The sequence below is a fragment of the Marmota monax genome, unplaced genomic scaffold (assembly GCF_021218885.2).
Source record: "Marmota monax isolate L192 unplaced genomic scaffold, Marmota_monax_Labrador192_F-V1.1 WCK01_AAM20220418_F8-fsc00043, whole genome shotgun sequence".
Lineage (NCBI taxonomy): Eukaryota > Metazoa > Chordata > Mammalia > Rodentia > Sciuridae > Marmota > Marmota monax.
Genome location: NW_026691982.1, coordinates 12,427,792 through 13,451,293, shown reverse-complemented (window position 1 = coordinate 13,451,293; position 1,023,502 = coordinate 12,427,792). Strand labels below are relative to the sequence as shown.

The window sequence follows — 1,023,502 nt, the reverse complement described above, 5'->3', positions numbered from 1 at the left end:
TTTTCTTTTAGTGCCTTCTGTAATGTTACATAATTTTTTCTTTAGCCATTATTGCCAGAATTCCTATCTTCATCCCAGTGCCGGTGAAGACAATGTAAATTGTTAAGAAAATTGTTTTCTTTTAGTGCCTTCTGGAATGTTACATAATTTTTTCTTTAGCCGTTATTGCCAGAATTCCTATCTTCATCCCAGTGCTGGTGAAGTGAAAGATAAAACCAATCTACAGCTTCTACAATAGCCATCACTGAACTGCTTGCAGAACTTGCCTGGACACATTGTGAGCTTACCTGTATGCATTGTGAACTATCTGTTGGTGCAGTGACTTGTGGTAGTGTTGGGGTATTTTTGCTGATGATGTCACCGGTGGTACAATTTTTCAAAGGAGCCCTCAATTGGCTTAATGTCATGGCATTTTGCATCCTCCTCTACTAGTGATGGTCTAAAATTTGGGGGCCAACAGAGGTGAGGCAAAGAACCTCACCCCCCCACAGGTGCAAAGGCCTATCCACAAGTATGGCTGTATGCTGGACCGGTAGTCAGTGACGGGTATGATCCAATTGCAGTGGTACCAACCTAAGACAGGAGGCTGACGCCTAGAGGTCAGTTCATCCGATGACGGGTAAGGACCATATGTTGAATTGGACTGCCTAACAGGCACGGTCCCTAAGCCACATGCTTGTTGTTTAAACAGAGAGGGGGAGATGTTGAGAGCCACAGCCAAAGGGGCCCCAGCAAACTTCCAGCTGCCAGCAAACTTCCAGCTGCTGGCTGATGATTGGCTCACAGCGGCCCCAGCAACATCTAGCTGATTGGCTCCTCGGCCCCAGCAACATCTAGCTGATTGGCTCCTCTGCGGTGATGCTCATTGGGCTGTTTCCCTGCCCTTTCAGACCACGGAGCTGCTCATTGGGGGACTTTTTTGGCTCCGCCCACGTGACCCAGCCAATCGGCCTCAAGAGCAGGAGGATTGTGGGAGGTGGAGAGAAGCTTGTGTGGGAGAGAGAGGCTTGGGGAAAGCCGGTGGTGGCAGTTGAGGCTCTGAGGGTTTTTCCTGAGAGACTATTTTGTTTGTCGTGTGTGGTTCTAAAAATAAAGTTAGTTTCTTTTGACAAGTGGCTCCTGATTGTGCCCAGCCAGACTGCGGCAGTGTTGGGAGGCAAAGCCTTTGGGAGATGATTTGGACTTGACAGCAGCTCATGACCAGAGCTCCCTGGCCCCTTCCACAATGTAAAGATAGTGAAAAGATGGCTCTCTATGAACCAGAAGCTGAACCTCACCAGATAGAGTCTGCCAGCATCTGGATTTTGGACTTCTTGGCCAACTGTGAGAAATAAACTTCTAATGTTTACAGGGGACCCAGTTTAAGGTCATTTATTATGGCAGCTATTCATTTATTATGAATCAACTAAGAAAGTTGAGATCGCTGGATAAGTATATGATATTGTAATATATCATCATCTAGGCAGGCTGGACTTCATTCAAGTCTTAATAATTGAGAGTATTAATAGTGATGATAATCAAGCCAAATACAATAGTATATGTAATTTATATAACATATTTTGACTTTATATAAAATGAAATTATCAACTTTTCATATATAAAAGTATAGTGTATGAATTCAATTAATAAATTCTGTTTATAATAACAAACTAAAATGGCTAAACAGATTTTTTAATGTTCCCTAGCCACCAAACTGAACTATCATCTCTTAGCTTCACTTTCTTTATAAGCTCATGGTCCTTACACTTGACTTTATTTATAGCTCCTGGTAAGATCTCCAACCTAGTTATTAAGCACATACTATGTACCAGTTCTTTTTTTAATCACTGGAACACAACATTGAAAACATCTCTCAAGGGGTTCCATCTGATTTGATAGCTCACATTTGGGTGGTTTGGGGTTCCCTCCACCTCTAGGGTCCTTTGGAAATGTCTGGAGATGTTTATAGTTTTCACAAATGGATGGGGAGCTGGCACATATGTGCTCCTGGCATGCAGTGGACACATGCCAGAGAGGTCATTAAACATCTTGCAGGGCACAGGATAGGCCTAAAGCAAAGAATGATCTGGTCTCAAAGATTAACAGAGCTGAGGCAAGAAATCCTGCTCTTGGTAGATGATGAACACATAGATAGCTACAAGAAGGGAATAAATGTGGTGTTGGCTTTTTTTTTTTTTTTTTTTTTTTTTTTTTGAGTATCACGGATTAACAGAGTATCAAGGTAGGGCTGTTTTTGATGACATATTCTTTATAGCTACATTAAAACATGTTTTAATCATGGAAAATTTTAAGAAAGTAAAAATAAAGTATAATAAACCCTATATACCAGCTTTAACCATTATCAAATATTAATTTTATTTCATATGCTGATGTCCCCTCCCTTCCACCTTGATAGAGTATTCTAAAACCAACCTTCATTCACATCACATACTTTTATTTGTAACCATTTCAGTGTGTACTTTTAAGAGAAAAGGGTTTCATTTTAGAAATGTAACTATTTATTTTTAATCACAGCTTTAAAAAAATCCTTAAAACACAGATATATTCTTTACATAGAAAACAAAAACAAGAATAAGAAGGGCCCTATCATATTTGTTGGATGTTATTAACAGATGTTTGACCTGCCTGCCCCAGCAACATCCTCTAGTTTTGAGGTGAAGAGGCTGAAATCTTTCTTCTCTTGTGTACCCTGTCAATTTGCACATTCTGTCAGAAGACTCCATGCTGAGTGATGCTACCTGGGCAAAGATCTAACATGAAATATTGGTCCAATTATTTTTTTAACATTGGCACAATCCACAGACCTGATTAAAATTCATTTGCATATCCAAACTGTCTGGTCAGGACAAGATCAACAACAAACTGTTCCCTATGGCAAGTTCTTTCTTCATGCATCAGAGCAGGATGTAATTTCTCAACCTGCTTGGCCATCTTCCCTAAGAACAAAATGGTTCTGACCTAGAATTTCACTTGCTTCTGCATTTGGGAGCAGGAGAGGCGAATGGCATTTGTATTTTTTGGATTAAGCCAACTGTAGAAAATTCCAAATAGATTTCATGAAAATGAGTCAAGAAGAAGGCAAAGACATTAAAATTAACATCTTGCCTCCTGACTCTTTTCTTATGAGGTGCATCTGAGCAACGAGTATAGCAGAGAGCTCTGAGGATCTCCTAAAGACGAATCACCATGGTTTTGGAGGGAAGGAGCCTGGGTTCGCTATCTCATTCTTCCTTGATCAGGCACCCTCCACTTTCTCTTTTATTATTATAATTATTTTGAGTACCAGGGATTGAACCTAGGGGTGCTTAATCACTGAGCCCCACTCAGTTTTTTTTTTGTATTTTACTTAGAGGGTCTTACTGAGTTGCTAAGTGCCTGCTAAGCTGTTGAGGGTGACTAGATATAGATAGATATCCTCCTACCTCAGCCTCCTGAACTGCTGGAATTACAGGCATGTGCCACCACACCCAGCCCACTTTCTTATCTATTTCCTTACTCTAAAATATGTAAAGTAATAGTAGCTGGGGATGAGTTATTGGAAAGAATTAGTATAAAATGTTTATTATGGTGCCTGCTAAAGTAAATGCTTAATAAGTGGTAACCATTATTATCTGCTGAAAGATGTTTGAGTTCCTCCATTCTAGGAAAATGGGTGAGAAAAGTAGGTGTCTTAGCCTGTGCTGTCCAATATATGTCCATGTGATCACAAGGCACTCAAAATGTGGTCAGTCTGCACTGAGATGTGCTGTAAGTATCAAATTCCCACCCAATTTCCAAGTCTCAGTTTGACAAAAAAAGAATATAAAGTATCTCATTAATAATTTTATATTAATTAGATGTTAAAATAATAATCTTTTGGGTACATTGGCTTAAAATAAGTTCATTAAAATCATTATTAACTATTAATACTAATGTTTAATACATATTATAAATTGTTAATATTAATTTACTTCTTTTTTTTAAATGCAGCTATTAGAAAATTTAAAATGAAGGCTCTGGATGTGGCTCAGTGGTAGACCTCTTGTGTAGCATGCTCAATCCAACATAGACCAAAAAAAAAAGGGAAGAAAGAAAAGGGAACAATGAGGTTGGCATAATCTTTCTCCTGGGCAGCCATGGTTTAGGCAGTACTATCCTGAACTTGTGTGAAAGGGATCCTTGCATATCACACACTCACACACAAACAAATTCATTAAAGAATACATGGGCTCCTCTGACTCAGGATCAGTTCTCAGCTGAGGCACTGCAGAACTACATGCCTAAACATGTGCAAACATGTGCTCTCGGAGTAAGCATTGTTCAAGACTCAGGGAATCCATATTTTATATCCCAATACCATGAAGGTTTATGGGTTGTACCACTAACTGTGGAGATGGACATTGCTCCTAAGTCTGGGGAGAAATTGAGTGGGGAAAACACTATAATGAAAGGCAAATCAATTAATTTATCAAAGCTTTCCCTGTGGCAATTGGTTTTGTGTAACAAGACATCATTCCCCAATAGCTCTGCCCCTCCATGTTCTTGCTTCTCTTTTGTGGTTTTGAACGTGCTTATGAATTTGCAGCAATGCACATGGGTCAGAGGACTGTGGTGGCATTGGAAGCCCTGCCAGGATCCCCCCTTCCATCCTGGCACTCCCTTTTTCTGTTTCAGGGGGTACTGTTCCAAGACAGTTCCCAGACACCTGCACTTGGAGGTATCACCTGGGTGATGCCATTGCTCACTGAAGCTGTAGAACTCCCACAGATGTGGCCAAGGCTAGACTTGGTCTGAGACGACATGAATTTTCATCTCCTTCCCTTCTTCCCTGGTTCCTCACAGGTATTTTTCCCAAGAGCCTGTCTTCCATAAATCATGTGCTCTCAGATCCAGTGAGTGGGGAACTGACCTAACAGCAACATTTTGCAATATTAATTGATATATATGTATTTATATCTTATATATCATATTATTTATACATAAATATATAATAATTATTATTTATATGCCATTGTTTATTTGTATCTGCTTAGGGGTTGGGGAATTGGTTCTAGGACTCCCCTCCCACCCCATACCAAAATCCAAGGGTACTCAAGCCCCGTTTATGAAATAGTATTTGCTTAGAACATATGTGCATTGTCCAATTGACACTAAATCATCTCTAAATGACTTATAATACCAATACAATGTACATGCTACATAAATAGTTGTTATATTATTTAGGAATAATGACAACAAAGAGAGTCTGTAAAAGTTCACTACAGACACAACTTTGGATTTTAGATATTTTTTATTGAAGTTTTGAATATTTTGAAGCAGAGGCCAATTATATATAATTTGTGTAATTTATACATATTAACCACTAGATGGACATTGGACACTAGACTCGTGGTGATGTAATATGAATTGTAATGCATTCTGCTGTCATAGATAACAAATTAGAATAAAAAAATAAAATTAAACAAAATTTTAAAAAATTAAAAAAATAAAAACAGATGTCAAATCCAAAAAAAAATTATGGCATATATTTACATCTTTTATAATAAACATTTAATATCCAATTAAATTAAAATGACTTAAAAATGACTTCCAGTTGTAAATAATTTTTATTTAAAATTTTGATATTAAGTTTAACTTTACATAGTAATAGGTAATTTATGACAACAGTAAACTTTTATAAACATTAATATATTTTTCATTTGCTTTATATTTAATAATATTTTAAAATTTTGCACAATTTGAATACATTTTATTTTTAGTCTCTTGGATTATTGTGGAACACAAATTATGTAAATATCTCTATAATAAAAACCTTAGTGCCTTTTAGGCTTGTAGTAATATAAAATTCATAGCTCCATACATATTTTTCTATTCCTCTGTTACAAAGCTCTATTTGACAACATTACAGGAAAGAAAAAACTTTATTTAACCCTTCATTAACCTGATTTATAACTTTTAAATATTTCAATGTTTTGAATTTTAAATGTCCCCCAAAGACCAGGTACTACAGGCTTCTTAGTCTGTTGAGAGGTAATGGAACCTTTAGAAGATGGAGCCTAGTGAGGGGAAGTTAGATCACTGGGATCATGCTCTGGAAGGGAATATTGGAATTTTGGCACCTGCCTTTCTCTCTGTTTCCTGGCTGCTATGACATGAGCCTCACTACAAACCATGGTGATTATGAACTGAAACCTCTAAAAATGTGAGCCTCAAACCCTTTCCCTCTTTAAGTTTATCTTTCTCAGGTATTTTGTCGCAGTGATGGAAAGATGAATAACCTAAATACTTAGACATAAAGTGGTGGTTCTCTGGTTTCTTGACTTCAGATAGGTAATTATCTAAGGGCTAGTACCAGTTTGGTGGCCTATGTAGAATTTTGGTGGCCTACTGCTTTCTGAGTGTTGTAACCTAAACTGTTTCCTAAAGTTCATTAAAGGAAATAGCTCTTTTTAAAATGGTGTAGTATCTCCTTGAATTACTGGTGCTCCTATCCCACACATACCTCCCAAATTCACTCTTAGAGCCATCTGTCTGAGCAGTGCAGTCAGCCTCCTGATGCATGTTCTGATGTGTATTTTGGCATTATGTTAGAAACACCTAGGTAGAGTCCAAAGTGTGCAGAGCCAGTCTCAGTTCCTATGTCATTTTTTTTTTATAAATTCCACTGGAAGCTGTGTCATGGTTTCCTCTGCCTAAGGATCTCCTTCCTGTTGATGACAAACAATAATGTCCTTTTACCCAAATCCCATTGGTTGCAGCATCTGGAAAACAGTTCATGCTACCTGTACAGATACCTTAAAGTATCTCTCTTTTGCTTTGGTTTAGATTCATTAATGTGGGTTGTTCTGACTATTTAAGCTGGTACACACTGGTGTCACAGTTTTATCTTCTAAATTTTCTTGAGGGAAGTCTCAGATTTCTAGTCCCTTGACCCATGGAAACCTCATCACCCTTTATGATACACATACATAATCTCTTTATGATACACATAGTCTTTTACAAAAGTTGTGTATCTCCTTAAAATGGTACCCATCACATATATTTTTAAAAGGGTAAAGCCAATAATTTGTGGAAATACTTCATTTCGTAGCAAATCATGGTTTCAGCAGAAACAATGACAATCCTTGTGAAGAACATCCTGGGTCTATTTCTCAGTGGCTGTTCCTTCAGGTTGGTTGTTGGATGGTATGGGTCAAGATTTTCCTTACATTGGAGACAGAAACCAAGGGAGTCCAAGTGTTCATTACTTTAAAAAACTATTTATTTTAAAAAATCATTGTAAAATACACAGAGCATAACATTTACCATTTTCATTGTTCTTAAGTGCACACTTTGGAGGTATTATGTTTATCCACATTGTTGTTAACAATCATCCTTATCATCAAGCCACAAAACTCTTTTCATATTCCCAGACTGAAATTCTGCCCATTAAACAACTCCTCATTCTCCCTCCCTCTGTGCGGGGACAGACAGATGAGGATGGTAGGAACACGAGGTTAAGAGAATAATGCTATAAAATGAGCCCACTGTGATGACCGTCGCCTGCTTTCTCTTCCAAGAAGCAATTTACCTGCCTGGCCTAAGTGGACAGGACATGTCACATTCCTCAGCAAACTATGTTATTTGTAGAAGAAATGCAGGCCCCAAATAATACCAATGGGAAGAATCCAAGAGACTTTGGTGATCAGATCCTGAAGCTTAGGGAGATAAGAGAGTTCCTCCTAACCATAAAATCTGTAAGAATGTATGGTTAAGCATCCAATTAGAACTGGTCAGCATGAGCCAACATGACCCACAGTAACTATGACAGGGGGGACTTGAAAGTGTGATGTCAGTTTGCTGTCAGTCAAAAGCCAAGAGGTGGACCTGCACAGGACTCTCTGGAAACTTCTCTGGGATCCCCAATAAAACTGGAGTGCAGGAGAGGCATGTTGTTCTTCTGCTCTCTCGCTTTAGAGTGTGCCCTTTCCCTATCCCTTCAATAAACTCATTCCTGTTACTCTGAGCAACAAGTCTGAAATCTTTCTGACTTGATCACAAGAATTGAGGTTTGAATGGGGGAGGGTTTTCACCCTGCCTCAGTTTTGTGGAAGGCCCCAGCTCTATAATACCTTCATCCCTGGCAACTATAGTTCTACTTTCTCTATCTATGCAATTGACCACTCCAGGTTCCTCATGGGAGTGAAATCATATAATATTACTTTGTAAGTAATAATCTTCAGTGCTTACCAATGGGCTTCCTCACAAGTCATTATAATAAAAATTATTCATGGGCTAGAGTTGTGGCTCAGTGGTGAGCGCTCGCCTGGCATGTGCAAGACTCTGGGTTTGATCCTCAGCACCACATAAAAATAAACAAAATAAAGGTATTGTGTCCAACTTCAACTAAAATTAAAATATTAAAAAAATTATTCATTACCATGGCTATGCACCCAGGTAAATGTATTTTTCTATATCCCTGGGTGCTTTGTAGCAACATGCATATTTACATAGACCTGATAATGGTGGTGATTATATAGGCTGGTGTGCTGTTTTGTGTATAATTCTTCATAATCATTTTATCTGGGGGTGGAGTAGTCACGATTTACTTAAAACCTGCTTCTTTTTTGAGTGTTTTAGACTTGACCTAACCTGACAGCAATATTCAATGTAAACTGGATAGCGTCAGTTTTAATAGAATCCTGTGATGTGATAAAATTTGGCATTTATTTTCCGATTCAATTTCAGGTCCATTTTTCAGAAGGCAGTTCAGTCACCCACATGGATTCATAGAGAAGACCTAATTATTTCCCATCACCCATCAACTGCATTGCCCAGAGAGCCCTGGTGGCTGCAGCGTTTCACTGTGACAGGTAGCAGGTGCTGCCTGTTAGGAGTCTTCTAGAAGGGGGCTCCTCAGTGATGAAAATGAAAATAGTGATAAACCCTACTGGTAGCAGGAAGAGAGATGATGGGAAAGGACACATAAAACATATCCTCATCGATTATAATAGCAAATTAATAGTCAAATTACAAGATTAATAAATGAAAAGTATACAGTTATTTTTAGAAAATATCAATGACCAGAAACACAAAAACTAAATAGTAAAACATGATTACCTCTGTGACCAGTACCAGATATTTCCTCTATTCAATTAGATTTTTAAAACTATGTATGTGTTTATCTTTCATTTTTAAAAAAGCTCACATAATTTAAAATTAATAAGAATCCTATGATTTTTAAGTGTTGCTGAACTTATAATAGCTATTTTGTCATTATATATTTTCTTTGTGTATATTAAAAAGGAACATTATTACATAAAGGCCAGAAATTTTTGATGAAAAAAAGTGATATTCATATTTGAAATGTATTCAGAGATAAAATAACAGTAGTTTAGAAACAACAGAGAGAGGTATAAATAAAAACAAATGATTTTCCAGATGTAATGGTGCACATCCGTTATCCCAGCTACTCAGGAGGCTGAGGTAGGCTGATCACAAGTTCAAGGCTGGCCTGGGCAACATAGTGAGACCAAAGTGTCAATAAATAAATAAATAAATAAATGATTCTAGGATAACTTTCAAATCCAAATTTAAAATATCTAGGAAAGAATAAATCAAATGAAAAAATTTTCCCATTCTACTTGATTAATGTATACTTTATGTGTTTTTATATATGTTCTATTTTATGTATATTTTTACATATATTTTCCACTTTTATGTTATCTTATAATACATATATTATTGTACACAATGAATATAGTTATATACAACTCTATAGAACATAATAAATATTTTAATATTTAATATATTTTCATAAGACCCGATTAAAATTCACATGAAAAGTATGAGTTTTATTCTTGTAAGTGCACAGTCTTTCTAAAGTAGCTACACATCTTAGTAACTAACAACCTGAAATAATTCTGTTTAAGAAAATCCTTCCACAAAGCCCCATACTACAAAGAAGATCAATTGGGAGGATCTGTACACATTACCAAGAATTCACATAGGGCTTCCTTAAATGGTGGTCTTCACTAATATAAAATTCAAGTTGAGGTTTAAAAACCAAATAAATGCATAGCTTTTTAGGAACACATTCATCATTTCAAGAATGCAGGCTTGTAAAAAGCAAGTGTTAAGAAGGGTGTGATTACTTGAAAATGTGTGATGAATGTTCTGCCTCATTAAAATGCAAAATGCTGTTTCAAAGAGAGGCAGCAGAGTAAAGCCATTCCAATGTGTAAATGGATGAGAGGGCAGATTCACAAAGATGCAAATGTTGAGTAGCTTCCATTACCTACATGTGCTGCCCATGGAATATACACTTGGGTGGAATAGAATGGGGATGGACTTGCCCAAACTCTGCACTTCTTTGAGACCTATGATTTTAATTTGTAACTTCATCTTCAGATTTCCCAGAACTTTTGAAAATATAATTCTGTGCCAGTGACAGGCAGGCACTTGAAACAAGGCTAGACCATCCATTGGCAGATGGTTTCCATTGGGCAACTAATCTGTCCATTGTATTATGGCTTACAGCAAACCTCAACTGCAGTTGGCAGACAAACCGACTTATGTGGGAAAATTTTGTGTGCTAGGGAAAGGAATTGAATAGATCAAAGAGATTTATTCCTTCCCAGATGCCTCTGAGTCTATATTATCATATAATATGGGTCAATCATAGCTTGCAGGGTTTCTGAAATAAAAGGGAAAGTAAATTCACATGTCTGATTCCTACGCTTTTCTCTTTTCATTTCATGATTTTCACCAATTATAGGTTCAAATGCTTTTCTGTTAGAAAGCCAATACTTGGTAGAAAATGTCCAATCTTAGATTTATTTGCAGTTAAAGTTTAAGGTACTCTAATGAATAAGTAAGGCAGAATAAAGAAGATTCTGTTGAAGGAAAAAAAACTGAGACCACTTTATCAAAGTTTACATGAGACAGTAAAAATATTTTTAAAATCTAGAACCAGACAGCACTCCTGTAAGCACAAAATGCTGGAGATGGGAGCAGAACCTTATGGTTCAGCACTGTCTTTTATTCAGCAGTGGAGTCAGGCATCAGATAGGCTCGCTTTCTGGGTAGAAAAAGGCCCCTGGTTACAGAAGAGGTTTGGGGTTTTATAGGTTACACTGAGAGATGGCTTGTCAGTGGGCATTCAGGAAAGAGGTTGTGAAAATTTGAGATTGTTTTTACTGGGCAAGGATGGGGGGGTGGTCCAGTTATTAGCTCCCAGTGCTTATGTTGTCCTCTGGGGGCCTCATATTGTCACTGGGGCAGGATTAATGTGTAGCTTTACTGTCATTGGGAGGGAATTTACTGGGAAAGGATCAGTGTTCATTCTCTTCCCATAGGCCGCCGTTTTAGGATTGAAATATGTTTCTTTCGCAGGGATTGTCTTGCCAGTGGCAAAAAAATTAACTGGGGAAGGATCAAGGTTTTGTCTTCTTCCTCTCTCCTTCCTTCAAGGTCACATTGTCTTGGGGGTTGTCATTTTCCATATCCTTCAACTCCAAACTGAAGATGATCCACAATGCCCCTACTTCCAGCGGGGAGCTACTTTTACATGGAGAAAAACAGGAAATGAGATACAGAGATTATCTAATTGGTGCAATTAGTTTGGTGGTGGTCCTATTTGGGCCTAATTTCTAACTTTCAGTTTGGGATTGGCTGAAGCCTAGTTGCTTCCTTACAATGTTATATTCTTGGGTTGGGTTACAACCTGCTTGCATGTCAAGCAAGATTGTAGTTCACTATATATGAAGACCACATTGTGCCAGATTTATAATTCAAGCACGAAGGGCAATGTAGGCCAAATTATTTCAATTCAGGGGTTCTTATGTTGGAAGAAAGAGAATTAAAAAGAAAGGCATCAAACATGAGCAGTCTAGCTAAGCTGATGGTATGTTATTATTCACAGTGGTGTTGACCTTCATAGTGGAGTTGTAAATGTTACAACTGCTATGTTAAATTGTGCAAATAGAAAAAAACAACACCACACACTTTCTAGACCATGAACATTAGTGTGTGTGGAACTCAAAGATAATGAGGAGAGAGAAGATTATGCTTAAGGCAATTTCCATTGGTCAGAGTCCTGTGGATCTGGCTAGAAGAGAAAGAAGAAGCATGTGCAATCGCATCTCATTAGCCAGGTTGGGGTACAGAGGCACAATGCCTACTCTTCGTCCTTCTGGCTGAATGAGGGTGGAAAATGTTCAACATACCTGTGGGTGACAATGGGGTGAAGAACCCATTCTAATTAGGGAGAATTTCTTAGGTAACATGTGACTGCTCATCATTCTGGGGTTTTGCTTTGAAGATGTATTTTTATTTGCTTTTAATGTGTTTTTATGGGGCTGGGGATGTGGCTCAAGCGGTAGCACGCTCGCCTGACATGCGTGCGGCTCTGGGTTCGATCCTCAGCACCACATACAAATAAAATAAAGATGTTGTGTCCGCCAAAAACTAAAAAAAAAAATAAATAGATATTTTAAAATTCTCATTCTCTCTCTCTCTTTAAAAAAATTTTTTAATGTGTTTTTATATTTTGAACTTGTCAACAGGTTTTGTCACACGATTTAACGTCACCTGAAATCTAAGAAGGTAAGTGCAGTTGAGCCTGCCTCCCGCCTCTGACCACCCATCTGTCACCACCCTCACCTTTGTCACTATCAATAATTTCTGGCCTGCACCTTCAAAGTATTCTTATTTGTACACAAGCAACTGCAAATATATATTTTTTACTTCCCTCTCCCTTTTGGTTTACACAAACAGTATCACAATCTACACTCTCTTCAGAACCTTGCTTTTTCAATTAACAACAATGTTCCTGAATGTTTCCTCTTGTCCTCAAACCATTTAGTAAACAGTTCACCTTTTCATCCACTGATTTTAGATGCAATTCTTTGTTGCAAATTCTTGTATTTGGGTATATTTCTGGGCTGTTTGTTTGATCACATGTCTTTGCTTCTGTTCATAATTATAACTTTATGTTTTGATATTTTCTTTTCTTTTCCAAAGTTTCCCTAGCTGTTTTTGTTTGTTTGCTTTTCAACATGAAGGGTAAGACTAGTTTGTTTAATTTAAACATGAAACAACAACAATAATAGCAAACAAAACAATAAAAATACCTCTTGGAGTTTAATTTATAAATTAACTTAGAAAGAATTGCCATCTTGTTGATGTTGAAGATTTCCATCCAAATACATGAATGTTTTTCCATTTGTGTTTAAGTCTTATGCTGATACTTGACATATTTTTATATAGCTTCTGTGATTTCTTGTTCATTAATTCCAATGGATTTTTTGTTGCTGCCATTGCAAGCAGACTACGTATCAGGATAGGTTCCCGTAGAAAACAAATGACTCAAATTGGATAACTTGAGATGAAAGTGATGTTTATAAAAATGTGAACAAGGTACAGGGAAATTTAGGGCACAGTTCTTTGGGGTTAGTAACAGCAGTCTTGGGTCCTTTGTTCCCACACCTAGGTATGAATGGTTGAGGAGAAGGAGAATTCGCTGTGATGTAGAGACAGAACCCCTATAGGAGGTATAGCCCTGGTCCAGTGACATTAGTCCACTGTGATCCCACCAGAAAGAACAGGGGTGGAGGAAGAAATGAACACGCATCTTCCTCTTCTTCCTCTCTTAGGTCTTCATCTGGAGTCACCCAGTGGCCAAGGTCAACCAGAGGCAGGAGGATAAGAGAGTCCATTGATAAAATCAATATAATTAAACCTATCTGAGTATAGAGCATTCTTGAGTTAGGTGAGAATGACTCTAGAAGGCAAATTGGATATCCAACATAGTGTCCTTTCTTCCCCTGAACCTTCTGCTGGTTGTTATTTTTGTATTTAAAGGATTTTGATTTTTTATTTTGAAACAGGACTTCACAAAGTTGCTTAGACCTTGCTAATTTGCTGAGATTGGCTTTGAACCCTCGATCCTTCTGCCTCAGTCTCCAGAGCTACTGGGACTACAGGTGTGTACCACTGTCCCCAGCTAGGATACTGATTTTTCCGTATGATTTTTCTTTTTGCATCTTTTGAGGTACAATTTGCATTTAATATAAAACTGAGATTTTAAGAGAACAATTCAATGAGTTGGGTAAATGTAAGCCCCTCCAGTTCCTTTGTGCTCTCTTATGGTCAATTTTTCTACCCTAACCTGGACATAAGACAATTACTGATCAGATTTTTTTTTTACTATCATTTTGTCTTTTCTGGAACTTCATATAAATGGAATGATGTGTTGTCATTTGGATCTGACTTCTTGCACTTTGCATGTTATTTTCATGTCTCATCCATGTTGTTGCATATATCAGCAGTTTATTCTGACATTTTGCTAGTAGTTTTCCATTGTCCAGATATACAACTTGTTTAATGTCTACTCACTAGTTAATGAGTATGTGGTTTGTTTCCAGTTTGGGGCCACTAAGAATAATGTTGCTATGAATGCCCACAATGCCTTTGTGTGGATAAATGTACTTATTCTTGGTTATACAGTTAGAAGGGGAGTTGCTGAGTTAAATGTTAGTTTGTGTTTTCAAAATGAGTATACCAGTATAGTGTAACCAACCACCGTGAGTGTTCCAGTGACTCTGTCTCCATGTTGGTGCTTGGTATTGTTAGCATTTAAAATTTCAGCACTCTAGCAAGTATAGTGTTATCTCTTTGTTTCTTAATTTGCATTTCTGTTAACCAGTGATGTTGAGTATCTTTACTTATTGGCTATTTACATGTATTATTTTGTGAAGTGTCTATTTAAATCTTTTGTCCATCCCCATCACCCCTGGGATTGAACCCCAGGGATGCTTACCCACTGAACTATGTCCCTAGTCCTATTTTATTTCATTTTATTTTGAGACAGGGTCTCATTAAGTTGCTTAGGGCCTCACTAAGTTGCTGAGGCTGGCTTTGAACTCACAATCCTCCTGCCACAACCTCCCAAGTCTCTGGGTTTATAGGTATGTACCACCACACCTAATCTTTTGTTTGATTGTTTGATTGAGTTATTTGTCTTCTTGTTGGAAAGTATAGTAGTTCTTTATACTTGTAGGATACGAAACCTTATTTGGATGCATATTTTGCAAATTTTTCTCTCATTTTATTTTCTGAAGTGGGTTGCCAAAGTCAAATAAAAATGTATAGACAAATCTTCACACAAGAGATTTCATTTAGGAATAAACAAACAATAATATTGCAATTCAGGATATGAGCACATTTTGGGGGCCTCTCTAGTATGTCTGAAAAACAAAAAGAGAGCCTGGTGCAGAGGTGCACACCTATAATTCCAGCAGTAGGGCTTGGGAGGCTGAGACAGGACAATCACAAATTCAAAGCCAGCCTGAGCCACCTAGTGAGTCCCTAAGCAACTTACTGAGATCCTGTCTCAAAATATGAGAGTTAAAAAAAAAAAAAAAAAAAAAGGCCGAGGACGAGGCTCAGTAGTAAAGCCCCCAGCCCCTCTTTTTTTTCTTAAAGTTTTAAGATTTTAACTTTTAAATTTAGGTTTGTGATCTATTTTGAGTTAATTTTTGGCACATAGTAAAAGATAAGAGTTTGAAGGTTTTTTTTTCCCCACATGGTAACTATTCCAGTGCCATTTATTGAAAAACTGATTTTCGCTCGGTGAAGTATCTTGGCACTTGGTTAAAGATCACTTGACTAAGTACATGTGGGTTTACTTCTGGGCTGTACTTTGTCCCACAAATGGGTAAGTCTTTCTTTATACACATGCCACACTCGCTTGATGATTTCCTCTTACAGCAGTCTTGATATCAGGTAGTTTAAATCATCTAAATTTTCTCCTCTTTTAAAATACTGCTTAGCTATCTTAATCATTTGCATTTCTGTATCAATTTTAGAATCTACTTGTCAATTTCTACAAGAACATGGTTTCTGTGATTTTGATTAAAATTTCATTCAATCTAGTGATTCAGGAAAACATGTTATGCCAACAGTATTAAGTCTTCCGGTTCATGAACACAGCATCTCTCTCCATTTATTTGGGTCTTCTTTACAGTCTTTGAACATTGTTTTGTATTTCTCAAATCTTCTGCACATTTTCTTAATTTTTTTTGATATTTATTTCTTAGTTGTAGGTGGACACAATATCTTTATTTTATTTTTATGTGGTGCTGTCGATTGAACCCAGTGGCTCACATATGCTAGGCGAACGCTCTACCTCCAAATCATAACCCCAGCCCATCACTTTGCTAAATTTATCATAAAATATTTTCTATACTATTATAAATGTAATTATTTTTTAAATGTCATTTCAATTTTTTGATGTTAATATATAGAAATAAAAATGATTATTGTATATTGATCCATTGATCTTGTTAAAAATCACCTACAAGTTCTAGTAAACTTTATATACTATATTCCCTTAGGAGATAGAAAGATAGGTAGATATAGAGATATATATTTATATTTTTGTATATGACATGTTGCCTGCAAATGAAGACAGTTTTACTTTTTTTTAATAAACTCTTTGCTTTTTTTCTTGCCTTAATGAACTGTCTAGGACAATAAGTATAATGTTGAATGAAAGTTGGAAGAATGGATACCTTTGTCTTGTTCCTGTTCTAAGATAGAAATCACGTAGTTTTTTTAACAATTCAATATGATGTTAGCTCTAAGCTTTTTACAGATGTCCTTTTTCATATTGGGGAAATTTCATTCTAGTCTGAGTTTGCCAAGAATTTTTATCAAGAATGGTATTGAACTCTGTCAAATAGTTTTTTTTTTTTTTTTTTGCATCTGCTGAAGTGATCATGGTTTTTCTCCTTTATTTATTTTTTTTTAATAAGAGGAACCACACTAATTCATTCTCACATATTGACCTTACAGTGCATTTCTTGGACAAACCTCATTGGGTCATGATATATTAATCTTTTGATACAGTGCTAGAGTCAGTTACCTAATATTTTCTTAAAGATTTTCACATTTATGACCATGAAGGCTGTTGGCTAGAGTTTTCTCCTTCTGCCTTTGTCAGGTATGAAATCATGTAAGCATCATAACATGAATAGAGCAGTCTTCCCTCCTCTTTTTCCTGACCTAGTTTGTGAGAGATTGGCATTATTCGTGAGAGAATTCATCATGAAGCTGTCTGGCACTACAGTTTTCTTTGTGGGAGGGTCTTGAATAGAAGATTAACCTTAAGAAACAATGATATTTATCAAAAAAGCTTCCTTATTAAAAAAAGCACCCGGTGAGGTTTTATCAGTGATAGTCTACTCCTCTTAAATATTAGGGAACCCCCTGTTATTTAGGCCATTCAAAATTTTCCCACATTTTTATTGGTGTGTTGTAGTTGCACATAATGGTGGGATTTGTTGTTACATGTTCGTACCTGCACACAATATAGTAACATAATTTGGTCAATATCATTTCCCAGTGTTTCCCCTTTTCCTCTATCCTCCCTCCCCGGTCCCTTTCCTTTACTCTACTAGTCTCCCTTCACTTTTTATTAGATTCCCCCACAGACTCACATCTTTCTTTTCCTTTTCCTGTCTAGTTTTCACATATGAGCGAAAATATGTGACCCTTGACCTTCTGAGTTTGGCTTATTTTATTTAACATAATGATATCTAGTTCCATCCATTTTCCTGCAAATGACATAATTTCATTTTTCTTCACAGCTGAAGAAATGTGTATATGTGCCACATTTTCTTTATCCACTTAACTATTGATGAGCATCTAAGTTGGTTCCATAGTTTTGGCTATTGTGAATCATGCTGCTGTAAACATGGATATGCATGTATTGCTATAATACGACTTAAATCTTTTAGGATAAATACCAAGGAGCAGTAAAGCTGGCTCATATGGTGGTTCCACTCTTAGTCTTTTGAGTTACCTCCATGGTGATTTCCATAGTATTTGTACTAATTTACAATCCCATCAACAGGGTAAAAGTGTTCCTTTTTCTCTACAATCTCTCTAGCATTTATTATAATTTGTATTCTTGACGGCTGCCATTCTGACTCATGTGAGATGAAATCTCAGTGTACTTTTGATTTGCATATCCCTAATTGCTAATGATGTTTAATATTTTTTCATGTATTTGTTGGCCATTTGTATTTCTTCTTTTGAGCACTGTTTACTTCATTTGTCCAACTATTGTTTTTTTGATGTTAATTTTTTTGAGTTCTTCATATATTCTAGATATTAATCCTCTGCCAGAATAATAGTTAGCAAAGATTTTCTTTTCACATTTCTAATTGTTTCCTTTACTATGCAGAATCTTTTTAATTCGATGCCATTATATTTGTTAACTTTTGACATTATTTCCTGAGCTTTAGGATCCTATTAAGAAAGTCATTGACTGCGCCTATATGCTAGAGTGTTGACCTTACATTTTTTTCTAAGGGTTGCATAGTTTCTGATCTAATTCCTAGGTCTTTGATTCATTTTGAGTTGATTTTTGTGCAGGATCTAGTTTCATTCTTCGAAATATGGATAACCAGTTGTCCCAGCACCATTTGTTAAGACAGCTGTCTTTTCTTCAATGTATGTTTTTGTCACCTTTATCAAGGATCAGATGACTGTATCTCTGTGGGTTTGTCTCTGTGTCTTCTATTCTGTACCAGTGGTCTATATTTCTGTTTTTATGCCAGTACCATGCAGTTTTTGTTACTATAGCTCTGTAATATAATTTGAAGTCAAGTACTGTGATGCCTCCAGCATTGCTTTTTTGGTTTAGAATTGCTTTGGTTATTCTGGGTGTTTTGTTCTTCCAAATAAATTTTAGGACTGTTTTTCTAGTTCTGTGAAGAATGTCATTGGTGTTTTGATGGGGATTGCATTTAATAGTTATATTGCTTTTGGTAGTAGTAGAGTCATTGAAATTTATTGAAAGATTATGTTTCCATATGTTTTATTGAAATTTTATGAAGGTTGTCATATATATAATCTTTCATATGCTTTGGAATTCAAAATTATTGATTATAGGATTAGCAAATATTGGCAATATTAAAAGATTAACCATCAGGACTATAATAGTTATCACTGTTAGGAAACATATTAGTAAAATTAATTGCCTTATAAAGAAAAAAAAATCTTAATCTTGTTTTAGGGCAGTTCAAGTTTTCTGTTTTTCTTTAGTCTGTTTTCTTGACTGTCAAGAAATCTATTTCATCTAAGTCATTGAATTTGGGAAGCTTAATGTGGTTCAAACTAATTCCTTAATATATTGTAGATACTGTAGTGATAGTCCTCTTTCATTTTCAATTGGTAATTCATGCATTTAATTAACCAGTTAGAGGTTTAGCATTTTTCTTGATATTTTCAAAGAGCAAACTTTTGGTTTCATTGATTTTTCTTTCTAGTATGCCCATTTCCTATTTCATTGATTTTCAGTGTTGTCTTTCTTACTTCTTGCAATAATTCAGATATGGTGGGAATTGGTTAGGCCGTGGGGATTCTGCCTCCACGAATGGATTAATGCTGTCTCAGGGGATTCCTAGCTTTCATGGTACATTGAGAGCAAGTTGTTTGGAAACAGGGACATTCTACATGTTCGGTCCCTTCTGCATGTGACCCTTCTCTTTCCACTCCTCCACCATGTTGTGGTATAAACCAAGGGGGCCTTTTGCTAGAATTTAGGCTCCATGCTGTTTGGACACCCCAGCCACCAGAACTGGGTGCTTAATAAAGTTCTTTTTTCATAAACTACCCAGAATCAGGTATTTTGAAACACAAAATGGACTAGGACACTTGTCCTTTGAGTTTGTATGACTATGAAATCTCCCTGTTTATCCCTAGTATTACTTCTTCCTTAAAATCCATGTCTATGATAATATAGCTACTCTGGCTTTCTCATGCCTGCTGTTCACCTGGCACATCTTTCATTCTTTTACTTTCAACTCGTTTGCATCTTTGGGTTGAGAGCACTTAGGTGGGTCTTGTTTTTGTGTTCTCTCTTCCAGTATGTATCTTTTGATTGGGTTGTTTAGTCTTTTTACATTTAGTAATTGATATGATTGCTTTTAAGTAAGCCATTTTACTCTTTATTTATTATTTGTCACATTTCTTTTTAAAAATCATTCTATTTCTTTCCTCCTTTCTTTAATGTGTTAAACAAAATTTTTTAGGGGCTGGGGTTGTGGCTTAGAGGTAGAACACTTGCCTGGTATGCGTGAGGCACTGGGTTCAATCCTCAGCACCACATAAAAATAAAATAAAGATATTGTATCCACCTATAACTAAAATATAAATATTTAAAAAACAAATAAGTTTTAGTATACTACTTAATTAATTTATTGGCTCCTTAACTGATTTCTTTTCATTAGCTTTTTAGTGGTTGTTTTAGGATTACGTTTGCATCTTTAACCTACTAGGCTCTATTTAAGTTAGAACTACTTCTGGTAAAATGTAGGAACCTTGCAACAATACAGTTCTATTTATTCCTAACTTCTTCTGCTCTTGTTGTCATGCATATTACTTCTATACATTTTATAAACCCAACAATACTGTGTTCTAGTTTAGGCTTTAAGCAGTCATATGTCTCTAAATGAAATTAAGAGAACAAAAAGTATATTAGGTGTGTGTATACGTGTGTGTGTGCACGCGTGCATGTGTATGAAATCTTGTGTACTTAGCACATTTTTCATTCTCTTTGTTTCTTCCTGTATATCTGAATTACCTCCTAGTGTCATCTGCCTTTAACCTGAATGACCTCCTTTAGAATTTTTATTGAGGGAGCCTCTTAGTATCAAATTTTCAGTTTTCTTTTATCTGAAAAATATCTTTAGTCTAACTTTATTTTTGAAGTATATTCTTCTAGAAAAATAGAACTCTTGCATGACATATTTTACTTTGAGTTCTTTGGACATAAACTCCAGCATTTGCTGGCATCCACTGGCTCAGATGGGAGGTCAGTCCTTATTTCATTTTTTTATTCTGTGTATGTATCATTTTTATTTTTCTGCTTTAGACATTTTCTCTTTATATTTGACTATTCATAGTTTGACTATGATGTGTCCAAGTGTGTTCTTTAGGTTTGTTTAATTTGGGTTTTGTTGACTTTTTTGAATCAATTTTTAATTGCTTTTTTTTCTGGATCTTTTGTTCTGCCAAATAAATTTTGGACTGTTTTTCTAGTTCTGTGAAGAATGTCATTGGGGTTTTTGATGGGGATTGCATTAAATCTATATTGCTTTTGGTAGTAGTAGGGTCATTCAAAATTATTATTATCTTTCTTCATTCATTCTCCCCCCTACCCCAATCCCCATCTCACCTCTTTCCGTAATTCCACTTGAATGTATGTAGGAGTGTTTGGTATTGTTGCATAGGTCTCTTGACATTTTTCATAGTTTTGATCTTTTAATATCTATTTTTCAATTAAATAATTTCTATTGGTTAATCTTTAAGTTCACTGATTAATGCTTCTGTTGTTTATATTTTGCTACTGAGCCTCATAGTGACCTTTCATTTCAGTTACTGTAAATGATTCTCAAAGTTGTACTTGCCTTTCATTATTTTTCACTGCTTACACGTGATTGCTTTTAAATAATTTTGTTTAGCCTTTGTCATTGCCTGAGGAAGCAATTGTTACCTTCATGCCCGCATCACAAAAAATCTCTCCTTGGTATATTAATTTAATATACTGTTATTTTCTCAAGTCCCTTTATTGCTTCTAATAGCCTAATAACTGACCCTCTAGGCATATATCATCTTCAAATACTGATAGTGTTACCATCTACTATGGCTTGAATGTGTACCCCAAAGTTCATGTGTTTGAAATTTGACCCCCAATGTGTGGTGGGGCCAAATGAGAGGTGTTTAGATCTTTTAGTCATTGCCATTATGAATGTACTAATGCTATATCACCATGGGAGTAGGTTTGCTATTACAGAAGAGGGCTCCTTTTAAAAGTATAAAATTAGACTCCTCTTGTTCTGACTCATCTATTTCTTATTCTTCAACATGCCACCAACTCAGGAAGGCCCTTAGCAGATGCTAGTTCCTCAGTTGTGAGGTTTCCAGTTTTCAGAACTATGAGAAATAAATTTCTATTACTTATAAACTATTCACTCTATGATATTTTTGTTATAGTAGCACGTAACAGTCTAACACATCATCTTTACAATTTTTATATCTCTGATTTCTTTCTTTGGTCTAAACACATTGAGTAAGATTCTCAGTAAACAACAGTGGGTATAGGCATCCTTGCATTATCCTGATGTTGGTGGGGTTGTGTCTAGTGTTTCTCGAGGAAACCTAATGCTATTATTTAAGCTAATATGGAAATATATTATATCATGTTAAGAAAATTTATATTTATTTTGTTTTGTTATTTTTAAATAATAAAATGCTGATTATTTTGAAATCATTTTCAGTCTATTAAGATAATATATGATTAACTAACATATTATATAAAAATATTTCCATTATTGAACCAACTTTACAATTCTGAAATAAATCCCAATTGTGTTATATTACTCTTTTAATATGATTTGAACTTCCTATTAGATTCTTATTTAAAATATTTCAAGTCAACTTTTATAAATGAAATTTGTATGTAATTTTTCTTTTTGCTGCAATATTTTCAGATTCCAGCTTTGTATTATCTGGCTAGTTTATTTATTTCCCCCGTTTTTTTCTCTTATCTTATATACTTGCTTCTTCCTCCTTTTTCTTCTTCATTGTAAGGTTTGTTAGTGGTTTCTTCATTTCATTGGTTTATTTAGAATAATCAACATCTAAATTTATTTGGTTTCAATTTTACCATTTTTCTGCTTTAACCCTCATTCATTTCTCTTTATTTTTAAAAAATATTTGAGTATTTTCATTCTTTCTCTTGTTAAAACTTATGTTAGTATTAAAAGTTATAAATTTTATTCTAGGTTCTGCTTTAGTTTAATCCCATAGAGTCTTAAGATGTGGTATTCTCATTCATGTTGTTTTCCCAAAATTCTGCAGTTGTGGCTTCTATTTTTTCTTTGAGCTATTTAAGAGAATTTAAAACATTTCTAGGGCAGGGAGTATAGTTGGGTGGTAGAGCCCTTACCTAGTATATGTGAGGCCCTGGGTTCTATCCTCAGCACTGAAAAAGTAATTCTAGTTGAAAGCTCATTTTTTTTTTTTAGTTTCTGCTTTTGCTGTTTATTAACATTTTCTTGATTTGTGATAGAAAACATCTTTTTTTTTCTCTTTTGGAATTTATTGAGGTTTTCTTTGTGATCTAAGAAGTGCTCATTTGTATTAATATTTCATGAACATTTGAAGAAAAAATATCTTATGATTTTAAGTCACAGAATTTATCTGCTATATAATTTTTTCCCTACATGACAAATCTTGAACTTAAAGAAGTGAACTAAAGTCTACTGCCCCTAGTATATTTCTTCCATTCTTCTTATGATGCCAGTAATTTCTGCTCAATACTATTGTTGCTTCAGTATTTGTAGCTATTGCATCTAAACTGTGAATTGCATCCTTTAATATTACAGATTTTCTTTTTTTGTTTTGTGTTACACTTTTCACCTGAAATTCATCATATTGGCTATTAAATTCATGATTTATTTTTGTTTGCAATTTGCCTGGGATGCCTATGTCAATTCTTTTATCTTTTATCTTTCCTGAATCACATTTTTTAGGTAGCTCTGTTGTATATAGAATGAAATTGAGATTTGCCTTTTCATCTAATCTAAATCTCTGAAAAATAAGTTAATCCATTTACACTTATTGATCTGTCAAAACATTTTACTTCTTAAGTTGTTTGTAAATTTTGATTTACTTACTGTTTTTTATAATTTTGAAAATACTTTCACGAAGTCATTTGTTTTATTTTGTACTTTCTGTAATGTTCTTATAAAATAAACTTCAAAATATTCATGTTTCTGTTCTAGAAAATAACTTTATAATTATCATTTTGGGTAATACCCTATTTTCTCTATTTCTTTAAAAGGTATATATTAAATCTCTCTTTTTCATTCATAATATTACCCAGCAATCAATTTTCTTTTTTTAAAAAAAATTGTTCTTTTTAGTCTAGCAACCAATGTTCTAGTCACCAAGATTGTCTTTGTTGGTCTTTACCTACATACTGTTCATTGTCTGCAGGAAATAAGATCCATTTATATGATCTTAGTGTGTGACTTTTCCAAAGATGTGGCAATTTCTTCCCCAAGTTTTATGAATTCATGGTAATATTTGTCCACATTTTTTATTTGCTCGATGCAGTATTTTAATAGTACTTAAATGTACGTTTTTCATTTGTTGGCAGGTTTTGATGCTCTTTCATATGGGTTAAATTGTTTCTTTTCACTGGGTCAGGCTTTCCCGTTTTCCTCTTTTCAGCCTCACTCATCCAATACATTGGATTTCCCTAGACTTGGCACTTGAAGAACCAGGCATTCTCAGGAGGTTCCTATGGAGGCATGTAGGGGAAGGACAGAGGAAATGGTCCACAGTTCACAGTCCAGCCTTTCTCTGTTGCCACAGAGACAGGCTCCCTGTCCCACAAATGTGGCTTATCTGAGGGCTTCTATGAGACTCTCGCCTATCCTGCTTCTTTAAATCAAACTGGTTCCAGGAAAGACTTCTGCAGCCAGTCTTTGCAAACTCTGTTGCCAAGAAGGGAGTTAACTTTGTATTTCAAGAAGTGCTTTTTGCCGGAGCTCCCTGAGCTCTGTGGTTGCAGGGCCCATTCACCCCTCTGACTCCTTTCTTTGTCCTTCCCTGGGTTGCTTTTGTCCAGTGCCAGCTGTTTTTGGCAGCCCTAATATATATACTTTGGAATCCAGCAAGAAGATCTGCCATTAATTTTGCTGAAATGGTTGTTTAAATTTTTTTAATTATTTTAATCTTTAGTTTCTTTTATACAATTTTCAGGAGAAAGAAACTATTCTAATTTATACAAGAATGCTCATCTCAGCCAGAGTTTGTAAAGGGGCTTGCAAAGGAAACTTGTCAGCTATTCATAGTCCTCATTACTTGCTCTCTTAGTACCTACCCTTTGTTCTTGCCATTTCCAACAAACTCAGTGAATTTCCTCCAAATTATAATTTCCTCTGAGCATATTTGTCGTGTGTGTGTGTGTGTGTGTGTGTGTGAGAGAGAGAGAGAGAGAGAGAGAGAGAGAGAAATCAGTGTAGCACAGAAAGGGGAAGCATTCTTATTAGTACCTATATTCATAAAGTGATTTTAAAAAAAAACACCACAATGATTTCTGCCTTTTCTTATCATCCCTAATGATATTCTGGAGCTTTCATGCCCCCAGTGTTCTTAGATTTTACTCATACTCCACACTTGTGTGTTGGTCAGTCTTTGTGTGTGGTGGTATTATTTTAAATAACTCATATGTATTTATTTCCAGAAATTACTGTTTCTTCCTCCTCCTCCTCCTTCTTCTTCTACTTTTTTTTTGGGGGGGGGTAAAATGTTTTAGCGTTCCTCACTGTGTAGCTGCCTTCATTTGCAATTCACCCACAAAACACTTCCCCACTCCCACAATCTGTTAACATCATCTAATCTTATAGAAGCTTTACCTTGTCACCTCTAAGATGACAATTTGAAGCAGATGGCCTTAATTATCAACAATGGAGAGCTGAGCCCATCAATTAGTGCCAGCAATTCTGGCCTAGGACATTGCCAGTAAATTAAAATGTACAACTGGAAGATCTTTTATAGCGTAATTCTATGGTTCTTGTTGTATAAAAGGCATAAGATCACATTGAATAGGAGAAACGTAGATTTTTAACTATGAATATTTTCTCATTTGAGAAGATATGAATAACAATATGGCAAAGCCTGCTAAAATGCACTGATCATTCATTTAAAGATGATTGTTAAGCAAGAATAAAACAGAGCAAATGCCTGATCCACACATAACAAGGAGGAATCTCCAAAACATTATGCCCAGTGTTAGAAACCACCCACAAAGGACAACACATTGCAAATTCCACTTTTCTACTATCCAACAACAACCAACAATAATGTTTGGAGATAGAAGTCAAAATAGCCACTGCCTATGGTTGGGAGTGAAAGAGACTGGGAATGGATATGAGAGAAACTTCTAGAGTGAGAAAAATGTTCTGCGTAAACATGATAATTACATGGGTGTGTATATTTTTTGAAACTTATCAAAATATACCTCATTTAAAAAAAGATTACTACATTTCTTTTAGGCTTTATCAGGAAATTTCAAGTGTATTAGAAAATATTTCAGTAAGAGTAAACTTTTCCTCCAAGAAAAATTTTTGCTGAAGGTATCTTATCACTCCCAACATGTGGCGAGGTCATGGAAAATATGTATTTGAAGGTGGACAAACTGGCTTAAGCCAGCTCTGTGAACTCGGCAACCTCATTTAATTTCCTGAGACAACGGTTTTCTTATATGTAAGCCGGAGATAACAAGCAAGACTCTGCTGGGTGGCTGTGCAGACTGGAGCTGTTATACATGTTGCCAGCCTACCAGCTCATAGTCAGTGATGGATGATTGGTAGCTGATGCGCAGCAGGGAATTACATACACTGCACTTCTCTGAACCGTCCTAGAGTAGGGCCTTGGAATTCTGGTATACATCAGAATGAGCTTCTCACATGAATGCTGAAGTTCTGTCCTCTCATGAAGTTGTCTTCTTGGAACATGGCGACCCCTTTGTGTAGGGTTAGGCAGAAGGCGGAGATGGAGTTTTCTCTCTTCTGCACTATTTCAAAAGCCACTTCAGTGTTGTACTCATAACCTCCTCAACCCCTCTCCACAGGGCTGCCAGACTCTTCCTTCAAAAGACAAAGACTCCTCTATCTCCTACTGCTACCACAGTCCTATGTAAAGAGCACTGGCAGCCACAGGCTGATTCTGCAGGGGGTCTTCCTAGTGGTCTGTGCTTCTACTCCTCTCCTGGTTCACTTTGCTTCCACCTCTATTAGCCATACTATTAAATTCCGTAAACTGAAACTTGGACATCTACAGAATGGTCTCTTGCTGTTCCTAAGCAAACAAACCTTAACCCATCCTAATTTGAATGAGGCATCAAAGATCTAGTACCTTTGGGTAGAGGTTCTGTTATTGATTGATAGAGAAAGATCATTTGAGAATATGAAGGTGGGGGGGGAAGATTTTTAAGACAGCAAATGAACTTCATCTGCCTAGAAAAGAGCAGAAGATCAATTCAAAGAGGACAGGAATAGAAGAATTGGAACATAAGACTGAAACAACTTTTAAAATGCTTTCCTTCTTCATGTGACTTTGAATTTTGTTCTTCTTCATGCGTACAAGCTCATGATGCACCAATGCTACTTTTACACATGTCTTTCTCTTCAGGTAGCAGAAGATCCTGTACTATAGATGACTGAAATGTTGCCTTTCATTCCTTTTGTACCCTCCGAGAAAACCTTCCTTTAGTTTATGTTATCCAAGAAAGAACAAGTTTATGACAATATAATTCATATATTGAGTTAGATCCCAAGTGGAAGTTTTTTCTTCTCTCTCTTTCTTTCTCTCTCTCTCTCTCTCTCTCTCTCTCTGTCTCTCTCTCCTAGATTTATTTTTTTAAAACCTTATTTATTTTTATGTGGTGCTGAGGATTGAACCCAGTACCTCTCACATCCTGGGCAAATGCTCTACCACTGAACTACAACCCCCAGCCTTTCTTTAGACTCTTTTGAAATGAGATCTTACAGTGTGATGTTCTGGAGCTTTTTCTATATTGCAATACCCAAAACTTATTAAAGTATTTTCAATATAGTTTAAATTCTTTAGAGAAATTTTATGGACTTTTTCTTTTTTAGCTCTATGGCCCCATTAAAATCTTAAGAACAGTATGGGATCTCTTAAAAAAAACATAGCTATATGCATCCGTTAAAAGTTTGCTTACAACTCTAGGCGGGTCATAAAACTCCCAGGGCTCCTTCATTGATGCCTGAGATCACGTGGTAAAAATCTGTGTTCTATAGTTACCTGAATTCTGCCAAGAAACATAAAATTGCACACATTCAACTTTTCCAGCACTACAATGTTCCCCTTTATCTGCAGGGAGTAGGTTCCAAGACCTCCTTTAGTTTCAGTGCATGCCTGAAACTAAACCCTGTATACACTGTGTTTTTCATACACGTACACACCTATGATAAAAGTTGATTTATAAATTAGGTCCAGTAATTAATAATAAAATGGAGCAATTATAGTAACATACTATAAAGTTATTAAAATATTATTAAAATATTGTTTATTACTGGAATTTCCCATTAAATTCTTCAGAAAATATTTAACCACAGGCAATTGAAGCCTAGAAAGCAAAACTATGAATAAGGGAGACTATCTAAATTTTAAAAATTAGCATTTAAACAAAAATGTTTTATCAAAGAACTTAAAAGACACTGTAAACTTATTTCTCAAACATGTGAAGAACTTGGAATAGTGGATGGCTTATGGCAACAATCAATATGTATTCTCTATTACATTATCACTCAAACCATGGGTGATGACCACCATTACCATTACTCAGTAGTCCCAAGCTCAGCCAAACCAGGGAGTACGGGTATTGGAGGGTTTTCTTGGCGGAAGGTTTACAACCCCCAAACAGGGAGATTTAGGAAATTGCAGTAAATTCAATATATTGAGAATTCAGGGCGAGGTCCTATGTTCTTTGTGTATTTACTGCAAATTCTGACCTGTGTGGCAAGGACTGAGACAAGCTGTGAGGGTGGGGGTGATACTTGCATAGGGGGTCACCGGGCTTCTCTGAAGGTGGATACCTTATTGAGGATGAGTATCTCCAAAAGGCAGAAAGACAAGTCCACCTAATACTTTTTGTGGCTGAGAAACAGATGGAGGGGTTCTCTGTTTCAAGGAGCAGTTTAGGGGCACACAGCCAGTGAGCAAATTCCTCAACTGGGCAGTGAGGAAGGCCTGCCCAGTGTCATTGCCTCTCAGGTCCCACTGACGTCTGGCAACTCTGCTTGGGCTCTTCTTATTTTAATCCATTTCTTCCCATTCCTTGGGACACCAGTCTGGCTCCAAGGCTGTCCACATCAAGAAATGTGTCTGTTGCTGGTTGCAGTGGTGCATGCCTGTAATCACAGAGACTTGGGAAGCTGAAGCAGGAGGATCTCAAGTTCAAAACTAGCCTCAGCAATTTAGCAAGGCCCTAAGCAACTTAGCCAGACCCCATCTCAAAATAAAGAATAAAAAGGACATGTGGGGGGCGCTAGGGTTGTGGCTCAGTGGTAGAGTGCTTACTGAGCATGTTTGAGGCACTGGGTTCAATTCTCAGCACCACGTTAAGTAAGTAAGTAAATAAATAAATAAAGATATTGTGTCCATCTACGACTTAAAAGGGGGGGGGGGGCTGGGGATGTGGCTCAGTGATTAAATGCTCCTGGGTTCAATTCCTAGTACCAAGATAAAAGAAAGAAACAAAGAGACAAAGGTGGCGGGGGGGGGGGGGAGGAGGGGAGAAAGAAAGAAGGTAGGAAGGAAGAAAGGGAGGGAGGGAGGAAGGAGGAAAAGGCAGGCAGGCAGGTGTGTTTGCAAATGGCATACAGCAGACCTAACACTTTTACAGTTTTGCCTCAGCTTCTCTGCTCCCCAGGGTGATGGTCCCCTCCTGAGAGGTGGCTCCTCGCTTTTTGGCTGGGGTGAGGCGGGAGCCCAGTGAGAGCCATGGCCATTCTGCTCAGCTCCCGTAGCTTCTGAGATTCAGGGAAATCCAGAGCTACAGGTCTGGGCAAGGAAATGGCAGTAATGGTAGAGGCGGTGGCAGCCCAGACCAGGGGAATATCCACGCTTGTTTCAGATCATGAGGTCAAATCTGAGGGTGATCCAAAATCAAATCAAATCTTAACCCATGAATCCAAGTCACAGCATTTACAGGCGTTGAAATTTGCTCCACCAAATTCCTCTTCTCTCACTCTCTATGATGGTACTGCTTTCTGACCACAGCTCCTGGATCCATCAAGGTACAATTCCCTCCTACATACATGTTGGATGAGAGGACATCACACTGGAAATCAGGCTCTGACCTTCAGCCACACCATTTCTAAGACACAGAGCAGTCTCGGTGTGTCCATTTTCTGAGTACTTTTTTTTTTGGTGGTGGGTCTCTATTGTAGGTGTTTTAACAATCACCATGCTAGAAAACAAAAGCATGCCTCAGATACCTGCTCATCCTCTTATTTATGAACACCCTCTGAATTCATGGAGAAAATAATGGCCGTAGAGTAACTTTTACCATGTACATTGATGAGTACTGAGAGCCAAGTCCTCCATTCTGAAGTGCATAATTCATTTAGTAATTACTGTTTGAGCATGTATCTAGTGCTCTAGGAGCAAGAGATAGAACAGAATAAAGTAAAAAGTCTACCTGTATTGTGCTCACATTCTAGTGGGAGTGGAGAAACAATGGACAAACAAGTAACATACAATATGTCAACATGGACTGAGTATGCCCCAAAGGGCTCATATGTTGAAGTTTAATTTTCATTGTGAGGTATTAAGGGAAGAGAAATTGAATTGACTGTTGTTTAAAGGTGAGATCTTTGGGAAGTATTTAGGATCACATGGCAAGGGACAGGGAGTTTGCCTATGCATCTATCTCTGTGTGAATGTGTCTTTGGATTTTGCCAGAAAGGAGACCATCACCAGGATTGGTACTATAGCTCAGGGCTAGCAGACACCATGCATGAGGCCCTGGGTTTCATCCCCAGTACCAGAGGGGCAAAAAAATAAAGAAGAAAAAGAAGGCTATCAGTCAATGCCAGCCCTTGTATTTTCTGAACTGTTGCTGCAGTCTGGCTGGGCACAAAATCACGAGCCACCAAACAGCTTGTAGATTCAAACAGCAACTCTTTATTCCCGAACTCACACCAGCCGTCTACAATCACGTTCTGGGGAAATCCACGTTCTCTGCCCAAATCCACCCCCACTGGGCTTCTGTCTCCCAAAAAATACTGTCTGAATCCCGTGAGAACTCAAGGGGAACTCAGGCAGCAGGATACGCCCTATTCCCAGCAGGAATAATCTTAAACCTGGAACGCCCTAAACCCGATTATCCTAAACCGGGAACACCCTAATCCGCCCTGGTCCTTGAGCAAGGTCACCTACATGCAATGTCACTGCAAAATGTCCTATTTCCACGAGTCCTTCCACTAAGCAACATGGGGTACGCTGGCAAGGAAATTGTCATACCTACTTGGCTAATGGCTCCCAGCAAACTGTGAGCTAAATGAATCTTTTTCTTTATAGAGTTACACAGTCTCTGGTATTTTGTAACAGTAACACAAAACAGACTAGTATAGGTAGTAAGTAGAATGGAAAATATAAAAATATTGCATATTTTGCATATGTATATGTGTGTGTATCTGTGCATCTCTGTGTGAGCTATTTTATATCAGTTAATCAGAGCCTTCTCTCAAAAGGTGATAGTAGAGAAGGACACTGGAGGAAGTGAAAGATGATCCAGGCAGCTTTGTGAGAAGAAATAAAAAAATACACAGGCCATGATGCTGAAGACAGACAGTTCAATGGATTAAAAGCATCAAGATTGCTAGTTAAATGGTATAGTTCAAGAACTGGAGATGTAGCTAGTGGCCAAGCATGTGCAAGGACCTGAATTTGATCCACAGTACCAAAAAATAAAAAACGTATAAATTACTATATTTTATATATAATCACTATATATTTGTACTGAATGTGCACATGTCCCCCGAATTCATATATTGAAATCCTCACCCCAATGGAAAAGTATTAGAAGACTGGACCTTTGGAAGGTGATTAGGTCATGAGGGTTGGGCCATTATGACTGAGATGAGTGCCCTTATAAGGAATCAAAAAGAATAGAGTTCTTCTTTTCCACCAAGTGAGGATACAGCAAGACGGCACCACTTATGAACCAGAAAGCAATCTTCTGGTGCCTTGATCTTGAGGTCCCCAGGCTCCAAAACTGTGAGAAATAAACTTCTGTTGTTTATAAGCCCCCCAGTTTAAGGCATTTTTCTACAGCACCCTAAAAAGACTATGATTCTATTAATTTTATATTTCTATTGTTTTATATTTCTTCAGGCTGTGAACACTTTGTTTTAGTCATGTTTTTTTTTTTTTTTTTTTTTTTTGCAGCTGTGACCAAAGACCTGACAAGAACAATGAGAGGAAGAAACATTTATTTTGGGGTTCACAGTTTCAGAAGTTTCAGTCCACAGATGGCCAACTCCATCCCTCTGGGCCACTAAGAAAAGCATGACAATATGGCAGAAAACCGTGTTAGAGTAAAGCATCTGGGAACATGGATGGTCCCAGGAAGCAGAGAGGGGCTTCTCACACCACAAACTAAATATATACACCAAAGGCACACCCCCAATGACCCACCTCTTCCAGCCACTCACTACCAGCCTATAGTCACCTCTCAGTTGACCTCTATCAGGGGATAATGCAATGATTAGATTAAGACTCTCATACCACAATTATTTCACCTCTAAACCTTCTTTTGTTGTCTCACCACACATGAGCTTTTGGGGAACACGTCACATCTAAACTATAACAACTTTTTAACTGAATAAATATATATCCTCCTGTGCTCATGAAATATGAAGACAGTTACCTGTCAATATGTGAGAGCAGATTTCTAATGTGTCATTTATCAGTTTCCAAAAGAGAGCTGGCAACGCATCTACTTGCAATAGCAGGAAAAGCCCCTTCAGCTCTCAGCCTTCTGAGCAGAGATCTCAAGGTAATTGTAAAAGCATTTTAGCAAAAGCAAAAGCTTTTAAAACTTTTCTCTTGGCAGGGCAGCCATGAACTAGAATTGCAAACTTCTGAGAGCTTATTCATTTTCCAAAGTTGAAGCCCATCAGCTGCTGACACTAGACTCTGTGGGCATAGGTAAACCTGGGATTTTTCTCACTGGCCCTGTCACTGATGCTATTTATATCCACCAGAACCTTTTACATGGAAATGCTTGTATCCTTTCTGGAACAGTTAGCTGTCATGAATTGCATCCTCACATTAGACATTCTGGTCAGGACGTTAGTATTTCTGGAAGAAACAAAGCTATTTCAATTTCAGCAAATCACACACACACACACACACACACACAACACACACACACACACACACACTTACACATAATCAGTTGATGAGGAGAACAGACCTCTTCCAGAATTGGAGATTCACAATATTTACAATTAAAGTGTGTTTCAAAAGAAAAAAGGATCTCTTCTAGAGTGCATGTTACTAAATTATAAATCCAATTGTGTATTTGATTGACATCTAACAGCAAAATAGTTCAGGGCATATTCTAACTGCATAATGTTGTGTCCACAATCCAAAGATGCAAACATCCAAAGATGCAAACATCAAAGAAGACAAAACACATCTTAAAATTTAAAAGTTGGAATTTAAGGAGGTTTCCATAAAGGATCAGATAAAAAGGATTGTTTAGTTTTAAAAAGTGAGGCTAAAAAGGAAAGGTATCAAATTCTACAAAATCTATAAAACTCTATAAATTAGAAGTGACAGCAAGACCTTGACCCATGCCATGTTTGTTGGTTGACATTTCTCTCATGTTTCCAAACTCATTGATCAGGTTTTTCCCTTAATTTCCACTGTAAAATAGTTTTTTCCCAGTCTTCCTCCACCATTATATTGTGAATTTCTCCAGTACAGATAGATGTAGTTTTCTATTTCCTGTGCTTGGAAAAAGAGTGTACCACATGGTTTGTGCTGAAGTACTGCTTATTGAGCAAATGAAAAAAATTAAGGAGTAAAGAACGGTGAGCTAAGAGCAAGGAATAGAGGTGCTCCCTGTGACATGTTAATATCCTAGTAGAGCAAGCAAAAGAGGGCTGGTTATGCCACTATCACAAAATAGATATGACTCAAGAAGATACGCAGGCTAAAAATAGCCTGGGTTATGGCTCAGTGGCAGAACACTTGCCTAATATGTGAGGCACTGGGTTCGATTCTCAGCACTGAATATAAATAAATACAATAAAAAGGTCCATTGACAACGAAAAAAAATTTTAAATAGAAAGGATTTAAGTAAACTAATGAATACCCATTGCATAATAGATCATTCGAAGGAAACTAGGAATATAAAATATATATTATGTCATTAAGCTATGTGCATCCAGAGAGATGAACAAAGGTGATTATGCCAGGTATATAGAGAGCACTCCATACGAGTTTTTTGGTCTTGCTTCATGGACAAGGGCAAATAGTCTTGGGTCCATCGAGGGATGTTTCTGGCAGTGGAAGACGCTTCTTTGGAAAGATTGCTATTTTCCAATGGAGAAGAAGCTGTTCTCTCAGTGGCCCTGTCTTTTCCACATGTTTGGTGAGATGTGACTTGCCTTTGTGATACTAAGAGTTGGGACAGAGAGAATCTTGCATGAAGCACCACCCAGAGCAAGATGAACAGTTCTTAGACACCATTTTCTCCCACATCAGTCTTCTCCTCAGCCTGATTTAATTCCTCCCCAATATTCCTTGGACCTGCCTGATCCCCTTCTCCAGCTTGACCTTAGCCTTGACTCTGGGGTCTTAGTTCCTGGATTACCAACAGTTTTATTTGGTCATTAAATCATCTTTAATCGGAACTGCTCTGCCTTAAATTAAAAACATTACCTAATTCAGCCATAGAACAGGTAATTTCAGGCTGCAATTCTCCTGCGGCTTGCAGAAAGATTGCTAGGGTTCAGTGCCTGGGTGCTACTTAGAACGTGATCTTATTGGAGCGAACACCGAGCCCGGGGCGGCCGAGTTCCTGCTCCCGGAACCGTCCTGGAACCGCCCTGGCCCAGGGCTGCGGAGCCTGCGGAGGCTGCTTCTTGGACCCTGCTCCTATCAGAGCATACACCAAGCACTAAGCGGCCGAATTCCGGCTCCTGGAACTGAGCCCGCGGGTACTGCTTCTTGGAGCCTACTCTTATAGGAGCTTACACCGAGCACGGAGAGGCCGAGTTCCGGCTCCTGGAACTTCCCTGGCCCGGGGCTAGGAGCCCGAGGAAACTGCTTCTCGGTCCTGGTCCTGCTGAGGGCCGGTCAGGACTCACCCGTTGCTTTGGTTGCCCGGCAAGGGGAACGAAATGCTGCCATTCTCATAGGATACCAACATGGCAGAGATCTGATGTCATCAGAAAGCGGCGGAGGAGAGAACTTCATCAATACCAGCGGCGACATAAACAGTTGGTCTCCTGGTAGGGGGGGGTGAGGCACAGACACCCGAGTCTCCTCAATTTGTCATCGAGCCAGAGGGGAGGAGCCGGGCCGCCGCCAGGGCCCGGAGCAGGCCCAGCGGCTCGCCAGCATGGTGACCGCGTGACCCCAATTGGAGAGGGGGCGGAGCGGAGCCACCACCCGCACCCGCAAGGTGGGCAGACCCGCGACCCAGTGGTACATGGGCGTGGTAGGAGGGGCAGGGCAGAGCCGCCGTTCGCACTTGCAAGGTAAACAGACCTGTGACAGCCTGGCGGGTCAGGCCCAGTGGCCTGCCAGTGTGGTACACACGTCACCCCAACTGGAGTAGGGGCAGAGCAGATCCTTCTCCCACGCCTGGATCAGGCCCTGCCGGTGTGGTGGTCACGTGACCCCAATTGGAGTGGGGGTGGAGCGGAACCGCCACCCGTGCCCGCAGGGTGAGCAGACCTGTGACCAACCTGCAGATCAGGCCCAGGGGTCCGCAGGCGTGGTAGGAGGGGCAGGGCAGATCCGCCGCCTGCGCCTCCAAGGTAGGCAGACCTGCAACAGACCGGCGGATCAGGCCCAGGAGCCTGCCAGCGTGGTACACACACCACCCTAATTGGAGTAGGGGCAGAGCAGAGTCGCCGCCCGTGCCAGGAACAGGCCCAGCGTCCTGCAGGCAGGGTAGTCACGACACCCCAATTGGAGTAGGGGCAGAGCAGAGCCTCCACCCGTGCCCGAAAGGTGGGCAGATCTGCGACCGACCAGCGGGACAGGCCCAGTGGCCTGCCGGTACGACAGACATGTCACCCCATTTGGAGTAGGGGCAGAGTAGAGCCGCCGCCCATGCCTGCAGGGTAGGCAAACCTGCAACCGACCGGCGGATCAGGCCCGGTGGCCTGCCGGCGTGGTACACTCGTCACCCCAATTGGAGTAGGGGCAGAACAGAGCCGCCACCAGTGCCCAGAACAGGCCCAGTGACCTGCCGGTGTGGTAGCCACGACACCCCAATTGGAATAAGGAGAGAGCAGAGCCGCCGCCCGCGCCTGCAGGAAAGATACGCAAGCAGTATGAAAAGACAAGGAAAGAAAGGACCACAAGCAATGCAGGTCAACGCAACTTTAGAAGAGGTAACAGCTGCAGCAGATGGAATGTCAGATAAAGAATTCAGGATATACATGCTTCAGATGATCTGGAGTATCAAGGAAGACATTAAACAGCAAAATCAGACAATGAAAGATCACTTCGACAATGAATTACACAAACAAATCCAGGAAGCAAAGGATCAACTATACAGGGAGATAGAGGTTATAAAAAACAAACAAACAGAAATCCTAGAAATGCAGGAAGCAATAAACCAACTTAAAAACTCAATGGAGAATACTACCAGCAGAGTAGAACACTTAGAAGATAGAACATCAGACAATGAAGACAAAGTATTTCAACTGGAAAAGAACATAGACAGCTCAGCAAGACTGTTAAGAAACCATGAGCAGAACATCCAAGAAATATGGGATAACATTAAGAGACCAAACTTAAGAGTCATTGGGATACAGGAAGGTACAGAGCTCCAAACCAAAGGAATGAGCAGTCTATTCAATGAAATAATACAAGAAAACTTCCCAGACTTGAAGAATGAGACAGAATCCCAAATTCTAGAAGCCTACAGGATGCTGAATGTGCAAAATCATAAGAGATCCACACCTAGACACATTATAATGAAGATGCCCAACATACAGAATAAGGAGAGAATTTTAAAAGCTACAAGAGAAAGGAAGCAGATTACATTTAGGGGTAAGCCAATCAGGATAACAGCTGATCTTTCAACACAGACTCTGAAAGCTAGAAGATCCTGGAATAACACATCTCAAACACTGAAAGAAAATGGGTTCCAACCAAGAATTGTGTATCCAGCCAAATTAAGCTTCAGGATGGAAGATGAAATGAAAACCTTCCACGATAAACAAAAGTTTAAAGAATTCGCAGCTAGAAAACCATCTCTTCAAAACATCCTCGCCAAAGCATTACAGGAAGAGGAAATGGAAAATAACAATGAAAACCAACAGTGGGAGGTAGGACAGTAAAGGGGGGGAAAATAATCAAAGAGGAAAACAAACCATGTTTAGTAACAGAAATAAACAAATATGGCTGGAAGAACAACCCATATCTCAATAATAACCCTAAATGTTAATGGCTTAAACTCACCAATTAAGAGACACAGGCTAGTAGAATGGATCACAAAACAAGACCCAACAATATGCTGCCTACAGGAGACGCATTTGATAGGAAAAGACATACATAGGCTGAAGGTGAAAGGTTGGGAAAAATCATATCACTCATATGGACTTCGGAAACAAGCAGGAGTGTCCATACTCATATCAAATAAAATAGATTTCAAGCCAAAGTTAATCAAAAGGGATAAAGAGGGACACTACATACTGCTTAAGGGAACCATACACCAACAAGACATAACAATCATAAATATTTATGCCCCAAACAATGGTGCAGCTATGTTCATCAAACAAACTCTTCTCAAGTTCAAGAGTCTAATAGACCACCATACCATAATCATGGGAGACTTCAACACACCTCTCTCGCCACTGGACAGATCTTCCAAACAAAAGTTGAATAAGGAAACTATAGAACTCAATAACACTATTAATAACCTAGACCTAATTGACATATATAGAGTATACCACCCAACATCAAGCAGTTACACTTTTTTCTCAGCAGCACATGGATCCTTCTCAAAAATAGATCATATATTATGTCACAGGGCAACTCTTAGACAATATAAAGGAGTAGAGATAATACCATGCATCCTATCTGATCATAATGGAATGAAACTGAAAATCAACGATAAAAGAAGGAAGGAAAAAGCATACATCACTTGGAGAATGAACAATAGGTTACTGAATGATCAATGGGTTATAGAAGACATCAAGGAGGAAATTAAAAAATTCTTAGAGATAAATGAAAACACAGACACAACATATTGGAATCTATGGGACACATTGAAAGCAGTTCTAAGAGGAAAATTCATTGCTTGGAGTTCATTCCTTAAAAAAAGAAAAAACCAACAAATAAATGATCTCATACTTCATCTCAAAATCCTTGAAAAAGAAGAGCAAAACAACAGCAAAATAAGTAGAAGGCAAGAAATAATTAAAATCAGAGCTGAAATTAATGAAATCGAAACAAAAGAAACAATTGAAAAAATTGACAAAACTAAAAGTTGGTTCTTTGAAAAAATAAACAAAATCGACAGACCCTTAGCGATGCTAGCGAAGAGAAGAAGAGAGAGAACTCAAATTACTAGCATACGGGATGAAAAAGGCAATATCACAACAGACACTTCAGAAATACAGAAGATAATCAAAAACTATTTTGAATCCTTATACTCCAATAAATTAGAAGATAGTGAAGGCATAGATAAATTTCTTAAGTCATATGATCTGCCCAGATTGAGTCAGGAGGATATAGAAAACCTAAACAGACCAATATCAATTGAGGAAATAGAAGAAATCATAAAAAGACTACCAACTAAGAAAAGCCCAGGACCGGATGGGTATACAGCAGAATTTTACAAAACCTTTAAAGAAGAATTAATACCAATACTTTTCAAGCTACTTCAGGAAATAGAAAAGGAGGGAGAACTTCCAAATTCATTCTATGAGGCCAACATCACTCTGATACCTAAACCAGACAAAGACACTTCAAAGAAAGAAAACTTCAGACCAATATCTCTAATGAACCTAGATGCAAAAATCCTCAATAAAATCCTGGCGAATCGGATACAAAAACATATCAAAAAAATTGTACACCATGATCAAGTAGGATTCATCCCTGGGATGCAAGGCTGGTTCAATATACGGAAATCAATAAATGTTATTCACCACATCAATAGACTTAAAAATAAGAACCATATGATCATCTCGATAGATGCGGAAAAAGCATTTGACAAAGTACAGCATCCCTTTATGTTCAAAACTCTAGAAAAACTAGGGATAACAGGAACATACCTCAATATCGTAAAAGCAATCTACGCTAAGCCTCAGGCTAGCATCATTGTGAATGGAGAAAAACTGAAGGCATTCCCTCTAAAGTCTGGAACAAGACAGGGATGCCCTCTCTCTCCACTTCTGTTCAACATAGTTCTCGAAACACTGGCCAGAGCAATTAGACAGACGAAAGAAATTAAAGGCATAAAAATAGGAAAAGAAGAACTTAAATTATCACTATTTGCAGATGATATGATTCTATACCTAGCAGACCCAAAAGGCTCTACAAAGAAACTATTAGAGCTAATAAATGAATTCAGCAAAGTGGCAGGATTTAAAATCAACATGCATAAATCAAAGGCATTCCTGTATATCAGCGACAAATCCTCTGAAATGGAAATGAGGACAACCACTCCATTCAAAATATCTTCAAAAAAAAAATAAAATACTTGGGAATCAACCTAACAAAAGAGGTGAAAGACTTATACAATGAAAACTACAGAACCCTAAAGAGAGAAATAGAAGAAGATCTTAGAAGATGGAAAAATATACCCTGTTCATGGATAGGCAGAACTAACATCATCAAAATGGCGATATTACCAAAAGTTCTCTATAGGTTTAATGCAATGCCAATCAAAATCCCAACGGCATTTCTTGTAGAAATAGAGAAAGCAATCATGAAATTCATATGGAAAAACAAAAGACCCAGAATAGTAAAAACAATGCTAAGCAGGAAGTGTGAATCAGGCGGTATAGCGATACCAGACTTCAAACTATACTACAGAGCAATAGTAACAAAAACAGCATGGTACTGGTACCAAAACAGGCGGGGGGACCAATGGTACAGAATACAGGACACAGAAACCAATCCACAAAACTACAACTATCTTATATTTGATAAAGGGGCTAAAAGCATGCAATGGAGGAAGGATAGCATCTTCAACAAATGGTGCTGGGAAAACTGGAAATCCATATGCAACAAAATGAAACTGAATCCCTTTCTCTCGCCATGCACAAAAGTGAATTCAAAATGGATCAAGGAGCTTGATATCAAATCAGAGACACGCCGTCTGATAGAAGAAAAAGTTGGCTACGATCTACATACTGTGGGGTCAGGCTCCAAATTCCTCAATAGGACACCCATAGCACAAAAGTTAATAACTAGAATCAACAAATGGGACTTACTCAAACTAAAAAGTTTTTTCTCAGCTAAAGAAACAATAAGAGAGGTAAATAGGGAGCCTACATCCTGGGAACAAATCTTTACTCCTCACACTTCAGATAGAGCCCTAATATCCAGAGTATACAAAGAACTCAAAAAATTAGACAATAAGAGAACAAACAACCCAATCAACAAATGGGCCAAGGACCTGAACAGACACTTCACAGAGGAGGACATACAGTCAATCAACAAGTACATGAAAAAATGCTCAACATCTCTAGCTGTCAGAGAAATGCAAATCAAAACCACCCTAAGATACCATCTCACTCCAGTAAGATTGGCAGCCATTATGAAGTCAAACAACAACAAGTGCTGGCGAGGATGTGGGGAAAAGGGTACACTTGTACATTGCTGGTGGGACTGCAGATTGGTGCAGCCAATTTGGAAAGCAGTATGGAGATTTCTTGGAAAGCTGGGAATGGAGCCACCATTTGACCCAGCTATTCCCCTTCTTGGTCTATTCCCTAAAGACCTAAAAAGAGCATGCTACAGGGACACTGCTACATCGATGTTTATAGCAGCACAGTTCACAATAGCAAGACTGTGGAACCAACCTAGATGCCCTTCAATAGACGAATGGATAAAAAAAATGTGGCATTTATACACAATGGAGTATTATTCTGCATTAAAAAATGACAAAATCATAGAATTTACAGGGAAATGGATGGCATTAGAGCAGATTATGGTAAGTGAAGCTAGCCAATCCCTAAAAAACAAATGCCCAATGTCTTCTTTGATATAAGGAGAGTAACTAAGATCAGAGTAGGGACGAAGAGCAGGAGAAGAAGATTAACATTTAACAGGGATGAGAGGTGGGAGGGAAAGGGAGAGAGAAGGGAAATTGCATGGTAATGGAAGGAGACCCTCAGGGTTATACAGTGGAGGGGGTAGAGAGAGAGGAGGGGAGGGGAGGGGAGAGGTGGGGAGGGGGGAGGGTGGAGGATGGGAAAGGCAGCGGAGCACAACAGACACTAGTATGGCAATATATAAATCAATGGATGTGTAACTGATGTGATTCTGCAATCTGTGTATGGGGTGAAGGTGGGAGTTCATAACCCACTTGAATCAAAGTGTGGAATATGATATGTCAAGAAATTTGTAATGTTTTGAACAACCAACAATAAAAAATTAAAAAAACAACAACAAAAAAAAAAAACAAACCACAGCAATAGAAAAGATAAAAAAAAAAAAAAACCATTACCTAAAATGAAACCATCAGTTCTTCCCACCTGTATTAGTCAGGGTTCTTTAGAGGAACAGAATCAACAGGAAGTATGAAGGGGATTTGTTAGACTGGCTGTCTCATCCAGAAGCTGGATAGTCCACAACGGCCATCTGCAGGCAGGAGACCTGGAAGAACCTGTAGCTGTGCAGTCCAAGAGACTGAAGCCCCAGAACAAGAGGGATCAACGGTGCTACCCCAGTCCAGGACCAAAGGCTTCTGGAAACTCCCTGGAGAATCACTGGCAGAAAACGTTTTGGAAGAGTGAAGAAGAGAGAGTCTGATTTCCTCAGGTGATCGCAGCATCAATCAAGAACCTGTTCAAGAAGAATTGAGCTTGCGTCTGCTGCTGCTTCCCTTGTTCTTCCAAGTTTTATTCCATCCCAGCCACCATCCTATTGGACAGCGCTGCCCAAGCTTGGAGAGGGTCTCCACTTCAATTCGGAGCTATCCCACATGCCAATCATTCCTAGACACACCCTCATTGACACACCCAGAACCCTCTTAATCATTGGCATCTCTTAATTCAATCAAGTCGATAATTCAAATTAACCATTACACTACCCTTCAGTGGGTGCCTGTTTTCCAGTCTGTGGTCTCCTTCCCAAGCCTTGTCCAAGTCCCTCACCATCTTCAACAGCATCATGTGTAACATCTAGGAAGTCTCATGGGGAAATTTACCATTCCTCAGTGACCTCTCAACCCAGGAACTAAGACCCCAGAGTCGAGGGTAAGGTCAAGCAGGAGAAGGGGATCAGGCAGCTCCAAGAAACATTGGGGAGGATTTAAATCAGGCTGAGAAGAAGACTGATGTGGGAGAAAATGGTGTCTAAGTACACTTTGTTTTGCTTTGGGTGGTTCTTCATGCAAGATTCTGTCTGTTTCAACTCTTAGTATCACAAAGCAGGTCACATCTGACCTCTTAACCTCTCAATCTGGTTTAATTCCTTAAACTCAGATTCCAATTTACTGATAAATTAAGTGAAGACTGTTTCAATACAGTTGGATCTTTGCTTTCTAATCTGCCACAGTATTCCTCAAATGGTGTATTTTTAAGCCATATTTAGGCAATAATTTAATTTATAGAAATTAGGTGTGCACATATGTGTCATCTTCCCATTACATTTCAATGTCCTTATGGACAATTTCTTTTTCTTTTCTTAAATGCCCAGGTGTCTAGCATCTTGCCTCATATATAGTTACTTACTCATAGTTGCTGAATGGATGAATGAAAAAGGGTCAATGAGGAAAAACAATTTGCTTTGCTTTCTTCAACAGCAATAAGGCAGTGTGTACAGGAGGCTACAATTAATGCTTTGGGGGGAAATCTGACTAACACATCTAAAGAGTTTACAAAGCAGTAAATTTGCTAAGAAACCTCAATTTGATCTCATTCTTTGACTCTCCACATCTATCAGTCAGATGGGGGTCAGGAGGCTTTGCAATGTAGCAGCATATCATGAGTAGATTTTGTGTAAGGATTATCAGGTTTGACATTGACAGTTAATAACACTGTCAGGTCTTGTCAGTTTTGTTTATGTGCCTATGTCTCTCGGGTACACAATGAAAATGATAGAAAGTGACTTTAATTAGGGCCCTAAAGTGAAGTATATGTTTGATGCTTAGAATTTGGTGCAGCAGACATGAGTGAACCTTTATTCTCACCCCCTCAATTTTCTTACATCTAATTCAAGGCCTGGTTATGCATGAGGGCAATTCATGGGAATAATATTGCATTTGGAAATTTGGAGAGCTATTGGATCTGTACGAAGTAGAAAGGATATCCTCCCACACTATTAACCTAATTTTCTTTATGTGTTAACTTGGGACCCAAGAAGGGCATACAATGCATTACCATGTATTTCAAATAGGGAAGGAATGTTTATTCTAATTAGTTAATCATAGATGAGCATGGAAACTGAGAAAAGAGTTAACTAGAGTGGTTATTAGTTAAAACTATGGACAGCAATATTTAATCAAGTAGTGTATTCATAACAAGATTCTTGAATCTCCGCTGTATATTTGGCCCTCCATATCTGCAAGTTCTGCATCCACAAATCCAACCATCTGAGCATTGAAAATATTCAGAAAAAAATTTTCATCTGTACTGAATACATATAGAATTTGTGTCTTGTCATTAGTCCCTAAATAATACAGCATAATGACAATTTATGTAGCATTTAAATTGTATTAGATATTACAAGTGATCTAAAGATGATTTAAAGTATGCAGAAGGATGTATACAAGCTCTATGCAAATACTGTGCCATTTTACATAAGGAATTGGAGCATCCACAGATATTGGTATCCAAAGGAGGTCCTGGAAAAAATCCCCTGCAGACTTTGAGGTGACTTATAATTTGCTGCATGGTAGTAAGAGGCATCATTAGTGTTCAGCAGAATTAATTATTTGCTTGAGAAGTAGTTGACATCTTGGATGTGACACAATGATGGGTTAGTCACCTTTCCTGGAGTCCCAAGCATTCCTCAGCTATGGCTATGTGGCCCCCACCCTTGTCTCTTCTTCTGCTTTAGTCTCTTTCTCTTTGTGTGAAGGCTGATGTCAAATTCAGAAGCTTTATCTGAATGTGTTCACAGAAAAGTTCATGGCCAAAGTCAGACACATTTAGCAGTACTCTAAAGTCAGTCCTGAATGGAGTTGGGGAAGCCTAGTGCCAGAAAAAATGCTTGTAAAATTCCAGTGCCAATCATAATCCCAAAAGGTGGATTCAATCATAAATGCCATCATCCTGAGTGGGGAAATCCTGAAAGATGAAATCCCTAAAGTCTAAAATTCTGAAAGATCAAGCCTGAAGGATTAAAATCCCAAATGTTGAAATCCTGAAAGCCAAAACCAACAATTTCCATGGAGGAAAAAAAGAGGACATGGTATCATGTCTTTTGAGATTATGACAGACACCACATAATTTATTGGAGTAAATTTTTATTTTGTACATTGTCATAAAGATAAAGCCTTAGCAAGAGAAGTCAGTTCACATATATTTTCCAAATGATATTAGGGACTCAAATTACTATTTTTCACATCTATGTACATAGATGTCAATTTATTGGTATAAAGCTGCTGAAAAAGTGAGACATATAACAAGTTATGAAAACATTTTATAGATATAATGTTTTAATATGTGGTTCAGTTCTTTTGTTTTACAACCCTTTTACAACCTGAAATTCTTCTTTATAATGTTCATCATACATTATAATATATTGTATAACTGTCTGAGCCTGACCCTCTTCTCTTTCGTCTGGATTGCAATCTCCATGAAGGACAGATGAATCAACTCTGCCCTTTGCTTCTTTTTATTTCTAATAATAATACCTGATCCTCTAGTTGGCTCTCCAGTAAATTTTATAAATGAATTTAAATAATTTTTTGAAAATATGCAACGTACTACATACACGTTAACATGTCAGCACTATTTTTCATGATTCACTGTGCTATGTACTTCATCTCTGCATCACTTCCAGGACTGAAAGTATAAATGGTTTAAAGATATTATAAAGTGTCTGTCATGTTTTCTGTTTCTTAAATAAGACTTTCAAAAATCACTTTCAGAGCTAGTTCTTAAAGTGTCTTGATGTATAAAGATGTAAATATATGAATTTACATATATGAATGCCTACTCATCTTTTTCATTCTCATTTCCCCTATGTCTTATTTTCCTCGTCTACCTGTTTTTAATTCTCTTTTTGGTTATTAGATTGTTGGTATTTATATATTATATCTAAAATTCTATTTGGACCAAAGTATGGTTTAATTATAACAATAGCATATTTACAAGGCTATAGTAACAACTAGCATTAGCATTTCCAAAAATTTTAAGTAAAAGTGAATTACAAAATGTGTAGCAGAAAATAACATGCTTTAAATAACATCTCCCCATAGAATTTAGAATATAGGGTTCTTTAGAGAACTGAGCCATATTTGTGGTATCCGGTCTAGAAAACAAGGTTGCAAATTAAATTCTTCCTCAATCTAAGGGGAACCTTAAAGATGTTTACTTTTAGATTTGGACAGATTTATTTCAGCCCAATCTTCATTCTTGGCAATTTCGTCTTCCAACTTGTTCTTTGCCTGTCTTTTCATTGCCCTACAATTTCATTTTTCCTCTTCCTCCAGTGTATCTGATGCTTAACTATTTTTAGGCATTTTATGGATCGCCTTTAGAACCTTGGAATATTGATTGATGAATCCTATTGGGTTCTTATTCAGAAACACCTATTTCTAGGAATTGGAACCTGACAATACCATATATATTCTGCTTCTTTCCAACTTCTTGCCTGGGGAAGACGGAAAGGGAATGCAGTCACTATGTGGGAGTGAGGGGATACAGCCTCCAGGGAGTACTCTGCTGAATGACAAGGCTAGGGCCCTCTGGAGAGTGGTTTGCTGGGGAGATGGGAGGGCAGTTCCTCCTCAGCTCTAACTCCCAATGCCCAGAGGGGCAACCTGGGCTCAGCTCCCTGTGGATGTGTCTCTCCCCATCCAGAGCAATTGGGGCAATGGGCAAGAAAAGGCTCTGTGAACCATTTTTATCACTCGATGCTGTGACCTTGAAGTAACCCAGGAGACATTGGGCTGGTACCCAGGAGCCATACTTTCTTCTTGCTTTTGTATAAGAGAAGAATAATATGTCCTTAGGACTTTTCTATTATGAAAGAGTCAGCAAACAACAGGAATCTTTTTCATTTGCTTCAACGTGGTTTGTTGCTGCCAAAAGTAGTACAGACCCTGAAGGAGGCTGGAGCTGTTAGAAACAGCAGGGCATTGGGGAGAGGCATTTGAATCTTAGCTCCATTGTGTAATGGGCTGTATGTTGTTGGCAAGGAATCAACCTCCCAGATTCCTTTTTGGACCTGTAAATGGCTCTAGCAGTAGCTCTAACAATGAGCTAATGAATGCAGAGGGCCAGCCTGGCACCTCAGTGGACATTAGCCCCCCTTTGTACCCTATTTGCCTTTGCAGGGGAAGAATTATGGGTGAGTGATAAGAATTGGAAAAACAAAATTAGTCTCCATGATCCAGCAACCAGCACTTTCAGAGGATACTGTTACAGGTTTATCCCCTGTGAAGCTCATGTTGAAATTTATCCCCATTATGAGATATTAAGACGTGGGACCAGGTGGAACCTTTAAGAGCTAATCAGGGCTCTGCGCTCAAGAATGGATCAACCCATTCATGGGTTATCTCAAGAGAGTCTGCTATAAAAGCTCATTTGGGCAGGTCTCCCATGCTCTCTGCCTTTCATCATGTGATCAGGACCCTGCCAGCAAGAAGTTATTACTAGATATTGTCCATAGACTTTGGACCAGAATCAGAGTCAAAATAAACCACTTTTGTTTATAAATTAACCATGTGTGATATTGTGTTGTAACAGAAAATGGATAAATATACCAGCTAATGCATTTGGAGCCAAGCTAGCATCCCCCCATGCACTGACCATCAGGTGAGAACCTCTAAGCCTTCTTATGCATGAAATCAATGTTACAAATTGTGAGAGCCTCTAAGTCTTCTTGTGCATGAGATCAATGTTACAAATTTCCCTGTCTACTCCAAAAAGTACTTGTTATGGTTTAGTTATTAGTTGTCCCCAAAAAACTCATGTATGAGACAATACAAGGTTTACAGGTGAAATAATTGAGTTATGAGAACCTTAACCCAATTAGTGCATTAATCCCCTGATAGGGAATAACAAAGTGGTGACTGCAGGAAGGCAGGATGTGGTCAGAGGAGGTGGGTCATTGGGGGCATACTTTGGTGGTATATATTTTGTGAGCTCAGCCTCGTCTTTCTGCTTCGTGGTATGATATCCTGAGTCAGTTTTCTCTGCCACACTCTTCCACCATGATGTTCTGCCTCACCTTGAGCCTCAAGGAATGAAGCCAGCATTCTAAGGACTGAGACCTTGGAAATTTTGAGCCCCCAAATCAACTTTTCCTCCTTGAAATTGTTCTTGCCAGATCATTCATTTATAGCAGTGAAAAAACTGACTTTTAAATGTATCCCAGTTCCTTTTTTAGTAAGGAAATGGAAACCCAGAAGAGAAGGAACATCCATGTACTTAAGGTCACCTATCTGGCAACTATAGATTTGGACCTAAAACTCAACCAATCTGGGTGTAGTCTCATCAAGAATGCAATGTGCCTTCTGGGTATCAGGTGCCAGACTTTCTAAATTGTTCTATTTTTCTTTAAAGCAATGATCCCTACTTAAAATATTTACTTATTTGTTGGCACTCTCTCCTCCTTTGTAAGGTAAGCTCCCCTGGGGCAGAAACCTAGGCTGTTTGGTTGTCCATTTTTTTCCCCAAGCACCTACAGTTCCTGGCATCCATAAGGATTTGTGGAATTAATGGAGTTCTACAGTTCATAAGTCTGTCTGGAGGTAATGAAGAGTAATGAGGATGGATCAGCTTTTCCAGGTAACAAACTTGTATCTTGACAGGGACTTTTCTTTAGGGAAAGATCATAGCAAGTTGTTTATAGAGTGGTTGAAGAATCTTTGCACTTCTTCAAACCACCTTTCTCAAGTCACCCCCTGTGAACCCTAAGTGGTAGACCTGAAATCCATGATGTAATTTAGTGGTGATTCTCATGGAGGACAGAGCAACCTTCCTGGAAGGCTGCTTGGCATGACTTGGGAAAAGAGCTCAGCAATAGTAGCTTTTAGTGATTCTCAATCACTTTCCCTTCCACCATGCGAACTTCCTTAAGCCTGTCATTTTTCTTCCATTATTTCCTTTTATTATCTGAAAATCAGTTTTCAGTAACAACTTGACAGTTAATGCATCAGATAGTCTGGAGTATTTGAGAATGGTGGAGGGCTGCACCACATTAAAAGGGAGATTAATTCCTTATGATGAAATTTATTGGAATGCAATTAGTGAGCTCTGTATATATATATGCATTTTAACAACTTCCTGTTGAGAAACTTAATCAGAATTGAAGCCCTTCCCCCTCTTTTTAGTCCCCCAATTTAAGTCTAACGCCATAATTAGGACCAACCGGTTTAATCAAAACTTCCTTGAAATTTCCTTTGCTCATTTCAGACATTAGGAAATGATGAGAGAGAGAGAGAGAGAGAGAGAAAGAGAGAGAGAGAGAGAAAGTATGTGTAGTCTTCTCTGCCTGGGAGCGGAAGGAAGAATTGAATCCTATATTTACTTATTTGTGTTACCACTAGTACGTTCCCTGTTCTGTTCTTAGTATTTTCTTCCAACCCATATCTTCTCCAATTCTTTCCCGCCTTTCCCTAAATCCTGAAGGATTCAAAAGTGATGAGAAGCGACCCCGCCTTCTAATGAATATTCAACAGTAAGGAGCTGGGAGGAAGTTAAGAAAAACCCTGCAAGAAATTCAACGTGAGTCGGCCTGCCACCGGCTCCAGTCCGCCGCCCCCACCGTCCAGCGCGTCCTTTAAAAAACAACAAATAGTCCAGCCCCGGGTCCTGGAAGCCGAGCTCGCGGCTGAGAAGGATTCCCGCGGAACCGTTTGCCTCCAGTGAAACGTGGCATCTGCACAGCCCTCCAAAGCCAATCTGAACTCCGGCCAACCAGGCGACAGTCAGACGGATTAAACGATTCGGGACCGAGCGGCCAGAAGGTCCCTGCCTTTGTCGTGCAAATGAGGAGGGATCGGGGGGCTCTGGGGTGGCGCGCACCCCGGGGGAAGTTTCTGAGCCTCTGGTGTTCGGTAACTTTTTCCCCATTTTGAACTCGGCGCGGGATTGTTAGATCCTTCCTAGGACCCCGCTGCTGACGTGGGAGGAATGCTGAGAAAGGTAAGTGGTATTTCTTTGCGTGTTGTCGCCCTTCCCGCACTTTTGGAAGAGGGACAAACCAAACAGCATGTGGCCCAAATTCTGTGTTGTAGAACACTTTTTTTCTGAAACGAGGATGGAGGGAATTGAAGCTCAGAGGATTTGGACAAGCTACCAGGGCAGAGCAGTCGGTGTAGTGGAGGTTTGAAAAGTTGCCGCGGCCCCAGCAGGTGCAAGGGGGCGAGAGTGCGGAGCAGCGCCAGGCTGGCGGAACACAAAGCCAGCTCTGCGGCGCGGTTGCGTTGCCATGGCAGCGGGGGCGGGGCCGAGCCGCGGCGTGCCCGGGTTGCCGGGCGACGGCGGGGGCGCGGGCGCCGGCTCGGGCTCTGGGGACCCGGACGACTCTGTAGGCTTCTCTGCCCAGGTTAAGCCAACCGGTCTGAGGTTTCCTTAGCCGCTTCTCCCCCTCCTTGTAGACTCTGTTGGCAGCCACTTGTCCAGTGGCTAGGCAGTCAGGCTTATAGGCTAACACCTTCTTAATGACATAATACTCTGCTTTTGAAAATATTTGAACTGTGGTCTCACGGAGGCATGAAAAAGATGGCAATCCTTTCTAAACTAAAAAAGAAAGTTATTCTGTTTACTTTTCTAGCAAACATTCCTTAATTATTAATTATTTAAAAATAATAAAGAACCTAGGTTGTATCCATGAAAACGAATTGACCTTTAGTGTCTTTCAAATATCTTAACAAAATCTTTGCAAGAGAAAAGCACATCCAGCAGCTATCAAGTCCTGCATTTAAAAAAAAAATCAGTTTTACTGTTGCATCTTACAATGTTTTAGATGCTACTTTCACAAAACATAGAAGAGAATCAATTTCATTTCATTTCACTGGGAGCTTCCTTACATGTAAAAGTGCCAGATAATGTTGACTTACTAGTTCAAAGATTGTTTTAGCCATACACTATTAAAAAAAAGGTAAGAATTTGAATTATCTTTTCCAGAGCAATGATTGACAGCTACAGTACTACTTTTTTTTTACTTTTTCTTTTTATCTTCCTATAATTAAAGGTATCTTTTGTTATTTTAATTAGTTTTTCCAGAGTTTAATAGTGTTTGCCAAAGATTCTGATAGGTTTTTTGTTTGTTAGTTTGTTTTTGGTACCAGGGATTGAACCCAGGGGTGCTTAAGCATTGAGCTACATCCCTAGCCTTTTTTATTTTTTATTTTGAGACAGGGTCTGACTAAGTTGCTTAGCCTCAGCTAAATTGCTGAGGCTGGCTTTGAATTTGGAATCCTCCTGCCTCAGCCTCTGGAATTATAGGCATGCTCATAAGGTCCAGCTGTTATCAGTTCTTACACTCTTAACACTGATATGTTAGGTTCCATAGCAGTTTGTTTGTTTAATTTTCTGGAGGTGGTACCTAGGGCTTTCAGTATGCTAGGAAAGCACTCTACTACTCAGTACCTCTGCAGCCCTATTTATCTTAATTTGAGAAGGGTCTCCCTAAATTGCCCAGGCTGGCCTTAAAATTGGGATCCTCCTGCCTCAGCCCCCAGGCAGCTAGAATTACTGGTTGATTTCTTTTCTCGGCTTCTATTTTTGTCTATGTCTTACTTATGTGTTCATAAATTCATTTCTTAAACATAATAGATGGTGCCAGACTCAAGAGAAGAGGGGTAAGTGGTGAGAGAGACATAGAAAGTTTAATTAGAAACAGTTTAGAGTGAAGGAAAGGCCAGGAAGCAGTTATAATCCACTATGATACATTCTTGTATGGAGATGTCATCAGCATGGCCCCTGGTAGAAAACCGAAGCTATGCTGATTAGATTATAAAATGTTTTTCAGTGCATTATCATAGTTGAACTCCACAACAACCATACAAAAATTCATATTACCATTCGTTTTTAATGTATGAGAAAGCAGAAACTCAGATAGTGAATGACTTAATCAGAGTGTCCCAGAAAGAGGGGTACATTTGATGGTTAGTTTTATACCATTGCAAACAAGTTGCAATGGTTTTTGAGCTTTGGGAGACTGGGTCTGTCTCTCCCCAGACTGGGGGTGCTGCTGGGTGCAAGGTGCCTTCCCTCCCTCTCACTTTCCCAAGATTCCTCTTCTGTATGGGAAGAGGATGAGGGAAACTCTTTTGAAAGACAAGTAAAGAAAGAAATAGGGCAGAAGAAAGGAAGAGATGGAGAAGGGCTCCATAAAGCAAAAGAAAGCAGAAGGAAAGAGTGAAGAAAAGTTGTCAAAAAAGGAACAATGTTTGGGCTGGGGATGTGGCTCAAGCGGTAGCGCGCTCGCCTGGCACGTGCAGCACCATATAAAAATAAATAAAGATGTTGTGTCCACCGAAAACTAAAAAATAAATATTAAAAAAATTCTCTCTCTTTAAAAAAAATAAAAATAAAGGAACGATGTTCAAAAATGGGAGTGAGGGGAGAGTGAAAGGCAGCAGAAACATTTTAGCCTATTAGTTGCAGCAGCTATGGCAAAGTATCACCGACCAGGGGGCTTAAATAATTGGCGTTGATTGTCTCACGGTTCTGGAAACTGGAAGTCCAAGATCAAAATGTTGGCAAGGTTGTTTCTTCCAGAGATCTCCCTCCTTGGCTTAAAGATGGTGCCTGTCCCTGTCCTCACATGATTGTCCTTCTATTTTGTCTGTATGCTAATCTCTTTATGAGGACATCAGTCATATTGGATTAGAGCCCACCCCAATGACCTCATTTCATCTTAATTACCTCTTCAAAGGTCTTGTGTTCAAATCAGTCACATTCTGAGATACCTGGGGTTAGTGTATGAATTTAAGAATAAGGAAGGTGATACCTGCCTGTCACTCTGAAGACAAAACCTGCTGACTCATTTTTCTTTTCATCTTTCAATTTTTTTTGCTTTAGTTGCAGATGGACATGATACCTTTATTTTATTTATTCATTTTTATGTGGTGCTGAGGATCGAACCCAATGCCTCATACATACTAGGCAAGCACTCTACCACAGAGTCACAACCACAGCCCTCATTATTATTCTCACTAATTCTATAGTTGAGCAAATTGTGGCCATTTTTTTTTTTACATTAGTAAATTCTACTGGATATCTCCTTTTATCCAGAAGTGAATTCTTGTAATTTGCTTGCTTCATACTTCATTTCCACTCTCACCTCTGCAAGTTAGTTTCAAACCTTGGGAAGTTTTTGACAAGGGCAGATAGAGCTGAATGATGACCCCTGTTTCCAGCTAGGTATGACATGTCTTTCTGCCACTTTTGAGCTGTGGAGTGATGTGAGTCTATTTACTGCCTGTGCAGCATGATAAGCTTGATAAGAACGAAACAGCCATAATGTAATCATACAGACAGCAAAGCACAGAATTTATGAGCATCTTAGGCATGAAGATAAGCTAGGGCAATTCTACTTAGATGGCAGTTTCCGTGCATATTTCTAATGAGATATGTTGGCATAGTGTTTCAGACTGCTTGTGAAAGGTAGCCAGAAAAATCTGAAGGTTTTCTCTGAGGCAATGAATAATGAATACTGTTGTAATTGGAATGTGTTGCAAAGACTCAAATCATTAAAATATGTGGTCATACAATAACAGGATCTAGAGAGAGGCCTGCGAGTCTTGTGGCCAGTGCCTTGCCCTTAGGTGAACAACACAGAGGCTGCTTTGTAAAAATAGGAGTCAAGACTAGACTTTGAGTTGGACAAAGAAGTTTCCAGAGTCTTCCACCATATGTTTCCCTATTCATCAGACACCAGAATCTCAAAATATTTGTGTTTGTCTCCTTAACTTCCTTCATTTCTTCAAACTCTGCCTTCAGAAAAGATGATATGTAGTTGTCTATTCTTGTTCTTTTAATATCTTGTCATTTGCAAAAAAAGAGTTTTAGTAAGTCAATCCTTGGTTCTTTTTCAAAAGTTGAATTGAAGCTCTGTGCATTGTTTTAGGAATCATAGTCCCTCAATTCAAGTGTCCTTCTTCGCCTCTTGAATTCTGGAGTTGTGATTTCTGTCCTCATTGCACTTCCCCAAGGCCTTCCCCCTTGATGACCATCCAATTTACCTCTAAGTGTGAGGCCCCAGACCATTCTGGAATATCCCTGTTGAAGAATGCTGTTCCTATGTACTAGGTGGGACTTTTTCAAGGAACACCAAAAGCTTTTGAAATGTGCTCTTTGGATACAATCCAGGAGCTTTCCTTGATGTGTGATTTCAGAAACTTGTGTGGAAAAGCTATTGTGATACCAGCCAAAAAAGAATGCCTGTTTCTCAGAGCAGTGCATACTTAATTAGTACAGGGATCAGGGCCAGTATGAAGAGGTTGAAAAGTCAGTTTGGAAAGTTGGTGTGAGTCCCTGAAGAGCAGAACCATATATTTCTCCTTCTTCTTTGAATCAAACATTTGCTTAACTAGTCAGCTGTGCAAATCCCTGGGCACGGCTTCAGGAGGTGGGTCAATCCATTTAGTCACTGCTTCTGTAGACACTACTAATTAAATGTTCACCTGATATGAAAGAACAGAAGAGCCACACTCAAATGTACAGTGAGTGAGGAAAAAGGGCTAGTCCTGGCTGTTGATGACTTCCTTGGATTTTGGCACAGCGACATAACCCCTCATTGCTGATGCCACTGAAGAAGGTAATGGCATCGAAGTGGCTTGGAATTTCCCAAGCACTCCACAAGCATGTGTCAATCACTTAAAATGCACTCGTGAGACAAGAGGTCATGGACTTTTCCTACAGTAGTTTATAACCTGGTTCATGTAAATAGACATGAGAGCAAGAAAGTAAAATGACAGGACGTGTCACATGCATGCTCCTAGACAGGCCCAAGCCACCTGGGAGCAATGGCTTATGGTGGGCTCTGCAGAAGAGATCCCCATCTTCCTTGTCTCTGGGGCTTTTTTGCAGATACCTACCTCTTATATATATATATATATATATATATATATATATATATATATATATATATATATATATATATATATATATATATTTGTTGTTGTTGTTGTTTGTTTGTTTGTTTTTCAGCACTGGGGGTTAAACCCAGGCCCTACTCAGATGCTGAGCCACACCCTAATGCCATTTCCTGCTTTTCAATTCAGAGTCGCACTCTTATCCAATGGGGGTGGGTAGAAAAACCCTACTTCTGAGTGTGTTTAAACCAGGGTGAACCTAGTTGTAGGATTCTAAGTCTCTGTCTTCCTGGGGAAATTTACAAGGGTCTGACGGAAATAAAAGAAGGGGTTGAACTGAAGGAGCAGAGAACAGAGCCATCTTTACTCTTTCTTTATTATTGGTAATACAGTAGTAAATCATTGAATAGCCCCACACATACCTACACATACTCAACTGCTCAAAGAGAATGTTCATTTTGGGGAGGGAGGGGAGGATAATAGAAAAGACAATAGAATGACTTTCCTATGTTATACATGAATACACAACCAGCATCATGTACAACCACAAGAATGGCATATTATACTCCATGTATGCATAATATGTCAAAATACATCCTACTGTCATGTATAACTAAAAAGAACAAATAAAAAAAAGAGCATTCAGTTTAAGGGCAGAAAACATAGGCAGCTTAAGCATAAAGACTATGTTGACCTGGGCACGGTGATGCATGCCTGTAATCCCAGCAGTTTGGGAGACTGAGGCAGGAGGATCACAAGCTCAAAGCCAGTCTCAGCAACTTAGTGAGGCCCTAAGCAACTAAGGGAGACCCTGTTTCACAATAAAAAAGAAAAAGTGTTGCAGATGTGGCTCAATAGTTAAGCACCCCTGGGTTTAATCCCTGGTGCCTAAAAAAATAAATTAAAAAAATAGGGGCTGGGATTGTGGTTCAGCGGTAGAGCGCTCGCCTAGTAAGGGCGGGACCCGGGTTTGATCCTCAACACCACATAAAAATAAAGGCATTGTGTTGTGTCCATCTACAACTAAAAGATAAATATTTAAATAAATAAATAAAAAATAGACTGTGTTGAGGGCAAGAGCAGGGCAGAAAGGGGAAAGATACTGGTCTAGCGCCCCACATGGTGATGGAAGAAAAGGCAACAGTCAGTGGTCCATATCCTGAGACTAATGGAAGAAAACACACACAGCCAGCCCTGGAGTACAGAAGTGCTCACTGGGCTTAGCCTGAGCTCCCCACTCTTCACTCTTGAAGCTCAGTTCCCTGCTTTGGGATGATCAGCAGTGATTTGGAGCTGGAGGGGTCACAGATGGGAGCATAGGGATCTGTCATTCCATCATTCCTGGATTTTCAAGTTGGAATGATAAATTCTGTTCTTGGATGTTAGGTCTGCAGGGTACTTTTTTTTTTTTACTTTAGTATGTTAGAGTTTCATGTTTCTATTAGGTATATGGGGCTGACAGGGACCTATTCATCATATATCCTATTTCTGAGAAAAATATATGCAAAATTCCAAAAAAAGTGAAATATGTTTTTGCACAAAATCTTTGAACCATGTAAATTAAGACAATTGAGAATTTTATCTGGATGCTGAGGCATGGAGCAGAGAGGGCCAGAGGAGCATCCAGAGAGCTGAGCCCGAGTCTGGCCTCTCACACGGATTTCCAAATGTTTAGCAAGCCAAATCCCTAGAGATGGTGGTTGCTATAATCTTCAAGGAAAGATCTGATTTGTTTCTGAGGTCTCGCAGTTTTCTGGAATTCGGCTCTTTCTAAAAACCAGCCTAAAATGGAAAATGTCTTCTCTCAGAATCCCAAACACTTTTCAAATGTCAATCTCTTTGTCTTTTATGAATGCCCTTGTCCAGGGAGTGAAAGATGCTATAAGCCTCAAGGGCAATGTTATCTCCAGTCTTGAAGCTCAAGGTTGGGAAAGCCTCTCTGGGAAAATTTTCAAAGACGGGAATTTCTCAGCTTTAGTTAATTTGTGCTTTTGGTCCATGCCTTTGTAAAATACAATTTTGTTCTGATGCTCCTGGCTTCAATGTCTGTGATCGAGAGATCTCAGCTTTGAGGTATTTTCAGTGCCATACAGCAGTCATACGTCACTGAAAGTCACAGTTACTAAAGCTGTTGTCATCATTATTATATTTCCTCTCAAATAGATTCACTCAGGATGCCCTTTTCCCCCAAAATGCCTGTAGTTTCTTTTGATTGGAAACACAGAGGTACTTCCTGTGTACAAAGGGAAACACGGTCATCCATCATTTTACATTGCATATGAAATCCTGAAAAGTTTTGCATTTTGGTATTTTGGATTTGTATTGTAAAGAAACAGGAGGAGGGGGTCAAGCTAAATTGAATTTATACTGAATCAATTAGTAAAAGGAAATATTTATTTATTTATTTATTTATTTATTTTGGCACTGCGGTTGGAATCCAGGGCCTTGCCCACAAGTCTCCACCACTGAGCCACACCCCCTGCCTGGAAACACTCATTTATAATGAAAGTTGACCTCTAAGTTTGTAGAATGAATATTTAGGAGATCTTATTTATCAGGTTTCTTTTAAGTGATTGTGTCTCTATTTAGATAGTAGGTATGGTGTTTTTAGAAAACATTGTCACATCCAAATTCTAGACTCTATCACCTGGTAAAAAGAGCCACACTACTACACACACTTTAGTGGGATGAAAGCAGCTGAAGTAATGTGAAAGTCAACAGTTCCTTTGATTCAGGAATGTGTTCTTTGGAGAAAAGTTTAAGCACTTGAAAATTAAATACTATATTCCTTATTGTTAGCTCTGGGAATCTGCCCAAACAAATCATTCTTCCAACAGTGTTTATGTTCAGTCAACATGGGCCAACAGCCATTGAATTAGACAATTCTTTTCCCCTCTAAAAGACATGATTTGGCCATTAAGGATTTGGTAATGCAATTATACAGTGACCATCAGGAGGTTAAAGCCCTAGATCTCAGAAGTTTGGTGTATCATTCACCATTTATTTATTTATTTATTTATTTATTTGGTACCAAAGATTGAATCCAGGGGTGCTAAACCACTGAGGCACATCTCCAGCAATTTTTATTTTTTATTTTGAGACAGGGTCTCACTAAGTTGCTTAGGGCTTCCCTAAGTTGCTGAGGCTGGCTTTGAACTCACGATCCTCCTGCCTCAGCCTTCTGAGCCACTGGGATTCCAGGTATGTGCCACCATGCCTGGCTCATTCACCATTTTTAAGTGTGTAGTTCAGTGCACATATTTGTGCAACCATTCATGCTGTAGTATGTCACAATTTCATTTCCTTTTTTAAGGTCAAATAATATTCCATTGTATGTATATACCACATGTGTTTTACCATGTTCATTTTCAATTGGGCCATTGGGTTTTATCTTCCCTCTTCTTGATGAACATTTGGGTTGCTTCTACCTTTTTCATTCCTTTTAATGGCAGCATAGAATTAAACCATTTCCCTGACAGTGAGCTTTCCGTTTTTTTCATGCTTCAGTGAGTAATTGGAATTTAATAGTACTTTGCATATATGCCTGCTTTTTCACTGCTGTCACCAAAAGACCTGACAAGAACAACTTTAGAGGAGGAAAAGTTTGTTTGAGGGCTCACGGTTTCAGAGGTAATAAACAGCCAGCTCCATTCCTCTGGGCTGGAAGTGAGACAGAACATCATGGCAGAAGATCGTGGCAGAGAAAGCAGCTCACATGGTGATCAGAAAGCAGAGAGAGAGAAATTCCACTTGCCAGATACAAATATATATCCCAGAGCCACGCTCCCAGCTCCCATCTCCTCCAGCCACACCCTGGCCCCCTTCAGTTACCACTCAGTTAATCCCATCAGAGGATCAAATCACTGGGTTAAGGCTCTCATAACCCAATAATTTCACCTCTAAGCCTTCTCGCCTTGTCTCACACATGAACTTTTGGGGGACACCTAATATCTAAACCATAACAACAAGGATCTGAGTTGGCTAGATTTCTTGAGATGGATTTGCTGAAAAACAATGTTTGGGGCCTATTGAATTTGGCAATGCCGCTGCTGTGTCCTCTATAGAGATTGCACGGAAGTACCCCTCCAGTCAAGAGAATCGTTTTCCTACCCCTCACCAGCACAGGGGGTTAACAAGTCAACCTGGGTGTTTCAGGAGGACTACTGTATTTCTTTTACTGCTCCAGTCTCTATGCTCCTTTTCTTTGTTCATTTTCAATTGGGCTCTTGGGTTTTATCTTCCCTCTTCTTTATATTGGCTGCTGTTGAAAATTTTGCTTTTGTTTGGCATCCTTAAACAGCCTGTGGGAGTCTTTTTGGAGCTCCAAAGTGAAACAGGAGCTTTGTCTGAGAATAGTAAAACCTGCTTTTCAACACCAGTGATCCAACTCTGGCTCTGTGACAGGACATTTTTTTTAAGGGGACTGTCTGGTGCTGGAGGAGGCTTGACGGAAGTGGTGATAGTTAGAAGTAGGAAAATCTTTGAGAATGCTATACAAATTTCTGTTCTCACAGTGTGTTTTAATGTTATTTAAGGTTCGGTCAAGTTTTCTCTTATAAGTTCAATGTGTAAACCTAAGGTGATGAGTGACTTGGTATTAACTGAATAAACAATGGGAAAAATAACATGCTGCTAAATTTCATTTTGCTGAGCCCATACAGCTCTGAACTAGTCCTTCCACCCACCAAGGAACTCCTCAGTTCCTGAACTGGCTGGATTTTCCAAGATACATCCCCATTTTCCTCCATGTCACTGCCATGGTCTAAATGTCTGTGTCCCTCCAAAATTCGTACCTTGAGACCTAACCCCCAGGATGGTACCATGAGGTGGGGTCTCTGGGAAGTGATCAGATAAGAGAGCAGAACCCTCAATGATATTAGTGCCCTTATAAAAGAGGCCCCGAGAGCTGCCTTGTGTCCACCATGTGAGGACAGTGAGAGGGCACCATCTGTGAACCAGGAAGAGGGTGCTCACCAGGGAGTGGCCTGCCACCTTGATCTTGGGCTTCTGGCCCCTCCTATGTGTCCACCCCCTGCACTCCTTCCACCACCCTGTCTGAGCTCTTCTGATTACTGCAACATCTCCTACAGATCCTTGGCCTCCAGACTTGTCCCCACTCAATACTTCTCTGATCCATCGCCAAGAGTAGTTTATAAAATGAAAATTGGATCACTGCATCTCCGGTTAAAACACTTGGATGGCCCCCCATTGCCCTTAGGATTAAACTCAGACTTTTTATCATGGCTGCCAGGGCCAGCAGGTCCTGGCCTGCCTGCTTACCCCTCAGTTTTCCTCACTCACCACCCTCTCCTTCCTACACTCTACTCTTCCCACAGTGATCTTTCTTTTTTAGAATATATTTTTAGTTGTAGATGGACACAATACCCTTTTTTTAATTTAGTTTTTTTTTTTTTAATGTGGTGCTGGGGATTGAACCCAGTGCCTCACACGTGTAGGCAAGTGCTCTACCACTGAGCCACAACCCCAGCCCTCGCCCCTCCTCCAGTGGTTTTTCAGTTCCTTACATTTAGGGTGTTACTCTTGTTTCAGGAACACTCTGATACTCTTCTTTCTAGAATGTTTGTGCCTGTTGTTTCCTTCCCACCCTGTCTCTTGGACAACTCCTCTTACTCTTTCTCCATCAAGTCGCGTCTGACATTCCCCAGCTGGGAGTTAGTGGATTCCCCCAGGATGCTACATGTCCCTTACTGTTTTAACCCCCAAGTATTTCAACGGCCCGTTATACAAACTATACTCCCCCCAAGGCTCAGGAAGCAGAACCATGTCCAACCTTGTTTCCCATGATCACCCCACTGCCCAATATGTTTATTGCTCATAAATATCTGTTGATGAATAACTGTTGAAAGATGGGTAGAGAATGAGACATTGCTACATGTGAGTGGGTTATGAGAATGTTACATTTTGAGAGTCCCAGAATGAGACCCCATGTCTTTCCTGCAAATTCTGGGACCTGTATGAAAAAGGATGAAGCTAAAATGACTGCAGTTTCATTAGCCTTATGTCCCACTAACCTTGTATAAAAGACACTGAAGATAAGGCTTGCTTAAGGTGAAGACCAGGAAGGGGGAAACAATGGTTACCTGCTAATCATCTTGGCAAAATCCCAGATAGGACAGGAGCTTATTGAGGACAGCCAGGATATAACGAGCTTGGGGCAGAGATCCTGGCCAGGATTGATGAGGAAGGGATGGAAACAAGGATGATCATTAAAAGATGCTAACAATTATTGAGCGTTTACTATACACCAACTACTCTGCTAAAGGTCATCACTCAAATGACCTTCAAGGACATTCCATCTAAGAACCTCTTCTGTCCTTTCTATTTAATACATTCACCTCTCTATCCTTCTCTTTGAGATGTAAATGTGGTTTGTGACTGATTCAGGGAAATTTTGTGTTTGTAAAATGCAGTCTTTGATTTGGGAACTGGGGTCTTATTAAAATGTAGTTCAGCAAAAATAATACAGGCTATATGTCTTGGTCCATTTTCTGTTGCTATTAAAAGTACTTACTTATTTATAACAAATACAGGTTTACTTATTTATATCAAATAAAGGTTTAACTAGCTCATGGTATAAAGGTGCCATTGCAGAGCATGGCATTGGTATCCTCTGGGGAAGGGTCTCCTGCTACATCATAACATGGCATCACAGGTGAGCCTGAACAAGTGTGGCCAAGAGAGCTTGCTTTTATGACAAGGCACTTCTACAATGACCCACTAATCCATTAATCCATGAATGGGTTAATCTATCCATGAAGGCAGAGGCCTTAAGACCCAATTACTTCATAGAGGCCCCACCTCCCAAAACCCTCACAATAGCAGTCAAGTTTCACATGAGTTTAGGAGGGTACAAACCGTTTTCCAACCATAGAACCATATTGGTAAGCAAGTAAACCTTGAACTTAAGACATTCTCAGATGATTTATCCTTTGGAAATTTATAGTAAATGTGGTCGTAAGATGCTTCTCCTCCACTGGACTTCACACTGCAAAATGAGAGAGACACAGCCTCCTACAACAAGCTGTCTTTGAGGTATTAATTCATCCTTCCCCTCCATCTGTTGATGAAACTAGTTTTCCTAGCAAGGCCGATAAGAAAAAAGAGGAAGGCCTAGAATTATCAGTATAATGTGTGTTGCTTGTATGACCAAAGGCAACATTGAGAAAAAATATTCAAGAGGCAAATAAACTTTTCAGTCCATAGCACCAAGAGAATGGAATATTTACCCTATGGTGATCTCTGTTTGTAGAAAATTGATTAGGGATAGGGAGGAAGAGCATGAGAAGAAGACTACCACTAAATAGGGAAGAGAGGTGGGAGGGAAAAAGAGGGAGAAGGGGAGTTACACAGAAGATGGAAGGAGAACCTCATTGTTATATAGAATACATATATGATGTTGTAATGAGAAAAAGAAAAAAAAAGTGTGTCACATTAGATTGGATAGAGAGAAAGGTTGGGAGAGGAGGGGAGGAGTAGGGGGGATAGGAAGGGCATCGGAATAGAATAGACAATATGATTGATGTATGTACATTCCATGTGTGTATTATATGTCAAAATGCATTCTGCTGTCATGTATGACTAAAAAAAAATAAAAATTAAAAAAAAAAGAAAATTGATTAGGGAGACTTTGGGGTGAGGTGGTTGATGGGGTAAGGGGTTGTTTTTGTTTTCTTTTTAAGAAAGAAGAGAAATAGGGAATGAGACTCATTATTCAGTGTTCAGTAGAGTGAAATACATACAGAAAGCTCCCCAAACAGGAAGAAAAAACAGGATGATAACTGTGAAGCCGAAAGGGCCTGTGAGATCAGGAACCACGGAACAAGAATGAGGCACTAAAAGTTACTGGGGGGCGCTCCCCGGCAAGGTTCGCCATCCTCGAAAGGGTGAGGGCCAGGAAGTCAAGGACAGGAAAGGCAAGAACAATGCTAACAAGGGAAACTGGAGGTAGGAGGGCCTAGGCCATCTAAATTGCAGCCACTGACCACAGGTTGGCCAAGCTGAGTTTAGGGGGATCATGTCTATTGAGAATTGGCGGGGCAATTGCTTCAGCCCAACCTGTGGTGGTGGGGTCTGTTGCCATATCAGCTTCTGATTGGCCATTTTGGGTCTCCTCAGCCAGGTGGAAAGTCCCTGCCCGTGGCCACCATGAAAGGGGAGGGTGAAGGGAAACCTGCCGACCTAACAGTAACCCAAAGATGCTAACAGTTACCGAGTGTTTACCAACTACTCTGCTAAATATTTTGTGTGGATTGCTTTATTTAACCCTTCTAGCAGCCTGTCAAATCAGGAGAATCATTAGGCCCATTTGCATTGAGTCAATTGAAGCCCAGGACAGGCCTGGCCACTCCTTAAGTGTGAGGTTTCGGCAGCAGGTAGAGAGCTAGGGTTTGCCTGCATTAATCTCAGGTGATCTGTTGCTTCCATCAGTGTCCATGCCCATCCCCAGCCCTTTTTATTTTTTATTTTGAGACAGACTCTCGATAACTTGCTGAGGCTGACCTTGAACTTTCGATCCTCTCGCCTCTGCCTCCAGAGGTGCTGGGATTACAGGAGTGCACCACTGCAACTGGCTTTCTGGTTTCTTTAATCTTTTGTTGTTATTGTTTTAAATAAGTATCAAAGGAAGAGGGGAGGGGAGGGGAGGGGATGGGGGATAGTAGAGGATAGGAAAGGCAGCAGAATACAACAGACACTAGTATGGCAATATGTAAATCAATGGATGTGTAACTGATGTGATTCTGCAATTTGTATACGGGGTAAAAATGGGAGTTCATAACCCACTTGAATCAAAGTGTGAAATATGATATATCAAGAACTATGTAATGTTTTGAACAACCAACAATAAAAAAATTAAAAAAAAAAATAAATAAGTATCAAAGAGTTACAATGAAATGTCCTTCTCCATTATGAAGTGACCCCCATGCTTGGGAGTCAGGGCCAATTCTTGCCAACCAGGGGTACCCTTGTCATTCTAACAATTTGGGGTTAAAGGAAATTCATTCCTGGGATTCTAAATTTCCGAAATTTTGGGAAAAAATGTTAAATGGAAGCTCTACTGTGAAAGCATCAGGGGCCTAGACTGGTCCACAAAAGCACCTTTAACCAAACCTAAGGCAAGAGGATAGCTCTGAAAGGCCCTGAGGGAGCTCATGTTGGTGGGAAAAACGTACCTTGAGGTAATCCCGGAGGTGGTAAAAAGCCTTTGTATAGAGGTGAAATTAGGTGCATCCTGCTGTGGCTCTAGAGAACAGAGTGAGGGTAGAAGCTGAGGGTGATGGAAACTTCCTTAATAAAGGCAGAACTCTCCAGTAGCATAAAGACGGAGAAGTGGCAGAGGAACTTAAAGGGTAGGCTTGGCCAGCAGTTGAAGGTGACTCACAGCTCTGACTTCTGTCATGACCTGAATTGGGGATGGGTCCCATTCTTCTATGATTGGGACATTTTCTATTTTTTAGTAAGTAATACTAGTGAGAAAAGAGTAAATACAGAGCAGGGCTTTTTTTGTTTGTTTGTTTGTTTGGTTTTTTACTGGCTTTGCAAAATTGGAGTCTCTGAGTATAAAGGAATAAATAACACTAATGACTGAAAACAGAAGAGTAAAATTTTAATAGTGCACAATAGATTTTTTACCCTCACTGCTTTTTGGATGTATCAAGAAAATAACTTGTAACCAAATCCTATGTTTTGGTCAAAAGGTAGATAAAAAGCTAAAATTCTATCAGAATATTGTTACAAAGTATCTACTTTAATCATTATTTCAAGTAGGTTAGTTTAGTTCAAGGTTCTTGACTAGGGGTGATTTTGCCTCCCCAGGGACATTTAGCAATTGCTGGATTTGATTTTGGGATTGTCATGATTGTATGTGTGCAGGTGCTGTGGCATCTAGCAGCCAGGGGTGATGCTAAACATCCCACAAGGCACAGGTCAGGACAGTTCCCAAATAAAGAATTATGTTGTCTAAAATGTCAGTCATAACAGGGTTGAGAAACCTGGTAAGCTTCAGATAGGGAAGCTACATGGTCATCTGTCTTTTGTTTTTGGCAAACTGATAAACATAATTTTAAAATTAGTTATCAGGCAGAGCTGATCTTCTGATTTATGTCCCTTAAAAAAACAAAGACAAAAACAAAAAACCCAGCACAACAACAAAGAAAAGTTTTTGATCTTTGAACATATGTGAATCACACGTTATTTTAGATTAGTTTTGCAGTACAGCTCAGTCAGATCCAAGTAAGATTCAGCTTTCTTGTAATGAATTCCATTTAACTGGATTTGACATTAACACTACCACCACCAGGCATTGGGTTTTAAACTTATTATTATTTCTAACCTATATTTAGACCATTGATTATACTGATTACTCGGAATGAATCATGCCCAGATAGGAAGCCAATGAGAGTAGTCAACTTTGGCAGGTGGCCCCGAAAGGCCAGTTTTCAGCTCAGAGCAGATGCAATGTTGAGGCCAACCGAGGTTTTCCTCTTTGATATAAAAATATGGTGTCCCATATTTCATCTTTTTCTGATTAGCATTTTTGTATTCATAATCAACCCTATTTGTGATCTAGACAGTTTAGATTCATCTTACCAAAAATGGCTGAACAAAAATTACAAAGGGGATAAAAGGCAGAGAAATGTAGAAGGTAGTGTTAATTAGTATATTAATTTGCAACTGAGATGAAAGGATATGTCTTTGGAAAGTGTTGAGGTGGGCTGGGGATATAGCTCAGTTGGTAGAATAGTTGCTTTGCATGCATAAGACCCTGGGTTCAATCCCCAGCACCACCAGAAAAGGAAAAAGAAAGAAATTCAAGTAAATCACCTTTCCCCAAAACAAAGAACTAAATTGTAAGGAGAACTGGGGAAAGATGAGGTGGGCTTGAAGTGAATGAGAAGAGGTGGCCTCACATTCTGAGTGCTGGTTGGAGCCCTTATGGCATGTACTTTGTCCATATCTGAACTTCCTTTTTAAAGGACTTGAAGTGTGTGGAGAGCTACAATGATAACTCATCTGGAGGATGAGTTATCATTGGTACCTGTGAGGCATGTAGGAATCAGGTTGTTCATTCTGGAAAAAACCCTATTCATAGTCTTCATGGAAATGAAGTGTTGACAGATGTGCTATGTATTAGTTTCCTCTTGATGCTATAACAAATTACCACAGGATCAATGGCCTACAACAGCACAAAATTTTTATCTTATGGCTCTATGTGTCAGAAGTCCAAAACAGGTTTCTCTGGCCTAAATTCAAGGAACCATTGCCTTCCTTCTAGAGGTTCTGGGGACTCTCCGTTTCCTTGCTATTTTTGCCTTCTAGGGATAGCCTCCATTGGCTCACGGCCCGGCCTCCATCTTGAGTGCCTGCAGTCACCTCACTCTGACCTCTGCTTCCTCCATCACAGCTCCTTCTGTGACTGCTGCCTCCCTCTTGGCCTGATAAGGACCTTGCCATTACCTGAAGCCCACCTAGGTCCTCTCCTAAGTAGGTGCTGTCATTCCTGTTTTGTTTGTAGAAGAGCACAGCTCAGAGCCTCGTTGTTTCCCGTGTCCCATTCCTCTTAAGAATAACACATGTTTCTGGGTTTTCAGTCATTCTTGTTAGGATCAGCAATGATCTTGGGGCCAGCGGGGGTGGGGGGTGGGGCGCAAACCTGTGCTCTTAAAACTGATTGTCGTCCCCACCCCCCTCATTAAACAATCATCAGTGTAAATTAAAAATTTTGTGAGCAGAAATGGTGTTCAGTTTTGTTTTACCTTTGCTTTTCTTTGTCTATTTGAGGTACCATGAGCATACATAATGGCCCATATTTAAAGTGTATGATTTGATAAATTTTGACATACGTGTACACCAGTGAAATGATCATCAAATCAAAATAATGATCACCACTAAAAGTAGAACACTCATGCCCTTTCACAACCCATTCCGTTCCCTGGGCAAACACTGATCTGTTTCCTGTCACTGTGGACTAGCATAAGAGAATTATACTGCATGCAGCATGAACTCTTTTGTGTGTGTGTGTGTGTGTGTGTGTGTGTGTGACTTCCTTTCTTAACATAATTACTTTGAGATTCCTCTATGTTATTCTGTGTATCATTACTTCCTGTCTTTGTATTGCTTGTTGGTATTTTGTTGTTTATTCAATCCCCTGTAAATGGGCATCTGTGTTGCTTCTAGTTTGGGGCTATTATGAGTAAATAGCTTAAGCATTCCTGTATAGTCTTTGTGTGGATACACACTCTCTCTCTTCCTGGGGTAATTACCTATTTACAGAATGTCTGGGTCATGTGGCGGGTGTGTTCAACTTGTTCAGAGTCTGCCAAACTGTTTTTCAATGGCTTGTACAATTTCAGTTTCCCATCAGCAGTGAATGAGTGTCCCGGTGACTATCAACCACATGAGGTACCATCAATTTTTGAAATTTTAGCCACTCTAAAGTGGTATGTTGGAATAGTTTTTATATGGTTTAAATATGAGGTGCCTCCCAAAAGCTCATGTGTGAGACAATGCAAGCATTTTCAGAGGTGAAATGATTAGATCATGAGCAGTATGACCTAATCAGTGGATTAATCCACTCGTGTGGATTAACTGAGCAGTAACCATAAGCAGGTAGTATTTGGCTGGAGAAAATAGGTCACTGGGGGTGTGTGAGCCTTTGGGGTTTATATTTTGTCCATGATGAGGGGAGTTCTCTCTCTCTGCTTCCTGCTTACCATGTCCTAAGCTGTTTTTCTCCTCCACACCCTTCTGCTATGATGTTCTGCCTCACTTTGAACCCAGAGCTGAAACCGTGAACCAAAATAAGCTTTCTCTCCTCTACATTGTTCTTGTCAGGTCTTTTGGTCACAGCAACCAAAAACAGCTGACTAAAATAAGCTTAATTTGCATTTCCTTCATGACTAATGATGTTGATCATTTTTTGTGTTCCTATTTTATGATATGTATATCTTCTTTCATAAAATGTCTATCTAAATCTTTTTTCCATTTTTTATCAGGTTGTTTTCACATTATTGCAATTGAGAGTTTTTTCAAAGCATATTCTGGAGAAAAATCCTTTATCAGATATGTGATTTATAAATGTTTTCTCTCAGCCTGTGGCTTATCTTTTCATTTTCTTAACCGTGTCTTTCAAAGATCAGAAGTTTTAAATTTCGATTAAATCCAATGCATCAATTATTTTCTTTTATAGATTGTGATTTTTGTGGTTGTATTTATGAAATCTCTGTCTAACCCAAGGTAGTGAGTTTTTCCTAGGTGTTCATCCAGAAGTTTTATATATGTAGGCTTAACTTTGGAATAGATGATTTAATTTGAGTTAGTTTTTATATACGGTGTGAGATATGGATTATGGCTATTTTTTTTTGCATATGAACATCCATCTGTTCCAATACCATTTGTTGAAAACAACTACACTTTTCACTCAATTTCCACTTTTGTTGAAAATCAGTTGCCTATATATTTATGAGTTTATTTCTAGACTTAACTCTGTTCAGTGATCACTTTTCCATCTTTTCACAGATGCCCGACTGTCTTGGTAACTGTAGCTTTGTGTGTCTGAAAATCAGGTACTCCATTTTTATTTTAAGTTTGTTTGGCTATTTTAGCTACTTTGCATTTTCTTGTATTTTGGAAACAGATTCTAATTTTCTACGAGATAGAGAGAGAGAGAAGGTCTATAGGATTTTGATTGTGTAAAATATATATATGGATCAATAATTTGGGGAGATTTGACATACAGTATTGATAATATTGAATCTTATCATTTATCAAACACAGTACAGTGTATCTCTCATTTTATTTTGTCTCAGCAGCACTGGGTAGGTTTCAGTGTACAGACTTGTCCTTCTAGGAGTCCCAACTCTGTCTCAAGTCAGGGAGATTTCTGGGCTCAGACAGACTGAATTCTTCCCCTTGGACTGCAGCAAGGAAACTCCTTCCTGGCAATTACTGGGGCAAGAAAAGGGCTCACCTTATTTGTCCCTGATTCTAGGATCACTGTCAAGTGTTGTCTGCTGTCTAATGTTTGAAAACTATTGCTTCATATTTAAGATTATTTTTTTGGTGTGAAAGAGTAAATCTGGTTCCTATTTCTCCTTTTTCTTTTTTTTTTTTTCAGAATCAGGAAGCCCCACTCTGCTTTTAATACTAGACTTTCCTCTACTTAGATGTTTATACAAAGCAAATTCAAAGCAGCTCCTCCATTGTTAACATTCCTAGCCCAAATCCCTGACTTGTAACAATGATAAGTGGTCAATTTGCCTAGCTTGAAAGATAATGCAGTGTAGTAGAATATATTCAACAGTGAGTCAGTCTATGAGCATAAAGAAAGATGCTTACCCTAATTAGTAAACATCAAAATGCAAACTAAAATCACAAAAAGATGGCTTTTCACACCCATTAGGGCAGATCATTTAAGTTGGATAACACTAACATGAAGGAGATGTAGAACAATTGAGCCATCATTCGCTGCTGGTGAAAGTTGAAACTTGGTCTGACCACAACGGAGAGCTTGGTATTATCAATCAATCCAGATTATTTAGAAAAGAGGATCTGGGCTTAGTGGGAGATGTTTGGATTATGGGGACAGAGCCCTCATGAATGGATTAAAGTCATTATCTTGGGAGTGAGTTGGTTACCACGAAGAAGTCCACTCCTGGTGCTCACTTACCCTTCTGCTTTTCTGTCATCAGATAACCCGGTCCAAAGGTGCTTGGCAGATGTCATTGCCACGCCTTTGTGTTTCTCAGACCACAGAACTGTGAGCCAAATGAACTTGTCTTGTTTATAAATTATTAGTCTGTGGTATTCTGTTATAGCAACAGAAACTGGATTAAGATGATGTTCTTGTTGAGGCTGATGACCGTGACTGTCTTGTCTATCCTAAGGGGATGTTTAAAAGGAGAATCCAGCAAAGATAAATTAGGGAGAGGGATACATCCAGGTGGATAGGTGGGAAGACAAAGGAGCAAGGAGTTTAGGATGTGGCCAGCATGTTGTGGGAATGATGCCCATGGATAATGGGAAAGGAAGAAAGGAGGGGACTGTTGGGCTGGAGATGGGTGTATTGGCATTTGGATGGTCATGGAGCAGTGGTGGAAACTGAATGAGAAGACTCGGGGGAAAAGCTGCCGATGCTTACTCTAGGGAATGGAAGCCTAGAGTGTGACCTGGGAAGAATGGTGGGATAAAGGAGATCATGAGAGATGAGGAGATGAGGACACTGAGTGACCAGAGTCAGTATTCATGTCATCAATGAACCCACCCATGGTAACAGTGGGACCACAGGTGGACAGGTATCCTGTGAACAAGGTGTCGAGAGGGAGTGACTATGGCGGGCGGGGAGGGTGATTTCAGCAAAGTGCAGTGCAGGTGCATGTTGGAGGCCTGAGCCTCAAACAGTTAACAGCTTTTTTCTTCTGCCACACAAGGTCATTGTCTACAACATGCCATTTATTTATCTGTCCATCCACTTAAGAGTTCACCCCCACATATGCCTGTGATTAAAGAGGTTAAAAAATATATGGTGGTGAAATATTAAATGGCAAGTCCATGCCAAATTCAGTACTAGGCTTGCAGACACGGGTGTAGATGAAGAATCCTCTTCTCAGGGCATTCAGAGTTGTGAACATGACTTCAGTGTTACCAAATGAATTCCAAAAGGAGCTAAATGTCACAGTATTCTGTAGAGAGCAGAGAGAGGAACATACTTTTGAGGAGGGAGCAGGGAATTTGTAAGAAAGCATTCTGGACTTGGGAAAACACAAGATGGGCCTAAGTGGCTTGAGGACTGGCCAGATGGGCATATTGGCATTTTGGGATTCCCTCAGTCCCTTCCTGTTAGGCTGGTAAGACTACAAGAATAAGAAGCAGCAAAAATGCTTTACCAATTTGCTATTTGTCCAGAGTCTCCGTGAAGGAAGTTTGCCCAGAGCCTTGTCTAGCTCCTAAAGGGAGAGAAGAGTATATAGCATATCTGGACCAGACCCTCTCAGGGGTGCGCTTGCCGTGCTCTCTTAAGGTAACAAATCTCCAACTGGATGCTGCCGTAGAATGTCAATCAGCATTATATACAGTATTGCTATCAAATGAGTCATCCCTATTTAGAATGGGGCCCTGTACTAGTCAGTTTTATATTACTATTATGAAATATCTGACAAGCTAATAAGAAAGGGAAGATCATTTAGTTCATATTTTGGCGGTTCAAGTCTACACAGTCACGTGAAGGCTCACGGGCCAGGGCCATCCCTGGGCTGCTTCACCTCATGGTACAAATAGCAATGGCAGAGCAGAGAGCATGCCGGACTTACTCCTTTTATGGCCCTTTCAAGAGACCTTTGTGGGTCCCAGGAGAACTATCTTCCAAGAGCAGGCCCCCACCTACCCTAGGACCTACCACCAGGCTCTAAAGGTTCCACGGCTTCCCAGGAGAGCCACCATGGGAATAGAGTCTTCAATCACAATGGACCCTTGAGGGATACTCAAACCTTATTCAAGCCATAGAAAGCCTCTGGGAACCTTTGGCTCTGGTGTACCCAGAAGTGGTACAACAAAATATTTTTCTTTTTCTGAATGTGGGAGTGAATGAAGAAAATTGCTCCCATTTCTTCTTCTGTTGATTCTCCCAATGAACTCAGGCCAAGGGTGTGTGGGTAGGTTTAGTTCCTTGAAGCCTTTAAAACTGAGACATCGGCACAGCTACTTGAAATCCCATTTGTCTGGTTTTGAGGTTCTGTTTGTAGTATTTCCCCTACACTGGTATATGAACACAGGTGTGTGTGTGTGTGTGTGTGTGTGTGCCCGCACATGTGCATGTGTGTGTGCATTTATGTATCCTGTATATTCAAAGATGTACACATATAAATAGAAAGGAGGCTACCTATATCAAATAACTCAAGTGAAGTGTTGAATTAAACCATCTTGATATTTCAGTAGCAGAAACTCCCAAGTGAACGTAGCTTCTCTGACACCAGAAACAACTTCATTACTAAGCCTTAAGATAACCAAGTTTATAACCCACTTGAATCAAATTGTGAAATATGATATATCAAGAACTATGTAATGTTTTGAACAGCCAACAATAAAAAATTAAAAAAAAAAAAAAAGATAACCAAGTTTACAAGAGACAATGGTAAATCAGACTTTTAAAAAGATTGACAGTTCAAATACACAAGAAAAGACAGTACTGTGTATATCTTCATTAGGAATCTGAATTAAGTAGGCTTTTGTGCTACATATCAAGTGATGTAAAATTGTTCTTGGGAAGCATGAAGGGGCTTTGATGATAACAACTAGCATTAGAGAAAATCTAGGACTAAAAAAATCACAGAATGAAGATTAGAATCTTCCTTGTATTTTACATGCTTTGTTGGTAGTTAACTAATAGAGCTTTAATTGCATATAATGCATTCCAAGCAATTATTGAGGCAGAATATTAATTATGAGTAATGTGACTACAAAGTCAGCCCATTTTTTGCTAATGCAAAATATTTGAAAAATATTTATTTTTACATTATACATCAGCCATGGTTCATTAGAGAACATCCCTCATATGAGAATCTGAAATCTGAAATGCTCCAAAATCCAAAACTTTGTCAGTTTCCTAAATACCAACCACCTACAAACCTCCAAGTTAGACTAAGTACCCTTCCCCACTATCAGATATGCAGCAGAAATCGTAAAGCTCAGCTCTTGATGTTGGCTTTTCTATTATTATTATTATTACAATCTGTTGTATGTGAAAGTAAATCAAATGGATGAATTGATATACATGTGAAAATGCATCTACCTTCCCTTTTATATCACTACCTTTTTATTACATATAAGTTATCTCTGCCAACTTGCTTGAATTTTAAAAGCTCAAAGAGTTTCTCAAAGTGAATAATTCTTTGGGAATCCTTAATTTGAAAGAATTTTGCTTTCTCTGACTTGCTAGGAGTTAACGAATGCTGGAATTACATTGGTAGCCAGTACATAATGCTCACGTTTCAAAATGATTTTAATTCTTACAATGTTTACTAACTATGGATGGATGGATGGATGGATGGATGGATTGGTGAAACCAAGTTCCTAAAAGATATGCATATGTGTAGAGGCAAGAATCAGGAATCTTTGATGGATTGGGGAATTGCCTAGTGACTAAGATCATGGAAGTAGCTCATGAATAGTGCTCAGTTGGTGCCTGGCAGGGTAGCTCTAAGCCAGAGCTCATATTTAAGTATAGGGTTAGAGTGTATGCAAATAGAAAATGAAATTAATAATTTCAATGATACTTTGGAGAATCTAGATTGTGACAAAAGGTACAGTCATACAGCTTTCCTGTCCGGTGAAGCAATGAATTTATGTGCTTTCACCACTCTTGGTGTGGGGACAGGGTTGTGGGAGAGGAACAGGAAAGATTTTAGTCCTTGCAGTGGCCCTTAAGATGATCAGTGTGATGAAGAACAGCTGACAAATGTTTTACAAAGGGGTAAAACACAAAACACAGAGGGCCATTTCCAAAGGAACACACATTCTTTTAGATTTGCCAGCAAGTCTTGAAAGTCGAATCTAGGGCCCAGAAATAAGCAGTCTAAGCATTTTTGCCAATGGAGGAGTGGATTCCTTTTCCTGCACACAGCAGCATAACTGACATTTTTTCCCTCCTTAATAAAGACTTTCAACCCCTTGACCTTTAGAGCTGACCTTCTAAAAGACAGTACACTGGTTCTTGCATAATTATCACCTGTTTGGCTACACAATTACCCCATTTGGACTCAAACTTCTAGATAGAAGACATTACCCTGAGAAGCACAGGATCTGAGTGGTTGAGCTAGAAGTGGCTATAGGCCTGCAACATTCCTTCGGTTTTCAGTGTGAACTGCAGAGAAAAGACAGTATTTTGTGAGTAAACATCCATAATTATATTATTGTGTGAGAGATTAATAATTGATATATTTAAGTCTGAGAGGATGTAGAAGGTAAGTTATCAGTATTCATTAGGAGTTATTACCTTGTATTAAAAAGTTGTCTAAGTCAGGTATGGTGGGATGCACCAATTGTCCCAGCTATGTGGGAGATCTGAAGCAGGAGATGGCTTGAGCCCAGCAATTTAAGACCACCTTGGGCAGCATTAGTGAGAGATCATCTTTAAAAAGAAGGAGAAGAGAAAGAGAAGCAGAAGCAGAAGGAGAAGGAGAAGGAGAAGGAGAAGGAGTTGTTGAAGTTTTTTTATTCCTGGTGTATATAAATGTTTTTACTTTTGAACTTGTATGGGGACAACTAATTCATTAGCAACTAGATAAATATATAGGGCCATCATAGTATCTTGAGCACTTTGGAACATTTGACTTCCTTAGATTTCAGATGTGACAGGAAAAAATATCTATAAACAATATTAATGAGCAACGGTTTCAGGCAATCACCTGACAAACATGTCCCCAGCATGCTCTTCTCTCGTGTACTGTGACATAGGGAGGGACACGAAAAAGGCCAAGATGGAGATCAGCAAACTGAAAGGGGCTTAGGGAAGGCAGCACAGAGTGAAGCCAGGTGGGGTGGCCCTTGTAATAATGACAGCCGTGATTTATAGAGCACTAATTGGGAGGAACTAAGATCATCACTGTATATCTACTAGCGCATTGAATCATCACAGTAATCTATGGAATATGTACAGTTACAATCCCATTTTACAGTAATTGAGTCCCAGTGTGGCTGACACTTCCGCTACGTGGCTTGCAAGTGGGGAATTCAGGAGAGCAACCCAGACACAGGACCCTAACTCCTAACGCTTATATTCCTCCTGGCCAGCTCAGATGAGGGTAGCTATTCTAGGATTTTATTCTAAGAGCCATGTAAATGGTGCTGTGAAGGAAAGGATGCTCTTGCTTTGTGATCATCACAAGGACTCCTCATGAAAAGATGTTGTCAAGGCCCAGCATTTGCCTGAGCTTCTTCACTGCTGTCATTACTGGCTGCCTTCCCCACTTACAGATCACAGTTGGCTAGCCGGCCTGCCTGCTTTCTTTCTCCCTTTCTCTCTCTCTCTCTCTCTCTCTCTCTCTCTCTCTCTCTCTCTCTCTCTCTCTCTCTCTCTTTCTTTCTTTCCTTCTTACCAGGGAGTGAGCCCAGGGGGGCTTTACCACTGAGCCACATCCCCAGCCCTTTTATATATTTTATTTAGAGACAGGATCTCCCTGAATTACTTAGGGCCTCGCCCAATTGCTGAGAATGGCTTTGAACTTGCAACCCTCCTGCTTCAGCCTCCCGAGCTGCTGGGGTTACTGGCATGCACCACTACACCCAGTGCAAAGTTAGCCTTTCTTCTGAGATGGAGTTTGGAGGCTGGTTCTTGTGCAAAGTCCTCCCCTTCCCCCCGCCCTGGGCTGAGGGATCTTCTTGCCTAGCCCTCAGCTGCCCCTCTTGTGTTGTAGTCTTTCCTGTTAATGCCTTACCCTATCCAAGTGTCAAGCCTTTTAAGAACTGAGACCTGGTCACCTAGTGGTCCTGAGCACTGAAGGTGCTGTGTAGAGGCTGTTAAACACACTTTTGTTTTCTTACCAGTCCTAAGGGTCACATGGCGTTGTTCCCTTGTGCCTGTCTCTGCCCAGATCTCCCCTTTTTATAAGGATACAAGTCATATGATTAGGGCCCCCATGACCTCATATTACCTGATTACCCTATTTTCAAACAAAGTCACATTCTAAATTATGGAGGTTTAGGATTTTTAGTGTCTGAATTTGGGGGGACACAACTTAACCTATATCAGGTTGGCTGCTGGACAGACTATAAATAGGCCTCATAGATGTTGCCTGGGAGACCCTCCCCAGTAGTGCTAAACCAGAATTTTCATTTTTTGCCAGATACCTAGGTGACTCCAATGTACATGAAGTATGAGAAGCATTTGTCTCCACAGCTTTCTAGGAAGGATTGTGGTAGCATGAATCAAGATTCCCAGAGTGATCATAATTTTTGAGTTTCACAGGATACAAGCATATCCTAAGAAATCATTTAATATATGAATACAAACAATGCATACAACAATGTTTATTCCAGCTTATTCTACTTGGTTATAAAACACTGCTATGCATAGGCATTACTTTCTACTACTTTTAGTTGAAAATTGTTTTAATTCAGGTGAAATAGATATTCTTGTGTGAAATGATCTCTGAGTCCTAAACTGGCTTATAAACAAATTTCTGGAATAATACTTATTGGTAAATTTAGTAATTATAGCAAATGAATCCTTAGACTAAAGGATTAATCAAGGAAAAATTATAATCATGTTTATTGCAATAATGGTGCAATGATTATATAAGAAATGATGTGTCCATTTTGGAGAGGATATTAAATTATTTAGGGGTTAAATGGCATGATGACTCTGACTGCTGTTTATATTTGGAAATGTTCACCATCCACAGTTCAAAAATGCAATCACAAAGTATTTAAGAATTAATTCTCTCAGGTGTTCTCATGATTGACATATCTCCTTGTCAGTTATTTTGGTCACAGACTATTTTAGCAGTCTGTTTAATTGTTTCTTAGTTTATAATAAAATTGTGTTTATCTTCCCTGAGTGTTATTATTGCTATATAATGACCTTCTTTAACAGAAAGACAAGGTGGCTTAAAAGGCACAAGCCAGAGGAGATCCTTGCTGTGAGGGTCAAGGTCATAATTCATACATATTAATTTGGCTTCATGTCATTTACCTTTCAGGTTAAAGTTTCCATGGGATTGCTGCACCTCTGGCACAGGTTTCATTTTTGGCACTTTGATTTTTATAGTGAAAGCCATGTTCTCTTTGCAAAACAAGGCCTGTCATTTCTAGATGGGACCTCTATAAGTCTTGGCAAGACAGGCCTCCGAAGTAAATAAAAGGAAAATTGGCTAGAGAGGCAGGAACAATGCAAGTTTAGGGTTAGTCTCTTCAAGATCCTGTCTCAAAATAAAAAATGAAAATAACTGGGGATGTACCTGAATGGTAAAGCGTCCCTGGGTCCAATCCCCAGTACAAAAAAAAAAAAAAAAAAAAGACTTTCTTTTCAAAATATTCAGAGGATATAAGTTAAAGCTCTATCAATTTACACTTCATGAGAAGTACTAGTTGGACTATACATCTTAAGAAAATCCTTACTTCAAAGTATGCATCAATATAAACAAAATTTCAGATATAACCCTGCCTTTGAGTTTCATTCTCTTCCTAAAATCTCTATTAGCAGGTGATTTATCAAAAGCACAGATAGAGACAGATGTGGTGGTGCATGCCTGTAATCCCAGCAATTTGGGAGACTGAGGCAGGAGGATCGAAAGTTCAAGGCCAGCCTCAGCAACTTAGCAAGGCCCTAAGCAACTTAGTGAGACCCTGCCTCAAAATAAAAAAATAAATAAAAAGGGCTGGAGATGTGGAGATGTGGTTAAGCACCCCTGGGTTTAATCCCCAGTAACAGGGTGGAGTTGGGGGACCACCCAGATAGGACATACCGTATCAGGTGTTGAGAACCGATCCTAAACTCCTAAGCAATTCATCTAACAACTCCCTCTTGGCTTTATTTCTTACCACTCCCTTCCTGTCTATTTCTCCCCTGGTCATAGTGAATTACTGAGTAGCTACCTCCCAAAAGAGCATCCTCAGAAGTAGCCACAAAAAACACTTCCTACACCTGCACAGGTCCTCCCTCCAGCCCACCTCAGGCTGACCCAGCCACCCTTGGCTGGTAAATGGCTATTGATCCCAACAACCCTCCCAGATTTCAGATTTTCCTGGAGGGCTTTCCCAGTACCCCTCCCTGCACTGTCAACCACATTTTACAAACTTCCCTGGTCTCCATCCTGATAAAACCTAAATAATTAAAATGAACTTGATTATTTTTAGAGATAATTTAAAATCCAATGCTGTTTTCTTTATTGAATTTTTTACCCTTCATTCTCCACCTCTGAAGACACACTCACTGTCCTGTTCTTTCATTGCCAGTACCTCTCAGCTCCACAGGGATTTGGAGGGTGCCTGGTATGTTGTTGCAGAATAAGGTATGGTGTGAGCAATAGTAACAAGAATCTTGGCTCCAAACCCACACAAGTAAAATGACAAGAACTCCATTCCAAGTCTTTGTCCCTGGCAGGATTCAGGGTGCTTTGTGCACTTTCTCAGATGTTCCTACAGTCCATCTGTCCTTGGCCTCGCATTTCTGATTTCTTCTTCTCTGTGCGTGAGTGGTTCCTCCTGATTAGGTGGGTTGCATCCAAGGTGACTATGGAGCTAGTTTCTGCCACACTGGCAGCTCTCCATTATTCTGGGACCTTGCCCTGGTCATCCTGAGAGGCAGTTGCTGCTCTCCCTGCTTCCCAGCAGTGAAAGTTTTTATCATGATCCAAAAATTAAGCCTTCCCATTTCTGTCTTCACCTTAGTTATTGCACCAGTTTTATTTAACTGGCTTCCATCTCGTCTTGAGTTCTTGTTTGAAGAATTGGGCTGAATTCAGCAGCTGCCTGGAACAATAATACAAACTGCACCCAGGATGTTGGACTTAAATTTGCCCTTCTGTGCCTACGGCCAAGCAAGGTCTTTGGGTTGATCTTGAGCACCACTGATTCTCTTCCTAAATAGACTCAATTTCCCAGAGCCCCGTGAATAACCTATGGCTGAAGGTACCCTCCATCTTCTGCATTCCTCCTTGCTTCTACCTTCATGAGCTCTTGTGTCTCTGTATTCTGTCTTTCAGGAGTTTTTATTGTGTTCTTGCTGTAGTTTGAATGTCCCCTGGAACTCATGTGCTGGAAACTGGATCCCCAAGTCATGTTAATTGTATTTGGAGGCAGGACCTTTGGAAGCTGATTAGGTTGTATGGGCTTTTCCCTCATAAATGGATTGATCTATTTGTGGATTCATGGATTAATGAGTTATTGACAGAGTGAGTGCATCTGTGATAAAAGCCAGTGTGGTGTTTCTCATGAGCCCTCTCACCAGCTGATGCCTTATGCCATCTCAAGTCTCTGTATTGCCTCTCCACCAGCAAAAAGGCCCTTGCCAGATTCAGATTTGACCTTGGACTTCCCAGCCTCCAGAACTGTGAGTTAAACATATCTCTATTCTTTATCAATTACCCAATCTGTGGTATTCAGTTATAGCAGCAGAACATGACTAAGACTCTTCTTTGGAGAGAAGCCCCTAGGGGACCCCAGGATTTACATTATGTCCTGGGTTCAGCAGTGGGCAGGCAGACTTGCTCCTACCCAAGTCTGAATCTCCAGCATGGTAACACAGCCATGATCAATTCCAGAGGTGCAGAGAAGTCAGGTCTGGCTAATGAATGTTTCACTTTCTTAAGCCCATGACTCACATTCAATAAATATGTGCTAAGTTGGTGAATGAATGAATGAATGGTGGATGCCCATGTGGAGAGTATAATGAATACACTCTAGCAAAGAAGTGGCAGGCAGATTCAGTAAAGGTGTGCTTCTGAAGGTGAGAGATGGCAGTGAGTGTGCCAAGAGGGGAGTGAGGCGGTAGGAACTAGGAAAGAAATACCTTTCCCAGGTGGAGGCCATATGTGCACTGGGAAGAGAGTTGAATAAATATATTTAAAGGAATGAGAATTCCTGAGAAATTGTCCAATTTTATCCACAGAGAACAAATCCCCAAAATAACAACATAGATTTACATATGTGAACAATGTGCCAGTTCTTGTTCTAAACCCTATATATATATGTCTTAATCTGTTTTCTGTTGCTATAGCAAAATGCCTGAGATCAGGTAATTTATAAAGTGTAGAAGCTTATTTGGCTCACAGTTCTGGAGACTGAGAAGTCCAACAGCATAGTGGTGTCCTCATCTCAGTATCTGGTCAGGACTTTCTAGCTGCATCATAAAAGGCAGAAGGTATCACTGACAAGACAGAGCAAGAATGCTAGCTGATGTCTCTCTTCCTCTCTGTATAAAGCCACTAAGCCATTGTGGGGTCCCCCCATCATCTCATTCTAATCACCTCCCAAAGTTCCCACCTCCAGATACCATCAACATGAATTTGGGGTTAAGTTTCCAATAAATGAACGTCTGGGGGACACATTCACCGCATAGCCACACATTAACTCATTTAATTTTCACAATTTTCTGTTGTTATTTCCTCCAGAAAAATTGAATCACTTGCCCCGGATCACACAGCCCAGTGGTGGGCTGGAATTTGAACCTGTGTAGTCTATTCTTAACCAGAGTTCAGGTATTTGAAACCCTAGGCTCACAGTTAGGAAATACACTGCCTGAATTCTGGGGCTGATGTACAATTCAAATACGGCAGGTAGAGGTTTTTCCTGTGCTATTAAAAATCTGCTACTAAGGCTATGTGAGATGTGTGTGCATGTGTGTGCATACACGTGCATGCTTGCCTAAGAATACACACAGAAGTTTGTATATATATATTTGTTTTTGAGAGACAGAGAGACAGAGAGAGAGAGAGAGAGAATTTTTAATATTTATTTTTTAGTTTTTGGCGGACACACCATCTTTGTTTGTATGTGGTGCTGAGGATTGAACCCGGGCCGCACGCATGCCAGGCGAGCGCGCTACCGCTTGAGCCACATACCCAGCCCCATTGTATATATTTTTGTATGTGTGTTTTTTTCTTGACATATTTTTTCAGGCCAGAGTTCTGTTTGATATTCTGATTTAACTTGAAATAATTTAATTTAAATTTAACTTTCACACCTGTGTGCACTAATAGTGCATCTTTTTCTTACTTTCCAGGATTTGTCTTCTCGAGTGGCCCGTGACCCAAACCTGGTAAGAACAATTTCACTTCCTTCCTCCTCTTCCCTCTTCCTTTTCCCTTGGGTGAATCCTGCCTACGCTATAAGTCTGATAGCTCTTCGCTTTTCTCAACGTCAAAATACCCCTCTGTCAGGCCTCCTTTGGCAACACCTTCCCTTTGGAAGCTAGGCCTTTTCTCACAGTAATTTAAGCCCAAACATGAATTTTATTGCTCTATAGTATGACCACTAAGTGTTCTGTTATTTTGGCCAACTCATTTGTAGGCAAACTTAGGAGTGATTTTATTTTGGAAATAATTATAAATTATAAATTAGTCACTTCACAGTGTCAGACCTCAGAGCCTTATATTTAAAGATATTTTATAGTAGACTAGGGTTGTGGCTCAATGGTAGAGTGCTTGCCTAGCACACATGAGGCACTGGGTTCAATTCTCAGCACCACATAAAAAATAAAGATATTGTGCTCATCAACAACTGAAAAAAAATTTAAAACATTTTTTTAAAAGATATTTTATATTGATAAAACCCAGGAGTGCTTGGGGGAGGGGATTTTGTTTTTTACTGGATGAATATAAGCTTAGGGTTTAATATATTTTAGTATATATATATACATACAGGTACATAAATATGACATGCTGTCAGCCCTCTGTATCTGCTGGGTCTGTATCCAGAGATTCAACCAACTGAGGATCAAAAAAAATTTTTTTAAATGTGTTCTAAATGTGTACAGCAACGCCCCGCCTTGGCCTTTTTCCTTAAACAATACAGTATAGCACTTATTTCCATAGAATTCACATTGTGTTTGGTATTATAAGTGTATCAGAAGATGTGTCTAGGTTTTATGCAAATTATACCATTTTATATAAGGGACTTGAGCATCAGAGGATTTTGGTGCCCCATGGGGTCCTGGAACCGATCCCCCAGAGATACTGAGGGCTGATTGTGTTTGTTCCCAATTATGGATTAAATTGTATTACCAACCACTTTCACAGTTGTAGGTTAAAGTGTCTTTTCTGATGGTCAGAGAGAAGTATTGTAAAAGATCATATTTTCCATCTCAGTATTGTTTATATCCATGATTTACCTGTTGGGTAAGGAGGGTCATTTAGGTAATGAATGAAATATTCTTTTCTTTAAATTCCTTTCTCTACAACTAAAGTTTATAAAGAGCTTTAACTGAGCTAGACAATACAAAATTTAGGAAATTCAACTTGAGATTTTATTTAGGCTTCAGAAACCCGAAGAGGCCGCTCCATTAATAGTCATGTCATGTCAGTCACAGCATAATGGTAGGGCAATTTGCTTGCTTGTTTGAAATTCAAGCAGAAGGTTATTCATAAATTTGGTGAACCATTGGCCTTACCTGACATTGACATGCATTTGCCATTTTCTATTGACCTGAAATAAGGATGCTATTTTTCTTATATTTTGCTTAATTGGTGCATTTTTAAAAATCAACCCTTTGTATTTATGAAAAAAAAACTTAATATTATGGCATTTGGATACCAAAGTTTTGAATATTATGTAAATGGATTGTTTCTATATATCTTCATGATCATTTGGCATACACGCAGATGAAAAGAAAGTTGACCTAGTCTGTTTAAAAACATTTTGATAATTGAGGCTGTAGGAGAATCCTGAGACATACCTGAGTGGATTTCAATATTATTAAAATTTGGGTTCTATTTGGGGATTTCTAAAGAAGAATGTGCCCCTAAGTTACATGATTTTTATTTCTAAGTGAGAAACTGTGTATTTTATAAAATATTGTATAATCATTGCAAATTTTGATAGCTGTAGAGCTAGTTACAATTTGTATATGCTTTTGGTGGTTTTGTTTGTAAGCTCATAATTAAAATATCAATTATCTAATCATATATTTATGTATATTATAATAAATTTTTAATGTCACATGCCCTATGGTTATCAACTTTTCTTAAAGAACGTGTTACCACTGGATTCCTCTTTCCCCCCTCTTGTGAATACTTTATACTTAGTGTATTATTATTGAAGTGCTTCTCCAAGAACAGATTTTTAAAATAAGACTATGGTGGATAATCTTGTAAAACTGTTCCAAAAATAATGTTGTTTGGACCTAATTGCTGTAATCCAGGTTTTTAGAGATTTCTTACAGCAATGGGAATCCAAAGGAATCAGCCACGTGTAGGTAAAGCTTCTAGTATTAACTAGGTCACATTACTAACCGACCACAGGTATCCATTTCATGGTTGCCCAATGGAAGCAATGAGGTCTGATGGAGTTAGGGTCCCCAACCCTTTCTCCCTGCAGTCCTTCTTTGTTTTTGTCCAGAAGGAGTTCTTTGTCCCTGACAGAATCTAGAAATTTAAGCCCTCACTGTGTGATATGCAGACTTCAGTTTCATTTCTTAGAAAGTCTACCTTGGAGGGTGGAGAACATGACCTCTTGCAGACAAATTTTCTCTGTTGATGTGAAACCTACCAAACACAGGTGTAGTAACTTGAGGGATTGGGACCTCCTTGAGATCTGTACTTTGGGGTTTTTAAAAAAATTATTCTAATTTGTTGTATATGACAGCAGAATGCATTACAATTCACATTACACATATAGAGCACAATTTTTCATATCTCTGGTGTATACAAAGTATATTCACATCATTTGTGTCTTCATACATGTACTTAGGGTAATGATGTCCATCTCATTCCACTGTCTTTCCAACCCAATGCCCCCTCCCTCCCTCCCACCCCTTTACCCTATCTAGAGTTCGTCTAATCTTTCCATGCTCCTCTCTCCCAACACCACTATGAATCAATCTCCTTACATCAGAGAAAACATTTGGCATTTTTTGGGGGGGGTATTGGCTAACTTTACTTAGCATTATATTCTCCATTTACCTGCAAATGCCATGATTTAATTCTCTTTTATTGCTGAGTAATATTCCATTGTGTATATATACCACATTTTCTTTATCCATTCATCTACTAAAGGGCATCTAGTTTGGTTTCACAGTTTAGCTGTTGTGAATTGTGCTGCAATAAACATTGATGTGGCCATGTCCCTGTAGTAAGTTCTTTTTAAGTCCTTTGGGTATAGACCGAGGAGTGGGATAGCTGGGTCAAATGGTGGTTCCATTCCAAGATTTCCAAGGAATCTCCATACTGCTTTCCATATTGGCCGCACCATTTTGCAGTCACACCAGCAACGTATGAGTGTGCCTTTTTCCCCACATCCTGGCCAACACTTATTGTTGTTTGTATTCTTAATAGCTGCCATTCTGACTGGAGTGAGATGAAATCTTAGAGTAGTTTTGATTTGCATTTCTCTAATTGTTAGAGATATTGAACATTTTTTCATATATTTGTTGATTGATTGTATATCACCTTCTGAGAAGTATCTGTTCAGTTCCTTGGCCCATTTATTGATTGGGTTATTTGGTTTTTTGGTGTTTAGTTTTTTGAGTTCTTTATATACCCTAGGGCTCTATCTGATGGGTGAGGAGTAAAAATTTGCTCCCAAGCTGTAGGCTCTCTATTCACCTAATAGATTGTTTCTTTCTTTCTTTTTTATTTATATATGACAGGAGAATGCATTACAATTCTTATTACACATATAGAACACAATTTTTCATATCTCTGGTTGTATACATAGTATATTCACACCAATTTGTGTCTTTATACTGTACTTTGGATAATAATGATCATCACATTCCACCATCATTAATAACCCCATGCCCCCTCCCTTCCCCTCCCACCCCTGTCCTGTTCTAGAGTTTGTCTATTCCTCCAATGCTCCCTCTCCCTATCCCACTATAAATCAGCCTCCTTATATCAAAGAAAACATTCGGCATTTGTTTTTTTGGGATTGGCTAACTTCACTTAGCATTATCCTCTCTAACTCCATTCGTTTACCTCAAATGCCATGATTTACCTGCAAATGCCACGTTGCTGAATAATATACAGATTGTTTCTTTTGCTAAGAAAAAATTTTTAGTTTGAGTCCATCCCATTTATTGATTCTTGATTTTAATTCTTGTGCCACAGGAGTCTTATTAAGGAAGTTGGGGCCTAATCTCACATGATGGAGATTAGGGCCTATATTTTCTTCTATCATTATTATTATTATTTTTTTAGTTTTTGCAAAATTTTATTTATTTATTTATTTTTTATTGTTGGTTGTTCAAAACATTACATAGTTCTTGATATATCATCTTTCACACTTTGCTTCAAGTGGGTTATGAACTCCCATTTTTAGCCCATATACAGATTGCAGAATCACATCAATTACACATCCATTGATTTACATATTGCCATACTAGTGTCTGTTGTGTTCTGCTACCTTTCCTATCCTCTACTATCCCCCCTCCCCTCCCCTCCCCTCCCCTCTTCTCTCTCTACCCCCTCTACTGACCTTCATTTCTCCCCCTTGTATTATTTTTCCCTTTCCCCTCATTTCCTCTTGTATGTTCTTTTGTATAACCCTGAGGGTCTCCTTCCATTTCCATGCAATTTCCCTTTTCTCTCCCTTTCCCTCCCACCTCTCATCTCTGTTTAATGTTAATCTTCTTCTCATGCTCTTCGTCCCTACTCTGTTCTTAGTTACTCTCCTTATATCAAAGAAGACATTTGGCATTTGTTTTTTAGGGATTGGCTAGCTTCACTTAGCATAATCTGCTCTAGTGCCATCCATTTCCCTGCAAATTCTATGATTTTGTCATTTTTTAATGCAGAGTAATACTCCATTGTGTATAAATGCCACATTTTTTTAATCCATTCGTCTATTGAAGGGCATCTGGGTTGGTTCCACAGTCTTGCTATTGTGAATTGAGCTGCTATGAACATCGATGTAGCAGTGTCCCTATAGCATGCTCTTTTTAGGTCTTTAGGGAATAGACCAAGAAGGGGAATAGCTGGGTCAAATGGTGGCTCCATTCCCAGCTTTCCAAGAAATCTCCATACTGCTTTCCAAATTGGCTGCACCAATTTGCAGTCCCACCAGCAATGTACAAGTGTACCCTTTTCCCCACATCCTCGACAGCACTTGTTGTTGTTTGACTTCCTAATGGCTGCCAATCTTACTGGAGTGAGATGGTATCTTAGGGTGGTTTTGATTTGCATTTCTCTGACTGCTAGAGATGGTGAGCATTTTATCATGTACTTGTTGATTGATTGTATGTCCTCCTCTGAGAAGTGTCTGTTCAGGTCCTTGGCCCATTTGTTGATTGGGTTGTTTGTTATCTTATTGTCTAATTTTTGGAGTTCTTTGTATACTCTGGATATTAGGGCTCTATCTGAAGTGTGAGGAGTAAAGATTTGTTCCCAGGATGTAGGCTCTCTATTTACCTCTCTTATTGTTTCTTTAGCTGAGAAAAAACTTTTTAGTTTGAGTAAGTCCCATTTGTTGATTCTAGTTATTAACTTTTGTGCTATGGGTGTCCTATTGAGGAATTTGGAGCCTGACCCCACAGTATGTAGATCGTAGCCAACTTTTTCTTCTATCAGACGGCGTGTCTCTGATTTGATATCAAGCTCCTTGATCCATTTTGAATTAACTTTTGTGCATGGCGAGAGGGATTCAGTTTCATTTTGTTGCATATGGATTTCCAGTTTTCCCAGCACCATTTGTTGAAGATGCTATCCTTCCTCCATTGCATGCTTTTAGCCCCTTTATCAAATATAAGGTAGTTGTAGTTTTGTGGATTGGTTTCTGTGTCCTCTATTCTGTACCATTGGTCCCCCCGCCTGTTTTGGTACCAGTACCATGCTGTTTTTGTTACTATTGCTCTGTAGTATAGTTTGAAGTCTGGTATCGCTATACCGCCTGATTCACACTTCCTGCTTAGCATTGTTTTTGCTATTCTGGGTCTTTTGTTTTTCCATATGAATTTCATGATTGCTTTCTCTATTTCTACAAGAAATGCCGTTGGGATTTTGATTGGCATTGCATTAAACCTATAGAGAACTTTTGGTAATATCGCCATTTTGATGATGTTAGTTCTGCCTATCCATGAACAGGGTATATTTTTCCATCTTCTAAGATCTTCTTCTATTTCTCTCTTTAGGGTTCTGTAGTTTTCATTGTATAAGTCTTTCACCTCTTTTGTTAGGTTGATTCCCAAGTATTTTATTTTTTTTTGAAGATATTTTGAATGGAGTGGTTGTCCTCATTTCCATTTCAGAGGATTTGTTGCTGATATACAGGAATGCCTTTGATTTATGCGTGTTGATTTTATATCCTGCCACTTTGCTGAATTCATTTATTAGCTCTAATAGTTTCTTTGTAGAGCCTTTTGGGTCTGCTAGGTATAGAATCATATCATCTGCAAATAGTGATAATTTAAGTTCTTCTTTTCCTATTTTTATGCCTTTAATTTCTTTCGTCTGTCTAATTGCTCTGGCCAGCGTTTCGAGAACTATGTTGAACAGAAGTGGTGAAAGAGGGCATCCCTGTCTTGTTCCAGATTTTAGAGGGAATGCCTTCAATTTTTCTCCATTCAGAATGATGCTAGCCTGAGGCTTAGCATAGATTGCTTTTACAATATTGAGGTATGTTCCTGTTATCCCTAGTTTTTCTAGAGTTTTGAACATAAAGGGATGCTGTACTTTGTCAAATGCTTTTTCCGCATCTATCGAGATGATCATATGGTTCTTATTTTTAAGTCTATTGATGTGGTGAATAACATTTATTGATTTCCGTATATTGAACCAGCCTTGCATCCCAGGGATGAATCCTACTTGATCATGGTGTACAATTTTTTTGATATGTTTTTGTATCCGATTTGCCAGAATTTTATTGAGGATTTTTGCATCTAGGTTCATTAGAGATATTGGTCTGAAGTTTTCTTTCTTTGAAGTGTCTTTGTCTGGTTTAGGTATCAGTTTGATGTTGGCCTCGTAGAATGAATTTGAAAGTTCTCCCTCTTTTTCTATTTCCTGAAGTAGCTTGAAAAGTATTGGTATTAGTTCCTCTTTAAAGGTTTTGTAAAATTCTGCTGTATACCCATCCGGTCCTGGGCTTTTCTTAGTTGGTAGTCTTTTGATGGTTTCTTTATTTCCTCAATTGATATTGGTCTGTTTAGGTTGTCTATATCCTCCTGACTCAATCTGGGCAGATCATATGACTTAAGAAATTTATCTATGCCTTCACTATCTTCTAATTTATTGGAGTATAAGGATTCAAAATAATTTTTGATTATCTTCTGTATTTCTGAAGTGTCTGTTGTGATATTGCCTTTTTCATCCCGTATGCTAGTAATTTGAGTTCTCTCTCTTCTTCTCTTCGCTAGCATCGCTAAGGGTCTGTCGATTTTATTTATTTTTTCAAAGAACCAACTTTTAGTTTTGTCAATTTTTTCAATTGTTTCTTTTGTTTCGATTTCATTAATTTCAGCTCTGATTTTAATTATTTCTTGCCTTCTACTTCTTTTGCTGTTGTTTTGCTCTTCTTTTTCAAGGATTTTGAGATGAAGTATGAGATCATTTATTTGTTGGTTTTTTCTTTTTTTAAGGAATGAACTCCAAGCAATGAATTTTCCTCTTAGAACTGCTTTCAATGTGTCCCATAGATTCCGATATGTTGTGTCTGTGTTTTCATTTATCTCTAAGAATTTTTTAATTTCCTCCTTGATGTCTTCTATAACCCATTGATCATTCAGTAACCTATTGTTCATACTCCAAGTGATGTATGCTTTTTCCTTCCTTCTTTTATCGTTGATTTTCAGTTTCATTCCATTATGATCAGATAGGATGCATGGTATTATCTCTACTCCTTTGTATTGTCTAAGAGTTGCCCTGTGACATAATATATGATCTATTTTTGAGAAGGATCCATGTGCTACTGAGAAAAAAGTGTAACTGCTTGATGTTGGGTGGTATATTCTATATATGTCAATTAAGTCTAGGTTATTAATTGTGTTATTGAGTTCTATAGTTTCCTTATTCAACTTTTGTTTGGAAGATCTGTCCAGTGGTGATAGAGGTGTGTTGAAGTCTCCCATGATTATTGTATGGTGGTCTATTAGACTCTTGAACTTGAGAAGAGTTTGTTTGATGAACATAGCTGCACCATTGTTTGGGGCATATATATTTATGATTGTTATGTCTTGTTGGTGTATGGTTCCCTTAAGCAGTATGTAGTGTCCCTCTTTATCCCTTTTGATTAACTTTGGCTTGAAATCTATTTTATTTGATATGAGTATGGACACTCCTGCTTGTTTCCGAAGTCCATATGAGTGATATGATTTTTCCCAACCTTTCACCTTCAGCCTATGTATGTCTTTTCCTATCAATTGCATCTCCTGTAGGCAGCATATTGTTGGGTCTTGTTTTGTGATCCATTCTACTAGCCTGTGTCTCTTAATTGGTGAGTTTAAGCCATTAACATTTAGGGTTATTATTGAGATATGGGTTGTTGTTCCAGCCATATTTGTTTATTTATGTTACTAAACATGGTTTGTTTTCCTCTTTGATTATTCCCCCCCCTTTACTGTCCTACCTCCCACTGTTGGTTTTCATTGTTATTTTCCATTTCCTCTTCCTGTAATGTTTTGCCGAGGATGTTTGGAAGAGATGGTTTTCTAGCTGCATATTCTTTTAACTTTTGTTTGTCGTGGAAGGTTTTAATTTCATCTTCCATCCTGAAGCTTAATTTCGCTGGATACACAATTCTTGGTTGGAACACATTTTCTTTCAGTGTTTGAAATATGTTATTCCAGGATCTTCTAGCTTTCAGAGTCTGTGTTGAAAGATCAGCTGTTATCCTGATTGGCTTACCCCTAAATGTAATCTGCTTCCTTTCTCTTGTAGCTTTTAAAATTCTCTCCTTATTCTGTATGTTGGGCATCTTCATTATAATGTGTCTAGGTGTGGATCTCTTATAATTTTGCACATTCGGCGTCCTGTAGGCTTCTAGAATTTGGGATTCTGTCTCATTCTTCAAGTCTGGGAAGTTTTCTCGTATTATTTCATTGAATAAATTGCTCATTCCTTTGGTATGGAGTTCTATACCTTCCTGTATCCCAATGACTCTATTTTCTTCTATTAAACGCAGGGTCTCTGGTTTTATTCCTAAGTCCTTGATCCATTTTGAGTTGAGTTTTGTGCATGGTGAGAGATAGAGGCTTAATTTCATTTTGTTGCATATGGATTTCCAGTTTTCCCAGCACCATTTGTTGAAGAGGCTATCTTTTCTCCAAGGTATGTTTTGGGAACCTTTGTCTAATATAAGATAACTGTAATTATGTGGGTTAGTCTCTGTGTCCTCTATTCTGTACCATTGGTCTATAGGTCTGTTTTGGTGCCAATACCATGCTGATTTTGTTACTCTTGCTCTGTAGTGTAGTTTAAGGTCTTGTATAGTAATGCCACCTGCTTCACTCTTCTTGCTAAGGATTGATTTAGCTATTCTAGGTCTCTTATTTTTCCAGATCAGTTTCATGACTGCTTTTTCTATTTATATGAGGAATATAATTGGAATTTTGATTGGAATTGTATTAAATCTGTATAATGCTTTTGGTAGTATGGTCATTTTGACAATATTAATTCTGCCTATCCAAGAACAAGGGACATTTTTCCATCTTCTAAAGTCTTCTTTAATTTCTTTCTTTAGCATTCTGTAGTTTTGTTGTAGAGGTCTTTCACCTCTTTTGTTAGGTTGATTCCCAAGTATTTTTTTCTTTTTTGAGGCTATTGTAAATAGGGTGGTATTCCTTGTTTCCCTTTCAGAGGATTTATCACTAAAATACTGAATTGCCTTTGATTTATGGGTATTGATTTTGTATCCTGCTACTTTGCTGAATTCATTTACTAGTTCTAGAAGTTTTCTGGTGGAATTTTTGGGTCTTTTAGCTATAGAATCATATCGTTGGAAAATAGTGCTAATTTGAATTTTTCTTTTCCTATCGGTATCCCTTTAATTTCTTTCATCTGTCTAATTGCTCTGGCCAATGTTAAAAGAACTATGTTAAATAGAAGTGGTGAAAGAGGGCATCCCTGTCTTGTTCCAGTTTTTAGAGGAATGCTTTGAATTTTTCTCCATTTAGAATGATGTTGGTTTGGGACTTAGCATAGATAGCTTTTACAATTTTGAAATATGTTCCTGATATCCTTAGTTTTTCTAGTGTTTTGAACATGAAGGAGTGCTGTATTTTGTTGAATGCTTTTTTCTGCATCTATTGAGATGATCATATGATTCTTATTAAGTCTATTGATATGATGAATTCCATTTATTGATTTCCGTATGCTGAACTAACCTTGCACCCTGGGATGAACACTACTTGATCATGGTGAACTATCTTTTTGATATGTTTTTGTATTCAATTTGCCAGAATTTTATTGAGAATTTTTGCATCTATGTTCTTTAGAGATATTGCTGAAGTTTTCTTTCTTTGATGTGTCTTTGCCTGGTTTTGGGATCAGGGTGATATTGGCCTCATAAAATGAGTTTGGAAGTGCTCCCTCTTTTTTTTTATTTCCTGAAATAAATTGAAGAGTATTGGTATTAGTTATGTTTTAAAGGTCTTGTAGAACTCAGCTGTGAATCCATCTGGTCCCAGGCTTGGTTGGTAAGCTTCTGATGGCGTCTTCTATTTCATTGCTTGAAATCGATTTATTTAAATTGTGTATATCATCCTGATTCAATTTGGGCAAATCATATGACTCTAGAAATTTGTCAATACCTTTGATATTTTCTATTTATTCGAGTACAAGTTTTCAAAATAATTTCTAATTATCTTCTGTATTTCTATAGTGTCTGTTGTGATATTTCCTTTTTCATTATGTACATTAGTAATTTGAGTTTTCTCTCTCCTTCTTTTCATTAGCATGGCTAAGGGCCTGTCAGTTTTATTTATGTTTTCAAAGAACCAACTTTTTGTTTTGTCCATTTTTTCAATTTTTTCTTTTGTTTCAATTTCATTGATTTCAGCTCTGATTTTAATTATTCCCTGTCTTCTACTGCTTTGGGGGTTGATTTATTCTTTTTTTTTCCTAGAGTTTTGAGATGAATATTGAGTCATTTATTTGTTGACGTTTTCTTCTTTTAAGGAATGAATTCCATGGAATGAACTTTCCTCTTAGTACTGCCTTCATAGTGTCCCAGAAATTTCAATACATTGTATCTGTGTTCTCATTCACCTCTAAGAATTTTTTAATCTCCTCCTTGATGTCTTCTGCAACCTATTGTTCATTCAGTAGCATATTATTTAGTCTCCAGTTGTTGGAGTAGCTTTTATTTTTCATTTTATCTTTGATTTCTAATTTCATTCTATTATGATCTGATAGAATGCAGGGCAGTATCTCTATTTTTTAATATTTTCTAAGAGTTGCTTTGTGGCAAAATATATGGTCTGTTTTAGAGAAGGATCCATGTGCTGCTGAGAAGAAAGTGTATTTGTTCATTGAAGGATGAAATATTCTATATATGTCAGGTAAGTCTAAGTTATTGATTGTATTATTAAGTTCTATAATTTCTTTGTTTAGCTTTTGTTTGGATGATCCATTTAGTAGTGAAAGAGGTGTGTTAAAGTCAACCAGAAATATTATGTTGTGGTCTATTTGACTCTTGAACTTGAGAAGAATTTGATGAACGTAGACACTTCATTATTTGGGGCATATCAATTTATTATTGTTATGTCTTTTGATGAATGGTTCCTTTAAGCAGTATGAAATATCCTTCTAAATCCCTTTTGATTAACTTTGACTTGAAGTCTACACTATTTGATATGAGGATGGAAACCCCTGCTTGCTTCTGCAGTTCACGCATGGTATGATTTTCCCCAACCTTTCACCTTCAGTCTGTGTATATCTTTTCCTATGAGATGAGTCTCTTGGAGGCAGTATATTATTGGGTCTTTTTAAAAATCCAATCTGCCAGTCTATATCTTTTGATTGGTGAGTTTAGGCCATTAACATTCAGGGTTATTATTGAGAGATGATTTGTATTCCCAGCCATATTTGTTATTGAACTTGACTTGGATTCTCCTCTGATTAGATTTTCCTTTAGTATAATCTCTCCCTCTGCTGATTTTCATCATTGTTTTTAATTTCCTCCTCTTGGAAATGCTGAGGATGTTCTGTAGTAGCTTTCTAGTAGTAAATTCTTTTAACTTTTGTTTATCATGGAAGGTTTTTATTTCATCATGAAATCTAAAGCTTAGTTTTGCTGGATATAAGATTCTTGGTTGGCACCCATTTTCTTTCAGTGCTTGATATGTTTTTCCAGGATATTCTGCCTTTCAGGATCTGGGTTGAAAAATCTGCACATAATCTAATTGGTTTCCCCCTATATGTAATGTGATTTTTTTCTGTCATGGCTTTTAATATTCTCTCCTTATTCTGTATGTTAGGCCTTTTCATTATAATGTGCCTTCATGTGGATCTGTTGTGATTTGGTACATTTGGTGTCCTATAAGCCTCCTGAATTTGGTTTTCCAATTCATTCTTCACATTTGGAAAATTTCTCTGATATAATTTCATTGAATAGATTGCTCATTCCTTTGGTATGGACCTCTATGCCTTCCTCTATCCCAATAACTCTTACATTTGGTCTTTTTATGCTATCCCATATCTCTTAAACGTTCTGCTCATGGTTTCTTACCATTTTCACTGTGTGGCTTACATTCTTTTCAAGATTATACATTTTGTCTTCGTTGTCTGAGGTCCTGTCTTCCAAGTGGTCTAATCTGTTGGTGATTCTTTCAATTGAACTTTTTATTTGGTTTGTTGTTTCTTTCATTTCAAGGATTTGTTTTTTTTAAGAACCTCTATCTCCTTATTGAAGTAATCTTCTACTTCCTATATTTGTTTACGTAGCTCTTTGTCAAAATGATCTTTTGCTGCCTATATTTGCTCTCTTATATCATCCTTTAATTTGCAGAACATTTAAATTATGTAATCCTGAAATCCTTCTCTATTATTTCTTCTGCTGTGCTGGTCATGAATTCTAATAATGTGGTATCTTGATTTGTTTGGGGCACTTTCTTCCCTTGTCTTTTTATATTGCTTGTGTGTCTTCCCTTCTAGCACTGTGGATCTGAGGAGTTACTGTTTTTACCCTGTATACTTATAGTGCTCCTGTAGGGATTCAATACCTGTCCTTTGAGGTAAAGGTCAATGTTAACAGATCCCAATATAAACAATATATACCCTATTAAGACATTTAAGACATTTTCAGTTTGGTCACAATGTACAGAAACGGCGAATTCAACTATTATCTATAATATACTCAGTAGGTTTGTAAAAGGGTTTATAGTTTCTGATGGTGGACAAAGAAGTGGATGATACACTGAGGAGGTAGGAGGTGAGGATATAGAGTTGTTATATCTTAGGAAGTATAAAAGGGAAATCTAAAGAGGAAGATTAGTAGCAGGAGAAGGGAGAGGAAGTAATTTTGGGTAGACAAGTAAGTGGGAAGACAGTAGAGTACATAAAACAAACACATATGTATATTAAGAAAAATAAAAGTGTTAAAATAGTAGAAATTGGTGGGGAAAAAAAAGAATATACAACACAACTGTGATATACTATTCAGATGTCCTAGTCCTCAAAATCCTAATTCATGCAAAGTTCTTGGTTTCACATATGTTGGGGATGTGAGCGCAGGAGAATAAAGAGGAAGAGGGAAAAAAATTTTTTTTGAAGGAAGAAACAGGTATTGTTTTGGTTGGAGATCAGTATCTTTCCTGCTTCCCTTCTCATCCAATAGGTGGGGTTGTCTGTTGTTAGCTGGTAACTCTGCCCTCAGGATGGTGAAAGTAACCAGGGTGTCACTGTGCTGGGGTAGAGGCTGCTGGAGAGATGGGGGAGTTAGAAACTGGGTACCTGGCCAGCCTGAGTTCCAAACTGGGACTTGCCCTCACTGAAGATGGTGATGAAGGTGACCCAAGATGGAGACACCTGCTTTCAGCAGTGGGGTGTCTGGTCGGGTGTTGGGGAGCCAGGCAATGGTGTTAGATGATGATCAGAGTCTGTGTGAAGTTCTCGGGTGCAGGCAAGCTACTGCAGAGTCCCAAGGTGGGACTTGGGAGAGCCCCATGTTGGTAGCTGGGGGTCTATACAGGAGTGGTGGCCGGAGTTCCTGGGAAGCTGCTGGGTGTCCTGCGTGGGAGCAACATCAATGATTTCTACTTGGTTGGGTGGCTGAAAGTTCTGCACAGGTGCTGATGCCGATGGTCCTGCTCAGGTACCCAGTAGTCCTGAGTGGGCAGGTAGTTGGAAGACCCACTCTGACGCTGAGGCCTAGATTCCTGGGCAGGCAGGTGACTGTGACCTGCGCGGGAGCAAGAATAACGCTCGCAGAGAAGCAGTGATTCTCACTACTTGAGTCCTAGGTCACGGAGCGACACAGAATGCTGCCTCCCTCTGGCCTGCCATGTTGGATCTCCTGTGCTTTGAGGTTTTCATGTTTTGGTATTTCCTTGTTTTCAACTGTTCCACTTCAAGCTTTTGAACATCTGATTCTCTGGTTTTAGTACTTGGACTTTTAACTAATTTGTAATTGACATTGCTCCTAAAAATGCAAAAATATGCTAGTGCTGTATTTTGTTACTGAATTCTCAGATTCATTCACTCCCATATACTGAGAAAGTATATGAATTTCTGAAAATTATTTTTGCTTTTTAACCTTAATTAAATACTTTATTAACACTTAAACAAATTTTATCAATAAAAACAGATTTACAGTCATAGAAGATGGAAACCATTGACCTAAATTTTCAAATAACTGCTTATGTTTATTCTTGGCATGAAGATAAGATCATTATGATAAATAAAATTTGCCAGTAAGTGGTAACTGACTTGAAAATCTCAAAACTTAAGTTTATTGAGAACCACTTCAAATTTCAGTTCTAAAAATAAATGGAAAATAAAAATAAATTGAAATTTTGACGTGTAACACTCAGGGCCCACAAACTCTGTTTCCCTTGGGGACCACAAGAGGGAGCTGTTGAACCTTAAATATATTTGAATTTCAACACTGTCTTGGGGTAAACTGTTCAAATAGTCTGGCCTATAAAATTTAACTAGCATTGTAATGAGGATTGGTCTAGTTTTCATTCCTAGTAAAGCAAAAGTTATGCATATAATTAAAACGCTAAAGTTAAATACAACGAATACTTTTGAATGCGTATTATTTATAAGGTGTTTTACTCCTAACGGGGATACAGAGATAATTTGAGTGACTCATAATCATGTGTGCATGTCTATACCTTTGCATTACAAAGGAGAATGTAATATATAAGAACCATAAAAGGGAAACAAAATATGTGAAGTTTCCAAAGAGGTGGCACTGGAAATTGCAGGAGGGAACAAGAGGCATTTAAGAAGGCTGGAGGAGTTTTGGTAGTCCCACAAATGAAAAGGAGGAAATATATTAAGTGGCAGCACAGGGTAACTTAAAAAAAAAAAAAAATGGAGAACTCTGAATCATCTGGTTTGCTTGAAGCAGAGGTTGCCTAAAGGAATTACAAGACTTTCAGGCAGAAAGGTAGATCCGGCTGTGTTGTGATTGTGCATAAATGCCTGGAGGATTTCCTGTTCCCTAATTGTGTTAAATGTCAAAATCTAGCCGAAGGAATTCTTAACCTGCAATGCAGAAGTGTTAGTGGGAAGTAGATCCTCTCCTACCTATGATTTCCTTCATGACCTCTGATAAGTAGGGCCCCAAGCCCAAAAAACATCCTGCTATAGTTTGGCTCCAGAATGTCCCCCAAAGGCTTAGATGTTAAATTCTTGGTCCTCAACGGGAGATCTGAGATAACGGCATGTGCTTTCAAAGGGGATAGTTTCTTCCCACCCACTCCCGCCCCCCACTTCCCAACTACCACAAGGTGACCAGCATGAGAAAGCTACTATCACAAGGTGATGCATCCCCACAGGCCCAAAAGCAACAGGGCCAACTGGCATGGACTAAACTATTTAAACCTGTGAGCCAAAATAAGCTTTTCTTCTTTTTTAAGTTGATTATCTCAGGAGTTTTGTTACAGTAAGGAAGACTGACAAACACACATCCTAATACTGCTTAAAGGTCAGGGGGCTCAACTGAGATAAAATGCTATAGTATGCTCTGTTTATTGAGGGCTATTCACCAAATATCTACAGAAGTCACAGTATTTACAGGTTCTTAGAAAAATTTAATGTTTCCTATAATTCCTGGACTTCATAAAAGCTTTTGCAAAATTTTCAAAGATATTTGAAAGCCATCTTCTTTTTATTTTCTTAAGATAGAAATAACTTCAGGCATGGGGTATACAGTGATAGAATGCTTGGCTAACATGTGCAAGGCCCTGAGTTGGATCTCTAGCACTGAAAAAATAATAATTAAAATAAAAAAGAAGTGACTAATACTTGGAATACTGAGGATAGCTTTAATTTTTTTTTTTAATAATTTTGTTCCATGGGCACAGTTTCAGCTTTGCAAGATGAAAAACTCTGGAGATTGATTGCACAACAATGTGAATATAATTAACATGACTGAACTGTTCATTTGAAAATGGTTAAGAAGATCAATTTTATGTTATGGGTTTTTCACCACAATTTTTAAAATTAAAGATTATTTTTTAAAGTGAAAACAAAACAGAAACTATCTCTAGGAAATGGAGTGAATTTAACTCATGTTTTCAGCAGTTCATGCAAACAGCTCAGCCTTGCAGGTCATTCCGTTTTCATTGAAGAAACAAGTTTTCCTGGAATTAAATTTACACAAAATTTACAACATAAGATCTGGATGACATGCTGGACAATAACTTCAACTGTTGTTTTTAAAAAACACGGAGATTATTCCCATACTTGGATTCTCTTCAAAGCCACAGACATTATGGCAAAACTCAGTAAATTCATTTCTCTGGAGAATAAGGATAACACAATACTGACATTTTGATTTTTTTATTGTCTCATTTAAAGAGAAAATTGGGGTTTCATGGTGCAGTAAACAAAATAATGGTCCCCATAAAGGTGTCCTTATTCCCTGGAACCTATTAACATGTTACTTAATATAGACTGAGTATCAGACAAACAAAGTGTCTATTTTTCTCTCTGTAGTCCAGTTTGGTTCTGGAGCTTTCTACTTGGAGATAGCATCAGAACCCACAAGTGAAGAGATCTATCCGGTCCTTAGGATTACCTCACCTTTAGATGCCAGTCACGAGCCTCAGGTTGTTTTATTTATGATTCTATTCCACTGGCTATAAATCAGGGTCCTTACAACCCCTTCTTGAGATGAATTTGTTTGAGTGGTTAAGAGAACTCATACAGGAGAAGAGATGCCTAGGGGAGGGAAGTGGGGAGGACGTGGGGTGGCCTTCTCTGGGTGCCCCACCATATGTTCAACTACTCAGAAGGTCTCTGAACACTGTCCTTTTGGATTTTTCTGGGGACTCCATTGCATAGTCACAATTGCTAATGGACCAAGTGGGAAAACCTAGTAAGGCCTGTCTAGATTTTTCTTGGCCTGACTGGGCACATTCCTTCCTCCAGGTCTGACGCAGAACCCCTCTGAGAGTGAGGAAGGTCCTATGACCTATTGTAAGACAAGGTAAACCAGATAATTTCTTTATGGACCTGGTAAAGACAGAGGACGACTGAAGTTTCTATGACCAACCTGGAAGAGAGACATTCTAGTTTCTGTGAACTACTTGGGAAGGGATTTATGAACCTGGATCTGTGAGGGAAAAAAGCAAAAAACAAAAAATTCATCATCGTATCACATATGGCAGAGAATTAAAGTTGCATACATTCCTTTCTGTAGTAATAAAGACTACGGAGGCTTCTGGCTGAAAATAAGGCATCATTAAGTGGGGCATGGTGGTGCACACCTGTAATCCTAGCAGCTTGGGAGGCAGAGGCTGGAGGATCAAAAGTTCAAAGCCAGCCTCAGCAATTTAGCGAGGCCCTAAGCAACTCAGTCAGACCCTGTCTCTAAGTAAAATATATAAAAGAGCTGGAGATGTGGCCCAGGGGTAAAGCACCCCTGGGTTCAATTCCTGGTACAAGAAAAATAATAATAATAATAAGGCATTAAAGGGCTAAGGGGTCTGGCTCAGTTGTAGTATGTGTGCTTAGTAGGCACACGACCCTGGGCTCCATCCCCCAAAGAATTATAAACTAAAGCAATAGAGTCCCAGGAACATGGGGAAATCCATGAGCAGAATACATTCAAAATAACTTCATACATGGGGGTTATTAAATTTGTCCTGAAATGTAACCAAATTTTTATATATACCTAAATGTACTCACTGCATCCGGGTGGCCCTGCCCTTGTGGCTCCCATAGTTCACGTCCTGGTTTTCATTCCAGCGATTCAGTTTGGTTGACTAACAAGGTCTCAGACTTAATTTTTGTTTTCTAGGTCACTCAGACTGGGAATACTGGGGCATTTGATATAGTCCTGGCCAGGGAATGTTTGACTCATTTGTTTGACTCGGTTCGGGTGGACTGGAAAGGTTTGCGTAATATTATACTTTTATTGGAGAGAAAGGGGGAAAAATCAGTTTTTTTCTAGACACATAACACATCCATTTAGCTTTTTAAAATATGTTTTTAAGTTTGTCAGCACCCAGTCCTTCAATATTAGGAAAGAACTGGAAGTCCCTGGGACCGGCAGGGTTTGGCTGACGTCATTTGAGAGCAAGACCACTCGCCTGACCTTCATACTCTGCACGAAAACCTCAAATTGAATAAAACTACTCAGAATATAGAATTTCAAAAAAATCTAATGAAAGTGAAAGCCAAAAGCAACTGAGCTGAAAGAATAAAAATTAAAAATAAAAGAGTAGTCAGGATGAGGAGGAAGTGAAGCTGTGTTTGGGGTGTTGCTTAGCATGATGACAAAGAAAGCCACCTCTGTCCTGGCTGCCTGTTCACACATCACAAGGCAGGCAAGTGCTAGCAGTCGGCCTGTGTGACAACCTTCGAAGGCAGTGTCAGGGGAAGAGAGTAAAAGGGAAGTCTGGAGACCCTGGTAACTGCCTGGCTATAATATCGGCCCCTTTGCTTTTCTCACTTATTAGGAAAAGTCTTCACTAAACAGAAAGGAAGAAGGCAATGGGAAGATTGCTATAGCAAGTCCTTATTTATGGAGGAGAGGACCATTTGTCTCCATTGAGTTCACTCCACACTGCTCCTTTCCACATTGTGGGTACACTTTCAACCCTTGATGAGGAGCCATAGGCGGTGGCTTCCCCCACCCACAGAAAAATTCCTCTGAGGAATCACGAGCCCATCGACATTTAGCAGCTGTTTAAAAGATGATTTAGGCTCCCAGAATAATGCTGGAAACTCTTGGAATTATGGTCTTGGGCAACAAGGAAACTTAAAGTTGGGAAAAATCAACAACAAAATCTAAGTTTCAAACCTAAGCAAACGTTCGTTCCAAAGCCCCTACTAATCTGTTCCTTAGCAGTTACTGCCGAGTGGAGGAACAGAATGGGAAAAGAAGGCTGTGTGCAGTTCCTTCTTCTTTGGATCAAATATGCATTGTCCCTCAATCTCCTTGAGAGAGTTTGTTTTATTTATAATTTTAATCCACTGGCTACAAATCAGCAAAGAGAGCAAGATCTCAGGATGCTCAAGTCCCTTATATAAAATAATGCAGTATTTGCACAGAAACTACACACATTCTCCCAAATACTTTATCTTTAGGTTACTCATAATATCTATTACAATATAAATATTATGTAAATAGTTGTTATTCTGTATTGTATAGGGAATGATGACAAAGCAAACCTCTATACATACTTAGTACCAACACAATTTTTTAAAGCATTTTTCATCAATATTTGGTGGGATCCGAAGATGTGGAACTGGTGGGTATGGAGAAACAATTGTAATGGAGGAGACCAAGTTCTCCATTGAATTGGTTGAGTCCAATCATTTAATACTAACTGCTCACTTTAGAGTTTAAAGAACTCATTGTTGGGGCTGGGGATGTGGCTCAAGTGGTAGCGCGCTCGCTTGGCATGCGTGCAGCCCAGGTTAGATCCTTAGCACCACATACAAACAAAGATGTTGTGTCCGCCGAAAACTAAATAAATATTAAAATTCTCTCTCTCTTAAAAAAAAAAAAAAGAAACCTTATTGTTGGTTAATATTAAATGGGAACTTCCAGGGCTGGGAGTGTGGCTCAGTGTGGAGCACTCACCTAGCACATGCAAGGCCCTGAGTTCAATCCACCACATAAAAATAAATAAAGGTATTGTGTCCAGCTACAACTAAAAAATAAATATAAAAAATGGGAACTTCCATCTGTTTCCTAACATGGAAGTACTTGATACAGTTACATGAGTTAAATACCTTAAAAAATTAAATTGATATTTTATGCTTTCTCAACAGGTTTTGATAAAGTGATTTAGAGAGGTATTATACTTCTCCATAAATTCAAGCAATATCTCCCAAATGATACATTTTTTCTATCACTGCATAATAAACCAGACAACATGTAATGATTGAAAGCAACTGTATTATTATTCCTCATGGTTTTGTGTATTTGTTGCATCCTCCTGGGAAGTTCTGGTCTTGTGATGTCCTCTGGGGCCATAGTCATCTGCAAGCTCACTGGGCTGAACCAACCGTGATGGTCCACTTGTATACTTGTCACTTGGTGCAGCTCAGCCAGGAGTTGACCACAGGACCTACACATGACCCTCATGTGGCATGGGACCTTCACAGCATGGCAGCTGGAGCTGTTTTATGATTTGGATATGAGGTGTCCCCCCAAAGTGCCTGTGTTAATGCAGGAATGTTTGGAGATGAAATGAATGGATTATGGGAGCTGTAACTTAATCCATCTTAGTTTGAATGGGCTGGCTGGGAGACAACTGTAGGCAGGTGGGGCATGGGTGGTCACTGGGGGCATGCCCTGGAAGGGTGCATCTTCCCTGCTCCCCTTCCCCCCATCCCTCACTGCTACTTGCTGCCATGAGGAGAGCAGCTTTCCTCTGCTGGGTCCATCTTCATGATCTGCTGCCTTATCTTGGGCCCAAGCAATGGAGTCAGCCATCTATGGACTGAGATCTCTGAAACCACATTGCTCTTCTCAGGTGTTTTGGTCACAGCAACAAAAAGCTGATGTAAACAGTCTGAGAGGCTGAGTGCTAGGAGTAAGTGTTAACAGAGACCCTTCTTTCATTTCCTCAATGTGTATCTCAGTGCACAATATATGGCAGATAATACCACATTGCAATTTCAAATTGTTAAAAGAACAGAGGGCAGAAGCAAAAGCTGCCTGTCAGTCCTCTAAAGGATAAACCTAGAATTGGCACAGTGTCACGTCTGCCATAAACCATTCCTTAAGCAACCACAGGGCCACACTATGGTCAGGATGTGGGAAAATGAATTCCACTTCTCAGTGAGGAGAGTTACAAAGAAATCATGGTCGTCTTTTGTCCATCAGATTTCTTTTTGATAAATAAAGCTCTGGACTACATGTAAGGCTGTTTGGGGGAAAGACACTTCTTATATCTTTCATTTCCTCAATGTATATCTCAATGCATACCAGTTATATGGCAGATAATACCACAATGCAATTTCAAATTGTTAAGAGAACCAACTTCTATCTTTTCTTTATTGGGAATCATTTGCTTCCTAAATTGTACTCTAAAATCACCAGGTTTAGTTTTGGCCACAGAAATTTGGGCCAGAATGCTAAGAACCTTAAAGGCCCTGAGAACAGGCTTATCTTTTGAGTTCCTGGGCACAAAGCCTGACTTAGAAACTAAGTAACAAACTTGGGAAGAAACCATACCAGAGAAATATCACTGGTGGGAGACATATCCCTGAGTCGTATTTAGTGTGTAGAAGGCAGAGTTCTCAGGATTCTTTACGTTCTTAAAAGCTGAGGATACTGGGGAGCTTTTGATTATAATACACTAGATCAACTGATATTTATAATATTAAAAATTAAAACACAGATGTTTTAAGAGTTTTTAATTCCTTTTTAAAACACCACATTATGGGGCTGGGATTGTAGCTCAGTGGTAGAACGCTTGCCTAGCACGTGTGAGGCACTGGGTTCGATTCTCAGTACCATATATGAATAAATAAAATAAAGGTCCATCAACAACTAAAAAAATTAAAAAAAAACACCACATTATGCTGGGTATGGTGGCACATGCCTATAATCCCAGCTATTCAGGAGGCTGAGGCAGTAGGATTGCAGGTTTGATTTCAGCAACATACTAAGAACTTCAGCAACTTAGAATCTGAGCAACTTAGTGAGACCCTGTGTCAAGATTTTAAGAAAGAAAAAAAAAAAGATTAAAAGCTCAGTGCATAGAGTCCCTCTGGGTTCAATCCCCAATACCCAAAGAAAAAGAAAAAGAAAAACCCATAATAATCTCATTATATAAATTACATATTTTTATAAAAATAGCTATATTTTCCAAAGCCAAAAAAAAAATTGAGTAAGAAGAATGTAACTCTTTTGGAGTTTGCAAACCTCTCTGGTATCAGGCTTAATGGAAGACAGCTGTACTCTCCTATCTGCTCTTGCCTTTAATCTGAATCTGCGGAATATGTGGTCTTGTTTGAAGTACATGAAGAAAACCTGGTCTCTCATAGATATTAAGTGGGAAGAGGAGGATCACTTAAACAGCTTTTCAGATAATGGTGGGTTTGTTTGAGTTTCTTGACAAGTGGAGTTTCTTAAAGGTTAGTTGCAATGTGGAATCTGGACATTGTTTTCAGTGTCATTCTTTTTAGGGAGGTTTTAGGCTCTCCCCTGCCTATGACTCACAGGTAAGAAACCCAAACTAAGAACTCACTGAGCTGTGGGGACATTTGTAGCCCATCTCTGCCTGCTCCTTTCTGTCCAAAACTTTGCAGTTCATTTGTGCTTTTTTGGTATTGGAGATTAAACCAAGGGTCTTATGCATGCTAGGCAGGCACTCTACCCCTGAGCTACACCAGCCCTTTTTAGTTTATTTTGAAACAGGTTCTCATTAAATTGCCCAGACTGACCTCAAACTTGTGATCCTCCTTCCTCAGCCTCCCGAGTAGCTGGGATGACAGGTGTGTGCCACTGTACCCAGCATCTTTGCTATTCTTTAAGATCATAATCTAATCACATTTCTTCTGCAAAGGTTTCTCTCAGCTTCCTAACAAAAATCTTTCCTTTCTAAATTCCAGCATTATTGTCTGTACTGCTGTAGATGGCATCTAGTAGATGCTGTCCATTTAAAATTAATTGCCACGTATTTTAGCTCTTTTATCACTGTGGCCAAAATATATGACCAGAATAAAGTAGAGGAGGAAAAGTGTATTGGGGCTCAGTTTCAGAGGTCTCAGTCCATTGGTTTGGATCCAATATGAGGCAGCATATCAAGGCAGAAAGATAGGAGGGGGAAGGCAGCTCAGGACATGGCAATCTGGATGCAGAGAGAGCTCCATTCACCAGGGACAAAATACAAACCCTAAAGGCCTGCCCCAGTGACCTTCTCCTCCAGTCACACACCACGCCTATCTATAGTTACTGCCTGGGGAATCCATATCAGTGGATTAATGTATTGATTAGGTTAAGGCTTTCATAACCCAATCATTTCACTTCTAAACTTTCTGGCATTATCTCACACAGGAGCTTTTGGGGGGACACTTCATATCTAAACCATAACACCAAGTAAATGCTTGATAATTGTTGATTAAGCAAATTGAAAACAGGTTTTTTGACTAGTTCTTCAGTTTATTTTTCTCACAAGAAATAAATTAATGATGATGATGATGATAATGATGATGTTTATTAATCTTGGGTTCATAGATTAACTTGTTGGGACCCATGAACCCCCAGACATTGTAAATGTCCACATATATATGGGTTTTTTTTCCAGAAAAATTACTTTTCCCATTTCCCTGCAAGAAGATTAGTAATAACTAAGAGATTCTCAACAAATATTCTGTGATTGTTTTGGGGGGATTTTATTTTATTTTTATTTTTTTTTCCTTATCTTCAACCTTTAATAGGCTAATGAACACAAATTGAAACAAATGTGAATCATGCTTGGTTCTGAGAGAGTGAAGGGATTTCCCCCATATTTTAAACATATTCACATAATCAGTTCTATAAAACTAAATATAAAACCAGTTTTCAGATGTCATTCACCATTTTTGTGAAATACTGAACATTACTAATTAAGTCCAACCACAACTTTAAAAAGGGGAAACAGTGATAGAATTTACTGAAGTGGGAATATAACCAAAATATTAATTTAACTACAAGTAAGTTTTACTTAAATCAGGATTGTCCAACAAAAATAATTTTGTCAGTCATTCATGATCTGATTTCTGGTGTATCACATCAATTAAATTATGGTGCACATAAAAAAGCCAAGAGACATTTCTGTTTGGTAATAAATAAGGCAGTAGCTATTACTCATTAGTAGCTTTTTTGAGGTAAGCTATTAGGTCTGCCCTTTCTCCCTTCTTCTTAATGCCAGCGAAGATCATTTTTGTTCCAGGGATGTACTTTTTGGGATTCTCCAAATACTCCATCAGTGTATCCTCTCCCCAGGTGATGCCTTTGTTCTTGTTGGCATCTGTATAAGAGAATCCAGCAGCCTGACCTGTCTTCCGCCCAAACAGTCCATGGAGATTTGGCCCAGTCTTGTGCTTGCCTCCCTTTTCCACCGTGTGGCATTGGGCACACTTCTGAACAAAAATCTTCTTGCCTTTCTCAACATCACCCATTTTTAATTCGTTCTTTCGTGGCTAGCGCAAAGAAGCAAAGAAGGATCCCGATCAGAAGCCGGACGTCCCACTCTCTAGCCCAAGGACACGCCGGTCTGCGCCTATGTACCGGTGTCAGTGCAACCGCACTGGCTCCATCTCCCCGCGGCCTGACGTGAGGCCGAGCCGGCTCATACGCGGTCTTGGGGGGATTTTAAACCCACCATCTGCTATAATATTTCAGCAAAGGCCACAGGACTCTCCAGTCCTTTAGACTGTCATTTATAAAAGCAGATCCTTCCTTAGTTGTGCCAGTGGGTATTAGTCCCCTCAGTTCTGTATATGTGCTGGAATTCCAACTGTATGGTCATATTGAAAATTGCCAGGTGGTCTGTCTTTGGAAGACAACGTTGAACCTATTTTGTTCCCTGCAAACATCTGAATAGTACCAGGAAAGTAGGATGGATGACTGCAGATGGTACCCAATTTAAGATGGTACGACTTAGGATTTTTTGACTTTACAATGGTGCAAAAATGATGCTCATGCAGTAGGAACCATACTACTACATTCGAATGTGGATCTTTTCCCAGGCTGGCAGTATACAGTAGAGTTCTCTCTTGTGATACTGGGCAGCAATGCCCACTGCAGCTCCCAGTCAGCCTCGCGGTCACTAGGGGAAACCACTGTACTCTATGGCATGCTGTGCTGCTGAGCTATGGTACTCGGTAGGTCCGTTGAATTTCCACTGCAATATTTTCAATTTACAATGGGTTCATAGAACATAAACCCACTGTGAGTCCAAAAGTATCTGAACAACATTTAAACAAGATGCCTATCTGAGTGCTGAGAAGCAAGACAGCATCTAACTCAGGGGTCAACAAACTGTAAATTGCAGATTTACGTTTTAGGTTTTCCAGGCTATATGGTCTCTGTTGCAGCTACTCAACTCTACCATTGTTGCATGAATGCAGCCACAAATGACCAATAAAGGGGAAGGTATGACTGTGTCCTAGTACAGCTCTATTTGCAAAAACAGGCAATGGCTGCATTGCCCATGGCCAGAGTTTGCTAACCTCTGATCTATTTTATGACTAACTAGAACTTAGAAATTCCCAGTTATAATCAGGAAGCGTAATACTGAAATGTTTGATAGGATCTTGGGGCCTCTGCATTCCACCCATGGAATGTAATGCAGTTCTAATCTTATCTAGAAAGGGAGCCTATAAATCCAGAAGAACTAGATCATCCCAGGTAGCAGCTCAGACAAGGCAGCCCAGTGGTGTGGGCAGGGAGAAGGGTGATTTTTTTGTGGTCAATGTTCCAGCTTCATGTGCTGGAAAAGGTTATCATCTACACCACCACAAACAAGAGGAGGCCAGCCTCCTGCTGAGAAATCTGGCTTGCTCTCTGATCTGCCTCTTTGTAATTAGGGGTCCTTTCTTTCTCTGTCTCCTGTAGACAATGAATAGAAGTTTGGCAGTGTATGGTGTTCTTGAAACAACCTCTTAATTTTTCTCCTTAAATTCTGCCTTTACACGGGGTTAGTCAGCAGCTGGTAGTCACCCCTCCATGACCACTACTCATTTGCCAAGCTGATGTCAACAGCTCCCTGCACCCCACAGCAGGCTTTCCTGGCAGGAGGAAGCCTGGTGGGAGAGGACATGGTAGGTAGAAACACAATGGTGTCATTCCTAAGAGAACACAAATAATGGAAGCTGATTCACAACTTTGTACAAGTTTAATCATCCAAAGACAGAGGGGTTTAGACAGTCCGACTTGCAAATTGGAATTTAAAACTTGGCAAGCGCCTTGACTTATTCTTCCTTATCTGGTTTTATCAAAGGGCAGTTTTTTTTTTTTTCTCATTCTCAATAGGAGGTGTTGGGCCTCCTCCAGCAATCCAGTTCTTAATCTTTGTCTTGGTCCTTCTTCCCTGTTTCTTGCAGTTCTTTTCAAGAGGGATCAATAAATCCTGCTTTTCTTCTCTTTGCCTTGAGTAAGTGGTCATTTGTTCTCCCAATCATGCATATGATTGAGACTAGGGTCCCCTGTCTTACACACCTGCACACCGGAGCTTAGTTTTATGGCAACTATTAGTGCTGTCCTCATTGATGTCCCCTTTTCTGCAGGAAAGCACTCTTCTGATCACTCAAGCACTGTCCCCATCAAGAAAGGTTGAGCCCTGGCCTTTCTGTCTTGGGTTACTAGCTCCTGTGTCAAAGTATGGAGAGGGTCATTTTGACTGAAGGAACCAGGCTGCATGCCACTGCCCTAAAGCAATGAAGATCAGACTATGTGTGGACAATTCCAAGCACCTTTTGGTTATATTAGCATTTTAAGATAAATATTTTCAACAGCAATTCCCTAAAGGTCTGCTAAAACCCATACAGCAGAAATAGAAAGGGTTGAGATTTTGAGTAGCCAAACCAAATGGCTACTGTCTGCAACTGCAGCTAAACTGGAGAGAGTGTATGTTAGAGATCTAGGCCTGGAGAGGAGCAAGGAAGAAGGAAACAGCCTTCGAGGAACGCTCACAACATGTCATGCTCTGAACTGGTGCTAATTTGGTTTAGATACAATTTCCAGGTTCATTGATGGATGCTTGGTCCCCAGTCTAGTGCTATTGAGATAGGAAAGCTCTGGAAGGTGGAGCCTAATGGAAGGCAGTTAGGTTGTTGAGGGGGCACCACTGTCATAAGAAAGTAATGCTGTTCTCCTGGAACTCCGACTAGTTCCCATAAGAGTGACTGGGTTGTTATTCAAATAGCAAGCCTTGCCTCTGGGTGTCTCTGGCTTCATGTCTTACTGTGTTATCTCTCTAGCACACCGTGATGCCATCACCATGAGCCCCTCACCAAAGGCTGAATGACCTTTAGCCTCTGAAACTATAAATAAAATAAACATCTTTTCTTTATAAAATACGCAGCTTCAGGTATGTTGTTATCACAACAGAAATGGACTAATACAGCAAGACACTATATGTATCACAAACCTTATTTTTCAAGTCAGAAGAGTGAGACTTTAAGAAGTTAATTCCCAAGGTCTCCCAGTCTGTAAGTAGCTGAGCCAAAATTTGGAACAAAATCTGAGCCTGTCTGTCAACATTCTTTTTAACACCAAGTAGTAACTAGAGTTTTGGAGACAGAAACTAATAGTATTGTCAGGTGTAACCCCATGTTTATGCTCTAAGGAATAATGAGATTGGAAAGGAAGATAACATTATGATCCTGCTGACACTGGAAGACAACACTCAATAGAGCTATCTGGTCCTGCAAGAGACAGAGGTTTAAAACACAAAGCCAGGCAAGCCCCAATTTTGTAAAGTTCAGCTTTAATGGGGAAAAACTATCTGAAGAAAATCCAATTAGGGTTTCTCTGTTATGGATATGAATCGGACCAACTGGAAGGGAGAAGGGGAGGTTTCAGGGTATTTCAATTTCAAATCCCTTAGTAGGTGAAATCTCTTCTTTCGGGCTTTTGCCGTTGTTAGAATTCCTTATTTATTTATTTATTTTTTTTTTCATTGTTGGTTGTTCAAAACATTACATAGTTCTTGATATATCATCTTTCACACTTTGCTTCAAGTGGGTTATGAACTCCCATTTTTAGCCCATATACAGATTGCAGAATCACATCAATTACACATCCATTGTAGAGGATAGGAAAGGTAGCAGAACATGACAGTCACTAGTATGGCAATATGTAAATCAATGGATGTTAGAATTCCTTTATGAATCTCTTCCCTGTGTTTGAGGCTGGGTTATGGTTGGCCAATCACAAGCAGCTTTTGCTCAGATGGGACCACAGCATGAGCTAACACGCCACAGCTGTGGTCTACCAGGAAACCCCAGAGGCAGGCCGTGGACTGCTGGGGAGCAAACAGACAACCGGGCACTGGGGAAGGTGTGGAGATGCTGTGGTTAAAGCCACGTGTAGAATAGAGCAACAAAAGCCATTTTACTTTAGAATCACAAATACAGCAAAATTGAAATACCAACCTGTGCTCTTATCTATGGTCACTTCATAGCCTAGCACTGAGATGGCTCCTATCTATCCACTTAGCTTGATTCAACCCAAAAATCATACTGGAAAATCACTCAGAACCATAGCTGAAAATTCAAAAATCTTCTCATAATAAAAGTGGCATGTCCTCTTTATAGAATCTCCTAGCAAATTAATATTATGCAAGTTACTTAATTTTTTTAAATAAAGGGGTTTCAACCCAGATTTTTAAAAAAGATTGTATTTTAAATACCTATGAACACAATACCTTTATTTTTACTTGTTTTTATTTTTATGTGGTGCTAAGGATTTAACCCAGTGCCTCGCACATGCTAGGCGAGCGCTCTACCGCTGAGCCACAACCTCAGCCTCAACCTGAATTTTTATGTTAAATTTTTTGTTCTTTTTCTCTCATTTTCCAAATTGACCAGGGTCAGAGTTGTATAATCTATGATACCTTTGGTCCAGTTAAATGTCTCAGAATCAGAATCTCACCTGTAAATATATAGCCCTGGTATAAAATGTGTCATTATATAAAACTGTTTAGTTTATATAATATTATATAGTATAAAACTTTTTTGTTTAAAAAAGCCAACAATAACTTTGTCAAACAGCTTAAAGATGTTAGAACACAGATAAACGTAGAGTTGGGTTAGGAATCATAGTGGTGTTAAAGAAACACTTTGTTTGGCAGGTTGTGGTGGCACATTTCTATAATATAGCTACTTGGGAGGCTGAGGCAGGAGGGTCACAAGTTTGAGGTCTGGGCAACTTAGTGAGACCATGTCTCAAAATTAACAATAAAAGGACGGGAGACATAGCTCAGTAGTAGAAAACCCCTAGGTTCAATCCCCATTACCAAAATTAAAAACAAAACATTTTGTTTTTAGGCTTTTTATTCTCTCTACCCCCATAGCTCATATTTTCATGCCTTCAAATTTGGTAGGCAAATTTCTATCAAAATAGTGTTATAGTTTGAACCTGGAATGTCCCCCAAAAGCTCATGTGTTGAGGCTTGGTCCCCAGATGGTGACACTATTGGTGAGGTGTGAAACTTTAGAAGGTGGGGCCTATTTAAAGGAAGTATGGCACTGGGGGTGTGTCCTTGGAGAGTATATCTTATTTCCAGTCCCCTCCTCTGTTCCTGACCCTCATGAGGTGAGCAGCTTTACTTCACCTTGTACTCTCCATACCTTGATGTACTGTCTCTCCTCAGGCTCATAGCAAATGATCTAGTGAATATGGACTGAAACTTCTGAAACTGTGAGTCCAAATCAACCTTTTTTCTTATAAATTTATTTTCTCAAGTGTTTTGCCACAGCAACAGAAAACTGACTAAACAGGACTGTCATGGACAGCTATTCTTAGACTCAGAAAATGGCAGAGAGGACTTGGTAACCAATGGCAGGTTCACAAAGGTGAGTTGGAACCAATTACAAATCAGATAGGTCTGTCTTAGTATGTTGGCACACAGTCTGTACCTTCCCACATCCTGTTTGAAAATGTTGCTTGCCAGAGTCTGTTCAGAACATGTTGTAGGGATGCTGTGCTCTTGGACTGTGTGTGGAACACAGGGATATCTGTTTGTTGCATTTGAGGTACGTGGACCCACTCTAGGAACAGGGTAGTTTTTCCTTCAGACACATTTGCTAAAAATTCATGGTGTCCTCTTTACTACAGGAGTGTTGTCCATAGTAGATCAGTGTCGACCTTGAGAGAGAGCACAGCTTTCAGAGTAGTTCTGTGACTTCTGATGTTACTCCCAAATTTTAGGGATGTGGCATTTGTCCTGAAGATCATGAATAAGCTCCACTGGTTACAATAGGAATTTTAAGCTGTAATCAAATGGAAAACAAGAGGAAAAGTAATGAAAAATTAAAAAGTATCAGACAGGAATGGTGGCACATACCTGTAATGCCAGCAACTCAGGTGAGTTACCTCAAAATATAAAAAGGGCTGGGGATATGGCTTGGTGGTTAAACGCCCTTGGGTTCAATCCCAAGTACCAAGAAAAAAAGAAAAAACAATAGTAAGGGCCATGAAGAACTTCTGGCTTTTGAGGAAAGATCTATAAACCACTTTCTTTTTTCTCTTTCTTCCTGTCTTTCTTGGTACCGGGGATTAAACCCAAGGGTTTAACCACTGAGCAACATCCCCAGACATTTTCTTGTGTGTTTTATTTAGAGACAGGGCCTCACTGAGTCATTTAGGGCCTCAGTAAGTTGCTGAGGCAAACTACCTGAGGTAGCTAACTTTATAAAAAGAAAGGTTGATTTAGGTCACAGTTCTGGAGGTTCAGTGTAAACAGCACACAGCATTCTCTGTGATGAGGGTCATCAGTTAGCTGTATTGACTTATGACACAGTTAGCAATGGCAGGAGTGTGTGGGGGCAGGGGTGGGGAACAAGCAAGTGATTCGGCAATCCTCCTGCCTCAGCCTCTGAAGCTACCTGGATTACAGGTGTGCGCCACTGCGTACGGCCTACAAGATCCCTTCCCTAAATACTGCAGGTTCACAACCCTTTGGTTTTGAAAGCAACCTGGGTTGCCAGCTGAAGGCATTAATCCTGATTCTCAAAAGTCACTCAGATCAGAGACATAAAAGCATGTTCACAAACGTGCCCTAACTTACCATCCCACAGAGTTGGCTCTCGGGTAGTCATCTGGTATCTTAATCTCCAGGGGGCAAACCTTACCAAGTTAACCCTAAGGATAGAACACCTCAAAATACAGCGTGCATAGGTATAATCCAGGGTGCTTCATCAAAATGGAAATTCCTGAGTGTGGATCTGAGAAATCCTGCCCCAGGTGACCAACAGGGAGTCTAGGGATCTGCATTTTTATCAAGACCTCACCACCAACCAGCACCAACAATTGATTCTGACCCTCAAGGTCTGAGAACCACACCTAAAGAAACACACCTGGAACTTACATTAAAAACTGGTTCTTCATGCTGGGGTATAGCCCAGTGGTAGAGTATGTGCTTGGTGTGTGATGGAGTATGTGCTCGGTGTGTGATGGAGTATGTGCTCGGTGTGTGACAGAGTATGTGCTTGGTGTGTGATGGAGTATGTGCTCGGTGTGTGATAGAGTATGTGCTTGGTGTGTGATGGAGTATGTGCTTGGTGTGTGATGGAGTATGTGCTTGGCGTGTGATAGAGTATGTGCTTGGTGTGTGATGGAGTATGTGCTTGGCGTGTGATAGAATATGTGCTCGTCATGTGAAAGGTTCTGGATTCAACTCCAGCACCCCCAATAAAAAATTCTTCAGAGTTTCCTGTTTGTTCGGATTATAAATTCAAAGCCTTAACAATGGTTTAACAGTTGATAGAATGATGCAAATGTTGTATACATTCTCAACTGGTCCAAATGGATAATGAAGCTATTGGTGAAGGATGTCTCCATCAATAATGACAATAGCAGATCAGTTCAATAAAACTCATTAAACTCAGGCATTTGGTTATGGTGTTGGCATGATCCTTCTTCTGTCAGCTCACATGACAGAGAAATGTCAATGGCCTATCTGCATTTCTGACGTGCTTCCTCTTCCTTACTCAGTTATATAATACTCCTCTATCTTAGCTGCCTCTCCAGGGACAGTTGCTTCGGTGATGACAAATGTCCAGAGAGTTATGCGGCCAGGGGTGAGGTGGGGCATGAGAAGACAGATACCTACATGTTGGATGCTGCTATCATTTGAATCTGGATTATCTCCAAAGGCTCATGTATTAAAGACATAGTCCCATTGGAATGTGGCAGAACCTTTAAGAGGTGACCCACTGGAAGGTTTTAGGTCAATGGGGGGTACCCTTAAAGGAGGTTGTAGGAAGCCAGTTCCTTCCTCTCTCTCATTTTTTGTTTCCCGCCATAAGGTGGATGGGTTGCCCTGTCACATGATGTCACCATGATTTCCTGCCCCAGGCCCAAAACAATAGGGTAATGGATCACAGACTGAAATCTTCCAAACTGTGAACCAAAATAACCTTTTACTCTTTATAAGTCGACCATCTCAGCTGTTTGTTTCAATAACAGAAGGCTGAGTAACATGGGTGCTGTCTTTTGTGTGTGTGTGAGCAAACGCCACATAGAGTTTTCTCAGCAACTGTGGTTTCTGCAGCTTGGGAAGTTGACAACCACATAACTACTCAGGGAAAAAAAGAACACCTCATCTCCTGGATTCTGGGTCTAGATTGTTTGATGGACCCACACACTGATACATGAAGGCACATTTGCATGCATTCCTGTCTCCCACAGAGTCTTGAGTTCAGTGCTAACTTCCAGGTTGGAATCCACAATCGTCAACTTGGAGGAAAACAACAAGCTTTCTGAAATACACAGTCCTTGTTGAAATTGTCCCCAAATTTTATGTTTCTCGTAGCTTTAATCGGGGAATTTCTTTTGTGTATAGCCTTTTGCCACAGGGGAAAGGCAGAATATTGGGCAAGCACAATACAGAATGAAAGGTCACATTTTTTGCAGCACATTTTTGTAATTCTGTGCTGATTCATCAGACATCAAGATTTTCTGATAAATACCCTTCCTGACAAAATTGGAAAGAACAGTAAGTGGAACAAATGAAATCACCCTCAATACCAGGGCTGCAGGGAGAATGGTGAATGGTACATTTTAACTACATCTCAACCTTGGGAAATGGGTATTCATACTGTTCTTTCCATTTTGGTGGAAATGTGCTGATGGATTTTCATTCTGCATCCACAGGGTGCATTAATGGAAAGCAGGCAAGATAACGATTGTTAATTCCGTGTTTACCCCTGGTAAGAAAATTAAGGCTCCGAGGGTGGAGGGCTTGCCTGGCCCATGATCTGAGTGGACCCCTGCGCTGGGGCCATGAGGGCTAACCTGCTCATTTTGCCTCATTGCCAGGTTCTCTTTTTAAACCCCAAATATCTCTTTCTTCCTTTATTCTTTTAATTTTTCCTTGAACTCTTTCTCTAAAAATAAAATCCAAGCCTATTGAATTGGTAAGATTTTCCCTTTAAGAAGTGATTCTGATCTCCCCCTCCATGTCATGTCTATCAGTCATTGTCAAACCTCTGGACAACGTTGTATAAGTTTTTTGGCATGCCCCTTGGAAATTCCTATCTGGGAAATTGTCTTCTTTGAATAACTGACCTACTTCCTTCTATCAGATATGGGGATTTATGTATTTCTTGTGTTCTGGAAAGTTCAGAGCTAAATTTAATATCCAACCATGGCCTTTCTATTATCCTAAGAAGATTCTTCCCTTTCCATGAGGTTTTTAAATTTTGTGTTTCAGCTTTATTCTTTATGCACCTTTTATTACGAGCCAAAGCTTTTTGGAAACAAGCATTTTGAGTAAACGTTTTTGGATGTGAATTTAATTGGTTATGAAGTAAAAAATCAAATGCCCTAACCCAAACTATAAGAGTATTAAATTTAAATGGGTGGATCATATAATACAAGTGATTTTTTTCATTACAGATGCTGTAGAGTAAATGTTGTTGTGTAAGAAACTTGTTGTGGAGAAGTCCCGAAGTTTGATGGAGGAATGCTAAAGCTTGATGTTAAGTGCTAAAGTCTCTGGAAGCAATTAATATAAAATATTATGGGAAAAATCATCTTTGTACTTCACAGGAAAAAAGAAGTTGGAGCCACTGGGTGCCTGTGATTTGTTTGTAATTTCACTCTGTCAGCCCTCTCAGCAAACCCGGTTGCTGGACGAAAGCATTGATTTTGGTTCTAGGCACAAGGCAGCCCTCCTCACCTTAACAAGATGAGGGAGTTCTAAAGACCATCAGCTTCAAGTCAGAGTAGTCTACCTCAATCAAGCCCCATTTCCCTAATCTGGAAAGTAAAATCCTAATACCCACTTGAATGAATGTGGACAATTAAGCAAAGTGCTTTATCACAAGGAATTAGCACAGTGCCTGACACAGTTGTAAAAAATATCAAGTGTTCTGTCTTATAAAAAATCCTATGCAGAGTCAGGCGCGGTGGCACATACCTGTAATCGCAGCAGCTTGGGAGACTGAGGCAGGAAGATTATGAGTTCAAAGCCAGCCTCAGCAAAAGTGAGGCGCTAAGCAACTTAGTGAGACCCTATCTCTCTCTAAATAAAATACAAAATAGGTCTGGGGATGTGGCTTAGTGGTCCAGTGCCCCTGAGTTCAATCCCCCATACTTGCCCCAGACCAGATTCTATGCAGAGCCCCATAGTAGGGGTTTTTTTTTAAAGAAACTTTTTTTTAATCTATCACACAAAAATGTGTACAAATCACTAATGTGCAGCTTCTTGGATTTTCTCAAGGTGAACACACAAGTACTAGCATTTGGACGAAGAAATAGCTTAAAATCTCCTCCTACTCACTTCTCCATCCTAGGAGAGTACCACTATTCTGACATTTAATACTATGCATATAATATGCCTATTTGGGGGTTTTTGTATAAATGGAGCAATATAGTATGAACCCTTCTGGGCCTGTCTTCTTACATTCAACATTGTTTTTCCAATATTCATTCATAATGTATGTATGTGTAGCAATAGTTTGTTCATTCCTATGGCTGTATGGGTATACATTGTACAAACACCACAGTTTATTTATAAATTCCAGCATAGATGGGAATTGGGTTTCCAGTTTGAAGGTGTTAGGAATCAAGTTTTTCTGAAATTTTTGTACATGTCCTTTTTTCTTTTTCTTTCTTATTTTGATATATACAAATAGATATGTAGCAGAATAGATAGATAGGAGAGAGAGAAAAAAAAACATGAGAGAAGATTGTCTCACACCATTATGGATGGTGAGAAGTCCCAGAAAAGCTGGTGTAAGTACTGGTCCCAGTTCAAATGTCCAAGAACTAGGAGGACCAATGTCTGAGGATGAGATAAATGTCCCAGCTCAAGAATTTGTCTTTCTTCCTCACTTTCTTCTTCTTCTTCCTCCACCAGGGACACTCTACCTGTGCCCTTTTTGTTCTATCCAAGACCCACCTGGATGAGTGCAGTTCTTCTATACCCAGTCTACTGATGCCAATGCTGATCTATTCTAAAACACCCTCATGGACACACCAACAAATAATGTTTTATCTGCTACCTGGACATTTCTTAGCCCAGTCAGGTTGACATATAAATTCACTGTCACACATTTCATGGCTGTGAAGTGCTATCTCATTATGCTTTTAATTTGTATTTCCTAGATGACTAATGCATTTGTTGAATTTTTAACATTACATAATATTGTTTAGATAGACACCTGTATATACAAAACAACACAGACCTAAATATATAAAGTGAAAGCTACCAGAAATATAAATAGAACTTGATGAATCACAGATGTAATGAATGATTCCAAATATTCTTATTTAAGAATTAAGCAGATTAGTGAACCTTAAATACTCAAGATAAATAAGATCTTAATACATCCTTAATTGCATGTGATCATACATGTGTATTTTCATCCTATAAATAGGATGCTTTTTTCCTTTATGCTTTTTTCCTTTTAAATGTATAAAATTTAAGTAGGTACTTGATGATAAAGGACATTTCAAATAGTTCACGAAAGTGGATTTTAAAGTCATTTTAAAGAAACTGAAAGCCAAAATAATAATAATAATAATAATAATAATAATAAGGCGCACTCTCATAAAATGTCCCTAAAGAGGAAGATGAGGTTAAAATTATGAAATTACAAGTTATTTAGTAAGCAATAAAACTAGCAGGACTTGTAGCAAAACTATGACATCCAGGAAAAGTTGTGTTTTGAGAAAATAGCTTTAAGTACTGTCTTTATAATAGAAGAATTTTTTAAAAAGACAAGTTGAATTTATCTCAAGAAAATGGAAGTAAGAAAAAAATAAAACAAAGGAACCTAAGAAAAGGAAATTAATTAGGATAGTAGCTGAACCAGCACAGTGGCACACACCAGTAATTCCAGTTACTCGGGCAGGAAGACCTCAAGTTTGAGGGCAGCCTCTGGGCAACTGAGTGAGACTCTGTCTCAAAATTTAAAATAACAATTTTAAAAGTATGGAAGATGTAGCTCATTGGTAGAGCACTTGAGAAGCCTTGGGTTCAATTCCCAACATCGAAAAAAAAAATAGAAAGTGATAATATTGAAGTAGACAGAGGAGCTATTAAATCCTCGGTTACTCACTTTAAGATTAAGGTCAATAAATGTCTTAATTCTTATCTTGGACATGATGGGAACCTTAAATACAAGCTCATTAATTCTCTGGTTATTTAGCTTTCTTTGCTATTCTAAAATATTAACAGCAGCAGTAATAAGAATAATACCTAAGACAGTATGAATGGTCATAGTAAGTTTTAAAAATTAATGTTATAGTGAAATTTGAGCAGTATTGTGCAGCATTTATGGAGTCTATCTATATAGGAAGGCTATTACCTCTACATATTTACAGTTGCCCCTCAGTATACCTATAGGATTGGTTCTAGGACCCACAAAGATACCAAAACCTGGGGCTGGGGCTGTAGTTCAGTGGTAGAGTGCTTGCCTCATATGCGTGAGGCACTGGGTTCGATCCTCAGCACCACATAAAAATAAATCAAGATATTGTGTTCTCCCCCCCCCAAAAAAATAAAAAAAAACCATTCTGTCAACTAAAACTTTTTTTAAAAAAGATACCAAAACCTGTGGATGCTTAAGTCCCTTAAAATGGCACAGTATTTGCACAAACTCACATATATCCTCCTGCAGACTTTACGTCATCTCTAAGTGACTTACAATGCCTGATTCAATAAGTTATGTAAATAGCTGTTATACTATACTGTTTAGGGAATAATGATGAAGAAGAAGCCTGTACATGTTTCAGAATACACATAATCTTTAAAATATTTTTGTTCCCTGTTTGGTTGGATCTGAGTTTGCAGAACCCCTGGCTACAGAGGGCCACCTGTACTGTACCTAAGCTATTATGCTAACTTCAGAATGCTAAAAACATGAGATGCAGGTACTGTTAAAGAGAGAGTGGAGGATAAGTTTTTCAATAAGGCCTTTATATCACATGTATAAATATCCTGAAGAAAATACCTCAAGCCCTTTTCCATACTGCCAACAGACAGAAGCTGCATGAGCCTTCACAAGCTAGAAGAGGCAAATTTGATGATTTTCATTTGCAGACATGTTCTGGCTCTCTCTGAACCACCTGTAGAAATTATAGAATTGCTATTAACTGTGGTTTTTTGAGGAACTATTATAATGTTAAGCATAGAGGATATTAGAAAACAAAAAGTTGGTCTTCAGTTTCTATAACAGAAGACTAAAAATCTTCAATGCACTCTAGTTCTTTGAAATCTGATAATGCTGATGGGTCACTTTCCCAGAGCCAAATTTACCTGCTTGACTAGTCTTCCCAAGAAACCAAACATCCCTGTTAAAAGATGAGATGTCAAAACAAAACAAATCAAAACAGAAGACAGGCAGAAGAGTGGGGATGCCTTATGATGAGTAGGATTCAAGCCTGGCTCAGTCCCAGGAGCTGTCACTCAGGGGCCACTGTCCCTGAACCAGGCAAACAACCAGGAAAGGAGGAAAAAGCCCCACTGGTGGCCGGCCAGAGCAGCCCCTGGAACACAGTGTAGCATCTGCCAGGTCTCAGCCTTGGGCAGGAATCCAGAAGAGGTGATGTCATATTCCTGTGCTGGGTCTTAGCCAGAAGTTTAAATACAAGGCTGTTCAGGCACTTTCTGAATGTTACATAAAACTTGCCTTTTCATCTCCAAATTCAGGATTCATGCATCGTGTTTGTGATCAAGGTCTTGCTTTATGGGTTGTGCCTGACCTGGAAGGACTCCCTGGGCCTGGAACTCCAGGCTGCCATGCTAAGCAACTGCAACAATTTGTACCACACTCAGATGCTAAAATAAAGAGGTGTGGGCCTACTAAATTGATGCTGTTTCTCTATCCTGGGAGACAAAATGTACTTCCCACAAATGTGCTACTGGTTAACTTTTCTACTAAAGCATGTTTGTTGTGTTACTTGAGGGTTTTTCCAGTATGTTCTTAGAAGTGAGTGTATTGTGAGTTAAGCTGGGTTCTAGACCCCCATCCATTATGGACCATGTGTCCTCACGTGCCTCTGGACTTCCCATCTCTGGACTTCCCCAAATGTGTACAAAAGGGGCTGAGTCCATGAGTTCCAAATGAACACTGTTTCTCAGAGCCCTGTTTTCCTTTCCTTTCTTTCTACATGGCACATACCTTATTGCAGGGTCCATTTAACCTTCCAAAAAGGTGTGGACCACAGAAAATGACTTCGAATCATAGTGGATGAGTCGCATCTGCAGCCATCAGGACTGCCTGTTTTGGCTTAGCATTTTAGGTGAAAGACCTCATGCCTGGGTTAGAACTGAATCTTCTCTGGCTCCCTATATATACTGCTTAAGGGCTTCCCTGCCTGTCTTTATTACAAACACGCTGGCTTGACTTACTTCCCTGTGGAGTCTCTGACCATCTTCACCAGGTGTCACTGCCAGGGTCTTGCCTCCATGTCCCTCACCTTCTGTTTAGGGGTTTTGGGGTGATGCCCAATAGCATCCTAGGTGAAGGAACTTGGGTATCCAAACCTGAGTTTGGGGGAGGAGGTTATGCTCAGGTGGATGGATGGTGGAAGGAAGTTATATGTAAGTGCTTCCTCTTGTCTCCCCACTGGTCCTGTACAGTGGAGCCAGGGGAGAGAATGGTCCTTGCTGGGGGTCAGAGGGTTGGGGCTCAGAAAATCCCAAAGAAGAGATCACATGAGCAAACCATAAGAGGCGGGTGGTTTTTGAGAGGCAGGTAAGGAGTAGATAAAGGGATTGAAGGCAACACCATCAAAACCCTGGGGTGGAAGAACTTTCTAGGACCATAAGGGCAAAGGGAGGGGTGCCAAGAGATAGGTAAGGCAGAGGTGGCTGGCCTGGGAGCTCTCAGGAACTCTCCAGTGTTTTTTCTCCTCCTCTGTCCTGGTCCACCCCTTCAGCTCTGACCCATCTGTCTCTTCTCCCAGGTTCAGACAGCCTGTGTGCTGGTCACCCACCCGACTTGTGCCCTTCAATGGCCATCTCACCCTCCCTGTGAAGCAAACCTTCTCTTAAGGAGTTGGCCGAGTTTGACTTTTCTACTCACTCATCCATCTTTTGGTCTTCAGGGTCCCTTTGGGCTCTGTTTTTAATGCAATTCAAATAGAAGAAAATGGAAGAATGGGGTGGGATTCTGAAGGATCTCAGGGTCTTAGGGGGACAGTTTGATTTTAAAATCTTAACTTCTTGGTTATTGTTAAGAAATTATCTATGCTGGATGTGGTGGTGTATGCCTGTGATCCCAGTTGCTTGGGAGGCTGAGGCAGGAGGATTGCAAGTTCAAAGCCAGCCTCAGCAACATATAGAGGTCCTAGGTGACTTAGTGAGACCCTGTCTCAATATGAAAATTGCTGGGGATGTGGCTCGGTGATTAAGCACCCCTGGGTTTAATCCCCCCACCCCTGCAAAAAGAGAAATGATCAGATATTTAAATTTTGAACGATCAGCCCTTTTATTGAGTAACCTTACTATTGATTCAAAGGAATATGCATACATATACATGTACAGGTATGTATACAGAATTTTATATTATATATTTTATGATATAAAATGCATGTATATAAACATGCATAAACATATGTCTATATATTTCTTTCTTTTTAATCCATCATATGAGATATAAACGTTCCAGACAGGTTGTTAGAACCTCCAGCAGAACATCTCTCCCTGCCTCCTAATTTCCAAATGAAAACCAGTCTTCATGAACAGTGGTCCAATGACAATGAGAGATGGAAAATGTAAAAGGATGTTACTTTAAGGAACTCTCTGGACCCAGAACTGTCTCTATAAAAGACATTTTATAAGAAGAGCATAAATATTCAGTGCTTTGGCCTTGGTGCCCATGACTGCATTCCTACAGCCAGGACAGGCCAGCAGCCCAAGGGCCTGCTCCGTCCAGCATTCCCCTCTTTCCTCCATGGGCTCCTTGTCTCACCCGCAGCCCTGCCCACCTCATTATTTATAAGACATGTTCTCCTGTTTCCTATGGAAAATTGTTGAGCTTCCTGTAGGCTTATTTTGGGACTGAGATCCTTGACTTTTGATTTCTTCCCCCTCTAGCTTGCATAACAGCTCTGATTCTTAATTCTCTTGAATTCTCTCTCCTTTCCTGCTGTTCTTTGGGCTAAAAAAAAAAAAAAGTCTCTTTTGCCATCTTGTTTTTAGATTTAGGAGACCAATCAGTACCTACAACTTGAAGTTATTCAACTCTGTGATGTTTTTATTTTAGATATAAAACATCAAGTGTCTGAGCAGCAAACATGCTTTCTTGCATTTTATAATCATGAAATTCAAAAAAGGTCTTATTTTCAAAGTAACTGTACTGCCTCAAAGCCATGATCAATAAAGGATGACAGAATTTGGAAAACCATTGCATTTATATGCTAACACCTAGTGAACTACAGCCCCTAGAAGCTTCCTCTCAATCACTCCTCAGTGCCTGGGTGATTTGTTTAGGGTTTCTGCATATTAATATTCAGGTAGAATTGATCAATGGAAAATAAGTCCCAACATCACCTGCAAGAGAAGTGAAGTTGGTCAAGCTGTTCTTACCCTGGATCCCAGTTTTTTTGTTTTTTTTTTTTTTTTGCCTGGAAATGGCAAGTCAACTTGGTACCTGAGCACCTGTTTTGACTTACCTTGCTACAGTTACTAAGTAGAGGCCGGGGGCAAGTTCAGAAAGCACTGCACTTTACAGCCACTAGGTGTCCCAGGAGCATGCACCTGCAGGGCTCTCGGAAGCCAGAGGCTGCTTCCTGTCCTCCCCTGGAGTAGTTTAGACCTGCTGATGGAAGGAAGATGATGTTTTGGTTATTTGTTTGTATTATTTGGGGGATGGTAACTTACCCATCCAGACTCAGACAAGAATTTTTTTTCAGACAAGAATTTTCAGAGACACCAAAGCAATGCCTTAACTTTTCTTGATGGTTGTTTGAAACCTGACTGGAAACTTCATATTTTCAGAAACAGATTTTTGTGTGGGCCATGAACAGAAATTTACAAGGGATTTTTCAAATATCAATGACTCAAAAAGGAAAAGTTATTATGGATTGTATATATGCTTAGAACATAAACATCTTAAAAATGAACGACACAGCTTCTCGTGGTCTGACAGAGGCACCCGCATAGCTTTGCCCATGCTGGGAATTTCTGAATAATAGGAACCCTGTGCTTAGAGGCTGCCTTGATGTGTGCAAAGGGGAGGCATAGAGGAGGATGTGAAGAAACCCACAAAAAGGGGTTAGCTTTCTATTACTATAATGAAATACCTGAGACAATCAACTTTTTTTTTTCTTTTTTAATTTTTTATTGTTGGCTGTTCAAAACATTACATAGTTCTTGATATATCATATTTCACAATTTGATTCAAGTGGGTTATGAGCTCCCATTTTTACCCCATATACAGATTGCAGAATCACATCAGTTACACATCCATTGATTTACATAATGCCATGCTAGTGTCTGTTGTATTCTGCTGCCTTTCCTATCCTCTACTATCCCCCCTCCCCTCCCCTCCCCTCCCCTCCCCTCTTCTTTCTCTGCTCCCTCTACTGACATTCATTTGTCCCCCTTATATTATTTTTCCCCTTCCCCTCACTTCCTCTTGTATGTACTTTTGTATAACTCTGAGGGTCTCCTTCCATTTCCATGCATTTTCCCTTCTCTCTCCCTTTCCCTCCCACCTCTCATCCCTGTTTAATGTTAATCTTCTTCTCATGCTCTTCGACCCTACTCTGTTCTTAGTTACTCTCCTTATATCAAAGAAGACACTTGGCATTTGTTTTTTAGGGATTGGCTAGCTTCACTTAGCATAATCTGCTCTAATGCCATCCATTTCCCTGTAAATTCTATGATTTTGTCATTTTTTAATGCAGAGTAATACTCCATTGTGTATAAATGCCACATTTTTTTTATCCATTCATCCATTGAAGGGCATCTAGGTTGGTTCCACAGTCTAGCTATTGTGAATTGTGCTGCTATGAACATCGATGTAGCAGTGTCCCTGTAGCATGCTCTTTTTAGGTCTTTAGGGAATAGACCGAGAAGGGGAATAGCTGGGTCAAATGGTGGCTCCATTCCCAGCTTTCCAAGAAATCTCCATACTGCTTTCCAAATTGGCTGCACCAATTTGCAGTCCCACCAGCAATGTACAAGTGTACCCTTTTCCCCACATCCTCGACAGCACTTGTTGTTGTTTGACTTCATAATGGCTGCCAATCTAACTGGAGTGAGATGGTATCTTAGGGTGGTTTTGATTTGCATTTCTCTGACTGCTAGAGATGGTGAGCATTTTTTCATGTACTTGTTGATTGATTGTATGTCCTCCTCTGAGAAGTGTCTGTTCAGGTCCTTGGCCCATTTGTTGATTGGGTTGTTTGTTCTCTTATTGTCTAATTTTTTGAGTTCTTTGTATACTCTGGATATTAGGGCTCTATCTGAAGTGTGAGGAGTAAAGATTTGTTCCCAGGATGTAGGCTCTCTATTTACCTCTCTTATTGTATCTTTTGCTGAGAAAAAACTTTTTAGTTTGAGTAAGTCCCATTTGTTGATTCTAGTTATTAACTTTTGTGCTATGGGTGTCCTATTGAGGAATTTGGAGCCCAACCCCACAGTGTGTAGATCGTAGCCAACTTTTTCTTCTATCAGACGGCGTGTCTCTGATTTGATATCAAGCTCCTTGATCCATTTTGAATTCACTTTTGTGCATGGCGAGAGAAAGGGATTCAGTTTCATTTTGTTGCATATGGATTTCCAGTTTTCCCAGCACCATTTGTTGAAGATGCTATCCTTCCTCCATTGCATGCTTTTAGCCCCTTTATCAAATATAAGGTAGTTGTAGTTTTGTGGATTGGTTTCTGTGTCCTGTATTCTGTACCATTGGTCCCCCCGCCTGTTTTGGTACCAGTACCATGCTGTTTTTGTTACTATTGCTCTGTAGTATAGTTTGAAGTCTGGTATCGCTATACCGCCTGATTCACACTTCCTGCTTAGCATTGTTTTTGCTATTCTGTGTCTTTTGTTTTTCCATATGAATTTCATGATTGCTTTCTCTATTTCTACAAGAAATGCCGTTGGGATTTTGATTGGCATTGCATTAAACCTATAGAGAACTTTTGGTAATATCGCCATTTTGATGATGTTAGTTCTGCCTATCCATGAACAGGGTATATTTTTCCATCTTCTAAGATCTTCTTCTATTTCTCTCTTTAGGGTTCTGTAGTTTTCATTGTATAAGTCTTTCACCTCTTTTGTTAGGTTGATTCCCAAGTATTTTATTTTTTTTTGAAGATATTGTGAATGGAGTGGTTGTCCTCATTTCCATTTCAGAGGATTTGTCGCTGATATACAGGAATGCCTTTGATTTATGCGTGTTGATTTTATATCCTGCCACTTTGCTGAATTCATTTATTAGCTCTAATAGTTTCTTTGTAGAGCCTTTTGGGTCTGCTAGGTATAGAATCATGTCATCTGCAAATAGTGATAATTTAAGTTCTTCTTTTCCTATTTCGATGCCTTTAATTTCTTTCGTCTGTCTAATTGCTCTGGCCAGTGTTTCGAGAACTATGTTGAACAGAAGTGATGAGAGAGGGCATCCCTGTCTTGTTCCAGATTTTAGAGGGAATGCCTTCAATTTTTCTCCATTCAGAATGATGCTAGCCTGAGGCTTAGCATAGATTGCTTTTACAATATTGAGGTATGTTCCTGTTATCCCTAGTTTTTCTAGAGTTTTGAACATAAAGGGATGCTGTACTTTGTCAAATGCTTTTTCCGCATCTATCGAGATGATCATATGGTTCTTATTTTTAAGTCTATTGATGTGGTGAATAACATTTATTGATTTCCGTATATTGAACCAGCCTTGCATCCCAGGGATGAATCCTACTTGATCATGGTGCACAATTTTTTTGATAAGTTTTTGTATCCGAGTGGCCAGAATTTTATTGAGGATTTTTGCATCTAGGTTCATTAGAGATATTGGTCTGTAGTTTTCTTTCTTTGAAGTGTCTTTGTCTGGTTTAGGTATCAGGGTGATGTTGGCCTCGTAGAATGAATTTGGAAGTTCTCCCTCTTTTTCTATTTCCCGAAGTAGCTTGAAAAGTATTGGTATTAGTTCCTCTTTAAAGGTTTTGTAAAACTCTGCTGTATACCCATCTGGTCCTGGGCTTTTCTTAGTTGGTAGTCTTTTGATGGTTTCTTCTATTTCCTCAATTGATATTGGTCTGTTTAGGTTGTCTATATCCTCCTGACTCAATCTGGGCAGATCATATGACTTAAGAAATTTATCTATGCCTTCACTATCTTCTAATTTATTGGAGTATAAGGATTCAAAATAATTTTTGATTATCTTCTGTATTTCTGAAGTGTCTGTTGTGATATTGCCTCTTTCATCCCGTATGTTAGTAATTTGAGTTCTCTCTCTTCTTCTCTTCGCTAGCATGGCTAAGGGTCTGTCGATTTTGTTTATTTTTTCAAGGAACCAACTTTTAGTTTTGTCAATTTTTTCAATTGTTTCTTTTGTTTCGATTTCATTAATTTCAGCTCTGATTTTAATTATTTCTTGCCTTCTACTTCTTTTGCTGTTGTTTTGCTCTTCTTTTTCTAGGATTTTGAGATGAAGTATGAGATCATTTATTTGTTGGTTTTTTCTTTTTTTAAGGAATGAACTCCAAGCAATGAATTTTCCTCTTAGAACTGCTTTCAATGTGTCCCATAGATTCCGATATGTTGTGTCTGTGTTTTCATTAATCTCTAAGAATTTTTTAATTTCTTCCTTGATGTCTTCTATAACCCATTGATCATTCAGTAACCTATTGTTCATTCTCCAAGTGATGTATTCTTTTCCCTTCCTTCTTTTATCGTTGATTTTCAGTTCCATTCCATTATGATCAGATAGGATGCATGGTATTATCTCTACTCCTTTATATTGTCTAAGAGTTTCCCTGTGACATAATATATGATCTATTTTTGAGAAGGATCCATGTGCTGCTGAGAAAAAAGTGTAACTGCTTGATGTTGGGTGGTATATTCTATATATGTCAATTAAGTCTAGGTTATTAATTGTGTTATTGAGTTCTATAGTTTCCTTATTCAACTTTTGTTTGGAAGATCTGTCCAGTGGTGAGAGAGGTGTGTTGAAGTCTCCCATGATTATTGTATGGTGGTCTATTAGACTCTTGAACTTGAGAAGAGTTTGTTTGATGAACATAGCTGCACCATTGTTTGGGGCATAAATATTTATGATTGTTATGTCTTGTTGGTGTATGGTTCCCTTAAGCAGTATATAGTGTCCCTCTTTATCCCTTTTGATTAACTTTGGCTTGAAATCTATTTTATTTGATATGAGTATGGATACTCCTGCTTGTTTCCGAAGTCCATATGAGTGATATGATTTTTCCCAACCTTTCACCTTCAGCCTATGTATGTCTTTTCCTATCAAATGCGTCTCCTGTAGGCAGCATATTGTTGGGTCTTGTTTTGTGATCCATTCTACTAGCCTGTGTCTCTTGATTGGTGAGTTTAAGCCATTAACATTTAGGGTTATTATTGAGATATGGGTTGTTCTTCCAACCATATTTGTTTATTTATGTTACTAAACATGGTTTGTTTTCCTCTTTGATTATTTTCCCCCCTTTAGTGTCCTACCTCCCACTGTTGGTTTTCATTGTTATTTTCCATTTCCTCTTCCTGTAATGTTTTGCCAAGGATGTTTTGAAGAGATGGTTTTCTAGCTGCAAATTCTTTTAACTTTTGTTTATCGTGGAAGGTTTTAATTTCATCTTCCATCCTGAAGCTTAATTTCGCTGGAAACACAATTCTTGGTTGGAACCCATTTTCTTTCAGTGTTTGAAATATGTTATTCCAGGATCTTCCAGCTTTCAGAGTCTGTGTTGAAAGATCAGCTGTTATCCTGATTGGCTTACCCCTAAATGTGATCTGCTTCCTTTCTCTTGTAGCTTTTGAAATTCTCTCCTTATTCTGTATGTTGGGCATCTTCATTATAATGTGTCTAGGTGTGGATCTCTTATGATTTTGCACATTCGGCGTCCTGTAGGCTTCTAGGATTTGGGGTTCTGTCTCATTCTTCAAGTCTGGGAAGTTTTCTCGTATTATTTCATTGAATAGATTGCTCATTCCTTTGGTTTGAAACTCTGTCCCTTCCAGTATCCCAATGACTCTTAAATTTGGTCTCTTGATGTTATCCCATATTTCTTGGATGTTCTGCTCATGGTTTCTTAACAGTCTTGCTGAGCTGTCTATGTTCTTTTCAAGTTGAAATACTTTATCTTCATTGTCTGATGTTCTGTCTTCTAAGTGTTCTACTCTGCTGGTAGTATTCTCAATTGAGTTTTTAAGTTGGCTTATTGCTTCCTGCATTTCTAGGATTTCTGTTTGTTTGTTTTTTATAACCTCTATTTCCCTGTATAGTTGATCTTTTGCTTCTTGGATTTGTTTATGTAATTCATTGTTGAAGTGATCTTTCATTGTCTGATTTTGCTGTCTGATGTCTTCCTTGAGACTCCAGATCATCTGAAGCATGTATATCCTGAATTCTTTATCTGACATTCCATCTGCTGCAGCTATTACCTCTTCTAACGTTGAGTTGACCTGCAATGCTTGTGGTCCTTTCTTTCCTTGTCTCTTCATACTGTTCGCGTTCCTTTCTACTTGGTGAAACTGTTGTGCTATTGAATTTTCCCCTATATATTTATATTGGTCTTGTATAGTTGCAAAGTCTCCCTCGAAGGCGCGGGCGGCGGCTCTGTCCCTCTGCGGGCCGCTAGGCTTGTTCTGTCGGTGGTCACAGTTCTGTCTACTTTGCAGGCGCAGGCAGCGGCACTGCCCCTCTGCAGGCCTCTGGGGCTGTACTGCCAGTGGGTCGCAGGTCCGCCTACCTTGCAGGCGTGGGGGGGGGGTGGCTCTACCCTTCCTCAGGCCACTGGGCCTGTTCTGTCTCTCGGTTGCAGGTCTGGCCTGTTCTGATGGTGGTCACAGTTCCGTCTACCTTGCAGGCGCGGGGGAGAGGGGGCGGCTCTGCCTCTCAGCAGGCCGCTGCTCCTCTTCTGCCAGTGGGTCGCAGGCCCGCCTACCTTGCAGGAGTGATTGGAAGCTCTGCCACTCCGCGGGCCACTGGGCCTTTTCTGTCCGTGGTCACAGTTCCACCTACCTGGCAGGCGCGGGGGGTGGGGGGTGGCTCTGCCCCTCAGCAGGCCGCTGGGCCTGCTCTGTGCGTGGTCACAGTTCCCTCTACTTTGCCGGCGCAGGGGGAGGGGGCGGCTCAGCCTCTCAACAGGCCGCTGCTCCTCTTCTGCCGGTGGGTCGCAGGCCCGCCTACCTTGCAGGAGTGATTGGAAGCTCTGTCCCGCCCCGGGCCACTTGGCCTATTCTGTCAGTGGTCACCGTTCCACCTACCTGGGAGGCGCGGGGGGTGGGGGGCGGCTCTGCCCCTCAGCAGGCTGCTGGGCCTGCTCTGTGCGTGGTCACAGTTCCCTCTACCTTGCCGGTGCAGGGGGAGGGGGCGGCTCAGCCTCTCAGCAGGCCGCTGCTCCTCTTCTGCCGGTGGGTCGCAGGCCCGCCTACCTTGCAGGAGTGATTGGAAGCTCTGTCCCACCGCGGGCCACTGGGCCTTTTCTGTCCGTGGTCACCTGGCAGGCGCGGGTGGTGGGGGGTGGCTCTGCCCCTCAGCAGGCCGCTGGGCCTGCTCTGTGCGTGGTCACAGTTCCCTCTACCTTGCCGGTACAGGGGGAGTGGGCGGCTCTGCCTCTCAGCAGGTCGCTGCTCCTCTTCTGCCGGTGGGTCGCAGGCCCGCCTACCTTGCAGGAGTGATCGACAATCAACTTTTAAAGAGTGAAGGTCTATTTTGGCTCATGGTTTCAGAAGTTTTAGTCCATGATCTATTAACCCCATTACTCCTGGACCTGTGACAAGGTAGTGGACCAAGTCTTTATTGCATGGGCCTTGGGAGGGCATTCTAGATTCAAACTATATAGCAAAGGATCACTTCAAGGACACCCTGAAGTGCCAGAAAGCTCCAGCACTCCCATCAAACCCCCCAGCAATCATATGGTCTAACCCCACTGGTCCAGATCACTAGCCAGGAAAAGAGGAAAAATCATTGAGGCTTGATTTAAACAGAACTTCAAATCCATTTTGCAATCATCGTGGATAGATAAATGTCAAATGTAATAAAACTAGCATGATTCAAATGAGTTTGTAAGTAGGTGGTTTTCCATAAATAATTGCTAAGCTACTATCAGAAGTGGGACATCAGAAACATCAGCTGGTAGGAAAGCCAAGTCGTCCAGTCACTTAGCATTCAGTACTTAAGGAAATATCAGCTCACCCAGAGATAACTTTCCAATTTAGTGTTAAGGAAACTTGTATGATAGCACAAGGATCACAATGCGAACAGAACATGAAATAATGGTGCTAATTTCTTTCCTTGTTTTTGTTTATTTTTTTTGGTGGTGCTGGAGATTGAACCCAGGGCCTTGTGCATGTAAGGGAAGCACTCTATCAACTGAGCTATATCTCCAAAATCCCACTAATTTCTTATAATAAGATGTCTTCTAGCATCTAAAAAAAAATAAGTAGATTTAGCTAACTACATTTCAGAAAGTAGTTATGATGACTATGATTTTACATTAACAATTCATTTTTTATGAACAACAACAATTTTTAAATCTATATGTCAAGAGAAGAAATGTTGGCCTATTTTATTTTACATCATCTTTGAGAGTTAGATCAAGAAACCTAGAGTCTCCAGCAGCCTGGAGGTTGTATTTTATGTATGTAAGATACAGGTATATATCTATATCTATCTATCTATCTAATGAAGCACCTGTTTGCGCTGTACTATACATTTTTATAATATTCAATTTATATATTTTTGTTATTGTTATGAAATTATTTCCCCAGATCCTTTCTCCTGCTGCAGTATTACATACATTGTTACATATTCCTCCATTCATTGTCAACACAACATCATGTAGTTATCACAGACTCAGTAAGAGGGCCAAGGTTCCAATCCTGGAAGTCTTTTTCTATTCATGTTATCATAGGCAAGCTGTGTACCTCAGTAGATGGAGACCAGTTATAGTACTTATCTTCCAGAGCTGTTATGGGGAAAAATGAGTTAAAGCATTCAATGGTCTTAGGACAGTGCCTGGCACACCTTCGGCAATCATTCATTCATCTAAAAATGATGTACTGCATACCAAGAGTTAATAAGTGGGATAGCATCAAATTAAAAAGTTTCTGTGCTGCAAAGAAAACAATTAAGAATGTGAAGAGAGAACCTACAGAAAGAGAGAAAATATTTGCTACCTATTCTTCTGGCAGAGGATTAATATCTAGAATATATAAAGAACTCAAAAAATTTAACACCAAAAAATCAAGTAACCCAATTAATAAATGGAAAAATGAAGTAAACAGACGCTTCTCAGAAGAACAAATACAAATAGCCAACGAACATTTAAAAATGTTCAACATTATTAGCAACTGGGGAAATGCAAATAAAAAGTACCCTGAGATTTCATCTCACACCAGTCAGAATGTCAGTCATCTAGAATGCAAATAGTAAAAAATACTGGAGAGGATGTGGAGAAAAATGAACAACTTTATGTTGTTGGTGGGATTTGTAAATTAATAAAACCACTGTGGAAATTAGTATAGAAGCTCCTCAAAAGACTAGGCATGGAATCACCATATGACCCAGCTATACCAACTCTTGGTATTTATCCTGAAGAATTAAAGTCATCCTACTACAGCAATACATACATACCCATGTTTATAGCAGCACAGTTCACGGTAGCCAAACTATGGAACCAGCCTAGGTATTCATCAATGGATGAATGGATAAAAAAAATGTGGTAAAAATACACAATGGAGTTTTATGCAGTCATGAAGAAAAATGAATTTATGTCATTTGCAGGAAAATGGATGGAACTAGAGACTGTTGTGTTAAGTGAAATAAACCACAGCTAGAAGGCCAAGTGTTGTATGTTTTCTCTCATATGTGGAAGCTAGAGCGGAAAAAGGAAAAGAAAGGGGAATCAAAGGAAATCAAATGGAGATCAGTAGTGGAAAGCAATCAGCAGGTGAGAGGAAGGGAGAAAGGGGAAAGTGCTGGCGAGTGATGTTGGCCAAATTATATTGTTATATTGTGTGCATGTAAGAATATGTAATAACAAGTCCCATCATTATGTACCACTATAATGCAACAGTAAAAAAATGTGGAAAGAGAGGAAAAAGATGTATTGTGTGGCTGCTCCCCTTGAAGGCACAGGGAGAACTATGAGAGAAAGTCAAAAAGAGATCACGAAATGCCCCTCCTCTGTTGTCTTGTGATCTCAGCACTTGATGTGACAGCATCCCAGTTCCATGTTATTGAACCTTCACTCTGGGGACACTGTGGCAGAGGGCTGTAGAATGAACAAAGGCAAGTTGCCGGCAACACTACATTAATGCCTCATACACCCCACCCAGCCTGAGCTCCTTTCCCACCTGCCCCGCTCTGACTTTCACACCTGGTGACACACTGGAAGTTTGTTCTTATTTCTCTTTGCATAATTATGATGCTGTGTAAATTGTTACTGCTGTCAGTGAAGCCATACCCAGAAAGCTTACCTAGGATGACACCTTTTTTTGAGGGTGGGGGAAGACCCGGGATTGAACTCAGGGGTACTTGACCACTGAGCCACATCCCCAGCCCTATTTTGTATTTTATTTAGAGACAGGGTCTCACTGAGTTGCTCAGCACCTTGCTTTTGATGAGGCTGGCTTTGAATTCGCAATCCTCCTGCCTCAGCCTCCTGAGCCACTGAGATTACAGGCAAGGGCCCAACCCCCCAGCCAAATCATAAGGAGAAGGGAGAGTCCAACATAGAAAACTGAACAACTCACCATAGCATTGTTTAGGTAACAGATTAGAATAACAATGGCAATAGCAAACTCACCAGGCTCCAAGCACTGTGTAAATCCATTTATTACAGATGGTCCCCAATTTGATGGGATTCCACTTAGAAATTTTCATTTTATGAGGGCGCAAAAGCAATACATATTCAATTTTGCATGTGGATCCTTCCCAGGGTAGTGATAAGCAGTCCCATCCTCTCTCATGATGCTGGGCAGTGGCTGGACCAGAGCTCCCAGGCAGCTCTGCCATTGAGGGAAAAAGAATGACACTCTCACTGTGCTGTGTTGTCAGAGCTTTTTGTTTTTTGTTTTGGATTCAAGTATTGCATACATTACTTGAGATAGTCAATGCTTGAGTATAGAATAGGTCTGTGTTAGCTGATTGTAATGGAAGTGATCTGAGCACGTTCAAAGGAGGCTCTGCTAAGCTAGGATGCTCATTAGGTCAGGAATATTACATGCATTTTCCACTTGTAATATTTTCAATTTACAATGTATTTAATCAGGATATGACCCTGTGCTAAGCCAAGGAGCATGTGTACGACAACTCCTTAATCCTCACCACAGGTTTTTAAGTTGGTAAATCTGTATCTGAGTGTCACAATTGAGGAAATGGAGGCCAAATAGAAGGGATTTAACCCTCTACCTGTGTGACCATTGCACCCTGGGTGAAAGCAAGAGCCACCTGTTATTTAAAGTCATAATTGATGACACAATTAGATCCTAGCAGAGGAGATAACCAACTTAAAAACTTTCTTTATTTGAAACTCATGGCTTGGAAAATGCCTGCATAATTATAAATTTCCAAATTTTTAAGTTTGGTAAGAGATGGCAAGCAAAGAACAATTCAAGAGAATTGTCTCATTGCTCTTTTTGATGATGTATGTTGGGGGGCAGCATGTTCATTGTTCAGCATTTAATGTAACAAAATTTATTTTCAAACAAACTCTTCAGAATGTCTTCAGCCTCACTCACCTTGTAAAAGGTCCCTGTTTAGCATCTGGACGGCCATCTTAAGTGACAGTCGCCATTTTAAGGAAAAGGTTTCTTTTTCCCACCCAAGGGCCTTTCTGAGAAAGGCTCACCACTCCCTCATACCAACCCACCCCTTAACCCCTTACTCTCCCTGCATTAGGACCCACCTGGCTCTGATTCCTGAGCCTGTCCCATAAAAGTCCCAGAACCCAAGCCTGTTTTGTCTCTCTCTCTCTCCTATAGAGAGATGGCCTTTATTTGTCAGCTCCCGTGTGTATCTCTGCATGGTCACCTTCTTTCATTTCTCACTTACCCGTCTCTCATTCCTCAGTTTCCCTTCACCTTGTTTTTTAAAAAGCATCCTTCTTGGACTGCCCTGTATTCGTTTGCCTCAGGGATACACTGTGGTGGACCTGTGAGCTCCCAGGGCCAGGGCTACGGGCCATGTATTGTTGTAACCACCACCCAGCACCGACCGTGGACCTGGGGGTGTCAGGAAAAGCTTGTCTTAGATCTGTACAGAAAATCATTCTCATTACCCACAGAGTGGCTACTCCTTTTGTTGTCCACTTGATTGCTGGACTCATTTACCACACTTGAATCTAAATGGATTTGGGCTGTTTTCAAAAGTCTGATTCATCTTCAAAAGATAATGATTTGGCACTGCTAAGTTACTTAATCTAGCACTTTAGTTTCTGAGGAGGAATCCCCAAAGGAAGAAGGCCGGGAACATTTTTGAGAGTATTTTATGCTAAGGATGGGTACTTTCATTTTCATCATCTCATTTAATTCTCTCATTAGTTCTATAAGTTAATTATTATTTCCATTTTTTAACTGAAGAAACTGAGATTCAGAAAGGACAAGTAGCTAGCTCAAAGTCCCGCAGGCAGCTAGTATATTTCAGAACTAATATTTAACTTGGGTACTTTTGACTCAAGAGCCTACCTTCAGAGGCTGTGGGGAAGCTCAGTGGGAAAGCCTGTGCTTAGCAAGCATGAGGCCTGGGTTCAAGGCCAAGCAACAGAAAAATTAAAAAATAAAAACCTACTTTCTATTGTTGTTGTTTTTTTGAAGAGAAGGTCAGGAGATGTTATGAGCAGTGGAAATATCACTGGGAGGAGATAGAATGCGTCAAAACAAGCATTCTGGAGGTGAATACACTCATTTGCACATATGAATCCTAACAGGTTTGTTTACCTCTCAGATTGCTTCACTGTGACCTTTGGCACATTAGAGTTTCTTAATGCAGATGCTATTCTGTGAAGACCTATAGGTTTTCAGAGCCCCACGCCCACTTCTCATGGTCTCAAGGCTCCTGACTGAGCACGAACCCAAATCCTACAGGCCTGGATAAGTCTGGGTCTTTTTTTCCCTCCAGGTACTGGGTATTGAACCCTGGGGTGCTCCACCACTGAGCTACAACAGCCCTTTTTATCTTTTTATTTTGAGACAGGGTCTGATTAAGCTGCCCAGGGAGGCCTCAAATTTTGATCCTTCTGTCCCATCTTCTGAAATTTCTGGGATCACAGATGCAGGCCACCATGCCTGGAAAGAGAGAAAAGTTTGAGAGACCAGGGAGTAGGGATTTGTCAGGCTGTCCCCTTCTGCTCCCTTGCTTGCCTGGTTCTTCCTCATGGTGCTAACCCATGGCCCCAGCTCTATTCCCCTAGGCAGGGACTTGGTTTTATTCACATCTGTGTTCTCATTGTCATGTGTAAGGGACCGGCGAACGACGGAGGAAGAGACCACCAAGAGACCGACTCATGCAACAGCAAAAGGGGGTTTATTGAGGATCCAGCGCGCTGGGGCTCCGGGCTCACTCAAGAAGGGAGAGCGGCCAAGAGCCCCGAGCAGGGGTTAAGCAGTGCTTAAGTACACTTTTTGGGGAGGGCGGGGGCTTTGCATACATCAGAGCAAATCATCATGAGGCGCGGGAAAATCAAACAATAACTCTCAAACATGATTAGTACATTCATTGGCGGGAACAGGTCGGGCGGGGGTGATAGGTCAGTCCTAAAGCGGGGTGTACATTCAAACTGATTGGTTTAGGCCCTGAGGTGCCTACGTGCTGAGCTGCACAGGGTCCAGGTTGTTAAACAACTAAGTGGTCAGGGGGGGATTTCGACACATATCTAATGGGCAGTTCCGGGAATTGTCTTAACTGCCACAGGAATTTCAGGCCTTGAGTGTAGCTTAGAAACTTTACAATACCTGGTCCTTTACATTTTAACTTCAGTTTCTTTTATCCTTTCAATACCACCGTCTGGCACATTCAGAGGAGAAATGAGTGAGTGGTCATAATTCTTTTCTCAATTGACATAATTCTTTTCTCAATTGACAAATAAAAATTGTGTATACTTATAATGTACAGTGTGTTGTTTTAAAATATATATTATTGTGGAGTTGCCAAATTGAATGCCTTCTTTCCTACTTATTGGATAATCATAACTCTTAATCTATGCCCAGATATAAACCCTGAGGGTAACCAGCCTCCTCTCCTCTGGGACCCCACATCGATCCAGGTTCCATCTCCCCTCTCCTGAGCACCTCAGCTGCCTTCCCTCCCAAACAATTCTGCCTCACCCTCTGGAATCCTTGACACAGGAAAAACAGATTTTCCTCATCACCACTGAGTATTCCTCCACCTCCTTGCCTGAACTGAACTCTGGCTGTCACCCAAGGACACAGCTTCCCTGAAGCCACTACAGGGAAGGCAACTCCTTCTCCCATATCCTCTGCAGCTTGGGGGTCAGGAAGAGGGGTCAGCTTTCCTCGTGCTTTTGTTTCACTCTTTATAAAATACTAAAACAAAACAAAAACCTGCTTTCTACTGTGCATAGCATCTGATTATGAAGCAACCTTCTCCCCTTGGTTGCCATCCTGAATCTGCGTCCTCATTACCTACTTCATGTTCAAAGATCTGGGCACCCAGCTCTGGGAAGCTCACAGGGTGACGTCTTCAACAACCTCAGGTCTCAGTGGTCTGCCTGACTCCTCTCCCATCTGTGTGAGCTCCATACTTTCTGTTGACTACACCTGGAGCCTTCTGTGCCTAAGAACTGCTATGCCCCAAAGTTATCCCCTCAGTCACCCTACTCTGATCATGACCTCAGGCCCTTCCAGCATGTTCTCTGGTTAATGTCCACTGTACCTATTGCTCAGCCTCTTCAGGCTGTTCTACTTCCAGATGCTTTCCTAAAATTAGCTCTCCCATCATAGATAATTGAAAGAGTTGCAAAGCTCACAGAGCCTCAGCATAATAATATACAACAAAAAACTATTGGAAATGGCTAGAGTCTTGTGGTTCTATCAAGCCCATACCTTATGATTTAGTGACTGAATTATATTCAAATTGATGACAATTAAAGGGAAAAAATAGTAACCTCACAGTGGAGAAACCCAGCTGCAATAAATTGAATGTTTACATCTCCCCCAAATTCACAAGTTGAAATCCTGACCACAAAAGTGAGGATATTAGGAAGAGAGGCTTTAGGGAGGTGACTCGGTCAGGAGGGTAGGGCCCTCATCAGCAGGATTTGTGTCCTTTTAAGAGGGACCCCAGGGCAGGGGCTGTAGCTCAGTGGCAAAACGCTTGCCTCGCATGGGTGAGGCACTGGGTTCTATCCTCAGCACCATATAAACATAAATAAAGATATTGTTTGTTCATCTACAAAAAAAAAAAAATTAATAAATAAATAAACGGAATCTCAACAACTCCCCTGCCAGACAACTCACTGAGAAGAGAAGTGAGAAGATAATCATCTGTGAACAAGGAAGTGAGCCCTCAGCAGACATCAGATCTGCTGGCACCTTGATCTTGGACTTCAAAGTCTCCAGAACTGTGAGCAATAATTAATTTAAAAGCTTCTTGACAGCAAAAGAGATAATCAAGAACATGAACAGAGAGCCTACAGAAAGAGAGAAAATCTTTGCCACCTGCACCTCAGATAGAGCATTAATTTCCAGGATATACAAATAACTCAAAAAATTTAACAACAACAACAACAACAAAATAACCCAATCAATAAGTGGGCAAAGGAACTAAACAGACACTTTTCAAAAGAAGAAATACAAGTAGTCAACAAATATATGAAAAAGTATTCAATATCTCTAGTAATTGAATAAATGCAAATTAAAACTACACTGAGATTTCATGACAATTATCAAGTACAAGGAACAATAAATGTTGGCAAGAATGTGGGGAAAAGGGTACACTCATAAATTGCTGGTGGGACTGCAATTTGGTGCAACAACTCTGGAAAGCAGTATAGAGATTCCCAAAAAACTAGGAATGGAACCACCATTTGACCCAGTTATCCCAGTCTTCGGTACATATCCATAGGATTTTATTTATTTATTTATTTATTTTTTAAAGAGAGAGAGAGAAGGAGAGAGAGAATTTTTTAAAATATTTATTTTGTAGTCTTCAGCGGACACAACATCTTTGTTTGTATGTGGTGCTGAGGATCGAACCCAGGCTGCACGCATGCCAGGCGAGCGCGCTACCGCTTGAGCCACATCCCCAGCCCATCCATAGGATTTTAAATCAGCATACTACAGTGACGCAGTCACTAACAGCCCAATTCACAATGACTAAGCTATTCAACCAACCTAGATGCCCATCAAAAGATGAGTGGATAAAGAAATTGTAGCATATATACACAATGGAGTAATACTCAACCGTAAAGAAGAATGATTTTATGACATTTGCTGCTGGATGGATGAAACTGAAGACTATCATGCTAAGCGAAATAGCACACTCCCCAAAAGTCAAAGGTCAATATGTGGAAGCGAATCCAAAACAAGGGGAGGATTTTAAAAAAAAAAGAATAGAAGATCAGAGGATTAGACAAAGGGAATGAAGGGAAAGGAAGGGTGATGCAAATAGGGAAAGTCAATGGACTGAATCTGACCTAACTTTCCTATGTCCATATATGTATATACCACAGTGAATCTCTCCATCATGTATGTCCACAAGACACAATTTAAAAAAAAGAAAAACTATAAGTAAGTAGCAGAGAGAGCAGTAGAGGGAAGGGAAGAGGAGGTGGGAAGAAGGGAGGGGAAGGGGAAATACTAGGGATTGAATTAGAACAAATTATATTCCATGCTTTTATAATGTGTCACTGTATATATAATGTATTGTCATGTACAACTTAAAATAACCAATAAAAAATAAAAATAAAAAAGAACTGTGAGCAATAAATTTACATTGGTGTTAAGTCACCCAGTCTGTGATCCTTTGTTGTAACAGCGGGAAATTACTGACACATGGGCAGACACCACCTTCATCTTTGATGAAAGTTAACATCACTGTCGTAGGCCATCACAGATCCCCTGACAAAGTCAAGAAGAACATTTTTAACCTCTGGGTTATTTTTTCAAAAAATCCCAATCCCAACCTAATTATGAGAAAAACATCACACAAACCCAAATTGAATGAAATTCTGTGAAGAACTTAAGGAGTACTTCCCAAAATTGTCATGAAAAACATGGAAAGTCCACTGGCTACATCTGAGATTCAGTTAATAGTAATGTGTTCATCTCAGGTTCATAGATGTGACACATGCATCCATAGTAATGAAAGATATTAATGACAGGGGAAATTGGGTAGGGGATAAGTAGGAGCTCTCTCTATATATAAAATATGTATTTTTTATTCTAAAATGAAAGTTTATTTACAAAAATGGAGATGTAAAGACCCCCTTCTGCTGATCCCAAATAACTCTTTTTGTCATCATTTATGTCAGGGAAGAGCAATTTATAAGGTATCTTCATACAAAGCCCAGCTGCATATTCTTCACCCTTAATACCATACTGAACCACAGAGTAAAACCTGCAGAAGGAACTGAAACTATACTCTGGTTGCAGATTCAGAAAGGCCAGAATTACCAGGAGAATCCTTTCATCCATCCATCTACTCATTCAATTATATTGACTATCTACTTCATACCAGGCACTGTGTGAAATGCTGTAGAGAAAACAAACAAACAAAAAGTCCTTCCATCTGAAGGTCACAGCCTAGTAAAGAAGATTAACAAGTACCCAGAACATACTTGGCAATAGGATAGTGTTCTGATGCTGTATTATAGAGCATAAAGAAGCAAAACTGAAATGGGAATATCTTGTGTTAGTCAACTTTTTGTTTCTATAACAAAATACCTGAGATAATCAACTTATAGGAAAGAAGGTTTATTTGGCTTATAGTTCTAGAGGTTTCAGTCATGAATGACTCTATGAATTTTAGGCCCATGGCAAGGCAGCACATCATAGTGGGGGTGGGAGGGCCATTTGATGATGGAGCAAAGCTGCTCACATCATGGCCAAAATCAGAGACAGAAGGAGAGAGAAAGGAAGAGATCAGGATTCCAAATCTCTTTTCAAGGGCATTTCAGGTCACTGGGGGAATGACCTACAATCTCCCAGTAGGCCCCACCTATTGGAGTTTTCACCACCTCCCTCATGCCAACCTAGGCCTTTGGGAGGCATTCCAGATCCAAAACTAGAGCAATCTAAAGAATAGCCTACTTCAGGCTCTCATAAGTCCTACCACAGTAGGACTCACACCTCCCATGTGTATTATATGATTTCTAACATTTTATAATTTTATTAGGATGCTGTACTGGTCAGGGGGGTGTCTGATAATGGTACATAAATTATATTAATGGTAACTGTGCAGGGAAGGAAATTTTTGAGGCAGTAATTCAGCAACCAAGAACTATCTGTTCAGTCTATGGTGACCTCTAAAATCCCTCAGCATGCTGAGCTTCAGAGCAAGGGTGCTCTGTATATGGGGGTAGATATGGGGTATCGGGTGAGAGGCAGAGTGTGCCCTGAGGGGGATGAGTCTCCTTAAGTAACAGGTTCTAGAAAGGAATTATGGAGCTTTGGGAATACAGTCCCCTGTAACTCTGAATCTCAGCCTTACCTTTGAGCAAGTCTTACCTCAATGAAGCACTTAGAACTCAAATGACTCCTCAAAACAGCATGGAATGTAAAGCATTAGCAAGGCTCATGGCATTGGATAACAAAAACATGCACTCCTCACAGGACTTGGGGAGAGACTGTTTTGCTAGTGTTTGGCCACATATCTGCCATGAACCAATGGAACTTCACTGGTTAGCCTAGGTCTGAGCCTTGGGACTACAGACTTATTGTGATGGTTAAAATTATTTACTTATTTACTTAGGTCGTACCAGGGATTGAACCCAGGGCCTTATGCAAGTGAGGCAAACACTTTAGCCATTGAGCTATATCCCCAGCCCTGTGATGGTTAGATTTTATGTGACAACTTGACTGAACTATGAGGTACCTGGATATTTAGTCAGACATTATTCTGTGAGTTTCTTTAAAAGAAAAAAAATTTGAGTTGGAGTCTTGCTCTGTTGCCCAGGTTGATCTTGAATGTCTGCACTCCAGTGATCCTTTCTCCTCAGACTCCTGAGTGCTGGGGTTATAGTTATCATGCATCACAGTACTTAGCTTATTCTGTGTGTTTTTGTGAGGATGTTTTGGATGACATTAACATTTTGAACCAGTAAACAAGTAAAGCAGGTTGTCCTCTCTAATGTGAATGGGCTCCATCCCATCCATCAAAGGCCTGAAGAGAACAAAAAGATCAACACCCAACCTCACCCCAGATCTCCATATGAGAGAAAATATTCCTGTCTGATGACCTTTGTTATGGTTTGGATATGAGGGCTCCCCACAAAGCTCTGTGTTAAAGCATGGATATTCAGAGGTGAAATGACTGGACCTAGTCCGTCCATCCTAGTTTGAGTGGTATGAGTGGGTGGTAAGTGTAGGCAGGTGGGCGTGGCTGGAGGAGGTGGGTCACTGTCATGCCCTGGAAGGGTTCTCTTCCCTGCAGCCCCAGCCTACCCGCCCCCAGCCTACCCGCCCCCAGCCTGCAGCCTGCTTCCTGATTGCCATGGGCAGAGCAGTGCTTCTCTGCCATGCCCTCCCACCATGATGTTCTGCCTCACACTGGGCCCAGAGCAGTGGACATGGTCCACCATAGACTGAACCTCTGAAACTTTGAACCAATATAAACTTTTCCTCCTCTAAGTTTTTGTTGTCAGGTATTTTGGTCACAAAATAAAGAAAAGCTGACTAACACATCTTTTAAGCTGGGACCTTGAGTTTTTTCTTGTCTTCAAACTTAAACTGAAATATCAGCTTGTCTTGAATCTTAACCTGCCCAGAACAGCACTATCTTTCTCCTGATTTTCAGACCTTCAGACTGAGACTGGAACTCCCCTGGTCTCCAGCTTGCCAACTCACCTGCAGATCTTGGGAATGTGTCAGCCCCCATAATCATGCGAGCCAATTCCTTACACCTGCCTACCAATCTACAACCTACTGGTTCTGTTTCTCTGGCAAAAACTGACTAGTATTTTTATGGTTCAGAGATGATTATTAGTACAACAAGGAAATGAGAAATACTCAGAAAACTAATGATTAAGTCCAGTCATAAATGGCTTGAACATGGGGTTATCGTTCCTCTATAGAAGGGAGGTCAGCATCTCAGTATATTCCCAAGCCTGGAATTCCTACTGGAAAGATTGGAATGCAGGGCAGCCAGGTTAAAGGGCAGGCAGCCACATGCTGGGTGGACTGATGCAGAAGCTAGCTGGAGCTCAGCCTGCTGTGGTGCACTCCAGTGAATGGAACCTATGAGGAAGAAGAGGACGCCTCCATTATTGGAGCAAGGCATTGGAGAGAGCCTCTATCTGTGTCATTGAATTTAATCCTCAAAGAAACCTGTGAGGTGGATCTGATGTCCAGTATGTCTGGATGAGGAGGCCAAGGTTTCGAAATGAAGTGCTTTGCCCCATATACGCAATCGCTTCTCTAAGGTGGATCTAATAAAACTGGCACTCAGAGTTGGGAAGCCTGATCTGACTCAGCCCTCTGAGATCTGCAGCTTGATTGTGTGGTGTCTTACTGTGTGAATAGGCTACCCTGCGCTGTGTCAGGTCAGATTTAATACTCTTTTTTTGGATTGTTGATGCTAAAATTTTTTTTTTGTTCTCTGTGTGATAGCAAGGAGGTGATTCTTGGCATTGTTACTCACTTTGCTCTCTGTTTGTATGCCTGAAAACTCTGTTTGTATGTTAACAAAAACCTTTAACATTGCAAGATTTTAAGGAATTTTGGAGTAAGAGGATTCTCTCCATGGGCACTTTTGGACAGCTGACCCTGGGTGTTCTAATAGCCTTAGGACTTAATGAAATGAGGACTGGAAGCTAGTCATCACAGGTTATTGCTGATTTTGTTGTAATTGAGACTGTAACAAGTACTTTCTATATCAAGAATTCAATTCATATGCCCTCTTCTCATTGCTTATAGAAAATAAAAGAAGTGCATATGGCCAATTGAGGATACTAAGAAGAGTTTATTGAAGAAAGTATAAAATTGAGAACAAAAGTGTGTGAGAAAAAAAAAGTTATTCTCTATCACAGAGAAAATGCCTTCTTAGAATCACAGGAAAAGGCTGTAACTCACCCAAACTAAACCAATACATCTAGAATGACTAAAAACCCCAAAGCATTGCCCAAAATGTTGTCTCTCATTTATGAAATACCCATTTGCAAAACTATATTGAAACTGTCTTTACAATTTTCATGCCTGGATAAACTCGATAGAGCCTTTGCAGAAAGGTAAATGAAAAACCAAGTGTATATATGAACGGGGCACTTTGATGACTAATGTTCAAGTTGGATCCTAGGTGCGCTGATCTCCACAGTATGTGCTTATCTGGGGGCTGGACATCAGTTGCCCGATTCTACTAGGGCTTCTGTTGCAACTTCTGCCTATCTCTGATAAGGTTTGAACATGATTTTTACCTTCTGAATCTCAAGTTGAAACTTGATCCTCATAATGAGAATTAGGAGTCTGGACCTTTAAGAGGTGCTTAGGGCTTGGAATATATCACTGGATAAGTGGGACCTATTCTATGTTGATGTTAGTAGGCCAAGGAGTGGACTGTAGTGGATATTTGTTAAGTTCTGCTTCTACTTTTTGCCCTTCTATTTTTTTAAGTGTATTTATTAATGATTTTAAAAATCACATGATGAACCTATTGCATATATACTTATATTTTATTATGGCATTATAGTTAAGTTTATACATAAGTGCATTAATCCATTCATGCAATTAGTGTATTAATGGGTACATAGGTTACTCAAGTGGGTCTGCTTTAAAAACCAGTTTGGGTAGGCCTCACGTGTTCCCTGCCATGCAATGCCTTGTGTTACCTTGGGACTCTGCCAAAAAGAAGGTCATTGCCAAATGCAGCCCTTAAATCTTGGACAAAACTGTGAGACAAAATAAACCTCTTCTATTTATAATTTACCCAGTCTTCGATATTGTGTTATAGCAATAAAAAATGGGCTAAGTCAATTCCTTCACTCTTTCCATTAGAGAGGAATTTCATGATGTGGTTGTTAGATTTGTTGCCTTCCCAACTTCCTCTCCTACTTGTGCATCCCAGCCCCCTGAATTCTACTTCCTTTTTCCACGATTCAGTTGAACTTGTGTTCTGGAACATCACCAGTGATTTCTGGCCAAACTGGAGACACTTTTCTTTCCCAATCCTAGTGCTCTGCTCCTGTCATGCTCTGGGAAGCTCTGGTCCCTTGGCGTCACTTTTCTCCCAGTTCTTTTAATTTTTGGTGACTCTTCCTCAATGTCTGTTTTGGGCCCCTTTGGTTTTACTATTCCATCAAGTGTCATCCAGGGTTGAATTCTTGACCCTCTCAAGGAATGCGAAACCTAGCGTATGAATGATCCTCAACCCATTTGTCCCAACCACAGCAACTCCTGAGCTCCGGATTTCCTTTCCCTTTAGCATTTCAAACTGGATTGTCTAACATTGAACCCATGAGTTCTTGTCTCCCTGAATCTGTAGATTTAAGGACCATTGATATTTTTATCATGTCAGGTTTTTCTAAGACCATGGTGAAACTTTTTTTTTTTTTTTTTTTGCCATTTTTCTAGATGAGGTTATGCTGTTAGGTTTAAGTATAGAAACATGGAAGTGTAAAGGCTTCCCTCCTCACATTCGTCCATTTCTCATTAGTAAAATGAAATGCCTGACACAGGCCAACTTCATAGAGAGGCTTATTTAGCTTTCGGTTTTGGAGGTTCCAGGGCATAGCCCTGGCCTTGGCTCTCTTCTCCTGAGGACTCCTCTTGGTTGTATCCTGTTATGGCAGATGGCAATGGTGGGAGGATGTGAGGGAACAAGTGGTCCCATCTCAACATGGGAAGCCGGAGAGCTGGTGGGGCCAGGTGCAGGCTTTTATAACAACTCGTCAGGAGAACTACCAAGGAGTCCATGAGAACTACTTTTCTCTTTTGGGGGGGCAGACACCCTGCCTCCCACAGCCTAGAACCTCCTACTAGGCCCTACCTGTTCAAGGTTTCATCAGCTCCCACTGTACCACAAAGGGGGCCAAGCTCCCAACCACCAACCTCAGGGAAAACACACCATATCCAAACCATAGCACCCCATATCCAAAGTTTCACTTTCTGTTCGGGTTCCTGTGATTACTTGTAATCAGAAAATAATAAATGGTAACTTCTGGAAATAAGCAACTCATAAGTTTAAAGTTTTGTGCCATTCTAAGTAATGTGTCGAAATCACACAGTCCTTCTCCATTCTGCCCAGGACATGAAACATCCCTTTTGCCAGTGCATCCACTCTGTATTTGCTACCTACCTGTTAGTCACTTAGTCGCCATCTCAGATATCACATCCACTGTTGCAGTATCACGATGCTTGTGTGTCCAAATAACACTTATGTAGTAGCCTAATGTTTCATCACAGTGCCTGTGTCTTCCACGCCATCACACACATCAAGTAGTCATTTGTATCATCTGACATCATCGTGAGAAGGGTGAGTAGAGTGTAATGAGGTATTTTGAGAGCAAGACCACATTCACATGAATTTTATTATAGTAAAGTGTTTTAAATCATTCGTAATAATTATTGTCAATCTCTTCTTATACCAAGTTTATAAATTAAACTTCATCATAGCTATGTATGTAAAGGAGAAAGAAAAAGCAAGTTTAGTACTATTTGTGGTTTCAGGCATCTACTGAGGTCTTGGAATATATCACTGGATAAGAGGGACCTATTCCATGTTGATGTTGGAAGGCCAAGGAGTGGACTGTAGTGGATATTTGTCAAGTTCTGCTTCTACTTTATGCCCTTCTATTTTTTTTAAGTGTATGTATTAATGAATTTAAAAATTACATGATGAACCTGTTGCATATATATTTATATTTTATTATGGCATTATAGTTAAGTTTATAAATGCACCTAACATGATTTTTAAAATTCATTCCTCATTTCCTCCCTTTCCCCATTCCTCCTCTCTCCCTCACGATCTCTTTCTGCTCTACTGATCTTCCCTATATCTTTATGATATCTGACCTCTTCTTATCTCTCCCCTCCTTCTTTTCTTTATTTTACTCTAGTTTCCACATATAACAGAAAACATTTGACCTTTGGTTTTCTAACACTGGTTTATTTCACTTAGCATGGAGTTCTCCATTTTCATTCATTTACCAGAAAATGCCATAATTTCATTCTTTCTTATGACTGAGTAAAACTCCATTGTGTATGTGTATCACAATTTCTGAATCCATTCATCTATTGCAAGGCATCTGGGCTGACTCCATAATTTGGCTATCATGAATTGTGCTACTATAAACATTGAGGTGAATGTACTGCTATAGTATGCTGATTTTAGTTCTTTTGGATAAATACCCAATAGTGGGATGGCTGGGTCATAAGGTGGTTCCATTCCTAGGTTTTTTTTTTTTTCTTACTACTTTCCAGACTGGTCATACTAGTCTGCAGTCCCACCAGCCATGTTTGAGTACATCTTTTTTCCCATATCCTCGTCAGCATTTGTTATTGTCTGTGTTCTTATTAATTGCCATTCTAGCTGAATGTACTTAACATTCTGTGAATTTGTATCAATGTGAATGAATTGCACACAAAAGTGGTTTAGATTGTGAATTTTATGTGCATTTTATCTCTGTGTCTCCTAAAAAGTGTGGAGGATTAAATACAGTGTGAGGTAAGTAGTTTTGATTTGCATTTACCTGATTGCTAGAAATGTTGAACACTTTTTTATATATTTGTTGGCTATTTATGTCTTTTTTTAAGTTTCCAAACTTATGAATTCCACTACCCCAAAATAGAAACCCAGCTTCTTTATCAAGTAGGGCTCAGGCAGATGACTTAGCACTCTTTCAGTCAGATTCACCTGTATGAATTTTTGATACATGTTAGAAACTTGTGTCAAAAATTAACTAATTTATCCTTATGGCTTTGCGTGGTAGCTGAGGAAGGTATCTCTTGGTGAGGTAGGGTGGGGTGGGGTCTCTTCTTACACATGTGACTTTGGTATGATGGCAGGAGCAGCTACTGCTGCATCTGTATAAATGGTAGCATTTAGGAATTGGTGATATCAATAAAATAAAAGTGCCATAAAAGTACAGACCTTGTGCTTATTTTACACTCTTTTGTCCCTGTGTTGGCTGGATCTCTGCTTAGCATATGTAGCAAGGGCCCAGTTAATTCTTGTTGACTGAAACAATGAATGAATTCATAAATGAATAAGCCTGAACAATTCAGAATCTTGTAATAGTAAAACTAAAAATAAAGCAAATGTTAATAAATGGGGGAAATCTTTCCATAGTTGCCAAGGGTTTAAATAAACTGAAGAGCTAAGTAGAACTGCTAAATGCTCTCCTGTTTCTAATGGCCACACAGTAGCCTGGTACCACCAGCTGTGCTTGCTGATTAGATTAGCCATGATGCTGACATCATTTCTACTTTATAGAACTGGACAAGTTAAAGAGAACATTGCTTGTCCAGCTTTGTAAGTTATGCATTTAGTTCAAAGAAACATGAAGAGTGTCAGCTGGAGTTAAAATGAATGAAAGTTTTTCACTCCAACTTCAAATCAAGTGCCAAGGAGGGCCTGGGTAGGAGGTGCTCTTCCCTCTGCACTAGGCATAAGGACAGTAATGTTTCATGGGCCACTTTTGGGTGAATTTGCCCTCAAATTCATTTGCTGCTTAGCTATCTATTCTTTATTGATATTTCTCTCCCTGTAGAAGAGAAATTTCTAAAGAAGAAAGAATTTCTGTAGAAGACTTGGGACTAAAAATAATTTAGACTAGGAAAAGAATACCTAAAACTAGGAAATAACGTGGAAGAATATGTTGTAAGACCTTCTGTGCTTATCAGTAGCTTAAAAATGTGCTGCCTAAAAAAAAAACGAAAAAAAAGGTGCCTAAAAAAAAAAGAAAAAAATGCTGCCTAATTGAAACTAACCATTTTCCTCTCACATGGAAACATGTTTTCCCACTCGTAAAACAAAAGGTTGACTTGAAATTCATATAGACAATTAGCACCATTGGTGTACATGGTGTACATTCTTATGGGATAATTCTTAAATATCTTTGAGTAAAACAAGCAAAACAGAGCATTTTTACATGCTTTCTTCATTGAAAAACTGACAAATGCAGTATATAAATAAATTATAGTGTATAGATAATTGAGGTTGAAAATTGGGATTCAAAGTATGCTAGAAATTGGATTTTTTTTTTTTTTTTTTTTAACTTTATGGCTCAGAACTAGGAAACCAGTTTGGAGATGTTCAATCAAACTGTTTCCATTCTGTCCTAAGTAGAAACATCCTATGGAACTTTTTTCTTAAGTAACTAACAAAGAGTAGACAGGGAATATGACCAACTAGAAATAATCTCTTTACCTTTCCTCATTGAAGCTGAGTGAAATATAATGTCCATGCTGCTTATAAACTTCACAAACCCAACTTATTGTAGGAAAAGAGTGATCTGTTTTGTGTACCGGAATATAGTTTATGCCTGCTATTCCATCAGTGAGTGTCAGACAGCCAAATGAAGATTCACTAAATCAGTGGCAAAGGATATCTTCAACTGGACATGGAACAAAGGAATGAAGAAAGAAAATAGGTGCTTCAAGGAGTGATAAAATTTATAGGTTTTTTTGTTTTGGTTCTTTATTCTTGTTCTGATAATATTTATGCAAAAGTTAAACAAATCTCATTGTCAACTGAGAAAAATGAACAAAAACAAACCAGCAGAATTGGGGACATGGAAACAGGACATTTAAGATTTTGTGGCTCTGGCTACCCATGGTTTGGGGTGCTACAGCAGTAAATGTAAATTGCAGGAACTAAGGCAATGGGTAACCCTTGGGGGGATGGAGGGGGAGAAGGAAAAAGAAAAGAGTTCTGTTTACATGCAGACAAAACAATTGGAGATGTAAAAATGTGACACTTAATCAAAAGGAAGTTGCTCCTCCTTCCCCCAGAAAAGAAGGCAGAAGCCAAGCAGCAGGCAGGCCCAGGGAGCAAGGTTCAAGTGAGGTCCTTCTGAACCACAGACAAGGCTCTCATAGTCCTTGTGGATTCACTGGCCTGTGGACTGGCAAATACCATTATGGCAAAATGACCCCCTTTAACCTTGGTATGTTCCATGAGGACCTTTCAATTAGAAATGGTTAACTCCTTCCCTTTGATTCATATGTTATTGAGAGGACCCTGGGTTCCTCCTCAAGCCACAGCTTTCACTAACTACTACTGGGTTTTTTTTTTTTTTTTTCACAATGCTATCTCTTGTGGATTAAGAGAAAGGAGACTCATGTCAAGAGAGAGCACCGTGTCATCATAGTTGAACTTAATACTAGCAAATAGATTTTTCCACTGTGTAGGCAGTGCCCAATCTCTGAATGGTTTCCATTCCAAAAGTTCTTTGTGGACTTGGAAAGAATTTTCCCACAGGAAACAGAAATAGGAATTAGATTCTCATTCCCAGTCCATAAGAGCTGATTTAATCCACTGTAGACCTGAATTACAGGGACCATATTCTCTGAACCCAAAAATTGGGATCCAGATTTGACAAGTACATGTATTCTTCTGGAAGGAAAGAACAAAATATAAAAGTTGGATATGTGCTGGGAGATCGACAATGTACTATAATGCAGTACATTAAACACTACAGTATAAACCCCCACACTGTAGAAAGTCATATTTCTAAGGGAAAAGGCAAACCTAGCTTCAGTGTTGGTGTTCAGGATTACATCTATCCTACTGCTCTGACCTCCTAATTTGAGTCTCAGGAGATGACCTCATCAGCCCTCATGAGGACTGGTCTGCTTCAGGCCCTACATTCCTGTCTCCTTGACTGGTCCCACATACCCTTGTCTGCAGGCCCCAAACCATGCAGGCTTTGACGACATCCCAGGCTTGATCTGAGGACCTCTATCCATCACCAACCATCGTCCTTTCTCCACACTAACTTTGTACACTATTTGCAGACACTGTGAGTTTGTTTTTTTCTTTTAATTGGCACATAAAAATCATACATATTTATTGGACACCATGTGATGTTTTGATACATGTACACATTGCATAATATGCAAATCAGTGTAAGTTTATCTCCTCTTATCATTTTGATGTTTGAATGAAAATATTCAACCTTTTTCTTTCTAGCTTTTTTGAACTTGGAGTGAATTTTCCCACAGGAAATATAAATAAGAATTAGATTGTTTCCAGTCTATAAGAGATTTTTATCTTTTATCTATAGTCATCCTAATGTGCAATAGAGAATCAGAACTCAGTATATATTCAAAAGGAATGAACGAAATCATCATATTTAAGAGACATCTATGCTCCCAGTTTTACTGTACTCTATTCACTGTTGGCAAGAAATGGAAACAACCTAAGTACCCATCAGCAAATGAATGGATTTAAAATATTGGTATATAGACACCATGAAATACTATTTGGCTAGAAAAGGATGAAATCCTATCATTTGCAACCACATGGATGGAACTGGAGATCATTATGTTAAGTGAATAAGCCAGGCACAGAGATATGAATGCCACATGATCCATCTTACATGTGGAATCTAAAAAGTTGATCTCACAGAAGTTGAGAGTAGAACAGTGGTTACCAGAGGTTGGGGAGAGTAGGAGGCAGGGAGGGCTGCGGTCAGGTTGCTAATGGGGACTAGTTAGAGTTACCTAGGAAAAATCAGTCCTGGTGTGCCATTGCACTGGGAGTTTTGATGGAGTTCCTTGCTCCCTGCACTTAGTGCCTACTCTCCTGTGGTCCCTGAAGCTTAGTCTCTGTTGGGCACCTCTGTCAGCACTCTGTACAGCAGTCGGCCTGCCCACCTGCTCCGTTACCTGCTCTCAACCCTCAGCTGTCCCAGTCTCTGCAAACACCAAAGACCTTCAGGCTGGCAGCTCAAGGCCACCCTGCTCCTGAACCAAATAGAATCAAAAGAGACAAGACTTGGGAGCCAGACATGCCTTGATTTGAGTTCTGACTCAGCCATTTAATAGCTGTGGGACTTTACCAAATTTATCAAAATTTTTGAACCCATGTTTTCTGATGTTTGAAATGGGGATGATAAAAAGAGCTATACTGTTTTCAATATGCCAACTACTGAGCTATGTAGGTATTGGCTCAATTAAGCTTCACAATGAACAGTCTGAAATCAGTGCTAGTATTACTCCATTTTACACTTAGGAAACAGATACATGGGCCCTTTGGGAATTTGTTTAAAGACATAGTTAAGTATGGGGGGAAACCAAGCTTCTAATGCAGTGTATTAGATTTCTTTTTCTTTTACCTTTTTTTTTTTTTTGTATTGGGGATTGAACCCAGGGGGCGCTTAACCACTGAGCCAGATCACCATCCCTTTTTAAAAAATATTTTATTTTGAGACAGGGTCTTGCTAAGTTGCTCAGGGCCTTGCTAAGTTGCTGAGTCTAGCTTTGAACTTGCGATCCTCCTGCCTCAGCCTCCCAAACTGCTAGGATTACAGGCACGCACCCTGGTGCCTGGCTTGTTAGTCAGATTTCTGTCACTGTGACAATAGATTGAGATGTTCTACTTATAAGAAGGAAAGATGTATTTTGGCTTATGGTTTCAGTCCCTGGTCAGTAGGGCCCTGTGATGTGGGCCTGTAGAGGCACAGTGCATCATCCCAGCATGAGGCAGAGGAGGCCTGTTCATATATTCCTTTCTGGAAGCACAGAGGGAGAGGGGCAGGAAGGGGCCAGGCTCAACACCCCTTTAAGGGACCCCTCCCCCCCACACACACAATCTAACTTCCTTCTCCTAAGTCCCCAGCTCCTAAAAGTTCCACCACCTCCCAATAGTGCCACCAACTGATGACCAATCCTTCAACACGTGGGCCTTTGAGGGACATTTAAGATTCAAACTATCCTGCTCAGTGTGACTTCAAATCTGTGCACTTAACCTATAGAAATAACATGTGAGAGAAATAACACCTCACCCGGCAGGCAGGAGGTCTCAGGAAGTCAACGGATGTTATTACTGTCAGCCCAGCGTGTGCGCACTCTCTAACTCAGTACACGTATGCAGGAAATCGTTGTCACTCTACTCTCTAGTGTATTCTTAGATCCATGATCTTGAGATCGATTCTCTGTCAGAATAAACGCAGCTTTCCCACCTCCACCCCAAGTCTGCCATCACATTTGTGTGATGGGGTTTTAGCCCTGGTTTTCTTATTCCTTTTTTCATTTACCCTTTCATGCAATTATTAAATATCCTCCACATTCTTACTATTCTGAATACTAAGGACACAATTTTGGAATATGGACATGGCCTCTGCCCTCTCAGTGGTTACCATCTAGTGGGAAACCAGACAACCAAACCATCCCTTGGCAAATGAGAATTACAACTGGCAAGGCTTCCAAAGGAAGGTGTAAGGTGCTGTAATCCCATCGCTGGATTTAATCTAACCAGAGAATCATGGAGGGCTTTCTGGAGGAAGTGTTATTGACTTGAGAACTGAAGGATGAGTTGGAGGCAGTGGAAGATGGGAAGCATTCCAGGCAGAGAGAACAATGCTCGAAGTCCCTGTGGTGGGAAGGAACATGACGTGCAGAAGGCCAGTGTGGCCACAGCAGAAACTGTAGGGTGTGAAAGGAGACTGGGGAGATAGACAGGGTCCAGACTCCCCAAGGCCTCATGAGCCACAGTGGGGCTTTATCAGTATGCCAAGAACTTGGGAAAGTGTTGATGGAATTTAAACAGAGGTGTGGTTGAAGAGGGTGACATGGTCCAAGTCACTCTTTGAAAAGACCACTCTGGCTTCACAATACATAACACACTGGAGAGAGGCCAGAGATGGAGAGAAAGCAAGATTGCTGATCTGGACTTTTCTGTCTGAAAGACTCTGGCTGAACTCTCCTTGTGGATCCGCTTGCTGATTGCTTTCAGAGAGTCTTATCAAGAAGCTGTAGCTGATGATCCTGATTTGAGAGTAGGTAAATGTGTGGGGGGCTAACAATTCTAATGCTGGGGGATCCCTGAGGGTTTGAGGAGGGACCTCAAACCAGTTCTTTCATCAGCCCTAGTTCTTTTTTTGAATTGTATATATTTAATGTACAGCATGATGTTTTGATATACTTACCTTGATATACATACACACAGTAAAGTGATTACTACAGTTAAGCAAGTGAACAGTCCTACTGTCAGATCATGCTGGGCAGGCAGCAACCAAAGTTGGCAGATTTAAAAGGGCCGCTGAACAGGCCCGCACTGCTTTGTTCTAAGTTGCCACTAAGTCGCCACCAAGTCGCTGCCACCGACCTAACACCTACCATCTCAGATACAGTTAGCCCTCCATATCCACAGTTTCTACATACTCCCATTCAACCAACCACAGATTGAAAATACTCAGGAGGAAAGAAAATACATCTGTACTGAACATGTAGAGACTTTTTGTCTTGTCATTATTCTCTCAACAAGACAATATAACAATTATTTACATCACACCTGTATCATATTAGGCATTATAACTCATCTAGAGATAACTTAAAGTGCATAAGAGTATGTGCCTAGGTGCTGGGCAGATACTAAGCCATTTTATATAATAGACTTGAGCATCCCCAGATTTTGGTATCCGCAGTGTGGGATGGAAGTGTTCTGGAACCAATCCCACTGGGATACCAATAGGCAACTTCAATTACTTTTCTTTCTCTCATCTATTTATTTCTCTCTCTCTCTGCTTTTCTTTCTTTCTTGTTGTTATAGTAAGAGTACCTAAACTCTACTCTCTTGGCACATTTCCAGTATACTACACTCTATTAACTGCTGTCCAGGAGATCCCTAGACTTGGTCATCCTTCATAACTGCAACTTCACACCTTTGATCTACAGCTCCCCATTTCCTCCTGACCCTGGAGGCCCTACTCCTGACTCTTCCGGGAGGATGGTGCTTCTTGGGAATATTCACATTCTGTTTACAATAAATCACAAAGCCAATCTTGTGTCCCCAGGCAGCATCTGAGGAAGTGCTGAGACTTTCATGTTAAGATCTAACAGCTTTTCTTGCTTAGTCAGTGATTGGTGGTTTTCTGGACACCAATAGCTCAAACAAACAGAAATGAGGAATTTTGTACTAAAAATTCAGTACCACAGAACTGAAGGTGAACTGAGGAACTGAATTGAGAATTCTGAAAAAACTCACTCTTTGGGTTCTTTATCTACAATAGGCAAACCTAAATCCCAAACCCTTTCAGCTTCAGAGTTCATCTTCTCCATCTATCTTTTTGAACTGACTATATGTCAAAACAGAAGCGCCGAGAATAAGACTCTTAAAAGATACCACAAGAAGTTTTATTGCTAAAAACAAACAACTCAGGGACATCACAGCAAATTAGAAAGTCCCCCGCTATGGGATGAATGGACTGTGAAGAGATTAAATAGGCACCAACGACTTACTAGAATTTAAAACAAAGATTCTGACATGCTGCTTGAACCTAATCATTTGCCACTATCACACGCCTCATTGCTTTAAAATGCATAAAATACTCAAATGGCACATTCTCACCATGTAGATACAGAACAGGGTAGGAAGGGAAATCAGGATCACTGTGCACACATTTGCAATTGGGAATTTGAACCCAGCCGGGCTGGACTCTGGGATCCATTAGCTTTGACATGCTATATGTCATTTTGGAAGGTAATTTCCCCTTAAATTTGCAATTAGGTCTGGGATTTGGCCTGTGACCTTGATGTCACACAGTATCAATTATATTGATGACATACCATGTACCTTACCCTGGAAATCACATAGCAGAGCAAGAGTCTTCTTCTTTCAAATTCTATAGAGTTCCAAAAGCCCAAAGCACTTCTCAATTTTGTACTTTATTATGTGCCTTGGTAGGTGGTTGTTTGATTGTTTCACTAAAATCTTATCTCCCTCCAAAGAGTAAACCAATCTTCTTGAAGGTTGGAAAACCAGCTGCAACATCCCTTTTCTTTCCTCCTTCTCTCTTAGAAACATATTTATCTCCTAGTAAGTTCTCAATCTTTCCTTTTGTCATTCCCAGGGTTCTGTCAACCTTGAGATGTAAAGGAAGAGAAGTTCTGTCTGAACATAAATATGTTTTGTTTTATTCACTCATCCCAACATTTCTTTGCTGCCTGATGTATCTTAGGTGCTGTGCTAAGTATTATGGATGTAAAGAGATGTCAAAGCTTTAACCATTACTCACAGAGAATTCCATTTTGTCTTTGCAATTGGACGGGTGAACACAACAATTAGATTCATTTCAGATAAATCTAGCCAAGCCACTTAATAAAAACCACATTTGTTTTGACATAAAGTGAAGAGGGTTAATTATGCAAAATTTACTAGTAGTCTATGTAAGACCTTTGTCTTATTTTATGTTAATATATTCTTTATTTCCCCCAAATTTCATCCTCATGCCCATAAACCCTTCTCACACCCCTAACCACTCCTCTAGTACATTTGGTACATGTCTGTGGATATGTGTGCAACTGTGAAAAATATAGTTGTGACATGTATGTAAATATTTTAAATGCACATTGATAGTATGGTACTGTAGCTCTCATTCTATTTCTTACTGTTTAAAAAGTCACACACCAGGTTTTGAAGACCACTGTATGTTGCCACCTGTACCTCCTGTACCACCTGTACCTGTCGGCTTCAGTGTTCTGTCAAATGCAGCTACCATTTTTCTCACTGGTTCCCCTGGGTTAAGCCCCAGGTTGCCTTCCATTTTCCATGACCACAAATGATGCTATGACAAGTGTCTTGCACTTTGTCCCTGGTGCTAGTCCCTTCCGACAGTGACTAATGGGTCCTAGGTGGAGTGCTTGCCTATTTCACTGATGGCTGCCACACTGTCTCAAATGATGATGACAAGGCATCATTTACACTCAAGGGGGGGAACCTTATCTTTTCTTTATAGGTTTCAAGTTAAAATCTAGAATAAAATCAATGGTCATGTCCACTGCCACATACTGAGCATCTGCCATCTACCAAGCTCTAAGCTAGTTAGTTACTTCACATGCAGGATCTAAAATACTTATACCTATGTCAGGCACAGCTAAACATCTTTTCAACAGGTGAGAATTCAGAGATTCAGAAAGGGTGAACTATTTACTTGGAAGCACATATTGGAACTTACACTGGCATTAGTAGTGGTACTGAACTCCGTGTAATTTGAAAAGCATGCATTAGCAAATGTACTAAGTTTGCTTTAGTAAAATAGCAGAGGTGACTGTGATGTCAGGTGGGGAAGGGGTGACAGTGGTGAAGAACTCAGTCTCGTTTTATCTAAGACCTTTGGAGAGTTTTGTCCACCACTGTGGGATGCTCAGAGGAACATGGAAATTCTAGTGTTCAACTAGGGCTGAAATAAAACGAGATCATTGCATTATTTCCATATAAGTACAACAACAATAAAAACTTCCAAGTAGTCTTAATGTAGAAAAATTTATTTCTCTGGAGAGCTCTGTATTTTGTAATTTTATTATAATAGTGTTCTTCTGTCATTTTTTCCTCTGGATTTTGGACTATAAATCTAAATATTTAATGTTTGGAATCACCTAAGACTTCAAAGGTGGACTAGAAATCATAGTTTCTACTTTTTTCCTTAATATTTATTTTTTGTGTACTTGGACACAATATCTTTATTTTATTTACTTATTTTTATGTGGTGCTGAGGCTTGAACCCAGGGCCTTGCACGTGCTAGGCAGGCACTCTACCCCTGAGCCACAACCCCAGCCCATAGATTCTACTTTTGAGGATAAAAATCCATTTGCTTGATAAAGTATATATATATATATATATATATATATATATATATATGCGTGCCAAATTGGATGAGGCTTTCTCTCTAGACTGGAGATGCTAACGAGCTAATGAGAACAGCAACAATAAACAATTTGAGGACAGAGAACCCCTAGAATAACAATTCAATAGATGCCCAGGGCAAGGGTAGTTCCTCTTGAAGGCTGGTATATGATGCCAGCTCTTGATACGTAACAAAGGATACAGGAATCAATAGCCTGCCCTGCCTAGGAATCCGGGCTGAACTCTACCTCCTCAGGTATTGTGAGAAAACTGGGCCCCTGCAAGTCAAAGGAGGGCTAGCCTGAATTGAACCGCTGGGATGCCATCAGACTGGAAGTGACTGGGAACATGAAGGGAGCTGAGATTATGACCAACCTGAGATGAAGAATGTAACTGTTGGAGCTGCAGATAATTGGAAGTTTCTTACCATTCCCTACATTTCTGAGCCTGTCTTCCTCCATCATTTGCTTAAAGAACAGCATTACAGGTGCCAGGGGAACTCATTTTGTAACATTAATCAGAGTGGTTTAAAACTTTGCTTTCTTCTGATCTGTTCTGCAAAGGTTGCTTGGAAACCAAAGGGAGTCACTTTTCAGACAGAAAGACTGCACTACCACTTTCAGCCAAACCGAGATTACAGTGATTCCCTTTGCTACTTTAGAATTATAGCGTTTTAACTGTTCACTTCCTGGCTGCAGTCTCCCTAGTTGCTCGGCGAACAGCCCCCATCTGGAAGAGCAGGGGCTTATCGGACATTCTCCTTTAAGCAGGGCAGGAATCCAATTAAGCATTTCATGGATTCCTGCAGTGTCGGCTCATTTGTGCCAATTGCTCAAGCCACCACACCATGTCAGGCACCTCTATTGCCTGCTCTGAAAGGGGAAGCTTTTTCTCGATTATAGTTCAACAAGCATTTTCCCTCCTGCTCCTCAGAAAAAGAAAAGGGAGAGAAAAGAGAGCTCCATGACTGGAATTGTAATGAGCTCCCAAACCTTGTCCTTATTATCTTCTGTAACTTAGCAACCTGCTGGATGAGAAAAGAAAGGAGCTGAACAATTTAAATTCAGTGGTAAGATGTGGGTGGAAAGAAGGGAATAGTGCACATGGCACTTGAGGTACAACCCAAAGAAGCGTTTAGTGGGTGGGAGAAGGGTCTTGTTTGTGAGTGCAGAAGCAAGGGAGAGAGGAGAAGCAGTGCCCACGAGGGACAGAGTCATAGTTTACAGTCTGCTTTCACATTCACAGGATGGCCAGGGCAGGGACTCAGAACCAGGCACTGGTTGCTTCCACGCATGTGCAATCTGGGCCGCCTCCCTGTGGATTTTGGTGCCCCGCATTTGTTCTGTGCTTTCTGGATCTAACTGGGCTTCTGAGTGCTCTGAGCTCTGCGAGGTTTTTCTTTCAAGGGGTTAGGTAAACCTTGCTTTCTTGTATTGCTTAAAGAAGAAATAATGCTACATAGTTCTTTAACTGGAGATGAATTTGTGACAACTGCTCAGCCCCCATCTGGGGAGGTCTCTAGTGGAATACCACAGGGCTCCCGGAGCACACATGTCCAATTTCAGGGAGCACATGATGGCAAATTAACAGTTGTCAGAACCAGGTTTTAAAGGGTGTTGAGTAGTGACCTGGAATCCATGAGGTGACACGTTGAAGCATTTCTTTGCCTCACAAAATTTTAAGTACAGGTCAGAGGAAACCTAGCTTGACAATTTATGAGACATTTGAGGATGGAAATAGTGCACATGGCACTCCAGGTACAACCCAAAGAAGAGTTTAGTGGGTGGGAGAAGGGTAAACAGAGCTGGAATGAGAGAGTGAAAAATGCATAACCACTTCATGTGGATTCTCCGAAACATGGGATTGAAAGAAAAGGAGAGTGCTTTTGTTGATGGTATCAATCATCTGGAGAATAGGCTCAGTTCTGTGCCTGCTTTATTTTTCCTTTTAATTTTTCCCCCCTCCAGGAGCGTAAGCATGCTAGTCAAGCACTCTACCACGAAGCCACATTCCCAGGTCCAGTGTGTGGGTGGGTATTTAATAAACAACCTTGATCAACCTGAAATATCAAAAGAACAGTCTGAAGTTCTGTCATGGGATTTCAGTTGCAGAAAGATGACTGAGGACCCTAACGGGTCCTTCCCACTGCAATCATGAACCTCTTGTAGATGTTGAGTTTGCCCTCACCTGACTTATTTACCTCCAGGTGGGCTGGCTCCCTTTGCAGAGAAGACTTTCCTCCAGCACCTGGCAGAATTGTGCTGCGCACTCACCTGTGAGCAGCTTAGTCAATGTTGGAACCACAGCTACCTTCCTGAGGGAATGTGAGCCTCCTGGCTCCAGTCCAGGCCAGACACAGAGCTCCTGTTCAACCTAGCTTATTTCCTGGCTCTTCAGCGTTACCAAGCCCCAGGGCACTATCAGTATTGCAAAGCTTCTTATCTGAGTGGGAGCCTTATAGTAAACAAACACTGTGAGCTCTTTAGAACTTCGAAGGGTCAGGGAAGGTTTCCTAGGAAAGAGGGAATTTAAAGAAGGCTCAGATTTAAGCCAGAGAAAAGAGGGCAAAGGAGACTCTGGCCCAGAGAGATATCAGTGCCAACGTGCAGAGCAGATCGATTGGTTTTAAGGAGTAGAAAGAGAAAAGAGTCAGCGGTCCCAAGCCATAAGTGCCACAAGATTATGTAAGTGTGCATGGTATATAGTCATACTTAAAAAAGATATGTTGTTATCTGATATTCAAATGTAACTGGGCATACTGTATTTTATCAAGCACCCCAAACAAGGGGAAGTCACTAAACTGGGTCTTCCGAATCACGAATCACGTTTGGGGAACATTTATCACTGCCCTGTGACAGCTAAAGTAGACAGGAAAGGCGCCAGAGTGAGTTCTGTTCACTGAAAATGACGGCCATCCAATGAGGACCTCACTTGACCATAAAGATTTCAGTCTGCATAGTAGTCAAGCTCTGAAAGAAGGGAAGGATTTGTAGAAGCAGGGAAATGTGACCCCTTTCTTCCCTAGCATATACAGAAAAACAAATTTATTTCATCAAAGTTTTACATGACACAGGGGCTCAGGATGTGGCTCAAGTGGTAGCGCGTTCACTGGGTTCAATCCTCAGCACCACATAAAAATAAAATAAAGATATTGTGTCCACCTAAAAGCGAAAAATAAACATTTAAAACAAAAGTTTTACGCAACACAGGAAACTTGCAGAGATGGAGACCCATAGACTCAGTGAAAACTGGCTATTTTCATATGTGGGTTCAAGGAAGAATGAATATCCCTGTGGAAATGTGGTCGGACAAAAGAGTGGGAGCAAATGGTAATCGACTGAAGGGAAGCCCAGCAACGCCTGACCCTCCAGGCTCTTCTTGACCTCTCTGTGAAGTTCCTTCCTCCCAGATGTAAGGCTGGATCCTTCTGGAACGAGGTCCTGTGACCTTCGATCAGACAAGATGGGTCAGAGAATGTCTTTATGGCCTGCTCTTTGACACAGAAAGGTAGGGAAAGGTGAAAGTAGTATGTCTGGATTTATGGCTGGCTTTTGGGAAGAGGGGTTCTAGTTTCTATTTCCCACTTTGGGGAGAAAAAGGAGCAGGAGAAAGAAGGGCAAAGAGAGACTTTGTTTCTGAGGGCTTCCAGTGTCCTTTAGTTCAAAGCACTCAGTTTATAACAGTGCCATGCTTTGGGGGATCACTTTCTGGGACCCAACAGATTCAAGAGACTCGTTCAATGTCTCATTGGGACATGTGGTCAGCCAGAAGGCAGTACGGAGATGGAGACAGAGCACTGTGCAACGAGCAATGATGAGTCCAAGGGTTAGGACCAGTGGCTAGGAACAATCCCAGAAAGAGTGGTTGAGAGGGAGGGTGGATGTTAGGAAAGAAGGTGGAGTTTTTGATGTTGCTTTGTTTTGGTTTTGTGGTTCTAGGAATGGAACCCACCGCCTCTTGGCCTCTCATGTGCTTGGCACGCATGAAGGTGTAATTTTGAATTCTCTTGAAGACTGTTTCATGGTAGATACCCAGTGGGAAGGTCCAACAGGAGGATATGAGGAGCTAAATTTCAAAACAGAGTGGGTTGAAGCAGCTGGTTCTGTATCCCTGGGTTGAGGTGGCAGCTGAAGCAAGCCTGTTAGGTGAGCCTTCCAAGGGTTAAGTGAGATTAAATAGAAGATCAGCCTGTGGCAGGATAAATAGATTCTAGGCTCTAATCTGGGTGCTGATTCCCCCATGGCCCAAAGCAATTGCTTTTTCACTAAAGGCAAAAAGGTAAACAAGAATTACTTGTAGCTGCTGTCTTGGGTTCCCTCCTCCACAGTCACAGTGGGGTGATAAGGCCTTGATCTCCTGCATATCCAGAAAGGCTTTCCCTCTGTCCTCCCTGAAAGTCACAAGGAAAACCTGGCAAGGAAGCCAGCTCCCAGTGCAGTAGGTGACGGCCCAGGACTGGAGTGAAGAAAGGGGAAGCAGGTGGAGCCTGCAGACAGGAGGCCTGGAGTCCGCCCAGCCCTGGCCTAAGCCCCTGACCACAGCACAGCTCCCTGCCTTCCCCCGCCCTCACTCGCTCTGCAAAGCCTCTGTTCAGCAACTGTTGACCAGCCCATTGCCCTCCCTCCCTGTGAGGGAGAGTATGGAACACACCATGATCAAGCACTTTGTTTTCTTTTTATCAAGGACACTAGGAAAAATAGATTATGACCCGTAGCCATAATCTATAAGCACCCAGTGCCATAAAAATGGCTTAATTTATTCCAAATAAGATCCTGAAGGTTTCTAGATCCTATGCAGGTAAAAATCTGTGCATTTTAGAAAGTGGATACTGATTTCATTAAAAAGAATGATTTTGTTTCAAAGTGTATGAATGGTGGACTAAACCTAGATGTTCTAGGAGTAAAGAGAACAGTTGAAATGTGCCTGTCATGTCAGCGTTTATCTCCCCACACACTTTTCTAGGTCACAGGAGGTATGGGGAGGCCTCTGGCACCCTAAGCTCTTTGATCTACAACTTGGCAAGTTTCCCACAGAGCCTGGATTCTAGGCAGCCACTAGGGTCCTTCTCCTCTGCCAGGAACTGCTGCTGCTGCCACTGAGTTGGAAGACACCTGACAAAGACCCTCAGGGGCTGGCTGCTGGTCCTGGCCCACAGTGATGCCAGCTGCTGACTGGTTGTAGCCCCTGAGCTCAGCCACCTGTGTGGGTCCAGCCACTAAGAGCTCAAGCATCCTTCCCTCCTGCTGTCTTTGTCCAACAACATTTAGTAATCATTTTTATGTCTCTGCAGCTGTGTTTGATCATCTAATTTGTAATTAGCCAAAAGCCTAGCTGAGACTAAAGCACTAGAGTTTGGTATTTATAGCCTTGTGATCTTTATTCATGAAATAATTGCAGATGGTCGTATAGAGGCTCAGGCTAAGAGGGCATGGTCCTACAAGACAGGGAACTGTTCTGTGTTAAATGAAGCCTATGTGGCACTGGATCCCCAAAACCATTTTGAAATAGGGATGATCCCCATTTTAAAGATGAGCAAACTGAGGCTTGGAGTGTTGTGGAATTTACACAGAATGTTAAGTGTCAGAATTGAGATTAGAACCCAACCCAGCTGACTTCAAGTTCTGAACTTTGTATTCCAGGCTCTAATGTGGAGCTCCAGTTTTTATTTTTCTTTGTCTTAAAATGAATATGTGTCTGAAAATGAGCATGTAACTGGACATTAAAACATTAAATAACAAGAGTTTATTGATGGATAGGATAATCAGCCCAGAAGACTAACAAAACTTCAGTAATGTCCCAGCAGGTAGCAACTATACTTACTTTTAAAATAATATAATAAACGTACATATCTGTATTTCATTTTTCAAATTGATATATAATAATTGAACTTATTTCTAGGATACATTGAGATATACACATCTATATCTATCTATCTATCTATCTATCTATATATATTTGAATATATGTATACATGTATACACACATACACCAGGTGTACTTAACCATTGAGCCACATCCCCAGCCCTTTTTATTTTTTATTTAGAGACAGGGTCCCAGTGAGTGGCTTAGGCTCTCTCCAAGTTCTTGAGGCTGTCTTTGAACTTGTGATCCTCCTGCCTCAGCCTTCTGAGCCCCTGGGATTACACATGCACCACCATGCCTGGCCCACAGTGTGATGTTTTGATGGACGAATATTAAACCTACCTTTTTAACCACCATTTTTTTCCTTCCCAAAGTGAAATGAAAATCAAAGCTCTTTCCATTCTGGTAGAGAGAGGGGCTCTATTAAAAGGCATTTCCTTTGTCCAGAGATACCTGGTTTAATGCTGGAAACTAGGGGATCAAGTTCAGGGAGGCTGTTTTTTGTAATGACCCCTGTTTTTAAGATGGCTGTCTCTCCCTTCAGATCTCCCTTCAGATCAGGAACAGGACCATGCTCTACTGACTCAAAGATGTAATTCTTTTAAATGTGGATTCAAGGCCATGAATGCTTTCCTGAATTCTCATGACCTTTTCTTCTCCCAGCCAATGCCTTGCTGACATCTGGCCAGGAAATCCTTCTCTGACCTTACCTGCTCTTCTTTTAGACCTGAGGAGAGGGGAAGGATATAGTAGGGGTGGGTAAGGGAAGTGAAAGAACAAACCAGAGCTTGTGGGTTCAGGCTTTTTCAGCCCAGGACTCTGGTAGTCCACACTACTGTGTAGGAACAACCTTTAATTACTAACTGGGAAGAGTCCCAAGGTGGGCACTTCCATTTGTACGACTTTGAGACAGTTAATAAGGCAGATCTCTTTAAGCAACATTGTATTCATTCTTTTTTTTGGGGGGGGTACCAGAGATTGAACTCAGGGGCACTCAACCACTGAGCCACATTCCCAGCCCTATTTTGTATTTTATTTAGAGACAGGGTCTCACCGAGTTGCTTAGCACCTTGCTTTTGCTGAGGCTGGCTTTGAACTTGCGATACTCCTTCCTCAGCCTCCACAGCCACTGGAATTACAGGCATTCACCATCACACCCGGCTGTATTCATTCTTAATTTTTAAAATGCACTAGATTTTCTTGTTTGGGACCTACTCAAGGGTCTTCTGGCAGCTGTCCATCCAGTCTGCTAGGAATCTTGCTTGTGTCTGAGGAAAGAAATATAGAGACCATTAGTATCAAAGGGCCTTACCCTGAAAGAATCATTCAAAAGAAACTTCTAGATTCTCAAATGAGGTTTCTATATCAAGGACCTGCAAGGGCCAGACTTCTTCAAAGTCACAAAAGAGATGGCATTTATCCTTTTGAGTGCCAATCCCAGCCTACACTGTGTTTCCAAAGCCTGAAGTTCTCCATTCACCTTGGGATGATAGCGTGCCTTGGACCAATTTAGGCATTTACCTTTGTGTAGCTTACACATCTGTATCTTTCACTCACACATTTCCTAGATTTAATGGATCTAGGTAGCTCATCGGGGTTTTGGGAATCTAAAGTGTGGCTCTTATAAACAGCATATAATTGGATCATACTTTTTTTAGTCCATATTGTTAATCTCTGTCTTTTTATTAAAGGGTTTAGTCTGTTTCCATTTAACGAAATCACTGACTAGATAGGATTTGCATCTGCCATTTTTCTGTTTTTTATGTCTTATTATTCCTCTATTACTGCCTTCTGTGATAAATATATATTTTTATATCACATTTTAATTTCCTTGTTGTTTATTTTACTGTTTTTTTAAGTTATTTTATTAGTATTTTCCCTAATTGATTACTATTTACATCTTTGCACATTCTAGTTTGGGCTAATTGAAACTTAATTTTAGTAGTGTATAAAAATTTTGCTCCATTTCAGCTCCATTTATCTCCCCCTTTTCCATTATTGTCACACAACTTATGTCTTTGTACATAATAAGCCTACAATATATTATTGTTGTTTTATGCAATTGTCTTTTAAATTATATAGCAGAATATAGTTGTAAACCAAAATTTATTCTTTTATATTTTCTTCTGTAATTACTTTTACTGGTCCCTTTTTTCTGTTTGTAGAATCAGGTTATTGTCCTTTTATTTCACCTTGAATGATGCCTTTTTAGTATTTCTTATAAATTATGTCTGCTAGTGATAAATTCTCTCAATTTTTGTTTATCTGGGAATATATTACTTTTTTCTTTGATTTTGAATGATAACTTTTCTGGCTGTAAAATTTTAGTTTTGTTTTTTTTAACCACTTCAAACATTTCATTCCAGTACCTCTGGTTTCCATGGCTTCTGATGAGAAGTCAGCTATTAATATTGTCAGAGATCTTGTATAATGTGATGAGTTGCCTTTTGCTTACTGTTTTTAAGATTTTTCTCTTGAACAGTTTATGATATGACTAAATATGGGTGTCTGCGTTTATCCTACTTTGAGCTTATTGAGCATGGATGTATTGATTAGTGTTTCTTAAGTAAAATTTCAAAAGTTTTTATCCATTATTTATTCAAATGTTTTTTCTGACTCTCTGTCTTAGAGCTATCCTCTGAGATTGCCATTATGTGTATGTTGGTAAACACATCTCTGAGGCTCTGTTTATTAAATAATTTCATTCTTTTTTTATTTTTATTTACCAGAATGAAAAATCTCAGTTGATCAATCTGTAAATTATCTGATATTTAGTTAGTTAGTTTGGTACTGGGGACTGAACCCAGGGGTGTTTAATAACTGAGCCACATTACAGCCCTTTTATTTTATTTAGATGCAGGGTCTTGATAAGTTGCTTAGAGCCTCACTAAATTGCTGCAGCTGGTTTTAAACTCCTGCCTCAGCCGATGGGATTACAGGCGCACCATCATGCCCGATTATCTGATTCTTTCCTGTCAGTTGAAGGCAGCTATTGAGCCCTTCAAGTAAATTTTTCATTTCAGCACACTTTTCAGCTCAAGAATTTCTATTTGGTTCTTTTTTATAAGTTCTATCCCTTTACCTCTGATTGATGAGACATCATTTGCATATGTAATTTTAAGTAGACATGGTTTAATTTTGACATGATTTTCTTCAGGCATTTGAACATTCTTGTAGTAGCTGATTTAAAGTCCTTTTTAGTAAATCTAACATCTGGGCTTCCTCCAAGACAGTTTCTATTGACTGCTGTATTTCTTATGCATAGATCATATTTTCCTGTTTCTTTGTGTGTCTCACAATTATTCCTTGAAAATTGGACATTTTAAATATTAAATATCCAGAGTCCCACTTCTCTAGAATTTGTTGCTGTTGCTGCTGTTTGCTTTCTTAGTGACTTTCCTGAATTCATTCTACAAAGTCTGCACTCTTATTCATTTACAGCTTCTGAAGTCTGCTCAGTTAGCTTAGTGGTTGCCTCATGATTAGAGAGATATTTCCTTAAATGCACTGAACTGATAAGCCTTTACTGAAGAGCACTCAGTGCATTGCATTAAAGCACATCTTCAGTACTCCCTGGACAGTTCACATCTCTGTCTTAGCCTTAACTTCCTGCTTGCACAGAGCCTCAAAGTCATCCAAAGATGAGAGACTAAGATCTTCTAAGATGTTGCTTGGGCATATACACATCTTTGCATGTGTGCACAGCCTGCTAGATTCTCAGTATGTCACAGCTTTACAAAGCCCCCTGTGGACATCTCTTTCACCAGTATTTCCTTTTATTTTTTTATTTTTTGGTCAACCACCCATTAGCCTCAACTGACATCACCATGTCAGGAAATTACTATGTTAAACAGTTGTCACTGATTGTGTTTGACAAATACTCTAAGGATATGGCTCTACCACACAGAATGTTCTCTGAGTAAGGTCAATAAAGGCAAACCCTAAGAATGGAGCTTTTCAGGGAGCAGCCAGACAAAATATTTGGTGGGGCTCCAGGCTTATTCTGTCCCCTCTCGTGGCTGCTTAGTTTCTTCCTGGTTTTCCTCTTTCCACAAGGATATGGCTGTTAGATATCAAGGGAAAAGGAGGATGGGAACAGGGAAAATTGAAATGCCAGGAAACTCTTCTGAGATTTAGTTATATTCTTTAAATAAATCCTCCTTGAATTGTTGCAAGCCCTTGGTTAATTTACTGAGTTCTGGAAAAGTTGTTTTGGCCATTCTTGACAGTTTTTTCATTACTCTTATGGAGAAGTGAGGTTCAGGAGATACCTAATCTGCTACTCTGGAAGTGCATCTCCAAATTGATCTTTTAAAGAGAAACTTTCCTTTAATCCAAATAGGAAACCATACACACACACACACACACACACACACACACACACACATCCTGACTGCTCTCTGAGGGAGGTAATTTTAAGAAGGGGATGCCAGGTGCCTCTGGGATGAGATAAAAGTGTTAAATATTTAGTTCACTTATTTTTCATACCCCCAATAGGCTTTTATTACTTCCTTCCTCTAGCATATAATTATGGAATGACTGAAATTGGTTGGTGTTACCTGAATAAGAAGAGTTAATGGTTTTCATTTTAGAAGTAGATGAGTCACTGAAAGAATTTTTAAAACAGTAATGATAATGAAGTAACATGGGAAACAATTAAGAATAGAAGAGTTTATGAGCAGAACAATCGAAACCTAAGACGATTCCATAGCAATCAACCCATATGGGGGTCTGTTAGAGATGGGCTGTATATAGCACTGTGTAGAAATCTACACCAGGGAATAATTTCTGCTGACCTCTGATTCTTGAAAACATATTGTTCTATTGATATACTGTTTACCACTTTTCAAACTGCTGTAGCTTGGCAGCTAAATATTTCCATGTTTCATCTTGTAGTTTATAAAGAAGGTAGTCATTGTTAGTAACATATTTGAATATTTTTTATGTGGATATTTATATTCTGTAGACAATACTGTGTGTACTCTTTGAAAAAGCTGGTAAGAGTTAAAAGGTTGTTTGAGTAAGCCTGGAATACTAACATTAAGTTGAATTTTTAAATGTTTGGTATCTGCTTATTAACAATACAGATGATCATTTCCTTTTAAACAGATCCTGAGAAATTATAGCAGGGTGGGATAATAAATCTTATTTTCCAGAGCATCCTGGTAAAACAACAAGAGTGATCACATTTTGTTAGCAAGGTCACATTTTACTTGAATTATTATCCAAAGCAGTAAACAATCAATCCATTTTCCCACCTGACCCTAATAAATAGGCCCTATATTTCACAGGGTTAAAAGGTCAGCCTCACTGAGAAACATCAATGGGAGTCTGCTGTGTCTCTTTGTGGCTGAGTCTGGTTTCAAGCATGTTTTATAAAGGGTGAAAACAATTGTCTCTGGGTTCACTCAAGCTATTCATCCTTCCTGAACTGAATAAAAGTCAGGAAATGCTGAAATTCACTTTCTGGTCACCAATATCGTAGTGTTCTACGCCATTAGGGATATACACTATGTTCAGCCATTTGCCAATAATAATAAACCTTATGATTAGTGGCACAGGTTTTCTTTAGGTAAAAATTAGTTCCTGAAAATTAAGATGGGCCTTAGGTAGAAACAGTCGATTTATTGGCTTGAACACAGAAGCAAAGTTACAGTTCAAGAATAGCTAGAAAGATCTGGTCCAGATGCCCAATGAAATCAGATCCACTTGCTGCTTCTCTACTAAATAGAGTAATTGTGGGGAGAGGTGATGTCAGGTAGGGAAATAGAAGCTTTGGCTTGGTGGCTTTGGGAAAACTGCTAGACAGGTTGAATTTAAGTATATTTTCTATTGGCTTATTTTAATGTTAACAATTTAAGAAAGGCCCACCCACTTTATGAATCAAGAGGCAAGATTCTAATATTAAAATACAGGGCAGGATAGCCAGGAAAGGACCTGACTGTGGTCATAATTGCTTACAGCACTGTTTCTCTAAGCCAAGTCATGGAATTTTAGGAACATTTGGAATGCTTGTTGAAAGTGGAGTTGTCTGTGCCTTTCCCTGCCCTGATAAACTGATCTAGGATTTGGAATTGGTTCAACTTCTAATAATTTGACTTTTAATAATGTTATGTATTTAAGAACAACCAACTAAGAATTTCATGGAGTTCCTATTTTCTACACACAAGCAACTTCTTATCCCAGTTAGTACAAGAGTTAAAAAACAAAACTAGCTTTTAACACAAACTAAATACTAAATACCCCCTCATTTCTTATAATCTGAGGTAGGTATCCATCACATGCATGTGACTAGCTGGTTGTCTTAATACTATTTAGTAAAAAGACTATTCTCCTTCCTCCTGTGGGATTATCTTGTCACCTTTATAAAAAATTGATTTACCATAAATCCCTGGGATGTATTTATATTCTAAGATTGTTGTATACATAATATACAATCAATAAATGAACAATCATGGGATATTCTAATTTTATCATGTCCTTGGTCCTTGAAAACCAGGATTCCTGGCATAGAGGAAAGGAATTATACATGTAGTATATATATTTAAGAAATTACTACAAAACTATGACTAAAAACTGCATAGTCCTGAGTTTGAATCAGAAATATTAATATAGATTTTTTAAAGTATTTATTAGGCCTGTTCACTACTATGGTCTAGAAATAATGGTCAATCCAATAACAATGATCACCTTTGGTCATCATGATATGATCTTGAAATGTCTTTTCCCTCTAAAAGATAATCAGAGTTACTGGATAAACAGCTGGTTCTAGGGCTGAGATATGAAATATGAGAGACAAACCTGGAATATCTTGCCATGCCAGAGAGCATGAAAGTTATCAACGACTACTAGGGCAACATCAAAAGGATACAGGAGCTAGGGTAAAGAAGCTCTTGTTCAACAAAGATAGGATAATTTGAGTTTCACAGTGATATTAAATGCTTGCTTTTTTGCTGTTTTGGGGATCAAACTCAAAGCGCATTCATGCTAGACAAGTGCTCTACCACTGAGCTGCACAATCCTTACAGTGAATATTGATCTATACTTGTCAATTATATTCATATCCATGAATCTTTTAAGAAGCATGATATTTCCAAAAATACTTGAATATTTTAACAAGATAAGTGGTCACCTTCAGAGGATGATGAGGAACCAATTCATCATCTTGAAAATTATGAATACTTGAAGAAAAACAGCCTTTATCCTGCTGTATATCTACATACTGTGCAGTTGGTAAAATAAATGAAAGTAAGCAGCTCTTTATAAATTAATAGCTTAACAAAAAACAAATAAATTAAAATGCCATCATTTTGCCAATCCCAAAGAAGATGCAGTATCCAGTATTGTCCAGCATGAGAGTCACTAACCACAAGTAGCTATTTAAAGCTTAATTAGGTAAATTAAATTAAAAGTTTGTTTCCTCAGTCACAGTGGCCATATTTCAGGTGTTCACCAGCCACATATGCTAGCAGCTGTGGAATACTTCCTTTGTCACAGAAAGTTCTACTAGAGAGACTGTTTGGGCCAAGCACCAATAATGCGTGTTGTCACAGAGTGGAAAATGGACAAGTGTTCTTAGAAGAGACCAGAACACCATGATGATCTTGCCTGAGGGATCCAGCATGAGTCAGATCAAGACTTTGGATCCAGCTGTCAACCTATAGGAAGTACAGAGGACAGGGGGATGCGCTGAACAGCAATCAGAAAACCAGATTTGGGGAAATTCTACATATCAAATGATCTAACTTTTTAAAAAGTTAATAATGAGAAGAAAAAGAAAGATATAAGGAGGAATTTGCAGATTCCAAGAGACTTAGAAATTTTAAAGTAAAAGGGTGAAACGACCATGTCTGTGAATGGACCCTGGATGAAAAAAACTTCCCAAAAATGCAAAGAAATGATTACACTGTAAAAGTCAGGGAGGAGTTACCAGTGGGGGAAGAGCTGTGATTGATTCAGGGCCCCTGGGAGGACTTCAGGTGAGTCCAGAGAACTCTATTTTGTTAACCTGAGTGCTGGCTACAAAGTGTTCACCTTCAAATAACTTACTAAGCCCTAGTTTTTTTTTTGTTTTTTTTTTTAAACAACTGATATTTTATTTTTTTTTATATTTATTTATTTTTTTAGTTCTCGGTGGACACAACATCTTTGTTTGTATGTGGTGCTGAGGATCGAACCTGGGCCGCACGCATGACAGGCGAGCGCGCTACCGCTTGAGCCACATCCCCAGCCCCTAAGCCCTAGTTTTTGTTTTTCATGGCTTTCTCTATCAGTGTCTTATAATAAAAAAGTAAGTTTTTTTTTTTCTTCAAAGGAACCCAGGTCTATTGCATTGGGGCATTATGTCTCTGACAAGCTAATTTCTATGATTTATGATCTTTAAATTTCCTTACCAAATCTTTCTTTTAAGTGGCATCTGTATTCCCCACTGTATTCACATTGAAGAAGACTACACTCTGCCTGCTCAGAATAGCTCTTTAAAGAAGAGAAAATAGCTTTTCATTCTCTCCTGCTGTCAGCATTTATGCATTTAGTTTTCTGATGAATTAACTTTTTGATAGCTCACATGTCTTTAAATGTGTTTGTGGAGACCTTGTTCTCAACTCACCCTCCTTCTCTCTTCCCTTGGTAACTTCCTATAGAGCACGCCACCTTCCACCTTTGTCTTTGACAGAATGTTCCTGGCAGACACATGAAGATAATTTAGTTGCGTCCATCCCCTTTAATAGTCGCTTACGAGAACAGAGGCCTATAGAAGAAAGGAGCTCTTTTACAGACGTCGCAGAACTCATGTGAGCAACATTAGGGCTAGAACTTTGGTTTTCTAACCCTCCAGTTCTGTTCCTCTTCAAAAGCTATATAGAGACCAGGGAGAACTGTGGCTTTCCCTGAGCCTCTCAGTCTCATGCTGCCCATAATTGTCACTGTCACCTTCCTTGTAAGATTCATCCAATTGCATATCTCATCTAGCATCCCACCCTCCTTCCAGAGAAGTCTTGCCTTTCAGTAAATGTTTGGATGATAATTTCAATGGTGAATTTATGCATTCTCTTGAGATAAAATTTCACTGGATTTTAGAGCATTGAGAAGGAGAAAACAATAATTTCACTTGACCGACTCTTTGGGGGCATTATTAATGAGGATTATGACCATCCTAGAGTACATGGTAATAGGTAATAAGAACCTGCCAGGTGCTGTCAAAGGGAAATTCACTAACACTTGGGGTGCATATGATGTTATACAGCAGGATAAGACTTTTGGTGCCTTGGCCCCTTTGGCTCCTCCACATCCCATTGGGTCTGAGACAGCTCGTGCCCACACACTATGCAGATGCTGCTCCAGCTGACCAGCTCCCCAAAGTGACAGACATCCCATCTCACTGTTTTTTCCCTCTGAAGAATTCACCTGATGTCATTTTTAATTTTTTTTAAAGACACCTTTTTTTCTAACTGTCAAATTACATGAAATTTTTGTTACATAAAGTCTCAAAAAATATTTCCCTAAACAAGGAAAATATCCACCCATTATTAATGTCTTCCAGCACTGATTATTGATATGTGCTATTGCTTTCCTCCACTCTTTCCACTTCTCCACTTTTCTCTCCTCCCCTTTCCTTATCTATTCCTTTCTCTTTCTCCATCTACTTTTTCCATACATATGTAATTTTCAAAAATACTGTTAAGGCATCTCACCTGCGGTTTCATTGTGGAGATATGTGAAGAGCATTTTCTAGGTTGGGATAAGTAGTTCATTCTCAATTTGTTGGTCCTATGTCTGCTGCTATACTGAATTTGTTTAAGATTTTGTTTTAAAAATATATTATTTATTTATTCATTTATTCATTTTAGTTGTAGATGGACACAATACCTTTATTTATTTATTTATTTTTATGTGGTGCTGAGGATCGAACCCAGGGCTTCGCACGTGCTAGGTGAGCCCTCTACCACTGAGCCCCAGCCCCAGTTCCTTGTTTAAGTTTTAATACTAACTAATGGTACACTTATTATTTGTCTTTGCATTTAGAATTTTTCTTGTAATCCTATTGAATACTTCTGTGTATTCAGTTAAACTATTTTTATTGTGATAAAGATGTGCAACATATAACCCAGTTTTCAAGTGTGAAATTCAATACAGTTAACCATATGCAACTTGCTATAAAACAGATCTCTAGAACTTTCTCATCTTGCAAAACTGAAACCCTGCACCTATTGAACAACACCACATTTTCCCGTCCCCTCAGCCCTTGATAAACATCATTCTACTCTCCGTCTCCATGAATTTGTTACTTCATATAAGTGGAATAATACAGCATTTGGGGGGTTTTGAAACTGGTTTATATCACTTAGCATAATATTCTCAAGGTTCTTCCATGTCAAACTGTAATACAGGATTTTTCTGTTTTTTAAGTTATCCCACGGTATGAGTATACCACATTTGGTTTGTCCCTTCATCCATGGATAAATGCAGATTGCTTCTGCCCCTTGGTTATTATGAATAATGGGGCAATGAACATGGGGAATATATCTCTTTGAGATCCTGCTTTTCATTCTTTTGGACTTATACCAAGAAGTGGACATGCTCAATCAATGGGAATTCTATTTTTAATTTTTTGAGAGATCTTTGTATTGTTTTCCATAATGTCTGTACCTCCAACAGTGCATAATGGTTCCGATTTCTCTACATTTTTACCAGCACTCGTTTTCTGAGTAGCTCTCCTAATGGAATGAGGTGATATTTCATTGTGGTTTTGATTTGCATTTTCCTTATGACTAACAATGTTTGACATCTTTTTATATTCTTGTTGGCATTTGTATAACTTTTTAAAAAATATTATTTATTTTAGATGTAGATGGACACAATACCTTTATTATTTATTTTTATGTGGTGCTGAGGATCGAACCCAGAAACATTTTTTTTTGCAGAAACATTTATTCAAGTCCTTTATTCATTTTTCAAATTGTTATGATGTTGTTGAGTTGTAAGAGTTCTTTACATAGTCTTGATTTAATCCTTCATCAGATACAAGGTTTCCAAATATTTTCTCCCATCCCATAGGTGGTCTTCTCAAGTCGTTGATTGTTTTCTTTTCTGTGAAAATGTTTTTAAGTTTGATGTAGTCCTGTTTGTCGTTTTTTATTTTTATTTTCTGTGATTTTGGCATCATATCTAAGAAATCATTGCTCAAACCAATGTTATGAAGCTTTAGCTCAAGTTTTCTTCTAGGCATTGAATAGTTTCAGGTTTTACATTTATGTCTTGATCCATTTTGAATTGATTTTTGTATATGGGGTGAGATGGGGATCTAATTTCATTCTTTTGTGGGTGGATCACTTTTCCCAACACCATTTGTTGAAGAGACAGTTTTTAGTAATTACTTCATTTTCTTTTTAATGAGGTAAAATGGAAAAATACCAAATGATACATGTTAAATAATCTCAGGTTTCATTACAAGGCATAATGAGGGCAGGAGAATCTCTTGAACTTCACTTTTAAAATAATTCTGAATATGTCAAAATGAGAAATCACCAAATACAAAGTAGTTAAGTCCCCACATGCTTCACACATTAAATCCTATTACTATTGGTTTATGTATTTTCTTTATGTCTAGTCTTCATACAGTTATTATTTGAAAATACCAATAGTGCTATTATTTGTTCTATCACATATAGCACAAAACAGCCAAGCAGATCACCAAAATATTATTTAAGTGTATATGTTATATGCATATAACTATATATATATACCTATGTATATATATGTCCATATATGTAATTATACACACAAATATACACTACATGTATCTATGGGCAGTCAGTCCCTAGTTTAAGATAGTTTGACCTGTGATTTTTTTTTTAATTTTATGATGGTGCAAAAACCGTACACATTCAGTAGAAGCTGTACTTTTAACTTTGAATTTGGATCATTTCCCAGGCTAGGAATATGCAAGCAGATCCTCTCTTGCAATTTGGGCAAGTGAGTGATCGTAGCTCCCCATCAGGCAAGGAAACTACCCACACTCTACAGTGTGCTGTTTCTAGACTGTCAGGCTAAGTATGTTAAGTGGATTAAGTATATATATATATATATATATATATATATATATATATATATATATATATTAGTTATAGTTGGGCACAATACTTGTATTTTATTTGCTTATTTTTATGTGGTACTAAGGATTGAACCCAGTGCCTCACAGGTGCCCAGATTAAGTGCATTTTCAACTGATGATATTTTCACTTTTCGATGAGTTTGTCAAGATGTAAATTCATCCTAAACCGAGAGCATTTGTCTACATGTGTGTATATTACCAACAAAATTGGTAAAAGGTGATATTTTCTGGGCTCAGAGAAGGAAGGAGGAGAGGAAAAGAGGAGGAATGGGATAAGGTTTCATATGGAGAATCCACACTCAGGCTTATCCTCTTTATGCAGAAGCTTCTCATTTTTCCCTCCAAATTACAGTAATGTACAGAACTGCTATTTCATCCTTGGAGGTATGCCTTCCCACCCAGGCTGCTGCAGGTCAAAATGTCACTCCCTCAGGTTATTATCTGAGCATGAGTGACTTCAAGTAGGGCTGACTGGCAGTTTTTAGTAATTACTTCCTTTGTTTTCTTTTTCAGCCTTTCTCATTTCAATGCCCTTAAATTATCCTGCTATATATATTAAAAAACGCACTGGAAGTGGGTCTCCCTCTCAGCTTAATTCTGTATCAGCATGTCCACTGCCCATCATTGATGTTTTAATTCTGCCACAGCAACTCAACCACTTCTGTACCTAACATATCACTTGAATAAAGTGTTTTTATTCTAGAGCCTGACTACACTTGCTGGAATCAAAACTGATTCATCTTAACTAATTGGATAGAATGTAAAGGTACGCTTTTCCAAAAGGGACACTCATACATCTTTCACCAATCTGTTACTGTACTTAACATTTACAAGAAATTTTAACACAATAAAATAAACATGTGCGCGCGTGCACGCACTCACACACACACACTCACACCAGTCTCTGAGAACAAGTTTAATTACTGTGTTTGCAGCACAAACAAGCACAGTATTAATAATAGTGACAGTGTGACAATCAACAGCCCTGCTGCTTCCCCACCACATCTACATACAGATTTAAGCCAGGAAGTCTGGGAATGGGGAGGTCCTCTCCTGGGTCCCATCACACAAGCCAAGTGGGCCTCAGGGGCAACTTGTTTGATGAAGAATGTCATGCAAATTGAATCACTTTGGGGAAATGGAATTAAAATTGAAATTAGCTGCTGACATCCAAACTCAATATTACCTGGTAGGTCAACAACACTTCTGATTTCGACTGTATCTCAGCCACAGAGAGCTTTGCTGATAAAATCTGAGGTATCCCCGCCTCTACCCCCAGAAAGTTGTGTTTTGTGTGAATTTTCACCAAGATTTTAATGGCCTTTCCACAAGGTAGGAAGTGTAGTCACAATCCACACGTCCCCAGTCTAAATCTGAGGATGGAGCTGTACTGTAAAAATGAGTCCTGTTTGTGTTTTATTTATACTCTCATTTTTAAAAGTTTATTTATATGTGGTACTAGGAATTGAACCCAGAGCCTCATGCATGCTAGGCAAGTACTCTACTACTGAACTACAACCCTGTTCCTAAAGTTTATATTTTTTTAGTGAAGTGTTTTATTTTATTTTATTTTAATTTTTATTGTTGGTTGTTCAAAACATTACATAGTTCTTGACATATCATATTTCACACATTTGATTCAAGTGGGTAATGAACTCCCATTTTTACCCCGTATACAGATTGCAGAATCACATCGGTTACACATCCACTGTTTTACATATTGCCATACTAGTGTCTGTTGTATTCTGCTGCCTTTCCTATCCTCTACTATCCCCCTCCCCTCCCCTCTCCTCCCATCTTCTCTCTCTACCCCATCTACTGTAATTCATTTCTCTCCCTTGTTTTTTTTTCCCCTTTCCCCTCACTTCCTCTTGTATGAAATTTTGTATAACCCTGAGGGTCTCCTTCCATTTCCATGCAATTACCCTTCTCTCTCCCTTTCCCTCCCACCTCTCGTCCCTGTTTAATGTTAATCTTCTTTTCATGCTCTTCATCCCTACTCTGTTCTTAGTTGCTCTCCTTATATCAAAGAAGACATTTAGCATTTGTTTTTTAGGGATTGGCTAGCTTCACTTACCATAATCTGCTCTAATGCCATCCATTTCCCTGCAAATTCCATGATTTTGTCATTTTATAATGCAGAGTAATACTCCATTGTGTATAAATGCCACATTTTTTTGATCCATTCATCTATTGAAGGGCATCTAGGTTGGTTCCACAGTCTAACTATTGTGAATTGTGCTGCTATGAATATCGATGTAGCAGTGTCCCTGTAGTATGCTCTTTTTAGGTCTTTAGGGAATAGACCAAGAAGGGGAATAGCTGGGTCAAATGGTGATTCCACTCCCAGCTTTCCAAGAAATCTCCATACTGCTTTCCAAATTGGCTGCACCAATTTGCAGTCCCACCAGCAATGTACAAGTGTACCCTTTTCCCCACATCCTCACCAGCACTTGTTGTTGTTTGACTTCATAATGTCTACCAATCTTATTGGAGTGAGATGGTATCTTAGGGTGGTTTTGATTTGCATTTCTCTGACTGCTAGAGATGGTGAGCATTTTTTCATGTACTTGTTGATTGATTGTATGTCCTCCTCTGAGAAGTGTCTTTTCAGGTCCTTGGCCCATTTGTTGATTGGGTTATTTGTTATCTTATTGTTTAATTTTTTGAGTTCTTTGTATACTCTGGATATTAGGGCTCTATCTGAAGTGTGAGGAGTAAAAATTTGTTCCCAGGATGTAGGCTCCCTATTTACCTCTCTTATTGTTTCTCTTGCTGAGAAAAAACTTTTTAGTTTGAGTAAGTCCCATTTGTTGATTCTAGTTATTAACTCTTGTGCTATGGGTGTCCTATTAAGGAATTTGGAGCCCAACCCCACAATATGTAGATTGGAGCCAACTTTTTCTTCTATCAGACGCAGTGTCTCTGATTTGGTATCAAGCTCCTTGATCCATTTTGAGTTAACGTTTGTGCATGGCGAGAGAAAGGGATTCAGTTTCATTTTGTTGCATATGGATTTCCAGTTTTCCCAGCACCATTTGTTGAAGATGCTATCCTTCCTCCATTGCATGCTTTTAGCCCCTTTATCAAATATAAGATAGTTGTAATTTTGTGGATTGTTCTCTGTGTCCTCTATTCTGTACCATTGGTCCACCCGCCTGTTTTGGTACCAGTGCCATGCTGTTTTTGTTACTATTGCCCTGTAGTATAGTTTGAAGTCTGGTATCTCTATACAGCCTGATTCACACTTCCTGCTTAGAATTGTTTTTGCTATTCTGGGTCTTTTATTTTTCCATATGAATTTCATGATTGCTTTCTCTATTTCTACAAGAAATGCCATTGGTATTTTGATTGGCATTGCATTAAACCTATAGAGAACTTTTGGTAATATCGCCATTTTGATGATGTTAGTTCTGCCTATCCATGAACAGGGTATATTTTTCCATCTTCTAAGATCTTCTTCTATTTCTCTCTTTAGGGTTCTGTAGTTTTCATTGTATAAGTCTTTCACCTCTTTTGTTAGGATGATTCCCAAGTATTTTATTTTTATTTTTTGAAGATATTGTGAATGGAGTGGTTGTCCTCATTTCCATTTCAGAAGATTTGTCGCTGATATACAGGAATGCCTTTGATTTATGCGTGTTGATTTTATATCCTGCCACTTTGCTGAATTCATTTATTAGCTCTAGTAGTTTCTTTCTAGACCCTTTTGGGTCTGCTAGGTATAGAATCATGTCATCTGAAAATAGTGATAATTTAAGTTCTTCTTTTCCTATTTTTATGCCTTTAATTTCTTTCGTCTGTCTAATTGCTCTGGCCAGCGTTTCGAGAACTATGTTGAACAGAAGTGGTGAGAGAGGGCATCCCTGTCTTGTTCCAGATTTTAGAGGGAATGCCTTCAATTTTTCTCCATTCAGAATGATGCTAGCCTGAGGCTTAGCATAGATAGCTTTTACAATATTGAGGTATGTTCCTGTTATCCCTAGTTTTTCTAGAGTTTTGAACATAAAGGGATGCTGTACTTTGTCGAATGCTTTTTCCGCATCTATCGAGATGATCATATGGTTCTTATCTTTAAGTCTATTGATGTGGTGAATAACATTTATTGATTTCCGTATATTGAACCAGCCTTGCATCCCAGGATGAATCCTACTTGATCATGATGCACGATCTTTTTGATATGTTTCCGTATCCGATTTGCCAGAATTTTATTGAAGATTTTTGCATCTAGGTTCATTAGAGATATTGGTCTGTAGTTTTCTTTCTTTGAAGTGTCTTTGTCTGGTTTAGGAATCAGGGTGATGTTGGCCTCGTAGAATGAATTTGGAAGTTCTCCCTCTTTTTCTATTTCCTGAAATAGCTTGAAAAGTATTGGTATTAGTTCTTCTTTAAAGGTTTTGTAAAACTCTGCTGTATACCCATCCGGTCCTGGGCTTTTCTTAGTTGGTAGTCTTTTGATGGCTTCTTCTATTTCCTCAATTGATATTGGTCTGTTTAGGTTGTGTATATCCTCCTGACTCAATCTGGGCAGATCATATGACTTACGAAATTTATCGATGCTTTCACTATCTTCTAATTTATTGGAGTATAAGGATTCAAAATAATTTCTAATTAACTTCTGTATTTCTGAAGTGTCTGTTGTGATATTGCCTTTTTCATCCCGTATGCTAGTAATTTGAGTTCTCTCTCTTCTTCTCTTCGTTAGCATGGCTAAGGGTCTGTCGATCTTATTTAATTTTTCAAAGAACAAACTTTTAGTTTTGTCAATTTTTTCAATTGTTTCTCTTGTTTCGATTTCATTGATTTCAGCTCTGATTTTAATTATTTCTTGCCTTCTACTACTTTTGCTGTTGTTTTGCTCTTCTTTTTCTAGGATTTTGAGATGAAGTGTGAGATCATTTATTTGTTGCTTTTTTCTTTTTTTAAGGAATGAACTCCAAGCAATGAATTTTCCTCTTAGAACTGCTTTCATTGTGTCCCATAGATTCCGATATGTTGTGTCTGTGTTTTCATTTATCTCTAAGAATTTTTTAATTTCCTCCTTGATGTCTTCTATAACCCATTGATTGTTCAGTAACCTATTGTTCATTCTCCAAGTGATGCATGATTTTTCCTTCCTTCTTTTATCGTTGATTTCCAGTTTCATTCCATTATGATCAGATAGGATGGATGGTATTATCTCTACTCCTTTATAATTTCTAAGAGTTGCCCTGTGACATAATATATGATCTATTTTTGAGAAGGATCCATGTGCTGCTGAGAAAAACGTGTAACTGCTTGATGTTGGGTGGTATACTCTATATATGTCAATTAAGTCTAGGTTATTAATTGTATTATTGAGTTCTATAGTTTCTTTATTCAACTTTTGTTTGGAAGATCTGTCCAGTGGTGAGAGAGGTGTGTTGAAGTCTCCCATAATTATTGTATGATGGTCTATTAGACTCTTGAACTTGAGAAGAGTTTGTTTGATGAACATAGCTGCACCATTGTTTGGGGCATATATATTTATGATTGTTATGTCTTGTTGGTGTATGGTTCCCTGGAGCAGTATGTAGTGTCCCTCTTTATCCCTTTTGATTGACTTTGGCTTGAAATCTATTTTCTTTGATATGAGTATGGACACTCCTGCTTGTTTCTGAGGTCCATATGAGTGATATGATTTTTCCCAACCTTTCACCTTCAGTCTATGTATGTCTTTTCCTATCAAATGCGTCTCCTGTAGGCAGCATATTGTTGGATCTTTTTTTTTTGATCCATTCTACTAGCCTGTGTCTCTTAATTGTTGAGTTTAAGCCATTAACATTTAGGGTTATTATTGAGATATGGGTTGTTGTTCCAGCCATATTTGTTTATTTATGTTACTAAACATGGTTTGTTTTTCCTCTTTGATTATTTTTTCCCTTTACTGTACTACCTCCTGCTGTTGGTTTTCATTGTTATTTTCCATTTCCTCTTCCTGTAATGTTTTGCCGAGAATGTTTTGAAGAGATGGTTTTCTAGCTGCAAATTCTTTTAACTTTTGTTTATTGTGGAAGGTTTTAATTTCATCTTCCATCCTGAAGCTTAATTTCGCTGGATACACAATTCTTGGTTGGATCCCATTTTCTTTCAGCGTTTGAAATATGTTGTTCCAGGATCTTCCAGCTTTCAGAGTCTGTGTTGAAAGATCAGCTGTTATCCTGATTGGTTTACCCCTAAATGTAATCTGCTTCCTTTCTCTTGTAGCTTTTAAAATTCTCTCCTTATTCTGTATGTTGGGCATCTTCATTATAATGTGTCTAGGTGTGGATCTCTTATGATTTTGCACATTCGGCATCCTGTAGGCTTCCAGGATTTGGGATTCTGTCTCATTCTACAAGTCTGGGAAGTTTTCTTGTATTATTTCATTGAACAAATTGCTCATTCCTTTGGTTTGGACGTCTATACCTTCCTGTATCCCAATAACTCTTAAGTTTGGTCTCTTTATGTCATCCCATATTTCTTGGATGTTCTGCTCATGGTTTCTTAACAGTCTTGCTGAGCTGTCTATGTTCTTTTCAAGTTGAAATACTTTGTCTTCATTGTCTGATGTTCTATCTTCTAAGTGTTCTACTCTGCTGTTAGTACTCTCATTTGAGTTTTTTATTTGGCTTATTGCTTCCTGCATTTCTAGGATTTCTGTTTTTTATAACCTCTATCTCCCTGTATAGTTGATCTTTTGCTTCTTGGATTTGCTTATGTAATTCATTGTCGAAGTGATCTTTCATTGTCTGATTTTGCTGTCTAATGTCTTCCTTGAGACTCCAGATCATCTGAAGCATGTACATCCTGAATTCTTTATCTGACATTCCATCTGCTGCAGATATTACCTCTTCTAAAGTTGAGTTGACCTGCATTGCTTGTGGTCCTTTCTTTCCTTGTCTTTTCATACTGCTTGCGTTTCTTTCTGCTTTGTGAAACTGTTGTGTTATTGAATTTCCCCCCTATATATTTATATTGCTCTTGTATAGTTGCAAAGTCTCCCTTTTGTGGAGAAAGACAATGTTAACAGATCTCAATATCAATAGTACATCATCTAAGCACGCGTTTCCTTATTACTACATTTATAGCTAGACTCTATGTCTACAAATGTTGGTTTCGATTATCGTTTACAAATATAGTTATTAGTTTCATGAAAGGCATACCATTTCTGGTAGCTTGAAGAAAACTGAATTTCAGGTGTAGGATGTTATGTTTATGGGGAAAGGAGTGAGGGTATGGGGTTAATCTAAGTTAGTAACTTTGGAGAGCTCTAACCAATAGATGGGTAATTTATGGAAGAATGTATAGATTCAAATTCCTATCTGTATTCATAAGATTACCCTACTTATGAATAGTAAAATTTAGGGGGTTGCAAGTGGGATAGAGGGAGTAAGAGGGAGGAAAACAAATAACAAGGAAAGGAAGAGAAAAAAGAGAGTGGGAAAAAGAAAATATGAGAAAAAAGAAAAGAAATAAAAAGGGGGAAGGGAGGTGGGGCATATGCAATTCCTCTATAGTATATTATTCTGGTGATTCAGTTGTTAAAGACCTTTTTCGTGCACAATTTTTGGTTTCACATATGGTTAGGTTGCGAAGACCTGTGGGGGAAGGGTAGGGGAGACTGGATGAATGGGTGAAAGGAGAGAAAGAAGAGAGAAAAAGAAAGAAAAAAAATGTCTCTCAGAACTCTGTTTTCATTTCTTCCAGTTGGTGGCGTTGTCTATTCCTAGCTTGAGTCTCTGGGTTCAGGATGGTGGTGGTAGTCAGTGTGAGAGGACTTGAGCTTCCACCTGTGGCCTCTCTACTCTTATTCTCTGAGATGTAAACCAGGTGCCTGATCCGGTGCAGAACCACACTAGTAGCCACGCCAGCCAACCGGTTGGTGGGTTTTAAGGGTTGGTGGGATTTTCCAAGATGAGTTCCATCAGTTTTTCTCATAAGGTGTTTGATGAGGTAGGGGTGTTGGGGAAACCTTATGTTTGTCAAGAGCTTGGTCAGGTGACTGCACGGGCGGGCAGCAGGGCCCCTCCTCCAGTTGGAGTGGTCTGTCTACCGCACCAGCAGGAGGCTGGGCTCCTCCCGCTGGGGAGGTCTGTCTACCACACAGGCGGGCCGCTGGGCCCCTTCTCCGGGTCTCGTGGTCTGCCTACCGCACAGGCGCAGGCGGTGGCTGGGCCCCTTCTCCAATTGGGGTGATCTATCGCGCTGGAGGGCCACTGGGCCTGTTCTTCAGGTCATGCGGTCTGCCTTCCGTGCAGGCGCAGGCGGCGGCTGGGCCCCCCTTAGTGAAGTATTTTAAAGCAAACCTCTTACCACTTCATTCTAAATACATAGAGTACATCTCCAAGAGGTTAGACTTTTTGAAAACACTTATAATTCCAATGATATTTTATTCTAAACAAAATTAATAATGGAAAATGTGTGTCTTTGTTTTTTTAACCATGTTTCATTTATACTATCATTAAAAGGAGAGAAAAACAGACAGGGGCCAAACTGGGAGGGTAGGGAGGAAAGGGAGTGGATGGAAAGGGTAGTGGGGAGAAGGAGAGAGAGAGGACTCTAGATTTGGGAAAGTCCTGAATCCATCCCTTGACCCTGAGCATATTAATGCATGACAGTGGTCTCTCTGAGCCTTGGTTTCCTGCCTTTAAATGGGTGACAGTTCCAACTGCTTAAGGTTGTTTGGGAGATTAAGAAACTAGACAACAAATCACCAGTACCTGCTGTGCATTAAGGGCTCAATAATGGTCATTAGAATTATATTTTTAGTTAATTAATTCATGCTAATTAGGTATACATGACAGCAGAATGCATTTTGACTCATTGTACATAATTGCAGCACAACTTTACATTTCTCTGGTTGTACAGGATGTAGCATCACACCATATGTGCAGTCATACAGGTACCTACGATAATGAGATCCATCTCATTCCACCATCTTTCTTGCCCTCAGGCACCCTTCCTACTCTCCTGTCCTTTGCCCAATCAAAGTTCCTCCATTTTTCCATCTCCCCTCCCCATTATGGATCAGTATCCACTTATCAGAGAGAACATTCAGCCTTTGTTTTACTTCACTTAGCATGATATTCTCCAACTGCATCCATTTACCTGAAAATGCCATAATTTTATTCTCTTTTAATGCTGAGTAATATTCCATTGTGTATATATACCAGTTTCTTTTCCATTCGTCTATTGAAAGTTGCTTCCACAGTTTAGCTGTTGTGAATTGAGCTGCTATGAACATTGATGCAGCTGCATTACTATAGTATGCTGATTTTAAGTCCCTTGAGTATAGACCAAAGAGTGGGATAGCTGTGTCAAATGGTGGTTCTATTCCAAGTTTTCTAAGGAATCTCCATACTGCTTTCCAGAGTGGTTGCACCAATTTGCAGTCCAACCAGCAATGTATGAGTGTGACTTTTCTCCCCACATCCTTGCCAACATTTATTGTTGTCTGTAATCTTGATAGCTGCCATTCTATCTGGTGTGAGGTGAAATCTTAAGAGTAGTTTTGATTTGCATTTCTCTAATTACTGGAGATTTTTTGTTTTGTTTTGTTTTTTTTGTATATTTGTTGATCGAGTGTATATCTTCTGAGAAGTGTCTATTCATTTCCTTAGGCTGTTTATTGATTGGGTTGTTTGTTTTTTGGTGTTAAGTTTTTGAGTTCTTTGAATATTGTGGAGATTAGTGCTCTATCTGATGTGTGTGTGGCAAAAATTTGCTCCCAAAATGTAAGCTCTTTGTTTACCTCATTGATTGTTTCTTTTGCTGAGAAGAAACTTTTTAATTTGAGTCCATTCCACTTATTAATTCTTGACTTAATTTCTTGCACTTTAGGAGTCTTGTTAAGGAAGTCGGAGCCTACTTTTTCCTCTATTAGGTGCAGGGTCTCTGAAATAATTCCTAGATCCTTGATGTACTGTATGTTTTTGGCACCTTTTCTATACTATGAGATAATTGTATTTATGTGGGCTTGTCTCTATGTCTTATATTCTGTACCATTGGTCTACAAGTCTATTTTGGTGCCAATACCATGCTGTTTTTGTTACCATAGCTTGCAGTATAATTTAAGGTCTGGTATTGTGATGCCTCCTGCCTCACTCTTCTTGCTAAGGATTGCTTTGGCTATTCTGGGTCTCTTATTTTTCCAAATGAATTTCATGACTGCTTTTCCTATAAGGAAAATGATGTTGGGATTTTAATTGGAATCGCATTGAATCTGTAAAGTGCTTTGGGTACTATGACCATTTTGGCAATATTAATTTTGCATATCCAAAAGCATGGGAGATCTTTCCATCTTCTAAGGTCTTCTTCAATTTCTTTCTTTAGAGTTCTGCAGTTTTCATTGTAGAGGCCTTTCAACTTAACAAAAGACCTCTTTTGTAAAGTTGATTCCCAAGTTTTTTTTTTTGAGGCTATTGTTAATGGGGTAGTTTCCTAATTTCTCTTTCAGAGGATTCATCACTGATGTACAGAAATGCATTTGATTTATGGATGTTGATTTTATATCCTGCTACTTTGCTGAATTTGTTAATTCTCTAAGTTTTCCAGTGGAGTTTTTTGGATCTTCTAAGTATAGAATCATGTGTCAGCAAATAAATGATAGTTAATAATGGTCATCAGTATTATTAACCATAATATATCCTTTATAATTTTATGGAAAAAAATTAAACGTAACTGTAATCACCATTCTCAATCTATCTTCTCTGTGAGCCATATTTATAAAAACAAAAGGCTTTTGGTGTTTTATTTGCTATGCATGGTGAGAAGAAAGCAGGACCTTGTCCTTTCCCTTGCTTCCCTCCAGCCCCATACACAGGGCTATTGACCCTGGACAGCTGTGCAATGGGCACTGGGGAACTGAGCTGGGGGCAGAAGCTGGGGGCTGCATCACCAGGCACTGTCCCCGGCAGCCTGCGCTTCACTCCCTTCTTTCCTCATAGGATCAAAAGTAGCTGGGTAAGTTGAGTGGGGGATCTGGTCCTAGCCCTAGCTCATGGGCTCAGGTGCTATATTAATAAACTAATACTGTGCTTAGGAAGCCTTCTTAACTGGTATAAACAGTGATTAAGAGCTTAGATTCTAGAGCCAAATCTAAGCTCAAGTCCCAACCACAAATTATGGCTCTTTGAGAAGTTGCTTGACTTCTTCATTCCTCAGTCTCACATCTTTAAGATAATGATAATAATGGTACCTATCTCAACGATTGTTGTAAGAATCAAATGAGTCACTTATCTAAAAAGAATCTGGCAACAGAGACTATGTTTGCCATTATTACTTTATGCACACTAAATACCATAGGTGAAGGGGAGTTGGAATTTTGTGCTTTTAATGATTTTACAAATGAAACTACTTATACAGAACTGCTGGAGAGCAATAAACAAGTTTGAGAATATCCACAGGCTATATATAAGTGCTGAGAAAATTCCAGTAAGAAGTCTTTGCAGGGTGAGGTCTGGTTTCGTTCAATAGTGAAAAGATAGGACAAGATCTTTTTAAGGAAAGAATATTTGGAGTTTGACCACAAGGATCAGCTAGTTTCACTTCATGTGAATTTAAAGGGATCCTTGTTCCATCTGTCTGTAAAATGAAGTAGTGATTTAGCCTACCACATTTTAAAATAGTGTTTGATATGAAAACTCTCAAAGCAGGCATAAATCCATCAGTCCTCAAGCATTTTCCTTTAAATATACATGTGTCTTCTGTATACACACATATACAAGTATCTTTATCTTTGTGGGCAGATATTAGGTATAATTTACATCATCATTTCAGAGAAAGAAGTGGGATCACCTTCTTTCTTTATTATTCATGCATGTGACAATGCCAAGGAATGTTGCATATAAATTAAGTGTTAGGCAAAGTTCCTGTCTGTGATGAGCTAAGAATTGAACTGGTAAAGTAAAATTAATTGAGCATACATCTAAATAATAAACAAAGCTGTGTTCGTGATAGTTTTTCAGACATGTAAATATTATATGCTAATTAATTAATATTTTAACCTGCCAGTTGGCTTGCTCTGGATAGAGCCTTTCTTTCCTACCCTGGCTGCAACCTAACTCTCTAGTTTCATTCTCACCTACTCCTTATCATCCCCCACTCCAGGTCACAACCAAAGGCTATGCCATACCCTTTTTTTCCCATGTGCTTCTTTATACCTTTTTATCTCTTTCCTGGAAGGAGGTTATCTCCATTGTCTCTGCCTGATGAATGCACATCCATTATTTTAAGCACATCTTAATTGTCATCTTCTCAGACTTGCTTGCTCCAGGCAGAAGGGGTTGTTTGGTCTTCTGAACTCCCACAAACCTTTCTCATACCTCCGTTATAGTTCATACTGGGCTCTTTCAATTTTTTCTGCATGTCAATTTCTGCTCAAGGTCAGGAGCTATCCTGGAATCTTTAATACCAAACACAATGCAAGGGAGCAATTGTATGTTGAATGTGTGCAAAAAGAAAAGGGTAATGAAATATGAAATAAGTGCTAAAATAAGCCTATAGAGAATATGTTTTAGAAAGATAGAAATGAAAAGAGCATGAAAGTACTCCATTAGGGCTGAACTGTGTCTGTATGTTGAAGCCATTAGCCTCAGTACCTCAACTCTGGCTGTATTTAGAGATAGGGCCTTTTAAGAGGGTAATTAAGTTAAAATGAGGCCACATGAGCGGGTCTTGATCCAATCTGGCTGGTGTCCTTATGTGAAGAGAATAGGGCACAACGGGAAGAACATGTCAAGATACAGGAAGAAGACAGCCATCTGTAAGCCATGGAGAGACACCCCAGGAGAAGCCAACCCAGATGACACTTTGACCTTGGACTTCTAGCCTCTAGTATTGTGAGAAATACATGTCAGAGAAATAAATGAAAAAATAGTTAAGGCACCCAGGCTATGGTACTTCATATCAGTTAGAAACCTTCTCCATCTTTTATCTCCCATCTGTTATAACTAAGAGTTCTTTTTCTCCACATTCAACTTTTCCTTGCACATGAAAATGGGATCTCTTCCACCATGGAAGTTGGTGGGAATCATGACAGATTTTCCCTCTCACTTCAGTCAAGGGACTGTGAGGTACAGACTAAGCCGATTGGTGCATTGTTGAGCAGCAGGTCAGCCAGTGGCACACTCAGAACAACACTGGCATTGTGTTTCCCTGGGTCTAAGTACCAACAATCCAGTAATTGTTTCCCATGTGGAATCCCTGGTGCTGGGGCCGATAGAGTTGGCTCTCAGTCCAGAGCAAACTTAACAAACAAGTTCAAGGTGAGGGCCATGTCCACTTTACCAAGACCCGGCATTGCAGCTAAAACCAAGAACCTGCTAAAAGAAATGGGAATAATAGGTCATCTTGTACAGAAAGAGACAACAAAAGAAAAAATCTTGTTCCTAAATTCATTAGTAATTCCAGATAAAGCAGATCAGGTGAGTTTCAACAAACTCGGGGTCAGGAATTCAAAAGATAACCGTGTTCCAATGTCTGTGGGCCCTTCTGAACACTCAGGGAATCAACTGATAGGATTTTAGTTGAATTTCCTCTTGAAAAACTATATTTCTGGGAACTTTTTAGATTAAGCACAAACAAGAAAGAATGATATGAGATTTTTTTTTTTAAAAAAAGGGGTGGCTAGTGTTGTGGTTCAGTAGAGCGCTTGCCTCAACATAGGAGGCACTGGGTTCGATCCTCAGCACCACATATAAATAAAATAAAGGTATTGTGTCCATCAACAACCAAAAATACTTTTTTAAAAAGGAAGAAAATTATGCTTGCCAATAGCAGAGGGAATAATAAACTTTTACAATTGTATCAAGTGAAGAAGATACTAGAAATTAAAGTAGATATGTTAGAAAGGAGAGTGTAATGCAAGATGATTACAAAATGCCTGGGTACTCAAGTGCCCCTTTGAAGTCTTCCTTTAACAAAAGAAAAGAAATTTTAAGGCTCTGGTGCTCTCTTCAATCAGTTACCTGGGTGATAGTGGTAAAAATGTACACAGGTACAATGAATTACACAAGAGAGAAGAGGTTTTATAATGAAAACCTCCACCATGTAGTCCCCAAGTGTCCAAAAAATGGTTGTCAAGCATTAAAAAAAAAAAAAAAAATTCAAGTCCCTAGGAAGGAATAAAATAAAATATGGTAGTTTTTTATTTAAGTAAGCTGGTTCTCTCAGAAAATATTTAAAATAAGTGAAGTCAATTCTGAGTTTATGGAAATTCACTAAGAAAAAAATCACCTCCTTTCTTAGCAGTGCTGACTCCAGCATCTCCACGTTTGTGTGTCTGAATTCCACCTGGGAAATAGGAAAGCACAATGATGGTATCTACATAAGCTTTGCTTCCCTTTATTTTCAGATATTGATTGAAACTATATATGTACACGATTTAAAAAAAAATCAGAAGAGAAGGATTGCCCACATTCCTGGGGTTGCCTCTTAGAATTATTTCTGTTCAGAGCTTTTTGGTGGTAACTCTCCTAAAGCTCTGAATAAGCTGTGTGCATTGTTCAATCCATGAATTAACTTTAGGTAATATCTTTTAAGATTTTGATATGAAAGATGCTCATTTCCCTATCCTGAGTCCCTCTCCCAATTTTAACGATATGGTGATGTTTAGCTGTTTGTGCTGATAAATTACCACAGACCAGGTAGTTATAAACAATGGAAATTTATTTCTCACAGTTCTGGGTCTGGACTTCCTCGCTCAAGGCACTAGCAGGTTTGCTATCTGATGAGGGGCTGGTCACCACTTCTAAGATGGAGCTTGATTGTGCCATCTGGAGGGGGAAAACTCTGTGTCCCTACAGGGCAGAGAGGACAGAAGGGACCAACTCACTCCCTGAAGTCCATGTTCAAGGTCACTAATCCCATCCTTGAGGGTTCTGTGCTCATGACTTAATTACCTCCCTAACCTTCCACCTCTGAATACTATCACATTGGCAATTAAATTTCAACACCTGGATTGGGGGGGGGGCACATTTAGAATATAGCAAATCACCTATTTGTTACCTCTGCAATTTTATTCCTAGACTGAAACCTCTATTTCTCACCCTTTCATCGTTGGGCTTGACTTCCCCAACTCGGGCACTGCCTGGGCATATTTCAGAATAAAGGCCTTGTTAATCATTCCAGGTGCTTGGTTGACATTTGAGGGGCTGCTTCCCTTAAGTGGGGAACCTACCTGGGACCTCTGCATTTGTGTGAGGAGGACCTGCTAAGACAGGGATTTGCTTTGGGGGAACATTCTCCCAAGGCAGTCTCCTTGGTTTCTCTTTAGAAGAACCCTCTAAGTCTGGGGATTGGGAGTAAATGTTGGCTGCTTTTATGGCCTGCAGGGCTAGGGGAGACTGCTGATGTGGTTTCTGAGGTGGACTTCAATTTGTTCCTGGTGTTCAGCACCTTTTCTTGTTCTCATCATTAAAGCTCATTGGCCCCAAGCCCAGAGCTTCCCTGAGATTTTGCCAGAAAGATTGACTCCCACTTCCTCCCTCAGCTGCCTTCTCTGAGTGTTCTGGGCTGCAGTGACTCTGCTCAGTTTCGGTTTCACATAGCAATACATTTGGATTTGCTTTGTCTTTGGGGAAAGATTAAAATCTCTCTTCCATTGATGGTAGCCCCTACTCCACTTCTCTTCACTATTGCCATTAATTCTCTTGTTTTCATTTACTGTCATTTTATTGGGGTCTTGAAGGGAGGTAAGAGCAATAGAGATGGAGATAGAGATAGAGGTAGATATAGTACAGTTGTAGTTCTTATCTTTATTCTGAGTCAGCCATGTTGAATCAGAACCAGAATCCATAAAAACTCTTTAAAAATGAGCATATACTATACATACGTTTTTAGAGCTTTTTCCCCCCACTTAGCTGTATATTTTGAAGTATTTTCTTCATCACTATTATTTTTTAAATTCCTGCATAGTATTCCAGTATGTGGATAGACTGTAATCCACTTAACAAGCCATCCCTATTTACAGGCATTGAAGTTTATAAATTTTATTCTAGTAAATAAATTTGCAATGAATATCTTTATCAGTATAATCTGTGTGCCTCACTGACTAATGCCTTGAGATACCTTTTTTAGAAGTGAAATTACTTTAGTCAAAAGGTTGCACATTGGGCTGGGGCTGTAGCTTAGTGGAGAGCACTTCCCTAGCTTGTGTGAGGCATGGGGTTTGATCCTTAGCACCACATAAATATAAATAAAATAAAGGCATTCTATCCATCTACAACTACAAAATTTTTTTAAAAGGTTGCACATTGCTTAAACATTTTCTGATACACAAAAACATAAAAATTGCACATATTAATGGGTACCATGTAATGTTTCAATACAAGTTTACCTTGTGTAATGTTTAAATCAGGATAAACACATCCCCTCAAAGGGGTTGCACTTTTTAAGGATTTTTTCTTTTTCTTTTTCTTTTTTTTGTTTTTTTTTTTTGGTACTGGGAATTGAACTCAGGGGCACTCAACCACTGAGCCACATCCCCAGCCCTATTTTGTATTTTATTTAGAGAGAGGGTCTCACTGAGTTGCTTGGTGCCTTGCTGTTGCTGAGACTGGCTTTGAAGTCATGATCCTCCTATCTCAGCCTTCCTAGGCACAGGGATTATAGGCATGCACCACCGCGCCTGTCTCATTTTTTCAGGATTTTGGTGATACACATTGCCAACTGCTTTACAGACAGTCCTTGTCATTTTTCACTCCTATATTAGAACTAATTTTCTTCCAGTCCCGGACATTATACTTCTAAACTTGCAAATTTGACAGAGAAAAACGCCATACTATTTCAATTTTTGGCTGACTTTATTGTTAATTATATAATTCCTGCTATAAGGGAAACAAAGGCACTTTGTGTCTTTACCTTCACTGACTCCCCACAGAGGAAGTGAGAGCTATAAACATTGCAGCACACAGAATGAATGCAACCACGTTGTCTGCTAAGCTGCCTCTTCCAGAACCTTGTTAGCTCTGCCAGCCAAAAGATTGCCAGTCAAGGAGTGGGGAACGGGTCTGAGGAAGATGGCTGTATATCAGACCTCATTCCCCTTTGTGCAGCAGATTCTACGGGGGATAAGTAGAAAATGAAACAAAGCTGGGGAGGGGACTGTGTTTTAGGACCAGGATTAATGCAACCAGATCCAAATTTTCTTAAGATTGAAAAATATCCACAGTCAATTCCAAAACTTTTGACCTTTCCAGCTGCTATAGAAATGAATTTCTTCACTTAAATCTGCATCAGTCCCCTGGTTTGTCCAGTCAATAACCAACCTTGGATAAGGGAACAAAGAATCCAGACTAAGTCTTTTGGACCCCTGCTAAAAATTAAAATGTGTTTGCTTTATCTGTGAAAATAGCATATTATCAATTTCATTTTTATTAATATTAATAATGAGAGGCTAGGGAAATATTTCTAATTCTAACAAAATAAACAGTTATAATTTCCAGTATTTCTATTCCAATTGCTAGGGGAGACTGCTGATGTGGTTTCTGAGGTGGCATCTTAATTCAGACACTCTTTTCTAACATGGATCTTGTTTCCTGGAATCCATCCTCCCCTGGGGACTATTATTGCTCTATATATTTTATTCAGTCAAATTGACTGGTTTTTCTTGATTTCCTTATGTGAAGCCATTCTTGCATTTCCACTTAGGTCATGGTAGCTTTTAAAAACTGCATTATTTGGGCTATTTTGTCTCCAAATTCATAATCCCAAACGACTCATTATTTCCCTGGTTATTCTGTCCTTGCTTGATACTGGTTTTGAAGTATACTAGATTTGTCTGATCAGTTGAGGCTCACTCTTACTTTTTCCAATCTCCAGACAGTTCATATTATAGATGCTTCTTGACTTACAGTGGGGTTACATCCCAATAAATCCATTGTAAATTGAAAATATTGTGGGTTGAACATTCATTCAATGCACTGAACCTACCAACCATCCCAGCTTAGCAGCTCAGTCTACTGCACGAGGTAGATTGTTCCCCTAGTGATGGTGGGGCTGACTGGGAGCTGCAGTCACTGCTACTGCCCAGCATTGGAATGGAGAGAAGATCAGACTGCATATCACTAGCCTGGGGAAAGATCCAAGTTCAAAGAACCATTGACTATAGATGCATGCCACTTTTGCACCATCATAAAGTTAAAAAAAAAAATCATAAGTTGAGCCATCTGTACTTAAGGATTACTTCCCTAGGAGAGTTGGTAAATGGTCAATCTTGACCTTATCTTCTATTCCTTAGCAGCAATATTTTCACTATTGACTACACTTTCTCTATTTAGCCCTCTTTCTCTCTCTCTCTGTCATCCTTCAATCTTATTTGAGGTGGAAGTGTCCATCCCTTTCAGCACTCCTGGCTAATACCTTCTTGCCAACCTGTGACCTTGTCACAGGATACTGATAAGGACAGATTTTTCTATCCTCTGGCATTGTAGCCAAACTGTATGGTTTGGCCTAAGCATTTTCTACCTCCAATAAAAATCTCCCCTATGAACTCATCAGGTCAGTTCAATACTCCGCTCTTGTTGCCCTACAGCACTTCATAGCACCTTGCAGAACCTACTACACTGAATTATAATGAATTGTACATGAATTTTATCTCCACTGGCAAGCTTCTTATATACTGTTTTCTCCATCCTTACGATTTCCATGTCTAGGAAGGATGAAATTCCATTCTCACATCCATTTCTTGTGCCAGGCACCAAAAAGAGATAGTCAATGTTTGTCAAATAAATGAACTAAATGTTCTGATTAACTGAACATAAATAGCTCATTACAAATATCCCTAATAAGCAGTTTGTTATAGTACCAGTGTCTAATCAGGAGGCACCAATGTCTCACTCCTGCTCTGTCTTCCCTCTTGATCTTTAGTTCTCTGTTCCCTGCCTTTATGATCTGGGGATTCAATCTCCTTCCGTAAGTTCTTCAACATCTAGTTGTGGTATTTGGTCTACGTTACTGTTGCTCCAGATTCTCACTCTGGCATTAATTTTTTTTTTTTTTGCTATTTCTACTGTTCAGTTGCTAAGGCCTCGGTTCTGTTTCAGACATCTGTGAGTGCTATATCAATCCTTTTTGTGTTGTTTTAACAAAATACCTTAAGCTGAGTGATTAGTAAATAAGTTTATTCAGTTCACAATTCTGGAGGGCCAAGAGTATGGCACTGGCATCTGCTCAGCTCTGGAGAGGATGCTCTGGATACATCGCAACATGGCTGATGGCATCATGGTGGGGGCAAGTAAAAGAGGGGAGGTCAAAAGGAAAGACAGGAACCCAGAAAGATGTGTGGGAGTGCTAGGCTCCCTGTAACAAGCTATTCTCTTGGAAACTAACTGGGGTCCCATGAGAACTACATTAATCCCTTCCAAGGGTAGTGTCCCCAGTAACATAATCACCTTCCTACAGGGTTCACCTCTTAAAAGTCCCACTACTTCAATACCACAACACTGGGAACCAAGATTCCAGCATTTGGACCTTTGAGGGGAAACCACATCCAAGTCATAGTAAGAGGTTTCTAGAATTCTAATGTATCGTTACTTGTGCTGACAAACTTTACTTAACATAGGAGGCTACTTACTGTGACGAGTCACAGACAGACAATCTAGTCAGGCTTCCTGGAAGCTGAGTTCCCAGGAATAGCATCCCCCAGGATGTAGTACAAATGCTGGCACTGAGGAATTTCCTGGCTTTCTTCCCTAAAATGTTCCTGAAACACCACTTAAAAGGCTATCTGGACAATCTCCACTTGAAGATTTAGTTTTGTAAACCACTTTGCATAGCTTATATCTGCATGTGCCAAAGTAGAACATTACATTTATATCAGTTATTTAAAATCTTACACAAAAGTTATTTTGGCTCAATTCATCCTTGGTGACATGAATTGATTGTTTCATAGAACTACTTCAGCAAAGAAGCTATGTTATCTTTTTAAATAAAACAAGAAAACAAAATCAGTTATATAAACACCAGCTCAAGTATGAAAAATGTTTTATAAGTTTTCAAAGTGTTCTCTGTGGGTGCAGGTTTAATCTTTCATACAGACTACTTGAGTGTTGAAAATGTTTTCTACAAGTCTGAATGTTGAAGAATAATTTAACTTCTCATTAGTGGAAAAGTACACCGTGTTCATATGTGGTGTTGACTGACAAATACAGACTCTGGTTAGATTTTATAATTCAGATTTGCTGTAAGGGAAAACAGTAGCTCTCCAGAAATAGCTTTTGGAGACACTACTAGACAGTTCCTTGAGTCTATAAAAGAATGATTGTCGTTCCTCTTTCTGGTGGCCTGTCAAATCTGATGGTTGGTTTGTCAAATCTGATTATCAGTTTTCCACATTGCTTCCTGACAGTGAGAACTAACTGGAAACCAATATGTGAGGCTGTTGTGTTGGTTGTTGGAGACCGCCTCAGTTCCTCACACATGGGCCTCTCCACAGAACTGTTCTAGTACCCCCTCAACATGGCAGCCTGCCTTTCCTCCTGAGCTAGGGATCTAAGAGAGAACAAGGAGAGCCAAAGTATCTGTTATGACCTAGTCTCAGAAGTCACACCCTATTATTCTTGCAATGTCCTTTGGATGCCACAGGTCAGCAATTTTTTACTGTGGGAGAGCATCCATCTGTCTTATTCCATTCTGTGTGCTGAAACACAGTACCACAGACTAGGTGGTTTATAAACCACAGAAATTGACTTTTCACAGTTTTGGAGGCTGGGAAGTGCAGGATTAAGGTACTAGCAGATTGGGTGTATGGTGAGGTTTATTTTCTTCATAGGTGGAACCTTCTTGCTGTATCCTCACATAGTAAAAAAGGGCAAACAAGCCCTCTGGGGCCTCTTTCATAAAGGCACTAATCTCATTCATGAGGACTTTACCTCCAAGACCTATTTACCTTCCATAATCTCCACCTCCTAATACAATCACCTTGGAGGTGAGAATTTCAACATATGCATTTGTGGGGGCGGGGATGGGGGCACTCAAATAACTGGCAACAGGTATAAGCAGTGGCAAGTGAGGATCATGGGACCATCTTGGGGACTGACTGCTGCATTATCATTTCCTGACCTTGTACTTTGTGCCCCGTACATGTATTCAACACCCTAGCTTCATTATCTCAGGCAGCCCTCACAATGACTCATCTGGTAGATAACTTTTACTTTCATTTAATTAAAGAAATATCTCAGAGTGATCAACTTGTCCAATATCTTACAAATTTCAATAGGTAGAGATAAGATTCCAATTTAGGTCCAACTGTCTCTGAAGCATACAGTTTTCAGCACTGCTGTAGACTGAATGGTGTCACTAAATACGTATGTTGAAGCCCTAACACACAATGTGGTGGGTTTTGGAGATAGGACCTTTGAAAGGTAATTAGGTTTAGATGAGATCATGAGGATGGAGTCTTCACCATGGGAATAGTGCCATTATAAGAGGATAAGAAGAGATACTAGAGTGCTTTTTCTCTCTCTCTTTTTGTGACTCTCTGCCCCCACCCATCCATTCATGCATCCATTTATCCATCCATGCATGCATTCCATTCATCCATCCATCCATCTCCATCTCTTTATCTCCATATCTACCCCTATTTCTCTCTACCATATGAGGACCCAGCAAGAAAGTGGTCATCTACAAGCCAGAAGAGAAGCTTCAGTCATATTAGCCAACACCTTAATTTGGTACTTCACTGCCTCCAGACAAATGAGAAATAAATGCTATTATTTAAGCCATCTACTCTGCTGTCATCATTATAGCAGCCCAAGCTGACTAGAACAACTGCTATGCTCAATTTTAATTCTTAACATTTACAAAGCTAATATAAAACCTTTGTTGCAAAGTAACAAGTATGCCTACATTATAGATAGAATAACTGAAAGCTAACCAAGATTTAATCATAGAAAATGTTCAAACTGGTGTTAATTTTGAATGCTCTGTCAACTCACAGGTGAAACCCTTAGCTAATTGCACTAAAAAATTAAATATTATTGTTTGGGCCTTGTCTAATTTTTCTTTCTTCTTATAGCTCTGTGACCTTACTCTCTTTGTCTTCGTTAACCCATACCACACTGGGTCACATTAGGATTATTATGCCAACCACAGATACTTTTCAATCTTGGTCTGAAATCTTTCATAGTTTGCATGTATTAATTAATTGATTTTTAAATTTATTTTGAACTCTAAGTAAATAAATAAATGTGCTGGGGATTAAACCCAGGGCCTCACACATGCGAGGCAAGTGTTCTACCAATGAGCCACATCCCCAGCTCTCTCATAGTTTAGATAATACATCACCAAACATATTATTTATGTCTTTAGTCTTTAGTGATTTCCGTTTTTGATTGATTACTACATAGATTTGGGCAAATGGTGGAATTTTAGGAAGTACCTTCATCTTCCACTTCTTTAGAATTGCCTGCAATATGTCATTCTTCTCTGAGCTTCATTGCCTCAGGAGGACTCTGTGAAATAGTTTTTAAAAAGAGAAAAGAATAAGAAAAACACTCAAGCCATTCCTTTATTGTAGATGGCCATCCTCTCAGTGACTGCAACTGCAGAATTGGCCGTTTCTCTGGCTTGCTTATGCTTGGGCTGTATAGAGACAGCTTTGAGCTGGACTGTCATTATGTAAAAAAAAATTATTCATATTCTTCAGAAGTACTAGTAGTGTATATTGTATTCTGCTTCAGTGTAATAACTGTGTTCCTAAAAACACTTCACACTATCAGATTCATACTGTAAAAATATTTCATTTTGCAAAATAATGGACTCATAGGAAGACTTTGAATAATGTTAGTTTTGCTGAGGTTTCCATAGTAATCTATTTTTCTAGCTGCCAGCTTCTCTTATTATAACTACCAAAATTATAAATTGGTTGATTAACTCTAAAAAGAAAGTCAAAATACCTGATATGAAAAAATCCTAAGCAGCACATAAAACAGTCCCAAGCACAGGCCACTACCCGCTGCCCACCCAGAGAGCACCAGCCAACCTAGAGGCCAGGCCTTGCAATAAGTGGCTCAGTGTTTCTCCACTTCAGGATTTTCTCTGCCTTGGAGTTCCTAGTCCCCAACATTGTCTCTTCTTACCAACAGCAGTCTGACAAATACTCCCCAGTTAACTAATAACTTGTTTCTCATTTTCAGCAGGAAAGTGCCATGAGTCCCAAACTACGTATATACTTAGTCATTTCAAAAATTGTACAAAAAAAAAATTGGGCAACTTTGGGCATATGTGGATTAGTCATACCTGATGCTTTCAGGATTAAAGGAATTTATTAGCTCAATTCTATGAAATTTAAGATCATCATGAAGTACAAATCAGATGTGTTCCCTTTGTCCCGTTGCTGTTATTATCCTATAACCTATATCAGAAGTTTCCAGAGGATGGAGCTTGCTTAAAATACAGATTGCTGGGGTCCCTGGGTTTCTAATTCAGTAGGTCTGGAGTGGGGCCTGAGAATTTGCATTTTCAACAATCCCTGGTGATGCTGGGGCTGCAGGTCCAGGACCACACTTTGAGAACCACTGTGTGATACTTATTGAAGAGAGGAACCACATTCTAGATTTACCCATCTCCGACCCTTGGCATATTGCCTAGCACATAATCACCTTCCATTAACTAATAACAACTTGTATTTGGTAAGGATTACCTCATCTAATTCTTACAACTCTTACCAGGTAGACCCTAATCTATGGTCTCATTTTACAGAGGGAAAATGAGACCCTAGAGGGGTTAATCAACTAGCCCAAAGTCACACAGGCAGTATATAACAGGGCCAGAGAAATGTATTGGATCAATATCCAATTGGAATAAATAAGATTTCTAAGCAACATTCCATTTTTGGTGATTATTTTCAATTTATTATAAAATCCTTGCCATGGATCAAGCTGAGAATATTTTAAAAGAGGAAAACATATACAAATTCAACAGAGACGTTTTCACATCAATATTTAGAGAAGGAAAAAGATTGACCAAACTCGTCTTTTGCAAATATTCTTTTCTCAGTAGCTGCTAGACTTTTTTCTAGGGACCTGGGTGTCCAGGAAATCGCCTTCAGGCAGCACTTATCAGGGTTTCTAAAGAACCCTTTTGCTCCAACTGAGGTGGACCTCAGCAGTAGCCTCTGCATGATGTCAGCAGCTGTCACTAAAAAAGTACCCTCAAAACCAACTGCTGGTTCACTCGGAAAAGCACAGCCCCTTTCTTTTCCCAGTCTGTTTCTTGTAATTTAGCAAAGAATCTGGACTTGTCCTTGTGGGGAGCCTTATCTGCTCTCTTCACTGTAAACACTTGTACTGAGAGCTGAAGAGTCTGCCTAAAGTCACCTGGGAAAAGCTGTGGAAAGGGGGCATCATTCAGCCCAAGACAACTGGAATCCTCTGGCAGGGCGGATAGGGCTAATTGTCTTCAGCCCTCCACATGTAAACCAGGAGGCTGCTTGGAGAGAATGTCCTGATAGTAAATACCACGGTGTTTATTCCTGCTAGCTTTTCCATTAGGGATCAAATTTTGAAGTTCTCTTCAAAAAGCTTGTAGGTCTTAGTTATCCCCCAAGGAGAAACAATCACCAAATGGCCTGTAGTTCAGTTGATTTGTTTATTTCAGCTGTCTTTGATGGGAAAATTGATCTGATGCAACCCTGCTGTGATCAGTGGCTAAAGAAGAAGCACTCCTGGATCCCTGTCTCTCTCCACGCCTCCCCTCCCCTCCCCCAAACTTGGGGGGGGGGGGCGCGGATTTTGTTTCCTCCTCTGAAAAATCAGGATTTTATGCTACTGCTTAATTTCCTAGTTAATGATTATTGAGAAATTGAAGTGTGGCTAGGAGGAAACATTGCAGAATGGAAAGATTCATTGCCTCTGTAAACGAGGCACTCTGGGCAGGTCGCCTAGGTTACTTGCTTTGGTCCTGTTGTTTTGCTTTGAGAAAGATTTATGGCTTAAGTTGTCTTTGCCTTGCTTTGTCCCTAACATGCATGGCAGCAGTAGGAGCCACGAGTAAAGTAAGTTTCTAAACATTTTCTATATGAAAAACGTGGGCTTTGTGATCAGATTTCTGGAAACCCTAGCTCGGCCAGTCACAAGCTTGTGACCCTAGGCAAATTACTATAGTGCCTTGTGCCTCATTTTTCTCACCTGTAAAGTGGAGATAATAGTAGTACCCGATTCCTGCAGTTCCATGAAGATTAAAGTTAATACTTATGAAGTTCTTAGATTTTGGCACAAAGTGAACAGTCTTCTATATCCATAGATCTATAGCCACAGACTTCAACAAACTGAGGATAGGAATTTTTTTTTTTCTGAAAAAGTATGTCTGTACTGAACACACAGAGACATTTTTTCCTTAAGCAATGCAGTGGAACAACTATCTACATATCATTTACTTTATGCCAGATATAAGTCATCTAGAGATGATTTAAAGTGTATGGGAGAAGAATTCAACATCATTTTATATAAGGGACTTGAACATCCCTGGATTTTGGTTCTGCACAGATACTGGATACTAAGGATGACTGTATTCCATGAATACTTGTTGTTATTTTTAAATATTTATTTTTTAGTTGTAGTTGGACAACTATAAATAAAATACCTTTATTTTATTTATTTTTATGTGGTGCTGAGGATCGAACCCAGGGCCTCACACGTGCCAGGCGAGCACTCTACCGCTGAGCCACAACCCCAGCCCACTTGCTGTTGTTAGATGTTAAAGTCAAAACCGAAGTATCTACTAAAGAAGTCTTTGTGTGTATGCAAAAATATTTGTGCAAATATTTAGGAGTGAGAGGGGCTGCTCAGTGTTTTGCATTATTGCCTACAAGATTCTTACAGTTTAGTAGAAGAAGCCAAACAGGTGTGGAGAGAAAAGTTCAAGAGTGGTCCTTAGGTCCTCAGGCACTGCATGTCAGGAGAGGGTGGATGGTGCTGACTGGGGAAAGCTTCCTGGGCTAATGGGTCTGGGGCAGAAAAATATAAGATAACAAATGACAAAGAGGAAGTAGGAGTTGTCCCTTGCTTGTGAGACTTTTTATTATTATTATTACAAAAGCAGTGCAAGCCCATTGGGGAATATACAGGAATGTTTAAAACAGAAAATAAGTCATTTGGAGGTCCTCCACCCAGAGATAACTATTGTGAATTCCCTAACACATTTCCTGTTTCAGCTTTTTAAGATAACCTGGGCAAACCCTGGCCATGGGAAAGGAAGACTCAAGTGCTCTGAGAGTAACTTGTGCCACTGGGAATGGTCCTGGGTAGGCAGAACAGGCCTGTGGTTCTGGGACCCGTTGGTCCATACAGTGGGCACACAAGAAGCAAACAGGACTTCTCAGATTTATAACCAGCTTCCTTTAACCCTCTGCCTGGCCCAGATTGTACGGGGCTGAGTATACAACGCACTAAAGAACATGTCAATTCAACACAAAAGGCAGTTTTCAGAGATTATAAGCAACAAAAGGCTGATTTGAAGTTTTTGAAGATTTGTTTATAGTTTCAAAATGTTAGTTTTGTTTGGCTATTGTATTTATACTTATATTTATTTATATTTTATGTCTGCTCTGGGGCTAGAATTTGAGTATATCCTCCAAAGTTTTACTGTTAGAAAGTTGGTCATCTGTGTGATGGTGTTGAGGTGGTAGAACCTTTAAGAGGTGGGGCCTGGTGGGTACTGATTAGGTCACTGGAGGCACTACCCTTGAAAGGCATGTGACTACGGTTAGTTCCCTAAAGAGGATTATTATAAAGAGACTGAGCCTGACCCCTGAATCTCTTTGCCTTCCTGTCTTGCCACGTGACTTTTCCTTCTACCACGTACTTCCACCATGATGACATATTTGAAACTATAAAGGAAGCTGCCAAATTGTGACACAGTCAGGAGGGCCCTCGCTAGAGGCCAAACAAATAGTGTTGCCAGAAGCTTGGTCCTTGTCCCCAATGCCAGTCCAATAATGAAGACATGTTTTTGAGAAAGAGGAGAAGGACGGTTTATTGCGTTGCTAGTAAAGGAGAAACACAGTGGACTCCTGTCCCAAATGCTGTGATTCTGCCATCCAAAGGAACAGGGGGCTTTCTTTTTTTTTTTTTGGAGAAGTGATTCAGAGAAAATGAGGTCAGGGAGATCAGGAAGGAGAAGTTTAGGGAAAAGAAGATCAGGGATACAAAGGTTGGGAAAAAGAAAACATGTAAGTTTCAAAGCCACAAGGGATAAAGTCAAAGCATCAAGTGAACCCCTGTTACGATAGGGCCATACAATCCTGGACTTCCAAGTTTCTAAAACTGTGAGCTAAAAATACATCTTTTCTTTATAAATTATCAAGCCTGGGTTATTTCATTTTATTTTATTTTTTTAGAATGGCAGTTTTATTTAATTATTTATTTTCCCCCCTGCTCTTCAAGATCTTTTTTTTTTCCATTTTGCACTGAGGCTGTTATTTTATTTCTTTTTATATTTATTTTATTTTTATTTGTTCTTGTTAGTTGTACATGACAGCAGAATGCATTTTAATTCATCATACACAAAAGGAGCCCAACATTTCAGTTCTCTGGTTGTAGACGATGTAGCATCACACCATATGTGCAGTCATACATGTACCTATGGTAATGAGATCCATCTCATTCTACCATCTTTCCTGCCCTCAGGCACCTCCCTACTCTCCCTCCTCTTTGCCCAATCAAAGTTACTCCATTTTTCCCATGTTTCCCCTGTCCCTGTTATGATCAGTATCCACTTATCAAAGAGAACATTCAGCTTTGTTTGGGGGGGGGGGATTGGCTAACTTCGCTTAGCATGGTATTCTCCAACTCCATCCATTTACCTGCAAATGCCATAATTTTATTCTCTTTTAATGCTGAGTAATATTCCATCGTGTATATATACCAGTTTCTTTTCCATTCATCTATTGAAGGGCATCTAGGTTGCTTCCACAGTTTAGCTATTGTGAGTTGAGCTGCTACAAATATTGGTGTAGCTGCATTACTATAATATGCTGATTTTAAGTCCTTTGGGTATAGACCAAGGAGTGGAATAGTTGTGTCAAATGGTGGTTCCATTACAAGTTTTCTAAGGAATCTCCATACTGCTTTCCAGATTGGTTGCACCAATTTGCAGTCCCACCAGCAATGTACGAGTGTGCCTTTTCCCCCCACATCCTCGCCTACATTTATTGTTGTCTGTAGTCTTGATAGCTGCCATTCTAACTGGTGTGAGGTGAAATCTTAAGAGTAGTTTTGATTTGCATTTTTCTAATTACTAGAGTTGTTGAATTTTTTTTTATATTTGTTGATTGAGTGTATATCTTCTTCTGAGAAGTATCTGTTCAGTTCCTTAACCCGTTTATCGATTGGGTTGTTCGTTTTTTTTTTTTTTTTTTTTTTTGGTGCTAAGTTTTTTGAGTTCTTTGTGTATCCTGGAGATTAGTGCTATATCTGATGTGTGGCAAAAATTTCCTCCCAAAATGTAACCTCTCTGTCCACCTCATTGTTTCTTTTGCTGAGAAGCTTTTTAATTTGAGTCCATCCCATTTATTAATTCTTGATTTAATTTCTTTTTTTTTTTAATTTTAATATTTATTTTTTAGTTTTTGGCGGACACAGCATCTTTCTTTGTATGTGGTGCTGAGGATCGAACCTGGGCCGCACGCATGCCAGGCGAGCGCGCTACCGCTTGAGCCACATCCCCAGCCCTTGATTTAATTTCTTGCACTTTAGGAGTCTTGTTAAGGAAGTCAGGGCCTAATCTGACATGATGAAAATTTGGGCCTACTTTTTCCTTTATTAGGCACAGGGTCTCTGGGCTAATTCCTAGGTCCTTGATCCACTTTGAGTTGAGTTTTGTGTATGGTGAGAGATAGGGGTTTATTTTCATTTTGCTACATATGGATTTCCAGTTTTGACAGCACCATTTGTTGAAGAAGCTATCCTTTCTCTAATGTATGTTTTTGGTGCCTTTATCTAGTAAGAGATAACTGTATTGATGTGGGTCTGTCTCTGTGTCTTCTATTCTGTACCATTGATCCTAAATGAGAACACTGATATAACATATCAAAAATCTCTGGGACACTGTGAAGGCAGTGCTAAGAGGAAAGTTCATTGCACTGATGGTCTTGTTTATTTACCCTGGAGTTTCCCTGGATAGGAACAGAAGAAAGAGGGGAAAAAAAGGCATTATTATCTTTATTATGAACTCAGCAGCTCTTGGCTAATCTGTACCACAAAGCTTTTTTTCTCTCTCGAGATTATAATAAGATCGGAATTTGCAAAGCCAAACAGAAATGGTTTGGAATCCTGGTACATCCATTATCTAACTTGAGGTCTTGGGGAAATCCCCTCACCTCGGAGATCAGTTTGATGATCTGTAAAATGAAGTTAATGTTGCTTACCTCATTAAATCATTGAGGATTTAATTAGATAACACCAGAATGGAGGGAGAGATTGCATGGACTAAGGATGGGCGGGGAGGTGGGGGACCATCAAGCCCTGTCTACTGAGATTCTTCTTGGCTGTTCTGTGCAGCGTTCCTTCCTCCCAGGGATTAGAACATAACTGCTTCTGGATGAGGGTCTTATTTTGGCAGGGGGGTAAGGGGTGCTAGGAATTGAATCAGGGGCACTATACTACTGAACTACATCCATATTCTGATTTTTTGCTGTTGTTGTTTGTTTATTTTGGTACCAAGGCTTGAACTTGGGCACTTACAAGCCCTCACTAAGTTGCTGAGGCTGGCTTTGGACTTGTGATCCTCATGTCTCAGCCTCCCAAATTGCTAGGATTACAGATATGAACCACCACACCCAGCTTTATTTATTTATTTATTTTTTGAGACAGGTTCTCTCTAAGTTGTGTAGGGCCACTCTAAGTTGTTAAAGCTAGCTTCAAACTAGTGATCCTCCTGCCTCAACCTCCCAAATTGCTGGGATGTCAGGTGTTCACCATTGTACCTGGCTGGAATGAGGGTCTTACCATTCATTACTAGACAAGATGTGTTAGAGAATTTCTTTACGGCCATCTCCAAGACACAAAGGCAGGAAAGGTTAAAGTGATATTCTTAGGCTTTATGGCTTGCTTTAAGGAAACATACTAGCTTCTAATTCCTGCCTTGGAAAGAAAGGGGGAAAAGTAAAGAAAGGCAGAAGAAGTCAGGAAGCAACTGCTTCTAAGGCCCTTCAGTGTCCTTCGGTTCAAAGTACTCAGCACACCACAGTGCCTACAGTGGGGTATCACTGTCCCAGCATTTATATGAAATGAGTCCCAGCATCTACAAAGAAGTTTCTAGGGGATATTGGAAAACCTCAGGGATGGTGTCTACCCCAGCCTGGCAACAGTAGGGCCACCCTATCTCGGTCTGAGGCGCATAGGAGAAGGTATTGCCAGAGGGCTACTTTTCAGGTACTGTGTGACATTTAGCCAAGGGACACAGCCAGCCTGCAGAGGTGCCAGAAGGGGCCTAGGGGATGGGAGAATTAACAACAGGATGCCATTCCCTTCCCTCCCTCTCTCCCTCCAGTCTCTGCTAGTGCCACTGGGCAAGGGCCCTGGATGTAGCCCTTATAGAGTGGCTTCTGAAGACAGAGTGGGTAGAAAAGGGTGAGTTATAGGAGAACCAAGGAGACAGAAGATAGCCAGCACAGGGAGGGCTCAAGAAATAAGAGCTACTGTGATGAGTCACTTCAAATTCCGTTTAGTGCCTTCCCAGCCTCAAACTTGAACACTGCTTAGAAACAGGAATCTTTGTTTGCCCATGAAGCGTTAGTAACTCCTCATATGGATAGTATGTGCCAATCACTGGTTGCTGAAGAGTCATCAGGTTCTGAAAAGGGCATAAAATATTGACTAGTGAGAAAGCTGAACGTGTGAATCTAATGTAAAGTTAAAGCACAGTGCATTCAAAGACGATAGTGTTATCAATTTAAATTGCACACCACAGATGGAGATAAAACAGGGAAGGCGTTCTGTCTGTGACAGCTTGATTCATGTCTAGCTTTCCCTCTCCAATTGATTTGCAGCCAAGTGCTCCTCACTGTCCTATTGGCAGAACAACTGTGCCATGGACTAATGGCATTTACAAAAAAAAAAAAAAAAAAGACTGTAAATGGCTTTGTAATCTGAGGGCTCACCCATGGACCACAAAACTGTCTCTGGTGTCTGAAATTTCCTTTGAAGTAGGTAGGGAAGGTTTTACTTGTGGGGGAAGCTCTGGATGGATAGAAGCTCTAACATACCAGTCATAAATCTGAGAGTCCTGGGGCTTTATCTGAAGGAATAAAGCACCTTTCACAGCAGCACTGGTGGAGTGTTCCGGAACCAGTACTCTTTCCCTTAGAATTGGACTCCACAATAGCCAATTGGATGTTTTCCCTGTATTCCTGCCAAGCCTTGGAGAGAAAATGACATCATGGCTGTGATCCCCAAAAATGCTCTCCCCAGGTCTGTCCCTGAGAACATGCCTAACCTGCTCTGTAAAGGTTTCAAAACATTCCAAAGCATTGCTTTTTTTTCAGACTCCAATGCATACTTGATTTTTCTGGCTGCTGGTTACCTGTTAAGGCTGAAGGTGGTTAAATAATGGGGCAGAACAATCACAACACTCCACTGGGCCAAATCCTGCTGCTCAGGCCTTGAGTAGCATACTGACTTGTCCTTCAATGTCCCAACCTAAGGTTTCCAAAACTGTGCTCCACAAGGGGCTCAAGAATATGCATTTTAAAGCTCCCATTGATGTGGGTATACAGTCTTTACAATATTGCTTTAGAAACAGGTTTCCTGGGATCAACCAAAAAAATATATATTTAAGGATTTTTTAAGCATAACAACTTCCTGCCCTGAAAGAAACTGCTTACTTCTCATAAAACATATGAACTCCAGGTGAGCCATTCACATTTATTTCTGAAATAATAAGGTTGTGTTTACATTTCTTGTAAAATGACATTTTACTACCCATTGCTCTTTAAAACCTTGGCAAGAAGCAAGTGAGGCAAAACGTTTTCACTTTGCCTACAATTCAAAATCAAGTAATTGGCTTAAACTAAAGTATTAATAGAACAACCAATCTGATATGATTGTTACAAATTCAGTGACAAACTGAGCACCCTGGAAAAACTGACCCTTGTCTTTGGTTGTCACCCAGCAGCATTGGACCATCAATCAAATGAGCTCCTCTGATGTAGGGACTTTAATAAAAGCATGTACTTTAAAGAGGTGACTCTATAATGTGGGCCTTAAATCCAAAGTATGGCTCATGTTGGCTAAAAAGAGTAATTGTCTAGACTTTTATGCCAAGAGGCAGATCTGCTTTCCACAGCCCACGCTAAAATGTGTGGGTCAGAGGAGCACTCAGTGATCAAAGAATTAGTGGGAAATCTGTTCTGTGTGGGTGGGAAGGAATGGGAATCTCATCTCTGGCTTTAATCCTCATATTCCCATGGTCAGTCCTCTTAGCCTTTGTATTTTAGGATAAGAAAATGGCTAAAACCACAGATAGGGCTGGTTGGAGAAATGTTAAGGATGCAATAGAAATTCTAATCCTAACATATTCTGTGTCCTTTGACCTTCTGGCATTGGAGGGACTGTGAAGGGGAGAAACTACAGACCTGGTGTTTGCTGGAGGCCTAACCCTGAAATTGGAAGTACTCACTTGTTCTTAAGTTTAACAGCCCTTCCTGAGGCTCGCCTAAAATAGGATGAGGTGGGAGGGGCCCCTCAGTTTATGGAATCAAGGGGAAAAACTTCTAGTTTCTGGCCAGGATTTCTGACTGTTTCATCCTTATCTACTTAGCATGCCAAAAGGCTATGTGATGGACACAGATTTATCTTTCAGACTGGGCAGTGGAGTACGCCTATAATCCCAGCAACTTGGGAGGTTGAGGCAGGAGGATTGCCAGGTTGAGACCAACCTCAGCAAATTAGCGAGGCACTGTGCAATTTAGTGAGACCCTATCTCAAAACAAAAAATAAAAAGGGTTGGAGATGTGACCCACCCCCCAAAAAAAAGGAAAGAAAGAAAAAAAATTTTGCCTTTCAAACTTTCTTGAGGCAGAAGTACTCAGCCCCAGTCTTCCCCCAGGAATTAAGCTCCACCCCACACAAGCCACACCTGCCCCAGTGTTAAAGAAATGCTTATTCCAGGACATTAGTTAAAAGGAGGACTCAAAGGCCTGGGGTGTGGCAGAGCACTTGTCTAGCTTACACAAGGTCCTGGGTCCCAGTCTCAGCACCACAAAAAGAAGAAAAAGTAAGGCAGACTTTATGCAGGACCATTGTCGCAGGTTAAGAACACTGCCACAGGGTCTTGCCATGGTGGCAGTGGGCTCAACTCCAAGTACTGTGGGGGCAAGTGAGACTTCCTAGGTAAGGTAGGTGATGGGAGGTGTCACTGGATGGGAACATCGGGGTCCAGGGGGCATTCTAGCTAAACAGACTGAAGGGAAAGTGAGGAATGAGAGATGGGTAAGAGAGAAATGAAAGACGGAGACCAGGCAGACACACACACACACACACACACACACACACACACACACACGAGGGATTATTTGTCAGAGCTGACAAATAAAGGCCATCTCTCTATAAGAGAGAGAGGCAAAACAGGCTTGGGTTCTGGGACTTTTTATGGGGCAGGCTCAGGAATCAGAGCCGGGTGGGTCTTAATGTGGAAGGTTAAGGGTTGGGTTGGTATGAGGGAGTGGTGAGCCTTTCTCAGAAAGGCCCTTCCTTGGGCGGGAAAGAGAAACTTTTTCCTTAAAATGGCAGTTGTCACTTAAGATGGCCGTCCAGATGCTAAGCAAGAACCTTATACTGACCTTGCTGAAGACAGGCCAGAGTGATCAGACATCCCCTGGGACATGTGCAGGATGAAGCCCCTAATCATATATGGAGGGTGATCAGATATTGAGGAAGGGGCATGGGTTGGCAGGGTTCCTTTGCAAAAATGATATTTTATAAGGAAGCACACAGATGAACTGAGGAGGAGTTTCAGAAGCCAGACTGAAGTTTGGCTAAGCTAAGAATCTTTGTCACAGTGCCTTTGTGGAGAGGGGTGACAGCATCATAGCTCTGGGGGTAAGGGTGGGAGATTAGAAAATCTTATAAAGCTAGGGCAATTGTGCACCCCAATAATCCCAGCAACTGGGAAGGTGAAGCAGGAGGATTGCAAGTTCAAGGCCAGCCTGGGCAACTTAGTGAGATCCTGTTGCAAAGTAAAAAGAGCAAAGAGGGCTGAGGATATAGCTCAGTGGTAGAGCACTTGCCTAGCATGCACAAAGACCTGCTGAATTCCATCCCCAGCACCACAAACAAGTAAACCTCATGACCTTGGACCCAAAGGTCTGGACCCTGAAGGACCTTGGAGTCCTTGCCTGTGGCTGCTCATGCTGCTTCCTGATACGGAAATTCACCTTTCTTCCTCCACAGCTTCAGCATTTTAGGGAAGTGCCAAGGATAGGTGAGGTGGCCGAGAGGCTTCCCTGCCCCACCCCTTCCCTCAGGATGTTTTCTCTTTGCCCAGAATTGGCAGTGAACCCACAGGCTGACCTCATTCCCTGCTTTAGAGCCAGTTGTTGATGTAGGCATATTTGTACTGCCCCGTGTGAGCCCACCACCATGTGTAAAGGAATCATGCCGAAGAAATCACAAAGCCCTGGATCCAGGAATCCACCCTGGAGACCACTGGCCAATGTAACAGCTGCTAGCTTTGTACAAACAGGCTAATGAGGCAGTGACTAAGTGAGCAGGGCCTTGACCTCCTGTCACCCTGAAGGAGAATTCCTTCTGGTTTCTGGTATGAGCTAGTGTGGGCGCCTACCTATAAATTGGATATAAAGGAGACTGGTTAGCCAATATAAATCCATCTAGAGTCCTGGGATCCAGCTGGTAGAAGACAAAACATGACACAGAAGAGAAAAAAATGAGAAGAGGTCAAAGATGGAGGCAAAAGGAGCATCGAGAAGAAGGCTAGAAGTATGTGGGAGGGATAATAAGTTTTCTGATTTATTAATGACATTTTATTCATTACTTGGTGTCATGAAAATAAGGTGTTTATCAGACACCATCAGGAGTTTAAAGTTGACCAGCTTTATAAAATGAATCATTCTGTGACCCTATTCCCTAAGTGGAGAACTGAATGGCTCTCTGTGCTGACAGCATGCTGAAGGTTTAATAGTTTTTCAGGATAAAACACAGACCACATGTAAAGAAGTAATTATTTATCCTGTGACTGAGAAGACAAATCAACAGAACCTATAAACATGCTATTTATTTCCTAAATAAATGCCATTCAAATTTTGAATGCTATAGAATCTTTACTTTTTTCTGTATCGGCTTTCCATATGTTATCTAAGAAGTTAGGAGTCTCAGCAGGTGAGATTGCTAAGAAGAAAACTCTGGAGAGCTCTGAAGGAATGAGATGAGGTTTTTCACCATGAGGCTATCTAGCTTCATCCTGATTCACTCATTTGTCTCCATATAAATCTCCTAATTTTCAGAAATAAAACCCATCCTAAAGGAGAAGAATTTTTCAATGGGGAAATTAAAAAGATTTTCATACAAGCTTGAAAGTAATCTAGAAAAGAAATAGTAAAGATACTTTAAACAAAAGCTATGCTATTAAAGTCCACTTATTAGGTGGTTGCTTTGAAGAGGCCAACATTTATTTGGGGTTTTATATTTTTGTGCATTTGTTTACAATGAAAAAAAGAAAAAAGAATTCTCATCACATTATGGACACATCTGATCCATACCAAATAATCCCCTTCCTCAAGATGCCTCCTAGACTAACATAGAAGGCAATTCCCACCCTGCTCCCCTACTTGTTTTGGGACCAGCCCCAAGGAGGGCACTTCTCAGGAACTGACTCATGTAACCATCTCCTCAAAGTATCTCTGCTTACCTGACCAGAACCCTGGATGGTCTCACTTTGTTCATTTCAGTATACCCAGGGCCTGGAAATATCTCAGAATCATGACATGTCAGATAAAAAGATTTTGTGCTACTTCCAGATATCAGGAGGTAAAGTTGGAATACTGGAATTTTGGTATTTATAATATGTTCCAATGGCTTATGAGAACAACAGCAGGTTCTCATAGTATGTATGTGAAGTGAGAAATACAAGAGAAAATCCAGCATGAGCCCAGCTTTTGTACCATTGCACAAATTACTAGATTGTTGCTTTTACACCTATCTGAGGAAATGGAAGTTTGGCTGGGTCTCAGGAAACTCTAATGCTTTTGGGGTGGGTAACTGAGGAGAGAGAAGATGAGAGAGTGACAAGGCAGGAAGTTGATGGCAACATGAAACAAAGGAGGGTAGATTAGAGAGAGAGGTAGCTGTGGCAGACACAGTCTGTCATCCATTCTTTTCATTTCCCTCATAATAGCTCAGACTTCATTCAGGGTGGCAGTGTGCCCACCTTAAAACTTCCAGTTTCCCTGTGCCTAGGGATGACCACATGACACAGTTCAGCCAATCCACTATGATAGAGTCACTGGGTGGGGCTTCTGGGAAAGCTTAAAGAGGAAGTAGATGACATGGACCATTTTGATTTTGCCCTTTATCCTTCTCCCTTCTTCCTGGACACAGAGCTGGTACAGGGTGGGTGGGGAGGAACCATCTTGCTATCTTTCACCACAGGATGAAAGTGTAACAAAACAGAAATATAGAAAGAGCTTGGAAGTCAATTATATTATGGAGCAGCCATGTCAGTCTTAGATGGTGTGATGGCTTGAATATGGTGTTTTTCCCTCTGAAACCCATGTTGAAATTTGGTCCCCAATGTAACAGCATTGAGAGGTGGTAGGAATTTTAAGAGGTGATTGAGTCATTAAGAGGGATTAATGCCTCTCTTACAGGACTGGATTAGTTACCATGAGAGTGGGTTGTAAAACATAGACCATATTTAATATTTTTTATCTCTTCAGCACGCATCCATTCATGCTTCCACTTTTGCAACATGTTATGACATGGCAAAAGGCCCTCACCAGATGCCTGGTTTTTGACAACTAGCCTCCAGAATCATGAAATTTTTTCCCTTTATAATCACACAGCTTCAGGTATTCTGTTTTAGTAACTTAAAAGGGACTGGGACAAATGGCTTACCCTGCAATTTCCTGTTTTAGGGGAAGAGTACACCTCTATTTAGTTGAGCCATCCCACTCAGTCTTCAGTTCCTCAAGGTTAGCAGAATGCAATTCCAACTTAAGCTGCACTATAATAGAATGGACTCTGGGCAGAGACCTGAGTCCTATTCCTGGTTCTGATCCTTATTTATTAGTATGTGATCTTAGGCAAATCGCTCAGGACCCTTAACCTCATTTTTTCATATGTGAAATTGGGATCAAGTACTTATCTTGACCATCTCACACACTATGTTGAAGATTAAAAAAAATTGAGAGCATTAAAAGTTTTATATGTAATATAAAATCTTATGAGTACCCTTATTAAGAAAACACAGAACAGAAGGTATTAATTCAGCAAGGCCAAGTTTCAGAGGAAATATTAAGTAACAGCAGTATTTGGAATTCAATGTTAAGAAGAGGAAAATGCAAGGGATTCCCACAAGGAAATATGCTTAGAAGCTAGGGCCAGAATTCCATTTAGTTTTATTTCCTACATTCTAAATATGTACCTGTCACAAACTAGTTGTGAATCCTTTTTTATTTTGTTTGAAAGCAGAGGCAGATGCTTGCTACTATCAAAAGTAGGATGAGATGCAGCACTTACCTGATGGAAATGAAGTGCCCTGGCAGGAGATCTAGGGAGGCAGAGACAGAAGGGGCTATATAGGACTGGATCTGAGGCAGGAAGGAAACCTGCAGGCTCTTGAGAAGGATAGTGTGGAAATGAAAATGGTGTTCTAGAAATATAATCTGGCAAGGAAGCAACTGGAAGTAGACAACGGAGAGAAAGATCAGAAGGAGAATACCATAGTGGACATTTGCACCTGGATTCATAGTTTCCAAACTATAAGGTGAAAGGCAAATCATCTTTTGTTGGGAGAAACTGCAGCTTGGTTTTGATAAGACCTAGAGAAAGTCACAATCATGCTCTTTGTTCTTCTGGACCTGTTCTTGGGCCTCCATTTGAGGAACAGAGTTTTCTTCTTCATCCTGAGAGCCAGGATCCATACTAGACTCCAGTTTTATAGAATAGATTCATGTACCCAGTCCCTGGGTTGATAATCAGTCAAGCACTGCAGTCTCTGTTGGCCAGAAACCTCACCTCTGGTCCCAGCCCAGTGGCAGGTGTCCTGCTGGCATGGCTCATGTCCTGGAGGCACCTGACCTTCTGTTTAAATCTAAGAATTTCCAGGAGTCTCCGCTGTTGGGGTCTGCCTGCCCCTTGGGAACTGGAGCCCCAGCTGCTGTGTTCATCATCTGTCTAAGGACGTGATATTTAGAAATACCAAGTAGCCTGGAGGGGGATCCACAGAGAAGAATGGGTTCTGGTCCCAATTTTCATGTGTACGGTTGTCATAGGAAAGCTGGCAGGTGATGGTTTCCCTGCCATCAGGAGCAGGTTCCTACAGTGTGTAAATGGTGGAAAAAGGAAATGGGATCCAGAAAGTCCTCCTGCTACATCAAGGTATAGAGAAGGGCAAAGAAAGCTAATGGACCAGAGGGCACTTGGTGTTGGGACAAGGAGGATGTCATATACATGAATGTTACTGTTGCGGCTGAGATAGAGCCAACATTAGCAATGTATCCCTGCCATTTCCAGTGACAGATGTAACCAAGAGATGAACCCAGTGGGATGAGAAAGTGAGGCCTACGAGAATCAAATGATAGAATGGAGAGCAAACCACTCCTATGAAACTCTCCTTCTGTTCATCTCCTGCCTAGAGTGAAGGGAGAGGGAAGTTTGAAAGCCTGTGTGTTTGCTGCAACGAAATTAAATTAACCTCCCTTTGCAGTGGTGCTCGCCTGAAATCCCAGTGACTCAAGGCTGATGTAAAAGGATCACAAATTCAAGACCACCTTTGGCAACTTAATAAGATCCTGTCTCAAAATAAAAAATAAAAAAGGGCTGGGGATGTAGCTCGGTGGTATAGTGTCCCTGGGTTCAATCCCCAGGATTCCCGCTGCACCCCCGCAAAAAAAAAAAAAAAAGAACTAAGTTAAACTGATAGAGACTGTTTAAATCCATAATAACTATGTTTGTTAACTCTTTTCCTACCTCTAAGAAGAAATAGCATTCTTGGGATATTTGAGATCAGTTACAGAAAACAAAGTCAGCTGGGCACAGTGGTGCACACCTATCATCCCCAGTGACTTGGAAGGCTGAGGCTGGAGGATAACAATTTTAAAGCCATCCTCAGCAACTTGGCAATGCTCTAAGCAACTTAGCGAGATCCTGTCTCAAAAATTAAAAAATAAAAATTACTGGGATGTTGCTCAGTGGTTAAGTACCACTGGGTTCAATCCCTAATACCAAGAAAATAAAGTTACATACAACTATCCTTCCATATCTACAGGTTCCATGTCCATGGATTCAACCAATTGTTAGTTGAAAATATTTGAAAAACATTGCCTCTATACTGATATACTGAATGTACACAGACTTTTCCCTTGTCATTAATTATTCCCTAAAACATACAGTATGACAACTATTTACATAGCATTTTCATTGCATTGAGTATTACAAGAAATGAGTTAGAGTATGCAGGAGGATATGTATCAGTTCTAGGCAGATAGCATGTCATTTTATATAAGGAACTTGCACATCCACAGTTTTTCCTGTCCATGGAGGTCCTGGAACCCATCCACCTCAGATACTGAGAGACAACTGCATCTGTATCTGTATCTGTCTTCCACATTGTGTTTAGATGCCTGCACCCCTGGCTTAAGAAGGATTAATGTCATTGAGCATAGGGAAGACAGAGGAGTTGGAACTAGATACTCCTACTAATCTGGGGCAGGTGCTAGAGACACGTGAAGGTAGGGGGAAGAAAAGCTGGTTATGCAGGTAAAACACAATGAGCAGAGCAAGCAACAGGTGGTAGGTAGGCCTAAAGGTGTAGAAGGTTGGTTCTGTAACAGGTAGGTGGGTGGAGCACAGTCCAGCTCCTTAGCTCCAGAGATGTCAGCAGATGGCTGGGGCGGGGAGGCCGGCCCCACCCAGAGAGCTCAGACACCAGGCAGACAGTAGTGCCGGGGCCACATGAAGGAAAATGGCAAGAGAGTGCAGAGTTAGGATTCAAAGGGGTAGGGAAACAGGACAAATGATCAAGTCAGGGACATAGGTATGGGAACTACCCTCCAGGATGTGACCTGCTGGAGAAGGGATAGCCCAACATGGAGCCATCAGACAGATAGCATAATGAGTGGGTGCTTCACCAGAGTTTCTTCACACTTCTGGCCTAACAGAGGGCTGGCCTTAGCACCTGACACAAGTCTGTTTTCACACACCTTCTAGGCTCACGTGGTATATGTGGCCTGACTGGGTAGGAAGAGTTTTCAGATTGTCAGTTAAAGGACTGCAGTAGAATGGTGCCCTACCAGGCAAAAACAGCCAAGAGGACATCAAAAATTGTGTCATTCATTGTGAGTTGAAGCCCAGTGAACTTCCCTCCCCAGCTTGAGGACCTCACTGTTATGGAAGGGGTGAGTGCAATGGTACCCCCTTATCCATAGCTGGCTGCATAGCAGTAGAACTGATGCCCAGAACAGCCCGTCTCTAGTTGGCAGTTTAGGCCAGGACTGGATCAGTAAAGCACCCTCCCCCTACCCTGGGAAATGCTTTTCAAGAGAAAGGAAAATTAGTCATTTTTAGGAGGAGAGGGACAAAGGATCATCCATACTGAATTTGAACACGCCATCTTGATAGACCAGAGGTCCTGACTCAATTAATGACCACCAACCTCTAAGAGCAGATAATGAAACACCATCCACCAGCCACCCACCATGTATATGCATTTCAGAGGTGCCCGGAATTCTCTGTGTAGGGTCTTTGTTAGACTGAGGGAAGGCATGTTCAGTCAGACAGAGGGTCTGAAATTTTTAGCCTCCTGTTCTCATTAGTAATATAACAAGAGGGGCCAGGGAAGTTGCTCAAATGATCCCCCAAAGGTGATGAGAAATAAGATTTAATATTACATTTTGAGCTGGAAAGCCTTTGCAATCTGCAGGAAACTGAGCTCAGTGAGTTGGAGTCAGAAAACCTGGATGTAGTCAACTGTAGGAGGCCATGGATCATGGGGTCAGTTCTAGGACTTGGTTGCTCAAAGACCTGGGGAAGGTCATCAAATTGCTCTGGTCTCAATTTTCCCACCCTCAAAAGGGGGCTACTATCACATTTACTAAGTCCTTGTAAGGTTCCTTGAGATGACACAGATGAAAGTGTCATCTCAGGGAACCTTACAAGGACTTAGTGAATGTGACAGAAAGTATTAACAGTCTTGGTAAAATGTAGCATTCTGTAGGAAGTACAAATTCTATCATCTGGGTTGCCTGCTAGCTTCTGCCTGTGGGGACAAAACTTGGTCATGGGCTGCAAGTGTGACTCAGTTGTAGAGCGTTCTCCTACCATGTGCAAGGCCCTGGGTTCAATCTCTAGTACTGCAAAAAACAAATGGAAAAACAAACAACAACAACAACAAAAATTGGTCTTTTTGAGCCTGGTAACCGTTCCCTCAGCTCCCAGTTTGATCCTTGTAAAGAAAGAAAAGACAATTTTGTTTTTCCAAGTTGTAAACCACTGTTCTAGTCATTAGTAGTGCCAGTGTTTCTCCCTGAGCCTATAAAAGAGGAAGCTTCCATTCAGTGGCACCATAGCCTCTGGATGACTTGACTTATTGATACGGACTGAATGCCGGCCCCCCTCAAGACTTCATATGTTGAAGCCCTAATTCCCAGAACCTCAGGATGTGATTTTATTTGAAAAGAGAATCATTGTGTATATAATTAGTTAAGATGAAATCATTAGAGTAGGCCCTGATCCAATATGATTGGTGTTCCATTAAAAAGGGGGAAATTGGGACACAGAGACAAACGCTCATAGATGGAAGACATGTAGAAAGACATGGAGAAGATGGTCTTCCATGAACCAAAGAAAAGTGTGGAACAGGTCTCCCACACAGTCCTCAGGAACCAACCCTGCCTTCATCCTGGACTTCCAGCCTCCAGAAATTAGAGGAAATGTTTTTGTTGTTTCAAACCCAGTGTGTGATACTTTGTTAAGTCATCCCAAATAAATACACTCATTAAAATAAAAAAGTTTCCTGATTTGCAATAATTAGTTATGGGGCAACACAGCAATTTTAAACATACAAGCCTGTATGTCCTATAAAATCATAATTGTTCAAGATTGAAATAATCTATTAGGACTTCAATTCCTTTTTACAGAAAACCAACATGAAAAGTTTGAAAATTGGATAACATGCTCTACTTTCACACTAATGGCATTTTAGATAGAGTTCATTTTTTTTTTCCAGTTATGAGCTTTCTACTAATCCTTGAACTTACTCCTGGATAAAGGGAACTATAATGAAATCTGATGGTATGTGCCGAGAGCAAATACGCACAAGCTTAGGATCCTTTCGAGTGATTGGTTCGCCTGGCCTGTGTCAGATATGTTAGTCTCACAAAAGTTTGCAAATCTTCCATGACATGAAAGAATATATAAGGGATAGGATACTTCTTGTTAGATCAATCTTTTGATCTCAGGAAACAAAGCGCTCACTTTTCTGAGTCAAACTAAGAAGTTCTTGGTTTCTTTTAAACAGCACTCAGCTTCTAAAATGGCTCAAGAGAGCATTAAACTTAGTTGGGCTGGTGTGTGGGAGACAAACTTTTCTAAGCAGATTATTAACAGGATATTATTCTTCTGAGTTTCTGGAGAGTTTTTCATTGCCAGGCCACAAAATTTCTTATTTTAAAACAAATAATAATGGATGGAAATAACTAAGAAACTCTCAGAAAAAGTCTTAGATAAATTCTGATTCTGGACTTCCCAAAGCTGTTGATAGACTTGGCTTTGGGGACCACATGTCCACCAATGCTGAGGACTCTCTGGACTCATTGGTCCTGGACAAATGGACCCTTGCACAAGGCTGGCCACATAGTAGCCTCACAGGAATGCTAAATGGGTTTGAGTGTAACAAATTTGTGTAGTAAATGGAAATTTGATTGAATACGTTCAATATTTTTATTAGTAAGGTGGTCATCTGGCTCAGAAACAGGTGTGAACGTCTGGTAATTCCAATGTGAACTTGGCAAAATTATTTCACCACCTTGGGCTTGTTTGCTCTTCCATAAGTTGATTTCCAAGTCTCTTCCAACTTTGAATAGGTTGATGGAAATACTTTCCTAATGTCAAAGTCAGGTGACAGGTCACTGAACTAGAAATGAGAAGATGTGGGCCTCAGCCCTGGAGTTTGCCAGAGGTTAGTTCAAGGGTTGAGTTCAAGTTTTTAGTGTTTCTGAGCCTCCATTCCCTCTTCTGTAAAACTGGGAAAATTAAACTTGCAATGTTAGCTTTCTGTCATGTGACCAAACACCTGAGATAAACAAATTATAAGAACAAAAAGTTTGTTTGAGCTCATAATTCTGGAGAGTCCCAACCATAATTGGGTGGCCACGGCTCTGGGCGAGACAGCACATCACAGTGTGAATGCATGGTGGAGGAAACTACCTACCTGGGAAGCAGAGAGGAAGATACCAGCATCTCAATATGCCCTTCAAGAGCGTCCTGATGGCCTAAGCCTCCCACTAGGCCCCACCTCTTAAAGGTGCCACTACTCTTCAATATCACCACCTTGGGGACCAAGCCTTCAACACATGGTCCTTAGGGGTACATGCAAGATCCAAACTATAATACTTGCCTTGGGGATTCTGTGGGAAATGTATTACATAACAGAAAAGATATCTTTTATCATAGAGTTGCATAATGCAGCCGGCATGGTGGTGCCCACCTGTAATCCCAGTGGCTCAGCAGGCTGAGGCAGGAGGATCACAAGTTGGAAAGCCAGCCTCAATAATTTAGCAAGGCCCTAAGCAACTTAGTGAGACCCTGTCTAAAACTAAAATATAAAAAAGGACTGAAGATATGGTCAGTGTTAAGTGCCCCTGGACTCAATCCCTGTATAAATACATAAATAAATAAATAGATGGTTGCAGGGTGGGGGTTGTGGCTCAGTGGTAGAACACTCAGCACATTTGAGGCTCTGGGTTCGATCCTCAGCACCACATAAAAATAAGTAAGTAAAATAAAGGTATTGTGTCCAACTACATCTAAGAAATAAATATTTAAAAAATAAAATAGTTGCAGAATACAGCATTTATACATAATATACATAATTTGTAATCACCATGGGGGGTGGGATTTTGGGAAGAAGGCCTTTGTTTTGTGCTTTTTTAAATGAAACGATCAGTCAGATGTGGCCATAAAAGGAGACAAAGGAGAATCTTAGGAAAACTGTTTTTCTAGAAACAGAGTTTTTAGAGATGTGTGGCATGGCAGGCAACACAGGACCTCACAGAAATGACACCCTGGTGGTCAGATGGCAGAAGTCAGGAGCAAAGGGAAGGTTCAGGCCATGTCCTTACTGAGGTTTCCAAGAAAAGGCAGGCAGGGCAAGGTGAATGGTTTAGATCAGTCTGTTTGAATAGTTTCAGCAGGTTCCAAACTACAAGGGTGGCCCCTGGTTACCAGACACCTGGTGCTGGGACGACAAAGACAGAGGAATATTGTCACCTGGGGTACTGGGCCAGATAGAAGAGATCTGGCTCTATGTTGTTTGGATATCACATCAAAGACATGTGCCTGGAGCTGGTCCCTTTGATATCTTTGAGAATTTACTAGTCCAGAGAAGGAGAGTCTCTCCCCAGCCAGAAAGATGTGGGTTTTTTTTTTACATTTTTTAGTTTTTTTATGTGTTCTTTTCAGATATACGTGACAGTAGAGTGCATTTTGACATATTGTATATATATACAGAGTAGAATTTGTTCTGATTAGGATCCCATCCTTGCAGTTGTACATGATATGGAATTTCACTGGTGGAGTATTCATATATGAACATAGAAAAGTTACGTCTGATTCACTCTACTGTCTTTCCTATTTCCATTCTCCCTCCCTTCATTCCCTTTTGTCTAATCTAGTGAACTTCTATTCCCTACCCCCAGTTATTGTGTGTTAACATCCACATATCAGAGAAAACATTCAGCCTTTGGTTTTTTGGAATTGGCTTATTTCATTTACATGATAGTCTCCAGTTTCATCCATTTACTGGCAAATGCCACAATTTCATTCTTTTTTCTGATTCAGTAATATTCCATTGTTTTTTATATACCAGATATTCTTTATCCTTTCATCTACTGAAGGGCACCTAGGATGGTTCCATAGCTTAGTTATTGTGAATTGAGCTGCATCACTTAGAATGCTGATTTTAATTCCTTTGGATATATACTCAGGAGTGGGATAAATGGGTCAAATGGTGGTTACATTCCAAGTTTTCTGAGGAATCTCCAAACTGCTTTCCATAGTGGCTGCACCAATTTGCAGTCCCACCAGCAATGTATGAGTGTACTTTTTTTCCCACATTCTCACCAACATTTAATTTTACTTCTGTTCTTGATAATTGACATTTTGACTGGAATGAGATGGAATATCAGTGCAGTTTCAAATTGCATTTCTCTAATTGCTAGAGATGTTGAACATTTTTTCATATATTTGTTGCCCATTCATGTTTCTTCTTCTGTGAAGTGCCTGTTTCAGTTCCTTTGCCCATTTATTGATTGGGTTATTTGTTTTGTTGGTGTTAAGTTTTTTTGTATATCCTGGAGACTGCTCTATCTAAGGTGAGGTGCAAAGATTTTCTCCCATTCTATAGGCTCTCTCTTCATGTTCTTGATTTGTTTCTTTGCTGTGAAGAAGCTTTTCAGTTTGATACCATCCTATTTATTGATTCTTGATTTTACTTCTTGTGCTTTAAGAGTCTTGTTGAGGAAATCAGTTCCTAAGCCAATGTGATGGAGAGTTGGGCCTACATCAGAAAGATGTTTGTTAATATGCTTCATTATATACAGAAAAAATTATAATGATTTACATTACAAATGTCTTTAAATTCAGCTTAAGTATTATCAAGAAGTGGTATCAAGAAATAACCTTAAGTATTATCAAGAAGATAACACGTCTGTGCTCACTAGAGGTCAGGTCAATAGATCAGGAGAGTCAGAGAGTAGGTAACTAACTAAACAGCTCTATTTTGTAACCCCTGACACTCAGGTCTTTGTCTATTAGTTGTTCCTGGATGTTCTTGAAATTTTACTCATTTTCATTTGAATCTCATCAATTTCAAGTTGCCTCCAGATATTCACAAAAGTACTACTGCATACACACTACCTAATTGTTTCTCAGGAGACTGGAACCAATCTGCACTTTCTTCACTGAGGCTTTAGTGTGTCCATTTTTCTACCAATGGACTGACACTGACTATTGACATGTCAAGTTTCTGCTACTTTACTATAGTGAAGAACAAACAGGTTGGTGGGTTAATGTACATATTTTTAATAATCAGCAAAGGTGAATATATATATCCTATGGTTGCTTGATAATTTTTTGGTAGTTTTTATATCTTTTATTTATTGGGGAATTATTGAATTTTAGCATCTTATTTAATATCATACTTGCATTATTTCCTATGATTGCTATAAAATATTCACAAACTAGGTGACTTAAAAAGCAACATGCCTTTATTCTTCCACAGTTTTGGAGACTAAAACTCTGAAATCAAAGTGTCAGAAGATCCAGGCTCTCTGCAGGCTCTGGGGAGCATCCTTTCTTGTCTCTTCCAGCCTCTCCTCATTGCCAGGAGTCCTTGTCCCTTGGCTTATGTGACTCTCATATGGTCTTCTCCCAGTGTCAATGTCCAAAACTTTCTCTTCTTATAATGACACCAATCAGATGTGGGTCCACCCTGATCTCATTGTAACTTTGTCTACATCTTGCAAAGACTCTATTTCTAAATAAGTTCCCATTCACAGAAGTTAGGACTTCATCTAAACTCTGGGGCTACTATGCTGCCCACAACAGTAGTTATTTTTAAAAAATGAGGAGTTTCTTCTAAAGAAAAGGAACAAATCACTGCAGGTGACTGACATAATCTCAGAGGAAAATCCAGGTTGGATTATCATCACGTGTCACATAAAGGCACTGCAGAAAGCTTTACTCTCCAAATTTTAAGCCACTTGAAATTTTATTTATTTATTTATTATTTTTAATTTTTTTTGTACTGAGGATTAAAACCAGGGCTATTTAACCACTGAGACATGCTCCCAGCCCTTTATTTATTTATTTATTTTAAATTTTGAAATAGGGTCTCACTAAGTTGCTTAGGGCCTTGCTAAATTGCTGAGGCTGGCTTTGAACTTGCAATCCTCTTGTCTCAGCCTCCTAAACCGCTGGGGTTATAGGCATGAGCCACCATGCCCAGCTAGAATTTTAAAACATAAATTAGTTAAGATTTCAGAATACTAGTTAGTGACCACAGAAGCTACAGAAATAACTTCTGTAGTCTGAAAGGATAGGAAGTGTGTTCTCCATTGAACCAATGCTCCAAGATTCCCCCTGGTTCTGACACTGAGTAACTATGTGACGTGGAAAGCTTGCCTCATGCACATACTTGTTGTTCCAAAATTTGTGACACACAGCGTACAGCCACCCCTAGGTCCTTCTAGTTCTAATCACTAATGACCACTCAAAGCCATAATAAGTAAAATCCATTTGCTCTGGTTTTCACATGTATTTTCATAGGGGTAAGCAGTTCTTCAACTCTGTGTTTAGTAAATACGAGCCTGGTAGTGGAAGTTAAAGTTAATTTGTTTCAGCCATTGCTATCCTTGAATTCCCCTTGAGCTTAGAGAAGGAAGGTCAGGAGCTCTGATAGATGCTGGAGGCTCAGCCATCAATTCACAGTCTGTTTTCCCTACAGGAAGAGGATATTTTCAAAATATAAAAGGCTCATTGATGTAAGGATGGAGAAAGTGATTCAGCTATAGAATTTTTGTCTTTGAAGCCCTTTATAAACACGAGTTTGAGGGATCTGGGTTGAGATGCTGGCAAATCTCAACCCAAATCACAGGGTCAGATGGAGAAGCACAGCTCTTTGGATCGAGAGCCCATCTCTCCCTACAGAGGCCAAACATTCTTGTTCAAAAGTTTGGTGTTATGGAACTTCCGTTCCTATGTCTGTCCTGAAACAACTGTCGATAGTTCATTGAATGCACAGACTCCAGTGAAGCTAGGTATCATTTGTACAACTCTGCAATTCATTGAAGTGAAAAAGCCAAGAATGGTAGAATAATGAAGTGTACCCCTGAATTGGGGATGATTTTCTAACCTCCTTTGTAACAAACACTGGGATTCATAAACAAATGTCTGCCACGTTTTATTTTATTTCATATTTTGGTAATGGAAATTGAATCCAGGGATGCTTAACCATTAAGCCATATTCCCAGCCATTTTTATTTTTCATTTTGAGACAAGGTCTCACTAAGTTGCTTAGGGCTTTGCTAAATCGTTGAGGCTGGCTTTGAACGTGTGATTCTGCTTCCTCCGCCTCCCAAGTTGCTGGGATTATAGGTATGCTCCTACAGCTGGCGGGATTCATTTCTTTAATGAACATCTACCACATTTAAAACATCAAAATTACCTGTGTCATATAATCTTGAAGGAGAGTAATTTTAAAAATTATTAGGTGCTCTGAGGAATTCCAATGAAGGTCACTTTTGGGGCCACTATAATTGCTTTTATATCTTCTGCTTTTCCTCCTGTCTTGCACGTTCTAGCAACACTCAACTTCTTGAACATGTTGTTAAACTTCCCAAGTCCACCCTCTCTTCTGTACCTCACAGACTCCTACTTATTCCTCAAACTCTTCCCTGACTTCTCCAACTGGGCTAATCCTTCTCTCTCCTACATTCCAAAAAATACCTCTTATGTTCCTCTATATATTATAGAGTTTAGCAATACAACACAGTTACTTAGGACAGTCAATTGGAATGTGAATATAGTCATCTTTAGGTATCTGCAGGGAGCTGGTTCCAGGACCGCATAGTATTTGCATAGAACCCATGTACATCATCCCTTATACTTTAAATCATCTCTAGATATCATATAATACCTAGCACAATGCAAATGCTTTTTTAGACAGTTCTTATACCAAGGGGAAAAAAAAGGTCTGTACATGTTAAATAAATACAGACACACTCATCACCGGCCTAACTACATAGTAGCATAATGAGATGTGAGGTGAATGATACTCAAACAACTAGTGCTGAAGGGAGGCCAAGGATTCTTGATGGCAGAGGCCACAATAGTGTAAGACTAGACAGTGTCCCCAGTGAAGGTGCATTCATGAGGATTCAGTGCAGTACTCTGCACTCAGTGGTAAACTAGAGTTTTGTCTTGAGGAACTTTCTGGAATTTTCTTTTCTGAATATTTTCAATCCTAGGCTGGTTGAATCGAAGAATGCAAAACCCAAGTGCACAGAGGGCTGACTTTCCCTCCTGAGGGAAGGGTCTAAGTCGTGTTTCTCCCTGCAGCCCTTGTGCCTGATAATGCAGGAGATAGTTCACAAATAGTTTGTTCAGAAAATAACATGACACCATACAAGGTATGGCTTTTTATATCAATAGCTATGAAGCCTCCAATGGTTCAGAAAAGGAGATCCAGAGATAGCATTAAGTGAACATATTTTTTCCTAATTCATGCATCACTGCAAGGATAATAATGTACTGTTTCAGAGCAGACTAACCATCATTTTAGGCAAGGCTGGTATTTTCTTTTTCTTCAAAAATGCCATTTAAATTGGGCCAGTAAATGGAATGTCAGGTCTTCACATAACTATTTACCCTCAGTAGGGCATGTCAGATGAACCATGTAGAAATAAAACCTAAAGAACAGTGTTTCCAAGAATGAGTTAAACAGGACTGAGAGAGGCTGCTGTGCACATTCTAGATTGGGTGATTACGAATTGTAGACCAGGCAGGGCTCTACTCCCACCCCCTGCTTTATCACTTTTTACAATAAACAATCCAGTAGGCTTTTGCCAATTGAAACTTACAGTCCCACGGCAAGAACAGTCTTGTTAATCACTTGTAGGGAGAATTTTCTCAGTTTATATTTTTAAAAAAAAAATAATTTTAGACTTACAAAAATATTGTAAAATAGGACAGGGAATTCCCGTATATACTTCTCCCAGCTGCCCCTAATATTAACATCTGACATAACCACAGTAAAATGATCAAAAACAGAATATCAACATTAATATGATTCTATTTACTAATTTACCAGCCTTATTTAAAATGCACCAATTACCTAAGGTTCTTTTTCTGGTTCAAGATATAATTCAGAATCCTATTTTGCATTTAGTTGTCAAACTAAATTGCTTGCTCCAAAATGTAGTTTTGTTTTTCTCAATCTTGATGCTTTCAAATAGCGCCAGCTAGTTACTCCCTCAGTTTCTGTTTATCTGGTGCTTTCCCACGTTATATTGAAGTTATGAGGAATAACACAGAAGAGAGTGCACCCTTCTCTGTTTATAACATTTTTTATGCTAGCTTTTTGTGTATTAGAACTTGCCCTTTAAGATGTAATTGCTTTCTTTCTCCTCCACTTCCTCCTCTTTCTTCTCTTCTTATTTCATATTGTCTATATTTCTCAGAACTTTGGCAGATCACTTCTGTGGTTTGAATGCGGTTTGAGTGTGCCCCCAAAGGCTCACGTGTTAGAAACTTGGTCCCCATTGTGGTGATGTTGAAAGGAGATGGAACTTTGAGAGATGTAATCTGATGGAAGATGGCAAGGTCATTGATTAGGCCATTGACGTTTGGCCATTGGGACATTTGCTGCCCTTGGAAGGGATTAATGTAGCTCTCTTGGGATCCCTGTTAGTTCCCATGAGAATGAGTTACAAAAAGAGCAAGCCAGAGCCAGGTGTGGTGGCACATGCCTATAATCCCAGTGGCTCATGAGGCTGAGGCAGGAGGATGGCAAGTTCAAAGCCAGCTTCAGCAACTTAGTGAGGCTCTAAGCAACTCAGCAAGAACCTGTTTCAAAATTAAAAATGCCTGGGGATGTTGCTCAGTGGTTAAGCACTCCTGGTTCCATTCCTGGTACCCCCCCCCCCCCAAAAAAAAAGCAACCTGGGAGTGTGGGAGTGTGGTAGAATACTTGCTTAGTATACACAAAGCCCTGGGTTAGATCCTCAACACTACAAAAATAAAAAGGAGGGCTGGAGTTGTGGCTCAGTGGTAGAGCACTTGCCTAGCATGTGTGAGGCCCTGGGTTCAATTCTCAGCATCACATATAAATAAATGAATAAAATAAAGGTCCATCAATATCTAAAAAAAATAAAATAAAAAATAAAGGGAAAAAAAGAAGAGTGTTTATTCCAAAAGAGCAAGCCTGTTCCCGGATTCTCTCTGGCTTCCTGCCTCTCCACATGATCTCCCCCTCTCAAATGTGATCCTGCCATTGTGATGCCATCTGCCATTAAGTCCTCACCAGAGCCTTTCGGCCTCCAAGACTTTGAGCTAAATAAATCTAATTTCTTTATTAAAAAGTTTCTAGCTTCCAGTACATTGGTATAGAATCAGAAAAAAGACTAGGACAATCACTCCAAAGATGCAATATTTGGAGTCCTCATTCATAAACCAAAATTCCCTCGGGAGAAGCTTCATCTCCTTTCCTCTGGGAAATCTGAGAAGACCGAGGGCATCATCAAGGGACTTTTTCCTTCTGGGCTGAAGTAGCAGCCTTTGCCTAGTTCAAGTGGTTTCCCAGGTTTGGAGCAAACAGTTTAGTTTGACAACTAAATAGGATTCTGAGTTATATCTTGAACCAGAAAAAGGACCTTAGTGAGGTAATTGGTGAATTCTAAATAAGGCTGGTCGATTAGTAAATAGAATCATGTTAATGTTGATTACATCCTAAAGGGAGCCTGAAAGGCTCCCAAGGGCCCCCAATGGCTTGAGTCTAAGTCATGTATTTGGGAGGTGAGCCCAGGAAACACCTGTTGGGGCAGGTAAGAGAGGTGAGAGGGAAGGACTGAGGCATTCCATCTGCAGCCCAGCTGTCTTTGGGGGAAGGCTGTATCAGCCCATTCATTTTCTGGCATCCTGATCCATTTCAAACCTGACAATCCCTCCAAGTAGAGAGTCAGTTGTGCCTCCTGTTCAAAATCTAGAACATCATTGTCGTTGAAGGCAACTACAAGTGCACAGAGATATGAAAAGAGCACCAACATCATCCTTTCTGCGTTTCCCTTCTCCTTTCTTATTTTTCTCTGCCTATTATCTCCAACATTTAAAAATAAAAAAGTCATCCTAAGAGGTAGGTGGAGTGGACTGGGATGTTGGACACCAAAATAATGGTTTTGTTAGTGAAAATCCTCTCACTGGTGGAAAGGCCTATCATTAATTGCTCTTTTATAATTTGAATCAATTGATGATTAGCCTGAATGATTCAAGGCAAAGAAGAAAAACATGTTTCCTTAGTTTAAAAACTTATTCTTGGCTGGGAGTATAGTTCAGTGTCATAGCACTTTCCTAGCATGCACAAGGCCCTGGGTTCTATCTCCAGGGCCACAAAAAAAAAAAAAGGAAGGAAGGAAGGAAAGAAAGAAAAGAAGGAGGAAGAAGGAAGAAGAAAGAGAAAGAGGAATTGATGTTTTAGAAGTTGTGGTCTTTCTTACCAGGATTTACACTACTGATGTGATTATAAAAGGAGATGTTTACCTGTGCTTGGAGAATCATACCTTCCACACTGAACTCAAATCACCCTACTATAAATAAAGGGAAGCATAGAACACCCAACACTGGGGGTGGGGATAACCTTTTTGGGAAATGTTCTGGCCACTTGATACCACATCTCGCAGTGTCATAGTCCACAGGGTCTGAGATTGGTTCTCCAAAACTAGAGACAGAAATGTGCAGCTTTAACACTTAACTCTCTGGACAGGTAATCTTAAGCAAGTTATTTATCCAATTTTCCTCACCTGTAAAATGGGAATAATAATACCTGCTTCACAGGTTAAAACTGATAGGATAAGGTCACATCAGTGCAAAGTGCAGCCCAGGGTCATTCAGAGGAGGCTCTTAGCACATGGAGTGGGAGGGAGTAACTTCCCACTGTATTTCAGACCCTGTGCTACTGGTGAGCTGTGTCTACTCCATCCCAGCTGGTCCTATAAACCAGTGAGGTCACAGTTATCTTCCCCACTTTGGAGAAATAACCAGAGAGGTGAAGCCCCAGTCTCCAGGATACAACCATAAGTGGTCAAGTCCAGATGGAACCTAGACTGAACCCAGATCTCTGAGGCTGTGATGCCCTTTCTCACCTAATTCATGTGAGAAACGTCAGCACGTATGTGAGAGAGCAGGTACTCACCTTCCCCAGTGCCATCTTCCCATATCAAGAGGGATAATTTAAGAGCGTAAGTAAGCTCCATGTCCTCTGCCAAAAATACAACAAAAGAAAGAGAGCTAACAGAACTTAGCACCTTCTGCACTCCAGGCACTATGCCAGGTGCTGTACAAAAAGTAAATTCTGTAAGAAGAGTTGGAGTCTAGCAAAATCCAACTTTCCTTTCTGGACTCTGCATATCATGTGCACATGTTGGTCAAGGCACGACTTTGCTCAAGCACATTTGAAATTCTCAAGAATGTTCTCTGGTCCCTGAAGGTTCCTCATTCAGTTCTGTCTGATTGTAGCATTCCAGGCAGCTGCAGTGGATGCCAAGTGGCAGATTCTACCTTCTCAGGCCATGGCTTAGCTGGTGTTCCCTTGACTAGAGCAAGGAAACACAGACACTAGAGCTGTGGACTTTGGGGGCAGCAGTGTGTAGGGCAGCATGGATGATATGCTGACCTGGGCATCTGCCTAGCTGTTAACCTCCTTGCTTTGTCTACTAGCTTCTGCCCAGAGCTGTCCTCCTTGTATATAAGGTGCTGACCCCTTTCAAAGAAATCCTTCATTCCTTCCCCAATTTAGGTGAACCTTTGGCCACATGAGGGGTGAGGCAAATGAGGTCTTTGGGTAGGGATGAAGTGGTTGAAAGGGGAGAGGAAAGGAGCATTGGAAATATAGTTGGGATTGAAGGTTAGAGCAGTTAACGAGAGTGTCCTACAATTTCTGAAGCAAAAAAGTCAAAGGGAACATGTTCCAACCACTAACTCCTCAATTCCCTGGCAATACTGACATCACTTCATAGGTCAGGAAGAGAGAGTGGGAAGGCACAGATAGTTTATTTGATTAAAATGTGTAAATCTTACTGCCTTAAGGGAAATAGATTATTTATCATGGCCACAAAACACCAACTAACTGGGTAACAGGTGGTGATCTATCATCCTTTTTTAATGTTAAAGATATTAATTAGGGTTGTTTTTAATAGCCATGTTGTGGCATGAGGACTGGACTACCTGCAGCCAGTGTAGCAGAGAGCAGGAGCGTCTGACGGAAAGAGGAGTGTAAGGCCATGTTTTAGGTCAGCTTTTTTCATTGATGTGACCAAAGACCTAACAAGAACAATTAGAGGGGAAAATTTTAGGGCTCACAGTTTCAGAGATCTCAGTCCATAGATGGCCAACTCCAAAACTCTGGGCCCAAGGTAAGGCATAACATCACAGTGGAAGGGTGTGACAGAGGAAAGCATCTCAGGACATGACAACAAGAAAACCGAGAGAGAGAGAGAGAGAGAGAGAGAGAGAGAGAGAGAGAGAGAGAGAGAGAGAGAGAGAGAGAGAGAGAAAATACTGCTAACCAGGGACAAAATATAAATTCCAAAGGCACAGCCCAGTGACTTACCTTCTCCCCTATCTGCATACAATGCTACCAAATTAATCCATAACAGTGGATTAATTCACTGATTAAAGCTCTCATAACCCAATGGGGTCACCTCTGAAAATTCTTGCATTGTCTCACACATGAGATTGTGGAGGCCTTATTATGTCACTGTGTTGGTGGCACATGGGGGAGATGGCATTTTAGTTGGCACCATCCACATTCTGTTTAGGTAGAGAAAGTCTGTCAATAGACTTTGGGCATCTTGATTCCATCAGTAGAGTCAGCCTTGATTTGAAGATGATTGGTAGGAACTAAGCCATGAAGTCTGATTGCCCCATCCCCTTGGGCAAGATTATTCCTATGGGAATGGAGCATCAGATTTATTTTATTTTACTGGTGATAGGGATCAAATGCAGGCATGGGGCAAGTGCTCCACCAAGCATTGTATGATTCGTTTGTTTCCATGTAAGCAGGTCTATAGAACATAAGTTGATTTTAATTTAAAGACAGGAATTGATAACTAAAATTACTGAGGTGATACATAACTAAGCAGTTCATTGTCTTATCTACATGCCTTACTTAGTAAGATAACAAATGATAGATAAACTGGTATGATAATTAACACAGAGGAATGCAGGCTATGAATAAACTCTATAATGTTATTTTAGATTATATCATTATGGGAAGTTTTCAAAAATTTTAAAAATTGCCTCAGTTTTCTTACTTGTCACAAGTATTTTAAAAATGTTGTGATTATGTCACACATTTATCTAGTATTTGCCTTTGTAGCTAAAGATTTTCCATTGTGGTTGGCTTTTCTGTACAATCTCAAACACCATTTACACACTGTAAAACACCCTATCTCCAAGATGGGCTGAGACTGTCTTAATCAAAATGTTCCTAATTTTGAACATTTGCAGGACTTCCTGTCTTTTAAAAGACCTTATGCAGATGCAAAACATTGTATTCCTAGGAAAACTATGTGTTCTACATGGAAGTAAAGGGAAGGAAACATTTTGGTGATTCTTGAGCTGCATCAATGGACTCTTTTCCCAGTAGGCCTCCAGATGAGTTTACTGTTTTCCATTGTCTCTAACTTTAAGCATGCATCAGGTAGAAGGTCATGCCTCATTAAGATATATATTTTTTAATACCACTTTCAGAAAAACTGTGTTTAATTGGTACGGGGGTGGGGGAGATGCTGAAATATGTAAACTTTCTATCAGTTTAAGCTGAGCATGATGCAGTAAAGGTGGGAAGAGATAGGATGCTGACTCCATTGAATAACTTGGTCTTGACAGTGTGGTATGGTCTGCTTTGCTAACAGGGAGTTTCTGTAAAGCAATTTAACTGCTAGATAGAGAAAGAGTGGTGACCTAACATGAAAGTCACATTGATTTGCAGTGATTTTCCTCTGCATGCTAATGCTGGCACAACTGATAAAGCAGATTGTGAGTGCACAGCACAGCCAGAAGCCACAGCCCTGCTGGTGAAGTTCCTTCACCAGCTTTCTTCCTCTGTGCTCATCTGTCTTTTACAGGAGTGATGCCCGCTCAGTTCTCTCAGTCTGTGTGCATTTTATCTTATCTTCACAACTTAGCAAGGTCAGCGCTTAAGCCACTAAACCCCTTCCATGAAGTGACCCACACCATTTTTTTAAAATTATGGTAAAATACACATAATAACAATATGTGTATGGGCATGGTGGTGCACATGCCTACAATACCATCTACCAGGGAGGCTGAGGTAGGAAGATGGCAAATCCCAGGACAGCCTGGGAACTTACACAGAACCTGTCTCAAAATTTAAAAAATAAATAAATAAGGGGCTGGGATTATGGCTCGATGGTAGAGTGCTCACCTCGCATGTGCGGGCCCCTGGGTTCCATCCTCAGCACCACATAAAAGTAAATAAATAAAATAAAGGTATTGTGTCCAGCTACAAATAAAAACTAAATATTAAAAAAATGGCTGGGGATGTAGCTCAATGGTAGAGCATCCCTGGGTTCAATCCTCAACACTACAAATAAATAATATTTACCATCTTGATCATTTTGAAGTGTATAAATACATTCACATTGTTCTGCAACCCTCTATCTCCAGAACTTTTTCATCTTCCCAAACACTGAACCCATTACATTCTCCATTATCTTCCCATTTACCACCATAAGCCCCTGGAAACCACCATTCTACATCTGTCTCTACAACTTTGACTACTCTAGAGACCTCACATCAATGGAATCATAAAGTATTTGTCTTTTTGTGACTGACTTATTTCATTTAGCATAATGTCCTCAAGGGTCATCTGTGTCACAGCTTATATTAGAATTTCCTTCTTTTGAAAGACTGAGTAATATTCCATTATGTGTATACACCACATTTTCTTTATCTGTTCATCCATCTATGGACACTTGGACTGCTTCCATCATCTGTCTTTTGTGAACAATGCTGTCCTGAACAGGGATGTACAAACATCTGTTCAAGATCCTGCTTTCAATTATTTTTGGTATATACCCTAAGTTGCTAAATCATATGGTTGTCCACTTTTTAAAAGGATAAAGTCCCATATTTGCTTTTATATTTTATTACTAAGAATCAAACATGGCTTGTTAATGTGTCGGTCTTTTGATTATGACAAATACTATATGACTGTTAGTATTGCATTAGGCTACTGGTAATAAAGTTGTAAGGCTTTGGGGATCTGCCTCAGTTATGCTTCTCCCATGAACTCTGTTATCTTTTATGCACAGTTTCACAGAACATTTTATTTTTCAGAAATGAATGAATCACATCAGTCCATAAATGCCCAAAGAGTTCAAAGCAAATATGCAGGGCATTTTAGTCTGTTTTATGTGCTATAACAAAATGCCTGAGGCTAGGAGAGGAGAGGTTTGTTTAGCTCATAGTTTTGGAGGCTGAGATTTGGCAATCCCATCTGCTCCGCTCTGGTGAGGTCCCCCTGGATATATCACAACATGGCAGATGGCATCATAGTGGGAGCGATTTGTGAGAGGAATGAATTACATGGTAAGATAGGAAGCCAGAGAGATTCAGAAACCAGGTTTGCTCTTTTATAACAATTCACTCTTATAAGAAATAGCCAGGGTCCCCATAAGAACAACATTACTCCCTTCTGAAGGCAACACCCCTAATGACCCAGCCCATTTCTCAAATGATCCGCCATCTCAACACCACTATAATGAAGGTATTGGACATGGACCAGCACATGGACCTTTGGGGGACAAACCACACCCACATCTCAGTATGGGGTACTGTACAGTAGGTGCTGTACTACCTAATACTGGGGAAACATTAGAAAAATTATCCAGCCTCAGTTTTCTGCCTAGAAATGCTGTCTCTCATTGGTTCCTGAAGGAGTCCCTGATCTGAAGTACCAACACAAACATTTGATGCGCACATGATCAGTGTGGTACATTATGATTTCTAACAGGATTGAGCAGAGGATAAAATCTGAGGGAGAACTTGTTTAGAGAGTTGAAAATCTCTGCAAGCCACTGACTCAATCTTTTCCTTGTGCCTACATATACGAGATGGTTTGGGGACATCAGGCTTAATGGACCAAACAAATTAGATAAGCAAAAATTGTCAACAAGAGCATTCTGGTGTTGGCACTATGTGCATGTACACAGATCTGGAAAGCTTGAGGAAGGCACGGAGGGGAGGGCTGGGGGAAGTGAGGCACAGAGTTGCTATTAATTTTATGAGGGCTGCTTGTTTATTATTCATGGTTTCCATGAGTGTCTGTACCGGGAAAAGCTCTACTCAGTGTGCCACATGACTTGAAGAGGACTTTGTGATTCATGGATGGTGACTAGCCTTGGTGGAATGTAAACTCCATCTACAAACAAAGAAGCAGAATGAGGACTGAATGCTATATTGGACCACAGAGTAAAATGATTCATGACCAAGGAGGAAAGAGGCTCAGAGACCCATAGGGGCATCCATGATTTAGGTTACCCCTTATAATCCTGAGGTCCTAGTAAAGATGATACCCACATAGTCCTCAGGGAAGTTAAGCCTGAACGATTGCCAAAACTGAGTCCTTGGGCTTTCTGTTTCATGGAAATATTAAAACAGAAGAAAAATAGAGTCCTTTTTTTTTTCAATTATATGATAATATATCTTGTTAGAGTTATTGTATAAATGATATTTCCAGTAGCTTAAAGTCAGAATTTTCACGAGGAAGGGAAATAATGTGCATTTGTCCAAAAAGCAGGCATAAGCAGATAGTAGATGAAACCAAATATCTTGGCACTAGAGAAGGAAGGGATTGGGGAAAGAAGGGAGCAGGAGGAATCAAAGGCACAGAGGGAAGGGGTGTCTTGTCTGCATATGTCACTTATCATCCCACTGTGTAATTTCACATCGCTAACCACTGTAGTGTTTTTCCAACTGTGGAACTTAGCCATTACAGTGTCCTGCAATCAATTTAGTGAATTTCCACAGAACTAAATGAAACAACCCAAGACAGAATAGAGAGCAACATTGCATGTAGTGAAGATCAGCCTTGTTGGTAATTTCTCTTCATATACATGCATATACTACTGGATTCTTCATATTGTGAAGTGTGAAGTTTGAGATGCACCCTGATATTTGCTTGTCTTCTGCCCCTGGACCTTACTTTGCAGTCAGTCAATGAGAATTTTGTGTTCAAATCTGGTTAAGGATGGCTCTAGAGAGATGATTCCTGTTGACTCTGATATTTGTTTACTTTTTGCCACCATTTCTTCAGGAATTATGGATTATCCCAGGACACTCCACACTCCTGTTATAACTGGTAGTTGCAGAGTACTAGGGAGAACCCTGAATTTGGAGCTGAAAACTTAGATTTGATCTGACTTCAGCCATTTACCAGTTTTATTTGACCACAGACATAGTTGCTTAAGAATCTTTCCAATCTAAGCCAGCCCTTTCCAGTTCAAATTCATTCAACAAATGTTGATTAAGTGCCTACCCTATACTGGGTGTGACACTAGACATCAGGATTCAAGAAGCTTACTCGTTGGTGCTGAAAATAAACACATCAACATAAAAGGACTATGGGAACGAAATATAAGGGGATATTTACTTCCACTTGTGGGAAGATTAACATGTAGTTGAGCCTTGAAGACGGAATAGCCTTGAATTGCCTAGTGAAGAAGTATAAGACTGGCTTTCCAGGCAGAAAGACCACTACAAGTGGCATCATGGGTGTGGGAAACCTCCTGACATATTAGGGATAGAAATTCTGAGTGGCAGTCATTTGTGTGAAGGCCCTGTGGCAGGGTGTGGGTCAGAGTAAGCTGGAAGTTAGAAGGGGCCATCTAGTGAAGGGCTTCATGTGACATGCCAAGAAACTTCAACTTGATTGTGCAGGCAGTGAGGGGTAGCATGGCAGGTGTGTGTTTTAGAAAGAACTCCCAGGAAGCAAGAGGGGCTTGGAAGAGGAAAACTGAGGCAGTGTGTCCCATGTCCAGGGACTGACATCCATCAGAGGCAGGGAGGGGCCACTGTAACCAGGCAGCAGTGGATACTTGGACAAGGGAGTGTGTGAGATTCTGTTCTGCAGAGGGTTGGGACAGCCTGAAGGAGGATGGAGCTGGAAAATATGAGATTTTTAGGTACATGGGAGGATGGTCATGTCAGAAAATGGCGGCAAGCCCAGGTTGTAAAGGGGAGAACCAGGCACTTCCCTGGTGAAGCCTCTGAACTCTAACATGGCTTTTGCTTCTTCCTGGCTCTCTTAGCACAACTCTGGCTTCACTGAACTACCCCAAATTTCTTGCCTCCATACACATACACATACTCAATACCTATATACACCCCTGACTCCCATGTGTCCCTCAGTGTCCCTCAGTTCCCCATAGAATTTTCTTCCTGCCAGTCATCTAGAGAGCAGATTAAAGGTGTAATGTTAGTTCATCTTTAGCATTGTTGGTACTCAAATTCTACTAGGCAACTCTGACAGTATGCCTGTACTTTTTGGGAAGACCTGGTTGGGCAGGATCTCCTTTTTGAAGCCTTTCTAGTCTTGCCATCCACCCCTGTATTAGTCAGGTTTTCCAGAAAACAGAACCAATAGGACACACAGCAGTCCCCTTTCATTTTCCACAGTGTGAGTTACCCACGGTCAACTACAGTCAGAAAATGTTATTGGAAACGCCAGAAATGAGCAATCCATAGCCTTTAAATTGTGCACTGTTCTGAATAGAGTGATGAAATTTCTTTGTCCTGCTCCATTCTGAGATGTGAATCATCTCTTAGTCCAGGCTATCCCTGTTGTACATGTTGCCCACCCTTGACTAAGTAGCTAACTCAGTTATCAGCCTGTTGTGGTATCACAGTGGGGGGGTTTAAGTAACTCTTCTTTTACTTAATGATGGTCCTAAAGCACAAAAGTAGTTGATGCAAAAGAGGCATCAAAGCATAAAACACAAAAGGACAAATTAATCCTGGTACTATGTGGAAATGCTACAGAGCATATAGGAAAAAGCATAGTATATGGAGAGTTGGGTACTTACTGTCTGTAGTTTCAGGCATCCACTGGGGGTCTTCAAACATGTTCCTCACAGACAGGGAGAACTAATATTACAGGGAGAACTAATAATAATAATTATATATATATATATATATATATATATATATATATATATGTATGTATATATATATATATCTCAGATATATGTGTGTATATGTATACACACACATTTTATACATGTATAAATATGGAAAGATGGGTGGGGAGAGAGAATTGTGAGTGCTAGCAATTCCAAGGTTTGTAGGTTGGGCCCAGCAAGCTGGATACTCAGACAAACTTTGATATTGCAGTCTTCAGGTCAAAATTCTTGTTCTTTGCAAATTCAGCCTTTTCTCTTAAGGTCTCCACTGATTGGATAAGGCTCACCCACATCATTAACGGTTGTCTAGTTTAGTCGAGGTCTATGGATTTAAATGTTAGTTACATCTAAAAAGAGCTCCCTAGCAACATCTAGAATGGTGTTTGACTCAACAGCTGGGCATCATGGCCTGCCCAAGTTGACACAAAAGATTAGCCATTAGAAGATTCCCCAATGAAGAGTTGACACATCCCTGTCTGAGACATTTTGCATATTTTAATCCATGGCTGTAGTAATCCTGTAAAGAGAGAAATTTCTTGTCATTTCACAGATGAGAATATTGAGATTCACTCAGGTTAACAGACAGTTAACCACACAGTTCTAAAAGCAGCATCCAGGTCATGACCTTGAGGCCCTGGGTTCTTTCTTCAGCAGTGGTAGGATACCTGTGCATGAATGTGGCCTGAGTGCTTCGGTAGAGATGTCCATTCTTGGTGTCCTGGGGCATTGGAAGCCAGGCAGAACATGTTTATTGTTTGGTTTTGCAGTGTTGGGGATGAAACCCAGGATTTCTGTGTACCAAGCAAGTGCTGTACCACTAAGACACACCTTCAGCCCTAGAACTTGATTTTAATTCCAAATCTGCCAACCATGGGCAGCTGAGGACCTGAGGCCACTTGTTTAATCTCTTGCTGAATCATTTTCCCCTTGTAAAATGAAAATAATAATAAACCTCCCCTATGGGGTAGTTTCCATGATAAAATGAAATATTCAACATAATGCCTGACATGTAGTAATTATGCCCTAGACAACGACAGGACTAATAACAAGAATACATAATCACCAATTTACTTGGAAGAAAATAAAATAACCACTTATATACCTAAAAATGTGGTTTTTTGCCAGGATTTCTGAATAAATATTTCAAGTTGTGCAGAGAGATATATGTACAATCCCAAATTACTTCAGAATTTTAAAAGATGACTTCATGTGTTTGTTTATTGTTTACCTTACTTTTGTCTAATAACTCTTTACCTATTTCCACATATATTTTTACTTATTCTTTTTTTAAAAAAAATTTATTAGAATCAACACCCATAAATCAAAGGCATTTCAGTATATCAATGACAAACCCTCAGAAATGGAAATGAGGAAAACTACCCCATTTTCAATAGCCTCAAAACAAAAACTAAAACAAAACAAAAAAAAAAACCTTGGGAATCAACTTAATGAAAGAGGTGAAAGATCTATATAATGAAAATTACAGAACCCTAAAGAAAGAAATCAAAGAAGACCTTAGAAGATGGAAAGATCTACCATGCTTTTAGATAGGCAGAATTAATATTATCAAAATGACCATACTACCAAAAGCATTGTATAGATTTAATGCAATTCTGATCAAAATTCCAGTGACATTCCTCATAGAAATACAAAAAGCAATCATGAAATTCATCTGGAAAAATAAGAGACCCAGAATAGCTAAAGCAATCCTTAGCAGGAAGAATGAAGCATGTGGCATCACTATACCTGACCTTAAACTATACTACAGAGCAATAGTAACAAAAACAGCATGGTATTGGCATCAAAACAGAATGGTAGACGAATGGTACAGAACAGAGGACACAGAGACTAACCCACAAAACTACAATTATCTTATATTAGACAAAGGTGCCAAGAACATGCATTGGAGAAAAGATAGCCTCTTCAACAAACGGTGCTGAGAAAACTGGAAATCCATATGCAACAAAATGAAATTAAACCCCTATCTCTCACCATGCACAAAATTCAACTCAAAATAGATCAAGGACAGAGACACTGCATCTAATAGAAGAAAAAATAGGCCCTAATCTCCATCATGTGGGATTAGGCCCCAACTTCCTTAATAAGACTCCTGTGGCACAAGAATTAAAATCAAGAATCAATAAATGGGATGGACTCAAACTAATAAGTTTCTTCTCAGCAAAAGAAACAGTCTATGAGGTGAATAGAGAACCTACCTCTTGGGAGTAAATCTTTACCCCTCACACATCAGATAGAGCACTAATCTCTAGGGTATATAAAGAACTCAAAAAGCTAAACACCAAGAAAACAAATAACCCAATCAATAAATGGGCCAAGGACCTGAACAGACACTTCTCAAAAGATGATATACAATCAATCAACAAATATATGAAAAAAATGTTCATCATCACTAGCAATTTGAGAAATGCAAATTAAAATCACTCTAAGATTTCATCTCACTCCAGTCAGAATGGCAGCTATTATGCATACAAACAACAACAAGTGTTGGTGAGGATGTGGGAAAAAATGTACACTCATACACTGCTGGTGGGACTGCAAATTGGTGCCGCCAATATGGAAAGGAGATTTCTTGGAAAATTGGGAATGGAACCACCATTTGACCCAGCTATCCCTCTCCTCAGTCTATACCCAAAGGACTAAAAAACAGCATACTACAGCGACACAGCCACATCAATGTTTATAGCAGCACAATTCACAATAGCTAAACTGAGGAACCAACCTAGATGTCCTTCAATAGATGAATGGATAAAAAAATGTGGCATATATACATAATGGAGTATTACTGAGCAATAAAAGAGAATAAAATCATGGCACATTTGCAGGTAAATGGAGTTAGAGAAGATAATGCTAAGTGAAGTTAGCCAATCCCCCAAAAAAACAAATGCAGAATGTTTTCACTGATATAAGGAGGCTGATTCATAGTAGGATAGGGAGAGGGACCATGGGAGGAATAGATGAATTCTAGATAGGGCAGAGGGGTTGGAGGGGGAGAGAGGGGGCATGGGGTTATTAATGATGGTGGAATGTGATGATCATTATTATCCAAAGTACAGGTATGAAGACACAAATTGGTGTGAATATACTTTGTATACAACCAGAAATATGAAAAATTGTGCTCTATATGTGTAATAAGAATTGTAATGCATTCTGCTGTCATTTTAAAAAAAATCTGTATTAGTTGTTGATGAATCTATCTATCTATCTATCTATTTATTTATATGTGATGCTAAGAATCGGACCCAATGCCTTACATTTGCTAGGCAAGCGCTCTACCACTGAGCCACAATCCCAGCCCCTGCCTACTTATTCTTGAGTTCCATTCTTTTGTGTTTTTTATAGTATAATGAACATCTTATGTCCTTCCACCACTTTTTTTTTTTCATACTTAGCCTTTGAATCTGTGTTTTCTGCTCAAATTCCTGGAAGGCAATGCCCAGGACTGAGGCTTTTTTTTTTTTTTTTTTTTTTTTGGTAAAAGGATAGGTTTTGTAGCTCAGCTTAGTTCAAATACCAGATTTGGGCAAGGCACAGTCTTCTCAGAGAGGCCTCAGCTTTCTCATCTGTAAAATGGGAACCATAGCAATTTCCACCACACAAGGTTATCGTGAAGACTGAATGAGTACAAACATGTAAAATGCTTGGAACAAAACCTGACACATATTATTCAATAAACTGATTTGATGTTGTGTATATTTTTACCAATACTAAGCTTCATGGATGTTTGATTAACATAACTGCATATGGTCTAAGATGAGGGAAGTAATGGGAGGGAGGAGAATGTGTTGCTGGTGATATGGGATTCAGTTCTCAAGGAACGGATGGTTTTGTAAAGGTAACAAGGCCATTTAGGAGCAGCAGAACACTCAAAGTGTGGAGCACACTGAGTCTGTTCAGGTTGCTATCACGGAAGTGCCACAGCTTCTGTGGTTTCAACAACAACATTGTTTCTCACAGCTCTGGAGACTGAGGAGTCCAACATCAAGGTGCCAGCAGATTGGTGTCTGGTGAGGGCCTGCTTTCTGGTTCTTAAATGGTGCCTTCTCACTGTGTCCTCACATGGCAGAAGGGTCAAGGCAGCTTTCTGGGGTCTCATTTATAAGGGTACTAATTCCACCTGAGGGAACCCACATGTGACCTAGTTCACTTCCTAAAGGCCCCACCTCTTTTAGGATTTCAACATAAGAATTTTGGGAGGACACAAACACTGAGCCCTTAACTTACAGTTTTAGTTCATTTTGTCAGCTATAACAAAATATCTTCCCCTGTGTAATTTATAAATGATAGGAATTTATTCTCTTATGGTTCTGGAGGTTGGAAAGTTCGAGATCAAGGCTCCAGTAGATCTGGTGCCTGGTGAGGGCCCATTTCCTCATAGGTGTGGCCTTCTGTGTGTCCTCACATGATGGAAGGGACAAGAGGCTCCCTCAAGCCTTTTACTAATCCATTCTTGAGGTGAACACAAACATTTAAACCTTGGCACACAAGGTATAAGCCAGGCACAGACAGAGGGCTGTGGAACTTAGGTCCTCACCCAGTTAAGGATGTGATACTCTATTCCCTGCTCCACTGAGCCCTCACCTCCCTAACACATGCTTCTGTCACACAGTATGAAAATAGCCTCCTCCTTCTCTCTCTCCCCCGGAAGTCAGCAAAGACAGGTAGCAGAAGGAATGTTCCACAGTAAATTATGATGAAGAGTGTACAGATTTTCTCTAAATAAAATAAACAACAACACAAACACCCACTGTGTTGTTCAATTACACATCTATTTATCTTTTAACTTGTGTAGGAAGAGCACAAACTTTATGGGAATCAGTGCAGGACAGAATGTGAAGGAAGAAATAATTTTGTTGCAGTTATGGTGACACTCACCTGTAATCCCAGCAACCTGGGAGGCTGAGACAGGGGGATGGCAAGTTCAAAGCCAACCCCTGAAACTTAGCAAGACCCTATCTCCAAAAAAAAGAAAAAAAGGGCTGTGACTATAGCTCAGTGGTATACTGTTATACTGTGCCTGGATTTTTTCAATTCTCTGTATCAGTTAGTCAATAAGCAAACAAAAATTTGAAGGTAAATAAAAGAAGATATAATTTTGAAATACTTATAGAGACTGATGGCCACTAAAAATGACTGAGAGATGGTTTCACAGGCCTGATTAAAAGAGTATTGATGTTGGAATTCATCCTTTGAACCCCAGCACAGTCACTTCTAACTGTGTAACCAGGCTAGCAAAATGGAGATTAATATCAACAAGTATTATTATCAAACAAGTATTATTTTATGAAGACATTTACATATAATTTCATTGAATGCTCCCAACATCTCTGGGTGGTGGGTGCCATTATTATTCCTATTTTTCTAATGAAAAAAAAGTGAAGGCTGAGACAATACCAAGTGTTGGGAGGGTAGAATGCCTGGAACATTCTTTTTATCACTTGTGAGACTGCAAACTAGTCCAACCTACTGAAGCCAAAGATATGCAATGCAAATCCTATGACCCACCAATGCCACCCCTGGAGTATACTCCAAAAAAAGGATGATTTCTTTCTTTTCTACTAAAAGCATGCTCAAAAATGTTCATGGTAGCTTAATAACCCCAAGTAGAAAAGACCTAATTATTCATAAACAATAGATAGGACACAATATATTCAAACAGTAGAATATTCCATAGTATGGAAAAGAATGAAAGTGTTATACACAATTACCTGGATGAATCTAGACATAACGTAAACTAAAGGAAATCAGAAATAAAAGATGCAACTAAAAAAATTATATATAAAAAAGAATACATCCTACATAAGCCCATTTATATGAAGTTAAAAAATAAAACAACCCAAAGTAGTTTATAGTGCCAGAGGGGAGAGTAATGTTTACCCTTGGTGTGGCAGGCTTTGCTAACCAGGAGGCACCTGAGGGAGTTTTCTGAGGAGCTAGGAATGTTCTATATTTTGATCTAAATCGTGGTTACATTTGTATTGTATCAGTTTTCTTGCTGTGGAACAAACTTAGTGCATTAAAACAACACAGATTTATTACTACTCTGAGTTTCCATGGGTCAAGAGCCTGGGGAAAACTCCACTGGGTCTCTGTTTCAGGGTCTCACAAGGGGGCAATAAAGTAATGATCAGGAAATTTGACTGAGGAAGAATTCACTCCCAAGCTCATTCTTGGTATTGGCAGAATTTGTTTCTTTGGGATTGCGTACGTGAGAGCCCCAGCTTCCTGATAGCTGTAGTGGGAGACTGCCCTCAGGTCCTAGGGCTGCCCACAGTTCCTTGCCAGGTGGGCTTCTCCAATGTGGCCACTTACTTTATCAAGCTAGCAGTGAGTCTCTAACTCCAGCCACTAAGATAGCGTCTTATACAGCATAATATAATTACCTCAGTGACATCCTGTTACCTTTGCCATTTTCAGTGATTAGATACAAATCACAGATTCTGTCTGCATTTGGGAAGAAGGGGTCACATGAAGGCACAAACACTAGGTGATGATCTTTGGTGATTATCTTAAAGATTGTCTAACACATAGACATACACATACATGTGCGCACACCCACCCAACCAACACACACACACACACACACACACACACACTAACCCAGCTGAACATGTAAGCTTTATGAGCCTCACAAAATTTAAGTAAAAACTTAATAAACTAATTAGCTCAGACTCACAGCTACTGGGTAGCAGAGGTAGGATTAAAATTTAGCTGTCTGACACCAAAATCTATCCTCTCACTCTGAAGACTGAATGAAGGAACTTAAGTAAAGCCCAAATTCTGGCATAGAGAATGGCAGTTACCACAATGATGACAAGCCAGTTCAGTTTTATTACTTGTACACATTACCAGTTTCATTTTGAAACATGTTGAGGGAACAGTTTGTATATCTCAAACAATGTAATAATCTAGAAGGTGCCAAAACCCCAGAGTTTCTTCCTAAGGACTCTACTACAAATGACCTTGCTTACATGTATGCCTTTGCCCCTGTTTTCTTAAATCCCCAAGAATAAAATTCCGTAAAGTTTTCCTAGCACATCCAATTGTTCATCTTCCCTTGCTGCCCAGGTCTAAAGGTCTGCTGCACAGAGTCCGGAGTGAATATTCTGATCTGTACTGGAATTCTCTATTTTAAAATTACTGATAATTGTCCCTTTCACTTGTTCCTTGTTATTCAAAGTCTACTTAGAAAGCAAAGGTGAGTCACCTTGTTCTCTCCCATCTGTTCTTCTGCATGTTTGAAATTGGGGTGTGGGGGGAGAACTTGGTTTTTAACTTGGGTAACTTGAGTTTTAAAATGGAAGCGTTTGGTTGGGGTGAAATTCAAAACAGGTCACATGATTCATCTCAAATGATAGTCGTGGGCCCTGGTGGTTATTAGGGGTTCAGAATTTTGGAGTTGAAAGGAATTATTGTCTTAACACAAAATATAAACATCAGCCAAAAAGAACTGGCAGCATGCCAAGATTGTTAGATCCTTGATTTGGGGAACTAAGTTTTTTTTTTTTTTAATCTTACTTGTAATGTTTTTAATGTAACATGCTTTTAAGCATATCATAGTAACTAATAGTTTATTATTATTTTATTGATGTAGTACTTAATATGAACTTAGCATTATGTGAGATGTAATAACAAATAAATAAACAAAGTAAATAAAGTTTTAAAAAAATAGCTAGGGGCGGGGCACAGTAGCACATGCCTGAAATCCCAGGGCTCCAGAGGCTGAGACAGGGGGATTGGGAGTTCAAAGCCAGCTTCAGCAATGGTGAGGTGCTAAGCAACTCAGTGAGACCGTGTCTCTAAATAAAATACAAAAAAGGGCTGTGGATGTGGCTTAGTGGTCAGTGCCTGTGAGTTCAATCCCTGGTATCCCCCCACCCCCCACCAAAAAAAAACCCCAGCTAAATAAAGAAGCACATGATCTTTTTAGTGCTAAAGAAAGGACATGTTTCAGGTCTTATGCCATCAGTGGATATGAAGTATTTATTGCTACCAAGGAAAGTCAGGGAAGGGGTCAAAGAAATGAACTTGAGTCTTTTCAAAAGACCATGGAAATCAAAGAAAACCTGCGCCTGGGTATGTCTCAACTCTGTGCAGTTGCTTTTAGTACATATTCTCTGCATATCAGGCAAGTCTGTTCACATAGATTGTTTCATTTAATCCCTGCCACAATGAGGGTAGGTATTTTATTTCTACATTGCAGATGAAGATATGAAGGTCCCAAGCAGCTTGATTAAGGCCTCATAGTTAGTGAAAGGTAAAAGGAGGATTCTGTCTGAAATCTGTCTATCTCTAAAGCCAGAGCTCTGTCCCCAAGGGAAGAGATTCTGCTCTTGAAGAATTAAGTGCACATATACTATGCCATAATGAAGAGGTACAAATGATAAAATAAAATGTTACATGAGGATATTGATTATGAAAATTTAATAAAGAATTCAGGATTTTGGAAATTACTTGATTAAAGCAAAGATAACTAGTTCTTATAGAGAATTGCTTTGGAAAAGTCCTCATCTTTCACCAGACCATGTCCACTTAAAAAGGGATTGGCGGAGGGACTGTGTTAACTTTCTGTCACTATGACAAATAGAAGTAATCAGAAGTAATCAACTTTTAAGGAGGAAAGGTTTATTTTGACTTATGCTTTCAGAGGTTTCAGTCCATGGTGACTTGGCCCTGTCCCTTTTGGCCTGTGGCAGCACAGTACATTATTACAGGAGCACATAGCAAAGGAGGCCTGTTTACCTCATGACAGCTGAGAAACAAAGAAAGGAAGAAATGGGCCAGAGTCCCACCCCATGACCTAACTTTTTCCTACAAGGCCCCATCTTTTAAATGTTTCATTCCTCCCCAAAGTGCTGTGGACCAAGCACTTCAACATGAGCCGTAGGGGGACATTTCATATCCAAACAACAGCAGGAGCTTACAGAGCCCTCAGAACCATGCTGGGATCAGTCAGTTGCAGAGAAAAAAAATCACCACCATTTTACCCTAAATCCCCATAGTTTTGTGCAAATTCTGGTTAGAAGCTGGGACAATTTTTTTTTTCTTTTGGTACCAGGGATTGAACCCAGGGACATTTGACCACTGAGCCACAACCCCAACTTTTTCTTTGTTTTAGTATTTAGAGACAGGGTCTCGCTTAATTGCTTAGGGCCTCACTAAATTGCTGAGACTGGCTTTGAACTTTCAATCCTCCTGCCTCAGCCTCCTAAACCACTGGGATTTCAGGTGTGCGCCCACCATGCCCAGCTGTCAATTTGTTTTTAATTGTAGTAAAATATATATAACATAAGATTTATCATCTTAACCATTTTTAAGTGTATAGTTTGGTGGCATTAGGTACATTCACATCTGTGTGTAACCATCAACACTATCCATCTCCAAAACATTTCATTATGTAAATCTAGATTTTTTTTTTTAATTTTCTTTTAGTTGTAGATGGACATATCTCTTTATTTATTTATTTATTTTTATATGGTGCTGAGGATTGAACCTAGTACCTCACATGTGCGAGGCAAGTGCTCTACCACTGAGCCACAACCCAGCCCTCCCAATTTACTTTTGATTTCTTTGGATTTGAGTAGTCCAGGTAGCTCGTCTAAGTAGATTCATATATTGCCTTTTTGCTTATGGTTTATTTCACTCAGTGTAGTGTCTTCAAGTTTATCCAGGTTGCAAGTTGGAATTTTCTTTATTTTTAAAGCTGAGTAACATTCCTTTGCATGCATATACCACATTTTCTTTAGTTTTGCATCCACCTATGAATATGAGTTGCTTCTACCTTGTGACAATTGTGCACAATTCTGCTATAAACACGTTGTATGAGTATCTGTTTGAATCTATGCTTTCGTTTCACTATAGCCCCAGCAGTGGAAATGTTAGAGCATATAGTGATTCTAATTTTAATTTTTTGAAGGATCAGCATACTATTTTCCATAACAACTGTGAGGACAATGTTATACCGGTCATCATCTTCTCTTTCTTGTGGCTGACCTTCCCATCTGTGTTCCCTCTCAACCCTGGTGTGAAAGCATCCCTTTCTCTGAGCAGATGGGTTGTCTCTGCAGATAGTTCCCTGGAGCTGAATCCCGGCCTGTCCCTTCTGTGCTCTCCAGAACCACTGGCCTTGACATCCTTTCCTGGGCAAAAAGCAAAGACAATGTTTTCTTTTCCCTGCCCAAATTATTTGGTCCCTTCTCACCCTCCCCTAAGTAGACATTTATATGTTGAGATAATTTGATAAATGCCAAACATTATTTTATCGTTCTAGGAAGCTTTGGATTAGGTCTTTGCTCTAAAGCAACCATGGAATTAAAGATGGCCAGCCACCTTCTCCATTCTAATCAAAGACAGCCACTATTTATTTAGCATTTGACCATGTGCTAAGCACTGAGCTAGGACTTTACATACATCATCATCACACTTAATCTTCACCACAATATATCACAGATGAGGAACTGGTCATAGTGAGGTTAAGGAATTTTCCTGAAATCACAGGGCTAGAGAACAGAAGAGACACATGGTCTTGGGGTTACTTTATGCTGCAGGGGCAGTTGTGGGTCAACTAACCTCCTTCGTTCCATTCCTACCTTCCAAACAAACACAATGCTGGAGACTGATAGATGAAGATAAAACATAAGCAATATTATTGATAAAGTCAACTGGAGTATGTGTGAATAATTCTTGCTGATCTTTCAGTGTCCCCCTTCTAGATCTAGACATGAAGGTACTCCCTCTAGATGACAGCCAGGTCGGTGGTGTCCAACACTGACCCCAGATTACTCTTTGCAGTGGTCTAGGTGGAAAGGTTAAAAAGACATTTAACCTTCTTTGCGATTAATAAGTTAATAAATTAGGTTGGTTCTATCAATGTAGATAAAAAATGGATTTCTCCCAACAGTCAGTAGAAAGTGCGGCAGAAACTAGAATTCTTATCTTGTAGAAGATACTCAAAGAAAAAACCTGAAATGTGCAGAAACCTGAAAGTTTCCTTCTAAGAAACTCTTGCTGAATTAGGGGGAGGGAGAATCTAGCAATTCTTCTCCAGAACTTTGAGGGGAACTCAGTACTGCTTTCTTCATAATGTTTAAAAGCGGGTGCAGGAAATCAAGTCCTGGCTCCATCACTTATTAGCTGTGTGACTTTAGATATTCATCCAGCCTCTCTGAACTTCGTTTTCCCTATCTATCAAATGAGAATGATAGCCATTTTTTAATGTTTTAAGATAATGAATGTAAAGCCCATAGGCTATTAAGAATTCACTGAATATTAAGGGGAAGATAGATTATAATTTCTATTACATGACAGGAAAAAAACTCTTGGTGAAAGTTTCTATCCCTGGGTACTCTCCTGTAGAAAGCAACAGTGCTGTTATGAACAATCTTAGACGAAAATTTTAAATTGGCTACTGTTAGAATTTGAGCTGCTAGTTAAACTTGGGTACTAGCAGATCAGCAGAGAGGAAAAAAGACAAGAGACCCTGGGAGGTTCCCATTTGTGGGGAACAATGGAGTGCAGATGTCAGCTTTGTTTGCAGGGCTGAGTGATGGCCAGACACGTAGGCAGGGAGAATCGCCTCTATCAGATACAGGTTTTTATTGTTGTTTTTTTTAGTTAGAAGTCATTTAGATACTTATAATCCTTGTAGAATAATGGAAATGGAAAACAAAAAACTCTAGATATCTGGCCCGGATCTCTCAGATTAAAAAAGTGAGAATTAGAGTTATATGGTATTAGCCCATGTGGTGCACATAGCTAGATAGCGAGTGTGGAGGTTAGTACCCAGTCTCTCTGTATCAAATCAATTATTTTTCTCTTGAATCATCCTGACTTCCTCTAACAAGTTTAAAATCTGAACCCAGAAATACGTTTTATCCCAGGAGCTCATGGAGCTCCACTGAAATCCTGAAAAATGTTTGTTTATTTATTTGTTTTAAAGGACAACTAACAATTATCAGGCACCCATATATATTAAGATGATATTAAGAGTTTTAATTCCCCAACCAATGAAGAAAGGGAGCTACCACTGTCAGCTCCACACTGAAGAGGAAGCTGAAACTTAGCTTACTGAGGGTCACTCTGGGTGTCAGGATGCTTTTAGTTCAAGTCTGATTCTACAGAAATCTACTCATTTAAATGCCAAACCTATTTCCCCAAGGATGTGGTTTCAAATATAATGGTTTCTTTGCTAAAAAAAAAAAGCATTGTGTGTAAATATTAATAGTGGTTTCCAAGCAGGCAGAAACAATCTTTGGAAACACAGATGTTTTTAAAGAAAAATCAAAACCTACTGCTCAGATTTAAGTTAATTCTAATGAGATACTAAAAAAAACTTTCAAGTTAGTCCTTGATACTCTTTTTTAAACAATATTAAGATGGATTTCATTTATGAGGGCTTCATGCAGATCTTGTTAGTTACATAAAATAGAAATAAAATGGAATATTTAATTATATCATCTTTCATGCTATGTCTATAAAATTTTCCACAGCTTATTTTTAGAATATTTTTTGTGCTTTTAACATACATGCTCATTGTCAAAAATTTAGGGAACTAAAAGAATAAAATAAAATCTGCCCATATTTTTACCACCTAGTAATACTACTTTAATATCTTGGCGTGTTTTAATTGGTAGCCTATTTTTTAGAGAAGTTTTAGGTTTACAGAAAACTTAGTGGAAATTGTACTGTTCTGATATACTCTCCCTCATACTCCCTCCCTCCACACAGTTTCTTGTATTGTCAACAGTATTAGTTCTGCACATTTGTTACAACCCATGAGTCAATACTGATAGGCTATGAACAACTATAGATCATGGCTTATAAGAGGTTCATTCTATGTTTTGACAAGTGCATAATGACATATACCCACCATTATATTATCACACAGGTTAGTGTTTTCAATATTTAAAACATCAATTGATTTTCATGGGGCAATATATTAATTGTCCTTTTGTCTAAAAATTGTGGATATTCAATTGTAAAAGTAATACATGTTTATAATAATCGTGCTTGCACATTATAACCGATCAATGTAATCATCTTAAAAACTACACTTTTTAAAAAGAATGCACTTATTTTATGAATTCCATTAGTTGTGTAACAGGAAATAATCATGGGACATTTGGGGCACAGAAGGGTTTGCATCCCCTCTGTGGTTTTCATGTGAATCAATGATTAGGACAAATCAGAAAGGTGAAGATAGTCCTTTGAGTTCACTGAAACACCCCTCACAAGACTTGCCCCAGGCCCTGGGGAAACCAGTAGGTTGAAGCATCCTCACCTTGGGGTTCCCTTCACTCTGAAATCAAGTGCAGCCTTCGCTCCACGTGAACTACAGGCAGAAGTGGGGCTAGGAGTGGGGACCGTTGCCCAGGCGACGAGGCGGCTTCTCCCTCTTCAGGTGGACCCAGGAGTTCGCTATGGGTGGGAGTAGGAGAGGAACCCGGCTGGGGGTGGGGTGGGGCAGTCTGCGAGCTGCAGTGGGGGGTAGATGGGAGGCTGGAAGAGAGTTGCGCTGGGTAGGGGGCGTTGGCGTGAGGAAGAGGAATGGGGCGTGGTAGGGGGGGTAATTTTTTGGATGGGGTGAAGTGAGAGTGGGGAGGACTCCGGGGTTGAGCTGGATCTAAGGATGGAGTAGAGTGGAGGAACTGTGCAGAGGGCAAGGCCTCGGGGTGGTTGCAAGCGAAAAGCCGCGCCACTGGGCAAGGCCTGGGGGGTAGAGCTGGGCCCGAGGTGGGGGGGGCGGTGTGAGCCGATCAGGGGCGTGGCCTGAGGTGAATCGGCGGGGCGTGCCAGGGCCGGGGGCGTGGCCGGAGGGAGCTGGGCCGGGGGGCGTGGTTTTAGGGAGCCGGAGGTTGCCGGCGGGTGGAGGCTCTGCTCCGCGCTTTTTCCCGCGGCTGTCCCAGAGCCGCCAGCCCCGAGGCCGCGCCGGAGAGAACCCGGCGAGCTCGGGGCTCTGCTGGCCTGGAGCAGTCCCTGGGGCGCAGGGACGTCTTGGATACGTTGGCTTTGAAGGCTCCGTCAAGTGGAGATAGCGCGAGGTGAGGCTGCACCGGGGGCGCTCGGGTCTGCCCGGCGGCCGTGGGGCGCGGGCTGTTAGCTGGGCACGCGGGGAGTAATTGACGGCCTCAGGGACTTGAGGTTATTCTGCTCTCAACTCCTCCTCCCGATTCGTGGGCCCTGCCTCTGTTACTCACCTTTTGGGCGGCTGTTTGTGCTCCCTGCCGGGCAGTAGTTACTTGGCGCCCTCCGGCTTTTCCAGCAGCATTGCCTCGGGTCAGAGCGTGCGTGTGGTGTTCTTGCAAGAGGCGGTTTCCTGCTGGACCCGTCCAGGGATTACCCTGAAACTCTACCCCGCGCTCCCTGCTCACTGGCCCGGGTCTGAGGGGGTTGCGTCGGGAGAACGGACAAAGGTTGAGTAAACCCTTGGTTGCTTAGTGACTCCTTTAACGCTCTGCTCACTTCAGCGGCACGACCTGTGCTTCCAGAGGACCGGTAGGGGATGCGGTTGGAGAACTTGGCTTAGAAAGCAAGTTTTTCCCCCAGTTCCCTACTGGGGCTTATTCCAGGAGAAAGACTTTGGGACTTGATGTCTGTCCTTACTTGACTGAAAGGGAGTGAGCTGGCAGAGTTGGATTGGCACCATTTCTGTTCAGGAGGTGGAAGAATTATTAGTCCCAGGAAGGTAGAAGCCGGCGCTGCTGCCAGCATCAGGGGGAACTCAGGTGACCTGTGTTGGCGGGCCACCCATCTGACTGAGCAGTTACAGGATCAGAGCAAATTTCCCTCCCTCCAATTGAAAAAAAAATCAAAGCAAGTCTGGGTTATTTGCTTCCCAGCGTTGGATAATTATATTGACAAATAGAATAATTGTTTGATATTTATTTAGCATTTGTAACCATGGTTTCCCAAGTCTGCACCTCAACTCATTTTCTGTTGCCTAGTGTTTTCTTCCCTATTAACTCCTCCAGATCGCCCAGTTCATTGTTAGTTCTTACTAACAGGCAGGGAAATTTCATCCTATTTTAATTTTTTTGTTTTTTGTTTCCACTCTATTTTCTTTCCCACCTTTCTTAACAAACGCCCAGTTTCTCTTTTAGTCTCCCCTCCCCCCACTTTTAAACTTCCTCACAGCATTGTTCTCTGGTTAATTATGCACCCCTCCATGTGCTGCAGAACCTTGTTCTCTGCCCCTTCCCCATCCTCAGGCTCTTTATGTGGCTGTTTCTTCTTATCCAATATTTTAATTTGCATCTACCTTCTAAGGCCCCCTAATTTGCCATTCTTCACCTCTCTCCCAGTCCTAAGGTTCATTATATCATCCTTTATTTTTGCTCCTTTGCTTGTTTGGGTGTCCCATCCTGTCCCCCCTACCTCCTCCTTCTACAGGCACTTTCTTCCCATTTACCTGCTTTTTCCTGGCAAGTGCTTTCTCCAGCACTCTCCCTGCTGCCCTTGTAAGCACATCTGGTCTCTGGTCCTTCTGTTGTGCTTTTTCACAGTCCCTTAGCATCCCTAGGTTCCTTTTCCTCCTTTCCATTTAGCACTCCATTACCTTGCATACATCTGTATTTCAGAATGTCTGGGAGGAGACATTCTGAGGAGGAGGGGGCAGCTGCATTTCCTCAGGAGTGATCTGGATCTCAGGATCTTCCCATTTGCCACTGTTTCTTTTCTTTCTTTCTTTTTTTTTAACTGAAGTAGAATAGCACATATAGTTCTTGAATGATGTTAATACTGACATTAATATGATTATTAGGTAGCGTTTATTAAACACTTGCTGTGTGCTAAATACTGTTCTGAGGGTTTACATGTAATTAATACTCATTTAAAATCCTCTTTACATCCCTGTAAGGTAGAATCTACATTGTCCCTATTTTACCAATGAGAAAAGGGAACTCAGAGAAGTAACAGGCTAGGTTTCTCATGGCTATGCAGTGGTGGAAACCCTCCTCTTCTCACTAGGCACAGAGCTTCCATGCCATAGGACTGGCCTCTCAAACTCAGGCATGCTTGGAGTTTAGTTTTAGAAATGAGGTCATTATTTGACATATTTTATTTAGTCTGCAATGTACACTTGTTGAGGACACAAACTCTTATAGGACCATGCTGGAGAAAATTTGGAATGCCTGGTGTTCTCTAGAATGCCTGAGGATAGTACCTGGGCTGTCAGTTCACCTGTGCCTTCTGCCTGCTTTCCCTCAGCCAGGAAGAAAAAAAATGTCATAAAAAAGACCATTGCCAATCATCTCCTGTGTGGTGAAAGTTCACTTTCACTTTAGCTGGATGGACTTTGGGGTCCCTGAGAACTGTGATTTTATAAGACTTGTTTATTTCTGTTTCATTGTGCAATCTTGAAGCCTTGATCAAACATTTCCTTGTTAGTTTTCACCCTCCTAAGAGTTGGAGGCAAGTATTTCTACATTTACAGATACCGAGATAGACTGTTGTTGAAGTTATACACTTTGGTAGCTGGAAAGAACTTTACATTCCACAGATGAAGAATCTGTGGCCCAGAGAAATAAAATGATGTATCCAAGGGGAAGCAGCAGAGAAGTAGGGCTGCCCATGGGGCTCTATAGCTTGGTGGGTTGATCTCTCTGCTGTTGAAAGTGACAAACTGTCTTTCCCTTCCTTTTCCTTCACACTTTTTTCCATGTGAAAGCTAAATATTTTTAAATGTTTGCTTTTGAGACATGTAATGGCATAATTAGGATCATAATATCACAGAAATATAAATTTAGATGTTTTAGAAAGAACTATTATTTCTAAAATGTGAGGAAAGAACACTAAAGGTACTTGGCTTTCTAGAGGCACACTTTATAAGTACATGGAATATGAAAATCAGTAACTGTGAGGTTTGTGTTTTCCCCTTTGCTGAGAGAAATGCATTAGTACAAAGCAGGTACACAGTTTTCTTCTCTGTATTGCAAATCAAACAGCAATGAGAGAGAAAGCAAGTCAAGGGCAAGAGTAGCTGCTGTTCTTGTGTTGCCACCTCCCTGCCCCACACTCTTCTCTGTGTTCCTACCTGTGCCCTCTGTGTAATTTCCCCGCACCCTCAGGGAGATACAAGAGTCCTGTTACTTATGATGCCCAACTCCTTCCAAAACAACTTTTCTGGACAGAATTAAACCCTGCTGCTCTAAGGTGTGCATTGTGTGTAATGGCTGCACTATTCTCTTAGACTTCTAGAGTGTAGCAGGTGGCCATGGACCCCTTGGGAGAAGAGAGGAAACTTTTTTTTTTTAAAGAGAGAGAGAGAATTTTTTAATATTTATTTTTTAGTTTTCAGCGGACACAGCATCTTTATTTGTATGTGGTGCTGAGGATCGAACCCAGCGCCACGCGCATGCCGGGCGAGCGCGCTACCGCTTGAGCCACATCTCCAGCCTGGAAACTTTTTTTTTAAAGATTTTTCTTTTTTTCTAAAGATGGACACAATATCTTTATTTATTTTTATGTGGTGCTGAGGATCGGACCCAGTGCCTCACATGTGCGAGGCAAGCGCTCTACTGCTGAGCTATAATCCCAGCCCCTGTAGGAAACTTTTGAGCACATTGTTGTCCGTGTTTTGTGTCCAGATGAGGATTGTGTGGTGCCCAAAGCTCCATCATCAGAGCTGAAGCTGAGACTTGAACTGAGGATTGCCTGGCTTAGGAGATCCATGTGCATCCTTCTATAGCCTGTGACTCCCTGAGACAGAAAAGCTGTTACAAAGCTTTTTACACCTTTTACCAGGTAGATGGTTCCTACTTGCTGAGCTGAAGAAGAAAAAGCACCGAATTGGGCAGCAAGGCCTATGAGCTTGAAGGCTCAGAAGAGTTCTGGGTCCAGTTTTGGCTCTTTCCTGGGTGTAAACGGTGCTGTCTGCCTCTCTGAACCCGGGAAATTGTGGCAAGAAGAGAATGGTGCTGCTTTTTCCATGTGGTTCTGGCAATGTGTTGTGGTTGGGATGGCAACATAGGTAGTCTTATAGTCTTCATATTCCAATGTCCAAGATGACAGACTGTCTCTTGTCTAACCAGGACTACAAAGGATCTGATTTCCTGGTCAGAAACACTCCCACCCTTTTCCTTGAAACAGGCCCTTCACTGTCTTTGTGAAATATCTAAGAGAGCTTAGATGTTCTAATTTCATGGACCATGTACCTGTCTCAAAATTTCTCCCACTTGATCCTTAACTTCTTCTCAGGATTTAGCCACAGGGTTAAGGAATTCCACTTGTCTAATCCAGGAGAGGGGAAGGGCCAGCCTGTTCCCTCAACCCAAATTAACACTTTGGCAGAGTATGTTTTTTAAAATTGGCAAACTGTCCCTAGAAAAAAATAGAACATAGGCCTCAAATGGCCAAACTGGAACATTTTTGGTAGGAAAGCAACCTGAGGGGTCTCTAGGACCTTCCTCAGGCCAATTAGTTACCCTGTCCTCTTAACACTGCCCCCCTTAGTCACATCTGCCCCCAGCACCCCTACTGTAGACTTCAGCAAACTGGGAAAGGGGAATCTTTGCTGGAGCATGTGCAAGGGGAAGGGCGAATAAGCTTTTACTGTCTGACAGCCAGATGGAAGCCCTGCGATGAGATGTGTTCCTGGTATTGCAGGTCAGACCTTTGGTCAGTCTCTGTTTTTTTTTTTTTTTTTTTAAGAAAAAATACTGTGTAATAGGTACAGTGAGCAGTCTATTGTACTTGAGTGTTAAAATTATAACAGTGTCCTTAAACAAGACACCATGTATGATATAGATGGAGATAACAGGTCTTAAGTCTTGAACAACTTATGCTTGTTCTTCTGAACATATTCTACGGGTATGTTTGGACTCTGTGGTTCTAATGCTTCAGAAATGGGCTCCATTTCCATCCTTCTCAGGGAAGGCAAGGGAGAGACTGCTTTCCTGTGATGTTTAAGCTTCTTTCTAATTCATCACTAATTGACTAATTGGGGAATTATGTGGATTTATGGCTATTGTGATCACAGGTGTGATAATACTTTCAGTGCTGGTTTGGAGGAACAAATGTATACCTAACACTTACTAGATACTGAAGATGGAAAATTAATCAGAATTAATTTCATAGAGGTTCCCCTTCTTATCTGGTGGGAGAGGTGAATATGCAAAAACCTAGCAGTGGGTGAGGTGTTTTGTTTATATGGAGGGTGTTGGGGAGCACAGGAGAGCTCTGAGATCCAGAAAAGCTTCCTGGAGGACAGAGCAGGCAGGGAAGCCACTGACAAAGGCGGGCATTCCAGCCTCCCCGGGACAGTATAAACAGAGGTGGGGAGGTGGACTTTAGCTTGGTATCACCAGAGGCCTTCAAACAGCTTCTTGTGGCTACAGCCCCCAGCTTGTCAATGTGTCTGATCCTGTGCACCTAAGGCATGGCCCTTGCATCAAAAATGCTTGGGAACTTGTTAGAAAAGTAAATTCTAAGGCTGTACTGAATTAGAAACTCTGGGGGTGTCTCCCAGCTCTCTGTAGTTTAATGAGCCTCCCAGGTGATTTTCATGCATACTGATGTCTGAGCACTACTGTTCTAGAGCAGGTGCTTTCAGGAGGTAACCTGGAAATAGCAACTCTTTTTTTTTTTTCTAATTATTTTACAGTGCTGTGGATGGAAGCCAGGATTTTGAGTATTCTGGGCAAGTGTTCTACCACTGAGCCACATTCCCAGCTCCTGAACTGCTACTTTTTAATTGCTACGTGAATACCTTTGCAGAGAACTGCAAAGGCTGTGCCTGTGACTGTGCTCCTTCCTGATTGTGTGATGGATAGTTTCCCTCAAGTCAACAGTCATCCACATTTGTGTACTTCTTTCCCCAGTGTATGTCCTAACAGTTTATTTTGTCCACCCTGCTTAATTCCACTGTATAATCTCTTTCTGGAACACCTGAAGCTACCATGATTTGGTTTAGTAGTTGTATGGCAATCTGCTTGTCTCTGTTGCTGTATCAGCTGTGTGACCTTGTGAAGGTCTTAACCTTTCTGTGCCTTAGTTATCATATCTGAAAAACATAGACAGTATCTATCTTATTCCCTTCTCCCTGCTATAATAGAATGTCTTAGCCTGGGTAATTATCAAGAAGAGAAACTTAGTTCTGCAGGCTTAGAAGCCCAAGCTTAAGCCATAAATATTTGATGTCTGGTGAGGGTCTTCTTGCTGCATCCTCAAATAGCAGGAGGGGTGAAAAGGGCAAAAAGGGACCAACACTGTGTCCTCTCATGGCAGAAAAGATGGAAGGACCAGATAGCTTTCTGAAGCCTCTTTTGTAAGAGCATTAATTCCATTCATCAGGGTGGAGCCGTCATGACCTAATCACTTACAATATGTGAATTTTGGAGGGACACATACATTCAGCCATTGTAATACCGGATCTCTCGGCTGAGGGTTTCAGAAGCTTAGCTGCAAGTTGGCATTACCTAGTCAGGGGTAGCTGGAGGAATCTTTAAAAAATTGAGGTCTATTCCACGCCAACCCCCAAAACAAACAAACAAACAAACAAAATACCCTGTGATTGGTTTTGGGCATGACCTAGACTTTGGGATGTTTGACAGCTTCCAGGTGGAATCAAGTTTGGGAACCACTGTCATAGGCTGTTGTGAGGACTGAATGGGTCTATATAAAGTTCTTAGAAGAACATCCCTGGCACATAGGAAGTGCTGAGGACAGGCCTGCTGACAGAAGTTGTGGTGGTTTTGTGATTAGAAGCAATGGAGGTGCCATTTCCTTTGAGAATAAACCATGTTGATGCACGTCAGTTTGCAGATCTATAGTGGTGTCTTGCCTTGTTCTGAGAGTTGGAAAGTAAAATGGTTCCAATGCTGTGGGGATCTCTACATCCAATCCTCTGAGCATTCTCTAGGAGCAAGGATTCAGAAGATGGTGCTATGAGTGGAGAACAAGGGCCTAAGATCGTGAAGTACCAGTGCTTTACAAAGTGCATAGAAATGTTCAAGTCAATCAGGTGCCCTAGGATTTGGTACCTTTTCTAAACCATCATTTGTAACCAAGTTCTCAAATTATTTCCAGATTTGGCCTCTCTTTGGCAACTGATCTGTCTTCTAGGATCTAAATGTCATTGTGTTATAAATTATGTATTTCTAAACATTATTTGAAGGAATGTATAATCTTATTGCATATATTATCCTGTCATACATATTCATTCCACCTTCATTCATTGTTTTATTCATTCAGCAAATGTTGATGAGCACCTGCTTTGCGCCAAACACTAAGCTAGCAATTTTATTCCTTTTCTGTGACGAATTTCTCTCTGTCAGCATGGATAAAGTATTTCTGTTTTTTTTTTCCCCCCTGCTGGGGATCAAACCTAGGGCCTCATGAATGCTAAGCAAGCACTGTATCACTGAGCTGCAGCCCCAGCCCTTTCTTTTGGTTTCTATTTATAAGGGCAGCCTTCTCTATACCTGTTTTTTGTGGTGACAAAATTACTTAACTTTTATTTTTTATTTATTTATTTATTTTTTAAAAATTTTTTATTGTTGGTTGTTCAAAACATTACATAGTTCTTGATATATCATATTTCACACTTTGATTCAAGTGGGTTATGAACTCCCATTTTTACCCCATATACAGATTGCAGAATCACATCAGTTACACATCCATTGATTTACATATTGCCATACTAGTGTCTGTTGTGTTCTGCTGCCTTTCCTATCCTCTACTATCCCCGCTCCCCTCCCCTCCCATCTTCTCTCTCTACCCCATCTACTGTGATTCATTTCTCCCCCTTGTTTTTTTTTCCCCTTTCCCCTCACTTCCTCTTGTATGTACTTTTGTATAACCCTGAGGGTCTCCTTCCATTTCCATGCAATTTCCCTTCTCTTTCCTTTTCCCTCCCACCTCTCACCCCTGTTTAATGTTAATCTTCTTCTCATGCTCTTCCTCCCAACTCTGTTCTTAGTTACTCTCCTTATATCAAAGAAAACATTTGGCATTTGTTTTTTAGGGATTGGCTAGCTTCACTTAGCATAATCTGTTCTAATGCCATCCATTTCCCTGCAAATTCTATGATTTTGTCATTTTTTAATGCAGAGTAATACTCCATTGTGTATAACTGCCACATTTTTTTTATCCATTTGTCTATTGAAGGACATCTAGGTTGGTTCCACAGTCTTGCTATTGTGAATTGTGCTGCTATGAACATCGATGTAGCAGTGTCCCTGTAGCATAACTTTTAATAATAGAACATCTGAAGGACATTTTTTCATGTTAAGTTCATGGGATTTCTTTGAACCTGCTGAGATTAATTAAATCAAACCCCATGCTACAATTATCCTAAGATATCCTGACAAGTTATTAATATGGAGTTTACGCAAGGCTATAAGATTTGAGTAAGTGACCCAAAGCAGAGGAAGCCTTTGACTCGGTTTGAGTGCTGCTGCTTTCTAATTTATTTTGGTGCATAATCAATGTCCTGGTACTGTGGTCACATTAATTACATAATTGAGAAATATGTGAATTCATATCGAGTTTATGATTTGTTCTCTATCTGTGGAAAATTTAGATTATGTCTTTGGTTTTGTTTTGTGGTGGTGCAAGCCTATAATTAGCAGATGTTTACTGTTAGACTGGCCCTAGTACATTTAAATGTATATTGCAAATGGAAAGAATTGATTCACTGTATGTGTTCTGCTGCCCAATTACTAAGCAAAAATCCACTGCTAGAGAAACTTTTGTATAGGCAGCACACAGGCCGCTCAGTATTATGGTAAAGACTAACTTCCATTGTGTGGTCTTAGCCATTATCACTTGCTTTACCCAGGGACTGAATAGGGTTTAGAAATACAGGCCTTCAAAGGAATGGCCCTTGCTTAAATGTTCCAGGGATCCTTCTGAAATAACATCCCTCTAACCCTCATTTGAAACAAAAAACAAAGGGATATATTAATATCTGCCGGTTTAGTTTTATCCAAAAGGAATATATATTTCAATGAGAAAAATTAAGTTTTTAATTAAAAAAAAAAAGAAATTGGAGGTTAACAAGTAATGTAAAATGTGCACAAAATAAATAAGGTATTTTAAAAAGTAGGGTCATTTTAAGATCTGCCAGTCCCACATTCTATGTTTTTTCTACCTTTGACTTTTCTAAAATAAATCTGAAATCCCTAGAGCAGACTGCTCAGCTCATCTTACTGAAGAGGCTTCTTGTTTTACCAAGTTGAGTTCAATCTGGCCTTAGAGCATCTGTCCACATGTCCTCCGGCTGCTCTGCCAGAACTGTGGGTTCCTACTGCTTCCTAGAAAAAGAAGGGACTCTTCCCTCTGTGAAATCCGGCTCCCCATTCTCTGCCCAGGCCTGTTGGGGGTGTGTTGGCATGTGATGGAGCCAGAATGATGTGCTCTGCTGATCTGGGGTGGGGTGGAATGAGATGTATAGGTTGACTGTCAGAGTCCTGGCCCCACTGTCTGAATTAAACAGGGGAATCCTGAAAGAGGAAAATGGAAGCTTCTTTTGAACATTTTATTTTTTCACAGCATGGCAAGGTGTAAGAAGGAAGACTGTTTCTAAACTTGTAAAATCAGTCTGATAATTGGGTTATACTGGTACAGCCATGCATCGCTTAATGACCAGGATTCTGAGAACTCTATCGCTAAGTGATTTTTTTTGCATTAATGTGAATATCAGAGTGTAGCCTAGATGGCTACAGTGTCACTAGGTGATGTGATATTATGAAGCCACCATCCAATAATGCAGTTGTTGACTGAAATGTGACTGTGTGGCACAGGAGGCATTGGCAGCAGCTCACAGGTTTTGCATTTATGGTGTTTTTTTGTTGCATCATTTTCTCTCCTATTTGATTGAATCTTGTGTTCTTTATTTATCTCAGCCCTAGGAGCAATAGGCCATACCATATATACAGTATGTGCCATATAGCCCATGTGTGTAGTAGGCTACACCACTTACATTTGTGTAAGGACTCTCTGATGTTCCTACAGTGAGAAAACTGCCTGTTGATGTGCTTCTTAGAACACATCTCCGTCATTTAGTGACACATGACAGTATTTCCCTCTGTTGACCTCACTGACCATCATTGATAATAAACTGTTTTGCTGAATGTTAAGCCATCTGAAGGCAGAGACCTTCTCCACGCTCAGCTCTTGAAATTCTGAGGAACACAGCAGAATGTTTTTGTTTCCTGTCACCGCCCCCCAGCCCTAGTCAGCCCTAGTCACCTTGGCTCCTGATGCTATGTTGCGGGGCAGGGGAAGGTGCTGCCATTGAGTACATTCTCCCAAGGTTCATTCTCAACAGTAACTGGGGCTGTGCTAACCTCTGCCCTCCCCTTACTTCACCTTCTCTCATTGAACCTCTGCTGAATGAGAGAAGGTGGAAGGAAACTGCTTCTAGACTTTTCCTTCCAGGATAGAAGCTTCTGTTTTCAGAGAAGTTCGGTTTAGAATAAGGTACTTGTAGCTCAGTCAGTCCCTGCTCTCTTCTCCTATCTAACTGCTTTGCTGGTGGAACAGCTGTGTTCTTAGGGCTCCCCTCAAAATTGGGGAAAATACTCAGGGCAAAGAGCATTCTGGGCACTTCCTTCTGAGGTGATCTCTGATGAGGAAGCAAGAACTTCCTGCTTTTTCTAATCCTTATTTGTAATCTGACCTTTTCATACAAATAGCTTACTCTTAATGAGGTTTGACCCAGGAGCTTTTAGACAGTACATAAAAACATGACTAATTTAGCATTACAAGGTCATATCTTCAATTTACCACATTGTAGGCTTCAAATGCTCAGAGGTAGACAGGTCAAACTTTATTTTAGTCAGCTTTCTGTCACTATAACAAAATACCTGAGATAAACAATTTATAAGGGAGAAAAGACGTGTGTGTGTGTGTGTGTGTGTGTGTGTGTTTCCTGTTAGATTCAGATGTTTCAGTCCATGTTTGACTAGCTCCTGGCTTTGAGGCCTTTGCTGAGGTAGTATATCATAGTGGAGAGCATGTGGTAGAGCAAAGCTTCTCACTTCATAGCAGCTAGAAGCAAAAAGAGAAAGGGCTAGGATTTTAGTGTCTCCTTTGGAGAACATGCCCCTAATGACCTACTTTGTTCCTCTAGGTCCAACTTCCTATGGGTTCCACCACCTTCCAGTAGTACCACAGACTGGTATTACATGTGAACCTTTTGGGGACACTTACCCAGACCAGAGCACCTCACCAGCATCACTGCCTATGAATGTTTGATTCAGAGCATAGTTTCTTATATTTCCATAGTAGCACATCTGAATGAAGTTGATCATTTTGACTTCTTGGGAGGTTCTTTTTAAGCCTGCTGAGATTAATTAAATCAAGCCCCATGCAGCAGTTATTCTGAAGCAAAGCAGCTTATTAAATTTCAGTGCATGCTGGACCACTGATTTGAGTCATTCAAGTAGATGATTACATTTTTTGTTGATATCCTGCAATAGGAGTTTAATATCCGTTTTTAATTTTTATGGGTGGACACTAATAGTGTCTTTCAGTTTTTCTTCTGTTCTGGGGCTAGGAATCTCAGGGAAGGAGAAGCTGCCTATGTAAGTAGGACAGAACAGCTTTCTAGGCTTTCCTAGAAAGTGGTCCCTGTAGAAGTCACACCTTCCACTCCACACAGTGCGTCTCTCTTGTCCTCAGGTTGGGGCTTTTGAAGAACACTCTGTGTCGGTGGGAACTCTTCTTCTGAGATGAGGATAGTGGGTATTTGTGTAGATCAGTATGGGATAAAAAGGTCATTGTCAATGGAAACTGGTTCAGCAGAAGGGTTTCTGGGTCCCCGTCACCCTGAACTGGGACAGACCATTCTCTCTGGGTGATTTCTCAGGTTAACCTAAAAGTCCTGGGACACACTTCAGTCATTATTGAAAAAGATTAAATAAATAAACAAACCAAAAGCAAGTCTCAAATGAATGCTGTTGGTATTACCACACTTTCTGAACAGAAGAGTGTCCTTGCATGTGACTTCTTTGGCGAGGGGATAGAACTCAGGACCTTGCACATACTACATAAGTGTTCTACCAGTAAGTTTTACCCCAGCATCCCATGTAATTATTTTAAAGAGAACTGGATCATCCAGTAGCCAGTTATCACACATACGTGAGTATCCTCTTCCTTGTGTAAACTCATCACTGCAGGATTCAGAAAGGATTAGCGTGGGACACATTTCTCTGGGAATTTGAGTTGTAAAAATGCTTCCCATTGAGAGGATACTGCCGCTGTTGCCTCGAAAGAGTGAGAAGCTCTGAAGTTGCTCCTAAATGCTGATTGGATTTGGACAGTCTTACATTCCCGTGGAAATGACCCTTGCCATCAGAATGTAAAGGCACTTGGAAAGCACTACCCATCATCTGTGTCATGTTTTCAGCACTGCTGTTTTTGCAAGAGGCAAAGCAAGATGGTGAAGTAGTGACCCTCATTCCAGAACCTGCAGGGCAGATCTGACACACTTGCTGCTTCCATGTAGAAGGTGGAGTGAGAATCTGTGCTGAGAATTATAAATATGAAGTGTCCCCAGAAGAGCTTTTGATATGTGATATCCAGTGTAGCAATGTCCAGAGGTGAAATGATTAGATTATGAGCACTGTAACCTTATCGGTGGATTAATCCACTTGATGGATTAATAATTCGAAATGGACTACTGGATGATTAGCTGTTGAGAGGTGGGCTGACTGCCTTTAGTAGGACACTGGGGGAAGTGATGTTGGCCTATTGGAAGTGACATTGGTCCCTTCTCTTTCTGTCTGCCAGCTGCCACGAGCTGAGCAGCTTTCCTCAACCACACCTTGTGCCTCACCTCATGCCCAAGCAACAGAGCTAGACTGAACCTTTTCCTTCTGTAAGTTGTTCTCATTAGGTGTTTTTGTTCACACTGACGAAAAGCTGACTAACACAACTGTGTAATCTATGCTGGAATTCAGACTGACTTCCACATTCATCCTTTGTTTTCTTATTAAACCTGTATATTTCACTGTTTATCCAGTGGTGGGTAGTCAAGAAAAAGGTCTCTGTAACATAAATTTGAATCTCTAGATTAAAACCACACTTTGATTCTGGTGATGGGTTGTGTGAAAGCCAAAATTGGTGCATTGATTGTTTCCACTAGACAGAACATTGTAGTAAAAGTCAGCATCTGACACAGAAGAGACAGGAATTGGCAGAAGAAAAAAGTAGGGATTCGAAAATTTGCCCAATATATAATTATACTAGTGAAGAGCTCACATTCTTATTTGTAAAAATTTAGTTCCTCTCAAAATTTTCAGATACTGATCTAGTCTTGAATATCTGGAATAAACCCAAATGGAATGAACCCCACTTGGTCATGTATATAATTATTTTTATATATCATTATGTTCTATTAAGCATTTTTGTGCCAATATTCATGAATGGTATTGATCTTTAGTTTCTTTTTTGTATTATTATTATTTAAAAATTTTTTTTAGTTTTTGATAGACCTTTATTTGTTTATATGCAGTGCTGAGAATCGAACTCAGTGCCTCACACATGCCAGTCAAGTGCACTACCACTGAGCTCTAGCCCCAGCTCCTCTTTTTTGTATTTTAATGCTTATTTTGGTATCAGGATAATATCAGCTTTATAAAAACAAATTAGGAAGTGTTCACTCTTCTTCCATTTCCTAGAAGAGAGTATGGAACTGGGGTTAATTTTTCTTTAAACATTTCATAGAATTCTCCAGTGAACTATTAGGTCCTGGATATTTCTTTCTTGCTAGTTCTGAAATTCCAAATTCTATTTCCTTAATAGTTAAAAGCTATTGAAATGATCTATTTCACATTGTGTGAGTTGTGGTAGTTTCTGTTTTTTGAGAAAGTGGCCCATTTTGTTAAAGATGTCAATTTCATGTCTGTAGAACAGTATTATTATCATTTTGATGTCTGCAAGGTCTATAGTCATAGCCCATTTCATTCTTGATACTGTTATATCTTTTTTCTTTATTCATCTTACTAGAAGTTTGTCAGTTTTATTCGTCTTTTCAAGGAATAGTTCTTTGTTTATTGATTTCCTCCTTTGCTTTCTGTTTTCATTTTATTTTACATCTATTCTTTAATTATTTCTTCCATCTGCTTACCTTCAGTTTGTTTTGCTCTCGGTTCAGTAAATAGGAGCTTAGATTATTGGTTTGAGACATTTCTTTTTTTATCTATGCATTTTAGCTATACATTTCCCTCACTGTTTTACCTATGTCCCCCATATTTTGATACCAGAATGCTTCATTTTCTTTCAACTAAATATATCTTTGAAAACTTCCCTGAAGACTTCCTCTTTGACTTGTGGATTATTTGGAAGTGCATTGTTTAGTTTCTAAGTGGTGCTTTTCCTGTTATTTCTGTGTTATTGATTTCTAGTTTGATTTCATTATGATTGGAGAATACATCCTATGATTTCATTTCTTTTAATTTTTTGAGGTTTGTTTGATGGCTGAGGGTATTGTCTGTCTTTATTTGTTCTGTGGGCACTGGAATGTATATTTTCCTATTGTAGAGTGAAGTGTTCTATAACTGTCTTACCTTGTTGGTTTTTGGTATTAATCCTGTAATGTGTTATATATAGTAACATTGGTAGTAGTGTTTGTTTTTTGCTTTTTGTCAGGAGAGAGGTGTAAAGATCAGCAGAGAATTTGATATCATATTGCCTAGCAGAAATAAGGAGGCTAGACGTCTACATTGCCAATTTAGGGCTAATTTGATAATTAGCCAAGGAGGGAAAACAGTTTATTTTCTCTTGAAAATTTAGGTACCAAAGAGGACCATTTTTTCATATCTTGTAGAATTAGCAAGACTGAAGAGCTGGGGGTAGTGGTGAATGCCTGTAATCCCATTTACTCAGAAGGCTGAGGCAGGAGGATTGCAAGTTCCAGGCTAGTCTCTGTAATTTAGTGAAAATGTGTCTCAAAATACAAATTTTAAGAAGGGCTGGGGTTGTAGCTCAGTGATAAGTGCCTTGGGTTCAGTCCCCAGCACTGAGGGAAAAAAAAAAAAAAGACTTAAGAAAATGAAGAAAGGGGCGGGAATGTAGCTCAAGCGGTAGCGAGGTCGCCTGGCATGCGTGCGGCTCGGGTTCGATCCTCAGCACCACATACAAAGATGTTGTGTCCGCTGAAAACTAAAAAAAAAAAAAAAAAAAAAAAAAAAAAGGAAGTGAAGAAAGACTTATCTCTAAATCAGATCAGACAGCTAAAAAATTACAACTAGCCTTGTTGGAAAATGGTACATTTCAAAGTTTCTCTATATTGTTTCTTGTTGAGTATATTTATAAGTTAACTGCCTTAATGTTAAGTATTTATTCCATCATTTGTCAAATTAGGCCCAGAACAGAGAAATGGATTCTTGATATACAGGCTAGATTATTCATCTATTCCAAACAATTGGTTAAGTATTTGCTCTATTCTAAACATGGTGCCAGTCCCTGAGGATTTAAAAGTAGAACAGGGACATAGATCTTTGTATCTCTTTCTTCTCCTGCAGAAGAAATACTTAGAAATCCCAATGATGGCTAGAAAACATGAGCAAATGTAATTTTTAAGATTATCTCTGTTTCAGATACTGAGCTTGAATTAGAAAAGTAATATTAAAAACACTTGATGGAATAACTACTCCATATTTTAATTTATGGTTCCCTAGTCAAAGAAATAGAGGCCTCCATGTACACTGGAAAAATGTACTTACCTCTGTCTTTGAAATGACACAAAATTATAAGGTCTGTCTACCTAAGTCGCGTTGAACTTAAGTACAACAGATCCGGTATCAAGACTGTGGTTACTCCATGTCGTTTTGTAAATGCTCTGTTGGTTTAACCTGTTTTACCAGGTACAACTTCAGAAGGGCAGCCAAGAGCTTGGTCTGTAACTATAATATGCAAAAAATTATAAAATACAGCTAGATACATAAATCATGGTATTTGTGTTCTTTTTTCCCATGACATTATACTTTCCTTTTAATATCTGCTTTTCAGATCATAAAACAATGTTATTTTTCCCAGAAAACCAGGTCTTTAGATAAATGGGGCCAGCCAAGTCCAAGGACAGGTTAGATACACTGGGTCTGGCATGAGTCCTAGAAATGACTCGCAGTTGATCTTCTTCCTCTTACCTAGGGGCTGTTTCATTAAATTTACTTTGTTTTCTGTGAAAGTGAAGCCTGGTTGTTCTCTAAAGAAGCTCCATATATCTAAATGAAATAGTCGATTGGTAAGCTATTGTTAATAGCTAACAAGTCCATCTTATTAATGAACTTTCTCCTTTCTTCCTAATTAGATGAAAGGAAGTTGATAATTTTACTATCTAGCTTCTTTATTACTTCTTAGTAAAAGTACAGTACATGTGAACATTGCTTTACTTCTCGGATTCACTATTAGTTTTAATTGTTTTCTTAAGAAATTCTTAATAAATACATGGAAGAAAGTAATAAGATACTTCCATAAGAATTCAGGCATTTCTCAGTTGTCTGGCTGATATGGTTTGCCGTAGGTAAATCATATGACTTCTTTGAACCTTGTTTTTTTGTCTCTGTGAAATGAATCTGGCTTATAATGTGACACTGGTGTTTTGTATGGTTGTTTTCATATTTCCTGCTAGTCTGAGCTCCTGTAGATTGACAGCCCTAACTTCTTGTCTATTTCCAGCTGGTGCAGCCTAGTTGTTGCAAATACTTATTCCTCTTGGGGCTATGCAGGTAACAGAGGAATCATCCAGTTTGGGTAGAGACTTTTGCTCCATAGATTCCACCCAAGGGTCTATGGGCAATGTTGCCTATTATCAAACATTCCAGTTTTCCAAGAGAATCTAGATTTTTTGAAGTTTTTCTTGAAATCTCTATTCTTAGATATTAGAGATATATAGGCCAAAGAAGGTGTGGATACTATATTGTCTGTCTGGACTAATATAACAAAATGTCATAGAGATTGAGTTACCTGGACTATACAAATGTATTTCTCACAGCTCTGGTGACTGAGAAGGCCAAGATTGAGGCACTGGCTTCAGTGTTTGGTGAATTCCCACTTCCAGGTTCATAGATTGCCATCCTCACTTGGTGGAGGGGCAAGGGGTCTCTTTTGGGCCTTTTTTGTAAGGGCACTAATCCCTTTCATAAGGGTTCAGCTTCTAAAACCTTTTCACCTTCTAAAGGCCCCACATCCTGATAATATCACCTTGGGGGAGAGTATTTCAACATGAATTTGAGGGTGGAACGAGAAGGGCAAACTTAGATAATAGCAGGTACTATCAAATTTAACCTAAAAACCAAAGCTTGCTGCCTTCTGAGCATGCTCTTGAAAAATGTGTATTGACTTAATAGTAATTTATGAGCACGTTATGATGTGGCTGCCAGAAACAGACATCCTTTAGATAGTTCTGAGGAACATGCACCTCTCAGTTCTGACTGTCAAGAGATTTTTTTGTTTTGACCACACTTTTATGACATCACTTAACCACTTTAACTATACAGTTCATACATTCACATTTTTGTGCAGCCAATCCCAATCTACAAAACTGTTTTTAGCTTGCAGAACTGACTCTGTACCCATTAAACAACTTCATACTTGCCCCTTGTCCCAACTACCAATGTCACCAACACATTTTTATCATTTTTTACATTGTAGCTATCTTAGTGTATGTGAATTAGTATCTCATTTGATTTTGATTTGCATTTCCCTGATGCATCTTTTAATTTGCTTTGCTTCTTTGAGTATATGACTATTCAAGTCCTTTACTTTTTTTTTTTTTTGTACCAGGTATCAAACCCAGGAATTTTTAACCACTTAGCCAGATTAAATCTCCAGCCAATTTTATTTTTTATTTAGAGACAGGTTCTCCATAAATTGCTAGGGCCTTGCTAAGTTGCCAAGGCTGACTTTGAACTTCCAATCCTCCTGCCTCAGCCTCCCGGGTTGCTAGGATTATAAGAGTGTGCCACTGCACCTAGCCTTTTGTCCATTTTTAAGTTGGGTTGTTTGCCATTTTGTTATTGGGTTATATATTCAGAATATATTCTTTATATATTCTGAATATATTCTGGATATTAGTCTTATATCAGATATATGATTTTTATGTAACTCTTCCATTCTATAGGTTTTTTTTTTTAACTTAGAGACAGTGTTCTTTGCATCAAAGTTTTAAATTTCTGTGAAATACAATTAAACTATTTTTTGTTTTGTCATTGTGCTGTGTGTTATCTAAGAAAACATTGCCTAATCCAAGGTCATGAAGTTTAGTTTGTACATTTTGTCCAAATCTTAAAGTTTTAGCTTTTACATTTAGATGTTGTCCTATTTTGAGTTAAATTTGTATGTGGTGTGAGGGAAGGATCAGTCTATATTCATGGAATATAGAATTCTATTTTTGGACCCTCAGTTCTATTTTCATCCATTGGTGTGTCTGCCCTTATGCCAGTACCACACTGTCTTCATTACTAGTTTTATAGTAAGCATTGACATTGTAAAATGTAACTCTTTTAAATTTATTCTTCTTTTTCAAGATTGTTTTGACTCTTCTGGGTCCCTTGGATTTTCATATGAATTATAGAATCTGTTTGCCAATGTATGCAAAGTAGTCAACTGGTATTTTGATAGGATTACATTAAGTCTGTAGATTGATTGGAAGCACATTGCCATTTTCACAATAGGAAGTCTCTTCATTCATGAACTTATTAATATTTTATTTATTTCAATGATTTATAATGTTCAGAGTACAAGTTCTATACTTCATTTATTCTATTGCTACATTTTTTATTTTTGAAAATTGGTTATTTTTTGAATTTCCTTTTGGGATTGTTCATTACAAGTTTATAGAAATTTTTATAAAAATTACACATTTATCTTACTGCCTTCTTAAACTCATTTATTAGTTTATAGTTTTTTAGTGTTACCCTTAGTATATTTTCTACTTAAGATCATGTCATGTACAAATAGAGATTATCTTATTTATTCTTTTCCAATCTAGATGGATTTATTTCACTTGCAGAATTTTCCTGGATAAAATCTTCAGAATTAGGGCTGGGGATGTGGCTCAAGTGGTAGCGCGCTCGCCTGGCATGCGTGCGGCCCGGGTTCGATCCTCAGCACCACATACAAACAAAGATGTTGTGTCCGCCAAATACTAAAAAATAAATATTAAAATTCTCTCTTTCTCTCCCTCTCTCTCACTCTCTCTTTAAAAAAAAAAAAAAATCTTCAGAATTATGTTGAATGAAAGTGGTGTCAACAGGCATCCCTGTCTTTTTTGATGTTGTTGTTCTTGGGGGGAAGTATTCAGTATCCAGTCTTTCACTGTTAATTATGTTAACTGCGGGGTTTTGTAGATGGTTTTATCGGCTTGAGGAAGATCCTTTCTATCCTCACTTACTGAGTGTTTTCATCTTGAAGGGAAGTTTAACTTTTCAAGAAAACATTTTATGTTTATTGAAATAATCATGTTTTTTTTTTTCTTCTTTATTGATAATGGTGTATTCCATTAAAAGCGTTTTGGAGGTTAAACCAACCTTGCATTTCTGTGTAAATCTCACTTGGATCATGGTGTTTAACCATTTTATGTGTTACTGGATTTGACTTGTTAGTATTGTCTTTAAGACTTTTATGTCTATGTTCATAGGAGTCAGTGGTCTATACTATTCTATTCTTGTGTTATCCTTTTCTGGTTTTGTTATGAGGGCATGCTGGTTTTATGGAATGAGTTTGGTAGAGTTTCTTCCTGTTTTCTGGAAGATTTTGTGAAGAATTAATATTCTTTCTCTTTGTTTGTAATTCCTGAAAGGACCAAAAAAAAAAAAGGCCGCATAGCTAGCCTTTCTCTTCAGCCACCTTGAACATTTCATCATTGCCAGCCATCTAGCTGGCTCGCACTTCCTCTGTGGAGCTCTCTGTCCTGCGTGCAGAGCTGTTTCTGAACTCTGTAGTTAAGGCAGAATTCTCCTTAGCTCCCTTAACCTGTGTCCTAGGTGGTTACACTGTGGTATTTTCTGTATGCTCCCTTGTTTTCCTCCACAGATGGTGAACTTCTTGAGGGTAGTGACTGTGTTCTGCACTTCAGTTGAGTGTTCTGAAGTGTCCAGCACAGTGCGTCAAAAAAGATGGGGGAATCTTTTATCCAACTACGTATATTTGAAGGCTCTTTTCAAGATTTCCTAGTATGTGTGAGTTTCTTTAAATCAGGTAAATTTTGGTAAGTTTCTTCATATAAACATATGTCTGTATGTGCGTTTGTGTAGATATGTGTATAAATATACATACATAATGTCTATGTACATACTCACATGACTGTATATTATTTCAGGCATAAATCCAAGTTTAGTTATGAGAGGATTGGGCAGGAGGTATTATTCTTGGGTTCCAGTCCTGGTCCTCAAATGGAGATGAAGTCTTGCTTTCAGTTTATTTTCTCATCTATAACATAGAAATTGCTTTGAGGACTAGAATAGATTATTTAGATTATTTAGTCCAATATTTTATACTAGTAAGCTATAAATAATGATTAACAGTTGATGGTGTGAGTTTCTATTCAAGGAATCTGACTGATATTTATTTATTTAGTATTAACTGTGTTCTAATATGAATTTGAAATAATAGATGACTTCTTCAATGAAATCAGATTTTGTTGAATGGCTAATTGAGCTGATAACTTTCCTCATTAAATTTCTTGGCAAAGGAGTACTTTTTTCCTTTTCAATTCTTTGGAATATTTTTGGAGGTTTTCGTTATAGGCTGTCATTTTTCCTTAGCCATGAAGTGTCGTGAGCTCTTGAAGAAGTGCTTAAAAGCGTGTGCTCTAGTGTCAGTCACTCTGGACTCAAGTCTGAAGGCTCACTGCTGTGTGCTGTCTGCCCCACCTCCTTATCTGTCACAGGGAGAGTCGAGTCCCTGCTTCCAAGGGGTCTTCTGAGGATCCAGAGAAACACAGTAACAGGCACTTAGCACAGCACCTGGTATTTAGCAAGTACTGTATGTTAGTCAGTTGTGTTCTTCGTACTCATTATTTTAGCACTTTATACATATTTGGAGCACACACAGTGTTTGAATGAAAAGCTTTGTTGAAAATATTAAGCTACTTACAGAAAACTTTTTTTCTCTTTTCCTATAATAAGAATTTTCCTGCATTGGGAAGAAGGCCTGGCTAGGTTAGATGAAACTCATATCCAGAGTCTGATCATCAGGAAAGATGCTTTCCCACCAGCCTCAGTTTATAGATGGATGAACAAGCCTGCCCTAAGACTTTGTGTCTTTGTATTCATCCTACTTTAATTTTTAAAGTTTATCATTTCTAGTAATTTTGTTCTGCCAATATTAAAAATATTTAGCTGTTCAGATTGTATCAGTGTTAGAGAAACTCAGCAGGTTGCTCTGCTTCATTAATCGGGCCAGTTAAAGCTGGCCCATTAAACCCAATGAAACCAAGGGCAGCTCCTGCATGGACACTGTGGCATTGGTGCCTGCCGTGGAGAGTGGCACTCAGGGGCACCATTATTTTTATTGTTCCATTGGGGTTCAGAGTAAAGATATCTACTCCAATATACATTCCTTATTCATGTAATGCACCAAAAAAAGAGAAACATCGCCACATACTTGAGTACCCTCACAGTAGTAAATTCCTCTGGCATGCTTGGGGTATTTTGTCAAGGGGCTGCATTTTTCAATATAAAATCATATCAATTGAATATACATTTTTCAAATTCAAGTCAAGTATCATAAACACAAAACATGTTCAGAGTAGATATAACTCTTCCCTACTTTGCTCTGGAAAACTGTCATCCTCCCCAACCAAGATCCTATGGCAGAATTAGAAACATTTGACAAGGGCATCATTACACCTTGAACTTTGTACACACAAAAAAACCTGGGATTGTGGCTCAGTGGTAGAGCGCTTGCCTCACATGTGGGAGGCACTGGGTTCAATTCTCACCACCACATATAAATAAATGAGTAAAATAAAGGTCTATCAACAACTAAAAAAAAAAAAAATTAAAAACAAACTAACTTTGTTTAAACTTTGTCCAAATGTTTGAACTTAGATTCTAAGTAGAAAGTTCTCAAACAAGTACAAGTCAAAACTTTCATTACTTTGTATTGTTCTTCTTTTTCTTATTTGGGGGGTATTGGGGATTGAACTCAGGGGCACTTGACCACTGAGTCACATCCCCAGCCCTATTTTGTATTTTATTTAGAGGCAGGGTCTCACTGAGTTGCTTAGTGCCTTACCATTGCTGATACTGGCTTTGAACTCACGATCTTCCTGCCTCAGCCTGCCGAGCTGCTGGGATTACAGGCATGCACCACTAGGCTGGCCATAATGTTCTTAATAGTGACTAATAGTGACCTTTCCTGTTGCAAGAGACAGTGAGGTGAGCTGGATTCCTGTCTGTACTGGGGTTCAAAGTTTGGAGGCATTCATTCTAATCCTGATTTTGCTTTGTATGATTTAAAAAAATAATCATGGCAGATTCCTCAGACATGGTGCCACCATGTTTTTTTCACATATTGTTTCTCTTCTGTACACTACACGTTGATTGGATCAGATATTATTACTTCCTCTGAAACTGAAGCTCGGAGAGGTTAGGTAACATGTTTAAAGTCATCCAGCAAAGTCAGCTTCCTTCAAAGGATTGTTGCAAGAAGTAACTCAGAATAATAATAAATATAGTAACTATATTTTTCTCTAATCACGATGTATGTTTACTACTGTGTTTGATTTTGGATAAATAGATGTTTACTGAGAATGACGTATTTTGAAAAGTTAGTATTATAATCCTTTGGATACTGAAATTCCACATAGAAAGTTCTCTGAAATTTCTCTATATAGAAATTTCTGGTTTTACCTTAATGGAGCTCAAACTCCATTAAGTAGATATGGGAAATGGGGGAAAAGCATACAGAGCCAACCAAACCACAAAGATTATCTTTCTATTCTTTTGGTTGTTGTTGCCAGTTTTGGATTTTCTAGAGTATATATTTAACTTGTTGATTTTTTTCCCTCTCTGGTGTGTAATTGTTGTTATATATTAACTTAATGCCAGGCAACAGCACGAACTTACAAATCACACTGGTGGGTTTTCGTATTCTGTGTAGGACAAAGTTCAAAGCTCTGATAATTTCATGGTCTGAGCGCTCCTGCCAAGTGACTGGATCTGAAATAAAATTATACCTACAATGGTGTGACCACTGTAGTGGCATTTTGAAGACTTGAAAAGGTAGGATGGGTTCAGGTGGTTTTTAAATAAAATGAGTCTTTGGTTATCTTAATGGAAATCAGAGTTTAAGGGAAAATTCATTGTTTGGTTATTGTTCTGAGTTTAAGGTCAAGTGGTAGAGTCTACAGCAAGTGACCATGGCCTTGCAGAATCTGAGTAAATGTTTCCCTCATTCCTTGGGAAATAGCTAATGCCATTCAGAACTGAGGCTGGGAATCAGTCTTTTGGAAAGTGCCACATGTAACATTTTGTTTTGTTTCTCCAGGGGACCTGCTTTGTAATTATATTTATTGCCAGTTAGGCTTTTCTCCCCTTTGTGTAGTTTAATATAAGCTTTTTCTAATGATGAAGATTGAAGTACACTCTGTGATATGTGTTTGTGGTACTCAGAAATGCTGGTTTGTATTATAGACCAGGCAGCAACTGCTGTATTCTTGCCCAGCGCATGTGACAGGCACTCAGTAAAGTTTATTGCTTGCTTTAAGAAGGATTTTCTTCACTAGGCATTTTATTTATTAGCAAAGTACTGCTGTGAGCATAGGTGCCTATAATTTAAATTTTCCTGATTCAAGGATGTAATTTATTCTAAAGCTATCTGGAGATCCATTCAGTAAAAAGTAAGCCTTTGCAGAGAACTTAACAGATTGAAATTTGAAAGGTCCAAATTAAGGTATGACTTTTATATTACCTCTGGAAATAATTGCTCCCTTAACTTAAAATCCATTAATAGCCTTCTATAATTTTTTGACATCATGATTATTGGTAAGTCTTTTAATATGGTCTCATTTCAGAAACCTGAACAAATCATTGGTTTTAACATAAGAGGCATGGTGTTTTAAATTTCTTACGATGTGTTTTATTGAAAATTTCTAATTATCTGGATTTAACAGAGTAGACAAATAAATGTTTTCTCTCTTGATCCCTGTATTAGAGTTCTCCAGAGAAAAAGAAAAATAGGTTGTGTGTGCGTGTGTGCATGTACGTGTGTAACAGGTTGAATATCCTTTTCTGGGATTTTTAAAAATTTTGGAATATGTGCATATTCTAATGAGATATCTTAGGATGCGACCCAAGTCTGAACATGAAATACAGATAGGTGCATATATAACTTATATTCATAACATGAAGTTAATTTTATGCAATATTTTAAATAATTCTGTGCATGAAGCTGTTTGATGTGGAATTTTCACTTGTGGTACATGTTAGTTTTTCTTTACAATAACCAAGTACCTGAGGCAGGCCACTTTTTTTTTTTTTTTTTTTATTATTATTATTATTTATTTTTTTTTTTTTTTTAGTTTTCGGCCAACACAACATCTTTGTTTGTACGTGGTGCTGAGGATCGAACCCGGGCCGCACGCATGCCAGGCGAGCGCGCTACCGCTTGAGCCACCTCCCCAGCCCCGGCAGGCCACTTATGAAGAAAAAGAACTCACAGTTTTTCTGACTGAAGTCCAGTTTTCATGGTGTGAGGGCCTCTTTCCATTGACTTGTCACCTCGTGGTGGTTGCAATGTTGGGAGCAAAGAATCAGTCTCAGAACAGGAAGATGGAGTGGCTGGGTGGGGCTAGACTCAAGCTTGTATAATAGTCCTGTCAACAGAACTAACTAAAATCTGGTGAGAAATACCTTATTCCTTCCGGAGGGCATGTCCCCAGTGATTTAAGGACCTCCTGTGAGCCCCACCTAAAAGCTCCACATCCACTTCCCAGCACACCTATCCTGGGGACCACACTTCCAACAAGTGAACCTTTGGTGAAGTGCAGACCATGGCATGAGATCATGTCTATGCTCAAAATGATTCAGATTTTGGAACATTGTGGATTTCAGAGTCCCAGATTCTGGGTACTTGAGAGAAGGAAAGAGAGAGGGAGGAGATATTGCTTGATTTATAGAATTGACTCATGTGATGTTAGGGACTGACAAATTCAGAATCAGCAGGGCAGAGGAGCAGGCTGGAAATTCTGACAGGAGTTGATATTTTAGTCTGGAAACTAAATATTTTTGAGGCTGAATTTCTTTTTTTTTACTGAGGACCTCTGCCTTTTAAAGGATTCCACTAATTGGAAGAGGCACTCATATTATGCAGGGCCATCTGCTTTACTCAGTCTCTAGATTTAACTGCCAGTCACATCCAAAAAACACCTTTACAGTGATATCCATACTCATGTTTGACTAGAGAACTGGGTACCCTGGCCTGGCCAAGCTTACAGGTAAATATAGTCACCAAATAAGGAAATGTGGATGTTTCTGCAAACATGATTTCATAGAGAAGTCATCTTTTCTTCATCTACTCACATGATCTAAAGTAAATTGCAAAGTTAAGGCAGAAAAGTAGGAAGTTTGGGAGAAGCTATAGGAAAATCTAATGCTTCACCAGCAATTTGGAATTCCTGCTATGGCCAAGGTCAGAAGTTTATCTCAGGGATACACAAAGTCCTGTGTCATATTTGCTGGGGGTTGATAATAGTCTTCAAAGAGAAAAGGTTCAGGGAAGGGGAACAATTGTAATGGCCTAGCAAACTGATGACAGGGTACCCTAAATCCCAGAGCAGAATAAAAATAGGTGGCCAACAATGCTCTCTTGACTCAAGAGTCCCACTGAAATGGTTTCACAGTGTCCTCATGGGATAAGTCTGTGCTAGGTCCAATAACTGAAGTGGCATTAGTTACTTTTCAATATTTCTCAGCCTTCGGTTTCAGGAAGCCGAAGTGAAACATAGCAGTGTTGCAGGCTTATCAGGATTTTTGTTGTTGTTATTCAGATACAGGTTTTAGAGAGAAGGGCTCCACAGGGCAACTGTTTGGAACACAGCTATTGAAGTCATCAATCCAAATGAAAATAAAAAAGGAGGGAAGGGAATAAAGACCAAGAGGTAGATTGGAAATAGTAGTGCATTTAGATTTTGTATATCCTCAAGGAATGCTAATTGGCTCACTTATCAAGAAAATGGTTTCATTTTTATAAAGTCACACTTAATATGCTGTTTAGTTAAAAAGAGCCTTCATGTGGGTTAAATGTGTAGGTGTAGGTTTATGCAAACTGAGCAGAACCAACAAAGAGACTCTTATTAACCCGTTTCTTTGTGGAGGCTGTTTTTGCAGCTAACACCAGGTTGCATGTTGTGATACTTGGGCAAGAAAACACTTTTTTTACAGCGATGTTCCCTGCTGACTTCTTCTTTGTAGACCTTGTACTGTCACTGCTGTGCACTACTAGTCTTTCATAAACCATGAACTCCTCTGCCAACTGAAGAAAGGAGAAAGTCAAAGGCACAACTAGGTCTGTTTTTCTCCTGCAGTTGTTCTGGCCCAAAGTCATGCCTGAGTCATTGGAGCTTTTCAGTGAAGGAGGTATAGTTCCTGGTTGTCAGGTGGCTGATTTCTTTTCTTTCTTTTGAGTAGTCCTACCTATCTCCATTTCTCAGTTAGCCTTTAACACACAACCATTGCCCTATATGTCTCCACTTTTCTCTTTCTAGCAGTTGGGTGGGGCACAGAATACAGCTACCTCTTTTTCACCAGGCATTTATTTCTGAAGCCCTTGCCTTTGAGGCATTCCTTATCAGGAATGAAAGCAAATTCTGAGCTACATAGTGATTTCATTTCTACATCATTGGGTATTTCTTGATTCTCTGCATCCCTTGACATTGTTAATATCTCTATCCTTCTTACAATTCTGTATGGGGACTGGGACACCTGTTACCCTAGTCTTCTGTCCATCCTTCTGCCTCTGCACAGCTCATTTTTTTCCTCCCTCCACTAAGTGTAGATGCCCCGCAGGATACTCCCTCCAACATTCTCTTCTCACCTCCAGCCATTGCCAAAGCCACACCTTTCTGCGATCTTGTCTCCACTGATCCCTGAGTGTCTCTTTTGAGTCAAGACCTGAAATTCTGTGAGGATGGAATAGTGTGAACAGAGGCAAGGGAGCAGAAGTCACTTTCAGAGACCAGCAGGCCTGCCGGATTGACTGAGGCCTGCAGCATCTGGGCTGAAGTTATGTGCCATGAAATGATTCTTACACCAAGCATGGTGCCTTGCGTATTGTAAGCCCTCTCAGGAGTTTGAGAATCATTCAAAGTAAGGATGATGTGAATGATGAGGGCCCTGAAGGCAGGCTGAGATGATTGGCCTTTTATCTAGGAAGGGCTAAGGGCCATTGAAAGTCACTGATGAGGATGCTGACTATGACTGGGGGCCCCTCAGGAAGCCTCCCCTGGCTTTTGGGCACTGGATGGACTGGAGAGTAGAAAAGAAGAAAAATGAGAAGCTCTTGAGAAGTAACAAAGCCTCTGGGATAGGAGAGAGAGAAGGGGAATAGACAGGATGGACCAACCGGTCAAACAGGGACAAACAGGTCCAAGACCTCAAGGGGGACTTGAGTGGGAGGTAAGTGAGGATAGGGGAAAAAGATGAAGAATGCCAGTACAGACAGTTTCTGATATACAGGGTTTGACCTAACATTTTTAACTTCATTGTGGTGTACATGTGATACCTATTCAGTGATAACCTGAATTTTTTTTGTGGGGGAATACAAGGAGTTGAACTCAGAAGCACTTGACCTCTGAGCCACATCCACAGCCCTATTTTGTATTTTATTTAGAGATAGGGTCTCACTGAGTTGCTTAACACTTGCTTTTGCTGAGGTTGCCTTTGAACTTGAGATCCTCCTGCCTCAGCCTCCTGAGCTGCTGGGATTACAGGTGTGTGCCATGGCATCCGCCTGATAACCTTGAATTTTTTTTTTTTTTAAGAGAGAGAGAGAATATTTTTAATATTTATTTTTTTAGTTTTTGGCAGATACAACATCTTTGTTTTTTGTATGTGGTTCTGAGGATCGAACCCGGGCCGCACGTATGCTAGGCGAGCGCGCTACCGCTTGAGCCACATCCCTAGCCCAGATAACCTTGAATTTTGAATATGGGTCTTTTCCCAGGCCAGCACTATTGAGATCTGATCCTCTTGATGCGGGGTTGCAACAGCAACCACTCTTCCCAGTTAGCCCCATGGTCAGGAGGGGAAATGACACTGTGCAGTGTACTATACGGCTGAGCGAACATGTTTGCTAAGTTAGGTGGATTCAGTGCATTCTTTTTTACTTGATATTTGCAACTTATGGTGGATTTACTAGGATATAATCCTGTTGCAAGTCGTGGAGCTCTGTATTCCGGAGATTGTGTGGGGTGGGGAGCTACTACTGGTGGTTTTATTGGGAGGCTGGTGAGAACAGGACATCAGCTTGGTTGGGTTGGAGTGCAAGGGATGAATTCTGATAGGGATGCTCCTGGCTGTTAAGAGCTGGAAGAATAGGTGACATTGGTTACTCAGGCACATCAAGTTACCTGGAGAAGCAAATTGAGTTTGGAACCTTGGGAATGGGCAAAGAAATTGAGGAGATCAGAAGGGACTGAAAAAGAACAACCAGGTAGGGAGGAACAAGAAGACTCCTGGGATTGGCATGCTCAGAAACCTAGAGACAATCAGTAGTTATAGCATCAAAGGCTTCAGGCAAATTGAATTGGATTCTTTCTGAAGAGTCCTTTTGATCTGGCACTTAGCAGTGCATTAGCAGAATTAGCAAGCACAGTTTTAAGAACATAGGGAGGCAGAAGCATGATTAGTATGACAAGGTGAGTTCTACACATGTCAGACCTTGTGCTAGGTGATGGAGCCAAAGTGATGAATGGAATAGATGTGGAGTCTGCAAGTGGTGCACAGCAAGAGAGGTAATCAGGGGACTCTTTATACATAGTATAAGTAGAGAAATTCAGAAACACAAAGAGAAGCAAAAATTTGAGAAGAGTTTGCAGAGGAGACTGTTCAGGTTCATAGCTATTCAGGTTCCAGGTCCATCTTTCCATCTTTGCATCCATGGTTTAGTAGCAGAGTCCTTGCGGGTGCCTCACTGATCTCTGCTGCCTTACAGTTTATGAACTACAACAGTATCACCCAAGGACATTGAGGGGCTTTATTGCAGTGCTACATAGAGTTGCTAAAATGTAAACTGTGTAAGATAAGTGTTAATATATAAAATTATTTATGTTTGCAATAAAAAATGTCCCAAACTTTGCATCCTTTAAAACATGTGATTGGAGAAGTTGTTCATGCAGTTAAATTATATTGAGATTTCTCTTTTACTTGGAATCTATTGGAGTAGGACAGAAATTGGACAGGAGAATTCCCAGGCTCTTTGCAGGATGAGTTGGAGAAACATGGAGAACCACTGAGAGAACAGGCAGCACTGTGACATACAAGAAACAAAGCAGGTAGGGAGGTAGGATGGGTACTATATTTGGTTCATGTGAACATTAACCCACTCATAATTCTTGAACAATTAATGGATATGGATTAATGATTCTAAGTAGTTCTATCCCCCAGGAAAAATAAAAATAGTTATTTTACATCCTATTAACCTGTAACAGTTTTAGAACGTGGGATCCATTATGCTACTGCTGGTAATTGCATAGTGAGCATGTTGTTGATTTTCACTCAGCACTTCCCAGCCTAACTGGATCTGCTCAACTCAAGGGGAAAGGCAAGGATTTCTTCTTTTAAAACTCATCATTTTCTATTTCTGATTTATTTGTGCACTATTTAATATTCTGTTTGAAGGTGTGTAGAATCTGGGCCTCATCTGTAGGAATTTAATCAACAATTTCATTGGTATCTGTCTAGTGAGCTCCACCATGGTCTTTTTATCTGAAGGACAGTTGCAAAATGCTTGTTTATTGGAATAGTAGGAAAACAATGCATGTTGTATGGTTCAGTTATGACTAAATTCATGGGAAGTGAACAATATGCTTTTTATTTTATTTTATTTTATTTTGGGGGGGGGTGAGTACCAAGGATTGAACTCAGGGACACTCAACTGCTGAGCCACATCCCAGCCCTATTTTGTATTTTATTTAGAGACAGGGTCTCACTGAGTTGCTTAGCAACTCGCTTTTGCTGAGGCTGACTTTGAATGAGATCCTCCCCTGCCTCAGCCTCCCGAGCTGCTGGGATTACAGGTGTGCACTACTGCCCCCGGCTATAATGTGCTTTTTAAAAACAGCTTTCTTAAATATGATTTAAATACCATGAAGTTTATCCATTTATGAATCAACCTCACCTTATTTAATTCCAGAATATTTTTATCACACCAAAAAGAAACCTGATACCTGTTGGCAGTCATTCCTCCCTTTTTACCTCCCCCAGCCTCTGGCAACCACTAATCTACTTTCTGTCGGTCTCTATGTATTTCTCTATTCTGGACATTTCATATACATGGAATCTAATATGTGACCTTTTTTTTTCTTTTATTGATTTTATTTTTTTTATAGATACAAGACAACAGTGGAATGCATTACAATTCTTATTACATATATAGAGCACAATTTTTCATATCTCTGAATATAAACCGTGTCCACGCCAATTTGTGCCTTTATATATGTACTTTGTTTTTTTTTTTTTGCATTACAATTCTTAATACACATATATACCACAATTTTTCATATCTCTAATATGTGACCTTTTTATAATTATTGTCTTTTATTTGGAATAAATCAAGGCTCATTGATGGTATAGCATATATCAGTACTTCCTTTTTATGACTGAAGATTATTCAGTTATGTGGATATAACATGTTTATCCATGCACCCATTGATTGGTATTTGGTTTGATTTTACTTTTTGACTATTAAGAATGATATTGTTATAAACATTCATTCATGGGCAAGTTTTTGTGCATACATATGTTTTCACTTCTCTTGGGCACATCCCTATGAGTGGAATTACTGGGTCTTATAGTAACTGTTTAATATTTTGAGGAACTACCAAATTACATCCCCACCACCAGTGTGAGAGGTTTCTGGTTTCTCCACATCCCTGCCAACACTTGTAGTTATTTGGAACAATACTGCATTATATCAAACTCTTAATTATTCAGGAGATGGTTATCTGTAAGGTGAGTTTTCTAGTAGGGTTTTTGTTTCTCTTGTCTCCCAAGATTCTGATTTGTTGGTTTCACTTTAATATCTAGTTTCACTTCCTTGGAGAGAGGAGGCTGGGGAGAACTTAAATTGGTTAATGTAGCTACATATTAACACCTGTTAACAAGTTGGCTAGGAAGGCTTAAGAGGGAATTTATTAGCTTATGTGATGTTTTGGATTAATGGCGAGTGGATCTGTAGAACTGGAGATAGTCTTGGCTTTCATGATAATTAATATATTTTGTGTTTTTGTTTATTAAAAAAACTAAAGTTTATGTAAATATGTTCCATATTATCTGGATGACCACCATATATGGACAGCTATAAATTTTTAGTGACTTTTCTGTTGAGTTTAATATCTTGATGCTAAGAAATTCAACTAATGTGACAATAACTAACTTAATGCAAAGTTTTCAGAATATCTTAGGGTGTCTGGTATAATTTTTCGAAGAGCTTCATATCTGACTCAAAAAAATTTTTTTTCTGACTCTGGTTTGGTGAGGAATATCATTCAGTGTTCACAATGAGTGACCTTTTCCCACAAAGCGATTATCATTGTAAGAAAGTGGGCAGGTTCCCAGGGGCTAGAGACTTAGCATGTAGTGGCCTGTCGCAAGTCAATATTGCTTTCTGTATCACACTCAATCTTTTAAATTTCACATGAATTTATAGTGTTTCATAAACTTTATTCATATGAATATTAATATTTTAATGTTAAACTCTTAAATTGTATTAAAAATAGCCACACTTTCCTCTGGCACACTGAAAACTGTTCTAATTCATGTGGAATAGATTTTTACTATCCTTTTCATATCATCCATTCATCCAATAATTGTTTATTGATCCCTGCACTGGGGATATAAAAAATACAAGGATGTTGTCCATTCTTTTTAAGATTGTACAAAGTACATGAGGAAACAGTATGAAGTTATGATATAAGAAATCAAGCGCCGATGAAATATGAAATGAAAGACTCAAGGATGCTTTGGAAGAGATGTGAGAGCAGGATGGTTTATTATTGGTGAGTCAGTTATTGAAGATGACAGTTTCACAGCTAGAAGGACCTGAGTTTATGTTCCATTTCTTAACACTCATTGTATGACTTCAGCCAAGGTACCCATTTACCCTTTCTGAGCGTCCCTAAGGGATCATGCTTGGTAAGTTCATATTGGTAACTTCAAGAACTAGATGAATGGGCTGGGGATGTGGCTCAAGTGGTAGTGCGCTTGCCTGGCATGCGCAGGGTGCTGGGTTCGATCCTCAGCACCACATAAAAATAAAATAAAGATGTTGTGTCCACCGAAAACTAAAAAATAAATATTAAAAAATTCTCTCTCTCTCTCTCTCTCTCTCTCTCTCTCTCTTTAAAACAAAATGAAAGAAGTAGATGAGTTTTGAAAGGCAGTGTAGTGTGGTAGAGAAGAAATCAAATTGTTATCCCATGGCCGTCCAACTCAAACCCGCTTTGTATTGCCTTGGGCCACTCTACAAATGTCTATGACTCAGTGACCTTGTATGTACAAGAAAGATTATTGATGTTGCAGTTGGAGAGACAGAATAATTAGTCCCTTCCAGGTCTTTTTACATGTGTACCATTTGATATGGAATCTGGAGAATGAATAGAGCAAAAAGAACATAATATAAGCTGTAGAAATAAAAAATATAGGTCCATGTAGAAAACCAAAAGAGAAAAGATAAAACACACTTAGTGGGTGGAAAAATAGAGACAAAGAGAAAAGAGACTTTTGAAATGGGTTATGTTTTTAGAGCGTCATGGAAAGATTGCACTTCATTTAAAAGTAATTTTGGTAGAAGGAAGACCAATAGAAGAGAGAAAGGGGACTGGGGGGAAGGAAGAGGGGAGGTATTAGGTAATAGAATTAACCCAATTTTGTAATTCTGTTGTATGCATGTGTCAATATGTAACTGTGAATCCCACTATTATGTATGACTATAATGCACCAGTTTAAAAAATCACCAGTTTTAGTTGAGTATAGATAACACCTCTGATGGGTGTCCTAACAGTTCCTGTTTGATTATGTATTACTTCCTACCTCTAGTCCCCTTTTCGTAGGCCTCAGCCCACATATATTCCCAAGGTAGTCCGTAGATATTTCTAAACCCTATTGTCAGGGAGGCTGGGTTTGAGACTTGCTCTTCAATTTGTTGTCTTGTGAATAAAGTCTTTCAAGAAATTCTTCATTTTAGTGATCAGTATATTGCATGGTGGACAAAATGGGCCTATTTCGACAAAATGATTAACAAACAAGCCTTAGGAATAATATGCAGTTCTTGGAACAATGTTTAATTTCTTGGAAAATGCCCTAGTTTGATCACACCACATTAATGTGGTTCATCTCTTGGTTGTGAAGTTATGGGCAATTTTTGCTTTCTTATAGGTTTTATGTAATATATGTTTGATTATATTGGTTAAAATATCTCTAGAAAGATCTGCATGGAGCTGGTTGCATTGGACAACTCTAGACTGCTGGCTGGGGTCAGGGTCTGAGTGAGACTGGGTCCTGTGTACCCTTTTGCAGTTTTGCATTTTGAATCAAGTGAAAGTATTAGCTTTATTAAAAAAAAAAAAAAGTTTAGGGCTGGGGTTATGGCTCAGTAGTAGATCGCTCACCTGCATATGTGAGGCCCTGGGTTCGATCCTCAGCACTACATAAAAATAAAATAAAGATATTGTATTCATCTACAACTAAAAAATAAAATATTAAAAAAATCAGTTTAAATTAAAAATTGGCAGCATAAAGAGAACAATTTTGGTTCTTTTGTCTATTTGTTCATGTACACAAGTGGTCTGGTACAGTATCTCAGGCTTAACATTCAATGCATATTTTACTTTTCTGAAAAAAAAAATAGCAGATGAGTAGTATATTTCAAGAGAAAATGATTAGCATGATTTTTAAATTAGACTAGAAGTGAATTGACTAGAAAGAAATAACCTATTTGAGGAAAAATAAAGGATGAGAAAGTTTGAAATGAGCAACCAGCTTCTAACTCTAAGGTGAGGAGCGATTTCAAGTATATTGGGAAAGCAGAACTTAGTTCTTTGGAAACTAGCTTTATGGCAAAACTTTTGTTCCAGTTTTTTTCCCTCTAGTCTGTAGAAAAGACTTATTTTAGGAATGTTTTTGTTCTTTAAGTCCTTCACAGGTGCTATAGTATCTGTAATATTTGTCTGATAAAGTAGTTAACAGCATAAAATAATAGTGACATAAGATTTTTGCCATCATATAGACTTCATGGGAAAAGTGAATGAGTTAATACTGATTAAGTATAGAATAAGCATATCAGAGTGGAACTATCAAAATGTGAAAACATGACTCTTCTTTAAGTGTACCATGAACACATGTCAAAGATCTACTTAGCTCTTTAATGAGGGAATCTGCAAAATGTTGCAGCTGGCTTAAAAATTATTGAGGAGATTTATATATGCTGTTGGGAAAGACACACTGAAAGATTTGCTAAGTTAGAAACAAAACTAGTTAATGTTCTATAGGGCAGTAAAACCATTACTTCTTCAGTGATTTTTTTCTGAAAGGTGGAAATTAGTTGCGTCATTGCTGGACAAGAAGAAAAAAATAATCTACAAATTAACCTGTAACTTAACTAATCAGTATAAATAACAAGTTACAACAACATCCAACTTCTTAGAGAATGAAATAATCTTTGGGTAGATCTATTAGATCAGCTCTGGCATGGTTTTGAAAGGTCTTCTGGACATCTTTGCCTTATTTCCACATTCTGGCTAATTTTAAAAGTATACTTTAGGATATTAGAGAGGGACCATTAATACCAACAGAATTGTTGGACGACCTTGGTCTTTCCATTGTGGGCCTCAGGTCTTCTAAGTGGGCATGGAGTTTCCTGAGACAGATTTTTCTACTGGGCCAAAGTTTCCCCCCAAACTTGTGCAGCCAGCCCTCCATAATGGTGAGAATCATATCCTTAAATTCAACCAACTGTGCTGCAAATTTGGGAAAAAATTTGTCAGTACTGAGCACAAATAGATATTCTTTATTGTCATTTATTCCTTAAAAAATGTGGCATAACCGCTATTTACATGGCATTTACATTGCATTAAGTGTTATTGTGAATAATCCAGAGATGGCTTAAAGTATACAGGAGGAACATTTACAGTATACCTTATAAAGAACTTGAGTATCCATGTATTTTGGTATCCATGGGCAGGTGGGTAGGGAGGGGATCCTAGAACTAATCTCCTGCAGATACCCAAGTGATAGAGTGCCTTCCTAGCTTGTGAAAGGCCCTGGGTTTGAACCCTAGTGCTGGGGAAAAACAACCCCCCCCCCAAAAAAAAAAGCCCACAAACAAGAAGAGCAGCTGTTATTCTTATATCTCCTCACTTTCCCACTCTCCCTCTCTTGTTGCCTCATTTTTTTTTTCCTAAATTCACTGGACTAAATAGCAATCCTTCCCATTTTCCCCTCACTCTCATACAAACACAAACTCATAGGAAGTCACTTTATAATAAAGCAGAAAGCCCATTTCAGATACAAATTGCTTCTCTGAATGTCTCAGAAATGAGAAAAAAGAAGTCCAGAGATTTCTGAAACACCTTTCCATTAAATCTTTCAGACCTAGTTAACACAATTCACGTATGTGGCAAAGGCCTTGTTGAGTTTGGTTTGGGGGTTACTCTAGAGGTATTCTTCTTTTTCATTCTGCTGGCAGTTCATATCACTTTCCTTAGTGAGTATCAATTTGAATTTAAAGCTGGGTGTATGGTCAAGCAAGGAGGTAAGTTTTGTTTTATAGTCTCTCTTTCTTGTCCTTGTTCTGCAAAACCTGGATATTGTGTGAGCCTGTCTCATGTGTTGTCATTAGGATACAGAAAGTTCAACAAGTGAGGTGAGTACCAGCAAGAGCAGATTGTCAAATAATGATTAGATGGTGCCTCCTACTAAAGAAGTGGAGAAGAATCTTTTCTGCTTCTGATATAAGGATTTAAAAATATGTTATATGTCTGAGAATGATAAAATCTTAACTCAGAGGAACTTGTATTCAAAATACAGAGGAAACCTCAGAGGTTTTGAATCCAGTCCCCATCCCATCTGCAATCCATGACCCCATTCTCTGAGCCCTTCTTGTGGTAGGGGTGGGGGTGGAGAGCCTGAACTTGCTAGACAGTATGTTGTTTGTGAACAACTTTGATTCTTAGTGGATCCTCTGCTACAGGATGAAAAAGTCTCATCTTGCATATTGATCTACCAGAGAGTGTCCATCTGAGTAAATGTCTAATTTTTCTTCCAAAGGAAAATTATTGTCATCTTCCTTGGAAGCTGTGTTTTTAAAGTTGGCCTGCCTCAGAATCCTTCTACTGTATGCAAAAGGATATAGGTGGCAAAAGCATTGTGCAAACCAGTATGCACTTTGTGGTCCTTGGAACTGAATAATGCACATTAGTATATTTAGTGTGTGAATTTGGAGAGGGATGGGAAAGACTTGCCTCTTTTTTTTTTTTTTTCAGTATTTTTTTAGTTGTCAATGAACCTTTATTTGATTTATTTATATGCGGTGCTGAGAATCAAACCCAGTAACTCACACATGCTAGGCAAGTGCTCTGCCACTGAGCTATAATCCTAGCCCCAAGACTTGCCTCTTTTGATCTGAGTTCTACTTTTGTTGTTTGCCTGGACTAAGAATTCATTGGAATTTTCAATAGGTACATGATAATCTCAGATCACATTGGCCATCCAGGTCACCATATTTTGGGGTTCTTTTTCACATGAATTGCTTTCATGTCAAGCATTCCCAGGATGGCCATGTATGGGTAATTTTAACCTAATCTTTTAACCTTAGCTATGAATACTTAATTATAACAACAGACAACACTTTTAATAATAATATTTGTCTTTATCAGTGTGAAAGAACAGGAGGGTGGTTAAGGGCTTAGACCTGGAATCAGCATATGAGTTGAAATCCCATTTCCTTTGCTTATTACTATGTGGCCTTAAAATGACATGATGATGGGGCTGGGGATGTGGCTCAAGCGGTAGCACGCTTGCCTGGCATGCGTGCGTCCCGGGTTCGATCCTTAGCACCATATACAAACAAAGATGTTGTGTCTGCCGAAAACTGAAAAATAAATATTGAAATTAAAAAAAAAAAAAATGACATGATGATGCCTGTAAAGTTCTTTCCATGGCTCCTGGCAAATGGTAAATAATCAACAAAGAGAGCTGTGCTGTTATTTTCTTTGCCAGACTTATACTAGAGCTCTTCAATAGGCATTTTCTTATTTAACCCAACTACAGCTTGATGAATACTATTGTTATTCCTCCTTTGTTTAAATGTGGGAATGGAAGCACAGAGTACTTATGCAACTTGTTCAGCAATATGGAGTTACTGAGTGGTGTGGCAGGAATTTGAATACAAGTCTCTCTGATGCTGAATGATCTGACCCATCTTTAACATTTGTTTATCTTTTAAAAGACAAATTTTACTAAGTATATAATTCATGCAAAGAATGTAACGTGTAAGGGCAGAGATTAATAAACACTTTGTATGCACTACAGAAGCTGAAATATAAAATGCCATTGTTTTTGAATGTCCCAACTTGTCCTCAACCCTCTCTATACCAAGAGGTAAACAGTCATTCTGATTTTGAGAATTGTTACTCCCTAAATCTTCTTTATTGGTTTTCCACATATAAATATACTCCTATATAATGTTTTTCTTTATGCAACTATTTATTAGAACAAACATAAGGCCATAAAGCATGAGCTATAAATACCAACAACTTCATTTTATTTTTTTCCCTTGTGGTCTTCTTAAATTACCTATGTGTTTAGTTCTCCTATTCTGGATGAAAACTCAAGCAGGCCCTATGATTCTTGTGGTCACTTTTGGATCATAAAAATTTTAGTCACTTCAAGTTAAAAAAAAAAAAAAACCAGAAAACACTCATTTCTGAAATTAAAATGTTCAGTTTTGTGTAACAATCAAAGCGATAATCTTGTTTTAAAATCATGTCTTTAATATTAACGGGCATGTCTTATCTTCTTTTTCTTTTTTTCCTCTCTCAGAAGTATTATTGGTATTCCAAGCCTTCTGTTCTTCCACATAAAATTTAAATTTAATGAAAGTCACATATACACACTAATGCACACGCAGGATTTAGAGTTTGATTGGAGATACCATTGTCTCTCAGTATCTATGGGGAATTGGTTTCAGGATCCCTCCATAATGGATGCCAGAATCTATGGATGCTCAAGTGCCTCTCTTTTTTAAAAAATTTGTTGTTGACATGATAGTCAAGTCTCTTATATAAAATGATATCATATTTACATAGAAACTACACAGTACTCCTGTAGACTGACTTTCATGCCTCCCTCCTGCCCTCCCTCCCTTCATTCCTCCCACCCACCCTCCCTCCCTCCTGCTGGGGGATCAAACCCAGGGCCTTATGCATGAGAGGCAAGCACTATACCATTGAGCTAAAATTCCAAGCCCTCCCATATACTTTAAACCATCTCTACATTATATACCTGATACAACATGCCTGCTATATAAATAGTTGTATTGTTTAAGGAATGATGATGGGGAAGAAAGTCCGTATATATTTAGTACAGATTAATTTTGTTCTGATTGTTTTTGATCTGTGGTTGGTTGCATTTGTGGAAGCGGTACCATAGATATGGAGTGCCAGCTGTATTTTTGAGTCTTGATGGTATTAGTTTTTCATCTGTCTTAGTACAGTTAATATGCTTATTAACCCAAGGAGTAAATTTCTGAGAATTTCCCTAGACAAGCTGGGACTCTTTGTGCTTTGTACAAAGTTCTAGGTGGCCTGAAATTGCCACTCACTCATTAGCTGCTTGGTATTTAAATTAATAATCAGTATTTTTTAAGAACAGTTTTAGGTTACAGAAAAAATTGGTCAGAAAGTACAGTCCCCAGTGCTCCCTTTCCCTTGCACACACAGATATCCCTATTGTGAACATCTTTTGAGTCAGTGTTAATAACATTGTTTACTAAAGTCCATAGTTAACATGAGGGTTCACTCTTGGTGTTGTTCATTCTGTGGATTTTGACACATATCTCCCATTACATTATCATATAGTATTTTCACCCCCCCATCCTCAGTACTCTGCCTATTCATCCCTCCCTGCTTCCAACCTCTGACACCACTGATTTTCTGTTCTCTCCATAGTTTTGTGATTTTCAGAATGTCACCTAATTGGAATTATAGGATATGGGTTTTTCAGATTTTTCCCCCCATTTAGCAGAATGCATTTAAGTTTCCTCCTTGTCTTTCTATGGCTTGATGGCTCATTTATCTTAGCACTGAATAATATTCCAGTGTCTGGATGTACTATGGTTTATCCGTTTACCCTCTGGAGGACATCTAAGTGTGGACATCTGGTGGCTTCTACTAAGAGCAGGAAAATGAGGATAGGTAGCATTTTCAAGTTAGTTGTAAATGGCCCACAGAAAGGAGAAGAAGCCTGAGAAAGGAAAAGAGGGGAATAAAGGTGGGCATGAGGTGATAAAAGAGACATTAGATCAGAAGAAACGCACAGAGGCAAGAACAGGAGGATAGGGATTGGGTTTCAAAACCCCAGACAAAATCAAGACTTCAGAAAGTCCCAGCTGGAGGTGCATGTTCGCCTGTGGGCTGTAAGTCAGACTGAGAGGAGGTGGGAAGGCATTCCACAGGGTTCAGTAATGGAATTCAGGACATCTGCCACACAATTGCTGTGAATGGTATTTCTGCTTTTTACCAATGTTGCATGTGGAGCTAGAAAGGAAGGGCTGAGATGTGGACAGGCATGGATGTATCCCCTTGGCTAGTGGATAGTCACATCAGCTGGGAGCAAAACGACAACATCAGACTGATGAATTAACTCAGCAAACACACCTGTGACGCCCCCCCACCCCACCCCGGGAGTTCTGCTTGTCACTAGCACAGTGCTAAGGGAGATGCTGTTTTCCAAATCTGAACCACAGTGGCGTGCTTGGATGACTCACTTGCCTTGAGAGCCTGGTGTACATAGGAGAAACCTGTCTGCCTTCTGGATCAACACTCAGGCTCTATCCAGGAAACTTTTTCTTTTTCAATGAGAGTTCTTTCTGTGGTTCTAATCATTTCAAGTCCAAGGAACGAGGTTTTCTCTCCTGTGTAACTTAAGGTTGTGCCATGGAGGAAAGTTGATGTCAAATGGCAAATTGAAAGCTTCCTTTTAAACTCCCTAAAAAGAATGATAGAAAAAACATCAATATGTAAATCAATGGATGTGTAACTGATGTAATTCTGCAATCTATATGGGGTAAAAATGGGAGTTCATAACCCACTTGAATCAAAGTGTGAAATATGATATATCAAGAAATTTGTAATGTTTTGAACAACCAACAATAAAAAATTAAAAAAATATATTAAATAACCATACTTCTTATTTAAAATGAAATAAAGTGTTAAAAAATGGTATCAAGGTAATAAAATACAATGTTCCAGGACATAGCCCCTTACAGAAACATCAATTTAAACAACTGTGCCCACTTGAAAACATCTTTACAAGAGCTAATAATTCTCAGTGAAAGATTATAGTAACTTTGTGTAGCACAAAATTGAGGAAAGGTATACTAGAAAGCCAAGAAGGACAGTTTCACATTTTTTCTGTGCTATACTTCCCCCAAGTTTGCCCAGTAACAGTGTGAAGAGAATACGGTCTGTGTCAGGGAATTAAAAAAAAAAAAATAAAGAGAGAGAATAAGACCTTTTTTAGAGCTCCCTGGTGATAAAGATAGCAGAGTTGTACAGTATGCTCAGAGTTTTTGAGGTGTTCTGAAAATATTGAGGCAAAACAAGTTTGGCTTTTCTTCTTCCAGGCTCACCACATAGATCACTTTCAGGACCCCCAAATCTTGGGATTTCTCCCCACCAGGAGGCAAGCCATCTGTTTTATAGAGGCGCTCTCATTCTGTTCAAGTCTGATACTATTTGCCTGGAGGTAGCACCACATCCCACAGGTTGAGGGTCAGTTCTACCATACTTTCCCATTTCAAACCCAATTTTAGTCCAGGCCTCCAGAAGGTCTGGAGCTACAGATTGGGATTTCTATGTCCTTTTCAGCTTTATAATTTTGCTACAGCATCTCATAAGAATTCAGGGAAACACTTCTATTTACCAGTTTATTATGAAGAATAGTTTAGAGGATATAAATAAAGAGGCAGATAAAGAGACATATATGGAGAGGATTAGATGGGTCCTGAGCTCAGGAGTCTCCAGCTCATCCCTGTGGCATTGGGTGTGCCACACTCCTATATTATGGGTGAGTTCTCATTCACCTTCCTGAAAGCCTCCACCAGTTCAGCTGTCCAGCAGCTCTCTGAAACCTGTCCTTTGGAGTTTTAATGGAGACTTCATCACATAATCATGATTAAAGCATGGGTAATGATGGAGAAATGTGACTGAACAAAAAGGATATGATTTAATGTTAATAGACTTGAGTGGGGAACCCAACCAGGCTTGTCGAGATTCTTCTTGGCCTCTCTGTGCAATATTCTTCTGAATATGAGACAGGAGACCTTCTGAGAAGGAATTCTTACCATCTACTGTCAGACAAGGCAAGGTAGAGAATTTCTTTGTGACCAGCTTCAGGATGGAAAGGTGGGGTTAGGGAATAATGTATGACCTGCTATATCAGTCAGGGTTCTCTAGAGGAACAGAACCAGTGGTATGGTTTGTATGTGAGGTGTCCCCCAAAACTCATATGTGGCACAATGCAAGAAATTTTAGAGATGAAATAATTTGGTTATGAGATCTTGACCTAATCAATGCATTAACCCACTGAAATTAATTAACTGACTAGTAACTGGCAGGTAGTAGTGGCTGGAGGAGGTACCTTACTGGAGGCTTGCCTTTAGGGTATATAATTTGTTGCTGGTGAGCAGAGTTCTCTCTCTCTCTGCTTCCTGTTTCCTAAGTCCTGAGCTACTTTTCTCCACTGCATGCTTCCGCCATGATGTTCTGCCTCCTCTTGGGCCCAGAGCAGTGGAGTTTGCTGTTTATAGACTGAGACTTCTGAAATTTTGAGTCCAAATAAACGTTTCTTCCTCCACAATCATTCTTTTGGTCACAGCAGTGAAAAAGCTGATTCAAACAACCATAGAATATATGATAATTATAAAAGGGGATTTGTTACATTAGCTTACATGATCATAAGCTGGACAGTCTCACAATGTTCTTCTGCACACTTGAAGAGCCAGAGAAACCACTCAGTCCAAGAAACTGAAACCTCAAAACAAGAGGGACTAATGATACATCACCAGTCCAAACCTGAAGGCCTAGAAGCCCTATGGAATTGCTTCTGGGAATCCATGTTGAATGGTTGAAGAAACTGGGGTCTCATGTTCATGGGTGATGTTGGCAACAAAAGACACATCTGCTCAGGAAAAACTGAGCTTGCATGGCTGGCTGACTGGCTTCCTCATCCTGCTTTTGTTCCATCCAGGTCCCCAACCTATTGGACAGTGCTGCTCACCCACATTTAGCACATTCAGGGTGGGCCTTCGCCCTCAGTTCCATGACTCAATTATCTCTGGAAACAATATCACAGACACACATAGGTGTGCTTTACTAATTTCCTAGGCATCTGTCAATCCAGTCAAGTTGACAATCAAGATTAACCATCACACCTGACTTGGGGAAGAGACATTCTAATTTTGGGGGAGAAAAAGAAGCAGGTAGAGGGAGGGCAGGAGAAGGTCAGAGAGGGCAGTTTTGCTTTCTAATGCTGCTTCTGGGACCTAAAGTGCCCAGTGTTATAACCATTTGGCACTTTTATCGTTCTGAAACTGTTTTAGGGACCAAGGACAGAAGACTGAATGCTTTAGCCTTACTAATCTATAGTCATTTAGAAAATGACAAGGACTATTATGGGAGTTATGAGCCAAGAACCAAAAAAAATTTTTTTGTTATGTAATAGCATCACAGCTATGGATTTGGGAAATATCAGATTGTGACTCTTCTGCAGAAATCTGTTACTTGTATACTTAAAAACATGTTTTCCCTTGAATTATGTGATCTGTTGTCTAAATCCTCATAATGTTTATCAGACTACTAATATGGTCATTATGATTAAGATTTAGTTTTTAATTTTTAACAGTTTAATGAGATGTAGTTTATATACCATGAAATTTACTCACTTTAATTATACAATTCAGTGATTTTCAGTACTTTTCAGAGGTGTGCAATCATCCCTATAATTTAATTTGAGAATGTTTCCATCATTCCCCCCCTAAAAAGACTGGTGTCCATTTATATTTTTTGCCTGATTCCTCCTTCAACCCCAAACAGCCTCTAGTCTGCTTTGTGTCTCTTGGGACATGCTCTTTTTGTACATCTCAGTGTGTCTGGAATCATATGGTATGGGAGTCTTCATTCTTTCTCTTATTAGCCCAAAACTTTTGAAGTTCATCCATGTCATGGCTGTATTTAATTTTATACAATAATAATAAGTTGTGTTTAAGAGAATTATTTTTTTTTTAATTTAGAAAGGTGTTAATCACCTCATTCCATAGAAGAGTTTCTTCTACCCTTGAACCCCCAAACCCACATTTGTTCACAGAGCTGTGCAACCACACTGAATAGGTAGCCCAGAAACAGTAGCTATTCTCTTTTGTCATGGGGGGTATTGGGAATTGAACCCAGGGGCCTTTGACCACTGAGCCATATCTCCAGGCTCCCCTGTTCTTTTTGAGATAGAATCCAGCTACTTTGCTTAGAGCCTTGCTAGGTTGCTGAGGCTGGCTTTGAACTTATGATCCTCCTGCCTCAGCCTTCAGAGTTGCTGGGATTATACTGCCTGGCCAGGAATAGTAACCATTCTACCCATCAACATAAAGGGCAATTTGGGTCCTGCTTGAATGACACACTCTTGAACCTTACCTGTGGTCAAGTGTAGGGCTTGAGTTTTCTGGTCCATGAGCAGGTCAGACACCCAGCACTGGCCTCAGTTCTTATTTTTTATTTTCACTTATACTTTCAGATACAATATTAGAGAGCTCATGTGACTTTTTTTTTTATCTGTAAATTGGGGAAGAAAATTAGAATAAAGGTTTAAAAACTGAAGGGAGTAGGAGGAAGGAATCTTGCAAAAATAATAGATAATAGATCCAGCATTCTGAAGACAGAAGAAAGAACTATCTCATTAGGCAAGGTTCTTCTTTTGTCCTTCCTCTCTTTTTACATTTCTTATTTGAGGTAAGAAATTTCCATTAAGCAAAGGTAGCCAAGCACTCCTTGGAGATTAGAATAATGTGATGTGCACCATTTGTTTTGTGTAATAAAAATGTTACAAAGCCCAAGCATTTCACTCACCTGCCCCATTGAGGGGTAAAAGTAGTTGAGAAGAAATAGTAAAATGTATCCTAGGAAGTGATTCAGCGCTCCCAGGTTTATGGTGGGGTTTTTTGTTGTCAAGATTTCTGAAGTTTGAAATTAAGTTTGCCTCTTTTTCCACATCTCCTCCCCAAATCATAAAGGAACATTATGCAGAGGACGTGACATAAATTAGCAGCAGGGTAATTATACTGATAAATACAGCATTTCAGCTTCTACACATCTCTTTTCCAGAATCCAAAGGGACCTTGAAAAGCTAGTACATTTTATAAAGTCTGTTTTGGTGACTGGCTAGTTGGTCAAGTGTCTGATCAAGGAAAAGGGCAGAAGTCCTGTGACCTTTCACATTTTTTTTTTTTTAAGTTTGCTCTTGAGGGTTTGACATGATTTGTAGTTCTCACTGCGCAGTGTCTAGGTGTCCAGTTGCATGTGTGTATTCTGGAGAACGTGACTTCAGTAATAGGGCCTTGCAGTCATTTCATGGCTGATTCTTGAAGGCAGAAAGTATGATAGGGTATTTTGGGGGGCTTAACTTCTTTGGGCCTTCCAGTTCTCAAACGTGTTCTTTTTTTTTTTCTTATTGGTATATGGAGAAAACACTGGATGTCATTTTTTTTTTTTAATATTATAAAGTTCAGATAATTTGGAAGAATTTTTGTAGCCTCCCACAGAATGATGAGTTTACTTTGTAGACATTCAAACTTACTGTTTACATAGAGGCCCTGGAAGTTACATCAAATATTTATCAAGCTGCTATTAGGTGCCAAACCCTGTGCTATATATATGTATGCTGTGACTAAGGATGACTAAGACAGGTCCTGTCTTTATGGAGTTTGTTTGGACCAGTCATGAAAAAGAGTAACTCGCCCCCACCCTCACTGCCCCAATTTCATTTAATCAAGTAACCCTATTTCATTTAATCATGGCCCCAAAGCACAATTGATGCTGACAATTTGGATATGCCAAAAAGAAGCCAAAGAGAAGATGTGTTTTCTTTTATATTTTTTAGTTGTAGATAAACACACAGTATCTTTATTTTTATGTAGTGCTGAGGATTGGACCCAGTGCCTCACACATTCGAGGAAGGCATTTTACAACACTGAGCTTCAGTGCCAGCCCAGAAGATGTGTTTTCTTTAAGTGAAAAGGTGAAAGTCTTCTGCTTAATAAGGAAAAAAGAAAAATCATATTCTGAGGTTAAAAAGAAATCATATGCTCTATGGTAAGAGTGAATCTTCTATCTGTGAAATTGGGAAGATGGAAGAAATTCATGTTGTGTTTGGTGCCTAATTGACTGCAGACTACTGAAAATAGAAAATGAAACCTCAGAATAAGTAGTGGGGAAAGCTGTCTGTCTGTCTGACACACTCCTTATCACTGTCTATCCATCTCATCTATCTTTCTCAATCTCTATCTATTCATCCATCTCCCCCTTGTCCCTCCCCTCACTCTCTGTCTACCTGTCTATCCATATATGAAATCTATTGTTATCAGGAGTCATGCAGAGGAAAAGTCTGATCAGCATTGCCGGGTAGGGAGCTGTGAAAGAACTTTCAGCAGAAAAGTGACACACCTTGTTCTTGTCAAAATTGGCACAACAATTTGATTCTGAAATTGCTTTGTTGGCAGGCTGTACGAAGGCAATTAATTCCATGTGAGGCTCAAAGTTGCTGAATGTGTTCAGAATCAAGCACCTGGTGGCCTCCCAGATTAGTGAGGGAACTGGGAAGGGTAACTTGATTCCAGTGGTTACTGTAATTGGAGCATCTATTGTCCAACAGGCTGATTGACCTGTGCTCCGTATTTCTTTGGAATGGTGGTTCCCATTCCAGATCACGTGGTTGTGGAATCAAATACAGAATATGGAATGTTCCCCAGGAATTTTGAAGTTAAAGAGTATATAATTTCATTGTCTTCCCTTATTGCTGGAGTTCTAGGGAGTGAATGTAGGTGGAGCCCAAGTCTCAGCCATCATCCCTTCTCCTCTGGATGTTCATATTGACTTCTCCCCAGCTGGTTGGCTAGTCATGCAGGTGTGGAATTCCTGTGTGTGTGTGTGTGTGTGTGTGTGTGTGTGTGGGGGTGGTGTGGTGTGTGTGAGAGAGAGAGAGAGGGCTTTTTGACTGATCTTTAGCTGCCATAGGTGTAGCCCAACTTTAAGTCTTTGACAGAGCTTCTTTTTTTTTTTTTTTAAAAGAGAGAGAGAATTTTAATCTTTTTTTTTGTTTTCGGCAGACACAACATCTGTGTTTGTATGTGGTGCTGAGGCTCGAACCCGGGCCGCACGCATGCCAGGCGAGCTTGAGCCACATCCCCAGCCACCAGAGCTTCTTTATCACAAGAAATACCTCACATTTCCATTTATTAACTAGTTTTTTTAAAGTAAATTTTAAATATTTATTTTTTAGTTGTAGTTGGGCACAATATTTTTATTTTATTTATTTATTTTTATGTGGTGCTGAGGGTGGAACCCAGGGCCTCGCACATGCTAGGTGAGTGCTCTACTGTTGAGCCACAACCCCAGCCCCTTAACTAGTTTTACTCAGCTGTCTGGAAAAAGTTGTTTGTAAGTATAAAGAGAAAGGAGAAAATTAAGAAAAACTTCAGCTTCTTCAGAAATTATTGTGCTTGGTTTAATTTAAAGTCATTAGTCACTCCATTATTGAGAACTGGATGCCCACACTTTTCTTTTTTTAACCTGAAGTTTTCCAAAATTATGTGGACAATGCAAGGGTCCTGGAAAATAGAGATGGCTAACTATGATTTTGTTGTCATTATCTCCTGGAAAAAGATCCCTGGTGGTGATGGCTTCCCAGGCCTTGACACTCTGGTAAGCTCTTGGCATAGGAGTGGAGACTGTTATGACAGGTACTTAGGAACAAGCTGTGTTAGGAATTTAATTTGAAAGTGAAATCTTATCTTAAGCCTCTGCTAGGCTTTCAGTTGTCTTAGCTGAACTGAGGTGTAAGACTTTAACTTCATTTCATTTTTAATTTTCAAGTGTCGGTGTTTTTGGTGAAAGTAGATTGCTACACTTATGGTAGTATGGGGTGGGGGAATTAGAAATGAAAATTTCTTGCCAAAGGTTATTTGATAAAGTTAAAAGAGGCTTTCTGGTGTATTTGCACCATGTTCTTGGAGTGCCCAGAGCACCTGAATAACAGGTATAAAGACAGGAATCCTGCAGGCTTCCCAGGAAATCCACCCTGTGTGGTTATTAACATTTGAATTCCCTCTCCTAAGTAGTTTGTGTCTATCTGCTGAGGTGTTTTTGGGGCCACTACACTGGCCTACCCCTTCTGGTTCTGATTATTGTCGAAAGTGACAGGATTACTTTGGATCTGTGTGTGATTGCCAGGCTTTTGGTCTACTCCAGACCCAGAATATATCTTAAGCTACCTCCTGGACATCTTCACTTACATATTGCAAAGACAGTCTGTTTACCCAACTACCTACCTTCCTGCCTATGTGTCTGTCTATCCATCCATCATTGCATCCATCTAGCTATCTAGATATGTTCGGGATATTTTTTTCTCTTAAAATTTGCCTAGTTTCATTGGGATAATTGACAAATAAAAATCATATATTCTCAAAACTGGGGATGTAGTTCAGTGGCAAAGTGCTTTCCTGATATGCACAAGGTCCTGGTTTCTATGCCCTGCAATATATAAACATATGTGCAAAACAATTGTATATATTAAAAGTGAACACCTTATCTTTTGATATAAATACAGATTGACTGATCACTAATTTATGTCAATCAGACATTGACATAAATTAGTCACCTCATAGATAACCAATTTTCGGAATATTTAAGATCTTCTCAGCAGATTTCAGGAGTACGGTACAGATTTATTAGCTGTAGTCACCATGCTACATTAGATCTTTAGAACTTATTCAACTTAAAATAGAAACTGTACTCTTTGGCCAAGATCTCCATTTCTCTCACCACCCATCCCAGCCCCTCGCAACCATCATGCTACTTACTGCATATGTGTGAGGTCATGTAATATTTGTCTTTCTGTGCCTGGCTAATATCACCTAGCCTAATATCCCCCATCACCATCCACGTTGTCACAGATGGCAAGATTTCCAGCAGCTTCTTCTTCTTCTTCTTCTTTTTTTTTTAAAAAAACAGCTGAATAACATTTCATTGTACACATATACAATATTTTCTATATTCATTTGTCTGTTGATGGACACTTCGGTTTCGTCCATATCTTGGCTCTTGTGAATAATGCAGTGAACATGAGGGTGCAGATGTCTCTTCAACATACTGATTTCATTTCTTTTAAAATATGCCTGATAGTGGGATTGGTGGATCCTCTGGTAGTACTGTTTTTATTTTATTTTTTTTGAGGAACCTGCATACTCTTTTGCATAATAACTGTACAAGTGTACAACACTTCCCAGCATTGTACAAGGGTTTCTTTTCTCCATATCCTCACCTGCATTTGTTATCTCTTGCCTTTTTGATCGTAGCCATTCTAAGGAGTGTGAGGTGATAACTCACTGTGGTTTTGATTTGCATTTCCTTGATGTACAGCATTGAAGACCTATCCACATACTTGCTGGCTATTTGCACATCATCTTTACAAGACTGTTGAATCAGATTCTTTGCTCATTTCATAATGGGTTCATTTGCTTTTATTATGGATGAATTGTTTGAATTCCTTATATATTTGGGGCATTAGTCCCCTGTAAAGGATATATAATTTGCAAATATTTTCTCCAATTCCAAAGGTTGCCTTTTTTTTTTTTTTTTTTTGCTGTACAGGACCTTAGTTGATATATAGTCCCATTGGTTCATTTTTCCTTTTGTTATCTATGCTTTTTATTGCATATCCAAATCCTCATTGCCACAACCAGTGTCAAAGACCTTTCTCCCTATATTTTCTTCTAGGAATTTAATGGTTCTAGTTCTTATGCTCAGGTCTTTAATCCATTTTTAGTTGATTTTTGTGTATTTTGTAAGATAAGGAACCAGTTTTCTTTTGTGTGTAGATGTGCAGTTATCCCAAAACCATTTATTAAAAGAATATCCTCTCCCCATTCTTTGCACCTTACCAAAGATTAGTTGACCATGTATGTTAAGGTTAGTTTCTTGACTCCCTTTTCCTATTTCTTTCTTCAATTTTTATGCCCGTATCATGCTGTTTTGATTACTATAGTTTTATAATATGGTTTGAAATCAACATAACAATATACTATAATGTCTCCAACTTTATGCATTTTTCTTGAGATTGCTTTTTTTTTTTTGTCAGTTGGGGGTCTTTTATGGTTCTGTGTGAAGTTTAGGGTTTTTTTTCCTATTTCTATGATAAATGTTATTGGAATTTTGCTAAAGATTGCATTGAATCTGTGCTTTGGGTAATATGAACATTTTGACCATAGTAATAATTATTTTTACTTTTTTATTGATACATTATAGTGTACATAATGATATAATTTATGCTGCATAGTCTTACATACACACAATCTAACAATACAGATTGACTGATATCATTCTCTAGTTCTTTCCCTCTCCTTTCCCACCTTCCTGCCTTTGGTCCCTTTCCTCTACTGATCTCCCTTTGATTTCCATGAGATCTGTTCCCCTTTCTTGTCCGTTTTCTCCTCTAGCTTCCGTATATGAGAGAAAAATATGTCTGTTGACCTTCTGAATTTGACTTATTTCACTTAACATAAGTTCCATCCATTTTCCTGAAAATGACATAATATCATTTTTTCTTTATGGCTACATAAAACTCCATTGTGTATATATACCACATTTATTTATTTATATATATATATATATATATATATATATATATATATATATATATATATATATATATACATTGAACATTTGATGGACACCTAGGCTGGTTCTGTAGTTTGGCTGTTGTGAATTTTATGGCTATAAACATGGGTATGCAGTTATCACTGTAGTATGATGACTTTAATGCTTCAGGATAAATATCAAGGAGGGGTATAGCTGAGTCATATGCTAGTTCGATGCCCAGCCTTTTGAGGAACCTCTGTACTGATATCTGTAAGTGGTTCTACCAACAGTGTAAAAGTGTTCCTTTGTCTCTGCATCCTATCCAGTATTTATTATTGCTTATATTTTTGATGACTGCTATTCTGACTAGTGTGAGATGAAATCTCAATGTAGTTTTGATTTTCATTTCCCTAATTGCTAATGATGTTGAACACTTTTTCATGTATTTGTTGGCCATTTGTATTTTAAGAAGTATTTTTTAATTCATTATTTATTAGTTGGGTCATTTGTTGTTTTGGTGTTAAGTATTTTGAGTTCTTTATGTATATGTTCTAGATGTCAATCCTCTGTTAGAAGGGTAGATAGCAAAGGTTTTCTCTCATTCTGTAGATACTGTCGTCACGTTCCTAATTGTTTTCTTTTTTTTTTTTTTTTTTATTGTTGGTTGTTCAAAACATTACATAGTTCTTGATATATCATCTTTCACACTTTGCTTCAAGTGAGTTATGAACTCCCATTTTTAGCCCATATACAGATTGCAGAATCACATCAATTACACATCCATTGATTTACATATTGCCATACTAGTGTCTGTTGTGTTCTGCTGCCTTTCCTATCCTCTACTATCCCCCCTCCTCCCTCCCCTCCCCTCCCCACCCTTCTTCTCTCTCTACCCCCCCTATTGACCTTCATTTCTCCCCCTTGTATTATTTTTCCCTTTCCCCTCATTCCCTCTTGTATGTTCTTTTGTATAACCCTGAGGGTCTCCTTCCATTTCCATGCAATTTCCCTTTTCTCTCCCTTTCCCTCCCACCTCTCATCTCTGTTTAATGTTGATCTTCTTCTCATGCTCTTCGTCCCTACTCTGTTCTTAGTTACTCTCCTTATATCAAAGGAGACATTTGGCATTTGCTTTTTAGGGATTGGCTAGCTTCACTTAGCATAATCTGCTCTAGTGCCATCCATTTCCCTGCAAATTCTATGATTTTGTCATTTTTTAATGCAGAGTAATACTCCATTGTGTATAAATGCCACATTTTTTTAATCCATTCGTCTATTGAAGGGCATCTGGGTTGGTTCCAAAGTCTTGCTATTGTGAATTGAGCTGCTATGAACATCGATGTAGCAGTGTCCCTGTAGCATGCTCTTTTTAGGTCTTTAGGGAATAGACCAAGAAGGGGAATAGCTGGGTCAAATGGTGGCTCCATTCCCAGCTTTCCAAGAAATCTCCATACTGCTTTCCAAATTGGCTGCACCAATTTGCAGTCCCACCAGCAATGTACAAGTGTACCCTTTTCCCCACATCCTCGCCAGCACTTGTTGTTGTTTGACTTCATGCTGGCTGCCAATCTTACTGGAGTGAGATGGTATCTTAGGGTGGTTTTGATTTGCATTTCTCTGACTGCTAGAGATGGTGAGCATTTTTTCATGTACTTGTTGATTGATTGTATGTCCTCCTCTGAGAAGTGTCTGTTCAGGTCCTTGGCCCATTTGTTGATTGGGTTGTTTGTTCTCTTATTGTCTAATTTTTGGAGTTCTTTGTATACTCTGGATATTAGGGCTCTGTCTGAAGTGTGAGGAGTAAAGATTTGTTCCCAGGATGTAGGCTCTCTATTTACCTCTCTTATTGTTTCTTTAGCTGAGAAAAAACTTTTTAGTTTGAGTAAGTCCCATTTGTTGATTCTAGTTATTAACTTTTGTGCTATGGGTGTCCTATTGAGGAATTTGGAGCCCGACCCCACAGTATGTAGATCGTAGCCAACTTTTTCTTCTATCAGACGGCGTGTCTCTGATTTGATATCAAGCTCCTTGATCCATTTTGAATTCACTTTTGTGCATGGCGAGAGAAAGGGATTCAGTTTCATTTTGTTGCATATGGATTTCCAGTTTTCCCAGCACCATTTGTTGAAGATGCTATCCTTCCTCCATTGCATGCTTTTAGCCCCTTTATCAAATATAAGATAGTTGTAGTTTTGTGGATTGGTTTCTGTGTCCTCTATTCTGTACCATTGGTCCACCCACCTGTTTTGGTACCAGTACCATGCTGTTTTTGTTACTATTGCTCTGTAGTATAGTTTGAAGTCTGGTATCGCTATACCGCCTGATTCACACTTCCTGCTTAGCATTGTTTTTGCTATTCTAGGTCTTTTATTTTTCCATATGAATTTCATGATTGCTTTCTCTATTTCTACAAGAAATGCCTTTGGGATTTTGATTGGCATTGCATTAAACCTATAGAGAACTTTTGGTAATATCGCCATTTTGATGATGTTAGTTCTGCCTATCCATGAACAGGGTATATTTTTCCATCTTCTAAGATCTTCTTCTATTTCTCTCTTTAGGGTTCTGTAGTTTTCATTGTATAAGTCTTTCACCTCTTTTGTTAGGTTGATTCCCAAGTATTTTATTTTTTTTGAAGATATTGTGAATGGAGTGGTTGTCCTCATTTCCATTTCAGAGGATTTGTCGCTGATATACAGGAATGCCTTTGATTTATGCGTGTTGATTTTATATCCTGCCACTTTGCTGAATTCATTTATTAGCTCTAATAGTTTCTTTGTAGAGCCTTTTGGGTCTGCTAGGTATAGAATCATATCATCTGCAAATAGTGATAATTTAAGTTCTTCTTTTCCTATTTTTATGCCTTTAATTTCTTTCGTCTGTCTAATTGCTGTGGCCAGTGTTTCGAGAACTATGTTGAACAGAAGTGGTGAGAGAGGGCATCCCTGTCTTGTTCCAGATTTTAGAGGGAATGCCTTCAGTTTTTCTCCATTCAGAATGATGCTAGCCTGAGGCTTAGCATAGATTGCTTTTACAATATTGAGGTATGTTCCTGTTATCCCTAGTTTTTCTAGAGTTTTGAACATAAAGGGATGCTGTACTTTGTCGAATGCTTTTTCCGCATCTATTGAGATGATCATATGGTTCTTATTTTTAAGTCTATTGATGTGGTGAATAACATTTATTGATTTCCGTATATTGAACCAGCCTTGCATCCCAGGGATGAATCCTACTTGATCATGGTGCACAATTTTTTTGATATGTTTTTGTATCCGATTCGCCAGAATTTTATTGAGGATTTTTGCATCTAGGTTCATTAGAGATATTGGTCTGAAGTTTTCTTTCTTTGAAGTGTCTTTGTCTGGTTTAGGTATCAGGGTGATGTTGGCCTCGTAGAATGAATTTGGAAGTTCTCCCTCTTTTTCTATTTCCTGAAGTAGCTTGAAAAGTATTGGTATTAGTTCCTCTTTAAAGGTTTTGTAAAATTCTGCTGTATACCCATCCGGTCCTGGGCTTTTCTTAGTTGGTAGTCTTTTGATGGTTTCTTCTATTTCCTCAATTGATATTGGTCTGTTTAGGTTGTCTATATCCTCCTGACTCAATCTGGGCAGATCATATGACTTCAGAAATTTATCGATGCCTTCACTATCTTCTAATTTATTGGAGTATAAGGATTCAAAATAATTTTTGATTATCTTCTGTATTTCTGAAGTGTCTGTTGTGATATTGCCTTTTTCATCCCGTATGCTAGTAATTTGAGTTCTCTCTCTTCTTCTCTTCGCTAGCATCGCTAAGGGTCTGTCGATTTTGTTTATTTTTTCAAAGAACCAACTTTTAGTTTTGTCAATTTTTTCAATTGTTTCTTTTGTTTCGATTTCATTAATTTCAGCTCTGATTTTCATTATTTCTTGCCTTCTACTTCTTTTGCTGTTGTTTTGCTCTTCTTTTTCAAGGATTTTGAGATGAAGTATGAGATCATTTATTTGTTGGTTTTTTCTTTTTTTAAGGAATGAACTCCAAGCAATGAATTTTCCTCTTAGAACTGCTTTCAATGTGTCCCACAGATTCCGATATGTTGTGTCTGTGTTTTCATTAATCTCTAAGAATTTTTTAATTTCCTCCTTGATGTCTTCTATAACCCATTGATCATTCAGTAACCTATTGTTCATTCTCCAAGTGATGTATGCTTTTTCCTTCCTTCTTTTATCGTTGATTTTCAGTTTCATTCCATTATGGTCAGATAGGATGCATGGTATTATCTCTACTCCTTTATATTGTCTAAGCGTTGCCCTGTGACATAATATATGATCTATTTTTGAGAAGGATCCATGTGCTGCTGAGAAAAAAGTGTAACTGCTTGATGTTGGGTGGTATATTCTATATATGTCAATTAAGTCTAGGTTATTAATTGTGTTATTGAGTTCTATAGTTTCCTTATTCAACTTTTGTTTGGAAGATCTGTCCAGTGGCGAGAGAGGTGTGTTGAAGTCTCCCATGATTATTGTATGGTGGTCTATTAGACTCTTGAACTTGAGAAGAGTTTGTTTGATGAACATAGCTGCGCCATTGTTTGGGGCATATATATTTATGATTGTTATGTCTTGTTGGTGTATGGTTCCCTTAAGCAGTATGTAGTGTCCCTCTTTATCCCTTTTGATTAACTTTGGCTTGAAATCTATTTTATTTGATATGAGTATGGACACTCCTGCTTTTTTCCGAAGTCCATATGAGTGATATGATTTTTCCCAACCTTTCACCTTCAGCCTATGTATGTCTTTTCCTATCAAATGCGTCTCCTGTAGGCAGCATATTGTTGGGTCTTGTTTTGTGATCCATTCTACTAGCCTGTGTCTCTTAATTGGTGAGTTTAAGCCATTAACATTTAGGGTTATTATTGAGATATGGGTTGTTGTTCCAGCCATATTTGTTTATTTCTGTTACTAAACATGGTTTGTTTTCCTCTTTGATTATTCCCCCCCCTTTACTGTCCTACCTCCCACTGTTGGTTTTCATTGTTATTTTCCATTTCCTCTTCCTGTAATGTTTTGCTGAGGATGTTTTGAAGAGATGGTTTTCTAGCTGCATATTCTTTTAACTTTTGTTTGTCGTGGAAGGTTTTAATTTCATCTTCCATCCTGAAGCTTAATTTTGCTGGATACACAATTCTTGGTTGGAACCCATTTTCTTTCAGTGTTTGAAATATGTTATTCCAGGATCTTCTAGGTTTCAGAGTCTGTGTTGAAAGATCAGCTGTTATCCTGATTGGCTTGCCCCTAAATGTAATCTGCTTCCTTTCTCTTGTAGCTTTTAAAATTCTCTCCTTATTCTGTATGTTGGGCATCTTCATTATAATGTGTCTAGGTGTGGATCTCTTATAATTTTGCACATTCGGCGTCCTGTAGGCTTCTAGAATTTGGCATTCTGTCTCATTCTTCAAGTCTGGGAAGTTTTCTCGTATTATTTCATTAAATAAATTGCTCATTCCTTTGGTATGGAGTTCTATACCTTCCTGTATCCCAATGACTCTTAAGTTTGGTCTCTTAATGTTATCCCATATTTCTTGGATGTTCTGCTCATGGTTTCTTAACAGTCTTGCTGAGCTGTCTATGTTCTTTTCAAGTTGAAATACTTTGTCTTCATTGTCTGATGTTCTATCTTCTAAGTGTTCTACTCTGCTGGTAGTACTCTCAATTGAGTTTTTAAGTTGGTTTATTGCTTCCTGCATTTCTAGGATTTCTGTTTGTTTTTTATAACCTCTATCTCCCTGTATAGTTGATCCTTTGCTTCCTGGATTTGTTTGTGTAATTCCTTGTCGAAGTGATCTTTCATTGTCTGATTTTGCTGTCTAATTTCTTCCTTGATACTCCAGATCATCTGAAGCATATATATCCTGAATTCTTTATCTGACATTCCATCTGCTGCAGCTGTTACCTCTTCTAAAGTTGAGCTGACCTGCATTGCTTGTAGTCCTTTCTTTCCTTGTCTTTTCATACTGCTTGCGTTTCTTTCTTCTTGGTGAAACTGTTGTGTTTTTGAAATTTTTCCCCCCCCTATATATTTATGTTGCTCTTGTATAGTTGAAAATTCTCCCTTGCAGGTGCGGGCAGGGGCTCTGCTCTGCCCCTCCTCCAATTGGTGTGAGGTGTCTACCACGCCCGCGGACCCCTGGGCCTGATCCGCTGTTCTGTCGCAGGTCTGCCTACCTTGCAGGTGGGGGCGAAGGCTCTGCCCTGCCCCTCCTACCACGCCCGGGGACCGCTAGACCTGATCTGCAGGTTGGTCGCAGGTCTGCCCACCTTGTGGGCAAGGGTGTCAGTTCCGCTCCGCCCCCACTCCAATTGGGGTCACTTGACCACCACACAGGCGAGCCGCTGGGCCTGATCTGGGCGCGGGCTAAGGCTCTGCTCTGCCCCTACTCCAGTTGGGGTGGAGTGTGTACCACGCTGGCAGGCCGCTGGGCCTGATCCACAGGTCTGTCGCAGGTCTGCTTACCTTGCCAGCGCGGGCGGTGGCTCTGCCCTGCCCCTCTTACCACGCCTGCAGACCGCTGGGCCTGATCTGCAGGTTGGTCGCAGGTCTTCCTACCTTGCGGGAGTGGGTGGCGGCCCCTCTCCTCGCCTCTGGCTCGACGACAAAGCGAGAGAGACTCGGGTATCTGTGACTCACCCTCCCTACCAGGGGACCAACTGTTTCCGTCGCCGCTGGCACCGATGAAGTTTTCTCCTCGGCCGCTCTCCGATGACATCAGATCTCTGCCATGCTGGCATCCCCTGTTCTATGGCTGAATCCCATTTTCTTCTCTTCCAATAGGCGGAGCTGTGCCCTCTGAGCTGAGCTTCTGCCCTCTATGTGCTGACAGAAATCCCTGTACGGTGGCTCCTGGGAGTCTCTCAATCCTGTTAGTCCAGAGCCCTTTCACTTATCCGGCCCCTCCCCCTGTTCCTCCTCCCAGCCAGCCAGCCAGGTCCTGTTCACCAGAGGCGGTTCCCCAAGGATCTGATTACACTTGCAGCCCCACCGCGTGTCCTATATCCCGAACGATGAACACCCTCTCTGTCATTCAATTAAGCCCCAGTGCTGTGGTGGGGTGATCTGGGAACCAACAGTTAAATTTTTCAGGACCCCTTTGGTGGGCACGCCCCCAGAAACTGGCGGCTAAGATCTTGGGTGTCGCCGCTGGTGTTAAGGGGAGGTGGGGATCTGGAGTCCCCTCTGCTTCCCTACAGACACGCCCCCGGTGGTTTCCTGGCTGCTTGTATCTGGAGGGGGTGGGAGTCACACACCTGCTAATGTGGATTCCGCTGGGAAGGAATTCTGTCGGCGCTGGGAAGGAATTCTGTCGGCGGAACTCTGGTGATGTCACCACTCTGCTATGGCAGGCCCCAGGCTCCTTGCCAGAGTGTCCGAAGGGAGGGGTGGGACTGGTCTGTCTCTGGTTGGTTTCAGCTCCCGGTTTGCTATTTCATGAAGGCTTGGCGAGAGACCTCTTCCTAGAGTCCCTGCACCGCTCCTGCTGCGCTGCGCTGCGCCTCGGAGGCTATCCGCCCTGACGCGGGCCGCGTGCAGGCAGCCGACAGTCGCCGAGTCGCACGGGCAGCGGCTGGCGGGTCTGGACCTCTGCGCTGCGTGGCGGAGATTCACTCGTCTAGCGCAGGCTGTCACCTCCAAAAATCCTTCCAATTCCCGGCCGGTCTCTCTTTAGTGGAATTTTGCTAGGAGTTTCTCAGCAGGTCATATCTAAGCGTATCCATGCGTCTCTCTGACCCCTTTGTTGAGGAGGTACTGAAAGCGCTGCCTCCCCTCTCGCCGCCATGTTGGATCCTCTTACCTAATTGTTTTCTTTGCTGTGCAGAAGCTTTTTTCTTTTTCTTTCTTTCTTTTTTCTTTTTTTTTTTTTTAATGCTATTGCACATGAGATTCTTTTTCATTCCTTTTTGGATTGAAATTTTTTCATTTTTAGTGTCTAGGAAAGCTACTGATTTCCATACATTGATTTTATGTTCTCCAATTTAGCTGGCTATTTATGAATACTAACAGTCTTTTGGTAGAGTTTCTAGAGTTTTCTATCTATAAGATTACTGTGTTAGCCAGCTTTCCATTGCTGCAACAAAATACCAGAGAAAATCAACTTAAGAAAGAAATATTTATTTTGGCTCTTGGTTTCAGATGTTTCAGTCCATGGTTACTTGACTGTGGTGAGGAAGAACATCATGTTGGGGAGTGTGTGGTGGAACAAAGGACTAACCTCATAGGGCCTGGGGAGGAAAGAAAAGAAGGTGCTGGAGACAAAGTATCCCCTTCAAGTTCACGCCCCCATGACTGAATTTCCTCCAGCTAGGCCCCATCTCTCAATAGCCTATTAAGTTATGAATCTATAAATTATTAATTGAAGTCAGAGCCCTTGTGATTTAATCACTTCCCAAAGGCCCTCACCTCTGAACACTGCTGTATTGGGGACCGAGTCCCCAACACAAGCGCTTTTGGGGGGACATTTAAAGACCCAAACCATAACAATCCTGTTCTGCAAACAGTGTACAATTTACTGTCTTTTCTTTTTCTGATCTCTTTAATTTCTTTTGCTTGCCTAATTGCTTTGATAGGACTTCCAGTGCTATGTTGAGTAGATGAGGTGAGAATGGGCATCCTATCCTGTTCCTGATCTTAGAGGAAAAGCTTTGAGCTTTTCACCATTGACTATGATGTCAGCTGTGTACATGTCATACATAGCCTTTATTATGTTCAGAACATTCCTGTGTGTCATATTTATTGAGAGGTTTTTTTTGTTTTGTTTTTTGTTGTTGGTTTTTTTTTTTTTTAAATCATGAAAGGATGTTAAATTTCAGGAAGAGCTTTTTCTGCATCTATTGTAATCATATGATTTTTATCCTTCATTTTGTTGAGGACTTTTGCATTTGTACTCATCAAAGGTATTGGCTTGCAGTGTTCTTAAGTAAGGACATTTAAAACTGGTCTCCTCGTCTTCCCTCCCCACCTGCTTTCCTACAGGCCTCTAGTTCTGTAAACTGCATCACAGTTTGACCTAGCTTGATATCTGGAGTCATTACTGTATTCCATCCCCTACCCCTGTCCTAGGGGTCAAACCTGGGGCCTTGCACATGCTAGGCTTTCCTTCATCCCATACACCTGTTTTCAGGCCATTTTTAGTAAGTCCGTGCCACCACTGTCTGGCAGTGGCAGCACTGAGGCTTTTCTATGCTTTTCTCAGTCTTGCTGCCTTCTTATCTGCATGGGCCACTTGTGGTCGAAACCTTTGCTGAAAGTTCCTATGGTCCTTAGAGTGAACCCCAAATCTGTAACACAGCTTTTGAAGGCCCAGTCTTTTTCTGCCTGTCCTCCTCCAGCTGGTGCTTCTGTCTCAGGTTCTTAGTACACTCACCATCCATCATCTCTCTGACATTTAGTGTTGAAGTCTTTTCTGGAGACCAGTTCGGGCATCATAACACTGCTCCGACTTATTTAATTATGTCCATCCCAGTTGTCTGAAACTCTCTGATGACTTATCTGCTTTTCGGTGTTCTTTCCTGAGTGTGTCTACCCTAATTCCACCCAGACAGGAATGTTGCTTGCTTGATTGATTGAACAATGTCTCATATGAGGCTCATTCTTACTAAAAGATGGAGAAAACAAAAACCACAGGAAGCTCATTTCAATGGAGAATGACAGTATTCCTTTCTAATTTATATTTGCTCAAATGATGACAGGCTTGCTTGTCTTTGCAGGTGTTTTTATCCACAAGTGGCCCTACTGCTTATGCAACCACCCCAAGAGCACTGAGGCAGTGATTACTACTAAACCGCCAGACTCTGTTACATCAGGACCCTGGGTCCTGGAGGGACTATTGGCTGCCATGTCATTGTAGTTCTGAAATTATAACTGGAAAAGAAGTGAGCCAGCAGACTTTGACAGACTTGGCTAGGGTGAAACCAGGGTTGTTTTTAAATGAAAATTGAATATAGTTAAATGGGTTACATTGCAGCACACGCCAGAGCAGCTCCTTTGCCAGGTATTGAAAAATGAAAGACGGGCTTTGTTTCATGTGTGGGCAAGCTGAAATTACAAAGCTTAAACTTGTGGTAAGTATTCTTGTGATGTCACTCCTGTCCCTAAGCACTAAAGTGACTGCCAACATGAGAAACATCAACAAACAGCAGCCATACTAGTAAAATTAGAGATATCATGAGTCTAAGGCACATGGTGGGTAGTTTAGAGGAGCCAAATCTCTAACAGGTCTGACCTTCCTAGTGAAGTAGCACATGACAGCAGAGGAAACTACAGCAAATTTACTTCTGTATGCTGGCTGGCTTGGGTTTTCCCCTGTCTCTGCAACATTAAGGACAGATCCCTGGACTGAGAAGCTAGAGGAAGGTGGCTAAGAGGCAGAAGTAAACACATATTATGGATTGGGGTGCTGAGGGCAGATGTACAGAGAGGAAGGCCAAAAGATGCTAAAGACCTATTTCAAAAATATTGTGAATGGTCTTTTTTTACTTGAAAGAAAACACAACTCTGCTTCCCCCCTTTTTCCCCCATTCTGTTACTATATGAACTTCTATACCAAAGATATCAGATTCTTCTTTTCATAGGACTACTATTCGTGTACTTGGGTATATTGCTAATGAATATTATTAATATAGTGATCCTATTATCATTAGTAACATAGTTTATTTACATTATGAATTAAGTGGGGGAGAGGTAAAATGAACATTTTATAAGAAAATGTGTCTTCAAGTGTGAGCAAATGATTATAAATAGATATGTTGAATATTAATTGTTCAAAAATTTGAGGCATCTAATATATCACACTTAACAGTCAGGCTGGGGGTATAGCTCAATGGTAGAGCACTGGCCTAGCTTGCTTCAGGCCTTGGGCTTGATCCCCAGCCAAGTTTAAAATATAAAAAAGCAAAAAAGGTCAGAGACATTCTTTGGGAAAAGCAGCCACATTCTTCCACTCATGCCTAGAAGCTCATCATGTCACCTGGCTATGACTTTGAACAGGCAGGATGAATATAGGGAGGAGGAGCTGCTTCCCTCTGTGGATCACAAAGCAGGTCCACATTAAAGCAGTGATCTGTCCATGTGGGTGCATTTTCTGTACCCCTATAGGTCATCTGGAATCTGATACTTCTGCCTGAGTATGTATGTGTGTGTGTGTGTGTGTGTATGTGTATATATATATATATATATATATATAATAAGCTTAAATCTATTGACTTTCCAACAGTCCAAGATTGAGGGGCCAGTGAGGGCCTTCATGCTATGACATATTATGGTAGAAGCATCACATGGTGAGAGAGATTGAGAGGAGACAGCGCATGTGTGCAAGAGGAGGCTGAACTTTACACTTGCAATAACGATGTCATCCATTCATGTGGGTAGATCTCTCGGGATCTAATTTCCTCTCCAGTGCCTCACCTCTGAACACTTCTTAATGCCGTGCCAGCTTCAACATGAGTGTTGGATGAGACATTGCAATGACAGCAGTTGCAGATGTTATTGATCCTTTTGCAGTGAGGCCTTTGCAGGGACAGCACCAAGAACTATGCCCACACTCTCAGCAGGTACCCTAACCCCATAAACTCAGTGATGATGGCACAGCTCACACGTCCCCATGGAAATTTCTGGCCACAAATCTTTGTGGGGACTCCTAGGGAGTCACTGAGGAAACCCCTTGACTTGCTGGTGAATTCCTTTATGCAGGACAACTCTGCGAGAGAGAAATGGGAGCTGGCAGTGAAGGCCTGAGAACTGTGTGACATTTTTCTCCCTGTAAATTTCCCTTACTGGAGCTTCATTGTGTTTCCCCTGCTCGGGTTTTCCTTATAGTTGAGGCCCATTCACTCTTCCATTCAGGAGAGGGAGTGAGAATGTGTCTTCCTGATGAGCTGCTAGAACTTTCCTTATGTTCAGGCAAAATATCACCAAGGATGAACTGATGATAAGAGCCTCCATTCCTAACAAAGTGACCACAGATCCCCCTGTCACACGTCTCACACGCGGAGGTCTGAGCCACCCAGTAACAGAAGGGGTCATCATCGGGTTTGTTCACTGGTGACATCATCGCTTGTTGCTATCAGCTGGCTCTTAAATGAGGATGTTGTGCCAAGAGACATGAAGAGCTTACAGGGAGACAGTATCCAACTGTCAGTTCAATTAGAGGAAGACAGTTTAAACTGGACAGCAGAAAGCATTTGAGCAATTGCTTTAATGTGTAAAACTAATTTTGAGAATTTGAGATGCCTGATAGAACAGAGCCGGGGAAAGGCCTTTTCTGGACCTCTCTACTTAATGCTGGCAGAATGGGCTGCTGTGACATTACCTAAATTAAGACCTCATTGGCTCCTGGATGGAAACTGAGTTGAAAGTTGATCTCGGCTTGGAAAAACATTTAATGCAAAAGAACGAAAACAAAAAACAAGACTAAAATAGTTGTAGGGACAGTATAGCATGGATCTGTGCTCTTATGAACAGTTATCAGTACATCTCATTAAATGCTTGGTGTGAATGCTGCACTGCCCCTCTGAGGGGTTTCTATGTTGATTGCACTGTCAGGGCGTCTGAGCCTGTAAACCTACTGACACATGGCCCCAGATTCTGACTAGTTTGCCTCTAGCAAGCAGGGACATTGTTTTTGCTCCAGTGACCTTCAAAGTGCCTGTAAGATTAGGGCCGGCCATCTGGAAAACTTTGATTGCTTTGAATGGTAAAGGTGGGGGAGGCACAGTCTCCATGGTGACATCAGCCTTGGCACTGGTTGTAGGCATTAGGTAGTCCTAGCTGTGAACTTTGGTGGCTGCTATAATCTTATTTGCCATGAGGCAGGTGGAGGACAGGGCATGAGCTGCAGTAAGTCAAGACAAAGCTATCTTCAGAGCTGCATTTGGCAGCCTTCCAAGGTTCTTTGAACCCCTAAGTTGATGTGAGAGTGACAGAAGAGGGGATGAAGAGGCTGCAACTTAACTGAGCCTTGGGGATAATGCTCCGGTAGACAGCAGAGGAGGACACCACCTGAAGCTCAGGTGCAGACCTAGCTAGCCTTGTATCTCATGCTACATTTGTCTGACCCCTAGTTTCAGAGACAGAAGGAAGATTTTCTTTGGTGTAAAGCCTGCCTTTGCAAATCTTCATCTTCCCCTGCCTCACCCCGCTCCCCAACAGGCTCCAGTGTCACCCTCTAGGATTGACAAAGCAAACATCCATCCCACTGGGGAAACACCATTCTTACCCACAGGAATGTGGTTTAGCCCAGTAGCCCAGATACGTCAAGCCAAGACATTCATGTGATTGTATGAAATTGTCACCTTTCCTATATGAGCAATAATTCAGTCTTATCCACAGTTACCTCCATTTGTGTTTTTAGATATTTTTTTCAATTTACAAACATTTAACTTATATGATTGTTCTGTCTCCTTTGAAATAGCCTCCCTATCTTTGCATAGAAGAGACACCGAAGGTACCTGATCCAAGAGTGAGGGTCTTGCCTTAACTGGGGTGTATATGTTGAATGTGGGAATGGGAGAAAGTCACTGTGTCACTAGAATTAGAACATTAAATGCATTCTCCTATAAGTGTTAAATTAAATGATAGCATTTTATATAAGTCAAATTTAATTGAATGGGCTGATCTAAAATTATAATATTTAGACTCTTTCTATAGGGAAATAAGATTCTCATATAAGTAACCCTCTGGAATACTACTTGTTCTTAAAAAATGTGGAGTTTCAGGATTTACAGCTTCCAGATAGACTCCTGATTTCAGCAAGGTTTCAGAAAGATGCTGGAATGAAGGAAAGACCTTCTAGAAATGGAGAGTTACCAGGCTTGTCCTGTACAGGAGCAAGATTTATCACTGTGGGACTTTTTTTCTACTCTTCACCAAACTGTAATTAACTAAAAATGAAATTTTATATAATTGCAACGATGTAACCCATATGTCGGTGTCAAGTATTTTGAGTTTTAGTACTTACCCAAGTACATTTTACTACCTGATTTTTTCCCACAGTTATTATGATTCAATGATAGAAGTTTAGTAATTAAAATACTTTGATTACACAAAATATATATTTAGGTTAGGTTAATTAATACGACATTATTTGGGGTGAAATGGAGAATCTTATTCTGAACCTAAGTATGAATGTGTTTGATCTTAATTTCCTGGATAAAGAGGTTCATAAAGTACTACTTATTTCACCTGCTTAGTTTATATGCCATTTTACTTTTGTTTTACCATTTTATAAAGTTAAAATACTTTCTTCAGGCAGAGTAAAAAAAATAGAAAGGTGTGATTTATGTTAAATATTTCTAAGATTTATATTATACATATATTTATATTGATTTGAGTTTTGGGTTTTTGGTACTAGGGATTATACCCAGGGGCACTCTATCACTGAGATACTTTCCAGTGGCCCCGCCCCCTTTTTCTTTTTTGAACAAGGGTCTCACTAAGTTGCTGAGGCTGGCCTCGAACTTGTGATCTTCCTGCTTCAGCCTCCTGAGTGGCTAGGATTATAGATATGTGCCACTGTGTCCAGCTTCAATTCCAATCTTTGAACATTTTTATTTAGATCTTATTGATCAACATTAGGACAGAATAAAGTATATCTTATCAATATCTACATTTGAACATTAATTTTAAAAATATTATTTTAAGTATGATAAGAAACATTTATTTATAAAATTCCTAATTCCCAGTTAATACGTTTTGTGTAATCTGAACATTCAGATGACTAAATTTTGGTAGATAAAATGATTACCAATTAAAATGAGATATCTGTAATGGTAGTTAAAAAGTGGCTAATTAAATATGATTATAAACATGTCAGTATTTATCACCCTATGATATTAAAATTCCTTTTTAACTAAATATTTTAAAAGTCATTTACAAAATTAGATACTATTGCCATAAGAAAATAGATAGCCCTTAAATTGAACTTTTAACCACAGGAACTATAACAGTGACCATTAAAAATTTTTAATAGTAGTACTGTCAAACAACAAATAGAACATTTTGTTTTATGACTAGAAATGATAAATTTCAGTAGTTTCAAAGATACTCCTCAGAGACTAATTAGTGATACGCCCCTGGTTTTCAGTGCTTTTTCTTTATTATATATCCTCTTCCTAGTGGCATCAGTGGTCACTATTCATGCCAAACATCCATGAGGACCAGGCAAGTGTCCATAACAAAGAATTATTTGGCCCCAAGTGGCCTCAGTTTGATAAACTGGAGTTCTACAGAACAGTCATTTCTCCTCTCTGTTCACTGGTCACTCAGCTCACTGAATGCAAGAATACAGAGCAAAATCAGAAGTGGTTTCAGCTTTCAAATAACTTTTCAGCTCTTCAAAGAGGTTAGTGGAGAGATCAGACAAGGAGAGCAGAGGGCCAGAACAGCGTGGGGAGTGCTAGAACTGAGCTATGCATGAGGCCCTGGGGCCCACAGAAGGAGCATCTGAAGGGACAGGAAGGAAAGAGTTACTGTAGGGCAAAGTTAGTTTGAAGTAACAAGCTTCCTAAGGCAAAGCAGATGTCAGGATAGGAATAAGGCATTTTAAACAAAGAAGATCTAATAAAGGAATATTTTTATACAGCTGGGAAACAAGATAATGAAGCAATTCAGAGACAAGCAATAGCAGAGAGGTGCTACCAACCTCTTAGACTGGAGTGATAAAGAAAAGAGGTGGACTCTGTTGAGCCAGAAACCGGTGTCACCTTTGGGACCTCACACATGGGAGGAAGGAACTACCTAGCTGAGAGAGAAGCCAAAGCAGAGACATAGCAACTACTGAAAATGCTCACTAGAGAGACCCAGAGAGAGGGAAGGAGGAGGAGGAGGAATAATAACAACAACAACAACAACACTAGTTTTCCCTTCCATTCACACATCATCTTCTACCATTGCTTCCCACTGACCAAACTGGGAATTGTGGTTTCCTATAATCCAGAGGGACAACAAGGGCCAGAGAAAGAATCTGAAAACAGGGAAGGAAATAGGAAGGAAATAGGCAGAGGCCCAACAGTATGGAAGAGGATCTCTACGAATAATCCAGTATTACTACAGTGAAAGGTGATGAGTGCTAAGCTGAGGAGATCCTACATTTTCTCAAAGGTCCAAAGGCAGACATTGGGCTCAGTGATAGAGCTTCATTTGCAGATTGGGAAGGACACTGTCAGCAGAGTGAAGGATGGGTTGTAGGTGAGCCAGACCATTCACAAGGCCAGAGAGGGGCCAGGAAGCCCAGGCAGTTGTCCAGGTGGAAAGTTCCTCGGGCTGATGGTAAGGCAGTGGCAACCCCCCACTGTGCAAAGATTGATGAGATGAGCATTAAAACCTGTGGGAGACCAACCTTGCATGACTGAGTTAACTCCCCTGCTGGGCGATGTGGCGTCAGGCACCCTTGCTGCTAGACTGCCTCGCTCTTCTAGGGTTCCAGTGACTTGTGTCTTCCTGCCCAGGCTTGTCTTCCTATAGCCCCATGGCTGGAGCTATGCTTACCTGTTCCTTTGTAATATTACCCCTTGCCCTATTTAGGATAGAATGTTCCATGGAAGTGCCTTGTGTGTGTCCCCTTCTCTTACTGTGCCCTTGGGTGTAGCCTACCCAGATGTCAAGTCAACCTGCTGACAGTGGACATCATGAAGATAGACTCAGCCCCCCTGAATCGTGACCTCTTGCCTCATTTGAATAGCTTCTCTTCAATAAAAGGGGTCAGCATGTTCTCTCTCTCTTCCTGCAGACCCTTAAGGTCAGAGGAGCCATCACAGCGACCCCAAAGAAAAAGGTATTTGTGTCTCTTGTGTGGTTATTTTGCACAGCCCGGTTAGCCCACTTTACTTGAAGTGACCCCTGAGCCCTTTAGTCACGAACAGAAACCCAGCAAGAACCTCTTAGACTTGGTGATCAAAGAGATTTGCAGGAGAAGAAAGCCTTATAGGATGACCCCAGTTTATGGCCAGTAGGTGGCAGTGTTGGGACTGGAATCTTGTCCTGCTGATTACCACCCTATGGCACTTTCGCTAATAACAGTGTAGTAGTTCCCCAAATTCACAGGGGATATGGTCACCAAGACTCTGGTAGATGAATGAAACCCCAGCTAGTTGGATCGGGAGGCTGAGGCAGGAAGATCATGAGTGCCGCAGTCTGGCTGGGCACAAAATAATCGAGCCACCACACCTTGTAGATTCAAACAGCAATTCTTTATTCCCGAACTCTCACCGGCACTCTACACACACGTTCTGGGAAAATCCACTACCTCCACCGGGCCCTGCGTACCAAAATACCCTCTGAATCCCGCGAGAACTCAACGGGAATTCAAGGAGGGGGCGCCTGAGGCAGCAGGATACGCCCTATTCCCAGCAGGATCCACCTTAAACCCGGATCCACCCTAAACCTGGATCTGCCCTAATCCCTGAGCAAGGTCACCTTTCATGGAATGTCACTGCAAATGACCTGGGTCCAAGGCAAGCCCATTTTCACAATGGAGAGTCCTCCCTCTAAGCAACATTGGGTAGGCTGACAAGGAAATTGCCATGTGTCATTCCTACTTGGCTATGGCTCTCAGCACATGAGTTCAAAGCCAGCCTCAGCATCTTAGCAAGGCCTCAAGTAACCCTGTCTGTAAATAAAATACGTATTTAAAAAAGGGCTGGGGATATGGCTCTGTGGTTAGATACCCCTGGGTTCAATCCCAGGTACCACACACAAAAAAGTATTTTTTCTATATAGACATGCCTACGATAAATTTTCATTTTTTTTTTACATAATTAAAGTGCTTTGCATCTCCTCTTTGGCATGTTTGAATTGCTAGCATCGCTACTCTTGTGCTTTGAGGCCTTATTAAGTAAAATAAGAGTTAATTGTACATAGCACTACAACAGTTGACCAGATAACTAACATGGCTACTAAGTGATTAATGGGTAGGTACTGTATACAGCATGGATACACTGGACAAGGAGATGACTCATGGCCTGGCCAGGATAGAGCAGGACTGTACGAGAATTCATCCCGATACACACACACAAAAATGTGATGTAAAACCTATGTATTGTTTACTTTGAAATATTCCATTTAATATTTTTGGATTGCTTTTTGTCTGAATGTAGTTGAAAATACAGAAAGTGAAACTGGGAGGATGAGTACTTGTAAATTACTCAGTCCCTTAAGTCCCAATCTCTAAATAGGGGTTAGATATTCCCTAAGGCAATATTCTCTAGTACTGTGATTCAGGGATCCATACCTTCACTCCTTTAGCCAGTAAGAATTCAATGTGTTTTCTTCTGGTGTCACTTTTTTCTGTAATTTAGGTCAACAATTACAGAAATCTTCTTACTTGCTCACGTAACCTGGTTACATTCCTGGATTTCAAATGTAAGTTATAATTTAAATTTGCTGGTCATAGTTGTTTTTAGAGATTTCTCATTATGACTGGGAAGAAACTTCTATTCTGAAGTTCATGCAACCCAGAATCCAGCTTGTAGTCAATTGGATTTCACAATATTCCCATCTAACATTCTTTCTTGTAGTTCTGTTCATAAACATCTCTGGAAGAGCTCCCACGATTTATAAGACTTGGTATAAAACCACTAATTGAATTGCAACCCTTGTTAGCTAATAGAGGTCAAAGTATTAGTTCTAAATAATGCAACTTGGTATGTTACTCAGAAATTCCAGGAAAAGTCTTTTCCCACAGTTTTCAGTTTCATTCTAAGCAGTATACAACAATCCCATTGTTCCGCTCATGAGCAAAATAGTAAGTAATTAGTCTTCTAAAAAGCATGTTCCCCCAATTTAGAAGCTCAGGTTTTCTGCATATTTTTTTAACAGATTCTGAATTCTAAAGCTTAAGTAAGTTTTAAGTAAATACTTATTAGTGTTATAAAATGTAAGCATCTTCACTATAAAAAAATGTAATGGTATGTAATGATGATTTGTTACCTTGGCACAGGCAGGATAACATGCAATTTCACATCAAGATTAAAAAAAAAAAATTCCTGGGCATGGTGGCGCACACCTGTAATCCCAGCCTCCTCAGGAGGCTGAGGCAGAAGGATTGCAAATTGGAGGCCAGCCTCAGAAATTTAGTGAGACTGTGTCTCAAAATAAAAAATAAACAGGCATGGGGATATAGCTCAGTGGTAGCATATCCATGTTCAGTTTCCTGTACTGCCAAGACAAAAAACAAACAAATAAACAAAAAGCTAAGTTCAAGGGATCCAGTTCTTGTGCTCTGAGTATACAGTCTTAATCTAAAGGCAGCCATGTTAAACTATTGTTATAGTGTTTGGGTGATACAATTTAGACCCTATGGAATACAGAGTAAGGAATCTTATTTCAGGGAAGGAATTCCAAAGAAAGTTACACCTACAGTTGGTCTCAAAGAATGATTAGGTTTTAGACTTTTCTAAACCCATTTTCCTCTTAATATCCACTATTTCATTATAGGGAGCTGTGCTTCTGACTATGTTATTCTACTTATATATCAAGTGCTTTTCTGCAGGCCTTGAACCCTTAGGGTCAGCTCAAGGCAGCTGTCCTTCTTGGTTCCAGAAGTTCTCCTATACCTTCTACTTGTGGTATCTGTAGTTGTCCAGTTGAATTATGTGGCAGGAATCATGCCTTGTCCTGTTGTAACAGGGGTTGTTCACTTGATGCTTTGACTATATTCCTTGTGGCTTTGAAAGCTACATGCTTTTTCTTTTTCGCAATCTTCTTTTCCTTAAACTTCTTCTCCCTGATCTTCTTTTCCCTAAACTTCTCCTTTCTGATCTTTGTCCTTAATCTCATTTTCTCTGAATCACCTCTATAAAACCCCCTGTTACTGAGGATGAGCAGAACCACAGCCTTTGGGACAGGAGTCCTCTGTGTTTCTCCTTTGCTAGCAAAGCAATAAACCTTTTTTTTTTTTCTTTTTATCAAGACCATGTCTTCCTTATTGGATTGGCATCAAGGATGAGGACCAAGCTTTTGGCTACACTGTGTGTCTAGTGCAAGTCATAATTAGACCTTTCCAACTTCAAGCGTAGCCAATCAGCGCCTGTGAACTGGATTTGAATATTCAATTAAACTATTTGGTACATTTCAGCATTTTGAAATGTTGAAACAACCACAGTCCCCTATCCCTCCCAGAATAGGTGAGGATAGAGGTGAATAGTTGGACAGAGTTGGTGAGGATAGACAGGTGATACTGAATGTAGGACTTATTTTGGAACTTGTCACAAATTTCACATCCAGTCTCAGTGTGGAGATGATTCTAGACTTTGCCTGTTTGACTCATTCAAATGCAGTCCACAGCCCTTCAGATCCCCCTCATGTCTCCATTAGAACATTAAAACTGCAGAGGGCATTTAGTAGCCCATCAGTCTTTAGATTAGTGTATTGGCTGATGCTGGCTGTCAGTGTAGCCTCCCTGGTCTCAGATGGAATCAACCCTTTAACCCTTTAACCATGGCTCTCCCTGGGAATCCTCCTCACTGAATAGTAGGCAGGGGCCAGTAAAAAACTCACCAAGAAGGTAGGACATAGAGGACACGTACTTTTCTGGAGGTCAAATTCTGCACTTGTGAAGAGTAAGCTACTTGGAGATCTAATCTCAAGGTCTTTCTACAACTTCCTCTTACTTCTTCCCTCCTGCCTTGGGGGTAATGTCCTTGACAGGCCTGTAAAGATTGTTGGAACTTGATTTGTCAGGGTCATGACATGATGGAACTGAAGACAGATGCTTGGGGTGCAAATCCCTGCTGTGCCTCTGTCTCTGCTCATTAGTTTAGTGCAGTGGAGAACAGCATAGGCACTGGAGAGGCAGCTGCAGGACCCCCATTCAAATGGCCTGACCTTCCCAAGAGTCCATTTGATTGTCTGTAAAGTAGAAATCATGGCTCAGGATGGTGGCACATAATCCCAGTTACTTAAGAGTCTGAGGCAGGAGGATTGCAATTTCAAGGCCAGCCTGAGAAACCTTGTGAGACCCTGTTTCAAAATAAAATAAAAGGACTAGTGATGTAGATTAGTGATAGAGTATTTGTCTAGCATGTGTAAAGCCCTGGGTTCAATCCTCAGTAGCGCAAAAAATATAAAGTGGAAATCATCATGTCGAACTCTTTGAGATTTGCCTGAGTACTCAGTGGCATCAAGTTTTTCAAGACCTTAGCATAGGATACAGACATGTAATGAGTACTAACTAAATGGTAGTCTCTTGTAGTTATTATCTGTCATTCATTCACTAATGATTTATTCAGAATGTGCAGGCTGTGATGTTTTTAAGCTATCCTATGGAAACTCGACAGATCTCGCCTGATGAGGGGGGAAGATTAAGGGTAGCATAGATTTCACTTTGGTGGGGCAAGGAGGGCATGGACACGTGGGGGGAGTGTGGAGACAAGTGCATGTGTGGGGAAGTGCATGGGCCAGGTATGTACAGTTGTCTGGGCATGTGAGATTAGGGAAGAGGGTACAGTATTTGTTTAATTTGAATTCTTAGGTCTGAATTTTTAATACTCCAGGCTCCGCCCCACATCTCTTCATTTTATGGCCAGTTAGAATCTGTTGAAAAGTCTCTTTGCTAACTGTGTTTTCTTTACAAAGCCTTTCCTCATGCTTCCTTGGTTTGGTCCCTCCTACCCATGTGTCCATGTAGCTTTGTGAAGCTCTCACTTTCCTGGTGCTTTACAGCCCTCTTTAGACAGGAAGTAGCCAAGAGCATCCTGGTCACCATCATACTCTGAGCAGCAGTATTCCATGAACTCTGCTTGTGTATTGACTGCATTGCATTTAACACAGGCTAGCTGGCATTTCAGTGTGACACATTTTGAAATAGTTTTGTCTTTGTTTTTGTTTTTAGTATTTGATAACAAAAGACTCAGTTCAAATAAAGAGAAGACACAATTTTGATTATTGCCTTGACATGTTCATTCCAGCAGTTTTAAAAAAAAACCTTTTACTTAAATAGGTTTCAGCAATACAGGAGTTCTTCCAACCCATAACTATCTTTTTCTTTTTTAGGACTATATGTTTGCATTCTTGCCTTGATTTATTATGAAATGAATTGAAAAAAAAAAAGAAAAATACAACTTTAATTTAGAAGCAGTTCTTGTTTGATCGTGGGACTTGCCTTTCTTTTTTTTCTATTAGCAATTGTTAAGCATAGTAATTAGACCCTGATTATAAAGGCTCCTCTGTGGGCAAGATGGCTAACTGCTTTCTTTTCTGCTGCAGGCAGTGGCCACCTCTGCAGAGACCCATGAACACAGTAGTTATGAAAGCCAGGCTGGTGGCCCTGGAGATGAAGGTCTGGAGCTGGGACCTATGGACACAGATGTCTATGTGGGTCTGAAGCATACTGCATTGTGGCCACGGGTGCCCTGCCCCAAGAACATGACAACAGCTCAGAATGGCCATGGGCAAGGTGTTGCAGCCACCTGTTCAGCCTCAGATCCAAAGGACCCCAGAATGGTGACTGTCCCGGCATGTCAGAATGGAAGCTGTAGGAGCAGCCCCAGCAGTGACACTGAAGCCCCCGAAGCCAGAGTCAGCCCTTCCAAACTCGTGCGTCTTTTCGCTGTGAGCCGGAAAAGAATGAGTGCCAATCCTGAGAGGCCCCGTTCCATGGTCCTGATGGGGAATTCTTCAACATGGAATGCACTGGCCTCCTTCCGGAAAATGGGATCTTTTAAAAAACTGAAGTCGTCTGTCTTTCAAGGAATTCAGAACCGGGAGGGCTTAGGTGCCTCAAAGGAAGATGCATCAGAACATGACCTGGGAAAAGCAATCCCTAATGGTGTGGGAATTGATGCTAGCAGATGTTCCTTGTTGGGACAGTCATGTGACCCCCACAGGGCAGGGGAAGGAGGTACATCCGATGGCTCTGACCCCGAGGACACAGACGATGCCTTCCAGAGGAGTACCCACCGCTCCCGCAGCATCCGCAGGGCCTATGGTCTGGGACGCATCAATCTACTGGATTCTGAGAAACATCACACCCCTCAGAACCATGTTAGGCCTCTGTCCCCCATCATTCAGGAGCCCACCCTGTGTGAAATCCTAGTGAAGGACTCTGAAAACAACAGCATCATCTACAGGAGGAGCAAGAGCACAGACAACTTAAACTTTCTGAAGAAAAGTTCCTTCAAACGAAAGTCCACCTCCAATCTTGCAGACCTCCGTGCGGCTAATGAAAAGCAAACACCCCAACGGACCCTGAGCAGTTCATCTGCAGACTCCGAAAAACTTGGTGGGTCAGAGAGAAGGATGAAACGCTGGAAGAGCCCCATAAGGGCCAAGGACTTTGACAGAGTCTTAAAACTTATGAGCAATGTGACTGATGCTGCCTGGAAGAGAGAGGGTTCCAAGAATGGGGCCCCCTCCCCCAGTGAGGCAAACCTCAGACTCCGGCTGCACAGCAGACTGCATGATGACTACTCACGCCGCGTGTCCAGCAGCACCGAGCAGGACAGAAGGCGAGGCGTGTCGCCAGGGCACAGTGCTGCTGCGTCCTGCCCCACAGCTCCTGGCTTCAGCTCTACCCCTTCTCAGGAGCCCCGCCTGGATGTTGACACAGCAGTGTTCCCTCTTGAAGCCCAAAGCTCCCGGGCATCAGAAAGTGATGGTCCCTCTGCCAGCAGCCCCTCAAGTCCAGTTGACTTGAAAGTGTTGAGCAAAACCTCCAGTGAGCCAAATGCAGGCAGCCAGTTTACATTTGACCCCAGGCAGCCTCCCATCCCTCTCAGGCCCACCTCGCCCAAGCCCCAGAGCCCTCAGAGCCCAGGGACAGGAGGCACCAAGTGTCCCAACAGTCTCAGTGCATTGTCACTGAGTTCAGTGGAAAGTGAAGAAAGGACAGAAGATTCCACTCAGAGAGAGCCAAGGCCTGTGTCCTTCCAGGACTCGGTGCAAACCACATGTGGTGACGAAGGTGGCAATGGAAGTGGTAGTGGCAGCCACCCTCAGCTGAGCCTTTGTGGGACAGCCAGTCCCAAGGAAAATAAGGAAGAGGTAAGGGTCCAGGTAGAGGTCCCTCCTGTAGGTGGCCTTGCTGAGTGCTTGTCCACTATCAGTCTTCATCTCAGCCGGAGATTTCCATGCTATTCAGGGGTGTTGCTCTTAGTCCTTAACTGTCATAGTGACTGGTGGCCCTATGCTGATCATGTCATAGTTATTAGTGGGGATGGGAGTTGTCAATTTGCTCTTTACCAAGTTCAGAAGTAATTTCTATCTCTTTTTTGAAATGAATTGCTAATGTATCAAATTCCTTGAGGCAATATTTACCATCCATTCATTTTACTGAGTCTGCAGGGGTAGGGACGTTCTATGTGGCTATTAGGTGTTCTCTGTTTTTTGCATTTTTGAAACAATTTTTATTACCCAAATAGTTCTTTTTCACATTTTAAACTGTTTCCATATCCTTTCCAACAGAGTTCTTATAAATATATTATTTGTGTTAGGAGACCATTACATGTTCTAAGTCTGTTTTATTTTCTAGGAATGAATTAGAAACATGTAGTTCAGTACCTGTCAACCCACAGATGATGTTTGTTCAAAGTGATTTTTATGATGGTTATTGTTCTTATTTTTAGACTAGAACTTAAAGTATCTCATGAATTGAATCAGCTAATAAACAACTGTCAGGCATTTCACATTCTGTCACACATCCAGACAGTTTTACTTTACTTTGTAATTTTCACTTTATAAGTACATTCTGTAACATTACCTTGCATAACTGAAAGATGGGGAAATGCATCCGTGTGTGTATATATTGCAAATAATTCTTCACATACATCATCAGAGTATTTCACAGTATGAATTGGCTTGCCATGGTGTGGGGGAACCCTAGAAACTGTTCTTTCCCTCTGATTTCTGGAGAAGACCTCTGTTTTGTCTGACTGTTAGAAGATGAACACCTAGATTTGCAAATACACAAGCAGCCAGTGGGACTGTCTAGTTTTGACCTTTGTTATCCAGAGATACCTAGATGATAGAAACTTCTGGAAAAACCCACAAAGTAGAATTTTTGTAGAGTACTTTTAGGAGATCCAAATCACCTTAAAGGATCCTTAGTGCTGGGGATCCCTGGGTAGCTAGAAAAGTGAGGCTGCCTCATAGTATGATTCTAGGTTACGATGGAGACCTGAAGGCCAGTCTGCATTTCAGAGCTCTCTCATATTGATGGCCATTTGCTCGTTTGCATATTTTGAAAAAATCCTGTGGAACAGTTGTAAGACAGAACTAGTTGCCAACCTTGGGAAGGACTTCCAGTTCAGCTGGCTGTGATTTTTTTAATTGACCAAAACTTTTATTCATTTCTGAGTGTGTTAGTCAGCTTTGAATGACTATAACAAAATACTTGACTTAGGCTACTGTGATGTCAAGAGAAGGTTATTTTGGCTCATGGTTCTGGAGGTTTAAGTCTAAGACTGGACAACCCTGATGTTTTGGGCTTCCGGCAAGGATGCCACATCCTGGCAGGAGTAGGTGTCAGGGACATCTGAAGCCAGAAAGCAGGGAAAAGATGAGTGGGTCCCACAATTCCATTCTAGGGCATGTGCCCAGTGCTCTAAGGACCTCCTACTAGCCTAGCCCACCCCTTAAAGGTCCATTATATTTCCCAATACCTTGGGACCGAGCTTTTATATTGAACCTTTGGGGGGCATTCATTATCCAACTATAGCCTTGGGTAAGGTGAAGTATAATATTTCTTCCACTAGATACCCTGTTCTGCCCCACTGATGATTTGGAGCCCTGCCTCCCTAAGAAAGAACTTGTTTGTCTAGAGAGTTCTTTGTGTTAAAGATGGGATTTTATTTCATTTCCACAATTAGTTAAAAAAATAGTTTGAATATTTTATTCCTGCTGGGTGTGTTGGCACACATCTCTAATCCCAGAAACTTGGGAACTTGAGGCAGGAGGATCACAAGTTTGAGGCCAGCTCGGACAACTTAATCAGGAAACCTTGTCTCAAAGTAAAAAGTTTTTTAAAGGGGCTTGGTTCAGTGGTAGATTGCCCCAGGATTCAATCCCCAGTACTGAGATAAAAAGAAAAGACAAAGAAAGAAAGAAAAGATTTCATCCTTGAGCATATATTAAATAAAGATAAGCAAAAATTAGCATTACTTGCTGGGTGATTTTGGCCATTCTGTATAGTTACACATGTATATTTGCTGATATTAGTTAAGTGTAATTTGATTTCTACTCACAAGGGATCACCAAAGACAGAAAGTAAAAGAAACACTGGTATTAAAATTCAGTTTATTAGAAAGCTCAGATGTTGATGATTCTATAGATTTGCCTCAAGATGTTCATTGTATTTTTAGATTGCATTCATGTCCTCAAAATTCTTATGTAGCATATTAAGCTTCTTCTTTTACGCCTGTACGCCCCTCTTCCCCCACAGTGCCCCAATAAGGGGAATTGTAATAATCTAGGGGTGCTCTACCACTGAGCTACATCCCCCAACCCTTTTTATTTTTTTATTTTGAGACAGGATCTCCCTAAGGTGCCAAGGCTGGCCTTGAATTTGTAATCCTCCTGCATTGTTAGGATTACAGGTGTGTATCACCACACCCGGCCCTCTTCAATTTTTAACAAAAATGTCAAAAAGAGAAAAACATAGGGAATGGAAACTCAGTAGTAGATACTTGCCTGTAATGCTTGAGGCCCTCAGTTTAATCCCAAGCACTACAAAGAGACAGAAAATATATTGATGGTTTACCCAATTTGTATCTTATATATTGGGGATCATCAATATTACTTACAGAGAAGTACTTGTAAACTATGACCTGAAGCCTTTAATTTTGACACTGAGAAACAGAAAACAAAGTGGAACAAATAAAACACTGCCAACTCCAAGGAGTCTAACTTTCAGGTTTTAAAAGCAGTTTTTTAAAAATTTCATAGCATTACAGAAAATTAAATTTTAGTCTTTACTATATTTTGATTCATGTGGTGTTACTTGGTATTTTGTTCATTGCAAATATGATTCTAGTTATAAGTTTAAAGCAAATTTAAGCAGTGTTTATTGTTCAATGTTCAAAGGTTGAAATCTGCATGTATTATGCTGTTATTGATAATGAAAATTATAGTGAACTCTCAATAAGGAAGAGTAATATTTAGAATTATTTATTTGTAGCATGCCACACTAAAAATGACAAAATCATCTTTTGGAAAATTATAAGCAGTTTAACCAGGTGGTTTATTCCTGTCAAAAAGAACTGGGGAAATGTCATGCTACTTTCATTTATAAGACACGTTCTACTCCTGCCACCTAGTGGTCAGCTTTGCTGTAATAACAGTTGACTAGGTCTCTAAAATTGTTCCTTAGTTTAAAAGTGCAGTTTGAGGGCTGGGAATGTAGCTTACTGGTGGAGCTAGCTTGCCTAGCATGTGCAGGTTCCTGGATTCCATCCCTCGCACCACAGAGAGAGAGAGAGAGATCCTGGCAAGTAAATGACCATTGGCATTTATAGTGCTGCCTGTTCATTTTAAAGGTGCAGGCACAGGTAAGCTATAATCTTCTGGTAAATTCTTCTAGTTTGAGATTTCAGTTTTGTCATTCAAATAATACTTAATCTTGGCCAACTGGGAAAACTTGAATATTTTCTTTGGCTTCATTTTTCCCAAGAGTAGAATGTGGAATTATCTGTATCTGCCTCAGAGGGTTATAAGAACCAATGAAATCCTGCCTGTTAAACAATTTAGCTTAGCATTTTAACACTGGCTGCCACTGTGTGGTTATCAATATCTCTTTAGATGATTTGTTCACTCTTCATTGACCTGGCCTTTTGTTTGTTTGTTTGTTTGGGGGGTCTAATGCAGGGGTACTTAACCATGGCGTCTCATCTCCAGCCCTTTTATTTTTTATTTTGAGACAGGGTCTCAGTAAGTTGCTTGAACTTGAAATCCTTCTGTCTCAACCTCTGGAGTCACTGATTATTGGTGTGAGCCACTGTACCTGGCACGTTGACCTGGCTTGTTAAGACAGAGTGAAGTTAGGCTTTTTTTTCCATATCTCTTTTTTGATATAATACTGTGTTATAGTCTTACAGGGGATTGAGAAGTAGTTTGGAGTCACTTTGTTTTACTTTTGTTTGTTTGTTTATTTTATTTATTTGTACTGGGGATTGAACCCAGGGTCAGTTAACCACTGAGTCACATCCCCTACCTTTTAAAAAAATTTTAATCTTTTCTTTTAAATAGGATCTCACTAAGCCCTTAGGGCCTTGCTAATTTGCTGAAGCTGGTTTTGAACTTGTGATCCTCCTGTCTCATCCTCCCAAGTCATTGGGATTAGGGTGTGTACCACCATACCTGGCTGATTTTTTTTTTTAATGCCCAAGAGTTAAGTTCCAGCATACCCTAACGTTGATAGGTTCATTCAGTAATGCACCAAACCAAATTTGTTGAACATTTTCAGGTTCAAATGACCAATTAGCTATAGCTGTATTAAAGCAGTGTGGGTGATGTCAACATGATTAAGCCCAAATGTATGTATACCACAGGACAACTATGTAGAATGAAATAAATCCCACCAGAGAGGTAAGCAAAATGCTGCGAATTTCAAAAAAGTTTCAACTCTCATCCAATTGTATCAAATCAGTACCATTCAATAAAGACTGTGAATGATCAAATTTGATTTGAAGAAATGGGATTTCTATCAGCAGTTATGAAGAAGACAGGGGGCAGTTTGTTAAGGAACAGAAACTTGGGCAAGTGTGTAGACATTTCTGTTATTGTAGATAACAGGATATAACATAATTTGGTTTTATATAGTAGAATAATCCAGTTAAAGCCCGGTCACAAACACTTAAATTCCAGAGCAAAGTATCTATACAGTTCTTGGTAAACACTGAGAAGTCAAGGAACATTTTATGAACAGAGATGAGCCAGGCTCAGACCCGTTTTTAAGAAATCAATCCACCTTGAGTAGAAAAGGTGGTGGTGGTGAGGGGGGGGCATTAGATTAAAAAAAAAGCTGTCAGGAGCCCAGAGGTGAAAAGAGCTTGAAATTGTTAGAGTTGACATGGGATAAGTAAAAAAGGAACAGGAGTGAATGAAACTTTGGAAGGCAAAGAACACATAATAAATAGTGAGATACTTTGTCAGTTAACACCTGCTGTGTGCCACATACAAGAAAAAGAGCGGTTTAAAAAAAAAAAAAAGCTACAAAGCTGTCCTTATTCTCCTGGGTTCATAGTCTAACTGGCAGACTGCAGTGTATGCAAATTAGCATGATAATAGTGATAAGTGCTCCTCCTGGGAAAGTACAAAATGCCACAGGGGCACCAAAGGTTAGTAACTCTGGGACAAAAGTGGCACAATTAGGTAGAGACAGTCAAGGGGGGATCTTGAAGAAAGGGTAGGATGGGAGCACAGGGGTAGCAGTTGAGGAGTGGATGGGCCTTCCAGGCTGATGGGAAGACATGGAAGAAGAGACAGTCCCTGGACCTCAGCCCTGCTGCTTCCTATGTCTCTACATTTCTTGGCCATAAACTTGGGACTAGCAAAAGTTCCTACTGCACAGGTTGTTTTGAAGGTTAAATGAGATGGTGCATGTATTTAGCACCCCTAAATATGCTCTCATGGGAATTCAGCAGAGTGACTAATGTGTTGTGCTCAGTGTAACTCTTGCATGGGGTGGATGGGTGGGGAAGCAGGAGATAAGAGTGGTCAATAGGTCTGGCTATGATTAAGAAGGATCCTGCTTGGACCAGTGGACTTGAACTTCACCCTGCAAGCTGTGGAGAGCATTTGAGCAGGGGCCACAGAGGGACTTGTGGGACTGAGACTGACCAGGCAGCTGTGTAGGGAGGGGTGGATGGGGTCGGCCAGGATCACAACAGTGATCCTAACTAGTCTAGTCCAGAGGCCTTGAGACCTGTACTAAGGCTGTGGAAATGGAGAGGAGGGAATGGGTTCCAAAAGTACTTAGCAGTTTACATTTTACATTTAAGTGTATGAATGTTTGTGGGGAGAGAGAGGGCAAAGATGACTGTGACCCAGAGGTAAATTGTGTTGGGATGCCAGTAGTCAAGCAAGCCATCATCACTATGGTCTGGAAAGAGAAAGGAAGGGATTTTTGTGGTACTACTGCAAGCTACAGTATCATCAAAATAAATTCTTCCTTCTGTGTATAGTAATAGAATGATCCAGCAGGTGAACAGGGGCTGGATTTGTATTCAGGCCTGCTTCCATTTTGAATGAGCATTGTGGAGTTTAAGGATGGTGATGGACACTTCAGATACAATGATAGCTCCAAGGTCAAGGTGCTCATCCCATAGATTGATCAGAGGTGTAGATCCATGATACAGTGTCAGCGAGGCATTGCAGTTCAGGTTGTTCAGATTGCTAGTTGGGAGATTAAACAGTTGAGAAGTTATCAATAGCGATTTTACAGAGCTATTCCTAGAACCAGAAAGACAATGCTGCATTATAGAAGCAGAAAGTCTGCTCCAGAGTTTAGTAGTTTTATGGAGGTAGAATTTGAATAACATTAAATGAATCTGTTGTAAGTTTGTTGATTTTAGGAAATGTATAACCTTAGTCAGTTAAAGGATATTTACATCTCCATGAAAAGTTTTAGCCCTTTTGTAGTTAATCCTTATTCTCACCCCAAACCAGGCAACTACTGATCTGCTTTATGTCTGTGTACTTTTTACTAAGTGAACAATTCAGTGACATTTGCTAATTTATGGAGTTGTGTAGCCAGTAGCATTATCTAATTTTAGAAATTTCCATCACCCCAGAAAGAAACCTCATGCCCATTTGCAGTCCCCTTTTATTCCCAGACAACCCCCATCTAATTGTTATCTTAATTCTGGACACTTCCAAAAACATAATCATGTAATATGTGATGTTTTAGCACTATCTTCTTTCACTGACCATATTCTCAAGATTTACCTGTGCTACAGTATACATCAGTTCTTCATTGCTTTTTTTGGCCAAATAATATTCCATTATATGGACAGAACACATTTGTTTATGTATTCATCAGTCAGTACAGACTGGGGTTGTTTCCACCTTTGGGTTAGTATGTATAAACCTGCTATGAACATTGATACACAAGTTCTTATGTGGAAATATGATTTTTCTTTCTCTTGGGTGAATACCTTGGAGCAGAATTGCTGGATCATTTGCTAATTCCAATTTTGACCATTTAAGGAACCACAAAAGTTGTTTTCCTAAATAATGGACCATTTTTGATTCCCACCAGCAAGATATGAAGACTGTAGTTTTCCCACATCTTTACCAGTGCTTGGTGTTCTGGATTCTAACTCTTCTAGTAGGTATATAGTAGGGTTTCCTTTTGGCTTTACTTAGCACTTCTCTAATGACTAATGATGTTGACCATCTTTTCATGCACTTATTTGTCCTTTATATAGCTATTCAGATCTTTTGTTCCTAACTTTATTATATTTTTTATTGTCTTATTATTGAGCCACTGAGATTTCTTTAAATATCCTGGATACAAATTGTTTGTCAGGTATATGATGGATTAGAGTTCTCCAGAGAAATAGAACCAATATATGTGTGAAATTTACTGTGGGAATTGGCTGATGTGATCATGGAGACTAAGTCTCACCATCTGCCACTGCAAGCTGGAGTCCCAGGAAAGCCAGTGGTATAGTTCATTACAAGTCTGAAGGCCAGAGCGTGAATGCAAGTGTGAGGATCCAGCATGAGTTGTGGAGTTAAAGACCCAAAACCCAGGAGCTCCAACATCCCGGGGCAGGAGGAGATGGATGACCCCACTCAATGAGAGAAGGGAATTCTCCATCCCTCAGCCTTTTTGTTCTATTTGGGCCCACTAACAAACTGGATGATGCCCTCTCCTGTTGGTGAGGGTAGATCTTCCTTACCCAGACCACTGACTTCAATGCCAATGTCTTCTGGAAACATTCTCAAAGACACACCCATAAATAATGCTGTACTAACTATATGGGTATCCCCTAGCTCAGTCAAGTCAACACATAAAATTAACGTATAAATTACAAATATCTCCTCTTAGTTTGGCTTGCCTTTATTTTATTCAATCATGTCTTTCAAAGAGTAAAACGTTCCAGGTTCTCAAAGGTTGTAGGTTCTCAAACATTCTCTCTCTCTCTTCTTCCCTCCCTCCCTCTCCCTGTCTCTCTCTTTCTTGTTTTATAGTAGTATTGGGAAGGGAACCTAAGGCTTCCAATATGCAAAAGCAAGTGCTCTACCACTGAGTCACACACCCTCATCAAAGTTTCTAGTTTTATTAAAGTACAATTACAAGCTTCTTTGTGCTTTTACTGTTTAGAGGTAAGAAGTTTTTGATAATCCCAAGGTCACAGAGATTTTTCTCCTAGATTGTCTTCTGAAAGCTCTAAGGCTGCTCCATTTTTAGTGATTTTTGTGTATCCTGTGAAGGTTAATTCTTTTAATTATGGACATCCAGTTTTCTCACCTTCACCTATCAAACTGCCTCTGGTTTTTATGCCACAGAGAATGCGAGTTCCCATACTGCATTGGGTTCTCATTCATTTTCTCTGACGAAAATGTCCTAGAATTTGAATCATAGTAATTGCATTTGCAATTGGAAAGAGCACTTTAAAATATAGTTTTAGTGCATTTAAAAAATACTTAGGGGGGGATGTTGGGAGTATAGCTCTGTGGTAGATTCTAGCATGCACAAGACCTAGTTTTGATCCCCAGCATTTACTGGTTTGTGTTTATACACGCGTGTGTACGCACATGCGCGCACACATGTTTGAATTTAACATTTTGTTACAGATACATGTGCTGTGACTCTCAGTGTAATATTTCCTAAATACACACACACACACACACACACACACACACTCCTAAATAGCAACCCTGAATGGGAATTCAACAGATATTTTTCTTTCATGAGTGCATTTTAGTGGGATTTGAAAACAAGTAATATGATTTTTATTAGTTATCTTTGTGTTAGCTTAAATTTAGCTTCTCCTAGAGTGTTTTTAGTTGTGTGGTATGTGTGTCTGTCTTTGTTTTCTTTTTTCGTTTTGCAGGAAAAAATTCCTAATGTGAAAAAGGATCTCTTGTAGAAATAAGAAATCAGAAATTCAGATCATGAGTTTAAAGGGAAAAGTAGCCTTTTACTTTAAAAATTGAGTCATTTTCTAACTCTCCTTTTTAAAAGCAGTTTCCACTTGCTCTGAAAAGGTTTATGCTCATTATTACATACAGAGACACTCTTTTTCCAGTGAAAAGTTTCAAAGTATTTCTGAATGGGTTCTCTGCATTTGACCCCTTATAAATTTAAAAAACCTATCCTAAGATTATTTTTAAAATTATAAAATCTAAAGGAAATGAAATTCGCATATAATGTTTGTACTTACTTATGGGATATAGTATTATAATTTCTCTCTCTCTCTCTCTGATTATTGAAAAAGGATAATTCCATTGCCAACTTTTTTTTTTTTTTTTTTTTAACTTAGAGACAGGACCTTGACCAGTCATGTTGATGCAGTCTCAGCAATTCAGGAGGCTGAGGCAGGAAGATGGCAAATTTGGGGCCAATGTTGGCAATTTAGTGAGACCCTGTCTCAATAAAAAGGGCTGGGAGTATAGCTTTGTTACTGCTACTGCTTTTGCTTGCCTAACATGTTTGAGGCCTTCAATTCAATCCCTGTACTGCCAGAAAAGTGAGAGAGATGGGCCACGATTGGGGGACAGGAGTCCTCACTTGGTTGCCCAGGCTCAAATGATCCTCCTGCCTCTACCTCACTAATAGCTGGGATTACAGGCTTAGGCCACTATATCAGGCTTGAGAGTTCTTTTCACTCATTGAATGAAGTGGCCCTTTGCTTTTTTTTTTTTTTTTTGGTAGTACTTGGGATCAAAACCAGGACTTCATGCTGCTAGGCAAGTGTTCTAACCACATCCTCCTGTTTTTCCTTTATTCAGTTCAGGTGACATTGCTCACTTTATAGAAAATACTATAATACCTATTTTTAATCAAGTATAAATAATATTATACATCGTGTGTGTGCGCGCACATGCACATGTGCTTTAAAAAATATATTTTTGCAGTGCTGGGGAATCAAACCCAGGACCCCAAGCATGCTAGTTAAGTGCGCTACCACTGAACTACAGTTCGGCATATTATGGTGTTATTCGTGATAAACATTCTGAAGTTTTTGAAACACTGGGCTAGGGGTGTTGATCAATATTTGAGTGTTTGCATAGCCTGCGTAAGGTCCTGAGTTCAATGCTCAGGACTGTAAACTAAACAAATAAATAAGTTTTCTTATTTCTTTTAATTATGGCCTTGTTTTAATTTTGGGGTAGCGAAAGGCAAACTAAGATCATAATGCACTAATAAAAACATTTATTAAAATAAAGATATCCAAAGAATTTTTAGAGTTTTGGTAAAATTCTAAAATACAGGAATGTGAATGTCATTATTCTCTGAGGGAAATTTTAGCTTGATGATTTAGAAATTGGTTCCAGCATATCTATTTTTCTCCTGTTCTATTTTTCTCTCCCCAAGCTTCCCTGTAACAATTAAGATCAAAGAATATTCAGGGTGGGAATTAATTTCCAGCCCTGTGGGTGACAGATGTGCATTTTGATGTGTCTGCAGTGATTATTGGAAGGGATACTGTAGGTTTCGTTGGCAGAGAGGCAGGAGTATAAAGGACTGTAGGTCACTCTGTAACCTGAATACCACCTGTTTCTTGCACCTCTCACAGTATGGGGAAAAGGCAACCATTTGGCATGAGTTCTCCCTTTATTTAGAATGACCCAGTGCTGCCCGGTGAAGAGAAGCTGGGGAGTTAATTGATGCAGGGAATTAGAAGGAGGGACTGGCTGTTGGCATGATAGTCATTAGGGCTCAAATTTCTCTTTTTCTGAATATATAAACATATCTTGATTCTTGCCTTTAACCCTTCCAAATAGGATAATTTATCTGAGATCTTATAATTATTTTTCTCAGCCATTTAAAATCCTGGGACATATAGTTGCAGTACACACAGAATGGGCCTATGCAGGGTTTTGCTGATTACAACACATTAATTTTCATTTAAGGGGAATTAGGTAATGAGCTGTACAGGTTGAGCATCCCCAATCTGAATATCTCAAATCCAAATGTTCTAAAAGCTGGGCATGATGGTGTATACCTGCAGTCCTAGTGATTCAGGAGGCTAAAGAAGAAGGATCACAAGTTCGAGGCCAACTTCAGCAACTTAGACATTGTCCCAAAATGAAAAAATAAAGAAAGCAGGTCTGGGAATATAGCTCAGTGGTAGAGTACCCATGGGTTCAATACCCAGTTCTGCAATATATAAATAATAAATGGGGGCAGGTGTCTAGCTCAGTGGTAAAAGCACCCAAGTCCAATCCCCAGTATGTGGGGAGGGAGTTTACAGTTACTTTCAAGTTGGGTATGGTGGTGTATGCCTGTAATCCCAGTAAGTGGGGAGACTGAGGCAGGAGGATTGCAAGTTGGAGGCCAGCCTGGGCAACTTAGTGAGATCCTGTCCCCCAACCAAAAAAATAAAAAAGGATGGTGGATTTGGTAGCCCAGTGATAGAACATCACTGGGTTCTCTCCCCAGTACTCCAAAAAAATAAAATCACCTTATATTTGTAGAAGGTATATATGAAATACAAGTGAATTTTGTATTTATTTTGGTTTCCATGCCTATATATTAGAAATATTCCCAAATCAAAAAAAATACCTGAAAGTTCTGGAGTCAGGCATTTCAGATAAGGGTTACTGGTAGTTCTAAATAAGGAGCTGCTACTATTTGGATTTTAAAAGATATAGGGACTCAGGTTTCATTTTTCTGAAATTGGATCACATGCCATTATCACCAGCTTCTTGTAAGTGGTATGATCTATCCTATGAGGTCTAACCTAGTTGTATACAAAGGTTCCATGGAGAGAAATTAGGGAGCAGAGATTTTATTTTTATTTTCACTAACCTCAAGCTAAAATGTAACATTTCCTTCTGTTATTAATGTTAAAATCCAAGAAGAACAATTTTAATAATACCTGCGATATTGTCAGATCACAGATCTTTTTACATTATATAACATTCTTTGCTAGTATCTTGAAACATCTCTGCTTATGCGCATCAATATGATGATGAGAATATGGCAGATATTAGACCAACACTAGTCCTGCTATTCATATCTGATATTTATTACTATATAACATTTCTTTCAATATTTTGATAACTGTGGTACAAAGTCCTTGATTTACTTTGTCTTTAAAAATGGGCTTCTGAGAAAGGGTCTGTAGGTTTCTCCAAACTACCATTTACCTGTCATCAGAGGCTCTGATAACTGTCGCTCTCACTCCTCTTCCTCAAAGCATTTCTACATCTAAGTTTGTAAAAGCTTTAAAAAAATAAAGACCTCCTTTCTTTATTTTCTTATTTTGGGACAATGAAGGAAGATTCAAAAAGTTCTATTTTCCCTCTTTAAGTGTGTAAGCCAACAAAGCATGTCGCAGAATGGAAAGAGCAGAGATTTTGAAATCAGATAGCCTGGATTATAAGATAGACTCTACGAACGTGAGCAAGTTATTTATTTTAACCCCAAGGTCTTAATTCAGTAAAATGTGTCAAATAGTACCTGCCTCCTAGTTGTGAAGATTCAGTAAGCTCTTGTGCAGGCTTGGCGTGGATCTGGCACATTATAGGCCTTCAAATTTTATTCCTATTGTTGTTACATCCTCTACAGTGTTAATTGTCACCTCCATCTCTGTAACAATACCTGAATTCCTTATGGCATCTGGGGCTGTTGAACCCTGCGGGAAATCTGGGAGGCTAGCTTATTGCATTAATATGCATTTTGGGAAAGCCCTTCCTATCACAGTCCCTTTGCTTTAGTTCAATTTTTTTTTTTAATCTTCACAATGCATCTTTAATTTCCTTGCTTGTAATATCTCTTTCTGAATTGTCTTGTTGTACTAGTTTACTATGGTTGTCAAAATAAGTTACCAGAAACTGGATGGATTAAAGCAACAGATAATTTTTCTTTCACAGTTCTGGAGGCAAGTTCAAAAATCAAAGTATGATGGGCGGGGCCAAGATCCCTGCCAAGGTCTTCAGGGGGATCCTTTGCCTTATCCAGCTTCTGGCAGTAGCCAGTGAGCCTTGGTGTACCTTGGTTTGTCAGTGCATCAATTCATTTTCTGCTCCTCTCATGGCTTGCTCCCTTTCCTATTTGTCTGTGCCCTCCCTAATTTCCCTCTGCTTATAAGGACAGCAGCTATTAAGTCCCACCTAATCAAGGGTGATCCCATTTTAACTGGTTACATCTGCAAAAATTCCAGTCTACAAATAACATCACATTCACATGTACCTTGGGGATATCCTTTGGGGGGACACTATCAACCCACAACCTTTGCTGATCGATCCTTTATGATTACTGTGGGTCAGGCTTCTGAAGAGATGCATGTAAAATCCAGGTGCTTTATAAAATTTTTTTTATTTTTCTTGTGTTCATAATTTGCTCTTATCATGATTTCAAAAAGAATTTGAAATGTCTAGCTGGAGATAACAGCCTATATTAACTTTGCATTTTTGTAAAGTTAAAAAAAAAGAAATCTTGTATAGAAAGAAAGTGTATCATACTGACTAGGAAAAGTACATTAAAAGTACACAGAGGGGGCTGGGGTGGTGGCTCAGCGGTAGAGTGCTCGCCTAGCATGCATGAAGCACTGGGTTCGATCCTCGGCACCACATAAAAACAAACTATTGTATCCACCTAAGAACTAAAAGATACATAAATAAATAAATATTTAAAAAAAAAAAAAAAAAAGTACACAGAGAAGTAAGAGTTAAAAGGGCAGTGACTACACTGCAAAGTCTGTTTACAAAAGTTTATGACTTGGGTGTGAATTGGCCACTCAAGCTTATAGAGCCCTGGAATGATCCTAGCTGAGACTGCTGGATTGGACCAGGCAGGGCTCTGGCTTGGCCATGTAAGCTCCTGATTACAGGGCTTTAAAGGCAAGAAAAACTCTAGAGAACATGGACATGGTCAACTGCTTGTTTCTCCAGTGTGTTTGTGGGCTGCCCTTGCCCATGGCCAAGTCAGAGGTAGGTTCTCAGATTGTAGAAGTTTGTTGCTGTCTGTGTTTTCAGTTTCACAAAAATTCAGTCAAATTGTACTCCCTGGAATGAGCCTGGGCAGTATTTCTGAAGTATGTGAATTTTGCTAAAAACAAAACAAAGATTTAGTTTGTTCTGGGGATGCGGCTAGCTCAGTGGTTGATTACTTGCCTACATGTGCAAGGTACTGGGTTCGATCCCTGAACCACACACACAAAAAAGGATTTAGTTTTAGAATATCCCTCAGAATGTTTTGTTTTGTTTTTAAATAGGGGATTTAACTCTCTTCTGCCTGAGATCAAATATGTGAATGTAAGCTTTAATCTGAAGCTTACATCCTTCTTTCTGTACTTCACTGGGCATGAAATGGATATGTCTGTTTTAGTTACGTGTTGTCCTGTTAACTAAATTTTGCAGTTCCTAGAACAATCAACGCTTCGTTTGTATCTTCAGTAGAACTGTATAAGCACTGAAAAATCAAATTATAGTTTGTTTTTATATGTGTCCCCTGTACAAACACAATAGCTGACACTGAGGTGTGATGTGTTGAAGGAATAATCTTGTGCCCCTTCACCTGCTGTGTAATGGCCTGATTTGGGCACACCTACCTTCATTTAGCCCTGATCACTTCCTGGAGTATTTCCTTATTTTCAGTACCAGTAAGAAAAAAATAGCAAGTTGCATAAGTGCCAAAACAAGCTAAGTTCCTTTGACAAAAGGAAACAAACAAACAAAAAACAAATAAAACCTCACATACAGCACTGAATAGACTATTTCTTACCTCTGATTCTGTTCTACTTCTGTTTTTCTAGCATGTTATTTCTGAACCTTTTTATTGCAGTGTTATAAGTGGGTTTATTTTCACTATGTACTTAAATTGTGAGTGTCAGTTTATTTAATAATTTATTTCAGACATCCATTATCATTTTTTGTGTATAATCTGTTATATATATTTTGTATATACCAGTTGTAATATTTGTTTGTAATTCAGAAAATAATTGCAACTTTCATGGTTTTGCTTATATCTTTCCATGGTGGCATTGAGGAGGAAAACTTTTCCTCTACCCTCTTAGGTGCTGTGTTTGGAGTGTTTAATTTGCATTAAATTGACAAACAATAGATTAGCAAAACAGATTTTTTATTCTGGTGTATGTAGGTTTGTAGGTATTCACAGAAAAATGTGGCTCTAGTGGGTGATTGGAATTTGAGGTTTATATACAATCTTGATAGGGAAAGGGGAGGGGGAGAAGGGAATTTAGAGGAAAAGCAAATGTCCTTTAAGAGAGATAAATGGGCTTTTAGGAGAAGAAATGGGAGACAAGATAGATGTCTATTTAGGCATGGATTTTCCTTTTGGGAACCTCTGCTTTTAGGCAGGTAACAGTTCAGAAACAAAGCCTATTCTTCAATGCCTCGGACTCAGAATAATTCTTATTACTTAGTAACATAATCTGGGTCCCTTCGTAGTGCCTTGATGTAGGCAGCATTCTAGCAGTGAGAGAGAATCAGTGGAGAGGGCTGGCGTATATATAGCTCAGTGGTGGAGCACTTGCCAAGTATGCACAAAGGCCCAGGTTTGATCCCTAGCACTACAAACAAACAAACAAACAAGAAAAGGTGGATAACAGGGTAAGTGAAGACTGCTAGGATCCTCTGTGAGACTGCTGGAAAACTTGTGGGACAGAAATTATGAGGTTCACCTTTCAGGGTCTTTGTTGCCACGAACTGGCTCTGTGACTGGGACAAGTCACTGAACATCTTCAGGTCTCAATATTTCTAATTTGAAAAATGAGGAGGTTGAAATAGAATATCTACTAATCCCTTCCTGCTTCCTTGGCACTTCATCAAATTTTCATGGTGCATGATCTTCTTGAATGTTCAAACTCATCAGACTGGAAATCTTAGGGCCTACGATTCAGATCTTTGTTGTCACTGGCAGGAGGTGTGCCTTCTTGGGCCACCACCATTTAGCTTTCTTCAGATCCAGCCAGTCTTGTGGGTAAGGACAGGGTGGGGATGCCTGAGGCTACATCCTCAGCCATTGCCTGCCTTACCAACTTACTGTCTCTGGGTGTTCTCCTTGTCCTCCCTGTGCCTGGGGTATGACAGCCTTTTTCCTTTGCCCCAGGATGGAAGAACTGAAGGCATCAGGCCTGACTTGCAGGCTGGTCTGCTGCTGGCTCTGCTCCAGCAGGTCTTTGGACTCAAGTGTCCAGACTTTGAGGGAGTTGCTGAGATAGCATCTGTCTACCTCCAGGCAGGAGTAAACCCAGGGGATAGGACATACATGGCTTTGTAAGAGTGATCACTAACTCCAGCTGATAAGGCCTATTACCATTATCACATTTCATCCCTGCAAGGACCCATTCTTCCCCTGTGTATAGTTAGGGAGCCAAATGGGAGACATTGACTGACTTCCCTGAGATTACAAGGCTAGCTGGTTGCCCAGACAGTGACTAGCACAGAAGTCTGCCTGATTTCAAACCTCTTGTGTTTTTCTGACCATTTCATTGACTCTGAAGAATTGTTTCAAAAATGAAAAGGGGGTCTGGGGGTGTAGTTCAATGGTAGAGTTCTTGCCTGGCATGTGCAAAGCCTTAGGTTTGATCCTCTGCATTGTGACCAAAAAAAGAAAGAAGGTATTGCTTTATTGAGGGTCACAAAATTTTGAGCCGTGAGATGTGTCCAGTCTAATATCTGAGATCCAGAGAAGTTAGTTGTGACTTGTCCAAGATTACGCAGCTACTTAGTCACCTGATCTAGTTCTCTCAATCTTAGTTCAGTGCTCTTCCCCCATCAAACTGCTGCCCAGAAGCTGCCAGCTCCAGCAGCAGGTCCTTGCCAGGTCCAGCAGCTAACACCCTGGATTTAGTCTTCTGTTTTTAAATAGTGCACATTTTTGAAAGAAATACCTTGGGGCAGCCATGTGTAGCTTTACACACTCATTTCAGGTTTGCGCCTCCTCCATGCTATTATTTTGTATATTTGGGACACATTAACTATAGTTATAAGTTCATTTTATTAACTCAAAATGGTGCTGATTTTCTTAATATTAACTGTGGTTATTATAATGTAGTGGTGTTTGGCCACCGTTTCCTTCCTTCCTTCCTTCCTTCCTTTCTTCCTTCCTTCCCTCCTTCCCTCCTTCCCTCCCCCAGGGCCTCACTTTCTTCATGCCTTATTGTACCTTACCATTAGCCTCAAAATATCACTACTTAAATTACAATTTTAAATTAGCCTCAAATGACAGATGGATTTGGTTCTTCTAATACATGTGTTAGTTGTATCTTCATTGTCTGCTACACAAATAATAATTGTAAACAAGTAAATCAAGGCAGCCCCAAGTGGTGCTGAGGAGGATAGTGGGGAAGGAGACAGATAGCTTGTTCTTTGTTAATACCTTCCTGGATCTTGGAGCTCACCTAACATGTTCACATTTGAAAAGGTTGTGACTGGTGATCCCTGGAGGCCAGGCTCATCCCAGGATGAGGAGAGGACAGAGGTGCCCAGGATCACCAGGAGGAGATGGGGCTCCGGGAAGCGGTCCAGACCGCGGCCACTGTCTGACTATGGCCAGCTGGCCAGCCGAAGTTTGTCCATTCCTGAAGACTCCGTTGCTGTGGACCCCCAGAGCAAGGACTGTGTGGATGGGCCCCCCCTGGAGAACATGTCCTCCACTGGTTCTGCAGACAAGAATGTTTCAGCCAGCTGTACCAAAGGAGGTCGGAGAAGACGCCCCATTTCTGTGATAGGAGGGGTCACCTTCTATGGCAACAAACAAACAGAGGAAATCGAGAGTCTTCTAACCCAAGTAAGATTTGGTGTGTTGCTACCACAGCCGGCAAAGAACTTCCAGCTTCCAGGCCTTTGTTCTCTCACTGCAAACTAAACCGGAAGCTGCTTTTGCTTTCTTCTCTCTTCCTGGAAGATGATGCATCTCCTCACAGCCTTTTCCTCCTGATGTTGCTTGAAAACTTGCTTGAATTCAAACTAACCCTCTGACACCTGTTCACCTTTTTCCTAATCTTTCTTTCCTGAGGTCTCTAATGATTTGTGAAACAGGTTTGCCTTTTGTTTCTTTCTTTTTTTTTTTTTATTTTAAAGATGTTTATTTAAATTCAATTATAGCAAACATAAGTTTGGTCAAAGTCGAAAGCAATAAATTCCATATATTGTACAGAGTGTAAAACCCATGTGAAAAAAGCAATATAGGCTCAGTTGAAAATTTTAAATTAAATATACCTAAAAAGGTATTGGACTAAATGATAACAGATGGAGTATAAGATTTCCAAATTTTAATTTGGTTAACTTTCTTGTAGTACCTATACACACACATGCTACTTTTATGTACTCTAAGTAAAATAGTAAACTATAAGATATATCAGAGTAGAACAAGGAGGACATCTTGAGGTCATTCTAGAAATGTACATGTTGCTAATCTTATACAGAGTACACATGCAATTTATGTCTTAAAAATAGATCTTTCAAGCTAAGTTAACAGTTCCAATAAAAAGTGTGGGTTTTTTCTTCTTCAGAAAAAAAAAAGTTTTATGCAAAGTTTCTCAAGAGCATTTAAATTCATTTGAAAGCTCTCAACCTGAGATTTTAACCAGGGGAAGGGTAACAGGATACAACAGAGAGTGGTCTATTGTTAAAATGGAAAGATAAAAGAAAATAAAAAGAAATAGAAGGGCTGGAGATAGAGCCCCATGACAGAGTGCTTGCCTAGTATATGCAAGGCCATGGATTCTAACCCCAAATGAACAAAAAACGTAAGGAGCCAGTTGCACACCTGTAATCCCAGTGTCTTGGGAGGCTGAGGCAAGAGGATCTTAAGTTCAAAGCCAGCCTCAGTAAGTTAGTGAGGCCCTAAGCAACTTAGTGTGACTCTGTCTCAAAATGAAAAATAAAGAAGGGCTGGGGATGTAGCTCTGTGGTTAGGTGCCCCTGGGCTCAGTCCCTGATACCAAAAAGAAAAAGAAAAAGAAAAAAAAATGGTAACAAAATGGTAGGGGAAAAAATGCACCTCTTATCACATTTAAAAGAAAATCTGTTTTATCCTGTGTGGGGGGTGGGGGGAGAGGGGGTTCTGGGGATGGAACCCAGGGCCTCACATGTGCTTGGGCTAGTGGTCTACTACTGAGCTACCCCCCTACGTCTCCAGTCTCTACTCTTTTCTTACCTTTTCTTTTTCTTTCTTTCTTGGTTGTTTTTTGATTTGCAACTGGTTTGACATTGGTCCCTTGGTATATTTTAAATTCAACAAATATTTATCAAGTGCCCAGTGTACTCTGAGTATATAAGACTTTTAAATAAAGATGCAGTCCTAAAGAAATTTTATATGTGTTTGGCGAAGTTGATATCCTGGCTGTGGTCAAATGTTCACACAACAGTCTTTAAGTAATGTATATGCCCAATTTTATTTTTAAAACCTGCTGGATGATGTCTTAAATAATACATAAATTCTCTTAAAAGGGAAATTCTATATTGGTTTTGGATTTAATGTTGACATTCTCCCTGTGAAGTCCCAGCACAATGCCTTGTTGGCAGCAAGCACTCAAAACCTCTTATTTAACTCAATTGAGTTAAATTGAATTCTTAAGGTAAAAGCAAGTCAAATTGAAGAATATCTCAAAATCTCTAAGATCGTTCTCCAAGATACTCTACCAGTTAGAGGAAATAATTTGAACTAAAATACTTTGTACTCTATTATAACCTGAAGTGCAGTATAGAGACAATCTAAAGCATTTAAAAATATTTCACTACAGATTATAAAAAAAAAAGTATGGCAAAATAATTTTCTGTATCATAATTTTACTTAGGGAGTTGGGTAGAAAAATTCTTTAAGAACCTAAGGAAGGGCTGGGGATGTGGCTCAAGCGGTAGCGCGCTCGCCTGGCATGCGTGCAGCCCGGGTTCGAGCCTCAGCACCACATACAAACAAAGATGTTGTGTCTGCTGAGAACTAAAAAATAAATATTAAAAAAATTCTCTCTCTCTCTCTCTCTCTCTCTCTCTCTCTCTCTCTCCCTCTCCCCCCCCCCCCCCTCTCTATCTTTAAAAAAAAAAAAAAAGAACCTAAGGAAGGCTGGGCACAGTGATAGATATCTGTAATCCCAGTGACTTGGGTCTGAGGCAGAAATATTGCAAGTTTGAGGCTAGCCTCAGCAATTTAGCAAGGTACTAAGCAACTCAGTGAGACCCAGCCTTAAAATTTAAAAAAGTCTGGGGAGGTAGCTCAGTGGTAAGTCGCCCATGGGTTCAATCCCCAGCACTAAAACAAATAAACAAACAAATAACTTCTTCAGTCAAATCCAAGGAAAGCACAAACCAAGTGAGCCTTTGATGCATACTTATAGGAGTCATACATATGGAAAATAGGAAGGTACATTATAGATGATTCCAAAGAGACCTGGGTAAATATGTAGGAAACCATCTTTTTTTTTTTTTTTTTTTTTCAGTGTTGAAGATGAAACCTAGGGCCTTGCACATGCTAGACAAGCGTTCTACCACAGAGTCACATCTCCATCCCTGCATTACTGGTGATTAAACCCAGCAGTGCTTTACCAGTAAGCTATATCTCCCACTTTTTTTTTGAAATGGTCTCACGAGAGTTACTGAGGGTTACCTGGAACTTGTGATCCTCCTTCTTCAACTCCCTAGTAGTTGGGATTACAGGCATGTGCGACTACACTTGGCAAAACCCAGCTTTTTATAAAAGCTCAGCTGTTGTTATTTTATGTAAGCAATTGACTTTAGGTCCACAAGTCCTTGTGGGTCTTCAGGGATGGGTAGAGCTGCTATCTGTAACCCTGGCTGGGCCTTATGTCTACATCTTTGCTTCCTCCAGAGTCTGCTCTTGGGAAGGCATCTTCTTCACCCTGACCCTGAAGCTGTGTGGGCATTCTATCATTTCCTAAATCAGTCCTGTTCTCAGGCACTTCACTTTTGCTTACTATTCCCTGTTGACATGTCTCTGACAAATGCGATGAGATGTGATCCTGTGAGGTAGGAGCCTCTGAGCTGATAATGACTGTTAAAGTTTTAGATTAACACATTGCCACTGAGCCCAGTGCAGCCTGCAGCTCTTGGCAGGATTTGGAGAAGCCGTTTCACATCTGTGAGTGGCTTTGTGGTAAGAAGGCTGTATAGCCTGCTGCTTGCAGGAGCTGCCACTTCCTGGCCCCTTCTTATAGCTTTTGCTTTCCTTTTGTAGCCAACAGCCAGGCCACCCGTGCCCGCTCACCAGGTGCCACCCTACAAGGCAGTGTCGGCCAGGCTCAGGCCCTTCACATTTTCCCAGAGCACCCCCATTGGACTAGACCGTGTGGGACGTCGGCGGCAGATGAGAGCATCCAATGGTGAGTCTCAAAGTGGCCTCCTATGGAAACATCTGTTTGTTGCCAGGTGCCCAAAGTGTCCGGGTGATTTTGCTGCTTTTCTTCTTCCTCTGGGTCAGGGTGGTGCTTGCCTGGCCTTGAGGAAGTTTCTTCTCAGGATAAGGGTATGTCATTTGCTGTTTGGGGGGGTGGGTGCTTTTTCAGCCAGCCTGGTGAATTGGAGAAGTTTGACCCCCTTGTGATGTCTGCGTACCTAACCTTCCACCGGGCACATCCCAGTGAGAACCAAGGCCTAGGCTGGAAGTCTGAGATCAGAGTGTGGCAGTGTTTGTTCCTTCATGTTCCTGTGGCATTCTCCGGGTACATGTGTCTGACTCCTGTGTCCACATTTCCCCTTTATAAAGACACCAACTTTACTGCATTTGGATCCACCCTAATGACCTCATTGTAACTTGATCATTTAAAAAGATATTGTTTCCAAATAAGGTCACATCTGTGGGTCCCAGGGGTAAGGACTTCATCATCTCTTGGGGGGACAGAATTTAACCAAAAGCATATATCATGACTGTATCAGTGTACAACCTGCACACACATGGTCAAAGAGTTACAAAAATTAGGGAAAACGGAAATGGTTTTGATAATGACATGTAGAGGCTTTCTCTTCTAATCCCTGAACATACGCAAATAGCTTATTTTGTGTTTCCTGTAGAATTAGTTTTTTATTTTTGTTGCTTTTACATTTTTTCATTTTAGCTTTAGGTTTTTTTCATTGAAAAATACTAAAAATTAACTGGCTAGGTTAAGCAAAAAGGGAATGTATTGGAAGGATGTTGAGTGCTCCCAGAATTGATGGGATGGTTGGGGAAACAGGCTAGGATGTAGAAAGCAATCAGGGTTGCTCCCAGGAGCCAAGGAGCCATGAGAAGGACTGACTCTGCCATCCACAGGGAAGGAGTGAAGTCCAGTTTGTCCTCTGTCATTCACCCAAGAGTCAGAGTCCCCAGATGAGGATTCAGCTCTCTGAGCTAGGTGTCATGTCCACCACCTGGTAGCACTGGTACAGGGAGAAGGAGGGGTTGCCTTCAGGCCTCCTTGCCTTCTGTGCTTGAGTTCTTTGTCCACCAAGGCCAAATACAATAGAGGAGGGTTCATTCTCCTAGAGGAAATCTAGGTGGTGTTAGGAATAGGAAAAGATTGTACAGGTTGTACGTTTGCTCTCTTTCTCACTGATTCATTCACCATCGAGAGCTTACCATGTACCATGTGACAGCAGTCAGCAGAACAAAGCCTCTTTAGTCACTTACAATTTAGTGAGGAGAATAACAAGTAAATATCTAACAGGGCAGGTAGTGCTACAAAGGAAAATAAAGCTGAACACAGTGGTCCAGGCCTCTAATCCCAGCCACTCAGGAGGCTACCTTAGCAACTTAGTGAGACACTGTCTCAAAAAATAAAAAGGGCAGTGGATTTAGCTCCCCTGCCCACAGGAAAAGAAAGAAAAGAAAGCTGAGTGGTCAAAGGTTCTTATTGACAAATAAGCAGTACTTTTTTTTTTTTTTTTTTTTTAAAGAGAGAGTGTGAGAGAGAGAGGGAGAAAAGAGAGAGAGAGAATTTTTCAATATTTATTTTCTAGTTTTCGGCGGACACAACATCTTTGTTTGTATGTGGTGCTGAGGATCGAACCTGGGCCGCACGCATGCCAGGCGAGCGCGCTACCGCTTGAGCCACATCCCCAGCCCAAGCAGTACTTTTTTTAAAAAATTTTCCTACCTAAACAAAACTGTCTCTAATGTTCTAAATGGTACTCTTATCATGGTGCACCTATTCCAGATATTACTGAAAACCCTCCTCCTTACCTAGGGATGACAAACCAAAGACTCATCAATTATAGCTGACACCTCCAAGTCTAAGACTGTGGAGTTAGAACTCTTTCTTCTCCAGTTCTGTTAGTGGTTTTAGCCTGAGATAAATTTAAGCAACACTGTATCATGATGGGAAGTAGGAAGAGGAAGGGCATAGTAAATAAACTATTGTATTATGAGTACATGACATCATAAAAGGAAACCTCTCTCTTTTTTTTGGGAGGGGGGGGGTTTCTGGTTACAAGGCTGTAGGTGGTAGTTTTCAACTGCACAGATAGTCTTCCCGTTGGCTGCTTCCTGGCCTCTCCCAGTATCTTACCTGTTAGGGCTCGGTGCCAGAGGAGGTGATCCTGTCTACTTCCTGTTGGTCAAAAATTGGTTACTCTATAAAAATTAATGGGGCATCAGCTATGACCTAGGTACTGTTTTTATCATTTGAGATATAGCTAAGAATTAAAGTATTACAACAAGTTAATAGGTGGCCCTTTCTATCTGAAGGTTCCACATGCACAGATTCAACTAACCACTGATCAAAAATAATCAGGTGCTGGAGGCACAGCACAGTGTTAGAGCCCTTCCTAGCATACATGAAGCATGGGCTTGGTTATTAGTACCTCAAAAATAAATAAATAAAAATTTCTGAAAAGAAGAGAATTCAAAAAAAGATTGCCCCCATACTGAATATACTCAGACTTTGATTTTTTTTTCCCCCTGTTGCTAGGGATCAAATCCACACAGCCTCTGTACCATTGAGCTACACCCCCAGCCCCAGACTTTTTTCCTTGTCATTATTCTCTAAACAACCATTATAACTACTATTTACATGATATTCTTGTTGTTCTAGGTATAGGTAATCTAAAAATAATGTAAAGTATACAGGAGGATGTGCATACATTCTATGCAAATACTGTGCCATTTTATATATATATAAGGGACTTGAGCATCCAAGGATTTTGGTATGTAAGTGAGGTGTCCTGGAACAAGTTCCTCAAAAATACAGAGGGAAAACTGCACATTCTAGAATTTAAATAGATCCCATAAGCCAGTAAGGATTACCCAAGGACCTGTGATTGCTCTGCATAAGATGAATGAGGGTGAGGTGGTAGAGAGTAGGAGTGGGATGTGACACTGGAGTAGAGATTTCAAAGATGAGTAGGAGACAGTGAGGCAAAGATTTGGAGGAGGAGAGGTCCCAGAGGAAGCAATAGACATCCAAAGATAGGCAAAATCTTGATATATCTGAGGTTCAGCAAGGAGGCCAGAATGACTAGAGCTCAGGGAACAGGGACAGAAGAAGATGCTGCAGTCAGAGGGTTCAGCTGTGGCTAGACAGAAGGGCACTGCAGGTCACGAGGATTTGGGGTTATTTTGAGTGCAATGGGAAATCATTGCCAGCAGGAGAATGATAGGTTCTAATTTCTGCTTCAGAGAGAAAGGAGTTTGCGGGGGAAAGGCAGAGGAAGGGAAACTAATGTGAAGGCCATTATATGAGTCCAGTTGAGAAACCATGGTGTCAGTGACCACAAGGCCATCCATGTTTTCCTTGGGTGCTTTTTTCCCCAGTGGCTAGAAGATGCTATAATGACCAGGCTTACTGGGTTCTAATTCAGCAGAGTCAGGGCTGGGAACTCCAGTGGAAGTACTTCTCCCTTGTGGGTCTAAATTCAGTTTCAACAGAGTAGTTATTGGATGGTGAAGAAATATTTTTCAAGTGTGTTAAGAAGTCACCAAAAAAACTTCTGTGTGTACCAGTGGTTTCCCACAATAGGTGAGCATTACCCAGTGACATCAGTCATAAGTTCAGAGCATGTGTCTCCTGCATGGCAGCATCGAGGATGTGTCTCCAAGCTGCCTCTGTAATTTTGATTCAGAAAGCTGTGATTGAGCAGGAGATGGTCACTGGGGAGAAGCAGTGCTGTCTGAGATGCCACAATGGCAGTCTAGGCGCCTTCACCAAGACCCAGCAGAGGTCTGGTGCTGAAGGAAATGCATGTCCAGCACCAGTGGTTTTTCCAGTAAGGACAAATCATTGTCCTTCTCTATTATGACAAGGGCCCATTGTAATCAACTTTCCACAAGTAGTTGTCTGGTTCCTACAAAGAACCGTATCATTAACTTGGTTGAGGGGAAGGTCTTGTGGTTTAGCCCAGGCTCAGCATCTATTTCTGCCACTAGAATGAACCCACTTAGTAAACCATCAGGATAAGGAGGAAAGAAGATTGACTGACATCTACACAGTGGAAATAAGGTCCACATGATTATTAAACAGCCACTGTTGCTGTCAGCATTTACATGGAATGGTTATCTTCTCATATTTTGGTTTTCTGATATATCCAGTTAAAGGCTTCATTTATTATGTTCTTTCCACCTTCCCCCAAGCCATTCAGCCAAACCCTTAGTTCCCAGCCATGAGTCCACACAAGCTAAATCCTTCCTAAGTCCATTTCCTTCCAGTCAGAGAGATATGTTTTGCCACTGGGGTTTCCCAATGATGGAAGGCCTCTTTTGAGGAAGGCTGAGAAGACTTGCAGTAATAGTATGCCTACCCAAGATGACTTGGCCTTTGCATCACTGAGACTTTGAGCTTGGGAGTTGAGTGAGAACCCTGGTTGTTTCTTTGTTATACCAGCTTAGGTCAGTTTCTGCTCACCAGACTTGGAGATTTCCTGCTACTTAAATCAAGTGATATCTTCATGGAGTTTCTCATCAGTTTTGCTCCTAAGGATGCCAGAGATCAGTTAGGCACAACGAAAGACCTCATGGGTCAGATCATTCCAATAATTTGAGCTTTCCCTATTGCCTGGGGCAGTAACAGTGTCCACCTCCATGAAGATGCAGATCTTTAGTGCAGTGGAGGCATCTCTGACTAGAATTCAAGGCTTATAAAACTCCTGCCACTTTAATCTTCTGGTGCGAATTGGAACTCACTTGATAGACCATTTCCAGTGCTTCTATATACCAGGCTTAGGGTTTCTTTCTTTCCATATGATATGTAATTTTTGGTGTACATATCACCAGAGTGCTAGCACCAATCTCCTTAAGACCATAATTAGTTGCAAAATCTAATACAGATGCCACCCAGAGAGCTATTTTTAAGTTCTTGTTATTGACATACATTGAAATATTTTTTGCATAAGATGATATAACAGATTTGTTTTAAAATACTCCAGGAAAGTAGGTGGAAAATAGTTAAAATTGTTAGATTTTTTTTTGGGGGGGGGGTGGTTACTGGATATTGAACCCAGGAGTGCTCTCAGCTACATCTCCAGCCCTTTTTATTTTTTCTAAGTTGTTAGGCTGGCCTTGAACTTGTAATCCTTCTGCCTCAGCCTCTGGAGTCACTTGGATTACAAGGAATGTGCCACAATACCAGGCTTAAAAAAAATCCACCCTTTCCTAGCACTTGGCATTTTTCTCTCTCTCTCTATTTAGTATACAAGTCTTATCTCTTAGGAGCCCATGCAGTGTGTGAAGGAAGGTCATTTGAACTGAACACTGCTTGTCTACCTCATGGGTGTGGTATTTAAGATAACAGAATCAAGATAATGAATCACAGTGGCACTTACAAGTGCCTTTATAAAGTTCATGTATAGAAGGCTGCTGATCTAAAAATGTTATGGGTTTATTTATTTACTTAGTGGTGCTAGGGATTGAACCCAGGATGTTGAACATGGTAAGTAGGCACTCTAACACTGAGATACATCCCCAGCCCAACATAATTACATTTTATATCTGTGGCTTCATATTCCCTGGGTTTGGCCTTATTGAATTTATCTATCTATATTTATTTATTATTTTGGGCGGGAGTACTGGCATTAAATCTAGGAATGTTCTACTATTGAGCTACACTCCCAACCCTTATTTATTTATTTATTTGAGGCAAGGTTTAGCCAAATTATTCAGGCTGGCCTTGAACTTGTGATTCACTTGCCTCAACCTCCCAAGTAGATAGAATTACCCACATGTGCCATTGCGTGTCCTGCCTAATTTCCCCATTCTGACTTCTGGGTTCCACTCATTTGTCAAGAAAATTTGATGGCTTTTCAGAATTCTTATTTTCATGTTCATTCACTTTCTCTCTACTGGTCCCATCCATCAAGTTCAGATTATTTTACTCTCATGATGAACTTCCGATTAACTTAATTGTCTCCCAGAAAAGAGAATGTGTAGTTTTCTTTGATTTTAAACTTTAGTAGATTTTTGTTTGTTTGTTTTTGGTGTAGAGGGTTGAGCCCAGGCAGGCTTAACCACTGAGCCACATCCTCGGCTCTTTTTATGTTTTATTTTGAGACAGGGTCTCACTTAGTTGTCTAGGGCCTTGCTAAATTGCTGAAGCTGGCTATGAACTCAGGATTCTCTTGTCTCAGGCTCCCAAGCTTGGAATTATAGGCATGTGCCACTGCTTAGAATTTTTATGGATCATAAGCAACAGATAAAAGTATGCCCAGGTATTGAAGTCACTAGATTTCGGTAGTCCACTTTCAAAAAGAAAAAAAAAAATCCTTTCTCTCTCTCTCTCTCTCTCTCTCTCTCTCTCTCTCTCTCTCATTAAACCCCCATCCCCCATCTGTTATATATATTTTATATATTTATATTGGGTTTTGTGTATGTGTGTGTGTGTGTTTTGTGATGTTAGGGTTTGAACCCAGGGCTATGTACATGGTAGGCAAGTGCTATACCACTGAGCTCTACCTCCAACCCCTATCTTATATTTTTAGAAAGCACTGTAGGGTTGGGGATGAAGCTCAGTGGTAGAGCACTTTCCTAGTGTAGACAAGGCCCAGGATTCAATCCCCAGCGCTGCTTTAAAACAAACAAATTAAAGCATTTTAGCTAATCAGTACATCTATATTAGAGCATTTAGTAATTATGCCAGATAACAAAGGAGAGAATGGTGGAGTTATTGGATAACTCCATCAGGGGGCAATGCTGTTCTAAGTGGGTACAAGCATGGCAAGTTGACTTTTTAATGATATCTAAAGTTTTTTCTTACACTAATAATTGCTTTATTTAATTTTTGTTTTTACATTTTAGCTTTTTGTGAATATAGTCACTCTGTCTAAGCTGGGAAAGAGAATTAAATTGACCAAGTAGCCTTCTGACCGAGGACAACTCTCTCAACCTGAATGCTATGAGTTGCTCACACCAGATTGTAAAACTAAATAATATCTGATTCATATTTTTCATTAGGAAACAACTAAAATTCCAGTGCTTTAAAGGCATGATATGTCTTGTGATCTACAAAGGACAGCATGACCCAAATTATAGGCAGACCTCTGTATCTACTTGTTCCCCATCCATGGATTCAACCAACTACAGATAATATTCTGAAAAAAGTTGCATCTTTACAGAATATATATATTTTTCTTGTCATTATCCCCTAAACAATACAGTATAATAACTTTTTAATAGTATTTACATTGTATCATGTGTTATCAGTCACCTAGGAGTAATTTAAAGTGTACAAGAGGATGTGGGGAAATTCTTTGAAATACAGCAGCATTTTATATAAGGCACTTGAGCACCCTCAGTGTTTGGTGTCCCAGGGGATCCTGAAACCAGTCCCAGCCAGATACTGAGGAAAGACTATGCATGATGACCAACCCATCTGTGAAGCACATCAGAGCTGGTCAATGACTGGTGAAGAAACTTATTTTGAAAACCTCCTAGGTTTCAAACATTCCAAGAAAACAAGCAAAAAGTATTACAGATGCACTGATACTGATCATTGCTTTTGTTTTGAGACATACACACACACACACACACACACACCCCGGGCGGGGGAGAAGGAGAGAGAACAAACACAGGTCCTAGTTAGTAGTTGGAAGTTCCTTTGGCTTATGGTCTTTTGGAGCCAACCATTCATAGGGAGGTGCCATAATTAGATAAATTTATGCAAGCCCCGCCCTAGGATGTTGGCTCCTTCCCGGGCCCTGGCTTAGCCTGTGACCTCCTCCACGCTGAATTGGGAGCTGGTCCTCCAGGAGCTGCTTGGGGAGCCCTGGAGTGCTCTGCAGAGAAGGGCGGGGTAGCACCTGTTGGACCTCTGTCCTGAGCCCCCCATGATGAGAAAGGTCTAAGCACATGTGACATTATCTGACTGAGCTGGATGGGCCTTAGTGGGTCTTGGAGGGCCTTGTCGACGGAGGAGCAAATGCCCCTTGCAGTGCTGGCCAGGCTGCAGGCCTGAGCGCAGAGCTGGTTGGACTCACGCTCCGCACCTCCATCCGCGAGCGGAGGCCGCTCAACGGCCCCCAGAACATCACTTTCTTTCTTCTTCTGTTAAATGTATCCTGCGCTGATCAAAGGTTGGTTTATCTAAAGAAAAAAAGAAACGTGCCAAGACATTTTCCAGTATGTTTAAGACCCAGTAGTTTCAAAACACAGTGGGGTTTATCTTTCATAGGGGACATTCTTTCTGTAAGTGCAACTCCTGATTCTTCTATTTGATTTTGTAGTGAAGTGTATTCGTCACTCAGAAATGGAAAAGATCCACTTAAAATATTTGTTTACTTTTCCCTAGTAAGGAACTAGTATTGGTTGTAAAAGGTACATTGATTAAATGTTATGGCACATTGATAAGTTTGTATTACTAGGAAATGCTTCAGGACATGCTATTAGGACAAAAATTGATGTTACTTAAAGAAATACCCAAGCTGCTCTACCTTTCTGAGTTGGATTTGTGTTGTTTTTGATGTTGGAATTCAAGCCCAGGGCTTCCTGCATGCTATGCAGGGACCACTGAGCTACATCACTATTCCCAGATTTTATTCAATTTTATTTATTTAGTTTGCTTTTGTGGTTTTGTTTGTTTGTTTGTTTGTTTTTAATTTGTGAGTTGGTTTTTAAATGTGTTCTTGGTTTCAGAGATACTTCCATGGTTAGGAATCTATTTAACACATATTTTATGCTCCTGTTATTAATGAGTCATTTTGCTAGAGACTAGGTGGTCATGAAGAAACTGGAAGGTGTTCTCACACAACTGCTAGTGTAGATACCTCTGTGGAGTTTAATCAGCTCTGGGGGGTTCTGGTAATGAGATCTAATTTGAAAGTTGATGAGGGAAATAGTCCAGTTTGTTGTTAGGAGTTATTCCTGGCTGAGTGAACAGCATATGCAAAGAGTGGAGACCAGAGAAAGGAGAGCACATTGGAGAAACCAAGAGCAGGGTGACACAATGCAAACCTCAACCCATTTCCACTTCTCAGATGAGAGCTGCCCTTCATTGCCTCTGTGGAGCAACCTGACAGAAGGCCACAGCTTGCAGAATGCTTGTTTCCCTAAGCTGTTTTCTTGCCTGAATCCATGCTCAAGGTCATGACCCCAAGCCTATTTACAGCAGTTATGTTTACTATTATAATTATGGAACTTACTTATATGCTGATGAAATGTAAGTAGGAGACCAAAGAGTCTTTGAGTCTATGAAAATGAGTTTAAATACTTTGGAGAGGCTCAATAAACATAGATTGCTAGGCTAGGGATGTAGTTCAGTGGTAAAGAGCTTGCCTAGTGTGCACAAGACCATGGGTTCCAATTCCCAGCACTGTTAGCACAAGGTGCATAATTGACAGAGCTGGGGAGCAGACTTCAGGTCAGGAAGCTCTTCTTTATAATCTGTCAAACACCTGATGTGGCTCATTTTCAGGGATAAAATGGCTACTGACCATGAGGTTCCTGGTTTTATATATAGTAACAGGAGTTAGTTACTTTTGGCAGGTAGGGGGCAGGCCCAGATTATGGGAGGAGTTTTGGTGGCAGGATCATTTAGGGCCGGGCAGGAGGTCAGGTAGGTAAACCATATCCTTAAAGCACAACTGAAAAAAAAAAATCTGTCAAACTAAGGAATCTTGTACCCAGATTGCTTTGTTAGTGCCTCTGGTTTTATTGCTGTACTTTAAAGAAGCCAGAAATGGGAATCATAACTGAAGCATTGTGGATGTGGATTATACAAGAAAGATGTAGAATTTGTTTCAGACAACCATACACTAAGAGTCCCTCTCTGTATCATGACAAAATGAATAATTGCATCTTTACATGTTTTAAGTTAAAATGTTTATGGCATAAATACTTAAATTGTTTTTTCTGGTCTTTTGATATTTAGGCAGGTCCCCTGTGCTCCACCTCAAAGCTGTAGGTCCCTGAGGCTATGGCAAGATGAAGGTGAGGGGGAAGGGCTCAAAGGCTGGTCTAGACTGGAGATCCAGCTACTAGAAGGAGAAGGAGCCTGGGGCAACCAGGAACCACTGAAGTGTTTTAAGTGGAGTGAGATGGTTAGATTTGCATTTTAGAGAGATGATTGGATAGATTGTGGAGCTAGTGGGAGGAGTCTGTTTCTTAATCTAGTGGCTACGGATTCCTGAACTAGAAAATGACTGTAATACTGGAGAAATGAAGAACTTGGAGGTCAAGCAAACTGTCTGGATGTTTTGGGCAAAGGAAAAGGAGGCCGTGCTGTCACCATGCCTGGGTGACACCAGAAGAGCACATGGTTGGGGAGCTGTTTCCTATTCAGGTGGGTAGAATAGGAGCCAGTTTTCAGTTCAGTTGTCATCACCTTTGATTATAAGGTCTGGTGAGGGGGAGGGAGACCCAGGCTGGAGGTATAACAACATGGGAGTCATGGGGGTGGGGAAGGGTGAGCAATGAGAAGAGGCTCTTTAGGCCAGTACTGAGGATCAAGAACATTTGGGAACCAGTAAAAGGAGAAGTTCAAAAAGGTGATAGAAAAAGTAGCCAGAGAGGTAAGTAGAGTCCCAGATAAACTAGGAAGCCAGGGGCTTTGAGTGGGTGAGTTAGGCAAATGCATAACTAAGTGTCAAAGGCAGCCAAGACTCGGTGGGTTATGCCTGTCCTTTCATCTACTTGGAAGGCTGAGGCAAGAGGAAGACATAAGCCAAGAGCTCCAGGGCCATAGTGATAACTCAGCAAAAAAAAAAAAAAAAAAAACCATCACGTGAGTAAAAAATACCCTTGGGATTCCGGGTGAGGAGGAGCCTGCCTGGTGACCTTGATTAAAAGTTTGAGGTCAGCACCAAGGTGGGACCAGAACAAAGTAGAAGGCTGTGGGAGGGGTTAAGGCTTTAAGATGGAAGTATTTTATCTACTTAGCTTAATCTGTGTTGATGGTTTTCTGACTTTATGGCTGAAAATATCCCATATTGCTAAGGATTAATTAAAAATGATTTGTTTTTGCCCTATCTGAAAGCTCATTAAAATGAATGTGCCAATTCTTATCAAATGGTTTTGATGGAAATAGCAATGTTACCTTTATATCAGAAAGTTCCCTTCGTTGATTTAGAATTATTTAATATACCAACATTTAAGAAGTTAGAGGAATTATTAAAAATACCGAGTGCTTATATCATTTCAATTCTCTACCACTGAGCTACATTTCCAGTCCTTTTTTATTATTTGTTTGTTTGTTTGTTTGTTTGGTACTGGGGATTGAACCTAGGGGTACTGTACCCCAGTGAGTTAGACCACTGTTCTTTTTATTTTTTATTTTGAGAATGTGGCTTGCTAAATTGATGAGGCTGACCTCTAACTTGAAATCCTCCTGCCTCAGTCTCCAGAGTTGCTGGGGTTATAGGCATGTGCCACCATGCCTGGCTTCATTTTTTTTTAAATGAAAGTGAACCATAAGAATTACCAAAGCATATTTTTTGAAAAATCTTATAGTAAAGTTAAGAAATTTATTAAAACTCTGTGTTTGGCGCTGGGGTTGTGGCTCAGTAATAGAGTGCTTGCCTAGCATGTGTGAGGCACTGGGTTCAATTCTCAACACCACATAAAAACATAAATAAATAAAGATTCAAAAAAAGTGTCCCTGCATCCTCTTTTCCTCCTCTGCCTTAGTTTTTGGGTGTTCATTGTTTTAAAAATTCCTATTTATATTTTAGGGCTGGGGTTGTAGCTTAGTGGTAGAGCACTAGCCTAGCATGTGTGAGGCACTGGGTTCGATTCTCAGTACCACATACAAATAAAATAAAGGTACATTGACAACTAAAAAAAAATTTTAAAAAAATTGCTATTTATATATTTTGTTAGATAGAACAGATTTACACATTGATAGTTCAGTTAGAAACAGATTGTAGCATACTTGTATTTTTCCTTAGGAGGACCACCTGAATAAGGCACTAAAAATTCTGGATACAGAGAATTAATGAATCACTAAAGGGTGTGGGTCTCAAATAGTTATTCTGGCTGCATATTGTTGTAATTATTTTTGTGAAAATTAATTTTATTAACATAACTTTGGGTTAGAAAGCTAGAGCTGAATTTTAATTTTCTGTTGACTAGGTGTAGAACCCTGGGCAATTTAGTTAGCTACAGTCTTTTTTTTTTTTTTAATGTGGAATGCAGTGATATTTAATATAGTTATAGCATTATGCAGCCATCCCCATTATGTAATTTTAGACCCTTTTCATAAAACCCAAAGGAAGCTTACTACTCAGTTTCTCTTTCTTCCCAGCCTTTGGTAACTACTGATCAGCTACAGAATCTTTAGTGCAATGGAGAATTTTTTTTTTTTTTTTTTTTTTTTTGGTACCAGGGATTGAACTCGGGTGCTCTACCAATAAGCTACATCCCCAGTCCTTTTTAATTTTTTTATAAGTTGACCAGGCTGGCCTTGAACTTGTGATCTTCCTGCCTCAGCTGGGATTAAGGCCTGTACCATTGGACCCAGCTGCAATGGGAGAAATTAATTAATATTACCTACCCCACAGATGTAAAAGAATGATCTGGTTCACAGAAAGTATGTAGTAAATAAATATTAGTAGTAATCAGGAAAGCATTAATTTGTGCAGGGACATGGGTAGTGATGAGCAGTGAACTGATTCCATCCAGAGTTCTAGTTATTTATTTAACCACCCTAACTAACGGCTTAACCCTAGATAAGTCATGTAATCTAACAAATAAAGCCCTAGAGGGCTAGGGGGCTAGGAGACTATCAGGAACAATGTTCTCTCTAATTATTATACCAATATATGTTAAACAAATTTACAATATATACCCTCATAGTATTAAAGGGGAAAAAATTTAACCAAATCTTTTCCATTGATTTTCTTGACCTCAAATTGCAGTCATTATCCAGTGTTTTCAGAGACTCCAGTAAACATTTTGTTACAAGTATGGGAAGAAGAAGAAACCACAACAGGTGTTGAGGTGCACATGTGTGGGTGTGCACATGCACATATGTTGTGCCTTTGTGATAATTGTGAGCACACCATTAAAGCTTTCTGTTTGATCTCCATTTCTTAGATCATGACTTTATGTTTTGTTTAGTTAAATCACTTTTCAAAATTTTTCTTTCAGTAATGAATCAGAAAAAATATCAAATTAGATCTTACTTGCTGAGCACCTGTTTTGGGTGATAACAGAGCTCTTGGAAAGCTGGTTGGAGTGTTGGTGACCCAGGGTTTTGATTGTTAGGTGTGAATGTCATGTGTCTTGCCCAGTTCCTTCTTCCTTTCCATTTCCACTTTATATGTTCATGCCAAGGAACATTGGGTGTTGGTTGTATTTATCTCTAAAACAAGTTGGATTCGTTTACTTATCTTTAGACAAGTACTTGCAGTAAGAGTATTTTCCTGACTGCTAAGATGGTACACAGCAAAGTCACTGTCTTTTGAGCCTGCTGAGAGATAGCATAGATTCCACAGAGTCCAAGGCATTTAGAAATTATGAAAGGCTTCTGTATGCAGGAACAAGGATTACAAGCAGGGACATCAGTGCCTGAAACTATATTGCCTGGAAGTCTTGGAGATTACATTAGCTCCAATAGCAGTTCTCTGCACTGGTATTTCATTGCCTATAATCAGGGTTTTGTTTTTTTTTTAAAGAACATAGTGTTCCAGTTCTTGCTCAGAAAAACATGATAAAGTATTTAACATTTTCCCTGCAAACTCATGAGATTTCATTTAAAACCTTCACCATTTTAAAAATTGAATTTGTTCAAATCTTCCTGAACTATTGAAGAATGAACCTTCTTCCAAATATCACGTGTCTCGTTACCGAGTTTCAGACAGTGGATTTTAAAAGGAGAGGAAGGAATGATAAACATAAGAAGAGGGAGAGTTAAGCGCTCTGGACACCTGGCAAACAACTTCTAAGTATCAGTAGTCTGACTGTTACTGGCTTGTTGCAAGAAGTCTGAGGCTTGAAGGTTGTGGGTAACCTTCCCTAGCTCAGCTAAGTGCAGCTGAATAGTAGATAGTGGGGCTGGCGTCCTAACCAGGTCCAACAGTTAAGAGAACAAAGAAGACTACAGAAAAGCAGAAATATATTTATTAGACCTTGAAGGATGAAACCTGCACACAGAGGACAGGAAAGTGCTGGCCTTTAGTGAAGAAAGTGCCTTGTCTTCTAAAGGACAGTTATGATTTATTTGTTTCTGCATTAATCCAGGTTCTAGTCAGTGCCCAGGTACAGAATGTCTTGTTTGGAGCAGTTTTTGGAGCACATAGGCTATGGGTGGGGGTAATGATGGGAGGGTTCATTTAAGCCACCGAGAGCAGATTTTCTACAGTCTTATGTATTCGAGTCCACATGACACTAGGATGAACAGCTATAGCTTTGAAGGCACAAAGGCACTTTTCCTTTATCATTGCTTTCGACGCATACTGGATGCTTTTCACAGTTTGTTCTTCTGACTCCGGCTTCGTTTCTTTCTGTGCTGTAAGTGATTGAACCCTTTCCTTCTGTGGCAAAGAGCCTGTACCAGTCAGCCTGTCGTCACCATCAGGAGCAGTCGGTGTGCTGAAACAGTGGCTACTGTTGAATTCAGTGCATGCTAAAAAAATGGTATGTTGTACATGGCATTAAATGTCTTTTAGATTTCCTTGGAAACTGGCATAACTGACCAGGAGATTAATAATACAATGTCTGTTTTTAATCCATTCAGAACTAAGGAATCACCCTGGGTACTCAATTATTTATGCTAATGGATAAGGGAATATTGGTCTGAATAACTGATAGCAATGTTGCAAATTATTTCCTGTTAAGGACATCTGCCATCCCAGCTTTAGAAATAACAATCCATTTTAGCTGTGGGAGATGGCTAATGAGTGTCCATAGATCTTGGTTATGTTCCTGTTGGTTTTGGGTAGCCATTGCTGGTGTGGGAATTGGCACCATTGGTCAGTCCAGCCAGTGATTACCAGAGGTAGGGGTTTCTTGTTTCTCGACTGAGGTGATAGCTGTTCTTGAGCAGTGCTGTGCTCAAAAATAGCATTGCTCTGCCCTCCAGGGCCTCCTACTCTCAGCACCTGCCCTGTGGCTCTTGGGAATAAAAGCATGTCAAAACCCAGGGGAAACAAAGTTCCTAGGATATTCCTCCATTCTGGATATCTCTATAACATTGGGAAATTACTGCTTTGAGGAAACAGCAGCAGTTGGGAAACTTTGGTTGCTAAGTAGGTATGCAGTGCTAATTCTACACATCATCAGAAGGTGTGCATGTAAGAACATCTGTACCATATTATACTTAAGATACCAGAAATTCAGCTTTAATGACTACCTACTCAATCTCAGGAAACAATCCTGGAGGGGTAGAAAGGTGGCCTGCTTTTAATTTGAGGTATTACTACTAACTTGCCTCTCCAATAGCCTTTCTTTTGAATATGCATGTAAATACATATGGGTCTTAGGCCCACTTTCTCTAAAGTAATTTAAATTCCTGCTTCTTTTTTTTTTTTTTTTTTTCAGTGGGGGTGGTGGTCCTTGTGATGGTAGTGGTGATGTTGGTGCTATTGGGAATTGAACTCAGGGGCATTCTACCACTGAGCTACATCCCCAACCTTTCCTCCCGCCCCTTCATTTTTATTTTGAGGCAAGATCTTGCTAATTGGCCTAAGCTAGCCTTGAACTTACGATCCTGTGCCTTCCAAATTGCTAGATTACAGGTGTGCATCAACACATATTTATAGAACAAAATGATCAGAACAGTCCATGTGTTTTCAACGTTTACTTTATTCTGATTGCTACGTATTTGATATTAGTATATAATTTGGCTCTCTTCATTTCTGGGACTGACTCTCAACTTACTTCTTGTGTTGCCAGTAATAAATGTTTCTAACTGCCCAGTCCCAATAATATATTGTAATGATCTCTTGCCCAAAGGAATTTGGGAGGGGAGCAAGATTTTATGACTTCTTTCCACTATCCTTAAGTTGTTTTTGTTTTTGTTGGTATAGGGCATTGAACCCAGGGACACTTTACCACTGAGCTACATCCCCAGCCCTTTTTTGTTTTCTATTGATAGGGTCTTACTATGTTGCTGAGGCTAGCCTTGAATTTGCAATCCTTCTGTCTCAGCCTCTTGCCTCACTGTAATTGCAGGCATGCACCACCACTCCTGGCTGCAGAAGGTTTTTGTTGTAGTATTTTTATTGATTTGGCAAATATAGGCTGTAATCAGTGAACTTTTTTTTTTTTTTTAACTAGAGGTCAAACTTACTTATTCTATTATACTCTTTTCTTTTTAGTAGTGGCTTCTTCCAAAAATAGATTGCTAGGTGAACATCCTTAGAGAAGATACCACATTTCAGTTCAGCATTTGTTTATGTATCATTTTCTCTTCTTTTTTATCTTTATTTCATTTGGAATGCCCCATAAAGTTAGTTTATTTTAGTGAGTACCTCTGTTCTAAGGTCCTGAATTCTCAGGGCTCCTAATCTAGTACCCTGACCTCATCTCTGGACTTAGAAAAAAATCTCTGGGAAACAAAAGCTGTTCTGTACCAGACGCTTGTGGAGAGTGAAAGTGCAAACAGACAGAACAAAGGACCTGTGGCAACGGAGCTTTTTCTTTTTGAAAACCAGCAATTTTAAGAAAATGAAAGTGCTGTGGAATTTATTTGCCTTTGTTAGAATGGATGCCCATAAGAGTGAACTCCCACTTCTCGATGCTTTGCTTCTCAGTGTTGGGCATTTTATCTCTTCACTTGACTAAAACCATGCCTTACTCCTTCCTTTCATAGTTTTCTTTAGTTTCTGAATCAATGAAAGAAGCACACTGGTATTCAGGATTTTGCCTCATAGCAGGGTTTCTCAAGGAATGTTGCACAAGAACAGTGGACAACACACAACAGAAAGTTGCCCAGAACAACAGCTCTCACAGCTGAGTGTGCATTGGCACAACCTGGAATCTTATAGAAAGGCAGATTCTCAGTCCACAGAGCTGGGCCCAGCAATCTTCATGTCTGACCCGCTCCCAGGTCTTGTGAACACTGCTGGACTGCAGGTCCCTGGGTGAGGCTATAGACACTCTCTTTGGAGTAGTAATATGTTATGGTAAAAAGAAAACTCTGACCAAATAAGGTTGGGAAGCTCTGTGTTAATCAAGATTAAACAACAGGCCGGCTGGACTTCTTATGCCTGTGATTACTGATGAAACTTGTGGGGTGTCCAAGGAGTAGATAAAGCATACAGTAGGTTTCAGACTTTTCATGGATCATCTTAGGCAGCTAGCATTCCACAAGGTAGACTAGGAAACTTTACATAACATTCATCTGCTATTAAAAAAAAAGTATCTTTTGAGTATATAATTCAATAAAGCACCATGTTTATTGAGAATAAACGTACCCCTGTTGTACGAACTATTAATCATTTTAAATATTTGATTCTTAAGTTGTCTTTTAAAAATACTTGTGAAGGGCCTGGGGATGTGACTTCGTGGTAGAGCACTTGCCTGGCATGGTGGGGCCCTGGGTTCAATCACCAGCACCGAAAACAAATGTAAAGGAAAAATTTGAAACTGATTTAGTTGCTTGTTATTCCCAATATGTGTTTCACTTTTATTGTGGGTGTGTCTGCTTGTTTTTTAATAGAGAAAAAAAAGTGTATTTCTCCCAGTGCTGGAGGCTGGAAGTTCCATGTCAGGTAGCCAGCTCCTGGTTCTTCTCACTTTATTATACATGGCAAGAGGGGGAGTGCATCTCCTGTGGGGTTTTGAAATTATGAGTTCCCCAGAAAACTTTACTTAGGTGGATTCAAGCATGGGATAGAAACAACCAAAAATATTTGAAGATTAGAAAAGCCTTCAACACAGTAATACAGTCAACATTGGTATTATAATTGTGTAGCTTTGCATTCTGAGTTTGTGCATGATTTTTTATTTTGATGTATTTTTGTAGTGCTGGGATTGGAACCCAGGGCCTTGCACATGCTAGGCAAGTGCTCTTCCACTGAGCCACACCTCTAATCCCTGGTGCTGTGATTTCTATGAGAGCTGGCAAGTTAGTAGGGACCTCAGTGTTTTTCTGTGCGATAGTAGCAGCACAACAGCTAAGATTTACTAATTCCCCATGCTGTTCTGAAAATAGTGTATTCTTTTTTTTTTTTTTTTAAAGAGAGAGGGAGAGAGAATTTTAATATTTGTTTTTTAGTTTTTGGCGGACACAACATCTTTGTTTGTATGTGGTGCTGAGGATCGAACCCGGGCCGCAGGCATGCCAGGCAAGCGCGCTACCGCTTGAGCCACATCCCCAGCCCTGAAAATAGTGTATTCTAACAATCTAATGAGGATTATTGGTACTCCAGTCCCTCTTCCCCTGTACCCCCTACAGATGAGGAAACTGAGATGCCTAATGGAAATGTTCCCTCATTTAGCTGTGGTCCACCAGGTAGTCATGATGCAACAGGTTTTTGAACATAGGGTCACCACTGTAAAGCATGTGTTTTACTAATTGGCACTATGGCTTTTTAAACCCACATTTATGACCTTGTGATCACTACTTTGCGTATATTATCTCATTGTTCATAAAGTTAAAAAGGCAGTGGCTTCCTGTCATGAAGAAATTGAAGGAAGCACACTGTTTGTTAACAGTGTCACAATGTAAAAGAAGAACCTTGCTCATTGTAGACAATTTGGGAAATACAGAAAAGTACAGAGGAGATAAAAATAACCCATAATGTTATCTAGAGAGAACCTCCTTTAAAACACATTTTTTCATTAGAGAGGAAAAATATTTTATTTTAAAAAATTCTTTAATTGCACTTTATAGCACCTCAGCTTGTTTGTTTTGTTGTTTTGTTTTAGTGCTGGGGCGCCAACACAGTGCCTGACTTATTTAGGCAGGCACCCTAGCACTGAGCGCTATCCCCAGGCTAGAGGATATATATTCTATATAGTAACATATACATATTACTTGCACAGAGTAGGGTATACATGTACTTATTTACTTGTGCATCTTTCAAATAAGAAACCCCTCTTTTAAAGTGGTTTTATAAATTTGCAGTTAGCATAATACAGTATCATAACTCAAATTTTTGGCATACCATGATGTGAAATCCTAACTCAATTTTTGAACCAAGAGACCTCTGTGCTTTTCTCTGATGAAATAAAAGCCTCTGGAAAAGCTCTGTGAAAGTCTAACTCAGGTTTGGAGATTACAGTTAAAAGCAGCAAACACATTTCTACCATAGTCACCAAGGCTCTCCACTGCCCCTGACAGGCTGTAAGTGTGCTGGGGTTTGGTGTGTGTAGGTTTTGCTTTAGTTTAGAATTTCTTCCCTACAGTCCTCGCGTTGTGATGTCGCTGGAGCAGCTAGCCCTGGGTCACACAGAGTGAGCTGTCAGTTTCTGGGCAGACTCTGGCCAGGAATCCACAGGGCGGCGGGGAAGCAGTGAATAGCGATTCTGCAGTTCCGAACTGCCAGCCTGCCTATCTTCCCCAACACTGGTTTCTGCCACACCCTTGACCTGCCCTGAATGTTGCTGTTTTTCAGTCGCAAGGATGGTAGCTAGAGGGGAAATAGCAAGATTTTGGAGTCTGGAAAGCCTTCACATGGGTATGTGTACAGAGAATAGATCCTTCTGTTCAGTAGACTTTGCTGTCTTGACTCTCTCCAAGTTGCAGTTTGTGTACTCTCCCTTTCCCTCCCTCTTCCCCTCTCTCTCTCTCTCTCTCTCTCTCTCTCTCTCTCTCTCTCTCTCTCTGTATGTGTGTGTTCTGGTCAGGTGTGAATGTGAACAATAAAGCTCATTCCTCCCAGGAGAGGGTCCTGAGGGGAGGTTTCATTGCAGACATAGTCCATCAAAGAGATTGACTTTGTTCATGGCACAGTACTTAGTATAAAAGAGAAAATAGTAAGAGTTAAGCATGGTCTTTTTTTTCTGTAAGAGCCGAGGGGTCTGGTCTTGGCTACTGGTACTGTTATTGATTGCTACTTATTCATTTCATGAAATTTCCTTTATTTAAGAGGTTATAAATACATAAAAATGTTCCTTTATTTTAAAAACCTCTTTATTTAAGAGGTTGAAATACATAAAAATGTTCCTGGCTAAATTTAGGAGTGAGGTTGGAGGTTGTGAATTGATTTTGGGAGAATACTGTTTCAAAATTGATATTGCCTAGTCTTCTGTTATTTCACCATCTCATCACACCCTTTTTTGTATTTTTAATTTCTTTATTACAGTCACCCTAACTTCTTAGTTTTTCTAAGTATTGACTACTGGACTAGTCCCTATTTGAATGCAAAAGAAATATTATGCTAAGAAGTTATAAAGTATAATCCATGTATTCTTAAAAGAATCTGTGTATTCTCTTACTTGCTTAAATAAAAAAAAATTACTACACAGAAAGAATTTTCTCTGGCTGCTGTAACAGATACAGTAGGATGCTTTAAAAACAGATCTTGTCTCTGTTTTTGCCTTAAATAGACACCAGTAGCTTGCACTGAAATGAATGAGAATCGTAGGTGACAGCTTGAAGGCAGCCTTGGGCCTTGTCAGAGCAATACTGTTTGGAGTTTGTGTTTTCTTCCTTGTTTTGATTGGTTTCTCTGCTGGCCTGGAGAAGACAAGGATGTGGTTATGGCTTCTGTCTCTGGCTGATTGTCAGAATCAGACTGGTATTCCATTGCACTAACCCAAATTTAGAAAAAGGAAAAAGAGTTGCCCCCAGATTTCTATATTGAGAACACAGACCCTACCTTCACAGTGGCCTTGCTGGTCACTCAAGTGGCAGGGCTCAGTAATGCCAGCATCCCACACAGTACCCACTGAGTAAGGCCAAGATGAAAGGAGGGGGTGAGCGGGTGTCCTACTCTGGGAGTTGTTGTAGGGGAGGGATGGTGGCCTCCCTCTGACCTGCAGCATTCCTCCAGGCCTGGGAGATGATCCGGAGCTGCTTCCTCCCACATTCATGTAGAGACCCAGGGGACGCCTGACTCAGCCTCTCAGGGGAATGCTCTGTGTTGCTAAAGACTCATAGCATGCCAGAAGCTTTCTTTGGAAAGCTTGTCCTTTGGAAATGGATTTTGGGGACCTGTTCCCCTCCCCATCATACCCTTACGGAATTGGGAGAAACCTGCTCCTGTGCCAGAGCACCCCTTTCACCCTGGACTCAGCTTCAGTGGACTGGCCCTGGCTGTAAAGGGCTAGCAGCTGTCTCCTAGACCTCCCTGCTGGGAAAAGCCAGCTATGGAGTTGTCTTTACTTTCCCGCTCCAAAAGTTCTCTTGAGCAGTGTGTTCCTAAGACAGGTCTGTTATACTACATGCACATGTATGGTAAAATGACAGGTGCTATGTGAATTGACTGTAAATGATAAACTAGTATAAAATAAGGAATAAAGCTCACCCATGGTGGGTTTGCTTTCACTTGAAAAAGCTGGTGAATGTTTGTGAGGCCCTTTGGGATACTTTGGTGATCCTTAGGGGGACGTCCAGTGAGAATAGACAGGGAGCCCTTCCCATTGATGTGAGCTAAGTGAGGCCAGAGGCGAGGCAGATTCCCCAGGATTGTTTTGGAGCATACACATCTCGTCTGAATCCAGCCCTACCATTGGGAGTAGTTAACCTCTTTGAGCCACAGTTTCCTCCTCAATAAACGAACAGTAATAATCCAGAATGCTGTGAGGCTCACAGATGATTTATGTCAGGCTGAGTATGATGCCTGGAGTACACTATAGCTCACTCGGGGGATGCAGTGGAACTGGCTGGAATCTTGCTGGGTTCCTTCCACCAGTTAGCCAGTGAGAGGCAACTATGGGAGCTGTAAGGGGCAGTGAAACACTGGCTGTGAGTGAAAGAAAAGAGGAGGCTTCCAGCACAGATCCTCAGGTGCCAGAGAGGATGGACAAAAAAAGCCATCATCAATGCCAGAAACCCAAGGAAGAACAGCAACTAGCTGAAAAGAGGAAACAGAAACCTAGGGACAAGCCAAAAGTGAAACCAGAGGGCTTAGTGAGGTTTGGCAGCCCACACTTGTAATCCCAGCAACTAGGGAAGCTGAGGCAGGAGGGATCACAGGTTCAGGACAGTCTGGGCAACTTAGATCCTGTCACAACATAAATAAAAAACTGAAAAGAGCTAGGGATGTAGCTCGATGGTGGAGCACTTGCCTACCAGGTGTGAGCCCCTGGGCTTCAATCTCCAGCACTGCATTTAAAAAGAAAAAAAAAAAGAAAACCTGAGGGCTCAAAACAAGATGCAGAGAAACCCCAAACTTGAATCCTAGGTCTGAATAGGAAACAGGATGGAGATCAACCTAGAGCAGGAGGAAGCAGAGCTGCTGGGCTGGTGGTGTGTGGGGTGGGTGGGTGGGGGATCCCAGAGGTGCTGGCTGCCCAGTCTCCTGGTGCAGACCTACCCTTGCAAGTCCCGTGAGACCCATTTTACAGATGAGCACGGTCAGGCTCTTTCAAAAAGTGATCTAGCGCATATGTGAGGCAATTTTAGGGTAAGTTTTCATTTTAAATTGAGAGGGGGGGAAATTTATTTACTGGTGGTTTACTTAAAGACTTTTATACCCATTTTCAGAGGTTTGCTACAAATTTAGTTTAGTCATAATATAACTGGCTTCTGTCTGTTCTGGGCAGCCAAAGTCAAACATGGCCCCAAGTGGTATGCTGATGTAAAGCTGTGTATATTGGGAGAACCATCTTATTTTTTGCAGTACAGGGGAGTAAACTCAGGGGCTCTTTCTCTCTGAGCTACATCATTTTTATTTTTTATTTTGAGACAGGGTCTCACTAAATTACCCAGGCTTGCCTTGAACTTGCAGTCCTCCTGCCTCAAGCCTCCCGAGTAGCTTGAATTATAGACATGTGCCACCATGTCTATAATGGCAGGGAGACTATCTTTAAACAATCCTTAGACTTTATGAGAGGTATCAGTGAGGGCACTTATGTTCATTGCTGGGGCCCTTTTTTATTATATTATCATTCAATATTTCTAAAGATTAAAAAATACTATTTATGGAGAATGGTTTAAAAGTCTACATTGGGCTTAAAAGTGACTTAGGTGACAGTGATATTTTACATTCTAGAGTGTGAAAGATATTTCATGCTGTAATTCATTCAGCTAGCACTGACTAGTAAGCATGTTCCTCATCCTTGAGAAAGTTAGTGGGAACAGCTATAAGCTAACTTAAGTGTAAGAACTTGAACATACACATGGTAAGAATTTTGAAAGAGGTAAAGCTGATGTATTTCTAGGACATTGAAGACAGGTTGTTACTGTAGGGGATCAGGGAATAATGTGAGAAGAGAACTGAAAAATCATGGAATTCATCACCAGGAACTGACAAAAACTTTTGAAGGATGATTCGGAAGTTGACAGGCTGTTTTGGGAGGGAGGTTGCTGCATGTGGAGAAGTCAGCAAAAAGATCTTTCTCTTTTTATTGGATACTCTTTGGTACCAGATGGCTATAGCAGAGCTTTCTGTGCAATCAGAATCCATTTCTCTGCAACCTGTGGCTTCCTGCATGGATAGGCAGTGAAAGACATGCCTCTTGCACAATCCATTCTTGTTATATAGTTTAAATAAGGTTAGTCTGAAAGTCCATTGGTTCCCAAATTTGGCCAGGCATCAGAAAGAATCATTTCGGGGAGCTTTTTGAAGACAGATTCTCAGCAAACACTCCCACCCACCCACCTTGATTCAGTGGTCCTGAGTGGGGCAGGACCACTGAACCAGAATGGGAGTGTTTGCTGAGAAAGCTTTTCTAAACATTCTCCATGTGATTGAGTACCCTAGGTGTCTGGGAACCATTAACGAGGAGTGGGTTGGGTGCCCTGGCAGCCAGGTGGCATTCTTTGACACTGCTTGTTCCCTCTGTGTGCATCTCAGTGGTTTGAGGGTCACTTTCTGGGTTGAGGCATTCAGCCATGGTTTCAACCCTTGGAGCAGCTCCCTGTGAAAGCCACTCAGGTCTGTGCACACAGCTGCCTGCCTCTGCCAGCCACTTCCGTTTTTGAGATGGGAAGTCCGAATTGCTTATCTCAACCTTGAGGAAGTCAGTAGGAGTGATCAGCAGGAGGTTTTCTGAAGTACATGTTTTTAACAGATTGTTCAAAGCCCGGGAATGTCCCCAAAATAAGATGAGGGAAATCCCCTCTGAGAAGCCTGCTGGCTGGGAAAGGGTGCTGCTCATTAGCTACTATGCTGGTAATAGCTAGCCCATGGTGGAAGTATTGTCTTCAGACCAAGCCCTGCTGAAGCTGAAGTTTGGCATCTTAATTCTCACCTTCCATCTGTTTAACAAAATGCTCCACATCTGCCTTCTCATCCCTCCTCTCTCAGCTAGCTATCCAGGGCAGGGACGTTTTCCTCTGTTACAAATGAGAAAACAGAGGTCAGAGAGGTCTAGGCCTTTCCCAAGATGGCCACTCTGGGACTCAAATCCAGATCTTGGGATTTCCAGTCTAGATCTTTTAAAATCCTGGCACTTAAGTGTGTAAAAAATAAGCCATATGGGAAAGAGACCTTTTGTTTGTCATGAGGACAAAGCTCCAACAGGCTGTGGGCAAATAGGAAGGTGTTGTAAAAAGCAGCACTGCATTGTTGGTGCCTTTGGTGAATCCTGACCCCCAAGTTCATCTTGAATCAGTTGCCAGGTATGATCCTCTTATTTTTATTTATTGGTTTTGCAGTGTTAGGGATGCGACCCAGGGGTGCTCTGCCATTGAGCTCTATCATCAGCCTTTTTAAATTTGAGTTGCTAAGTTGCCCAAGCTGGCCTTGAACTTGGTGTTTTTCAGCCTCAGACTCCTGAGTTGCCAGGATTACAGGCACATGCCACCATGCCCAGCCAGGTGTAATCCTTTCACACATGTAAAACCTGAGTTCAGACAGAAGAATGTTATTTGTCTGAGGAGTGTAGGGGCTGCTTATTGTTGGCTTTTTTTTTCTTACGTCTTCTTTAATTGTAAAAGTCCTACTGATGTAAGATATGGCACATCCTCTGTGGATACAACACTGTTCTGCATTCTTACTCCTGAGGCCAGCTCTGGCCAGGACTGGAAATATAGACATGTGAACTCTGGGAGGTGGTGGTGGTGAGTTCTCCTCAGGTGGCAGCCGTAGCCTGAAAAGTTGGTCAGTTCATCCAGGAAGTACACAGACTTGGAGCATAGAGGAGACCTTTGAGGCTAAACCTCAAGATGCTGCCATGTAAGGGGCAGGGCTAGGAAAGGGGCACATGGTGCCTTGGGACAAAGGTGGCTCAAGTAAGGTGCTCAGGAGACTTGGGAGGATGGCATTTCCAGGAGTGATGGCTGCCAGTGATTGTTAAATGAGAGTGTTCACTCACTCACTGCGTGTTTGGAATTGGCGGTACTCTGTGGAAAAAAATCATTCTAGCCAGAGGTATGTGCTGACGTCAGTATGGAGAGCTTTAGAAGATAAAGGGGGCTCTTCCTGCTTGGCTGAAGCTTTAAGAAATGCTGTGCAAGGAGAACTCTGGCTGCTGTTATGTTGATAACAGCTGGAAGTTTAGGCTTTTAAAGGTGATTTCAGTTTGGAGCAGAGTTGGTTCCATATTTACAGTAGCATTTTTAAAAAATGGCTTTTCCATACTTATTTTCTCCAACAAAACAGTAGAGTTATCATTGAGAATGCAGAGAAACTACATCCCATCCTCTGCTGGTAGGAATGTGAACTGATGCAGCCACAATGGAAAACAGGATACAGCCTCCTCAAAAAACTAACACTACAAAATCACCCTGTGCTTCAAATTTTTTCTTTCTGGGTGTATAACTGAAACAATTGAAAGTAGAGTCCCCAAAAGAAATTTGCACACCCACCTTAATGGCAGCATTATTCATTTTAGTAGAGGTGAAAGAAATCCAAATGTCCATCCACAAGTAAGAAGATAAGCTGAATGGGGTGTATACATAAAAATGGAATATCATGCTACCATTAAAAAGGAAATTCTGGGGCAGGGGCTCAGCGGTAACGTACTTGCCTGGCATATATTAGGCACTGGGTTCAATTCTCAGCACCAGGTATGAATAAATAAAAGTCTATCAACAACTAAAGAATTTTTTTAAAAAAGAAAATTCTGATACATGCTACAACATAGATGAACCTTGAGGACATTTTGCTCAGTGAAACAAAGGGACATACTGTATGTGATTCCACTCATAGGAAGTATCTAAAGTAGTCAAAATCAAAGGGAAAGAAAGTTGAAAAGTGGTTGCCCAGGAGTGGGGGCAGGAAGAGAGGAAGTTGTGCTTGATGGGTATGGGGTTTCGGTTTTGCAAGATGAAAAAGTTTTAGAGAGCTGTTGCACAACAGTGTGAACACACTTAGCACTTCTGAACTGTATCATTAAAAAGGGGGGTGGGTGTTTGTTTTATCATAATAATTTCCCCCGATTTCACTGAAAAACATTGAGATTGATTGATTGATCGATACATACATACATATTGAGGATAGAACCCAGGGGCATTTTATTACTGAGCTACATCCCTTAGCTTTTTAAAATTTTTTATTTTGAGACAGGGTCTCGCTAAGTTGTTAAGTTGAGGCCTTGAACTCATCAGCCTCCTGAGTTGCTGGGATTACAGGTGTGCATCACTGTACCAGCTTGAGAACTTATAATTGTTCTACATCACACAAAATACCCCTGAATAAAGGGTTTCCATTACTAAGTTTCATCTTAGCTGAGGGTTTTGAAGTCCTTTGCAGTTGGTAAGGAAGTGACCCTGAAGAGGATTGAGACGGCAGCAGCCCAGGCCTGTAGGTCTGGGTCATTTAAAGAGGTCTGTCCCTCACCAAGAGGAGGGTGTGGGTGTTGGCACCCAGTGGGCACACATAGGGTTTTCATTTAAACTGCAGGTTGGTGTTTCTCCATCAGCAATTTGTAGTTCAGTTTAAAACAAAAACAAACAAACAAAATAACCACTTATTGCAAGTGTTTGCCACACAGAAGCTCCTTTAAGTAGAATGGAATCAGGTTACAAGAAGGCCTTGGAATACCTCGGAATACTGTCATGGAATACTTTCATAATGCAATAGATAATTACTGTGTAATTTCTTGTGAAATCATGAAACCACTATTTTAAGTTTACCTTGGAAGTATTGTATAGCTTGTCTCAGGGAGGGAGACAGGAGCCCCAAACACGAGAGTTTTTTAGCTAGGATCTGCGATGAACACTGGTGAGAGTCAGGGAGACGTGCGTTTCCATCCTGGCTCTGATCCAGCACTTGTGTAGCTCAGTTTAATAACTTAACTTCTTGGAACCTCAGTTTCTTCATGGGCAATTTGTAGTTCAGTTGGAAAATACTTATCCAATGCTTTCTGTATGTCAAGTATTATGATAGAATCTAAAAATAGATTCTGTCCTCCCCTGAAAGGAAGTTACTGTCTTTAAAGGGAAACAAAGATAAGGACAGTGAGCACAGATGCAGCATTATGATACAGCACTAATTTCCCTCTAATCTAGACACATACTGAAAAGTCCAGCTCTATAAAACACATCTGAATTATAGGATAAAAACACAAGAATCATTAGCTTAGAAGGAACTTAAAATCAGGAATGTAGTTAAGGTCATGAAGGGGAAAGGATTGAAACAGAAAACTGGATCAGGTCATTGACAGGCCCAATTGAGAACTGTAAGCTGGGGTAGGAAGCAAAGCTTAGCAGAGCACCAGAGAGTCAGTAATTATGGCTATTCTCCAGAAGGGTATCAAGTACTAAAGTTTTAGGGCAAGGGGGTTTAATATCTGCTTAGTAGTTTTTGTCTGGTTACCAACAGCAGAGGGACTACAAGGGAGGTAGTACTGCTGGTGGGTAAAAGTGAGAGGCCCAATGCACACAGCTGGATGTATTGGGACTTCAGTTTACTTGTGTGTAATTGGATACCCAGTTATAGTACCAACCACATAGCATTGCCAGGAGGATTATGTGAGCTGATACACCCCAAAAGGCTTAAATTGGTACCTGGCACATCAAGCACCACATTAAAGAATGTCTGGTGCTTCTGTACTGTTTTTTACTTTGCAAAGTGCATTTAAACATCATCATTTCATTTGAGGCTTACAACAAATCAGTAACAATTACTGTTGAGAATTTATAATCAGCCCTGAGAGATGGGTATTTATTATTCACATTCAATGGATAAAAAGACACAGAAAGTCAAAACTCACACTCAAATAAATAAATAAAAACTTTGCAGCACTGTCATTTGAAGGCAGGTCATCTGACCCCCAAACCATGCTTTTAAGTCAATGTATCATATAGCCATGCATTACTTAATGACTAGGGCACATTCTGAGAAATGCATTGTTATACAATTCTATGATTGTGAACCTCCTATAGTGTTCCTACTAAGACAGAATAATATAGCCTAGGATACACCTGAGCTTTTGCTCCTAGGCTATAAACCCATACAGTGTGTTCCTGTAGTGAATACTGTAGGCATTTGTAATCATGGACCAATTTTATATCTAAACTTAAGAAAGGTACAGGAAAAACATGGAGAATTTTTCTACCACATTTTCATCTTTGAAAAAAAATGTTTTGTAGTTGTAGATGAACAGCATGTCTTTATTTTGTTTATTTATTTTTTGTTATTATTTTTTTTGCTACCAAGGATTGAACTCAGGGGCACTTGGCCTCTGAGCCACATCCCCAGCCCTATTTTATATTTTATTTCAAGACAGGGTTTCACTGAGTTGCTTAGCGCCTTGCTTTCGCTGAAGCTGGCTTTGAACTCAGAGATCCTCCTGCCTCAGCCTCCTACACTGCTGGGATTATAGGCATGTGTAATCACGCCTGGCTCCGTTTTGTTTATTTTTATATGGTACTAAGGATCGAACCCAGTGCCTCACACGTGCTAGCCAAGCACTCTGCAATTGAGCTGCAGCCCTAGCCCCTCCATTTTAATCTTATGGTACCACTGAAATGTAATTATGTAGTTGACTAAAATGGCATGGCCATTTCCTCCCATTGTCTAGTATTTATTGGGCACATAGTCTAGTTACTAGGATTGCAAATAATGATAGATCAGATTAGTTATTACATTGGTAACTTTTATTCAAGCCAGACAATAAAATGTAGTAGATGGTAATGACTGCTACAGAGGGAAATAAACTGGGGAGGATGATATGGTTTTAAATGGGATGGTCCAGAAGTGCTTGCTGGGAGGGGAACGGGTCCAGAAGTGCTTGCTGGGAGGGGTGCTGGGTGCAGAGGCAGCAAGCCCTGGGCAGAGGGCAGTGCCTGTTTTGTTTGTAGTCAGGACACCAATCAGGGCCAGAGCAGAGTGGGAGGGGTAGGAGGCACAATGTGTGCCTAGGGAGGGCCTTGGGACTTTGGCTCTCTCTTCTGTGACTGGTTTTGAGCAAAGTAATACCATGAGACTGAAGAATGATGTAGCACCATTATTCTGGCCGCTTTGGAGAGAATCCTCTGTTGGGGCAGCCACAGGGAGACCAGAGAGGGGCAGCTAGATTGAATGAGCTCCAGCCATGTACCCAGGCCTGGGTGGTGGGAGACCATGAAAGGTGGCCAGGTTCTGGCTACCATAGCTACCATAGGAGTCAAAGGCAGACTTAGTTTGCTGGTGAGTCACATGTGGGATGTGAAGGGCAGCAGGAGGAGAATGACCTGTGAATATACAAAACATGTAAATCTGCTCAACTGCAGCTAGATGGGAAAAACTAAAGTTGTAAAAGGTCAAGTGACTTGCTCCAAGGGCATTTAGCTAGAAAGGCAGTGAAGCCAAGATATTTATTTACCCAAGTATTTTTTTTTAAAGTAAGTTATTTTATTTTGAATTAACAAGTAACAATTGTACAATCCTACATAGGATACAGTATGATGTATAGGTGCATTCATTGTGTTATTTCCAAATGAGGCAGTTAGAGTATTCATTACTTCTAGCATTTATTATTCCTTTGTTGCATCCAGGGATTTTTTATTCTATCCTTTCCCTTTTGCACACTGCCTGTCTCCCACCCCAGGCCCCTGCCCTGCCTCTCCTAGACAGCAAGGTCCAGTGACTACCTTTAATGTCTGAAATGTTATTATGCTAATGTTCTGAGTCACCCGATCTATGTGTTCTTGCACCTCCTTTCCACAGTGCTCAGTAGATACTCCTCCATGGTGTGGAAACCACTGCTAGAAATCTTTCTCATGGCCCACCTCGTTCTCCTGGGTTTATGGCAGCAGCTCAGAGGTCTCAGTGTTCCAGGTCCATGTCCAGAGGGTTCCATTCTCATATCTCCTGTAAAGTTGAACGCTTCTTCAATGGGTTCTCTTCTCATTAGACTTGTTTAAATTGTGGATTGTGCACAATCATTACTTTTACTGATTTTCACAGCAACAGTCAGATTAGATGGTAGGACCCTCCCTGGGCAGATATTGTTTGGTGGTTCTTTGAGGGAGAAAGTGCAATTATCAGGGCTCTGCTCTGGATGGGAGACCTGACACCTCTATTTTTACTGAGCTGCTGCTACTCTTCCTCTTCTTTCTCCCTCCCTCCCTCCCTCCCTCTCTTTCTTTCTCCCTTCTTTCCTTCTTTCCTTCCTTTCTTCCTTTCTTTTTTTTTTTGCTCAACTGCAGCTGAAATTTGATAAGGAAAAATGCTGTTGGTTCCAGGCCGTACCAGATCACTGTTGGCCGACATCTGAAGATTCCTGCAGCTTTGGGCCTCTTACAAACCTTGGTTTTGTATATATTGTGCTCAGCCTGGAGCACTAGAACATTTCAGACATTAAAGGTAGTCACTGGACCTTTCTGTCTGGGAAGCTGCCAGGATTGGAGGAGGCGTTTAGCTTTAGTGCTATCTCTTTTTTAGTCTAAGACATACTTGTGTGTGGAAAAAAATTATACTTGCTTCCCAAAACTTTCTTCCCCTAGCCTCCTAAAACACATACCCAGGAAAGTACACTAGTCAAGGTAACCTCCAGTTCTTTTCTTTTTTTTTAACATTTTTTTTTTTTAACACAATGCCTTTATTTTTATGTGGTGCTGAGGATCCAACCCGGGTCCCGCCCGTGCTAGGCAAGCGCTCTACCCCTGAGCCACAACCCCAGCCCAAGATAACCTCCAGTTCTGACCTTAGGGGAGAAAGCGGAAGTTACACATTTAAAAAGGAGCTTTCCCTATGCTTGGTACAGGCTTGAGTATGTTTCTCTCACCCACACATACACCCAGAATCAGACTGCAGAACCACCACCAGCCCTGCACTCCCTGGGGTGAGAAGGTCCAATAAGAAAGAGGGGGTGGGGAGAATGGAAGGTGGGTCCTGCTAGGTGGTGTCATTCCTTGCCACCTATTGGTTCAAGAGACAGACACAGAGTAGGTTCCCTGCCTTTGTCCTCCCTGCACTTCTACTTGAGTTCCACTGACCCTGCTGTCCCCCTGACAGTGCTGTCCTCTCTCCCTTGGTGAAGCAGGGAGAAGCGAGGGCCTAGCCAAAGCTCTGGAGAGCTTCCCATTTTTGTGCTCAGATCCAGGAACATACCTTTCCCTGCAGCCCCATGTCTGAGGCATTCCCTTTCAGTTTCATTCCCCAGTCCCTGGGTAAGATTAGGGATGGGAACAGGAGTGGGGGGTTGAGGTGGGGAAAAGATGCTGGGCACCATGCACCTGCCTAGAACCCCAACTTGGTCCCTACCAAGAGCTGGAACTGGGCCAATAGCATCATCAATTCATCCAGGGTTCAGTGACTTTTCTGTATTCAGTGCACCAGCCTAGGCAGTTACACTCCAGGGGCACAGGTGTGCAGACCAGTGGGTACAGCTGGCTTACCCTAGGCTCACTATAGGGCTCTGGAAAGGAGGTGACTGCAGCTATGTTGTGGGCTTTCCAGGTGGCAGGGGCACCCTGCAGTGGGAAAAGCAGTTAAAAAGCATGGGCTCATCAGCAGACGTGTCTGGGTAGGGTGCCCCTGACACTGTGTTCAAAGCTTGGGCACACAGGACAGGGGCAACCAGTGGGAAAGTAGCTGGAGCAGAGTGTGAAAGGAGTAGCTGGGGCCAGGCTGGGAAAGGCCAAGCTGGCCAAGTAACCACTCAGTCACGGTTCTGTCTACCCACCATCTGCTTTGTGAGCATGGTGCCTCTGCTTTTCCAGCTTGAATTCTTTATCATAATCTTTATTCTATCTGTATTTGGAGAGGGAAATCTAAGAATCCAGCACATGAAATACAGTCCATGTGGTTAATTTTCAGAGTGTTTATAACCCCCATTGTTGCAAACTCCTTCAGTAATTTTTCCTATTTTTAGTGTAAGAATTTGAGGCTTTGCTTAAAACTCCATTACTCTCTACAACACAGCCAAAGTGTTGAGGGAAGGAGAGGACTGAGGCAGGTAGGATGCAGGGAGGAGGTCCTGGGATGGTCCAAGGCTACATGTGGGTCTGCAAAGCTCCTGGGATGTATCCATCCAGCTGTGATGGCTGGGAATAGAAAATGCACCTTGGATTTAGCAGCAAATAAAAAGTTAAAAAAAAAAAGTTCTTCAGTATAGAAAATAGGCTTGTTCACAGAGAGTAAAGTTAGTAGAAATGTAGATTTGCAAGTCCAAAGTCAAGCAGAGCACAGCCGTGCTCTGATCTGTCTAGCCCTTCCTCCTTCCTTCTGCACTGGTTTTCTTCCTCTGGTATTCCTTTTTTAAATCCTCGTAGGAGCTTGGGGTTTTCTGAAGTCATGTTGACTTCATCCTCTTTCTCTCTCCAAGCTTGAGCTTAACCTCTCCATCATCCTTGGACTTCAGTCCCCACAGCCCTTTCCCCAGTGCTTCACCTTGTTGCCACTGGCTCCTTCTAATCTCATTTCTCCCAGCTGGTTTCTCTGGCTTCATTCTCCTCCCCCTCCTCCAATCCTTCCTTCACATTATAGCAACGTTGTTATTTAGCCCAGCCCTTGTCACCTTCAGTGCGATCACCACAATAACATTCTTGCCAAGCCCCAGCTGCTCATCAAGGATGTTAGGAGCTTGACGCATGTTCTGTCACTACATTCTTCAAAAAGAAGTGTGTGAAACTCAGAGAGATGAGTTGCTCAAGTCCAGGACCATGCCTGTAGAGGGTTAGGGCTGGAACTTAGCCCACACCTCAGCAACACTAGTATCTCCTCTCTCTATAGCATCAGCAGACCTCTACTCAAAAGCTGTCACTCCCTGGCTCAACCCTAAGAAAAGCCCCCATGCTTGCTCTAGTCCTTGAGAGCCTCCACAGTGAGCCCCTCTCACCCTGCCCCCTCACTTTTCAGTCTCATCTGTCATTCCATGCATGAGTGAATACCATGGGGGATAATTTCCAAGACCCCCAGTGGATCCCTGAAATCACGGGTAGTACCAAACTATGTTTTTTCCTTATATATGCATACCTATGAGAAAGTTTAATTTATAAATTAGGCACCGTAAGAGATCAACAATAATGACAAATAATAAAATAGAACCATTGTATATTGTAATATTATAAAACATGAATTGTTTTTCTGGAATTTTTCATTTAATATTTTTGGACTGTGATTGACCATAACCTGGGAAAATGGAACTGCAGATAATAGGAGAACTTCTATACTACTGTCTGTGTAGCATGTGCTTCAGATTCCACTCTTGCTCTCAGTCAAAAGCCATCTGAGTATCATGAATAGATAGCCACTGCTTCTGTTTTTCTGTTTTATTACCTTCTTCCTGAAACTCTACCCTAGCTTACCAGAGTACTGTCCCTGGCCTGCTGAAGTCAAGGACTATCCTTTGCTTAGTTTTGTGTCCCCCAGCACCTGCTACTCATCCCATTACAGAAAATAGTGATGGAGACATCCCTCAGCTTGTACAGAAGGTCCAAGGCTATCAATCTCAAAGAAGAAACATCTCCATTCAGTGACAGATGATTAGTTAGCATTGGTGAGCGAAAGCCTTTGTCCCAATATAGAAAATCTTGATAGCAAGGTAGTGAAATAAAAAATTCTACATTTATCCTTAAAAGGTCTGTCTCACCCAGGCAGGGTGGTACATGCCTGTAATCCCAGCAACACAGGAGGCTGAGGCAGGATGATAAGTTAGAAGCGAGACTGGGCAGCTTAGTGAGACCCTCTCTCAAAATTAAAGATAAGAAGGATTGGGGATGTAGCTGAGTGGCAGAGTGCTTGCCTAGCCTGAGTTCAGTCTCCAGTACACAAAATAAATGAATGATAAAAGACCTGTCTCTTGTAGTAAAGATACCATGTAATTCCAGTTCTGAGAGTTCCAGTCCTTTTCATATGTGGACAATAGTAAGAATGACCTGGGAATTTAATAGTACTATTGCCTTGCAGATGTAAGCAGAATACTTTTTAAAAGTGATCATAATTTTCAGTTTCTTTACTTCCTCTAGTATATCACCATATTGCTTAGAAACATTATATCTGTATTTTTCTGTTTTGAGGCATACATTTGCAACTAAATCACACATAGTTTACCTTAGCTCACAAAATAATTGTATTAGCAGTGCTCTCTGAAATGTCCCACTTCTCATTTAACAGAACCCCTGACTCCAGCTCCTCAGAATCAGTTGCTGCTTCTGGTTTAATAAATATGTCAGTAGATGTTTTCTAATGATTTCTTGAGTAAGATGAAACTGATAATTTTCCCTGAGGAGTATGTTATCAAAGGTAGTTTATTTTGTCATATGAAAAAACTTGTTATCTGTGCTTTCTTTTGTTTCATTTTATTTTGTTATTATCTGTGCCTTTGCAACCATGCCCTTCCTCTCTCTTTCTCTAGTTTCTTCAGATGGAGGTACTGAGTCCTCTGCCTTAGTCGATGACAACGGTAGCGAGGAAGACTTCAGCTATGAAGAACTCTGTCAGGCCAATCCCCGGTATCTACAGCCAGGCGGGGAACAGCTGGCCATTAATGAGGTACCAAAAATCCACACAACAGTGACATTTATTGGACTCTGGATTTGCAGGGTCCAGAACTACTTCAGAGGTTGCTATCTGATTATTTTTTGCTAAGCATTTTCTAAACCCTAGAACTCTGATTCCCATTGGGGGATAGGGGTGTAGTTTGGTGGTAGAGCACTTGGCCTAGCATATATGAAGCCTTGGGTTTAGTCCCCAGCTCTGAAAAAATTGGCTGGAGGGGTAGCTCAATGGTAGAGCATAAATGAGGCCTTAGGTTCAATATCTAGCACTGGAAAAAAAAAAAAAAGGCAAGCAAACAAAACATACCAAAAGAACAAAACCATGCGTATACAAGAACAACACTGGTTTTTTTGCATTGTCCAGAAAAATGTCTGTGATCAAGCTTTCCAAGTAACTGAAGCTTATCCTTTAAGTAATTAGAGCAGCAATCGTTAGCACTCAGGTCTTGCTTTTTAGTTTATGAAATGCACTCATGGCTCATGTAATTCTCAACTGCAATCTAAGATGTAAAAGTTAACATTAGTAATGTCCTGAAATGGATTTGGTAGCAAATGGTAGAGCTGGAATTAACCATGTGATTCTCACTCCCAATCTGATGTTCTTTCTACCACTTTGCAGCTTTAGTTCTTTTTACAGAAATTTTTCTAGAAGGCAGGCACCTCAGTCTTTGAATACTCTTAAGCAGAATGTGTGGAGTGTAACTGAGGTCTGTTAGCCTCCCAACTGAGATCTCCTGTCATTATTCTAAACATGATATAAGCCAAGTATCCCTAAACTCAAACCCCCAAATCTGAAGCTCTTTAAGCAATAACATGACATTCAAAAGCTTAAGATTTTGGATTTTGGATTAGAATTATCAACCAGTAAAGACTATGCAAATGTTCCAAAATCCAGAAAACTCAGAAATCTGAATTACTGCTGGTCACAGGCCTTTTTGTCTGTAAGAGCTAAGGGGAGGCAGAATCAACTCTTCCCAGTGAATGAGCCATATCTGTTCTTGACTTTTTCAATAACTGTTAAATATCCCAAGATCAAGCCATTGTCTTTAATTGTAGTAAACTATAAAGTTGAATATCGAATTGGGAATTAATATGAGTAACACACCTCTGGGAGAACATGTGCAGGACTTCCATTAACACATACAACTAACATTAGGATGCTAGGCTCCAACATCTGCAGAAACCAAATATTCCAGATATTCAAGGTTTTTAGTTAACTGACCTAGAGCTAAGTGAGCTGTTTATACAGTCCCCAATTTACAATGTTTCAGCCTTTTTTTATTTTACCATGATGTGAAAGCAATACTCATGTATTCAGTAGAAATATACTTTCAATTTTGAGTTCTGCTAACAATTCATTCCATCCCTCCGTTCATCCATTCTTTTTCACTTTCATTTTACAGTGGTCCGTGTATTACCTGAGCGATTTAACATATCATAAAAGGGTTTGTTAGATGATTTTGCCTAACTATAGGCTAACAGGAGTGTTCTGAGCATGTTTATGTTAGGGCAGGCTATGCTGTGATGTAAGGTAGGTTAGGGGTATTAAATGCATTTTGGATGTAGGATATTTTTAATTTACAATGAGCTTATGCGGAGGTAACCCCATTATAAATCAAGCGGCATCTGTACATGTTTTAAAAGTGGATTTGGGGGCTGGGGTTATGTGGCTTAGTGGCAGAGCATTTGCCTCGCACGTGTGAGATACTGGGCTCAATCCTCAGCACCACATAAAAATGAATAAACGCAGATATTGTGTCATGTATAACTAAAAAAAGTATATTAAAAAAAATGGGTTTGGATTTTCTTTTAAGAACAGGTTGGAGATGCCCACCTGGTACTTTCCCCCCAATATGTTTTCCTCTATTGATTTTTGTATAACCAGTGAAAGTAAGGATTGACTGGACGTCACCAGGTGTCTGAACAAGAACTAAGAGAGGTCAGGGTCACCAAGATAGAGCCCATACAGCAGCTCCCTTGCTCCTACCTGTTCTTAACATGAAGCCTGTCCTGTCTCTGTTCCAGCTGATCAGCGATGGCAGCGTGGTCTGCGCAGAAGCTCTCTGGGACCATGTGACCATGGATGACCAGGAACTGGGCTTCAAGGCCGGGGATGTCATCCAGGTCCTGGAAGCCTCGAACAAAGACTGGTGGTGGGGCCGGAACGAGGATAAGGAGGCCTGGTTCCCTGCAAGCTTTGTCAGAGTAAGTGTGTGGCCCTTTGTGCTTTTTAGAAGTATCTGTGGTGGAACTGCAGACTCCTTTCAGGCAGATCTCCCCCTTATTCAGGTCTATTCTTTGGTAATTTTTTGTTTCGGTCCCACATACCAGTCAAACCTATAAGAAATCAGGTTAGTCCAAATAAAAAATTTAATGAAGGTAAACAAATTATTTGGCAATGCTGCTGTTTCTTGGAGTGTGTTGGCAGGGCTGTGGCTCTGCTAAGGCCATAAAGATGGAAGCTAGGGCCAGGCCACTCTCATAACTGGTCACAGACAAGTGGGAAGCCATGAAGTCTTCACCTCCTCCTTCCTCTCATCACCTGTCACCTGTGTGTGCACTGCAGCTTCGAGTCAATCAGGAAGAGCTGTCTGAGAATTCTAGTAGTACACATGGTGAGGAGCAGGAGGAGGATACCAGCACAAGCCACCACAAGCACTCTGAGAACAAGCACCAGATGCGGACAAATGTCATCCAGGAGATCATGAACACTGAACGGGTGTACATCAAACACCTCAAGGACATCTGCGAGGTAAGGTGCAGGCCCCAGGGCCTTGCTATAGGTCAGAGCCCATGGTTACAGGACACGACCCCACCTCCTCCTTACAAGCACACTTTCCTATACTTCTCATTTCTCCTTACCTCTGCTCCTGCCCATCTAGCCCCTGCCCAGATCCATTAAACACCTGCTATCTACATTGCTGAGTTTAATGGGCTGTGGCTATTTTACCTGCTCTTGCAGCCAGTCCTTATTTATTCGCATACATATATAAATGAATCTATGTATACACAGAGATGGGGTCTCGCTGTGTTGCCCAGGCTTGCCTCCAACTCCTGGGCTCAAGGGAGTCTCTTTCTCGCCTTCTGAGTAGCCAGTCCTCTTTAAAGGGCACTTTGCAACTTTTTCCCTCAGGACTTAACTCCTGGGAGTATTTAAAGTGATTGACTTCTGCAGAACCCACTTTCTCCAAGCCCCCAGTGTCTAATCACTGACTTGTAGATGAAATTCAGAGTCGTTAGATATAGGTGAAAAAAATTTTAAGCTTTATCCTAGGCTATATTTTATGGTGTCATGATATTTTCCTCAGCAATAATTTATTTTATGTTCTTGTCCTAATTTCAGAGAACTGAACTTTAGCAGATGTGAGTCTGCAAGGCTCCCTCCCCTATTGCTATGTGTCTTGTAGACCTTGTCTGAGTATTCTGCTGAGCTCTGGCCTGCCAGGTCTGATCATTCCGGCTGTCCTAGCTGTGAATGCTGAGATCTGCACTACCAATTCAACTGTGACCATTCAGCACTAGAGACAAGCTAAGGCAAAGTACTGTCCATTCTGTACTTAGACAATTTGCCACATGGACCTACTGATGTTTTGCTTACTTGTGCCAACCTTCTTATTCTATGTCAATGTGTGGTAAATGAAGTGTCTTTAAAGTGACATATAAAGACCACCAAATGACTCAGCTATCCCACTCCTTGGTATTTTTCAAAAAGATCTAAAACTGACATATTACAGCAATGCAGCCACCTAATGTTTATAGCAACACAATTCACAATAGCTAAATTATGGAATCAACCCATAGCCTTATCAGTAAATGAACTGATTAAGAAATTGTGTTCAGGCATGGTGGCTCATGCCTGTAATGCCAGCGTCTGGGGAGGCTGAGACCGGAGGATCTTGAGTTCAAAGCCAGCCTCAGCAAAAGTGAGGTGCTAAGCAACTCAATGAGACCCTGTCTCTGAATAAAATACAAATAGGCTGGGGATGTGGCTCAGTGGTTGAGTGCCCCTGAGTTCAATTTCTGGTACCAAAAAAAAAGAAAAAAGAAAAAAGAAATTGTGGTGTATGTATACAATGGAATTCTACTCAGCCAATAGAATACAAAAATGGCATTTGCCAATAAATGGATGGAAATGGAGAATATCTTGCTAAGTGAAATTAGTCAAATTCAGAAACTCAAAGGTCAAATGTTTTCCTTCATATGCAGTAATTAGAGTAAAATAAAGGAAAGGGGCAGAGAAGGATAAGATTACATAAGGAACCAATCAAATATAAATAGATAAATGAAAGAAAGTCTGAAGGAGAAGAAGGGAGGGAAGGAGAAGAGTAAAAGGGGAGATCATGAACTGAAATCAAATCCCATGCACGTATGAACTTGTTGGGATGCACCCAACTACTATGTGTAACTGTAAAGCTCTGATTAAAAAAAAAGTCACAAAAAATAAAATGGCATTTTAGGAAAATCAGAATAACTGCTAATCATTGTCAAATATTTATCATGCTCCATTTCTTTGCCTGGATTAACTCAGTTACTAACCATTTTTATTGGACAATCTTGTTATCCCCCTAATGCAGATAAGGAAACTGAGGCAAGAAAGTAAAGTGGTAGAGTTGGGATTTAAACCTAGGCAGTCTGTCCCAGAGCCTGCACTGTGAACTATTGCATTGTGTTATTATCCTGTTAAAATTCATACCAAAAGTAAGTGGTATGTATTTTATTTAAAGGTCAGTTTTGGGACTGTGGTTGTGGTTCAGAGGTAGAGTAAGAAAATTAATTAGCACTCTTAGTTAGGAAAGTCCTCTGATTAAAGTTGTACACATTTTTGCTGTATAGTGAAAGTGGAATCCTTGTGTTAGATGTCCTTGGCGTCTTGCCATGATTGACAATGAGCAGAGCTGCATTAGCTATTCAGTAAGCAGTCACATTCCATGTTTGACAAGGGTTCTCAGCTGTGCAATAGAATTAGGGATGGGAGAATGATTGTCTTTAAGAATTTAGATTAGTGTGACAGTACTAATTTTTAAGTTCTGGTATTTGAAACTAGTTTCTGGAAGCTTTAAATCCAATCACACGAAACTTTCCACTTTTCTTTTTGTGTTTTTTTATTTTTCCCCTAAATATTTATGCTGGGGTGGGGATATACTCAGTTGTTGAGCACTTTCCCAGCCTGTATTATGCCTGGGGTTTGATCCTTAGCATTGCATTTCTTTGACCTTTCAAATAAAAAAGGTTGCTTTTGTATTTTACAGGGCTATATTCGACAGTGCCGCAAGCACACGGGAATGTTCACTGTTGCACAGCTAGCCACTATTTTTGGAAACATTGAAGACATTTACAAGTTCCAAAGAAAGTTCCTGAAAGACCTTGAGAAACAGTATAACAAAGAGGAACCTCACTTAAGTGAAATAGGATCCTGCTTCCTTCAGCATGTATGTTACTGATGCTTCTTTACTAATAACATCTGGTTAAGTAATAATTTTGAAATGAGACTCCACTAAAAATAGGAGTCTTTTTTCTTTATTTTGGTTTGCTGCTGTAATTGTTTGCTTGATTAATTTTCCATAGAATAGAGATGTCACTTGTAAAATTAGGTTGGGTGGTTTCTCAATACCCCAAGGCAATTTTTTCAATATCTTTTTGTTCAGTTTGGGATTATATGTGGAGTAATAGTATCCATTAAGTGTCTGTTATGTTTCAAGCACTGTTTTCCGAGGTTTCTCATTAGCTCCTCTACATTCATTAGGTTGATATGATTGTCTTCCCCATTTTACAGATGAGGAAACCAAGGCCCAGAGAGTAAGTGACCCAAGGTCACACATTACTAAGTAATTGGCATGTGACATTGTGATTGTTTCAAAACATTCCACTAACAGTGACATGAGTTTATCATTATTTACCAGTGATTGACTATTACTATTTTATATACTAAGATTTCAGGAAAAAGACAATTTTATTTCCAGCCAAAATAGTCAGGGAATAATCATAGTAATAATGTTAGTGACAGCAACACCATTTTTCAGTTCTTGGGTTCTGGGCCTGAGAGCTTTTGAGCTGTTCCCTCAGGGTGGGTAGACCTTAAATCGCTGATCATCATGTTTTGGTGTGAAGATGGGCCCTATAGGTACCTGGAGCATATCTAGGGCATTATAATAGACCTGTGAGGTCAGAGTAGCAGGTCCTTGTAGAGGAGAAATAAGAGAGGCTTCAGAGGTGAGGGAATTAACAGGAGAGCAGGCTGGTGAGTCTCCTGAGGGCTAGAGAGAATTGCTGCTGCCACCAGGGAGGGTACTGGTGAGGGACTGGGAGATGGGAAAAGAGATTTATCAGAAGGGGTATTTTTGAGGAAAGTGTGACAAGTGGTTATAGGTGACAAAGAAAAAACAATAGTCAGAACTGCCTTACAGGGTTTTGAGTCTCAAAAATTAACAAGAAGCTTAGGAAAATCTGTTTTCTAGGGAAATAGGGGATTAGTTTGACATTCTGTGTTTGAGCACACTCAAGTCTCCACCATCCAGCAGGGCAGGGCCAGGCATGGGAAGGAAGGAAAGGCAGCTCTGGTGGGGGCTGAACACGTGTGAGTATACTGCCCAGTGGCTGAGGGTCAGGGAAAGGCAACATTCAGGGACGTGGAGCAATGCCCAGGGACAGGGCCTTGAATGCAGATACCCTATTGACCCAAAAGGGTGGAGGAAGGGAGGGAGCCCACAATACAGAGAGGGAGAAAGGGAAGAATGCAGCTCTGAAATCCAGAAAGGTAGATGGTCTTGATGGTCTTTCTTGAGATAGGAGAGTGACATGTGTGATAATCAGGCCTGGGAGAAGTAGGCAGAATTGTGGGGAGGAGGTGAAGGAGGCATGGAGTCAAAGAGTTTATCAGTGAGCCAGGCACCAGGAAGCATACCTATAATCCTCGCAACTCCAGAGGCTGAAATAGGAGGTCTCAAGATCAAGACTAGCTTGAACAATTTGGCGAGAACCTGTCTCAAAATTTAAAAAGACTTGGGGGAGTTATAGGTATAGCTCAGTAGTAAAGCATTCATGGGTTCAATCCCCAGTACCCCTCAAAAATAAAAAGATCTTATCAGAGAAGTAAAGACAAGCTGGCTAGAGAGAATCGGGTTTCTGGTAACACTTTTTTCTCTGCCACTTCATCTACAAATCCAAGCTGGGTGAAGAGGGAATGGCAGAGGTCCTGCTCCTCCATCTTTCCATGTCAGAAGCCAGAGCCTTTGCCAGTGCCCATTGCTGTTGCCCAGGTGTGGAAGCCACTACACAATGGCGTGGGTCACCTTGTGTCTAATGACCTGTCCTTGCTGCAGTGATCCTTCCTCCTTTTCAGGAGTGTCCCCTTAGATGACCCAGAGTCACCCATAACCTGATAAGGCTGCTTTCCCCCTCCAGCAAGAGGGCTTTGCCATCTATTCCGAGTATTGCAACAACCATCCAGGAGCCTGCGTGGAGCTCTCCAACCTCATGAAGCAGGGCAAGTACAGGCACTTCTTCGAAGCTTGCCGCCTGCTCCAGCAGATGATTGACATCGCCTTGGATGGGTTCCTCCTCACGCCAGTGCAGAAGATCTGCAAATACCCTCTGCAGCTGGCAGAGCTGCTCAAGTACACCACGCAGGAGCACAGGTGAGGGAGCTGCCATGGGACCTTCAGGGCAGATGGGCAGAGATGGCATTGCCCTGAACCTGTGCCTACCCAGTGTTTCTTCAGTGGCTGGGACAGATGGATATAAATGACAATCTTTAGAGCTGTTGGTTTTTAGGGTAAGGGTTAGTTATGTTTATGTCTGTCAACTATTGAAAATTCTAAAGAAAAAAAAAAAAAAAAGAAGAAAACGACTTATAGGATATTTGAAGAGGCTCCAGAATAGGCATTTTTAGAGATATAAAAACATAAGGGTAATTCTTAAACTATGTCATGAGTGTGTGCAGGTTTTTACTACATTGTTATTTCTTACCATTTAGAAATACTGGATGAATATTTTTTCATAGTAGTTAATGAATCCATTGGTTAAGTAGACAGGTGTGACTATAGTGGTCGCCCTGTATCTGAGAGGGAGACATTCCAGAAACCTCTATGGATACCTAAAACCACAGATACTACTGAACCCTACATAGATGCATAGACTATGTTCTTTCCTGTATCTACATATCTGAAAAAGTTTCATATATAAATGAGGCACAGTAGGAGATTAACAACAACAATAACAAAACAGTTATAACAAAAATACTATAATAAAAGTTCCCTAAAGCTTACGAATTATTTCTGGATTTTTCCATTTAATGTTTTCAGAGTAAGGTTGACCATGGGGAACTGAAACCACTGAAAACAACTAGATAAGGAAGGACTGATTAACCTGGATAAGGAGGATCACTGTACCAACCTGCAGAGTATAGAGTGTGAATCATTCTTTTGCCTTCTCTGCCTCTGAACTCTTGTGGAGAGACCAGGCTTAAAAAGGGACGCTTTTATAATAAATAGATTGGAAGGTGAAGAGTAAGAGATGGCCACTGAACACTAGGCCTAGGTACCAGACCTAGTTTAAAGAATTAGAACCAAAGTGTGTGTGTGTGTGTGTGTGTGTGTGTGTGTGTAAGCGCACGTATCTTTCTGTCTCCTGTGGAAAAGTCAGAAAAGTTCGGTAGGAAACACAAACGTGGATGTCAAGAGAGAGCCACTAATTTGTGGAAGTGTTTTTTAAAAGAATGAACAGGCATCATGATAAGGAACTAGAGAAAATAGATAATTCAGAAGCAAAGCCTCCTTGAAAAACATTTACAGGCAGCTTACTGCATTCCAAGGTAGAGAAGTTGTAGTCCAAGTTCACACTACTCTTCAACAGTGTCTTTTCTTTTTCTTTTCCTCTTTTGTACTAGGGATTGAACCCAGGGCACTTTACCACTGAGCTATGTCCCAGATGTTTTATTTTTTATTATGAGACAGTATCTTGCTTAAGTTGCTTAGAGCCTCAAAATAATTTATAAATATATATGTGAACTGTTCTGTACACACACACACACACACACACACATATATATATATATATATATGAAACAGAATAACAAAATATATGAAATAAAATGGCAAAAAGCCCATTTCTTTGTCTTAAGTAAAACAGAGCAAAAATTCTAAAGAAAAAGAGAAGCCTTATATTCTACTTTTTTTTTTCTAGGATTGTACCAAAAAATTTACTTTGCACCCTTTTTCTAAAAACCTCTCTGGGGCATTCACTCCTGTTATTTTGACAGCCCCCATGTATCACTTTTGTTCCTCTTTTCTGCTCTGCTTCTGTGGGAATAGTCCTGTGTAAAGACAGTGAGATCTGCTTTATGGCAAATGTTGGTATTTCCAAAAAAAAAATCTAAAACTGACATATCATAGCAATACAGTCACATAATGTTTATAGCAGCACAATTCACAATAGCTAAATTATGGAATCGACCCACAGACTTATCAGTAAATGAATGGAGTTTAGCTGTGTTCAGTAGATAGACAGCAGCATCTGCTTTCAAGGCTTTTCTCCCTGGCTGTGCAGGAGGATTCTAATTCAGTCCATTTGAGTTAACCCTGTGGCTGTGTCTGTCCTGCTAGTCACCATAAGAGACTGAAAAGTTCAGCCGTCAGCTGGATGGTTGGTTTACATATCCCCAGATCATCAACGCTAAGCTAAACCTGACTGTGACACTTTCAGACACCGCTGTGTTGCATCCTGTGTAGATTAGAACTGCGGTTTCAGTGTTTTCAGTACTTATGGTTTTAGAGGCATGGAGAAGAGGGCTAGAATAGGGGGTTATTTTAGTTTGACTGCAGCATCCAGAAAACACTTTTTAGTGTTTTCTAAGTGAAGACCTACTGGTGAGGCAAAGGTTCTGTGAGCACAGACACAATTCCTCACTTAAGACTGTGGCTTGTATCCTCTCATGGCCCTTCCTGAACAGGGGAAAGAGAAGACTTGGTGCAACAGTACTCTTGAAATGGTTAGAGTGATTTTTAAAGTACTTTGTATAGCAGAACTGGCTATGTCAAAATCAAAGCAATAATGAAGATCATTCTTTCTGTATTATCAAAAATAACCCCTAGTCACCATGACCAAAACTTAGTTTTCTTGTGGCATTTACTTTCATTCATTGTGATTTCTGGGAAGTGAATGAAAACATTCTTATTCCAAAGAATTCTGAATTGCATTCTGTCAGCTTCCTTAACCTATGCAAACTGTAGTCTATTCATGGGGAAACAAGGAGAAGGGAACAATGGCTATTATTTAAATGCCACTTTGTCTAGACTATTAGTGTACAAATCAGGGATCCAGAGCATTATTTTGTCAGTCCTCATTTGTGAGTTGTGTGTTATGTGATTGAAATTAACTTCCCATTTTGCAGTGATTACAACAATATAAAGGCAGCCTATGAGGCCATGAAGAATGTGGCCTGTTTGATCAATGAGCGTAAACGCAAGCTGGAGAGCGTTGACAAGATTGCTCGCTGGCAGGTGTCCATTGTGGGCTGGGAGGTAAGTGGACTGTCACACACACACACACACACACACACAATGCCCCTCCACCCTTTCCTGCACCTTTGACCTGGTGATGATATACTTGAACATCCTGCGATTGACACTTTGTTTTTGGCTTTAATGATATACATTACTATTAATGGTCCATGTATTTTGAGGCATGTTGATTCCTAAGTTGAGAAGGAAATTATTACCTACCCCATATGCCACTATGGGCATTATATAATACAGTACAAATGTACTATCTGTTTTAGCCAATAATAATCGTCTAAAAAATATGCCTGCTGTTTTTATTTATACATACCTATGTTAAATACATGTATACTTGCAAATAGAGACAGTAGTTAGAGCCTGTATTTTATTTACCTCATATCTGACACTGTTCTAAGCCAGTTACATCTATGAACTCATTTAATCCTCTTAGCAGTCCTATAAAGTAGATAATGTTATTACACCCAATTAGCAGAGGAGGAAATGGAGCACAGAAGGGTTAAATGTCTTGCCTGCGGACACAAACAGTAGAATTCAAACCAAGCAGTCAACCTGGCTGCAGAGTCTTTGCTGATAACCACTGTGCCATATTGCTGCTCCTACGAATAAGCCATCCACACTCAGATTGTTTTTAGACCAAGAAGAATTCTTCCTACATCCATTCATTGGTCAAAAGAACTTATTCTCCCAGAGGATTGAGAGTTTGGAGTGAGGAGTTAGAAGTTTAATGGAAGTAGACTGTAACGGTGAAAGTGGGAGAGAAATACTTACATTTCAAAATCTTTTTTAGATTTTTTGAAGCTTGGACAGGCCTCAGACTCCCTTATTTTGTATGTGAAGAATCTAGGGCACAGAGTTGCTTCAGGCAAGTAAATAGAAGAACTATTTTGGAGTTAAGCTCTTTTGCCTCCAAAAAATATTATGTATGACTGGGATTAAAGGAGAGTAGAATCCTATAAAACAAAGGCCAGTGTCATACCAAATATTATAAAGTAACATTGGATTAGATCCAACCTAAATATTGTGGAAGTTTTTTTCTTTTTCATTTTGGACTGACATTTAGGGAATAATTTAGTGTCAGAAGTTTACTAATTTCTCAGTAGCAATTTGCTGCCTGACCTTTGTTTCCAAGACCCTAGACAAGTCAGGGAGCTGTGATGTTTCTGACTCAAAAGCCTACAGGAGTCTGTGGCACCACACTGTGTCCCTGTATTGGAAAAACCTCCTTGATGCTTCCTTATTCTTGAAGGATCAGTCTTATTCAGCTATCACCTGAGATCTGAAGCTATCACTTCTGGGGTCCTGCCTGCCTATCTGTGCAGACAGGCAGTGGGTGGTCTCTGTATTCACGTCTCTGGAAAATCCAAGAGAGATTATAGGTCTGTGTCTCAAACACTCAAAGGAATCAGAATTAGAAGATCTGAAAGTGTGTTTTCATCCTTCCAGGGATTGGATATTCTAGACCGAAGCTCAGAATTGATTCATTCAGGGGAATTGACCAAAATCACTAAGCAGGGCAAGAGCCAGCAGCGGACCTTCTTCCTGTTTGACCATCAGTTGGTGTCCTGCAAGAAGGACCTGCTACGCAGGGACATGCTGTACTACAAGGGTCGCATGGACATGGACGAGATGGAGCTTGTGGATGTGGAGGATGGGCGGGACAAGGACTGGAACCTCAACGTGAGAAACGCCTTCAAGCTGGTCAGTAGGACCACAGACGAGGTTCACCTGTTCTGTGCCAAAAAACAGGAAGACAAGGCAAAGTGGCTGCAGGCCTGTGCGGATGAGAGGCGTCGGGTGCAGGAGGACCAGGAGTTGGGTAAGCAGCCCTGGGCACCCAGGGCTTATCAGCCTCTGCTTTCCAGCCTCATTTTCTGCCTCTCATGCTTGCTGTGTTCCCAGCCCACTCCCTCAGAGCTAAATCCCACCATTGGGGAAAAAAGAAAGGATTTGCAAATTCTAAATACTTCTGAACTTGCTCCCAAGACCTAAGATGACAGAGGTGGTTCCTACAGACAGTATCTATTAGATATTTATGTTTTTGGTAGTAGGGGTTGAATTCAGGTGTACTTATCACTAAGCTACATCCCCAGCCCTTTTTATCTTGAGACAGGCCTCAGTAAGTTACCTAGGCTGACCTTGAACTTGCAGTCCTGCTTCAATCTCCTGAGTAGCTGGGATTATAGATGTATGTCACTATCTCTGGCTACTCAGAGCAATTTGAGAAGTGAAAGCAGAGCCCAGATGATGTCCAGTCAAAAGAAGTACCTGCCTCCAGGGGGAAGGCTTTCTGCTTCCTGCTCCCTGCTAGAGAAGACAGGGCCAGCACCAACTGCTGCTCAGTCTTCCACCTCTCTCTGAATCTCCTCAGCTTTTCTAGTGTTGCTTATTTTCATCCAGTTCACCTAGTACACAGACACTAGACACCCTTGTTCCTTTGCTGCAGAACTTGAGCATAAAGGACACTCAGGGCACACGTGCACATAGCTGGAGTAGAGTCCAGTACCCAGTCCTCCAACAGCACTTTTGTTCAGGTAGAATCATGGCCTTACAGAACTCCCTCTGCACACAGGGAGCAAACCCTGGGCCCCTTGGCTGCACTGTCTCCTCCTAGGGCCTTGTGCAGTAGAGTGGTGAGGGCAACCACATGTGAACACTTGCCCAAGAATGTCTGGCTTTACACAGAGTCTCTGTGGTTATTCATAGCAACCCATTTTATTCTTGGTGATGTCTGGCTTTGGAGGTAATTAAGAAGCCACCCTAGGACAGTCTTTCTACCCTTGATTTTGCTTCAGATTGTGGTGCAGGTGTTGCTCTGAAACATCATGTTGAATATAGATCATATTTGTTTCTTAATACAGGAATGGAAATTTCAGAAAATCAAAAGAAACTAGCCATGTTAAATGCTCAGAAGGCAGGACAAGGAAAGTCAAAAGGTAAGGCTTGAAGAAAGGTTGATCTCCTGAATGTGCATTAGTATCAGAATGAGAGAAGAGGGGGCAGTTATTAACTTCTGTCAAAGGGACAGACCCAAGTAATGGTCAATTGTAGATGGTCTGTATTTGGTTTATGTTGTTTAGGTTTTGATTTTTTGTTTTGCTTTGTTGTTGTTTAAAAATCTGGGGGTACTTTACCAGTGAGCAGTTCTCTGCACCCCCTCCCCTTTGATACTAGGGATTGAACTCAGGGGCACTCTACCACTGAGCCACATCCCCAGCCTTATTTTGTATTTTATTTAGAGACAGGGTCTCATTGAGTTGCTTAGTGCCTCACTTTTGCTGAAGTTGGCTTTGAACTCATGATCCTCCTGCCTCAGCCTCCTGAGCTACTGGTATTATAGGTGTATGCCACTGCGCCCAGCATTTTAAAAATTTCTATTTGTTCTTTTTAATTACATATGACAGTAGAAACTATTTTGATAAATTTATACAAACATGGAATATAATCTTATTCTAATTAGGATCCCAGTTTTATAGATATACATGATGTTGAGATTCACTGTGGTACTATTCATATATGAACATAGGAAAGTTGTGTCCAGTTCATTCTGCTATCTTTCCTATTCTTATCCCCTCTCCCTTCCCTTCATTCCTTTGTCTAATCCAATGAACTTCTAGCCCCGCAACCCCCCATTTTGTGGGATTGTGTATTTCACTTAATATGATAGTCTCTAGTCCCATTCATATACCGGCAAATGTCATATTGTCATATTCTTTATGACTGAGTAATATGGCATATATATATATATATATATATATACCAAATTTTCTTTATCCATTCATTTGTTGATGGGCATCTAGGTTGGTTCTATAGCTTAGCGATTGTGAATTGAGCTGCTTTAAACATTGATATTGTTGCATCACTGCAGTATGCTGATTTTAAGTTCTTTGGATATATACCAAGGAGTGGTATAACTGGGTCAAATGGTGGTTCCATTCCAAGTTTTTTGAGGAATCTCCATACTGCTTTTCAGAATGGTTACACCAATCTGCAGTCCCACCAGCAATGTCTGAGTGTACTCTTTTCTCCACATCCTTACCAACATTTATTATTACTTGTATTCTTGATAATTGCCATTCTGATTGGAGAGAGGTGAAATCCCAGTGTAGTTTAATTTGTATTTCTCTAATTGCTAAAGATGTTGTATCCCAAGCCCTTTTAATGTTTTATTTGAGACAGGGTCTCATTAAGTTGCTCAGGGCCTCACTAAGTTACTAAGGCTGGCCTTGAACCTGTGATCTTCCTACCTCATACTCTCAGTGGCTGGGATTACAGGTGTGTACCACCATGCTTGATTTTGAATGTGGGTGCAGCGAATGTCTCTGAGCTGGTACCTGAGGGCTGCAGACCACATAATTCCTTGTACCCTTCAGAGAAAGATGCTGTTACCCACCAGGTCACAAGAGACTCTTTCCTCTCGGGGCATGAGGAAGAAATCTGTACATTCAGAGCATCAGTGAGTTAAACAAAAGAGTGAGTGGAGTTTATTCAGTGTGAGCCCCTTCATGTAATGCACATTAGAATTGCCTGGCAGGGACATGAGGACATCCACACCAGACCACACACCTGGGTCCTGATGCACACACACAGATTATTCCATAATGCAGATGATACAGGTGATCGAACCCAATATTTTCCACTAATTTTTTAAATTTATTTTTTTTTAAGTACTGAGGATTTAACCAGGGGTACTTTGCAACTGGGCCATATCCCTAGCCCTTTTTTATTTTTATTTTTTGGTACTGGTCATTGAACTCAAGAGCACTCCACTACTAAGCCACATCCCCAGTCCTGTTTTGTATTTTATTTAGAGATAGGATCTCGCTGAGTTGCTTAGTGCCTCACCATTGCTGAGGTTGGCTTTAAACTCGGGATCCTCCTCAGATCCTCAACCTCAGCTTCCCCAGCCACTGGGATTACAGGCATGTGCCATTGCGCCCAGCCCTTTTTTTTTTTTTTTTTTTTTTTGAGGCAGGGTTTCACTAAATTGTTAGGTCCTTGCTAAGTTGCTGATGGCCTCAAATTTGCAACCCCCCTTCCTCAGCCTCTTGAGCTGCTGGGATTATAGATGTGTGCCACCATGCCCAGCCATTCAGTATTTTTCTACTTGAGAAGACAAAAGCAAGATCAGTTAAATCAAGCAATCTGATAGGCCCTCAATTAATTGGCTAAGATTACCAAATGACACTTAGCACTCCCCTACTTTCTCTGTGCACGTTTTTCCCCACTGAGTGTCTTCAAGGCAGAAAATCCATTTTATTTTTTGTATCTCTCTTAGTGGCAGGTAACTAGAAAATATGACTTGGTTAGAATATATTAGTCTCTCTCTGGATGTTCTATAGGTCATTCTTGTAGCAGCTAGGTTTCTAAAGACTGAAAGGAGCACTGACATTTTTGAGTGAGATTACCATATTGGGCACTTCTCCTGGGTTCTTCTTTCATCCTCCCCATCTCCCTGTAAGATAAGGAAAGCCCTGTGACAAGCTGGGGCAGGAGTGGATTCTGAACCAGTCAGCTTCTGAAGCCCTCTCTTTCATCATGTTATGTTGACTTATATTCTTACCTTTGATCTTTTAGTTAATTTTAATAAACCTTTTAATGACCTCTGTACAGATATAAAATACATACCCTGATGAAGCAGGGTTCAAGTGACAAGGTATCCCTCTTTGAAACATTTTACCTATATTGACTCATTTTATTCTTTATAACAATCTGGTACTGTTGTCCCCTTTTTAGAAATTAGGGAACCATAGAATAGACATTATGATTGCTGTATGTATATAGGTAGGTGACTGTATGACCAATGTGATTCTGCAATCTGTACAGTCAGAAAAATGAGAAATTATACCCCAATTGATTCAAATATATGAATTGCCAAGATCATTGTAATGTCATGTGTAGCTGATAAAAAAGAAAAAAGAAATTAGGGAACTGAGGCACAGAGAAGTCAAACACTTGCCTGCAAATAACTGCAGCTAGTCGGTGGCAGAACAGGCTTTTAGCTGAGGCAAGATGAGCTCCAGGTTTTCATTTAAAGCATGTTTTTGCTTTCCAACCCAACTCGTAGCCCAGTTCTAATTCTTTTAACTTACTGCTGTGTGACCATAGGTGATCTACATAGCTTCTCTGGGTTTCAATTCCCATACCTGGATGATATTAAGAGGATTAAATGAGATAATCTATGCCAGGCTTCCCACGTGGTATTTGAATGTACCATTTCTTAGGATAGCTATTCGGTATTCTTTTGGTTAATGTGAATTAAAAATTAGCTAAGATCTTTGAGTTTTGACACTTTTCTTTTTCCTTTGTGGTTCTCTTAAGTGACTCTCAATCAATGTTCTATCTCCCCCCCCCCCCCACCGGAGTTAGACTATAGCGGATGCCCTGTTGCCCCGCCGCACCAGAACCTGCATCCCCTCCACCAGCGCCACATCACCGTGCCTACCAGCATCCCCCAGCAACAGGTGTTTGCCCTGGCAGAACCCAAGAGAAAGCCTTCCCTCTTCTGGCATACCTTCCATAAACTCGCCCCTTTCAGGAAGTGAGAAGCAGGCCCATACTTCCCCTGAGGGACTGTGAAGAGGAGAACCATGTTCATTTCTTTTGTGTGAAACCCAGGGAAAGTTTCTTGGGCCCAGTGTTGAAAACTTCTTTGGGGGCTCAAGGAAGGAGTTGGACTCACCTTCACTTCAGAGATCCTGCTGCTTTCGTGGAAAGGAGGAGAAGGTCATGACACATAGCTCTGCCCTGCATGAGAAGCCCCAAGGAGCACTCTGAGGTGGCTGGGACTTTGGAACCAGGGTCAAGTTCTACAGGAATGCTGCTGTGGTAGCTCCACAAGCCCCACTAGTGATGGGGACACTCCTGCAGTTCCAGAGCACCGAGAGCTTTTCAGTGCTAAGGAAATGACTCAATTAGAGGATTGAGTCTGCATTTGATTTTGAAGGGAATCAACGATGGGGAGTAGCTATAATGCTGCCTCTCCCTACCATGTGTCTGGTCACACTTAGAAGGTGAGCTTTTACTCCCTCTGGTAGTATTAGGGGATCAACAGCTGCTTGGAGATGACCAGGGTGTTCCCTGGTGTCACCTGTGTCTACACAGTTGCCAAATGTAGGCTTCATCTTGCAAGGTGCCTCCTCTTCAAGCTAGTCGGGAAAAGTACATCCGTCTCCTGGCAGCACAGCTTGAGATGTGGGGGCACTGAGGCATCCTCCAGGTCATGCTACTTTCAAGGCCAGCTTGTTTGTCCTTGGCAAGTCGGATCTTCACCTGCCTGTGTGCCTTGTGTAACTCCCTGAGCAGAAATCACATCTCACTCATTCATCCTAACCAAGAAACAGCATTCAAACAACTGTTTGCGATATAAAAGCTCATTTACTTTAATTTTTTAATGACATGAGAATGGAAACCAGTTGGAAAGCATTCTTAAAAACATCCTGCACATCTTCTAACAGTTGTTTCCGATGTCTTCATCAGTAAAATTACAACTCGGAAGAACCCATGAAGAAAACACAGGGCAGAACAATCCTGCTTCTCTGGGGTTTAAAGCTGCCTTTGTCCTATAAACTCAAAACGGTGGAGATTCACTGCCTGTGAAAGACACCTTAGCAAAATATCTAGGCTCAAAGACAGGAGTCTCTTTTTAATGGAGGCCACACAGGCTGATGCCTGCAGAAAATAATCTCCTTTTCTTTGCCTATACTGAGAAGTATGATGAAAGTAACTTTTAAATAGTCTGGAGAAGACAGGCTCTGCATCAGTGTGCAGAGGATATTGTGTCACATAGTTTGTGGATTTCTGTTTGAGAAGCTCATTTTTTTGTATACTATTCTTGCAAAGTTTCTTCCCCCACAGACCCAAGCTTGAGAATAAACAAGTCTACAAATTTAAAGAGGAAGGTGTTAACTTTAAGGATGTAGTTCCTCCTTTCTCCCCTGCCTTGCCATATGCAGAGTTATTCATGCATCAAGAAAACATAACTCTGGACCTCTCTGCTGGGCCCTTAGGGCATTTTGTGACTATTCAAATGCCTGCTTACATTGGCTTGCTGAGAGTTTGCCTTGCCCTGTGGTTTACAGCCTCAGGGTTGCTTCTTTCTCACCACAGGTCCCTTGACAGAAGAGGTGCTATGGCTTCGTGCATTGGTTGTGTGTATATGTGTGTGTCCATGAATAACTGTTTCAACCTCAGTTGCATTTATATAACTGACATTTTTACTAACAAAATGTAATGATATATTTTGAAAACTACTTTTCTGTGCTAAATAGAGTTGTTTGTATGTACAGCAATTTTGAACAGGTTTTTGTTGTTTTTAATGTAATATAAGAGAATTGCTTTAAGGTAGTAAAAAATATCATTTACTTATGTTACATTTTCAGTGAGGACTCATTCGAGTAAGGAGTCAGAGGGCTTCCGTTTGCTAGTATTGACCAATTGGCAGTGAGCAAAGGCTTTAAGGTTTTGTGACCAGTCCTAACATGTTTCCCAGCTGAGTCCTATCTTCTAGTTCCCATCTACCTCCATGGACTCCCTAACAGAGAATCCTGAACACCAGGACATGTTTTGATTAAGTCAAAGTCAGTTCAAGACCTGGGATTGTGAGAATCAGTTTTGTAAAGCGTGATGGTCATTTGATGATGTCATTTGATTATATACTTTGCCTGGGTGGATTCTACTTGGATTCTGAGGTGATTTTGAAAACTGCTAACATATATATTTTTTTAAAGGCTAGAACATCCTTTAACTACTTAAATCTGTCTAGCTTGGGTTTTGTTACTAAATACCTGGGTTCTGCAAAGAATAGAAGGCCTCAGTTATTCTTGTTTTCAGTTTGCCATACTTCCTTTTTGATTTGCGTCATGTTCTACTTGGAGAGAGAAAAAGAGGCAACAAAAAGCCCCTGCCCGTGTGAATTTTATTGGGAAACCCCACCTCCACCCACTGCCCAATCTCTCTATCTTCTCCACCCCCAACCCTGGGTGGGCCTTTTTATTTTTTGGCCTTATAAATATGTACAATTTTTATGATTTTATGTACCAGTTTAAAAAATAAATTTAAATTTCTTTTTAAAGTCAGGCTTTAATGACTTCACTGGTTGACAACATCTGGATGAATTTCATTAGTGTATCACAATTTGCTAACTCTGTGAAAGACAGTTGAAATGGCCTTGAGCAGCTTTCTCGGTTTTGATATCCCTAAAGGTATGAGAACCCTGTAGTGAATTATAAGCCATTCTAAACAATATTTGAAAAGTCCTAGAGAAGGAACATTCGTTGTCTTTGGCCTGCTAACAAGGAAGAGGGTAACAAGCAGTTTGCCAACTCTGTCAAGGGATACTGTGTGCATGGTTTGTTTTCAGTAAATCTGGGTTTTGTCTCCGGTTGGTAGATGTGATTTTGTTATTGAAAACATATCACCACCATCAATGCCATATCCAAATACTGTACCCTTTTATACCTAATCTATTGAAGACTAATGCCACATCCTGTGATGTTATTGTATAGCAAAAGTGTTTTATTTCAAAATTTACTTCACAATCGAAATCTTTTGTAAAAACCAGGTGATTTAGCATCTGGCCAGGTAGAAATCTCTGCATGCCTAAATTGCTGATATTCCTGAATACAAATCAACCTACTTTCCTAGACAGAATAGAAGAGTCTGATTACCCAGAGCTGGGGGAGTATTACTGCATTATTCTTGCATGAAGGAGAGGAAAACCAGTGAAGTGTCTGTAAAAGGACAGTGCCAACAAGTGTGAATAAACATCCTTTCAATGAATGGCTTATAGACCAGGGATGTTGGACCCAACTTATAGATTAAACTGCTAGCAAAGTTTTCCCTGTAATATGCTTCACCTAAAAACTATTCTTGCTAATCTTGTTTATTTTCAGGATGTAATGCAAATGGAGTTCAAAAAATTTTGGGAAAAAGTGGAAAATTTTAGCTGGTCTTGGAAGGATTTAAAAAAAAACCCAGAAGCTTAAATGTTTCATGTAAATTTACCTAGTAGAACATACTTTTTATTACTGCTTTTAGTTATCACATTGGCATTGACATTTGTATTTAGAAAATACTTTAAACCAACTCTGTAATTTAATAATTAGTCTTTTTGTACATAATAGAACCCATTGTGTATGACTTGCTTACCCACTTTGCAAGGCTTTGGTAATTTTTAACTCATCCATATAAAGATGATGTTGTCTGTATAAGTCAGTGATGCTTCCAAACTGGTGGATTAGCTTTGACAGCTAAAGTCTGGTCTACAAGAATACTGTAACTTGATATGTATTTTTGTTGAAATTCTTTTTGTAAAAAAAAAAAAAATTATTTACAATGTTATTTGAATGATTTATTGTAAATGCTGTGAATCTATATTTGTTGTTTTGTATCTGTATATTAAAATTAATTTCCCAAACTGGTCTTAGTAATTCATTTGAGTAGTAAAATAAGATGATGCTCTGTTTAAAAAGAAGAAAGAGGCCATGAATGCCAGGAGTCTGAGATGGGAAGACCCTTTTCTGTCCTCATTTCTTCTAGCAACAACTCATTAATCAACCAGATCAAACCTCTGGGGAGGTGTAAGAGAAAGAAGGCTCTGAGGGGAACCACGAGGGGCCACTTGACTGAAAAAGCCACAAACTAATGGAATCAGACTGATGTAAGCAGAATTTGGAAATAGGAAGTCCTAGTTTGCTTGTGCTTTTTGGTTTTGGGAGCTGCACCCAAGGCCTCCCGCATGCTCCTCGCAAGCTGCTCTCCCAGCCTGGAAGTCCTGGTTGTAGCAGCTTTTTCAAGGGATGGAGTATGGGTGGCCCAAATGTTCCCCCTTGCAACAGCTACAAGGAAAGATCCCTCCACTAGGAGGTGACCTGGGGTCCCAGGATAACCCTTTGAATGTGGGGTGGATACGAATTTCCTTATCTAATTAACAGCTCAGAAAAACCAAGTAAATAGCCCATTGTTTGCTGTGACTAATCAGAAAAGGGTTCCTAAGAAAGCTGCCAAGTGCTTCTTGCTGGTTGTTTACTCCTAGGTCCACCTACTTCAGAGTGAGCTGCTGGCCCCTCCTTGGGTTGGGCTGAGGGAAGGCTGTGGGTGGGTGGGAAGCAGGGTGGTCTACAATGGTACCATACATAGGAATGGAAATAATTGAAGGACAGTGGCATGAATTCACATGTATTAGCTGCCTGCTCTATGCACTGGGGAGCTGAAATGTGTGAATCTTCCGAAGGAGCTTGTGGGGTCAAAGGGGAGCACAAATAGGTGTGACAAAACAGCGGGAACTAAGCAACACCAGAGCTGCATAGCTGTTACTCAGCCATGAGAGTGGAGTCCTCTTCCAAGGTAAGTATCTTGCGAGGGGCATCACACACTGGTGGGGGAAAGGGTGTGAGCTCCCCTGGGTTAACCATGTCAGACAGGAGCAGAAATGGAGCTGAGACCATGGTCTCAGTGTGACCAGAATGGTAAGCTGAAGTTGGATGGCCAAGGCCCTGTGGCCCATGGTGGCACTTGTGATTTCCTAATGTGACCACACAGTTTAAGGAAGGTTGCAGCAAAGATGTCCTATTTAGGAGCTGGCTGGGTTGCAGTGAAAAAGGGCAGATGTTAAACCAGAGGCAGAGGGATTTCATGGGAGACAGTTGCTCAGGTATAAGAACAAGGCAGGAGAGCAGGAGGCGGATGTGCAGGCTACTTGGTGGCCCTGGCGGATCTCATAGGAAAGATGGAAGGACTCCGGTCAAGCCTGATGTGATGAGTGAGTGGGAGTGCCATATACGGAGACTGAGGAGTGGCTTGGTAGTGGGACCGGGAGACTCGTCCTTGCATTGCTGACCATCTGGCTTATCCAGTCAGCAAAAGTAGCATGGATCTCAGGAGAGAGGTCAGGCTGGAAATAGGTTGGGGAATGGAGGAATCAGAGCAGGGTAGGCCACACACAGCCCTGAAGTCTTGTGTGGCCAGAGGATCCCTCTGGCAGCTAGACATTGCTGTTTGGAGCCCACCACATGAAGGGACATCAAGTATCTGGGTGTAGCGGTTAAGAGATGAGTGTAAGCCGTGGGGTGGCCAAGAAGCCAAGTCCAGGTAATGTATACCTGCAAATCCAGTTCCATCCCCTGGGACCTTATATTGGTTTGCTGTACTGAGGATGAATGGAATCATTTGGAGAGGAGGGTTGGGATGTTGCAAGCCCCTATAAAGTGAGGCTTGTCCTCACTGGCATACGTCCCCCAATGTGGCCTCTGCATTCAAGCCTCCTGCACCTCCCAGAAACAGACTTGGGGAATTTTGTCCTCCTGAAACTGTTTTAGATAAACGTTAATGAGCAGACTTAGAAAAAATGAAGAGTCAAACGGCAAGACATTGAAGAAACGGCCACACCATGTTTTTCTCAGCTGCAGGTTGAGAAGTGTGTATGAAGGCAATGAACTCTGAATCCTTAGCTACCCAAAGACCTAACAGCAAAAGGAATTACAAAGAAATTTGACCATAGTAGTCCTGGTTCAGGATCCAGCTGAGACCTGGTCACTGTTACAGTCTTAATTCTTGTCCTGTTGATTCACAATGGACCTTAGGTCCACTGAGAAGTTGCTTAGGAAAAGCCTGAACATCATTTTAAGGAAGGAAACCTGCCATGGAGATTCCTTCCTTCGGATTCCATGTGGAGGAATACCTTGTTTTATTAAAATGGTGGGAGGAGGGAGTTTTCTACACTAGCGAGTGCTAGTAGCTAAAGCTACCTAACTCAAGCCTTGCCGTGAATTTTGAAGCTCTTCCAAGATATCTTGTGCCTTCCTCCATCCCCTCCCCTTCCTGCTATTTTGCAGTTATGTCCACTAGGGAATTGTATGGCAGGAAGATGTGATTTTCTTTAGTTTGCCCTGGATTCCTGATTTGCACAGCACCTGGGTCCAGCCCGCAGCCCTAGGGTTCAGGTAAGCACATGGGGAGGGGATTTCTTCACCTTCAGGTTAAGTCTTCTGGTCCTAAAACAGCTGTTGTAATGTCAGTGAGAGTTAATCTGGCCTCATTTGCAAAATAGATGTCTTACAGAGTTTCGGATAGTAGGAAGGGGAATGGGATGTTTCAAAATTCATTCTTAAGAGGGTAAATAAGGGCTGGGGCTATAACTCAGTGGCAGAGCACTTGCCTAGCATGTATGAGGTACTGGGTTCAGTCCTTAGCACCACATAAAAATAAATAAAGCCATTATGTCCACCTACAACTACCAAAAAAAAATTTTTTAAGAGAGTAAATAGAAGAGAAAAGCAGATCTTGAAAAAATTTTAGAACTCTGCAAACCAGCTGAGAGAAAAGAGAAAAACCATATAATAATGTTCATAAAAATAACTGACCTTTCAGGAGAGCTTTCTAGAGAAGCTTGCAGGCTAATTAACACAAATATTAATGTGTACATTTTTTTATATTTATGGATATGCTAGTGTAGTAAATATTCTCAATATATGTTGAAGAGAAAATATAAGATGTACAATGCACAGAACACATGGAAGAAAATATAGTCAATAGAGGCAACTGAGATATTTAGATTCTTGGGCTGCCAAATGTCGGAGGGATGTCGGGGTGTTAGTTCATCTCTCACATTTTATGCACAAGGAGGCTGAGATTCTGGAAGCAGGGGCTTGGAAACCCAGTAAAAATCACTCAGCTGGTTTCTGGCAGATGTGTATTAAGTCAGCCTTTGGGGAGAATAGGATTTTTCTTTTTAAAGTGTAAAAGAGTAGTATTTATTCAAGTGAGAAGAAAAGAGACAGAGCTCCCAAAAGGCAAGTGGGGGCCCAAAAGAGGCTTCCCAGAAAGTAAGAATCTTGAAGAGTGAAAACCCTTAACCTTGGCTGTGAATTAGAGAAAATTAATCAGGAGGGCCACTGGATAACCCTGTGTCAAGAGACTCAATAGTGAGAGAGAAATATAGGTAATAGGAGAAGAGACTCAAAAGTAAGACATTAAGTCAGAACCTACTTTATTTGGGACTAAAAACAAGTAATCCCAAGTCACTTGCAGTCTGTGTCCCTTTACCCCTTCCATGTCAGAATACCAGGTCCAGATCACAGCATTCAGCAGGTGGCTGCACTATGGCTTGATGCTTTCAGATTGCTCAGCTTCATCTCAGGCAGTGGCTGTGCCTGAGGGTCTGTGTGCCATGTGTCCTCAGCCACTCTGAGCCTTGGGCTGACTGCGGGTGTACACAAGCCCTCCTCACTTCTGATGAGAGGCCAGACCTTGGGCAAGAGACACTTTGCCTTAGTCAGCATGTGGGCTTAGTTGTCAAAGATGGGTTATAAGTGCAAGACTCATGCATGGAATCTATGATTCTTCCTATGCCTAAACTGTTGCCCTCCTTGAGGAGTCCACCATGGCCCACCACCCTGTGTGCACCCATCACAGGAAATGGGAAAGAACCCAGGGAATGACATACCCCTTCCCCTTTCTGTAGTCCACAATTGCACACATCATTTTGCCGTCCCATTGGCCAGAATCTGGTTTCATGGTCAAATCCAGGCTGCAAGGGAGGCTGGGAAGTGCAGTCTATTGGGGGCAGCCAGGAGCCCAGCTGAAATTGCTATTGCCTGGAAGAAAGTGAGAGGGATGTTGGAGATAGCCAGTGACCACCACCTGAAGACTGACAGAGCTCAGATTTAACACCCAGACCCCTCCTTAAGGGTTGAAGGGTTGTGGATACACAGTTGGAACTAAGATAATATTTAATTCATTCACTCATTCTACGAATATTTGATGGTGGGGTATCAAAAATAATGAAGTGAAAAGATGGAGTCACTACCTTCAAAAAGTATTAAACTTGATTGGTGGTTACTAATTGGTAACCACCTAGGAGAGCACGTGAGGTGTAGGGGTGCAGCAAGAGAAGAGAGAGAGTGTGAAGCTGCTCACAGGGAAAGATGGGAGACTTAGAAGGGGTCCTACCCCCAGTGCCTTCTGGAGAAAGACCAGACAGGAGTTCAAAGCTGAGGGTGATCACTGAGGTTGAACTAATGAAGCTGAGCATTCAACCCATAGTTTTGTGAGAGGCACAGATGCCATTCTTTTTTTCAAAATAACATTAATAAAATTTCTGCTAATATACTTTTTTGTGTGCAAACCCTCAATGTTCTACATTAAAGCGCAAGCCCTCATCTAAATTTTATTATACTACCACAACTTTTTTCATTGGTTATTTGGGAGCAAAGTGTGTTCAATTAAAAATATCCATTGAAGATTGTCTGTGTGCTAAGCACAGAGCGTAAGCAAGTTAGATATTTTCTGCCTTAGTCAGCATGTGGGCTTGGTTGTCATCAACTATGCAAAACTCAGAAGAATTATAGAAGGACAAATATTTACTTTTACGTTAATTTTCTAGCTGGTAAACAAAATGGAGTTTTTCTCACTTGACACCTTCATGATCTTGTGATCTTTTCTGCACTGGAGTGATAGAACATACCAGAACCTATGGAACACTGTGAAGGCAATTCTAACAGGGAAGTTTATAACTATGAGTGGAATAACTTGTAATGCACAAACTCCCAACAAAGCCTGGTTACTGGAATTAAGATTTGACTACTATCATCAGTCACTTCTGAGTTACACAAAAGATGCAGGTGCAGGTTATTCATGGATTCGGCTGTAAGGAAACACAAGTCAGTTTCCAGAAATGCTGTAAGTTTGTGACTTCAAAGGGAAACATCTGTATTTCCTTTTCCAAAAAATACTCTTAGCCTTAGGCTGGGCCCCGTGATCCTTAGAGACTTACACAAGAGGGTGGTATAGTCTTTTGTCTGGCAGAAACTAATTATTTTGAATGACTGAATCTAAGCATCTTTATTTAAAAAATACTTACCTAGAAATATATGTGTAGTGCTATAAAAAGTTTTTAAACAGGAAAATATCCCATAACCCCACCATTTCTAGAAAAAATGTTTACCTTTAGTTTATTTATTTATTTTTTTATTTTTTTAAATATTTATTTATTTATTTATTTTAGTTCTCGGTGGACACAACATCTTTGTTTGTATGTGGTGCTGAGGTTCGAACCCAGGCCGCACGCATGCCAGGCGAGCGCGCTACCACTTGAGCCACATCCCCAGCCCCCTACCTTTAGTTTAAATAAAAATATCTACCTTTAGTTTACCAATATGCATTTATTGGTTTATACCATTCTATTTCCTACATCACCTTCTGTTTCTACATGTTATTTAGTGTGCACCTTTTAACCATTGTAGATAAGGCTTTGGTCATCTCTGTGTTTGGCACACAAATCTTGGATCATGATGAAGAATTTTAGAGATGGGTCACAGATAGGGGTGTCTTTTGCTTTTTACCTTTCCAAAAGGTTGGGCAGATCTACATTGCTGTCAGCAGCACATGAAGATCTGAGTTATGACCAGCTGCACTAACCTATGTGTTCATTTTGCTAAAAAGTCCTAAAATACCTACCATGATAATATTTGTTTCATTTGATAAGTATTTGTTTCAAGTTTAATACTGGGTACTGAAAATATAACAATGTGGGAAATCCTGTCAGGTGGGGAGCCAGAATTTTAATCCTACAGTTATGTCATCAAATGTAAAACCCCTACCATGATAGGTACCATGGAAGAGAGGCACATGAAACTATATGCACTTTCCTGTGGAAGTTGGATTTTGTCAGGAGGTCCCATGAATTTGAGTATCCATCCACATTACTGCAGGCGCTTCTATAATCTGTTCCCTTTGTTGGGAACACTCTTCCTAGTTATTTCTTCCTCCCTTGTTTACAATTCAGCCCCTTGAGGTTTCTTTGTCTTTGCTCCTGATGAGGTTCAAAAGCAAATCAAAGATCTGGGGCGGAGGGGGGGGGGGAACACCATTTATACAGAAAAGGACTTGAAAATGCACTTCTCCCAAATTGTGTGACCTTGTGTGTGTGTGTGTGTGTGTGTGCGTGCATGAGCACATACGCACATATGCGTGTGAGCAGATCCTTCATGGATCTACATTCAAAGAATATATTTAATCACAGTAGGACTACTTGGAATGCTTTACTTTTTTCCTTTTTCTTTTTTTCTTTGAGACGGGATCTCACTAAAGTGCTTAGTGAAAAACCTCACTAAATTGCTAAGGTTGGCCTCAAACTGGGATCCTCTTGCCTCAGGCTCCTCAGTTGTTGGGATTATAGGCATGATCCATTGTGTCCACCTAATTTTTTAATTTAGTATGTTATTGTGGTAAAATATATGTCAACATAAAATTTATCACTTTAATCATTTTAAGTGTACGATTTAGTGGTATTAAACCATGTGGCATTATCATACAACCATCACCTCATCCATCTCTAGAACTTTTTCATCTTTTCAAAGTGAAACTCTGTACCCATTAGATACAAGTTCCTGATTCCCCCAATCCCTGGAAACCCCTGCCCTACTTTCTCTACGTGCTTTACTATTTTAGAAGCCTCCTAGGAGTGGCTCATACAGAAATTTGTTTGACTAGCTTGTTTTTGCATAGCATAATATTCTCACGATTCATCCATGTTGTAGCATGGGTCAGAATACCCTTCCTATTTAAGACTGAACATTATTTCATTGCCAGCACATACCACCTTTTGTATGTCCATCTACCCACTGATGGGCATGATGGGTTTTCCCACTTTTTGGCTATTACAAACAATGGTATTCTAAACATGAGTTCTCAGTTCAAATCTCTGTTTTCAATTTATTCAGAAATATTCCCAGAAGTGAAATTGCTGGATCAGATAGATGGTAATTCTATGATTGCCTTATTGTTTATAATGTGCTTTTTTCATGTACATTATGATCAAATTTGGTCTTTTCATCAGCCCTGTGAGTACGCATTCTTCTCTGGCTCCAGGAAGTGGTTTTATAGATTGGATACAAAATGTCCCTCAGAGGTCATGTGTTGAAGGTTTGGTCCCCAATGCAGTGATGGTCAGAGGTGAGGCTTTCGGGAAGTGAATTGGATCACCAGGACTTTGATTTCATCAGTGGATAAATCCCCTGGTGTACTCGTAGCTGATGGCATTGTTAGGAGATAGTAGAAACTTCAGGAGGTGGGGCCTAATTGGAGGAGTAGGTCATGGAGGTGGGGGGGGGAGTGGTGGGGGCATGCCCTGGAAGGGTATTTCTTATCCATGGCCCCTTTCTCTCTCTCTCCTTCCTGGTTACCTTGAGGTGAGCATGGCCTTCTGCCATGTTTCTGCCTTGCCACAGCAGTGAAGTCAGGTTACCTTAGACTAAGGACTCTGAAACCATGAGTCAAACAAACCTTTCTTCGTTAAGTTGGTTTTCTCAGGTATTTTGTCACAGTGACAAAATTGGAAAGATAAATAAAAGAGTATCCTGATCTCAAACTTGGCTTCCTCATTTATCATCACCATTAAGAATGATCCTAGGGCTGGGGATGTGGCTCAAGCGGTAGCGCGCTCGCCTGGCATGCATGCGGCCCGGGTTCGATCCTCAGCACCACATACAAACAAAGATGTTGTGTCCGCCGATAACTAAAAAATAAAAATATTAAAAATTAAAAAAAAAAAAAAAAAAAAAAAAAAAAAGAATGATCCTAATTACTTGTGTTACCTCCTAAAGACAATGTTTTCCTGATTGCAACCACTGTGGTCAGCTCCCAGGTTTCTACTCTCATCTGCCCTGACCATACTGTCCCTTGTCTGAGTAAGGATGGGCCCATTTCCCACTGCAAAGGAGCAGAGTCTGTGTTCATAGCACCAGTGACAAAGGTTTCTCCTTTCTCTTTCTGTCTTCTAGCTCAGACTCTGTCATCTGGACCATGAGGATCTGGTGGTTCCTGCTTGCCATGGGAGTCTATACAGGGAGCATAAACTCACAGGACACGTGCAGGCAAGGGCACCCTGGCATCCCAGGGAATCCTGGTCACAATGGCCTGCCTGGGAGAGATGGAAGAGATGGAGCAAAGGGTGAAAAGGGGAATGCAGGTACTCACCACTTGGTGGCTTTCTGCTGCCCTCCATTGATGCCGTCAACCCCTTATCACATCTGTTTATTCTCTGTGTGGTTTCCCAGTCACCCACTGAACCCTCATCATTCACATGTCAAACACTTATCAAGAGTCCTCTCATATCAGATTCTGTGCTGGGTGCTGGAATGGAGTGAGGACTGGACTGACATGACCCTGCCCTCATGGGCTTCTCCTCCACTGGGGATACTGTTTGTTAGCCATTGTCTCTGATATTATAAGGACATATTCAGTAGTATACAATGTCATCAATCTTCCTGCCTTAGCAACGGTTATGACACATCTTCAGTAACATGATGAGGCCAATAGAGAGAGCTGATGGCTAAATACAACAGTCCCATATTATTCAAGGAAGATTATGTTCCAAGACCTCCAACAGGTTTTAGCCAATGAGTGGCTAAAACCATAGATAGTACAGAATATTATATATACTATGTTTTTTCTATGCAGATATACCTATGAAAAAGTTTGATTTATAAGTTAGGAACAGTAAGACATTAATAATAGCTGATGATAAAATATAACATTTGTAACACTATACATAATAAAATTGCCAGCATCACTACTCTTGCCCTTGGAGGACATAAAATAAGGGTTACTTAAATACAAGAACTGTGATCCTGAGACAGTCAATCTAATAACTTAGATGGCCACTAAGTGACTAATAGGCAGGAAGCACACACAGGGTAGAAAAAGGGATGATTCACATTCTGACCAGGATAGAGTGGGATAATGTGAGAATTCATCCTGCTACTCAATATGTCATGCAATTTAAAGCTACACATTGCTTATTTTTATATGGAGGCCTGACGATTTATTAAGTGGGCGGGGTGAGGCTGAAGTTTACCAGGAAGCAACTTTATTCCTTTCCAACAACCACCACGCAAATATACTCTGTGAAGTCTTCTCTTGGATAATATCTCTGGAAAATCCATGCTGTTTTAGTCACATTTAGTCATTAGACCTTTCTGGGTAGCAGAAAGTCCAGTGCAAGTTAATAGGAAAACTTAAGTCTTAATGAACCCAAGTATTTTACCCTCCCAGTGGAACCACAATGGTGTGTTTGTTTTATTTTTTAACATAATGGGGTTTAAATTTTTATTTTAAAATATTTTACATACACAAAAGAGATGGATGATACATAAGAAGGAGTAAGATAAAACATACAACCAATACCAAGTTTCTTTCTTCCCTATTGAATCTCTTGTATTTTTTCTTCAGTTGTATCCATTCTTTCAAGTTTTACATGTTTCTTAGAAGTATATATGTTTTATATATTTTCCATATATATATATATATATATAATATTGTATATAACATTATTTCTTAGAAAAATATTTAATCATATTGCTCACGCTAACAATTCACATACTCTTTATCTTTCCCTTTTAAATTGTATGCTTTATAATGAATGCATGTTTAGCCCAGGAGTTATCCACAATTCAGATGTGCATTGATGAGGGTCCACATTCATACTTTGTTATTTGAGGTTCTGTGATCAAGAAAGTTTAGAGGTCACTGCTCGGGAGATTGCAAGAATTGAGAATTAAGCAGGGAAACAAAAGAGAAAGACTTATGGCTGGGGAGGGAGAGGAGAACAGGAAAGGAATTAATGTAAGGATGACTCCCACTTGGAGATCTCACAGTACCCAGGGCTTGCTTGGGAACATTGGCTCTGAGTTGCTTGGAGTCCCCCAGTCACCACAATTATGAACATCAGTGTCTCCAGCCACATATTTCTTTCTCATCCTTCTTTGCTGCTCATGTATGGCACATCTTACAAGTGGGTGCTTGGGAAGTGACCTGATCCATTATATAACTCACTCATCTAACACAGATAAGAGGCCCAGATGCTCACTCATGCCTGCCTCTCTCCACCCCAGGAGGGAGTGCCCATTGGGGGTAGACACCCCCAGCACTCTCCTCCGTACACCACCCATGGAGGCCAGTGGTCAGAAAAATACAGATTTGGAATTTCAACTCTTCTGTTTTCTTCTTTTCCACCTAGGAGAACCAGGACATCCCGGTGGCCCAGGGAAGGATGGAATGAGCGGGGAGAAAGGAGAACGAGGTCAGAAGCTGGCTTCCTATTAACCATGCTCTAATGTGGAACTAACACAATTTCACCATAGCTATTATGTGCTTGCTACTATGGATGAGTCCTTATATGGCTCTGAGGATGTCCCAACAACAGAGGCCATTCAGTTCTTGCTCTCCAGAAGCCCACGACGAGCACAGGGATCCACAAGCTTTTTGTGTAAAAGGCCAGATAATAAATATTTTCAGCTCTGCATCGTGTCTACTAAACTGTGCCATTGTCTTGAAAAGCAGCCATAGACTCTACATAAATAAGTGTGGCTGTGTTTCAGTGAAGCTGTGTGTATAAAGGCTGAAATTTGAGCCTCATAATTTTCACATATCACAGAATATTATATTTGACAATTTAAACCCATAAACCATTCTTAGCTTGTGGGCTGTTACAAAAACATAAGGACAGATTTGGTCAATGGGAGACAGTCTGATGAACCCTGACTTACTGAATAAGCACAAAGGAAGAAGAATTTGGACTCAGTGCATCTGGCCCCACTGTATGGAGAGGGTGGCCCTGGAATTGGGATGAATGCTGGCAGTTGGCAACCGATGGAGAGAAAGATGGTTCTCTGTATCTTGTTCTAAGTGTTTCTCATGTATTGACTCAGTGGCTTCAAGAGCCCTGTGAACTTGGAAGTATTACTGTCCTGATTTCATAGATGAGAACAGAGGTGTAGAAGGTTTATTCATTGGCCTGACATCCCATGAGCACAAGGGATGGAGATAGGATGGAGTCCTGGCATTGACCTCCAGAATCCATGCTTGCAACCACTATGTTCCATTTGGGGTGGAAGCAACTCAGAAGCACCAAGCATCTATAGAATAAAGAAAACCATAATACAACTGGTAGAATGAGCAGGCTGGGGCTGGATATTAGAGATGGATGAATGCCATACTCGAGACTTTACTTTGTGTCACAAGAAATTTCTTAGGGGGCATCACTTCACTAGGTCTGAGCAACTGTTAACTAAGTATCCTGAATCAATCTGCTGTTTGCAGTGCTGCCCTGCTCTGAAGAGTGTTTCTCTTAATGTTTGGCCTTTTTTCATGGTCAACATGGTGGACTTAGATGGTAAAGGGTTATCATTTCTCATTTAGGAGACAGGAGTCAAAAGGTGTTTTGTGTATGAGAGTGTACATGCATGTATGTGTGCACACATGCCTGTAATTTGGGAGTTAATTAATTTCTAAACCCTGAGCGGATACTGAACCTCAGCACTACTCCATCTCAATTAAATGTTCAATAACAGAAAAGCCAAAGTTGTTCACAAGGGAATATTTAACAAACCATTTCTTTTTTTCTCTTCCTCTATTCAGGAGCAGATGGAAAAGTTGAAGCAAAAGGCATCAAAGGTGATCAAGGCTCCAGAGGATCCCCGGGGAAGCATGGGCCAAAGGGATCTGTTGGACCCATGGGAGAGAAAGGGCTCCAAGGAGAGACTGGCCCTAAGGGGCAGAAGGGAGATAAAGGTGATGTGGGTCCCACTGGTCCAGAAGGTCTAACAGGCAATGATGGACCTTTGGGTCCCACTGGCTTACCTGGCCCTGTAGGTCCCATTGGCAAGCCGGGTCCCAGGGGAGAAGCTGGACCTATGGGACCCCAGGGTGAGCCAGGAGTTCGGGGAGTAAGAGGCTGGAAAGGGGATCGAGGAGAAAAAGGAAAAATGGGTGAGACTCCAGTCTTGCCAAAGAGTGCTTTCACTGTGGGTCTCACAGTGTTGAGCAAGTTTCCTCCTTCAGATGTACCCATTAAATTCGACAAGATCTTATATAACGAATTCAACCATTATAATGTGGCTACGGGGAAATTCACTTGCCACGTTGCTGGGGTCTATTACTTCACCTACCACATCACTGTTTTCTCCCGGAATGTGCAGGTATCTTTGGTCAAAAATGGGGTAAAAATACTGAATACCAAGGATGGTTATATGAGTTCTGAGGACCAGGCCTCCAATGGTATGGTCCTGGAGCTGAAGCTTGGAGATGAGGTGTGGATGCAGGTGACAGGAGGAGAGAGGTTCAATGGCTTGTTTGCAGATGAGGATGATGACACAACGTTCACAGGCTTCCTTCTCTTCAGCAGCTCATGACACAGAAGACTGTACATCTGCATCACCATTGGTCAGAATTAGCTTTTATAATTCCTTCAATTATTGTAATAATCTTTAAAAGGTGCAAATGGGAAAATCACTTGTAAAAATGGTTCTGTGTCACTTACAATATTCCAAAGAGTAAATTTTTAAATAGTTGCCCTGTTTTTTTTTTTTTTTTTTTTTTTTGTTGTTGTTGTTTTTGCAGTACTAGGGATCGAACTCAAGGCCTTGTGGATACAAAGCAAGCAATTCACTCCTGAGATACATCTCCAGCCCCTGTTTAATATAATTTATTTAATGTTTTTCATCATTCCCATGATTGGGGGAACCCGTCGCATGTTTCTGATAGGAAGAGTACTGCTACCACTCAGAGTTCTAAGGAGATGTATTATGATTTAGTGCTCATCTATGCTTCTGAGGACATCAGTGAGAAAGAAAAGTAAGCTCTGTGGTATGTCACTTGCCTGGCGTGTGTGAGGCCCTTGGTTCCATCCCCAGTATAACACACAAAAAATGCTTATTCCACTTAGTGCTGATAAGAGCTTTAGGCTGATGACAATGAAATCCCAGAAGGCTGCAGATACTTTGCTTACTTTCTAATTTAGGTTTTCAATGCTACTCAATCCAACTGTAATGTCCAGAGCCCAGGAGAGCTAAGGCAGTGGAATAGCTTATGGAGAGGCCAAGGAAGTCATCAGAGATGGGATATAAGGCAGAAGATTTACTCAGAAATGCTTATGGAGGAGATCTGGCGGTGATGGGCTTGACAGATGCTTTGCCAGAAAGACCAGAGGCAACAGGCTGGACAGGTGCACCTCTATTTTACATGGGGCTTCCTCTACTTTGCCAGAAAAATAGCACCTCCTATCTCTCACAAGACTTTGTCCAGGGACATCCTCTGGGACAAGCACTGCCCTCTCACAGTACTGTGATCTTCACTGGTGACCACAGGGGGAGGGATTTTTATAAGTTAGGCTACCGAAGCAGTGACATTATTAATTGGCTTAGTTTGCACTATTCCTTGTATTCCCAGCATCCCAAGGAGCAGCTGTCCTGGTGTGCAACAAAGCAGCTTTCTACAGATAACACTAACTTTCCCTAATTCCCCTCATACATAAAGGAAAGCCAGTGGACACTGGAAATGTTTACCTGGACATTCTGGCCAGAACTTGCTCTTATTGTTCCCTTGACTAGGCTTTTTGGGAATGGAAAGGGAAATATAGGGACATGATGTCCTCTTTTTCTTCTAAGGATAACACACCAATAAATAATTGTCCTGACTATTCATTTTCTAGGACTGCTACAACCAAGAACCACAAATTGGTGGTTAAAAAAAAACAAACAGAAATGTATGCTTTCATAGTTCTGGAGGCCATATGTTCAAGGCCATATGTCAGCAGACCAGGCTCCTTCTGAATATTTGAGAGAAGGCCCTTCTTTGGTGTGACCAGCTTCTGGTAGCCCATGGCAGCATTTGGCTTGTGGCAGCATCACTCCAATCTCTATCCCCACTTCATATGGTTGTCTTCTTTCTGTATGTGCATGTGTCCAAAATTCCCTCTTCTTACAGATTTCCTTAGGGTCTGCTTTAACCCAGTATGACCCATCTTAACCCGTTTATATCTGCAAAGACCCTATTTCCATATAAGGTCACATTTGCCACTATCATGGATTGGGATTTCAACATATCATTTTTGTGAGATACAATTCAATTCATTAACAGTATGCTCTCTGCCTCCCCCCCCCCAAATTAGGTACCCTTCCCATATACAGAAAATATCCCCCCATCCTAATATCCCCCAAAGTTTCAACAATTTCATCATCAACTGTTAAGTCCAAAATCTCACCATCAAATCATTTAAATCACTTATAGGAGAGGGGTAGTCTGTGATTTATCCTGGGGAAAAATATTCCTCCATCAGTAAAACCTATGAAATCAGACCAGTTATCTTCTTTCCCAATATAATGATGGTCTAGGTATAGAATAGATATTCTCATTTCAAAAGGTAAAAAGAGGAAGGAGAAAGAGCTTGCAGGTTCCAAGGTAGTCCAAAACCGTAGAAAAATTCCATTAGGCCTTTTCACTATTCAACTTCTAAAGATATTTTTTTCAGTACTGTGGATTGAACCTAACCAGGACCTTGCACTCTAACACTGAGCTATCTCCCCATCCCTAGTTTCAAAGGTTTCTTAATGATTTATGCAAGAGAAAAAAAAAGTTACTGGTTGTGGACACCAGTTACAGGGGTAGAGGAACAGGAGAGGGGTAAGTTTATTAAGAGAGTAGGTTAAAGGGAAACTTGTCCCTCAGACCTGTAGTGGACACTTGTTTAGACAAGTCCCTTCTATTTCCGCATCTTCCAGTAAAGGCACCCTACTGTCCGTATCCTAATGTGGAAAAGTCTTTCAGATGGTGTAAACTCTACACTGCTGGTTGGACATGGGATACAGGACTGGTTAAACAGAATAGCACCTCCTGACCATGGTAACAGTTGCAAGATGGCACTTGATCTGATCAGAACCAATGACGTTTCAATCTGCAACTTAGCTGGGCTTGCTAACCACAGACGTGCTCTTCTTTAGTTGAAATTAGATGGGGGAGGTTGAAGGCTTGAAACTCCTGGCAGCTTCTTACTAATCTGTAGAGCCTAAGAATGAAGCCAAACAGCTAGACATAATCTAGTTGCTGTGGTTTAAATGGGTTGCTCAAATTTTTTGTGTTGGAAACTTTATCTCCATATTCATATGTTGATGGTATTTAGAGGAGGGGCCTTTGAGAGTTGATTGGAATTATTATGAGGTCATGAGGGTGGGGTCCCTATGATGGTATTAGTGGCTTTCTAAGAAGAGGAAGAGAGACCTGAACTGGCACTCTTGCTCTTCCTTGCCATGTGATGCTCTCCACCATGTTATGGTACAGCAAAAAGGCTCTCCCAAGATGCTGGTGCCATGCTCCATGGATGTTCCAGTCTTTGGAACTGTAAGACATAAACCTCTTTATTTATAAATGACTGGTCTCAGGTAGTCACTTATAAGCGACAGAATATGTAGTAAGAGATCAGTTCTAATGGCATTGTTTGGGCCTCTAAATCCAGTTGTGCCTAAAGGCAGAGCCATCCTTGGGCTATTTTGTTGGGTGAGCCAACAAATTTTCTTTGCTTAAACCAATTTCATGCAGGTGTTGTCATTTCTATCACTTTCCTCTAAAAAAATTTTAAGTGGTCCCTATTCCAAGGATAGGGGAAGCATGATCATAGTGGGAAAAGCCCAAGACTGAGAGTTGATATATATGAATTGCTGATTCAGCCAGGATAAGGGATTTGAATTAGATGAGCTATTTAGCTTTTCTGTGCCCCTGATTTTTATTGAGCAATGAAAGCCAAACTCAAAAAAATTCACAGGGTCCCAATTAATTCTGCAATTAATTACATATACTTAAGTCAACTTGATATACTTTTCTATACTGAGAATTTAAACTGTATGTAATTATAAATTTTGCCTAAGCAAAAAAAGACTATTGGCAACCTTTGAGTTTGAAAGAATAATTCTTGGCATGAGTTTTTTTAGTACTTTACATGATCTTACTATAAGCACTGCTCCTCAGACCAAAAATATGACTTTTTGGATGATGTTTCACCAGGGTTTCCAGGTGGTGACAGTTAATTATGCACATAACATTCACAATTAATGTGTTGATTGTAACTTGTGTATGGTTCTAGGGTAGCTTCTAATCTCTGGGGTAAATACTGAAGCTTGGTCTTTTGCTTTTCGGTCATGAGAAGAGCAGTGTTGCTCCACCAAGTACTCCCACCATGACATCCTGTCTTACCACAGCATAAAAACTATGGGTCTGCCTAGTCAAGGACTGGAACCTCAAAAACTATGAGCCAAAATAAAATTTTCTCCTTGTGTTAAAACAAAAGGACTCAAGTTTAGTGCATTGTTTAAGCTATGGAATTTTCTACACCACAACATGGGACATGCCATTTGACAGAATGTGCCATTTGAAATTGGGATTGTCCTAGAAACCACAGGATTTACAGGTGTTCTATCTGTATTCAACCATCAACACAGTATAGGTGGTATGTTTGTTCCCTAGGGATGTGGGATTTTTCTGAATTATCACTATAAGCAAGCTGCACTGCTGTAGATAAAATATTTTAAAATTACAGTTGGCCTTACATATCTGTGGGTGCTACAACCCCAGATAAAACAAACCACAGATCAAAAATATTTGGAAAAACAATTTAGTCTGCAGTAAACATGTACAGTTTTTTTTGTTATGATTCCTTAGACAATACAGTATAACTATTTTCATAACATATACATTGTATTAGGTATCTTTAGTAATCTAGACATGATTTAAACTCTATAAGGGGATGTATGTAGATTTTATGCATATCCTATGCCATTTTATATAAAGGACTGGAGCATCCTCAGAGTTTGGTATCTGCAGGGGGGTCTTGGAACTGATGTCTCATGGATAACAAGATATGAATGTATTTGGTGACTATGCAAATAATAGAAATAATGTCTTTTATAATTTTTTTGTTTTTTCTTTTATTTATATTTCCTGTGGAACAGAAGGAGGATAAGGTAAGGCAAGTGAGGCAGACAGAGTGTGAAATTTAAGTAGGCACTGCTCTCAGTCCTAGTCTAGCATGTGCATGGCCCCTAGAGTGGATGCCTCCTTAAATTCCCACAAGACACCTCTTATTGCAGAATGATTAACTATATAGTCATTTTTTGAGCATGAATGTCCTTATTTTTTGGCAGCTTTGCATTTTTTCAGTTGCAACAATCCAGGCCTTTTTTCCCCAGCACAAATTCTGGTTTTGCTATGGTCCTAACGGTAGGAATACTTGCACCAACTCTCATCTAACTTAGGAACAAAATTTACAGACTCACATATGCATAAAGGAAAAAAAAAACCTTTATGACTAGCACATAGGAAAGATGTTCTTATGAAATTCTTTTTTTGTGGGACAAATATAGAAGACATGATGTAAAACATGCTTTAAAGGACTTCAAAAGATAAAGTAGACTTGGGGGAGTCTAATCTGTCATTTGCAATTATTTTTCACTGGTTGTCTGTGAATCTGGAACGCAGTTTTAACTAACTCTGTCAGGCTGTCTGAGACACAAGACACCTTGTTAACTTAGCACCAGTCATTATCCACTGAGGGAGCATGTAAGCTTAAGTGTTTACATTATAAATGGTGGGTACCCTTGCATAAAACCCATCCTGGGCTAAGGAGGCTGTCAGATCTGAAACACATTTTTCACTAAGATGATAAAATAAACATTTTTGACTAATATATTCTCTTTCTTTCTTTTAAATGATACATTTGCCATCATTTTGTAAGGGGCTGGTTGCTCTACAGGACATAAGAGCCGGCTGCCACAAGGAAACATGAGCCACTAAGAACCGATCAACTACTGATAATCTGATATTGATCAACATGGAGTTAGAAATTTGGGGATTTTTAAATAACTTTAAATCTTTGATTTAAAAAAGTAGAAAATGAAATCACAACTGAGCATATATAAACAATGAAATAAAGAATTTATAATTTTTTAGGAATTCTATAGGGATGGTCTTTTAAACCCAATTTCAGTTGTTATTTATCATCCCCATCATTATCAATTGGGATTTTTCTTCCTACCAGGATAAAGTGAAAATTCCATTTTGAGGGGCTGGGGATGTAGCTCAAGTAGTAGCGCGCTCACCAGGTATGCGCAAGGCATTGGGTTCTATCCTCAACACCACATAAAAAATAAAATAAATTAAATATATTGTGTCCACCTAAAACTAAAAAAAATAAATAAATATTAAAAAAAAGAAAATTGATTTTGAACCAAAATTTTGAGGGGGGAAGGGTGAGAAGTTGTCTACAGATTGTATGCACTTGGCTTTCACTCTGGCTTTCTGGAACTTTGGAGAAGTTTTCTGGACTGCTCAAAGCAAACAGATAATGTGAAAATGAGCAGAGCTTTACCCTAGGACAAAATATTCAGGATGAGATAAAGCTCTGAAGGTACTTCAGTGAAGAACTTTTTTTAAAAAAATGTGACAGTAAGCCAGGTATTGTGGTGCACACTGTAATCCCAGAGATTATGGATGCTGACCCAGAGGATGGAAAGTTTGATTCTTTCATTAGTTCACAGAAGACTCAATGCCCTCCCCATTTAGACACTGATTTATAGGAATCAGGCAGTATCTGGCTCCTGCATAAAGCTGCTGACTCATTCAGATGAGAAGCGGACAAGCTTGTCTTAGCAGGCTCTCCCTGCAGTCTACTTTCCTGGGTAATCTTCTCATCCCACTCCCAAATCCACCAAGCTTTACTTCTGTAGAAGGGTCAATTCTCAAAGGGCTGGTCTTGGGTTGATTCCTCATTCTGCACCCTATTCCACTGAGACCAGAGAGGCAGGTCTGTCTCTGGGCACTGTGATTCAGGGCTTGTCCAGGCACATCTGAGGCCTCCTTTTCACAGCCCCCTTTCTAACCACTGATTCCCCACCACTATCCATATTAGTTTCTCAAGGTTAAAAACACTTCCCTGTTAAACCCCCTTCGTTTCCTCCCTACCTACCCCTGTAAAGTAGACAATGAACCTAATACACACGTTCTTTTCTGCAGATGGGAACACAGAAGCTTAATAAGGTTAAGCTTTGGTCCTGGACAAGAACTTGGACCCTGAATCCAAATCTAGTGTGACTGCCATTCGTTTAGAGGGGGCTAGGGCTGTCTGAAGAGTTTCTCATGTTTTCCCAAACTAGCACCATCATTCTTCCATTTCAATTCCTAAGATCAGAATTTCCTATAGCCTTCCATCCCACAGCCCCACCTCTTTTCCTTTCTGTATAGTTGCTTGAAATTTTGGGAGATTCTAATTGATATTGTAATTCATTATAATTTTACGAGTCAAAATAGATTAGTCACGAATAGTTAATTCACTCAATTGCACACAATAACACGTGTAGTCTTAAACCATCTGTGAGAATGGATTCAAGATTGGCCAGACTGATTCGACTGCGTGCTATCTCTTGTGGATTCTTCCACAGGTTTTGGCAGTGAGTCATCCTGGAGAAGTAATCAAGAACTCACCTTGCTGCGACCTGTGTATTCCCTTCTTGCTCCTGGAAAAATTCAAATTTGTAAAGATTCTTCCCGCCTGGTTCAAGTCACCTAAGGCGGGATAAGTCCTATCTGTTCCTTACTTCAGACACACGGGGGCGCACGACCGCAGCGGCTGCGGAGAAGGTAGCGGGGCGACGCTCTTGCGAGGACGTACTCACGTCCTGAAGGCCTTTCGCCCTGATCCGGAAGCTAGGGCGTCGCATGGTGCGGCGTGGGCCGCTGCCTTGGAAACGAGGAGTAGTGCGCTCCCCACTGGAGCTGCGGCGCCCTAGCTACGGCCCTGGTCTGGGGGAAGAGGTTACTAAGAGTGCACGATGCTGTGTGCCCGAAGACTGGGCAGCCTAGCAGCCGGACTAGCGGCCCTGCGGCCGGGGCGAGCCGCTCGGGGCAGTCTCGGAGCCGGGATTCAGGCTCGAAGGGTCAGCACCAGCTGGTCCCCGGTGGGCGCCGCATTCAATGTCAAACCGCAGGGCCGCCGCCTGGACTTGTTCAGCGAGCGCCGGGTGAGCGGCGTGGGAGGGGGCTCCCCAAGTCCGCACGACCAGCAGCGTTCCGGACTAGGTCATTCGGGTCTTGGAGGAACTGGATAGCAAAACGTTGCACTGTGGGGTGTCTTTTGCCCTCTTGGTAACCTTGCTTGCTACCTCTTTGAGGGTCCTATTTAAAGGAGGATTGGCGGGGCAGTCTTTAGTGGCCCCTCCCTAAGTTGTGGGGTCCTGGAGCTGCGTCTGCGTGAGCAGCCTGTTACCACTGAATTTAAAATAGTCGGTTCTGGCGGTAGCAGTGAATTTGGTCTGCTGGTCCCGCCCTCTCCCCATACTCAGCCCCACCCCTGCTAAAGTTTGTTTTTGCTTCTAACCTACAGTAGTGCCTTATGAGGCTTTGCCCTGTAAGTTCACAGGTGATATCAGGTTGCCGTTTTTGCAGGGTCACACTTGTTTTCGGCCGCGTAAATTGTAATCCCATTGACCCCTAACTTCCATTACCCATTCATTTATCATTTCAAAGCTGTGTTCTTATATATATATATATATATATATATATATATTCTTTTAAAACACAGAACTCCTTTGAGACGAGCCTGATTTCTAGAGTTCTGTGGTTAGAGTTGATCACACTGATTTACCCTAGGAAGTCATTAAACTGGGTGGTTTTGGTTCTTATTTCTGTCTCCATTCTGCCTATCATGGTGTCTGACATTCAGCAGGTACTCCTGAATGAATGAATGAATGAATGAACGAACAAACCAATAAACGAATGAAAAGTCAAAGAAAGTCAAGCTTGAAAAGGACTTGTTTGATTCCTGTTTTACTTTGCATGTATAGATTTTGTTCATTTAGATTAAGGATCAGTTTTGTTTTTGCCTTTCAAAATTTCTTCGTTGTACTGTTGCCTTCCTTATAAATAGGAATCTAGGATATGTTTGCAGTGAACTTACTTGTATGTTTGTTTCTATCTTGTCCCCTTCATTAACTTTAAAATTCTTTTTGCATGATATTTCATATGGGTACATAATGTTGGTATTAGTTGGTTTGAGGAGAACTACCTATAATTACTGAATAGAAAGATGGAATGATAAGCTTCGTTTTGAATGGATGATATATATAGCTAGTTTTAGCTTTTTTTCTTTTGTGCGTTATGTACTGATAACATATTTTCTTTTGCCTCAAAAAAAAGTTTGTGTAGTTTTTATGATTACCTTGTCAGGTATTCCAAGATTTAGAATTCTTGAGAGCAATCTGGAAGATTGTACAGGAAAGCTTATTCTTTAATCAAATTAGATCACTGTAAATAATTAAATTTTTTTTGTTCCCATTCTACTCTGCCTCCAAATGTATTTTATTCGTTTTCTTCAATTTTTTTCATATTCTTGAAGAGAGTTTAACAACTTCATTCATCTCTTTTTGTGCAGACAGTGGGCTTTATCAGACTTGTAAGTTTTACAGTTGGTGTTTCCAAAAAATCTCCATGATATTAATCTATAAAGTTAAGCATCTGCTCCATTTGCTTGTTTCCTTCACTGAGTTCCCCTATGTGTTAGACATGCTATTGGGCATCTCATTAAAAAAATGAAGGTCAGAGTTCCTGTCTCTAGGAGCTCATCTTCTCAGAAGAGAAGACTTTCAGATATATAAATTGCAGTAAATTGGAAAAAATGTGGACTTTGCAGATGTAAAGAACAGGTACAAGTTCTGGCTTTCCCACCATCAATGAGTGGTCTCAGCATGTTTTTGCTAACCTAAAACATATTTGGGTATCTAAAAGGATAGTCATACTTCCTGCTCTAGGATTATGTGATTTAGATGAGAGACCCTACATAAAGTACATGGCACACTTCATGACATGTAATTGATGCATACTAACTGTTTGTTTTTTTCCCCTCCCTTCCTGAGAGTGTTAACTAGAATGTTTGAACTGGTATAAGAGAGTGGTCATTCCCAATATATTAGTGATTTTTGTCTTTTTAAAATACTGAAATGTCTTTGGAAAGTATAAATTTTGCTGCCAGTTTTAGTTTGTGATTTAGTTTAATGTGTTCATTAAGTTTTTCTGAATATTTACGTGCTTTATAATTAATTCATCCTCCCTATTTTATAATTGTAGAATAATTGATATTCTGTACTGAGACCTTACTCTATGCTAGGCATGATCATAAATACTTTACATATACTTTGTAATTCAGCATCCATATGCCTATTGTGAGAATAGGTACTGTCATCCTCATTGTACCTGATGAAGACATTGAAGTCTAGGATAAGAAATAACTTGGTCAAAGTTACAAGCTAATAATGATTATCACTAACATCAGGTAAGTGCTTTCAGTGTGCCAGGCACTGTTATAGTATTGTTTACAAGTATTATTTTGTTTAATTGTCCTGATTTGAAGCTACAGTGGTGACAGAACTGAATTGAACCCATATCATTCTATTTTTGTTTTTTATGAAAATTGAAGAAAAGTTAAATACTTAACATCTTCAGTCTAATCTTTGTGGAGTGACACAGGTAATGTGATGTGATAGCCACAGTGACAGGTATCATGATATACCAATGAAAACCAGGATTCCCTTCATGAAAAATGTATTTTTAGTTAATAAAAACCAATCATAACTTTGGTTTAAACTATACTTATTGTTTGGATTTAAGGGTCTTTTTGGAGTTCCTGAGCTCAGTGCACCAGAGGGGTTTTATATTGCACAAGAAGAAGCCTTGAGAAAGACAGAGTTGCTGGTGGAGCGCGCATGTTCTACCCCTCCTGGGCCCCAGACCGTGCTCATCTTTGACGAGCTCTCTGATGCTTTGTGTAGAGTGGCTGACTTGGTAAGACACTTTGTCTAAGACTTGAGACTATCTCTTTTTCAAATGATTAACATTTAAATAAAGTTTGTCCTTTGTTTTTTTAAGATTAATATTAGACTGAGCTTAAAAATGCCTGAAATTATTTGACCTCTGTTGGGTATAAGTTATGTTGAAGTATGACAATGGGAATGGGGAAAATATATAGGAAAGGTGATATTTATAATCTACCATGTATATATGTAATAAAATATTCATGTAATATGTAATAAAAGAATGATTACTAATACAGCAAAGATTTTTTTTTTAACAAAGGTCCCTTATTCATGAAAGCTTGTATCAAAATTCTAATGGAATCTTTTTTTGTACATTTATAACATAAGTCCCCTTTTTCATAAGAGGAATAAAATTTTTTTATAAACCTTTCAGTATTGCCTTTTCTGATGTCAAACCAATTATTTTTAATTACATTTTAAAATTGAAATAGAATTACCACTAGATCTTTTCATCAACTGAGAAACCCAGTGCTGAGAAAAGTGTGATTTTCTCTCAGCCCCAAAACGTCAGCTCTTGCTTAGTGAAGGTGATTAGTGGTACACATAATCTAAATTTATGATCATTCATGATTCAGTCTATGTGATATTTAACTATATACCTCTTTCCTCACATTCACTCAATGCTGAGCTGAATACTATACTATGAATACAGTTATGAACACAACAGACACAATCTCTGGCTAAATGGAGCTTATATTCTGGTGTTTCCTTGTTTTCAGATCTTACTAGGTAGACAGTAGGCCCAGGTGATAGCTTTACCTGGATAGCTTTACCTCTCAGCATATCTCCACCCACCCCTCATCCTTACCGATGGCAACCCCTAATCTGTTCTCCATCCCATTTCTAGAATGGCATGTAAATGGAACCCAGTATACCTTTTGAGACTATCTTCTTTCACTCAGCATACTTCCTCATTTTTTGGTTATTTTTCTTTTTTAGAAAATTTCTTTCCTCCTCTACATTTGAATTGAGCAGTAACACATTTCAGATGATTATATACCACTATAATAGTCATAGTTTTAAGAAAATTGATAAATTATCATATTTTAAAGGATCTTCCTCAGGAATGAAATTTGGGGCTCTGAGTAGTCAGTTCTCAGTTCAGTTATACTGGGTTTTCTTCATCTCCCTCTGGTACATGCATAGGACATGTTTCTTTGATGCTGGAGAAGCTGTGGAGATGCACTGCCAGAGGAGCCTTATCCATCTAATTGTTTCATTGAAATCTGAAAAGGAAAATGTATGTTATAGATTTTACTTATATATATCGTCAAAGGTTGGCTTTGGTAGTCAGAATCCTGGAATTCACTGTTTATTTTTTGTCATAGTCTCCATCTTAATTAAGCCGTGTTCTAGAATTTTACTCTACATTTTTGTTTTTGCTTTTTACTAAAAGATTTTGAAATTTCTGCCCTATATCTTGTCCTGTCTTGAATTTTAAAAAAAAATATTTGTAATGTATAATAGTACCTCATTTTAAAAACTTTTAAAATCTAGAACATGATTTATATGCATAAATCTTAGTCAAATAATTCAAAGACTGTTTTTCCTTTTTAAATTTTTAAGATGTTACTACTTATATGATCAATATCATTGTAGTAAGGCAATAGTTTTATAAATTCTCAGCAAATGGTCATTTTGTTATTCTTTTTTTAAAACAGTTTTTATGTAATAGAATTCTTTTCCTCAACACTGTTATAAATAGACTTTTAAAATGTGTGCTAGAGTTTTGATTTTTAATATTGTAACTTCTGCAACATGTAGATTTTTAATTTATAAAATATGTTGTAAATTTTACATAGCTTATTTTTCAAGTGCTTTAGTATAAAATATTATTTTATTGTTCCCTGTTGTTACAAAAGATGTATCAAACTATGGATTTAAATGTTTCTGCATTAAAAGTTATTTGATAATAAAATTAGGAAATTTTACTTTGTGGTGATTTTATTTCATGTTAGAGCCATGCACGTCATTTTGGAGAATAAAGAAAGTATGTAATATTTTGTAGTTTCCGTGCATTTCATTTTCTATTGCAATGACTGTAGTTATCATGAAAACTCAAATCTAGTTTTACATGATTTCATTTTTTAAAAAAAATTTGTGCTCATTTTAACTCTAGTGATTAACATAGCAGCAGCAGTTGTCATTGCATGCCATATTAAATGGGGTCAGGAATTCATATTTTACTAAAAGAGCTATAAAGAGAATGTGTCTTTGTTTTCTGCACAAAGACTAGAATGTGGTTGTTGGTTTTAAGATTATACTATGTGTTGAATATTTTAAAAAGCACCTCTCAGTTATTCTCTGGGGCCAGGTTAACACATGAGAACCATATTGCAAACAGTTTTAGTTACAAAGTTTTAGCATATTTGAAACCAGGGTCTGTTCTTTTGAACTATAGGATTAGGAAGAATTTGTTTGGTGTTCATTTGAGAGAAAAACTTCACTAAAATCAAGTTCATGGAAATATTTTCTTTGGAATGAAACAAACTTGGTTCCAAGGAATAACAGAATTAATAAATGTCTAGAAAGAAGCTGCTTTGCCATTCTAGTTGAGGGAAAATTCAGTAATGGAAATGCACAGGTTGAGCCAAATGGCACATTTTGAAACAGGTTTTCATTTTCACTCTCAGATCTTGGAAGCCAGGGATCTGTCACATTCGCTTTTGGTTTTGTCTTTTTTCCTTTATTAGGCTGATTTTGTGAAAATTGCACACCCTGAGCCAGCATTCAGAGAGGCTGCGGAAGAAACCTGTAGAAGTATTGGCACCATGGTAGAAAAGTATGTGCTGTCTTCTCCACTCCGGTGCTGGGAGATACGGTTTCATGGATTTGCGCTTCAGGCAATTTTGTGCATAGTGCTTGTCTGGGTTCTACGGGGTGGGAAGTGATGTGTGAGTGTGTGACCACTGGGCAACTGTCCAGAAGGTTGGAGAAAGGGAGGGCTCTGGGAGCAGGTTCACCTCCCAGTCAGTGACTTTGGCTAGTTACTTATCTCCCCTCAGTTCCTTTCCTTTTCTGTAAATGGGGTAATGAAGTCAATCCTTCCTTTTAGGCTTGCTGTGAGGATTGGATAAGATAAATGTAAGTGCTTATAAGGTGTCAGGTACATAGCAAACACCCAGTAACTTTCATCATCATTATTGTTTATGTTAAATAAGGGCATTTTAGTATCTTAGTGGCAAATTGGAGTTCCTAGATTATCACATGATTAAATTGCTGTTGCATAAATGGCTAGGGGCCATAGGGTGAGAAGCCAAAATTACATATACACAGTGCCCTTGCAGTCCTGTTGAATTGGGATTAGGAGGGCCTTAAGGGGACTATAAAACTTTGTGGGAGGGCTGAGGCAGGCTGAAAGCTGAGGCTATGATGAAGTGAGTTTTTAAAAAGTGATTTTGAGGTAAATTGAAATGTTTTTAAGCCATTTATGAGCACTCTAAAGTGCTTGTTAAAATAACTTAAATGTGGACAGTGCTATATTCCAAAGCACTTAGGTGCAAGATACCATGTCAGATGTGTATAAAGCTAAGCTTGCCTGACATGAATTTACTTAGGACAGGAAAACAGGGCCCAGGCAACATTGTTAAGACTGTTTCATAAAGCAAAAATTGGGGGTTGGGGTACTTTCTCCATTGAGATGAAAGTTGGATGGTAGACTCTTTCCTCCTGAGCTTTGGCTAAGAGCAGGCTGGCTACATGGGCAGTGGTTTATTAGTATGAGTAGTGTACTCAGGTACACACATGATCTCACTTAATCCTTACAATAACCTAAGATCTAAATAATTTGCCCAAGGTCACAGACCAGTAGTAGGGACTGATCTGCATCTGGATGTGGCAGTAAAGCTTAGGTCCTATGCTTTCCTTTCCAGTATAGGTCTGCCACTCCCACCCAGGTGAATACAGGAAGTTTAGGTTCAGAGTGCTGAGTTCAGGACTGGAAAACCTGTCCATTAAGCCTCCTGCCAATCCTTACTCCTTTCCTCTTATTAAAAAAGAGATAGGCATGGGTATTTCTCTCCTTGCTTCTTTTCTATGCTTTTTGGGCCTAACTACTGACTATGGATTTGAACTTACTCTTTTATATTGTAGGACAGTGAATACCTTTGACATTTTACCTAACAGACTGCCTGCTTCTATACTATATAGTTCTGTTACTAATAAGGCTATTCCTGGTCCAAATAAAGGAAAGGGGGGGGGGACTAAATCTACCCCCAACTTTTAACCTCTGGGAATGGATATGTTACAATCTCATATGGTTTCTTTTTTTATATAGCGAGTAAAAAATAAGATTTAAGAAAATCAGTGATTTTTTTTTTCATTTTTAATTTTTTCTAGGTTGAACACAAATGTGGAATTATATCAGAGTTTGCAGAAATTACTATCTGATAAAAAGCTTGTGGATTCCCTTGATGTAGAAACCAGGTACTCATTCCTTTGCATTTGTTATGACTGTGACTCTAGTGGTAAAGCTGAGAGTTTTCCCCTTTGGAGTATCCTCTGCACACATAGCTCCCTGCAATGTTCCTCCCCATATATCTCCATGACTCCTGCAGTTTTTGTAAGACTCTACTCAAATGATAGATCCTCTTCCCACCAGGTCAGGCCCCATTCTCTTATCTTGCTTTATTTTTCTTCAATGCCCTAGTAATTTCCATCAGCATCTTATCCATTTGTTTATTTATCATCATTTTACCTCACTAAATTTGGTTCACTGAGGCAACATGTAGTAGGTATTTCACCAATGAATGAATGAACTATAAACATTTGATAATTACGCTTACCTTTATGCTTAAAGTTCCATAATTGATACCATTGGAAGATATTAGCAAATTGATTTATTTACTGTGGATATCAATATCTTTGAAATGATTTGCTTTTTGGTTCATTAAATTACTTTATTAGCTAGATGCATGGCATCTGCCTGTAATCTCAGCTACTAGGGAGGCTGAGGCAGGAGGATCACAAGTTTGAAGCCACTGTGGGCAGCTTAGTGAGATCCTGTCTCAATAGAAAAAAGAGGATATAGCTCAGTGGTAGTGTGCCACTGGGTTCAATCATCAAAAAAAAAAAAAAAAAATACAGATTAATAAATATGAATCAAAAAGTCAAATTTCTAAGTCAATACATAAGAATATTTGATATATGACCTTGGATATCTCAGTTTTTTGGTCACATTTGTTTATAAAATAAGTATAATATGGTTTGTCATTTATTTGCTCATATTTGGATCATAATGTACAGATTTTTGTTTTTCACCTTATTTGGATCTGCTTATCTTTTTTTGTTTTTTTTTTTTTAAATGGGACACTTATTTCCTTTGGCTCCAAATTTTTCTTTCTCCTGCTTCTTTCTTCTTGTCTCTCTATATGTGGCTATGATTCCCAACTGAAGCCCTATTCCACAGGGACCAGTTGGTAATGGAATCTTGCTACTCCGTGCAGAGTGTGAGTACTATGCAGTATGAGTAGCAAAATGAGCTCAGCGTTTGGTGGCTTATTTTCATCTGACTGGCAGGTATGCCGGTACCTGACCTTGTTTTACTTCATTGATCCTGGTAGCTCCATATACTAGTAAAGTTAGCTGTGTTGTCAGAATATTTGGTTTCATTATAATTTTAGGCTTCAGCATTATATTTGCCTTCATTAGTAAAACAAGTAAAAGTTGAATACCTATTAATGGTGCCAGATTTATACTTTATAAAGTAACAATGAAGAATATTAAAAATAAGATTATTCAATCTGATTTTTTTAAAAAAATATTTTTTAGATGTTGATGGACCTTTATTTTATTCATTTATTTATATGTAGTGCTGATAATTGAACCCAGTGCCTCACACATGCTAGGCAGGCATTCTACCACTGAGCCCCAGCCCCAGCCCCTTCAATCTGATTTTTACTGAGGTGTCAATCAGTTTAATTGCAGACTATCAGACCGTCTTACATGCAAAGGACTTTTACTTATAGGATATATTCTATATTTCTAGATGTTACTAAAAAATGCTGATAGGAACTTTCAAATAACAAAATGACAAATACATTGGGAAGAATAAGCTACATGGAATATCAGTATAAAAAGGAAAAGCTTTGAAAGTGGGAGAAGGCTAGAATTTGAATAATTAATGAAATATCATGACACTTGCACATCAATCAGATGTGTTAGCTGGCAACCAGAAAGAACTACATCCTAGTTTTTATGCATTGTAAAGTATAAGTATAATGGCTAAAACAGAGATTTATTGATTTAATAAAGTATCTTGTCATGATAAGTTAATGTATAGAAAGAATTATTCGAATTGAGTAGTTCATTATCTTACTAGATCCATTCCATGAAATATTAATTCTATCAGATATTCAGAACTTTTCTTAGAAGGGTTTTCTTGGTCCATAAGTTTGAGAATCTGACATTTGTTTCCCCATTGGAGAATTTTAATACTTTAGAGTCTCTGAGAACCCAACCACAAAGAAACTTGTTTAACTTGGGACTTTCCAAAACCATATAGTCTGTATGCAAAAAACATAGAAACTCACTTTCCAGACATGGAGGGAAAACCCCAGCCACAATAGCAACAAAAGCTATAATTTACTTTGGAATTAACTCCCAAGGTCTGTGCAGAACCTGAACCTGGCATGGGTGCTTGTGCATGGACCCCTCCTTGTTCCCCAGTATGAGAAACAACTGGGAGAAATGTTCTTAGATAAGAAGGAAGAAAGTTTAATATTGTTCTCTACTGACCTGTAAGTTTAGTGCTCTTGTTTCTATATCTAAAAGAGACTTCATTGTTTTTGTTACTTAAATTATTTTGAAGTCTTAGAGAATAAATATGAAAGCATAGGTAAAAAAAATTACTTAGAAGAGCATTATACATAAGCAAGTCAATAGTCTATTAGATCAATGAAAAGCAAAATTTCAGACACGTGTAAGACTATATTTGGTATATGATAGAGGTGCCATTGCATATTAGTGTGAAAAACTTGGTTTTCAGTAAATGAATAAGCATTTTGGGGAGGAACAGTAGATTGATTAAAGATTAAATATTTTTAGAAGAAATCACAAAAGCATTGTTAATCCTGGGATGTGGAAGATCTTTCTTGGTATGATACGGAAGAGAGAAGACTGATGGATTTAATTACATAAAAATTGCAGATTTGGTGTGGCAGAACTGCATTTAAAGTTAAAATACACAATGAGACAAATGTTACTTACATGACAAAGGGTTAATTGCATTTAATTATGTTGAGACCTTACAAATTACTTGGTGATAAAAAGCAAGAAAGCCAGCCATCTTATAGAAAAATGAGCAAAAAATTCTTTTGAGACTTTCATTTCACAAAATAAGGGATAGCAACACATGGTAAAAAATGTCTAGAGCATGGAGATGTAGCTGTGGGATTAGACTGTCAGAGTCGGGTATTGACTCAGTAGTTCTCTAAGCCTTAGTTTTATCCTTCCTTGGACAGGAATAAAAAAGCATGTCATAAGATTACAGTGAAGTTTAAACGAAATAATTCACGTAAGTGCTATGTTCAGTACATGGCATCCAAAAAATGGGATCTGCCATCATTGAAGAAAGGCAGAATAAAGCAAAAAGCCCATCAGTCAACAAAGTTGAAACAGAATAAGAATAGTGATGTTAATGGGCTGAGGTACAAGGGTTCCCTCTCTAGTTAAATGTAAACTGATAAGTCTTTAGGAAGGACAATATGGTAATATATGTCAATGTGTGTATTTTTTGATCAGTTTAATTTCTTGGAATTTATCCTAAGGAAACAAACAAAGCTAAAGACACGTACTTAGCAGGAGTGGGAAAAATGGGAACTATTTTTAGTCCATAGAACAAAACACAAATTTTTAAAGTCATCTTTTTGAAGAATGTTTAATATAGGGAGATCTATTCATGTTTGTGATGTGTTTTTAAAGTTTTTTATTAATACATTAAAATTATACATAATAGTGGGATTCACTGTGACATGTCCATTCATGCACATAACATAATTTTGTTAATTTTAATTCCCCAGGATCTCCTGTTTCCCTAACCTGCTACCTCCCCCTTATCTCCTTCCTCTAGTCTCCTGACATTCTTTATATTTTCATGAGATCCCACCCCCTTTTTTGTTTATTTTCTCCTCTAGCTTCCACATATGAGAGAAAACATATGACCCTTGACTCTCTAAGTCTGGCTTATTTTGCTTGACCCTCTCAAGTTCTGTTCATTTTCCTGCAAATGACATAATTTCATTCTTTGTGATATAATTTTACAAGAAAAAGACAAATACAAACGCGCGCGCGCGCGTGTGTGTGTGTGTGTGTGTGTGTGTATGGGTCTCAATTATTCTAAATAAATAATATAGCGTATTGAAAGTAGATTGAGGCTAGGATATGGCTTAGCAGCAAAGTGCTTGCCTTTTATTTGCAAAGTCTTGGGTTTGATCCCCAGTTCCAAAAGAAAGCAGATTGGATGGAAGTACAAGAGTTTTAATAGTGGTTATCATTGGCGGGATTAATGCTTTTAGTACATAATTTCTCATACATTTCTATAATAAAGTAATGTATAATAGAGTAAATTTATCTGATCAATTCCCATTACCAGTTTATCAGCCCTGCTATCTTTCTTCTCTCTTATTAAAACAGAAAATTTATTGTATAGTCTTGAATTTCTATAATATGGGACTCTTGTATCTTAAATTATTGTTGCTTAAAGTTAATAAATTCAGGTTATATTGTCCTAGAAAAAACCAACAGAAAATTACTTAGAGAGGGCTAGGTTCTTAGGTGGACTGTTTAGAAAGAGAGAGGAAGGTGGGCTTGAGTGAAGCACTCTTACATTATTTAAGAAAGAATATAAGTGACTACATTATTAGTTTTTAGAATTTCAGAGGAACTTTAATTCTGATTATTTAAAATATCTCAGACACATTAATCAGGAAGATAAATATATCTCTTTTGAGGCAGCCAAAAGAGTATATCAAATATTTAGCTGGCCTATCTCCAGAAAAAAAGCATTAAAAAATATATTGTTGACAGAAAAAGGCATTACAATTGAAATCCGTTCCAAACAAAAAGCAGGATTAGAAAGAAAGAAAACAGTTTTCCTCAGCCAAGAAACTTGGCTTCCGGCATAGCATCAAAGAATTGAACATTCGAAGTAGCTGCTACTATTTGGAAGAAAAACCGAAAATCTCATGCGAAGGGCCTTTGAAAAATCATCCAAGTATAAACTGTTTTATGTTTTTAATTTTGGGGATTTGGATGAAGTTGAAATAAATAAGTAATTATGATGGTGACTTTAACAGGTTTGCACTGAATAAGGGAATAAGCTCTTACATGACAAGCTAATGATACTTATCAGTCAGCTAGATGTTTTTTCTGACTTCTGAGATATTAAGCTCCTTGTTTAAAACAGATAAATTATGTGTGTGCTTGTATGTGTGTTGAAACAACTTTTGGCAATAGGTTTTAAAAGGGTTGATTCAACGATGACAATAACAACAAAAAACCCACTGATTTTTGCTAATAAATTTTATTAATGATTATAACCTGGACTCTTTTATATTAGGCGAGTGGCTGAACTATTTATGTTTGATTTTGAAATCAGCGGGATCCATCTAGATGAAGAAAAGGTAAATCTTTCCTCTGTATTTGATACCTCTTGTTTTACTAGCATTTATAGTTGACATCTTTGTTTCAGAGTGCTTATTTAGTGCTTGAATATTTATATTACAGAAACGCTCAGGTCAGCGGGGCTGGGGTTGTGGCTCAATGGTAGAGTGCTTGCTTTGCACGAGTGAGGCTCTGGGTTCGATCCTCAGCACCACATAAATAAATAAATATTTTTAAAAATGCTCAGGTCATTGTTATGGAATTCTCCCATAGGCTGTGTTTGAATGTAGTGCTCTCTGGAAGCTGGGCTATCACAATTAAAAATGGCTTGAGACAGTTGGGATGCTTGAGATGTCATGGAATTAGGGTAAGATGCGCAGTATCAGAAAAGATCAGCAAGCAAATAGGCTAAATCATTGACAGCCGAAAGTACAGGGGATTTCCTTAAGTGCCTTTATTCACATTGCCCATGTTTTTGACAGATCCACACACTTTTGTTCTGGCAGCAATAAGTGTAGGTCACAGTGTTTACACTGGGATGAAGGGCTTGATACATTGTCCAGACCTCTTGTTTTACAGATGTGGAAACAGGACAAAGTGATTTGTTCAAGTTCTTATCCTTAGTTCCCAGGACTTCTCTTCCTGGCCACTGCTCTTTCTAGAACATGACATCCTAAGAAACTGAGTGCTGCATTTTTTTTCTTTAAAGGTAACAATGTTTTTCCAAATAAATATAGTATAATTAAACCATTTACTTAAGAACAGATTAGTTTATCAGGATGTCTTTGAAAGTAAATGGCAGTCTTGAGGATATACCACTAGCCCTCCATATTCATGGGTTCCACATCTGGATTTAACTAACTACAGATGGGAAATATTCAGAAAAATAATTTCATCTATACTGACATGTATAGACTTTTTTTGTCACTAGCCCCCCCCCCCAATTCAGTGTGTAACTACTTAACATGGCATTTACATTGTATTAGGTGACAGAGATGGTTTAAAGTAAATGGAAAAATATACATAAGTTCTATGCAAATACAATAATACCATTTTATATAACGGTCTTGAGCATCTGTGGACTTCGGTATCGGTGGAGGAAAGGGGAGTATCTTGGAACCTTCCCTTGTGGATGCTGAGGGATGATTGTATATAATATACAATAAATTCTGTCATTTTGATAGGCACTGGGTTTGAATGTTAGTGGGTCCACACACATGTCTGGTGTTTTTATGTAGCTTCAAGGACTTTGCACCTGACTCTTGGTCTGACCCTGAGCTGGGATGTGCTTTCCCATGAGGTCACAGGTCAATGGGTTCTATAAATTCATAAAGTAAACACCTTTGCCCCTCTCCAGACCAGTTATTTATTAGTACTTTTCTATACTAGTGATATATACCATATTCTCTGACTCACTTGGAAGAAAGTTTCAGAGGCAGTTTGCATTTTTTCCCGTTCTAGTACTCTCATATCTTAATTAGTAACCAAGTCAAATTACCTTGACTAGATAATTGCACTGGCCTACAAAGGCTTTGTCTTCCTAATTGTCATTATAATTTATATCACCTGGGCTTTGCTATATTAAAGCATATGTTTCACATCATATCTTCCTGATAACTTTGAGAATGGTACCATTATTTCCGTTTTATTGATAAAAAACTGGTGAACCTAGAGTTTGTGGGAGGCTATTATGTAAAGTCATACAGACTCCTGTAGGCATGCTGTTGCTCTGTCTAATCTACATCTGAACATTAAGAATCTTTTTTTTAAAGCATCAATTTGTTAGATTCTCCCACCGAGAACCTCTCAGTGCTTTCCTTTGTTTAGTGCTCCATTGCAGCTCATCACACCTGTCTTCCGTCTGTGTGTTTGTGTGGTGTGGGGTATGTCCTCCTCCTTGCCAGGTTTGCCTGGCTAAAATCCCCTGGACATTCATCTTCAGGACATATGGTCTGTGTATCAGTTCCCCAGGTGGAATTTTGTATTCATCTTAACTCATTTTACTTGCTTCACTCATATGGCATGTATCCTTATTGCATATAGGCATTTATCTGCCTTTTATTGAAGTTGTTACTATTGCATCACTTATCTCTAAGGCTTATCAAAGACTGAGAGCATACATCATGATTTTTAATGTGTAACAATTTTAGACTTAGTGAAATATCAAATCACTGAGTCATGAATCATTGTAATGCTAGCTAACATTAATTGAATTTGATATCTTCAAAAGGAATATCACTAGTAGAGATCTTTATGGATAATTATAATATTTTATATAATCTTTATAAAAATGCTTTCTGTAACTTGTTGACAAATCATATGTGTTCTGTTTGAGCAATATAAACATTGCTGCTTTATCTAACATGTGTCCTTATGGTATATTACTCTTTCCTAGTAATTAATTCCCTGGGGAACCCATCAGCATTAGAGATGTAAGAAAAATAAATCTGCTAAATTTTGTTACAACTTCCATGTTTGTTCTCAAAGGTACCCCACAAGGATAGGGTATAAGGAACACGTTACATGTTTTAGAAGAGAGAGCATGAAGTAAACCCACCAACATAATCTACAAATATAAAGGCCTATATTCTTTTTTTTTTTGAATCTGAAACTTTATTTTTGAAATTTTTACTGATTATATGAAAATTTTACAAAATTTATTTTTCACTGAATGATTTATTTAATTATATACAGTAAAATTCATAAATGTAATATATATAACTGGATAAATTAAGATAAATCCACCCTCCCATGTAACGAATACCCCAGTCAAGACAAACCTAGGACATTGCCCTTTGGTTCATGGTTCAAAGGACTTGGTTCCCTTTCAGTGTCTTCTATCCAAACCCCTTATCCTCACCTCCCTGTACCCCACATTCAGAAAATCCAGGCAACAACTACTCTGATTTTTAATACTGTATACTAATTTTACCTGTTCTTTACCTTCATGTAAATAGGATAATGTGGTGTTTTGTGTCTGGCTTCTTGTACTGATGGGTTTCAATAGTTCATTATTTATTACTTGGAGTAGTATGTCATTGTAGGAGTGTGCCATAATGTGTTTATTCATTCTCCTACTGAACACTTGGATTATTTTAAGTTTGGGGCTGTTGTTAACATTCTTGGGCTAACCTCTTGACAGTTGTTTTTAATTTCAAAATATGTACATTTGGAAAGATCTACCCCCTTAGCTGCAGATTCATACTCTAGGTTCTTAGGTTTTGTTTTGTAATCTGAGGATTGAACTGGGGTCTTATGTATGTCAGGTGTTGTGGTTTAGATGTGAGGTGTACCCCAAAAGCTCACATTTGAGTCAATGCAAGAAAGTTTAGAGATGACATGACTGGGTTATGAGTCTTAACCTAATCAGTGCATTAATCTCCTGATAGGGATTAACTGGGTGGTAAATGTAGGCAGGTAGGGTGTAAGGCCTATATTCTTTACAGACTTTTTTTTTCTTTCTTTCTTTGAGATGGGGGTCTCATTGTGTTACCTAGGCTGCCCTCCCACTCCTGAGCTCAAGTGATCCTCCTGCTTTAGCCTCCCAAGTAGCTAAGACTTTAGATGTTCACCTCTGAACCTGACAATTTTGTTTAAATTTTATTTTAAGACCTCATGAATATAGTAAAGTGAATGTAAGTGTATTTTTTACAGTTATTTAATAACAAGTTCATAGAATTTTTAGAGATTTCAAAGTATTGCGTATTTAATTGCCACAGAACAAAGAAATGGTATGTCTAGCAGATTGTTGAAATCAGAACATGAACTCAGTGTTTATTTTTCCTTTTACTAGGTGATACAAATATTTGAAATTATTAATTTTATCACATTTTAGTATTTTTATAGTGAAAGCTTTGGGGAAAATTTTTGAACTACAATGTAGTTTCTAGACATCGTTTTTCTTTTTAGTTATTCTACTAGTTACCATTAGGTGGTGATACATGGCCATACCAGAAACAAAAACAGGCAAAGAAATCTGAGCCAAAAAGCCATTGGATCTCTGAAAACTTATGTTTCTCACAAAGTTTTGAATTTTCTATATTGAAAACTTTGGGTTATTATTACAGAGTTAATTTTTTCAGCTTTTTATCAAACATACATCTGCATCTTAAGTATTTAACTTTTTAAACAATTAGTACTGCTTAATCACTTTTGAAGGTATAAAATATTTACCTTAGAATCTATTAATAGCTATTAGAAGATTAATAGATTTTAGAATCTATTAATAGCTATTGTCCCCTTCCTAGAAATATTTGCAGATAATGGACCTGAAGCCCCCTCATGAGCCTAGTTTAGAAGCCCATCTGGTTCTCTAGTTACAAATAACTGGAACTCCATACCCTGTCCTCTAGTGGACCTGACTAATTATGTGAACTGTAGTTTATCTTTCATCTGAAAACATTTGTGGCAACTCCTTCAATAATGCACATTTCCTCAGGAGATTGTGTTTCATAAAGCTGTGGCTGCAAGATAAAACTTCTATGGTTCTGTTGGTACCATCCACATCCTCACCACTGACAGTCTGAGGGCCTGGCAGGTACAGGGACCATGTGCCATGTGCTGGGTGCATTTGCACAGAGTAGAGGACGCTGCCCTGCTGTGTGAGGCCTCAGTCTAATGGCTTTATTTCTATTGTTCTACAGCAGCCCAAGAGTATGCAAAATCAGAACTTTTATTTTTTTAAAATTTTTTGTAGATGGACAGAATGGTTTTATTTTATTTTATTTTATTCTAAACCAGTGCCTCACTTGTGCTAGGCAAGTGCTCTGCCAAGTGAGCTACAGCCCCAACCCCCAAATCAGAACTTTTAAAGTGGGCTTTCCTCTTGTGTGTGTTCTCTACTCTTCTGTGAAATACTCTATTACTTCCCTTTCCCTCTGCCCTTTATTCTAACCTTTTAAGAGTAAATATATTTTCTAATTCTGCCCTTTAAATATTAGTTTTTCTTAGTCTAAAAATACTTTGTAAGTGCCCCCGTTGAACAGATATTAACCAGCACTCTATTCTCTGGCTCACTTAAGGAAGGCTTTTTTTTGGGTGGGGTGGGGGGACAGAGGAGGATTCTGTATTTTTCACATTATTAATTTCAAGGATTGGTAACATAATTGCATTAGACATAAAATAGAACTCTAGAAGTTGTAAAACTCTTAAAATATACAAACATTATAAAATCAAAGAAAATTTTTTATTGAGATCTTAAATAATTAATCAACATCAAGATATATTTTTTTAATTGATGATTTTACTCTTTAAATTTGTTTGTATGTACAAAAACATCTGCAGGACCTATTTTAATGCATTCAGACATAACAAGAATGTTTTCTTACTTATGTCTCTCAACTCAAATATTCGGTGTCCAGAAACATTGTCATAAATCAATTGCATGATATTTTTATTTCATGTTGTAATACATTGGTGTTAATGAGGTCAAAGTGTTGCCAAGGAAAGTAGAAGTACTCTGACTATACTGATCCTATTTTTTTTAACCATAAAATTTATTTTTATTTTTTTTTTAGTCATACATGACAGCAGAATGTATTTTGACATATAATACATACATGGAATGTACATACATCAATCATATTGTCTATTCTATTCTGCTGCCCTTCCTATCCTCCCTACTCCTCCCCTCCTCTCCCATCCTTTCTCTCTGTCCAATCTAATGTGACACACTTTTTTTTTCTTTTTCTCATCACAATATCATATATGTATTCTGTATAACAATGAGGTTCTCCTTCCATCTTCCGTGCAACTCCCCTTCTCCCTCTTTTTCCCTCCCACCTCTCTTCACTATTTAGTGGTAGTGTTCTTCTCATGCTCTTCCTCCCTATCCCATTTTGAGTCTCCCCCCTTATATCAGAGAAGACATTCGGCATTTGTTTTTTAGGGATTGGCTAACTTCACTTAGCATAATCTGCTCTAATGCCATCCATTTGCCTGCAAATGCCATGATCTTGTTATTTTTTAGTGCTGAGTAATATTCCATTGTGTATAAATACCACATTTTTAAAATCCATTCATCTATTGAAGAGCATCGAGGTTGGTTCCACATTCTAGTTATTGTGAATTGTGCTGCTATAAACATTGAATCAACATCAAGATATTAAATGTTCTTTATCAGCTAGATATATGTTGATTTCCTACCTTTATATATTGTCTATTAAATTAATTGTGAAATATTAATTTAAAATACCCTTAAATAACTTTTATTCCTCCCACATGTAGCGTAAAAGAGCAGTGGACCTTAATGTTAAAATTTTGGATTTGAGTAGTAAATTTCTCATGGGAACCAACTTTCCCAACAAGATTGAGAAGCATCTCTTACCAGATCACATTCACCATAACTTTGTACGTGATGGGGATCTTGTGGTAGTCGATGGTCTGCATGCGGAAGCACCAAATGACTTGGTATGTATTTTTCATTCTCTTTATTGTTTAGGTCCCATCTAGACATACTAAACAATGTATGTTGCTGCTGTATTAACCAAAAATTTGGTGATAAATTAAAATTCTTTATGTTACTAAGTTTTAAACTTTTAACTAATGGGATCATTAATTCCGTAAATGCTTTGAATAATGAAAATGATTTAATTTTTCATGTCTCATAAAAAATTTCCTTCTTCTTTTTTTTTGGGGGGGGGTGGTACCAGAGATTGAATTCAGGGGAACTTAACTACTGAGCCACATCCCCAGCACTTTTTTAAATTTTATTCAGAGACAGGGTCTCACTGAATTGCTTAAGGCCTAGTAAGTTGCTGAGGCTGGCTTTGAACTCACGATCCTCCTGCCTCAGCCTTTTAAGCTGCTGGGGTTACAGGTGTGCACCACCATGCCTGGCTTAAAAAATTCCTTTATTTTAGAAGATGATAAGAAACAACAATGACTGACTTTATAGACTGCTGAGATTTTTAATACATGAAGTCTTTATGTGATTAAAGATGCTTTATGTATAGAGAAATAGCACTGAGTCAAAGTTTGTCCCACCAGACCCTAGCTATAGCTCCAGTCAAGTATTCTGTTGTGACCCATACTATTTTATTGCTCTGAAAGCTTTATTCACCTTGTATAAATCAGTATTTAATTTTGAAAGTGATGATTATAGATAAAGTGGTGAGATTGGGACTATGTTATTGTTGCATAGGACTTTATGTTGTGGATTTTTATATCTTGCACTTTTTAAATATAGGTTCGAGAAGCTGCTTATAGGATTTTTCTTTATCCCAATGCCAGTCAATTGAAATATTTAGAAGAATTGCTAAGCAACAGAGACCTCCTGGCAAAGTTAGTAGGCTATTCTACATTTTCCCACAGGGCTCTCCAAGGAACAATAGCTCAAAAGCCAGGTAAGCCTATTTATCCACCTTTTAAGGACAAAATGGGGTTTTAAATGAAAATGAACTTGAGATATATATATATATATATATATATATATATATATATATATATATATATGTATATATGTATATATATGATATAGCTCAGTACTCACATATGCTAAGCAGGTACCTACCACTGAGCTATCTCCTCAGTCCCAAACTTCTGATTTTAAACAGCTATAAATGAGTGTTTTTTTTTGAATACACTCAGAGAACCGTTTATTGAGATTTTTGACATCTTTTGATGAGAATGATCTTTAAATAGAGCTAATAATTTGGTATATATTCTTTTCAGCTAAGGTTATTTATTTCATGCATGAAATGGGAGTAAATCAAATCCAAAGTTTCATTTGATGATAGTTTACATTCTTTTCATTCTAACTCAATTAATTTCTATATTTGACATAATCAAATTAGTTAGAATTAGGGTGAGAGGATGGACGATTAATATTTTTACTAAGGTCAAAGTTAAATATAAATATAAAAACACATAGTCCCACAAATCTACCTTTCATAGAGAATAGTACTGCATGGGAAGGTTTATGCTAGGTGGGGTTAAGGGATAGCCTCTATCCTTGAGTTTACAATAAACTTGCCTCGTGCTATGTTGAATCCTTTATGATTCATCATGTTTAAGAGAAAATGTTATACAGTGACCATAATATATATATAATGTCTTTTCAAAGACATTTTTTAAATCTCAGCTGTGATTTAGGCAGTGAATCAGGATTAGGTGGGTGAAATGGTGCAGCTGTTTAGATTCAAGATGAATTTTGGAGGTCAAAGTTATAAGACTTGGTGCAGGTTGAAAGGGAGGAGGAGATATTGCATCTGGATGGATATGCCATTCCTGGGTGGAGGCACCAAAAGCAAACTCTTTAGGGGGAAGATCGCATCCATAATTCTATGCTATTTTTCTTCCTTCCATGTTTATCCCTTCTTTCTTAATCATGTTCATGTGTTCCCTAAATTCTTTTAAACCTATCCAATTTTGTTTTCCACTCTTTCATACATATCTATTTCTATTTTCCCTTGACCTGTTTAAGGCTTTTTGTGAGGCCGTAGGCATGTCACACTCATTTGGGTCTGGGTGCCTTTGCTCATACTTTGTTTTTCAGTGCTCAGCATCCAATCCACCTCTTTCATGAAGCCTGTTAAACTTTTTTACTTTCCTTGAGCTCTTTTGTCCTTGAAACCTTTATGTGCATACAATTTTTTTTTTTTTTTCAGGGCTGAGGATGGAGCTTAGGACCTTGCCCATGCTAGACAATTAATCTGCCATTGAGTTATACCACCAGCCAAGCAGTTAAAATTTGTTTCATATAATTTAGCTCCTAAATAGGCTCACGTGTACATCATGCATTATATGTATATATTTTAAATTTTGTGTTATTCCTGTAGTCACTGTTATTATCACTTTGATTATAATACTAATTTTTATTTTTATATAAATATAAAATATACTATTGGACTATTATTTAGAGCTTACTCTGACATTATCACATTTAATTTTTCTAAGGTTTTGTGAAGTAGGCATCCTATCCACAGATAAAAAATATAAGTTTAGGATATTTTGCTAAAACATGGCAGAGCTAGAACCTAAACACATATTCTATAAAGTTACCTCCATAGGCTTCTTGAAAGCCAGTGCTCTGTTTTCATTCATTGACTCAAGAAGTTTTCACTTAGTGCCTACTATATGTCAGATATCATTCTAGGCACTGGAAATGGGTCAGTGTAGAAAACAGTATAGGAAATTGGCATTCTTAGAAGGGAAGACAGTTAAGAACTCAGTAAGTGGGTCGAGTGTGTGTGGGGGGCAGCATTACAGTTTCACATACAATTGTTATCTGGAAGGGCTTGCTGAGAATATGATGTGTGAGTGTAGACCCAAAAGGGGTGCAAGAAAGATTCTGTTGCCATCTAGAGAGAAGGTTCTGAGCAGAAGCATGAGCAAGTACCAAACTTTTGAGACAAAATGACTGACATGTTTGAGGAAAAGTACAAAGGGCAAAATGGAGTGGAGGAAGGGGAGAATGGAAAGAGGTGAAAACAAAGGTCTTGGCAGGGAGGTCTGCATGAAGTGGGGCCTTGACTTAAGTGAAACGAAAAGACATTGCAGGCATTGGGTGAGAAGTGAAATGATCTGACATATCTAGTGATAAGTCATGTGCTGCTGATGTCAAGAAAGACTGCAGTGGGGTGGGAGTGATGGAATGACATTTGGAAACGATTTTGCAATAATCATAAGAAATGATGCATCTTGATCAGATTGGTAGCAGTGCAGCTGGTAAAGATGGGGTCAGAGTTAGATATAGAGTATTTTTTTCCTTCTTTCCGATTTTTTTTTGGTGCATTATGGTTGTATATAACTGTGGAATTTATTGTTACATATTCATACATGCACACAATATAACAATATAATATGGCCAGTATCACTCCCTAGCACTTACCCCTCTTTCCCTCTTTCTACCCCATGGTCCTTTCCCTCTTCTGATCTCCCTTTGATCTTCATGAGTTACCCCCACCTCACTTCTTTTCCTTTTTCCTCTTTCACTTCCACATATAAGAGAAAATGTAAGGACACCTGACCTTCTGAGTTTGGCTTATTTCACTTAATATAATTCTAGTTCCTGGCTATAGAGAATTTTGACGTGAGAGCCAAAGGTTTTGACTTAAGCAAATGGAAAGAGAGTGAGTTACTATTAACTGAGATAGGAAGGCCAAAACCTTGTTTTGGTTTAAGTTAAATTTGAGATGGAAGTTGGCATTCAAGTGGCAAAGCTGAGTAGGAAGTTAGATATTCAAACATGGAGTTGAGAGTGTTCTGAGCTAGAAATGTACATTTGAATCTTTATATGAATTTTTGTGCCAAGGGAGTATATTAGTGAGAAGGAAGGAAAGCAAATAAGAGCATGTGTTCCTGGAGGCCATGAAAAAGAAAGTCTTAAGAAGAAGGGAGTGAGTTGACTGTAATGCTGTGGGAAGATCAAGTAGGAAGAGAGGACTAGGGACTGTCATTAGCTCAAGTGCTATGGATTGGAGCTCACCAGAACTGCAGCAACCTCAGCCATATATCAATGCTGACAAATCACCTTGTTCACTGAGTGGTTGGTGTGGTGGTGGTATTTTGGAGTGAGACTCTATGAATACAGTTACATAGATAGGCTGTGACCTGTATCCTTGAGGGGACTTATAATTGGTTAATAATGAGCCCAGGTGTATACATGTAAAAGTAGATATTAATAGTACAGGTTGGCAGAGCTTTACTGCCAAATGATTAGTATAGACAAAACAGTGCCATAGGACTTTATGGAGTCAGTAAGTTTGTCAGATACTTAGGTGGCTGTTGAGATCTCATGAAGGAGGTGCACAGGGAAGAGATGGGAGTCTTCACAGGTATAAGGATGGCAGAGAAAGGGGTAAATGAGGGTAAGATGGACATTCATGTGATGGGTGAATTAGGAAATAACTGCAGCGAGTGAGGCATTTATTTTTAGGAGTTTCAAATTTAGTCCTTTTAATATGACAATTTTACAGATCCTTTTTTTTTTTTTTTTTGTAGCAGAGATTGAATTCAGGGGTGGTTTACACTGAGCTACATCTCCAGCCCTTTTTAGTTTTGATTTTGAGACAGGGTCTTGAAAAATTGTTTAGGGTCTTGCTAAGTTGTTTAGCTTGGCCTCAAACTTTGAATTTTGCCTCAACCTCTTGAGTTGCTAAGTTTATAGGCGTGTATTCCCACACCCAGCTCTAGATAGATTTTTGAGGCAGATTATTGTGACCAGAAAAATTAAGTGGGTAAATGTAGCAAAATATGGTTGTCAAGAAATAAAAAGTAGGGGCTGGGGATGTGGCTCAAGCGGAAGCACGCTCGCCTGGCATGCGCGGGGCACTTGGTTCGATCCTCAGCATCACATAAATGAAGATATTGTGTCCACCGAAAACTAAAAAATAAATATTAACAAAATTCTCTCTCTCACTCTCTCACTCTTTCTCTTAAAAAAAAAAAAATAAAAAATATACACCGTGATTTATTTATAAATAGTCCTATATGGTAGCTGGTATGATATTCTAAAGTGAGATTTCATTTTCGAATACATAGCAATTTTCTTTTTTCTTTCTGTAATTGCTAACACCACTTATATGAAATATGAAGCAGTATCTTCAAAATTAATCTATCCAAGACTTGTTAAGTATTGACAGTGGCAAGAAGCCCTATGGCTTCATGGTTTAGGTTAACCTCCATTCTTTCCTTAGACTTTTCACTCAGAAAGGAGATAACTTAAATTGAAGAGAGGGCAAGAAACTTAAAACCATGTAAAAGATCATCTGGAACATATAAAACAATGTTTGTGGTAAACTAAAATACACATGAAAGCTCTATACACAGTCAGTGGCAAAAAGTGCCAAATGAAAAAATACACATAAAACATTTCCTTTTGTGGGAAATAATGGCAATTTTATTATATTACTTTTATAGATTTATAAATTATAAGGACACAGTATTTTAATATACACTTAAAAAATTTTGTTAGACCTTAAAATATTTAATGTTATAGTTTTGCTTTATCTTATTTTGGTATTACCTCAAATAGATTATTCTATACTTGTTTATAAAAATAAGAATAGTCAATATTTTAATTTTCTTTCAATTTTCAGTAAATCATACTTCATGATTTTTTTAAAAAAATTTTTTTTAGTTGTAGATGGACACAATATCTTCATTTTTATTTGTTTATTTTTATGTGGTGCTGGGGACCAAACCCAGGGCCACATGCATATGAAGCAAGTGCTCTACTACTGAGCTATAACCCCAGCCCATATTTCATGATTTTTAAAATTTAATTTTTAGCAAATCATATTTCAAAAGTATACTACTTCTTTTTATGAACAAACCTGTCTAGCTATCTCTTTAAAACTTAGGAAAAAATTGGACATGCCTAAGATATAATTTTTTTCTCTTATACATATAGATAGAATCACATTGAAATTTTGGATGTTTTCTTTTAGCCTTTCACTGACAATTTTAATTTTGGGGTATAACCTAAGGATTTAGATTCTTACTATGCCAGGGTTTTATTTGTTTATTTGTTTGTTTTGTACTGGGAAGCACTTAACCACTGAGCCATCCCCACTCCTTTTTATTTTTTATTTTGAGATAGGGTCTGGCTAAGATGCTTAGAGTCTCGCTTAGTTGCTGAACCTGCAATTGGCTTTGAACCTGTAATCCTCCAGCCTCAGCCTCTAGAGGGGCTGGTATTACAGGATAATGTACCATCATGCCTGGCTTACTATGGTAGTTTAATTTATTTTTCTGATTAATTAGAAAAGAGATTATCTATAAATGTTTATTATATAACAGGTTAGCAACCCTGCTTCAGTTTGAAAATCACCACTTTAAGGGAGTTGTATGTAGATTATGATTATCACAATATAATTTTCTCAGGTGTGTTCATGTTACTTCTCGTAATTGAAGCTGTTTTCTTTGGATTTTATTTTTAGAGACTGTCATGCAGTTCCTTGAGAAACTATCTGACAAACTTTGTGAAAGGTTAGTTTTTCTTCTGCTATTTAGTGTTAAATGTTATATAGTTTTTTAAATAGAGAACTTAATATATAAAATAAATTAAGAAGTGACCTGTTAAGAGTATGTTGGAATATTAGCTATGCAGACCACTCAGCAAGACATATTCACTGTGAAGACCTATTTTGAAAGAATACGGTGGTTTTCTTAAGGTGCCAATCTTGACAATTTAGGTGGTCCACTGTCATTAATCCATTGTCTTTAGCAACCCATCATTTGTGTGTAATTTAAAAATGTTCCCAAAGCCTTCTTGAATGTATTTATTTTAACCTGTAGAGTTAATTTTATAACAAGCATGTAAAGTATCATTTCTCATCTTTCCAGCTAAGTACAAGAGATTCACAGATATGGTGGATTAATCTGTTTGGCATTTTGTGGATTTTAAGAGTGGCTCTGCCTCGATGTTTTGTACATCAAGCTAAAATATTTCCCTCTGTTTGGTTGGGTTCTTTTATTACAATGCTGACTTTCCTGCCCAGTCCTTTCATTATGCCTTTGTCCTTGCCTTTGATTGATGCTCTTCTAGTTCTAGTGGAGGGGCAAAATATGACTGCCCTTAAATAGCTAGGGTTCCAGAAAGTGGGGCACATGTGGCTTGTAAAAGAGGGCCAGGTCATCTCTTTTCTTTCTTTTAATGCTTTCTAAAATTTCAGTAGCCTTTTTTGACTATTGCAAATTTGTTAGCTCAAATTTCTGTTTTGGATTAGATAGTCATGTTTTGGAACACATTGCTTTCTAATTTGGTTTACGTTTATCAATTCTAAAATCTTCTTAATACCAGTGAACCATTGGGTTTTTGAGGAGGGACTGTTAGGCAATTATTTAAGAATTAATTCTATTTAGCTAGGTGTGGCACACACCTGTAATCCCAGCTACTTGGGGGTTGAGACAGGGGGATTGCAAGTTAGAGGCTAGTCTGGGCAATGTACCTAGTCTCAAATTTTAAAATATATTTTTTAAACATTTAAAAAACATTCCTAATTGCTCAATTTTAATGCAAACCAGACAGTTTCAAAATAACAAATAATTTATAAAATTGAGCTGGGGAAGTAGATGCATCTCAGGGATAGAACACTTGTGGGTTCAATCCCCAGTGCTTCAAAACAAAAACAAATCCAATTTATTGTACTTTGCTGTGATGGTTAAGTGGTGCAGTGTTCTTTCTCCACTTATATGTGTTTATAGGTAGTATTTCAGCTAACATATCTGTATAATTTTATAGTTATATAGGAGTTAATTCTAATGAAAAATTTATATTTTATAAATATTAAAGACTTGTTGAATTATTGCCAAACTAGTGTATTTCTATAGGGAAAAAATTATGAACAGCAATCTTAATTATCTATATTAATATTCTTTTATAGAGAATATTGTGTAAGTTTCTTACCTTTTTAAAGCAAGATTTTAAAGCACTTTTTTTTAATAGTGCTTTTTAAAGTACTATTTTTGGAGTAAAAATAGTGATTTGAATAATGCTTTTTAAGATAGGCATATCTGTATAATGCTTTTTTTTAAGATAGGAATTGAAGTGATATACTAATTTATGCAGTCTTGTCTCTTCTAATACTTTAGTAAAATTTGGATTAATACTAGTTTACATTTGTTCATAGATTATATCTAATTTTATCATGAATATTGGAAAGTTAGTTCTTTCATAATTATTAAAGTTTTGTCCTAATAAATAATGATAAACCTGTTTTACAGAACTATAAAAGATTTTGAGATGATGCGACAGATGAAAATGAAACTAAATCCTCAAAATTCTGTAAGTAAATATTTTGGAATATTTTTATTATGAGCAGGCTATCAACTGAAATGATTATCTCTTGATTCTAGAACTTTCTTGCGATATGCTGGAGGTCTGTGTTGTTTTGTTTTTGATGCTTGGTTTGGTGATTAAAGGTATTGAAATATTTGATCCAGAAATTTGAATGTGCGTATGTGTATGTGTGTATGTGCATTAACCTTATGAGCATTCATGCCAGGGCTGCTTTCATTCTACAGAAAGTTGGCTTCTCAATTTGAAGCATCTTTTAATGAGACTCAGTGAAGACTCAATCTAGCAGTTGGTAATTTTAACCATCGACATTAATACTGATGTTTACATGCTCACTTATTTGTTTGCTAATTTATGAGGCTCAGTTAAGTAGATCAGTGTTAACTGACAAAGTATATCCCTTTCTAAAAACATACATTGTTTTCAATCATAAAGCACATGATTGTATGACCTTATAATGTAGAGTAAGGGTCTTTACAACCAGCATGCTGCCCAAGTGATGGAGATGCTCTGAAAGTGATGGGATTCCAAATGTCAGGACCCTTGTTCCCATTTAGTTTGAAGCCTCCTCAGGATTTCTGGAGTTGTATATGCCTTTCTGTTTTAGTCTTTTTTACTACTCTGACTAAAGGACCTGACCAGCACAATTGTAAATGAAGAAAAGTTCATTTGAGAGCTCATGGTTTCAGAGGTCTTAGTCCATAGAAGGCCAGTTCCATTCCTTGGGGCTTGAGGTGAGGCAGAATATCATGGCAGAAGAGTGTGGCAGAGGCAGGCAGCTCACATAGTAATCAGGAAGCACAGAGAGAGAGAGTCTCCACACTCAAGATACAAAATATATACCCCAAAGCTATACCCCAGTTGCCACCTCCTTCAGCCATACCCTTCACTTCAGTTACTACTCAGTTAATCCCTATCAGGGAATTAAATCACTGATTGGATTAAGACTCTTGCAAGCTAATCATTTCTCCTCTGAACCTTCTTGCATTGTTTCACATGTGAGCTTTTGGAGGATACCACATCCAAACCATAACACCTTCTTTCATAGGTGCTGCTGTTGGTAATTCTTGATTCAATAGCAGCTACTACTACAGGAATAATTTAGGGTACAGGGCCTTGCATATTTAGAAACTATATGTCAGCTTCTCAGATACAACCACTGTGAAACAGATTTTAAATTGCTGGATTTGATGGGATTAGAGTAGTATGTTAATCTGTTAATTTATGATAGGAACCATATTTAGCAAAATTACTAGTATTGGTTATCTGCACTCTTTGGCTTGGTGGATAGGTCTACTTAAGAAACCAGATAAGAGATCAGAATATGGTTTGGTGAATATGGAAACAGAAAAAAATGAGTTGCCAGAAGCAAATTCAATAAAACCTGATATGACTTTAAACTATTCTTCCTAGGCATTTTTGTGCAGTTTATTAACTATTATATATTATTCTGCAGATATTTGTGAGGTGCCCACTCTCCTCATGAGTCTGTTCTGGTGAATGTTGCCACCACTCACCCTGCTGCCCTAGTCAGCACCTCCACTTCGTGTAGATCAGTGGTTTCCAAAATGTGGTCTCTGGACCAGAAACATCACTTGGAGATTTGGTAGAAATACAAATTCTCCAGCCCCTTATCAGACCCATTGAATCAGAGAGCCTGGAGCAAGCCCCATGAGATGAATTTTAACAAATCCTCCAGGGTAGTTCACATCCTCACTTATTAGTTCTTACACATTCTGCTATCTCAAGAACATGCCCAAAGATGGAAATGGGTTCTTGCTTCCCTATGCCTATTGCCACAGCCTTAGTTGGATCATTATTATTTGTCACTCACATCATAATTGTAGTTGTTTTATTGGTTTTCTAGCCTTTTGTTCTTGCTCCCTTCAAAACCATACCAGATTCAGACTGTACAGCAATGTGCCCAGCCCAGTGTTAGCAGAGAGTAGGTGCCAACACTTATTTGAAATATGAATAAGTGAATAGATTCCCACCTAAGAGGTATTTTTTTCTAAAAGCAGATCTGCTCTTGTCACTCTTTTATTTAAAATTCTTCAATAACTCCTTACAATTCTTAAGATTTGCCTTCCAATTTCTTTGTGTCTTCCACCAGGCCCTTCAGGATTCAGGCCTGTTTATCTTTTAGGTCTCATCTCCTACTCCCCCTTTAAGTTGAGTTTAGCATTCTTTATTCTTGTCTAATACCTGTGTGGTACTCATGTGCCTTTTATGTTTACTTTTGTTTAGCTTACCCTTGATGTACTTTATTGTTTATGTGCCAGCCACATACATATGGCATGGTAGGTAGCTTGTGATCATGTAACATGGAAAAGAAAACCTCATTATTTGAGGAGATAATGCTGACCTTAAATTTTAGAGGGTGATGTTGACAAGAAAAACAGCCTGTATTTATGCCAGACATTGTATTTAATAATCTAAGTGCATTTAGCAGTCCTATTTGGGATGTGTTGTTGGTTCATTCAACAAATATTTTTTGAGTGACTACCATGTACCAGGCACTGTCCAGGGTGCCAGGATACAATAGGGAATAATGCAAACAAAGTTGCTGGCCTTATGCAGTTTTCAGTTTGGTGTGGATTGAAAACTTGAACCTGACGGTCTGACTTCACAGTCTAGGCTCTTCACCAGTCTTTTTGCCACCTGGACACCTTGTAGGGAGGATGATCTATTCAAATGTTCAAGCTTTCCTTTGATTTTTTTTTTTTTTTTTTTTACCATTTGTCAAAAACAACTATTATTGTGATATTTCTTTATGACAAATTTTCTTTGCCAAGATTAGAGTTAATTCTGCCTTACTTACATTGTAAATTATTGCTTTCAGTTTTGGGATCTGCCCTAATCTTCATGCTTACATTTAGAAAGAACCCTAATCTAATCTTTAGTATTTTAATCATAATGCAGTACATTTTTAAAGATTAATACCTGGGTTACATTTTGCAAAATTTTCTTCACAGCTCATTTAATTTGTTAATGTTGTCTTTGGTTTACATTTTTTAGTAAAGTAATGTATTCATTTTGAGATGGGGTTTCCCTATGTTGCCCGGGCTGGCCTTGAACTCCCCACCTCTGCCTCCAGAGTAGTTGGCATGTACCATGGCACCTGGCTTTAGTTTACACTTCAGAATTACACTTGTTTATCTTTATCCCAAATTCTAGGATTAGGTCTTCTTTATCCATTGAATTAGGAGAAGCCAAATTCCTCCAGGCTATGAATTTTTAGGGTTTTTATAAAATTTTTCTGATATACATTAACTGACTTACATTCTTTAAGCAGGCTGATTTACAGTAACTGGTTTACGTGTTATAAGTTTGGCTACATTACCAATAAAAAATTTGAAACTGTCAATATCTTCATCACTATGAATTATTTGATTGTAGGAACTGATGCCTTGGGATCCCCCCTACTACAGTGGTGTGATTCGTGCAGAGAGGTAAGTTTTCCAAGAAATACACATGTAAGAAGGAAATAGGAAAGTAATATTTACTGAGAACTTTGCACATTAATTATGCAGCTACTGTCATGCACTCAGGTGCCCACCTTACACATGTGTTTCCCCTCAAACCCATCCCCTCTGTTGGTAGGTACACTTCTGCCCACAAATTTTTAAAATCTGGATTGCAAAGTTGTGCTGTGTCATAGGATCATGCTTTACCTCTCCCCCACTGGTTCATTCTTACGTTGCTTGTGTCATTTCCTCCTTTAAAACTTTGAAATATCTTCCCACAGCATCCAGCATCTGTCTTCTCTCCAACCTTTCCAGTGCATAGGTTCCTGGTTCTCTTCCTAGACTATGGGCATTTAAATGCTGGGACTTTGCTAGAACCCTTACTGTCTCCCCTTGCTGGTCCAGGGTAGGTGCTCAGCAAATGTTTGTTGAACCATTGAGGGAACAAAGCAGTACTTCCTCATTCCTATGTGATTTCCATATGTTTTCTCATTTTTATTAGAATATTTTGTCAACATGTTTTTGGCACATTCAGAGGGATATAAATGAACTAAAAATTTTAGGAAACAAGTTGATCAAAGCAGTCTTCTAGCTTCTATATTGTCTTTCTTTGTTAAAGTATTAGATATATCTTTTTTTCCCTAAACATATTCTATTTCTTTCATTTGTATATTTACTTATAACCCAAGAATATAGAGATCTGTTTAAAATTAACCCATTGAAAAATGTATGTCCCCAGCACTTTTATATGCCCAGAGGGATTTTTTTTTTTGAAAAAAATCTCAGAATCCTACCCTTTAACATTTTGTTTACATTTTTCTCTTATAAATCTTTTTTTTTTTTTGCATTTTACTTAAAATATTTTTTATTTGTTTTAATTAGTTATACATGACAGTAGAGTGCATTTATGTACTTTGATGTGTCATACATAAATGGGGTATAATTTCTCATTTTTCTCATTGTACATGTTGTAGAATCACATTGGTCAGGCAGTCATATATGTACATAAGGTAGTAAAGTCTGTTTCATTCTATTATCCTTTATATCCCTATATCCCCTCCCGTCCCTTCACCCTTCTCTACCTAATCTAAAGTAATTATTTTTCCCTGCCCACCTTATTGTAGATTAGCATCCACATATTAGAGAAAACATTTGACCTTTGGGTTTTGGGGATTGGTTTATTTCGCTTACCACTATATTCTCCAATTCTATCCATTTACTGGCAAATGCCCTAATTTCATTCTTCTTTAAAACTGAGTAATATTCCATCAAATATATATACCACATTTTCTTCATCCATTCATCTGTTGAAGGGCACGTAGATAATTTTTGATGTAGGTAATTTGACTAAGGTTATGATTTATTTGAGTAATAGAATAAAATATGTTTTTTTGTCTTTCTCCTTACTAAAACATAGGTGTATCTTGATGATGTATTTATTTGGTGTAAGCTTTAAAATATTCTTATTCCTATGCATTATTAAGCATCAAGTAAAGGGTAGAAGGAACCTTTCTAAAATTAGACTATAATTTTTAATTATTTCTTTTGTCATTTGTTGAAATAGCAGAAAAAAATAACTTTATATGACCTCTTCTACATCAACAGGATGAGATGTCCTAAGATAATTCTACATCAGATAATTCATTTTCATTCATTTTCTCGTCTTTGACCTTTATTCATTACTGTTCTCAAAACCATTGATAAAGCATAATTAACACCAAACCTTTAGGTAATAATATTTGATCAGCTATTTTTTTACACATGTATCTCAAATTCAGTATAATAATTTAGCCATGATAAACAGGGATTTATAGTATGTTATGGCTTAACATATGATATTATTTCAAAGTGGCTCTTTTTTTTGGTTAAAAACTTCAGACCCTGCTCATGAAAATATAATTTTTCTTCTAAAATTCTTTTAAAGAAAGATTTAATCTTATTGCTTACTCTGTTAAAAATGTGGCATAAAGGTATACTAACATTTACTTATTAATGTTTTCCATTTTTAAAGTATTTGATTTGATTTTTGATGTTGAGAAATGATGCAGATTGAATGTATTTGGTTCTGATTTTTGCTACCATGGTTTGTGTGTGGTATTACTTCCATATCATGTTCCCCACCCCTGATCATTTTAATTAACGCCTTAGCCTTAAATTAAAGTGGTATTTTTGTCCTTTAACTATATTCTCTAAGTCTAGCATGCCTGAAAGATGGTTCTGTGGAAATTTCATATGAATATTCAAAGATTTGGAAAGATATAATCAATAGAAGTTTAAAGCATATTTATTAATTAGGCATCTGAGATCCCTCAGAAGTTTGATGTGGTTTTAAGCAAAAGCTATCAAATAAAGGATAGTAATGTCTTCTCCATTTGTGCTAAAAATACAATATTGAGAAGTCTTTCTGTTGCTGACCAACTCTAGAGTCAGGACTTACAGATCCCTGATCCTCCAGTAGTTATAGAGTTCTCACTCCTCAACATGCCACAGAGACATGGTCTTTTTGCCAAGTTCTCCATTAGAAAGAGTGGAAATACCAGAGACAGCTATTCCTGTGGCCAGGAACACATTCCTAGAAGCTAGAAGGAATAGCAAATCCTGGCCACCATTTAAGGGGCCACATGATCTTTGACAGATTACTTATGCTCTCTCAGCCTTTCAGCAGGGTTATTTCTAAAACTGATTATAGTTGCCTGACTTCATGGGTCAGGCTTAAGGAGATGTTAGTATTGTTAGTAGATACATTATATTATTATATGGAATTGTCTATTTGTGGACTCTCTTCTAAGAAGTGATCTACTCTACGATGCTTTTTAGGTACTCTCCAACATCTTTTAAAGGAGAGGGCAGATCTCCCTTTTTAAAAAAATACTCGTCAAAACTATAGTGAACGTTTCACATGAATTTTAGAATGCTCTTCAGAGAGCTTTTGATGACGGATTAAGAATGAATACTAAAAGAGAGAAGACCGTGTTGCCTGTGCTTCCCAGCATCACAGTATCCAGGGTGGAAGTGCCCTGCATCCATCTGGCAGAATGGCTTTTTGCTGTTGATCAATTTCCTCTTCCAGGTTGAGGGGTCACCACTGCCTTCAAAATAAAATTGGAGCTGTCGTTCAGGGTCTTAAAGGATCTGATCATGCTTTTCTTTTAACAATAAATAAAAAGGTGTATATCCTTATTTCTGAAGCATTCAACAATTTGTATTGATTCTCTAAAATTTTTTGAAAGATGAGTGTTTTAAAGGTGGCACTGACCTTTAAAAGATTTTAGAGAATACTTAAAGAGGATCCCATGAAGTAGACCATCCCCTAGAAGAATTTCCAGGATGGCAAGTATCCAGGTTGGATCTAGCCTGCCATTCTGATTTTTTTTTTTCCCCACCAGTTGTCTTCCTCCAAACCTTTCCTCAGCTAAACTAAACTCTCTTCTCCAGTCAGACCCCTTTGTCTCAGAGACAGAATCTGTGTTTGGTGAGCAATCAGATTTTCCTTCCTAGTGTTTCTTCTTCATCTGCAAAATCTTGCTGAGTGTGTCTACCTGCCTGATGGCCACGTGGGGCTTTAACTTATTTTAACTAACATTTCATACTAGTTCATTTACTTGGCTATTAACTCAGGAAAAGGGATGCAGAAATGCTTCAGAAGGGATTGTGAGATTGGGGGTTTTTAAACATCTATGTTAAGTAGCTTACCGGGAATAAATGATGGTATTTGGGTTTGAGGTTTTAATAATCTTGATTGATTAGAGTGGGAAGAGAAGCATAGGTAATAGATGAGAAAGAAGGGGAAAATATAATAATTTGGGTTGAGGTTAGAGGAATGGAACAAAGAAAAGATTTCTAGATCCTTGATAAATTCATAGAATTTCAGGTAAAGACATAAATATGTGGGTGGACACAAAATGAAAATTAGAAGGGGCCTTTCCTTGATTGGAACTTTTCTTCAAGCTAAATGCCAGGGACTATTTTTCTTGCTTTTATGTTAAACACTCCTGATTTATTTCACGTTTCCTAAATGTCTCTCCAAAGAAGAAAAGAACCTATTTAGAAGTAAGAGGAGAAATCAGTATTTTTTAAACCAACCAAAGATTGATCTGAGAAAATACTGGATAAAGAACCATTGGTATATCTTAAAAAGAGCAACTCATTGTTTTCTTTTTTAAGTTTTAGTGTTAAATTCTTACGGGAAGGCAAAATTAATTCTTTCAGCTATGAAAAGTATACATGATTTTATTTGAAATTAAATTTTGTTTTGGAATAAATAATATATTCATATGATTTTAAAAAATTAAAACAATGTTAAAAAGTGTTCATTAAGAAATGTTGATCTTATCCTTGCCTCTACCCCCAGAGGTCATCATTTTAGAGTTGTTTAATGTACCTGTATAGTGTTTGGGTTTTGTTTTTAATCCTTTGGGGTCTTGTCTCTTTTCTGCCAATAATGAGTTTCAGTGAATCATATTTTATTTATTTTGCTGCTATTTTACATTAAGATGCCATTGGGAAGTGAAATTCAATATTGTCTATTCCTTGTTAAGGTATAATCTCAAAATCTTAAGAACATTTATATAATGAAAATAGGGGTGTTTTGTGTTTTAAATTATTCAGAAAATACTGGGCTCTCACAGAAGGACTTCTGGTTGGTATGTGAAATTATATATTTATTTGTTTGCATAGATGTAGGGACCTCCATGGATTTAAAGTTAAAAATTAACCTTTATTATGAAAACTTACAAAATAGAAGTAGAATGACATGATTAACTCCTATATGTTCTTCTCTTGGATTCAATGATTATCAAGATTTGCTAGATTTGCTTCATGTATCCCTTTTTCCCTTTTATTTTTCTTCTCTGTTGGCATTCTTTACTCCTCTCCCTCATGGCTTTACTTCTTTGCTTGTTACTGAATATTTTAAAGTAATCTTAGCATTCCAGTTATCTTCCTCTTATGTATTTATCACATATCTCTAAAAAACATGAACATAACTCCAATGTCATTATTACCTAGTATCAACAGCAGTTTGTTGTCACCATCTAATATCTAGGCTTTAGTCATACTTCCTTGATAGTATCTATATTAGATTTCTATTATAACAAAATACCTTAATCAACTTATTATACATTGGAAAGGTTTTTTGTTTTTGTTTTTGTTCACAGTTTTAGAAGCTTAAGTCTATGATCCGTTGGCCTTGCTGATTTGGGGCCTGTGGCAGAGCAACACATCATGGTGAGGAACATGTAGTAGAGAAAGTTGCTCACCTCATGTCAGCTGGAAGGAAAGAGAGAGACAAGAAGGGGTCAGGGTCCCAGTGTCCATTTCAGGGACATCCCCCAGTGACTAAACTTCCTTCCACTAGGCCCCACCTCCTAAAGGTTCTCCCACTTCCCAATAGCACCATGGGTCAGGACCAACACTTTAACACATGGCTTTTTGGGGGACATTCAAGATCCGAACTATAGCAGCATTAAATCTGTTTTTTTTTTTTTTTTTTTCCCTTTCCCCTCCAGTTAGCTTGTTGGAATTCAGATCCAGACAAGGCCTATACATTTCACTTGGTTTTTCTGTCTCTTACTCAATAACAGTTTTCCATATCTCATGTCTGCTGCATCCATATTATCAAGCAATTGTTGAAGAGACCATGTGTTTGTCTTACAAGAACCTTCTGGATTTATCTGGTTGTTTCTTTCTTTTTAAATTTTTAGTTGTAGATGGATACTTTATTTTACTTATTTATTTTTATATGATGATGAGGATCGAACCCAGTGCCCCACAGGTGCTAGGCAAGTGTTCTACCACTGAGCTACAGCCCCAGCCCTATCTGGTTGCTTCTTTGTGGTGTCATTTCATTGGTTGCTCACATGCTACCATTTCTGTAAACTGGATGGTATATCTAAAGACTGTATGTTAAACGTTTCCTGTTTTTGGCAGGGACACTCATAGATTCACTCAACTAGAAAGTAAATTACATGTTGTTATCAGCAATGTGAAAGCATCCAGTTCTGCATCATTCCCCTCTTTGGCTTCTCACTAGTGTTTATGAGACCTAGTTGATCCTGAGAAGTTGTCTGGCGGGAGAAGTGGATGATGATTGCTCCTGTTCTGAGCCAGAAGAGAGGAGGGGTCTGAGGACAATATTTTCACATGCTCTGCTCTTTTCAAGTGTGCATTTTGCCTGGCCCTTACATGTCCTCTGGCAGGCCATCTCTTTCATTCTGTAATGAACCTCTGAGCATTGGAAAAGCTTTAGGCAAGTGCTCTGAGCTTCCATCATCTTTTTTCCCCCAAGGCTTTTGGGAAGAAAAATCCTGCCTGTTTTCCTTTCTGCAGCTTCCACTTGTGCCTTCTCACCAGGATTTATTTCCTCACTTCCCCGGGGAGGGTGTGGGGGGGGGTAGACCTAGACACTGGCTCCCAACATTTCAGCAGCTCTAAATGGAGGGATAGCTACAGGTAGAAGTCTCACTGCTGTTGTAAGACTTGTTTCTAGCGACTATGGTTGGGGTGCTGTCACTTGGTGCCACTTCTGTGTGCTATTATTATCCTTTCTCCAGTCAGGCCTACTGATTCACTTTATTCTCCAAGGTGGTGATGGAATTACACTATTTTTGTTCAGCCTTGATTTCCAGTGATATCTGCAGCTAATCTGCACCCCTAAGGATTATTATTCCCCGATTACCAGGAAGTTTGGCAGAAGCAATGTTCTTGCTTCTAGGTTGACAAATCAAGATAAAAACCAACTTGACCATGGGGGGTTCTTTATGAAATGGAAGGAGGAAAAGGTCTTCTTCATTTTTAGTGCTATATAATTACCTGAAAGACAAATAGATTCCAGTATCACTCAGCTCTTTCACTGCTACCATACCTTTATTTAACCAAAGAAAACAGTAGCTCTCCCTGTGGCATTCTACACTAAACATTTCAAAATGCCATCCAACTATAACATTATAATCATACTCATACAATCATTTCTGATGCCAAAAGCATTCCAGTACACTGTTCTTTTGATAAAGTTAAAAATAGTTCCTCTGACAATATTGTCACATACTGTGCGCTTTTCAAGTGTGCATTTTGCCTGGCCCACACATGTCCTCTGGCAGGCCATCTCATTCATTCTGTAATGAACCTCTGAGCATTTATTTTATGCCTTTTGATGCAAAAGTTCTGTCTCATACCTGCTTTCATTTATTGAATAGAGTGAGACTGAAGCCTGTGTTTACCTGCAGTTTTAACCTGGATCCATTGACTGCACTTAATTGTGTTTTATACTTTCACTAAGTTCAGTGCCAAGATTTTTGGAAGTAATATCCAAGTTCTTTCTTAACTTTAATTCCCTGTGCATCAGAGGTTGAAATTCAATGTGACTCAGAGTATGCTTCATATGGACAAAGATACATTGTTTTTTTTTTAAATAAACAAAAATCTCAATGATGAATGAAGAATTCTTCAGTTGAAAAATGTCTTTTTCACTGATATTTCTTTGCTTATTTCAATCATAATTAGTATTCATGATGAGGATTTTGATATATTGTTAAATTTTATTGTTTTTTATTTTATTTTTTGTGGTGTTGGTGTTGAACTTACACCCCAGGCATGCCAGGCAAATTCTCAACCACCAAGGTATATCCCAGCCCCAAATTCCATTATTTGTGCTAAAAAAGACCTAATCATACTTATGCCATTTTACCATTTTGATTATAATTTGTTCTGATTTTTTGAAAATTGAAAATTTGTAAATCCATAGGTAGCAGATTTTTAACCAGAACAAATAGTAGATCACTTACTGAATTTTACTCAGTAACTATGATAGATAATTATTTTCTTCCTGTTTCTTTCTTTAGAGGAATCAAAGATTCCTTATTTTTGGAACCAAATCAGGGGAATTCTTTACAACACATTAGTAGTAAAATTCTCTTAGCAAACTCTAAAAGAGCTAGATGTGGTGGCATGTACCTATAGTGCCAGCTGCTTGGGAAGTTGAGGTAGGAGAATTGCTTGAGTCCAGGAGTTTGAGACTGGGCAATCCCATCTTAACAACAGCAAACAAACAAAAAGAGAAAAGGAAACTAAGAGTTTTCAGTGATGACTGGACAGTATCCCATGTAAATTTTCAAGATGTATTTAAATGTGATTCTGTTGCATTGGTTGTGGCTCCAGTATCCTGGAAGGGTTGATGTGTCACCTATATTAAATGCTATTCCATGGTTCTGGGTCTCTGTGATAGAAGAAAAAGTTCTTTTATGGTATATTTTGTAATATCCACAAAAATAAAAAGCTCTGGGGCTGGGGTTGTGGCTCAATGGTAGAGTACTCGCCTAGCACATGTGAGGTGCTGGGTTCAATCCTTAGCACCACATAAAAATAAATAAACAAAATAAAGGTATTTATTTTGATGAGAACCATAAAGGTATGGTTCTTAAGCACAGAACCATATGTGTGTGTGTGTGTGTGTGTGTGTGTGTGTATGAGAGAGAAAAAGAGGGAGGGAGGGAGGGAGGGAGAGAGAGAGAGAGAGAGAGAAAGAGAAAGTTCTGATAAAGATGTTGCAACTACATATTCACAGCCAGATCTTGCCCCACTTGCCCTTGAGGCAGGAAGAGCATCCACCTCCTGATCCTGGCTTGGGTGGCCATGTCTGAAGCATCCTGAAGGGGTCCTAAGGAATGGGGAGGCCAAAGGCCTGTGACCACTGAGGTATCACATTGGAAACTAGGACCAAAATAGACATGGGTCTCGTAGGGGAGTTCAGCTGCTTCTTGGATGGTCTATATGAGGAATGGTTCCTTAGTTCCCCTCAGACACTATTGTAGCTGCTGTTTTTTGAATCCTTTCATCCTCTCTGGTTCTTCTTCAGGAAGGAATTAAGTTTCCTTTGGTAAAGTTACTGAGGGTGTGGTGCAGCATGCAGGTAGAAGTTAGGTTTGAGGTGACTGAGTAACGTCTAGGGTAATCAAGCTTGACTGAGCTGTATGTTCTCTTCATTTCAATTCCTTTGATCCCTTGCTGGTGCTTGTTCTTCCACTTAGGATGCCTTCCTCTCTGCTGGAACCTCATCTTTTTTTTCCAAGGCCTCCTTTGTAGTTCTCTCTGATTTTTCCATTCTCATTCTCTCCCGACTGGCAGGCAGAATTAATTGCAGCCTCATCTTTGTGCCAGAGACCTGGTTATACTGCTTGTGTGTCCTTTATCATTTGGATTAATCATTCTTTATGGGTACAGTGTCTGTCTACATTGAGGAGTTACCTGGCACATAGTAGGTGATTCATGAATGTTTACTGCATTAACTCAGGCTTCTTAACAATATTGCATTTCATTTTATAGGTGACAGCAGCTTTGAGGAGTATAGAGGAATTAGCAGAAGTAAGAACCACTGTTTTCACTCTGGCTCTGCCACTCTAACTGTAGTCATAAAAGTGGCTGCAGTTTACTGAGTGTTGGCTTTGCTCCGGGAGCAGGGCCAGGTTCTTTGCCTGTGTTGAAACTGTGAAGTATCATTCCCATTTTCTCAGTGAGGAAATTGAGGCCTCAAAGAGGCAAATAACTTGCTTAAAGCACAGAACCAGTAAGAAAGAGAGCCGGTATTTCAACTTCAAGCCCAGGACTCTTTCTCCTATTCCCGACTGCCTTGGAATTATCACAAGCCTCTTGGGGCCTCACTTTACTCAAGTGAAATTAGGAAATCATTCTTAAATTACCTATCTCACAGCATCACAAAAGGTCTAAGAGAAATTCTTGATGAGAAATGCTTTGCTAATTTTATTTTAAATTTTTTTTTAAATTTTAATTTCCTGTTTGATACCTTTTTTTTTTTTTGCGAGAGAGAGAGATTTTTTTTTTTATATTTATTTTTTAGTTTTCGGTGGACACAACATCTTTATTTGTATGTGGTGCTGAGGATCGAACCTGGGCCACAGGCACGCCGGGCGAGCACGCTACAGCTTGAGCCACATCCCCAGCCCCAGCTTTGCAAATTTTAAAGCACTATGACAGTATGAGATACTACTATCAAACCACTTCACCAGTTACATTAACTTTATCATAAACACCAATCTCTTCCTTTCTAATAGCTTCTTCCCCTTGGTCTGCAGACCTGCTAAGATATCCCTTATCTTAAATATAAATAATTACTTCTCACTTGAGTCTTTTTTTTTCTTCCAAACTCCCCCATCTCCTATAGTAGTTTATCCTGGATCCTCCTCCTTTTTATTCTCTGATGTAATCTGATGTGTAACCCTGTTAGTCTACCCAGCTCATTTTCCCAAGTTATCAGCCATCTACCAGTCAGTAACTTGTTTAAGTCCTTAACATTCCTGATACCTTCAGTTCTTGATAGTGCTTACTGCTTCCTTTCCTTCTTTCTTAAACACATACCTTCAACTTCCTGTTCTTCACTTTGTAATCACCACAGTCATTTCTCTTTGTAGTTCTTTTCTCTGAATCTGTGGCTTTCAATCTTTTTGCTCACTGTTATGCAGCTGCAGGGATGAACTTAGGGTTGTAAGTCCCCAATTACAGTCAGTAAGTAGCTCCCTGCCTCTGTCATTCAGGAAAGCATTCTGAAAAATGTGCATAAGAATGAGTGATACATACAGTCTTAGTGCTTTTGTTAGTACTTGCTTTAATTTGTAACAAATGTTTGTGAAAAACTACTTCAATACCTGAATCTAAACAAAGACATGCTCTTTTGATCGTTTTAAAAAGAAAATCTCTTTCTATATACTTATTAGTTGTAATAGGAAGATTATCATCTTGTAAACATGTTTTCTGTTTCCCATTGTAAAATGTGAGTAATGACACCACCTTTGGGATTATTTTGCTATTAAATGAGATATGTATAAAGGGCTAAGCCCAGTGTCATGGTGAGGACTCACAAAATGTTGCATTCATCATCGTTGTCATTGTCATAATGAGCTTGGTCGGGATTTTTTTTTTTTGTAGATTAAATTAGGGAAATTGTACATATTTATAATATTGAACCCTTTCTTCCCATATTAATCATGAATATTTGCATTTTAGACTCTTTTTTATATCACTAGCAGAATAATCTTTCTAAACTAAACCATAGGATTTCTTCTCCTTTGCCTCTGCTCTCACATTGAGTGCACTCTGGGAATATCTGGCACATGGTGGCCAAATGAAGGCCATTAGATCAACTGTGCTCATTGGTGCCCAATAAAATTAGCCAAATAAACATTTATATATCTGTATCTCTACACAACAGAGCAGATCAGGAGGGTAAGCTAGAAGGGGAGGAATCAAGAGATATTATCTAAAATTGATAAGCCAGTAAAATATTTAATTATTTAAAACGTGGTAGAGATAACAAACAGAGGAGCTAAAATACATACTGTAAAAGTTCCAAATTACTATACTTAAAAGAAAAAGAAAATGCAGCCCACATAGCCACAAAAAGAAAATAAAAGAAGCATTAGAAGAACATATCAGAATTATACTGGCAAGAGTGAGGATGGTAGCATTTTTATACACTATTTAGAGGAATGTAAAAAACTTTTTTGGCAGGATAATTTGGTAATACCTATCAAAATTTAAAATTTCATTTCCTCAATTTGTCTTACAGACAAGCTTACACAGGTATGACAATGGTGTTCATTGTGGTGTCAGTTTAATAGAGAGAAATTAATGGCAGGTAACTGTTACCCAGTAGAAGTAGCAGTGGACCAAGGCAGGACGATGAGTTGGGGTGTGGCCACATGGGTGCACTTTTTATAACAGAGTTAAAATACATAAAACCGATTAAAAGTCTGGGCTCTTTTTATTGTAATCATGTGTAGGCAATTTCAGGTGATGTCAGTGACTGGATACTTTCTTTCCCCATTGAAGCTCCCACTGCCGGTGTTCACTACAGAGGAGGAGATGCATTAAGTTACGGCAGGTTTTCTGTAGATGATTACACACTGACCAAAGAGAAAAAGATAGAGCTTTATATATTGACAACAAGATAGAGTCCTCCCTATTCCTGGGACGACAAAATAAACATATAGTGTACATATTTTTAGGTTAAACAAGGAAGTTACAGCATAGTGTGAATGGTATAATTCCATTTGTAGAAAACATTTATATATATGTAAACTTCTATATGTGTACATAGAAAATTGTTTATAAAGATCTGCAAGAAATTGTTAACAGTAGTTGCCACTGGGGATGGAAACAATGAGTCAGGGGAAAAGATTATATACTTTTTGCCTTTTGTGTACTATAATTTGAAATCCTCCCCTGCCTTCTTCTAGTGGTACTGGGGATTGAACCCAGGAGACCTCATGCTTGCTAAGCATGTGCTCTAACACTTACCTATACCCCCACCCTCAAATTTAAAGAAAAAACAAACAAAAACCAAGGAGTTTTACATTACTTTTCATATTCTATTATTTTATTTAATTTGTATAAAACTTACACATAGACTGATGTTGTGTAACCTTATATTCTATACTTAATTTTTTTTTTCTCTAAGATAAATTGTTTCCTTGAGTTTTGCCTGACTACCACATATGGGTGTCATGGGCATTAGGTAAGTCAATAAATATTTTTAGGTTGTAGTTTAATATAGCAGACTGTGTTGTTATTAGTTTTACTGTGTTTCTTTTCTGTAGAAATAAACATTATGTGCTCATTATAATCTTAGGCAGGGTTTGATTTTAAGATGTAAAGCTTCTTTTTATTCTTCTTTATTTTTATCTTCATATTTATTATCTAACAACCAAAAGGTGAATTGTCTATTATGATAAAATTAATCTAGCTAGAGCAATATGTGGTTAAATTTTCTTTGTTCATTCACATTCTGTCTGTGGTTTGAATTTGGCCTTATGATTTTAAGGCCAATCTGTTCCAATTTAATATTATAAAAGATAAATTAATTATTTATTTTTCACAAAATAGAGTTCCATTTTGAGGTTCTTTTCCTTTGAACTATATTCTCACCAGTTTTTCTGCCTGCTAAATCTGTCCACTTCTGATGTATAGGTTTTGAAATGTCCAACTATATTAGGGGATGCATCTATTTTTCTTTGTAGTTCTGTCAGTTTTTACCCTTTTTTTTTTTTTTTTTGAGATGGAGTTTTTCTTTTCTTTTTTTTTTAAAAATTTTTATTGTTGGTTGTGCAAAACATTACATAGTTCTTGACAAATCATATTTCACACTTTGATTCAAGTGGGTTATGAACTCCTATTTTTACCCCGTATACAGATTTCAGCATCACATCGGTTACACATCCACTGTTTTACATATTGCTATACTAGTGTCTGTTGTATTCTGCTGCCTTTCCTATCCTCTACTATCCCCCCTCCCCTCCCCTCCCATCTTCTCTCTCTACCCCATCTACTGTGATTCATTTCTCCCCCTTGTTTTTTTTTCCCCTTTCCCCTCACTTCCTCTTGTATGTACTTTTGTATAACCCTGAGGGTCTCCTTCCATTTCCATGCAATTTCCCTTCTCTCTCCCTTTCCCTCCCACCTCTCATCTCTGTTTAATGTTAATCTTCTTCTCATGCTCTTCCTCCCAACTCTGTTCTTAGTTACTCTCCTTATATCAAAGAAAACATTTGGCATTTGTTTTTTAGGGATTGGCTAGCTTCACTTAGCATAATCTGTTCTAATGCCATCCATTTCCCTGCAAATTCTATGATTTTGTCATTTTTTAATGCAGAGTAATACTCCATTGTGTATAACTGCCACATTTTTTTTATCCATTTGTCTATTGAAGGACATCTAGGTTGGTTCCACAGTCTAGCTATTGTGAATTGTGCTGCTATGAACATCGATGTAGCAGTGTCCCTGTAGCATGCTGTTTTTAGGTCTTTAGGGAATAGACCGAGAAGGGGAATAGCTGGGTCAAATGGTGGCTCCATTCCCAGCTTTCCAAGAAATCTCCATACTGCTTTCCAAATTGGCTGCACCAATTTGCAGTCCCACCAGCAATGTACAAGTGTACCCTTTTCCCCACATCCTCGCCAGCACTTGTTGTTGTTTGACTTCATAATGGCTGCCAATCTAACTGGAGTGAGATGGTATCTTAGGGTGGTTTTGATTTGCATTTCTCTGACTGCTAGAGATGGTGAGCATTTTTTCATGTACTTATTGATTGACAACAATGGTGCTGGGAAAACTGGAAATACATATGCAACAAAATGAAGCTGAACCCCTTTCTTTCGCCATGCACAAAAGTTAACTCAAAATAGATCAAAGAGCTTGATATCAAATCAGAGACTCTGCGTCTGATAGAAGAAAAAGTTGGCTCCGATCTACATATTGTGGGGTCGGGCTCCAAATTCCTTAATAGGACACCCATAGCCCAAGAGTTAATAACAAGAATAAACAAATGGGACTTACTCAAACTAAAGAGTTTTTTCTCAGCTAAAGAAACAATAAGAGAGGTAAATAGAGAGCCTACATCCTGGGAACAAATCTTTACTCCTCACACTTCAGATAGAGCCCTAATATCCAGAGTATACAAAGAACTCAAAAAATTAGACAGTAAGAGAACAAACAACCCAATCAACAAATGGGCCAAGGACCTGAACAGACACTTCTCAGAGGAGGACATACAATCAATCAACAAGTACATGAAAAAATGCTCACCATCTCTACATGGATGTACACTGCTACATGGATGTTCATAGCAGCACAATTCACAATAGCAAGACTGTGGAACCAACCTAGATGCCCTTCAATAGATGAATGGATAAAAAAAATGTGGCATTTATACACAATGGAGTATTACTCTGCATTAAAAAATGACAAAATCATAGAATTTACAGGGAAATGGATGGCATTAGAGCAGATTATGCTAAGTGAAACTAGCCAATCCCTAAAAAACAAATGCCAAATGTCTTCTTTGATATAAGGAGAGTAACTAAGAACAGAGTAGGGTCGAAGAGCATGAGAAGAAGATTAACATTAAATAGGGATGAGAGGTGGGAGGGAAAGGGAGAGAGAATGGAAATTACATGGAAATGGAAGGAGACCCTCAGGGTTATACAAAAGTACATACAAGAGGAAGTGAGGGGAAAGGGAAAAATAATACAAGGGGGACAAATGAATGTCAGTAGAGGGGGCAGAGAGAGAAGAGGCGAGGGGAGGGGAGGGGAGGGGGATAGTAGAGGATAGGAAAGGCAGCAGAACACAACAGACACTAGTATGGCAATATGTAAATCAATGGATGTGTAACTGATGTGATTCTGCAATCTGTATTTGGGGTAAAAATGGGAGCTCATAACCCACTTGAATCAAAGTGTGAAATATGATATATCAAGAATTATGTAATGTTTTGAACAGCCAACAATAAAAAATTAAAAAAAAAATTATATGTATTCAAAAAAAAAAAAAGAGAAACAATAAGAGAAGTAAATAGGGAGCCTACATCCTGGGAACAAATTTTTACTCCTCACACTTCAGATAGAGCCCTAATTTCCAGAATATACAAAGAACTCAAAAAATTAAACAATAAGATAACAAATAACCCAATCAACAAATGGGCCAAGGACCTGAACAGACACTTCTCAGAGGAGGACATACAATCAATCTATAATGCTTCTTTTTAATAAGTTTCCGTTGCTCTGAAGTCTGCTGTATCTGAAATTAATTTAACTATATTAACTTTCATTATTGTTAATGTGTGTAACTTTCTATATTCCTTTTCCATGTGTCTATCTTTATAGATGAGTTTTTTTATAGACAATGTAAATTTAATCCACTGAGGCACCTTTCTTTTAATTGGTAAATTTAGACAATTGACATTTAAAGTGATTAGTGCTGTAGTTGAATTAACATTAAACATTTGTGATGTGCTATCATCATTCATTGTCCCCCTCTTTGAAGGGGTTTGGTTTCCCACTCTTTTTCTGCCTTTCATGTTTTTTTCTTCCTTTTATGTTTTTAATAGAACATTGTACATAATTCCATTTTTCTCTCCTCTAATTTTTCACTTTTTTAAACATTTGCCCTAAGGTTTGCAATATACGTTTACAAATAATCAGGATTCTTAAAACACGGCTATCATGTATTTCACTTATCCACTATCACCTAATATATTGTTTCTATTATTATTTTTAACAAACTTTTAACATACAATTTATCTTGGAGAAAAAAAATTTAGAACATAAGTTTACATATACTCTATGTATAAGTTTTGTAACCATTAAATTAAATTATTAAGAATATGGAAAAGCAATTGGTATTAACTTCAAATGATTATGAACAAATATACTATAAAGTAATATAAACTTCCTATTTTAAAAAATGATCTGTTAGATCATTTACAATAAGAAAAAATATTTTATCTTTATTTATTCCTTCTCTAAGGAATTTTCTTTTATTTGGTTTTCTTTTATTTGGTTCCCTGTTTTTGACCTATGTCAGTTTATAGTGGGTAGAAAATAGCCCATGCATATAATTTATAAATATATTTGTAGTAGGTTGAATACTCAAAAGTTAGTTCATTTGTGGGGTGTATAGTCAAAAGGTTTACAGAGCAGATCATACACCACAATGCAGTCTGGTTCTTAAGTGTGGTGCACCCTATCTCTGCCCTGTGGCCCTGCCTATGTGTTGTACACTGTTGTTTTCCATTTATCGCTGTGTCATGAACTGTGTCACGTTGAGCTTCATCATCTCTAGAAGTTACAAGTCTATTTTATGCCATCATGCTTTTGTTGTACTGCTGCTTCTGCCTGGAATTCCCCTGTGACTACCTTCTCTTCTGTCCCTCGCCTCCCCTTCCAGCCAGCTCCGATTCATCCTTCATTCCTGTCTGAGAGAACCTCCATGGTTCTCCTCTGTCCTTCTCAAATAGGTCTTCATGCTCACCTCCTCCTCTCACCATGCAGTGCTCCTTTAACTCATTCCCTGACTATTGATTGAGCACCAACTGTGCCCACTGTTCCAGGCTGGGGACATGCAGCATGGGCTGTTCACCTCTCTGCCTCCACCGCTGTGAGTCCATAGAGACAAAGACTCTTCCTTCCTTTCCTCCACCAGCCAGCAGCTTTGTTGACATTGGGCATAAGTGAATGAACCCAGGACTGGGGATGCTGGGCCACTGATACCTCCTTCAACACAAGGATCTTCTTGTTATGAAAAATGGATGGGAAATTATGTTGTGCTATTGTGGATGAATCTGATTTGTTGTGCAATTTATTTTCACTCATGAAATCCAATCATTCATTTGTACTAAGTGTATATTTCTGTATATTTTATATATGTTTATATAAATGCATTAAATCCAAAAAATAGAATTGTAATGAGCACCTACATTTAGTCTAGAACCATTCTTTTTGCTGTGCTTGTAAATCTTGGCCTGATTTAATGACTTAGAAATAAGCATTCAAATCAAATATTTTGGATCTGCTTTGGTTTATGTTGGAATATATAGGGCTTAAAAAAGTTATTTTTGGATGAGGAATAATTCAGTTTGCCAGTTATGTTGTCCTGAATTTGAAAACATAACAATTATAAAACAAATACATTAAAATGTGATTGTTTATATTCCAGGCATATTTTTTTTCAAAACAAATATTTTACCAGTGAGAATTTTAAATTTTCTTAGTGTGAATCAGGATTTTATTTGTTTAATATTTATATGCTATGCCATATTTTTTTAGAATGTAATATATTTTATAAAGTTTATCATTATAATTGAAACTGGTCATGTTTGTGTATGAGTATGTATAAAAGAATATGTACAGTGTAGGTGATTGAGACAGACTCCTAATTAGGTCAGTGAAAGATTGAAACTGAAAAGGATCAAGATTGGGGAATGAAATGTCTACCTTAATTACTGTATTCCTAATAATATTAATAATAACTGGACTGTCATCTGAATATCCCTGAAATGATAGAAATAAAATAGTTCCTCAGTGTTTGCTGGGGATTGGTTCCAGTATTCTTGCAGATATGGAAAATCTAGGATACATAAGTCCCGTATATAAAATGACATAGTATTTGCATAAAACCTATGCATATTCTCTGGGAGACTTTAAATCATCTTTTGCTTATAATAGCTAGTACAATATAAATGCTCTGTAAATAGTTATCCTGAATTGTTTAGGGAACAGTGACAAGAAAAAATATTTGTACAAGTACATCAGAAACACAACTTTTCTGAGTATTTTCTGTTGAGGTTGTTTGAATCCTTGGATGTGGAACCCAAGGATACTGAGGACCAATTGCATACCTTTATGTTTTGAATCCTTTTTTAGCCATTATGGTCCTAAGTATTGAATGAAAAGTTAACTGAACTTACCTTGAAAAATTGAAAAGTAAATGCTGTTAAACTTCTCTTCCTTCTCTTAGGTACAATATCGAGCCCAGTTTATACTGTCCATTTTTTTCCCTTGGAGCTTGCATGGAAGGCCTGAATATTTTGTTTAACAAGCTGTTGGGCATTTCGTTATATGCAGAGCAGCCTGCAAAAGGAGAGGTGTGGTGTGAAGATGTCCGAAAGCTGGTAAGCCTCCCACTTAATGTGCAGTCCCACAGCTATGCCCCTTTGGTTTTGGTAATCAAGTTGACAGAAGTTAGCTTCGTCCTAATGGAGGGTATCCCACCTTATTTCGGATTCATAAAATAATCCAGATACCATTTTTGATTTTGACACTCTATAGAGGTTCTAAACATATGGTAGCAGAATTAGTTCTCCAAAAAAATTTGAGTAATTTGATGGAAGGTTGAATCTTCATATCTGGATCTTCATATGTTTACAAATTCTAGCTATAGGAAGTTTTGTCATTACCACTTATTTACCTGCAGTGCAGTGTTTCTTTTGGTTGGTTCCAAAATCCATTGATACCCTTCTTTTCTTTCTAACTCCTTCCCATGTCATAGATGTTATCACTCCATCAGTACTAACTTTTATTACATGTTCTGATTTATTTGATTTCTTTGACAATAACTGAAGCCTGGAGTTTGTTCTTCTCCTGTTAAGGTCCACTTTATTTGAGGAGTGAATATTTTAAAATTTTTTCAGATTTTAAGGCTTTCTTGACTCAAACATTTGTCCCTGAAACTTTGTGTTGTTGTCCTTTTTTTTTTTTTTTCTCTTTTTTTTTGGGTTTATTTCACTTAGCATAATATTGTCAAGATTTATTCATTTAGCACACATTAAGTTTCCTTTTTAAGGCTGAATAACATTCCATTACATGTCTAACAAATTTTTATAGCAGTAGTTTTTTATAGCAGTAGTCCATCTGTTGATGGAGGTGGATTGCTTCTACTCTTTATTGTGAAAAATGATGTCATAAGCAGAGGTGTCCAAATATCTCTTTGAGGCTATGCTTTCAGTTCTTTTCAGTATATACCAAAGAATTGCAGAATCATATAATTCCATTTTCAGTGTTTTGAGGGACCATCATATTGTTTTCCACAGTGGCTGTCTGTTGTTGAGTGTTGTGAATTTGTTTGATCTAGTGATTTATTGGGTTGAGCCCTGTATTTCCTTCCTTATGTCTGGTGGTTGTAGCTATTTTTGAGAGTTGAATGATGAAGTCTTCAGCTATTATGGTAGGGCTGTCTCAATTTTGTTTTTGCTTGAGATATTGTGGTGGTCTGTTATTAGGTGCATTAGTAACATAGTTTTATCTTCTTGTTGTGTTGAATCTTTTTTTTTTTTAATTTTTTATTGTTGGTTGTTCAAAACATTACATAGTTCTTGATATATCATATTTCACCCTTTGATTCAAATGGGTTATGAGCTCCCATTTTTACCCCATATACAGATTGCAGAATCACATCAGTTACACATCCATTGATTTACATATTGCCATACTAGTGTCTGTTGTGTTCTGCTGCCTTTCCTATCCTCTACTATCCCCCCTCCCCTCCCCTCCCCTCCCCTCTTCTCTCTCTGCCCCCTCTACTGACATTCATTTGTCCCCCTTGTATTATTTTTCCTTTTCCCCTCACTTCCTCTTGTATGTACTTTTGTATAACTCTGAGGGTCTCCTTCCATTTCCATGTAATTTCCATTCTCTCTCCCTTTCCCTCCCACCTCTCATCCCTGTTTAATGTTAATCTTCTTCTCATGCTCTTCGACCCTACTCTGTTCTTAGTTACTCTCCTTATATCAAAGAAGACATTTGGCATTTGTTTTTTAGGGATTGGCTAGCTTCACTTAGCATAATCTGCTCTAATGCCATCCATTTCCCTGTAAATTCTATGATTTTGTCATTTTTTAATGCAGAGTAATACTCCATTGTGTATAAATGCCACATTTTTTTATCCATTCATCTATTGAAGGGCATCTAGGTTGGTTCCACAGTCTTGCTATTGTGAATTGTGCTGCTATGAACATCGATGTAGCAGTGTCCCTGTAGCATGCTGTTTTTAGGTCTTTAGGGAATAGACCGAGAAGGGGAATAGCTGGGTCAAATGGTGGCTCCATTCCCAGCTTTCCAAGAAATCTCCATACTGCTTTCCAAATTGGCTGCACCAATTTGCAGTCCCACCAGCAATGTACAAGTGTACCCTTTTCCCCACATCCTCGCCAGCACTTGTTGTTGTTTGACTTCATAATGGCTGCCAATCTAACTGGAGTGAGATGGTATCTTAGGGTGGTTTTGATTTGCATTTCTCTGACTGCTAGAGATGGTGAGCATTTTTTCATGTACTTGTTGATTGATTGTATGTCCTCCTCTGAGAAGTGTCTGTTCAGGTCCTTGGCCCATTTGTTGATTGGGTTGTTTGTTCTCTTATTGTCTAATTTTTTGAGTTCTTTGTATACTCTGGATATTAGGGCTCTATCTGAAGTGTGAGGAGTAAAGATTTGTTCCCAGGATGTAGGCTCTCTATTTACCTCTCTTATTGTTTCTTTAGCTGAGAAAAAACTCTTTAGTTTGAGTAAGTCCCATTTGTTCATTCTAGTTATTAACTTTTGTGCTATGGATTTCCTATTGAGGAATTTGGAGCCCGACCCCACAGTATGTAGATCGTAGCCAACTTTTTCTTCTATCAGACGGCGCGTCTCTGATTTGATATCAAGCTCCTTGATCCATTTTGAATTCACTTTTGTGCATGGCGAGAGAAAGGGATTCAGTTTCATTTTGTTGCATATGGATTTCCAGTTTTCCCAGCACCATTTGTTGAAGATGCTATCCTTCCTCCATTGCATGCTTTTAGCCCCTTTATCAAATATAAGATAGTTGTAGTTTTGTGGATTGGTTTCTGTGTCCTCTATTCTGTACCATTGGTCCACCCACCTGTTTTGGTACCAGTACCATGCTGATTTTGTTACTAATGCTCTGTATTATAGTTTGAAGTCTGGTATCGCTATACCGCCTGATTCACACTTCCTGCTTAGCATTGTTTTTGCTATTCTGGGTCTTTTATTTTTCCATATGAATTTCATGATTGCTTTCTCTATTTCTACAAGAAATGCTGTTGGGATTTTGATTGGCATTGCATTAAACCTATAGAGAACTTTTGGTAATATCGCCATTTTGATGATGTTAGTTCTGCCTATCCATGAACAGGGTATATTTTTCCATCTTCTAAGATCTTCTTCTATTTCTCTCTTTAGGGTTCTGTAGTTTTCATTGTATAAGTCTTTCACCTCTTTTGTTAGGTTGATTCCCAAGTATTTTATTTTTTTTGAAGATATTGTGAATTGAGTGGTTGTCCTCATTTCCATTTCAGAGGATTTGTCGCTGATATACAGGAATGCCTTTGATTTATGCGTGTTGATTTTATATCCTGCCACTTTGCTGAATTCATTTATTAGCTCTAATAGTTTCTTTGTAGAGCCTTTTGGGTCTGCTAGGTATAGAATCATGTCATCAGCAAATAGTGATAATTTAAGTTCTTCTTTTCCTATTTTTATGCCTTTAATTTCTTTCGTCTAATTGCTCTGGCCAGTGTTTCGAGAACTATGTTGAAGAGAAGTGGAGAGAGAGGGCATCCCTGTCTTGTTCCAGATTTTAGAGGGAATGCCTTCAGTTTTTCTCCATTCAGAATGATGCTAGCCTGAGGCTTAGCATAGATTGCTTTTACAATATTGAGGTATGTTCCTGTTATCCCTAGTTTTTCTAGAGTTTTGAACATAAAGGGATGCTGTACTTTGTCGAATGCTTTTTCCGCATCTATCGAGATGATCATATGGTTCTTATTTTTAAGTCTATTCATGTGGTGAATAACATTTATTGATTTCCGTATATTGAACCAGCCTTGCATCCCAGGGATGAATCCTACTTGATCATGGTGCACAATTTTTTTGATATGTTTTTGTATCCGATTCTCCAGAATTTTATTGAGGATTTTTGCATCTAGGTTCATTAGAGATATTGGTCTGTAGTTTTCTTTCTTTGAAGTGTCTTTGTCTGGTTTAGGTATCAGGGTGATGTTGGCCTCGTAGAATGAATTTGGAAGTTCTCCCTCTTTTTCTATTTCCTGAAGTAGCTTGAAAAGTATTGGTATTAGCTCCTCTTTAAAGGTTTTGTAAAACTCTGCTGTATACCCATCCGGTCCTGGGCTTTTCTTAGTTGGTAGTCTTTTGATGGTTTCTTCTATTTCCTCAATTGATATTGGTCTGTTTAGGTTGTGTATATCCTCCTGACTCAATCTGGGCAGATCATATGACTTAAGAAATTTATCTATGCCTTCACTATCTTCTAATGTATTGGACTATAAGGATTCAAAATAATTTTTTATTATCTTCTGTATTTCTGAAGTGTCTGTTGTGATATTGCCTTTTTCATTCCGTATGTTAGTAATTTGAGTTCTCTCTCTTCTTCTCTTTGCTAGCATGGCTAAGGGTCTGTCGATTTTGTTTATTTTTTCAAAGAACCAACTTTTAGTTTTGTCAATTTTTTCAATTGTTTCTTTTGTTTCGATTTCATTAATTTCAGCTCTGATTTTCATTATTTCTTGCCTTCTACTTCTTTTGCTGTTGTTTTGCTCTTCTTTTTCAAGGATTTTGAGATGAAGCATGAGATCATTTATTTGTTGGTTTTTTCTTTTTTTAAGGAATGAACTCCAAGCAATGAATTTTCCTCTTAGAACTGCTTTCAATGTGTCCCATAGATTCCGATATGTTGTGTCTGTGTTTTCATTTATCTCTAAGAATTTTTTAATTTCCTCCTTGATGTCTTCTATAACCCATTGATCATTCAGTAACCTATTGTTCATTCTCCAAGTGATGTATGCTTTTTCCTTCCTTCTTTTATGGTTGATTTTCCGTTTCATTCCATTATGATCAGATAAGATGCATGGTATTATCTCTACTCCTTTATATTGTCTAAGAGTTGCCCTGTGACATAATATGTGATCTATTTTTGAGAAGGATCCATGTGCTGCTGAGAAAAAAGTGTAACTGCTTGATGTTGGGTAGTATATTCTATATATGTCAATTAAGTCTAGGTTATTAATTGTGTTATTGAGTTCTATAGTTTCCTTATTCAACTTTTGTTTGGAAGATATGTCCATTGGTGAGAGAGGTGTGTTGAAGTCTCCCATGATTATTGTATGGTGGTCTATTAGACTCTTGAACTTGAGAAGAGTTTGTTTGATGAACATAGCTGCACCATTGTTACGGGCATATATATTTATGATTGTTATGTCTTGTTGGTGTATGGTTCCCTTGAGCAGTATGTAGTGTCCCTCTTTATCCCTTTTGATTAACTTGGGCTTGAAATCTATTTTATTTGATATGAGTATGGACACACCTGCTTGTTTCCGAAGTCCATATGAGTGATATGATTTTTCCCAACCTTTCACCTTCAGCCTATGTATGTCTTTTCCTATCAAATGAGTCTCCTGTAGGCATCATATTGTTGGGTCTTGTTTTGTGATCCATTCTACTAGCCTGTGTGTCTTAATTGGTGAGTTTAAGCCATTAACATTTAGGGTTATTATTGAGATATGGGTTGTTCTTCCAGCCATATTTGTTTATTTCTGTTACTAAACATGGTTTGTTTTCCTCTTTGATTATTTTTCCCCCCTTTACTGTCCTACCTCCCACTGTTGGTTTTCATTGTTATTTTCCATTTCCTCTTCCTGTAATGTTTTGCCAAGGATGTTTTGAAGAGATGGTTTTCTAGCTGCAAATTCTTTTAACTTTTGTTTATCGTGGAAGGTTTTAATTTCATCTTCCATCCTGAAGCTTAATTTCGCTGGAAACACAATTCTTGGTTGGAACCCATTTTCTTTCAGTGTTTGAAATATGTTATTCCAGGATCTTCTAGCTTTCAGAGTCTGTGTTGAAAGATCAGCTGTTATCCTGATTGGCTTACCCCTAAATGTAATCTGCTTCCTTTCTCTTGTAGCTTTTGAAATTCTCTCCTTATTCTGTATGTTGGGCATCTTCATTATAATGTGTCTAGGTGTGGGTCTCTTATGATTTTGCACATTCGGCGTCCTGTAGGCTTCTAGGATTTGGGATTCTGTCTCATTCTTCAGGTCTGGGAAGTTTTCTCGTATTATTTCATTGAATAGATTGCTCATTCCTTTGGTTTGAAACTCTGTCCCTTCCTGTATCCCAATGACTCTTAAATTTGGTCTCTTAATGTTATCCCATATTTCTTGGATGTTCTGCTCATGGTTTCTTAACAGTCTTGCTGAGCTGTCTATGTTCTTTTCAAGTTGAAATACTTTATCTTCATTGTCTGATGTTCTATCTTCTAAGTGTTCTACTCTGCTGGTAGTATTCTCCATTGAGTTTTTAAGTTGGTTTATTGCTTCCTGCATTTCTAGGATTTCTGTTTGTTTGTTTTTTATAACCTCTATCTCCCTGTATAGTTGATCTTTTGCTTCTTGGATTTGTTTATGTAATTCATTGTTGAAGTGATCTTTCATTGTCTGATTTTGCTGTCTGATGTCCTCCTTGATACTCCAGATCATCTGAAGCATGTATATCCTGAATTCTTTATCTGACATTCCATCTGCTGCAGCTATTACCTCTTCTAACGTTGAGTTGACCTGCATTGCTTGTGGTCCTTTCTTTCCTTGTCTCTTCATACTGTTCGCGTTCCTTTCTACTTGGTGAAACTGTTGTGCTATTGAATTTTCCCCCTATATATTTATATTGGTCTTGTATAGTTGCAAAGTCTCCCTCGCAGGCGTGGGCAGCGGCTCTGCCCCTCCTCCAATTGGGGCAATGTGCCTACCATGCCAGCAGGCCGCTGGGCCTGTTCTGCCGGTCGGTAGCAGGTCCGCCTACCTTGCAGGCGCGGGCGGCAGCTCTGTCCCTCTGCGGGCCGCTAGGCTTGTTCTGTCGGTGGTCGCAGTTCTGCCTACTTTGCAGGCGCAGGCAGCAGCACTGCCCCTCTGCAGGCCTCTGGGGCTGTTCTGCTAGTGGGTCGCAGGTCTGCCTACCTGGCAGGCACGGGGCGGGGGGCGTCTCTACCCTTCCTCAGGCCGCTGGGCCTGTTCTGTCTGTCAGTTGCAGGTCTGGCCTGTTCTGTTGGTGGTCACAGTTCCGTCTACCTTGCAGGCGCTTGGGGAGGGGGTGGCTCTGCCTCTCAGCAGGCCGCTGCGCCTGTTCTGCCGGTGGGTCGCAGGCCCGCCTACCTTGCAGGAGTGGTTGGCAGCTCTGCCCCTCTGCAGGCCACTGGGCCTTTTCTGTCCGTGGTCACAGTTCCGCCTACCTGGCAGGCGCGGGGTGTGGGGGGCGGCTCTGCCCCTCAGCAGGCCGCTGGGCCTATTCTGTGGGTGGTCACAGTTCCGTCTACCTTGCCGGCGCAGGGGGAGGGGGCGGCTCTGCCTCTCAGCAGGCCGCTGCTCCTGTTCTGCCGGTGGGTCGCAGGCCCGCCTACCTTGCAGGAGTGATTGGAAGCTCTGCCCCTCCGCGGGCCACTGGGCCTTTTCTGTTGGTGGTCACAGTTCCGCCTACCTGGCAGGCGCAGGGGGTGGGGGGCAGCTCTGCCCCTCAGCAGGCCGCTGGGCCTGTTCTGTGGGTGGTCACAGTTCCGTCTACCTTGCCGGCGCAGGGGGAGGGGGCGGCTCTGCCTCTCAGCAGGCCGCTGCTCCTGTTCTGCCGGTGGGTCGCAGACCCGCCTACCTTGCAGGAGTGGTTGGAAGCTCTGCCCTTCCGCGGGCCACTCTGTGTTGTTGTCTTATTCATTTTTGCCTGCATGCTTTCTCCTTGCACCTACTTCACTCTGTTCAGCAGCATGAGTTGTCTCTCTGGCTCTGGGCCATGTGTGCATGGATAGGTGTGACAGGGGGATTGAAAAAGAGAATTGATGGGACTAATCACTTTATCATGGAAGTTACTAAATATCCGTTTGTATTTCACTAACTTTCCAAAATGATCAAGACTGATAAAATGCAGAAATGTAATTAAAAAAAACAACAACAACTGGTAACCGAAGACTGAAAGGACAAAGTGCAAGCAATGAGGAGCTCTCACTGGTATTCCAGAACATGGGCTTACTGGGGCAGCACTGTGTGCTAGTTGTGTTCACTGCTGTATCCCAAATGCCTTAATCAAGTCCTGACCTAGTAGGTGCTTTGTGATGTTTGTTGAATGAATGAATACTTACTTGCAGGAAACTTTAAAGCACAAAATTGAGGTTTTCTCTAATAGGATTATCAAAGTCAGAACAAACAAAAGAAGGCGAGGTGGAGACAGTGCTGTGTCTTACCTTTAAACTGGGCCTCTTTTGTAAGGCTCTTTTTGGAGAGGGAATAAAAAAAATATTACTGATTTTTCAACTGAAGCTAAGAGCTGCATCTTCTTGTTTTTGATTCCAGGGATTATAATTCACTTGTACTTATGTAATTATATTCCAAGATGTAAAGGAAAAATAATTTTGCCACTAAAATTGTCCAGCCAACACTTCTTCCCAACTCATTAGGGTGGGTTGTAAAATCATCTCTGAAGAACAATGGTTGGTGCTAGTATTATAGAAGATGGGCAGTCAGAACAAAGGATTCCCATGAAAAGAATTTTCTCTCCTGGATAGAATTTTCAATTAAAACTATTTGAGAGATGGAGCAAAAGAGGATGAGGGAAGAGAGAGTCTACCTTGTGGTAATGTGGAATGTGGGAAGTGAAGTCAGTATTTGTGACTATGGACTTTTAATATATAGGCTCTTGTTTTAGAAATATTTTCCCACTTAGAGTTTCCGATGGGCTCATTCACCACTAAATTTAAAATTGTTTTCTAGGCTGTCGTCCACGAATCTGAAGGATTATTGGGATACATTTACTGTGATTTTTTCCAGCGAGCAGACAAACCACATCAGGTGATCTTTTCTTTACAGAGATTAGCAATTTACTTTTATTCATGTAAACTTTATGTATCATTTTTATAGTTTCATAATATTTAAAAGGCACTAATGATAGATACTAAATATATACATTTGAAAATAGGATAGTATTTGAAAACAATAAAGGTCATAGAAATAACTGCATAAATATGTGTCTGTCACTTTTATCTGGAACATGATATTAATGATAGTAATAATGATAGCTGCCATTTTATGTGCCCCTTTTTGTGCCAACCAATGCATGGAGCCTTTTTATATACATCCTATATCTATTAATGTTCTATCACATATCTATTAATGTTCAACCTTTTGAACTAGGCTCTAATATTATGAGGAAACTAAGTCCAGAAAGGTTATGTATTTACCTAGAGACTCACAGCTGAAAGTTCTAGGGTTTGAATCTAAACATTATGACTGGAGCCCCAGTTCTTAACTCATCTCCATGCTTGACAATGAACCTAATTCAAAATTTCAGAACATAGGTCCATGTGGAAACCTTACCTACCAATTAGCTCCTTGTATGGAAGATGTTAGGTTCATTTCTTTTCCTTTAGATCCTTACCAAATTTGCTGGCCAATCAGCTTTAGCAGTTTATGCAACTTGATGAGAGATGTCAAGAAATGAGATTATCAATTATAGAAATAATGGTACCTGACATTGAATAGTGATTCACAGTTACTAAGGGATTTCACAGATGTGAACTTAGGAAATCTGGATGACCACTTTGGGATGTGACAAGATACTCTTTACATTCCAGAGATAAGTGACACTTATAAAGGGAGATTACGTTCCAAGATGATTTGTCTAGTAGGTGTCAAAATGGGGACGAGAGTATAGGCTTTGAGTCCTGTGTACTTCCCCTTTGCCCAAATAGGTGATAGAAACTCCAGTTAGGTAATTAACAGCCCTGGCTCCTAGTAGTTAACCTGGATTCAGATCCAAGATACAGTGATTCTAACTGGGTGTTGTTGGACATATTATTTAACATTTACAAGACAAAATTTCAGTTTGCCCACTTGGAAAGTGACATAACTCCCTATGGGGTAGTTGTGAGGAATAAGTGATAGAGTGGGTGAATCTCAGTGTGGTCCCTGCTCCAGAGGGAGTTCCTTCAGATTTATTGCTTCAGGATCATTTAGGCCCCTCACTTCTGAGTGATACAAATAGCAGACATGGTAAGTACCCCCTAGTTCATTGTTTGACACGTAGTAGAGACTCAACATAAATATTAGTGTCCCTTCCCCAGTAGCTGTTGTTTGTCCCTTCCTAGTTACTTGAGAACACCTTGAGGGTGTGGATCTAGGATCTCTGTTGACTTGTTTCCTACATCTGGCACAGCATCAGTTCAGTGTGTATTTTTGCACTGGGTGAATGAATCAGTCAATACAAGCTCAATATATTGCCGGTGCTTTAAAGAATTAAAATTTTAGCAGAGTAAAAAATGTCAAGAAAAGGTATCTTTTTAAATATACAGAATAAAAATAGAATAAGTTTGAACTTACATCTCAGTGTAGTTTTATATTAATGAATATAATAGTATGATGACTCTCTTGCTCTTTAGATTGCCTAATACTTTCACCTCATCGTATGTTTTCTGATTCTCAAAGGATTGCCATTTTACAATTCGAGGAGGCAGGTTAAAAGAAGATGGAGACTATCAACTCCCAGTTGTAGTTCTTATGCTGAATCTTCCCCATTCCTCAAGGAACTCACCTACCTTATTAACTCCTGGAATGATGGAAAATCTTTTCCATGAAATGGGACATGCCATGCATTCTATGCTGGGACGAACTCGGTACCAACATGTCACTGGTGAGCTATGAAGAGAACTTTCATTTAATATAATTCTTTAAAAACTTGAATATTTTTCTTAGGAAAAAGGTTGTGCTGTTTGGAAAATGTGATCATTTAATAATGTTCTTTATCTTAGATTGCCCCATCTTATTAAATTTTTCACTTTATAAAAAATTGTAATTATAAGTTATCTTAATTGTGCAAAATACTGTGCTTTTTTTTACATTTCCATACATGCATACATACATAAATGCATATTGTCATACAGCCTGACCATTTTATGCTTTTTTTCATCCTTGCTAACAGCTCTCACCAGAGCATAAGTCTCCATTGCCTGTTTTTTGAATATGTATCTTTTTCCATTTTCTAATGTTTTACATGGAATTTATGTTTGTGGCTTTGTGAGTACCTTGTGTATGTGTGTGATAGAGAGAGAGGGAAAGAGAAATGCTTATGTATCTCCTTAGCACCTAGCACAAAGTTAGTGAATGAATAAGTAAATGAATGTTGCCTCTTTTATCTGTTAAAAATCAATGTAAGGCACGTTTAAAAAGCATGATAAAGTGCATTTCATTTTTCTTATACTATTATCCATTGTATAGAATGATAGTTCTGCTTTGTTAGTTTTTTATGTTGACATGTGACCATATTTAATGATATTCTAGACATTCCTCTTAGTTGTCTTATCTCTAATTCTTAAGCTCACTCCTGTAAATAGTCAGCATTTAACCACCTGGGAAATTGTTGGCACACATTACTTATTAACTAACTTTATACACACAGTATTGGGCAAGGAGAAGGTAGTTGGAAAGACTATATAGATAGACTGAACAGAATCATAAATTGTCACCAAAAAGTCCTTTCAGGATTTGTGGCTTTAAGTAATTTTGCGTTTAAAATATTGATTTTTCTTTACTAAGGAATGACTTTGTTACAAAAAGCAATAGATAGATTGAATAAAGTACTTTTAAAACAAATAAAGAATAAAAACATTAGGTAATGGAATTTAGTGAATTAAATACAAATGCTATATTAATTGTGAGAATGTTTTAATTTATATTTCAAGTATACCAGCATAGCAAAAGACAGGTTTGTTTGTAGAGGGTGTGAGCTGTTGCTTTATAAGGTGTTTCAGCAGCTGTGCAAATATTTGGTTATACTTTTGATATAAAGAAAAATATATAGGATTATAATAAACTTTTCTGCAAATATGTACAATAATTTTATAGAAGTATTGATTTAATGAATTAAAACTGATCATAGTTCATCAGAAATACAAATAAAAGTTTTAAAAGTAAGATAAATATGTTGATTTGACTTATACCAAATATTTTTCTTTCTTCCCATCTTAGGGACCAGGTGCCCCACTGATTTTGCTGAGGTTCCATCTATTCTGATGGAGTACTTTTCAAGTGATTATCGAGTGGTTAACCAGTTTGCCAGACATTATCAAACTGGGCAGGTAGGAACTACTAATTCAGCGCAAACATCCTTAATTCAAAAAGTCTAAATCCAAAATGCTCCAATATCCAAAACTTTTTTAGAGTTGACATGATGCCACAAATGGAAAATTTAACCCTTGAGCTCATGTGACCAGTCATAGTCAAAATGCAGGTGCACTAAAATGTATGTAGAATTACCTTCAATCTATGTATAAGTTAAGATGTTTGTGAAACAAATGAATTTTATGTTTAGATTTTGGCCTCATCCCCAAAATATCTCATATGGCATATGCAAATATCCCCAAATCTTAAAAAAAAACCCAAACTTGAAATACTCCTGGTCCCAGGTGTTTTAGATAAGGGGTAATACTCAGATGATATTGGTCATTTTGTCTTTAGGGTTTAGATGATTGACTTTTATGATAGTGATGATTGGCTGGATAATTTTGAATACTTGGTACTTTTTCAGAACTCTGTCACCCTCTCCTAGTACCAGATTCCTTTTATTTTTTTTAGGTTTTCTTATTGATTCCCTTTTCCTCCCCTTGGACTAGAGACTCATAGTCCTAGCATATGGTCATATGTAAAAACATAACTACCCCTTATTATATGCCAAGTTATCTACTATTTAGTTCACCACCCCATGAGGAAAGTTCTGTGTCCTGTTTTCCAAATAAGTATGTAGGAGTCTTCTTGGTAGAGCACTTGAGCCTGTCTTACTTCAAAGAGCCTTTGTTTCTAAATATTTGTTTCCATGGCCTCAGTTTTATGCTGTGCATATTTCCCAATATCCTTGCATATTTTTTTTATCTGTATAATGCTAAGTCTTAAAATCCCTTAATTTAAGGTTTAGAGTTCAATGGAGCATTGTAATTTTAAAGGTTTTTAAATTAAAATGGGAAATACCTTGTGGTAAGTTAGCTGTAGTATCAATGTTGCGCTGCTTGCATTAGAAAATATATTTCTTCTCTAACAACTTTGATTGCATAGTATTACATTAGCTGGGGTTTTCTCCCCTAATAATGTACCTCCCTGTTGCCAGAGTTAATTATATTCATCTTTGAGTCTCCAGGCCCTAGAGTTGCCTAGTCCAAAAAAGGGACCTAACCCACCTTTATTTGTGATTCTTGTTCTGATTATGTCTATAGATGCATTGTATGATTTGGTCATTTCTTTTTGTGGACTTGAGTCTATCTATCTATCATTTTCAACAATAGATAATGGATGGGTTTCTTGGTAATTAATCTGATCAAGTCTTTCTTATCATTTACTTCAGTTATTAAGATGGTAAGATTGAAATATTTGGGACTGGGGCTGTAGCTCAGAGGTGGAGTGCCTGCCTAGTGCCTGTGAGGCACAGGGTTTGATACTCAGCACCACATATAAATAAATAAAATAAAGGTATTGTGTTCACCTAGAACTAAAAAAAAATTTAAAAATGAAATATTTGTAATTTAATTAGCTATTTGTTCATCATAATGCAAAGAGGTGCTCTGAGGATTATGTAGACATGGCCAAATAGTATAGAAATGAAAACCCCACCAAATAGCTAACCTATCCATGGGGTTTAGCTACATATTTGGGGGCTTAGGAATGATTAGGAATTTTGTAATTGTTCCCTGTCTGAGGCCTGTTGGAGCATAGCTAGGTACACAGTGTGAGGTCATAGGGAGATCCTAGCTCAGACTGTCTGGGAGCATTAGGGAGAAGCTGGAGAAGGTGTGCTGAAGGAACAAGGTCTTGGAAAAGGACGTAGAAGAGGCAGTGTGCCAGCCAGCAATCAGTAGCCCTGATCCATGTCTGTCTTTTTTTTTTTTGTGTAATTTTTAATTTTGATTCAGGGTCCTGCTTAGATGCTGAGGGTCTCACTGTATTGCTGAGGTGGCCTTGGATTTGCAATCTTCTGCCTCTTCCTCCCAAATCTCTGAGATTACAGGTGTGCACCCTGTGCCTGACTGCCCTAATCCATTTCATCAAAGATATTTATTGATGACATAGTAAGAACACGAGATTCTCAGTCAGGAAATTCAAGTGGAGTTTATGTTTATGTTTAATACCAGTCTCTGTTGTCCATATCTGAGAAACAGCCATGAATAAGTAAGTCAGCATTCCAGGACTCATGCCTTTAATTCTTAGGGAAACAGGCAAAGCCAAATGCAGTGCATTTGTACCGATGGGAAAAGCCCCTGAGAAGCCTAGAGAAGTCTTCAAGAGGGCTTATGGTGAGGCAGAGGGTGTGGTTAGAGGAAAAGGAGGAGAGAAGCAGCCAGAAAAGGCCCAGGGATGGAGAGTAGGGCCATATGATGAAGGTTCAGATCCTAAACAAAAGTTTGAACTGTATCCTGTTGTTTATGTGTGGTGGGGGTGGTGGAGTGTGAATCATTAAAGGGTTGTAAGTAGAGAAGTGAGATTATCAGACTTTTTTGGAAAATGACCCTGGTATCTAGAAGGTATACAGATTGAGGAGAGATGAGCTTGGAGTCTGAGAGAAGCATTCCTCATGTCAGTGAGCTACCAAGGTTTCCTGAAGAATAGGGCTGGGACTATGTATGGTCCAGGGCTTAGACTGCCACTTCCCTCATGGTTCATGAGCTTGTGCACAAGTTGCACAGGGCACAGCCCTGGTCTCCGAGCCTACATATCTGGGGCTCTCTGTAACCCCTGCTATTGCCTGCCCTGCTCATCCCTAGAAGTTGTATCAGTCTTGGCACCCTTTTCCCCACGTACCTTTTAATCCCAGCCCATCTCCCAACACTGCCCCTCATTACTGGAGTGAGTTTCAGCATTGTTTTTACAGAACTTTGCTGTCTCACTTCCTCACTCCTCTGCCCCACCACCCATTTTCTCCTCAGCCTTTGGCAAACATCTTCCCTGGATTTCGTCTTTGAACCTGTGGCCTGGCTTGCTCTTTAGTGGTGAATGCAATGGCAATCAGGCGGTGATGAGGGCCACATTGTGCACTGCAATGGGGATGGCAAGGAAGAACAGGATCCTCCAGCCCTGTGAGACTTAGGAAGGACTTGGGCTACTTAGATAGTAGAGCAAGGAAGAAGGAAAAGTCAGATTTCACATGAGAGAATTCTGGAAGAGGGTCAAGTTTGAGAGGGAATTTGTATATACTTTGGGTATATCAGAGAGCATCATTATTGTCCAGAATGCCATTGGTAATACAAGTCTAAAATATAGTAGTCACATGGACACTGCCAATATGTGGAATTACATGGCAAAGCAATGACAGCTGAAGTACAGGGAGATGGGAAATTGCCCATTCAGAGAAGCAGGAGGCATCTCAAATTAGCCAGCCTTGTTAGTAGGGGAGCTGTCTGGGGAGCATGTGAATACAGGTATGAGAAGCACACAAGTGTAAGGAAGACTGCAAATTGTCTAGAAGCCTTTCAGATTTTGAAAAATAAAATTTTTGTTTTGAAAAAATAAGTTAAATCTTGGGCCAAAATTCATCATTGATTCTAGTGTCAATTTTCAAATATTACAATTTCTTGACTGAGCAAGCAGAGGAGTGGAGAAGGGTAAGAGTCACTGCTTGGAGAGAGATATAATGTCCAAAAAAAGGAGAGAGCTTCTCAGTGCCTATATTCTTACTGAATTCTTTAGTAAGAAAAACCATTTTTGAACTAGATGGTTGTAAGAAAATAAAAGGCCCTAAATACCCTCTAGTATAGATGAGATGGAAGAAGGAATTAAGCTGCTTTGAATTAATCCAGCTTTCAGACTCAGAAGTCATGTCCAGTGCCCTTAAGGGACTTGCAGACACAGTCTCTGAAGAATTTAAAATAAATTTGTGATTTCACGGAGAAGGGAAAGCATGCCTGAAGGCAAGAGATGGATGGATAAATGCTTTAAGCTTCACAAAGGGCTTGCCTTTTCTTGTTACTAATTAAGACACCAAATGACTTGAGGTTTTTCATTTTAAGGGCAGTCCTAGCCTTAAGGATAAGAAGTTAATTCCCTAAAATCCAAGTCTTTGTAAATAAATACATTTAAGCTCATAAGGAAAAATAACAGGGTCACATCTTTATGCTAAATTTCCTATTCTGTTGCATTTCAGGAAAGGATTTTAATATCGTGAGATACATTCCAGAAACCTCTAATAACCTATCAGTGATTTATTGACACCTACAAGTATTTTATCTGAACTAGAGCATAATGGAGCCAATGAATTCCTTTTGGTTGGAGAATTACAAGTATGCTTATCTGATGTGCAGGTGCCACACAGATAACAAATGCCAGGTGCTCATTTGAGATTCAAAACTGTCTCAACAAGCTGAAGCATCAAAGCGGAAGTAGCATGTATTATATATTGATCAGTAGCCCAGGTACAGAGAGAGGTACACACTCGATAACAGCCCAGGTTTTTAAACTTAATAAACTTAATATGGGTCAGTAGTCTGATGGCATTTCCCCACAAACTTCATTCCTTCTATGGCTGCATTAGTGGACCTGTGGTGTTTAAGGACATACAAGGTTATAGTCTCTTTTCTTAGTGCTTATTGGTTCTGACCTTCATCCCTTTCCATTTGCTTGGAGTGAACGTAGAATTATATCTATTGGGGTCCCACACTTCTGAAAGCATGATCCTTGTCTTCCCTAAACCATTTGAAAATAAGCAATCTTTTCCCCCCTGAAACTACTATTCATTGTTGGTTACCTATTTATATTTAATATCATAGTTACTCCCACCCCCAGGCTGTTATAAAATCATAAGTGCTCTTTGCAATTATTGCATTCTTGTATGCAAGGAGAAGAGATAGTCTTAGACTCTACACCCAACATTGAAAACATTAAGCACCTGCATTCTGCAGTTTGAAGCCTGACCCTTACCCCATCCCCAAACACCCCAGTGGGGAAGCTAGGCTACCTCTGACACTCACAAAATTTGAGTACCCAGAATTTTCCTCTTCTTTTTTTCCACTGTCCCCAGATATTGATTCTAAACACAGAATCTTTTTGTCCCTACCTTAGATTAGTGATCTTTTCATGTCAGGTTTTAGGTAAATTTCTGAAAATAAGTCAAAGTTTAATACTTCCGCCTTTTCTTCACATTTCTGAGGTTCTATTCCCATCCCATTTTTTTCAGACCATATTTCTACCCAGGACTCTTTTAACTATGTAACTGAATTAGCTTAGCCAAAATCCTGAATAGAACAGATCCTTGATTGTCCGTCCTGCCCTTCCCTGGCAGCAACTGCTGCTCCATCTTCTTTTTTCCCTGATTCTCACAACTCCCTCCACACACCCTCACACTCTCCTCACCTCCCCTCCCATACCCGCTATTGCCCTCTGCATGTTGTGATGAGCTTTCTCCAGGGATCTGTCATATACCAAGGACTCATGTCTATGTACTGGTCTGTTTGTAGGATTTTTCTTTTATTTCATTGTGTAAGTATCTATTTTCATACTGGTGCCACACTGTTTTTATTACTACAGTTTTACAGCTTTATAATAAACTCTCAAATATGGTGGGATAAGTTTTCCTCAATTTGTTCTTCAAAAAATTTGTTATCTAGCCTAGGGTCTTTGTGTTCTTTCCTGTCCATTTTAGAATCAAGTTATCTATTTTCTTGAAAACTTTTTATAAGAATTTGCTCAGAATTGCACCATCATAGATCAATTTGGAGAGATCTAATATCTCTGAATATTGAATTTTCAAATATATGACTATGGCATATTTCTTCACTTGTTAGTTTTTTGTTTTTTTTTTTAATTCTTTTAAAGTTTAGTGTTTTCCTAAGGGCTTTTTCGACTTTTATTAGACTTAGTCTTGAGAGCCCCACCTTTTGACCCCACTATGAATAGTATGTTTTTTAAAATTATATTTTGTATTTGTTGTTGGTATTTTAAAATGCAGTTTATCTTTATTGTATATTGATCTTCAACAACCTTGCTAAAGTTATTACATTAATAACTTGTCTATAGAATTTTTAAAGTATTTCTGTTGTGAATAATGACAATTGTATTCTTTCTTTCCAGTCCATTTATTTTTTGTTTCTTTTTGGCATACAGCTCTACTTTCTAGAACCTCCCATACAGTGATGAGTAAAAGTTGTAAATGGACATTACTTGCCTTATTGCTGAATTAGAATTATACATAATAGTAGGATTCATTATGCCATATTTGTACATGTACATAACATGGTTAGATCAGTTTCACTCTCCAGTACCTTCTATTCCCCTGCCCTGTCCTCCCCTATCCACTTGCTATACTCTACTTATCTTCCTTCTATTATTATTATTATTGTTATTATTTTAATTAGTGTATTATAATTTTAAATATTATGTATACACACATATAGAGAAACAGGATTCATTGTGGTATATTTGTACATGGACATAGCATAGCATAATTTAGTAGATTTCATTCCCCAATACTTCCCCATGCCCTCTCTCCCTCCAGTGCCCTTCCTCTATTGGTGTTGATCTTGATTTTACAAGGAAATGTTTCTAATGTTTTATTATAAAAAAAGATACTTGCTATAGATTTGGTGGAGATGCAAGAAAAAGAAAATTCCTTCCAATTTTCAGTTTGCAAGTTTTTAAAAAAATATTTAAATCATTAATGGATATTATATTTTATCAGTCAGATTTTTCTTGTCTCTTTTGAGGTACTGGATTGTTCTTTTCCTTTAATTTTCTAATGTTGTGAATATAAATGTTAAAGATTAAATCATCTTTGAATTCTAGGATTAAGCAACCTTCTTCCTAAATTTTTTTATGACTCATAGCTAATGTTGCATGTAGAACGTTTTTGCATTTGTGAGAGAAATCAGCTAATGATTTTTCTTTGTCCTATTGTTCTTCATTGGTATTAAGTACATACCATTTTATAAAATGAGCTGGTATGTGTTCCTTCTTTTTCTATTCTCTACAAGTATTTTTATAAAATGATAATCATCTGTTCCTTATCAAACTTTGACAAAATTCATCCATAAAACTATTCACGGTTTGTTATTTTCTGAGGGAGTAGTTTTTTAAATGACTGATTCTTTAGTAGTCATATGACTCTTTGGGCCTTCTTTTCTTCTTCTTAGTAAGCTTTGCTAAGTTATAATTTTCTAGAAATCTATTTATTTAAGTTCTTTAGTTTATTGTCATAAAGTTATTTATAGTATTCTTTTATCTTTCAAATTCTGTTAAATCTGTAATTATATGCTTTTTCATTCCTAGTATTGTTTTCTCATTTTTTTCCCCTATTAATGTTGGCCTGAGTTTGGCTATTTCATTAGTGTTTTCAAAAAACTAATACTAACTTTGTTCCTCTCTATTTTGTTTGTTTTAGTTCATTAATAGTTTTTGCTTTTGTTATTAATCTCTTCTTCCTCCTTTCTTATTTCTTCCCTGATTTCTTAAGGTAAATATTAGCTAATTGTTAGTCTTATAACACACACATTTTTGGGGGCTACTGAGTTTGGAACATAGGGTCACTCTACCACTGAAATACATACATCCCCAGCCTGTTTTTAATTTTTTTTTTTTTTTTTTTAATTTTGAGACAGGATTTTGCTATCTTGCCTAGGCTGGCCTCAGCCTCCTGAGTCACTGGTATTACAGACTTGTGCCACCACACCTGAGGTGCATTCAAATTTTAATGCTATAAACTTTTGATTTCATGATGTAGTGCTTTCTTTAGCTGCATTCTATGATGTTATTACAAAGTATTTATAATGTTCTGATTTCCATTGCAGTTTTAACCAAGGACTTGTTTAGAAACATAATTTAAAAATTTTAAACCTTTGCAGGGGATGTATTTTTCTTTTAGTTATTGATATCTAATTAATTTATTTCATATTGATTCTTTGCTGTTTGTTGATGTCTATTTATGGCCTCATGTGCTGATAGTGTTTTGGAAGTAGTCTGTCAGTACTTGAGCAGCTTGTCTATTGTGTGGCTGGTGGATTCCCTCCAGGTCTGTTAAGTTAACCTTCTAATTCTATTGTTTAGATCTTTGAAATATAACTTTTTTGGCCTACCAAAATCTTCTACTAGGATGTAGAAGAAGTAAAAATCTTCTACTAGGATGATGAATATGTCATTTCCCATTTTGTTCTATTTTTTGCTGTCTGTATATTTTGAGAATATTTTATTAAATGCATATAAAATCATAGAGTTTTTTTATCTTCCTGATGAACTATTCTTTCCTTCCATCGCCTCGAATGTGCGAGACTCTGGGTTCGATCCTCAGCACCACATACAAAAATAAACAAGTGAAATGAAGGTGTTGTGTCCAACTACAAATAAAAAATAAATAAAAAATAAAATAAGTAATTATTTTAGAACTTTTTTTCCTGGTAATTTTGAAACTCATCACCAAATACATCCAATTGAGTTTGTGAGAGAACCTGATATTTTAGGTATAGTTTTGTCCATTAGCCATTATAACAAAATGTTTCCTGTTAGTTTTCTTTCTCATGAAATATTTATCAAACCACAAATAATGGAAATCAAAGCTCATTATTTTATATGTTTGTTCTGTCTAGGAGTCTATGGTGTGGGTATGTGGTTACCCATGCTGTGTAGACACTAAGACCTGGACAGGTCAACTAATTTGCCAGATCATACAGTGGTAACATGGGGTTAGTAGATTTATTAGTTTTACATGTACAGTTGATCAATCAATGTTAGATGTTACATGTTAAAGTTGATCAATCAATGTTAGAACCTTGTGGGCGTTTTCTTTTTCCAGTTTTTCCTAGTTAAAAATCCCTTTGTAGGAAAAGGCCTATTCTTCTGACGGAATGTCTTGCAAAATACAGTACCCATAACTATTTTAAGTGTTCTTTTTAGAACAGTAAAATTCAAGTATTTTTATTTTAGAACTGCATCATTATAAGATTTAGTTTGTTGCCTTGGGTTTGAAAGTCAGCCCAAGGCGAAAATTGCTTAAGATCTATTTCCCAGGAGACATACAGACTTGTAATAAATCTTCTCCTGTCATTCTTTCAGGAGATATAAATAAGGATTGAAGGTCAAAATTACAGTGCAGCTAGAACTAGATTAGTTTTGGCAGCTTTAGGTTGTTTGGGAATTTTTCTTATTTTTCAGCTTTAATGCTTCTCAGTTATGTCTAGACAAAAACATTGATGTGGGAGGTAGAGATGGGTCTGATTCTGGCCTAACCACCTTGCACAGGTGACCTTAGACCAGTCACTGCACTTGTCACTTGTCTGCTCATTTACTTATTACTTAAAAAATTAAGCGTTTAGAAACTAAAAATTAACAATTCATCCAAACCTGCTTCAAAAGTTTTGTTAGTCAAGTTTATAGTATTCGTGAACTTTTTTCTAATGGAAATTAGACCTCTGTCACATATCAAAATGTTTATTTATTTATTGAGCCCAGGACCGCATGTAAACTAAACACCCTACCATAGAGCCACCCCCTCTCCAAAGTGTTTAATGTCCAACCTCATGGACCCCAAAGCCTTCTACCCTCTCTTTCTTTAAGCCCTCAATAGGCCCATGATAATACATAAGCATTTTTAAATATTTTTGTTTTAAATCTCAGATCATCTTAGTTTGTTAGAAAAAAACCACTAACAATCGAGTAAACAATAAAAGATATTATTACCTGTGAACTTAGGCCTAACATTATCTCTGTGGACTGAGGCAGCATTTTGAATATATTGATTATGTATCATCTGTATTACTGATTATAGCAAAACAGTGAGTTGAAACATGCTGCTATCCAGTTATTTCTCCATTATAGATATGAATGGAGATTTAGTGCTTGCTGTCACATATAGCTTGGGGTAGAGTGGGATCAAGCTGGGAAATGGGAGCTGCTGACTCATAGCCTGGGCAGCTTTAGTGCTTGGCTCTCCATGTATTCTCTTCTGCACCCACTCCCACCATTGTTGTGCCATCTGCCAAAAGGCCTCCACCAATCAGATGGAGCTGCCTAATCTTGGACTTTCAGACTCTTTTGGCTCTGTGATCTAAATAAACCAGTTTTCTTTATAGAACACCCAGCTTCAGTTTTTTGTTACAACAACAGCAAAAACTTAGCAGTACTCTTCTAAAACTGAGTCAGGACCTAATCTGAGAAGAGAGTTGGGAGGAACTTCAGTAGAGTTTGGTTAAAGAGATATTGTTTGTTATTCTTCTCAAGGTACCTAGGATAGTAGCTTATACTGAGAATTTTATTAAACAAATGGATGAATAGTTGGTACTTTAGCATATTTACATTTTTGCATTTCATTTTACCATTTTATTTCCTTTGAAAGTATATTACATACATTTCTAACCCTCATTGCTGTTTGTTGACTCTCTGCATTATTTAAATTAAGGTGCAAAATCCTCACAAATTAACTTAAAATGATTAGAGTTGGCATATTTAAACATCATTGTAATTAGTACAGTTTGATGCTTTCTGTCAAAAAGTTAAGCCCTAGAGGAAATAGAGGCTTAAATCCTTTTCTTTTGTTCCTTGAGCCTATAGGAACTAGCATAATAAAAATGGCTTTTTTTTCCCCCAATAGTATTTTGAAAAATAACAAGGTCTGCTAGAATATAAGTTCCTTGAGAACTGGGATTTTTATCTGTTTTGTTCACTCATTTACCAACTGTATCAGTCACATAATGGGCTGTCAGTCCGCAAATATTTGTTGAGTGAACTTTCTTTTGGCTAAAATCCATTGACTCCCTTTCTTGAGAGTACTAAAGCATGCTGTCTTATCATAAATGCTGCATTGGAAGTTCTTCATAATAGTTTTTAATGTCTAATTCTTGACTTAAAGGGGTGGCTCACTCTTTATACAGGGTTTTTGCCTTTGCTTTTTTAAAAGCCCAAATGGTATTACTTAGGAAGATCTACACTGATGAGGATTTTCCCACCCACCCAGGATGTAGAAAGTTCAAAGGGCACAGCTGTCAACCTAAGTACAGAAAAAGACAGATCAAATCCTAACTCTTCTTGAACCCATGGAGAGCTGAGGTCACCAGGTCTTATAGTTGTCTGAATCTAAGGAGACACAGATTGGCTTGCCTGCTGTAGAACACTGGGTGACAGATCTAACTGTCATACAAGGGATAAGAAAAATTGGGTAACACAGATTGTTAGAAGCCAATTGTAGACTGGCTATCAGTCTGGTGTTTTCAAGGGCTCTGATACAGGGGAAGTTTGCCCTCACTCATACTCCATTTTCTATATACCTCTACCAGGTGCTTGTGAAAACTACTGGGAGTAGGGTGAGAGGCCAGGTGGAGTGTGCAGGCCTAGAGGAAGTACTTCAAGAGCAGCACAGAACCCTGACACTCTGCTCAAAGATGACTCTTTGAACAGAATCAGTCTTAGAGAATTTAAAAGAGCAGATAATTAAAATAGTTTTTGGACAGGTATTGAAAGAATTCTTTTAAGGGATATTATCCCCTATACTTAAAAAAAAAAAAAGTAATGTGGCTAAGATGAGGAACATATGTAAACAGATGGGGAGAAGAGAAGGAATATGAGAGAGTTAGTCAAATGAAAATGCAAGAAATAAAGCCCCAGTTCACATATGATCACTTCCTTTGAGGAATCTGTAGCATTTTTGATAAATTAGTAGGGTTCTTTTGAATCTTTAACAAGTGTGGCAGTATCTAGATCTATACACTTGACACAGCTGATGAAAAAAGCATTGGATTTAAAGACAGGTCAATAGAAATCACTCCAGTTGAAATACATAGGGAGAAAAGGAGTTGGTGAATAAAAGATAAAGAGGAAGCAGAGCATCCAAGAACCTTGGGACAATCTCAACCAGTGTAATATATAAGCAATTTGAGTTCCAGAAAGGAGAAGAGAGAACAAGTTAGAAGAAGTATTTGAAGGAATAGTAGCTGATAATTTTCCAAAAATAATAAAAATCAAACCAGAAATCCAAGAAGCTTCAAGAAACCAAGCAGGATAAATGACAAAAATAATATACCTAGATACAATACACTGTGATGAAATTGCTGGAAACCAAATAAAAAGAGAAAACCTTGAATGCAATCTGAGGAGGGAAAAAGACATTACAAACAAATCTAAGAAATATAGTCAACATTTCTTCAAGCTATGCAGCTCCAAACTCTAGAACCATTGCATGGAATATATTTGATTAAAATATCATCAGAAGCATAACATTTTCTGAGTAGTACCAGTCTTTTAGAAAATGTGAACTGGAGCCTGCAGATGAAAAACTGACTCATTGTTTGATAATCAGTTGTACTTACAGTGAAAAAATATTTTTAAAAAATGAGTTAATGACCAGATTTTTGTGGCAGATATTAAAATATAGACTGTATATTAATTAAATTAGATTTTTTCCCCCAAAACCTTAATCACCAGTTTGGAGAAAGTGTCCTCCTCTAAAACTGTTTAGTTTGGTTAAAAATATGTGGCTATTTTAGCCAGGTACTGAGGTGCATGCTTGTATTTCCAGCCACTCAGGGGGCTAAGGTAGGATGATTGCAAATTCGAGGCCAGCCTCTGCAATTGAGCGAGACCCTGTCTCAAAATAAAACAAACTGGGATTAATGTGGCTATTTTATAAATAAAAAGAAATGTAACATATAAACAGGAATCTATAAAAGTACATTTCTTATTTAGAACCTGTTAGGTGCTAAAGAAAGAGAACTATTTAGCTATCATTCCTGTCTCCTAAGAACTTGTAAATCTAAAACAGACTACATTTACAGAATATGTAGACAAAATAGTAAAATGTAAATTAAGTTTGTCAGTCAATGATTATTGTATTATGTAAGATGGTAGAAATAGTAAGCACTAGCTACCTTTTTTTATTTAGCACCTACTCTATGTTAAACTTGACATACTGAGTTTTTAAAATATATTATCTTGTTTGATGCTCATCTAATCCCATGAAAAGATAATATTAACATTTTGCATACGAGGAAATGTAGCTTAGAGAGAAGTTCAGTAAATTACCCAACATGAAGCCACTAAGCTGATAAGTTGTACAGGATTCAAGCTTAGTTTGAACCTACACTCTTTCCTTTATGTTGAAGTGAAGCACAGTAGTAGGTTTCACATCCAGAGAGGTGCTGGCTTTGAAGCAGACTACAGTATCAGTTCTACATTGACAAGTCTAAGAAGGGGTCATGGAAATGTTTCTGGATAACTGGATAATGGAAAGTGACCATTTCTGTGGTCAGGAGTTTGGCTGTTTCCAAATGAGAAAATAGAATACTGGGAGACTTCTTACAAATGAGTAGCAATAGAAAATCCAGTCATTTCCAGCATTCTTAATAGACCCAAAGAACTCTCCAAACCTGACATTTTTTGTACATTCTTTAACATAATTAGTTAATATGAGCTTTATTCTTGATTTACAGCATTCCTAATATGCTAGTAGGATTTAAAAAAAAAAATCTTTAACAAGTAGGGGAGTGTCCAGATCCTAAGAAGAACTAAGCAATTATATGTCATTATATTTGAATTTAGAGATGAGCGGGAAGCAGGTATTTTCTATCTTGGTAATTATCAAGATTGAAGTAGAATCTGGTAAAACATGCAACTAATTATGTGATGACATAATTTATTCCACAGACTTTGGAAAATTTTCATTTTAGTGAATGCTATATTATTCAATGTTCTAGTGTTTAAAATGAATTTTCATTTATATCTAGTTGCTTATTACCTGTAATTTGAGATGTGATCATTATCTGTTTCTTCAGTATATCATATGTGAGAATCTTGAATTTAGGAGACAATAATATGAAACATCTGCACTATTCTGTGAATATAACCACTTTTGGAATTATAGCCTGAATTATTTCAATATTGGTTACCATGACTTATTGGTAAAGTGAAATTTGCAGAATAATATTTGACCAGGAAACTTTTCTAAATTGAAGCTTATTTTTTTAACTTGTCAATATTGTTTATTTAGTAATAATTTTTAGAATTTTGCATGTAACTTAAAAATTAGTTTGTTATTTAAGTTGATTTTGTTTTAAATTTGTTATTTTATTTTAAAAAGGAAATATTTTCTAAGAGAATAAGTATATAACTCTTGCATCATGAGCTGAAATACATTTATTCCAGCCAACTAACAACCAAACTAGATTTTAAAAAAAGAATTTTAAGAATTAGAGCCAACTTGAAGTAGTTTCCAATTTACACTTTACTTCATGTAAATGTATCATTTAAGATATAGTTTGATGAGTTAATGATTCTATCTGAATTCTAGGATTTTATTTCTATCCATTTAAAAATATTTTTTGATAAATGTTCTTTGTACTTATTACAATATATATATATAGTAGGTCTTAGATATATAACTTTTAGATTTGTTTGTTTTTTACATTTTACACTTTGAAATAATTATAGGTACAAGACAGACCCCCATATCCCTTTACTCAGTAACATTTTATTTAACCCCATGTGGGTTTTTTTGAAAACATAATTTTTGTTAAATTGTTTTTAGTTGTTCTTATGCTTGTGTGTGCTCTTCTTCCATATTTTGTTTTATTGCAAACCTGGCAGGGAAGGGATTAAACCTCACTGAGTCTGTACTGGAATGTTTGCCCTTTCTATAAAAGTTTGAACCTTGAGGATGTTGGCCTCCAAATAAATGAGCTACTTCAGAAAGGAACGGAAAGGGGAATGTTGCCTTTGGCTTGTAGAGCTAAGACTTGGCATTTCCGGTAATTGTCTACAGAGCAAAGAGCTGAGCCTTTCACGCAGGCTAAGTGCAGCTGTGGGCCAAGCAGCTGGCCTGCCTGTCCTTCCCTCCCGGGTCCACACTTTTGCCTCAACAGGATGCCTTTCAATTGCCCTTCTACTTCTCCCTTTCTTTATCCACCTCTGGTGCCCCTGTATCCTGATTAGGGCCTTCGGTGGGGGCAGCTTGCTTCTGCCAAAACACACCTCAGTGCAAAGAGGTGTCATTGCAGTGGATTGGTGTGTGTGACACCTGCACAATTTTGCCTCATCTCTTTAACTCTGAGACTCCCACTCCCTCCCAGCCACTTCCTCTGGGCTCAGGGAGAGTTCATGCCAAAGGGGACCTTCTGGGTCTCCTCCCACGTGCTCTTCTCACTGAGCTATTCTTTTCCCTGTCATCTGTACTGCTTTCCTTCCTGCCTTCTCAAGAGCTCACCTCATCCTCTTCTTTCTACAGCTTGATCTTTTGTCCCCTCTAAGGGCCATCAGCATTTTTTTTCTTAAGCCAGCTTAAGCATTTCCTAACCTTAAGCAAAAATTTCTCCTTCTGCCCAACCTTCCCAACTGCTGCTGCTTTCCTCCCTCACTGTGCACTTCTCAGCCACTTTCAAAAACAGGCCAGGTGGTGTGTGCTCACCTTCTGTCTCTCCCCATTCCTCCTCTTCAGTTCATGGGAACTTAGCTACTAAGAGCATCAGTGCAGATGCTAAGCATTGTCTGCTAACTGTAGCCTTCTAAGGGATTTTCCTAATACATTCCTGCCTTCATCCTGTTCAGCATCTACTTTGTAGCCAGAGAAATTTTAGAACACAAAACTGACCCCACAAAGTCTTTACTTAAAATTCCCCAATGGTTTCCCATGGAGTGATGCCTGAGGGTGGAGCCAGGGCTCTTGGTTGGCTTGCCTGGGGGTTGCTGAATGGATTGATCCATCTGGGCTCCCTCTTTCATTCCCTGGGCTCTTCTCCACCTTCTTCCAGAAGCCCTGCTCTTTTCTGACTTTTGAATCTGTTGTTTCTTCTGCTTAAAATGCTTCTTTCTCCCACCGTCTCTTGTCCAGCTAACACCCATTTCATTTTGCAGTGTTTTACTTCTATGTCATCTCCCCAGTCGTGGCTCTCATACTGTCCTGCAGCACTGTGCCTTCTTAGAACTCATTGTTGTTAGTAATTGAAATAGGTGCTTATATGGAGAAGCTAACCAGGAAGCTCTTGGGCAGGTATCCTCTCTATTGTTCACCATTTTTGGTCCCTCATGCCTAATGCAGTAGCACTTACAGTGATCTTTATGGCTGTTAGTTAAATGAGAAACTGTCATCCTTTCACGTATACTTATGTTGTGAAAATAAAACTATTAAAACTTTGTGAAGCATGAAATATCTCCTAGTGTAGCGTGAATCCTGTCAACATAAGCTGTCATATAAAGTAAGGTTTAAAGAACCTGAACATTTTGCTACAAGCAGTTGGCAGGTGTGACTTAATTAAATCTTGACTTTAAAAAAATCCCCATTTGAGGAAATTTTTCTTTCATACCAGATGGGTATCAGAAAGCCCCAGGCCTTTGACCTGTACCACAATTTACACTACATAACTTGTTTCAGTTTGTGTTTTAACTCTAAAATCATCTTTTCTTCCTGGTTTGCTTTTCTTTCTTTTTAAATTTTATTTTAATTTGTTATATATGACAGCAGAATGCATTACAATTCATAGTACACATATAGAGCACAATTTTTCATGTCTCTGGTTGTACACAAAGTAGAATCACACTACTCATGTTTTCATACATGTACTTAGGGTAATGATGTCCTCATTCCACCCTCTTTCCTACCCCCATGTCCCCTCCCATTCCCTCCTCCCCCCCTTGCCCTATCTAGAGTTCATCTAATCCTCCCATGCCACCTGTCCCAACCACATTATGAATCATGGTTTGCTTTTCTTATAAAATGGAATGAGAACAGGAAAGGCTGCAGATTTGGTCTGAGCCACCATCAAACTTTCACTTAAGAAGTGAATCACTGATGGTGATTATTGTATTCATCCATTCCTTCAGCCAACCTTTACTGAGTGGCTGCTGTGGGCCAGGCCCTATTCTTTGCCCCAGGCATAGAGATGGCAGTGGCTGGTTCCCATTCTACATGTGAGTCTACGGTCTCATTCACAGGCCAATAATATAGGCTGGACAAGTAGACTACTGAGTCACCTGCTACCATTTCTTATATAAAGTGTTTCTCTTTAAAGGGGCTGTTAACTTAAATTTAAAATATAGTTGTATTAACTTAATTTACAATCGATTGTAAGTAGAGTTGTATAAAGTGGTAGCTTTCTTCAATAACCATCAATATTAATGATGTTAAAGATTGAGCAAAGTACTTATTCAACTGCATTAGTAAGTTATTTCCAAGAGAATGTGTATGTTATAGGATTAGGCCTAATTAGTATCACAGAGAAAGCCTTACATCATATAGGGGCTTTGTACTGAGTGTCCAAGTTTTATAATTCTTTCAGGTTGGAAAAATAAGAATCTCCAATTTATTATCATGCCAATTTGTCAGGATATCAATTCAAGTTTAATACTACTGGCACCATGGATTATCATGGATTATCATTATTTCTTGACATTTTAATCTTTTAGTCCAATAGTCAGTTATTTCGTGCACTTAAAAGTCAAGAGAGCACTTGAACAGACTCTCATGGAAACAATGGAACAGAAAAAGTATTCCTGTGGGGTTTTAAATAGATTGTAAAGATCAGTGCCAATATCATTTCTCCCTTTAATCCTGCCTTTTCATGTGCAAACCTTTATTTGACAGTTTGAAATTAAATGGAATGTCTTCATCTGTGCCATCAACTAAAATATTTAAAAGTTATTTGAAAACTATAATGAGATTCTGTTTTTCGTTTTCAACATAATGTTATTTTTAAATTTCCTGACTCAAAAACATACATAATACAATGACTTGTTAAGCAGTTTACTCACATATATCTTCTTTTATTTTATTAAGCCATTGCCAAAAAATATGGTGTCTCGTCTCTGTGAATCTAAGAAGGTTTGTGCTGCTGCCGATATGCAACTTCAGGTGTGTATGCAACTTTGTTCCAAAGTTTTCCAGAGTCATTATCCCCTATAAATATAGAACTTTAAATTCTTGCCAGTGCTACACATTTATTATAATAATTATGCTTCTAAGACATCTTTCATCTGAGTTCAAAGAAGTTGGCCAAAATTGACTCTTCAATCCTTGCACTGTCCTTACAAGGTAGGTGTTACATAAGGGTTTTTTTTTTCCATTTTTAGCTGGAAAATCAAAGCCTAGAAGGACTATAAACTTCTAAATCAGACATTTCAAATAGCCAAGTTAGGACTCAAACCCAATCGTATATATTCTTACTCATTTGGTATCTTTATCTAAACTTGGTGGTTTTAGATGGGAAATTTAAACTGTAATTATTGTTAATTTTAGATAATATTCAAAACTAATTTCCCAGGTTCCTGAATAAAGAAAAATTTTATGAACCATGTGTGCCAGGTCTGCATGATACCAGATATTTAGATATTTGTAACTACTGAGATTGTTTATGGAGTTCTTATTGTTTTCATCAGATCTTGAGAGTTGTGTCAGCACAGCCTAAACACTAATCTTTTATCTTACACAATATTAACTTTATAATGATCCACTTGCCTGTTTAAGAGTGAAAACACTATTTGTTTTATAGTTTTATAAAATTTAGTCTTAGAAGGTAACAAGTGAGCTCTATTTTTGTTATACCTTGAAATATATATTTCAGGGCCAGAGGTATAGCTCATTGGTAAAAGCACTTGCACAAATGATAGAGCATACACAAGGCCCTGGGTTGGAACCCTAGCACTTCAGAAAAAGAAGAAAAGTGTGTGTGTATATGTGTGTGTGTGTGTGTGTGTGTACACACATATAAAATGCAGTAGACAAAGCCATGAATTTATATTTGATTGATGTTATTTCATGTCTATATTTGTCAGTATAATTAAAAAAGGATTTCTGAGTTATTTTTAAAAATTAATATTACTTGGCAAAAAACTTGTGATTTGCTGGTATGTGTATTAGGAAACCTGCCTTTTTCTAAAAGTTTGTGTTATAGCTTTGTTTTTTGAACAGTTGTTCTAATGATCTTCCTTTAAGATGAAAAAAATCTTTCCTTCCTTTCACTCTCCAAAAAGATTAGCCAGAGATAGAGAAAGAGGGGGAAATTCTTGCCAGTAGAGATACTCGTATCCAGTTTTCACATTATGCTTATAATATGGAGTGGAGTCAAAGATGAAAAGGAAGTGAATCAGCTTTCTAAGGGGGAATAAACAGTATTTTTTAAATTGTGAATTTTTAAAAATCATGCATAATTTTAAAATAGGCTCTTTATTTTTCCATGGCTATAAGTTTCTTTAGCCTGCTGGGTTGGCAGATTGACTGATGCCTTCAGAATTATTTCATTTATCAGCAAATCAGCATGAAATAATATACATTTATTTTGCTGATTTTGAACTTATAGTTCAAAAAAGGGATTCTATGTTTATATCATTTGTAAAGGCATAATTGAAGAAATGAAACTCTTACATTTTGACTTGTCTATAGATTGAGACAAAAACCACCTCAGTTCAGGTTACAATTAAGTTTTAATTCCTAATAATTTACTGAGAAGAATAGGTAAGACATAGATGAGTAATTTCAGCTTCTTTGATTATTCATTGTTACTCATTATAGAATATAGAATTGAAAGAGCTGTTTTTAGCTATATGTTTAGATTACCAGTTAGAGGAAAGCAATATTTATATTTAGGAAATGTCTGTATTTTTAGGGAAGGTTTTAACTTGGCTTTATAATTTAGAACCATAATGCTATATCTAGATTAAGCCAGAAGCTAGAGGTCATTTAAATTTTTTCTTTTATCCAGACTAATCCTCACTTCTTTCAAGTCAACAGCTGCACATTCTCTACAAATTCCACTTCTGAATCAGAAAGATACATATCAGAGGCATAATTGCATGTCAAAGTTTTTCCTTTAAATAAAGCATTTTCGCCTTTCTTGTATCAGGTAAATTCCAAACCATGTTAAGATTGAAGTGAAATGTTGGCAGCAAAAATACCCTTTATCTTTACTTTGGATTTTCTATGCAAAATTTAGTTTTCAGTACTTTGAAAACACAGAGTTCATATTCAGACTTTCTTTGATGTTTTATTCTCCTATTATGTTTCAATGACCTATGTCCTCTATTCAGAGGTGAATGATCCTGCTCTCCTGGCCCCACATTGAGCCAGAATTGCCCAAACGTGGCAGCTGACACCAGGGGTGCAGTCTCATGTGGCCCTCACTCCAGACTCCAACAGCTGCATCAGGATTCTTTATAACACCTGTACTCACCATGTGCTAGATGACTGTGCCTACCAACTTCATCCCACCTACTTAGTGTTCCTTCATCTCCAGTCACAAGACTACAGTTCTGTTCATTTAACTTTTCCTATTTGAGATCTATCTGAATTTTAGAAAGAAACCAAACATGATTTGTTAGATCTTAGGTGTCACAAGTTGTCACTCTTCTTTTTTTTTCTTCATATTTCTAATTTCATATATAATGACAAAGTTTCACTTTTGTGGCCACAAATTTTATCTTGCAGCATTACACATAAAGAGTACTTGTGGATAAATTTCAAAAGTCTTTAATATCCTTAATCATGAAAAGGTTGAGAACATTTCTTTTAATCTTCGACATGGTCATAACTGTGGTACAGAGTGTATCTCAAATCATGTATGTTTATTTTTTTTAATATTTATTTTTTAGTTGTAGTTGGACATAATGCCTTTATTTATTTATTTTTATGTGGTGCTGAGGATCGAATCCAGGGCTTTGCACTTGCTAGGCGAGTGCTCTACCGCTGAGCCACAACCCCAGCCTCATATATGTTTATATTTCTGAACATTTTCAACTATGGTTTATACTTATTATTCTCGTTCTCTCATGACATCTTTGGTTGACCCCCTTCTTTCTTTTTTAACCTTTTACATATTTTATTAATACATTTTAGTTGTACATAATGATGGGATTCATTGTTATGTATTTGTACATGGAGAAGATATCAACAATATAATTTGGCCACTATCACTTCCTAGCACTTCACCCCTGCCTCCCCACCTCTCATCCCCTGGATCCTTTCCTTTGGTTTTCTTGAGATTCCACCTGCCTCCTTTTTTTTTTTTTTTTTTTTTTTTCTTTTTTCCTCTCTAGTCTCCGCATATGAGAGAAAACATATTACCTTTGACCTTCTGAGTTTAGCTTATTTCACTTAACAAAATGGTCTCTAGTTCCATCCATTTTCCTGCACATGGCATAATTTCATTTTTCTTTATGGCTGCGTGAAACTCCATTGTGTATATATACCACATTTTATTTATCTGTTCATCCATTGATAGACACCTACACTGGTTTCATAGTTTGGCTATTGTGAATTATGCTGCTATAAACATGGATATACATGTATCATTGTAGTATGATGACTTTAATTCTTTAGGGTAAATACCAAGGAATGGTATAACTAGGTCATTTGGTGGTTCTATGCCTAGACTTTTGAGGCACCTCCATACTGATTTCCATAGTGGTTGTTCTAATTATAATCCCACTAACAGTGTAAAAAGTATTCCTTTTTTCTCCACATTCTCTCCAGCATTTATTTATTTATTATTTTATTTTATTTTATTTTTTTAGAGAGAGATGGGGGGGGAGAGAGAGAGAGAGAAATTTTTAATATTTATTTTTTAGTTTTCAGCGAACACAACATCTTTGTTTGTATGTGGTGCTGAGGATCGAACCTGGGCCGCACGCATGCCAGGCGAGCACGCTACCGCTTGAGCCACATCCCCAGCCCCATCCAGCATTTATTTTTGTTTGCATTTTTTGATGGATATAAGATGAAATTTCAGTGTACTCTTGATTTTCATTTCCCTAATTGCTAATGTGCTAATGATGTTGAACATATTTCATATTTTTGTTGGCTATTTCTGTTTCTTCTTTTGAAAAGTTTCTGTTTAATTTATTTGCCCATTCATTATTTAGGTAATTTGATTTTCTGGTGTTAAGTTATTTTGAGTTCTTTATATATTCTAGTTATTAATCCTCTGTCAGAAAAGTAGCGAGCAAAGTTCTTCTCATTCCATGGGTTATCTCTTTACATTCTTAATTCTTACCTTTGCTGTGCAGAAGCTTTTTAATTTGATGCTGTTCCATTAATTAACTCTTGGCATTATTTCCTAAGTGTTAGGTGTCCTATTGAGAAAGTCATTGCCTATGCCTATATGCTAGATTGTTGATCCTTCATTTTCTTCTAGGAATTGCATAGTTTCTGGTCTAATTCTTAGGTCTTTGATCCATTTCAAGTTGATTTTTGTGCGGGGTGAGAGATAAGAATCTAGTTTCATTCTTCTACATATGGATAATCATATTTCCCAGCACCATCTAAATGTTAAAAAGGCTGTCTTTTCTCCAATGTGTGTTTTTGGCATCTTTGTCAAGGATCAGATGACCATAGATGTGGATTTCTCTGTATCTCCTTCTCTGTACCACTGGTCTATGTGTCTGTTTTTATGCTAGTATCATGCTGTTTTTTATAATTTGAAACCAGATACTGTGATGCCTCCAGCTTTGTTTTTTGGCTTAAGATTGCTTTGACTATTCTAGGTCTTTGATTCTTCCAAATGAATTTTAGGCCATTTTTTTCTAGTTCTGTGAAGAATGTCATTGGTATTTTGATGGGGACTGCATTGAATCTATACATTGTTTTTGGTAGTATGGCAATTTTAACAACATTAATTCTGCCTCTCCATGAACATGAGAGGTCTTTCTATATTCTTTTGTCTTCAAGTTCTTTTTTCAATATTCTATAGTTTTTATTGTAGAGGTCTTTCACTTCCTTGGTTAGATTTATTCCTAGGTTGGTTTTGAGGGTGGTTTTAAGGCTATTGTGAATGGAATTTTTTTTATTGATTTCTTTTTCAGCAGATTTATTATTGGTGTATAGAAAAGATGTTGATTTTTGTATCTGGCTACTTTGCCAAATTTGTTTATTAGCAGTCTTTTGGTGGATTTTTCTTGGAGGGAGGCAGGGGGGATCTTCTACATATAGGATCATATCATCTGCAAACAGTGATCATTTGACTTCCTTTCCTATTTTTATCTCTTTCATTTCCTTCTCTTGCTTTATTTCTCTGACTAGAAGTTCTAGCACTATATATTTGTTCAGATTTTAAAGGAAATGCTTTCAGTTTTTCCCTATTTACTGTGAGGTTGGGTTTGGGTTTTTCGTATACAGCCTTTATTATGTTGAGCTAGGTTATTTCTATCCCTAGTTTTTTCAGTCTTTTTTTTTTTTTTTTTTTTTTTTTTTAGGAATAGGTACTGAATTGTTGAAGACTTTCTCTCCATATATTGAGATGACTAAGTGATTTTTGTTCTTAATTCTATTTATGTGATGAATTATATTTATTGATTTTCATATGTTAAACCATCCTTGCATCTCTGAAATAAAACCAATTTAGTCATGATGTTCAATCTTCCTAATATGTTGTTGAAAACAGTTTGCTAATGTTTTAGTATTTTTGCATCTGAGTTCATCAGAGATATTGGTCTGTAGTTTTCTTTCCTTGATAGGTCCTTTAGTCAATCCCATCTTAAATATGAGGGTGAACTATCAAAACTAATAGATATTTTTAATCTATCTAGGTCTTTTATGCCACTCTGGATCAAATCTACCATGGGGAGCATCCCCTGAGGAAACCAACCACAGACATCCTCAAGGAAACACAGGAGAAATTTTATGGCTTACCCTACGTTCCAAATACTGTGAGTCCAGCATTTTAATCCCTTGTGTGCTATTGAATGACTTTGCTGGTGTTTCTGTAGGTGGTGATCCAAGCAATAGAAACTGAGCTCATATTCGCTTAAGCAAAGGAGTGAATTTATTGAATCTTGTAACTGGAGGTGCAGGAGGGTATCTGGTTCTAGCCAAAATGGATCTAGGTCACCAGTAATATTTTGGGAAAGGTTTCTTTTTCCATTTGTCCCCTCTGTTCTTCTCTTGAGTTCTTTGCATTTTCAGAAAGGTTTTTCTGACTAGGTGGTGTGATGGCTACCAGTAAATCTAGGTTTATCTCCTCTGTCTTAGTCTAATAGAGAGCTAATATAAAAGTACTGTATAAACTTCACAATGCAAAAGGAATGTCAACTGGTTTTATTTATTATAGAATTAGATACTAGAACATTTTGTGCTGAGATTCAGTTGATCACTAAACTAGAATTGTCCAGTGAATGTCAATGTTAACACTCAGACATTCATGGGAATAATTTATATTTACCATTTTATCTGTATGATATTCTTTTTCAATAGTTTCTTATTAGAAGCTTAATCATCTTCTCTAAATGTGAAATGCTAGTCATACTAAACAACTTCTTTGTTATATTCTGGATATTGAACCCAAAAGTACTTTACTACTGAGCTGCATCCCCAGTCCTTTTTATTTTTATTTTGAGACAGGGTATTGCTAAGTTGCTGGGAGGCTGGAACTCTTGCTTCAGCTTTTCAATTACTAGAATTATGGGCTTATACCACTGTTCCCAGCTCTAAATATCTTTTTTTTTTTAAGTTTTCTAATAGTGCTAGGGATCAAAACCAGTGCCTTTCAAATGCTAAGCATGAGCTCTACCACTCTACTCCTAACTACCTATTGTTGCTCACATATAATTTATTGTTCTAATACTGCAAACTATTGAACTCTTGATTATCTGTATTAGTGAGAAATTGTAGTGCCAAAAATAATATAACAATTCACCTGTGGAATATATAACATAACAGTTGCCTAGATTCTGCTAGCTTTTTCCTGTTTTCAAAATATTTACTGATTCATGGGTTTTTGGACTTGTATATTTTTGTTCTCATTTTATAGTCCACTTTGCTTATTTAAAAAAATGATGGGAGTTAAACTCCATGTAGTTACAATATAACTAGTAAGTAGTGAAATTGTAGGAAGAACAAAAAGAGGAAATATCTGGGAGGCTTTCTGTTTTAGTCAGCTTTTATGCTGCTGTGACTAAAGGACATGATTAGAATAATTGTAGAGGAGGAAAGGTTTATTTAGGGTTTTCAGAGTTCTCAGTCCATAGACAGCAGGCTTCATTCCCCAGGGATGGAGGTGAGGCAGGATATTATGGAAGAATAGTGTGGCAGAGGGAAGTGGCTCACATGATGATCAGAAAGCAGAGAGAGAGAGAGATCTCTACTTGCCAGGAGCAAATATATTGCCCAAAACCACACCACCAATGCCCTACCTCCTCCAGCTACATCCCATCTGCCTCCAGTTACCACTCAGTTAACCTCATCAGGGATTAATCCATTGATTAGTTTAAGGCTATCACAACCTGATTATATGCCCTCTGAACCCTCTTGTATTGTCTCACAGGTGAGCTTTTGGGGGACACCTCACATACAAACCATAACACTTTCCAAAGCTACAGAACTTCATCTGTGACTGAGTTGCTTGCCTCCTGCATGTCTTTATCTTATCTTTTTTTAAAAAAAAATTAAATTAAACTCCTTTTTATTTAAAACCAATAGCATAAAGCATAAAAATTGGACATGTTTATGTGTTATCATTCTTAAGTCTTATGATAATATAGCTATGCCTATTTTTATAATAGAACCCAAACTTCCTTCATCATCTAAGTTTCTTCTATGCAATCATTTAATATATAAGAATGAAATGACACTGGCAATCATATTCTGAACCAATGATCTATAAGTCATTTTTAACTTAAAAGGAAGGATGATATAAAGTCCACTCTTCTTATCCTATTCCTTTTGGAAAAATAAAAAGGTTTATCTCTTCACTGGGGTTATCTCTCACATTCACATTCAGTAGCATCTTAGTGTAAGTTGTTTTAAGAGATCCTTAGGAGAAGTTTAGCTATGTTTAGAGAAGACATTATTTTAAAGCTTATGTATTATATTTTGGGGGCTCTTTTTCTTTTATTTGGTACTGGGAATTGAACCCAGGGATGCTTTACCACTGACTTGCATTCACAGCTCTTTTTATTTTTTGTATTTTGAGATAAGATCTCACTAAGTTGCTGAGGCTGGCCTCGAACTTGTAATCTTCCTGTGTGTCTCACACACACACACACACAAATACACATATGTGTATTTTAATGTCTGACACTTTGCTTGATTTGCACAAATATTGCACTCTTCCTACTTAGAAATTTTACATTTCTTCATTCATCAATTCATTCATTAATCCTATAACAAACATTTCCATAAAAATAAAGAATAAAGGAACTCCTAAATGTAACATTCATAAAAAGACTAGGAATACAAAATATGTAAGAAGTCGGAAGAAACAAAACTGTCATTACTTGCAGATAATTGATTTTCTGCAAATAAAACAAAAAGTATCCACAGGTAAGTTGTTAAAATTAGAGGAGTTAGCAAGTTTTCTGCATGTCATTAATATATTAAAATTAATTCCATCTCTACCTATGACAGACCAATTGAAAATAATTTTATGGATACCATTAAAGCAACAAAAAATATAAAATATCTACCAAAATAATCTTTTTTTAAAAGTATATTGTCTTTTTGTCAAAAATGATGCGTACCTACTTGGCAATGGCTCTCAGCACTTACTCGAACTATTTTCAAAATTATAATTGAACAAAAAACTATACATTTATGGATAGCAAAATTTAACCTCAAAAAGATGTCACATTTTCTCCAAATAATCTAAGCATTATATTGTCATTATAATTATAATATATTGTCATATATTGTCAATATTATAATGTCATTCTCTATATGTTTCTTTGAACCTGTCAAGCTAATTGTGTAATTTTATACAGAAGAGCAGTGGCCAGGACAATTTTGAAGAACCACAAGTTGTTTAACTTGCCCATTTGGGATTTAGACAGTCACAGGGGCTGGGGTATAGCTCAGTGGTAGAGCACCTGTCAAGCATGTGCAAGTCTCACAGTTTCATCCCTGGCACTGCAAAATAAATAAATAAATAAAACCATAAAGACGCAATAGCAACAAAAGCCAAATATTGCTATAGGAATTTAGATAGGGTAATACTGCTGTGAGGATGCATATAGTGGAATAGATGCAAGAACCCAAAAGCAGACTCAATACATTTTCCATTCTTGACTACAAGCTGGGTTGACAGCTTGGATATGTGGGCTCAGAAGGATTATCAACACCACCCTCCTCCAGTTTTAAAATGGTGCTGTAGAAATTGCAAGTACTTATAGAAAACATGAAAACTGGATATCTGTCTCCCATCCAATATAAAAAGTAAAATGGGCTAAAGACCCAAATGTAGGAAGTAAAATTCTCAATTTCTAGAAAATAATATGAAAAAATATCTTTAATATAGTATTTTTTATACTCAAAGTCATCTTGTATAAAAGGCGCTAATCATAAAGCAAGTAATTGTCAAATTTATGTTGAAATTTAAAAATACAAGTTAAATATAATATTAAAATATGAAAATCTGTGCATCAAAAATATTTTAAAACTGAAATGGAAGTAGAAAGTGGAAGCAGATATTTCAGTATGTGTTCAACACATATTTTTTCCATGTTTTTTATTTTTAAAATTTTCAGTTGCCATCTTGGCAAAGAGTATTTTTAAAGTACTTTGGGCAAACAACTTGGATACACAATAAATCACACAAAATGATCTCAGTATTAATCAAGGAATGCTACTTACAAACACCTTATAATATGATTTTACTCTTACCAGTTTGGCAAAAAATAAAATGGTTGAAAACCAAATGTTGGCAAGGATATTGAGTCACAGGAAGTCTTACACACTGCAGGTTCAAGTGCAAATTGGCACAACCACTTTGGACAACAATTTGACATTATCTTTTTACATTGAATATGGACATACCCTATGGTCCAGTGAAACTCCTATTTACATAATGTATTGTACTTTTTCTGCCAGATATACTTTCTGTACTCTGTGTTAAAAATAGGAAGGTTTATAAGAATTTGTAAAAACTCTTTTTTAAAAAAAGGGGGAGGCCAGGGGCAGTGGTGCATGCCCAGGTAATCCCAGTTACTTGGGAGGCTGAGGCAAGAGAATCGAATGTTTGAGGCCAGCCTCAGCCTCAGCAACTTAGTGAGACCCTACAACTTAGCAAGACCCTGTCTCAAAATAAAAAATAAAAAGGAACCAACCCTAGATGTTCTTCAATAAATGAATGGATAAAGGAAATGTGATATATATAAAATGGAATTTTATTCAGCCTTAAAAAAGAATGAAATTATGGCATTTGTAGGTAAATGGATGGAGTTGGAGAATATCATGCTAAGTGAAATAAGCCAATCCTAAAAAAACCAAAGACCAAATGTTTTCTCTGATAAGTGGATGCTGATTTATAATGGGGTGGCCAGCTAAGGAAGAATGAAGGAACTTTGCATTGGGCAAAGGGGAAGTGAAGGGAGGGGATGGGGCATGAGGGTGCGAAGGATGGTGGAATGAGACAGACATTATTACTCTATGCACATGTATGGTTGCATTATAGTGTGACTCTTTGAAGCGCATTCTGCTGTCATGTATTACTAATTAGAACAATAAAGGTGGTGGGGGTGCTGGGATATGACTCAGTGGTAAAGAGCCCCATGGGTTAATCCCCAGTACTAAATAAATGAATAAATAAATAAAGGGAGCCTGGTTTTGGGTGAGGGGAAGAAGAAGGAGGAAGAACCCAAGTGATCATCAACAGGAAAATGGAGAAATAATTTGTGGCATCTTCATCAAGTAGAATACTATACAATAGTAGAAATCAAGGAATATAGATGGTGAACCTAACAGGCACAAGGCAAAGTAAGTGAATTTCTTAGGAATCAAAGTAATACATTTGGGCTGGGGATGTGGCTCAAGCGGTAGCGCACTCGCCTGGCATGCGTGCGGCCCGGGTTCGATCCTTAGCACCACATACAAACAAAGATGTTGTGTCTGCCAAAAAATAAATATTAAAATATTCTCTCTCTCTCTCTCAAAAAAAAACAACAACAAAGTAATACATTTATATAAAGTTCAAATCATGCAAAGCTAGGTAGTCCATTGTCATAGATATAAGGGAATAATAAGCACAGAATTCAGATAGTGCATACCTCTGGCCAAAGAATAGACCAGAGAAATCTTAGCAATATTTAATGTTTTGAACTGATTGGTGGATATAAGTGGTTGGTGACTTTGCATTCTACTTTGTTAATGGAAATACATCATTGGTATATATTTTTCAGTATGAAAAACTGGTTTGTGCTGTAGTGTGTAGGGTAAAGAGTGGGTTTGGGGAAACCTGCTGGGGGTTATTATATGCCTTGACAAAGCTGATGGTGGTTTGAGCTAGCATAGCAGCCGTGGGAAAGGAAGGTTAGAAAGGACTTGAGGACTGTGCAGAAGGCAGAGTTGATGAGACCAAGGGTGGGATGCTGCATAGGCAGGGGTGCTGAGCAGCACTGAGGGAGGTAGAGTGGTAGGGAGGCTGTAACGTTCATGTAGGACAGAAGAGGACTTTATTGTGCGCACCCGTAAACTTGCTTCCAGAAATTGTTTCTTTGCCATGAATAATGTTATTCCACCAAATTAAACAATGAGAAAAGGAAAATATAATTCAAATAACAACCTAGACATTATTCATAATTTTTATAGTCTATACATATTACATGGATGTGTGTAATGTGGTCTAAGCTATTAGACATGGCCTATGTATGTGTCTTATTAGCATTTCTGAAGTGCATTGATGACTCATCTTGTGGATAAAGTGTCCTGTCAATTATCTTTGGGAAATATTGATTTAAACAACATTAAGCCAGCGCCTCTCCTCCAGGACCTTCAACGTACTAATGAGTACTGTGAGTCTTTGGTGCTCTATCCCCACTTGCTAACCATGGATGTCTTCCTAGATTATTTCTAGGCCCTAGACCTGTGTGGGACATGTTTTGGAAAACTGCCTTTATATTACTTGTAACTATGTTGCTGTAACAGATAATGATGTAGTTCCACCATTGTTCCATATTAAATTATGGATGTTACTCTACAAAGAAATAAATAGCCTTATTGTGTCAGCAATTTATTAATATTTATGTGAGTGCTAAATCACTCTAAAAAATATAGACAAGTTTAATTCTTTCTTTCTACTAATATTAGTTTGATGCTAAAAATCCAATGTTGCTGCTCAGTTGTGAATAGAGAGCAATTTTACAACATGTACCGACAGGCTTGTATTGTATTGTGACCACTTCTTTTCCATTTAGAGTATAGTGAGATTGTTTGTTTTGTTTTTATACTAATAATCCTCTCTTGGCCTCAAAACCTTTTGTTTCTAAGGGATTGTGCATCTTTCCTTTGTTTAGTTCAAAGAGTAAAACATGTTATATTTTTGCTTTAATAGTGTTCCACGTTTGTAGTTTTGCCTTTTCATACATCTCTCTGAAGTGGTTTAGACAGTCAAGTCTGAAGAGGTCTGCGATGAAACTTTTTTCCAGACTGTGACCCTGTGACTATGCCCTGATGAGTATTTTTCAGGCACAGAACATGAGCAACTGGCTCCATGAAGAGACTACAGTTTCTGAAGATCTGTTAATGATGCAGTTGTATTTCAGCATTTTGAACTAAGTTGTAGATTTGTGAATTTTGGTTGTAAAGCAGTGTCTCCGGCCAAACTCTTCTCAGGGGAGTGAGATAAGTCTCAAGGCCAGTGAGACACTCTCTGATCCTTTTCTGAGCTCAAATTGAAAACAGTAAATGTATACAGAAAAAGAAAGTCCTGAGCACTGTAAGTCTTTGAATGAAAATATCTTAATAATGTGTCTAGGAAGGTTGTCTTTCTTCTCAGTTTGTAACTTAATGCTTACCATCCTGATGGCATAAAAGTTGCTTAAGGAAGACCTATTTCAGGAAAAGTTACTGAAGCATATATTGATATTTAGACATCATTAAACAAACACCAACAAAGAATGTGCAAAGAGGACATATTGTGAATAGTACCCATTACACATTTAGGTTTCATTTCTGTATCTGGCACAAACTTCTTAGAGTGACACAGAGTAGAAGTTGGTTAAAGTGGCACACCAATCATTCCATTTCACTTGAGGCAGGGAAGATGGGAATTTACATAATCTATATGTAAATGTCTGTACATTTACTTAGATGTGTGCTGCATGCTTACTGGGGAAGAAAGCAAATATACCTGATTTCTGCAACACACTTAAGGTATATTATTTTCAATAGGCTGCTGCTTCAGGAAACTGCTTTCTATTAAGACTTATTTCTACTAAGTCTAATTATAAAGAAGGGATATGTATATATTTCACATTAGGCATGATTTCACATTTTTGCATACCCTATTGTTAGAAAACGGGAGAGTTGTGCTGAATTTATTCAGACACATAAAATGTGACTTTATTTGTTATTGAGTATAAAGAAAACTACAGTATTTCCAAATCCCAATTTATATATTTGCACATGAATTTATTTGTATTATTTATATTATAGATAATGTTTATAAATTACTTTTAAAAATTGACACATTTATAATGTATACTTGTATGTTATATTTTTATTAAGTGCCTACTGTATACTATACATGATATAGGTGACAGGACATAACAATGAATAAAATGGACAAAAATCCTTGCCCTCATGGATTCTGTACAGGAATGACTTGTATTTACATGCACATTCATTGATGGTTGATATCTGGCTGCCCCGTCAGACATTTTATTATGAAGCAAAGTATTTCTTGAGCTCTTCAAATTGTTTTAAGTTTTGAGCAAATCAATTGAAACTAAAAACTGAGAAGATTGGGACATTCTGTTGCATAGTACAGCAAATGCAGGGGACATGTTGGGACCCTAGTGTTTAGTTTCTAGGGAGAGGCTCCTTCATGTAAAGCATTCATGAGGAAGAGAGGTGCCTTTTGTGTTTTCATCAGACTTCTGCATTCTTTCTCCCTGGATTATCTGGTAACCCACTTCCATTACTATTGCATTAGCAAGCATTTGTTGAGGTGTAGTATTCTCTGGGCATGGTGCCTACTGGACAATGGGAGGTTAAGCAAAGGGAAAAGGAAGGTTGAGAAGACTGGAAGAGTGGTTTGAACCACGGGGTGCCCATCAGACAGACCTGGGTGTGGTGCTTGACAGGTTGGGAGGTAGTGGTGGGAAGTGACATCCATTGCTTTAATGGGGCCATCTGTGGGGCTGGGGCTGGCAGTCAGTGAAATATAGTGTCCAGTAGAGGTAGCTGCTTTATATGGTGCAGAGATCATGAGTTGAGTTTGATGTGACTGTAGAATATTCAGCTGTCAGATCTGCGGGTCTAAATCCCATGGAACAGTTCAAGGCAGGAGCTCTGTAGATTTGTGAGTCGTTATCTAGAAAGAGTACGAGAAGCTATTGGAATAGACAGTATAGAACAGAGTCTGCTGGGTGAGGCTGGGGGAATCTAAGAGACACCACCAAGGAATAGTCAATCTGTGAGGGACAGGAGCATCTGTCAAAGGGTGCAAACTGGCCCAAGTCAGTACGGCAGCCTTTTTTCAACCACCAGCAAAACCCAAAATCTTAAACACATTATTTTCTTTTCTGCTCTCACAACAATCACAACAGTATAAAGGTCTTCTGCTCTTTTCTATTATTTTAGGGCTACATTGACTATATGTAGTTTGAAATATTGTTTATAGAACATTTGTTTTTGGATGTGTGTTCTGAGTTCCCAAATAACAGAATAATAAATGAACTCTTTATACAATTTATATGTAATCTGAGGGCTTCCCACATTGAAATTGCTTGATTTTTGGAGCAGATTCCTAAAATGACATTGCTGTGGCCATGATTATATGTACAAAGGAAAGTAACTGCTAATTTACCAGTTGGGAAATGGAGTTCAGCCAGTGGTAAAGACAGATGTTTATATTGTGTGTTCATCTCAGATTAACTTTCAAATAGCCCTCCTGACCATGTGGAAAGGCAGACAGGGATAGGAGATGAAATTAATATTTACTATGTGAGTTTAATTTTTAATAATCTCAAAAAGAAGAAAAATGCGAGCACCTACCATGTGAAAATGATATTTTTATACACAGTTTTGGTGTGTAATTAAGGCTTTGATTTATTATCATGGAGGGTTTTTTTCCTATTCAGTCAGTAGTCAATTTTTAAGAGCTTCTTTGTTCAAAAAATGTATATGTGTGTGTGTGTGTGTGTGCGCGCGCGCGTGCGCACGCATATCTATCTTTCTCTATGCACATATGTTGGGGGGGCAGAGAGAGAAAAATGCATAAAGTTAGCTGATATTTGAGCATTCATATTTATTTTAACAATTGCTGTTATATTTTAATGCTGAATGTATAAAGCTTTTCATAGGTGACCTCACAATTACATTTTTATTTTTTTATTTTATAATTGGTTTTGGCAGTGCTAAGGATTGAACCCATTACCTTACCATGCTAAGCAACCTTCTACCACTGAGCTACTCTCCAGCTCCCAATTTCACAATTTTAGTTCAACTACTAGGAAATTGTATCACTGCTTATTGATCTTATGTAGTATCAAAATTTTGGTGATTTTATTTTAAAATCTTTAATTTTAGAATGAAAAAGCAGTAATATAATTATCTATTAAAGAAGTTATCTAATAAATGATAATTTTTATTAAATAAAAATTTCCTTCTTGATTAAAAGGGCAATCAGATATTTTCCAATTATTTATTTTAGAGGTAGGTAAGAGAAACCATGTTCACATGATTGGGGGGCATCTCTTTATTATAGACATCTGAGGTCTGCTTTTGACCTTTGTTCTTCTTATCTCACACTTGTCCAGATATTGGTTTAAAGAAGGGCATAGAGGTCTCTTTCAATGTCTACAAAAATATATTGCCCGTTCAACCATGGAACAAGCGCCCCAGAGAGTAGTTAAAGTTTACTATTCTCTCTCTCCAGAGAACATTCAACTTAAATTATGGGGTAAAATGCTATTCCTTCTTCTTAAGTTTTTCCTGGGGAATAAGTTCTGTTTCCTCCTATTCTTGTTCCCTGGTCTCCTGCAAATGGAAACTTGTGTGGAGTGAAGGCTCTGCCCGGGTTGAGTTACTTTGTAGTATTGGTTGTTGCTAAGCAAATGTTGGATGAAAGAAAACAATATTTATTTTTGTTTTTTTTATCTTAAATTCAAAAACATCTGGGGCATATCTAGAAACACCTAAGTGGTTAATTGCATGTTAAATTCCTTTCCTCTTTGGCTGTGTAAACAACTGAGAAAATATTTACCTTCTCTGTCATGCTAGATTTATTTATGACTTTGTAACTAAAACACAGAAGTGTTATAAATTGAAATCTTTAATCTCATGATTGACTCATTTTCTAAAAATTTATATGGTTTTAGTTTGTGGGACAGCTGCAACTCTAGATTTCACCAATTTAGTCATGAGGAAATTGTATGACTGCCCGGGTTGTTTTTATAATATAGGACTTTGAGCCAAGTCACCAACTTTCATTTTATCTTGGTTTTCATGAATAGTGTTGCACTTTTATTTGGTCTGAAATTTGACATGGGCTGGATATCATGAACTGAAAATCCAGAATATTAGAAGTTCTTTCTTTACTGGGTAAACTTTTGTATTTTAAATGACGCACATGTGTCTTTTAGATTTAAGCTATTTACATTTCAGGAAGGCTTTTCTCTGGTGATTCTGTAAGGTCAATCAGGTTTTGTTCTCATCCACAAGGAATGTGAGCAGGACGCAGGTCTCTCACTATTATTCATGAAGTGATGGGTGCCCAGAGGGACTCCTTTTAATGCCTGTTTACCTCAGCCTTATCATCAGCAGGACCTCCAAGGGCAATATTAGCCCTATAGAAACATTGCAATGGAGAGTATTAATTTTAAACTTTTATTACATTTTGAGTAATATATGCATGTGTTTAGAAATTCATAAATTATAAAAGTTTATAGTATAGTTTCCTTCCTACCTTGATTCTCCTCTTGGTTCCTTTCCTGAAAGCAACCTGGGTTACTGTTGGTTGCACACTGATTTAAAGATAGAATTACCTCTGTTAAATATAAAGACAAAATCTTTGATTCTCAGTCACTTCCTTTCCTTACTGCTTTTCCCCCTAATCGGCTGACTTCAGACTGGGAAATTATAATGCTCCCCTAAATTATAATGCTCTCCAAACAGCCATTAGTGAGGGCCATTCTGAATATTAACTTGATTATAACACTGCTCCCCTTAGCATCCTTCCATTGCTTCCATCACACTTAATCTGAAGGTCAGGGCCCTCTGCCCTCCCATAAGTTCCTGTATGGCTTGGTAACCCCAGTGTCATCCAGCTCAACATGCCCTGTTTCCTTTGGCACTGGGTCCTTGGCACGTGTGCTTTGGCTCTCTCTTTCCTGCTCATTTTGCCTCTGTTTGAAATGTCATTTCTTCAGTTCTGGTCAGTCCCTCTGTTATACCATGTCATAGCACCAGGGCCCTTTTCCTCAGATCAGTCATGTTCCCAACTAGGGTGAAATTTCAGCTGGAGTGAAATTCACACAAGAGGACAACTCATTTCTGATTTGTTCATTATTTTCCTTGCATAGTTACTTATCACAGTAGGTATCCAGTAAAATTGAAGATTTTTAAAACCTTTTTATTGAGAATATAATTCACATAAACTGTACTCATTCTTGAATTTTTAGAAATGCATTTACCTGTGTAACTACTACCATATCAAGATGTATGATTATAATAGCTCAGAGACTCCTGTAGCACTTATACACTTTGTCCCCAGGTGTTGTAGTTTAGATCTAGAATGTTCCCCAAAGGCTCAAGTGTTGAAGACTTGGTGCCTAGTGTAACAGTCTTCAAAAGTGACCTAAATAAGAAGTAGATGGTTGATGGGACAGAGGCTGAGTAGAATGGGTTTCAAGAAAAAATGGAAAGAGAAAAATTTGAGACAGCAAAAATAGGCATCTTGGATGTTTTCCTGCAAGAAAAGGAGAGAAATCAGACTTGACGGGTGTGCAGGGATAGAGATATTCAGGGTGAGGTTGTTCATTTGATTGATTTCATTTTGATTTTTAATAAGAAGAATAACAGATGCACAGGCTAATGAGAAAAATCTATTAAAACTGCAAAAACAAAAAACAAAAAAAAAAAGCAAAAAATTGTCAAGAAACAATAAAAACCCCTGATGATTCAGGAGAGAGGGAGAAAATCACTGGAAGAGATGAGAGAAAACTTTGTTATATGCCTACAGGGGTTAGCGTTTGCTGGGAGCAAAGAGGGGGAGGATCATTAGCCAAAAGTGTGAATGGGATAGTAGTGCTGGTGACTGAGAGGAACATACAGGAGTGGGAGTCAGGGGAGAAAAACATGAGGTAGGATTGTGGCCAGCGTGGAGGACCCTCTTGAGGGTAGTAGCATTTGAAAGGAGAGCATTGGGACTGGCTGATCAGTGAATCAAGGGGCCAGAATAGTTTCCTACTGCTGTAGCAAATTATTACAACTTAGTGGCTGAAAACAGCATAAAAATATATTCTCGTATAGTTCTAGAGGCCAGAAATCCAAAATCAATCTGAAGGGGCTAAAATCAATGAGTCAGCAGGACTGGTCCTTTCTGGGGGGTCCAGGGGAGACTCCATCCCTTGCTTCTTGTATCTTCTAGAAGCTGATGGCATACTTTATCTCCTGGCCACATTGCTCTAGTCTCTGCCTTCCTGTGACATCACTTTCCCTCTCTGACCTTCTTGCCTCCTGCTTATAAGGATTCTTGTGATTGTATTTAGGGCTCACTTGGATAATCCAGAATAATCTCACTAGGATAGTCCCTAGATATTTATCTTAATCACATATTCAAAATCCATTTTCCTACGTAAGGTAACATTCAGAGGTTCTAAGAATTAAGATGCAGTTTTCTTTGGGAGAAGGGACATTATTCTTTCTACCATGCAAGGCATTTGAAAGATTAGCTATGGAGACATTGATATTGGTGGGATTATAACAGGAATAGGACTGGTGAAAAATGAAACCAAACAAAAGTAAAAAATAGTCAAGAAATAAGTGGGACTAACTGATGATCCCACTAATGACTGCAGCAGAAGAGTCAACATAGTCCATAGTCAGAGAAATTAGAGTTGGAACTGTTCTTGAGAAGGAGAAAGGAAGGATGTCTGGAACTGGCAGTGAACACAAAGAACACAGCTGCTTCTCCTCCAGGCCAATGATAGGTGAGATTTGGGAGAAAGCAGCCATCTTTTGAACAGATTGTAAGGGTAGTAGAGTTCTCGGTGGGGACACAGGTTTCTTATAGAACAAAAGGATGAAGGGAACATGCAAAGAAGACAGATGAAGATTCAGATGATTTTGCTGATGACTGAATTTCAAAAAGTTCAGTAGATTATCGGGGAGGAGAAAGACGAGGCAGAAAATGGGATACAGAGTGCTTTGGGGAGCCTAGTGCTACCTGTGGTCATTGATGTCAGCAAGCTGGATGGTATCAAGGCTAGTGATTTGTTGTGGTGAACTTGGGAGAGTGGGAGAGTGGGAAGCCTTGGCAGAGTACCTGGAGCTCTGGGAACCCCACTAATCAGTGGTGAAGCCGGTGGAGGGTTGGACCCATTCAGAGTGCATGGAGTAGGGTAAGGCAAACTCAAGATCCACCACACTGCAGAAACTGAGTCACAAAGGAGGGTACAGAAGATGGTATGTTTTGGATGTTAGTTTACAGAAGGAAAGTACATGTTTCTGGGTTTTGTTTTGTTTTGTTCCTGATGCTCTGGGTAATGGCAGAAGCCAGGTTGTACATTTAGTTTTATGCTAAGCTAAGAAGCTTTGCCTTAGATTTCCAAACTTTAAAGTTGTATTATAAGGACAGAATTGGGGGGGGGGGGATTACTTAGTTTATCTAAGATGTCCCATGCAGCATTGGCATACATATTCCCTATCGTTTGAACTGGGCATTTCCCAGTTTATAAAATAAATTCCAGATGGACTAAACACTTTCATGGAAAAAGTAATACCTTAAAAGTGATTTAAAATCAGAGGCAAACCAGTTGGTTTTAAAAATTTAAAGAACCATGATAAATGTTATTACTTAAAGAGCTCATACAAATAAAATGATAACAGAACAAAAAAAAAATTTTAGATCTCAATATTCATGGGATAATGGACAAAGAACATAAGAAAGAGAGTCACAAAAGAGGAAAATAGTAAATGATTAATATGTTTGAAAAATTGTTTGATTTTCCTAGTTCTCCAGAATATGCAAGTAGAAATAGGAGTGAACTGACATATTCATGTATCAAATTAATAAATGTTTTATAAAAGGACACCATGCTAGTACCAGTGTTGATACACTGGGGTAGGTATTTTTATATTTGTAACATAGGAGGATAAATAGCTTTGTCAGTAAGGGTGAAGAACCCGAAGAGCTTACATACCCCTTAAGATAATAATGTAAATTTTAGGGATTTATTCTAATGAACTAAAAATAAATCCAAATAAAGTTTTATACTTGATGATTACCACATGTACAAAAAATTGGTAAGAGTCCACATTAAAGGAATATTAGGTAAACTATGGCATGTCCACATGGTTGTCATTAGACCTGCTCAATAATAGTCCAGCTTGCATGATTCTGGCACGTAGTAGAATTGCACTTTCTTGTCCCATGCAATTAGTTGTGGCCATGTGACTCAGTTTGACCAAAGAAATGTGAACAGAAGAGATATCATTGCTAGACTGTGGCTTTGAGGGCTACTGTACTGTCCCTCCCCTTGGCCCATCAACCAATGGTATTCTGGATGGCATAGGCTTTGATGGACAATTAGACGCTGATTACTTGGGACGAGCTTGGTGACCTGAGATGGACGGTTGTATACTCAAGAAAGAAGAAAACACATGGTTTGGGGGGTTTGTGTTATTGCATTGTTACTTGGCATAACCTTACTAAAGTAATCCATATGATCAAAGAATATCCTGCATTTTAATGTTTACAAATAATTCTTAAATTAAGTAAAAAATTGCTTAGGGTACCCAGTCTCTGGTATTTTGTTATAGCAATTCTAAGACATGAAGTTTAAATTTTGTTCATCAAACATTTTTCAAGAACCTTTTCACTGTGTATGCATAGTGCATTGGTACCTTGCACAGTATGGATGGTATGCTTCGCACTCATCTCTAGGCCAACAACTGGCCTTCCCTTCACCCCTAGTGTGTTTTCCCAGGCTCTTCTCTTATTTGAAGTTAGTATTCACATTCCATTTGCTTGATCTGAAGCCCTGCTCCCAAACATTATTCGCTTGGCCTCAACTCTTTTTTTTTTGGACTGGGGATTAAACTCAGGGGCACTCAACCACTGGGCCACATCCTTGGCCCTGTTTTGTACTGTATTTAGAGACAGAGTCTTACTGAGTTGCTTAGCTTTTGCTTACTTTTGTTGAGGCTGGCTTTGAACTCGCAATCCTCCTGCCTCAGCCTCTAGAGCAGCTAGGGTACAGGCATGCGCCACCACACCTGGCTCTTGGTATGAAATCTAGTTCAAGGTTCTATGTCCATTTTTCAGCATTATAGAAGGCCTGCAGATAACCTCAAGGATGCATAATGCTTTGTGCACTTGAAGACTTTAGCCTTCAAATAAATTCCTAACAGTGGTACTGCTATGCACAGTTTATATTCTGTATACATTGCAAAGTTACAGTCCAAGTCGTTTTCCCTTGACATTCTTATTTGCTGATTTTAACTTTTACTCATACTCTTATTTTTGTTTCCAATTTTTTTTAGTAGCAAACCAACATCTTTCCCTATTTTTCCCTATCTTTTTATATGGAGTATCTGTCATTTTTTTATGTTTATATTGATTTTCCTTTTGTTACTGAATTTTATAGAAATATTAAAATTTTATCCTTTTTGTTATATTCCCCCATTTTGTTATTTATCATTTATTACTTTATTAATGTTGAGAAGATTTCATTTTTGTTGGTTTGCTTGTTTGTCATTGGTATTAAAGCTATCAGACTTAGTTTCCTATCATGCTTAAAAACACCTTCTTAACCCAAGATTCTTTAAATTTTTGCCCACATTTTCTTCTTGTGTAGTCTTATGATTTTGTTTTTCACTTTAAAATCTTTGTTTATTTAAATTTATTTTGGTGTAAGTTATGAGATTTGAATCCAGTGTTAGCTTTTCTGATGGATTTTGGAAGAACCATCCTTCCCCCTTGGATCTGAGAAAGTCTGCTTTGTCTGATGTCGAGTTCTCTTACACCAGAAAGTTTGCATTCTTGGCCTACCACTTCAGGGGTTCTTATGCAGGCTGAATAGTCATGTGTGGAGCTTTGGTTGACAGTTGGTTTTTAGCACAGATATCCTTTGCTTCACTATCCCATTAATCTGGCTATACCTTTCATTGTATGGTATATTTATCATGTTCTTTTTAGATGTTCCTTAACATCTTGCTAAATATTTTCATCTCATGAATTTTTTTTTTGGCCATTATGAATGGGAAATTTATCTCTTCTCTTTTTTCTAGCTAATGATCATTAATATGTAAGTTATTTGTTTTAGTTTGTTGATTCTGGGGCTGGCAGTCTTTTTAATTATAATTATTCATGCTTATTGATTGCACATATTAATGAGATTCACCATCGATCACTCATGGTATTTCCATACATGCATGCATCATGTAGTGATTGTGTCCATCCACATTTCTTCCTTCCTCCCACTCCCAGACCCTGCTGGACCCATTCCCAGTCCCTAAAATTCCCTCTTCTATTTACAGATTGTCCGTTTCTTTCTTCTTAGTTTCCATATACATCTGTGTAATATTTGTTTTTTTGTGTCTGGCTTATTTCTCTTAATGTAATGCCTTTCAGTTCCATCTACTTTCCTGTAGGTGACAGATTTTTTTTTTCCAGTTCTCTTTATCCATTCATCTGTTGATGGACACCTGATTCCACAGCTTATATATTGCAAATAGTGCCACAGTAACATGGGTGTATAGGTGTCCCTTTTGTGTGCTGGCTTCTTCATCTCCTTTCCATAGTGGCTGTACTAACTTACATTCTCACCAAAAGTGTATAAATGTTTCATTTCCTCCACATCCTTTGAGGCTGATAATCTTAATGAACACTTACCATTTCTGATACTTAGGGGTTTCCTAGATTTCTAGAAGTATTTATAAATAATGATTTTACTGCCCTTTCCAATATTTACATGTTTCAGTTTGTCCTTGACTATTTCAATGGTTTGAACTTTCAAAATAATGCTAAATAATAATGGAGAAGATGAACATTCTTGTTTTATTTATGGTTTTAATGGATGATTCTGGTTTAATCTATTATTTGAAAGAGGGCTAGTTTGTGTATTTGAGAGAAGAGAAGATTCCAGGTAAAGAGTGGCATGTTTGAATTCCAAAGACAGGAACATGAAAGTTATGTGTGGAAGTAGATTGTATAAAGTGAAAACTGTTTTAGAGAAGTTAAAGCATGAGCAGAGGTGGCTCCAAGGAGGAGGGTAAGCTTAATTAGGCACAGTATACCTACCCATACAGAGGAACAGAGTATGGAGCTCTAGAATCAGATGGTTGAAGTTGTGGGTCTTGTGTATCTGATCTCTGTCTAGAAGATGATGTAATGTACAGCCTATAGGGCTGTGATGAAGATCAAATGAAATAACTGTGTCAGAAGTACTCAACTCAATGTCTGACACATGATAAACAAGAAACAACTGTTATTATTATTGGAAATACAATAAATGATGCAGTACTTGAAAGGGGATTTTAAATGACTAAAAAGGATGTGTGGAAAAATAATGTCATCAGTTGCATGTTGCATTGGTCAGAACAGGAAAAAAATAATTAAAATTGGTTTTGATTGGCTAAAATTGATTAACATCTGTGTATTCAGCATTCTTCCAGCAGTGAGTTTTGAGGGTGACCCCCTGTTCCTCAAAGATAACCATTTTCCAGGCCACCTATTCTTTACAATAATGCATGGAAAGTCACCTGAGCACCAACATAGCAGATTTTTGCCCTGGTAGTGGCCTTCCATAACCATATGTGGTTATTAATGTGTTAGAATAGTTTATCTTAGTGTCTTTGGCACATCTTAATTTGTAATATGTATATGTAATAATTATAAAAAAGAGTGCCTGGTTAGTTGCTTTTTTAACATACTCTCTCTTCAGATCCCTGACTTAGTGTGACGCAATCATTCTTTTCACATGTGTATGTTTTTCTGTGTCTCAGGGAAGCTTTGAAATACTTGTTGATTTATGGAGAGTGAAAAGTGAACCAAACTTTCTTAGAACATTTAAAAAAACTCTGACACTTAAAAGCCAAAATCAAACAGTATTTGAAATGATTTATAAAATTACAGCAGTAACTTTTTTTCCACTTAAGCCAAAGTACAGTCTAAACAACCCTTTCACCCTGCTAAGTCCTTTAAATGGAAGCAATGTATGTCTATAAATCAAATAATAGTTTACATTTATTTCATAACCACCTTTTCTAACTCATTTTCACTCTTAAAAACTTAGTATATCCTCTGAAAAGTTGAACCAGTCCTGCATCGAATTAAAATTGAAGTGAGTAAAGAAATACATTAAAAGAAAGACTGTGGAGATTGATATGTTGCCAAAGCTCAGCTTAGAGAAGCACAGTATTGAAAGAGAGTAGAACAATATGACATGCTCTTATTAGAATAAGAGAATTCAGCTCTAAGCACCTTTGTCTCACTAGTGAGTAACAAAACAGTCTCTGTGGTGCCGTAATCTCAACTAGCCTTCTGGCACTGTTCCTTGGAGTCCACAAAACACTGTAATTTGAATTATTTTCCAATAACTTCTTATTTCAAACAGTTTTTTGTTTAAATTTTATTTTGATTTTATTGTATTTTAATGGCTCTCTCTACTATTTTTTTTTTATTTCTTTAGTTGAACAATAAGTTCTCTCTCGGGCAAATTCTGTGTCTTTTTATTTTTTTCTTTCTTTCACAGTGTCTAGCCTAGCTGGGCACACAATAGATTATCAATAACTTCTTGCTGATGAACTGTCTGTTCAGCAGCTACTGAGAAGGTAGCTGCTAATAAGCTGGATATTCCTGGGAGGCCCTCACAGCTCCTGAACTGCTATCCTTAGATTTTTCTGTAAAATTAGGCTAGATCACATGCTGTTTGGTGCTGTGTTGGGGTACCCAGGTCCCAAAGATGTTTCCTGGCATTGAAGACATACCAAGAGTGACAGGGCTATTCCTGGCAAGGTGGACATTGGTTGTGACAGTGGGAATCATTAAGCATGTCAGGGGCCACCCAGGCATCATGGAACCTGGGCCTATTATCTGACCTGACTGGGGTGGATGAGTGGTAGCATCTGATGGAGGGCAGGGAGGTAGATGGCTGATGAGGCATCATGCCAGGATGCCCTGCTGTTCCACAGGGGCCAGGCAGGGTCCTCTTGTACATCTGTTGAGGGTTCTGGCCATGCTGCTGCTGTTGTCATTTGCTGTCAGGCATATTTCAGCTGTTCCATGTGGAAGTTCTGGTATTCAGTAAGCAACTACTGCCTCTGTTGTTCTAGGGCTTTGTTCTCTCTCTGTTCATGATGGTTTCCAGCTCCTCAAAATATCTAAGTTTGATTTTTGTTTATTCATTTGTGTCTCGGCCAGGAGAGCTACCAGGGACTTGATCTTTGTCTCTTCCACAGCAGCCAGGCGCTTGATGGTAGCCAAGGTGAGAGCAGCTGCTGCCACCGTGACAACATTTCCTTCAGAAATCTCATATTCCGCTTTCTTCTTCTTATATCACATTTTCTTTCATTAGATTTGTCAGTGAGTTCCTTGTTCCTCTTCAGTCCTTTCTTCTGATTTGATATCCTCACTAACTTCACTATTCTGTTCCTTTTCACCGTTTTTTTTTTTATATTCTCCATCTAGTACTTCATCATCTTCTTCTGTTTTATTTTCCAATTTGAAATAGCTCATTGTTCATAAGTTGCAAAAATAGTTCCCATGTCTATTCACCCAGCTTTCCCATTGATAGTATACTACCTAGCCATAGTGGGTTGTCAAATCCAGGCTGTTAACCTTGGTGCAATACCATTAACTCAGTAATCTGAATTACTTTTGCATAATCTACTTGTACATTTTTATTACTTCTGAAATTTACTACCTTTTTTTTTTCCAGAAAAACACTACATCTCAAAACAGCTGAAACCAACTTTTAAATTTAATCTATAACATAAATTCCCTTTTTTTCTATAGATGGTAATCAGATTTCAGGTATACCATGAAGATAGGAACAATACAAGTGGGGTCAGTAGAAACTTGTATATCACTGAGTCTGTATCCTGTTACTGTGTTAGAAAAATACAAATATTTTGAAATGTTACCCACAGAGAGCCACAGAGGCTCTCTTTCTTCAGGGTCTCCTTGACTGATAGGTAAAAGCAGTATATGCTATGAAATCACCCATTTTAAACTTTTTGCATGTTAGATCATATCTACTTCAGTAGCACTGACTTTCTTACCTTTATTCTTAAACTGTTAACTCATTAGCTTTTAAGTATTTTGACCAAACCCATGGTAATAAATGCATTTTACATTGTGATCTATTGTACAAATATGTATAAGTACATTTAAGCATATATGTGTATGCACGTGTAGATGAAAAGCTGAAACAGACTAAAAGTTACCTTTACTATATATGCACAGTTTTTTATTATTTTCTCTTCTATTTGTTTATCTCTTTAATGCTAGTCCCAGCTCCTGACCTGATTTTACAAACCCCTGGTAGATAATGACCCACAGTCCAAAAAAGTCCATTTTAACCTATCTTGCCCATGATTTAGCTTATTTCATCTTCTTTGCCAAGTCAATGATAAAACTTTTTTCAGATAGAGATGTTTTAGAACAAAATTATTTAGAACAATAGAACTATAACTCCTGCTAGATCCCAGCACTTCCATTTCTTCTCATGTGTGTTATTTTATTGGACCGACAGATGAGTATATATATATGTATTAGATATTTTGGAAATGATATGATGCAGTGCTGTGAGAATTCTGTTGTAGATAGGGAAGTGTTAAATTTTGCCTCATGAAGTCAGAAATGACATTTTATCTGGGCCTGGTCGCTTCTAATTCAGATTTTACCATAGACTGAATCACACTAGGGAGAAAGGAATGAGGACCAAGTGAGATGTGATAGAAGGTGTTAGAGAATATATCAGTCTAGGGTTGCTTTCTTATACGGAGTTTGTTATGATAGCAGGGACTTTGGGTAGAGTTGAAAATAAGACAGGGATCAAATAGTAGAGAGTCCATTATGTCTGCTGAAAAACTTATGCACAAGCTTGGAGGGAATTGGGAGACCTTAGAGGTTTGAAGTTTGTAAGCAGAGTACTGGCATGAGCAGATAGAAATTATAGGGAAATAGATAAGGTTTAGGTATGGGGATGGCCTAAAGGAGACAGAGATAGAAGAAAGGAAGTTAAAAATCTATCCAAGTCCTAGATTAAAGCAAAAATTAAAATATAGTGAATATTACCATATACTTAAAAACACCAATTTTTTTATTTGTGAAAGTAGTCTACTAGATCATTTTGATGTTTTATTCTCTTATCAACACATTTACAAAAATTTCTTGAAAATATATTTTATCCAGTCTTTTAATTGTTTCATTCTGGAGGGTTGTTGGAAATAACCAAATCCATCATGCTATGAAAACAGAAGTTTCAAGCTGGGCCTGTGGCTCAGTGGTAGCACACTTGCCTAGCATGTGTGAACACTGGGTTCCATTCTCAGCACCACATATAAATAAATAAAGGTCTATCAACAACTGAAAAAAGCAAAACACAGAAGTTTCTACTGTGCAATTTCCTGTGCTGCTTATTATGCTTTGCTTTATGTTCTATTTTGGGAGATTTCGTTAATTTTATCCCCTTACTCTTCCCACTATTTTTCATTTGGTTTTGGGACTTCTACCTGTTCTTTCTTTTCTAGTGCATCCTTATCTTCTTTAATGAATGTAACTTTTTTGGTCACAGAAAACATATATGCCCCATAGATCCTGCCCTAAAGGTCATGTAATCTAGGCAAGAGATGAGCAAAATCTAAATCTGGACACTGATGGTGGGAATGTAAGTCAGGGTAAAACTACAGGAATATTTTGAGATAAAATTGTCAGGACTTGAGAATTGATTGACATTAATTGAAGGAGAAAATCAAGAGTTGTTGCTGATCTCCAGCCTATGAAGAACACCTTTGAAAAGCCCCCAGCTCAATGATGAAAGACTGAAAATGTTCCCCTAAAATAGTAAGACAACAATGTCTGCCTTTGCAACTTCAGTTCAATATTAAACTAGAGGTTTTAACAAGAGCTAATAGGCAATAAAAATAAATGTATTCATACTAAAAAGGTAGAAGTAAAATGGGGATCTGTTTGGTATGGTCCTATATATAGAAAATCCTGAAGAATACATACAGAAAAAATATTAGCGTGAATAAAAAAGCTTAACATATAGATTTATAAGGACATACAAGGCTATTAGTTCATTTTAGCCTTAAGCCATTTCTCATTGCTGACCTTTTCAAAGATCAAACCTTGAACCTTCAAATTTAGGCAATATAAAAAAAAATCCAAACATACTTATATAACTCACATATAATATATAAAATGTTATAGCATTGTAACATAATGCTAGTTGATACTATTTTGTTTTTTTTTACTTAACTGATTTTGTTTTTTTAGATAAAAACAACAGCAGAGTGCATTACAACTATTATTACACATATAGAGCACACTTTTTCATATCTTTGTATATAAAGTGAGTTTACGCCAATTCATGTCTTTATACATATACTTTTTTTTGCATTACAATTCTTATTACACATATAGACCACAATTTTTCATATCTCTGTATATAAAGTAGGTTGACACCCAATTCGTGTCTTCATAAATGTACTTTGACTAATGATGTCCATCACATTCCACCATGCTTGCTAATTCTACCTGCCTCCTCCCTTCCCCTCCCACCCTTCTTCCCTATCTATAATTCATCTATTCCTCCCATGCTCCCCCTCCCTACCCCACTATGAGTCAGCCTCCTTATACAGAGAAAATATTCAGCATTTGTTTTTTGTGGGATTAGCTAACTTCACTTAGCATTATCTTCTCCAACACTGTCCATTTACCTGCAAATGCCATGATTTTCTTCTCTTTTATTGCTGAGTAAAATTCCAAAGGACCTGAACAGACACTTCTCAAATGAGGATATACAATCAAACAACAAATATATGGGAAAAAAAATGGTCATCATCTGGAGCAATCAGAGAAATGCAAATCAAAACTACTGTAAGATATCATCTCACTCCAGTCAGAATGGCAGCTATTATGAAGACAAACAGTAGTAATTGTTGGTGAGGATATGGGGAAAAAGGGACACTCATACATTGCTGGTGGGACTGCAAATTGGTGCAGTCAATTTGGAAAGCAGTATGGAGATTCCTTAGAAATCTGGGAATGGAACCACCATTTGACCCAGCTATCCCTCTCCTTGAACTATACCCAAAGGACTTAAAAACAGCATACTACAGGGACACAGCCACATCCATGTTTATAGCAGCACAATTCACAGTAGCTAAACTGTGGAGCCAGCCTAGATACCCTTCAGTGGATGAATGGATAAAAAAAAAAAGTTGATACTATTTTGATATGAGCAGTTTTAATAAATTTCAGGGCTGCCTTATTTATGTGTATACTAATTTTAACTAAGGGTGTTGATTATTTTTACCTAATCCTTTTTGTAAAAAATTTCATTAATATGTGCTATTTGGCATTATCCAAATTCTCAATGTTTCAGCTACAACTCTGTTTGTTTGTTTCCTCTTTCTTATCTTCCTCCTTCTCCTCCTCCTTTTCCTTTTTCTTTTTCCTTTTTTTAGTTTCTTGGGGTTTTTTTTGTAAAAAAATTGCTAAAAGCTATTTCATCAGGAAGTTTGGAAACTCTTCAGATGAGATAATCAGAGGGTATTGATGTTGGTAGAAAGCAAACAACCCTAACAATTTCCATGGATCAGTCATGTATTTTATTCCTGTCAGTTATGTTGCACAAAATGCAGGTAGCAACATGCCCTGCAGATGACAAACTGTCACATGCCCTGGGCTATACTTGAGAATATGCAGTTAATAAACTTCTGGAATGCCTTCGTAGCATTCCTGAGGAGCGGAGGAGGTGGCTGTGAAGTATTCTTGGAGGTGAAAGTGTTTTTTACCATCTTTATTAACTCTCTTTCATCCAGCAATAGAAAAACCCTTGGTAAGACATATTTCCTAATTGCACATGTCCAGTTGTATACATCTTAGGTAATATAAAGGAGTGAGATTCACTTGTCCATATGACCTGGAGGGATCTTTCAACAGGAGAATTAGAAAATAAGTTTGGAAAGCAGTGGTTGTTCCAACCAAGGAAGTTGAGTGAACATCATTTAAAGCTTAATAGGCAAGAGCTAGTGAGATGAAGATGTAGATATGTAGACACCAGACTTCATAGATTTCAGATGAAATCATATAACTAATCAGGAAGAATCTAGGATGAGTCTTAATTCTGTGAGAAGCATTTTAATTTTGATTTGTCACTTCAGAAATTCAGGGGTGTGTGTGTGACCGTAACTTGTATATTACCTATTCATTGACAGCTTTTTAATTTTAGTGATTCTTGAAACTAATTATGAGAAAGATTTGGACTTATAAATGTATATTTTATACAAATTGCAGTAAATTCTTGTGTCTAATTCTTAAACTTATTTTACCATCCTCTGTGTGCATATTTGTTGAAGACACTGTGCTAGTAACAAGATACAAAGAGGTACCCTGGGTCCTCTCTGCTCACCAAAGGATTAAGTTGGTAGCTGGCAAATAAAGCCATCCCAGAGGGCCAGCAGTGCAAGCTTGATGACTCCTTTCTCTTATTTAACCCACATAACTGTTCTATGAGGTGGGTGTGACGCAGTTACGTTTGAAAGATTAGGGTGAGCAAGATTATGGATCTGGTGATGGTTAAGCAGCCACATTGAAACAGACAGTGATTCTTTATGTCAAGTCTTCCTCAGGAGACTATGTGGCTGTGAATGCAGGGTCCTTAGTATCCACTTAAGATCCACTACCCAGCATGTCATGAGCATTCAATGAATTTTGGAAAGAGGGATGGATGATTTTTGAGTCTGTTTATCCATTTTGAGTCATGCTTCTAGGTAAAGTGGAAAGAACTATGTGTCTATATGACAGTGAAGCCCTGATATTAACAAACACATACTTGAGGCTCTAGGAATACAGGAGAAATTAGAACAGCCTTAGGTTTTCTCTACAAAGATTTTAAAGGCACAAGAAAAGCTCTTTTGTAATTGGGATGGCATTTTGAAAATATTAAACTAGTGCATCTGTCCCATATATCCTCCCTAAACCAGTCTCATGTGCTGGCTGATTAGGTTAATGGGGAACCCAGCAGGGTATCTCCATGATAGAGAAGTGGCTTTGAAAGTCAGGACTTCAGTGCCATGGTGGGGAGGTACACCAACCCTGAGGAGACCCAAGGAGGCCCATATGACCATCCTTGAGAGCCCAATCACTCCCACAAAGAGGCCAAATCACTCCCACAAAGAGGACCAGCACAAGTAGAGATCCAAGGCACAAGTGGGCCCCTACTGCCACAAACAGAGGCCTAACTGCCTGTGGGCAGGAAACAGTACTAATAGGCAGTAAGCAGTGTCTTTTTTTTTTAATTATCAGAAAAGATTTTATTGATTAAAGTATTATTTGAATAGATACTGAAGAAAGTGAGAAAAAGAGACATATGGTTACTTGTAGGGGAAGAGTTTCTGGGGCAGAGAGAAAAGCAAGGACAAGGACCTATGGGATTCAGAGCTTGCTCCTGCCTATTGTGTTTTGGACCAGCAAGTCACCAGTGTGGCTGCAGCAGAGTGATGGAGGCAGAGACAGGAGATGAAGTCTAACCTAAGAGGATCAAAGGAAGAAATTCTAGGGTTCTCCTTGCCCATATCATGCAAGAAGTTGATAGGCTCTTTTGATACCAAATCATTCTGTTTGTCCTTGTCCTTTTTATATTCTAAGTTGCTCTTACAGGGCAGGGATACAGTCTGTCTGGTATCCCAAGGTGAGTGGAGAACTTAGTTCTCAAGCTTACTGCCAGCCCTGATGGGTGCAGTCGAGTGGAGAGAGACTCTGCCCACAATGGGATCACCTGCTTCCCTTGCATACCTACTTGCATGCTCTCTAGAGGTGATTCACCTTCCTTGGGACTTTCTTTCCTTTAAGAAGTTACTCCCTGCTGCATCACTGTTTTTATATTCCTCTGTACAAAGGGGCAGAAAATCCCGTTGTCTACAAAGGACAATCATATCCTTTTTTAGTTTTCCTTTCATAGTTTTTTTTTTTTTTCCCTGATCCTATATACATACCTACTTCCTTTGCTGGGTGGTTTGTAATCATATGAAGACAAAAGCAGTACCCTCTTCTTTTGGTTCCTGTACTACACCTGTCTCATATGACTAACTACCAAAGACTGCCCTGACGGTAGCTATTCCTGCCAAGGTCTCCCTTGTTTTCCGGTGGCTTCCTGACCATGGAAACTGGAATCCTCTGTATTACTGGACCATGACTTCTCTAGAATGAAGGGGCAATCTACCTTTTTCTCTTAAGATGTTACAGTCAACAGAAAAAGCCATGTTGAGAATTTTTACTAGGAAGGAATGAAGCCAACATTCCTTAATTCCAACTGTGCTTGTTTCTTGTTTTTCATTTATTATCTCGTTTAATTAGATCAGTATACTTTTTCATATTTCACCTAATAAATGTATTTTCGTCCTTGCTCTTCTAATATGTTAGTTTTTGATAGGTGTGTAAGACTAGATTTCCAGGGGTTTTGTTTTACAAAAATTTTAAATTTCATATATAAATAAAATTGACATACTAAAAAGACTCCTATTTAATATGTTGTGCATCATTAGCACTATACCACCTACCACCCCGTTGTGCTAGGGCCATGGGACAGGCAAGGAAGGCCCATAAAGATGAGATACAAGCTACAGGGTTTATTGAGAAATATTTACCGGAAGGTCTGGTGGTGAAAAACTGCACAGATATACCTCTGCTACATGCAGTTCCTCCAGTACCTAGCCAGAAAGTCACGACTCTTTCTCTTCACAATGCTTTGTCCAGAGGCTGCGGGGAACTCAGTGGTGCTCTTGTCTGCAGCAGTTACTGCAGGCAGGAAGTATTTTATAGGTTAGGTTGCAAAAGCAATGACATCATCAATATTCACCTGCTCTGCTTCTTGTATGGACCAACATCCCAAGGAGAACTGTCTGGTATACATGCAGAAAGCAGCTTTCTACAGAGAACACCAGCTTGCCCTAATACCCAGAATACATGAGAGAAAGCCAGTGTCCTTAAAGATATCTGGAGATTCTAGCCCAGATTTGCTCCTATTGTTCCCTTAACTTGGCTAGGTTCTTGGGGACAGAAAGGGGACATTCAAGGGCATGCTGTTTTATTGTCCCTTTTTTCTTCAAGGAGGATATAAGCAGTGTGCCTATCCTGTTGCTATTAATTGCCTAAAGAGAATTGGATTGTTAGGAAGGATTTTTTTTTTTTTTTATAACACTGGATCTAGTCTCTTTGAAGTAGGTTATAATTCTGTCATTGGTATAGAAAATATTTTCTTAGTTGTCATTAGGATGTTGTAGGATTCTCATGAAATGATATTTTTATAAATTATTCAGATTTTTATATGCCGATGTTGACAAGGATGTGTGTCTGATACATATTTTTACATATTGGAGAGCAGGGTTAACATTTTAGTCTGTAATTCTGTTATTGCTTGGGTAAGAACTTCATTTTCAGCTGTAAAAATAGCTCTGTGGTGTGTTTTGATATGTGCTTTAGCAGATATGGTAGAAATGAAGTAGAAAATTACAGGTGTCTGATGTAACAGGAATGTGGCTTGTTGGGGGTGTCAGTAATTCGAAATCAGGGTGGTTGTACAGTTAGTTTCTTTCCTTCATCTCACAAGCCAAAGGTGAGTGGATAGGTCTGGTAAGCTGGCATCTTCCCAACACATGGCTTTTCTTTTGTCCAAAGTAGAGTTCTAATTTTTACGTTTTTCCAAGCTAACAGGAAAGGCCTTTAAGAAGTATAGGTACCCCTCCAGTATTTCTAGGTTTTTTTTTTTCTCTTATGCTGTTTCTTTAAACAGTAAGGTTATGATATTAGTTTTCTGCTGCTGTGAATAGTCACCATAAACATAGTGACATCCAACAGTGTACATCTCACATTCCTGGGGGTCAGGCATCTGTACTACTTAGCACTTCCTGTGCTTAGGGCCTCAGAAGGCTGTGGCAATGATGTCAGTCAGGCTGTGGTTTCATCTGGGGCTTGACTGCTTTACCAGGTTGTTGGTGGAACTCATTTCTTTGTGGCGGTGGGACTGACAGGCTTCTTGCTATCTATAGATGGCCCACAGATCCTAGAGTAGCCCCCTGCCCATGTCATAATGGCTTCTCTCAGCTTATAGAGACCCCTTCTTCGGGTCTTGCAGGTCTCCCAGGTTCCAGAGACTCCCTCCTAGTTCTAGAGGACCCCTAGGTGTCTGACAGTGGGATTTCCCAACATGGCTGTAACTTCCTTCCACTACTACAAGAGGCTTTCTAGGGTGAGTGGGCTAGAGACAGATATCATGTATGAACATCAGTCTGAAAGAATCACATAGTGTCCCCCCACCTGTCCAGCCAGCCAACCAGCAGAGTCTACTGAATTTCTGTTATGCTCTGACAGGTACGGTGCTGAGTCTACACTTGGACAGATCATGTGGTTCATGATCTAAAGAAAATTTCAGTATAGAATGACACACACTAAGGAAGCAATGGATACCATCCCTATTTGTATGCAGTTTGTATTGTCTCACAATAAGATTGTTTTAAAATATATTTTAGGTAAATGCATTTATACACATATCACTGGAAATGAAGAAATGATGCTCCATTTAATAGTGCAATTAAGAGAAATGGTTGGTTTCATCACTCACTGTTTAATGTGTGGTGAGCGAGTACTTCCTCCCTCTAGTTTTCCTATTCCAGGTTTGAATGGGAAAATAGTAAAGAGCTACATTGCTGCCTTTCCATTCCTAGAAAATCATAAAGTCAGAGAAGAGAAACAGGCAAATAAAAACTCTCAAAGGGTCTCACGTTCTTTGAAGAGTTCTAAGGCAAATAACATTACCCACGGGGCTCTTGACATGCTGCTCCACCAGCTCTATGTTCTGTCTTTCATATGGGTTCACTGAGATTATCTAACTCAAGACAAGTTTAGATAACCATACCTTGGGATAGTGTTAGGATTTGATTGTCTGCATTTCTAGCAAGAATACAAGGAAAATTATGAAGACGTTTGCATCATTTGTTTTTAAAACCAGACCTGTCTGTCAAACATTGAGGGAAGGGTAGACACTTGTCCGCTTGACAATTCCCCCCTAAAAAGAAGAAAATTTTGATTTACAAGGAAGAAAATGAGCTAATTCCAGTGCTTAACCTGAAATGCTGTCTTACATGTTTTTTCAGATGAAAGAGTAAAATAGAAACAAGGATGTAATGTTAAGTTAAATTAGAAGGAATTCAGCAATTGTGTTCAAATAGCAGTGGAATTGTAGGTCTAGTTGTCCATAAAGTTACAAACCTCTGATGAAAGGTGTCAAGTAGGTATAATTGATTTAGCAGGTTGTGAGGTTTGGGAAGGGTGTAGCAGCAAACTCAAGCCTGTAATTAAAGAGCAAGACACAGCCAGAATACCTATGTCCAGGTAGGGATGGTACTCTAAGGCAGATGTGGCAGCTTAGGCAGTGGTGTGTCACAGAAATCCTGATGTCTCTTTCTGCAGTTCTGAAAGGGCTTATTTTTACTACTCTGTATATATGGAATTCAGTTATGAGTTGATGAAACTAAGAGACCTAGACTTTTTTTTTTTTTTTTTTTTTTTTAAAGCTCAAATCAGGATGCTGTTGAAGTAGGCCTGCTCTCAAGATGAAACAAAACTGTATTCAGGTCAAATCTAAACAAAGTTAAATTCAGCATATATTGCAAAGGTTGACAAACTAGATCTGGCAGATCACCATGAAGAAAACATTTCAAAGAGAAAGCTCCCTAACTGTGTGCTATGTATTTTACTCTGAGAGATGCTTGTATGATCCATACCACCAGAGCCAATATAACTTCAGGCCACGTCCTATTACTTAAGATATCATCTCTTCCAAATTGCTTCATGTGTGAAAGATCACCAATGGTCCACATTTTAAGCAACATTTAGCAGACTGAGTTTTCAGAATAACATCAAAAATATACAAGACCCCTTTTTAAATAAGTCAGACTATACAGAACTGTGTGTGCATTATAAGTGAATTCCAAAGACCCAGCCCTTTAAATTAAAAATGTAGTCAGTCACAGTTTTCTATTCTGAAATTGGACCATAGATGGCCTGGGTGGTTTACTTTCTTCTAAATACTACTAGTCTTTAAATAGGGTGAAAAGTCTCTGTCTACCTCTCTGCTTCTTTGCTTCAAGAGGCTCTGCTGACTGAAGACACTTGGGCCACATTTCTAGTGCACAGCTTCTCCCATCAAGGGCACAGCCTCTCTTGAGCCTCTGGGAACCAGTGTGCCTGGTGTGCCTGGGGTGAGGAGTGTCTTGTGAAAGATAGAGTTCAGGCCTTGTTACTGTGACTGAGAGGGAGATGACAGCCAGCTGTGCAAGTGTACCTGCATAGCATGGGTGGCAGCCATCAGGAATCAGAGCCCCTGTGCCACCAGTGCTAGATACTGCCTTCACAGTTGGTGCACTCACAGGCAGGAACTGGACATGGTTCTTCCCTTCAGCACAGGACTCCCAGGGTGCCCACCTTGTTTTCAATCATCTTTTTGCAGAAAAGGGAGAGTAGACATTGAGGGTTATTTTCGGCCTAAATTGATTGGAGTGCTCCTGCATACCTCCCTAACCTGCCCAGTCCAGGCAGATTAATTATCTTAAAGAAATGCACACATTTAGAGAGTAATTGCCACATGGCCTTATCTTTAAACTCACTGCATGTTGAGTAGGGGGCTCAGAGAATGTCCTAAGATTAGTCGCACTTCTGTGATGAAAGAACCATCTTTTCAGAAATATTTGTTTCTTAATATATTAACTAGAATTTGCTTATATAGTTCATAGAGTTGGAGTAAGGATTATATTTATATCTTATTTCCTAGAGAATTAGAGAATGATTATCACCCAAAAGAAAATCCTATTTTTTAAAAAAGTTTAAATGTCAGACAAAGTATACCATAGAAGTGTATGATTGCATGCTTCTCTAGTTTCAAGAGTTATAGTGTGGATCATACTTTATTTATATTTTTAGGGAGTTATGAGATTGATTATGGAATAGTTATTGATCTTAAGAACTCTGGTTCTTTTACAAAAAAATTTTTAATGTCAGGTAAAGGTTATTTTAGAAGAAAGTAGAAGACCATGTATTAAATTCATTTCAGAAAAGTAAAAAATTTAAAGTCCAAGTGTTGAGAATAGGGTTCATAACCCAGCTTCTGCTGAGACAGTTTTACAAAGAGAAAAACGCTGTCCTGCTCTTATGCATCTGTACCTGTGTGGCCCTCCTCTTCCTGGCCAGAGTGTGGGGGTTTTCAATTTTTCAGTACAGAGAAAGAGCAATATTATGGAAGTTTCCACTGGAACAGTATTCTCCCATGAAAATCCACATGGCCTTTCTTATAATAGCTATGTCCTTGTTCTCAGAAAGAATGGATGCTTTCTCTCAAAATTCTCTGTGATACCCACAACCAAAGAACTGTGAAAGTCCAGCCCTGCTACATGATCAACCCTCTTGCCATCCTCCTGGGTTTTCCTCTCTACATTTCTATTGCAGAAGTGAATCCCAGAGTGACAAACTTGAACACATGATTAGGTGGCAGTTTCTTCCTTGTCATGATTAGAAAATAAGCTGAACAGGCTTAGGGAAGGCAGGGAGCTCTGAGAATTTCTTCACCTTTTCATCAAGATGCTACAGAAGTCAGGGGTTACCTTTGGTTCATAGTGTTAGTCTTTTATTTATGGAAAAAAAAACAACCTCAGATTCCAGCTTCTCTGCCTTCATATAAACAATTTTTCAATTCTATCCCATTTTTCTTATGTTCTTGCCTTTTTGACTCGTCATCAAATAATAGTAATGCAGCCACATCAATGTTTATAGCAACTCAATTCACAGTAGCTAAACTATGCAACCAGCATAGATGCCCTTCAGTAGATGAATGTATAAATAAACTGTAGTATATATACATAATGGAATATTACTCAACATTAAAAGAGAATAAAATTATGGCATTTACCAATAAATGAATGAAGTTGAAGAATATCATGCTAAGCAAATTAAGCCGATCCCAAAAAACCAAAGGTTGGATGTTCTCTATATGTGCTGATCCATAATGGGGGGAGGTCCATGGGAAAAATGGGAGAACTGTGATTGGGCAAAGGGGAGGTAGGGGACATCTTGTACAGCCAGAGAAATGTTGTTCTGCAATTGTGTAAAATGAATCAAAATGCATTAAACTGTCATATACCTAATTAGAAGTAATAAATGGATAAAATTTTTTAAATTATGATAAAATATGGATATGTTTAGCCTAGTCCATATGAAGAACAGTTCTTGCAGCAAATGGTCATTGCAAAGTAAAACTTATCAAATTATTAAAAATAAGTAAACTCATGAGTTTTTTCTAAATTGTCAAATGAAATAAAATGTATTAAAATTAGTTGAAGTAAGTAAACTCAATTAAGAAAGTTAAACATATTTGGAGGTATACACACACACACACACACACACACACACAAGAAAATCTGTTTGAAGATTATATTCACATCATTAAGAATTTCTTTGTGTATGTATTAGTCAGCCGGAGCTGCCATAATAAATACCCTAGACTGGGTAGCTTAAACAAATGAAATTTCTTCTGCATTTGTTTCTGTGGGTTTGTTTCTCCTAAGGCCTCTCTCTTGTATTGCATATGACTGCCTTCTCTATATCCTTGCAGGGCCTTTCCTTTCTGCACATGCTGTAGTATCTTTGTCCAAATTTCTTCTTTTTCTGAGGGTACCAGCCTTATTTTAATCACCTCTTTAAAGTCCCTATCTCCAGATACACTTACATTCTGATGTTAGGGCTTCACATATAAATTTTAGGGAGACACAGTTGAGCTCATAACAGTGTATAAAATGTGAAAATATTAATATTGTGAATGACATAGCTCTGTAGGAGAAACTTAAAACATGCACAGGTTTCTATGTTTCCATTGTTCTCTCATATATAATATTCCTAAAATGCAAAGACTGAATTATTTCTCTTGCTGTCTTTCTGTTTTTGCAGGCCTGGCAGCTGAGATTCAGCCACCTTGTGGGCTATGGTGCCAAATATTACTCTTACCTGATGTCCAGAGCTGTAGCGTCCATGGTTTGGAAGGAATGTTTTCTACAGGATCCTTTTAATAGGTAATAAGGGCTGTGTAAGTTTATAAAACATTGCCTCCTTCAACCATAGTAATCTCTATCACACTATATCCAACATCAATCACTTGGAACCCAGGTGACCCTGGCAGGAAGTGGGAACTCTGTGAGACAGACTCATCTTGGGGCCCTGCCCTCCAGTGAGCCTCTTCCTGTGGCAATGGTGGCCTTGAACTTCCACCTTACTCCACAACTCTGTGTTCTGTAGAATTGCCTGGTACCCTCCACATCCCTCCACTGACCCCATGTAACTCTTTGGCTTCTGCACAAGACGACCCATTGCTGTTTTCCCATTCTGCTCCCTTGTATTTTCTCCATTTTTCCAGCCACTCCTGCTGTCAGTGCCTTCTGCTTTCAGAGCTTCCTGTCACTTTTGACAGGCTTCTTGACTTTGGCACACGCATCTAAAGTTTTACCCACGAGGATATAGTTTTTTTTTCTCTACTGCCCAACAAAGGTTTTTTAACTCTTCCCCATTTGGGAGCAGCACCATCAGCAACATTGTTTGTTGACAGTAACATGGTTTGTTTCTGGATATTACCCCTCTGTCTTCTTTTGGAACATTTTCCTTCCCTGGGGAGACAGTCTCCATGGAAGGCAGGGGCAGTCTCAAGAAGGGGCTGCTTCACTGACAGTCCCTGATGCAGCGACCTTCCTGGTGGCCACCAAGATAGCATGGGTGGCAGTTGAATTCCCGCATGCATTTCTTTCTGCCTTGACATCAAAGGGCCCCCACCTTGCCTCAGGTGTACATCATCAGATTAATCCGTGGTTTAGACAACAGAGTCTGGTGCATTCCAAAATAGGAGGTTGACTAAGGTATTTGGTCCACTCCCAGAAGCATAATTCATCAGATCATCCCAAGAAGCGAGGCACAGTAGCGCATGCCCATAATCCCAGCAGCTCTGGAGGCTGAGTAGGAGGATCTCGAGTTCAAAGCCAGCCTCAATAAAAGTGAGGCACTAAGCAACTCACTGAGACCCCATCTCTAAATAAAATACAATAAAAGGCTGGGGATGTGGCTCAGTGGTTGAGTGCCCCTGAGTTCAATCCCCAGTACCCACTCACTGTCTCTACCCCTTCCCCCCCCACACACAAAAAAAAAAACAGATCAGCCCACAAATCTGGTTACCTTTAACAATTGAGTAAGGAAACAGGGCAGGTCAATTTCAGTTATGAACAGATCATGCCCACCACCTCCCCCAGAACAGAGGCAGGAGAGGGGAATATGAGTGTAGAAACCTGGGAGAGGCAGTCCTATTTTCCCATTCACTTAGGAAATACTGGTAGTACTTGCATTGGGAGGAGAGATACAGGGGATTTTCTGGTGCTCCTGGATTTGACCTCCCCTGATACTCTCACAGGACTCCCTCCAACAATAAAAACCAATAGAAAGTGAAGTTTGAGTCTCATAATGCCTTAGAAGGTACTTCCTTTGAAAGTAAACCAGTAATCATGATCTGATGTCATATCTTCTCACAACCCAAATAAACATGTCTTCAAATACCTTTCTGGCAGTTCTGGTGGGTGACTGTTATCTTCACCACTTTAACATGGTTTAAAGTACACATCCTGTTAGAGTTTTAGCGTGCCCTGGAGTTGACATATGACATTCACAGCAGTTTGGCTTCAACAGCTACGTTTTATAGTAAACTGAGGTTCAGAGTGATTTGTTCAGGGCTTCATTGTTGACAATGGTCAATGGTCATTTCGGTCTTCTTCCAGTTCCTTGCTCCTGCCTGTCTCTTTCATACCTCTCAGCTTTCAGTTTGACACAGATTTGGCTTTTCTCAGCAGTTAATAGTCACATTCAATTCTAAAATCTTTTGAACTTAAATCTAATGTCATAGAATTTTTAAATGTTTTACAGCTTGGTACCCACATGTTATTTTGTCTTGCCCTTTGCAGACTGCAGACACTTGGTCTGCTTTTTGGATTTTATTATTTTCAAAGGATCTTACAGCCAAACTTGACCCATAGTAAATCAGTTTCAGGGACTGCAACTCTTTACTGGAGATTTCTATAAAATGGGCAAAATATTATCTTGTTTGAAGGAACTATACTTTACTAGAAAACCACATACTATTAAAAACATACATTTGCAAATATTTGTATCTTAGTTATGTGTGCATTCTTGCCTAGACATGTAGTTGTCGTACTTTTATGAACACATAAAAATAAGCTAGTAAAAGTGCTTAGTAGACTAGAAAATTCCTAACCTCTGTCAAAGGGTCCTTTTGATCCCGCTTGTGATCAATAATCAGGCAGAGAGCCTTTATCAGGTCCTGAAGAGTGGAGGCACACTTGGAGCAGGAAAAGGGGTATTGCCTCCTGTGGCCTGAAGGGGACCCTGAAGCCGCCCAACCAGGGGTCAGGCAAGGCTCTTGTCCCTCCATGAGAGGGCCACACCTCTGTGCAGGCTTCCTGCCTTGCCTTAGCATTCATTTCAGGGTGTGACTGTGGTGTTTGATGCCAACATGCTTTTGATGCTGTAATGCTCTCAAAAGGTCCAATTAGAGACCATGTATATAGGTTCACTAAGTTACCTGGGTATAAAGATGTTCCAGAGCCAGTGGAATGAAAATAATCTCAAAATTTACCTAAGTCATCTCATCACAATGTATAGTCAATTGTGTTAAAAGAATAACATTTTCCATAAAACATAAAGGAATAGCATTAGTTTGTTTCTAAGTGTCATTAATGTGGGGAATTTCAATCTATAAAAAGTCTCAGCTGTAATCTTAGTGACTTGGGAGGCCAAGGCAGGAGGACCACAGATTCAAGGCTGGCCTCAGCAACTTAGCAAGATCCTGTCATAGAAAAAAAAAAAAGTGAAATATAGGACTGGGGACATAACTCAGTGATATAGTGCCCCTGGATCCAATCACTGAAATAAAAGAAGGAAGGAAGGAAGGAAGAAAAGTCTCCAAGGGGCAGTGGGTGCTACTCCTTAGTGCAACATTTGCCTAGCATGCATGAGGCCCTGGGTTTGATTCCCTAGCACAGCAAAAAAAAAAAAAAAATGTTTTCCAAACCTGCCTTCCTGTGTATAGACAGATGTACAGTGTTCTCTGTGGAAGTCAGTGTTACATAGGTACAGCTCACTGGTGAAGAGTCTGAGAAGCTGAGAACCACCTGCATTTCCGTCTCTGCCTTCACCACTAGCACACACACCGTCAAGTCTTGTGGTCCTTTAGCTGTGGCTCTGGGATGAGGTTTGCTGCTGTCATCTACCCTCTCCTGCCAGCTCTCTTTCCTGCACTCTTATTTCAGAGTGTTATTTGTCTGTCTTTGTTAGGTGCTGTCTCAAATTGTTTTCAGAAAGTAAAGACTGGCATAAATAATTTCAAACCTTCTTTTAAAATAATCCTAAAAGCTGTATTAGAATAGGATATCATCTTTTACTTATTCTATACTGCATAAACTAAATAATCCTTTTTATAAAGAGAGGCTGCCTGCTAAAAAAACAGAAAGCCAAAAATCTGTTATCCTGATAACAGTGAATGTATCACACCTGGTTTTATGTATTTATTTTAGAATCATTCAAAAATCAGAATTCAGTTTTTAAAAGTAAGAAAATAATCTAGGGCTGACTTGTCACATGGTGGAAAGTTTTCTGAATGTGGCACCAGAGTGGCTTCCTTTGAATAACTCAAGATGGGCGTCCATGGAGTCCAGCAAGCCCTGCCAGCAAGTGTGGCTAACACTCTCCTCTTCTCCAGGGCCGCTGGGGAGCGCTATCGCAGGGAGATGCTGGCCCACGGCGGGGGCAAGGAGCCCATGCTCATGGTTCAAGGTAAAACAAAACCAAATGTAGAAACTTTTCCTTGATGTGTGCTTGTTGTGTTTCCTTCTTTTTAAAGATTCTATGAGTTTTCCGTTTTAGTTTCCACTTTCAGAATATTACTGAGATACTAATAGAAAATTGTTAAATCAGTCCTAAAATTCTCAAAAAATACAGTGTTATATTTTAACAGATCATAATGTGTTTTTCCCCCTATTTATTGTTTTCAGCATAGAGAACTCATTTGTTTCTTCTTTATTTTTTTTCTTAGAAATACCAAGGCACCAAGGTAGATTTTTTACCTATTGAAAAATAAAACCTAATTAAATCACCTTTTTTGTGGTATCACAATGTCTTTTTTCCTATGAAATTTTTGAGTGTTTTTTTAAATATTTTTTTAGTTGTAGATGGACACAGTCTCTTTATTTATTTATTTTTATGTGGTGCTGAAGATTGAACCAGTGCCTCACACATGCGAGGCAGGCACTCTACCATTGAGCTATAGCCCCAACCACTGAGTGGTTATTTTTATATATGAATATTTTCACAGAAAATTTAACTGCAATTGTAACAGGCTGTTATGATTTTTTGTGGAATGTTTGCCCAAATATTTTAGTAAGATGCAAGTATTATTGAATACTCTCAATATATTAACAAATATTTGCAGCTTAACCTTCTGACTGTTGGACAAAATTGCATTTAGGAAATAACTCCCAATATTGGGGAAGTGTAATTTTCATTGTAGCAATGGAGTAGGTCCTGATAGTAATTGGTCTAACTTAAATGTGTCCTTGCCTATATAGGTTGAATCTAATTCCTATTACCCTTTTTAGCATTCCTCCAGATCGCCTTCAACCGTTCATTTATTCATCAAATAGTTATTGAGTGTTGATAACATGCTAGGCAAAATTTTAAGTGTAAGAGGTAAAGTACAGAAATCCTGCTTTTGTGGTGTTTGCATTTATTCATTCAGCTTTTTCAGGTGGGACAGGTATTCATCTAGGTTCCATATGTTTAACACCACAACAGGTTTATGAAACAAATCATTACACCCAGTGATCCCACAGTTCCAAGTAGCCATTAGTGGAATATGCCTCGAAATTGTCATCTTTTGATAATAGTGCACATTGATGCTTGTGGGCCTTTCTTGAACTTTACTACAGCCAGAACTGGTTTGATTGATTGAGACCTGATCTTGCTATGTTATCCAGGCTAGCCTCCATCTCCTAGGAAGAAGGAATCCTGCCTAATCCTCCTGAGTAGCTTAGACTTTGTAGTGCATGCCACTGCACCCAGATAAAATTGTTTTAGATGATTTTTATGCATTGGTTAATTTAATCTCCTTGGTAACTCTTTGAGGTAGAAATTATCATTACCTCCATTTTACAGATGATTAAACAGGCCAGGTCCCTTTCCCATGCACAAGGCAGTGAATAGAAGAGCCAGAATTCAAACCTGGTACTTCCAAGAGCAGAAACCAAGCTTTTCTGCAACCTATGAAACAGGACACCTAGCCAAAGATCTGCTATGGACCCAGGAAAAAGTGAAATTAATTGGCTAATAATTGTAAGCAACTGATTTTTAAAATTGTGTACTTTTTTTTATTAGTTGCTCATGACAATACAATGATCTTGACATATCATACATTTGATTCAAATGGGGTATGAATTCTCATTTTTCCACATGATACAGGCTGCAGGATCACATTGGTTATAGAGCCACATATATACATACAGCAATACTAGTATCTATTGTATTCTGCTGCCCTTCCTATATACCCCCCTCTCCTTCCCTCCCCTCCCATCACCGCTCTCTACCCAATCTACTGTGACACATTTCTCTCTCTTTTATTCTTCCTCCTCACACCATCATATATGTATTTTGTATAATGATGAGGGTCTCTTTCCATCTTCCGTGCAATTCCCCTTCTCCCTCCCATTCCCTCCCACCTCTCTTCCCTGTTTAGTGGTAATCTTCTTCTCATGCTCTTCCTCCCTACTCTATTTTGAGTCACCCCCCCTTATATCAGAGAAGACATTCGGCATTTGTTTTTTAGGGATTGGCCAACTTCACTTAGCATAATCTGCTCTAATGCCATCCATTTCCCTGCAAATGCCATGATCTTGTTATTTTTTTAGTGCTGAGTAATATTCCATTGTGTATAAATGCCACTTTTTTTTTATCCATTCATCTATTGAAGGGCACCTAGGTTGGTTCCACAGTCTAGCTATTGTGAATTGTGCTGCTATGAACATTGATATAGCTGTGTCCCTGTAGTATGCTCTTTTTAGGTCTTTTGGGTATAGTCCGAGAAGGAGAATAGCTGGGTCAAATGATAGTTCCATTCCCAGCTTTCCAAGGAATCTCCATACTGCTTTCCAAATTGGCTGCACCAATTTGCAGTCCCACCAGCAATGTACAAGTGTACCCTTTTCCCCACATCCTCACCAGCACTTGTTATTGTTTGACTTCATAATGGCTGCCATTCTTACTGGAGTGAGATGGTATCTTAGAGTGGTTTAATTTGCATTTCTCTGATTGCTAGATGGTGAGCATTTTTTCGTTTATTTGTTGATTGATTGTATATCCTCCTCTGAGAAGTGTCTGTTCAGGTCCTTGGCCCATTTGTTGATTAGGTTATTGTTTTTTTTTTTTGTTGTTGTTTAACTTTTTGAGTTCTTTGTATACTCTGGAGATTAGAGCTCTATCTGAAGTGTGAGGGGTAAAAATTTGTTCCCAGGATGGTAGACTCCCTATTTACCTCACTTATTATTTCTCTTGCTGAGAAAAAAACTTTTTAGTTTGAACATGTCCCATTTGTTGATTCTTGATTTTAACTTTTGTGATATAGGTGTCCTATTAAGGAATTTGGAGCCTGACGAGATGGAGATTAGGGCCAACTTTTTCTTCTATTAGACGCAGAGTCTCTGGTTTGATTCCTAGCTCCTTGGTCCATTTTGAGTTAACTTTTGTGCATGGTGAGAGAAAGGGATTCAATTTCATTTTGTTGCATATGGATTTCCAGTTCTCCCAGCACCATTTGTTGAAGATGCTATCCTTTCTCCATTTAAAATTGTGTAACTGGTGGTTTGCAGTGCTGTGTAGACAATCCTCCATGAATTGAGAATGGGAGAGATGCACCTGAATTCCCTCCTCTTGGAGATAGTTCCTGTTAGGTGTGGCCTCTGGAAGCTCTGCTTACCTGTTCTTTTTGAGGCCAAACTCTAAATGCTGTCCACAAATAAATATTAATTTTCATATAGTTCTATCAAAAGAAAATTTAATATTTTGGCTAGTGTATTTTATAATTAATAATTTGGCTAGTGTATTTTTCTATTCTGTTCCTGACAATAGTGCAACTGTCTTGCTAAAAATTCTGTTCTTTATCCAAAACATTTTGTACTAAGAAATTTAATATTTTTTGCACTAAAACCCACATAACTCTTGAGAGAAAAATGTCAGTGGTTGAAACCAGAGGTGCTAAAGTATTCAGATTCCAGTTAACACCAATAGAACAATTCTGCTTTTACACTTTAATATTTTTCTTCATGTTGTTCTGTCAGATTTCATTAATTCGCATGACTTGTTGCTTGCCAAAAATGAATGGGGGACCTGTAAAGAGGGTATGCTTATTGTCACTCGATAGGGTTGGATTTATAAGACAAGACCTGTAGTAGCATCTCATTTTCTTTCATGCCACCAGCCTATACCCCAAAACAGAATAACTTAGATGATGGCTCATAACCTCAATTTTGGGGTATGCCTAGGAGTGATTGGTAAAGTTACTGAGATTTGTGATATAAAAGCATATTCAATCTAGTTGGGATCACTCTTATGAAAATATAACTTTTTTTTTATAAGTGTTTTATATATTTTAACTACTTACTACGTAAGTATTAAAAAAAATCTATTATGTAGCAAGAAGCAAATAGAATACTTACCTTCAAATTATGTACCTTCCTGACTAAATCACAACTCTGTTTACCTTCCCCATCAAGGCTTTTGTTTCAGATGAACTCCAAGCCATTCCTTAGTGCCCCAGTGTCTATGTATTGTGCTTGCAGTCTTTGAATGATATATATCAGAGCAATCAAATAGAGACAGCTTTTGATCTTTGAATAATAAATACTGCATGGGTACACTTTTAGATTACTTATCTTTTCCAGAATGAATCATCCTTTAGGAACTTGGCTGTGCTCATTCACTGAATTCCTCTGCAGTTTTAGTTCCCGCTTACAGAAGAGCCTCAGTGGTCAGAACCCCATCTAAAGCAAGTCCCAGAGAACACAGGATTCCTTTTTTTCTTTTTCCCTTGTTTGCTCCACATTCATCAGTTAAAGGCCACTGCTAGGCAACCAAGAGTCTCTACTCTCTAACTCCAGGCTACAAGGCATTTATTTAGCAGTTCCCTTTGCCTAACTCTGTACAGAGAGATCTGCACAGGAAGCTCAGCAGGGGCCTTTCTTAAAGAGTGCATTTTTTTCTTTTCAACTCCCTAAATACCACTTGAAGAGAACACCATAGTGTTTAAAACACTATTTCCTTCTTTAGAGAAGAAAACCATCGTGGAATAGAACTGGATTTGCAGTTAATAGTTCTGCTATTGTAGGAGCTATAGGAGGTATAATGTGATTTGACTCCAAAACACTTTCTGATCCTCTTCTCCTGTTATCAGTCCATCTCTGAAGTAATGTGTATGTGTATACATGTGTGCACACATAGCAATAAAAAACATTATAGATAGTATGACCTTATCAATTTTTAAACACATTCATAGCTTATATAAAGATGTACATGATAAGTATGATATTTGGTTATTCCCCCACTGAACCAATGTGGCAATGCCCAACTGAAACCAACTTTCTTGTTGCTGAGCATTCTGGGTTAGGTTTAGTCCTCTGTTCAGTTGTCAATGTGAAGGTTTTCTGCTGTTCCTTCATATACCCCACAGTGTTTTTCAGCTTATGTTAAGGATCATATTTCTGAGCAATAAGAGAACTGATTTTTTGTTTTGTTTTGTTTTTTTGCTTAAAACCATGATGGTATGACGTTTCCATTCATTTTGCCATTTTGTAAAATATATACTGGAATGTTTTTTAAGTTGTACTGTGATTAGCTTGATGCGGGGTTCAGTTTCCATTCAGATTCAGTTAACACCAATAGAACAATATCCATTTACAATTTCCATTACAATCATTTTAGAAAATGTATAGTTTTTTAGAAAGATAAACATGCCCTAAGATTTGTTGAGTAGCAAGGAAATCATATTTTGGCCTTACTAGGAAGCAGACTTGTTTTCTTATTACAAATAGAAGAGTGGAATTATATGGCTCTTCAGGCTAGAAACTATACATGCCTTCCTCTGTAAAGTATTTTATCTTTTTTGTTTTATATTATTGAAAATTACATTATTGAAAGTTCTTGCATATGGCCCTTCCTGAATTTTTAGGTTTAGATAGCCAGAAAAAGAAAAAAAGAAACTATTAAAAACTTGTCATGAAGTAGGTTCTGTCTGCAGTTACCTAATTTAATTCCCTGTCATGTCAGTCCTCATTTTTATGAATAAAGAAACTTGGTCAGGGTTTATACTCTCTCCACTGCTGTCTTGCCCATGGGAATTTTGATTTGAAATTGACCTGATGTGTACCAAATGGGAGAACCAAGTGACTTGATCCTTGAGGCCTCGTAGTACCCTAATGAACTACTCCCTAATGATCCTCAAGTCTTTTGTGTTATTGTTTTAATGTTGCAACCTAACTATTCTCACTGCCCGGGGAAAGACCTGCCTGATGAACTGCTGCGGATCAGGAGTAAATCTTTGTTTCCTATATGCTCCTTTAGACTTTGGTGGCAAAGCTAGCCAATGGGTTTCTAACTCTGTGGTCCTGGGGAAAAATTCTCTCCAGGTTCAGGATTCTGCCTCTGGCTTCATCGGTCCTGGTGCTCTTGCCCTAGCCCTACATAAAGATGTTTTAGAGGGGATGGAAAGATTTTAATATTCCAGGAGTCTGTTGGTAAATATTAAACACTTTTATTTTTGTGCTCCTTTCTAGAAAGAATCTTTTAGCTTTATTTTTATGTCTCTAGTTTGTAAGAAGAGATACAAAGTAATAACTAGACAGAGTTTTAAAAAACCAAAGATCAGATAAGTTGAGAAGAAATAGTAGATAAATGAGTCAGTTATCAGAAAATTGAAACTCCCTTCCAAACTGACTCAGAATGAAGGTCTAGAGGCCCTCAGGGCTTTACCTTAAGCTGATTAAAATTATTTAATACTTTACATTTCTTCAGAGCTTTATACTTGCCAAAACGCATTCACTTTTGCCATAATTATCCTACATCATCTCTGTAGCTCATTAAATATTATTTTTGTTCACAGCACAAACTAGAGGATCATGGCTTATACTCCAAAATGTCACCCCCCCCCCAGTACCCCAAGGAGATTAGTATAAGCAGTTTATAAAGACATTTGCTCTCTTCTTTAAAAACCTTGGTTCCAGTACCGTTGAGTATTTCTAGCTGAGATCATGCCATGCTCCAGTAAAGAACCAGGGATCTTTGGAGAAATGGCTGATTCTAGGCCTGGAGCAGGGAAGATACAAAATTAACCTGTAGCATGTTGTAATGCCAGAAAATGAGGATTGCTCAGAAACACATGCTGCATATGTCACAGGCAGTCAGGAGCCCACTGACAGAACTCTCAATGGCAAAAGCTGGGACAATTTGAGCAATCAATTAATGCAGTATAACACTGAGTATAAAATATAAACCCATACTAATGTCAATTATATGAATGAATAATGATGCAGAGTTCAGTTTCAATACGCAAATTTCCCATGAAGTATGGGCTGTGCAGAGTGACTTCCTTCAAAGAACAAGTGTGCAATGGGGAGAAAAGGAGGCACCTTACAGTGGAGAAATCTGATACAGGCTGCCTCTGTCATGTGGTCATGGTCAATATCAACAATAATCAGTCGTATGTATAGTACCTACTCTTGTGCTGTGATGAGAAGAGTACTTTGCCTCTATGGTCTTCTTACACAAAACCCACAGCCCCAGTCTAATCATGAGAAAAACATCAGATGAAACAAATTGAGGACATTCTACTACACACCTAAACAACACTCCTCAGAACTGTCAAGGTCATCAAAACCAGGGAGGTCTAAGAAACTGTCACAGCCCAGAAGAGCCAAAGGACATAACTACATGTAGTATGGCCTCCTAGATGGGATGCTGGAACAGAAAAAGGACATTAAATAAAAACTAAGGAGCTTTGAATACAGTATGTGTTTAGTTAATAATGCTCTGTCAGTATTGGCTCATTAGTTCTGACAAATGTGCCACACCATTATAAGATATTAGTAATAGGGAACGCTGGCTTGGTAAGATTTTTATGCCCCCCATGGATCCATCCTCATGATACTTTATTTGCCACATCATGGCCACTGAGAACCATGGGAGGCACCATAGTCAGCAGGGGAGGCAACAGCTACCTGGAGTGTAATATGTGAGAACGAATAAAGTAGAAATGCAAAGGCAAAAGCGAGGCCTGCTGGTCTAAACAGGTCAGCCACTGTGTGGAATTCAGTGCAAAAGCACCTGAGCCAAGGGGATCCAATTCCTAAATCACCCAAGAGACCCCGAGTGGAATTGCCTATCAAATAGCCCTTCTGCCCCAACAGTTCTAGTGATGAGAAACCTGGTTTTTTACAAGGCAAATTTGTTTTGCCTTTAGATAGCTTTAATTGATGAGATGACACATTTTTTCAAATCGACCCAAAATATCCAGTTGATACATCATCTTAGGTAATGAACATTAGTCCTCTTTTTTTTTTTTTTTTTTTTAGTAACCCAATTACCAACCTAATAGGCAATAGGCCAAATATGCTTATCGCGTGGCTGTAATGTTGGTGTTATTTGTACAAGACAAATATGACGGCAGTCAGGGAGCAGCAAGTCCTGTCTGTCAGCAAAAGTACAGCTGACATTTAAAGTAAGAAAGCTAAATAAACTGTCATTGTTCTACATCAGCTTGATTAATTTGTCCTGTTGTCAAAGTGTAGGCATAGTTACTTAAACAAAAAAGGCATTTTTTATTGTTTTATAGCACTGAAAATTAATAGTTATTCTAGTTTTAAAATATGCAGTTAACTTTTAACTATCCAATTGGATTAATCCCTAAATACTGGCATTACGTGGCAAAAAACTGGCATGCTCAGTTAGATGCATGCTGCCTTTGGATGATTATTCCTGAGTTTATTGTTTTAAATGTCTCTTTGCTTCTTAATATTTTAATCAAGTGGAATTTTTAAGAGAGAGATAAGTACTAACACCTGACAGGTTCTGCCTGACATCTATGCTCCCTGTGTGGAGGCCCAGAATTAGTGCCAGAGCATGCCCAAGGACCATGTGCCTTGGCTAATGAGTGCCCTCCCCAGAATGTACTGCACATTTGTAAATGACTTGGAGGAAAAAAACCCTCACACAGTGTTAGAGTCTGTAAACAAGTCTGGATGGCGCCTGGCATTTTGCCAGAGGGAGTGGTTTGTGAGGTGGCGCCAGCGAGCCATTAAGTGAGGAGATTTCTTATTGGTTGACTGCTGTATCTAGTCTATGTTAATTAAGATAAGCTGTGTGGAATGTATAAATACCTCTGTTGTCCTACAATAAACGGCTCCCACTCCTGCTGTATCAATGTACACAAGTTGTTCGTCACCCCCCGGTTATTTTGCTGCAGCCGGACTGCGGCAACACAGCTTTATTAAGTATGAAAAAATGATTTGAAGATACTAACATACCAAACAAATCTATGCTCTTCGAAGTAAATCTTTCTAATGAATCTCAATGGGTTGTTCACAGACTTACATAGACTCTTTCCATTCCCTGTTATAACAAGAAAGGCTTACCTGTCCTTCTTTTTTTTTTTTTTTTTTTTTTAAATTTTAATATTTATTTATTTATTTTTTAGTTTTCAGCGGACACAACATCTTTGTTTGTATGTGGTGCTGAGGATGGAACCCGGGCCACACGCATGCCAGGCGAGCGCACTACCGCTTGAGCCACATCCCCAGCCCTTACCTGTCCTTCTTGACTGCCTCCTTTACTCTACCTACTTTCCTGCCATAATTTTATCATATATTATTTCATTTATTAGCTTATTATGGTCTCTGCCTTCAGTAAAGTCCTAATTCTATGAGGGAGTTAAACTGGTCACGTTTATGGCTGCACTTGCAGCTTGGTTTTAAGGCTCAATGCGTAGGTCTTTAATAAAGATTGTTAACTGAGCATATGTATCAATATCAAAATCGACTTCAAGAGTCAGATGTTTCTTGTACTATAAAAAAATGTTAGAGTAAGAACTGTTTTTTATTTGCCTGGTTCTGAAATATTTATATCACAAATATACTTCCAAGTATTTTATAGGCCTAAATATTTTTGTGAATCTCTATAATAACGTAAAAGAAAAACTATAGATAGCAAAGGTGTTGTATACATCGGTGTTCACTCCCTCTTGTTCTCTTCCTGTCACTGTGTCATCTCTCAGATATCTGGGTAGGAGTTTGGCCTCTGCCTCCTACCACCACCTGCATAGCTCCTTTCCCCCACTGAACCTTGATCAGAACCCGGCGGGCCTTCCCCTTCACTGATATCTGTCCTTTTAGGTTAGACTTTGTTAGCAGGACAGAAGATGCCTAAGTGAATGCCATCATTTGGTTTCCCAAGATGGCACATGTTCTATTCTTTTTATTAGCTTTCCTCCTAAATACCATGTACATTTATCATACTATACATGACCAGTGTTCTATAAGAGAGAGTAAAATAGATCATTCTTTCATTGTATAATTGTTATAATGGAAGACCACCAAGTCAACCTGGTATTGTAGAGTTAGGTTGTATTCTGTAAAGATCAGATGCACCCACCCTTCCAGTAGCTACTCAAGTGTATGTACAATAGAAAGGAAAAAGCCAAACTTTGAACTAAAGAGATTCCTAGAATATGAGATGCAAAGAACTAAAGCTAAAGTTTTTTAAGATACAGGTATGCAAAAGGGACAGTGTGTGGTGGCTGTAAGTGAAGCCCTTGATGAAAGAGTGGCAATTTTCAATTTTCTAAAAAAAATTAACTCTGAAACACCATGAATAAGCAATTGCTGTGGGAAATTGGTGTTATAACACATCAGGTTAACTATCACTCTAGATACTGTTCAGCACTCTGTAAGTTTTACAATATAGGGCAAGAAAAGCTATGTGACATATTAATCTCTTCACATCAAACAAGAAAGTCAGCCTTTGTAAGGAAACTATAGTCTTTCTTCTGCTCTCTTATACTAAATTTAACCCAGAAGCCTCTACTATCCCTTGATCCCCCTACCCCAGTTTTAACAGACAGAGTTTTTTCTTTTTAATTGAGATGGGGTCTCACTATGTTGCCCAGGCTGGTCTCAAACTCCTGGGCTCAAGCTATCCTGTTATAGGTGGCAGCGACTATAGGTATGCACCTAGGTACCTGACTAGAATTTTGACTTCTCACCTGAAAATCCTCTGTCAGTTCTGTATGGCATTACATTTGTCTTAATCACTTTTCATTTCAGTATAATGTCTTGATTCTGTCCAGGGGTGAGTGAGTATTGATGGTAATATAACCAGAGAGAAGGGACTGGTGGGAACCCTGTTAGACAAGAGGAAGGTCTCTGCATTTCCCCTTTATGTTCTTGTTGGTCAGAGTTCAGCACTTCTCATGAAACCTTGAATCAGAAGTTCCTGCCTAAATCATTTCAGATCATCAGTACTCTGTTTTCAATAGCATGCAGGAAGGAAATCCACTCTGCTGGAAAGGCAGTGACATAATGAAATAATGAAAGTGGGTTGAATGTGATACAGGAGCATCTCTGATGTAGCTGCCACTTGTTCTTATATGTCACATATAAGGAGATGGAGGTCTGGGAAGCTGACTGGCCCCTGAGTGCTGCAGGGCTATTAAATACCATGGTCAGGAGTCACCTTGCTGTTTTGCTTTTGGGGCCCTTGAGGTGTCTGACTAACTCACTGTGTACCTATTCGGATCCCTCTTGAAGCTCAGTTCTTGGACACTGTCTTTGTCTTCAACTTCTTTTTATTACTGGTTACGTTTGGTGTGTAATGCTTGTTTTGAGTGTTGTCTTTGAATGGTAGCAAGCTGTTTTTTACTTTACTGTGTACGTTTGTTGGGTCTTTTTTGCATTTGTTTAACTATTTGAGATAACGTGTCTGGAGTTTGACTTTATTTCAGGACTGAGAAAATATCTTGTAGTAGACTCATGGTGAAAAATATACCACCAATCCATTTTTGTTGAATGAACGTATACTACCTTCTAAAATATGTAAATAATATTCTTTCAGTGCTTTGATTACTTAAGGGAAATTCCTAAAATGTTCTGTAAAGGTGTTGATTACAGATGGTGTTCTTAATTGGTTTTCTAACCTTAGAAATGTGTGCTGTGGGCAGTGGACTAAAAACAGTTTAGAAAAGCAGATATCATTTCCCTAAAGCTCTTGATCTAGATTCAAGGGCCAAGGCAGTGAGGAGCCATGAATATCTTGGGCAGGACTGATGTTGGGGATATACTGATGAATTCACATTTGGAAAGTTTAACAATAAAAGGTTTAAAAATCATAATCACAGAGATTTAGAGCACCTTTTAGTTGAAGAAGTAAAACTGACATTTGCTAACTGACTTGGAAATTTTCTCATAGATCATAGGGACTGGCAAAGTCTTTTGGTTTAACTGGATCATTTCCTAAAAGATCATTTATAAGCTGTCCTCTGCTGTTTATTCGAGTCTTTCAACTAGCTCTAAAAGAAACGATTTCCTTTTGACTGTTATATAACATTATTAATAATGAAATTTGATTATGCAATTAGCATACCTAAGCCCAATTATCTTTTTTATTTAGTAGTTCATCTTTACATTAAAGTTTTTCTTATAGAATAATCCCTCCTTAATCTCACAGTTTGCACATCTCAAATATTTGAGTAGCATTATCAAGTTATTTTTCTGACCCATCACCTAAGTTGGAGCATGTCAGGTAACATGTTTAGTTCCTTACTGTTTCCCTAGTACCAAATGTACATTTCGTTTGCTTAAGTTGTAGGGTTAAAGAAGGCCTACCTCAGCTTATATTTCCTCTTCAAACAGTTTAAACAAAATCAAGCTTTCCAAATTCTTAAAACCTTAAGTCATACACTCAAAATAATAGAAATCTCAACACTAGATTTATTTTTGTCTTCTTTACGTGTACATGCATTTCACAATAGGATATGGATTTATTAAAATGTCACAGCAGTCTTACACACCAGTTTCCCAAAAATAAGTGATACTTTATGTTGGATATTAACCAGTAAATCTCATTTCTACTACTTTTATATTTTAGACTTGAATGAACAGGGGAGAGTTACAGTAGTCACAGTAACTATAATAATGAGGGCAATAACAATAACTACACCTGAAAGCATTTTGGGGGGTATTCCTGATGTGTAGAGTGTTATTATCTAAACTGTCTAAGGGGTATTTGCTAACTTATATACCTAAGGTCACCCAGTAGCGAGGGCCTAGAATCAGGATCCAGATTCAGGCACAATGACTCAGTCTTCTGTGGGCGAGTAATTCTTTAAACTTCTTTTTCAGGTTTTGCAATGAAGCTTTTGCTTTGGAAATAGGCATATGCATATTCCACTGTATTTTTTCCCCTTGCTCTTTTATAATTTTTTCAACTGAGTTAACTTATCAGAAATACACTGATGCTCCAAGAAGATCTTGGTGAGTTCTCAGTAAGATATTAGGGGGACAAAGCTGCAAGATGGCATATGCCAACTAGAATTGATAAGGTACTCACTGCCTTACATACAGTACAGATTTTATAGCAAAATTAAGTTATTTTATTTTATCGAATGTGAATGTATGCATGCAGAATAAGATTTGTACTTTACAACACTCATTTGGCAGGAGCCTTCTTTTCTTGCACAGCAGAAAAGGGATAAATGACAAGCATAATATGGAATGAGAGGTAGAATCTGATAGCTTTAGGATTTCAACATAAGTTCAATAATGAAGGTAAATGGCAACCCAGAATAATAGCCAAGTAAACAGAATCCCTAATCTTTGGCTTATTTAGATATTTACTCAACATAGCTTCTAAAATAGCTGAGAACTTTTTGGAGGAAAGAAATGGAAGTGAGCACCTGCATTCTCGGGTAAAGGCTTCCTTTTCATAAATGCACTGATTCTTCAAGAGGGTGTGTGCATGTTTAATGTGTGGGTGTGTTTGTCTAAGGAAGACATTGAGCTCCAAAAGGCAAAATGTTTCATAATCCAAAAATGTAATTGTGAATGGAATTATTAAACCTAATGATTAAATTAAAATAAGCTCACATGTGAACCAAGCACTTATGTGAGCCCAACTTCTCTCTAGCAGGGCTCCACTTCAATCTAACCAATAACTCCAGCCTCTCTCTTATTTGAACAGCAGCAGCTACTATTCCAGCCTAGAGAGAAGTGGAGTTCTTCAGTTCAAAGGAAGAGAGGAATTTCACTTTTTGGCTGATGGTCTAATTTCCCCAGAAACTGATTGTAGATAGTGGGAATTAACCTTTAGCAAAAGATGTGGGCAACCACAGCCTTGTAGAAGAGGAATACTTCAAAGTTGAGAAGGCGAGTTACACAGTTGCCCCAGGCTTGGGAGAAAGATCTGGAATGAGAATTCTGATCTCATAAAATTCACTTAAGATTTTTCAAACAGCCAAGCCAGCCTTTGTAGCTATAATTCTCAATCAGTCTGAGCTGAGTTTGGCACATATAATATTTTCCATTAAAAAAATAGCTATTAACTATTACAGTATATTTTTAGAATTGGTCATGGTTGTGGGAATGCTCAGATCTCCTTTTCACAAATTCCCATGTCTGTATAAATAATCTACTTTTCTGTATATCCATAGTATTGTCATGTTTGGTGGAGTGGGAGAGTAGAGCCCTGATGAATCCAAAGTTATGGTACTTCTAAATGTCTTCTTTTATTAATTAATTAATTTACTTGCTTATTTACTTATTTATTTATTCATTTTGATTGAGGTAGACAGAACATAAAATTTATCATTTACCATCTTCCAGTATACAATTCAGAAGCATCCACAGTGTTGTGCAACCATTACCATTAACCATCTCTAGGACTTTCTCATTACCCTAGTGATCTCTGCTTGATAAATTTTCTAACAGAAAAATTGATTGGTTTTAGTTACATCTTTAATTTGTTTACTTTATTGGATAGACAGTTATCTTATGAAAAAAGCTCAAAAAATAAATAAGTAATGATTCATGAGCTTATAGTTTTAATTTTTTTTTTAGTTGTCAATGGACTTTTGTTTTACTTTGTCATATGTGGTGCTGAGAATCGAACCCAGTGCCTCACATATGCTAGGAAAACACTCTACCACTAAGCTACAACCCCAGCCCATGAGCTTATAGTTTTAAGATTTGTGATAGTAACAGATAATCATAGGACAATCAACTTGTACAAAAATGATGAGTAACCTCATCCTTCAACTCTTGAACTAGGAAGTAGATTTTCATAGACTTTCAGGTCTGATTGTTATTATTGCCAGTTACTAAGCAGTTTTTTTGCATTAAATACACTCTTAATTAATCCTCATAGTAATTTAGCTATGTAGATAACTTGATGCCAATTTCATGAACTTCAAACATTATATTAGACTCTGGTATTTTACTTTTCATCACTTACAGGAGAAATGAGGCTTAGGGAAGTTAAGTGACTGGACTGAGGTCCCTTCACCCCAGTTGGTTTACCCAGGGTGATAACTTACCAAACACTTGCTTCAACCATCAGGATATATTGCCTTTAGAGATATCTAAAATTGTGTTTAAAAAAGGATTGTTTTCCTCCTTTGGATTCTTTCAAAGGAAAACTTTTGTTTGGTCAAAAGAGAATTAAACTGTCATTTTAAATTATAAAAGGCCACAGTATACCAGATAATGTTCCATTCAGTTCTAAATTCAAGACAGCATAGTGCCCCTCTGGCTGTTTTAGAATCCTAGGGTAGTTCCTCTGTTTATTTTCAAAGCTGGGCTGGTGAGTCTCCTAGGACTAGGAGTCCCCCAGGACATTTTCTTCATGTAGCCTGAGGCTCTTTTTGATTCACTGAACTGTCTCTAAAATACCTTCAGGCCTCAAATATATTAAACCTGTCTGAGCAGCATACAATTAATTAATCTAAACCAAGTACAGTGATTAGCTATTAGCTTTGCTTTTAAAGAACCAGTGAGCCAGTTTTCCTGGCCACCTTGGCCTGTAAATGCTGGCCACTTCTGATCTGTGTTGGAACTTTATTCACCTGACCTACAATATAGAGCACCCAAACCTCACCTCTTGGGAACTTGGATCTGTGAAACCCAGGATTGAATGGAAATTTTCTTCCCTGATTCCACAAGGACAGAAGCAGTTTCAGGAGGACCCACCAAGGATGGATCAAGATATCCCACCCTACATTTTCCTAACCAAACTCCACATCCCTGTCCAGGCTGTGTGGCACTGAGACTCTCTCTTCTCGCCTTAGCCAGGAACACCTCCTGTTTGGGAGAGAAGAGATTGGGCATTAAATTTGTCATTTCTCTCACCTGGACTTTAGTTATCAAAGAAGAGACAGCATCATTTAAATGAAAAATATCCTCTCCTTAGAACAAACTTGGCAAAGTTGGTCCTTAATCAAAAATGTTCATGTCTGCCAGACATCATTAAATCTCAATTGGGACTCTTCTTGAAAGAAGTAAAGAACCAACTCTGGCTTACTAAAACAGAAGACGCATTTTTTTGGAACAATATGGAGGAGGCCACAGAATCAAAGGGAGAAATCAGAACAGGGATTAGAAAGGAACCGGTGTTTTCTTTAAAGTCCTGGTGCCAGAATGGGTCTGGCACCAGTAATCTGCTCAGGCTCCAGTTCCAGGAAGAATACATCTGACTGTCCTGGTCAGCAACCTGAAGGCAGAGGGGTACTTTGATGAAGACTCCCATCAGGCTGTATTAATCAGCCCACAGCAAAGTGTTGATGTTTGCCATCTGATATGCCTTTGTTGGGGGCCTGACCTTTGCATGGTAGGATGGTGCCACCAGTTGTAGCACTCCACGGTGTCAAACAAAAATGTCTTCTGGTGTTGCCAAATGCCGTCTGGGGAACAAAATCACCCTCACGTGAGCATATAGTAAAATTGTTCCTCTAACAAGACAGCAAATGGGTGTCAAAATAGAAAAATGAGCAGCATCCAGTAAGGCTTTCCTCTATGCTCCATCCAACCTGGGCCCTATTCCGGGTTGTAACCCAGCCTCCAGTCTGGGGTGACTGGTTCTACATGATTCCTCACAGACTCTCTGCCTCCTCATAGAACTGTGACATCTCCTGACTGTCCATGCCCAGTTATTCATCACTGCCTCTCCTGTACCATCTCTGTACCTGGTACATACCTCTGTTTTCCATGAACATTTGTATTTTGGCAATTTTCTCCCCAGCTAATGAACTTTCTAAGAACAGAAATTGGGCCTTACTTATATCTGCTGTTTTACATAGTATTTGGCACCTAGATACTGGGTAAATTTTATTTTTAATAACTCCAAGAACAGATTTTCAGTCCAAATGGAATAAAGAATGGTTACACTTCTGCCAGCTGCAGGGTTGCTAGAGCCTGGCATTCAGGCAGAGGCTGTCATTTCAGAACTCCAACAGGGGGTCCACACCTAGGCAATTCCTATCTACCTTTCTACTAAGGGGCACACCATGAAAACCCCATTTTAGCAGAACCCCACAGACTCCAGTGCCTGACCTAACTATCAGTCTTTTCCTTGGAGAGGGAACTCCACCAGGGCGCCTTCTGACACCTGATTTTCAAGCTCAGAACAGGCTGAACTGATATATGAAAGAAGTTTCTGAGAAGTGTTTTCCTCATAGAAGAGCCAATAACTGATAAATACAAAGCCCTGTTGCTGGTAACCAAAATATATCTTGTTTTTAAATCTTTTTTAATAAAAATATTGCTCTGGCCTCCCAAGAGTGCTCCATCTAGGAGACTTCTTAAGCAAATTAGCAAGTCCAGAGCCACAGCTCCCACACAACTCCACAGTTCTGCCAGGGCTTCCTGGGCCGCCTCCAATCCTCCACAGATTTTCAGGTTATTTTTATGCAAATCCACTTGACCACTTAGGTGCTTTTCCAGCTAGTTGAGCTATGCCCTTGGGTCTTAGCCATCATAACTTTGAACAGTGTCCCACATAAATTCTAATTTTGCTTGATGTGATTGTTCTCAATTTCACTTGAGAAATATTTTTTAAGTTTAGTTAAATAGAAAATCACATCTTTCTTGTGCAGTATGTTTCAAGTTCTAGTTGTCAGAAGAATATCCACCTCTACTTTTCAGGTTTAATAGGTTTCCTCCAGTCCTTCTGAGCTGCAATTCTCACATTTTAGAATGTTCTAGAAACCCTGAGAGGGCTTGTTAAAACACATATTGCAGGGCTACCCCCAGTTCTGATTTAGTTCATCTTGGCTGGGATCAATGATTTGCATTTCTAACTAGTCCTCAGGTACCACCAATAAGATTGGTCTCTACTTTTAGACCCATTAGATCATAATTCCTGTAAGAGTCTCAGTAATTCTTGTATATTTTATAACATCTTTGTGAGATTGGAGATGTGGCTCAATGGTAGAGCATTTGCCTAGCATGTGCAAGGCCCTGGGTTTAATTCAGAGTACCACAAAAATAAATAAATGAATAACATCTTCTTCATAAATAATGTGTGATTTTTTTTTTCCTGCCAGCTTAAAAATCACATTAGGCACTCAGGTACTGATAGAGAGAAATGAATGAATGGATGAGCCCTTAATAAAGGTTCTGTTTGTAGTACTTAATTGATCCTTCTTCATCTTTTACTAAACTTTTATCAAACTCAATCATATTTATTTTGTTGGGCATCCTTAGTTGGTATTAAGCAATATATGAAATAGACTCAGAGAGGAGATGCAATTCTTTTACTTATTTTTCAAGGCTTAAAATAATTCTAATATTTTTTTAATTATCCCAGCAATCTCCTATATTTTAAAAATTAAACAATACACTAACTATTTCAGCCCAGGCACTTAGTTAAGGGAGCCAGAACAAGATTGTGTCTTTGCAGGGTTGGTTTAGAGGCATATTCAAACTGCCAACCAGTTGCTCTCAATCATGTTTGTAAGAAGTAATATTTAGTCATACATCCAAAAGGCCATTTAAGGAGTTAAAGAGTTCAGGCCATGATCATGCTGATTTTTAAATGGAGGTCTGGTTAGATTATTTGGTGTATTACACAATAATAGGGCGTTCACTTGCAGCTTTGTACATGTATTGAATTCATACTGGAGCTGGCAGAAATTTTTCTAGGTGAAGCATGGAAATATGCATAGATAGGAGCCCCTTAAACATGTAAGGGCTTCTGTTGCAAGGAGTTGCCACAGTTACTTGGAGGCCACCCAGAAAACATCCTTACGTGCAAAACTCTTAGGCACCACTTCTGCCAGTATCACGCCAAGACCAGAACTCCAGCCACAATCAAGGTTAAGAGCATTGTGCTCTGATATGTCATGAAGTGAGTGCCTGTCCATGAGTGTCCCAGTGATACACGGCTGAGCAAAGCCAATACCCCTGCTGCCCTCCCAGCAGAATCCAATTTGTTTCTATTCAAAATGTGTGCTATAAAACAGAATTGTTCAAGAACCAATGAGCATTTTGGTTGTCTTTAAGGGGACCCTGAATAAGTTGGCTACATAGGGTCGTGGGTATCATGCAGAAACAAGGGGATTTTTTTTCAGTATTTTTCCACACAAGAATGCTGATATTTAAATATGGATCATATTTATGTATGTATGTTATCTTATAGAATTTGAATGCATGAGGAATATATCATAGTTCCTAAAGAGCATGGGATCTGGGATCAAATTGATAGGGTTAAAAAACAAAAAAACAAACCTAAGAGTTGTATGACTGCTTTGTCATCTTGTTTGTGAGGTGGGTCCCTCACAGGTGCACTTTGAGGAGCAAGTGAGTTAGCACTGTTAGTATAGTGCCTGGCACTCAGTAAACACGCTGTAAGTAGCTCTAGTCATTTGTTGGTGGTACAGATGGTGATCTCTGACAAACTCTTTCTAGACCAGCTGTCTAGGTTAGTCCCCTCAGGTGGCATCTCTCTCCACTCTATTTTGAGCTCCTGTCAACAGCCACTTGGGGGAGTAGCACACAGTGCAACTTGGGAACCTTAACTGCTTCAAGAGTTAGTCTTGAAACCCATTTGACATCATAATTTACTTTAGTCAGGCCTACAATAGTCACCCTGTATTTGAAGCTTATGAAACACACCACTATGAGCGGTAAGAATGTAGTTCTTTAACTACTAATTATTTATTATCTATCCCTGTGAGTAGGATGACTAGATGTAACTTAACTCACTATTTTCCTTTTCACAAACTAATATGGGCAACATGTGTCCTGTTGCAGTTTTGCTTTTCTTCTGTTGCTGTTGACACATTTCTCTTTCCATTTGTGAAGTTGTTTTTGTGAATCCTTTTGAAAAAAAACACATCCATTTCCCCTGAAATTTGGGTTGTTTCTTCCATGAAATAAATACATTTGCCACCTCCACCCACTTACAGAGTTATAGCTCCAATCTATTCTCAAGAAGGTCCTAAGAAAGTACAAATCTAATTATCACCATTTTAAAACTAAACCTTGTAGACAAAGGGGATATCGTTTTCAGCTTTAAAAAAAAAACAACATAGTGTTCTTAGAATTTTTTTTGACTATACACATACCAGCCAACTTCAATTTTTCTTATTGTGGAACTACCTGAAACATTGGATTTTTCTTTTAAATCTCTGTGTTGGTGTTTGTTCATGTTGACACTTGTAAAACATGTAAATCTAATCAGAGTGAGGCTACTGTAACAATGTACCCAGAGAATTTTTGTACTTAACTGTTATTCTTGTTCCCCTCAGGTCCTGATCTCCTTTTTGCAACTTTCATCGTTAGCAATCACACTGATAAAATTACCAAGCCATTTAAGCTCTCACCATATTTTATGAGAAAAGACTACAAGTGTGTTTTTCTCAGGTTACCATAGTCTCTCTTCTCTAAAATGCAGAAATGGTTCAGATGGGAAATTGGAGTAGGAAGCGTGCTAGTTATATCTGTCTGCCGAGGAGAAAGCAAGGTCATATTTATGTTGGCAGTTGGTTGATTTGAAGTGAACCACTTCAAAGGAATAGGAGGGTCATACTTACTTGAATAGGTTGGCTCCGAATAAATGGTTTTACCTTCTGACAGTTCTAGTCATTTAATTATAAACGACCAGTCTTGTAATTATAGAAATGTTTCAAATATTAAAAGGAAGAAAACGGTATAATGGGTTAGCACATTTGACTGAAAGCCCTGTCTAAATATTTTCTCCACAAATATGCTCTGCATCAAGAAACCTGGCACATAGGAAATGCGCAAAGACTGATTTATAATCAGATTGAGTCTACTTACGTAACCTTCATCTAGAAAGTACAGTGTAAATGTGCAACCTGAGTGATCATCAGAGAACCAGCATTCCCCTCATTAGTCACTTATCTGGATAAAAGGAGAGACCTGCTTTCATCCATAAGAATTATTTTACTGTGTAAAAGAAAATTGCATTTTGAACATTAGTAATACAAATTAAGCCATGGCAATGATATTCTCTTCCAGTAACTTCTGCTTAACTCCTAAGATGGAGCCATTAAAATTTGAACTTAAATGAGGATGAAAATATTTTGATCTGCAGTTGAAAATATTATAATATTCTTGCTATTGTCAGCTACACTAGGCCTAGTTAGTGGCTTTCGAGTATGGATTTAGAGCTACCATTTTTATGTTGGCCTGTTTCCAGTCTTGTACACACCACCTGGTGGGAATGACCACATCCATGTCTTAGACTCGGACTCTCCTCAGACCATTACATTTTCACTGCCATCTGCAGATTGGACATCTCCACATGGAGCATCCCCTTGCTTATTAAATTTGGCAAGCAGTTGTTCTTTGTTGTCCTGCTTTTCCTGTGCCCCAGCTCAATTTACCCTTCTTGTCCCATTGGTGAGTGGTTCAGAGCTCAGATTGTTCTTGGCTAACCACACCACAAAGCCAGTAACTTTGTGTCCAACAGACATTTTGTATTTTATATTGTACCCTCCCTAAAAGACCCAAATTTCAATCTAAATCCTCCTCAACTTTTAAGTTTCTGCTCAGATCTCATCTTCACAAACCTGAATCTCCCCATTGGAACAGTCTATTCTCCCAATGACTATGTTGTTAACATCCAAAACTCACTTCTTACCAAAATTTTATGTTGAAAATTTTCAAACATTTGACAGAGTTGAATGAATAATATGCTAACACTCAAATGCTTGCCATTTGGGTTCTATAAAATAAAAATTCAATATAATAACATTTTGAAATATTTATATCTGTTCTTCCTTCTATCTGCCCATCAATCTGTCATATACTTTAATGCATTTCAGAGTAAGTAGCAGATGTCAATACATTTTACCACTAGACACTTTGGCACATAATGCATTCATTAGCACTTGATTTTTGTTTACTTTTTTTTAGGTAAAAATTTTTAGACAAGATGCGCAAATCTTAAACATTCCAGTCAATTAATTTTGACCCATGTACGTACCTATATAATTCAAATCACTATCCAGATATAGAACATTACTATTACATCTCAAAGATATTCTATGACACTTCTTCTAGACACTTCATAATTTTATCCTTTACACTGATGTGTGTAACCATTACATTTTAGTTCCTAGCTGAAGTATAAGTATAAGTTAACTTCCCCACATGGGTACCCCCTTTCGCAGTTTGCCTTTACACCCAGCAAATATTCAATTCCCATTTATTAAATTGCTTCAGAGATTACATAGGAAAATAGAATATTCTGGCAATATTTTAAAGTCTTGGTATTGGAAATAGTTTTATAGGATTGATCCCTCAAACTAAATGTCAGTACAGAGCCTCTTCAGTCCTTGGTTTAAAGAAACCAAGAATATAGATTGAAGCAACAAGATTGGTTTCATGAATCTTTGCCTTTGACTTCCTTGGAGTGAAGAACATAGATAAATTGAGGTTTGTATTTAATTTGCCAGACAGCGCTTTGTTGCTTTTTGTTCCTTCTTAGTTTATAACAACGGTGTATATCAGATGAGGAAATTTGAGTATCAGGGCTTTTCAGTGACTTGTATATTACACAATTAGTAATTTCCAAAGGTATGAGTTCTCTAAGACAGGGACCTGGAGGAAAGCCAGTCACTTGATTCTGATGTAAGATTTACACTTGATTGGTTTTGAAGTGTGTAGAACTCAGTAATAAAACTCAGTAAGTAATTAAACTTACTATATTCTGAATCATACCAGTCAAACATAACTAGAAAACTCAGTCTTCTAACATCATTCCAACTGGCTAACGACAGCTTCAGTAACAAAAAGTCTTGGGAAATATATTTGGGCCTAAATCTGTAAGCTAAGTACTGGTTAAAGAATAAAAATGCTTTAAAATAAAAAAAAAAAATAGCTTCAGGGCCCTCATAGTACCCAGGGCTTTATGAAATAGCCTCATAGTCACGTTACAGAGCCAAATCTTCTCCTGAAAAGCCAGAGCGTTTGATTTGAATCCATGTCCTTGTCCCTCCTGGTGTCCCCCAATAATGTGGTGCTTATCTCCTCTGGTTGCAGGTATGCTTCAGAAGTGTCCTTCTATTGATGACTTTGTGAACGCCCTTGTTTCTGACTTGGATCTGGATTTTGAAACTTTCCTCATGGATTCTAAATAATGGAAATACCTTGGATCTTTTAAATCAAAGTCATGTAGATATTAACCATTTCTTACAAATGTTATTGCTGTGAGAACTCATTTCTGATTTCAGTATTCACTTATGTAATAACTCCTGACAAACCTTAAACTGATGGAACTTGAAATAAATAACTTGTTTGAATTATACTTGCTTTTCACCTGTTATGGCAAATTTGGGACATATGGTAATCTACTCAGGCAAACTAGTAAAATCTACACTCTATATGAAGGTGTTACATGTTAAAGTTCGGGCATTGCTGTATTATGATCACTCTTCCCCTAAATTTTTCTCCTTCTTTTTGATCTTTAATACTTAGAGACTTAGTTGAAAAGCAAAATTATTTTGGTTTTGGACACAGGTTGAAGCAGTCTTCAGATGGATCACACACATAGTTTTTTAAATAATTACCGTTTCTTAAGACCACTATACTAGACTGAAACACACTCTGAGTAACAGTAACCAGGAACAAGTACAGTTTCCAAATTACTTGTAATTACTTGCATTGACCTTTCTAATTGTTCAGAGACTACACAGATGGACTCAGGAGTGAGAGATGTTGAACTTATACTTTCCTGGCTTGCCAAGGTCAAGCAACAGGTACATAGGGAACAGGATTCAAACTGTGTCTTTCTTTATCCAGAATTTAGCTGCTTTCTGCTGTTGCATACTGTGTTATTGCATTCTTGTTAATATCAGGAAAGAAACCATTTAATGGGTTTTTCCCACCATTAAAGTCAAGAAGTTAATTATAGCTTTTCAGTTTGAAATGCTGTCTGCCAACAGCCTCTTCCTGCTTCTCACTAAATGACCAACGATGAAGCAGGAAGAGTCAAAATCTCCCAAAGTAGGACACACATTCAAGCTATTCACAGACTGTGAAGGAGTGTCTACAAGCTCATAAACAGATGGGACCAGATGAAGAGATGTCATCAGTGAGCCTCATGCCCAGTCCCCCTGGATGCCAGGGGCCCTGACCCTTCCTCCTTTCTCACCTCCTATCCACATGTGCAAATCCAAATTTACAACAACTGAAAAGCAGAGTGACTGGCATACCACCAGGACAGGGCTTCTGTGGCAGCCACAATGCTGCAGTTTATCCCTCTTCCTGCTCCTCCTGTTCTGAGTTTCTCTAAACAGCAACACTTGGAAACTGCAGCTCACAGGAAACATACAAGCAGAGAGCAAGGCAATCCTGGCCATGGCATCTGCTCAGCGCCCAAAGCAAAATCGGGAAAGGGGTTGGGGTGGTGTTGGCAATAGGAAGTGCCCCAGTGCCAGTGCCCGAGGAAGCATAGAACTGATCCTGTGTCCCACCCTATTTATTCTCAGTATTGAGCTAGGGAGGGAAAGATCTTATCCTTGCAGACTTGCACTAGCAGATGCCAGCTCCGTTCTGGGAAATGGACTTAGAGAACTCCACCTGCCAGTCAGTTACAGACAAATCTGAAAAGGTGCTTTCACCACTCCAGGTGTCCCGACAGTGACAAACCCCTGCGTCTTTATAAATGTTTTTTTCAGTTGAGTGGAAACAGAAAAGGAAATCTATGTGGAGCCTACAGGAAACATTCTTCGGTCACCTGGAAGGTGTGGAAGTTGTAATTTTGAAAATTATTTTTAAAAGGAGGTAAAGCACACTGTAGAAAATCTTTCTGGTATCTTGAGATTACAGAAAACATGATATTTATGAAGCTGAAATCCATAGAGAAGAAACAAAGGGGGAAAGACAATAAGATAAGCTGAGGAGGGAGATAAGTAAAATAAGAAAAAAAATTTCAGAGAAACTAAAACCACAGCACAATGATTTAGAACATAGAGAAGCAGAAAAGAGCAAAATTGTCAAGATGAGCTTGATAAACTGTGAGAATGCAGGTTAAAGGGATGTGATGGCAGCAGATGGTGAGGATGCAGGGTAGAAAGGCACCTCTTCTGAATCACAGAACTACAGAGAATGAAGCCAGGAAAATGAGAACCAAAGGAATCACCAGAAATAAATTCTTCTGTACTCCTCCTGTTTTCCCAAACCAGCGAACAGCAGTTCATAAGTGATCCCATGAATAAATGCTATGCAATGAATTAAAGTTTTTTTGAGCAGGAAAGAACAAAAAGTGCAGAATTTAAAAGGGGAATCCTTGATGGTTGTACAAATATCCTTGTACAACAAATATCACTGTAAATATCCTTAATGCCCCTAACCCATGTATTTAAGAATGGGCCCCAAACGGTAAATTTTATGAATATTATGCACAATATTTTAAAAAGAAAAATTCTGAATTTCAGACCAGAAAAGTAAAAGGATCCAACACATAGAAACATTCTGCTTTTTTGAGAGGTAACATATAAATAAAATTATGACCCCTCGTATCCCAAATTGGGCTTTGCAGAACACTTCTGAGGAACTGTTCCTTAGTGTCTCATAAACTCATAAAGATCCTGTCATTAAATGCACAGAAACCTTGAAAGTTCATTGCACATATTAGCAAATTTAAGATTACTGAACATATTTAGCATTGCATGCATGACTCAGTATTTTCCAAATATATCTGACTATAGTACCCATCCCACTTTGGGAGTATCTATTGACATTTTTCACATGACTGGGGAATAATTACTGAAAGCATTCAACTAAAAGTAACAGACTTACCTATAACAAAACAAAAATTGTGGTCATCCCAGAATACAATTGGTCATCACAATTAAGGGCCAGGGGACAATTTAAAAATTTGGAGAGGTAAAGACAGTGATGCAAAGTGACACTTTCAGATAATAGGAGGGTGTAGGAAACATCTCAGCTTTAAAAATTATTGAAAGACATCTACAAAATATTCCATCCACAGCTGTAGAACACACATTCTTTTCATTAGCACATGGAACTTTTTCCAAAATAGATCATATTTTAGTCCATACAGCAAATCTTAACAAATACAGAAAATCAAAGTAATTTTTTGTAGCTTATTGAATCATGACAGAATGAAACTAGACATCAACAGCAAGAGAGAGAAACTAAGGAATTATACAAACACATATAGGTTGAACAATGTACTTATGAATGAACGGTGGGGTCACTGAAGAAACTGGGGGGAAGTTAAAAAATTCTTAGAATCAAATGAAAATGGAAACAACATACCAGAATCAATGGGGTACAGCTAGAGCAGTACTAAGAGGGAAGCTTATAGCTAGAAGTGCCATAAGAAGGAGGGAGGCGGGAGGGAGGGGGAGAGAGAGAGAGCTTAAATAAATAAAATAATGATGTGTCTCAAGATGTTAGAAAAACTAGAACAAAAAAATCCCAAAATCAGTAGAAGGAAAGAAATAATAAAGATGAAAGCAGAAGTAATGAAATAGAAATTAGAAAAACAAAGCAAATAACCAAAGAAACAGAATAGAGTCTTGGAAAAGACAGACAAAATCCACAAACCTGTAACCTCTTAGCCAAACTAACCAAAAGGGAGGGGGAGAGAGAGAGAGAATCCAAAATAAAAAAATTAGAGACAAAAAAAAGGATATATTACAACAGATACCATGAAAATCCATAGGATAACTAGTGAATATTTAGAAATATTGGATGCTGACAAACTGGAAAATTTGGAAGAAATGGACAAATTTCTAGATGCATATAATTTAACATAATTGAATCAAGAAAATACAAAATACCCATGTTTCTTCAGGCTCCTAAGTGTCCACCCTGACAGGACCATGGAGTGTTGACTGACCTCATGACCCACCCCAGCCACCTGGCCTTCTGCAGTGCGCCATCTTCCTGCTTGGGGCATCGGCGCCCATGGACAGACGTGAAGTAAAAGATGATGTTACCCATTAGACAAAGAGAAGAACTTGTTTCAGAGAAGGGTAGAGGTGAAAGGAGAGGCAGAAACCTTCTGGAATATTTATCAGTAAACCAGAATTTAGATGGTATGATGATGGCAAGGTAGGATTGGTAAATATGTCAGTTACATCTTTATCTAAATCATGACTCAGTCTTGATTTAGAAAAAATGTATAGGAAATGGGAACCAGGTACAAGGTCGTGGTTGGCCATCAGAGATTTCACTTAAGGTTGATATACTACTTCATCTGCATTGTTTGAACTGTCATCCAGGTAACAGTCCTCTACTCAATCTATGAAAAAATAATGAAGAACTCACTCTAGTGCCTTACTGAAATTCAGATGCATGACCATTAACACTCTCATGGTCAGAGGTTGATTGCAGGTCCACAAGCACTGTGCTTGTCATGCTTATAAACATTTTCTCCTCCGGCAATCTTTGGGGGAAATGATCACCAACAGAGTGACACTTAGAGGAGATGATATAAAAGCCGCCTTCGCCCAGTGTGTTAGTACATACCTGTTGTTCCAGCTATTCAGAAAGCTGAGACAGGGGACACTTGAGCCCAGGAGTTCAAGCTCAGCTTGGAAACATAAGGAGATTCATCTCGAAACACAAAAACAATGATAAAATGTATATGGGTGCCAGTTGCAGACACTTCCTAGAAGGAACTGGCCATAAGTAAAACTTGGAAATAAATGACAGGTATGAATTGGAAGACTGACTCAAAAAGGAACTCAAGATATCTGTGGTTAATAGACCTTGACAACATGTAAAGCTCCAACTTCCTCCAAGAAGTCCTCATTTTATAATGTAAAATAACAAAGGATTCAGGAACATAAAAGATTCAGGATATGTAAATATGTCAACTGCATAAACATAAAGTGTACTTCACCTTGGGAGACCTAAAGTACCAAACAGAACGTTGTATACATTTTCCCTTCCAAAATGCACATAGTTGGATGTGGTGTTGCATGCCTATAGATGCAGTTGCTTGTGAGACTTGTGTGCAGTAGTCTGAGACCAGCCTGGGCATCAAAACAAGATCTCATCTCAAAAACAAACAAAACAAAAAACCATGTTCTTTTCCAGGGTGCCATGTGGGTTGTCAAGTGGCATGTCATTTTTTAGAAATTTTTTCAAATGGTCCACATTACTTATATGTCTTAAAGACAAATCGCATTTGACTTGTAAAATCAAACTCATCTTCCATCCCAAATACTCCTAAGTTCCTCTCTTGATCAATGGCATTGCCATCTTCCAAGTTGCTCATGTGGAGCCCCACTGGCTCACTGGCTCCTCACCCTCATGCTTGGTATTTACCTTCCCTGTCATACTTAATGTGTTCATTATTTATCTGTAATCCAGGGAACATGTCTTACTCATTGTGGCTTCCTTTTTGCCAAACTCAATTGCCAAATATGTATCAGAAAATCAATAAAGCCCCCCTGTGTAGTCTGGCTATGAAGGTCCAGGGGATTGAAACTATCAGGAAAAACTGTGTAGCAGGCTTAACACAGAAGAAATTTCACATTTGGATTCGGGTTTCCCTGGAAACTTAAAAAATACATCAGATGCCTAGTATGAGTGAGGCCCTGGGTTTGATCCCCCACATCACAATAAATAAAAACAAAAAAGCAAAAACACTCCGTCAGATCTAGTTATCACTTAAAGCAACTGAGCTAAGTTATGAAATTTTTCCTTTTTGCCCTTATCACTACTTTAAGATGAATCTACAAAAATTATATGATGGTTAATTAAATGTGTCAACTTGACTGGGCCTCAGAGTGCCCAGATTAAACATTGTTTCTGGGAGTCTCCATGAGGATGTGTCAAGATGAGATCAGTGTTTAAATCAGGGGACTCAGTAAATCAGTGGTCCTCCCTAATGTAAGTGGGCCTCATCCAATCTGTTGAGGATCTAAAAAGAATTTTTTAAAAATGGAAGAAGGAAGAATTTGCCCTTTTTGCTTCCTGTCCACATGCTAACCTGGGACATCTGTCTTCACCTGCCCTCAGACTGAGACCAGCTCTCCTGACTCAGACTAGAATTTCATCATGGAGTTCCTGGGTCTGGAGATGGCAGATGGCCGAATTTGGGACTTGTTAGCCTCCATAATCACATGGCCAATTCCTCATAATAAATCTCTTTATAGCTATGTGTATGTGTGTATATGCACATGCATGTGCACATGAGTGTATCTGGATATGGGTCCTGTTTCTCTGGAGAACTCCAACTGATACAACCTATCAAGAAATGTGCCGTGTTGTTTGGAATTTATATAGGACACCAAGGAAACCAAGACCAAACCAGCCACAACAAAGAAATCCTACCACAGCTGTATATTTCCATTAGGATTTGTGTAGAAACCTCTTTTGACCTATTGCAGCTGTTACTTTCTGTTCCAACATACTTTTTGTGAATTCTTTGTAGAAAAGGCATACCTACCAGGAGAGAGCTCTTTGTGGCAAAACCCAGATCTCTGACTCAAATACAAATCACCTATTAGTTCATTGGGCAAGAAGATGGGAGGCTCCAGGAAGCAAACACTCACCTGAAACATCTCGGGGAAAGTTTCTTCACAGCTTTTTATGTTGACTCAGCATCAAAGAAGTTATTTTTGCTCTTTCTTACCCATCATGCAGCAGGAGGGGCTGTTTACTAAGAGCTTGGAGCAGGTAGGAAACATCTTCACATGCAAAGGGTCATACATTGTAGCTAGAACCTGTCAGGCTGTGTTTCGAAGTCCACCAGTTCTGAACATCTCAATTTTAAGTTTTTCCAACTCCTAAAAAAATACTGTTTTAAGGCAAATTATTAAATCTCATTAAATTTAGTAAAAGTACCAGATTGTGCTTCTATTTCTTCAGATATTCCTTTCAAATTCAATCATTAGTGATTGCCATATAGAGCTAGTTGAAGGCTTTCTTATTTTTACAAAGAAGAAAGGTGGGGGTTGTGGAGAGAAGGCCTGGTCACTCTGGTCATGGGCTATGGGATGACCTGGCACCACAGCATGTCAGAAGAGCTGTCAGCACAGCCACAGAGGCCACATGGAGGGATGAACCAGAGTTGTTCGCCAGCAAAGGCATCCTAAGTTTAAAAATCTGAGCTGAATAGAATAAAGCACAGAATGAGTGTTTAGCCTTGATTCAAAAGGACCATTCGCTGCCCGGAGGGCAGGGCAGGCTCCATCCAGAGTCCTCCAAGACTCCTATACTCCCTTCTTTCCAAGACCAATGGCGTCTTCAGGGGTACACGCCTTAGGAGAGGCAAGGTTTAGGTTAAACAATTTGTTACAGTTGGAGAAAAAGCATGGGCGTACTAAGAGCAAAGATTGTAAATGTGCACAAAACGAGGATTGCTGAGAAAGATTAAAGATAAGCAGTGTAAATACCTCTGCCCAGCACAATATGTTTCTAATAGTGCTCTCATTGTTTGCAGATTGTTTATTAAATTAGCGAGTTCCATACCACAGATGGCTCTTTATGGCTCACTGTGTGTCCTTAAAGTCCTTTTGCTTTTTAGCTTGGAAAAAAAAGAAAGCCAGAACGACATGGATACCAAACTTCCAGAGTGATGAATCACGAATGTGATGAATATTGCAGGAACAGGGAAGAATAAGAATCTTATCCCTGTTGGCTAGAAATCCTTTGGTTTGATCCTCAAACATCACATGTGAATGCACAGCAAGCCCTTGTTGCTCAGGAGAAGTCAAAGGCCAGGGGATTTACTCAGGATGGCATTAGTTGACTTCCTGTGCTAGAGCAGCATTAACCCCAGCTGGAGCCGTGGAACACAACCCCGCCCTCACTAGAGGATACACGTACATGTGTAAGATACAAAGTGTGACACCTGTAGCACGGATGTTTGTTTTATTCTCACCTCTTCATGTGTAGATCAATTTAGTTTATTCGTTCAGAGACTGCATTAATTACTGCTCATTTATTGAACACCAGACTGGGTGCTACAGATATGAATTGAACATGAGTCTTGCTCTCCAGGTACCAATAGTGTAGTCCGTAGGTGCTAAGTAACCCAGGGAATCTTGGTGTGAGGCTGCAAGTGGACAAGGATTTGAGAGGACAATTGAGGGAGAACTTGAAGTAAGTGATAGAGAGAGAAGTCACTGGAAGGAAGGTTCCAGTGCCAGGCTGAGGGAGTTGCCTTCTTCATTTGGAAGTCACAAAGTCTATTCTTGGAAGATGAAGTAACAAAGGATTCAAAGTCATTTGTCCAAACCCATAGACTGTGCACCACCAAGAGTGAGTGTAAACTAATGTACACTATGGACCCTGGATGATTATGGCATGGCAACATAGTTTTGTTGATTTTAGCCAATGCACCACTCTTATGGGGGACATTGATGGAAGAGGGGGTCTGTGCAAAGGTGGGAAACCTCTGTACCTTTGTCTCAATTTTTGTTGTGAACATAAAACTGCTTTAAAGCATGAGGTCTAATTTTTTAAAAAAAATGATTATTGCCTGCAAGAACCAGGGAGACTCAAGACTAGAAAGATTATTTTACATTCATTTTCCCCTACAAAATGAATGATGCCCTGTTCATCCTTGCCAATTCTGTCTTCTTCCTGTCTTTTTTTTTTTTCCGTATGTTTTTGTTTTGTTTCTTTGAAATGGATCTCACTCTGTTGCCCAGGCTGGTCTTGAACTCCTGGGCTCAAGCGATGCACCTGCCTCAGCCTCTCAGGTAGCTAGGGCTACAGGTGCAGGCCACTGCATCCAGCTTCCCTCCTCTCCTTTCTCCACGCTTCCCTCTGATTGTGGAATCACCCGTCACCTGAACTGGCTCAGTCCCTCCCAGAGAACCCTTCTCAAGCACATCACAAAAGCCCGCACTGAGTCCTTGTTAAACATTTGAAAATACCTGCAGCGATCAGCATGAGACTAAAGGCTGGCCACGGTCTGGTCCTGTGCACAGTGGCCTCATTTCCCTCAGGTGTTCTGTTGCAAGCTGCTGCTTCTGCCTACTCCACAGTGCACGGTCCCTCCTACTCCACAGACTCCAGTCTTGCTCTTCCTTCAAGGTTCACCCATCACTTACTTGAAGTCACAGGAAGATTTCCCTCCTTTGACTCATGGCCTGTAATTAAGTCCTCTTAGAAGGTCTCACATTGTTCTGCTCTTTTATATTGTACTTATCTGTGAACCTGTCCAAAGGCCCTCCTGAATGTCATTCCCTAAGGTGAAAGGCCATATGCTAACTTTTGGTGGGTGGGTCCCTTACAGTGTATCTTGTACATCATAGAACTCCATATTTAGCAAGTGGATAATGTCTGTTTGAAGGAGTGCCTGTGCTGTGTTTATGTCTCTGCTTTTCCTTCTAAACCATGAAAGGGGTTGGTCTGCAGAGAGAAAGAGTTAAGAGAAATGATGGAGAAACCTGGTCTGCGTGACCTCTGTCCTCAGCACCCAGCAATGCCCAGTGCCCATTGGTGCAAACTGTTGACCTGAACAGGCTGGAAGGGATTGGAGGATGCTGGCCGAGGGCAGGGATGGTTTTGCACTGTGGAATAGGGTAGCACCCAGGCTGCAGAGAGTCAGGGAGGATACTGAGTCAACAGTTCCCACTGAATGTGGGACTGAAGAAGTGGTGGGTGGAAAAGGAAGCCAGAGGAAAAGGAAGAATGAAAGATGAGGAAATAGAAGCAATAAATATAGAATATTCTTTCAAGAAACTTATTCAAGATAACGGGAAGGGGAGAGATGGAATGGCTTATAACATGGTCAGCTGCCCCTAAGGAGCATACCAGTCCACTGTGGAGGCAGCAGGGGTGGCCCCAGAGATATGGGAAACTTGTGCTGTATCACACACCACTCACCCTCACAGAGCTTCACACTTGTGTACCTAGTTTGCTGTGTTCAGTACTGTGCATCACATTCTCCTCCTCCCCCTCCTCCTCCTCCTCCTCCTCCTCCTCCTTCTTTTAGCATCTGTAGAATTTATTCAGCATAACCACAGAGGTCTTCATGCTGTCACACACAGATACAGCACAATATCCGTATTTAGCCCAAGTGCATTCCTTCTGAGGCTCATTTGTATGTCTTCATATGCCACAGCCCATCATTTAAATAATGGATATTTTCAATGCCAATGCCTTTGCTGACTTTCTCAGTGTCTTCTGCAGACATCATCATGACTCCAACACACAGAGCATGCTCTTTTCCTTCTGTCGTGATTGAAACAGTGGAAGCTCCTGCAGCAGGGTAAAGCTTAGCTCCAGGAGAAGTTAAGCCTGGATACCTGATTTTCTTCCACTGAGTACAAATTTGATGGCACCTTTATCAACCTGCTGGTGTGGCAGAATAAAAGGATATTTGTGAAGTAAACTTAGGGTTCGATAAAAAGGCCCTTATTCTTGTTTCAAAAATAGTGATTCTCCATTTACTATAAAGATTTCTATATGTTCATGGCATTGGACTATTTTGACAGGCTTACTCTTAGGCATGATTTGATTAAGCCATAGTTCAGTACTTGAAAATTGCCCTATCGGGGGGAAGGAAGATGGCGGCGAGGGGAGTGCATTGCCCCCGTGTGCTGCTTCACTGTGTGGGAGTATGACAAGTCAGGACGGCTAAAGGCTATCTTGTTAGGAATTTCCAGCAATAGTGGGGTGCTCCGGAACCTGGAGGAAGGATTTCCATCGCACGAGGATCGGCTACGGGGACTCAAACGCGAGAGGTTTGTCGCACGGAGGGTAACACTGCTTATTCAGCAAATCGCCCCGCGGCTAGAGTCTGTGGCGCACGCCGGGAAATGAGGAGATAGTGACGCAGGGATACAGCGCTGCAGTTTCTGCCAGCCGTGCAAGCACCGTACTCAGGGCTGAATTCTGGGTTCGAGACGGGGGAAGGAAGTGGTCCCTCTCGGTTCTCCACACCGGTCAGACCACAGAGGAGGCCAGCAGCCACCATGTTGGAAAGCTGACGTCACCATCCCTGTTTTCGACTGACCGCAGCTCATTCAGCCATAGAACAGGTAATTTCAGGCTGCCATTCGCCTGCGGCTTGCAGACAGATTGCTAGGGTTCAGTGCCTGGGTGCTTCTTAGAACCTGATCTTATCGGAGCGAACACCGAGCGCGGGGCGGCCGAGTTCCGGCTCCCGGAACCGTCCAGGAACCGCCCTGGCCCAGGGCTGCGGAGCCTGCGGAGGCTGCTTCTTGGACCCTGCTCCTATCAGAGCATACACCAAGCACTAAGCGGCCGAATTCCGGCTCCGGGAACTGAGCCCGCGGGGACTGCTTCTTGGAGCCTACTCTTATAGGAGCTTACACCGAGCACGGAGCGGCCGAGTTCCGGCTCCCGGAACTTCCCTGGCCCGGGGCTAGGAGCCCGCGGAAACTGCTTCTCGGTCCGGGTCCTGCTGAGGGCCGGTCAGGACTCACCCGTTGCTTTGGTTGCCCGGCAAGGGGAACGAAATGTGCCATTCGCATAGGATACCAACATGGCAGAGATCTGATGTCATCAGAAAGCGGTGGAGGAGAGAACTTCATCAATACCAGCGGCGACATAAACAGTTGGTCTCCTGGTAGGGGGGGTGAGGCACAGACACCCGAGTCTCCTCAATTTGTTGTCGAGCCAGAGGGGAGGAGCCGGGCCGCCGCCAGCGCCCGGAGCAGGCCCAGCGGCTCGCCAGCGTGGTGACCGCGTGACCCCAATTGGAGAGGGGGCGGAGCGGAGCCGCCACCCGCACCCGCAAGGTGGGCAGACCCGCTACCCAGTGGTACATGGGCAAGGTAGGAGGGGCAGGGCAGAGCCGCCGTTCGTGCTTGCAAGGTAAACAGACCTGTGACAGCCTGGCGGGTCAGGCCCAGTGGCCTGCCAGTGTGGTACACACGTCACCCCAACTGGAGTAGGGGCAGAGCAGATCCTTCTCCCAAGCCCGGATCAGGCAGGCCCTGCCGGTGTGGTGGTCACGTGACCCCAATTGGAGTGGGGGCGGAGCGGAACCGCCACCCGTGCCCGCAGGGTGAGCAGACCTGTGACCAACCTGCAGATCAGGCCCAGGGGTCCGCAGGCGTGGTAGGAGGGGCAGGGCAGATCCGCCGCCCGCGCCTCCAAGGTAGGCAGACCTGCAACAGACCGGCGGATCAGGCCCAGGAGCCTGCCGGCGTGGTACACACACCACCCTAATTGGAGTAGGGGCAGAGCAGAGTCACCGCCCGTGCCAGGAACAGGCCCAGCATCCTGCAGGCAGGGTAGTCACAACACCCCAATTGGAGTAGGGGCAGAGCAGAGCCTCCACCCGTGCCCGAAAGGTGGGCAGATCTGCGACCGACCAGCGGGACAGGCCCAGTGGCCTGCCGGTACGACAGACACGTCACCCCATTTGGAGTAGGGGCAGAGTAGAGCCGCCGCCCGCGCCTGCAGGGTAGGCAAACCTGCAACCGACTGGCGGATCAGGCCCGGTGGCCTGCCGGCGTGGTACACTCGTCACCCCAATTGGAGTAGGGGCAGAACAGAGCCGCCGCCAGCGCCCAGAACAGGCCCAGTGACCTGCCGGCGTGGTAGCCATGACACCCCAATTGGAATAAGGAGAGAGCAGAGCCGCCGCCCGCGCCTGCAGGAAAGATACGCAAGCAGTATGAAAAGACAAGGAAAGAAAGGACCACAAGCAATGCAGGTCAACGCAACTTTAGAAGAGGTAACAGCTGCAGCAGATGGAATGTCAGATAAAGAATTCAGGATATACATGCTTCAGATGATCTGGAGTATCAAGGAAGACATTAAACAGCAAAATCAGACAATGAAAGATCACTTCGACAATGAATTACGCAAACAAATCCAGGAAGCAAAGGATCAACTATACAGGGAGATAGATGTTATAAAAAACAAACAAACAGAAATCCTAGAAATGCAGGAAGCAATAAACCAACTTAAAAACTCAATGGAGAATACTACCAGCAGAGTAGAACACTTAGAAGATAGAACATCAGACAATGAAGATAAAGTATTTCAACTTGAAAAGAACATAGACAGCTCAGCAAGACTGTTAAGAAACCATGAGCAGAACATCCAAGAAATATGGGATAACATTAAGAGACCAAATTTAAGAGTCATTGGGATACAGGAAGGGACAGAGTTTCAAACCAAAGGAATGAGCAATCTATTCAATGAAATAATACGAGAAAACTTCCCAGACCTGAAGAATGAGACAGAATCCCAAATCCTAGAAGCCTACAGGACGCCGAATGTGCAAAATCATAAGAGACCCACACCTAGACACATTATAATGAAGATGCCCAACATACAGAATAAGGAGAGAATTTTAAAAGCTACAAGAGAAAGGAAGCAGATTACATTTAGGGGTAAGCCAATCAGGATAACAGCTGATCTTTCAACACAGACTCTGAAAGCTAGAAGATCCTGGAATAACATATTTCAAACACTGAAAGAAAATGGGTTCCAACCAAGAATTGTGTTTCCAGCGAAATTAAGCTTCAGGATGGAAGATGAAATTAAAACCTTCCATGATAAACAAAAGTTTAAAGAATTTGCAGCTAGAAAACCATCTCTTCAAAACATCCTTGGCAAAACATTACAGGAAGAGGAAATGGAAAATAACAATGAAAACCAACAGTGGGAGGTAGGACAGTAAAGGGGGGAAAAATAATCAAAGAGGAAAACAAACCATGTTTAGTAACATAAATAAACAAATATGGCTGGAAGAACAACCCATATCTCAATAATAACCCTAAATGTTAATGGCTTAAACTCACCAATTAAGAGACACAGGCTAGTAGAATGGATCACAAAACAAGACCCAACAATATGCTGCCTACAGGAGACGCATTTGATAGGAAAAGACATACATAGGCTGAAGGTGAAAGGTTGGGAAAAATCGTATCACTCATATGGACTTCGGAAACAAGCAGGAGTGTCTATACTCATATCAAATAAAATAGATTTCAAGCCAAAGTTAATCAAAAGGGATAAAGAGGGACACTACATACTGCTTAAGGGAACCATACACCAACAAGACATAACAATCATAAATATTTATGCCCCAAACAATGGTGCAGCTATGTTCGTCAAACAAACTCTTCTCAAGTTCAAGAGTCTAATAGACCACCATACCATAATCATGGGAGACTTCAACACACCTCTCTCGCCACTGGACAGATCTTCCAAACAAAAGTTGAATAAGGAAACTATAGAACTCAATAACACTATTAATAACCTAGACCTAATTGACATATATAGAGTATACCACCCAACATCAAGCAGTTACACTTTTTTCTCAGCAGCACATGGATCCTTCTCAAAAATAGATCATATATTATGTCACAGGGAAACTCTTAGACAATATAAAGGAGTAGAGATAATACCATGCATCTTATCTGATCATAATGGAATGAAACGGAAAATCAACCATAAAAGAAGGAAGGAAAAAGCATAAATCACTTGGAGAATGAACAATAGGTTACTGAATGATCAATGGGTTATAGAAGACATCAAGGAGGAAATTAAAAAATTCTTAGAGATAAATGAAAACACAGACACAACATATCGGAATCTATGGGACACATTGAAAGCAGTTCTAAGAGGAAAATTCATTGCTTGGAGTTCATCCCTTAAAAAAAGAAAAAACCAACAAATAAATGATCTCATACTTCATCTCAAAATCCTTGAAAAAGAAGAGCAAAACAACAGCAAAAGAAGTAGAAGGCAAGAAATAATGAAAATCAGAGCTGAAATTAATGAAATCGAAACAAAAGAAACAATTGAAAAAATTGACAAAACTAAAAGTTGGTTCTTTGAAAAAATAAACAAAATCGACAGACCATTAGCGATGCTAGCGAAGAGAAGAAGAGAGAGAACTCAAATTACTAGCATACGGGATGAAAAAGGCAATATCACAACAGACAATTCAGAAATACAGAAGATAATCAAAAACTATTTTGAATCCTTATACTCCAATAAATTAGAAGATAGTGAAGGCATAGATAAATTTCTTAAGTCATATGATCTGCCCAGATTGAGTCAGGAGGATATACACAACCTAAACAGACCAATATCAATTGAGGAGATAGAAGAAACCATAAAAAGACTACCAACTAAGAAAAGCCCAGGACCGGATGGGTATACAGCAGAATTTTACAAAACCTTTAAAGAAGAACTAATACCAATACTTTTCAAGCTACTTCAGGAAATAGAAAAGGAGGGAGAACTTCCAAATTCATTCTATGAGGCCAACATCACCCTGATACCTAAACCAGACAAAGACACTTCAAGGAAAGGAAACTACAGACCAATATCTCTAATGAACCTAGATGCAAAAATCCTCAATAAAATTCTGGAGAATCGGATACAAAAACATATCAAAAAAATTGTACACCATGATCAAGTAGGATTCATCCCTGGGATGCAAGGCTGGTTCAATATACGGAAATCAATAAATGTTATTCACCACATCAATAGACTTAAAAATAAGAACCATATGATCATCTCGATAGATGCGGAAAAAGCATTCGACAAAGTACAGCATCCCTTTATGTTCAAAACTCTAGAAAAACTAGGGATAACAGGAACATACCTCAATATTGTAAAAGCAATCTATGCTAAGCCTCAGGCTAGCATCATTCTGAATGGAGAAAAACTGAAGGCATTCCCTCTAAAATCTGGAACAAGACAGGGATGCCCTCTCTCTCCACTTCTCTTCAACATAGTTCTCGAAACACTGGCCAGAGCAATTAGACAGACGAAAGAAATTAAAGGCATCAAAATAGGAAAAGAAGAACTTAAATTATCACTATTTGCAGATGATATGATTCTATACCTAGCAGATCCAAAAGGCTCTACAAAGAAACTATTAGAGCTAATAAATGAATTCAGCAAAGTGGCAGGATATAAAATCAACACGCATAAATCAAAGGCATTCCTGTATATCAGCGACAAATCCTCTGAAATGGAAATGAGGACAACCACTCCATTCAAAATATCTTCAAAAAAAATAAAATACTTGGGAATCAACCTAACAAAAGAGGTGAAAGACTTATACAATGAAAACTACAGAACCCTAAAGAGAGAAATAGAAGAAGATCTTAGAAGATGGAAAAATATACCCTGTTCATGGATAGGCAGAACTAACATCATCAAAATGGCGATATTACCAAAAGTTCTCTATAGGTTTAATGCAATGCCAATCAAAATCCCAACGGCATTTCTTGTAGAAATAGAGAAAGCAATCATGAAATTCATATGGAAAAATAAAAGACCCAGAATAGCAAAAACAATGCTAAGCAAGAAGTGTGAATCAGGCAGTATAGCGATACCAGACTTCAAACTATTCTACAGAGCAATAGTAACAAAAACAGCATGGTACTGGTACCAAAACAGGCGGGTGGACCAATGGTACAGAATAGAGGACACAGAAACCAATCCACAAAACTACTACTATCTTATATTTGATAAAGGGGCTAAAAGCATGCAATGGAGGAAGGATAGCATCTTCAACAAATGGTGCTGGGAAAACTGGAAATCCATATGCAACAAAATGAAACTGAATCCCTTTCTCTCGCCATGCACAAAAGTGAATTCAAAATGGATCAAGGAGCTTGATATCAAATCAGAGACACGGCGTCTGATAGAAGAAAAAGTTGGCTACGATCTACAGTCGGTGGGGTCGGGCTCCAAATTCCTCAATAGGACACCCATAGCACAAAAGTTAATAACTAGAATCAACAAATGGGACTTACTCAAACTAAAAAGTTTTTTCTCAGTGAAAGAAACAATAAGAGAGGTAAATAGGGAGCCTACACCCTGGGAACAAATCTTTACTCCTCACACTTCAGATAGAGCCCTAATATCCAGAGTATACAAAGAACTCAAAAAATTAGACAATAAGAGAACAAACAACCCAATCAACAAATGGGCCAAGGACCTGAACAGACACTTCTCAGAGGAGGACATACAGTCAATCAACAAGTACATGAAAAAATGCTCAACATCTCTAGCTGTCAGAGAAATGCAAATCAAAACCACCCTAAGATACCATCTCACTCCAGTAAGATTGGCAGCCATTAGGAAGTCAAACAACAACAAGTGCTGGCGAGGATGTGGGGAAAAGGGTACACTTGTACATTGCTGGTGGGACTGCAGATTGGTGCAGCCAATTTGGAAAGCAGTATGGAGATTTCTTGGAAAGCTGGGAATGGAGCCACCATTTGACCCAGCTATTCCCCTTCTTGGTCTATTCCCTAAAGACCTAAAAAGAGCATGCTACAGGGACACTGCTACATCGATGTTCATAGCAGCACAGTTCACAATAGCAAGACTGTGGAACCAACCTAGATGCCCTTCAATAGATGAATGGATAAAAAAAACGTGGCATTTATACACAATGGAGTATTACTTTGCATTAAAAAATGACAAAATCATAGAATTTACAGGGAAATGGATGGCATTAGAGCAGATTATGCTAAGTGAAGCTAGCCAATCCCTAAAAAACAAATGCCAAATGTCTTCTTTGATATAAGGAAAGTAACTAAGAACAGAGTAGGGACGAAGAGCAGGAGAAGAAGATTAACATTTAACAGGGATGAGAGGTGGGAGGGAAAGGGAGAGAGAAGGGAAATTGCACGGTAATGGAAGGAGACCCTCAGGGTTATACAGTGGAGGGGGTAGAGAGAGAGGAGGGGAGGGGAGGGGAGAGGTGGGGAGGGGGGAGGGTGGAGGATGGGAAAGGCAGCGGAGCACAACAGACACTAGTATGGCAATATGTAAATCAATGGATGTGTAACTGATGTGATTCTGCAATCTGTGTATGGGGTGAAGGTGGGAGTTCATAACCCACTTGAATCAAAGTGTGGAATATGATATGTCAAGAAATTTGTAATGTTTTGAACAACCCACAATAAAAAATTAAAAATAAAAAAAAAGAAAATAAATAAATAAATAAATAAATAATTACCCACCTCCCCCCCCCAAAAAAAAGAAAATTGCCCTATTGATTGGTTCTTAATGACCTTAATAAATGATGTTTTGAACTGGATGCCGTTGGACACATTTTCTTTTTCATCAAATTTCTTGAACACCATCCAAGGGGGCAACAAGAAGGGAGGGCCGGAATAGGAAAGAAATTAAATTAGCAAGGGTCCAGGGATCCCCTTACACAACGAAGGCCAGCACTGACAATAGGAGCTGTTGTTGTTATCCAGAAGCTCCACATTTTTAAAACAGACATTGTGATGGTTAATTTTATGTGTCAACTTGGCTGGACCATGGTACCCAGATAGGTGGGTACCATGGTGGTCAGATATTATTTTGGATGTTTCTATGGTATTTATAATTGACGTATAAGTTGGTAGAGTTTAATAAAGCAGATTGCCACCTCAGAATGTGGGTGAGCCTCATCCAATCAGTTGCAGGCCTAAATAGAACATAGACCAAAGGACTTACTCTACCCCCACCTCCAGAGCAAGAGGGACACCTAAAGAATACTGACTTGGGGCTTCATCAGCATGGTCGGCTCTCCTGGTTTTCCACCTGCCAGTCAATCCTGAAGATTTTGGAATTGCCAGCCTCCATTATCCACATAATTGTTGAGTCAGTTCCTTAAAACAAATCTCATTCTCAAGATGATCATTGTGTATACACACACACACACACACACACAATGTATATGTATATATTTCGTGTATTATGTATAAATACATATCTAGATCTATATGCTTATTCTATTTATCTATATATTTTATATAGAGATAGATAAAAAAGCATATACATCCAATTAATGCTGTTTCTGTAGAGAACCCCGATTTGAAGAAAGCAGAACTCATGCAGGAGAGGGAGCCAAAGATGGCAGAGCCTTACCCCTAGTGAATGAGCATGCTGAAAAGAATCACACAGAGTAGAGAAAGGAAGGCAAGCTGGCCTTCTGCAGAAGTCTGAAAAACACCATGGTGGGAAGAGTGGCCAGATGTATGTGTGGTTCTATCAGTGACCCAGGGCATGCAGACTATCTGGGTCTGCTCGGCATAAGGAATATCTTGCTAAAAATCTGAGCGGCTGACAGTGGAAATGCCTGATCAGGAGCTGCCGAGCATCCCTCAGGGATCCTTCAGAAGGGAGTCCTGTCCAGGAGGAAGGCTGGGTTAGCTCAGGCACCTTTTCACTTTGTTTGGAAAATGAAGGCCATTGTTGGGGACCCTATTTATTCCTCCAGGATCTTTGGGAGAGAAAATGTCGGCTGTTAGGACACAGTGCAGACATTTCCCAGAGCTTCTCTAAGTTATCTTGGTTGTCCCTTACTGCTTAACTCTCTTAAGTGACTAATGGGTACCAGCCCTTGGCAAAAATGCCTAAGAACTCCCAGTTTCCTATGGTTTCTGTGTCTTTTATCTTTTCCTTCTTCTCTAGCTTCAGATGTGTGTGTCTTCCCTGCCTTTAAAAAGTTCCATCTCCTCCTCTTACCATATTGGCAAATAGAGTACTAGTTCTGTGGGAAGCTTCTTGACCATCCCAGACCCACAGAAGCACATCTCCTGCCAGACTTTATACCCATCTTGGTTACAGAACAGAAGAAAAATGAACCAGATATAATTTTTTCTTGTGAAAAAGAAAAGAAAAGAAAGCAGTACCTGGTTCTTGCTTGTTAAGGCCTAAATTCATTAAGGGATTTAACTTCCATTTACCCCACAGGAGAAATGAAGATAAGAAGTAGAGGCAGCCAGAAGAGGGAGGGGAGACGAAGGTGATGATAATATTCTTGAGGGGTGTCCCATAGGATTTAGGCCTAGGCCCCAGTTACACTCAGAACTGTTGATGGTGGTTTGCTGACTGTGAGGAGCTTGGGCCTCTGGATGAACATTAGAACTGGCCTGGGAGAGTGATTCTTGTGTCCAAGCTCAGCCTAGAAGCTAAGGAGCCTAGGAGATCTTCCCTAGTGAGCAGACCAAATGTGCTGGAAAGAAATTGTTCACTGTCTCTCCTTCTGTAAGATCTGCAGAGCATGGGAATGTCCTCACCTCCATCCTCTGCACCCTCTGTTCTGTTACACGGTTTCATAATACAAATTAAGTCACAAATGCATAGGAACTAGGTGAATGTAGCAACATAATGCAGATGCTGTATGGTTCATGGAAGACTAAAGCAAGATGTCCACTGGGTAGTAATACAAAATACCATACACGGGGTGGCTTATAAAAAACAGAAATGTATTGCTCACAATAAAATAGGAAGTCCAAGATCAAGGTGCCTCTAGATTCAGTGTCTTGTGAATGCCCCCTTTCTGGTTCATGGATAGCAACTTCGTGTGTTTTCTCAGAAGAAGGTGTGAGGCTGTCTCTGGCCTTCTTTGTAAGGGCACTTACCTCATTCCTGGAGGGTCCACCCTTGTGAACTAATCTCATCCCTAAGGTTCCACCTCCAACACCATCATCCTGAAGTTTAGGATTTTAACACTTTAACTTCAGAGGAACACAAATGCTCAGACCATAACACCAAGGGATCTAGAGAGTGGGACCCGAAAGAAAAGAGCCCTGAGCTCATGAAGAAGGAGATTTTCAGCTCCATTTAAGAAAATGAAAATAAGAACCTAAACTCAAGGATTACACCTGGCAGAAGGGTCTCCCCAGGCTGTGGCAGGGCACATCTCCTCCAGCACTCCACAGCAGCTTCTGTACCCCCAGGCCAACACTGCCACCCACTGTCCTCTGCACTCTGGATATCCGCTTCCATGGCTTCCAGCCTCATGGAGGTGCCTGGGCTGTGCACAGCCTCTCTCTCAGTGCTGACCTTTTATTAATTTTGTTGGTGGTCAGCATCTAGACTTTGAATCATCTTCCCTACCTCATTTTTTTCATAATTCCTGTGCTTTATAAGATTTGTCAGAATCCCCCCCTGACTGTGAATGATCTTAGTGTAAACCTACATTGTTGTTGTTGTTAATATCTCTCTCTCTCTCTCTCTCTTTTGAGTAGTCTGATTATAAATTTATCAATCTTGTGCTAGGTATGGTGATGTACTCTTGTAATCTCAGTGGCTTGGGAGACTGAGGCAGGAGGATTGCAAGTTCAAAGCCAACCTCAGTAAAAATGATAAGCAACTCAGTGAGACCCTGTCTCTAAATAAAATACAAAAATAGGGCTGGGGATGTGGCTCAGTGGCTGAGTGCCCCTGAGTTCAATCCCTGGTACTGACAAAAATAAAAAATAAATTTACCAAATGTTAGACTTTTTTGGTCCTCTTTTTACATTTGTTTTTATTATTTTTTTTCCAGGAAGAGGTTAATGAGCATTTAATAGAAAAATGCATATAAGTACCTAGCACATCAGATGGGGCAGAGTAAACCTCTAATGAATGATATTTTTATAAATTCCATTAGTGGTATTATATAAAAGTAAGAAGGTAATTAACATTTCCTGAATACTCACATTAAACCAAATTCTCCCTATATATGTGTATATATACATATATGTTTATGTGCATGAAAAAATATATATATATACACACACATATATACATATATATATTACTTTTTTATGACCCTGTGATATAATTAATTGTTAAAATACCTCTTTTTAAAGTTTTTTATTAGTTCTGTTCTATTTTTATTAATTTAAGATCTATTCTCTTCTTCAACTTTCATTATATTTTTCTTGTTCTTATTTTCTTATTCTCGGGTGAATGTGGTTTATAACTTAATTTTCAGGCTCCTTTTCCAAAATATAATTTTAAGACTATAAATTTTCTTCTAAGAACTGCTTTAATTGCATCTCAGAAATTTTAACACATAGTGTTTTCATCGTCATTATCATTCAGTTCAAAATATAATCTCCTATGGTGTAATGCATGCTTTAGAAGTAAGTCTTTATTGCATTGTGGTCAGAGTAGATATTCTGTGTCGTTTCAGTCCTGTGAAATTTATAGAAGCCTTATGGCTCTATATATGCATGGTCAATACTGTAAGCATATAATGTATGTTTGAAAAAAGTATTTTTTAAATTTTTTTTTTAGTTGTTGATGGACCTTTATTTTATTCACTTATTTATATGCAGTGCTGAGAATTGAACCCAGTGCCTCACACATGTGAGGTATAATACTTTGGTTCTGGAGTCTCCTTCAAACTCTCATGTTTTACAACCAACCTGACCACCAACCTGTGAAATTATTGGGATGTGGTGGAAACTTTTAGAGGTTGAGCCCTAGTGGAAGAAAGTTAGGTTATTGGGAATGTAGTTTTGAAGGGGATATTGGGACCCCCATCCCCTTTTTCTCTTTTTTTTTGCTTCCCAACCACCATAATGTGAGCAGTTTTGCTTCGTCACAAGCTCTCCCCTCTGATATGGGGCCTTTTTATAGGCCCAAAGTGATGGGATCAAGCGACCATAAACTGAAACCTCTGAAACAGTGAGCCAAAATAAACATTTCTTTAAGTTGTCTCAGGCATTTTGTCACAGCAATGGAAATCTAACTAACACAGAAAATTGGTACCCAAATGAAAGGTTGTTGCTGTGAAAATATTTGACAATGTGATTCATAAGCTTTTGAAATTGGTTTGAGGGAGATATTTGGAAGTTTGGAGATACAGGTGGAGAACACCTAGAATGCTGTACATAGACCTTACTGGGCAATTCTAATGGGAAAAGAAGACTACTCCTATTCTTATAGGAATGCAGACAGTAAAGGCCATGCTCATGAGGTTTCAGATGGAAATGGGGACTCTACTGAGAATTGGAATTGATACCATTTGTGTTCTTTTGGCAAAAACTTGTGTACAGAAAATATGGCTTGAGTGCATTTCAGTATTTAGCAAGACCCCCACCCACCCACCCATCACAGGTTCAAGGGTATAGGAGTGTAAACCCATTTCAAAGACTTTGCTTTGAGAAAAGAGTACCAGAGCACCCTATTCACCCAGCTCCATGTAGGGAGTTGTTTCCTCATGTCATCCAGCCAGCCTCTCAGAGCCCGCTGCAGCTCTGGTCCAAGCAGGCACAGCTACTGTTTGAGTCAGCAGCAGAAGCTGGCATTATCTATGTAATGCTCGTTTTGCAGGTATGCAGAATTCAAGAGTTACAGGATCATAGAGACTTCCACCAGGATTTCAAAGGAAAGTCTGAGGGTTCAGGCAGTGTGTGGTAGAGTTGAAGTTCTTGCAAGAAGTCCCTTAGTAGTCAATTTGTAAATCTCTGAGAATAAAGCTGAAGTTGCAATGGAGACTAGAGGAATTCAGAGATGGAAGACATGTGCAATTCCTTCTGAGTGAAGCCACAGACAGTGAAGACTGCCAGCCCGAGAGAGGGCCACATGGGCTGTAGCCCTCAAGACCTAGGGCTTTTTGGAGCTCATTTCATGCCATCATGAACCCAAGATGTCAGACATGTAGCTACAGGATTTAATGTTTGCCCTGCTTGGTCCCATCTCTCCTTTATGTCCCTGTTCTTCCCTTTTTGAATGGGAATGTTTACCCTGTGACTGTCTCACCATTTTATGTTGGAATTATGTAACTTGCTTTTAATTTCATAGGAGTTTGCAGTTAAGAGTTTGCTTTTTGTCTTAGAGGAGACTTTGAAGTTGGAGTTTTCAGCAAGGTTGAAACAGTTTAGACTTCAGGGACTCCTGGAGATGGACTAAATGCATTTTACATTGTGAGATGCACACAAACCTTCAGGACCAGGGGTGAGATGTTACGATATGGATCTGGAGTGCCCTTCAAAGTCTATGTATTGAAGACTTGTTCTTCATCCTGTAGAGTTATTGGGAGGTGATGGAAATTTTAGGAGGTGGGACCTACTGTAAGGAAATCAGAATGTGCCTTTGAAGGGGATATCTTTCTTGTTTCCCAGGATGCCATCATATACGCAGCTTTGCCCCACCACATACTCACCGCCACAATATTCAGCCTCACCACAGACCCAAAGCATCAGGCCAAATGACCATAGATTGAAATCTCTGAAACCATGAACCAAAATAAACCTTTTCTTTCCTGTAAAATTTTTCGTCACAATATAACACAGAAATTATATAGGCTATATCATGTATAATGTTTGTCACTATATATTTTAATATCCACATAGTTGGTTTTAAGATTCAAGCATATTTATCATTTTGAGTACTCTGTTCTGTCTTGCACCTCTCACTTGCCATGTGTTTGAAGGTTGCCTCTAGAGTTTTCTTTAATATCATTCTACTGAAAAGGCTGTCAGTTTTCACTTATCTATGAAATCTTTATTTTCGCTTATCTATGAACATCTATATTTCTTCCAATGTTTTATTATTAGACTTTCTCATTCCATTTTTGAAGCATATTTTTTTCTGGGCATAAGGTTCCAGGTTAGAAGTTTTCTTTCATTACATTGACTTTATACATGTCACTTTCTCTTGGCTTCCACTGTTGCTCTTGGGACACTGTCAGTCAGTCCACAACTTGCTTCTTCGAAAATCTGCTTTTATTCCCTCCCATTATGCCTCTTTTAAAGATTTTTCTCTTTTTTTGTAGTTTCATTAGGATATATCTAAGATTTGTTTATCTCATTTATTACTTATTAATTAACCTATTTGGGATTTATTAAGATACCTTGGGTTCATGATCAATTTTTTTTTTCATCTGTTTTGGAAAATTCTGGGTCCTTCACTCTCTCTTCAGATACTGCTTCTGTCTGTGTCTTCTGGGTCTTCAGTTAAACATAGACCTCACTGTGTCCTCAGTCTCATACCTTCCCTTCTCTTTTTCCATCCTTGGTTTATCCTTGTGTTCTCAGAGGTTTCAGAAGAACAGTTCAATCTCATAGCTAACTATCTTTCTGGACTTGCTAAGGATACCTGAGTGTCTAAGCTCACTCTGAACTTCTGTTATTTCCAGGATCTCAACCAGTTTCATATTACATGATTGGCTCTTGAATACTTTTAATAATACTTCGAGACATATTTCATCCAGATTTAAATTGTCTTTGATGGGACAGTTGATCCAAATACCTAGTATATCATCACCAGGAACATAAGTTTTTTATATTCTTCAAAGAACTAAACATAAAATTACCCTATAGCTCAGCAATTCCACTCCTACTGCCAAAAAAATGACAGCAGGAACTCAAATATTTTAAACCAATATCCAATGAAGCTTTCTTCACAATAGCCCAAAGGATAGAAACAACCTATGAGAGAAGTGTCCAGCAACAGATGGACCACACAAATGTGGCGTATTTAGAAAATGGAATATTACTCAGCCATAAAACGAATGGAATTCTGACACATGTACTGAATTCCATGGATAAACCTTGAAAATATTATGCAAATGAAATTAACCAGACACAAAGGATGTATATTATATGGTTCGACTTAACATGAAATATTTAGAATAAGCAAATATATAGTGACAAATAATGGATTAAAGATTAGCAGAGGCTGGAGATGGGGGCAGTATAACCAGAGAGTTAGTGCCGAATGATTGTTTCTCTGGTTCGTGCTCATTTATTCCTGTTCATCTATCATTGAGTATTTCAGATTGAATTAGCAAAATTAGAGGTCATAGGGTTTCTGTCTCACACAGTGAAAAAGTTCTAGAAATAGCCATGATGGTTGCACAATGATGCAAATGTAATTAATGTCACTGAATTATACACTTAAAACGGTTAAAATGGGAAAGTCTTCTGTATCTTACTACAGTTTTTTAAAGTTAATAATGTAGGGCTGGAGGGGAAGCTCAATGGGTTGAGCACTTGCCTAACATGCAAGGCACTGGGTTCAATTTCCAGCTCTGAAAAAAAAAATATATATATATATAGTATTAAAAGATATCAAATTAGACCATAGGTGAATTTTGTAGGAATTATACCTCAAAAATGCAGGCTTGTTTTTTTTTTCAAAAAAGGAAACCTAAAATTATATATCAATGTTAATATCCCCACTCATATATGAATAAATCGAGGCCAGGACTTGCATCCTTTCATTTTTATTTACCCCATAACTCTTCTGGTGTCTGGTATGTGGTATTCCCACTGACTGTGTCTTCATCTAAGCTTCATTGAAGATTAACTTGCTTCATTGAAGATTAACCTGTAGTTCTTGCTACATGATCTTTTGCCATAACAGTTTTGTTTCTGATCATGGCGGGTATGTTTACTTTTTTTTCTTATTCACCAGAGTGACAGGCTTCAAAAGGCAATGTCTGATAGAAGTGCAAGTGTTTCTTCTTGCTTTTCCAATTGATGAAAGATTTCCATTTTGTTGTGAAATTGTAATTTTCTCACGTACCAAGCTCATATTAATGCTCACAATCCTTATTTCTCTCTCTTTTCCTTTAATTTCCTCTTAACCACTCTTTATTAGTCTTTGTATCTTCAGAGATAGATAAAATATTATCACAGAAAATAGAAATATTCTTATACAAAATAACAAAAATTGAAACTCTTGTTATACAAAATAACTCTGCCACTGTAACTTCAACTTCTTTTTTTTTTTTTGTCGGGGAGGAGGGGATTGAACTCAGGCACTGAACCACTGAGCCACATCCCCAGCCCTATTTTGTATTTTATTTAGAGACAGGGTCTCACTGAATTGCTTAGCACCTTGCTTTTGCTGAGGCTGGCTTTGATTTCTCCATCCTCCTGCCTCAGTGTCCCAAGCCGCTGGGATTACAAGTGTGTGCCACCATGCTCTGCACTGTAATTTCTTTCTGCAGGTTTTTTTAAAACATGAAACTTTGGTGCTTGCCTCAGCAGCACATACACTAAAATTGGAACAATACGAAGGAGATTAATATGGGCTTTGTGCAAGGATTACATTCATTTTCATGAAGCTTTCCACCCAGTAGGGTAGAGGAAGGAAATCGGAGGAGGAAGGGAGGGAGGGCAAAAGGAGGAATTGGGGATTAAAATTGATCAAATTGTGTTAAGTGCATGTAAATATGCCACAATGAGACCCAGTATTCTGTATAATTATTATGTACCAATTTTAAAAATGAACTTTCTCAGGCATAGTGGTACATATCTGTAATCCCACTGTCTTGGGAGGCTGATGCAGGAAGATCTCAAGTATGTGGCTAGCCTCAGAAACTTAGTGAGACCCTAAGCAACTTAGCAAAACCCTGTCTCAAAATAAAAAATGAAAAGATTTGGGGATGTGGCTCAGTGGTTAAATGCCCCTGGGCTCAATCCCTGGTACAAAAAAAAGGAACATTTTATGTGTTTATTCCCTTGATTACAAATGATAGAATGCAAACTTAAACTAGCTTGATTAAAACAGTGGATTTCTTACAATAATGCTATCAGAGTATCTCCCAGCACCCAAGGACTACCATCAGTGGTTAGGATGCTCAAGGTGCAAATCAATCTAGGATCCAACATCCTGGGCTGCTGGTGGAGGCGGGGGCCACAGACTGGATGGTTCCACTGCAACTGCTCTTGGACTAGAGACAAAGCCCTCCAGCCCTGCAGACCGGGGGAGCAGTGGAGTCAAATGGTTGCAGGGTCCCAAAGAGATCTTAACTCACCCTGCTTGCTTGCCTCATGCCCTGATCTATAGAATGAGCAACAGAGGCTCACATAACCTGGAGTCAGATGTGGAGGAAACTCTGAAGTTCACTGGGCTACTTGCTTCCTTAAGGCAGAGGAACACCTAAACTGCCCCCAGAGGATGGTGGTAACCAACTGCAGAGAAGCCCCTTTGGGAAGATCATGTCTCCAAGAAGGGTTGATTTCACTTTTGGACTTCCGGCCCACTGTCCTTGCCTCAGCGTTGAAGAGCTGCTCACCATTTTTGCTGCTGCTGCCCTTTTGAGACTCTCATTCATTAAAGTGTTGCTTGTCCTTGTGCTCATCTACACATTGGCCAGGCATCAGTTGAGAACCAAATATGCAGGTGGCTGTGGTCACAGGGATGAATCTGCTAGGTCTCCTCCTCAAGGAACTGTCAATCTAGCATGAGGAGGTATTTAAACAAACATTGATAATATACACGAAGGTAGCAGAACTGTGGAAGGCGGGGTGAGGATACAGAGGAAACTGACGTCACATGGGAGCCAGGACCAGGACCAGGGCTTCAGGGTAGGCTTTGCTCTGAGAAAACAATTTATTAAATATGGATTTTTATTTTATTTTTAACAACACAAATTTATGTAAAGAATTTAGAAAATGAAAAATAAGTGAGAACCTCAGCATATTGCCATCCCCCATTTTCTCAGTTATGTATTACATATTTTGTTTCCTGTAAACTTTATTTTATTTTATTTTTTTGCCATACAGTGCAACAAAGTATTCCACTAAATGATTCTGAGGGTTTTTGAGAGAACTGATAAGGAGCACCCATCTCTTCACCCAAAGCAATTAAGAAATGGCAGGTGGAGAACCAGAGTATGAGCCTTACTCCTGATTGAGGTGAAATTGGAAGGCATCCCTTACCGTGAGAGGCAGTGAGCTTGCTGACTCCCTTCCGTAAAAGAATCCTCCCAGGAAAAGCTTAGATCTAGGGAGCAGACAGCTTGTCACCTGCCCTGCCTTGACCCTCAGGGCTAGAGAGAGAAAGAAAGGCAGCTACTGCCCCAAGTAAAGAATCTTTGGTCACCTCTGCCAATGTCTGTACCCACCAACCACTGCAAAGCCCACAGCTCCTCTTTGGAGGGGAGAAAAGAGTGGGAAAAGAAATCAGGTTTGTGGAAACCCCACAAACCAAGGGAAGAGGCATCCTCCCGTGACATACAAAGGGCCTGATAGCTGACTTAAGTAACTCTGTTGTATATTTAGGTTGTTTTTAAACAACATTGAACTAAGATTTCCTTGTAATTAATCTTTGTGTGAATTTATGGTAATTTCCTCAAGATAAATTCCTAGAAGGGGAATTCCTGGGCTGAAGGATTTAAACATGTTTATGTTTTAAAATGCATTTTGCCATATTTCCACCTAGAGAGTGTACATCAATTTAGGGCTGGGATGTGACTCAGTGGTAGAAGGCTTGCCTAACATGCATGAGACCCTAGGTTTGATCCCCAGCACCAAAAAAAAAAAAAAAGATTTTCACATTACCACACTGGTAATATGAGAACGTGTTTCCTTAACATGCATTCACTCTTAGTCCTTTCTTGTTGATCTTTGTGAACTTGATGGGCAAAACATCTGTGCTTCAGTGTTAAAAAAAATTCAATTTTGAACAGTCTTTTTTTTTTTGTACCAGGAATTGATTGAACCCAAGGGCACTTAACTACTGAGCCACATCCTCAGCCTTTTTTTGAGACAGGGTCTTGCTAGGTTGCTTGGGGCCTCACTAAATTGTTGAATCTGCGATTTAGAATTTGTGATCCTCCTGACTCAGCCTCTGAGCTGCTGGGATTACAGGCATGTAGCACCACACCCAGCCAGTTTTGAGCAGTCTGGAGGGAGGAGTTTTTAAGGAAGACAATAGAAGAACAGGTGAGTGTTTTCAAAGTCTTGGAGCCCTGAGGTCATCCCTCTTCCTTTCACTTTTATACATAGATTTTATTTTCCAACTATGGAGACATCATATTGAAGTTGGGAAAGGATGATTCTGGAAAAATACATTACTTAATAGTTCTATTGGCCTGAAGCAGGATGAGCCTAAATGTCCTCATCATAAAATGGGACTAATACATGGCCCAGAGTGGGCAGTGAATAAACCTGCATCCATTCTAGAACCATCTTCCTGTTTCTGGGATGGACAGATCTGCAAGCAACCTCTTTCTCCCTCCCTTTTCTGTGTGTATATCTGTCTCTCCCAGACCTCACAGGGAGGAGGGGTGGCTGGCAGTGCTTTGGATACTTTCAGAATTTCTGACCCAAACACTACCCAGTAAACTCTCTGGACCCTGGGATTTCTACACCTGGTAGTTGTCCCAAGAGCCTATGTATACTGCCTATGATCCTCACATCTGGGGGCTGACGGTGACATTCAGGGTCCATCAGTCAGGATGTGCATCCACACCTGTGTGGAGTCGTTGCCAAGTTACCCTCCCCATCCCCCTACCCTCTCCAATTAAAGGCAAGCCAGGGAAGGGAGTGTCCAGGCTCTCCTCGCTGCTTCATTGTCTGACTTTGGTTCCCACCTATGAACTGCTTTTGTCCTCAGACAGGCACCTTAGAAAAGATCTTGGATACCACCTCTGGTGGCCCTCAGGAGTCCTGGCAGCAAGAGGCAAGCCCAAACCCAGCCCCAAGCTCCTCATCCATTATTCTGGGCACTCCTCCCTGCAGGAGCTGTTGGGCTCAGACTTTAAAAACCCCTTGTGTTTCTGGAATCTAGAAAAAGAAGGCAGGAAACCTACCTATAATTGTCCCTCTGGAAGATCAGCAGCATCCTAAAGGGAGATGGAATATCAAAGCAGCTACCTACGGTAGCAGGCCACCCTCTGAACAAAGGTAAAGAGCTGGAAAACTGACCAGATTTGGTAAATGGGACAAGGACTTGTTGAATGATTTGATGTCCTTTGTGCATCTGAACAATGTACTCTCCATCAGGGTGTGTGCATGTGTGTGTGGTGAGAGAGAGCGGGAGGGAGAGAGAGAAAAGGGCCAGCCCCAGGTGGGATCTTCATAAAGGCCATGGGCCAGATTTTCATCTCTCACTGTAGGAAATCCCTGCCACAAACAGCATTAGGAGTGTATTTACTTACACATTTAATTGTTTACACAGTTAATAATTTGGTTTATAAAATTCACCACCTGGCACAAGTACATGTTTAAAACATTTGTACACCACAACTGCAAATAAACCGCCTACCCAACAGTGGGGTTTTCAGGTGGCCCCTTGGTGTTCAGCTGAGATTGCCCTTGGGCTGGTCAGAAATCATTCCAACACTAACACAGCCGGAGGTCTGGCTCACAAGGATGCGGCTGCTTTCTTTCAACAACTATTTACGGGGCAGTAGGCACTGGCAAGTCCCTGTGTGCACAGCCATGAGAAGCTTGCAGATCTGGGAGCTGCTGCCATTGCCCTCAAGGAGAGAAGATGCAGACCAGAATGTGCCATTTCCAGGCAGAAGCCAGTTGCCTGCTGACCCATCAGAGTAGAATAAGACTGCACGGGCAGGCACAGATATGGGTGGATGGGAGGAGGGCACCCGTCCTTCCCCAGGGTCATTGTGTATGCACAGCACAGCTCCATCCTGACACGTCGTTTTTCACCAGGACTAGGCTGTGTCCCTCTTCGGTGCATCTCCCTACACCCTGCTCCTCAACAGCGTTACCCAGGTTCATTGTCACCTGTCTTTCCCTTATCCTTATTGAGTGTTTTCCCTCCCACTTCACAGGGAGTCCTCTCAACCTGGAAGTCTCTACTCCAGTGCCATCTGCTCCAGGAGGTCTCTCCTCCCAAGGGTCTCTCCATGAGTGATGCCCTTGCACTCATCTCATTTATTCCCTTTGGAACAATGACTGGGTCTGAAATCATCATGTGACTTTGAATACTTGTTTACTGTCACTCCTCCATCCAAAAGGTAAACTCATGACTGCAGAGACCGCATCTATCTGATCACTGTTCACTCCCCCCAGCCTTTAGAAGAGAGGTTGACTCACATAGTGACCCAAATGCTGTTTATTCAGCAACAGAATTACTTATGCCGGGTCTCACCCACAACCTAAGATGAACATGGCTTCATTAATGGAGATGCATTTGCAGCAGCTGTGGTGCATTTTAACTGTGCATGAACAGGCTTCAGGGGCCATTCAGAGAGCTTCTAATTTTACATGCAAGTTTTATGTGTGTGCATTTTCCTGGAATGGGTTTCCACAGTCAGCTCCACATTTCCAAAGTTATCTATGACATTCTTTCTCCCACCAAATAGGAGAAGCCTCCAATGGAGTCCGGTGGTACCCTGAAGCTCTGTGTCCCTGCTAAGGCTGGGGCAGCAAGAGAAACAGAGAAAACCCAGCCAGAGCTATTTCTGGGAACTTCTCAATGTAGTGTCTCACACAAAGCCTGAGATCCCTGGGAGTTTCATCAGGGTTCTTGGGGGACTGTGGGGGGGGGCGGTAATGGGGGAGCCCTGGAGGACAGACTTTACACATTGACTTCCATCTACAGTTCATTTAGGAAATACCTTCCATTGCTTTGGGAAAGGGAAGGGGGAGAGGTAGGTGAAAGCCCCTTACATGTACAAGTTTCTTTGACCACAAAGGGGTCACATTCCAGTAAGAACATTATAAATTTAAAAATAATAGAAATCGAAAATGCATTTAATAATCAACTTTAAACAGAGACATGAGTGGGGAGGGAAAGGGAGAGAAAAGGGAAATTCCATGGAAATGGAAGGAGACCCTCATTGTTATTCAAAATTACATATAAGAGGTTGTGGGGGGAAGGGATAAAAAAAACAAGGGAAAGAATTAAATTACAACAGATGGGATAGAGAGAGAAGATGGGAGGGGAGGGGAGGGGGGATAGTAGAGGATAGGAAAGGCAGCAGACTACAACAGTTACTAATATGGCATTATGTAAAAATGTGAATGTGTAATCAAAGTGATTCTGCAATCTGTATTTGGGGTAAAAATGGGAGTTCATAACCCACTTGAATCGAATGTATGAAATATGATGTCAAGAGTTTTGTAATGTTTTGAATAACCAATAAAAAAAAAGAAAATGCATTTAATACACCTTATCTACCAAACGCCATAACTTAGCACAGCCTACCTTGAACACACTCAGCACACTTCTGTTAGCCTACGGTTGCGTAAAATCATCTAACACAAAGTCTAGTTTATAATAAAGTGTTGGATATCTCATGGAATTTATTATAAGCACACTGTGGAGGGCCAGTAGTTTCTCTCATGATCGTGGGGCTCGCTAACATCTGTGATCATGTCACTACTCAGCACTACAAGAGAGGATGTCACTAGGTATCACTAGCCTGGTGAAAAGATCCATATTCAAAATTCCAAGTGCAGTTTCTGTTAAAGGCACATTGCTTTTGAACCATTGTAAAGTTGAAGTGTTTTAAGTTGAACCTTAGTAAGTTGGAGACTGAGATAGGAATTTGGGATAAAGAGATATATTGAGTCTCAAAGGAAACACTGAGAAATTGAAGTGCAAAAAGCACCCAGAAACAATTCCAGCTCCTGAGTTACAAGTCCTTGCCCCATACCCTTGACCATGCCCTTATAACAGGATGGCAAAGTACAAGTGCAAGGAAAACTGGCACAAAATTGTGTAGCTCCACCCTGGCTCCATTCTAGTGTAGTCCCTAGCAGCAGCCTTCTGTAAACATTAACACCCCACACCAAGGAGTTGCTGCCCCTCCCTCTGGTGATAATCCTCATTCTTCCCTGAATGCCTATTTCTTGCTTTACCCCAAAGGCATCTCCCTTGAGAACGCTCCCATTTTCCCTTGAATATTTATCTACTTTCCTAAACAAACCTCTGTCTATGCCTTTGATGGGCACGTGCTGCAATTCACTGCTCCCCCTTCTCTCTGGGAATGGCTCAGCCCCTTGTTTGGGACATGTTTTCTCCCATAACAGGAACTGTCTGTACTTATTTGGAGAGAAATTTAAAAAGAATCTGTTTTCCTCTGTAGTTATTCTCATGTCAAGAGCAATGGAGCCTGAGATGTCCCCATGGTGTAGAAACCTCTTTCTCCTCCAAGGGGATGCAGACAGACCCTCTGAGATATGCTCTGGCCTTTGAAAAATTTACCTGATCCCCTCCAAGAATGAATCCTAAGAGAAAAACTTCAATGACTCAAGAATACTGGACTTTGCAGGCAACCCCTCTCCTCTGCCAGCCTCAGGACAGGGAGGGGCTGAACAACCTGAACTTAGACAAGAAGCTACCTGACCACCTTCTTTAGGGCTCCAGGCATTGGTTGCCCCATGTAAGAAGCCAGGTACCTGCATCCGCATGGGTCACCTGGAGATGTTTTATTCCTTGGCCATTCACCAGGCATCTTCTAATTCCAGGCAGGTCACACCACCCCAAAAGACCAACTAGCACTTCTTCCAACAGAGCAAATAACCTCATGGGGCCATAGAAAGAAAAGAGCAGAGAGAGGATTCAAGACTGAGAAAGTGAACTGGAAAACTGCAATGAGTAGCCTATGAACATTATTTTAATTTATGGACTCCTAAGGTCACCAGGGATAATCAAGCTGAATCCCTGGACAAATGTGTAGCCCTTGTTGGTGGCTTCCCTCTTCTAGAGAGGAACAGAATCTGCAGCTCTGTGACCTGCAGGGTTCTGCAATACCTGATTTCTTCCCCACCGGTCCATTGCTGCCTGCCCCAAGCATGCCCGCCAAGGAGCCCCAGAGCAGGACCTGGTGTTTGGTGTCAATGAGGATCCTGTCTTCCCCTGGTTCCTTTGTTTGCAACAGTCCCTGATAGTAGGTGAATATCATCCCACAGGAATCCTAAGTCAGACAGATCTCTCTGTAGATCACTAGCTGGTGGCATCCAGTTGCTGTCAAATCTAGTTGGTCTCTAGATAGACTTCAGAAGAGTCTTCTAAAATTTTAGCCACCAGGTATACTTTGCATTCAGGTCATAGTTTTAAAATTTGACTATCTCAACCACAAAGCAGCTCTTAGCAAATACAAAAAACTGATACTATTCCTTGCATCTTATCAGATCTTAATGGAATGAAGTTGGAATCAACATGAGCAAATCCTACAGAAACTATACAAACGCATGGAGATTATTTTGAATAATGGCTGGAGGAGTGAAAAAATCAGGGTAAAAATTTAAAAATTCTTGGATTCAAATGACAACAATGATACAACATACCAGAACCTCTGGGGCACTATGAAGGCAGTTCTAAGAGGAAAGTTTATAGCTATGAGTGCCTGCATAAGAAAACCAGAAAGATCCCAAATAAACAACCTAATTATGCATCTTGAGGCCCTTGGAAAAGAATTAATCCATTCCAAAACAAGTAAGGAAATAATTAAGATCAAAGAGAAAAAAAGAAATTAAGAATAAAAAATACAAAGGATTAATGAAACAGAGTTGGTTCTTTGAAAAAATACACAAGATTGATAAGCCCTTAGCCAAATTAACCAAAATAAAAAGAGAGAACACCCAAATCAATAAACTTAGAGATGAAAAAGGAGAAATCACCACTGATATCACAGAAATTCAGCAGATCATTAGGGTCTATTTTGAAAACATATATTCCAATAAATTGGAAAACCTAGAAGAAATGGATATGTTTCTAGACACATATGATTTGCCAAAATTGAATAAAGAAGACACAGAAAACCTAAACAGACCAATAACTTGAAATTAGAGAGAAGCAGTAATAAAAAGCCTTCCAACAAAGATAAGCCCAGGAACATATGGACTCTCAGCTGAATTCTACCAGAGGTTTAAAGAAGAGCTAATGCCAATATTCCTCAAATTATTCACAAACTAGAAAAGCTGGAACACTACCAAATCTATACTATAAAGCCAATATTACACTCATACCAAATCCAGATAAGGACACATGTATGAAAGAAAATTATAGAACAATATCGCTGATGAACTTAGATACAAAAATATTAGCAAATTATGGTCAACAACATATTAAAGAAGATTGTACATAACAATATTCTGGGGGAAAAATGAAAGCATTTCCTTTAAAATATTGTTTTAAAAATTCTAGCCAGAGCAATTAGGCAAGAGAAGGAAATAAATGGGATAAAAAGTAGGAAAAGAAGAAGTCAAATTATCACTGTTTGCAGATGATATGATCCTATATGTAGAAAAAAAAAACCAAACTCTACCAAAAGACTGCTAGAGCTAATAAACAAATTGGGCAGAGTTGCAGGTTACAAAATCAGTATACAAAAATCATGAGCTTTTCTATATACCAACAATTGACACTGTTGAAAAAGAAATCAGAAAAACAATTCCATTAATAATAGCCTAAAAAATTAAAATATCTAGGAATAAATCTAACGAAGGAGGTGAAGACCTCTACAATGAAAACTATAGAACACTGAAGAAAGAAATTGAAGAAGACACAAAAAGATGTTCACAGATAGGCAGAATTAATATTGTTTAAATGGCATTACTACCAAAAGGAACATACAGATTCAATGCAATCCCCATCAAAATACCAATGATATTCTTCACAGAACTAGAAAAAAAGATGTCCTAAAATTCATTGGAAAAATTAAAGACTCGGAATAGCCAAAGCAAACTTAAGCCAAAAAACAATGCTGGAGGCATCATAATCCCTGACTTCAAATTATACTTCAGAGCTAGAGTAACAAAAACTGCATGGTAATGGCATAAAACCAGACATAGACTGTACAGAATAAAAGCCACAGAGACAAATCCATATATTTACTGTCATCTGATCCTTGAAAGGTGCCTAAAACATAAATTGAAGAAAAGACAGCTTTTTTTTTTTAACAAACAGTGCTAGAAAAACTGCTTATCCATATGTTAAAGAATTAAACTAGACCCTTCTCTCTCACCCTGCACAAAAATCAACTCAAAAAGGAATGAAAACTCATGAATTAGGCCAGAAACTATGCAACTCCTAGAAGAAAATGTAGGGTCAACACTCTAGCATACAGGTGCAGGCAATGACTTTCTCAATAGGACTTCTAAAGCTCAGGAAATAATGCCAAGAGTTAATAAAAGGGTAAAAAGCTTCTGCCCAGTAAAGAAAATAATTAAGAATGTAAAGAAAGAACCTACGGAATGGGAGAAAATCTTTGCTAGCTACTCTTCTTACAAAGGATTAATATCTAGAGTATATAAAGAACTCAAAAAACTTAACACCAAAACACCCAAATGACCTACTTAATAAATGGGCAAATAAATTAAACAGATACTTCTCCAAAGAAGAAATAGAAATAGCCAGCAAATATATGAAAAATGTTCAACATCTCTAGAAATTGGGGAAATGAAAATCAAGATTATACTGAGATTTCATCTCATACTAGTCAGAATGGCAGTCCTCAAGAATACAAACAATAATAAATGCTGGAGAGGATGTGGAGAAAAAGGACCACCTTTACTTTGGTGGTAGAATTGTAAATTAGTTAGTACAACCACTATGGAAATCAGTATGGAGTTTCTTCAATAGACTAGACATGGAACTACCATATGACCCCGGTATACCACTCCTCAGTATTTATCCTAAAGAATTGAAGTCATCATAGTACAGTGATATATGTGTCCCCATGTTTATAGCAGCACAATCACAATAGCCAAACTATGGAAGCAGCCTAGGTGTTCATAAACAGATGAAGGCCTAAAGAAAATATGGTATATATACACATTGGAGTTTCATTCAGCCATAAAGAAAAATGAAATTATGCCATTTGCAGGAAAATGCATGGAACTTACATTAAGTGAAATAAACCAAACTGAGAAGGCCAAGGTTCCTGTGTTTTCTTTCATATGTGGAAGCTAGAAAGGAAAAAAGAAAAGAAAGGAGTGGGGCAGATCTCATGAAATTCAAAGGGAGGTCAGTGGAAGAAAGGGATAAGGAAATGGGAGAAGGAGGGGGAAGTGTTGGGGAGTGATATTGACCAGATTATATTGTTATATTGTGAGCATGTATGAATATGTAACAGCAGACCCTATCATTATGTACAACTATAATGCACCAATAAAAAGTGTGGAAAGAAAAAAATTTGACTATCATGTCATGTTATTCCAGTGTTGCCAAATCATTCTGAAATGCACTATGGGGACGGCCAGCCTGCCTTTCCTGAAAGTCATGAATGAGTTAAACTGAATATGCGTTAGTCATGAGCTGTGTGCAGTGGCATGAATTGGGGTTGGGTGTGGGGACTCATAGTGAAGCCTGAATCAAATCCAAACTCTAGACTCTGTCTCCACAGCCCCATGGAAAGCCTTCCTCTCACACTCCAACTCTTACCATCTCAAGTTTGGTTCTTGAGGCTCCAATTAAATCCTGTTTTAGGAATTTTACTTGTTTTTCTTTCTGCCTGAAAAACTCTCCCCACAGATCTCCATTTAACTGTTTCTTCTCAGAGGGTCAACTTGAAGCCCAGCACCTCTTGCATTCCCAGCTCCACCATTACTGTCCACTTAAAATGGAGCATACCCCAAAACCCATCATAAGTCGAAAATAGCATGAGTGGAAAATGCATTTGATAAACATCTAAACTCCTAATGCCCTAGTTTAATTTATTCTATCTTAAATGTGCTCAGAAAACTTTCATTAGCTTACAATGCGGCAAAAAAACATTGAAACACGAAGACTATTGTATAATACAGCCTTGACTATCTTCTGTAATTTATTGAATATTGTACTGAAAGTGAAAATACGATGGCTGCCTGGTTATGCCTTTGCTCTATCGTAAGTTGAACAATTATACATCCAACCCTTGTAAGTTGGAAACTGTACACACGTCATCACTCACTTTCCCATGTGCCTGCGTGATTTCCTTCATAGCACTCATTGGTAGAAGGAATCATCTCACCTATTTGTCTGTGTGACAGCAAATCACTGTTGTGCTTATCATAGCATCTCCAGCATGCAGGATAACATCAGGCATGGCAGTTGATTGATGGCCAGTGTACATCTGTTCCCAGCACAGTAGATCACAATAACTGCTCAGCACACACAGTTGCATGGTATGTGAGAGCATCATTGAGTCCTCTGAACTCTCATGGAGGAGAAAGTGCAGGGAGGCTCTGGCTACGTGTGCAGCCAATCTGTGTCAGGCCAATGTGGAAAGCAGCCACCCCTCCAGCCTGGGACTCCCAGCCCCCTGCACAGTATCCAGACAGAGAGTTAGTGGGTCATTCATCAGGACACATTTATCAAAGGCTTGTGATTTGCAGACTTGCAGTTCCAGCAAGCACGGAGCAAACCACTCTTTCAAGTGGCATCTGGCACGATCTGCAGTCTGTCACTGGGTGGTTAGTGGGAATGTGTGGGCTGAGGGAATGCTGCTGTTGAAATCAAGTGTAGAGTTTCCTGACCTCTGAGCATTTTTTTAAACTCTTTAGATTTTGGATGCTGCAGTGAGAGAGGGACCCTTCTTACTTGTTATTCTCCTTTTAAGATATCAAGACATCCAGCATTTTACCAGGAAATCACCCATCTGATAGTTATTTCAAGACCTCTGCCCTTCTGAGATCCTGTCCTCAGACCTCAGCCTTTTAAAAAGCCTCAAGAATTTCCAAGCATTTCTTGATAAAGGAACTTACTTTTGTGAAGCCTGCATGCACAGTGGAACAGAAGCCCAAGGGCAGTTACCTTAATTTTGCAAGAGGCCATGTGGTCATCTCTGGGACCAAATTCCATTTCTTATTTATTAGGTACCTAGATTTCTTAGCAGACTTTAGGCAAGAACCCTCATGGGCCTCCAGGGAAGCTGTATTTCCCCCGGGCTTGATAATGTCCATTGTGTTACTCTTTTGGATTCCAAACCCTTTATTCCTCCACCTCATAATCACTACCCGCTAAGTTTGGCTTCCAAGTTGCAGATGGCCCAGCAGATGGACTCAGCATCAGAGAACAGGACAGAGTTTTCTGAGTGCTTTAGGAGGCATCTGGTTAGCTAAGCCAGACCCCGGTGAGAGGTGGAATGGGACTTGTGGGAACGATGGGCCCTAGCTGCGGTGGAGTTCAGTTCTGCCGACATTTGTGTGTTCCTCTGATGTCCCAAGTGTTGGCTCTTAGGTTATGGAGTGGGCACTATCAGGGCTTCAGGGATCATCTGTGATCAGGGACCCAGGAACTTGGGCTTTGGTGGCTCTGATGGTAAAAGAGGCTGTTACGGCCGCAGACACGGGCATATGAGTTCCTGAGCTTACCCAGGCAACTCTGGTCAGGGATGTAGAAGGAGACCTCTCTTCATCCAAATTACCCTGTCCAGGTAAACCAAAGTAGTTTGTTGCTATTTACTAGGCTACAAAGCACTCTGGAAACCCGAAAGAACATGTAGCTGAGGACTGGGCCCGAAAGGTTCCCCTCTTTCCAAGTCTTGCCCCAAATCTTCCACCCGCTGGATGAGTAGAAGAGATGAGGGCCCATGTGGACTGAGTGGAGAAGAGAAGGAATCTGCCAGACCCACCCAGGGGTCACTGCCAAGAGCAGGACAGAGACCTGCTAACACTCAGTGGCCCTGTCCACCAGGACCCCTGATGGAAACCCAGCTGGTATCCCGCTCTGTCGAGGAAGACTACAGGAGAGACTGGCTGGGTCCCCACCCACAGAGGCCCAGGGCACAAAACATTGCACCCTTCAACCCTTACTTATAAAATGTGTAGCTTTTAGGAAGGGGTGTATGCATATTCAAAAAGCATGGGTGAAAGTAGTATAAATTAAAGTCAGTAACTTCTGAACTGTTGTTTAATGTGCAAAGAGTGTCAGTTTTATAATAAAGTTCCAGAAATGAATGGTGACAGTGCTATATAACATTATGAAAGTATTTAATAACACTGAGTTGTGTACTTATTGATGGTTAAGATGGTTAGATTTCTTTTTAAAACAAAGTTGGTGTTATTTTGTTTGGACCTTTATTTTGTTCATTTATATGCGGTGCTGAGAATCGAACCCAGCGCCTCACACGTGCAAGGCAAGTATTCTACCACTGAGCCACAACCCCAGTCCCGAGATGGTAAATTTTACATTATGTGTACTAACAAAAAGGACACATCTACAATAAATAAATAAATATATATATATTAAAAAAAATCTGGCTTCTTCCTTATGGAAGAAATTTATCCAGACTCTACAATCATAGAGCAGGAATCAGCATCCCTCTGACCCCAGGCATTCATTCTCTGCTAGTATCTGCCTGTCCCTCAGCCCTTCAGTGCCCTCTTTCCTAGTTCCTTCAGGCCAAGAGCCTGAAAGAAGGACTGGAGGTTGGAGCAGTTCACCCAGGTGGAATTCATGAGCTTCACAATGTCAGCTCTAGTGGGGCTGGAACTGGAGCTCAGTGGTAGAGTGTTTGCCCATCAGGTACAAGGCCCTGGGTTCCTTCCCCAGCATTGCAAACCAACAAACAACAACAAAATTGTTGCTTTGATTGCTAATTTTACCATTTTGGATAATCTATTTTGGTAGAACCCACTTTTTGTCCTCAAACTGCTCTAGTGTTACGCATTTTGTGAACCAAATAATTAAACTCTGACATTTGTTTGTTCTTTTGGCCACAAGCAAATACATGTTTAAGCAACAGCTTCCATGAATTATGCAATCTAAAAATACCAGAGTGGTTTAATTTTAGTTTTGTAGATTATGTAATTGAAAAGTAATTTTAAGTATAATGAAAAAAGTGATATATTTTTAAATTGGTAAAATAAGATGTCGAGAGCTATTTCTCATTTCACTTTTTTGGAAGACCCAGAACGTTGGTGCCTCCATTCTGCCCTTGGCTGGCTTCTGTCTCCTGTCCCACCCACTGAAACTAATTTTCTTCAGATTATCTGAGCAGAAGACAAAAGAGACAATCACTCATATTTAATGAGCACAGTTGTCTTTGGTATCAAGAGGGATTGGTTCCAGGCTCCTGCAGATACAACTTTGAGCATGCTTTGCTCCTTATATGAGATGGCATAGTATTTGTGTAAACCTATGCACATCCTCCTGTACACTTTAAATTGTCTCTAGATGACTTACAATGCCTACTACAATGTATATGCTATGCAAATTAGTGGCTATATTGTATTTTTAGGGGATTATGACAGGAAAAAAGTCTAGACATGTTGAATACAGAAGCAATTTTCCTCCAAAAAATATTTTCTATGTGTGGTTGGTTGAATTCACAGATGCAGAATCCATGAATAGGTTCTGTAATTTATAAGATGGGGTTCTAAGGGATTTAATATATTAGCATGTATAATCCTTAACAGACACACTGGGAGGTAGATACTGTTTTTAATCCTTATCCTATAGAGAAAGCTGAGGCACAGAGAAGTAACTTGCCTGGGATGACAGTTTCAAATTCAGCATGTGTGCATTTCATCCCAAAGTTATACTTCCTGCCTTTGGAGAGCTGCCTGGTTGCCTTGGCAGTCCTCACCCCTTCCTCTGCCTGGGAAGACCCCATTTCTTTTGCAAGAACTTCCAGATGATTCTCTCTATCGAGTCTCCCCTGTTGGCTTGGGCAGCCACCACCATTCACATCTGCATGGTTGCATTTCTTGCTTCCTGTGAGATCATTTACTTCCACTTCCTCTTCCCTGTTCCTGTGGCCCACTGAGGTTCATGTTCTTTTTGTGCACTATAAGCATCTAGCACAGTGTTGGGCATACAGCAGCTCCATCAGCACTTACTGAAGTCACAAAATGCTGAAGACACAAAAGATGGATTAGTCCCTACCAGCCTGGGGCAGGTACTGAGTTGCCCAAGCATCTCCCAAAAGCCAGGCTCCTGGTGAGTGAGGATGGGAAGAGGTAGCTCAGTTCTTGAGAACTGGAGCCCTTGCATTCCCAGATGGGGTCATGACAATGAAGCACAGTAAAAACTTCCCACTGAGCATGCCCAAAAACCCCAGGGGACATAACTGCCCCTTTGTGCAGACCCCAGCATGGTTTGCAGTGCTGCTTGGGCTTCCAGGGTGCCTACTATTCAAGAAGGGACAGTTTGATGGCCCTGCAGCTTCCTGATGTCCCCACAGCTGGTCATGTCCCAGCACCTTACAACCGCATTGCTTAGCTGCTTCTTCCATCCAGTCCTGCCAGGCTCTTGGTCATCGTGCTGCATGGTCCTCACCTGCACAATCTCTGTCCTTACTTACCACTTGCATAGACTCTGCTGGCTGCTGTCTAAAGCCAGTCCCCCCGCTCCTAGCCCTTTGTGCTCACTCTCTTTCCAATTCCTTCCATCTCATCTAAATCGCTCTCCTTCTGAGGGCTCTGGCCAGGGTCCCTGGGGGCTTGTGGGGAGCTCTCTCACTTCCTTAGTCCATGACTTGATACCTCAACTATGCAATTCAGAATTATTTGTGTTTCGTGTGGTTGCTTCAGCCATATCATGTTGCAAGCTCCCATATAATTTGTTGGCCTTTTCTCATTCCCCTGAGGTCTCTTTCAGTGTTTGTACTTTCCAATACTTTATCTCCTTGCCATTAATAACCATGTTTGGGATTCTTGTCCTCCTTAGAGTAATAGCTTGCATTTTTTCCACATTGGCCCTCCTTTTATTTACTGCCCTTAATTATTGCCTCTTGCTATTTGTATTCTAGTCTCCTTGAGTGGGAGGCTGATTTAGTTTCAGTTAATGGACAGTCGTCCAACCCAGTCTTTTCAATAGGGAGGCGATGTCGAAAGGAATTAACTTTCCCAGGGACCCAATAGACATCGCCTTCTTCTTCTTTAGATAGTGCTTGTTCAGTTGACCATGTTCTTCCCAGTAGGGCCCGTCACTGAGGCTGATGGAAGGACTCAGAGAGATGATCGATGATGAAAATGTAGATAGTATCTGAGATCACTTTACTGGGAAATAGATTCAATGACTTCTCTGTGTTCTTGCAGGTGAGACATTATTATGTCATGGATGGAGACTAACTCTATTTCCCATCTCTTTCACAGGATGTAGATGGGATAATACTAGGGTAAGAGATTGCCTTAGTCCATTTTCTGTTGCTATAACGAACTACTCATGTTTGGCAACTTCATAAAATGAAAAGGTTTATTAACTTCAGAGTTCCAGAGGCATAAGAATAAGAATATGGTGCCAGCATGGTGCCTAGCACAGATCATCCCTTGGCTGTGTCACAACATGGCAGAGAAATGGAAAGGCAACCAGCCACCTGCAGAAGAGTCTCTTGGTGAGAAAGCAAGCCAGAGATTCAGGGGCCAGGTTTGTTCTTTTCATAAAAGCCCACTCTCATAGGTCCCATGAGAACTACTTTACTCTCTTCTGAGGGAGATGCCCTCTATGAGCTAATCACTACACGCTAGCCCCAACCTCTTAAAGGTTCTACAACCTTCCAACATGGCTAAACTGCAGATCAAACTTCCAGTATGTGAACTTTTGAGGAACACACACTTAAACCATATTTAAATCATTGTAGAGGTTGCATTTACATTTGAGAAAAGCCGTCCCAACAGTTAATCCAGTTACCATGATGGTTATTTGGGGGAAAGTGGGGAACACAGTGCCCCAAATAGAGTGTGAGGTTGATGTATATGTTGATTTATGGTGATGAGAGCATGATGACATGGGATGATGCGATGAAGAAAGCTTTCCTGGAGTGGAAGGGTTCTCTTCCTACAAGAACCTTATAAATAAAGCAAGGACTGTCCTGTCCAGAAGGGCTCAAATCCACCCCTTGTAAAAATAGGATCTTCAATAGATTTAGATTCAACATTTTCTGACTTACCATCCAGCACTTAAGACATCATTTTTAGTACTTTTGCTTTTCTTCTGTTGTATGTCAGCTTTTTATCTCAGGATCTTTAGAGTTATTTTGGTTTAGGAGAAAATGAGACTGAACAGGTTTACAATAGGCATTCCTGATCCAGGAGCCATCTTTGATCTCTGCACATCTCATCTTTGACTTTAAAGACGTTTTGCCTGTAACCCTATCTCAGGAGCTCATCTCCCACCTGAGATTGACAACTCAGAATCAACCGTCCTGGGAGCCAGGAGTCCAGGAAGGGATTTCAGCTGTGGGATAATTGGAGCCAAATCCCTACACTGATGGCATTTCCTAACTACTTCCCCTCAACGTCCTGTTACCATGATGGTTATTTGGGGAACAGTGGGGAACACAGTGCCCCAAATATAGTGATATGTTGATGTATATGTTGATTTATGGTGATGATAGCATGATGACAGAAGTTATTCTAAGGCAGTTGTTTTCCCTCTCTGGATCTCATTTTTCCCATATTGACTTGTTTATATGTGGGACTTAATTATCTATGAGGCCCTTTCCAATTCAGATTTACTCTGTAGAGTTAAATTGGCAGAATACCTCATACCACCCCATTATGACTAAAGCCCATAGAATTGGGTGGATGATCTTCAAAGAATGGTGTGACTTATTCAAAACCCTATAGTTTGAGCATCTCTAATCTGAAAATCCAAAATCTGAAAGTTTTTGAGCTCTGACATAAAGCCTCAAGGAGAAAATTCCACATTTTATCTCAGTCATAGCTGAAATGCAAGTGCACTAAAAATATTGTATGAAATTATCTTCAGGCTATGTGTATAAGTTTTATATGAAACATGAATGAATTTCATGGTTAGATTTGGGTCTTTTCCCCAACACACTTCATTATGTGTATGCAAAGATTCTAAAATCTGAAGGAAAAAAAAAGGAAATCAGAAACTATTCTGTTCCCAAGCACTTCAGATCAGGAATACTTGTAGTTTCCATAAAGTACAACTTTTCTGGCCTTTTTATTTTTGGGAAAGAATGATTTGAAGTGTTGTGAGGTCTAGAAAAAAATGTAGGATTCTTGCGTTTCCTTGACCAATTTGTGGAGGTTCACTCAATTTTCATACCTTTCTTCCAATTTTTTTCCTCTCACTGCAGCTCCACTGGCTCCTACCTCCCCAAGCTGGTTTTCAGGACTCCTTTGTAAGGCACAGGAAGTAAGGACCGAGCCCCATCCTCCAAAACACAAAGTAATTTAAAACAACAACGACGACAATAACAACAACAAAAACCCAAAGTAACCATAGGTCCTCAGGTAATCAGTTGCACTCTGTTGAACCTCGCCGTTAGAAGTATCACTGATACTCTAGTCTCGAGGGTCTCTGCAGCCCTATAAAACCACTGTCAGGTGGTGTTTCCCGCCGCCCCCCCCCCCCCATACTTAGGAAATCATCTGGTTTCCTCTGATTAAGCAATATCAAGATTTCAAAGAAAGGTTCAGTCCTCATTTTCAAGTTAATTTGAGACGATTTCAACTCAGTGAAACCAGAGGGAGTCGGGTGCATTCTTGCTCCCTGGGCAGGGGCATGTGACTGAGTTCCTGTGGACAGGTTGGCCAACATTCTTCCAGACCCAGAGTCCCAGTAACAGGCCAGGTTTATGTAGGGAGAAGAGGTGAGAAGGGGAACTGATGTTTTAGTACATGAAAACGGAGTGCCCTTTCAGGGCATGAAGAAGTCAGATGTCAGGATGAGGAGATGCACGTTGTGCCTCATCACACACTTCCCTCAGTCTCTCCTTATCTGGGCATCCTCCTGATCTTGCCACTCAAATGAAAATGCTGCTGTCCACTGACCAGTTAGGCCCAAAGTTTCCACCCCACAGGGCAGGCCCAGCATCTCAGGAAATAGGTCCATTGCATGGTTTATGGGGCCCAATTAGAAAAGAAAAGATGGTGTCTCTTGTTTAAAATTTTTTGAGTTTCAGGAGTTTGACAGCAAGCTAAGCATGAATCCAAGCTCTGGGCCCTTCTGAGTATGGGGCCATCTGCAACCACACAAGTTATGTGCCCCAATGGCAGCCCTGACTCCAGGACATCTCCAAGCAACTGTGTGGCCATGGAAAGACCAAGGTGGGTTTGTCACACTCAGACCTATATGGAGCCCCCTGCATGTACATGTGTCATTGGGAGGCCCTTCTCCTCCCCTCTGTGGGCCCAATCAAAGGCACTGGCTTCTCTGAGGGCCCTTTGTTTAAATGAGAAAGGGCAGCAGTGTCCTGGATGGGATGGAATGTGCTTCAGGTAGCCATCTAAACCGGCAGAGGCACAGAAAGGGAGGGGAGGGGAGGGCACGGGCCTGCTGCTTTGGAGAGACTTCAGAGGAATGTGAGCCCAAGGCCCTCAAAGAAGCCACAACAAGGAAGAAATTCTTCCTCTCCCAGGCTCATGCTAAGAGGACTGGTATCAGATTAATCACTCCAGCCAGCCGGCCTGCTGAAAAGAAAGAGCACACTGCTGAGTGTAATAGCTGACCTTCCTGAACATAGTTGCCCCCGCCATGCCCTCTGTGGGGCATCTGCAGTGGTAAGTCCTGGGAAAGGCACCCTCGGGGAATTCTAGTCCTTTCCAAGGTTGAAGCTATTACTGGCTTGGTCTGTTATCTCTGAGCTAGGTGTCCTGCATTTGAACCCCCTCAGCTAAAAGAAGGCTCTGGGTCCCTGCAGGCTGTGACAGAGATATGGAATTTTTGCCTGGGCCCTGCTAAAGAAACATCAGGAAACGAACTTACAAGTGTTATTAGGGACTTTCTCTGAATGCCCTTCCCAGGTTGTCCTGCTGAAATAAAAATCAAATGAAAACCAGAACATACAGACCACATTGTGTGTGTGTGTGTGTGTGTGTGTGTGTGTGTGTGTGGTTTAGAGATCAAACCTAGGGCTCCTATATGCTAGGCAAGTGCTCTACCACTAAGTACTTCCCCAGCTCACAACCAACCTTGCTTTCTTGTAAGCATTAGAATAGGACTTTCCAAGAGCTTGGTTGGCTACCTGTCTGCACAGAGTCCCAAGGGTGAGTTCTCACCATGGGTGTGTCTGTGGGCCATGGGGCCTTTATCCCTGACCTTGCCTCATCCTCTAGCCAGTGACTCCCGACTCGTGCTCAGCAACTTTCCAACGATGCCACCATGTGGCACAATGCCAGTCACCCATTCCTTGATCATCCTCCTTACTAAGCACCTCCTATCTCCTCTTTTAATATCCAATACACACTTGGAAAATAGATTAAATGGTTACTAATGTTTTTCCAAAGTTGCTTCAGAGGTTATAGTTTCTACTCCTCCCCACCACAACTCCCAAATGCTTGTCATTCAGTTTTTCTTAAGAGTTAAAAATATCTACCACCTTGATAACTTATAGCTTTCTTTTCTCATCAATAAGAATATCCATCCCCTATTGGTTATACGCTTTGCGATGTCTTCTCCCTATGGTTTGTCTTATCAATTCATGGTGACTTTAGTGATAAGCATGTTTATTTGAAATCTGAATGTCAGTGAGTGTGTCCATCTTTTTCTTTATAGTTTATGTTTTTAAATGTTTCATTAAAGAAATATTTCCTTACACAAGCCCCCTCCAAATTATCTCCTTTCTTTTATTCTAACACTTTCAAGTTTTGTTTTGAACATTTAGATATTTAATTCACAAAGAATTTATTTTGGGGGCAGGAGTGAACTGGACCCCCAATTTTATTTAAGATGTTCACATAGAAATGAACTGAGCAAGCTGGGCATGGTGGAACATGCCTGAAATCCCAGCGGCTAGGGAGGCTGAGGCAGGAAGATCATAAGTTCAAAGTTAGCCTCAGCAAAACAGAGGCGCTAAGCAACTCAATGAGGCCCTTTCTCTAAATAAAATAGAAAATAGGGCTGGGGATGTGGCTCAGTGGCCGAGTACCCCTGAGTTCAATCCCTGGTACCTCTCCCCCCAAAAAAAATGAACTGAGCACCTCGTGTGGGCAGTGCCACCTGTTGTATGTCATGTTTTCATGTGTCAGTGGCCTGATTTCTGAGCTCTCCAATATGTTCCACTTGTCAGTTGGCTAATGCTGCACTGTCATAACTGTTTTCTCTTTATAGAGTCTTGACATCTGATATGCACTGAACCGAGCTCATCTTCAGGAATGTCTTGACTATTCTTCACTCTTCCAGAAAATTCTTAGAATCGGTACCTCTCACAGAAAACCATCCGGGTTTTGATTGGAGCTTTATTGAATTTATTGTGAAAAGTGTGCTAAAATCCCCACTGTGAAGGTCAATTAATTCCATTCACTGTGTCATTCTGCCCATGGTATATATTTTGTGCATATTTCTTTTGCTCACTTGTATATTTGAACCTATGCCATCGCGTTCATATACTGCTATACTTTCCTGTTGTTTCTTGTGATTATACAATGACCTTCTATAAAGGGTCTAATGAAGATAGTTTTGCTTTATTGAATCAAATTTACTTGATCTGATATAAATACAGCAAACCCAGCATTATTTAGATTAATTTTTCCTTGAATATTTTTTCTGTCAATTTACTTCAAGTTTTCATTGTTTTGTTTCAGATATGCCTTTTGTCCATAGCCAGATTTTGTTTTTAGGTAATCTGATGATCTTAGCATTTAATGTTAAGGTTTAGATGATTTACTGTAATTGTAGCAATTGAGATATTAATAATATTATTTTGTACTCTCTATTTACCATCATTTTTCTTCTGCTCGTTTTTTTTCCTTCTTTTTTAAACTTCAAGATTTCTTTATTCCAACTATTTGCTTCTCATGGTGTGGAAGTTATGACATCTATCTCTTTTTTTTTTTTTAGTAGGTTACACTTAAATTTTTGGATTGTATTCTTGACTTTATAGTGTCTAATGGTAGTATCTTTAACTTTCTTCTGAATAATAGAACTTAGAAACTTTAACTCTGATCTTATTTCTGGTCTCTCATGAAATCACTCTTGAGAATTTTAGTTCTATTTTTCTATCCTTTTAAAGCAATTTTGTTGATGTAGCACAATTAATAATAATTGTGACCTATTTTAAAGAGTAAAACTTGAGGTATTTTAACATGTGTACCTACCTCACCATAATCAAGACAATGAGCACACACTTTGATCCAAACCCTCTACCAACCAGAATTATCATGGCCACGTACAACTAATTCATAGTGATTTGCCCAGGTGTTTATTTGATTTATTTGCTCGTGATTGCTTCTTCCACTTTACTCTTTCAACCAGGTTAATTTATTTTTTCTCTATTAAAATTCTGGTTCCTCAGTGAGGCTCTGTGAGTGGTAAATTCTCTCCATTTTTGTCAAAATGTCTATTTTTTACCCTTGTGTTTAAGTCAGGTTTTATCTGGAGGCAGAATGCTAGGTTGATGGTTCCGTGCAGCATTTTTAAAACATTGTTCCAGAGTTGTCTGACCTCTATAGCTGTAGAGGACTCTGAGGCAATGGTGTCTGTCCTTCATGTGTAGGCTATCTGTCTGATGTTCTGTCTGTCTTTCATGGTATTAGCCTCTAAATTTACCCTAACAGCTTTATGCATGGATATTTATTATTGCTGATAAGTGGTAGTCTGTGAGAAGCCCCTTGAACAAATACTTTTTGTGGGTTCTTGGCTATAGAAACCATTTTAATCATTAAAATCAGTACGTCAGCATCATTCTGGCAGCACAATCACACATAATTCCAAGTGTTGAGAGCCATCTGTGGACTGTGCGTGGACTACATTGCACATCGCAGAGTAATGAGTAGGAGAACTTGGTGTCTGGGAACTTCCAGTGGACAGTTCCTCTGGCTGACTGCCCAAACACATTGTGAGCCCTATTCAACTCTGCCAAAGGTCCCATACAGCACCTGAGATGGGGTGACCTGCTGTAGTCACACAGCCCCTCTGAGATGGGTGTGACCTGCCAATATGCCAATCGACCTGCTGACTGCAAGACATCACGAAACAAGACTCCACCCCTGAAACCTTACCCCTTTGATGTACCCCCTTAAGTAAATCACAGGAGCCATTTTCTAATTGTCTAGCTCAAACTCCTGTATGGATTGATTCTATCAGGGGCTTTACCTTTTTGAAACTATCTTTCTGATTTTGTCTTTTATTCTTCACTAATTATTCTAGAGTTTAATTTCTTAGGTGGCTTACGCCATCCTGAGCAGGAACAAGAACCCCCTAATGAGGCACTGGCCACCTCTCCATATCCAAGAATTTCAATGACTTGTACTTGGACCACAGAGAGTGATCTACTCATCAGGCTGCTCTCTGGAGCCAGTGCCTAGCTACAGGGACCTGGGATCACCAATAGGTACAAATCTTCAAGTCTTTCAGTGCAGGGCCCAGAGCAAGGCCCTTTTCACTTGAGTCTCAGGGTGATATCATAGATGTGTAACCTTGTTCCTGAAAAATGTGCTCTGAATAGTTTCTTTCCCTTATCTTCAATAATCATTTTTTCTGGAACTCCTAATATATATATAATATATTATATTATATTACATTCTTTCCATTTCCTCAGATTGGATTTCCAGTCAATTGATTTTCTTTTCAACCATGTCTTTTCTGTATTTATTGAGTCCAAAATTTCAATTACAGTTATCCCTCTGTGTCTGTAGGATCTGCATTCACCAATTAAACCGAATGCAGATTGAAAATATCTGAAAAAGAAATTATGTCTGTACAAATTTTCTTTTTGTTATTCTCTGAAAATATATAGCATAACAACTATTGCATAGCATTTACATTATATTAGAAATGATGAATCATCTAGAGATAATTTAAAGCCTATGAGAGAATATGTATGTATCATATGAAAATATTATACCATTTTTTATATGGAACTTGAGCATTCCCAGATTTTTGGCATCCTTGGTGGTCTTGGAAACATCCTCTGTAGATACTACAGGATGATGGTACTATATTTTTCAGGTTCAGAAGCTCTATTCATTTGTTTTGCAAATATGTTTGTTTTTGTTTCCCATAATTTGTATTTTTTTTATATCTAATCATTTGCAATATGTGCCCCATTGTCTTCTAGACACTGGCTATATTATAGCGAGCTCTTGAAGGTCTAGTCTTGCCCTTGGTTGTATCTGCTGGTTTGTTCATGATGGATAATTTTCTCTTACGAGATATTTTTGTGAAAGACAGGGAAGAGGGCTCTGTTTGGTTCTTTTTTCCTTGTTTTTTTTTTTTTTTTCTCTTTGTGCAAATGGACTTCTACAGAAGGTTTGCATTGGCAGTGCCTAAGCTTGTGGTGAGTCAGCTTCCATGGTAGTTCTTGGTTCTCTGGGTATTATGTGGGAATGAGTTTTCCCCAAGTCAATTTTCATATCCTCAGAGTATAGACAACTTTATCCCATAGAGATGGGTCAGATCTCAGAACCCCACAGAGCATGTGAATCATGGCAAATGCCTGGGCCCAGGATATGCTATGCCATCCCCAGAGACCTATTTCCCAGCGGCTGCCACTTCTATGCCACTTCTGACTCACTGCTTCCTCCACACCTGCTGACCTGGCATCTGTGGTCCCCCCTTCATTCCCCATCCACCAAAGAAGGGACCTTTCCTTGCTGCTGTGATCTTCCTGGAGGCATACAGGGGACTTCCTGCCAGGTATTGGGAGATTTCCTGGGAAATCTTAACCAGCTCCTCCATAGTCTCCCACTTTCTTCACCTCTGCCCTTCTGCATGACGGTGGAAAGCCCTGGCGCCCAATTCTGAGGTGCTTTCACCTCAAGGTGGGCCTAGCTGGGTCCTTGCGGCAAAACTGGGCCAACTTATTCTAATCTGGAAGTCTACCATGAACTAGGGGACGAAACATCTTCTGTCTCTCTGCCACTCCCACTCCATCCCTATCAACATCTCTTTGGAGAGCATGAGACCAGGCCCTCAAACTACCTGGTTATACCTTTCCCACACAGCCAAGAGAGCAAATGCATTAATGTCTGTAAGTAGGTTAGCATAAAAATAGTTGGTTTTTATCATTGGGGTAGGGTTGGGATGAATTGAACCCGAGGAACGTGGAAACATGATGGCACATGGGAACAGGGTGTGTTGGACAGTATCTCACTATGGTTCTTTCCTGGTGGCCATTGCATACATTTGGTGTAACACAAGTTCCCTTTACTTTCACAGAAACCTGGATCCTTTTGGAGCTCTTTGGTGACTAAAGCTGGCCTTGAGTGGGTCAGTTTGGATCTTAAGGAACACTGTAAGACCATATGCATGTCAGGTCCAGGCACCCTGAATTTGGTCCTCAAAAAGCTCAGCCAATGCCTGTTATGCTGACTTGACCTTGGGACAGAAAGGGACTCTCCTTGGGATGAACCTTTCAGAGCTGACAAAACTCAGGCAACCACCCTATCCTTTCCCCACACCCCCAATGGCCAGCACAACCCCTGTCTTGGACACTGGCTGAAACACAGACTCAATCTTTCCTGCCCAGCTGCAGAAGCTTACAGAACTGGGACCACTATCAGTTTCACCTTCTGTGCATTCACCTCCAAATGTCCTTCTCTTTCCCTTGGATGGAGACAGAGCCCTTGAAGAGGAAGTGACCATACTTCCTATCCCTCCCAAGGGTTAAAGTTTAATTTAAGAAGGACTTTTTGTCAGCTCCCAGCTGCTGAGGTGACCTGGGCTTTCCTTAGCAGTTGTCTTAATAAACAGATGACACAGCGTGATTCAGCCTTACCCTGTCTGCCTGGGCACGCTGAAGGCATTCATGAGCAGCAGAGGGAGGCTCAGCCACCACCTCTGTCTGGCAGGTGTTTCCTGCTCTTCTTCCAGTTCTTCTGTGGAGCATGTGCCCAAGTTATCTAAAGTGCTGGGAAAGTGTCCTCTTCTGGAGATGGCAGTGTGAGCCCTGGGCTGAGGGTCTCCTACCATTTCCTCTCCTACTACCTATGCACCTCAGGGAAATTACTCAGGAACTTTGGCTTAATCTCCTCATCTGTCAAACGACAGTGGATGAGCTGTTTGCAAGCCTCATTATAGAATCACCTGCAACTTGGCCCGAGGTAGTTGTGGGGATCTGTCTGTTTGGGTTGGTCCCAGGGAGTCCCGATTTAGACAGTACGTTACATTTTAAAAATGTTCCCACACATCTTTCAGGGTTGGCTATTAGCAAAAAGAGTGAAGGTAATAAGCACTGGTAAGGGCATGGAGAAAAGGGAACCCTTGGGCATTGTTGGTGGGAATGTAATTAGTACAGCCATCATGGAAACCACCATGGAAGTTCCCCCAAAATACTAAAACTAGAATTAGCATATGATCCAGCCATCCAGCTACTGGGTCTACATCCAAAGGAATGAAATCCTTATGTTGAAGACACATCTGCAGTTCCACGTTCACTGTAGCATTAATCACAATAGACAAGATTTGGTCAACCTAAGTGTCCACTGATGGATGGGTGGGTAGAGAAAATGTGGTATATGTGCATAATGGAATATTATTCGGGGAAAAAAAGGAAATCTGTCATTTGTGGAAAAGGATGAGCCTGGAGGATATATGCTAACATAAGCTGGGCACTGGAAGAAAACGAATGCACAATCTCACTCCTATGTGGAATCTAAAATGTCTTATCCAAGTAGAGAGTAGAATAGTGGTTTTTCATAATGGGAAGGAGAAAGTTTGGGGAGATGTTTGTCAAAGCGTACAAAATTTCAGAAGACAGGAGTGGTAAATTGAAGAGACTTAGTGTACAGAATGATGACTATAGTTAATAATAAATGGTATTTTGAAAATGCTAACAGAGCAGATGTAAAGTGTTTTTCCTACAAAAATGATAATTATGTGAGAGGTTGCATCTGTTAATTGACTGTATTTATTCATTCCACATTAATTATTCTTCAAAATATCATGTTATACGTAGTAAATATATACAATTTTATGTGTCATTTTAAAAAATTAAAAAATATATTGTGGTAACACAAAATTTACTGTTTTAGCCATTTGTAAATATGCAGTTGAGTGCTATTAAACATGTTCACGATGTTCCATAATCATCACCATCTATACCCAAAACTTTTTCGTTATCCCCAACAGAAACTCTGTACACATTCAAACAAGAACTCCTTCTGCTCCCCTCTCCCCAGTCCCTGGCAACCTCTGTTTTCCTCTCTGTCTATATGAATTTGACTACTCTAGATGCCTTCTATATATGAGATCATACAGAATTCATCTTTCTGTCATATTTTATTTAGCATCAAATCTTTGAGGTTCATCCACGCTGTTGTGTGTGTGTCAGAAGTTTAGTTATAAGAATGAATAATATTGCATTGTATGTATGTTTCACATTTTTGTTATTCATTGATTCATCAATGGGTGAAGAACATTTTTGGGAGAGGAGGGGGAAAAAAAACATCAGTTAACCTCCTAGGGACCCCAACAGCTGTCAAAATCTATGGTCTGCAAACTTTTTATTTTTTTATTTTTTGATACTGGGGATGGAACCCAGAGGGGTTTTACCACCAAGCCACCTCCCCATCCCTTTTTTATATTTTATTTAGAGATAGGGTCTCACTAAGTTGCTGAGGCTGACTTTGAAATTGCAATCCTCCTCCCTCAGCCTCCTGAGCCACTGGGATTACAGATGTGCACCATGTGCCTGGGCAGTCTGCAAACTTTTGATAGCATCCTGGAGTTTCCCTTCCAACAGTGTCTGGAAATGGTGGTGGAGGGGAATCACAGCCAGGTCCTGCCACTTTTTTGGGATAACAATAATGAGAGGAGAGGAAATTTCCCTGCAGAAGGCATGTGGCAGGTGAAGAAGGTGAGTGCAACAGGAGAGAAGTCAGCCTCTGGGACCCCTGTGACCCCAGGTTTCACAGCAGAGCAAGAGGGCCCCAGAGAGCTTGTGAAATCTGACTCCTGTATTTTATAGAACAGGAAAAGCAAGATCCAGAGAAGAGGAGAGATGTGCCTGGGCTCCCTCAGCGGGTTGGCAGAAGTCAGACTAGAATAGTTCCTCTTTGTCCCTTGTCTTAGCGTCCATTTTCATCAAGCCCCCCTCCCCTCTTGGACAGTAGTCACTGGGCACCTGAAAAAATATATAAGGCAATAATGGGAAATGGATGAACATTAACTCTGGGCTTTTGTGCATTAAGTTCTTATTCAATTCTCAGAACTGTAGTAAGGTAGAGACAGTTGTGTTTCCATTTGGTAATGGAGTCACCTAGTGCTGAAAGAGACCACAGGACGTTGACAGGGTCCCATAGCTGTTACGTGTTGTGGTCAGGATTCATATTTGGTCCATCTGCTTCAGAACCTAAGCTTTCAACCACTGTATTCATTTGCCTTTGTATAAATCCAGCTCTTCTTTTGAGGAAAAATCCTTGAATCTGATTGATTACTATGTCAACCTCAAATACAAAAGAGACATTTTGTCTAGTCTGATGCTAAAACAATTTCCCAAAAAGTAGATAATGTTCAGAAATAAATGTACCAAGGGTCAGGAAAGTTCACATTAAGCCAATGAATCAATACACCACACAGATTTCTTAACTTTATTTAATCATATATCTGTTAAGCACCTACTATATGCCATGTGGTGTTCCAGTCTGGAGATTTAATGATAAATAAAGTCTTTCCCTGTTTGGAACTTTAATAATTATTTTGGGAGGCAGAGTAGGAATAACAAATATTAATAATTGTTCAGTGTTGTGAAGAAAGTAATTAAGGCAATGGTGGTGTAGCAGGGTGCTGTGTAAAAAAAAGATAAGGATGGTCAGGGAATGGCTTTCAGAGTGTGCACCAAAGTCAAAGTCTTTGGATAAGACTGAGTTAGCCACCAAGGGAAGAGCAAGTGCAAATGTCCAGGGTTTGAAGAGAAGGGAGTCCTCAGAGACCTGCTGAGAGAGCAGCGTAAGTTGATTGGGAGGTAGACGAGGACTGACACAGGAGAGATGTGTCAGTCAGAATAATAGATTTGTTATTTATTTCAAGAACCAAGGGACTATGAGGTATCTGAGAGTTATTCATTCAGTCAGCAAATGTATAATAAATATATGCAGCAACAGTATTCTAGGTTAGAAATATGTCCTGTTTTGTGTTATTATAAAGATACCTGAAATTGAATATTATTATATTTTGTTTGCTATTTATTTGTTCTTTTTAGTTATTCATGACAGTAGGATGTATTTTGACATATATGGAGTATAACTTCCCATTTTTGTTTTACGTGACATGGAGTTATGCTGATTGTGTATTCATATATGAACATAGGAAAGTTATGTCCAATTCATTATACTGTCTTTCCCATTCCTACCCCCCCTCCCTTCCCTGCAACCCCCCTGTCCAGTCTGGTGAGCCTCCACCTCCCTGCCCCCATACCCTGCCACCGGTCACCTATTGTGAGTCATCATTCACATATCAGAGAGAATGTTAGGCCTTTATTTTGGGGGGATTGGCTTATTTCATTTAACATGATAGTCTCCAGTTCCAACCATTTACTGGCAAAATACCACAATTTCTTTCTACCTTATGGCTGAGTAATATTCCATTGTGATATATACCATATTTTCTTTATCCATTCATATGTTGAAGGGCACCCAGGTTGGTTCCATAGCTTAGTTATTGTGAATTGAGCTGCTATGAACACTGATGTGGCTGTGTCCCTATAGTATGCTGATTCTAAGCCCCTTGGGTATATGCTGAAGAGTGGGGTGACATTGTCAAATGGTGATTCCACTTCAAGTTTTCTGAGGAATCTCCATACTGCTTTCCAGTATTTTCCCCCACATCCTCACCAACATTTATTGTTACTTGTATACTTGATAATTGCCATTCTGGCAGGAGTGAGATGAATCTCAGTGTGGTTTTAATTTGCATTTCTGTAATTGCTAGTGATGTTGAACATTTTTTCATATATTTGTTGATAAATTGTGTTTCTTCTTCTGTGAAGTATCTGTTCAGTTCCTTTGCCCATTTTTTTTGTTTGGGCTTTTTTTTTGGTGTTAAATTTTTTGATGGAACTGGGTATTTTGAAGAGGTTTATTTAGCTAGCTTCTGGAGGTCAAGAGCATGGGGCCAACATCCATGTGTGGTGAGGACCTCGAGACAGATAGCATCTCTAGGCAGAAGTATGTGAGAAAGAGATCATGTGGTGAGAGAGGAAATGAGGGCACACTGAGAAAGCTGAATCCACTTTATAACAACAGACTCTCCTGGCAACCAATCTCGTCCTCCAAGGCCTAATCCAGTCTCAAAAAACTAAACCCAGCCTCTTGAGAAAAACATTAATCCATTCATGAGGGCGGATCCTTCACAACCCCAAATGCCTCCCAAGTGTCCCACCACCTCAATGCCATTGCACTGGGGGCATCAAGCCTCCACATGAGTTCAGTGGTGTCCACGTTGGAAGCACAGCAAACTGTAAAAATGGAAAGATAAAAACCCTGACTTGCAGCTCAACAGGAAAGCAAGGCATGCACACAAACAATGATGAAATTGCTAGAAGCATCACAGTGGAAGCTTTCAGGGAAAGAATGTTGTAAACTGAGAAAACTTCACATAGGAATTAGTTAATGATTTAAGGCATAGAGCTTGAATTCCTCAGGGAGACCTGGAGGTGAGAGCTGGCGAGGGTCATGGGCAGAGCAAATATCTGCTGCCGAGATGAAAGAAAAGGGTACACCGGCAGCTCGGCCAGTTCAACGTGCCCACAGCAGAGATTTGGGGACGGGGTAAGAGATTGGGACCGAACGGGAGGCTGAGGGAGGGGGAGCCCAGTGGACCAACCGGGCTCCTTGTGAAGGGCCTTGATTGCATGCTCAGTCTGGAGGAGCTGGACAAGATCAGAGAGGCTCCGTGGAGTTGATAAAGGAGGCGCATGATCTGATCTGATGTTGACGTGTGGACAGTGGAACAGGTCAGGACAGTGTCCCTGGGTCTCTGACCTGCTTGGTTGAGGTCAGGCAGATGAATCATGGCTATTTGGAGCTAGGAGACTAAGGATGAAGTCCCTCCACTTAAAAGATGAAGAGGTTAATGGTCCTGTGTTTGGAATAAGGCCCAAATCCTCTGATTTCCTCCACTTCAGGCCCCTCTTTCACTCCCCAAGGCATCCACCTTAAACTCTAGGGCATCAAGCATGAATCACTGTTTCAAAACTGCTATAGGCCAGGCAATCTCTAAGATTCTTTCTAGAGCGGGCTGGGTATGTAGTTCAGTGTTTCACATGTGCAAACTCCTGGGTTTGACTCCTAGCACCACAATAAATATTGAGAACATTTTACATATATAAAAACATTCCTCCTAGCTTTTTCCTGGGGTTGCCAGGTTTAAGAACAAGTCTCTTGTTTGTTGTAACAACCCTCTGACTTCATTCTGCATGGACATGGCCATGAAACTCTGGGCTTCTGTTCACGTTCAGTGGAACTGTACTGCATGGCAGAAAGATCAGCCTGAGGTAGTCAAACATCCAGGGTTCAAAGCTCACTTAGTTCTAGCACTGACTGGCTGGAAACATCTGAAAACGTTTACACGTTTTCTACCGTTCACTAAGTTTGGGGCTGGTTACTTCATCTTTTCACAGGGTGAAATGTGAAGATCAAATGAAGTAATGGGTGTAAAAGTACTGAATAGAAGATGAGTCATTGTTGAATATTACACATTATTATCAACAAAGCTCTGGGTGAAGACTCTGGTTTGAATAGATTAATGACTTTCAACAGAAATGTCCAGTGCATAAGGTGAGGCTGTTAAGTATTGAAATATAAACAAACCTTGAATAGACAAATACCATGAAATGCAAATATGCCCTTTGGTGGGGAGACTCATTTTGATAAAGTTGCTATTACTTAAAACTTTGAAATGTACCTCTTGGATGTATCTTCAAAGCTGGGGTAGGCTTGATGACCAGTGTACCTATTCACTCATTTGGACTGAAGTTTGATGAAAAACTAGTCATGACACTAGACACCTCATATGTGTTTAAAAACAGGAGGGATACCTTGTATGCTATTAGCATATTTTCTTGTGTTGTGTATATTTTTCTAAAATTCAAGCATCTGATCCATACTGACAGATTACACCATTTGTTTGAAGACTCATGGAAATGGATGTTGGGACTTTGGACCAATAATGAAAATGTCCTGGAGGATGCTGTAACCAGGATCCCCAATGCCAAAGTTAAAGAGCTACACAGAATGTGTGCTTAGAAGGAAAACAGAGTATTCCTTCAAAGGGACCTATACGTTTGAGGAGGTGGGGCTGGCTTCTATGGGAGGGGGAAGTTAGCAAGTTTCTACTGGATTCAGAAACGATGCTTGGGAATTGTAGGAGATAGGCTCTTCTCGGATTTTTCCTGAGTCACTGGGAGACCTTAGGCTCTGTCTGGGCATTGCTTTCTTTACCACAAAGGGAAAAGAATTCCCTGGATTGCCAGGAGAGATGAACTAATTACAAGGACTGTAGCTCTCAGAGCTTGAAACCACACATACAGCCTGTTTTTTGTGTCTAATAACAAGTGACAATATTATACTTTAATGCCAGGGCTCATGTCCAAAGAAATCATTTTGGCCATTCCTTCAGAAATAGAACAACCACTTTTTTCCCCTTATTCTCCTCCAACTAATATCCAGACATCACATCACGCCTTTCCCCTTGATCTTTGGTGAGAGGCAAAGTCCACACTGTGAGGAAGAGTGGGGGAAGGGTCAGGGAAAGGGGCAGAAAAATCTGGGTGCCTGAAGAAAAAGGTGTGAAGTTCTAACCCTTCCAGACTGACAGATTGCTGGGCTACTTCTGGGCTATGTGACTTGGGCTTTTAAGAAATCTTTTAGTCCCTGGAGAGCCTAACAGTTTGCCCTACATAAAACATTTCCCTTGATTGCCACACCACAGACTTGGTCTGTTTAGCCTGGGGAATTATTGATTGATTGATCAGTTCCTGTACAGGTCAGAGCTCTCCAGAGAAAAAGAAGCAATAGTGTGTGTGTGTGTGTGTGTGTATCTCTTGATCTGTCAATCTCTCACTCCTAATCACCTATCATCTATCTCTAATCAATATACTACTGTATATATTATCTGTATCTATCTCCTATTCATTCATCTATCTCTATCATCTATCTACTATTCTTTCTATCATTCTATCAATCAATCTATCTACCATCTATCTTACTAGAGGGAATTAGGATGGTTGTATGGAATTGGCTCATGCATTGTGAGGCTTTCAAGTCCGAAATCTGCAGAGCAGGCTGGGGACCCAGGGGAGAGCTATGATTCAGTGTAGAGGATGCAGACAGTTTGGGCAGAATTCCCTTTTCCTTGGGTGGACCTCAGTGTTTACTCTTGAAGTCCTTCCACTGATTGGATGAAGCCCACCCATGGAGAGTTATATGTCAGTCTCACCAAAGAATATCTTCACAGCAACATCCAGACTAGTGTTTGGCCATATATTCTAGGACTGTGGCCTGGTCAAGCTGACACATAAAGTTAACATCCCTGGACCCCTTCTCAGTATCTGAGATCCACAACGTTACTGGTAGTTGACAGGTTTATAAACTGAAAGCAGACATTTTTCCAAAGAGACCTTCCATCACATCCTCACCAAGCTTCTACCTCAGGAAATAACATCTGCAAACGTGGTGCTTTTGTCCTCAGGGTCAACCCCATGCTCGGGGATTCCTGTGCAGATTTATTCCACATTAGGTTCCTCCAGGAAATAGAATCTACAGTAAGAAGCACAGGGATGGGACCCTGGGCTGCATTTCCTTTGTTTCATTTCATGTGTTGCTCTGTGATTTGACTCAGTGGCTGTTAGACCCCCGAGGAAACTGCTTCTCCATCTGCTGGACAGACTATGTTGCTGGAGAGCTGGAGACCAAGACTCCAGGAATTGTCAGAAACACGATGAGGGCTATGGAAGGAAGGAGAAGGCAATAACGAAAGAAGGAACAACTTCTTTCCTACAAGAATTCATTCCAATGCCCCTCTCTCTCATTAACCCCATACTTCCTGAATCTTCCATTTGAAAGACACTGTAGCTCCCTCTTAGCTTTCTCTCTCAAGATCCAGTGCTAGGTTTCTGTGACATTAGTGTCAACACCTTCATTCTACAGAAAGATGCAACCCTCTGGTCACATCACCATGGGAGTTGATGCTGATTGGTTCTAGGTCCTTCAAGAACATACAAGTGCTGTGTGCAGAGGGGCAAGTCTGTAATTCCAGCAGCTCGGGAGGCTGAGGCCAAAAGATTGCAATTTCAAAGCCAGCCATAGCAACTTAGTGAAGCCCTAAGCAACTCAGTGAGAACTTGTCTCTAAATAAAATATTAAAAGGGCTGGGGATGTGGTCACTGGTACTGAAAAACAACAGCAACAACAACAAAAATATACTAGCATGTTCCCTCAGATCTGATAATAGAATCTGGGGAGGATTCTTGGGTTCCCTCAACTTTATGCTTAAGCTCCACCTCTGGTTGGCTCATTTATTAACCTAAATGCCTCAGTGAATTTATTTGCAGTTAAAATATATGAACAGTTCTTGGACGTGATCAGAAGCTTGTGCTGAGGAGCCATGGAGGGATGGAGGGCGTGACCCTGGTGAGCAGGCAGACAAGCCCACAGGTACAGGATGCACACGCATTGCTGCCTTCCCTAAGCCAAAGGCCAGCCTCCCAGTCCCTGTAGATTTCCTGTGGATGCTGCTCAGCCAGGAAAAGAACAAATAGCAATGGCAGTAGCATTTCTAAGACAAGGGTGTTTGTGGGGGCAGTGTTGAGAAAAAATAGATAATTTGGTAAGATGTTAGTCCTCAGGTAAGGATGACTGGTTGATTTGGAAGTAGGTAGACAAAGGTGTTTTGCCCTCAAGGCTGACTCAGACCTGCAGGCATGGTTGGCTAGAGCTCTGGTTGAGGAGGACCCTGAGTCTGAAGCCTGGTGCTCTCAACAGGTGCAGGGAGGGGTGAGGCCACACAAGTAGACTTGTCATCCCTGCCTTGAGTATCCTCAAAGACTCAGAATATTGGCTTGATGTTAGCAGGTACCTCAGCCAAATCCTACACCTACACCTGATGGTCAGCACCGGGCAGTGGAAGTTGGGACAGGCTCAAGGTGACCTAGATGATGGGGGAAACGAGCTCACGCTCAATATTTCCAACCAGGGCACTGACTTTCTACCTCTATCCCTGGACAGTGGCCACTTCTCATTAGTGGGAATTTTCTGTTTCTGGAGAGAGATCAAATTCCTCTCACTCTGCACTTCCAAATTTCTGGAAGATTAACAATTTTAAAGAGTTTTTCATGTCATGACATTTGCTTAAAGATGAGCAAATCCTCTGGAGGGGGATGTTCAAGTCCCTGGGAGGGGCACACTGGACCCCTGTCAGCCTCGGCCATCTCATCCTGCTCCTTGTGCTCCAGTACGCCCTGCTCCTCACATCCCCTCAACAAGCTGTGCCTTTCCTCATGCGGTTCTAGCTCCTTCTACCTCAGCCTCCCACCTGCCTCCCACTTGGGAGCCTCCCACCTCCCAAGTGCCATGGGAGTCTTCAGAGTAGACTTCCCTCCCACCCCTGTGCTCCTTCCTGGCTGCCCAGAACATCACTGCTCCCCTGTGCCCAAGAATTTGCATTTATGTCTTTAGAATTAAGAACTATTTAATAAATAGTTGAAAGGTCTGCCCCCCTCATATTTTGCAGTATCCGCTTAAGCCCTGGTATTGTATTTAGAATCCAGCAAACACTCTATACTACTATATAAACACCTTTTAAATGACTGAATTGAGGATTGACACAAGGAAAGGCCTCTTAGGAGATTGCGCCTTCTGAGAGGAGTTAAGACTGTGTTCAGAACTTTAGGGAATTCGATTCAAATCTGATAGATGGAGGCAGGGACATGGTGCCTCGGGCCTTGATGTGTGGCCGCCTGTTCTCCCAACCTGCTATTAAGAGATCGCCAGCAGAGCGTTCTGCAGATCTTCTGTTTACTGTCAATAGTCAACTCAAGTAAGGAAAATCCCTCTGCATAGTTCTGCTGGTTAAATTTCACCCTAAACAAAACCTGATAGGACACAGCTATTTTGCTCTTACCTAGGAATAGTTTATGCCATCAAACTCAAGATAAAGAAAGAGAAAGAACCCTTTGTCTTTATTGACTTAGAATTGAAACCTCAGAAGACCACCCATGGATCTAGAGAAAGTGTTTTTGCTGCAAAGTTTTTAAAATTCAAGATCTCTGGAAAGACTAATTTAAAAGCAGCTATAAATCACTCTGACTTAAATGCTACTGGTAGTTCATGAAATGACCCAAACTGGGTCTGCTCAATCTTTGGAGTAGAAGGCTGTGATCCTCCTTTGGCTGAACTGTGAGAGAATGAAAATACTGTGAACCATCTCCTTTATTCAACATAATTATATCTATATAATCACATACCAAGTTTTATTGATGTTTGTTAGATAGGATAGAAGGTTTTGGAAATTCTTAAGAAACCACTTAGTTTGAAAATGATTGACTTGATAAATTTAAACGTTACTTTCATAACTTTACTGGTTATGATACTTGATTTAAATTTTTTATTTGTGCCATTTTGATTCTTTACTACCTTCTCAAGTTATAACGGAACAAACTCATAATAGCAAGTAGCCAACAGCAAAGACTTTAATAATGGGAAACAAGTGTCCTTTCCACACGGAACCCAGTGCCACTTAACACAAGAGACTTGCCAATTGGGACATCAGGATGTCACTTTAAAATAAGAACATAACACTTTTTTTCAGGAAGTGTAAACTCTTCTCTCAAAATTTAGTAACTTTCTTACAAGCTCTGCTGAGGGGAAGGAAGAGATCGAGAAAGAAGGAAAGTCGAGCCATGAAGGAGAAGACACTCCTGCAGTGACCGCTGTGGCTCTGTGGACATTCTTTCCTTCCTTCAGTCTACTCTTTGGCTGGTAGACACCCAACTGACCTACAAAATGAAGGACCACAAAACTTTTAAAAAAGTTTTTCTCCTGCCGTTTTGTGTCATAAAATGAAGAGAAAAAATAAGATCATGATAAAATCTTGGGAAAAAACTTCTCAAAGTAATTCTGGGAATCTTTCAGTAGCTTGACATACCTGAGAAATATAACAAGGAAACTTACTAAGGATTTTGTGACATCCACCCTCTTAAAGTTTGGGGGACCAAAGAGGGTTTTCTCTGAAGGAACAGGACTTTGCACAACCCTCAAGTGGACTTCTGGTAAGAAATTTTAAAATATACCTGTATCCACAAAACCAATGATTTTCTTACTGGACACATACATAAGAACAACAAGTATTGATTTTATTCACAAATAAAAAAGTATTACAAAACTATTTGAATAGGAAAATGATAATTTACAAATTTATAAATTCTAGTTTGCAAAACAATAGTGAAATCGAAATTTATTCAAACTATCTTAAAGCAATGATGGTTTTTTTCTTTTTCTTTACTAGCACGGACAGCAGTGCTTAACCTAATAGCAACACCTGATCTAAAGTAGAGTATTTAAAAAATATATTCCATATACACAAAACTAGAAAACCCATGACTTGACTTGGTTGTGCTTGAAACCCTTGTCTCATTCTTGTCATGAGCTTCCACAGCCTGGAAAACAGCGATGATGCCCGCTGGACCATGTTTCTCCACGTAGATTTCCTGACTCCAGCAGCTGAGCTTATTGAAAGTTGTAGGATATTCCAACACTGTCAGATACAAATAGAATTTTTTTCCTCAATTGTTTACAAAGAGTGTAAAATATAACATAATATGTTTCTAGAGTAAGTGGTGTCAGATATCTACATCTTGATAAAAATAACCCAGGACTTTTCAAATGTAGAATCAAATGAAATCCATTTTCAACCCTAAGCATCTCTTTCTACTGATCAAAAGTGATGTTTTGGGATTTGGGGCCAAAGTCTCTTTCCCATCAGTCTGGCTTTCTTCAGCAAGCATCTGTCTTTGAAGTTAATCAGGACTCTCCATATGGAAAATATATTCAGGTTACACAAAGGAACACAACCCTGCCTACTTTGATCATCCCTGTCATAACAGAGATGATCGGATTGCAAACAATGGCATACTTCTGTGAAATACATGAAGCCACTCAAGGAAAACTGGACTTGCATTTTCGTAGATGTCTTGTGGCCAAATCCTAAATATTTTATTAGACTTTCCTAAGGGCAATTTTCATAAGAGTTGGTGATTACCAAAGTTTAAGAATGACTAGCTTCCACTAAAACAGGAAACAAAAAAAGAAAGTCCACTGGTTATGACCAGGCACTACGTAAACATAAATAAATGGGGGTTATCATGAGACATTGTGATTTTCTATTTCGGAGAAAAGAACTGAAGTCATGAGCAGAAACAGACACAGACAGCTAATATACCCATGTCAGAACCTAAAACTATGAATACAGAAATGGCTATAAGGAAGAGGGCTTGTTAAATTTTACTAATGTCTTACAAAGAAAATGTTGGGGTAATAAAAATGACCTAGAAAAGACAGATTAATATTAATGTTTAATTTAAATGTTAGGTAAAAGACAATTAATATGAACCCAAACAAATATTTTAACTTCCTCTAACACACTGATGTTCAAAGGTCTATTTATTGTTTAAGTATAAATGTGACAGCTAATAGGGAGCAGTTAAAAGACAAAGGCCAGATCTGATCATGAATCTTTCAAGAGGGGAAAAAAAAATCCTGCTCAATTAAATCCCTTTCTACTTAAGATTAAGAACAAATGAGCTATCCCCTGCTTCATGACTGAACTGGTTTCATTTCTTTCTTAGTCCTGGAGACAATGATCGTTTGTAAATCCTAAGGTGATAGAAGATGGAGCACCCTGACAGAAGCACCAGACTTCTAAATTCCATATCATCTGGCTAATACAGGAGATTATGTGCTGTGTAATTCATAAGTAATATTAGAGGGACAACCGCAGAGTTCTGGTCAAACCACACTGTGCCTCTTACAGACTTTTCTACTTTTTCTTCTACTATGTAGTGTAGCATATTCTCATGGAAGATTACTTCAGTAGCAGGGGGAACCTGATATGCTGAGATCCCCAAAACCTTTAGTATAAGATACAATACAAATAAGAGATCACCATGTATATAAATATCTCCTTTTTATAAAAGAAATCCTGTACCGTCTCAGCTCAGGCATAGAGACAGATGTGACAAGTGCTTCCATATCAACTAATTGAACATGAATATTAATGAATTTAACTTGTGCATCCAAGTGTCTAGGATATGCACATCAAGTGGTTTTGATGCCAGGGTGATGGGCCACCCTCTGCTGCCCACAGTAACTCAGGTTCCACCTCCTACCAGCACCAGAAGGTGTCGATGTGATAGAGGCTGAGGTTAGAAGTGAGATTCTGGAAAAGGGGTGTTCTCCGATTCCTGGTCAGTTAACTGCCTTTAATAAAACCAAGATTCAGACAGGTGGTACAAAGTCGATTTAACCACCTAAGCCACTCAGTTTGGGATGATGAAAAAGTTTCCTTATTCAACAGAAACACTAAATTTCAAACCCATTCTACATAAAAGCTAATATTAAGAATCTGACATGTACTTTTAGCAGGATAACAGACTAAATGAGACTATTCCTGGAAAGAAAATGTCAGTGACAATGGATGCTCCGGGTCTTCAGCCTTGTTAGACCACATTCACCATGAAAATGAGCATGAACACCTGGCTGTATCTTGCTATGTGTCCATCATCTCATAGGCTACTCTCAACCCACCAGTCTTTGAAGTTGTTCTTGAAGACTCGAAACTTCTGGTTTAGGAAAGATGCAAATAGTCTGCCTAGAGTATCTCCTTGCTTCTCATTGAGGTTTCGGCTTACAGCTGGTCTGGCTCAGAAGCAACTAGTTGAAAGGCTTAAAATGCCATCAGTTTGGTTCAGATTTATTTTTTCTCCAGAAACTGTGCAGAGTCCAGACTGCTCAGTCCATAAGCCTAACAGAGCGGTGCCCTTTGGGTTCCAGACACACACTTCCACTGCAGGAAGAAGAACGGCCTTTAGGCTTCCTAAAACAGTGAGAGAAGAAGAGCTTTAAAAACAGTCCCTTCAAGCTGCTAAACTATAATAAAAGATGACTATGCATGGTTTTTACTAGTATTACCATGAATTTAATAATGCATGGACAAGAAATTCATTCAACCGTATTGTAATATCCAGGAACCCATACACTCCTGATAATAAAATTGAGGTTTCCATAACAACTCACAGTCAATCTTTGCCAAGATTACTTAAAAGATGTTAATGTAACCCACAGTGATCACAGTGAATAAACAATGTTTTTGCTGATTTCCAACCTCATCCAATCATTGAAATCATGTTTCTTCAGTGCTGGCTCCTTTAGAGCATTTATAGGTAAAGATTTTAGGGTTCTTCATGCCCTTCTTTCAAAGACAAAAATGATCAATGAATAGTGCCATTCTTTATCTGTCAACTTAGTCTTTGAGTTCAAGACTTCCACCCCACTATAGGAGAATGTATAGAAATAGGGAATGAAATTTTTCTTATCACGGTCTTCCTGGAATGTCACAATCATCATAGGACAAATATCCTCAGTGAAGGGGACCCATTTAATTTGTCCTTATCAGGAAAGGCACTGACCTCACTTCAGCAAGGGAGGAGTCTTCAGCCATCTGAACATGACCAAAAGGGAATGGAACCTTAATCTCGCTCATTAACCCTTCACTGACTTATTTATCATTAATTAGCATCAGTGACATACATAAGTTTGTAGAAAAGTTTTTTTTAGATCTTAAGAGATACAACTAGAATAAAAGCTCCTGATGTTTTTTTCAATACTAAGAGGTCATTTAATCAAATGTGTTGGTTAACAGACCTCATCAAAATAACCACATTAACTCTACTGCAAAAGGCAAATTATCTTCAATTTGCCTATGTGGAAAAAGTAGATTTCAGTAGACTGAAAGACTAGAATCCTGGTGTTCTCATATCTTTTCTAAACTTCTTTTTGTTCCTTTAGGCTCACATTTAAATATTAACATCAAGAAAAGCTTTGCCTGTAAGTTAACAGACTGTCTTCATTCTCCCAAATATCAGCAAATGATGTGCTATATGCCTCAGTTCTGTTCCCCTCTGGGGGAGAAATTTATAAGGAAACTTGATTAAAATTGAGTCATATAGACTAAAGAAGGCTCTCACACCTATTTGCTTTATCCTGAACCATAACTATCATCATCAAATTCTGGGTGGTCTTAAACCACCCACAAGAAAACTACAGTTTTTGGAAACAAACCTATCTTGCACTAGAAATCACAGACTCACACCCAGAAATACAGTGCCTTCTGGAATTCTGAATGAGCCCATATTATAAATATGACCTAACTAAAATGAACCAAGGAATGGGTAGAATTAACTAGAAACCCTGTGTGTTCCTAGTAATAAGCTGCTGAAATCAAATTCTTTATGAAATGTGTCCTCTCTCTTGGAAAATTGAACCTGTTAGGAGAAATGTGATTGCTTTTTAAAATTTTGTATTTTAGAAAACAAAACAACAACAAGAAAAACTAATTGAGTTAAACACCTGGCTGACCCCTAAAGTAAAGAGGCCTAGCTTCTGAAGGTTTACAGCTGTTGCTGCCTCTATTTTCCTTGGAAGATTAGTGTTCGTTCAGTATACTTCATGGATTCAGTAAATGCAACTAAATGGAAAATGCTTTTTAGAATCTGGAAAAGATTATCTCTTAAAATGGGCTCAGGGCTGGGGGTATAGCTCAGTGGGTTTCATTCCCAGAACCCCCTTACTCACATAAATAAAGTGGCCTTGAACTATTACTTACTGTTTTTTATTGTAGGGGGGAAATCAAAAAGGTTTACATTTTAATAATTCTTTTCTAAATTCAGAATGTCAAACTTAGGTTTACCTATGTGATGAATAATTGTAAGGTAACACATCTTGAAAAATTATTAACAGCTTTTAATAAATCATGTTATGCAACAGAATAGTAACATTTTCTCAGCAGGTTCATTTTAGATGTGATTACAGCTTTCTTTTCAATACATAATAATTGGAGTTGAAAGTATCTTTACTGACAATTTCTTGGACTTTTCTGAAAAGGAATTAATGTCACCTGTCCCAATCTTATGTATTAAAATATGTTTCTCAAATTCACATTCATAAAGCTGTGGTAGCAATGCTTACAAGCCATATCCCCAGTCCTCCAACACCACAAACAGAAGAAGGTGGACAATGAGTTGGTTCAGATAAGACTTAGTGTTTGTTTTATTCCCCACTCTTAGCAATTTACATCATGAACCAGGGGACAAACTACAAGATTGATGATGATGCTAACTAATTCTCTTTACTGACAAGACTCTGCAAAACCCTGGTTAGTCAGTTGGGAGCTGATAATCCTCCTTACTCAGACTTTTCCATGACAATGGACACACAGAGGGTGCAACAGGCCTGGGGGAAGGTAACTCACTGGGGTAGCTGGCAGGGCAGCCAGGGCTTTGTTGCTCAAGGGTGGGACTCGCCTCCACCTGTTTTGCTGCACCCTCCCTTCCCTTACATGGAGGCCTGGATGGTAGGACTTGTTACCTGCTGGAGGCTGCTGGGCCTTCTCAGCACAATCCATTCTAAATTCTTAACCCTTTTCTTATTTATCATCATGAAAGTTATACGAATTATGGGGTGACTCAAAAAAAACAGGATCAGTAAGTAACCTTCCCTAGCTACAAGTAGAGTTCAGATGAATGTAGTTTACATTTTTAAATTGACCAGTCTGTTTTTTCTTTGTTTATTTACCTCTTCTCCATTTTCCACATTTTGAGACTAACGACAACAGTATTTTCCCTTCAAAGCTAAAAAATGTTTGCTGCATAGAATTCTCTAGCAAATTTCCTTGTAGTTTTTTAAAAAAAGAAAAGTTGCTATCTATGTAGTGATCCTAAAAAGGAACACATCTATATCACGTTGACTTTGGGCTAAGTTTTTGATATAAGTGGACAAGGATATGAAGTCTCCCAGAAGTGGAGGCCACACTCCGCAGCATGTGCAGTATGTTTTTTATTGCTTGCTCAGGCCTGAAGCCCTGGACTTGGTGCAGCAAGGACCAAACAGTGAGAGCAACAAGGCTGCGGTGCAGGGCAAGGTATTTTAGGCCCTGAGAGCTGATGGCACAGCTGTGACTAGCCCTCTTTACTCAAGGCTGACCTCATTCCAAGACTTATGCTGATAATGCAGGCACTTCCATTTAAGGAAACATACAGAAGCATCAAGTCAAATTCAGCAAAGTCCCTATCACCTGGAGGAGAAAGCAGAGATGGTGCCAGTTCTACCAGAATCCTTCCCGCTCCAGCACTGCAGGGTACCAGCCCCCATATCTGCACTGGCCACCACCACCCCTCTTGCCCCTAAACCTGATTTTAAAATGTTCTACATGGGAGAATCTTATGATGCATTTGCCTCTAGATCACAACCACCAATCAATATTCAACCAAATCGATAAATTGCCCAAAGTTGAACAATCCAGTAAACAATAGGAAAGAAGGGAAGAGGGGAGGAGTAGTTTTAGAACTAAATTTTGATCACCCTGACAATGAGTGAAGTGCACTGAAGATTGGGCATAAGAATATATTTAGAAAATGAAGGTCTGGAATTGTTTGCGAGATGCTCTGGTAACCTGTCTCTTCAGTCAGTAAAGGAGACTGTACTGTAAGGGTCCGGCGAACGTGGGAGGAAGAGACCACCAAGAGACAGCGGCTCATGCAACAGCAAAAGGGGTTTATTGAGGATCCAATCCAGCGCGCTGGGGCTCCGTGCTCACTCAAGAAGGGAGAGCAGCCTAGAGCCCCGAGCAGGGGCTGAGCACTGCTTAAGTACACTTTTTGGGGAGGGCGGGGACTTTACATACATCACAGTCTCCTTCAACAAATCATCATATACTGCGGGAAAATCAAACAACAGTTCTGAGACATGATTAGTACATTCATTGGCGGGAACAGGTCGGGCAGGGATGATAGGTCAGTTCTAAAGCGGGGTACACATTCAAACTGATTGGTTCAGGCCCTGCGATGTCTACGTGCAAGGTCACACAGAGTCCTAGGTTATTAAACAACCAGGCGGTTAGGGGGAATATTTAATGGGCCGTTCCGGTGAATTGTCCTAACAGCTACAGGAATTTCAGGTTTTAGGTGTAGCATAGGAACTTAACAATACCTGGTCCTTTACATTTTAACTCAGGCCTTGCAGCTTAGAAACTTTACAATGCCCGGTCTTTTACACTTTAACTTCAATTTCTTTTACCCTTACAGTACTAAGTAATCAGATTTATAAAGAAGAATAAAAAAAAATGCAGCTGCCCTTTATGGTCTTATAGAATAGCTCTATTAGTTAAAAAAAAAAGACTATTGAAATTTATTTTAAAACATATTCTACAATGTACATGAAATTATGAAAAATGGAGAAACCTTATTAGGATTCCCCCTGGGGATGGAATCCCGAACATTATGCCTGCTAGGCAAGTGTCCTTCCATTGAGCTACATCCTAGCCCAGGCTAGCCCACGTTCACTGCAGGGAGTTCCGTTCCCCTCCCTCTGGTCTGCCACAAGTCAACACGGCACTCAAGCTGAAGTCAGACACTGCCTTACCTGGAGGGATGTGGGAGTGGTGGGGTGCACAGTATCTCCACCCTCCGGATCTAGCTGGCTTCCAGTACTTAGTGCTTCTTGAGTTAGCGCTGACTCTGCCACTGTCTCCTTATATCTAGATAAATCAGCAGTTTCTGTGAAGTTTCCAGAATGAGCTTGAATTGAAACAGCTCCACCAACCAGATCTTGACAACTGTTTGAATCCAAAGATGTTGAGCTTTTGTTTTCTGGATTGAGAGAATCAATTTCTTCTCCATTGAGTTCAGGATAAGAATCACAAAAAGAGATGTCGTCGCCACCCATGGGATTCTGCATCAGAGGCCAGGCATCGGAAAACTCACCACACATGGACCTTGAAAGGGACCCGAAGAAAGTTGGCATGGTCTCCCCCACTGGAACTGCGTTTCTGAACATATGTTCAAAGGATCTTTAAATTTCATGGTGAGAAAGAACACTACTACAAAGTAGCATTTCAGCTATGATTTTAAGTCTTCTAAATGAAATAGCAATTTCTTAAGTCAGGATTCTACTGCTTCCTATTGTTATAAAGTTGCATCAATACAGGGACTCAAAGTACTCCATTTACTTTAAATCTGATTTCCTATACATATTTCTAATTAATATTCTTAAGCTACTATATGATATATGCCATTTCCTATAGGAAACGAATATGCTAAACAAATACACAGTAAGTACATGGAAGTTACAGATGACAGAGGTGTCATAATATAGGACAAAAATAAACTTTGTGGAGAGAAAAGTACAAAGAATATTACATTGTCTATTTGCACCTTGAGAGACCTCCTTAATTTTTGCCAAAGAACTATCTCCCTCCAATACCCAGAATGCCATTAATAATATTTAAAGAGCAATGTTTCTATAGTTCCACATGAAAATTAGTAAGTTAGAAGAATGTATTATGTACAAGGGAATGTGAAATCATTGAAATGACTGTTACCTCTCTGGAAGGGTGGCCCTGGAATGCACCCCACAACCAAGCGCTGGCCGGTCAGTGCCGCAGGCCTCATCACAGCACAAGGACGGGATCAAGTGGACAGGCCCTGGGGAAGCCAGCAGAGGCATGAGGCATAGTGCTTTTCTCTGGAACTTTCTCTTTAATACCAATTCAGCATGGTTCTAGGAAATTTAGGTATTCCCCTTTGTTAACTTGAAGTTAACTTTTTCCTTATCTTAAAAAAAAAAAAAAAAGATGAACCACTTCTATGAGATACCTAGAATAGTCAAACCCACAGGGACATTTGTAGACAAGGGGCTTCCAGGAGCTGTGGGGATGGAATTGTACAGTAGGTTTTTTTTTTTTTTTAATTAAAAAAATTTTTTTAGTTGTTGATAGTCCTTTATTTATTTTACGTGGTGCTGAGAATCGAACCCAGTGCCTCACACATGCCAGGCAAGTACGCTTTGGCTGAGCCCCAGCCCAGCCCTGTATATTAGGTTTTTTTTTTTTTTTCAGTTGTGGAATAAGCTTGTAATGCTGCTCATTTCCTTAGAATATTTTGAATTGTTCTTTCTTGGACTTGAAAAATTTTAAAATATTTATTTATTTATTACTAGGCTTCATTTTTTTCCCCACATTATTTTACTGGTGCATTGTAGTTGTACAGAATGCTGGGTTTGGTTCCTACATTACACTAGTGTTTAATGGAGACAGCTTCAGCTTGGGAAGTTCTGGGAGTTCTGGAGGTGGATGGTGCTGATGGTTGCACAGCAATGTGAATGTACTTACGCCACTGAACTGTTCACTTAGAAATGGTTAAGATGGTCAGTGTTGTGTTATGTGTATTTACCACAATAAAAAAATGATAAAAGCCTATGGGAAAGCATGTGAAATGAGACTCTCACACAATGCTGATGACAGGAGAAACAGTACAACTCCTCTGCTGAATGTGTAGTAATATAGACAAGAACCTAAAAATGTTCCAAGTCCTTAACTCAATGAACACATATGCCTATTTTTAATTGCTGACAATGTAAGTTAAAGCATAAGCAGATGTGTGCCCTCAGCTTCACAAACCACTATGCTCACTGAAGAAGGAAAAAATTTAAAAAATATAAAGATTTTTTTAAGATAAGCATAATCTTTCCCAATTCTATAAGATGGAAATATTAATTTGGCCAACATTTTAGTGAGTGGCCTTCTAGACTTCTTGCTCTCTATGCACATTAAGTATAATTTTGATTTTTATGAAACTATTAAGATACCAAAGCACACAAATACAAAGACATGTGTACATAGTTAAAAAAAACTTGAAAAAATTATATATATCTACACGTATTTATATTTGTTTTTGTGTGTTCCAAATTTTTCCATGGGGAATATCTATTTTTATAAATGGGAAATATTATGAAATTAATATTTATTTCCCTCTCAAAAAATTAATTTCATATATTGAGATGCAACTGCAAACCATTGTTGACAGGACATCCAGGTAGACTTTATCTAAATCTCTCTTAAAGCAAGACCTCTGTATGGTACATTGGAACATACCATGGTGACTGGGAACTGTGACTGCCGGGACCTGCTCTGCTTCTACCACTAAGTAACTCAACAAATGTGTCATGCTCACTATGGGACATAATTTCAAATTATTTAAAAGCAAAAGGCACTACCATTCCTGGTAGAAATGGCTGATTTCAGAGAAAGTACAAGACGAACCTGGAATTCTTTTTGTGCCAGAAAGTAATAAGGTGCTAGAAATATAAAGGGGACATGTCACAATAGCATATGAGCCAGTCTGAGGGAACGTCTACTGACCACATCTAGAAGAATTTGAACATCAAAATTACAAATGATTCCAAAGAATTTGTAACCACTGATTAAGGTTCACAGTCTGGAGTCTAGACTAACTGAAGTAAATAAATAAGTGGGGGAGAAGGGAAAGTTCCTTCTTTTCATAGGAAGCCAAGTTGTAAATGTAGAAAGAATGATGGAATTAGAAGCCATTAGTAATACCAGTGTAATTCCACATCATGTACAACCACAAAAATGGGAAGTTACACTCCATGTATGTATGACATGTCAAAGTACATTCTACTGTCATGTATAACTAAAAAGAACAAATTCGAAATTTTTAAAAAGAAACTATTATTAATGACTGGCTTAGGTAAAAACCATCAGGGATGCTATCTCCTGGGTCAAAGTTGGGGTAGGAACAGGATATTTACATAGTCTCAAAGTGTCTTTCCCCATATGTTTACTAATTAAAAATAACAATAACTTTACAGTGGAGAAACCTGGAAGATACCCTTTAATTAAGTGGCCAAAGTCAACCTGACAAGACATGTGACAGAGGGACACTGGTGCCTCCTGATCCACTGTACTGAGAAGGATGTGGTGTGTTCCCTCTGCAATATTTCTGAATCTAATCTTGAGGAGAGTAGACAAACCCAAACTGAAGGTCACCCTTTGCAAAACTACTGACTGGCCTGTATTTTTCAAATACTCCAATGCCATGAAACACAAAGAAAAACTCAGGAAAAACTGCAGCTTAAAAGAGACCAAAGAAATTTGACAACTGAATGCAGCAGTGGTATCTGGTTTTCTTTGCCATGAAGGACATTATTGGATAGATAAGAAAACTGAATATGCTCTGTAGATTGTGAAACAGCATCGCATTAGTGCTAATTTCCTGATTTTAATACTTGTGCTATTATGTAAGAGAATGTTCTTGTTCATAGGAAATAAACACTGAAATATTAAGGGGAAAATGCACACATCTATGTAACTGATATTTAAATGGCAAATAAAAATATGTACATATATACATGTATTTATGAGGAGATGAAGCAAATCAGAAAAAAATATTAATATTTTTGAAATATGGGTAAAAGATAAGTAGAAATTCTTTGTCCTATCCTTTCAATGTTTATATGTCAGAACTTAAGTCAGAATAAAATGTTTAAAGAAAAAAAGGGGCCCTGTCATGAGGAGGAAATGCTTATAATGACAAGCTACACTGAACTTGGACATTGGTATAAGGAATCTTCTGTGTTCTGTTTAGAGATTGTATAAACCAGGCCACCTGTAGGTTTAATCTTTTGTATTACAAATTAATCTTTTGAATTAAAATTAGAGTTCATCTCTTAAGAAATTATTCCTGCTTACTCTGATTCTAGTAGCAGTGTCCATGAAATATTCAAGAGGACACAATGATTGGGTGTGTTTGGGGATCACAAAGTTACTGTCAATAGTTAAGAGCCCTTTATCTATAGGCAAAGGCAAAACTGGATCCACACCCATCACAGAAAGTCTTGTATTTTGCTTTTTAACCCATTCCTAAAATAGAAGATAGTAATGATCAGTAGAAAAAAAAATCAGTTATGAGATTGAAACACTTCAGCCTGCAATTTTTTGAAAAGCAAGATTGGATAGTATCAGGAGGACAAGCCAACCTCACGGGGATATATTTAACTTAAAGCAAATAAAAGTGCTTAGGAGAGACTCGACATGGTGTAATTTAGCCTGGCATTTGTGGGTGCTAACAGAAATGCAGTTAGGGAGAGAAGGGAAACTAGGATAGACTCAGGGAGGGCTGTTGGTCACATGCAATTTTAATTTGTAGAGTAGTGAGATCATTTAGTGGGGACTGGAATGGGACATGTAAGGCGCAAAAACCTCGTGCTGATGAATACATATAAATAGCAAAGGAAGTCAGTTTCACCTTTGCTCCCATTTGCCCAAGTGAGAAACCGATTTCCATTTAAATCACTTTCCTAAACTGTCATGTCTGTCAATAATCTGAGAAGCAATTATGGTTTGAGGAAAACTCTGACATGGACCTCTTTGCTCCTTTTAAGACATCACAAAAGACATTAAAATGGAAACATTAGGGTTGGGCATGGAGTTCAGTGGTTTGATTTGAAGGTTTCGTTTGAATTCACAAGATAAAGGATTAAAAACTTCTACTCTACATCAGGTCAACATGATTTCAAGTCAACCTGACTCAAAAAAGGAAAGGCAAACTTGCCTAGAAAGTTGCTGAAAAATGTTAGGGTTTGAATGAGACGCTGACTTTCTTGGCTTGCTTACATACTTAGGGAGATTAAACCCAAGGGCATTCTATCACTGAGAACACCCCAGCCTTTTTAATTTCACAGGCTCTTGTTAAATTGCTGAATCTGGCCTCAAAATTACAATCTTCCTGCCTCAGCCTCTGGAGTCTCTGGGATTACAGGTATGTGCCACTGTCCCTGGCTTTATTTTCTTTTTAATTGTGAAGAGATCTGACACCCCAACCAACAAAAGATAGTGGAGAATGATTTAACAAGATTAACTATAACTAGAAAACTGAGCCCAGCCACCTCACGGTGAGACCCAAATGGACAATTCTTTGCAGTTTCAAACTCTGCCTTCCACCTGCTGTCTGACAGGCCCTTTGTGGTTGAACTTACCGTAGGTCTGGGCAGAATCCTGGTGGCACTGGCAACACGCTCTGTGAGCATATTCGCTGAGCTGAGGTCTGTCAAAGCATGACAGTTCAGAGCCATTGTACTGAATATCCTGTGATCTCAGAGACCCTAAAGACAGGAATGACAATTCTATCAGTGAATAGTATTTCCTCTATAAGGGAGTTCCATTAACACCATAATGCAGACTGGAACCATTCTAGCTTTTGTATTTTTAGAGAAAAAGTCCGATATCCCTGCGATTTTTGATTACAGATCCTGCTCGACTTTGCATGGAACCTGTAGTGATAGAAACATTTTGCAGATGAATTCAAGTGACAGAGAAAGTTGGTATCACCTTTGCCCACATTTGCCCAAGTAAGAAACCAATTTTCACCTGAAAACCCCATTGCAAGTTGAGGATGTTTAAATGCATTTAATACAACTAACCTACTAAACATTACAGCATGCCTAGCCTACCTTAAATGTGCTCAGAACACTTCCAGCAGCCTACAGTTTGGCAGAATCATCTAGCACAAAGCATATGGATAGTAAAGTGTTGAATATCCCATATAATTTAGAATGCTCTGCTGACAGTAGCTCTTGTGTGGGCATGCTTTCATGACATTGTACAGTCAAAAATCTGTTAAGTTGAATCAGGTAAGTTGAGGACTATTTCTTCTTATACACAAATATGAACTAATTGGTTAAGAAAGCTCAGAATTTAGGGTATTTATGTTGTCAAATCTCAGGACAATTTTAATATTTGCCTTGTGGCACAGGGACATCCCCGCCTTGTCAGTGTTGTTATAAAGTTGTGCCATCCCTGGTGAGGTCCATTTTCATGTGCTCACTATCCTTCAGCAACTACTGATGCTTGCCTTTGCCATTGTTCTTGTCACACACTTGGATGACAATGATAATTAATAACAATGAGGAAATATAAAGAGTTAGAAACTTACAACTGGGTTTCTTCTCCATGAACTGTCTCTTACAGTAGATGACACACAGGATGAGGAGGGCCAGCAGCACAGTGGCCAGAGCACTACAGATGACCGCAGCCAGGGCTGTGTCCCGAGGGCTGGAAGCCGTGGACGCGATCTTCACAAGGTTGACCTTGCTGGTACCTGAAAATCACAGCAATGGGTTAGCATGTTCTCAGCAACCCAAAGTACTGACACCATAGTTGGTGGGCACCTTTAGCAATGGCCTTCATACGGCAAAAATAAGAGCTAAGAAAAGCAGTGTGAGAGATTTTAAGATGAATCAAGTGCTCTCCTCTTGGAAGATTTTTTAAAAATTCTACATCTCCACCTTTTACCCCTAAATTTGTTGGATGTGCTTCCTCTTTGTTCCTTCACCACTGCAGACCCACAGTCCTAATACACCGTCTTTGGTCACTAGAACAGAAAGCTGGCATCTGTAATCTGTCATCTTGACCTCTGGATCTCCCTACTCGGCACACAGCAGTGGTGGGGTAAAGGGAAATTTCCTCTCCTTGCTCTGAAGGTTCACTGATGTGAATGATAATAGGCAGATTAAATGGGGAAAAAGCAACACACGCTTCCATTTCCAGGCTCACGGGCTCTCTAGGAGGGTAAATGCCAATAACACAAGGGGTTCAGATGCCCTTCTTCACAGGGGAGAGGAGATAGAAATGTACACCATTTTTGAGGGGTAGTAAATGACTGTTGGGAAGAAGGAATGGGCCCTGAGACCAGGTAGGGATTTGTGAATGATTCTTTGCAAACTGAATGAGATCAAAGAGCAGAGAATAGCTTGCAAGAAGTCTGCCCAGGTGTGATGACCTTCCTCGTCTCCTTTTCTGCAACATGAATTTAACTTTCTCTTGTTGATGAAATTTCAGGCAGTGGACCTAACTCAATTGTGTTCACCTTAGGCAGATCAGGTCTCTAGGTAGATAAGGGAGTATCCGAGAAGAGCATTTTTCCAGCATCTGCTGATTCCCAAGAGTCTTTAATTCAAAATGATCCACACGCTAGTGTCTTATGTTTGGAGGGGATATTCTCTGGACTCTTTCATTAGGTAATTAATTGGAATTAGGTCATCTATATTTTCAGGAATACTGACCTAAAATATACTTTTTTGAGCAGCTATAAGGTAAAACAAAGAGTTGGATCATCCACAAACTAATTGTAGGCCTCCCATTTCTGATAGAGAAAACATTTGAGTTCTTTTAGATTTAAATTATCAATTATTATAATTAATATAATTATATATAATTATACAATATAATATAATTACTTTTATTAAATTAAAACCTCTATGTTTAGCAGAAAGGACTCATGCTATTGTATACAGAGGCAGGTATAGTAATGCACTATGAAAGCCAAGACAAGATACTGTGTACTGCTTCATGGTTAAGGGTAGATTTGGGGACCGATGGTCTAAGTCAGTGTCTACTTATATCACCTTGAGCCACTGACTTGGTCTCTCTGAGTCCAAGTTGACATCTATTCACGTGGAATAAGTCATCCAGCTGTTGACTTATTAAAGGATTAAATGAAGTATTATGAAAAGTACTTTGGAGGGGCCTACGTGCACCTAGTGTTACAGAATCATAAGCTATTGTGGTGATGATGATCATAGCTAGCATTTCTATTATCCTTAAGTTACCCAGCTGAACACACACATATAAATCAGAAATCTATATACAATGGGATCACAGAAGATGTTATTTAACTCAGCCCAAATGAATCAGAGAAAAATGAATTTGAGAGAGGAATAGCATCTAAATGGAAGGGAAATTACAATTTTTCTACTCTTGAATAAATATCTCAAGTGAGCTCACTGGGGTGGGCCTAATTCTGCTTCTACTTTGGGTCCTCAGTGCTCCATGTTGTTCCCCCCGTGCTGTCCAAAGAAGAAGCACAATGCATGCCTCGCATGTAACTTTAATTGTCTAGAGGCCACATTTTTAAAAAGTCAAAAAAAAAAAAAAAAAAAAAACCCAAAACTTTAATCTATTTACTTAACCAGAAGCTCTTAAAATATTTTAACATGTATTTAATATAAAAATTTTGCATTCTTTATTTTGTACAAAAATCTCAAAATTCAGTGTGATTTTACAGAGACAGCTCATCTCAGTTCAGACTGTCCACGTTTCAAGTGCTCAGTAGCTACATGTGGCCAATAGCTGATGACCATCATATAGGACATAAAAACTCCACAGAATGAAGGTTTTTATGTATATCTGTATATTACGGCACCTAAATGCAGGACAACTTATCTTCTGGTGTCTTGGTATCTTTCTTTTCAGCTCTGGCTACACATTCCCCAACCCCAATAAGATTGTTCTCCATAGTATGACACTTGAGACTGGAACCAGAGAGAAACATTTGGGTTAATATTACTAAATCATGAAAACAGGATACCAGGAACAATTATATTGGAGCATGAGTCCTAGTATTTCTAGTCTCAATGATTTGGGCCACAAAGATCAAAGTTTCTTCATCATTCATCTGTACCTTGGGCTTGGATAAATAGGGGCCCAAACTGTGTGTTTTAAAGGCCACTTATTTGTAAATGTGTTTAATATTCACAAAATATTTAAATCACATAACTATATGGAAATGCTATAATAATCAAATAGAACATATTAAATGTTGATTACACAGTGATTTAAACAAATTACATTCATAGCCTGATACAGATTAAATCTAAATCTGAAACAGCCTCGATCAGTGGACAGAGTCACAAAAGGATGTATGAACTCAGGCCCAGCTGTACAAACACAGGCAGATAAATAACTGAGTAGGAGCTTACGTTCCCGGCAAGTTAAAATAGCAGTCCACACCGAAGGGGAAGTGACTTAGAAGCATAAGCATTATCTATTTGGACCAAAGGGTAAAGCTGTGGGAAACTGTCATCCCACTTATATTTGTTCACTTCAGAGTGAAAACAGTTTCCTTAGCTAAACTCTGGATCACATAATCCAGCCCTGCTTAATACCGGGCTTTAGCAAAAGATGTCATCAAAAAGAAGATCTCAAAGTTTCCATGTTGTAACTTTTAAGTTAAGGTCATCAATTTATATAGAACTGGATATTCAGGAAAACTGTCCTAAGAATAGGAATTTCAGGTTAAAGTAGAATTGCTGTAGAGTTCTCTAAATTGTCAATGTTTAAAATCCTTCCAAATTGTATTGGTCAACTTATTTGCCTTAAAATAAAAGGAACTGTCTCTAACTTATAAATGGATTTATAAGTTATAAATGGAGTGAGGATTTATTTTTAACTTGGTGTTTTGTAACCTTGGAATTATTTTCTCTAAACATAAAAGGCTCGATAATATACACATTTCTAAGACAGAAAACTAATACTGTAATTTCTTTTTTTCTTGAATTGTTCTTTTTAGTTATATATGACAATAGAATGTATTATGATATACATTATTTGGAGCGTAACTTCCCGTTATTGTGGTTGTTATACTGATCATGTATTCATAATGAACATAGGAAAGTTATATAATTTCATTCTTCTGTCTTTCCCATTCCATCCTTCCTTACTTCACCCTACACCCCCAACCAATCCTGTGAACCTCCCTTCCTTTCCCTCCCTTGCCTATTAATATGGCAATTTCAATGACATCAAGTTGCCATATCAGTTTTGAAGAGAAGTACACCCATTGTGTCCATTCTCTATTCACTTTCCTATGTAATAACATGTAATGACAGACAAGAAAAATACACATTTTATCTCTTAATTTTTGACATTTATATAAGAAAAGCCATCCTGTTAATTCTTACACCCTTAGTTCTCAAAGTAAGTAGGTAAGAAGTAAGTAGAACTGCCTTCTTGCTTATATGTGCAAGTTTGTGACAACACTTAAGCAAACCATGATATTTACAGGAAATGGGATCATCATTTCTGGTTCATCATTTTTAGTTCTGTCACATACAGCAAGGTCGATATCAATACGGTAGCTGTGGAGACTGGATGAATATCGTCTGAGCCCCAAAAACTCATTCACATATGTGCTTTGTTTTAAAAGCCTACTTTTGCATAATTATTTTTTTTATTTGAACAGTAAAAACAAATTGTTGAGGGGAAAAAGGGAGTTTTGTACTAGCTATAAAATGACTTCTATTAAGTATTGGTTAATTGAGATGCTACTGAGAATTTCCCAGAAAACAACTTATCTACTACAAACTAAAAAGTATTGTTTTGTTGACTGTGAATATTTCAATGATGCTACCATTAAAGATTAATTCCACCCACATGCCTGGACCAAATACTTTGTCCAAAGTTCACTAAGCATATTAAATGTCTGCAAGGAATTTTTCCTATACCTTATTAGGATTCTGACAATACTTCTGAAGAACTGGGAATAGGAACAGCCACATTGTTTTGGAAACAACTTTATCTAGAAAACAAAGGCATGCTTACCCTAACCAATTAAATTATTAAACTGCTTCAGAGTGTGCGTTTTTTATAGCCACGTGCCTTGCTCACACCCCTAGAGGGATTTCATGGTCTTACTTAGGTAGAGTGGGGAAAGTTCACCCATGATCCCTTTTGCCCTCCAGGTGGGGAAGACCTTGTGTTTCCCGCTCAAGGTTCAGAGCAAAGGGACCTTGGGCTGGAATCCTGTCTTCTGATCCCATGGGGGAGATCGTACTGCTCCATGGATGTAGTTCCTAGTCCCTTCTTCCATGGCAAGAAGGAGAGGATGTTTTATGGGGGTGATGGGGTCTGGAAAGGCCACACGCAGAGAGAGAAATGGAACAAGGACACGCAAAGACAGACCCTGGAAGCACCCGATCACATCCGGACCCTGCCTGCGCTTTCCAGAGCCACAGCTTTGCTTTCTATTGACTGCCCTCCTTGTGTACCTTCCTCGACTTCCTAGTACCTGATGTTTAGAAATCTGCTAAACAAAAGATCCTTTTTTCTTTTCCAGAGAACATTCCTGACAAAGGGCCCTGTTCAGGCAGGGCTGGCTGGAGAAGGAAGAACTGGGGTCCAAAATCCGGCTCTTGCCACTTCGCACCAGGACAGTGAACAAGATTTTTCACCTGAGTCTCAGTTTCCTCCGAGGGAAGATGAGACAGTTCCACGATCCTTTGTGAGGCTGAGGCACTGAGCACTCCTCTTAGGACAGAGGAGCTGGTGCAGATCAGTTGCAATGCGCTCCTGGAAACGCTGGCTGTCAGGGAAGTGCGGCCTCCACCCTGTGGCCTGGTGGCTTCCCTCTGCAGAAAGGAGTGTGGCCCTTACATCAAAGATTGAGATCGAGTAGGAGACTTCCACTGCTCTGCAATTTATGCTCCCTGTCTCAGCTGCTGTCCTGAGCTCCAGATTCATGCCTCCAATAAACTACTGACCATCTCCACTCAGAGGAGGGAACATTGTAAACTCAAGAGCCCAAAGAATGAGTTGCTCATTACAACCATGGCCACCTCCCCTAATAAAACTCCCAAATCCTTCTCACCTGTCATTGCTGCTTTCTGTAATGCTCTCCCTCTGCTGTGTGGATCACTCCCTCAGCTGTGTAGGTCCTCCCTCAAATCCATCTACTCGGTGAGGTTTCCCCACCAAACTAAAATTGCAATCTCACCCCACTGCTTCCTACCAGCGTGCCTGCTTTCTTTCCCTCTATAGCACTTACTGCCACCTGACATTTTATATATTTGACCTGTTTGGTTCATTGTCATTTCCCTCAAGGTGGGAGTTATGGAACCCATCTGGCTTGTGCAAACACCCAGCTGGCTGTGGCTAGGCTGGCCCAGCAAGAGGCCAAGCTTTCCAGCCTCTTTCACAGCCATGTGAGAGATAACGACCAAGGTAGAGCCACTGGGAAGGTGGGGTGGGCAGAAGAGATGTGTGCGACCTGTGGATCATTTCAACTTAGGGACAAATTGCTTGCCCTGGTCTTTCTCTTCACTGAGAGCTGGAAGCTGGGTACTGCAGCAACCTAGCTGTGATTGGAGGGGTGAGGCAGGTAGATACACAGAGGTTACACAGTAGCAGGATGGGCAGCTGGCCTCTGAATTCATCCAGCCCAGCTGTCTGCCTGGTGGGACTGGCTGGACTGTTACATAAGAGAGAAAAACTTCCATCACACTTAGGCCAAAATCCTTTGGGGCCTCTTCATTATCACAGCTTAGCCTTTAGCCTAATCAAGTATTTCCTCCATACAGTTTCCCAAGGTCAGGGGTTTTTGTCAGTTTTGTTCACTACTGCATTTACAATATTTCTAAAGGATCTTGGCACATAGCTGGTTCCGGATAAATATTTGTTAAATAACAGAATGAATGAATGTTTATAAAAGAAATGAAACACTCTGAGAATTCCAAAAAGTTTATTTAATGGGGACTTGCCCCATCAATAAAATGAGATTATGACAATGACATGTTTAATGGGTATCTCCTATCTTTGGCAATGTAGTTGGTGACAATGCAGATGGAAACAGCCTGGAGTAAAGACAGTTGTGTTTGCATGGACTTACTTGATGTAATATTAGTTTGTGGATGAAAAAGCAAGGGCTGTTCAGACTGATCAATACACAAACCTGAAGATTAGGAGCTGTCTCTTCAGAATGAATACCAAACAAAAACAGCCTTCGATAGACAATTTTGATTAGCACTCTAGGGAGACATCACAAAAGGGACCTTACTTTAGTTACTAGATGCCAAATGTAATTTTAATTAATAATACATTTTAAATGATGCTGATTTATAATGGATGCCCAAAAGAAGTCAGAAAAGTCAAAAGACCTTTTGGGAGAGGAACAGGGAATTTTATTAGGGGAGGTGGTCATGGTTGTAATGAGGAACTCATTCTTTGGGCTCTTGAGTTTACAATGTTCCCTCATCTGGGTGGAGATGGTCAGTAGTTTATTGGAGGCATGAATCTGGAGCTCAAGACAGCAGCTAAGACAGGGAGCATAAATTGCAGAGCAGTGGAAGTCTCCTACTGGATCTCAATCTCTGATATAAGGGCCATACTCCTTTCTGCAGTTTTCAGTCACTTCTTCCAACAAAAGCTATTTCAAACTTGGAATGGAGCCATCATTTGACCCAGGTATCCCACTTCTCGGTCTATACCCAAAGGACTTGAGAACAGCATACTACAGTGATGCAGCCACATCAATGGTTATAGCAGCATAATTCACAATAGCTAAACTGTAGACCCAACCTAGATGCCCTTCAATAGATGAATGGATAAAGAAACTGTGGTATATATACACAATGGAATATTACTCAGCATTAAAAGATAATAAAATCATGGCATTTGCAGGTAAATGGATGGAGTTGGAGAACATCATCCTAAGTGAAGTAAGCCAATCCCAAAAAACTAAAGGCTTATTTTTTTCTTTCTCTCTGATAAGTAGATGCTGATCCATAATGGGTGAGGATGATGGGGGGGGGGACATGGGAGGAATGGAGGAACTTTGGATACAGCAAAGGAAAGGGAAGATAGGAGGGGGTATGGGGTAGGAAATATGGTGGAATGAGATGGATATCATTACCCTAGGTACATGTATGATTGCATGAATGGTGTGGCCCTACTTTATGAATAACCAGAGAAGTGAAAAATTGTGCTGCATTTGTATACAATGAATCAAAGAGCATTCTGCTATCATGTATAACTGATTAGAATAAATAAATAAGGGGCTGGGGATGTGGCTCAAGCGGTAGCACGCTCGCCTGGCATGCGTGCGGCCCGGGTTCGATCCTCAGCACCACATACAAACAAAGATGTTGTGTCCACCGAAAACTAAAAAAAATAAATATTAAAAAATTCTCTCTGTCTCTATCACTCTCTCTTTAAAAAAAATGCAAATGAGAATACAGAATACATAAAAAAAAAAAAAAGAATAAATAAATAAAAATTTAAAAAAGCTATTTCAAGCCAATTTCAGAAATTACTAGGAGGATAGGATATAGGAAACAATGGAGTCTTCACATCATTTTTATCAAATTCTGCATATGAATCTTACTCTTCTACTTACCCCCAACCTCCAAAACTATGCAGAGGTAGCATAAGATTGCCTAGAGCTGCTAACAAGACCATAATTTCTCTTTTGTAGACAGTTCTCTAAGCCATTACCCACCCTATCATAACTCCTATGTGCCCAACATCCCAGGGCCAGCCCTTTGCTTACTAACTTCCTAGGAATCATAATGATGCTTTACAGTAAGGGTTTTATACTTGAAAAAAAGCCATACATATCCAGGAATATTTTTTTTTTCATGTCAAACCACTAGTAAGTGGTTGGATCTAAATTTGAGCTTAGGTTTGTCTGACTCTAAAACTTATGCTCTCTATCTCTCTCTCTTTTTAAAGTTATACTATATTTGTTACAACCATCTGGAGTAAAGAAAAATACTGTCATATGAAGGATTATTGCCTCAAATTTTGTATAGGGGAATAAATTCTAGTTAATCAGCTAATACATACAATATGGCTTCACCTAATTAGAAACACAAATATGGCCTCACAAATTCAACCTGTTTTATCCCTAAGATTAAAGAGGCTACTGCATTTTATTAAAGGAAAAAAGCAACATATGACCTTTAAACTTTATTTTTTCAACATTATTTTTATAGTCTATATGGTATAATTAGGTGAGTACTGAATAAATATAGTAGGGAAGAACTAAGTTGTAAATGAACTAATTAAGTTTTCTGTCTGGGCTAATATCTTGTGTTTTCATCAGAGAGTTTAGCATATGAAATGACACATCTGGTTTCCTGCTCTATAACATATCTCTGGAAACTCCAACATCATCAGAAATGTGAGCATTTTTATTTGTTAATGACTACATTTTGGCACATGCAGTTCAATTAACAGCTAATTCTGGAATATAAACATACAAGTTAGACTTTTTAAAAATATTTCTCACTAAAATATTTTCTCTTGGACTTTTATATTTGTTTCAAGTAAACTACAATTCAATCTATTGCTTTCTGTGCTGTTCCACTGTTACCATCAAAACTCTCAAACCAAATAAAGGTGTAACAAATTAAAACCTGAACATGAATCTATTTCTAGCCTTGCCCTTTAATTTAAAAAAAAAAGATTATTAACAATAAACTCTTTGCAATCTTAACTGAGGGAATCTTGTTAATCTAAACTGGTTAGACAAAAATATATATGGTAACATTTAACATATGAATTCCAGATGTAATATAAAAGTAGGCCAATAAACAAAATGGTTGAATTTTTTATCCATTTTATACCAAGCACTCTGACACTGGATAAATATAAAAGTGAGACTTTGTCATTTATGTTTCCTTCATTGTAGATTTTAATTTTTCAATAATTGATAAAATATTATTCCAAAAAGAGATTTTTCTATTTGTTTTTCCATCCATATCCATACCTATTTCTTAAAAATGTGACTGATTTTTCTTATCAGGTTAAAATATCCATAGGATTTACCTTAATGTTGTGCAACTATAACAATGTTGTGCAACTACAACCACTCATTTCAGAACACTTTCAACATCCCCAAAGAAAACCTAGAAACCAAGTAGTCTCTCCATTTCCCTCATGCCTCAGTCCCTGGCAAGCATTAATCTGCTTTCTGTCTATGTATTTGCCTATTCTGCATCTTTCAAGTCATATAATATTATATATACTTTTGTGTCTGGCTTCTATCACTTAGCATAATGTTTCCACTGCTCATCCATAGTTTAGAATGTATCAGAACTTCATTTCTGTTTATGGCAGAATGATATTCCATTGCATGAATATGCCATGTATTTGTTTATCCATTGGTCAGATTATAAACATTTTTTAACACCTTTTGGCTTTTGTGAATAATGCTATATCAATGTACAAGCTTTTCCTATATATTTTAAAACTTTATACAAAGACATTATAATTGTTCTACATACTATGAAAAGATTCTTTATTGATATGACATTAATGCTTAAGTTAATTTGTAAGTCAGTTAAAAATATTTCCTGAGAAAGAACTAGAAGAGTTGAAAGAGATGATACCAGATGAGCCGAGCAGGGGCAGTTAAAATAGGAATTTGCAAACTACAATGAGGAGTTGAATTCTATTATAATAAAAATAGGAAGTACTCAATAACATCAGAATAAACATCTTCTGAAATGTATAAGGAACATTCTCCAGAATAGATTATATGTAAGGTAATAAAACAAGTTTCAACAAGTTTCTGAGAAGAAATTATACAAAATATTTTTTGAATCACAATGGAATAAAACTAGAAATCAATAAGGGAAAGAAAATTCACAAATTTTCACAAATATTTGGAAATTAAACAACACACTCTTTAATAACCACTGAGTCAAAGAAGAAAGCACAAAGGAAATTAGAAAATATTTTTATATGAATGAAAATGAAAACATAACATGCCAAAACTTTTGGGATATGGCTATAGCAGTACCTAAAAGGAAATTTATAGCAGTAAATGTCTACATTAAAAAAAGAAAAATCTAAAGTCAACAACCTAACCTACTTTGAAACATTAGAAAGTAAAAAAAGAACCAAAAATATGAAATGGAATAATGTAAAAAGGATCATAGCCAAGATCAATGAAATAAGAAGAGAAAAAAATAATGATCAATAAAATTAAAAATTGCTTATTTGAAAATATAAGCAAAATCAACAAAACTTTAGATTGACTAAAAAAGGAGAGAATACTCAAGTTACTAAAATCAAAAAGAAAAAGAGAACATCACTATTGACTATGCAGAAATAAAGTAGATCATTTGAGAATTTATAAGAGATTTTATGTCAACATATGAGACAACTTAGATGAAATGGACATATTCCTATAAACACATGAATGAACAAAAATGACACAAGAAGAAATAGAAAATATGAATAGACATATAATAATTAAGGAGACCAAACTGGTAACCAAATACCTCACAGTAAAGAAAAACTCAGGACCAGAGGCCTTAATTGATGAATTTTACCCCATATTTAAAGAATTAAATCCAGTCCTTCCTAACTCTTCCCAAAAATCTAAAAAAGAGAGAATACTACCTAACTCATTCTATAAGATCAACATTACCCTGTACCAAAGCCAGATAAAAGCTGTACAAAGGAAGAAAACTGCAGATCAAGATTCCTTATAAATATACAGGCATAAACAGTAAGCAAATCAAATTAAGAAGCATAATGAAGGACTGCACATCATGACCAAAAGGGATTTGTTCTAGACAATGATGACTAATCATATAAAAATCAATCAATTACTTATGAAATAGTAAAATGAAAGGGGAAAAAAATCCACAGTGTCATCTCAGTTATGCTAAAAAATCATTTGACAAAATCTATTACTCTCTCATGATAAAAGCACTCAATTAGGAAGAGAACTTCCTCAATATGATAGAGGTCACATATGAAAAACATCATATTTAGCAGTGAAAGATGAATGCTTTTTCCTAAAATAAAGAAGATGAAGATGCCCACTTACCATTTCTACCTAACTAGTACTAGAACTCCTAAACTTGAGTAAGTAGCCAAAAAAAGGGAAGGAAAAAAAAAAAAAAAGCATCCAAACTGGAAAGGAAGTAAAACTATCTCTATTTGCAGATGACATGATCTTACAAATAGAAAATCCTAAGGAATTAAAAAAAAAAAAGAAAAGAAAGAAAGAACTATTAGAACTAACAAGGATTCAATGAAATTGAAGCATAGAAATCAATATCCAAAATCATTATATTTTTATATAATAGCAATGAATCAAAAATTAAGAAATTCTGTTTATAAAATCATCAAAAAGACTAAAGTACTTGAGAATAAATTTTACTAAGGAGGTACAATGTTTACGCAGTGAAAATTTAAAAAACAGTGTTAAAAAAGTTAAAAGACTAAAATAAATAGAAAGACATCCAATGTTCATAAATTGGAAGACTTAATATTTTTCAGATGACAGTAGTCTACCCAAAGTAATATGTAGATCTGAAGCAATGCCTATCAAAATTTAACAGAGTTCTTTGCAGAAATGAAAAAAAAAATCATCCTAAAATACAAATGGCATTTCAAGGAACCCTGAAATAGGAAAAAAAATCCTTGAAGAAGAAAAAATTTAGAGGACCCCTTCTTCCTTTTGATGACTACAAATATAGTAATAAAAAAAAAAGTGTGGTACTGGGATAGACATAGAACAATGGAACAGAATGGATAGCCCAGAAATAAAGTCCTACATTCACAACCAAATGATTTTTGGCAACACCGTTCAATGGGAGGATAAAGAGTCTCGTTAAACATGGTGCTCATAAAACGATCTTTTTGCAGCTGGAAAACCTACAAAAGAATGAAGTTGGGTACTACCTCATATCAAATTTACAAGTTAACTAAAAATGGATCAAAGATCTAAATTGAGGCGCTAAAACTAAAATTCTTAGAGACATAGGGGAAAATCTTCATGACTTTGGGTTTGGAATGGTTTCTTACATATACAATGGAAGTATAGGAAAGAAAAAAAAATAAATACATAAGGCTTTCTAAAAATGAAATTTTTTGTGCTTCATAGGCCATCAACAAGAACATGAAATTATAACCCACAGAATGGGAAAAATCATTTATGAATTACGTACCAGTAAAGGTTTAATATTTAGAATATATAAAGAATTCCTACAACTTGACAAGAAAAAGATACAAACGACCCAATTAAAAAATGGGCAAACACTCCCGTAGACAGAGAATTGGGTCTGCTAGAACAAATTGCTTTAAGATAGAATTATAATCCATGAAAAAAAAATGGACAAAGTACTCAAAATAGATATTTCTTCAAAGAAGAAACATAAATGATGAATATCTGCAGGGAAAGATGTTCAGTCAACACTCAGCTAACCATGGTGTTAGTGATGTCTAGTGTTTCAACTTGAGCAATATTTGTTGTCTGAGCAATTGGTATACTTATCGATTGTGAGTCAGGTAAAGGAAAGATAGAGTTAAGAATGGTACCTAGGTTTTGGAGTAAACCACCAGGTAAATTATGGTGCCATCTATTAATTTACAGAGATGGTACAAGTTTTATTTGGAAATGTTAAGTTTGAGGTATCAATTATCTATCCATATAGATGTATGAACTGGAGCAGAAAAGAGATAGTAGCTGCAGATATAAATTTGAAAATCATAAATATATAAGCAAGTAACATCCATAGCCAGGGGACTGATAAAACACCAACATGTATAGTATAGATAAAAGAATCCAGGGCAGAACCAGGTATATGGTGAAATCAGATAGAACAGGATCCAGCATCTGAGATAAGGAGAAAATAAGCAGGTATACTTTGAAGGAAGCCTGAAGAAGGATACATTTCCAGAAAGAAGTTAAATCAAGCTTAACTGGGTGAATTCTGATTCTTAAATAACTGGGCTACATTAAAATATTTTATTTTGGGAATTAAGTACAGAAAGCAAATTTCAACATTTTGGAGAACAGTCTGATAGTTTGTGATTTTACAAAAATTATTGACTCTGCCAATCTGGAAATAAATTGATTATTGAGTGAATATGAACTAAAATGAAATCAAAATGTGATTTGGAAATACAATGCCACAAAATAATAGAAGCACAGTTCAGTGCAAATTTATAATACATAGTAAGTAGAATCCTTTATATTAAGCAAGATTATTTAAATTAAGAAAATATCACTTTACAAATGAGTGATAATAGAAGGACTATACAAAAATTTGCATCTTTTTCTTAAGGAATTATATATAGGTCCCTTTTGAAGCTTTTCCTAAATGCGTGTGTGTATGTGTGTGTGTGTGTGTGTGTATAATTTTTATTTTATTTTTTGCTTGATTTCTCTCCTTGCCAGCATCTGGAACTGGTAAGACCAGCCCGGCCCATCTTCTAACACCTGTCTAGGTTAGCCAGTGTGTGCATGAAGTGGAGGTAAAGTGTATTATGTTAGACCACAGCCTTTGACTTGTGGCTAAGTTTCTAACTCAGTGTCAGATACTGTTTTTATTGATTTTTGGTTTTGAACTAGGAGCACATCAAAAACAGTGAGGCTATGTAAGCTGCAAGCTGTGTTGAGCAATGTTGTAGCATTTGTTTATAGATACAGAACTGAGCTTGATACTCCTTTTAAGTTCCCTTGGTAGGCACTGCCCTAATTACCAGCCCTTTCATGCTTTAAAATGCAAGTGAATCAAGGCAGAACCCCATGGTGCCCCAAGCTGTCTTTGTTATAATACTCATTCTGATGATTCATCAGTATGCTCTTATTATGAGCAGAACCCACCCCTAAGAAGTACAGTTCTGTGTCTTTATTTCCCACTTGGATTACTGTGTTTAAGTTGTATCTAAGAGCAGAGTACCTGGTAAAAGCTGCCAGGATATTGCTGGAACAGAAGGACTCCATCCTATGTTGGGTTGGCACTGACCTGCCCTCAACTGTACCATTATGGGATGTGGGTGATTTTATTTAATTTTATTATTAATTAATTTATTTATTTTAAACTGATAGATTAAAAACATAAAAATTGTCCTTATTAACGGGGTACCATGTGATGTTTGATACTTGTATACATTGTATAATGTTTAATTCAGGTTAAACATGTATCTCCTCAAACATTTATCATTTATTTATGGTGAAAACTTTCAAAATCCATTCTTCTGGCTTTTTGAAATGTGTTGAGTAAATTACTGTTATCTGTGGCCATCCTACTGTGCACTCCGCAGCAGAACTTCCTGCTCTGGTCTGACTGAAGCGCTGCACCATTGATCAGTCTTTCCTCACCCCTCCCTCCACTCTCCTCAGCCTCCAGTAGCCACCATTCTACTCTCTACTTAAAGGAGAGCAACATTTTGAGATTCTACATATAAGGGAGATCGTGTGATATTGTCTTTCTGTGCTTGGCTTATTATAATGATCCCCAGTTCCATCGAGGTTGCCATAAATGATAGGACTTCATTCTTTTTATGGCTAAATAATATTCCATTATGCGTATCTACCACTTATTTTATCTTTAATTGACAAAAAGTAGTGTACAGGTTTATGGGGTCCAAGTTGATATTTTGATACATGTATATATTGTATAATGATGAAATTAACTAGCATATCTATCACCTCAAGCATTTATCATTTCTTTGTAGTAAGAACATTAAAAATCATCTCTTCTGTATAGTTTATAAACTAAAAATAGAATTACCACATGACCCAGACATTCCACTAGTGGGTACTTATTTATTTATCCAAAGGAAATGAAGTCAGTATATGGAAAAAACACCTGTGCTCCCATGTTCATTGCAACATTACTGACAACAGCCAAGATATGGAATCACCCTAAGTAACCATTAAAATTTGAATAAATTAAAAAAATGTGGAATTATATGCACAATTGAATACTATTAGGCCTTAAAGATAAGGAAATCCTGTCATTTGTGAAAGTATGGATGAAACTTAGAAGACATTGTGGAAAGGGAAATAAGCCAGGCATAGAAAGGAAACACTGCATGATCTCATACGTGGAATTTTTTTTTTTAAATGATAATTTGCTAATTTATTTATTTATTTATTTTTAAAAATTTTTTATTGTGGGTTGTTCAAAACATTACAAATTTCTTGACATATCATATTCCACACTTTGATTCAAGTGGGTTATGAACTCCCACCTTCACCCCATACACAGATTGCAGAATCACATCAGTTACACATCCATTGATTTACAAATTGCCATACTAGTGTCTGTTGTGCTCCGCTGCCTTTCCCATCCTCCACCCTCCCCCCTCCCCACCTCTCCCCTCCCCTCCCCTCCTCTCTCTCTACCCCCTCCACTGTATAACCCTGAGGGTCTCCTTCCATTACCGTGCAATTTCCCTTCTCTCTCCCTTTCCCTCCCACCTCTCATCCCTGTTAAATGTTAATCTTCTTCTCCTGCTCTTCGTCCCTACTCTGTTCTTAGTTACTTTCCTTATATCAAAGAAGACATTTGGCATTTGTTTTTTAGGGATTGGCTAGCTTCACTTAGCATAATCTGCTCTAATGCCATCCATTTCCCTGTAAATTCTATGATTTTGTCATTTTTTAATGCAAAGTAATACTCCATTGTGTATAAATGCCACATTTTTTTTATCCATTCATCTATTGAAGGGCATCTAGGTTGGTTCCACAGTCTTGCTATTGTGAACTGTGCTGCTATGAACATCGATGTAGCAGTGTCCCTGTAGCATGCTCTTTTTAGGTCTTTAGGGAATAGACCAAGAAGGGGAATAGCTGGGTCAAATGGTGGCTCCATTCCCAGCTTTCCAAGAAATCTCCATACTGCTTTCCAAATTGGCTGCACCAATCTGCAGTCCCACCAGCAATGTACAAGTGTACCCTTTTCCCCACATCCTCGCCAGCACTTGTTGTTGTTTGACTTCCTAATGGCTGCCAATCTTACTGGAGTGAGATGGTATCTTAGGGTGGTTTTGATTTGCATTTCTCTGACAGCTAGAGATGTTGAGCATTTTTTCATGTACTTGTTGATTGACTGTATGTCCTCCTCTGAGAAGTGTCTGTTCAGGTCCTTGGCCCATTTGTTGATTGGGTTGTTTGTTCTCTTATTGTCTAATTTTTTGAGTTCTTTGTATACTCTGGATATTAGGGCTCTATCTGAAGTGTGAGGAGTAAAGATTTGTTCCCAGGGTGTAGGCTCCCTATTTACCTCTCTTATTGTTTCTTTCACTGAGAAAAAACTTTTTAGTTTGAGTAAGTCCCATTTGTTGATTCTAGTTATTAACTTTTGTGCTATGGGTGTCCTATTGAGGAATTTGGAGCCCGACCCCACCGACTGTAGATCGTAGCCAACTTTTTCTTCTATCAGACGCCGTGTCTCTGATTTGATATCAAGCTCCTTGATCCATTTTGAATTCACTTTTGTGCATGGCGAGAGAAAGGGATTCAGTTTCATTTTGTTGCATATGGATTTCCAGTTTTCCCAGCACCATTTGTTGAAGATGCTATCCTTCCTCCATTGCATGCTTTTAGCCCCTTTATCAAATATAAGATAGTAGTAGTTTTGTGGATTGGTTTCTGTGTCCTCTATTCTGTACCATTGGTCCACCCGCCTGTTTTGGTACCAGTACCATGCTGTTTTTGTTACTATTGCTCTGTAGAATAGTTTGAAGTCTGGTATCGCTATACTGCCTGATTCACACTTCTTGCTTAGCATTGTTTTTGCTATTCTGGGTCTTTTATTTTTCCATATGAATTTCATGATTGCTTTCTCTATTTCTACAAGAAATGCCGTTGGGATTTTGATTGGCATTGCATTAAACCTATAGAGAACTTTTGGTAATATCGCCATTTTGATGATGTTAGTTCTGCCTATCCTTGAACAGGGTATATTTTTCCATCTTCTAAGATCTTCTTCTATTTCTCTCTTTAGGGTTCTGTAGTTTTCATTGTATAAGTCTTTCACCTCTTTTGTTAGGTTGATTCCCAAGTATTTTATTTTTTTTGAAGATATTGTGAATGGAGTGGTTGTCCTCATTTCCATTTCAGAGGATTTGTCGCTGATATACAGGAATGCCTTTGATTTATGCGTGTTGATTTTAAATCCTGCCACTTTACTGAATTCATTTATTAGCTCTAATAGTTTCTTTGTAGAGCCTTTTGGGTCTGCTAGGTATAGAATCATATCATCAGCAAATAGTGATAATTTAAGTTCTTCTTTTCCTATTTTTATGCCTTAATTTCTTTCGTCTGTCTAATTGCTCTGGCCAGTGTTTCGAGAACTATGTTGAAGAGAAGTGGAGAGAGAGGGCATCCCTGTCTTGTTCCAGATTTTAGAGGGAATGCCTTCAGTTTTTCTCCATTCAGAATATTGCTAGCCTGAGGCTTAGCATAGATTGCTTTTACAATATTGAGGTATGTTCCTGTTATCCCTAGTTTTTCTAGAGTTTTGAACATAAAGGGATGCTGCACTTTGTCGAATGCTTTTTCCGCATCTATCGAGATGATCATATGGTTCTTATTTTTAAGTCTATTGATGTGGTGAATAACATTTATTGATTTCCGTATATTGAACCAGCCTTGCATCCCAGGGATGAATCCTACTTGATCATGGTGTACAATTTTTTTGATATGTTTTTGTATCCGATTCTCCAGAATTTTATTGAGGATTTTTGCATCTAGGTTCATTAGAGATATTGGTCTGTAGTTTTCTTTCTTTGAAGTGTCTTTGTCTGGTTTAGGTATCAGGGTGATGTTGGCCTCATAGAATGAATTTGGAAGTTCTCCCTCCTTTTCTATTTCCTGAAGTAGCTTGAAAAGTATTGGTATTAGTTCTTCTTTAAAGGTTTTGTAAAATTCTGCTGTATACCCATCCGGACCTGGGCTTTTCTTAGTTGGTAGTCTTTTGATGGTTTCTTCTATTTCCTCAATTGATATTGGTCTGTTTAGGTTTTCTATATCCTCCTGACTCAATCTGGAGAGATCATATGACTTAAGAAATTTATCTATGCCTTCACTATCTTCTAATTTATTGGAGTATAAGGATTCAAAATAGTTTTTGATTATCTTCTGTATTTCTGAAGTGTCTGTTGTGATATTGCCTTTTTCATCCCGTATGCTAGTAATTTGAGTTCTCTCTCTTCTTCTCTTCGCTAGCATCGCTAAGGGTCTGTCGATTTTGTTTATTTTTTCAAAGAACCAACTTTTAGTTTTGTCAATTTTTTCAATTGTTTCTTTTGTTTCGATTTCATTAATTTCAGCTCTGATTTTAATTATTTCTTGCCTTCTACTTCTTTTGCTATTGTTTTGCTCTTCTTTTTCAAGGATTTTGAGATGAAGTATGAGATCATTTATTTGTTGGTTTTTTCTTTTTTTAAGGAATAAACTCCAAGCAATGAATTTTCCTCTTAGAACTGCTTTCAATGTGTCCCATAGATTCCGATATGTTGTGTCTGTGTTTTCATTTATCTCTAAGAATTTTTTAATTTCCTCCTTGATGTCTTCTATAACCCATTGATCATTCAGTAACCTATTGTTCATTCTCCAATTGATATATGCTTTTTCCTTCCTTCTTTTATCGTTGATTTTCCGTTTCATTCCATTATGATCAGATAAGATGCATGGTATTATCTCTACTCCTTTATATTGTCTAAGAGTTGCCCTGTGACATAATATATGATCTATTTTTGAGAAGGATCCATGTGCTGCTGAGAAAAAAGTGTAACTGCTTGATGTTGGGTGGTATACTCTATATATGTCAATTAGGTCTAGGTTATTAATAGTGTTATTGAGTTCTATAGTTTCCTTATTCAACTTTTGTTTGGAAGATCTGTCCAGTGGCGAGAGAGGTGTGTTGAAGTCTCCCATGATTATGGTGTGGTGGTCTATTAGAGTCTTGAACTTGAGAAGAGTTTGTTTGACGAACATACCTGCACGATTGTTTGGGGCATAAATATTTATGATTGTTATGTCTTGTTGGTGTATGGTTCCCTTAAGCAGTATGTAGTGTCCCTGTTTATCTCTTTTGATTAACTTTGGCTTGAAATCTATTTTATTTGATATGAGTATGGACACGCCTGCTTGTTTCCGAAGTCCATATGAGTGATACGATTTTTCCCAACCTTTCACCTTCAGCCTATGTATGTCTTTTCCTATCAAATGCGTCTCCTGTAGGCAGCATATTGTTGGGTCTTATTTTGTGATCCATTCTACTAGCCTGTGTCTCTTAATTGGTGAGTTTAAGCCATTAACATTTAGGGTTATTATTGAGATATGGGTTGTTCTTCCAGCCATATTTGTTTATTTCTGTTACTAAACATTGTTTGTTTTCCTCTTTGATTATTCCCCCCCCCCTTTACTGTCCTACCTCCCACTGTTGGTTTTCATTGTTATTTTCCATTTCCTCTTCCTGTAATGCTTTGGCGAGGATGTTTTGAAGAGATGGTTTTCTAGCTGCGAATTCTTTAAACTTTTGTTTATCGTGGAAGGTTTTAATTTCATCCTCCATCCTGAAGCTTAATTTCGCTGGATACACAATTCTTGGTTGGAACCCATTTTCTTTCAGTGTTTGAAATATGTTATTCCAGGATCTTCTAGCTTTCAGAGTCTGTGTTGAAAGATCAGCTGTTATCCTGATTGGCTTACCCCTAAATGTAATCTGCTTCCTTTCTCTTGTAGCTTTTATTTGTATGTGGTGCTGAGGATCGAACCCGGGCCGCACACATGCTAGGCGAGAGCGCTACCGATTGAGCCATATCCCCAGCCCTCTCTTGTAGCTTTTAAAATTCTCTCCTTATTCTGTATGTTGGGCATCTTCATTATAATGTGTCTAGGTGTGGATCTCTTATGATTTTGCACATTCGGCGTCCTGTAGGCTTCTAGGATTTGGGATTCTGTCTCATTCTTCAAGTCTGGGAAGTTTTCTTGTATTATTTCATTGAATAGACTGCTCATTCCTTTGGTTTGGAGCTCTGTACCTTCCTGTATCCCAATGACTCTTAAGTTTGGTCTCTTAATGTTATCCCATATTTCTTGGATGTTCTGCTCATGGTTTCTTAACAGTCTTGCTGAGCTGTCTATGTTCTTTTCAAGTTGAAATACTTTGTCTTCATTGTCTGATGTTCTATCTTCTAAGTGTTCTACTCTGCTGGTAGTATTCTCCATTGAGTTTTTAAGTTGGTTTATTGCTTCCTGCATTTCTAGGATTTCTGATTGCTTGTTTTTTATAACCTCTATCTCCCTGTATAGTTGATCCTTTGCTTCCTGGATTTGTTTGCGTAATTCATTGTCGAAGTGATCTTTCATTGTCTGATTTTGCTGTTTAATGTCTTCCTTGATACTCCAGATCATCTGAAGCATGTATATCCTGAATTCTTTATCTGACATTCCATCTGCTGCAGCTGTTACCTCTTCTAAAGTTGCGTTGACCTGCATTGCTTGTGGTCCTTTCTTTCCTTGTCTTTTCATACTGCTTGCGTGTCTTTCCTGCAGGTGCGGGCGGCGGCTCTGCTCTCTCCTTATTCCAATTTGGGTGTCGTGGCTACCACACCCGCAGGTCACTGGGCCTGTTCTGGGAGCTGGCGGCGGCTCTGTTCTGTCCCTACTCCAATTGGGGTGACGAGTGTACCACGCCGGCAGGCCACCGGGCCTGATCCGCCAGTCGGTTGCAGGTTTGCCTACCCTGCAGGCGCGGGCGGCAGCTCTACTCTGCCCCTACTCCAAATGGGGTGACGTGTCTGTCGTACCGGCAGGCCACTGGGCCTGTCCCGCTGGTCGGTCGCAGATCTGCCCACCTTTCGGGCACGGGTGGAGGCTCTGCTCTGCCCCTACTCCAATTGGGGTGTCGTGACTACCCTGCCTGCAGGACGCTGGGCCTGTTCCTGGCAAGGGAGGCGACTCTGCTCTGTCACTACTCCAATTAGGGTGGTGTTTGTACCACGCCTGCGGACCCCTGGGCCTGATCTGCAGGTTGATCACTGGTCTGCTCACCCTGCGGGCACGGGTGGCGGTTCCGCTCCGCCCCCACTCCAATTGGGGTCACGTGACCACCACACCGGCAGGGCCTGATCCGGGCGTGGGAGAAGGATCTGCTCTGCCCCTACTCCAGTTCGGGTGACGTGTGTACCACACTGGCAGGCCACTGGGCCTGACCCGCCAGGCTGTCACAGGTCTGTTTACCTTGCAAGCGCAAAGGGCGGCTCTGCCCTGCCCCTCCTACCACGCCCATGTACTACTGGGTCGTGGGTCTGCCCACCTTGCGGGTGTGGGTGGCGGCTCTGCTCCGCCCCCTCTCCAATTGGGGTCACGGGGTCACCACGCTGGCGAGCCGCTGGGCCTGCTCCGGGGGCTGGCGGCAGCCCGGCTCCTCCCCTCTGGCTCGAGGACAAATTGAGGAGACTCGGGTGACTGAGCCTCACCCCCCTTACCAGGAGACCAACTGCTTATGTCACCGCTGGTATTGATGAAGATCTCTCCTCCACCGCTTTCTGCTGACATCAGATCTCTGCCATGTTGGTATCCTATGCGAATGGCAGCATTTCGTTCCCCTTGCCGGGCAACCCAAGCAATGGGTGAGTCCTGACCGGCCCTCAGCAGGACCCGGACCGAGACGCAGTTTCCGCGGGCTCCTAGCCCCGGTCCAGGGAAGTTCCGGGAGCCGGAACTCGGCCGCTCCGTGCTCGGTGTAAGCTCCTATAAGTGTAAGCTCCAAGAAGCAGCCCCCGCGGGCTCAGTTCCGGGAGCCGGAATTCGGCTGCTTAGTGCTTGGTGTTTGCTCTGATAGTAGCAGGGTCCAAGAAGCAGCCTCCGCAGGCTCCGCAGCCCTGAGCCAGGGCGGTTCCGGGACGGTTCCGGGAGCCGGAACTCGGCCGCCCCGCGCTCGGTGTTCACTCCGATACGATCAGATTCTAAGAAGCACCCAGGCGCTGAACCCTAGCAATCTGTCTGCAAGCCGCAGGCGAATTGCAGCCTGAAATTACCTGTTCTATGGCTGAATGAGCTGCGGTCAGTCGAAAACAGGTATGGTGACGTCAGTTTACCAACGTGGTGGCTGCTGGCCTCCTCTGTGGTCTGACCGGTGTGGAGAACCGAGATGGACCGCTTCCTTCCCCCGTCTCGAACCCAGAATTCAGCCCTGAGTGCGGTGCTTGCGCGGCTGGCAGAAACTGCAGCACTGTAACCCTGCGTCTCTATCCCAGCGCGCGTTGCAGACTCTAGCCGCGGGGCGATTTGCTGAATAAGCAGTGTTACCCTCCGTGCGACAAACCTCTCGCGTTTGAGTCCCCGTAGCCGATCCTCGTGCGATGGAAATCCTTCCTCCAGGTTCCGGCGCACCCCACTATTGCTGGAAATTCCTAACAAGATATCCTTTAGCCGTCCTGACTTGTCATACTCCCACACAGTGAAGCAGCACACGGGGGTAATGCACTCCCCTCGCCGCCATCTTCCTTCCCCCTCATACGTGGAATTTAAAAATGTTGATCTCATAGAAGTTGACAGTTGAATGGTGGTTACCAGAGGGAGGGGTAGAAAGGGAAAGGGGAGACCATCCATGGGTACAATGTTCAGTTAGGAGGAATAAGTTCTGGCATTCTGTTGCATAGTAGGGTAACTACAGCTAATAATAATTTATGGTAGGTAGTTATTTAGAACTCTACAGAGCGGAGCACAGCCCTGAAATGCCCTGGGGAGGATCTCTGGGCCTCTCTCTTTCCATTAATCCTAATACGTCCATTTCTGTTTTCCTCTGTCCATCACTGTTTTATCACCATCAATCACTTGCCTTAAATGTTAAAATAAATGATGAAATGTTACCTTAAATGTTGAAATAAAACACATTTTTTTTTTCTTAAAACTGGGGGGAAGAGGGTACTGATATCTGTTCTTAGGTTTAAAACACTTAATGATTCACATTTATTCTCAAATTCTTATGAGTCATTTAAAAATAGTTTCCTTTAGATTATTAATAAAACATTACTTTCAGCCCCAAGACACTTAAAAAGATAGCCAATGTTCTAAGATGGTTTCCATTATCACATTTTTAACTTTTGAATTATAGAAGGAGAGGTCCAAATCTTGCAATTATATGAATCAGAGCCATCCGTTGTATTCTGGAAAGCTTTCATCAAAATATGTTACTGATTTTCTTTTAACAAAAGAGGTATGTTATTAGAAAAATAGAAACTTCTTTAAATAACAACTTCTTACTCTATCAGTTCTTAGCTGCTACTTTATCTCTGCTCTTGAAAAATCTTAACTAGAGGCAGCGGAGCGGCTTTAGATCACTTTTCAGAGAGAGAAATAAGGTATGTGATTGATTGCTCATCGTTTGGTGCAGACAGAACATTACTCCAAACCAAAGAGTTAACATAAGAATGCAATATTAAGAACAGTTGCTTTTAATTAGACCTACAGATGAAGCAGAAAATGAGAGAAATGATAGCCCAGATAAATTAATAAACATGATAGTAACAGACGGAAATAGTAGACTCAGTGCAACAAACAGTTCACATATTAAAGCGGTATGTGCACGAACCTGATTTTACTAAGTGAGAAGTAAACTAGCAAACACGCATTCGGAAGAACTGACTGGAAGTTTTGGTGAGGCCTCTGGTGGAGGCAGATCCTAAAGTGGTGCTTAATTGATCAATTTAAGCACTTTGTTTTTGAGGGATCACAGATGAAATTTTTGAAAGGATTCAGATGGCTCAAAGTACATGCAAATTAAATCACCACATTGTACCTCACAAATATGTACAATTAACAGCAATTTTAAAAAAATAACAAGCAGGATTTAGATGGAAGCCTCCCTCAAAGTGGGCTGCATGCAAATGAGCAGACCATCAGTCCTTTCCCTTCTCTCTTCTCTTGGCTTTAAAACTTATCAGAAGGTGCTGCACACTCTAATGTGTAAACAATTTTGCAGTCAACAATCGGGGTTCAAATCCTGGGTTTGCCATTTACAAGCAAATGGTAACCTCTTGTCTCAGTTTCTTTATTTGTAAAACCAGAAGTGACAGTACCTGCCTTAATAGGATTTTTGTGAGAACAAATTGCATGGTACATGGCACATAGTCAAACTTTCCTAAGAGTAGGCCATGCATCTCCTATTATTATTTGGAATCAGATATTATGCTATGTCAGGATCTAGATTGTCTCTTAACTGAAGCCATCTATACAGTAGGTGGGTGGCTGAGCAAATTGATGGAATAAATTACATACAACTGATTGTTCCTGCATGTGTCCTCACATCCCTAGAGCATGGGAAAGTTAAAAAGGAAAGATAATGATAAAAACAAACCCAAATAGTTTGCTCTGGAAGTTTACATTTGTTTTTTTTTTACAAAAGACTTAGATGCTACTATTTTTACCTAAAAATCTCAAAGGGCATTACCACAATGATCTCTTAATTGGTAACATTTAGCAACAGTTAGCAAACACAAAACAATCCTCAAAGAATATTGTGAATAAAATGGTAAAGCCAGTACTAAGAAAACCCTTTAGAAGAAAAAAATTTGTGGTAGGCAAGTAAGAGAATTTTAAATATTATTTATCAGTTACAGAGATAGCTCTCGCAATGCTGTGCTGAGGCAAACCCTGACAAATCCTTAAAGGAATGCGCATGGTTAAGGTTCTCACTCCAGAGTTGAGGAAGACCAGCTATAGCACCTGTACCTACTTTTCCTGATACACTTCTTCAGAGTACTACATCTGCATGATTGAGATGCACACTGGTACTATTATGACTTGGTATCATGACTAAGTATTATGACTTAGTATTATGACTTAGTATTATGACTTAGTATTATGTGGCAATTTCAAAATCTATTCCAAAGGTTTTTATTGAGTATTGTTGGTGTAAAAATTTAGACAGATCGATTCTTTCTTCTCTAGCTGCTTGAGCACTAAGACCATGGCTTTGTTAAGTCTGGTCTGAAGCTACCCATCTACATATCTTAAATTTGGCCTAAAGGTCTCCTCAGACACCTGAATTGCTCCCTAACTTGAGATGTAAAAGACTGTAACGGGTTAGTCTAAATGAGACAGACATGTAGATAAGACAGGCAGGAGCTATAACCTCTTTCATTTTCTGGACCTCACTTCCTTTTCTGTGGCTATAAATATAACTTGTCCATGTGGCTGGGCAGAGCTATCTAAACCAGTTTTGGTAATGACTGCTGCCAGATTCTGGAATAGCAAATAAAGCCAATTAAGAACATAACAATTAGATTTGTTATAATTTCGTTTTTTAATGGTTTAGATTTAACTATAAAGGGTAGAAACGAAAACCAACGTTAAGCAAAAATATCACTCATATTTAAATCACACGACAAAAGGGAACATGGAAGGAAAAGGGATTGATAGAAATGAGCCTGAAAGGGAAAGAGAAAAAAATCTACATTTTCTTCCATAGGTACATGTTTGTCCAGGTCTGCTGTCAATATTCAAAGGGTCTCCTGTTATTAACAAGGATGGCAGTAGAAAAGAGAAGTTCCAGGAGCACATGCTAATTTTCTTTGAAGACAAGTCGGTTGGACTTAGTTCAGTCACAAGAGGGGATTGGTGACACTCAGATGAACATCTGTGACATTCTGAATGACCAACATGGAGAGAGAGATTCTTACACTTGAGAGGAAGAGGATGAAAGGGAGAAGGAAGACCAGAAGATCACCTGGCTCTCCATAGCATTTCTAGCCCCAGATATAAACCGACCCATGAAAATCACATCCAATGTTGGTGATATTCCAGCCAATTCTACCTTCACTCCTTGCCTTTACCTTTTAATTTTTACCTGGAGAGAATCTCTCTCCCTCAAAGCTGGATACACTTAGTAGTCAAGGAAGTTGGTGATAGCATTTATTTGTCAATAAGCTGGCAGGATGAGGTAGAAATGTGGGTTTCTAATTATTCTGATGAAAATAACTGGCTGTTTTCTGACTTGTATTACTAATCTGCCTGGTTACTAATACTGATTTGAAAACTAAGCCAGAAGGGTCCAGGGCTCTACTTGGTGCGGGCTTGGTTCCTTGTTCAATGGAGATGGTCTTTTCCATGCAAACCTCCTCCAATCACATAAACAGCCTCCATGTGTTTTAATAGTCCCTCGGGCAGCCAAACTCCTTTCTTTTTTGATAGCATCACACAGAACTCTCCTCACTGCTCCATTCCTCAGCACCCAAGTGTGTTAGTCATATGAAAACATCATCTAAAACTGTGAAGTAAACTGATGGTACTCAACAACATAAGCACAAATCACTGTGCTTGTGCCAATATAAGTTTTTTTTTTTTTTTTTTGGCTGCTGTTGTTCCTAAGCTGAAAACCACACTATCATAATTCATTCTGACTGCAGTAATAAGTTCTTTGTATTTTGATTTCTGGAAAATTAAGATTTTAGCATATCCACTAAACCCTGCAGTATATACTTCTTTAGAAATTGTTTTTCCAGTCCCCTTCCCGGAGGTTGCTTCTCCTTCCTCCCACAGCTGCTTTAGTTCTTGTTTCCCTTTTCCCCTCTCAAATGCATGGTCTCCTACCTGACCTGTGTCCTGCCAGCTCAGGGCACACAGACCACTTCCCTACTTGGCAGACTGGCCACAGAAGTCTGCTTGGCTCACGCCACACTTTAATGTCTGGGAAGCCACCTATGAAACAAGCAGAAAACAGGGATTCTGAGGTGTCACCCTTCATGGTTTGCTCCCAACACTGGTGGGAGACACCACGAGCAAAGGGGTGGCACCTGGGAGAAGAACAGAAGGAGTATGATCTGCGCAAGCGTCCCAGCAATACCTGTCATGACTAGTTACTGAGTCACTGTTAGCTTTATTATCAACAGAAAGTGGTAAGGATGTTTAAATTTTTCTTCAAATTTGACTGGATTTTATTTATTAGTATAAAATGTGAATGCTTCTATCCAGAAAATGAAAAGTAATGGTCCTTGTAAGGGATTGAGCTGAACAGATCTGATTTCTTCTTCTTTTTTTTTTTAAAGACAGAGAGAGAGAGAGAATTTTTTAATATTTATTTCTTAGTTTTCGGCAGACACAACATCTTTGTATGTGGTGCTGAGGATCGAACCCGGGTCGTATGCATGCCAGGCGAGCATGCTACTGCTTGAGCCACATCCCCAGCCCCTGATTTCTTCTTAACAAGACAAAAGAGCATTATAGATGAATGAGATAAAAATATAGTTTTCCAGTCTTTGAGATGTAGACAGTATCTAACACTAGCAGAAATGTGATCATGAGACGGCAATAAAACTAAAGGAAAATAGCATGAAGGGATCCTCAGCAGCCCAGGGACAGAATGGGGCAAGTGTGAAGAAGGAAGGGCTGAGAGTGTGGCTGAGTGGCAGAGCACTTGCCTAGCGCACACATGGCCCTGGGCTCAATCCCTAGCACTGCAAAAAAAAAAAAAGTCAGAACGATTGAGAGGTCCTTGGTGGATGCATGCAGGATGTGGCTGGCAAGTGGCAGCATTCTGAAGTTTAACCATGAAACAGAGATACATTATCACAAGGGAAGAAAATCTAAGGTAGGGACTTGGCTGCTGGAAGACTGAAGGTCATAATAATAGAGACCTAGTACATAATTTAATAGAATTTAGTCCTTACAATTCTCAATCTTTAACATTAAACAGGGATGAGAGGTGGGAGGGAAAGGGAGAGAGAAGGGAAATTGCATGGAAATGGAAGGAGACCCTCATTGTTATACAAAATTACATATAAGAGGAAATGAGGGGAAAGGGAAAAGAACAAGAGAGAGAAATGAATGACAGTAGATGGGGTAGAGAGACAAGATGGGAGGGGAGGGGAGGGGAGGGGGGATAGTAGAGGATAGGAAAGGCAGCAGAACACAACAGACACTAGTATGGCACTATGTAAAAACGTGGATGTGTAACCGATGTGATTCTGCAATCTGTATACGGGGTAAAAATGGGAGTTCATAATCCACTTGAATCAAATGTATGAAATATGATATGTCAAGAGCTTTGTAATGTTTTGAACAAAGGTTGCAAGGTCCTTAGGCTACAGCATGCCCATCTTAGCCTGGCCTTCTCCACAGATGAGGTAAAATAGACAACGCCATACTTTCATAGGGACATGGAGTCAGGGAAAATGTGGAATCTAAACCAAAGCAGTTTTCCCCACCAATGTTCTACTGGGTGTGAGTTATAAATCCTATTTTATAAAAAAAAAAAAAAAAAAAACAAGTCTCAATCTTGCTTCCAGATGATTTAGCCTAGAGATCTGTTTCCCACTGGGGTTGTATAGGCCCAATATTATCATGCATGTCTTTGAGGTGGGAAAGGAGGAAAAAAGGAAAGACAGAAAAAGCAGTTACCACAGGAGAGTGGCTGGCCAGGCAGGGAGGTGAACTGTGGGCCATCATCGCCCACAGTTCTGACTCCATGATTGACTGAAGACATTTACCACCATGCCCTGTTCAAAGAAAGTCTGTTATGCCAGGAGCGAGTTCATTACTTGAGATTCCTCTTTGGCACTTGGTGGATTCTAAGTATAACTGTTTTGTACTTTAATTACTATAAATGCCATAATTAACACTGAAAAAAAGTATAAGCCACAAAATGGCAACAGATTGTCTACAGTCTTTCTCTGCAAAGACAATAAAGTTAAAAGAAATTTCCCTGCTTTCAAGAATGTTTTTCTTCTTTTTATTATCTCACCGACCTATAAGGTCTTGTTGTGTTTATTTGACTGATGAAACAATGAAGCTTTTAAACTTCTACACCAAGAAACAGAAAAGACACCATAAAAGAAACACATCATTATGGCCTTGAACATCTGTGCTGAGGGCTAGCAGGCTCAAAAATAGTTGTGCTTCAATTGGGACTAAGACAGGATTGCCATCTGGGAATTGGAACAAAGACACAAAACTTGGGTCTCTGCCCTCCCTGTTCAGAGCAAGGAATCTCCTTAACTCTTTGAGTGCCAGACTCCATATGAAACCCTGACTCCATGTCCCTATGAAAGTATGGCCTTGTCTATTTTATCTCATCTGTGGAGAAGACCAGGCTAAGATGGGCATGCTGTAGCCTAAGGACCTTGCATCCTGCAATCTCAGGTTCCCTGTTATTAGTAAAGTGGATAATTCTTATTTACCTTACTGCAGTATTTAAAGAAGTAATCTCCTGTGAAATTATTCTCAGATGATAAAACTCAAATTATTTCTACCCATTAACTTCCAACTAAGAAAAACTGTGTATATGTGCACAATTTAACCGGACTGATTTGGTCTGGTTTGTGAAAAGAGAAATGTAGATTAGACAGTATTTCATGCTAACTCCAATTCCAGCAAAATTGTTACTGCTTATTGATTGATAATTTTACAATTAACAGGACTTAAAGGAAAGAGCAAAAGACTCTGGGTTAGACCAGACAGACTACACTTTTCTTAAGATTTGGAACATGAAACTGATTTAGGAATTCAACCCATCTTTTGTTGCCTCTTACAATTATTAGAGTCTTCTGGTACATGAAGAAAGAGAGACACAAAAATTAAATTATTTATCTGAAAATTAAGTGTTAGGACCAGGGCTCAAAATCAAGTTTTCTTCACAGTGAAGATTAAATGAGCCAATCCATGAAAGACATCAAATACATACCAGTTTGCATTAGTCTTGAGATGATCAAATGTGGTCATTATGCAAAACTACCAATTTTAGTTCCAATTAGGGTTAGAGATTAGCGAGAACACCCCCTGATTTGATTTTAGTTTTAGACCTTTATCTGTGTCCCTGGGGCCTAAAATAATAGATAGCACTTATGATGATGCAAAATCTTATGGTATGATGTAAAATCTTGTTAATCTCTTCCAAATGTGTTTCTTGCCTTGGTTTAGGAAAAAAAAAAAATCAACCAAATGTTATTCCATGATTTTCACTGACCTCACAAGGAGCCAAAAAACCCCACAATTGTCCTTTGGTATCTTTGGGGGATCGATCTCAGATATCCCCTCTTCACTTGGATTCCAGAGTCCAAGGATGCTCAAGTCCCTTATAAAGATGGCTAAGTTTTCATATATAACCTGCATCCTTATATACTTAAATCATTTTAGATATCTCAATATCTAATAAAATATAAATAGTTGAGTATTGTTTAGGGAATGATGACAAGAAAAGGTGTCTGTATATGTTCAGTGCAGATGTATTTCTTCTAATATTTTCATCGTTTGTTGAATCTGCAAATGTGAACTCTTAGATATGGAAAGCCAACTGTATAACCAATATGTTATTTAAAAATAACGTAGTTAAAGCAATCAAATAGAATATATTTAAGCTAAATTAAATAAATTGCAATGATTAAATTAATTAAACTAATAATCAACTCTTGAGAAAGGGGTGGAAAACCTGTTCCTCAAAGTGCATGCATTCATCATACCTGCTGTAAATATTCTACTTAACTAGAATATTAAGTTTCTGCTTTCTCTCTCATTCCCTGGAAGCCTATTCTCAATGGCAGCCATTCCTGTAGTGAACATCTCCCAGCTCACAAGAGTCTCTTGGATGGTCTACCTGATCTACACCCCACTCCATCCACTGCACACACTGGACTCCAGCCTGTTGAGCGGGCCATTCCCCTGCCCCTCCTTTAGGCCCTGACCAAAGCCCACCTTAGTTAGGCCTTTCCTCAACACCTTATCATAAATTACATCTCCTCTCTGGATCATTTCAACTCCCTGAGGACAAGAAATTTAGTGTGTGGTTTTCACCTGGGATTCCTAGTGCCTTCATCTGTGCTTGGGATATTATCACTGAAGGAGAGGGCAGCTGAGCTACCCAACACAGGGGAGATGTCTTTACAAAGCACTTTGCATTCCTGCACTCAAAAGGTATTCCTTGACGTGCTTCCTGAGTTGAACAGTCAAATAGTAAGATTTTTAAAATAATTTTTTTCTCGTTTTAAGAAAAGCAAGTCTTCTAGCAAGCTCTTCAGGAATTATTAATTTTCAATGATATTTTTAAAAGTTCAATACTGGAGATTTTGCAGAAAGTCATGTAAAGACAAAATTTTATACCATAACCCTTAGGTCTCTTGATGGAAAAATGAGACATGGTTAGAACATGATAATACATACATGCATGAATTTTAAAATAGTGTGAGAATAAAAAGATGTCTAAATAACATCCTGAAGATAGTTCATAAAGAGAACCTCTCTGAGGCCACTCCAGGAAAGATAATGTTTAAAAGGCATCACTTTCCTTTTGGAGTTGACAGAAGTATCCTGTGTCTTCATCAGGAACAATCATTAGCAAAATGTATAACACATCTGTCAAAACTCACTTAAAATAGATGCATCCTCTTATATGGAAGTTATGTCTCAGAAAACTTACGTTGAAAGAGTTTTAAAAAAAATCACTTCCTCCCTTTTTAAATGATAATTGTGTGAGCCCACAGGGGACAGAGTTGTCTCCTGCACATGCCACCTCAAGAGAATTAAATGCCCCAGAACTGATCTCTGAGCTTAATCTTTGGAGTATTTCCACTGCAGGGTTGGCATCAACTGTTAGACTGTTTTTCTCCATAATCTCACATTTATTTATTTTTAGCATTTACTGGGTACACTCACAAGTCACTGGTCCATTTGTAAAAGTCCACAACTTAGTGAAAGAGGCCTGCTGGACTTTATATTTTTTTAGATAAACTGCACTTAATCTAAAATTCACTTAATTTATCGATACCCTTTAACAAACCACAACCTGTTTCTTCATGTGTAAATATTTAAACCAGCTCACCAGCTTTAAATGCCTAAAAAAGACCGAGGATAAGAGCTAAAGAAGTTGGATTTATTGGAGACTGGGTAATAGGCAACTGGGACAATTCTCAGAGGGCCTGATCAAAGTCTTCTTTCTCCTGAGCCTTTGGGCCTCCCAGACAGTCTCAGGCAAACAGGGACCCTCAGCACCAGCTCCTGCCAGGTTCAAGGGGTGCTGTGAATTTAGTCACGTTATTTATTTTTTCTCTTTTTTTCACTGATAACAGACAAAGTTAATGGCTTATGAATATTTGGCAGTTTTATACTGGGAGAAAAGAATAAATGCAGAGCACATAAGTTTAAGAAACTTTAAAAAAGAATTTTCTGTTTTGTTGTAACTTTAATGAAACTGGAGCTTGGGAAAGACATTTGGAAGATATGTGTTGGAAATAGCCAAATAATCATACAAAGCAATTATGTTGACGATGCACTTTTTCTCTGAAGATGTCAGGATGTGTAAACTGCCCAGCCAGTGTTTTCAACATCCCAGAAAATGAGAAGCATGCTTTAACAAATTTTCAGCATATTTTTAACAACAATTGTTGACCATGATAAGCAGATAAGCTTAAAAAAAAAAGATTGATCATTTTCAAGAGATATCATTCTGAAATGAATTGCAACAGCCTTCTTAAAAAGACTTTAGCTGGGTGGGGGCAGATAACTCAGTTGTGGAGCACTTTCTGAGGATTCCCAGCCCCACAAGGAAAAAAAAAAATCTTCCACGAATGTAATTTGATCATCCTCTCCGCCCTTTTTTGGGGTCCAGAATAATAATGAGAACTATAATTATCATACTGAGAGGCATTAGAGAGAAACCTCAGGGGTCAGTCATTAGGGTAAGGAGGTCTGTTTGTTCTACACTAAATGTCACAAAATTACAGAGTGTTTTGGGTTCTTGTGGCTGCTTTTTTGGTAAAAACTGACTCCTCCCTACTTGACTGCAGGCTGCCCTTTCATTTCCTCTGGCATCCATCTCTCTGCCTCTAGGAGTTTCTTCCTCTCTTACAGTTCCCTCTACCACGGCTGGTTTGGTACAGCGATGCTTGCAATAAACAAACAAACAAATAAAATGGATTCTAAGGGAGGGCTTACAAGGTGTTTTCTCAACACAGAGCCAAAGTGTTGGGACTTCACAGGGACAACTGGTTGATTTTTGTGTTGTCAGCTGGGTTTCCGCACAAGCAACCTTTACCACTATTTCAAACTGTTTTCAATAAAATAATGACATCACATAATAACACCAAACAAGAAAGAGACAGGTTAAAGAAAAGCACTTCACTACGGAAAGTGGAAAGAAAGGCAGAAAGAGCAATCCTATTTAAAGCAACCAATGAACGGATGAGTACAGGAAGGAATCCCTGCTTCAAATGTCAGAGGGCATGGCTGGCTTTCTAATCTGTATTCCAAAAGCTAGGGGCTGTTTTGTCTGTGCTAAATTTCCTTTGATCTCATTGTTTTATCTTTCTTATCCTACACGTTCTGGTTAGCAGGATTGCAGGAGGTAGATATTTGTTTAAAATGGGCAGGATAATAATGATACAACCAGAGATATGAAAAATTGTGCTCTATATATTTAATAAAAATTGTAATGCATTCTGCTATCATATATAAATTTTAGAAATACAATATTATGTTAACCTCAAAAAATAAAATAAAATGGGCAGGAGTACTCATCGTTTCTGAAGCAACCCCCACAGCCAGGTACCACAAGCAGCACCCCTGCCAGCAATCCCCTGGCTGGACATTCAGGAGTCTTGGTCTGAGGACCATAAACTACTTCAAAACCCTCAGTAAACTGAGCCCTTCATTAGGACTCTGTGGACCCATAATGCAGAGACTCCAGTAAGTGCTCTGGAAAATCAGGCCATCAAGTATTAGCAAACTCATCAGAAAAACTGATGCAGAAACAAAAGTAAAATCATACCTACATATAATAAAAATCACATGCTGTTTCCAGAAAGTGATTTTGGATCCTATATATTCCCTTCTGTATCCCATTATATAGTCATTTTCTCTGATCAGATTCAAGTGTTTTAAGTCCCTAGGAATGATGAGTACTAGGTGCTGGGAGGGTACCAGGAACTGGTTTCTTAACCTCAGGGTTAGGAAGTAAAATATTCAGGAAAAAGCTGAGGTCAATTTGGAATTTGCCACAAGGAACTTGCTGCTTCTCCTCTTCCCATGCCTCTGCCTCCCCTCCCTTCTCTTAAAGAAAACCTGAAACCCATATTGGCATTGATTTCAAAAGACTCACACTTCATGTCCTCTTAAATTTGTTTTTGTTTTCTTTAAAAGAGGTGTTTGCCAGGCATTCTTACTACAAATATCTAGGCATTGCATGTTAAGAAATTAAAAATAGTAGTGTCTTTGGACATTAATAGACTTGTGGGCATCAATCTGTCAGTCCATAAATGACTGCCTCATCCTGCCTGCATCCTGCCCTCACTGCTGAATGGCAATGTGTGTACTGGAGACAGCCTTAAAAGTCAGCTCAGTGCAAATACCTCTATGACACATTATTCAATACAGCCTTTAAAATAATGCTTATGAGTAATACGTGAAAAACTATAACCAAAGTGGGAAAAAGATAAAAATAGCACATATATATATATATATATATATATATATATATATATATACACACACACACACACACACACACATATATATACATATATACACACACACATATATATTTATGCTAGGATTGAACCCAAGGCCTCACAAATGCTATGCAGGTGCTCTACCATTAAGCCTTTACATCTACATTTAAAAAATTAATTTAGAAAGAAAAACCTCAAAATGCTGTATGTTTTTTTGCTGTATTTTGTTAACACTGAGAATGTTTAATTTAGGGGAATATTGCTGTTCCCCAACCTTTTTTTCTATTAAGCAGGGCTGGGGTTGTAGCTCAGTAGTAGAGGGCTTGCCTAGCATGGGTGAAGCCCTAGCTTCGATCTTCAGTACCACATAAAATCAAATAAATAAAATAAAGTTTAAATTTTAAAAAAACTTTTAAAAAGTTATCTTTAATGAGCAAATATTTCTTTAGAAAGTTCATTTAAAAGTTCAGTTTGAAATTACTTGTATTTGTTATATAAGAAGACACTTTAAATTTCCTTTGGAAAATAATCATCTTTTAATAATGTGATTTATTACCTAATGGTACAAGGAACTGTTTTCTGTGTACCGAGCCACGTAAAATTCCTAAACAGTTACAGGTCAACATAGCTCCTGCTTTTTTTTTTCTCCCATGCAGTGATTTATCTGATCTCTATCTCTTTGGAATCACGTGGCTTGTTTTACAAAGCCCTTGAGAACAAAGCAAACATCTAGGTTAAATACACTTAAATAAAGTCGTCCTCTGGTGAAAACCACTTTGAATTTTTTTCAAAACCATTTGTTCCAACCACAGTATTTGCTCCAAATTAAGTAAACATTGCTCAAAGAAATCGAACAAAATCTGCATTTCTTCCTTATCAGACCCAAGGCAGGATATAGTTCTAAAATTTCACATGTGTTTTTCTCTATTTCTCCTGAATGTTCCAAATGGGTGCACATTGTTAGGATCAGAAGATTCAGTAAGAGCAAAGCCTGCAGTTGTTATTTCTATACACAGTGTGCCTTTTATTTATCTCCAAGTTACAGTAATGCCACACTGATCACCCCTGTGCTCCCTGCCCACAGTCATCATCACTAACTGATGCTATCAGTGACCTGATGAAGGAGTTATGGGTGGGTGGACTGACTGATTACCATCACTAATCCATCATTATTTCAGGAGCAGGGGCTTCGTGCTCATCCGTGAGTAGTGGGGCTTGGAGCCTCAGGAATGGACTACAAAGGAAATGAACTAGCTGAAGGTAGGTGTCCTCAGCCAGTCTAGCCATGAGAGCTTTCTAAATGCCAAACTCCATGGTGGCCCCTTTAAGTATCATTCCCTGGTTACCCACCAGCAGAGGTGAAGCATCAGCAAGGCAGACATCAAAGTCTATGCATTATGGGTTCCTCGCAGGAGGGGACACCAACCAGGCACTCTCCAAACAGCACACCTGGTGGGGCAGGCCCAGGGGAGGGAGGGCAGGTGAGTTCACTGTGGAACAAGGCAGGCCAGCATGTAGACAGGCCCAGCCGCTCTTCTGGCTGGTATTATGTTACTGGATACTAGTTCACCTAGTTCTATCTCAAATTTATAGACATGGCATTATCATCTCCATTTTCTAGGGAGCAAACAGAAATTCCAAGAAGGGAGAGGGTCTGCCTGAGCTTATGCTACAGTACAATACAGAGCCAAGATGCGAATCTGAACCCTCGGCCTCAGCCTCCAGAGTAGCTGGGACTCCAGGAACCTGCCATTGGCCCTGATTTTAGATATTGTTGATTGCACATTTACGCTGTAGAGAACATATTTATGATCTGACGGCTGAATTCTCCTCAACTTCCCATCATACCATTTCCTGTTGAGTGGGGTTGGAGCCAGGCAATGCCAGTCTCGCTGCTTTTCTTTGAACCACATCTCCTGGACAGTCCTGGGCTTCTTCATCAAGATAGCAGCTTCTCCAAACACCAAGAGAGAAGAGCTAAGCAATCATTAAGAGCCCAAAGGAGTAAGCCAGGAAGTCAACCCTGCCAGAGCCAGACACTGTTCAAGGCAGTCACATGATCTCACTTAGCACTTACCTTAACAGGTATCACTCCATTTAATAGGGGAAGAAATCTACCCCTAGGGGAATTTTGTCACTTCCCAAAATTATACCAGCCATCAACAGGTATGGAATCAGGGTGGCCCTTGGACAGGTGACAGAAACTTGGGAAGTTTTCAGCCTTGCATTTTCTATTGTTGCTTAGTTTGTCTCAGATATTGCATAAATATAAGAAAATGTACTTGCATTCATTTAAAGTTATATTCATGCTATTAGATGGCCATCCTCTTTAAAGAGGCTTGGATGTCTTGGGGCAAATTCAGACAACCTCATAGCAGAAGCCCCTAGAAATGTCTTAGGAGAAGCAAACTAATGCCACACTTTGACCACAGTCTTCAGTGGGACTTTTGACACTCTATTTTACTGATCCAACAGCTCCTCCCCACTCTGTGCTGAGAACCTCTAACATCTGTGCTCTTCCAGCTTCGGAGTTCCTTGGCTCCTGCCTTACTCCTGTCTGTCTCTGTGAGGCAGAACCCTCCACACTCCTGCCATGGAATGAAGAAGCCCATCATGGTGGGTTGGCCAACCCACCTCCTGTGCTTGGATCCTCCTCCATCCACCTGGTCACACTCTAATTGTCTCATATGAAATCCTCAATTTCAAAAGAAAGAAAGAAAGAAATCCTCAATCGTCAAATAGAACCGTCCCTCCAATCTTCAAACATGCAGATGTATCTCTTACCTAAAAACTGAGACAGTCGTGCACAACATAACAACGTTTTGGTCAATGACATAATGTGATGGCAGTGATCTCACAAGATGATATCATCTACTGACAACACAGGGTCTGAGTTCATGTAAGCATACCCTATGATATCCACACAGCAATGGAATTGCCTAATGATTCGTTTCTCAGAACAAGTCCCATTGTTAAATGACATAAAACTGCGAAATTAAAAAGCCCGGCATCACCCACACAGCTCTTTCACCCATCACCCTGTTTGCTTCTTCACAGGCAAACATCTGGAATGGGTGGTCTACGGTGGCCATCTCCATTCCATTCCTGATGTTAGCTTCTAATTTCATCATGATCTTGCTCTGTTTCCACTACTCACTGCAGGGCTCTTATTGATGACATCAAAGACCTCAGGGCTTCCAAGTCCAGAGGACATTTCTAGTGTTCACTGACTTCTCTATCCAAAGTGTCAGGGCATGCTTCACTCTTCCTTTTGGTCCTTCTGTTTAGTCTCCTATTGTGTTTCCTCTCCTCAGGATGATCCTTTCAATCATGACTCAAAAGCTACTGTTCAGGAAAGCCATGCCTACCCCACCACACCATTGCTCATTACACAGACATTCTTAGAGCACTGTGCACAGTGCCAGGAAGGGGACCCATCATTGTCACGTTTTGCATTTGCATGTGGGGTTTGGGTATACTGTTTAATTCAGAGTCAGTATTTATTTGACCACTCCCCCACTAGACTGTAAGCTCCGCAAAGAGGAAGGGCTCCGCTTGTTCCCCACGTGTGGCTGGCAGTCAGCAGCCATTCAAGTGCAGTCAGCTATTGCTTAATGACAGGGATATGTTCTAAGAATGCTTTATTAGGGGCCAGGTGTGGTGGCACTGTAATCCCATCAGCTCAGGAGGCTGAGGCAGGAGGATTGTGAGTTCAAAGCCAGCCTCAGCAACATATTGAGGTCCTAAGCAACTCAGTGAGACCTTGTCTCTAAATCAAATATAAAAAGGGCTGGTGGATGTGGCTCAGTGGTTAAGCGCCTGGGATCAATCCCAAGTACCAAAAAACAAACAAACAAAAAAAAAACTTTATTAGGCAATTGTGTCACTGTGTGAAAAACATAGAGTAAATTATTTACTTACACAAACCTAGAGTTACAGCCTTCTACACACCAGGGCTATATGGTATAACATATTGCTTCTTGCCTACTACTGTACAGTGTGCTACTGTACTAAATACTGTAGGTGACTGTAACACATGGTATTCGTGTATCTAAACATAGAAAATGTACAGCAAAAATATGAGGCAACAGAAATTTTTCAGCTCTGCTATAATCCTCTGGGACCACTGCAGGGTCCTTCACAGAGTCACAGGGTCCATTACTGAGTCCATCACTGAGTGTAACATTAGGTGGTGCATGACTATTTCTACAGGTCACCAAGAAAGGTCCTGCCTCACAGGATGATGAAACGTGAACAGGCAAGTACAGAGCAAAGTGGGCTGTTAGAAGCATGAAAAAGAACTAGAGGACATAAGTGGTTGTGCTGACGACAGGGCCCCACACAGCGTGCAGAACCTCCAATTGTAGGGAAGCTATGACCCTCAGGGCCACCTAGGACTGACTCCTGGGTTCCAGGAAGGCCCAGCTTCTTCATTACCCCGTGCATCCCTGAAAAAAATCCCCATTCCTTGGGAAAGCATGGGAGTCATCCCTTTCCTACAGCCATGAGTCTCAACGATACAGGAACTCCTCAGGGGAAATCACCAAGAAGCAGCCTTTGTGGATGAGTTGAAAAGCCCGAAGTAGAAGAAATGAAAACATAAGGCGCCTTGCACAATTTCCTCCAAAGACTTCAAGATGTCCTTTGAGGAGATTATTTGCATTCTGGAATCATTCCCAAGAACAGAGCCAAAGGCAGCAAGCTTTCTTTTCCAGAGATAAGAATTACCGTACTAAAGAGGACCAGACTGTCTTACTTTGTGGTTTGAAAGGTCCTTCACTGTGCACACTGTATTTTTTACTTTGACAAATGATTTATTTTTCTTTGCTTTCTAAAGAATTTCACACATGGAGAATATCTATCTATCTATCTATCTATCTATCTATCTATCTATCTATGTTAGACTAATTTTCTTTTCAAAATTACACCTTTTAAGGGCTTCATAAGACATGAAAAGATGCATGTGGCCCATGTTCAAAGGCTAATTTGTGACATCTAAGCTTAGCCAAAGCCTCAAAGGCAAAATGTTCCAAAGTTTCAAACTTTTTACTAGATTATATTACATTTAAACCAAATACCATAAAGGGGGGGGGACCTTTAATACTAATTAACTCTAAGCTGGGCAATATTGATTACTTCTCTGAGTGTCTGCATGATGGTTTGGGTTGAACTTGCTTCTTAACTTAAATCACAGATGATTGAGCCCTGGGCATGCCCAGCTTGCTGAGTTGTAACTGGCAAAAGGACATGTCCTTTATGGGCTGTGCAACTGCATAAAGAACACCTCTCAGAATCCCTATATAATGGATTTCTAGAGTTTTTGTTAACTGGCAAACATTAAAGCAAACAACATAAGAAAAGTCAACATGCAGGACAGGTCATATAGTTTGATGTTTTTTGTAGGGAGACACAGAGCCTGGTAGAAAGAGCCCAATATTTGGTGTTAAGCATAGTTGGGTTGGAATACTGTCTCTGCCATGTACCAGCCAACATGGAAAACTATTAACATCTCTGGATCCATATTCTCACTGGCAAATTGGGGCTGATGATAGAATTTATTGAGAAGAGTAAGTCAAACAAATAAGCAAAGCACCTGTACTGTGACTGACAACTAACAGGCATTCAGTACTGCATTTGTTCACTGCAGTGAACTGGTGGATGTTTACATATTATCAAAATGATGGTCAATACAAATTTTCTATAAAAATTAGAGTGTTCCACTCCCCCCACCTCGCTCCCACTTTCTATCACTTCAAGTGAGGAATGGAGAGTAATGCATTCTGGTTCATAATTCACATGATAATATGAACTGCAAAATTCCATGGCATTCTTGGAAAGAGAAATAACACTAATGCCCTTATCCAATGATGCAATAACTTTCAACTCTTTTGGAGGGAACTTTCTTTGTAGAAAGAAGGAAAAGGACTGGCTCCATGTATTAGGCATTGTGTCACAACAGTGCTCCCTAGAAAGGCTTGTGCCACCTATGCTCCTGCATCCTCTTGCCTGGACTTAGCTGATTCTGGGTTATGTGAATAACAGCACTTCAAAAGCCCTGCTCTGACACAGAGGAGCGTCCCCTGGATCCTCAGGGGAGCCCACTTGCTGCCTTCTCCCCTTTGCCAGCATCCTCAGGTTTTCACTGGCCGGGTTTAGAATTAAGAGGAGTGACCTGTTACTCTTCTTCCTATTCCAAATCAATATGGTTGATAACTTGTAACAAATGCCTTTTATAGCTAAGGAAATACAGGGTCAAAAAGATTAACTCATGTTAATATGAAGAGGAAAATGTACCATTGTCTCATTAATGGTTATATCCTTGGCATACAGTAAGACCTCTCTTCTCATTTATTTGTTAAGTTAGGGAATAAACCAAGTGAACTAGGAGTCCACCTAATGATACGCTAATGAGGGCAGGGGATTCACAGACAGGACTGTCTTTGGAAAGGCAGACACCACCACATGATCATGTCTGGGGACTAAGAAAGGAAAACCCAGGAATGCATGGGGCCACAGCACAAAGACATTTAGCATTAGGGTCTGGACCACCTAGTTAATTGGAGTTGCCTGCATTATGTATCTAAATGAAAGATAAGAATTGAATGGAGCACAGCAGTAGCAAAATGTCTGCATTTCACTTTGAGATTCAAATCAATGGCAGTTTAAAGACTGAGACACACAACAAAGACGCTTTATGTCCTGCTAGGAGTGGGATAAAAGAATCCTATGAGCCCCATGGTAGAGATAGCTTTGGCTCCTTTTGCCAATTGAAGAAAGGTTTAAGAAATAAAAACTTTGTAAAAGGCCCACTGCCCCTGCCTTGGCTTGACTTGACCGTGTTCACTCACAGTGTGGTTCGTAGGGAGGAGGGGGATCTCCACAAGGCACGCACTCCATGTCTTGAAAGCCAACAAGTTTAGTCTTCCTATAAAATCTGGAAGAGAAAGGAAAATAATCCTTGTTAGCACTGTCATCTATGCCCACATTTGCAGCCAACAAAATTTACATCACATCTGTGCTGCAGTCTCCATTACCAGTTCTGTGGTTAAAAAAAAAAAAAAAAGTATGCAAAGCCTTCCTTACAACAGTGTCTTAGAGAAGGACATCTAGAGCCTTCCTGGGCAGGCAGCTGACACTTAATAATTACCTACTCCATTATATCATAGATTCGTCTCAGTCCATTCCTTTCCTATATTGGGGTTAGAGTACTAGTGAGGGAATATGAAGTCAGTGCTCTTTGGCATTTCTATTGTAAATTGAACTAGAAAACTTTATAAATAAAGTGCTGGTTTTTAACATTTGATATGCAAGGACCAAAATGCCACGCAAACCCTAAAAACAATGGAAAAATGTAGAGAGATACTTATACATCCTGACGTGGGATTTTCTAGGCACGATAAGAAATCAAAGTGGAAGAGATTGACAGCTTTGAATAAAAGATAAACAAATGAAATAAAGTAAAATAAAATCAAACAAAAACTTTTTTTCTAAATTTTTATTTTATTTATTTATTTATTTTAAACTGGGAATTGAACTCAGGGGCACTTTACCATGGAGCTACATCCCCTCAATAAAAACTTGAAGCTGGGTAGGTATAGTGGCACATGCTTATAATCCCAGTGGCTTTAGGCTGAGGCAGGAGGATCAGGAGTTCAACGCTAGCCTTAGCAAAGGCAAGATGCTAGGCAACTCAGCGAGACTCTGTCTCTAAATAAAATTCAAAACAGGACTGGGGATGTGGCTCAATGTTTGAGTGCCCCTGAGTTCAATCCCTGGTACCCAACCCCCTGCAAAAAAAAAAAAAAAAACCCAAAACTTGAAGACATCTGAAGGGCGAAAATAAAGCATCATCAACATAGATACCAGGTAACAAAGTTGAAAATTATCCTAATTATAGTATTATCTGTAACTTAAGTCTGTAAGGGAAAACTTAATCATTAGAGTAAAAGTGACACTACAATTGAAAAACAGGCAAAGAACATTCATCCCAAAAGAGCATAAACTTAACAAGGTTAAGATTTTGTAAATAAAATAATTCCAGCAATTTAAGTAGCTAAGACAGAAGGAAGACAATTCCAAGGCCAGGCTCAGCAACTTAGTGAGACCATGTCTCAAAATAAAAAATAAAAAAGGACTGGGGATGTAGCTTGGCGGTAAAGCACCCCTGGGTTCAGTCCGCAGTAATAACGACAATGACAAAAACCCTAAAAAGCTCTATGCAATTAAAAATTTTTTAAATCCAATATTTAAATGCTTAAATTCATTATTAATCAAGTAAATGTGAGTTGAAGGGAAAATATAACATTTTTACTTAAAAACTGGTGCAGTGTTGGTATAATCAAAGGCAAATAGGTACACTTCAAGGGGCAATGTAAATTGTGACTTTTAAGAGGGAAATTTAGAAATATATCATCAAACTCAATAAAAGAGTTTACCTAGTATTCTCATTCTTAGAAATATATTCTAAAAAGATAATCAACTGGGCAAAGGTGTATATGCACCAATAGAATCACCGAAGCATTGTTTATGGGGGTGGGAGTGAACTAAGTACAATTCCAATGCCTACCAGTGCAAATAACCCACCAAGGTAGATCCAAGGCAATGGAGTAGAAAGTTGCTTTTAGAAATGATAGTGTGGATTTTTTTTTAATTCACAAAGTATGATTAAGTAAAAAAGAAGAGAAGTGCACATAATTTTATTTTGTACAAATATGAACTTTCAGTAAATCCACTGAGATTATTAACCAACACATGTGAAAATAAAAAATTTGTGTACACATTTGCGTTTTAAAAATGTTTAAAAGAGTGTAATACACTAAACAGTAATAGTAGCTATTTCTAGATGGTAGAAATTCATGTGACTTTTCTTTTTTCTAGACATATAACTTCCAACTTTTCTATGGACAAAAATAGTGATATAAATCAAGTCTAAAAAGAACAGGTCAGATGCAATTATTTTGTGAAATTTTATAATGTACTAATACATCTGTATAATTTAAGGTTGAAGCAAAATTTGTCCTTGAAACAAGGTAAATCATTTCAAATTTTCAGATAACACTCAATAATTGCTCAACCTTCCATTTTCATTTGACTATGAAAATCTGTCTAAATGATATTATAATATAGTGACTTCCCATCTGATTTTAATGAAATTATTCATTTTGGAATTTATCAAGTAAAAATAAAAAGGAACAAAGTCGGAGGACTCACATTTCCTGCTCTTAAAACACATCACAAAGATAAAATAGTCAAAACAGTGTGGTGCTGACATAAAGACAGATTAACAGACCCATGGAATAAAAAGGAAAGCCCAGAAATAAACCCTTGCATATGGTCAATGGATCTAGGCGAGGATGCTGAGACTGCTCAGGGAGGAGAGTCCCTGCAAGAAATGGTGCTGGGAAAGTGGACAAAAGAGTGAACCTGAACTCTCATCTTACATCACATAAAAAATTAACTCAAAATGGGCTAAAAGACCCAAAAGTAAGACTTAAAACTATAAAACTCTGAATATCCTCTACTGTCATGTACAGCCAAAAAGAATAAATAAAAAAATCTTAAAAACCTACAAAACTCGGAGAAGAAAACAGGGGCAGCTTCATGCCATTTGATTAGGCAATACTTGTTTTGCATGACCCCAAAAGCACAGGGAGCAAAAACTGACAAAACCACATCAAACTTAAGACCTCTGCACGCCAAAGGACCTGCCAACGGGGTGAAGACGACCTGTGGAATGGGAGGAAATATTTGCAGATCCTGTATCTGTTAAGAGGTTGATATCCAAAACAGATAGAGACTACAACTTTATGGCAACCAAAATCAAATAACCTGATTTAAAAAGTGGGCTAAGGACTTTCTGCAAAGATGATATACGCCTGATCAACAAGCCCAGGAAAAGATGCTCACGTCACTAGTCATCCGGGAACTGCGAATCAAAACCACACTGAGTTATCACTTCACATTCATTAGGATGGCTGCTGTCAAAAACAAAACAAAACAAAACAACAATAAGAAAATAACAAGTATTGGAGAGGGTGGAGAAACTGGAAGTCTCTGTACTATTGGTGGGACTGTAAAATGATGTAGCCACTGTGAAAAACACTATGGCAGTTCCTCAAAATATTAAAAATAGAACTACCATATAACCCAGTAGGCCGATATCAGGGAATAAACCCCAAAGAATTCAAAGCCAAGTCTTAAATATTTGCACATGTGTTCATCGGACCATTATTCTCAATAGCCAAGCGGTGGAAGAAATTCGAACATCCATTGACAAAGAAGTAGGTAAACCAAACATGCTGTATGCTACAAAGGAATATTATTAACCTGCAAAAAGGAAGTGGATCCTATCACATTCTGTAAGAGGGATGAAACTTGAAGACATTATGCTAAGTGAAACAGGCCACAGTCTCTCGCATGCTAAGCTCATGCAAGCTCTACGCCTGAGCTACACTACCCTGGTCCCTTACTTTCTCTTTATTTTGTGGAGAGTGCCATGGTTTGGGAACAGAGAAACATGTGCAACTTCATTTTCTGGCCAAGGGACACAGGTCACAATTTTCAAAAATGAAAGGAAACAGAGATATTATACAAGACGTCTGGTTAAACAGGTTTCTAAAGCTCAACGTTAACTCTTACTCTTGGCTTTCAGGGTGATAATGCCAAAAGGCAAAAGAAAACCACGTTGGATTTTACCTAATCACTGTTTGATGAAAAGTGGTATATAAATGTATTTGTAAGCTGACAGTGAATGCGAAGAGAAATTTTAATTGATCCGAATCCAAATAATACTGGTTAACCTAGTGAATACTGAGTTTGAAAACTGTTATTTAAGAAAACCTATTGTAGACCATTAATTCTTCAATCAATAAACAGATTTCTGCATGGAGATGATGTAATTCCCAGCTCTGGTTTTATTTTTTATTTATTTATTTTTTCATTAATTTTTTATTTATGTATGACAGTGGAATGCATTATAATTCTTATTACACATATAGAGCACAATTTTTCATATCTCTGGTTGTACACAAAGTTTATTCATATCAATTTGTGTCTTCATACATGTACTTTGGATAATAATGTCCATCACATTCCACCACCATCTCTAACCCCATGCCCCCTCTCTTCCCCTTCCATCCCTCTGACATATCTAGAGTTCCTCTATTCCTATAATGGCCTTTCTTAACTCCAGGTCAAATGCAGTTACTGTCCTATAAATTATAATCAAGTCAGAGTGGAATTTTCTTTAGTACATAAGTCAGATGCTGAAGAAGACTGTTCTCTCCTACAGTCTTGGCTTCATACTGTGGCTAAATGACAATACAAATTGTTCGGATAGGAGTCCAGACCTCACACAGTGTCATGGTCCCTGGAGACCCACCTGGTAACAGCAGTGGGATCTGGGCAAGAGGATGCAAAATGGCCCAAGGGGATTCCACAGCTTTCAGGGCAGATGGGGTGGGGCGGGTAGGTGAGGGTTCCAGGGCAGAGTGGATGCAGGGCACGGAATGAACAGAGACAGTAATTGTGATGAACCATACTCCTTGTAAGACCTCCCAGTGAAATTGGACTTGGGCTTAATTAAACACGGGGCTCAGTAGTGCAGGTGAACCCCAGTCCCTCCAGTGACACGCTGTGTGACTTTGGGCAAGTCATTTGTCCACTCTCAGCATCAGTTTCCTCCCTTTTAAAGAGGGGATGTTATTAACTCCTACTTTACAGAGTGGTTTTGGTGATTAAATAAACTGCTTAGCACAAAGTAAGTGCTCAATAAATGTTTGCTGCCATGTTACTGGAAGAAGGGAAGAGCTGGCAGGAGGCAGGTATTACTTCAGAACTGAGTTCCAGTTTCCCTCATAAGGGGTATGGGGTCATGAGAGGCCCCTTGGCTACACTCCAAAAAAAAAAAAAAAAACAACTTCACAATGCCTTTGTTGACCCCCAAGTCACGACTAGGCCATCATGTCCAGTATTTATTTAGTGCTTACTAAGACCAGGAGCTGTGTTAGGCACTTTACATGCATTATCTTTTAATCCTCCCACCAATGCATCGGGTTGTTCTGAATATCAGGTGACAATTTTACAGGGGAGAAGAAGGGATGTTGGAGAAGTTAAGTAGCTAGCTGGTCTGAAACTATTGAACAGTCTAGGAACAAGAGGACTGGCTTTCTCTTAACACTCCAAGGGCATTGAGGAGAGAGAATTTTCATAACAGCAGGTGTCCCGCAGGGCTTGAGCCTCTGGGCAGCAGCAGTTCTTTATTACAGTGAGGCTGAGGCTGCAGAGGGCAAATGGCACTAGAAATAACAATGCCCCTTATGTGTGACCTTGACATCACTTTTCTGGAAGCAATAGGCATTTTACTTGTTTTCTATTTGCCTAAGTTTTCCTGTTGGAAAAAACGGGTTTCAACTATTTGCCTTCTTCACATAAATATAGTCAACTAGAAGAGTACTTTAAAAATGATCTAAAAATAGCTGGGTGTGCTGGTGCCCAGCAAGTCAGGAGATGGAGGAAGGAGGTTTACAAGTTCAAGGCTAGGTGGGGCAATGTGGTGAGACCCTGTCTCAAAACAAAACAATAAATAAATAAGGCTGAAGCTAGAGCTCAGGGGTAGAACAACCCTCAGTTCCACACCCAGTACCACAGATAACAATAACTAAATAGATAAATAAATAAAATGTTCTGAAAAGACCAGGTACAAGTTGCTATATAATTATCACCTACTTCACACATTAATGCTGGCTTAGAAAGAATGTAATTTGAAACTAATCATATAAACAAACTGAAACATCATTCAAGCATTTATTCATTTATAACTTTCCTTCATTTAAGTATTTACTTAAGAATGAGCCAACACTGTAAAAACTAAAGCCATGGGCTCAGATGACAATGAAGGGGGAGAAGCATGAGGAGCCATGTTTGGAGGGAGGTCCTGCGAGGGAGACCTGCTCTCACGCTGCGTAGCGCATACACTCTGGTTCTCTGTGTAAAGACTGAGGAGCTGGCTTTTATGAACCAAGTCCTTGGGTCCTGCCTTTTTAGCCACTGTCTCTGAGCACTGCCTATACCAGCCCATATATCCCCTGGGGTCGTCCTCTTCTCCCCATCCCCTGGATAAAGAGCATAGACATGCGCAGACATACTTTCATCAGAAAACTGTAGGAGATGGACAACAGATAGGTCAGATGTTAAGTCATGTTCCTCGACTAGGTTTGTACAAAATCAAAATCCCAGGTAATGATATCCACAGACATCATTATAGATCTCAGATTAAACGGTTACTTCCTTTTAAATGACAGATTTATTGAGATATAATTCACATACAATATGACTCACACCTTTGAAAGTGCACCCTCAGTGGTTTTCAGTACACTCACAGAGGTGTGTAACCACCACCACGACCAATTCTAGAACATTTTCATCACCTCAAAATGCAAGCTTTTAACCTATAACATTCACCCCCATTTTCCCCAACCCACCCCCTCCCAAGTCCCCAGCAATCCTAAATGACTTTCCATCTCTATAGATTCGCCTATCCTGGACATTTCATTCAAATGGACTCATGTAATATGTGGTCTTTTGTGACTAGCTTCTTTCATTTAGCATAATGTTTTCCAGGTTCATCTGTCACAATGTGTCAGAATTTCCTTTCCCCTTATTGCTGAATAGTGTTCCATTGTTCACACACACCCATGTTGTTTATCCATTCATCTGTTGATGGATTCATAGCTCACAGCTCTGGAGGCTGGGAAGGCCAAAGCCAAGGAGCAGCATCTGGTGTTTGATGGAGGCCTTCTCGCTGCACCTTCTCAAGGGGAGCCACATGGTGGCCTCACATGGCAGAAGGCAGAGGGCAGAAAAGGAATGTGCTCTGTCAATGCCCTCCATAATATAAGGACACTTACTTCTGCTCTTGAGGGCAGGTGTCCCCATAACCTAATTGCCTTCTAAAGGCCTCACCTTTAACTGTTACGTTTGTAGCACCTGATTTTGGGAGGAGACACATTCCAAACACAGCAGGGTTGATTCAGATTTTTGGCTGTTATATATCATGCCACTATGAACATCAGTATATAAGTTCTTGTGTGGATGTAGGTTTTCAACAGAAGTGCTGGGTCTCATGGTAACTGTATGTTTAACATTTTCAAGAAATATCAAACTGTTTTCCAAGGTGGCCATACCACTTTATAGTTGCACCAAGAGTTCAAGAGACTCAAACAGGTATCTACATCCTGGCCAACAAATGTTATTGTCCATTTTTTTTTTTTTTTTGGTGAGAGCCATTTTAGTGGATGTAAAATAATACCTGTTGTGGTATTGATTTGTATTTCCCTGATGGCTACTGATGTTGGGTATCTTTTCGTGTGCCTATTAGCCATTTGTTTCATATTTTATTTTGAAGAATGTCTATTCAGACCTCGTGTCTTTATTTTAATTAGATTATTTGTCTTTCTTAAAAATTACTGAGTTATGCTGGACATGGTGGCACACTCCTGTAATCCCAGAGACTTAAAAGGATTGCAAGTCCAAGGTCAGCCTCAGCAACTTAGGGAGACCCTGTCTCAAAAAATAAAAAAATAAAAAGGGCTGGGGATGTTGCTCAGTAGTAAACACCTCTAGGTTCAATCACCAATGCCAGAAAGAAAGAAAGAAAGAAAGAAAGAAAGAAAGAAAGAAAGAAAGAAAGAAAGAAAGAAAGAAAAAATTACTGAGTTGTAAGAGATCTTCATATATTCTAAACAGACAGTCCCTTGTGAGACATGATTTACAAATATTTTCTCCCTTTCTGTGGGCTGTCTTTTTGCTTTCCTGATGGTGTCCTTTATAGCACAAAGTTTTTAATTTTGATGAAGTCCAGCACAGCTATTGTTTTGTCTTGTTGCATGTGTTTTTGGTGTCAGATCCCTTCTTTTTGTAACTCATTAGGGGTTGGGTCCCTGCATAAGGTCATTCTTGACTCACAAAGCCATTTCCTACCCATTTTCCACTCTCCAAGACCAAAGTTTTATCTCTCCCTTGACCTCAACAGAAGAGCACTCAAGACACCTGGTAAGAAGCATCCTGAGCTGTGGAGTCCAGCCAGTCCTTTGACTATTGTGGACATGACTTCAAACTTCACAATAAACAAGCAAAGAAATCTTGCCTGAATCACCTTAAACCCTGAAGAAGACTTGGTTTCTTCATTTTGAAACATTATGAAAACTACAGAAAATAATTCATGTAAAGTCACATTATAAGAAGAAATGTGTTATGGTTTGGATATGTGGTAGCCTCTAAAAGCTCCTGTGTTCATGTATGAGTGTTCAGAGGTGAGATTTTTGGACTGTGAGTGCTGTAACCTAAGCAGTCCATCCCAGTTTGAATGGACTGAGAGGTAACTAGGGGCAGATGGTGTATGGCTGGAGGAGGTGGGTCACTGGAGTGTGCCCTGGGAGGGTTCATCTTCCCTGTGGCCCCTTTCTACTTTGCTCTTTCTCTCCTTCTCTGCTTCCTGGCCACCTTGAGCTGAACAGTATTCTTGGCCATGCCCTCTCCCTCATCTTGGGCCAAGAGCCATGGAGCCTGACCATGGACTGAACCTCTGAAACCACAAGTCCCCCCAAATATTTCCTCCTTTAGGTTGGTCTTGTCTGGTATTTTGGTCACAGCAATGAAAAGCTAACAGAAAATGTTTGCTACTCCTATAACATTGCTGTTTCTGGTTCTTTCTTTCTTTTCTTTTTCTTTTTCTTTTTTGCAATAAACCCGGTTTCTGCAGCTCCAGTTTTGGTTGCTGCCTCTTCTGTCTTTGCTCAGGAACCCTGGCTCCACTCAATGTGCCTTGAGTTATTGTGATATCCTGTTTTGCGTCTTTCCCTTCTCACCTAGTAGAGCAATTCTCCCACTCCTTTACGTATTGACACCCTCACCTCTGAGTCTAGCCCTTCATTCAGATTCTACCCTCCAAATGTGTTTTATCTGGCCTGTCTGGTCCCATGGGCACTAGGAAGCATTCTCCTCCTTAGCTTTGCACTCCTTCTGCCCCAGGTACAGTCCCCATCCCTGCTACAGTTCCTTCCGAATGGGGTAGAAAATAGCCGAATGGGTTAAGTATAATCTTCTGCAGAGACCCAATACCTAAGGACCTTCAAAATGCAGGCATATAACACCAAAACATACCCAACAAAAGAAAAAACAGCTATTTTGGATTTTATCAAAATTAAAAACTTGGTTTCAGTCCCCAGTATCACCCCCCAACACACACGCACACACACACACACACATGCACACAAAGAAAATTAAAAACTTTTGTGCTATAAAGGACACCATCAAGACATTAAAAATCAACCTACAGATTGGGAGGAAATGTCAACAAATAATCTCTCTTATAAAAAACTATCTTTTCTAGAATACACAAAGAACTCATATATCAGTTTTCAGCGTGCCTATTTAAGGCTTTCACCACTAATACCTGCTTCTCTCTCGTTCTTGTCTATCTTCCCTTCTCCTGCCACTCTCTTGGACTTTCTGCAGTTTCTTAAATATACCAGATGCTCACATTGGGGCCCCTCCTTGATGTTCCCTCTTTCTGTACTCTTCTTTCCCAACATACCTTCTTGGCTAATTGCCTCAACTACTTCAAGTCTCTGCTTAGACCTCCCTTTGCAATCAAGCTACCCTCATTCCCCAATTGAAAACTGTAACTTGCTGTAACCTATCCCCCTAATTGCCTTTATCTGCTTCAAATTCTTTTTTTTCCATAGCAATTATCATCTACTATCTCTCTGCACACTTTTCTTCTTTATTTTTAAATATTTTTAAAAACCCTACCTATTAGGATACAAGCTCCATATGGGCGGGGATCTTTGCCATGTTATCTGCTAGTATATACCAAGGACCTAGAGCCACGCCTCTGAGCTGCTTGGCTAACATCTACTGAAACAGTGGTGGGTGATTTGCATCTCTGTGATTGCTAAGGAGGATGAATGTTTTCAAGTGATTACTAGCTATATGTTTCCTCTTTTGTGTTCCCTGCTCACTCTTTTGTCCATTTGTCCAAATTATCTTTGTGATTTGTTTGTAGGAATTCCAGAGAATTTCATGCCACTGCTGCTTTGTCAGTATGCCTCTTCATTTGATTTGTAAGCAATCCATGCACAGCATGTGGTAGGCACTGAGAATCCAGTGGTGAATGTTGAGACCAGGAGTCACATGCACTCTGCAAATGTCTGTGGGCCAGTGTCAGTGTGCATTCACATTTAGAAGGAAACAAGAGAAATGTCTTTGAAAACAGGATTTAATTAAATAATTATGAGAATAAGAAATTGCCAGACTCACCCTGGCAAGCAGTCCCCGCAGATGGCATCGCTGGTGACTGAACAATTGGCCTTCTGAAAGCGGTTCACCAGTGCACAGTCCAGACAAGGCTTGCATTTCTGGAAGCCCCAGTCTTCCTTGAACCTGTGCGGCCGGCATGTCACACACTGTGCATCCTCCCCATAGCCGAAGCCACATTCCTGCAGGGATTAACAGGCAATAGAAAGCTATTCAGACTTTGCAAGCGTGAAAAAGCAAAGACCGCTGGGATAAAATGAAGACCTGGTCTAATAATTACCAAGTGTCGCCCTTCCTCTATACAAAAGCAGCCCTTTCAGCAAGTTCAAATGTGTCTTCCACTGCTAATAATCTCTCTTACTGCGGTAAGTATACTTAGTCATCCACTTTATTCAAGAAGCCATGAGCAAGTGAATAAGAAAAGGTCTCCCAGACTCCTACTGTGGTATTATTGTTAGCTTATGGCAGAATTATGGCACTTTCTTCTTTTCTAATTAAACCAGTCATGTGAATGTCCAAAGCTGAAGCCAGTGAAATGTTCAGACACTTACTCACTTATCAAGGCAGAAAGTAAGTACATCAAAATCAAGGGTGATAGTTTAGAAAATGAAGATAACTGCCTGAAAGATTTCAAAAGCTTAGGAGCCTAGAAAGCTATCCAGCAGAAACCTCTTTGAAATGCTTAGCAGCTTAATATTTTCTGAAAGTTGAAAGATTTTTACACATTTGTTAAAACAACATGAAATTTCTGTTCAGACAAAACTCTGTGGGACTAAAGGTCTCAAGCTTCTCCAGATGTGGACATCAGAACACAGAGCTGTTTCCCAAGGATAGCAAAACAAATGTCTCTTTGACCCACAGATGATCATTTCCACAGGTTCAAGAGTGAAATAAATTATAGTATGGCATAAAACATGATTACACAGCAGTCATAAAAACAATGCAGATGTGTTTAAAAAATGTTATAACATGGAATTAGAAGTATGATCCCATTGACTACAAACACAATAACCCTACTCCCATGTTTCTTTTGTAGAATTGTTTCCTAAAGAAAACCACTCCTTGACTGTTGCCCTGTCAGGTTTGTGGGCACTCTGTAACCTCTGGGGTCATGGCAATCCAATATTCCTAACAATTATGCTAATGTGCTATGAAAGGTGGAAAATTTGAGGATGCAGTGTAGATGATATTAAATTGGGAATTGGTTGGACTCATGTCTCAGTTTATTAACTATTCAAAGATACTGGTCCTTGATCATCTCCTAAGGAAAATTCACCACCAAATTTCAACCTGGAAAGTCACTGGAACTGTTGAAAAAGGAATCGTATTTCATAGCTTTCTAGATTTTTAGTAATCACATTAAGAATTGCATGCAAATTAAAATATCTGTTTATTGATTCTCAATCCAACTCATAAAATCTCAATTATGAGAAGAAAAACAACTCCTGGCATTTAATCAGTGTTCACTCCAGGCCAAGAACTTTATACATGCTATCTCAATAAGCAGCCATGATGACAGCCATGAGGGACACTGTCATTATGCCCATTGCACTGAGAGAGAGATGCAGCTTTGCAGAAGTGACATACCTTAAGTAAGGTATCGGGACCAGGATTGGAACCTACACAACTCAATACTAGTCAGGCTTCATAACTGCTGCACTCTGGGGCCTGCTGGGTACTTTATGTATAGGCATTACATATACATAGGAAGATGTCTGAAAGGTGACATTCTTGTACTTTGTGATGTGCATTAAATGAAAATAGGCATCAGCTTGACAGCTGCATGAAGAATGCCTTTGCAGAGAGGGGCTGGGTCAGGCCATGAATGTTAGCTACATGAAACAGAGGGAGCAGGGCTCAGATGAAATCTCTAAGAGACTCAGTTTCCTCATTCGTAAACCCTGGATGCTCAAATGTAAGTTCCAACTAGTTCAAAATACCTATTCTTCTATAGAATTTGTATATTTTTAATTTCTCCATTCATTTGTGTTTGTATGCAAAACCAATTAAGCAATACTAGCTGATCAAAAATTAAAATCAAAATCAACTAAGAGGATAGTACTCCTTGTAATCAGTAAACCACTCAGTAAAGGAACCTGAGTATTCACTTCAGTCTAGGGTTTTTCACTACTTAACTCATTCACATTTTGGAAGAGCGATATCTTTTCTCCTCCTCTCAGTTACTCTGCCTGTCTTTCAAAGAAATACACATCTCGACCATGTACCACAAAGAGTCAGGGAGGAAAACAAGTGAAGGGTCTCTTAATCCTGAGTGCTCCAGCTACACAAAGTTTTAAAGCAAAGGCACAGACAGGAGAGAGAGAAAAAGCAACATGATTTGAAGAACTAACCCACAAATTAGAATTTCTTTAAAATTGTTAAGAGATTATCGCTGTTGGCCATAGGTGGAATTATAATTTTTCATCATTCTGTAATAATTCATTGTTTGCAAAAACATCCATCACTCTTAAAATGAAGAAAATGATAGAGGTATTTATTCAAAAAGAATTTCTTTGGACCTATGCTAGGCCTTAGCGGGGAGGTCATTGTGAACGGCTTTGGTGCTTTGTACTGGGCATTGTGGCTCTGTGCTGGGACAGATGTGTGTTTTTGCTGAGCACTTTTGTTGCTGAGAGAGCTGTGAGCATGCGAAGGCTTTCTGTAAGTATAGAAGACAGCCTCCCACACACAGTCTCTGGGATCAAAGCACAGTGCACGTGACATGTGGGGGGGCGCGCATTGTTCACATGCTAGGCATCCCCATGGCAGAGGCTCTGGCAAGAGCAGAGGGTTTCAAAATCATGCTTTGATCCTGGCAGCCTGGATGGCAAGATACTCATGTACAGGTTACAGCACAACAAAGAAGGAAACGCAAAAAGGAAGGGAAGTAGAAGAGGAGGAAATAAAGAGAAAGAGAAATGAGATCTCAGAAAAAGAGATACATTCACAAAGTACGAATTTTTTTTTTTTAAGTCAGGTTGATATAGGAGAAAAAACTATGTTTCCTACATTAGATCCAAAGATTTGTGAGTTTGCATGCAACTGCCACTGCTGGCTAAGTTACTCTGAGAACTCTCTGATCCTCAGGTTCTTCATGGAACCTGTGAGATGGAGATAATACCTGCCCTGTGGGGTTGTTTTGAAAAATGAACGTGAAAACATATAAACTCTACATCAAGCACAGAGTGGGTATCATCAAATAAATTATACTTATGGCTATTATTATTTTGGATTTTCTACAAACCAATAAAGCAACTTTACTGATTCAAGTATAATAAAGCTTCATTAGGGAACCCAGGGAACTTCTGACCTCATTTTTTTTTTTTTTTTGGCGGGGGTACTTGAAACATACCACTTTCCATCTAAAATACTTTAATTGAATAAAAATAATTTTAAAATGAGTTGCAATTTCCTTTTGTTTCTCTCTCTTTCCCTCCCTCCCTCCCTCCCTCCCTCCATTCCTCCCTCCCTCCCTCCCTTCCTCCCTCCCTCCCTTCCTCCCTTCCTCCCTCCCTCCCTTCCTCCCTTCCTCCCTTCCTTCCTTCCAGTACTGCATATGGAACCCAGGGTCTTACTCAATAGAAAAGTGGTCAACCACTGAGCTACATCCCCAGCCTTTTATTTTTTATTTTGAGACAGGATCTCACTAAGTTGCCCAGGCTGGCCTTGAATTTGCAATCCTCCTGCCTCAACAAATCCAAAATTTTTAATTAAAACAATATGAATGGTACACAAAATATAGCTGCACTTGACCTCACTGTGTCACCTGCTGTACTGTGCTGTCACACAAAAGACATGGCACCCTACACAGACACTTCTGCCGGCTTAATCCCTGCCAGGCAGGGCACTTTCACTCTTGGCTCCTACTGAGTGACCATCTCCAACAACGCACTTTTTCGCTTCATGAGGAACTAGAGAAGTGATCCAACTAGACACGAATTGAAAACAAATATCAATAGGAGTTTTGATGGTCTCATTTTTTATGGAACAAAAATGAAAAACAACAAAAGTTTTATTGTAGGGAAAGCCTTTGTGTTTATTTTTGGATCCCTGAATATATCCTAGAATTTTATTGTATATAAGGAACACTTGCACCCATGTGTTTTTGTTATACAATGTTCTGTGTCAATCACATGTCATTATATTTGGTAGAATGAACATCTCGTGAAATTTTTTTCGCCCATTCTACACTGGACTAAATCATATATAGAAATCAAAGTCAGGCTCCACACATTTCATATTTTTGCTTTCATTATCTGGATATCAACTTACTATGTCTATTTAGAGTTTATGTGTTTTTCTGTCAACAGTAGTAAATTTCAGTAGGGTGGGTTTAGATAAGGAGTTGAGATAAAGCTGGCATCCAGTACTAGATGCAAAATACAAACATTGATTGAGCATAAATCATATACTTTCCTGAATGCTGGTATAGAGATGGCTTATTTGAGAGAATTTTATTTAAAATATTTTTCTCTGAAGTATTTGCCATTTTCAAAAAGATAATATTAGAAAATCAGAATCTTCTTATTTTTAAACTTATAGAACTAGCTTACAGTTAGTTCCTGATAGTCTAAGAAATACATGAAGAGACCATGCTACTGGAAAGCTTGAATCAAGAAATTCAGAGAAGTTTTGTTTCCAAGGAATTAAAGTATAGTACAGTGTCCATAGCAGCAATCACTTTTTGAGTTGACTGTCATAATTCTAAAGCACCATAAACAGAGACTCTGTAATTATTTGTAATCCAGGCTATAAAGTAAACAGCATATAAATATTAAATTACCCTCAATATAAACGTCTGCTTTGATGTTTTTATTTCAGTCAGTAAAACCAGGTGGTTAAAATGCCTTGAAATCTTTCACAGTAAGTCTAATAAATAACCAAGGGAAAAAGAAGTACAGCAGCTGAAAGGGAAACTCAGAAGCCTCCAATCCACCACAATTGCGGCTGGCACAGACTGACTGTGCCTTTGCAAACTTGAGTTGTCTCCCTGGCTAGAGATCATTCCTTTTCCTTTTTATTACTTTGTATATTAAAAAGTACCACATGTACTGAGATTTTAAAAAAATCAAACAGTCACCCCTCTTCCCATCCCTAGTTCCTAACTTCCTACCCACTCCACACAGGCAAACACTGGCACCAGTTTGGGGGTAGCCTGCAGAAATATCCTATGTGTGCACACACGTGCACATCTACCACACTGTTTTGCAGCTCATTTGTTTTTCCCACTCAAGGCATCTTGGAGAGATTTCCCTCTCAGCAAATGGAGAGAGTATTCCAGTATATGAATGTAGCTGAATTTATTTGCCTAGAACGGAGCTGGGACAGAGGAATCCATGTTTGACCAATTGTGTTGGCATTGATTAGGGGACCTAATTGTGCATCTAATGAAAACAATTACATTTTTTTTGTCTTTCCCCCATAACTTACATATAGACAGTGATAATTTCTATAAATATATTACTCAATGCAGCAGGCAAATAAGTCAGTCAGTAAGTAAATAAGTACGGGAATGAGCTAGGTTTGGGTTCACCCTTTTAACAAAGATTCTCCTTGATCAAACTCCAGCCAAGCTCCTCTGAGCTAGTTTTTCATGAGACCTTGTCCTCAAGAGCCCAGTTACCCAAGAATCCTGTCAAGTCAGTTTAGCCAGAACTCCTCCTCCTCCATATCTGGTCAGGTCCCTTATCCTCCACCATCCCCCAGGTGATGTCTGTTCTGGTCACCCAGGCCTGTCTTAGTAAGAATCCTGTTCGGTCAGTTTTGCCAAAATCCCTGCTGACCCCTGATGCTTTCTCAGTAATTTTCCATCTGCTGAGCCCTAACCTGTTCCTTGGCTACAGATCCCCAGTTGCCCATGCTGTATTCAGAGTTGAGCCCAGTCCTATACTGTAGTCTTTCTCCATATGGCAATAGTCCTGAGTCAAATCTATTTTGCCACGTTATTTCCTATCTCTGGGTTTTTTTGGACTTCTCCAGGTTGCACTGGAGTTCTTTCCTCTTCATTTCATAAGAAGAGATGGGAGGGGGCAGGTGAGGGAATGGAAGAGAAAAGAAGGTAGAGGAAAGATAAGTCCATCACTGGTCTAGGCTTTAGAATTAGATATATCGTTTCATTTTTATGGAGCATGGTTTACCGTTAAAATCAATGGTAGAAATACATCTTAGCTTTAAAATATCATCGTCTTTATTTTTGAGATTATGACATGGTATCTAAAGAGCTTGAAGGAAATACCTAGCACTACCCCAAATCCCTAAGAAGACTTTTTGGTGAATAAACTTTCAGGTTAGAAAACTATACACATATGTAAAATAGTAATGCAATGAAAAAAAGTGTTCCTACCTCCTAAAATCAGAAGGGTGCCATCTTTGGTGTCTGATGCTACCCTCCCTATTCCTTCCCCCCCAAGGCCTGTCGCTGTCCCTGACTCATAACAGGCCAGTGAGTGAGAAGTAAGTGCTGGTGAGTAAACAAATGGATGTACAAATATTGTTGAAGGCAGCTTTTCCTAAAGACTGACTTTGTTTTTTTTTAATTCCAGGGAGCAAAAGCATGTGAAGGCCACAGGGTAGTTCCTGCTTGGTCAGGCCAAACAGTCCTCCTGTGCTGTGGGTCGGTGGGGTGGGGGTGGGGGTAGGAAGGGGTGCTGGGTGGGAGTGGGGTGAGCAGGCTTCCTTATCTTGGTTCTGGATCCAGCTGGGCTGTTACCACCCACCCCAGCTGGCAGCAGCAGTAGCTCTGTCACTATGCCCAAGATTTTGAAGCCACATTTGGTGGCTGTCCAATAGCAAAATGACTCAAAGAAAACAGTCTCCCCAAATCCCCTTTTCTCTTTTCTCTCTTGGTAAATCCAGCACTTAACAGAAACATAAGTGAGTCCCTCTTCCATGGTGGAGGTACAGTTTTCTCACACCATGGGGGAGAACCTCATGACAACCCCACCCTCCCACCCACCCCTACCCACCCAGCAGCATTCGGGAATCATATTCTGGGACCTCAGGTCAAATGCATTATTTATTTGTACAGCCAATATGTTATTAACTTTGGTTCTCTGAACTTTAAAAGTTAAACGTTAAATTCCACATTTGGATAAGAAAGAAATTATTTGTGGAGAAAATCTAGGACACGCAAATGGAAATGACAAATTAGATTTATGTGGCCAGTGCTTAGAAATCAACTTTTTAATTTCCTTTAATAAAACAACACCAAAGAGATATTTCCCCCCAACTTAAGAAAATCTCTAGTGGAATTTTTTTAAAGAAAAATTACAAATGAGAGCTTGTTTTTATCTGCCAAACATCCCTGGGCTTGATCAAATGTCATTAAACATAAACAAAGTGAGCAATGCTGTAATTAAATGGCAGAAATAAATCTTTTTTTTTTAATGGTTGCAAATTATGTGGGCTTTTGGTGACCTTCCTCATATGAGTAAAAACTGTTTTCAAAAATTAGACATCTTTAAAAACATGAAGTTGGACATGCACCCTGTAGAGGAAAGTATGTTGTTGTTTACAAGAGTTAATTTTTTCACATTAACTAAAGTCATCCCAATAATTGGTTAGAAAAGCTTACTTTGAAAATCATGCCAGAGTCTTGAAGCCTGTTTCAAGTGGTTCATGCAAAAACTCGTTTCCTGATTTACTGCTGTGAGGCGATCATGTTAAAAGCACACTGTTGGCATTAACACCGCGAGGAGGAGGGGCAGCGGCTTGGCGCATTCTAGGCAGTAAGAATTAAAAGGCTAATGTGGTTACTTTGGGAAAACAAAAATCATCCTCTCCCACATATCCCAAAGCTAGGTTTATTTTCAAGAGCTGAAAAGATGCCCAATGGCCAAGTAATGCTCTGGGGCACAATAATGGTTCAAAATACCCACCAGGTGGTACATATGGAGCAAGGTGGATGATGTTTGTCATTTTTGACTCCGAAATGGGGAAACTATTCTCTATCATCTTTATTATAAACTTTCAAAAATGAAATTCTGTAATGGAAGAGAAATAAAGTAAATATGGCTCAATGGGACAAAAATCCTCCAAACAGACTCCAAATGGCTCAGTGACCTGTCATATATTTTCCCCAAAATACTATAAAGCTAACCATTTATTAAGCTGAATGACTAAAACGAACCTAAATGAGAGAGAGAGAGAGAGGATATTTGGGGCTTTAGGGGAAGGAGACTGGGAACCAAATAAGCTGATGAGATGAGACTGTTCAAAATGCCACAGAGGGAGGGACATCATCTGGTGCGAGCAGTGTGGAAGAATGGAAACAGATGGGTGTTAGTGTCCAGGAACTGGTCACAAGGACAAGGGCACTTGGGGAGAGGAAGGAGAGGAAGAAAGTGTCCAAAAAGGCAGCTCCACCTTACATGTGTGTTGTTAGGTCATCATGATTTGTATATGTCTCTGTTTTAGAAGCTGGTTCTAAGCCAGAATTTCTGGAAGACGTTTCATCATTCTAAAGCTCCACCATCCAATTCACTACCTAACCTCATGGGGAAACTTTCCTTAAATTTCATCAATCAAAATGAAATACAGTTAAATATCTAGTTTCTCAGTGAAACTGGCTAGTCACATTTCAAGTGTCCAAAAGGCCACAATGGCTAATGAATCTCATATTGGATGGCAAAGACACAGACCATCATGGCAGACAGTTCTAGTGAACAGTAACATACTAGAGAAGCATCAAAACCAGAAAGACCATTACTCTCAAGTGACCCCTACCACTCCCCAAGCCTGGCACTATTATTAGCAGTGCCAATGCACACATCAATTAATTCCTTGGTGTCTGTTTCCCCATCTATAAAACGGGAGTAATTATAATACCTATTTAAGATGTGTGGTGTAAGGATTCCATTATTTAATATACAAAGATCACACAGATAGTGCTTGGTCAATACCATCTCTTTTGGATGCACGATACATATTGCAGTTGAATGATACCTGTGATGACATAACAACGAAAGACATATTTGAGAGAAGGTCCACTTCGTCATGTTAAGAGATGTTCATCTTTTAGATGAACCTAATCCAAATGTCCAGGTTTTGTGAAAGGTTCAAATAAGTAATCTGTAAAAAGTAGCCAACGTAGGGGAAAGCATCAATGCACATCACCAATGTATGGCCAGGGCTGGAGCTGCTGTGCAGACTTCTTCTTGTCTAATAATTAGAAGGAACTGAAAAGAGGCCAGAGATCCAATGACCACACAATGGTAGGTGAGCCAAGAACACACTATCTCCAGGAAAACGATTCCAATGCCCCAACAACATGTTTTAGATGGTAAAACCTAACTAACAATGGGTAAGGTAGCCCAGACATTTCGAGAAAAAATAGAATTGAATGCCTTCCAAAGAAAATAATAATTAGGAGTAATAAAACCACAGATGGAAAGTGTAACTAGGCCTGCTTACCCAAAGCATTTCCATGCTTTAGTTTTAAGACACAGATACATGTTTGCATCTGAAAGAACCTGATGACCTAGAAGTATGCTCTTATAGACCTAGACACTGGGTATTAGGAAACAGACAAACAGTTTGGTTATGTTTTATAGAGTGAAGCAAGTAAAATAAGGATGTCAGCATGAAAGTCATTTGAAGGCTCTTATGTCTGGTGAAAATGCCCTTTTTTCCCCCTAAACATAAAGAAAACTTTAGTTGTGGATATCAGTAATTTGATCCAGCTTTTCTACTTTTTATAACTAACTTTAGAATGTTTTCTGTTTACTGTGTCTTCAAAATTTCAAACAACTCAAGTAACCAAAATTGTAAGCCTCGGTTAAAAATGCAAGAACTCTCAGACGCATTGCTTCATTACAAATTAAAAGGTAGCCCTCCAAATTATATGTTTAACATTCCAAATTAAGAAATATATATATGTGTGTGTGTGTGTGTGTGTATATAAAATTTATAAATAAAGTTGTCTAAAAATATCTTAGTCCTCGTCAAAAGAATAAATTTTCCCTCAATATCTAAAGCTTGGAAGTGATACTTAGCTCATAGGATTTATTTGTTAATTTAAGTGATTATCTGATTTTAATATACTGCTAGCTTTCCTTTTGACTGAAAGATATATGCTATTGTTAAAGACTTAAATGTGCTTTGGAAAGAAGATAGCAATTTAATGAGTGGACTATGTAGAGCTTTCTAATTCCTAAGTAATTGCTTACAAAAACTCAAGCTCTCTGCCTTGATCAGTTAACTGAGAAATAAAAATGTTAATATTATTTCTATGTTGCATCTTAGAGCATGAGCCAGGTTCAATTACTAATTTTATTTACTGTGAGCTAAAAATCAAGATTAAAGACTTTGCAAAACTCATTATTCATACTATACACAAATTAATTAGTTTTTATATTACCAGATTTAAGTGTTACTCTCCTCCCCGCTGAAAAATAACCTGAGGTTGATTGATTCGTTCACTCCTAGGGTAAAAAGTACCATGTGTCTGTCGGGAGCTGGGCATTCTTAGTATGAGAATGAGGATGAGAATCTGGGTGATCTGTGTTGCCGCCCACAAGGCAGACATCACTAACGTGATGAATCACATTGTACCAGCAGAATGAGGGCTGCCACCTTTTCATCGATGCCAAGGAAATAGGCATCACTAATAGAATCACTGTTTCAATATTTGAGGAAAGCTGCTAACCAGGGAAAAATATTTCTTCTGGATATCCATGGAAATATGAAATAGAGAAACCATTATGATGTTCTTAGAAGATAGATTTCTAAAAATACTATAAAAACTTTGTTTCTTTTTATTTTGAGACAGGGCCTCGTTAAGTTATCCAGGCTGGCCTCCAACTCGCAATCCTCTTGTCTCAGACTCCTAAAGAGCTGGAATTACAGGCACATGCTACTGTGCCCACCTAAGACTTCATTTTTTTTTTAGAGCAGCTTTAGGTTCACAGAAAGAGGAAGGCACAGAGACATTGTATGTATTTGCTGCCCTGCTCCTCCTCCCACATACATAGCCCCATTCATTATCAACATCCTACACTAGAATGGTGTATTTGTTACTATCCATGAAGACATGAATGTCACCTAAAATCTGTAGCTCACATTAGGGTTCAGACTAGGTGAAGTGCATCTTATGGGTTTGAACAAATGTTCAAATACAAAGTATTTTTACTGCCCCCCAAATCCTGTGTTCTGCCTATTCATGATATTAGATGAACCTAATCCAAATGTCCAGGTTTCGTGAAAGGTTCAAATAAGTAATCTGTAAAAAGTAGCCAATGTAGGGGAGAGCTATAAAGGGGGAGAGCTATAAATCCCTCCCCCTTGTATCTGGAAAGCACTGATCTTTTTACTGTCTCCACAGTTCTGCCTGTTTTAGAATGTCCTATAGTTAGAGTCACACAGATCTTTTTTAGATTTCACTTAGTACTATGTACTTAAGGTTTCTCCATGTCTTCTCATGGCTTGGCAGCATACATTATTTTTTTATTATATATTTCTGTTTTATTCGGCTGTGATCTAAGAACAGGCATTATATGATTATATGATTTCTAGTCTTTTCAATTTGTTAAGGAGTATTTAATGATAAAAATGCAGTATAGCTTGATGAAATTTCCATGTGAGCTCGAGAGATGTGTGTATTTTGCTGGTGTCAGATGAAGTTGTCTGTAGATGTCAATTATATCCAGTTGACTGATGGTGCTGCTAACTTCAGCTATGTCCTTAAGTGACAATCTGCCTGTAGAAGCTGTCCATTTCTAACAGAGGGGTGGTGAAGTCTCCATCTATAACAGTGGATTCATCTTTACACTTCGATCAGTCTTTATTTCTTCTTCATTTTTAAAGGATAATTGTATGGGGTACAGAATTCTATAGATTGGTGGTTATTTTCTCTCAACGCTTCAAATAGTCCCCTCTCCTCCTCCTGCTCCCTCTACTTTCCTCCTGCTTGCATGTTCTCTGAGAAGTCAGATGTCACTCTCATCTCTGCTCCTCTGTAGGTAAGGTCTTTGTTCCTCTAGCTTCTTCAGGACTTTTCCTTTAATTTTTGTTTTTCCTATAGTTTGAAAATGGTATGCCCATGTACAGGTTTTTTGGGTGTTTATTTTTCTGGGTGTTCTCTGACCTTCCTGGATCTGTGGTTTGGTGTCTGATGTTGATTTGTAGAAATTCTAAGTCATATTGTTCTAAATATGTCTTCTGGTCCTTTCTCTCTTTCTGGTTTTCTCCTTATGCATGTCCATGCCTTTTGAAGCTGTAATATAATTCTTGGATATTTTGTTCTTTCTTTCTTTTTTCAATTTTTTAATTTTTATTTTTTGAGGTTTCTATGGATAAATCTTCAAGCTCAGAGATTTTTTTGGTTAGCAATGACCAGTTTACTTATAAGCCCATCAAAGGCCTTCTTCATATCTGTTAGAGTCTTGGATCTCTAACTTTTTAATTTTTTTTTTTTTTATTCTTTCTAAGGATGTCCTTGTCTCTGCTTACACTCTCCATCTGTGCTTGCATAATATCTATTTTATCCATTATGGCATATTAATCATAGTTGTTTTGAATCTGCTGCATTTGATTCTGATGCTTTCCCTCTTGCTTCAAATTGTGCTTTTTTGCCTTGTAGTTTTTTGTTAAAATCGGTATCTGATGTACAGGGTAAAAAGAATGGCTATAAATAGGGCTCAGGTGATGTGCAGATAAGGCAGGAGGGGAGGGGAAGCATTCTATATTTCTGTGATTAGTCCTCAGTTTTTGGTGGGCCTGTGCCCCTGGACTGCAGAGTTCACAAGTATTTCAAGTTCCTCACACTCCACCTTATCGTGGGACACAAAGGACAGAGTGGGCTGGAGTTGAGTATTTCCTTTTCCCCAGGGCAGTTAGGCTCTGGTAAAACCCGAGCAAGTTACTCTCTGGTAAACTGGTTTCTCTCCAGGACAGTCCTTCTTAAGAACAGAGTGCTCTGGTATGTTTTCAGAATTGTTCCTTTTCTTCTCTCCCTGCTGGAAGAATGAAGTGAGTTTTCTGATATTTACTGTGAGAGTCTGATTATGTTGGAGGTAAAAACAAAAGCATGTAGGTCACCCTGTGACTGGCTTCCTCTGGAGTTTTGAACTCTGGGAATTTTCTATACCTAGGCTCTGGCAATTTGTTAATTCAAGTACCGGTTTTCCTGCTCTAGTACTCTATCTAGAGTGCCCAAGGAGGTTTCTGCTGCAGTGTACTGTGATTCTCTGTATCTGTCCAACTAGGGACAGTAGTTTTTCCTATGACCCTACTTCTCTTACAGATCTGAGAAGAACTGTTTTTAAGAACTAATTTTTCAGCTTGTTCAGTTTTTATACAAGCTCTTAACAGGTGGGACTTATAAATTAGAAAAATGATTTTGTTTTTCATTTAAAAAATCAGGGCTGATTGGATCATCATCTTCTGGTCTAATGATTTCAATTCTCCAGATTCAAAGGATAAAGAGAAGAGAACAACTTCTTTGAAATAATTTACTCATCTCTTAGACTCTGGAAGGTTTCATTTGGACTTTCACAGAGATTTAGGAAAAGAAGGCCTTTTCAGGGATAGAAACATCCTCAATTATTTTCCTCTTGGCCCTATGGCATTTTAAACTACTCAGTTCACTGATCCTAGGTAAGTAGGTCTGCTACAAATGAATCTTTCCCCATCCAACCTGGTAAAACCCATGTCTCAAAATGCAAGTTACTACAATCAGTAGAGATTGAAAAATATCTATTGAGATGCTATAATTAACTAGACGTCAGAGAGCTTGAAAGTCAGTCAGTTTCAATCCAAATATAAAAGCTCAAGACACTGAAAGCCACTGCTCATGTAACACAACAACTATAGAGAAAAGCCATCTACCACGAACTACTTGTGGAATGCATGTTTCTTTGTTTCCTGCTGTTTATAGGTCATTGATCAAAAATCTACGAAAGACAAGACTCAACTTTAAATAATGGTAGTCCTAGAGGAAAAGAACTTCTCCTTTAAAAGTCACTTTAAATAAAAAGAAAAACCTATTGTCCCCTTTCTAACAGGAAGGGTTTGATGTTTCACTTAGAACAAAATATTATACCAATTCTTCACCACCAGTAACATCTTCCAAAGATCAAAAAATAAAGCAAATTAATGCACAGTTCTGAATAAGCAAGACTGTGAAATATAATAAGCCTTGCTATATTACTCACTATTTCTTAATAAATATCAGTTTAAATGAACATATTTAAAGTACTCCTGGAAGTAACATACCCTCAGAGTAGTAAGACTAATAATATTTGAGTTGTTAAAGGAATGTTCAAAATGCTAGTTTGGAAAAGAACTGCTACCTTGGTACATCTTTATTTAGGCCAATGCTGGACTGTCTCCTGACTAGCAATGGTAACATTCAGTTTAAAAAAAAGAAGCCCCAGTAAATGGTAACATCACCATTTTCTGTTATGAATGCTTTAAGTTTTCAGAAGAACATTGATTTTTAAAAAATTAAACCCCAAAGACCTTGAAAATGTAATTCTTTCAATGAAACACTATAAACACTTAATTATGTAAACCAATAACATTTGTTGAATTTCAGTTTTTAGATCCTATCTATCTTGGCAAGGCACATGAATCAGAGGTATTAAAATGGGAATTGTATAATATATGACTAAATGACACAATGAAACAAGAATTCTGTCAATAGTATCCAAAGCTTCACTAATAATTAACTAAAAGAATTTAGTTCAAAAGAATGCATTTTACAAACACAGATATACAACTTTACCACATATCCAGAATGTACCTTAGACAACTCCATGCCTGGCCCACACTGTTTGCAGAGAATGCAATTTCCAGACCGGTCCCGGAATTCCTGTTGTCTGCAGTCTCCGGTTTCGCAAATGACTTTACATGACTGGGAATAAAATGTTTCACAAACATTATCTTAAAGTACTTTCATTATATTGTTTGCAAGAAAGGAATAATATCTTCACCATTAGTCACATAATCGCTGAGAGTAAATATCAACTTAGAGTGAGGTCAATTTAATTTTCACTTTAAAAAGAAAAACCACTTTCTGAGTGAGTCAGTGGAACAAGTAAAATCAATAAACCTAATAATTACTTTCTGTACTCCAAAGAATACAGAATATTCATTCACTCTTTAGAGAATGGCATCCTCTTTTCTTGGAATTAACTACTTCCTCTAATATTCTTCTGAGGACTCAGGATAAAACTGATCTAAGGGATGATGTTTTTTCTAAGACAACATATAAAAGAACAGCTCTGCAGAGACCTAAGGTCCTTTTGCTACCTAAAAAATCTGAATTAAATAACCAAATTTTTTGATTTTCAAGAAATATAAACATACTTGAGTATAATAAATTGAATAAGTAGATGGAATATATGCATATAGCCACAAGAACTTGCAATTATCCTTGAGATATAGCTGCCATTTGGTTTTGATGGAGAATTTTCAACTTTTCCAGCTGTACTCCATTAACTTAGAGATCGTAAAAAAATATTATCTGGCAATCATGAGACCAGTAAAATGCTTCATGATGGTAGTTGTGGTGTTGTAGATGATAAGAGTGGCCAAACTCTCTGAATTCTTCAAAGCCAAAGTGCTACCTATACATGAACTTACATCCTTACTGATTATACAAAGTCATTTCCTGGGACCTAGCAATATACTTGGTTCATAGAATACGTCTTAAATGAAATAACCACCCTTTGGCAAAAAACAAAGGATGTGGGTCATTTTCCAAAATAAGCTTTTTTCCTCTTATTTTACCAAAAAATAAGTTCACTTTATTTCTATCATCCTTCAAAAATGTGCTTACCTGCTTCTTAACAGATAATATTTTATTAAAAGTGTTGGAATTAATAGCATCTCAGGATTGGTCAAGACATTCAGTTTTGTTTTCCTAAATGAAAATGAAAACCTTAGGGAGTACTGTGGGAACAGACACTGTTGTGTCTAATGCCTATCACACATAGGTGCACAGAAAATTGTTTTTGATGCTTACAATAAGAAGCAATCATTCTCTAAAAACACCCTTACCAAGTAGGAATATCTGTAATGATATCTACCAGTCTCCTTAAATAAAGTCAAAGTCTGAATCTCCATGTCCAGTGGGAGGGAAAGTGCAAGGTAAGGGTTGGGACTAGAAAATTCTTGGGGGTTAAAGGTCTAATAATCTTGTCCTACCTCTTTTAACTCCACCTAACTACCATATTGGTGGACTGATTTTACTTAAAGAGTAGGAATTTCCCTTTTTATACAGAGACTGTAATCTCTTTGAGAAAGAAATTCTACAACCTCCCTCCTAGGCCATTTCTGCAATGTTTAACAACTTTAAGGAACAGAAAGGAAGTTTTCCTTACATCTACATAGATCCCAGACTCCAATTTGATCTCATTTCCTCTTAAATTGTCTTCCAAGATTTTAGGTACTGTGTTCAGTGCAAATAATTCTCTCTATATTTGTACATCCTTGTTAAATCTCAACATTAAATAAACTGAATACCTTCATAGATCTTTTGTCACACATTCAAACACTAAAATTTCCTATATGCCTTTAATACTTTTTTTAAAAAAACCTTTATTTTATTTATTTATTTTTATGTGGTGCTGAGGATTGAACCCAGGCCCTCGCATGTGCTAGGTGAGCAGTCTACCGCTAAGTGACAACCCCAGCCCATGCTTTTAACACTTTTTGAGACCAAGATGGATATATATACCTACATCAAAATAATAACTTTAAAAATCCATTTTAAAGTATTCATAAACTCTAAGTCAAAGACTCCAAGTCAGAATTTATGATCTTGTTGGAGTCTAGGATGTGTTAGACAGGTGTCTATAAATCCAGGATTTATAACATAGCAATTTTATGACTTCATGTAAGTTTAAATAAAATAATTTCAATACTTGTTAAAAATTTCACAGCTTAGCAGCACTCTTTCACTTGATAATCAAATGCAAAAATGATCAAATGCAATTTGAAAGAAAGGAAAATTGTATGGGATGAGAAATAGAAAATGATCTTATATGAATCTTTTACCACATTCTTAAGAAAGGAAAGTTTACTTACCAAACAGCCTAGTAAAAGCATAATGGTGAAGAATGTTTTCTCTTGGTTTAGTGGTACTTTTAAAGCCATTGCTCTTATCAAATGTAGTTATCCCTGAAGAGTTCTAAATCAAAGATAAGAAAGATACAGTTAACACCAAAAGCTTTAGTGAGTAGGCTCTGTATTTGCCCTATAATTTCTACCATTTTCTATACGTGTGAACTACTAAATATTACTTGGGTTTTAAAAAGAACCACTTTTTAAAAAGATACAATAGACAATATGTAATTCTTTAAAATTTAAAGTTTAGATGATGAGAATGGTACTGTGCTTACTCACATATTACACACATAACTACTGACTCTGAATTCTTAGGTTATACCTGCCATTATTTTCTACTCAGGTCTTTACAGTGTCCAATCTTTTTCATATAGAAGAGAATTACATTCAAACAGTGATTTATAAACCTTCCATTTATATGAGTTCAGGCAGTGCCAACAGGATAATAATAGTGATAAAATAACAAAACTTGCTAAGCACTGTGAGCCAGGTACTATTTTTAGCATGCTAGCTTATTTAATCCTTGCAACTACTCTAGAAAGTCAATACTATAATTCTTTCCATTTTAGAAATGGGAAAAGTGAGACAGCAAGAGGGCTAGATAACCTGCTAAGATTACTCTGCTAGTAAGAAGTAGAAGTGGATGCAAACCTGAGCAGGGTGGCTCTTGGGTCCCTGTTCTACTGGGTCACATACACCTTGCAATACAATGGACTCTATTGAATAAAATCACTATACTTGGATCTTGGATGCTTCATCTCCACCATGGAGCAGACAGTTAAGATTGAGCATTTGTAAATTCTTCCCTAAAGCAGCACTGTGCAAATTATGTATTGGCAGAAAAATCAACATTCATGTTATTGAAACATGCAGAAGTCACTTCTAAGTGATGCAATGGGAGGCACTGGTCAACATTTCAATAAAAGATAAACCCAGCCTTTTAATTTTCATCAGTAGTGATCCAAAACAGAAATAAATCTGGATTCATTCACAAATATATGCCAATTCAAAAGAAGACAATAAAAATAAATAAAGAAAGCCTCATCTAGTGGCCCCATTTATCAGGTAGAGAAACAATGGTTTGGTTTCTTCTAAAGTGGAATCTTCCTAAACTTACGAGAGGCCCCAGCAATCATTTGATTCCTTAGAAAGAAATGAGAGCAGAGAACCAAAAAACCAGAATGATGGGCCAAAGAGTTCAAGAAAAACAGTAACAAAAACAACAACAGAGGAATCCATGCTGGGCAGGCTGCTGTCAGCTGCTGGTGGCAAAGCCACTGAGGGCTGAGCCTGCAGGCCACCCCAGAGTGCCAAACCCAGAGCTATCATTTCAGCTGCCTTAGCAGGTCACATTGCCAGGGCAAGGAGAATCACTTTACATTAGTTGAATGAATGGTCCATTTTGAGCGAAACTAAACTTTTTCAGCTTCTTGGTGGTAGCTTTGTCTCTCCTGACATATTTCAAGGTCTTTTGGCAACTATCCAACCTTGCACCTTACTGCTTGTGTAGACAAAGGGTTGGGGTGGAGGAGCTGGTCAAAAGATACAATCACATTCTATGAAACATATATTTAAGGCTATCCCTTTATGGAAATAGTCCTAAATATTGCAAAATGTCATTTCTAAAAGTTAAATGCTTCTAATTTATGTAAGATTAAAATTAATATGAAAAAAGGGTACATGGATTGATTATCCCTTATATGAAATGTTTAAGACCAAAAGTGTTTCAGACTTCAGATTTTCTTGGATTTTAGAATATCTGCATATATGCAATGAGATATTTGGGGTATGGGGCCCCAGTCTCTATAATAAATTCATTTGTTTCATGTGTGCTTTATACATATAGCCTAAAGGTGATTTTTTTTACAGTATTTTTAATAATTTTGCACATGAAAGAAAGTTTCAGCATGGAATTTTCCACTTTTGGTGTCATATTGGCACTCATAAAAGGTTCATATTTGGGAGGTCTTTGAATTTTGGGTTAGAGGTTTTCAAACTGCAATGCCAAAGCATTTACACCAATAAGAGAAAAAGAGCTCAATAGACTGAATCCGTACATGCAGAAGACAAATAGTGAAGTGTTTCTTAGCAAGATTCCACTAAGACTACACGTTTATAAAGAGATAAAAATAGAATCTGTCTCAAAGGTTGTAGTGAGAATTAACTGGGAGAATACACAAAAAGTGCTAACCCAATGGCTAGAACAGAATAAATCTTTTTTTTTAATTTATTTTTTAGTTTTAGTGGATACAATATCTTTATTTTATTTTTATATGGTGAGGATGGAACCCAGTGCCTCACATGTGCTAGGTGAGCACTCTACCATTTGAGCCACAACCCCAGGCCCCAGAATAAATCTTAATTAGTGATGGTTGCTGATGTTTGTGTTGCTGTTGTTATTGGGAGCATCACTAATTATCTGCATGAGTCTGAAGGAGCTATTTCACCTGGGGTCTCAGTTCCTCACCTCTCCATTGGGCAGTGTGATAGTACCCTCCTGAGACTCCATGAGGAGTGAATGAGTTTACCAGTCATAAAGCAATTAACGGAGAGTTAACTTTCTGGAACATTTTCAGTGCAATTTAAGTGTTAGCAACTATTGTCCTTCATGCTGTGATATTATTCTTGAGGATCAAACGAGCCAATATATATGACAGTCCTTGAAGACTGCAACCTGTGAGACCAATAAGAGACATTTGATGGCCACTAACAAGTGGCAGGCTACTTTTAGAATTCTAGAACTATAGGCCTGCAGAAAGCATAGGAAAACTAAGAATTCAAGGTGTGAACAAAGCATTTATGATGTTAAATACTATACTAAAGCTTTATCAAAAGCCTAACTTTTTCTCCTTAATACCATACTTTCAAGAATATATTTACCCCCATATGATGGGAGAAAAAACTGAAGGTGAAAAGACACAAATACTAGAACTGGTAAAAATCAAACTAAATTCATGCCTGGTGATTCCAAAAAGGGTTTCAAGTCAGGAGGATTGTATACTACTGACACCTTCCATTAGGGACAGTAGAATTTCATCAACAAAAACTGATGATAGATATAAGACAAATAATACATTTAACTATTTATCTATTTATTCAACCAACTTTGGATAAGCAGTTATCAGGAACCTGAAAGAAGACAGCATTAGGTTAAGGAGGATACCACAAAGGTTGTACTTATAGGCAGTTCACAGCTTAGCTGGGGTGGTGGTCTCCTAAATGGCTTTTAACGTAGCCTGGCCAACGAGCATTTTAGAAATAAACAATTTAGCTGGTGGGGTGTTATGAGTGTGACCTTGAATTTCCTGGAATAAAATGAAATTCCTGATGAAGTTCTTTGGCTCTCATAAAAGAAGGAAAATTTAATAAAATAACAGTGTTTAAGTAATGATATTTAAAATAAAAATAAGGTAATAAAAAGGTTATTTGTTGAAATTGCTTTTAAATTCAGAATCTGGCCCAAAGATAGAAAAATGCTTCTATATGTTTAAGAGTTCTATTTATTTGGGGCTGGCATGAATCATACAAAAGATTGTATGTAAAATGGGTCTGTCCTTTGGAGTTTTTACAGTCTACCAAAATATCCAGACCAGACAACATTTACTAACCATCTAGCATCTACTTTTGCAGAACATGTGTAGATACACTGGTCCTGGCTAAGCTCTTAAAGGCTAATAATGCCTGCCTTACTCTAAGCTAGTAGCATAGAATTTCTGCAGCACTGTCTGCCATTCAGCAATACTAAGCAGGCTGGCAGTATCTGGAGAACCAGGCAAGCATTAAAGAACGGACATGAACCTAAAGCACAGAGCTGGCAAACATCCTGTTCAGCTGCACCAAAAGTGGCTCCTTATCAAATAAAGCTGTTCAGTCTGCTCATTTGAGTGAATGATTACTAATGCAAATGTGTCCTAATTGGCCTCCATTAAAAGGGACAGAAATCCAACAGGTGCTATAAATGCACACCCCTTGCACTTCCTTGACTAAAATCACAAATACCTGTGCTGGTGTGTCCACAGGCAAAGGGGCAAGGTCTCAGAGGCTGCAGTTTATGGGAGTGTTGCTGGGGAGAAGAAACTCCACGTTTCATTTCTTACTGGCTGGGCAGATGACTAGATCTGTCTGCAATGCCTGTCCAGCCAAATTGTCTAAGGTCTCTGGCATCTCCTTAAATCTAGCTAGGGATACCCTGGACTTAATCTCACTGTCTCATCTAGTTATTTCTCTTTCTAGCCTTTGTGTTGCATCTAACTGGCATTTATGTTCTTTAGCTATGGCAGCATGTGATTTTTAAAATTTATTTTTTGATGTTAAAAATGAAGAACTTGCATGAAGCAGACAACCTGACCACCACAAGTCCACATGGAGGTAACATGAGCGGAAACTGAGCATCAGGTGCCCTTCTGGAGAAGCCCACACACTTTCTAGTGTGCTCGTCCCCACAATCTCTGCTGTCCTACTAGACTCCCTTAACTGATTTTAGCACCTATCCAGCCATTCAAGTTTGCCACCAATCAGGGTCTGGGGACTTCATGACAAGGACACTGATTTCACTCTAGAATGGTAACTTATCCAAAGTATGTGCCCAATACATGTTAATGAAGAAATTTACTAATTAAGAATAATATTTTATCTCTTAGAGCTATAAGTGAGGAAACAATATATGTGAAAATATGAGCAAACATAACTAAATATTGAAATAAAAGTTACTGTGGTCCAACCAAATCCAGGTCAGGATCCCATTTCTTGACTGTATTCTATACTCAAGGCTGGGCATCTTTTATCCAAAATGCTTGGGACCAAAAGGGTTTCAGATTTTTTTATTTCTTCAGATGTTGGAACATGCACATATACATAGTGAGGGATCTGGGGGATGGAACCCAAGTCTAAACATGAAATTTATTTATGTTTCATATATACCTTATCCACATACCCTGAAGGTAATTTTGCACAGCATATTAAATAATTTTGTGCATGAAAGGAAATTTCATGCTGTGAAATTTTCCACTTGTGGAGGTGTGTTGTCACTCAAAAAGGCTCAGATTTTGGAGAATTTCAGATTAGGGATGCTCAGTTTGTACTGACAAATATCACTTTGTCGAAGATGGTCTGGTATTTATCATTCTAGTTTTAACAATAAACAATAAGTAACCAGTCTTTTTTCTCTTTTCTATTATGATTCTAGGGATTGAGCCCAGGGCCTCAAACATGGTAGGCAAGCATTCTACCACTGAGCTACATCTTCAGCCCAGGCTGGCCTCAAATTTGTAATCTTCCTAACACAGACTCCCAAGTAGGTGGGTTACAGTTATGTGCCACCATGCCAAACTAACAATGCATAATTTTTCTTAGAACTATCTTTATATCTGATATTTCAAGTGACCCATATGAAGCTTGGAATAATTTGAATAATCTGGATACTTTTTTCAGAATAAATTATTTAATTTTCTTTATCTTCCATTTCTTAAAAACCATTTATTATCCAACACATGTGGTTCGAATGCAATAGGTAACAGTTTTCATCTAGTAACGGTATATTAACATTATGTAATGAAGCTCCATTCATCCCACACATTTTAAAATATGTAACAAGCTGAACCATTAAAGAAATATATCAACACTAAAGCAAACTGGCAGGCTTACAATTTATAAAATCAGCATTGAAATAAAGCCAATGCTATAAATACAGAATTTTACATTTTAATGGTGGAACATAAACTTTGGCTTAGAAATATTGTCAATCCCACATGTTGAAAGAATGAAAAATTAATTAGAAATTTAGGATACTGCTGTTTCCAAAAAGGACAATAACCCCAAGCCTCTAGCTATTCTGCAACTTACCCTTTAATGTCACTATATTCGAAAAATCATTCTTTCTACGTGGTAGAGTTGGCAGCCCTTCTGCAGCCTAGAAAGCTCACAAAGGTGTGCTGTAATAAGAATATACATATTTTTGTTGGCTGAGGAAGGAGAATGGTTTCCCTTTCTCAAATCATGAACTGTTTTCTACTAAAAACTCTATAAGCTTTAAAACTTACAGTTGCCAAATATAGTATTTCCAATTCCTCCAAAGTTCAAAAACATTAAGGGACATTGTCTTAAACTCTTTTATTTATTTATTTGTTTTTAATAGAACTTAACCTAGGGTGTGGTTTTCTAAGACTAATTGGTTTTCTCTGAGTTGTAGGCTCTATCATCTTTGCTCCAGAGAAAACATTGTCAGAATTTATAAAATATTCAATCAACAAGCACATAGTAAATAAGGTACTTTTTCCAAAATTCATTAAATGTTTCTCTATTCTAAGGTACAAATAGAAGAACTGTATCATCAATGATAAAGGGAGCCTCAAATATCTACACAGTTGATCTTAAGAAAACTGTGTACAATCATCTCTAAAACACAGCTGTCTAAATTTTTATTTTAGAAGGAAATCTGGATAGAATCCAAAACCAGTCTTTTCACCATTCAGAGTGTTCTTCTCCAGTATAAGTAGGCTCCATTCTTTTAGAATTTCCTCATATTAGACCCATCCAAGCTGACTGAAGAGGGGCTAAATAATAATCTTCAGATATACAAGCTCCTTTGTCCCAAGTAATTGCTGATGGATGGTCGTTCTCTTTCTAGACCCCAGGTTTTAAAACTTTGGTTTAAAAGGTACAGGCTTTGTGATGTGTGGACTGGACGATAACCCAATTCTGTTTAAACATCTTACTTTTAAATGTAAATATTTTTGACAGATAAAATATGATGAATGAATGCACCGTTCAACCAGTAAATCATGGAAAGAAATTCTGTTCATACTGCTTTACCTTTCTTTATCTTCAGCTAGAAATTTTCTTCACAAAGTCTATGAACATTTAATAATCAGCTGCCATGGGACAAAAGTATTAACTGTTCAGTGACTCTCTTCTCACATAGGCAGCTGTTGATTTATTTATTTGGAACATATACTTATTTAAGGTGGGCATTATTACTCATCCTGTAGTCAACAGAGTTAAAATATGCTGGTCTTCTCCAGAATTTTAAATGCTTGATTTTAAATATTAATTTATCAGATTAAAAAAAAAACACTTGTTTTTTTTTCTTTTAGCATTAAAGATGAATGGATTTTTTTTTTTTTTTGGTTGTGTCATGTTAATTTTTAAGGCTGGATCTGGTCCAGGGAGATTGAGGTAAGCTAGGTGCTGTTCAGAGATTTAAATAAGAGGAAAGGGAAACTGAAATTCTCTTCATCAGTGTTAGTAGAATTCCTTACTTAGGTTTTTAAGTCCCCAACATGTTCTAAATTTGTATAACAGAGCTATACCTAGTAAATTAAACCAATATATTAAATACAGCATGTGACATTAGCTGTCTCAACTCATTTATATTCTAAAATATACATAAATTAAAATGTAGAATCAACTCATTTATATTCTAAAATATACATAAATTAAAATTCAGAATCATCTGTTTAATCATCTGATTTATCTTCTATTCTTTGGAATAGCTTATTTTATAGCTACTTAAATGTTAGCAATGGCCCATATTCAAGTCTTTTGATAGGAAAGGCATTTTCCACTGTAGTGAATACGGGTCTTTTATGCATCTTTAACTTCAAATTCAAGATCCAGCCCAGCCTGAACTGTCAAGACACTCTAGGAAAGAAAAAAAAGTCCAAATAAAAAATAGATAAAACATAAAGAAAAGAAAGAAAGAAACAGCTTCCATGATTGTACAGGAAAATACTAACACAATACTCCAGTTAACATCTATTGTAAAAATAAAAAATTCTAAAGTCTACAAAATCATGTGGCCTTGGCCTTGGTAATAAAGTAGATGTAAGAAGACATTTTCATTAATTTAAAAGTAAAGAACTTAGAGAGCTCATGATAACACTTCATGTAATGATGTCAATGCAATATTTTGAAAATGCATGTCTATATTTTGTATTATCTTCAGAACAACCCAATAAATAATACACAAAGAAAAATTCTTTTTAGTTACCTGCATCTCTGAATACATAAGAAACAGTTTTCTACATTAGGACTCAATTCTCACCCTTTTCATTATATATATTTAAATTAGATAATAAGCAGTGCTTGAAATAAAAATATTTTTTTTTTGAAAGCAGCTTTGGCAAAAATGCCTGAGGTGAAATTCTTCCATAGACAACATACTTAGTAAATCCTGAGCTAATGCAATGTAATCCTCACTTTCGAATCTAAGTATCTGATCATGAAATAACAACACTAAAATAAAATCTTCTGTTTACATAAGTCATGTTTAACAATACCCTTTTCCTGTTTATATAAAGAAATTATCTTGTAGTCAAAGAAAACTTATTGGAATAAAAAGAATGCCTTCATAAAATATTGAGTTAAACTGTTTAAAGAAATGCTGAGCAATGCTTATGATTTTGTTTGAAAACTGAGTCCTGTTATTAAAAGGCAAAAAAAAAGTGACATGCATTTTTCATAATGAGAGATGCAAGCTTGATGATTAGTTTACTGTTACCAAAACAGATCCCAGAATTTTGACCCCACCAAACTTTAATCTCTAAGAACATACTAGCTAAATTTCTATTCCATGAAATTACTTACAAACATTAACAAGGGCTGTGAGAACTGACTTCTTTTCTATCTAAATCTGTTACATGCTCTGCTCCTCAATGTACCAGTAAATACTGCTGACATTTAAGAATTTTTTCTTTTTCCATGGAAGGAATATGATAGAATTAAAAGTCCTTTTATTACCTCCTAGGCTGCAGTTCTGCAGTGGGGCCTGCAGATGAGTGCTCCAGAGACCCACCTTTCTAGCACGCGCCAGTTGGGGCGCTGGGGAGTACCTCTCGCAGGGACGCGGGGCAAAAAAAAAAGGCCCGGGATAAGGACGATGCATATTTATTTACATACTCACATATATTTGCTCTACAAGCAGATTTTCTATTCGCAAGAACTCTAGATAAAAAGTGTAAGTGTCCTCATCCCCAATGCCGAAGGAGACCAGCAAGCGTTGTCAAGGTCTGGACCCTGCAATGGCTGTGGCCAAAGCTCTGCATCCCAGTGCCTCCTCAGCTGCCCCGGGTTGTCACTCCTTCCTGGGGTCTTGTGGTACAACTCAGTCAGCTCGCTCCCCTCTTCTACATGTGAGCTGCCCCTGACTGCTCCCTCCCTCCGTTAGGCAGCCGCCTCTTCTCGAGGCTCCTATCTAGAAAGGATCCACCCGAGGCGAGGGCTGGGGTCCCCGCGCAGCGCAGCTTAGTCCTGGGAGGAGCGGGGCACTTACCTTCCCAGTCACCTGCAAGGCTCCGTCCGCTGGCTCGCCTCGTCCTGCCCTGCAGGTCGGGGCTGAAGCAGGGGATCAGGGGAGCGCAGAACCGTTCTGGGTGCGGGCGCAGGGCATAGGGTACTGGGTGCAGGGCGCGGAGCTGGATAGGGGTCTTTTCTAGGCGCGCAAGCGGAGCACCTCCCAGCGCCGCTGGCTCGGCGCTCTCCGGTAGCCCGGCAACGGCTGCCGCCTCCCGGCGCCCCGCCCACCTCCCTCTCGCCCACCGGTTTTCGCCCCGCCCGCTGCTGACTTCAACTGGGCTCCTCCTGGCTTTCCCAGTCTCCCGCGCTGGGTGAGCAGACCCCAGCCCCGGCAGGAGCTGGTGAATGCGGGACGGGTAGGGGAGATCAACGGTAGGAGATGGGGTAGCCAAGACCATGAATAGCTTGAACTTTCTTCGGAGAATGGATGGAGCCTTCCTTCCCACCCCGGGTGTATTTCCCTAAGACCTTTGTGCCTTTCCCGTGCCGGATCACATCCTAGGCAGAGTCAGCTTCTGCATAACAGGAAAGGCTCCAGAAAATGATGGCCAGATCTGTGAGCGTGGCACTTTAGCTCGGGTAGGTCAAGATCCAGATGACCCAGCTAATAGCAACCTCACTGATTAACGTGCAGTTTTTCAACAGATACTCTCCCAGGGCTCGCTCGCTGGACAGAATCCTCTATAGGACAGGGGTACGTTCTAGCCAACGCATGTGTCCATCTCCTACGTGCCAACCCAGTCCAGCAGCTAGAGTCACCCAAAGAACCTGAATATTCTGACCCCGAGGAACTGGAGAACAAGGTCTGGGCTCTGTGGCTTTACTAGTACTTTGTGTCAGGCTATTTACATAACCTCAGCTTGAGTTCATGCATTTAGGAAGCAGATCTAACAATGCCTACTTTGCTGTTGCGTTAAAAAGGGTGAGTAGATATTCATCGGGTGAATGGATGAATTGTTATCAGTAATTGCACATCCAGTGATCACATTATTTCAAACAATGTAGTGTAACAGGTACCTGTGAAAAATACTTAAAAATGTTATCATTCCTAAGTATCACACCTCGATGTTTTATGCTTTAAATATTACATGTCTGGAACATAAATCACAACAGTGACTTATTTGTAGATAATTTACAAATGATGTGTATTTCCTTACTTGAACCTCAAGGTACCTGTCATTCCCCTAGCCTATATGACTGCCCTCATCTAGTGTCCCTAGAGGCCCATGAGCATCACCCATATACCCTTCCAGCACTATGTTGAAGAAATGTCTCTATTGTGTTCCTTTCTCCAATTAGATTTTAATCCCTTTAGAATGAATTTTAGTTTTTTTATATCCCATAGCCTATAACACAGAGGATACTGAGTTTATCTTTAGTAAACTGAATTGTTGCTTCTTTCTTTGCAAGGTCTCAGGCATTCCTGCATCTCTTTATCTTCAGACCCAACACCTCCACCACAGTCCAGGTCCTCCCAGTCCCTCACCAGAATATTGCTACGGCCTGGGTCCTATTGCCTGCCTTTCAGGTTGCCACTGTTCAGTGAAGATTTACAGGTGGTACTACCTTGTAAAGAATAGCTTCCACACTTCTTTGATTAGCATTCAAAGATTTCCCACTTGGGCTACACCCACCTTTCCAGCCTTATCTTTCTCTCTTCTAAACCTCCACTTTATATTCTGACCAAACTGGTCTGCTTGCCTTGCCGCACATATGCCCTGAAGTTGCCCTGCCTTGGCAACAGTCTCCTCTTAATGCTCACACGTCTCCCTTACTTCTCTGACTTCTTTCTCCTATGTCAGGCAGCTCAAAAGCCACGACTCATATGAATTTTCCCCTAATTATGACCTATAATTCCTCTCAACAAAGTTTAGGATACTTTAGCACTTGCCACATCCTGCCTTGTGTCATGAATATCTGTGGACTTAGTTTTCTGTCCCAAGGACTTAAAATGCTTCCAAAGAAGGAGGCTATTTTGTTCTAACTTGTATCTCTGATAGTATCAGTCATTCAAACAAATGTTCAATGAACTTTTTCTGAGTAGAATTCAATCTGCCAACCCAGGAACAACATTCTCTGACTTCAGCCAAGTGCTCTTTTCCTCCCTGACCTCCTTTTGTATTTAGAGACAGTAGCACATTATTTAGTTCATTAAATCTTGAATCATTTCATGTGTCTTTGATTGATCTTCTCAGTTAGCCTGTTAGCTCACTATGGAAAGAGACTCCATTGTGAATGCACATGGGCTTTGGCACCAGACAATCTGGTCTTGGCGCCAACTTGGCATTCACTAGTTGTATAACCTTGGAGAAGTTAGTTAACTTCCCTAAGTTTCCTGTTCTTCATCTGTAACACGAGTTGCTTCCTTCATGGTTGTTAAATACCCTAAGGTATTTAGAGCACTTGGCTAATATTTCACACATAGTAAGTGCTCACTAAATGGTACCATTTTCCATGGCAATATATTGCTTTTGTAGGGCACAGGACACTTAGCATCAATCAATAAAAGACACCTGAAATAATAATTGACAGTGGGGGGAAAGAACACTGAACCTCTGAACTCTAGACTGAGCATCTCATTCTTTAGAGAAGAGCCCATTAAGTTAAATAAATATTCTACACTTTACTTTGCCTTGAGTGTTTATATGATCTGAAAACAGTATTTACGTGAAACTCAGGCCCACAAATGAGCATCAATGGCAGTTCCAAAAGAATATGATCCTAGCCTCCTTCAGAATGAAAATGATGCTTAGAATCAGAAGTGGAAACATTTTTCTCCCCTTAAAAGATTGGATATTGGATATATTGGATATAATGCGTGTGTTGAAATTTTTACTGGAAAAGTCAAATTGCTATGAGGATCTTGATGGAGGTGTTTGTTTTTAATATTTTATGTATGGTTCATTTTCTGAAGCTAGTTTTATCAATATCTGAGCTGGCAAAAAATGTGTTTGGATAAGATATTTTCCCCACAAAGTTGAACTAGCAAAGTAACATATTTCTTGAACAAAAATGGTTTCAGTGATAAACTGGCTCACTGGTATCTCAAGGGGCAAATTGCCTGACTCCTAGTAATTTGTACTGTAAGTCACTATTCCTTGGGAAAATGGAATAGAATGCAAGTTAAGTGAAAATATGGAATTTAATTGGTTTAGTTCACAATGCTTGGCATATAGTAGGTATTCATTAAAAATTTTCTCAATGAATTAATTATTGGGAATGAGACTCTGAAAGGGAAATAGTTTGCCAATATATAGTTAGGAAAATAAGGTGGAAAAAAACCCCCAAGATTCAGCTATTTAAGTCATTCCCAGCACCCTCTGATATCAATTATAGACTATCAGTGGAGGGTTGGAGAGGACTGTGAGGCCAGAGGCTGAGTGATAGGCTCAAGGTCATGCCAAAAGTTACTGATAAAACTGAGATCAAAAAGTGGTCTCCCTGAATCCTTACGTAATCTTCACTATACCAGGAGTGCATAAACCAATATACACAAAGATCAAGAGGCTGTTTTGTTTAGAAAATGTCAAATTCATGACATTTGTAGAGCGAAGCCGATATACATTGCAGCATGTGCACTGATCTTTGTGAGTTCATGACATGTTGGACCCAACCATCCCCATGGGCTAGACTCTTTTCATGAATTTAATGAGAAAAGAGATAACGATCATCTCTCCTTCCCCATAAATGTGGCGGACTCCTCCACAGAGGACTAGGTTAAGGAACAGCTGAATGGACCACAGCCTATGGTGCAAGACTATGGGTCTGTTAAAGAATTGGGGATATGGAACAGGATGAAGAAAACTGTATTTACCAGAATGCCTCTCAAAGAGAGTGGTTTATGGTGGAAGGAATGGTTTATAGCATCACTTGGCCCCCCACCTGCCCTTTCCTCTGACTCACTTCTCATCAAAGAGCAACTCAGGATGGATGGTGTACTGCTACCCGCTCAATCTAGAATGTGAGTGACCTCGAGGAGGAAACTGGATGCACACTGAGTAGCTTGTGACAGTCGAGGGGACATGAAGCACAGCCACCAGGGAGCTTCTCTCTGCCTGCCTTTATCATTCTCACCCATTCTTCTAAAATAGTTTCACAAAAAATTAAAGAATCACTCTTTAAAGGGTCACCAAATTTTGTTAGCTTTTCCAGAGTGGCTTGGACTGATGTTATCCTCACAGGGAGAGATTTTGACCAACCAATGTCTGGTACTTGAATTCAATTCTGTCTTAAAGCAGAGGATGAATGGATTATGGATTGAGGTTATAGGTCAACTGAAGCTAAACTCTACTAAAAATGTTTAGTCGATTTTATAAAATACATCAAAAGAAGGAAAGAAAGGGAGGGGAAAGGGGAGAAAGGGAAGAAGGAAGGAAGGAAAGAAAGTGGAACCCATTATTTTGGGCAAAATTTTGGCTGTAATGTTTGCTGACAATCAAGTTCAACTGTATGTAATAGGAAGAATCAACAGGCTATCGCTAGGACAAAAGAATCTAAGATATTGTGAGGATCCACTCTTTGGTCTTGAAAGCAGCATATAAGCATAAAATTTCATCAGTAACTAAATTAATTTTTATCCCAAGAAATATTTTTTTCCAAGAAAGAAAAAAAGAGTTAATAAAAATACATTCAAGGATTCATAACATAATCAAATATGGTATGTAACCCATATCATGTATGAAACCATGTTGAATTTGACCATTGAAATTTCACAAAACTCCACTGTAGATCTACCTTGAGAGATAATAGATTTAAATCAACTATTAAACTTTTCATGAGGGCTGGGGCTGTGGCTCAGCAGTGGAGCACTGGCCTAGCACATGCGAGGCGTTGGGTTCGATCCTCAGTGCCACATATAAATAAATAAATAAAATAAAGATATTTAAAAAAAACTTTTCATGGATCCCACTGGCATCTCCTAAGAAGATATCAATTTTTTTTGAAAACACTTAACAAGATGTGCTTATATAATGTCTCTCTCTCTCTCTCTCTCTCTCTATATATATATATATATATATATATAGAGAGAGAGAGAGAGAGAGAGAGAGAGAGATTTAATTTTTTGTAAAAATTATTTTAGAAGTATGGTAAATTATGAGTTATAGTAATTGTGCTTATACAGCTTAGAAATATGAAGAAAAGGAACTGTTGGGAATTAATTGGGCAAATCCATTTGAGTGACAGTTCTATCATGGAAACAAAAAAAAAAAGGACTGCAATAGGAAATGGCTATCTTTATCTTTCAAAGTATCATTGTTTTCTGATCAGCTCCACAGTGCATATGTTTTAGCAGTTGTTGGAAAAGAGCCCACACATGGTAGACAGGAAAGAACCCTGGGCCAGCCCTCAGAAAATTAGCTGTGTGACCTTAGCTAATGCTGCAGAGTTACTTTTCTATCATCTCAGTTTCCTCATCTGTACAATGGCCATAAAAATTCCAGTCATGCTTATTTCATGAAAATGATCTGATCAACCCCCTCACTTCACACATGAGAAAGCTGAGTAGTGAAGTGACTCTCTAAGGCCACATAGCTAATCAGTGACAGAATCAAGAAATAAAAGTCTTTTGAAGACATGGCCTTTCGGCAGTAACAAAGCTGCCATTGAAGCAATGGTTAGTAAAGTGCTTTGAAAAAATGTAATATACGCATTCCGTTCCGTAGAAGTATGGGATATATCTACTCAATCACCATCAAGGTCATCTTGTGGCAATTAATTAAGAAATGCCTTTTAAGACTCTAACTATACCTTCAGCAATAGCCATTTTTCTTTTAAAAAATCAAATGCACTTTGTTTCATATCTCTTCAAAGACACAAGAAGTAAACAATTAACTGAATTAATTTAGACACTGAAGTGGGTTTTTCAAGGACTTGACTTGCCCAAGCTAGTTTTCTACAAAGCCTAAATTAATCAGATAATTGCTAATTCTCTCCTTTGTTTTGTGTTAAGAAAAGTCTACATTTGTTAAAACGAAGCTAGTAGCCAAAGAAACGGTCATTTAAAACAAACAAAAAACAAAAAAAGTTTTAAACTCCAAATCTGAACTAAATGAGCAAGTTCCTAAGCACACTATTTCTTTAGGCATCACTTGTAGGCACCAATTTAAAAACTAACTTTTCTTCTCTGGATGTGAACATTAATACTGAACTTTAAGACAAATTTTTTAAAATCAGGATTTATCAATATGACTTGTTGCATTATTGGTGGAAAAAATTTTAAATGATCTCTTGAGTAAAAATAAGAGTTAATTCTTTCACATTGAGTTCTTACTGACAGACTTTTAAAAACATTGTCTGTTTAGAATGGTTCTAAATAATATCTACCTAACAACCATCAAGGTTTTAAAATTAAGCAAACAATGCTAATTAACCTCCTAATAGGAGGAAAATTTAGAAAGTCATTTAATTAATTGGCTTTGAAAAATTAATTATATATGAAAGGAGACTCATTAAGACCTTTCCTGTTTCATCAGAATTTCAGAGTCAAGAATAACTGGTTTATGGCTTATAATTTCTTTGTGGCTCAGCTAGCATAAAATAGGCTATTGTGATGATAATTAAATATTTTGCCCAAATAAACTTAGGTCTAGAATATTAAAACAAACCAGTGTGCATGTGGAGAGATCACTTTCCACTCTATTGAGTTCTTGCATTTCAGCCCAAAGATTTTACTTTGGGGAGGGGAGAATATTATTGAATTGACAAAGATATAACAATTAACTTTCAAATTCAGTGCAGCAACATAATTTGGTTTTGTAGAGCATTAACTAAAATGAAAATGTGACTAAAATACTTTGTGTAACATAATAACTGTTGATTACTCAGATAGTTTTCATAAACAGTTGGCGAATTGCAACCTACAACAGCTGTCACTATAAATTTAAAGTAAATGTTAATTTAGGAATATTAACCTTGTGAACGTTTCTGTAAACAAGGCTTGTGCTATTTCCAAAGGTTACAGAAAATCGCTAGAGTATTTTTAGCCAAAACCTAGTGCCACTTTTCCCCCCCACTGTTTTTAAATTCTTCAGTTTTACACATAAAAGGCTTTAATCACACTCCAATGCCTTTTCAGCAATTCCCTTGTGATTACAAACTGCATAAGGAAATGTATTTGATAGATTTACATCTTGAAGGTGAAAGAGTAAATAAACTAAAGAAATAGGATTACCAGAGATGCATTTTTCTTTTTCTTTTTTTAATAGAGACAACAAGGAATGCATTTTCAATAAACAAAGTTCCACTGCCTCTTTACTAACTAAAGTAACCTGTACATACTTAAAGCAGTTACAGTGCACAGGTCTCAGGGGCTGCAGCAGAGGTTGCATGCTAAAGTTAGCACCATTCTGTTTTGTCCTGTTTGCACAACTTATTTCCAAGTAAAATTTACATGACAGATTGCAAACCTTCTTGTAAAAACTCCTAAAAAATTGCATCAAGCATCAAATTTACCCTGATACACACATACAGCATAGTGTAGTATTCGGCTACGGATATGTTCGTTCTTAACTGATCAAAACCATCTTTTTTCTTTCTTAGAACACATGTGGAAAAATGCAGTGGAAGCAACAACAAAAAAATAAGACCCAGTACCTGCAACTGCTGAGATCTTTCCAGTACTCACCCTTTCAACAGCCTGGTTTCTCCTTGGCAGCACTTCTATGCCAAATGCTTCTACCTTCCCAAAAATGTGTGTCAGCACAAGCCCGGACGAAACTTCAAATCCAGGAAAATGAAATTAACCATGCAGATCAAAGGCAGACGAGCAGGGAGATGAAATGCCTGTAATCTGATCAGTGATCAGTTGCTGAACATCAAAGGCAGGGCTGAGCTTATATATATGCATGGATATCAAGAAAGTTCGCTTTCAGCAGGTAGGTAGTTACCCTCCCGCCTCCCGTCCACACACTCTTTTGTTAACCACGGATCACGTTGCTTTCCTCCTCTTTTTTGCAAGGAGGCAAGGCCGGTGGTTCCCCCATGCTTGGGGTGAGTGGCTGGATCCGGAGCTCTCTGGGTTCCCAAGCTGTGTTGTGGATTGTGTGTTGGAAGCTTTTCCTCCTGCCAGCGGGCTCCGCTTTATCCCTTTCATCTCGCTGAACTGCAGATCCCATGACATCATTCTGCGCCCTGGGACTGGTAGGAGAGCTATAATTCAGCCCGTGGGGGAGTTGGGCTCAAAGAGAAGCCAGAGGTTGCCTGATTTCTAATCACCTTCCTCCATTGTGCCTCTCATAGGACAGATTCTGTTATCTGTCTCCCAGCTGGAAGGGAGGGAAAGTGTCCCTGATGAATGGGGGCTCCAAATGACAGCATTTAATTGCCTTTTGGTTGATAAAAATCACCATTTCCTACAAAGACTGTGTGTCACATATTCAGAATAATTACACAGCAGCATTTCATTCTCAGACATTCCCCCCAGACACTCAGGTTACACTGATGGAGGGGCAGGATAACATTTAAAAATTTTGTTTTTGTTTTTTCAATGCGACAAGCCTTTAAGGATTTTAAGGAAACCGTCTTTCCTTGAAAAGTAAATTATTAGGATTTGACGATCAATCAAACGGTTTTCATTAAAGCAGTTAAGGAGGAGAAAACTGATAATGAATTCATCAGCATTCTAATATCTGTCACTTAACACCTTGGGCAGAGGCTTAATTTTAGTCTTGTTCTCTCAATTTATGGCTCTGAAAATTTGAATTTAAAATGTGTAGTTCTTAGGCATGATTCATTAATACTTTTTGAGCATTTTAAAATTTCACAAGAGAATTATGCAGAGGAAAGCTTACCCTGTGATTACCCTAAGGCTGTGTTCCTTGTCTTTTAGGACTTTCTCCAAACACACAGTTTGGATTCTTCAGTAAAAATCACCACCTTAGTCTAATTTTCCATATTTTAAAATTAAATCTATTTTATATTACTTAGAATTTTATTACTATTTTCCCTTAACAATGGCAGATTCAATACAGTAAAATCATCTTATTTTCAGTATTTAATGAAATAGAAAAGAAGAAATTTTATCTTCATATAATCTGGGATAGGGTGCATTTCTGAATTCTAGATCTTTCATGGAATGAAGGAAAATTATTTTATTTTCTTTTATTTATTTATACCACTTAGTTATATCCCCAGCACCCAAAAATTATAATGGAAACTGATCAACTTTTAGAAGGTCAGTGAGGAATATTTTTGGAAAACCTAAAGAACAGTAGAATTTAATCTTTCTTTCTATAAAATCCTTCTCTAATTGGATTCATCTAATTTTCCTTGACACAATATTTGAAGATATAGTTTGTGATGTGTTTATCTCCAAACTTGTGTGATTCTTGAACAAATTTTAATAGCAAAAATATCACAGTGCATGAGTTGAGTATAACACTTAAATAGTTCCATTTATTTTTCAATATTTCTTTCTGTTGTCCTTTTCAAGGGCGGTGCTGGGGATCGAACCCTGGTCCTCATGCGTGCACTGTATCTCAGAGGTATACCCTGGCCTCAATTTTTCTTTCATAATTTTTGTACCTGATACATCATTTCTCAAAGGTACCTCAGATAATATTTGAACCAGACATCATGATGCTTTATGGCTTCGCTAAAGCAGATGGAGCAGTGGCACCTAGACTCCACACAACATTTCCTGGGCTCCTTGAACTCATAAATACAAAGAAAATATTAATGAGGACAAAATGTATCCAAGATGCTCATTTCTATTTTTTCCCCATCTTTAGTTAACTTTTAAAATTTGTTGCTCATTTCTTTTCTGAGGTAGTTTAACTTTTCCTCTAGCATGGAATCTGTATTATATCAACCTGGGATAAAGTTTACTATATATTAACGATCAGTATATTAACATATTATTAACTAGATGCTCTGTAAGCAAAGTTATTCAGATAAGCAAGTGGATCCTGTCTTTAAAGATTTCAACACTAATAGAAATGGGTGAGGAACTGGACTCACATTCTTATACTTCTACTGAAAGCTTACAGAAGTATTTGAAAACTAGTTCTATTGAAAGCAAGGACTCAGATGATCTCACTATTCAAGTTATCCTCAATTTATTCAAACATCACCAAGCGAGATGGATTGTTGAAGATACATCTAGTGATGCAATATCACCATCATATCACCAAGTCACTGACAATAATCTTGAATGGGTCCTTTTGTGGTCAAGAACCTCCCACGTGTGAGATAAAAGGTTAGGGCCAAGTCTGTGCCCAGATGCAGAGTGTGGCTAAAGGCTGGCCTCCAATGAGGAGTGACCTCTTGACCCACAGATCATTAGCACTGCACTCAATTAACGGAGCTCCCTTCATCCTGAGACGGGCCTGGACTACTGTTGTTTCTGGACAACACTGTGAAGGGGAGTACTAAGACACTTTTCTATCACCAAGAAACCTAGATTAGTGAAATTAAATCTGATGCTCCAGCGATGAGAGATTTACCATTACACACTATAGACAGACACATGTCACTGGTGGCAGCGATTTTTTTTTCTGGGAAATGTGTTGTTGAGTGAACATCATGGAATGACTATACCATCTGACACAAACCCAGATGGTATAGTCTACAACACACCTTGGCCACCTGGTGCATGTGTGTTATCGTCTACTGCTCTTAGGGCCATAATGAAAAAAACGCATAAGATTAGATCAAGCACAAGAGAAAAATGGAACAACCAAGTGATGATGTGAACATGAGACGTATCAGACTGCTGGCAGAATAACAGGACATACTGTCTCACAGTAACCTTCTGTTTTTGTAAATAGAATGAGTATACCCTAAAATAATAACAAAAAGTGTGATCAATACATAAATGAGTAACACAGAAATTGGTTATTAAGAATAATTTACTGTACCAAATTTTATATCCTATATTTTTATGCATGTAGCAGCATGTGTTTATAACAGCATCAAAACACACACACACACACACACACACACGTATACACACACATAAGAGTAATGCTTTACCAAGACACCATCAGGTGACAGAAAATTTTCAGATCATTACACTCTTATGGGACCATCCTCATATGTAGCCTGTCATTGATCAAAGCATCATTATGTAGGCATGACTGTGCTCACCAATACTAATAATACTGAGTTATGGTATTTTACCCATGACTCCCAGTGCCATGTCACAGTACATATAACTATCTTATTCTATTTGCCAAATTGCATTTCAGCCACCTGGCTGTATAACAGGACTGGGGCAGTCACCCGATCCACAGTGGAGAGCTCGGTGCTGCAGTTCACAGCTTTATGACTGAGACAACCTCAGTTGCCCAGAAGCAAGAGGGAGGGGACTTCCTGAGATTCTCCAGGGGCAGGGGCCTGAGTCTCCCCAGTTGCCAATGTGTCCTGTTTTTCTACCATCACCTGAAACACACTTTCTTTGTTTCATTACCTTGATAGTAGATCATGTAAATTCCTATAATTTTAAGATATCTACTTAGGTAATGAGCTTTTTTTCCCCCATCAAGATTCACAGTTTTGGGTGTTAGTTATTAAAAAAAATCTAGAAAAGGGTCAACTTTAAAAACTCTGTTCAGAGGATATACCCTGGATTATATCATGTAAATATAACTTCATTATGTGTGTGTGTGTGTGTGTATGTGTGTGTGTGAACAGTTTTAGATTGATAGAAAGACTGAGCGGTTAGGACAGAGATTTCTTATCTACCCCCTGTGCTCACACAGTTTCTCCTATAATTAGCATCTTGTATTACCTGGTATACTTGTAATAATTAATGAATCCGTATTGATATATTAACCAATATCCATAGTTTATACTATGAATACAGTTCTATGGATTTTGAAAAATGTATAATGTCATGTGTCCTCCATTATAGTCATATGGAAGAGTTTCACTGCCTTAAACATCCCCTTTGCATCACCTATTTATTCTTTCCCCAGAATATAGCATAATATAGTGGTTCAGAACAACAACAGTTAATAACAAGCTGATTTCGTATTAGTCCATTTTTATGTTGCTATAACAAAATACCTAAGATTGAGTACTTTATAAAGAAAAAAAGGTTTATTTGGAACACATTTCTATTTAGGAGCATGCCACTGGCTTCTGCTTAGTTTTTATGAGGATCTCATGGTGAAACTGGTGTAAAAGATATCATATGGCAAGACTAGAAGCCAGAGAGATTCAGGGCCTATAATTCAGGGCCTGTAATCTAATCTTATGCATTTTGTTCATTGTGGCCCTAAGAGCAGTAGGTGATAACACACACACACACCAGGTGGCCGAGGTGTGTCAGATGGTATAGTCACTCTGTGATGTTCACTCAATTTAAATTAACTTTAAGGGATTATTCTGTAGTCCCCTCCGGCTTGCTTATGGGCAACTGAGGTTGTCTCAGTCATAATGCTGTGAACTGCAGCACGGAGCTCTCCACTGTGGATCGGGTGATTGCCCCAGTCCCATTATACAGGAGGTTGAGGTAGGAGGACTGCAAGTTTGAGACCAGTTGCAACTTAGTGAGGCCTTAAGCAACTTGGTGAGTCCCAGTCAAAAAAATAAAAAGAAAGAAAGAAAAAGAAAAGTATCAGGAAAGCACAAAATGTATTTTAGGGGAAAGAATAGATTAGAATATCCCTGCTAAGTAAAACTGAATTGCCTAAGAAGGTGGTAGAGACAAGACATTACTTTCAGACAATGAGAAATAGGCTAAGAAAATGCTTAGACATCAGCTTTCACTGTATTTTTAAAGCAAAATTTTTAAGGCCAGATTAGATTTTTTTCTGTTCTACTACTTAAAACAGAAAATAAAGACAGTTTAACTATGTGAGAAATCCTAGCTGGCACAGCCATGATCTTTATCATAAAATCACCTCTGAGAAAACAAAACTCTAGTTTTGAGATAATTTTATATTTACAGAAGAATTGCAAAAAATAGTACAGAGAGTTCTCATAATCCCATACCCAGCTTTTTCATATGTGAACATCTTAAAAAAACGATAGAACAATTGTCAAAATTAAAATATTAATCTTGGTTCCATCCTATCAAACTACAGAATTTATTTGGAAATTTTTCTCTACAGTATACAGTTGTACAGGTTTTGACAAATTCTTAGATTCGTGTATCCACTGCCACAGTTGCCTACAGAACAGGCCCAGCACAGGTAAATCTCATACTGCCCCTGTATGCTCAACCTGCCCCCTTACTCCTGGCAACCATAGATTTCTTTTCTCTCCCAGTCGTTTTGTTCTTCCTTTGTGGGATTGCAAAGTCATTCATATGGAAGATAGGTTTAATTTATGGGAATCTTCCAAACTATTTTCCAAAGTGGCTGTCCTACCTTGCGTTACTTCCAACAACATATGACATTATTTATTCCCTAACTATGAAATCACCTTTCTACAAAACATATTCCATGACACAAGTGCTACTTCTCACTGGTAGAAATTAACTCCCCTATAGAACACTTCACTTTGTCACAGCGGCAGCCCACCTTGTATTGGCCTCAGAGTTTAATTTCAATTCATTTTCCAGTTTTACAGACAATTGAAAAACAAGTAAGAGATACATAGTTGGAAGTAGATATAAGGAATTTTGTGAGAGGAAACTATTCTAGTCAACTTTCCACTTTTTAAAGACCTAGTTAGAGCCATGCTGCTTTGGTGGATGGCCGGGCTCTCACATCTGGCTGCTCTGGCTGGAAATCCAAGGCTTCTATGTGAACTTCTGAGTGTGAATAAGGCACTTTTAGCTTTAGCTGCATTATTTCTGAAATGGGGACAATAAGAGTATGTTAGTCAGCTTTCCATTGTTGTGACAAATACCTGAGATAAATCAACTTTAAGGGAAGAAAGGTTTATTTTGGCTCACAGAGTTTGAGACCATGGTTGCTTGGCGCTATTGCTTGGGCCTGTAGTGGCCTGTTACATCATGGCTGGAGCACATGTAGGAGCACATGTAGTGACATGTTACATCATGGCTGGAGCTCTGTTCACTTCATGGTGGCCGGGAAACAAAGACAGCCAGAAGGGGCCATGTCTCAATGTCTCCTTTGAGAGCACACCCCAGTGTCCCAACTTCCTCCAACCAGGCCCCACCTCCTAATGGTCCCCTCACCTCTCATAGCACCACAGGCTGAAGAGCAAGCCTTCAACATATGAGCCCTTGGGAGAGAACCAAGGTCCAGAACATGACAAAGAGTAGCTACCTTGTAGGGTTCTTGGAACCTTTGAATTGCACCATGGCATATAGTAATTATGGAACCCACACTGACTTTCAGCTACTTAAAACATTGCTAAGGGGCTGGTGGTATTTACCTAGCATATATGAGGCCCTGGGTTTAATTCCCAGCACTTGAAAAAAATGCTTTAAAAAAATAACTACTTTATTTTAGATTGTAGCAGGTAAGAAAAAAAATTATTTCCCTTTGCAAGAAAAAGTCCCTGTATTCTGCTTTTTCTAAGCATTTCTCACATTGAAGCCAAAAGCTACTTTGCATTTTGGCAAACAACCTATATTATAGCAGTTTGAAAGTGAAATTTCACTTTCCAATCAATACTTTGATTTTTTTTTAAATAAAAGCGGAAATTTTGATTTTTAAAAGATTGCTACTATGATGAATATTCAGTTGAAAAATCCAAAGAATATTATGACATTTTCCAGAAGGGGTATTTCATTCATGTTAGAATTCAAGCTTAAGTATGTACCATTCTTTAAATGAACATATGACATTATAAATGAGATTCTTTCAAAATATGTAAGTGTGTGTGTGTGTGTGTGTGTGTGAACTTCAGGCTCACAGGGACTCTCATATGCATATGTTCAGCAAGATGGTGAGCTGAGCAAGTCTTCCACTATCAAAGGGACAGAGAGCCCCACAAGAGAGAAGGATGTTTGGTCCTTCAAAAATACCCAAACTAGGACTGGGGCTGTGGCTCAGAGGTAGAGCTCTTGCCTAGCAGGCGTGAGGCACTGGGTTCAATTCTCAGTACCACATAAAGTAAAGTAAAAACATTGTGTCTACCTTTAGTTTTGGGGGGATATATGTACATATATATCCCCCCAAAACTAAAGGTATGGCAAAGAGCAGGAGTTTCCATGGGGACCAGCAAGCGCCTTTGCAGCACAATAGAGGTGGCCTATGTATATGAGGTGGGAGGATTGTTGCAGAGAGCAGCATTTGTGACTCTTCTATTCTGGACTAGTGTGGGCTTCCTAAAAAGAGGGCAGAGACCTGAGGTCCTGGGAAGAATCAGGTCTCTTGTGCTTAAGTCTAAGAGTGTGCTTGCAGTGGGCTGCCTGGGAGGCATAATAACAGTCCCAACCTGTAAAAGATGAAAGAAGTCCAACTGGGAAGAAGTCAGGAGAGTGACTGGAGAAGAAAGGCCTTGATGCTGACCATACATGGGGTGCTGGGAGAAGCAGTGGCGGGGATGTGTCCAGCCCTCCCTAGCATGCCCTGAGCACCTGGCAGCTCATTTGGTGTTTCCAAGAGGTTGAGAACACTGTGGAACTCTTCTTCTTTTTTATTTTTTGGTGGTTCATGAGGATTGAACTCAAGACCTCACACATGCTAGGCAAGTGCTCTGTCACTGAGCTATACCCCAACTCCTCATCCCCTGGTCTGTTGAATTCTTAATCAACTTCCCAGTTCACAGGCCAGGAAATTGGAGGTTGGAAAGGATAAGTCTCTTCCAAGGTCATGTGGCTAAAATTCATCCCAGGAACCTGTAACTATGAAGTTCATTCTGTTTCACTATTGTCTTTTTGGGGTGGGGGTGGAGGGAGGAGTACCAGGGATTGAATCCAGGGGTACTTAACCACTGAGACACATCCCCAGCCCTTTTACTTTCTTTCTTTCTTTTTTTTAAATTTTGAAACAGGATCTTACTATGTTGCTTAGAGCCTCACTAAGTTGCTAAGGCTGGCTTTGAACTTGGGATCCTCCTGCTTCAGCCTCCTGAGCTCTGGGATTTCACTATTGTCTTGAGGATTAAATATCTTTCTAAAATAGTTTTAATTTTCACAAATAGGTAGCTCTGCCAACTTAAGCATTCATGTCTTCTGTAAATTAACCTAGACTCCTTGGACCATAGTAATCCCTGACTAAAAAGCCTAACCCTTCTTTTTTAAAATGTTAAGTTTCTACCTATGTATTTCTGTGCTGTATTGTTTGCCACTTATGTTATTCACTTAATAAATGATGATGATTTTCCAATGTTAATAAAATTTCTTTTATAACATCATTTTGAGTTTTTGTTAACTTGCCTCTTAATCTGCAATACATTTTGCTAATCCTTTCTTTTCAGCATTTGTATTTTTTCCATTTTCCCCTTTAAAAAGTAATGCCTTGAAGAATATTTATATTGCCAAAAGTGTTAAAATTCAAATTCTACTTTTCTCTGGTAACAAACACAGCATATATAGAAAAATGGATAAATATAGAAAAATGAAGAAGTAAAAAAAAAGTCACCCATATTACCTGTAATTCTAACTTATTCTTCTTTTAAAAAATGATATACATGTAAATAATCAAAGCAAGAAGCAAGAGCCTCATTCTGCCCCAGATGTAACCCCTGTCAGCGGTCATTTCACACCCTTCCAGACAGACAGTCCTTTGATTTGAGACCACAAACAGCTCAGCCACTTTTGTTGCTGCCTCTCTTCCCTTTTGGCCAATTCTGAATAGAGAAGGTAGCTCCATACTGTGATTGCTGTCAAGAGTGTTTTCCTCTCCTGTTTACTTAACCTTCTTGTTGGGGTCTCGAGTATTCCTTCAGTGTGATATTTAATACCTGAAATGTGTTGCTGCTGCTTTATCGGCTTCATCTCACAATTGCATTTATGGCAAAGCTTTAGGAAACAAATGCCTCTGACATTCACTCCCTTTACTAGGAACATCTCTGACACTTGCGGAGAGATTGCAAAATAAGACACTGCCCTCAAACGAGATTTCTGAAAGAAAGGTCTCTTGTGTTGGAATTAGGAAAGAAATTGCACCACTTCCTCTCTGAAGGTCTAGCGTGAAAAGAGGAACTTGACTGAGATCAGAATATCAGAACAGGTGTCTTAAAGGACATGTGCATGCTGAACATGAGCACCTTCCTCCTCACTCCACGCTGGTCTCATTACACACACCGACTCTGCCCAACTGCAGGGCAGCTTCCTATGCAGGTGATACATATGCCTCACATAGACAACACAAGCCACATTACATACTAAACACACACATACACAGCATAACCCTCACACAAATACACCACACACAGGCATAGATACACACACACACACCATATGCCTCACACACATATATACTAGACACGCATCTTATATGACATGCCTTATACACACACATCACACACTCCACCCCATCCACCTCACACACACCTCCCACAGACACACACTACACACACCTCCCACACATACAAATATCACATATGTACGTACCCACTACATACACCTATACCTACACATCACACATATCTCATACACATAACACTGCCCACACATACACCACACATAGATCTCACAGCACACCTTGCACACACCACACACACCCTGCCAGCCACACTATCTTACATCCACACAACATCTAATCTCACATACCTCCCACATATATACACACCACCACCACATGCACACATACACACCATACACACCAGGTACACAGACCTCATACAAAGACACACAGTATGCACAATGTACCACATACCCAAGCCCCCCGCACCTCATAGAAATACACATACAGAGGCACATGCACCACACATACATCACATAGATCTACACTTCATACACACATGCAACCACATAGACACACTTTTTTTTACACAAAAGGTGATTATATACTCTGCTATATTGTTTTACAAGTATTTTTTGTATATTAAATATACTTAGTAAAGAAAGTTATTTCCAACTGTTGTGTGTATAAAACACAATCAACTGAACTGTTAGCTCAGGGCATAGTATTGTCTGCATAGACTTTTTGAGCTTGGTGTTGCTGTTGTATTTTACTCTATTTTACTTTACGAGTTTCCTTTCTAGCCTCATTTCTAATGTCATTTTCTATTCCCTTCCCTTCATATCCATTCTTGTTATGGTTTGGTTCTAGACATGTTTCCCCCAAAGCTCACATTTTGAAAGTGTGATCCCAATGAAATTTAGGCATTTGGGCAATGACAACTACTGAATCCTCATCAGTGGATTAATCCATTTGATGGAATAGTAATTTGAGTGGACTACTGAACAGTATCTATAAGCAATTGGGCATGGTTGGAGTAAGTGGGTCACTGGGGGCATGCCCTTGGGAAATCTGTTTTGTTCCTATCTCCTCATTCTCTCTCTCCTCTCTCCCTCTCCCTCTCCCCCCGCCCCTCTCTCTCTTCCTCTCCTTCCTGGCTGCCATGAGCTGGGCAGCTGTCCTCCACCATACTTTTTTGACATGATGTTCTGCTTCACTCAGGACCAGAGTAATGGAGTTTGCAGACCATGGATAAAACTGTGAGCCCTAAACAAATTTTTTCACTCTCTAATTTGGTCTTATCAGGTATTTTGGTCACAGCAATGAAAAACTAATTAGTACAATTCCTGTCCATTAATGAAAGTGAAAAAATTTCACATTTCCTCCTTTCCTTGATTCCTGAATTTCATGTTATAATTAAGAAAACTTGAGCTCCCTGAACTGTTGACTTAGTTTTGTCCCAGCCTCCAAATCCCCTCTACATGTATGAAGAGCTGCTCATTTATAGGGAAATGAGTGTTTGCCACACACAGATGGTGGAATTATACATTTATGCAGGATGATATAGCTGTATTTACCCAATTTGCCCTCTTGTGTCCAAGGAGGGTTGACAAGAATGTCCATGTCAACATCATTTATATGGCAGGAGGATAGCTTTGTCTCTGTTCTCAGTTGGAGACTCTTGGAAATCAAATGAGAAGTTACTGTGGTTCCGTTTGCCCTGGTGGCTCATGCAGAGGGACTCTTGGCTAACCTGGAGATCTCAGGAATAGAAATCAGGCCAGAAGAGGTTAGTTTGCTTTTGACATAGTTGAGCCAAGGTCATTATTTTTTAAGGAATAGATCTGAGTCAAGATTGTGGGAGTCATAGGCTTGATTACAAGTTCCTCATGTAGAGTAGTGGTAAATTTTGTTTTCTTCAAGTATTTGAAATTAGTCTTTCTCAGCTTTCATGGTGAGAGCAATCAGATGAACATTTGTGTCCATCCTCCTTCCAGGGGACAAGGGCTTATCCATTTTCCAGAGAATAAAACATAACACGGCACCCCTAAAGTGTGGGGACAGCTCTCCTGAGATATGGGTGGGGACAGGAGATAGGAGGATTGGAAGATAAGAAATGGTCAGGGGACACAATCCAGAATGTCTTCCAAAGGACTAGAGAGACACTGCCCACCTGTGTGGAACAAGACGGGATTCCATGAACCAACAGACAACCCATCTCCTTTGACTTCTCCCCAGCTCTGGCTTGTATATTTGGTAGAAGGTATCTAAACCTCTCTGGTAAGAGTGGGCCATCTCAAGCTTGCTTCTGTTTCTTAAAATTCTATGATTTTAAACTATGCACTCCTAGATTAACAGAGATCCTACATACGGAATCCATTTAGTGATAGCAACTATTCAAATACTTTTCTATGTACATATGTCTATATATCCCAATTTTCCAAGAAATCTATATACTGCTCTCCAGATTGGCTGCACCAATTTGCAGTCCCACCAGCAGCATATGAGTGTACATTTTCCCCCACATCCTCGCCAACACTTATTATGTTTGTCTTCATAATAGCTGCCATTCTGACTGGAGTGAGATGAAATCTTAAGGTGGTTTTGATTTGCATTTCTCTAATTGCTAGTGATGATAAAAATTGTTTCAAATATTTGTTGGTTGATTGTATATCATCTTCTGAGAAGTGTATGTTCAGGTCCTTGGCCCATTTATTGATTGGGTTATTTGTTTTTTTGGTTCTTTATATACCCTAGAGATTAGAGCTCTATCTGATGTGTGAGGGGTAAAGATTTGATCCCAAGATGTAGGCTCTCTATTCACCTTATAGACTGTTTCTTTTCCTGAGAAGAAACTTTAGTTTGAGTCCATTCCATTTATTGATTCTTGATTTTAATTCTTGTGCCAAAGAAGTCTTATTAAGGAAGTTGGGGCCTAATCCCACATGATGGAGATTAGGGCCTACTTTTTCTTCTGTTAGATGCAGGGTCTCTGGTTTTATTCCTAGGTCCTTGATTCCTTTTGAGTTGAGTTTTGTGCATGGTGAGAGATGGAGGTTAATTTCATTTTGTTGCATATGGATTCCAGTTTTTCCAGCATTGTTTGTTGAAGAGGATATCTGGAAAAAGGTTTATTTAGATCACAGTTTTGGAGGGTCAAATTTCATGACTGGGCAGCCCCATTGATTCAGCATCTGGTGAGGGTGGTGCATGACCTTACACCATATTGGGAGAATATATAGGGACATGTTGTCACATCTTAAATCATGAAACAGAGAGAGAGAGAGATGGGGCTAAGAATAACTCTTTTATAACAACTCTCCCATGAAAAGTAACTCAGATTCCCTTATTCATCTTAGAGAACATACACCTAATGACCCACTAGGCCCCATTTCTTAAAGGTTCCACAGTACCTCCTAATTCCTCCACACTGAGGATCAAATCTTCAACACCTGGATCCTTTGGGAGACACTCAAACTATGTCCAAACTATGGCAAATAGGTACAATATCACTGGTAGGACCCAAATGACATTTTAAAAGTAGGGGTATCAGGTAGAAGGAGGTGGGTTAGTAAGGAGTAAATGATGGGCAAGAAAGACCATAAGCCATATAAATTTGCTAATGAGGGAAATTATTCATTAGTTTCTGCTATAGCTGTAGTGGATCTAATGCTTCACTTTATGTAATTTTGCAAAAAAAACTCTTTATTATTTGTTAGAAATACTTCTTGATCTGGCCCCATTGTTCTCTCTTTAGTTTTACCTTTAAGTTTCATATTATGTCACCTCCAAGCAGGCAAAATAAGAACTCACCTTCCTTAGTGTTAACACTTTTAAATATTTGGAGACTCTTATCAAGTACCCATGTATCCCCTCCCCACCATTACCTGGGCCTAACTGCCAGGTCTTTTAATCTTAATGTGCAGGTCACTCCTTTGATCATTTTGGTGCTTTGCTCTGGAACCTCTCAATGATATCAACTTACTTCTCTTAACAAATATTGCTCTTGAGAATTCCAACTGTAGTCTTTGGAAAAAGCAGATCACAGAATATTCCTTTACTGTTCCATGATGTAAATCCCTGGAGTATCAAACCCAACTCAAATCTTTCTTTCTGACTATAATTGAAGTTCTTTCAAGATTAATGCTAAGTGCCAGCTACTCAGGAGTTTGAGGCAGGAGGATCGTTTAAACCCAGGAGACCAGCCTGAGCAACAAAATGAGACCTTGTCTTAAAAAAGAAAGAAAGAAAAAAAAAAAAAAGAAAAAGAAAAATGTTACAATTCATTAGCCCTTCAAGTTTTTAATCAATAATAAAATGTGTGGTAGCTTTAATTGTGGGATAACAGAAAAAGCCCTTTAAGCATTATCTGCGGATGAATTTGTCTCCACCTTCTTCTGGTTTGTTTAACTGGAGCTAGATAAGTATTTTAATTGAAATAGATGTTACGTATTATGAATATTAGTGAAAGAATGTTGAGGACTGAATGTTTGCACTCCCCAAAATCCATATATTGACACTTTATTCCCCAATGTGATGTATATTGGGGGATGGGCGTTTGAGAGTAGCAAGGTTTAGATAAGGTCATGGGGTGGGGCCCTCAGGATGGGATTAGTCACTGGAGAGTTTGCTTCCTTTCTCTCTGTGAGAGCACAAAGAGGTGCTTATAACACACAGCAATATGGCAGCTGCCTGCAAACCAAGGAACGTGACCCTCACCAGGAACCAAATCTGATGGCACCTTGATCTTGAACTTCTCATCCTCCTGGACTGTGAGAAATTAACTTCTGTTGTTTAAACCTCCTACTCTATAACATTTCATGATACCATAGGCTAACCAATACAGAGAGGATACATTGATTTAAATTCTCATTAAGCTATAATCGTATTAACTATATATATAAAATTCCTAAAACAATTGTTTAATTGTAGTGTCTGGAATTAGAAAATGAACCACAGAGAGGAAAATGGCTGGGAGAAGGTTGCAAAACGAGGAGTATGACACTGGAGAAAAAGCAGCCTTTTAAGCAAATGGTGCTGGGAAAACTGGATATCCATATGTAGAAGAATGAAATTAGATCCCTCTCTCTCACCCTGCACAAAAGTCAAATCAAAGTGGATCAAAGACCTAGGAATTAGACCAGAGACTTTGCAACTGCTGGAAGAAAACATAGGCTTAACATACTGCTTCAAGCACTGACTTTCTTAACAAGATCTCTAAAACTCAAGGAAAAAAAAAGAATCAATAAGCAGGACAGCATCGAATTAAAAACCTTCTGGACAGCAGAGGAAAAATTAAGAGCATAAAGAGAGAGCCTATAGAATTGGAGAAAATCATAGCTAGCAACTCCTCCAATGGGAATAACTAGAAGAATATATAAAGTGCTCAAAGAGCTAAATAAAAAAACAACAATAGCAACAACAAATAACCCAATAAATAAATAGGAAAAAGAACTAAACAGGGCTGAGGTTGTGGCTCAGCGGTAGAGTGCTCGCCTAGCACGTTCGAGGCCCTGGGTTCGATCCTCAGCACCATATAAAAGTATTTAAATAAAATAAAGGTATTGTGTCAATTACAACTAAAAAGCATTTTTTTAAAAGAACTAAACAGACATTTCTCAAAAGAAAAAATACAAATGACCAACAAATACATGAAAATATGTTCAACATCCTTAGTAATTAGGGAAATACAAATCAAAACTACATTGGGATTTCATCTCACTCTAGTTAAAATGGCAATCCTCAAGAGTAGAAATAATAATAAACACTGGTGAGGAAATGAAGGAAAGGTACAGTCTTACACTGTTGGTGGGATAGCACATTAATGCAATCACATTGGAAAGCAGTTTGGAGATTCCTTAGGAAGACTAGGAATATAACCACTATATGACTCAGCTATCCCAACTCCTTGGAATTTATCCTAAAGAACTAAAATCTGCATACTATAGTGATACAAGCATATCAATGTTTATAGCAGCACATTTCACAATAGCCAAGTCATGGAACCAGCCCAGATGCCTGTCAACGATGAATGGATTGAGCAAATGTGGTATAAATACACAAATGAGTTTTACTTGTCCATAAAAAAGAATGAAATATAGCATTTGCTAGTAGATGAAAATGAAGAGCATCATGCTAAGTAAAATAAGCCAGACTCAGAAAGTCAAGGGTCAAATGTTTTCCTTCATATGTAGAACCTAGACCAAAATAAGGGAAAAAAGCAGGATGTCAGGAATCCCATGAAAATAGAAGGGCCATCAGCAGATTAGAGGTAGGGGAAGAGAGAGATCGGGGAGGGGAGGGAAAAGAAAGTACTGGGAACTGAAGTGGAGCAAACTATATTCCATGCATGTTTGATTATGTCAAAATATATGTATCACTAATAATGTACTGATAAAAACAAAAAATAAATAAAAATTTAAAAATGAGTATGAAAATGAAAGAAAAATACTGTATATCCCACCATTTGACTTAGGGATTAGATAAATGCCTTATATAAATTAACATTCATTCTCCACATTTCATATGAAGGATGGCACAGTATGAATCCACAAAAAAAGTGGTTAAATAAATAAATTTTGTTAGGGAATGATCTGTTTCTCAAATTTGATCCATTGCTTCTGTTGGATTAACATGTATTCTTTTTTTCTAAGATGTACTTTATTTTGTAATATACAAACTTTTCCCCCTCAATACGTTATTTGCAAAAACATACATTGGAGGAAAAACAGTCTTTTTAAGAAACGGTGCTGGGAAAACTGGTTATCCATATGTAAAAGAATGAAACTGGACCCTTGTATCTCACTGTGCATAAAAATCAACTCAAAATGGATCAAAGAGCTCAGAATTAGACCAGAAACTATGCAACACCTAGAAGAAAACGTAGGGTCAACATTCCAGCATATAGGTATAGACAATGACTTTCTCAATAGGACCATGAGAGCTCAGGAAATAATGCCAAGAGTTAATAAATGGGACAACATTAAATTAAAATGCTTCTGCACAGCAAAGGAAACAATTAGGATTATGAAGAAAAAACACAGGCAATGGGAGAAAATCTTTGCTAGGTATTTTTCTGACAGAGGATTAATATCTAGAACATAGAAAGAGCTCAAAAAACTTTACACCAAAAAATCAAACCCAATTATTAAATGGGCAAATGATACTAAACATATGCTTCTCAAAAGAAGAAACACAAATGGCCAACAAATATATAAAAAATGATCAACATCTTCAGCAATTAGGGAAATGCAAATCAAAACTATACTGACATTTCATCTCATACCTATCAGAATGGCAGTTATTAAGAATACAGATAATAGTAAATGCTGGAGAGAATGTGGAGAAAAAGGAACACTTTTACACTGTTTGTGGGACTGGAAATTAGTACAATCACTATAGAAATCAGTATGGAGGCTCCTAAAAAGATTAGGCATGGAACCACCATGTCCCAGCTATACCACTTCTCTGTAATTAACCTGAAGAACGTGCTTATAGCAGACCAATTCACAATAATTAAACCAAGGAGCCATCCCAGGTGTCCATCAATGGATAAATAAATGAAGAAAATGTGGTATATATACACAATGGAACCTTATTCAGCCATAAAGAAAAATGAAACTATAGCATCTGCAGGAAAATGGATGGAACTAGAGACCATCATGTTGAGTGAAATAAGTCAAACTCAGAAGGGTAAGGATAGGGTCCTATGTTTTCTCTCATATGCAGAAGCTAGAAAGGAAAAAGGAAAACAAAGGCAGGGCCAATCTCCTAAAAATCAAATATGATAAGTAGAGGAAAGGGACCAAGGGGTGGAAGCCTGGGAGGGAGTGGAGAAATGCTGGGGAATGATATTGGTCAAATTATGTTTTTATATTATGTGCATGTGTGAATGAGTAACAAATCCCATCAATATGAACAACTACATGTGGAAAAAAATAAGTTATTTGGCATTTTTCTCCAACCTATTTTTTTCATAGTGTTTCTCAATTTCATGTGAAAATTTTTCTACTCTACCCAGTTTTAGTTTCCAGCATTTAAAAAAGACAGATGGATATTATTAAAAATTGTGCTTACTTAATCTAACGTGAGTTAATACATAGGGCATTATTAATACTTTGGCTATTATTTTCTTCAGTACTAAATTTCATACTCCCTGGAGCTCAGATGGTTTGCCTCATAAGCAGTAACAGCAGAGCATCTAATGGCTGTGAAAAATATTCAAAGGAGAGAGGAGATCTCTAAGGAATTTTTAGACAATAGACAGAAGAGCTTTGTAGATTAAATCAACCCCTTTTGAGTTACCTTCAGAAGTAAAATAGAACCTTCTGTTACAGACTGGAGAATCAGACTAATGCATATCTAACTTCTCAAAGTAGACATTGCTACTTAAGGACACTATTGAAGTTTGTGCATGAGATGCAGAGAAATCCCAGAAGGATGTTTCTATCTGGCAACTGCAACAAAGCAGATTTCTGTGATGGCATCTACCATTTGAGTTTTAAAGGATTCACTCTTTTGTAAAAAGTTTTGAAGTTAGAGATTTATTTTTCTCTCCTACTATATTTATTTTGCAAAATCATGTTTTGTATCTGAAAAGGGAGGCATTTTCAGCTGAATTTGGTTCTTAGAGTGGTAAGAAAATAAAATAAAGCATATCCAAAGATGTTTAGGAAAAGTCTTTCATTTTGGTATGCTAGGTGATCACAACTTGAGTAAAGAAAAGTATTTATTAAGTAGTTCTTAGAACAATACTATGATCGACACATCATAAAAACACAGACCTGACCTTGAAGAAACTTATACCTAGGGACAAGGACAGATGTGTACACAAATAACATATATCTCTATATAGAGAGCTGGAAAATACAGAGTTTGTGGAAAATATGTAAATGAGACTCTGTAAGAAGTTAGGGTTCAAATTCCAACTGAAATGTGAAGCTTAAGTCTATCCAGAGGTGGATTCTGCAGGAGCATAGACACTGTTTTCCTCTTAGAAGATGTCTTCCCAGAACTCAAAAAGTAAACTTGTATTCCCATCTCCTCTTTCTGTTGCCCAGGCAATTATGTGGGTTATAAATCTGAGGGGATGCGAAGCCCATTAAGTTCATCCAGCAGAACGCTCATTTCCTCCTCCTGCCTTCCGTGTGAGCGGTTGCCCTCTCAGTACACTGATCAAACGCGAGGTCTGTGGACTCCCGTGGCTCTGCCTGAAGCCGAGGAGGCAAAGACCAAGACTTGATTTCGTCCCAAGAAGAACCTGCACATTCCAGAATGTGAGTGTTTCTGGGTCCGTCCTGCATCGCCAGCTCGTTTTCTTACAGCACTGTCTGGGTGAACATTTCCCAAAGTGATGAAACAGGAGCCTCAGAAACCTTTGCAGCTGCTTAGGGCCTGCGGTTCACGCTTTTCTGCACCGCAGCACTCATCCTGTGACTGGTACCGAGGCCACGTGGGCAGCGGCAGCGCTAGGCCCTTCACCCCAGTCTCTTTCACTCGGTGCTGTGGGTCCTGGAGGTCCTGGGGCCGCAGACAGGGAATGCTAGTGCGACAGACAACCAAGGGACCGTGCAGAGCGGGGAGCACTGCTGGAGTGGATCCTGTTTGGAAATCACCCTCCAGGCTGATCTTTCAGTTAGAACTTACTGTAATAATATAAAGGGGGGGGGAGACAGAGGGGAGGGGGACAAGAAAAGGGAGATGGAAGGGAGGGAGGGAGAAAGGGAAAAAGAAAAAAGTGAGAGAAGGAAGGGAAAGGAAAAGGGAAAGGAAAAAAGATCAGGAAGGAAGGAAAAGAAAGAAAAAAGGAGGAGGAAGTGAGTAGGGAAGGAAAGAGGGATCCTTTGAAACATTCTAAGAGAAAAAGGGAAAGATCTTTCATATTCTTTTTAAAGTGTTTAATTAAAAGTATTTCATATATCTAAATGCATTCAGGTGGACTTCATCAAAATCTTAAATTTCTGTTCACCAAAAACACCATCCGGAAAGTGAAAAGCAAACCACAGACTATGGGAAGATATTCATTCACAAATAAGTATGCCAGACACAAACTTCTTAGAATAAATGAAAACTTCTTACAGAGAAAGAGGAAAGAAAAATGATCTGATTTTTTCAACTAAGCATTTCACCAAAAAGGATCTCCAAATACTAAACAAGTGAATGCAGGTGTTGTGGTTTAGATATGAAGTGTCCCCCACAGACTCATGTGCTGAAGGCTTGGTGCCCCATGCGATAGTGTTCAGAAATGGGTATTTGGGGAAGTGACTAGATTACGAGGACTCTGTCGTTGTCAATGGATTAATCCATTGAGCAACTCATATTTGATGGCATTATTGGGAGGATATGGAAACTATACGCTGTGGGACCTGATTGGGACTGGAAACATGCCCATAAAAGGACATATTTTTCCTCTGGCCCTTTCCTTTCTTTCTCTCTTTTGGCTTTCTGCAGCCATGAGGTGAACAGCTTTCTTCCCCCACGCCCTTCTGCCATGATGTTCAGCCCAAAGCAATGGGCCAACCATGGACTGCAACTTCTGAAAATGTGAGCCAAAATAAATCTCTCCTCCTCTAAGTTGTTTCTCTCAGGTAATTTGTCCCAGTGACAAAAAGTTGACTAACACAGCAGATGTGAAGCACTATTATTTCTAAGGAAAATACAAATTAAAATCACAGTGAGATACCACCAGACACTTACCCAAATAGCCAAAATTGAAAATGACTGACAGTAGCATGTGTTCATAAGGTTGGCAGTAACTGAAATTCTTATCTATCACTGATGCTAAAAGTGCTTTAGCAAACTATTTTTACAGTTCTTATTAAGTTTCCGTATACAACTACTCTAAGATTTAGCAATTCAAGTTCTAGGACATATTCAAGAGAGATGAAGGCGTATTATCACAAACAAAAATATCCAAAAAGTTACAGACACTTCATGCATAATGGCCAAACCTGGGGAAAAAGTAAAATATCCACAATAGAGTACTTGATAAATAATGGTGTGGTATTCATACAATGAAATACTTTACAACAATAAAACACTATTGGAACTATTGTACATACAAAACCAGCTATGAATCTCAAGGATGTTGAGTTTTAAAATAGCAGACAGATTTATTATATTAATTCATTCATATGAATTTTAAGAAATGGCACAATTGATAAATGACTGAAGTCAGAGTTGTGACTTCAAGGGTGGTATAAACTAGGAAAGAAAACAGGTAAATCTTACAGGGTCATGAACATGTTCTCTATACAATTTTAGGTGGCAGTGACTTGGGTATATACATACATAAAAAATTCATCAATCAACACCCTTAAGATTTGTATCCTTTATCTACAGTATTATTCAAAATTTTAAAGTAAGAACATGAGGAACAACAGAGAACAATGCTAACGAGTTTTGTGTAGTGCCAGCATTTTGTTATATTTGTTTTTCATGTTTTTATTAAAACATGAAACAGTGCGTACTAGATGTGAGCCATCCCCACATTCCATGACCCTTCCTTGGTCCCCAGAGGCCATGGCTATCCTGAAGCCAGTTTGCATCCTGATCACTATGCCTTTCTGTTTCTTTCTGAGCCTTCCCCAGGCCAGGCACTGTACTAGTTGCTGGGAATTCAGCAATGAATAAAATAGATAGTGTCATTGTCCCCAGAAAGGTGACATTTGAAGGGTTGTCAGGACAATGAGCAAAATACTAAGTAAAATATATGTTTTGTTGGATGCTAAGATGTGCTTTGGAGAAAAGGAGAAAATTAAGCAGGAAAGGAGAATAGGGCGGGCATTAAGTTTGGATTGGTTTGTCAGAGAACAACTTACTGGAAAGATGACATTACAGGAAAACCCTAAAAATGTGAAGGAACAAGGCACAAACATATCTGGGGACTGGAACCAGGCAGAGGAGGTAGATGAGGTGGCAGATGATAGTGCCCAATGGGTTCCAGGAACAGTAGAAAGGTTAGTGGGCTACAGAGGAATGAACAAGGTGCAGCTGAGCTCAGGGAGGGCTGCTGGGGTGGACTAGCCATCCGCTGTAAGCAGTTTTTCAGGGGCGAGCCATGGAAGGGTTTTCACCAAAGGAGTGACATGATTGGATACGTTAACCAGACTATTCTGGCACTTGTGCTGAGAATAGATTCCAGGCAGGAAATGGGCAGAACCCCAGAGGCCATGGCTATCCTGAAGCAAGTTTGCATCCTAAGAGCAGCACAGTAAGCCCAAAGCCAAGATACTATGGATTGTCCCCGCTGGTAGCATGGATGTATGGAGGAGTGGGTGAATTTCAGGTGTATTCTGAAGATGTGTACAGTATCTTTATATGGATCAACAATATATGACAACAATATATGACATTGTTTAATGCCCTTTGAAAATTTACATGTGTAGAATCATACTGTCAGTTCTTTTGCACATAGATTGTTTTATGTGCAGTGTGATATAACCTCATATATGCTTACTAGAATTAGTCTTTTTGGTGAGTTGAAAAAGTGTTTTCTTTTTCTGTCTTGTTTAAATAATATTTCCCTATTTCAAGGTCAGAAAGACATTCTCCAATATTTTCTACTAACTTTCAATGTTATGCTTTTTGCATATAGATAAATATCTATGATTTGGATTTTTTTTAATTTTTAACTAAATAGATTTCTATTTCACCCTTAGGACAACAAATTGACCCACCATATGCAGTATAACAATTTGCACACAACAGGAATGTATCTGAAATATTAGTAAGAGGTAAGGTATTTATATTTCAGATACTTTATTGAAGGTTACTTAGAACTTGTTAGTTACAATGAAAAAAACCCCACAAAAGTCAGATTCCTTTCACGTAGTAAAAGAAGCACAATTTTTTAATAGGTCATGCTTTTCTAATTGATTCGTTATGCTATCTGTATAGTATTGTATATGTATATTATGTAAAAGAAAATGGTTTCATTTTGTTCTACAGGTTTATTTAATGTCACATTTTGGTACAACATTTTTTTTTTGCAAGTTAAGAAAAATCCCTTGCATGTCTAGTTGGTTCAATTTGTTATAAAGCATGAATTTGTTTAAAAGTAAATGTCAAAATCTTCTAAGATGATCAGAACATCTTTCTTTTATTTGTTAACGAGGTGAATCACATCACAATATTTTTCTTAGATTCACTTACTTGGGATAAACCCAACTTGCTCAATTACAAACTGATCTAAGTAAACTTGGCTGTGCATAACTTTTAGCTACTTTTTGGTGGAAATCAGTAATCTCTGCAAAGTTTGAAGTGGGTGGTTAGCTACTACCACATAATCTCACTAGGAAGAATAACAAAAGCAAGTCTCAGTCCAAGTTCTGCTACACACAGCAACATTTACTAAACAAATATTAATTATAAGGCAGGCATAAACTTATTCATGCAGTCTTTAATCTAGATGAAATTCTAGCTCTCTGTTTATTTGGGTGCTTTGACTAGCACTTTGCATAAAAGCCTTGACAACATTCCATAGTTGGTGTCAGGCAAGCAAGAATTGGCAAGAGACAAGACTGGTTACAGATCTGGCCTCAAAGCATCACTCAGGGTTTAGGCTCATAGAATTCTTGTGTTCCATGCACTATAAGAATGGGAAATATCTCTAAAATGTTTTAACTGATATCCATTGTGGAGAGTGGTAATTTGAATCATGGCCTGAATCTCTTGTGGGCTGGGTTGCACTGGGAACTGCCTGTGCAAAGGTGCAGGTCAAGATGGCCTTTTTGTTATGGTGACACTGGCCTGAAGAAACTCTGTGCAAAGGCTCAGAGTTATCAGTCAAGGCCTTGAGTTCAGGCACCAACTCTCTGGAATAGAGAATTCTGAGTAAAACAAGATGACCCCAAATATCTCACCAGTCCTGCATCCTTCAGATTTCCTGCTTTGCTGAAACTTCCCCGTGAAACTTCCCCGCAGATAACCTTTTGACGACAAAACCTATATAATAAATATGCTGAGCTAGCTCTGAGTCACTGCTTCTCCATCAGAGAGCAGTGCCCATCTGGCCCCACCTTTTACTCTCTATGTGTGTCTGTTTGTCTTTTCTTTATCCCCCATCACCCCTTATCCAGTTTCTAAATTAATAGCCTCAGCTGAGAGATGATAGGGCCGTGGAAGTTGGCACCTGAATAGAAACATGAGAGGCCCGGGCAGTCCATATCCTGAATATTTAAGAATGAAGGCTGAGATGGTTTCCAAAAGGAATCCTGCAAGATGGAAATGTGTCTTCTGGTATGTGTATACTAGAGTTATAGGTATTGAGGAAAGCAAAGAGAACCCAATCTCAAGGCAATAAGGTCTGTACGGGACCCACAGAGCATGAGGACTTGAAGGCAGGCACTAAATGATGGGAAAGATCCAGGTGAGAGGAGGAATGTGGGAGGTATGGTGCTTCCAAGAGAGTCACTCTGTGCTTCCTTAACAGACAGAGGTCTATAAAGTCTAGGAGTATTTCAGAAATAGAACTGCTTTAAAATACATGAGTAGACATGAATATAAAATGTATTTGATTTGATAATAATAACATCTAACTTTTATTGAATGCTTATTAGGTACCCTGCACTGTGTTAGAGGGTCTACACAGCTTAACTCTATGGGCTTCAAACTTTTGCATGTATCAGAAGTACCTGAGGACTTCTGATTTGGTGGGTCTGGTGGGGCCAGAAAATGTGCATTTCTAATAAGTTTCCAGGTGATAATGTTGTTGCTGGTTTGAGGACTCCACTTTGAGCATCTCTCATTTGGCTTATTTAATTCTGAAAAACGTCTGTAAGAAAGATACTATTATTATCACCATTTTACACACAAGGGAACTGAGACTGGCAAAAATGAGTAACTTGGCAATACATTCCCTGTCACCCTCATGCCAAGTAGTTGGTGAGGCTGGATCTGAACCTAGGCAGCCAGACCCTAGGGTCTGGATTTTAAATGCTATACTATACAGTGTCACATGTAAATAGTCCCACAGAGAAATCTCATCCACCAAAGATAGCATCCTGGCAGATGTATTCCATCAAATATAGTTTTAAAGATATTATCCCAAAGATAGCTAATATTTGACAGTGAATAAAATAAACTGTGCATATTTATGCAAAATCTTGTTAAATTAATAATTATGATAATTGCCTTTCAAAGAGATTGTTAGATACTAAAAAGTTAGAAATTAACATAATGGTTGGCTAAACTTTATAAAACCTTCAAATCTTTATAGCATTTCAAAGATATATTTTGAATTTGGACTACTGTTTGCAGTGAATTTAGATGCTTTTAAAATATATTTGCAGTTTCTTTCTTCCTATTGGACCGAGTATGCCAAAGTGTGTTATATAAGATCAACAGAAAACGTTTTCAAATTATTTTATTATGTCACTATAGAGTCTATAATTCAAGGCATAATAGGCATATTAAACCCATCACATATCTAATGACAACTATGGTTAGATGACATATAATATACTCTAAATAGCTATCATTGCTTTCAGGTGTTAAGGCCAGAGTAAAGATAGCACTAATCCATGGTCAAGTCAGTTCAGAAAATATAGAGGAAAAAAGAAGCCAGATCTGAATGTTTAAAATTAGATTAGTCTTCAGTGAACCCTCCATGCATCTGCTTGCCCCAAACTCTGGTCCATAAGAAAGATCATCTCTGCAGGGATTCATGCAGGTACAATCATAGATTAAAGGTGTTTGTGATAATTTCACAGCTTCAGCCACTGGGGATCATCATCACCTATGGATCCCATCTGTTTTGCCTTTATCAAAAGATTGGGGACATTCTGCTAACAGTGCAGGTCAGACTCTGATAAGTGGGAATCAGAAAACTAATCTTTGAGGCTGGGAGGTGTACCTTGGTGACAGAGCACATGCTTTGCATGTGTGAGGTCCTAATTTCCATTCCCAGGATCAAAAACAAAACAAAAGAACCTAACCTTTGGCCTCAATCTAGACCAGAGTTTATCAGCCTGGCACTATTGACATCTGGGGACTGATGATTCTTTGTTGCACCAGAAGTGTCCTGTGCACTGTAGGATGTTCTGCAACACCCTGGCCTCTACCCACGACAGAAGAGAAACAGCTTCAGTATTAACAATGAAAAATGTCTGTAGACACAGAAAATGTTCCCTAGGGGGCAAAAACAGCTTCCATTGTGACAACCACTGATTCAGACCAATGAACCAGTTTTCTCTCTTTTAGATCTTTGCCACTAAGGATGAGGCCATGCTTTAAAGATGTTGGAAGTAATTATTAAGCAACCCTTTTGATATATGTTTTTTTTCTCTAGATGAAACAACTTCAAATCATAATAGGTACCTTCACTTACCTGCTGGCCCCAATCCTTACATTTAGAAGGATGATTTGAGATCCTGTGCTCTAAACTCCTAATAGTTCAGATTAGGCTCATAAAATAATATATTTGAATCATTTCAAAAGAGAAGGGATAGAAAATAATGACTCAGAATGGCTTGAAAAGGGAAATAGTGAATTATAGAAGATTGCTGGTATAGTACTAATAAGGAATGCAACATTATAATTAGGCAATGCTGGAGTCCTGTGCTAACAGGAGCCCACTAATTAAACATTCACTGAAGCCCTGAACATTTGATCACGTTCATACCGCCAACCCCAAAGCTCTATTGACTACCTTTTGTTTTACTGAAAGTAAATGACGGGTAGTTCGGCTATCAAAAAGAGCTTTTGATTAATTTAAAACATCAAACAATATCAGTACTTAGAAAAAAATTACATCCGTACAAGAGTTCAATAAAAATAGATGTTGTTTTGCCAGGCCCTATGCTGGGTGTTGGTCTTGAAGGCTTGTAGAGAATTAATTCAGTTGCTGTAGCTGGAGAAAACTGCAGTAGTTTCAAGAATTCTTTTCTCAGGGATGGTGTTTTTGGATGCATATGTGGCAGAGCAATATCACAGCAAGTTCTTCCTGGAACCTCAGGTATGCTGATTACCAAATGTATTAACATGGCAAATGATTATAGTCCATCGAGGCCTCCAGTGCAACGGATTTAGCTTTACAGGAACTAAGTGGACAAGTTTGTTGAATTGAAAAAGAATAATTTTTAGAAAGAATAAAAATGAGTCTGATATTTACTAATTTTGGACTTCTCTGAATTCAGTATCCTGTTTTTGCTATCCCATCATCCCTGTCTTTGCTATCTCAGTTCTGGGATCCAGTGAGTTAAAATGCAGGAAAGTGCTTTGCACACTGTTAAGAACTACACAAACTCTACTTCATAATAATAGCATAATGAATGACACTGTAGAAGTCACTTTTTCTTTTTTAAAAGCACCTCATACACTAAGCATACTGAGTGAACTCATCTTAATTTTGATCATGAAACCTCACGTTTAGAAGAAACTGAATGGGTTTCTATTTTTAGCATTTTAACATGAAAGTGGCAAAATTGAGAAACATGAAATTTCCCCAGACAATCCCTACTAGGATTCTCTAGCCCTCGTCATGCCGTCACACCCCTTACTGGAGCACCATCAGGGCAGAGGCAATTCCTTGTTTTAGAACTGGTGCATGTGAAGGTGAGAACAGGTGTCATAAGGCCGGAGAGTTTTGCTCTGAACAAATACATCAGGTCAATTTTCTTTTCAGAATATTTATATGTGGAGAACCAAAGCAGTGTATGGTCATGTGTGTCTCTCACCCATCTCCTCACCTTGGGGTGGATTTATCAAAAAGGAGACAGGTGTTCTCAGCACCACCCAAGACCAGCTCTTTGCCACCAGCAGAAGGAAAGAGGTGTTTAAAACACACAAGCCTGGAAATTAAATGAACTTGCATCTACATCCTATCTAATGCATTTATCTTCTATTTAGTACATGTTTACATCGACTCCACTATATTCCCAGATATTCCTTCATGTGTGTGGGATTTCAATCCCATTATTCTCTTGGCAAAAATGTCTCAGAGATTGCCTATGACAGGTATTTTTTAAAAATCCCAAGGATTGAACGAATGGGCACAATATTCAAAAAATCATAGAGTAGCTTTAAACAGAAGGATTACAAAATAAATAAATTTGTACATCAAAGTGATGGAAAAGATTAAACATTAAATGAACTAACTATAAGTCAGAGAACATTTCGGAAACCCCTAACTGGTACTTAGCTTTGATGAAAATGAGAATTATCACTATGGTTAAAGTAAAGTCCTGAGCAAGATTCTTCACACTGTTTTGGCAACACTGTTTAATTTCCACCCACAGCTACTAAATTACCCTTTGCTTCTTTTGAGTGAAACAGGAATGTCCTGTACTACCTTGAACAATTCTGAAGGAACTTTCCAGAAATTATCAGGGAAATAAGCTGCTATTTACTAAAGCTTTCAAATGAAGTACTCCATAACCTTTAAAGACCACTATCTTTGAAATGAAACAATGATGAACTTCTCTAATGGAGAATGTGTTGCAAACAGATTCAAAATGTGATGCAAACTCATTCAAAACTCTTTGAATGAGTGCAACACCTGTCTATTCTGTCATTGGGAAATAATGGATTGGAAGAAAAGAAACAGCAGTTTTTAGATGTTTTCACTTGTGATGGATGCTGTCCATGAACATACACACCCACCACACACTCACACACTTGCATGCTCAAATCCATGTTGTGCTATGATAAACTCATGAAGTCTCTTGGACAGCTGTTGGCCTTCTTATAGTAATTTCCACTGTATAGATGAGATAACCAAATCCTGGAAGGGTAAAACACTTACCTTAGTTACCCATTTAGTCTTCTAAGGAGGAAAAACACTTAGATGTCCTTCCAGTCAAAGAGTTCAGACAAGCAAGACTAACCTCACGGAAGAGACTCAGCTGAGTGCTTTCCTGGCGAGCATTTGGTAGGTGAGGGTAGAGAGCAGCTTGCATTGTCTTCTGTCTCCTCGGCAGCCAACAGCCAAAACAAAATAGCTTCAGGGTTTCAAAAAATCTACTGGATCTCACAGGACTTCAAAAGACACCACAGTTGGCAATAGTACTAATGGATGCTAATGGACATGACCTTAACTGATTAAATCCAGCATCAGCTACCTGGTCCCTGCACCATTATTGCAAGGCTTTTAGACAAACAAAGGCTTTTATCTTACCACTGCACTGATCTTTTCATAAAACATTAAATTCTACCACCTGAGCTAGTTCCACCATGTGCCTTTGAGGGTCTTCCCACTCCCACGGTGCTCATTCTTCAGAGTTCAGGAATTCCAGGAGAGCGAATGTGAATTTCCATGTCTTGTGCCTCCAGTTCCTCTACATCAACCCATTGATAGAATCACTAAGTGCTTAACACTATTTCAGATCATTTCTATTCTCTCAGCCCTCATCTTTGACTGGAGGCAGTGACTGGCTGCCTTCAGATCACGTAGGATTTGTTTAACCCACATAATGCTGACTATCATATTTTAATTTTTAGTATTTCTTTTAGTGCCCTCCTTTAATTACCTTTTCCTCCCTCTCCTATTTTTGAAATGTAGGGGCTCCTTAAAGGGCAAATCTATCCTTGGTCTCCTCTTCCCTCTCTCTCTGTACCCTTGGAACCTCATGTACCGCTTAGTTTGAATGAATGATACTCTAAAAGTGAGGCTTGTATATATTTATCAATTCAATCAAAAAATGTTGAGTATATTTGCAAAGATGAAAATGAGACACTATTATTTTCTAAGAGGATGGATGAGACAGATGTATAAACACACACAGTGCAATTTGGTAAATGCTACAACAGCAGAATAATACAAGAGTTTCCACAAAAGGAGAAGCCTTTGAGATGCATTTTGAAGACTGAGTAGAAATTCATCAAGGGAATAATGACAAACCTTAGAGGCTTTTGTTTATCTTGCATTTTAGAAAGAATTTCAAAAACTGCTTTGTTTTGCGCTGTACTTGTTCAATTTGATCTCACCACTGATCAAATTAAACACATCCAAATCTGATTTTCTACCTATCTTCTTTTCTTTTTTATTTTATTTTAATTATTTATTTCAGTTAGGTATAAATGACAACAGAATGCATTTTGATTCCTTGTACACACTTGCAGCACAACTTTTCATTTCTCTGATTGTACACAATTGAGCATTGCACCATATGTGCAGTTATACATGTACCAGAGAGGGTATGGGGACAGGAAAGATGGTGAAATGAGATGGACATTATTACCTTTCTTTTATTTTATTAACACATACAAACATGTTCTCCTCCAGCACTTTCTTGTACCCATTGCTGGCACCCCATTTTCCTGGTAATCAGTCTAACCTTGAGATATTCTTTTTTTGGAGTGTGTGGGGTAACCGGGGATTGAACTCAGGGGCACTCCACCACTGAGCCACATCCCCAGCCCTATTTTATATTTTATTTAGAGACAGGGTCTCATTGAGCTGCTTAGCACTTCACTTTTGCTGAGGCTGGCTTTGAACCTGTGATCCTCCCGCCTCAGCCTCTCAAGCTGCTGGGATTATAGGTGTGTGCCACTGTGCCTGGCTAGCCTTGTGATATTCTTGATGGTTCTCTCTGATACCCCACCAGTAGTTAAATTCTGAGAGTCTCCCTTTAAAAATCGCTTGAACTCAGGACATCATGCCAATAGGACAACCTCACAGCCTTGTAAGTGCTCAGGCCCTTCCTGGGTCTCACTTCCTGAACACATGTGATCTAGCCTGCCAGGAGCCCAGCTCTGAAAATGCCAGTCTCTACTCTAAATGCCTTATATGGGTTAGTTTATTCAATCCTCATACCAACCTGAGTAGGTAGTGCTACCTTAGTTCTTATCTTTCTAAAAGAAATATTTCATTTGAGAGACACAGGTAGAATCCACACAATGGGTTTACTTAGCTAAATGCCACAGAGAATGGCAAGGGGTGATTCCAAGTGAGGTGAGGACCTCGTCTTGTGTTGTGGGCTTTGATGGTATGTTTGGGATCCTCCCCTCAAGAATTGTTCATTTGGGGTGATTAAAGCTGTTTCTCACCTAAATTTAGTGCAGGAAATTTTCTCATGTTCCCAATTTTCCTAGCATAGGCTGTATCCATTTCTCCAGATTGACAGGAAGCTGTCTGACAACAAGAAGGCCATCCCCAGGTGGTGTAATGGCCACTTGGGGCAGAGTCTGAATTTCCTTTCCCCTCCTCTGTTGCTCATGTCTATCCAGCTACCTCCTCCTAACAGTAGAACTAGTAGGAGTCCTCCTAGTAAATGGCCCATGTGGAACATCCAGAGGGTAGCACAGCCCACCCACTTACTCACATTGAATGGACCACATTCTTGCTGAAAACCCATCTTGACTCCCCTTTGACTCGAGAATTCTGCTCTAGTTTCTTAGAGCCTCGAAGGCTCTTGGCAACTAGGCCTCAGCTAGCTCTTCACTGACATCTCTGTTTTTCAGTTTTCTCGTAGTTTGTCCTGAGGTAGCTAACACACCTGGTACATCCAAACAGTGCCTAGTGCTCATCAAAGGCCCTAGGAGCTGGGTGTGGTGGCACATACCTGTCACTCCAGTTTCGCTGGATGTTGAAGTAGGAGGATCACAAGTTTGAGGCCATCTTAGGCAATTTAGCGAGACCCTGTCCCCAAATAAAATTGAAATGGCTGGGGATGTAAATTAGTGGTAGAGCGCTCGCCTGGCATATTTGGAGCTCACAAACACTTGTTGGATTCTGGGTTTCCTCTTTAGATGTCTCCTGAACCCATACCTTCCTTTCCAACTCCCCCGCTATTGGTATTGCTCTCTCTGATCTTCCTCACCAATGGTAGTCTTTGGTAAAAAGTTAAAGGCAGCTTCTTATGCAGGGTTCTTTCCTCTTCCCTGACTTTGGCCACACTGTCCCCCTGCCTGCGATGTCCCCTGTGTCTCTTTTGACTGATGCGAATGACATCGTCCTCAAGCAGCATGGATCTCACCTACTTTCCTGATTCTGATTCTATTCCTATTCTCTAGCTCTATGCTTGGCCAGAGAAAAATTTCTTCCTCTGTGTTTTCGGACTACTTTGTTTTATACCTGTGAGACAATCCTACCTCATTCCGCATTTAAATAAGCTGTACTCTTGATCTTTTCCCTTTTCTAGATAATAGGCTCCTTAAGGGCTGAGGAGATTTTTCATTATTTTATTCTTACCTGGGACTAGTCTCAGTGACTTGTATTGGTTCTGTACTTATTGAAGATTGGCTGTAATGTGGACAATATGCCAATGGATACATGGGCTCCAGTATCACCTGGATCATTCATTTGATAAACTTAATGCAAACATCGTAAAAATGTGTAAAAATTAGGCACAAGTTGCCAGGTGTGGTAATGCATGCCTGAAATCCCAGAGGTTTGGGAGGCTGAGACAGGAGAATCATGAGTTCAAAGCCAGCCTCAACAAAGGCACTAAGCAACTCAGTGAGACCCTGTCTCTAAATAAAATACAAAACAGGGCTGAGGATGCGGCTCAGTGGTCAGGTGCCCCTGAGTTTAATCCCTGGGTACCAAAAAAAAAAAAAATCAGTACAAATAGAATTGGCAATGATAATGATAAAATATGTATCACATCAAACATTTACATTCTTCAGTATGCTGTTAGAACATATTAGGATCAAAATGTTTCCTAAGATAAATCATCAGCAAGCCTTAATGAGAGCAATGGAATAATATATCAAAATAAAATGTTGTTTAATAAAAGTTTATAGGGTTAAAATATACAACCTATATTCACACTATAGGTAAATTTAAAAACTGCACTTATAGAACATTATACAGTCACTCTGCATAACTTCAAGTTTGCATCATTGGATTTAATTAATTGAGAATAAAAATATATTTTAAAAATTGTGACTGTATGAAATATGAATAGACTTTTCTTGTCTTTGTTCCCTAAACAGTACATATAAAAATAAGCTATACAGCATTTATATTTTACTAAACATTATAGATCATCTAGATGATCTTAAGTATATGGGAGTATGTGGATAGGTTCTATGCAAATACTATGACATTTTATATAAAGGACTTGAGCATCCATCCATTTGGGTTTCTACTATGTGGTCCTGGAACCAATCCTTTTCAGATACTGAGGAATGACTGTAAAATTCTGTATTTGGTAATAATTAGGTTGGAGGAAGTAATTTTTTAAAATCAAGGACAAATATTTATTTTTATTGGTTTATTTTATTTTATTTTATTTTTATTTTTCCCAGTTATACTTTTATTTAATATTATTGTTATTATTTTTAAATACACAACAACAGTGGAATGCATCACAATCCTTATTATAATCCATTTTAATATAATTATACAAGCATGGAATATATCTTATTCTAATTAGGGTCCCAGTCTTGTGGATATACGTGATGGTGGGATTCACTGTGGTGTATTCATATATATTCATAGGAAAACTATGTCAAGATTCATTCCACTGTCTTTCCTTTTTGGAGGAAGTACTTTTCGAGATGAATTTGAGCTGCCTTTAATCTGTTGTGAAAGGTGATAGAAACACAAAGGAAAGTCCAAACCCGTAACTAAAGCAGAGGTTAGTCTGAGAACCCAGGAGCCTTGGGGGCTGGGGAAGGGAGGCCATTTGGATCCCCAGGAAGGCTTATGAAAAGGCTGGGTGGTGAGAACCAAGGAAGGCGGGGGACAGCAAGTTAAGTGAGTTTGTCCCTGACAAACAGGACATTCTGCTCCACATCACAAACAGCTGGCTGCCCGAGAGTGGGAGATATGATTCCTTTGAACTTATTTCTCCATAGGGGTCATGTGTGGGTCTGGGGAGGGTGGTTCACTGAGGGTGGCAGCCTTGTCACAGTGACATTCTCAGGAAGACTATAGCCCGGAGGGTCACCTTCAACCTAGGGGTTCTCTGGACTCTGAATACTAGAGCCTGTAATCTAGGATTCCAGTCAGGGTACTGGAATGCAGGTGCAGATAAGGAAAATGAGCTCAAATGTGGGCTTTGAAGTTGAAGAAGCAGAACTTGGAAGCAGTTCCCTGGTAGTGCAATCACTTAAAGTCTGTCCAGGTTGCCCAAGGACTTCTTTGACTATCACAAAAGCAGGGGAGGAATGAGGGAAAATTTGTCTGTTCTACTTGAGTCTGAGAACTTGGTACTATGGAGATATAAGTTGAAAGGAAATATATCCTTGATTCTTGGGCAGGCAGCTGTCCCTGTGATGTGGAACAGAACATTCTGTCTTTCAAGAATTGTTTTTTCATTTGTAATATTGGTGTGTACTGTCAACTGTGTATGTGTGTGTGTGTGTCTGTGTGTTCAGGGGGTGGTCTTTCCCATGACATTCTCAATGGCCACGGAGCACCATAGCACTGAGGGTCACCTTCAACCTAGGGGTTCTCTGGGTTCTGAAAACTAAAGCCTGCAACCTAGGATTGAATTAGCATTTATGAATCGGTTTATGAAGAGCAAAGCACTGGGAGGCAGAAAACTTTGGACTTGAATCCTGGTTCTTCGCCTATCAGCTATTTTATTAAAGGTCATGGGCACAGTGCCTGGCACAGGGAATGAGAATGACATCGAGTCTAGTTTATTCTTTTCTCTCTGGTGCTTACAGTTCATTCCCTTACCTGCTCTCTTGTATGGAGGTAAAAATACCGTATGTCCAGTAAGTGAGGGAATATGTTGAGGCACAGAAGAGTTAGGAAATTTAAATGCAATCAAGCAGGAGATAATTCAATAGATCTTAAGGTGTTCAAATTTCTATGGTCACTTGTTTAAAAAGAGCTTTATATTTTAAACTGATTTTCTTTATTTCCACAGAGCATCCCACTGTCTACTGTTTCTGTCTTTAAATTATAATTACAGTAAGGTTTTGGTTACACTGGATCTCATCTCTTGAAGCAGAGACAGAGGAATAGAATGGGATACAAAAACCTGGCAAACAGATCGATTGGATCTGCAGGCCCTGGTTTCATCTTGAGTCTAGCAGATGGAGAGAGAAGGGTATGGAGCTAAAGGAGTCAAATCACAAATAACTTGCCTCTATAGGACAGGGCTAGTCAACTTCAAGGATCTAGGAAAAGAGGGAATGAGACAAAACTAATAAGTAGGAAATCTGAGCCTATCAAAATGATTAAAATGGATTAACTCTCTTTACTACACCACCTCAAATAGAGTACTAATCTCCGGGATATTATAAAGAACTCAAAAAATTTAACACCAAAAAACCAACCAAACAAACAAACAAAAAACCAAATAACCTAATCAATAAATGGGCTAAGGAACTGAGCAGACACTTCTCAGAGGAAGAAATATAATCGATCAACAAACATATGAAAAAATGTTCCTCATCTCTAGCAATTGGAAAATGCAAGTCAAAACTACACTGAGATCCATCTCACTCCAGTCAGAATGGCAATTATCAAGAATACAAGCAATAATAAGTGTTGATGAGGATGTGGGGAAAAAGGTCCACTCATTGTTGATGGAACTGCAAACATGGAGATTCCTTGGAAAATCTGGAATGGAACCACCATTTGACCTAGCTATCCCACTCCTTGGTTTATGCCCAAAGGACTCAAAATCAGCATACTACAGTGATGCAGCCACACCAATGTTTATAACAACTCAAGTCACAATAGCTAAACTATGGAACCAACCTAGATGCCCTTTAACAGATGAATAGATAAAGAAACTGTGGTATATATACACAATGGAATATTAGTCAGCTATAAAGAAGAATGAAATTATGGCATTTTCTGGTAATTTGATGGAGCTGGAGAATATCATGCTAAGTGAAATAAGCCAAACCTAAAAAACCAAAGGTCAAATGTTTTCTCTGATAAGTGAATGCTGATCCATAATGGGGGCAAGGGAGAATGAAGGAACTTTGGATTATACAGAGGGAAATCAGGGGAAAGGAGGGGTATGGGGATGGGAAGGACAGTGGAATGAAATGGACATTATTATCCTATATACATGTATGATTACACAACCGGCATGACTCTGCACCATGCTCAGCTAGAGGAAGGAGAAGTTGTGCTCCATTTGTGTACAATGTGTCAAAATGTATTCTACTGTCATGTATAACTAATAAGAATAAAATTTTTAAAAACTGATTAACTCTATGTAGATCAAATGTGTTGAATTGGCAAGGTAGATAGAGTGGGGAGAGGGTGACATATTCAGGAAGTGGCATAAATTGATGTCAAATAAGGAGTTCAACCATTGCTTCTTCTAAAAGCAATGACCCCATGTACCATGAGAACCCAATTTGAGAGGTCCTATTTCTCTTCTGGCAACAGTATTTCTACAATATGGTTTTTGCACCACCTGCTGGCAAAGAATTGTGATCCCACCTCTCACTGAGGGAAAATTGGTGTTTAAACTGCTGGTAAGAGATACAGAGATAAAAATCACTTTGTTTATGAGGAACATGTAGCTACTACAGCTATACAGAGTCCAATTCATTGTCACCACCTTGTTAACAAGTTTTAAATTGTGCAAGGTGATCTGCACAGGTGTCCTTCCTGAAAGTATCTTAATAATGTGAGAAGATTATTCTGCATTACATTAGTAGAAAGAGAACACTATTTTTCATGGTTAAGAGAGACAGTGTCACTAATATAAAGACTCATCTTTATTTGGAAAGCATTTCTAGGCTACCTCCATTTTAAAATGCAGAAGCTACATTACTTATAATTTCTTGGCAATTTATAATTGCCAAGAAACCATTAAGATTTCCATGGCTGAGCAACACTTCTGGAACAATCCAAGAATATCATGTTCTGCTTTGAGTCTTTGAAGTAGCTTTTCTGGACAAGATGACAGAGAATGTCATTGTGCTGATTTTGCCCCTTGGAGGGAAGCTGGCTTTCCCTGTTCCTCTTTGGGGATAAAAAAAATCTGAGCTAAATTTACAGGGGATCAAATAGACTAAAGACCTTACCCCAAACTATTTTGGGTTCACCCAGTCTCTACTGCGGTTCGTTTACAGCTGGAAACCCGGGTTGGGAGTTGGGGACACAAGTGGCTCTGGTAGTATACCTGGAGTCCAGAATAGGAATATTCCTTTTCTCCCTTTTCCACACACAAATATTTTGCTTTATATGAAGGAGAAGTGGCTTATAAATAAATACGATGGAACTCAAGCACTTAAAAATAGCTATGCCGTCCCCTGCTCAGTTAGAATGCGTTTGCTCCTCTGGTCTCATTTTGTGAACCTCAGGTTTTGCCTGAGACCTCCTATCCACTCTATCACATCACACTCCACTTCAACTCAACATTTATTGAATGGTAGTGTCCAGGGTCTGTTCTTGGGCGACACTAAAGGAGACCCATTGATGTGGGTCCTACCATCAACGAACCTACCACTTACTTTGGGTGAAAAGACTGGTACCCAGATCTCCTTAGTACAACACGATCCTTCTCTTGAGGTGAACACTTCAAATGTCCTAGAAATGCTGGGAAGAGGCAGATTATTTTGGCTAAGTGAATTAGAGAAGAGCCTAGGAAGAGAACCAAGCAAAAATGTTTAAAAGAAAATCCATATCTTGAATTCTCGTTCTTTTTAAATGACTTTCTTGTATGTATTTTTTTTTCCTAATGAGATTATGTCCCCCAAGTCAAATTCCTATTTATTCATGTCACTAGCTTCCTTCTTCTGAATACAGACATGGTGACTTAGTGTATAAGGATGACAGAGAGTGGACCTTTAACCCATTCCTAAACTCTCTTTTTTGATAGGTGCACAATATTTCACTAGCCTTTTATAATAAACAGATTAATACTTTTCACCAGCAGAAGCTGGGGCTGTGAGTGATAAGCATTGTTCTAAATGTTCCCTTTATTGGAAAGGAAATTACAAACCTGTTTGTTATTTTAAAGTGGCATCTGGAAAGATAGTTTAGCTCTAATATTGAAGTCCTCTGAAATTGCCTAAGTGGTCCCACATGGAAGCAAACGCATCAAATGTGTCTTGCAAAGCTCCTTCAGACTGCAGAATGGAATTCATGTTTGGAGGCAACATCAGTGTCTTCCAGGCTCTAAGAGCTCTTTAGTTTTTCAAATAAATACATGAAACAGATGTGACTAACGGATATTGAAGAGAGGCCAACATGAAACAAACTAGCCATGGTAAAGACACAAGCAGCTTCCTTCAAAAACCTTGCTTTGGTTTGATAGCTTTAGACCAATTGCAATTCTGCCAGAAGCAATGAACTCCTCCTTAGCCTTTTGAAACAAAGGCCCTAATAGAAAAAAGTGACAGCATTTTGAAATCCCGTGGAACAAATCTGAACAATGCAATGGGACTGAAAGTCTCAATAGTTTTCATAAAAGTTGATAAGTTAAAGGAAATTATTTTCTCTAAAAATTAACATTTTATATGTTTAGTCATTTAGAAATTCCCTGATTAAGTAAAATCTTGAATGTTTTTTAAGTGAACGAAGAAATTGGGCCCCGGTACAGTGGTGTACACTGGTAATTCCATTGGCTTAGGAGGCTGAGGCAGGAGGACTGAGAGTTCAAAACCAGACTCAGCAAGAGCAAGGCACTAAGCAACTCAGTGAGACTCTATCACTAAATAAAATACATTTTTTGTGGCTCAGTGGTTGAGTGCCCCTGAGTTTAATCTCCAATACCCACCCATCCCCTGCCCCCCCAAAAAGCAATTGGGGAAAGTCATTTAAGATAATTCTGATTTTTTCCCAAACTATTTACATTCTGAATAACAATCACCATCAAAGGAAAAGTATGCAGTCAGCTCATTGATAAAAGTTAGTATAAGATATGAGATGGCTAACTTGGATAATGTTATCAATTCTTAGAAAGTTAATATCCTTATCCTAAAGATATATTTTGTGGCATGGTTTGGTTTGGGTAAAATACACATTCATGTGGCATTTGTTTTTCCTTCTAAATGGATTTTTATTTAAAAAAGGGTTAACTGCTCATCTCATTTTAGACATAAAAAATTAACATTCATCTCTTGTCTGCAGAAGGGTTTGAACTGGTTGGCTTCCAGAAATACATTCTTGCTCTGCTATTTTGCAGAGCAAAATTTGTCTTTTACAAATTTGCATAGCTGGGCACAGAAGAAAACCAGACCTTTGCTGTATGCCTGGGATGCAACTCAGTGGTAGAACACTTGCATAGTAAGAGTGAAGCCCTGGATTCAATGCCTAGTAATGCAAAAAACAAAAACAAAGGTTCTATGGAAGCAATCTCACCTTAATTCATTTAGTCATCTTTTGTGCCTCATTTTCATTGATGTATATCATTTACTTTTTGTGAGAAATCAGATCTGTAGCCTCTGCATTATGCCTGGAATGTGCTGGCAACATAGAGCAAAAAAACTCTGCCTCCTTTCCTGAATTCAGTGCTTGTCATGGATTAATCCAATTTTGAGAGATAAACCCTTGGCACTGGCTAGACCAGTGAGTGGCAGGGAACCTTCCTGATGTTCTGAACATTAACAGAACCCATGCTCTGTTCAAGGCAAAGCAAGTAGGCACAGAGTAACAGGCCACAACTGGGCAAGTATGCTCAAAGCAGTGATCCACACCAAACTTCCATTTACATTAGGACCTTGTCCACTGGCTTTAGTGCTTCCTCCAGAAGGGTAACAGTTTTATAGAAAGACTCAGAACCAGGGGAAAAGCAGCAGTTTCCTATGGATTCAAATGGTTTGAGACATGTTGTTTGGGGCTAAAGGACACCTGCGAGAGACTCTTCCCTCGCTTTATCAGGGGTCTTTAAAAAATAAGGTGGGTGGGTGCCAGAACTGTGAGTCAGGGCACAGAGATCTTGAGTCTCGAGACTCACTGGCACAGGGGAGTTAAAAAAGGCACAATGTGGAATGCCAGGATTCCGATGACACCCTACATCCCATCCAGCAGGACATCAAAGCAACTCAGAGTGACCCCTGAGCAACAGAGGTGTGTCCTGGTTCAGCTGGTGTACACACCTGGGACTGAGTGCCAGAGGTGGCATTTCTTAAACATAGTAATTACGTTGCTGAAATATTGCACAAAATTGACCCGATTATTAATAGAGTTGAAATGTGGCCTAAGATCTATGTCCTGAGACCAGAACCATCCGGGCAGAGAGGAAAAGGGAAGGAAGACAAAGAAAAGCTGCTCTTTCGCAGAGCTAATGCAGGGATTATTTCACAGAGTTTTTAATTAAATTTGTATTTTAATGTTTTGACATTGATAAATTATGCCTTGGGAACTCTCTCTCTCTCTTCACTTTTTATGTAGTTCCCCTGGGGCGTGATATTCCTCTCCCTTGATGGCCACACCCCCAGGTTCTTCTGATGCTTCATCTTCTCTAATGTGGCCCTTCTCCCTTGTCCCAGCCTCACCCCCAGAAATACAATAACTTCATTTTCCTGAAGCCACATTCAGAATCTCTTTGTGCAGTGATTCTTGGGTTGGAGTTAGGAATAAAGATAGCTAACTTTGTGAACCAAATTCTGTATAATGGTTTGTTGCACCAATTTATATAAACATGCAAAAGACTCCAATCCTATTTTCATTTCAAGATTAAGTTACACTTTTACAGTGTAACCTGACCAGGAAAGATTTTGATGAGCCAATAGCAAAAATCCCAGGTAACTAGAAGGCAGCACTAGCATCAGGCATGACCACTACCTAAACACCATTTCAAACTGAGTGCCTTAAAACAACAATCATTGACTTGCTCATGATTCTGCAGTGTGGGGCAGGCTGGGACCCTCACCTAAGAGTACAGGAAGGTCCAGGGTGGCATCATGCTCCTCTGGGAGGCTTCAGCTTCAGCTGTGGGTGGGAATGTCTAGTCGCCCACTGGACCTCTCCCTGCCCCACCCCTGGCCCTGCCTTCTTTCTCCCTCTCCATATAGTCTTTCCAGAGATAGCTGAGCCTCTTTCTATGAGTTCTGACAGTGAAAGCTGTCCTGAAGGCTGAGGCCCAGCCTGGCCCTGTTACAGCTTCATTTCTGAGGAAACCCCACAGGTCAAAACTCAGAAGAGCAGACCAATTCCTGGGAAGGGTGAATAAGCTCCAGTTCTTGTTGGGAGGAGTAACTTAAAAAATGTGGCCACGTTTAATCCCCAACAATGTTTGTGCAGGTAAAGTTGGACAGTCACTCCAAACCAGAGAGAGGAAGTTCAGAGGGGACCTGAGAATGATCTGAAGATAATTGTGCCATTATTGTTGCTGGTTTTGTTTTCAGTTTTGCAGTCTTCCAAGTAAGTTCAGGCAACCACATGTGTCTCTGGCCCGATGCTTAAATCTGGCCTTTTACAACATCTTCAGTGTCTGTGTTCAAAAGTGTAGAATAGGAGTGACAAACTGCAGCTTGCATGGATGCCTTTGTAAATAAAATTTTATTCGAACACTTCTCTACCCAGTCATTTACACATTGTTTGTGGTTGTTTTTGTGCCGTAACAATGCAGTTGAGTGATTTTGACAAAGATCACGTGATTCACAAAGCCAAAGACGTTTACTTTATGGTGTTTTTGATTTGAAAGTCTCCTACTGTAACAAAGCACCATGGACCGGGTAGTTTCATCAACAGAAATTTCCTGTCTCACAGTTCTGGAGTTCACAATATGTTGGCAGTTTTTTTTCTTCTGAGGACTTTAAAGTAAGGATGGATTTCGAACCTCTCTTCTTGGCTTGTATGCCCAGTTTCTTCCTATATCTTCATATCATCTTCCTCTGTGTCTTTCTGTATCCATATTTCCTCCTCTTATAAGCATACCAGTCATATTGGATCAGGAACCTCATTTTTAACTTGATTACTTTCTGTAAAGACCCTGTTTTACAGATTAATTTCAAGCAATGAAATTATAGATGCCTTCAAAAGCAGACCAAGAAAAAAAAGCCTAGGGCCAGGCCAGATGGATTCTCAGCCAAGTTCTACAAGACCTTCAAAGAAGAAATAATGCCAATTCTCCTCAAATTATTCCATGAAATAGAAGAGGAAGGAACCCTTCTAAACTCATTCTATGAAACTAGTATCACCCCAATACCAAGACCAGACAAAGACACATCAAGAAAAGAAAATCTTGGACCTATATTCTCAATGAAAATAGATGCAAAAATTCTTAAGAAAATACTGGCAAATGGCATACAAAAACATATTTTAAAGATAGGACATCATGACCAAGTAGGGTTCATCCCTGGGATGCAACTTTAGTTCAATATACAGAAATCAATAAAAATAATTCATCACGTTCACGGACTTAAAGACAAGAATCACATGATTATCTCAATAATTACGGAAAAAGCATTTGACAAAATATAGCACCCCTTCATGTTCAAAACACCAGAAAAACTAGGGATAGTAGGAACATACCTTAACATTGTAAAAGCTATCTATGCTAAACCCAAGACCATTCATTCTAAGTGGAGAAAAATTGAAAGCATTCCCTCTAAAAACTAGAACAAGAAAGGTATGCCCTCTTTTCACCACTTCTATTTAACATAGTTCTGGAAACTCTAGCCAGAGCAATTAGATGAAAGAAATTAAAGGGATACAAATAGGAAAAGAAGAACTCAAACTATCGCTATTTACCAATAGACATTATTCTATATTTAGAAGATCCAAAAAAGTCCACCAGAAAACTTTTAGAAATAATAAATGAATTCAGCAAAGTAGCAGGATATAAAATCAACACCCATAAGTCAAACACATTCCTATACATCAGTGGTGGATCCACTAAGAAAGAAATTAGAAAACTAAACCACTCACAATAGCCTCAAACAAACAAACAAAAAGAAAGAATGAATCAAGCAAGCAAAAAACAACAACAACAACAACAACTTGGGACTCAATCTAAAAGAGGAGAAAGATAGCTATAATGAAAACTACAAAACACTTAATAAAGAAACTGAAGAAGACCTTAGAAGATGGAAAGATCTCCATGATCTTGAATAGGCAGAATTAACATTGTCAAAATGTCCAAAATACCAAAAGCTTTATATAGATTTAATGCAATTCCTATTAAAATCTCAATGGCATTCTTCATAGAAATAGAAGAGCAATTATGAATTTCATTTGGAAAATAAGAGACTTAGAATATCCAAAGCAATCTTTAGCAAGAAGAATAAAACAGGCGGCATCACAATACCAGACCTTAAACTATACTACAGAGTAACAAAAACAGCATGGTTTGGCACCAAAACACACACATAGAACAATGGTACAGAATAGAAGACAGAGACGAAGACACATAAATACAATTATCTCATACTAGAAAAGGCACCAAAAACATTCATCGGAGGAAAGATAGCCTCCTCAACAAATGGTGTTGGGAAAACTGGAAATCCATATTAGCAAAATTAAAATTAAACCCTTATCTCTTACCCTCCACAAAACTGAACTCAAAGTAGATCAAAGACTTAGGCACTAAAACAGAGTCCTTGCACCTAATAGAAAAAAAATGTAGGCCCAAATCTTTATCATGTCAGCTTAGAAATGGACTTCTTTAAAAAGACTCCTAAAGTGTGAGAAGTGAAATCAAGAATCAATAAATGGGATGGACTCAAACCAAAAAGCTTCTTGACAACAAAGGAAACAATGATGTGAAGAAAAAGCCTATAGAATGGGAGAAAATCTTCACCACATGTACCTCAGACATAGCATTAATCTCCAGGATATACAAAGAATTAAAAAAACTTAACACCAACCAATCAACAAACAAATTTCTCAATCAATAAATGGGCAAAAGGACTGAACAGACACTTCACAGAAGAAGAAATACAATCGATCAACAAATATATGAAAAAATGTTCAGCATCTCTAGCAGTTTGAGAAATACAAAACTACTCTTAAGATTTCATCTCACTCCAGTCAAATGGCAATTATCAAGAATACAAACAACAATAAATGTTGGTGAGGATGTGAGGAAAAATTCATACATTGCTGGTGGGAATGCAAATTGATGCAACCATTACAGAAAGCAGTAGGGATTCCTCAGAAAACTTGGAGTGGAACCACCATTTGACCCAGTCATCCCATTCCTCAGTTTATACCCAAAGAATTTAAACACTGTAGTGTATGTTCAGCATACTACAGTAATGAAGCCACATCAGTGTTCATAGCAACTCAACTAACAATAGCCAAACTATGGAACAAACCTAGATGCCCTTCAACAGATGAATGGATAAAGAAAATGTGGTATATATATACACAATGGACTATTACTCAGCATTAAAGAAGAATGAAATTATGGCATTTGCAGGTAAATGGATGGAGCTGGAGAATATCATGCTGAGCAAAATAAACTGATCCGAAAGAACCGAAGGCCAAATGCTTTCTCTGTTATGTGGATGCTAATTCACAATAAAGGGTTGCAGGAAGGGGAGGGCGTATTGGGGTAGGAATGATAGTAGAATGAATTGGACATGATTACTCTATGTATGTATATGATCACACAACTGGTGTGATTCTACACCATGTACAATCAGAAGGATGAGAAGTTACACTCCGTTTATGTATGATGTGTCAAAATGCATTCTACTGTCATGTATAACTAATTAGAACAAATAAAAATAAATTTTAAAAAAGATGAAAAATATAACATCTGATTTTACAGGGAGTGGGGTACAATGCAATCCATTGTAATGGCCCTGTAAGAAACAGTGTACTGTTGGGCATGGTGGCAGGCCTGTAATCCCAGGGGCTCCAGAGGCTGAGGCAGGAGAACTGAGAGTTCAAAGCCACCCTCAGCAAAAGCAAGGCACTAAGCAACTCAGTGAGACCCTGTCTCTAAATAAAATACAAATAGGGCTGGGATGTGACTTAGGGGCTGAATGTCCCTAAGTTTAATCTCTAGTACATACCTACCCCTCACCTCTGCCCACCTCCCAAAAGAAAGCAATTGGGGAAAGTCATTTAAGAAAATTCTGATTTTTTCCCCAAACTATTTACATTCTAATAACAATCACCATCAAAGGAAAAGTATGCAGTCAGCTCATTGATAAAAGTTAGCATAAGATATGAGATGGTGAACTTGGATAATGTTACCAATTCTTAGAAAGTTAATATCCCAATAATATTTTTTTGTGGCATGGTTTGGTTTAGGTAAAATATACATTCATCTGGCATTTGTTTTTCCTTCTAAATGGATTTTTATTTAAAAAGGGTTAATTGCTCATTTCGTTTTAGACATAAAAAATTAACATTCATCTCTTGTCTGCAGAGGGGTTTTGGGGTAGGAAAGATAGTAGAATGAATTGGACATGATTACTCTATGTGTATATGATCACTGGTTGGCTTCCACATTCTTGCTCTGTTATTTTGCAAAAGGCAAATTTGCATAGCTGGGCACAGAAGAAAACCAGACCTTTGCTGTATTCCACTAATACGGCATCCTAAATTCAAAAGTGAGGGGCTTGGATGCAACTCAGTGGTAGAACACTTGCATAGTATGAGTGAAGTCCTGGGTTCAATCCCTAGTACTGAAAAAAACCCCCCAAAAACAAAAAGACAAAACAGGGCATTAAATTCAAAGAGTACGTCTACTTTCAGACAATGATACTCTCCCTGAGTAACCCATCAGCTCTGAGTTGGGCATGGTTTCATCCCCACGGAGGATGCCCCAGGCGTGCTGCCTGAAAGAGCAGGCCACCTGCAAGAGCATGCCTGATGTCTGACGACTCCCTCTGCAAGTCCCAGCCACTTGAGGCAACTGCTTCCAGCTCTGCCCAGGTCTTCTTGCCACAATACTCAACTACAAAGATCTGAGTTCCTTGTTTGACATTCTGGAATTAGTGACAACAGAATTTAGTCCTTTGATTATTAACATTTGACTTCTGGTGTTTATAATCTACACTACAAAAAAATCACTTCAGAAGCAACTGTAGCATGTGGCTGCATTTATAATTTTATTAGGAAAAAAATCTTCAATTGTTGAAACCAAAGACAACTGCTTCCAAACTTGGAACTATATATATATATATATATATATATATATATATATATATATATATATATATATATATACTGTGTGTGTGTGTGTGTGTGTACAATCTTCAAGCAACTTAGTGAAAGCTTCAATTCACCTCACTAATAATATGATAGCTCAAATGAACATTTTCCTTGCTTTTCCCAGGCCTGATATAACACCAACTAGAAACATTAACCATACAAGTTACAACAAACCAACAACAAGATGCAACAAGCAAGCTGATTATTGCTAAAGATATTTTTATAATGGCCTCTGTAATTTGAGAAAATAAAACAACTTTCAGGAAGATTCCAAACTTCCATTTTCCATACAGACCTTGTTAAATTATTAAGCGTGGGCAAGCTGGGCATTTGAAATAGCCAGGAGCCAGAACACAAAGGGGGTCCTTACTCACCTGAAAGTGTCACTCATGAGCTGGCCTCAGTTGCTAACAAGGGAGGTGGGCAGGTCTGAAGACTGTGCAGAGGCCCTTCTTAGTGGTGGACATAGATCCTGCTATTATACTTATTCTCCTACTAAGTAAAGCTCTAAGCTTGGTAGTAAGCCCTCCACCCAGGGCCACACCATAGAGATATGGACTAAAAATTCATACCCTGCGTCTAGATCCCCAGTGTAGTAAAAGGTGGGACTTTGGGAGGTGATTAGATGATGAGGGAAGCACTTTTATAAATGGGATTAGTGTCCTTTACACTAAGGTGTTGAAGAGACCAGAACCGCTCCCCAACCCTCCCCTGACTCAACACATGAGGATAAGATGAGAAGACAACCATCTGCAAAACAGGAAGTGGCCCTCAAAAGACAGAATATGGCAGCACCTTGACGTTGAACTTTTCAGCCTCTAGAATGGTGAGAAATAAAACTCTGTGGTGTTCTATTAAAGCATCCCTAGCTGATTAATACAAACCCTTTGCTTCTGGAGGAGTCAAAGCAAAACTTGACTGCCTTGGGAGATGAATGAAAAATTCTCCTGCTCCTGGGACAAATGCACCACTTCATGACTTCTCTGGGAGATAGGAAGTTTGTTTCCTTGCCTCTGAAGGAGGGGCAGGATACATTCTTGAGTCCAGGATCTACCCAGTGCAGAGTTGGTTACTGCACTCAAAGGGTGAACACTCTTCCTACCTCACCTGGATCCAAGGCAGGGTTCATTTTCATGGGGAACAGAGACAGGACGATGTGAAAACCCACCCAATCCCAAAGCCCAGGTTCAGGGTCTGAGACTAGCCCACCTGATCCTATACCAAAGATTAAGACATAGTGTCAACTCCCAGAGGAGACACAGGAGCATAGGGAGAGATCCTCTCTGTGGCCCAGGTTTTTCTGAGGGTTGCTGGAAATGGAGAGTGGAGTGGGAACACTGGATAAAAACCTTCTAGAACACCAGACCCTACTCTAAACACAGGTAGTAGCATCCCACAGCGAGAGGTACTTGGAGTCTGTGAATAGAAAATATTGAAACATCGAACAATCGAAGGATGTAACCCCACACAACAGCCAGGCAGAAGAGGAGTTGTGAACATTTTTCAGTCTAAATACAGCACAATTCACCACTGTTTCTACTGGTCTCCCACCCCATGATGTCTAATGTGCAAAAACAAACAAACAAACAAACAAACAAATAAACCCCAATATATATGTGACACATTTAAAGGCAACAGAGTGTCTTCATATTTAAAGATTTAAAGGTGTTACAGCTTCAAAATTTATTCTGGAGAAATTGAGGTTCATTGATTCACATTTTCCACTTATTTAACTTAAAAAAAGATTAAAAACAAGAACTTTGTGTTTTCTGTGTTAATGCACTTTCTACTTGTGATTTTATATTTCAAGAACTGTTTAGTGAAATGAGTCAAAGAAGCAAAGATTTTAAAACTCTGGTTTGTGATGAAATGGGTTATGGCTTCATTCTCAAGAAAACCAGTATGATTTGAAGTAACCTATAAATCTGTGATTTTACTTATTTAATAACTGCTATCTTTCTAAATTTGAGATAGCTTAACATAAAATATAATTAACCAATAGGCTTAATAGGTCAAAATCAGAGATGAAGCTATGCTTGTTATGAGGACTAGAATGATTGTTGATGGAGTGTAACAATTGAACATGGATTTGGTTCTGAGTTTGACAGCCAGGCAAAAACAATCTAAGTTTGTGGGCTACATAATTCTAATGTAGGATGCTTACATATTCCTTTCTGTTTTGGAACTGGGGAATTGAACCCAGGGCTTCATGCATGCAAGGCAAGTACTTTGTCACTGAGATAACTTCTTGATGCCAAATTCTGAAGGAATCACGTTAGATTTTATGCAAAGGGCCTTGGGTGATAATATCGTGTTGCTCACTTATATCCACTTTTTTCTTCAATGAGTGTTCATCGAAGCACCTATCATGGGCAAGATGTTGAGAAGGAGAAGCCAAGACTCCTGCTCCCCAGGACCATCCAGTCTAGCCATTAGGAGAATTCATGATCTGGTTGCCATGTGAGTATGAAAGACCTCCTGTCATAAGCATCCAGAACATTCCAGCAAGCGTCCTCACTGAACTAGAAATACACAAGGTGAGTTATTAAGGCCAACTCTGCAGGCAGAGTTGGGGTTTTCCTCAAAATGAAGCCTTGAATTCAGCTGAATGTTTAGGTAAAGAGTAATCTGAGACTATGGAACTCTAGGAATTGATAGGCTTCATTGTACGTGTGCTTGGTCACTTATGTGGTCATCCAGGGGAACGTCTGTTCTGAACTCCAGGTTGTCTGATGGGATAAATTAGTTGTGAATGTTTAATTATGTGTGTGATGAGAGACATAAAGAGTGCCTCAGAATATCACACTGTGGGCAAAGGACTGGGCAGTTCACGTTGGAGTAAGACCTTTCAAACAAAACAAGTAAAAGCAGATATTCTGGTTAGGATAAAACTGAAAATTTGTATTTGGTAAGAATGAAATAAAACTAAGATGCTTTGGGATGCTATTGGATGCACAGTTACTTGGGCTCTTGAGGAAGAAGGTAAATTAGTATTTTTAGAATGTTAGGTTTAGTTCTTTGTCCCATTTCCACAATTGTGAAGAAGGCCTTGGATAGAGAAACATCTGCTATGATTGGTACTTATCAGTCACTATGTGGGACTGGATGTCCAGGGATGGAGGAGTGTCCTCCCTCCTCATAAACCATTTTCCAATCCTTGAGAAACAATCAGAAAATACCTCATTTAGCAAATTTTCCTTAAATTGGCATGGCAGAGATTCATTAGGATTCATTATTATAGAAAGCAAAAGAGTCATAACAACTGAGTATTTATCCCTGGATAAATGATCATTATTCTGAATCAGTTTGCTGCCTCCAGAAAGAGGTGCCTATAGAAGCATTCAGTGTGTCGTCCGTGCCATTAAGGACTTTGCGACTCATCAAGAAAAAAGGCACCATAAACGGGGTTGAGCACATAGTTACCATTCACCCACAAACATCCAGACTCATTTCCTATTTCAATACCTCATTTTTTCATTGTACCTCAAATTATCCAAATAATTATTAGTTGAACTTTTTAAAAAGAACTTTGTGCATTAGTCAATACCTTTTATCACTTCAGAGAGCAAAATTTCCCATGGGCAATAGTATGAAAACTATTATGGAAGCAGATGACTATCTACAGGGCTTCTGGAATGTCTCCTGGAGCAAATTTATCAGTGATCTAGTCATCAATAACTCATTTAGCTTATTTTTAGTTCAAAGAAATCACAGTCCTTTTACATGAGCTTTCATTTATGCAACAGCTTGCCAGTGAGCTCACATAGCAGTTACTTTGCTTCCTGGAGGCTGAGCTGGCTTTAATTCAGTAAAGCAAATGGAAACATCCAGATGTTCATTTCATAAAACAAAGCAGAAAGGTTTGCAAAGTCTTTAGCAACATAAACTTTTAAAGAATGGTTTTTAATTGAATTAAGACTCAAGCTAATGTTTAAAAAAAAAAAACCTTTGTTTTAGATACTGTAGAAAGTATCAATAGCTCTAATAGATATTTGATCTTTAATTAAGGTGTTATACTTTTGAAATTCCTGGAAATTAATATTGTTATGTCACTATTGACTAATCTCAAGACTTTATTCAAATTTCAACATGTTTTCCCATTAATATCCTTTTTCTGCTCTAGGAGCCCATCCTAGTCACCACAATGCACATCACTGTCATGTCTCCTTGGCTCTTTTACTCCATGACAATTTCTCAGACTTCCTTTGTTTTTATAACCTTGATGGTTTTGATGAGTATTCATCAAGTGTTTAGTAAAATAGCCCTTGATCTGAGTTTTTATGATGGTCTCAAAATTGAGTTGGGATTATGGGTTTCTTGAAGGAGCATCACTGAAGAGAAGAGTCCTCTTATACACCATGATGTATCTATGACATGGCTGGTAATGTTAACCTTCTCATCCTGGTTCAGGTAGTGTTTGCTTGGTTTCTCCACTGCAAATTTATTTTTCTATATTCTTAGGAAATTAAATGCCTACCCTCAAGGGAGGACAATTAAGCTCTCCCTCCTAGAGAAGGGAGTATTGGCATATATTATTCGGAATTCTTCTGTAAGAAAGATTTGTCTTTTCTTCCTCATTTATTTATTTAAGGGCTGGGAGTGTAGTTCAGTTGTAGAACGCTTGTCTAGCATGCATAACTCCCTGGGTGCAATCCACCAAATTGTATTGGGCTGGGAAAGGACATATATAAAGATGGGACTGGAGAATTCAAGACTGCTCTCTTGAACTCCTTTCTTGACCTCTTATCCCTTCCTCATACCCCGCCTCCCGGCCTTAATGCTTTAATAGCCCCTTATCTTTCTAGGGTGCAGGATTTGACCTAATCATTAGGAAGAAAATAATCTGCTTAAATGAATCCTGCCTTAGGTGTGAATGATAGAATAATCTAATAAGATGAGTGGTTCTTGTAATTTTGCCTGCAAATGACCCAATCATTGACCAGTTGAAAATACAGCTACCCACATCCCTCATTCCAGGCTGAGTGGGAATCTTGGAGGGTGTGTGGGTGGGTCGGTATGCTATTACCTCCATAGTTTGGTGACCTAAAGTGTTTTGTGAGTATATGTAAACTTAGATCACTTTAATGACACAAAAAAAATTAGTGTGTGTATGTATTAATCTATTGCATACACACAGACACACACACACACACACACACACACACACACACCCCTTCCAGTTTCTGAAAAATCCATTTCAGGCGTGGTCAAAATCAACCTTTTTGGTCCAAATACAAGGTGTGCTGGTTATTCCCATTTTCCATTCTCCCTCTCACATCCCTCCCAGGTCCATTCTCCACTCTGTCTGAATCTGGAAAACTATTCCCTCGAGACTTTGTTTTTCAACCTATCATCAGCTCGCTTCCAGGTATAGCCAGAGGATGGAACTCAAGTAGAGAGAGAAGTTAGGACCATTCTTTCTTCCCTTGCTCTCCCTGAGTTGGTAGCACAATTTGGGTGATAGCTGTGTCCCTCCAAGATTGCAGTTACTGGGCTCTGCCTACACTTGCTTCTCCTTGCTCTTACAAGACTTGGGACCATAATGGCTTCCCAACCTTGCTCATCTCTGGGTGTCTCAGCATCTTTAACATTGCCAATGTGACCCACATCTCTGTGAAGAGTCTCTGCATCGAGTCTTATAAAGCGAATCTTGTGAGTGAACATTTGTTTCTTACAGGGAACTGGTGCACAAAGAGTTAAGTGTGCCCCTTCCATCTGTGAAGACTGGTGTGGCTTTTGGGGTCAGAGGAAAAAGACTGAGACTTACTGTTTTGGTTAAGAAGCCCAAACATTAAGATTTGTGAAAGATTAGGCTAGGGCATACGTGCTTTACAGAAAAAAAACAAAAAACTTTTTTTCCCCTTCTTGGTGTTCAGAGGACAGGGTTAGGATTTATAGCCCAATTTTATAGTTGCAGTTGACTTCATCTCAGACATATAATTAAATCAACAAAGAACCTAGTTGAGCATTTCTAATGACATTATCTCTGGATAACCTGCTATAGAGTTCTTGAGATTAGGAAGTTGGCCCAGGAAACTCTTTCCAGAGCCTTTTTGGATTGTGATGCTTCTGGGAAGAAAAAGTAGAGATGCTGTCTTGGGAATCTCAGCAATATTTTATTGAAGGAGTCAATCCTGGCTCATGTGTGTTGGCTTTGAATTTCTACAGGATACGCCTTCACTGTTTCCATGAATTCGTTTATTATATTTTCTTCCTGATTACCCTGCCTGCCAGAGATGGGATGGGATTGTTTTTACACACTTTCCCAATTTGCTGGCAAAGTACAAATCAGTAAACCCAAACAGATGGGAGCAGAATGCACTGTCAATCATCGTAGGGCTAGATTTTTATCTCTGCTGTTTATATCTTGTTTCTACCACCTTGTGCTAAGGTACTGCATATCTGATCTTTTCTTTTGGATTCCAATTGCTTAGTGGTTTTAACTGTTTCTTCTCAGACACCCTGGTGTCTTACCTGGTGTCTTACCTGCCTTACCTGGAAGAATTTTTTATTGAATCTCCTCTATCATCTGTGCCTCTCTCAGTCTCCTCATTGAATTTTCCTTTCTTGAAAACTGAGGGTAAGAGCTTCAAGGCATTCCTGGAGTTTAGATCAAGTCCAATCAGAAATTATAAGTAAATTGGAGAAAGATCAAATATGGTCTTCTCAATATGTGGGGACAAGGTCATTACTTACTATAGATACAAATAACCTGGAGCATGATTTGCCTTTTGTGAAAGCACTTGTGCGTAGACAGAGAGGCACCAACCCACCTAAAGTTACAACTCATATTTTCATAAAATCATTTTGAATGCTTTAAAGTTGACTTTGGATTTCATAATATGAACTACCTTATTTTCTACTTCTAATATGTTTCTTAATTTTTATTAGTTCCAAAGTTTATAATTCTAGAAATTCTAGCATTTTCTAATTCCAATGACTTTAAGTATATATTTCGAAGTCTTTTTTTTCTCCCCTTCCTAATTGAATCCAGTTTGGAGAATAATTTTGCCAGTGGAAATTCCAGCTTTACCCAATTTTATGGTATCAGGAGCAAATGCTCTGCTAGTTTGATTATTTTTTTGCATCTGCTCGTTTTAGTTTTACTTTTTATCAAAGTCATACATGCCTGTAGTTTAAGCCAGTGAGCTGGTTGTGAAAAACAAAGGCTTCATGTCCCTTTCCCCTCATCTACTCTCTGGACACCCCTTCTTCCTCTTTTAGCTGACATTCTGCAACAACTTCTGTTTCTCTACATGGCATGTCTATAGTCCCACATTCCCCCTTCCCAGTTGCAGGTTATCTTCCCACTGGTTACTTAACTGTTTCCTCCTCCCACCTACAGGCTCATGCAGACCCTTCCTAGTCTCCAAACTCCCCAATAGTTACTTTGTAACATAGTGAGCTCAGTGTTCAGTACACCATTGTACACTATGTAAATAGTATTCACAGCTGAACCATGCAGTCAATTTTGATTGCTTTTTCATTTCTGTATAAATTTTGCTTTTCCTGGAGTTAATAATCTTTTTTTTTCTCATTTATTTTCTGTCATTTTGTTAATCTGACTCAAAATTTTCACAAGTTGTCTTAAGTTTCCCCTCAAGGCTTTCAGGTACCTTAGGCATTCTACCAATTTCATTTTTTCTGGAGAAATCTCTTTGACTGCTTTCCCATTTCCTCTGATCTGGATTGTGTGCCCGTCTTACTCAGCACCCCGCTGTCTTCTGGGATCTCTCGTAACTTGAACTTTGCCTCTTTCCATGCTGATTTCTTATTTCCTTTCTTCCACGTCTTTGTGGGTTAGCTCCTTATGGAACTCATCTTCTAGTACCTTTTTGAGAGATGCTATGCCAGACAGGAAAAAAAAATTGTTTCTGAGGACTTGTACATTTTAAAATGCCCTTCTTATGTTCTTACACTTGATTTACAGTTTGATTCAGGGTCTAATTTGGGGATGGAACACATTTTCCTTTACAATTTCAAAGGCATTACTCCACTGATTACTGACTTCCACTGCTGTTGGTGAGATGTCTAAAGTGATATGATATTTTTTCTTTTTACCTCAGAAAATTTTAAGATCTTCCATTTGTCCTATATTTCTGAATCTTTTTGTTAATTTTTTTTTTTTTTAATTAATGTTTGTTTTTTGAGTTCTTGGCTACAGGGTGATTCCTTAAAGGAAGAATCTCCTGACTCCTGACTCTTAGTTCTGACAAAACTTATTGTGTTGAGTCTCTAGTAAGTCTCTTTCTTCTATTTTCTCTGATTTTATTTTTATTATTTATTTATTTATTTTGTGTGTGTGCAATTCCAACTTTTAACTTTTAAAGGAAAGCAGAGAGAAGGAGTGTGTCGAATGCTTTCCTTATTCTGGAGGTTTAAAGACGTGAAGAAAAAGAATTGGAAGAGAAAAACTAAATACCTGTGAAAGCCAAGTGAAGGTAATGGGATCCAGGGAGAACGATAACTTACCTATTCTTTTCTTTTCTTGAAGAATAAAGTTATTTGACTGGAATAAAAGTGAAGAGTGATTTGGATTATCTTTCTGGGACTTTCTATGGGGTTGGAGAAGAGTGGAGCTTCAAGGAATAGGATCATATTCTTCACCTACCTCAGGGCTTAGAGGTGCCTGGTGTGCTCCCCAGGAACTTGGGCAGAGTAGGCTGGCGAATTGTCAGGGAGTCCAACCCTTCTAGTCTTGTCCATGGTGAGCTTGCCAAATGGTTGATTCAAGAATCACTTAGACCTTCCCCTTAAGAAGATGGGACATATCAGCAGATGGGGTGGGAGAAAGGTCTCTCCGTGAGTGAGAAGACAGCATGCTCATCAAGTATCCTTATTCATTTTTTCTTAATTTTTTTTGGGTCAGATGTGCAGCATCACTACCATCTTCTCAGACACACACATGCATACATGCTGATGGGCCACAAGCCCAACACCAAAGAGAAATGGAACAAAACTCAAGGTCCACATGTTTCTTTAGCACATGGGGACTGTTATGGTTTGAATCTGGAATGTCCCGCCAAAGCTCATGTGTGGAAGGCTTGGTTCCCAGTGCAACAATGTCCAGAGGCAGGGCTTTTGGAGAGTGGGGGCTCTGATGTCATCAGTGAATCAGTCAATTTGATGGATTAGTAATTTGAATGGACTACAGCGAGAGAGCAGCAAATGTAGGCAAGCAAGGCATGGGCAGAGGAAGTGTGTCACTGGGGGACATGTTCTTGGGGACAGATATTGTCCCTGGTCCCTTTCTTTCCCTGTCTCTGTTTCTGCCTCTCTGTCTCTCTCTGCTTCCTGGCTGGCTGCCATGAGCTGAGCCCCTTCCCTCGGCCATGCCCTTCTGATATGATGTTCTGCCTCATCTCAGGCCCAAAGCAATGGTCTGATTGACCATGGACTGGAACCTCTGAAACTTGGAACCAAAATAAAATTGCAGCCTCTAAGTTGTTTTTCTTGGGTATTTTGGTCACAGCAATGAAACAGTGAACCCAGGAACACACGTATTTTTCTCTAACACAGTTTTCTATCTCTATTATTATTTACCATTTTGTTAATGGATCTGGTATAAATAAGCCATTGAGGACTAAGACATTGCTTTATGACTCCTACAATGCTCTATACCATGGCTGGTACTTTCCATGTATACACCCACAAATATTTGTAGTTGGTGATGACCCTTTTACATTTTCTCTTTAAGTCTGTGAGAAAGCCAGAAGGGGATAGCAATACCCAAGTAGTGTGTCAACCAGATTTCCCAAGAATCAGTCACATGGAGCCTGACCTAGGAACTAAAGATAAGTCTCTTAGTCCATGCTGTTTTACTATAACAAAATACCCAAGGCTAGGTACTTTATAAGAAAAGAGATTTATTTAGATCACAGTTCTAAAGTTTCAAGGACATAATGCTGGCATTGGCTTCTGGTGAACCCCTCCCTCACCTGATACATCACAGCATGGCAAATGGTATCATGTGATGGGAGCCTGAGAACAAGAGAAATGTCACTGGATGAGACAGGAAGCAAGCCTGGAAGGGGCCAGGCTTGCTCCTTTTTAGCCAATCCACTTTTTCAAAAATTAACTTGGTCCCATCCAAATGACCTTAATCCCTTCTGAGGGTAGAGCCACCTAACCTAATCACCCACTAGGCCCCACATCTAAAAGGTCCACCACCTCTCACTACTGTTACCTTGGGGACAAATCTTCCAGTACATGAACACTTATGGGCACAAACCACATCCAACATCAATTCATGAAAGTGTTCTTCTGAGCTGGATGACTATCGCTAAGGAAATCTACTTACCATAGGAAATGAGTTGAGAGACTTTCTTTTGCAATTCATCACAAAGTTTTCTTGGATTTCTTGGGCATCTGCCCACCTCCTCAGTTTCTACAAGACTTCCACAAACGGATTCGTTTTGTGACTTTAGTCAACAATGATGAGAGACTGATTGTGTAAAGAATTCCCTCTGGAAAGTTAAATAAGGATAAAAAGTGACATGAGCCGTTGAAGGAGTGGTGGGTGAGAGCACAGAGGCCCCGGGGGTTGTCAGTGACAGCAGCAGATGTTGAATGCCTGCATTCCAGGGCTTGTTCTGAAGCCAAGAGAGGCCCTGAGCGAGTGAGCAAGCACAGCCTTGGCCCTGAAAAGCAAAGAAAAGCATGCAGGCACCCCGTGCTCACCATCAGACCGGGGAAGACAGCAGACTCCTGCTTGCCTGCCTCCTAGCTGGCTTCGAGTTATCATTCAACTTCAGATCTGGCTGAAGGACAATTTTAAGTAGAAAGAGGGTTCAGAACAAAACAACAACAACAAAATCCAAGCACACAGCCACCGTTATTAGGCAAAATTGTATATCCTAATGACAAACTTTAAATCATATATAAAAAACAGACTGCTAAAACTTAGTTTCTGGTATTTCACTGGAACTACATTAAAATGGTCTTTTTTTTTCCCCTAAGAAAATAAGCATTTTCAAAAGTAGCTTCAAAAAGCAATTCCCATTTTAATGTAATAAACACTTCGCTTTTGAAAGTTTATAGCATCACGTTCCACATTTTAGTTCAAAGGAAATGGAGCTAATGTAGCTGGAATTTGTTTCAATTTGACTGCCAGCTCTTGGAAATAGACAGGCCACGGGCGCCGGGTGCCAGCAGAGTGAGTGTTTGCTGCCACCTGCCACTGGAAGGACTGGAGGATCCCGCAATCTCTCTTCACCTCTTAGCAACAGCCTCCTTGTTGAAGTGCTCTCGTAAAGATGATTGACAGATACTAACAAATAATAGCAGGGAGTAGGCTACACTCTGTCCTAGGCACTTTCCTTACATAATCTTACATTATCTCATTTAATCCCCGCGTACCGACTACCGTCGTGATCCCCACATCACAGAGGAGGATATCTTCCCAAAGTCCCAGAGTTTAGTAACTGCTGAAGCAGGGATCAAACTCAGGACTTAATCCTCACAGCACTTCCAAACCCAACAGGGGACGGCATCAAAACCTGGCAGGGAACAGTGTCTGTTGTCTTTGCTGAAGGACATTTTCTGTCACCTCACACCCAATTCTACAGAGTTCTTTCCTTCTAGTCCTTATGTAAACCTTGCAATCAGTGCTCACTTTGTAAAAACAGACTCTCGATCTTTTCTTTTCAAAATTTCCATCATCATTTCTTCTTTATTACAGGGTACATAAATGGGGCAATTTTACTACTCCAAGAAAGCTAGGATGACTCAGAAATTTAAGAATCATCATCATCATCAAGTTTCATAAAAGAGAAAAAAAAAAACTCAATAAGAAATTAGAATGCCCAAGAAGCCTGCCAAGATTTAGATCTATTCCTTCACCTGTGACTAAACCCTCTTAGAAGCATCATTTTTATATCTGTATTACTGCTACCTGCCTCACCTTCCAGAAAATACAGTTTTCCCAATAGTCTGGATTAAAAGGTCCTAGAAATGGAATAAATTCTAAACAGATCATTAAAGACTGTGTGAACATGTGTATGAAGCCTTCTTTTGATTTTTTTTTTTTGCAGGGCTGGGGATGAAACCCAGGATCTTGCACACACTGGGCAGGGGCCCTACCACTGAGCTGCACCCCAGCCCTACGCTTTCAGTCTTAAAGTAAAATAAAAGAAAGGGCTTAAGTAGCACAAAAGCCAATGACATCATAATACAGGAGCTAATCTCCACTGAGTGCTCTCTCCTAACCAGGACTTTTCCAAGTACTTTCCATAAATTAACTCACTTGTTATGTAAAACAGCCTTCCTATCTCCAGTCTGCCTTCAGATCCCAGCTTTGTGACCTCAAGCTTTGGGACTTTAAGAAACTCTACTTCTCTGGGCCTCAGTTCTCTCATTTTTAGAACTGCGCTATTTATTTACTTATTTGCAGTGCTGGGAATAAAACCCAAAGCCATGCATGTGCCAGGCAAGTACACTATCACTGACATCCTCACCCCTGTGCTATGTTCTTACAGATGTGCTGTCCTATAATCTCAGGTACAAGGTGGGAGAGGTGAAAGTTTAAAGACCTCCAGGTAGGACCCTACAGACAGTAGGTGGCACATGTAGTAGGCCACCCTGACTGTACTCGAACCTGTATGTGGGCACACTCAAGCATTAAACATCAGGGTGAGGATTTAAGTAGTCTGCTGAGTGCAGTAAGGCCAGAGCAAAGGCTGGTACAAGCTGGTCTCCGTGAGATGTCCCTCAGAACTTCTCATGACACTAGGAATGAAAGCAATGCCCACTTATATTTCCATTTATTAGCTCATATGTGTCTATTTCAACACAATGAGAAATGTTTAGGGGTTTTATTGGTAAGAAATTGTTTCTTACAAGATTCTTTAGTCAATCAATGTTTATCTGATGTCCATCTGGGTGGCTACTACACATCACCGAGTATTGATAGTAATAGAAAGACTTGCAGGTTGATTTTATATTTGTATTTTTAAAATTTTTTACTTAATTCTTTATCTTGGAATATTTGGAATATCTGTAGCTCTCTCTTCCATGGACAGAGCAGGATGTTTTTAAATTTTCACTGAGTCGTATTGCCTTAAGGAAAAGGTGCTAGTCATTTTTTCTCTCTTTTGTATTTTTTAAACACCATATAAATAGTAAATGAGAAATTTATTAAATCACTTCCATTCTTGTCTGGAAGGACTAGACAAAGTTCTCCCCAATCTTTTACATTTCGGTTATATTTCCTGCCTCATGGGATTTGTCTAAGGACTCCATGCCTGGGGAATGAGATGGCAGGGGTGTGGGCACAACCTGAGGTTGGAGCCCATCTCTCACCATGAATGCTATTGGCCCACTCCTTTCCAGAGGAAGGACCTGGGAGATATGCAGATGATGACCTTAAACTTGATGGCTAGTAGGCTCCCCATTTGCATATCTAGGTAATAAGATGAAGCCTGGAGTACATCCATCCACCCATCCCTGGGTATCCTCAGGGAATTGGATCCAGGACTCCTTACAGACACCAAAATCCACAAACACTTGAGTTCCTTTTATAAAATGACACAGTATTTTCATGAAAACTATTCACAACTTATACTTCCAATCATCTCTAGACAACTTATCACACCTAATACAACGCATATGCTATGTAAATAGCTGTAATATTGTATTGTTTAGGGAGTAATTATAAGAAAAAAGTCTGTATGTGTTCAGTGGAAATGCAGATTTTTAAAAACTGTTTTTGATCAGCAGTTGGTTGAATCAGAGGGTGTGAAACCCACAGATCTGGAGGGGCCACTGCATTCAGTTCAGGAGGCTCAGGCGACAAAGCCATGGAAGGTCTGGTTTCAATTTTCTATGGGAAATATTTGGTTGGGTGGATATGACCAAAAAGTAGTCAGAGTTCTACTTCTTGTTTGCTTACATTCAGAAAAACTGTGCAAACAGTTTGTGTGCCTGACTGCCTGGAATCTCTCCAGTTGGTTTATTAGCCCTGTTTATGCTCACTTTATTTAAAAGGGGGTCCATGTCTGAAAGCTTCCTGAGTGCCCAGCAAAATGATTCTGAAAACTCCCATGCACATTGCCGTAATGAAGATACACTGGTTATGAAACCAACAGTTTGGTTGTCAGCAGGCAGCTTGAAGTCCTCAGGCTCCTTACATTACTCGGAATCTCAAAAACTTCTTACTATGTATTTTCCACAGCCAACAGTCTCTCATCAGCCACCTTATCAGGTTAAGAAGGTTGTGTCATGAGGCTGAAAACCCAAGCATATCGATGGTTACTTTGGCAGGGTTCTTGTACAAACAGATGACGACAGCTGATAACATTAGCGACTTCACTTGTCATCTTTGTCATCTCGTTTTGCTGGGGCACCTGCTTCCCTGAGAATTATTTATGTTTGCTGTATTAATCCATGGCAACCACTTAACACAGCTGTACCAAATGTCGCTGCTGACATGACCAGTTGCTTAGTCTCCTTTCCATGGTTCTATTTTGGGGGTGGCATGGACTTTTGACCATGCCCAGTTGAGTTCTTGCTCCCATCAAGTTACCAAAGTGGCTTGTAAAAGAGTTTTCCACTTGGCCTTCGTCTTTAAAAGAAATAAATTCTGCTAATTTCCCCAGAGGGCACTATTACTCATATTTAAATTCTAAAAGATTAAAAACAGGCAATGTTTCTTCCTGCATCAAGAAACTTAAACATTTAAAACACTTTAATAGTGAATTGCAGTAATACATTGCATTTTTGATACACAGAGTCAAAAGTGCATAGAAAAGTACAAATGCTAAACAACTGCCTCTGTTTCATGCTTCTTCAACTTCTTCCATGGTTCCTTTATATTCCTTCACAAAAATAATGAAAATAAAAGACCTGAAAAAGTCAGAATGAACTTTTTAATTTCTGTTGAAATTAGCCGAAGACTTTCAGCCACATGGGAAACATTTATTCAAGAAAAAATATCTGAATCTAAGTAAGAACAGTAATCTGTATGGCATTTTAACTTACCCTAGCCCCATATCCCATTCTCCAACTCAGCAAAAGCCTAGAAAAATAAGAATGACATTCTAGATATTGAGAAATCAGAACAGAGCTGGGGCCATTCAAAGTCTCATTCCCAAAGACTTGTCATTATTTGGCCTATCAAGTAGATCTATGAAAGATAGTGGGATGATATTCAAAGGAAAGAAAGAATGAATGAGCAAACTATGGGGGATGGTAATAGGAATGACTGTAGAATGAATCAGACATTACTTTTCTATGTTCATATTCGAATACATGACCCGTGTAACTCCACATCACGCACAACCACAAGAATGGGAAGGTAGACTCCAGGTATGTATAATATGTCAAAACACATTCCACTGTCATGTATAACTAAAAAGAACAAATACAGTTTTTTTTAAATAATAAAAATAAAACACATACAGAAAGAACTATGCACATAATTAATTCTATATTCACCAAACCAACCTCCAAAAATGAGAGAGAAGTTGAAAAATTTCTACATAAATAAAAGCTGAGAAGACTTGTTGCAAAGATACCTACTCTATAAGAAACACCAAAAGAAGTTCTTCTAGGGCTGGGCTTGTGGCTCAGTGGTAGAGTGCTTGCCTAGCATGCATGAGGCACTGGGTTCGAACCTCAGCACCGCATATAATTAAAAAAAATAAAGATATTGTGTCCACCTAAAACTAAAAAATAAATATTTTAAAAACAAACAAACAAACAAAAAAACCCAAACAAACAAAAAAAGAAGTCCTTCTAGCTGGAGTTAATAGACAACAGGTGATGACTCAGATCCACATGAAGAAATAAAAGAACTGGTAAAGGTAAACAATGTACAGTCATTAGGGTGTTAATTAGAGTGTTAATATCTCAGTACTAACAGAATGTTTTAGTCAGTTTTGCATCGCTGTGACCAAAAAACCTGACGGGAACAATTCAGAGGAGGAAAAGTTTATTTTGGCTCTTGGTTTCAGAGGTTCAGTCTCCTGTCAGCCGACTCCACTGCTCTGGGCCCTGGGTGAAGGCAGAGAAAGCCTGGGAGAGGAAGGCTGCTCAGGACACAGCAATCAGGAGCAGAGGGAGAGGGCTCTGCTCACCAAGGATGAAATATAAATCTCAAGAGCACAGCCCCAGTGGTCCACTTTCTCTATCCACACGAGACCTGCCTATATACTGCCCAATTAATCAATATCAGTGGACTAATCCACCTATTAGGTTGCACCTCTCACAATCTAATCATTTCACCTCTACACATTCTTGCATTGTGTCACAATGAGCTTGGGTGGATACCACATGTCCAAACTGCAACAGAGACTATATACCAGGATAAGTGTACTTTTTACTTGTAACTTACTTTTTCCTTTCTATATGATTTGAAAGGCCACCACATAAAGCAATAATTATACATCCACATTGATGATTACACAATGTATAATGATGTAATTTGTGACAATAACTCATATAGGAGGGATAAATGGAGTCATATAGGAGCAAAGTATTTGTATACTATTGAAATTAAAAGTTGATATTATTTAAACAAGGTTGTTAGTAAGTAAGATGCTACTGGTAGTCACATCTTAACCAGTAATTTAATTAACTTGAAACTATAGTAAAATAATAAAAATTAAAATAATAAAAATTAAAATGGCACATTAGAAAACATGTTTAAAACAAAGGAAGTTGAGAATGGAGAAGTGTAGGAACAACAACAACAGCAGACTAACAAATGTAGAAAGCAAAAAGTAAAAGGGAAGATGTTAATCCAAATTTACCATAAATGATGTTAAATGTGAATGAACTGCACATTCCAGTCAAAGAGCAGAGATTGGGAAACTAAATATTGTCTGTAAGGGACATGATTTAGGTAAATAGATAAATAGTTTAAAAGATCAAGAACGGAAAAAGATGTGCCATGCAAACAAAAAGAGAGCTGAATTTATCATAATATCTGAGGAGCTAGGCTTTGAAACAAAAATTGATACCAAAGACAAAGAAAGGCATTTCATAATGATAAAATCATTAATCCATCAAAAATATATAATAGTTATAAACATATATGCACCTAACAGAAGAGCTTCAAAATACATGAACCCAGACATTGTAGCAGATTTGACGTGGGAAATGAATATTTAAGCAAAGTAGCTGAGATATTAACACCCTAATTAATAGAACAGCTAACAAGAAAATCAACAAAAAAGTAGAAAACTTGAAAAACACTATAAGTAAATTAAACCTACTAGACATCTATCTAGCCAAACAGCAATAGCAGAATACACATTCTCAAGTGCATTGGAACATTGTCCAGTATATACCATACGTTAGGGCATTAAAAAAAGTCTCAATGGCTGAAATCCCAGCAGCTCAGGAGGCTGAGGCAGGAAGGTCACAAGTTCAAAGCCAACCTCAGCAACTTAGTGAGGCCCTAAGAAACATAGCCAGATTCTGTCTGCAAATTAAAGTATTTTTAAAAAGAGCTGGGGATGTGGCTCAGTGATTAAGTGCCTCTGGGTTCAATCCCTGGTACCAAAAAAAAAAAAAGTCTCAATAAATCTAAATGGGCTAATTCATATAATGTATATTCTCTGACCACAATGGAATGAAACTAAAAATCAATAAGAAATATGAGGAATTCACAAACATGTAGAAATTCATGAACACACTTATAGAAGAAAGCAAAGGAAATTAAAGCATAATTTAAGATGAATGAAAATGAAAAATTAATGTACTAAAATAGATGGTGTGCATCTAAAGCAGTACATAGGTGGAAATTTATAGATACAAATTCCTATTAAAGAGAAAGGCCTTAAATCAATAACCAAATATTCAACCTTAAAATGCTAGAAAAAAGAAAAGCAAACCAAGTCCAAAGCAAACTGAATGAAGTCAACAATGGAGCAGAACAAAAATGAACAAGATACGGAAAAAAATAGAGTAGTTAAGTAGAATCAAAAGTTGGTTCTTTGAAAAGGAACAAAATTGAGCAATTTTTGCTAGACTCACCAGGAAATAAAGGGACAAGACTCAAATTATTAAAATCAGGAATGAATGAAAGGACATTATTATGAATCTTCTACAAATATAAAATATTAAAAATAATATTATGAACAGTTATATGCCAGAAAAATTAGATATCTTAGAAGAAATGGAAAAATTCAGAAACACATAAGCTCCAAAAACTGACTCAGGAAGAAACAGAATCGCCATAAACCTAAAATGACTAAAGAGATTGAAAACTTTCCACAAAGAACATCTTAAGCCCAGATGGCTTCACTTTCAATGTCTGTTACATGGATTTTAAAGAAGAATGAACCCTAATCCTTTGTAAACTCTTATCAAAAATTGGAAAGGAGAAAATACTTCTTAACCCATTCTATGAGGTCAGTATTATCTTGATACAAAACTAGGCAAAGATATCACAAGAAAACTATAGATCAGTATCTTTTATGAATATAGATGAAAATCTTCAACAAAATACTAGAAAAACAAATACAGCAATGTATAAAAATTGTTATACACCATGACCAAGTAGGATTTATCCCAGTTACACAACAGTGGCTCAATACATAAAATCAGTCAGTGTAATATGTCACGTTAATATAATGAAGGAGGAAACCCCATGATTATCTCAATTGATTCAGAAAAGATATTTGACAAAAATCACACCCTTTTATGATTAAAAAAATCAAAAAATTTACTTATCTGATAAAAGGTATCTATGAAAAATTCGCAGTCAGCATCATATTTTTTGTTAAAAGACCCCTTCCATTTCAGAGATAAGATGCTATACTAGAAGTTCTAACCTGAGAAATGAGGCAAGAAAGTTAGATAAAAGACATATAAATGAGAAAGGAAGATGGGAAACTATCTGTATTTGCAGATGATATTATTTATTTACAGTTACAGAATAACATAAACATACTAACGGAATGATTATCTGTTTTAATGACCTATGCGTGCACTTTCAATCGATGTGCACTATTTTTGTAATTCTTTTCTTCTTTCTAATTATACTTATTGAAATGTAATCTTTTGGTTTATGAATCTGATAATAAAATATTTGGATTTGTGTTTTGTGAGTCTTGCTTTTTAAATTCTACTTTTCTAGTAACTTATTTTTTATTGCATTTTAGAAAGTAACAACAATCAATTAGAAATTTTCAAATAACTGGTCTTTCACTGCAGATGATCCAGAAGCACTGGCGTGATTCCGTTTTGTTTGACATTGTCAGACTTTTTGATTAGACACCTTGTAAGTGTGTGTTGCAGTGGTATCTCGTTGTGATTTTAATTTGCATTTTTCTAAGCACCAGTGACATGGAGCAACTTCTCCTATGCTGATTTGTAATCCATAATGTATTCTTTGGTGAATTATCTGTCCAAATCTTTTGCCTATTTTTTAATAAATTGTTTGTCTTCTGTTATGGAGTAATGAGTTCTCTATTCTAGATATCAGTATTGACTGGAAATTACAGAACAATGTTAAATCATAATGAAATCAATAGGCTATTTTGTTTTAGATTTTCACAGAAAGTTGGTTACTACTAGGAAATATATTTCATGCCAAAACTATAATTTGACATTTATTAGAGTTTGGGGACATTTATTACATATAATTTGACATTTATTTAATCTTTTTTAAAATTGATTTTATTCTTTTTAAATACATGACAGCAGAATGCATTACAATTCTTATTATACTATAAAGCACAATTTTTCATATCTCTGTATATAAAGTATGTTCACACCAATTCATGTCTTCATACATGTACTTTTTCTTATTTTATCTTTTTACTATTAGTTTATGTTTATTTTTCAAAGTAATGAATGCTTTCTTTGCCTGTCCTATATATTTGCTGACTTTTACACTAATAGCCATTTCATGATGCTCAAAATTATTAAAATGTGATGCATTACAATAATAACTTTCCCCAATATTAATCCATCCTTCAATTCTCCAAATGAGTTCTACATAGCCTTATTTTTAATATAGCTTAAATATTTATGTAATATTTTCTTTATGATTTCTGTACTTATATTTGTAAAAAGGTTAAATTAAAACTTAATATCTATTTTAGGTTTTTATGTTTTGTTTTTATAATTGATCTTCATAACATGAACCCAGTTGCTTGCTTTGTCTTTTTTCCTCTGTTTTAGTAGAGTCTATACGGCAAGTAAATTATGTATTTCTGCAAAATTTAAAGGAATTTATTTCTAAAACCACATAAGACTAGAATGCAGGTTCTCGAATCTAGTTGCATATTGAAATTACATGGAGAGATTTAAAAAATCTCAATGCCTGGGCCATACCACTGACAAATGAAATCAGAATCTCTAGGTTAGCAATAGATGTCAGCATTTCAAAATGCAAAATAAAAGGAGAGGCTCAATGATTTATAAAGTTAGTGGTAGAACTTATATTTTGTATCTTTGTCCATAACTGGTCCAGTAGTAAATACTGATTCATCTGTAATCTTCTTGGCATCAACTGATAGAATCCAATGGCCATAACCATAGCAATTGTATAAACTAGCTTCTCTACTTTTATCTTACTTTAATCTTACACAAATTTAATAAGTAAAGCAGATAATATAATCACTGTTTTAAAAGCAAATAAAATTGGGGCTTGGGAAGGTTAAGTGGCACAGCCTCTTGACTCCCATCATTTTGGTATTTCAATCAATAATAGTCCAAGGCCAAACAATAAAACAATGGTTAACATACAAGAAAAGAAATATGAGCTCATTAACTAATCAGTAGGTCTCATTTCCAAAGAGTAAATCTGATTACATTGCTTCCCTTTAAAACCCTTCAATGGCTTCCTTATGTCTGAAGGGGGAAAAAAATCCAAATTCCTTTGTGTGGCATAAGAGGTTCTTTGTATGATATAAGATCTGGCCCCTCATTGCCTCTCTAGCTGTACTTCTCAAAGAACTCTCTCGGGCTCCCTATACTCAGTCATGCAAAATGTTTCTCAGTTTTCCAAATGCTTTGGCTTTTGCTCAAATAAAAGCCTTTGCTCAAGTTATTTGCTCTTTCCAAAAGGTCCATCTTCCAAAACTTTCTTTTCCCTCCCTTATCCCCTCCAACTCTGTTGACTAATTTACCTTTAAAATTAGATTCAGTTTTTGGGCTACCCCTTCTGTATGCTTCTAGAGTTCTCCAATAAAAACAGTGACTGCCTGAAGGGTAACAATCACTGGTTAATTATCTTATTCCTAGAACAAGGCGATCATTGGTGCTTAATAAAATTTATCAAATGAATGAAGACTGGTCATTATCAGTCTTGATCCCCTGCAACTGAAATATATAAAAGATACAAAGTAAGGGCTGGGGCTGTAGCTCAGTGGAGAGTACCTGCCTTGAATGTGTGAAGCACTGGGTTCAATCCTCAGCACCACATAAAAATAAATAAGTAAAGATATTGTGTCCATCTACACTAAAAAAAAAATTTTTTAAAAAGATACAAAGTAAACTGTTATAATTTCTGATGGTGGTAATATCAGGGACTGTAGGGATCAATAGATTGAACTCCAGGTCAGTCTCTGCTTTTGACCATATCTGCCCCTGGATTCTCAATGAGTCTTACCAGAATTGGCAGGTTGATGAGACTGGCAGCTACCCCACCACTGATATGTTGTTTTGACAATTCTAGCACTTACTCCTTTCCTCAACAGTAATAATAAAACATGACAACTAAATGCAATGTGGGGTCCTGGATAGCATTCTGGAAAAGGGAAAGAATATTATTGGAATAAATGGTGAAATTCAAATCAGGTCTGAGGCTGAGTTAATAATAATCATACCAATGTTAATTTCCCATCCTCAATTATTGTCCTATGGTCAAAGAAGGTGTCAACATTAGTGAAATATGGTGAAGGACATAAAATCACTCTTTAATTCTATTTCTGAAACTTTTGCAAGTCTCCGTTGAGTTCAGAATAAAATTGGTTTAAAAAGTGATTATATTAGGAAAATCAAAGTACTCTTCACGAGAAAAAAACTAAGCATTTCTTCTTTAGTTGATTGTTACATTTTTGATGAGTTGAAAGTTTGAACAAAACCAGAGTCACAAATGCTGTAATTGTTCTTGTCTGTTAATAACCGCAGTAGATAATCTGATTGTGAGTGTGCGACATGCCTGTGAGCTAGTTTCTATGTGCTGTGTTTTTAGCCACATACCCACAGTTTGCAAGACAGCTTCACATATACCGGGTCAGGTGTCCATGATGTGGTCAAAGCTGTGTAAGAAGCCTGAGATGTAATTCCTCTGCACAAATTCACACCCTGGGGTGCTGCCCCACCCTGTTCCCTGTGTGCTCTGTGGCTACACACCTGCCTGAGGACAGGATTAATGATGATGAGAAACGTGCCTGTTTCTCTGCACCAAAGATGATGTCGGAGTGGAAGGTCGCCAAGGGAGGATTAAAAGCAAAAATGTGAGAATGTGCTCAGGAATCTGCCTGATGAAGACGATGAGTTTGTGAGCCGATGTTGGCTCTGTGAGGGTCCAAGTGTCTTATTCACCGGCAAGATTATTTTTCTCTTTGTTCAGCCTTCAACAATTCATGCAAAGATTTCAAAAAAGATCTAACAGAAACCAGGAACAATGGTGAAATTTGAGGAAGTCAATTTAGATCTGAATAAATATTTGTCAGGTTGGAGAAAAGAAGAGAATAGTGAGAATCGTTGATATTTTCTTTGTCAAAAAAATTATTATGCTAGGGAAACACCATGAATTCTTCCCTGATCACTCTTTTCAAGGATGGTTCATCTTTTGTTGGATTTAAAATTTTAAAATTGTAGTATCTTTGGGAATAGAAAAATAGAAGATCATTTTATTTTGTAGCCCAGCAGTTTTTTGTTTGAGTTTGGAGTCCAGACATATTAGAATCTGATGCACAGGTATTCATTGGTATCTTAGTTTTCCATCACTATGACGGGGATAATCAACTTAAAATGCAGAAAGGTTTTTTTTGTTTTGGGGGGGCTCATGGTTTCCCAGCAGTTTAGTCCATGATCCCTTGGCTCTGTTACATTTGGGTCTGTTATGGCATAGCATATCATGGTGGGAATTCTTGGAAGAGGAGGCCTGTTTTCCTCTAGGCAGTTGAGAAGCCAAGAGAGGAAAAGGTGGAATTCCAATATATACTTCAAGGTGACTCCTCCTGTGACCTACCCTTCTACTACTAGTTCCTACCTCCCAAGGGTTCCACCACTTCCTAAACCTTGAACACATAGACCTTTGGGGGATGCGCATCCAAACCCAGAAATTCATTAATTTATTACAAATGCTTTAAAAATAAAGTAATGGCTGTTATTTAAAAATAAAACCAAACTGTAAAGAACTTCTTTTAGTTAGTGAAAATTTTCCATGGATTTTTTTTTTTTTTTTGGAAGGAGTAGGAAGGCGGTGGGCATGTTGGGTTTCCAATAGAATGTTTTGCTGCAAAGAAGAGAGTCTTAGAAGATAAGGGAGTGGGGAAGAAGCCAAACTAAGCTGATTTTTTAAGTGCTTATTTAATTTCAAAACAGCATTTTCCATTACTTTCTACCTTTAAAAAGAGAACAATGCACATCTGCTCAAAATTCAATCCAGAAATGCAATTATGAAATAAAGCTGTGTTACACAGGAACCATTCAGATGTCCTCTGTTCATGCATAGCGTCTACCAGATGACACACTTAAGTGGCCTGGTGTCTGTATGCAAGATGCTGCCAAAGGACCAGGCACATGGCTAATGAAAATCATTCATCATTTTAAATCAGAGATGCTGAATTCTTGCAGACTTCTGTTTTGAACAATGCCATTTGAGTTTACATTGGAACAGGCTGTCTTCAACATTTAGGATTGGCCTTGGTCCCAATGACGTAGACAGGAAAGGCATCTCTTTCTCCAAATCTCCATTTGTTGGAATGTTTAATAAATTGTGTTTTCAGAAGTTTATTCGCCTCCCACAAGATTAACTTTACTGAGTCGAATCTTATTATCAATTCTTATCTCCTTCAATTGGTGCAAAGACTCAGATGGGAGATATTGTTCTTTTTTACTTAAAGCCATACATATGAGTTATTACAGAGAACAATTCGTTTTAAATTTGGTTTCTGGGGAAAAATATTTTAAGTCTGCATTATCTCTTCTGTAGGCTTATGATAATGCATATTTATCTTGTTCCCATTTTGGCGTTAGTCTCAAAAAGATTCAAAGCTACATTTGATACTTAAATCACAGAAACTATGTCAAGTGTTAGCATTATCATACTCATTATTTTCTTTTCTCTTGATCTTTAGTTCCCATTTCCATTCTTTTTTTTTATTAAGCCTATCGTGGTTTTCTTTTGTTGTTATTGTAGAGCTATATCAAAACCACTCATATATACACATATGCATTTAAATGTGAAATTGTTCGACTAAATGTATTAGTGCATGTGCATGTTAATTTTTATATTGTGATTGAAACTATATTTAGTTATTACAATTTTGTGTTGTAGAAAACAAAACAAAACAAAAACCACATAGCAGGGAAATGATAAAGTGTAACTGTCTTTTATTGTCTAGCTAAGTGAGCTTTGTTTTAGATTATATGCCTCTAGAAGAAATTGTCTCTTTAATTAAATGCTTCTTCATGAATTTAACTATGAATTCATCATCTACATCAATACAGATGTCTGATATCTGACCAGAATTGTGATTGATAACTGGGAGATTTATCTTACACATTCTCCAATAAAACTACAACTAAGTTAGAATTACCACGATTGAATAGAGCAAAGTTGTAATAAAATGAAATAAAGAAGATAAAATAAAATAAAATAAAAGGAATGTGCCCATGAAATGTTGAGGAAGTGCTGGCCCAGGTAATCAGTATTTAGATCTGTGGGTGGGTTTGCTTCAGTGTCTCTGGCTTTGAACTTGATGGCTGCCCAGTTATCTCAGTGGGCAGCACAGGTCCTTCGGAGCTCAGCTTTGAAGAGGACCCCCAGCCATGGGCAGACAGAAACTCGGGACTGACATAAGTGGGAGACTGACTCCTTAGTTTTTCTTTGATGCTTCTTGAAGAGGGCTGCTCCAAGTCTCTCCTGTCCTTTCTTCATAATCGTTTAAATCAGATCCTTCTTCCAACCCTGAATGGAGAACAGAAGCTACTTTGTCAATTACCAGAGGAGAAGAGGGCCAGGGCTGGAAGCCAAGGATCTCTACTGGAGACAAAGGCGGCCCGCAGGCTTTCTTCTTCTCAAGGCCGGCTCAGCGGGCGCTGGTGCCACCGGCTTCACTCAGGACACCCGTGGGCACTCTGCCTTGCAAGCTACAGCTGCATTGAGTTAAGCACTTCTGAGTACCATGTGTTTCTGTGAGCTGCTCTTCCTGTGCTTTGTACTCTTAAAATTTTCCTATTATATCAAATGTTCCTGAAATACAGGGACGATGCTGACTTTTCATTCTGTGACAGCAGTGGGGCTCCTGTTTCCCCCTCTTGTGTCCCTGCTGGGCTGAAAGCGCCCTGCTCTCTCACTGGCTCTTGCTCGGATTCTTGGGAGACATGGTCAGTGCAGTACCAACCACTTCCAACCACTTGTGCACCTTGGACAAACTCCCTGGAATTTGTTTTCTTCTTGGCATAATGAGGGGATTGGAACAGCTTCCTAATCTGAACAATCTCATTTGAGTTCATATCAGAACAATCTGTTATTAAAAAAAAAAAAAATCCGTGGGTCTATTCCCAGCCGCTGCAGTGAGGATCCTTTTTTTTTTTTTAACGATACCGCGGCGCCCTCCTGTGGTTGAAGTAAATATGCCTGGGGTAAACTTCCAAAGAGCAATGCAGTTTATAGACAGAGGGCTCTCGATTTCCGTGGCTTCTGCATGTGCGAGTTTAACCAACCCTGAACGGAAAATATTTGGGAAAAACATTGCTACTGAACTGAGTTTCTACGGATTTTCCCCTTATCATTATAGACAATTTACATGGCTTTTATATGGCACTGGGTATTACAAGTGATCTAGAGATAATTTAAACTCTATGGGAGAATGTGCATAGGTTCTATGCAAGTACTACTCGGTTTTATATAAGGGACATGAGTATCGGTGGACTTGGGTATCCTCTAGGGGAAGAGGGAGGGCCCTGGAAGGCATCCATCCCTTGTGACTACCCAGGGACAACTGTATAAACCAACTATCCAGAAAGCACAGAATTGCTGTGTAGAGGGTTGCCAAGTGTAACTGAGAGGCTGGCCTGATACTTTTGAATCTCTCTTTTGCTGGCTAGTAGGAAAGTTCTGGTTATTTCAGTAGAGTCCTTCCACAGGCTGCCACACTGCTGAGAATTCTTTGACTGCTACTTTCATTCTTCCCTTTCCTTCTTCCTGTGCTGGGGATGGAACCCAGGGCTTTCTGCATATGCGGCAAGCACTCTACCATTGAGCCCTAATCCCCAGCCCCACTTCATTTTTCTTTTAGGACCAGTGTCAGGTAAGCCCCCAGGCAGTCTTGGCTACTGCTGCCTACCCCATCCTGACTCCCAGCAGTCTTCTGTAGGGCCTTCTAATGGCAGGAATCCTCCAAATCCTGTTTAGGTGGCCTGTGGAGCCTTACCTATGCATCCCCATCAGCCATCAATCTGCTATGTCAGAGGAAGAACAGCCTTCCAGGGAATTAGGAAGGCTAGGAATCACATGAGACCCTGAGGTGTGGAGGAGGAAGCATCGACTCTGTGCCCTCAGACTCCCACTTGGCCCTTCACAGGTGAGCCTCCCTCTGTGGGAACGTTAGTCAAGCTCTGCCAGCTTCTCTTTGCTCTATTGTAAAGACCACTTTGATCATGAGGTTTGTTGGGAGGCTGAAATGAAATAACCACACTCTGAATTCTAGGTCCCCACTCAGATCTCAAGGTATTAAGACACATTTTTAGACTTGTTCGGTACAACACAGAATTGGGCATTAGTGGAAAGGAGGGACTTATTGTCTTAGTGCATTTTTTGCTGCTATAACAAAATATCTGAGACCAGGTAATTCCTAGTGAAGAGATATTTATTAGCTCTCAGTTCTGGAGACTGAAGCCTGAGAGAGCAGACAGAGCTGCATCTGGGGAGGGCTTTTGTGGTGAGACAGAGAGGAAAAGGGGTCTGAACTCATTCTTCATAAGGACCCCATTCCTGGTGACCCCATTCTCATGACAATGGTATTAATTCATTCATGATTCCTAATGGCCTCTTAAAGTTTTCCCCCTCTAAAAACTGTTGCCCTGGGGATTAACACATGATTTGGAGGGCATATCTGAACCATAGCATTTACCTAACTTAAAGAATGAAAAACAAAATGGTGGACTGAAAAAATTAGAGCTCTGCATTCTAGTCAAAGTCTAAATACTCAGGAAGTGATCTGGCAGACATCCCTAGATGGTGAGAAGAATGGCCATTCAGCCAGTGTTTATGAGTCCCCATGAGCTGCCATCAGGAGATAGAGAAAAGATGAAAGACCATTTGGGTTCTTGTTGTCATAGATGAATGTTTGCTAAGCACTTACTCTCCATAGAGCAAGGTGATAGATGTGGGGTAAATTAATAAAAGAATAAGAAAGGCAACCCTTTTGGGGTCAGGAGTTCACTCACTCACTTACTCCAAGAGTTCTTTCTTGCAATGTCTCTGTACTGGTCAGTCTCTGAGTCCTGACTTTGGATCATGCTATAGATTTAAGACGTGATTTCTGCCTCCAAGGGATTTATATTCTGAAAAGACAAGGAAGATATATAAAGAAATAATTAATAGCTGAAATATTTAAATTTTTTAATTGCATTAAAACACAGCATAAAATTTAGCATCTGAATCATTTTTAAGTGTATAGTTCCATAACATTAAGGACATTCACATTGTGGTGCAACTAGTCTTCAGAAATTTTCATTTTGCAAATCTGAAGCTCCATAGGGACTGAACAGCATCTTCCCATTCTCCATCCCCTGGCCCCTGACAACCACTTTGTCTATGAATTTGACTTCTCTAGGAAGCTCATAAAAGAGTCATATAATAGTTGTCCTTTGGTAACTGGCTTATTTAACTTACTACAAAATACTCAGGGTTCATTCAGGTCACAGTATGCCTCAGAACTTAGTTCATGTTTAAGATTGAATAATACTCCATTGCATGGATATTTCACATTTTGCTTATCTGTTCATCCATCAGTGGATTCTTATGTTACTTCCACTTTTGCCGTTTGTGATCAGCACTGCTAAGAACAAGGGCTTACAAATATCTGTTTTAGTCCCTGCTTTTGGTTCCTTTGGTGTATACCGAGAAGATCAAATGTAATTCTATGTTTGATTATTTACTTTTTTTTGCATTCCTACCAACAGGGCTTAAATGTTCCCAAGACGTTTTTAGCCTTTAAAGAAATCTACAGAACACCTTCAAGAAGAAAACAAAGAACACTCCTATTTCTCTTGCCCATGTTCCCCAAATTGAGCATTTGCCACTTTGCTTTCATATATAGATATATTTGTTTTCTGCCATGGTGCTCATCATCTCTAAAGACCTCAGTGTGGACCTCCCTAGAACTAGGGCATCCTCCTGGGTAACTGCCATGAGAGTGCAATCTATCCATGTGATACCTGTTCCCAAGGCAGCTCCTCAGAATCTGCGTGGCTAGAGTTCTGCAGTACTCCCTGCCCCACAGCTGAGATCAGTTCTAAATTTAAAGTCGCCGTGACAGAATGGTTTCCAAAATTGGAAAACAAGTTTTCCATCCCCTGTTCTAGTTAAAATTCTTCAAGTGTTTTCTTTTCCAGTTTCCGAGTTTTGTTTTTCAGAGGAAGTCATGCTTGGACTTTCCGTTTCAGCCAGCCAGTTTGAGGAGAGGATTGGACTCACTGCTTTGGAGTAAGTACCGACCTGAACATGCAGAATTAAAGTAAGCAGTGGAAAATGAAAGTCAGGGAAAGAATCAGCTTCTCACACATGAGGCATGATCTAAGCAGCAAGGGAATAAGGACCATTTTCTACCTCTTAGGTAGAAAACAGGAATATTTTGATGTCCTGTTTTCTACCTAAGAGGAAATTCAGCAAGTGTCTCTTGAAATCAGCTATAGGTTGAGCTGGGAGCTTTCAGACTTTAAATAGCTTTTGAAGTTGACATTTTTATCTTCATTTCCCGCCCAAAAAAATGCAGCTCAGAGATTAAAAGGTGGCCTCAGGCCATATATTGGGTCAGTGCTGGGGCTCAGATTGAAACCCACATTTGTCCTCTATCTCAAGACCTCATGTTCATTTTATTGATATCAGGCTGAATACTGTTTTTTACTTGAAAATTCAACTTTATTTATAAAGATTCTTTTATCAACCAAGAAGCCATTCTACCCCTTCAAAGTAACTGATAATTTTAAAAAAATCTACATAGTTTTTAACCTTTCTACATAAAACTGTATTATGGGATGAACAAACAGTCTCACAAGATGCTCCAAGACATGTAAGCAACAACAACAATGAAAAATAAAAAACAACATCTAGCATGAATGTTCTATTGACAGAATGAAGACTTAGGAATCATACTTTTTAATATGCGGCTCCACCAAGAAACGTAAACATGATAATACTTTGGGAGGTAAAGGTTTCATAATAAACAGTCTTTTTACATAGGATAGTTTAATTGTGATCGTGTAGGATTGATATTGCAGGCTAGTATTTATGCTCATTTTATCAAGTAAGTCTTCATCATTGTAAAAAGGGCACAGATATTTCTACATAGATTTTTCTAACAATGAAAATACGCAGATACTGGTTTGGTTTCATTATTCAGACCAATTAATAACAAATGCATAAAAAGAACTAAAAAAAATCATCAGGTGACTGACTTACAAAATTAAAATTTTCCCTGAAATCAGAGTATTGTACTTTATACTGTGTGTGTGTGTGTATATATATATATATATATATATATATATATATATATATATATATACACACACACACACACACACACACACAATAAAGGTCAGCCTGCTAAGAAATGAATGTGCTAGTAATGACTTAAGTAATAACTTCCACTGGCATCTCTTCTTCTGGGTCTCCATTTGTCCCACTGATGTTTGCCCAAATAATAAACACATTACGATAGCAACTGAGTTTACTATCATCAGTGGTACTCATAGCATATTTCTTACAAATGGAATAAGGTTCATTAGCTGAGATTTAATTCCTGGTTCCTCTCTGAATCTGCCAATTCCCTGGTGTGTGATTATCCACTAGGATTTGAGGAAATGTGTTTCTCAGTTCCCCAATACCACTTGACAAGATCTCCTTCAATTTGATTCTAGTGCTGAGGGTCAGTAAGTGAGAGGCTGTTGAATGAGGCATGTGAGAGGAGGGTACTGAAGGCTTACTGGAGTGAGAATACAGACGCCTCTCCCACAGTTTGACGTTGAGTGCCTCCATTAACCTATGCGATCACCAGTGTCCTCATTATAAAATGGGAGTTATATTTGCTTTCTAGAGTTGTGGGGTTAAATGAGATTATATATATATATATATATATATATATATATATATACAAGCTTATAATAGGGCCTTGCAAGTGGTAAGTACTCAATAAAATGTTATGGTTTGGATCTGAAATGCCCCCTCACAGGTTTGTGTGTTGAAAGCTTGGTCCCCAGAGCAGCCATGTTCAGAGGTGAGGCCTTTGTGAAGGTGATTGGATCCTGAGGGCTCTGACCTTATCAGTGGATTAACCCCCATAATTGGCATTATTTGGAGGTAATAGAGGCAGAGGCTGGTTGGTGGAAGTAGGTTACTGGGGGCATGCCCTGGAAACATGTATCTTATCTCTGGACACTTTTTCTCCCCTGGATTTCCTGCCTGCTCTGAGCTGAGCAGCTTCCCACCACCTGTCCTTCTGCCATGGTGTCCTGCCTCATCTCAGGCCCAGAGCATCGGAGCCAGCTGACAGTGGACTGGGACCTCTGAAACTGCAAGCCCAAACAATTCTTCCCTCCTTTAAGTTATTGTTATCAGGTATTTGTCACAGTGGCAAAGAGCTGGTGGCACAACTGTTATTACTGTTTGTTAAATGGTCTGATTAAAGAATGCTGATTAATTTATCAATTTGAACCCGAAATGCTGTTCCCAGGAGGTGGCAGAATTCTTCCTTAAGCCAGATCCTACTCCATAGGATACTCATCACATTTAGGGTGATCTGAAGCTGGGAGCTGGGGTGGCTGTGCACCAAGTGTCTCTCATCCTACTCTCGGGACCAGCCTCTTGGGATCTTTTTTTTTTTAATATTTATTTTTAGTTGTAGTTGGACACAACACCTCTATTTTATTTATTTATTTTTATGTGGTGCTGAGGATTGAACCCAGGGCCCCGCATGTGCCAGGCGGCGCTCCACCACTGAGCCACAATCCAGCCCCTCTTGGGATCTTTCCTCCTCTGAGTTGTTCCTGTTGAGTATTTAGGTCACAGTGACTAAAATCTGACGAATACAATCATATAAAGAAGAAACTAGACATATTTTGAATTATTTCATGTGATAGATCGTAGACTCATGTTTTAAGAAAAAGAGTATTGAAATCTGAATCAGAAAAAAATCACTTTTTACCACTCTTTACCAGTTATGTGACCTTGGCTACTGCACACAACTTCTCGGGTCTCTATGTCCTCATTTGTTAAGAAACAATAATATAAATAAGTCAGTCTTCATGGGAGGATTAAAAGAGATATGTGCCTGTATAAAGAAACAGATCTAATAGATATATACAGACATGGGAGAGGATTTGCTATGGGAATTGGTTCATGCAATGTTCCAGGAGCATTGTTCAGAGTCTAAAGGCCTCAGAATGGGGGAGCTGGTGGTGTAACTCTCAGTCTGAGGAAGAGGGGTGGAGATGGTGGACTGCTGTTGTAAGTCCTCGAATCCAAAGGCTGAAAAACCAGGAGGTCTGATGTAGAAGGGCAGGAGAAGATGGATGCCCCTGTTCAAGCAGAAAAAGAGAAAGAATTCACCTTTGGTGGCTTTTCCTCCCCACCCATGCTCACAACGGATTGGATGGTGTCCACCACATAGGTGAGGACAGATCTTCTTTACTTAGTCTGGTGATTCAAATACTAATCCTTCTAGAAACACTCTCACAGACACACCCATGAATAAATAATGTTTTACAAGCCATAGGGACATCCCTTTACTCAGCCAATTGGCATCTAGGATAAAGGGCTGTATACTTCAGGTATAATCATATAGTGTCAGGCTCCTGTTTGATTTAGGATAATGGCCTCAAGGTTTGGAATGGCTGCTTGGGGGAGGTAATGAGACTGTCTAAGCTAGTTGGAGACTCCTAGGAGTCTCTGGCAAGGATGTGTGGATTTCAGGCAATGGGGGGATCCTCCACCAGATTAACTACCCAAGTCCCTTTCACTCCAGGCCATCTGCAATTCTGCTGAAGAGAGAGTGTGCCAACTGTATAAAGAGAAAGCACTGAGTAGCTGCAGATCTTATCTGTGGCCTGGGATGGTGATTTAGGACGCTTGAGTGAAAAGTCCTAGAAAGGGCTGTAATTTTATCATCCTAGCAACTGTTGCTAGGTGCTGCCTCCCTTAGGTCAGAACCATGCCCATTGACCTGCCATTCCACCTGAAATATTACATTTATTCCCCAGATTCATTCCAGGGAGTAAATGTAAGTGAAAGAAATTGGCTGGGTGGACACTGTGCAAACTGAAGCCAACTGAAGCCCATTTAGAGAGAAATGACCACTTCTCAACCTTAGCTAATTGTTGACCACTGGCCATTTGAGAATGTGGGTCATGAGTTTTCAGGCCTGTCAGTTGTCAAGGGAAGCCAGGAATCTGGGTTACATGGGAAATGTCCCAACTTCTAAGGATTGAAAAGTTCTTTAAATGTTAATTATTTATTAAATACTGGGCTAGCCAAATAATGTGAGGGCCAAATGATACAGTTCTCAAGTAGTAGTTGCACCAGGGGAGAAGCAAGGGAGAATATCAAACTTTCATATTCTATATGAAATATAGAATCCATCTTTTTTGTGGTTGGGATCACAGAACATTCTTGAAAACATAGGCAATAAGTTTGCACATTGGATTTTAAGATTATGATCAAGAGAGTAATGACCAAAAGACATTAGTTAAGGCTCTGTGAAAGCTAAATGTCAAAACAACTAGAAAAGATAAAGGGTGACATTTTTTTAAAATGTTGTAATTATTTCCCCACAATCTTCTTTGAATTAAATATAGAAATATTGAAGAGATCAAACCCATCAACTTTTTGGGATTTATGGATTAATGTTGAGAAATAAATTGTGCACATTTGGTGTTTTAAGTATAGTCATTCTTCAGTCTCCAATAGAGAGTAGTTCCCTGTGGATACTAATATCTGCTTATGCTCAAGTATTTTCCATGGTGCAGTATTTGCATACATCCTCCCCCATACTTTCAATCATCTCTAGATTACAATGCTCAATATAAAGCAAACATTATGTAAATAGTTGTTATGTTGTATTGCTTAGAGAATACCAACAAAAAAATCTGTTCATGTTCAGTATAGATGAAATTATTTTTCCTGAATATTTTTGATTGCTAGCGATGATCAACTTTTTTTTCATATATTTGTTGATTGATTATATATCATCTTCTGAGAGGTGTCTGTTCAGGTCCTTGGCCCATTTATTGATTTTTTTTGGTGTTTAGTATTTTGAGTTCTTTATATACCTTAGAGATTTGTGCTCTATCTGATGTGTGAGGGGTAAAAATTTGCTCCCAAGATATAGGCTCTCTATTCACCTCACAGATTGTTTCTTTTGCTGAGAAGAAACTATTTAGTTTGAATCCATCCCATTTATTGATTCTTGATTTTAATTCTTGTGCCAAAGGAGTCTTACTAAAGAAGTTGGGGCCTAATCCCACATGATGGAGATTAGGGCCTACTTTTTCTTCAATTAGACATAGGGTCTCTGGTTTTGTTCTTAGGTCCTTGGTCCATTTTGAGTTGAGTTTTGTATATGGTGAGAGATAGGGGTTTAATTTCATTTTGCTGCATATGGATTTCCAGTTTTCCCAGCACCATTTATTGTAAAGGCTACTATCTTTTCTCTAATGTATGTTTTTTGGCACCTTTGTCTAATATAAGATAATTGTAATTTTGTAGATTAGTCTCTCCATCCTCTATTCTGTACCATTGGTCTACCAGTCTGTTTTGATGCCAATACCATGCTGTTTTTTGTTACTATTGCTCTGTAGTATAGTTTAATATCTGGTACAGTAATGCCACCTACTTCACTCTTCCTTTTCTATGAGGAATGTCATTGGGATTTTGATTGGAATTGCATTAAATCTGTATAGTGCTTTTGGTAGTATGGTCATTTTGATAATATTAATTATGTCTATTCAATCTATAATTGGTTAATTCCACAAATGGTTAATCCACAATTGGTTAATCCCACAGATATGGTGGACCAACTATATTTGTATTGTTTAAATAAACTGGAGTCAGAGATTAGCCTTACAAGTCTATTAATATTATTAAATAACTCACAGTAAGTTGTGGCTGTTTAGTTCAGCTGGTTGGAGCGTGGTGCTAATAACTCACATTAGTTTGTTTTACATTGTAGTCTTTACATCAAGGTCTTTCTAAAATGACACACATTGATGGACGTCATTATACAAAGTACATGTATGAAGACTTGAATTGGGTGTCAACATACTTTATAAACAAATAGAGATATGCAAAATTGTGGTATATATGTGTATTAAGAATTGTAATGCCAAAAAAAACCCCCACAAAGTACATGTATAAAGGCATGAATTGGAGTGAACATACTTTATATAGAGAGATATGAAAAATTGTGCTCTATATGTGTAATAAGAATTATAATGCATTCCACTGCTGTCGTACATTTAAAAAAATAAAATCAATAAAATATTTTAAAAATGACATACATTTAACATAATTTAAGAATATTACATTCGTAAGTTTATTAGATTTGTAGGGGTTTTTTAAGCACTCAGGAAGATTTTGCTTATTAAATTACAGTGCTTGAAAGGAGAATTAAATACTTTATATTTATAAGTAAGTTTAAATTATTTATGATCATCTAATTAAGTTGTAAATATATCCTTAGTAGGGACTGCTGAAATTTGCTAGAGCCATACTATTAATTTTATAAAATAATAAGATTCATAAATTGCATTAAAAACTAAAGGAAAATTTAAAATTTGTAACCTAAATGAAATGAATATTAATTCTGGAAACAGAAATAACCTTTGAGTAATATTTTGGGGCACAAAAGCCACTCTTGGGAGTATCCAACAATCTTTCATTGTCACTTAACTCCCACAGGCAGAGTTATTTTCTGCCTCCCTGTGCCTTGTGCCCCAGTATTTGTGCAATGCATTCAACTGTACCCAGGCCACACTCACTGTGTTAGTTTGCAAGATTCCCTTTCTCATGAGACTCTGTATTCTCTTGGAACAAGTGCAAGACTTGGCGCTAGGGGGAAGATTTCAAAATCTAAAAGAAACATTTGCTAAATAGTGGGGAGTAAATAGTGGGGAGAAGCCTGAGAAGGGAGGAGAAAGTAGCACCAGGATGGACTTGGGGCAGGTGTGTGGAAAGGAGGCCAAGGGTTGACCTCCACTTGCCTTCGTGGCCTGGGCTCTCGCATAACTTCTCTTTCAAGCTCCATGTGATTCTGCAGCTGTTTGTGTATCTTAGAGTTGGGCTCCATGTTTTGATAAGTGGCTCTTCTCCACATTCCAAACACTCATTCAGCATGAGATTATGCCAACACTTGCCCAGTCGTCATTTGTAGAAGGATTCACTGAATTATGTCATCTCATGACCTGATGCAGCTGTTCCAAGGCTATCAGAAGTCACCGTCTCCTTGACAAAGTGGCCTCGGTGAAAGCAACAACTGCTTTTCTTGGTCCATTTCCTTTTGCTATAGCTTAATAGCACAATCTGTGTAATTTATAAAGAATAAAGGTTTATTTGATTCTGAAAGCTGGGGAGTTCAAGATCAGACAGTTGTCTCTGATGAGGATCTTCTTGCTAGTGGGGACTCTCGGCAGAGCTCGGAGATGGTATAGAACATCACATAGGAAGATAGAACAGCTTAGCTGAGGTCTTTCTCCCTCTTCTTATAAAGCTATAGTCCCATTGGATTAGGGCCGCACCCTTATGGATTATTTTACCTTTGACACCTCAGAAGGATGTCACCTCCAAATATCATAATTGGATTAAATTTTCACCTGTTAATGCTCACAATGGGGATTAAATTTCAACTTCAGTTTAGATAACAGCATTAAATCCAGAGCAGAAAGTAAGGCCAGATATTTGGGCATTAAAAAAAGTAAGTGGATTTGTTTTAGCTATAAGAGTAAGAGAAAATTGAGAACCTTGGGTGGCTATGTTTTATCCATCTCTATGATTCCACCTTGAATAGAATCATAGAAATGAAAGGCACATGGTAGACATTTAATTATTTGCTGCATGAAGAAATAAGAGCATGGATGAATAAAGAAAGCATGACTCAACAAAAGGAGCTGAAGTCTATAAAGATACTTTCATAGATGGTGGTGGTAACTGGCAGCTCTTCTGTCTGTTTGCAATAGCACCCCCTCTTCCTCAGGAGCACTATGGATCTATGGATTCAGGTATGATTAGGAGCTAACCTCTTTCCTCAAGTTCCATGCCCAGGCTGTAAGGATTGGACAGAGCTAAGCACCTGAGCCAACCTGAGCCAGTCTGAGTTCCCCAGACATTCCCAGGGAGCCTCTGTCATTCAAGACCTCCCATGATTAGAATAGAATTGGCCAAAGAGAGAGAGAGAGAGAGAGAGAGAGAGAGAGAGAGAGAGAGAGAGAGAATATTAAAGGCATTAGGAGTTTAGTCATCCCTGAGGTCTGTTTTTTTTTTTTTTTTTTAGTATTATTTTTGCCTAAACCAGTTTGAGGTAGTAGTTTTGAAATGCAGAGTGTATTAGTATAATGGGCAATGATGGTGCCAATAATAATAGTTTAGTATTGAGTGCCTTCTGGGTACTGAGTACTTTATTTAGAGTAACATAAAGCTGACACAGATGCTCTTGCTCTTGTTCTACCTGGTGATAGGCTCTTAGGAGGAGTCAAAGAGGAGGAAGAAGAATACTTAAAACATGGCTGTTGGAGTAAGGGAGACTGTAAGGTGAGAAATGACAAGAATATGGATGAGGACAGTGGAAGTGAGGATTGATTCTGGACTCTCCATTCTGTGAGATGCAGTAACAGCAGGCAGACGTTAGCTCCCCTCTGAGGCTTACAATGCTCCAGGCACCATCCTGTGGGCTTCACATGCATTAAATGGCTTAATCCTCATATAGGACCTAGAGGTGGGAACTGCTGATAACCCCCTGTTTCAATTGTACCTAGGACTGAATTTATGGAGGTGACTGAGTGACAACATAGAGAGGTCAATGCCATTGAAAGAAGTTTATTACTCACAGATTCAGAGGAGAAGGTTTGCCATGACATGCAGGGCCACAGTGTCACAGGGAAGTACTAGGGTCATTCAGGAGTCTGAGGAGCAAGGAGAATGCATTCCAGAGCCTTTCTTGTGGTTTTCCTGGGAAAGAAAGAGTGTGGCAGGGTAGGTGAGTTGAGAAAATTTAGGATTGACTGCTCTTTGAAATTTTTCATTTCGTGGTAGACTGAATTAGGTGCCCTAATTTTTGGTACCTGTTCCAGGGATGATTTAGAATAGGGGAAATTTTGGTTTGGTGTGTGAGAATTAGATAAAGAAGGTTGTTGGAGACATAGGCTTTGTTGGTGTGTATATGAAAGGCAAGCTGACAACTAAATGGTTGGCTATCTCTAGGCATTACTTAGCCTCGGAAGCGACAGTCTCTTCATGGCCTGCAAGATGTCAAAATATCAAAGCATCATAAGGTATAGAAATTTAACCCCTTGTCCCTGGCTTGATAGGCTAGGGAATTATGATGAAGAGGGGATGATTAATTTGCACAAGGTAACCCAGCCAAGTGGTGAAGCTGGATATTCAATCAGGGGATGGCCTCTATGTTTAATCATTGTGATAATCACCTCCAGATTCATTTAGTCTTTCTAAAAATGGTAACATGCAAGAGTTCAGTAACTCTGGAAAACTTTTACACATAAATAAAATTTATTTTATGGTATGTAAGAATATTGGAGACAATTTTTCAGTGTTCACATGAACTTATAATCTGCTGTTGCAACTTGAATAAATATGTTTCACTTTTGTGATCAAAGGAAATATGTTGTCATGGAGCAGAATGCCTTCCAGAGTCCCACAGGGCACATTTGACTCCAGTGGCATTTTTGATTAATAAGGAGCAGGTGGCACGAATGTGGCTAGGCCAACATTCATCTCTCAGGGGTGGTTTAGATTTAGGCTGGACTGAAACAGAGAGATGGTCCTTCATGACCTTTCAAGGTTTACTGGGGACATAACATAATTTCTTTTTAGTTTCCTTATCTGGCTAATCCACAGTTTTCTCCTGGTTTTCACAAAAGGAGCCAAATGAATTATTCAAGTCACTTCCATATTTTTCAAGTGAGGTAGACTAGCACAGCATTGTAAATATCTCTTCACCTTGCTTTATCCCTTTTACAAAATGTTTAAGTGGAAATACATATTTAGATGAAAATTGTGAATTCGTAAACATCAGTTATTTCTTTTTGTGAAAAAATTATCATTACTTTTTCCCAAATATTTTTATTTCAAATAATATTTCATTCATTTGCTCTTATGTAAAAAAAGGACAAAAACTCACAAGTAAACCATAGCACACATTTCTTGTATAGCTGTGGCATATAAGGTTTCTTGCTGCAGGCTATTATTAAAATATCTTATTTTGATGTCTTGTTTATAGATGTGTTACCTTATTTAACTCACATAATAATTCTGCTGAGGCAGGCAGGATGGGCACAGACATGATGGTAGGTGCTGTTTTTTGTCTGAGGAGCCACATTTCTTATCCTGCGAATAACAAGAACCCTCATTGGCTTGCCATCAGGGAGGTCCAAATGCTTTTGGTGCATAACCAAAAGGTTAGGGGCCTGTAGTGGTTGACAATGGTTTGACTGCTCATTGAAACCATTGGGCACTCACCTCCTTCCACCTTTCCATCCTTAGTTGGCTCTCCATACTTATGGCTGCTAAGGTGCAACCTCTTGTTTAAATTTTACACAGAAAACACTGGTAGGAATTGACTCAGTTTGACCCCTTCTCACTGTGCAACAACTTTTTTATTTTTAACCTTGAAATATCTATATCTATATCTATATATATATACATACACACACATACACACATATATGAATATATATATATATATATATATAAATGCATATTCTATATATTAATATTATATTTCAATATATTTATATTTAAATATTTTAAATATACATATTTAAATATATTCATAGAAAGATAGATATAGATAGTTGTTCATGGATCTAAAACATTAACTGTACAAGGTTATACTTGCTGGGAGAAGGAAATGAAGGAGAGAAAATTATCTTTTCATCCTTTAGCTACAAAGTTGACTACAGAGGGTGGTGACAAGAATCAGATGATTATTTTTACATTAGCTTTTTAACACACAGCTTTGTCACATTTTCCCTGACATCCATCTCTATTCTTAACCAAGTTTTGGTCTTGTACTCCTACGGGGACAATGAGTCATAAGGTCTTGGTCAGAACTTTTGGAAGGAACAGTAACTTCTGAGTTAGAAAGCCAGGGGACGGGCTGGTGGCATATGTCAATGGCATAGCAGTTGCCTAGCGGTGCCAAGGCCTGGGTCATACCCCCAGCACCAAAAGGATCGGGGGAGCCAGAAAGACATTTTGAGGGCACAGATTCCAGCTCAGCACCACTGAAGACTCCCCTAAAGTCATACTTGGGAAAGTATGGTGGTTTCTCTGGTGTCCAACTTGGTGAGATGACCATTTCTGTTAATTAATCCCACACTAACCTAAACCTTGATTTGAAGGTATTGTGCATATATGATTAAAGTCCAAAAGCAGTTGACCTTAAATAAGGGAGATGATCTTAAATAGTGTGGGAGAGCCTAATTCAGACAGTTTTAAGGTCCTAAAGGCAGAGCTGATGCTTTCTTGAGGAAGAAGAACATCTACCATGGATAGCAGGCTAGCCAGTGCTCAGGTTGTCTAGCCACCCTACGGATTTCAGATATGCCTAGCTAGGCCCACACTCAGGTGAGTTACTTCCTTTCAACAGATCGCTTAATAAATGTCTTCCACTGGCCTGAATGAACCTTGGTTTAGACAGATGGTATTACTTGATAACTTGAGAGAGTGAGAATTTCAACTCACTAAATGAAGGTTTCGATTTGTATTGATTTTTAATGGGTCTGTAATTGTATTAGGAATGGATTCTGATCATCTGTGACCTCATCAATCTGATTTTTTTTTTTGCAGGAGTCACTACTTTTAAGGTCACCAATAATGTTGAAAACACTTGAAAAGATGGAGGTATAAATATAAAAATAAGCATGAATATACATACAGATCACAATATGTTTATTCTCCCATACAAATTAAATTTTATTTGATGTTAAAAACATAGACTATTGGGCTCGAGATGTGGCTCAAGCGGTAGCGCACTCGCCTGGCATGCGTGCGGCCCGGGTTCGATCCTCAGCACCACATATAAACAAAGATGTTGTGTCCGCCGAAAACTAAAAAAAAAATAAATATTAAAAAAATTCTCTCTCTCTCTCTCTCTAAAAAAAAAATATAGACTATATCCCCATGTTAATTTTTCATTCCACCTTAAGAATAGAATATTTTAAAAAATTAGGGTTGTCTTCTCTGCGTAATTTTGACTTTGCTGCTGTTCTCAAAAGCAGAATGTAAACCTCCCAAATTTGGAATGCTTAGAGGAAGAAAAACAAGGATTGCATTGGAAAAGGCAGAACCAGAGTGAAAAGCCAGTGTAAAGACCGAACGCTCAGTTCTGACTCTGGCGAAGCTGTGGGTTGCATTTCCAGAACTTCTGCCGCCTGCCCTGTCTCATACTGAAGCAATGATGCCCATTTGCTTAGTAGTGGGTTTCAGAGATCACTTTTTCATCCTTGATTCCTCTCCATATCTTTTCAATCTCCCAGTAAAATTAATCAATATGTACATATATCTTTTTACTTGTCACCATCCTTATGTTTACAACTTGATTTCAAACCACCATCCGTTTTCACCTGAAATGATTCCAAAGCTCTCTGTCTGAACCTTCTGTCTTCACACTTGCTGAACTCAAAGAGAAACAAAAGTGATCTTTCTTAAGGATCAATTGGACCCAATGTTTTAGAATGAAAGTTGCTGTTTTCCATGCTGACTAGCCCCTCTGTAACCTGGATCCTGACTCCCTTCCTAACCCATCTCTTGCCACTCTCTCCTCTCCTCTCTGTGCTCTCCAATCTGCGACCCCTTTTACCCATCCCCCATTTCAGGATCTTCGCACATGACACTCCTTCTGCTCTAAAGGTTCTTATTTGGCAGTTGCTTTATGCAGTTGCTTCTGTCTTAGCACAGAACTCTTATCATTAGTACATAAAGGGCATGTACAGGGGGCTGGGATTGTGGCTCAGCAGTAGAGCACTGGCCTAGCACAGGCAGGACCCAGGTTCGATCCTCAGCACCACATAAAAATAAAGGCATTGTGTTGTGCCCATCTACACCTAAAAAAATAAATATTTAAAAAAATAAAAATAAAGGGCATGTACCATGGACCCTTAGTACATAAAGGGCAGAGAGACATTGGCCATAATCTTATGCCCAGTATCCAGGAAGTGTCCACTAATGTATTTGTCAAATTTATCAAGCAAGCTAAAATAGTATTCCCTTGGAGAAACCTCTCTGGGCATCCTATGAAACCTCACCCATCGCAGTTACTTTTTGTCATAAAATTATAAGTATGGGAATAAATTATGTATTCATTTTATTTTTTTTGTTATTGACCTTCCCCAAGCTAACATAGACTCAGATAATTTAATCCCAAAATAGGTTTAAAGTATCAATAGGATAAATTTGCCTATTAAAAAAGAAAAGTACTAAAATAAATAAAATGCTAAATTCAAACTGCAGACTATTACATAAGATACAGATCTAAATAGATTGTCTTTGTATGGTCAAGTGAATTATAGGGAAAAGAGACACTGGGATGGTGATATTAATACCAGATAAGACTGAATTCAAGGCAAGCTCTATTAATTGAGATAAAGAGAAACACTTAAAAAATAACAAAACAGTGTACAATAATGAAATCTTTAATTTTTATGCAGAAAAAATACCATAAAATACATAAATCAAAAACTTCAGGAAATTCAAAGAGAAATAAAAAGAAATATAATAGTAACAGAAAACTTAAATTTACCTTTCAACCATAGCAGAGCAAGTAGACTAACAATAAGAGCATTGTTTTAGTCCATTTTGTGTTGCTATAACAAAACACATGAGGTTGGGTAATTTGTAATGAAAAGAGGCTTACCTAGCAAGAATTTTAGAGGTTCAAAGTTCAGAATTAGCAGCCACATCTGGAAAGGGCCTTCTACTGTGTCATAACATGGTGTCACATGGCAGGAGTTGTAGGTCAGGCCATGAGCAGCATGTGTGGAAGATCTCACATGGTGAGAGAGGAAGAGACTAGATGGAGTCAGGCTTGCTTTTTTTATAGTAACCCACCATCATGGGAATTAATCTACTCGTGTGAGACCTAACTTATTCATGAGATAAGCACTAATCCCTTCAATAGAATGATCATGACCCAAACACTTCCCACTAGACACCACCACTTAAATATCCCACCACTGTTCAGTATCATCACACTAGGGAACATGCTTTCAACGTATGAGCCTTTCAGAGACAAACAGCATACAAACCATAGCAAACATGCAGGGTCGGAAGAACCTAATTAACTAGGTTGGTGTCACAATCACATGTTTAACATCATAGTACTGTAACAGACAATGCACAGTCTTTTATTTAGATGCATAAATTAATAAAAGTTAAAATAACTTAATCCATGATATCTGACCACAATTTTTAACACAAGTAGAATCAAAATGAATGTTTGTTACTTGGAAATGACAACATTTTTTTTTCTGAAACCACATATGGTTCAGAGAAAAACAATCATATTCTTAAGGTCACAAAGAAAATCACCATAAATTAATGAAGGTTAAAATAACTTAATCCATGATATCTGACCACAATTTTTAACACAAGTAAAATCAAAATGAATGTTTGCTACTTGGGAATGACATCATTTTTTTCTGAAACCACATATGGTTCAGAGAAAAATAATCCAAACAACTCTCAAATACCTATCTAATAATGATGATTAAAACATTATATGTCAAAATAGAAGAATTTGTTAAAGTTGTACCCAGGGGCACATGCATCACCTTAGCACATGTGTTTATTTAAAACTTAAAAAAAAGTAAGTGAATAAAGTATTCAACTCAAAAAGTAAGAAAAGGAAAACAAAAAAATCAAGGGAAAACAAGAAAAAATAAAGATAATTACAGAAATAAACTAGAATGCAGAAAAAAAGAACCAACAGATCCAATAACTAGTTCTTTGAAAGAGAATACAGATAAACTTCCAGATAGTAACCAGTGAAATTGGGGGTAAATCACAAATAGCATAATTGAGATAGACCAAGGGAATAAACAACATCAATAAGGGAAGTTAAAACATTTATGGAACTACCTTTCAAAACTCTACGCATTTATATTTGAAAACTTTTATGACCAAACACCACAATTCAGCTTAAAAACTGCAAAAGAAGAAATGCTATTGTATGTTTCAGTAAATATTGAGTACATAATATCTCTGTGTTGGGGCTGGAATAAAGAAAAATATCCTGGATGAGGCATGATGCAGTGCAGGTTTTAACCAGAGCTTTCAGGAGCCCTGGTGCTTATTAACTGTCTTCTTAGGACGTCACAAAGTTTCTTTGTGCCCCAGTTTTTATTGCCTACACAGTGAAGAGATTTGTGATTCGATAACGGTGAGCCTGAAGAAACCCAAAGTGGGAAATACAACTGCTTTTCAAAAATGTGTAATGAAAGGTTACTCTATTATTTTACTGTTTTAGCAATTTCTTAATGAATGATGGAAATCCATCGTTCATTATATGACTTCAGATCTACCTAAAGACTAAGTGAAATTCATTGATTATGTGGGGGTTAAATCTGGAAGTGGCTCCCATGAAGAGCCAACCGGTTTGACCAGGAACATCTCCATGCCTTGTGAGAGAGGTCAGGAATAGAACCAGTTGGCATGATGAGTGTTCAGCCGGCATGAACTGGATGTGGATGGGCACAGAGGAAGCAAGTGTTCAAACAGGGCTTGAACGTCTAACGTCAAGAGAGGTGGTACCTGAGGCAGGGAAAAGGAACGAGAATATTACATAAACACTCATTCGAGAAGAACATGAGGCTATGTGCTGAGAAGTGACAGCATTCAAATATCCTGTAGGCAGAGATGGCTGTTCGTTTGGATGGACACAATTTTCAGAGCCTGGGGTCTGAGCTCTGGCTCTCCAAGTCACTCCATGTGATCTTAAGCAAGTTTATTTTTATTTTTTTACAGTTCTGACTGAACAGAGTGGTGAACATACCTATTAGGTGTTAGGAAGTAGCAGGACTGAGTCTGTATGGTTGGTTATGTTGGCTTTGCCTTGTGAAGTATATGGTTGAAAATTGCATCACACATAAAGTCCAAGTAAGCCTCCACCTGTGTAGTTTATCAGCAATTTCTATGGTATTAATTTCTTAAAGCATCTAAGGCCAAATCTATAGGAGAAAGCAATCCTGAAGAATCCTCCGGGGGAGGCTTGGTTGATTTGAAACACCCTCACCCATGTTGTAAGGCTATTCAGTAAGCCCTCCAGGATTCTAAACTTGGTACCTGGCAAAAATAAGCATCCCCACAGCTTTCTGCACTATTCAGTCTTGTTTTGCATTGCTCTCAACAGACTATGTGTTTGTTTTTCCTCTCTGGCTTTGCTGACTTTTGGAGACTGTCCTGGGTAATAGGCCTGACTGGCTCTAAGGTCCAGTTTACATCTCACACTTGGCAGCAGCTCCATACCCAGGCCTGCCCAGGCTGGGACCACTCACCGTGTTCTCAAGTTGTCAGCTTCGTACAACTGCAGAGGACAAGAGGCTGGCTGCTCCAAGGTAAATATTAAGGAAACTGGATGCAGATGGTATAAAGCACAGGGCAGTGTGAGGCACAGGCTCAGAGAGATACCTGGACCAGATAAATCCCTGAGAATTAAAACAGACAAGGATGTTCACCAATTATGGCAATCATGCACAGAACAGTGCCTGAATGAGGTGTCTTCCTGTGGGGGTCACAGACGACTACACTGCAGTTAACCCCAGTGAGGACAGCAGGAGAACTGGCTGTGGATCCACACACAGATCTGTGTAATTATAATCATGTTGCATTTATTCATCTATTTTGCTTACCATGTAATATATTACAAATGCTCTCTATGTTTATCTTTTAGGAATGGCTAAATGAAGTCACAGAGGGTTCCATGCTTAGAAGGTCCCCTGCCTTAATGCTCTGTAGTTATCATCTCAAAATTCTTAATAATTTTGAACAAAGTACACAATATTTTCATTTGGTAGTGGCACCTGCAAATTATATAGCTGGTTCTAATTTCTACTTTATTTTGTTTTTATTTTTAGGACTATGTTATTTTATAATTTATGTTATGCTCAAACATTCAAGCTGTACTCTTGTATGGATAGTCTTGCAAGAAGATATCTAAATTTAATTTTAGTAGGTTAGTTATTCAGGATAAATTCTAGGCATGATCAGTGTGTGTGTGTGTGTGTGTGTGTGTATTTGTGTCACATGTTGCCTTCTGATGTAACACCTCATTCCTTCATATTATTTGTTGAAATAGCACTATGCATCTCACTTCTTTTGAGCCAAGAGGATGATCACTCAGCTTTAGATCTCTTGAAGAGAGCCATCACCTTGTCTGCCTGCTCATCAGCCCTGGGATAAGGGACATGTATAGGAGATGCCATGTGTGCTGCTCACTGTGCCTCCTGGGAAGGAGGGTGGTGGTTACCGTCACCTGGGAGAGAACCCTTCTGGACTCAGCCTTTTCTGAAAATGGAGGGTCAACTGAACAATTATTTGGTGTGGATTAAGAAAAACATTATAGTAACCTAATGCCTGGAATAATAATGCCTGGAATGCTGTAGATGCAAAATTCATGCTAGTTTTTCATTTACCCTTAAAATCAATTTTTCCACTTATTTGCTTCAGTACTCAACAAAGCAAAGACTAAAGAGACTCAAGCTCCTCCTCTCATTTTGAGTTTTTCTGAATTTACATAGACACATGTTATAAAAATTGGCTCTGTCTCCTTTTATTTGATATTCTTTGTAGTTTGGTCACATTTTTCTGCTTTTGACCCTTTTTCTGAACCCTCTACATCTGTTTCAATGATGAGATTGCTTACTCATAATTTATAATGTAAAGAAATGTATAGGGGCTTAAATAAAACTATATGGGAAGATTTTATATATATATATATATATATATATATATATATATATATATACACACACACACACACACACACAACACACACACACCCCTACACACACACACCCCTACACACACACACACACTCAAAGTAAGGCTAATAAAAAACATTAAAATGACAATGAAATCAATATACTAAATTCATATGCCAATAGTATCAGTATTATTCTAATTGAACATTTACTCAGAACAAAGGCCAAAAGACAGATACATGATCATACAGTTGGATCAAATATATTTGGAAAAAAGTACTTGTAACTCATTGCATCTGTGTTGAACATGTACCGTCTTTTTCTCATGTCATTATTTTCTAAATATTATAATAGCTAGTTACACAGCACTTACTTGTATTAGGTATTATAATCATTTAGAGATTATTTCAGTTATTCAGGAAGATGTCCATAAGTTATATGTAACTCCATTTTACATACATTATATGTAACCCCATAAGTTATATACTACCCCATTTTATATAAGGACTTGAGTGCCTGTTGATTTTGGTATCTTAGAGGTTCTAAAACCAATATGAAACCTGCAGATACCAAAGAATGACTATATAATTCCTCTGCTGACAAACAAAGCACTCTTTTAGCAAAAAATCTTCCTAATAAATTCTCTAATAAATTTGTCACATGGATGAAAATACTGTCTACCTTACTTCATAGAAAGTAGTCAATAAATAAAATGAATAAGGAATTTTGTATATTTTTGCTTCTAAAAGTAAGCGTAGAAACAGCAACAGTATAATAACTTGTTGCTAATATTTGTGAGAACTGAACTAGGTGCTGTGCAAAAAAATTTTAGCTCATTTATTCCACACAAACACTCCATAGGGTATGAGTACCATGCCCACTGGGGCATGCAGACAAGTTGTGCCTTAAGGGCCACAGTCATAAGTGGAAAGCCAGGGCTTGCCAATCTGCAGTCTCATAGTATCCTGCCATATTGGGTACATCATGCTGCAGGGTCCCTGCACAGGTAGAGAGTTTGCCACCTTCACAGAAACTTTCACAATTGAGTAAAATTGGCGGAACACCCTGGATGCTCATCTATAAATGAATGTGATTATTCCCGTTCCCTGCTGTTGGAATTGTCTTTCCAGAGGGCCATTTGGCAAGTCTTGTATACGATGTCCTCAACTTGTCCATCCCCTTTGGCCCAGTATTAAACTTCAAGGAATATGGTATCAGGAAATTACACCTATGTATACACAAGATTCATAGACACAAATTGGATATATTTGAAATATTCTACAGTAGAGAAGTAGTTGCAAACACTATAATGAAACCAATGAAGTGGAATCATATGCCTCTATGAGTTTTTTTTACAGGACCTATAAATACACTGATAAATGTTCACAGTATTTTGTGAGGTGGGAGAAAATGTAGCCTCAAGATACCTATATTGTGGTTTAATAGATAAAAAAAGATACCCAGTGCTTTAATAGATAAAATCGTTAGATAGTATATATTAAAATGTAAAGTCCTATGGTCCAGTAGTTTTTCTCCATATTATCACCCATAGGCCGTAATCACATGAATATAAAAAGTTAAGTATGCAGATGTTAATTGCCATCTTATCTTTTAATAATGAAAATTGGAAATCACATTATATTTATCAAGAATGAAAGAGTTATATACATGGAAGTATTTAAATACATGGAAGTTCCTGACTGTGGAATGCTATGCAAAAGTTAGAAGGAATGGGATACAGGCATGAAAATAGCAAAATATTTTCTAGCAGAGTATAAATTATTTGTTTCTGTTTTTGTCTTAAGATGAGTCTTGTTGAATTGCCCAGGCTGGCTTGGAACTTATGAGCTCTTGCCTCAGCCACCTGAGTAACTGGGATTACAGGTGAGCACCTTGGCCCTTGGCTTGGTTACGTTATTTTGCTAATTCAGTACAATTTACTGCTATGTTTATATGAATATGCATGTTGAAAAGGTTTAGATTTTCTCTAGAAGAAGAATGACTGATGATAATGGTTACTTAGTCTGAGATAATAAATGGGAGATATGCTATTTATATATGCAAAATTTGTTTTAGCTATAGTTTTGGATCATTTGCAAGAAAAATACAATAATCTGTTACTTATGTAATTTAAATTCACTGTTCATACACTGAGTGTGAAAGAAAAACAAAACTAAGTATACAAAAATGTTGAGTGCTGTCTTAGTATTTGATTTTGCTTTGACTATTGTCCACGTTAAGGTCACTAAATTGCTAATTTTAATTCTAGTTCTAAGTCTGAAAATGCCATACTTTATAAGACTTGTATAGGATAAATGTCCATAAATAATTTTTGACAGAGCTGGCTGTTTGTCTAAATTAGCATATTCCAATGTCATACTGCCATCTTCTTCCTTTACTTAATTTTCTTCTTAATATTACTGTATAACATTTGACATGTATGTTTATTTGTGTGTGGTTGGTCTCTCCTTGATAGAACATAAGCTCCCCTAGGCGGGCCCATGCTATTTGATTTATTGCTATTTGTTTTCTGTGGTGCATAGCATAGGGCCCTATACAAAGAAGGCACTAAATAATTAAATAAATAGTTGTTTTTGCACATATATGCCCAGGGAAGGGCCTGACATGATTTACAATCACTAAAACACTAATAGTGTTTTTCCTAGTGGTAGGGTTATGGTGGATTTTTATTTACATGAAATGAGCTCTGTTTAAAAAAATGTTTTCTAAATGTGGGGGCTGGGAAACTGATCTAAAATAACTGCTCCTTGTATAAAGTCTGTTTATCTTGTGGCCTCCAAGGAAATTTGGGTTATTGACATAGCCTTCCTTTTATAGTGAGTAGATGATTCTGTAAATTGATGTGCACTTTTTTTTTAGGTGACCACGTGGCCTCAAGCATTACCTTAAGAATCAATGATTAAAAAAAAAAATCAATTATAATTTTGCCTACACCACATCATGTGGCAGAAACTGGGTATGTTGTAATTAAGACACAGAAAGTCTGCAATTTTTCTTTGTAATATGATTTGTATTGTGAAGCAGGGACAAAAGGAACTCAGTTTCAACTTTGTATGAAGAGCTCTTTATGAGGAAGCTGCGTGGGGATTGTCTCTGTTTGCCTCTATGTCTTTGCCTCGGAAACTGCAGGGGATAAATCAGAGATGAGCTTCGAGGAACTGACTTCTTAGCAGTTCAAGGAACCCATAGCAGGCTTGTTAACACTGTGAGGCCTGAGGACAAAATTGGCTTGAGGAAGTGAGCTCTGCCTTGAGTCTCCTCTGTTCAGCTGGTCTTGGCTGTGAACCTTCTGTATGCCCACCCAGGACTACAAGCTGGGGGGCTGTGTCAGGGATGTGTTACATGGCTGTGCCTGTCACATGCTGGCCCACCTCTACTGAGAAGCCACAATGCATGTGAGGTCTTCTTTCTGTTGATAACGGAGTACCTCTCGTATCTTCGGGGGTCTGTAAGTTCCTCTTTAAATATGCAGTGGAATTGTTTGTTTCTATTGTTAGAAATGTAAATGAAAATTTCCTGAAAGATTTAGTTAAAGGACTTCAATGTTTATTAAGGAAATGTCTTGTCCCTTTCCCTAAAATTATAATTTTTAAATTAGAAAAATGTCTTAAAGTAGAGAAAAACCTATATACCAATAAACTGTTATTTGAACCCTTATGTGCCAAACACTGGGTATATCCACATGAGAAAGCACTATTCCCATTTCACAGATAAAGAAAGGGAAGGTCAAAAAACATGACTGACTGACTTACCTAGACATTTACTGGCTTACAGAGACTGAACTCCTGGCTGTCTATTTGCAGCCAAGAGTAGTTACTGAGATAGAGAGTACTGGCGTGAGATGCAGGTGAGTTAACAGAACCTTCAGCAAAGGTATTAAAGCTAAGAATCTAGAATGGTCAGTATATGCTGAGATTGAGTTGATATCACTCAGGTGGAACTGTGGACCTCTCTGAGTTAATAAAATGTAACACTTAGGCAACTTTGTAGAAAACAGCCAAGAAAGCCACATGGTCACTAGGCCATGAACAGAACTTCTACCATATGACATAGTTGGAAAGGAAGTCTGGGCTCAGTCTGAACAAAGGCTAAAGTGATCCAGGAGAAGAAGCCAGAGTGTTGGTGGTGCCAGCTCTTTGAAAGCTCTGGGCAAGTGGGAGAGACATATCCTCTGGCTGAGCCTTCATAGTTCTGGACAACGGTGGAACCAGGTAATACTATCTTACATCAAGTTCTAAGGTTAGTTTAAGGTAAGTGAAGGCATTGTATTAGAGTTCTCCAAAGAAATCGAACCAAAAGGGTATGTAAAGAAGTCTGAGGTTTTGGTTCATATCATTATGGAGGCCAAGAAATCTTCTGATGTCTGATGGCTGTCTACAAGTCACAGAACTAGGAAAGTCGGTGGTATAGTTCAATCCAAGCCTAAGAACCAGGGAAGTCCCAATACAGGGCCAAAGCCCGAGAGCCTTGGGCTAGGAGAGGGTTGGTCGTGTAAGTCCTGGTGTCTGAAGTTCTGAGAACGAAGAGAGCTGATATCCAAGGGCAAGAGAACACAGATATCCTAGCTCCAGGAAAAGGAGAGAAATAATTTGCCTTCCTCTGCCTTTTTGTTGTGGCTTTTGGGCTCTCTTTTTTTAAATTTTATTTATTCTAATTTGTTATATATGACTGCAGAATGCAATTCAATTCATATTACACATATAGAGTTCAATTTTTCATGTCTCTGGTTGTATACAAAGTAGAGTCACACTATTCATGTCTTCATACATATACTTAGGGTAATGATGTCCATCTCATTCCACCGTCTTTCCTACCACCATGCCCCTTCTCTTCCCCTCCCTCCCCTTTGCCCTATCTAAAGTTTGACTATTCCTCCCATGCTCCCCCCATCCTATTATATATATATATATATATATATATATATATATATATATATATATATCAGTATCCTTATATCAGAGAAAACATTTGGCATTTGGTTTTTTGGGACTGGCTTACTTCACTTAGCGTTATGTTCTCTAATTCCATCCATTTCCCTGCAAATGCCATGGTTTTATTCTCTTTTAATGCTCAGTAATATTCTATTGTGTATATATACCACATTTTTTAAATCCATCTGTTGAAGGGCATCTAAGTTGGTTCCACAACGATGTGGCTATGTCCCAGTAGTATGCTGTTTTTAAGTCCTTTTGGTATTAAATGAGGAGTGGGATAGCTGGGTCAAATGGTGGTTTCATTTCTGGGCCCTATTTTTATAGGTCTTTTGTAGTAACAGATTGGATAGTTCTTTTCAACACTGATGAGAGTCAGTATAGCTTGGATATTAAGAGCATCCCCCCTGCCCAAGCCTGTATGTTAAAAGCTTGGCACCCAGCTTGGAGCTAATGGAAGTTGGTAGGAACTTTTAGAGATAGGGCTGATTGGGGTCTATGGGTTATAGGGGTGGGGGTCATGCCTCCAAAGGGGATTGTGAGACCTAAACCCTTCTCTTTCTTTTCTGCTCCCTGGTCATGAGGTAAGAGGTTCTACCTCATCACGAAGCAATAGGACCAAGAGATCATGGACTGAAACCTCTAAAACTGTGGACCAAAATAATTTTTTTATTTTTAAGTTCCCAATTTTTTCTTTGTAAGTTGATTTTCTTAGATTTTTGGTATAGTAATGGGAAGTCAAGGACAGATCTACTTTATTTGGTCTTACAATTAAAATATTAATTTCTTCAATAAACACCCTCACAAATACACCCAGAAATAATGTTTACCAGCTATCTGGGTAATCCTCAGCCCAGTCAAGCTGACACATGAACAAACCATCACAGACATCTTGACCTCTGTCCTGGTTAGCAGTCGATCATTCCCAGAACTTGGAAAATCCATGATTTGCTAATTATGCAGAAAATTTTGCTTTGTAACATTTTTAAGACAAAGTATAAATCTTTTGATGACAACACTCAAATGCCATAAATAGTGCCACAAATATAAACTGTGCTCAGATGGTTTATTAAGTGTGCCATTGTATCTGGACCAGGGCAGGGTGAAGGGCTTGTGGTGCAAACGAAACCATATTCAGAAGGCATACAAAGCTAGAAATAAATCTGTGCAATTTATTGACAGTAAAAAGTATACACTATGCACTACTCATGAGGTATTTAAACTCTACATAATGTGACTATTTTTAAATAGCCATATTTCACTGGGCACCTTTATACAAGGTGAATTGGTAGACAAAATGGTCTAACCCTTCTGAAAACACCATATGTCAAGTTAGAAGTCCCCAAATAAGGAGGAGGCTGAATAAATTATGGTATAATAAAAAGGATCATAATGCAATAGGACCAAGAGATCCTGGTCTCAGGAAATAAAAGAAAAATATTTTTATTTTTTATTGTTTTTGTCAGTAGTGGGGATCAAACCCAGAGCCTTGATCATGCTAGGCAGGTGCTGTACCACTGAGTCACATTTCCAACCCAAGGAAATATTCTTAGTATAATGTTAAGTGGAAAAACAGATTTAATAGCATATTCAATGTATACTTTATCTTTATGTATTATGTGTATATAAACACACAAATCCAATCTGTATATATCTGATTTGTATATATACAATCTGCATGTATGTGTGTATCAGTGTGTGTGTATCAGTGTGTGTGTGTGTGTATGTGTGTGTGTGTGGTCAATCAATGGGTACTAGGTTAAAATTAGGAGCAAGCACAGCTGATGTGGGGTGGCACAGTAGAATGACTATATATAAAACAATAAAAGTCTATGCATTTCAAAAACCTAGAAGAAAGGATTTGAAAGTTTTCACCAGAAAAAATGATAAATATTTGAGGAGATACACACGTTTAACCTGATTTAAACATTATACAATATATACAAGCATCAAAACATTACATGGCACCCCATTAATATGTATAATTTTATGTATGAGTTAAAATAAATTTTGAAAAGATTGAGAGAAGTTATTTTGGATAGTAAAACTACTAGCTATGTTTCTCAGGTTTTCCAGTATAAACACACAATGCCTTTGTACTCAGCATAAAACAGTAACTGTCACTTAAGAAATACTGTAGGGGCTGGGATGTAGCTCAACAGCAAAGCAGCTTGCCTCACATTCCCAAAGCCCTGGATTCAATCCCTATTCCAAAGAGAGAGAGAGAGAGAGAGAGAGAGAGAGAGAGAGAGAGAGAGAGAGAGAGAATCTGGCATTGTGGCTCAGTGGTAGAGCACTTGCCTAGCATGCATGAGGCACTGAGTTCAATTCTCAGCACCAAATGAAAAATAAATAAATAAAGGCATTGTGTCCATCTACAACTAAAAAAATAAAAAAAAATTAAAAAAAGAAAAAGAAATATTCTAAATGTTGTCATTTAAATGAAAAAAGTATCTCCAAATGCTGGGCAATGTAAGATCTCGAGGCCCTTCACAATGGATGCACTTGTGAGGGTGCACATTGAAAGTGAAGCCTGTGAACCCCCTTCTGTCAACACGTAGGGCCAATGGGAAGCAGGAGCAGTGTAAGAGCTACCTCTGATGACTAAAATATTTATTTAAGACAGTAAAAATCAACTGGAGTCACCTACACATGGGATGAGGAGAGCCTGCCTCTGGATGATGGTAAGGCTGATGCAGCAAAGAGAGATTACAGGACATGAAGGGCCACCCTGCGGGGTAGGGACCATGAGCAGGAGGCCATAGGCAGGCATTCCACACTGAGGAGCTCTCTGGCCCAGACAGGAGAGCTCCACATTCAACCAGCAGGAACCTTTTTGTCACCTGTAATGATTTGAATGTGGTCTATTCCCATCAAAACTCAAGTCAAGCCTTAATTCTCAGTGTAGAATTGCTGGGTGGTGGGGCCTAGTAGGAGGAGTTGGGTTATGGGGTGGAGATCTTGTGGATGGGTTAAGCTTTTCTTCAAATAGTGAGTGAGACTTTACTCTAGTGGGACTGGGTTAGTTACCAGGAAAGTGGGTTGTTGTAAAGCCACCCCTTGTTGCTGGCAATCCTGCGTGTGCCTTCATCACGAGTTGAAGCAACATATAGTCATTGCTCTATGTAACCACACAGCTTCCAAAACCATGAGGTCTTTTCTTTTTAAATTACCCATACTTGGGTATTCTGTTGTAGCAACAGAAAACAGACTAAGACATAATCTAAGTATACTCAGCATTGGGTCCCAAACAGGAATTTTTTACTGAAGTTTTTTCATGATGAGAGTACTGAAGACAGAATTATATTGCACAACCCATAGCAGGATATTCTAAAAATGTACGGTCCTTATCTCTTTCCCGACTCTTTTCCCCCTTCTCCTTCCCTTCCTCTTGCCAGTCTCTCAAACACCTGTCAGTTGCCTGGATTTTCCTATCCTGAGAATCCCTCCCTCCACTCTAGAGTTGTCACCAGCTGGGCAGTCCTTTGTGCAGCATGATGTAGCTCTTCTCTAGCTTCCTGCAAGAGACTTTTCTCTTGGCTTCTGCCTTGTGCATCCTAACACTCATACACGGAGCAAAACAAAACGGTCTCCCTTAAAACCCACTTTTCTCACTCATGGGAGTGAGGAATTATACATATTTACAACTTACAATCCAATGGTTGCACCATTAATTAATTTGATAAGGGAAATGGTACTTAGAACTGATGTAGCCTGGAAGGAGGCAGGCTTACCTACATAGGTGCATGCCACCAAGGGCCACACTGCTGGTGGCTCATGCAGCACTTTGGTAAGAATCCAAAGGTCCCCTCAAGACATCATGCTCTCTGATAAAGTTATTTTACTTGTTATGTATCAATTTTGTTGGAAAAAGTCATTTCACTACTATCTCCCAGGAAATTACAAACAGTTCACCCTTCTTATCCACAGGTTCTACAACTGTGAATTGAAACAAACACGGATAGAAAATATTTTTTAAAAAATTGCACCTGTACTGAACATGTACAGACTTTTTTCCTTGTCATCATTCCCTAAACAATGCCCTGTAACAACTATTGACATAGCATTAACATCGTATTAGATATTACAAGTCGTCTAGAGATTATTTAAAATGCAAGGGAGGATATGCATAGACACTTTATTTTATGTAAGGAACTGGAGCATACATGGATTCAAGGCTCCTGAAACTGATCTCTTATAGATACTCAGGGATGACACTACTTGAAACTGTGAATCTGGGATCTAAAAGAAAGGCTGTGAGATTGGTGTATTATGCTGCAGCCCCGTGTAGGGTTAGACTGCAGAGAATTGGGGACTCTCTTTCTGAGGACAGTGCAGACATTTGGGACCTGCTTCTTCCTCAGGGAGATGATCTGAACCTTTCAGGTCTGGAGTTGGCTGAACTGAATTAGGTATATTCCCCAGGGGTAGAACAAAGAGGAGCTTCCAAACTCTAGTAATTCTAGATAAGCCTAAATTCTTGATTTATACAGATAAAGTAGGCAGTAATCTTGGGAGACTACAATAAGGAATATAGTGTACATGAGCCCAGGAGAGCAGAGCCATAAAAACAGATGATATTGGGATTTCAGATCCCCCATTTATATGCAAGAAAATAAAGTTCTATTTGATTTATTTTTCAAATATTCTTCTTATTAAATTGACATTAAAAAATACAACTGTATGGCGTTTCCAAGTTCACAAAGCATTTTGAGTGAATGCTTATTCGTTTTTCACCTTTGGAACCTCATACCTAAATCCAAATAACACAAATTCACGTGGTGCAAACACACCTTGTTGTTGTGTTTTATCTGTGAGTGCATTGCTAGGATTTTTGTTTTTCTTTGTAATAAATTGTAGGATTTCCTGACTGGACATTGCCTGCTCACAACTCTGCATTGCCCACGATGTCAAGGAGACCCAGCCTGAGGTCTAAGGCCCCAGTTATTGTTTAATAGAGTCAATCTTCCATCAAACAACCTCATCTGATAAAATGAAGAAAATTAAAAAATCTCTCAACTGTTACAATCCCGTGTCTGCAGCATTACTGAAACCTAAGGTTGATGATCAGCCTATCTCTTTAAAAAAAAAAAAAAAAAAAAAAAGGCCGCTGGGTAGGGGGAGCTACTGACTGCGGCATTCGAGTGCTGGCACCCGAGTGCTGGCACCCAGTGCGGCTGGCTGCGGTGGCAGTCACGCTGGAACCTGCTGATGGTACAAAAGGCAAACAAAGGCACGAAGACCGTGATGCGTGATGCTGACAGCGACCAGTAAGTATCGGAGGCTCCAACGAGGTAGTAAACGAGGAGGGGACATGAACAAGAAGCCTATAGAGATCTCAGGCTCCGCGGTTGGATTGGTCCTGCAGTCCTCCGGGAGCTCCTGGGAAACGGGGTCGGTCCGTCTCTGCAGCCGTTTGCGAGGATCCCGGACCCCCTTCCTTAAGGTCTTCGCCTTCGGTAGAGGATAGAGCATCTTCTTAGGTGTGCGGTGCAGCTGTGAGTAATGAGCTCTTTTAAAAAATGTTCAGTTTGGGCTGGCTGCCCGCGGGTTTGTGGGTGAGGCGCCAGCTGCAGCGTTACTAGAGATCCACTCTGGTCCAGATGCTCAGACTAGCCGCTTTGTCATTTTAATTGCCACCCTGGGCTGCAGAGTGTGGTCACAATGGATCTATTGCTGTAGTACAGTGTGAGGAGTCTTGAAACAATCAAGTGGGGTTCTCAAAGGAGCTTGTTGTTTAATTTATAGTGGTTGGCCTCATTTTAAACAGCCTGTCTTTAAACGATCGCATGCGTGACTTATATAATAATATTTGAGAATCCTTTTAGTTAAAAACATTTTTTTCTTCTTGAATTTCATTTTGATAAGTGATTACTCAATTCTTAAACAGTATTCCAATTTAAGCAGGAAAATCTCATTACTTCTTTCTTTCCTTCTTCTCTTCCTTCCTTTTCTTTTTTTCCTTAAAACAAGGCTAATGTCTCAGAGAAAAGGGTTGACTTTCTTTCTAACATAGCAATTGTTTTGGCTTTAATTTTATTCTGCCTCTGAAGATGGATGGTTCTTCCATTTAAGTAAAAGATAAAATACAGATTGATTTCATGTGTTTCTTAAGCATTAGCTTCCAGAAATTATATGGAAGGCCAGCTCTTTATTTCTACACCAACACAAACAAAAGCAATTGATGCTAAAACCCATTTTGTTTGTCACATGACAAGTAAATCTATCACTTTTTAAGCTACTCATTGATAACCCGATACATACTAGGTTAATGCCTGGTTCTTATGTTCCTATAGTATTATTTTCGGTTAAGCAGCTTTCATTCCTTAATCTTGTCCATGAAGGCTCACTTCATGCTATGACAAGTCTCTCTCATTCTTGGTCATTCCTTTCGTCCTTTGTTTCCCTTCTCTGAATTTTTGGATGGATAATTTTTCTCCTCTTTTCCCCTGGGATCTTCAAGACTTGCTCTGTAAATCCTTCAAACAAACCAAGCCATATTTTCTAGCTTCCCATATTTTTTTGGATATCTTGCTTGAATTCTGTAAACTTTTCTATGGTTAATGCAATGTTTTATATTCTTCAGTTTTTTAAAACTAAGATCAGAAGCACATTGGGTACTATTGCTTTGTGCTGGATTTGTCCTCTGTAGTCTTGGGTTCAAATCTCTGCTCTGCCATACATATTGTCACTCTGCAGTCACTGAGGATTCACCTACTTTCTGTAAGTCTCAGTTCCTTCCTCTGTCAGAGATGATGGGGTTTCTTGCTCACAAAATTATCATAGAGTTGAAACCAGAAAATGTGCATGAAGATGCCTAGTACATACTTCACACAATGTAATCATTTGGTGTTTTGACATTTTCTCATTCAATCTATTCATCTACTATCCACCCATTCATGATCCAGGCAGAAGTGGTTTCACATATTAGTTCACAAAAAGAATGAACTTCTGACTGTGTGCATCTTAATCAGCTGTGATCAGTTCAAATTCAGTTCTTGCTATGGGATAAACACTGTTCTAGCAACTTTTACTTATAAAAGTAATGCTAAATTTCGAATTTTGTCATAAGAGTATTCTGTTGGAGGAAGGAAGACCGATTTCCTTAAGTTCATTATGATAGTAGCAGTGATGACAACATTGACCACTCCCATCATGAGTCCAAGGAGGATCCTTAAATGTGATTGATGTAGATGTGCCAAATTGTAATTGGAATAATTCTGTTGCTATTCTGGTCTTGGACAGTGTCAATGGCAATGTAATTTTTGTATATTCTGTTACTATTTTAATTTCTATTTTATGTGTCTATCTCCTTTCTCCTTGCCATCTTTTCTTTCCTTAAACTTGACATTTAGCACATTGCATTCGATTTCAATGTTTAGGATGGAGTTGTTGCACCCTAAGAGGGAACATAGTGAAATTGGAAAAAGCACTATGTTTTATTGATTATGGAGTGTGGCTCTAGCGCTACCTTGGCTTCTCTTTGTGCTAATTAGAAAGTCATTTACCCTTATCCTAAGGTAAGAGATCTGAGTTAGAGAATCTTCACATTTCCTTTGTGCCATGAGTGGGTGATTCTTTAGTCTATCCTCAGTTTATAAGAACTACTTGATCCAATTAGACATCTTTACCTAGGTTGTCTCTTCTGATTCTCACAATAGCCTTATGAAGCAGGCAGTTCCATTTTTTTTTTTTGTAGTACAAAATATAAGATTAAGATACAGTGGAAGCCTATCCATTTTTTTAGTTGTTAAAGGAGATGTTGATGAGTGTGATATTGGGATTCACTTTTCTTGCTGAAACTCTCAGACTAAAAACCCTGAGCTCTGGTCCTTTCCGCAGTGTCCTTTCTCAAGGCACTTAGAATTTATGGTGATTTGAAACCCAAGATGCCATGATTGCTCTTGGTTTTGTAAGGACTAATTTTGGTTTCACTTATAGCATTGCTTCATCCAGACGGACATTTGTTTTAAACATTCTACTCTGGATTAGATCAAGAGTCTGTTATCTAGGACAGTCTGTTATCTACAGGCTTTGCAGTCTACAAAATCTTCATGTGTTCTGAAATGATAACATTTTAATATAAGTTAAATTCATCCTAATATCATTTAAGTTTCACAGGCCTCTTTAGTTTATTAAAGTACTAAATGCTTTAATTTGAATTTTATAAGTATCTGGAATTTGTACATAATGGTAGATAGAAGCTCAGGTTTTCTCCTTGTTTTTAATACAATGATAAATTTAACCATTAAAAATACCAATAGATGCAAGTTAAAATACAAGAAATATTGCATAAGACAAACACACTAATGAATTATTATTTATCTGAAATTCAAACTTAAGCAGACACATATACTTATAATTAATTTGCTAAATTTGGCAATACTATATAAACAAACTTAACTGATGAATTAAACGATAGTTACTTTGCATGTAAGAATATCAATTTGTTAGTTCTTTAAGTTTAATACATAAAACCAATCACTATCAGTTTTCCAGGAATCATGCCAAACACCCCACTAGGTTTTACTGTCGATGTTTTATTTTTTAAATGTTTATGCTAAGTGACCATCATAAGAAAATTCTTACCATGAAGAACATATTTGTGTCCAACTCATGTTCCTATTTCCCAGAGACCCTCCTAAGAATTAAAAACAAGCTAATACCCAGATTTTAAATGAATTTATTTGGAGTCAAGAGTTGATTTTGAAAAGTGACATACAGTATACTCATTCTGACGTTTACCTTCTTGAAGCCTCAGTTTCTTTCTTCTTACACGGGATCAAGCATGAGTTAACAATCCCAACTCAGAGGTTAGGTGACAGGCAAGCAAGCCTCTGGCATGGCTGTATAGGATGGACTCCCCCTCATAAAGCTATTTTTTAAACAAATGAATAAATATTATTTATCCCTCCTCAGAGCCACTTGATATCAGTCATCTAATATCAAGCTAGATATATTTTAATTATAGAATTTTAATATTAATTTTAACAGCTTTACTGAGATATAATTCACATACCATACAGTTTAACCATATATTATATTATTTTTATATAAAATCTTATCTTTGAGATAAATTGAGCTTTTTAAAAGGGAAACCTAAGAGTCCAAGGAACTTCTGTTCTAGTGCAACCCCCCACAAACATCTGCTTCCCACAATTAGCTCTGCTGTTTGGTAGACTGAAATATGAGGCTGGATCAACTGGATTCTAGATATGCTAATAAAAGAATGTGTGTTTTTATTACTTGGAAATTGACCAAAGTTATTAAAGTGTTCAGTCTCTATTAAATACCTTATGTATCCATGGTCTAGAACCTATTTGAATGGGGGAGTCAAAGATGAACAAAACATGCATGAGGGATTTCAGCAAAGTAAATGACAAAGACTTGTATAACACAGAGGGCTTTGGAACGCTGAGGAAATAAGTTTTTTTTCTTATTTAATCTGAAACAGAGTATTTTTACTATTGTACATTTTCCATGGAAGTCTTTAATTATACACATATGCACAATGAGTGGCACTAACTTTTAGCTTTACCTTTATGTGCTGAATAAAATGCATTTTATACACCTATTCAATCACAGGGTGTGCATTTGAGGTCAAGTAATGGCTGTGGTGACCGTGACCTTTTCTACAACACATCATGCTGAAGCAGTACTGCCAGTAATGACATCAACAATACTTGCTATGCTGTAGATTCTGTCTGTCGATTTATACGTGATTTCACCTGACTTTTTCATTTTGCAAAAATTCCATTTTAAACCAAGTCTGCCTTTGCTGACTCACATTTTTACCCTGACTCGACAGAGGATGAGACAATCAATCTCTTGGTGATTCCATTGGGGCTTTCTGGTGGGCTTCAAGTCTGTCTGCATTTGACTCCTCGTTTCTGCAATGTTAGGGACTTTTTAGGGTAATTTTCCACCATATCCTAGAGGATTTAGCCATGTATGAATTTGTTTGGTCATAAATGATAAAAAATAATGTGGATTTTTAGTTCTCTTCTTCAGATGAATGTGTACCCTGTTCTCAGGAAGTGGCTAAGGGCAATGCTCTTTTTTGCTACAAGAGTTAAAAGACAGTATCTAGGGAAACAAGGCTCTCCTGATAGGTTAAGCTGCAGAGGGCTGTGCCTGGGAGCAATGCAGCACTGGGCACAGTGAAAGAGCAGGAGTTGTCTCTGCTGTCCTTTCTTCTGCCCTGACATGGCCCTTCGCCCTCCCCACTGCCCCCACCCCATGAGGAGGGGGTTTTACTAGTCTTGAAACAATGGATGTGGTTCTGAAATTTGACAGACAAGCAGAAAGGACATCACACTGAAGAGGGTAGATAGCTCCCGATTATATTTTTATGCCATCCCTGTAGGAAAAGCCTTTCTTGTCATTTCCTTGGGTGACAGCCAGCTGTCCGTGCTCTAGTTCTTAGGGTGTTCGCTTTGTCCTCCTTCTTTCTGCTGCAGTTCACGTCATTGTACCTCAGAATCCCCTTCATCTTCCCACATGCTTCCCCCTACCCACCTCTGCCAAAGGGCAACTTTGAGTTAAAAGAACATCACCTATTGCTTATCCTGCAGTTGTGATTTAAGCCTGGAGTCTCCAAGCTGTTTGTTTCAGAAGGAATTTTCACATCAGTGAATAAGTGGACCTGGCATGTTTCTCTTCCTACTCCTTAAATGAGATCATATATAGTGCCAAATCCTCCCACTATGGGTAAACCCCAGGTTGCCAAAATAGAATATTTTTGCTGGGAAGGCAAAGAGGTCACTGAGTGGACACACTGTGCTTATGATAGCCACGGGCAGCGGCTGCAGGTTTCAGAGCCAGACGACCATTTTTGTAGTTGGCAAAGATGTATGTCCAAGCCCCATTTCCCAACAGTGACTCTATGGCTTTGATTGTTTTGGTCCCTGATGCATGAGGCGAGGACATGGATCAGTGGGCAGACATTTTCATGAACACATTTCATATTATTTTGTGCATTACAAAATATCATATAAGTAAAAGTAGAGGCATCCAATATGTGTACAAACTGCACTTTAGTAAGCACTTTCAGACCCAGTTCACTTTGGACTTTGTGATGATGCTGTCAATAGATAGGGCATATCCTTGTTTTGCAGGTGAGGACAGTTGGGCACTTAGAGATTGTGTAATTCTCAAGTCCTGGTGAGTAGATGGCCCATGTTGGAAGGTTCCATTATGCCTCACTGCTTTCCAAATCACATAGTAGAAACCGCTTTATCCCCCTCCTAGAGAAGGTAAAAGAGGAGAAGGAAATAATATTTGAATGTTCATGCAATTTTCCCTCGATACCTGCAGTGGATTAGTTGTTATTGGATGCTGAATCTGAGATGCCCAAGTCCATTATATAAAATGGTACATTTTTTTACACAGAACCTACACACATCCTCCTGTAGACTTTAAGTGGTGCTTAGATGACTTATAAAACCTAATACAAGTTAAATGTGCAAATAGTTGTTATACTGTGTTGCTTAGAAAATAATGACAAGGAAGAAAGTCTGTACATGTTCAGTAGAGATGCAGTTTTTTTAAAAAATATTTTTGATCTATATTTGGGCGAATCTGTGGATGCAGCATCCATGGATACAGAGTACTGTACCTGTGTCAGGCACTCAATATTGGGGAATAAGGAAAGGGCTGGGAGTTAGAGGACCTGTGTTTAAGCCCCTATATGGGCTGATGCTTGATTCTTCTGGGCACCAGCCTCATTACTATAAAAGGGAATTAACAATTACCTACCCAATCATAAGGCTGTAACAAGGCTGAAATGAGATAAAATCTATGGAATCATTTTAATGAATTAAAAATACCATGACTGAGCTGGGGTTGTGGCTCAGTGGTAGAGTACTTACCTAGCATGTGTGATGCACTGGGTTTGATTCTCAGCAGCACATATAAATAAATGTATGAAATAAAGGACCATCAACATCTAAAAAAATTAAAAAAAATACCATGGCTATACAAGGTAACCTTATTATACTGCACTTTAATATTAAATATCAATAATATTTTAACTATACATAAAATTTAGGATATACTCATTTTGGGGGGCATGTTAATGAAATACATGAACACAAAATTTTCATGAAAGTGGTAAAAGATGCCAGACTTATCGTATCATGATTAGTTTGTCAGTCTTATTGAAGAACTGTCTTAAATTTTTTAGTATGGAGTTTGAATGTTGGTATTTCTTCCTTTAAAAAATTGCATTAGGCTGCTGTTCAATAATATTATATTATATGCCAGAATAAAGAAGATTAGCTTTTATCTTGGAAGGTTCTTGTTAAGGTTTTACAAAAGTAAATGTGTCATATATTGAAACATTCAAAAGTCATGCATTATTAGATGAGGAATTATTTCCCAGGAAAACATTAAATATTTAAGTGTAAAAGTTCTGACTAGGATTGGCCATGTAATCAGTAAAGAACAGAAGGCATTTCTGTAGTCTACAGTAATAAAACTATAGTAGGACAAAATATGTATTTCATCACAAGCAGTGACACTCTTTGCATTCATACCCACATATCTACTTATTTAGAATATTTAAATTTAGTGCCTTCGGTAATGACTATTTGTTGAGTTTGATAGATGTGTGTACATGGAATCATAAACTGGAAATTTAAAAAACGATTTTAATATTTCTCTTGCTGGCATTTGTTGGTCTTGGGTTAGTGCAAAGAAATCATGAGAAAAGATACAATGATATACAATAAATATTTAGTGAATGTTGATGTGCTTTATTCATTCCTTACTATTATATGAGAACTGATCTGGTTTATTAGAGAAAGCCAAGCTAGGGGCCTGGTGATCATGTTGGAGTTGTCTCCTCCTCAGTGGAGCCCTGCAGGGGCCCAGTGTCCCAAGAGGCACTGTGGTAAGCGTTCATTCTCCCTCCCTCTATGCTGCCACCACGTGGTTATAGTTTACAGAGACTAACATTCATGTGGCACCCTTATAGACTGGCCCCAGTGATTTTTGTCACTGTGTCCCCTTCTTTTCTATGTCCTTAGGGCCTGGGTCCATCCTTTAGCCTTTTTGAGCTTCTGTCTCTTAAGCCTTAAAATGAGGAAACTCTCTGGTCTACCTCTCTTAGAAAGTTGTTTGGACGATCATGTGACAATGTGTGTAATTGTAAAAGATTATACAGATAGTTACTATATGTCGAATTTAGTAGTAATTAGAACAGGTTTACAAATATATCCTGTGAATCTCTGGAAGACTAAGGGACAAGTTTGGAATGATTGAGAAATAAACTGTCATGGAGCACTTTCCTGGTGTTATTATGCTGACCCTGCCTACAGAGAGCGTGACTGGTGGTTCAGGAATGGTATAGGTGCTGCTAAGGGTAAAATGATTTCATGCAAGGAGGAAGTGATCCCTTAGGCCAACTCCTTCTCTCTTTGCCTGCCCTCCCTCCCCAGCCTAGGTGGAGCTGGGGATGGGACCCAGAGCCTCACTTAATCCTAGGCAAGTGCTCTACCACTGAGCCACACCCTCATTCCCCTTTTTTTCTCTCTGTAAAGGCTTATTAAGTAGACATTATTCCATCTCTAATTTTTTATTTTTGTTTTGTGGTACTGGGCATTGAACCCTGGGGCATTCTGCCACTGAGCTGCATCCATGGTCGTCTTTTATTTTTTATTTTTTTGAGACAGATCTCACTAAAATTATGGAGGCTGACTTGAAACTTGTGATCTTCCTGTCTCAGCTTCCTGAGTCCCTGGGGTTACAGGTGTGCCCCACCACAACTGGCTCTAATTCTTAATCAACAACTGTTTTGATTACAAATCAAAGATATTAAAGAGGTCACTGTATGATAAATCTGTTTTCAATACTCTCTGATATACATGACATAATTTATAGTACAATTCTAACTTTAATTCTATTTAAATGAAAATAGTATGCATAGAAAATAGTATACGTAAATTATAGTGTGTTGCCAATTTCTTAGGTACTTTCTTTCTTTCTTTTCAAGAGTCCTTTCTGTATTCTAGACACAAAACCTTTGCTCATTTTTCCATATGGCAAATATGTTTTGATTTATATAGCATGCCTTGGGTGAACAGAAATTCTTAATTTTAATGTAGATTGAATTTAACAATCTTTTCCTTTATGACTAGTGCTTTCTATTTGTTATTTAAGAAATTCTCTATCCTGAGGTCAAAGAGAGATTGTGTTACAGTTCTTTCTGAAAGCTCAAGGTTTGATTATCATCTATGTCCTTAATCATCTAGAATTGATATCTGTGCACAGTATGGTGTTCAGATAAGTTTTCTGTGCTTGTCTCCATGTTGATGAATGCTTGTCTTAGTAACATTTTTGGAATGGTCGCTTTCCCACTGAGCTCCCTGGTAGCTCTCTTGTGGATCAAGTTTCCATCGACACATGGATCTGACTCAGCTGACTCTGATTGTTCCTGTGTGAATGCCACACTAATTATAATAAGGCTTGATATCTAGAAAAACAGGACTTCTCTTTACTTTTTAAAGGAGTGTCTCTGGTTATTCTTGTCCCTTTGTTTTTCCACAGAACTTTTAGAATTAGCTTATCAAGTTTTATAAAAGGTGATTTGGATTTTTGTTTCCAGTTGCTCTGAATTATAAGATCAATTTTCAGTGACAGTGAGCCTTCCTGTCCATTGGACACATAGCTCCATTTTGAAAAGAACATCTTTAATGTCTTTTGTTAAGGTTTTTAGATACTTCTTCAAATTTTTATATTAATTCCTTCCTGATAGTCATTCCAAGGAGTCTCATTTTTTTAATTGCTATTATACACAGTTAGCTTTAAAAATATGCCTTTAAAAAAAAAAAAAAACTCTTACTGGTGTTGAGTGAGGCTGGGGTTGTAGCTCAGTGGTAGAATTCTCACCTAGCACGTATGAGGCATATTTTTGATCCTCAGCACAATACAGAAAGAAACAAACAAAATAAAGGTATTCTGTCCATCTGCAACTGAAAAATTAAAAAAAAAAGAAATGCAACTGAGCTAATATCAGTATGCTTGGTTACTATCAGTACAATATTATTAATTTTTGTTGTCGAAATTTATGAAACTTTTCTGTGAATCCCGACAGTTTGGTTCCTCTTCTTCCTTCTTTCTTCCTCCTTGTTTCTATCTTTTTCTGTATTGCACTAACTACCATATCTGACAAAATGTTGCATACAAGTGGAGAAAGCAAAATATACTTATTGTAAAGTTAAAATTTGACCTTTAATTTGCTCAGCTGATTATTTAGTAAGAGTTTTTGTTCTGTATTTTTGGTCATGGATGGATATTAAATTTTTCCTATGATAAATCCAATTTGGTATTATCTTTATTATACATTGCTGGGTTCACCTTGCTATTATGAATTTTGAATTTTTGTGCCTATGATCTTGAGTAAGTGTGGCCAGTAATTTTCCTTTTCTCATACTTTCCCAATCTGATTTGGATATATTAACAGCCTCATGAAATTAATTGGGACTATTTCCTGTTTTTTATATTCTCTAGTAGAATTTATATGATATTAGAATTATCTGTTTGTTGAATATTTGGTCGAACTCACCAGTAAAATCAGCCATCCTTGCATTTTTTTTCCTCAGGGAGATTTTAAATATCAGTGATTGAAACAATTTAGTAGGATCAACTTATTCTTTTTTTAAATTTTCTTTTGTAGTGTAGGACAGAATGCCTTTATTTTGTTTATTTTTATGCAGTGCTAAGGATTGAATCCAGTGCCTCACATGTACTAGGCAAGTGCTCTGCCTCTGAGCTACAGAACCAACCTGGATCAACTTATTCTTTAATGAGTTTTGGTACCTTATATTTTATAGGAATTCATCCATTTTCAAAATGTTCACATTCATTACCTCAAGCTTGTTTATAGTATTCTTCTTTATTTTCAAAAATTTTCTCATTCCCAACACATTTTAAAACTTTTTTGCTTTATGATGATCAATCTTCCAGAAATTTTCTAATTTTAGTAGTCTTTCAGAAGAATTAACTTTTGTTTCTGCTGAAATTTTCCTTTTTGTTAATTACTCTCTTATCTTTGTTTCTCATTTCCTTTGGATTTGTCCCCAAAGGAAAATTTAACCTTTTTATAAGTTCTTGAAATGGATATTTAACTCAATTTTCAACCTTTCTTCTTTCTGAAAGAAATCACTGAAGGCTAAGCTTTCCCCCATAAGTTTACTAATCCTACTTTTAATAAAGAAAAAGCAGGTCAAAGACTGTTTTTGGTGAGCACTTGTATCCAGTCGGAATTTAAGAATCCCTTTGCATTCATTTTAGTTATCTTTAGAGTTACCTTCTATTTGTAGCACATGGCATTCTTCAGTTTCTATTTATGGTAGAGATAGAAATTTTTCTTTTATTATATATTTATTCGAACAGAGAGTGGCTTAGTCCATATTTTTGTTGTTGTTGCTAATAATACAATATCACAGACTGGGTAAATTATAAAGAAAAGAGGTTGAATTTGGCTCACAGTTCTGGCCCAAGGTTGGGTAGTCACATAGAGTGATGGCCTTATTACTGACAGAGTCCCAGTGCTTCTCCAGGGCTCACATGGCAATAGACAGGGAGCATGCTTGTGTCTCCACTGTTACCTCTCCTTTTCTTATACAGCTACAGGACTCTCTCATGGCAGCTGCACCCCATGAATTTACCTAATCCTAATCGTCCCCAAAGACCCTACCTCAAAACACATAGATTAAGCTTCTACCCCCTGGAGACCTCACGAGGATTCGACTTCCATGTGAATTGTAGAGGGAACAAATCATATTCAACCCACAACAGAGTTATTTCAAGAAAAATATTAATAATTGAAAAAGTGCTACAAAAATTAGCTAAAGATTCCCAGAATGGTATATTGTAGCTCAAATATGAAAAATTATGAGAGTGATTTATTGGTGACTATTTTTTTTAGAAATTAAAGTTCTGAGGAACTGCTACCTTCCCTCATTCATATGTACCATCTTGTTGTATATGTAATTATTCAATCATAGTGGGTAATTTCTGACAATTATGGAAAATAAGGCAGAAATGGACATGTACAATGTTTTAGTGTCCAATAAAGAGAATAATTGCTCTGAGAATTCCAAATTGTGAATTAGATGTTAATTGCAAAAGTGGTATTAAAATTAAAGATTGAATTATTTGAGAGTGAATTCAGGAGGTATTAGAAAAGGTCACAGTGATCCAGCGTGTGTTCATCAAGAGCAAGTATGTCATATTAAACCACTTCCCCCTTATTACTAAGACAAGATCATTTGATTGGCAGATCAGTGTAAATCAGGAGAAAGACTGTATTGTGCTTTAGTAATACATAGGCCAAAGTCATCATATACTGTAAAGTGATAGAAATAAATGTGATTGATGATAATACATTTATAAGAGCTCAGAATTATTTCAAAGATTATTTTTGGTAATGATATCTTCCATCAAGAAGAAAATTGTAATAATTTGCCATATGACTCTATGTTGTTTAGCAATCTTATCAAACATATTTGATGATATAAAGATAATTAATATTTCAAATCGTAGAATATTTGTTTTAAAAAAGCATCGAGAAACTGGAATTAGAGATTCAGTGAGGTTACAAGGCATGAATATGTAGTGTTCCACTGAGATCAATACTTCTCCAGTTTCCCTCTAATGTTCCCCCAGGGCCAGGGCATGGTGAGCAGATACTCTGTACAGACGTAGGACAAAGCCCCAGAGGTTTTGCTTCAAGTATAACTAATCCCGGATTTCCCTGTACTTGTATCTTCTATCATAAAGATTCCTATAAAACCTGCATCTATTCTACAATGCATTTATATTTTATGATTATATTTAAAATAACATTTTGATCAGCCAAACTTTGTTTTTATTTAAAAGACCTGTTTGGAGCTTGGGGTGTAGCTCAGTGGTAGAGCAGATGCTTAGCAAGTGGGAGGCCCTGGGATTGATCCCCAGTGCTAAAAACAAACAGAAAAAAGGCATATGTAGGTGAATTCCTAGTCCCAGAATCATCGAGGGGTTTTAAAACAAATATACTTGTCTATAATTGTAGAGTTTTAGAGACATTAATAACTTAGAACATTTATTCCCGGCTCCTTGCTTTATAGATATAGAAATTGATCCTCATCTTCTACTTCCTAATACTTGACCTCTCTTATTAATCTAAATATTTCAAATGAAGAATCCAATTTTAAAAATCTATTATCACATCGAAGGCTTATATCCTCTTGCTGATGTAATCCTTAACTTTCATTTCTAAATTTTAAATTTAAATGTACAATTTCTCTAATTCTTGGCATGTGGCAATCCAATCAAGATGTCATTGTTTTAGTTAGCTGTTGCATTGCTGTGACCAAAATACCCGACATAAACAATTTAGAGGAGGGAAAGTTCAGTTGAGGCTCAGTTTGAGAGCTCTAAGTCCACGGACAGCCCACTCCATGGCTCTGGGCCAGAGGTAAGGCAGCACATCATGGGGAAAGGACCCAGCAAGGGAAAGCTGCTCAGATCATGGTGGGGACCAGAGTGGTGGCCAGGGTGTTGGGAAGTTGAGAGCCAGCAAAAGAAGGGGAGGGTGCCAGGGAAGAACAGCCCTTCCAGGGTACACCCCCAGAGACCCGCCTTCTCCAGCCATGCCCGACCTGCCTACCCTTATTACCCAGTCAGTCAGTTCATTTAAAGTAGGATGAATTTAGGTTACAGCTCTCACAATCTAATCTTATTACCTCTGAATATTTTTGCAGTAACAGGAGTTTTGGGGGACATTTCATATTCAAACCATAGGAGTCATGATATTAAATTTTATTAAGATTTTGGATTGATTTGTTCTAATTAATCTTAATCACAATGCCTAGTAAAATTTTTAATTGTCAAGTTGTTGGGGAAGTGTTTTCAGGGAAGGGTGTGGGTTGAGCTTTAAGTTCTTTTCTAGGGTTTTAATGAACATCCAAGTATTTATAACACTATTACTATAGCTTAGATTATCATCTCTATATTACTTTTGTCCACAATGAAAGCTTGGGAGTATAACCCGGTGGCAGTGTTTGCCAGCATGCTAAAGCCCTGGAGACTATCCCTAGCACCACCAGGTTATAGGATAGAAAAGAACAAAAGAAAAAAATGAAGAGGTATTTTTTTTTCAGTTTGAGCCCATCCCTCCTTGAGTGATCTTAAACAAATTTACTTACTTTCTTGCATCCATATTTCTTAAACATATTAGCTGCTCTACCTCTCTTGTTCTATTTCAAAGAACTATGAATTGTAATCATGTCTAAGAGATAATTTTCAAATATAACCATGGCATCTGTATGAGTGGCAGAAAATTTGTCTTATGTGTCCTACTAGCTTATCACTGTGGTAAAAAGTTTGTCATTTCCCCCCTTCTCTTTATTTCTGAAAATGTTAGGCCATTGCGGCACCAATAGTTATTAAGAACATGACTATAAGGCAGTCTTTATTTGTTCCTCTTTTCCTTTTTCTTTATTTAAAAAAATAAAGAGTATAATTTCTCATTTTTCTAGTTGTACATGATGTAGAATCCCGCCAGTCATGTAGTCATATACGTACTAGGGTAATAATGCCTGATTCATTCTACTATCCTTCCTATCCTCACATCCCCTCCCCTCCCTGAACTCCTCTCTACCTAATCTAAAGTAACTCTATTCTTCCTTAACCCTCCCCCACCCCCATCCTCCTTTATTGAGAGTTATCATCCACATATCAGAGAAAACATTTGGCCTTTGGTTTTTTTGGGGGGATTGGCTTATTTTGCTTAGCATGATGTTGGCTACTCTTCTTTTCCAAGGTAAATGATTCTCTTTCAAACACAAATTATTGTGTGTGTCAAGTCATAGGTTTGAGTTTTAAAGGTGTTGTTCCTGAATAGAAAGTGCATTGTATGTGAGGAGAAGCACACATTTCCACTTAGAAGAAGCCAGGGAAATAGAGCATGAACCTAAATGGAGATTTTTTTTTTTTTTTAATTTCTAGAGACCGCCATGTATGGTGATGTGTGTGTTTTGTTGGTTGTGTGTCTTGGTGGGAGGGAGGGATAAATGGCATGCTGGTTGGCTGTAGTGCAACCTGTGGTTTATAATTAGAAGGTTACTGGAGCTAAGAACCATGGCTGTTTTCCATGAGGAATTGCATTTTCAGTGCACTGACTTTGAGAACTTTCCCTTATTCTGGGGTTTACCCTTCCCTGATTTTCCTTTCAGGACCCCAGAAGTGAGGCCAAGATGCCCCTGTCACAAGAGCCAGAAGAAAGGCTGTCACCAAGGAGTATTTTGTATCTGCTGAAATGAAGGGGATTAAGACCGAGTCCAAGGACTTCTATAACATCTTCCCCCTGCAGCTTCAAGAAGAAATACAAGAGATTCTCAGATGAAAATAAGTTAATTTTGCTTTGGGGAAAAGCCAAGAACTCTTAGCCAACCCACTGTTTTACCTTAAGAACTTCCGTGGGTTACTGGATCAGAAGGCAGTCATTATCAGACTGGAGTGTCACACTTTAAGAAACACAGACACGAAACACAAGGATGTTTTCTGACATCAGATGATGAAAGGATGTTGAAGGCAAAAACCAGCTTTTCACCAGCCAGGAAGAGCTGAACTTGGAGTGCACATTTAAAGACAAGACAAGCAAAAGACTTAAACAGAAGGAAGACAAGTACTTTCATGGTTTTCAAGGACAAACATTTCAGAAGTGATAATGGAGACCAAGGAGAATAGGTAAATGAGTTAATATTTTAGATGACAGTTGTTTGCATTGAGATTTTAAGGCTTGTCAGGTTTTCCCAAATGAAATGTAGATAGGCAAAAACAAATGCCTGTTCTCTAGAGGTAAAAGTGAATTAGCCTCTATATAGAGGTACTCTCTATATAGATATACTCTCTATATAGAGATACTCCAGGTTTAAATTAGATTGCATATATAACATTCCAAGCCAAGCCAAGGGTTAAAAATAATTTCTTCATATTTGTACACCTAGTTTTGCATTTTTCTTTTTCCTTATGTGGCTATTCGTGATGTAGAGTTGATTAAACTCTCTTATTTTCTCTTTCATGAAATGTATATATTAGTATCTTGCATCAACCATACGATTATTTGGAAAATATAAAATAAATAGCTGTGAAGTACTTGAAATTGTACTGAATAACCTGATGAAGGAGAGAGAGAGAGAGAGAGAGAGAGAGAGAGAGAGAGAGAGAGAGAGAGAGAGACTTTTCCTTTATAAATTATGATGATAAAAGATAATGCTTGCTTCTTTTCTCAAACTGCTTATTTTACAAACTTGAGGATTAAGGTAAAAATGTAACATTTATGTATATTTGCAACTACTGCTTAAATTTCTCTGTGTTCTTCTTTTCTTTTCAAGCATATAACAAAACACCTTTTTATAATTTTTACTGCTATATGCAAATGGCACACTCTTTAATTGAGATTTTAGTGCCACAGAGACCAGGGAATGCTTTACATCTTTAACCTAATAACTATGTCAGCAGATAAAAAGGCTTTTCAAATTTGAAACATTAGGGGAAAATGCTATTTGTTTTTCTCTTTACTTTTTGAAAACAATTTTGCTCATTAGAGGAATTTCATGTTATCATTTCAGTAGAACTTGCCTCTTAGTGTATCCTGATTAATCTTGTGACTGATTTTTAAATTAATTATATGACTAGAAGCTGGGTATGGTAGTGTGCACTGATAGTCCCAGCACTTGGAAGGCTTGGTGGGAGGATCACTTGAGGCCAGGAGTTTGGAACCAGCCTGAGCAATATAGTGAGATGAAAAAAAAAAAAAAGAATGCACAAGGTATTATTTATTTTCTGGTACTATTAGAAGTTGTCTGAGATGAATTTTCTTACTACTACTGATACTAAGTTGTTTAGACATGAAAGAAATATACTTTATTGTCTCATGTTATCTTGCAATATTGCGTGGATTTTCTTTTCTTTTTTAACCTTCTTAAGTACTTCTATATTAGTACTTCCCCCCACTAGTTTAGGAAGTAGATGCTTTTTCAAGTGAAAGTCTAACTCATTTTCAGTTACCTTACCAGTTTACTAATTTTTAATAATTTCATTTATACATTTATTTGAAAGACTGGTGGTTCTATAAAATCACTGATGCTGACACTGATTATAGGTTGTCAACAATCAAGATTGATTTGAAGCATCTAACGATATTGAAAAACCAACAGATTACATTGTCTGTACAGGCACTAGGTGATAAATTCTATTTATAGCTAGAAAAAAGTATGAATAAACTTTGCAGTTAATTTAGGTGTGTTTGTGCAGAGATTTACATTATGTGGACTTTGACTATTGTAGAATTCCCAGTTTACTTAAAGCCAAAATATTAGTGGCTGCATAGAACAACATTTTTGAATATATAAAGTAGATGTGTTGAGAGTCAAAGCATCAACTTTGAAGTTTTTTTTTTCTTAATAAACACTGCAATTAAGACTTGTAAAAACCTGTCCCATTAAGACCATAAATTTGTGAAAAAATGGTTGCCTGGTGTTCTTGTTCCTAGTGCAAGACCATTTTCAAGGCTTAAGATAGAGCCTGGGCTTGCACTGTGGGACTTTTGTACTTGAGGTTGCTGGTGTGTGTAGATGGTGGTGGCTTCCTCAGAGTCTCAGCATTAGTATACAGGACCTTCATAGGCATTGGCTTTATGTAATTTTTTTTTGCGGGGTGGGGAGAAGTTAAATTATCTATTAAGTTATATGAAATGCTATGTATATGCCAACATAAAACCAGATACATTATTGAATATACCCATTTGAAATTTTAAGTTAAAAGTTGCAATATACAGGATGTCCCTTCTTGAAGGCTGCTTTGAGAATCATCCCTCAATCGTTTGCCTTCATGAAGACATTGGAGTAACAGTATGTGATGGTACAAAAAGCAGATTCCAGGAATGGACTAGATTGGGGGGGAAATGCATGAGGATGCCAAAGAAGAAGCAGCTCTAGCTATAGTACACTTAGGAGCATGACATATTTGGGATCCATTCAGGCTGGTGACAATGTCTAAGAGATTTCCTCTTATGGGATGGGTCTCATTTGGTAGATGAGAAAATGGAGGTGACATGATTTGCTTAAAGTCATAGGGTTTGTTAAAGAAAAAATTCATTTAACACTTGTTAAAATGGCAAGGAAGATTTTGTTCAGGACAGGTGCTAAGACTATTGCAGTAGAGGAGAGAGATGGGGTTCAATGGGTAGTTTATAGCCAGCATTCAGAGTTAGGGTTTGGTGGATGGAAAATTACTGAGTGGACATCAGAGGCAAGAGAATTCTTGTTAACTGGCTTGATAGAATGATAAGATATGAAGGATGAAAGATAAGGAATTTAATGAGATGTAAGTTGTGATCAAACATCAAGTTTGGGGGATTCTCACCAAATGGATTTAGCAGGATGCTTGCTACAGTTGAGTCAGGCAGGTCAAAGACGGGACCCTAATTGAAAAGAGTCTCAGAGGAGACTGCCTAAAGTGTGGTTAAGGAGAGACTCTTTTTTGGTCCCTCCTCTCATTTAAGGAAAGAAGGGACAGCTTTCTTTTCTCTGAATAATCTAAATGAATTTCTCATTCCATTATCTTTAGTTCATCAGTACTAGCTGAGCCATCTGCTGAGTCTTGGTAGTACAGGACATTTGCTGGATGGTGTGAGAAGTCAGGCATTTAATGAAGGGGGATTTCTATGAAAATAAAAACAAAGAATAATCACTGGAACGGACTGTACATCCAATTTCTGAGACTAGAGGGCAGCTCGTTGAAAAGATTTCCAGATATTAGCCTCAAAGCATCTTCAGATGGTGGAGTGAGGAGGCCAAGAGGCAGTCTAATGGATTTCCTGGTTTGCATGTCCTGGAGATGGTATAGCTGTCAGGGTCCAGTCAGGGTTCTTTCCTGGAGCAGAGCGTGCAGATGCAGGTGAAAGGCAAAGTGCTGATTGAGATCACCCTTTGGGGTGAGCCAGGCACTTTGGTCTGTATTTGACCACAGATGTTTGCAAGGATGCATCAGAGTATAACAAAAACTTCCTGTGGACCAAAAAAAGACTTTAAAATGGCTGTGGTTAAAGAGCAGATGAGTGCATTTGACCCGAAAATTCAGTTATTTATGTAGCATACATTTAAAAATAATGAGAATTATGATGGATAACATTATACCAGGACTGTCAAGGATAGCAAAATTATCAAGAACTTTTCTAGGAGTGTCATACAACTTCTGAAATATTTTGTTAATGATATTTACCTATACAAGTATAACAGAGAGAAGGCTAATAATAATTTTTTTATTTGACTAAGTATTTCATTCAATTAAGCATATTAAATAAGCCCAATTGTTATTATTGTTATTTGAGGGGGTATTGGGGATTGAACTCAAGGGCACTCGACCACTGAGCCACATCCGCACCCCTATTTTATATTTTATTTAGAGACAGTATCTTATTGAGTTGTTCAGCGCTTCGCCTTTGCTGAGGCTGGATTTGAACTTGTGATTCTCCTATCTCGGCTTCCTGAGCCACAAGAAGTCCAGTTATTATTATTTCAAAAATATTTTTAGTTGTAGATGAACATAAAACTTTTATTTATTTAGTTTTTTAAATGTGGTGCTGGGGGTTGAATACAGTGCCTCAGGCATGCTAGGCAAGCGCTCTACTACTGAGCCACAACCCCAGCCCCTAATTATTTTTTATTATCACTATTTTTACAAAGTGAAAGAACACATCTTTGGGGATTTTCCAAGTGCCCTCTGGGAAATCTCAAAGTCAGTTTGAGATTGAGACTTTTTTAGAATTTGATTTTGAGAAGACAAAACTCAAAAATGTCAAAAGTTTTGAACTCCTGGCTGAATCAGGTCCTAGGATGCTGTGAAACAATTCCTAGCTACCTATTTATTTATTTATTTATTTTTTATGTCTCAAAAATTTTTTTAAATTTCTATTGTTGGTTGTTCAAAACATTACATAGTTCTTGACATATCATATTTCACACTTTGATTCAAGTGGGTTATGAACTCCCATTTTTACCCCGTATACAGATTGCAGAATCACATCGGTTACACATCCACTGATTTACATATTGCCATACTAGTGTCTGTTGTATTCTGCTGCCTTTCCTATCCTCTACTATCCCCCCTTCCCTCCCCTCCCCTCCCCTCTCCTCTTCTCTCTCTCTCTCTCTCTCTCTCTACCCCATCTACTGTAATTCCTAGCTACCTATTTAATCAAAGTGACCATAAAAGAATTTGAAAGGAGGTAACACAGTTGTTTTTTTTAAAACTTAACTCTTAAGAGTGAGACTAGTTGGTCCTCTTAAATAGTCAAAGACACAATAAAAGTTAGACAGGAAATTATTTTGATAAGACAGAGAATCCTTGTTTCCTAGGTGGATTACTCAAAAAGTAAAGAAAACCTTTCAAAAATTTCTTATTAAGGGCAGACTAATAATCCAAGAAGATCCTGTTATTTAAACAGGTTTTTGCCATTAATAAACAAATGAACAAATTATAAATAAGTCCATTCAACCTCAGTTTTGACCACATATGATAAAATTCCTTTGGGGATATTTTTCATAAACTTTCTATAATTTTTCTTAAACTTTCTATAACTTTTCATATCCAGTCAGATTTTATCTTATGTTTTCCTCTTTTTATTTCTGGAACAACCATTTCTATTATGATGAAATGCTCTTTTTTTTCTTCCTCAGTAAAAACACACTTTGCATATTTTTCATAGAAAGTTGTTTCTCTTTCTCTTTATACTTTTAGTAGTTTCATTTGCACATATATATAATATAACATATATATTATAACATTTAACAATTGGTAACTTTTTTTTAACAGAGAAAATTAGGATGTGGATAGTTGTGGATTGGCTGTCACATATCAGCATTCTGCAATTCTGACTGCAAATTTTATGAGTGTACCTTCTCAAAATTTTGTCAGGCATGTGCATTGTGGTACAATTTTTCATATTTATTAACAGACCAAAATATATTTTGCCTCTATACACCATATAAAAATAAGCCAAAATTTTATCAAATTAAAACTTGTGCTTAGTAATTAAAGTGCCAGAAGTTTATCTTAGTTAGAAATTCTAATAAATATCTATTACCTAACAGAATTCTAAGGTTTCAAGTTACTGAAAAGATTATGGAAACTTTTGAGTAGACATTATAATATTAAACAAAGCTAGAGTCTTCTCAAGTTACTTCCCTATTAAGTATTTTTAGAGCATCTTCATGTTAGGCAAGTATCATAAAAAGCAAACAAAAAAAATAAAGAAAGATAAAGATAAAGAAGACAAGAAAACCAAAAACGTAAAACACATGGGTGTTGTTTGTTTTACTGCTGTGCTTGATATATGTCCAGTGACAGGTATTAAGCATTAAGCAATTTGTCTTTCACCTCATCTTTACTTATATGTTTTTCTTAGGTTAAATACAAAGTTTTAAAAACAATTTAAAGCATTTGGTTATAATATTAATTTATTTGATTAGTAAACCCAAGTATAATGCTTATATTATACTTATTGCTGAAAACTTAGTACATATACCCATTTTCATTGAACAATAATTCTTTTTTTGTAAAATTTTTAGTTGTAGATGGACACAATACCTTTATTTTGTTTATTTATTTTTATGTGTACTGAGGACTGAACTCAGTGCCTCACATGTGCTAGGCAAGCACTGTACTACTGAGCTACAGAACCCGAGCCCTGAACGATAATTCTAAATTGACTTTATTCATTAGAGATTTACTCAAATTGTATGAGCTTGCTTTTGGGTTAGTTTCTATGTTTCCTGGAGTTCTAGGAATACTTAATTTATGTAAGTGCTTATTTTTCACTGAGCCAATTAGAATAGAACTTCTTTAAGGGAATTCATAAATTAATTTGGTAATGCTTTCCAGAGGTCAAAAAATATCATGTATATCTAAACATCCTAAGCATACAGACAGGCACAAAGAGAGACCTCATAGATTTTGTTCTATAACTTTAAACAGGAGTGAGGTAAACACAGTAATACAAAACTCACCGGTTTTTATAAAATAGTTGACTCTTGTCTTTGCCTTAGTCTTTATTTTATCTGCATGGTGTTTGTGACAAATAGAATAAGTCAAGGTTACCTGCTCGAAAGGAGAGAATGTTTTCCACCAATGTTTATGGAGGAGACTTTAGATGTTGATATCCAATTGCTTCTGAGGGTCTGCGAGTCCTTTGTGAGCTCCTGATGGGGGAAGAGGGTTCACAATTCAAGTAACTGCGGGCAGTTGAGAGGCTGGAGTGGAAAGGGAAAGTTCTGTCAGGGGCCAGAGGAGGTCAGGGTTTGTAGGGCAGCCTACCTACCAAAGGATTCAAAGGAACTGAAGGGACCATCAGAGGTGAGGAGAGGTCTTGGAGGAGTCAGCTTAGGAAAGTTCTAAATTATCCTTAGTGAAATCATGCCACAAGAAATAAAAGGTTCAGAAGTAGGGCTGCAGTAGTGAGCCCAGGGTCATCAAATATGGGAGGGGTGTGGGTAGATGGGGAATTCAGTCACGGAGAAGTTCCCATATTCTTAATTAATAATCCCTTGCAAACATGGAAGCCTGGTTCTCACAGCCAGCCTCTAGAGTATACCTAGAATCTTAGGAAACCAAATCTCTCCTGGCCATACCTCCTTTAGCTATCATCAGGGCCCTGGCTTGGGAGTCGGACTCACCAGTGGATTCCAGAGCAACCAGTCAGAAGACAAAAGCTTCCAACGTGCACATGGTTCCTGGATGAGTGGTCTGGGGTCCCGTGATGAGTCTGATCTTAAACAAGTCACACGGCACCGTATGTGTTGATGAAATAATTATTTGGACCTTTGCTAAATCAGTAAGGAAGACATTATTCAGGATGATCACAGCAGGCGTGAAGACTATCGTGATGCGGGGAGGGGTTGAGTTCAACTGAAATGTAGTGAAGACAGCTGGGAATTATGTGGAGACATGAAAGATGGAGGGCTTCTTGCTAAACTGATTTGATAGGTTTCTTGTGGAAGTCCAGGAAGGGTGATGGGATGGGGAACTCTCACCAAACTGACTTAGGGAGTTCCTGCTACAACTGGACTAGGTAGGGCAAAGACAAGGTCTGAACATGAGGCCTACTGGAAAACAGGCCTCAGAGGAGCTTTCTAAAGTTTGGTCAAGAAGAAAGAATTTTTCAGGTACAAACTGAATCCTTCTGGACTTGTCTCTCCAGTTTTCCTGCAGGTGTGCCCTATGTGTTTGGCTTGACATCTAACCTGGGGATTGCAGTGCACCATTGTTAGTTAGGATTCTGCAAATAATCTTCAGTTTGTAAAATTATTCATCCAAATAGCACGTATTGGGCTTTTATTTTTTGCTGGGGACTTGGAGTATATCCAGGAATGAAATGGATGTAGATAACAACTTTTGTTGAGTTTTTCATTTTAACAAAGCAAGACAGAAAACAAACAGTGAATCTAATAAATAATCAAATGATATGGCATATCTTATGATGAAACAAAGGGAAAGGGGGACAAGGAAAATGTGGTGGGAGTTCAGTGAGGCTACACGGGAACACATGTTGCTGTTTTAAATAGCGTGGTCAGGATAAACGTCATGGAGGAGGTGAAATTTGAGCAAACACTTGAAGGCGGTGAGGGAATTGGTCATAAGCTATTAGGGGAAGAATGTTCCAGACAAAGCCCCTCAGTGAGAGCTGCCTGGCATGTTCCAAAAACAAGGAGGGAGCCAGCCTGGCTGGGGTGAAGTGACTGAGGGCCAAGGAAGTCACAGACGCAAGGGAAGATGTCAGCCAGGCACCAGATCATTGTGGAGGAGATGGGGACCTTTTGAAGGTATAAGGGAGTGATAAGATCTGACTTGCCTTCTCAAAGTATCCCTGTAGCTGCTCTGCTAAGGGGCAAAGGTAGAAGTGGGGAAATCCATCATGGGTTTTGTAATAATTCAGGCAAGAGATGATGGTGACTCTGGCCAGCATGGTTGGGGGTTGACGTTACTTGCCTGATGGCTTTGTGCTGATCTATGTGTCTGTCTCTCCGATGAGAATTTATTTCTTTACCATCTGGCAGTGTTGGAATGTTGAATACACTTAGGACAAATTTTAGCACCCTGGTCATTATAGATGCTATGTTGTTTTCCAGAATAACATATCTTCCAGTTCTCCAATACTAGTTGGGTATCCAACAATTCCATGCAGTGTTGACACGGACTACCTAGAGATGACTTAGACTCCGTAGGTGAAGGGCTCAGTCCCACCAGACTGCTCGTCCTTCAGATGCTAGCTACAAATGAGGCCTCTACCTGCAGTCCCTCCCAGCCAACCACAAATGAGTGAGTTCCCATGACTCTTCCCACCTCCAGGTTTGACAAGTTGTTGGAATGACTCAGTCTTCAGGAAAGCATTTTCCTTAGGATTACAGTTCATTAAAGAGGATATAATTCAGGAATAGTCAAATGGAAAAGATGCAGAGGGGAAGATGTGCTGAGGTGGGCAGGTGTGGAGCTTCCAAAGCTTTCCTGAGCAGACCAGCCTCTCAGGATCTTGATGTCTTCACCACCCTAGAAACTTCCCTCATTGTTTCAGGATTTATATTAAAGTTTTATTACATAGAAATTATTGATTAAGACTTTGGCCATTGGAGATTGAATTCAATCTCCAGCTCCTCTGTCCTCCCTGGAATTCAGAGAGTAGGGCTGACATTTCTAAACCCTCTAATAACATGGTTGGTTTGGCAGGCTACCAGCCCCCATATTGAAGCTATATAAGGGGGCCACCCAGAGTCATCTCTTAGAATAAAGTCAACTGAGATAAAAAAAAAAATGAATCCTTAGGAATAATGAAAGAAACTCATCACTCAGGAAATTCCAAGGCTTTTTAGTGCTCTGTGCCAGGAACCAGGGGAAAAGATCAAATATATATATATATATATTATACAGGAAATTGAACCAAGGTTGCTACTGAGCTACATTCACCAGTCCTTTTTTAAATTTTGTGACTGTCTCAGCCTCCCAAGTCTCGGGAATATAAGCATGCACTACAAATATGTATATTTTTTTGTGGTACCACAATGGAAGTAACAAAAATTCATATGTAAGAGCAGAATCAGTCTTCAGGACAGCAGGCCGAGTAGCAGAGTCCAAGCATATGAAAACAAACTCAGGGAAGAGCAGGTGGGCAGGAGCCGGCCAAGAAAATTAGCCAGCCCAACATGTCTGATGAGGGACAGAAGTAGATGCAGGCCTGAAGCCATGACCTAGTGGCAGTAACCCAGAAATAGAGCCAGGGTGCAAAGACACTGCCTAGGTTTCAGGAGTCCATGAGTATAAGTAAGGTCAAGTATTACTTACATGCATATCTCCATGGCTCCCAATCTTCGCTTGTTTGTCAAGACCTTCAACCTCCATGCTTCTGCCCTCTGCTTAAATTTTTCCCCAGCTATTTCTGGGCATTCTCAGGGCAGTGATGTCTCACAAGCTCTCAGAAACAAGTTTGCTCTTGTTCTTTCCACTTGAGCCTCTTGGTCTGGAGGCCTTATGGTGTTCTGCCACTGGTGCCCTAGGTAAGGCGTCATTCACCTGCACTCAGTGGGTCACTTGAGCGATGTTGGTGGAAAGGTGGGGGAGGTGACTGGCTTCTTATCAAGCCTGTACTAATTGTATTCCCTGATCTTTCTTATGTTGGAAGAAAAAAGTGACTAAATGCAGAGTCATAAAAGAACAGATTTCAGACACTAATTTATTTGTTCTTTTATCTGCATGGAGAAGAATAGAAGCACATGTGTCATTCCAAGAGAATAATGTACTGAATACCTCTGTGCACATACACCAAACTTTATTTTAAGTAGGGAAGGCTTAGCTCAGACCTTCAATTCAGTTCCAGAATCACATCTTTGTAAACTAAGAGCGGATAGTGTTTGGCCAAAGAGCATGTGCTTTGTAGAGATCCTGTTAAGTGTAGAGGCAGCTAATCATTTCTTTCTGCCCATTGATCAAGGCCACTGTCATATTCTTTTGGATCATGTTATAACAAGAGATTGTTAATAGCCGTCACTTCCTGTTTTGGAACAGGGCATTGTTACTGTATGTTAAGAGTAAATATCACTAAAGTTTCCTAATTTAATCACATAGTGAGGGCTGATAAGGGTTAGGTTACGGCTCCTTAGCCCACTGCTTTGATTCATAAAGTGGATTCTCTGTAGATTAGGTCGTAAACCCTTGTCCAAACCATGCTTAGTCTTTGGTGGCTTATTTTTACCTTAAGGTCTAGTAAATAGAATGGCAGTTTCCAGTTGATAATCTTTCATATGAATTGTCTCATACTACAAAAAGGTTAGATTTTGTAGACCTTGTTTTCACAGTTTAAAAGTCACTTAAAGTGGATTTCAAACTTAAATGACAAATTAAGTTGCAAGTTCATGCTCAGGAATAGCATTCTCTGAACTGTGCTGTCCTCTGAGCAAACTCCAGAAATGCTTCTCCTAAGCTGCATTGCCTGAACCAAACCATCACCCTATGCAGACAAATGGTGCCTTCATAGAACAACCGTGTAATGTCAGCCATATACAAAACCAAAAAAAAAAAAAAAAAAAAGTTTGGGGGAACCAGAGCGACCTAATCTCCAAAATGTCCTAGAATTTAAAAGTGTTTTCTAAGCTGTATTCTCTTACTCTAAATGTTTTTTTTTTTAAATTGGTGAGCTCTTTAAGTAAATTATTTACCCATTCTGACAATTATAGAAATAATGAAATAGCATATGATTTATTTAGACACATTTTTGAGTGAATTCAGAATAAAATATATATTTGAATATTATTATTTGCTTTATTGATTTAAAAATTATGTCCTTAGTGTTTCAAAAAGTTTCATTTTTTTATAATCAATAAGTAAATAGACATCTTTTTCAATTTTATAACTAGTATATCCAGTGAAATTCTTCCAAGAGAAAATCTAAAATTGTTTGGGAAATGAACAACATGTAGGATTTTAACAGATGAAGTTTCTATTCGATTGTAGTAATTATGTAAAATCCATTCATTTTGTTTTTCTGTGGATCCATTCCCAATTTTCCTTTATAAAACTCCCTTGACCTATTTCTAACTGGCGTTCTCTTTGTGTCCCCTCCAGTTGTGGGTGCCTGCCAACCACTATAATTGTTCTACAAGACAGCAAATGTGTGTAGCCATTTATAATCTCTTCTATATGAGGAAGGCTGTGGCATGCTTCTCTTTTAATAAAATACAAAGAAAAACATTCTTTTCAAGTTCATAGATTTCACAGATATGTTAGTTTGTGGGAATGGTTTCCAGAATTCATCTTTTGAATTATTGTAGCATTGAGTCTACAGAAGTAATGATGACCCTTTGAAATGTTCATTGACAATACCACTCTGAATTCAGATACTTAGAAGTGAGATGAAAAACCTGTTTTTAAATTTTTCGAAACCTGAGTGAGGGATGGAGAATGCAGCTCAATGGTAGAGTGCTAATTTAGCATAATGTGAGGCCCTAGGTTTGATCCCTAGCACTGCAGAAATAAACAACTATGTGAAAGTAAGCAAGAAATATTAAAAATAAAATATGAAAAAATCCTAAGTAAGATTCCCATTTATTTTTCACAAATAAACTCATGTTTCTCAATTTCTTCTGGCCAGCGGGGGTTAATAAAAATGTAGTCTAAGGATTCAATCTGATGTATTATTTCAGAATTAAGGGAATATATTTTAAGAAAAGGAACTCAGTTGCTATAACTAACTGAATAGAGTAGACAACTGTAGGGTTATTTTTGGATCAGCAGATAGTTGTAAGATTTTTGCTGAATGCTTTTACCACTATTCTGCAGTTCATATTTATGTATTCTATATATTTGGTATAGGTGGAGGATCTTCAACTCCAAAAATATGAAATTGAAATGCTCCAAAATTTGAATTCTTTTGAGAATGACAGCACAAGTGGAAAATTCCATCCCTAGCCTCATTCACATGAGGCAACAGTCAAATGAAGGTGCACCAAAAATATTACATAAAATTATCTGTAACCTATATTTATAAGGTGCGTCTGAAACATAAATTAATGTCATGTTTAGACTTATGCCCCATTCCCAAAATATCTCATTATGTATATCCAGATATTTCAAAATTTGAGAAATCCTAAATCCAAAAGTCTTCTGAGCTCAAACACTTTGAATAAGGGATAGTCAATCTGTAGAATTGTTTTCCAGCATGTATGCGTGAGGGCCTTGTGCTACCTGCATCCAACGAGTCTCTAAAATTGCCATGTTCTTGAGATTGTAAGATTGCCATTAGCCCTTAGGAGATATTTTAGGACCCTGTTGTCCCTAAAGAATGCTGACCATAATCTTAAGAATCTCAAGCAGAGTATTGATTCAATGTCCTTACCTCAAAGTGGGGAGCAGGGCAACACAGGAGAAATAGAGCAAGACTTGGGTTCCAAAACTGATTTGCATTTGCAGGGAAAGCTTAGATAAATTACTTACCCTCTCTGGATCTTGAATTCTGATTATGATTGCAGATATAAATGTGGATCCAATGTTTTCCTTGCAGGGTTATCTGAGAATTAGACATGATAGTGTGGATATATGGATTTTGTACATATTTAGAGACAATTGATTAAAAATGAATATTTTTCTAATTGTTGAAATGTTTTTCTTTATAGTGAACCAATATTTATATGTATCTAGAGCCACAGATGCTTTTATACATAAAAGTCATTCTCCCATTTAATATTATACTCTTCCCCTGGACTCATGTCTTAGTTCCTTTTGCATCGCTATAACAAAGTACGTGAGACCAGCTAATTTTAAAAGAATAGAAGATTTATTCAGTTCACTATTCTGAAGGCTGGGAGGTCCAAAGTTGAAGAACCGCAGCTGGTGAGGGTCTTCCTGCAGAGTCCCAAAGTAGTTTAGGGCATCACAAAGAGAGGGGTTTATATAAGAGACAGAGCCAAACTGACTTTTATAGCAGACCCATTTTTGAGATACCCCATAAACCCATTAATACATTGGTCCATAATGGATTGATGTATTCATGAGGACAGAGTCATCATGACCTAACCACCAGATCCTATCTATTCCCATCTCTTAACCCTCACAATGGTAGTTAACTATCAACATGAGTTTGGTGGGAACATTCAAACCATAACAACTCATCTTTTCTCCAGGGTAAACTTGTTTAGTGATATCATTGACAAACCCAGGCTTTGGGTCCCCTCAGGACAGGGTGAGATCTTATCCTGTGTGAGGTTTTGAGCAGTTATGAACTTTCTGAATTTCTCCTACACCGTCTGTAAAATGGGCATAAAAATGCTCCATAGAATTGTAGTTCAGATTAAATAAGATAGTGTTTGTAGAACACTTAAAAGTAAATAAGCATTTGGTGTCAACTAAGTCGTTAATTAATGGCAGTTATTATTATATTATTGCTGATGTTAGGTATGTTTTTGAGTTTCTCACCATCTTAATTATTGCTTTAAATGAACAATTATACTCATGATATGATTTCAGAGATAGTTGAGGGCTAACCTTTTCAAAATATGAACCCCATATTCCATACAGCAATAGAAATTAAAATCATCTGTTAAAATATAAATACACTCGAGAGTAGTATTGGCTATTGCTTTCCTTTGTAAAGAAGCAAGCAATGATCAAAGGACACCACCATAGCCATTAAGAATAAGTACTGTTGACAGGTACCGAGTCTGCATCATCTTTTCTAAAGATCTAAGGAAATGGAAAGAAAGATGCATTCTGTTTGTAAGCAAGCCACATGAAGTGAAATTTTACCAAAACACTGTCTAGATGGGAAGTATTATAGAATCAATGACATATCATGATAGATCTTCCTGGGTGATTAGCTGTGCAATATTCTTGGGAATAAAGATTTAAAAATATTTGTCCCAGGTATAAAATCAATCTCAGAAGGCAATCATTATCCTGACTGGGGAATTATTCATGGCGGTAGTTCAGAAAACCCTGTTAACAAAAGACAGCCTCTAGTCATTTAGCAGTAACTATTGACTTGGATAAGTTCTGTATTTCAACACTTTCCCTTTTATATCAAAATTATGTTTATTAGATTTGCGTATTATCCCATTCTTTGAGCTCCATATAGGAAGAGATGTTACATTTGATTTCTCAGGACCTGGCAGAATGCCAACAGGTAGAAAGTACACTGTTAATATTTCCTGAATGACAGAATTGAGGAGGGTGTGGAGGAAAGGGTAGGAAACATCAGGAGAGGAAGGTAAAATTATCTTAATTGTCTCCTCAAAGGTACATGTGGGAAATGGATGGAACTGGAGGACATGATGTTAAGTAAAATGAGACAGACACAGGAAGACAAATATTCTGAGAGTAGAAGAGAGACTTTTAGACACTATAAAGGGGATATGTGGGGAGGGATATATAAGAGGGAGGAAAAAACGGTAGAAAAAAGAGTGGAGGGACGGGATTAGTGCAGTGTATGCCCGTAGGAAAATATCACAATGAATTCATCAATTTGTACAATGAAGATGAGTTGATAATTATAGCAATAAATACATAAATAAATAAATAAATAACAGCAGGAGGGCCAGGCATGGTGGTGCATACTTATAGACCTATAGACTTGGGAGAGACAGAAGGATTGCAACTTTGAGGCTGGCCTCAGCAATTTAGTAAGGCCCTCAACAACTTAGTAAGACTCTGTCTCAAAATAAAAAACAAAATCGCTGGAGATGTGGCTCAGTGGTTAAACACTCCTGGGTCCAATGCCCAATACCAAAAACTAACAAACAAACAAAAAAACATACAGGCAAATAAAAATCAGTACCAAAGCCTCATGTAAAGTCTGTATACTCCTATTTTATAACTTTCAAAGCACTCTAGGGAATTCATAATGCCCTCTCTGGAAGTAGAAAAGGCAGAAATGCTAACTCAGAAACACGACATTATTTCCCAGAGCATGTTTAATGAAACTAAAAATAGAAGTTCACCAAGTATATATAGTTAGTGCCTAGAGAGAAGGGAAGTTTTCTCACTTGTCTGGCCTATTGGAGGATGACTGTGACCTGTTGCAGGATTTCCATCTGGGTCCACAGCCTCTCTGGGGGAGGAGTTAGCTTTCCCTGGAAGGGATTGCTGTGTGTCAGGTTTGGATAGAGGAGTTGGTGATCCAGATGCCCTCCCTTGGACAAGCTCCTGGCATAGGCAGGGGTGGGAGATACAGATGAAGCAGCAGAAATGAGGTGGCTTTGATGACATCTTATGAGGCATCAGGTGTCCCCAAAAGGACACGTGGGTTGAATCTGAAGGAGGATGGATGCTGAGAATGGAGGAGCGTGTGCAGAGGCCACATGAGCAAGCTGGGTGAGTTAGAGGTACTAGATGGAGCACAGTATGAAAGGGGAAGAGGGGATGTCCCTGGTGGGTACAGAATTAGAGATGAGAGTGAAAAGAACTAGGATGTTCTGATGCGTGTTGTTTTATTCAACTTTTTCACTGCTGTGACTAAAGGATCTGATCAGAACAATTGTAGATGAGAAAAGGTTTATTTGTGAGCTCATGGTTTCAGAGGTCTTAGTCCTAGAAGGCCAGTTCCATTCTTTGGTGCTTGAGGTGAGGCAGAGGGAAGCAGCTCACATCATGGTGACCAGAAGGCAGAGAAAGAGACTCCACTTACCAGATACAGATCTACCCCAAAGCCATGCCCCAATTCCCTTCTCCTCTAGCTATACCCTACACTCCAGTTAATCCTACCAGGGATTAATTCTCTGATTAGGTTCAGGCTATAACCCAATCATTTCTCCTCCAAACCTTCTTGCATTGTTTCCCAAGTGAACTTTCAGGGAGACACCACATCTAAACCATAACGTGTCTTGGGAGCAAAGCTGCTGTTTCTCACAATTCTGGTAGTGGACTGAGAGCACTGTACAAATACAGTTCAACAAACTTGGAGCTCCCTAGAAAGGCCACATTCAAATGTTTTTGTGCCTAGAGGAATTTTACACATGGTGGTCTTAGAAAAACCTCTGCATTCATGTCAGCTACCATGCTTATTCCTTTTTTTTTTTTTGTTCAATGTAAATTATCATATAATTTACATACCATAAAATGTGCTGTTTAAAGAGTACAACTCAGTGTTTTTTTGGTTTTTTGATATTCACAAGATTATACAACTGTCGCCGCTAACTCTAGAACATTTTTGTCATCCCCTAAAGAAACCCCATGCTCATTAGTAATCATGCCTCATTCCTACTCCCCACAGTCTCTGGGAACCACCAATCTGCTTTCCATTTCTCAATTCTGGACATTTCATCTAAACGGAATCATACAGTGTGTGGTCGTTAGTGACTGGCTTTTTTCACTTGGCATGTTTCTGAAGGTCGTTCTTATAGCATGACTCACGGCTGCATACAATTATACAATGAGTTTATAGTTTTTCCACCAAGGAAACTAAGACTAAGACAAGGGGAGGAGGTGGCACAGAAGCACAAATACCCTGGATATCAGGTCTGGGAGTTCAGGATGCACCAGTAATGAGCATTCAGTTATTCAGCAATATTTATTAAATACCTGTGGTGCTGTGGACTGACTGTTTGTTTCCCCTTAAAATGCATGTTTGAAGTCCTAACCTCCAATGTGATGTTATTAGGGGATGAGGTGTTTGGGAGGTAATTAGGGTAAGATGAGGTTATGAGGATGGGGCCCCAAAGATGGGATTAGTGCCCTGTAAGAGGAGACAACAGAGAGCTTGCTTCTTCTCTCTGCTCACAGTCACACACCCAAGAGGTTATGTGAGCATAAAGCCTTCCAAGGAAACCACCTTTCCTCTTTCTTAATCTTAGGCTTTCAGCCTCCAGGACTGTGAGAAGTCAATGTAGTTGAAGTTACCCTGACTATGCTGTTTTGTTATTGCAGCCTGAGTAGACTGAGATATTGTGTCATGTTAAAACCTGTTGTAAGTGCTGGGAAGAAAGTAGTGACTTAAACATGTTCACTTAGCTCTCATTGGGGCACAAGAATAGTTGTAGATGGACATTGTCCAAATAGATAATTGAATATATATATCTGTAGAAAAGTGTGATGGAGCAAATACAATGATTTAAGGGGGATGAAAAGAGGTGCACAGCATAGGGGGTGTTGCCATTTTTATAGGCCAGTCAAGAAGGCCTCCTGGAAATAATGACACCTAAGCACAGATGTAAAGGAGATGAGAGGGTGAGAAATGCCCTCTGGAAGATCAGGCCAAGCAGGGGAAAATCAGCAAGTACAAAGACTCTCAGGCAGGGAGCAAGCTTTGATGCTCAAACACTGAAGGTGCCAACTGTGGCTATGATAGAGATGGGGGAGATGATGTCAGGGATGCTGGGGGAACAGGGAGCCCAAGGGAGATGAGGCCATGACAGAGCAGGGATCGATCACTATGGGTTTGTTAGGCTAAGTTCACTGACTTTCACTCTAAGTGACACAGAGAAGCCATTGGTTCATGACTTTTCATCCTGAGTTCACTATCCACATTGATTTTGCTCTAGTTCTCTGTACACTTTCTACTAGACCCTGACTGCCACCTGCAAGTCTTCCGTCATGCTTCTCAGATATTGGGTCTCCAACTCATTTCACATGTAATCATGTTCTGAACTCAAAATTGTTTGTCCAAATGGAATTTGTACCTGAATATTCACTCCCAGAGAGGCCTGAGGAGAAGGGAAAGGCGATGCTGGTGGTGTCTCTGGGGGGAGCAGATGGCAAATCAAGAGCTTTGGGGAGACAGAGGGCAGGTGTGGGAATGCCTCCAGGAAGCCTCAAGAGAGCCTGATGGAGAGCCAATGAAATCGACATCTGTTCTTTCAAGTTCAAGTGTATCTGATGAGAGGCTGCATGGAGGGGGTCTAACAACACTGAGGTTAGAAACTCAAGGGTAAGGAAGGGAAGAAGGTCCAAGAGGTAAGCATAGAGATGCTCGGTTTTGTGCTACATGAGGTAGAAAGTATTACTAATGGCACCATGTGGTATCATATTCAGTCCTGCTGTCTTGGATCTGGGGAGCTACCTGCTGTCTTTTCCCTTGACCGTTCTGAGTGTCCTGCCAAGACTGTACGAGGAATTTCAGGCTTTCACAGATGCCCATTGCACTTGTGTAGACTCTGTGCACACATGGTGGGAAGTCCTGTGGTCAGTTTCCATCAGTGGTAGCAGTTCATTATGGCTCAGAGTCATGATCACTCATAGTGTGTTAAAAGAAAGGGACAATTGTTTTCTATATGCCCAAGCACACGCATACCTCACACACACCAGCTGTCTTGCAAGACTATAAATACAAATGTAGTGCTCCCCCCTTAAAGGCATAGTACCCAGTGAACTTAAAAACAAAAGCCAGTATTGTACAAAAATATCCATCAGTTTGAAGAATGACTCAATTAAATAGGTACTTTGATTTTAGAAGAGATCTTTCATGTCAAAATTTGAAGTGGGTAGAAAATTTGATATTCCATGTAGAAATTTTGTAGCAGGTAGGATTCTGATGTGTCATCTCAATTTTAAGTACTTTATGTGGAAATTGTGGCAATAAGTTAAGGAGAATGAACTAGAATAGCTTACTTTCCCTTTCATGGAGAAGAAACCAAAGATGCTTGCAATTGACATTGGGGTGAAGATCATGTCTCCTAGATCCCCAAGAGCATCCTACTGCTTCCTTTGTGTCCCCCCCCCCACATGTTTGGTCCCCTTCTCAGTTGGCACCTTATATTGTAGCACACTGGCCTACATAATTTTCTAGTCCTCTGCCCCTTATATTTTTTCATAGGATTTACCTCTACTTTGTATTTCATATTTCTGTGCATATGAAAGTGGGAGCCTTAAAGAAGCTGGGGATGTTTTTTAACTGCCAGATTCTGGTGTGTGGTTGGGGTTTGAACTGTAAATTGGTGAAGTACATATGGTTGCACATATGGTTGTTGATTGATATATTATTTGTATTCTTTCCTCTCTTGGGTTCTATGAGAACACAATTTGAGTTGGAAAATGTGTATTTAACATAAAAAAATTGCCATGGACTTATACAATGCAACTAGAAAACCTTGATTCCTGAAAGAAACTTAAAAAGACATACATAAATGGAAACACATCCCATGGTCAGGGATTGGAAGATTTGATATTATTAAAATGTCACTATTCTCCAAAGTGATCTAAAGATTCAGTGCAATCCCTATCAAAACCCCAATAATACTTTTTACACAAAAAGATAAATTCATCCTAAAATTCCTATGGAATCTTGAGGGACCCCAAATATCCAAGAGTGAAAAAGAAGAATGAAGTTGGAGAACTTATATTCCAAATTTGGAATTTACTACGAAGCTTTAGTAATCAGTACAGTGTTCAGCTAACATAAAGTCAGGACAGTAGAATAGAAAAAAAGAGTTCAGAGGATAAATTCTTAAAAAAAAAATACATGGTCAAATGATTTTTGACAGGGGTGCTAATACCATTTAATGGGCACAGGGCAATCTTTTCAACAAGTAGTGCCAGACAAATGGTGCAAAAGAATGCAGTTGAATCCTTAACTAACACCATACAAAAATTTAAATGAATGGATAAGCAGAATACATCTTGTCATGGAATATTTTTTAAAAGAAAAGAAATTTGGGGGACTGGCGATTTAGCTCAGTGGGAGAGTGTTTGTCTAGAATGTGCAAGGCCTTGGGTTCAATCCCCAGTACCACAAAAAAAAAAAAAAGCGAAAAGGAAATTTTTGCAGTATGCTACAAAATGAGTGCCTTATGTTAAGTGAAATAAGGCAGCCACAAAAAAATCAAATAGTGTATGATTTCACTTATATGAGGTACATAGAGTCGTCAAAATCATAGAGAAAGAATGTAGAGTGTAGTTGCCAGAGGCTGGGGGAGGGGAAATGACAGGTTATTGTATAATGTGTACAGAGTTTTAGTTTTTACAAGATAGAAAGATTTATGAAGATGGATGATGGTAATTGCTGTACATTTTGAATTTATTTAATGCCACTGAACTATATATCAAAATGGTAAAGATGGTAAATTTGATGTTCTATATATTTTACCACAATTAAAAAATTTTGAAATAACAAAGTGCTAGGGGCTCATGTACATCTAAGATAAAATATGTTCTAAACAAAAATGTGTCTTACTTCAGTTTTGACAGTAGATACTCTATACCAATTTGAGAGCTGGTAACAAATCCCTCCTCATGTACACTATTTAAAAAGCACCTAAGAGCAGAGATGACTCTGGAACATTTGAGGCAGAGGGAAGACAGGGAGAGAAATTTTGTAGAGATTTTCTTTTCTTTTGGTCACAGATGTTGCTGTAGACAAGAGTAGAGGGGAGTTACCTCCTTCACCAGGCCTGGTGAACCACAGACTCCCAGGGGCCCAGGTTTGACTCGTTCTGAATCTAAAACACCCCCAGGAGGGAGGGGGTGACTGGACTATCCTTGGCTTGTACTGCCTGAGCTTGTCAGGTAAGGGATATGAAGGACCCTTGTCAGGTAAGGGTATTTTCCACAGACCACACCTGAGCCAAGTGGCAGTGCATCAGAGATGGGTAGGTTTGGAGTCTCTTCTATAGGGTCTTGTGAGGAAGAGGGACCCCAGAAACAAGAAATGGGAGGTGATGTGGAATGCCTGAAAGTGTATAAGGAGACACAAGTGAACATCAGATATAAAAATGCACTTAGCAGGGTCCACAGAGGTCCTCAGTGGTGGGACTTTCCAAAGACTGCCATGAGAGGAAGGGTGAGCTTTAATCACCTGACAGAGACCCACAGGGCTTAAAGCCATCCTATGGTTCTTTCCCATATTCCTAGCTTTGACCTGGGTGGAGTCAAATAGCAGGTAACTATTTGGGGGAACAGCAGAAGAGCAGAAACCCTCATAACTCCTTCATGGAAGAGGAACTATGAGCAGGAACAAGGACAGATACAATCTTTGAATGGAGATTGAAGGTAGAAATTTTATTTTATGACTGGCTATACTTGTTCCAATCATAGAATTAATATGATTTTTTTTTCTTAAATTTAAAGTGACCTCAAGACTGTCATTAAATGAGAATGAACAGAAAAGACATGGGATCTGCCCAAATTCCCATCCCAAGGCAGAGAAAAATTACTTGCATGAGATATCCTCCTTCACTAATAGCCTTTTAAAAATATCTTTTGATTATGTTACTAGCAGGCTCTTAAAACTTAATAGTTTTTGCTTTCTAATATTTCTGTGGACACTTTAAAATAATTTTGCTGAGTAAATTAGGGTGATGATGTAGATGACATTGTTGGATGATCCAATAGTTACTCATGAATCTCTACTCTCTTGCTGAAACCTTCCATTATAGAGGCTTAGAAAGGTAAGAATTCATATTCTCTGCTTTCCTTGCAGCTAGAGGTAGCCATGTAATAAAGTTCTGGCCAATACGAGAGAAATAGAAGTCTAATGGGAAACTTCTTGTTTCCCGGATAAAATAGACAGTTGCAACTGACATTCTCCCTCTTCCCCTTCTTCCTACTGAATTCTTCATTTGATGTGAATACAGTAGAGTAAGTTGTTTTAGCCTTTTAGGACAAAGGAAGAAAGACACAAAAGGTCACCAGGACTCTGGTCCTGATATTGTTGAGGTATGTCTTTCCCACAGACTTCTTGACATGTGAGAAAAAAACAAAAAACAAAAAACCCTTATCAGCTTAGCTATTGCTAGTCAGGCAATCAGTTACTTGCAGCCAAAAGAATGTCTAATAGAACCAAAGCCAAAATAGAACCTTGTTGACTAATGTCAAGATTAAAGTTAGTATTCACCTATTTGAAATCATTCATTCAAGTCTCATGTTTTAGGTAGTATTTGTTATCTATTTCTTTGTGCTAAGCCTTTAAGATACAAAAAAGGATGTAAAGGAGTTTTCATTGCAATGAATAAAAATTAATTATAATTAATAAAACTGTGATATTTGCTATAATACCAATGTAAAAACAAATTTTATAGAAAGATCATGGATGCATATAGGCAAGCTGTGGGAGTGGGGTTCTTGCTTGAGGACTTACAGATTTATCAGATGAACAGTGATGGGAAGAAGATGGCAGGTAGGTGGAGACAACCCATGTAGTGCATGGGGCTAGACAGACAACAGGGAGCAGTACCTTATAGCTTAACATTCACTATTTCATAATGCTTTGACACTGGGCTTGCGTTACTTGGGCTCAAATCCTGTCTTTCCCATGTGTTATCTTTGAGATTATAGGTAGGATGTTTAGTCTCATTTTTCTTATCTGAAAATTGAGGTTGCATATACTTCATGGGATTGTTGGGAAGAGGGAGTGAGCTAAATCACAGATGGGTGTTGATAGGTGCCTGGCACATAGTAAGACTCCATAAATGTTGCATGTGGTTATCAGCTGGTCATGGAAACAGAGTGTATTATGTGGATGACCTACAAGAATCCCACAGGATTGATGGGGGTTAAGTTGCAATGGACCTTTCATGCCCTGCAGAATAACTTGAACTTGATACTAGTCATTGGAAAATTCTCTAGAGCACAGAACTAAGCCAATGATAGCCTTCTAGTTGTCAATTCCTATGCATATGTGATATTTGTCACTGCCCATTCCTTCTTAAAGCTTTTCTCTAAATCTCATGGAAACATCTTTTTCTTTATTTTATTCCTGTTTTACATCTTTTCTTCTTCCAAGTTAGCCTCAATATTTCTGCCTGAGGAATCTTTGTAAAATGCCCACTCATTAAACAAAGGAATAATAATTAGCTCTACTTTTGTCTTCATGTAACTGGTGAACATTCACCAGAAGGGATGACTGACTGATTCTCTCTGATAAAAGACATGCTATGAGACACATAAAATTACCAAGCCCTGTTATTGGAGAGTTCACTCTCACACACAGACTATTCTTTAAAATTGCAGGCCACACAAATTTGTGTGACAGAGAATGGAGGGAGGGTAAAGGGAGAATATCAGGGTAAAGGGATCCTGGTAGCTATTTAATAATTTTTATATTGGACCAAAATTATTAATCAAGATAGGTTTTTCAGTTACTAAAATAATTACTAAAATAAGTTCATTTTAGGGATTAGAAGAAGTTCATCATTAGGGAATGATGGGGACTTGAGTTTCTGACAGATATTTCATCCAGAGATGAGGAGAGAGAAAAGCAACTTAAAATGTGGATATCATGAGAAGGACTAATATTGTTTTCTGCTTCAATCCTGTGGAGTCCAGCTTGTGTAGTAAATCAGTTGTATTTGCTTCTCTCCACAATTGAAATTGGCTTACTCGGGTCTGGGGTTATAGCTCAGAGGTAGAGCGTTTCCCTAGCACATGTGAGGCACTGGGTTCAATCCTCAGCAACACATAAAAATAAATAAATAGAATAAAGGTATTGTGTCCATCTACAACTTAAAAAAAATATATATATATATATATTTTTAAAAAAGGCTTACCAAGTGGTACTGTGCCTTTCCATGGCTTATTGGTATGGACTCTCTCTTAAGGAAGGGCCTAATGTTTTGATGTCATACTGTTGCACTTGAGAATCTGTTTCTGCAGAATGAGTTAAAAGACTTAGGTAAACATTTCTTAGCACATGTTAGTTTTGCAAATTTCCTTCTCATCGGAGACAGTGGTAAAATTAATGAACCAAAATATTTATTGAAGTGTTCAATTTTGAAATAATACAGTGAACACTTTAGGTAGACCAAGATATTTCTTCTCAGTGGAATATTATGCAGAAATTAGAAATGAGGTTTATACAATGATAAAATGTTGGAAGATGCTATGTACTCATGATAAAACTCAAACATATTTTAAAATCCTTACATTAATGGCAATGTACAAAAATGTATGTAGTGGTAGAACTACAAATAGTATATGAACTTATTTATTTCTGCCTTTTTATGTTTTCCAGATGCTCTTTCCTGTCTCTTCTCCCTTCTTTCTGCCCTGATCCTTCTCTTACTCCCTCCCTTTCTCCTTCCACTTCTTTCCTTTCATCCTTTTTTCCACCCTTCTTAATATTTCCTAAGCAAGCACCTCTTCTCAAAGACCTCTTTATGGCTATAGGAAGCCATAAATTACAAAAAATAGATATCAATTCTGAATCTGATGTTATCATAGGTTGGGAATGAATTGGAGAGGAAGTAACTAGAGGTCTCTGACAGGGTAGGGAAATGATGGTACCCATTCAGGTCAAAGATGATCAGAGTGTGAATGACATTGGTTGCTCTGAGTTTGCTTTCTTCTCACTTTCTTTGTGCAATCTCATTTTATTCAGGCCTCTAGTTAAAGTCCATTCTCAGAAAGGTATTCTATAATATTCTGTCTTCTTTGCTTTTCTATCTTGCTCTGCATACCCCTCCTTCTATAAATAGTATTATCTGTTATCATAGGAGGAATTCATACATTATTCATCTATTTATTTTTGTTTTCCTTTCTCAGAATGAAAGCATGAAGTTAGAGACTTTGGATTTATTTTTTATTCTTTAAACATATATTTATTGGTTTTTTTTAAATTTTTTATTGTGGGTTGTTCAAAACATTACAAATTTCTTGACATATCATATTCCACACTTTGATTCAAGTGGGTTATGAACTCCCACCTTCACCCCATACACAGATTGCAGAATCACATCAGTTACACCACCAGTTTAGCCCATTCCATCTTGGAAAGAGTCTGCTGGCTCTACCATTTCTCAGCTATGTGACTTTGACTTTGGGAAAATCATTTCATCCCTCTACTCCTTAAGATTCTCACTAAGTTGGAAGTTAGATTCTGATTGATTTTTTCTTTCTTTCAACTCATATGTATTCATTGATGGCTTTTAATGAAATAATCCTGTCATTTATTTAGATAATATACTTTAGAAATCTTCCTTCTACACAGGAACACAAAACCTTACAGAACTTGAGGTCTCTCCTTCACTAATATCAGTTATGATATTAGTGCTCATATTTTGTCACTTTTGCCTCATTCAGGTACTAGTTGTTCAAGTTCATCTTTGTTCTTTTCTTGGCCTTGACGTCTTTGGCAGCTTATTGTCACCTGCCAGCCGGGGTATAGTATTAAATGTCTGGTTGGTGATGTGACCTGTATCATAATTAGCCTACAGCCTGCCCTCTAGCTGCCACCCGCACCAAACCTTGGAAGCTCTTCTCATCAACTCCTTTTGTGTTTCTGAACTACTTTAAAAATATTTTTTTTATTATGGTAACATGCACATAATCCTAGATTTACCATCTGAGCCATTTAAAATGTCCAACTCTGTGATATTAAATACATTCATAATGTTGTGTAACACCATCCATCTCCATATTCTTTTTTCATCTTGTAAAACTGAAACTCTCCACCTATTAAAGTACTTGGGGACTTTGTTTTGTTCACTGTATCCCCACCATTGAGACCTGTCCATTGAGGGACCTATAGCAATGCAATACATATTATCTTAATGATTGAATAAGTGTTTCCAAAGTCTAACTAACCCTTCAAAATGTATCCCAAGGACACTTTGAGCTCCAGGTGTTCAAAGAATCTTCTGACCAGCCTCTTTGCCTAGTTGAATCTCCTTCACTTCTTGTGAACTCTTGGTTGAGGTCATTCCTTTGTCTCTCAAGTCTTCAGCCCCACCCCTAGGTTCCATTGTCATTACATCCTGTTTGGCTTCCAAAGAGAGAACATAAGGAAAGCTGGTAGAATGAAAGTTTTACTCTGAAGTCTTTTTTTTTTAAACATATGTATGGGGAACCATGCGATATTTTGATACATGCATGTATTGCATAATGTTAAAATCAGGTCAAACATTTATCTCTGCAAACATTTATCATTTCTTTATGATAAAAGCTTTCAACATCCTTTATTCTAGCTTTTTGAAATATATAGTCCATTATCATTATATAGAGTCACCCTATAATGAAAGCATGAAGTTTGAGACTTTGGATTTATTTTTTATTCTTTAAACATATATTTATTGGTTTGTAATAACTACCATTGGTTTTTAATAACTATTGTGCAATAGCACATCAGAATTTCTTTTTCTTATCTAACAAACCCTAAAATCTTTTAATCAAAGGATTTGTCCTGAATTCTGTGAGTGCTGTGACAGTGTAGTAGGGGCTGAGTTTCCAGGTATAGGAGACTGAACATGGTGCTTGGACCAGAGAGAAATAAATAGAGATAGATAGAGATAGACATGTTACTTGGGAGAGATATTAGAGATGGAGATGTTATTTGATAGACAAGAGCTCACATTTTTCCACTTGTTGATATTCTAATATATTTGTTTACTTATACTCATCTGATTAAAGAAGTAGATAATTGTCCATGAGAGTTTTTTGGCCTGATCTTTACATTGAATTACCATATTCTCCTCCAATTGACTGAACACGCTTACTGTCTGCCAAGTAGGAAAAGACCAGCATCACTTATATCACTCTCCCTTTTAATTACATTAAGAGACAGGAATGGAGAGCTGTAAGGATATACTATGTAGTTATTGCTAATGATGAGTTCTGCATAATTATGTTATTTTGGGAGAAGGAGAGAAGTGGTAATTCAATTTATACCACTTTTTTTTGGGTCCACTCTAAAATTCTATTCTATTCAGGGTGTTTAAATATACAAGTTTACTTATTCATGATGTAGCTTTTGAATTGCCTTAATAGATGTTATCCATACCTATAAGAAATAAGCCAAAGGAGGGGCCTGTATTCACTGAAGCCTTATCAAGCCCCCTACACTTGCCAATTGTCAGGCAACTTTAATTATAACTAAGGGCGATTCCATTAACTGGGTCCTGCTCTCAAGGAGCTTGCAGGTGCTATGAGGAGACTTAGACTACCAACGATGTAAGATAATACCACCAAAATAAGTTCTCTAAGTTTTTAGCATATCATAGGATATATTACTTTGCTGCTGGCTATCTTTCCTTGGGCAAACTGAATGACTGATTTTACTTCTGTGCTTTAAAAGCAAACATGAGGAGCTGAGGTTGTGGCTCAGTGGCAGAGCTCTTGCCTAGCATGTGTGAGGCACTGGGTTCGATTCTCGGCATCGCATATAAATAAATAAAACAAAGGTCCATGGACAACTAAAAAAATAAAAATTAAAAAAAGCAAACATGAAATAAATACACATAAGACATTTGTATTCTGCAACCACAGCATTTCCCTTTCATGCCTTTCATGCCTGAGGCTTCCATCGGAGTATTAGAGTTGAAGAAGATGATTTAAGTCTACAAACGTCTAGTTCTGCATTTTAAGACACTGCTCAACTATCAGGGGGAACGTATCTCTTCCCTAGAAGTACATTCCGCAAATACCGTTGCCCTGAGTTGAGGTTAGGGCTGCAGAGAGACGTCTGGGCTAGGCGGGGCGGGGCCGGGGCGGGGCTGGGGCCAGGGCGGGGGATCTTCAGATGGGGTTGGGTTAAACGTTGCTTGGAGGCTGGGGCTGGGCGAGATCCTGAGTTACAGGTTGTGTGCAGTGGGGCATGATTTGCTGAGGCGGTTCGAAGCATGGAGGAGGGGGCGGGAGGCTACTCAGCTAGTGGTTCTGGTTGGACTAATCCAGGCTTGGAGGGCGGGAACAGGAGGCTCCTCCGCTAAGGGTCGCGCCCGGTTGGGCGGGGCTTCAAGGACGGGGCGGGGCATCTCCTTAGTTAACGGTCCAGGCGGCAAGGCGCGTGCCCGCGGGCGGCGCCTGCAGGGGCCCGGGCCGTTCTGGAGCGCGCCGCCGCCGCCTAGGTCTGCTCCTCCTCCGCCGCGGCTTCCTCTTGCATTTCCATCTCGCTAGGGCCCCAGCTCCACCGGCTGCGGCTGAGTCTTACCTTGGCGGCGCCCCCTGCGCCATGAGGATCCCGCCCTCGGGGCCCGCTCTGGGCCTCTCGGTGTTGCGGGGTTGGCGGTGACCAGGCGCTGGTGCTGGGGGCCGACCCGGGCCCCGCGGCCGAGATCGCCCGCCATGGGGGACAGGTAACCAGCCCGGGCCCGGCCCAGGGCCGCGTGGGGGTTCGGTGCCCGAGACCCGCACGCTCTGTGGACTCGGGGCGGGGCCGGTCCTCCCCACGTGGTCCCACTGAGAGTCCTTTGCCTCTCTTGCAGGTGGGTCCGCGTGACCGTCCTCCCTGGCTGCGTGGGCTGCAGGACAGTGGCGGTGCCGGCCTCCTGGACCGCGCGCGACCTCAAGGAGCGCATCTTCACTGAGACTGGCTTCCCGGTGTCAGAGCAGCGGCTGTGGCGCGGCGACAGGGAGGTAGGCGGCCGGCACTAGCGCAGCGGGACGGGCGACTCCAGTCCCCGAAATCAGGGCCGGCACTGGGTTAGGATGTAGCACATCACCTTGCTGATATGGAGCGAAGGTCTTTACTTAGTGTCATAGAAGACCATCACTCAAATTTAAAAGTGCTTTGTAAATTTCAACATTTGTATTGCCCCCACCACCCATTTTTTTTGTCTGAGTCTTCACTTACTGAAATTAATATAATTTTTTAAAAAATATATTTTTAGTTGTTGTTAGACCTTTATTTTATTTTTTTATATGTATTGCTGAGAAACCAACCCAGCGCCTCATAACATGCCAGGCAAGTGTGCTACAGCTGAGTCCCAGCCCCCAAACTAATAATTTTTTAATGGACATTATAACCTGAGTAGTTTTTTTTCTTTTCAGTTTAGAGACATCATTATGGAAGTGACTTAATCATTACTCACACTTTCTATTTATGTTTTAAGTTTAACTGGAAGATTATTGAATGTCTTCACTGTAGATACTGTGAAAGTTTTCCTCCATTTCTGAATTATAGGCATCTAGGACTGAAAAGGATCTTCAGACATAACTTACTATTACAACTTCTAATTTGGAAGAGAGACCTTACATTAAAACTTTTGAAGTGCTAACAAATAACTTGGTAGAGCAAAACTTTGGACAAAAGGAATATTTCATATTGTGATATGTATCCTTTAAGATTGGTGAAAAGTCTACAGTTTTCTTAAAGAGGGAATTGAAGACATTTTTACTGAAAATTCACTTATTAAGTTAGTCTAATAAGGGTCTTCACCTTTTTGTGTGAAAAAAGAGCATCATTTTCAGGATTTGAAAGAGGCAAAAGGAGTTGAGCAGATAGACAAGAAATACTTGAACAATACTGAATGACATTTCTAGCATTGGATTTGCTTATTACAAAATACAAATAATAAAGTACCTGCTCCTGATGATTTTTACCCTTCAATGTAGTCTTGACTTTCCATGTACCTAGGTCAGTTTTTTTTTGCTTATTTAGATATAGGTTTCTGATTGATCTGTTCTTATGCTCCTCTGTGGGTGGACTCAATCCTCATTGTCAGTTCCCTCTAGTGTTCCTTGGCATGCCAACATTGACTTGATTGAGGACTTTAGACAAAGTTGAAAAGGATCAAACTCTTGTCATTCCTATCTCTTTTTCTGTGCCCACCCCCATCCCATAACTTCCCTCTCCTTTCTACTCTCCTGGTTCTCTGCCCACTTTTTTGGTTGCTCCTTTAGTTCTACTTTGTCATCTTGTCCCCTAGATATGATCATACCTCAAGGCTCATTTGTGACACCATCTTGCCATTGGAAGTGTTTGAGCAGATGTGTGTAGAGATCCTGGGTATGGGGTGATAGAAGTTGTAGTGGCATAGTGTTTGGGATTGAGTGGGTGGGTGAAAAGGGTCTAGGTAGGACACTGTCCTGATATGAGGCCACCGAGTTCTAGACTGTGGTTGTGAAGGTGAAACTAAGATTTATAGGAGACTTTGTAGAAGAATATGGCAATTTGGTACCAAATGGGTCACCAGGATTTGAGGATGGATGTAGACTAAATAAGGCAAAAACCTTGTCAAGGATGTCACAAAACCTAAAGTCAGATGAGGAAAATAAGAGTTCACTTAGCAGAGATAAATAAGCACAGAGTTAGGTAAGGAATTCACTGGAGGTGTGGTGACCAGTTTGCTTTTAAATATGATTTAGCTGATGGTGAGACATAAAAGAAGGATCTAGGAACATGCACACAAGAGAGAAAAGAGTGTTTTCTATTTTGTCAATGTACATATATAACAAATGCCAAATGAATTTATGTATGAGGCTCTGCTTTTTTATTTCTAATAATAATACAATAAAACTAATTCTAACCAATTCTAAGGTCACCACTGGATAGTGAAATCCAGCAGGTAGCTGCAGCTCTCCGACTAAAACTCAAGGGTGAGCCAAGGTTCAAAGAGATGAAGTATCAGGGCAGGATTTGAACCCATGTCTGCTTGATTCCAAAGTCTATGGACTTTTTACTGTTCCATTCTAAAGATTATCTATTTATCTGTTGGGGATAAATAATATTTAAATGCAAAACTCTGTAAAACAGGGAGGAAGGATTTGTACTATTAAAAATATGAACTTTAAAAGTCAAGGATGAAGTTCATGCAGAAAATAAGTAGAAGGCACAGTTCTGATTCAAAGAGGATGGGCTTATGCCATCCAAAAGGGACACCTATATATAAGCAGATCTTTCACAGAAGTGTAATTTTCTTTTCCTTTTTAGTTTAATTTTCTTTTTCTTTTTATGCTGCTTAGAACTTTTAGATAAGAATTATTGATGAGAATTCTGAATACTTAAGGATAGGCAGGAAGTTAAAGCAGTTAACAACTCCTTGTCTCTGCTTTGGGTTGGTATTAGACATTGTCAGCAATAAGCTCTCTTAGTTCTTAGTTGGTCATCTATTAGCCTCTTTCTCTTTGTCTCTGTTTTACTTTTTCTGGCCTCATAGTGGAATTTGTAAATGTTTCACTTTAACTCCTGGTCCATGGAGAGACCAAACCTGTAAATTATAGCTGTGCCTCTTCCTGTCCCTTTTTGCTCTTTACCAAATGTGTTTGGGCCTCCGATATTTGATGTATTACTTACTTTTATTTTAAATGATCATGAATGCTGCCCATACCTCCCCTTCCCTAACTTTTTACTCTTTAACGTCTTCTATCTTTGAGAGGTGTTGGAAGATTTAGACAGTAGTTTATATTGTTTGCTTAATAATTTGGAGAGTTATTGTTTCCTAGTAAATGAAGATGAACATCTCTGAGATCTATAAGACACATAATGCTGGTAAGGCCAATATTCAGAGGTTCACATTGTCTTATAATCTCTGTTTTAAAAACAAATAATTGAAATGGGCAACTTTTAAGATTTCATATGGCACATTGCTTGTAGGTTTAAATAGGACTAACATTCTTTGCCTGCTTGGAGTATCCAGGGAAGGGAGAGGCCTAAGCAAAACTCCCAAATCTTGTCAAGCTCAGTAAGAGATGGTACTGCTAAAGGTATCTCTGCTGCTTGATTGCCTTTTTGGACAATCATTTCCCTGTAGATGGGCCACAGATTGTTGATTGCCAGACCCATGTAGTCAGTTACATCTCTTTGGTGTGGTCCTATTTGGTGTCTTCTTCCTAAATCTTCTTTAAGACCTGGAAACCCCATATAGTATAGATTTACTTCCTTCCTGCCTACCTTTCTTTCTGTTTGCCTTTCTTTCAGTGCACCTTAGCCACACGAAATTGAAATAATCCTTGTTTTATGCAGGGCTGTCTTTTAGTAATTCATTAGTTAATTAACCAAGAGTAGAATGAAAATCTATGATAACATTATCCAGCAGAGAATTAAAACACTGTCCAATGGCTTATATTGATCTCTGTATGTCATCTTCCTAGCCTGTTAGCCTGCCTCTCTTCCTTTACCTTTATGTGTGTATTGTTCTGTTGCCTCTTGGTGTTGTTTTAATGTTCTATAAATCTATGTTTTTATATATACATATGTGAAAGTGTATGTGAATATGTGTGTGTGTACCTAAATATATAACCAAAATAACACACTGTTTAGTTTTATCTGCTTATGAACTTTATAAGAAACTTATTATTCTGATGTAGTAATGTTGAACTAGCTTTGTTCATTCAAAATTGTTTGTTAATATTCACCCAATTGTGTGCAGCTTAGTTAATTCATTCTTTACTGCTCTATGTCACAGAATTTGGGTTGCTTCTAAATTTTCTTGTTAGAAACAGTCCTTCCATTGATATTCTTATCCATGTTGCTGAAGCACCTTTGCAAGTGGTAAACTAGTTTTTTTATAGGGTAGCTTTAAGATTCAGTGGGAATATGTGCATAAAAGTACTCTATAAACGAGAATAGTAACAGTGTGCTCAGATTTGTGTTTTTACATATGGGAATAGGATGAGGATGATGTACAGGAAGGAGATCAGATAGGGGAGATAGTTATAAAAATTGAAGAGAGATGCGGAGGGTCTGTGTGAGTGGGAATGGAAAAAACAATTTAGAGAGATTGGGGGATGGACATTCTGGGATCTAGAAGTTAATTGGAAATGTGGTTTGAAGAGAGATGTTCCTCCAGCATTGTTGACTGAGATGAAATAAAGATGAGAGAGGGTTTTGGAAGGATAATTAGTGACTTTGCTTTTTCACAGGTTAAATTTCAGAAACCTTGGAGGATATCATGTGAGATGAGTGGTAGTCAGTTAGAAATATTGAATGTTTAAAATAGTAAGTAATGTCCTTCACCTTATTTGTGCAGTGCTAGGGACTGAATTCAGGGATTCATACATGCTAGGCAAGTGCTGTACCACTGATTTACACCCCTAGCCCACATATACAGTTTTAAATGAATCAGATCATTAACATTGAAAAGCATTCTTTTGATCAACATACCTTAAGTATATTTATTACTCAGAACATAGGTCCACTAAACTTAACCAGATAGCAGAGTACAAAGGAAAACCTTTGTTTTTAAATTGTTTGGAATAATTTACTTTTTAGGGTATTTAACATATTAATATGTATGGTAAATTTTTTTTTCTTGGTTCTGGATATTGAGCCCAGGGGCACTTTATCCTGTCAGAGAAGTGTATACTGGGTGAGCTTTTGATTAATGTTGTACACTATTGACCTTTACAAGGTCATTCCATATTAGGAAGACTCAAGAGTGGATCTGGTTGATCTGACTTAAAAAAAAATCTCTCTTATGGATCACAGTAGTAAATCTTGTACTTGATTTTATGGTATAAAAATTGCCAAAAGGGAAGCAAATATCAAGACTTTTCTGGGAAAGTCAATGTCAGAGATGTTATAGACCCAATTAGCTTCAGGAGTTGAAAGGTTCATTTGTCCCTTTGTTTCACACCACACCTTTTTTTTTTCTTTTTTTTTTTTTTTTAGTAGCAACATCTGTGACAATATTTTCCAAAGTGTGTTTCTGTAGGAATACTAATCATATATGCTCTTTGAAAGTAAAATTTTATGAAGTGCTGCTAAAATTTGGGAAATACTATATAATAACTCTAAGAAAGTTACCAGGTGAGAGCTGGGCACAGTGGTGCATGTCTGTAAACCCAGGGACTTGAGAGGCTGAGGTAGAAGGATATCAAGTTTGAGGCCAGCTTCAGCAACTTAGCAAGCCCAAAGCAACTTAGTTAGGCTCCGTCTCAAAATATGAAATAAAAAGGGCTAGAGATGTGGCTCAGTGGTAAAGTGCCCTGGGTTCAATGCCCAGCACCAAGAAAAAAAAATATTAATATATGGTAGAGCACTTGCCTAATGTGTGTGAATCCCTGAATTTAGTCCCTAGCACTGCACGAACAAAAATATCCACAAAAATGTAAGTTATCACCAGCAGAAAAATGTGTAATCTATTTCTAATTATTTAAAGAAGCATCCTTAAATCTTAAATTTAAATCTTTCAACTTTTTTGACTTTTTGTTTTCTGCAGTCTTCACTACAGAGGAAAATATTTCCTGATAAAAACAGTTAGCCATCATTATTTCTTAAGTGAAAAATAATTTGTGGTAATGTTTTGAATTTATAGTAGTAGAGATTATGTTGCTTTTCATACATCTTATCTTCTTCTTTTTAGTTACCTGACTGGATCAAGATCGGAGATGTGACTTCCAAAAATTGTCATCTTTTTGTAAATCTTCAATCAAAAGGCTTAAAAGGGGGAGGTATAATATCGACTTTACATGAAGATTGTGTTTTTATGTAGAAATGGGAGAGTAAAATGATTGCCAGAGGCTGGGGGGATGCTTTGAGTAAACTGCACAAAGTTTCAGTTGGGCAAAGTGAATGAAATCTGGCAGTTTACTTAGCATAGGGCTGGATTATGATTAGGAATACTGTGTTGAATACTTAAAAAATATCCAGGAAGGTAGATATTAAATTAAGAGCTCTTCAACAAAAGCGGGAAAAAAGAGGAATGGGAAGAAATTTTTGAACGTGAAGGATAAGTTTCTGGGATTGATGGTAATGATGGTTTGATAGTTTCACAGGTGTGGTGTATTTGTCTCCAAATTCCTCATGTTGTGTACATTAAATATCTGTAGCTTTTTGTATGCCAATCATGCCTCAGTAAAGTGGTTTAAAAATGATTATGTTTTAAAAGTGAATTGAAAGCATATAATGTTGGGATGTAATGACGGGATACCAGAGTTAAAGGAGAACAAAGGTGGGTGGAGCTAGATGAGGGATGAGTGAGAAAGAGTAGTAATAATCTGTGGAATTGGTCTTGGTCTTGGTGGATAGTTGTACCAAATTGTGCAAGTAAATGTACACAGGTTGAGTATCCCCAGACTATGAATACAGAATACTGCTAAATCCAAAACTTTGTTGTGAGTGCCAATATAGTGCCACAAATGGAAAGAAAATTCTGTGCCTGATTTCCATGTGACAGTTCACAGTTAAAACAGTTATACTAAAAATATTGTATAAAATTATCTTCAGAGCATTGTGTATAAGGCAAATATGAAATGTAAATTAATTTCATGTTTAGAGTCGGATTCTATCCTCAAAATATTTCATTAAGCATATGCAAATATTGCAGAATTTGAAATCTGAAACAATTCTTGTCTCAGAAACACTTCTGGTTCCTTATCTAGTTGATAAAGAGAACTCAGTCTAAAGTAATGACTTAGTTTTTTTTTTTTTTTTTTTTTAAAGAGAGAGTGAGAGAGAGAGAGAGAGAGAGAGAGAGAGAGAGAGAGAGAGAGAATTTTTTAATATTTATTTTTTAGTTTTCGGCGGACACAACATCTTTGTTTGTATGTGGTGCTGAGGATCGAACCCGGGCCGCACGCATGCCAGGCGAGCGCGCTACCGCTTGAGCCACATCCCCAGCCCGACTTAGTTTTTTTTAAAGTGCCAATTACTTTTTACTTATATACAGATTTTGTTTTGTTTTGTTTTTTGGTACCAGGACACTTGACCACTGAGCCACATTCCCCCGCCCTATTTTGTATTTTATTTAGAGACAGAGTCTCACTGAGTTGCTTAGTGCCTCACCATTGCTGAGGCTGGCTGTGAGTTGCACCTCTCCTAACTCAGCCTCCTGAGCCACTGGAATTACAGGCATGTGCTATGGCACCCAGCTGTATACAGATTTTTAAAATTGTGTGCCTCTGAGGAATTACTTCTTACATATTCTTGTAAATAACTTCCTGTTAGCTATTGAAGATATCCTTGTTATTTGATGTAAGAATATCTAGCATAGGCAAGACTACAGAGTAGTTAAACTAGACAACCATGGAGATAAGGACTGCTGAATTTCAGAATTATCAGAGCATTGGTTGAGTTTGAGAGTATTAAGAATGTGACACAAGGCACCACTGTCTCTAGCCAATAATATATTGGCAAAGCAATGACAAATAGCACCATTTATTTAGTTTTATTTGGAAAATAGCAACATTTCCACACCTATTGTGCTCTTTATTTTTGAATAAGTAATCTTTTTTTATAATATATTTAAAATATTTTTGTAACCTAATTTGTAGCTCAGTTAAAAGTCTTGAGATTTGATAAAATTGAGTTTGCTTTACTTCATAATGAATTGCTTAGGTAGATTTTTGAACCAGGATCCTGCTTGAGATATATGAAACAAACTGTACTATCTATAGTTATCTGTGTCATGGAACCAAATCATATGGCTGATAAATCGAAGATATTTATCTAAATCATTTTAAAGGTATTCTGTATTTTAGGTCGATTTGGTCAAACAACTCCACCACTTGTTGATTTTCTCAAGGACATTTTAAGAAGATATCCAGAAGGAGGACAGATTCTTAAGGTAGGGTATGTGTTGTGCTCATGTTTAATTTCCTTTGATAAAAATGAGACACCGCAGAATTTCTTAGAAATCTTTTAGTGTTTAAAGTTTTAAAGTTTTGTCTAGATTTAAATGGCTATATTTATTTATTTCTGTGACTGCAGTGTATAGGTGGATGGGATAAGTTTGAGAATGCAGTCGGTGTGAGTATGTGAGTTTACCAGGGCAGAGGAGCTCACTGAGCTGCTGTGACTGTCATTAGGCACAAAGTGTTGCTCTAGGAAATTGTGTAGAACATGGTGCAGGAGCATCACACAGCAATCAAATTACCAGCCAACCAAACTAATATAAACTTCACGTCAGGGAGCAGCAATATATTTACATTTGGCTTTTGGATTTAGAAGTTTACTTTTTGGGCAGGTTTATTTAATAGGATATTTATTTATTTATTTCTACTGACTGATATTCTTTTTGAATGTACTCATTAAAAACAAAGGGGCTGGGGTGTGGCTCAGTGGTACAGTGCTTGCCTAGCATGTGTGAGGCACTGGGTTCAATCCTCAGCACCACATAAAAATAAATAAATAGAATAAAGGTATTATGTACATCTACAACTAAAATAATTAAAATAACAATAGCAACAACAACCCCCTCCCAACTGAACAACCATAAAAGAAAGCAATAAAGGAAGATATTTTAAAAAGTAGATTTTGTGTTTAATAACAAATCTCCTTAATGAATTATAAAAACAGATCAATTATTATATCTTTTTCCTTACTAATTTGTTTAGTATTTGTTATCTTTGGTATCTTAGCCCTCATTTCTTTAGAGATGGTTAGGACTGGGTCAGTTGTGCTCACATAGTAATGTTCAGTTAGGCACTCAGTGAGCATAGTGTCATTCTTTAATGATGGTCATGAGATGAAATACTGAAGGAATTTCAGATTGGGCACCAGTGGTTCATATAAGGTTAATTCGCAAACTTATTATATTGATTAATTAGGAAAATGGACCTGGGAAGAGTATGGATATGGGATTATTATGGGGGTAGAGAGAAGTGAACAGAGTGAATTCAGAATGAAGATGCAGTTGTGACAGGAAGTAAGGTCTCATCAATTCATTAGTGAGTGATTCGGATCATTGCTAGGAAATGAGGCAGTGGTCTGAGCAAGGTGTGTTGCAAACAGCTGGTGATTGATTCTTCTCCTTTGCATGTTGTGTATATTTATTTTGTAGCCAGTTCAATAGAATTTTGTTTCTTGGATATTTTAGTGCTAGATTTAATAGGAACCTTAAAAAAAACTGCCTGTACCTCAGCTAATACCTTTTGTGATTTTTTTTTTTTTTTAAAAAAGGATCCAGATATTTTAGTGACCTGCCCAAGAGCAAATACAAAATTTATTGCTGCTGCTTCTCAGAATCAATTTATAAGTGATTCCCTGAGGAAATAACTGAGTAGAAAGTTTCCCATCCTATTTGGAGCTGGGGACTTAATATTTTATCTTCATTTTTTTCCATCTCTGCTTCCTAAAATATATATAAATCACAGATATCTGAATGAAGACAAGATCCAACCTCTAAAATGCTATCATTTTGTAAGCTTCCTATTGTTTTGGTAATTATTTCATCCTTATTTTTCTTTCTGTATGTTGTATCATAATGTAAATAAGGTTGCTAAATTTGAGAGATTTTGTTAGGTTGAATAGAATTAAAATGGGCTTAAAAAATAAAAATCCTATGAGAAATGGGCAGTTTGTAAATAGGAGGAATTAGTAGCTGACAAGGATGTAGTAGAAGGGTGTGGTTCAAATACTCAAGTTTGGGGTTGAACAGCTGGGGGCTGAGAACCCCCATCCTGTAGCATGCTCTTGATGAACTGAAAGCCTGATCTCAAGCTTAGCTTCTCAGTTAAGCACTATTCCTTCAGTATCCTTTCAGTTGTTGCATTTCACATGGAAGTGTCTCCTGTCTACTCTAATTAAGGCTTTCCTCTCCACACTGCTATAGTATCAGTGTCAGCTCTCTTAAATTCTTATTCATCCCTACCTCTGATTTAGTGAACCTAAGGTTTGGGGGAGGTAAAGAGGTACTATATTTCATTGTATAATTGTTGCAGATTTTATGCCAATTTTTTGGTAAAAAAGTGGGGTGCAACCATTATGTGAAGTTTTTTGTTTGTTTAAATTGTGCTGGTGTTACTTAAAAATCCTGTCTGAGAGGCAAGATTAGGATGTACTCCTGAATTAATGTCAATGTGGTGGTGACAATCATGCAGTGAAGTATAGTATTTCTCCGCAAAGTCAGGTTCCTGAGTATAATAATACAGAGTGATTTATTGTGTTTGTAATGACCTGCCTATTTAAACAGAAGCCCTTGATTGGTTTGGTCTTAAGTCATAGCTCATTTGGAAAATTATCATCTATTGATCTTTCCTTACTTTAGACAAGATCTGAAGAAAATAAACTAGGGATAATGTCTATGGAGTTCAGATCAATGTTTTGATGATTATAGCCTGACTTTAGGAGTTAAATCTTAAAATGAAGTTTCTTTTCAACTTACCAGGGCTCAGCAAGTTTTGGTAGATGTCCAGAAGTCGTTGGGGTGGTTGGGGTTGGAAGTTTTGTTGAGGCCAGTGATGGGTATAAATCTTAATTTTTCCTTTCATTTCTACATTACAGGGGTCTTGTCACCCATTCACTCATCCACCATCCACCAAGCGAACAATATTATTATCTCCTTTGTGAAAGGACTGAAACAGTCCCAGTCATCACACTTTGTACTTAGGAGAATGCCATGTTCATGTGTCAGGCTCTCAAGAATGTAGCATATGAAAGGGTACATATAGATTGATACTACTTGGTTCTTTTTTTTTTTTTATGAGAAGGTAAGTGTGGTAAGCAAACGATAACCAAAGGTCTGTTTTTGGAAATTGCTCAATAAGCATGAGATACTCCTACAGAGAACAAGATGTGCAGCTTTTGGAAATAATTTCTTTTTAAGGAAGATAAAAAGTTTTAGGTAGATTGAAGAAACAGTTGAAAATAGTTCCAGGATTTGTATTTAGAGGTTAAACTTAGTAATGGTGACTTGAAAAATGTATATAATTGGAGAAGGACTTTTTAGCCACACCTTCATATGTATGTAGCAATTACTATTTTTGGTAACCTCACTAGAGCTTAAAGATAATAAGTAGTTGAATTCCTTATATATATATGTACTTTTAAAAATTGTTGTAGGTAAATACAAAGTCGGGCAATAAATAACTATATTATTGAATTATATATTATTTAATGTATTTCTATACATTAAATTATTTTATAACATGAACTATATTATAATGTATTATAATGAACTATATTATTTAATGTATTTCATGTTTAGGAATTAATTCAGAATGCAGAAGATGCTGGGGCCACAGAAGTTAAATTTTTATATGATGAAACTCAATATGGAACGGAAACTCTTTGGTCAAAAGATATGGCACAATATCAGGGTAAGAATCAATAATTAGGAGCAAACTTTATTTTATGAAACAAGTGATTTTTAATGATTTATGATTCTTTGTTTAATGAACAGTCTAATTATCATTTGCATTTCATGTCTTGGAATGTTTAATTACACTTATTCAGGCACTTTTCTCTGCTTTTGGTTGGAAGATGTCTCTGCCACTTGGTAATTTTAGAGAACAAAGAAAAAGCAATATAATTACATAAGTGTTTTATTCTATTCAATCACTTTGGATTTATATTTTTACTAAGATGATGGGATACCCTCTCCATATACATAACATTTTTTGAATTTTGGAAAGAAGGTGTAAGAGGTTGTGCTTTGTGTGTGTTTTGTTTTCTACTCCAGGGGTACTTTACACTAGGGGTGAGAGGAAAGATTGAAGGGGAGGAGGAAACAGGAAAATGAAAGAAAAGATAACAAAAGAGCCATAGCCAGTAGATTACTCTGAGCATACTTACACTCTGAAGCAATGTATTGAAAAGAATGTTCATAACTTTTAGTGCAGCTCTGAAGTTGATAGGGTGATTGTAAATGACTATAAATGAAAAAGAAGGGTCAGTTCCCTTTTCTCACAGATTTTCAGAGAGAGATGAGTCATACAGTTTAAAAAGATGCTTTGTGATTTAGGAGGGTGATCACCATTGGTAACTAAGTATTTGGCATAGTCATAACTTAGATAAAATTTGTGATTTGGAAGTTGCACTTTCTTTATTCTTTAAAAAGAGACGTATGAGTCCTGGTAACATCAGAAAGCTTGCATTTTGGATCTGAGTTCCTGCCACTGTGCTGATTTATGGTCAGTCACATCAGAGTTCATATTGTTTCAAGAGAGGTTTAATGTGTAAGATTTCTCGACTCTTAAGTCTGTGACTGAAGGTAATCATGTGGCAAGACATCCAACTTGGATTCTAGGGACTTCAGGCTATGTCCTAGACCTACAAGGGGCTACCATACTGTCAGCTCCTCAGGTACAGGTGCACCAAGTGGCACCTCTGATCCTTACATTTATTCCTGCTCACCTACAATTGGTAACAAGGGCAAAATCTGTCTCCTAGTTATTTTGATGATTAAATAAGATCATAGACATGATAATGTTTGTGTCTGGTATTATTCTGATGTTGTGTATGTACTGTAGAACCATAAAGGTAAGATTGTGACGAGTTGTTAGAAAGATTTTGCTTCAGAATTCTGCCAGATGTCTGGGATATTTTGCTTCCAGTCTTTTTACCTCATTAAAAAATATTTTAAATAAGATTATTTAGTTGAGTTGGTGCATATTTATGGATAGCCTCTTTAAAAGCATTATCCATTTAATCATTTTTAAAATAAAAGTCGAGCCAGGCGGGGTGGTGCATGCCTATAATCCCAGCAGCTTGGGAGGCTGAGGCAGGAGGATCATGAGTACAAAGCCAGCCTCAGCCAAAGTGAGGTGCTAAGCAACTCAGTGAGAGCCTGTCTGTAAATAAAATACAAATTAGGCCTGGGGATGTGGCTCAGTGGTGGAATGCCGTTGAGTTCAATTTTGGCATGCTCCTCCCCAGAAAAATGTGACATATAAAAATAGGTGACAGTGATCTTTATCTGTATTTTAAAAAGATTTATTGAAGATTCTCTGTGCTCTTGCATATTTGGGAATGACTTTCTCTTGCCTTTAGACATGAGCAATCTTCTTGGATCACAATTTATTTCTGTTTTTTTTTCCTCCATGTAGTGTTATTTAGAATTTATATGAGAACTCTTCTGTATAGCTTGTTTTTATTTCTTTTTATATAATGAGTTAATAGAAGGCTAAGATGGTAAATCAGATGCACCAGAGTAAGAGATCTTACCCAGCATTGCACTTAATGAGTCTTTCAAAGATAAGAGTTAAGACTCACAGGTGAAGGGAACACGGAAAAGTCTGGGACTCCTCTTACCTATCTTCAGGTTCTTTGATGCTGTTAGGACACACACTGGCCTTGGTTTAACAGAAATGGTCCCTGAGTTGTACATGTGGATCATAACTTAACATAGGAGCTATTCCAGTCATAAAACACACTCATATTTTTCTCTGATAATCACAAAACTATGACATTTTCAAGTAGATTATCTTTCATAAAATGTATAAATTCCAGATGTTTTTACAATAAACTACCTTTTTGAAGCTATCCAATAGCTAAGGACTCTCCTCCTAGTAAATACTACGAATTTCCCCAGAGATCTGTCATCAGCATGTTTATAAGGAGACTTAGCTAGGCCATCTCTTTCTTGAGTATTCCCTAGGTAAAGAAGGTAGGTTGCAGGCCTCTGCTAATTTTTTTCTTCTGAAATGCACATTTTCTTCTTTTGGGATGCTTTTCTCATAAATATCTCATTTTTGGTACTAAGAGCACCCCCTTTTAATCAGGTGCTGATTTAATAGGTGGTGGGTGTTAAATTGATCTCAGTGATGGAAACAGAGAGAGATCCAGTGAGACTCCCAAGTTGACTGGAACAAGGGAAAAATATGTGGTCTCTCCTAATTCCAGGATGAGTATGATCAGAATTAACCCTTGAATTAAAGACACTGAGAATTGACAAGGCTTTTCTTGCTGGATGCACAGACTTGAGAAGGGATGTATCTGGCCCACTTTGACCAGTTCCCTGTGCTGCTGTAGGGTCATGTTTGTCTTTGGTTCTAACTGTGAACAGACAGGGTGTAAGGAAGCTCCGGTTCCCAAGGCCTAGGGAAGCTCTGCTTATGGGGTGGTTTTCACTGTGTTCCTTCTTTTAGGACCTATAATAGCAATTTGAATACGTACAAAAGCCTCCGAAAAGAGATGTGAGGGGGAAATTATTTTTCAACAAGCACTTTATTTGAATTTTCCCAAAAAAGGTCCTGTTGCTTTGTAATTTAATGGATGTTTTAAATAGGCAGTCAAGCAGTAAAGAGTTGGCTGCCGGCTTTCCTGTTAGTGGAAGGGATGGTGGGTCTTCCTTTGGGCTGGTGGTCTGTTGCATTCCTGGTAATGTTTCATTCAGGGTGTATCCCCTGCTAAATTTCTTAATTACCTTCCACAGGCCTTACAGTTACATGAGTTCTTTGTAGTTTTTGGTAAGAAGATCACTCGGGCTTGGTGTTCAGTGTTGAGTTTTTGTGGTCCTTTATTCTGTGTCTTCATAGCTATTTTTAATGGACATGGAGCAGGCAGAACCAGGCACTGCTTTGTTAGATTCCATTTTAAATCAACTCAGGTTAACTGTTGTGCAATAACAATATGTGTTTGTTACTATTCCTATGATACTGTGTAAAATTATATATTTTATTTTATCATACTATGTAAAGACTGCTAGCATTATATTAAAGACTAATGGTATCATATGCTGATACTGATTATATTAACACTGACACTTTTAGGTATGTTCTCTCTCCTGGGTGCTGTGCTCAGTCTCTTATTTGTATCATTAGATCTTCAACGCTTCTTTGTGGGTAGCTACTATTCTTGTCTTTGTTGCCCAGATGAGGAAACTGAGCCTTCTGACTGTGGTTGCTAATGGTCAGGCTGGTGACATCCAGACTTACTTAAGTCCAGAATCCTCTCACTTGTCCTTTCCAAAACAACCTTTGCAGCCTTAATTTATTATTATCCTGATTATTTTGAAGATAGAAGTGACCATTTTTTTGTAAAACAAAACAGGCTGTCATCTTTATATCTGGGCTTAAATTTAAAGGAGCATGAGGAGAACCATTTGAGGGTGCTGAGAATTGCCTAAGTTCATTTTCATAGTGTATACATACACATACCATAGCTTTTTTTTTTTTTTTATACCACTGAGCCACATCCCCAGCCCTTTTTTTGTTTTTTGTTTTATTTTATTTAGAGACAGGGTCTGGTTAAGTTGCTTAGCCTTGCTAAATTACTAAATCTGGTTTCGAACTTGCTATCCTCCTGCCTCACCTCCTGAGCTACTGGGATTACAGGCATTTGCCATCACACCTGGCACACATTACTGTGTATGTGTTATTAAGTAACTATTTTTAAGAGAAAGCATGTTTAAAGTATAATGAATTAATACAGTTGAATATTTAAAAGAATGTTAGTGCTTCTCAAAATAGAGTCCCAAAAATATTGGTGCAGAATTATAAAAATAACTTTTTAAAGAAGCTACTTTGGGTACATGTATGAAGATACAAATTGGTGTCAACATACTTTATATACAATCAGAGATATGAAAAATTGTGTTGTATACGTGTAACAAGAATTAGAATGCATTCCACTGTCATTTATTTAAAAATAATAATAAATAAATAAAAAAGAAGCTACTTTGGATATAATTCTGGATCACGTATTTAAACATTTGTCACACTAATGACTTTTTAAATTTTATAAGTAATACCTTATGTAGAAAACAAAAAGCAAAACTAAAAAAAGGCAAAACTCCAGAATTTATAACATGATTATTAATAGTGAAGAATTATTTTTCATTTTATTGAATAATACATTAATAAGGTTTTTTTTGGTCAGCAATAAATTCTTGATTTATTCAGCTGCTAATTTTTACCATTACATTGTTTTTAATGTGAAAATAATTGAAATTATAATGAATTCTGAATTCTGTCATTGCATTCACTTCTCTCCATTTTCTCTTCAAAAAAAAAAAAAAAAGTGTACTACTTTCTGAATATCTGTCTTGCATTTTAACACCCAGGGTCAGCTCTCTATGTGTACAACAATGCGGTTTTCACTCCAGAGGACTGGCATGGCATTCAAGAAATAGCAAGAAGCAGGAAAAAGGATGATCCGTTGAAGGTTGGAAGATTTGGAATTGGGTTTAATTCGGTCTACCACATAACAGGTGTAGTATTTGACTTTTAAGTCTTGATAATGGAAGATATTTTAGATTACATGTATAATTTATTTGGTTAATTTTAGAAATGATACTTTTTTAAAGACATCTTTCCCACATTCTTCTGTCAGTAGCAAGAAGTATGTTAATGAATATCAGTGTTCCAAATTTTCTAAAATCATCATAGTTAATTGTGGCACTTGTTATTGATTAGATTGAATCAAAAGAGAAATCATTTTTAATGTTCAAAGCATTCATTACTTTTTCAATGCCAAATTAAGTCAGTTTTTGAATCATGTTTTTCAGGTGCTAGATTTTGATGGTAATTTTAATCTTATTATAACCACTTATTATCACAGTGCATTAAATTTCAGAGTTGATCATGACTTTAATTTTTATTTACAGATGTTCCTTGTATCTTTAGTGGTGACCAGATTGGGATGTTAGATCCTCATCAAACACTTTTTGGCCCCCATGAATCAGGCCAGTGTTGGAATCTCAAAGATGACAGCAAGGAAATTAGTGAGCTTTCAGACCAATTTGCACCTTTTATTGGCATTTTTGGAAGCACCAAGGAAACATTTATAAATGGCAATTTTCCAGGAACTTTTTTCCGTTTCCCTCTTCGCTTACAACCTTCGCAGCTTAGTAGCAACCTCTATAACAAGCAGAAAGTTCTTGAATTGTTTGAATCTTTTAGGGCAGACGCAGACACAGTACTGCTCTTTCTAAAAAGTGTGCAGGATGTCTCTTTACATGTGCGAGAGGCTGATGGGACGGAGAAACTGGTGTTTAGAGTGACTGCCAGTGAAAATAAGGCCCTGAAACATGAACGGCCAAATTCTGTAAAGATTCTGGAAACTGCAATAAGTAACTATTGTAAAAAGATTCCAAGCAATAGTATCACCTGTGTAACATACCATATAAATATAGTTTTAGAAGATGAGAGTACTAAGGATGCACAGAAGACATCTTGGCTGGTGTGTAACAGTGTGGGTGGACGAGGGATTTGTAGTAAACTTGACTCTTTAGCTGATGAATTGAAATTTGTCCCAATCATTGGAATAGCCATGTCTTTGTCATGCAGAGGTGACGAAGAAAAAGGAGCAATATCTGATTTCTCAGGAAAAGCATTTTGTTTTCTTCCTTTACCTCCTGGTGAGGAGAGCAGAACTGGGCTCCCAGTCCACATCAGTGGGTTCTTCGGCCTGACTGACAACCGCAGGAGCATAAAATGGAGAGAGCTAGACCAGTGGAGAGATCCAGCAGCCCTGTGGAATGAATTTCTTGTTGTGAATGTTGTCCCCAAAGCATATGCCACCTTGATCTTAGATTCAATAAAACGTCTGGAGATGGAAAAGAGCTCCGATTTCCCTTTGTCTGTGGATGTTATCTACAAGCTTTGGCCTGAGGCCAGCAAAGTCAAGGTGCATTGGCAACCGGTATTGGGGCCTCTGTTTAGTGAATTATTCCAAAATGCTGTGATTTACTCAATCAGTAATGATTGGATCAAGTTGGAACAAGCCTATTTTTCAGAACTCGATGAAAGTTTGGAATACACAGAATCTGTGCTCAACTACCTCCAGAGCTCAGGGAAGCAGATTGCCAGGGTGCCAGCAAATCTGGCTGCTGCAGTTCAGCTCAATGCTGTTGCCTCCTCCAGCTCCATACCTATGAGGAAGGTGACACCTGCATGGGTGCGGCAGGTGCTGAGGAAGTGTGCACATTTGGGCAGTGCTGAAGAAAAGCTTCACCTTCTGGAATTTGTGCTTTCTGACCAAGCCTACAGTGAGCTGCTTGGGCTGGAGCTGCTACCTTTGCAAAATGGAAATTTCATCCCCTTTTCCTCATCTGTGTCAGATCAAGATGTTATTTATATTACCTCAGAAGAGTATCCAAGGTAGAGATCATACCTCTCAAATGCTTGTTTACTCTGGGGGCTCCCTGCCCCTCCCCGCATCTTTTATTGTAAAACATATCAGTTAGCTATGTAGATTTTGTGGTTGGGAAGGTTTTTTTAAGAAATATTTTGTTAAAATACTAAAGGATATGTTGCACATTTTAAAATGCAAAAGGGTGCCAGTTATTTATCATTTAAAAAATTATCTAAAAGCTGGGCATGGTAGCATACATCTGTAGTCTCAGATACTTGGGAGGCTGAGGCAGAAGGATTATTTGAGCCCAGGAATTCAAGGCCAACATGGGCAATAGTGAGACTCCATCTTAAAAAAAAAGTTATCCAAGTAGTTATTTACCTTAAATTTGAATAGCATCCCTGAGAACCATGATTATAAAGTGCTAATAATAACTAGGTCAGATTAGTCTCTATTGAGGTGTTTTGATGTATCTCTTTATAACTGAGGGTATGTATTGACATTTCAGAAAGGAAAACTGATTTTATCCTATGGTGTTTAGAACATGTCTGAATTATTTTTTAAGAATTTTTCTTTAGTTGTAGATAGATGTACATAATGACTTTATTTATTTATTTATTTTTATGTGGTGCTGAGGATTGAACCCAGTGCCTCACACGTGCTAGGCGAGCACTCTACCACTGGGCCACAACCCAATATGGTACACAATACCCTCATATTTTAAGCCAAAGCCTAGGTAATAATTGGTCAAAAGTACTGAAATTTGATTTCATCTGTATACTTCATGTAAATTTAATCTTATCATTTTATGTAAGACAAAAATGGTAGGTTTAACTGGCTTGAAATTCTATGGAGGAATATTTTTTAATTTTAGAATTATTAAAAGATTATAATTGCTGTGTGCCTTTCATTTTCTAGGTCCCTTTTCCCAGGTCTTGAAGGAAGATTTATTTTGGATAACTTGAAACCTCACCTTCTAGCTGCTTTAAAGGAAGCTGCCCAAACCCGAGGTATTGTAGTTGTTTAGAATTTTTTAAAAAACAAACCTCTTGCTGGGCATGATGGTGCATGCCTGTAATTCCGGTGGTGTGGGAGGCTGAGTCAGGAGGATCACAGGTTCAAAGCCAGCTTCAGCAATTTAGAGAGGGCCGGAGCAAGTTATCGAGACTCTGTCTCAAAATAAAAAGGACTGGGGATGTGGCTCAGTGGTTAAGTGCCCCTGGGTTCAATCCCTGCTACCCTCCCCCCAAAAAAAAAAAATGAATCTTACAAGGATGTAAATAGGTTTTGTAAGTTTTCTATTAATAATTATTCATTTTAGACTTGTAAATTAATGATTTTATATGGTTCAGCCTAATAGTATTGCTGTATTTTAAGATATTTCAGAAGTCATTCTAGCATCTAAAAGAATCCAAACATAATGTATGTAAGAGTCTCTCCTGTCATGGTCTGATGGTGGCTATTTACAGAATCTCATCTTTACCAGTGTAGGGCTTTGCATTTTTTTTTTTTTTTTAGTGCTTTTCATTTTGACGTTTGAGCCTCTTCTCCTCATACCTTGCAGAGCCTATGTAGTAATAAGGACAGCAATTATTAGTTAAGTGGCATGGATAGGAATAGAAAGGTTAATAAGAATCAAGGACATCACGGAAGTTCAGGTCTTTGACCTTGCCCTCCTTGTTTCCTCCAGGGCTTCTTGTGGTTTTGCTGGGTTTGCATTAAATGTGATCAGCTTCCTAGAAATGTGGGCTGGTACATTGAACCCCATAAAACTTTTCACTGAAGTATAACGTACATACAGAAAAGTGCACATATCGTGAATGTTGGCTTAGAGGAATTGTACAAACTGAGCATTACCTATGTCACCTAGATAAGAAAACAGGACCAAAGTCCCTCTCTTTCCTTTTCAGTTCACAACTCAAGGGGCACAGCAGAAATTAACTTAGCTAGTTATTATCCTTTTAAAAGCAATCATACAGTATGTACTTTTTGTTTTGCTTCTTTAACTTAACTGTAGTGCTACTGAGATTCTTCCAATCATTGTATGGTGGTATAATTGCTCTTATTGCTATAGTACTTCATTGTGTGATGGATTACTTTCTTTTGAAGAGAATATTTTGTTGGTGGCAAATAGTTTCTGATGTGGATATGGATTTACAAATCAGCTGAAAGTTATTCAGAGCCAAATTAGGTGAAAAGAATAGAAGGCCAACAGAGTAATACTACTTTGGCTTGGAGTTTTTCAGATATCCTGTTGTACAGAGCGTGGCCAAAGTTTGCTTGGTGTTACATTTGTAGGAGTGAGTTAAATTTATAAGTTAACTTTGGTAATTTGATATCTTTACAAAGTTCAGTCTTCCTACTTTACATATTTTTTCTCTCTCTTTTTTTTGTTCTTAGGACTTAACCCAGAGGTGCTTTACCAGTGAGCTGTATCCCCAGTACTTTTTTATTTTTTTGAGACAAGGTCTTGCTGAGTTGCTCAGGGCCTTGCTAAATTGCTGAGGCTGACCTCAAACTTGCAATCCTCCTGCCTCAGCCTCCTGAGTCACTGGGTTTACAAATGTGTGCCACCATGTCCTGCTCATTATCTCTTCTGCATGTCCTGGTTATTTCCTGGTCATACCATAAACACTGTGTTTTGTCTCTTGTTAGTTTATCTTTTGGTTAATTTTTTTTGGAATATTAACTAGATGTTTATTCAAGGTTTTCTTTTGTTTTTCATCACCCATCATGTGTGCTTATGGCAGCCAGTGTCCTGTTCTTCTATTGAGCCCTAGAATTAAATGCAGTAGCTCACAATGTAGTTATAGGCAACATTAGAAAAACCACAGGCTTCTTTACATGTGTCCTGCCCTTGCAAAATATGGAGGAGCTTGCTGTAGGAAACGTACTGAGTATGTGCAGATTCTCTTCCTAAATTTACCAATTGGGTCATTCTACCTTGGAGGTGTGGGGTATATGAGTATGAGAAGAGAGAGGCCAAAAATATTGTTTGTGGAGATCTCTTCATGTGGTAGGAAACACCAAAAATACATAACAACATTTGGTATTTTCTGTTCTAAGTAATGGTTACTCCATTGTTTTGCTGACAGAAAGCACCGTGGATTCTCAACTTCTGTTTACCTGTAAAACTGCTTACCCAGTCTTGAAAGTACTGCTGCTTGAAATTAAAATGTGATGTTTCTTCCCACGCAATGGATAGTTCTCTTCTACTTCTGTAACTCAAACAATTTCTCTTATTATTTGATAATTTCTCCTTTTACTTATAACACATTTAAATTCTTAGTCAAATAGTAATTACTGCTTGTATTTTCAATGTTTACATCTATTGTCCTTTTATCATTAGCAATTGAACATGTTTCAGTATCTTCTATTTCAGAGAAAACAAAAGAAACCTTGACTTTGATTTCAATTCTTGAATTCTGTCACAGTCCAGGTTCTAGAAGAGTAGTCTTATTACTCTGACCATTCATTATCACTGTAAACAGACTTTTACTTCTACTATCATTCCTCTTAATGCTGGCTGAGGTCAACTATTAATAATTTCTGTGTTACTATGTTTAGTGTATTCTTTTTTCCCTTTTATATGATCTCCCTGAAGATCTCGTGCTGTTGCTCACTACTTTATACCCTCTGCTTTTAAGCTACTATTCTTTCTTTTATCCTCCTATATCTTTGACTATCCCCAGAATTATTTGTGAATCCCTGTTCTTTAGTTAACTCCCTAAATATGAGTTAGTTCAGGGGCTCCTTCTTTAGCTATTTTATTTTATTCTTTATTTTCTTTGAGTATATTTATTTGTGTATTAACAACCTCCATAGCAATCCAGTCTCAAGTGTAATGTAATGAAACAATTAAAAACCTGGCCTTATAGTGACATAAGTCTGGGTTCAAACTTCATTCCTTGATTTATTGTATGACTTTGAACAAAATCATTACCCTCTCTGAACCTCTGTTTCCTCTTTGATGCACTGATATCCTTCCATAAGGGTGTATCTGATGTCCTCAGGATTTGATTTCATGGAATAAAAGGACATACTGCTTTATTGTGAGGTTAATGAAATGAGAATAAAGATTGAGTGGATGATGGCACCAATCACATGTTACCAACTGAATTTTATCCAGATTTGTATAAATTACAGCAGGGAAGATTATTAAGAAGATTTTTTGAGGACAAAATAATGTATACAGAATCTATCTATCTATCTAATTATCTATCTATATTTGTCTATTATATATGTTGCTTAGCTCAATTCCTAGCGCATAGTGAACATTAATAAATGGCATTTATTATGAATGATCATTTTACACTTGTAGTTTCATAAGTATTTAAAAAATAAAACATTTTCAAAAACTTTAGTCCTCACCTGAAATCATTTCTTCTTTTGAATGATCCTGTTGAGAATGATGCCACTATCCATGGGAATTGTTCTAGATGAGTTCTTGTTTGTCGTCTTTTTCTGCAGTTTGCTGGTTGTTTGTTTTAGTCAACTTTCTCACTTCTCTGACCAAAGACTTGACAAGAGCAATTTTGGGGATGGGGGGAATGTTTATTTGGCACTTAGGATTTCAGAGATCTCAGTGCTTAGACATCCAACTCCACTGCTCTGTGCCTGAGGTGAGGCAGAACATCATGGAAAAAGCAGCTCAGGACATGGCAATCGGGAAGCAGAGAGACTAAGCTCAGCTCACCAGGGTAAAATGTATATCCCAGAGGCAGACCCAGTGACCAACCTCCTCCAGCCACACTCTGCCTGCCTACAGTTAACACCCAGTGAATCCATTCAAGTGGATTAATTCACTGATTAGATTAAGCTCTCATAACCCAATCATTTAGCATCTAAACCTTCTTGTCTTTTGTATGACATGAGCTATAGAGGGGACACCTCATATCTAAACCGTAACAACCCTGCTCCAGGCTTTCCAGTAGATACTGATTTATCAAAAGAGATCTAGACTTGTTAGTATGTGCCAGATAGTGTTCATGATTCTGAACTCTTTCATAATTGTGAAGAGTATCTTAGTGACCTTGCTCCAGTCAAAGTTACTCTTCTATTCTAGTCATACAGGCACATATAGATTGACAGACATAAATGATCCCTTAATTACATGAGAGCAGCAATACCAAGCAGATCTGTCACCACCATGTAGAACAGTGTCTACTTCAAGATAGGTGCTCAATAATTTTTTTAACTGAATCACCATTTTCTCGTATCTGTACTTTTGTATATGGTATTTCTTTTGCGTAGGATACTTTCTTTCCATCTTGCATTTGCCCAGGTAACATTTGTGTGTGTGTGTGTGTGTGTTGCTGGGATTGAATGCAGCACTTGCATATACTAGGCAAGTGCTCTACCAATGAGCTACAGCCCCAGCTCCTAACATTTTTTTAATTAATTTTTAAAACTGATACATAAAAACATAAAGATTTTGCATGTTTATGGGGTACCATGTAATGTTTTGATATATTTATACATTGTATAATATTTTAAATCAGGTTAAACATGCCCATCTTCTCAAACATTTATCATTTCTTTATGGTGAAAACATTCAAAATTCTTTCTTTTAGCTTTGTGAAATACACAGTATATTATTGTTATATATAGTCACTCTGCTGTACAATAACACAGTTGAAATTCTTATTCCTGTCTAACTCTAACTCATTACCAATCGATGAACCTCTTCCCATCCCTCTCACTTCTCTACTCTTACCATTTCCTGTAACCAGCATTCTTCTCTCAATTTATATGAGATCAACATTTTTACATTCTGTGTATGAGTGAGATCTTGTGGTAACTGTCTTCTGTGCCTGGTTTATTAGCATAAGGATCTCTGTTTTCATCCATGTTGTTATGAATGACAGTATTCTATCCTTTTTTATGGCCTGATAGTATTTCATGGTATGTATATACCACTTTATCCATTCATAATATGATGGATACTTAACGTTGTTTCCATTTCTTGCCTATTGTAAATAGTGCTGTAGTAAACCTGGGAGTGCAGATGTCTCTGACATGTCAGTTTCTTTTCCTTTAGATATATCCAGGAGTGGTATTGCTAGATGATTGGTAGTTCTAGTTTTAATTTTTTTTTTTTTTTGAGGGAACTGCATACTGTTTTTTATAATGGCTGTACTAATCTACATTCCCACTAACAGTGTGTAGTGTTGCCTTTTCTCCACATCCTTGCCAGAACTTATTATCTTTGTCTTTATAGCGGCAGTTCTTAATGGAATGAGTTGATACTTTATTGTGATTTGATTTACATTTCCCTTATGATTAATGTTTTTGTGCACTTTTTCATAAACCTGTTGGCCATTTCTGTGTCTTTTGAGAAGTGTCTGTTTAGGTCCTTTACCCATTTTTAAATCTGGTTATCTTAAAATCAGCATACTATATTGACGCAGCCACATCAACGTTTATAGCAGCTTAATTCACAATAGCTAGACTATAGAACCAACCTAGGTGTCCCTTAATAAATGAATGGATAAAGAAAATGTATATATACTCAATGGAAAATTACTCAGCTTTAAAAAAGAGTGAAATTATGGCATTTGCCAGTAAATGATTGGAGTTGGAGAATATCATGCTAAACAAAATAAGCCAATCTCACAAAACCAGACTGGATGCTTTCTCTATATGCAGATGCTAATTCACAATAAGGCAGGGGGTGGGGGCACTAGGGAAGAATGTGTAAGTATATAAATAAATATATTAGGTAGAGGGAAGTGATGGGAGGGGAGGGGAGGGGATGTGGTGATAGGAAAGATAGTAGAATGGAACAGACATTATTACAGTATGTATATATGTGACTACATGACCAATATGATTCTGCAACATGTACACTCATAAAAATGAGAAATTATATTCCATCCATGTATGATATATCAAAGGCATAAATATATAACTAATGAAAGCAAATAAAAATTTTGAAAAAATCTAGTTATCTGATTTTTTTGCTATTGAGTTGTTTGAATTCTTACACATTCTGCTGAATATTATCCCCTCCTCAGATGTAATTTACACATATTTTCTTCTGTGGTATATGTTTTCTCTTCACTCTGATGATTTTTTTTTAACCTATTTTCCATGACAATATTTTTATTTTTGAGTAAATTTCATTTATTTTTCTCTCTATATCTCTTTTTTTTAATTTTTTTATTAGTTATTCAAAACATTACAAAGCTCTTGACATATCATATTTCATACATTAGATTCAAGTTGGTTATGAACTCCCAATTTTACCCCAAATACAGATTGCAGAATCACATCGGTTACACATCCACATTTTTACATAATGCCCTATTAGTAACTGTATTCTGCTACCTTTCCTATCCTCAACTATCCCCCCTCCCCTTCCCTCCCATCTTCTCTCTCTACCCCATCTACTGTAATTCATTTCTCTCCTTGTTTATTTTCCCATCCCCCTCACAACCTCTTATATGTAATTTTGTATAACAATGAGGGTCTCCCTCCATTACCATGCAATTTCCCTTTTCTCTCCTTTTGCCTCCCACCTCATGTCTCTGTTTAATGTTAATCTTTTCTTCCTGCTCTTCCTCCCTGCTCTGTTCTTAGTTGCTCTCATTATATCAAAGAAGACATTTGGTATTTGTTTTTTAGGGATTGGCTAGCTTCACTAAGCATAATCTGCTCTAGTGCCATCCATTTCCCTGCAAATTCCATGATTTTGTCATTTTTTAGTGCTTCGTAATGCTCCATGGTGTATAAATGCCACATTTTTTTTTATCCATTCATCTATTGAAGGGCATCTGGGTTGGTTCCACAGTCTAGCAATTGTGAATTGTGCTGCTATGAACATCGATGTAGCAGTATCCCTGTAGTACGCTCTTTTAAGGTCTTCAGGGAATAGTCCGAGAAGGGCAATAGCTGGGTCAAATGGTGGTTCCATTCCCAGCTTTCCAAGAAATCTCCATACTGCTTTCCAAATTGGCCGCACCAGTTTGCAGTCCCACCAGCAATGTACAAGAGTACCCTTTTCGCCACATCCTCGCCAGCACTTGTTGTTGTTTGACTTCATAATGGCTGCCAATCTTACTGGAGTGAGATGGTATCTTAGGGTGGTTTTGATTTGCATTTCTCTGACTGCTAGAGATGGTGAGCATTTTTTCATGTACTTGTTGATTGATTGTATGTCCTCCTCTGAGAAGTGTCTGTTCAGGTCCTTGGCCCATTTGTTGACTGGGTTATTTGTTATCTTATTGTCTAATTTTTTGAGTTCTTTGTATACTCTGGATATTAGGGCTCTATCTGAAGTGTGAGGAGTAAAAATTTGTTCCCATGATGTAGGCTCCCTATTTACCTCTCTTATTGTTTCTCTTGCTGAGAAAAAACTTTTCAGTTTGAGTAAGTCCCATTTGTTGATTCTTGTTATTAACTCTTGTGCTATGGGTGTCCTATTAAGGAATTTGGAGCCCGACCCTACAATATGTAGATCGGAGCCAACTTTTTCTTCTATCAGACGCAGAGTCTCTGATTTGATATCTAGCTCCTTGATCCACTTTGAGTTAACTTTTGTGCATGGCGAGAGAAAGGGATTCAGTTTCATTTTGTACTGTTTTTACATCTACTAATTTTTTTTTTTTTATACTGAGGACTGAGCTCAGGAACACTCAGCCACTGAGCCACATCCCCATTCCCATTTTGCATTTTATTTAGAGACAGGGTCTCACTGAGTTGTTTAGCACCTTGCTTTTGCTGAGATTGGCTTTGAACCCGCCATCCTCCCGTCTCAGCTCCCAAGCCTCTGGGATTACAGGTGTGTACCACTGTGCCCGGCATCTCCTAGCATTTTAAAGTTTTGTTGTTCCATTTTGCATCTTTCCCTGTTGTCTGCTCCTACTATTGTTAACATAGTTATTAAGGTCTTCTTTTTGTTTTTAATATTCATAATAAAGATATGAATTGCCTACATACCGTGTTCCGAGCATTCTGAATTTGTCTGTGTAGTTACTTTGACCAATGCATTGTATACTCTTCAATGTTTTCCTCTTACTCATTAACATCTCTTTTTTTTCAGTTTGAAGAACTCTTAACATTTCTAAACGCATGTGTGGAGGAGATATATTCTCTCAGCTTTTGTTGTCTGGGAATATTTAACTCTCATTTCTAAAGGATAGCTTTGCTGGATACAGCATTCTTTACTGACATTTTTTTCTTCTTCATTATTGTGAAAATTCCTTACCATTATTGTGAAAATTCCCTCTTTCATTGCCTATAAGGTTTCTGCTGACAAGTCTGATATCAGGCAAACTTGGACTCTTATTTGTTAATTGTTTCTTTAATTTTGAGAATCTTATCTTACACCTTGCTTGATTGTAATATGTCTTAGGATAGACATGGTGGAGTTAAATCTGACTGGTGATCTGTTGACCTTCCTATACCTGGATGTTTGTTTTCTTTTTAGATTTAGGAAGTTTTCTGTTATTATTTCTTTGAATAAACTTTCTCTCCTTTTGGCATCCTCAAGATCCTTTTAAACCTCCAAATCTGAAGAGTTGCTCTTTTATTATTGTCCCGATGTTGATATTAGCTTTCTTCTTTCCCCTTCATTTTTTTCAAGAGGTTGATGTTTCCATCTGCCACGTGAGGCCTGGATTTCAGGAACAGGACTACAAAAGGGATGTCAATCATGTCATTTGCCTGTGATTTAGTATTTCTTTCCAAATTAGTGTCTTCTGTTACAGTGTTTTCCATAACCATGAGATAACAGCCTGAATCATCATTTCCTTTTGAGAAGCTCAAAGAAATTGAAGGATTTAAATGATTTGCTTGAGTTGTAGAATTGGAGCCACAATTCTATTTGTATTTTTTATTTGCAGGTCTAGATTATTTATCTATTAAAAAGTGAGTAAATGGGTTAATTCAGAAATTGGGGAAGAAGAGAAGAGTTAGAAGAGCAGGTAAATGAACACTGAATGAAAGGAAAAAGCAATTAAGCAAGTCAAATGCTTAATATATTGGCACCAGGATCCTATTTGTACACTTTTAAATTTTTATATTTATTTATTAGGCATGGTCATATGCCTTGTTTCATATCATGACCAGAGTCTTCCATAAGTGTTAGTTTCAAATTCCCATATGTACCAGGCATCATGCTAAATGAGATTAATATACAGATGGATAAAATTGAAGAAGTTCACAGTGGAGTGAGGACCCTGATGTAAAAATCATTACTGTCATTTAGTTTGATGGGCACTTAATCAAATATTGAGAATAGAGTGGGTCTATATTGAGGTGGGTGGCAAGTCAGGGAGAGCCCATGTTCTGTCTTGCACATGTAGCTCTAGCCACCCCCATAGCTATTTGTTGGATGGATGGTCTCTTTTACCCTCCCAACTCCACTCTCACCTTCATCCTCATTCAGGCCACTGTCATCTCTCCTTGAAATAGGGAAATAACCTCTAGTATCTCCCCATGTTCATTCTTGCTCCTCAGGTTAACTCAACGTGCACAAGTATTGTCTTTCTAAAATACTACTTTCCTACCACTTCTCAAAAATCTTTCACAGACTTCCACCTTTTCCTTACATAAAGGCCTAATCCTTAACCTTTCTAACAAGGCTGTTTATTACCTGGCTTTGTTTTCTGGGTGTCATAAAGATGCCTGAAACGTGGAAGTCCTACATAAACCTTTGGTGTTATTCTTCTCCTTCCTTGATTTCTTTGTTTCTTGTGATCTTCTCATATTTGGGGAACAATATGTTCTCCTTCTCCCTTAGGTGTGGGACATGTGGCTTTTGTCTTCGCCATCCTCCTTCATCTTGCTACTTGGTACTACTCTTGCTTGCCGCCACCTGTGCTTCCAGAGCACTGGGCTCACCACAGCACTACAACGGTACTTCTTGTTTGTGTGTTTATCTAATACCTGCTTTCCTCATTAGACAGAGACAGAGTCTGGGACTATGACTGGCTGTTACCTTCTGTGTCACTAGCACTCAGCTGATTTGCCTGACAAATGCCTGCCCTTAAGATGATTTGAAGGATGTTTAGAAGATTAGAAGAACTTAAGTTCCTTTGGTTAGACCTGTGATTCTTGTCTTAGCTGCCAGGTTGAGCCTAAGATGCCCAAATACACAAACATTTTATCAAGTTACAGCTGTAACTTGATCAAATAAACGACTTGCCTAGGCAGGGAGGGGTTAGATGTCAATGGAGCAGTTCTTGGAAGTATGTAATTATTGGTGGTTGTCTAAGCAAGTGGTGGGAATATTTGATAAAATTTCCCTTTCTTTTTCATAAACTTAGAATTGTACCTTTACTTTCTTTAAGTATTTAAAAATTATACTTCTCTTTCTCAATTCTTTTCTAGAATCTCTGAAAAGTTATATGATACTAGCCTGTGCATAAAGCCCATAAAGGCTTATCAAGTGGCTTATTATGTGGATGAAATGCAATTGATGCATATAAACTACATGCTTCTTACTTCTTTACTTTGTTTCTGAACTAAAACTCCTGTTATGTAGTTTGGATTAGCTTGCATTGAAATGTCTTTAAAATTTTAAATGTATATTCTGCTACATTAAGAGTTTTGTTTGTGTCTTGTCTTTTACATAATGATGTGTAAAGATTCTATAGACAGCATTGTCTTAAGATACCAAATAATTGTTACAGCAGACATGTGAAAATTGTGACAATTTTGGCTTTTCTAAGAATGGATTTGATTACATTCTAGCACAACAACTTCTCTGGGGATATTCAGGTAGGATAACTGACTGAATGTTGTGTTCTTTTGAAGCTTGATGTTTGTGTTCATTTGATTTTTGAATCGTGTTTTCTTTTATCTGAGTAGTTAGAAATTATGCCAACAATTTTTTTTTTGGTGGTAATAACTATTAAAGGAGAGAGGAAACTTGATTAATACAGGTATTTGTTGTTGCACATAGTACAATAAAACCATATTTAAATGACTTAGAAACAGTTCATTTCATAGGACATTTAGTCTCAAATGAAAGATCACGCAGAAATTTTGTATTTTAAGCTGTGATATTTAATGGGAAAATGTAACAGTGAATGTACCTCTGTTATATGTACACACCGATATTCAGATGAGAGTGTAGGAAGAATGAATTCTGAGATATCTCTCACTAGAAAGTTAGAGGCCTCACAATGAACCATTTGATTTTGGCTTAGTGCTGAGGCTGGTGATAGTGGGAGCCTTGTCCTGGGCATGTTGAAGAATCACACCGTGGCCCATCTAGTTTTTATTAGGGACCATTGACTAACTGCCTATTTTGTCATTTTACTGATATATGTATATTTTTTTTTTACATAAAAACAACTTTATTTAACTTGTGGTTTTACTTTTCCCAAGTTCATGTTTCACTTAGAAATTTAAGAGATGCAATATTTACTTTATAGAAATTGTTTCTATGATATGATAAATGTTATTCTTTGAAATAGACCATGCATATAAAATCAGCTTAGAAATCAAATCATTATTGTACTGATAATTGATAATAGATATTAGATTTGGCTTCTGATTTATATTAGAAGTACCTAATTAGTCTTAACTACTATTATAAAAATTTTCCTAAAGCTTTATCAATATATCTTACATTTTGTAACATGTAGTCAAATCAAAGAGGAAAGGAAAATCTTGCCTAAAGTAGGCTGCATAGTTAACACTTGCCCTGAGGACTCTTCCAGGTTAGGTATAGTTCTCTAAATGTTGTTTCATCTCCCATTCTAAACCAAAGCCTGGAAATCAGTGGCAGAGCATCAGTGCTGTTTAGGAGAATAAATTTGGTCATTGGGACTAATTTTGAACCCCCTTGGCCTGCTGCATATAAAAGTGGGACATTTGCACTAATCCCCGATGCTTAGCAGTGCTGCCGCTAGATTTGTGGCATTCCTGCTAGAGTCTTAGCTGTCAGTTAAAATCTCTTTCCTTTTTGGGTTTGGTCTTTTCTTTTTCTTTCTTTCTATATATATATATATATATATATATATATATATATATATATATATATATTATTTTGAAGATTTGACTTGACCATTTAATTGGACCATCACTATATCACATATTTATTTACAAAGAGATTTTAATATGTCTACACATTAATATTAATATTTAATATGTCTACACAGTGGAGCATTATTGGAACTCATTAAAGCTGCCATTGCCATGTATGCCCAAAAGTATAAAAAACTCACCTGTACTTGAAGTCTCAGATCAGCACTGTAGCCAGTTGGGTGTGATTTTAGAGGAGTCTGATCAAATGTTGTAAACTTCAGTTAATATTTGGGACTGTGATTTTTTTTGGTTAAGTAATTTTTTTTTTAATTTTAAAAAAAGTGCTTTCTCAACATATAATGATCTTTACAACATTCAAGAGAGGTACATAAATAACACAACACTTTCAAAGATGGAGAAACTCAGAGATTAGTAAATTATATTGAAGGGCACAATATGTAGTACAATTGGGAAAAGAATTTTAAGTAGACTGCATTATTTCCATTCATGTTGAACTTGTCTTCACTAAGCATAAATATGTAAATAAACATAGACATTAAAAAAATAGTTCAGTCTTTGAATAGTGATTCATCCTATTGATGTTGTTATTCTCACCATGTAAGGGATTAACTCATCTATAGTGAAGCAAAATTGCTCATAGAAGAGTTATTCCAAATTCAGTGATCCTACCAGATAATAGTGAAGATAACTTTTACTTTCTCTAGGAATAGCTTCACTTCTATGGTTAACTTCTTTTGACATTGTTGCAGATTTTCAAGGACATAAAACCCACATTTACTAAAATGTATAAAAATTATTTTCTTGATTCTATTAGAGATGCTTCAGTAGATTTCTAACCCAGGACATGGAGACTTTTTTTCTTTTTTGAAATTTATACTTCAGGTTAAAGGCTAAATGTCTTTAATGCAAAGTAGATAGAACTCAGGAACTCAGATTGAATCAACTTAATGTATTTAGAATTGTGTCTTTCTACATTTTCTCTCTCCTTTATTTTCTATCATGTTTTTTCAATTGAGCATGACTGGTGTGTTAGTTGCATGCTATATTTGATGTGTGTGTGTCTTGGCATTTTATTTACATATTAATATCAGGCAATTTTCCTGAAGGTAGGTATCTATAAGTTGCCACATTTCATGCCAGGATATTCAGTAGGATATCTTCAGGATGCATGTCTTATGGCAATTAACATAGAACATAAAGTGGTGCATATTTAATTTTTTGTTCTGAGTGTTCTGATTTTTTAACTTTTTTATATCTGAAGTATTATATCCATGCTTTACTTATATTATAATTTAGATACCCCATAACCATATTTTAAGAACATTATTGAAAATTATATTTTAATGGGGTTAATAGATCAAAGAAGCTGTACTGGTTAGATTGCTCTCAAGGTCTTATAATTTTTAAAATATTTCTACTTAAATGACCCTAAATCATACAGTATAGAAAATGAAAATATTCTGAATCTGGGTATTGTCACTCTCCTGAAGTAGCAAAAGTGTGCCCTTATTTAAATTTCTGTGAAAGTAATTTTGAAATGTCTTATTGTAACCTGACAGATAATGTTTGGTAGAAGATAAGGCCATTTTCCTGCTGTGTTAAGCATTTGAAAGAAAGGTATTCTTCCTTGCTTAAGAAATAATGGTTTAAAAAATTACCAAGGGCCTGAGGTATACTCCCTTTTACAATGTTTTCCAAAATTGCTTTTTTAAGGGTCTAGAAGTCATATATACAGGGAGAAACTAAATATTGGTTTCTACAAAATTGAATTTAAGATTCTTTTTATTGTCTCTGTGGGCAACTAGATACCTCTAGGTATGTAGTGTTATTTTTTTCCATTGTGTTCCTACTGATATAAATACTATAAATATTCTGAAACACAAAATGCACTTAGAAAGAAAACATGAATTTTTAGACCAGTGGTTAAAATCAACACCCCACCCTCACCACCAAAAAAAACATTATTTCTCTCCTAGTTCATGAACTTACAGAAGTAAAATTGTTCTGGTGGGAGACAACCCCTGCCTTTATTGCACATCCATTCCACTTTCTCACTTTCCTGGCCCCTGAAGCGTTTTTGCAAAATTCCAGGGCTCTTTAGAACACACTTTATAAATAATAAGTAGTGCTGAAAAAGTTGTGACTATGTTGTGTATTTGGCATATATATAGAACAGTCTTTATACTAAGATCCTCATCCTTATTGTTTTACCAGATGAGAGTTTTTCAAATTCTGGAAAGAATAATTAATATCTAAATTACATGTCTGGTTAGTGGTTGAAAGGAAACTATGTAAGTCTCACTGTTGCCTGTGCTTCAGAAAATGTTAGTCACTGAGATGAATAGTCAGGCTCTGACTTCACATCCTTCTCTCTATCCCACATAGCCATGTGGCTCCTTCATGAGGGAACATGAAGTAACATAAAAAGATATTTCCACTTGGGGATTCCATTTGTAGAACATCATAGGATACTTTTAAAAACACATTTAATGTGTTTTATATTTTTTCTTAAAATATGAATTTTCTAGAGGGAATTATTTCTACCAAAGGCTATTCTAAATATGGATTCATACATAAATTCTCTATCATTATTATTTAAAAATTACCCCAGGTGTACTGAATTTTCACATCTACTTAAAACTCCTGTAATTTTCTAGTACTTTCTTACCTGTGATAATAGAAGGCTATTACAATAGAATTATGTGTATTTATGATATTTCTGTGTATGATTTACAGGAAGGCCATGTACTCAACTGCAGCTTCTAAATCCAGAGCGATTTGCACGTCTTATTAAAGAAGTAATGAATACATTCTGGCCCGGCAGAGAGTTGATCGTTCAGTGGTATCCATTCAGTGAAGACAGAAATCACCCATCTGTTTCATGGCTTAAGGTGGTTTGGAAGAATCTCTATATACATTTTTCAGAGGATTTGACTTTATTTGATGAAATGCCACTTATCCCAAGAACTACACTAGATGAAGGTCAGATGTGTGTAGAACTCATCAGACTCAGGATTCCATCTTTAGTTATTTTAGATGATGAAACGGAAGCACAGCTTCCAGAATTTTTAGCAGACATTGTACAAAAACTTGGAGGGATTGTTTTGAAAAAATTAGATGCCGCTATACAACATCCACTCATTAAAAAATACATTCATTCACCATTACCAAGTGCAGTTTTGCAGATAATGGAAAAGATGCCAATGCAGAAATTATGTAATCAAATAGCTTCTCTTCTTCCTACACACAAAGATGCTCTGAGGAAATTTTTGGCTAGTTTAACTGATACTAGTGAAAAGGAGAAAAGAATAATTCAAGAACTGACAATATTCAAACGAATTAACCACTCATCTGATCAGGGAATTTCCTCTTATACAAAATTGAAAGGTTGTAAGGTCTTACACCATACTGCCAAACTTCCACCAGATTTGCGACTTTCTATTTCAGTAATAGACAGTAGTGATGAAGCTACCATTCGCTTGGCAAACATGTTGAAGATAGAGAAATTAAAGACTACTAGCTGCTTAAAGCTTGTTTTAAGAGATATGGAAAATGCATTTTATTCACATGAAGAAGTAACACACCTGATGTTATGGATCCTTGAAAATCTGTCCTCTCTTAAAAATGAGAATCCAAATGTGCTTGATTGGTTAATGCCATTAAAATTCATTCAGATTTCACAGGAACGGATGGTATCAGCAAGTGAACTCTTCGATCCTGATATAGAAATACTTAAAGATCTCTTTTATAATGAAGAAGAAACCTGTTTCCCACCCTCAGTTTTTACCTCACCAGATATTCTTCACTCTTTGAGACAGATTGGTTTAAAAAATGAAGCCAGTCTCAATGAGAAAGATGTTGTGCAAGTAGCAAAAAAAATTGAATCCTTACAGGTCAGTTCTTGTCCAGATCAGGATGTTCTGAAGAAAGCCAAAACACTGTTACTGGTTTTAAATAAGAATCATACACTCTTGCAATCTTCTGAAGGAAAGATGACATTGAAGAAAATAAAATGGGTTCCAGCCTGCAAGGAAAGGCCTCCAAATTATCCAGGTTCTTTAGTCTGGAAAGGAGATCTCTGTAATCTTTGTGTACCACCCGATATGTGCGATGTGGCCCATGCGACTCTAGTGGGCTCATCACTTCCTCTTGTTGAAAGTATCCATGTAAACTTGGAAAAAGCATTAGGTATTTTTACAAAGCCTAGCATCAGTGCTGTCTTAAAACACTTCAAAATTGTTGTTGACTGGTATACTTCAAAAACCTTTAGTGATGAAGACTACTATCAGTTCCAACACATTTTGCTTGAAATTTATGGATTCATGCATGATCATTTGAATGAAGGGAAAGAATCTTTTAAGGCCTTAAAGTTTCCATGGGTTTGGACTGGCAAAAAATTTTGTCCTCTTGCCCAAGCTGTGATCAAACCAATCCATGATCTGGACCTTCAGCCGTATTTACATAATGTGCCTAAAACCATGGCAAAATTTCACCAACTCTTTAAGGTCTGTGGTTCAATAGAGGAATTGACATCAGATCATATTTCCATGGTCATTCAGAAGGTGTATCTCAAAAGTGATCAGGATCTCAGTGAACAAGAAAGCAAACAAAATCTTCAACTTATATTGAGTATTATCAGATGGCTGTATAGCAATCAGATCCCAGCAAGTCCCAATACACCAGTTCCTATACATCACAGCAAAAATCCTTCTAAACTTATCATGAAACCAATTCATGAATGCTGTTACTGTGACATCAAAGTTGATGACCTCAATGACTTATTAGAAGATTCAGTGGAACCAATCATTTTGGTGCACGAGGACATACCCATGAAAACTGCAGAATGGCTAAAAGTTCCATGCCTTAGTACAAGACTGATCAATCCTGAAAACATGGGATTTGAGCAGTCAGGACAAAGAGAACCACTCACTGTAAGAATTAAAAATATTCTGGAAGAGTACCCTTCTGTGTCAGATATTTTTAAGGAATTACTTCAAAATGCTGATGATGCAAATGCAACAGAATGCAGTTTCATGATTGATATGAGAAGAAATATGGACATAAGAGAGAATCTTCTAGACCCAGGAATGGCAGTTTGCCATGGGCCTGCTTTGTGGTCATTCAATAATTCTGAATTCTCAGATTCAGATTTTGTGAACATAACTAGGTTAGGAGAATCTTTAAAAAGGGGAGAAGTTGACAAAGTTGGAAAATTTGGTCTTGGATTTAATTCTGTATACCATCTCACTGATATTCCCATTATTATGAGTCGAGAATTCATGATAATGTTTGATCCAAACATAAATCATATTAGTAAACACATTAAAGATAAATCTAATCCTGGGATCAAGATTAATTGGAGTAAACAACAGAAAAGACTTAGGAAATTTCCTAATCAGTTCAAACCATTTATAGATGTATTTGGCTGTCAGTTACCTTTGACGGTAGAAGCACCTTATAGCTACAATGGAACTCTTTTCCGATTGTCCTTTAGAACTCAACAGGAGGCAAAAGTGAGTGAAGTAAGTAGTACCTGCTACAATACAGCAGATATTTACTCTCTTGTGGATGAATTTAGTCTCTGTGGACATAGACTTATCATTTTTACTCAGAGTGTAAATTCTATGTATTTGAAATACTTAAAGATTGAGGAAACCAATCCTAGCTTAGCACAAGATACAATAATAATTAAAAAAAAGTCCTGCTCTTCCAAAGCATTGAATGCACCTGTTTTAAGTGTTTTAAAGGAAGCTGCTAAACTCATGAAGACTTGTAGCAGCAGTAGTAGAAAGCTTCCCACAGATGCACCAAAGTCATCTTGCATTCTTCAGATCACAGTTGAAGAATTTCACCATGTGTTCAGAAGGATTGCTGATTTGCAGTCACCACTCTTTAGAGGTCCAGATGATGACCCAGCTGCTCTCTTTGAAATGGCCAAGTCTGGCCAGTCAAAAAAACCATCAGATGAGTTGCCACAAAAAACAGTAGATTCTACCACATGGCTTATATGCACCTGCATGGATACAGGAGAGGCTCTCAAATTTTCCCTGAATGAAAGTGGAAGACGACTGGGGCTGGTTCCTTGTGGGGCAGTAGGAATTCTGCTGTGTGAAACTCAAGACCAGAAGTGGACTGTGAAACCACACATTGGAGAAGTGTTTTGCTATTTACCTTTACGAATAAAAACAGGCTTACCAGTTCACATCAATGGGTGTTTTGCTGTTACTTCAAATAGAAAGGAAATCTGGAAGACAGATACAAAGGGACGATGGAATACCACGTTCATGAGACACGTTATTGTGAAAGCTTACTTACAGGCTCTCAGTGTCTTACGGGACCTGGCCACTAGTGGGGAACTAACTGATTATACTTACTATGCAACATGGCCTGATCCTGATTTAGTTCATGATGACTTTTCTGTAATTTGTCAAGGGTTTTATGAAGATATAGCTCATGGAAAAGGAAAGGATATGACCAGAGTCTTCTCTGATGGATCTACTTGGGTTTCCATGAAGAATGTGAGATTTCTAGATGACTCTATACTTAAAAGAAAAGATGTTGGTCCAGCAGCCTTCAAGATATTTCTGAAATACCTCAAAAAGACTGGATCCAAAAACCTTTGTGCTGTTGAACTTCCTTCTTCAGTAAAATTAGGATTTGAAGAAGCTGGCTGCAAACAGATACTGCTTGAAAATACATTTTCAGAGAAACAGTTTTTTTCAGAAGTGTTTTTTCCAAATATTCAAGAAATTGAAGCAGAACTTAGAGATCCCTTAATGAATTTTGTTCTAAATGAAAAAGTTGATGAGTTCTCAGGAATTCTTCGTGTTACTCCATGTATTCCTTGTTCCTTGGAGGGGCATCCTTTGGTCTTGCCATCTAGATTAATCCATCCTGAAGGACGTGTTGCTAAGTTATTTGATACTAAAGATGGACGGTTCCCTTATGGTTCTACTCAGGATTACCTTAATCCTATTATTTTGATTAAACTAGTTCAGTTAGGTATGGCAAAAGATGATATTTTATGGGATGACATGCTGGAACGTGCAGAGTCAGTAGCTGAAATTAATAAAAGGGATCATGTTGCTGCTTGTCTAAGAAGTAGTATCTTATTAAGTCTTATTGATGAGAAGCTAAAGATAAGGGATCCTAGAGCAAAGGATTTTGCTGCAAAATATCAAACAATCCCCTTCCTTCCATTTCTAACAAAACCAGCAGGTTTTTCTTTGGAATGGAAAGGTAACAGTTTTAAGCCTGAAAAAATGTTTGCAGCAACTGAGCTTTATACAGCTGAACATCAAGATATAGTCTGTCTTTTGCAGCCAATTCTAAATGAAAATTCTCATTCCTTTAGAGGTTGTGGTTCAATGTCATTGGCTGTTAAGGAGTTTTTGGGATTACTAAAAAAACCAACAGTTGATGTGGTTATAAACCAATTGAAAGAAGTTGCAAAATCAGTTGATGATGGAATTACATTGTACCAGGAAAATATCACCAATGCTTGCTACAAATACCTTCATGAAGCAATGATGCAAAGTGAAATAACTAAGGTATCAATTACTGAAAAATTAAAGTCTTTTAGCTTCATCCTAGTTGAAAATGCATATGTTGACTCAGAAAAAGTTTCTTTTCATTTGAATTTTGAAGCAGCACCATACCTTTATCAGTTACCTAATAAATATAAAAATAATTTTCGTGAACTGTTTGAAAGTGTGGGTGTGAGGCAGTCATTTATGGTTGAAGATTTTGCCCTAGTTTTGGAATCCATTGACCGAGAAAGAGAAAATAAACAAATAACAGAAGAGAATTTTCAGCTTTGCCGACGCATAATCAGTGAAGGAATATGGAGTCTCATTAGAGAAAAGAAACAAGAGTTTTGTGAGAAAAATTATGGTAAAATATTGTTGCCAGATACTAATCTTATGCTTCTCCCTGCTAAGTCCTTATGCTACAATGATTGTCCCTGGATAAAAGTAAAGGATACCACTGTAAAATATTGCCATGCTGATATACCAAGGGAGGTAGCTGTAAAACTAGGAGCAATACCAAAGAGACATAAAGCATTAGAAAGATATGCATCCAACATTTGTTTTACAACACTTGGCACAGAATTTGGGCAGAAAGAAAAATTGACCAGCAGAATTAAGAGCATCCTTAATGCTTATCCTTCAGAAAAGGAAATGTTGAAAGAGCTTCTTCAAAATGCTGATGATGCTAAGGCCACAGAAATCTGTTTTGTGTTTGATCCTAGACAGCATCCAGTTGATAGAATATTTGATGATAAGTGGGCCCCATTGCAAGGGCCAGCACTTTGTGTGTACAACAACCAGCCTTTTACAGAAGATGATGTTAGAGGAATTCAAAATCTTGGAAAAGGTACCAAAGAAGGAAATCCTTGCAAAACTGGACAGTATGGTATAGGATTCAATTCTGTGTATCATATTACAGACTGCCCTTCTTTTATTTCTGGCAATGACATCCTGTGTATTTTTGATCCTCATGCCCGATATGCACCAGGAGCCACATCTGTTAGTCCTGGACGCATGTTTAGAGATTTGGATGCAGATTTTAGGACACAGTTCTCAGATGTTCTTGACCTTTATTTGGGAACCCACTTTAAGTTGGATAATTGCACAATGTTTAGATTTCCTCTTCGTAATGCAGAAATGGCAAAAGTTTCAGAAATTTCCTCAGTTCCATCATCAGACAGAATGGTCCAGAATCTTTTGGACAAATTACGCTCAGATGGGGCAGAACTTCTAATGTTTCTTAATCACATGGAAAAAATTTCTATTTGTGAAATAGATAAAGCTACAGGAGCTCTAAATGTGCTGTATTCAGTAAAGGGCAAAATCACTGATGGAGACAGATTGAAAAGAAAACAGTTTCATGCATCTGTAATTGATAGTGTTACTAAAAAGAGACAACTCAAAGACATACCAGTTCAACAGATAACATATACTATGGATACTGAGGATTCTGAAGGAAATCTTACCACATGGCTAATATGTAATAGGTCAGGTTTTTCAAGTATGGACAAAGTATCTAAGAGTGTTATATCAGCACACAAGAACCAAGATATTACTCTCTTCCCACGAGGTGGAGTGGCTGCCTGTATTACTCACAACTATAAAAAACCTCACAGGGCCTTCTGTTTTCTACCCCTCTCACTGGAGACAGGGTTGCCATTTCATGTGAATGGCCACTTTGCACTCGATTCAGCCAGAAGAAACCTGTGGCGTGATGATAATGGCGTTGGTGTCCGAAGTGACTGGAATAACAGCTTAATGACTGCATTAATAGCTCCTGCATATGTTGAATTATTAATCCAATTGAAAAAACGGTACTTCCCCGGTTCTGACCCAACATTATCAGTTTTGCAAAACACACCCATTCATGTTGTAAAGGACACTTTGAAGAAGTTTTTATCATTTTTCCCAGTCAACAGGCTTGATCTACAGCCAGATTTGTATTGCCTAGTGAAAGCGCTTTATAGCTGCATTCATGAAGACATGAAACGTCTTTTACCTGTTGTCCGGGCACCAAATATTGATGGTTCTGATTTGCACTCAGCAGTCATAATTACTTGGATTAATATGTCTTCTTCAAACAAAACTAGACCATTTTTTGACAATTTACTACAGGATGAATTACAACACCTTAAAAATGCAGATTATAATATTACAACACGCAAAACAGTAGCAGAGAATGTCTATAGACTGAAACACCTACTTTTGGAAATAGGTTTCAACTTGGTGTATAACTGTGATGAAACTGCCAATCTTTACCACTGCCTTATAGATGCAGATATCCCTGTTAGTTATGTGACTCCTGCTGATGTTAGGTCTTTTTTAATGACGTTCTCCTCTCCTGATACTAACTGCCATATTGGGAAGCTGCCTTGTCGTCTTCAGCAGACAAATCTGAAACTTTTTCACAGTTTAAAACTTTTAGTTGATTATTGTTTTAAGGATGCAGAAGAAAATGAGATTGAAGTTGAAGGATTGCCCCTTCTCATTACACTGGACAGTGTTTTGCAAACTTTTGATGCAAAACGAGCCAAGTTTCTAACAACATACCATGAATTGATCCCATCGCGCAAAGACTTGTTTATGAATACACTGTATTTGAAATATAGTAGTATTTTATTGAACTGTAAAGTTGCAAAAGTGTTTGACATTTCCAGCTTTGCTGATTTGTTATCATCTGTGTTGCCTCGTGAATATAAGACCAAAAATTGTACAAAGTGGAAAGACAATTTTGCAAGTGAGTCTTGGCTTAAGAATGCATGGCATTTTATCAGTGAATCTGTAAGTGTGAAAGAAGATCAAGAAGAAACAAAACCAACATTTGATATCGTTGCTGATACTCTCAAAGACTGGGCATTGCTTCCAGGAACAAAGTTTACTGTTTCAGCCAATCAGCTTGTGGTTCCTGAAGGAGATGTTCTGCTTCCTCTAAGCCTTATGCATATTGCTGTTTTTCCAAATGCCCAGAGTGATAAAGTTTTTCATGCTCTAATGAAAGCTGGCTGTATCCAGCTTGCTTTGAACAAAATCTGTTCCAAAGAGAGTACATTTGTTCCTCTTTTGTCTTGTCACACAGCAAACATAGAGAGCCCCACAAGCATTTTGAAAGCTGTACATTACATGGTCCAGACTTCAACATTTAGAACTGAAAAATTGGTAGAAAGTGATTTTGAAGCCCTTCTAATGTATTTCAACTGTAATTTGAGTCACTTGATGTCCCAAGATGACATAAAAATTTTAAAGTCTCTTCCATGTTACAAATCCATCAGTGGCCGCTACATGAGCATTGGCAAATTTGGAACATGCTATGTACTTACAAAAAGCATTCCTTCAGCTGAAGTGGAAAAATGGACACAATCATCATCTTCTGCATTTCTTGAAGAAAAAGTTCATTTAAAAGAGCTGTATGAAGTGCTTGGTTGTGTGCCTGTAGATGACCTTGAGGTATATTTGAAACATCTTTTACCCAAGATTGAAAATCTCTCTTATGATGCAAAATTAGAGCACTTAATCTATCTTAAGAATAGATTATCTAGTATTGAGGAATTATCAGAGATTAAGGAACAACTTTTTGAAAAACTAGAAAGTTTATTGATCATCCATGATGCTAACAGTCGACTAAAGCAAGCCAAACATTTTTATGATAGAACTGTGAGAGTTTTTGAAGTTATGCTTCCTGAAAAACTGTTTATTCCTAAGGATTTCTTTAAAAAACTGGAACAGCTTATAAAACCTAAAAATCAAATTGCATTTATGACATCCTGGGTGGAGTTCTTAAGAAATATTGGGCTGAAATACATACTTTCTCAGCAGCAATTGTTACAATTTGCTAAGGAAATTAGTGTGAGAGCTAACACAGAAAACTGGTCTAAAGAAACATTGCAAAATACAGTTGATATCCTTCTGCATCATATATTCCAAGAACGAATGGATTTATTATCTGGAAATTTTCTGAAAGAACTGTCTTTAATACCTTTCTTATGTCCTGAGAGGGCCCCAGCTGAGTACATTCGATTTCATCCTCAATACCAAGAGGTAAATGGAACACTTCCTCTTATCAAGTTCAATGGAGCACAGGTAAATCCAAAATTCAAACAGTGTGATGTGCTCCAGCTGCTATGGACATCTTGCCCTATTCTTCCAGAGAAAGCCACACCCTTGAGTATCAAAGAGCAAGAAGGTAGTGACCTTGGTCCACAAGAACAGCTTGAACAAGTTTTAAATATGCTTAATGTTAACCTGGATCCCCCTCTTGATAAGGTCATTAATAATTGCAGAAATATATGCAACATAACAACTTTAGATGAAGAAATGGTAAAAACTAGAGCAAAGGTTTTAAGGAGCATATATGAATTTCTCAGTGCAGAAAAAAGGGAGTTCCGTTTTCAACTCCGGGGAGTTGCTTTTGTGATGGTAGAAGATGGTTGGAAACTTCTGAAGCCTGAGGAGGTAGTGATAAACCTGGAATATGAATCTGATTTTAAACCTTATTTGTACAAACTACCTTTAGAGCTTGGCACATTTCATCAGTTGTTCAAGCACTTAGGTACTGAAGATATTATTTCAACTAAGCAATATGTTGAAGTGTTGAGCCGCATATTCAAAAATTCTGAAGGAAAACAATTAGATCCTAATGAAATGCGTACAGTTAAGAGAGTAGTTTCTGGTTTGTTCAAGAGTCTGCAAAATGATTCTGTCAAGGTGAGGAGTGATCTAGAGAATGTTCGAGATCTTTCACTTTATCTTCCAAGCCAGGATGGTAGGTTGGTAAAGTCAAGCATCTTAGTGTTCGATGATGCACCCCATTATAAAAGTAGAATCCAAGGGAATATTGGTGTGCAAATGTTGGTTGACCTTAGCCAGTGCTACTTAGGGAAGGATCATGGATTTCATACCAAGTTGATAATGCTCTTTCCGCAAAAACTTAGACCTCGGCTTTTGAGCAGTATCCTTGAAGAACAGTTAGATGAAGAGACTCCCAAAGTGTGTCAGTTTGGAGCATTGTGTTCTCTTCAGGGAAGACTGCAGTTACTCTTGTCTTCTGAACAGTTCATTACAGGATTGATTAGGATTATGAAGCATGAAAATGATAATGCTTTCCTGGCCAATGAAGAAAAAGCCATAAGACTTTGCAAAGCCTTAAGAGAAGGCTTAAAAGTGTCCTGTTTTGAAAAGCTTCAAACAACATTAAGAGTTAAAGGTTTTAATCCCATTCCCCATAGCAGAAGTGAAACTTTTGCTTTTCTGAAGAGGTTTGGTAATGCAGTCATCCTGCTTTACATCCAACATTCAGACAGTAAAGATATTAATTTCCTATTAGCATTAGCAATGACACTGAAATCAGCAACTGACAATTTGATTTCTGACACTTCATATTTGATTGCTATGCTGGGATGCAATGATATTTATAGGATTAGTGAGAAACTTGATAGTTTAGGAGTGAAATATGACTCTTCAGAGCCATCAAAACTGGAACTTCCAATGCCCGGCACGCCAATACCTGCTGAAATTCATTATACTCTGCTTATGGATCCAATGAATGTGTTTTATCCAGGAGAATATGTTGGGTACCTTGTGGATGCTGAAGGTGGTGACATCTATGGGTCATACCAGCCAACGTATACATATGCAATTATTGTACAGGAAGTTGAAAGAGAAGATGCTGACAATTCTAGTTTTCTAGGCAAGATATATCAGATTGATATCGGTTATAGTGAATATAAAATAGTTAGTTCACTTGATCTGTATAAGTTTTCGAGGCCTGATGAAAGCTCTCAAAGTAGAGACAGTGCTCCTTCTACACCAACCAGCCCCACAGAGTTCCTCGCCCCTGGTCTGCGGAGCATTCCTCCTCTATTCTCTGGTAAAGAAAGTCACAAGACTTCATCCTCAAAACACCACTCCCCCAAAAAGCTTAAGGTTAATTCTTTACCCGAAATCTTAAAAGAAGTGACATCAGTGGTAGAGCAAGCTTGGAAGCTTCCAGAATCAGAACGAAAAAAGATTATTAGGCGGTTGTATTTGAAGTGGCACCCTGACAAAAATCCAGAGAATCATGACATTGCTAATGAAGTTTTTAAACATCTGCAGAATGAAATCAACAGATTAGAAAAACAGGCTTTTCTAGATCAAAATGCAGACAGAGCTTCCAGAAGAACATTTCCAACCTCAGCATCTCGATTTCAATCAGACAAATACTCATTTCAGAGATTTTATACTTCATGGAATCAAGAAGCAACAAGCCATAAATCTGAGCGGCAACAACAAAATAAAGAAAAATGCCCTCCTTCGACTGGGCAGACTTATTCTCAAAGGTTCTTTGTTCCTCCCACTTTCAAGTCAGTTGGCAATCCTGTTGAAGCACGGAGATGGTTAAGACAAGCCAGAGCAAATTTCTCAGCTGCCAGGAATGACCTTCATAAAAATGCCAATGAATGGGTGTGCTTTAAATGTTACCTTTCCACGAAGTTAGCTTTGATTGCAGCTGACTATGCAGTGAGGGGAAAGTCCGATAAAGATGTAAAACCAACTGCACTTGCACAAAAAATAGAAGAATATAGTCAGCAACTTGAAGGACTGACAAATGATGTTCACACGTTGGAAGCTTACGGTGTAGACAGTTTAAAAACAAGGTATCCTGATTTGCTTCCTTTCCCACAGATCCCAAATGACAGGTTCACTTCTGAGGTTGCCATGAGGGTGATGGAATGTACTGCCTGTATCATAATAAAACTTGAAAATTTTATACAACAAAAAGTGTGAAAGTATTTAAAGAAAAAATAAAGCAGAGCCAGATCTTGAATGTGTTGTAGCACAAATATGAATTGCTGTACTTCGTTAAGCTTCATTGACAGTTATCTAGGAATTGTGAAGCACATTGCAGATTGTTCTGGAAGAATTTTGGAGTTATTAGTATGAATACCTATAGAGAAGTTTAACTGAATCTAAAAGAAAATCATTTTGAAGATGGTTGTCAACCCCAAAATTGCTAGAAGTATTTGAATGACTGGGATGGCACATTATTGAACTGCACTTTATATAACCAAAGCTTAGCAAGTTGTTAGATAATGAGTCTATATGTCTCTGGTTAGGATGAAATCAATTTTGTTTTTAAACATGGTATTTTTGAAGGAGCTAATGAAACACTGGACATATCTTTGGTTTGAACATAAAAGGGGAATTAAGTCTTTTGAAGTTTATCAGTTTTAAATGGATATTCTTGGATGCATTATTCTTATCAGCTGGATCTGATTATGAATTTGTTGCAATTTTACATCTTAAGTACTCAGTATGTTTAAAATGGTACAGTATTTTAATCCTGAATATTACTTGAGTAAGAGTATGAAGATAGTATTTAGAGTGCACTGAGTGCACTTTACATCTTTATTTTAATTTTTTTTTTACACCTTATGTTTACAGGCTTCCTATTTCATGAAGATAACATATGGAAAACTCCAAGTGGTGGCAGTTCTCATTACATGATGTTAAATATTGTTTCTGAAACTGCTTACCAAATGACATTTATCAGTGGTTAGAACATTTGCTTTATGTTTGTGTGTACGTATTTTCCACAGATGTCATAATTTATATAGTGTGGTTGAACAGGATGCAATCTTTTGTTGTCTAAAGGTGCTGCAATTTAAAAAAACAAACCTCTTTGTCTTTCAATATGGCACTTATTGAAATTTTTTATTTTAAGTTAAAAATTAAAATCATGATGATACTAGTAGCTTATAAAAGAGGAATTATTAGCTTGCATTTTCTTCATGAATGATTCAAAACTGACTTTTAATTTTCATGATGTTCAGATGTCCTACTTATTTACTTTAACATATTTTGTTTGCAGAATGTTAATGAAAGAAAATAATAGTTTATATAAATGTACTGGCTGTAAATGATGCTAAACATAATATTTTATGCAATTAAGGGCTTACAGACCATGTTAAAACTTTTTTACTTTTATTGGTAATAAGGAATGTTTGCACCTCTATGATTGTGTTGCTTTTGGATGTGAAATCATGTAATTATTTCTGCTGTTAATAGTAAGTGCCATAATTTTAATAAAGCAAATGTACATATGAAATCATTGTAACTGGTATTTCTTGAAAAATAGTTCATTGGCAATTAAACTTAATTTCTTCCTTATTAAGTTGTGATATGCATATTTATGTGCATTTATTGGAATACTGGAATAGGATTGTTCTGTGTTTTTATGTTGGAATTAGGTTTCTTTTTCATGGTTAGTTGAATAAGGAGTGTATGGTATATATTATGTTTATGAGGTGCTCACTGATGTAGTTAAGAGTGGAATTTACTTCAGCTTTTTAGGGAGTAAGATTATTTGATATGTATGTTATATAAATGTATTTGAAAACAGACACATCAAATATGGGTCTCCTTTAGGTAGAGTTTGAATTGATAGTTCCTTGCCTTAGCTGCATGTCTGGGGCTCATTCACACTTAAGCTTACCTGATAGAGAATGTTCATCTTTATTTTATTTTTATTGTTTTTTTTTAAAGATATACATGGATGTAGAGTATATTTTGACATATTATACATACATGGAGTATAACTTATTCTAATTAGAACCCCATTCTTGAGATTGTACTAAATGTGGAGTTTCTGGTCATGTATTCATATATGAACATAAGAAAATTATGTTAAATTGATTCTGCTGTCTTTTCTATTCCCATTCCCTTCCCTTCATTCCCTTTGTTTAATCCAGTGGACTTCTATTCTTCCCTCTCTTCCCACCTTATTGTGTGTCAGTATCCACATATCAGAGAATATAGTTGGCATTTGGATTTGGGGGATTGGCTTATTTTACTTAACATGATAGTCTCTAGTCCAACCATTTACCACTAAATGCCATAATTTCATTCTTTATGTCTGAGTAATATTCCATTGTGTATATATGCCACATTTTCTTTATCCATTCATCCATTGAAGGGCATTTAGGCTCTTTGATAGGTTAGCTATTGTAAATTGAGCTGCTGTAAACATTGATGTGGCTGCATCACTGTAGTATGCTGATTTTAAGTCCTTTGGATATAAACTGAGGGATGGGATAACTGGGTCAAATGGTGGTTCCGCTCAATCTCCATACTGCTTTCCAGAGTGGTTGCACCAATGCATTCCCACCAGCAATGTATGAGTGTGCCTTCCCCCCCCCCACATTCTCACTAACATTCATTGTTGCTTGTATTCTTGATAATTGCCAGAGAATGTTCAACTTTGTAACTGAGGCACAAAGTTAGGTGGAGGAGGCCTAACAAGCTTTCTCTTCTGGGGTTTCCCAAATTCTCTCTTAAGCTTTATTGAAACAGTGCTTGCTGCTTTGAAGCTCAGAGTCAGCACTTAGAACATTTTTCATTGCTTTGCAGTATTAAAAATCACACAGAAAACCTTGTTTGGCTTTATTGATAGTTAATTTAATTTGATTTCTGTGTTTTTTAAAACTTTTAAAAAGCTATATATAAGTTCATAATCATGTTTATGAAACACTTGGATCCAAAGGAGTTTCAGAATTTGATTTTAGAATGTTAATATGAGGGCATATCTGTTTGTGATGATTACAGGCAGCACCCTGTGATCAAACCTACTAATATTTCCAGAAAGCCTATGAATATCCACACTTGAATACATAAGTCTGATAAAGAGCTTCATATAGATTCAGGTCAGGTTTTGCCACCAGTAGTTTGTAGCAGACATACTTGAAAATATTTTATTTTTCAGATTTCTTTAGATTTTGAAATAGACTAAGGAATTTTGGCTCTGAATTCAATTTATGTATTTTACTATTTTATGCTTTAAAAAATCTCCCCCCCCCTTTTTTTTTAAGACAGTGGAACACAGGTGCTTCTGAGTAGCAGGTGTGGCGCAGGAGGGAGGGCATCCCTAGCAAGATGGCCAACTTATACATAGTCTCCTTGCCAAACTGGGCAAGGAACCTGCATGGTGCATCTAGTTAATGAAGCAGGGGTAGGGAGCCCAAGAAAAGTTTAAGTAGAAGGTTGTCATAGTGTTCAACAAAACAAGGGAAGTTGTTCACAGGTCTGAACATCTTGGGGATGGGTGCCAACTGACACTTACTGTACTTTAAGTGTTTTGTAGATCTCCAGAATGTTGTCTAGTGCTAGTAGAAATCAGCAGTCATAGAAGATTTTCAATTCAGTCATTTTCAATCCAGATTGTACCAGAGAAACAACAGTAGGGGAAAAGAAGAGGGAGGAGGGGAGAGATAGATAGATAGATAGATAGATATTGATTTAGTGAAAAAATTGTCTTGTGATTGTGGAGCTGGCAAGTCTAAAATCTATTTCTGCAGGCTAGAAAGACTTGAGTAGGAGCCAAACCTGAAATCAACAGGTGGAATTCTTAAAACTTTGGCTTCTAAATTTGGTTTTCATTTCTCTTGTTTTAAGAGACATGACTTAAAGTAGTGTCATTCATTCATTTGAAGCGAAACAAAAAGTAAAACACCTCTGAGCACATTGCAGGTGTTATATATGCTGGGTGTTGGGATATGATGGGCACATTCCATTCCATGAATCTAACTAGCCTGATATGATTTATCTACTAGCATGAAATCAGTCAACTTATATTCTAAAGCCAAATTAGTTAAAATTTTTTATTTATTTTTTAAATAATGAGTCTAAAATGTTTGCTTTTGGGGGGGGGGGGTTTGTTTTGTATCAGGGATTGAACTGAGGGGAACTTAAAAGCCACATCCCCAGCCCAATTTTCTTTTTTGTTACTTTGTGTTGAGACAGTAGACTGCTAAATTGTTGAGGCTGACTTTGAATTTGTAATTCTCCTGCCTCAGCCTCTTGCGCCATTGGGATTACAGGTGTGTGCCACCCACCTACTTGTCTCTTTTACAATTGACACGTGGTTCTAGAAGTACCCTCCTTTACCCTGAATACAAAAGCTGGCCTCTAAGGAGAATTGAAGTCAGTGTGTTTATTTAGTTAAAAATATGTTTTTTACAAAATTTATTTGGCTTTCAAACCTCAGCAATAGTAAGTGGCATTTAAAATTTGGAGAAGACTGGTAGAGCCAAGTAAGAAGCAATGCTATTTGTGGGAGGGAGGGTACCAGGGGTTGAATTTAGGGGTACTTGACCACTGAGCCACACCCCCAGCCCTATTTTGTATTTGGAGACAGGGTCTCACTGAGTTGCTTAGCACCTTGCTGTTGCTAAGGCTGGCTATGTACTCGAGAACCTCCTGCCTGAGCCTCCTGAGCCGCTGGGATTATAGGCATGGGACACCGTGCCTGGTCAAGCAATGGTATTTTTAAATCAGGGGAAAAAAGGGGATGAACAGCCATATGAAACAGAAACAAAATAAAAACATTAGTGCGCAGGGTTTCAGAACCTCTGCCTTCATTCACTCTTCCCTAAAGAAGAGAGGCTTGCCCCGTATGTGAACTGGGGAGAAGGGCCTAGAATATGCAGCTCTAAACTTTCAGTGTGAGTTCGGTGACCTTTAGAAAAAGTGGTCTTTCTTTCCCTTCTCTATGTAGGGAACCATGAGAGTTGGGACACTGCAGTTCTGCCTGTGATCCCTAAGTTTTTTTTTTTTTTTTGTTCAGCTGTGAAGTCCTTTTTGCAGCAAACCCAATGTCTTTACAATTAAAGTTTATATTTTTATTGTCTTCTTTTTGATTCATGTGTCTACTTTTCAGTTTGGTTCATAAAAGAAGTCAGGGTTATTTTTGGATCCCTAAAACATCAACACTCCATTGTCTACCACCACTTTGTATAATGAGTCTGTCTATGCACCTTGTTAAGTGTGTTTATCATCATGACCTTGGACCTTCAGTGAAAATTTAAAGTACATCCTATAATGTACTAATAATTTTAGGATACAGACCATCTAAATTTTTCAATCTAACAAGGGGTAAATTCCTTATTGCTGGAGAATGCAGCTATCTGTACAGCTTCTTTCAAGATGATTCCACTTAACTAAGGAGAAAAAAAATCAAATTTAAACATTCCCCATATTTCTCCTTGATTGTTTTTCTTGATCTACTGTCATCAGAACACCATCTTTTGGACATGTACTATGAGAACCAAGCTAAGTTGGTGATCCTATGTTAGGTCAACAGAGCTTGAAGACATTTGTTTTTCACAGATATGGTAAGGAAGTAAATATGAGAAAATAGCAGAATGGTTTACTATGACCATAGGCATGTTGTGTTAAGAAAGCAGTATTGATTTTAAAATTCAGAATTTAACTAAATGGAAAAGGTGAATACCAATTTATAATTAGAAGCATACCCCCCACCCTGCAAAACTTTAGGATCATTACATTTATAGAGTTTTCTCTTAACGGCTTAGGGAGCATTGTTTGTATTTGCAATTGAATGTGTGTATGAATACTCAATACTTCAAAACCAGGGAGTTGTGAGCAACACTGTTAAATTAGCACCTCATTAAAGCAGCCCTAGAAATAGTTCTTTCTCTTGATTCTGAGACTAGAATAAGAACTTGAACTTGGTATACATCCTATAATTAGGATGTTCCAATGCTCTTGGTTTTGCTGCATCTTTAGCTGTTTGGTGATTCTTATTGTAGCACTGTTTAAAACAAAACAAAAGCAAATCCCACCACAGAAAGTGGTGACATCTTTCAAAGTAAGTTCCAGGCCTCTATAAAATGGACCTGCTTTCATAGGTTCAGCATCCCAAGTGTTTTAATCAACCCACACAATTACTTGCCACACTAAACATACTTTCACCAAAGGTCAAGAGGGATTTAGAATGCAGTATCCAGTCTCTGTGGTATAGAGGGAAGCACGCAGGCTGAGCAGGTAGGAGTCCCACCACTCACTACTTGAATCCCGGAAGATGAAAACAACACTTTGGGCTTCAGTTTCTTTATTTGTCCAATTGGCAATATCTCATTTGTACAGTTGTCATATAGTCTGGTGTTTGGGATAGAATGAGAATATATCAGTGTTTCCAGAGAAAAGAGCTATGCAAAATTTGGGTCATAGTTTGGGTCAATTCCAGTAGTTCTCTGTGACCTGTGACTTGCTCTGAGTCTTTGTCATCAGTACCTTGATGACAAAGGTACTAACCTCAAAGAATTGTTTGTAGGGATTAAAGAAAGTAAGAACCATGGAGTCTGAAATATGTAGGTTGATTTTTATTGCTAATTGACTATATATATAAAATAACTTATTTTGTGTAATTTATTCAATTGACTACATATTGTAAATCAGATCAACCTCAAATCACCTTTGAAACCTGAATATTTTCTTGTGAAGCCTGACACACTGTATGAAGCTGCAGGAAGAAGGAGACGCTGTATAGAACTTGTGACATTTTTGTATTGACCAGTTCTACTTTTGTGAGGAGTTAGATATCCACTGTTGAACATTATAAATTAATTCCACACCAAAATTCAACATTTTGTTGAACATTGACATGTATCAGAGATGGAGAAGAGGGTTAGGAAAAGTCACAATTGTTCTGATGAAAATTAATCCAGTGGAATAAACTTTCTTCTGACATTCTGATTTTTGTATCTAACATCCACATGTCACCTTGAGATCGTGTCGTTTTGTCTGAACACTTCCATTACATTGTTTTTGGTGCATTCCTCTGGAAAGCCTGTCCTCCTCCCAGTTCTCATCCTGTCTCAGTCTTGCAGGATGTCTGGCTGCTCCCTAAGTGGAAAGGTTCAAGGCCACACTTCCCAGGGAAACAAGGCAGGCTGTCTGTGGAAGAGGCAGTGGTTCAGAGACAGACGTGGCTGTGTTCCTGGCATGTGGTATCCACACCAGCCACAGACAGGTATAGCTTCCCATCCGGACACACACAGATTTCATAGAGTCCCTCCGAGCCACCAGAGGGACCCCAAGTCCCCTGTACCAGCTTGGGTAGACAAATGGTTTCAGTATCAAGCACCAGCTGTTTGGAAGAAAGAAAGGGATGGGATGCTAAGGAGGAATGAAATGGATCAACAGGAAATTCATATTCTCACAATGTTTCAAGAAGATTAGTTTTTTTCTCATAGAGAAAGAATTCCTGACTTGAATTAAGCCCCATCACAATTATCTGTTTATTTAAAAACCTACTTCACATTTGCATGCCAGCAGGGGCTAGACAATTCCTCCTCCAAATTGGAGGGAGGCCACTCTTTCTTTTACCCATGGAGTTAGTCCAGCTGGAAAAACTGACCACTCCTGACACCATGCTATGCCCTTACAATTTGTGTGTTCAATAAACTGGATTGCTTTTCAGTACTGCGATGCTACACTCCTAAAAATTCCTTTCAGAATTATTTGGCAAAAATATCACAATTCTTTGTCAATTCACATTTATCTTGTGAGCCAATTTGACTTCATGTTAAATTATCTCCTCCTTAGGATGATGTACAATTCAAAAGAAATAGATTCATCTTGATAATTTTTACCTGTAAATGTTGGAATTTATCCTGATTTTATCTGTGATTTTGTTTTCCTATGAGAGACAATTAAATTACCCTTGTTAGCAATCAACCATCGCCCTAACATTGTAAGATTGTTTGAATTTCCACTTCTAGATGCTAAAAACAATAGATTTACTGATGAAAGCCAATTCAAATCCAATGAAAGTGACTAGACCGTCTAGTCATACTATAATTTAGTTAAATTGAAATGCAAACACATAGCTATTGATGGAGGTTTGGGAACATTTTTAATAAGGAAGTTAAGAATCATCACACTGAGCAGGAGCATCTAGCTGATCCTTAGCTATCCCAGTATGCTTACTGGAGGGAATTAAAATAGGTTGTGGGTAGGCATAGTTTTCTTCCTTGCTGACAAGGTTAGGTCCTCCGTTTATTTCATGTAGCTGTAACCCTGGAATTGCAATCTTAATCAACTGGTGTCTGTCTGCTTTCTACCTTCTCCCTGAGACACGGGCCCTGCTGTGCATGGTGCGAGCAGCATCACAGGCAGAGCTTGCCTTACTTACGTGGCCTGGCACATTGTTAGTGTAGAGGAAATCAAATGGAAATTATTGTTTGAAACTCAGGTGTCCAGTGCATGAGGTTCATTGGGTACTTGCTTTTCCCCAGTGTTTTTGACTTGTTGGTTTCTTTCCCTTTCCTTGCGGTTAATTGGACATTTTTTTTTCTAGTTGTTTTCCAGCTGTTATTTCTTTTCCTACACTTTCAGCAAACGGTTATCACTGGCAGCCCACATACCACTTCCTTGCTCGTTTTCATTTGCTCTTAGGGGACAATATTTGGTTGGGGGGCGGAGCTGAACATCTACCACTTCACTTTGAACTAGCTCCTAGTAACAAGAAATATCAACTTTAATTATGGGTCTGATCATGTGCTACTTGTAAAAATGATGCCTTAAGTGGCATCATTTCAACATTAAGATCAGTTTAATGTTTTTTGAGGATAATACATTTTAAGTGCATAATGATACTATGACTCAACAGTGGGATTCCAAAATTCTTGGTTTCCATTTCTGCTTTATCTGTTCTTTGTAAGCTCCAGCTGCAGGGGGTTCTCCAGGTGACTTTTATGTCCACCTGTAGGCAGCTAACTATTAGGTGCTGTCCACACACCCTGTAACAACCTCTCATGGCCTGTTTGAGGACAGTACATGTGCATCTCAACTGCACCTTCCTATTAATATTGATGTCATTTCAAAATATTGTATTAATGTTTCAAGACACTATGACATTGTTAAGCAAATATTTTCCTGCTTGATAAATGAGGAGACAGACCCGGGGAGAGCCACTGAACTTTTCTGAACTTGGGTAATGATTTAGCAGTAGATTGGGCTTCCTGACTGGCAGCTGAATCCTTAGGCCATTGCACTGTTGTCATAGGTATGATGGTGCGACAGGGCTGGGGAAGGAGTGTAGAGATCCATGTACCCTCTCCTTGTACCAACAACTTCCACAGACTGATTCCAATACATGCACTGGAGGCATAAGCAGTATAACCTGCACCATTCACTGCAAATTGTAGTTAAGTTGGAGCTGTTTAAAAGAAAATCCATGGACCTGTGCCTTATCCTAAACACATATGAAAATACCTAGGGATAGGCGAGAGAAGATGAGATCAGTTGTTTGTGCACATTTGTAAGACAGTATCATGTGATTGGAATCAGCTTTTCTGCCAAACCCTGGGTTTTTTCCCTAGAGCTTTAGGAACACCTTTAGCATGCCTTATTTTCTGGCTGACTGAAATTGAGTTTTTCCTTTTAAAAATAAACAGTATTCCAACAAGTGACATTGAGTGACATGTGCTCCATTATGTCATTATGACTTTGACTTCTAAGAGTGGTGTTTTTATTTCTAGACTTGAAGTCCCAGATTATATCCCTATTGTAGTTGACTTTCAAAAAATGCTCTTATTTTTCACCTTTCATCTTCATTTAAACTTAATTCTGTGTTAGTGCTCTGGGCATTACCAGACAATGATTGTCATTTATAGATAACCCCCAGTGACAGCCAGCCTGAGAGTAGTTGGGTCACTAGGAAACGGCAAATGATATTTTCTGTAAGCTCTGAAAGTTCGTAATGTTTTCACAAAGTTGAAAAAAATAAGTGATTTGATAGCACAAATGCCAAAGAAAGCTGTCCTGATCTAATGTGGAATAATTTTCATCTTTCTTGGCCCTTTCAATGCTGAAGTGTCTTTTGCTTTCCTTTCACATTTTCTACAATACGGATTTTATGATGTTTCATTAGAGAACAACCCCAAATTTAATATCTGATGCCTTGATGGACATGGCTCAGGAATTTCATCACCAGGACATACAATAGGATGAACTCACCATTCCATCACTGCTCTGAAAAATGATGTCCATTTGAGAAAGTGCCTCGATTTTCCCAGCATGAGCTTTAATATGAACCCCCCTCGGGGCATCCACGCTCAGACTCCGTGTGGGGGATTCTAACCTGAAGTGAGAAAAAGAAGCCAAGAAAAGGTATTACTTAAAAAGCCACCCTTGAGCCAGGTGTAGTGCTGTGCACCTGTAGCCCCAGCCACTTGGAAGGCAGAGCTAAGAGCATAACTTAAACCCAGGGGAAAGGAAAAAAATAGCCACCCTAATAATCCCTCAAGCAATGGCTTAGCATAGAAAGTACAATTAACAAGGGATATAGGATCTTTAAGTCGTTCCTAAATACTGACATGCTGTGCATTATTCATTCATAAATCAAAAAATAATGTGTAGTAAAGAAATAAATGTGCTATCAACAAGAGCCTATGTAATTAGTGTCCTAGACAGTCCTAATCCTGTGCAGTGTTCAGCTGGTATGATTAAACTTGGAGGCATTCCACACCAGGAGAAAAATGCCATTGTGAAGGACTTCGTAAAACTATTAGAGTATTTATTTATTTTTTATTTTTTATTTTATTTATTTATTTTTTTATATTTATTTTTTATTTTTCGGCGGACACAACATCTTTGTTTGTATATGGTGTTGAGGATCGAACCTGGCGAGCGCGCTACCGCTTGAGCCACATCCTCAGCCCCATAGAGTATTTATTTAAAACACAAAATTATTTGGAAAACAAAAAACTGATTCAAGATCAACACATGCATTTGGCACATGTTTGGCCTAGGTTTTCTTTCTCCTTCCTTTTTTCTCTTTCCTCCCTCTCTCCTCCCTCCCTCCCTTCCTTTCTTTAGTTTAGAAAGATTGCAGGGCAGGTGAAAAGATTTCTTTTGGAAAAATACTGAAGTGATTAAAGTGAATAGAATAGAGTTGGCCTCAGCTGGCTTTGTTTTAGCAAACTTTATGACAATCTGATCCAGGAATACACAATTCAGAAAAATTTTTATTTGCCTGTACCTGGAGAAAAATAAATTTCCACCAGATGGCACAATGTGATCACTTGGAATATTTTTTTCAGCTGTTTAGCCCAAAAGTTTGAAAAGCTCATTTCACACTAATGTGTCAAGATCAGCAAGAGGGGGCTGGGGTTGTGGATCAGTGGTAAAGCACTTGCCTAGCACATGTGGGGCCCTAGGCTCGATCCTGAGCACCACATAAAAAATGAATAAACAAATAAAGGTATTGTGTCCATCTACAACTAAAAAATATTTTTAAAAAATCAGCGAGAGGGACAATAGATAGAGAGATATGCAATTCAAAATTCTTTGCAATGTAAGGCAGGACTGGATGGGAATAGGGTTAGGAAGGAGAGAGAAAGAGGTATGGTATAGGAGAAATGTCTTAAGAATGAATTTGCTTTTAAATTGATATTAATTGGATGGATTTTTTTTTTTTGATGCTGGGGTCCAACTCAGGGCCTTACACATGCTAGGTAAACACTGTACCACTGAGCTACTCTTTGTAGAGTTTTTTAAAAATATATTTTAAAAAATTTTTACTTATAGATTCACATGATATCTTTATTTTGTTTATTTATATTTATGTGGTGCTGAGAATTGAACCCAGTGCCTCACAGGTGCTAGGCAAGTGCTCTGCCACTGAGCCAACAACCCCAGCCCCTTGGTAGAATTTTAAATCAGATGGATACTACCTTTAGTTGGAAAATTATTTACCCATCACTATGATAGAAGATAGAGTTTCATTTTTGTACATATATCAGAGCATATAAAAATTTTACTTGCCTCACATTTTGAAATCTTATCTTGAATATGAGAATACTCTTAAAAGACATTTATGGAACTTATTGGTCAAATTAGGTTAGGCTCCACTTATGGGGAAACGCTTTGGTGTATCTAAATGTATTTTCTCTGGTCCAGCTTGCTAGTTTGACCTCTGCTAATTGCCTACACTTTTCCTGTCTGGGTGGAAGGGAAGGAAGGAAGAACACATAGGCAACTCTGAGAGGCCTAGTTCATTTAAGGCTATCCATGGGTGCCCTAGGAGGTCCGAAGTTGACTGTTTCCAAGACCAGTTACTAATCAACAACAATGAGTTCAAAATGACCATATACTACTGCATGGGTGGAAAGATGTGATACCTTTCTCACCATCAAAAAGGTCCCAGCCAACACTCCTCCCACAATAGACAGGTTCACAAGAGAGAAGCATAACAGATTTGTTTAATCCAAGTTTTACATGGCATGGGTGCATTCAAGAGGGGTGTCCCAAGACCCAGGGAGACCTGTCCATTGTGCTTAAGTTTGATGAAGAATGGACATCATGTAGAAACGTGGCTGAGTGACAGGGTGTGACACAGTGTGTCACAGAGTGTACTTACATAGCTAAGATGGCAATGGCCTCAGCAGGTGATATAAGCTTTTCTCCCCCATGTTTTTTATTAGTGCATTATAGCTGTACAGAATGGTGGGATTTGTTGTTACATATTCATACACGCACATGATATAATTAATAATAGAATTTGGCTAATATCACTCCCCAGCACTTCCCCCTCCCTCCTTTACTAGGTGATATAACCTTATGGGACCACCACCACATACACAGCCTATTCTTGACAGTAATATCCTAATGACTGTTAAGAACTATATCCATATGCTTATATGTACATTTGTGTGTGTATTTATTTTTTCTGTATCAAATATTTTTGTCACTTCACAGAAGTTTTTTTCTCAGAACATAAGACCTTGACTTTGCTTTCAGAATTTGACTTACTCTCTTCTTGTTTATTCAACCAAAGATGTCTGTGAAAGAGAAGTTGGCTTTGGGAGACCTCACAGTTGATTAGTATCTCTCTCTCTCTCTCTCTCTCTCTCTCTCTCTCACACACACACACACACACACACACACCAATTGGTATGATTTACTTCTAATGTAGATGAGTTTTCAATTGTTCTCATTTTTAAATAAAAATAAATAGAATTCAGTAATTTCCCAAAACTTTGTTGATATTCATTTTTAGTTGAGTTTCTAGAACATGGCTAGTCAATCATATGTGACTTTAATATGTATTGCTCATGTCATGTAGTGCCATTCAATAAAAGGGCAAAAGTTATGGGAAAATATGGATAATATTTCAGTTTTAAACATTTTCAGACTTAGATTAAGCCCAAATTTTGTAAATATGATAAGAGACTAGGAAGCACAAATACAAATATAATAAGAAAAGAGCTTTTATTTGGGGGAGGGGGAGAGAACTTCATGGGTTTATCAATGGCTGAATTCCAAGTGCGTAATTAAAAGGAGCCTAAATCCTGGCATCTGTGCCTTCATTTTGTATCAGTCCCCTTCACCTTAAACCTTGAGTCAGATTCCTGCTCAGTTCTGCATGAAGTCATGATAATCACTTAAGGAGTACCTAAAACCTGGTAGCCCTAAATTTTCCTAATCTGTCTCACCCCCTTTCAAGTGGAAGACATCAAGATAAGAGTAACTACGTTATTTTCAAGATTTTCAGGGTCATTCATCTGCCAGCTTTTATGATGTTCTGTCACAGACCCCCCTGGATTGGCACCTAGATGTCTCCAGTCATTTCTCTTAACCTGCAGTTATCTTGGATTCCAGAAGAGCAGAGCCTGGTAGACCACCATGATGAGAGTACCACTCCCACAAAAGGGAGCAGTTCCCCATAACAGGAACTGAGACTGCCCCAACACAAACACATGATGAGTGTTTGAGGAGGTGGAAATGCCAATCACGCTGATTTGAACATTATACACTGTGTATATATATATTAATTGAATTATCACATTGGACCCCACAACTAAATATCATTAAAAGAAATAATTGCAGTGGAAATACTACAAATATTTCAAAATTCTTGTCATTTCCACTTACTTTATACATCAGTTATTTAATGAATTCATGTTTAGTTTTTGAACCATGTTTAGTTTTCTTCATTATGTCTTTACAAGTGACACCTAATTTAACTGATTATACTGGTGACAGATGCTTTAATTGATTCTAGACTTAGGACTGCTGGGGATGACTTGTTGGACACAACTGTTTCATAGGACCATGACTTAGGAGTTATCTCAGCCCAGGCTTTTCATGCACACTGGGCTGTCCTTGGCATCTCAATCCCTGTATCCCCATTAGAGTCCCAGCCCCTAGTCTCTGGGATTTCCCAAGGGTACCTTGGCTTAGCTTCCCTTCTGCTCTGACCATGAGCTTCTTCTTTATTACTGGGACCTGGGAAATGTTCTTTTTTGTTTCTAGTTGAGTTTAATGTCTGTAAACTCTGATTAAATAAGTGTCAGTATTTACAAGTATTTGCAAAGGAGTAAACTCTGATTAAATAAGTGTCAGTATTTACAAGTATTTGCAAAGGAGCAAACGTGTTTCCATGTTTGATCAATTTATTTATCTGATGAAGACTCTGTAGTAGACATTTTTTTCCAGAAATTTACACATACTAACTTGGTTGACATCACATCCCTATGTGGTTGCAGAGGATTTAAATGCTTCCTTCCCTGGGATGTCACTTCCGAACACCCTGGGAGATTTTATGTTCTTCCTTCTGTACCCTTACTATAATTTGCACTTTTATCAGAGCAACTAATTAAACTCTCAAACTTGTATTCGTGTTTCTTTTCTCAATTGATTGTTAAATCACTAAGATCAAAAACAATGTCTTTGATTCCATACAACTAGGACTTATTATAGATTCTGGTGTATAAATATTTCAATATATTTTTGCTGATTGTTTTTGAAAAGAATAAATTATATTATGTATGAATGAAAGCTAGCTTTAAAATAACATCAGAGTTTTTATTTACCTGTGAATGGTTTCTCCACAGGTCATATAAATCTAGCTTCCATACAAGTTGTTCATTTTTTATTCAAGAAAATAATAACTATCTTCTTTCTATGACTAACATTGAGCAAACAAACTTTAAATTGTAATAAATCCATATATTTCAGAAACCTATTTATAAATGCACTGTGATCTAAACCTTCCAAAAATCATATTAAATATTTTCTTAGGTCAATTAAGATATTTTGAAATCTTTTTCAGCTACTCATGCAGGAATAGTAATGCAACTGGATGCAGAAATTAAAAAGTGAAACAGTTTAAGAGTTTGCAGAAGAAAATATGACCATCATACAATCAATCAAGGAAAACTGATAATAAAGAACAAATCTCAAGGGTCTACTTGGGTGCTGGGGACACTGATTAGGATATACATGGGCTCTAGAACTGGATCTGAATTTGAACTATGGAACAACTACATTTTTAGTTTTGTAACTTAGAACATGGTACTACCTTGATCTCATTTTCTTCCTTTACAAAATGGGGATAATATTATTTACATTTTAAGGCTGGGTTGATGATTAAATGAGATACATTATGTGAAAGCCCTAGGCATAGTTACTGGCAGTCACAGGCATTCAATAAATTAATTAATACCTTCCATTCTTACCAATGCCTCAAATAATTCCTTGCAACATCAAGGAATATATCAAGGAATACTCAAGTAATTCCTGAGTATTTGCTCAGTCTCTTTGGTTATAACACTCAGATTATATAATTTTATGTATCACCTTTTAGAAAGCAATGGGATATTCTTTTGTCTTCTTTCTAAATAAGAGTGTGGTAAAAGCTAGCAGGTTTATGTCCTAATGGGAAAACATAAGAGGAATTAATTTTGAGAGCTACATATTTTAACATTTATTTTTAAAAGTGCTTTAATGTCTCTAAAACTTGTATTATTTTGCTATTTCAAAATAGTGTTAATGGGATTACTTTTAAAGATATTGAATGATTTTCCTGTCTTCAGAAAGTAAAATATTTTATTCCCTAACTAAAATAGTTCTTTAATATCAATCTTATGGTCCTTTATAAAAATTAATGAACGTTGGAGTACTTTAATTATAGCCACACTTTATTTTTATGTTACAAATGTTCTGTAAGGGATATGATAAATTGAAGTTCTATTTGCCTTTAATATTGATTTCAATATTAAATAAAAGGAAAAAAGTTTGAATTTCCTAACTCCTATTAGTGTGAATACCTATTTAGAATAATAACAATACTAAAAATGATGGGGATTAGTATTAATATTTAAAATACCAATTGGATGAAAAAAAAACATCTCAAAAAATTAGTTTGACCAAGGCTACCTGGGTGGTCCATGTAAAGCTGGGATCCCTACTGCACCTTGTTTTCCCTATTATACGTAACGTATTATAATATGTTAATTGTCCTGTGTATACTTCAACTTTTAAATGTGATTTACAGTGATATATTGGACTTAAAGATCATTTATTTTAAAGGCTATTATTTGGTTTTTGATATAAAACATATATTATTGGAATTGGCAGATACCATGTGACATTCAGTAGTCTGGGAGAGGTGAAATACACACTGGAACACAGACTCTGAAGGCGAGGAAAAAAAATCGAAGTAAACTCACATTTTTAAGAATGCCTTTGGCAAATTTCAAAGTCCATGTATGGGCACCATTGTCTTCCACTAAAAGGAAGAGAAAAGATTTTGCCTTGTTTGCAGATGGTGTTGAGATGGATGGTATAGCAAGAGAGGCCCTCCAGCCAGTTGGAACAACTTGTGAAAAAGTATGGGGTGGAGGGCATGGCAGCCACTCAAGTCTGGGAGGGCACATAAGGAGGAGACAGCTGCCAGGCACATCCTAGAGCGCAAAAGGCCATGAGTACCCCCTGCAGGGCTGTTAAATTTTCCTATGGTTGAAGCAGAATCAATGAAGTATTTTAAAATAGTTTGCAATGAGCAAAGTCACTTTGATACCAATGTGAAGGGCAACTGGAGAGGAACAGGCTGGAGGGAGGAGTAGACTGTTGGAATAGTACAGAGCCTGAGTCAAAGCAGGGGGGACAGGGAGAGTGAAGAGGCATGGAACTCAGAGAAAAGAGTAGTGTAAAATCAATAGAACTTTTGTCTTGTTTTGGAGTTCAATTAATAATGACTGGTTAAGTGCAAAAAGTCAATGAAAATAAAGCCAACTAATGCAGTAAGAAATAATCTGGTAACAACTGCTGAAATATTATTGCACCACATACCCAGTTATCTTCTGCAAGAGTTTGTTTAAATTGGAACAAAAATTCTTACCTAAGGTCTTCAAATGGGTCGGCTCTGACAAGGGGTGTCTCCACCGAGTGTTCAAAAAGAGCTCCTTCAGGCCCTGAACAAAAACCAAAGATGTGTCCAGAACCAAAGCAAAATAAGTGGCACCAAAGAAATAAAACTTCCATTTGACACAGGTTGAGCATCCCTAATCTGGAAATCCAAAATATTCCAACATCTGAAACTTTTTGAGCACTGACATTGGTGTCAAAAGTGGAAATGTCTACACCGGACCTTATGTGAGAGGTCACATGCAAATCGTATAATGTTACCTTCAGGTTATGTGTTTAAGGTGTATATGAAACAAACAAACAAAAAAATGTGTCTTCAGACTTGGTTCCCATCCCCTAGATTTCGCATCATGTATTAATTTTTTTTTAAAAAAAAATCTGAAACATTTCTGGGATACTCAACCTGTAGATTTTGTTGTTTGTTGCTGAATTTGTACAGATGTTTCAGTCACAGACAAAAAAAGGCACAACTTCTTCTTTACTTTTCTAGACTACAACAACATCCTATCAACGAAATGTGATTTTCAAAATGATTCAAAATCAGTGGGTTTATTGAGTACGGTACCTGCTATCAAATTGAAAAATAATTCCTGTTAAAAAATGCATTTGCGGGGGGATAGTAGAGGATAGGAAAGGCAGCAGAATACAACAGACACTAGTATGGCAATATGTAAATCAATGGATGTGTAACTGATGTGATTCTGCAATTTGTATACGGGGTAAAAATGGGAGTTCATAACCCACTTGAATCAAAGTGTGAAATATGATATATCAAGAACTATGTAATGTTTTGAACAACCAACAATAAAAAATTAAAAAAAATGCATTTGCATTTATGTTGTAGGCAACGATAAGTTAACTAATTATCTAGATTTTATGTGTAAAAGTTGTGTTGTGCACTTATTTCTAATGCATAGAATAATTAAAAAATTAAATATTCAAAATAGACCTGCTAATTTCTAGCAATTGGTACATTATCATTTTCATTAGTTTAAGAACTAATTGCATGCCAGACATTCTGTCATTTGGGGTGCAGAGATATACAGTTGAAAATGACACACTGTTATGTCCTAACTTGTTTAATACTTTGAGCCTTATTAAGAAGATAATATTTTCCCGACAAGGAAACTGAGGAACAGAGAGGTTAATTTGCTTTCCTAGGATAAGATAGTTAAATGCAGAGTTGTAATTTGAATTTAAAGCCCACATTTTAATCTATAAGCTGTTGGATTTCTCATACACAAATAAACTATAGATGTATGATAGAAAGCAATGTGCCAGGAGCAAAGTGCAACACGGTTATTTTGGTGGTCATTGGCAGGGAAGAATTACTTTACAAGAGTTGGAAAGACTTGATATGAAAAAAAAATTTAGTCTGAATCTTAAAGGACATGGACATTTATGAATGTATGTAGCTCATGGGCAAGGATTGCAAGATAAACTGTAATCTGGGGCAGGAAACTGTCATGGGTGCACATCATGGAAATGTAAAAGATCCAAGATGTAAATGCAACTTCATTGTTCATCTAAAATATTTCTCCTCTTGAATTTTATGGATAGACATGTCTGCATGCACCTGTCATGATTTACCTTGGTGGCAGGAGCCTGGCTCTGGCCCTACCCCTAGTTCAGGCCCTGCCCATCTCAGGCCTCCTCTGGTTTAGGCCCCTCCCTGTTTTAGGGCTGCTGCTGTAGTTCACAAGAAATTTATATCTCCCTCTTGATTCCACAGGGATCTCAGAACTCATCCTCACATGGTACAGACTTTCTTCTATAGGAAACCCTCCAACAATTAAAATGTTTATTTTCTAATCTATCATTGTACTGGTTTTGATATTGGGCATTCAAAAACAAGTGCGTTTGTGAAAGTTTCCTGGACTAGGTTGAGAAATTATCCTGGGCTAAAGGTCTCAGCAGCAGCCCTTGTTAATTTAAGGATTCCTAATACCTTCACTTTTCTGTTTTCTATGATGGGGGCCAAACCCAGGGCGTTACACATGTTAGGCAAGCACTCTATCACTGAGCTACACTCCCAGCCCCAATGCCTTCATGTTTTCTTCACAATAGTACTAACTATATTAGCTTTGCTATTATAATTACTATTTTCTTTGTGATTTTACTTAAATGTGAAGACATGACAAATTATCACATTGAAAGCTCTCATTTTAAGAAATAATAGCTTATGGTACATAAGTAAAAGAGATTTAAATCAGCACAAAATGAAATTTTAAAATTACAACCAGATTTAGTAGCATGATTTACATAAAAACTAGCGTCAGCTGAAATAAAGGAACACATAAATGAAGGTTAATGGTTCATGAAAATTATAATTAATGCAAATTATATTCAGATGAGAAACAGATCCCAATATATTCTAACAAGTCACATCTCTTTAAACTACCACTTAAGCAAACCTAAATGATAATGGGGACCATTATGTAAAGTAAGGCTATACTAAGCATTGGAGTTTCCACAATGAATTGTGCCAATCAAATTTTATAGTACAATGTTTGGTTTGCCTGAGTATAGACAACATTTTGTGTTTGGTGGAGGCAGAAAATAATTTAACTCAGTAATTTGTATGATATTTGTACATCCTCTTTATGTTTTTCTTTCTTCTGCTTCTTCTGATTTGCAAGACATAAAAGAAAAAGTAAAGAACACCACAAACCAATCATTAGGCAGAGATATGCTAAGTATAGTTTTATATGAGAAGTAGATTTTTGTGTGGTTTAAATATCATCGTTGAGACATGAACAGTGCTTTGTTATGAGAGACCTAGGATGAGCTTTACAAATACAGATGGTCCCCAACTTAGGATGGTTCTTTGTATAATTGTTTAAATTTATGCTGGTGTGAAAGCAATATACATTCAGTAAAATCAGTATTTGAATTTTGATCTTCCTAGAATCATGATATGTGGCCCCATGCTCTCTTGAGATGTAGGGCAGTGGCAATAAGCTGCAGCTTCTGGTCAGGCCTGTGATCACACGGTTACTGTGTGTAAAATAGGCTGGATGTTAGATGATGTTGACCAGCTGTAGACTCATTTAATTGTTCTGATCACTTTTCAGGTAAGCTAAATTAATCTGGGAAGCTCGGTAGGTTAGATGCATTGAAAACATTTAATTTGCAATATTTCCAACTTATGATGGGTTTATTGAAATATATTATAAGTCAAGGAGCATATATAATTCAAAAAATAATTTCTTTCCATAACTAAGTAATAGAAATGAAAGGAATATGGACCTTAAACTCTTATGTCATTTTTTATCTGTTTTTATATAAACAAATGGTAAGATGACTGAAAAAAGAAGTGTCAAGACATTTTAATCTCTACAAAAATATACCCTTTGTAAAACCAAACTGGAAACTATAGTGTATTTCAATTGCAGAAGCAATTTTTTTTCCTAGTGTGGGGATTGAACCCAAGGCTTTGTCTACCACTGATCTACACCCTCAGGCAATTTTTATTTGAGGATAGCTTCAATTCTTTTCCCCTTAAAAGCTGAAATTATTCAGTGTCAGTGGCACTATTTTTACAAAGAAATATAACTCAATAATAGGTTTTTTACATACATTGCTGTGGAATTTAAAATTTTCGTTACTTCTGATATAATCATAATTAGTGATATTGTCACATGATGGTAATGTACATATAGGCAGATATACAACCTTTAAATAAGAGCAGCAGTTTCTCTATCACTGAAATTGTAAATGCCCCCATTATATGATCTTAATTATGTCATTACCATTTAGCCTCAAAGTATATATACTCCTCAGAACCTATTTGCATATAATAAAATGAATTTCCCTGCATGACTTCATAAAATGATTCTCAGTAAGTGGTTTTTCATCGGTCAATGTAAATATATTTCCTTTATTTTTGCACTCCAATTTCAATATTCCCAAACAAATTTTGATTAAAAATATAATTGGCAAAACACTTGTTCCTTGTAGAAAATAAAACACATTTATTTGAGATCATATAACCTAAATTTTATGTAGGAAAAGAATTCTACTATAAGATAGATGACATTAATTAACCCATGCATTAAAGTCATCCTCTTAAAAATGTATATTGTTAATTCTGGAAAGTACAACCTAAAATGAAAAAAAAAGTACAAAAGACAAATCCTTGTCTTTATAATGCTAACTTTTTAATTTTTTAAAAGAATATGTCACCAAGATTAGACATGATAGATAGTCTGGTCATTTCTACAGGGAAGTAGTAGTATTTATGTAACATCATTCTTCTCTTCTGGATTCTAGAGCATTTTATGATAAATGACACTCATGTGGAGCTCTGTATGTAGTAAGACTGTGGTAGAAGATGTTTTGAAATGGTGGTGAAAGAAGGTGAAACATTCATGTAATAGTGTCCAACAATCAGGGAGTTCATGGTCAGAACCCAACTGGGGGGAAAATGGCTCCTATTTGCTCCATTCTTCCCAACATGCTGCTATTTCTAGGTTCTTTCAGTTACAGGGAAAAAAACAACAACCCAGAATTTACTATTAATACTTATGTTCAAATAGTAGGTACTATCCACTCAGATTTTTGTATCTAAACTGATAACCATTGAGGTTCATGCCACATATTCACTGAGCATTTTATGGGCTGATACGGGCTTTTCAATTGAAACAAAATAATACCATTGCCTGCCTCAGTGCCAAACTTCCACATAAAAGCTCTACTACCTCCCATTCTACTCACATTATAACCATTTCAACCATCTCTGGCCTTTCATAAAAACGCTCTTGTCAAGATAGCAGTGACTTCCATGATGATATACCCAAGGACAGTTTCTGTCATTTTCTTTTGATTCCACATTCTGGGAGCATGGGCTCTATTGGTACAGAAACACGGCTACCAAGATATCCCTTCCACCACACTGTCTCCCCTTTTCACTCTTTTTTTTTTTCGTGGCTCTCTTCTTTATGGCCTCTAATGTCGGCATTTTTTTAGAGCTCAATTGGTGCAGGAAGCTCCTTTGTATCTCCAGCCTCGACTTTTGCTCTGAGCAATAACTAGATCACATACCCAATAGCTACTAAACTGACACATCCACGTGGCTGTTTCACAAGTATCCTCAACTTACATACCTAAAATATGAAAAGTTAATGCCTTCTGCTGTGCAAATGTATTCTTCTCCTTAGGCTTAGCCATTTTCCAGAGAGTAATGCCATTATCCAACAAAAAATTCTCTCCTGGGTTATCTGCCACCCATTTGATCTACTGACAAGCTCTACATGTCAGATCTTAATTTGGAGTAATTCACTTCCCTCTGTACCACTGCTACCATCTAGGCAGGTCACCATCATGGATTGCTTGTACTGCAATTAATGTCATCCTGTCTTAAGGCTTTAATTCTTGCCTTCAAACAATCTATCCACCCTTGCAATGATTAGACTGATCTTAAAATGTATGATAACTCAAGGGGTATGCCATTCAAAACAGTTCAATGTTTTTTCATTGCATTTGAACAAATCCCACATCTCTATAATGACCAACAAGTCCTTCCATGATCTGATCCCTTTCTATCTCCCCTCACATTAGGCTCATTTCAAACTCAAACTCCATATGATTAAAACATAAAGACCATGAAATAATTATTACATAGATAAACTCTAATAGAGAAGTTATCAAAATGAATATGAATGTCTTAAAACTGTTTTAGATTGGGTTCACAAAATAAAATTGAGCTAAATGCCACTTACAAGAGAAATGCAAGCAATTGAATATGAGGAGAATTCTAGGCTGGAAGTATAACTTAGAGACCATTTCACCAGGAGCCACTGAGTTCTTCTCGTAGATGGAAGTAATCACAGAGGAAGGTGATGCTTGAAGGTGATGCTTGGAGCTGATAGAACCATTTTGCATTCACAGAGGAATGTCAAAGTAGTTCCCAAGAGAAAAACATGGAATCAATAAATTACTCAGCCAGGAGTTACCCTTTCCAGACTTCTTGAGGCAACGTATGGCCTTATAGTTTGAACCAGTTTTAATTGGGTCCTGTGGTAGGAGGTTCATCAGCTGTCCACAGGCTGCATCTCAAAGTTTTTGGTGATCTTGGATATGGGCTTGAAGGATATGGTGATCTTTAAGAACCTTCCAGATGTCTGTCTTTATGTCTCTTTATGGGACCTGGACCTATCCATGCTTATTTTCACTTCTCAGCCGTTGAAATCTTCCTTCTGTAGGTCTGCTTTTGTTAGTCGTAAAGAATTTGTGGGAGACTCCAGCATTTCTACAGGATCACTCTGACTTAATGTAATCCTGCTCATCTGCTCAGAAAATGATAAAGAAGTTGCACTGGGCCTATCACTAGAGCTTATTAGTGGTGGGAATTGTATACGATTACAGGACCTTCTTATTTTAAACTTAATGTTGAGGAACAGAATCAGCCTACCAAATTATTATCAAGGTGCTAAAAAATACACTTGGGTAGCCTAATAATTTATCATCTGGCAGAAGTCATTTATGGCAATGGTATGGAATATATCCTTTTGAAGACAAAATTTTGATGTTATTCCTAGAATATGCTCTGTAACTGGGGTTAGGAAGAGAGGCACACTAACTTGGTCACTTGGCAACCAATTCTATTTTGAAGGGGGGATGAAGCCTAGGTTAATCCAACTGAGCTGGCGAAAGTATCTAATTTTCTCTATACATCTTACTTTAAAAACTATCTGTAGCTTCCTAGTTGACTAAGGAATTACGAATTAACAAAGAGTTTCATCTTTTTCTTTGGTATTATTTGAATAAAAGAGACAAATACAATGGCAAGAAAATGTTTCTGAGTCCAGTGAGGATTTACTATGAGTTAGAAGTTCAGAGAGCACTGTGTTAAATTTAGAGCACTTCACCCCTCCCTTGTAGCCCCATGCTGAGAGCAGCTGTGCCAATGAGAAAAGTGAAGCAAATGTTCCATTTCTTTTCCCAACCCCCACAGTGAGGCTCTCTTCTCCTCTCCTACTGCTCCTCTTTCCTTGGCTGTCACCTGTTGCTACTTTTGCAGATCTGAGAAAAATCCAAAGGCTACTTAGAGTCAATCCACTTAAAAAAGGATCAAACTCTCAGAGGAAGTAGTGGAGAAAAGTTTTTGTATGAGTTTATCTTGAGAGACTTGAGTTCATAAAAACATTCTATTATACTGAACAAAACTTAGAATTGTAGGAACTATGAAATTACATAAGTAAAAAATAAATCTAGTTTTGTTTTGTTTGGTGCTATTTCCCACCGTAGTGGGAATGGCATGAAGGATGCCTTTTTTTTTCTATTTCTGTGCTACTAATTATGACAAACTTAGCTGATAGAAACCATGCCCATTTGTTAGCCCCAGGTCCTGTAAGTCCCAGGTTCTACTCAATGGGTTTGGCTGGGTTTTAAGCTTGGGGTCTCTCTAGGTGGCAGCTGGAAAATGATCCCACCTGGAGGCTCCAGGCAAGAGGCTGCTTCTCAGCTCATTTAGGTAGTTGGCAGAACTCAGTTCCCTGTGGTTGTAGGGCAGAGACTCTGTTTCCATGCTCTCTGCCCTGGTCCTTTCTCAGCTTCCAGAGCCACAATTACCTTGACACAGAGCCCCCCTCCGTCTTCCTGAACAGCAGAGCAATGAATCCTGCTTGCTCTTGAATCTCTCCAGCTCTCCCTTCTGCTACCAGGCAGAAAAACTCTCTGTTCCTGAAGGGTTCATGAAGTCTGATTAGGCCACCCAGATTATTTCCCTCTTGCCATGTAAATGACACAATCACAAGAGTGACATACTCATGGATTCCACTTTCACTCGCAGGGGAGGGAATCACACAAGGGCAAAGGTCATCCTTAGAATTCTACACAATACCACAGTGGCACAACGTGGCTTTGTTCACTTAATATTTAACATTGGCAGTAAAACAATAATAGCCATATCGAGAGCGCCATCAATCATCTCAAGGGTGAATATTAATCTGCAATTTTAAAACGATCACTCCTTGAAGTAGTGCCTGTCAGGTCGTCATCCTTGTGGTTGATTTGTACCTTCTTCTTCAGGGCTGGCAAGTCTAACTTTCCAGTTCTTCTTTAGTTGGTGGTTTTGTCAGTGATCACATCATTTCTACTCCATTTTTGACTTCCTAGAACCCTGCATCTTAATGTGACAATCAATTTTTGTGGGATGCTACACAACATCCTACTATCAGTGATCCGTGGATACTGATGTTTGTAGTGTGAAGCACTGAGGGAAAGTACTCACTCAAGGTCACATGCCTACTCACTGGAGCAGCTAGGATGGGTCTCAGTCTGACCCTTAAAAAGTTAACCATTGATATTTTTGTTTTACCAATTATCTATTAATATCCATTCGTGCTTTACATTCTGCACAGAATGATAAGCCTTATTTTTTCTTCTGAAAAACTCGTACTCATCATTCTAAAACATCTTATTCCTTGGGAAATATTTTCTGACCCAGTTTGTCTCTCTTCCCATTATATCCTGGAAGAACTGACTCCTTTCTCTGGGTTGCTCCCAAATTCCTTTGTCCAGACATCTTTTATTGCGCTTAACACAATACATCCAACAAGTTAACTTGTGTTTCCATCTCCCCAGCCCAAATGTAAGCATTGTTTACAATGGAATTTAGCTTAATTAGTAAACATTAAACAAATGCTAATGAATTCCAGAAAAACATTATAGATTTAGGGTAGACCAGAGATTCTCGGCTGGGGTTGATTTAACTCCCCTTCTCCCTGAAGTTTTTGGCAGTGAATTGAAACATTTTTGGTTGTCATAAATGAGGCAGTGAAGATGCTATTGGTATCTAGTATATAGGAGCTAGGAAACATCCTGCTGTAAACATCCTGCCATGCACAGAACTGTCCCCTTATCCACACCCAAAGCACCATCCAACTTGGAATGTTAATATTGTTATTGTTGAGAAAGTCTAGGCTACACAATACATAGAGAGTCAGACATCGGAGAGAAACAAGGAAAGTCAGAAATGTGGAATTTCTTGGTTTTCTTTAATTACAGGGGAAGCTAAGAACATATTGTTGAGCTGAGAAGAAGTAAGATCTGGTCACCCGGGTTGCCAAGGCAACAAGAATTTCATATTAGTATGATATCATAATGACAAGGAAGTTACACAGTCAGAAAAGTGGGGGTATATCTGTTCTAGTTTGCCTCATTGGAAAAAAAAATGAGGATTTGGGGGAGAATTTTCTGCCTTGGACCAAAAAAAGAAAGAAAGAAGAAGAAGGCTTTTATTTATTTATTTTTAAAGGATAACTTGGGTGTGTCTTCTAGAAAGTGTCTACGTGTTGCTGACCTGTTGCTTTTTTCCATTGACTCTGATCAAATTAGCATAGGGCAGTGGTTCTCAGAGTGTGGTCCCTGAAACTACAGCACCAGCATCATCTAAAGTGTGTTCAAACTGCAGATTCTCAAAACCATTCCAGACCTACTGAATCAGAAACTCTGGGGGTGAATATAATAAATATGAGTATAATATAACAAAATGTCAAGGTGGTTTTGATGCATGCGTGCCGGTAATAAATAATATAGTTGCTCTCAGTTTTTCTCATCTGTTCCACTAATGATGTTATAGCCTGGCATGAACTCTGGGCCAGGTAAAGTTGATTTTCCTAATTCTCTGTGAAGGATGGCGTGGGGCTGAGGCAGTGTAAGCTCATGTGTAGACTGTTTTTCCTGTGGATTCTATTGCTCTGTTCTGCAGTAATACTCTCCCCAGAACTCTGTTCTCCTTTGCACACATCAATCCATGTGATTCAGCAGTAATAGGAGAATAAAGATACTGTTAACAACCCACTCATAAAAGTGAGGAAACAGCCAACAAAGACAAAATAATTTCTTGAGGTCATGTAGCTAGTACTTTTTGAAGTAGGAATAGATTCTAGATCTGCAAAGGCTATATTTCTTATATAGAAGCTCCTTGATTTGTGAGGAGTTATATCCCAGTAAACCATTCATAAATAAAAATATTTCAGTCAATACTATTAGCATATAGTGAACATCATAGTGTAGCAACAGAGTACACAGTGTCAGTTGATTGTCCTCATGATCATGTGGCTAGCTGGGAGCTCTGGTTACCGTGCCGCCCAGCATCACCACAGAGGATCCGACTGCACACTGCTTCCCAGGGAGAGAAGTGGGACTTCAACCCAATATGTATTGCTTTCACCCCATCATAAAACTGGAAGCCTGTAAGTAGAACTGTCTAGGTCTGTACCGGGCAATTATCAATTTCCTTTAATACTCTTTCTAGTGTCATTCATTTTGTAATATCAGAGACACTAATGCCTAGAAAATACTGCAATATTACATAATACTGTATTAGGGCAGGGTCTACTTTCTAGGTCAGAAACATCTCGTTTTCATTTGAGAGTTTGGTAATATTAATAAGAGAATAATGTTGCTATTGGTTTTCAGAATGAGACAGAAGAGTATGGAATAGATTCAATAAGTACCTGATTGTTTATGCCTTCTACTCTTTACAGAAGTTTAGCAAGTGAATTTAGAATATGTCCTGAAAAACAATCTTTTCATTACATTTCATCTTTTTGTTAAATGTGAATACTATGAGAACTTATTCTACATTTTATTCACCAAAAGTGTTTTCTTTCCTTTTTCTTTTTTTGTAGAAATGTAGGAAATCCAAATACCTGATATAATGGGAATAAAATTAACCTGAAAAACAGATAATTGAATTATACAAATCTTAGAGGAGTATATGATAAGCCTTTGGGTTACACCAATTGGCAAGAGAGAAAGGGTAAAATGTGGTGGAAGCCAGGAGGGGGAAGAGATTTCATTCTCCTAGGAGAGGATAACAAGAATTTCAAAAGTTATGCCACCAAGAGAAGTTAACAGATTCGAACTATGTTTTCTTATCTAATAAAGAGTCCAGAATAAAGTTGCCAAAAATACAAATGCAGAAGTGCATTCCATGAGATATTGTCTTTCTCAAGGTTACTACATACCAGTCACCCGAAGTTTATCTGTGCCAACCACAACTTCCTTTTCATCAACAGTAAAAAGTGGCTTTCCATCTTTGGAGTTGATCTGAAACTGCTGACTCTGGACTTCTACCATTTTAGGACCTGAAGGATCAATTAAAACAGTTTATTATAAAGTATTTACCATAGGCAATGTTGAAATCCTTATTTTTTACTATGCCATGTCATCCAGTACCAAGTAACTAAACATTTAGGATTTGCTATCAATAGTTTTATTGATTCTGTGACTAAAGTTTGTAAGTCTTAAGCTTAAATCTATAATTAAAATTAATTTGTCAAGCACATGCTAATCAATATCAAATAGATGCATGACCATTTAAAAGATATTTTTTGTTCATATTTATAACATTATAATATGATTCTTCTACTCGTAATTAAATTTGTATTCTTATTAACCAGCTGAGGGCTTTGTATTCTCAAGTGCAAGGTTTGTGAAAGACCATCTTACAATCTGCTCACTTGAGGGGACCAAGTTCACCCAGAAGACAGTCAACCTCGACTCTCTCCTTTGTCATCATTCTCAGAAGAGGGCCTGCCCTGCTACAAACACTGCCATGCAAGAACTCCCTTTCATTTTTTCCCTTCTTCTGCTCTTAGGAAATGTTTATCTTTTTCACGCTCTCTTTTTTTCTGGTCCACTTTTCCTCCAACCTCAATCCCTTCACCTGGCTCTAGACCCACCAACTTCCAGCTCATTAATTTATTCCACAGATGACTAACTGGAGCCCACTTTGTGCTGGACACAGGAGACACTGTGCCCTGTGGGGTGTATTCCCTTATATTCATTTTTTTTTTTTACCCCTCACATGCCTACACCCAACTATGAATGAACCCTGGGCACTCATCCTTGCATGTGTGTGAGTGTGAGTGTGTGTGTGTGTGTGTGTGTATTTCCCAATTTCTGTGCTTCCAGTCTCTCCAACCCAGGTAGCAGTATGGATCGTCTCTAGAACATAGTTTTATTATTTGCTTAAGAAACTGTAAGAATCCTCCAGTTATTTTATGCCCCCTTCATATTCTTGTCTATAAAAGGTAAGTTTATTGAGAAGTATATTATATCTTATAAACTTTGTGTGTGTTCTCATGTTCTTCATAGTATTTATAAATATTTGGGGGTAGAAATGAAGTAAATCTTTTAATTTAATGTATTAATTAGTCTTAGACATGATCACCAGAGTATTTTTATATAATTTTATTAATTCCTACTTCAAAACTCTCCAGTAATAAATAAGAAATAAATGGTTTTGATAAGAGAAGTAGTTTTAATTGAAAGCTCATTTCCCCCTGTCTCCTGTTTTTTAAGGAAGCCTGATAATTGTATGTATTTTTCCTCCTCTAAGACTCATGGTCAGTATTTCCCGTATCTTGGTCACTAATATGTCTTTCATATTTATTATATGAGGATGGATTTGTATTAAATAATAAAAACAAACTTATCTGATATGAAATCTAGGAAAGAACTGTAATAATTTACCCATTACAAGTTCACAGTTTTGGTTTTCAGAAGTTCTTATGACAATTCTAGGAAGTTTTGTTGAATGTCAGGGATTAAATTTAATTGATTAATATTTTTCTGAAATAATAATTTCTTATACATTGATAAATACCCATCAAATGAATCTAGCTGCTTATTATTTGAATAGCAAAACCATATAAACCCTTACTCAAAGAAAATGCAAGGAAGTTAATCTATTCCATTTATCTCATTTATTGCATACTTTTAAAGATCCCATGCTAAGAACTGTATAGATGAATAAGAAGTAACTCATGACCTGTAGGAGTTCCTAGGCCACTAAGGAGAAAAGCATTAAGCCTAACGTCAGGACAGTCTGGTAAGTGCTGGATACAAGCATGGGCAGTGTTTGATAAGGGCCTTGAAAGGAATGCATCCTCCATCTTCTGAGATCAGAAACGGCCTCCAGGAAAAGATGATGTCTGAGCTGACCTTGAAGGAGTGAGGAAAGGGCACTGTAGTAGGAGGAACTGCCTGAGCAAAGGCATTTGGGAAAATAAAGTTTCATCTCCATTTCATTAAAGAAAATGTTGGCATCGAATGTTTAAATTAAATGTTTTCCACTTCAGAAAAAAAAATACTGTTCTCCAGGTGATAATAAACCCATGATCACTGAGTTTGTAATTAATCTTGTACCTTTCACTACCTTTCTACCAGTTTTTATGAACTCATTGGATATTGATTAGATCTGGGCAAGTAATCATCTTTTGCAGAGAGATCTTAAGAAACAAAATTCTACCTTGTTGATAAAAAATGACTACTAGTATAATATTTTTAATGGAAAACTCTTATACAAACGAAGAAAAGTTAATGGTTTTATAATCTGATTAATTTTAGTGAAAATTCTTCCTTAACACCCCAAATGCTTCATTAGCAAACATTTTCCCCCTCGCAACATCGTTACTAAGATATCATTATTGAAAAACAAATATTAGAAAATCCTTTAAAAAAAAAGAAATGTGTATTCTGTTGCTGCAAATATGGCATTATAAAGTACCGGACAAAACTATGATAAAGTTTGCTCTCTACTTTTTTGGTGTATTATTTCATTTATTTATTTCATTATTTCATTTCACTTTATAAGTCAACATTAATGATCCTTTAAAATAACTCAATAAAGTGAAATAAAATGGAACCAGCCTTGAGAATTCTTTGAGCAGAAAAAGCCAGTTGATCCATGCAAGTGAAAAATAACTTATGCTACTTTTTGTTAATGTATCTGACAATCATAAACAAAATTTAAGTGGCCTTCCAAAAAGGGTGAAAGCTGATCACTTCTAACCATCCTCTGCCATCTGAAAACCTGCCTTGTAATAGTCCAGTATTGTATAAGGTCTAACATCTTCACTGTTGCTCTAGATACTTAAGCCAACCTGTAAGGCCAGCTTCTGAGCTTACTCTTATCACTTCCTGGTTGGACAACTGGTTTTTGTCTGCACAATGCGCCTTTTAAACTTGGTCTGATTTATTTTTGACACCTGTTTAGCCTGACCCAATTCTTGAGGCCAGTCCATTATATCCCTGCAATGTGAACTTGTGGACCCACATTGACTAGGCAGATGCTCCCAAGCTGTTCACAGGAATTGCCTTGGAAGAATTCCTTTTCCTTGTTCCTGACTTGCTTTGTTGAAGTTTGACCATCTGTCTTTGTTGCAAAATCTTGGCTCTGTTTCTCATTCCTGATTCTCACTCTGACTATAAATACCTCTAAAGGCCATGGCTCAGACCTGCCTCTGAAACTTTTTCCACTTTGGACCTCCTTGGATAGGTTACCTTGCCTTGTCTCATCTTTTGGAGTCCTATTCCAAGTTTAAACTCAGTTCATCCCATCATTCCTCCATTTATTTACAAATATTTATTGAATGTCTACTAAATCTATAATAGTAGCCTGAATTAAGAATTGTGGCATTAGCTGGATGGAAAAAAAGTTCAATATTTGAGTATTGTTTAATCATATTATTATATACATGAATTCCTTGCAACATTACAGAGCCATTCAAATAATGCCATGAAGATGTTTTATTAAATTGGAAAATGATGAATTTATGGGTAGCTGAAGACAGTGGTGGCTCTGCAATAATCAACTTCCCCAAAATCTTCTCCCCAAACTATAAGGAATAGCTTTCCCAGCTATAAAAATTCTACACAGACCACACCCTCAGCAGGATTTGAAGAGAAGCTGAAAAATAATGGAATCAAGGAGAAAAATGTCCAAGTGCCAGGACCACAGCTGCGGAAATTCTTGCACAATTCTGGCCCATGGGAGCCTGGGAGCACTGAGAAGCCTATGGGGAAAGCAGAGGAGCTGCATTTGTGAAGGACTTACAAGGGATGGACAAAGTAATTACAGAAATGGATGCAAATTAGAGCTGGGATAGAACTTGTGATGTTGAGTGTCCGCTAAAGGTCCAATATAAAGGCTTGTCACCATGCTGGTGGTATAGGGACATTCTGGGGAACCTTTGATAAATGAGATCTAGTGAGAGGTCCTTAGGTCATGGAGACCTGGTCTCTTGGTCTCTCTGCTTTCTGGTTCAAAAGTGAATGCTCACTCCAACATGCACTCCCACCATAATGTACCACCTTCACCCCAGGCCTAGTCCAACAAGGCTGCCTGATCTTGGACTTGAACCTTCAGAACCATGAGTAAAAATAAACCTCTTTTTACTTCGTAAGTATCCTGTGTCAGGTATTTCATTATGGTAATGGAAAACTGACTTAGATAGTAATAGTGATATTATTCAATGCAACTAACAAAGTAAATCAACTAGAGGCATATGATTCAACAGGAAAGTAAAACTACCTCTCACTGGCAGGTGATACGATAGTACATCTGGTAAACCCCAAAGATCCTGTCAAAAACAACTAAAACAATTTTTTAAAACTCAGCAAAGTAGCAGGATATAAGAATCAGAATACTTTTTTTCACTTCCCATTATTTTATTTTTTATTGCTATAATTATTCTACTTTATTAGTACTTATTCTTTTTCACATTTTTATTGGTACATTATAGTTGTACAAAAGGATGGAATTTGTTGTTACAGATTAATACATGCACACAATATAACCATATAATATGGCCACTATCACTCTCCAGCATTTCCCCCCTCCTTTCCTGCCTCCCACACCTCGGTCCCTTTCCTCTACTGATCTCCCTTTGATTTTTAGGAGATCCATCCCCACCTTTCTTTTCTTTTTTCCTCTCTAGCTTTGACATATGAGAGAAAACACATGACTCTTGACCTTCTGAGTTTGACTTATTTTGCTTAACATGATGGTCTTTAATTCCATCCATTTTCCTGCAAATGCCATAATTTCATTTTTCTTTTTGGCTGAATAAAACTCCTTTGTGTATTTATACCACATTTTCTTTATCCATTCATCCATTTATGGACACCTAAGCTGGTTCCATATTTGGCTATAGTGAATTGTGCTGCTATAAACATGGGTATGCATGTATCACTGTAGTAAGATGACTTTAATTCATTACTGGGGAGTGATACAGCTGGATCATATGGTTGTTCCATGCCTAATCTTTTGAGGAACATCCTTACTGATTCCCATAGTGGTAGTACAGTCCCACCAACAGTGTAAAAGTGTTCCTCTCTTTTCATATCCTCTCTAGCATTTATTATTATTTGCATTCTTGATGACTGCCATTCTGACTGACCTGAAATGAAATCTCAGTGTAATTTTGCATTTTCCTAATTGCTAATGATGTTGAACAATTCTTTCCCCATTTATTGGCCATTTGTATTTCTTCTTTTGAGAAACGTGTGTTCAATTCATATGCCCATTTATTAGGTTGTTTTTGTGAAAAGTTTTTTGAGCTCTGAATACATTCTAAATATTAATCTTCTGCCAAAGAGTAGCTTGAAAAGATTTTCTCCCATTAGGTAGCTTCTCTCTTCACATTTCTAATTGTTTCCTTTAGCATACCTCTTAAACAAATGGTGTTGGGATAATTGGCCAGGGCTTCATGCATGCTAGGTGCATGCTAGGCAAGAGCTCTGCCACTGAGCCATATCCCAAGCCCAATAATTCCAAAGTAAGTGAAAACACATTCTATTGGTGAGGCTGTCAAGAGACAGGCATCCTCTTACATTGCTGGTGCAGAATGCCTGCATTGCCACAAACTTCTAGAGGGAAATTTGGCAAAACCTGACAAAAGTAAGTATACACATATTATCAATCCCACTTCTAGCTACCTTAAAGGTTGCCTCTAAGAAAACAAAATACTTATGCAATGGGCATACTTTGTGGCAATATTTATAATAAAAAATATTGATACCTGCATATATGAGTGGATGATTTAACAACTATAAGATATCTGTCAATGGAGTACTGGGCAACTATTAAAAAAAACAATGAGGGAGAATCTATGAATTGATATAAAGTAATTTCCAGGACATACTGTTAAATAAAAAAGTAAAGCATAAAAACACTATCTATTGCATACTACCTTTCATATAAATATGAAGGGGATATCAGAAAATACACATGGACCTGCTCATTTTTACAAACAAAAGGGTAAAGTCAAAACTAAAGACTGGTTACCTACAGGTGTGGAAAGGAGGTCACATTGAGTGCAATGGTTTATGCTGATAATCCCAGAGCCTTGAGAGGCAGAAGCAGGAGGACGGTAAGTTCAAAGCCAGTTTTAGCAACTTAGTGAGGCCCTAACTAAGTTAGCAAGACCCTGTTTCAAAATAAAAAGAATTAGGGATGTGATTCAGTGGTTGGGTGTCCCTGGGTTAGATCCCCAGTACCAAAAAAAAAAAAAAATGAAGTCATACTTCTCTGACCAGATCTTCTTGTTTCGATATGACTTTGCCAACCACAATAATGTTACACACTCTCACTGTTACACATGTCCTTAAAAAATAAACATTGTGTTGTCTTTAAAGCAAATTCCTGTTTCTCTCTCTCTCTCTCTCTCTCTCTCTCTCTCTCTCTCTCTCTCTCTCTCTTTTGGTGCTGGGGATTGAATCCAAGGCCTTGTGCAAGCAAGGCAAGCACTACCAAATGAGCTGTATCCCCAGCCCCCCGTTTCTCTTTTTGGATTAGATTTTTCAAAGTATAGTGCTTCTAAAAATTTTAAATGTATGCAGGCATTTTTTTTGGTTTATTGTTTTTCAGAGCAATTAAAATTTAGCATTATCCTTGAAGTGGAATGTAACTTCATTCTATCTCTTTTTCTCCCCAAAGTCCACCTTATGATGCCAGGTGCTTTCTTCTGAAAGAGAACCTATAGTTGATTGGGTATTCTTTTTTTTTTTTTTTTTTTTTTTAATTTTTTATTGTGGGTTGTTCAAAACATTACAAATTTCTTGACATATCATATTCCACACTTTGATTCTAGTGGGTTATGAACTCCCACCTTCACCCCATACACAGATTGCAGATTCACATCAGTTACACATCCATTGATTTACAAATTGCCATACTAGTGTCTGTTGTGCTCCGCTGCCTTTCCCATCATCCACCCTCCCCCCTCCCCACCTCTCCCCTCCCCTCCCCTCCTCTCTCTCTACCCCCTCCACTGTATAACCCTGAGGGTCTCCTTCCATTACCGTGCAATTTACCTTCTCTCTCCCTTTCCCTCCCACCTCTCATCCCTGTTAAATGTTAATCTTCTTCTCCTGTTCTTTGTCCCTACTCTGTTCTTAGTTACTTTCCTTATATCAAAGAAGACATTTGGCATTTGTTTTTTAGGGATTGGCTAGCTTCACTTAGCATAATCTGCTCTAATGCCATCCATTTCCCTGTAAATTCTATGATTTTGTCATTTTTTAATGCAGAGTAATACTCCATTGTGTATGGGTATTCTTGATATAACACATCATCATAAAGTTCTATTTATGTGGAACTGAAAAATTGACTTATTTTGGTTTTCTTCCTTTTCTGTGGGTATTTCCTGTCACTGCAATTGCTAGTCTTATATTCCTGTCAGTCCTGAGATTTTTTATGCCAATGTTCAAAATTCTTAAGCAAAAATACCTGTGTATTTTATGTACATATTTATGTTTGGGGACTTTCCTGGAGCATGCCTGAGTATGTTCCTCAAATGTACTGGGTATATTTTCTGCAAGTCTTCATGGATTAGAACTCAACTACTGCTGAGGGTGGCAGCCCCTCCATGAACCTGCTGCTCAGCTTCTTGGAAAGTTCTTATTATTCTTCAGGGAAGAGTGCTACACATCCACCCAACCACATGGGCATCCTCCTCCTCCATGACACTGGCTCTTTCCCACTGAACTTTACCCTTCTCAACATTCTCTTCCTCTTTTTCAACTTCCAGAAATTTCCCTCTTTGTAATGTAATACTTGGCATCTAACTTGGCATCTAATGCTCATATTTTCACATTTTTGCTTCTACCAAGGTCTTTGTAGGCTTGCCCCAGAATTTCCTCCATAACATCTGACACTTTGATACTCAGAAGAACTGAATTCAAGTTCTAGCAGATATCATCACATGTTTATGTTTGTTTGTTTTAGACTGGGGCAATTTTTGAGGGGCCTTTAAGTCATGGTGAGAACATCTAGATGTTCTTTTTTAGCATTGATTCTTTCTGTCATGCCTTCTCCAGAGTTCTTGTCCATAGAAAAACTGTTGGCCATGGTCCTAAACCATAATATGTGGGTGCAGCATAAAGAAGGCTCTTGGTTACTTCTCTTTGATGGAGATGCAGAATTCTCTGCATAAGGTGATCAAAGCTAAAGAAAAAAGACTCATGAATAGCCACCAGTCTAGAGACAAGGTCAATTAATATCATCCTCAGGGGCTGGGGATGTGCTCAAGCAGTAGTGCGCTTGCCTGGCATGCACGGGGCGCTGGGTTCAATCCTCAGCACCACATAAAAATAAAATAAAGATGCTGTGTCCACCGAAAACTAAAAAAAAATAAATATTAAAAAAGGAAATTCTCTCTATCTCTCTCTCTTTCTCTCTCTTTTAAAAAAGTCATCCTCAGTTCATACTTCACCTTAGAATACTCTAGCTGCTTTAGTAATTTTTCTGCAGAAACTTGAATGGTTAGAAGTTTAGACTCCTTTGCTAGAGTTAACTTTTTTTTCTCAAATTCTTTCAAAACCTGTTCCAAACTTGTGCTGTGTTTGGAGCTCCTCTTTCCCATGTATTCTTCACTAAGAAGGTCTTTCATTTTCATATTCTGAGTTGCCATACTTTCTTTCCTATTTCCCTAGAAAGGATTTCAAAGCAGTAGCCTATATCTTAGTGACTTTAGAGATATGTACTTGTGGTAATGCTTGACAGTTCTTGCATCATTCCAAATGTTTCTTGCATTGAGTTCAACTATTTTACCCAAAGACATGTTTGTAAGTTGCATTACTATTCTTAACATTATGTTCATGAAATTCTACAATACTATATTCATCTTATAATACTTATGTTTTATATTTATATCAGATACACACTGAATATATAGTCTTTCTTGAAAGCTTACCACAACAATTCTTTGAATAGAGAAGTTCAATGAACTCTAACAAACTTGATGGACCAATGAGATTCTTATTTCTCAGTAAGATCAAAGCCTTGAAAATGTCATTGAAGTTTTGGATCCAAGACTGTGACTGTAGCAGAGCAGATCTTTCAGTATTGAGGAAAGTGATTTAGATTTCTGGGTGGCATTAACTAGTTTAGTCAGTGTTGTCCAGAGAGACAGGACCAGTCAGGGACACACACACACACATACACAGACTCACACACACAAGTGCAGATTGATAGGAGGACAAGATAGATATATGAGGAGGAATTTATTATGGGAACTGGTTCATGATTACAGAAGCTGAGAAGTCTTACAACAGACCATCTGCAGCTGGAGACCCAGGGATGGTCAGTAGCATGACTTAGCCCAAGTCTAAGGGCCTCAGAACCAGGGATGCTGATGGTATAATTCTCAGTCTGAGGTTAAAGTTCTGAAATACCAGAGGGGATGCTGATGTTAAGTCCTAGAGTCCAAGACTGAAGATCCTGGGGTTCTAATGTGCAAGGGCAGAAGGATGAGGGCATTCAGGAGAGAGAGTGAATTCATCTTTTCTCTGCCTTTTTTGTACTATTCAGGTTCCCAACTGACCAAATGGTGCCTGCCTAAAATAAGGGTGGATCTTTTCCATTTAGTCTGTCTAACTGCATACCATCACCTCTAAAAACAGCCTCATAGATACACCTAGAAATAATGCTTTACCAGGTGAAGAGGAATCCTTTAATCCAGTCAAGTTGACATTTAAAATCAACTACCACAAACATAAACATCAGCAGCTCCCCTACTGTTATGGTGTGAATAAGTGGTATCCCCCAAGAGCTTATGTGTGAGACAATGCAGAAATATTCAGAAGTGAAATGATTAGATTATTAGAACTTTAACCTAATCAGTGAAAATTCATTTGATTATTAATTTTAAAGGACTTCTGTACTGAATGGTAAATATAGACAGTTGGGGTGTGCCTGGAGGAAGTAGGTCACTGAGGGCAGACCTTTAGAGATTGTATCTGGTCCCCAGGCTCCTCCCTCTTTCTCTATGCCTCCTGGCTACCATGTAAAACAGCTTGCCTCCACCATTCCATTCTGTAATGATGCTCCACATTACCACAGGCCCAGAGTGATGGAGTTGGCTGACTATGGACTGAAATCGTGAGTTCAAAAAAACCTTTCCTCCTCTAAGTTGTTCTTGTCATGTATTTTGGTCACCATGATGATAAGGTGACTAACACACAAATTGGTGGCAGGCCGAGGTTGTTGCTGTGACTAATCTGACCATTTGGTTAAGAAGTTTTTGGAACCGGTTTAAAGAAAGAGTCTTATATTTTTAAATTTTTTTTATTTTTATTTTTTTAAAGTTAAGAGATTCAGGTTGAGAAAGTCTTAAAATATTGTAAACAGTGCTTAGTAGGTGATTCTGGTTAGAACTCAAGAGACCAAAATGCTGAAGGAAATGTGGACAGTGAAGACAGGGCTTGTGAGGTTTTAGAGTGGACCAGGTATTCTACTAAAAATTAAGCTAGAGTCCATTTGTATTACATTCTGACAAAAAGACTTGTCTGTATTTCGTTCATGTGCTGAGACTTTCTGTAAAGCCTAATTTAAAGGTCATGGGCTAATCAATCCGGCAGAGAAAATTTCAAGACAACACAACATTCAGGTGGTGGTGTGGGTATTGCTGACAAAATTTTATCCATTTTACTGTAAGAACCAGGAGCAAAAACCAGAAAACTAAATTTAAACACTTGCAGTTTAGACAAAAATGTACATATAAAACTGGGGCCATAAAAGGTGGGTTGTTAGAGAGATTATAGAGAAAAGTAGACAATGCTTTGAGGGCATTTCAAAATCAGCAAGACCACACCCATCATGGGGTCAAAGGTGTAAAAGAGAAAACTCCTTTTAAAAGACATTATGGGAGCACCCTGGGTGCCTAAAAAGCTATTTCTTCAGAATCTGTTTTCACAGTGCTCAGTCTCTCAGGGATTCAAAAGCCACTATGGCTGTGATCCAAGGTGGGTGGGGGGTAGCTACTGCTCAAGCAGGTGATAAACCTTGGCATTGCTCATGCTGTGCTGTTTCCTCAGGAATGCAGGATACTAGAGTTAGAGCATCATGGAGGCTTCCACCGTGATTTCAAAGAAAAGGCTTAGAAGGTTAGGCAAATTTTAATAGGGTCAAAATCCCTGTGGGCTACCCCTGAGAGGGTGATGCATATAGCAGTCAAGGAAAAGCTGAAGCTAAAATGGAGAACCTAGAAATTAAGAGATACTAGTAATGTGGACTGTCTCCCAAAATGAAAAAGCTGCCAGCTCTGGAGAGAGCTAGCCTGAGAGAGGCCATGTGGGCTGCAACAGGCAAGGCCATAGGAGCAGGAATGCAGAGATTTTTGTAGATCACATCTCACTGCCATGTGCCCCTGATGTCAAACATGTTGCTGCAGGAACTAATGTTTGCCTGGCTGGTTTTGGTTCCATCTCTTCTTTCTATTCCATTCTTTCTCCCTTTTAAAATGGAGACATTTACTCTGTGCTATTGTATGTTAGATATATGTAATATTTTTTTTTACTTTTATGGGGGCTCACAACCAGGAGTTTGTCTTGAGGCTCAGATGTGACTTTAAATTTGCACTTTTGGGCATTGCTAAAACCGTTAAGACTATTTGGACTCTTAAAGATAGACTAAATGCATTTTGCTTTGTGAGATAGACATTCAGTTTGGCGGACAGGGGATGAATGTTATGGATTAGCTATTAGGTGTCCCCCAAAGGCTCATGTGTGAGATAATGTTACAATGTTCAGAGGTGAAAGCTGTAACCTAATTGGTGAATCAGTACATTTGCTAGGTTGATAATTGAAAGTTTGACTGTTCTGGATAGTAACTATAGGCAAGCAGGGTGTGGTTGGAGAAAGTAGGTTATTGGAGGCATGGCCTTGGAGATTCTATCTTGTTCCTTGGCTCCCCACCCCTGCCCACTCTGCTTCCTGGCTACTATGAAGTGAACAACTTTCCTCTGCCATGCCCTTCTTCCATGATGCTCCACCTTACCACGGACCCCAGAGTAAACTTTTCCTACTCTAAGTTGTTCTTGTAAGGTGTTTTGGTCACAGTGATGAAACACTGACTGACAGCTACTGTGTTTACTTCATTGTAATTTGAAGATCTCCACAGGGCATTTGTCGTGATTAGACTGCCTAAACTGCAGACATTCCTTGAGGTAAAGGCCAGGGACATACTGGGGGCATGTTTATACCTAGTTTTGGTGGTTGTTTATGTAGGACACATTGGTTGCAGCCTGGCTCAGTTCTCAGAAAATTCATCTCTTAGCCATACCAACTGGGATAGGTGCAATTTACACACTTCTTGATGTGTCTTTTATTTTTAAGCTAACTGTGATTGATTTTTGCTATTTGAAATTAAAGGAAAATTAGCTCTAGTAACCAGAGCTGCATATACCTCTAGTAAAACCCCCTTGTTGTTGCTTATGATTTGGCATCATTTAGTTCAAAGACTTGAAATGCCAGTTCCTAGAACACGCTTTGTAATGTTTGATTTCCTTTGGAATTTAATCAGTATTTTTGGTTTTGATTGTATTGCATGTCATTTCCCCCCCTAGTGGTTGAATAGAAAATAGCTATTCCTTTAATTAAATAGGATTAATTTGGCTACTTCCCATAAATTACAACTTAATATCCAAACTGGCTCAAGTTTACATCTTCCAGGAAATGTGAGGCTGGAAGGATTTTGACTGTGGGAAGTCATTTACTGAAAAGGCTCTTGAATTTGGTCCTCAACATAATAGACTTTCTGGACAAAGGTTTAGGATAAGTCATGAATTTAGAAACAATGTGGCATGAGTTTAAAACTAAAGATTTGAGGTTTAAATTTTGGACCAAAGTAATTTCAATGGGTAACTTAAAAACAACAACAACAACAACAACAACTGTATAGCACCTAGTCATTCCTTGGTGACAGAAGTGGAAACTATGTTTGCAACCAATAGAATAGTTACTGACATGTAATTTCAGGAAATTGATGGGCAGGAGGACTAGTGGAAACAGCCAGCTGAGAGAAGCACTTCTTGGGTCATTCCTGTTTTGACTTTTCAATTAAGTGGCTATGTGTTATTGAAAAAATTAGCTTTTCAGTACTTGCATTTGTCTACCTATGAAATGAGAGGCAGGTTTGTATTATTTCTGAGCTCTTTGTTTGCTACATGTAAACCCATATTTAACAAAAAGATAAATAAGCAAATGAGTATTTATGCAAATTAAGTTTTACAAGAGTAAATAATTCTACTTTTGGTGCTTCTAAGTAATAATTGCATATTCTTCATATGTTATGATAAAACAGCATATAGAAACGTACACAGGCATTCAATATGCATTTTGTATGAATGTGAAAAATTAGCAAAACCCCCACAAACATTTAAAATCTAGGCAGCTAAGGATTTTAAAGAAATGATAAAAATTGTAATACTGTATAACTCATTAGGAAAATAGAATTTGATATCCCAAGTTTCAAGAATATGGATGTTAGGTCAACTCAGGTCCATTTCTAGAGCAACTGGAAATTTCACTGGACTGAGTGATCAAACGTTTCATTTTTAAGTGAAAGAAAAATGCAATTCATTATTCAGAATATGCTATAAAAATTAAAACAATATAAAAAATGGAACACCTTGTATCAGTATAATAAAAGTCATCATCTGGTTAATGTATGCTGTTTACAGTGCAATGGAAGTTATCAGCTTGCATTGGCAGTGCACCTTTTATCTCTCTCCCGATAATCACAAGGGCAATCCAGTTTCCTAGATTCAACAGATCTGTATAGGATTGAGGTATAGAGAATGACATGCATTCTTTCCACCAGCTCTTTTGTTATTTCTATCACCTACAGTTGCTTCTCAAAATCCATGAGGATCCCCATAGATGCCCAAATCCACAGGTGCTTAAAATAGCACAGTATCTGCATATAACTCCCAATATTTCTCTATGCTTTAAATCATTCTTATGACTTAGAATACCGAATACAATGTAAATGCCATGAAAATAGTTGCTATAGTATATTGTTTAGAAAATAATGAGAAAATAAAGTTTATACATGTTCAGAATAGATACAATTAAAAAATTAATTTCCATTTGTGGTTGGTTGAATCTGAGGATGAGGAACCTACAGATAAAGAGGGTTAAGTGCATATTCTTTCTTGCTGGTCCTTTTCTCCTTCTGCCAGCTTCCATGTGACCTCATTCCTAGGGAACCTTATTCTATGTCATTAGTTGATTGGATAGGTGTGCATAGCTGACCCAAAGGCCGTTGGTTGAATGATTGAATTGGGTTAATTAGGGGACTTTGTTGACATTTTAGAATTTGTATAATTTGAGATGACAGTGGTTGATGCTGAGAACAACAGAACCAAGGAGGCCCTGCAGGATCAGTAGAGACAGAAGTGATGCAGCCATATACCAGAAAGGAACTGATGGGTGGAGATACCCTGGAAAGGAGGAGAATGGAGCATATGGGTAGAAGGAGAGAGAGAGAAGTGAGAAAAATGGAAAGAGTGACATATGAAGAAAGGAGGAGGAGATGATGTATATGCTTTTGGCACTCAGCTCTGGTTCTGTTCTCTTGAGAACAGCTACTTTAGTTCTTTTACTTTGGTCACTAAGAGGTGTGTGTATGCGCATGCGCTATAATAAATATTCTCTTCCTTTCACTCAGTTGAAAGGTCTTCTATTTCTTGGAAACAAAACAATTTGGATTAAAGCATTTCATACTGTGCTTCCAGCTTCTTTACCCCTTCCTTTGGTATTAACCATTCTCTGTGGTCAACACATTATATAATTTAGAAAATTTATGATTTCTTACTCATAAATAAGCTTTGAATTCCTTAGAATAAAAATTAATTTATCTGTGTAGCACTGCTCATGGACCTCATGCATACAAAGTGCTGAGAGGAAGTTGGACTCACCCACTTTCAACCTGCCTGTGACCTCCCCTTCTGAGTTGTGTGCATTGACGGTAACATTCTGAGTTGACTGCAGAAGCAGAGATGAGTCCTAGAAAGAGATTTACCAAATCAGCTAAATATATCATATATTCATATCTGTAGAAAAATCCAGAGTTATATAAAATTTCTCCATTGCCACAGATCCTAGAACTCTATAAATTTTTGGCTAAAACCGTGAAAAATCCTGGATTACATTATGTTAAAGAAATAAATGTATAAACTTTTTTTATAAACTATAACAATTTTATGGGTTTGTAATGCTATGCATACTGTTTACAACGTGTCAATCAGTTTTCAAGATAAATGCCTAATATGATCAAGTTCAAATTATTGCTTTTTCTTTTCCAAGGAATTCGAATTCTTTTGCTGTTATTTATGACCAAAAAAGACATATTTTAAGGAGAGAAATTAGATAATAGGAAGGTGGGTGAATGAGGAGAGCCTGATTGATGGGTATCAGGTTAGAATTAGGCATAAGAAATTCTGGGGTGCTATTGCACAGTAGGGTGGCTATAAATAACAATAGGGTGACTATAGATAACAAAAATACTATCCATTTAAAAAGGCTGGGAGAAATAACTTTGAATGTTGTTACCTTAAAGAAAAGATGAACATTTGAGGAGATAGTTACATTTAAGCTGATTTATTTATTTATTTTTATTTTTGCTTCTTATTTAAAAATTTTTTTATTGGTGCATTATAATTGTACATAGTGGTGGGATTTGCTGTTACATATTTGTACATGCACGTAATATACCAGTATAATTTGGCAAGTATAATTATCTAATATTTCCCCTTTTAACCCGATTTAAACATTACCTAATGTATACATATATCAAAACATCACGCAGTACTATATTAATATAAATAATTTTTATGGTTTTATGTGTCAGTTAAAAATAAATTTAATTCTAAAAAAGTTTTAACAATTTGTTGGGTGTCTTTGTTATCTGAACTTTTTGTTGGGAATTAAAGTCATGAGCAAGTAAGTGTTTTCTGGGTTATCATAATTTTGAATGATTGCCTCTGTTATGTAGACGATCTTGCATTTATATAAATAATTGCTTTCAACAGGACTGCAGTAATCTGACTGTGGGACTCAGGGGTTAATGTTTCATGCAGAAGAACTGAATGTCCTCCCAAAGAATAGGGAATTATGTGATCTTTCAAGTGATGTTCATTTTGCCCAGTGATGTGACCTCAATACTTGTTTTTGCATTGTTAGAAAATAACTATCTTGATTAGAAGAGTTAACACTTTTACCAATAGTTTTAGCTGGGATTCCCTCATTTCATCTTCTACGTTATGAAGTAGGTACCTATTATAGAAATGAGGTAATTGAGTTCAGACAGAGTAAATTACTGCTCATCCAAAGTTATACCTGGCAATGACAATTCCGTGATGGAATGCAATCTTTAGATGCCACCGCCCAGCCCCTTTTGTACCTTTCTGTTGGATGGGAGAGCAGGTTAGAGCTGTAAGATTCATTCCCTTGTCTATACAAATTCGGCTCTTTTGGGGTTCACTTTGGGTCGTTTGAGCCAACTTGGACTCTCCATCTCTTTTACTAGAAAAGGACTGCCTTCCACTGTGAAGGCAGGGAAGCTAAATGCTTGTTTGCCCATCCTGTCCTATAGCTATGGGTAGCCAAGTGACAACTCTGGTCAATGAGATGTGAGCTGCAGTCTGCTGAGGGCAGGGCAGGGAGTTTCTAGGCAAGCTCTTGCTTTCTAATGGAAGGCACACAGGCACCAATATGGCCCGTTGCTCTGCCATGGGCCGTGGATATGGTGTAGCAGTCGTCTAGTGAAGGGGCGGAGGGAAGCAGAGGATGGCAAAGATGCTGGAGCCAAGCTTTGCTGAGTTCTGAACCAGTGCTGACCTTGCCCCTCCTGCTTCTTGTTAAGTAAGAATAGAAAAACTTTTGCTAGTTTATGCCACTATTGGCTGAGTATCCTGTATTTCTGTTTGGATCCCAAGGTCTCTCAGTCTTACAATAGTGGCTTTGGGCTTTGGTCCTCAGTGACATTCCAGTCCTGGCCTTGCGTCTTTATGGCCTCCTCCCCACAGGTGTGCAGCTTTATTCAAGGGCGACGGGCAGTAGTTACAGCTGTTTTCTGCCTTCCTCACTGTCTCATGCAGTGGTCTGGCTGGAGTCTCATCCATGTAGGTGACATTTTGATTCTTGTTATTCTGTGGGCTTTGGCTGTAGGTTACCTGCTTCTTTTCAGGACTGTGAATCTCAAAGATAATTATTTTGAGTAAAACGTTATCACCAGGTGTTATGGTTTGGTTATGAGATGTTCCCCCAAATTTCAAATGGAAGAATTCTTAGATGTAAAATGATTAGGTTATGAGATAATATAATTGTTGTGTAAATCTTATACGGATTAACAGGGCCATAACTGTAGGCAGGTAGGGTGTTGCTGGAGGAGGTGGGTCACTGGGAGCATGTCCCTGGTGAGGGGAACTCTCTCCCTCTCTGCTTCCTGGCTGCCATGTCCTGAGCTGCTTTCCCCTGCCATGCCCCTCTGCCATGATGTTCTGCCTCACCAGGGCCCAGAGCTATGGGGTCAGTTGACAGTGGACTGAACCTCTGAAATCATGAGCCAAAATAAACTTTTCTTCCTCTAATTTGTTCTTGTTGGGCATTTTGTTCAGAGTGAGGAAAAAGCTGACTAAAACTCCAGATAGTTCCGTCTCATTTCTGTTTGTTCATAGTATGTTTTTAAATATAGGTTGAGCAGTGCTAATTTGAAAATCCAACACCCAAAGTGCTCCAAAATTTGCAATTTTTTGAGCATCAATATGATGCTACAAGTGGAAAATTCCACACCTGATCTCATATGATGGGTTACAGTTAAAATTCAGGTGCACTACAAATATTACATAAATTACCTTCTGGCTATGTGTATAAAGTGTATATAAAGTATAAATGAAATTTCATGTTTAGACTTGGGTCCTATCCCCAGGATAGTTCATTATGTTTAGGCAAATATTTCAAAATATTTTTTAAAAAACCCAAATCCCAAACACTCTGGTTATTAGAATTTAGATTAAGGGATATTAAACCTATAAAGCCTTTTTGTCTTATCAGAAATAATTTTTATGTATTTGGGTTAATGGGCAGAGTGAGTGGATTTAAGGCATTATTTCAGTATTGTTTTCAAGGAGTTATTGAATAATCAGACATTAGAGATCAGAGCACCATGCTGATTTATATTTATAATGAAGAAATTCTTTTAGTCCAGCATTGTAGATAAGTGAATTATGTGGCAAATTTTGCAAGTTTATAAAGTAATTTATGTTCTATAATTTTATGTAAAATTACTTTCTAGACTTACCTTTGAAAAGAAAACTAACATATCAGTGCATACAGAAGTGGTGAGGCACAGTTTTGTTTGGTGGCTGCTATTGTTGGAAGGTCAGATTAGTTACATAATTCTGTACAGCTTTGTTATCACATACTATTCAAATTGTTCCTGTAATTTTATGTGTTGATTGACATATCCATTAATGCCACATTATGAGACTTTAATATGTGCTTATATGAAATATTTTTGCAATTTTGCTCCCCGTTTTTTTTTTTCAAAGTGTACCGGAGATGAAAAAGCCTGATAAAATATTACTGAAAGTTATTAATTCCAGAATATTACATTCACTCTGATTTAGTCACCTGATATCTATCATCAGGTTATTTTACCAGTCCCATCTCTTCCAAAATATGGAAGAGAAAAGGATATGTTCTAATATTTGAATTCTTTATTTATGTCGATTTAATTTTCCACGTTCCTTTATGACAGGGCTATAACACCCTGAAATGTCATCTGATTAATTGTATTGCCAGAATAAGCTCACAGAATCAGACTTATGCATGTATCATTTGTCTACTCCTACCTCCAAAAAGACATTTCTAGAAGTGATACAGTATAGTACTGCATAAAACAACTTAGATGCTTTGCATTCTCTGGTATCTCATCTTTCTGGTATTTAAATGTAAGTTTTATGCTGTGTCTACTACTATAGCTGATAGTAAGAGCTGGGTAAAGGGTCCAGTGTCTACATTAGGAGTGTTTTTTTCTCAGCGAGATCTGCTGTTTCTTAACAGTAATTCTGTTATTTTCTAATTTCTCTATAGCAGCTGTATAGCCTCTGCAGGCAGGAGATACCAAAATATCCATTCACATTTAGAAATACAGAAGGAAAAGGAAGGCTGTACTCTTCAAATAGTATCATTTATCAATAACCTATCATCAAAATGATTATGTTTACTACACAGTTTATGGTCTAACAGAAGAAAAAATAGAACATATTACAAAAATCATTTGACTTTTTTGTATTTTATTTTTGACTCTCCTCTTTATGAATTCGTTGGAGGTGAATAAAGAAAATTTTGATTCACTTTTATTTTTTGGGGGGGCGGGTACTAGAGATTGAACTCACGGGCACTCAACCACTGAGCCATATCCCCAGCCCTATTTTGTATTTTATGTAGAGATAGGATCTCCCTGAGTTGCTTAGTACCTCTCAGTTGCTGAGGCTGGCTTTGAACTTTCGATCTTCCTGCCTCAGTTCCTGAGCCACTGGGATTACAGGCTTGCACCACTGTACCCAGCTTGATTTACTTTTAAAGTCACACAATTATTTAATAATGATGTTGCACCCGATTATGGATAATTCTGTGAGATCTTAATCTGTAATTAGAATAACTAATGCAGAACATACTACTATGGAACTAATTTCTCTAAGATAATTTGAATGCCCTGAAATTGCATTGATTAAAGCTTAAATGGTGTTTGGTAAAAATGTTCATTTCTAAGATCTTTAGTTAATTATGGCCTAAATTACTGAGGTCATCACATTCAGATCCAAAGCACATGAATATAAAATCTTTATAGAATATGATATCAGAGATGAGTTCCACAACCTAATAGCCAAGTTTTTTTATTTTTTTAAATAAAGAGAAGACCATGAATGTATGGACATGTATGCTTTTTAAAAATTTCTTCCATCAATACTGAATACTTAATCATTATCTATTTTTCACAAAGAACAAATTATTTAAATCTTTCATCATTTTCTTACCACTCTGGAGCGTATTTCTTTGGCATATAATGGTAATAAAAATTCTGATTCTCCTTCCAGGCGAAGTCCATCATTTGTTACATGCAAATGACCCATTCCTATCTGTTAAGAAAATGAGATAAATAGAATTTTTTATTACTGTCTTTTTAATATTTCTATATTGACATATATCTCCATATATTTACACATATATCTCCATATATTTCCTTCTACATTGTTGGTTATTTCTTGTAAGTTCCTAATTTAAAACTTTACTTACTTTTATTCAATATTCAAGTTTTTAAAAATCTTGTGTAAAGCTGCCGGGCACTACAGCACATGCCTGTAATCCCAGTGGCTCTGGAGGTTGCCGCAGGAGGATCACGAGTTCAAAGCCAGCCTCAGCAACTTAGTGAGGCGCTAAGCAACTCAGTGAGACCCTGTCTCTAAATAAAATACAAAATAGGGCTGGGGATGTGGCTCAGTGGTTGAATGCCCCTGAGTTCAATCCCCAGCACCCCGCCCACCAAAAAATTCTTATATAAATTCAAGGACTATTTAGAAGATACATATAAGACTTGAAAAATCATTTTACAATAAACATCCAAGACCTCACAACCATATATAAGAAAAACCTTTACCATTAATATTTCTTTTTAGTTTTAAATAAAGACACAATAAAATAGGTTCTTGTGAGGTGTAAAGTTCTATGAGTTTTAATACATCTATAAATTCGTGAAACCACAAGGATACAGAATAATTTCATCACATCCCTCAAACACTATAAATACCTTTATAAGGCTTCAAGTGTGTCATCTGAGTTCACTATGTTCACTACATAGTAAATATTTATTGGAGAAAAGCAAGAAGCATTACAGGAGGGTGGAGAGCTCTGTTCAAGGAACCTTTGATTGTTATGAAGGGTTACCAAGCAGACATCAAAATTCTGGAGGTCACCAGTGACCACCATGCTATCAAATTTTGTGGGCATCTTTAGCTTCTTTTCTTTGCAGTCTTAACAGCATTTAACATTGGGACTATTTCTCCCTGAAAAAACTATCTTCCTCTAGTTTTCATGACTTCCTCCCACCCCCAGAATTGCATTCTCAGTTTCTTCTTCTTGTCCTTCTCTATCTTTGACAGCTGGCTTCCTCAAGCTCAGTCCTGTCTTTTCCTGTGTTGACTCTGTAACTCTACTTCTAACCATCTCAGTGGCGAAAATAGGGAAATCATGCCAAGTGTTCATCCATAGATAAATGGATAAGCAAAATGTGGCTTGTACACATAATGGGATTTTATTCAGACTTAAAAAGGGAAAGAAATTCTGACATATGCTACAACATGAATGAACCTTGAGGACATTGTGGTAAGTGAACTAAGCCAGTCACAAAAAGTCAAAGTCCCACTCAGATGAGGGACTTAGACACAGAAAATGGAATGGTAGTTGTCAGGGCCTAAGGGAAGTGAAAAGGAGGAGTAGTTGTAGAATGTGTGTACAGTTTCAGTTTTACAAGATAAAAAATGCTCTGGAGGTGGATGTTGGTAACAATTGTACAACCTGGATGTGGTTTTTGCCTTTCAATACCTAAAATGTTGAAGCTTCAGGCTGTTTTCTGGAGAGACAACTTGCTCCAGAGGGAAGCAGTCCAGGCTGGTCAGAATAAAGACTCTTTGATTTAAACAAAACTGGGACTTGGTGTGTTTTCTGAGTGACCTGCTATACAACAATATCAGAAAATATCCTGAATGGCAGTCCCATACATTCTGTTTGGATGCGGTAGCTACATGTACTGTCTTAAAGCAGTACTCCAAGGTCACCATCATCAGTGCCGTCACACGTATCACCATAACCATCAGTTACTACTACCCAAGAATTGCAAACAGATATCCACATTTATCGGAATGTGCTTCTCAATATATTTCCAAACAGTGTAGTGGCACTAGGACCAGATGATTTCAGCAGAATCTATTTTGAGATTAAAGCATAAGCAATCATGATCAGCTGAAGAAGTCTTTGTTGAATCTATTGGTCCCTATTGTTTTATGCACATAACATAATTAATTATATTAAAACATAATTAATGTCCTTTACACAAAACACCTGGACATTAGATATAAAGAAAAGTCAATATTAGATGATAAATACCTTTCAGCAAATTTTGGGAAGCAACAACTATAAGAATGTGCATATTTTTAGATCAATTTATTTAGGTGCATTGGCAAAGAGATGGGAGAATTTGTGAGGAAATGTTATGGTCCATTAAGTATACTCTTAACAAAATAATAAATTAATGATATTTGGATTGTAATCCTGGGTCCATCAGTCTGTTGGAAAAATGCTAGAGAAATTTTAACCTGTCAATCCAGTATTAAATTTGTGTCATTCTTTCTTGATCATTGCTAACTTCATAATCACACATACACCTGACAAAGTCATCTTTAATTTCTACCTATGTTTTAGAATTATAAAATATTTACTGGGTACATAATTATGTGCAAGTCACTGTAATATGGCTGGGGATTCAAATCAGTACAATGCTCTGCCAGGAGCTGTGGCGCATGCCTGTAATCCCAGTGGCTCAGGAGGCTGAGGCAGGAAGATCTTGAGTCGAAAGCCAGCCTCAGCAACTTGGTGAGGCCCTATGAAACTCAAGGAGACCCTGTCTCTAAATAAAATACAAAAAGGGCTGGAATGTGGCTCAGTGGCAGCGCCCCTGGGTTCAATCCCTGGTACCAAAAGAAAAAAAAGTACAATGTTCTATTGGTCCCTTAGTTTCTCTGATATAAAAAGACTACTAGTATAGGAAACTTCAAGAATTTACATTGGGGTTTTGTTAGAGAGTGTTGGAGAATTGGAGAATGTGTTTCAGAGGATGCAGGACCTGCACTGAGCCCAGCTAGAAGGGGAAGTCTTTAGAGTCTTGATAGAATGTCAGTGACAAACTTTGTCATGGAGGGACTATGCTGAGGAAACATGTTCAAGATTCTAATAGCTTTTGTTACTAGGAAAAGATAATTATCTTCTTCAATGTATCTAATTTTTAAGTGCTGTCATCTTTGAAATTCTGTTTAACATTTTGTGCTGAAATTGGTCTGAGTTCCACATTTGAAAGTTGTATATAATTTCTTCCTCCTTCCCGTCCCTTCTTCTTGGTACTAGAGATTGAATTCAGAGGTATTCTACTACTGAGATACATACCCAGACCTTTTTATTTTTTATTTTGAGATAGGGTCTCACTAAGTTGTCCAGGCTGGTCTTGAACTTACAATCTTCTTGCCTCAGTTTCCCTCAGCTGGGAATATAGGCATGTGTGTGCCATTGCACCTGGTTGTAGTTCAGCTATTATGGTATGGCAATGGTGATTACTGAAAAAGTAGGTCTTGTTTTAGTTATTCCTTGAGTTCCATCTCATTATATTAACATCTCACAAATCATCTGAGATCCATATTTTACAAATGGGGTAGTGGTTTTTGTCTGAGTATGATTACTTTTTTTTTCTTTTTGCACTGGGAAGTTTAATAGGGATGGCAGGTACTTTAATGTCATATTGGAAATAGATCAAATAATAATTTTGGCCAGTGGACTTTATAATTTTATGCCAAGCATTAACTGAGATTTAATTAGTATAAATACAATTGTTTTTTTTTTTTTTTTGTATCCATGGGAATTGGTTCCAGGACCATCCACAGATACCAAAATTCCTAGGGGCTTAAGCTTTTTATATAAAATATCATGATATTTGCATAGAACCTATGTACCTCCCCTACATACTTTAAATCATCTTTGACTTAAAATAGAGATGAATTACTAATTTGATGCAAGTATTATGCAAATAATTGTTACATTGTTTAGAGAACAAAGACAAGAAAAATGTCTGTATAGGTTCAATATAGATGCAACTTTTATTCTGAAAATTTCTATTCACAGTTGTTTGAGTCCATGGCTGCAGAACCTGCAGATAAAAAGGGCTGACTGTGATCATATATGCTTTTGGTTTTGTCTGAATATGTGTGCCATCAAATATTTATGCCTTCAACATAATCCTAATTAAAACTTTTACAGTATCTTAAAGTAAGTTTTGTTTTATCAAATAAAATGGAAGTCAATGAGATTTGGTTGGTCTATAATTTCAAGACATTATTTTCATTAACATTTGTGAGAGAAAACAATTATGTTAATGGAAGACATTAACAGTTTTATATTACTGGTGGGAAAGGAAAGAAAGCGAGCAAATTCACATTTGAAGCCCATTACTTTTGTTATAGTAATGCTCCACATGACAGAGATGTGAATCACAGTTCCAGTTCAAGCTGATGAATATTACCACTTGCAAGAGCCTGTGGCTTATGAGACGATGCATGCTTCTGCCTTCTTTATTTGTTATAATATGGCTAAATCACTCATATTAAATTATAATAAAAGGAAAAATTGAAGGCATAGTCCTAGGATAAAAATTAAAACTATACTGCTATTTGTATCTTTAGACACCAGTAATAATAGGATTTGTATCACTGATACCAGTGACAATGAAATTCCTCTGAACTTGAAATAGCTCTAGGTTTATCTTTCTCCTCCAAACTCAGTCTTAGAAAGAAAATGCCATTAAGCTAATACACTTTCCTGCTGTCCGTGACTTCTGCTTCAATACCACTGTTATGAAGAACATATAAATCAAAAATTTCAATTTGGTTTTTAGACTGGAAAGCACTGATAGAATATAATACCTTTTAGAAGGGTATAAATAATTTGAGAAAACTGCCAAGGTACTGGTTAAAAAATGCCACAGTGTCATATTTTTCTATAATCAGGGTTTCCACTAGTCTGAAAAGCATGGGAAAGAAAGGTCAGGAGTGTAAGGCAAACAAGGAACATCTGAGGGTGATGAGGGCTGGGCACGGGCAAAGGTGGAGTCACAGGAGAAGCAAGAGGAACAGACTGCTTCTTGGCACCAGGCACATCCCCACCAACCCATGGTAAAATGTTGTTCCATGAAGACATCACACAAGTTGATAGAATCAGTGAAGAAGAATGGCTTCCTTAGTCTCTGTGCCAAATTCTGTCAACTGCCTTCCATTCTTATATGTTGCTTTCCATAAGTAGCAACTGTGTTATATTGTGTTTCTTTCACAACCAATTTCATTAGAGACCTCTCTCCAAATGAGGATTCACTGCCCTTCTTCAGGAGCCATACTAGAGCCAGCCTCTGAGAGTAGAGCAAAACCACCACCAGGCTGAGTGAGAAGACTACTCACGTATGACGGCAAGTAGAAATAGAGGCACCAAGATGTGGTGCCAGTTCTTGTGAAGAAGAGAAGCAAAGATTTCTTAATGTATAACAAAATCACTAAAATTATGATATTGTATTTTTTGTATAATTACTTATGTAAGATTTTATTACAAAATAAAATCACTATTCGAGCAGCCTATTGAATAGTCTAATAAGTACTTTAGTAGGAGTCATCTTGGTTTTGGTTCAATTTGATCTCTTAAGTCCAATAAATGAGCAATGGTTGACACAAAAAATAGAATTTCATTAGCATAGGTGTCATTTTTTTCTTTCATGAAGGAATCTTATAAAATATAATCCTATTCAACGTATTTGCTAGTATGACCACTATGGAGATATGAGAAATGAAATTGCACCTTTGAGAAAATTCAGTGTCTTGATTGTGTGATCTCATTCAGAGATCTTACCCAGTGAAGGCCCAGAATGCCTCTAATACATACCATATCCACACTGTCAGCATAAAACATTATGAATGAGACAATAGAGAAAACAATGAAATCTGGTACTCCATGCAAATCAAGTTGTTTTTTAGATGACCCTAAGGTAGCACTTTCCTAAGATAGTGTACCTAACCTGCAGCCCAGACTTCCCTAAGACCCACATATACTTGGGTCCAACCAAGGTTTCCATAAGGTTAAAACACATTAATATTTTAGATTAAGCTAAAATATTGTTAGCTTTTTGCTGCTTCCCAGTGACTTAGAATATCAATATCCAACAATATATTGAAACTTAAATATTTTTCTATTAGTAAATTGCCAAGAATAGGGTCATCTGATAAGTTTTTTTAGAAATTTTCTGTTTTTTTTTTCCTTTTCTTTTTGTTAGTGTACATCAGAAGAGAAATTAAACACTTTTTTTGGGTAATGTGGTACCATTGCATTTGTTTTATATTGCCCTGTAACAAATCAGCACAAATTCAGCAGCTTTAAACAATGCACAGATCTTATTTCAACTTTCCTGGGTCAGGAAGAGCTTAGCTGGGGCCTCTATTCAGAGTCTCACGTGACTTCAATCAATTAATTACCAGCCAGGCAGAGTTTTCAGTTCTGGAGCTTGGGGTTGTTTTCCCAGCAGGTGTGACTGTTAGAAGAATTTAGTCTCTTGCAGAGTAGGGCTGAGATCTCTTGCCTTTCTGGCAGGCAGTAGGGGTCACTCTCAACTTGTGTCATGAAGTGACACAGACCCTCTCAACACAGGACAGCCGCCTCTTTAAGACCAGCAGGAAAATTATGCCCCTTACAAAAGGGCATTGTCTCGATTTTAAGGTCTGATGGGTCAGACCTACCCAGAATAATCTCCCTTTTGATGACTGAAAAACTTAGTGATTCAGAACCTTAGTTACATCTGCAAAATTCCTTCACCATGTAATTGGAATCTCACTGAAGAAGTGACAATCCTTCATCTATTATTGGCTGGAAGCAAACCCAGGTCCTGCCCACACTCAAGGCACAGGGCTTCAGAGTACTCAACTCCGTGGGACAAAGATCTTGGGACTTAAGAGTTCTGCCTATCACAGACATAAGCCAAGTAGAGTTTAAAAAATAAAGATTAAAAAAAGTTAACACTCTAAAGGCATTTTTGTTATCATGATTGCCATCAAATCTTTTTATAATACAGTCATTATCATGAAGTTAGTAAGCAATAGTATATTCGTACTTATCCAAAGCAGAAAATGTTTTATAAGATTATGAATTTTCTTCTCAAAAAGTGAGATAATGCAACTTGCCTAAAATCCATGAGTAAAGTATATTGGACCTACAATTATCAGTTTTTACATCAGGAAGGACTTGAGAATCATTTGTTATAAATCAAGTATTTTAGGAAAGGAAGAAAATAAAGGCCATTGAGTTAAACAATGTCCCTTCAAGTTTTCATACAGAGTTTGTATAATTTTGTTTTCAGATTTTTAGAGTTTATAAGATGTAAATGGAGATTTTAGAAAATATCACTACAAAGGTGATAGTTTGATGGCTCTTCCTGAGGACCCTGCATCTACAGAAAGCCTGTAGTCGCTGCTCTGTTGCATTCTTTTCTGACTGAGATTTTAAAATCCTTTTCAAATGATTATATAATCACAGGGCTAAAGTAAAAGTCATTAAGATGCCATCTAACTCCATTTTCCCCAGCTTCCTATGAGTGATCACTGACTGCTTAATGACAAAACATTTATCTAAGGAAATATCTGCAGAGGCTGTCTAATAAGGCTTTTACTCACTTGCCAAATGAAAGATTCTTAATGGGATAGCCCTTAATGGAAGGTTTCTAGCTGCTAGTTTCCAAAATGAATTAATATCAAATCCTTGTTAGGGATTAATTCACTTGGGGTTTTTGATCTCCTAAAAAAGGGCATTGCTACCTATTACCAGAGTAAATGAAAACAAACAAAAATTGCCAACAAAATGTTTCATAATCCTACAATTATAATATTTAGTAATATTCAGTATTATAATTCTGCTTTCATTATTTATTCCCCCTTTCCCCAAAGTACTACCAAAATTTAATTTTCGGGTTTAATACAGTTAGTTTAGAATCATTAATCATACTTTGCTGAACTTATACCCAGTAAGTGCACTGAACTATTATGTGTGTAAGAAAATATTAATAACGAAAGTTTTTGTGAAGTATTTGTCATTTAAATTAAAGATATCATTTAAATTTAACATACTTAGAGATATGACTTATACACATTATCCTATGGCCCTGAGCACTGTAAGTAAATTAATATACATATTAGCTTTATGGAAATGAAATATAACAAGGAAAAATATAATAAGCCACTTTGCTGCACTGATTTCCACTTAGTGTCCACTTTCCTAATTGATATAATCAAATATTCTAGAAACTTTATGCTCAGCATCAGTTGTAACAACTTCCTAAATAGTTTTTAATTCTAGGAATAGAAGTAAATTTTTAGATGGTGTTTTGGGTCCTTTGTAATTCCAGTTGGGTAGATTATAAAACCTGGCTCAATCTCATTTGAATTTAATCATTTCTTGTCAATATTGTCCTTATGTCTCCTGTTCTTTCATCTCTTTGAAATCTCAGTGTTCTTTGGTGTCATTATGTTTTCATTTTCTCGATTTCTTTTTGTCTTGGTATTGTTGAATGTCTTATTGATAGTTAACTTTATTGCTTTCTACTGTGAAATATTGAAGCATGATGAGGTGAATAACATATTATTGATATATTGTTGGGGATAAAATAGAGAAAGCCATGCTAAATTTTGCTCATAAAATTATGGTTTTCCTCATGCCTTCACTAATGACTATGTGGGTGGTAAGCTATTACCCTGAGGTTAGGTAGAGAACTCTATCTAATTGGTACATGTTCAAAATTTTACAGCTCTCAGCAAATGCTCAATGCCTTACATAATGTTACCATTTGATAGTTGAGCTCTCCAAAAGGTTCGTTTAAAGTCATAATACTTCCTTGGCATGTCTACATTCAAGAAGGGACCTTGGCTTATATATGAATAAAATAAAAAAAAATTTCCATTCTTTTGGATAAATACCCAGAAGTGGGTTTTAAAGAAACCTCCATACTGTTTTCCCCAGCGGAAGCACCATTTTGCATTCCCACCAACAGTGTGCCAGGGTCGAAAGTTCTCCACAACCTCATCTCCACATCCTTATCACGAATTGCAATCTTTGTTTTTTTTATTTTTTGAATAATAATCATTCTGACAGGTGGGAGGTGACCTCTCATTGTTTTCTATTTGCATTTCCCTGAGGATTAGTGGTGTTGAGCATCCTTTCATATGCTTATTGTCCATTTGTACGTCTTTCTTGGATAATTGTTTATTAGGTTTTTAGTGGTTTTAGGTTGCAGGAATTCCTTACATATTTTGGAAATTAACCCCTTATTAGATATATGGTTTGCAAATATTTTCTCCCATTCTGTAAGTTGTCTTTCACTGTACTATTTTCTTTACTGTGCAGAAGCTTTTAATTTTGATGTAGTCCCATTTGTCTATTTTTGCTTTTGTTTCCTGTGTTTTGGGGGCCATATGCAGTTTCTTAATCATTGCTAAGACCATTATCATTACGCTTTCCCTCAAATTTTTTTTTCTCCTAAGAATTAGGCAGTTTCAGGCCTCGAGTTTAAGTCTTTAATTTAGTTTGTGTTGATTTCTGTGTATGGTAAAAGAGAAGGATTCAGTTTCATTCTTTGATATGTGTTAATGCAGGAATATTCAAAGGTAAATGATTGGATTGTGAGAGCTGCAATCCAATCAGTCCATCCTAGTTTGAATGGACTCACTGTGTGGTAACTGTAGGCAGGTGAAACATGGCTGAGGAGGGGAGTCACTGGAAGCATGTCCTAGAAGAGTTGTTCTTCCTGTGGCCTTTTGGCCCTTTCCTCCCTCCCATCCTCTCTCCTCTTCTTCCTCCTTCTTCTACACCCTCTCTTCCCCCTGTCCTGACCCCTCCATGAGCTAAGCAACTTTCCTCCACCGAACCCTTCTTCCATAATGTGCTCCCTTACTTTAGACCCAGAGCGATGGAGTCAGTTGAGAATAGACTAGATATCAGAAGTCATGAGCCAAAATAAACTTGCCCTCCTCTAAGTTGTTCTTATTGGGTATTTTGGTCACAGTGAGGGTAAATCCGATGAACACAGCATGTGAATTTCAATTTTCCCTGCACCATTTGTTGAAGAGGCTATATTTTCTCCAACATATACATTATACACACTTGGCACCCTTGTCAAAAGTCAGTTGACCACATATGAATAGAATTATTACTGGGTTATGAATTTTGTTCCACTGGTCTATGTGTGTGTCTTTATGCCAATACCACAATTCTTTAATCACTGTAACTTTTTAATATATTTTGGAATCAGGACATGGGAGGCCTCCAACTTTGCTCTTTCACAAGACTGATTTGGCTGTTTGGGGTCTTTTGTGGTTTCACAAGAATTTTTGGATTTTGTTTTCTTTTTTAAAATTCATTTCTTTCATACATGACAATAGTGGAATGCATTACATTCATAATTATCCATTCACAGCACAATTTTTCATAACTCTGTATATAGAGTATGTTCATGGCAAATTATACCATTATACGTGAGCCCTCTTATTGATTTTTTTTTTTTTGCAAGGATGGTGGAAAGAGATGGTCATCATTATACAAAATACATGTATGAAGATGTGAATTTGGTGTTAACATACCTTATATACAACAGAGATATGATAAATTTTGGTATAAAGGTGTATTAAGAATTGGATTTTGTTTTCTACTCCTGAAGAGAATGCAATTAGTAGTTTAATATGCCCTGAATGTATAGATACTTTGTATAGTATGGAAAATTTAAGAGTGCTAAGTCTTCCAATCAATGAACATGAGACACTCTCTCATTCACTCTATCTTTAATTCCTTTCATCTGTGCTTTGTAGTTTTTAATCACACAAGTCTTTTACCTCCTTAATTAAATTTTTCTCTGAGATATTTTGTTGTTTTTGGTGCCACTTGAAAATGCGACTACTTTCTTAATTTCATTTTCAGGTACTGCTGTTTATCTGAAAGACTGGAAATCAGGATCTGGAAGAGATTTCTATACTCTCATATCGATTAAAACCCAAGTCATGATAGAGAAGATGCAGAGACAAACTAAATGTCCATGGAGGATGAATGGATAAATAAAATGCATACAAAGATGCATATGAGGAAATATTATTTGACATTAAAAAATAGAAAAGTCTGCAGTATGATGCAACATGGATAAAACTTGAGGATCTCATGCTAAATGAAATAAGCCAAGCACAGAAGGAGAAATACTGTATGATTACACTTCTACTAGGTATCTAAAATAGTCAAACTTATAGATTCTAAGAGTGGAATTGAATGGTGGTTAAAAGGCCTAGGGAAGTGGGGGAAGTGTGGCATTACTAATAAATGGGCATAAAGTTTTACTCAAGCAAAACGAATAAATTCTAGAGATATGCTACTGTACAAAGTTATTATTTATGCAATTGTACTATACACTTAAAAACTAGACAATAAAGTAGATCTCCTGTTGTTTTCTTACTACAATAAAATGACATTTAAAATAAATACATAACATAAAAGAAGATAAAATTTAGTGTATTAGTATTTTTCAAGTCAGTAAAAAGTTAAAGCGTAAGTTAATATGCAATTTGCAGTCTCATATGTATATAATATTCACAAAAGCAAGGAATCAAGCTTGTAAACATATGAAAATTACATTGTTGATATCATTCCACTTTGAGAATAATGACTCAAAGTCTATTCAATAATTTTAGATTAAAGCCTGGCACTTTCCATAGACCAGGGCTTTTGCATATCTTGCCTTATGATCCCATAAATGTTAGTGAGAGTTTTTCTTATTTTGATAAAGGGCAGCAGTAGGGAACCCTGGATACTCACTGTCAGTGTGCATACGCACTAGAAAAGGCAGAAATGGCAGTTGATGTCTGCAGCAAGCTGTTCTGCATTGGTAAATGGACTTTTCACCTGGCACAGTTTAATTTCACCTGAGTTTATAATGCCTAAAAGTTGTTTTAAGTGCTACGATATATGATAAAAGCATCAACTAAATGTCACTTTACATTTATGCAGTTTACAAAGTTAATTTACACATATTTCTAAAATAAGGAACATCTTCATTCATTCAAGGTAAAGTCTGGCCTTACCCAGACCTTGCTGGGCTGTGAGATGGTTTCCTTCAGGTTCTTCTAGAATCTGCTTCCTAGCGAACCATCTCTCAACTCTGCATAGTCGATGGGCTTTGGGAGGTTGATTAAGGGCCATCTCTTCCCTGTTTATAATTTGAGGACTTCAACCTTGAGTTTATTCCCACAAATAAAATTTAAAAATCCTAAATGTAAATGATAAAGTCATATATGATATTCAAAAACATGCATGCTGCATGCTGTGCTGCTTCATGAAACAAAGATATCCAATGGAGGTCAACATGATTATGACGCCATAGAAATATTATGTTTATAAATTTTATCCAAGAAATAACTTAAATTTGCTACTTAAATATATATATTTACATAGAATTTATAATAATAATTTAATACATATTATGCATTTATATTATTACATACTGAGTTACTAAATACACATATTTCAAAACATATTTTAATTTGTTTGGTATTCTAACTCTTTGCATGTGTGAAAATGTAAATATTTATTTGTGTCAACAAAATAAATAATGTGTCTTTGGGATTAAAACCTTAGCAGGATAAAAATAATTAAATAAAAGTGAAGGGTACTGTCATTGGAAGGCATTACAGACCAAAAGGCTACAACTTTTGCTTTTAAAAAGAGCCCCTTCAGATGCATGCAAGGAATATATTGATTTACCTATGATCTTCTCTGTAGTAGTATTTTTATATAACTGTAAGTATCTTGCAAAATTAAGACAATATACATTAAATAAGTCTTTTTTTTTCAAAAAGTACACAAAATAGAGGCTAGAGATGTAGTTCAATGGTAAGTATTTGCCTAGCATGTGCAAGGCCCTGGGTTAATTTCCCAGCACCACAAAACAAATAAAATGTATACAACATATCATCAGGGCATATAAAACTATGTAGTTATCTTTAAACCTGAGGATGTTTAAAATAGAATATGAATTCCTTAGGACTGCTAGTATTTCATTTACTAAATCTCCTGTGACTCAAGTGTAACAAAATGTGAAGATAAATTTATCGCATATCAAAACAGAGTCTTTAAATAATAACAGAGTGGAACCTCTACAGTGTGAATATGGTTTAAGTGTGCCCATCCAAGGTTCACAAGTTGGAGAATTGGTCCTCAAGGTGGCAACACTGGAGATGGTGTGGATCTTTAAGAGGTAGGGCCTTGAGGGAAGTCCTCAGGTCAGTGGGGACATGCCCTCATTAGAGAGGAAGTGTTTCTCAAGGGGCACTGGCTATTTCTCCAGAGAAGGTTGTTATGAAAGCTTGAGCTGGGCCCTATCCAGCCTATTTCCTGTCTGGCTTCCTATTGGTTGTGATTTCTTCTTCCTGTATGCATCCCTATCATCCACAATGAGTTCATCACTAGAGCTGAAATGCCATGCCCTTGGACTTCCCAAAACTGTGAGTTGAATAGACCTCTTTTATTTATAAAGTTAGCCTGCCTAAGGTATTTCATTATAGTAATGCAAAATAGGCAAATACAGGCATCTTAATTGTAAATATTTATGAATTAATGAAATGGGAAACTATTGATGTATATAATTTAAAAAAATGATGAATCTAATAATCATGGTCATCTTGACTCAATCAACCACAAATTCAAGATTCCAGTTTTCCCACCACATAGAAATAATGACAGTATCCTTAACAAATTTTTGTAATGAAAAACATCATGGTAGAAACAAACAAAATGAACACGACTGTTCACAATGAGGTAAAGAAGGGAGAAAAATATAAATATTACACACACATTTTGCTAGTGAAAATTCTGGGGCAGACAGGAAAGAAACAAATAGTACATTAGAGGAAACTTCTATCAATACAGTCTAGATGCAGGGATGTAGTGAACACAAGCACCTACTAGCCAGAAAAATAATAATACTTACTGGAGAAAACCACATCACTCTAAGAATCCAAATCGTAAGAGCAAGATTCACAACAAGGATGATGAGTAAGAGAAGAACGAATAAGTAGAGGCAACGCTTTCTCCAGCCATAAATGCCAATTTTGTAGACACACTGGTTCTCGGGCCTCTCTATGGGGGTGCCTTCTGTGGTGGTTGTGTACTGTTCCCGCACCATCTGCCATGGGAGGTGTGCAGGAGGAGAGAGAGAAGAAGCAGGGAGGGGGAGGGGGAGAGAGAGAACTTATTTGTCAATACTGGTTTGCTACCAGTGGAGGAGAAAAGTTTTTAACCACAGTAATAAATTTCCAGAATTAATAGTTTTTGAAAAGGGAATGAAATATAACTTTGAAATGCATCACGTTTTAACCACAGGGAGATATTTAATCTATTATTTAAAATATTTTAGATATGACAAATTCATTTGAAATCCAGTGAACATATTTTCAGATTTTAATCAATAAACACAATACACATATACAGCTTTAAAAATTCTGCAGGGTTAAACTTGGAATTGAAGCATCAATGTCCAATAATCAAGTTATCAAGTTCTTGAAATATTCAGTGGGAAAAAAATCAAACTGGTATCTATCTATGTGTGTGTGTGTGTGTGTGTGTGTGTGTGTTCCAGTTACTCAATTTTATGTCAAATAATTAAATTATATCTTCCTTCAGTTAATTACTCAGAATTAAAAGGCTCTTTTCAAGATGTCTACCACACCAACCTTTGCCTCTAATAAAGTTCTCAAATATTTACCCACTTTAAGACAGATAAGAATACATTTTATATACAAATGTTTACAAATACTCATTGTTTACGCAAATTAGAGTAAGTTTTAGCCACCATTTCAGCTCTATGAAGAGATTTTAAAAAATCATTTTTTCCCTTTACACAAAGAATAAAAGAAACTGCTTTTTTTTTTCCATAAAGGGAAAATTAGAAATTATGAAGATTTTGTAAATGTGGTGAAGTGATGAATCAGAATATAGAATACCCTTGTCTGGGATGTTTTTATGCAGAGTTTATATGTTTATTTTTAGGGATGATTTGGATGTGTCCTTATTGAAAAACAAGTCATGGTCTAAAATAATTCTTTAAATCTCTTTCCAATTTTACAATAGGCATTTTCTCATGTTGTAACTGACTATATAAAATTATTTCCACTAGTATCCTCAAGTTCACAGGACTGACCTTAATGATGATTTCATAAAGGCGTTACTTACGCATTTCTTTGATATCCTTCAGTCTTCTCTATATTAGACAGTGCAACACTATCCACTTAGTTACCCAAGCCCAGGTCCCTGATGCTAATTCTCTTTTCCCTTCAGCCACACCTTGGCATGTCCTATCAACTGCCCCTTGGTGAACTCTAATCTGTGTTGCTGCAAACTCCACTTCATTCTTTCCTCCACAGTCTGTTTTGCAGTGATGCAGACCAGGCACCCCACCTCCCACTCCATAATTGTAATAATTAAGCTTCTATCCTGGCCAACAAGATCTTTATGAAGCGCATCAATAGGCTTTCACAGGAGTTCTGCAGAGAGTGCAATGTGGTTTGAAGCTTCCTCTTTCTTGTAAATGCCAGGTGTGTAGACATAAGGTGTGATAGACTCTGTCTCAAGAGAGCTCACTGTACAAGTTATGTCTCTGTTTTCCATGTAAAAACATGTGCGGCCTCTGCCCGCCTAAAACTATGGGACAAAGAGTAACTGTTGAGTACCCACCCATAGTCATGTAACCACCCCCACTGAGTATAAATCTAAAAGAATTTCCAGACCCAGGGTCCAGAGATTTTTAGGCATTAGTCCTCGGACTGCTGAAGCTTAAATAAACCTGTTTCCTGAAAATTCTTCCAGTATCCAACCTCGTCTGTCCTATATCAGCAGTACTGACATGATTAATAAAACTAGCAAAGTTTTCCAAGAGTGTGGGTATGTTCCTAATTCTATATGTTCCTATTCCTGTACATACTTTATTATTGTTGGTTGAACAAATTATCTAAAGTTTAGTGACTTAGCACAATACAACTTTATCTTATAGCCCAAAGTTCCCAAATATACATCTCTATGACCAAAATCAAAGTGCGGGCAGGGATGCATTTCTGTAGAGGGTGTAGGTGAGAATCGGTTCCTTCCTTTTCCCAGCTTCTAGAGGCAGCCTGAGTTCTTGGCTCTAAACTATATCCTTGTCAAATCTCCATCTCTGACTCTGGCTTTCCTGCCCACTCCTCGTAAGAAATCTCATGATTACACTGGGCACCCCAGTGTAAATTATCTAATTTAGGATGATCTCTCCATCCTAAGAGCCTTAACACAATCACATCTGCAAAGTCCCTTTTACCAAGAACGTGCTCACAGATTCTGAGGGTTAGCAACATGGACATTTTTGGAAGGCATTGTTCTGTCTACCATAAAATGCTTTTGTTCATACATAAAATTGAGTATATTGGTATTCACTTAAGACAATTTTGTCTTGGGCTGATTGCAAATCTGTTACTCAGGCCCCCTAAATCAGTGCTGAGAAACTGAACAGTTTATTTGTTCACTTGTTTATTTCCTCCAATTTTTTAGAATGTAAACACCACGAGAATATTTTCTGCTTTATTCATCACTAGATCCTTCATTCACTAGATCCTTTATTCACCACTAGATCTAAATGAATGAATGAACTGTTGAGTTTGATAGATATTAATTGAGCTACCTTCCAGGAATGATGCTACAAAAGGAGGCTAGATTGACAGCAGCAAATCCTGTGAAGTATATACTAAGTAAAATATTATTGATTTATGGGTATATTCAATCCATTAAGAAAAGACTCAGTACTTGTTCTTAAACAATTATTAGGAACGAGGAGTTAATCTAAATTAGGATGCAGACTGGTGGAGAAAAATAAAATGTCTCTAGTATTTTAAATATGAAAAGAATATGAATGAGGATATACTATACAAGATTAGATAAACAGTTTTAGAAGGCATGAACCACAGTCAATGGCCTCCTGAGGGCTGTGGTCATGCACACTGCCAGGTGCCCTGGAAAACAGAAGATGCTTGCCGAATGTTTCTAGCCCAGCCCCATTTCTTCCTCTTCCTTACAGCAAAATAATTACAGTCAGTTGATTATACTCAATGTCTCTTCAATTCAGTTCTGTGACTTGCATTATCTCTAGAACCCACATCCAGCCCTACCACTTCATTGAACTTGTCCTTGCAAAATCACTGTTGACTTCCACATTGTTAAACAAGATGTTCATTCACAGGACCTGCAGCCATTTCCTCCTCTTCCTTGAAATGCTTTTTGTACCTGGGATCCAGAAACTTCACCTGGCTTTCTTCTCCCTGCAAAGACTTCTTATTCTCATTGACTGCTTCTGCTCATCTCCTTACCCTGGGCTCAGTTTTGAATTTCTCATTTTCATAGCCACTTGCCCCTATTATAGATGCACATTTAAGTTGGGGATTCCCTTATGTATATTCCTAGGCTGGAGTCACCTTGGATCAAGATCCACACTTGGACCCCAATATCCAACTGGGGATCTCAAACTTTGCAAAACTCTTCTCCCTGACCTGTTCCTTGTAATATTTTTTTTCCATGTAACTAATGGAAACTTCATCCTTCAAGTTGTTTGAGCCAAAAATCTTTGAGTTGCTCGTAGTTCCTTTTTCTTTTCCATAGCACATCCACTCTGTCAGCAAGTCTTCTAAGCATTACGAAGTCTAGAGTGTGATTTCTACCATCTCCATTCACCTGAACTATTGTAATGGCCATGGAACTGTTCTCAGCCTCCATCTCTATATCTTTTACTGTCGATTACCAACATAGAGGCTGGCGCTGTCCTTTTAAAACATGATCACACCCCACTTCTGCAAAAAAAAAACCCTCTTGGAATAAAAACCCAAAATCCTTATTGCAACTGGCATGGTTCCTCCTGCCTCCACACTCTGTCACCTTCTCTGACCCCTATGACTCTAGTTCATACTGGTCCTACTCATGGTGAGTACTCAAGTGTAACCCCACTTCAGGGGCTCTGGTCACCATTCTCTCTACATGGAAGGTCTTCTCCCAGATAACTGCATGACTCAACTTCCTCAAATCTCTGCTCCAAGTTCACTTATCAGTAGAGCTCCCCCACCAATGCCACCACAAACCTGGCTATGTTCCCTTCTGCTTAAAATTTTTTACCCATGACACTTAACTGTATATTACACACTATATATTTTCCTGCTCATCCCAAGAGGGAAGAGCTTTGAACTGTTTGTTATTTTGTTATATCTCCAGCACCTAAACAATACCTGGTATATAGTATTGGTTCAATAAGTACTTACTGAATAAATGGAATAAAAATATTGAATGAACAAACAGCCAGATTACTTATATAAATTTAAAGGTAAAACTAACAATAAGATAAGCTGAGAGTTACTTCTGAGTTTCCTTGAACTTGTATAATTAGAAAGTGAAAACCTACTCACAATGGAGAATATTAGGTTGATTACTAGTTTACTGAGGAGACTCAGCAAGCTCCATTACAATCTGGCAGGTTTCTTCCAGGGAAGGGGAAACTGGGGATTGTGCTTCCCTGGTTTGTGAGTCACCCCACATATGCGCACTTTCTTTTCGACAGCTTGAGTAAGAGGCTGGACCACTTCCTGAGTAGAACCCATTGAGGACTTGCTGACTGTTGGGGGCTCATGAGTTGCTTTCTAATCCTTCCTTTCTGAATTGCATTTACCAAAATCATTTCTATTTGATCACAAACATGTTTTCTTTTAGATTTCCAGTTTTATTTCTTATTATGTCATGTTTTATGATTGCCTTTTTACACTACTCTGGATTTGTTAAACTGCCACCTACCAGTGTTAACTGTGTTGCATTAAAAAGGCCTTAATCTAGGTAAGCAGGAGCTAAATGAGTAGCTATATTCAATTTAAACCTCTTTAAAAAGCTGGTTTTGTTTTTTAATGTACCATTTATATTTCTTACAACTCAAATTTTTTATTAGACATTATATAAAATATTTCTAGACTCTCTAGTTTAGTGAGCTTCTTTCTGATATTTATATAGTTATCACTGGGAAGGAGGCCAATTCTTCAGCACTTTGAGGTCATGTAAATTGATATTCATGTTGGCAAGAAATTGTTCTGACTGGAACAACGCATAGCACTTTTGGACCTATTTCTAACCCTTTACAAAAAATAATTACAAAGCAAACATTTTAGAATTTAACATATATGTTCCAAGATAAAATATTTTGAAATTTAATATATATTGGACAGAATTTGATTTTATAGACTCCTTTATTTTTAAAAATAATTTGTTATCTTTGAAAGATTATACATCTTCCCCTGCTAACCATCTTTCAAAGTATGTTGAGGCTATGCTTAATCATAATTGGTTTGAAATGCATCTGTCAAATATAGTTATCAATCTTTTAATGGATAAGGATTCAGACATGAATCATTATAATATCTTTTGCATAAATATAAGCTTTAATATACTTTGGAAATCATGATTTTGTATTTGTTATTTAAAACAAAATGGTCTTAAGAGTAGGTATTTTGCCTTCTATAATCACTAATTCTCGTCATGGCACTTAGATTGAAAATAGGCACTGACTCCTCAGCAGGATAAATTAATTCAAATTTGTTAAATAAAATCATCAGAAACTTTAAAAATTTAATAGAAAATGAAAAGGTGTACCATTAAAAAAACTTTATAGATGTTTTTTGAAAGTAAAAAATGGTAAAAACATGTACCAGAAAAACATTGAAACCAAAAAGTGGGATACCAAAGTCAACATGGAACAGAACAGCTTTCAAGGTAAAATAGACTTTAAAGCAAAAACCAAAAATAAAACGGAAAAAAACCACTTGGGATTACAGTAAGTGAACCCACCTTAACATGGTAAGTATGGCCCCTAAATTTCAACTGTGTAAAGATGGAGGCGTGAGGCAAAGTTAAGGAAATCACTCAGGTGAACACATGTAGGCTATGGCCCATTAGTCTAGGATCTCACAGAGAGTTTCAATCCATCCTTCTCCAGCAAGCACTAATGTTTGAGTACCTCTGGGGATGATCCTGAACCTTGGAGCTTGCACAGCGATTCTAATAGGAAGTAAAGGAGGGTGAAAGGGGCACTATTCCAGTTCTCTCATGGTTCATAGAAGCCTGTTTCATTAGTTTGTTCTGAGTTTAGATTACTGGTGTTAGGGGTCCATCTTAATACCCTCTTTGCAGTCATTGCTTGTTTCCAATCAGACATGTTCATTATACCATGCCATTCTGCATGCCTTCCCAAAGAAGATGGTAACTTCAGCCACCCCTTTCTCATGGGGCAGAAGCCATCTGCCATTTATGTAATGTCTGGATTCCCATAATTATAGGATACTGATGAGGTATTACTATACTACTTAGATATAAAATAAATTCTCCAGGAGGTATACAAATTCTAGACTTATATGCACCTAACAACATATCCTGATATACCTACGTCCTTCCATCTACTTAAAGAAGTCATTTTCAGAGTGGAAAATTGTCATAGTGGAGAATTTTAATACCTCTATTAATAGATCAAGTCCACCAAAATGAGACTTGTGCAGAGAACACAATTAACTGACATTGAGAAATTCTTATATTTTTCGAGCACACAATGAAAAATTTACAAAAACTGAGAATATTCTAGGTCACAGGAAGTATAAAGAATGCCAAAACACATCTCTCACACAAATATTTTTCACTGGTCATAATAGAATTAAATTAGAAACTCATAGACAATGGTGTTTGTATCCCTTGCCTCTTAGCCAGAACCAGGTGCCACTTGGTACTGAATTTGCTCCAGTTCTTGGCATGGGTTCTATCTACCATCAATTTCTGATTTAGTGTGCATATATCAAAATGGAACCAGAAAAGTTAGCAGCTGGTTGCAGTGAGAGTTGAGTTAATGCTAACAGAGTCCTGTACTGATGAGCTACTGGAAGATGCAACTCCTTGTCTGCTTCTGTATCATATGGTAGTGGTACCTACTGTTTTCTTCTGTATTGATAGTGGCCTCTACTGTTATTTTCTGTATCCTGCTGTTATTTTCTGTATCAGATGATAGTGAATGCCTACTGTTTTCTGTATCATATAATTAGTGGGCACCTACTATTTTCTTCTGTATATTATAGTTTTATTCTACATCATATTATACTGGGCACCTAATGTCTTGTTTTATATCATATAGTGGTGCACGCCGTATTCTTCTGTGTTATATTATAGTTGGTGCCCCCTATTTTCTTCTGTTTATGACAATTTAATGGGCCTCCACTGTTTTCTTCTGTATCACAAGATGGTAGGCAATGACTTTTATGGTCTTCCTCGGGAACACCCCTCCTCACCTCCATGTTGTTTGTGGTCCAGCTATCAAGTCCAGTATCTCAGTTGTGTATGTCACATAGGCAGAGCAAGTAGGGTGTACCATTAGTGTTAAACATGGAAAATGGCATTGGGACATCATGTAATTCAATCAGCCACTCAAAGCCAATTGTTCCAAATTGATTCAGATGTTCTGAGAGCAGCTTGCCTCTGGCATCAGAAGTTGATGGCTCATCTAACACTTACCAGCCAATACTTCTGTTTCCATCTCTTGGAGAGAGCTTGCCAGAGAAGAAACCAGTAAGAAGGGAAGAGAGTGAAAGAGTGCAAGAGTAAATATTTAGATAGAAGGACAATTTCTCTAAGAGGTATGCCATCGTATTTAGCTTTGGCTAATACTGAAGAGATCATAAGACCTCTTTGTTTCTAGGTCAAATGTTCACTTTCCTATGCTCATTTCCCTCATTTTATTTATCTTATTTTATTTTAATGCTTAGCTATTTCTTCCTAGAAAACATTTCCTCTACCTTCTCAGATTTTTCATAATCTTCTCTCTCCAGCCTCTACACATCAGGCTTTGCCTGAACTTTACTGGGACCATCTCTTCTCCTCTTCCCTTAGTCTTTCAAGGTGACACTATTCATAATTATATCTTTAAATACTATTTATTGGTTTATGATCCCCAAATTTACAATCTATCTAAAATATCTCTAGATTTATGTCTGATAATTGCCTGTTTGATGTTTTCACTTGGCACATGGAGTACATTGTTAAAAAAAGTAACTTAACTTTTAATAACCTTACTCTCTGCTCCTAAATCTCCTCTTGGCCTTCTCTCATCTCATCTCAGCTGTTTCCAATTGATTTTCTCAGCAACATGAGTGTCATCCATGATTCCTCTTTGCCACCCCTGTGTCTACTTCATTAGCAAGTTGTGTCCACATCACTGACCACCACTTACCCAATCTGAATTGACACTGGACCCTCTTAGTCCAGTTCTGCACATGGCAGCCCAACAACTGACCATGAGCTGGCCTGCTCAAGGTCACTCAGGAGTTTTCCATTGTAGCTAAACCCCAAGATGGTACAGCTAGTCTCTCCAGCTCCATCTTATCCCATTCTGCTCTTTTCCACAATGGCTTCTTTTTATTTCCTCATACTGAATCGCTTTTCCTGCATTACACAGGCTTTTCCCTCTGCCTGGAGAGTTGGTCTGTCCCCCATGTCTGCCACTTCTGACCTCCTGATGCCAGCCTTCCATGCTCACTGTTCTGTGTACCTTTTGGGGTAGAAAATATGCAATCTGTCCTGTTTCTTTTTTCTATAACTCTTTACAGGAATAATGATATCTTTGTTTACTTTTTATTGCCTATTCCTCTTGCGACTCTTCTCCATGAGGAAAGGAAGGGTTCCTATTTTATTTACTATACAGCTAGACCCCTAAAATAATGTCTGGTGCACAGTAGGGGCTCAAATTGTAAGCATTTGCTGAAGACAGCAGAATGAAGCACATTCTTATCTGCAATGCATTTGTGGAATAGATTTTCAATGTTAGACTATAAAATTATATTTAAAAACTGAATCATTCCATCTTTACTGATATTTCATGTAACTCTCATCCCCGTTCTTTCACAAAAACCCTCCCAACTTGAATACCAATTACTTTAACAGCTGGGAAAAGAACTTGAACTCATTGAACAAAAGAGGAAAATGATATATTTACATATTATTATTTTCCAGACCCTTTTGTTGCTGTAATGGTGTGATGGATGCCTGGATGCCTATGTGTTGATTCATAGGCTGAAACTTCCCTCAATTCACATTTCAGTGGTCAAGCACACCGCTTCATTTTCTAACATGAATGTTAATCCCATAAGCATTCTTTGTCTTTGAACTGTGCATTTTAAAGCTCAAGATCAAAGAAAGTTCTACCTTCATAAGATGAAATGGGTTGGATCTAGGAGGAAGATTAGCATCTGAAAAGCACTGTTTCTACTTCTGCTTTTCAAATCTAAGGCAATTCTCTTTTGGTTTCATATAAGCCAGCCTGAATTTTAACAACCTATTAATGACAAAAATATGATGATCAATTCTGTCAGCTGATCAAGTCAAATGGCCTGTCCAGCTCATCCCCATAGCTGGTGGCTTCTGACCACCCCAGTTCTAGGATGCATCCTGATACTGGTTAGAACGCATTGGAAGTGCTCTGCTGCAGAGTTCGGTGTTTTTGACCCCCTGGTCCTGAGCCCTAGAAGTGGTGCAAGAAGCTATGTCTCCTTCTTATCCCTGAGCTCAACAGCTTAACATCTGGCATTCTCCTTGCTGTTTTTCCTCTTCCTTTCCTTCTTCAAACTGCCATTTCTTTCCCAACCTACTCCAGTTGAGGTCTTAGTGGAGCTCTGGGGAAGATTGTGAAGATTTACTCAGGGACTCACAGCCTTTTAACATTAAGACTCCCCCAACAAAAGTGTCAGATTAAAGGTATAGTATTCTTTGATCCCAGCTTATCTGTTTGTTTTTAAAGCATATACTTTTTTGATTTAGGTGTCAAATAAACAAGATGGCTTATTTCTTAATTTAATTTGCAGTCTTTAAAAAAACATGTACTTTCTAAGGTTTTGTTGTGGATTTTGAGTTCCGAGTCCAAAAAGTATCTTCATATTGTTCAGTAAGTATCTCTCAAGATGTGGACTATTTGATTGCATAGGTGTTTTAAAAGGTATATCAACAAAATAGTTGTTATCAAGTATAGTTTCCAATTATTCAGTTGTTCAAGAATTTTTTTTTTAACACATGAGTGTTTTATAGGCCTGTTGCTTGGTATCATAAAGGGTTTTCCAATATTGTGAGTGATATAATAATTTTCTTCTAAATTCCCCTGATTCTCTAAAGGAGGCTTATAGCCAGGACTCTCAAAGTTCTTATGGTCAATTTTTCTGTACATGGTGGCTATCTTTCTCAAAGCAGTTGAATTGCAAAACTGCCTGGTGAATTACATACAGGATTTAACATCTCAAGAACTATAAGTTTCATAAAGTCTATTATGCCTCTAGTTATTATAATTCTTTCAAAGTCACTTTATTATTCCTGGTCATTAATATTTATAACCAATCTAGTTAACCTTGTAAAGGCTGTGTTACATCCTTTAAAATATTTAGGCATCTTACACATCTGGAGGCTTCTAAAATTTGTCAGTTCCAAATGTAAAATAAAATGCTCCTAGAATAATGTTTAGCATAGGGGAAACATTATACTTGCTGTTATTGTATAGTAAGTATGAAATTCATAGTTTCTTATGGTAGGTCATCTTAATGTTTCAAAGATTATATATTTATAGAATGTGATGATGCTACTTCTTGACAAAGTTCTGGAAAATATTACTACAGACATTACATTAAATCAGAAAGGCTATATAATGTCATTAATAAAATTAATCAAGGCCATCTGGGCAAGGATATTTTGGAGAAGATGCCAAAGTATTGGTGACAACAGCAAAAGTAGACAAATGGGATTGTACCAAATTTAAAAGCTACAGCTTCTGCACAGCAAAGGAAACACAAAACAGATTAAAGAGACAATCTACAGAATGGGAGAAAATATTTGCAAGCTATATATATGATAAGGAGTTAATATCCAGAGCATAAAAGGAACTCAAACAATGAAATAGTAATAAATTAATTAATAACCTGATTTAAAAATGGTCAAAAAACCTGAATAGGCATTTCTCAAGGGAATACATACAAATAGGCAATAGGTATCAGAAAATATCCCCAACATTACTAATCACTAGGGAAATGCAAATCAAAACCACTATAATATAGCACCTCATACCTGACTAGAATAGCTACACTAAAATAGATAAATTTTGGTGAGAGCGTGGAGAAATTTAAATCCTTATAAATGGTTGGTGCTATTAAATTTGTACAGACATTATGGTGGTATCCTCAAAAAATTAAAAATAGAACAACATATGATCAAGTAATGTCACTGCTGGGTACATATCCAAAGGAAATGAAATCAATCTCTCTGCTAGTTATGCTTTGGATATGAAGTGCCTCCTGAAAAGCTCATGTGTTAGGCAATGCAGGAATGTTCAGAGGTTAAATGATTCGATTATGAGAGCTGTAATCTCATCAGTGAACTAATTCATTTGATGGACTGATAATTTGAGAGGACCAGTATACTGGGTGGTAACTCTGGAAAAGTAGGGAGTGGCTAGAGGAAATAGGTCCCTGGGGACATGGCCCATAACCACGTACAATCATTATGTGTCAGAGGTAAAGATGTTAAAATACAAAGTTGCTAAAATTATTATATAAATTATTTACATGTTTATATACTTTCCATGTATAGTCATACTAAAATATTTTAAATAGAGCAATTTTATAAAATTGCTTTTTGTATCAAAGTAATCACCAAAATAATGAAAACCTCTAATATGTCCATGTTGAGAATAAAGAGACACTTATTTAGCTGTCCTTTGGCCTTTCCCTTTGAGTATAATTACTATTTAAGGCAGAATTTGTGCAGGGCTAGGCTGGGAGGTTAGAGTTGGGGGCACTCAGTTATGTTGGTAGCTCTAACCTGTTTATCTACTTCTGAATCCAAGAATATTACTTTTTGTTTTGTTTTGTTTTATTTTCTAGTCTGGGCATTGAACCCATGGCTTAAATTATTCTTAATGCAGGTTTTTCTCCCCAGTCTCCTCTTTCCTAGATAATTTAACACTCAAAACAAAACCAAAACCAAAACCCAAATGTTGCATCTGTGTTCCCCTATTATGTTTTTACCTTTGTGAGACCAAGATGACTTTTCTCCCTCTTTGGCCAATCTCAGAGTCTAGAACTCCTACCAATATTTGTGGATTGAATGTGTAAATATAATGCAACAAGAAAACTGCCATCAAACACTATTTTTTAATTGTCCTATGAGATTGCACTTTGGTCATACCTACAGAAGTAAAACAAGTCAGGAAAGAAAATTATTTTCTAAAAAACTGAGGAAAAAATCATAGAATCAGAAATCCTAAACAGTATTGCTACAGCAGATGCTATAGTATGCCACCCAGTTCTTCATCTCCTCTTTGCTTCCATTTTCACCTAAATGCATTCACCCAGCTCCCAGGGCTGTTTCCTGCTCAGAGGTCATACCTGAGTCCCTATGCTGGAACTGAACAGATTTGACTCCCCCAAAGCTCCCTGGACAGCCAATCACTAGCCAATAGTGAGAACAAGGGCTTGGCCCCTGCCTTCATCCATGACATCTCTGAAGGGCCAGTCTGTCTCAGAAAGCACCCCCAACAGCCCTGAAGGATCAGCTGGGTCCTCTGTTGTCCCCACACCAACAGCTCAGCTTCTTTTTCTGTTCAGCCTGGATTCCTCCATTCCCTTAAATTTGCTCTTCCCCAGAGCTTTCCTCAGTGAACTTCCCCCATGGAAATTCTAGTCTTCTGTGTTTCTCAGGGAAACTGATGTAACAGGGCTGGTGGTCGGAATAGTCTGGAAATTAAATCTAAAACAGCATCTGGGAACAGGATCACCCATCGGTGACTGATAATAAGGACCATTTCCTGGCAGTAGGTGGAGTAGTCCACGACACACAGTCTGGCATTGTTGCTAAAACTGTCACTGGTGGTGAACTAAGAAGAGATACCAGTGGAAGGAAATTGACTATTGGGTGCAATAGATAAGGTGTTTGAGGGTTTCTATGAAGTGTTATCATGAAGGCAATGGAACTGATGTCTCTGCTGAGCTCCATCCAGGCACTGGAGGAAGAAGATAGAAAGCTGAGATGATGAAGGTAAGCTATGAAGGTCATGGGGCTTTGCCAGAGCTTTTGCAGAGATGCTTACCTCCCTCCACTGCAGGGCACAGCAAGCAAGGGATCTGGTTCTTCATGAGAGCAGTGGCGTGACAATGAAGATGGAGTTCTCAGTTCTTGCTGAGATTGTCTGCTCTGTCAGGATGAGGGCCCTTACAAGGGAGGAGGGGCCCCTGAGGCTTGGGATGAAACATCTGGGACAAAGCACTCAAGAAACTGGAAACTCCTGATTCCCTAGAGCAGACATGACCCACTCCCCCATCTCCTTCCCACTTAAGAAGATGTGACAACATGTTCACCACTTCCCCTCCTGGCTACCCAGTGAATAATTAAGGCTGAATAACAACATAACTCAGGTGGAAGTTCTGGACTGGAGCAAAGACAGCAATATCCAGTCCAGTACATTAAGGAACATTCTTCGAGGATATAAGATTTATTATTTGGAAGGATCTTGGGAGATGGATCTCTATCAAAGGATTGGAAATAGCTATGGCTGATGCTTAGTGACAGAGAAAAATCAGAATTGCAAGGCTGTCATCGAGGAGGGCAAAGATGGATTGACATCCAACAAGGGAATGATTCAATCTATCAATCAAAAGAAATCATCTGAGTGTGGTGGCACATGCCTGTAACCCCAGTGTCTTGGAAGGCTAAGGCAGGAGGATTGCAAGTTCAAAGCCAGACTTAGTAACTTTGAGAAACCCTGTCTCAAATAAATAAATATTTAAAAATAAACAAATAAATAAATATAAAAAGGGCTATGAATGTGGCTCAGTGGATAAATGCTCCTGGTTCAATCCCCAGTACCCTCATACCCCCAAAATGAAACTAATGAGGTTTCCTAGTAGGCTCAAGGCTACTACCCCCATAAAAATTACAACTCTTTGTTTGATTTTCAGATTAATCCAGTCTCCACATCTGGAAATTCTTGACTGAGGAGAGGCCAGGTCACCAGAAGGGGGGTGCCTTGCAACATCAATAGCAATGACTATCATTGTCCCCAGCCCGTCCCCAAGAGAGCCAAAACACATTTAATTGGGTTATAGTACTCAATATTTTGAGGACATTGGACATAGAACCTAGCTTGACCATTAATACTACGGACTTGAAAAGCCATCATGGTGAGGACATATGAGAATCACGTGACAAATAGAATCCTAGCCCCAGTTTGGCTCGTATTTGGTCCTTGGAACTACCAAATGGTCCTTTCCCCAAAAAACAAATATAAAATTGGGATGTACATATTTGGTAGTTGATAGAAATCTAATGTAGGGAGTGCCTTGGGAGAAGAACATGACAGTGAGAAAAACTGAGAAAAGTTCCAAGACTGCCATTCATTCCTTATGTATCCCAGGAAGAATGGCAGAGAAAAGTGCCCATCTCACAGGACATGAGGTTAGCTGTTAAAACCGTGTTCCCACTTAAGTCACCAGTTGGATCCTAGAAAAACCAGCTATTTCCCAGAAGACAACTAAGGCCTGCTTCAAATCCAAACTGGTAGATGTTTCTGGAGCTGGTGTGCTGGGGGTATCATTCTTGCTCATGCAGATTAATTTAGCCCCATATATAGGCACAAAGCCACTGGGTTGGCAAATGCATTCCCCCCACTTCTCTCATAGATGAGGACAAGAAGTGATTCACATTCACATGGGCTTGACTACAGTATTTACTTGCTCCATGGTCATGCTTAAATTTATTTCCCTCTGTCTTCATGTACTCAAAAGGGCTTGGGCCATCTTGGACATTTCTGGAACACAGTTGTTTGCTAGGTTTATGGTACTATGTTAACTAGGTTAGGGGATGGTTTTGACACATATGTTGGAGAATTTAGAAGGTAAGAGATAAATCCTACCAAGATTTTGGCACTTGACAAGTTAGTGAATGTTTTAGGAGACCATTGCTCCAGGAAATTCAGGAAAATCCCCTGAAAATAAAGAGTAAATTATTGTAGCTTGTACCTACCACTGCTGTAAAGGAAAAATAATGCCTCCTAATCCATGTCAGGTTCTGAAGCTAGCCTATTCTATTGTTATAATGAAAGCTGAGAGCATTGTGAGGGGCCCAGAATAGGACTTGGCACCAGGTGCAGGCTGTAGTGTGAGCATTCCTGATGATTAGGCCATACATCCTTGCCCCCTTATGGGATGAGATATCTCTGATAGTAAAGGATGTAATGTGATATTTATGGCAAGCTACAGTGGAAGAATTACAACATAGACTTCTTTCTGGGATTTTGGAATAAGGCCATGACATCTGCAGCAGAGAACTATATGCCATTTGAAAAGCATTTTCCTAAGTTCTACTTGGTCTTAGTGGAGATAAAGTACTGATCATGGGATATCAAGTAACCAGGAATTCCTGTGGCCAAGAATTCCCATCATGACCTAATCTCTGTGAGGCCTTCCATGACATAATGTCAGGGGGCCCAGCAGCAATCCATTGTAAGCTAAAAGTGGTGTACCAGGGTTTGGAGCAGGCAGAGGGATACAGCAGGCTACAGGTACAGGAGACTCGGAATCTATGTCACTCACCACTAATGTACCTGCACCTGTTCCCAGCTTATCCTGCTTTCTGGCTACCTGGGGGTGTCCCTTATGATCAGCCTATGGGGAAGAAAAGGCCAAGTTTGATTTAAGGGTGGGTTGGCCCAATGTGTTGGTGCAAACCATCAAAAGCTTGCTGCTTTTCTACAGCCCCAACTGGGGTGATCCTGAAAGATGATCATGAAATGAAACTTCTTCAAGCATAAGACTACAAGTAGTGCATTGGCTCATCCACTTATAGAAATAGAAATCATATGAGTTAGAATACACACAGTCCATGGATGGTAGTAGATGACTAAGCTGGTCCATTGGGGCCTGGAAGAGGGGAATTTGGAAAGACAGAATTCAGGGAAAGAGGTTTGTGGATGAGTCTTTTAGTCACAAGGGACTCTTTGTATTCCCCTTTGTAACTTTGTCAACACTCTTTGGAGTGTCCACTTCAGAGGAGGCATCAAAAAGTCAGAATGTCCCTCATCACCCACTCCAGTTCCCCCACCATGGACTCTTATAGAGTATCCCAAAATGGTGTGGGATCAAGATCATGCATGGGCCCAACAGCAAGGGCTTCCTTCAGCAAAGCTGATCTAAAACTACCCATGACAGATACCAGTGCTGAACCTGGAGACAGTGCCATCCTTCAATAAGACCAAGAAGCCACTCAGTGGCCAGCTGATCACATCATATTGACTGGAACAGACTCCAATGCTGGGAGTGGAATATTCTGTCTATAAGACCTCAGCCAGCATTTCTATACAAGGACTTATAGAGCATTTGCTCCATTGATGTGGGTCTCTCCATGAAATGGCAGTGAATCCAAGTGACCCTCTATTCTTATCCTATATTGTATTTCCAAGGAGCTACCAGATTGAGGAATCCTTCCAATTTGCTATTGGGATCCCCCCTTGGAGACCTCTTGGAGGAGAGGGAATACTTCAGGATGCTCAATCAACATCTTCATGGTGCTGCTTTGTGGTGGAGAGAAAAATCTGTCTCAGAGCCAAGGCCGAGTGTGGAAATGGTCATGTTTTCTAGCATCACTTTTTATGACCAGTTGGAACATGTGAGCTTCCCATTCCTACTACCATGGGCTCTGTGTACCAAAGTCCGTTCTCAGTGAGGAATTCTTCTACCAGGGAGCACAACATTAGTTCCATTAGTCTTCAAACTGCTTTCAGACCATTAGCCCCATGACAAGATACCACTAGGAAGAATAGGGTGCACCATTCTGACAACAGCTGTTAGGAAGAATATCTTTGTCACCCAGGTAGACCAACAGGGCATTTCTGGGTGTTCTCCTGTTTTGACAGTAAATGAACAGGTGCCACAAGTGTACTGGGCTGATAAGGATATGGTGATAAGCTCAGACCTCTCAGAGATGGATGTCAAAGTCACTTCACCAGGTTGGCTACCTCGACTAGCAATGGTGTCATCTGACAGTGAGGGGAATCTTGAGTGGGTAGTTGCAGGTAGTAGTTGATAGAGAAAAATGATAAGTATTAGTTGCAATCCTGAGGAACAGCTCACAAGTAGAGGCTGTAGTTCATTCAATTAGCCTTCTTTTAGTAGCCTTCTCAGAAAAGAGACCAATCAGAATCCCAAATTAGGTATATGAAACAAGAGAATCTGAGTGATGGACTCCAACAGTTTGCTGCCATGGTCATTCTTGAGAACTAAGATACTCACTTCTTAGCTAAGAATAGCAATAATAGCAGAAGACAAGAATGACTGTCGACTGCTGAGTTGCCTTACCTGGGCTACATCTATCTAATGTCAGATCAAGGTACAGGTGCAAAATTCCAGCCCTTCCTTCAATTTGGGATACAGCCTGGAGGTCCATCCCAGCTCTATCACATCTACATTGCTATTTGGCATTTCCTTTGGTTCAATTTCACTGCCTTCTTTCTCCTGCAGGTGTTTTTATTGAAGGTGTGCTTAAGTGAAAAAACTGGCATGTAGATTGCAGCTCAGAGCCTGGTTCCTGGGGATCCTGTCTAAGCAATTGCTCTTGGAAAGATAGGGGCACAGTACGATCAGTCCCACTGATGGACTTCCCAATAGAATACTGTTCAGCTTTATCTTAAGCCAGGTTTTCCAGAAGCAGAGCCTCAGATGAGGACTCTTGTATAGATAATTTATTAAGGAAATGCTCTCAAGATAAATTAATCAGCAACCAGGAAAGCAGGCTAGGCATGAGAGATGAGAGAGAGAGAGAGAGAGAGAGAGAGAGAGAGAGAGAGCGAGCGAGCGCCAGACAAAGACATGGGCTGAATCCCAAGGCAAGTCTCCAGAGAAATGTGGAAAATTACTGGCCATTCAGTAGCCAGTTAATATTTAATATACCATCTTTGTAAGGGAGACCAACATTATGGCAGTGCCATTTATACTGTATGGATATAACCTTTAGGCTTGACTATTTATAAAGAAAGAGTTTAGAAAAACCTTAAATTAAAATAACTCATGAAATCTGTGCTTAATCAAACAGAGAATAAAGTAGCCTGTTATCTAATTTATCAAAACTTTTGTTTTTTTATACTGAAACTGAAATTTTCAGCAAATTAACTCAATTCCCCCCCCCCTTAAAAAACAAAACAAAATAAAACAAACTTTAATTTGGCTAGGCCCTAAAAAGAGCACTTAACTAAATTCTAACTCTGAGAAAATTAAGAACAAATTTTAAGAAAGTTATTTGAATGTATCAGCTAGGCTGAACTTTTTAGTTGCAAGACTCTAAATGAAAGATTTAAAGCCAAGAGAATTCTTGAGGTAAACATAATTAAGGTTCTTATCAAAAGTACATATGCAATCTTCTGATTGCCTTGACAGTTTATTAAAAAAGTTTCAGAGGTCTTCAGGGCCATGATTCACTTCTACCCTTATCGTTACCTTTTCTTCAAAATTGGGATGGGATGATTTAATGTGACTTTCAAATGGTGCCAAAATATACATATTCAAATGCACTCTATGTTTCACCAAGATTAACATTTCAGAATATTTGATATAAAGGTTTCATTAAGACCTAAAATGTTAATGAAAGGAAAAGTTTCATAGGAATTTTAAACAGTTATTTGATTTTCTTGTTGTTGTTGTGGCTAAATTCTACCATCAGAGATCGTCAGCTGCAGAGAACTTAAGCAGGGTTTGCTATTTGCATCCTGGAATGTGCACACCACTCCTCAGTAGCTGTCTCTGCATGCAGAGAACATTCTCAGCTGGAGCAGAAATAGCTTCAGCCTGGAATCCCCTTCGTGGTTAGGGATTATTCATGGGGCTGTTTTAGAGGATTGGAGAAGCCAAGTAACCGTTTTAACCATTCAAAGCCATTCTCTGAAGTTCTTCCCTTATTTCCTGTCAGTGCTGGTCAAGATAAGAGGTTATGTGTCTTTTTTTTTTATGATAAGGATGATGGGGACAACTATTTACTCGGAATTCAGAAACTTTGTAAATGCCTTTTATGGACTTAATGCCTCCTTTTACAAATGAAGAAACAGGCATTAGAAATTAAGTAATCCACAGGAGATCATGTGGCTAGAACACAGCAATCTGACTTCACAGCCTAAACTTTTCACCATTTATTGTTACAAAACTGTTATACTTTTCAAAGACATTTCCCAAGAAAAAGTAAAAATTTAAAAATTGAGTTAAAATAGTCATGAAGGTGAAGCTAGATTTCAAGGTATCCCTCACTTCCTCTTCCACTGCCGTAATTCATTTTCCATGGCAAAAAGGGCAATTCTTACAAATAATAAGTAGGACTGCACAGCTTTTATGTCATAAATGTTCCAGGGGCTTCCTTCTACCGTAGGACGAAGCACCAATGCCTTTGATCGAAAGAGAGCCCTCCCTAAGTCCTCAGCCTCACAGTTCCTTGAGGATATGCTACACACCAGGCATCCTCAAGTCCAGTAGATGTTGACATTTCAAGGGATTTTGAGAGAAGTCTGGAGACCTTTGCAAAGTCACAAGTTAATAAATACTCCTGTACCAATCTTCCCATAAAATTCTCTATAGCACAACACATGAAATTAAACAGACATTGGAGTCTATAAGGACAAAAATATAGTGGGGGATAGATTCTATAATAAGAACATCATGAATTTTTCTGGCTCTGTGGCGGTCCAGAGAAGAATAATGCCAGAGAGATGCTGATAAGGCTTAGAGAAAAGGAGGAAGGATAGAACGAAACATGTGGGGAGGCTCAGGCAGGTTTCTGAAGCAAGGCGGACATCTTCAGTGCTCTGCTGCGTTGCGGCCCCCCCAGGGGAAGCCACAGCAATGATGGGCACAACTGGGAGGCAGCAGCGGGGTCACGATGGGCCACGGAGTAAAGACTAGAAAAAGAACTGCAGCCCTTCCAAAATACACAGCACTGAACAGATTGGACACCACTAATAATTCAAGGTTAGCATTTAATTTCCACATTTCTTCTAACAGCAATTTAGTTTAATGACCAGAAAGTGTATTTTTTATAGGACAATATGTGACAAATTTATTTTCAGTATTTTAAATGCAAGCTTAGCCAGCATCATTTGGAAACTTGTACTTGTGAATCTTTAGAATTGTATATCTAACTACACTGAAATACTACTTTTCATTTGGCTTTGAAAGAAAATCTCAAATTCTAGAACCTATAAAACTAACCCCAATTTGAACCACTAGTTCTGAAATTCCTTAAGTATGCCTCTTTGTTCCTCATTGTAAAATGTTTTCAAGAAACAAACAAACAAACAAACAAAACAACAACAAAAAAAACCCAAAGTAAATGTGGTACATTTTGAAGTTTCTTTTGTACTAGTGAGTTACTCCATCCAGTTGATGAATCATTCAGGCAATTGAGTTACATTTTCCCTTATTATGGTTCTGTATTACTTTCTTTAAAAATTTATGTTTTCCAAACTATCACATATTAGGAAACACAGAAAAGGGACCTACAAGTTCAGTAAGCAAAAGCACTAGCACATCTTTTCTTTTACCCTACTTATTTTACTTTTTTAATGAATTTTGAGCAGCACTTAAGTCTTTTTTCAGATTTGGGAAGGGAAACATTCCTCCTATGGTGCAAGAACAGTTAGGAGCCAGGTTGATATTTTGCTCTTGTTTTGCTTATTCCCACGTGATAAAACCACTTGACTTTTGGTCTCATTAATTTCAGTCTATTTCTTAATATCCCTAACAAAACTATCAATATACTCTAAAACAAAAATAATTTTATCACAAAAATTTAGAGTAGAATTAGAAGAAGTTGATCTTAAAGATTATACTTTGCCTAAACTAACTACAGTATACAACTTAAATGTCTAATAATATGGCAATGCTACCATATTTTACAAAATGAAAATATGAGAAATATGTGATAATGCTAAAATATGTAGCATTTTAGTAATCAGAATAATCTAAAGAGCTGAAATGAGAAGCTAACTTAATTTTGTTAAAATCAAAACATATTTATTAGAAATAATTAATTTGTTAGCTTAAATTTAATTTAAATTCATCAAGTAGTTTTTCTACCTAGGAAGGAAAACAGATCAAGAAACCCTATTAATTCTTTGTTTTTTAAGTTATACTTTGAATTATACAAAATCCAACTTAAAACGATTACTTACCTTAGAAATTTTGACAAACACACGAGAATTAGTGACAGCTGGCCTGAGTTCTACTGGAGAGAGAGTGTTTCAAACTTTTCCATTACTTACAGGACGAGAAGGAAGGAGTTGGGCTTTACCAACTAGCCAGGGAGAAAAGGCGCTCACGTGTTTGGCTTTGGCTAGTGTTTCAGCCGCTGGTACTAGCAACAGGCCCTTCTAATTTTACTCAGTGACATAAACAACTCAGGCCACACTTGAAATTGTTCGGGAACCACTTCCAGCATGCAATTCTCAGTGTGCCCAAAACAAAACAAAACAAGCCCAAACTGTTCTTACAAAACCAACATTCCTACATTTAAACCCTGAATTATGACTGTTTCATTTAATTATAACTTTCTAAAATAAACTTTACCTTAAATGAATAACGAGAAACTTCTGAGACTAGTTTCTGGCAGAATCTAATGTTGATAAAATATGAACAATCATTTCTAGTTAACATACAGTGTTTAGAACTTGGGGACTTTATTAATATTATATGTGTACTAATCTCATCCAAAGAAATTGCAAATTATCAAACAATAGTCACTCTTTAAAAATCACTTCCCTTGCTGAGTGCAGTAGTATAGGCCTGTGATCCTGGTGATGAGGGAAGATGAGGCAGGAAGACTGCAAGTTTGATGTCAGCCATAAAACTTAGTCAGCCCTGTCTCAAATTAAAACAAAACAAAATAAAAAAAAGTGCTGGGGATTTAGCTCAGTAGTAGAGTTTCCCTGGGTTCAATCTCCAGTAACACAAGCACACCCCCCCAAAAAAAAGAAGAAAAGAAAAAAAGAAAAATAAATCACTCCCTTTTGCCTCTTTTTAAGTGAAAAAAGTAGATATTTGAGCAGAAAAATCTAAGTAATGATTACCATAATAAAGAAAAGGTAAATGAAATCTGTGTTAAAAGTATGACACTTATTCTTCAGCCCACTAACATTTATATTACATTTAACAAAGTATGTGAATGTAATTATGTGATCTTAAATTGTCTTTAAGAAAAATTAACTCATCCAGTTTTTATAAGGGGCAAATAAAATAAATATCAAACATTTGGATACTCTTAATTTTTTTATTTTGCATTATTTTAATGGAGACTTGATTGCAGCATGAATTGAAACAATCTAAATTATGTATTTGAAATTTACCTTTTTAGAACTAAAACTTGAATATAAGCAGCAATGCAGTGATCATCCACATGCTTAATTTTTATTTTATTTTCTTCTTGGGGGGACTTTTTCTTTGGTTTATTCATACTCTAACTTCTCTTGAAATTTGATGCTTCTATCACACCAACAGCTGCAGGCCTTAAATTAAAAGCTGGTACAGCTTTAATTAATTATATATTTATAAGGTGTTTAAAAAATCTTTTATGAATTCTCAGCACATTATTATATCTTCCGTATGGCAATTTGGTTAGATACAAAATTATAACATAACTGTAAATTCTTAACAACAAAAAATGGTGTACTGAACAATGATGATATGAAATGTAATTTTATATCAGTATGTGTCTGAAAAGTAAAAGTTTGAACTCTATATTCTGATATTTGAATTCAAAATCCTAACTTTATATGCTGATTGAAATGTCACTTATTTAAAGGTAACATATCAAGGGACCTTGTCATCAATCAGTGAATCGGGTTTGTAACAATGAACTTTTCAATATTTGGGGGATGCATTATAAAAACAGTCAAGATTTCTGTGTGATTTCCACTCTCATTTATAGATTCACTAAATACTATCAACATTACTTTTAGTATTGCAGGAGAATGATTTAAATCAGTTTTAATTTTATAGGTATGTTAGTCAGCTCTTTGTATCTATGGCAAACTACCTAAGAAAAACAACTTAGAAAAGGAAAAAGGTTGATTTTGGCTCATAGTTTCAAGTCCATGGTCTGGTTCTATTGCTTTGGGCCAGAGGTGAAGTACCACCATGGCATTAAGGGCATCACAAGTAGCTAGGAAACACCTCTCTCTCTCTCTCTCTCTCTCTCTCTCTCTCTCTCTCTCTCTCTCTCTCACACACACACACACACACACACGGAGATCTCACATTCTAAGTTTCCATCACCTCCCAATAATGCCATCAAATTATGAATCCACCAATCCTCCAATGGGTCAACCCATTGATGAGGTTAAAGCCTTCATGATCCAATCGCCTTCTCAAAAGCCCCAGCTCTAAAAACAGCTGTATTAGGGAACAAGTGTTACACATATGAGCCTTTTCAGGGAAGGTTTTAGATTCAAACTATAAACAGGTTAGTTTAAATGATTACATCAAGTCCCACCAGCAGTGTATAAGTGTACCTTCCCCCCACATCCTCACCAACACTTATTGTTGTTTGTCTTCATAATAGCTGCCATTCTGATTGGAGTGAGATGAAATCTTAGAGTCGTTTTGATTTGCATTTCTCTAATTGCTAGTGATGATGAACATTTTTTCATATATATGTTGATTGATTGTATATCATCTTCTGAGAATTGTCTGTTTAGGTCCTTGGTCCATTTATTGATTGGGTTATTTGTTTGTTTGTTTTTTGGTGTTTAGCTTTTTGAGTTCTTTATATACCCTAGAGATTTGTGCTCTATCTGATGTGTGAGGGGTAAAAATTTGCCCCCAAGATGTAGGTTCTCTATTCACCTCACAGATTATTTCTTTTGCTGAGAAGAAACTTTTTAGTTTGAATCCATCCCATTTATTGATTCTTGATTTTAATTCTTGCACTATACGGGTCTTATTAAGGAAGTTGATCACATGATGGAGATTAGGGCCTACTTTTTTTTCTATTAGATGCAGGGTCTCTGGTTTTATTCCTAGGTCCTTGATCCACTTTGAGTTGAGTTTTGTGCATGGTGAGAGATAGGGGTTTAATTTAATTTTATTATTTTATTGCATATGGATTTCCAGTTTTCCAAGCATCATTTGGTGAAGAGGCTATCTTTTGTTCAGTGCATATTTTTGGCAACTAATATAAGATAATTGTAATCTTGTAGGTTAGTCTCTGTGTCCTCTATTCTGTACCATTTCCATATGGCTGCAAATTAGTGCAGCCAATATGGAAAGCAGTATTCAGATTCCTTGGAATATTGGGAATGGAACCACCATTTGACCCAGCTATTCCTCTCCTCAATCTATACCCATACTACAGGGACACAGCCACACCAAAGTTTATAGCAGCACAATTCACAATAGCTAAACTGTGGAACCAAACTAGATGCCCTTCAGTAGATGAGTGGATAATAAAATGACATATATACATAATGGAATATTACTCAGCAATAAAAGAGAATAAAATCATGGCATTTGCAAGTAAATGGATGGAGTTAGAGAAGATAATGGTAAACGAAGCTAGCCAATCCCCAAAAACCAAATGCTGAATGTTTTCTCTAATATAAGGAGACTGATTTATAGTGGGGTAGGGAGGGGGAGAATGGGAGGAATATATGAACTCTAGATAGGGCAGAGGGGTTGGAGGGGAAAAGATGAGATATGGGGTTATTAATGATGGTGGAATGTGATGGACATCATTATCCAATGTACATGTATGAAGACATGAATTGGTGTGAATATACTTTGTATACAACCAGAGATATAAAAAATTTATGCTCTATATGTGTAATATGAATTGTAATGCATTCTGCTGTTATATATAAATAAAAAATTATGAAAAAATGAAAAAAAGCGATTACAATAAGATTTTCAAAGTTTTAATGCATGTCTAGCTTACATTTGAAACTCATATACACATACTAGATATGTATTCAATGAAATCATAACATTTTAAGCTGTAAGAGATGTTAATGAAAACCTAGTCTAACACTCAGTAGGTACAAGTAAGTATTCTGTGTTACAAAGGTAATAAAGCATGGTCAAAGTGGCTTTAGTACCTCTTGGGTATTTTGTGTTCCACCTCTGCTGACTTCCAAGCACAGCCAGAGTACCTCTGAGGTACATTCTAGGGTTCACCTCATTCTCCCTCTGCTCCTATTCCTGATATCACACTATAGTCCTTGGTGAGCTCTGTCCCCTTCTGGCTCCTCTCCTTCTAGTCTCTTATCTGCCTGGGCATAGGTCACCCTGTGGCTGGCTATATAGCTTAGGAGGTTTGGTTGGAGAGTTCATTTTCAGAACTAATGAAAACAGGGAATTTTTGGTAGTGATGTGGTCAGTTTTGGACCAATCCATTTTACTTTTGACATGAAGTAGGAGGTAAAGTCCTCCATGGAGAAAGTGTGACAGTAGGGAATGAGATAGTTCAAATCTTGAAAAAACCATAGAAGTTTAAAATACTTGCTGTGAAGGCCAGGTTTTAAATTCAGTAGTGAAAATTATCAGATCAGCTAAAGTTGAATACAGATGCTTCTTTACCTAGGATGGGTTGCATCCCAATAAACTCATGGAACGTTGAAAATATGGCTGATTAAAAATATGGTAGGTCAAACCTGCCCATCATCCTATTTTTTGCAACAGAGGGCACTGCAGTGTGGTTGCTTCTCCTTGTGACCACAGGGCTGACTGGGAGCTGTGGTCACTGCTGCTGACCACGACAGCGAGGTGGAATCAGATTTCCTGGAATTGAAATTCCATGCAGTTTCTAATGAAGGCAAGGCACTTTTGCACTATTATATATATAAAAAAATTCTAACTTTAACCATTTGTTGAGTTGAGATATCATAATTGAACCATCAAGTTGAGAATTCTCTGTACATGGGAGCCGTGATTTAATAGTTTTCATAATATTATATAGGTTGTATGTCCCTAATCCAAAATCCAACATGCTTCAAAGTGCTCTTTGAGCACTGGATTGTCAGAGTAATGCTCAATCAGTAAAGTCTATGCAAACGTTCCCAAATCTGAAGAAACTCTAAAATCTGAAACACTTTCCATCGAAAGCATTTGAGATAAGGGATGCTCAAACTGTATGATAATTGTAGTCATAAGTTCTTGTGATGAACTCCCCTCAAACTATGTGAGATGTTCCTACAAAACAAAATTCCTGGTCTCCCCAAACTTGCTCTTCTGTCCATCTTTTCCTTCTTGGCCCCCCACAATGTCAGGGAAGATAGACTTGGGAGTCTCCCTCATTCCTCAGGCAGCCAGTCACTAAGTCCTGGGAATTCCCTTCCTGTAACTTCTGCTCTTCCTGCTCTTTCTACAGTGTTCCTGCCTGGCTGTAGGGATGCATCTTCTCTGGTTTGTTTGTTGTTCCAGCCACATGCCCACCCCCTTGTCTTCCTGCCTCCTACAGTCCTGGGGACTGCCAGAAAAACCTCAGGAACAAGTAATTCTGTCCACATCACTCCTCTGCTTAAAGTGCTTCAGCATGTCTCCAGGAGACGATACCAAGTTCTTGATCCGACACACATGCCTTTAAAAGGGATTGGGGTTGTCCGTCTCTGGGGCCTCTTGTCCTCTAGATTCTGTGAGACAAATGTCACACATACTACTGTATTATTACTGACTTTGTCTTTGACTAAAGATACCTCCCATCTCTTTTTGCTGGTGAACTGCTATTTAATTTTTTGAAGCTTGCTTAGATATCACTATCAGCTTTCTACATGTCTTTTCAAATACAAATATAATTATTTGTATTTGCATTGCCATCACTTGTTTATGTACCTGTCCTCTGCTAGACTAGCAGCCATCAGCAAGGGGCTACATATAGTGAGCCCAAAAAGGGGTTAAACTCTGAATAATTACACCAGGCTTTTCAGTGTTTTTTTTTTTTTTGTGTGTGTGTGTGTGTTTTTTTTTGTGGGTGTGTGTGTATGAATTTCATAGAGTATCTTAAAAAATAGAGCTAACATAAGATCCAGAGGACATTACAGGAATTATCCAGAAGAGGTCAGTAAACAGCAGGTGAAAGTGTGTTTTTCAGGATGACTTAAATGTGAAATCAAATTAATTATTTTGTAATTTGATAAACTAAGATTTTAAAAAAATACCATGTCAAGTATTTCTTCTTCAGTTGAAGTTACAATCCTCAAAGTAAGTATAAGCAAAATGAGTGACCAGCGACTCTACACCTGACCGAAAACTTCAAGTCTTCATTTGGTTGTTATTACATGGATGATTCTCACCCATATTCTTTGGATATTTTAAAATAGGATCAGCAAACATACACATTTTAACAAAGACAATTCTGACTCCCTAGATGTTTAGTAGATTATTAAAGGTGTGTGTTATACGGCTTTTACGGTATTTTGAGAAAAATTTACTTAGTATAAAGGGGTAATTTAACATTCTCAGAAAAGGGAAAAAACACATGGAATCTTTGTGATTTTAGAAAAATAGAACATGTAATAAATTCTCAGAGGAAAAGAAAACAGATTTCAGAAGAGAAAATGGAGTACTGGGTTAGAGTTGTGGCTCCGTGGTAGAGCACTTGCCTAGCACATGTGAGGCACTGGGTTTGATCCTCAGCACCACATTAAAAAATAAATAAATAAATAAAGTTATGTCCATCTACAACTAAAAGTATATATATAAAGAAATAGAGTACTAACTGAAATTTCATAATATCATGCTTTATTATTAGCAATTGCTGAATTGGGTCATAATATCCTAAAATTATTTCTCCATGAAGATATGACTTTGCATAATTTATAGGTAGCAGATGTTACAACTCCATCAAGTATTGACTTCTTGGGTAGCGATTCTCGTTTTAGGCAGGGAATGGAAGTGTGGCATGTGCATATTAGAACCACAGGAAATACATTAAAAATAAGGATCAAAGTAGAACTTGCACATGTTAAGGAGGAAATTGATCAGAAGGGCTCATAATAAAAACCCTGCTGTTTCTGCTTCTGCTCGACCACCTTCATCTGCACTTGTGTGAGGTCCCTACTTAGATCTTCCTTTTTATAACCTTTAAAAGACTTCTTATTGCTGTATCTCAGTGTCGTAACTTTGGACATTATCCATCAGTTTAGTTCATGTTCCTTATCATCTAGGGCACAATATGCCTTCCTCAGCATATCCTAGCTGTATGTCAGCTTTTATTAATTTAATCTACTATTTGTAATTAATTCCATTTTTCTTCACGAAATTCTCTTGCCTTCATTTTCTAATTTATATATTTTCTGTTATGCTTGGATCTTAACTTTCTTGCGCTACCAAACTCCATTTCCTTTATTTTCTAACTGTCTTCCTTTTTACTTCTTGCATTCACCACCTCTATCATATCCTCAAGTTCTGGCCCAGTTTCCAATAATAACACCCATTGTCCATGATATCCTTTTTCTCCAGCATCCGTGTGCTTGGGGCTTTTCTGTCCCATTCTGGTGGACTGAGCCTTTGCAGAGCTGCAATCTGGATTGGTGTCACTCTTCTGAGCTGAGCTAATTACTCCCAGAAGTTTCTCTCATGATTTTGCATTTACTCTCTTGCCATGATGAAGTCCACCCTCAAATAATTATTCAGGAAGAGTGTTTGAGTCTTCTTATGACTGGAAAGTTATCGATTCTGCTCTCTAAAATAGGTTAATATCATTTTCAGTTAGCCTAGAATTCTGGATTGAAGTAACTTCCTACTGAAATCTTTCCCCAGTAACATCTATACTCAGGACATTCTGCAAAGCCTAGCAAATACTAGTGGCTTGGGAGGCTGAGGCAGGAGGATTACAAGTTCAAAGCCAGCCTTAGCAACTTAGCAAGGCCCTAAGAAACTTAATGAGGCCCTGTCTCAAACTAAAAAATAAAAAGGACTGGGGACGTGGCTCAGTGGTTAAGTGCCCCTGGGTTCAATCCCATATTAAAAAAAAAAAAAAAATCTTGCAAAGAAGTGTAGTTCTAGTCTGACTTTCTAGTTTGTACTGAGTAAGATATATTACTGTGTAAATATATCTCTGCCTATATCTTGGTAAAAATCAAATTAGCCTCAATTTATTTCCCTTTACATTCATCTGGCATTTCATATATCTGCATGTGATCAAAGAGGATATAATATGCATTTATAAAACATAAGTACATTTATTCTTATTGCAAAGTAGCAAAGGTCAATAATACTCAAGACACAGTCATAAATGTTCCTAAAATTTCTTTACTGTGATCAGAAATTTCTGATCAAGGATTACAAAACAGATGATGGTAGAAATTTTGTAAAGAAGAATAGGTGATATAAAATAAGTTTGAAGGAAGAGAGCAGGATCAATAAAGAGAATATTGGAGGTGTGGATATGGAGGAAGTCTGGGGGATCTGTACCCCAGGAATTTGAAGAACACCAACCACTGAAGATTTGTGACAATGCTGCTCATTTACATAAGGGAAACTTACTCTCTTTCTGAGAATTCTCCTTCCATTGTACAACGTTCCTGGACTCTTTCTATAACCTTTACTCATTTCTTCCTGTGGAAAGTGGATGTTTACCTCTCATCAGTGAACTGGAATGGGAAAGTGTACCTGCATGGCACAGCTCCTGTCTCTTCAGGGACCTGACTTCATGCTTGCAGAGGGTGCACGTTTTGCATTGATCTTTCGTGCTGAAATGCAGTCATTTAGAGGTTACCTGAGATGCTTCAGCTGCCTGAGGTCAGTGAGTCCTTGTGCACGTGTACCCTTAGAAAGTCTATTACTGCTGCACGCAGAGGATACATTCTTTAACAGCTCTCTTTATTACAAAGTCATAGCCTCATCTGCCACTTTCCTTGGCCTGTCTCAGAATGTGGGCAGTAAATAGAAATATGATTTTTCTCAATCCTTTCAAACTAGGAAACAAAACAATCAAAAGCAGCATTTAGCAACTACAGACATTTTGTAGAGGATCTGTTATATAGTAAGGGCTATTCAATATTAATATGTAGCCTTCTCTAACCCTCCCTTCCATTCTTGCCCAGCATCCTGTTTTCTTGCAAGGTTGGTGCCCTCCTACTAAGTATCCCCCCAGTACTCAGGGCATTCAGCATAGACTGATTCCTAGCTGTTTACTTGTCTCTCTCCTGGTGATGGTCACGTGAGTTTAAGTTTGACCTCAAGGATTGAATTTTGATGCATATATTTCCTTAGCCTCTAGATACTCATTAAATTTTGCTAAATGAATGGATTGATAAATAAGTTGTTTCCTCTACTTAAGTAGCTTTCTTCCAGCTGAGAAGACAGCTAAATAATTACTGAACAATGTGGTTAGTATTACAATCAAGGTATAATCCAATGGCTATCAAAGCACAGAAAGAAAACCTTAACTCTATTTGAAGAGATCAAGTGGTAGTTAATTTTCTGTTAGCACAAACCATCATTAACTCATCCACTTAAGTTTTCCAATGTTTGAATGTTTTAAATGTATTTAATATATTGATTTTCATTTCCTTTATTGTTAATGATGTTGAACATTTTTTCATATATTTTCTGGCCATTTGTATTTCTTCTATATATTACATAGCTATAACTTAATAAATTGCTGGGAGCCATTAGCCAAGCAGGTATGACAATTTCCTTGCCAGCGTACCCCATGTTGCTGACATGTTGCAGTGACATTGAATGTAGGTTACCTTGCTCAAGGACCAAGGCAGATTAGGGTGTTCCCGGTTTTAAGATAATCGTGTTTAGGGCGTTCCCAGTTTAGGTTCCAGGTTTAAGGTTTAAGATTATTCCTGCTGGGAATAGGGCGTATCCTGCTGCCTGAGTTCCCCTTGAGTTCTCACGGGATTCAGACAGTATATTTTGGGAGATAGAAGCCCAGTGGAGGGGGATTTGGGAAGAGAACGTGGATTTCCCCAGAACGTGATTGTAGACGGCTGGTGTGAGTGCGGGAATAAAGAGTTGCTGTTTGAATCTACAAGCTGTGTGGTGGCTCGTGATTGTGTGCCCAGCCAGACTGCGGCAATAAATGTATAAAAGTCAATACATATTGAGGGATATGCCATTCTTCTAAGTGATATGATTTTTATTAACTTACCAGGAAGTTGAGAGATCAACAACCCAAACCTGGAAAATAATCTACCAACTTAGCTCCTTGAAAAGAAGACTGCAAGAGGGAAGGAAATGCCACATACTTAGAGCTTGTTAGACACCTCCCTGGTGGCCTCTTGGAACACAGATACAATTCTGAAATGAAACATTGCACATGCTTTAGGGAATGGAGGTAGATGCGAGGCTGGGTTAATCCATGAGTAAGAGCTGGGATAGAGAACCTGAGGTAGATATTCCAATTCAAAGGCAATCTTCCCTCAACAGGAAATCTGATTCCCTTCAATATACCCCTCAACCTTGACCTTCCTACTTCTGAATTTAATCTTTGTGTCAGTGACTTAGGCTCAGCCTCCTAGATCTGATGGTCTTTTCTATTTGACAGCTTGACCAGTATCTTCTATTCTGATTCTGATAAAAAACTACATGATTATTAGTTTAAAATTTTTTCTTACTTTCTTTCTCCCTAGAGATCATAAAAACAAATGCTCAGAATCCCAGGCGTTGGAGTCAGCTGAGCTTTAAATAGCTGTTTAACTTCTCTTAGTGGCTATATAATGTAAGATAAGTTATTTATTTTTTAATGGTCAATTTTCTCCTATTACTGTGGGGGAATCATACCATCTCCCATTTAAGTTTAGTAAAATAATTAAATGAGATAATGTATAAAAGGTACTTGACACATAGTAAGACATACATTCAATGATTAGCTATTATTACAGTAATGCTTAAATTTTCAAAAGAAATAAGATAGATAAATAATAGATTATAATGCAGGTAGCCTTTATGATAAAGATATTTTGACTTCCCTACTGAGTGATATGCCTAATCTGATAACGGTAGTTTGACTTAATGTTATACCTGATCCTTCATGTGCTCAATTAGTAATTAACTCTCATAGGCAGACTATAGGATAGCACTTTTATAAAATCAAACCAAGTTATTTTTTTCTTTTTTTCTCCTTATAGTTTAGCTTTGGAATCAAAATCATCTGTCAATAGCTGCTCTTGATATGATGTTGGCAGGTTGACGACCTTGACCAACACACAGGGATGTCTTTACCCTTTGGGAGGTAAAGATGCTGGAATTCCCATGCAGATGAATCTGACTTGCTTCTGAACTTTGTCCCTCCCACTCAAGTCACCTCCTGAGAGTCCCTGTGCTCCTGACCTCTATTCCTCACCTAGTGAGAAGTTTTTAGAATTCTCTTCTCTCAAAAGGTGTTTTACACCGAACATGAGTACTTGGATTCTAGAGGGGTCATGACAACAGGAATGCTGTGCCAAGAGGTCATAAGGCTGATGGTCATAAGGTGATTATGTTAAAACATGGGGGAAGACAACAGTGAAGAGGTGACCATAGGAAGAGAAGAAACAACAAATTTGCTTCAGATCCCTCGTGTTTGAGGACTTACAAATATGGACATTTAAAATTATCATATTGTAAACTCAATATATTTTCATCATTTCTTTCACTTTCTCTCCAAATATTTTCTCTTCTTGGCTGATGGCACTGCTGTCTGCCATTTGGCAACCGCAGACATCTTACATAGTTTGATTTAAATCATTTCAAATAATGTGTGTATTATTCCTATAATAAGCAAATGAACATTTGTGTATAGATACTTAATTTTTGAGGTACACTTCTTTAATTGGAAATGAAGAATTGAAATTAAAGGGAAAAAGAAGAATAATGTTGACCTAAGCACATCATATCCATGATCCTACCCAGCTTCTTAACATGGAGAAAAGTTGTGTGATATCAAGCACTGATTGTGTATTATATAATTTCAGCAAAGTGTTACAATTTCAAAAAGTTCTACACATAGCACAAACATTCTGTGTTCACTAATATTTCGAAAAGAGAGAAATGTTTTCATTTAAAAATGAGAGATTAAAAACTTCAAAATGTTTACTCATTTATTTCCCAACATCCATAAATTCCACTTCTGATAATGACACTTGGATTTTCTTTTTGGTGAATCACCACTGCACATACTTTTATTCCATATATTTTGTTCAAATCAGATCAACACAATTTCCAGGTGAGTGGAAAATCATGTGGCTTAGGCCTGGCCAATCAGAACATGACATTCTTTGGGCCATAGAGGTTATTTTAGAAGTACTCAAATCAAGCCAATTAGGCTCAAGCAGAGCAATCTCACTACTTTTGTTTCAGTGACTGGGAAGATGCACTTTCTTTTCTGTCAGACTCGAATTTGGAAGTGCTGTAAAATTGAGTTTGTTAGCTGTTATGAGAACAAGCCAACATAGCAGAGGCAGAGCTGAGAGATGGAGAAACATGTTTGAGGCCACGGATCAAGACATATCTAAGCCAGACCTAATCTTGTACTTTTCACTTACACTAGTCAATAAATTATCTTTTGTGTTCAAAACTGTGTAGTTGGTGTTTGATAATTTCTAATATAATCTAATGCAAGTTTTATCTAAACCAGAGCAATGATCTAAAAAACATGCCTATCTATAATTAATTAACTAATTAATTAATTATTGTACAGGTGGAGTTTGTGTAAAAATATATTCAGTTTCAAACAAATGGAAGAGTGAGGAACAAGGTAACATAGAAATGAGTATTGAAAATAAGGTGGCGAACACAAATGTGCATGATTCCCTACCATTAGCTATGCTGAAAGAACTAGTAAATTATGGAAATCCACCATCTCCATATTAGCACATATAAATAAGGGGGACTGTTATCATAGTCCCTAGGGTAGTCAGTGTAAGGGTAGTGTAAGTTAGAAGGATGGAGAAAGATTACTTGATTTGGCAAGGGAAAACCAGTGAGCAAATTTAAGACTTGGACAAATTATAGACACGTTAATGATTCCAGAAACTTCATGGAAAAGCCTTTGACTTTGTCACATCCTATAGCTCAAATCTAAGACTGACAACTGTAAGAAAACCATTACTTTTATGTTACTAAGAAAGGAAATACTTCTGTAAATTGTGGTATATCACTGATTATAATATACATCCCAATTTCAGAACTATTAAAATTTGAGAAAAATTGGCATCTGAGATTTGGTGAAATGGAATAGTTGCACAATGGACTGAATATTAATAGCTGCCAATCATGCTCTATTTAGATAATCTCCATCAATGATTATCTCTGGCATATACCTGAATTTTTTTATTTGTTAAGTTTTAAAGTGTTTGTTGCTTATATTTAAATATATAAAAATAAGACAATTTCTCAGCAAGAAGTTTCTTAAGAGAATCAATAAGGTGATTAGCAGAATGTTTTAAATATAATCGTCAAAGAAGGTCTTTCTTTGACACATGAGCTGACACCCAATTAATGAAGAAGAGCCAATCATAGGGAAAAACAAAACAAAAACCAGAGCAGACTTCCAGCTCCCCATGCTGCTATCCTAACAAAATCTGAACAGAAAAACCAGCAACTCTTCTAGGATCCAAAAGAGGAACAAGGTCACAGGGTCAAGTGCCACTCCCATGTTGGACAGAGAAGCAAATACAAAGAATCCCAGTCAGAACTTGATGGAGCAGAAACCTCTGTAGGAAGCAGTGCTGGGCCAGAAAGACCTGAACTGAAACCCACCTGCTGTTAGAGGCTCAGTGTGGACAACTCTGAGTCAAAACTCCAGAGGGACCCAGTCATAGGGGTAGCCCCCATGGTTTTCTGAGTTTTATATCCAGGATCTCAGCTAGAACAGCGAATATTGGAGAAAAATTCCTTGGCATTTCTGACAGTGAAAGGAGGGAAAGCAGCCACTTGGAAATATGCTACAGCACTCTGTCTTTCTTAAGGCCTGGCCTCAGGAGAAAGTAGTTAACCAGAGTCTAACCTTCCAAGTACATCATCAATACCTAACTGAGCTGGGGGAAGGAAAATACCCAGCTACAGCCCACTTTAGCCATCCTGTTCCACCTACGGGTGGGGAGGGACTGAGAAATATTAAGTAGTTCACATGCCAGAAACAACAAGTTCACCAATAGAACTGAGACCTAATCAGAGGACTTATGATTAGGAACCTTAACATAACACCACCAAAGGACTCTTTTACACAGTACATTATATCTGATTATCAAGAAAAATTACAAGGCATACTAAAAGGCCAAAAAACACAGCTTGAAGAGACAGTGAGGATCATAACCAGATATGGAAGGAATGTTGAAGTGATCAGACCTGGAATCTAAAACAACTGTGATTAACATACTAAGGGCTATAATGAGTGGAATAAGACAGAATGCTAGAGTAGATGGGCAATGTAAGCAGAGAGATGAAAATTCAAGGAAATAACTAAAAGAGAAATACTACAGATTAAAAAAAAAATTAAAATAGAAATGAAGAATGCTTTTGATAGGCTTATTTATAGACTGGGCATGGCTGAGGAAAGGATCTCCAAGTTGAGTACAATCTTAGTAGAAATATCTAAATTGATAGAACAGAATAGAGGGTTCAGAAATAGATCCACGTAAATATAGTGAACTGATCTTTCACACAGGAGCCAAGGCAATGCAATGGAAAACAAATGATGCTGGAACAACTGGACACCCACAGGCAAAAATAGTGACTCTAGACACAGACTTTACATCCTCCATAAAAGTTAACTCTAAATGGATCACAATCTAAGAGTAAAATGCAAAAACTATGAAACTCCTAGATGATAATATATTAGCAAATCTAGATATCCTTTGTTGGGAAAACATATAACGGCAGCAGCACCCCAGAGAAAAACCCCAACATGGCGCCTAACGACCCTCTTTCTCCTCTTTTTTCTTTCACTGGCGCCAAACGTTCCCACCGGCGCCAATATTCAAATCCTGCGGGTGGGAAACCTTAGCCCCAATAAGAATTAACTTCTTGGGCTCCGGAACTGACATATGGAAGAGCTTGCCAATAAACGGGCAACCCGTTATCTACCTCAGCCCTGCTACCTCTCCTATATAAACACACAGCCTTTTGTAATAAAGCGGAACCTCTCTGGTGATTTATGTCGTGTGGTGTCTCCCATTCGTAGTGTGGTGCGGCATCTTACATCCTTAAGTTCAGTAATTAATTTTTAGATATAATAACAAAGGCACAAAGGAACAATTTACGAAAGAATTTCTGGAATAAACTGGAAAACATTAAAATTAAATTTTTTGTACATAAAAAGATACTGTCAATGAAAAAACAAGTTATGGACTTGGACAAAATATCTGAAAAAAACGACTGATTAAAAACTGCTATCCAAAATATACACATCGTTCATAAAACTCAATGATAATCAAATTAACACCTAAAATATAAGGCATACAGAAAGCAAACAAGCATATGAAAAAATGCCTGGCATTATATTTTATTAGGGAAATGCAAATTAGAAGTACTACATATCTACTATAATAGCTGAAATACAGAACACTGATTCCACAAAATGCTAGCAGGATACAGAGCAACAGGAACTCTCCTTCATTCCTAGTGGAAATGCAAAAGGTATATCTATCTTGGAAGACACTTAGCAGTTTCTTACAAAACTAACCATTCTCTCCCATCATTTGATCCAGAAATCACACTATTCAGTAATAATCCACAGGAGCTGAAAACTTGTGTCCACACAAAAACCTGCACGTGGATATTTACAGTCATTTTATTCATAATTATCAAACTTGGAAGTAATCAAGATATCCTTCTACAGGCAGATGGATGAATAAACAGTGGCATTACCTGTCAGTGGAATATCATTCATCACTAAAATAGAAATAAGTGCTCAAACCACAAAGAAGACATGAAGGGATCTTAAATGCATATTATTATTTTTTTTTCTTGCCTTCATTTTTTTTTAATTTTTTGTTGTTGGTTATTCAAAACATTACATAGTTCTTGATATATCATATTTCACCCTTTGTTAAATGCATATTATTGACATCAGTCTTGGAGATCAGAAGTGGGTCCTTGTTTCCTGGCATTGAAGATTAAACACCCAAGAAATGCCGAGGCAAGAGTAGAAAGGTTTTTTTTTTTTTTTTTTTTGCCCCCAGGGATTGAACTCAGGGGCATTAAACCACTGAACCACATCCCCAGCCCTTTTTAAAATATTTTATTTAGATACAGGGTCTGACTTAGAACCTCACTAATTGCTGAGGTTGGCTCTGAACTGGGATTCTCCTGCCTCAGCTTCCTAAGCCACTGGGATTACAGGTGGGTGCCACTGTGACCAGCAGAAAGCAAGTTTTATTTAAGAGATAGTGACAGACTTCTCTGAAGAGAAGGGGTCCAGGAACTGGGTGTCTTTATAGACCCAAGAACCCCTCTTTTTAATTATTGCCTTCTCTTTCTTCTTTGCGTACATGCCAAAGCCGCTGAGGTAATTGCTAGCAACCCGAGTGGCAAGAGCCCAACCGCAGAGGTTAACAACCCATTGTCCTCTCTGTTTATAACCAGTCATCATTCTCTCTTGACCCCCAATATTCATTACCTACACTGACTGCCTGACCTTCGCCCCCTGTCTCAGTTTGCTGAGGAGTGTGACATATCCTGTCCACTCACGCCAGGTGGGGCTACAGGCAGATTGCTTTTTTGGCAAAGAAATCACGTGGGGGGTCAGTACAGTGGGTCCATCTTATAGAATTATTCTCTAAACTTCATGTTCCCACCATTCTCCTCTATACGTCCCCTTACGTTACCAAGTGGAAGAAGCCAATCTGAAAAGGTTACATAATGTAGAATTTCAAGTATATGACATGATGGAAAATTGCAAAGCTATGGAGACAGTAAAACAAATTTTCCAGGAGATAGGGGAGCGGAGGGATGTTTATGAAGCACAAAGAATTTTTAGGGCAACTATTCAGCCTGATACTATATAGTAGGCACATGTAATTTTACGTTTGTCCAAACTTCCAGAACGTATAATACCTTAATGTAAACTATGGAGTCTGGATGTTAATGTATCAATGTAGGTTCACCTGTTATAACAACTGGGCCATCCTGGTGGCTCATATTGATTATGTGGGAGGTGGTGCATGTTTAAGGAATGGAGATATGAGAAATCTCTGTACTGTCTGCTCAATTTTGCTGCAAACCAAAAACTACTCTAAAAGTAAATTTTCAGACAAAAATAAAAACAAAGCAAAGTGTGATTCAAGCAGGAAATGAGAAGTGCAGTGCTGAGGCAGGAACGATTTTTGTATGTTTAAGAAACATAAAAAAGTCCAGGGTTGGAGTGTGGTGAAGGAAGAGGGCAGAAGGTCAGAGAGAGTTGGAGGCTTGGTTGTGAAGAGCCATGGTCTCTTTATGAGCATCAAAGTCACCTGGGAGATGTATCAGATGCCCCTGTGTAGGATCCCCACCAGAAATTCTGTTACCTGGTGTTGATGTCATCCAGATATCAGTATTCTTTAAAGTTCCCCAGGTAGTCCTAATGGGCAGCCAGGGTTGACAATCACTACTGCAAAACACCATAGTCTGTTATAAAGGGATTAAGACTTTATTCCAAATAATTGATGCGTTAACAAACTGGAAAGGGTCTACATTACAGAAATAAATGAAAGTTCCTGTTCTATACTCTTTAACCTAGCAACATGTAGCTGAGGAGTCTTCACATCTTTTGTGGCTTAATAGCTCATTTCTTGTTAGTGCTGAATAATATTCCACTGCCTTGATGTCCATTTTCCCCTAATGATGGAATTGTCCATTGTCTGAATTGTTACTTTTTGTCTATCTCCCTCTTGTTCTCTCTCTCCCTCCCATCAGCTATTTTAGGTTCATGACAGGCTATGTTCTGTTGTGATTCCACTGGAGCTTTCTTCATGACTGACAGTGTGCTCAGTTTCACTTCTCAGTCTGTTTTCTTTCTTTCTTTAGCAATGCAAATCCTGTCCAAGCATCACTGTTTTAGACAGACTGCCTATTGGACATATGGCTTCTCTGTGTGGTTTCTCATTTGCCCACTTCCTGTGCCTCCTGCATCAGCTTGTGTATCTCATGCTCAGCGTCATAAATATGGCGCTTAGACTTTGCA

The 1,023,502-nt window shown here is 38.7% G+C and overlaps 7 protein-coding genes, 2 long non-coding RNA genes, 1 other non-coding gene and 1 pseudogene across 27 annotated transcripts; 6 read left to right on the top strand and 5 right to left on the bottom strand.

Annotated features, from left to right (window-relative positions):
• The first annotated feature begins 48,907 nt into the window (after positions 1 to 48,907).
• Positions 48,908 to 400,704, top strand: Spata13 (spermatogenesis associated 13). Of its 7 annotated transcripts, XM_046447959.2 has the most exons (14): positions 48,910 to 49,322; positions 79,956 to 79,991; positions 321,635 to 323,410; positions 340,929 to 341,294; positions 344,700 to 344,844; positions 379,635 to 379,771; positions 381,802 to 381,981; positions 382,343 to 382,528; positions 385,026 to 385,205; positions 387,178 to 387,410; positions 390,164 to 390,293; positions 391,734 to 392,106; positions 393,149 to 393,223; positions 396,657 to 400,704. In XM_046447959.2, the coding sequence occupies exons 1-14, from the start codon at positions 49,311 to 49,313 to the stop codon at positions 396,830 to 396,832; spliced, it is 4,005 nt and encodes a 1,334-aa protein (XP_046303915.1). In that variant the 5' UTR covers positions 48,910 to 49,310; the 3' UTR covers positions 396,833 to 400,704. The 7 variants fall into 7 exon arrangements, with proteins under 7 accessions (XP_058436738.1, XP_046303915.1, XP_046303923.1 ...); XM_058580755.1 differs by lacking the exon at positions 340,929 to 341,294 and having other exon boundaries at positions 48,908 to 49,322; XM_046447967.2 differs by lacking the exons at positions 48,910 to 49,322; positions 79,956 to 79,991 and adding an exon at positions 248,967 to 249,158.
• LOC124094963 (cytochrome c, somatic) lies at positions 104,159 to 104,755 on the bottom strand. Its single transcript, XM_046448008.2, has one exon. The coding sequence runs from the start codon at positions 104,617 to 104,619 to the stop codon at positions 104,302 to 104,304; it is 318 nt and encodes a 105-aa protein (XP_046303964.1). The 5' UTR covers positions 104,620 to 104,755; the 3' UTR covers positions 104,159 to 104,301.
• LOC124094968 (uncharacterized) lies at positions 245,008 to 249,752 on the bottom strand. The gene is made up of 3 exons (XR_006852382.2): positions 249,315 to 249,752; positions 248,399 to 248,535; positions 245,008 to 245,258 (listed from the first exon to the last, which is right to left on the bottom strand). It is a non-coding gene; the product is annotated as an uncharacterized LOC124094968 (long non-coding RNA).
• Positions 400,705 to 401,386: 682 nt separating the features above from the next.
• Positions 401,387 to 413,635, top strand: C1qtnf9 (C1q and TNF related 9). Of its 2 annotated transcripts, XM_046447032.2 has the most exons (5): positions 401,387 to 401,633; positions 403,121 to 403,228; positions 409,067 to 409,254; positions 411,304 to 411,366; positions 412,704 to 413,635. In XM_046447032.2, the coding sequence occupies exons 3-5, from the start codon at positions 409,089 to 409,091 to the stop codon at positions 413,474 to 413,476; spliced, it is 1,002 nt and encodes a 333-aa protein (XP_046302988.1). In that variant the 5' UTR covers positions 401,387 to 401,633; positions 403,121 to 403,228; positions 409,067 to 409,088; the 3' UTR covers positions 413,477 to 413,635. The 2 variants fall into 2 exon arrangements, with proteins under 2 accessions (XP_046302988.1, XP_046302990.1); XM_046447034.2 differs by lacking the exon at positions 403,121 to 403,228.
• A 7,151-nt stretch (positions 413,636 to 420,786) lies between these two features.
• Positions 420,787 to 611,582, top strand: Mipep (mitochondrial intermediate peptidase). 4 transcript variants are annotated; one of them, XM_058580741.1, is made up of 20 exons: positions 420,788 to 421,126; positions 423,768 to 423,941; positions 426,667 to 426,755; positions 428,312 to 428,398; positions 433,530 to 433,593; positions 439,799 to 439,981; positions 440,760 to 440,916; positions 446,455 to 446,503; positions 448,241 to 448,301; positions 451,713 to 451,765; positions 470,081 to 470,234; positions 478,886 to 478,963; positions 480,596 to 480,800; positions 482,135 to 482,244; positions 499,881 to 499,955; positions 505,619 to 505,738; positions 539,410 to 539,531; positions 543,269 to 543,342; positions 552,299 to 552,368; positions 566,154 to 566,418. In XM_058580741.1, the coding sequence occupies exons 1-19, from the start codon at positions 420,938 to 420,940 to the stop codon at positions 552,337 to 552,339; spliced, it is 2,085 nt and encodes a 694-aa protein (XP_058436724.1). In that variant the 5' UTR covers positions 420,788 to 420,937; the 3' UTR covers positions 552,340 to 552,368; positions 566,154 to 566,418. The 4 variants fall into 4 exon arrangements, with proteins under 4 accessions (XP_058436718.1, XP_058436714.1, XP_058436724.1 ...); XM_058580735.1 differs by lacking the exons at positions 552,299 to 552,368; positions 566,154 to 566,418 and adding an exon at positions 611,467 to 611,582 and having other exon boundaries at positions 420,787 to 421,126; positions 433,569 to 433,593; XM_058580731.1 differs by lacking the exons at positions 552,299 to 552,368; positions 566,154 to 566,418 and adding an exon at positions 611,467 to 611,582 and having other exon boundaries at positions 420,787 to 421,126.
• Positions 576,148 to 584,155, bottom strand: LOC124094316 (malignant T-cell-amplified sequence 1-A-like; annotated as a pseudogene).
• On the top strand, positions 592,765 to 592,871 carry LOC124095337 (U6 spliceosomal RNA). The gene has a single exon (XR_006852449.1). It is a non-coding gene; the product is annotated as a U6 spliceosomal RNA (small nuclear RNA).
• A 19,015-nt stretch (positions 611,583 to 630,597) lies between the features above and the next one.
• Positions 630,598 to 731,006, bottom strand: Tnfrsf19 (TNF receptor superfamily member 19). Of its 5 annotated transcripts, none has more exons than XM_046447916.2 (11): positions 730,441 to 731,006; positions 719,367 to 719,455; positions 713,487 to 713,589; positions 711,199 to 711,309; positions 696,462 to 696,640; positions 685,991 to 686,076; positions 644,326 to 644,490; positions 643,370 to 643,495; positions 638,916 to 639,018; positions 637,958 to 638,363; positions 630,598 to 633,356 (listed from the first exon to the last, which is right to left on the bottom strand). In XM_046447916.2, the coding sequence occupies exons 3-11, from the start codon at positions 713,553 to 713,555 to the stop codon at positions 633,348 to 633,350; spliced, it is 1,254 nt and encodes a 417-aa protein (XP_046303872.1). In that variant the 5' UTR covers positions 713,556 to 713,589; positions 719,367 to 719,455; positions 730,441 to 731,006; the 3' UTR covers positions 630,598 to 633,347. The 5 variants fall into 5 exon arrangements, with proteins under 5 accessions (XP_046303872.1, XP_046303865.1, XP_058436710.1 ...); XM_046447909.2 differs by lacking the exon at positions 730,441 to 731,006 and adding an exon at positions 722,794 to 723,016; XM_058580727.1 differs by lacking the exon at positions 730,441 to 731,006 and adding an exon at positions 722,794 to 723,016 and having other exon boundaries at positions 637,958 to 638,309.
• Positions 731,007 to 804,564: 73,558 nt separating this feature from the next.
• On the top strand, positions 804,565 to 827,420 carry LOC124094310 (uncharacterized). The gene is made up of 3 exons (XR_006852188.2): positions 804,565 to 804,792; positions 824,312 to 824,390; positions 825,387 to 827,420. It is a non-coding gene; the product is annotated as an uncharacterized LOC124094310 (long non-coding RNA).
• Positions 827,421 to 832,607: 5,187 nt separating this feature from the next.
• On the top strand, positions 832,608 to 923,411 carry Sacs (sacsin molecular chaperone). 4 transcript variants are annotated; one of them, XM_058580708.1, is made up of 11 exons: positions 832,608 to 832,728; positions 847,681 to 848,194; positions 876,610 to 876,760; positions 882,430 to 882,517; positions 884,546 to 884,631; positions 887,992 to 888,103; positions 892,789 to 892,935; positions 893,332 to 894,826; positions 895,719 to 895,810; positions 906,498 to 906,524; positions 910,536 to 923,411. In XM_058580708.1, the coding sequence occupies exons 2-11, from the start codon at positions 848,175 to 848,177 to the stop codon at positions 922,088 to 922,090; spliced, it is 13,773 nt and encodes a 4,590-aa protein (XP_058436691.1). In that variant the 5' UTR covers positions 832,608 to 832,728; positions 847,681 to 848,174; the 3' UTR covers positions 922,091 to 923,411. The 4 variants fall into 4 exon arrangements, with proteins under 4 accessions (XP_058436691.1, XP_058436688.1, XP_058436696.1 ...); XM_058580705.1 differs by lacking the exon at positions 832,608 to 832,728 and adding an exon at positions 832,784 to 832,956; XM_058580713.1 differs by lacking the exons at positions 832,608 to 832,728; positions 906,498 to 906,524 and adding an exon at positions 832,784 to 832,956.
• A 4,783-nt stretch (positions 923,412 to 928,194) lies between these two features.
• Positions 928,195 to 1,005,751, bottom strand: Sgcg (sarcoglycan gamma). Its single transcript, XM_046447887.2, has 8 exons — positions 1,005,591 to 1,005,751; positions 984,264 to 984,458; positions 970,438 to 970,539; positions 965,314 to 965,401; positions 950,293 to 950,412; positions 939,291 to 939,363; positions 932,123 to 932,246; positions 928,195 to 929,249 (listed from the first exon to the last, which is right to left on the bottom strand). The coding sequence occupies exons 2-8, from the start codon at positions 984,456 to 984,458 to the stop codon at positions 929,076 to 929,078; spliced, it is 876 nt and encodes a 291-aa protein (XP_046303843.1). The 5' UTR covers positions 1,005,591 to 1,005,751; the 3' UTR covers positions 928,195 to 929,075.
• Between the last annotated feature and the right edge of the window lie 17,751 nt (positions 1,005,752 to 1,023,502).

Bases quoted from the DNA above. Each gene is read 5' to 3' on its own strand.
- Spata13 (XM_046447959.2), top strand. The intron at 379,772-381,801 runs GTACCAAAAATC...TCTCTGTTCCAG, and splicing joins AACAGCTGGCCATTAATGAG to CTGATCAGCGATGGCAGCGT. The intron at 393,224-396,656 runs GTAAGGCTTGAA...CACCGGAGTTAG, and splicing joins AGGACAAGGAAAGTCAAAAG to ACTATAGCGGATGCCCTGTT.
- LOC124094963 (XM_046448008.2), bottom strand. From the start codon at position 104,619: ATGGGTGATGTTGAGAAAGGCAAGAAGATTTTTGTTCAGAAGTGTGCC.
- C1qtnf9 (XM_046447034.2), top strand. From the start codon at position 409,089: ATGAGGATCTGGTGGTTCCTGCTTGCCATGGGAGTCTATACAGGGAGC. The intron at 409,255-411,303 runs GTACTCACCACT...TTTTCCACCTAG, and splicing joins GGGTGAAAAGGGGAATGCAG to GAGAACCAGGACATCCCGGT. The intron at 411,367-412,703 runs GTCAGAAGCTGG...TCCTCTATTCAG, and splicing joins CGGGGAGAAAGGAGAACGAG to GAGCAGATGGAAAAGTTGAA.
- Mipep (XM_058580731.1), top strand. From the start codon at position 420,938: ATGCTGTGTGCCCGAAGACTGGGCAGCCTAGCAGCCGGACTAGCGGCC. The intron at 439,982-440,759 runs GTATGTATTTTT...TTTTAAATATAG, and splicing joins CGGAAGCACCAAATGACTTG to GTTCGAGAAGCTGCTTATAG. The intron at 440,917-446,454 runs GTAAGCCTATTT...TTTTATTTTTAG, and splicing joins AACAATAGCTCAAAAGCCAG to AGACTGTCATGCAGTTCCTT.
- Tnfrsf19 (XM_046447916.2), bottom strand. From the start codon at position 713,555: ATGGCTTTAAAAGTACCACTAAACCAAGAGAAAACATTCTTCACCATT. The intron at 644,491-685,990 runs GTGAGTGAACAC...TGTGATTTTCAG, and splicing joins TCCTCCCTACGAACCACACT to GTACCAGCAAGGTCAACCTT. The intron at 639,019-643,369 runs GTAAGTTCAACC...TGGCTTCCCCAG, and splicing joins GGATTCTGCCCAGACCTACG to GGCCTGTCCACTTGATCCCG.
- Sacs (XM_058580708.1), top strand. From the start codon at position 848,175: ATGGAGACCAAGGAGAATAG. The intron at 882,518-884,545 runs GTATAATATCGA...TCTGTATTTTAG, and splicing joins AAAAGGCTTAAAAGGGGGAG to GTCGATTTGGTCAAACAACT. The intron at 906,525-910,535 runs GTAGGATAACTG...TATGATTTACAG, and splicing joins ACTTCTCTGGGGATATTCAG to GAAGGCCATGTACTCAACTG.
- Sgcg (XM_046447887.2), bottom strand. From the start codon at position 984,458: ATGGTGCGGGAACAGTACACAACCACCACAGAAGGCACCCCCATAGAG. The intron at 939,364-950,292 runs GTATGTAGTAAC...GTTTTTGTTCAG, and splicing joins AGATAAACTTCGGGTGACTG to GGCCTGAAGGAGCTCTTTTT. The intron at 929,250-932,122 runs GTGAGTTCATCC...TCTTCCAAACAG, and splicing joins TTCAGAGCAGTGATGGAATG to CTGGTGCTTGATACTGAAAC.